Source organism: Rissa tridactyla, chromosome 4 (assembly GCF_028500815.1).
Source record: "Rissa tridactyla isolate bRisTri1 chromosome 4, bRisTri1.patW.cur.20221130, whole genome shotgun sequence".
Classification (NCBI taxonomy): domain Eukaryota; kingdom Metazoa; phylum Chordata; class Aves; order Charadriiformes; family Laridae; genus Rissa; species Rissa tridactyla.
In genome coordinates this window covers 15,939,674-17,093,106 of record NC_071469.1, presented here as the reverse complement: position 1 = coordinate 17,093,106, position 1,153,433 = coordinate 15,939,674, and the positions used below count along the sequence as shown (strand labels likewise).

Genomic DNA, 1,153,433 nt, shown 5'->3' with positions numbered 1-1,153,433 from the left:
TTCTCTCCCTGCTGGCAAGATAAGTGCGTTTATTATTTTCTCAACCTGCATTTTGGAAGGTTACTTATGCAGGCTTAGAAGTTCACGTGTAACTCCTCTGTGCCAGTCCTCAGAGTCATGGTCTCTGCCACTGAATATTTGCAATGCTCTTTTGATCCACAGCTTTGAAGAGAGATCTATCAGAGAAGAGGGAGAGCTCCACAGCTGTCTTTTCTGTAAGTATTTATTTATGCTTATAAAACCAGATGTGAAAGGTGCCCATCCTATGCACTAGGCACTCTTGATGATTATTTAAAAGCACAGCGTAACAGAAAGACAAAACCAGTAGACACACACAGCAGCATTCTTTGCTTAAAGCCTACATCAAAAGTGAGAGAGTAATATGAAAGAAGAATAATATCCACACCTGGAGGGTGAAAAAAACTCAACCAACCACACACATTATGAAACAACCATGTTTCCAAAAGCCCTAGAATTTGCCAACTCCTAATTTGGGATTGAATCTTAACAGATTGGGGAATTCTCCACAGAGATGGGGTAAAAGTATCCAGGTCAAGCAGTATGACATCACAGAGCAGGAACATCCAGAATATGGTTTATCTATGCAAATAAAAAAAATTAGCAGTAATTTTTCTTGACCACTGAACAGCTACTCAGAAATTCTGACCTGGAAAGCTCAAGCAATTTGCACATGATTGGTCATGAGTATTGGCAACTCCTTATAAAAATCCCTCCCTGGTCCTTGCTCTTGTTCATGTTCCTAAAGGTACCCAGGATACAATAGAACAACTTCATAGTCTCTGTTCTAATCCAGTATGACAGCATTCAAACATAGGATGCAACCATTTACTTTAATGTCACTCCGGGGGGAAAAAAAAAAAAACAAACCCGAAAAAATACAACGCACAAAACCATTGACAAATGTCTTTCCTCCCTCCCTCTCCTTCTGGGGCTTTTCTAATCATTCAGTGCCATTCGCCAGAGGTTGTTTTCTCCCAGGAGGTTACAGCTGTCTTGAGAGAGTATTCCTGAAGTACCTTAAGTGGCTTTCAGAGGAAGCTGTGACATTTAGGTGCAGGCAGAACAAACTGAACATCCCACTGGTGGGGTAGTTGAGAGCTGGGCTCACGCAGAGTGCCTCAGAACACAGAATTACAGCCTTCCTCAGACACGACGCAGGAACTGAGAACCCATTTTCAAATACATCCTTTCAAATACAGCTAAGTTGGCAGCCAAAGACTAAACCTTGTACTGCAAGAAAATGTGCTATTATTTTCTTCAAGAATCATGTCCTAGTCCATATTCCCCATAGATGTTAATTTTCTATGAGGTCCAGATTGGTTTCTGTAGGTTCTGTGTATTCTAAGCAAGCTTTTTGAAATGTCTCTGCATTTGATGTGTTGGAAAATACTGGGACAGCATAAAGGTTCACTGAATTTACCCCTATTAGACCTATATAAGCATCTCTCAATTGATAACCAACCCCCCTTAGGAGGATGGGGACAGTTTGCTAAAGTCACTGATTCAGGTTTTGGAAGGCACTCTCCTGGTAAGAATATAGACTAGCTTCAGGCATCATGAAACACTTAGGCCATGGGTCTGTACCAGAGCTTGTGTCAGAATTGGAGGCTTCTGGAATTTTATGTAACCATTTTGTCCCTCACAAGGCACAACCATTCCACCCCATCCAGGTTTCCAAACTCATGTTAGCACTTTTCTTTCATATCTTGTGTTCTTACATTTGTTCTGATACATGTTCTATCGGTTTCCACCCTGACGTCACTAGCATTTACGTGAACATGGTGGACAAAGGGACTGCTTCAGTCTTCTCATGCCACAATCCCTGGCTTTTGCTCCTTCTCACCAATAAACTTCAGGTTGTCGAGCCAAACTGTAATGCTTCCAAGTCACATCAATGTTGATTTGCATGTGTACCTGCATTTGCAGGTGCCTCATGTGAACTGCAGTACAGCTGCCTTGTGCTTATTTTCTCCTCGCCTCTCTCCCACCTGAGATGTCCAGCTGATATCGAATTGGCACAAGGTAGGGCAACTAACACAGTATGACCTGGGACTCACCTGACTCTAGGAAATTTAGAGAATGCCAGTGGGTTGGCATGACAATCCCAAATGATTTAGGTGACACAGAGACAAGTCAAACTGAACTAAAATCAAAACGTTCCTTTTCTGTTCAGGAAACAAAATACAACCAATTCACTTTGGGACTACAGAAATATCTGAGGCCTCTATTTCCTAATCATCATTTATTGCAACTTTTCGACCCACTGAAAGGAAAACATATCAATATTATCATGCTTTGTCCAATTTGTCATAAACACAAATTTTCAAATACCAGAATTTCACATGGACACAACGCTTACATTTATTTGCTCTTTTACTGCAGAGTAGGAAAAAATCCTAAGCACAAATATATCAACCTACTGATTATTTCGGCTTTCAGAAGGAGAGATGGAGGTATAAAGAGACTGAACTCTGACTGATTGAAGGACAAAAAAAAACAAACAGTAAATCACCCAAATTACTCTTAGGAGCCAGGAATTCTGACTCTTTGTCCACTGCTGTAATGATTAAATGATGATGCCAGTCATGATAAAAACCATATAACGGGAGAAGGTGGGTGTTAGAACACCTGTAATTGGCAACAACTAGGCTAATCATAAATAGTCTGTGTAATCCGAATACTTAAAAAAATACTTTCTCCAACCCACACAGGAAAACTCTACCACTCCATACTCCTACGATGCATTGTACTACCTTTCTTCTTGTTAAAACTGTATCAACGGTTTGTGTAACACTCTTACTAACACCTTCTTAAGTTAGAAATAGGAAGTGAGTAATAACGCAAGCAAGAGCATCTCTTGTATTACTTTTGTGTGTGCATGCAATATACTAGTGTTACGTGTCACTACTCTGAATCAACAAAAGAGATATTAGATTTCTTGATTCCTGGGTTGCATTAAATTGAAACTGAAGGTCACCCACTCTCAGGGACATTGCATCAATAAATATAAACAGGACTTCCATGTTGTAAAAGAGTTAATGTCCAGCGAATGGACATGTAAATGAATGGATTAAAATGCTGTAAATTTAACAAGCAAAATGAATCTTAGATAGAAATTACTTTGAAATATGGATCTCTTCATGCCTCAGTACTGCTTTAGGCAAGTCCCCCACCATCACTTTGCAATGAAAACTGGGAAGGGAGCTTTCAATTGATACCTTAGCAAATAAGCAAAAACTTACTCTAACTCTTTTGTTTCCCAGTTATTGAACTGTTCCAATAGCTACTTGAATTGAAACAGCTCTAGCCAGTAACACAGAGAACACGTAGAGATAAAAATCAAGCTTTAGGCCTTTTAAGATCTGGATATGAGCAGACAGAACTTGCATCAGCTTCAAAAAGAATTGCCCTGGCTTATGGACAAGTGTGACCTTAGAGCATATTTGGTTTATATACTAAGTCACATATATGCAGGTAAAAGCTTAGAATAGCACCTTTGAAGTTAGGGCCTGGGGGTAGGAGGTTAAAGAGGCTGTAAGACAGGCTTTGTCCACAGCCATACCATCTTAATAAATTTAAAAAGTTCAAAGTAAGCTCTGAAAAATCAAGAAACTTACTCCACTACTTAATAGTTTTGACCCATCATTTAGTTTTAGAAAGGATTTTCCTGTTCTTTCAGCTAGGATTGCTGAAATATTTGAATCTTCAATAACACCAATACACAAAATAGTACTGCAGCCTCACCACACAATGTCCTATCTTGACTGTCCCGACTAGAAATGAGACAAGAGTCTCTAGGCTGTGAGGACATTTTCTTCCTTCACATACCATCCACTCCACAGAGAACTGATCTTGCTGGAAGCTGAAATCTCCTTATCCAGGACTTCAGCACAATGCCTGCAGTGGAGCTCTTGCTTCCTCAGATGTTGTGCTCCACCCTTCCTTCATTTGTGACACCCTGGCCACTGCCCAAACAGGTATGGAAGCTCTGGAACTTCATTGAAAAGATGTCCAGTCCCTTCACCACCTTGTTGCTAGAGCTGAGAGGCCAAATGGCTTTCTTGGATGGTCCAGGGCATGACCTATGCTCTGAAGAGCATGAATTGTGGGGACATAAAAGCAAGAGAATATGTAAAGGTTCAGTCAGAGTAGGATCAATCTGCGTCATGCAGAACACAATGCAAGCATACTGCAATGCCTGAGAAGTGCTGTCACCTTGTCCTTTTGGTACTGTTTTAAATCACATACATTCAGATTCAGGATATTGAATTCCCACCATTTACTGTTGACTACCTCATATACCTCCCTGCTGCTTCTGCTATAACACGTTACCTGGACTAGAGGATCCATGGGTAAATGCTGCTGTTTGTTACAGCTGTGGAAGCCTACTGAAGTTAGCAGGACTGAAAATATTCAATTAAAGAAGGGTTAGCCCAACTTATGCTAATACAATGACAGTCGCATCTGATATTGTATTTTTCTGTCATAGTTCAGTTTTGGTCTCATATTTCACTGCAACCAGGATAATGGCAGAAAAAAACCACTAAACATTTAAAATCATGAACTGTGGCTCTTTTTATTCTCCTTCTGGCTTTTGGTTCTTGAAGACTCAGACCAAGAGAAAAAAAATATTTTTACTTTGAAAGTTAAGATTCTTATAATGTAGCTATGGTTTAGCCATAACAGCATCAAATGCTGCCAGATACTGCCTTTGAACTCCATCATATCACAAGTATCGACTCAGGGAAATGCCTCTCTCCTGGTCAGTTCCTGTAGGGCACCAACCTCCAGATTCCTCTCACATCAACAGCTAATCAATGCCATATTTTCTGAGGTAAAGCTTCATCACTATTCCACAGATAAAAGAATGATATGGTGAGAGATTAAGGTTCAAGGTCGTTCCCCCTCTCTGTGCTCCAGATGCAAACTTTGGCAATCTCCCAGCTCCAGGCTGAGTAATCTGGGCAGGTGTTATTTTCCAGCTATTTTCTTTACCTGACAACCTGATTTATGTGGCAGGAAAAAATAGGTAGTCAAGCTTGAAGAATGAGAGAGGGGTTTCCAGTGAGGTCCCCTCTCTGGGGCCCTCTGGTAAAGCATGAGAGCACACCGAGTCATTAAGTACCCATTGCTATTTGTCTAAATCCTCACAGGGATTTGGTAGCACTATGGGGAAGTCAAGCTACATCTCCAGAGACAGTCTGCTAGATCTGCAGCTTGTCCCTTTCACAACTCCAGTCCAAGGGAGACTTTTCTCAACAAGTAATAGTTAAGAGGTAAAGTGCTGAAATGAATCTCTCCCTTTTCTTCTGAAGCACCAAGCAACCAGGCAGGCATTAACAAGCCAGGTAAAATGAAAACATTTTTTAACAGCCCACTTTCAATTAACCAGGCTCCATTTCCCTGACAAAGTAGCACTCTGCAATAGGCTCTAATGACCACAACTCACAGTTCTCAAGCTTCTTTATTGCTTTGTTCTGATTACATTATTTTATATAAGAAATAGACAGAAAGATGAAATGTGCCTATTGCCATTCAGTACCAGAGCAATAGTCCACTTCACTCTGAATACTGCCTCTGTATCTGGCTTATACTGAATATTTAAAAAGAGGATGTGAAGGTGGGGGCGGGGGGGGGGGGATCCACCTTCTTACCCTCTTCAATGCCATGGCTTTAGACACTTTTCTTAGAAAACTCTTTACTTGACCCCACCCAGTCATGAGCCGGTATCATGAAACATGAAGACCAGTAACTGTCAGGGCTGTATAGCTTGGAGACAGTGTACCTGCTTTCTTTAATAATACCTGTTGACTTCTTACCTCCTCCTGTGAAGGCCTGTGACGGTCCACCCCTGATTCGTTTTGAGAAGATAGAGCAACAGGGTAGGGATATAGATGCAGGGTAGGGATATGGATGTTATTTCACTATATATAGTGATATAACAGTTGGCCACAGGCAAGTAATTTTTTTTCTTAAGATGAAGCTCACCCTCCAGTTTAAGTCTGGATAGCCTTTGAGTTCTCTTGATGAATTTTATGCTTGAGTGCCATATGGATCCTATGTCAGTTTCTCCTCCTGTGAGTATCATACACATCAACTGGTGCACTTTCCTCAAGGACTAAATAATGGAAATTGCTTATTACTTTCACAAAGGATTATTACAGAAAATTAAAATTCTATGTTTCTTGCAGTATAGAAACTTTTAACAGCATTCATATTTTGCATGTAGAGAGGTACTAGATTACATGGCAGACACTACTATTAAGCAATAGCAATAAGGCTTTTCAAAGACAGTTACTCCCAACTGATTAGTTTTAGTAAAGGAGGCTCAAATCAAGTATTCTTGAAATTGTATATTTATACTCTCCACATTTTTTTTTTCAACCAAAAGTAAGTCAGGCTATATTATGGTTATTTGTGCAGAAAAGGCAAAACCAGGCTAAAAATTAAAGATACATGTATGCATTAAAAAGACTGATGACGTTAACAATGGGTCACAGAATCACAGAATTGTAGGGTCCCTGCACACACTCTGTAAATAGCAGTCTAGAAGAACACCCAGTTCCATTTACTGCACAAGGAGTGGCTTCACAAGAAAAATGGCAAAGTTGCACTAGAAAAATTTCACCTGACATAGGCTATTCAGTTTTTTTAATTGTCATTCTTCATTATTAATATTTTTCAAATGGAGAAAACTTCATTCATAAGCTCCCATGCATCAGAACTCGGAGTAACTTTTGAGCACTGCCTGATGAACTAGGCTTTGTCACAACAGGCGGAAAGAAAGGGCGCTGCTGCTGCTGGCAGTTCAGTAATGCTAAGTGACAACGAGACTGGGAATGAATACCAACTAGAAAAATTCAAAGAAAAAGCTTGAAAACAGCTTCAGGTGCCAGACAAAGCAGTCTTGCAGAGCATATGCCAACTTCTGATGACTACATACAATATGTAGGTCCTTGGTTTCTTAATCAAGTTATTTTCAGCAAAGGGATATAGATCTTGTCTTTATGTTACCTGCCATGACATATAAGTTAAAATTCTTAGCTGCTTATATGCCCTGAAACCTAATTAAACCAGAGAAAAATCTCATCTTTTTTCCAATATACTCAAGGCATTTTTGACAACATCAAGATACTATTAAAACCAAAAAAGTTATTTTTTGTAGGGGCAATCTCTTAGAAATATAATATAGAACTTAACTGTGCTCAAGGTATTGATCATAAGGCCCTAATGAGTTTGACTCCTCTGTTTAGAATTTTGGCTTGCCATACAGTGACCCCTTAGGGCCACCATTATTCATATACATCATATACACATTCATATACATGTCCTTGTACTGGCAATGAATGAACTTCAGTAGCAAAGGATATTTATTCATCCCAGACACATGGAAAGCTTAGGAAGTATCACTGAAATGATTCTTTTCTGAATGAGTTATCTGAAACTCCGTGTTTTCAAATATGTCTGACCTTGGTAGGATTATTCCAAGTCAGAAGAGACTTTCCGTGAAGCATTTTTCTGTGTGACTCTTGGACCAAATGTACATGCAGTCTCTTGCTACTGGAGCTTGTATTCCTGTTCCCAAGGATGATTTTTTGACACTAATTTTCTTCAATCTGGAGCAAGAGGACTATTAAATCGGAGAGATAAACACGTAAAAATCTTTAGCCATATACAGCTATATATTCAGACTGGACGTTAGGAAGAAGTTCTTCACCATGAGGGTGGTGAGACACTGGAACAGGTTGCCCAGAGAGGTGGTGGAGGCCCCATCCCTGGAAGTGTTCAAGGCCAGGCCGGACGGGGCTCTGAGCAACCTGATCTAGTGGGAGATGTCCCTGCCCATGGCAGGGGGGTTGGAACTAGATGATCTTTAAGGTCCCTTCCAACCCTAACAACTCTATGATTCTATAGACGTCAGCTATCTCAAGTGTCAATCAATTCTGCTTAGCAGCAATGCTTGCTGTGAAATGCTTGTTTACTAATATTTGCAAGACTACAACAGATGTACAAAATCAGCTAGGCTACAGTGAACATTAAGAAAGGGCATCTGATTGTTTAATCTAGAGAGAGAGAGAATTTGTTAAAAACACCTCTAGCTGTTTGCTGGCATGGAAATTTTTATAGTGAAGCGGCAAGATTCTCTGCAGTGACAGCCTTTCCTTTCAGATTTGTGCTTTTGCCCCTCTTCGTTCCCCCTGAAATCATAGAGCTCAAGCTACAATATGGATTTTTCTGTATAGGGAGATCTGGCTAGTGATTGCTGTTGTTTTTGACAAAACTTTTCTGATTTGACTATTTGTACATAAAATATGCAATAGCAAGAATGCAAAAAGCATGCAGAGCCCAATGTTTTGGATACTAGAGCTGGACAGAAGGGATTCTGCAAAGGTCAAATGAATCTAGGGATAACTAGGGTGCTTTAATGCTTTGAGAAACTTGACATGTATTAAAGGGCAATATTTTAGAGTCAAGTATATACATCTCATTGATTTCTTTATCTTTATGTCAGGTTCCCACAGCTGCCATTAGTCCTTTTTCTTGTTGGCTAATACAACAAATTTTCATGGGCTGTGAGTATGTATGTATGTGAGATACTGTACTTCTCAATGGATTGCATTTCTCTTTGCAAAAAAAGATGTCTTTTAGCACCTAAAATCCAGACTGTGCATTTTTATGCTTTTGTAAGAGTCTCACCTGCTTTGTTGTGATTGAGCCCTGTTGAGTTGGTGTAGAAAACTACAATCCTGGCCTAGGAATTTACTATCCAATTTAGAAAAAGATACTTCAATCAGTGATAACAAATACCAGGGGGAAATGGAGGAAGGACAAGACAGGTGGTAAGATCAAGCAATTACAGAAGCTAATAAAATTACTTTGATTTTAGATTTTCCCCATCAAATTTTAATACCTAATATTCTGTTAATCTTTTTTTCTACCATTTCAAAATGAGCCCTGCACCAACTGAGCATTCCTGAACTCACAAGAATTCCAAAAGTGAATTTGAAATTTTAAATGCACTGCGTTTGTGGATTCTTTCTTGAACTATCTCCCAGGACCTGGTACTTAAAATGCACAGAATGCCCTCCAATTTCCTTAAGCAATCTTAAGTTGAGCAGTTACTAATACCAAAGGTCCCACAAACACCAGTTACATTTGAAAATATATGCATTGCCTATTTTATTTTTGTCCCTTCTCATATTCATACATACAATGTCTAAAGCTCTTCCACTTCACATTATCAGACAACTTTAAAAATTGCACATTCTCACAGTATCAGAGCACATGGTCTCTCCTTCAGCAAAGGTATCTTTCATGCTGTAGAGGTCTGCAGGCATGATCCTCTGAAAGCACACTGCCATCAGCATACTTTTTGTCCTCAAACAAAGAATAGCAAGCTGCCATTCTGATTTCCTCTGAGCCATATGCTTCAGCATCTTGAAAGCATCCAAGCCAAGACTTCTTTTGCTTTTCTTGAACCTCTACAGTGAGATAACCTCATAGTACCAGTCTTACTTGGATTTTTTTCCTGACTTTTATGCAAATTGAGGTTTTTACCTCAAGCAGAAATTATGCTTCTAAAGTTTTGAATATGACCATGTTAGCCCTCTGCAGTATGTTTTTATCAAAATAGCTGCTGGTGACAGAAGCTGAGAGAGGGGAAACCCCAGGACATGCACCATATGGTGACAGGGACAGCAGCAGAAACAGCAATTACTAATTAAAACAGTTTTTCATGGCTTCAAAATAGTTTTTTCCATGAAGATTTAACAACTGATGGTTAATTCTTCCTTATGACTACTTAATTCTGAATAAACACATCTCTTTCTCAACTTTGGGAAAAGTTTTTTTTTCTCCTTCTGCCTTTTTTAACATCTGAAATATAAGGAATATTATAGTAACCATGGTATCCTGATGACATAATGGTTACCATGAGAACAAAGCTGAAATAGTGTCATCAGAGCCCCTTCTCTCTGCTGTGCTGTTGAGTTTCATATTTAATAGAGATGGCCAAACGGCTGCCATCCAGCATGGCTGATTCTATCCTGCTTCACTTGGGTTTCAAAGATGGAAAAGCAAAGCTGCCCTGTGCTGCTGCCTTACACCTTAGCACAGTTAGTTTTGCTTCAGGGCAGCAGTGACACCAGCTTATAAGACAAGTCTGCATAGCAGCCAGGTAAGAGGATAACTGTGTTGTAGCAGATTCCCCTAAGACAGTGACAATTGTCATGTCCCTAGGACATACTCCAGTATAGCCTTTGGACGTGTGTAAAAATCGCTGTTCTTGGTCTTTGCTTGCCAGACAAATGAGATTTTAAATCATGTTTACTTAACTGTGTTAGATTTCTTTGCTAACCTATGCAGTGTCTCTCAATGCATGATTATCTGTCGTCCAGTCCTGCAGTAACCTCTGCCCAGAGAGTGCTTTGCACCCACAAAGGGATACACTGGCTTCAGGGGGTACAAGCTAAGTGCAGAGATCCATCACACCCAGCCTGTCATAGGGCAAGAGTGCTGAAGCAGGCACCAAGACTCAAGACAACACTGTGACTCAAGTTGCACACAGTTCGTCTTTATGAGTGCTCCTGAGCGCTGGCAATTCAGAAATTATTTCAGATTCTCTGTTACCATCAGTATGACTGCTGTGAACACCAAGTGCTACCCTCCCCTGGGGCCAGCACATGCCATTGCTACACGGCTAACAGGCACTGCCAAAACACTGTACCCAGAGGGTTGCTCCAGCTTCAGATAAGCAAAAGCTATTCCCATTTAGTTTCCTCAGAGAAGCTCCTCTTTCTTTTATTGCAAGAACCACTGGACATGACTCACTGCATATTGTTTGTTCATTTTGCTATATATATTTCCCAAATGCTATTTTAAGCCGCATTTCTCCCTTATGCTCCTACCAAGTTTACTGCACGAAAACAACCCTCTAATTTTAATTTCATATTTAACCAAAACAAATGTGGTGTGGCTCTGTTCACTTCAATAAAGCTATCTTGATTTACGTCATGCATACAGATATAAGAAAAGTGGTCAGAGGGGAGGAGACGGAGGGTACTACAAAACAAAGGGGCCAACTAAGCATGCAGCATTTCATACGAAGCTCCCTGCATTCTGCCTGTTTAACAAAATGTTTCCACACCAACCCAAGTCAGTTCCTGCAGATGGTTCACATACATTTCCTTCCTCCTCTAACCAGAATCCATTGAATAGGCTCTTCCTAAAACTTCTGGCCATAAAGTTTCTATTGTAGCCCCCTTTTAGTACCTACTACCTGATTTTTTTTACCCCAGTGTTTCACACAGTTCTTCCTGTTTCATTGCCTTAACCTTACACTCCCTTCTTGGAAAATCAGGATAGAGAGTCATAGTCAAAGGCTAACTGCAAAGATTCCCTCTAAAACATGGAATAATTCAGGTTGGAAGGGACCTCTGGAGGTCATCTGGTCCAATTCCTACTAAAAGCGGGACCAACTTGGAACTTAAATGAGGTTGCTCAGGGCATTGTCCAGCTGAGTTCTGAGTACTGACAAGTATGGAGATACCACAATCTCTCTGGGCAGTCTGTGCCAGTTTTTAATGATGCTTACTGTGAAAGTAGTCACAATTTCCTTCTATCTGGTCAGAATATAGCTCTTGCTACAACTTAAGAGCACTTGCCTCCTGCTCTTTTGCTATGCAGAGCGTGATTCTGTTATTGTTACTCACTGCTAGGTAAGTGAAGACAGCACTACGATCCTCCCTTTGCCTTCTCTTATCCAGGTTTAAAAAAAAACAACTCAGCACTCTCAACCCCTTTTTGCAGCAGTGTGCTCCAGCTCCTAACCATCTTGGGAACCCCTCCACTAGACTCTCTCCAGTTTGTTAATCTCTCTCTCGTATAGGGAGACTCAGGACTTCACATGCAGCCTCACAAATACCTCACAGAGAGGAGAAATTGTTTCCCTCAGCTGCTGCCTACGCTTTTGCTAATATAACCTGGTATGCTGTTGGCCTTCATTGCTGCAAGGGCGCACTGCTGATTTAGGTTCAACTTGTCGTGCTCTGGGACTCCCACATCCTTTCCTGCAAAGCTGCTCTCTGGCCAGATGGTCCCCAGCTTGTACTGTCACACAGGACTACTCCATCAATACAAAAAGTACAGTATAAAAATACAAGACTTTGCACAAAAGCACAAAACTTTACCTCAGAATGTTATGAAGTTTCTGTCAGCCCATTCCTCAGCTTCTTGACATCCCTCTGAATTGCATCCCCAATTTGGTTTCATCTGTGAAATGAGGGTGTAGCCTGTCCCCTCATGTAGGGTGAGGACATCCCCCTACAAGGATGCTATAGGTGACTAAGTCAAAAGCCTTGCTAATATACTGCTTCCCTCCTGTTCCCTGAACTAAACTTTCCATCATACAAGACAATTAGACTGGTTAGGTATGGATTGCCTTTGGTAAGCCCATTCTGGATGTTCCAAATCACCTTCACATGCCTAGAAACTGCTTCCAGGCAAATCTCCTTCACAACCTGCCCAGGGACTGAGGTGAGACCAACCAGCCTGCAGTAACACAAATCTTCCTCCTTGCCCTTTTTGAAGATGGGCATCACATTTGCCTTTCTCTGGTCACCAGGGTCATCCCCAAGTTGCCACCACCTTTCAAAGATAGGAGAGAGCAGCTTCGTACTGACATAAACCACTCCCTTAGCATCCTTAGATGCATCCTGTCTGGTCCCATGGACATTTATTTATAGATATTTTTTATATGAAAGGTAAATACAACAGACAGTAGGGCATAGTTCAAAGTCAGAATAAACATCATTATATATGCAATAGTTCAGGATTTTTTGAATAACCTTTTGTAGAAAAAAACCCAAACCACCAACTAATCCTCCATTACTGAAGGACCTGCTCTTGGTAGTTTGAGAAAAGAATACTTGGACAGAGTATTCTCTGAGACATCTCCATCATTTCTTCCTTGCCATACCTCGGGACAGAAAAAAGATGGGGAGATATGATCTGACTTTGAGGCCAAATGTAAATTTGCTCTAATACAGTTTGGAGAAGGGTTAAAGAAATAAGGGTATGTTCATTTTGTATGACCTCACATACCTGATGCAGAACTACTGAGCTGGGCTGGAAATGTTTCTCCCATCAGTGTACAATGGACTTCATCGGCTCTCTCTGCCATCTCTAGCTAGGCTTCTGGATCTTTTATTCCACCATCTCTGCATGAGATCTGTCCTGTTCAAAAGAATACATAGGCTGAAGTAACCAAGAAAAAGAAATATAAAAGCCTGTCAGATCCGACTGGACTCTTCCCCACTAGAAGCAGGATTAATCCTTTCCTTACACTGCAAGGGGGGGGGGGGGGGAGAGGAGAGAAAAAAAACCCAAAGGATGCATCCCATATATATATCAACATGAACAGATAAATGCAGCAGGTTTGGCTAATTTGAAAGAACTGAGCCATTTGAGAGTGAGGCTTAGAGTTCTTGCATCATTTAACTGCTGCTTTCCCCCAAGACGATGCAAATCCACTGGGCACTGTGTTTATCTGCTATGTTGTCAACAAGACCCTCATTCAATAAATGTGTGGTAACAAGAAGTGTGTGAGAGCTACAGGTGAATAGCTTATCGTTCTTCTGAGAGCATCACCTTGGTGTTTGGAGAGGGCTTTTGCTGCAGAAAGCTGCTCCTACTGTCTCAGCCACAGATCCTCAAAAACCCCACAAAGATTACTCACAATGATATCTGTGATTCCACAATGCTTGCACTTACATCTAAGGAGAACTGGGCTGGTGTTAAGTCATGGTTGCTAGTGCAGCTCAGCTGTTTTGCTGCAGATGAAACACCGGGAAAGGAAGCAACCTCTACAGCATACCCCAGGTAACATTTTGACCCCAGTGTGTCTATCTTGTCATAAAACTAAAACCTTCACTGACTTTTTACCTCCAGAAGGCAGATTTGCCTTTATGAACCTGATGTTTAAATAAATATATATGTATCAAAGACAGTCCCAGAGAGCAGTCTCAACCCACATTCTTTATCCACTAACAGGAATTTCACTGAAAGAAGCATGTTGCAAGGGCCTGACTGCTCTCTGCTGCAAGCAGTTGGAAGGTCAAAAGGGAAATAAAAAACAAAGTCATTTAGAAACCAGCTGGACTAGATTTTTTAATGACTTCCTGACCATTAGCAAGGACACAAATACGGCAGTGTACCAACTTCAAATGTTACAAATTCCTGGCTATTCCTACCTTAACCTTACCCAGGATCCTTTATGTGCTCCAACAGCTGCCTCAGACGCTTTGTAAGCGCTTTACTCTCAGCAAGATCAAACTTCAACCCAAATTTCAGCTATAGCCTCTGCTCCACAACCATATTGGTGGATGCCCCAAAATTATTTAGGTAGTACTTTCTGAACACTACTTCAGACTTGCCTCATGAGCTGTGTTTCACCCAAACTTCAACCCTGATCCCAGCTGTAACCCTAAGTCAGCAACCTCTGCCTGCCTAGCAGAAAATGGCTGCCAGAGTCAACACTGAAGTCCCTAGCATAGCTGGCAATAAACCCAGCTGAGTGCTCACTGAATCTCTAGTTTTCACCTTCAGCCTCATGTCTGATGTTAACCTCGCCCTAGTCTCACACTTAAACCCTTCTTAATTGTGGCAAGCTAGTGGTTTCCGCCTTCCCCACTAACGATTCCCTCTCACTGCCCTCCACTGACTCAAGCCAGGCCCTAACTCTGCTGGATCCTGACTGTCAGGGTGAGAAACACCAGAACAAACCCTAATGCCAGATTGCAACCAGCCAAAATTCAAGCTCATCATGCCCTCATGGCCCAGCCATATACACAACCTTAAATGTTGGCCCCTTATTTTAACAGAGTAGCTGGTTGACTGCTACCAACATGTTCGCTGCAGCTAGCAGTTGGCAGAGTACAGGGTACCCAAATTTTGTTATTCAAAATCAGGACAGATTTGGGCTGGTTTTCAGCCAAAAAAAATAATGCAGAGAACCACACACAGCAGCACATGTGGTTTTAATGTCATACCTTCCGCACTTTGGTAAGCCCAAAAAAGCTAAATTTTTCTCAGAGTAAATCAGAGAAGCCTTGCTGCCTCTCAACTATTTACTGCTGCTGGCCCCATCCCCCAGCAAAGCTACCGTGCACCCCACAGCAACGAGCGGCAGATGGATGGTACAGTAGCGAGGAGCATTTGGGACCAAGGAGAGCTAATCCCCTGGTCCACTGAAGTCTTTCTGACCTCTAAGAGAAGTTCCCATCACAGGCCCATTCCAGGTTTTCATGCCACTGACTTTTGGAAGGGAAGAGTATACTGAAGTAGTCCAGTAGTAACTGATGAGTCCAGTTTTGCCTCTTACATCAAACTCTGACTCATCCTGCACTGATACCAACTCGCAATTCTCTCTTAATTGGGAAAATCACTAGGATAGTACTCACTGCCAGAATTCTGGGTCATAAAGTCATTCTCTGACTCAGAAGAAGGTTTACAACAGCTGTGGCAGTGGTATGTACTGTAGGTGAGTCATGTTGAACTATTAGCGCGAACATAAGAACCTTATAAAACAAATACATAAAGAATTGCACTGACCCACCTTAATTGTATCATTCATTCGTTATTCTATAGCAAAAGACTTGATGTTTTATTGTGCACTCAATTTTCAGGAATGAAACATTTAAAAATTAAAGTTACTGAGACACTTCTCATCATATGAATCCCAAGCAGCTTTTTAAATTCAGAGGCTAAAATTTTAGCTCATATAAATTTTCTGGCAGGCATTAAATTTGTGGAGGCATACTGATTTAAAACAGCTCAGAATCTGATTCTAGATTTATGGGACAAAACTCCATGTTTATGGATTATGTAACTGCAAATGCAGATATGTCTCAACTGCAGCATGTTGTTGTATCTAATAGGATATAACAAAATATGCTACGCATATTCAGAATGGGAAAATGCCCTGTTCAATTTAAACTGCAGGAGATATTTAGATAGATAAATACTATTGGGTTTTCCAAACAAGGACTCCAATAATTAAAATTAAGAAAATATATAAAATATTTCTGGAGGAATTACGGACCTCCAGTGAATGAATACTGAGGTAATTTCACTGACTTAGTAGGCCCCCATTACCTGAACATTTAATCCTTTGACTCTCCAGTAGGTTAGGCCAATAAAAATAACGTCACAAATCAAACCCAACAATATTCATGCCAAAGCACTGGAAAACCTCTGGTCTCCAGCCAGAGCTTGTGAAGTATGTGTTTAACAAGTTACAACCTTTTTAGGGACAACTGGTCTGAGGAACAAAATGATTACAAGGCTACCCCACAGTATCAGGTAATGACTGGAAAAACCAAGTGGACTTGAAGCAATCTTTGAGATCCTGTTCTCCCTCCTATTACTTCTGTGCAAGAGTACTAAGTTCGGGTATTAGGTACTGGGGTTTTGTCAGTATAAAATGGGTTGCCTTTGGTAGAGCAAGGTAGGTTTACAGGATATGAGGAATAAGCCATGTTGCCTACATCTAAGGCCATAATCATGGCTCTGGTATGAGAAGGCATCAACTTTCCAGCTTATGCCCTGAGTTTTTTACACAAACTTATCATAGATTCATAGAATGCTTTAGGTTGGAAGGAACCTCAAAGATCATCTAGTTCCAATCCCCCCCTGCCATGGGCAGGGACACCTCCCACTAGACCAGGTTGCTCAAAGCCCCATCCAGCCTGGCCTTGAACACTTCCAGGGATGGGGCATCCACAGCTTCTCTGGGCAACTTGTTCCAGTGCCTCACCACCCTCGCAGTGAAAAATTCCTTCTTGAGCTGATGAGAGGCACACTCTTCATCGGCTTCAGCATGAAGTCAACCACACTAGCTAAAGCATTTGCACTAAGCCACAGAGACCCGCGTGCTCCAGCCACCGTTCAGACAGGGCCCTAGGAATTTGGGGTCTGAATGGCCGGAACAAACCCCCAAGGAGGGGTAGCTAAGTCTTAAAATGGCCTCTCGATCTCCTCTGAGAAGGCTGAGGGGGGGCCGTTGGCAGTCCGAGTCCCTCCGACTCAGGAAGCGGCAGCCCGCAGGAGAGGCTGTGGGCACGGCCACCCCGCCGCAGAGCTGCCGACGGCACGCCGTCCTACCCACCTGGGCCTGCCGGCGGAGACCCACCGCAGCCCTGGGCCTCGCTGCGGCGGCGGCTCCCGGCTCTCCCGGGGGCTGTGGCCGGCTTCTCGCCGGGCGCTCCCGCTCGCTGCCTGGCTGTTTCATTCATGCTTTCTCCTTCGCCATCTCCCTCTCCGACTGAGGGGAAACGGGAGCGAGCGTGGGCGGCCGCTGGAAGGCTCCCTGTCAGTCAAGCGGCCGCGCTGGAAAGCAGGCGAGCGAGGGAGAAGGAGGGAGAGAGAACACAGCTTTCCCGGGGGAGGGGGCGGCTGTTGTCGCTGCCAGCCTCGCAGCCCTTCCCGGGGGCATCTTGCAGAGACGGGGCGGGAGGGGAAAGGAGGGAGCGGTTTTGCACCGCAGACCTTTCCCGGTTCGGGAGAAAGCGGTGGGGAGCGGCTATTCTCCTGTCCGCTTGTCACCTGTGTGTCTGTGTCCCCCCACCCCCGCCGCACACACCCACTCAGCGGCGGGCGCTCTGTCTGGCGAGAGCGGTGAGCGGAGGGTCGGTGCCTCCGGCGCTGTGGCGGGCTGCCTGTACGTGTCTGATAGGGGCTGCGGGGGCGGCGAGCCGGCCGAGGGGGACCGCCAGCTACCGCCGCTCAGCCGCGGCCGGCGAGCCCGGTCTGTGTCAATGGCGGCGGGGGGGGACCCCTCAGCTCTCCCCGGGGCTGGGGCACTTCTTAAGGCTGAGGGGCGCTTCGTAGTCCCGGCACCAACCGCGCCACTGCGGGATGGAAATGGTGTGTGGGGGGGTGGGCTTGAGGAGAGGTGCGGGGCAAGTTGTAACGGTTTTAACAGTCATAACGGTTTCAACGGTCGTAGCGGTTTTCGGGGGGCGGGCCGGCTGGCGCGCGCGCCCCGCAGCGGGCTGAGGCGAGCAGGGCGCTCGGGAGCGGAGGGGAGGGGTGCGAGCGGCTGCCGGCGGCGGGAGCCGGGGGGGCGGCCGGTGCAGCGGGGCTTGGGGGGCTCGGCGGGGGAGAGGCGCGGCGTGTGAAGGCCCGCTGCCCCCCCGCTGCGCCGCTCGTAGCGGGCGGCTCTGCCTTTGTGCTCCCTCCGCACCTGAGTGCGGGGCTGGGAAGGAGGGAGGGCGCAGGTGGGGGCGGGCGCGGCAGGCAGCGGCGGCGGCGGATCCCCGGAGCCAGGGAGGGGAGGTAAGGCAGTGCCGCGCTGCGGCGGCTGCTCCCGGGGCTGCGGGGGGCGGCTGCACGCCGGGGGCTGCGTCTTCGGCCGGGGGCGGCGGGCAGGGCAGGTCCCTTGTTTGCCGTTTCCTGCAGCCGCTTCCCATCTCGTCCCGCTGCGCAGAGGAGAGATGCAACAGCAGCAGCCCGGCCCCCCCAGGGAAGGACGGGACTCGGAGGTGGGCAATGCGCATCAGCCCGGCCGATGCGCGGAGGGGCTGCCGGGCGAGGGGCTGGGGAGGGGGGAGCGGCCGGCGGTGCGTGCCCCCTCCCGCGGTCTCCCTGCAGCCGCCCGTGGACCTGCGAGGAGTGCCGGGGTCGGCTGGTAGCCCGGCGCCCCGGGGCGCCCGCTCCCTTCCCTGCCCTCCGCTGGCCGCTCGCTGGGCCCGGGGCGTGGTGGCGACGTGCACAAGGTTGGGTGCTCGCAAATACTAATTTTCCCTGTTTCCCTCCCCCGCCGAAGAATACGCGAAGCAGACGCTGATGCATTCGCGTGGCGGATCTCGCTTGGGAAGAACTGCTGGGGGATTTGTGTGAGGCGGCTTTCGAACCGGTATGGTCGGTAGTTAACTACCGACTGCAGTTAAAATTTTAGCAGCAGCAACAGCTTTGCGAAGCTTTCCGGGAATATTGCTGCCTTTGAGCTGATGTGACAGGCAGCCCATGGTACACCGCCGCTCTCTACTAGATGGCAGTGCTGAGAGCAGGATAGTTGGCGTTGGAGGTAATAAAGTGTTGGGAAGCTGGAGAGAGGTGCAGCTGGATTTTGGTGGAGTTACGGGTGGAACAGAAGAGAGGCTTCATATGTGTCCTGTGAGGTTATTTGCAATTACGAGTATTTTTTCAAACTTTACGCATGGTTATCTTGTTATGCAATTCCGTTTTAGTGAGACTATGATTCTTACACTATGTTTGGAAAGGAAAAAGTCTAGCAGGTTAAGCCTTTGTATTACAGCGTTATTTACAAAGTTGATGATGTTTGGATCCACCTCCACTGGCTGCCTTGTGGTTCGCAAAGATTTACAGCTGAGGATAGATTCTGTGCTTGTGTTAGAGCAATAAATTACAGATTCAAAAGAAACGTGGCTGCATTGCCCTCTTTTTATTTTGGGTGTTGTATATACTTGAGGAAGCAATTTTTTTGTTTGATCACAGTGTTTTGTTAGGCAGTTTGAGATAACTTTTTTCCTGTATAAATTATAGAGTTAAGGGATCAAGTTCAAATCTTGGATAGACCCAGAGTTCATATCGATTTCAGCAGAAGTTCTGTGGTACATGGCAGAGTGCTGAATTTTACTGTGTGGAATATCTGAAGTAAAAAATTTTCTCCCTGCTTGCACCATATTTGTTTTCTAATTTGTTCCATTGGAGTAGCAGAATGTAGAGCTTTTGGCAATGTTTTCATTGATAAATTTGAATTAGGGTTGTATATCTGAAGCCAAGGATTGGTCAGGGGCTCAATATGTGCCCATTGAGAGAAAATTAGCTTATTGACTTGAATGTGAATAAAATGGACACAAAAATTTTACAATTTGCATATAACGAGTTCCAAAGTTTTCAGTAGGTATGTGCAGGAAGGTAAGCACATCATGTTTGCTTGTATAATTCATTTTGTTATAATCGAATAGGCATTATTCTTTGTAGTATTTTATTGGTGGTTTTTGTTTTTGTACTTCTCATTTAAGGATTAAGCGTTAAAATATATTTGTCACTCCGCTCCAGAGAGAGTTGCCAACTGGATGTCATGCATGTAAAAAACCAGAACAAGAGCCTTTAAATAGCAAGACCATCAATTTAGTAACAATTTAGTGTGATAAATGGTAGAATACACAATAATAATGCAAATGTGAATGATTATAGCATGCATATTTTGATATTAATATTGATAAGGTACAAAGCAGAAAAGCAAACAAACACATTCAGCTCTTAAGTACCTAAACTGGTTTGAAATGGAAGAGCTGTTTTCTGTTATGCAGTTTATGCTTTAAAAAAAAAAAAGGTGGGGGAGGGAAGAAAAATTATTTACAAGCATTTATTTTGTTTTCTGGATCTCAAAATTCCATTATGTAGCAGGATGCTTTCCAGTATCTGCTTTCTCAGTATCTGGTGAGGCAGACGCTGCTGCAGCAGGTGCAATTATACTGATTTGCAGCACAGGAGGGGAAAAAAATTTACAAAATTCTGTTCTGACTTTCTATCTCTGCCTAAAAAAGATCAGCCATTTAGCTTTGTTTTGGGCTTGTCAACAGAAGAGATGAGATAGGGAAGTTACGTTTGTTCAACAAAGGGAGTGAAGTCAATGTACAAATTAGGAAATTTCTGTTTCCAGAATAAAATGACTAGATTTGCCTAACAGACTACATTAAAGAATTCCAGTGCTTGGCTCTACCTCACAATTGTCCACAAACAAACTCTCACCAAAAGTCAGGGAGTTTTCCTATGTGTTGTTAGTTGCTTAACTAGATCACTCTGTCCTGTGGGGTGTTGAGTCAAAAGGCAGAAGAGGCAGTGGAGACTAGAGCCCTGTAGGCTACAGAAAACCTGTAGAAGAGGTTTTCTGAATTGTGGCTTTTAAAAAGGTGCATGACAGAATCCCATCGTCAGTAAAATCACTGAGAATTTTGCTGTCGCAGCTCTCTCTTGCTTTGCTTCTTATCCTGTGTAAACCACAGCAAAGTGTGACTGATGGGAGCCAAGATTCAACCTATGATAGGGAACGGGTTCTTGGTTTAAGCTAATGCTTTAAAGAGTTTATTTTTAGTTTTCAGATACAAAGTGTTTCTCCTTTAGAGGATATTTGAGACTCCTGGCAAATAAAACACGCAAGTGAAAGTTAATAACTGAAGAGCTGATTTTTACTAAAGCATCTTCTTAGCAGAATAAGGCCAGAAGAGATGCACAGTATGTGTATGCTATATGTATGTGTGCTACTGCTTAGTGAGTGAACCGTGGTATTCAAGAAAGGCAAGGGTCTTTAATGTCTCTGGAAGGTGACAGGATTTTTTATTTCACTGTGGAGCTCAGGCAAAGTAATTCTTTTTTGGCTTTTTTCAGACTCTTCCCTTAATGGTACGGAACCAAATTGACCTGTGATTTTGAGCAACATTTTTAAGAGCTAGTATGGTTATAATTTGCATGTTAGAAGTCAGATTCGAGTTTCTGCGTTGTAAGACTCCTGATTTGTGACCAGCTAGAATTACAGTAAGTGGTTCTGTATGTTCTTGGTTTGTGCCTTTTTTCCTCTTAGCCCTTCCTTGCTTAGTGATCTGCTGCATGTAACCTGCTTCTTAACCTGTTTGGGGCAGGAGCAGCCTTTCACAACTTACTCCAGTGGGGCTCAAATCCCTGTTTGCAGCTCTAAGAGGCTGGTGTAGTAGTAGGTAACAGTCTGACCCCAGTTTAAAGTCAAGGGTAGCTGCCCAAAATATTTAGTATTTTTAAGAGGTGGACCTCTAGCATTAAATAAAATTGTTTCTTGTTTTCTTTGTGATTCCATGTCATAAGTAGTTTCATTCTGCTTCATTCAGCTAGATAGTGCAACGTTCTGCATTTTTATATCAATGCTTACTTGTGGATACAACTGCACCTGTTAACGTAAACTCTTGTTTTTGACACAAACTCACCCTTCAGCTATAAGCAACTTGCTTAAGTTACAGGGAGATTGTGATCTCCCTTATATGTCACCGGATGAACACCTTCAGACTAGCCTTGTCAATCACTGCAGTATAACAAAACCACTTAGACCATCTTTTCTAAAAGAACTGAATAAGTGGTGCTGGGTTCAAATAGCAGTGAGTGCTAGAAAGAGTGACAACCGCATGTAATATCTTATGCGTGCATAAATTTGTTTAGGATAATACCTATCTTTATAATCCTGTGTGTGTAAATTTGGTACTTCTGGATGTGCCAGAGGTTCAGATGGATTTTGAATGCTTCAATGAAAAGTTACTAATAGCTGCAGCGTGCAGAGCCTGCTCACTAGTTTTGCCCACTGCACGCACACAGCTAACATGTCACTATCCAAACTGATGTCTGTATACCTACACCACTTCATCAAACTGCATAAGCTATGACACTGCTAGTCTTAATTACACTGCTTTTTTAAATCATTCAAATGTTGTAATTCATATATCACTAGAATTGTTTTACCACTCATTTGTCCACAGATCATGTTTCATTAAAAGTGCTGATGAGCACCCAGGACTCTGAAGACAGCAGTTTTGTGCAAGATAAGAATGTTCCTTAAGGAAGCTGATGGCGGATAGAGCTCCAGAGTTCCTGGCAGACACTGACAGCGTAAGATGGCACCGTAGTCTAGTCTGAAATTGTAAGTCTTAAGGAGGACTAGATGTCCTTGACTTTACAAGAAGTTATTGCACTGAAGAAACTTAATAGTGGGCTAGAGTCTGCTTTCAGGACCTATGTAGATGTATTTGTTTCTGTTCAGTTACACTAATATGACTATAGAGCAACTAGGTTTTCTCTAGATGAGTGTGAATTGAATCCCTCTACATTAGAGGAAGTAATTTGATTTACTCTGGTGAACCTGAGGTTGGCACCCATCATTTCTGAACTACTTTGTTTCTAGCACTGCCACTCCTAGAAAATCTAGAAAATGGATTGTGTAAGCTTTGCAGTATGACTAAAACTACTGGTTCCAAAGGAGTTTCCGTTTTGAAAGCTGTGTGTTCCAAAGGTGTTGGTTCATTTGCAGAGGCTGGTTGGAACCTGCAGTTGACAGAGGTCATGAAATCATTGATGTCATTAAATATGCAAAATGTTTCATACGAGCAATGTCCATACTCTTGCAAAGTCTCTTTTTATCACTGAGGCTTTTTGCAGTAGAAGGTCCTGTCAGTAGGGAACAGGTTATAGGTCAGGAGGCTAGGACACTAACAGTGCATATTGTGCCTGAAATACATGGCACAGTTGTAACTCTGATATTAAATACAAAATTAACACTATACTTGGCAGATACAAGATTGATAACTCCTGCTGGGGGGGAGGGTATCAATATTAGTCGATATTTTAGTCGACAAGTCCAGTGGACTTAGATTTTTTCCATTTCAAAAAGTGAAAGAATCTTATCTCTCGCTTCCATTTCCTTTCACTTTCATTACACAGTTCTTGTAAGAAACAGTAATGCAGAAAGCAATGTTGCATGCTATGTTTCTGTTTCTAAGTAGGAAGTGATCAAACCCCGTCATTCATTTCTACGTGACCCTGAGAGATGCAGGAGGTGGATGTATTTCAGTGGGAAATGTAAGGCTAATTTACGTATGGAAATTTGATGATATTAGTGTATCAAGCTTATTTTCCACAGATGTACACCTCTTACAAAGCAGACTATGAACATGGAAATGGTTATGCCTAAATATTCAAAATGGCTATTCTGATAGGTATGCTGTGTAGACAGACTCTTACATATAAATTACTATTGCAGAAGTTGGTGAAATCACATATAAACCTAAAGGAGAATAAAGCAACAAAAAGAGCATAGTAGCAGTACTAATTGAAGTGTAACAAAAATGCAAAGATCTTCAAAGTACATGTGCTTTGGTAAAGATACCTGTTCTTGTCTGTAAACCCAGTATAAGAAATTAAGGTTAAATGTTCTCTTAGGTATCCACTCCCTTGTTTGTTGTGTATCTGTGTAGTGAACAGAATAACTTTCTATTTACAGTTGTAGCTGTTTATTCAGGTAATGATGCATCTTGTATTACTAGTGCAGCAGAGAAGTGACTCTGACGTTTGTTACTTCTTGAAATGCATGTTTACTGAAGTCAGAATTATGCCTCAAAAACGCGGTCTCCCTAGATCCTGCCAGTTCTCTGTGTGTCTGGAGATGTATACCCTGTGCTCAAATGCAAGGGGTACAGGTAAAGATAACTTGCATTATATGCCATTATGAGTTAGATGTTGAAAATTTGTGTAAGAATAGAACTAATCTCTAAACTGAAGTCAATAAAGTATAAAATTGTTTGAAATAAATGTCAAACAGCAGACATGGGACAGTGGGGGCTGTTGATCCATGCAAAGCGACAAAGAAGATGCTTGAAGGAAATTGTCCTTAAAAAAAAAAAAGTAAATTATTTGTAGGAATTTTGGTAAAAATCAGTAAGTATTTTAGGTTTTCTTTGTAACACGAGAGTTGTAAGTTAGGTTTTTCATGTCAAGCTCCTAAGTATTTGACAGTGGAGTATTTGCACTGTATTTGCACTGTTTGCACTGTTTTGATTACTTTCAGTTATTTCATCTATACTTCCTTTCAGGTCATTTTTTTTTCATGACCTACCTATATTGTTTCTGACTTTTAGAGGCATAAACTTGAAACTTTCACATCCTTAAAGACCCAATCAAAGCTTACAGGACCATTTGTATTTAATATTAAGCTTGTGCATACCTTCTTTCCTTACTGAAACTACAGCATACTACTTATATTACTGTTTAATGTATAGTTTAATTTTCTGCTGATTTTGCCTCTTAGCAGGAGTGGCTTAGGTGAATTTAGAAGGTGAATTCATGTGGACGAATGTATACCTCACTTTCAAAATTAAGTTGTATCTAATTTTTTCCCTAATTCTGCACCCCAGAAAGTATCAATCCTTGTGGTTTCTATCCTGAGACACAAACATTTCCTTTTCCCCTGCAGATAGTTGCTACTCCCCTGTAGTAGGGGAAGATACTCTGTTTGTAACACCAGTGATATGAGCCTGTGACCTTCTAATGGTATCTTAGAATTTGTTAGGAAATATAAATGCTGTCATTTTGTAAAGATGCAGAGAGCTTTTTCAGATATCATTGAATAACCAAAACTACTGAAAAACGCTCAGAATTTTGCATGGTGAAGGTATTTGTTCTGAACTGTATCTCTCTGGTGCTATAAATAATAACTATTTTCATAATAGATGATTTGCAGTCTGTAAAAGCAGGTCATTCCAATTACTACCTTCTTTCTGTTCTGCTGCTTCAACGGCAGCAGATTTTTAGCAACCAACAGCACTGCAGGCTTTTTTAGGTGGAGGTGAATACTTCATGGATGTGACATAAAGGGAGGGCTCCGTTGGAGTATAACAAGCTTTGGATCCTTTTGGAAGGCAGTATTCAAAAAGCTGAGGTGGGCTAAACCAACAGTAACTAGCCTTTTTTTTGGCGGGGAGGGCAGGGGCAGGCAGATACTTACCTAATTTCAGTGTTAAAGAAGGGTTGTTTTTTTGTAACCCCATTCCTGCTTCTCACCAGCTTTCCAGGACCACAGCTTTACTTCACGTGTGGAATGAGATTGTAAGTGAATGGTAAGGGGATGGGGAGAGGAGGAATTGAGAAGTTTCTTCTTTAGTTGAGAAAAGTGTGGGGGAGCAGAACAGTCCGTTGAACCTGCTCACTGATCCCAGCTCGTCTTCGAAAATTGGGTTGTCACATGCAGTCCATGAGTTGTAGGTTGACAGTTGTCACGTGCAGCTGTGGTGACAACATGCAAGCACCAGAAGCTTTTCCACACAGCCACTCTGGATACCTATTCTTAGAATTCTGCTACTGAGTAGCTACCTACTCAAAAGGCAGGCAGCTCTATCTCCCTGGATGTGTTCCCTCTGTTTCTCAATCAGTAATGAAATTTCGCATCTCATACTGTTGTCTTGGACTCAACGAAAATTTGGGCTATTTAAAATATAAGCATATACTCCCATAAAATAGTAAGGAAGGCAGACCATTGCAGGCCTGTTAATGGCAGTAAGAGTCCTTATGGGCTTGAGGTTTCATTTTTCTCCACTCTCGCAAGATTTAGGTCATGCTGTTTAGGTCAGGACGCTTAGAAGCAAGCTAGGCATCTTGATTCAGCCTCTCTGTGAGAGTACTTGCTTTGCCAGAGATGTTGTTTGAAGCATTCCCTTGGGTATATGATACCACTTTTGAATTTACTGTCAGTTCACTGAATTACACTTGCCTGTTTGGTTTTAGGGGGGTTTGTTTGTTTGGTTTTTAATACAGGTAAATATGCTTAATATTTTTCCTAGCATCATCCAGAGATTCTGGGAAAGGGAATCCATTTTATTTATCAGGCAGCAAATCTTTTTCTGATGGTTCTGCAGAGCCTGTTTTAGGAACAGAAACTTTCTGCTTCCTTCCTGTACCTTGACTTGTTGAGTATGGCTAGATTTGTTTATTTTCTTTTCCAGAACATCTTCCATTTGGTACTCCAACAGCATCTGTTCCCTCATTTTCAGTCTCAGTAACAGTGCATATTACCAGCCTGGGGCTTGTCTGTAGCTGTCTCCTTTAGGAGCAGAGCCTCCCTTGCCAGTATAGATCCCTGCCACCATTCCATTACACTGACTGAAGCATTTGCTCCTTAAGTTTGAGAATAGCAAGCCAGAGAGGTGGAATAATTTAACTAATTGGCTTGTTTCAGTCCTCTTCTAAACATGGAAATCGGAGCCTGCAGACATTCATAAGATGAAACATTGGCACAGACATGATCATTTCTGTGAAATTGCAGATGTGACTACTTTGTTATGAAACTGCTGGGAGCTTTGTGAATTATTGTAACAAATCCTATGACTAAAAAGCATATAATGGCTATTTTATTCTGCTGGTGATTGCTTCTGCACTTCAGAGCCCGTTTAGAATGGCCACATAATTAAAATAGTTAACATTTTCTTCTGAATTAGAGGGGGACTTCTTACATACTTACATGATGCCTAACTTGCACTGAAATACATAAGGAGTTGAGTCCCCCAATGCCGTGTGTATTTTATCACATTATTTATTGTCTTAAACCATGTTTTCAGACCCTTAAGTGTTCTGTTCTTTGTGGTAAATTACTGCAAGCGTGTGTAGCATTCTCCATGCTATGTACATTTTATAACATCTTTAGTTTCTAAACTATGTATTTTTTCCCTGAAGTAAGCTGCATTTGTTCTTAACTTTTATCTCTCTTGAGCTTTAAGCATTGTGTACAACAGTGTATATCCTGATTTTTTTTTTTTTAGGAAAAAACATTGTCTTTTTCCCTGTGAATTTCGTATGCACTCTCTGGCACCCTAACCCCTCAAACTTCTGATTGGAAACGCTGTAGATCTTGCTCCTGAATATAGTTTTGGCTATTTGCCGCAGTTCTGCGTGTTGCCAGTGGGCAGAAAATCACAAATGGAGACTCAGTGCTTTAAAGTTTTGTAGTGATACTAGATAACAAGAGAACCAGCAATTAAGCAACAATATTTTTTATCTGCAGTGTATTCTGTACAGCTAAGAACATCAGTTTTCAATCTGTTATCCTCGAGTGGATTAGATTACATTAGCTTGTATTAGATTAAATTGAGAACTGTTGCTTTGTGTTAGTCCTGGGCATGACTTTAATGCTATGTAAAGGTTTCTTAACACAAAAAATTGTGCCATTGGTAAGATTCAGACATGGTCCTGCTTCCTGTGTTTGGACAGAGGAGACCATTACCTTGGTACCCAGGATTTTGAAAAAGGTTCTCTTCTGCTTGGCAAGCTTGCACAAAAGTCAGGTCCTGCTAGTGCTGTCTCTGGCTTTACTGTGTTCTGTCACAGCCTACTGGCATTTATCTGGTGGCCTGGGATTTGTAAAGCTGTGCCTATGAGATTGATGATTACGCTGGGAAGAGAAGGCAGTCCAAAGCTAGCTGGAATAGTGTTTCCTGTCATTTGGGAATTTGCTTTATTAAGGCATCCGACTTACTCCCTTGGTTGTTGATACTGAACAGAAGTAGAAATTGAGAGCAGATCTCTAAGCTGATTTACTGTCCTTGAAACCGGATGTTTATTCTAGTTTGGAATGTAGAGTTTCCTAGCTGTGTCTACAAGCTTTTCTTCCTCGTTTTTTCAGCCGATACTAATCTGCTGCTCTTTGTACGGCACTCATCCTTTCCATCTGCATCTGTCACCTCTCCAGCCCAAGTGTCATCTCCTCTAGCTATGTATTTCTCCGTCTTCTCTCACGAAGAGCTGAGTAACTTGCCACAAAGGCTTCAAACCAAGGAACTGCAAACTGCCCTCTTTGTCCACTACATCCTCTCAGATTAGCAGCTTCTGTTTGATGTTGTCCAGGTATGAAAGAAGCAGCTTTTCCCTGGAAGCCTACGTTCATAATGTTTGAAGACACAGCATGCAGTAGGTTGCCTGTAAATCCAGTGAAAGCTTATCTGGGAGAAGTCTCTGTTTAGCATAAAATTAGTGGCAACTGAGTGCTTCAGTAGAAACAAGTAGCTGAGGCAAAAAATATGAGCCATAATGAGAAGGAAGTTCCAAACCTCTGGAGAGCTAATTACCTGTGTCAGCTAAAGCAAATCAAAGAGGTTCAATATGTGATGACCTGTAGATTAACACACCCCAGATAATTAAAAATGATGTATAAGTAGCTAGAACTAGGGAGATTATATAGAAATTACTGCATGAAGCTGCTTCAGATATTTTTGTACTTTTTTTTTCCTAATGTTTACCAGTGTTGCTTGAATACAGTAGCTGATATGCCATCTAACATGAATTTTGGGGGGAAAAATCATTATATTTTTATGGCTTTTGAATGGAGGAAATACTGTGAGGTAGGTTAGGAAATGATATTGCAGTTCTCTGATTTCTTTAGTCCTTTTGTTACGATGTGTTGTGTGTTTGTCCTTAAGCAAGGTGTTCAGTGTATTTGGAAAGGATAAGGATTTCCAGTAAGTTTAGAGAGTTAATGACAGTTTTTCACATGTTGATAACAGTCTTCTAGACACTTAAATACCAGTAACAGCAGTGGTAACTTGTAGATCTTATGTAGATTCAGACAAAAAGCTTTCTGAGGAGTGTTTGTGGTTAACTTTGCTTTCATGACATTTAGCATCCTTGGGATCAAGTTTATTACAGGTTGTTAGCCTGATAATGGACTGGCTGTTGAGTACTTCCTGTCGGTAATAGGAGGCAACACACACATGTGATACCTTGTTTGTAAGGGACTTTATCGTGTGGTGAAACAAGCTGATGGCCACCACGACAGGATACGTAAAAGAATCATTTGCTTCTAGTTTCTGTTCCTCTTTTGCAAATGATTGCTGTGGACATCATGCTCTCTGATTCTGAGAACACAGTCCGTATTTGAAAATATCATCTTCAAACCAGTAGTGGTCCTAGAAAATGCCACATTAATCCATCCAGCTGCTTCTAGGCCATTTCCTGAAATACTGAACCTAAGCATTGCATCTACCTGCTTGTGATTGCCAACTTTCTTCTTCAGTTGCTACGTGATTTTAGGAGCTGGTGCTTCGTAAGTTACCAGAGCTAGAGGTGAGCAGAAATACGAGATCCTGCTAACCTGTCAGGCTAGATAAAGCCTTGCTTGCTAGTCATAGTGATTTGCATGATATTGGTCCTTTGTCCTGGAGAAGCATTATTTTTCGTGTTGTTCAAGAGCTGGTCTCAGACCTTAGATCAGTGTAAGTTTTAAAGCTGCTCTGCTGTGCTAATCTCTTATTGCATCATTTTGGAGGTGTTAATTGATGATAATTCTGAATGCTTAACCCATTTTATTTTGAGGATTTCTAAACCTTTTTCTGTCAGACTATTTCTCAGTGACACTGGTTGACGTGGGGAGTGTTTTGGGGGAAGGAAAGGGATTGGAAGGCAAAAGAAGCTGTTTATCTTTTGTATCTTTTGTGTGCAGCGATGCCGTGAAAGGTGAGGGCTGGAAAGGGTGAGAGAGTGATTATTCCTATCCCCTTCTGCACCTGCCAGGCATTCACATTTGAGCAATATGATGCAGAAGCAGAGCCCCATCTGCTGATGTTCTCCTTTGCATGAGATAGTTCCTTAAAGAAGGGGCCTTACGTAAATGACTTTGCTGACCCATGTTTCTGTGTATATGCCATATCATGTCTGTGGGTGTGTTGTTAACTGCTACACAGAACAGGCAAAGCAAGAAATCAAGTCAGTGCTAGAGCTGGAGAAACTAAGCACTGCCTTTAGCTGTATGCAGGTCATTATTTCCAAGCAAGGTTTAGCATCTTCACAAAGCTTGGACCTAGGTAATCCAAAATGAAGCTTAATTCCTCTTTGTGTTGAACTTGATGGCAGAAATCCCCCAGATGGTGGAAGGAACAAGATCAGACTACATGGTGATGGCTTGCAGGTTGTGAAATTTCAAGGCCTGTCCACACAAGCGTAGGTATTTTTTCTGTCTGAAAGGATCCTGATACCCTGCTGGGTGGCAAAAGCTGCTATTCTGTTTTGACTTAAAGTGGTGTCTAGGGAGAGGACAGCAGTATTGGCAGCAGCTTCTTTTGTTTGAGCATTATGTCTGTATACTCCCTAGAGAAATCATTAATCTCTAAGGCTGTGGCAGCAATAGGTTAAATGGATACAGTAGTGATACACTGATGGTTTGAGGTGCTGCATTCATCCATTTGGGGTAAGTTCTGCTCCCTTCGGTGATGTGTGGCACCCTAAGATCAATGGAGTATTTTAACCTGAGAAGGCGGCTATTTCACAAACAGGAAGATGCCATTTGGTACAATATTAGAAACAAGAACAACTGTTCTCTTTCTACTGCATTATCTTCTCTCTGATCGAATCCTTTTTAAGATCACTTAGCATGCTAATAAACTTCGCCTGTTTGTAGGAAGGGAGGAACTATGCAAGAAGGTCAGGCTCACCATGGTTTATGCTGGGGAAACAAAAGTATGTGAAAGGCAAGGTTTTGAGTTACACTATGATTTCCAATCAGTAATTGTTAGTCAGGATGAGTGTCTTGATTGTTGGCTGTCCTGGTTTGGGGTAGAGCAGAGCCAGCTTTCTGTTCAGTGAGAGAAGCCCTTGGTGGTACTTGTTGCCGTGGCAACCAGGGTCAGTTGACTTGGTTGTTTACCCTATGGGGGGTGTGTGTGTGTCACACCTGTGGGGAGGGGTGGACAGGTCAGGTGACCCAAACTGACCAATAGGGTGTTCCATCCCATCTGCCATGCTCAGTAGAAAAGCTGAGGGATCAAAGGGTCAGCTCTTCAACAGTTCTTTAATGGCTCCCTTTCTTCAAATAGCTGATGCCCAAGGAGGACCCTGTCTGTTCGTCTGCCTTTGATCCCAATCAGTTTGTTCCGGAATCCAGTTCCTGTCCATCACTGAGTCCAGTCTAGAACATCCCCAGTGCCTGCCAGTGATATCTGCCTGGGAACATGATACATTTTTTTTAGATATAGATTGTATCTATTTCATTATTTCCTTTTTATTTATTATTATTATTTCATAAAGTATTTCAGTTTTTTCTAAACTCATAAATCTCTTTATCACTCTCCTCCTCTTTGGAGTGACAGGTAGGGGAGAGCATCCGTCGTCATGTCGTTGGCCAATCCATCCCAAACCACAACATTGACTTACACAGTCTTAATGTGAATGAATAAGCTTTTCAAACCTGGGTATATTAAGGGTCATCATGTTTCACATAGCTGTATATATGGCCCGCTTGTAGTTTCTAAATACTTCATACAACTAAGTAAAATTAAGGCAGTGCTCTATTAACGTGGGAAGTCTTATATCAGACAGTGTGGAAAGCTTCTGAGTCCTGACCCAGGACCCAAGTTGTTATACCCAGCTTCCTCTCTAAGAAAAGTCATAACAGAATGCCACCACCTTTTGAGCCACAGCGCTGGACTCTAGAAGAAACATTCTGTTTTTCCCATGGGTAGGTGCTTCGAAGGGGTAGTAGTCAATGCTGAAGCTGGCAGAGCCTGAGCAGAGGAAGCTGTGGCATGGTCCTGGGCCCCTGATAACATTTTGTTGCCACCTGGACAGTCAGCCACAATGCATGGGGGAGGATAAAGAAGGATCCTCCCATGCCTCACTGCCAGTTGGCTGGGCTTCACAAGTGGGACAGGCCTTGGCAGCAGAGGCCTGAGGCACTCCAGAGGCTGTTCTTGAGCACATGTGCACCTCTGTGAAGGTAACAGAAATATTGAAGAATACAGAGTGGGGTATCACAGGACATTTAGGTGCACCAGTGCTTGGACCTCAGGACAATGAAGGATCTAAGCAGTCAGCAGATGGGCCTCCGTTTGGTACTGAAACCACTTACTGGCTTTACTTTGACCTTACCATCCTTACTTTTAACCTTACTGGCCTTAGTTTAGTACTGAGACCACTTACTTACTGCAGATTGGATGATCATGAAGTGCCTCTGTCCACTCTCTTAACACTGTCTAATGCTGCTTCCCCTCCTCACTACTGCAATCCATTTCCAAGAATTAGAAGTGAGAGGCATGCACTCTGCTCCAGCTGATGGGGTTGGAAGCTGTAGGAGTTCCAAATTTGATACGATATATTTTCTAATCAAAGAAGCAATGCCAAAATACTGTGAAATGCACCACATATAAACCTCAAGGGGAGAGTAATGCTCCATCTAATGCAAAGTACATTCTGTGGGTAAAGCTCTTAAATATACTGTATATTTCATCATGTTTGGAAGTTTGTAGTGCTTATCTTTCTGACCCTGGACTGTAGACATCATCAACTGTGTGATGGAAGCAGGATCAAGCTCTTTAAACAAAGAATAACAGGGCAAGTACAGATGGACTGTGTTTCAGACCCCAGAAATAGCTACATGCTTTAATGCCCATTGATATTTAGACACTGGTAATCCCTTATTCTTTAGGAGTATGCTGACCACCCATACATACCACTGAGATTAGACTCAAGAGCATTTACCAGCTCCAGGATTTGACCTTAAACACGTGCCGAAATGTTCACCGCTTTTGGAACTTGAAATGGTTCCAAGCTGCCCTTTTTTTTTTTTTTTTTTTGTATTTTCGGATTAAAACATGAAATCCAGTCTACCCTGATACAAATACTTTCTCCCCACCTTCCTCCCAGAGTCTGTCTTTCTGGACTGGAACCCTGTATATCATGCTTCAGTAAGTTTCAGCATTGTTTTGCTACCATATAATTAGGGATTTACAATGTAAATGCTGACACAACCTTAACTAGCCTATTGCAAATGTGACACTATTAATTAAGGACTCTCTAGGGTGCAGTTTGCTCTTTGGTGGATTAGCTTCCTCGAAATTTAATGGCAGTTTGCAAATTGGCATCCAATTTTGGTTTTATTCTATCTCTTGCTACTATATAAAGTAATTTTGATTCTGATAATGTGAGATATTTTGGTTTACTTTGTTTTACTTTCATCTCTGCTAAAAATACTCTGTTTCACCCTTCTGCTGTACTTTAGGCAAGAGGATAAGTCAGCTGGGGAGATCGTGAAGAAATGGTACAAAGTCAGATTGCTTTGTGTCCAGTTAGTTTTCTAGAAATGAAGCAGGATATTCATACCCAGCCCACAGTAACCAGTTGAATTCCTATCTCACCTGTTGGTGAAGCTTAGTTAAATTCAGAAAAGGCACCTGAGATTTATGTGTAATTCTAGCTTTATTTCAGACCTGTAATTTTATGGAGGTTGAGATAAGCATTATAGGGTGCTGTGGGATTTACTTAGTTCTTGGTACATCTGGAAGCTAGATTATTTTGCTTCATCTCAGAAAAATGTTGAATTGTTTTTGGTTTTGGGATGCCCTAATACACTGTACTACTTACAGGTTATTCACATAACATCACTGTGCAATAAATTTTGTAAACAACTTCATGTACAGACATATTCATTCTGGAATAGCTATTCTTAAAGTATTCATCCTACTATACTGTGACATAAGTTGTCTCTGTGGACAAGTTCTTAAAAGTGTAATAATTTGGGGGAGGTCTAATTGTAAGAACCAAACTGGCCTATGTAGAAGAAACTTTTTGGTGTAGAATTGCTTAGCTAAAATGTCATCTTTTATAAAGATCAGCATTTATTTAGTTATTATATACTACCTTTCAAAGTGTATTGCCCTGAAAATGACCATTTTGTTTTCAAGTTGTTGGCTGACAAATATTTTCCAGCCACTTCATTTAAATACTTAAGTGAGAACTAATCTTTCTATCTTTCTTATAAAAACCTGGCTGGTTATCTTTTTTTTTTTTTTTATTGAGAGGGTGAGTAAATGAATTAGCGTGTCCTTTAAAATGCTTCACTCTAAAACAACTGTCCTTTTTCAAGCAATTTTATAGATTCAAAATATGCCCCCCCTTCCAATCTAGCAATAACCATGAAAATAGCTTATTTTTTTGAAATTTTAGAATACTACTGAAGACAAAAGCTTATTTAGTGATGGTATATATTCTTCTGTGTATTCTACTGTGGGTTGACTAACTTCTGGATGTACTTGACTTACACTGTTTGAACTCAACAAATGCTGGGAACCATGAAAATTTTGGCTACCTTTACTCATGCCATATGCTTTACTAGTTTGATGCTTGCTCATGAGCTGATCAGACTGTTTTGATGGAGACTCAATGCTGAGAGATCATGAATCCACACCAATGTTTAATGGCAAAACAGTCTTCAGAGGGATATCGCATATGAGCAGAAAAAATATTCCAAAATGAAATAGAGCTCTGCAACATCTTTGTGAATGCATGAAAACTGTGCTCTGAGCCTGCTGGATCATCTTGAGTAACTCTATCAGCCTCATTAATGGGATGAAACAAAGGAATAGCAAGTAGATTCTGGGTTCCTTCAGATATTCAGTTCCTGCAAAGGATAAAACTAGGTGAGGCAGTTAGGATCTGCAGGGTGAACACAATTGTCAGCAAAATGGGGTAGGAATGTGTCCAATTCTTTCAAAGTTAGGCTGGTATGGGGAGATTTATAGTTTGCTTAAAAGAAAAAAATCCCGATATTAATGAGTTTGATGCAAATTCTTAATGTGAACTTAATGTCTCTAATGTGAGCTTGCACTTAGAGCAGAAGTGGCTCTACATGTCTCTCCATAATGTTTCCACAAACCATTTGACAAGATCTCTGGACATATGTTGAATTCAGAATTACAGCACTTGTATTTGTATGTGGCCTGTGATCTGTTTCTGCTTTGTTACATATGACCTTTACTCTGGCTCACCCAGAAACATTTCCTTACCTGAATCAACTTAGAATTTCATGAGCGGTGTTGCAGTACTTGGATTGAGATTCGTTTCGGTGGAAAGGGGCGTTATATCGTTTTAATCCAGCAGTTAACTGAAGGGGTAAAGGAAGGGGGAAGTGATGACTGTGCAGAGGTGGGGATGCAGAGCTGAGTAGAGTTGGTAGAAGAGTGGAGGGCTGTCTGGCAGGACAATAACTCCTTTTTCTTATCAACTTTCTTTGACGGAGCTGCAGTGTATATCACACGGGGCAGTGATAATAGCCAGAAGGTGTTTACCCCTTCTTTTCAAGATGACCTTGAAAGACTTAACGTGGATTTTTGTAGGGCTGTGAGACTGGTATCAAAACTGTGCACTCTGTGGAGCTGGTATTCTTAATACTCGTAGGAGTCTTAGGCAGAAGAACGTAGTAATTTTGATGCTTGCTGTTGTGCGTCATGAATTGCTGTGAGAGGGAATTATCCTTACTGCCTGAAGACTGAGAGCTGAGGAGGATATTGTGACCACTTGTAGTGGCTGGCTCTGTTGCAGGGTTTTTGTCTGTTATGTGGGAGGCTTAGGTTTCATCAGAGCAGAGAATTTAATTTCCCCATTTCACTGAGGTTAGATTTTTACAGAAATGTAACTTTGTGTACCTTGCAGAATCTGCAGGAGAGCAAAGCTGATTTATGTTGAGACAGATCTCCCACATGGCTGTGAAAACAAGTGCACAAATTCAGAGTAGCTGGGTGTAAATCTGAAGTAACTGTCATGGAGATTGATGTTCTCTCTAGGAGTTAATCTAGATTTACATCAGGGTAACTGTGACCAGAATCTCTCAGGATTCATCTTTGCTAGACTTCAGTAGCTCACCAAATTAATTGCTAATTAACTTGAGATGGTTGATTTTGTGCATGCTTCCCACATATTTCTTCTGTCTTACCATCATAGAATTTAAAGACTGAGCTCCACTAGATCAGACCAGATCTTACCTATTCTGAACTACTGCTTGTCAAAAGCTGTTCCCTTCAGCTAGATACTAACACACTGAGCATAGTCAGCAGACATTACACCAGAGCACTGCAGTCCTAAGGAATCCAATACAGGCAGCCTGTGTTGCCTAAGGCACTTAAAATAAGGAAGGGGTTAGAAGAGGTCCTACAAGGCAGTCCCAGACTGCCCTTGAAGGCTGGCTGTGTCAGTTTCTGCAGTGGAGCAGGACAGCATGAGTCTTCTCCTTGACATAAGTACAGCAGTCAGTGTTAAGTGAGTTCATCACCAAGATACCTAAGAAACAGCATGAGCTGCCTCCTCTCTAAGCACTTCTTCCCTTGTGTGTCAGAAAGCAATTGAATTGGTGCTTTGTTAATGCTGTACAAAGAAGTTGTTGTAACATGAAGTATCTCATGATAAAATACTAATTTGCAGCATCCAGGGCCATTGGGAGGGGAAATATTCAGAGTCGCTTCTTCAAGGTCTGACAACACTGACGCACCTGGAAATTTTGGCCCCCTCCTTTCCTCTTCAGATTTCATCCTCAACATTATACTAAAAAGGCACAGCACTCTTATATGTGTTTTGTATGGTTTAAATGAAATTGGGATTCCAGAAGGATGCGATCCTTGTGATCCTGCTGTAGTCTGGGCAAGGAGGTCTTATGACAGCCATACTTGAAAACTAAGTTCAGATTCTGCTCCAGCTTCCTCCAGAATGGAGGCAGGGAAGGACAGTTAAAGTAAGCTGACTGAGAACCTCTAATGCCCTTGAAGATAGTAAAAGGATCTGTGTCAAGGTTGAAAGCAAGACTAAATTAGGCTTCTATTCAATAAAAGGTCCTTATTCTCAAAATAAACATTTAGTTAGGTCCCACCAAAAAATGTGTCTAAGCAGCATGAATCTAAAATGTCACCCTTGTCTTTACAGGTGTGCTTAACAGCCTTACAGTCCTTGGGCTTCACTTTGAACTGGCCTGTCTCCTAACCACTTGTAGTTTGAATTGGGAAGGCCTGGTCATATTGACTGATGAACATGCAATGAAGATATAAGAATACAATAAACTGGTGATCATGTTTCTTGCCTGCATAAGAAAGTAAAGGCATCGTGCCAAGCAAATACGCGCATTAGATGACTAACAGAGCTCCCACACTGTCAGTGTAGGCAGGGCATATGCAATGCAGCCACATACGTGTCTCAGAACCATACTGAGTGCTTTTTATTCTTAATGTTTGGTTTTGTTTTTAAATAGGAGTTGAGATCCTTGAGCAGGATGTTTATCTCTATGCACAGAAAACAATATTGGTCATAGTTTTTAATATACGATCAAGTTTTTAAAACTACCAGCTGATACATCTATTGCAAGTGACATCAGAATTTCAAGTAATTGCTATAAATGTTCACTAGGATAGCCCTGCGTATCATATGTAATTATCTGAGTTTATCTTTTTTTTTAACATCTGGAAAAACCTGTTTGTTTTTTCCAGTGGGAATGTTGTTGGAAAGCATTGTATTTAACTGCTCTGATTGAGGTTTAATCTCTCTTTCTTTGATGAAATTGGTGTGAGGTTTTGACAAAAATTAGTATGCTGCAACAAAGGAGTTGAATTCCATCTGATACTTGCTTAGCCATAGTTTTAAAATATATATGCAGATACTTCTGAGCTGAACACTTAGGGAAGTTCTGTGAATCCCTGTAAGCACAGTGCAGTTCAACTTTGAATTTAATCTAGTAGTGAGCTTCCACTGAAGATGGTCTCCTTTTCACTCCTCCAATGATGACTAATCCACCCCCCAAGTTAATTAGTTTTCCATCAATTCTGCAAGCTGAAGCAGCAGCCTTCTTGCTGCATAGATAGATAAGATAGATGGATATGGTGAACAGGTGAAACAAACCCCTCTCTGCAGCAGTGTAAGGTTAGATGATCTTAAATGCAACATGAAGCTAACCTTAAGTGTTGGCTGTTTGAATGGTAGTCTCATTTAAATTGCCCAAAAAATATTAAGGACCCACTGAGCTAAGCGCTGTGCAAACACAGAATGGGAGACAGTCTCTTGAGTTGAATCTTAAAAAATGGAGATAGTGGAAAACAAAGAGAAAATCCCACACCACCAAGTTACAGGCTTGACAACCAGATGATCAGGTATTCAATGGACAGACCAGGTAGAGAGAGGCAGAATTCTTCAGACTCTTTCCTGGATTGTCTTTCATTGACAGTGGCAGAAACTGTCAAAATCCTTTTAGCACTGAATAACTTTCTATCTGATGACAAACTAATTTCTAAGAGTTCAAGAAGCAACGAAGCTGTATTTCCCTTGCAGAACTATTTAGTAGCCTGTCTAATACGGATTGGTCTGTATTTCATCTATTTTTTAAACACTTGTTTCTTCTTTCTTGATCTCTGTGAAAGTTGGCATCTAGATCCCGCATCCCGGTTACTTTGTATTTACCAGCAATAATTGCTATTATGTGGACTAGCAGTTACAAAGGGTTGTGTGGAATGACTGGGGTGAGAGTCTACAAAGAGTCTACATTATATAAACTGTGCTTTCCACTCAGCTGGTTAATTAAACTTGGTTTTCAGATCCCAAGACAGAAACCACTTATGTACAGACTTTATTTTAATAACACGTTTCTGTTCCTCTGTCCCAGGAGACATGGCCCTGTCTTAAGGTTTGTCCGTTCTTAAGATGGAGAAAAGGGAATATAAGGACAAAAGGTTGAAGAGTATGTAGGTCTGTGTAGTCCCTTTTCAGGCAAATACTGTTGTATGATTTCGGGTTGTAGATGGAGTGAGGGAACATCTTGCAACACAACATCAGTACAGATTTTCTGAATGATGTGTTCTTTGGAATAGATTCTACATCTTTCCCAGAACAGGGAAAAAGTGAACAGTAACAATAAACCATTTTATTTTTTTCTATTCTACCATCTGGATTTGTGTTGCTGTTCTGTGATAATACTCCTGCACATTAACCTGCTTTGCTCCTCTGTCGGTGCCAGAGCACAATTTTTGCTTGTGTCTAGGCAGACCTAGTAGCTTAAAAACATGAGGCTTTGCTCATACAGAGCACAAGATAAAATCACTCTTTCTTCCATGAAGCAGTCTGAATGTGCTGCTGAGTACTTGCTACCAGAAGTTTTGCAACTGCTTATCAGTCCTCTGTGATGCATTCTCTAGAGGTTTCACACAGAGCAAAATGAAGTGCTGAAATCTCTTAACTCAGAGCTTGATTTTGCTGGCACTTATGCACATGAGTAAGTGCTCCTGTGACTAGTTTTCATTGCTCATGTCAGTATAATGAAGGACATACAAGAGTTTTAAAAGCAAGGTTATACAGTTGTATTGCCTTTATCATTTAAGGTGACTAGCTTTTTGTGAAACTACTCTGCCTTCAAGGTTTTCCTCATAGTCATAGGCACATGGCAGCATATTTCTTCTGTATCAATGTAAAGTAAGGTGTAAAATGCTACCAAATCTGAATATTGTTTTCATGTCAGCTTTGCATTGGTAGTAACTGCAAGATGTAAGGCAATTGAGAATAAGGCTGTGTCCATTTTGAGAGACAGGAGTAGTTCCTGCTGTCTTTGCTTTTGTGGTATTTCCTTCTGATCGTTCACGTGCTGTTGGAGAGACAGAAAGATGGGGCATGCTAGGCAATAGACGGGCTTGTTTCCTTCAACAGTTTAAAATGACACTTAGCCCTCAGTTACATGGTGGAGGAAAGAAGGAAGCAGAGGAGGAATGTTTCAATTTAGAGGCAGTGTAGGGAAAGGGATTGGCAAGGCACATGCACTGAAGGCAGACTACAACAGTTGCATATAGCTTAAGAAGAGGTAACTCTTTTTCTAGAAGCCATAAAGACCTAGAGTTACAGGCCTTGTGCCTCCAGCTTCAGCATTAATTCTTACTCATTTGGTCTGTCTGTAAATGTCATGATACCAAGTTCCTTGCACAGCAGTGTGTGTAAAGAAAACACTTTTTTACCAGCATTTGAATATTGTGGTGGAATGCAGGCACTAAGGAAGGTCAAAGAACAGCATTTGGAGCCGCTGTCATTGCAAACAGCTTTATGTTAAAAACTAAGTTGTGTGATCAAGTTACCTTGGGGGGTTTTGGGGTTTGTTTTTTTTTTTTGGTGTGTGTGTATGGTTGGACTTAATGATCTCAAAGGTCCTTTCCAACCATGATGGTTCTATGATTCTATCTTGTGTCAGCCAAACCACAATGTAACTATGGGTGGGTGTTCCTAGTCTGCTTTTGCAAAAGTGCTAAGCACTTCTTCACTTGAATTTTAGCCGTGTTGTCTTCTACTTGCTTTGGAGTGAGCGCATGCAGAGTCAATTACACTTTCACTTAACAGAATTAATAACTTTATATACTGGGGCAACCTGTGTCAAGACAAGGTAACATAAGGAGAGCTGTTTAGAGAGTCATAGCATCTTTTATTAGACCGCTTGATGTAGTTTGGGGATATAATTTGTCCTTCAGTGAGTCAAGAGGCACCAATTCCTTTTTTCCAGTGGCAAGCATTCTGGGGTGGTTTTTTTTGAAATCCATTTACTACTTGTTTCTGCACCTCACGGACATGCTGCTGGAGTGGAATGAGTGCATTGCAAAGCCTGTTTCTCAGGAAGAGCTGGTGATTATGTCATTGCCAGAAGTTTCAGAGGAGCAATGGGGGTGCTGATGGTGGACGCAGAACTATCCCCACTGTCTTTTTATGGTGATTGTTAGTTGTTTTGAATGGCACCTGCTCTGTAAAAGAAGGTTGACTCCCCTTGGGACTTGCCTGCAAGACATCTTTTCTCTGTTTGAGTTTAGACCTAAGAAAACACATCAGAAAAAAAACTTAATAAAAACATCTAGCTGAAAATAATTGGTTGTCATTTTTTCCTGCGAGGGAGGGAGAGGTGTTTCTAAGTGGCAATAAAAGTATAAATACCATCTGTATGCTTTATGCCTGATTTTTCTGGTTTTAAGAATAACTTTTGGATTATGTTTTGACACCTACTGTGTACACAGACAGTATTTCTTATTCTTGGACCTACATAGTTCCTCCATACTATGTTTGTATTACAAGTGAAAGACACAGTGTGTATCCAGGACTTCACAGCAAAGTTTCCTCCCTTGACTTAGTAGTCGCTTGTCCTGGGTAGCAGGGGATTGCTTAATGCTAAAATGTGGTATATTGGTTGAGGTTATTTTTTGAGGAGTGCCTCACACATGACTCTGCTGACTTGCTTTTACCTGGATGCTGTCTTGTATCCTGGTGTCTTCTAAGAATGTGACTTAAAAGTATGCAGATGTTATTATCTACATGCAGTTACTACTGCAGTTATCTACACCTCATGTCCCAGTGTCAGAGGTGAAGTCTGGGTATCTAGGTGGTCTTTGATTTGGAAAGATCAGCTTCTAGTAAAACGAATCTCCGATTTCAACAGGACCTCTGTAGGAGAGGGTTCTTTCAGGATTTAGCCCTTTACGCTCTTATTCTTCAGGAGACTTCTTGATTGGGTTTGTGATGCAAAGTGTGTTGGCATTAATAGAAAGAGTTGTATTGGTTTCTGTAGGCTTTGGATGAGGCTGTGGATGAACTGGCCTGATGCTTACAGTGTGAGGTGCTTTAGAAGTAGATGAGAGATCATATAAGCCTTGGAGTCAAAGCGTTGTATCATCTGGACAAGGATACATTTCTGGCCCCTCCCTTAGCAGAACTTGTAAAGAAGGGAAAGTCCTTGCAGTTTGTTAGAGATGGATTTCTTTTTACATGCTTTCATGACCCTCTTTACCCATGTTTTTGTTAGGCTTTGAGTGGTATGTTGGACGCACCATCTCTGAGGCTATGACGAACTGTTTTTTCCAAATTATATGTTCAGTTAGCCCTGCTTTGTGGTAGGTATGACACATTCAGCAGTCCTTGGCAAATTAGTAAGGGTCTCTGCCTTGTACTCACAAACCTTTAAGCACTCTCTAAAATTCTAATGAAATTGGCTGATTAAATGATTCTAGCTGAAGGCATTTCCCATATGGAGCAAATGGTTCCTAAGGGAGCTTAGTTTATGGATTGCCCCTTTTCCTTACATACTAAAAGACTTTATGGTGCATGCCCTTTGGATACCTGGAAGGCTTCAGTTAGATCCCAGTTCCTGTATGCAGGCAATAAGCAAAAGCAAGTGGATCAATAACAACATAGGAATATCTTTCATCTCCTTTCCATGCTTCCCCCCACCCCACAGATCAGTGGCTTGATACTTCCTTTATGGATGAACATCACATCATGGTCTTTTAGAATTTCTTTTCAAGAAAAAATATGTGTAAAAGCCCTGAATGATTCTTGGACACCTGATAGTGTTACAGCTTAGATTTTTCACTTATTTTTTAGGATTCTAGTGCATAAAGAATGTAAATGATAACCCCAGAGGACTATCTGTCCTGGAGTAGACATTGGAACTGAGCTACTATGTGACAGAAAGAACTAAGTGCATGTCAGGTGGTAAGTAAGGCAATGAAGATCAGATGTATCATACTGTCACTTCATTACAGATGAAAAATACAGTCATACATTCTTTCAGAATCTGTCCTAGTCTTCTTGGAGAATGAAAGAAACAAGGAACAAAAGAGAAAAAAAAAAAAAAGGAAAGGAAGATTCATTGCAGGTTGTAAATATTTTGCAAAGCTCAGTTAGCATGGAAGGTACTTTTCCTGTATCTTATTATATTGGACTATATCTTTTAATCTAGTTGTGGTTCTCACATCATGCAAAGAGTCTGGTTTGCCTCCATTACCTGCTTGATGTCTATGAATCATGTTTTAACTAGGATTTCTAAGGAAGCCTAAAGGATTGAGCCTTTGTCTCCAAAAAGCTCCTTTTAAATCCAGTCCATAGCTGTCTCAAACATATTTTTTATTTATTTGTGCTAAGCAGTAAGTTAGTTTTGTTTAATCATCAAGGAAGTGGGTGTTTTGAAGTCATTCTGGACTTGTTTCTAAGCGTATTCTGTCCCTTACTAGAAAGTGTTTTCCGTCTGCACAATGAGGGCTCTTAGAGCTACTGGACTTTGGACTTTCAATCATGCATCTGGTGTAGATAAACCTTTTTTCTTTTCATTGGTTAGAAAGCTGATCTATTTACCTTCTGGTTATAGCCTAAATATGCCTTAATGCTGCACTGGTCCAGCTTTTCGTACCATCTTGCAGGTATAGATGCCTTGCAGACTGTTGCAGTCTATGGTTGTTTTTGCGGTACAGAAGCCAGTTCAGCTGATGCAGGTGTGCCTTTGCAACCAAACTCCACACTGTGAAGGAACCCCAGTTTATGGAAAGAGGATGCTGAAAGCCTTTATTAGGGAGCATTTGGAGGCCAAAAACCTGTTCCGTATGCAAACAAGCTGTAAGGTGAATGGGTTCATTCCACCAGCTATATGCTTTACTTCTGAAAAGCCCTTTGTGAGCTGTGACCTTTTATTACTTATATAAGAATCCTGAGAAACATAAGTAACTTACAGATATCTGTCCTGGGTGTTCACTTTCTCTTTACAGATTAGATACAAGTCGTCAGCTTTGGCCAGCTGATAGTCAATGCTTGCAACTCATTTGATGGCAGAAAGGATGAACTTTCATAGAATCATAGAATTGCCTAGGTTGGAAGGGACCTTTCTATAAGCTGAGAGTCATGCTAGTGTTCTTTACAGCTTTTGTTATATGGTCTTGTCCAGATCCTTTGACGCCAGTGTTAAACCTGGGCCATAAAATATTGGTTTTATTTACTTTTATACTGAGGTGGTGTGTAGGTGTACGAATAATTGGAAGTCTCATTATGTTAGTACATGTACAAACAAGCAGTAAATGGCAAACATGCACTTTTTGCCTCAAAGCACTTACTTATATAAAATATCAAGAGTAAAAACGATATTTTATGTTATCGTTAGATAGATAGATCTAGATCTAGATCGTTAGATAGACTATATTAATTTCAAAGGAAGATGTAAACACAATTCTGCTGGTTATACAAAATAATGAATTTAGAATTCACTTTGCAGAGTTTATCAAATTTATCCCTGCAGAGAGATTTGTAATAAACTGTAGTTTAAAGTACGGAGTTAAACCATGAGTGAATTTGATCCATCCACCAACATAGAAACCACACACACTCCCTATTTTTAACTGGGTAGTTTAAAAAAAAATTATGTGCCATAAATCCAGTATATGATTCTTATGGATACGGAAGTATCTGTATAAGAAGTATTTAACTTCTTATTTCCTATCCACCAATATGACTGCTTTAGGGGGAAATGTGTGAATGGTTCTGGTAGACAAATGCTTTTTTCTTTTTTTTCTTTTTCTTTTTTTTTTCTTTCCTCCTGGTTTGTATGGGACTTCATTGCTTCCTCTTTTGTTTTCGCTTCAGCTTTGACACTGCCCTAAGAGAAGCATTCCCCTCTTTTTTCGTTTCTCCTCATATCCATTGAATTCTGCTTGGTCAAAATATCACGTGTTCGTGCAGATAGCCTTCAGGTTGTTTGTCAAAAAGATCTTTAATTCAGCAGTAATACTGGCTTACTCTTTCTATGTGGGCAATACAATGGGAAGTTTTTCAGTTTTGTTTTTATTGCAGAATAAGGCGTGGGTAGTTCTGCCTTGCAGAAAAGCTTCGCCTGGGAAAACCTGATGTGGGAGGGGAGAAAGAAAAGATCAACGATCATTTATCATGTGACATCAAAGTGGAACAGTTCTAACAAAAAAAAAATTGTGGTAGAGCTTTCCAGCTGAATGTGAGCTGAAGGTCACTTACTTGCCTTCATGTTAAAGCAATAATGTCAGCATGGAAGAATTGGTAAAGTACCATGCAAGAAAGTCTATTTGTAATAGGCTGCCTCTGGCAAACGTGCTTGCTGGAAAGGTTACCCTGAAAAGGCCTCAATCTGAGGTGGCTGAACAGACTGGTTTTGTCAGAAGAGGCAAAGAAAATTAGAAAGTATCAGTGCTAGTAATTTGAGTGAAGGCTCAGGAAATGATATGAAATGCAAATCCATGTCTTTGAAGTTGACAGAAGATGCTCCAATATACGTTTGAAGTAAAAGTCATTGTCTAGGCATTGTCACAGAACCATAGACTGACCTTTGTTTCAGTTATGGCTAAGAAAAGGCTATCATTCTGTTCAGCTGTCACAAAGACAATAATAAACTTCAATATTGCAGAAAATGTCATGTAGAATGTGGCCAGAGTTTTAGTGCCTGACTTGAACAATCAATAAAACACAAAGGAAATATTGCCATTTACATTGAAGGGCACGTGAGCTAATGAGAAACTTCTAACGCATTGCTTGGTATGGGTAGGTTGGAGGGCAAATGTTAAACCGGTGTTCATTTTCAAATTCTGAAAAATGCCTTGGGAAGCTGTTAGAATGTGTTTGTGCCAGCCAATGAAAAGGGACGGTGAAACCATAAAATGATGGACTAGATTGAAAAACAGATATTTTAAGTAACTAGAAGGCTATTTTTTTCACAGAACTGTCTCACGTTACATTTTGCATGTGCTCACATCCAACATAGCACATGAAGCAAAAAGCTTGCAGAGCGAAATAAAAATGGATGGTGTTCCTGGAGGCTTGAAAAGTTTTGCTGTGGCTGTGAGACATAACTGTGAGCTGCCGTGGTGCGGGTGGAAGACAGGATACAGATAAAAGAGGTCACATGAGTCTGTGGGGATGAGCAAAATTAATGTGCTATTTTTGAAGGAGTGTGCACTTGGGTTGACAGTTTGAAGTTGAGGTCTTTCAGTTAATTCTTTATTAAAGCAAGTTTTTTCTGCACAGTATATACAAAAATCAACGGTGTAGAAAATTAAATTTATGAAAATCTCAGTCAATCTCTGAACAGCGTCTAAGAATCAGAGGGTGAAGAAACAGAGGCAGTTTGCAGTGCCAACGTGCACTGCATCTACAGATTTGCATCTACAGGGACCCTGATTTCAACAGAGTTCAATTAAAAATCAGCTAATTCTTTTTGACAAGTATCTACTTGGTAAATTATCATGTACTGGTTTTAGTTATACGGTCCTTATTGCTTTAGTACAGTTTCTTTCAGGATTATATAAGACAGTTGCTTTCAAGGAACTTTAAGAAAGGTATTGGCTATCTGTAATACATGACAGAGTAATTGTTTCTTGTCGGCCACATAGTAATCCCTGTTTCATTTGATGGTGTTGCACAAATAATTCTGATGACTTCAGGGAGATTTCTTACAAAAAGAAGAATGAAGAAGTGAATAAGGAAGCCTTAGTCTGGCTCTGTGTGGTTTATACTGCTTCTGTTTGAGAAAAAATATAGCAAAACACTGTCAGTGGAAAGAACGTTTCTGTGGGAACATAGTGGAAGGAAGAAGAGATTATTTTCTTTACTTAATGGTTTGACAAATACAAGTTGAGAGACTGTTCATTTAACATTTGAGCTTTCGTTACATGGACATTCCATGATTTCACTGTAGTATTTATAAACAGTATTCAGCATTTCTAATGAATGCTTGATTCAGAAAGAGATTTGTGCTTGTGAAATGTTTGTATAGAAACATGAGCAGAGTTTGGCTAACCATATGCTTGCATGTGGAATGCAAATAGAACCATGAAAAAAGCCACTCTGGCGTGAAAAATCCCACCCATTTTCTTGTAAGATTATTTTTCTTCCTGTTCCATTACAAATCATGAAGAAGTGGCATTCACGGCACACTAGAGAAGAGTGGTGAAAATGTCAGTTACAACAAGCAGAATCAAAAGAAATGTAACCATGGCTGGAAAGTTTAGCATTTACCAATGAATTAAATATGTATGTAACATGTATTTACCATGTTTTATATGCTATATGGGGTAACATGGGTAAATACTCATAGCAAAACTTTCTCCTTGTCAAGATCTTAAAGGAAAAGCAATGACTTGGAAGGTACCGTTCGGAAGATGTTTTTTGTGTGGCAGCTGTGAGTTTTTCCTGGGTTTCCCCAAGGATGTACATCTGTGTTCTTCCAGGTGCATTCCACCCTGCCTCTTTCTTTCCCCCCTAAACACTGTGTTTCCGGTTGCAGTGACAGAATGGTTTGTGGGTTTTTTTTCCAAATTTATAAGATGAAGCTTCCTCTTGTTTGTTTGGTAATGCTGTACTGTGCTTGCAATAAAAAAATAACCAAATGAAGTGGAATGCACCTGAGTTTGGGCTCACTTATTCATATTCATTTCACCACACCAGTTATTTGTTTTGGTTTCAGTCTTTGGACCTTAATACAAGAACATCACTCGAAAAAGTTTAAAGACTTACCAAGAATCGTGAGCACATCTTGTCAGGACATTGGAGCATACTTAATATGGTACGACCCAGGAATGCTAGCAGAAGTAGACAGCTGTATTTCAAAGGTGGATCGCAGAGTTTGTTTTTCAAGACAGTTTCTGGCAGTCCCTAGGGAGACTGGAATCCTAAATCCAAGGTAAAAGTACATTTACTGTGTCTCCTCCACTACTATACAGGCAGCAAAATAGTATCTCTGGTCTGTCACTCTCCTCCAAGGATTATTCAGGACTGTTCTGTCAGTTAGTCTTTCACCATTCATATTAGAACAATCTTCCCGTCATGCTCTTGCCTGTTTGTATGTAGCTCCCACCTTTTAAGCTTGATCTTCAACAGGAGGGACTGTCACAGCACTGTGACCATGTGCTTTATCTTAAACCACTCTTTAGGTTAGAGTGAGATCTGGGTGGCATCATCTTTCTGTCTTTTTTCCTGATTTCTGATGAAGAAAATGTGGGCATATGGACCTGAGGAGAGCAACAGCAAACTCCAGTTACAATCCTGCTCTGGATGGTTGTAGGGAAGAATCACAATTGTAGTTTGTTCCTGCTGTGCAGTTAAATGTAGCAGCCTATGCACATGCACCATGACAAAAAACAGGTGGGCTATGGTGGGATATTCCCTGAAATGGCGTTTCTTGGATTGGCATGTCTACCTGTAAGGCCATGTTCCACCTCTGTGGGACATGAGGTTATATTAGGCCCTGGCTAGTGCTGTAATACTTCCCCCTATGGGACTTTCTCAGCTTTTGTGCAGGTACAGCTATCATAAACATTGCAGTTTAAGACCTGGAATGTTGGGCTGTCCTCAGACTGCCCAGTTTGTAGTAATTGATGTTCTCACAACTGCACCTGTGTTTCCTTAATTGTGAGTGACAAATAGACACACATTTGTGTTCTGTGTTCACGGACACACAGTTAAAGGAAGCAAAGGCATACAGTAGGCCGCAGTTTGAAAAGTATGCCAGTCTCAGTTTCAAAAGCAACTGTGCAGTATTGTCTTTCAGTGTGAAATATACTCATATTTTTAAGACACTTTTGAAAATGGAACTAAGGCCCATCTTTTGAAAAATTATTAAAGTTGTTTCAGCAGAACTAGGGTCCTATCTGACTGGATTGGGGATTTTGAAAATTTCCCTAGACCTTTAGAAAATCTGGCCTCTTGATGCCCTAAATCATTTAGGGAGGAGATACCCATTGTCATGTTTCCCACCAGAAAAATAAATCAAAATCAATGTCTGATTTCTGCAGCTTTGCCCTTGAAAATTTCCATGAAGAGCTCACAGTGGCAATTGGGAAATGACAATCAGAGAAAGGTTTAATGAGATTTTTTTCCTGCTTCAGAGTTCAGAGCAAGGTATTCCAGAGGAGAGAGGGGGAAGACTCTCTGAGGTTACTTAATCCCCAAGAGGAAGGAAGTTTTCAGTGTACTGCACTTCTTCCATATGCTGCCTTGTTTGATTTGAGCTACTGCCAGACACTGTTTTTAGTCTCCACTCAGTCCTTCTGCCAGGCTTTCACACTCCTCCTCCTCCCGTGGGCTTCTCTTCTATGGCCTTGTATTTATTTTCCTTCTTTCGTCTCTTTTCTCATCAGATATTCTCATTTCCGTTATTCTCAAACATACTCACACCTTCTTTTGTCGCCTTCATTTTATCTTCTCTTTTCTGTGCTTGTTGCTGCTAGTCCATTGTCTAGCTTAACTTTCATTTTTCATGTTATCTGATGGTAGTGGTTTTGTAGAACTTGGTTTAATGTCATAGAGCAGACATTTTAAAGGTCAAAAATACCAAAGGACCTGTTTTGGAGATGTGGGATCCAAAATGGTGCAGTGTTTTGAATTGGGCACGTGGTTACATACTACATTTTGTGTATGCCTCATGGTTACTGGTAGTGGACTAACTGGTTGATTAATGGACAAATTAATCACATAACTATATGCTGAAATAAGCTGAAAATCAGCCTGGGAAAAATGCTAGCCATTTTTGAGAACAGAACCTTGCTGACATGCCTCTGGTTGCAACAGCCTTATTAAGTCTTTTTTTTTTTTTTTTTAGATGAAGCAAGCCACCCTTTGGAAGTCTAATGTCTGTTGTCACAGTATCTCAAACCTCTACTGCTTTTGGAAATCATGCTTTTTAGATCTCTGCCTTACCAGTTTGCAGATTGAGGTTTCATGCTTTCCTTATGCCTGCTGGTGACATCTCTGTCCCCATGGGGAAAATGCAAGACACCTCAATGAGAAAATTATTTCAATAAAGATAGCATTATGAAGAGGGTGGGAGGGGAATACCATCCCCAAGAATTAGAGGTTTTAATGATGGAATGTTTTCTTCATTGTATCACAGTTCCCTCTTAGAAAAGAAGTCTTGTGAACCTGAGACTTGCTTTGTCTTTGTGCATCTTATCTCTTTCCTCCTACTCACGATCTCTGATCTTGGTTAATCTGGATCTGCTCTGCATGTTCAGAGGGAAAAGTTCTTAAAGGAAAGAGGAGTGACTGCAAGGATTGAGAAGTTATCAAAGCTGATGGAGAGCAGGTGTTGAGTCCTGCTCAACTGTCGAAAAGCAGTGAGGAGCAGTCTCCCAACCATGCTGCCTGAGAAGATTTGTCAAAGCAGAGGTAATCATAGTATCATCTCACCTGGTTGTTAGATTTCCAGCTGCAGTGTGTTGCACAAGGAAATCTGGTTGAATGCAACCTGTGAGCAGCCCTTTCACCAAAAAGTGAGCCTTCCAATTGAGATCTGGCTATGTTGCAAAAAAGAGACATATTCAAGCATGTTATTGAGGGAAAGAACAGGAAGGGGAGTCTATCTCGATGAACCTTCCTTAGGAGCATTCAAAGTGGAACTGAGGAGCTTCAGCTCTCAGATTTAGTGGAGAAAGGAGAGATTCTGGCACTCTGTGAGAAGAGCTCTTAGGAGGAGAGAAGAATTCAGTAAATATTGACACGTTTGACTTTTTTGGGGTGCATTTTAGCAACATCTGTCAAGCTTCCTTTAAAAATACCCAACCAGCTGTGGTTTAACTGTGGATATTTTCCATACTTACTTCCCAGCATAAGGAATTGCCATTTAATTTCACAAACAAATCAACCAGCTTATTAGATTAATCTACCTGCTCATGGAAATGGAAATCCAGTAGATTGAGTTTGTTCTCATGTGGTTTGCCATCATAGCTTTCTGGTTGTCATCAAAGCTTTAAATAGCCTATTCTGTTCAGGTTTTGTGTTGTACTGTATTCTGTATAATTTCATCCCTGAAATGGCGCCCACCACTACGATATGTGCTTGCACTGGGTTGTTAGACTGTTCTCACCATGGGATCTGAATGCCTCTTCACTGTAGTCTGTTTGGCTTCTTGTGTGCTTCACCCCATGCTGTGGTAGCAAGCTGCCTAGATATTACTATATTGTGGTTCTTTACACCTACCAAAGAGCATAAATGCTTATCAGGTGTCCTTAATAACATGAATCTAGCATTGCTTTATTTTCAGCTCAGCTGTTTAGCTAGAAGAATGTGTTATTTGAAAGAAAAAAAAGCAATTTAACCTGAAACTAAATGGCCAAATGGAATTTTATTTAGTCCTGACAATAGAGCCCATTGGCTGTTGATGATTGCCATCATGGCACGTTTTAAGTGAGAACAAACATACTACCGCCCTCCAATACACACAGGCCTTTTTTCCTAACAGATTTATTCATTAAGCATATGTTCAAAGACTACAGCTATTGCCACTTTTAAATAGAACCAGTTTTTCGTTGCTTTTCATAGATACAATGCCACAGTGTTATGAAAAACCTATTAAAGTTACAGATTTAATTAACTAGCATATTCTGTTAAAACTCCTTTCTGCTCCAGCAGTTGTTTGACAATAGGCAGATAAATACTGTATGTTGGAGACTGACCTTCAAATGACAGTCCAAAGTTGCTGCTTTGCAATGTCTTTAGCAGTTTGAATGCCTTTGTCTTCCCTATACGTATGTTAAAAAGGACTCTTGCTTCTGAGCCCAGAAATAGGATGGGAGGTGGTTAGGCTGCAAGTTGTGGGTGGTCCCAACTTCCTTGCACAAGCAACATTCCTGCTTAAATAGGTAAAATTTTCATCTGATCAATTTTGCAGGCTTTCAGGAAGAGGGATGGCGCTCCTGAAAGACACTAAATGTGTCCCATTTTGTATGCCTTCTGTGGGAGACAAAGATAAATACAGAAAGCTTTTTCAGAATAGGTCATTTTTCTTTCTGTCATGTTCATGCAGGGGCTCTCAAAATGGTCCCTTTTAGCACCCTGCGTGCTCACTGTCCTGCCATGTGCTCACTAGTACTAGCAGGTTCTGAATGTCCTTTGCCAGGGTACTGAAGAGCCTGTGCTATTTTCGTAGGTGAAGCTTCCTTTGTTCGTGAGGTTTTTCTACATGCTACTAAAGTGCTATTCCTGTTGGATGCATGCATGGATTGGGTGATGCTAGGTCTTTTCAGTTGGTGAGACCATTTCAAGATCTATAAAGATGAAAGGATAGACTATAATGTTATAATTATCCCCCAAAAGTAGGACTTGTTACTTCCTGGTTACATCTTTTGTCTTTTGTGTCTCTGCTCAGCATATCTGAAATAGATCACAGTGCTTCTACCTGGGCCATGCATAAAATGTAGCTCTTTCTTGTCCGTTCTTCGTATGATCTTCCCAGCATAATTAATGCTATCTTCAGGAAAAAGGACGACCAGAGTGTGTTGCACATACTTGTCACGGGGAGTTGAGGGGTGAAAGCAAAAAATCTTCTAGTAGAATCTGGTCCCTGTGGAGGAAGACAGAGGTGGGGTGGGTTACAAAGCGCTGCATTGATCCTTGGAAACCAAGAATGAGATTTTTCAAGATTACTCAGTGCAGGTTTAACAAGCATATACCTCAGTGTGGGAAGAGACTTTATATGAGATGTTTGGCATCTTCTGGTAATGCAGATGAAGTGTTCTGGATAGCATAGCAGGAATATAGTGGTGTGGATGAAATCTTGCTTTCCGTTGGCACATACTGTCACCCACACTTTATAAGGAATACGCTATGGAAGGCAATTGACTACCCATATTTCAAAATACATTATAAACACAGCAGTGTTTCAACATTGAGACAGAACAGTGGGAAGGATATCTTTGGTGCCTTTGTGGTGACCTGAATTATAAATGTTATGAAATCAGGAGCTCCTGAAAAGGAAGAAATGCTTTAATCAAGGCCTGAGAAAACAATGTTTTTGAATAGAATCATAGTATCTTCATGGTTGGAAAGGACCTTTGAGATCATCGAGTCCAACCAAACAACCTACAATCTCTGCCACTAGAGCATGCCCTGAAGTGCCACATCTAGACTTTTCTTAAACACCTCTAGGGATGGTGACTCAACCACCTCCCTGGGCAGGCGGTTCCAGTGCCTGACCACTCTTTCAGTAAAGTAATTCTTCCTAATATCTAATCTAAACCTCCCCTGCCACAGCTTCAGACCATTTCCTCTGGTCCTGCCATTATTCACCTGGGAGAAGAGGCCAACACCCACCTCTTTCCAACCTCCTTTCAGGTAGTCGTAGAGGGCAATGAGGTCTCCCCTCAGCCTCCTCTTCTCCGAGCTAAACATGCCCAGCTCCCTCAGCCTCTCCTCATATGACCTGGTCTCCAGACCCCTCACCAGCCTGGTAGCTCTCCTCTGGACGCGCTCCAGCACTTCATTGTCCCTCTTGTACAGAGGGGCCCAGAACTGAACACAGTACTGGAGGTGAGGCCTCACCAGTGCCAAGTACAGATGCACGATCACTTCCCTGCTCCTGCTGGCCACGCTATTACCGATACAAGCCAGAATGCTGTTGGCCTTCTTGGCCACCTGGGAACACTGCTGACTCATGTTAAGCTGGCCGTCCACCAGCACCCCCAGGTCCTTTTCTGCCGGGCAGCTTTCCAGCCACTCTTCCCCAAGCCTGTAGCATTGCTTGGGGTTGTGACTGAAATAGCCCCAATTTGTGTTGCATGGATGAGGTGGTAAAATAACTTGCTCTATTTTCATTCTCAGAATAGGAGATACTATGAGACCTTTTATACCTGTAGCAATGGCAGGTTTTAAGTGTATCTACTTGGCAGTTCTGCCCATCACAAATGCAGCATACCTGCCACCTGCTTCCATGTAACATCAGTTCATATTCAAGTCCGCTCCAGAATGGTCTTGGTCTAAGGTATTGAAGAGCATTTCCGCACTGTTTGCTGGAGTAGAGAACAAAAATCCCTAGGCTGGCTGACACAAAGCTGGCCCTGAGGCTACAAGTAGAAATGCTACACTCATGCAGGATCCAAAATGATGTCTTCACAGAACTTTGCTTACCACTTTGCAGACCTGCTGATTAATGTCAACTCTTGCTAAGGTAACTCTGTGTGGTATGAAGTACAGTCACCATAGATCAAGCGTAGCCTTGGGATGTGTGCATCCATGAGAGGTTTATTTCTTTGGATTGTGTTGTAGAGTGAAGCTCATGACTGCAGGCAAGTAGTGCAGAATCCTCCCAGAATAATTGCAAAGCTCATCATCAGCGTGTGCTTTTTTCATCTCACCTTCTCTGACATAGATCCATAACAACTTGTGCATGTCTGCTTATCTATCTAGACAAAACATTGCTCTGTGCGTGTTCCCTCACTGAGAAGAGGATGAGAAGGCAAGCTGTTGTATTTTTTTAGTTCATTATTTCAGGCTGTGTATCCATGTTGATGAGCACAGTATAGGAACCCATATAGATTAGACACAAAGCAGACTGTTACCTTCCTCTGTGTGCATCGTTCACTTTTTTTGCTGCTATGTGGTTAGCTAGGGAGAAGGAGAGATTAATGAGACTGTTATACTTCTCACATTTTAATAATCTAAGCATGCCCCTAACACAAAGGGACTACAGTTACAGAGGCAGCAGAGCACTGAACTGGAAGCAATGATATTTAGTTGTACAGGCTTTGGATTTGGGCCCATAATGGAGTAGCCCTGGGTGGAAATAGCACTCTAGTACAGAGATAAAATTGAGTGTGGATTTAGTGTTTCTAGATGTCCACACCCTTATCTATACAAGTGCTTATTCTGGAGCCTAAGTTACAGTCTCTGAATGATACCGTTGCTTTCTGAGGAAACCAAGCAGTGCAAGCATAGCCTTTTCAAATGCATAAAAGGAAGTGAAATGCGTATACTTGGGATAGTACCCTGGAGGCATGTATCAGGTTTGTGGCTGAAGATGATTGTTGAGACTGGTCTTGATATAATTTACTTTGCTCAGGAAAGAGAATGTCTTTGAAACAAATATTGAATGTGATAGCAGCCTTCCTAAATGTTTTTGCTGAAGGCTTCAGGGCATAAGATTTTAGTCAGTGAGTGAAGCAGGCTATACCCAAATGAATGACATCAAAATGTTCACATTTGAACCTGGCAGGAAGCCAGCACATCACTTATCTGCTTCAAGGTCCAAACCCTCTCATCCATCGGAGCAGAAAGCTCTATACCTATAGAACACCAGGCTAGTAAGTCATTGAAGAGAAAATAGAAACACACAATGGTATTATCATTATAATTGTAGGATTTATTAATTTATGAGAAGAAATATGCTTTTTTCCAAGCAACATAAGTGTGCTAACACCAATTCAGATGGTAATAGTATGACTAGTAAATACTTTAAAAAGTGCGTGAAATCAGAATGTGCTTGTTTCTTTTAGTTCTCATATTCACTCTTGTATCACAGAGGCCATTTGACTAGTTGTAAATTACTGCTGCTATTTTTTGGTTATGCATTCAGGACTCTTAAGTATATCCTGTAGTTAAAGGCTAAAGGCACAAAAATTATATTTTGGGTTTGGGAGGGGAGAGTTGGTTATCCTGTTTCAGAAAGAGAAATCCACCCTGTACATCTCAATCTGCAGCGTTGTTGTGCTGTTGACAGTTCTTCCTGGCTATGTTGTATGTGCAAGGCTGATTCATGAGCAGTCAAAGCCGTAGTTCTTTAACTGTGGAATTATAGAGCTGCTTTGTGGGTTTCCATTTTCAGTGTTAAAGGAAGTTTGCAGGCTGGGAGTAATTTGGGACAACTAACTCCACTGAATGTCAACTTGCACTCTGTTTACAAAAGCTCAAGGTATCTCCAAAATTATCACCAGGCACTTGAAAACTTTCACTGAAGAAAACAGCATAACAAAGAAATGTAATCTTTATTAAAAAAAAAAATAATTAATTGTTAAGCAGTAATCAGACAGACCTTCTGTAAGGGGTTTAATAGGAAAGGAGGAAAGAGCCTTGCGCAAAAAAAAAAAACAAACCACCACACAAAAGAAGCTTTGAATAGAGCCCTGATTGAAAGATGGCAAATGGTAATTATGTGTGGGTGTGATAGAAGTTAATATTCACTGTGTCTGCCCGCTGAGGGTCTGCATTCACTTTTTAAGAGCTGTAATTTGACACCATATTTAATATTTTAATTGTTTTGAAGCAAACACTGCTTGAGGGGCCCTAGCTGCAATGAGAAATAGCATATCCTTTAACTTGACATGTTTCACAGGAGACAAGGAAAAAGGACAGTGCTTAACAACACATCTCGTGTTTAAGACCTGTAAGCATTAGTAGAGCCATTAAGAATAAACCTCTTGTGTATTTGATTTAATAGTGGGAGTACGATTTATGTATGGACAAGGGCATAACTAATCTTGCATTGGAAAGAGTAACTCCCCCATTATTAGTAGAGAGACAGCAGTTTATAACAAGTATTGAAGGAGAATCAGACCCCAGCAGATGGTACAGTAGCTATCATATACTTGCCATATGGTTGCTTTATCTCACAGTCCCTTACTGGCTCTGATGGTTCCTAGTTGTTCTTCTTTGCTGAACTGGGAGGCCAGTCTTTCTAGAGCAGAGAGCCTGATGATTATGTTTTCTTCTTGCTCCCATGTAAGCGAGGCTTACACCCGATCTAGAGTGGTATCAGCCAAGTGTATTGGGAGCTGCCTTGACCTTGCAACTCTGTTGAGTTATTATGGACTGGAGATTTGGTGAGACGATCAAGTTACTTTCTCTCTTACTAGATGGGCTAGGTATATTAAACAGCCAATAACACTGTTGTAGGCCTCCAGGTCTGGGAGGAGTACTGTCTTGAGCATCTGGTTTCTTCCAGGAAGGAAGAGATTGATGGCAGCTCAAACAAAGTCTCACGGCCTCACCCTTCAGTGAAACAAAGTCTCTAGTGGCAGACTGCATCCTTTCTTTTTCAAGGATGACTTCATAGACCGGAGTCCTGTCTTGTGCTTTTGATTATTTGGAACAAAAAAAGGAGGCAGGGAACTTGGAGAATGTTTTGAGTTTTGCTTTTTTCTTTCCCATATAAAAGAAATATGGGAAATATTATTTTCCCCTGCAGTTATCATATTTTTTCATGAAATATTTCTTGAGCAACATGATGATGAGCTAGGAGGTCGGGAGTGGAAGTTGATATAGAAAGGCATGTTAATGCAACATCATTAAACTCTTCTCAGGCTGGGTTTTGTCTTTTGTGCTTCAGGCCAGTACAGTGCAAGCGCATTTTCAAGCAAACAGTCTTGCACCAGAAGAATTACTGAGAAGCAAGGCTGAACATTGCCTAAGAACAGATTCTTTCTCACAGGGAAAAACAGGCTTACTTTTCGAATTGCTAATTCTGCTTAATAAAACAGAGTCCTTATTTAGTTCCTAACAAACCCCTAGTTTTTCTACTGAATACTAACAGTAGCAGTAGGTTAATAATTAATCTGAAAATTAAAGTTGTCCTGGTTTAGTTTGAAAGTCAGTTTCAGAAACACTTTTTCAGATCATTGATTTAATAAACTAGGAAGCTTCTAGGCATTTTGTTTTTTCATGATCTAGAATCTGTACTGTCCAGAAATCTAATTATGGAAAAAATTACTACCTAAATAATTTAATTACATGTATGTTTCTATATGTACAGCCCAACCTAAGAGCAATCTAGACCCTCTGTAACCATGACAAACATGTATCCCACCACTGATAGTGGAGTCCCTTTTCTACATAAGAATTTAATAGGTAGTAGGAGATGTTATGCTCCTGTTACGCTTGGGTTTTACAGAAGCTGCAAGAAAATGGCTAAGATTTTCTCTTTATCTTCTTGCATGATGGAAGTTGGAGCTGGTGGGACGTTTTCACTGCAGCAGCTCACCTGAAGATGCCCTTAGGAACCGGGATCTATCCAGATGGTATTGGCACTTATCATTGTGGCACTTCCCTGTGACGGCCAGTCAATTACTACATGTATCTGTTGGACTGCTGAAAAAATCACAGCAGCTCGAAAGCTCTTCTAAGTTACAGAAAAGAAGGAAATCTCAAGGCCTGGTCTGAAGCCTGAAATCTGCAGAACATACGAGCAAGCACATAACATCAGTGACTTACTGGGAATCGGATGAGGTTTGCAACTTGTTTGCTGACCAGTCTCCTCTTGTAGAAGAAGAGGGGGAGGTAGTTAGTCTTGCAATCTGATATTTCTCTTTTCCATCCCTCTCTAGCAGCTTGCAGGCTTCCTTTTATATGTGACCCTGTAGTATAATAATAATGGTCCTGGGTGAACATGAACATTTTTTCTGACTTCACCTCTTTTTCTCTCCTCCTACCCATCCCAGATGAAGTGGCAGGTGGACTGAGTGGGAGCAGTGTGAAAATGAATGCATAGAAAATGTGTGACTCAGCAGTTCAGCAGGGAGCTGCTGAGTGGAGAGGCAACTATTCTTCTCACACGCTCTGGCATCAGGTTCCTGTTCCCTGAGAGATGAGAACAGGCCACTTATGGGTGGAGCTGTGCAGCCCACCAGCAGGCAGAAGGGGCTGCATATTCTTTTCAGCAGAACTTATTTCAAGTAGCGAGGAAAGTTTTGTCTCCAAGTTTGTTAAAAATGTTGCCAGTGAAAGAGGAGAAGGATTGGGCTAGTAATACGTAAACCTCAGTTCACTGCCTGGCTTGCTCACAGATTTTCTGCATGGCTTTCCTCCTTGCTTTCTTTTTCTCTTGATGCATCTTCCCATTTTGGTAATCAGAGTTTGACTTAAGCAGCAGCCAGATTCTACCAGCTGAGCTTAAAAGGTGCAAGTTCCCAGTGCTTTTCCTGGGTAGTAGATGACACCCATTTCCCTGCATTGGTCCTTAGAATGGTCCACCCATTTCTGCACTGTTTCAAGAACTGCACAGAGAACATTTGCCTTTCTCAGAATTAGGCTGCTGGCTTTAAGCGTACTAGCTGACACTCACGGACATGCATGTGCAAAGGAAAATTGATGGTATTGCTGGGTTGTCCTCTGTCACGCAAGAGTAAATTAACATTTTTCTCAGTCAATATTAGGGAGAGGCCATTGCAGTGTCTTTCGAAGTAGTTTTGTAATGATGCAAAAAGTTGTAGTATTTTAGTATCAGTTTCTGTGCTTTTCTGGAATGAAGCAGATTTTTCTCTCTAGACTAAGCAACAGTAGGTAGACACTTTTTATCAGTGGTTGTACTTCCTAAAACCTCAGTTTTAAAGCTGTAATGTGCATTGTTGTCACTGGATTTTCCAGACTTGTGTTCCAGAGTTCAATCTTTCAGATGAACTTTGTCCCCTCTGGCTGATATAGATAACATGCAAAAAAACCCCACCATCCTTCACTCCCCTCCCATCTCCACACCCATAGAAATAAATAAAAAAAAAAGAAATGCATGGGGTGGTGTTTTCTTGAATCTTCAGAGAGCCGGAAATGGTGTCACTTGAGAGCTCTTGAGCAGCTGCATTCTTCTTGATGGACATAACCCAGGAATCAGAGTGAATTTAATACCAATATTCTTGGCTACTTCCAGTGTGATCGTTTTAGCAAAAACATCCAGCTTTTCCAGATACGATCCCTGAATGTTAAAAATTTCAGTTGTTCCCCACACAGCTATGAATACCTGTAGCTTGGCACAGCTAATTCTTACAGTCCAGGGTGGATACACGTAGTTCAAACTGAAAGCATTAGAAATTATAAGCTGAATTTTATCTCAGAATAAGTAACATAGGAGGCTGACAGTCAAGTTGCTCGTATGTAGACTAAGTCTTGGTGAAGAGTTTTCTACTCCTCTGTAACGTGTCAGAGATGGTATTTACAGTTGCTTGGACCTCTTACTTGGATTAATGGTATGTCAGGTTTAATTATTCTTTAAGCTCTGTTACAAAGAGGGGACAATGAAGTCTGCAGTTACAGTTTGTGGTCCTACAGAGGATCACTGGATGAATCTAGCTGGCTTCCAGTTAGATACCAAAGTGATTTTAGAGTTGCTTTGGTGCCTTGCAGTGTTTAGTGGTAAGCTTAGTGGGATATGTGGATCTGTTTGGGTTCTTGCTAGTGTTTGAATTAAGCTATCTGGTATGTACTGAAGTAGCCCTCTATGTGGTTTTGAACATAGCAAATGCAAGATCTACCAACCACAAGTTCTTGGCAGCTAAAACTTGGACTTTTTCCAGAGTGGAATTGGAAGGATTGAGGCAATTACATTGTTGTAAATCCCCCCTATCTCTAGTCAGGCAGGAGTAGGTAGCTGTAGGGTGCATTTGGGAATGTTTTTCTTTGTAGCTCTTAATCTGCATACTTTTAGGAACTAGTTGCTCTCCTCTCAATGTTTTATTCAGCCATTTGGAAAGGGTACGTGTTTCAAACTTTTGTAAACAGAGCAGGTCAGGGATCAAGTAGAGTAAAAGTAGTCAGTACCATATCATGACTGGGAAGGTCAGAAAAAAAAAAAAATGGAGGATCCAGAGAGAAACAGATGCATTCTTAGGATAACAGCAAGTGTTGGAAGTAGCATTCCCAGCTTTCAACACAGCTCATTAGATCTTGAGTGTAATTTTTAACGTAACTTTTCAGATGAGGTAGGAGTGCAGAGAGCATCAAGAAAAAAACAGATTTTCCGAGGTAGTGAATTGTACCCATCTGTAAACAGTAATGGTGCAGCTTCTGTCATTACATTTAGCTCCTTAGTAGCTGAGATTGGCTCGTTATAAAGAAGTTCAGTATAAGTTTCTGAGTTGTAGAATAGCGACCCACCAGTTGGTTTCCTGCAGAGAGAGGAATGTAAGTACACAAGTTGTGTTTGCCGTGCAAGTATCAAATGTCCCCTTCCTCTTACCCACTTCCTTCCATACCATTGCAGTGCAAAAGAAAGATTGACTTTTGGTCCAAAAGCATATTATTCTGTTTCCATCCTTCTCGTACTGCAGTGGCAAGTGATAAAGAGAATGTCTTCCCAGCAAATACGTTTCTCCTTGATTAGATGAGCTGTCTTTTTACTCTCCAGCACAAGCTACTTCTCGTTCATGTGCACTCTGAGGCAGCTCATTCAGTTTTGATGTGTCTTGCCAGCATCTGGACTTGCCTGCACTCAGTGTGTCTTACGATCTGCAGATTTAACAAGGTCTTGACCAGATTCATGAAGTACAATGCCAGGGCTATGTCCTGCTTATGCAATTTAGGTGCATGTGAAAATAACCAATTGATTTGCATAGAATAGAATCATAGAGTTGCCTAGGTTGGAAGGGACCTTTCAGATGATCTGAAGCATCAACCTGACTGACAAAAACCATCACTAAACCGTATCTCTAAGCATTATGTCTACCTGTCTTTTAAATACCTCCAGGGATGGTGCCTCAACTACTTCTTTGGGCAACCTGTTCCAATGCTTAATAACCCTTTCAGTGTAAAAATTTTTCCTAATATCCAGTCTAAACCTCCCCTGGTGCAGCTTGAAGCCATTTTCTCTTGTTCTATCGGCTGTTACTTGGTAGAAAAGACTGACCCCCACCTCACTACAACCTCCTTTCAGGTAATTGTAGAGAGCAATAAGGTCTCCCCTCAGCCTCCTTCTCTGCAGGCTGAACAACCCCAGCTCCCTCAGCCACTCTTCACAAGACTTGTTCTCTGATATGGGTCTCCATTTGCAGACACATATCAGTAGTATACATTCATCTACTGTTCTCTCATCAATAGCAGGTCTCACTAGCAGTTAAATGGAAATCAGAGACAGTGATTTTAGTAGGTAGATGTGTTTTGATATCTGAAGATGTAGAGGCCATATGTGGATTTAGGACTCTGGTGTGAAGTGTTGGTAATCTTGATGGGTGTGAAGTATTGCTGGCACGTTCATACTTTGTAAAGCTTCCACACTGTGGGCCTTTCCTATAAAGTAAGTTCTTGCCGTGCACAGCCATAATGAAGATATAGGCAGGTTCAGAGGGATATGTATCTCCACACAAATAAAACACATATGGGACAATGCAGCTGAGCTGCTGTGGCTTGTTGACTGCTGTAGTCTGAGAGTTGGCAGAACAGGTGAGACCCGTTTTTCCCTCATAGCTTGTGTGTCTGGCAGGTAGTTCCACAGAACTCAGGGATTCCACCGTGAATGAAGAAGCAGCCACCATTAACAAAATTTGTATTTCCCAGTGAAAAGGCAGTACCACCCAATCCTCCAAAAGCATAATTCCCACAGATAAAAGGTGATGGATTTAAGTAAAAGTCTAATAACTGTATGAGCACTATATTCTCATTGGGGGAGGGGTGTATATTGTAGTTCTATTATAAAATTGCTTTTGATAAAGAACAAGTCTTTTTTGATCCCAAAAATACATTGTTAAATTGAATCTGCCAACTGAGTTATGTCGATTCCTTGAGCATTAGCACCCATGCACAAGAGGGGACACAAGTTCCTTTTAAAGTGCTAACTTCATTAGGAAATGCAGCCAGGATACGTGGTCCGGGGAGGGATTGGTTTTTGTTTTGTTGTTCTCTGAAGGCTCTAAGTATGAATCATTTGAGTTACAGAGCTGCTGAAGCCTTGCCAACAGCAGCATTCAATTGGATCATGGCATGTTTGTTACTGCAAGGCATTGTTGACTTACTTATCATTACTACAGTGCCTTTTAATGTTTCAGTTAAGTCTGGTACTCTAAGCGCATGCTTTTCTGCAAGAGTATGTAGGTATTCTTGTTCTACTCTTCTGCCCTTTATGTACGCGCATATGAAGTCAGAAAAAGAAAGAGATGGAGGCACAGGGATTTTAAAATGGGCATTGTCTGAGCTACAGAAGCCAGCTGTTACCTTGTGAGTGGACAAAGATGTTTCCCTGTATAGTTTATTACACAGCAAAGTGTTGTGCCATTTATTTTTGGCAGCTTGTACTGGTGGCTAGGTTTAAGGAAAGAATACAGTACGAATGGATCACTGGTTTGATCCAGAAAGTTCCTTTCCCTGAAGAGCAAGGATGAGGTTAAGTTTATGGTGCTGTTTTGAAATTTCAAGTTGCTTTAAACAAGCCATATGGCTGCTACAGATGTCAGAGGCCTTTTAATTCTTATGCCAAAGGGTTTTTTTTCTAGCAAGCATAGCCCTGCATCAAAGCAGAAGTACTTGTGGAACTTGAATCCCAGTCTCCATGGGTCAGAAATTCAGGAGGATATCACATGAATGGTTAGCTTTCACTGTCAGTCAAGTCATTTAGCAGAGGAGAGGCTTCATTCATTCCTCCTGTATGTAGTCATCCTTGTCATGACCTGTGCACTGACCTTGACACAAGAAAATTTTACTTACGTCTCACTCATTTATTACATATTCTGTGCACTGAGAAAAACCAGGGCTCATTAGGGTAAATAATATAAGAATATAGGATTGCAAGATGAAATGTGAATGGTAATTGAAGTGTTGTTTAAAGCTGACGTGTTAAATCAATACAGAGCCCTAGGTGGGCATCATGATGTTTGTTAAAATCTAATCACTTGTGATTTGGAGTAGCAAATTTTTGAGTGGACTTTAATTAACCCAAGGTACTTGCTTTGTATACCCAAGATATGAGTCTTAATCTGTACATTTATACATATGAATTCAGACAGTTCTCCATTACTTTAGTTCTTGACCTGATGCCCGTATTGTCTTTTACTGTTTTAGTGAAAATACCTGTTGATAATGGTTGAACTGTATCAATTCAGCAGAGCTGGAATCCTGGGCTCCTAGGTCCGTAGACCATATCTCTATCTTATACAGTGAAAATAATTGGAAGAAGGAAGTAGTCTATTGTCCTTCATATAGGACAGTCATAAGAACGAGAATGTGACTCCTACAATTGTACAGCTGTTGCTAGACAACACTGGAATACCAGAAACTGGGCTTCTGGGCTGTGGAGAGGCATAGATCCCCATGGTTACAGACACACAGTGGTCCCCTAACTTCGACGTCTTTGTTCCAGAAGGCGTATTGCTAAGTGGCCTTCACATCGTCCTATTAGAGTCAGGGTTCTGTTTCCAACCTAGACAGAAGTGACCTTGTAAAATCTCAGGCTGTTACAGATATGAAAAAAAGAAATTCTGTTTACCTGCTGCATAAGGCAGGTGAATGAGCTTTTGGTCAGTCAAAAAAAAAGTCTTCTGAAATATGAAGTATTATGCCATAAAAAATAGTTGAAAGCTGGGCTTGAAATCTGCATTCCCTGTCTCCTTGTTCTGGTTGTCTTCCCAAAAATGTTTTAGTTCTGCTCTGTGTGTATTTTATCTTGATTTTTGGGGAGGGGTATCTAAGAACGGAAGTCATTAGGATTTGGAAAAACAGTAAATAGCTTCATTCACCATTCTTAGGAAAGAAGGTGCATTATTTAATGCAGATAAAGGAAAAGTAGGACTTAAAACATGGTTAGTGAAAATGGAAGGTTAGAGACCTTAGGAGCAATATAATAAACTATATGTAAATAGATTTTTTTTTTTTTTTGGAAGGTTTATGTCTCAGCCACGGGTGCGTGTCTTCTTGTGTGAATAGCAAAAATAATTTATGACGTCCAGATTCTGTGCCTGCTAAATTCCTAATTCCTATTCCAAAACACATCAACTTCCTGCAAAAATAGCAGAAAAAAATGGGAAAACATTAACAAGGGTTTTCCCCTCAGTTGTTGTCCATATCCAGTGAGACCTGAAGCAGTTTGGAAGCTTGAGAATTTTCAACTTTAACTGATAAGTTTTATGACATTGTAGAAAACGAAACCAAAGGTCACCAGTGAAAGTATTTAGGCAGGCTTAACTGTGGCTGCTTAATGTAGCCACTGTATTGTCCTCTTGGAGAACTTTGGGTTCAGATTTATGTAGCATGGAATCAGAAGTCAGGTGTTAAGCGTATGGTCAGTGTTCCTGGACGCCAAGGACTGCATCTGGACTCTGTGTTTCCTGGGGGGGCGGGGGGGCATGCCGTGGGCTGCAGATTACCGGCTGGAGCTTGAGGGACAGAGAGGTAGAGCTCCCGTGATCTCTTGAGCTATGTTCCAGAAACTGTCTGCTTTTCTTTGAAAAGTGCTATTTTCAAGCTGTTGTCTTCTAGCATTAACGACATACAGATGAAAGCAAAGGAATTTTTACCACTGTGAGAAATACAGGCTGGGATTGTTGACACTTCTGATTTTACCTTTTTAGTTTCCATATTTTTCCATGTTCTGCTGACCTGTATTTAATATGAAATTTTGACCGTGTTTATGCAAATTACTGGACTGAGTCCTTCCTGGCAAATAGTCAGTTAACTTCAGCACATACCTATGGAATGACATGGGTGTATGTCCGTCTAGATGCACATTCTCTATGATTCCTGAGAAATACCTGTGTAAAGACAATGAAAATAGCTACATATAACCAGTTATACCCAGCATACCCTGCTGAGGCTACTACCCATCATAAACTGGCTGGAGATATTTTGAAAATGAGAAACCAGTTACCTGAACTCCTGGGGAAGTACCTGAGAAACCAATAACCTGAGCTCCTGAGGAAGTACCTGGTGGTACCTTTCAGGTGCTCGTTCTTGTGTTACCTCTGGATCTCCCCAGTCATTACACAATGATGACCCTCTTGTTGCTGGGTAGCTGTTGAAATGGAGAACCTTGTAGAGGAAACCATCAGCATTTCCCAAACGCCTTGTTCTCTTGCGCAGGGGTGGATACCCTAAAGTCTGTTTCAGTGAGGCAGGGAAGAACATCCACTGAGTGCGAATAAGTGTTTCATGTTCCTGTCCACTCTCACGTTTTTGTATTTTAGAAATCAGAAGGGGGTATTTTCATGAATTCTTACTGTACTAATGGCCAGACCCTCAGCTGATACATGGGTCATATGTTTCATCTGCCTAATTAGAGCTGTGGCTAGTTTATGGATGTTATCTGACTTAGAGTTACTATTGTGAGACACTTAGAGAAATGTCTAATGAGAGGAATGTTTCATAGAAATTTGACCTCAACAAACCACAGAAGGGACAATGATGTGGCCTTTCCCTGGCGCACAGGTGGCTGGCTTAGACTTAAGGCTACAGTGTTGTACGCAGGGCAACCTTGGGGCTTTCCTCATGTAGAAAGATGTAAATCAGTAGTACTTACATCAAACAGGTCTGATCTTTCACTCCTTTTAGCTTGTAAATTAATTTATATCTACACAGACTGTGTTCGAAATACTGTTACTGAGGGACTAGCCACTCCAGTGCATATTTCCACTGAATGGAATAGCATTACAACATTATTAAATAGCTCCTGAGTATGAATTCATCCAAGAAGTAGGTTATTAGAATAAAGTCTGTTTTATTAGTGCCTTAGGACACTCAGGCAAAACCCAGAACCCTTGAGCACTATTCAGACACATAAGATGAAACAGGCTCTACCTCAGAAATTTATAATCAAATTAGAGAAAGCAGAAAAATAAGGGGAAATAGAGAATTTGAGGCAGGGAGAGACAAAATGGGTTCTCTGCCACCATGTAGCCAGGAAGTGTGGAGCTAGGAAAATAGCACAGATGGTTCCTTTTAAAAAGTAAAAACGAAAAGGTGCAGTGATGTAAATGAGAATTTATTAACAACAAAGCCCAGAATCTGCACCTCCGGAAAGAAAGAGAAAATAATTTATCCGCCCACGCTCACTTTTTTCTGACGAAGGCAGGTGAATACAGCTGCACTAATAGAGTGTGACGCTCACAATCCTGAGCCACGCTTACTGATGCAGAACTGAGAGGTAACCATCGTCTCTAGGAAAACAATAGCCCTTGCAGGCTCCGCGGTGGCTGCAGGGTTACGTACTATTCATTCCCTGCACATGTCATTTTCACGTGAAGGTCTTTCCAATCCAGCTGTTATGGAGTCAATGGATGAAGCTGAAGGACAACAAGGACAGGTGAACAGGAAAGAGCAGTCCCTGAAAACCTTCCAGAAAACAGCACTGCTTGGTTGGGCTGCCCAGTGGAATGGATTAATGCCTGGAGACAGCATGTATCTGTTTGTCCTCTCACAGATTCTGGTAAGGCAGCTTGTCATCTCTTTGAAATGCTGGGACCCTTCTTTTAAGCTTTGTTGGCTTGGGAGGTTTCCTCCTCATTCATTGTAGATGTAACAATGGGCATAGCTGCAGTCGTTTTATTTCTGCAGCAAACTCTCAAAGCTTTGCTTTTCAAACAGTCCCTGCCTTTTGATGTCCCAGACTCCCATCCCGTTGTCTGCCCCACTGCAAATACCTCCTTTGCCAAATGACTCATCTCCCAACAAAAACCCATCTTCTGTAGCTGATACATATGGGGGTAGATAACCATCTTCTTAAAAAGTTCCAGTGTGCCTTTGATGGTTGAGGATGAAGGTATACCTCTCTGTGAGGGTGTTAAATATAGCATCATTGCTTTTGTTTTACATTAGCTGTGGTGCGTGCAGCAACCTTAGTGGTTCAAATGAAATCTTTCAACATGTGTATTTATGTGTATCTGTTTATAGGGATACCTGTGTGAACGTGGCTATTTGTGAGAGCCATGAGATAGGCCTTAATTGTCTTTCAATAACATTCAAAGTTCATAGAGTTACCACTTTTGATCTAATAATAATAATGCTGAAAGTTCAAAAGTCAGAGGAATCTTGCTCTTGCTCTTTTGATGTACTTGCTCTTTTGATGTACAGGCTACCATGGGCAGTCTTTTTGCTAGTGTAGATCAGAGTAAGCTTGCTTAACTTAGTGATACGCATCTAGTTAATGGTAGCTGAACATTTGGCAGTCAGTCTTTAAGTTCCTGTTAAGCTACAGCCTAGAAAATACCTGACTTTTTAAAGCAAACATGATGATCAACATGAAATCAATGAGAACTAAATTAGTTAATTATGCATTCTTGAAATGAAAATGAATGTTTGTGTAATGAGAGATGCTTATTATGTATTTTCTGATTGATTACACAGCTTCTCTGCATGATGCTGTGGTACAGCACTTACGGGACGCTCCCAGCAGCTCAGAATGCCTTTGACCTGCTGTCTTACTTGCTTACCCCATTTAAACAGTTTTTGTCAGATCAAGGGGAGGTAAGTCCCTGTACTTCTCTCTGATTATAAATACTTCTAATATCTCTCCTGTTTAAAAGTGTAATACATGTGTACTTCCTATAATATAGTGATAATAATGCATGTGTGTCCTGAAACGGTGAAAAGAGTTTTTTGGAAACAGATCCATATTTTACCTTCAAGATAAAGGGCTTAATTTTTGTCTATGACATTAGCTCATCACAGCAAATTTTTCATAATGTGCAAATGATTACAAATGAAACAAAGCAATAAGAAATCAGCCCACGAAGGTTTAGCCCACTGTAAAGAAAGAATTGGAACTTAATTTATTAGGATGGATAGGAGTTTAAATTCTGGAAGAATGGATCACGCCACATAAAGGGTGCAAATCACAAGATACACAGTCACAAAATTCTATTTCTGTTGAGTGTTTAGAGCATATCTATGTGCAGTAAAAGTATTTCAGGTGTACTAGATGCACAGATTAAATTATATCTACAAAGCTACCCCAGTAAAATTGCTTAGCTTCTCACTGTGATGTAATGACATGTATACCAGTATGATTCATCTGATAAATTACTGGGGTAATTATACCCAGTGCAGATTTCTCTAGTGTGGACAGAACCTTAATTAAATGGTGAGCAGCTACTTTCATAAATCAGGCAAAATATATTTGCTATCAGAATGGTTAGATTCATTGTACATAATCTTTGTAGCAGAGGCTATGCTGTACAAATAGGAAATCTGACTCAGTGCCTCTTATGGCTGAAGTACAGAGGAGACTGTTTTTGTGTTCGCTTAACAATGTTTGAGCTGCATGTCACCTGCTATTTTGTTTATTTGAAAGAAGCACTTTTTCTTTGCCCTTTCTTAGTTGGGTTTATTATGCACAATCATAGCTCTTCATAGAGCATTGCTTATATCTTATTTGTAGTGGGTCAGTCATTAACAAGTTGTTCTTACAGGAAATCCCTGATTTACATGATTTTGACTTAAAGTAAGTGTTCGGTGTGGAGGAAACTTATTCCTAGAATGCACCTCAAGAACATCCCAAGTATAATTCTATGCAGGTGTTCATGCATATCTTTGAGGACTGTTTATTATAGCGCTATTTACAGTGCAGATTTAGACTTGAAAACAGCAAAGGCAAAGAAATCTTCAGATGTTAAAATAAACAAATGAAAGCTTTTAACTCTGAATTTCTCTTTAGCTGTACTCGTTCGTCAGAAACAGAGTAAAATTCCTTGCCCGCTGAAGCCCATTAGAATTGTATTTTGTACAATAGGCTGAACTCTAAACTATTTAAGTATGACTAAGACATCAGAGGGAGATTTCACTGCCAGTGCTGTGAATGAATCTGATGGTGTTTCACAGAATGTGTAGAAAATGTAGAAAAGTCCTCTGTGGCCGAGTTTTATGTAAGGACCCACAAACATGAGAACAGTACTAAATTTTCCTCAAAGCTCCTTGCTACAATATAAAATTACACTGACTGTGGCAATGAAACATGGATCCAGGCTGCAAAATTGAATCATGCATACAGATCTCAATTTTGGCAATGCATGAGGGTAGGAAGCAGACTTCCTCTTTGCCTTCACAGTGAAATATGGTTTTTAGACCTTCTGAGGTGCTGGAGCTTAGAGATGGTTTCAATTTCGGTCCTTTCCAAAGCCTGGCATTTTTCTGTTGTTGGTGGTGGCTTTTTCATGGGCAAGAGTATGGTCTAACTAAATCTACATGGGAAATCCAAGAATGAATACACAGCTTGCAAAGAACATGCGTGCAGACACTATACAGCGTCCCTGAATACTTTAGGAATCATTGCCAATTCTGTTGTTTCACAGGACCTGACTAGAATCGGGAGCATTGTGGTATCATACATCCTGCTGTCTTTAGCTTCTCTAGGACTGTTATTTGTAGGATCTCTGGTAAGTTATGATACTGTGCAAACTATATCCATGCCCAGTCAGTTTTTATAAGATGTCTAATTTACCTGTTGATGTTATGTCCAAGTTGATTGTAAAGCAACATATTTGGGGCTATTTCTGTATAGTTTTCTCCTTGCTTTACATAGAGAATCACAACTACACTTAGCCTTACTCAATTTCTTGATGAATTGGGGATTACACTGATGGTTTTTATTCTTTCCATCCACAGATGGGCAAACTATTTGCACTTAAGTAAAAGGGATGTGGTCCCGTAACAAGACTATCTAATATTGCTGCCTTATGAGTTACCTGCAGAGCATCCTTTGACTTAAGCAGCAGAAATAGCTGGTCCAGAGCACTTGTGAATGTAATGCCCTTTGTATAGTGTTCTGGTAGAGTGGGAATGCAGTTACTGAAAATGCTGGTGGAACATCATTTCCTGTCCTTGACTGCCTTCAGGCAGCTCAGGAAGCTGAAGCTGTACCATGTACATGTCTTTTGAGTGATGCGTAGTGTAATGAAGTAGATCATAGAATCACGGGACTGTTGGTGGGAAGGGACCTGTGAAGATTGCTAATCTGACATCCTGCTTGAAGCAGGGCTGTTGCCAACACTCGTTAAGGTCAGACATGCATTTTTCTACACAGGTTTTGAAAACCCTCCTGGGAAGTAGATGTATCATCTCTGGGGGTACCTGTACCATGACTGCCAGTGCTGTCAGGGAAGAATTTGTTCCTAATGTCTGATCTGAATTTACTAAAGCTGGATTTCTGCAGCTTGTGGCCATTATTCCTTGTGGTATCAGCTGCCTTTACCAAGAAGAGTCTGTCTGCATCATCTCTGCAGCTGCCCTTCAAGTAGTTGCAGGTTGCTGCTAGGTCACTCCAGGATCCTCTTTGCCAGGCTGAACAAGCCCAATTCCTTCCACCTTTTTCAAAGATCATGTGCTCCTGACCTCCTTTGTAGCCCTCCACTGGGCCCACTCCAGTTTTTCCTATCTGTATTAAACTGGAGGGCCTAAAATTGGACACAGTATTCAAGGTGCTGCTGCATCAGTGCCAAGGAGAGGGGAATAATACTTCCTTTGATTTGCTGGCCACGCTCGCTGGTAGGAAGTTTGTCATATTACATGCCATGGTTACGGTCGCTCAGAGGCAGCATGGTGGCAAAATCTTCTGTTTAATCTGTTGGATGAATGTGCTTTTTAAAACTTTCCATTCGGCGAAGTAATTATTGTTAATGCCTCTATGTCTCTCATCATTGATGTAGGCAAGGAAGTTAGCTGGGCTTATGCAATTTTCTGCTTTTTTGATGCTGCTGTTCCTTATCCAGATGAATTTTGTGTCCTCAAAAAATAAACTTTGGGTGATTTTGTAATTGCAAATATTAAAGAACAAAAATGAGACGTCTGGGACTTGTGATAAACTGTGTGAATTCTAGGTAATTTTGCAGCAAAACATTCTGAGCTGGAAATCAAAATAGCAGGGGCGCGATTTCTCTGCATATCAAACCTAGTTGTTGCTGGATGGAAGCATTTTATTGCTGACCCATTCTTAGCACAGCAAGGAACTTTAAATGAAAGCTCTCTATGGCCAAAAATTCTGATATCACTTTAAACTGCTTTGCATATGTAGTAACTTCTTGTAATTGAACACTTATACCAGTGTAGATGAGAGTGGACTTAGCCCTTTTTAAAGTGTTGGTTAAAACTTTTGTACAGAAAACAGTGTTATAACAGTTCCCGTGTAGTCAAGCTTGCTCTGTTTTGTATTCCTGTGGTCTGTGCTAACAGTCTTCTAGCTAGAGTGGAGGCACAAATGTCTCTGTGACAGCCTGTTCTCTGGACAAGTCACAGAGAACCAGAACATAACAAACGTCAGGCCAATGGTCCATCTTGCCCAGTATCTTCTAACAGTGACATTAGGAAGGAGACGTGGTTTAGAGAGAGCATATGAGCCTTGTCCCTTCCTACTTACCTGTTACCTTAGTCTCTGACACAGAGTCATAGAATCATGGAATGGTCTGGGTTGGAAAGGACCTTTAAAGGTCATCTTGTCCAACCCTCCCTGCAGTGAGCTGGGGTGGGGTGCCTACAACATCTCTGGGCAACCTCTTCCAGTGTTTCACTACCCTCATCGTAAAACATTTCTTCTTTATATCTCATCTGAATCTGCCTTCTTTCAGTTTAAAACCATTACTCCCTGTCCTATCACTATAGACCCTACTAAAAAGTTTGTCCCCATCTTTCTTATAAAGACCCCTTTAAGTATTGGAAGGCTGCTGTAAGGTCTCCCTGGACCCTCTCTTCTCCAGGATGAATAAGCCCAACTCTCTCGGTCCGTCCTCATAGGAGAGGTGTTCCAGCCCTCTGATCATTTTTGTGGCCCTCTTCTGGACTCGCTCTAACAGGTCTGGTCTTTCCTGTACTGAAGGCTCCATAACTGGACGCAGTACTCCAGATGGGGTCTCACAAGAGCGGTGTAGAGGGATAGAATGACCTCCCTCAACCTGCTGGACACTCATCTTTTGATGCAGCCCAGGTCTAGCTGCTTTGCAATTTGAATACATCTGCTTCTATCAGTATTTAGAGAATAAGATGTAAAATAGTACTCAGCAGAATACTGAAAGTAATGTAGTGATGGATCTAAGCAGGGTTTCTAGAATGGTAGACAACAGATAGTTGCATGAAGACAGTTTTCTTTATTTTCTCTCTTTCTCAGCCAAGTGATATCTTCCCCACCCACCCCCCCCAGCAATGGATTTTAAGCAATGTGCTGCCTAGAAGGGAACTTAAAGGGGGTCTTTTGCATTAAGAAGTGCTTTTATGATTAAGTCTTTCTTTCGCAAATTTACCCCTGTGTCTTTATAGATGGACCTAATAGATCAGTCCCACACTGATGGTACATAGTAGATAGCATGCCAGTGAAAAGCAGCTTATGCAGATTTTTTTTTTTTAATTCAGTAACTGTGGTAACCTACAGTAACGCTTTAGTAGTTCCCTGGGGAAGGGTTAAAATGTGCCCTTTTATACAGGTACTTTGTTGCTTTAATGTAGAGCAGTAATTGTTGGGCCACCTGATGAGGCTGAGAAATGGTGGTCTAGTGGATTCTTAGAAGTGATACCAAGAGAAGAGAGGCCCTGTCTGGTCTGTGCACTTGATGAAGTCCAGCTCATTCCTGAATCGGGGAATTTGTGACTCTGATACACGTAGAGCAAATTTCTCAGGGGAGCAGACCCCAGCTAAGCTTTGAGGCGCTTTTCTGAGAATACCCAGCTACGAGAATGTGTTAGGAGGTTAGCAATCACAGTGAAAATAAAAGGCTGGATAGAGTGCTTGAGGCTTGAATTAGTGATGCTGTCTGCTTTCTGCCTCATATAATGGTGTTTTAAGACCCAGGCAGCTGCAGAGAACCAGCATAGAGCTGTCTAGACCTCCTGAACAGGTTTTCAGAGCTGGCTATTTTTCCATTATTTAGTTTAACCCCATCACTTTTAAGTATAACTTAATTTCTTCCAGTGTCTTGGGCATCTCCTGGTATATCTCACACTTCTTTCAATCTAAAGAAAAGATGCTTTGTAGGGTGAACTTTTTGTTCCTTTGGATTTACAGTGCGTTAAATCACCAGTAAAATCAATCCTGTGTCACCATACCAGTTCTAGAATCTGTAATACATAATTGGTACCTAGACCTTCAACTTGGCCCGTAGCACAAGTGTTGATTTTAGTTAACAGCAGCACTTTCCAGCAGTACAAAGTTGTTGAGCAGATATTTTACACTCTGAACTTCTCAGCTATTACAGTCTTGCAGTATGTGAAAGAACCATGGCTAGTACTGCGGGACTGCCAGGCTCCAGAAGTCATCTTGGGGAATGAAAATAGAACCAGATCTTCAGCCTTCTTGCTTGTCATCCAGCAAGCCAAGCATGCGGGAAAGACTCAGGTTAGGTTGGGCCCCAAATTTTTGTGAAAAAGGTCTAGTAATCATGTTCCTATGTTTGCTTTTGTAATTACCATGTACTCTGATTAACTGAAACAAAAAAACATTTCGTGGGAAGTAACTGTCAAATGAATACTGCTGCTTTGCGAGAGTCCTAACATTTGCTAAACCTGACTATAAACAGAAATTAAAATTTGCTTCACTTTCTTTCATTCTTTCTCAGAGAAATGAGAGTACATGAAGACACACAGGCACAAGAAAATAGTTGTTAGTAGCCTAGGAAGAGAAATTTTTTAATGGCATGTTTTCTAAATGCAGCTGCCCATTTAAAAGCCTTATAAGAAAAGGACAGAAGAGGCTTTACTTTGGAAAATAGGACCTGTTCTTCTTAGTCTCAAAAGGATGCCATGCAATATAGTTTGTATAACATTTAGACTGAGCGATACTGGTCCTCGTTCAATTTTAGAGGGATAAAGTTGGCCTAAGGTTCCGGATCTTGGAATTCAGAGGTGAACTTGAAATTTTTAACTGAGGTCTGTGTGTAGGTTTAAACAGTCTACTGATAAAATCTCAAAATCATCTAGTCTGCCACAGCATCCATGCAAATCAATATGATACAGTAATTTTTTAGATTCATGCCATTTCTAGCCCTCCATTAGGTTATATTATTAACTTTAATATTGCATTTATGTTCTAGAACTTCACAAGATCTATTATTTATTGTCTATACCATGTTTAAAACAGATAATTAGATTACAGAACAGGCTTTGCCACTGGCCAGAAACTGAAATGGGCATTCTGAGCCTTAAAACCATGTGTGTCAAAAATCAAGGCCCCTTTAAAAAATTATTCACTTATACGTGAATTCAGGTTACCGTGACAGATTATCAAAGACATGTACTTCAGGAAAATTATGTTTACTTTTCTTAACCCAGCTATAACTAAATTTTAGGTGGAAAACCATTAAGTCAGGAGAGGTATGATTTGTAGAATAGTATAGTAGATTCTTATTTTGTAAAAAAGCTTAGGAATGGTAGGAAACTGAACAAAAGCACAGTGATGTCACGTTGGCTTGCATATGATGGTCACAAGCACATTCCACTGTATCCCCGAGTTAAGCCTGGCCAGCTCTGTGGAAACCTCTGTGTCTGAAAACAGGTTTGAATGGGTAGATGTGAATCCTTGTAACATGCACCACAAAGCTACTCCTGCATGGAACATTCCTGTCCTCTTCAGTCCTCTGCGATTCTAATACATTATAGCGGGCTGGGATGCTGCCCTAAAGATCCACCCTCTATGCTGTATGGAAGGGGTGGCAACAAGCAGAAAGCTCTTTAAAATGTTTGTTTCCTTCAGTTTTGGCATCTACTCAGAGCCCGTCCAGAGCCCCCCTTTCCACTACAAGAGGACAGACGCCAATCTGTGAGCCGGCAGCCTTCATTCACGTACTCAGAGTGGACAGAGGATAAAAATGAGGATGACTTCCTAGATTTGGATCCTGTACCTGAGACTCCAGTCTTTGACTGCGTAATGGACATTAAAGCGGAGACAGATCCAGCTACTCTAACGGTTAAATCCGTGGGCTTGCAAGAAAGGTAGGGTAGATGTGATTAATAGGGAAAAGTCTCGTCCAGATTTCATGAATTTAGGACTTCTGAGCCTAATAGGAAGCTTTATTGCCTTCATGAATGTCACTTTAAAATGTGGTTTTAAAGCCAAGCACCTGCCTTATTTCCTGTCTTGTTTTCAGTCCGGTCATAAATATAAACATATTAGCCAAAAACCATACAGTTTCTAGATGGCAGTCAACAAGTGTTACTCAAAAGCATCGTTTCTTTCCTTTGAAATATCCATTTGTATTTGATCAGTCTCTTGCCATTCCCCAAGATGGCAACTGCATAGCATGAAATCCACTATAGGGCAGTGAAAGCTTTTACCTCTGAAAGAGGTGGATCTTGTTAATTTTTTCTGTCACTTGTGCTGAAGGATTAGTCCTTTCTCCAAAAGCAAACCATAGATCAAATGGTAATCTGCAATAATTCGCTTATAAATGGATTAGTCCAAATGTAAATTAATTCCTTTGAAATTAACCAGTAATGAAACTTTGGGATTAGCTGGTGTTCACTCCTCGAACCAGCAGAGCAACGGAGCTTCTCAGAGAGATTCATAGCTGGGAAAAGCCATTTTAAGATAAAAGGAAGATAGGAATGATGTAGTATTGATTTGTTGCATTTCTCCATCTTCACTCATACATGTCACAAAAAGGTCATCTATAATCTGTGAACTTTGAAGGCCCATCGGTGGGTGAATTGCAGAATGTGTGAGCTGGCACAGGGAAATGTTCACCACAGTTACCGAGTGTTCAGTTGGACTGAACTATCCTTATACTTTCATCCATAAGATTATTTTATTTCACTTAGCCAGTGTGTCTGTGTGTGTGAGTGAACGGATGAGCGAAAGGAAGCACACCAGACTTAGCATACTCATCTCTGAGGCAGAGCTTGGTTTAAGGTTACTGTCCTTTGTTCTGTGGACCACAAGAAGCCTAAGTTTATAGTATTGCATCTTTTTCTGTTTTGTGTTCTTTTAATTGTCTTGGTGAAAGAAAACAAAGATCTTGAGGATAGAAATTCCATTAAGAAATTCTGCAAAGGCGATGATGTTATGAATAAGAATGAGGTTACTGAAGGGCCCAACATAGTGACGTATCACCTTTCTTTATTTCTAGATTTTCAAGCTTAATTGGAGTTCTAACCATAGTTAATTCTCATATCTAAAACTCAAAGGGCAGAACTGAGATTTTAAAAAGCATGATGCTGAGTTTCCAAAGCACCACATGACACAGTAAAAGGGAATGTTACAGAAGAGGCTTTTAATTTCCACTGTGAGCTTAGAATGTTTTTTCTCACTTTATTCTTGATTACAACATTTGTCCTAAAATGTCCTACCTTTTATTGTTATATTCTCCTTCTTTAAATATGAAATTGCAGTATCCTCTGGGGCTTGCCCCTGAACCTGCTGCTACCAGTGAGTTTTGCCATTTTTTTTCATTATGGGCAAGATTGGGCTTGAAATGCATCATCATCCCTGGTTTCATTCTATCTCTCTGATTTTAAAGATGCTGACATTTCTTCTCAGGTGACTGCTAGCCTGCAGGAGAGGTACTCACTGTTTCAAGACAATTGGGGAATATCAGTTGATTCAAGTAATGAATTACAATTTAAAAACTGTCTAAGAAGTAGAGATGGGAAAAAGAAAGCAATTACTTGAAGTGCTCACATTACATAGAACGTGTACACTTAAGATGTAAAATAAACGTGTTTTCAACCTACACATGTGCTTGAGAAGCCAGACATCATTTCAGGTTTGGGCTGTGCTCTGACAGATTTCATTTACATCAAGCATTGGTCACTCTTTCTTTGTTTGGTGTTGTGTTGAATTATCTACCTATCCCTCTTTTGCATCCATTCTGCTTCTGCATCTTATTTCCCTCTTGTTCTTTAGCCACCTTCACCATTAGAAGGCTAGTCACTAGCTAAATTCAAACAGCACTGAATGTTACTCTTAAGAAGAAACAATCTAATTTCCTCATGTTGAAGAACTATTAATATCTCTATGTATGTAGCCTCTTCTACCTTAAAGAAAACCAGAAGTATTTGTTATCGAATGCATCTATTTCTGGGGAGGAATGTAGTAGTGATTTAACAGCACACAGGGTAGGGTCAAAATCTTTTGAAAGGTGTCACTAAAGATTCAGTGTCTACCAGTAGTGGTCATGTTTCATCAACAATCCATTCCCCATGGCCGTGAATCATAGCAGGATGCTGGCTGCACATTCTTTTAGAAAAACTCCTGAATCCAGAAAAGGGCTGTGATCCAAGTAACAAATTCTACTGTCTTCTTTGTGAGCTAGTCATGCTTGTATGTTTGCATGGTTTTTCAATAGCTCCTGCAAACACTTCCCAACTAGAATTTGCCAGTTGAGAGACATCAAAAATAGGTTTACCGTGTGGATGTATAGAACATTACATCTAGTAATAATCATATTGTATGATTTTATTATTATGTTGAAGATAATTAAATGTAGATTCACTGATGGCATTTGAATATTACTTCTGTCTGTGATATGTGAGATTGACAGAAGCTCAGAAATGCTTTAAAACTGCATTCAATAAACAATGCAGCCATTTTGACTTTCATTTTATTGTGTGGCTAGCTTAAATAAAAGCCACTAAAAATTCTACACCTAGCAGCATCTGTGTTTTTAATGTAACTGTTAAAATGTTAGGACCTTCATTTTACCCTTCTTGTGATGTACTGTTGTGGAAAGAAAGTTTTTCAGACAGAAAAATTATTCGCTGTAGTGGTTTGCATCTCATGTCTTTATTAATGTGGAACTGGTAATGTTTATCCCAAGATCTTATCGCACTGATGTTGTCTGTCCTGCTAATAAATGGTTATTCAGTAGGATCTGGCCCACTGAAAACTAAGACCAATATTTTCACCTGTCATGTCTAAAATATCAGTCCATATTCAGACATCCAAAAATATGGTGTTATTTACGCAAGTATGAGAACTTCCCTGCAGTTGCCTGCTCGTCACCTTTGACAAGCAAGTTGCTTCTATTTAGGTGACAAAGTATACAGTTGCTTCACTACGGACAGCACTTTGAAAGTGTTGGCCTTCATATTCCAGTGCTCAAAATCATCTTCTGGTCTTGTCTACACAAGAAGTATCACCCATTTTTCACAGTCAGTGACTGTAATGCACACAGCAGAACCAGATGGGTGCTTTTCTAAACTGCTGTTTATCTGTCATTGGGACTGTATCCATTGCTGACAATGATCATACAATGGGTCAGTCTGCTCTGCTGTAAGCAAACTTTGATCGCTCTGTTTTGCAGGAGAGGTTCAAATGTTTCACTCACACTGGATATGTGTACCCCAGGCTGTTCTGAGCAAGGGTTTGGCTATGTCATGTCACCACGGGAACAGTCAGCCCGAGAATACCTCCAGACAGCATCAAACATCCTTACTGAAGAGGAACTGCACAAGAAAGCACTGGATCCTTTCATACTCCAGGCAGAGTTCTTTGTGAGTATCTGACCTCTTTTAGGAGCATCAGAAAAATGGGATGTTGTCTCTCTTCTATAAACCCTGCTATTATTTTCTGCAGGTCTTAAGTTAGTACATACAAACTCCACTTCCATCAGTGAAACATTTAATGCAATTCTGAAATTCGTCATCCCTTGAAATGACAGTATCTGAAAGCTTTCAGTGATGTTGTCACTTAAAACCCAGAGAATTGGTTCTGGCAACAAAAAAAAGCTCTGTTTTCACAAGTCTTTTTGTGTGTGTGTGTCAGCATGCTACTTTAACAAAAAAAATCAAACTTTTTCACCAGAGTACAGAAGAAAAGCCAAGTTTGATGTAGGCATAACTTCTTGAAATGTGTCTGGAGTTGCCCTAGGGATGAAATTAGTCCAAGTACATGCTCTTTCCTGTTGAATATTTGGCATGGAGCTACTTTCCAAGCCTGAATGTTCTCCAGATAACTGAAGCACAGGGTGGCTATGTCACTCAGCAGGAGGCATAGAAAATACATCTTACTGGATTTTTTTCTGCACAAAAATTATTTACTAGTTGTAAACTGCTCTATCAGTTGCTTTTAGGATTCTGAAATATGTTTCCTTGGCTCACTGTATCCACTGTTGCTTTGGGAGAAAGAATTCTTTGCCTCATTTGGGGAAAAAATACACATACACAGATGAAGCAAGAAGTTGAAAATTTGATTTCTAAGTAGTTTAGGATAAAGGCCAGATACATTTCAGTGTAGTGAGTACACTGGCTTTTTAGATCTTTGCATTCTATGAGTCTCTTCCCTAATTGCTGGAGTGTCCTTGTGATAGGCATTGTCATGTTTATTATACCTGGCAAAAAAAATACGCAAAATGCTGCAGTGGCTATGAGTATTATGTCTATTAGGCAGGGTTGTAAATTCCTGCACAAGATGGGAGGTAACCAGAGCACAGTCTTTGCATGTTGAGGTATTTCAGAGCACGTGATCAAGAGCTGCTGAAGTTAATGCTGCCAAGACAAATATTCTCTTAAGCATGGAATCTCAGCAGAGCAGGAGGAAGATGATGTTTTGCAACATAACAACCCTTTCAGTCTGTTCTCTTTATGACCTGCAAGGGTCTGAAATGGCACAGTAATACTTTGAGTATCACTTGCTGTCTTCCCTCCTTGTGCAGTTTCAGGAGGGTTGGGGTTTTTTTTTCTACTTTACAAGCACAGAGGGAGATGAAATAGTCTGGGCTTCTGTTTTAAAACAGACCACCAGATATCTGTGGTCCTTAATTCACTTAGTGCTGTACAAGTTGAAGAAAAGCAACTTTTGTGTAGGCAAGCCCTGATTCTTTTAAACTAAAGCATCTATTGCTGTTCTAACGAGGAAATGTTAATTTAATGAGTGCCTGAATTGACTTCTGAACAAGTCCAGATACAGTTTTGTCAGTCTCTGAGGTGCACTGTAGCATTCAAGCAAAGAAAATAATGTTAGAAGTAGGAAAAATATGCTTCATTTCTCTGAGAGATTTTGAATTAGTTTTCCTGGTGTTCAGAAAAATCATTCAACAGCCAAACTATCCCAAGTCATTTTCATTCTTTAATGAAAACTGAAGAAGTGTAGATAAAAATGCTGTGTAATCAAAATGTCATTTCTGTAATTAAAAATTGTAATCTAGTTTGGCTTTTTTTATGAAACAGTTATCACCAGCTCACTCTGCATCATGTATTTTCAGTCTGTCCAACTTACTTGCTTTTCAAAATCCAGATCCACGATGAAGGAAGCAGCTGCGTTTCATTTTGGAAGAAAAGTCAGAGGGGATGTCACTTGCAGGGCTAAGTCCTGAAATTCTGACAAGATTTAGAGTTTTTACTCAGGCAGAAGTCCTGTTGATTTCACCAAGACTTTGCTTGAGCAGTGAATGACTAAGTCCCAAGGACAGACCATGCAGCTTGGCGCAAGAGTTGGGGGTGACTAAACACCAAGTAACAGTTGAGGAAAACATGAATGTTTCATTCCCATGCAGTTCCTCAAATTGATAGGAAGCTACTTCAACAAAATGTTTTTATCATTAATTGCCTGTGGTTAAGCCCAGCAGTACACTCAGTGCTGTGTAAGAGACAGAATACAGATAGTCAGTATTCGAAAGCTCCAGAATTTAACATAGTCTGTAGCCCTGCTCATCTTAATTTCTCCCCAGAGTGAGGCTTGTCTTACTCAACCCTGATTCCTGTTACCAGTCTGTCCAGTACTGGCCTCTCAAATCCAGTGTGCAGCAGCTGGGATGACCAGCTCTGCTCCCCAGCTCCCATGAGCCGTTTCTATGCTGAGCCTGGTTGACACATCCCATCTCATCACATACCTACTGACTCCAGTTGGTGGAAGGTTCCCATTTGTTCCTGCCTGGCATTGGCCACTTACTTGCAGGAGATGAGTAATGGAGTATAAGAAGGTCCTCCATCTTTGTGTGTTCTTTGGGTCAGTAGTGTAGAGAGCAGGTAATCCCTGAACATGTCTTTGCTGTCCTTGCCCATGGAGCTTTAAAGTGTGGTGAGCAAAAAGTGACACTTCCCCAGCTCCATAGAGCCAGATCAATATGCCAGCCTGTCATCATGTAGGTCATAATTTGTTGCTGGTGAGAGTCACTGGCAAATTATTTCCTTCCACCCTCAGAGAGGAAGGAGTGTGAGTCAGAAAGGATGGTGTCTGAGGTCCATCGCTTTGGGAGCAGAGTATCTTACGTACCACCTTTTGCTTAGTTCTGTACCTACACTTGCAATTCAGTTCTAATAATATTAGGAGCTAACATAATGCCATCGCACATATTACTCAATGAATTAGTCACTATGAGCATTTTCATATTAAGATTTCAGAAAAGAAAGCCAGTGACAGTAAAAGGAAACATCAATCATATTTTGGTGGTAAATTGCTGGAAGTACCGTACCATATGTCTCAGTTGACTTCATCACTTTGCTTCCCTCACAGGCAGGACGTAATGGGCTTGGGTTTTTTATTCCTCTTGTGAATCTAATAATACTGCCTACTGTGTTTTGTGTTGTTGGTTTTTTTAACAGGAAATTCCAATGAACTTTGTGGATCCAAAGGAATACGATATTCCAGGCTTAGTGCGTAAGAATCGCTACAAAACAATTCTCCCAAGTAAGTTTCCTGCTTTTTAAGTCACTGAGGCAGGGTGGTTTATTCCACGTGCTTGAAGGGCTTTGCACTTTCCTTTCCAGAATGCATCAAATGTGCTATCACTACCATGTGTTGTCCACAGGCCATTTATGAAGCATCAACATGACTTCAAAGCATAAATCAAATTTCAAAAGAGGTAGAGAGGATGAGGGACTTAAGATTTGCTGAACATCAGCAGCACTTAGGTTTTTAAGTCATTAGAATTGCATCTTTTGGTGCTGATTAAAAATTCTAGCCAAGAACTTGATGTGTTTATTTAGATGTTACTTAGCGGTTTCCTTGATTAAACACTTTAGAAGGGCAAAATTCTAGCAATGTTATTTTCTCAACTGATGTTTTTCTCAGAATCATGGCTCAAATGTAAACTGAGAATACTGGGAGCTGGCCTGATGGCATTAAGATGATACAGAAAATCAAAACTTTTTTCTTCTCTATTACACTATTTTTATTTGTAGCCAGGAGTAGGAGTTTTGAGAAACATTTTGGTACAAGTTTTCCCAAGCGTCATCGTTTTCCCCTGTGTTGTACTTAAAGTTACTTTGAAAAGTGATACAATTAGATGTCATGTCACTCTTTGGCTCTAAGCCATCATTGGAAAATGCCACCACTGGCCACAGTAGCTCTGTTTGCAAAGCCCAAAAGGTTCAGTGTCAGTTTAGCAAAGATGAGTGCAGAGAAGTCCAAAATGTCCTCAGCTATGCCTACCATTTTAGTCAATGAACCTGGATTGGAAATGATACCAAAAGAGATTTTTTTATCTAGACTTACCACTCCAGCAGCTGTAGCCAATGATCCAATGTGCCCAACCCTTCTGATGACTTTGTGCTCCACCTTAGACCAGAAGTGTAAAAACATTCAGCCATGTTTCACAATTTCTGTGCTAATGACTGAGGTGAATCATTCAAGTATTAATTTACTGTTTTTGTTGTAAAGAGCAGATTGCATAAGTACTGATAAGTAGTGATTTCAGATGCCCAAACTTCTAGATTTTAAAGTGATCTCTATTGTCTGAATTTGGTATCTAATGTGTGCTTTGAGAACTGGATCCATTTGAAATATCTCACATTAGATGTTTTAACTGAAACATCAGAATTGCTGTGTGGCGGGTTGAATCTGGCTGGATGCCAGGTGCGCATCAAAGCCTCTCTATCCCTCCCCCTCATCAACTGGATGGGGGAGAGAAAATATAACGAAAGGCTCATGGATTGAGATGAGGACAGGGAGAGATCGATCATTCAGTAATTATAGTCATGGGCAAAACAGACTTGACTCATGGAAATTAATTTTATTTATTGCCAATTACAAGTCAGAGTAAGGTAATGAGAAAAAACAAATCTTTAAAACACCTTCCCCCCACCCCACCCTTCTTCTTGGCTTCAACTACACTCCTGATTTCTCTATCTCTTCCCCTCTGAGTGGTGCAGGGGGATGGGGAATTGAGGTTGTGGTCAGTTCATCACATGTTGTTTCTACTGCTCCTTCTTCCTCAGAGGGAGGACTCCTCACACTCTTACCCTGCTCCAGCATGGGGGCCCTCCCACAGGAGACAGTTCTCCATGAACTTCTCCAATGTCAGTCCTTCCCCCAGGCCTACAGTTCTGCACAAACTGCTCCAGCATGGGTCCCTTCCACAGAGTGCAGTCCTTCAGGAACAGACTGCTCCTGCCAGCAAACCTGCTCCAGCATGGGCTCCTCCCTCCACAGGGCCACAGGTTCTGCCAGGAGCCTGCTTCGATGTGGGCTTCCCACAGGGTCACAACCTCCTACAGGCGCATCCACCTGTTCCAATGTGGGGTTCTCCACAGGCTGCAGGTAGATCTCTGCTCCACCATTACCCTTCATGTCTGTAGGGGGACAGCCTGTCTCACCATGGTCTTCACCACAGGCTGCAGGGGAATCTCTGTTCAGGCACGTGGAGCACTTTCTTTCCCTTTCTTTCTTCCTTTCTTTCTTTCCCTTTCTTTCTTTCCCTTTCTTTCTTCCTTTCTTCCTTTCTTCCTTTCTTCCTTTCTTCCTTTCTTCCTTTCTTCCTTTCTCTTCCTTTCTTCCTTTCTCTTCCTTTCTTCCTTTCTCTTCCTTTCTTCCTTTCTCTTCCTTTCTTCCTTTCTCTTCCTTTCTTCCTTTCTCTTCCTTTCTTCCTTTCTTCCTTTCCCTTCCTTTCTTCCTTTCCCTTCCTTTCTTCCTTTCCCTTCCTTTCTTCCTTTCCCTTCCTTTCTTTCCCTTTCTTCAGTGACCTTGGTTTCTACATAGTTGTTTCTCTCAGTCCTCTCTCCTGGCTGCAGTTGCACAGTTGGGTTTTTTTCACCCTTAAATATGTTATCACAGAGGTGCTGTCACCATTGCTGATTGGCTCAACCTTGGCCTGCAGTGAGTTCATTTTGGAGCTAGCTGGCATTGGCCCTATCAGACATAGAGGAAGCTTCTAGCAGCTTCTCACAGAAGCCACCCCTGCAGCTCCCCCACTACCAAAACCTTGCTGTGCAAACTCAATACATGCTGCCATTTTGAACACCCTGTCCCAGAGTTGTAAACAGGTCCCAACTGGCCCACTACCATATATTTTTAAGAATGATCATTCAATGGGTTTATTATTTGCTGCAAACTTCATCTCAGCCATATTGATATCTGCAGCAGCCGTTGTTGTCACTTTGACCTCTTCAGATAAGATAACTAGTTTCTACCCTACCATGCAGATGACACCAAGTTGGGTGGGAGTGTTGAGCTGCTTGGGGGTAGGAAGGTTCTATAGAGGGATCTGGACAGGCTGAATCAATGGGCCAAGGACAATTGTATGAGATTCAACAAGGCCAAGTGCCAGGTCCTGCACTTGGGTCACAACAACCCTATGCAATGCTACAGGCTTGGGGAAGAGTGGCTGGAAAGAGGCCTGGAGGAAAAGGACCTGGGGGTGTTGGTCAACAGCCAGCTGAGTATGAGCTGGCTGTTTGCCCAGGTGGCTGAGAAGACCAATAGCATCCTTGCTTATATCAGAAGTAGTGTGCCAGCAGGACTAGGGAAGTGATCGTCCCCCTGTACTTGGCACTGGTGAGGCCACACCTTGAATATTGTGTTCAGTATTGGGCCCCTGGCTACAAGAAAGACATTGAGGTGCTGGAGCGTGTCCAAAGAAGAGCAACAAAGCTGTTGCAGGGTCTAGAGCATGAGTCCTTGAGGAGCAGCTGAGGGAACTGGGGTTGTTTAGCCTGGAGAAAAGGAGGCTGAGGGGAGACCTTATTGCTCTCTACAACTACCTGAAAGGAGGTTGTAGAGAGGTGGGGGTTGGTCTCTTCTCACAAGTGACAAGCAATAGGACAAGAGGAAACAGCCTCAAGTTGCACCAGAGGAGGTTTAGATTGGATATACGGAAAGGTTTCTTCACTGAAAGGCTTCTCAAGCATTGGCACAGGCTGCCCAGGGAAGTGGTCGAGTCACCATCGCTGGACGTATTTAAAAGACATGTAGACGTAGTGCTGAGGGACATGGTTTAGTGGTGGACTTGGCAGTGTTAGGTTTACAGTTGGACTTGGTCTTAAGGATCTTTTCCAACCTAAATGACTCTATGCCTCCAAGGACTGACAAGCTCATTGTGATCTGGATATTTTTTCTGAATTAATTCTAGAACTAGTAACCTCTGTGCAACTTGGTCCCTGGCTGTGGTCTAAGGATGGCTTGATGTTGCTGAGGAGGGAAGAGGGCTGACCATTCACTTCCGTTTTGAAGGGCTTGGTGCTGGCAGTAAAGAGGCTAGCAGGGAAAGCTAAACATCCCCTTTATGCTTCAAAGCTGAGGATCCCAGTAAACTATCCATGCAAAAAGTAGCAGAGGGAACCGGGGGTAAGTTGAGGGAGAGTCCAGTGCTTTTCAGGCTTTGACCATCCACTGACTTTCTCATTTCTGAGATGACCAAATGTAGCCAATGCTGCCTTGAGTATCTACCTTGCGTTCCTCCAAATTCTAGTTGGAGAAAGCAGTAATGGCAAGAACTTCTGAACAAGCTGCGGTAGAGCAGAGTCAGACAAATGATTATCATAGAGAACAGCAAATGCTTAATTACCAAACTAGAGTCAAACCCAAAATCTGAATTTAAAAAGTAACTAAAATTCCCTTACCAGCTGCATTGCCAGAAGCAATCTAGGCAGTTATCATTAAAAGGTAAGCAGTCACTTAACATAATGATCAGTTACTTGCAACCCTAGAGTTGATTGTAGTAAGAGAGAGACAGGATAATAGTCTGTAATTCATCTCATTTATATTTCTTTTGTAGTAAATTCTTTTTGCAGATCTCCAATTTTGCTGTTGGTAGTAATATGGCTTAGAAGGTGGCTTTTTGATGGCAGAAGGGTGTTTTGGGAAAGATGCCAAGCTAAGGATGTTGATTTGGATATTTCATAACTATGAATTTGTTTGTTTGCAGACAGTCCTCTTCTGGGGATGAGTCCTATGGCATTTCCTGGAAAATTATAACTTTTCTCTAAGATGTTTGGAGGCACTTATTGAATATACAGAAAAGGATGTTTTTGTTATAGAATTCCAGAGATGGCAAGAACTTATTGGAACACATTGTATATCAATCTCATTGAATCCTTTTCTCAAGAGTAATGTGTGGACAGACTTGTTAAGTTTCTACATAGCTCTATTGCTTTTACACCATTTTAAGTTATGCAAAACAGTTAAGTTTAGCGAGCTCCTCTAAAATGTCAGACATAGTATCAACAAAAAATGGCCATAAAAGACACAGTAGAAAAAATACCTGACATACCATTTGGTTTCTTAGAGATACAAACTACTACTGCTTTTTTAAAGGCATGGTGTCTTCTTGAACCTGGCCTGTACACTGGTTTTGTCCTGGGAGAAATATTTTCATTAAGAGTAGGATTTGATTTGCTTAAATGCCTCTCTATTGAAAATTTCAAATTCATGCTGCAAATTCTTGTATTAAAGTCTTGTTATGTTGTTGTTTTGTTTAAAAGAGGAGTTATTCCTGTTTATATATTTCTAAGAGATGCAATTCAGCTTTGGTTATGCTTTCTGCAAAACAGTGCACATTCTTGTATTAACAATGCATTAATAGGCCTTTCTTAAATGAAGTAAGTTGAAACTGTTGGCTAACATACTACCTTAACAAATGTAAATACCACATTAACAGTAGAAAAATCACAAGCCAAGTGTTATAATTCAAAGTAAAAGCATATTCTGAATAATATTTTTAATATTTGTGGATACAGCAATAAAAAAGTCTACAGTGGAAGGTAACTAGAATTCTACGGCAGTTGAAGAATACTAAAAGTGCTTAGTACTCTGGCACCTGTTGATAGAGTTTTTCAGATCCATTTTATTTCTCCCTAAAGACCCATCATGAGATGGACAACATAGTATTGTTGCTATTATTAGTAGGGAAAAATCATGTAATCGTTACTCAGACTTCAGCAGACTCCATGGATGATTGCATAAAACCCACACAAAGGGACTTCATGCAAGGGGTCTAACTACCCAGTCCAGTGACATTTGAATAAACATGTGGCAACCAATGTCACCTTTCTAACGGTATGACATGTTGAAGGCTATCAGAATTACTGATTAAAAAGAAAATTTTATCTCTTGTCCCACCATCTCCCCAGCACTAGAAATGTGAGCAAAGTTGAGCAGGAGGGAACTGTATTAGAGAGGAACTCGCTGGTTTCAGTACTTCTGTGCTGTAATACAGTATCATTGTTAATATCTTTGCTTAGCGGATTGTGATCATATTACACCGTTTCATGCTGAGACTGTGTTTGTAGTACTGTAGAAAGTAGAGCGTGCTTAGTCCTTTGTGATTTACCCAATATCACACTATTTTTGCATTTTTTTTTTTTTCGTTCTGGTTTCTAAGCAGGCTGGATTTTTTATGAAGAAGTCATCTGTGGTTTGTTTTTAATATTCTTCTGGTGATATACGGTGGTGCTCTTTGCTGAGGCCTCTGTCAGGAGAACGTTTCTTGTCAATGATAACAAACTCTGTAGTACTGGTGAAAGTGGATGAACGTGGGCCTGTGTCAGCTCGCATTAAAATCAGTGGAGCAGCTCCCATTGACTTCAGTGGGAATTGGACTGAACGTCTCAGGTGGAATAATGTTTTCATTTGTCTTCTTATTAAAACAAGTAATGCTTCATAAACAGGTCCAATGAGGGAGACTCAAGTACTGAAGAGGCTTATGCTAAGTACAAGAGACTGTTAATATTCTCTAATTTCTCTTTAACCATTATATTTGTTAATAGCGCATCTTGGAGTTTAGTTCAGTGCAAGACAAAACAAGGCAAGAGTTATTGTCATCTGGCTTGCCTGTGTGCAAGGAATGTGTGTTTATGGTTTGGGAGAAAAACTGTTTGCTGTCATTTCACAAACAATATTCTAATGTCTTACAAGCCAGAATGGTCTGCTGACCTAACAAACTGAGAAATAATTTCCTGGAGCAGAAAACTGCTGTTCCAGAGTCACTCAGGGATGCCGAGTCTGCAACTGGAACAATTAACCAGGCTTCAGAGAGTGGGTAAAACTATCAGAGAAAGCCAAATTACCCCAACCACCCTTTCCCTTTTTTATGGTAACATTTTAACATAGGAGCTCTCCAAGGCCACTCACATCTGTTGTGATGGCCATGAATGCATGTAAATGTGTCGCTGTACAAAATAATCTTGTGTCTCTTTTTCTCTTCTCTGAGAAACTGATAAACTATTACTTACCTCTTTACACCTTTCAGATCCTCACAGCAGAGTGTGCCTTACCTCAGCTGATCAGGACGACCCCCTTAGCTCTTATATCAATGCTAACTACATCAGGGTAAGAGCTCGATAGTCCAATGTGTCTGTGTAGCCTCTATCAGCCACTGTTAATGTAAATAGAATTGCAACATCCACTGTCTTTTAAAGGTATTCTAGCTGAACTGATTGCTCTTCTCTCCTGCTTATATTAACTGAAAACTAAATTTCAAAGTGCAACTGTACAGTTTGAGACCAGACAAAAAAGACATTTCTGCACTTGTTGATGCAAATTGCTTGTCAGCTGGCCTGACCAAGGTACTGGATAATAAACTTGAATAAGGCTCTTGACCTAGCTAGAGTCGCCTCAAGGCTGTTGGACACTACACTCATTGCTGGAATTATGTGAGTCCATATTGTGCCTTTGCTCTGCGTACACATGTGCAGGAGAGAGACAGAGAGGGGAAGAACTGATGCCATTGAGTCACTATTCCAAACAGTGTAGCGCTCTGTTTTAAAGACTGAACCTTCAAGGCTATGGTGGTCACCCCTGTTAAAATTGATCTCTTGTTGTTTTGTTGGCAGGGCTATGGAGGAGAGGAAAAGGTATATATTGCTACTCAGGGACCGATAGTTAATACTGTCAGTGATTTCTGGAGAATGGTGTGGCAGGAGCGTTCTCCCATCATTGTCATGATTACCAATATAGAAGAGATGAATGAGGTAATGGTGTTACATATAGCCTATATTTTCATATGTACTCGAGCAGATATTTTCGGCATAGATGCTAAGCCAGCGAACAGAAGTTGGTTCAGTGGCCTGAGCAATCAGAGCCAGCATTAAATTCTGCAGGGTCAGAGAAGATGTTGGCTTCTCTTTCAGTTCAGTTTACTGTAAGTCTTGTTTTGCTATCTGACTTAGCCTACTGCTGGTTTTGCCATTTTTCCTCTCCTAGCTGACCTGAAACCTCTCCAAACCCAGCTCTGTTTGGAGAGAGTCTTTCAAGTTCTGTCTAAAGGAATTAAAAAACAATAGTACCCCATAACTACTAAGGTTGAATATCTTTAATCAACAGAGTGGGTGCTGCTTTATCTTGCATTTATTTTGAATCAGTGTCTATATCCACAGTTCATTGAGGCTGTCCCTGAATTATGAAAGATGCTAGTTACAATAATCAACAGCTAGAGCTGACTTGGATATAGAAGACCTTTTCCTGAATGCTTTTGAAATATTGAAATTAAGATGCTGACATTTTCTATTCATACCCTACTAGCAGAAATTAAATTGTCATGGTGTTTCTGCTAATCCACCTAATGTGATTTCTGTTTGCAGTTTAAAATACTGCTGCCCTCATTATTTACATGCTGAAATATTTGCCCCATAGCAGACTTGGAAGAACCATGTGCCTGGGCTTCAGTTCACGGACAGGTAGCTGAGCTTATGTCTGCCTTTATTGGCAGTGCAAGATGTGAGAAAATGGTCTGGGCATGCGTTGAGCTCTGCATTCCCCTCTTACCACTGGCAGCAAGGTGTGTTGGAGGGATCCAAATGGTGTTTCTTAAGCTGCAGCAGCAGTATTTGTCAAAGCTTGTCCCTGAGAACCCATTAATAATTTAGGTGAGAGAGTTTCCTTTGCGAAGAGGCTTTATAGACGCTCAGAAGCCCAAGAATATGGGCATACTTTGGTCATACACACAGAATTATAATGGCTTAACTGCTAGCTGGAAGCTTAGTGCCCATAATTATGCATGTGCACAAACCTTTAGCTTTCCCCGGCTGTGAGGTAAATAAATTTTGCCTTAGATTTTACTGAAAAAGACATAAAGAAGACAGCCATAGAATTATCATGCTTTGCAAGTTAAAAATGGTCAGTTGTTACAGCCGGCTGATTAGAATCATATTGTCAAGGCATTGGTGATGCAAAGTAAAGTATGTTGCTGATCTAAATGTTTTGTTTGCACTAACATTTTAAACTCACATCTCCCTCTGTCTGAGAGGCAGCACTGAAGTAATAACTTGCTCATTGATCAGAGTTGCCAATTTATGGCAAATAAGATATTAAAATGTCATGACATAGTGTACCAGAATCATTTAAGGACTTTGAGGTTTAAAGAAGATAATGCTGGGGAAATACTGATCCTGTATGACATATCTGATGATAAGTCCTTACACTATAGTTTTCATAGCAAGAATGTGTAACAGGAATGTAAAATAACCTTTACATCTGAATGTCCTCTTATCCACGCTGACCAAGTATTTCACCTATCATATCAGTCTTGGGAAGCAGTGCACTGTACTGCTGATGCACTACATAACCGGAGCTTGCTACGGCCTATATATCGTAACAGAGCTGCTGAGTTTTTTCTGATGCCTTTTGTGTCAAAAATTAAACGGTGTCAGGAATCTCAGCCATAAATATAGGGTAGGTCCTTTCACGTAAATGTCTACCGTATTCATTCCCTTTCTTCCGTAACACATATATTAATATATGAATAACAGGACTCAGATGTACGTAGATTCAAAACCAAAACCTTTGTTCAGCAATGATGCTAGTTACAGAGGTTTTGTGTTCCTCCTCAGTGCAATGACTTTGCTAATGTGCATATTAAAAGCTCTGTATCTCAGCCCTCTGTCACATCTAATCTGAACTGACAGACAGCCCACAGAAACGAGTGGGCAATCTTACTCCACTCCTTTAAGCAGAGCAACGTCTGTGCTATTGATAGCTGCTAGCGCTCTTGACAATTTTTACAATGGATTCTGCAGTTTAAGAGGAAGAACAAAATGCAATCTGCGTAAATAATTTTACAGACACACAGTGGGCTACCTTCCCAGTGGGTTATTAACTGATGCACTATGCAGATGGAATAACACTGATTCTCCCACACAAAAATTTTGACTCAGTAACTTTGCAAGATACTTTTCTGTTGTTAGTCTTTCTCCTGAAGTGAAATTATTTTTGGTGGATGAGAGCAAAATGATATAACTTGCTTCCTTCAAAATTCTTATTTTCATGTGATAATAAAATTGCTTCTTCCGTTATCACAAGGGAGCCTTCTCCTGAGACCCTGCCTTGTTCGTGTCATTCCTTGGTGCATGAACTAGTTCATGGACATGTTGAAATGCTTGTCTCTTCCTTTACATATTGATTAGTTTAAAGAGAAACTGCATAGCAAAAGCCACAGTCTTTTTCAGTCCTCCTTCCAGGGTATGAGTGCTTACAAATTCTCACCTACTAGTGTATCAGTAGTACAAAAGATACATTTGCAAATGGACTATAGTTTCTCCTTCTCTAATTGTCAGGTTGTGCTGGTTGCATCTCTGACTATTTTTTGGCAAAATCAAATGTAGTACTGTAATAGCTCTCACAGTTATTGCTTCCTTTTAGTTCCTTAGCGTTGAAAGATTCTCAGTGTCCATTTAAAGTGGATTTTGGTACGTAATCTAATTCCCAAAACATCCCAGTCATGTTCTTTTGTACAAAAACCTATGCAAATGATCATCTTATAAAGGGTGAGTGATTATAAAAAATAGAAAATATGTATTTTGTGTTTCCATATCTGTGTACACACCACAGAAATATTGGTAACTAACACTAGTTATATTATACTAATCATTATTGTCTTAAGAAAAGGATTAATCTAAAAACAGGCACATGGCCACTGGCCTTTCTAATGAGCCTTTAAAATGCGTATCAGTTGCATAAAGACAAATAAGGATGTGTGTATTTAAAAGCATTGGTTAGTCATTACTTGATTTATGTATTTTTAATCACGCAGTCAGGCTATTATGGATGCAGCAAAAATCACCTGAAATGTTGTCCTTATTTAGAAAATGAAACTTGTCCTTATTATAGAAACAACATTCATTCATATTCATCTATGCATGTGCTATATCCAATTTCAGAGGAGTAAAAGTGAACCTCCATTGATATCTGCTTAACTAGATCCATTTTATATTGCACACAGAAATGCACAGAATATTGGCCAGAGGAACAGGTCACCTATGAAGGAATAGAAATCACGGTTAACCAAGTCATACAAGCAGATGATTACCGTTTAAGGCTCATCACCCTAAAGGTAAATCATTCCAATGTACTTACAGTAATTTAGCTGTCTTAACCCTTAAATGGAAATGTTCATGGAGAGTTGTGTAGAAATCTTGGGCACAGTCTACTGCTGTATAAATATCACTTTTCATTACTAAAGTCATAATAGCTTTGCTCAGTTCATCAACATACAAAAACATATAAAAAGTAAAACAAGCAGTCGGAGATTTAGACTGCTTATGTGCAATCTGAAAGCTAAAGGCCAATTGGAGTAGTGTGGGGTCCACTCAGGTGGAAGAAACCAGTGTATTCTGTGCCTGTGTATTCTGTGTTGACTGGTCATTTCAAGGGACATGTTAGCACACAGGTAGCTTCTTAACAGCCTTTGCAAGTCTGACAGACAGCACTGATGGCATAACCCGCTAAACTCTGCGATGATGTTCTGTAGAATTCAAACGCTTGTTTATTCCTTCGGCCATGGACTTACACAAAGGGTTACTTATTACTAACACGGAACTTTTACCTGCATGGTGTCTTACATATTTTGTGGTATGGGAGGACCCCTAAGAAATATTTAGGTTGTGCTTCTTGTCTTTTTATGATCTTTGTTAGGATGCTGTCAGACTTCTGGATACTCACCAGCTGTTTATACCTAAGATGAGTGGTGCTGCTAACAAGAAGTGGGGAAGTTGAGAACTGAGCAAAAAGCTTTTTAATATTGCGTACCTGTTTTCAGTTTCAGAGCGATTTGGCTGACCTGACTTGGAAAATGCTTTAAGGGATCATTTCACTTCAAGACACTAGAACTGTTGATGACCTTTAAAAACACTTTCACCACAGCATTCTCCATGCTTACATTTCTAAAAATTAGTATCTTTCCAACTAACTGTGTATGTAGTTTTATGTACCAGTAACCATTCTATCATCTTGTGGGTGGAGAGTTTAAACACAGGTTTAATTTTTTAAGTACTTAGGTGCTACTTAAAAGTACCAGAGTCCTATTTTACAGCTGTTTCCATTGCTAGGTTCTAGAATCTCAAGCTATGTGTTTTAATAAGAACAGTCTATTTACATAAACTTTATACTTCTTTCATCTACCAGATCTACCTCTGACCTCAGCATAACACAACAATTTCTTTCCAAGCTGAAAAAACTCCTTTTATCCAACTAGTTTCAAGTCTCTTCAGCCGTATGCTAATAGGCAGAAAGCCAGCATATGAAATCCCATGTCTGGGTTGAGAGTGTGGAAAGTCTGTCACTCATGCTTTTGGCAAAGGCAGCAAGGAGAAAATCACGCTCCCTGATGAGTGGGAAGTAAAGAATATTTACAAGTATGTTGCAGACTTGCAGAGGTCTTAAATACAATTTATACAAAACACCACAGTGCAGCAGCAAGAATAATACATAGCTTAATTCTGATGGAATACCGATATCTAATAATCGGTCACTTCTTAGTTATGGTGACAGAACAAAATATCCTCAATAAAAAACTACACTGTCTGCCAGAAGAGTTTTTCATAGTTGTTTTAAATTGTTAAAAACAGCATTTTAATACTAGTGAGTATTGCAAATCTTTTTTTTCAGCTTGGCATTAACTTCAGAGATTTAGGCTGAAATGTTCTTCCTCACACCCCCTTACCCCCAAAAAAACCCAAACAACACTTCCCCCTATATTTCTGGAAGGAAATTTTATTCTCTCCCTGGGGAAGGATCATTCAAATTCTTCTCAGGAAGGTAATAGCCAGTTCCATTTTCAGATGGGAAGTGGCTTTTAATATCGATATTGCAGTAGCATATCCAAAAAACAATCTCCCTTTATCTGGTGTTGCACAAAACAAAGAAACAGTCCTGAAGAGCTCTTATATACAACAATTCAAGTGTAATAAGCCATACTCCCATCTCACAAGTATCTTTCAAGCTAATACTCATCCCTGCAGAATGTTTTCTTCCAATAGCAACCTCTCAGTGTTTTCCCAAATTCTCTTGTTCCTGCTCAGTTCTTCCTTAGGTGAAGTTCTTCATGTTAGAGAAGAAGCTTCAGAATTTAGAGTCAGATATGAATATATCTTTTCTGTATATATAACTGTGGATCCCACAGGGGAAAAAAAACCCCAACAACCAACAAACTGAAAGCCAGATTATTTGTCAGGGCTGGCATATCCAGTACGTTCAGGCACTAACAGAAAGAAAAAAGAATGGCTAAGGTAGCAGAGTACAGCAAAGTCATAAGGAAAGAACTATAGAATACCACACATAATCATAGCCAAAAAAGACAAGTGCTTTTCTATAACAAATGATACAAAAGCCTTTATTGCACATACATATCTCCAAGGATGTAGTTCCTTCCCTACTCAAATGATTTGATCATTTTGATTATTTTCTTTAAAGAAATGATGGGCTTGAGCTCATCCCAGTTTGTTTTTCAGTTAAACAATGCTTTTGTTTTCAGTGCTAGCAGGGCAGTGTTTCTTTCCTCCCACCTCCAAATGTCAGGAGGTGAACTGCTGAGTTCTAGAGCTGAAATAAAGTTTCCATTTGTCAGGTTACCATTACCTAGAGCTGTACATTTGTCATTTAGCAGCAATAGTGGAGTAGCAGCTCCAGACTATACGTATGTTAAATGACTTGGTAGTGAAAACTAGAGAAGTGAAGTGAAAACTTGACTCCTGTTTTCCCTTAGACAGGAATGGCGGGAAATGCATGATACCACTGTGCACATGATACATGATGCAACAATATATGATTACTGCATGTGCTACAGGGTGGACTCAGAATAGGGGACTGGAATTGGTAAACTTTAGGTAAGTAGAAAATGCTCAGGTGATAGGGCAAGGCTTGTTTTCATTTCTCAAAGGAACCTGATCTAGCCACTGATCATGATCTTGGCTACAGCATACATGATGGTAGACTTCAAACCATCAATTGAATCTTGCTTCTTCCTATTTGTTCCCAAGTCTTCTCAGTCTCAAGGAAGCACCTGTAGAGAATATTTTGTTAAAGTCAAAGCAGAACTGTACAGAACCACAGAAGTCAGGGTTCTCTAAGCAGAAGCGTAAAACTGGTAATGGCATAGACAAAACTAAAGATATCCAGAGTTCATCATTAGTACTTCGGCTCTTTTCTGTTTCTGTCAAATGAGTAACTTTATAGTGATTTGTGTTTTTCTTCAGATGACTTTTATCTTTTACTTTTCTCTCAGTATTATTGACAACATTCTTATTATAATTTTTCACAACCCACTTGAGAATCCAGTGTTCATAACTTCTGTTGCTCACACATAGTCACACATTCAAAAGCAACTGTGTATGTTCGGGTTTCAGAGCAGTGTTGAAATTTGATCGGATTTACTGTAGTGAGCTCAGGTACTATTCATGACAACTAATTATGCTCTCTTAACCTGAGTATCTTCTTGTCAGGGTAAATAACCTAAAGCCAGGCTCTATGGTACAATAGTAAGACTCTCTTTTCCTAAACTGAGCTAAACATACCCTTAAGGTTCCTACGGCTGTGCTTCAATGAGCACTTTAAACCCTGTATAAGCTGGAACAGCAACTAAATGAAGCCCAGCCTCCCCTTGTCCAGCTCTCTTTTTCCTACCTTTGTGCCATCTCTCATGTGCCCACACAAGTGTTTATGTGACTGTGTGGTAAGCCAAAGGGGGAAACTGATTGATCCATCTGAAAATTAATCCACTATGAGAAAGAAAAAAGATTTAACTAGATCATATCTCCAATCTAGTTCACTGTGAAGCTATGTAAGAGCTTTGTCAACCAAAGAGAAGGATGGAAAGTGGCACAACCATAGAGCTCTTTTAACATCCAGTGACTGACAGTCATAGGGACTTAGGAGTATAGACGACAGAAACTGTTTCCAGATTTTTGTGCCTGGTTCTTTAGAAAGAGGCACATTTGTTCTCTTTTTCCTCCCCTCTTAAACTCAGCAGGCCATGTGTTTAAGGAAAGGTTGTGGAAGCTAACACGTCTGTTCCTGGACCTTTTGAAGATATTTGCTTAGCCCTATGCCAGCTGTCTTACGTAATGGCTGAAAGGTTTCCTGAGCTCTATGTTACTATTTGGCACCTTTAGAAATCAGGCAGAAGGATGTCACTTTGAACACACAAAATCAGAAGCGTGTAATGCTACTTGGCACTCAGAAAAGGTAACAGCAGATTTGCTATATTCATAGCCATGCTGAGACACAGAGAGAATTGGAATTTGTGTCTCTCAAAAAGCCCTGGACTGCAGCTAGATACAATTCCCACCTTCCATAGTGTCTCTGAAATTCTCACTGTGTCTAAGAGAAGAGTAGAATTGACAGGAAACTGATATGAATCTGTCTGTCAGAAAAGATAGAAGAATAAGCTCCCATCTCTCTCCCGCATCTATCTATCTAGCTATCAGAGACGGAGATAAGGCTCCTGGCTCTCTGTCTGTCAAATGCATTATGAAAGCAATTATGTCACAAGCACAGCTCTGGCTTTGCTGAATGAATCTGTCAAGAGGGAGCAGACTGCCTGGAGTGTTTTGCACACAGCTCTTGGCACTAAAAGAGCAGCATACTTTTTTTTTTTAAGGCAGTTTACTGAAGTGCAGACGTGATATTTGAAATCCAGATTTCTGTGTTGTGTGGCTTGTCATTTGCATCTTCTGTTCCATTTAGCATTGATTTCCTCATTCTTAAAGGGAAGGCAAGGTTTCAGTATCAATTTGCAACAAGAAGATCTTTTAAAACTTTGTGGTGTTTGTCTTCACTGGATTGCAGAAAGGAGAAGAAGTCAGAAACCTGAAACATTACTGGTACACGTCTTGGCCAGACCAGAAGACACCAGATCAAGCCCCGCCTCTGTTACAGCTAGTACTGGAAGTGGAAGAGGCAATGCAGAGTGCAGAAGAGAAGAATGCTCCAGTGATTGTTCACTGCAGGTAAGTAAATGTTGTGTCTGAAGTCGAAGGGCTTCTTCACATACAGTGGTTAGTGCAGATACTGTCATATTGGCCATCAGTCGGATATGCGGGAAATCTTGCCCAACTGCTTCTGAAATATTCTTGGAACTTCTAAAATTTAATGACAGTAATTTTCTATTACCAAGTGTTGCATTCAGATACAGACTGGGCTGCACGCAGAAGCTGGTGGTGGCTCAGTTACAAGTAAGAACAGTCTCATTTTATTTGCCTTACCAGTCATATATGCCTTTAATGATCTGAAATGGGCCACGTTGCCAGAGATATTGTGGGAGAAATGGACAAGGAAGACACATGCAAGCAGAAAAATTTGAACATTCAGCTTTAAGCCTCGAAACCCCCTGCTTTGTAGATTTCTTCTTTGATTTAAAAAAATCCTCATTATGCCAAAGACAATAATTTAAGTGTAATACATAAACCAAATGAAACAGTGGGAAAGCTGATTGAGCAAGTACTAACCAACAGACAGGAAATGTATGCAATTCATAATAAAACTGAAATACCTGTGAAAAGCCCCTGGAAAAGATGAAAACTTCTTAAATGGAAGAAGCAAAATCTTTACAGTGTTTTGAAGCCTGATGAGAAAATAGTAATTATCAATCACAGAGCAGAAAAAATAGATTAAGGTAGATACTTCTCCTGCTGTCTTCAGAAAGAAGTAGGATGATGTAAACATCACTTGTAGATGTGATGAAGTACATTCTTTTGCGCTGCTAACTAAGCAATGTGTTAATTTTCACCCAGGAGTTTTTTTTAAAAATTGGTCCACAGGCTCTAAATCATTAAAGTTTAGCATAGCTGAGTTCTAGTTCTTGGAAAATTTAAGAAGTTCCAGAGGTCTAAAACAAGTCCTGTTTTGCCACTGTTTAGAAAGGTTAAATGTGATTACTTGAAAACTACAAGTCAGTTTTCAAAACACTTTTTCCAGGTAAATAGCAGAAAGCCTTATAAGCGATGCAGTAATCTTGCCAGGGTAATCTTGCATAGTTTCAATAAAATACAATTTGCCAAATTGATCTTTGGGATTTTTGTTAGGAATTTTACCTGGTTTTGCATAACATTTTCTAGGAAATGCCAGATGGTTGCTATCCAGAAGCCATAGTACATGGCATATTGTCATAGAATGGGAATGTTTTTAAAGAGACTCTTGGCATGAATGGTGGGTAGCCTGGTGTCATCAAAGATCGACCTATAAGCTGATAGGGAGTAATTGCTAGTAAAATGTTCATGTGATGCTACATGCCCAGTTTTTCTGCCTATGTTTTAAAACAGATTTTGACAAATTGGGGAGAGTTCAGAGAAAAATAACAAATGCTTTTTAAGAAGGTTCCTTTTACCCTTGGAAATCTGTGATTCTCTCAGAGCTCATTGAATTATTATGGTATTTGCTGCAGGTAAAGATTCTGGTCACCATATCACTCTTGCTTTGCATACTTGTTTTGTCCTCTTGTATGGTGTCATACCCATGACACAGTAATAATCGGGGGCAGGGGGGAAATGGGGTATTATTATGTGAAATAACTACTAAGAGACGTGGTGATAGGATTATGAAGAATTTTGTGTGATAATTGTGGACCAGAGCCCTTTCAGATTATTCTCGGTTGCAGTCATTTTATCTGAAGAAGGGATTTAATACATTGCCTCTATTTGAGAGTGGTATGTACAACAAGCCGTTAGTCAAGGCCTGTGTTACACTGAGTGCTGTAGCTCCTTTGGCCTTTGTGGGAGTTTTTCAATAGAACATAATCACTGTGGTTTTGGCCTTCAGTGATGTAAAATAATGTACCTTTAAGAAAAAATAGATACATACCTAATAATTAAGCTATTAGAATCATAGAAATATAGAATAGTTGGGCTTGGAAGGGACCTTTAAAGGTCATCTAATCCAACTCCCCCTGCAGTGAGCAGGGACATCTTCAACGAGATCAGGTTGCTCAAAGCCCCGTCCAACCTGACTTTGACTGTTTCCTTATATCTAGCCTGAATCTACCCTCTTTCAGTTTAAAACCATTACCCCTGTCCTATCACTATAGACCCTACTAAAAAGTTTGTCCCTGTCTTTCTTATAAGGCCCCTTTAAGTATTGAAAGGCTGCAACAAGGTGTCTCCGGAGCCTTCTCTTCTCCAGGCTGAACAACCCCAACTTTCTCAGCCTGTCCTCACAGGAGAGGTGCTCCCTCTGAGCATTTTTCTGGCCCTGTTCTTAAAAGCGGCTTCATGTTCAAGGCAGGCTAGCAGTCCTGTTAAGGTCCTGTGGATAATGCAAGGACAGCCTTGGAAGGATTATGACTTTCTCTCAGCCAGCGAGAGACCTGCAGCTTGTCCTGGGACAACTGCTGTCTCATTGCTGTTTGCTTTATCTAAAAACGGGTGTTGTTCACACCCTTTGCGAAACACTCTGAGGTCTATGGATGGGAAACAGTATACAGGAGCCGCATACTGTGGCCTTTTTGGTTATGGCATAAATTGGAAGACAAAAGGCTTTTTTGGTGTTTGTTTGGGTTTTTTTAATCATTGAGGTACATCTATATGCAGCAAAGAGTCCTCTGAAACCCTGAAATATTTGAAGTATTGATGAACAAACTAGATATAGTAAAGAAAACAGAAGTCAGGGCATGAGGTACAAAGAGTTTCAGGGACAAAAATTTTAAGTCAGTTAGGTACCTCCATCACAATCATTTGAAGACTGAGATGAGTTCTTACTGAGGAAAAACTTCCCAAAACTTCCACTGAGTTGCCTTATCATTCTGTAATGGAAGTTAAAACAATTCCAATGTAGCTGTTTCCTTAATAAGCATAAATGCAGAGTACAAAACCTGTCTATACAGGCAAAGAAACAGTATTAGCACTTTGCAAGTAGCACTGCAAACTCTATTGTTGCATGTACATTTGTTGCCAGTGTTTTTGTATGATGACTTTAGCACAATTTAAATGGAAGCAGGATTTCTTGCAGTTGTGTCAAGTAATTATTCCTGAGGATGCTCACTTAATTATTTAATGCGTAAGAAGGGCTTTGGCTGCTAGCTTTTTATTAGGTGATAAGAAGAATTCACAGCTTTGATAGCACTGTGCCTTTGAGAATAAAATCAATTCTGGTCATTAAGCAAGGACTGAATAAGATACAAAGGTGTTCAGGAAAGAAAAAGAAATGTCTTTACTAGTGAGTTTGTTGTATCTTGCACTAATTCAGAGAATTAGTATATTGCGGATCTCATCAGCAAGTGGCATTACACTTACAACATTGCTGTTAGCTCTAATTATTTAAGCAAGGGGTTTGGTTTTATTGTTGTTTTTTTCTGTACCTGTGAATGAAAATAGCTTTCAAAGAAGCTATTAGGACTAAGAATCTCAAAACAAAGTTGCCTTCAAAGCAAGTCTAACTAAGAAATACTGTTTAACTGTTTATTTTCAATGGTTCAATGACATATCTGATCAAACTGTACCCTACAGTCCATTTTTAGTATTGTATATGCCATGACCATCCTTTTACTGCGAATGGCTCACTTAATTATGTTGTCCAATTGAAGTTAGTATCTTTTCCTAGTTACAGCTTTATATTCGCAAGTACCCACCCGGCAAAGGTTGGAGGGAAGAAAGGGATAATTGGGTTTGATTGCTGGTTTAATGGCGCTCGTTTAACAAAAAAGTTCCCAAGCCATTCTAACATTTCCACTGCCTCTCTCTGCTTTTCCGTCCCTTAGTGCAGGCATCGGGAGGACTGGCTGCTTTATTGCAACTAGTGTCTGTTGTAAACAGCTGAAGAGCGAGGGCATAGTTGACATATTGCGAACAGCCTGCCAGTTGCGGTTAGACAGGTAAGAAAGCCTGTTTCCTTTCCAGAAAAAAAAAAAAAGTAATGGTAATTTTTCCCTTTACTTAAGGAGAAACAAATGGGAACAGGGGAGGAACAAAGTCAAATGGAGGCCAAGAGAGAACATTCCTGGAAGGAAGTTGTCTTGTTCTAAGAAGTTTTGACTTGTAATCTTTTTTGATGAGCAGTAAACCTTAATGAATAGCCCTATAACTGAGATAGATTCACAGCTGGCACCAAAATCTGCACAGCTGTGCAGCTGCACAGCTCAGTGCAGCAAGGGATGACCTTTCACCAGCTGAGGAGTTGGCCCCATGTTCTTACAGAAGTGAAGCCTCAGAGGTTTGCCATGCTTAAGTTCAGAGCCACAGATCAGCACTTTGCTCCCAGGAGGAGTAACGAAAACTGGCCTTGCATAGTTGGAGCTGTGAGCACTGTTGGGGCTGCTTGGGAGAGGGAGAATATACACAGTCTGGAGTGTTTGCAGACATATGAGAGGAGCTGTGAAAATCTCCAGAAATTCAATGGTTTCCAGTTAAGCATTTCTTAACACACCACCTTGAGTTTGATTATGAAGTAAACAGACTTGAATTTTGCACCAGAGATGTTATTTTTCCTCTCCCACTGGTTTCAAGTGCCATCAAAACATGTCTCAGTGCTCTCTCTAATGATAATGATGAATGTAGTCAGGGGAAGAGATGTCACGAAAAACATACCAAAGATTTTTCTGAGGGAAAAAAAAGAACCTCAACCCCACGCTGAACTTTATTTCAGAGGAGAAATTATGCTCAGTGGGAGGTAGAAAATGAAATGCTTGCTGCCCTGCTGAGGCTCTGATAGACAGGGACCTGCAGGGGCTTGGAGGTTTGGCTATTTCAGTGGATTTCTGGCTGGACAAGGAAAGGCTTCTTGAGAAAAAGAAAACCAGAATATGAGTAGTGAGTGTGGATTATCTATGGCCCAGTGAAATATCTGGCTGGATCTGAAATATCTTGTCTCTGTGACTAATGTTTCACAGGAAAATAGCCATACAAATGAAGGTTGAAAACACCTGCTTACAAATGTGCTTGATACAGGCCAATTAAAAATACTAGCTTTGCGGGGAGAGGGGAACTGGCAGTCGTTTGCAGAGGCTGGAGAAGGGAGATCACACTTAAAGGATGCCATGGAGAAAAAGAAAGCCTACAGGGACCTCTGTAGCTGCCATGTACCTCTCAGGGGTGTGATGGGATAGGAAAAGAACATTTGAATGTCATGGGAGAAAATACTCAAGACAATAAGCAGTCAAATCACCATCTTTACTACAAGAAGAGTACGGTTTCTTCAAGGAGTGAAAATGGGGCTCGTGATCTTTTGGAAGTCATGCTGCCATCCACTATTATTATCATTAAACCCTCACAAAAGGTCCATGTGACTTCAAAAACAAACACGAGAGGATGAGACAGCGTCCAAGCAGGTAATAGGAAGGAAGACCCTTTCTATCTCCTCCTCCTATCTGGTGGTTACTGGGTAGAGAAAATAGGGTGGGTGGGAAGGAGTCACGAGGGACTTAGGGAAAGAGGGTTGGATGCAGGCCAGAGCAGACACGTAAAGGAATGCACCTCACTGCTTCACAGCAGTAGAGGGATTGACGTTAGCCCTGAGAACCGCCTTTGAGGTTGCTGTGGGAATGAAGGAGACAAATGTTTCTTTCCCTTTGTTCCATTACAGATCCCTTTGAAAAATCTTGTGCACTAGGCTTTGCACCAGTGGCCAACAGTTGGTCCTAAAACAACCTAGTATGACTAAGGAGAGGAAGTGATCATTCCTGCATCCTTTCCACAGTCCTGAGAGACATTTGCTGTCCTTTCCCACGATGCAACTCAGATTTGAAAGGTTTCTATGGGAAATAGGGGTGAAAACATAATTTCTCTATTCTGTGCCAAAGCCTGGACAGCAAGCACACGTCATGGTAGGCATGAGTGTGGGAAGGAGGGGAAGCCACTACATAGCAGGGAACCAGATAAAAAGGAAAATAATTTCCTGTGGCCTGAAACCTGATGGCTACCCTAGTGCTTCTGTTGCTACAACTTCAGGGTGCAACCTCACTGTTAATGGAATTGCATGGGGAGTAATTGCCAGATATGACTAATGTTCCTTGTGTGTCATGAACTGACATAAATATACTTCGATGCTGGGTGCAACACAGAAGGGCTCAGAGACAGATCTATAAGCCTGTATTAAGTAGAGCAGATGGGGATGAGATGCTCAGCTAGGAAATAGGTTTTTTAGAAATGCACTGTGTTTCTCACCGTTGCTTATTGATAAGAGGTTTAAGCATGGGTACCTGCCCTTCCCTGCTCATTAAGTGTAATTTCAAACAGCCACTTAACAAAATAACTGTAAGAGCCTGAACAAGGAGGTTGTCTTGGACACTCACCTACCCCTTACTGGTATGGCTACTGTGTGACCCACAACTGTTAAGCTAGACCCCATTGAAGAGGGCGGGCTTCAAAGGAGGGTGTTAGCAGTCTGCTAGCTGTTTGGCTCAGAGAAAGCACTTTTCCTTAATTTCCTCATGTGAGCATTTCTGAGGGAATGCACCGTACATGCTCTTCCTCAGACTGACACAGTCGGGTTGGCACTGGCTACCCATGGGTTCCCATGTTCCTCAAAGCCGCTTGTCATTTCAGCTTCCTTTCTGCTCTGGATTCCCGGGATCTGTACACCAGCACCAATGCTTGCACAATTCTGCATACACCTTCTGTGAATTTGAGCCATGGGGTTTAATTATTTTCATAATGGACTATCAAGAGATCATATCACTGTTGTTGAGGTACTCTTAGCTGAATTTTAAGTGTTAGTAAAATCTGCTTAAAATGGACAGCTTTATCCTTGTTCGTTTCTGTCTCCCGCTGTAGTACTCACATGTTGATTAATATGCTACTTGCAGAAATACACAGGCTAATGGTACATGGAAAAGCAAACTGTTTCTTCTCGTGCTTGCATTTCCTTTCAAGCTTGCACTTTTAAAGAGAACAGCAAAAGCTGAAATAAAAGCTGAACAAAAACGGATTTCTGTGCTGGGAGTCTTATTGATCAAGGTGTACGTGGCAGTCAATTCAGAGTTGTCTTTTGTTAAAGTTCCATTGTCTGTTCCAAAATCCTGCTAGCCATCCCCTAGTCCCCTGGTGAACTTGCCGAAAGCACAGCATGGGGTGGCACAGAGGAAAGAACCCTCATTGCAGAATGGGGAAGTTGTGTGCTACATCAGTTGTCTGTGCTGGCCTGGCCTGGCCCTTTGTAGTGCTGAATTCAGTCCCTAGCGCGGCTGTGAAGTCTTGGCTAAGCTACCTCCTCTCTTTATTCCCCCTGCTCCCATCTGTCCATCTAGAGCTTCGGGTAGGGGTTGCTTTTCATGGTGTTTAAAATGGTGCTTGGAGTATAGGTGCTCGGGTAGTATGAATGTAAATGACGATGGTGTTGCCTTACTGGATGAGGGCCTGTGCCCCAGAAAAATGAAGCTAAAGGCCATTCCTGTTCTGACTACCTTCTGCTCCCTGGTTAGCAGAGACTTTCAAAATGGAGCTTGAGGTCAGACTGTGAGCTGGTTGCGATCAACAGGCACTTTTCACTCATTTTGGGAAGCTTGGGAATATACCTTTTGTGTGTAACACCAGCTTCGTGTTAGCTAAGCCATTTCCTCATATATTAGTTGCATGTACTAAGGCTACTGTTTCCCCTCCCCTTTTTTCTTTCCTTTTCAGGGGAGGAATGATCCAGACTTGTGAACAATATCAATTTGTCCATCATGTCATGAGCTTGTACGGAAAACAGCTTTCTAGAGCAGCAGAAGAATAAGTGTTCATGATATTCCTAAAGGCTAAAACCAAGAGAACTTTTGACTGCGTTCATATATATTTCAGATCTGATAAGAGACACATGGTAACCTGGTTGTCTTAGCTGGAAAGAAAGATATATTATTTTACTTTGCTATTGCTTTTATGCTCTTGTTTGCATTGACATTTAAGAGCTGAGGTAGGCCTTGTCTTAAACATATGTGGCAGGACATAATCTTCACCAAAAAAGGCTTATTTATACTGTAAATAAGAATAGTAGCTTCATTTGTTACAAAAGCAAGAAAAAAATCAGAAAAAAATCCGTCTTCAGTTTGCTATTTTTAAAAAATCATTGCTAATATATCCAAATACAGTGTGAAACTTTTTGAATTGTCATGCTGAAATGTGCTGTATGTTGACTAAGCTTGAAAGTAACTTTTTGCCTCTTTCTGATTGTTTTTACGTATAAAATTACCGAATACTGTGTATATCGTAAACCACCTGAGCCTCTGCGTTGAAAGATTCGAGTAGATTCACATTGAAATGATGTTTTGCACATCATGTTTGCTTGTTATTTTTTCTAAAGCAGTCCACCACCAGTGTTATCAGAACTAAGGGGAAAAAATATTGCAATGATTTGAGTCAAATTCTTACCTCCAGTTCTTACCAGCAAGGTACTCCAGTATTATGACAGCTAGGTGAATCTGAGGTGAATAGTAGAAGTTAATCTAAACATAAATTCTACACGCTTTACCTTTTCTGTGTCAATATTTTGGCATCTCAGTCTGCAACCAGATTTTATTTTGGCAAAGTTTCTCTTTTTACCTAATCAAACTGCAATCTGAATACAATTTCCCCTGAAATTTGAGGTTTGAAATCAGGTGAGGAATTTTGTGAGTTGAATTCATCTTTATTAAAAATGTAGTAGTAAAACCACTTGTATTCTATGAATGTAAACTTGTTTCAAAGCTTTGAGGATGACCAGGTGCCCAGTGCTCATTAAAATTAAAGCAAATCCTATAGGCAGCTTTTTAAAAAAAATCAGTATGAATGTGTTGGCTGCTTTTTGACAAATCTGCCCTCAAACCAAATTTATACAATCATTACTCTATTCTAATCAGTAGTCTGGGCAGCAGTGTTTCCTTTTCAGTAATACAGACTGCTGCCCATGCTTTTCTTTTTAAACCTCAGTCAGGCTGTGAAGACTGTCATTGATGTTTAATGCTTAGAGGTAAGCACACGTTTAAGTGCTTTACTGAGCAGAGAAAAATGGAGGTACACAGGACCGTTAACATGAAAGATGAGCGTTTTGTGAATAGAAGCTGTAATACTAAAAATATTTTTGCTTCTCTTTATTTGTAACAATAACCAAAACCCACCACTTCTATTAGTGCGTGCGATTCTGAGAATTCACTACACTTCCTAATCAGGAGAAGGTAAAGCAGCTCTCAGAACAATAAGGGCTGATCCTGCTCCCACTGAGGTTTTGCCATTGACGTCAGTAGGTGCGGTGCAGGGTGTAGGGCCTGAAATGTTATGCTTACAACTTCATCACTGTGGGGAAAGTTTCCCAGTATTTCAGTAAACATCCTTTGTGTTTATTCTGTATCCATGAACCTGTAAAAATCCTGTCAGCAGGGTTTGCATGAATGTGTGGCAAAATGTGTTATCTTTAAACCACTTGATTTTATTGCTGTATTTAAAAAATTTCCTTCAGTGAGAAGCTAGCAGGAAGAACTGGCATTCTTTTTAAAAATACTGGTGGTAGTCATTAAATAGAGCAATAAACTTAAGCTTTTGAGCATAACATGACTGTTAGTTTTATGTAAACCTTGCTAGCTATGTTCTCCCCGTTGCTACCAATTGTTTCGAAGGGGTAACACTATGCCATCTAAGCACTCCTTAGAAATAACAAAAGCACCACTGATGTTCTGAATAACATTGTAAGTGGAACTCCCTATAAATGATGTTTTCAACTGTTCCGTGCCCTTCAGTGTCAAAACTGACTTAGTGAATAAAATTACTTGTTCTGTCATCAGCTTCCTGTGCATCTGCTGAAGAATATTTGTTTATGATTGACAGGAGTGTGCATACAGGAGCGAAGTTCAATGTATCAGTTGCCTCCTGTCCAAGGAGACTTTCTAGAGGAGAATTGCTTTATGACGAACAAGGTATAAAGGGCTCTAAGATACTGACGTTGAGGTCCTTGCACACATGCTCAGCAGATACTAGTTGACAGTGCTTCACTGACTTGAGTAGAAGTGAATGATTTATACTAATGAAGGAAATTTAGCCTGCTGTCCACTCCCATTCTACATATGTGGAATGTCCTGAGAGAGTGGTGACTGTTAAAATCAGGCTGCTTTGCATCAGTTCACTAGTACAAAGCAAATGTCAGCCTAGTTGCACAGTCTGGTTGTGAGGGCAGCACTGCTGTCATCTTATACCAGGCAAGAGCATGCCACTTGGTCAGGATAAAAATATTCAAATGCCTCTTGAAGTATTATTTTGTCTAACAGATTTGGAGCTAATCCTCCTATTTATTCTTTGGCCTTACTGAAATTAACATATTTCTTTCTCTCTCTCTCTCTCTCTCTCTCTCTCTCTCTCTCTCTCCTTTTTTTTAATAGAATTTGAGGTCTGAAGGACATTATATCAACTGTTCTGATCTCTTCAGACAGCAGAGGTAGTCTTAAGTGCTTAGGATTAGCAGAAAGAGCTCTGGCCACGCAGAAGCACTTGAGATGAGTGGGGCTTCTGCTTCTGTAATCAGGTTTGAAACTGAGTTTACAATAGGAACTAAGTTAAGCTATGTGTCTTACTAGACTTCTCTTTTTACTGGATACTCTTTTGTATTAGAAGAAAATTCCTAGCACACTTCATCCACTCTCTCCAGCTCACTGCCCAGGCCTCTTTGTACCAGAGACTACAGCATTAATGCCTACAACACAGTTGTTTCCCAGAGGACTGAATTCCTCTTTCCAGGTCGGTTAGCATATAACAAACTTGAGATGATTTTATTTAGAACCAACTGTGATGTCTTCTGTTTCATGAGCTTTTTCACACTTTGTGAACAGGGCAGAGCCTAGCTCAGTGCCTCGCTTGTTCGCTGGTCATTTGGTCATTGGCCATCATACTTAAGGAGTATTATCCTGTTTATGTTTTTGTTATGGTAACAGACTAATGACACCCTTTCCTTTTGTAGGTGCTCTGACATCAGCAGATACACAGGGTTATACAAAAACAAAAACTAAGATTGCACTTGAGAACAAGAGCTGTCCCCAGGTAAAGTACATGTCTGACTCTCCAAAGGATCCAGATAAAGATGACTTGGTCAAATTATTATGAAACGTCAACTACCTAGCAGTCAAGTATGGTAGAGTGGCACATTTACTTGCATGACTTTAAAAAGTAGTTAACAATTCTAGGCACTTCCTCTACAGTTAAGTTTGGAAAATCTTATCCTTAACCTGTGAATTTGGAGTTGCAGAAGAGCTTGAGACTGAAGATCTCACTGTCACTTCATGCTGTCTCTGCAGTGGCGGAACATGCACCTTGCACACAGGTGGTCTTAGAAAGTGTATGTCTGTTGATTGGTGAGTTGGCAGGTTTTAGAAGTGGACCTGCACTATTATTTTTGATGTATTCTTTCCCTGGAAACCATTTTAAACAAAGGGAAATGGTAAATTCACAATTTGTTAATCATACCCATGTCTTTTTCTATTTTGATATGAAACACGGTTTATACATTTGCTAGGGAGAAAAAACAAAACACTTTTTCTGAGATACGTTGGGGATAACCTTGTTTCTTCTGTCAAGTCTGTAGATGTGTGTTTGCTGATGTCTGTGAGAGTGACTATCAACTTTGGATAATGTAGGGCAGCTCAAGAGTCCTGCAAGAAAAAAATTACTCCATTCAAAAGCACAGAAGAAATAGGTGAATGAAAGCAGCATTTGCAGCTTTGTGTGTAAGGGACAGGCAGTCAAAGAACTGCATGCTTTAGACAACACAAGCATTGATTTCTAATGTCTAAAAGCGAATTTCACATATTCACAAAGAGGCGAATTCCTTCTATTACACGCAAGGAAAGAGAAGAGTCCACTCTCCTGAGTACTGATACAGATCAGGCTTCAGTACCCGAATGCAACAGATGCCACGTTCTCATGGCATGGTGTGAAAGTCACAGAAGGGGGTATGATTAACTTCAGTGCAGAAGACCTGCCCAAGCCTGTGCACCGTGTAATCCCCAGCAGGGCCTCAGTGTCTGGTTTATTCACTTGATAGCAAAACTGAATGCAGAGAAAGGCTAAATTATTTATTCAGAATGAACATCTATGTTGGCACCAGAGCTGGCAATATGGCTCAGAGCACTTAAGAAGATAAAGCTTAAACAGTCTGGCAAAGGACTCTGGTATTGCCATTCCTGGCCCTTTCTCTCCACTGGGCCATGCTACTCAACTCCTGTGTTCCCTATTGCGTCTTTATCTCTTGTCTGCCTGTTGCTTCTTAGGCTTGAAGTAGAGTTAAATAAGTCACTGTATTGCACTGGTTTTAATCCATTATGTTGATAGCCAGTGTTTTCCAGGGATCATTTCTTCCCTTGGAGAGAGCCTGTCATGCCAGCCACTCTTCAGAGGGCTCTTCTGCCTACATTTTGATCTCAATACATCTCAGAATTTTGGGGGCAGAGAAGTCTGTAGTACTGTGCACAATACTAAAGGTATTTCTCCTTTGGGAAATGGTAGTGTCAGTTTTCTTATTGTCATAGAATCACAGAATAGTTTGTGTTGAAAGGGACCTTTAAAGGTCATCTAGTCCAACACCCATGCAATGAGCAGGGACATCTTCAACTGGAGTAAGTTGCTCACAACCCTGTCTAGCCTGACCTTGAGTGTTTCCAGGGACCAGGGCATCTACCACCTCTCTGGGCAACCTGTGCCAGTGTTTCACCACCCTCATTGTAAAACATTTCTTCCTTATATCTAGCCTGAATCTACCCTCTTTCAGTTTAAAACCATTACCCCTGTCCTATCACTATAGACCCTACTAAAAAGTTTGTCCCCGTCTTTCTTATAAGGCCCCTTTAAGTATTGAAAGGCTGCAACAAGGTGTCCCCGGAGCCTTCTCTTCTCCAGGCTGAACAACCCCAACTCTCTCAGCCTGTCTTCACAGGAGAGGTGTTACATCCCTCTGAGCATTTTTCTGGCCCTCTTCTGGACTCGCTCCAACAGGCCTATGTTTCCTGTACTGAGGGCTCCAGAGCTGGACGCAGTACTCCAGGTGGGGTCTCACCAGAGCAGAGTAGAGGGGCAGAATCACCTCCCTCAACCTGCTGTCCAGGCTTCTGTTGATGCAGCTCAGCATACGGTTGGCCTTCTGGGCTGCAAGTACATATTGCCAGCTCATGTCCAGTTTTTCATTCACCAGTACCCCCAGGTCCTTCTCGGCAGGGCTGCTCTCAATCCCTTCATCCCCCAGTCTGTATTGATACTGGGGGTTACCCTGACGCAGGTACAGGATCCTGCACTTGGCCTTGTTCAACCTCATAAGGTTCTCATGGGCCTACTTCTCAGGCTTGTCCAGATCCCTCTGGATGCTATCTCATCCCTCAGGCATGTCAACCGCACCACTCAGCTTGGTGTCATCCATGAACTTGCTGAGGGTGCACTTGATCCCCCTACGTTGTTGATGAAGATATTAAGCAGTCCCAATATGGACACCTGAGGGACACCACTCATCACTCATCTCCATCTGGACATTGAGCCATTGACCACTACCCTCTGGATGCAACCTGCAATCAGTTCCTCATCCACTGAATAGTCCATCCATCAAATCCACATCTCTTCAATTGCGAGAGAAGGATGTTGTGAGGGACCGTGTCAAAGGCCTCACAGAAGTCTGGATAGATAACATCCGTAGCTCTTCCCATGTCCACTGATGCAGTCACTCCATCATAGAAGGTCACTAGGTTGCTTGGGCAGGACTTGCCCTTGGTGAAGCCATGCTGGCTGTCTCGAATCACCTCCCTCTCCTCCATATGCCTTAACATAGCTTCTAGGGCAACTTGTTCCATGACCTTCCCAGGCACAAAGGTGAGGCTAACAGGTTGGTAGTTCCCAGGGTCCTCCTTTCTACCCTTTTTGAAAACGAGTGCAATGTTTCCCCTTTTCCAGTCACCAGGGACTTCATCTGACTGCCATGACAATATGGAGAGTGGCTTGGCAACTACATCAGCCAGTTCCCTCAGGACTCTGGGATGCATCTTGTCAGGTCCCACAGACTTACGGGTTCAGGTTCCTCAGGTGGTCATGAACCTGATCTTTTACAGTGAGAGGGTCTTAGCACCCCCAGTTCTTGCTTTGTGGTCCAAGGCACGTCTGACCTTAACTCCCCTAGTCCAAGTAGCAGCTGCAAGGTGTCTGCTTTCCTCTGAAAAGACAAAGGCAACATTTCTCTCCAGAGATCAGAGGGAAAAAATTCTGCATATATCCTTTTGCTCTTTCTCCTTTGCATGCTTCGGTTTTTTGCCTCTGAAGTGGGCACAAGGAAGACTGTCAGGAATTAAGTCAAAACTAATACAGCACAACAGAAACCTCCTCTTGAAAATTACCTTTGACTCCTTTTGTCTCAAAAGAAGGAAAACCAGATGTGATTGGTTTCACTACATCCGCTATTGTCATACTGGTCTTTAGGCTGCTGTGAGGAATACGGAAAGCAAACACTCAAGCATCACAAAGGTCAGGGTAATGAAGAGCTCATTCAGAGTCACTCTTCCCCTTTTTGAGGCCTGTGTCTGGCAGTGTGGCCAGACTTAAATGATCCAAGCGGAAAGATCTTCTCTGTTAAATGCATTGGGTTTCCCCCGCAGTAGTGTGTGTGTATATGCACATGCCCACTCAGCGTGCCACAGTAGCTGGTGTAAGAACAGAAGCATGAGGGAGGATTCATGAGCACCGTGAAATGAACATGGAAAGGGACTGCCCAGTTTTTGAGTCAGTTTGGATAGGAGGGAGGAATTGGATTGGGTTGGAAGTGTTTTGGTTTTGTTGGGGAAAATGTGACTTCCAGCCCAGATACCAGATTTCTCTGTATCTAAGTTAGGCTCTTGTTCCTGAATTAGAATATTGAAGAGGTAAGCGAAGGTTGGTTCCTTGATAGATTTATTAGACAAGCAATAAATAATACCTTATCCACTTTACAGCATGACTCATCCCATTTCCACGGACTTCTGATCTGATAAATGCACCTGTGTTAATAAGAACACTAACTTCTAGAGAAGGGAGCACAGAGCCTTTGTCGTGCTGGAGTCCTTCTTTAGCCTGTGGACTACAGCATGTGTTTATTTTTTCTGTTTGTGTATGGTATTTTTTGCTCACTGGAAAAGCTGCCAATGTTTCAACCTCTGCATTTTTTTTTCATTATTTTTATTGATTTTTTTACCTTCCTCTTTCTTTCCTAGACTAGCAGAAATCATCTTAAAATCATCAGGAAAGGTGCTTTTTTAGAGTTTACCCCTAGAATTGTTCCTGTCAGCCTCTGGAAGTTGGCTAGAGTTTGGTTTTTTGGTTTTCTAAGTTCCTGTATTTACAAAGTATAACACAGGTGCCTCTTGCACTAGACTCCCTTTTCATTTGAATTTAACATAGATACAGAATAAATAACAGCAATCTGTTACAAACAGAAATCAAATATGGTCAGTTAAGAGAAGCAGTTTATTGCTACTAGTTCAGCCTTCGTTGCAAGCAAGATACGGCATTTGTGTTGTTCAGAATGGATAGACCCATATACACGTAAAATGGCCTCTTGTACCTGCACTATTTCAGGACTGCTGCTGTTAACACTAGTAAAGTAAAAGAGAGAGACGTAACTCATCCTCTTCTTGAGAAGTACCTCAAGGAATTAAGTCCTCCGTATGAAGAAGGGTGACAGAATCTCAGACTTATTCAGGAGTAGAAGAGAACTGTATAAAGAATGACCTCTGTAATCGGAAGTTGTGAACTGATTTTCTAAAGAGCCTAGTCCTCGTTTGAGTAACTGAATGAGCTGTCCGGACTTGGAAATGGTGGAAACTGCTGCCTGTATCATTTAAAAATAAACAAAGCCAAAGCTTGGCTGATTCACTGGGGTGTGAAAGGAGCACTGGGGGCTGACTTAAACACCAAAGCAGGATTTGTTGAATGTTTACCTATTTGAAACCTGGACCCACATATTTTGTTCTTAACATGAAAAACAAAACTGGTAAATTGTTTAATAGTCTGCCTTTGATCAAAGTTTTGAAATAGTGTAACAATCAATCATAAGAAAACCTGGGATTGGGGAGGTAATGTTTGTTTTTAAATAAAAAGGTGTCCTTTTTGCCTACAGAAGGGTTACTCCTTTTAGCCTCATACTTCAAGTATTGTCGTCCTGTTATTCCAAGAATGAGAAAATGCTGAAGCCAGTTTAAATGATGTGACAACATAGCACACAAGAGGCCAGTATGTATTTAAACTTTGAACTACTCAAAGCCGTATTTGTCCAGTGAAAATGGACCCAGGCATCTTCCTAGGAATACAGCAATCTACAGGACTTCATGTGAGCTGAGGAACACAGAAACAATGATCCTGAAAGTTTCCTGTAAGGAAAAAAAAAAAAGGTAAAATATACATAAACATATATTCTCGAGAATGTCCTTATACTTTGTGTTCTGTGGCTGTGGGCAGGCAAGGTGGAAATTGGCTGTGTGAGATCAATAGCTTTAGTCTCATACCTGCTTTGCTTTTCCTTTCCTTCCCTTTCCAAGAAAGGAACCTTGTGAAGCACCACTCGGAAGTATAGCTCCAGAGCTATACTTGCAGAAGAAGAGCTGCAAAAAGTATGGTGTAGGGAAGACTCAGTTACCTACAAAATAACTAGTCAAACTTGTCCAACTCTGTCTTCTGTAACTGAAACTAAAATTACCGTTCACTTGTACCAAGTCTTTGTTGTGTGTACTTTAGTGGTACGGACGAGTCTTTTCTGGAGATCTGGTTTGCCTTGTAAACGTGCGCTGATTCTGTTAATAGCAGCCATAGTAAATGCAATGTGATAGCCACGCTATATGTGATGAGTAAAGTTAATGTCTCTGCAGAGTATCTGTGCGTTGATTCATGGTGTATCTGTGTTCCTAAGCACAGAGGGTTGTCTGCATTATCATTTTGTTTTCTTTCTTGCCCACAGTCAAGGTATGAGTAAGTTGAGTCGTGGTGATGGGCAGTTACAGACAATGTCACATCCTTCAGGTCAAGGGAGGTGATTCTCCCCCTCTACTCCACTCTCGTGAGACCCCACCTGGAGTACTGCATCCAATTCTGGAGTCCCTACTACAAGAGAGATATGGAGGTGCTGGAACGTGTCCAGAGAAGGGCCACGAGGATGATCAGAGGGCTGGAGCCCCTCTCCTATAAGGACAGACTGAGAGAGTTGGGGTTGTTCAGTCTGGAGAAAAGAAGGCTCCGAGGAGACCTTAGAGTGGCCTACCAGTATCTTAAGGGGGCCTACAAGAAAGCTGGTGAGGGACTTTTTAGGATGTCAGGTAATGGTAGGACTAGAGGGAATGGATTAAAACTAGAGATGGGTCGATTCAGACTGGACGTTAGGAAGAAGTTCTTTACCATGAGGGTGGTGAGACACTGGAACAGGTTGCCCAGAGAGGTGGTGGAAGCCCCATCCCTGGAAGTTTTTAAGGCCAGGCTGGACGGGGCTCTGAGCAACTTGATCTAGTGGGAGGTGTCCCTGCCCATGGCAGGGGGGTTGGAACTAGATGATCTTTAAGGTCCCTTCCAACCCTAACAATTCTATGATTCAAGTGCAACCTTTTGGGCTTTGGAAGTGGGTTCCAGTCTCATCAAGAACCAGGAAATCTTGTAATCTGACGAGGCTTACAAAAACTCATCGCTTACTATTAAGGGCAATTTTTTCTAACAGCGTGCTTGCTTTCCTGACTGAAAGATAACAAAAGGTAATAATACCTCAGGAGTTTAGAAAAAATCTGTTTCTTACCAGCCATTTCTACTCATTAGGTGGCACAAACTGCTTTATATTAACCTGTAACATTTTCATGTTCAGAAAATCTGTGGCCAAGGATGAAAATTTTGATCAGGTAAAAGAAATATAAGTAAAGGGAATTCCATTTTTACGGTGAAAGGAGGAACTCTTAAAATGGCGAGTTGGCTTTTAAACCGTGTCACTGTGAGCTTTGTAGGATTTGAAAAATCCAAATAAATCTGAAGTTATGCAGAGAATTGTGCAGTGGAGCAGGTGAGTAAAGCAGCATGCTGTATGCCTTCTCATTTTAGCACTTGGTGCTAGTGGTGTGGATTTGCCCCATAATGACTGAGGGCAAAATATGCTCTTTTCTAGGGCATTTCGGATTATAGAGTAACATCTTGTCTCTTCCTAACCAACCCCAGTCATTGCTGTCACCAACACCAATGACCATTGGTATACAAGAGTGAAAGGGTGAGAGCAGAACAGTGAGAAAGGGTCGTAAGGGAACAGGGGGGAACACATTTGGGCAGACTAGGCAAAAGCAAAAGTGATCTCTTTCTCTTGCTGCCTTGGTTTGTAGGGAAGATTTTAAAAATTGCATCTCTGAGAAAATTTCTGAGCAGAAGAGGAAAGACATAACAGGGTGTAGAGATGCATGATATCCCTGAATAATTTTAAAGGGTAGACAGAGATACATAGTCTAGAATAGAGAATCTTCACTTGTCTTCTGTGCATAAGGAGTCAGAGAACATTTGTCTCTTGTACAGGCAGGCTGGAGACAAAGGCCAGCTCAGCAAGGAGACCAGGGTATATATATTCTGATAAGGAAAAAGATCTCCTTGGGAGGATGCCCAAAAGAGAGGACTTCTGGCATAGCTATAGTTTCTGATAGCACCAAAGCAAAGTCTCAAGGTCAAATGGTCTTAATGTTGTCTTCCGTGAGGACTGTATCTTCTAGGTTGCAGTGCATAATTGTAACTTTATCATTCGTGCCCCCAAATCTTGGAAAGGCTTGCATTTTGGGTTGATTTCCTTTCTGCCCCAAGATCCTACAGCAGCACACAACTGTGTCAGAGACTACCATTCCTTATGTTGTCTGTCTTGCCAGACAGGGAGCTACAATTTCTAGATGACTAGTACTTATCCCTCAAGGACTACAATCTAATAGTTGACCCTTTTCTCCAAACTTCCTTCCATACTGGGGCCAGTCCTGGCATAGCTATAGGCAACAGAGTACCCACTGGAAACAGGCTATATGGTGAGAGATTTTTTTCCCGTATTATGGTCACGTGGCCTCCCTAGGCGATGCTGACAAAGGTGGGCTGCATCTGTGTGTGGGGGTTTGCCTTCTGCTGAGTATTTTTGTTCTTCTCAAAGGCCATCACATTGTCTACCTGCTAGTGCAAGACAACAGGTATTGCCCCTGCATCAGCCATTGCCTTTGGTTAGAAACATCTTGTCTTGCTTTGATTACCTTGGCTTAAAGCAACCTCCTTGTTGGTTCTGTCTCAACACTGCAGCGAGGACAATGACGCAGTTCCCAGCCACATCTACCGAGAGCAGGGTGTGCACACACCCTTGTATCATTCACATATCCCACTGTATATGATACGTTTAGGAGAGCTGAGGAGGTCCTTGATTAAGGAAAAGTGCAATGAAATAGTCTAAATGAATAAGCCAGAATGATACAAGCTGGTAGAGGATTTTCTGTTGATTTTCCCGGTGTAAAACTGAGATCTTTTGCTATTAACCAGAGGAAAATATCTCAGTTCCAGCGAGGCATTTGTATGGAGCTGTCAGAAATGAGTATTCAGGGCCAGCTCCTTACTGGTCAGTCTGACTGGAAAAAAATAAATACAATTTTGCCTAAACTGAAGAACTAGTTCTTATAAAAACAAACTAAATAAATAGTTTCATTCTGATAGAAAAATGCAGGTCTGTGGAGCCTCCTGAAATGAACAGCTTAAAGGGGGAGGATTTGTCTTAAACTATGGGCATTTGTCTAAAGACAGGGCATGAGCAGCACTCAGGAGCTCAGTACAGCTTGTACAGAACAGAGTAAGTCCCAATGGGCCTTTTGATGCATCCAGTTTTGATACCTTTCTTGAATGACATCTAACATCAAAGCACCTTGCAGCACCCCTGTGCAGCAAGGCAGCCCAATTTTCCTACTGTGTAGATGACAAGACAGGTACAGAGCAAGCAAATTACTTGCCCAAAGTCCTGCAGAAAGACTGGAAAGGACTAAGGAATTGATCAGCAGTCTCCTATGGACAGCTAGCACTCCTTCTGCTGCACAAACCTTCCTCTCCAAAGAGTTTTAGCTGACTGGGGCAATTCTCTGTGTAACTTCATGTTTCAGGGCTTCTTGTTGTGTCCACTCTTTCCCACTCCCAGTAAATAAATCCTTCAAAGTGTACCTCTCTGTTCTGATTGATTAACACATTTTTTCCCCAACAGAAGAAGTTGTTTCTAGGAAGTCTTCTGCCTTACTGGAGTCTTTTAGCATGGTGACAAGCTCCTTTGAGATCCTTGCTGGAGAAAGCAGTCCTGAATTTGTGGAAAAGCCTTGTCCACTGGCAACACCCAAGGGTGAGTAACAACAGTTCCTGGTGACAGTTCTTTATGTAGCACATGCCAACAACTAACTGCATTTTGAGGTCCTCTTAGGTATATTCACCTACTTCATGCAAGTAAATATAGTCCGTCATCTTCTACAACTGGAAGAGTGGTAGACAAAAACAGGTGCAAACTGCAGTTGCCTATGCCCATCCTCACGTTTTTTAGAGATTTGTTGTGGATCAGTCATAATCAGAGGGAAAGCTGCTATTTGTTTTAGCTGCTGGAAACCTGTCCTTACTGATTTAAATTCAGCAGTTCTTGGTTATGCAAAACTCATGATCGAATGATTTGTCTGGGGCTGGAAGAACGTGACCTTTAATGCAAAGTAAATAAGTCTTTCCATCATGTATAATCTCTCCCATATGATAGATCTGTGACTGTCTAAAGTGACAGAAAGATCATATGAGTCTTTATTATATATCACAAAAAAATCACAAATCATTCCTGTCAGCGTGCAAAGCACTGCTACTGAACAAATTTCATTCCCAGACTGGAATCTGTGATGGATGTAAAGTTGTGATAAGCACAGTAAGTTAAGCAAGGTTAATCTAATCTCCTCCATAAAGCAGACAGGAAAATAAAATGTGCATTTAACATAAACCCAAACAGAGAAAGTAGGTAACAGGCCCCTGTTCCATTTCTCTCATTCATTCATTAATTAATTCCAGTGTTTCTTCTTGAATTTTAGGAGACAAAGCAATATTTTGAGCTGAAGTTAAAAGTAAACCAAACCCTAATGCAACATGGAAAAGAGAGAATGGGTACCAATAGAAGAAGGATCCATAATGTTTTTGACGGTATTTTTAAGAAATATGTGCTAAGGTAACACACCTTTTTTTTTCCTACATTAGCTTATTTTTTATTATTATTTCCACAGTAAAAACTGTAAAAAAGAAAAACTTAAGCACTATAGTATTCCTCAGCAGCAATAAAAATGTCCCGGTTTGCAGTCAGCCTACTGCAATGCTGCTACCTTAAAATACTTGTTTGTGTTTATAAGGCAGTGTCTCCAATCAATAGAAAAAAAGCATCAGGGCAGGACCATTATTTTTGTTACTTGGCTTTGTGTTTAGCATAGTGAGGCCCTAATGCCTCTTGTATGCCATTCAGGCAAAACCAACACTAAATCTTAATAATTCATAATATTCAAGATTTGTCCCAGTTCAGACATGTTTCATTTGTGAAGTCCCCTGGCTGCAAAAATTCTGTCCTTCTGTTCTTTTTCTTACTTTCCTTGCTCCGTCCTTTTCTCTTCTCTCTCCTTAATTCTTGGTTCACTCTAATTCACCTCTTCTCACGGGCATTCCTTTGTTTACAAGTCTGCCAGCCAGGGCAGGTCAAACTCTTTTCCCTTTCCTACAGTACTCTAGAGTCCAGCAGCTTCCATTCACCCTCCTCTGGTCTCTGCATTGCTTATGCAGTTCAGGGGTGACATTCACTTTCAATCCAGAGCACCAGAATAAAAGGATGTCTCTGAGAAGAAATGTGGCTTCATTTTGCTGTCTTAGGCCAAGAATGGACCTGATCCAAAATACATCGCTGTCAGTGGGAAGACTTCTGTCTATCTTTGGGACTTTGGGAAGGCTGTGAGGGATTTTTAGGGAGGAGGGAGTGTTTGATTTGGCCTCAAAATTTCTGCCTTCAGATATTCTGGATTTTCAACAGGTCAATTCTGTTAATGATTGAAAAATGCTGATTTAAACACACATGAAAAGAAGAATTCACTAATACATTTGCCATATTTGCTTCCCAGCACCCCAACTTATATGGAGCTTTTGCTTATTGCTTTCTCTATGTGTTTTTTCTTCACAATCTGAATGCTTCTCCTGAGATGATACAGATAACTACAAGTGTGTAGTGTCCAATACCCACACTGATGCCATCTGGACAGTATCCTTGATTATGACGAAAGGTAAGCTCTACAGGTCTGGCTTTGTTAGTGACTAGACCAGTTACTAACAACTAGTCTTGCAAAAATTTTTAAGTTAGACAAAATGGAGAGTCTTTGCAGGGCAGATTTGCTGCGAGTAGAGTGGGGTTAAGGAGGATGAAATAATCTATCCCCAGCTGACTTTACACTGAGCACTGTGTGTCTTGCCCTCTGTGTCCACTGCACAAAAAGAACATGTTTTCAAAGGTGCCAGCATTGTGCTTATTATGGGGAAGAGCCTTTGTGTTCCCTGTATTCCTGGAGAAAAAAAATGATATGATGCATATGGATATGAAATGTATGCTGTGCATCACCAATGTGAATGGGAAAGACCTAGGTACTTACGGTCTGCTTCTGGCTGAAAAGCAGCTCTCTGTTATGCTGAGAGTGATAGGTAATCTTAGTTCTTGGATACGTGAGTTTCTGTGTACAATGTCAACATCTGCAGAAAAAAATTTGAGGGTCAAAATTATGTGCCAAACTGTGTCCTACTTTCTTTTCTTATACGTCTTTGCAACATTCATGAGTCGCTGGTCTTTTTAGGCTCAAACAGAAATGTAACATTGCACAAGTCATAAACCAACCCACAATTACTAGAGAGCCCATGTGAAAACACCTTTCATGAGACAGCAGATTTCAGTTTGAAGCCTAGTTATTAACCATAATAAGCCAAATTCTCCACTGACCGCCAGTGTGGCAGGGGTGTGAGTCACTACTGAATTTGGACCAGTCTGAGTGGAAAAGATGGGAATGACAAATTGCACCTTGGCACTCTCCTTTTAGTGGAAGTGAACATTCCTCAAATAGTGTTACAGGACTTGGGAGTGAGTGGATGCGCCTGGGCATAATGACAACGATCTTTTTTCATCTGCATATGCTTCCCACAACCAGCCAAATGTGCCTGCTGTTTGAAAGAAAACCAACCACATTATATACAGCAAACTTTGCTTTAAATCAATGCTAAGTAAAAGTGATGCTGCCCACCTGCTTTACCTTTTATTGCAGTGGGACCACCTCTTAAGGATAATCTTTGCCATAAGTACCATTCTCTAAGTATAATACTTCTTGATAAAGCCGTTAGCAGGGCTTGGGCACAGGCTACTTAGTAGTGTGGTAGATTACCTTACTTAAGCCAAATAGTGATCCTGTGCCAGGCACTGCAGCACTCTTGACAGATAATGCAGGAAGATGTCAGACCTCCTTCAGCTTGCCAAATGGTTCTAAGTATGCTTTTAGATGTCATCTGCAGTTGCCTGAAGCCATTTACTTTACAATGACCTGCAGTAAAGGAGAGGAAAAGAAAGCAGAGCTAAGACAGAAGAACTGAACAGAAAAGCAGTGTGTCTGTTGGTAATCAGCTTTGTAGGGTTACACGCATTTTTTACTGAATATTGTGAACTGTAGTTAGCTTAATTCCCACTGAAGTTGAAGGAATTAATTGATCTTTCTGCTACCACTCAAGAAAGAAAACAAAATAACTTCACTGAACTCAAGCTATTTAGTGTGGGAAATCTGAGATCAGGAACTAAGCATAACAGAACAATATTTGTCTTTTTGGTGTTTAAATAGATGAGCCCCTAACTCCTGACAGAACTGAAACCACTGAAAGTGACAGACAGCAGTGTTTGAAATCTGCCAGCCACGGAAAGTGCAAAACTTCACCTAGAAGTTCAATGGGAAAGAGTTGAAGTGGGATAATAAGTATGAAGTCATCACATCTGATGATGGATTGGCCCACACTATGAAAATTAAGGGTGTTCTCTCCAGTGACTTTAAAGAACTCAGTGTTGAGGCTGAAGATATAGTGCAGAGCAGAACACTCCACTCTTCATTGATCATAAGTAACGCAAAGTAAGCGTCTTTGGGCAGTGAGTGGATCAAATGCAAGACAGCAGGATTTGAGCTGCAAAATCCAGAAAGCTGAAACACAAAGCCCCAGAGCTTGATCTGAAAAAATTGGAAGCTGCAGTCTCATAAAGCTAGTTTGTGGACAGACAAGCAGAGGAGCATCAAGACCTCATTTTCACACTGGAAGTTAAGTCCCAAGCCTGGAATCTCTCCTGCACAGGAGATTCCTGCGCTTCTCCTGTTATATCGTGCAAATGCAAACCCACTTGTTTTTATTTATAAGGTGCTCGCTGGTATGTGCCATTTTTTCTTGCCAACCCCTTTCCCAGGGGTTCCAGTTCAGTTCGTCAGCAATCTCAAGGACACCCAAGTAAAAAAGAAGAGGAAAGCCTGTCTGGAGTGTGTGCTGACTTCTGAAGATGTCACCCTGAAGGGGATTTAGAATGGACAAGTGATTGAGAGGTCTCCTCAGTACATCATGAAGCATGAAGGGAAGAGAGCAGAGCTTATTGTTAATGCTGCTGAGCCAAGTGACTCAGGATCTTGCACAGCGATCATAGGCTACGCAAGACAGTGACCCTAATGAGCAGTACAGCAGCGCCAGTGTAACTGTGGAAGGTAAGTGTGAACGGCTCTTCACACTAGAGAGTAAGAGGAGGAGGAAAAGTAGTCTTTACACTGTTCTTCAGTGAACTCTGCAGAGGAGCGGTACTGCTTTGCTGTTAAGAGCTAGGAAACTGATGTGAGATAACATTGCTCTGCAGTCTATTTATTGTTTAACATGGAATAAGCCATTAGTCTGTGCCCCCTCTTGGTAGCATGCAGATAATAATTAAGGACTTCCCTTTGCTGTATATAGTCAGAGAAGCATAAAGTGGTAAATCTTCCATTTAAGTCTTTACACATCACCTAAACCAGCCTAGTAAAGTGTACTGTGTTTTTTATTTTAATCAGGGTTGTCCTAATGAATTCTTATCCTGCTTCTTTAAAGCCACCCATGAGACATTTGACTGCAGTCTTCTGAGGACCAGCAGCACAACATGAGGCTGGTAAATATTTAATATCACTTTTATTTTGTGAATTAATTTTGCAGTAGCATTAGTGATGCTGTAAACTTAAGTCTATGATCTTTAGAGAAAGACACAAGGCTGTTAAGAGCAGGTAAAAAAGTTGGAAAGCTTAGCTTCATGATGTCAGCATAGGCTGGATGAGAATTTCAAAGTTAGGGTGTGGATTTTAGTGGCTGTTGGTATTTGAGATGACTTCTGTTATAAGTGGACCATCTTTGAACTATGCCCAGGTGCCTTCCATGAAAAATGCAGCGTTTGAAAACCATTTTAAAATTAACTTCATGGAAGGAGGACAAAATTATTGTAGTGTATCCTTCACAGGTTCAGTAACAACTGAATATTTGGCTGGTTAGGATGGTATGAAGGAAACTTCAGGGGCCAAAAAAAGCTCACCTGTGAGGTCAAGCAGATTTTCTCACATGGAAGATTCATCTGCCCTAGTGCCCATCCCTGACAGATGTCTCTGTGAGGCTGGTCTCTTCCTAATAGTCCTGCATTTTCTGTGTCAGGTGATGCCCCACAAACCCTGTCCTGGTGTATGGGCTTGGATGGAGGTTACTCCATTAGTTGCATTTTTGTCATGTATTTCTCATTTTGTTTTCCCAAAACAGGCCAGAAGTGAGCAGTTTCCCAATGGCATCCCCAGCTCTGGGCTTTCCAGATGTGCAGCCTGGCAAGGAGTCTGTGGCCAGGGTTGAGTGTGGCTGGCAGTGGGGAGGGAAGACCTGGCTCCTGGAGGATGGGTACCAGGCCTGGTATGAGTGCCCTCTGTGGGCCATGGCCAGGTTGGCCTAAGGAGACAGTATGGGGCAGGGGCCTCCTCCGACAACTCCTCAGGCAGAGAAACCACTCCTGTTGCACAAGTAACCTGGAAAGCCATGGCTGAGCTACCTCCAACTCCTGTGCACACTGGAATTGCAGGCTAGTGCCTTAGTTACAGATTCATCTTTCCCCATGCAGAGTTCATGTTCAGATACAAATGTTATGTAGGCAGTAGAGGAAGTGCTTGGCTGTTTTGACAGCTCTTCTGGACCAGCTAAGGTTCTGGAGCAGTGCCAACAGGCTGTGTTCTGCTTCAGCTTTGGGGTTCTTACAGCTACATTCCCTCCAGCGAACACCCATAAAGAAGGGCAAAAACTACTTAGGAATGGCTTTTCTCCATCCCCCTTTCTTCCCATGATGTCCAATTCGCTAAACCACTTTCATCCTGAGGGCCTGTCCATTTTGTTATGAGGTCTCCCTGACATTAAATACCTCCTTGTTGTTTGAAGTGCTCAGTCAACGAGCATTCTGCACAGTTTTTCTGTTCACGTGCTTCCACCGGGATTTCTTCCAGAGATATCTGCAACCATGAAGACCATGTATGTGATGGTCATGCTCTAATTGGGTATCCTGATAAAATCTTTGTTGTCCTGAATGATGTGAAGGTAGAAGGAATATGGCTTAATGAAGGCAAGTAGGTAAAATGCCCATGGTATTGTCAGTATCATGAAAGGCTGCAAAACCCTAATGAGAAGTTTTCTCCAAATAGCTACTGTGGGACTTGGCCTGGTTTTGATAAAGGGCTTTTGACTAAGGCCAAGCAGATGGACAGATCAGACAAGAAAGGATCTAATCTTTCCCAGTCTACTACAGTCCCAGTCTTACTAAGTTTTGGCTTTGAATCTTGGCTTTTTCAAAATTTTCCTTCCCAGTCTCCTATAAAGATACTTTTACATTTTGTAACCCATTTTCTCAGCCTGTAGACTCACATTCTTTCCTACAAGGTTGGCTTCTCACCACCTACCCTTCTCTCTCTCCCAGGCTCTGATTTTCAGAGTAATCAGTAAATGTATCCTTTGCATGCTAATGCACACCCTTCTTTACATGCCATGTGGCTCATCTATGCAGATGCACAGATCACTCTGTCCATATAACACTGCATTCATTTTGTCCATAGATCACAGAGCTTTTTACCAGAGTAAGAGGTAGAAATTCTGAACACTTAGTTACGTTAGAGCAGGAAACTCTGATCACAGGATTCAGGGAGAGAGTTGGAGATAGTGTTTGTTGCAGTGTGGGTTGTCTCCTGCCTCAATCTTCTTGACAGATGACAGACATGAAAAGGATCTGGAGAGTGAAGCAGGGAGCCATGCACAAACTCATCATTGACAGAATGGGAGAGGAGGGTGAAGGGGAGGTAGTTGTTCAGAGACAGGGGGACAGAGAGCGGAGCAACAGTTGCTGTTGAAGGTAGCCACCCCATCTCCTTACTGCTCTTTACCAGGCGTACACAAACACTTGCAGAATCAGTGCTTCACCAGATGTCCTTACCTGCACCTGTACCATTTTACAGGCTTATCTATGTGCATGAGCAAACCCTTTTCTTTCTGCTTCTTTGTTCCCTGAGGGGAGAAAATTGAACAGTCATACTGGTTGATTTTAAGTGGCTAAGAATAGGTTTCTGTGTTTATAAATCAGTGATCAAGAATTTTGGCCTGAGCCTTTACTTCAAACACTGTTGTCATGAGCAACAAGAAAAACACCTTTTCTGAAATTATATATAGAAAAATATAAATATGCGTATTACTCAGCTCTTGGCAGCCAGATGGCGCCAGATGGACTTTCAGACTCGTCTGCAGCGTGGAAATAAGCCTCTTTCTGTCCGATGAATCAAGGCAAAGCGGATAGGTACCGCTGCACGGAGAGCGGGACAAACGCGGCTGTAAGGTTGCTGTGGCTGCAGCACAGATTATTTATCATACCTGTGTTGCAGTAAAAACCCATCCACAGCAAAGCTTTGGTATAGGGGGGGTTGGTTCTCCTGCATTCAAAAAAAAAAAATTTAATGCCTTTTTATGACTTTTAGCAGATTGTAATTTCTAAACCTATATGTTGTTTGACAAAAACAAAAGGGGAAAACAGCAAATATGTTTAGGAACCTGGTTATTTTTCTTTCTTGTGTGCAAGACATCCTTCTCAATTTCCCATATTACTCTATAACAAATGAGGGATCATTTTCTTTACAAGCAGTACCTAGCTTTGATTCTACTACCTTTATAATGATCATAGATACCCCAGTGTGGCCTCAGGGAAGAATAGCACAAAGGGCTGCTTCTTGTGCCTTGCAAAACTTAGAAACTGCCTGGAATCAAATCTCCAGACCCTAGGGAAGTCAGGGGCTTTGGGGCTTGCTGTTACCCAGAGGTCCCTCCTTTTCTGCTGAGATGAACAACTAAAGGAGGCCAGCCAGCTCCCTGTACAAGAAACAGAACTAAATTAACTGAATCAAAGCATGCTGAAGATTTTGAGTGTCCCCAGAGACTCACAAAATGCAGGATTCTTATATTAAAAACCTGAAGGAGTGTATGAAGGGCCCAGCTTTGGACCGCCTTTTCTGGGAACTCGCAGACACAGGGAAGATGTCAAGCTGTATTTGCAGCTGTAGCTTTCAGATGTCTCTGTTCTTTCCAGATTCTCCTGTTATTGAAGAATCTGTCCTCGAGCTTTTTGCTGCACACAGCATTACTGTGAAGACTAAGCATACAGCAAACATCAAGGTGCCTTTCAAGGCAAAGCCAATGCCTGAAGTCACATGGTTCAAAGATGGTATTGAGATGACAAAGGAAAAGAAAGTGGTGATGGAGAAAGCCATTGACTGTGTTACTCACAATCAAAATCTGTGTGAGAGAAAACAGTGGAGCCATTATGCTGCATCTGAAAAATGACTATGGCTCGGTTTTTGGCAATCCTTACCTCAACTTTGTTAGTAGGTCCTAAATTAATCATTTTATGGACAGGAGAGGACAGGATAGGACAATCAGCAGTAGATATGTTGGGTTACAGACACTGTAATTCATACTTTCTTTTAAAAAATCTTGCAATAGAGCAGACTCTGAGTTATCAAATCAAGTGATTCAAGACAGTTTAGTTTTGCTGTAATCTACACTGATTTGCACCATGACAGAATATGACCCCCTAAATAATAGCCCTGCGTGTCACTCTGGTCAGCTTCTTACACTACAGACAAACTAAAACCCTCAAAGGGGAAAGCAGAGTTCCTGTAACACATGGGGAAAATGTAAAATGGGGTGGAAAGCACCCAAAGGCAATGGAGGAAAGCAGGTGACTCACTTTGTCATCAAGAGGAGGACGGATGGAGAAAAAATAGTGGATCAATGTACGTGTGGTGGAAAGCAACTACATCACATTTGCTACAGAGAAGGTGGAGGAAGGGAAAGCCTACTAATTCAGAATACATGCCATCAACTCTGAAGGCCTCATGAAGCCCCTGGAAACAGAAGAAATTTTTGCCAGAGAACCTATTAGCCAACTGTTTTTAATGTGGTTTCACAGTCCCGCTTCCCATCGTGTCTGTCCTCTTCCTCCTTGCCAGTCCCCAAAAGAACACTGTCGCCTGTGCTTCAGGGGACAAATTCCAAGGACAGAGCTTAGAAGCTGCTTTGTGCTTAGGCTGATAGCCAGGATCAAACAAATACCCAGGTCCTTTCACTGCAAGTGTTTGTGGACTGAGAAACCCCTCGACATGGACTGGCCACAAGAGAGGACTGACTGACACACTGTTCTAGTGTCAGTTACATAAGCTTAGTGGAATACAGCAGAAATGAAAAGTGGCTTTCTCTGGAAAATATTGTGGGGGAGGAGGGAAGATAATTTAAAAGGGAATGCTTAAAAACATTTTGTTTTGCAGCCAAAAAAGAAAATATGTCAGCCAAAAACTAACTTGGTTAGAAAACACTGCCGAACTATCTTCTGGGAGTTATAGTTCGGGTACCTCTTGTTCCCATTTTTCCTTTATGGACTGAGATCCCCAATGAAAGGGGATTTACAATCCCCTTTCCCCAAGGCCAGAGTGTATCACAAAAGATACAGTGCAAACAGCAAGTCTGGCCTGTTGAAACATTTCAGAAAGAAAATTACCAAATTGAAGTAAATATATCAGTTCTCACCTAAAACTTTGCATTTTTGTCCGAACTTGGATTAGAGAAGGCGTTGCTGAACTGCTCTGTAATGCATCGCAGAAAGAGCTCATTTTCGGAATAAATGCAAGAACTGAAATGTTTCAAAAGTTGAAATGACAAAGGGAAGTAGACGGCAAAGAAAGAATCTTTAGAAAATGGTGGTGGCCATTAATAAACCTTAACATACAAGTTACCCTCCTTGGTTTCTTGCTCTACATACATACATATATATTCATACACGCATACGTAGCACATACACACAACTTGGAGTCAATGAATTCTGACTGTACTGTGCTAATTTGATTTTCTTCTGTGTAGAGCCTCCGAGACAGGTGTCTCAGCCTCAAGTTGTAGATGTCAAGAAAGAAGATGTCACCGTCACCTGGAACTTCCCAGCCCCCAGCCCAGGATGGCAGCTCCTCAGTGGAAGGTTACATCATAAAAAAAAGGAAGAAAGGCAGCAATCCTTGTGTTCCAGCCACTAAGGAGCCAGTCCAAGGTCAGAACAAGATTATTATCTGTTTTATGTAGGCAGAAGGAAACTTAGGTTAAGCTTTGAAAGCAAAGCTGAGTATTGATTGATCAAGGAAAATGTCATCATGGCATCTAGCACGGCATCTTTGAACATCATGCTGTTCAAAGCGAGATTTTCAGCCCTCAAATAGAAATGGATTGATACCCACCAGCAACAATGAGAGGGCAGAACCTCTGAAAGTAACACCTACGGATTTGGGTGCCTAATTTCAAACACCTATGTTTTACATTTCTTCCTACCTAAATTTGACTGCTTTTCCCTGACTTAGATCAGAACTGAATTAAACAAGTGACTGATTTTGTTGTATCCATCAGATAGCAACCATATGATCCATGCTTAGCACAGCTTGTATAACACATGGGAGTGTTCCTATCAACAGCAGCATCTGACTAACGAGACTTTTGCTTTTCCTTTTCTGTTAATATTTTGGTTCTTTCTTGGATTCTTTCCTCTGTCTCATTCAAAATGTTGGACTTTCACATTAATTAAGTTACAATCAATCACACTATCCAAAAATATCCTCCTTAAAGCACCATTATTACTCATGGTAAATAATGGAAACACTTTTGAAGGCAAATTACTCAATTACTGCGGGGTGGTTTTTTTTCAAAATTGAATGGAGGTTTAACCTTGCTTGAAGGCTAGGTTGTGAAAGGTCGTTACCTCATGGTCAATCCCACTGAAGTCAGTGGAGCAAGAAATGACGATATTTTTCCCCAGCATGTATGATTATACCAGGCTATAGACCATAATCTAGTGGAAAGCAAATTATGCATTTTCCCCCTTACTACATGCATCAAAATTCCATCTGATATGAAAGTGGAACAGACCACTGGAGAAGTGAAGGTTAGACCTAGTTAAGGGGCTCCCTGAACTCCTGAAATTTATATTGCTCTCCAGCAGTCTGTGAGCTGAAATTTCTTCTTCCTTTATCTCTATCCAAAAGCAATTAAAAAAAGTAGTGAGTACTTGGGAACACTTTTATGGGTGAGAGTTGTGTAATTGCAACATGTGCGTCTCTAGGTACCAGATCCAAAGTGGATGGTTTTCTGGAGGATACAGAATGAGTTCTGTGTGATAGCTGTGAACTGTGCAGGTCCTGGACTTCTCAGTATGCCCTCAACCTCTCATTGCAAAGGATCGCATCAGTATGTTTCTTTCACTGCTTAATGTCTAGTTTTCCTAAACATGTATGTGATGATCAGATCTATGCATTTATGACTGAAGTCTGAGGGACTGTGGCAAATTCCAGCCTGGCTTATTTGTTTACAGCTTAACTAAAGATTAAGGAAGGCCTTAATACTGTTGGCCGTAAATGTAATTATATTGTAAGTGCCTGAATGTGTGATATTATTCACTTAAAATGTGTAACTATTAAGATAAGGACATAGTAAGAAATTCCCACCTGGGGGGAATTGAGTATATGCAAACAGAAGGGATCAACATGATAAAGGTGCTCTAAGGCACCTTCAGTGCTTAATGTTCATGTATATGTTGCCAAAGGCCCTTATGTATAACAAAGAAAATAATTTCTCATACATGTTATTATGCTCCTTTCATCAGTCCTCCATCAACCCTTTTAAAATAAGAGAAAACTCTTGTGGAATTCATGGAAGTTGCTTACGTTCTTTTATTTTAATACCAGATTTTTAGTAGTAAAGAATCTGTGCCTAATTCTGGACTGATCAAAATCACAGACAAACTCCAGAGGATTACTGTAACCTCAGAAATGCTGAAATGGGCATATTTTATTTTGTGACAGTTATAGAGAATTCTTACTCTGTATGACCATATAACCAAAGTATTTTAAAAATAGAAGGCTGTCAGAGGCCACCAATAAATAACTTAAACTATTGATGGAATCTTGCCATAGATACGGTAGTGAGCCTTAGGAGGTGCACATAATTTAGAAAAAAACCTAGCCAAGTGTGGAAGCGGGTATAGCTAAAAAATGAGAGAATTCTATGTAGTAGACAAGAGCCTTGAGGTTAAATAGTTACTCAGATGGGAAAGCATTCAGGTTCCTTTAAATCAGAAGACAACACAAAAACAATTTAAAGCCTGAAGCTATGATTCTTCTCCTATTCGAAGACTTGCATTATTTCACATTAGGCCTCGGAGAATATGTACTGTCCATATGCACTATATTTCTTATGACCCTGTGTGCTCATATGAATGCTCTGTATAAAAGCCATTAGCATTAAGTTTGTCATGGCATGCTGCACTGGTTGACTTTTTTGGGTTCCGGAGGGCAGGGGGAGGTTATTGCATTTTAGTTGAAACTTTCAGAGCAGAATGTGGATTTGGATATGCAACTCTATTCATTTGCTTAAAAACATACAGGTATGTTTTAATGTCCCATCTTTTGCTCTTCTTACGTATTATGGAGATCTAACTACACTGCTGCATGGTGGACTAAAGAGCAAAAAGCAAGATCTGTATTTTCAAAAATGACTATTCATTAGAGGTACCGTAACCTTTGGCAAATGAACTTCAAGAACATTATCAGGATCTTGCAAGCCAGTAAAAAAATTCGCTAATCCAGGCAGTCCAGCTAGCACCTGTCCACTTTACACAGGACTGTAAGAGGGATTTATTAAACAAGAAGAGACACCAGACACTCAAAGCCATACCAGACTGATTATAGGAAAGGTACTGCAGAGCTCACCAGTCAGCTAGGAAGAGACAGAAGCAAACCTTTAATGCTAGGCATCTCTCCCAAACACACATGGAGAATGAGTGGTGGTCAGTGTTCGTAGAAGGTGCCCTTTCCAAGCTGAATTCAGATGGTATCATGTCAAATGTTGTGAGGATTTTTCTTAAATGGTCAACTTTACAATAGAGTCTATATGCATGCACCATTTTAGGAACTGCATTGTTTTTAGGAATTGCATTTGTTTTGTTTATTAAGGTGCCTTTTACCCTAAAATCTTGCAGGTTTGGCATCTTGAAATAGAAGCAGCTCTGTATTCATATATGCAAGCATAGGCCTGCAGGTACAGTAGCGTATCACAGCTGTGCTGCTGTCACAGAGCCTCCAGGACTGCTGAAGGTGGTGGATTTTTCCAACTCCAGCATTTCCTTAGCCTGGCAGGAGCCAGGCCAGAAAGATGTGCTGTCAGGATACGTACTAGAGATATGAGCTGAGGACACCAAGAAATGGACAAAATGCACCAAGATCCCTATTTCTAGTACCACTTACACTGTGGGAGGCTTGCAGGAGAGACAAATACTACTTCTGAACCAGAGCTGTGAATGAAGCTGGTATGGGAGAAGCAGTGGAGTTACGGGAAGGAATTCTAGCAATGCCACCTTCAGGTAAGACCTGCAGTATCTGTCCAGCTGGAACTCCCATCTACCAGCTCTTACTTTATTTTGTTTTTAAAATATACCTCATTTTTTAAAGGGTTATCAAATTTATCTTGCACATTTAACATCACAGCTCTTCTTCTTTCTGCTGAATTTTCGGAGGTGCTGAGAGGAGATGGAGAACAGCACAAGCTGTGCAGTCTTTGAGCCAAATTAAAATCATTCTGCCGCCCTTCTTGCTGAACTGTCCCCTGAATGAGTATGTCAGGTATAATGGCAGTTGTTTCTTCTACCATCTGGCCTCTCTCATCAAATCTCACATGTAATTATAGGGGTTACTGTTGGAAGATTCTCTGATTCCTGTTGTGGATACTGTAGTATGAATGTGGGTTAGGAGGGTAGGTACTACAGCAAATAAACCATCATGTTTGAAACACCCATTTGTTGTAAATATGGTGGTGCTGAGACAGGATTATAATTCTTTCAGACACTCGGTTTGAATGGGATGAACTGTCAGGTGCCAGCATGCTGAAGCTGAAATAACATTGTCAGAGGTCATGCTTCAGAGACACTAATTATGTTTTGATAATGAAAGTATCATGACCTGCCATGAAATCTCTAGATGTCTTACTGTTTGAAGTAGCAAAGTATTTAAATCTTTATTGTTTAGGACTTACGATTCCTTAATTATTAATTAGGAAATCCAGACTTTTTATGTCTAGGATACTCCCAGGTAACAAAGCATGGTGCTGGCTGCCCTCAGTAGCAGTAATGCCAGCAAGGAAAGATGCATGATTCATGAGTCATGTTATGTAGTACTGATTCCTATAGAGCAGAGGGACATTCAGGCTTGACTGAGGAAGTCTTGAAGACAACATCCAGGTGACCAATATAAAAAATGGTTGTTTCTCTTCTCAGTCTCCACTTTGGAACTACACAACCAGTCTACACAGCACAGCTTTGTGACCACATCTCCAAATAGAGAAACCAAAAAAAATCCCAGAGAGACTGCAGGCTCCAGATAAACTTCTCTGGTGTCGAATGGCAACCTGCAGTACTGTACTGAAGAGTATGAGAAGTCCTATAAGAAACAGACATTATACAAAATTGTTCGTGGCAGAAGGTGGACAGTAAAATCATCTAATGAGGCATTAAGCTGCCTCTTCTTTTAATTTGTTCTTATTCACATTTTACGTGAACTATTTTTAAATGTTCCTGTTCCACCTTCCTCACCTGAAATTGTCCTGAATAGATGCTCCTCACTAAGCTGTTGAATGCTGAGACATTAATGTTTCTTTTCTGGAGCTGGCAACATTGCAACCCATACATTGTCTTCTGCTAAAACAGTTTGGAGGTTTCCAGTCTCAGTCATTCACTTCTCCAGTCACAACTCAAAAGACTGAAGAATGGCTTTACTTTTCTGTGCAATCTCTCACTCTCTTAATTTTTAATTTTTCTCTCTCTGTTTTTCTTTTATCCCCCCCATAGATTTGATCTGACTGTGAGGCTGAAGAGCCACATGGTGGTTCGTGCTGGGACAGCACCATACATTCATACAACTTTCCCTGTCAGAGGAGAAATCCTGCAATTAGAGTTTTCTTGGACATCTGGTGAAAAACAGTTGCAGGGCTATGGAGGCTATAGTCGTCCTTTGGCCTTTATCACATGAGCTGTCACTTTGGTTTAAAAGAAGTTGACTATTGGAGGAAACTCATGCAATGCTTTAGGTTCATGAAATCCTGCCGAACTGCTCACTATTTTTATGGCTAGTCTTTTTATAAGCGTCTCTGTGGTGGTTAGGGTAGAGGGAATTCTGCACACGCCAAGTTTGTCAGCTGCACAATCCAGCCTTCTGCAGCTGGAGCAACAGTGTTCAGCAAACCGTAAAACATTGGGGAAGCTCTCTGATTCATCACAAGAAGCAGAATTTTTCAAGCATGGAACTACAGTTCATGCTAACTGAAGTGAAATCATTCTTGATTAAACCTTGAGTGACCTAGGGAAGTGATCAGGTTGTAAAGACAACGCTTGAGGTCCGAACACTGTCGTTTCTGAGGTACAATTTCTATTAAAATGGATGTTGAGCTCATTTCTGTAGAAGCTAAGGGCAATTTCTGTGCTTTCCTTTTTTTTCAGCCTAGACTTCTGCACAAGCTGAGGCTCTACAGTACCGTGCAGAATCAGCCCCAGTGTAAGAATGTATCTTTCAGTCTATTGTACAAGTTTATCTGTATCACACCAGCTGTTTTCCCTCAGCTTTCAAGATGATCAAACTAATGAACTGTAACATAAGGTTTATGTGGCATCTCCCAAGCCACGCCAGTTCTATGCACTTTGCTGGGAGCAAAGCCTGCCGTTGCCTTTACAGCTTGAAGAGATTTCTGGGATTGCTGTTCTTGAAATATTTTTCTATCAATCAGGCTGATCATGTACAAGTTGCTCCTGTAGACACAGATATCCCTTCTGTGCTCAAAGATGTGGTTTGTTTCTGTTGCCACCCAAGTCAGGAAGCAGAATGCTATAGCTGCACATTTGTGGCAAAAAGAAGGCATATCAAGAAGAGAGAGGGCAAGAACCATTCCCAGTTCTTATCCACAGCACCGAGCGATTTGTTTCTGACCTGAAACAGATCATCCTCAAAAACAGTTACAGAGAAACCCTTTACAACATTCAAATGCAAGTTGCAGGGACAGCATAGAGCAAACTTGAGCATCTCAGTCACTTCTGGGTATCGACAGGAGGTATTCCTCTGGTGATGGAAATCTCACACAATTTCTGCATCAATACTAGAGTCGGGAAGGTTGGGTTTTTTCTTGGAAAAAAAAGAAACGCTCCCAATCATACGCACCCCTTATCCAAAAAATGCCACAGGAGTGATCCAAAATGTTATAGTTCCACTCAAGGGGCAAAAGATTCCCTGGTCAGAAAGGATTTTTGTACCTCTTGTCACTTGTTTCCCAAGTCCCACCTTTGCGCTAGCTCAGAGCCAGTTAGCCGAGCCACGCAGGGGAACAGCATGGTTCAGAGCTGAGGGATAAGGAAGGTACTGCTGGGGCTTTGCTCACTCTGTCCAATGTGGAGGGAAAGGGTGAAGCAGTTATTGCTCCAGACATCCCCAAATGCTGCCTTGTTTTTCATGCCATTATTTGATCAGGCAAATCCCCGTAACAGCACTAACACAGTGTCCCCTCAGCAGTCTAGTGACATCATTTCCATTGCAAGTGGGTCTATGACAGCCAAGTGGAGGCAGGCTGGCTTGCTCCTTAGAGAGATTCCTATTACTATAATGATCTGCTGGGTGTTAGGGACCTTTGCAGTATATTATGTACTTGTCATCTTTTCAGAGAGTGCTGTTTAAAACTAACAAACAGCCTTATTTTTTGATCAGAAGGGAATTACACGCGCATGGCAAATTGGTCTTCAGGTTCCTCAGGGTAGGAAAATCAAGGAAAGAAGTACTCCCAGACACACAAGGACTTTGGAAGGGAGGAGCTGAAGTGAAAAATTTTGCCTCAGAAAAGGGCAGAGGGAGGGTCCCAAACAATACTAAAATGTGCTCATTAATTCTTAGATTTCCCCTGACCACACACTAATCTGCAGCTGGTTGAAGAAGTCCTGAACACTGTGACCCTAAATCACAGCTCAGAAGCGGAAGGCTACTAGCAGACTGATTATGGTATCCTGAAATGTGATGTCAATACCGCCATGTGGTTCACAGCCTCAGAGAAGGTCTACAGCCATAAGTACACTGTCACAGGTCTGCTCCCAGGGAGGAAATACTTCTGAGTCATTCCCTGCAATGGCACTGAGGACACTGACCCTCTGGATTCACAGGAGCAGCGGTACACCTCCAAAGACACAGGTAAGGATAAAAACTCATGACAGTGCCAGAGGAAGATGGGTGCTCTTGTATGCAAGACTGTGGGCTAGGCTCAGGCTGCCTTTGTGTCCTCACGTATATCACTAACCTATTTGGCATCTCAGGTCCTCACATGGGGAATATATACAAAAATACCTTCTGTCCTATCCCATCCCTTTGATGACAATCTCTTCAGCACCAGGCTTCCTTTTACTATGTATATGTGTAGTGCATTACATAGCAGTTCATACAGATGCTGTTTAAATTTAAACTCAAGACAGTAGGGGCCATCCATGTGCAGAGAGGGTGATATTACCATAACAAAAGATTGGTGTTACAAGTAGTTTGTCTTGTAGCATATTTCCAGTCTGACTGGGATTTGTTTCCTAAATGAGAAGCAAATAAATCTATCACATGTAGGAGACTGTGTGACAGTCTTTCTGGGCCAGGAGCTATAAGTTGTCCCTAAAAAACACATTAAATTGAACACTCAGAAGTCATCCCGTCAGGTAAACGCCTTCTCCTTTGTTCAGTTGCTCCCTGTTCAGACTCAGAAGTCATCCTGTCAGGTAAACGCCTTCTCCTTTGTTCAGTTGCTCCCTGTTCAGACCTAATCAGTAATAAGGGTGTCTCATTAGCAGTTCCTCCCAAACAAAACTGAACATGCCCCAGCTTATCAAATCAAAATGGTAAGTGATCCTTCTGCCCAGTCTGGGGCAAAGCAGAATGCAGTTACTCTAAATAGTGAGATACAAGACATTCTTTTTTTTGCTTGGCCTGTGCCTGTTGTAATAAACAATATAGTAATATAAAACAAACTCTGTATTAATATATATTAGCAGAATATGCATATATTTCTTCAGAAGCCTATCCACATGCTGCTACAAGCGTTCTAATCCCATTAAGAGTAATGGGCAATACATTAAAACAACAGAATAATACACTGAGTAATCAAGTGTCACACTGCATATTTGTATTTAACAATCAGCCTTCCTTGATGGATGTAACTGGACCATAGGTATATTACTTCAGTTACATGTGCAGCTGAGAAAGAGCACTTCCAGTTATGTGGCTGCAGTCATGTTCTTGTATGGAAGTACTCTAGGCCTGGATCTTACAGAATGTAAAATAACTACAGTAACTTCTGTGTGTGTAGGCAAGTATAAAAGAGTAGTAAGTGGAGGAAAAGCTAGGTTGGTTGTGCCTTGCAGTACATTCCCTTGATAACAGCCTCCCTGTCTTCAGGCAGGACAGCAGGACACAAGCAGATGTGAATTGTTTTCCTATTCTTCATTATAAATGGCAAGTCACAAGGTTTATTTGCACAAACCTGAGAGATGGTAGAAAAACTCTGAAGGATGAGGAGATACAGCTGTTTTCTGAGAAGGTGGTCTCATAAGAGAATTTTGCCATATAGTGCTACTTTTAGGATCCTGTGGATTTACCTGATGGGACCCCATGCCAATGAAAAAGGAGATAATAAAGACCAAGAAATGTGTTTAAATACAGGCTGAAAATGGAAGACTTGCAGTGGACAATGGAAATTAAATTGCACATGCAGTTCCCCTTGATTCCCCAGAGCATTCTGTAGACTATTAATGCCTCAGAGCAATGCCAGCAAAGCAATAAGCCTTTCTTTACAAGATCACCTGCTTTGGTTTATAATTGGGTGTAATTTAATCATGCATTTCTAAAGTGCCTTGGGAGCCAAATATCCAAAAGCACTTTACAGTTTAATGGCATTAGTGAGAGAAGGCATCGAAATATCCCCATGGAGCAAAAACCTGACACCTTATTTACAGATCAAGAAACAAAGAAATTAATTGCTTGCTTACAGTTGCATAGAAGACTATTGGGAGAATGAGATTTCTGATTCCTTCCTCTCTTGCTTTTCAGTTTGTATTTGTTTACATGTGAGATAGGTACGCTGGTCAGCTGATGCGGGTAACGTGGCATATTGTTCATTCTCCCTCCTCCCCGAGTTTTCCCTGGTGGAAAAGAAGGCCCAGGTCATGAAATGTCATACCCAAGCTCTTTGGATTTGTGCTCGTGCAGGAGAAGGCCCTGTCTTGGTGCTGGCTCTGTGTTTGCACATTTGCATGTGCAACAGAGAGTGCAGCGTGAAGCAGCCCATAGTGACTTTGTCCTCGCAGTGTTTTGACTTCAAGATGAAGGAGTATCCCAGGAAGGACTGTGCTTCCCGTTTCATCACCCCACTGAAGAACCACAGTATGAGTCATGGCAATGACTGTGCCTTGAGCTGTGCTTTCACCCTCAACCCCCACCCAACAGGGACCCTGTACAAGGGCAATATCAGCATCAAATCCAAGTCTAAGTTGTGGTTCAACTCAACAAGTAGCATCCGTGTGCTTATGATCCCTACAACTTGCAGCTGCAAGGTGATCATCTGTGGTAAGTCAGATTTGCAGCCACTGTGATTTGTTGGGGATGATTCCCTCCAGGTTGAATAACCATAGATTTAATGTCTCTGAGTGTGGTTTACATCCTGCTATTTTCCAGGGCAAGTGCACTTACTGGGACTGGCACTGTTGTTCACACTTCTCTGGGACAGTTTGGTTCTAATCCTTGTCCCACAGAAGAGATTGCTTGGTCTGTAGTTACTGCAACTGGAGCTGCAAGGGCCACATTGTAAGAACTTACCTTCTTATCCAAGCTGCCTAACTCTGTCTTTCTCTGAAGTCACTGAGATTTGTCTTCAGTTGCTTGAAGGCAGTACTGAGTCCCTTAAAATGGCATATTTTGGTTAGCAGGTCTCATGAATTCCCTAGATGGCTCAAAAGCAAATATGGCCATTTTTCAGTCCCTAACCAGGCTTGTCCTGCACCTATCACATACTTCGCACCTCCAAACAGTCAGCTGATGCATTCTGACAACAGTTTCGTGCTTTTTTTGCAAATACTACAGGCACTGCAGTGGATAAATCTGTTCTCTTCCTTTATGAAATAGCAGGATTTTGCCAACATTGTATGAAAGCTGATAAAAATTTCCAAGACACAAAAAGGAAGAAAATCAGACATTTCATATTCCCCTCTCCCTTCTCTGTTTTTGTTTGATGCCGGAAGCACCCAGTGAAGTTTTAAGTCAGGTTGTTATACACAGCTTGGTTCCAGCTGGCTCAAATTGGTCCTGTGAGACTGAGCACTTCCAGGTGCATGGATGAGGTTTTACTAACAGTAACCCACGACCCACACATCGTTTCCCCATGTCACCATGCCCAAACTTAGAGCTTGCAGAGTGGTCTTACAATATGTACAGCAGTGCCTTGAAACAGCTGTGTCCTGTGAGTTTCATCAGCCCCTGGTAAGCTCACCCTGCTTATGACTGATTAACTAGGGAGCCTTCAAGGTTAAACATATGAGAGCAAGAATTCTCCATCCTTTTGTCTGTCATGACACTGAAGTACATTTCCCCCATTCTCCCTTTCTAGAGAAAGGCCCTGGTGCCTCAGGACCTGTTGGTGTTCTCTTGAAGGGAACAAGAGAGAGACACTGCCAGGCACAACTTGAAATGAAACTGATACAGCACCAATAACGAGAGATTATATTTGGAAAGATCTTTTAAGGTTATTTTTGTCTGTGATCATTGCTTCTGGACAGCCTGCTGACAACTGCTGAGCTCCCCCCAGGGTTTGGTTCTCTCTGCTAATGTGGAAGTAGCTCAGTATGGGTCAGCGGAGGGAAAGGATGTAACACGCTGGTTTACTGCTCTGATTTTCAAGCAAACTCTTCTGTCTTTGTGTGTAGGATACATGCAACACTTTTTTCACTGAAGCCAGGCACTGCCCACCTAAAAGACAGAAAGCATTCCTGGTGTTCTTGGGTCTCCCACTTCCTGCACTCCCTGATATACCCCTCCCTGAAGCCACAGTTCCAAGCCACAGCTGGAGGACACTTTCCTAGTCCCTAAAATCAGAGGGAGGTTTCCCTGGCCTGGCATCACTGCCAGCCAGGCTGACGCAAGAGGAGCCCTGGCAGCGCGGCTCACCCAGGTTCGGGGAGCGCAGGCAGGCCTGAGGGGCACAAGAACAGCTTTCTATCCCCTCAGAGATCTGATTGCTGGGTAAGACTTACCTTCTGCCTTCCCACACAGAGCTTGTTGAAGTAAGGACTGTTACAGTAGCAACATACCTCTTCCAAGGTATTCAAAGCAACCTGTTTACAAGCAGAGCGTGCTAAGGAACAAGGCTTGCAAAAGCACTGTGTGGGTGAGGTACTAATTTATATTCCGATTCCTTAATGGGAGCCTATTTCTGAGGCCTCCTCAGGCTTTTCCTTACCTTGACCTGGGCAGTCTCTTGAGAGGGTCTCTCTGCTGCTTGGCCTATTTGCAGTTGAGTGAGGTGGGAAAGCAGAAGTCAGAATGAGAGGCTGTAAAACGGACTTTTGGAGATAAGGACTTCACTTCAAATTGAGCTTAACTGCAGATTTATTTTAGATCTTGGGAAACTATATTTTTGCTGATTTTAGTTTTGGAAGAGGGGTAGGTACTGCCTGGAGTCAGGTACTGTAGGCTGGAGAACATCGTACCTCCTGTGAAATCCCTCTTTGTTAGGCTGGGAGCTCTTTCAGACCAGGACTTGAAACACTTTGTTTAGGGATTTTTTTGTCAGAGACTTTCAGTGGTCTTTACCTGGTGACAGGCTGTCGAAAGGTAAAGGACTGAGGAGTGATGAGCAAATTCACTGATTCAAATAGTTGTGCAGGAGTCTCAGTTGCTGATTTCTATGCTGATTGCAAGGGAGCCAAACCTCCGTTTCTCACATGCCTGTCTCCACTCCTCTTAATGTATGCTCTTCTGCCTCTCTACTTTAAGGAAGGATGCTTGCAGTCTTCTGCTTGGCCATGTTTTCAGTTTTAGCCTTTTTCTTAATATTTGCAAAACCAAATAGGGCATTGCTCCACCTCTATGACACACAGCATCATCTTCCCTGCTGTTGTAGCTCAGAAGGGGTGAATATCATTTTCGTTAGACTGGGAGGTGGCAGGTTGCAAAGAACACAAAGCCTGTTAGACCCAAAGTGAATTATTTGGAACAGAGATGAACTGAACAAGGGGAAATGAGAATAAAAATGAGAACTCTCTAACTTTGAACCGTTCACTTCCTACGAAAACTGTGACCAGACAGCTCTTTCCTTTATACAGCAGAAAGCTTTATAAAGCTTTTTAGCCAGAATGTTGTGTGAGACTTGCACTTAAAACATAGGGTTTGTTGCCGCAATTATGGCACTTACTCCTTTTTTAATTTTTTTATTTCTTAAGAAAAAGATGATACAAACCTCCTGGACACAGTGACAGAAAGTTTGCAGAAGTCAAAACACAAGATGTAATTAGTGGAACTAGCTCTGCCTGGTCCAGCATGCAGAACAGCATTGCTGTGGCTGCATACTTTGTGTGGCTCAAAATGCAACTGCCCTTGGCTTTTGTAATGGTTGGTTAAACCAGGTGGTAGAGTGGGGCTTCTGCTTAGCAGGGGTGTTTCTGATGTTTTCGTCTTCCCTCTCTCTAAGTGGTTTCAGACAGCAGGGTGGATGTTAAAGGTGGTATTTCTAATACCATCTAGTAATGTGTCTTAATGGTAATAAAAGGAGCCAAAGATTGTGATTCTCTCTTCTATGTATCATTTTGCTTCCACACTGGTCAAAGAGAATCCTATTTCTGAGTTCAAGAGGGGACTTGGGTTCTGTCTCCATGTCCCCAGGTAGCCCAGCAGGACCTCCATGATGATCTAGGCTTCATTAAGTCAGATTGTATACAAACATAGAGTAAGCCATAAATCTGAAGTACTTAGATCCTTGCAATACCAAGAAAGCAAATACATCTGCAGCTTTGCAAATGAGGGAGCCACTTTGTAAAAGAGCTAGCCATAGAAGGTAAAACTTGAGATCTGGAAGGTTCCAGGAACTTCACTGCTGGTGGCCAAGACTAGATAAGGAATTACAGAATATCTGAACCATTGAAGGATCAACAGATTGACAGATAGATAAATACGCATATACATATATTGGTGCTGGCTCTTTTAATTTAGAGTGAATACTTCCATGAGCCAGCTGTGGAATAAAACCATAGCAGTGGCCAGCCAGACACACGCTCAGTCTGAGAATATTTTGCTACCTTTGTTCCATCTGGAGCTAGGAAGGAGGAGTGAGGAAACAGGATGCTCTTCCCAGCAGGCCTCTAAGTTTTTCAAAGGAATTGTAAAAGGTCAAATTAAAGAAAGGGGAAAGAAGCACCCTGTTGTTAACCCTTTTAGGCTGCTTTGAAAAGAATTTGGTAGTATTTCTCCCAGGTACTGATTCATTCTCATACTGCATTTCAGAAGGGGAGTATGAAGGAGTGTCTGATAAGCCTGTGGGCAGATCCATTTAATGGACTGCGCGCAGTTACACACTCTGTGTTTCTATGGAACCTTGAAACCTGTTCCACTGGTGACAGATGGCCTGGTTCAGGATTAATGAAACCAAATATCTGTGCCACTGCATCAAACAGCTGAAGAAACTGGCATCAGATCCCCAACCAGAGAAAAATGTCCAACTTTTTCCTCTTGGAAATTTTGCTGGGGCCGAGGGCAAGAGAGACTTGGCCATTTGTCTGGGATTTCTGGGCAGCGAGCAGCCTTCCCGGAGCAATCCTTTGCAGCAAGCTGCCTTCTCCCTGAAGTATGGACAAATGGCCGTTGTATGCAGGACAGGCTGTAGTAGCAAGGGGCGAGTGTGCTTCAGGGCTCTGCATCCCAGGGCACCCGGGACATGTTGTAACACAAGCCAGGTGCCATCCTCGCAGTGGTGTCCAGTCCGTTTGTGCTGGATGTGCTCTGTGGGGTGCATGTGGCTGTGTTTCAGGGTGTCTCAGGCAGGAACACTGTAGCCGGCAGTGACAGTATCAGTTTGCTTTAGTGGGGTGCTGTGTAGCTCCAGGGCAGAGCCACACGACCAACGGGCCTAACAGTGCAGAAAACTGCCCACCGCAGAGGTTCATTTGGCTACATACTCCATGCTGAAACTGTCACAGAAACAGAAAATGAGCAAGGAGACACTGTATCTGCACAGTAAAAATACCCAGTAAATTAATATTTTTAATTGCTGTTACACACAGAAGAAATAAGAAAAAAAATACATTCCAAACAAAGAATTAAAATAGTAAAATCAGCATAAAAATGCGTTAAGAAAGGATCCCAGATCAAGTGGCCGTACTGCCTGTGGTGACCTTTACAATCACGGTAAAGGAAGTAAGTGCTAGAGACTTTCAGACGTGGCAAAATGCTTGACTCCCCGAGGGAGAGCAGCTGCTTCAGTCACATCTTTCAGTGCACTCTGCCTGGAATGCGTGGGAGAGGGGCTGGAGCAAGAGGCTTGCATGGGTACAAGACGTGGAGATTAGTGTTCAGGACAGACCAGCCAGTCTGCAGCCTCAACCAGGCAGAACTACCACTTACCCAATGGCATTTGCTTTTTCCTTCCTGTTTTTTTTGTTTGTTTTCTAATTTTTGAAGTTTTATTTAATAGAGCGTCAGGTTCTGCTGGCCCGACCCTGCCAGCACCGCACCTGGAGCAAGCCTCCCCAGGTGAACTGGGAGCAAGGCTTGGTCCAGCAGGAGCCTGCACGAGCAAGGTCTAGATCTGTGTGTTTGTACTGATTCAGCACCGTCACCCAACGGGCTGGCTTTGTTTTCTTGCTTTTAATCTGTCAGGAAAAGGTTTCTTCTACTTCCAGGTGCTCTCTCTGACTTTTGACTGATCTGAATTGGCCCAGTCATGTTCCCACTGCAGTCTTGGTGCTCAACCCCTGCATCCCTCTTATATGAGACTGGCCTTGTGCTTTAGCCTTGCTGTTGAGCCACCACACCACTCCCGTGGCTCATCCTACAGCAGCATAGTGTCACCACAGAAATAATACAAGCCACAGAAGTTTTGGCATTCCTGCCAACTGGCCACCTTTTTTCATTTGTAGTCTTTGTAAAGTTGTATATTTTTATTCTTTACAATAAGAGCAAAAATAAAATAACATTAAGAAAATTTCTTCCAAACTAAGAAAACTAAAACCCATCAAACATATTAAAGAAACCACAAAAATTTGCATTGTGTTTGCTTTTGAGTTCATATTAAGATAAGATTTTACTGCAGCTGCTTCAAAATCGTGGTCCATTTCACATATGCACAGCTCACGTTCCTTGGTGTGAGGAATTCCTTGCCTTCATTTGTGTTTGTACAGCAGCTAGTGCTACCAGAACTAAGTAGTTTCTAGCTGTGGTCCAGATGTGAAATCACTGAACCGGGAGAGTTTTATACTAGTTGAGAACATGGTGATGGTTTAGAACTGTGTTTCTAGATCAGCTTTTGTTCTGGGCACTAGGACTGGTGGTACAAGCACTTCCATTGCTACAGAACCTGCTGTTTCTTTGATTCAGGTGAAAAGGAAGCAATTCAGTAAGTATGTGCCAACCTTATTGATTCCATTAAGGCCTTCCCTCTCTGCCGATTTTAAAGCCAGTAAACCTCACAATCACAGAAATTAAACATCCCTTTGCAAGTTGTCCCATGAAACCTAGCTGACCTTCTGCAGAATGAAGGTTGAACAGAATGCCTTCATTTTCTGTTCCAGTATTTTCAACAGCCATAGTGGACTGTGACAGCACTGTGTTTTGGCTGGTTTAGATTTATTCTAGCTAACAGTCAGGCTGCAAGGTTCAAATCTAAGAATTTGGTTGAGGCTTTTAGAAGAACTAAAAACCATTTTCAAAAGTGAAATCAGAGTTCAGACTTTTAAGCTAAATCCTCCTCAGAGCTCCAGTGCAGCTGAGCCCATCCTGTTAACCAGTATGAATAAATATTTTGCGTTTGCTTTCCATCTGATGCAAATTGAAAAGGCAGTCACACATTCACATGCTTTAAGAGAAGTCCTGCAGATCCCTAAAAGCATTTTTAACACTAAGGTAGAATAATACTTGGGAATTATATAGCGCTTTACATCTTTGAAGTGCTGTATGAGCATTAATCCTCACAGCATCCTTGTGAGGTAGGTAAGTGCTAATATCCTCTCTTAGAAATGGGGTGAGGGCCTGGTCCCCTGCTGTTGTAACTTGGCATAGCACTGGCCCTCAGACACTTGTGCCTTTTTACACCAGATGAGGACCTGGCCCCAGAAAATTTAAGTGACTTACCCAAGGCCACAAAAGGAGCAACCATGGATAAAAGGCAGGAGAAGTACCCAGAAGGACTTCTGTCATGAGAAGTCAGCAACTTCCCATCCTCTTCCAAGAACACGGTTATGATGCCTCTGCTTAAAAGAGCCCCTGTCTGCATCCAGAGATGAAGCAAAGAGAAAGAGGCACCTGCCACTGTGCTTTACAGTTGCTGTTTGCTTTGATCTGCTTTTCCAGAACATCTCCAAAAATTACCATGATAGAAAGCTGAAAACAAACAGGTGTTAGTGTCAAACTATGCGCCTGGAAAACTTTGAAGATCCGCTACAAAATTCTGCAAAGTTTGTCCTAGGAATTTTATATATTTGTGTAAAAATATGTCGATTACCTCCACTGATTACAACGTGAAACCTTCAGCAATCTAGAATCTAGCCATGTTAGAGTAATTCTTAAACCAATCGGTCTTAGAGTTGCCTCAGTATGGAGAAGTAAGAAGTCAGGTATTAAGCACAAATACAGTTTTCTTGGTAGAGTAGGAGTAAAGCTGTTAAAATCCTCTGGCTTTGTTCTTCCAACCCGCCATTCCTACACCAGCTTCACCCTGATGACATCAGTGTGACTGGCACAGCCCAGAAGCTTTGCTAGCATTTAAAAACCAGTTGCAATTAGCATTGCTTCTTTGACTTCATTGGGAGTTCTGTGTAAGGAGGATCTATCTACAGAAAGAAATACAAGAAATAAATGTGCTACATGGTTTATATGTCCAAACAAGGAGCCAAAGGATCTCCAGGAAGGTGATAACTACAGAAAGGAAAGAGAGCAAAGGTAATCAGACCATGTGTGTAACCTCATTGCAGAGTGGTGTTTGAATACAGCAGTGTGAAAAGAAAGCTTCTGTACTCAGCAAGCAAAGGAGCTGATACTGCTGGGGCCAGGCACGCTACATCACTGGGGTGCTTCGTTCCCTCTGTAATGTCCCTGGGCCAAAGACAGGGTGCTTCTCAAAGACTGTACCTCTGAAAAGGAGAAGAATGGATCAAACCTCGCAGTTTTACAGTGCAAAGGGACAACAAGAAGGTCCTCAAAGGCAGTGCCACAGACAGTCATGTAATTCCCACTTCTTGGGAAAGGTTTGCTCCCTTTCAAAGTGAAGATTGCCCTCGCTGGGGTTGAGGGAACAGTTTTAATCCCAGGAAAAGATATTTAACAGATTGTCAGCAACTGCTTAGTGTTTCTTAGGGTTCATGAAACTAAGAATTGTGTCAAATCAGTGTCTGCAGCAGCTGGTTTCTTCCCAGCAGGAAGGAGCCTCCAGGAAAATGGTCTTATTCAAGTAATATGGATTAAAAGGAGGAATGCAGAGCAGGAGAGAGATTTTGACAATTGAGAGCCTTCACTGGCATACCACTGAGCCAGCCAGAACTCTCCCTGACTTTGTATGCTGAGGGTTCTGCCTCATGTTCCTGGGAAAAGCTGAAGCCATTGCAGCACTGGGATGGAGCCAGCATGGCTGGCCAAGATGCATTCCAGTCCGCTCCAGGTGAGGGGACAGCAAGAGAACAACAGCCCACTTGGGCTGCACATGTTTCTGCTGTCCCAGCTACCACCATCCAGAGACTTCTGCCACTAGAAACTGCACCTCCTAATAACACTTAAAAAATCCTTTTCTGTAAACATCCGGTGGCTGATGGAGCAGGATAACAAAGCAAGCCACAATGAAAAAGCACACAGAAAAGCAAATCGGCCATCTTCAGGACGTTGAAGGCTACACATTTCTAGAGGGGAAGAAAGAGATAATATAAATTCCAACTTTTAAATAAAGGTTACTTTATCACACAGGTATTTTCCTCAAAGCAAAGGGAAGCTCGGGGTGCGGGGGGCTCCTCTGAAGAACTGCCAACTAAGGACCGAGTGTGCTGGACTGACCCATGACAAGGAACTGTAAATCAGACTGAAATGTGCTGTTTGATGACATGCTGGGAGGACGGTGAGGTTCACCCCAAATGCTTAGATTTCCTTTTAGCTGGGTCAGTCTGTTGCAGGAAGAGATTTGCAAACAATCACGCTGAGTAACAGCAGGTGACATCCGCAGAGAGCTACACTGCAGGGTTCAAGCTCTGGCCAGGAGATAAGCAATGCTGATGAATGAAGATGTTTTATGGCTCTAAATTCCCTTAGCAGTTTACTCCAGACAGGCCCCAGTGTGCCAGTGAATGAATGCTGACAATATTACACAACAGCATTAAAGGGAAGAGATTACATGGGGCTGTGCTATTTACAATGCTTTCCCTCTCAATAATGCAGCTGACCTCTCTGATCTCTGCCTGAAAAGCAGCAGATGACTCCATGGGGTCAGGACGGTTAACCTAGATTTTCGTAATACTGGCTGCATATGCACTAATGCAGAAGTCATGGGGAGGTAATGCCTATTCCGCACTCAGTCCCACCACATGAGGCTGGGGAGGAGCAGGAGACCCACTTTAGCACCTCTCAACACCAAGGGAAAAGCTAGCGGGTTGGTAGCCTCAGCTGCCCCCTGACCCTGCTGCACTCCTCGCAAAGAGGAATTCCTTCTCTGCCGACTGTGCCAGGGACTCGTTGCCAGGCTTTCGCCTGGAATGGTCTGGGCACGCTAGGTATGGAGACCGCGGTGATTTTCAGCCCACGAGGCTGGTTCTGGAGGGCTGCCCCTACTGTGAATGTGTCCGAGGGTTGTTGGGGCATGCATAGATTTCAGTCGTGCAGTCTTTTTTGATTGTAGGTTTGAAGAGGTGCAGAAACCCTCAGCAAGCTTCCTTTGCACACCTGAGTGCGCTCGTTTCTTAAAACAAGCCATTGGGGAAGTATCTCAGCTCATGGGAGCAGCAGTACGACAGACAGAAGGAAGAAGCACGTTCAAGATGATAGTTTCAAACAGAAACAGAGCTTGCTGTTAGATATCCTAAATAAGAGGAAAAATATACATACGATCACAAATGAACTTGGACAAAAATCAGGGCAACCTCTTCCTATTCTTTTTAAAAGTCTGAGTCAGAAGTAATCCTGCTTCAGCAGATGGGCAGACAAACCAACCAAAGAATCTGCATCAGAATTAAACAGGCTTTCCCAGCCCCGATGGCTCTCACACTCTCACTGTGTCCATGTGAGTTTGAGAAGGAAGCAGCAGGCACTCTGAACACACAGGACAGTGCTTTTCAGGAAGCTCTGCTGAAAAGGGGCTTTCTAAAAACAAGTGGTGCAAAGATGATCGTTTACCACCAGCTGGCAAAACACAACAACAATCTACACCTAAAATCAGGGCCTTGACCACGGGAAATGCTCACACAAAGATTTAAGAGATACTGCAAACAGCAGAACTGCAATGCTTAATGAGTATATGGAATATTATTTGTTAGGATACTGAGGAAGAAAGGCATAAAGGTTAGATTCCTGTCTGCCATACTAAGGACAATTAGGACATACATTAGTATGACACATGTAAAAACCAAAGTTCCTCACGTGCCCATTTCATGTCAGCTGTCACTGGTGGCTGCAGGCAGCGTGCAACTGCACACACATGGCAGGGGAGAACGCACTGGCCTGGCTACTTAGATGTCCCCGAAATCCCACCAAACTCCTAGTTCTGCCACACATGGCAATGCTGACAGGCACTTACAGACCTACCCTGGAGCAGTGATCAGCCGCGATCAAAGCACACAGCACTGCATGTCAGCGCACCTCTTGCTCTGTGCTCTCTGCTTGGCGTTTTGCTTTCATTCTGGTTCTGCTGGGGGCTGCCCCACATGCTGTCACCGACTCCAAAGCTCAGACCTCATCTGGATTTTCTGTTTTTACTCTACCTCCAGGCTTCCTTTCAGCAGAGGCAATAGCTCCAGTTTGTGTACTAAGTTTGTAATGCACAAAAAAAGACAAACATGGGTTAAATTCATTTTTACCTATGACTTTAGCAGACATCTGTGCCTGTCTGCCTACTATTGAAAGCAAGTCTTCTAGCACAGTGCATGGCCGAACCTCCTTTCCATCAGCCCTCTTCTTCCCAGACATTCAGCATCAGTTTCAAGACTAACAAGTAAAATGCAGTAGTACCGCACTTCCAAGGAGGAAAAGTTGAATGAGTAGCTACTGCAGGGACAGTCTAAGCTTTCTGATGTGGACTCCACACTGAAGTAAGCTGTATTCAGAGAAAGCCATTGAAAAAAAAGCCCCAAAGGTAACGCTTCAAGGAAGCAAAATCAACATCACCAATGTGCCTAGAGAAATGGAGATCTCTCTCAGGGGTGAATGCAGCTACAGCACCTGAGATATAACCCACATTGTTCACAGACTATTGGCACTCCACCTAGCTTCTCTTTCTGAAGTCCTCTTCATCTCTGCTCTCTACAGCTGACAGTGCAATAAGCATTTGGGCTGCATAGTAAGTAGCCATGATGATGAAGCGCGAGTAGGGCACAGGAAAGCAGAACTTGTTAAGTGCAATGGTCAGATCTGACACCATGAACAGCATCGCGCCGATGCAGGCCGAGAGCTTGGTCCATGTCCAGAGGTCGTTGCACAGCTGCACACCGGCGACTGCTCGCCAGCCCATGAAGCCAATCAAGGCGATGTAGACAGCTACCAGGTAGGTGAACGGGCCTGAGAGGTAGGAGTACAGGAAGGCATAACAGGAACTGGAAACAAGGCCCATCAACAAGCCGGCTTTGAGGTCCAAAGGCTTCATGCCGAAGGCTGAAGAGTACAGGATGTGTGTGATGGCAAACATCAGCAGACCTGTAAAGAGGCATTGACATAGCAACTGTGACCTTTCTTCAGTGACTGGCAGTTGGTAGCAGAAGAAAACACTTGGCTATACTGGGTTTTAAAAATACCGCAACAAGCACAGACTTAGATGTCCTTGCAGTGTTAGAACCCTTAACAGTTTCAGCAGGAACCATACTGATCACCTGGGACCATTTTAATACAGAAACTTCTGCATAGGAGATCAGCCTTAGCACCAAGCTCCTGCCCTAAGTCAAAGCCCCAGCACATCTACAACTGCAGCCAAGTAGAACTCTGTTGTGATGCAAGCCTTTTTGCTGAGAGGCCAGGTGAACTGAGTTGCTGCAGAAGGAACAAAGCTTGTTTTTCAAGTGGTTCCTCCTCCCCTGCTTTGGACAGAAGGGTGGGGGCAAGGCAGACCAAAGATCATCCCCTCTAACTATCCAAAGTGTTTTGCTCATAGGTCACGTGGGGAACAGGAAGGCTGGAATCAGAGCAGTGTAGGAACAAAATGCAAAAAAAGATACCGATCCTTCCAAACCCAGACACAAAGCCTGACCGTATTTAGCCAGAAACCCAAAGGCACTCAGGGACTAAATCTGGCTTCTACTCCATCTCTGCCCATAGCTAGGAGAAACCTAAGCTGGAAAGAAGCAGCTGGCATATTTCAGGGGCTGCACCAATGTGATGTGCCAACAATTTTATGGCTATTTGCAGGATTCAGATGAACCTTATCTGGAATCAATCAGTGAAAATAAAATGCCGGCTTCCCTTTGAAATGCAACACCCCTGAGAAATGCCAGATGTGGGTGTTGGAAGGTAGTGCCTATGCGTTATTCACTTGCCACTAATCCATTTGACAAAAAATGTCACAATGTGTTGGTACAGCTGCTGACTACTAATTGTCATGCCAATTGTAGATAATGGGCCCCAAACTGAGTCCAGCTCCTCTGGTCCTCTGGTTTCCAGATCCATACATGGTGCAGCTGCAGGCTGTCCCACTTTATCCTGGCAGGGTTATTAGAGTAGCTGGAAGTTTTCATGCAGCTCTAAAGCATGAAATGGAGAAAAGGATCTGGGAAGCTGAGTCCCCCAGCAGGACACTTGTTTACATTTAAAGCATGATGCTGTGGTGTAAAGGGCAGCCACTAAAACCTGCTGCTAGCAGACATTTCTTCATACTAATACTTTTGTGTTGAGGCAGCTCAAAGAAAGCTAAGTGTCTCCCTGCCTTTGAGGAGGACCAGACCGGACATCCACTGAAAGCTCAGCCATGGTGGGATAAGAGAGGGAGGGGGCTAGTGGGGATCTGGTCTGCAAGGTGAGGCTGGAGAAAATGGACAGTGTGAAGGGGAAGAAAGAGACACGCAAAGAAAGGCAATGAGAAGTTGATGTTTCACAGAGTTATTGGGCACAGCACTAAGGGAACTGAGGAGGGATTTAGGACAAGAGCTGTTCATAGCATTATAGTGCAGGCAAGGTTAGAGCCCTTGGGGGCCATAAGGAGAAGGAGGTTACTTCGCCCTAGCAGTGAGGAGTGTTTTTTCCTTCAACAGCATTATAGGGAGAGTTCTGGGATGGGGAACCGAAGTATGTGTTGTCCTTCATGCAGGCAGTTGGAAACGAGGAGCAGGAGAGGAGGACAGGATGTGTCAGCCAAGCAGAAGTCCGGAAAGGCAGGAGGAGTTTTGTGATATGTGGTGAGGCTGGTCACAAACAAGAGAGTCAGCTCCCAGGTTTGCTGATTCAATGCCCACAAATCAAGCCAGGAACTGGGGAAACCTGGGACGGCTGCACAGGGAGGGGGGTGCATTTCTGTTTCTGCATTTCTCAGCCTTTGGCTCAGCCCTCCCAACCACATCAGGCAGATCAGCCCTTCTCTTCTCTGTCCGCTTCCTTCCCCCTCTATGCCCCTGGAGTTTCCCCTCAGGCTGACAACAGTCCTTTTTCTTAGTCCCTGTCTTCTTCACCAAATGCATAAATTGTTTCTAAGTGCCTGCTATCAAAGGAGGTGGATGTTCACACCATAAAGTGTCTTCTACATGCAGTAAGACACTAGTCAGAAAATAGCATGTTATTAGTGGACCAAAACAGCAAAAATGAAAAATAGTCAAGTGTACCAGGAGCAGGTTCACAGGCTGTCACTTCCCTATAAAGTAATGAACAAATGTCCTTTTATAAACTCATTGTCTCAAAAGCTATTCAAATCAGCTCAGTTCCCAACCCTTTTTTTTTCAGCCTGAAAGATGTAGAAATTGAACAGAAAATACATTTTTATCTAGTATTTCCTCTTATTCTCCTGAAATTTCAAATTCCCACAAACAATGATGTCAAAAGGTTGACTATAGTCAGTTGGCAGGAACAGCAGCCTGCTGAGTTTTAAACAGGAGAAAGCACATTTTGCAGAAGTGAAGGATAAGGTGGGGTGGTGCGCTATATTTGCTAACAGGTGAAACGTAAATGTTAATGCTTCACTCTGGAAGATGGTAGCTCGGATGAGTATGGGCTGAGGCAGGCAGGAGACAGCCAGGATGAAGGCTGAGATCTTCAAAATGCTCCAAGAGAGCTTTTCTTTTCCTTAAGAAGGAAAATATGTCTAAACCCACAAAGAAACACTTCTCAGTTGTGAGACTAAGGTCAAAAATCCAATTTACTTGAAGATTAAAACACATTAACCAGATACTGAGTTGCTGTGACTGGCTGACCTTCCTCTAGCGCTAAATAGGAGAGGGAACTCAGAGATATCCCAGCTACGTGGGAATGGAGAAGCTCAGAACAGTCCATGTACAAAAACAGTCATGGTGAGAATCAGGCCTTGAATGTTTTCCAAACCACAGCTTAAGGAGCAACTCCAGGAGGCAAAACAGAAGCACAAGCAGTGGGGCTGAGGTGACATGCACTGAGCTGGGTACTCCTGTTAGGAGGAGGCCCATGAGTGGGAATGCCAACACTCAGCACAGAGGGGATGGCACCCCAAGAGAAGGCCGGAGCTCCTCAGGAACATGCCCAAGGTTCAGCCAGATAGGTCCAATCCTCGGGGCCTAATCTAAACCCCACCAAAATCAGTAAAAATTTTTACATGAACTTTTAATGAGATTGGGATAAGCCCTTGGGAAGCAGGATTAAAACCAGATTCAGAGCATTCGGCCTTTCATATCTGGCATTGCACACACTTCCCTCTCATAAAGAAAGAGCTTGTGGGAATCACAGAATAAAACTAAATATTGACCTTATGAGAGGGGGAAAAAATAAGCCTTTGACTTTCAGAGCTGACAACAGCACAAGTCAGAAAAGTTCCCTCGTCTCATCCCATTTTCCAGTGGGACAGTCGCAGCAGCCGGTTAATGGTGGGTGTTAAATGAGATCCCTGTGCTGGCTAAATTAACTTCAGAAACCCCACCAGTCAGTTCAGTGAAGGACTCAACTGCTGATGATTTCTTGTGACAGTTCAAGGCCAGGGGAGTGCTGCTGCAGGCAGGTTCAACGTGGCTTTAAGTGATTAATCTAAATCATTATGTTCTAGTCTGCAAATTCACAAGCTTGTTTTACTCTGAGAGATGTGGATCTTATTGTAGAGAAAACAGGTCACTGTGGTAAGGTTTGTCCTTGATTCCCCATAATTTACATGTCTTGCAAAACAGACATGGCTTGTACAACAGGCTGCATGATTCATACTGATCAACCTGCAATTAGGACAAGATTTATGATGCTTTGGTTTCTAGCATCCACTTAAACACCTCCCCCAGGCTACGGGCTTGTCTATCAAAACATAAGGGTCCTCTCCCTTTGCACCTTGTGTCCTGTTTCTGATCCTTGTAGCAAAGGACCGACAGATCTCTCTGCAGAGTGATAGGAGGTAGATACTTCCTGTAGCTTCATGGGACCTGCCAGGTGCCATAAGCATACCCTTCCCTTCCCCAGGGATTCTACCCACGCCACCTTCCCAGCTCCAACCAGCTGAATTGCCGTGACTACATGCTGGGAAACCAAACCTGCCCCAACCTCTCTAACCTCAAGAGAAGCTCAAGAGAAAGACTCATCCATGTTGTGACTCTTCTAGCCATGATGGATTTTAGTCAAGGGATGAGTGTTTCCCACTGCCCAGGGGCTTAAGCTGTACATGAATAAACAAAACATGTGGCCCAGCAACTCATTACTAAAGAGGGTAACAGCTGGACACTGTGGCATCCCTTTAGGCCTGACACTGCACTCACCATGAATGAAGTAGCCCTGCTCCTGCCAGATGAGAAAGGCGTCTCCCACTGCCGAGAATATGAGTCCCGCTAGGATGCGGCTGGCGCTCCGGTGTGACACTAAGAAGTTAATTCCATGAGCCAGAAGGAAAACCCACAGGCAGAAGATGGGCAGACATTTGATGAGGGCACTGAACCAGGAGGGGCTGGAAGTTGGCAGCCAGAGGACAAAATAGACACAAGTGGCTTTAAAGAAGGGCACCAGTTTGGGGCCTTCACTCTTCACCTAAAAGAAACAAACAACAAAAAAAAATAGGATCATCAGGGTGGTGGAGGAAGTTTTAGATACCTTTTCTCTTTATTTGTTCTACTGAAAACATTTAGGCCATCAGTCAGACTCCTGTGTGGTTCTTGCCACCTGTCTCGTGTTTAGACTAACCCCTTTTATACACCTCCTTTGCTGTAGCTGCGAAAATACTGCACTCCCCAGGGACACCCCAGCAGCAAACAAACCAATAAAAGTGCAAATCTTCCCTCCCATTTTGGTGAATCCTCTTGCTTAGCCAGTTACAGATCACCCTGAGGATACAACCTGTCTTCTAACCCATTCTTTCTCCTGCCCGGTAGCCTTATGCCTGGAGCTTGCTGTTGGCATCACCACATGACTTCAAAACCCACCACATCAGCCTTGCAGGTGAGGATGTCTCTTCCTCAGCTGACTAGTATCAACATCAATCACATGTTGTTTTGTTCTAGCATTACATTAATAATATACTTCCCATATTGCAGGAAACGTTTTGACTCAGGCCTTTACTGTGTAAATCCAGCCACAAAAATGCAGCATGAGCACTAGATTACTCATAAAAAAGCCACAGCAGAGGCAGGGTGCAGAGCTAGACTGCCACAAGCTGGGTCTCCTCTTAATATACTCTTAGCTGAGACCACTCTGGACAGTGAGAAGATACATATTGTGTTCACCTGCCCTCCTGTGATACTTCTGCATTTTAGTGCAAGTGGGCAAAACCCCGCATGAGAAACAAAGCTATGGTTTTATTTTCTCCTGGAGTACAGCTGATGGTCAAAAGAAGCAGCAAAGGAAGAGACTGTGATTGTCTCATGTGCTTGCCTGAGCTTTGTCCTGGGGTCTTTTAGGAGGTCTGTTTCCTCCTGCAGCTGAAGTAGCACCTCCAGAGCTCCCCTGCAAGCAGGGGTTCACTCTCAATCTTCTCATTTCTTTGGTCAAGCAAGATACAGTTGCTTAGTATCACAACAACTTCCCACCTACTCATGGCCAAAGTGCACAGAGGCCTTATGCACCGGAGGACACAGGGGAAAATTTAGAGGTATCGGAGCTGCGTTCACACTGCAAAGTCCATCAAAATCTGAACATCCATGTATGACATTGTGGGCTGGCTTATCTCATGCAAGGAGCCCATGCTCCAAAAACTGAAAAAGAAACATTGGTCTTTTTTTTCCAAATCACTGGGCCCTATTTCTGCTTCCTGCATCATGGGACATTGCCACGACACAAAACCGGTGTCTGTCTTCCTTTGGTGCAATGTGCCTTGGTGCAGATACCTAGAATGGCTGAAGACTGCGCAGCAAATATCTCCATGCTTACGGTGCTCAGTTAATAAAGCCTAAACTCATCAAAATTCTGGAGCTTTCACAGACACAAGCAAAGGGAGTGAGGTGAAGGTGGAAGACAGAGGCAGAGGCAGTGGAGGGCATCTTCACATGCAGTATCTAAAAAGGGAATGCAATCTCTGAAGCAGCAAGACCATAAATAAAGGGCATCCCAAGAAGACGGTGCTTTCAAAATTGTTCTCACATCTGATGGAAATTTCCCCAGCATATCAGCAGTTTCTTAGCAGTAAGGTATTTCATTATTCCTGTATACATTATTCATAGGCTATTGCCAACACAATTTTTAAACACTCCATTAAACAACCAGGCTACACAATTCACTCACAAAAGGACATCAGCAAGCCGTTAACTTTCTTGTATTACATGGGGAGCCCTCGTATGTCTTCTACTTAGGTTGTCTAAATTAATCACCATTTACCACTTCTTGTCTATATTCCTTGGGAGAATTCTGGCAGCCAATAACAAATGAACTTGAAATAAAATTCATAAAAGCCCATATCGTCTCACAGCACTAGGGGAGCCTGGAAACTATCAAGTATCATAGGGGGAAGAGTGGAACCAAGCTTCTCCCTCCTTCAGACCCAGCACCTTGCCCTTCTGAAGTGACACACCAGGCTCAGACGATCCAAAGACACTGTCCGGCTCCAGCTCTGCCTCCTCCCTTTCTGACCCTTTTTTATTAGAAATTTAGTTGATCACAATCATCCCTCTCACAGTTGCAGGCAACAGATGACAGCACTTCTGGCAGGGTTTCCTGCTCTTCCCCACCAGTTGTGGAGGATCCCCACCACGCTGGAACAAGCCCAAGATCTTTAGCATGGAAAACTAACAATCTCCAGAGCTACAAAGTGCAGAAGAATTTGCGGCATCAACAGTGCTCCAGTTCCCTGTAACAGTCTCAGCTAAGGTAGGTAGTTTTGTATCCCTGAAGACAAAAGTTTATGCTAAAAGATATAGTTCAAGTTCGGCCTTGTTTGCAACACAACACAGAGGCACTGTTAGAAGCATACATGAGAGTATTTGGGTTAATAAACACAGGAAGTTTTATTTAATACCTCATATTAAAAGAAAAACACCTGCTAGGAGCAGTTACCATTACAGTCACAGCGTGCCCTCCCCTGTGTGCATGCATGATGAGACAGGTTTTAATTACACTTGTCATTTTCCCCAGGAACCTTGCCTTACTGAATATAAGATTTGTGCAGAAAGATTATGTTTGCTTGGGAAACTTAAAATTACTATTTCTTACTATTTGAATGTGAATTTTCCAAGCCCAGACAGCATTCTTTTAAAATAATGGTTTGTATTATTTCCATCCTAATAATAATTAAGAATTTTTAAGACATAAGGGGTCAGATTCCAGTCTCAGTTACTCACCCATAACTCAGGAATTTACAGGGTTACAGAGTCCTCATATAAGAATAACCTCGTATGTCCAGAAGGGGCAGAGGCTTCTCATCATTAACACTTTATTCCTTTACGCTTTTTCTACAAGTGTACTTCAAATGAGTTCTTTCCAAACATGCCGTTGCCCATTCCTGAATGCTGCAGCTCAGTGCAGCCCCTGTTATGGCTCTGACCAAAATGAGTGCCCCATGAGGGACACCACTTGCTAAGACAGAAGTACCTGCGCAGCTGAGAGCTGGGCAGTACATCCTGCTGGGACGGTGTGGCACTGGAAATAGTTGGAAGAAGACTCCCAAGAAAAACTGAGGTGACCAGAGGGTGAGACTGGGGGATTGCCCTCTGTTTGGACATGTGGTGGAGGCTTGGGAAGAGGTGATGGGGCAACTTGCCACCTGGAAAACAAGTCAAGGCTGGTATTGGGAAACCGTGTGCTAACACGAGTGGAGGCTGCGGCTTGAGGAAAGCCAAGCATATAATCCATGACTGGACTTGCCTGTACCTCAGGGAAGGGAACATTATTTCTTGGCTGCACAGAAAAATTGCATCAAACCAGCCATCTCCTTTGCACCTGTGTCTCAGAGATGGAATGTGAGATGGGACTGTGCCGTGATGTTGGAAAAGGAAGCACTTGATGCAGGTGGCAAGATCTTTTTTGCTCATGTATGTGATTGTCGTGGCTTTTAGATGGGTTTTGCCGTTTTGTTACAAATTCTATCACATATTTTTTCCCATTTCTTCTTCCATTGCTAATTTACTCTATGCTGAAATGCAATACAGAAAACATCTTGAATACAAAGACAATACTTATAAATACTTAAAGGCTGGGTGTCAGGAGGATGGGGCCAGGATCTTTTCAGTGGTGCCCGGCAACAGGACAAGAGGTAATGGGCACAAAGTTGAGCAAGGAAGTTCCACCTAAACATGAGGAGGAAATTCTTTACTTTGAGGGTGGCAGAGCACTGGAACAGGCTGCCCAGAGAGGTGGTGGAGTCTCCAACTCTGGAGACATTGAAAACCCGCCTGGACGCGTTCCTGTGCAACCTGCTCTGGGTGACCCTGCTGTGGCAGGGGGGTTGGACTAGATGATCTCCAGAGGTCCCTTCCAACCCTACGATTCTGTGATTCTGTGAAGGCAGTATTTCCACGTTTTGAATTTCTAAACTGAAGACATTTTCTCTATACTTTAGACACCTTTTTCTAAATGTTAGGACATTTTCTCAAGTGCTATGACTACTAAGTCACTTAGAGTCTTTAAAAATTAATTCAAATTGCTGTAAAGCCACTATCTCTGTAATTGTGGAATTACAGTGAAAGTATTATTTATTAAATTATCTGTACCCAACCAAATCCAATTAAACCCTCCAAGACTTAGGCAGACTAGGAGCAAGTTGTGTCCTGGCTCTCACCAAGAGATTTTGGACCATATCTCCAGAGGTCCCTTCCAACTGCAACCATTCTGTGATTCTGTGATCTTCAAACAGAACATGGTATTGGCACGTGCAGTGCTCTGGAGGCTCAGGGCATGGACGTCCACCTCCCTGCTACAGATTTATAGGTTTACAGTATCTCTCCTTGTTTTGTCTGTTCTCATTCTGCTCCATATTGCTCATTTCCTTGTTGCTGTTGTTCAACAGTGAACACGTGACACCATCACACAAGTATTCCAACCATGCTGTGATTTGGTATTGGTGTAAGACGCCTTGAGAGCTTAGGCTAGCCAATGAAGAAACACAGGAGAAGTGACAGACCTGAATAAGTAACTCTGGGTAACAAGGACTGACAAAAAGTTCCCAATGTGCAAAATACAAGATGTAGTACACAAAGATGACCAAAAGCTTCATACAACAGTTCCTAAGCTATATCTGCAAATTAGTTATTGGTTACTCCCCAAGAGCCTGGGGGTCCCCGCTGGATGATCTCTTCTTGCACCTTGCGGCTATGCAGCACTAGCAGATGCTCATGATTCATGTCTGTATAAACCAATATTCACCACAGGGTATGACGTGGAGAACACCTGTGCTGCTCCTCAGCATCACACACAGCCTGTTCTGACTGCTGCAGGCACATAACTGAGCCAAAAAACGTGCAGCTAGCTGCTCTATGCCAGAATCAGCTGCATCCACAGCGAAACAGCTACATCTGTAAGACAGCGCTCTGATTTTCTTTAGCATTTTGGAGTCAGTTGTCTGTATCTACATTACAAGTGGGATGAACAAAATCCAGCTGCCACCGTGAGGGAGACATCTTGCTTCTGAGGTATAGAAGAATGTCAGATGCTTGTTGCTTTGAAATGCTAAGGTTGGACGAAGTTCACTGTTCCTAAGCCTTGCACTGGTCCCAGGAAACAACGTGGAGTAACAAATAACGCTCTTCTCTCCACAAGTCCCCAAAATCAGCCTGCACAGAAAATGAGTATATAGCCTCTTCCAGACACCAGCTGTGTGCCAACCTGCTGTGGGGATATGGCACACGCCCATTGGGCTGTAAAACGCTGCTTTCCAGGAACAGTGTTTAAAAATAATACCCCAGCTATTCCACTGAGCAACACTTGAGCTTGACTCTGCGCACTGGCCAAAAAAAACTGGGCTGTTGTCCTCCACCCAGCCCTCCTGGCGGCTTTGGCTGGCCAAGTACCATTTTGTGTATCCATGGCTGAGCTGTTTCTCCTGGCTTTTGGCATCCTGCATTGTGGATCCTGCCTTGGTTTTGCCCTACTGTGACAATAGCTCTTACCCCCAGTTGTACACCAATAAATATTTATGTGACTTTTGTTGCCATGTATTATGCTGCCACTGCAAGCCCATGGCTCGTGTTTCTCATTCCCCAGAACATGTGGCTCTTTGCAAGGCACTGATGATCCTCTGTGCGATCTGAGTCACAGAGGGAGAGCTGCTTCAGCCTGGGGATGGACCAAAGTTAGGGCAAAGTATGTGTATGTGCAACAGGTTCTCATCTACAGAGCAGCAGTGAACCAACACAATTCCCCATCAGGCTGAGCCTATGGAAACCCCATCTTTGTGCTTAACCAAAATGGTTAAGGAGAAGCCTGTGTGTGCACAGATCCTATCCAGAGGCAGCCAGTTTTCACCCAGATTCAACAATCCATCATCTCTTGCTGAACCCAGGAGGAACGCAGCAGTTCTGGGCAATTCCTGCCCATCAACTTGCATAAGCTGACTGCAAAGCTGCCATCCTCCTGGGGGCTTGCTTGCAGGTTCCCACCTTTGCTCAGATGGTGCAGCATCAAGCCTTCTGCATGTGTACTCACTGAAACTAATATAAAAGAGGGAATTTTTAGTCAGGGGGGCAGATGTGCATATAATATGGAAGATTCAGCTGTTCAGTACTCAGATTCACCATTTACATCTTCCCTGTCCTGGGTGGACACAGAGGCCGTCACAACGGCCTCACCTGGGCACAGAGCAAAGGCCCCAGCGGCCACTTTGGCTGCACAGCTCTGCATCTCTCCTGGGTGGCTTGCAGAGGTGAGAGAGGAGGAGACAGATGAGATGTAAAGGGGCCATCCAGTCGACTTTTGACTCCACAACGTTGCTGAACTATTAGGGCTGGCAGGGACAGCCCTAACTGGTATGCTCTGCTGAGTGTAGGTGAGTCCAAAACACTTCACCTCCAACTCTGCTCTCCTGCAGAAGCAAACACGCTCCTGGGGGAGAACAAATTGCCTTTTGTCAAGGAAGGCACTGGCTCATACATGCCCCAAGTTGTTCACAAATAAAATTCTGAGAAAAAGTGCTTGTTTACGGAGAGTGGTGAAGAGTTACTGAACCAGCCAATCAACCTGCCTGAAATACTCTGTTGGTGCAACATATTTGTGCAATTAATAAGAGGGTTTATGTTTGTGTTGGAGGTGCCATGGGCCAGGCATCCAAGGCAGATGGCTCCAAACAGGCTCCACATGCTGCAGGAAATTCAGGGTGATTGATAAACCCTCCTCTCCTCAAGTGGAGACAAGACCATAGAGGCTCCATCTAAAATGAGCTTGTAGAATAGCTAATAAATCACCCAGAAGATGGTACGTGATTTGCCTTTGGGAGAATGTGTGTGCTGATAATCCTGTCTCCATTACGCTTATGCCATGCAATGAGTTTTGCCAGGCCTTGTGGTGTTTTATTGCAGCTACTGGCACTCCCCAGCACAACTCAGGGCCTCCATTTCTCCAGCAAGAGTAATGCAGTGAAACTCAGCTCGTGATCGGCTGTCCAGCCAGACCTGTTCCTGAGTGGCCAAAAAATCATGGTTTTGTCTGACAGGAGAGCCTACATCATTCAGTGCAAGCCAGAAGTAACACAGCTCAGCCTGAATGCTTCCCACCTGCAAAAGGACCATCCTCCCAGCTCAGCCACATGTGGAAGCAGCAGTGGGTCAAGGCAACTATTCAACCCCCAGGTTCTCTTCAACTCCTCCTGCAAAATAGGACTGGTTTGTTGGCTTCTTTCATCCTTCCCTCTACCCCAGCAGCCTGCGTACTCTCTTACTCTCTCCAATTAAGCAAAGTAAGCTCCAGGTGCACTTCACAGCTTTGCTCCACAATGGACTGACACAGAATTTAGAGCTAGAAATACTTCTTTTTCTTAAGACCAAGCTATGGCTCTTTGCCAGAAAAATACAATTAAAAATTTGGCACAGGCCCTCACAGTCCTTGGGTGGTGAACTCAGATATATTGCTGCACAAGTTCTTGGCATCAGAAAAATCACCCTTTGGTGGAAGCAAGGGAGAGCAGGCAGTGGGTGAGGATTAATCAAACTGGCATTTAACAAGGGCCCCTGTGGAGGGCTGGGCTGCTTCACACGCAGCTGCACGCAGAAATGGGAACCACAACAAAAAGTTTCATTTCCACGACAAAATTCTGCCCGACTTGCAGTTACATCAACATTCAACCTAATCTCTGGATTAACCATGGGAGGGATGAAAACCTATCAGCACTGAGGTTAAAATCTTCCAGATGAGTGTCTTCCCCCCAAGATGTGGAAAGAAGGGAGGAAATTTGGAGCGGCAGTTCCCCGCAGCTGGCTGGCAGCAATGCAATGTTTGCCTGCACCAGCCTCTCCCAGGGAAAGCCACAGCTCAAATCCCTGCAGCGCGGCAGCACGCCTCAGCACAGGGGGGACACGGCACGGCCACCCAGCTGAGCGGCAGAAGGCAAGCGTCGAGAACGGGACGTTCTGTACTGAGCCAGCTGGGGAGAACATGAGCAAGGCTCATCATGTGGTGGGAGTGCCAGCCATGCCACACTGCAGACGCGGCTGTTGCAAAGGTCTCTTTCCTGATGTTTGCTCTCCGGAGTGCGATTTCTCCACCACAGGCTGCTGTCTGTCCCAAGGTGAAGACACTGCTCAAGAGAAGTCTGTGCTACCCAGTGCTTTAGGTTAGCCATGTTGTGATCTACCACCAAAACCGCCTATCAGCTGTTGTATGGGAGTAAATTTCTGGAGGGGATTTTCAAGGATAGTTTTTAGCAGAAAACTGCACTGAACACACACTGTATGAAGCGTATTTAAATAAATGGATCAAGAAGGTAAAAGACAGGCATTAGATAAGCTTTGTGGCCTTCTCCAGAGGGCAACAAAACAGCTGCAACCGTTAATTCTTGTGCAGTCGTCAGGGAGGAAGATGAGCCGTTAACAAAGGTGGCAGGCAGCCTTCGCTTCTGTCCCTTCCCAAGTTAAGGCAGGAGGACCCCAGCTGCCACTCACATAGATGTAGCAAAGCCCGCATTAGCAAAACTGCAATACGAATACAACAACAGTCCTGTCTTGTCTTGCTTAATGAAGAAATTAAAAAACACGAGGTGCTGAGTGTTACACTGACTGTGCTCACAGATCTGCTGATGAGGTCAGTTTGGCTCAGCCGCCAATGTAATCTGGGAGCCCTTAGACATTGCAGCTCTCTGCTGATATACCCACAAGTTAAAAAAATGCATCTGCAAACACCTGGAACGTAAAATAGTGTGGGGAAAAGCCACAAATAGGAAACTGGAGTCTTGCCTTCAACAGATTCCTGTAGGAGGCCTTAGAAATGTGAGGGAATGGTCCCATAACAGCCTGAAGTACAGGCGGGTAGTTCTGGAGCCAAGGAAATAATCCCCACCGCATCAGGGCACTGCCTGTGCCCTGTGTTGCATCAGAAGCCCACTCCTGATCCTTGCCTTTCTCACCACGACATTGCCCAAAGCTACCTTGAGACACCGGACCACAGTGCTCTCTCCAGTAATTAAGGAAGTTACAGCATCCATAAAGGTATCTCCTCTACTGAATAGAAGAAATCGGGTTAGCTTGGCTAACTGTGGTCAACAAGCTGTGCCACAGCATGTCTGGGACCTGCCTCCGCTATGCAGGACCTATTGTTATCAGCAGGGAACCCTGATACCAGACAAAGTGAGATACTGCTACAGTAGCCAATACTTTAGAAAGTCACTTGAGTATCTGCCCTTAGCTTCCTAGGACCTCACGGAAGCCTTCAACAGGGCAAAGCCTTTCTTCAGCAGGTGTTAACTTATAAAACTCAAATTACAGACAAACACTTTTCACCCTGAACTGAAGACTCTGCTTGGATGTATGTTGTTTTGCTAGGGTTTTTTTGGGTTGGGTTGGGTTTGCTTTTTTCATCTGTCCTGTCTACCAGACTGGCACAGGACCACAAGCAGGGCTATCTTAAAAACCTTTTTTGAACCTGCAGTGGTAATAATGGACTCCACATCTGTAGCAATCCTATAGCTGTCAGCAGTTTTGGAGATTGCCTTCTGAGTGCCGTCAGCAACGTACCATTGCCAATGACCAACATTGTTAAACCAATCAAGAATTCAAATGTCTCTGCAGGGCCGAAGGAGCTGTCACAGACTAAAGCTTTCAGGGTAGTCCACTGTCTCTCAGAAATGAAAGCAAAAAAATAGCATTTGCCTGCCAGCATCTTATCTCAGAGCAAAGATTGCTTTTTCCTCCTGGGATTCACGATCTTCCTTTTTGTGTAGCAGAAAGTAAACCTCTCTGAACATTTCCTCTGCTGTAACACTCACAAAAGAACCCCTTGCAGATGTGTAAAAACCTGTACCACAATAGATTTGTCTTTTCACTTTGCTTATCAGAGCTGCAGTGCTGCCACTGCAAGGGCATGTACCCTTCCTAGGTGACGGAGGTCAGGTGGGGCTGCATCCCCTAGTGCTGCCCAGGACCTCAGGGGGATGCTGTGAAGCCACAGGGAGCTTCAGGAGCCAGCCAGCACCCTGGGACGCGCAGTCAGTGGCTGTCCCAGGCAATTCCTCTCAGCATGGGAAGGGGCAATTATTTGGCTTGTCACACCAAAATCCAGATAAAAAATTTCTACTGCTTATGGAAAAGTCTCAACTCACCCCGGGGATGGTTTCCAGGCTACAAGCACACATTCTCAGGAGACTTGTCATTATTTATATCACACTCTTCTGTGAAAGAGAATGCAGATTTCTTTTACCCAGGAAAAAGTAGTGTCAGTTTTTACGTTGCTCTAAGCATTACCTTGGAGGGGCTGGGTAAGCCCAGCATGCTGGCTGTGGTGGACACGGCCACAGCAGAAAGCAGCACCCCCTGCAAGGGTCGTTGCTGCAGACAAGTGCCACACACTGACATATGCCCCACAAGCTGTGGGGCAAGACTGGGGCCTCTCTCCAGTCTCTCTGAGATGGGTGCAGACCCAAAACAAAATGCCCCAGGAAGAACCGTCAGTTCTTTCCTTGTAAGCACCAAGGGCAGGCTAAGCCTCTATGTAACAGCAGTGAGGGATCTGCACACTGAGTAATTTGTCCCTAGAGCTGAAATCCATCTTTGGCCTTCACTCTCCATTTCCAGCCTTATTTGCACCCCACAACCCACCTCAACGTTTATGTACTTGTTGGAGGGCCACAGCCACCCCATCGCTGGACGACTGGGCACTCAGGGGAAACAGGCACTTAGCAAAGCTCTTCCCTGCCACATGCTGCTTTGCCAGTAGGGACTGGTATTTGGGAGGAAACGGAGGCCTTCCATCCAAAAGCAATTTCTTCAGCAGAGATGACCTCATTTTACCCACGATCTGTGGGCCTGTGCAGGTCTAAATGAAGCGCATTGCAGGCATTGGTGCTGTCACAGCCCCTTACAATAACAGCTAAAGAGCCATTAGAGTAACAGAGAAGGCAGATGGCACATGCCAGGCTGTACTAGCCCTACCAGCCATTCCCAAAGACGTGCCAAGGGTGAAACCGCCTCCAGCGCCCTAAAAGCACTTTTGTGGCTCACCTTTCTGGCCACACACCAGATTCATATACACCTGGCAGCTGAGGTTTTTGCAAAGGCAACAGGAAGGCAGAACAGAGAGAGGAGGGGAAGGCAGCTTCCAGTGTCTGGGAAAGCTGGCAGCTCTATGCAAGAGACTTTCGCTGTACGAATCCTCGCAAGGGGCTGCAGTAAGGTCACCAAAATCTGGCAAAAGCAAGCAGGTCTGTGCTGGGAAACCCAGGAGGGACAGCTCAGCTTGTCTTGTGCCTAATGGAAAGCTGAATGAAGTGTTCTACCTGTGTATCATGTCCTGCAGGCTGAAAGCTCGTGCAACACTGATGTTAAAGAAATTTAGAAAGGAAAATAGCAAAGTACTCCAATAAAGATGTGTATTTAGAGAGGTGTCACTCTGGTACCTTGTAAAAAAAGCAGCAGCCCTCCTCATGTTATCATGGAACCAATATGCTTTAAGAGATAGGAGGAGGTAAGGTCAAAATATGACAGTGGAGTCACAGATTTTATTTCCAATATCTATTCTTGTGCCAAGATGTCGTGACCTGGGCAAGTCAGTATCAGACACAAACTGCATGAAGATAAACTGGACTTTACCAGCCAATCTCAACACATGTGGGGTGGGCAGGTGCAAACATTAACCTGTGCAAACACTAACCCACGCGCTCCCAGGATTTACACTAATACATCAAGGGTTTCACTTGCAAAACCCCTGCTGTAATCGGGCTGCATATACAAATGCGGACCATGCCTAGGGACATTAGCCAAGTGGAAACTTCACAAACATCAATTAAGTGATAAACTTGTCATCACACTCCTTTTATATCATGGTTGCAGGGAAAAGCCATGCAACTTGCTTAGTTTCTCTTGCAATGGAGCACAAGTCAGCACTGCTATCCAAACAACCCAACAAGCAAATAGGGATACGGCAGCCAAGCTATGGTCACAGGCTCTCAGCTGGCACAAGCCCACTTCTGCTGGAGACAAAGCCATGGGAGACAAAATATCTCATATAAGGCTGAGGATCTGCCCCATGCATGTAGTATGTGCTGAAAAATGTGCAGCTTCCTTAACTTCAAATTTACCCTCAATCTCAAGCAATGATTCGATCAGAGGCTACTTGCCACTAGCAGAAATGCACTCATTTTAATACATAATTGGAAATTTAATGTCTGATGCCAGCTGGTGCCATATCTGTCTACAAAGCTGGTGTCTGATGAGGGGCAAAAAATGGAACCTCACCATTCAAACTTGGCAAAAGTCCCAAGGCCAATTCAGTAACATGACTTGTGTCATCTCCCCTCAGTTTTGGAAAGTGTATGATTTAGAGTAATCTATACAAATTAGGTTTTGGGAGAAAATGTAGCCCGCTGGTAGAAACAAGGCATTTCCATAAGCTCACAGCAAGGTGAATCAAAACAACCACCATCCTCATTAACAGTCAGATTTGCAATACAAGAGGCAGCCTGCAATGTTAAATTAACACAAGACACAAGTTGCACCTAGAAAGGAACTGCGCCCTGTGCAATTCTGGGTGAGAGTCTGCAGCGTGAGCCCTCAGGCTCTCCGCAGGTATCTGAAATCCTTCCCACCCCAGCACATTTAGAAATCTTCCAGGAAAGCTCTTGCCCAGCCCACCTACCACCTTTCAGCTCTGGTGGTGTGTAATCATCTCCTAGACACAGCTTTCTGCTCCATGTCACCTGGATACTTGTTCACGCTCAGCTTTACATGGAGGGATGCTCCAGACTGACACACTTGTCATGTAGAAACCTGCCATTAGTTTAAAATGCTATTTAGATTATGGCAGTATAAGATATGGATATAGGAAGGGCACAAGTGGTCTAGAAGAAGCAATAACCATCACCTTTATTTTGGGCATGTTGCAGTAAGCAAAACCTCCATCTCTATTGTAATGACAAATCTGCTGGGCATCGTGTGACATGAAGGGCAGTAGGAAAATTAGGTGCTAATATAATAGCCACTTAGGCCTCCGGGAGGGAAGGGAGTTATATAACTAATAATCTTTTTGCTGTTCCAGAGTTTGCACATGCTAGCAGAAGTCGGGTTCCAGATGCCATCTTTTTCTAAGAGTCTAATTTCACTGGTGTTATTATTTCCTTAGTATTATGCAGTTACCCACAGAGAAAGATAACTTTGGCTCTTCTATCGCACTTAGTGTATTTTGGATATAGATACTTGAACAGGAAAAGAGAACGGACAAAATGAATCTCTGACCATTCAGAGGAATTATGTGTAAGTACAGGCTTCTGAACTGGACCCATAATCTTAATGCACAAAGCACACTTTGAACAACAGACGCGTGTGACTTGAGTGATATACTTGAGTTAATGAAGCCTTTAATCTACAGCACTGCCTGCAGCAGTGATCAGCACTAACTGCTTAATGCAGCCACTCTGGGAATGGGAAGAGCATGAGAGAAGCCCGCACTTTCTAGCCTCCAACTTCAGTTGCCCTTATCTAAACCCACCCTCTCATAGCAACAGCTACAGCAAAGAATGTCAATGTCATAGGAAGAATGCGCAAGTTCAGTCTGAAAAAATAAATCGTGGCATGTAACACTATGCCTGGGCTCTAGCTGGCATAAATCAGCACAGCTTTTTGCTCAGGAGGAGCAAAGCTTTTAGCCTTCCCCCAGAAGGTGTGACTGACATAAATGCTACTAAGATCTTGCTAAGCTTACCTAAGGAGATGATTCCCTCCCTTACTTCATTGAGTTCAGATGTTTAGAAAGCTTTTCTATAATTCATTTAAATTGGTTTGGTTTTTATACAAATGCCATATTTCCATAATTGTCTATGTGGTATATAAATGTGCATGTTTACAAGCCTCCTGCGTAATAAAATCCCAATTTATTATGTATTTAAGTAATGGGGGAAATTACAATGAAAGCAACAATGCTGGGTATAAACAAAGAGAACAAGTAAAATTAACTTCTCTACCGTAAGAGTTACTTCTGACTTAGATGGTTGCTAACACTTTATTCATTAATGCAGAAATAATATATCCTCTATTTAAGAAGCAAAGGCTGAAACAGTTCCAAGTGTGATCTGGCTTTCTTGTTTTCAACAGCAGTTTGAGGATTATGGAGCACACTTTCTAATAATAAACCTTTAAAACTATGCTTAGACCTACTACTGCTACAATTGTCCATAGCACAGAGTCTCTAAGCAACGTATTTACATCAGGTTTCTATATTCATCTGGATCAGTGTGATTTGGCCCCTCCTCAGAAATTCAAACGACACCCACCCAATTCTCCAGCCCTATTAAATATTTGTTACTCTTTATTACCTTTTCAGATCATACCTTTCAGGGTTTTTGCCTGCTTTTTGTAAGTGACCTTCACAGTCCCCCACAGTGACATCCTGCATCTAGCCGGAGGGTGGACAGGGGCTGTTCCTGGGAGGGTTGCTGGCTGCTTCCCATCTAGGGGGGAAAGAGCTTTGCTTGACGCAGCCAAAACAACGTATTCTTCCCTAACTCAGCTATCTCCATTTAAAGATGCCAATACATCAGAGGACAAAAGGGAAGGGATGGAGATTGTTAATATATGGCTTCTGAGCAAAAATCTGTCCCACACAGGGAGTTTCACCTCCTTCCCACATATAGGACTGTGCTAGGCCACGTAAAAATCAGGTATGGAGCGGGGTGCTGTAAGGATGAGAACCCATAGTTTATCTTGCTCCAAAATACACACCAGTATCATCTATAACTGCCCCCCAAAAGAGACCTATTCTCAGCCAATTAATGTCTTTATGTTTCCCAAACAGGTTTTCCGCAAGGTGGTGTGAAGCCCTATCCTAAGTTTAGCCCTAACTTTAGGGGAAAAATAAGGTCCCTTTGAGCGAGGAGCATTATGTAAATGCCAGAGTGACTGTATGTCTCCAGGCTCATCTCCTGCACATTTGTAGCGCCTTGCAATCATGGTGCCTGCTGGGCAGAGAGGTCCTCAGGGCAAGGTCTATCTCCCACAAGCTCATGCTAAAAACTGCTTAACCAATAGTGAAAAAAACCCAAACAAGCAAAAAAAAACGGACAAAAATCACTAACGAGGCAGTCTCAGAAAGGACTTTTATTAAGATGGGACCAGTGATGACTGAACAAGAAGGGAATTAAACCTCACATATCCATGAAGTAAATGCACCATGTATTCATACTGCTCTCCAATTGCAGGCTCTGAGCCCACACAGCTTTATGCAGAAAAAGCAGCTCTTAATCAGAGCAGTGTCAAGAAGAATAATTTTTAAGCAGGATGCTCCTGCTTGCCTAGCGGAGTAAACAGTGAAAGCTTCCCTCCAAGGTGACTTCCAACCAGAGTGAGCATTGCTCACCAGCTGGAGCAGGACCGGCAGACAAATACAGCTTCTCTGCCCCAGCCCAGCACCATGCAAGTCTAGACTCTGGCATCAGCGAGACACCAGAGCTTTATCCCAGCTGAGGACCTGGCACAATATGTTAAAAGGTATTTTGGCCCCAGACTCATTTATTTGTGGGCATGCTCCCCACTCAGCACATCTGAATTCTGCAGCACCAGAGACGACAGCTTGGCTAGCTCTGCACGATGCCACCGTCTCTCCTTGCACGCGGGGTGGACGTGCCAAACCCCCCAGCCCACAATGCACACCTGGCAGCCCACGCAAACAAGCAGTCCAAGACACCATCTCTCTCGAGCTCCCGCTCCATGGACCGTGCCTCCTTGCCTGGTTTCTTCCAGTGTCAGTTGTACAGCAGACCTGGAGCTCAGGGTTTCTGACTCTTGTTACAAGAGCAGCCTAAAGAAGGAAAGAGGGGGAGACGCAGGAGACCAGGTTGTGTGTAAGTAGCGAGGGCCATCTGCTGCAGTTATGTACAAAGGCCATCGCTTTGAAAATGGGAAGCAAAATCATGTCACTCTCGGCTGTGCTCTTCTGGTGTCCTCCCCATCGAGGCTGATGCTGCAGTGCATTGGGAGAGGACATACGCTGTAGACAAATCAATTCCTCTGGCTAATTTGAGTCTGCCTCAGGTGCTGCCCCCACAGAGAGCACCCCCATCATACGTCAACACCTGGTCTATGTATGCAGCAAAAGGCAGTGCGGTACTGAGATAAGGCCTGGGCCCAACGGGCAGCACCTAGCTGTGACCAAACCAATTGCCCACTGCTGCTCCCTTCAGGAAGTGACTTCCCGGTGGGAGCCCACCAGCTGTGCAGCCACCCTGCTTCTCACCCCCTCTGTGGCTCCAGCCAGCAGCTGTGCAGGGGCCGCACCATGCCCCCAGGCAGGACATGCTGCTGCACGACACTGTTCCAGCCTGCCCTTCGCAGACCACAGCATGGCCGATGTGCTCCTTCGGAGGAACAGCAACGTGAAAACCCAGTGAAGGTGATGTGCAAAGAACTGCTCCTTAACAGACTGAAGGCTTGCAGCTCGTTTTTTATGAGCTCTTTGGAGGAAGAGACGCCCTCCCACCTGTACTGCCACGGTAAACAGCTGCAGCTCTGGTCGCAGCTCCTGGTCTCATCGTCCCTCCAGCTCTCTGCAGCTTCACACCTGCGTTAGTTGCCTTTCGTGAAGCAAAGAGTCAATATGTCAGGGATGAAGCCAGAGCAGAAACATGCTTTGTTACACGTCAAAAGGGCAAGTGAAGAAAGCAGTTGTTTGTTTTTTTTTTTCATTTTCCTTCCCAAATTACCTTCCTAAAGCGTAATATCTGGTATAGATAAAGCCTACGCATACCCTTCCCAACACATACTCATGCTTTAGTCATTTGCCTCCACTCAAAGCTCAGTTGAAATACACTCTGCAAGACCACCCTGATTCACTAGCCTTAAAAAGCCAAGTGCTGCCTCCTGTGGATTATGAAACAAATTCTGCCAGGTTTTGAGCCATTCCGGTATTGTCCCAGCCTAAGATTTTACTTCCGAGGTACATGTACACAATTCACTGTAACCAAAAGCACTACTTAAGGATGACTTTAGCTTACAGCACAGACGCACAAAGATACCAAGCCTTTTTAGCTATTTTTGAAAAGCATTAAAAAGAAAAAAAAAATACTTTGGCACTACAATGGTATCATTTACAAGCTACTTCCCTCTGTCTCTAAAGATAAAAATCACCCCTGCACTGCTGATGAACTTACCAGGTACATGTTAATAACTGGGGGAAAATTCATCTGAAGTATCAGACAATACAGGCTGCTGTGCAGAACTGGCAAAGCAATTTAAAAGTTTTGAACCCTGGCTTTGTGAGTTAAGAACTGGGAAGGGACAGGATTCCTACCTGCGAGAGAGAATGCAATGAACTGGCCATTAACCACAATATTTCAAAACAGGATGACAACGGATCCGCAGGGAACCAGGATACCAGCAATAGGTGTTCAGTGCCGCAGCAAAGCGTCAGGCAACTTTCCCACCAACAGTTAGCTATTCTTATAGCACGCGTATTCAGACAAATCCCTCACTTTCTAGAAAGAGGAACATGCAATGCAGCGTGTCTAACACCGTGGCTTCTCTGCTGTTCTGGCTGGAAGCATTTTGTCTTCTTCCAGCATCCAAACACCCCCCTTCACCTGCAGGGCCAGGACCTGGTACTGCTGGTCCAGCCTGCCGTGAGCCACGGCTACTTCAGTTACCAGTTTTGCGCCGTCAATCCACCTGTGCTGCCACACGTCACCTATTGACAGGACAGCGGCCAGTCGCTACCTTATTCCTGGGTATGTTAATTAAGCATCATGACTCCCCCATGAGACAGGCAGGTGACATCGTCCCCATCTGATGGCAGAAGTGCCAGACTGGCTTGTCAGGGGCGACTAGGTCTCGGCGGGAGGTCGCCCAGCCTATGGCACGGTCTGCCCGGCGCGGTGGCCGGCCCAAGCCGTCACCTGGACGGCAAAGCCACCTCCGGGTGGTCGGGCAGAGGTGCCTGCCAGGGCAGAGAGGCCGCGGGGGCAGGGAGATGCTCCGGGGCGCTGCCGCTCCGAGCGGGCGTCTTCTGCCTAAAGCCGGCGGATGACAGACTCCCTTAAAAATATAAACGACGAGAGGAGGAAGAGATGCAGAACCACCGCTGGAGCAACAGCTGCCGGGGGCGGCACCGGCGCAGGGCCGGGGTGAGCACCAGGTACGCGGGGGTCTCCGCCAACGCTGGGAGCACCCACCGCCTCGGGGGCAGCACCTCGGGGACCGGCTGTGGATCACCGGCGACAGGGGAAGAGGCGGGGGGGGGGGGGGGTACCGTCCGGGGCGGGCGGCCGTGGGAGGGATCGCGTGTCCCGCTGCCCCCCGCCCGCCCGCCGCGCGGCCCGCACTCACCACGGTGACGGGGGACACCATGTCGGCGGCGGGGCACGTCCTGCTCCGGCTGCGGCTGCTGCCCGCCCTGTCGCCCGCCCGCCCGCCGGGGCGCTTTTTTAGACAGCGGTGACGTCACAGAAGAGGGGGCCCCCGCGGCGAATGCGCTGCGGGGGGGGGGGGGATGGGGGGGGCCGCGCCGGCCCCGCCCCCGGGGCGGGCAGGGCAGGGCCGGCAGCGCGGGCAGGCGGGGCCCGGGCCCCGGCGCCGTTCGCTCGGCCCCCGGCGGCGGCGGCGTCAGTGGCGCCGTCCCCCTCCCGGGGAGGCGGCGGCCGGGCAGCCGGCAGGGGCCGGGTCCTGCGCCGCGTCCCCTCCCCGGGGGCGGCCGCAGCGGCGACGCGGCCGGCGGGGTCCCCGGGGGGAGGCGGCGGGGTGCGCCGGTCCTTGCGAGCCCCCGTTGCCGGGCCCTGGGGGAGACGCAGGGGCTCCCTTCCGAAAACGGGCTACCCAGTACCCCGTGCCGGAGCAGGGCGCGGTGCCTTCTCCGCCGCAGCACTACCGAGGAGGGCTCTTGGCTGAGGAAAGCGTCGGCCCGCTCGGCAAAACGAGGGTGCCCGCCCAGGGGTGCCAGCGGCCGGGTGCGCCGCCCGCCCGCCGGTAAACGCCCCGCAACGGCAGCGCCTCGGAGGGTCGAGGACATCCTCGGGCAGGGCAGGGCCGCGTCCTTCGCCCCAGCACCGCCCAGAGCTGCCGGTGCCGGCGGTACCAGGCACGGGGCGAGGGGTAGCACACCCCATATCCCTGGCTCTGTCTCGGGTCTCTCCCGTCTCCGCGTCTCCCTCCCGCACGCCTGGTCGCCTGCCTGCACCCGCACACCCCCAGCCCCGGCCTCTCTCCTCCCTTGCCATCCTGCCTGCCGTTCTCCTCTTCCTGCCCTTTTCTTTCACATCCCTATTTCTTGCAGAGACCCCTATGGCCTTCCACTCTTTCTGCTCCACTTTGACTCCTCACCACCCCCCATTTCCCCATTTTTCCCTTTCCAAGGGGCTTCTCTCTTTTCACAGCTGCCCCCTTAATGCTTTCCATCGCCTCCATCTTAAGACCCGAAGGCTTTTGGCGGACCCTCTCCCTGCAGGGCTGCCCTGTGTTTTCCAGCCCTGTTCCTGCTCCCAGCCGCTGGTGATGGCCCCCGTATCCCCCGAGGATCGGGTCCCTCCCAGCTCACCTCCCCATCCCCATCCTCCTGCCAAGGTCATCCAGAGGCTGCAAAAATGTTAGTGTTGGCAAAAAGACAGGGTGGGGAACATGTAGTGTGGGATACTAGAGAGTGGGACGCTGCAGCTCAGGCTTATTAAAGTGACCCTGGGACTACCTTCAATCTGTTTTTACTTGAGGATTAATATTTAAGGATGCAGGAAGCCACTTGACGTGTAATATGATCTTGCTCAAAAGTTTCACTTCATAACAAAACAAACAGGTACTTAAATAGTAGATGATTAAGTAATCTGCTATTTGCAGCCTGAGCAAAAGTCATGTCCAGTATTTATCACACCAAGGGAACATTTTCTTCTATAAAGTAAAAAAAAAAATCTCTGCAATTCTTTTGCAGTCTTTGTGCAATAGATTGGTATCATGTTTCTGAGGATGAAATGTATATGAGCAGCAGTCCTGAGATCCCACACAGGCAACCTGAGATCCCACACAGGCAACCCGATTTATATCGACAGAGGCACATGAGAGAGGGCAGCGTTTGGCCCATCATCATCCGATGGGACTGGGATGGATGCTGCAGCCTTTGCGTCACTTACCGATCTAAAAGGGATTTCTACTTGAAAAAAAGAAACTGCAAATCTGCACTATCAGATCGGAGAGGCATTGCAGTGAAATCTGTGGCAAGTAAACCACAATCAGATCAAAGCAAACTGTTGTTTGTACAGCAAAGACCCACGCAGCCATGGCCAGGGGATTGAATGCTGTTCGTACAATTTCAGGTAGCATAGTTCACAGGGCAGTAACATTTTCATGAGGCAAGAAGAGAAGGATAAGTTTTCCCATTTTTCGGGGAAACTAGATGAACTAGAGAATGGGAAGAAATTTCACAGCTTTTCCCAATGAAGGCTTCGCCCTGCTGAAATCAAGGGGGACAGTCCCTAGTGGAAGCAGCACAAGGATACAGAGGTATTTAGATGTCAAAGGCTGCAGATAATTTGATACCATATGGGATTTTCAGAAGGACCAATGGACTCTCAGGACTTGGGTTCCTAATTGCTTTTGAAAATCCTTCTGGGAGCTTGATTATGTCTTGGCATTTAAATACCTCAAAAAAAAAAATCTGCCCCTTGGTCCTTAGCCAAACTCTTATCCTGGCCTTATTTAAGTGATGAGCCAGGCAGTGCAATGGGTAGCGGCTTGTTCAGGCATTGTCTCTGCTGCTCCAAAAGTGGGAGATGATATTAGCATGGATGCAGTTTTGCATTCATTCTTTTTTCTAATGCAGTGTCTGTCTCCACTGGTTAGCAGCTGAAACTTCGCCTGGTCTCACAAATGAGGTATTTCTCTGCGTCTTTGATGCAGACATTCAAAATACATTAACGCTTGGGAGTGGGTTTCCTTGCTATGTTATAAGCTCGAAGAAATTTATCAGAAGTGAAGGGGAAACTGTGTGCATGTCCTGACCTTCCCATCTCAAACAGGCACTGGGCAACTCAATCTCATTAGTTTTGCTTGGGAGGGGGTTGACCTTATGTGATTTCCAGACAGTTCCTTCCACAAACCTTTTAAAAATAGAGATTCAGAAGTCCTAGTGGCAAATATGGTATTTGTATGTAATAAAGATGTGGCTCCTGTGACAAAGATTTTGCAACTCGAATATAAGGTGAACATTTTTTGTTCTTGTTGTTTATTTAATACTAGATTAATTTCATGTGACTAACAAGATTATTCACGGGATGACATCCATTTTTCCACTATTAAAATAAATGCTACATTAATGATAAGTAATTCCTTGTAAGTAAGGTACACCTTGGAGTATAAATTAGGAATTTGGATAGAACAGAAATGTTTTACATTTCATTTTACATTTTATCTAAATTACATTTTATCTGAATTATATTTTATCTACATTTTATCTAAATAACAGAAATATTTTACATTTAATCTTAGTTAGGGGCACCTTGGAGTATAAATTAGGAATTTGGATAGAGCAGAAATATTTTACATTTTATCTAAATGCAAACTCCGATAGAATAGGTCGTGGCAAAAATCCATTCCCACTGTAGAAACACCAATCAACAGATGAAGCAAGCAAAGGGAATACAGGATTGATGGCTTTATAACACAGTCAGATTTGTCTTGGTCTGTGCATGCCACACTTTTGGTGGGGTTTTTTTGCTGGTGGTGTTGCAGTCTCCTGTCCTGACCGGTGCAGGCAAGAGAGATCTCGTGTGACCCATCACAACATTTTGTTCAGTTGGGATTTAACAAAAAATAGAAAATAGTTCTAATTTGGGGTGTGTGTGGTTATTTATAACTTGCTATCAGTAGGCAACCAGGGAGCAGTAATTACATGAGCATAAATTTATGGGGGCTGGGAATAGCAAAACAGAGCGTTAAGTACTTGTGTGCATGCTTGTGCTTGAGAATGATTCTGCTGGGCCATGTTTGTGGGGGGGGAAAAGCAAGCAAGAGAAGTCCCATCTTTAGCAAGGCTGCCACACAGCCAATTTTTGTCTGAAGGATCGCATGTTGTTCAATCTACTGCACATAGCCCCGTGGCACCATGTGTGCAGTAGCTACAAGTCATCTCTTTGCAGACTGCTCCGAGCCCCGTGCACCCAGATCCTGGGACGGCCATGTTCATATCAGCTGCTGCAGGATACATCCAATGTGGCTCTCTATTTTGTCATATCCAACTCTATTTAGGCCCGTTTGTGGTTTGCATACTGGTCCTTGCAGTAGTTTCTGGTACTTTTCACATCAAGTAGTCTGATGTTTCCCCCCTGCACATGAGGACGTACTGGGCTGTTTCCTCTCTGTACAGATTTATTTCCTGATGACTAGACAAATTCAGCAAGTGTCTTGCCTTCCCTCATGATGGCAATTGCCATAACAGTAATAAACATAAAGTATTAAATTTAGACTGCAGAATTAACATCTCAGTGAAATAAAGAGGGGATACTGCAAATTCACACCTCCTGAGAGACCTTTTTCAGGCTCTTTACTGAGCCAGAAAGGCAACACATCATCTATTTATAGGCTTTGTATTTGAAAGTTTTCTTCAAAGGCATAAAATCAATTTGCTGTTTGGGCTTAATAAATGCTGTGTGTACGTGTGTGTATACACGTATATGGCAAAGTTAGTATTTGTAGAGATGAGCATCTATATAGCTGCAGGATCCAGAATGCAGGTCCATTATGGGACTTTGCTTGTTTGTGATTGGTTTATATCCTAATAGCCATCAAAACTAGCACATTAAAATCTTGCTAAAAGATTCATAGGGAAGGAGCAATATTGCCCATTTTTTAAAATTCTCCATTCTACAGCATGGAAGTAAATCATAAAATCTAAAATGGTTATAGAATCATAGAATGGTTTGTGTTGGAAGGGAAGTTTAAAGATCATCTAGTCCAACCCCCCCTGCAATGGGCAGGGACAGCTTCCACTACATCAGGTTGCTCAAAGCCCTGTCCATCCTGACTTTCAACACTTCTGATCATGAGGAATCCTCAACTTCCCTGAACAACCTATACATAACCAACCTCATCATAAAAACCAATTTCTTTCTTGTAACCAATCTAAGTCTACCTTCTTTCAGTTTAAAAACATCACCCCTTATCCTATAACTACAGGCCTCAGTAAAAAGTCTCTCTCCATCTTTCTTACATACTAAAGGGCAGCAATAAGGTCTCCCCAGAGCCTTCTCTTCTCCAGGCTAAACAACTCCAACTGTCTCAGCCTTTCCTCACAGGAGAGGTGTTCCAGCCCTCCAATCATTTTTGTGGCCCTCCTTTGGACCTGCTCCAACAGGTCCTTTTCTGTCTTGCACTGAGGACCCCAGAGCTGGACACAGTACTCCAGGTGGGGTCTCACCAGAGTGGAGTAGAGGGGCAGAATCACCTCCCTCGACCTGCTGGCCATGCTTCTTTTAATGCCGCGCAGCATACGGTTGGCTTTCTGGGCTGCGAGCACACATTGCAAGCTCGTGTCCATTTTTTCTTTTCTCAATCTCTTATCCCCCAGCCTGTCTTGATACCAGGGGTTACCCTAACCCAGGTGCAGGAGCCTGCATTTGGCCCTTGTTGAACCTCATGAGGTTCACATGGGCCCACTTCTCACCCTTGCCCAGGCCCCTCTGGATGGCATCCCATCCCTCAAGTGTGTCAGCCTCACCACTCAGCTTGGAGTCATCTGCAAATTTTCTGAGTGTGGACTCAATCCCACTGTCTATGCTGTTGATGAAGATATTTAACAGTACTGGTCCCAATACGGACCCCTGAGGGACACCACTTGTCACTGATCTCCATCCAGGCAGTGAACCATTAACCACTACTCTCTGGATACAACCATCCAGCCAATTCCTTATCCGCTGAATGGTCCATCCATCAAATCCACATCTGTCTAGTTTAGAGAGAGGGATGTTGTGGGGGGCCTTGTCAAAGGCCTTACAGAAGTCCAGATAGATGACATCCGTAGCTCTTCCCTTGTCCACTGATGCAGTCGCTCCATCGTAGAAGGCCATTAGGTTGGTCAGGCAAGACTTGCCCTTGGTGAAGCCATGCTGGCTGTCTCAAATCATCTCACTGTTCTCCATGTGCCATAGCTTCTAGGACAATCTGTTCCGTGATCTTCGCAGGCACAGAGGTGAGGCTGACAGGTATCTTTCACTAGATCGTGTTGCTCAAAGGCCTGGCCAGCCTCACCTTGAACACTTTCAGGGATGGGGCATCCACGACTTCTCTGGGCAACCTGGTCCAGTGTCTCACTCCCCTCATGACCAGAGGCAGTTCCCTCAGCCTGCCCTTGTGTGCTATGTGCCCTGTCCCCATACCAACTCGAATGCCCTGGGCTGGGCCCACACCCCACTCATCAGTGTCTTTCCTGGACTGGGGAGACCAGGAGGGGACACAGGAGTCCAGACGCAGTTGCCAAAGTACCAAACAAAAGAGGAGGAAAGCATTTTTACTGTTGTTTTCTTGGTTTATTGGTGGTCTGTTTTTCTTTGATAGGGGGAGGAGACAAGGGATGGGAAAGAAGGGCTCACTCCACCCATGGCAATCAACATAGTAATTGTTGATGCTGGGAGATGGAATGGGTGAGCAGGATGGCCAGGTGCAGAGGCTGGGCCTCCCAGCTAATGGCAGGTGCTCCAGCGACGCAGGGCGCTCCTGCAACGTGGGGCACTCCTGTGACACCACTGCCGTGGTGTCATGGAGGGGAGCCCTTGCATGGTGTAGTGGTGCCAGGGGAGCTATGCTGGAAGTGGATCCACTTCCATCAGTTCCTCCTGTTCTTCGGGTGGCTCCACCTCCAAGGGTTCCACACCACCAGCCACATGGTACATGTGGCTGATGGTGCCCTCTTTCTGAAGCCGCCTCCTCTTCCTCCGCCTTCTCCATGTCAGTTGTCACTACTTCTCCTGTCTTATTTACTGTGTGCTGGTGGTACCTTTTCTTTAATCTTCCTTTTCTGTGCATTGTACCTCTAGAAGCCCTTAGTATTCTTCACATCCATTGACAAATTCATCTCCAATTAAGCTTTAGCTTTCATGATTCCATCCTTATACATCCAGGCAGCATCCTTATATTCTTCCCTGAATACATGTTCCTGGTTCCAGTGCCTGTGCTTTGCCTTCTTACACCAGGAGGTCCTTACTCTGCCATGCTGGTCTCCTGCCTTCCTTTCCTGATTTCTTACACGTGGGAATCAAGAGCTCTTGTGCTTTAAGAAAAATGTCCTTAAAGAGCTGTAAGTTCTGTTCAGCTCCTTCATCCCTGAGGGCTGTTTCCCAGGGGGTCCCATCCAGTAATTCCTTAAACAAATTAAACTTTATTCTCCTAAAATTCAGGGTCCTGACTCAACTCTTAATTTGGCCGATATCCCTCAAGACTGTGAATTCCACCAGCGTATGGTCACTGCAGCCCAGGCTGCCACCAATCTTGTCATCTCTAATTAGTTCATCCCTGTGAGTAAGCAACAGGTCTAGTAATGCTTCTCCTCTGGTCGGGCTGTCTGTCACCTGGATTAAGAAATTATCCTCGATGCACTCCACGAGTCTCCTGGATTGCTTCAGCTTGCTGTGCCACTTTTCCAGGAGATGCCAGGGTGACTGGGGTGCCCCAGCAGGATCAGAATATGCGAGCGCCATGTTTCCTGTAGTCAAAGTAAGAACGCTTTGTCAGCAGGCTCCCCTTGCTCAGGTGCCCTACAGTAAACACCAACCACGAGGTTTCCTTTGTTGGCTTGCCACCTAATTTTTACTCATAAGTTCTCAACTTGTTCATCACTTTTTCAAAGACAGTTCTGTGCAGTCAATCCATTTTTTTTACATGGAGGGCAATCCCCCTGCCCCTTCATCCTTGCCTGTCCCTTCTGAACAGCTTACAGCCATCAACTGCAGAGCTCCAGTTGTGTGATTGGCCCCACCGTGTTTCAGTGATAGCCATTAGATTGTAGCTTTCTAGCTGCACAGTGGCTTCCAACTCCTCCTGTTTGTTTCCCAAAATAGTTAGTTTTATATCTCTGTACTGTCCTTTAAACCTATTGCATGTAACATGTAACAAGTTAAATGAAACTGAGAAGAGTTGAACAGGAGCTCTTAAATAAACTAAAAAAATCAGAACAGCCTACCTCAAATAAAAATTCTGATGCAGTTACAATTTCTGTTCCTCACTCAGGTGCCCCATTTCCCAGGTTAGAAACCCACCAAAAAGAGCTCTGATTTATCTACTGATCAATTCACTAATGATTTAGTGATATACTTCTTTACAACTAGGAGATGGTAATAGCTGGAGTGTTACAACATGCACAAAAGAGGTGAAGGCTTGTCCCGGGAAACATAATTAGATGATTTGTAAGGAAAGAATATGATGCAATTATGTGGTTAGATTACAAAACAGAATATAGGTAGGGTGTTTCATTAAAGCAAGCTGGCTGAGCATCTGTCAGAAGAATTGTACTCATGATGAGGGAGAACCTTTAAGGATGAAGAGGGAGAGGATCCCAGCCCAACCCAAAGCTAAGTGCTGGTGGCTGGTGGATGAGACCAACTTTTGGTGGCATTTTAGATTTTGGTGGGCTTATACCCATCATAAATGCATGGGTGTCACACGGGACAAGGGCCAGCCAGAAGCTGGGATGGGAGCAAGGAACTGGCCTGGAAAAGGTGCATGGTGGTCATCAGAGCTGTAGTAATCTGTTATTGTTCATCTCAGGTTTTCAAAAGTGACCAGTGGCTTTCGATGGATGGTCTAGGTACGTTAAATACCTATTTTTCAGAGGGCATTTTCAGAAGTTCTGCTCCGTTCTGTGATATTTTCCAGTGGCCCACCATAAATTGCCGTATCCAAAGTCACTGATCACCTCAAAGTCTTCTCTGTGGGCATTTTCTGAATGTCTCTAAAATCTGTCTGAGTCACTAATGAGTTCAGATAAAGTTTTTTACCACTATGTTTATTTAAAGCCAATCACTGTTACATTTCCCAGAGGAAAACACTGCCAGCACCGTCAGCAAGCAATACATTGATTTTAAATCAGCAAGACTGCCATTGATCTTAGCAGCTATTTATTGCACATGTTCCCAGCAGCCACTTTCTAATGGAATTTTAACAATTCAGTGGGGTCGTTCGAAGGTCTCGAGGAAGCAAGGGAAAATTTTGTCTCTTGCAGGAAATACCTCCCTGAGATGGTGCCTTCACTCACAATCATAAGAGAGTGGTGCACTTCTTGAGTTTTGGTGAATCGTAATGATTCATTTTAAAGATATACATTCTTATTCAAGACGGTTCTTATTTTATTCAGCTTGTCCTGGCAATATGTACGTAGTTTCACCTCTGTCTTATTAAATCCCTGAGCTGCTGGTTGCTGGCGGCTGGGAATATACAAAGGAAATATGTGTAGCCTCTTGGCCTCTTCTGGGGCTCCACAGCAGTTAGCTGCTGTCAAGCTTAGGGCAGACGAACCCTTAGTCTGGTGCACTACATCTAACCTTACGTTAGAAATATTGTTATCAGAACTGGTCTAAATATGCCTCTCTTTCTGCTTTCTTTCCTATAGAACGTGGCCTTTTTCATTTGAGTTAAAATCTTGCACCAGAGGACAATTTTTTGTTTGGGTATAGCATTTCCAGTGGCTTAACAGGAAATAGCGCGCAAAACATTCTTCTCTGACAAAAACTATATCTTTTACCAATCTCACACTGTTTTCTTGTGTGTGCTCTCAGCTCCAAAAGTGTCACACAGAAATGCGGACAAAAATAGGAGTAGGAAGGGAGTAGTGATTGTAAAGTATTTAAGAAAAATGCTAGTTTATCATAAAAGTGAAAGGGAGAGTGCTTGGTTTGGGGATGGAGAAGGTAGTCGGTGTACACCTTGAGTCAAGCTGGTGCCCTGCCTTTGGTGCCAGAAAAGCCTTGGCCAGCTCCATGCCACAGCTCCTTTCTGTTTTGAAATTTCTGCGCGCACAGCTGTACCTGCTGGGGCCATTACATCCTTGTGCCCCTTGGGCAGGCATCATTGTCCTTATCTGGTTGGCTGGGTCTGCTGAAAAGCGGGGCGCACCCAGAATGGCTCCACAGGCCACAGAGACCCTCACTGACATCCGTGGCCTCAGATATTCCTGAGGAAAGACATAAGTGCCAGACCTACTGAAAGGGTTCCTGAGATTTGTACAAACAGCACAACCCCACTTTTCTCTTCCTCTAAGTAATGCACGTTACCTAAAAGCTACAAGTAACATAAGCACTTGGCAGGTACCTGTAATTTTAGCTGAGACTTGACCTGTAGGAGTGCTGTGATCGTACTTCTTCGCATACTACAGACTGCAACATAATCCAGCAGATAACGAAGGATGAGGACAAATGAGCACTTTGAATAAGTGGCAGCACCCGTCACTTGCAAACCTCCACCGCCTGGCATTGAGCCGAACCTGGCGGATGTTCTGGGCCACTCTGTCACGCTTCTTATGTGTTATGGCAAGGACCAGAAGAGAAATATGATTGTTTGAGATTCCCTAGGTCCTTTTATGAGGTCTGGATTATAGGCATGGGTGGAAGTACCCCATACGATGAATAGCAAAAAGGAGGGAGGGAGGCAGCGCATTCTAGAAAGTAAGAATTAAACAGGACCTGGGCTTTTAGCCGGGCTCCTCTGCTGACTCGCTGGATGATCATGAGCACATTTTGGTTTTTTACACCAGTCTGCATCAGGAAACAATGTTTGAAATCTGTCTTCAAATCTGGCATTTCCCTTTATGGCAAAGTAAGCTTGAATACAGCTAAACCCAAACCAAAAAGCACAAGCCAGAGAGCATATCCCTTTTTTGGAAATACATCATTTTACCTGGGATTAAGTGAAGCCGTAGTGCTCAGGGGTAGCACAGCCCACAGGCAGCTAAAAGTGTGGCTGGTGGGCAGGAAAAGCGTTTGAAGCAAAGTCCCACTGTGAATACAGCAGAGGCTGGGGGCAGGCAGCTCTGGAGCTGGCTGCACTGATGAATTTCTGGCTAACACCCACCCTGGGCTTTTTGGACCTTCACAATGGTGCCACAGTTTCCTGTCACTATGGAAACTGGTTTCTGAAAAGGCACTAGTTTAAAAAAGTGAATTGAAACCAAAACTTGTACTTTGTCTTCGTCCTTGGCTCTGGGGTTCCCCTGGGAACAGGGAAAGGCTCCTGGAGGCTGGCCTGGCCTCCTCAAAACCCAAACTCAGGTTCCCCTTCATGAGAGAGCCACAGCTGAATCAGCAGCTGATTTTTCCACAGATATGGGCAGAAACCACAAGAGCTGTTAAGTGAGCAGGAAAGACCCCAAGAATAGCTCAAGAGGAACCAAAACCAGTGCCAAAGTAACACCGTGTGGTCTCTCCCTCCTGACATTACGTGGCCCGCTGGGAACCGCTGCACGGTATGCAATAAAATTCTGTACACCTCAGACAGGTTCATCTGAGAGTGCTAAATAAATTCAGGAGACGTTTCTTAAAATTACTTTGTTCTCTACAGTCTTGCCCAAGCTTAGATATGGGAGCAAATGCTACTGTGTGGTTATTGAAGGAATAGAACAACAGAATGGTGGGGCTTTCCCCTGTCTATGTGCTCAGCGTTCCTGACTGCCGGGCCTTTCACAGTCTAATTCAAACCCAGCAGAGAAGAGGGTAACCAAAAGGTAGTTTCTTTTCCCATGTGTGGGCTGTAAAAAGGCCCTTACTGAAAATGGCTTTGTCTTGGAGCCTACAGTTTGGACTTAGCTGTGTTCATCACACTCTGAATGGGTCATGCTTGGCTCCAGTGAGCCAGCCATGAGGGAAAAAACCCAGCATTTTAGGCCTCTCACTGCAAAAGTCACACAAGAGACCTGCACTTGGGTGCTGGTTCCAGACTAGACCTGGTGGCACAGTCCTCATTTTAATGGTAAGTATTTATGCATTACTACTCACCATTAGAGAATCATACCCGAATCTTGACACTAACTCTGCCACCTGAGAATCATAAAGCACTTGCAACCTGTATTTTCAGCCCTAGAGGCGTCACTGAAACCTAAAAGCCCTTTGGAGAGCTTCAGTGAGGACAGGCACTTCTCTCCCTGCTATTCCTGCCCCTTTCCTGCTTTCATCATTGTGCCCATGTAACTCTTTATGGGGCTCTGTTGAATTGAAAAGAAAAAACTGAGTGCTGGAGAAGTCCATGAGGGGGGAAATGAGCAACCTGAGGTGGAGAAAAGAGGCAGGGAGGTTTTTGAGTGAACTTTGACACTAGAGGAAATCCTTAACTTAACTACCTTTCTGTGATGAGTTCAGGAAGCCCTACGTAGGGCACTTGCAGCCCTTACAGACACCTAATTAGCAGGTGCCAGGATCCAGGATGTGAATCAGGGTAATTAATTTCCGTATACAATTGGCAGAAGGAAGTGAAGACTCCCCCAGGGAAGATCCAGAAAGCCAAATAATTATAAAGAGCTGAAAAGACAAGGAACAGTGTTTCCTTCTCTGTCTGAAATTTCAGCACCCAAACACCACTCCCTCATCACGTCCTGAAACAATAAATTCATGTTTAGGACAAAGAAATGCAGTACTGACCCAGTAAAAACAACCGAAGTAGGCAGCTGGGCTTGCTTTTTCCAACAAACTTAATGCTCCATTATCATGTGACCATTCTGGATTTCTTGGACCTCTCAAGCCTTTTCACCATCCCATCCCACTTGCCGTGTCAACCTTTTGCCACCAAGCCCACAGATCTGCAAAGAACCTGCAAGAAGCCCAAGGAGAACCATGAGCAAGTCCATATGGGAAGGTGCCACTGCAACGAGGTGCCTGCTCACATGCAGAATTATGGTGCAAACCCTGTTCCAGAGCAAAGGGGCAATTCCCAGCCCAAATGTCAGAGGCTGCCCCTTGTCCAAGGCCAATGCACTATGTCCAGAGCAGGCAGGACTGCCAGAGAGGAAAAAGTCAATGGTGGAAAGGGCTTTCTGAGTCCCAGGTGCCCCCAGGAACCCCTGCACCAAAGGCACGAGCTAGCAGCTACCAGCCCCTGTAAGGGAGCCTTTGCAGGCCCCTTCCACTCGCATTTATTTTTGGTCTGTTTTGCTTTCTCTCCCTTAGGGTTCTCTCTTTTCCTGGTCGTGCTGTCAGGCCCTGGGCGCTTTGCCAGCAGTGCAGTTCAGCGTTGCTGGTCATGCCATGCCCCAGCCTGGGAACTTCTGATCCCAACATCGTTACTCCAGTCTCCTCCAAACAGAACTGCACAGTGAGTTTTCAACAAGCCAACTCACCCACGCAGCCATCCACAGAGATGCTCATTCTCATCAGAAGCATGTTTGGAAAAGAGAAGAGAGGCAGGATCCATGTTCAGCTCCTCTCAGAAACTACCAGCCTGCCAACATATCAGGAAAGGAGAGACTGGAGAGTAGCTTAGGGCATTTACCAGCCCTCTTACCTGGAATAGCACATTTTTGTCTATGAGTGTCCTGGATGCTGCAGTACACAAACTCAGGAGGAGCTCCTTTTTCAGCCACACTTGCCCCTGTTTTAAGTTGATAAGCTGGAAGGCATAGCCTTGAATTTGGACCAGCATTTCTTTACCATAAGTATCTGTGATAGCAGCCTCAAGGACAATGATTTTCCCCTGTCATCCTCAGTGGGGTTTTTTTTAACATTTCAGTATGCTAACACATCATTAGACTTCAAAGTACTTTAGCGTTTGTGGTTCCCACATCTGCACAGGGAGGACAAATGCTACAAATAGAGGGCAAGAGTCTCCTGATAGGAAGGGGAGACGCTGGCACTGGTGCCAGTCCTTTCCACCTGGTGCACCGAGGCTTTACCACAGCTGCCAAGAGCAGAGAGCGAAGGCAAGAGGAGATTTTAGGTTAAGCAGCAGTGCGGTAGCACCAGCCTGGCACAACGAGGTTGCTAGAGTGCGTCCCGACCCACCTCACACTCCTGGGGCATCAGGTAGAAGAAAGACAGCAAGCTCATGTTGCCCCCGTAAAGGCTCTGTCTCGGGAACTTGGGGATGTGAGGTAATTGAATAATTATTTTTTGTTCTTGCAAGTATGGAAATATTTTAAGCTCATCTGGGACTTTTTTCAGCTCCTCCACAGGTATAACTTATAAAAATGCCCAAGCTTCAGACATTTGCGTGTGGGCAAAATACAGAGGAACATTGGAAATAAGATCTGAAGTAGGCAAAGCTGACATTAACTGATGCCTTTGGAAAATAATTTCAGGCCCTGAGAAACATAAAAACCTCGTTACTGGTGGTTCCCTTCTTGGGGTGTCTGAATCTGACTGCCTTACCAGAAGATTGCTTTTTAACAAGCACTTTTAATTTTAGGAAAGAATACAGTGGTTGTACCTTGCTCACATGACCATAGCCAATTTGTGTGATCTCAGTTGCCCTTTCGTTTGTCCTGTGCCTCATCTTATGCAAGATTGAGATGGTTAAACTAGAATTTTTATTTACGCTATTGAAGATTTTTAGCTGAAGAACTGAAGGCTAAGACAGTTATTCAGAAAGCATGTTAAACTGCACTCCAAAGTCACTCTTATTGATCAAGTAAATAATGCGTCCTTGCAGTTATCATCTTCAATATTTCTGCTAAGCACAGAGCTAAGTTGGCTTTCTCCTAATCTTTCTTCCATAGGGCAGAAAGAAATGCAAACAGACGATAATGAAGATCAGTGTACCCTTTAGAAGTCCAAAGTGCTTCTCTGCACTACTATCAGTATTGTCATATCAGATAAATAGTTTTAAATTTTTCCTGTTTGGCACATAGGAAGCTCTGTGTGTCACCAGAGTTCACGTAGACTCCGAGACAGAGTCAGCAAGTGGCCAAAGCGTAACAGACAATAAATCCAGCATAAATGACTGAATCTGGATTTAGATCAAGAGGCGAATTACAAATGCTTGAGAAGCTTAAAGAGATTTGAAACTTATCTTCATTGCTAAAAATAGGTTTTAAAATTTTTTTAAAGCTTTTTTAGTTTTTAAAACTTCTGGATAGTTGACATTCATTTGTTTTCCTGAGGTGGAAACAGTCAGAAGGCGACAATGTGGTTTTGCTGTGAAGTAAACGTGCTGAGATCAGCTCATATGTCTGTCCAGAACTGCTGACTTCAGGGTACACTACTAAGTGCCTGCTTTTCATCTCATGATAACTCACGTGTGTTCATGCTGCTGCTGTGAAAAAGTACAGCTCTTTTATCAGTTAAGGCTAACTTTGTAGTTACATGAGAGTATGATATACTGTCCAGCAGGGACAGTGCACTAACACCGATGTTTTGTTTTGAGTAATTAATAGGAACAAGGATTTTCTTCGACTTGACCTGGAATTTTTATGTTTCTACTACACTCGGTCACGGATGGCTGCTTTCTAGCAGGACCATATAAATGCGGTGGCAAAAGTCCCTTCAGCTCAAGCCTCTCCTCCAAGCCTGGATGCTGCAGTGCATCTGATAATGCTAAAAAATGGAATGGCAAGAGGATTTGGAAACCTTGAGCCCTGTGAGCCAAGTATGGCATGATCTGGCCAAGTATGGCATATGGCAAAGAGTCTTCCTATCAGGGAAACACTGGAAAGTCTTATTCAGCGCTGTCAGTGACAGAGTCCATAATTGCTGCTGTGCAAGCAAACAGCACTGGGGTTGATAGAAACACCCAAGGGTCAGCCCTTCCTTTTGGATTAATGTTCTGCCTCCTGTAACATTATCAGACAAGGAAATTATTAGATAATATTGCATTTGTACCGGTGCATGTGCTGTGGCACCTCAGCAGACTGAGAGGCGTAGCTGGGGGCGGGGAGGGGGACAGACACTAAACTTGCCCTTACGTTGTCTGGATTTAAGTCTCAGTTCTGCCACAAACTGCCTGTTTGGCTCTCACCATCCGTCTCTTGCTGGGTGCATGAGAGAGGCACAGTGCAACCTGTGCTATGGTTGGCATTTCTAAGTACTGTTGTAAAAAAATGTAATATAGACTTTTACTTTCTGGTGTTGTGCCTAAAGGAGTTTGCATTTCTGCATCAATATCGTTAGTCTGATGAAGCTAGCTGAAATAATAGAAACACACAGTAAAACAGGTGTTCTTCCTTTCAAGTCCTTGACCCGTGCCTACTAAAGCATTTACAGGCGGTCTGATCTGCATCCTATTCAAGTCAATGAAAGTCTGTGCGTTCACCTTCATGGGCTTCAGATCAAACCCAATGAAATTAATTACAGAAACAATTTGCAGAAAAGAAACAATTGAAAAAAAACCCATAGTGCTGAAGGATGCAAAAGAGAATAGTGGCAACAAAGCTTAATCGCTCAGAACTGCTTAAAGGCTTTTTTAGTTAAATGATCAAAAGCGTTGATGTAATTATTGTGAATATGATGACGGGAAAATGAGATTTTGTATAGAAGAATTATTAGAATAGATTAGATTAGACTGCTACACACTGACTTTTGAATAGCTGCATATAATTGACTTTATAGCAATGAACTAACCTAGAGAATGACCAACCTGTTGATAAGAATAAGGCTGTAAGCAAAGATTTAAAGATGGGAGAGCCTTGCTAAACTACAAGTTACAGGAGCTAATTTGACTGCCCTGGTCTAAGGCAGTGGCTTCGGAAGGTACAATATTTGGCAGCAATATCAGTTAGCGATATTTTCCTTCCCAGCTCCTGGGGTTGCTTCACTTCCCCCCTTGCGCCTGCCTGCCCTCGTGCCAGCACAGACCTTGGTACAGCCTTTCCATGAACCACAGGTGGAAACCGAGCCTGCTTTCAAACATGCACACACGGAGACAAGCAAACATATTCTGCTGGGTTATTTTTTAACCCAAATCACCCCCCTGGTCTGGCTCGGAGCATGTTTTTTCGAGCGCTGGTGTTGACGCCAGCACCAGGATAGCACAAGGTGAGGAGAGACAGGATGGCTGGGACGGGCACGGGGCAGGGGCTGGTGGGGAGCCCTGCAGCCCCAGCCAGCCGTCAGCGTTTCAAGTCAGCTTCTCCTTTGCTAAGGGGTCCGCAAAGCTTTCACGTGATCTAAAGATCACCAGAAAAACCTATTCTTGCGTTTCCGTTTGTTTGCTTGTTTTAATGCAGCCAAATGGTGTTTTTACAGTAACCATTTGCTTAAAAAATTGTTTAAGCTTATAGGAAGTGATGGAGTGTTGATTACTCATTCACTGAAATTCGGGAGTCTGAATATAAATTCTCCTCACACTACCATTCCTAGCATGTCATTATTCCAATTAGGAAAGTGTTTAAAATACTTAAATAATCTCCCATTCAGCTACATGTATGAGAAAATGCATTCACTCAGTACAATAATGCAATTGTGCCTTTCCTCTGAGATGGCAAAAGAGGGTTGTTGGAGCCATTTTGAGGAACAGTAACAGAAAAGCAAAGGCAGTCAGAGAGACTGGGCATGAAAAAACATAAAATCAAATAGCAAACGTGTGAAAAAGCCCCTCTGCGCACACAGACAGGGGAGAACAAAGCTAACAAATCAACCTGTGTGAGATGAGAAATCGCACCACTCCACCAGCCAGAGAAATATGTCGATTTGGGTTGACTCTCTTTCAAACTGTCCAAGAAAGGAGGGTGTGAGTGGACTGATGCTGTTCTGACTTTCACTGATGCAAATCAGGAGCAACTATGCTCAAGCAACTCATTTCAGCACAGGTACACTAATGTAAAAATGATTTAAGTGAAAAAAAGGTTCAGGCCCAAAAGAATAGGTGCAAAACCTGGCAGTCTGCCCTTGCACTTCGTAATAGCCGTAATATTTTTGTGGCACTGACCTAAAAAACCCACAAAGTTCCTGCGACAATTATTCACAGCACGAACACTGGGACATTTACTATACAGCCAAAAGATCATCAGCAGAGGAGGTCTATGTTTAACCAAAGAGAAAAAAAAAAAAAGACATTATTACAGTTGTTTATGTTCATTTGTTCTATAAATATTGAGACAGGATTCCTTTTTGGCCAGTCTGTGGATCCAATTAATTTGTTTTTCAGTTTCATTTTTGTGACAATAAGTTCAGAGGTGACTTAAGGTTGCAATACGCAGTGACCACAGCTGCTAAAAATAGACCACAATAACATAATACATACACCAGTGTTTGACCGCCACATTCCCCCGTACCTCAGGGTCCCTATACATAGGCAGATTAGTGTATTTGGAGGCATGTGAACCTGCTGCGGTTGTGAATTGCCATGTCCAGGGTGACATGGGGAAGGAGACAAGATGTAAACAGCCTATCCAAGAGGCATCCTGAGCTGCTGAACAGACACATGGCTGAACGCTGCCCTGCCCCGTAGGGATGGGTGGGGGAATGTTTTCCCTTGGGGAAGCTGGGATTTCAGCCTTTTCAGTGTTGCATGGCATTGATTTCAACTGCAAAGAGTTATTAAAATAGCAGTCTCTAAAACCAAGACAGAAAAGAAAGAAAAGGGTGTGACGGGAACCAGAATTATGTGATTTTGATTTGCAAGTCACAAGCCTAGAAATAAATCTTACACAGCAAAGTAAAAATACTTCTCCTTTCCAATAGCAGGCTGTGGATGATTTTATCCTTAAAATTTTCAGACCATCAAGTATAAAACATCTCTGAAGAAGAGCTATTAACTCAACGATGGCCTCTGTTATACAGGGTTTGGCCCACCTTGGTGGGTGAGGGGAGATCCTGGTGAGGTCTGCAGTGGGTGCCCCAAACAGAAGGCAGTGCGTCACTGCCCCGGGAGCCGCTCAGTGAGCAGCCTGTGACATCTCCCGCTCGCCTGGCAGTGGCAGAGCAAATGTTTTGCCCACTCCCTGCCGCTCTCCTCTGGGTAACTGAGATGAAGAGGTGGCCTGGCTGGGGAGAGCAGCCACTAAGCCGGGGTGCTGGGCCAAGAGGGACACGACAGCTACAAGAGGTGGGGATAAGACTGGAGGAAGTCAGGAAAGGGCTAAAATTGTGGGAGTGTGACGTTTAATCTTGCACATGTGTCAAAGTAGACGTGGGAGAGGCCAAAGCAGGGCCAATTAATGGGACCCACTGCCTCAGAAGCTACTTTCTGATATTGCAACTAGGAGCAGTTTCATGACTGGCAAGCAGAAGTGACATTATCCCGCCTAATGACGCAATTTATACTGTTCTGCTTGGCATGTTTGCTTTCACAGGTCAGGAAAAGAAGAGGCTTTCATAGGAAAAGCATAAAGGGTTTGAGGCTGTGCAAGGAAAGGCAATATTTATAAGCTGGAAGGATGCCAGCCAGCAGGGAGGGGATGCAGTGGAGATCTCTGCCATTAATGGTCTTCTCTCGGTTTTTTCAAGTGGTGCTTACCTGAAGTTACTTTTCCAAGTAACTTCATTGATAAAATCAACAGCAGTACAGCAGGTAGCCTGTGTTTTCTTCCTCTCTGACAGTCACCATCCTCCTCATCACTGGGGCAGAGTCAGAAATTTCTTGGCTGAGGGAGGGGAGCCCAGGGGGCAACAGTGTCTGGCAGCCTGCCACTTATGGCAGAACAAATATCACAAGAAGGGGCAGGCTCTGCAACTCAAGAAGTGAGCAATGCAATATCTGTCATGATCCAGCACAGCAGGACTTTATTTCTCTAACTACCTATATTTAGGGTCTTAATTTTGTATTTAGGGTCTTTAATTTTGTGCTTATGGCACAAATTTGGCATTCATGCAATACTGCAGGTTGACATCATTTCTTCATCCCCGCTTTCCTGGCACTTTTCCCATCTCTCTCTTCATCCTGGCTGTTGTCCTTGCTCTGCCAGTGCTCCAGTGGTCCCACAGGATCTCAGGGCAGCTGCTGATAGGTGGATGGAAATCCCTCACATTGGGGAAAATGTCGCCTTACCTAGATATGACACATATGACATAATGTCCCATTTCTCCCAGACAGCCCTTTGTTCCTGTCTGTGTCTCCAGCGCCTGTCGGCTAAGCCATTCCTGCCCTATCACTTCCTGCATGCAGGGGATATTTGCACGAGGTGTGTTTGTAAGAACACATTGTGTGATGTGTTTGTGCTCTGGATTAGTTTAATGGAACTGCAGTATAACCTGCAAGACAGTTTCCCAGCTGGTAAATTGTGTTTAAACAGCAAAAAACAAATACACTTTCTTATTGCCCCAGCCTTTTTGCATCCGGTTGCTTAGCATTGTTCCTATCTCATGTCCACTTTGCAGTGCTTCAGCAAGATTGCCAAACAAACTGGCAAAAAATCAATTTAACAGAGATCAGAAAAAAAAAAAATCCAAATGAGATATAACAGTCACTGATGGGATCCACAGACATATCAATTTGGCAGCTAGTCAAACTCCTCAGAGCCACCAGTTGTGCTCATTAAATGTCAGAGTCATGAATTTTCCCCGGGCGTTATCAGCAAAGGCTCGGACATGGTCCAGCTTAGTTGAAAGAGATTTTCTCCCCCAAATTTCAGGTAACTAGATGAATGAGAAGAATTGTCAATAGCAATTCCATACCCCAGTTGTGGCTCCAGAACCAGATTTCTGTGCCATAAAGCCAGGTTGGAAACTTTTCCTTTTATTCCAAATAAAGATAAATAATTTCCCTAAGTATTTACAGGTACACCTCAAGCAGAGGCTCCCAAACTACACAGATATGAACTGTAATGCCAGTAAAACTGGCACCAAGTTTTGATTTGATAATGTTCATTTATACAGCAATGTCAGCATTTACATAGACATGTTTGGCCCAAATATTTTCCCCTACACTGCAAAAGTGATAGGGCTTCTAAGTGGGGTTTGGTGGGTTTTTTTGACATGGAAGATTCAAAAAGCAGCAAGCTTTCTGTAAACACTCAAACTTGGAAAGAAAGATGCTGCCACAAAACAGTTTTGTTTACTATCACAGCAGCTCATGTATTATATGACAACTGCCAAGAGGTGACATAAAACTGAAGACAGCTAGGGTGAGGTAGAGAAAACCAAATTCTTCTAGAGATCAGCAAAGAAACAACAGCAGCTCCCTTCCCCACTAGCGCTGCTGAGCAGGGCAGGAGACGGCATGGCCAGCACCAGAGAGCTCCCTGGCCCTGCTAATTTCTCTGCTGCGCGCATCAGGAAGTTCTTGCTGCTTTGGGTACAAAAAGCATAAATTAGAAGACCCGGTGGCTTGCTCTTTTGTGTAGGCTTTGAGAAAATTTTGTGATAACAGTTTCTACTGAGCAGATATCAGGAAGGTAGTCTTTTTTGCACTTGACAGGGGCCTCGACAATGATAAGTTTTAAGCCAGGTACTATTCAGATAACTCTAGAGAAATCAGTGAGGTCTTCCACCGACAAACTGGTTACCCAATGTGGCCTATGTTGTGAAACACGGATTTGGCCAAGAGCTTTGCCTCACTAAGGACCTTGGGATTTGACCTTTAATTTTGAGCGTGTGACTGTATAAACAAGTCATCACAATTTGTCTGCACTGCACTTGTCACAAAAGCCATTCGCATATGAAGGACCTGGAGTTAAGTAGCAGGCAGAGGCCATATCCAAGCCTGGTGATTTCTCTGAGAGAAAGACAACTCCTTACCTTACCTTACCTTACCTTACCTTACCTTACCTTACCTTACCTTACCTTACCTTACCTTACCTTACCTTACCTTACCTTACCTTACCACAAAGGTGGAGAGCTGCCCAGCTTTATAGCCAAGGCCCTAAGCGCTCTGCAGGTCCCTCCATATGGGAGCCTTTGCCTGGGATCTTCATGTATCTGTGCATTTGGAAAAATGTTCAAGAGTCTAGCATTCCCCTGTTTAAAATAGAGATATCACTGCTTCTGGAGTGCAGTGTTACCATTGCATTAGATAAGAGTCACCGTCAGTGTTCTAACTAATGCTGCCTGCTTATATCACATTTCAAAACATGCAAACAAACCTGTGGCCTTTGGTCCCAGCAGAAGTGTTGTGTGGATCTGAATGGAAAAGGGGAGACTGGCTGGAGGCAGGGAGCTGCAGGCCAGCCAAACCATCCACTACTGAACAAGTACATCAGGAGGTTTCTAAAGAGTGAAAAGTCTATGTTGGGCACTGCATTTCTCTAGCACTGGACCCAATGAGGATCAGCATCCATCGTTCCACTGCTCAAATGCAGCAGCACCTTCAGGAGGAAGTGGCATTTATTAAGCAAATGCTAAGTAGCATTAGCAATGCATATGAGGTGGCTACCCCCAGCCTTAATTCTCAGGAAAGAGTTAAAATTGTACCTGCAGCCTTAAAATCTGCAGCTATTTGCACCTTGTTGTTGGGTCAGCAGTTTGCCTGATAAAGGAGCCCTGACCTCCTCACCTGTAGAGGAAAGTCCAAAGATATCTTCAGAAGTTTTCGGGGTTGTTTACCAAAAAGCATAAGCACAGAAACCCACACAGGGAGGCATCCTGGGAACACAGGCCAAAGATGATGTAACACGGTGGAGGCCCGCGGCTACCAGTAAAAGAGTACAGGTCTCGACTCATAACTTTGCGATGCCCCTCAACCATTTGAAACCCCAACCAAAGGATGTCTCCTTTGAATGACATGAACTGAATCTTGCTGAATCAACAATTCAGTGCCGTAGCTGCACTGCTTCCTGCAGTCCCTCTGATGCTAAAGAAAATGACTTGCCTATTATCTTTACTGTTAAAGCCTGGATTTCCTGTACAGGGGAAATCCTCATGTAAAAAAAAAGAGAAAAATGCTTTAAAGAAGGAGGAGGATGTGCTCAGATTGTGAAGCAGCTGATCTAAAGGCAGCGAGACCCTTAGGGAACCCTGGCCCACAATAGTTGACATTTGAGGCAGGAAATGATGGTTTATTTAACTAACTGGACTGAAAACTGCCAAGGGAGACAGAATTACTAAGAACAGCATTTAACTAAGACAGACATGAAGGCTAAAACTCCAGTGATCGTGGGAAATACTAAGAGATATTTCATACCTGTAAGTGGAAGTGGCCTCTGCTTTGTGATTCATCTAAAAGACAGATCAGGCAATGGATTCCCTGGAGGGTGTACCTGCTTGCTCATCAACACAGCTTCTTGCAGTGTCTGATGCTTCTCCGCAGTTTCCCTTCCAGCCACAGACCTGCCTTGAAGTTTCTGAGACACAATAGCACAATTCTGCAACTAGGCTATTCTGCTCCTAAATATGCGTGTTTTTTCAAATGCTTCGGTAAAAATACTTTTGAACACATTTGCTAGTTAAAAGTGATCTTTCTGTTCAAATAATGGTGTTTTTTCAGAGGTTTTGTTCACTATTCTTAGCCATATGCAGTAACACACTGGGATTTTTCACTTTCTGTGCTAGTGAATGATACCCAGGATTTTGACTTTGCTGTAGGATCTGGCTACAGACACCAGGCTGAGAGGAGAAAACCTAAGTCAGACAACTTTAGTAACAGGAGAGGAAATGGAGAGAATGGCACAGTATAAAAGCATTCATTATTCATCAGTTGATACCCAGGGGAAAAAAAATCTGTGAGCAGTTTTCGAGTTCCACAAACCAAATCTGACTTTACCGGACTCTGCCTGGTCTCAAGGCGGAGATCCCATAGGTGAAATGCTTGATCTATGAGGTCCCCAGTTTTTGCCCAATAAGGACATTACCCATGGCCCAGGTTTCTCTCCCATGTGTCCCCTCCCCACCACCATCTGAGCTCTGCTGAGGGCCAAGGAATTGTGTTTCAGGACTGGAACCCATCGTCCCAGCGGCACTTGAGCCCATTTAACTGGGAAAATGGAAAGTAGCCGTCCTTCTGCAGAGCAGTGACCTTAACCTTCTTCTCCAGCCCGCTGGGAGAGCAGAGTTCAATGAACAAGTCTGGCTGCACTGCTGAAAGCCATGGCCTTAGGGGAACTAACTTGTTGTTGTTGTTAGGTTTGCTTCCAGCCGAATGGTTCCCGGTCAGCTTCATTGTGCAATTGTACAAATCCTGATGCCAGCACAAATAAGGGGGCGATGGAAAAGCCAGCAGTGCAGGCAGAGCAGAGGTTTCATCTCAGCAGCTGCGCTGGTGTAGGCCATCTGCAAATGCTTGTGGGATGCTTGCTCCAAGAAAAGCTTGATGCAACCTTGTCGAATGTAAAGCCCTGTGAGATGATTATTCAGACTCTCCTGCAATTCTGCACAGATCCTAGCATGGGTTTGCTCCTCCCTGTACTGCACTTTGTTCAATTTCTGTGTGCTGCATGCTTTTTAAATATCCACGCGGCACTATCTGGAGGAGAGCACTTCAAAGAGGAGCGAGTCTATAACACCAAATCATCTCCTGCTGAGCACCACCAAATCTTGGCAACCTTGGACAATCGATCAACTGATTTTGTGTTATTTATGTTGCCCTAAAGGCTACATTTCAAAACCTCAAATGTGTGGGTTGGAAAAGCTGACAGCAATTCATTCTGCTCAAGCTGTTTAATAACGCTGCACAGACCCTGATTGAAAAGCCAACTTCCAGAGCAACTTCCTCCTCAGTTATGGTGAACAAAAAGTCTTCAAAATATTTAGAATCCGATTTAAGCTAACATGTTAAGGAAATAAGTGTTAAAACTCAAACTCCTGCTTGGCGTTGTATTTGTAGTTCATCCAGTGGTAATAAGCTAGATTCTTGCCTAGTATAAATGGGCATAAATCCACTTAAGCCATGCAAGAATGTTGATTTATGCTTGCTACAAATCTGACCTTTATTTCAGTATTTCATGGTAAGCTCCAATCCTCTTTGCACTGCTCATTTGTTGGAATGGAATTAGATTTACCAAGGTATGTTCCGACAAAATGGATTGCTTTTCCCTTAAATTTTTGTGCCAGGGATAAAACGGTGGTCTATTTCAGTGTAGAACTGTTAATAAGATAGTTTTGTAGAAGAAAAGTCAGAAATTATAATATTCATTACAATGCCGCACATTTTTTATTTCTTAAAGTTACACCAAACGAGTACAATACGCTCCACAGATCACAACCTCCTTCTAAGAAATCTGAGATAAATCTGCAGAATGGAGGTTGAAATGAGTTTAGCTAACAAGTAATTGCATAAAAGTTAAACATATGAAGCCAAATGATTTGCTGAGAGTGTATTGGAATGAATGTACCCTTACCTTTGCTTAACTGAAACTACATTAACTACATTGCTCCAAATGCCCTCATGTTCTTTATTTTTAAGTCCGCAATCCCTCACTGAGTCTCGGCACACTGCACAAAGCCAGACTTAGCAAAAGATGATAATCAAGAATTTATTTTATTAGTTTTAAATATAATAATCTCAATTTTTTTCCTATGCTAACTGCATGGTAAATACAGCTTATCACTGCACAGAACCATGCTGAGAAAATTGTGTGTGAGATTACACTGCTGTGGAGTGCTCAATATGTGGGCTACAACCAAAAGATGGAGCTCATGTAGAAGGCAGCAGCCTGTTTGCTACATTCTGTTTCACATAGGTAACATCTTATGCTGCTGTCTTCAGTCTGCAATAGCTTTTAATTAGCTTCCTGATGATGACTGAAGTGTTGGTTTGCATAGAATTGTTTACAACCTGGCCACCAGGAAAGACTTCGCCTCCAACGTGATGGTGCACCCATAGGAATTTGACATAGATAGATTAAGGTTGATATGGGTGAGGTATGAATAACAATGTACATGAGCGAAAGCATCAAGAAACAACAGGAAGGGGCAAAGGAATGTTATGTGCAGATTCTGAAAGCACCTGGGTCTGGAAAACCAAGGGCTGCCTCCTGGGTTGATCTCAGACTTATGTTGGAGGTAGTTTTTCTCCATCCCTGATTCCTAGATGAGCCTCAGATCTATACTGGAGGTAGCTCGTCTCCAGCCACATCTCCTATGTGGACCTTGGACCTATGCTGCAGCTTTGTCTTCAGCCCCATCTCCTGGATGGACCTTGGACTTACGCTGCAGCCTTGTTTCAAGCCTTGCCTCTGGTCCCATCTCCTGCTACTCCTGGGTGGCCTCTGGACCTGATTCATGAACTTTGCCTTGTTTGGGACTGTTGATAGACCATGTTATCAGTGTCCAGGTCTGCGTGCCATGTTTAGGGACAGCACCCAGTCAGTAAAAGCACTGCCTGTGCTGGGTAACCCTTGGCTCCTGGCTTGTACCACAGAAAGTCCTGTCGAGGCTACATGGCCACATGCATCTCCATCCTCATACACAAGAAAGTAGTGAGAGAAAGTATGCATTAAATCAGTTTAAAATAAAATAAACTTCCCCTTCTGTGCTGTTTTGCATTGAACTTTGTTACATTAGCCAAACAGAAGCAAGGGAGACATTCAAGGTAACTCTGATCTAATAAAGAGGTGCAGGTTTTGTTGTGCCCTTGATTCTGGAGCTTGTTCCCTGATAATATGCAAAAGAGATTGGATTTGTTGATCCGGGGGGAGAGGGGCGGGGGGAGGGAGGCAACACTTGATAATCTGGGCATGAGTCTCTTCAAGGCAGGGACAGGATGAGACGAAGAGGTGCAATAGGTAGAGGAGCAGACTTTCAAGAAACTATTCTAGGTTGCTTTCATTTGGCAGCCTATTATATTGTTTTTATTTTCATGTGTAATACGGTAGAGATCTGTAAAAGCAGCTGTGAGCCTAACTTTCAGAAGTGCCCCAAAAAATGAAGTCGATCTTCAAATCAGGCCCTCAGCACTGTTTGGGAAATAAATCCAAATATTTCTCAAAGCATTTGAAAAGAAGATGCTTTGGCTCCAGAGCGGTATGAGAAAATGTACAATCCATTTGATCTGCTTCAGATGCCACAACCATCTGCAACCGCATGTGGCAAACACACATTTCTCAGCTTCACGGGCACGTATGATTATGAATACTTTCAGTAAAACAGATAAACCTTTGGTATGCTCTTTTTGTTGTTTACTTTCGTCTTAGCAGCATTCTGTGGCAAGATCTCCTGCCGGAAGGCTCAGGGGGAGGTGGTGGTGGTGGGGGAGCTCTGCTGAGCCTTTCAGCGCAGAAGACGCTGCGTACAAAAGTGCCTGAGAAGCAGCCAACACGAACAACAACGGCTGGCGCCAGGAAAGGGTCGCAGATGCTTGTCTGAACGTGCTGTGGTGCGGTATTTCCACGCAGTGTAGGCTCCAGCGGCTGCGGTACTAAGGACACGAGTGCCATCTGCAGTCGCGAACGCAAACAACAATGAGGAGACGTCCCGCAGGCGGCCCCTTCTGCCCCTGCCCACCAGCGACCCCCACGGGCTGGCGCCTGCGTGGCTCAACCTCGTCCTTTCTAGCGTTGCTCGCATTTCTTATGGCTTATTTATTTCTTTGCTCCCAGGTAGAAAAAGCAAAGCCCTGTTACTGGTGATATGAGCTGGCGTGCGGATCAGCAGCTGGCAGTGGCACTGCTCTACGTCCTTCTGGGGGTGCCACCCACCGTGTGACATGGGGATGAACTCCTAGTCAAAGCGACTGTACAGCCAGGACGTACGCATATATCTCTCTGTATGTACATGTGTGCGCTCACAGCTGCTCAATAGTGCTAACTATTGCTTTCCATAAACCTGAAATACCATTTTCTCAGAGTTTATAGTCCATGCAAATACTTGGTCTCTTAGTTGGGAGCTCAGCTGAAGTGCAGATGAGGCACTTGGTTCAGAGTAGTTGTGCTTGCCAGCACCGAATGATGGATCTGCTGGAAACAGCTCACTGAACTGGGGCAGTTGTCTCTCAGTCCAGGTTTTCTTATCCGGGTTGCTCTCCCCGCAGGCTCACGTTTCTCCAGCAATCCAAATCAGACTAATCCCACCGTGGAGGAAAACCCTTATTGCTTTGCTGTCTGTCTTACATGTGTTGTTTAATTTCTATAATATCTGGGCACTATGGCTGCTGTTCAATGTTTAAATAGTGCTTTTTCACACTTACTGTGATGGTGGTTGTTTTTTTTTCCGTTGCCTTCTTTCCATCAACATTGAAAAAGAGGTTATTCTAATAAAACAATCATTTCTTTGTATCTTATTTTCATAATTCTTATTTATATATTGCTTGCTTAAATAGTTCAACCTACTCTCTATATATCCTTATACCATGTATTATAGACGGGGTTTTTTTCTATTTCCCATATACATACCTTTTTGGATTTTTGATGTGTTTAAGCAACAGGCACTTTCAAGATACTTTAGCTAACTAAATTAATGAATAAGCTAAACAGCTAAATTAAATATAAGTGGTCTCCTTTTTTTCCCATTCTTAATCTTCTTTCTTCTCTGGTTAAGAGAATACTTTGCAAATACGGCCATTCCACCAGCTGGTGTTATTCAGTATCATTATCCTCACTTTCTGGCAGAGATACTTTTTGCTCAGGTTTTGTGGTTTTTTCTCATGCAGCTGTTCATATTTTCATCACCCGATAGGTGATCCAAAGGGCCCAGGTCTTCACCTTTCTAATACAGTTCACCCATTGACTTCAGGGTGCACTGAATCCTCACAAGGCAGTCATGGAGTGCTGCATAGCCAACTGCTTGGTGGGGTGCAAACGTATTTGTTTGCAATTATCTCTGGACTAGAAAGTTTCATAGCCTTTGTTTAAAGCATGAAGCTGAAAATTGTCCTGAAAAACCCAAGGCAGTTACCTGAAGTCACTTTTAAAGACTAGAGAAGTTTATTTCTCAGTGTCGTAAGTTTGTTTCTGTTCCCAGTGTACAGCAATGTAAAAGTGATATCCTGTGATTGGTCTGGATTTGAAATATATGCATTTTAGATCATGTACAGAGGAATTCACGTTCTCTGAATTTAGTTTGTCCAGTTCACATTCCTGTTTTAGGGAGCTGTATCCCTTCCATGACCAGCTGAGCCATTAAACAATGAGCTGCTTAAGTTAAACCTCTCCATCCGTTGACACATTTAAGTACCCAGAAAAGAAATTAGTATCAGTGAGATTACTTTGTCTAGAATAAATCATGACAAACAAGCTCATTTCCAGCTCTGATTAGGTAACTGCTCCTGTGTATAGGAGAAAAGCCACAGATGCCAGGTATCTTGGTTTTAGAAAGACTTGGGTGGATGCATCAAGAAGAATCCTGGCAGGAGTATCTCCATAGCACAAATTTGACATTTTCATTAAATAATTTGGATGGCAGAACAGACAACTTCCTTGGCAAACCCACTGGCTGGGAGGGGCACGAACTGTTGGAGGATAGGGCTAGGATCTCAATGAACTTCGCAAATTACAGTTGGGGGAAAGAAAGTGATTCAAAGGACATGCTTTCACTCTCTGCAGAATTACCCACATCACAAATGCAGGTTGTGGAATTACTGGTTTGATAGCATCACTGTATAAACAGACATGGTGGTTAGCACGGATCACAAACCAAACAGGAGTCATCCACGCCACTACAGAAAAGGCAAATAGCACCAGGGGCTATATAAAAAGGAATATTGTTTGCCAGGCAAATGAAGCTACTCTTCTGTTATGGTTAGGGCTAGTAAACCTTCAGTTGGAGTATTGTATTCTGCTTTGACTAGAATAGACAATTAGGGGGTTTATGAGGAAACACTGGAGGAATTGGGGTGGTTTGTCCTACAGAAAGGAGAGACCCAGCAGGGGGCCCTGAATATGTGCACCATATTTCTAAGGGAGAGGGCAAAAAATGCATCAGCTGAAAAGGCTCTGTGGGCAACTGGGTTAGATGGTAGAAATAGCTTTCTTATGGTGCAGATTAAAAAACAGCAAGAGAGATTACTATGGGGTATGACAGCCTTGGTTTTTGAGTTTTCAGGTGCAGACTGGACAAGTATTTATCAGAAATTACCTAAATATAATTGATCCTGGGTTTTGTGTGGCAGGAAGGAGACAATTCCTGTTCCTGTTCTTCTAATATTCCTGTTTGGAGTCAAAGGTCATAATTTAGGCACCCAAGTTAGATGTCTAAATTATACATTGTCAATACCAGCTGTGTCGATCTCATCACCCCAAGACTCTTGCTTTCCATTTCTGTTTAATAATTCAACTCAGAAGCAGCTATAAAGTAGGCTGGCACCACGCTATGCAAACTTGATTTGTTCAAACCTGTATTTTCCAAGTCCTAGGCTTCTTTTGAGCACATGCTGCCAGCTCTGCTAAGGTCTAAACAGCTTATGATCTAGAGACCTGTTGGACATTAGGATGATCCAGTTCATTTAAGAGAGGCCATATCGGAACATCCATGTAACTTACTGCAGAAGGGATGCTGAATGAAAAGGGGAAAGGAAAACTCACACAAATATTACTCATTCAGAAAATGCTAAAACTCGGGCTCTGAACAGCCTTTGATATTTGACCTCTGCAGATGGCTTATAATTAAGACTCTAATCCTTTAAACACTCAAACACACTTAACTTAAAGTTAATAGGATTAGTCACATGCCTGAAGTGTGCATGGCTGGAGCAAAAAACTGCTGTTGGGTACAGCTGACTAAAAACTTGCAACAAAGTCGCTTTCTGGTGGAATATTTTCTTTTATTTTCTAAGTCATTTCTAAAGAATTCTAGTCCCAAGTAATTTCCTAATGTGAAGATATTCAGTAAAAATAAAACTGAACCAAGTTTTTGCTTAAAAAGGTGTATACAAAAAGAGTAATCAACCTGAACGTTTTCAGTGGAAGAAATTACAGGTTCTTGGGAGATTTGGTTTTCTGGAAGATGCGGGTTTAAATTCACTGACTTTCACAATTCTTTCAAAGCAAATTTGAGATTAAACATGCACGGAACCAGACAGATCAGAGAGTTACTGTTAAAGGAGAAGCTGCTGCCCGAGCATTCACACGCCATTCAAGAAGTCGCACACATCCCACACCAGTCTTTAACTGCTCGGACCAGGGTCCCTTCAAAATGGGCAAGCCCAGTGGGCCAACAGGTTGCCCCTTTTGACTCCTCACCCACACACCCACATACCCACACGCACTTACTCTCAGGCGCGCTCCATCCTTCTTCAGGCTCGACCTTAGTTTTCCTGCAGCAGAGTCTCAGGCATCCTATTTTATAATTTAATTTGATTTGCTTTAATTGAAAGGTACAGCAGCAAGGTCAGCCCAGGCTGGGTGCCTCTGAAAAGGGAGGGACCTCAAATAAAGAAATCCCTGGGCAATTATACCCTTGCAATCTATACAGCTGCCGCTTGCGTGCTGTTCATGCGTCTTCTAGTCCAATGGTGATTTTTGGTCTGGGGTCTTCTAACACCTTATTGGATTCTTTTTCCGGGTCCAGGCAGGCAGGCCATTGACTGCTCTTATCTTGTTGATTTGCAGGCTCCGCTGGCAGTTGTAGCCTCCTTATCTTCTGGTCTACACTTCTTGTGCACCTGCACTCGCTGGCAAAACACGGGAAACTGAAAAGTCCAGATTTAGGGAAAACACTACCAAAACATCAGTGTGTTATCAACATTCTTCTTATATTAAAAGACTAAACACAGCACTGTACTAGCTGCAAGGAAAATTACTAAGAAAATTAACTCCATTGCAGCATAAAGGCTTCAGCAAATCTAGCTACTCATGCTAAGTAAGGCTAAGCAAAAAGCATAAATCACACCATATTATAGCGTTAAGTAATTTATTCTAATTAAAACTTACTTATTTAAGCTAAACAACTAGTATCTCTCAACAGTTACAAAAAGAGGAAGAAACGTTTTCTATCTTGGTTTTTATTTAACAGAAACACCGGTTTGGCCTAAAGGCACAAAAGTTATTTCTTCTCTTGTCGCCGACAGACTAGCTGTCCATGGGAATCCTGGCAAGCTTAGTCTGGATCAGTTCATCGCGTTATAAACATATGAAAATATTATGAAGCGTGAACACAATTTGGGAAGTGATTTAAGATACAGGGAGGACAGAGCTGTAGGCATACACATCATGGAGGTTCCCTTTTGTTGTTGCCCAACTGCCAGAAGAAGAGACTGGACCACAAGGCACTGTGCTGACGTGTAACAGATGTTAGATCTGAGTTTAAGTGCCATGGGTGCAATCTGGGAATCCTGACACAGCTCAGCGTCGCTTGCTACTGCCCTATAAAATGCCTGCAGCATACATTTACACACTGCTATTATTTCTCCCATTGGCATTAACACAGACATAAATCCCCTCTGCTGAAAGACATGTGATATCACAGTATTGTCACATACAGGAAAAGGTAACGACGGTGGTTAAAGGTTTCCAAAAAGCGTCACACAACAAACAACTACAATGCCACTCTCTGGCCTGGTCATAACTCCTCTTTTAGATGCAGGGAGAGATTTTCTCCACTCATCTTCAGGATCAGTCAGCAGAATAAAGACCGCATTTAGCCAAGTATTCCTGCCAACTCTAACACAGACCAAAGTAAGCAAACATAAAAGCCAAAGAGCAACAATCATGGCTCTGTCAATACTGTTGTTGTCATACAGGAATCTGAGTCATACTAAAAGGCTTCTCAAGGAAGAGAGCAGTGGAGGTACAAGAAATACAGGACGGAGCAGGGAAATTCTGATTAAAGAAGCACCACAGCAGCGATGGGGTGCCAGATAAGACTACCAGAAAGTGACATCATACCCTTCTTAACAGTACCAACGGGGGGTAACAGAATGTCAAAAACAAGAGAAAAAATGGTGAACCACACTGCCTGTGAAGAGAGACTGACTAGAAAGTCTTAAAATTAAAAAAAAATACTTGAACTGAAAATTTAAAGAAAGTAATAATATAATGAGGGCGGAAACCAGAAGAGGTGATGTAGGTCTGAGTCAGAAGTAAAAACTCAGTGCAGTGCCTTATGGAGACGAGAATTAAAAGCAGAAGAGAAGGACAGGGACAATATTCCTTGTCTTACAGGACAAGGGATTAAATCAGGACCGTGGCCCAGGAGAAAGCAGTGGGAGATCAGGAGTGACTCCTCTGCACAGAGCCAGGAAGAAATACTAGAGCAAGCAGCACAGAAACAGCTTCGTATCTCCTGTAGTTCAAGAACTACAAAAGCTCTGCGAGTGAACTGGCGCAGTACCTCACTCAAATAAACTGTATGTTCCTCCCCTCAGTTAGGGCAACACTGGGCATCTTTATATAAGGCTGCAATGTGGCTTATAGCTACATCCAGAAAGGAATTTCAGATACAGAAAAAATAAAAGTGAGGGCAGGAAAGAGGCAAAAGGAGACTGGAAAAGGCAGGAACCTGGAGGAACTGAAAGAGAAGAGTTGTCTAGTAACATCAACATTAAAGAATACTTTATGTAAAAGAAGGGGGAGGGGGAGGGGAAGGGAAGGGAAGGGAAGGGAAGGGAAGGGAAGGATGCATCTTTTCAGCACCCAGCTTTCTATGAGAAGCAGTGTGGAGCAGACGAATTTTTGTCAGATGGATCTCAGCTAACAGTTAATAGGAAAAGAGATGACAAGTGAAGCAAGGGAAGAGTCTTCAGCCAGCTGGTGTTCTTGCACAATTTTCCGGGTTGTCAGAGACTTGGAAAAATATTTGAACACACACACACACACACACATACACACACAGAGTGTTTTATTTGGCCACTCCGAAGGTCAGCATTGCTCCTGGGAGACCTGTGACAGCCCTAGAAGCCAAGCACCGCTTTTCAAGCCTTGATAAGCCAAGAGAGACGGCTCCAGAAACTGGATCCGATACACACTCCTCCCTTGCTACAGGATCGCTGGTGGGTGCAGCTGACCTCAGGAAGGCGAGGGATGGGGGCAGGTGTCCCCTCACCGCCACCGAAACAGCACCAGCTGCTCTTAAAATAATAATAAACAGCAATTTAATTCGATTTGTTGACGCGACTCTATGTTAAAGCCGGAGCCTGGTAAGGTGTTTCTCCGGGTGACGCTGAGGCGCGCCAGACCGCAGCCGGGGGAAGCCCCAGGTGACACAACCGGGCCCCACAGCTGCAGGCAGGGCGAAGGCAGCCCCGGCCTCCCTTTATTAGACCGCCGCCGCCCCCCGTGGCTCCCCGGGGGCTGACAGGCAGGAGGAGGAGGAGGAGGAGGCGCCGCTGCCACCACCCCTCCGCCTCCGGCCTTCCCCAGCGGCCGCGAGGCGCTCGTCACAGGGGAAGTGACGCGCGGACGGCGTGACGCCGGCGCGAGGCGAGGTGATATAAAGGGTAGGCGGCGGCGGCCGGAAGCGAGCGGAGCCCAGCGGTGCGGAGCGGAGGGGCGGGCGCGCGAGCGGGCGGTGTCGCCTCTGCCGGGCGCGGAGGGGAGCGGGGGGGAGCAGGGCGGCCGCCTCACCTTCCCCCGTCCCCGAGGCAGCCATGGATTTCCGCAATATTCTCGTCATGGCCTCGGAGCAGCAAGGGCTGAACTCGGTGCCGGTGAGCCCGGGGGGGGCTGGGACTGTTGCGAGGGGGGGGGGGGGGTGTAAGCGCGAGGCCGCGGCCGTTACAGCCGTTGAGACCCCCCCGGGAGGGGACCGAGTCGTGCAGGGTCCCCGCGCTCCCCTCACGGAGTGTTAAGGGTCTCGCTTCGGCCTCTTGCCTCGGCCCCCACCCGAGGAGGCCGGTTTGCGGGCCTGCCCGGCCGGGCCTTTGGCCTCGCCGTCTGGAGGTAGGTCATTTTGGGGGTTGGAGGAGCGTCTGTGTGCGGGGCGGGGAGGGAGGGCGAATCGAGGCTCCTGTCAACAGGTCCCGGCCCGCTCGGAGCTGGGAAAGGGCAGCCGGGGTTTGCCGAAAATACCGGGCTTCTGAGAGCAAAAGCGGTGTTGCAGCGGAAGGCAGTGGTTGTGGTTAAAAGTCGGATAAGTCCTTTTGTTTGCCCTGGAAACAGAAGTCTGCCACGTCTCAAATGCGGGTCGGAGACAAAGAATGACAAGTTTTGGATGAATGTGGTGCATTGTCCAATACTTTGTATCCATTGTGAAGGAATAGCCTGTAACAACTGCATGGGGATGTTTGGTGAAAGGCGTTTTGTTTATTATGAATTTATTCTGGAGTCTGTACTTCAGCAGTTTGTATTTTAACTCAAGCTATCAGTTTTATGTTGATTCAGTACGAAATAACCCACTTCATCAGCTGAATGAAGTCTGGCAGTAGGAAGAGCCTGTGGCCTTTTGGTGTATTAGTGTACCTGGTTTCATTCCTTTGGCAGGAATTATAAGTCATATGTGCTTATTTGGATAAAAAAATATTTTCTCTTTGGTAGCCACCAGTTAGGGAAACACTTTTCCTGTTCGTTCTTTAACCAGGTGCCAGGGTTCTGTTTCTACGCTTAGGTTGCTTAAACCAGTGTAAATGAGAGGGTAGTTGTTTTTAGCATAAACTATAGGAAAAAGAGAAAAAGTGTAATCTTTAGATCTGATGCTAATGAAATGAAGACACTCAAGAATCTAAAGTATCTCAGTCTCTCTGTATCACTAGTAAAACTTTGGTAATGTTCACTAACATTGTGACCAGTTGATAATACGGATCAACCACATGGTAGATATGCGTAATTCATCAGATTCCATCGTGTTTTAAAAATCTTATAAAAATGTACTCTTTAACACTTAGCATGATTTAGTTTGTCTCTGACTCTACATAGAATTATGGTTTGTAACATAAATGTGAAAATATCAAATATATAAATAAGATATTTAAATGCTTGTTTTATGACTCTTAAAACAATCTGTTCCACTAAATTGTCATTGGGTTGTTGTAGTTCTTACTTTAGATAGTTAAAACTTCTTTTTACCTTCTTAGTTTTCTCATGCAGCTTTAATGTTTTGTAGCACTATTTTTTGTCACAAATAGTTATAAGCCATGGTGATGAATTGATGAAATATCTGCCATGTTCTCTATTGCAGGTGTGGTGGTGAAAGGAGGCAATCCTACTTGTTGTGCAGTGGATGAGGGTTTTGTTACTTTTTTTAGAAAAGGCAGGATTAGGATTTGCTTACCTGATCTAACTCATGGAGTGAGAGTGCAATTCAATCCATAGCTGAAGCAGTTTGGTTTCCTGCTGTTCTAGCCACATTAGTGGTGCAGCTTTTAACTGTAAAGCTGATCTTAGTCTCTGAGCAAAAGTGGAGCTTCACTTGGCACTGCTTGAGGTTATCTGCAGCTGTTAGACTTCAAAAGAAGGCCTGTGGAGGTTTTCTGATCAATCGACTTCAAAGTAAGTCCACTAGATTAACACTAGTACATAAAATATGTTCATACAAGAAGAATATAATTAATCTTAAATATTTTTGTTAAAAATACCATACAGAATAATTACAAAATTTACTGGAATGTAAAGTTAACAGGTTTCCAGAAATGCTAGTTCCTGCATTAACCAGCATATGGCCCGAATTTCCCTTTGAAAAGTTTATTTTAAACTTTACAGTGCATTAAACTAAATATTCCACACCTATTGTAATGAAAAATAGAGTAATATGCACAAGTAGTGTATATATCTCAAAAGGAGAAACTATAGAAAAAAATCTATTTAAGGAATAATATGGTCTTGTATCATAAAAGAGGGACCTGTGTAAAACAGATATTGCATCATGTCCCTGTAAAAACAGATCTGCTTGTTCATCTCCCTATGGAAATCCACATTCAAAAGGAATGCTGCTGAAATCAGCCTTTCGGTACCCTACTAATTGCATCGGTTTTGTTTCTAAACAAAACAGTGCATATAGGAACTAGTGTATAAGCTATTAATGGTGTGTTGCTAATAATCTTTATAGCAGTTGCTTAATAGAGCCCCAGTTTTTCTCACATGATGTTCCATAGGGGCTTCAGCATTGTGTGTATGTGTCTTGTTACATGTCTTCATATTAGCAGTTCATTAGATTTCCCATGTGGTCTTGCTTTGATTAGACATGGTACCAGTTAATGAGATTTAATGCTGATTTTGGTAAGATTTAAATACTTTCTTACTCCTCCTCTTGGTGAAACTGGTATACTCTTATGCTGCAAGTTTTACATGATATAATGGATGGGATGGAGCACTTTCAGGTGTTTGTATGGAAGATATTCTTAAAAGTATGAAATTATATTGCAGATTATTTTAAAAATACTGAGTATAGTTGGAACAAAGTCATTCTTCTAATTCACCTTGTTTCTATTGTCATTAATAATTTATTAGAAATGATCTCGCATAACTCCCTTCTCCTTTTAACTGAGGATGAATCTTTGGTGTACAAACCTGATACAGAATAGCATTTAACCACAGAGGGGTGACCCAAAACTGAAACAGTGTATTGTCCACGTCAGTGCTTGCTGAAGTCTTAAGTCAGAGTGATACACAGTGAGTATGAATCATTACGAAATAGCCTCCAGCAAAGTTGACAGATACATGGAGCTACCAGGAATTAAGTATTTGCAAAGTAAAACAGTAGCAAAATCCTGGAGTTTGTTCAGGGGACCCTGTATGTTACAGAGCCTGCTGGTGAAGTTGTGATTACAAACTACTGAATGATTGCCCATAGGCAAGAGAAATATGGAGAATGGCTGTGAAGTAGCGTGCTGTCATAGAATCAGACTCCTTATTTGATTGGTGCGCATTCATTTATTATGCGGTTAAAACTTGTCTCAAAACAGCACCTAGAAATGCTTTTGGCATCCACATGAGGCAAACTGCAAGATATACAATATAAAAAGCTGGCAAGGGGTGAGGAGGGCTTTTACTCTCAACTTGACTGAACTTGAAAGTTAAGTTCCAGGTGCTTGTAAACACTGACTAAAATGTGTAAAACTTCCAGCTTTTCCTATTCCTGGTGTCTCTTTTTGCATAAGCAGATGAAAATGGGGACCACAATACCACTGCATAAAGGAAAGCATAAAGTATGCTTTTTAGTTTTGTTCCGTGTTTTGGTGTGGGTTTTTTGTTGTTTTTGTTTGTTGGTTTTGTGTTGTGTTTTTTGGTTTGTTTTTTTACTGTATAAAGAAAGATTTAGCATAAGAAATTTCTGCATTTTTTTCAGCTAATTGTTCAGGTCGGGTCTTGTTACAGCAATTGCAAAATCCTAAGAAAATTTTAGGAGTAAAATGTATGACCCTGATAAATTGGTTTTGGGAGATGAGAACAGTATGAGCTGATAGTTAAAATACTCATCAGTAAAGCTTTTCTCTTGGTAGGGATTGTTAGAACCTGAAGAGAATCAAACAAATTTAAGTGTGCTTGGTAACTACTGCTTACTTTGTCATAATTAGATATTAATAACAGTAGTTGAGAAAGCATTACATGCACATATTCTAAGAAAGTCTAGGTGCAGTGTGGTGCTGGTAACCCCAGCATGGTGTCTGCAGAGTGGACAGTGCTGAGACTGTAGCAGAGGCCTTGGAAGTACAAGTTCAGGGTGAGAGCGAAGGCCTCTGGGCTGATAACACAGATGAGCACTTATCAATTTGGAAAGCTGCCTTTTGTTAGTATTAGGGCATTAGTATTATCAGTAGTATTAGGGCATTGCGAGAGGATTGACACAAATAAGGATGTATGTGTGGCTTAACTGGGTGAATGAACTATTAGTGATGTTACCAGAAAGTTATACCCTGAAGAATACTTAGGGGGAAATGGGGACTTCCCATTGGAGAAGGCTACATGTCTTGATGAATGGTAAGGAAGGACAGGAAAAGTACTGTGACACTGGACAGGAGTCACAACTTGCTCATGAAAAACAAGCAAGCAAACTGTGAGAACCTCTGCAGGGTGCCCATACCAGATAGCACAAGTGGAATTGTCTTTGCATTGTGTGTGCAAGCCTATAGCAAAATGATTAGTTGCACGGGGGCTCCACTTGAGAATCACGTTTGGCAGAATTGATTGCTCATATCTTGCATTGCTACCTGTGTAAATATTGATCATTGTTAAAGGCAATACTACCTCTGTTGCTTGTGTCTGGGTCTACTATTTGGTCTAGGCCTTTTGGGGCTTCATTTGGATGCCACAAAGCCTGCAATAAAAATCTGTTTTACAGTCACAAGATCTGGCAATTGAATGCTGATGTCAAAACAGCTGCAACTGTATCAGGATCATGTGCCACACTCTGAAGTCAGTGATTGAAGAGCAAAACCTCGGTTGCAGATTGCACAGTTAAACTTGTGACCTGGAGCTTGCCTGCTGGACACTAGACACTGTCACTCTGCACTTAAAGAGTGTTTTTATTTACATTTCTATATATATTTATTTATGTATATGCACACAAACTATACGTGATACATATCTCACAAGTCAGTGTGCATGTGTGTGAACGTATGGACAGGTACAGCCTGGTGGCTTGTTTGATTTGACATATTAATACCAATCTTTAAGTAATGTTTTTGTTTTGAGGTATAGTTTTCAGAGAAAAATCTGCTGCTTTGTCAGTCATGTAACTTTGTAACCCACTGAAACAGTTTATTCTGACTATAACTTGAAAACAAGATTTTGCCCTGTAATGGACTTTCTTTCCACCATACTCTCAAAGTACTGCTGGTCAGATTCAGGGAGAGACAGTTATTTGGGTAGGTAGTTTTGGCAAGGTTTGCAGAGATGAAGTAAAAAAAAAAAAAATGAAAAACCTCAGGAGAAATACTACTCACTGGTAGGAAAAGACTTGTTATTTCTTGAGGGTACATAGCTGAAGGAAGGCACTTCCATGGCCTTTGCTTTTTCCTTTGGGTGAAGCAGTGCCCACTGTGTATCTCAGCAATATTCAGTTAGAGCTGTCACCAGGTTCTACACAGAGAGATAATCAGCGTTTACAACTTGAGTAGTGCAGTGTTTTGAGAACAGCTTGACCTGCTCTCTCCTAATGGCTAAACATGCCTGTTTCTCTGTTGATTTAACCAACTTGGCAATAGCTATAAAAAGCCAGAATAGCACAGCTGCTGCTTGGATGATAAAGTAGTGACATGCCCCGGCTTATTTTGTCTAGTTTACCTGGAATCTGACGCATGCTCATTTGCATTGTAAGTAAAACACTTTATCAGCGTTTGTGGAACATGTGCATGATTCAGTGCTTTTAAAAAGACTAAATGTAAGCTGGTTATTTTATGCTATTTCTAAATGAAGGTGAACAAAACTTTTATCAACAATAGTTGTGATTCATAGTACAGAAGATGGGTATTCACTTATGAATTGTTTAGCTATGTTTTCAGTTGTTAGTCAATATCAGGAAATGCTACAGATAGGAAGACGTGTATCTTGAATTTCACATAATTTGCCACATTGAGTGGCAGTGAGAAAACAGCATGTCTGTCAAGCTGCTCTACAAACCTGATCCTGGATAGGACTGTTGGTTGTAGTGCAGAAAAACAAAGCCTGAAAACTGCTTCCCCATCACTTTAATCCTTTATAAGGCTTCCTAACAGGATAGATCAGGCTACATTTCTCCCTGCTATTTGGCAGTTTTTGAAAGATGCTCCTTAGGCCTAAAACTTTCAGAATCATGGAATCGTCTAGGTTGGAAAAGACCCTTAAGATTGAGTCCAATGGTATCCTCTGTTTTGAAAATGCTCTGCTTTGTCTGTTTTTGAAAACTGTGTAGAAATTGAATAATTAAACCAAGTTTTACCAAATTAGGTTACCAATGGCAAAACACGACATGTTTAACTTTGTGAGTAAGATAATTTACATAGACATTTTACTAATCTACAGAGTACCTCAAATTGTTCCTAAGATACTTGCTTTGCTTCTCCATCTCTTCTGACTTAGATGGAGCATGCCAGATTACTTTGGGCCACTGAGTCATGGTCCAAAGCAAAAATTGAGCAAAAGTTGAGAGGCGGTACTGCGTCATGGTTCACGTTTCCCGAACAGTTAGGTCTTGGAATACTTCTGGTGTAAACACAAATTGGGGAGGGAAGGAACTCAGTTTTCCAGAAGAGAGAAGCCCATCTCCAGCTATCTTCTTATCCTTTAAATAGTCCTAGCTATGATGATCAATTCTAATGATTTCAATTGTAAGTACCAAAAATTGTTCAGTGTTGGGAGCTTCTCCAAGTGATAAGGATTTATAAAATCAGTTCTCAGATTGTGCTGAACTCTTGTGCAGAGGTGAATTTTGGTAAATGAGCTTGACCGTAGTAGGTCTTTAATGTGATGAGGCAACATGTCAGGTTTTACTACTGCAATGTATGTGCATGGTGTATCTTTATAATTTTGTTTTAGTCATTTTAGAAATTACTAGAGGCAAATAGCTGTTATTATAGCTGCCTTTCTTGGAGCCAGTTTTGGCTGCATTTTAAAAATAAGTCTCTGAACCTAGCTTCTTAATGCATATATATACGAGATAATGTATGGGTTTGCGTATTAGAAATTAATCTAATCTAAGGATTTATTCATGTGCTGCTGTTTCAATGAATTAGAAATTAGAATGGGCTCCCACTGGATGATATTGAAATCTGTAGGGCGTTGTGCCTGATTATTACTTCTAAAACATTTGGATGTAGGTATCTTTACCAGATATTTTAATTTACTTTTTTTAGTTAAGTTTCATAAGGCTATATGGGGACAGGAATATAATTATGGGAATACTGTCTTGTGTGGGTTTTTTAATTAGCAATATTGGTTTTATTTTGAGCTGTATTTCACAGCTGTTACATTTGATGAGGATCTTTACTTTCCATGAGAAAGATCTTCATTTAGGTTATAATCTATTGGCTTACTACTGAAATCAAAAAAAAACCCTTAAACAACAAATAGAGTTGGTTTGGTTTTTTCCCTAAATGTATTCTTCTGCTTTCCATCTGTTTCTAGATTTAACTGGCTTCTGTTGTATTTATCTTTGCAAGTGTCTCTGCCCTTCTCATTGCTTTGTTTATCTTCTCTAGTCTGTTTGTTGGAAGATCAAAAAAGTCTTTGTTTCTTTCCATTGTATCATCATAAAGCCCAATCTGATAATCGGTACATTTATGAAAGGTAATGTTTGAACAGGTGTAGCACACTAGTGCAAGTGTTCATTATAGATCCCAGTAAGAAAGGCACTCAGATTCTTAACATACTGGTTAAAATAACATTTATTGGAGATAACAGGGGAAGACAAAAGGGGGATAGCATAGGTAACTTTACATCTGTTCAACTGCTGGAACCCCGAGTTGTACAGCACTGGACAGACATCTAGGCATGGCAAGCTGCGCAGATCTGTCTGTAGCGAGGATCACCAGCATTGTAGCCTTTAGAGCTTCTATAGGATGTTCTTAGAAGTAAACAGTTCTATGTATCATTTCCACTGCCAAGCAAAAGGTTGTTATATGAAAACATGATGCTTAACTTCAAGATATACTGAGACCTGGAATCCTAGAATGCTTTAGGTCGGAAGGAACCTTGAAAGGTCATCTAGTCCAGCTCTCCTTGTCCTATTGCCACAGGCCCTACTTAAAAAAAATCTGTCCCTGTTTTTTTTATAAGCCCCCTTTAATTATTGAAAGGCTGCAATAAGGTCTCTCTGAAGCCTTCTCTTCTCCAGGCAAGTTACACCACATGCAAGTAGTGTGACTGCCAGGTGCCAAGTAGGGGCTGCATTTTCTGTCCCAATTAGTCTGCGGAGTTCATCCAGTGGTCTCAAGTGATATATATATATATAGTAGAGTGTAGACCTGCGCCTAGTCAGGATCACTAACTCATTGATGGGCAATAGTTTTCTGTTTAAGATCACTCCAGCAGGAACTAAAATAAATATCACTGGTTTTAGATCAACCTCATAATTATGCTGGTGAAGTCAGTTCCAACTTACTTTTGGAGTAATTCCATTTTTTGAGTCAATTCATTTTCACTGGATAAAATAACCTGAAACTGAAATAGGTGACCACAAAAAAATGCTGAAAGCCCTAATGGACCTGTAAACATGCAGTCTGGGATTGAACGGACTCTGGCAGTTTGTGCTGTAGTCTGCTTTTGTTTCCTGCTTGGTGGAAGGTTAAGGCTGAACTGAAATATTTTTATTCCATTACTGACACATCTGTTGCATTCCTTCTCAGTCTAGTGCATTTTACTCATTTCTGTTGGTTTCCCTACCTGTCTTCTGGTTTCCTGTTCATTCCTTTGGAAAGCTAAGTGTGCTCTTGTCACAGATGAGTGGAATGTACCTCACTCAAAAGAGAGAAGCAGCAATATATTTTACTGAAGTAAAATAATAATTTCAGAGTTCAATAAGTTTGGAATTTAATAAAGTTTTACCAGTGGTTTGACAAGGTTCAGTAAGTGTGATGGCAAAGTTCACCTTACTAATTACTGCATGGAAGATACATATGAAGGAAAATAGAATGATTCACACAGAGACTGGAGGCGCAAAGAGTGAGGAGGACCCTCCCATTGAGTCATGAGATTCAGAGTGGACCCCCTTGCTTTCTAAACTCCTTCTGGAGCCTAGGTGTGGCTGAATCCAATCATAGTCTTGGACTTGATCAACAGTTTATGTCTAATGGAATTATCCGTACAACGTTTATAATAATGAGTAGCTACATGGATTAGTAATAATATTAATTCAGCATGCTATCAATCACTTACCAAGGATCTGTCATGGATAAGGGATCTCTCCACCTTGGGTAAGGAAGGATCTCTTAGTCTCAGGTAAAGAATCTCTAACCTCGAGAAATGTCTGGGCTCAAGGGGAAAGTCACCTGGCATGCAGTCCAGATGCAGTTCGGGGAGAGCTCAATTTTGGCCCATGCCAATGGTAATATTAAAGGGTGAAGTCAATATATAGGCTGTTGGTCAATGGTATAGACAAGATAGATGTCTTTGTTTTAGCTCTGGTATCTTGTTCTGTACTTTAGTTATCTTCCACTTTTGGGTTTTGAACCCACCTTTCAAAATATTTTTCAAGATACCGTCGCTCCCTTGTACGTGAACCAGGGTCTTTCTAGCTCTTAAGTTCACTCCAAAGATGTGAGGCCTGTTGTTCCTTAGTCAGCCTGAATCAAAGTATGGCTGGGAGACAAGTGTATCTGTCACAACTTGAAGCTTCAGTCAGAATTCATTGTTTCTTTATTCTGTGCTTAAAGTCAATTACATGACTGGAGTTGGCAGACAGTCACAAGTGGTGTTCCCCAGGGCTTGGTAATGGGAACAGTTCTCTTTAATATCTTCATCAGTGATCTGGACAAGGGGATTGAGTGCACCCTCTGTAAGTTTGCAGATGACACCAAGTTAGGTGGGAGTGTCAACCTGCTTGAGGGTAGAAAGGCTTTGCAGAGGGACCTGGACAAGCTGGATTGATGATCCGAGGCCAATGGTATGAGATTCAACAAGGCCAAGTGCTGGGTCCTGCACTTGGGTCACAACAACCCCACGCAGCATTACAGGCTTCAGGAAGAGTGGCTGAAAAGATGCCTGGAGGAAAAGGACCTGGGTGTGTTGGTCGACAACCAGCTGAATATGAGCCAGCAGTGTGCCCAGGTGACCAAGAACAACAACAGCATCCTGGCCTATATCAGGAACAGTGTGGCCGGCAGGGCTAGGGAAGTGATCTTCCCCCTGTATTTGGCACTGGTGAAGCAGCACCTCGAGTACTGTGTCCAGTTTTGGGCCCCTGGCTACAAGAAAGACACTGAGGTGCTGGAGCATGTCCAGAGAAGGGCAACAACGCTGGTGAGGGATCTGGAGAACAAGTCTCCTGAGGAGCAGCTGAGGGAGCTGGGTTTGTTTAGCCTGGAGAAAAGGAAGCTGAGGGGAGACCTTATTGCTCTCTAAAACTACCTGAAAGGAGGTTGTAGCAAGGTGGGGGGTCAGTCTCTTCTCCCAGGTAACAGGTGATAGGACAAGAGGAAGTGGCCTCATGTTGCACCACAGGGGAGGTTTAGATTAGATATTAGGAAAAAACTTTTACACTTAAAGGTTATCAAGCATTGGAGCAGGCTACCCAGGAAAATGGTGGAATCATCATCCCTGGAAGTATTTAAAAGATGGGTAGATGTAGTGCTTAGTAATATGTTTAGTGATGGTTTTTGTCAGTGTTAGGTTGATGGTTGGACTCTATCTGAAAGGTCCCTTCCAACCTAGACAATTCTATGATTTTGACTGTTAAGCAACTCCTCAGTTTTAAAAGCTTTAAGATTTTTACATTCTTTAACTTTTTGACATATTTCTTTGTTCTTTGCAGAAAAGGTACAGTTTGGCTGTTGGTCCTCCCAAAAAGGTTCCAAAAGTCAAAGGTGTAGAGTCTGCAGCAGTGCAAGCATTTCTCAGACGGCAAGAAGAAGAAAAAAGAAAAAAAGGTAACAGTAAAAAATATTTCCTATGGGAGACTTTAATTGACTCTTTGAGACTTTGTCACCTTATTCAAAGCCCTTGCAAATACAGCTCTGCATCTGTTTCTGGAACTGATACTGAGGGAAAGCCAGAACTAAGTAAGGACTAGGGATGTTTGCATGCTTTCTTAAGGAGCCAAATATTATTCAGCTACACTAGCATTTACTGGTTTAGATCGAGAAGTAGTTTAGGTGAAGAGATATTGCAAGAACTCATCTGGACTTTTGGTAACTTAACTTTGAAAAGCTTTATTGGTGGGAAGAAAAATGGTAAGAGTTCCTGTTGTGTCTTAATCTAGTGTATCAATGCAGTCTGAATTTTAAATTTGTATGGCAGAGGCTTTGTTTGAGCCACAGTTTTTCTACTGTATTATATTTCCTTTAAATAGTCTATAGAATAAACTAATACTGCATTGCTTCTAATGTTAATGTTTTGTTAAAGGTTATCAAATCTGATGGACTGGATGGCCCAGGGTATTCTTCCTCTCCTGGGCCAGTCATAAGCCTACTCCTTATCCCTGCTGCCAGGTCCAGCCAGAAGCAAGACTGAACATGAATTTCAAATAGGCATGCATTCACTCTCTATACAGTCGTGGTCCTTGACAACAGAATAACATAGGCAGGGGATGGAACCTTTACGAGCACACAGAGCATGAGTAGCCTAATCCATTTTCTAGGAATTGATGTTTTTCCTGAGTCTTTCTGATATTTGGCCCCTACTCCCTTGGTCTCTACGGTATCTGACATTCAAATGTTATCCTATTCACCAGCTAGTTCAGCCTGAATTTTGTCGGCAGATCACATATTCAAGATAGAGAGCATACTTATGCAGAAAATAGCTAAAAACAGTTCATAAGGGACAGACTGTGGAGATAGGGCCATGAGCTCTACCAGACAGATGTGGTGACCAGCAGCTTGCTCATCTGTGGCTGGCTGCTTCAGTCTCTACCCTACACCCCAATACCATACACTCAGCCTGTTTTCCAATTATTATCCCCCCCGATATGCTTTGGTTCCCTCCCTTTCCTCATCTTCCCTTAAATATCTAATAGTAAATTCCGTAGAGTCTCAAAATTCTCTTGCTCAGTCTCGGAACTCCTTTCATTACCCAGAGATGGCTGGGTAAGCAGCATTTCACTTAACTGTTTGCCTTTGTTGGAGTAGCTGATTCAGGTGGGTTAGCTTGCCCTGTTGGCAGAACTCTGATCACTTTCTGATCTATTTTGAATAGTTGGTAGCCAGATATCTTTAAACTACTGTCCTAAATGGTCTATCAGTTTGGAAGATTTTTTTGGGGAAAAAAAAAAGTAGTGCTTTTGCATAACTTTCTCCTGGTTTTCTTTTACAGCACTGGAAGAAAGAAGAAAGAAAGAAGAACTCTTGGCTAGACGTATTGAACTAAAACATGACAGAAAGGCAAGAGCTATGGCCTCACGAACAAAGGATAATTTTTATGGCTATAATGGCATTCCTGTTGAAGAGAAGCCTAAAAAGAGGAAAGCTTCTGAGAATGTTGCTCAGGCCCCAGAGGCTGAGTATGCAACAGAAGATGAAACTGAGCAACTTGAATACAGTCAGACTGAATCTGAGCATGAGCAAGAATATGAAGAGAAACCATCCAAAGTTGCAGTGAAACCAAAGGCGCCTCCCAAAACTGCACCAGCACCTCTGAACTTTGCAGAGCTCTTAAGGCTTGCTGAGAAAAAACAATATGAACCAGTGGAAATAAAAGCAGTGAAAAAGGTAGAAGAGAGACCCAGAACAGCAGAAGAATTGAGAGAGATGGAGTATTTGGGACGAAAAAACAAAAGAGTAGAAATGCATAAGAAAAGTGAGAAGGAGATTAAGAATCCAGGGACATCCAGTTCTTCAAAAAAAGTGACTTCTCAGAAAGAATCTGTAAATGCAAAACTTAAAAAAAGCTCAGTAGATAAACATTCCACAACAAAAAGCGGTCTGTCGTCTTCTATAAGTGGTATGGATAAGAAATCCAAAGCACCAGCATTGACTGAAAAACACTCACGGTTATCATCTTCCTCCAGGTTTGATCAAAAGGAAAAAAACTCACAAAATGGCTCCTTAAAAAGCTCTACTGGTAGCAGTCATAGTAAATCACCTGTCAATGGTACTGGAAAGTCTGGCTCAAGCTCTCATGTGCCACCCTCAAAACCAGTGGCCAATGGGGCTCAGAGGCTACCATCTGCTAAAGAATCCAGCCTAAAAAAGTCTGCCCATACAAAATCAGGAAATGCTGCAGCCCTTCAGCATGGAATCAGCTCCAATGCAAAACGATCAGGAAGCAGCTTAGGAAAAGGAGGACCTGGACATCCAGGTGGGGGTTCAAGTGCAGGACCTGGGCGATCAAGCAGCAATTCTGGCGTGGGACCTGGAAGGCCGGGAAATGGTTTAAGCCCAGGACCTGGGCGACTGGGCAGCGGTTCAGCCGCAGGACCTGGAAGGCCAGCTGGCAGCTCAAGCACAGGACCTGGGCGACTGGGTGGTGGCTCAGGCATGGGACCTGGAAGGCCGGCTGGCAGCTCAAGCACAGGACCTGGGCGACCAGGCAGCAGCTCAAGCATGGGGCCTGGGCGACCAGGCAGCAGCTTGGGCACTGGACCAGGAAGGCCAGGCATCAGCACAAATGCAGGACCTGGGCAACCAGGCAGCAGCACGGGTACGGGACCAGGAAGGCCAGGAGTTAGGCCAAGCACTGGACTTATGCGACCAGGCAGCAGCTTGGGAACAGGACCAGGAAGGCCAGGAATCAGTCCAAGCACAGGAGCCAAGCGACCAGGCAGCAGCTTGGGAACAGGACCAGGAAGGCCAGGCATCAGCCCAAGTGCAGGACCTGGGCGACCAGGCAGTGGCTTGGGTACAACTGTAAAACCGAAGTGTACTGTTGTATCTGAAACTATTTCATCTAAAAACCTAGTCGCAAGACCCAGCAATGGACAGATAAATGGAATGAGATCTCTTCAAGGGCATAGACCTGTGTTTCATCCACAAGGTATAAAGTTCTAGAGCAAATAACTTTCACTTAGTTATTTGTTTTGTATTTTTAATGTATGTCTGAGTTGAGGACACTGATGGTCTTTGACAATTATAGATGCAATTAGGAAGACTTGGACAAAATACCATAGTTGCCTTTTAAAGAGTGCGTTTAATGATGGAATGCTGGTTTTCTGCTTTGCAAACTTTTGTTTATTTTTACCTATGCTCATATTCCTTGAAATATAGGCCTGGGATGTGAAGATTACATGAAAGAAACCTAAGCAGCCTGTGATGGATGTTGATATACAAATGCTGTTAGAAGGAAAAGAATTGAAGGATTCTCTTCCTGTATAGCTTAATTATGGCTAGTCTTTAAAAATTCGTAATGTCTTAAATAACAGATGCTTAAAGTGGTACAGGAAAATTAAAACCACATAATAAACCTGTGACTGACATCTTTGGCAAATTCAGATTATCACTAAGCAAGCAGTTCTGAAAAATTATTTCTGAACAGAAACAATCAGCATGGACTTCAGCAAATAAGTGCCTAGAAAACCCTGAACAAGAATACAGACTGCTTTCTGGTAGTTTCCTCAGGATGCAGTTGGTGATACTGATATGTAATCTTCTGTAGCACAACTTACAGGAAGTATTTCCTTTTACTGAGTTTCTGAGAATTGCTAGTTAACTTGAGGCAGAAATTTGCCACCTTGAAGCCCAGAGCTATAAAATGGCTGAGCCCAAGGTATAGCAAGAAGTACTATTATATTAATGTTACTAATTAATGGGTTTTTTACTCCCCTGTCATTTAGGTCTTGGAAGACCACCTATTAGTTACAAGAGACAAATAGAAGATGATGATGATGATGAATATGACTCTGAAATGGATGACTTCATTGAAGATGAAGGGGAACCCCAAGAAGAAATATCAAAACATATTCGGGAAATATTTGGCTATGACCGGAAAAGGTAAGAAAAATGTCAGTTTTAAGATATTGCAGAACAAACAACAGAACAACAGAAATTAATATAGTTCAACAAATAAATGTTTTAGAAGTAGGGGAAGTGCTGGTATCCTGCGTAGTATTCTGTGCAGTATACTGTGTCCAGCATTGGAGCCCCCAACATAAGAAGGACATGGACCTGTTGGAGTGGGCCCAGAGGAGGGCCATGGAAAATGATCAGAGGGCTGGAACACCTCAGCTATGAGGACAGGCTGAGAGAGTTGGGGCTGTTGAGCCTGGAAAAGAGAAGGCTCCAGGGAGACCTTATAGCGGCCTTTCAGTACTTAAAGAGGGTCTACAAGGAAAGGTGGGGAGAGACTCTTTGTCAGGGAGTGTAGTGATAGGGTGAGGGGTAACTGTTTTAAACTGGAAGAGGGTAGATTTAGATTGGATATTAGGAAGAAATTCTTTACTGTGAGGGTGGTGAGGCACTGGAATAGGTTGCCCAGAGAAGCTGTGGATGCCCCATCCCTGGAAGTGTTCAAGGCCAGGCTGGATGGGGCTTTGAGCAGCCTGGTCTAGTGGGAGGTGTCCCTGCCCATGGCAGAGGGGTTGGAACTAGGTGATCTTTAAGGCCCCTTCCAACCTAAACCATCCTATAATTCAAATATGGTTTTGCATTGCAGAAATTTAACAAGCATTAAAGCAGCTTCTGTGCAGAAGGGAGCTTGAATTTTCACACTGCCTGCCATGCTCTTCTGGGGAGCAATAAAATTTGATGCAATAGGACACAGTTGGAAAACAACACAGCTTCTTCAATGTCTCACCTGTATAATTCATAGCAACTCTTTCCTATTATTGGATTTTAAAATGCTTTCTATAGCAGTCTGCAGTATTTTAGAATTCATCAAATGTAGCTGCCCGAATATGAACTGCTAAATGCAGTAGCATTAGCTGCTCTGTAAGAGGATCTAACTTGGTATGACTAGGAACTGCTGGAAAATGAAGGCTCTTATTTGGCTTATTTAAATACTTGTGTCTTGTCTGACAATAAGGTATAAGGAAGCAAGCATTTTAAAGGCTTGTAGCTTATATTTTTTTAAAAACATTAAACTCTGTGTATGGCAAGGAAATTATTCTTTCTAAGAAGGGATGTGAATTCATAACTCAGCTGTACATTGGCATGGTATTTTAGTGTGCTAAAAACTAATATTTAATTTCCAGATACAAAGATGAAAGTGATTATGCCTTACGTTACATGGAGAGCAGCTGGAGAGAGCAACAGAAAGAAGAAGCTAGGAGGTATGCACGAATTTAAACTTGGATAGAAAGTGGGAAGTTTGTTTATTGCCCAAGTCATGGGACTATGTTAGAGTGGATATTTGCTGCTTTTTGTGACAGAGGTAAATAAGCCTTACCATTTCTGATAAGAAAGCATAGGTAAAGATGAAACTCAGCCAGCCAGTGGTGGGTGCAGTAAATAAATCTTTTATGTTCATTCTGATGGATCACAAACTTTGCTTGTAAAAAAAAAAAATAAAATAAAAAAGCAAACAAAACCCCAACTTATGATGAAAAATATTTTTTTAAATACTTTAAATTTCAGCTGAAATGCTAAATCCTTCAATTTGTCCCAAACATTACAATATTCTGCTAGTGTGATGACTAAAAGGAGATTTATTTATCTATATATGTGCGTTTTGTGTGTATATTTCTATGTATGTAGGGCTGTTACCCAGCCCTTATTTATTGAAGAGGAGATCGGTGGCTGCAGATACTGTTTTAAGTATCACTTTCAACATACTGACTTCTAGGAAGCTGAAGAAATTATGTATGCAGGGATGCAGCTAGAATCATGCTGTGTTAGCAGAGCCTCTTCCGTGGGCCTTTTCACCAGCGTCATGGCAGCTTAGATGGACTGAGGGTGGAGCAATGTTGTGCTTGTAGCTACCTGAATCATGCCTCCGGCCAGGCAGTTGGAATAAATTCTTTTGCTTCTCTAGTGTTTGACATATCCATTCTCTCCCTTGCCAATGTTAAAGGTTTAGGTGGCTCTCAGAAGTTGAGGAGAGTCAGTCCTTTTATGACTTGTATGCAAGAGTTACATTGGCAGGAATTGATGGATGTGTTTTCAGCAGCTTCTTTTTGGGGAAAAAATGACCTTTCCTATTAAAATCAGCTGTCTTCACAATCTTGATTTGTTTAACATGCTTTTAATAATTTTTTACTCAAAACATTTTATTCTAATGATAAAATCTTGATTTCTTTTCTTAAAGCTATATTCTTTCTATAGTTGAAGAAAATTTATGGTTGAACTGATGTAAAAATTTTGCTCACATCAGCTGTAATTTTAAGATTGCTTTTCTTGGGGAGAGGGGTAGAAGTCAAATTTCATGTTTCTTGAGTAGCAGTATGTAAAGCATTTCATTTTATTTGGCAGCTTGAGACTTGGTGTTCAGGAGGACTTAGAAGAATTGAGACGGGAAGAAGAAGAATTAAAACGCAAGAGACAGTCTAAGAAGCTGAGGACACGTTAACTTACTTCTGGTGTTGACCTTGTTCATGTTTCTGCTACCCTCTGCCTTCATACATCTCTTATTCTACTTAAGTTTCCATTTGCTTGTTAGAGGGCAAAAGAATATTTAAAGGGATTGAAGTACTGAAAAGCAAGGCTTTAGTTTGTCCTAAATAAGATATTTATTTTTAATACTTGCCAGGGTTGGTTTTTTATGAAGACATTAATGCACTAATGCATATTAAGTGGAATAAAATTAATAAATGTTTCCATTGATTTAACCAGTTCAAGATGCCAGCAGAAATACTGACTAGCTATGCACTGACTCGGAACTGTGTGGGCCCATATACCAGTAAACCAATTTTGCATTCACTTGAAAGAAAGGAATAGCATTCTTGTTCCCTGATATTTCTTGAGACTAAAAAAAAAAAATATTCTCTATATCCTGTTCTGTCTCCCAACTTGAGCCTCAAAGTATTCAAATGTTATCTTGTGTACAGAAGCAGTTTGGGTGTAAATTCAGCCATTGCCACAGATGTTCACAGCAATAAAGTACTGTATATTTTCAGAATTGAGGACCCATAAAAATAATTTGAACCTCTTAATTTCTCAACAGAAAAGTGCATGTCACTTGCAAACTGTACAGCTATGGATATGGCCAAAAGGTTAGGTTGGCTTTTGCTGTGTCTGGAATTCCAATGCCAATCTAATTCAGTATGATAAATACGCACCCCAAAACCAGGAATTTCTAGTGTTTGTATGTAACTTGTGCTTTTGGGCTCAAGTGTATACTTGGGAATTCTTTTCCTGCCCTGTAAATCTTCACATTTGTTTAACAGCTTCTGCTGCTTTTACAAATTGTGTATGGTGCACATGTTTTTTCTTGCATTAAACATCCGATGTGTTAAATGATTTAAAATGTGAAGCAGTCATTTATCCAATTAGGCTTATATTTAGAAAGCACATCAGAACTAAGTTTCGTTAGAATGTATTTGCAGCTGTTCAATATTAACAACGTCATGTGAACTAGTTAATACTTGCGATTAATTTCATCGAACCAAAAATCTAAAATATTACATATAGCAGGAGAGTTAGTTCAGTTACTTACCTTAATGCCCATATTTGCACACTATTTCTAACTATGCACTTAAAGACTGTTTCTTTCAGTAACTGAATTTGTTTACAATCAGCACAGGTCAATGTAAGTCTGCAGGAGTTTTACTGAGAGTCTGAAGCTCAAATCTGGTGTTGCATCTCCTTTGATTTCCCCAGGCTGCCCTTCAAAGCTCACCAGTATCGCACTACTCAGCTTGCCTCGAGCTCCAGGACTCCATTGATAGTACCTCTGGCTTCAGCTGCTAAGGCTGTTATATTTTAATGCTAGAAATAATTGGAAAAGTACAACAAGGGCTTTGGGTGTTTGTTGGGGCAGGGGCAGAACTAAAGGAATAAAAAACAAAAATTACCTTGTAGAAAAACGACAAAGGAATCTTTCCTGTCAGGGGGCTATTCTTAACAGTGCTGCTTCTAGGAAGCAGTTCCGGTAGCAACCTGTAAGGAACAATCTTGGAAGCTGCTGAATTTTAAACATCTGACTCTTAATGTAAGAAAAAACACATTTGCCTTTCCGAGATGTTTTCTGTTAATGGTGTAGCATTTCACTGTCTCAGTAAAACACTGACATGAGTAAGCTATTGGGATAAATTTTGTAACCTAATTCAGTATTAGCGGACAGGGAGCCCAGATGAAGATACCATTGTTGCTCCTCTGTATTTTTAGCTTTCTGTGTTAACTAACAAAACCTGTTTCTCAGTGCATGCACTTGAGACCATGCAAGATAGTGTAACCTCACTGCTTGTCTAGAAGTGTGTTGTATTCACTCCGCTTCATTGGGACCACCTAAAATTTTTTGTTGTAGTTCCTAGAATTAGCCATTTGAGACAACGAACGCTGGGACCATGATCAAGTTACTGGATTTTTTCACTCTGTAATTTCTTTTTTTAGCTGGTGAATGACTCTAGGTCTGTCAACCCAACAGTGAGCAACTTCCTGTCTGGTTGGGGAAAAAAAAAAAGGTCTCTTATGAAGCAAAAGAAATATATTAATTCAGAATTGGTTCAGTTGGGAATTAAATCTGCATTTCAGATAAATATAGGTTAAATAAAACCTGATTTATTTAATCACTTTCTGGTTATCTAACCATGCAAGATCAGTTAAATTTCATAGTCTGTAAAGCACTTTGTTATTTGTCTTTTAGATGGTGACTGGATGTACTCTGCTAGCCTCCCTAAGACACTCTATAATTGTTTCTTCACACAGTGATCACTGCTTAAATTTTTTCTATTTCATATGAAAAATTATTCAAGGACACATTTGTAATTTTACAGTCAAGAAGTACTTTCTCATAATTGGCATGGGATGCTAATGGCTTTCAAATTTTGTACAAATGTTTGGGTTTTAATGTGTTTGGATTTGCTGCATATTTGTAAACCGGCTAGGAAGGAACTAAATTTTTGGTTTTTAATTCCTGACCTTGTATCCAAAAACATGCTTACTGTTTGCCAGATGAATAGTATTAATTTAACAAGAGTACTGAAGTACTTGTCCAAAGTGCATCTGAATGTGAAGTTAAGAAAAACTGGAAGAATGCTTATATTGGTTTATGAGGATCTGATGTTAAGCTAATGATTTAATTGTATTTAATGCAATTCTGGTTTGGTTTTTAGATTTTTAATTCACTGTTTGACAATGTGCCTTTTTTACTAAATTGTGTCAAAAAAATGATGAATGTAGGAGTATAAAAAGGTTGGTCGGTTTCTGCTATCTCAGATTCTATATCCTTAAACTTGATAGTGTGAAATGACGTACTTTTCATAAAACCCTTCCAGGTCTGGCTTTGATTGCACAATTACAGTAGCTACTTCTTTACTGCTAATGCTAAATCAAATGAAGGGCACTTTCTATTGATGACTACTTTTTGAAAATGTCTTGTATTTACACTTGAGCTGTATTTCACTTTACAGCGATGTCTTTTGGAGGCCAGGGTTTTGCATATCACAGGAAGCCTTAGTGTGCAACTCTGTGCTGTGCTTTAAAATAAAAATCTTTCAAGAAGTATATGAGATCTCTATGGAAATCTGGATTTATTTTTGTGTAAAGCCCAAAATATTGTCCAGGAAAACGAATTTTCTATTTTTTTTGCATTTTGTAACATAATCTAGTAGCTGATGCATATTTCTAGATATAGCATATTTCTGGAGACCAAAACATGTCAGAAAGAAAATAAATATATGGAGAGACTGGTGTTTAAATTGTGATGAATGTACTTCTATTTATTTTGGTGAGTGGGTGTGATGCAATATTAAAGTGTTAGTGTGTAAATAAGGGTGCTTCTAGTTTTAGCCAATGATTTTTTTTTTCTTTGGGGATATCATTTGTGCACAATGTCTTTTTACACAATGTGACAAATCAGGTTAAACCCGTACATAGCTTAACTGTTTTCTGGTGCTGTCAAGAAAGTGTATACTTTTGCACACACCAAACGCATATAAGTTTTGCAGAGTATGTATACAATAAATTTCAAGCATTAAACATTTTACTGCTATTTCTCATTGGTTTACTTCATGGAAGATTTTTCAGAATTGTTTTCTGCTGGTTTCCTCTGAGCTGTCACACACAACAGCATTAGGCTGAATGTTCTCCAAGAATTGTTTTCCTGTTCTCATGCGGCCAGCAAGAATGTATGGGAAAATTAATGGAGTCACTTAAGCATTCAGAAAAGATCTGAAAATCGTCGATGTCTCCTGCAGGTTAGGTTTGTGACATAATATATATTTGGAGGTACATGCATCAGAATGATGACATATGCCACTGTGCTGGTTGCCTTTAATCTCTTCCATTTGGACTGTGGTGTTTCATAAGCAGCATCTTTCTTGGATTCTCTTTTCCCCCCATGTAAAGAATCTGAACCTCCTCGATTGCTGTCTCCTGTGGAAGGGTTTACTGCTTCGACAGGTGGAGGTAAATACCAGGGACTCTTCTCCTCAGCCAGTGCTGTGACCCACTTCCAAAGAGGTAAATGAACATGCATCGAAGTGAGCCCATCTGCCTTTCCTTTGAAAGAGCAACACTTGCACACTCTTGTGCTCCTAAAAAAAGTAATATTTTTTTGAAATCATACTGCAAATTAGCATTTAATCAGTGTCCTACGAGCACCTTGTTTTGAAGGCATGAAATCTTACCTTGTTTTGAATTCCCTTGAGACTTTTTAATGTATCTTAATAGTTGTAATCAGTCATTATTTCAAAGCAAATATATTCTGTTCAGGTGGAGCGTGATTCTACATTGAATTGTTATCTTAATCCAGCCAGTAATGCTCTATCCCTCTGGAAGCAATATTATTTTACTCAGGTTTAGAAAAAAAAAAATTACATTTCCCTCAGTTGTAATTTATTTGAAATAACATTTTAGTTCAACAAGACAGAACTGCAGTTTAGTCATCCCATTGGATAACCTTTTCTTACCACTTGAAATACATACGGAAAAGTTTATTTCTTTTTCTGTGAGCCTAGGGATCCAAAAAGCCTTTGGCATCTCATGCTTAACAGGCTTTGTGGGATGAAATTAAAGCTAGAAGAGGTTCCTGAAGTAATGAAACATGTCACCAGTTTAGTCCTAACTTCTCTGGCCCCAACTGATGAATGGCTTTGTTTTCCCAGACCACCTGGTGCTTAATTTGCTTTGGGGATTTTCTCTGTTCAGTTCTTCATGGGTGTCTTGGTTTTTACCTATATCCTCTTCCCTGCACTGGTAAACTCAGAAATTTTTTTTGTGTGTTGGAAGCAACTTCTGCCCAGTTTCTCAACATTCCTCAGCTGAGGAAAGGCGAGTATCTGATGCCATCTCATACTATGTGTGTGAAAGTTTATAGCAATTGACAATTTAAAGAGAATCAAGAGCTTTGGTGGTGGGTTTTTTTTTTTCTTGGGAAAGGAATGACTTGAAAAAACACTTGAGCGTAGTATTCCAGGTTTGATAGTGCACTCAGAATAACTACGAGAGCATACTTATGCAAGCACTGAGTGCAAAAGGGTTTTTTTGAGTGCCTTGCATGTATTTCTCAAGGTACTTAATCTCTCTTGTGGACTTGTTCGTGAGAGGTAACTGTCTTCCTTGAATGATATAACTATGGATATATGATGTTTGTTATGTGTCTGTCCTCAACTCCCCATCATAGTAATTCCCCTCCCTGCCAGATTCCTCTAGCTCTTGCATTGCATGAGTACTTTGTGGTCCCTCAGCAGATGCAGTACGTCATGAGATTTGTTCAGACAAAGAAGTGGTGCGTATTTTATAGCACTACACCTGCTGCTCTGAGATTGAGAAAGAACTCTGCTTATCATTATTTTTGCACGGGAGGGGCACTAAGGTAAGTCAATCTGCTCTATCTGGTTCTTAACTTCTATAGACTGTGCAGGAAGCCTGGTTTTAAGACTTCTACAGCAGCGTCAAATGTGACCGCAAATGATGCCCAGGCAAGCAGCCCGGTCACATAAGGTGAATCTTCAGAGTTCATCCAGAGTGACACGCTGTCGTTGGCAGCCCTCTTCCCCCCAGCCAAAATGAGTGAACCAGCAAACCCTTTATTAACCCAGCTTCTGTTTGCTGGCTGCATGCACAAAGGGAACGCGGCGATGACAGCATATAGTGTGTGATGTGGCCCAGGGCTACGGCGTGCCCTGTTTATGAGCAGCGTGAGAGATGCTGAAACTTGCAGGAAAAATTAACTATTCTGTGGAAGACTTTGCTGCCATATGCAGTTGGCAACGAGGTCTGATCTACCTCGAAACTGCTGGTTTAAATCTAGTCTTGGTTGGATGGTGCTTTTAAACTGATAGTTATGATGTATAAAATGGTCACAGCATAGCTCACGCACAGGTGACCTACTGGCTGCTCAGAGCAAAGGTGAACACTGAGCTAGATAACGCTCTTGCTTGTGATGTTTCCAGAGCTGAAGCCAGTTTGGGATTTGTGAGGAAACTTGCTCCTGACACTTGTTGCAGTTGGTTTTCATTCATTCCCAAAACTTCATTATCTGCAATGGTCACTCAAGCATATTTCAGAAGTGCAAATTTTTCCCATAGTATTTAATATTAATAAGTTCAACTTGTAATTTTCATTCCATTACTCTCAACTTAATTTGGACAACTCACAGTATTGCATGATTTTCTCCACCAAAGAAAATACTTCAAAATGTTTCCTGAATTGTAGATGCACGTTATTGAGAACCCTTTCCCTTGGCTTTGCTGTAAGCTGGCATACCTAGAGATACAGGATGCCCACAGGTAAGCAGAAGAACGAGACTAGATTATGAAAGTTCACGACAGTAAAAATTATGCCATTTTCCTCTTGTGTGGAGCTGAGTAAAATTCAAAAGCCACATGCTGTAGAAGGAGCTCCATGAGATTGTCATTTTAGGCTTGCCCTCTCCCTTAGCATCTGAGAAACTGCAGCCTTCTTTCTGTATAATTAGCCATCTTTTCTATCAAGTCTCAAAGTCAGCAAGAGGACCCGTACTGCTGGCAAAATGCGATGGTTTTGAATACATAAGGTGCGCTTCTATGGAGGAAGGAGTTGTAATAAGATAAGAGTTGGATGTATTGCTCAATAAATGCCAGTTTGGGGAACTTTCTGTAGCTTGTTTGGTAAGAACATAAGCAAAATGCCATGGCCTCATTCAGAGGAGCACAGTGTTACCAGTCGCACTGGCTTTACCAGATTCTTTGTGTTGTAAGTTGAAATGCATTTGAAAGCTTTTCTAGAGCAGAGACAGATAAAAGCTGCATTTGAAAGCTTTTCTAGAGCAGAAATAATATATTATTTAATCCTGAAAGCTAAGTTTCATATTCTTACCTCTAGAAATCATATAAACTTAGAATTGCCATCAAATCAGAGAGATGTTAGTCAAAACTCTGAACTCTGACCAACAGATGATGAAATAGAGTAAAAGAATGAACACTTTAGTAGCAGGTTAAAATGTAGTATGTCCAGTAAAGAACATCTCATGACTGTCTTGCAACCACCCATGGATGGTGTATGGCAAGGTGTGTTTATCTTCAAGACTGCATTTAAGAGGACACCTGCATTGCTTGTGGAGCTACCAGTATCTCTCCATCTGGCCATGTTCAACTTCAGCTCTACCCTCAGTGCTTCTGGCCTGCCTCGTACTACTTTGGCTGACTGAAGCCTGCGTGTGAGCATACACAGATGAAGTAAATAATCGGCAGAAAATATCTTCAGAAATTACAATCGTATTGCTGGCCTCCTTCTTGCTTAACACTTGGGAGGTGCTGGGCTAGGGAAGTCGAGAGTCAGCTTCAGAAACTGAAATATAAGGAACTTTAGTAACGAAAGGTAGAGATGGAGTGATGGTGGGAGATGAGCTACTAGAGGGCTGGTACAGGGTGGTAGGTGGGGTAGCAAGGTTGTGCTCTGTGTGGGCAGAACATTAGCCGCTAGCAAGATATTTCATTACCTAGAGATTAGTTGGCGTTAGGATCTGTTAATTTAATATGGAGTTATTCATTCCAAATTACATTTAGAGCAGATTTGGATTGAGAGGGTACAGGCGCAGCTCTGAATTTAAAGGAGAGTTTGAATAGTGAGTACTGAGAAATTTGGATCTGTAGTTTGGGTGCAGGCTTAGTCAAGGGTGACCCCTGAGCCTCACACAGAAACGGTATTACCACGCTTATTCTTGAGACGATATAGTGATGTGTAACTACCAAGGGTATGTTGTTACTGCTCTGGTTTCTGTGATTATTTTGGTTATGTATGCACATAAAGATTTTTAAAAGTGTTTCCAAACACCTAACCTACTAATAACTGTAAGTATCAGACTTTCCTAGTTGTTTTTACTGTGAAATAAGGAGAAATTAAAAATTTAAATGTTTGATATTAAATATTTAAAGAGCGCACTCTATTCTCAAACATTAGTCTATGCCAGGGCCTTCGTGAAACAAAATAATTTTCAAATTGTCTCTTAAAAGGGTTTAGACAAATGTTCATGGAGATCATTCTGTAACAGCTCATCACAGGTTCCACTGTTTCCACCCTCCAAAAAAGCATGTAGCCACAGAATCTGTAGGAAACTGCGGTGAAGGCAGCTGCCATTGCGTGTGTCCCAGACCAGAGTTCTCAGGGTCCCAGTAAAGCTTTAATTTCCTGTTCTTCCTACCACAAAACCCAGGTTGCCCAGAATACTTGCCCCTGTTTACAGAGGGTCTCTACTGCAGCACTCACTGTGCCAGAGAACGCAATGTGCAAGGTTATACTTGGTGAGAGTCCCTGAGACAAACTGCCTCCCTTCCCTCTTGATGGCAGGGGCTTCTCTGGGCTGATGGCATTAGGGACACAGCATCTAGGATGCCACCGGCCTCACATGTATGGTGTAGAGTAGGGCCAAGAGCTTGGAGGTGAAATGCCTGGTCTCTGCTGCTGTTTCCCACATCCTGCCCTGCAAACACTCTCCTGGAGGTCAGGAGCTTCTGCACAAATATGGGCCTGGAGGAAGCGTAGGCCCAAGCAAAGTGAGACCACCAAGAAGGAGGAAAGGTGGTCCTCACCATATCTCCTCCTTACAGAGAGCCAGTCTGTGGTGAGGTTGGCATCCTACCCTATGTCTCACCCATTCAAGAGGCCCCATATCCCTTTTCCCCTTGTACTGAGGTTCACAAAACCCCACTGTCCCACTGAGCGCCAGCCTGGCTACTTCCACCACTCCCACTGCTGCTGCAGCCATGCAGCACTGTCCTCCGAAATGCCAAGCTATGGTTTCTGCTTCTGCACGGGCTTTTGCAACCCTGGATATAAAATGCTGTTGTGAATCCACGCAGCTGGGATTCATAAGCGCAAGAAAGACCAGTATGGAATGGTCCTAGCATCCTACTGCAGAAAAAGATAAAGTCAATCTCTCTTCTTTAAGCCGAGATACTAGAGTATCTGCTCTATGTTATACATCAGCCTCTGCTATGGAGAACACCATGTCTTAATAAGCAAAATTTTAAAATAATCAGATACTGATTCACTGAGAAAGCTCAGTTTTCTAGCAGCTATGGGGATAGCACTGGCATTTGTCTCCTTTTAAGCCTAGCTGAACCCACTGTGTTTTCTGCTGAATTGGCCATCAAGACTTGCACTGCCTGCTTTCCAAAAGGCGGTTTTCTGGTATCTTTACTGTGTGGTAGGAAGGCTCAAAAAATAAGAGGTAGATTAATGTAGGGAAATAATTTAATTCCAGATTTGTATTTACATACTTGTAAGTCCATAAAGTTGCAAATCAGTTGTGACACTGTCAACACAGAGGGAAGAAATCCCCAATCCCTATAACATCTATGTATGGTCTTAGCAGAGATTACTTCTCTGTTATTGCACACAGACAGATTACATTCAAAATTCATGATAGTTTAGTGAGGGAAGAAATAGAAAGGAAAGGAGGACAGTATCTGAGAACTGTCTGGCATTGTCACGCATCAGAAGTGATCTGCTAGAGGAGCACTGTTCATCTCCCACATGGGCTCAGTAACGTTTTTTCTACAGATCTCTTTTTCCCAGCGCAGAAAACGGCAGGCATACTCCAGGATATGCACCTGCCAAGTGGGTGCCCCTGGAGCAGCGTGTGCGGATCCTGCAAGACCTCTGCTCTCCGTCTACGACTGCACGTATGGCATACCCTTGCCTGTTGTCTTGAAGAACGTGCCTAAGCAGGCTCCCAGATAGAATCAGAGAATCACAGAATGGTTAGAGTTGGAAGGGACCTTAAAGATCACCTAGTTCCAACCCCCCTGCCATGGGCAGGGACACCTCCCACTAGACCAGGCTGCTCAAAGCCCCATCCAGCCTGGCCTTGAACACCTCCAGGGTTGGAGCATCCACAGCTTCTCTGGGCAACCTGTTTCAGCACCTCACCACCCTCATAGTGAAAAACATCTTCCTGATACCTAATCTAAATCTACCCTCTTCCAGTTTGAAGCCATTAGCCCTGGTCCTATCACTACATGCCCTTATAAAAAGTCCCTCCCCACCTTTCTTGTAGGCCCCGTTCAGACACTGGAAGGCCGCTGTGAGGTCTCACCAGGGCCTCCTCCAGGCTGAACAACCCCAAGTCTCTCATCCTTGCAGGAGAGGTGTTCCATCCCTCCGATCATCCTTGTGGCCCTCCTCTGGACTCACTCCAACAGGCCCATGTCCTTCTTGTGCCGAAGACTCCAGAGCTGGACGCAGTACTCCAGGTGGGGTCTCACCAGCGCGGTGCACTGTTTTTTTCCCCCACATATTTCAGCCTTTTTTACAGGTTGCTGGCAGGCTGGTGTACCACGATGGGTGGAAATGGCACCCAGCCAAGAGCTCTATGTCACCTGTCGCCGCAACGCGCGTTTACTTGACCTCCCGCTCGCAGATCCAGAAAATAAAAAAAAAAAAACCAAACTTTTTTTATTTCAGCCGCCCGCTCCCAGGCCGGCGAGCTCAGGGAGGCCGGCGGGCTGAGGGGACCCGGCGCAAGGGTTGCCGGGAGGCGGCGCCGCCCGGCCCGGCCCGTCCCGGCCCCGGCCCCGGCCCCGGCCGCGCCGCCATGGAGCTCTCGGAGGAGGCGCTGAGGAAGCGGCTGGGCAAGGTGCGCGCGCCCGGGTGGGCAGGGGGCGTGCGGGCCCCGCCGCGCGGTTGAGACGGCGGAGGAGGAAGGGGAGGAGGAAGGGCTGTGGAAAATGTCGACTTTTTAGGCGGGTTGGAGGGAACGGAGCGGCTCCCTTGAAGCAGGAGGGGAGAGAGAGGGGCGGCTCCCGGCGGGCAGAAGTTCCCGCGGGTGGGCGAACGAGGAGCTGTGAGGGGAAGGGGGCAGCTGAGGGAGTTGCGCGGTTCAACCGCCTCCCGTTCCGCCATCGTGGCTTATGAGGGGCTTCTGATCCCTGCGGGGTGCGGGGTGTACACTGCCTTACCGCAGCGGAGTTTAAAGTTGCGCCACGCGTGGTTTTATCCCCGTGGTTCGGGACACAACAACGCGTGGGATGTGCTGAACGCAATTTAAACCTTACTCGCCATGAAGAGTTGCGTTTCTTTGGGGACTTTTTGCGGCGATCCCTGCATTAGTATCTCCGCGCTTTAGAAACCCAAGATTTATAGCATCCCTCAAATGTAGAGGCGTTTTAATTCCCAGACGAGAAACTGAGGTATGCGCCTTTAAATTTCGGGCGTGCCACATAATTGTAGGTGCAAAATGAGAAAGGTCTATACCCGACTCGCCTCACGAATCATCCGATCTTTAGAAAAGAACAAAATGTTTGATAGGAATGCCTCGTTATGCATTGCAAGTAAGGTGGTGGTCAGCTGGGGGAAGATGGGTTTGATTTCACAACCAGCTGTATCAATACTTCCGAAAATATGTTAAATTGTGTAGGCATTCCTAATTCGAGCACCTTTGATTATTTTTATGTTGGTTTTTTTTTTTTTACTGCTTGACTTCACAGTATCCTGTAAGATTGAGTGTGGAGAAGCAGACTAAAAAGTGTTTCTTCTCAGCAGCTTTGTGTTTTCTTGTACAAAGGGGAAAACAGTCGTACCATTCACATAGCTGTAGTATCGCTGCTGTTTCTGGTGGGTGCTGTACTGAAGAGATTGTAGATTTTAGCTACTACTTTGTGAGGAGTATTCTAGTGGAGTGAGCAGCTCTTTAAGCCAGTCAGGCTGCAGTTGTGTTTGCTTAGGAGAGGGTTCCAGGACAGACTTCCTAAAATGAGAAGCAGAAGCTCTAATCTAGGAAATGAAAAATATTGTTCATACTTTTAGATGTGGGAGGATGCAAATCTCTTGGAAGTTCAGGTACCAGACTGGCTGGGGACAGTTGAAATGAATTAGCAGTGGTTCATCCTTGCTGATAATTACTTTCACATCACGTTTTAAGTGTCAGTACCTGTGTTAAATCTGTAGGCAGGTTTTCTGCAGGTGGGAAAGAGGGATGCATTATTTTGTTTGAATTTTCTCAGCTCTCAAGGACAGCTTAAACATGAACAAAAATTCCCAAAGGCTAATTACTTACACATTTAATATGTTTGTGGAAATAGACATCTTGTGAAACTCTTCTAAAATGCATGCAGGTGGAGCTGAGTCTTCAGTAGTAACTGTGTAAGAAAAAAAAAAAGTCATTGCTATGAAGTTTATATTTTTATATTGGTTTTAATGATGATGTGCAGAGGAGAGTAAATTTTATTAAGTCACTGCTCACACAACTGTAAAGGGAAAAGTGATATATGAGGAAAGATGTTCAGAATTTTGAGTTCCAGTGTATCGACAGCAGACTTGTGATACCTTTAAAGCTTTTTTTTCTTGTATCAAATGTTTTGAGAATGCATTTCACACCAAAACTATTTATAATACTGCGAGTAATTATTACCTTTCCCTTCTTGGGTTTCAACTTTCTCTTGGTTCCTTTTCCCTATATCAGAAAATGAAAGAAGCAGCCTGTGAAATAAACCATTTTGTAATGATTTTTCTCCTCTCTTCCCAGTATAAATTCAGAGACCTGACCATTGAAGAACTAAAGAATGTTAGCAAGACCTACCCAAACTTCACGTTCTCCATGAACACATACAGTAAGAACTGATACAGTTACTTTGAACTAATTGTGATTCTTATTTGCTGTAGATTCAGACTGTGTATAGTAGAATCTGAATAGTGTCAATATCTTTCGGTTGTGTTCCTGTCTTTGACTTGCAGTAAAATTTCTCATGCCATGTGACTATTTTTGAAAGCTCTTTGAAGAATGCAGACATATAATAAACCTAGGCAACTAATTCACTAAATTTCATTTTATTTTAACTTGTCAATAATTATAGAAGATTTATGTTCTTTTAAATTCTTTATGCGTAACAGCATTTTCCCATATCTCATTACTGTATTGAAAGTGGTTTTATGTCTTTAGCTTATCAAGTGTAACTTCCAGAATCCCTCAGCCTGACTGAAAGTTCCTACAACACCAGCATTACCCAGGACAAGGGGTTTTCAGGCTAATGATGTGCTCAGTTGTACCAATACAATTTTCATTAAGATTCCATTAAGAAATTATCTCAAAGGGGGAGGAACAACCTTAGTAACATTTTAGCCTTGGCTCTTGCAGGAACATTGTATATTGGTAGTTGTGGATGGGAATGCCATGCCAGATTTGAAAGGATTTATTATTATTATTATTTTTTAAAATCACATTTTTAATTTCAGCCTTCAAGGATGGATCCCAGAAGGACCTCCTGAATTTTAGTGGTACTGTTCCAGTGAAATATGGTAAGATAAACCAAATATGATTTTCCTACTAGTTATGCATTTAATTGTAAAATGTGTTGGGTACTGCCTCGTAACAATATACTGTGCAGCTTCTTTAAATGTGGCTATAAAGCATTTTGCATGAATTGGCAGAAGCCACTTCTACTGCATAAACAAATGCCTTCGTGCGCTCATAGATGCTGAAATAAGTTGGTGTTAAATAAGTCAATTAACTATTTTAAAAAATCATGTAGTTTGAGACTGTGTAAGGCAAACTCTTTGGTTCTAATGGAGGTTGCATGAACTTTACAAGCCCCATGCTTGTATAGAAAGTGTCCAAAAACAATTAGTAGATAATTTTTTATTTTTAACTTAAAGCCTTTGAGGTCTGAGGTAAAGCTCTTAATGGATGTGTCTTTACATCAGATTTTGGGTCATAAAATAAGTATGAAATGGGTAGCTACAAGAGATTTCCTTGCCTGGAAAAGGGGACACATTGGCTGATAGAATATCCTGGGAAACAAAACATCATCAAAGCTTTCTATTAAGACAGACACAGTCAGTAGCACTTCAAGTCGATGCACACAAGTCTCTTTTAATTAACTAGCAACATAAATACTTGCCAGTGTGAATCTACAAAGTGATCTGTCAGGCTTTTTTTCTTTGTTACTACATGAATTACAGACACGCACACCTGGTTTTTAGTGCCTCTTCTCAATGTGGAAATTAGCAAAGGCTTTTGTTTTGTGTTGAACAGGTGATTTCTATAACATACCCATTCATCTGTGGATTCTGGATTCTCATCCCTTTGCTCCCCCCATTTGCTTCTTGAAGCCGACTGTGAACATGGCCATTTCAGTGGGAAAGCACGTTGATGCCCACGGCAGGATTTATTTGCCTTACCTGCAAAACTGGAGCCATGTAAGAGGTGGAGGGGCTGACAGGGGAGGAAAGTATTTGGGCATAAAACATGGTATCGTGTGGAGATCAGTGTAGAGAAGTGGATAGAGTTTGGGGCTTTTTACTTTCTTTGGTTTTTGTTAATCTTAAATATGTGATGATTATGCAAAGAGAAGCAGAATGTCTCTTGAAATTACAGTTTTCAGGCTGTCTGAAGCAATTGTAAAGGAAGTTGTAAGTGCTTGTAAGGAAAATTATTTTAAGCTGAAGAAAAAAGGGACTGACTTCATTATAAAGCAGTATAAGCCTCATGTGGACCTTTGATACTTTTTTCTTTGTTGCTGTGAATAATGAATAATAATAGTAGACCAATTGCATATCCTTCAAGAAAGTTCAATGGAAGTTCCTACCTTTTGGATGTGTCTCTTTCAGCACAGCTCTGAAACATTAGCATAGAGATTCAAAAACCAATGCTGTTGCGAAATGATTTTATGCACTGTATTAAATAACTTACATAAATATGACTGCCAGGACAGTAAAAATGATTTTTTTGTGTGTGCTAGTTTTCTGAAACAGATGGAATATATTTTTCATTATTGGTATAGAAATTCCCAGGCTTTTCTTTACCTTAAGTGTTTATGTAAGTATTAAGGGTGTCAATATTTGTAATTTTATTAAATTTTGTATAGCTATGGTTCTTTATGAAATACTGCAGATTACAGCTAATAGCACTATACGAAATAGCTAGTCAACTATTCGGTCTCCTGTGCTGCTATGTTTCAGCCTAAATCAACTGTTATTGGATTAATCAAGGAAATGATTGCAAAATTTGAGGAAGAGCTCCCTTTGTATTCACTGTCATCTTCTGAAGCAGCCAGGCAATCGGAACTTCTCTCCTACATTGCAAAGATTACTGCAGGTGTGGATGTTTTCATATATTTGTTTGTAACATTACTACACAATATCTATTTTATTTGTTGTTATTACTTGATATGACTAAGATGCCTACACGATTTTAGGATCTGAATTTTTGGCGTTTGCATGTCTGCAGTATTTGGTATTTTCTCTGTATAATCAAAAGTGCCTCTATTTGAACCGAGAGCTCAGATTCTCTTTATTTGAATAAGCAGCTCATTTTGGATGTTTGCATTTAAGCCTACTGAAAAATGCTGTAGACTTGGTATTACTAACTTGTTGGAAATTACTGCAGCAAAACTCCATGTGAAATCTTGTGGAAGGGAAACACGATTGTTTTATAAGTTGATTTTACCCAATCACCGTCATTCATTCTTTCCGATCTCATTCACTCACACTCTCACATCCACGGTCGCAAGCCCTGAGACCTGTCTGATCACAATCACTGATGTGCAACACTGAGGACAAGGAGTGCTGGCTCTTGAGCCTATATCGTGTTTCTTGGGTTCTTCTTGTTCAGTGGTGACAAGCTGATTTCAGACTTGTCTTTTACACCCTTTGGGAGTGGATGCATATTTGCCTCATTACTTTATCTCACCCATTGTAAGTCTTGAGCAAAATCCCTGAATTTCACAGTTGTCATGCTTTCCTTATTTTACGTATTTTATGGTTCCAGTCCTTCATCCTGACACATTTTCTTCAGGTCGGTCTTTTCTTCCTCCTCCTTTTAGTGAAATCACGGATGGTGATCTGTGGCAACTAGTGCAGACCTTTATCCCTTTCCTGCCGTTTCTTCTGGTAACTGTGTGCACATACATACTTGTGAGCACACACGGGTGTGTGATTGTAGGCAATCAATCTTAACGTTTCTGTTGCAAGTCTCTCTGCATTATAGTCAGAATGAGAATCATTGTGTTACCAGTAGCATTGGCTAAACAACCCCAAATCACTGTATTTTAATCAAATTTCATTTTGCATGTCTCCAAAATAAGAAATACTTTGCAAACTTTATGATCATGGTATATATTCACGCCTGCAACAGTAGCAAAGGGAGTATTGTTTGTATGGTTCTAGCTTCTTGATGTTGTTATGCTCATATTTGCTACGTAGTGAAAAAACATTCCTATCTAGAGAGGAATATTTGTGTTTCACACTGTGCAAGTTGCAATGAATTTTCTGTGTTCAGGCTTGATGGCTATTTTGAAAAAAGTTTATGTAATTTGGTTTAGCTCTGGCACAACCATGATCCTTTATAAAGCAGCAATACTTGTATTGATACAGTGTGGACGAGCACTTAAGTTTGTGGTTTTCTTTTAATTGTAGGAGAGACTGACACGAAATCAAAGACTAAACTTGGTGGAGGCAAAAATGAAGGATGTTTTAACAAAATTACTGTTGTTGGAGCTGGAGATCTTGGCATTGCATGTGTGTTAGCAGTTGCAGCAAAGGTATGTAATTATTATAAATAGCAACAGACCTGATTTATAGAGAGGCTTCCAACCTAGTTCTTAGTGTCTGACACATAGAAATAAGTCATCAGTTTTAATAGCCATGTCACTGATTATGTCATTTGCCTCTTCAGTTAACTTATGGACACACAGAAGTGTTAGTTTCTGCCTTGTTTTCTCAGTCAGATTTTTAAATACAAATGGTTGAATATTGAATTCACTTATTTTGAAAATCCTTAGTTAAAGGATTCTTGCCTAAGTGGTGGCCTTTTACAACTGGGATCTCCTGGTCCCCTGGAAAGGGGTAGCCTGTAGATGGTATGTACTTCATTACGGCTATATGCTCAGTAACATCAACACTTATAACTTCACAGAGACGGCTTTGTGAGTTTTTTATTTGTTTGTCTTGTAAGGAGTCATTTTACAATTAAACTCAATAAAATAAATTCTTTGTCTTGTGATTTGACAGTAATTTTGGTTAGTAATTTTGTTTGTCTTATTATACACAGTACAACAAACACTGGAACTGGAAGAATATTGGGTTTTATTCCTCATCACCACAAGAACACCTTTTGGTATGTTCCGTTGTTGATCTGCATTATTTTTATTTGTACAGGGTGCTGCAGACAAGGTAGTTCTTCTGGATCTTTCTGAAGGTGCAGCAAAAGGAGGGACCATGGACTTGGAGATCTTTGCTCTGCCAAATGTGGAGATCAGCAAAGGTATTAGATGTTGTTGCTGGAATGGGAGCGAGTAACTGTACTGTGTGTGCTTGTGCTCGTTTTAATGAGAGCAGGACAGCCAGGGAGATACAGAGGCTCTGGCATATAGGCCATCCTTTTAAAAAGATGTTGTTATCTACCATCTTTTCAGGGCAAAATTGGGAAGGGAAGGTTCAGCAAAGCTTGCATCACTTTTATTTCAGGCTTTTTTCATTCTGTTTATAGAGGTAGAGGTATGTGAATCTGTACTTCCAGGGTAATAGGCTAATGCTGAAATTGGACTCATATCATAGGTGGGTAGAGGGAAGGAAGGAGGGGTAAAAAATATATGTATGTTAGGGAATTAGAGATAGCTGTGAGAGTGATGTTAAAAAGGCTGATAAATAAAGGTAAGTTTCAAAGTACTGCTTTCCTAGATTGATGTTCGTTAAACATGCATATCGGCAATAGCTCTTAATCGTTATCACTGCATATTCAGACAAATAGTTCTTAAAAATCTTGTCCTTGATTAACTGTAATTGTATAATTCAATAGAATTGATACCGTGTTTCCATAATTAGTGGTGATTGCTACAGTCTTTGATGGTCTTAGTTGCAGAGGTTGAGGTGATGTGGCTCAAAAGCTCTTCCACAGGGAAACTGGAACTGAATTGAGCAACTTCCCCATTCTTCCTTGCTTGTCTGTGGTGGTTTTGTGTCTCTTGCACCCTCTGCAAGATGCAATGAGGGGATTTCTTGTGCTTCTGATGTAATTTATCTTATTTCAGGAACAGGGACTTTTTCTCGTTCCACCAGGCATCTTATCTGCTTATTCTGCACCTGACATTGCCTGCTCTACATCCTTTGATCTTATTTTGCAGGTTTTACTGGTAGCACATTTTTTCCCGAACCGTGGTTGTGCAACTGTACCACAAATCTCTTGTTTGTGCCTTTGTGGTTAACTATTACATATTTACATTTGGCTGTGGTACAAAAAGCTTGTATGTTGTTGCTGGCTGTGCTATTAATAGTGTTACAGTATTAAAAATGCTTATACACTGTCACCTGTTATTTTAGTATGCTTATATCTAGGTTTGGGGCAAGCTGCTATTAATTATATCCTCCTTAGTATTCTTCCAGTTCGTCAGTGCATTAGGCCTCTACTTTGGCTTCAGCTGGTTCCAGATGTGGTGTGACAGACAAATTACCTTGTTTCTGTGTTCAAGCTGATCACCTATATGGTACTTGGACATTCAGTTACCCACTCAAGGCAGCTTTGACTTACAAATTTCTGCAGTAAATGTAGTTGTGTGTTTTCTTGGGCTAATAAATACATTTCTTTTACTTGAGTTGTTAAATAGACTGTTGAAACACTTTTTATGGTTGTCTACGTGTTCTTAATTGAGCTATAAGATCAAAAATTATCGAAGTCTCAAATAAAGGAGTAAAAGTCTTTCCCCTTCTTTAAAAATTGGAATAAAAATGAAGGAGCCTTTTCGTGGATGTATTATTTTTTTTTCTCTCTTGCCAAGAAAACTTGGAAAAGCTTATTACCTATCAACTCCATCTAGATGTTTTGTGGTCTCTGCTCTGTAACACTGGACAAATTGCAGTCTGCCTTCTGTGTTTGCCAACTATAAAACAGAGAAGTAGTTCTGTGGGAGAGCTGTGTTTTACAGGTGCTGTGGAGTTGCCCCAAATTCCACACTGTGGGAGACAGGAAGGGAAGAACCCCTCACTTAGCTGGATGCTGCAGTTCTGCCTTTAGGACAGCTCTTTGGTTTGCATCCAAAACTCAATAGAATGACATAAATTTTAAAAACATATTTTCTTTATATTTTCAGATTTTTCTGCTTCAGCTGATTCAAAAGTTGTGGTACTTACAGTTAATTCTCTGGGAAATGCTCAGACTTATCTTGATGTCATACAAAGCAATGTGGACTTGTTCAGAGGAATTATCCCAGCAATATCACACTACAGTCAGAACACCGTTCTCCTTGTTGCTTCTCATCCAGGTATGTTGGTACTCTGCCTAATGCTTTGTCTGCCAGCTGGCTTTCTCTCTGGCTTGTTTTAAAAATACCTTACTGCTGAATATACCCGCTTAGTCAAAAATTCTTGCTACTCTGAAAGATGTTTTCCTTTTCAGCTTTGAGCAGGACACTGTCTTTGAGGTTTTTTTTCTTTACTCTTACAAAGATAAAAGAAAATAATATACTTTGTTTTGTATAAAGGGTATGTTTTCTGTACTATTTCTGTACATAGTTTCAACCTTACTGTATCTACAAGATCAGCATCCATTGGCTGTTGTCTTGTCAGTTGTGAGTTTTACATATACGTTTCTCCTGTGCAAGTAAGGATAGATGTATGTGTGTTATGTGCCATGTGATCCCACTCACAGACTCCTAGTATACATAATATACTGTTGGTAGTAAATATTGCGCCTATGTTTTGGTGGAAAGTTTAAATATGTTGGGTCAGTGATACTGTGAACTTAGACAAAGCAAAAACTACTTAAAAGGGAAAGAGGTAAGCGTGAGCCTCTCTGTCCTGTAAACACACTGAAGACTGCCCTTTTCTATTTCTCAAGTGCTTCTTTGCTGTCGTGGTTTTGGCTGGATTGGCCAATCAGAATCGGATATTACCTTTCCTATCATTTAGAGCTGTGGAGATGGAGAAGAGAGTGCTTGCCAAATGAGACGAAATTAAGCACTGGCTGAATTAAATTGAGAAGCATGTGATATTTTTGGTAGAGGGAAGCATGGTGACTCATTCTGAAGTTTCACTTGACTTCTCTTTAAAACTTTACTTGGGCTGTGAATTTTCTTCACCTCCTCCCCACCTGACTTGGTGTTCTAAATTGAAATAAATTACTGATATGTTTTTACATGCTTATACCTCTTCCAAAGTAAAGAACGTCGTCCTGTGGTTGGTAATCGTGATTCATAGTTTGAATTCATTGATTCATTGTGTTGAATTTTAAGTGGTCCTTCATTGCAGCATATTTTTCTTTCACGTATAGTTGAAGTAATGACATATGTGTCGTGGAAGCTGAGTGCATTTCCCAAAAGTAGAGTTATTGGAGTAGGTGCCAACCTAGATACTGAGAGATTTCAGTATATACTGACAAATCTTTTGAAAGCAGAGGCACTGGCAAAAGATGCTTGGATTATTGGTGAACAAGGAGAAGACAAAGGTAAAGTGATACTTTATTATGTCTATGAGTATATAATGTCCTGGCAGTGCTTAAGTAATTGAGTATTGAAAGAATAATCGAGAAAAGTAGTTAAGGTAGTCATAAGCAGAAGTGTAGATTTTCATAATAATGGTTCTAAATTTTGGTGTTTGCCCAAGACTGTAGACCTGGAGTGGTAGCAAAAGTATTCACCATTTGTCACAGTAGAAAAAAAAAAAAGTATAGAAAATACAACCTTAGGTGCTTTTTATTTGGTATAATAATATAGGTTAAAAGCACTGAAAGAGGAATGAAATGTGTTATAATATATGGTAGGTTACTGCTAATGTAAGAATTGTTACATATTACTTGATTTTTAAGCAAGTGTCTCTGGCCAGGTGGTACTATTGTTTATTTCAGTAGTCCAGGGAACCTTAGAAGGTCATCAACTACACTTGGGTGGTTGTGGGGGAAGGAAAGCTTGAATTTTTGTTTTTGGTTTTTTTTCTCCTTATCTGCTGCCTATTTTAGTCACTGTTTAGATGTGCATTTAAATGTTGGTTCTTTCTATTTAGTACTGTCCTGGACCAGTTGTAATTTAGCTGCAAATCAAATGGAAGCAATGGCTTCTCGTAACTCAAGGGAAAAGGTGGCTAACAGGTAAAGCCATTATAATCTTTTTTTTTCCTTCATGTTTAGGCACTTGATGTTTGCAGCGTTTTTTCCTTCAGCTATTTATGAAGTGGAGGAATTTTGCTCTAAATGTTGACACATTGAGTTTGTAGGAAATTGTAGGTCTGCGTGTCATTCACTTTTACGTATGTGTGTATGTCCCCTGTTTTTCTGACGTTCTTAATAACGTTGTGCCTGTGACGATCTGAGGACAGGACAAGCTTGGTAGAACGTACACTAGAATATTAGAGCTGCCAGTCTGATCATGTGTTTTTTAAAAAACAAGCAAAAAAACAGCAGACAAGCTTTCTGGGACACTTTTCTCAGAGCATGTGTGGAAGCACAAGTTTGGATCAGATTACCTGATTTAATTAGCCCTTTATCAGTTACACTTCTTGACAGAAAACAGAATTGTTACCAGTGTGGGTAAAGAAATTTCTTAAAGCAACTCTTAATTACCTTCTGTTGTTTTCCAAAACAGAGAATAATGTTTTTATAGCACACTTTACCTGATACAGTACACTTAATTTATCTTTTGGGTTTTACATGTAAGCCAAAATAGGAATAATTAAAATCTAAACATCATGTTTTTCTCCTTTTTCTGGTTTATAGAGCTATGGAAGTTCTAAAGGGAAAAGGTCAGAGATCTTGGTCTGTTGGGCTCTCAGTTGCTGATTTGACTGACAGCATACTGAAAGATAAAAGAAAGGTTCATTCTGTATCCACTCTGGCAAAGGTAAATGTGTGATTAATATATTTTAGTTAGCGCTGTAATTATGTTATTAATACTGGATATGACTATTAATTTTATCAGCACAGACGTCTCACTTAAAGTAACTGTTCTGAAGTATCACCACTTCTGTTACTTTCTTCCAACAACAGCTTTCAATTCTAATGCAAAAATGAGCAAAAATCAATTATTGTGTTAATCTGAAACCAGTATTAAAAGTGAATTATTCTCCCAAAAATACAAGAGTCCAGAGGGAAAATATGTTCAAGGTTGCTGACCAGCTCCCCTGGAATACCCAGATTTGGCAAATGAAGAGAAATGTGTGTGTCGCAGTTTCCAAGTGCTCAGTATTGAATGTAGATTTTTCCAGGGGCCGAAAGAGTTTGGTATCTTTTATGAAAGTATAAAATGCATTTTCTGCCAGTATCTTATTTGACCATCTTTGAAACAGCTGGTTTTTTACTCCTTGATACTTTACATTGATAAGATTACGAAGCTATATTTAACTTAAAATTGTAGACTGAACCTTGTTTAAAGCATTAAGTCATTTCATGTGAGGCAAAAAAACATGTAGAAACATTTACTTGTCATTTGTATTTACAGGCTTGAGAAGGATGATTTATTTGCATGTCCCAGTGCAGGGAAATTGAGCAGGCTGCTTATTCTATCAAGTACAGACATATACCTAATTTCATAATTATAGTTTTAATCGTTTATGAACTAAATGCAGATATAGACGAGTGACAGGTCTCTCAGAGTAACTACAGGATGTGAAATTTCTCATACGGGTCCTATAAGTAAACAAAATCTATAGTGTAAATTTGAATTATAGAGATCTAAGTTTAGTGAAGTGTCTCACAGAATATGGGATCAATACATGGAAAATATTCCCCAGATAGCTCCCTTTGGCTGCATTTTTAAATTTCTTTTGTTCTGTCCTAAAAGAACTAATGGTGCTGTACTGTCAAGTGTCCCTACTTGTTCTACCTAAGAAACTGGTTAAACAGTGTTTTGTAGTATAAACTTTGCCTGCATTATAGTGTTCTGATATATCTATATTTGGAAACTCCTCCAAGTGTGGCATGGTTCAAGATTATTTATTTTATATGTACAATAATATTTTACAGTTTCTGTACAGTAACCCATTGCACAGGATCTAAAATAACTGGAATTTGACCTATACAAAACATGCCGTATGATGGAATATCCTTGCCTAACTAAAATAATCAAGTTATTTTGTGTAGTTCCATGCTTCAGACAGAGCAGAAACAAGTAACTGTGTGACTGTGTTCTTTGCGTGTTGTTTCAGGGATGTTGCAATATAAACAGTGAAGTGTTCTTAAGTCTACCCTGTGTTCTCGGAACCAACGGAGTGATTGAAATGGTCAAACTAGAAGAAGATCCACTAGTGCAAGAGAAACTGCAAAGCGGTGCAGGGTCAATTCATGACCTTCAGCAGCAACTGAAACTGTAAGCAAGCACAAGGGAAGCCACTGTGTCTGCTCACAAAATCCGGAGATTTGCTAGGCAAAAAGGCTTGCTTGGTATATATGGATTTCTATATATTAAACAAGAAGGTTTTTTTACTGTACTTCCAAAAAGTGCTTTCTCAGTTTTGGTTTAAATTATTTAATAATGTGCTGCATAGTAACTTCTTATTTGAAAAGTGCACTTTTGGAAGCCAAAATGAGGAGGGTAGCGCGCAGGAATGTTTTACCTACATTCAGCTGAATTTTGCCTGTGGTTTTTTGTTGCTAATTATAGCCTGATTCTTGGGTTATTCTTAGCTCTTTGCACCTCATTATTAGGACATAGTCTGGGAGTGCGGCTTTACCCAGCTCTGCAGAAACTCCAGTGTGCAGAGCCCGCTAGAACTCTGCCTCCAGGTTTTTCAGTGCTGCATCAGGGGCTAGTCTAGGAAACGTCCACGCTCCAGCTCTTCGGGGCACCGGCGGATACACTTCGGTAGCTCGCTCTTTCATGCCTATCACAGATGCTCTTATGTCAATGGACTCCTGCTTGTTACTAAGGGGAAAAAAAGCTTGACGTTAGCAGTGCCCTTCAAACCTGAAGTATTGGATATGCATTTCTGCTGTATGTTTAATGACATCTGAGGCTTTCTGGTGATGACTTGTTTGCTCTTATTCTGTAAGGACGTTCAAAGCATTAAGCATCTGCATTTTTTGGTACATACACGCAGACTCTTACCCTGTGCCGCACTGGGAGAGATGCGCTTCCTGACAGGGAGGAGCCAGGGGGTGGGCTTCAAATAACGAACAAAATCTGACAGTTAAGTATTGCAGAAGTATCTGTGAGTTTAGGCCTTGATCCAAAGCCAAGCTGATGTCAGAAAGCTTTCCATCCGCCTGAGGGGGATACATCAGCTTGAGAAGGCAATGGAACCCATAACCCTCCTTGGGGGAGGCCGAGGATGTGGTGAAAAAACAGGATGTAGATTTTTAGATAAATCAAAAAGCAGATGTTTTTAAGATAAAGTTTTTTTTTGGGGGGGGGGGGTTTCTAGTGTCTTGATTGCCTGCACTGGTAAACATTTGGGCTCCACTCCTGCTGTGTGCGGCGTAGGATCATCCTTCCGTGTTTAGAGGAGTGACTGGTTAAATATTGAAGGTTTCCAAGAAAAAGTAGGTCTGTGTCAGAGCAAAGGATCTATTCCTTTGTGTCTTCCGTATCTCACCGAGTCAGACATACAAGCAGTTCTGAGTTTATATTCATCTCAGAATTAAGATAAAAATAGAAAGAAAAAAAAGTCAGTAAATCAGATAATTTTTTTTCATGAAATGAGATGGTGCTGAGTGATAGGGCAAAATTCGTGTTGGCTGCAGGTGACCAACTTTGCTGCTATATTAAAAAAAACAACAGCCAAAACAATTGCTGGACCTCGGGGGTTGTTGGTTTGGTTTTTTTCTCTTACTTTGGAAAAAAACAGCATCAAATTATGGTTTTACATTGGTTCTTCGTGGTCTTGTGTTTAATCTGTTGAGCGTTTATTCTCATGTTAATAGTCCAGGTGTTTTGTTTGATTGGGTTTTTTTGTTTTTTTGTTTTATTAATAGCTTTAATCATAAAAAGCTGCAAATCCTTCCAGGGATGTCTTTTAAGTTGATGCTTATGTTATAAAATAACTAGTCTTGGCTCGTTGCTCTCGTGTTTTGTGTCATATTTCTTGAAAAATAACCGGCATGGACATGGCACTTCACGTTCTCACGGGAAATTAATATATTTTAGCAATAAACCGCACTACGAAGGATGTTTTGTACGTTCTGTGAAGTCTTTTTGACGCGCAAACTACCGCCAGAGCGCAGCGCCCCCCAGGGGAGTCCCCGAGCACCCTGGGAAGCGGCCGGAAGTGCCGTCACCACGCGCACGCCTTTCGCGGAAGTGCTGTCAGGGGCCGGGCGGAAATGGGCGTCGCTGCCGGAAGCGGGTGTGCGAGGCCGCTTCCTGTTTGTATGTAGGGGAGGCTGGGCCGGGCCGGTGCGTGGCGGCGGCGGCACCGGGGGCGGAGGAGGGTCCGGCCGCCATGGCGGTCTCCGAGAGCCAGCTCAAGAAAATGCTCACCAAGGTAACGGCGCGCTCGGGGGCACCGAGAACCCCTGCTCCCCGCTCCGGTGCGCCGGGCGGGCCGGCCTCTGCGGCGGCCTCGGCGAGGGGCTGGGCGGCGGGGAGCAGCGGGGGCCCCGTGTCCCCTTCAGCCTCGGCGCTGGCCCCCAGCAGCGGCCGGCTTCCCCTTCCCGTTTCCCTCGTCAGGGGCGGTCACTCGCCAGCCTGCGGTTTTATGCCGGGGTAGCGGGGAGCTGCGGGGATCGTGGTGTCGACGGGCGGGCGAAGCGGCAGTGGAAAGGTGGTGTCTGGAGACTGTAAATTGAGTTAGTTTGTAAAGGGAAGTATGGTGCACCGAAACCCTAAAACACGTCGTTATTTGTAGTACTACGAAACTTTAGTTCTGGGTTCGGTTATTGCTGATAAAAGCTGAATAGAAACCGCTTGCCTGACTGAGTCTGCTGTGCATCGAGGGGGACCAGAGCTGCGGTGGGGGGTTGTTGGGTTGTATAGCGTCATTTGCGTGCACCGGTTAAATGAGGGTGGGAGGCAAGTTCAACTTCACTGACTAGGATAAGGGTGGGGGTTTTATCAGCCTTGTTTAAGGAAAAAAGAAAGTCTCTTGGAAGGTAAATCATTAATCACTGAATCATACAGATCCATCTGTCGTTGTGCCACTCTTCCAGTGAAAACTGCGCTTTGTCCAGCAGCTTGAAATGAAAACCCCTCAGGCTGAACGCTTAGGGGGAGTTATGGTTTTGTTTGGGGGGATTTTTTTAACAACACTTAATCATCATATTTTCATTATTTTAAAATTAAATACGATAGGTGAGGATGTGATCAGAACTGAAGAAATCTTATTAAAGGGTCTTTCACCTGCATGGAATCATAAGCAATTTTTTTTTAATCAGCTTGAAGATAAGTACTGAATACTAACTTGCTGTCAGCAAATGAGATCATGTATGTATTTGTATACACCTGTTTTCCCTCAATGAATTATTGCTATGGCACAGAAGAAACAGAATTTAAGGTAGTCCTGTGTCCTCTTTCCCCCACACTTGCCCATTTTATATCCCCATTTTACTTTCTGAAGGTAAGTTAAAAGTGCAATGTACTTAATAGCTGATGAAAAATTAAGTTACTATTTTACTACTTTATTTTTCAAAAATAGTTACGCTTTCTGTTCTGTAGAGGCATGCTTAGTGATATTTCCCATATTTAATAGTTCAGTGTGTGAGAAAACAAAAGACTTAAGCCCTAGTTTGGCTGAACATAAACACTTAATTTGACTTCAGGTATTTACCTGCTGTCTGATCTTGAAAAGATTTATCTCTCTGTTACCTGTTTCCTGATATGTAAAATGAGGATGATGCATTTGTCATCTGAGAATGGAGGAGGAAAAAAAAAAAAGCTTAGAACTCAAATTAATTAATTTTAGTTACCTTTGTAGAAATCGCTAGGATCTTATATTTTCCAATGAGATTTTCACATTTCTGGGAAATGCTCAGCTACTTACTGTATGAACACAGGGAAAGATTGTCTTGTAATATTCTAGTACACCTTACAATGGAAAAGATAAATAAGCACAAGAGAGTATACTTTGCATTGTAAATAATAAAAAATTCTAGAAAAGCTATAATTCTCATTAGGAAAACTTATTCATGTGTCATTTTAATATACAGAACTTCAATCTTCTGTAGTTATTTGGATTTAAGTGCTGAAATTAATAGCTGATGTAGCAATTTCACTTGTGGCAGTAGCTGGAATCTTACAAACGTATCTCTATTAAGTAATTATTCATCACTCAGTGTAAAAACTATTTGCAGCAATATTCTTTTTCTTAATTTTAAGAGACATGAAAATGTTATTTAATTTTCAGGTGTTGGGCCTAATTTTTAAAAGCACCCCAGAAGACCAAAGCTAGTTTTTATCAGCCCTATCAGCCACCATGTACCAGAACCCTAGTATGTCTGCCGAGCAGGCAGGCGTTGTTTTATCTATTTCTTGACTAAACCAACTTAAGACTCCTGTGCCAAAAGCGGAGTTAAATCCTGACTCTGATTCCGTGTGCTTGTTAGGAGCTTCTGTTAGTGGAAGCCAGTTCTTTTTTTAATAGCGATTATGCCAATCTTCTTGAGCCTATATCCTGCACCATAAGCTACATTCCTATAAAAAGACCCCTTCTTTTTAAGGTAGCTGGTGAGATGCTCCCATTCATGGTTGTAGTAACGCATTCAGTCATGCAGGTATGTGCTGCCAGTCTCTGTCTGGTCTAGCTGAAATTTCACAGACCTCCATCTCCATGTTCTAGCAATGCCTGTTATCTATTTCTCGCTTCCGCTAGGTGTTGGGGAAGGAGGGAGGAATGTACTGAAATGCTAGGAAAGTTGTCTCTCCCTTGTCAAGCTCTTCCTGCACAATCCCAATCCTGCACCCACTTTCCAGAGGAGGCTGAGATGCTTTGCTGCAGCCCTCCCATCAAAACAGCATCCAGGGGCTGCCTTGACTCTCTGGCTGATTGACATCTATGCTGGTGCCTCCCTGCACATGCAGGGATCCCTACTAGAGTAATAGTAATCCCTACTGGAGGGGTTGCCTTCTTTCTCACAGATCAGTGTTTTGCAGACTGATAATATGGCTGTTTTGCCCTTGGTCGTTTCAGGAAGGTAAGTTGCAGCATCTCCCAAAGCACAGGCGTGTTTTGTAGACTAAGGTGGCATTTTGGGAGGTGGCATGGTGTGTTCATCTCTGCTTGTTAAATAAAAGTTACCATGGCCAGGAGTAGCATCCTTGTCAACCTCTGTGGACGATAGGAAGAAGAGTTAGTTTCTAAACTTCACAACTCAGGAGTGTTTGTTGGAGCAAAGGTGACTTTTAGCTGTGGCACGGCCCTTTGCTCTTGGATAATATCTGAATTAATTTGTTCAGATGTTGTTAACATCTGCATGCGTTGGGTATCAGACATTTCATTGTGTTGAGCCCTTTGACTTCTGACCATGGTTGAATGAAGAAACGCTGTATGCTTATGTTCCTTAAGGCACTTGAAGACTGTGATTTATTTTTTAATTTTATTACAATGAAAGCATTGTCAAGGGACATTTATTAGCTTTCTTTTTCATGGTAGTTATCAGGAGGAATGGCTACAAGGTTAAAGAGCTGTGCCACACAGTGAACCAGCTCTCTGTTGCCCAGGGGCATCTCCTTTATTGTCTGTGGATTATAGTTCTGAGACTGTTAAATTCTGTAGTAGTGTATCTGTGTTTTACAGATCTTCTGTGTTCTGAGTTACTCCCTGCTCCTGATAAAAGGAAGAGGGTAAAACCAGTATTATTACTGATAAAATATCGTGCCTTGAAACGTCTGCTTTCTAGTTGATAAAATACATGAAAGTACTGATCAATGATTGATAAACACTGCGATGCTTTGAAAAGTGCTATGAAAGATATCTGTGAAGTTCAAAACATCACTATATTTGGTTTTTTAAGATTCACATATATATCTCGGATACTGTTGGTTATGGTGGAACATGGATGAAAATGCAGTGGCTTTCCCCACATCACTTGATGTATGGGCCCTTATTTAAGTCTTAAAAACATCTTAACACTTTGTTAAAGTGTTACATAGGCAGCGTTCAGTTAAGTAATATGGAGAAATAAATTCTTATTCCAAAATAAGAGTGGAGAAGAATGTCCATGTATCAATGTAAACTCTCATAAATGCAGTCTATTGGGTAAAATAAAACCAAATTAAATTACACTGAAAATTTAGCCTCTAAAGTCATTCTTTCTCTTTTGTTTTCCAGTATAAGTATAGAGACCTAACTATACAGGAGACGACCAGTGTTATTACTCAGTACAAGGACCTCAAACCTGTCATGGATTCATATGGTTAGTCTGTGCATGAGAAAATTTTTGTTATTGAACTGGCGATGGTTTAGATACATTTTGTAGTTTTTGTGGGGAAAAAGATGATTAAAACTAGAAGACATAATTTGAGTTCTTGATCTTTGACATCAATACTTTCTTAGAAACACAGTTATTTTCTAAAATAAGCTTTCTGTATTACTGAGTTTGTCTAATCTTACTAGAAGTGTTGCATTTTTCACAGCTTAACTTTTAGTTAATCACTCAGTGATGTCATATCAGTTTGTGTCCTGAGATTGCTGGTATCCTACAAATTCAGCTTTGCTGTCATATAAGGATGTTTTTAGAGTTCTATTTAGAAAGAACTGTAAATCGACGAACAAAACTTCTTTAAAAGTAATCGTGGCAGTCCTTAAGAGTATGAAGAAAACATGGTTAGGTATATAGAAAATTGGTATGAGGGGTTTTGCAATGTAAGTTAACAATGACAATCACCGTTAGCTATTTTAAAGGCTCTAACTAAATTTGAGTGCGTTAAATGAAGATGGTATCTAAGGACAGCTCCAGAGTCTGAGGGCATGGTTTCACAAGATACGACGAGCCAGCATAGCTGAGGTCATTCTCCTGATCACCGTTTTTTGACTGTTACCTGTGGGATTCCTCTGTGAGCTAATTTATATTACTAACACGTCATCAGAGATTTTATAGTCTTCTGCTTTCTAAATTCTAAACCTGTATTGAGAAGTATTAAGAAAGGACATGGACGGGTAAAACAAAAATTAGTTTTTACTTGAACAGCTGCAAGCCAGCAGCTGTCACAGAAATAAAAGTTCATGCAGTGACTGGAGAATCAAAAACAATAGTGAAAGGACTGCGGTTGGAATCGCGGGTTTGCACAACGATAGTGGTCAGAATTCCAGACAGCTTTGAGCTGTTGCAAGAAGTCTGTTTGTTACTTAACTCTTTCTGAGCTGCTTGAGAAAGGCTGAGCACAGAACCACTTACAGAAAATTGTTACTATTTGGAGCAGTGAAATGAGCAACAAGAAAATGGTTATGTTGCTGTTGACGTTGAGATAATTTTCACGTTTATATTAATAATGAAAGATATAGCCCCATTTAAGTCCCAACGTGTTCTACCTGCCTTTGCAGAATATTAGCACCAAAAAAACTGTACACCATAAGCTACATTTGAGACTAGAAACTTTCAGGTGAAATTAGGAAAATAAAAGCTTTATTACCAGAAGTTGATCTATTCAGCCAAGAATAATCTATTGGATTGAAAGGATGGGAAAACTAAATACAGCAACTCAGTAAATTGAGATCAGGGTTCCTGTGCGGTTTGTGAACTAGGACTAAGATGTGGCAGTGAGTCAAGTGCTACACATTTCTTCCTCTTCAGTGTAGTGTTGTTTGGTTAAATTACCTGTACTGATTATGTAATAAATGCCTATGGCGCAGTAGTTTTCAGTATTCTTGCTGAACTGTTTGTTTGGAGAAAGCATAAGGAATTCTTTGTAATCCTAAAATGATGGTTTGTTTTTTAGATTAAGTTTGATTTCAGATTATCTTTGCAGCAATTTGTATGATTTGCAGTTTGTATAGTTCCAACATGTTTTACTTGGTCTCTGAATGAGGAAACAATTTTATTTGCATTGAAGGTAGTTTGACAATAATTAGTCATTCATTTCTCAGAAATATGTTATTCATAAGAAGTTACCTGATCGTAGACAGTCATTTCCTAGTTCATAAATGTGCAAGAGCAGAACCTTTCAAGTTGAATTTATATATGTGTAACATCCGAAAACTTATGTTAATAAATAGATGGGGTATAACCTGAACAGAGATTAATGTAGTAGATATGTTTGTTTTAAAAATATTGTTGTTCCCTTTCAGTTTTTAATGATGGCTCATCTAGGGAGTTAATGAGCCTCAGTGGAACCATTCCTGTGCCTTACAGAGGTATGCATTTATCATTATCATCACCACCATTATTTTCCCAAATTACATGAAAAACTATTTAGATATGGCATGGTTCAACTTCACTATTTCAGTGATTGCTGTTTTCTTGAAATCCTTTACTTGTCCAAAGTATAGTGTTTTAAAGAAATTGTTCCCTATTTTTGCTGTTGAATAAAATTTTAACGTTGAGCATTGCTTCTTCAGTCTTCTACAGTGCTCTAACATCTCTTTTCTTTCAATACTTTTCAAGCTTCTCAATTAGATGAGTGTTGCAAGCCATTTATTGCTGCAGCTAACGATAATTTGATAATAATAATAATGTAAATAAAAATTAAATTATTCTGAAAAATATTGAGTTCATAGCCATATTGTGATCTCTTTGTTGAATGTTATTAGTAGATGTCAGCTTTAGCTTCTCATGCTGCACAGTTGAATTTACTGGGTTAAAGAGTTTATTATAAATCTGGATAGGACAGTTAGAGTTGGAGTAACTTTTAAAATCTTTTAAAATATCTTTTCTAGGTAACACATATAATATCCCAATTTGCTTGTGGCTGCTGGACACCTACCCTTTCAACCCCCCAATTTGTTTTGTTAAACCCACTAGCTCTATGACAATAAAAACTGGGAAGCATGTTGATGCAAATGGAAAGATATACCTTCCTTATCTGCATGAATGGAAATATGTAAGTATATGGAACTTGAAATCCTCAAATTTCTCGGTTCTGAATACCTTTAGGGATAGTTGTATCATTTTTAACAAAAACCATAATCCTCTTTATTTGAGATCTTAAACCATTTTTTTTAAATGAAAACAATTGCTTGTTATTTGTAATTCTTAAAGTTCAGGATGCTGCATTCTGTTGCCTGGTTAATTGCATCGTTTAGTTACAGTTTGTCTGATGAAACAGTGGAGCATCGGCATCCTTCCCTGGCATGACGCTGTTGTGATGATCTGTGTGATAAGAATATTTACAGAAGGGAAATTATAAATTCTGTGAAACATCTCTGGGCTAAAATTAATCTCTGTGACTAAAATGGACTTGTATGAGCACTTGGACTTCTTTATATAAACATTGCTGGAGCTTCAAGTATGTGGATACATTTGCTTTACCAATAAATAAAGGCATTGAGCAGTGTAGGCCTGATAGATGTTTTGACCAAAGCATGGACTTGTAAAGAAGATAAACTGTGCTGTCAAGGTCAGAAGAATGATACAAGATGCGTAGTTCTGTAAAAAGTGATTAACAGGAATAAATTTGTTAAGCGTGACTGCCCAGATCAGGCTGTAGTTCTTGCCACAAGCAAGATGATCATCTAAGATACAGGTAATACAGAATTCATTCTGTTTGAGAGGTTGGTAAAAATAAATAAGTGGGTTACAGAGCTAAGAAAATTTTGAAATAGGATATTTAATCCAATATTGCCTTCATGATGTTTGTCCTTATTTTGGTGAAAGGAAATCATGCCTACATTGACTGTAGTAATAAACTGAGAAGCCTAGTTTAGCTATATTTAAAAGAGGTTTATGCCACTCCTTAGTAGCTTAGAATATATTTTCTCTTGAACCATTCTGAACTTGAGCAAAAGCTATATGATCTATGAAACTGAAATGCCTGAAAACCTAGTGATCTGTACTTTTTTCATGTTGGAGAGTAGATTTAAGTTTTAGAAAATTATTATAATCCATCATTGCATAGTCATTTATTGCCCTGCAGTTGACAGGAAACCGTGTATTATCCAGATTATTCTGAGTGTCAGCACTACTGCAGCTGTATTTTGCTGTACAGTTTTGAATACCAGCTGGCTGGGTTTGCAATCTGTAAAGAAATCTATAAAGGAAGTTAAATATGCATATATATGTGTGTGAGAGCTGTATATCTATCTATATATATAGATATAGTGTTATATATCTTGTTGGCTTTTTAATGTTTAGATATATGTAAATATTTTTTAAAAACCCCAAATAAAAGGATGGTTTTTAAGAGCTGATGAATCATTACCATTTTGTTATTATAGTTAAACTGTCTGTTAACAAAATCAACAACTTGTGATTTGCTTACCCTCATAGCCCCAGTCAGACTTGCTCGAACTGATTCAGGTCATGATCGTTGTGTTTGGTGAGGAACCTCCAGTCTTTTCTCGGCCTACTGCTTCGTCAAGCTACCCACCATACCAGGCAACAGGCCCACCAACTAGTAAGTGGCCATGGCTACTAATTTCTACAAATACTTATATTAAAAAGTGATTTGTTGCTCTGCATAGTTTGTCAACAAATGTTGTATTCTACTCCAGAATGACTTTCTGTAGTGCTGGCTAATGAATTTGCTGTAGTTGACCTTTTTGAAGTATGTTGGAAAATGTGTGTAATTTTTTTCAGCTTTTGAAGGGAGAGAAAAGTCAAGTTTGTATTTAAATAAGACAAAAACAGCCCCCCACACACCCTAAGCCTCTCAAAACAACGAGTAACCTGTCAATATTCAGAGATAACCTTAAAAAGAAATTATTTAGGTAACTGTATCTTAATTTTTTTTTTTCTGATAATAGAAGTCCATCTGTTAAGTTTCCTGCAGCCATTGATTTAATAAGCCAAAGCATACTGCCTTTTTTTTCTGTGCCCACACTCCTGGTTTGTTTGTTGCTGGCTGTATAGGAAAAAAACCTGCCTTGTGATTTTTCCATTCTTCTCTGTCAATTTGGTACTCTGACTTAGTACTCATTTTCTTGCAAAAATTATCAAAACTTTAAAAAACTCTGATTTATTTAAACTTCTAGAGGCATTTTATTTTAAAGACTGGGGATGGGTGGGTGGGGGGAAGAAGGGAAAGTGGGAAACAGAAAATCCTAGAAATTCTTCTGAAGAAGACTCTGCATTGGGTGGGGGGAAAAAAACCCCAAACCAGCAGAGAGTAGACCCAAACCAAAGACTGGGGGAGGTGGGGAATGGGAGCAGAGTAGCTGCAGGTTGTTGAATGATATTGTAAGAGTTCTACATTAATGTAATGGTAGAGTAGCTGTATTTGGTGTTATATATTTTTGCTGCATTTTTAAGGCTGTGTCTGTTTTCTGTTGAAATACAGCTTTCATCAGATCATAGTGTTACATCGGAAAAGCTGAAGCACTATTCATTACAATTTCCAGCAGAAACCATTTTTAAACCATTTTTAAACAAGGTCTTAGATTCTTAACATGCAAGAAAGGGGGTAGCAAAAATAACGGGACCATTAGGGATAGTTGGCTAAAGGTAAGTGTTTGGGACTTTTTAGCTTGTCCAGCACTAGCCTGTGGGAGCACTAGATGATTCTACTGTTCTGATTTTCAAAGAACAGTGGGTGTCAGTACAAGTATAGTCTCAGTAGAGGCTGTCACCTGTATTGTTCTTTAAGGGAGGACCATCTGTTGAAACACACTTGATTACTCTTGCAGTCACTCAGTGCTAGAATAGCCGAAGTAATTCTAGTGGACGCGCTTCAGGACTTTCACATTGTTAATAGCTGCTTAGTTTTATTGGTGTGGTCAGTTTTTCCTTATTTTACAGACATCTAGGTTTTGGGGTTTATTTAAGTTCTAGATACTGCTTAAGAAGAAATGAAGCCCTTTTTGAAAAATTGAATCATTCAAAAGCTCTTGTAAAAAAAAAAAAAAGCTATTTGATGTAATATTCCTAAATTTACTAGAAGTATGGAATAACTATATTCAAAACATGGTTTTTATAATAGAATTGTCAGATTTCCAAGAAGAAACTTGAAATTGCTAGGACTATGAAAGCCTTAGACATTTATATGTGCTGATAAAAATTATTTAAAGTATGGCTTCTAAATGGCAGAAATTACTGGATAAGAACACTATTGGATTGTTAAAGAGCTAACCAACTTGTGAAGTCTAGCTACTCTGAAGGTACTGAAATTATACAGTCATTATTTAGTGAGTAGAGAACAATGGCTACGTTGGAAAGGTTATTTTCTTTTTTTAGCCATTATAGAAAAAATGGAGACAGCTCTTCAGCTGGGTCATCTTTAATAACATGCCATTTTTTTGAGTTTCCTAGCTGCAGATACTTTTTCTTATGTGTCCACATTTTACTTACTACAGCCATTCATTGGGGATTTTTAAATTGATAAACATTTTCATCCATGCAGTGGTTAGTTTAAAGTAATGATTAAGAAAAAAATAAATATGCGGTGAAAGGTGTTCTAGGCAGTTGTTCTAAGGAATGTGTAACTGACTTCAGTTACAGTTCTCATGCTCTCCCTCCGAACAAAATACTCTTGAAAATATTTTAACAAAAGTTGACAGGTAGAGGTAGAATCTTCAGAAATGCAAAATTTGCCTGTGTTTTCTGAAAACATGCTTGAATACGAAAAGGAAATTCTACCTGGTGAACACACGGAGGGAAGGTCTGCTGCAGTTTAGTACTTTACGTGTTTTGAGGGGACGCAGCTGCCTTGGTCACTTGGCAGAGAGCGAGCTCACAACGAATGTCTGCATGTATCGCTTTTGCCAAGCTGCACAGGAACAGCATGGGAAACTGGGAGGGGGAGTGTTGTGAGAACTGATGGCGATGATAAAGCATGCAGGGTACGCCTTATTGAGGGGGTTTGACCACAGAATGACCCCTTTCTCTTCTTGTTTTGTTGTGTTACACTGTATTCGTTGTTCAATACATTGAAAAGCATCTAACTGCAGCATAAGTACACCTCACTAGTGTGATCCTAATATATATTAAAATTCTGAAAAGTAAAAATAAACAAAATCATTATTTTTATTTAGCTTCCTATGTGCCGGGCATTCCAGGTGGAATATCTCCCTATCCAGCAGGAAGCACTCCAAACCCGAGGTAAGAACGCCTTTAAACCATCATCATATACATAATAGACAGTTTCACTGAATAGTATTTAGTCTTAGGTGCATTTTCTTATCATATATTTGTTGTATAATTAACATGTTAGGAGGTTTTTTTTAAAAGTGAGGACTGAATTCTTGTTAGTAGCCAAAAGAAAGTTTCAGAAAGGTTTATCTTTTTTAGTGTTACTTCCAATACAATATACGTGGGTGGTGAATATATTTTGAAAATTATTACCTGTCTTATGTTATCTTGTTTCACTCATATATCAGATTAGTTTTTTATATGGTTAATATGTTTTACATGATATAGAAAGAAATGTATCCCTACAAATTGGGAATTTTTATTAGCATTGTTAGTATTGTTTGGGCTAATTTGCAACAAACTTTGACTCCAGCATAAATGTGGACTTAATTCAGAGCACTCTAAGAGAATTTGAAAAGTGCAAAACGATTTTAAAAGCTTTTTTTATTAATATAAAACAAGACTTTTTCTTTAAGTATGTTATATAATAGTTGGGAATAAAGCATTTCCAGAAGACTTACGGTTTTGTCTTAGCAAATAGTAAGATGCCAATTGCTGCCTCCTAGTGTGTACCTACATTTTTTTTTTTACATCATAATTAATTATTTTTATTATTAATATCCTTATGTCCTGATTTTGATTTAGAAGCATATGAGGAGCTGCCGTAGTATATAACGTTTTGATTTTTAAAAAAAAAAAATCATTTAAAACCCTGTAAACGTTAGGAAGGTGGGGTGCTATGTTTTAAGAAGTGAAAAAGGGGGGATTTTGATAAGTTCTTATGGCACCTTTTTTTCCTCCTACATACGTTCATGTAAAGTGCTCTTAATGTTTGTACAAAAATGAATAACAGAAGAACTATTTTTAGGGTAATCTATGAATGAACAGAAAGGTTTTAAGAACTATTAAATTTGCAGTTATCTGGAGAGGCACAGAATGTGCTTATTTTATATTTTACTTGTTTTCTTGGGCCATTTTGTTTACTTATAGCCATAGTTAATACTCTGCTGTATGCAGGTGTTAGTTCAGTACTGAATAATTTGAGTCCTTCTTTCATTTTATAGTAAATGTATTTTAGAAAGTTATTGTAGACTGTCATGTTATGTGTCATCTCGCAATTGTTTCAGTGAACAAATGAATAATTTTGCTTTTCTTCATCCTTCAGAGCAGGGCTGAGAATTTCTGGAGGAGTTTTATCTTCCAACCATATTTTGCACAACATTTTTATTTTTACATAAAGCAGTTCAGCAGTCATCTTGTTAACCAATCTCATATTAAAAATTATTAAATTGAAATTACTGTTTGTGAGTTTGTAGCTAGAATAATTTCTTTGGAATACTTTTGGAATTTTGGATGGCACGTTAGAAATTGCATGGCAAGATTCGGAGATTGAAGAGAATTTGGAATGATCCAAGTGCTTGACCAGGCAATAACTAGGTAGGGTTTCAGATAAAATGGTACCTTCTTAAATCATACCAGAAATATAAATTGTGAAAGATGTTCATGTGATCAGGAAAACAGAAAAAATATAACTTGGCCTGCAGTTTAAACATTTTATTATGTGAACAAGTGTTTAACATGGTGACATAAAGATAATATACATGGATGATTTTTTACAAATAGTTACATAACATTAGTGTATCTTTCTTTGTCAAAGCAGCTATCCCTATCCTTATCCGGGTGGTGTTCCATTTCCAGCAACCACTAGTGTTCAGTACTACCCTTCGCAGCCTCCTGTGACTACTGTTGGTGAGTAGCTTTGAAAGGATCTGTCTGAAGTGGAGCTTCCCTCTATAACTGATACGTAAAGAAGGAAAATGGAGAAAGGAATGTATTGTTCTTAATCTGACCTTTCAAAGTATTGATCTTCAATTTAAAAAGTTATTCAGAGTAAGAATAAAATACATCTTATGTCCTTTGCCTTATATTTTATTCATTCAGGAACTTGATATATTCCTGGGTTTGTGCAATGCAATGTGTGTGCTCTGTGAGTATTTTAAAGAACACTGAATGTACCTTAAGTATTTTCCTCACTTTTTAACTGTAGGTGACTTTTGATTGTCTGTGTTGCTCTGTTCGTGGTTGTGCTTTATAAAAATGCTTTTGTCCTCATTTAATCATTTACTGGACTCACTTTATTTACTTTTTTATTTATACTTTCTTTACTCCAAAAGTAGTAGCTATCTAAAGCAGAGGTTTCCAACGCGTTTGGAATGAGCTTCATTTTTACTGAGTTTCTTCTCCAGCCTTTTCACTGTTACTTCTTAATGGTCCCTACTTGTTACGTCTTTCTTCCCTTCAACAGCAAGATCTAGGGTATTAATGTTTATCTTTTCCCAGTCTGCTGCTCTGTGGCCCTGTGCTGGCAAAACACACAAGCTTAGTTTCTACTCCACCTCACTTTCAGCGTATGTGTAATGGATTGGGAACCAGTGATAAAGGTCATCTAGTTAAGTAGGGAGTTGATGCAGTAACTTTCCAATTGGATGATAGTCCTTTTGGAGCAGTTATATGGTAAGGACATAGACTTTTTTGTGACCTTGTTTAGAGTATCAATCATTTGTAGTCTTTTACATCATAATTTAAAAGTGCGTCCATAGGTTCTTCATTCAGTGTGTGAACTCCCGGTTATGTCTACACGCTCTTCCCTCCAGAACTGTGTGTATTTTGAAATTTTCATTCACACAAGTGGGGACAAGACAAGTTCACAGCTTGGCAAAGGAAGATAGATGCTTCTACTTTATTTGAGGAGTTGTTCTGTTGCTGCAGAATGTGGAAACAACAATAAGTTGTATGTTGTATCCTTCTTTTGCCTGATCCCATCCTTAGTGTCCACGTTCTTTCAGCCTTCTGAATTAGAAGAGTCTTTTCTGAAAGTTGTTGGTTATGTCAGCGGTTATCTCCTCTCTGATGTGACATGTGTCTACCACACACACTGCAAGACAGCCGCTGTGCCACTTAAGGAGCTCAAGCAGTACTCAGTGCTGGGGGGCTGTAGTTTGGTCCTTGAAAATTGATGGGTCTCCACTCGCTGTCATGTAGGGAGGTGATAAGAACCTTTCTAGTGAACACTGGCTTTCTGCAGCATCTTTCTCAAACAGATCCAGTTTTGCTTTTGTCTTGTAGAGAGTTAACTTAATATATAGATACATTCTGTTTCATTTCTTTCCCTCGTTCGTATCCCCAGGGAAGATGAACAGAGGTGGAATATCTGTCAACTATAGTAGAATGGTCTTCACATCCTGAGTTAGATTGTCAGATACCATGTTGTAATGCCAGATTTTGTAGTGGCAATTTAACATTAGACTGATGCATTTGATGCAGCTAGGTTAATGCCATACACCTGTTATACATGGTTTATCTCTTGTGCCAAATGAAATGCAAACATGTGTCTTTAATCATCCACTGTATTTATAGTACTGTGGGGTTTTTTACAGTACAGTATTGGTGTTTGTTTTTTCTTTCAACTGCAAATATTTATTTCTTACCCAGATAGTTTTATTGTGATAGTTTATTTAACAGTATGTCAGGTGCTACAACTTCAGAGTTTTGTGTGGGTGGTGGTGGGGTATTTCCTATAGTGAGCTTAGTTGAATTGAATGCAAATACTCATTCAGAGTAGCTTAATTTTTTAATAAGAGCTGTTTTTTCAAATAGTCCTTGAGGCTTTTTCTTTCTGTTTGATCAGCTGCCATTAATTACCTTTCTGATGCAGTTACTAGTTTGATGATTCTGTAAGGTCACTTCTGAAACCAGACTCTGCCTGGTAAAGGTTAAGGGTTTCAGCGCTCTGTGGATTTAACAGCTATGTGCCATAAAATCTTCCCCAAGCTGGGCTAATTATGGAAGTGACGGAAAATGCTAAGGGTTCATGCTCTTTAAGAAGACACATAAAATCTAATTGAGCTGTGTTAAAATGGTCTTTTATATGTTCAAAGACCTTTTTCCTGTCTGTTGGCACTTCTACATGAACTTTCACTGTGTTGCGTGTATTAAATTTTATTTTTTTTCCTCTGTCCTGCTTTACTGTTAAAGTGAGCCTTGTGTAAAATCTCCCAGAGTGAGGGATATCAAGGGGAAAAAAATGTAGAACTGGTGTCTGGTTTGTTATGTTAGAGAATAATACATTATGTAAAGTAAACAGTAACCGAAATCATGCTAGTGCTGTTATTGAAGTGAAATCGGATCTTTGGGGTTTTAATTGGAGCATGTATGTTTACAGATGTCTGCCTTAAGCTGGAAGTCCTAAACAGTGAATGAACTCTTTGTCACAGACAGTTTGACTGACTTGGTTTAAGTTTTACTTTTCAGTGAACAAAGTACTGTTCTTTTCTCCTTTTCATAAGAAGCAGCAATGAATAATTCCTGGGTTTGTGTGTATGGTGCCATTTGACTGCTTAACCAAAGACTGAAAATTACCTTATTGACTGGCAACAGGGTGAACAGCTTAAGCCAGAACTATAAATGAGATCAAGTGTTGGAACATTTATATTTTCATAAGGCTATCTTTGCAGCAGTTGATTCAATCTCTTTTTTTCCAATAGTAATTATCCTTTTTTATAAAAAAAAATTACACATATTCTGGTGCAATTTGTAAGTAAAGTGTTCACACTTTAGTTAGTAATCCTCAAAATCTGATGTCATCTTAATTTTGGAAGAGTTTGGTGTATTAGTAAGCATGATGTGCACCTTCCCATAGTTCCTTTCATGTCATTTCCATAGCTTTGTTTTTCCAGATATCTGGCTTGGTGTAGGTTTTGTGGACATGAGTAAAGTAAAAGGCATAGGGAAGAGATACGAATTTATGCGGTCTTGTTCTGTTAGCAGCAGAAGTCCAAAAAATCTTCTGGATGTTTCAAGGATTCTGAGGTGTGCAGTCTTACCAACAACAGTTTGTATTTGTTAGTATTACAATACCAACAGACGCTCCAAACAGATTTACTTTATTTTATTTTAAATTATTATGAGATCCTAACAGAAAATTTTTAATTTTTCTATTCAGATGCTTATTTCTAAAGGCAGAGTTTAGATTTTTATACTGTGTTCTGGATTGTTGCTGATTATCAGGAAGATATCCAACCTACCCCAAGAACACTGTAGTACTGAAATTTCACTTAACAGCCAACTCTTTTCCTGAATAACTATAGTAAAATTACTGTAATCTTATTTCTGGCTAATAGTAGCTTAGTTTTGAGTAATATCAATAACATATTCAAAAATATTTTTGTCATTGTTTATTTTAGGGTAACTTACTCTGAAAATACCAATCTTTGAACTACTGTGTTTAAATGGCAAAATTAATGTGTGGTTTGTTTCTTGTTTGCTTTTTCTTCTTCTGAGGGCTTGTGATTATTAAGAAAGGTGAAGCAGTTGATTGGATTTCAGCTGACTTGAGACACTTTTTGGGGAAGGAAAAAAAAGACGTGCTAATGATTTTGTCTTTAGCTATGTAAGATTCACGGGAGCCTTGATGAGTATTTTTTCACTTTGTAATTTTTTTGAGATCTAGGGTACTGGAAAATGATGTATGTAATGCCGTAACAACTTCAGTGTTTTGATAATTGTGTGTCTGGATAAAAAGGTAACTTTGGTAAAATTTGTTTTTGCAAGTTTTCTTTCCAGTTACAGAACTTCAAATCTCTCTAAATTATCTAAATTTCATCCATAAAAGTTGGAAAGTAGGCACAAAACCTGCTATAATTCTTGCTTTGTTAGTAGTTGTTACAATCCAATTGAAATTTCACTGATCTAAAAGGTGTGAGGGATGCACAAGCATGGGGAAACTGTGACACTCCAGTTTTTCTTATAGAATGGTTGAAGTGGTTTGTGATAAATACGGATACAGTTCTGCAACCAGTAGCCACTTTACGTTCCCGAGAGCAATCTGAGTTTCCTGGTCTGCAGATACATTTCCTGTGACAGACAAAAGGATTTACCTTTCTATTTAAAAAGGTGTTAGTGACAGACTCTTGGAATTAGGTGATCTTATTGAAAGGCTGATTTGCAAAAGCAGTAGTAATATTCAGGCTTAAATGTGAAAGCCCTATAGTGCTTCAGAGGGAGAGGGACTAATGAAATATACTAGAAATTTTTTTTCTTCTGTTATATTTTCTAGTATTGCTGTATCAAAATGTGATTTAATAAAGAGTTACATATCAGCCTCTGTTGCTGTTTAACTGTAACATCAATCATTTATAGAAACTAGTTATATAATACTAGAAACATACTGGTTAGTAGTTTGTTTCACTACTGCTAAAATTACTGCCCCGAGTTTCTGGGCAGGATGGACCAAGTGAAACTGGCAAATTAGTGTTCCAGATTGTATGACATCATCTTTATTTTACACTTACCTAAAACAGCTATGCTTGGTTTTGTTAGAATCAAATTGTTGAACTAATTCCACAGAATCTCTGTATGCTTGACTAATGCTTTTTATTCAACTAACATTAAAGAAGAATTTTATCCAGAGACAATTTTTATAGGTTCTTCATGGGTGCCTCAACACCATTACCTAATTTTTTATAAACTGTGCTCCCCCCAACCCCGCTCCAATTACAGTACCATCCTGCAGAAGTTTAAAAAAAATAAATGGTAGGCCTAGTGTAACACTGAACATGTACCTAAAAGACTGCCATCTGATTTTAGTCTGCTAGAACATATCTATAAACCATATGCTAATACGATTGATTAGCATTTGTCTCCCTGCTTTATAATCTTTTTGTAAATATTGTTTGTTAAAGATTACCTCAATAACAAATGTCCTTTATTAATGCTGATTGGTTTACTGCCCTCCCATACCTGCCCTAGGATGGCTGAATAATAATTGTGAAACTAACTGGAAAGACTAGTTCATATTGTAGCTTTTTAATCACTTGATACTGTCCAGTAATTTGTCACTTAAAACAGACCTTGCTATTAGATCTTTGTAAATATAAAAGGGCAACAGTTAAGATCTTTTTAGTTGAAAATTATTTTTATTAGCTTAATGTTCATCTATTTTTATTAATTTTTAAAAAAAAACCAAAAAAACACAAAACAAAAGAAAAACACAAAACCAGTAATTGGCAAGCCTCAACATAGAGTATCTATAGGCAAATTCACTGTCTCAAGCCAGCCATTACACTAATTGTGGTTGAATACACGCATCCATTGATTCCTGTAGAGTTTACCAGAAACTTACTCTTCTTTTTAAGACTCAGACTAACAACATTCGTAGGCTTCAGGGGAAATGGCCATCCCATTTTTAAGGTAAAGGAACATTGTGCATATGGGAATGGTAAAGTGAATGAATGGATGCATACTCTTAAATTTACTTGTGCACATCTGAATGCATTTTATCTCACTGTGGTCTCTTCATTGCTTCTGAATTATGGAAAACAGTTTATTTTACTGTGTGATATTGCTAAAGTACATACAGCAAGTTAGCCACTTTTTTTCCAGAGTGGCTTTATACTGGAGCCAGTGCAGAACAGAGTTAATTTTATGCTTGTGAATTTTCTTGTGCAGGACCCAGTAGAGATGGAACTATCAGTGAGGATACCATTCGAGCTTCCCTTATTTCAGCAGTCAGTGATAAACTGAGATGGCGGATGAAAGAAGAAATGGATCGTGCACAAGCTGAACTCAATGCCTTGAAACGAACAGAAGAGGACCTGAAGAAAGGACACCAGAAACTGGAAGAGATGGTAACTCGCCTGGATCAAGAAGTGGTAAGCTGAGATGAACCACTGCTATGTAGCCGAGTATTGATAGTTGTGAACAGAAGCATGTAATTAATTCATTATTAAGCATGATAAGAAATATCAAAACTTCCAGTGTATTGCTTTTAAAAGATATATTCTCTTTGTCAGTTGAGGTGCATGTGTTCAGACTGAAACAAGTCAGAAATAGTAGTGTCCTGTGTGTATCTTACAAATGTCATTGTGCAGCAGCAGAGGAACAGTATTATTTTTCCCCATTCTCCCTGTGAAAGATGTTAGTGGTGTGAGATTATTTCATAATTGTTTCTCAGTTTCTGGATAATAATGCAGAGAGAGAGCATTTCAGTGTCTTAGTGCAGAGACACTGATTGTAGTCACAGCTTCCTTGTATAACCTTCAGGCTTTTTCCTCTCCAAGACAAGAGTCTCTTCCACTCAGTATGCTCAGAAATTCCTGCAATTTTTCATTAAGGCCTGACATCTTCTGCTTAATCCATCTGCTCCTTGCATTACTGCTCAGGAGTAAGATTTTGGGATTGATGAGCAGCTTCTGAAACCAGCTTAGCACTCAGATATGGTTTTAAAAAAATGATTAGAAATTATGAAGAAGGGCTAGAAAACAGGGGATACCACTATGTCACTGTGTAAATCTATAATGTGCCCACTTTAAATGTAGTGTGTAATTCTTGTCTTTCCTATCTTGGAAAGAAAGGACATAATAGACCTGCAGATGTTTGATGCAAAGGCAAGAAGGATGATCCAGCATAGCAGACAACTTCCATATAAAGCATGATGAAGTAAGCTAGGACTTCAGTCTGGAAAAAAAAACAAACAGCGGGGACAGAGAGAGTGGAATATGATAGTGGTTTGCACAGCTTTGAGTGATATGAGGAAAACCACAGTGGTGTACAGTCTCTTCCAGTGTGTTAGCGCTGGGACATTAAAAATACCAGGAGGCAAATTCAAAAGTAGCAAAAGGAGGTACACCTCATACAGATACAGTTAAATTATAGTTCCCATTAGTGGGTAAAGCCAGCATATTTTGTTTTCTGTCAATACGGTTAAGTGTTTGTTTGATCGATGCTCAGCAAATGTGTATAGGAACTTACTCCAGAAGACACATTTCCAAAGAAAATAATTATTTTGGCTTTGCTTTTACTATCTTTAGCTAGTTTAAATGGTTATCTTTCTTTATGTGTCACCTTCAAAATACTTAAAGACTGTTAGAATGCCTTCTCTACAGTTATAAATTGGTAATGGATTGATATTATCTAAAACAGCCTTTACTTTTTTTAAATTGAAGAATCCAAAACCTATAGATTGGTAGCTCTTTCCTTTGGTAAAAATCGTAATAGAGATGAGTAGGCAAGTAAAGAATCAACTGTCATGTCTAAAAATCTTTCATCTTGACAGTTGTATCACAAGAAGACATTCAGCTCTTAAGACCTAAGAAATAAACAAACATCTCAATTGTTTTTTAGGCTGAAGTTGACAAGAACATTGAACTTCTCAAGAAGAAGGATGAGGAGCTCAGTTCTGCCTTAGAGAAAATGGAAAGTCAGTCAGAAAATAATGACATAGATGAAGTTATTATTCCCACGGCACCGCTTTACAAGCAGATCCTGAACTTATATGCAGAAGAAAATGCAATTGAAGACACCATCTTCTATCTTGGGGAAGCATTGAGACGTGGAGTGATAGACCTAGATGTCTTTCTAAAGGTAGGTTTCTTGGGATGTTTTTAAGATGTGCGTTTTAAATGTGTTTAAATACTTCAAACTCTTTTGTTCAGCTTATGTTAGTGATTTCTTCACTGAAGAGGGTCCTGCGAGAACATGAATACTTACATGTTGAAAGTTAAGTTTTAAAAGAGGAATTTCAGAATTAAGATAAAAGACCCAATTTTAAAAGCATTATAAATCCGAAGTCATTTATCATTAGATGGGTGCAGCAGTGTCAACATAAGCTTTCTGTTGGGGTGGCATCCTAGTTCTGGAGAAACTAACGGTGCTTCAGACAGCTTTTCACTTGCAGTCTGTGGATGCTTCTGTTGAGGCAGCCAGTGCAGTGTTAGAATCACAGAAGAAAAAAAAAAAGGCCAGCTAGTTTTGCATCTCTAGCAGCGACCTTCTTAGAAAACATGTTCCCTTTCTTTGCCGTCCTTCGTGCTGAAAGTTTTCATAATGTCTGATCGAATAACCTTCCTTTATTTTGAACTTACGTGCATGGTGATGGCACATGAAATAAAAACACTTTTTAACGTAGAATAAAACTACACAAAATGTGTATGTCGGAGTACTTAATGTTGCCATTGGATCTGGAAAGATTAGTGTGCAGAAGCGTTAATAGTCTGTTCTGGGGCCCCTGGGTAACAAGAGTTACCAGTCCTTCCTTTTTCTAACAGTTGAGGTTTCCCCCAGGTTACCACTTAAGCTTTGCTTTTAACATCCAGTGCACAATGCACTATGTAGAGACATGTTATTTCTTTCTTATGTAGCTTGCTAGGTCTGTTTATCTACTGTTAAAAGAACTGTTAGAACTGGAAGTGCATTAGTCTGACTTCACCTTGGAAGTACATATTACTCCTTTTCTCTTTCATAAGAATATATGCAGAGTCAACAATTAAAATCACAAAAAATATACTGTAGAGTTGCATTTGGTAGCCATCTGCAAGTCATGCCATTTAGTAACCTAAGGCATTTAGCGTTTCCAAAAAACTAACATCCCGTTTGGGTCATGGAACATGTCATGCTTTGAAAATGCATATTGCAATATAATTAAGATTATATCAAAACTTTCCCAATAACCCTCTGTTCTTATTCTTTCTTTCTGCAGCATGTACGTCTTCTGTCTCGCAAGCAGTTCCAGCTGAGGGCATTAATGCAGAAAGCAAGGAAGACTGCTGGACTCAGTGATCTCTACTAAATTCTCAGACTTTAACCAGGAAGTTAGATTTCCTTATGAAGCAGCCATTCACTTGGTATTTCTCTTAATCAGTAGGTGCCCAGAATAAGTTATTACATCATTCAAGTGTAAGATATTTTGAATCAATAATATATTTTCTTTTTGGTAAAGACTAGCTTTTATTAATGCACTTTCTATCTCCTGTAATCTTTGTGCTGGTGGACTTAACGCTGAATAAAACTTGTTGCGTATTTTCTTCCTCTACAGAGCTGTTGTACAATGCGCTTTCTTTACAAACAGGCCTGGCTTATGCAGTGTCAGCTTAACCATACTTTCACTTCTGAGATTTGGAAGACATTTTAGTGTCCTGAACTGGGAAAAATACACATTTCAGCGTAACTAACCTTTGTTATAACCAATGAAAGCTGGAAACAAAATTTCAAGGCCCTGCTGTTTGACCTAGCTGTTGACTTACAAGGACTGTTTTTTTGAAGCAAGCTTAGGAACTGTTATATTGACTTGTCTGTTCTACCATCAGATCACGGTCATAGTGGAGTATACCTTATGGTGCCTTAAGAAGCCTTGATGTACATTGCATTCTCCCACCAGAAAATGACAGGAAAAAGAAAGGCTGATGCATTTAGTGTTGTACTGCCTGCCAGGCAGAAAATGCTACATGTCGGAATGCCACAGGAACCATGAGTTCTGGCTGTGTTAGCTGTGACAGAGCTTTTAGTGACAAGACAGGTGGTTAAACACTGCATTGTCTACAAAAGGGGGTACATTGTACAGAGCATCTCTCAACTTGGAGGGCTGTAGGGATTCATGGTGCTGCTTGTTGCCTCTGAGCAGCATGCTGCCATCCTCCTCCATTTATTTTTGCAGGCTGCCTCAGAAAAGCTACCTTGAAACCCAAAGTTTCTTGATCTCAGAGCAGTAATTGGTGTGGCTCAAAACTGAGCGTTTGTCTTGAGGCTTTTCATGTTGCTATTGGATCTGAAGAGACTGGAGTTCATATTAAAAAGCTGGGTCCGACTTGTAGTAAAAATTGTTAAGTCCTGCAGATCTTCTGAAAGCTTTGAAAATGGCTTCGTACCATCTTGCTATCATCTGCATAAAACACTATTGCTGTGTGCTCTCTTTCCAGGTGCTATTTTGGTCATGTGGATATAAAAGAAATCAGTTCACTAGCTACACCTTTCTTTTGTTACTGAAGTTGCTTCATGAGCACTTTCAGCTTATTCTAAAATACTTTGTTCTGAGAAGTATCACCAGCTGCAGTGCATATTAAAAAGCTACTCTAGACTTAATCAGGTGACTTATTTCCATTCTTGAGCTATGTCCTAGTGTTAGAAAAAGCTAAGAATAAGGCCTTTCCCCTTTTCATTGTCATGAGGTATATTTTAAAATATTAATGACAGAAGATGGTTAATTCTTCTTTATCTAACTTACTGGGGACTTTGAGGAGGAACTTTTGCTCATTGTTTCTATGCGCGGCTACTATTCTAGAGGAGAAGCTTTTCTGTATTTGTCAGCAACTTCACTTTTTATGAGTGTCACATACTTGATGTGGAGAGATTTCTTCCTCTGTGCCTATATGGAAGTATTTAAATACTTCTGTTACTGTTTTTTCATTCCTACCTTGAGATCATTGCAAAGTTCACTAGTAAGTATCTGGAGCCTACAAGAGTAACGTTATTACACACAGGTGAGGTTTGAGAAGAAATAGAATTGTTTCATTTAGATGGGTGCAAGTGGAGCTGCATTTTGGAGACAAAGCCCTATAAAGAAAAACAAGGAGACAGAAATATCAGTTTGTGGTTTATTTGGTGTTGGAGTTGGTACTACAGTTGGACAGTCACTGTCTTGTTGCATACCAACACCTTAATTTTTTTAAACGTGCTCAGGAGACAAACTTAGATCTAGGCTGATATAGTACACAAAAATAAGGTTCTCTAAAAAAATTACACACAAAAATTCCAAAGCAGTGTTAGGAAAATACATTTGGACCTACCAACAGTGAAATACTTAACCTATTCAGCTGGCAGAGAAAGTTGGTCAATTGGCTTGACAATCCTTTAACTGCAGGACAATAGTCTTTGGTTTCACATCATGTAATAATTAGTTACTGTTCCGAATCAACATTAAACAAGATGAGGAAAAGGCAGAGGGTTTTCTAGGCAGTGCTGATCTGAATGCTGGATTTCTGCCACGCCACATCACTATACATGACTGACTAGGTTATCTAGCTCTGGCTAAGAACATGGGTGTCTGAACAGGGAAAACCCTAGAATAGTTGCCTAATGCTATCTTCAGGAAACTCGTTTGTTCAGATCTGAGCTTTTTGTGTGTTCTAGTTGAGATACATACATACATTGAAAGATTTGACCTACTTGGAAAGTGCAACGTAAGACAAATCACTAAGCCCATTAAACTGCAAAGAGTGGACTGCCTGGGCAGATTTAAAACTGCAGTTCCTTCTGGATTCCCCAGAGTGTATCTGCGCTCTTCCTTAATTTGTCCTCTTCCTCGGGTTTTAGGATCATCTTCACTACATCAGTGATGCCACTATTGCCCAGTACACAAGGAACACTTAGGAAGACATCTTCTTTTATTCCATGCATGCCCTGAAAAGTAGGTAAGGATAGTTAGGATACAATTTGTGCGTGTCTAATATCCTATCAGGAAAACTCAGTTAAGTTTAGTTCAAATTAAACTAGAAAGTTATCACAAGGTTTTTAGTTCGCAGTAAGATAAGAGTTAGCAAAAAGGGGCTGCTCACCTTAACAATTGTAGAGATTGGGTGCACTCTTCTCAAATTCTTCATAATAGTTTCAGCTAGATCTGCCACAGAAAGGCCAATAGCCCATGATGTGTACCCCTTCAGTTTGATAACCTCATAGGCACTGCAGAGACAAAGCTACTTATTAAAAAACAAGTACCATCAAGTGAAATATTTAAAAAAAATGTAAGAAGGGCTTTTGGAGGTGCCTTAATCAATTTGGAGACATCAGAAGCTTGACTGACTTGCTGTCAGGACTTCACTCAGCAGTGAAGAATTCTATTTGCTTTTTTACACTGCTCCCCACAGTTACACTAGAAACGTGGAAGTTGAAGTAATTCCCTAATTTGAAGTTGACTAACCATGAAAAGTTAACTCTGCCAAATCTACATTACTCCTTAAAATATTACTGCAAGTTGTTACGTCTGCATCTTGACATTTGGTTTGGGCTACTATGGTATTTATGAAACCCAGATACGGATACTGCAGTTCAGAGCTGCTATTGCTCTTCATCATTTGTTCTCATGTTGAAAAAAAAAAAATAAAATCAGTATTTACCTGTCCACCACCTGCTTATGGACCTCCTTCCAGTGTTCCTTGTCTGCATCAGTTCCCAAGTCTGGGTGAAGAGCCTTCAGGGAGACACCCGCAACATTCACTCCACTCCAGACAGGTACTGAGAGTTGCACAGAGATTAATTATCTCACAAGATGAACAATCTCCCCAGCCACAAGAAAACTTAGCTTTGTCCTCCTCAGATTAACAGTTAACATAGGATCTAGTTGGATTAATCTGCGACACACATCACTATGATTTAGATATGACTTTAAATATAGAATGACATACGAGGCCAATCTAATTTGTAGGCTAAGAACCTAGGAGCGTATGAACATCTTTCTTTATACATGATGTCACAAGGTTTGAATTTACCTTTACTAAAGTGAAACACCTAAGCAACATGCGCAAAAGTGACAGTAACTCTGTATTTTGCAAATGTTTCTCAAAATAAGAATTTTTTCTAAATGCATCCTGCTGAGTGTCAGGAAGCAGACACTACTGCTTTGGTGCAGCTAGAAAAAGTACAGGTTAAATAAAGAGAAAGTAATACTTTCTCCCATCCTCTAGACTTGCCTCTGCACTTCAGTTCCTATATATAGTTGTTGAAGTAATCAAGAGATGCCAGTAAAGACACTAAGTGACTACCAGTAGAGCTAGTGGAGATCTTTGGGAGTCCCTTGCAGAGAACTCTACCCTCCTGGTGCTTCAGTTTGGTTTTTTTGAGACTTACGGGAACAACTTAGCCTAGAAATTTTCAGCCTCCTCTGGTTACAGTAATGACCTTTTCCAAGCAGAGTAACTCGCGTCAAATATAGATCATCTAGGGTTACTCTGTGCAGCAGCAGATTTAGAGCAGGACTTGCATTCTTAAGGTACTGCAGTGCAAAGGTTTTACTGTAGCTTTTAGAGTTGTTTCTTGCAAAGTATCAGAAAAAGTTCTGCATAACAGCCAGATTTCACGCTTACCACTGGAATCTCCATGCTCTCCAACAATCCATCCATGGCAGCTCAGAGGATGGATGCCCAGCCTTTCTCCCATGAGGTGGCGGAAACGGGCAGAGTCCAAGTTGCAGCCACTGCCGATAACACGGTGTTTAGGAAATCCACTGATCTTCCAGGCCACATAGGTCAAAATATCCACTGCAAGTAGAGCAGGGAGGATCATAAGTTTGGATAACTAGGATGGTATCTTCCATTCATCTGCAAAGACTTTATGTGCATGGTAGTCACATGGAATAGAGCATCAAGCAATGCCCGTCACCAGGCCCTGTAGTGGGCTAACATAATGACTTTTCAAGGCAGAATTGAGAGGCTGTTTACGCTATGCACGCAATTATCAGTGCCCCTTACTGTGTCCTCTGCTAAAGATCACTTAAAAGGCAACTGAAGATCCAAGTTGGAGGCAACTTGGTTTATTTCTCAGAGGACCAGCTTGCTGAGTGTGGAGAGGGAAGATAACACTTGTTGCTATGTGGTTACATGGCATAAGTATTTTCTAAAAGCTATGCTTGGTCATATTAATATACTAATGCTACCTTACTGAAGAAAACAGTATTCTCTAGCACAAATCCTCATATTAAGGCAATGCAAGACCAACCTGGGTTTGAGACAATAAGCAGCTTGCAGTCAGGACTGTATTTAACAACATTGGGAATGATGAATTTGAAGATATTCACATTGCGCTGGACCAAGTTAAGGCGGCTCTCTCCTTCTTGCTGACGGGCACCAGCAGTGACAATGACCAGCTTGGAGTGTGCAGTCACACTGTAATCTGCAGACAAAAGGCTGTGTCAAACATGACCTCTTTCTACACATGGTTCAGAACAGGAGTTCAGTTCCTTTTAGTATTAATATCCAAAATGCTCAAGTTTGAGGGTGCAGAAATTCTCCTGGTAATTGTTACCCTAGACTTTGCTTCTATAGACAGTTAAATTTTTCTTTTAAGGCTGTGGATCATTGCCACCAAGTGGCGACCTTAAGGGCATATCAAAATCTTGCAGTGTAGAATGTGGGCAGTGGTATTCCGTACTTCTCGGGCACAGATGGATATAGGGGAAGCTGTCAGGATAGTATCTGGTGCAAGTGCTGTGTAGAAGAGGAAGAAGGCTCTGCCCTTGTAACCTACTGTTACCTGTAGGTCACCTAACTTACTGTTACAAGTAACCTACTGTAACCTACTGTGCCCTCTGGAGCTGCACGTTAACTAAGATATGAAAGTGGCTATCACTTGGCCTAGTCAGGTTGCTAGTAAACATAAAGCTATCAGACCTTTATAGCCAAGAAGTAAGTAGTAATGTATTCAGGGGCTAACTGGCTGTGAAATAAAATTCTCAAAGGTGCAGGAGTACTTAAGAAATTCATCTTCCTGTACTGAGTGGTGAACTCTGGAAGAGGATTCCTAGTTGGACTGGCCTTAACAAGGTATATGAAAGAGAGTCAGCTGAGTAATATTTCTGCAGGAAAGTTAAATGAGCTTTCCTCCTAACAATGAGGATGACAGACTAACTGCTAGACTTGGATGACCAGTTTGAGATCTGAAGTGGCTATCTCCATTTGGAAATAATGAGCGCATTAGAGCCAATACTTGCCTTTGCCAGAGACAATCTTTGGTGTTTTAAGGAAGAGGCTGCCATGCTGGAGATCTAGCATCTCTCCTCTGAGCTTGTCCTCCACAACATCAACAAGGGCAAGTTCATCAGCTAAGTCCTAAAAAAGACCAAGATTAAATATTAAGTTTATTGCCTCTTTGAGCAAAGTACCCAATTTGTAAACTGTGAAGTTACAATTATTTTAAAAGCAGTGATCTACCTAAGCAATTTTGCTCATCTGTAACGCTTTACTTGCATTTTGATACAATAATGCAATGAAGAAGACACGTCATTCAGAGTGCTAGGACCATTTTTTTTCCAGTCCACGCTGCAAAGTATTACTCCATTGCACACTCTGCTTCAGACAAAATGACTCCTCAGTGCTTAACCTTTTTGTACATTTGGAGTGTTAAAGGACAACTACTTAGAACAGAGTCTGGAAGTCATTCAATGGTAAATGCAGCTTTTAAGTCAAAATGATACATAGAGCATGTTCTGTCTGATACTAGGGTAAACTTTGTTTACAAGAACTACAGTTATTTGTTCTCTGTCAATAGCTTGTAGATCACTGCTTCACTTCAGGCCCAAAGGAATGTACAAACAAAAGTTCATCTTGTATGCTAGCCCAATTAGTCTAATACGGGAGACTACTTTTGCCTCTCTTTTAGGCCTCAGGTAGTCACAACTGTGATGCTTCATCCCAAGCTAGACACTTACCTTCATCAGGATGCTAATAGCACAGGCCATTCCAACTGCACCCACACCAACCACACTGATCTTATTGTGGGCATGACTCTGATCCTGTTTGTGGACATTGTGGATGAGCTGATCCTTGAGAGACATGGTGCACGGCTGAAAGGAAAGCAGCAGATTATTTCTCCAGGCTTTGGAGCCTTTACCAATGCCAGATGTTTGAATCAGGCAAGACTGATTTTATTCCAGGATGATAAGAAAATGGGTACAAATCTCATGCCTGCAACATTTGGCAGTACTGCCTGTATGCAGCAAAATGATAAAAAAAAAGAATTACTGACGACAATGCACTGTCTAAGCTCACTATAGCTTTCCCTCAAATACAGCCTGAGAGCCATTATATAGCTGGATGGCACTCCAGCAGCACTAGCAGAATGTTCTAAATGATCATCCATATTACATTTAGGTACAGGAAGCCATTTTAGTACTTCTAAGCACCACATGGTCTGGCAATCTCCAGTCTACCGCCCTGAAAAACTGGTACTCTGTGCCCTGAAGCCTTTCCGGAGCTGAAGCTGTACAACACTTATGCAAGCCCTTCTTAAGCACAATGTGATCCTCAAAGTCAACTTTATGGATTTCTTTTAAAGTGAAACTGCCTACTTTTGAATTAAGATGTCTAGTCCAGTGTTACCGTCTCTCCCACCCTCAATTTTTTTAGCTACTAGCTGCACGGCAACCCAGTTATACGGGTTCTAATCCAACAGCCACAGGTGTACTGAAATGCCATGATGACGACGGAGTATTGTGCTTTTATGCCAGGGTCCCTGCAGAAGCGGATACCAGGCTTTCCCAAGCAGCACAGCTTCTGCTTTGCTTGAAAAGCCCGAGGCAAGGGCAGCCTCACCGATGGATGGATGCAAGTATAGACACAACACGATTCTAAAGTTGGTGCTGAACAGGCGGCAACCCGTTCTGAGCAGGAAAGGCCAGTCAGCGTTGGCAGAGCAGGTAAGGACTGTGAGTCTGGGGCGGGGGGGAAGGGGGAGACAGGAAGCCATCAGTGCCCTTATTTAGGGGAAGTTAACCAAGATCTGTCAGTCTTCATTTTCAGAAGCCTCCTGAAGCGTGGCCCAGTATAGTGCGCTCTCTCTCCATGTGCCAAGTCCTCCCTTTGCACTATAAGCGCTTTAATGCACGAGGCTGGTGAGGAGCACCCAGCATTTCTCAGCTACGTTTAATACTCAATTTTTTTGTTGTTAGAGCGCAAACCGAAAGCAGCATGTTAGGGAAGAGCCAGCAGTAGGCGGTGTAATAACGCTCCGTTCCAAACGCAGCCCCTGCGCCCATCCCCCCAGCCCTTTGCAGGGTCACTCCCAGCACCCTCCCCAACAGGTAGGGTCCCCCCGCACTCATTAGGGAAAGCCAGTTAATTGGGGGGCGGGGGGAGGGGAGATGGCGTGGCAACGCGGCGCCCAGCAGCCTCAAGGCAAGGGAAAGGGTTGAGGAAATCACGCCGGTTGCGTAAGTCCGGCGAGTAGGGGCGCGGTGCCTCTTCCACACCCCACCCAAGGCAGGATGAAGTCCAGGGCGTCTACCCCGGAGCTCCTCGGCCGCCGGGGGGAATCGGTCGAGCTCGGCGCCGCCTGCTCGACCGATTCCCTCCCCCCCCGCCCAACCCCCGGCGGGCTGTCGGCCAGCGGCGCCCACATCCCCCCCTCTTCCTCCCCACAGCAGCCCGCCAAGGCGATGGCACCTACCTAGGGTCCTCAACCGAGCGCGGCGGCGGCTGCTGCAACGGCGGGGCGGGGAGCGCGGCGGCCGCCTTAAGTAGTGGGCCGGGCGGCTGACGTGAGGCGGGCGGGCCGTCCGCTGTGGAGACGTGCCCGCCGACACGTCGGGGTGGAGGGTGAGGAGAGGCGGCGGTGGGGGGCGGGAAACGACGACAAGTTGAGGCGAGGCTGGACGGTTATAACGGTTGGCCCCTAACGGCCGGCCGCTAACGGTCGGCGCCGTGAGGGAAGCCTCCCGTTGGAACGCTTTTCTCTGGGGAGAGGCTCCCGTGTGGAGGGTTTTGGACGGTCTCGCCGCCGTGCCTCAAGCGGGAGCACTCATGTTTTCCTGCCGTGACTGGAAACACCACGACAGGACACACGATGGTCTGTTTTCACAGTCACACCACGCTGTCGGCTTCCCCGTCACCCTGTGGTTGGTTTGCAAAGCCAAGTCCTTCACTTGTTTCTTGCTAGGAAACAAAGAGAAAAAAAGATAAAAATTTTAATTACATCCCAGATGCCTGAGGTTTTGATTTTGTGCTGCGCTACAGGGTTGTCCCACAAAACTGGCTTTTAGTAAACCCATACCACCTTTTATCCCTTTGTTCATGTTGGTAGTTAAACTTTCCTTTGCAAATTTTCCTGAAGGACTGCACAGACATCAAAAGCACAGGCGCAGGCCGTGTCCGCCATGGCTCACTTCTTAAATACTAGCTGTTCTCTGGGCCTGTGGTAATGCCTCCAAGTCAGTAAATTTACTTAAAATCTTTGCACCTGGGTTTGTGGTTTGCTGTGCGTTGGGATTCTGTGTTCAAGATTGTCTGGTTCCTCCAGTTGGAACGCAGTAGACTGAGTTTTGCTTGCCAGCTGGCTGTATTCATTTATTACCTTGTATCCAGGTCTCCCTTCTACCCCTCTTAGTTATTCTATCTTTATGCCATGGATTAACATGTTGATCCTTAATGAAAAATCAGGGAAGCATTCATTTAATCTTGTGTGAGTAGCTGGGTTACCTTTATTTTCCCAATCTTGTTTTACAGTGATACTTTTTTCTTCCCCCCCCCCCCCCCTTTTTTTTTTAATTTCTTGTAGCTGCAGTACCTTTGTGATGTTTGTCTTGATTTCCTTTTGGGATTCTAGCTCTACCTGATTTTTGGCAGCTTCTAAGATGTACTTGACTTCCTTTTTGAGGTGATTATCTTGCTATGGCAGAAGGCCTTTCTTACTAATTAACCCCTTTCTCTTCCTCTACCCATACCAACATTTCCATCTCTGTTTTGTCTGGGATGTCTTTTCTCTCCTCTACAGTCACTTTCTATAGTTTATCTCTTAGTCAGTAGAGTTAGCCAATTTCAAATGAGGTTTTCATGGAGGTCTTGATCTCTCCACGACCTCATCCCACTCACAGTGCATGTGAGCTTCAAACACAGCCCTTGGTCGTGCTAGACCAGAGCAGATGGTGTGAAGATGGATATATCTCATCACACGTAAGGTTTGTACTCATCTACCAAACTCTGTTTTACAACTGAAGGAATTTCCTGCTGCTGTTCAAGGCACGCTAGTGCCTGCTCAAGGACCATCCCAGTGACAATTCCCTTCTGACAGGAATGGTAGTGCAAAGCCTCCCAATTTCTTTGACAGTCCATTGGCAAAACAAAATAAACAAAAAACACAGGTGAGAAAATATCTAAAGATGCTTGAAACATAGAATAAGGAGATTTACGTGAAACAAGCCAGAAAAATATGAAGTTTTGGTTCTTATTATGAAGACCGGCATTTCTACCAAAGGAGGTTAAATATCGTGACCTATCAGTTGCAAAACTGGATGTGCTTTGTTCCTTGCAGCTGCTTGAGGAATGAGTGAGGCTTGTGAGATATGTCATGTCAGAGGGGACTGGTAGCTAAGGAAGGGAAAGTGTGGGTAGATGCTGAGTAGGCCTAATGCCGCATGAATGAAGAATAAAAGGAAACCGCATAATGTAGTTCTGTCATCCTGCATTATGCTGGGTTCACTGAGCACCTTGTTCTATCAAAAGTCTCAAGGACGGATTAGGAAGTTTAGTTCTGCATCCCAGGAATCTGTAGTTACAGTGGCTTTATATGCATGAGGCTAAACTTCTCATCCAGAATTTGGGTTCCAGACATCTGACAGGACAGAAAATTTTGAACATTTGTCAGGATTGAAGATCAAGAAGTATTTTCTCCCTATAAAAATTTTTACTTCTGAGGAGTTTAAATGTAAGATAAGAGGCTTCTAAGACAATACCGGCTGGGTAGATTAATGGGTATTTTAAAAATACGTAACTAGTGTAGAGCGGGTGGTATTATACTACTGTCACAGTGAGACCAAGGCTCCTAAGAGAAGAATGTTGGTATTATAAGGTTGTTCTTATTCTGTGGCTCAGACAATATAAAATTTGGACGTGGTTTGCAGGATATAAGTTCCAGTAAAGTCTTCACTTGCTTGTGTTTGTGTTGCTCGTTACTGAGAAAAGAACCAAGACCAGATCTCTGTTATTTATAACATAAGGCATCAGGTTGTCCTTAACTGCCCAGTGCCTATTCAGATACCAGAGGTCCTACCTTTAGTAGAGTAGGCCAAAGCAAGCTAACTAGGATGTTTCAAAACCACCCTGGTCCCAACATGTCCTCAACGATGACAAGCAGATCAGAAGCCTTGTTTTGTTAAAAATTAGCGTCAGCTTTTAATATGTGAGTGTTAATTCACCTGTGTTACAAAACTGAGAAGGCAGCTGTGACTGCCAAATTTTTCCTTTCATGTGTCCCTTCTGATCTCAGTAGCAGCAGTAGATGCTCAGGAGGAAAACAGTCATCTGGCATGATTGACATCGATTTTCTGCCTCAGAGAGCTTCAATCAGAGAAGGCTCATAACAACACAAATACAGCGGGGTGAGCAAATTAAGGGCATTTTTTCTGCACTTGGAAGATGGAGGCCAAATCTGTTTTGATTTCTTTTAGGTAATTGACTTCGATTGTAGGCATGGAACCGACTTTCCTCCCTTGTATACATAAAGGGTTTTATTCTGCCTGTTCTTTTTCCGCTGCTGCCTTTCATTGCAGTAGCAGGAGGTTGATGTTGATAGAGTGATAGGAATGTTTGAAACGTGACAGGGTCTCTCTCTCCAGAGAAGCTTAGCTCTTCCTTGGCCTGCTTGCCCTCTTTTCTATATTATCTTTCACAGATTAAACACGAAAAATAAAGCAATAGAAGTTGCTGAATGTGGAAACATTTATATTTTTATTCTAGGAGTTACAAGCAGAGACTTTCCACTGGCCTCAGGTGGCATTTGATCTCTTTGGTCGCTAAGAGAAGGAAATGATGTCACATTCTTATTAAACAATGTGTTTGTCTTTAAACTATGAGATACCCCTTAAATCTTTATCACAAAAATAAAGTCCAGAGTTCAATGTGTGCATCTCTCTATTTTCAGTGAAACACTTACAAAGTGTTAGCAAATTTCTCTCCATTTTGATAATATACAAGAGGTTTTACATGGTGATATTTAATTTCTACACTCGCCATTTGCTCAGGTCCTGGTTCCTGACAGACTAAGTCAAATCTGATGGTGCTGCAGGGGTGAACAATGGCACCAAACCATGACCTGCACTTATTTGCTGTATGAGCTACAGCTCAGCTAGGAGGTTAGCAGTAACCCAACATCACCATTGATGCTGACAGGCCCTGGAAAAGTCAATGGAGTCTCTCTGCTCTACCTGAGATCTGAGGTCTAATTTGCCCCTAAAAATCATATTCCCAGAATAATCAGTCCTGATTTTGTTTAACATTATCAAGGGTTTTGCTTTCATATGATGTCAGTGTGTGAGGGAAAAACCTGGCACTAGACATAGATCCATCATGTTCCAGTCCTGTCTTTCCCATTGATTTATTCTGAGGCCTGAACAACTTCCTCCAGCTTTAATGGCTTAATTTCTCGTTTGTAAAATAGGAAGGGTCTTTATCTACCAACCTGATGGTGGTACTGTAGGGATTAGTTAATTATGAAACACTTCAGCTTTGTAAAGCAAAATGAAAATGATGGAGGTTCTTTGCCTAAACCAGAGAGGCCTGGACCCCAAAATGGAGTAGCTTGGCATGAAAAGTTTGGTATACTCTTCTAAATTGTCAACATCAATAAAGCTCCCAGAGCCAGAATTCTTGGAATTTCAAAATCTGTATCAGGATAAGATACAGGAAGTTGGTTCATACTGCATAAAAATCCGTATATTGTGTTTTTCAAATTTGGACAGTATAGCCACATCAAACCATTTGAACTGTTCTCCTAAGGAAACTAAAAGCTAAAAGATGAGTTTCACCTTGGCTTGCACTAACAGGTATTTCTGCACATAACTGAGTATCCATGGTACGTCCATCTCTGGATCCCTCTCCTTGGCTTCTTCCACACATGCTTATTCTGGTAAGGATGCTGGTATTACAAAGATCCAGTGCTTTTCCTGCTTCACACCCTCTTTTTTCTTTGCACTGTCATTGTGGGGAGAGGGGGAGGGGCTAGCTGATGCAATTGTCACGTCTGGGTATTTATACATATCTATTTCTACAGCCTATTTTTAAATGTGCACTATGGTAATATATATGGAGAGCCATGCAAATAATTGGCAATTTTTGAAGATCCCAGACTTCCATAATGCCCTCTTGTCAGATGTATGTTTTTGATTGCAAACTGTTTTCTAGCTGACATGTTTCAATGTGCAGAACTTCCAAGTTACACCAGTTTTTCTTTTCCCCTTAAAAGGTTGGTTATATTTGCAAGTACAACAGCCATGGATTACGCATTCAGTATAAATCTAGATAAAACTGTATTTCTTGCAATGATTTTCTCAATATAAATCTAAAGAAAACTGTATTTCTTGCAATAGCTTCCTAAATCATCGCTTTAGGTAGCTGGGCTAAGCAGAACGCGTGATTTTGACTTGCTTCTCTAAGGAAATGAATTTACTCATGGAGGCATGAGTCACTGCGCAGGATTCTCCAAGCCAAACCCATTCCCTTGATGCAACACGGAATACTTACTCAGTTATTCAGGAACTGCAGGAAACAGGATGCTCAGCTAAACCACATGGTCGGAGAGAGATGGAAAGGCACTCCTGTGGACAGGGGCTGCTATTCAGTTTTTGCCTAACCAAGTCACAAAGATATCTCAGCCAGTTCAGCACCTGCCTCCTGATGACCGTCAAGAGCAGTGCAATCATTAATACACCCTTGCTGCTGCTGCTTTCTAAACTGGCAGCAGCAAAACTATTACTGTTATCTGACTTGTTCTTGAGTAAGTGGAGACTTTCTATAAATTACAGTAAAGAGCTGCAGGGATATGAGAGGAAGGCTGCGGACTGCTGCTGCCACTGCTACTTGCCAATTCAAGAGGGCAGGCAGGTTCAGCAGCAAAAGGTCAGAGGCATGTCCCTGCACTCCATCCAGAGCAGAGACCCCCTTGCCCTTATTTTAATATTCATTCTGCAGCTGTCAGTTTTGATTTCCCCAGGATCCCTTCTCAGTACATCACATGCCAACAAGGTGGTTAGCTCAGGGTAAAGAGCTACAGAGTCCTGCAAAGACAAGTTTTTACTGATTCAGGACACTTGGGACACAGTACATTTAAAAACACAGTATTACCTCCCCTACAGAGAGAGATACTTTTCTAGCATTTCAGACCATACATATACCTGGTCAACCCTCTGCATATTCAAAATGATAGCAGGTTATGTATTCTCTCCCATCCAAAAATCACTGTGGCCAAACTTTCATTTCTGTGAATCAAAATTCCAAGTTACATTGCTGAAAACTCAGCATCCTATGGTTGAGAAGTTACTGGGCCATACAACCACTGTAGAAAGCTGAGAGTTCATCTCAACATCACAGACACACAAACTTGGTGGAGGAATTTCTTGCCCTGCCTACTCTACAGAAACAATGCACAAGCACGATGTGAACTCACCCCTTTATCTCTTTCATCCATTTAGGAGATGGGAGCGTCACGGTTGGGACTCTACAGATGGAAGCTCTCACTTTAGCAGCATAAACTTACAGGGTCAGGGAAGTCCTAGACATTCAAAATAGCTTGGTCTGTGTTTTCATGAAGGACATGCTTCAGCAGGATACCTCTCTTCAAAGCTTTCACTGAAGATATCAGTGCTATAAAGCATAACTTTTACAGTTTTGTGTCTGGAGTGGAGTGGGAAGGCCAGAGATCAGGAGATAATCGCATTCTTATTTTGCAGTTTCCTTTTAGAGCCTGGATGCCTCACAGTCTATCCCACATGTTGGTGTTCTCAGATAATGCCCATTGAATATGGAAAATGCATGTGCCTACACTTGACTATGTAATAAACGATTATCCGTCCATTGGAGAAGGAAGATGAAGTTTAACTTGCAGTTCAACAAACTTAGCAATAGAATGGAAGTAGGCAACCAGCTGCCTTCTTTTCAGTCCCTGCACTTAAACCACACCTGAGGCTTTTTAAGAGTGCTGCAGCTGGGCTAGCTTAGCCCTAAGATAGCAGTCCTGAGGGGTGGCTGTGGCTTGTGTTACAGAGTTGAACTCTTCTGCTGTTCTCAGATAGGAGAAGTAACCTGACTGTTTCCACACAAGGTACTCTTTCAGATTTTTGTTTCTGTGGTGGTGGTTGTTGGCAGCTCTGTGGGTGAACACAGAGCCCTGGGGGGGAAATGACATGACTGTGGAAGGCAGGGACTGTCCTGAGAGGTTTTGAGGCAGAGTTTTTAAATACTGTTTATGTTATACTGTCAGCAGAATGTATTGCTAGAGTGGACATGGAGATGTCACCCAGGAGGCAGCTATTGCCTTATCTCTTTGAAAGTTATTCTCCCTGGGCTTTCTAATTTTGTTCTGTGTCATTTTATTTTATAAGCAGAAGGTAGTCAAACGAAAGAAAGACACTATTTCCTTAATGACCAAGTTTTCCTAGCTTGTACTGTCAGGAATTTACACCGCCATCTAGATGTGCTATAGTTGTATATTAGTTGGCTACTGTAGGCGTTAAGTGGCCTGCACTTTCCCCAGGCTTCCGTGTTGGTGTTGGCTGGAGACCTCATCCTACTCACAGCAAAGCTAGATGTGAGCCCTGAGTCACATGTAAGTTCAAAATGTGGCTTGGCAGGAAGAGGGGTGTGATTTCTAATCCTTTTCAAGAAAGAATTTTTTTGTGATCTTTATTTTCTTTTATTGCTTTTTTTTAATTTTAAGTGCCCATGTTTCCTAATTGAAACATAATACGGTGCGCCATCACTCAGTACCAAAGGTCTACATTGTGGCAGTGATTCCAAAGGAAAATAAAAGTGGATAGAGGTGCAGCCTGTATTGCTAACATGCAAGAATCTTTTGACTCAGCTTCATTATGCAGCCATAGCAAAATAATTAATACACTTCAAGCAGGTACCAAGCTGAGTATCTGTCGAGAGCACAATGTCACGGTGCAGGTATTGTACAGACACACAGCAGTTCTCAGCAAAGAGCTCACCAAGAGGCAGAACAAAACAGGGAAGTGAAAGTGGAAGCAGAACAAGGCAGAATGATTGCCAAATATGGTGCTTGTCTTAGTATGCTGTGATGTTCAAGAATGTTACAAAATACTGACCCTTATCTCTATCAATTGATTCAGTTTTCTTATTTACACTCAAATTTTAAATAGAAAATGAAATGTTGTTTTCTTGCCTATAGACTGCCAATGAATCATTTTCACAGTGCTATGCTAAGTGTGGGGTTTCTGACTTGTGGACCCTCTGTTCTTGTATTTGGATGAAATCGCACAAATGTTTAGCAAACATTTGCAGGGCATGGCCCTGTTGCTTTGCAAACTATGATGAGCCTTGTTAAAGGAGGTGAATGTTAGCAAAGGGAACAAGCACCCAGGTTTTAGCTCCTGTGGGGGGAATCCTGAAACTCACAGAATCTGTTGACTTTCTGTCTTGGGCCTTATAATAAGAGGAATAGCGTGTCTGTGTCCTGGGTGGTAAATGCAAGGTACGCTATTTCTCACTGGCCATCTACAACCTTGTGTTGTTTTCCTCATAACTTTATTCAGGTTCAGTTGTATCCCTAGACGCTATGCGGCTCTGGCCCTAAGAGGCAGTATCTCAATGAAGGTACCCTTTTAAAATATGACGATGTGATGAAAATGTGAGGTGCTGGGAAGATAGTGTCACGGATTGTGTGTGTGAGCTGGATTTCTGGAGGCTGTGTCTCCTGAACACTTCACCCCCAATATATTTTCCATACCCTTTTTGCTAGTTGTACATCATTTCTACTTTATACGTTCTATAGTCTGTGTAAGATTCATTGTGTGTTTGGGGAAGATCTTTGATATTTAATGCTGTCATGTCAGAAGGAAAAAGATACTGGCACGCGTTATCTTTTGCTCACTGTGCGAGGGCGACCAATTTTTGGAGTTGCAACAGGGATGTGCAATCCCCTTGGTGTGCGTTAACTCCTTGCCACACAACAAGACTGGCTGCTGAGGCAGTGGAGCTTGCCCATCGCTTCACTCTCGGCCTCTGAACTGGAACGTTTGCAGACAGAACAGTGCCAGTTTGGTAGAAGAATGTCAATATTAGAATTTGTGAGACACGGGACAGACCAGAGCCCAGGTCTCTGACTGCGAGGATGTGATGTGGTGTATTTATGTGTTCAGACAGAAGGAAGTAAGTCTGTTGCTTTCTTTATGGAGCATCATTCTATGTGTGTGTTTGGCTGCTAACTCGGTGTTCCTTCGTTTTTAATCTCATCGTCTGTTTCTGGCCCCATAGTGGCACAATAAGGAAAAGAAATCCATTTCACTTTGAAACTTCTGCAGATAAGTATTTCTATCTCCAGATTTGGTCTTGAGAAGTGAAGGCAGTTGAAGGCTGAGGGTACTCAATAAATTTTGGAAAGTTCTGGATTAAGGATATGTCCTTATTATTTTTCATGTTTGTTTATGTTTAGCTGTAATATTGAACACACGTTCCTTCAGCAGTAATCTCAGTCTTGCATCCCCTTTTAAAATGTGCTCCATTGCAACAGCAGATCTGGAGATTTGGAGTCAACAGGGTGTTAGGTTTTGGAGAGAATTAAAATCATAATAAAGAAAAAATAATCTCTGTAACATTTCATATCTCTTAGGCAAAGGTTACCGAGGGCCAGTTAGTTCAGTACATGACCTCTGTAAGAGTTCTTAGGCATATAAGAGCAGTCAAAAATAGCTCCTCGGAAGGTCAGGGAAGGCATCTTTTCTGCATGTGGATAGCTTTGCATTTCTGACCTGAAACATCTATATGTCTTATGGTAGGCAAGCAAGAACGGATGGAAAGAAAATAGAATACCAAAATGGACTTGGAGAGCAGCCAGAGCCTGTGTAACATGTTCCTTATTCATATGAGTCTGTATAAACTGCTGCCAGCCTTGGAGATTTTTCTATACATGAAACGGAGAAAGCCTGCGTTAACTTCTAAACCATGCCTCAAAGACAGCCTAGCCAAATAAAGGCTGGATTCAAACTGTCAATAGATGAATAACAGCAAGAGGGATCCTTATGTTTTAAAATGGAGCCATAGGCTTGCATCCAAGTGATTTTAAGCTTCTGACTGACCCCAGAGTCTGAAAGACATTTCAGCTTGTCAGACCAAATGTTCTTTTTCTTTTGATATCTGCATGCTGAGACAGAGTTTACGAGAAGCTTTTATAGCAAATCCCAGAGTCACCGCAGAACACTTTAATTATTGAATAGGCAAGAGCTAATGTGAGAGGGAAAGGCTCTGTATTTCTCTGCATTTTAATCCCCTCATCCCACCCCCCCGCACCTTTCTGCCCAAATCCCCTTCGTTAATCAGGTTATGTTTGCCCTATTTCTCTCAGGGAGCAAGCAGAATGCAGTGTTGCTAGAAATGGAGGACGGGAAGGAGGAGAAGGGCATGCTGAAAGCAAGAGTGGGTTGAGGATGCTCCAGAAATGAAAGCTTCACTTTGGCAGGATTCCCGAGATCACAGCAGGATGCCTTTGGGCTGTGGGATGTCTCTGTGACCTGCCACACTTGCTGACATGCGTAATCTCACATCCCAGGCCATGTGCCAAAGGACAGTGAAGGGAACTTGCCTGTCTGCACTCAGCATGGAGGGATCGGTGGTGTCTGCAGCCAACAGCTCCCTCCCCAAACACCCACTCAACAGCCTGTTTCATCTAAGAGCCCCTAGGAGGGGGTAACTGATGTCCCTGGGGAACACACTCTGCCTGACGTTTCCCTGAAGTGCAGTGGTTAATTCTGTGGGGGGCAGTAGGCGTGTGCACACACATACACATGGAGCTGTATGTGCTGCATGCTTTTGTGCAGTCATACAACCTTTAATTCTTCCTGCACTCATCCTCTGGGACACGTGGCTGCAAGGCACAGAAAAATAGCACAGATGGAACTGCCAAAGTAAAATGCAGCTGTGAGAAGCAGGGAGCCAGCACGCACACAGACAGCACCACTGACCTGTGTGCTGGTGAATCTAAGTTTCCTTTAAGTATGGTGATCCTGGAATTTAGCTCTGAGTGTGCTGAGATTTGGGGAGCCCTTCATATGGGTGCATGCCTTGGAAATGCTCTTATCTCTAATTATAATGGGCAATACCAGCCTGGGAGACTGAAGCCCAATGCTCTTTTGTGACCAGTGTCTAAATCCAAAGCTGGCAGCTGAAGCCGTTCCTGAAATGTGAAAAATTGCTTGTTCTGAGGTCTGGGTCTGGGCAGGCTTAGGAGAATTAAGTGCAATGACTTGGGTGTTTTGGGGAGTGTGGTAAAAAATGCAGAAGAATGTAGATCTGCAGGTCTGCACCTGCATTCTGTGTTTCGGGGTTGAATTTATCCAAAAGCTCAAAACCAAAACTTTCTAGACCAAATCATGAAGCTTCACAGAGTTTATATGTAACCCTGTCTCTCTAATGCTCTGACCCTGGCTCGGGATCAATTGAATGTCAGGCTATGCTTGTGTTTCAGTTTTGCCAGGAAGTGCCAAGCCACACAAGCATTGCCTAATTCACTCTTGGGTGACAGCTTGGATCAGCAACATGGATCAGCATGGATCAGAAATTTTTTTTTTGTAGCTCAAAGCCAGGCGGATGCTAAAACATTCTTCCAAAAGCATAAGCGTTGGCAAATGCAGACCTGAGCAAGTAAATCCTGAAGCTGTGACATGATTTCACATGTTCCCCAGCACAGAGCAGAGCTAACTGGATGGCTGCAGACTCACATTCCCACAAGAATGAAGACAGGCAGGAAATGAACCACCAGAACCCGTTCTTTGGCAGGAGAGAGCTGTGGAAAAAGCAACGTGTAGCAAGCCCTGGGCTGTTGCAGACCCAGGCCTTGCAGATGCCTACAAGCCATGTGGGGATCCTGGATGCCTTGTTCCCACCGCGCAGCACTTGCTGGCAAGCAGGTGTGGTGGTGCGTGTCCAGAACTTGCTGATGCCCCAACATAGTGTGCTGCTGTGGCCTGGTTGCTCGTTGCTGTAAGACGCTGGTCAGCACTGTAATGTTACAGAATGATCACAGAATGATAATTCTGTGGGGGTTGGAAGGGACCTCTGGAGGTCATCTAGTCCAACCCCCCAAAGGCAGCTTTGTCATGCTTGGGCCTCTTCTGTGCAATCCTTCTTTGCAGCACTGAAGAGCAGGAAGGCTGAGTTGCTCCACAGAGCTGCTGTTTCATTTAAGCACAGTAGGCAGGAGGGGATGGTCATAGCATCCCCCCGCACCATAAGAGAAGCTCTTGATTGTGTGTGGGGAAGCGAGGGGAGAGAGACAAGCTGTGCGAGGAGTGGCTTTGGTTCAAATCTGTAGTAGGTAGGAGTCTGCCAGCCTGTGCGTGGGAGTGCTGTCGGAGCAGATGGCTCACAGCCCGGTTGCTGCAGGGTTAGCTGGCTTGTGGGCAGCTGCCAGTTTTGTGCAGGGAGGAGGGCATCCTGCCTTTTGGAGGAGGAGAATGGTGCACGATGTAGCAGCCTAGAGGCTCACCCAAACAGAGAGGTGTCTACGTCTGATTTAGAAGTCTGAGCAACAGCACAATCCCAAGGAGCAGATCTCAAATTGTTTGCAGCTTAAGAGGAGGCTTTTTCTATGCCTCTCTGATGCTGCCAGGTAAAAAGCTGTCAGTTGCACAAATATATATACAAATCTCTTCCCCAGTCTCCCACAGAGTTATGGGACTGGCTTAAAAATTTTGAATTTACCATCTGGTGTACTTCTAATTGTCTTTCTGTCTTCCAAAACCTTAATTCCTGTTTTCAAGCTTCTTTTTTTTTTTTTTTTTAATTTTTATTTTATAAACCAGGAACTAGTTTGTTTGTTAACAAAGTCCCAGGACTCAAGAAAGTGGAGCTTTAAGGACAGCCACAGCAGTTGCTCAGATCTAGCAGCACTGAAAGGAAGCTGAGAGGCAAAAACCTTAGCCAAGAAGGCCGGCCAGGAGGCAAGGCTGAAACAGAGGCTCCATTGTTTGACTTTTGCTGTAGCTGGTGGATATGGCTGCGTGTCCCCGGGAGTTGCATGTTACAAATACATGGCTCATGGTTTGCACAGCAATCAAATCACGAGGTAATTACTGGACCAGTGGGAGAGGCGTGCAAGCAGTATAGGTTGTTAAATAATTAAAAAAAAATTAAAAAATCAACACTCTAAAGTTCAAAACTCTGCTTCCATGATCTGGTTTTATATGAGAAAGAAATAGGAAGTTTAGAGGTGAAGAATATTGAGAATATCTGTCTCAGTTTTATTTGCTGATAATGATTTTGATAGGGGCGGGGGTTATACTGACTTTTGCTCCCAAACAGTTAAGTTTTTAAGCATTTAAGACATTAGGCATCCAGCGTATTGAAAGTCTGATTCTGCAAAAAGTGCTGTTACAGAACGTCCATTAAAGTCAGAGCACTAAAAAAAAAAATAAAATCTTTAGAAGCCTTGATATGACAGCATGGGGGGAATTTGGCCCACAGAGCTCTGCACAAGACCCATAGGGTTGGAGCTCCTTCACTACCAGAAGCAGGATAATTCTAATCTAAAATCTCTCATCCTTTCCCATGCTTTTGTGATGAACATATGACATGAGATTTGGGAAGTGAGGAATAAAATGTTAAGATTCTAAAACGTAACATATATTACATCTCAGTAACATCTCAGTTCTTATGTGCAGTTTGAGGTATTGTACAGAGATCAGCTTCTTGGAGGTTGGGTACTTCATGTCTGTACATCCAATACTTCCTCTAAATATGGCATTTTTAAGCTGTTGCACAGTGTTTCTTTGAAGCTTATTGTCCCCGGATTGACTTAATCTGTCTGGAAACCTTGAGCAGAGCAATAAACTGTTTATTTCATATGGAATCTTGAATGTAGGTGTGTGATAAAGTTGGTAGATGCTTAATGTTGGCTGATACATTAAATAGTTTGTTGGATTTCTAGGATGCAAGTGGCTTGCTTGTGATAAAGCAGCTTTGAGAAATTATTTATGTGCCAAATGGAGACAAATTGTTGGTTTTCATACGATTTGTGTCCTTTTGAGGATATAGCATCTTCTAGTTTCTCTGAAATGAGCATAATCACTGCTATCTCCTTTGATAAAGAAATGGAAAAAGAAAATCTGTTTTCCAGAAAGTATTGGTGACCTGCCCAAGTTACCTGAAAATGCCTGCAATCGCAACCTTGTAACTGGACTAAATACGTCATTAAAGGCCTGCTGTAAAAATGGTTGCGCAAGGCCATTAATAGGGAAACTAGTTTGAACTTTGTGCTGACTCCATTTCCTGATTCTATGTGACTTGCTATTATTACATGCAAATAAATAAAGGGGAGGCAAAAACAACATAAGCCAAAAGTAAGGTCAACCACTGTACTCTGGACTGCTTGATGTAGTGGCTGCAAACGTGCAAAAAATATTTTAGGGTTAAAAAAGACTTGCCTTCGCAATTCTTCTATGAACTGTGTACATCTAATGAGCCTGAAGGCTGTTCTGGGATATGCTCGGAAAGGTTATCATCCATGCAGCTGTGGCACTTCCACTAGGGCTTCTTCCATAATCAACCGCGAGAAGTCATTCCATGGATTTGTCCTCTAGAAGAGCTGAAACTGGTCTCTGTTATCCTTGGATGGGTTTTCAGACATTGTGATTTTGAAGACCCTTAGGATGTGCGTGTGGATCCTTGCACTGCAAATGGAAGATAAGCTTGCTTTACCTGAGACTCCTTGCACATCTCTTAAAATTAACCCGTGGACCTTCAGCAGTCACAGATATGACTCCTCTGCAGCCATGGTTTTATCTTCCGTGAGAGTGAGAAGGAGCCCAGCTTCGACAAGCTGAAGTTAGCCTTTGTCAGTATCATACCTACTTCTCATCAACTCCATCTGCTATTGGGTGTCCTTAAGTATGATGTTGGAAGTCAGCAACAATTTAAAAAAAAAATAATTAGCCAATCTCTCTAGGACATCTTGCTGAAAAACAAACCTCTGTCAGTGACCTAGACCCAGTGAAGTTTTGAATTATTTAGATCACATCTTACAGATAATGCAGAAAACTTGTGTTTGGGAGAATGCACTCAATTTTAGGTTGAATTAAGTAATCCTCTCTTTTCTTTAGAAAGTTTGATGCTGACTGGGGGCAGCTGAAGGGTTGTCTTTGACCACTGGTCAAAGACTTTGATGGTTTTGATTACATAAACGTTCTTAACAGTTGATGGCAATCTTGGGAAACGACACATCTAAAATGTTGACTCTTTGTTTTTTTTCCTCATGCTGCTGTTTGGCAGATGCAGATTCCAAAACAGTTGTACAGGTTGGGTGTGCAGTTGGCACAGTTTGGGCCCTGTGCTACCCAGTTAGGCTCTTGCTAAGCAAAGCTGAGTGGCGGGATGGCCCCAGGGTTGGATTTTTAAAGAACCAGTAAATATCTGAATCCTGCTGCATCCACTGGGAGTTAGATGTGCAAATACTTGGTTATAAACCATAACAGATATGTGGGGGAGCTGCATACAGAGCTAAAGGCTCCAGCTCACAGTGCTGCTGTCTTGACGTGCCATACGGCTCTTGCTGCCACCAGTATCTAGAGGCCTCCTGCAAAGCATGTGCTTAGGCAGCATGGCATTTCCTTACACCTATTGCTTTAAAAAGGACAGAGCTGTCATTGTGTTGGTGACCTGAAAATGAGTAATATGAAATATTTGTCCAGTTTATTAATGTGAGTTACTGCAACTAGTCCAATGCTTTCTGGTGCTGCTGTAGGAACAAGTTCAAGCAGGAGCTTGCCCCATTGCTGCTGGGAAGAGAAAGCAGTAATGAGGCTGAGCAGTGAAGCCTTGGAGTTTGGGTTTTGTTTTTAATTCATCCTTTAAATGAATTAAAGCTATTTCTTGGTCTGGCAGTAGTGCTTGGCATTGAGATTTGCACAGGACCAACCAGCTGTGTCTGTGTTAACAAGCTGCGTGTAGTAAATGGAGTCAGATATTGAGCAAACGGTTGATGCTAATGACATGACATCCACTTTCTATCTGTGCTGGAGGTTTTACTTCTGGCTAACTGTAGTCTAGTCCTGTGGACTGACACACACTAGTGATTGGAGTTCATCTCTGGTTTAGTTTCAGACCAGGGAAATCTGTTTGCATGCTCTGAGACTGCTTCATCATTGGAATCACGGCTCAGTAACCAAGAACACTTGGGAGACTTTGCTTTAAGAGTTTGTTCGTGATGTGAATAAAATGCTACTGTAGCTTCACCCGGTACCCAGGAGCTCGGAGCTGTGTTGTGTAACACAGCAATGTGCGCTTTAGGGGTGTCTAATTATAGCATTAGATTCTGATTTCAGACAGCTCAATATTTATTATTTAAAAGGGAGGTATGTTTGGGGGAGAGTAATAATGAAATCATCTAACTTCAATTTAGGCAGTAGCGTGAGTGCAGAAGAAGCGAAGCTGTCATACTAACGGAGTGTCTCTCTAGCCTCTGCACTGATGTGGCAGCATTTCTTGCTGGCGCCAGGCGATCGCTGGCTGTGCAGGAAGTGTTGCATAAAAAAGAAGAGATGGCTGTGAGTCAGGGCTGGAGGGGAGAGGCGTTCTTGCAGGGGCAGAGAACAAAATGTCAACATTTGAACGTAGAGTTTCTGGGTATGGCTGTGCTGTGTCCTGTAGGATTAAATAGAAGTCTGACTAGGAAAGAAACAAAACTGATTGCTGCTTCTGCTCATTTTTGTGAGCTTTTTTCCCCTCACTCTTGTGAGTTTTCCTGTGGTGGAAGAAGTATTGGGTAGACCTACTTGGAGACATGAAGCATGATGCTCCTCCCATCCCATGAGCCACAGTTTAAGCGTGGATTGAACCAAGTAGACAGGAAATCAGCCACTGTATTTTAACATGCAGCTTTTCTATCTGATACTACTTCTTGTGGAAAATTTCCTGGTAACAGTCAGGTTTATTGCTGTTGAGACCGCCACATGCAACGCTTCTGTGGAGAAAGGCTTCTTTAAGCAACAAGACAAGGTGGAGCCCTCACACCTGCTGGCAGGGACCTGGTTCTGGCTGCATGATGCCAGCTGCAGCCTGCGTCTTGAGGAGAGCACCAAGCCTCCAAAGCTGCCCTTGCTGGAGCCAAATCAATAACAGGCTGCAAAAGGCACTGTTATGTGCCACACTGGTGTCTTGCTGCCCACACGTGCTGCAGATCCCCCAGGAGCGGGGGCTGCGTATGTGAGTGCCTGTGCCGCAGAGCACCAGCTGCACCCTGTGGTGCCTGCCGAGATGCAGCCAGGGGACTGCGCATCAGGTCAGCATCGTTCACCCTTCCTGCTTGCGTGCCTGCCTCCCTAGGGATGTGCTATTTTTGAATGTAGGCCAGTGCTTCATAGGCCTGTGTCATTCTTCACTTGGGTACAGCAAAGAGCTGTGGGGCGGCGCTGCCTGGGCTTGCAGTCAAATGGTGTGGTGTGGTGAATTTCCTGAGAAGTAGATCTGTGCAGTGAGAGGGTTTTTTTCTGTCTGGTCTCAAAGCATAATCAAACAGTTACCGACCCCCATGGAGACTGAACTGCGCCTTTAGGTCACCTCTGCTTCCATCCCAGGCAGCAGAGAAACTAGCTGCCTCTTCTGTGTCTCTTCCCAGGCTTTGCATATTGAGACGAAGAGCCCAAGATACGGAGTCTGGCGGTTGGCAATGATTTGTCCCAGCTCTCATCCAGCTTGAGCATGAGGGGGAGCTTGTGCGCAAGGCTGTGCAGGAGAATGGCCTTGGAAACCGGACTGCCCGCACTTGACAGGGGTGGGGATTAGGGATTAAGGCCAGGCTCTGCCAACCACACTCCCGAGGCACTTGTCTGGCCTCACAGTTCCCCCAGGAACCGAACGGCCCCAAGGCCCCGTTCCCATCCCAGTCCCGCAAAAGGCAATGCCTTCTGCAGGAAGGTTGGGGGAGCAGAGAGGTGACAGAACAGCTATTTCCCTTTGTCTGCTGGTAGAGCAGAGTAAGAACTGGATGCTGGTACCTAGATGAGTGTCACGGTACCTGTCCAAGGGAGTGTCAAGCCATGAAGAAAGAACAATTATCACAAAATCTAGTAGTAACTTCTGTGTTCATCTTTGGACTGTTGTATATGTTTGCTTTGGTTAAGATAAGTCAAGGAGCTGTGTCCAAGGGAGTGGCAAGCCACGAGGAAATACTATTTAATTTCTGCAGCACCCAGGATCCCTGTCCAACACTGAGGTCCCTAAAGAAGCACTCCACTGTCTGCTGCAAAACAGCCAGTTTGGGAGCTAGTGACAGAATTTGACATAGGGGACGTTGCATTTTGGTGGAGTTAGCCAGAGGGCTGGAGAGGAGAATACCTGTTCTCTCCTACATTTTCAATAGCTCCTGGTGTGCTTTTGATCAATGTAATTTCTAAATTATGGCAGGACTCCTACTTGAAGTGCATTTTGAGTCCAACTGAGCTCTTTCTTGTCCCTTTTTGAGGGAGTGCTCTCTTTCCCCATAATTGTCCCCTTGCTGTCCACATCTGTCCCATGCAGAACAGTGCCATAGTCAGCCACTCAGCATGTAAAACCTAGAGATCCCCTTTTCTTCTTAGATAGACGAGGCGCTAGTGAGACAGGCAAGCCTTGGGAGTCTGAGTGAGCTCATTCCTTATGGGTGGTCTTTATCAGCCAGTCTTCTAGTTTGGTAGTTGACCTTTGCTGTGACTCCTTAAATTACTAATAAGGTCTCTGTCATCTTAATTCCACCATTTTCAACTAGTCAGCTGGCTCCTTGTATTCCAGTTACAATACTTGGTGTGTTTGGTACCATGCTCAACCTAACAGTGCCAACAACCACACTCCCGAAATTCTTGTTGTTTGGAATCATTGCAGGGGATGTGCACATGCCAGGTTTTATGGAGCTATTCAGTTGCCTGAAGGGTTAGGAAGGCAGAAAGCCTTTGAAGATGTAATTTCCTGAGCTCAGCAGGACTGCAAGGCAAAAGAAGGCATTCTGCTTTTGGCGACATAATGTCTCCATACAGAGCATGTTGAGGGCACCCGCCTGCCCGTGCTGCGCTGCTGTAAAGCACTTTTCATAGCGACATGCTTTGTGTGGCCTGATCCTGCGGAACAGGATGCTTGGTGCTTACCAGCTGGGATATCTGCTGTCTGGTTCTGGCTGTGCAACCTTTGCCCCTGCTGAGTGCACACCCGGCAAAACCAACCAGCCTGATGCCAGCGTCCCTCCTTGTCCCGCTGCTGCTGTTTCACCTGATGATCGGCTCGTGGGCGGAAGGGGAGGGGAACATGGTGCCTGCGCAGGTAGCAGGCAGGGGAGACGTGCCCAGGCTCGGGGGTTGTCAGTTAGTAAGCACATGGCTTTACAACTTGGCGCTTATTTCCTTAACATACTATCTGCAGAAGCAGGGCAAAGGTAGAAATGGGGGGGGAATGCTTACAGGGAAGTGGCTCCATGGGGCTGTTGAATCTGAGCTGTCAATTCTGATCATGGGACACGCCATATGTCAAATAAAATTATTATCAGTGCTCCGTGTTTTTGTTGTTTTTTTTTTTATCTGGATCAGCCAGATGTAGGTGGAGAGGCTGCCGGTTAGGTCAAGGAGGAAGTGAATGTGCTGTTGTGATTCATGTGACAGGCTGGAAGTCCCACCTGAGGACAAACAGTCCTTGTGCAGTACCTAGGAAAAGGCAGCTCCTGCCCCAGGAAGTCTGGTCATCTCTGGCCAATTCCCAAAATGTTCGAATCTTGTCTTTTTAACAGAAGCTTAAGCTTGGGTATGCTCAAACCCTTCCCTCTTTTCTCTGCAACTTGGAATCAGGGTCCTGTTGAGGTGATGCAGACTGGTAGTTGTAGGGTAGAAAAGGGAGGATGTAAGTGTCGCTAAGAGCAGGACAACACTTTCCCTTATGATTTAGCGGATGAAATGCACAGCTACGGGTGCACATAAATTGTGTTGGCAGCTGAGTCCTGGGGAGGTTATACGGACGGGATCTGGGATTCCCAGGCTACAAGGTGCTTGGCCATGGTGTCAAAATGTGGTGAAGAGTGTTGTGCCAAAGAGGTGGGTGCTCATGGGTGAGCACAAAGGGCAAGAGCTTGCTCAAGGAGGGTTGTGCATGGAAGTGGGGGATGTCAGCAGTGCTTGAGGATGCCTCTGCTGGGTGCAGTAATCGTGATAAAGTGATGGTTTGTCATGTTTTGCCTGTGAATGAACTCAGGTTGGAAGGGGATGGAGTGGGGCTGTGCAGATGCTGATGCTCTAGAGAGGAAAACTGTGTCCAGTTTTAGCTGGGGGGGGGTCGGGACAGGACTGCCTTTCAAAGCTGTATATGTAATTTGTGGTTTGTGAGGGCTGTGGGTGAGATAATAACAAAGCAGCCTTGTTAAAGGGGATCTTAGCAGGCAGGGAGAACAGGGTCTGTGTAAGTCCGGGACACTTTTACCTTGGGGATATGCCCACACTTGAACTACTAGAGTAGTTTGGCTTTACCAGGATGAAGGGTGTGTGGACTTTGTGGGGGTAGGAAGACCAGAGGACTGTCAGGTCTTGGAGGGGATGGGGACGTTCATTGTGTGGGAAACACAGCAGCTGAGAGGACGTGGGCTGAGAAAATGCCAGCATAGAGCCCCAGCCTTGGCTACATTCTTCAAGGCATCTTTTCACATCACTGTTGTGGCACTCTGCCACCTGGCTGAGATCCTAAAGCTGCCTGGAGGGCAGGATAAAGGTGGCACTGCGTGGCCTGGTGGGAGGCAGGGGTGCAAACATACTGACCTCCCTTAGTGAGCAAGCTGGGGCTGCCACGGGGTGCTTGCTGCCTGCGGCTGGACACATGGAGGCATCTGGGCTCTGGTCTGTACCCTCTAGTGGGCACTGCACTCTCTGGCCAAACTGCTCCTTCGGTCTCATCAACCACTCTGACTGCATCTCACACCTTTGGGTTTTGTCTTCCATGACAGACAGCCCAAAAGAGCCTTGATATTTTATCCTCCATCTATAGGATGTTATCAAGGACAGCGATGAATTCTCTTGCGCTCAGAGTTACAGGGAAGGACTTGGATAACTTCTGGGGAAGATTATGTGGTCAGAGGTAGCTAAGGGGAAGTGCAGTGTCCTGAAAAAGACCAGGAGATTGGATTAGGTACTTTAATGGTTCCCCAGGCTTTAAACTCTACTGCAGGAGCACATCTGCCATTAGTTACCAGGGTTTCTGGAGGATCAACTTTAGACCACCAGTGATGTCTGCTCGCTATTAAAACTGAAGTTGCTGAGTTCTCTTTGGATTGAGCTCCAGCTCTTGCTGAAAGGTAAAGGAGAGCTTGGAAACAGGTTTGGATATTGCAGCTCACACGCTGAAACTGTCTAAAATACAAAGGCTCTAAAGCCTTTTAATGCACTACCTCCAGATGGGAGGAATGCTTGAGTAGACTCTTCCCTTAAGAAAGGGAAACAGGATGGATAATGGGAAAGTGGATCTTAGGCTTTCTTGTTGTCGTCACCTCTGCTTACACAAGTGACTTTCTGGATAAAGCAGCTGTTTGATACGAGTTTTGGCAAGGGTAAGGTAAGCTTTCTAGTTAATAACAACAGCTGATGAGAGAAGTTGTAAGGATGTAGTTACAGTGTAAATAATGGAAAATAGTTGAAAAAAAAAAAAAAGGCGTTTTAAACAAAGGGGTGGTGGGGAAAACCACCCATCTGGGAAAGCACAAGGCCTTGGTCAGTGCTTTGTCACATTAGGAAGCTGAAGAGGATAGTTTAGAGAGCTACTCTGTGAGCATGCAACAAAGACACTACTTGTAGGAACGGCTCCAGTGGCAAGATGTCGCTTCCTGTCTTTGACTGGGGTAGAGTTCTTGTTGAGAGAGAAATAAGCCAGACTTTTTTGTGGTGCATCTAAGTATTTTCATCTGCTGAAATTCACAGGCTACAAATAAGCTGAGACAGACTTGTGTTACTATCTGCTTTAAGATATCCTTTCTCCATTACTAGCAAAGCTTGGATTTGAACGGTTCACAGAGTCTGAACCAACAGCTGCTGGATCAATATATGGAACAAGCAGAGTACTAATCCTTGGAGACTTAAACAGAGGGACAGTAGCACTAGTAATGGTTTAGATTCCCTGTGTGGCAGAAAGTTTTCAGCCCCTAAAAATGAAATAATTTGACAGTAACTGTATTGTAACCCTTTTGCTCCTGACCTCCTCTACCAGCATGAAGGGACAGCTGAGCTAACGCTATACACAGCGCTCTCAGTTTAGACCTGAATGGAGCCTGTTTGGCATTTAATTGAACATCAGAAAACACAGCCTAAGCATTAGAGAAGACTTGACTTTAGAATTCAGTAGGGTTTATTCTACAAATCTTAGATCAATGCCAATGATACAAGTTTTATGAATTCTCATTAAAAATACAAGTCAGTATAAAGATTCCAATAGTAATATAATGCATGATGATTCAGTTTCAAAACTTAAGGAATGAATCTGGGTTTTGGACCATGCTACAGAAAAGGGGAACACAATGTAGAAGAAAGAATATTTAGTTTACCTCCCTTACTTTTAGGAGGGGCCTGTGCCTTATTGCCACAATACCTGAAAAAGCAATATGAAGTGCATAGCAGCCTTGCCTGTACAGTCTCTAGGCAAAACTGTTGAATTTAGCATCATAGTCCTCTTCCCCCCAGTTCTGTTCGTTAAGGTACATTTTGATAGCCTGATATCGCTATAATAACTTAAAGCTATTGCAACAACATCCCCCATTACGATTATAAACAATAGTCCTTTGAACTGTAAAATGCTCTTGCGATGCACTGAAACTTTTCCACCATGCTAACCATTCTGCCCAGTGTTTCCAAGAACACTAAATACTGATTCAAATCAAAGTTGGATTAGTTCCATATTCAAAACTCCCCTGATTTTTTTTTTTTTTTTTTTAACATGAAGTCTCAGTGCAGTCTAATACTCAAATGCGTTGTTCATAGCTTCAGGCACAGTTAGAATATACATCAAACATATTTTCTTGAATCTAGCACTCTGATATGATGAAAGGTGTTATAGCTTTCACTAAACAGTTGAAATTTGGCCACAGAATTGCTAGATCAAACGCTCTGGAATGGGGGAGAACAAAACTACCCTTTCTTTCTGGGAGCTGCCTGCACTTACAAGAGCATTAGGCTTAATAAAGCCATACCCTAAGCCTAAATTTTAGAGAGTTTATTTATCACAAGAGGTAACTCTTGACAAGAGGTGCACCTCATCCCCCAGGTGCTGTATGTACATCTGGTTTATTCCTAGTGACATTTTCACCTGTCAAAAATAATGGGCATCTCTTGTTGAGTCCAGTCACTTCTTGTAGCAGAACCACATTAACATCACAGAGCAGGTATCATGCATCTGCCTGCAAAAGCAGACAGCGAAACTAGGCTTAACAATATGCATACATTTCCAAACAGAATTTTGGTGCAGACAGTGACATTTAACTGAAACTCAGCTTTTACCAAAATATTATATAATACAAAAATCCCAAAACACTGGGTAAAAAGAAGCTGCTGACGTCCACGCATCAGTTAAAGAAGAAACTCCTCTTGCATAAATGCAGCAGCAGCACAGAACAAGCACAGACTTGGCTATACAAATGCATCTTTTCTTCTGTAGGGATTTGCATGGATTCTCCACCCAACATCATTACTAGCATGTTTTAGCATCATACCAATGGTGGCAAAATCTAGTATTATGCCATCATGCAGGCTAATGGGAATTTATTCTGCCGTACTGAACACTGCTGTGCTTGCTTTGAATATGTATTGTCACTCTGATTTGTCCTTGTAGTAAATGCATCTTATACTCTTAACAGTCGCGTTTTGTCAGAAGTAAAAAAGTTCAGTAGCCCATACTGGGCTTTAGTACAGTCAAGATGACAACAAAATACAAGGATGTCATTAAACTGCATATATTATAGAAAACAGGTTTACTTTGCATTTAAGTCACATTTAATACAAGACAAGTTGGTCTGAAACTGTGAACTCATTCTATTTGGAACAAAGTATGGCACAGATTCCCAATACCTATGGACATTGTGTAAATAACACGATTTTCCTCTCTGCAATGATTATCAATTCGCCAAAAATAGTGTAACAGTCAAAAGGGAAGAGTGAAGGAAAACACATTTAGGAGGAGAAATAAAAAATGTCTAAGAATTGAAAATAAATGACTTTTGTAAGAAACTTTATTTAACTTCATTTTTAAAAATGCATTCTCTCCTCAGAACAAATGCCTCCATTTAAAAAAAAAAAAAAAAGACTGCAGTAGCACACACTTGCACTCAAAAGGAAAACATGCAAAACCGATGGCTGAAAAAATTCTGCATAAAAATCCAAGACTTCAGGCAAAAGTTTGCCCCCATGTGCCTTTAGGGACCCCAGACCATCCACAGCTTTCAGTGCAATGTCTCTTGCTTCCAATTGGTGGGGAAACATATGGCAGAAGCTTGTCTTCTGACAGCTACACTCTCCCAGATGTTTGAAGCAAAAACAGTCTCAGCTGTATTTTAAAATATCACTGTTAAACTGTTGCAGAAAGTACAAACAGAATTCAATAAAACTGTCAGAATCCAGTGAAGAAAAACGTTTGAGTTCTACCCTGTGCCATACACATCTTAATAAAAAAAAAAATTAGACAGAAAAACAGATTTTATTAATACACCCTCTTTAAATTTTTTATTTCTGAAAGCAGCTCTTTACGCAAATCAAAAGCAGTTCCTGAGTAACTGCAGTAAACAGTGTCTTTTTAAATATTTTTGCGCCTCAGCTCTTCTGTTTTGGTTCTTCCTTGGTTTTTTTCCCTAGTTTTCAAGTTTAATCTCAGTTCTTTTTCGAAAATGTGCAAGTTCAGTTAGCATCGTTTCCAGAAGTCCACAGCTTGCAGGTCTTCCTGCAACAACTATAAGATCTGCACATATGCTAGGTTGTACTCCTATACCTATTGCAGATTTTGCTCTCAAACCTGTACAGCATGCATTTTCACGTCTTCTTCAGCATACGCCGGGACTGCCATGTATGGAACTTATTGTAGGCCGTCTGCAGCATCTCTTCTATATGACTTACCAACTGAAACATTAAGAGGGAAAAAAAAATGTCCCAGCTACTGGAAAGCAGATGCCCTCCCCTCCCTTTCTTTGGTCAGATACTCAGTTGGATTCTTCCTTTTATTCACTAAGAGTAATCTCACTAAAATCAAAGAGGTATGCCAGATAAAGAGAGAAAGGGCCTTGAGGCTCTACTGCAAAGTATCTGTAGAGGGAGCAGTTCAGAGGGCTACTAAGCTGAGCAGGTCACAGGGAAGTGACACTTGATTGTGCTGTCTGTTCGAGTATGTAGTCTGTGACCACTTCATGTCTGACATGGTGGGATACCGTTTTGAAGTTGCTAAAGTTCCACTTCATGGTGGAAGTGAAAAACAAAACATGACTTCCCCTTTGTATCGTCTCACTTGGGTAACTTCAAATTATAGTTCTTGACAGTTTTTGGAATTACTCCACAAGTTATACAGGGAGAGAAAACATGCATAACTGTGTACCCCATTTCCTAGTTAACAAAAAACTTAAAATGCCCTAGGATAAGAGGTAACAAAGCTACCATACTCTGATAATTACGATTCAAATTAGTAATAATCACCTACGTAATTAAAGAGTATTTTCCCCTTACATTTGTGCTTAAATACTGTCTCCGAATCTTTTCTTGGAATGGGCAGAGCTTTGTAACCTGAAATCTTTCCAAGTTGCTCCTCATTTTCACAACCTGAGAGAGACACAGAAACCAGTATTATAATCACTTGTACAGAAGTTTCATTTCCTTTAACAAATTGTTCTTCAACAAAACACCTTGTACCTAATTCTGGGGGCTACTTTATGTATAGTTTGAGGAAGAAAAGTTGTTAAAATATCAGTCTCTAACAATCCTTGAGTGCGTATTTTGAGGCAAGTGCAATATGACTGGAAGTGCAGTGTGCCACTGCTATCATTATTAGTTTAGCATTAAATACGATAACAAGATATTCACAGAACCATCTTTTTTTGCTCCAAGCAAAGACCGTACCATGGACTTTCAGGCCACATTTGGCAGCAGAAAATCCAACATATCTGAATGCAAATTTTTATCTTTATAATGCATATGAGGTCAAAAGAAAGAATAGCAACAGAAAAATAGTTACAATCAGATGCCTGGCTGTAGGCAGACACCTCTTCTTCAAGGCAACTTTGTTCTAAAAAGCAGCGTCTGTTTTGAAGCTATGACTGAGTGATTTTTGCAATGGATAGAAGAATAAGGAAAACTTTATTATTACTGTCACCGCAGAGGTTACGTCTTAAGAGTTGGGGAAGGGAGGCTTTAATTTGTGTGTTTTAAACTGGCGATGAAAAATCTGCAGCTGGACTATAGCTGACCATTCTGTTTGAAACTATCTTACACCAACTGCTCCTGAAGGGGGCTAACAGGCATGCAGCAACAAGGCTGATTTTAACCTATAGCACCAGCAGAATTGCTGAAAAAAAAGTAACATTTTACATTGTTTTGTGACCTTCAGCTTTAGGGATGAGGAAGTGCTGCACTGGCTTAAAGCCTATGTACGAGTTCTATACTTCCAAGTTAATGACAGTCATGCCAAGATCTGGCCACATCACAACCAGGGCCACACTAGGAAGCTCTGCCTTACCTTTTCTTCTAGGAATGGTGTGTTAACAGGAAAGCAGGACCAGAAGTGTCGTAGCAGTTCCCCTACTGCCACGTACAAGTGTTTTAGTTCAGACTGAACGTCATTTGGCACCATCTCTGCAACAGGAAAAGGATTGTCACATCACTCAAAAACTGTCACGTGAAAATCAGAATGCAAGGCTGATGAAGGAGTTCATTAATAGACATTTCTACTAGAATCACAGAAAGGTTGGCTGGGAGGGAACACTGAGGTGCCTCACCCATGAAGGAGGACCATCAGCAGTATTAGGTCAGGTCAGCCGCTATTTATGGCTATATACTTGGAATCTTATATATTAAAAAAAGGGAGATTTATGCCAGGCAAAGAATGGGCAAACTTAATCCAGGATTAGAAGCAGTATATTTGTATTGTTCCAACAGTGTGGCAGTACTGCTTCTGGGACCAGCACCCCGTTCTCCTCACAGCGTGGTACTAACTACTGCGTGGTGGATACTGCAAGATTTTCTCTCTCTTATGTTGGCAATAAGAAAATGGTCACAGCATGTGGAAGATGAAAGATCCAAGCAGGAACAAGGAACTGTATCCAAGATCCTCTAGAAGAAGAAAGGGCGACAGGGTTCAAGAACAGGAAAGAAACCACAACTGTAAAAACCAAAGGCAAAATGCACAAGCAGTCATTCAGGATGACAGGAGCATAGCGAATAGCGAACTCTAGAATGAGGCGGTTTTAAAATAAATTAAAAAAAAAAATGGTGATCAGGCTCAAAGTGGAGTGTACCACTCAGTATGTCAACTGGGATCAGTAAAAAAGCCTCACTCCCGACTGCTGACTCCTTTCAGTACCATAAAGAACTCATACTTGCTTTTTCAGCTGTCTGAATTAGTTTCTGCTGCTCTTCAGAGCAAGTAACACAAGTTAAAGTGGAAAACCGTTATAAACCCTGCTTGTGACAACAGGGATTCATCTGCTGTGAAACTAAAGAGAAAGGAACTCAAACTGGCAGGAATGTGACAACAGGGAAAGGGGTGGTTGAATGGAGATGTGAGAAGGAGGGGCTGTCTGGTTTGCCCTTGCAGTCTAGAATAAAGTTGTCCTTTTCCACAGCAAGCTGTGTATCTTAAATGCAGGCCGCAAAAAACCTAGTTCCAGACAATTATCTAGACCTCACCTCCTTAGAGCTTTCCCAGAATATGCCTTTATTTTCCAAACTACAGGGGAAAAAAAAAAAAAACAGAAAAGAGAAATGCTGAAGAAGCAAAACCCATTATCTGTAGGACTGAGTATCAAGTGTATCCTTCATCACTTGGTCTGTAAAATTTTCTTATTCACTTGCTTCAGTACTGGTGTAGCCTGTACCAGCCTCATGGTGTGGCTGGGTGGTTGTTTTTCTTTTGTTGCTGTAACCCAGTATTATTCCAGCTACGTGTTTCTATAATTTCCTTTATCACTGTAACATATTGTAAGAGGGAGATGAAACAGCAAGCCAGGTACTGCTGTATAATGCAATAAGATACGATTAAAGTATTATACATCCTAAAGCCTTACGGTTTATGGCTTGCTGTGTTCCACCCTGCATAAGTGCTCCTCCAGGTGACAGGACTGCAATAGTGCTAGTAGCATCACCACTTGAAAGAACCTGAAGGGAGAGAGGGAACAAATATTCAGATCGCTTTTTCCAACAAAATCTTTTTAAAATAAGTTGTATTTGAACTCCCATGGCAAAGATACACTTGAGAAGATACAACAGAAGCTCTGATGAAGAGTCCGCTCTTCTCCAGAATTAGACATAGTACCTTCAAGTGATACAGCTCATGTTTTCAGTGAAAGCTCTCCAATTAATTACAGGCAAACAAACCTTTTCTTTAGCTAGTATGTGAACTGGCTGTGCAGCTACTTTGAAATGAGACAGAGAATTACTATACTGAAATGTGACACGTTCACAGTTGTGGCTGCTTTACTTAGGGCCAAGTCTAGGCTGATTCACAGAGGAAGCTGAGATACTGGCTGGGGAGACTGGCTACATGGCTATGCTGCCCTCCAGTTGCCAGGACAGAGCTTCTGTGCAGCCCACAGTGAGATCGAACATCCTACCTACATGTATTTAGGAGTGAAAGACCCGTTCAGTTACAAGCCTGCTTACTATGACCTCCTAAGATGATTACATCCTAAATTTCACAGGGTGGGATCAGTGACATCAGCCTGTGCTTCATGGCGCACGACTGTCCTGCTTTACTACTTTTACCATTTCCTCAAAATGATATGGTAACAGTAGAACATAACTCTGAATATCAGCAGCGACTCCATTTCCTATCGTTTAGATTTTAAACACAATAGCTCAGAAGGTATTGCCTAAAGTTCTAAAATAACATGAAACTATTGGAGACAATAAAGTTTACCCTGAAAAATTAAAATTCCAGTAGATGTGAGACACAAGATTATACAGAAAGCAAGATGGTAATATCGAGAAGGGATTTTTTTTGAGTATTTTTACATACCTGAGTTAGTTTGGGTACATATGCTTCCATTTCTTGCCTAATACTATGAAAAGAATTAATTATATCCTGACTGGTTGCATATTGCTGTGACTGAATTGGAGTTGGACCATGATAATACCTGTGAGATCAGAAAAGGAGAGAAAAGTGTATTAACAGGAGTGTTGGTACAACAGAGGCCAAACTCAGTAGACAGTTCTTCAAACGTTGACAATTTTAGATGCTTTGCAACTGCTGACACGAGTATCTACATCTTACTTATTGACAAAGTAAAATACATTGCCACATAGGAAGAGACTGGGTTAGGGATGATATGGCAGCAAGATAAGAGAAGTGCTATCCGTGCCACCTAGTTCCAGGAATATCGTTAGAATGGAGGAATTCACAGGACTTCCAATTGAAACCAAGTACATGAAGTTTGGTGGACATTTGGAACTGCGCTCTTTCCTGTGGTATCACTCCTTTTCTGAAGTTATATCTATGGTTCTCAAACTCAACAGTCTAGAAAACAAGAGGACTATTACTACAAAAACACTAGCGCAGCAAGCAGTCCAAACTATCCCAACTGGGCTTTTTTTGCCTGAGAGTGGATTTTCCTTGGAATTGTTATGTATTTTCACATGTAATACATACATTTTTCCACTGTAAGCTGCCACAAAGTGCTGAATCATGAGTACACGTCTGTCAGACTTTCACAGAAATTACATGTCAAAGCCCTTCAAGTGGGCTTACAAAGACTTAAAACTTGCTGAAAAGCAAGATGAAATCAAAATACAAATTTAAAGGGGAATTACTTGGAAGTTGGTTTATGCAGGAGTTCATATTAGGTTTTTAAACTTAGTCTAACCACACTGGAGTGTGGCACAGTAGAGACTAAATCAGCTGATTCTGTGTAGGCTGTGATGAGACCTGCTAGATTGAATATGCTGAAATAGCGGTGCATATTTTGTTAACTTACCTATCAGACTTCTTTAAGTTTAGTGCAATAGTTTTAATGCTATTATTCTTTGATAAATCTTCATATTCAATGGACTCCTGCAGCTTCACCTAAAATAAGCCAAATGATTATACACATTACTAATGAGGACACAATTCGGTGCATCTAGTGCCTTTTTTTTTTTTTCTCCAGTTCACTGAGTTTGAGCGGAAGGGTTACTAAAACCTTAAAGAAAATGAAAGTGTGGAATAGTTCATGTCTACCCTCCAGAGGGAGCAGTGCCCGATATTCTTTAAAGTCTGCAATTTGGAAGTCTTGGCACTACCACTTTTTCTGCAGATTCTGGCCAAAACTTGCAGTCCCTGCCACTTCCAAGAAGTGCTCTGCTATACATAGCTCATTCTTTGTGCTCTCTGTTTATGTCCATCTATCTCTGCATTAGCAGAAATAGTAATGGTTTAATGGCTGGCGTGTAAGAGTGTAGGGCTAAAACCATAAACCCAAGCGATTTGGTGACAGCAGAGCTAGAGCATTAGCGGCGAGAGACACAGTGATATCAGATTTGTACAGTGAGAAAACTACTTTTGAAGTCTCCTACTCTCATGCTACGCTTTCACTTATCTTCTCAACACATTTATTCTAGTCCTGGTATATTGCTTACTCCCCAGTAAAATACATAGCTTTCGGGAAAGCCAAAGCTGTTGACCACCTCAACATTTAACAACATGTGTATTCTACAACCTTTTCTCACAATATACAGGGGTTTTTTGAGTCCTCTTGGCATTTTCTATTTAGGCTGTCAACTCTAGCAAGAGTATTCAATTCAGTTTTGTAGCAATTACAGTACTCTCTTCTACCTTGTTAGCTGCTACGGTTAGTCTAAAACAGGCTGTTGCCCTGTATTTCAGTGCACTGGGCATCACTACGCTTTGTTTAACCTCGCTTCAGCTTCTGACCTTAAACTGGCCATGTGCCAGTTTAATCATCCCCTCTGCAAACAATATGCTTCACAGGTTAATACTGGTGCTTGAACACCATTATCTCTTTCAGATGGATGTTCTCTAGAAGTTTTCAGGTATTTGGGGAAAAAAAAAAAAAGGGGGAGGGAGGCAAAAATAGAACTGCACTGAGTGGAAAGAACCGGATTTCTGGGTCCAATCAGAAGCATGTTGGAAATTTTCTACCTTCATTGGGCACTACTGAAGAGATAAACAGAACAATACTTCAAGGTGTAATTTATTTGTGTTTACTAACAGAGGTACAAAGCTCCTTACAGGCCCTCAGGTTCTTATTCTATATACTTACAAGCAAAGCTACATAAGTGTCACTTCAGATGCATCATAAAACAAATAAGGAACTCTCATCAATCTTTTGAGACAGAGCTTCCAGTTCCATTCAATTGGAATTACATCAGCTAACTTTATACCTTTTTAATTGGTGGCTGAAAGAAATCTGAATCCCTGGAGTTTCCATCCGTACTGCTGGTCTCACTGTAATGGTCATTTTGTGCTTCTCTTAAAATAGAGAAACAGCATTAAGAAGAATTCACCTCACAGGAAACTTAAGATATAAGCTAGAGACAAAGTAAATACATCTGTTTCAAAAAAATTATATACATGTTCATATACTGTATATCAACTTTTTTCCCTTTATGTCTTCATTTCTAAAAGTTGATCTAGATAGAAGGAACAACCTCTTCAAATAACCCTGTTTGTCAAGGGGGAAATTCAACAGCGGGGGAGGGTGCTTCTCCCTCTCTTCAGAAATAGTAGCATGCCAACAATGCAAGTGGGACACAGCAAAATCATGACTAAATTAGAAACATTTTGCATACACACTTATGACAACCAGGTATTAGAAGAACCATGGGAGCCCTGAGATACTACTGTTTCAGAATGAAAGCTATTGTTTTGTCTCTTTCTGAACTAAGAAACACACATTACCCAGAAGAGACTGTTTGAGGTCCACTGTTCAATTTGTGCAAGACAGAAGAGCAACATGAGGGAGCACAGCTACACAGGAGCATTTCCTTAAGATCTCACACAGGTAAGATCTGTAGGATTTGCGAGTAGTAATCCTTTGGTAGTTGTTTATAAACCAGTTGTAAAGTAGATTTCACATCAAACACGTTTCATGCCTCTTTTAAGAAGTTTCATTTCTGAAGGTTACTGTAAATATACATAACCAGCTGATACATTTTTTTGGTCAGGGCAGGGTACTGCACTGGAGGAATCTTTCATCTGATCCACCCACACCACGCTGTTCTTTTGCTTCCTCATTTACTTATGTCCATGCACAGCCACTACAGGAAGCCCCAGCAGACCTGCTCCTGGAAGGCAGGCAATAGGAACTCCCTGCACACTACTTCTGCAGAATACTACTTCTGCAGCCTTCCCCAGGGCCACAAAACTAAGGCAGACACATCCTCTCCTTTTTTGATCTGCTTTGTACCATAACAACTCAGCTAAAAATAGCGCTTGTCATCTCAGACAGCTCTGAAGAACTTTTATAAAGTCAAATGGAACCTAAAGGTATTTTCATTTCTAAAGAAAAATACTTCATTCTTAAAAATTAATAAAAGGTTGGATGAGTAATTGAAGATATAAAATTTGTTACAAAAAAGCTTTTACACAACATTGAAACTTACTGTTTCCTGAGGCCAGCTGCAAGGACCATGGCACTATGATGATTAAAGCGTTTTATAATGGCAGCATTACTACTTTCTCTAGCAGATTTTGAGGCATTTGATGTAGAGGCCACAGGAGCAACACCATAGCCCTACAAAGAAAACAACATTAGGTACCTCCTGCCCCAAAACCACAAAGATGATTCTGTTTTCCATTGAGTCAAGAAGCCCACGTGCCACCTTCTATGAACTTTATTGTGTGTTACTGCATCATCATCTGAAGCAGTAATTTCCTACCTCCCCCTACCATCACTTTATGTACGTTGAAGAAACTCCACAGACTATTCTGCTAGCACTTGGCAGTTTAGAGGTGTCGGAGAAAATAAAAAAAAAATCTTAAACATGTCGTTTTATAAGACCATGATCTGTTATAAGTAAAACCAGAATGGCTTAAAAAAAATTGAAGGATCACCTGTACAAAGCAGACAGGCACTGATGGCAAATAAGACCTAGCAATTGTTTTACTGACCTCTTTTTAACATCTTGTGGGACACTAGCAGCCCACAGGCTAAAAGACACCTGTCAGGAGGATGTGATACCACTAGGAATTCAAAAAACCTCAAGCCTTAATGTTGGCAGCGTTCCCCCATTACCAGGTCGCTGAAGGCAACTCACTTTACCCCATGCTCAGTTTCATGCTTGCACTTAACCAGTCTCAAAAGCAAACTAGGGCAGTTTGCACAGCACTTCAAACATACCTATCCTAAACTCCTAGTCCAGTTTCAGACTTAGCTTTGTACAATCTTACCAGGAAAAAACCCAAACAACTTAGACATGCAGCATCATTATTAATTACAACTCAACAGTTTAAGTTAAATCAAATGCAGAAAAGTCCATCTGTAAGTTATTTCACATTATGGTACACCATTTACAACAATTGTTTTAATTTGTACTTGGAGGCAGGTAATAGTCTAAGTTAGTCATATTTTTAGCAAAACATGGTATTTAAAGCTAAACAAAGAAAACTTTGTAAAGTGTCGTTAAAATAAAGCTGAATCAAATAGCAATATTCAAAGTGAGAACAAGTGCAAAGACTTTTTCCTGTTTTGTGCTACTCTTCTGTACATTGTCACAGCTTCTAAAAGTTAGGAAGAAACCAGAAAGTTCAGTTCAGACAAAAGAGCCATCCAAGTGAAGCAATAATTCTTTAAATAAAGGACGTCTTGCTTTTATACACAGTACACTAAGGCAGACATCTGAGGCATATACAGGTCCATCGGCCCAATTTCAATTTCTTTACACACATACAAGCGTGTAAATGTTGACTACCCAACCATAGCAGCAGCCTAGTAAGTGATGTGGTTTAGAATTAGCGTTTGTAGTTATTTTAACAGGAAATGGACCCATTTTCTCCTTCAATGAAAGTAAGGGTGGGTGGGAGGGTGGGTGTTTGCCGAGTACTTACTTCATCTAATGTTTTATCTTCCAAAGCTGTTAAATCTATCAGAGGGTTTTTCACTCCTTGAGACACCATTGCTTTTAACCCTGTATAAAACAAAGAAAAAAACATGAAAAACTGTATCTAAACAAATAGGAATAATTGTGGGATTATTAGATTGTAATTAACCTTTAAAAGGAGAAGACAGAGGTTCTGCAGATGCCCAAGTATCACTGTGACTACAACTTTCAACCCCTTTCAAAGTTCTATTTAAAATAAACAATAAACTTGGCAAGTTTACAATAACTGTAAAAGATCATCCTAGTAATTAGCACAGTTTTCATCAACTTCTACACATCACTGAATACTGTTTAGTAAAAAAAAAAAAATAATTGAAGATACAGTAATATTAGTTGTGTTAGTGGTAACTGGGAAGCCTTAATTGTGTGTTTCTTCTAATTTCAGCACTGTTTTGCTGCCCTGTCTTGGGTAGAATGGTAATTTATATCCGGCGATAGCTTTTACTTGTGAAGGGCTGTGGATTCCTAATAGAATGCTTTCATTAGTCAGAATATGTGTTAAGGAATGGTGTTAAGTCATCTCAACTCCCCACACTTCTGTATCATCACAAACCTACCTCAGAAGTTAAATAAAAACTTAAGTCAGATAATATTCTAAGATTTCAGATTAAAATGGCTGACAGAGAACAGGGATGGCAACTCCTCTGAAAAATCTTAAACAGGATCTGTATTTGTCTGTTACTAAAAACTGATCTATAACAAAAGCTATACCTGCTGTAATTTGTGCACATACCACAAAACAATGCTTTATGTGAGCAAAGTTATTCCATATTAACTGATGGTAGAGCATAATCGATCTAGCATGATAGTATGTTATGGAAATTATGGAAAAAGTATGTTATCTACCTTGACCTTAGCAAGGCTTTTGACACTGTCTCCCATAACATCCTCATTAGGAAACTGAGGAAGTATGGGCTAGACGAGGTGACAGTGAGGTGGATCGAGAGCTGGCTGAGTGACAGAACTCAGAGGGTTGTGATCAGCGGCACAGAGTCCAGTTGGAGGCCTGTAACGAGTGGTGTCCCTCAGGGGTCAATACTTGGACCAATTTTGTTTAATATATTCATTAATGACCTAGATGAGGGGTCAGAGTGTATCCTCAGCAAGTTTGCTGATGATACCAAGCTGGGAGGGGTGGCCGACACTCCAGAGGGCCGTGCTGCCATCCAGCGTGACCTGGACAGGCTGGAGAGCTGGGCAGAGAAGAACCTAATGAGGTTCAACAAAAGCAAGTGTAGGGTCCTGCACCTGGGAAGGAAGAATGCCAAACACCAGTATAGGTTAGGGGCGGACATGCTGGGAAGCAGCTCTGAGGAGAAGGACCTGGGGGTCCTGGTAGACAGCAAATTATCCATGAGCCAGCAGTGTGCCCTTGTCGCCAAGAAGGCCAATGGCATCCTGGGCTGCATAGGGAAGACTGTGGCCAGTAGGTCGAGGGAGGTCATTCTCCCGCTCTACTCTGCACTGGTGAGGCCACAACTGGAGTACTGTGTCCAGTTTTGGGCTCCCCAGTTCAAGAGGGACAGGGAACTACTGGAGCGAGTCCAGCGTAGGGCAACCAAGATGATTATGGGACTGGAGCACCTCCCTTATGAGGAAAGGCTGAAAGAGCTGGGACTCTTTAGCCTGGAGAAGAGAAGGTTGAGGGGGGACCTGATTAATGTTTACAAGTATCTAAAGAGTGGGTTTAAGGAGGACGGAGCCAGGCTCTTTTCAATGGTTCCCAGCGACAGGACAAGGGTCAATGGGCACAAGCTAGAACATAGGTAGTTACGTTCAAATACACGGAAAAACTTCTTTACAGTGAGGGTGACAGAGCACTGGAACAGGCTGCCCAGGGAGGTTGTGGAGTCCCCTTCTCTGGAGATTTTCAAGGCCCGCCTGGATGTAGCCCTGAGGGATGTGGTTTAGGCAACCCTGCTCTAGCAGGGGAGTTGGACTAGATGATCTCTAGAGGTCCCTTCCAACTCTGAAGATTCCGTGATTCCGTGAAATTATTACAGATTTACTGTTGCATGAGTTATGATAAAAAGCATTTCTAGTGCTTTCCACTTTTGAGGCCCGCATGGATGAACAAAGGAGCTCAAGCACCTCAAACACAAAAAGGAAGCCTACAGAGGGTGTAAGCAAGGACAGGTGGCCTGGGTAGAATACAGAGAAGTTGTCTGAGCAGCCAGGGATCAGGTTAGGAAAGCTAAAGCCCTGACAGAATTCAATCTAGCCAGGAATGTGAAGGGCAACAAGAAAAACTTCTACAGATAAATCAGTGATAAAAGGAAGACTAGGGAAATGTGGGCCCTCTCCAGAAGGAAATGGGAGACCTGGTTACTCGGGACATGGAGAAGGCTGAGGTACTCAATAACTTTTTTGCCTAAGCCTTTACTGGTAAGTGCTCTAGCCACACCACCCAAGTCACAGAAGGCAAAGGCAGGGACTGGAAGAATGAAGAATCGCCCACTGCAGGAGAAGATCAGGTTCAAGGCCATCTAAGGAACCAGAAGGTGCACAAATTCATGGGGCCTGACGAGATGCATCTGCAGGTCCTGAGGGAACTGGTGGATGAAGTTGCTAAACCACTATCCATCGTATTTGAGACCTTGTGGCAGTCCAATGAAGCTCCCACTGACTGGAAAAGGGGAAACATAGCCTCCATTTTAAAAAGGAAGATCCAGGGAACTACAGGCCAGTCAGTCTCACCTCTGTGCCTGGCAAGATCATGGAGCAGGTACTGCTGGAAAGTATACTAAGGCACATGGAAAATAGGGAGGTGACTGGTGACAGCCAGTATGGCTTCACTAAAGGCAAATCATGTCTGACAAATTTGGTGGCCTTCTGTGATGGGGTTACAGCATTGACAGATATGGGAAGAACATCATCTATTTGGACCTGTGCAAAGCATTTGACACTGTCCCGCATTACATCCTACTCAGTGGATAAGGAATTGGCTGGATAGCCACACTCAAAGAGTTGTGGTCAACAGATCAATATCCAAGTGGAGACCAGTGATGAGTGGTGTTCCTCAGGGGTTGGTATCAGGAGCGGTGCTTTTTAACATATTTGTTGGCAACATGGAGAGTGGGATTGAGCACAGCCTCAGCAAGTTTGCCGATGACACCAAGCTGTGTGGTGTGGTCGACATGTTGGAGGGAAGCGATGCCATCCAGAGGGAGCTGGACGGGCTTGAGAGGTGGGCCTGTGTGAACCTCATGAAGTTCAACAAGGCCAAGTGCAAGGTCATGCACATAGGTCAGGGCAGGGCAATCCCAGGCACAAATACAGGCTGGGTGGAGAATGGATTGAGAGCAGCCTTGAGGAGAAGGACTTGGGGGCGTTGGTTGATGAGAAGCTCAACATGAGCTGGCAATGTGTGCTTGCAGCCCAGAAAGCCAACCATATGCTTGGCCAGCAGATGGAGGGAGGTTATTCTCCCTCCCTACTCCACTATTGTGAGACCCCACCTGGAGTACTGCATCCAGGTCCGGAGCCCCCAACATAAGGAGCACATGAACCTGTGACAACAGGCTGAGTTGGGGTTGTTCAGCCTGGAGAAGAGAAGGCTCCAGGGAGACCCTACAGCAGCCTTCCAGTACCTAAAAAGGGCCTGCAGGAGAGGTGGGGAGGACTCTTCATCAGGGAGTGTAGTGATAGGATGAGGGGTAACGGTTTTACACTGAAAGAGAGTAGATTTAGATTAGATATCAGGAAGAAATTCTTTACTGTGAGGGTGGTGAGGCACTGGAACAGGTTGCCCAGAGAAGCTGTGGATGCTCCAACCGTGGAGGTGTTCAAGGCCAGGCTGGATGGGGCTTTGAGCAGCCTGGTCTAGTGGGAGGTGTCCCTGCCCACGGCAGGGGGGTTGGAACTAGATGATCTTTAGGGTCCTTTCCAAACCAAACCATTCTATGATTCCAAAGGCTAATTTGTTTCAAGAAATACACTCACTATCAAACATGCTAAGAATAGCAAAGTGATAGCTAACTTTTAGTGACAATCTGTAGCTTTCATTTTACAGTTCAACAAACAAGATGCCCAGTAAACGGACATAAAGAAAACTTTTTACTTCAGCTTTGCTAGGTTTACTAGCTATACCTTGAGTGTTATGCTCTATGATATATGTAAGACTGTAGCAGCCTACTGCAGAAACAAAGTCAAAAAGCTTACCTTTTTCATCCAATTTGGCACATTCCGCAAAGAGGTCTTTTGAGCCTGTATTGAGCCTGTCCCGATGGAAATAATGAGACTGAAAAAATCGTGTCCAGAATTCCCTCTCGGTCATGTTATGTGGAACATTTTCTGCATATTTCATTTTTACTGTGAAAAAAACCGGTAATAATTACACACTGTTCCGCAAATCTTAATGTGGTATTTTATGTTAAAATTTCCTTGCGTGCTTCCTTACTTTCTGTCTAATGCTGCCTTCATTTATGCCAATTAAATGTAAGGGAATGCAGTAGTTAAGCATGAGTAAATAGGTACTCTCTTCTGCCCTGCAACGCTAGCTAATGCTTTGAAAAGAAATACATGTAACCGTAGTGTGAATACTCCAATTTGAATTGCACACACACAAGAAGTCTGATTTGCCAGAGTTCTAGTTATTCTCAGAATGGATCTAGTCTTTTTAACCTGGGGCCAAAATGACCTGGTGTTAAGTGTTCAACAATAGTGCTGGGGAACAATGGCAATCTTTTCCTCCCAAAGGTGATTTAATGAAAAATACCAATTAATCGAAATGCTGAGTAGGAAAGTATCATGGGAGTCAAGAAACTACTCACAATTTAAAAAAAAAAAAGTCAACATAACAAGTTAAAATGTTTTAATTTAACGAAATCAAGTTTTCATTTCAAAAGCATGTTTTAACACATGCTTTTTTCCATCCCTCAGACAAGGCAGGGAAAATCATCCAGAAGACTGAAGATACGGTCCTTTATGCTTCCAGGTTCAGACTAACATCCTAGTCCTCCCACTGTAAGATAGTAAAAAACAAATATTAAATGCATGTATTTGTTACGTAAATCACTCTTCTTACCTGCAGGATATGTTCGAAATATGGATTCAATGATATCCGAAGTCAAATTATACCTCAGACCATTGCAGCCATCTGTTTGAGGCCGTACATCAGCCTAAGAAAAAGCATAGAGGGAGGAAAATCAGTCATATCTGAATGCCTTCTGTAACTGGGAAAGAAAAAAAAAATGGCATCTTGCAATCAAATTCTGCTGCAGATAAAATAATCTTCCTCCTCCAAAAATCCATAGCATATTTGATCATAAATAGGTATTTTTAGAATGAGAAATGAAAGAACATGCATTAATTGCTTTATTATACTTGCCACTTAAGGGATGATTCAACAAATAGACTGTAAGCTTTAGAAGACAAAAAGCAAAGACCACTCCTACCAGTCAAAATAAGGTATGTTTTGTTTAATATACCCTTGTTTCAAAGTAAAAATCGGCATGCTTATTGTGTATGCCTAATCATTTGTTGTTTATTCAACAATTCTTCTAGTGAATAATCAGTGATAATAATGAAGTGACAAAAAAGGATTTATGGCTCTTAGATCTTATTTTCTTATACACTAAAAGCACCTCAGTATAATTGATAAATAACACCAAATTTAAAAATTGAGAGTAAGCCTTCGTTAGAACTTGCAAGTTAGATCTCAGTGATCTCTTTAGGAAGCTCTGGAGCGAGCAAGCTCAGTCCAATTCTCAGTAACAGGAAAAAGTACATGATTGCGTATGCTGCTTCCTTTTCTTCCTTTTTCTGTATCACCACCTTCTCAGGGAAACACTCATTCTGAACAGAGCCAGATAGTTATTTTAACTTGAACTAGGACACACAAATATCTGAAGTTTTCTTCACAAATGCGAAGTACACAAACACAACCAGTTATTTTAAGAAAGCTTAAGTTTTGAAGGTTCGGGTTTGGCTGGGTTTTTTTTAAATGTTAATGCGTAAGAATAACGAGAGACAGGAAATCAGAGCCATCAGGTTCATTTGGTAACTGACTGAGGTATTTCTAGGGGGAAAAAACAAGTCCTTGTACAGCAGTTAAGTCAGAAAACAACTCCCACCTCCTCTTTCCCTCCCAAACCCTTGACGTGTACACAGTCATTACAAAGGTAGAAACGGGATTCCAGCTAAAGAGTCATAATCTGTACGAATTTTGTTGCCGAAGCAGAAACGTGTCTCTGTGGGAGGAATCTGAAGATTGTACCTGGATTACTTTTAGACTGCACTGAGATTACTGATGCATGGTTTCTACAAATGGGGAACATAACTGAAAGTTGGGGAAAGAGAGATGAAACAAGCTTTCAGATACACCCATTGTTCTTCAAGTAGCTGAAAGCATGTACTGGTTTAAAGAAATTGGGGAGGGCATAAAACTTTTTGTGCGGAAAGTCTTTGCAGCTTCATTTATGCATATCAATGCTGCAATAGATACTTTTTTTTTTTAATTTATAGAGTTAATACACTGTAATCTAGTGACTGAAGGTTCACCATTATTCCTATTTTATGGAAGGCAGAGCAGCAGTATAAACACCATCTGCCTGTTGTCAATTTAAAGGTCAAATTGAGCATCTTAAATTGACAAAGTTTTGAGGTTGCATATTTGTGTAGAACTTCTTTTTTCCTCTCCTTTACACTTGGAATAGTCTAACAAACATGCAGAGAGATGTTGAGGAACCAGGAAAGAACAACATTAAAGTACACGGGAAGAAAGTATATGAGCAGAACTCTCACTTTCCTCAATTTGTTTGCTCTAAAACTCTTAAAATTAGAGGTTCAACGTACCAGAAATGCTGCGGAGATGCCCACATCCTGCTTGCTAGGTGCTGCAGAATTATCCCCTGCATTCAGGCTTAAACGGTTGGCCCAGAATTCTTCAGCACTGATTACTTGGCTCACAACAAGGTCTTTATAGAGCTGAAACAAAACAGGATCTTCTTGCAGCATTCTGGTAAAAGAATGTATTGAATAGAATTGAAACGCTGCAGAATAAATCACTAGGATTTCCATAACTAACATGAGTTCACAAAAGGAACAGAAACCAACTTTTCTTTCAAAATGCTGTGTATTTCTTAACAAGACTGTGTAAACAACCAGCCTCAATAGCTATATTTGTTTCAAAAGACTTAAAGAACTAAAAAAAAAAAAAGTTTAAGGAATAGCATTAAATGCTAGAAAACAGTAATGACTAGGAAAAAGTTAATGTGGGATTAACATCTTGTCCTAAAATGTTCTGTGGTGCTCTTGTGTCTTTGCACATCCAGGACTGACGTCTCCTGAAGTGTAAAAGCACAATGAATTTTCTTGAACTTCCATAACAAAGGTCTTGGCGGGGGGCGAAGAAATTTCAGCACTATGCAATTCTTGTTTAAGATCTTAAAATTCAGTAGCTACAGGTCTCTATTCTAGTGCAAGCATACATATTACAAAACATGCATGGGATAAGATACCTTAAAACACACATTATCCCGAGTTGTTTGTTCATTTAAGTTTCTGTTGGTTTCTTAACTATCACATGTAGCACAAGTGCTACAGAAACATTCAGTGTCACTGTTACTATCCAAAATGCAAAGAGTGTATGCACCTGAAACTTCAGTTAATTCATGTTTAAGGAGCTTTTCCTACAGCTGTATACCTAATTTGAAACCCACTGGGGTACTTTCAGGGAAACTTGCATGTGTGCTCACAATCAGCTAATAACCTAAACACTCTTCAGCATGTACCTCAGGGTCTGGATCATTTGCAAACAAACAAACAAAAAAGACATCTTATGAATACATAGTATGTGGTCTAGGGAAGAACATGGATAAAGTGCATTCTGGACTGAATGAAAGTCTATAGCTGCTCTAAGGATGAAGTGGAAGTGAAAGCTTTGTGGCAGAACATCCCTATTATGTCTTAACCACTAAGGTTTTTCCAGTTTTTCTTGTTGGTACAAATATGGATTAGTGGCAATTCTTACTCATTAGCGCAGCAGGAAGCAGTCTGTTATTCTAACTATTTCATTAAAACTTGGAATTTTGGTACATACCTGACCCCCACATATCAATAAATGGGAGGCAGTGCCACAGGGATTGTGGATGAAGTACCCTTCCAAAACAGGTGGAAACTTTTTTGCCCCATCTGTTGCAAATTAAGCTAATGAAGCCCCATCACTAGACCTGGACTTCTAATTACCAACAGAACAGACTATGCCTGAGTATGTGCAGAGATTCTGGCTTTTCTGTAACTGGAAAAGCTCTTAATGGCACATGGCATAATACTGTAAAACTGCATTTAAGGATACAAAGATTCAGAGCTAAGACTGCTCATGTACACTGTCAGAAATAAGGCCCATAGCATAAAGAAACTAGTATGCTCATAGTGCCAAAGCAGTCTGCACTGCTGTAGATCCTAGTGGTCACTGCAGTACTGGAACCAGTTAATCCTAGATGTGTAAGAGCTCCAGCACAAGTGTTCTCGCCCTTCTGCTGGGAAATCTCCTATGTTTTGAAATTCTAGCTTTAACTTACCTAAGTTCAAAGCTAGACCAGTCTTTGGAAACAGAGGCTAGCAGATACAGGATTCACAGCAGATGCTATAATGAAGTGAAACTCATCTGGGGAGAGGCAGAGAAGGGTGCTCTGTGGCCACGTGGACTGGTTTAACACAAACATTTTAAAGGAACGGAAGCGTATTTTAAAAGCCCTTTTGGGAAAAGGACTTAGGTCCTAAACATCTTCTCAAAATATATTTTAGAATAAACATCTCATATGCCAAATAACAAACTACTGCATCTCAAGTTAGATGCATGAAAATACCTAGCAATTTAGTAGAGTATAAAAAAACACCAGGAAAGAAGATTTGAGGGGGAAGAGGTTATACAGGAAGAAAAAAAAAAAAATAAAAAAAAAATCACAAATCAGGGAAGGTGATAACTTTCGGAAAAGGAAAAAAAAAAAAAAAAAAAGTCTTTCAAGCAGCCTTTCTAACCGATACATATATATTTAAGAAGACTAAAGAGACGGACTGCCAGTTAGGTGCTTTCATCTCATAACCATGGATAACAAAGATGGGGTGGCAGCCGGGCTGGCTGCCTTTACACCTCAAGACATGTCACTGAGAACACAAGTATAGTTTCAACATGTTACAGTTACGTAAGCCTCAAGGAACTGCCTCTAAATTGAAAGCCGAAGATTTTTACTAGGGAAACAAGTGTCATAGCAGTAACAATGTGGCAATAACAACTGTCAGCAGAAATACACTATAGATAGGCCCAAAAAACTTTAAGGCTCCTTTCCCTTTACCTGTTCTTCTCCTCAAGTTCTTTATTAGCTTTCCTTTTGAACTTGGGCAACAGTTGTTGAAGAAGATCCTTTACGGCGTCTCGCTCCTTCACTGCTGTGCTTTCATTGGAGAAGTGAAAGTTGGTTGTGTCCCCTGCGTGCAATACTAGCTGAAGCTGAATTTTAGCTTTACCTTCTGGACTGATTTTCTGGCCTAGATTACACAGAAAGTATTAATTAGCAACAGACACTGAGCTTATACAAGAAACTCTCTTCACTAGAACATTTGCTTATAAGCAGTCATCCAATTAAATACTATTATCCTGTGTGTGAATTCCAGCCATGAAAGTGGAACAGTCAGTCTTCCCCTTAAATTAGTTTGAACCCTGCACCTTGTCTCTAAAACACAAGACACAGACACCAGTAGCCCATTGCTCAGTATCCTTCAGCTACTGTTCAGGAGCCCTAATTCATCTTCGCATTCTCCATTAAGAGAACTGCTACAAATTCGATTGTCATCACTTGGACACTTTAACCTGGTACCAATCCAGGTGCTGCTAAAAGGTGACAACCTCATTCCCCCTTTGCACTTCTTCCTGCTGCCTTTCTTGTACAAGTGTTAGCGTTCGTGCAGCAAGCCGAACCAAGGAACTGATCCACTGAAAAGTAACTCCCTTTTGTTTTTCCAGCTGGACCAGTTCCCGCACAAAAGTGGTAAGAAAGCAGATGCAGGGTCGGGTAACAGCACCTCTGTTGACAGCTGGTTTCAAGTGGTGTCGTACGTACATTTAGCCATTAGTACTCCCAAAGTCGATCCCCAAGGCCTCCAAGGTGCTATTACACCCTTGTGACTCATACGAAAAACCTAACTCCTGCTTCCTTTCTTGTAACCAGAGGGAGCAGAGGCTAGAACAACTACGTTTATGGACTGTTGTGTTATGTGGACTTCAGCGTAGCAGTGCAAATGGCACTAAACTAACTTTGGATTCTACCCCTTTCTTCAGTGCAAGTGGGAGAACCAGAACAAGATGTCACCACTAAATCATTGTCTCTATTACACATGTACAAATACCCACCCCGCCTTTTTTCAATTTTAGATGAAAAAAAAGAACATCTTTCATCTACGTTAAAAAGACTTCAATGACTATACATGTAAATATTTAAAATATAACCTGCTCAAACTTAAGTTAATAGCTAAATAAAACCTTCACAAAGTTGACTATTACAGGTGAACCGAGCTTTTAAATTTGTTATCACGTTCGTATTTAAGAACAGCGTATTAGTTCTGATTCATCACACACACTTTTGATCATGCTGCGATACTTGTATATGACTTTAAACAGCAATAATCACTAAACTTTTACAAAGTGACACATACAACTTTCTTATTATTCCTTCTTTGGCACTACAGCACGTGGAATATGAGCACTAACTGGAGCCAGAAAGGCAGCGTGCTATAGACATTTACTATTCAGTTTTAACTTGCAAGTACTCTGCTATTGCAACAGCAAACACTTATTTGGAATGTTACCGGTTAGACCAAACTACAGATCTAGCACTTCTGAAGCTATGGTCTGTTGGATGAAAATAAAACAGCAAGGTCCATTTTATATGAAAATTGAAACAGCTTTAGCTGCATAGTTTTAAAAGATGACATGCCAGATAGTTTCTGTGTTAGACCCTGAAAATGCTATACTCTTCTCAACCCTCCTCCCACCTTTCCCTCCACAAGCATATGGCATAGATTATTTTTCTGTTCAATTTATTGCAGAAGTTTATCAAAAGTTACTATTAAATGCAGTATAACTTAAACATCTGAAGACTACAGAAGTTCTGCAGTAGCATCCTTAATAAACTGGTGATACTTCACCATGGTCCTGATCTCTGCTGCTACACAGAACAACCTAGTCAAAGCTCCAGATACTTGCAACCTTCCTAACTTACCTACTGGTGTTTTCCAGCAAAGAAGCTTTGGGTTGCATTTAAACATTTCTCAAAATACTGTTTACTAAGCTGGAATAGGAAAAGCGTTCACTTACATTTTATGTCTGCATACATATGGCTGACTGTGAATCGGTCTTTGCCTTCAGGTGCCCATGCTATCCTTTCAGCCATAAGGTAGAGAGCTCCATCCTGCTTCTTCTGACGTACCTTCTTTACAATCAGTAACACTTCTTCAGATGACGTTGCCATTGTGGCTATAAGGAGCTATTAAAAACATACAGTTGAGCTGATTAGTATAATTGTTTTTGCTGTAACTCTTTCACTACTCCTTTCTACATCAAAGCATTAAACCCCACATTTACTCGTTAATGCCTGCATCATTTTTGAAACATTCCAGATAAACATGCGCCCCTCTGTCAGTGCAATCTGCAAATTTATTTAAACAAGATATCGCTAGCTACCTAAACAATTCATCTAATGATATTGCTGATACTGCTTTTGCTCCAATAAAAGAAGCCAAATCTTACATTTAAGCTGATAACCAAATTTTCCTGTTTTAACGTTCCTTTACTGGTTTTTCAAGTTCAGAATACTGAAGCTAAGCAATGACATAAATTCCAAATCTCCTCTGGCATTTGGCAGCAATTCCCTTCTTCAGTGCGAATGGCAGATGTTAAGTCATTTCAGAAAGGGAAAGGATACTAGGTATGTAAAAAATCATGGATTTTCAGTTCTCTGTGCTAAAGATAAGGCAGCCCTGTTACACTCCTGATCTTATTGTGGCCGTTTTTGCCCAAGGCTCGAACAATGCTTTGTACACTTGATTGCAGCTGGCCAGTTTCCTACCCCTCTCCCCCAAAGTCCGAGGGACTAATGTTATACCTGCTTCAACACCATGCTAATTTTGTCACCAGTCTCACATCAACAAGCCTTTTGATACTTGCTGCATTCTTCTCCCCAGCAGTCACTATCACTCCTCTGTACAGGTTCACCCTACAGCCTTAAATTTCTCAAGAGATTAAGGATGCCGCAAGTATGACTACATTCTATTAAAATACTGTCATACACCTATCAAAAAATTACATCTTTGGTATGGTCGCTGTAACTGTATAGTCTGACTGACTTTACTATTGATATGTAAAATAGTATTTTCCAATGTTGATATGCACGTTTCATGTGGTTTAGAATACCCGTAATATTTGCTGGGCCCTGCATCAAACTTCAAACAGTAACCTGCATCAGCTATCGCACTACTACTAAGTGTCACAAAATGATAATTCTAAGCACTTAAATTCACATACTTTTTTTTTTCTTTAAAGAAACAGCAGCAAGATGGGATATTTTACTCTGAAGATCTAGGAAGCAGCATAGCATTCTGTTCAGCAGAAGTCTTACAAGCCCATTTCCGAAATGAGTTAAGTAAAATACTACATGGAAAAACTTAATGGCAAAAGGGCTCTGCACTTAAGCTTTGCTCTTTCATCATTTCAGTCTGCCAAAGCTTTGCCAAAGACTTCAGTGACGTGGAGCTGAACGTGGGGTTTCACATCAGCATCACTGCAGCAGTCACTAGAACACGCTGTGCCACATTCAGATCAGCTCTGCTAATACTTCTCTCTCAAAGAAAACTGCATGGCACGATTTCAGGGCTGTTTCCTAGCATAATCCATTACAGTCTCCCCAGCAGCATTATTCTCCCTCAGTGGTATTCGCACTACCATTTTATGTAGTTTCCTGTTGCAGGTCTGTAGCCTCTCATCAGCACCTTATCCTTACCGGAAAAAGGCAGCTGGCCACAGACCCTAATACACTAGAAACCTCAACATACGCAAGACTAAGGATTTGGGCATTTTTCTCCCTTTGTTACTTTACAGTCCTTTAAGGTCATTATTATCCAACACAGTAGAGGCAAAGCCACAGAATGCAAAGGAATTAAACCTGTACTGAACAGAAAGAAAAAGGAAAGCATTTCCATAGTCAGGCTCATTCTGATGCAAGTTGATTTGCTTTTCTACCATGCTATTTCACCCACCTACAACCAGTCTTTCAACTAGGGAAGAAAACGATCAGCAGCTAGCAACTTCTTCTTTACAACCACGGTGCTTCTAGCACACTACCCTGCAGTGTGCAATCTGTGAATGCACAATTATCCCACAAGTGGCTCATTCTACCTCTGAGAGGGTGAACACACTACCTCACTGCTGTTCTTATATATATCATTGCCGTGCTCCCTTTTTCATGCAGTAATTTATGGTGGCAGTAGGATGATACAATTCACAAGCACAGTAAGCATTACCCAGAATGGAGAAAACCCGGAGCTGTCTTTTGAACAGTACATCAGAAAGAATAAAAAACATACTAATAATGAGGATTTAGGAAAGTTGCTGTCTTTCACTAATGAAAACAAGATGGCTTCTTGTTACAAGAAGTACAGGAAAAATTCTAAAATAGAAATCTTGCCTAGCTGCTAGAAAAGCATGAGTATGGTCTCCTACCGACTGCAGAGGGGAAAGCTACATCCTCACTCAGCACACACGGTACACCAATCATTTTCTTTTCTTTTTGGACACCTAAGGCTTACTATGCAGAAGGGCGAGAGCCATCAATGGTCTATTCACTCCTGCCCAAATCTCATAACCTCTATATTTAACAACTGAAGTTTCCAGGAATCAGTACTGCGGATGATGACACTGCTGCTTCAAGGGGCTAGAACTGCAACACATATACGGAGAAATTCTGTTATTTTACAGCTTTACGTGGTAATTTTAATCTGATGCTAAAAGAATAATCATTACAGTTCTTCAGCTGCAAGTTTTGGAAGACAGACCCTTCTCTGCTTTAAGTACCTTCCAGAAGAGGAAGGTCAGACACAGTATATTCTAAATTCCCCAGCAGTAGCGCTTTTGAAGTGATGGTTAATAGTCTGAAAAGCACTTGGATCAACCAGTAGCCCTAATCCATGGGGTATGACTTGTCATCAAGCCTGTCTTGAGAATGTTAATTTCAGCTGCAGTTTACAACTGTCAAGGTCTATCAGGAAGCTTCAGTGCTGGCACAAAACCAAAAAAGAGGTGCTGTTTGCTTATTCACCTATAACCTCTCCCCTCCTAGCTCTGTGGGAGCGAATGCAGCTTCTGGAAATACTGTCAAATTACAACAGCTATCTTTGCTCTAACATAGTGACTCTTCCTATCCACTTTTAAAACCAGGTACCTCTGTTCCTTACACCACCTGTTCTCAACGCTCTCCATTACCAGCATTTCACTCGTCTCGTCTTTCCATGTGCTTTTGTCAAGTTCTAAGCAGAAACAGAGGAAACCTTTACACAGTTTAATAATGAGGATTATTGTCAGGCATGGGCTGGCAGGCAAGCTCTGACAGATTTGATGCAGGCCTTGCTGCTAGGTTTCTGCTCCCCACAGGGAACAGCAGAATATCTACACGAATGGCCCAGACCGAACCGCAGAGGCGCGAGTGTGCAGCCGGGCCCCGATGCTTCACCCGCACAGCCCAGGGACTCCTGGGGGGTCCGGGAGCCATGAGAGCAGCACCCCGAGGGGCAGCGGCGCAGCTAGGGGCAGAACACAGCTCAGCAGAACGGGCAAGTGCGAGCAGTACCGCCTGCCTCGGACACCAGCGGGCTGAAAGAACCCAGCTGGCACCCCCGAGGGGTCACCCCGGCCTCCCTTCCTCCGCATCACCTGCGCTCCCTGGAGCGCTTCTGCCGGGGGCGAAACGGGCCCGGGGACAGCCCCTACGGCCCCAGCAGGGCACTGGCGGCGGCCCGGGAAGGCGCTGCGAGGGCACCTCTTTGTCTAGGGCCCGCAGCCGCGGCCGAGCGCTCGGGTGAATCCCGGTGCCCTCCAGCCACGGTCCCGCCAGCGCAGCGCTTCCATCTTCCCGCCACCCCCCTCCCCCGGGGGGCTGCCGCCGCGCCTCTCGGTGCCTTCCCGCACGGCACCCCCGACCCCTCCAGGCCGCCGCCGTTAAACGGCGCCGCGGCTAGGAGCGGGCAGCGAGGAAGAGCGGGAGGTCAAAGGCCGCCGCGGCACCACCGCAACGCGCCCGCCCCGCCGCAGCGCTCCCCCACCACCTCCGGGAGGGAACCGCCGGGGCCGGGCGGCGGATCGGGCCCCGCTGCCCCTCACACACACACACAGGCAGAGCAGCCGCCGCCACCGCCTCCCCATCCCCCGCACCGGCGGGATCCTTACCGTGCGGGCGGCGGCGGGGACCTGCTCCGGGCCGGCGCGCTGTCTGCTGCCGGCGGGAGGGGCCCGGGGCGGGAGCGGGCGCTACGGGGGTCGGGCCGCCGCCGGGGCCATGGGGCGGGCAGGGGGCGGGCACGTGACCGGAACAAGCCGCGGGGAGGGCGGGGGGAGGGGGGAAGGCGCCTGCCTCACGTGACAGGGGAACGGGCCGCCGCCACTGCGCGTCCCCTGCGGTCACGTGGGGCGGGCCGGCTTCCCCCCTCCCGTCCCCCCTCCCCGCTCACGTGACAGCCCCTCCCCCGTCGCCATGACAGTAGCGGGCGGAGGGGGGAGTGACGGGGCGGTAAACAGCAGCGCCGCCACCGCCCCCCCCGCCCCCGGCCCGCCGCGCCCGGCCCTCCCCGTCACCCGCCGTCACCCGGCCCCGCGGGACGCAGGCCCCGCTCGTCCCCCGCCATCGGCCCCGGCTGCTTCGCTCCCAGGTCGGCGGCGCCGCCGCCACCGCGCTGCGGGGGAGGGGCCTCCTCCCCTCGGCAACGGCCCGCGGCGGGAGGGGGCGCCGCGCGTCAGCGTCACGTGCCCAGGGGCGGGCGGGCGCGCGTGACGCAGCTTCCTCCTGCGCGGGCGCGCCCGGCGTGACGCAGCACGGTGCAGTCGCGCGGCCCCGCCCCTCCCCCCCGCGGGTCACGTGCTTGTGCTGCTGCGGGGCGGGGCGGGGCCGCGGTGCCGGTGCCGGTCGGCGGCCGTCGGCGTGAGGGAGCTGGGACTGGGGACTACGGGTGAGGGGACTGGGCCGCCGGGAGGGTGGTGATTCTTGTTTGTACGTCTCTCTGAGGTGGGGTGCTGCCTTCCCCGCTGGTCGGGGGCTGCGCCGCGACCTGTCGGCGGGGCGTTCGGTGCCTGCCGAAGGCCCGTACCTGCGGGAGGGGAGGCGAGGCGAGGCGAGGCCGGCTCGGTCCCGGGGAGTTGCCGCGGTCCCGTGGCCTAGATCCCCGCCGGCGGCAGCTTTTGCTCTTGCAGCCGTCGGTCTCGCAGCGGTGGTGCTGGGCTGTGAGCGCCGGTGTGAGGCCAGTGGGAAGCCTTCGTCCCCTGGTGCCGGCCTTGCGCCGCCCGGGCGGCGGCGGCCCTCGGGGGCCTCGGTCTGAGGGGCGCGGCTGGGCTGGCGGCGGCCACTGCCCGCCCGCGTTGTGCCGACAGCTGTTTCTGGAGGAGTTGGGGTGTTCTTCAGAGCTTGTGGGACACTTTGCTTTACTCAGCGTACCTATCTGAGAGGAAGCGAGATGGGTTCGTGGTGCTCCCCTCCAGCTGGGGGCTGGCAAGCGGGCGGCGGGTGCTCCGAGTCCGGTCAGACGCCGGGGCAGTTGCTGGTTCCCGAGAGCAGAGTCCCAAGGCAGGATTTAAGATCTCAGGCTGGCAGATTTCTTAGGTCAGACAGAGTGTGTAAAGCATGCGTTAGGGTGTCGTTCTAGACTGAATAATCCGGAACAAAAGAGTCCTTTCTTAGTCATGTTGTGCTTTTTATCGGTGGAGTGGAGCCATTCTCAAATCACATAATTTAAGATTTTTAAGACGTTTTTGAGAATTTTTGAAGAAACAATTTTCAGTGTCTCTGCCTAAATGTGTATCTTCCCTTTTCCCAGTGCCTGGTGAGAGTAAGTGTTCCCTTTTCTTATAAGGAAATGTAAAGTTTCACATGATAGTATTTTTGGGAGAGGGTTGTTTAATTTATGGGATTACATACTAAACATTATTTAGAAATTCAAAGGCTTGAGTATGAAGCGTAAAAAGTTTTTTTTAAGCAACATAGAGATCTAAACTTTGAAAATTCCTCAACAAGAGATTCTTTTAAAGTATGCGCTGTTTAGGAAAAACGTGAGGTTGCAGCTTCAATAACTATTTAATTCTTGGTTTTCACTCTATGTTATCTATCTTGCATGCTGCAAAGGAGGTACTGTGGTAGGATAGTTTATACGTAATTATGTATAGTTGTATGAAAAATGCACGAATGCAGGTAATTCTAAATTTGGTATCAGTTGAGGTTAATACTCCTTAAATTTAGTTTTGGGGAAGAAGATGATGTAGGTATAAGATGCCAATGCGAAATGCTTTCTTTGTGTAAATTAGTTTAAAATTAAGGGTGCCTGTTGTGGAGGGAAGTGCATTTTACCATAAACCAAGGCTTTTTCCATAGGTAGACAGAACTTGTTTCACAGGTGGATGTAAATATATGTTAGCGCTACAATTTAAATATTTCCAAGTTTGGTATCTGGCAGGTTAAGTTTTATGGAATGAACTTCAACAAAAACTTCTCATAAATGAAGTAAGGGTCTAATTTTGCAGCCCTTGTGCCTTTTTGGCAAACTGAAACCTGATGCTCTTTGAACAGGAAGGCGTTCTGTGTTTCTTTAAACACAGAAAAACAGATGTAATACTAAAAAGGTGAACTAATCAAGAACTTTCTTTATTTTTGGCAGGTGCAGCTAAAAGCTGAAGTTGTAATGCACCCATGAATGAGTAGTGCTAGTCTGGTACATCAATGGCCTCTGTGCCAATAATTCCAGACTCTTACAACCATGTGTTGGCAGAGTTTGAATGTTTGGATCCGTTGCTTTCTGCGCTCAGGCTGGATTCTAGCCGTCTGAAGGTGAGTTTGTGGTATTTGGTGGTGTTTTTCCTTATCATTTTTTTTTTTAATTAAATAGTGATCTTATTTGGTTTATTATCTGATTAACCTACAGGATTCTTCTTGTTTTATCTTTGTACTTTGGGTGCGTGCATGCCAGTTTATTGGGGAAGAAGTAGTGAAGACAAAGGATCCTGTTAATATGTATGTGTGTTTTCTTAATGCAGCTGTGGGGTAAATAATACATCCTTACACAGTTGCTGTCTTCTACTGTTAGCTCTAATTGCAGAGAGTGTTATTTTAATATCTTTGGCAACTGTGCTGCCAGTGTTTCTGGAGTGGTATATACAGCTTGCAGACAATGAAGCCTTTAAGAAATAACATTAATGCAGGAAATAGATACTGTTACTAGTATGTACTAGCAGCCATCTTGTGTATTATGATTTTTATTGCTTCAGTGCACATGTATAGCTGTGTCGAAGAGATGGCTAGCTCTAGGCAGTTCAGGAGGAGGACTAAACCTTATACAGAAGGACGGCTGGAAGCAAAGACTCTTTCTCGCTCATAAGGTAAGGGTAAAGAATTCTATACAAAAATTTCCAGGGAAAATGGGACTGGGGAAGAGACATTGTTTCAAGTAAATTTTTATTAAGTCAACAGGTGTTTTCAGCTTTCACCTTTACCTGTGCTTACTCCTATACTTGCTTTCAGGAAGGTGCCATTTCCCGGGTTGCCTGTTGTTTACATGATGAAGACTACGTTGCTGTCGCCACCAGGTGAGTGATGTACTTACAAACCTGAATCCTAGATAAATATTTTTAAGTAGCTTCTAAGTTTCAGACTTGGACATCTACTGACAACTTAGAGGGAGGCAGGAATTTAGCTGGTAGAGGCCCCTGCAGAATAATTCCCTGCACAGACAGTTTGCTTAACTTTTTTTTTCTGTAATAATTGTTCCAGAGTAAGTATTATTTCTGTAGCAGAACATCTGTGGGAGAGCTAATGCATGTGAAGTTATGATGACAGATGTCTCCCTGAAACCTTTCAGCATCAAAAGAAATATCTTCATTAACTTGGTAGAGTAAGATTGGTGGTTAATACCACTTACATTGTTCAAAATCCATTTAAATGCTTATTTTTCCGTATCCTCACTGGCAATTCCAGTAAATGTGAGAGTAGCCTTCCAAAGCTGCTGATACATCGTAGTGCAAGGAAGGACACTTACTTTTCTTCAGAATTAAGAATGTGACGCTTCTTGAAAACGTGCAACCTCAAGCACTGGCAGTTCTGAGATGTACTACTTTGCGTAGATTTTCTGTTTCTTTGGAATAATGCACCTTTATCAATGATAAAACATTAAAAGACTTATTCTTAAATTGTATTTTCTTTTTTAATTGTTGTAGCCAAGGTCTTGTAGTAGTCTGGGAGCTAAATCAGGAACGCCGTGGGAAGCCAGAACGGATTTATGTTTCCTCAGAGCATAAGGGCAGAAAAGTGACAGCTCTATGTTGGGATACAGCTGCCCTTCGTGTTTTTGTGGGAGATCACGTGGGAAAAGTATCAGCCATCAAGATTAACACATCGAAACAAGGGAAGGTAAAATGATGCATACTTTGTTTGAGATGAAGAGGTTCACAGGGATGTGTGGAATCTTTTTCTTATTTTGGTAAAGTAGAACAGAGGGAACTTGCCAGCTGATGAAATTCTGGCAGCTTTGACTGTTGGGATGAAGAACCAGTCTCTTGAGACAACAGTAGAAATTGTAACTCGTGAACTTCCCCGACACCCTCTTTTAGCTATTTTAGTAAAGCAACATAGAAATGCTTTCAAATGTACAGAATTAAAAACTCGCCAAGCTTATTCCTCTTGGAATTTACAAGTATTCAAGCCCAGAGTCTTGCTGTTTCTGAGCCTGCTGGATTCCTTAGGCTGCAGCTACAGGTTCAGCTCTGTGTTTTAGTCCTTAGGTCAGCTGTTGTTCTGAGGAAGGGCAAGCCCAGACTCTGACTTTGCTTGGCTCTGTCTGAATGTTCTTACTCTTAAAAGATGTGGATTAGTTAAAATAAATGGTAGGTGGACGTGTAGCTTACATACATTACATTTTGTGCAAAGGGCACAAAAATTAATGATACCAGCCTGATTTCTAGCCCTTGAGTGTTCTTTATGTTCTACCATTACTAGATCATTTCCTTCTCCTTTTAACCTGTAAGAAGGAGCACAACCAGGAAATAGGTGTGTTCCTCCAGGTCCTTTCTAGCCCCCTCAAAAGATTTTGATGGAAAATTGACTTAAAACTAGCAAGACTATTGCCTTTAAAGAAAGACCAAAAAATTCAACTGTGGAAAGAGAGGGAGAAGGAGAGGAGCGAAGGGCAAGGCCCATGGAATACATGTCTGCTCATTCATTTTTGAATTTCTCACATAATGCACTTTGTTGAAGTAGGGAATTGACACATTCCTAGCAAAGAAAAACATGTTGAAGCTGTCAAAAGTGGTGACCATCTGCTAGAAAATTTAATTGTAGTTCCCAGTAGTTTCTTAGGAGTAAGAAGTTTGTCTATGACTTTGTTCTGGCACCAGTGCAAACTGAGACACTTGTATAATAAATAGTATTTGGGTAATGGTCTGCAGGATGATCGAGAAAGTGAGTTTATGTAAACCACCTAAATTCAATGGAAGTTTTTTTTAGTATCAAGTAATCCCTCAGGTCTGTCTCCATAAAACCAGTGACTGAAAGTACCCATGGGGGAGAATTGACAAAAGCACAAAACTTACAACAAGAAGAATAAAAAAAACCCTCTAAATGTTACAAAAACACACTCTTTGTAAAAAAAAATGGCAGGATGCTACAGGCATTTTTTTTTTCCCTTAAAACCTTCAGTAATGGTTTTGGGGAAAAGGAGGATTTAGATTTTTATGCCTCTGAGCGTTGAAGCCTTGTTTTGCGAGTGAGAAGGAACTGCTTTCTTATGCCATGTATTTGTAGCATACATGAGTCTTTTCTGAATTTTATGATTTTAACTTAATGAACTAGTCCTTACTTTGAACTGAGGCCCTGTATGTTTTCTTTTTTCTTTTCTTTTTAACTGTAGGCTGCTGCTACTTTTGTGATGTTTCCTGTTCAGATTATAACCACCGTAGATTCTCGGGTTGTTCAGCTTGATTATTTGGATGGAAGACTGCTCATATCTTCACTTACACGCACTTATTTGTGTGATACTGAGAGGCAAGTTATGTTTTATTTGTAAAATATTGGACTTTATGAAGTCACACAGTTTCTGAAATGACTCCTGGAGATCATCTAGTCCTATTTTCCTGCTCAAAGCAGAGTCGGGTAGAGTAGATTGTGTGGGACTGTGTCCAGTTAGATTTTTAACATCTCCAAGGATGGAGACTCCACAAGCCCTCTGGGCGACCTTTTCCAGTGGTTCATCACCTTTGCAATAACAGAGCTTTTTCTTATGTTGAAATGGAACTTCCTGTATTTCCATTTGTGTCCATTGCCTTTTGTGCTTTTGCTGCGCACCACTGAGAGTAGTCTGGCTCTGTCTTTACTCCCTCATCAGGTATTTATACCTGTCAGATCAGATGAGTTCCACCCCTGAGCCTTCTCTGTTCCAGGCTGACCAGCCCAACTCTTTCAGCCTCTTCTTATAAGACAGATGCTGCAATCCTTTTATCATCTTTGTGGCCTGTCACTGGACTTGCTCCAGTATGTCTGTATCTCTTGTACTGGGGAGCCTGGAACCGGACCCAGCACTCCAGATGTCTCACCAGTGCTGAGAAGAGGGGAAGGATCACCTCCCTTGACCTGCTGGCAACACTCTTCCTAATGCAGCCCAGGAGGCTTTTGGCCTACTTTGCCAAAAGGGCACATTGCTGGCTCATGGTGAGCTTGTTCACCAGGACCCCCAGTCCCTTCTCTACAAAGCTTCTTTCCAGCCGGTTGCCCTGTCCTGGTGCCTGGGGTTATTCTTCCCCCAGTGCAGGACTTGGACATTTCTCCATGTCTGTTTATGTAGCCCATGCTTCCTCAGTTTGTCCTTGAAGTTGTTGGGGGGGGCAGTGTCAGAAGCCTTACTGAAGCAAGATAAACAACATACACTGCTCTCCTCTCCTCTGTCAAGCCAGTCATTCTGTTGTAGAGGGCTATAAACTTGATTTCCCCTTTGTAAAGCCATGATGACTATTCATAATCACCACCTTAGCTTTCATGTGGTTGGAAATGGTTTCTGGGATCATTTGCACCATCACCTTCCTATCACCAGGTTGACCAACTGGTTCTGCTGGAAAAAAAACCCTTCATGATCTGACCGTTTATTTAAACTAATAAATATTTCTGCACCCCGTCTTTTGTAAACTTTATGCAGGCTTTATATTAGCAGTAACAGACTTTTTTTTTTAAGCACCAAAACCAATTCAACAACTAGGATTTAGTATTTTTATTTTTCAAGAACAATGTAAAATTAATTAAAGCCTTTATTAATGCTGCCTTAACAAGTACATTTTTTCCATTAGAGAGAAGTTCTGGAAAATTGGTAACAAAGAGAGAGATGGAGAATTTGGAGCATGTTTCTTCCCTGTTGGAAAAAACAGTGTGAATCAGCAGCCATTAATATATTGTGCTCGACCTGGCTCAAGGATGTGGGAGGTGAACTTTGACGGGGAAGTACAAAGCACACATCAGTTCAAGCAGCTGCTCTCATCATCACCTCTTCCTGTTGTTACTCTCAGGTAGAAGCATGAGTGCTGTCAGTGATAAACTTGCTGGGGCTTCTAGAGTAACTGAAAAGAACTGCCTTAATACTGAGAAGATTAAATAACCCCCTAGTGCAGTTAAGCATTAATCCTAGCTGTCATCTTAATATGTTCTCCTCTAATAATGAAAACCGGTATCTGAGTTATCAGAAATGCCAAAGCCTTGATTCTGCAGGCATGTCTGTGTGACTACTGCAATGAATGCTGCTGTCATTAAACTATGTTTATGTAAACCAGCCTTGTACTTTCAGGGTTAAGAATATTATATTAAGGAAGTGATACTGTTGTAATTGTAATGGATACTAATTTTACTTTACAGGCTGGATCCTCATTATACTAGTTCCAGCTGCTCTCCGCAATCTTTATCTTTCCCCAAGCTACTGTATTTGGCGTGAGTATTTGTCAGCATAACTTTCTGTAGATAAAGTAGACTTAAAAATAAAAAAGTTGTATATTCTCCTAATTTATATTATCAACTTCATCTTTTTGCATAAAAATTTCCCAAGTATCATGCTAAACAAGTAACTTCTCACTTGCTGTACTTAAGCCAATGCTGCCCCTGCATATTTTACAGTGGCAACCACAATTTACTGTTGCACCCTTAATGTCTGCTCTGCTTGCAGTGAGCACTGTGTGATGACCTGGACAGAAAGAGGCATTTATATTTTTCTGCCCCAAAGTGTTCAAGTCTTGCTCTGGAGTGAAGTAAAAGGTAAACTAAGAATCCTTGCTTTATAATGTCTGTTATGTTTGTCACTCTTGAAGTCCTTGGCAAACATGGAGCCTTTTCAAGCTTAATTTCTGCAGCTGGACTGCAGAACATTGATCAGAAAACTGGTTTTCCTTGTCATCTGTCAGGCATATCCTTGAATATTAACCCTCTCCCGACCTCTTCCAGCCAACCCCTCCCTCCACAGTTCTGAAAACTTGCTTGAGAAACAAAACATGGGATAGAGTGAATCTTAAAATGCAGTAATCAAGTAGTGAGAAGTAATAACCTGCAGTATTAGTGAGGTAAAGCCTGCAGTATCTTTTCCTCATTTCTGTTTATTGAAATTTATTGTCAGGTGTCCTGTGAAGCATAATCTGGCAGCTTAAAGCTGTTTTTTCTAACACCTGTCTAATTTGGAGCCAGGAAACGTATTTATTTGGCAGATGAGTGAGGCCTCATAAACTGCTTTGAGTGTATGTTTTTAGGCACAGTGCTAGAACAGTTAGTCATTGTCAGTCAGTCTTCTCCTTTCCCTTCTCTACTCCCCTTTTGGTGTTAAGTTTCCATTGCCTTTGTCATGGAGTGTTTGCATATAGCATAACTAATTTGAAAACTGCTGAAAGGTCAAAGTGGTTTTCTACTAGCAAACGTTTTCCTTCTGTTTCAAAGCTAACAGGTATTTCTCATCTTTATCAGTCTTCAGTTTTTCATCCCCCCCCCTTTCAGAGGAAAAGGAAACTTTCAGTAACTTTAGTGTACTTTTTGAATGCTTTCTAGAAGTGCAGCTCTGTAAAGTTTTGATACTTTACTGTGTTCTATAGTTTTTAGATGTTAGCATAGCACTCTTCAGTGTTTGTTTTCCCCGTGCCACTTGCACTACAGTGTATCAGGCGTTTGCAGGCAGATGGGAAATATGTTTTCATCTTCTTTCAGGAACAGAAAGGAATGTTTTCTAATTATTTCAGTCCTTTAGATATTTCTGTGCATCTGATTTTGCAGATATTCAGGATGTTGCGGTTTACAAAAGTGAGTTGTTCTGTCTGCATACGAACGGAAAAGTGGTGCACCTCTCCCTTCTGCTGGTAGACCGCTGCATAGAGCGTCTGATAAGAAGAGGGTTCTGGACACTTGCTGCCAGAGTCTGTTGTCTCTTCCAAAATTCAATAATTTCTTGCAGAGTAAGTAAATACCTCTTTGTAAATGTGCAATGCAACTTCACTCTCATTCCTGTCCCTCTCTTCCATTACATTCCATAGGTTTCTGAGATTCATATTCTTGGGGTTTTTAAAAAGTCTTCTAAACATTGTACTTTTAGGATGAAAATTAGCCTGCATATATGGTACCTTTTGCTTTTCACATGTGCATTAGAAATAATAATGTTTCTGTTTCCCTGTGTACTTTTAGGCAAGAAAAAATTTGCCTCTAGACAAGCTGGAGCACTTGAAGTCTCAGCTGGATGCCTCAACCCAACAAGATCTCATTACGCAGATGGAAGAACTAATTTCAAAGTTGGAACCTCTAGATTCTGCATGCAGCAGTAGAAGGAGCAGTATTTCATCTCATGTAAGTGTATTGGTAATGCCAAAAATGTTACCTGCAGATTTTGTCGTTACAGCTTAAAATCACCTCATTGCTCACTTTGAAGATGAGGGGTTTCATTTTTAGCATGTCTGCTATAGCTGATAATGCTACTTTCTAAAATCAGGTGGCGTACAGAGGTATGAGATACTACTGCTGGCATTCTTTAAGCTCTTAGACCTCTGTCTTTTTTCCATATTATTTTACTGCTAATGGTTGAGATGTGGGCAAAGATTGATACAAAGAAGACTTTCTCCACAGCTGAGTTTAGTGTCTTAGCATGTTTCAGTAGAGGTCATCTTGATTGTAACTGTAGTTTTATGTGGTGAAAACCGAATGTTCAAATGCTCAGAACTATCCTAGCTGTATTTAAAAAGTTGTCTCACTTCTATGAAGCTTAAGCAGAAAGCTCCAAGTAAAAAAAAAATCAAAGCATGTTTCTTGTACTCCTTTACCCATAAAACTGCTTGGTGTTGGCTTGGCTTCCCAGCAGCTTTTCAAGAAAGGGGAAGTATTTCATAGTTAACATGATATTAGTTGCTGCTTTCACTCTTAACAGTGTTTAAAAACCAAAGTAATGTAAATTCCTTCTTGATGTGGTAGACAAGCTTTGTTTTTTCTTTTTCATTAGCAGTTGGGAAAATAAACTACATAGACTTACCATGAGCAAAAGAGTGTACAGGTGTCCTGGTACTAAAGAGTTTTGCAGGGTCCATAATTGTGCTAGCTGGGTATGGTTAACCAGCAAAAAGAATACGGACTCTTGGGTACACAGGTACAAAGGGGTGAAGTGACAGTCTCAGATGCAGGACTAAAGCAGAGATTGTTTGTGTGTTACTTTCCATTCTGGATATGTCAAAAATGTGCTGTTGTATAGCACTTTCCCAGACAGTGAATTATGAAGTGCTGTGAGGTTATTTGTGTGGGTATGGTTGGTTGAGTTCATTGCAGGAAGTTCAACAAGGAAGTACAACTAGCACAACGTCTAGCTCCTCTCCCTTGTCTGACAGGAAAGCTTCAGTATCTTGGACTCTGGAATATATCGTGTTATCAGTCGAAGAGGCAGTCAGTCAGATGAAGATTCATGTTCTCTCCACAGTCAAACATTCTCGGAAGATGAGAGACTTAAAGAATTTCCTGCTCACCAGGAAGACGAGCAAGTGGAACTTGGTAATATTTCTTAATGAAAATATATTATTCAGATGCAATTTTTATTTATTCTTCAAGAATTTGATTGGGTTGGCTCTGTGCCAGTATCTCCAGACATACCGAAAATTTGAGGCCAACCCTGGGGTAATTTCTTAATGAAAATATGTTATTCGGATGCAATTTTAATTTATTATTCAAGAATTTGATTGGATTGGCTCTGTGCTCTTATTTTCCACTATCAAGTTATCCATTTATAAATCCTCCCATTTGATCAATGGGAACACAGTCACCCCACCTTCCAGTCAAACTCCTTGAACATTGGGGTGAAAGGCTGGCTCCACAGAAATCCAAGCTTAAAAACAAACTCAACACAGAAACAAAACAAAAAGTCCAGAGGGCTTTTACCAAGCTAGGACTTCACTCAAATTTCCACACAATTTTTCTCAAACTTCTGTGCAATTCGGCATTAATGCTGAGATTCTCTCAGCTAACTATGCCATTGTTAATTGAACTTCAAATGAGATTTGTTTGCTGACGCTGTCCTTCCGGTAATAATAGTTCCAGGAAAGAATCCTAATCTTAATCTTGGCTCTGGTTTTATATTTCTTCAGGGAAAACAGCAGGCTTATGATTAGTGTTCTTAACTTTCTTGCAGGGTTATGTTTGTAAAGGGAATCATCTCTTACGTGTGTATGCATTAGCACAGGGATGATAGAATTGTTATTAGCTAACATTTAGACCATCTGGGGAGCTTTTTGTATTTCCTGAAAAATACCTGTCACTGGGTGAAAGCTAGAATGAGACAATAATGGGTCTTGTTCTTTGCTCTGGTTGGGACTGGGAAGGGATGCAAAACCTGGGATGATGAGGAGCTGGTTTAGTTCCAGGTATGGTAGAGGGGCTTTCCAATAAAAAAGCTGCTCTTCAGCTTTTGCAGAGAGTAGGTGCCAGTTGAGGATGGAGAGGATTTGGGTGCTGTGTTGGAGGGAAAACCATGATGGGGAGGGAGAGGATAGGAATTAGTATTTCCTCCCCTACTTGTCCGTAGTGTTATCCTGCTGACAAAGCTACAAGTGGTTTGTAGCACTTACGTTTACGTTTACCTCTTTACCTACATCACTATAAAAACAACAGGTGACAAAACTTGAAAGGAAGCGTATCTTATTCCAATATTAAAACTCTAAAATGAAGGGATGTAGCTTTTGAATGTCAGAAGATAGAAAAGTTGGATTGGTTCAACAAGAGATAACAAATTTTCTAATTATTTCAAAGTAGAAAAGTTCTAGATGCTTCTTGAAGCATGTGTACTTAATGTGGTATTGAAGAGAAATGGACTTAATGTTTCCCTGCTCACATTTACGTAAGATGTCATAAGTTTTTAGGTTTCTAATCTGCCTAATGAACAAAAGCAGCCTTATTTACAAGCAATCGTAAAATCAGTTGTGACCTTTAGGCACTATCTAGAGAGATTATGGATACTGATGGTAGAATTTCTGTAACAGCATGGCATCTTTTCCTCTCAACAGTGTAGACAGTGCTGGCTTGCAAAATGCAGTGTCATCCTAACTTAAAAGCATCCTTTTTTTTCTCGTTTGCATCACTTAAAGATCCAGTGTGTGTTTGTACCCAGAAATGATTAATCAAACACATTGTAGGTACTGTTAGAGATATGAAAGTGAAAAGGAAATAGTCAGTGAGTCTATATTTCCTGTGATTCTTATCAAAAGCCAGAGAGCCATGGGTTCAATTATATTTTGAAGTTGGTTCAAATAGAAGGGTGATTTGTACCTTAACCATGGCTTATGCGTCTCTGTATGTTCATATGTGATTTAGGTTTTAGGAAATCATATGATGCGAATAGATGTATGCCACAATACTTAATTCTAGATGCTTAAGTAACTGTCAGTCGATTAAATCAAAATTTTGTCCCCTAAATGGACTGTAAGGCTCCTTTTAGAACATAGTTTTCATAGAGTTGTTGATCACGGAATCCTTATGGTTTCTCCTTATGGAAGAGACTGATCATCATTGGCCTTGTTATAGAGCCAAAAGACTATTAGCAAAGCAGACCTACCGGGTTCAAAGTCATTAATAAATGGCCCTTGAAACTAAATAGCACTTTTCTGGCTCCCCACGTTCTTGAATATTAAGTATGGAAATATCCCATGCAGGTTATCCATTAATGAATTAGTGACTTGCAGTTTTTTCACTGTTCCATTTTTGCCAGGCCAATGTTTCATGACTCTTTATTTCAATTCCATTTGTTAGACAATGTATCTCATGCATCTGTGACGGTTGAGGCTGACCGGAATGAGACATTTCTCCCATTCAGTATTCCTTTGTCATTTCGTTCCCCATCTCCTCTCGTCTCTCTCCAAGCTGTCAAAGAAAGGTAAAACTTGCAGCAGGTTCACTCATCCATTACATCTTTCCCTTTTCTGTCCTCTGAATTTGTAGCATTGTCTGGTTTAGTTCATACTCTGTTCTGCAAAAATGTAACATCTGAACTGAAACAGTGGAGATGCAGTCAAGTTTGCTGGACAATTTAAAGATTCCATCTTGACTCTAATGAAGATATGAAGAGCTGCTGTTAACTTCAGTGGGGCCAAGATTTTAACCTCAGTTTTTAAATGGCTAAGAATGTTTAAATGTCTAAGAATTTTTAACATTACCCTGTAAACCGTGGTTGTGGTTTGTATTCAAAGCAAACTTATTGAATATTGTTTGGGGATTTTGCTTTTCTGGTACTTAGATTTCTGAAGAATGAGTGAGGGCTTCCTGTGTTGCTTAGAGACAAACATTAAAATGTTCAAAGCATGTTAGATATTGCTAAAACACGCTTGCAAAGTATACCATGTGGTCTGTCATCTCCCCCCCACACCTTTCAGTGAATCTAATCAATTCCCCAAGTGTTTATGGAATAATGGTACCTTATACCTGGTGCAAGTGAATATAGTACTGTCTGTTTTATGCAGAAACCAAATTGCTACTTCAAAACCTGCTTTTAAAAAATGGTGGGTGGGAGGGGACACACAAATATAAAGGAAATAGTCTTAAATACATAACTTAATAATTTGAAAAAGAAGGTGTTTGTTAGTTTCTTAGCTAAAATATTGGTCACCCATAATAATGGTCTGAAAAATTGTGTAGCCCTCCCTTGATCACTTAGGTATGTGAATTATGCCCTGCAACTAAAAATTGTAGCTGATGTCAATTATGTGAGGATCTCAGAACAACCTTCAGAAGTACATGCAATGTTTTGAATTCTTTCTAAACCGTAAGCACATTTTAGGACATTTCTACTAATAATGACAACTAAATTTTCAAATATTCACTATATTCAATTTATAATTAAATAAAATACTATCATATTTACAGTTAATTTTTAAAAGTTTACCTTTAATCCTCCTGTACGTTAAAGTCCAATTGTCCTTTCTCTCTTCTGCAGCAACCTTCAACTTTTGGTATACCTCAGTGTATTAAAAGATGCCATATTCTCTGGCAAGCAAGTAAAAGGGTTGCTTTTTTTCTTGATGCTCTTAAACTAGTTCTTGGCCAGAAAGCAAGGAGGTGATTTTCTTGTTCAGCTCTTGATGACCTAGTTGTCTTCATGGCAGTGGTAGAAATAATTGGGTTTTGGTATGTTCACTGGGCTGTCTTTTTAATAAAATATCTGAAGGGACAGGGACTGTTGATGTGAAAAGGACATTTTTAGTGAGCTTTGTAATCTGAAGAATTAATTTGGAGTATTGAACAACTGTTTCTTACCACCAAGAGGGACATAATTTCCTAATGATGCTTTCTGTTCATAAGCTTTAAAATGCAATGTAGCCAATCCACATTTATTTGCGTACAAATATATGCTAAAATCTAAGTGCTAATGTTAGCATGTGATCCTGTTTCTCCAGCAGCAAAAAACCCAAGTCTTAAATACTTCAGGTTTTTATTCTGTGCTGGAAGTATGGACCATGACTGAAGTACGAATTTTGAACAGCTTCTTAGTGAGTTTTGCTCTTGTTGGTCATTGCTGCTCTCATCCGTTTCTCAAGAGTTCTTCAGATTATAAAGTTTTCTGAAATCATGGTTTGAATGGAAAGAAGGTTCTTGATTTGTTTGGTTTTGAACTTCCAATTCTAAATCTTTGAACTTCTGACTCCTAGTGTTTCCAGCTTTGTACGCAAAACTACTGAAAAGATTGGCACACTTCATATAAGTCCTGATACTAGAGGGAGGCAAGAAGCAAAGGATGACGAGCCACTGCAGGAGTTGACTGTTAGTCTGGTAGCATCTCCCCAGGAAGAGAAAGAGTGAGTGTAAAATTACGTTTTCCTAGCAATTGCATTTGCTGGGAATTCTGAGGATAGCAACCTAAATTAAAAACTACTGTTTCAAATAGAACAGCAAGCTCAGTGTTAGATTTTTCCAGCTGCTTTGATTATTCTGGTGGGTTTCACTGGATCTCCCTGACTCCTTTCCTAGAAGCTGATTAAGCAATAAACACTGCTGGGTGGTGGTGCATGCAGTCTCCACAGTGCTGTAGTAACTGAAAGCAAGAATGTAGCGTATTACATACACTCAGTGAGAACTGCCGATCTGTGATGCTCGTTATAGTTATGGACATGAGTCCAACAGTTCACTTCCTGTCCTTTCTGAGTGGGGAGTAAACACTTTTATCTCCCTAAAAGGATTTTTTTCTTTTTTTAAAATAATGGTAGCTATAAGACATTGAACTTTTTAATGGTTTTCCAGTTAATAACAGAGCTAAGTTATTTCATATTCCAATGATTTGCTAACTTACTATTTTGGACTAACTTTAATGTAGTGGCACAATACTGAATTTTTATTCAGGACCTTCAGAAATCTACTGTAGTTGGAGTAGAAGCCATTATAGAAGGCCACAAATAATAGTATTATTGGTTGCTTTTCATGTCCAATTAATCCATAATGTCTGTTGAGCTGTTCCTTCTTTAGAAATGAAAACTTTATGTTTTTTTAATAAAGGAATTGCTATTGTTTCCTCAGAAATTTGAGGAAATTTGTGAGGAAATATTCATTTAAATTATTAAGCATAGTACTTAACATAAGACTGAAATTAATGTGTTTTTCTAGGTTAGAACCACAGAGCTGCCAGCTTCCAGAGGAGGACTATCTAAGAGATCTCAATGCTGCCACAGCAGAAGCTATGTAAGCAGAGAAACTTTTTAGTGTATAGATATATTGGGCTTTGGTAGCAAAATGGTTGGTTTTTTTAAAAAAAATTACTATTTTTTTTTTAATTAATTATGTACATGTAAGAGTAATGCTGTAAACGTCTATTAACATAATTTAAAAAAACAAAACCACCAAACAAACAAAAATCCATTCCGAAAGAAATCTTGAGGCACTCAGAGTGTACTAATATCAAATGTAGACAGCCTAAGTAGCCTAAATTGTGTTTGCACTTGAAGCAACAACTGACTGTAAGTCAAGTTTAGGAGTATACTGAGTTACACGCAACATATAAGATGCCACAAGTGAAGTAGTATCTAACTGTCAAGCAACTTAGCAAACTTTTTTTATGCTACAGAGCCAAACTGCAGGATCCCCTGGTTTTGTTAGAACCGCAGTGTATGAGAAGGGTTTTACAGGAATGGCTTATCTATCTAGAAGAAAAGTTCGGCAGCAAAGAGCATTCTGCTTCCTCTATTAAGAAAAGCAAGACTGTGTGTGTCGAAGAAGAGAGGGAAGTCCTGGAGGAAAACCCACGACTGGATCCAACTGATGGAGACCCATCAGACAAAGAACAGAGTAGTATCTTGAAAGACTGCTCTGAAAAGGAAAATACTGATGACACCTGTGTAAGCAAAAACATGTGTGAAAATAGTACTGATTTGAAGGGACCTTTGGATTCCTGCTTTCAAGTGTCTCCTCCATGTGTCATAGAACCGGATGTTCAGAAAGATCTTGTTGAGTTGACAACACTGTGCTTTGAGCTGCGTGTATTTTCTTGTGGAAATGGTGAGGCAGAGGAAAGCTCTGATGGAAGCCTGCCACTATCAGCTTCATGGACTTTGGCTTGTAGGTTTATGCGAAGCTACTTCTTTCTTTTGGATTTAAAAAGACTAAAGCAGTGTATTATAACCATGTATTCAACCATTCCTAATGTATGGGAAACATACATCGCAGGATTGAAAGGTAACTAATGCAAATTTTACTACTAGTAAACTGAAAGTAAGGCTGTTTGGTGAAGACATTCCCATTTGTGTCTGTAAATTTCCCTTCTGCAGGCGTAGTATGGGGGGGTGGGGTGGTTAGGGTGTAAGTGTTTGTTCTGGTTTGTGGTTGGTTGTTTTTCCCCCAAAGGCTGACTTATGAAGAACTGCTAGCTCCTTCGAGAGACTGTTCCTTCCCTTTCCCCACTTTGCAGTTCTGAACTTTTTAATTTATATGGAGCTTGTTGGTTTATAATCACACTGTAGTGATGACAGACTAGATCTATTTAAAAACAAATACATGTGCTTCAAAGAGCAAAAGCATCTTAATTAGAATCATACGTCTATAGAAACAAGGCAAAAACTTCAGTATTTGCACTGGAAACAGAAGATTCAACTTGTGGAGAAATGTGGTTAACGTGAAACAAAACTGAATGGAATAGATGGTTCCATGCAGATAATGGCTTGTGGTCGCATCAGGCTTCCTCTTTGCACAGAAATCCTTTCTGATCTTTTTGATGCCTCTTTAGCCTTATTGAACCAAAGCTAACTGATTATATTGCAAAATATCTTCCTGATTATTTTGGAAAACAGAACTTCATCTGTTCTCTCCATTCAGCTTCTGCTTTATGCATTTCTTTTAAGAGTGAATTAAAGTCTTAGTATTGATTTTGCGCCAACAGAGAGTAGTCAAACAGCAGAATCTTTCTTTGAGGGTTGGTATCTGGTTATTTGGGTTTCTGGGAATCTGTTCACTGTTTGGATTCTGAGCACCCTAGGAGTGAAAGTAATGCATGCATTCCCAGTTTGTCCTCAGTTGGACAGCACTTTTACCTGTAGATTAATACTTGCATTTCATCAGGATCAAGGTTTGTGTCCAAGCTGAAATTTTATTTTATTTTATTTTATTTTATTTTATTTTATTTTATTTTATTTTATTTTATTTTATTTTATTTTCATAGATTTTTTCATAGATTTTCATATATTGCAAATTGCAATATATGAAAACTGATGCAGATCTGCATTATATTCATACTCCATATGTCCTGCAGTGTGCTATCTTTTTCCACATGAGAGAAAAACCGCCTCATCAGAAGTCTAAAGAGTAGTAAAATACATCAAGGGTATTATTCCATGCCTTAATTGTATCATTCTATAACTGTAATTTGCTGCAAGTGCAGATTAATGATGTTGACTTCTATGCATTGAACAAGTAGGCTCTGTTCAGTTGTTACTACTGTTGACTATAGAGTTCATGAAAGCAGTGATAACTTTTTTTGTCCTTATGCTTAACAACAATTTTGTGTGTGTTAAGAAAACAAACAACTTGCCCGTATCTTGTAACTTTTGTGCTGATTTATTTCAGAACTAACTTGTCATAGCCCAGTGGCTTTAGCAATGGAAAATGAAGATATGTTGAAAATACTGAAACAGCTGCATGACCTGGGGCCTTGGGATGATAGCCCGCTGTTGCTGGTGCACGCTCAAAGGTTTGTAGGCAAGTTCATTCTTTCTCTTCTTCGGTGTTGTTAACTTGCTAGCAGGAATTGGTTCACTTAACACTTCATGAAGCTTTCTGGGAACCTTTTAGAGCTTACTTTTCAGTACTATCTTGAACTTGCAAGAGATCTTGGAAAAATTATAATTTTGCTGTTTGGTACTGAAAACAGTTTTTATCCTCTCTCTCCAGGCTTTATGAAAAATTTGGGGAAACAGCTCTTCGGCCCTTGATCAAGTTCCACCCCTCTATTTTGCCTTCCGATATCAAACAGCTTTGCAGGAATGATCCAGCTCACTTTTTAGCATATTTAGATAGTCTGGTGAAGTCAAAGCCAGAGGATAAAAGGTAAAAGGAATATAGATTCTTAATTTGTCTGCTCTCTTCATCGTGTAGCTGTGTGGGGATGTTTTGGTTTGGGGGGGCTTTTTTTTTTTTTTTTTTTTTTTTTTTTTTTTTTTTTTTACAGTTTCTGTATCTATCTGCTTGGTGTTCCTTAGCATTAGATTCCAATTTATTTTGCCAGTTTTAGTTGGTCTCTCAGACTGTGGTGTTTTTTTGTTAGATTAGATGCTAACTTTAAACAGGGTTTTTCTAAATAATATTTTCAATGCAGCTGACTGTTTTTGTTCCTGTGCCCGCAGTTCAATATACCAAGGTTAGACAGGGTTTAAAAAAAAAAAAAAAAAAAAAAAAGATGGGGGAACCCTACCTACAAACTTGATGGTTTTCTGTGGTCCCCTCAGTTTCTGGAAACATAAATAAATCCAGGCTTTTCTGTATTTAATTTTACGTCCATATTTTGAGGGCTTTTTCTGCACACAATCTCTACTTCGCCATATCTGGTATATTTAAAATTGGTTGTTTTTTTCCGGTTTTGTTTTCTAGGTCATCTCTCCTTAGATCTCTTCTGCAGCCTGAATCTGTACGACTGGATTGGTTGTGCTTGGCAGTTTCTCATGATGCGCCACAAAGAGCAAATACTGTGGATGCAGAAGGAAATCCCAGGTACAGTAGGGTTCACCCAAGGTCCTAAGAGCAGTAAAAAGCTTTAACAGGTCTGCAGGCTTTTGCTTTAGATTTTGTAAGACAGTTTGGATGTCACTGAATCCTTTGAACATTTTGCATATTGCAGAATTGAGCAGTCACTCTGAAAAGTGCTTCTGCTGTACTGAGACTACGGTGTCTCGTTCATTTTTCCTTCTCTTTTCATATACCTGCCTTTCTCGTAGAGAGAACATAACATTATGAAGAAAACGATTAATGCTTTAAAACTGAATGTCTCATCTTCTAGGCCACGATCGCATTTGTTTACCTGGGGCTACAGCCAGCTTATTCTGCTTTTGATTAAACTCCCAGCTGATTTTGTTACAAAAGAGAAGATGGCTGACATCTGTAAAGCACATGGGTAAGAAGAAAACTTGGTAATTCTTGATATTTGGTTAGTTGGTATTCTGACCCCAAAAAGATACAAATGAAAACCACCCATCTGCTCCTTACTTGGACAGGTCCTTTCCTGTTTTGAGGATGAATATTATTGACTGTCCAGTTTAATGTACCAAATACCCCTTTTGGCTAAGGGGTATTCCCTGTGTCCCCACTCTGCAGTGATTTCTGGCAGTCAAGTTCTGTTGCTTCTGTCTTCACTGATATTTAAATAGGCATTTAATTGTTGTTGACTTTAGTTTAGACTGAGTATTTGATTCCTGGAAATCTTTACTCTCTTATTCAAGATTCTGGCCTGGATATCTTTTTCTCTGTCTGGAGCTGGATAGAAGAATAGAAGCCTTTACTAATATTGCTCATTTGGATGATTTGAGCCTGTTGAATGGAGAAGATGGTTAGTGAGTCTTAAGCTGTGTAAACATACTTCTGTAATATAGGAACTGCCCTGATTATATACTCATTCAGTTTGTCCAAAGTTGAGCTGAACTTTTATTTTTGAAGTGTTTTGGTAGCACTTAACTGTGTGTAGTGCAGTGTATTTGAAAGACATAAATGGGTGTTACATTCTTGTATCTTCACAGTGTGCTTTGTGAAATCAGTTGTGCTAGAAAATGCTTAAAAGTTCAAGAACGTAGAGTTGTTTATCAGCTGGGAGTAAGAGCTAAACTTGGTGTTGTAGATAGAGGAACAGCTAGCCTCCCTGCACAGCACAAAACTCCCCCCCACTACACGTGCACACAGTTACAATCAGCAAAGCACTGTATCACGTGACAGAACTAAGAAGAAAATTCCCAGTAGCCTTAAGATGGACAAAACAATTCTTTGTCTCTTGACTTAATCCAAAGCCTTAAATACTGAACTATTGTGAAGCTTTGTGTGTAGTTCACGACTGAATCTTTACACTGAGTCAGTCAAGGCAGTACACTTCTGTACACAATTTGCTGGTTGATAACACATGATTTTCTTAAATCTTCATAGAGAAAAACGGAATAGGTAGCTTCCCTTTTAAGTACAGATATATTTAAAATAGTAGTCTTAGAATAATCCTTGTTTTGTTCTACAAATAATGCAACAAACTCATTTTACATCTAGGTTTCATTCCAGAGACTATAGAAGAGTGGAAGTTTCTTCTGCGTCTTGCACAAAATCACAGCACCACTTTCCACCACCATGGCCCACAGAACGGGAAAGTTGTCAGCAATGGTAGCCCAAGCTGCCCAGACTGCATCACTGTAGAAAACGTAGCGCTCTTACTGGCAAAGGCCATTGGCCCAAATCGTGCCTTGCCTCTCTTGCAGGAGTGTGGCTTGACACTAGAATTGTCTGAGAGATTTACTGGTGTCTGTGAGATACTGAGAATTGCTGAGAAAAGGCAAAGGTAAGATGACACGAGAAGATCCATGTATGCTCCCTATTCATTTTGGATCTTCTTGGTGCTCTAAACTTTCTTTTCAGTTAACAAGAAGATAAAATACTTCACACTTTTACCTCAGATTTTAAACTCAGCTGAAAGCTTTTCTATTCTTTAAGATCTATATATTGTGCAACATAGACATTTTAAAATTAAAAACAAGGAAACAGGAAATCATACATTAAAGATGTATGTGAAGAAGATTCTCTGAAGGAGATATCTGTCTTACAGAGTCCTGCACAGAACTCTGATCCGGCCTACCCCTTCTAGAGAAGGCATGCATGGTGATGTCATGATGTTACTTCTGAAATACAATCATGTTTTTGACAAACTTCTCTTTAAAATCAAACCAAAACTCTGTTCTTTCTGCTGTTGGCTTTTTTTACTGTTTGACTTATTTTTTTTTCTCCCTTTGCTTTAATTGCAGAGCGCTGATTCAGTCCATGTTGGAAAGGTGTGACCGGTTTTTGTGGTCTCAGCAAGCATAGAAAACAACTTGGGAAACTTTGGAAATGTTTTTTACTGTAATGATTTTATATTAAAGTGCCTCTTAAACTCAACAGGCTCTTAAAGAAATGAACTCCTGTCTAAAAGTTCAGTTATATTGAGCCAGTCTCCATCTGGCAGGTGTCCGACTGGGAACTATTGATGGTTCTTCCTTATCCCTTTGGAGATGAGTTTTGAACTCTAGAAGTTAAATCAAAGCAATCTAGTATTTATGTTGAAATTAACCTCACATATTTATGAGAAGAAAATTCCTGAATTTATTTTCTCAGTCTATATGACTTAAGTGTTAAGAATATGAGCCCCTAAATGTTAAATTATGGAGTATAAAACTTTTTGTTTGTTTGCAAACATGAGAAGCTATTTCTTGCAAATATGTAAGCCTGTAATTATTTAATTTTCCTGTAAATGACATTGACTTTTTGAAGTTACTGTAGAAGTACTTTTTATGATACCCCCCCCCCCTTTAAATTATATGGACTGGTCTTGCCCATTTGAAATGCATTAATTGAGCCAAATCTTAAAATGGGAGGGAGATATTTTTCACGAGTGGATTAATGGTTAAGAATGGTGATCTACAGAAGAACTTGTTAAATGAACTCACTGTTAAACTCTTAAGCGTGACATTTCTAAATTCCTCTTACCTATTTGTGCAACATGACTGTAAACATCAGTTGTGATATTTCAACAAACCTCGGGACAGTGGAATTAGAATCATAGAATCATTTAAGCGGGAAAAGACCCTTAAAATCATCGAGTCCAACCATTAACCTAACGCTGCCAAGTCCACCACTAAACCATGTCACAAAGCACCACATCTATGCGTCTTTTAGATACCTCCAGGGATGGTGACTCAACCACTTCCCTGGGCAGCCTGCTCCAATGCTTGGTAACCCTTTTGGTGTAAAAATTTTCCCTAATGTCCAATTGAAGTCTCCCCTGGTGCAACTTGAGGCTGTTCCCTCTTGTCCTGTTGCTTCTTACTTGGGAGAAGAGACCAACACCAGCCTCGCTACAACCTCCTTTCAGGTAGTTGTAGAGAGCAATAAGGTCTCCCCTCAGCTGCCTCTTCTCCAGGCTAAACAATCCAGTTCCCTCAGCTGCTCTTCATAAGATTTGCGCTCTAGATAGACCCTTCACTAGCTTTTTTTTGTCCTTCTTTGGATGCACTCCAGCACCTCAATGTCTTTCTTGTAGCCAGGGGCCCAAAACCAAACATGGTCTCTGAGGTGCGGCCTCACCAGTGCCCAGTACAGGGGGACGATTGCTTCCCTAGTCCTGCTGGCCACACTATTTCTGATACAAGCCACAATGCTGTTGGCCGCCTTGGCCACCTGGACACACTGCTGGCTCATATTCAGCTGGCTGTCGACTAACATGCCCAGGTCCTTTTCTGCCAGGCAGTTTTCCAGCCACTCTGCCCCAAGCCTGTAGCGCTGCATGGGGTTGTTGTGACTCAAGTGCGGGACCCGGCACTTGGCCTTGTTGAACCTCATACCATTGGTCTCAGCCCATCGATCCAGCCTGTCCAGATCCCTCTGTAGAGCCATCCTACCCTCCAGCAGATCAACGCTCCCACCCAACTTGGTGTCTGTAAAATTACTGAGGGTGCACAGATCATTGATAAAGATACTGAACAGAACCAGCCCCAATACTGAGCCCTGGGGCACATCCTTTGTGACTGGCTGCCAACTGGATGTAATTCCATCTGCCACAACTCTTTGGGCCTGGCCATCCAGACAGTTTTTCACCCAGTGAAAAGTACGCCCATCCAAGCCATGAGCAGCCATTTTTTCCAGGAGAATGCTGTGGGAAACTGTCTGTCAAAGGCTTTACTAAAGTCCAGGTAAACTTTAAATTCCACAATGAATGTTGACATTTTGGAAAGTGAAAGGACCACACGTGTTGTTTTAATAAAAAGCCGAAGGTTTAAATATTTTTAGATGGATGCTGTCAAGAAAGAAGTCTTTTTAAATATCTGCTAGAATACTAAGACTCACAAAATCACTTGGATTTTATTTGTCACTTACAGAACTATGCTTTGTACCAGTACTCTTTCTGCACTTTTTACATTTTTGAACAAGTTTCTTTTTATGCTTCTAGTTTTGGCCCTCTTCACTGGCAGACTCTTGCATTTTTAGCAGAAGGCCATGGCATCTGGTCAATATTTGATTTTCACAAATGTCATTTAAACAAAATTTTAACACATGAATTGGAACTAAGTTTTATTAAAATCTGAAATTTTATCATGAAATTACTTGAAAAATATTTCTTTATAAAGCATCTTTTTATGTTGTCTTACAGGACTTGTGCTGCAAAATAATGTCCTATTTTTCATCCAAATAGGACTTAGTAATACAACTTTCAGACTTTTGAGAGGTGTCAATCTGACTATTTAATCTCAATTGCAAAAAAGACTTTACTGTGGAAGACTGGTTACTTCACTAGAGGAAATGAAGTTACAGAGAGACAATTAGTGGCAGGCATTTGTCTGTTAATTGTGTTGCTTGTGGAAAAGCCAATACAGAACTACTTCTAAAAAAGAAAACTTAAGATCTTTCGGTGTTTAGATTTTGATATCGGAAACAGCACAGATCTTTCTATGGGAAACACCCCACGCTCTCACAGTAGGACTTGGAATAGGAGCCAGGCACCTGCAGCGTGTGGTGAGGTTACACAAATCAGATGATGCTGGTGCCTGTTCTCTTCCCTGCCAAATGAGCAATGCTGCTACCTCAGTGGCTGTTGTGCTTAACTAACTCCATTTCATACAGTGTGTGAACGTAGTACAGCTTTAGCTGAGTACTTGTGTTGCCCTCCTTAGAGGAAGCTGGCTGGCTTTCCAAGAACGTACCTGGCTTATTTCTATATGTAATGGGTCCACTTTATTTGCTCTGTGTATTTTGTGTACACAGCAGTTTCATACTTCAGTGTGGTTTTTGTACATTTGGTTAACTTCAAGTGAGGGTTGGGACTTTTTTGGGTTTTTTTAAGAATAAATCATAACTTTCCATTCAGAGCTTTTCTTTTTTTTTTTTAATTTTGTGTCAGAAGGGTCATACAGCTAACATAATGAGAAGCATTTGTTCAAAATTGGTGTCTAAAGTGAGCTTCTGTTGATGATTTCACCTAAATTGGCCATCAATAAAGAGTAAGGATTTACTCTCTGAAGAAGAGTTGGAAAATCACTATTTCCTATTCTTGATACGTGTGTTTTCATCTCATATGGGTAAGACGAAGGGACTGCGACATGGTCTGCTGTTTAGAAGTTACAGTTGTACAAAGCAATGCCCTCATCCTAAAGCTACAGCCCCTGCCAGCTCTGGGCAGGCACCTAAGCCTACACCACTGACAGTTTAAGCCAGCCTGTGCTGGAGCAGACGAGCTGCAGCTCATCTTTGGGTTTGGTGACTGACTGTTGGTGGAGGGGACCCTTGAAAAGCAGAGATGAATAAAGGGGGCTTTGCCTCAAGCAACTTTAAATAGAAGCGGTGGTGGTGGTCTCTGTCCCCTGCATTATCTGTCCTGTCACTTCCCCCTCACTCCCCCCCCCCCAAAAAAAAAATAAAAGCCTCATACCTGCCTCAAAATATTATTTCACTGCTAGAATCATCATCAAAACCTATGGGGAAATCAATTTTATTTAAGATAATTGTCTGCATATGCAATCTGTTTCTTGAAGAGGGGCCAAGTTTGCAGTAGTTCTACACATCTATGAGCTTGAGGCCAATGCCGGTAAATATTCCACACAGCACCATGGCGAAACTCCTGAACTGAATTATTTCCAGTCTAAACTTACAAAAGTGCTGTTACTTCCCAGAATAAGGAATAACTGCATCTATTACTGTGCTTGAGCTGGGAATTCACCTTGTCCCCTTTATCAATCTGAGGCTTATTTTGATTGCAAAATGCCTACATTGTGGAATGTTTGCAGAACGTGGCTTGCATTTATAGATATTTAGTATTAAAGGGTTTGAGGTTGCTTTTTATCTTAACTGTAGCAGAATGTACGAACCCAGAAAACGGTCTCCCAGGGGTACCTATATGTGTTATGTTTACCCAGTGTGCACATGCAGCCCGTGTTTTAGTGCTAGGCCAGAAAGAAATACTCCATTCAAACCCTTCTGCATGCTCAGAGGCAGCTTTCCAATTTCTGTTGCAAAAGCAACAGTTTTGGCTGCGGCTTGTTTCTGTGTGCCGAGGGCTGTGACCCAGAAAGCAGGCCAAGAGGATACGGGAAAGCAGTGGTCAAGCTGTTCCCTGCTGGAACAAAGCTGGTGCTTTACCTGTTACTGTCGGGAGCTCCAGCATTGTCGTCACTGCTGCCCTCCTTGTGGGAGACAAGCCAAGGGGATGCAATCCAAGATCTTCTAAAGGTCCCCTCTGGAACCTGCTTTCTTGCACTTATCCTCATGTTTGTGCTCTTTGCAGAAAAAACTGGTTTGGAGAGAACGTGAAACAAATCAGACCATATTGGAAGACTCAGAAATATCTTCTGTGGTCCAAAAACGCCTGAGCTCTTGCAGGGAAGTTCCTTAAGTCAGTTTTGAAGGCGATGCTCTGTTCTAGGTCCCTGGGCAAAATGGCACATGCCTTAGTGAGCCTGTACCCCAATTTACAGGAATAATTTCCCAGTCTTTTTTTTTTTTTTTCTTTTAATCAAAACCAAAAAGGTGACAGATAGGTCTACTTGCAGCCAGCAGAGAAGGCACTTGAGCTGATGGATACTGTAAGAGCGTAAGTTATCACAGGACATGAACAGAGTGAGTTGCATCAAAACACAGCACTCCAGTCTCTGCAGAAACTGAGCTGTTACACTATTAAGCATAAAGTTCGCAGGTGACAAGGGACAAAATTATGTCTGTCCCCCTGCTTTTTGCAAGGTTTCCTTGTCCACTGGGTTAGGGTTTAGATTCTTGTCTCAAATTGTTCCATGTAGAGATACAATGTGCTAGAGAACACCTGTCCTGCCACTCCAGGCCTGTCTGGAAAATGCCTCTTCTTCCCTTAAGCTAAATTCTTGTTTGAAATCCAGTGATGCCCAAGGAAGTTAGCAGCTAGCACTTTATTAGCTCTGTTCGTGCACCTCTTTTACCTCGTGCCTCTGCCCTTCAGCTCCAGCGGCTAATTGTTTGACGTGACAGAGTTGTGAATGGGGCAACTACACATACCTCTTCCGCAGAGGCTGTGAAGAAGCTCTCTTAGGCTTGTTAAGTCATGTGTGAGACCGCACAATGGGGAGACATTCTGCACGTTCATTCTACGGCACAACCGCGCTCAAACCCAGAGCTTTCTGCAGGGGAAACAGTTGTGTCAGTTGTTAACTAAGGGAAGCAAGCAGGCTCCTAAGCAGAGAGGGCACGGTGAGTGCTTAAACCGTGAACCATACCAATAGTCAGGGCCTGACAGTAAATATATCAATCTTAAAATCTAGCAGACTCGCAGCTGTATGGATCTGAACTTCCCCTTAAGTAAAATGTTTACTGCTGCATTAAAACCTCTCCTTAGTTCAGCCTGCTTGAGCCCCACCGAGCTGGTGTTGCAGCGGGATGGCTGGAAGTCCTTCAAGAAGGACCTGTGAGAGCAAGCAAAGGCAGGGTGAACCATTCAGGCCTTCCTTATGGTGGCATGTGCGCGCTATCGCAAAGCATTATCAGCAGGGATGTAGCTGTATGTGGTTTGCTTTGCAATGGAGTTAAGAGCGACACTTCACGTTTTCCATTCCATCCACTCTGGGATCCACCTTGTCATCCCAGCACACATAGGAATTTCACTTAGCAGTTCCTGCAGCCATTCTGGTAGCGCAGCTGACCGTTCCTCGTGCGCAGGCACAGACCCAGCCTTGTGCTTCAAGGTACAGTGCAGACCATCAGGCATCTTCTCCCCCGAGCCCTGTCCGGCACAACAGCCGAACAAAAGTGTCACCCTTAAGCCAACTGTAACACTTCCAGCACAGAGAACACTGCAGTCTTCCAGGCAGTTCCTCAGGCTGCTTGTTATGAGGAGCAAATAGTCCTGTGGACAGCTGAAGAAGCACCACGTACTTTCTAAAAAATTGTGTAAGAGGAGCTATGAACTTTCAGTAAGGACAAGGACAGGGTTACCGTAATGATTTCTGTGTTGGAAGTGGAGGGGGGGGGGAATTCCCGGCCATAGGTATCCTTTCCAGTTTCCTCTCCTAAGGGGTTTGAATTGCTTATAAATACCGTCTCAGTCTGAGAGCACACAGGACAAGCTCCATCTCCTGTGGCTTTGCCTTTCTGCACTGGTGAGTGATATTCTGAATTTGTGAGCTATATGCAGTGTTTTCAGCTGGAATTTGGGAACAGGACTAATGTGTTAGCATGTGGGGCTTCTCTGTACTCGTGATAGGAGCAGCAGGGAATGCTAAAATGCAAGTTTCTCATGTCCATCTGCCTCCGTCGCAGAGTCCTTAGCTGAGCTTGTGGTCACACGAAGCGCATCAGTCCTTGTGGGGGGAGAAGCAGGTTCCTGGGCCAGTCACCAGTGCTGGGGTAGCTGCCCGGGCACAGCTGGGGGTGTGATGGATGCTCTGACAGCAGTGTCTCAAAGGTGCTCCAGAACTGCTCATCTCTCTGGTTGTCTCACAGCTCCGTGTCAGGCTTGGGCTAGGAACCATGAAGCTCTTTGTCTACCTTGTGTTGCTCTCTCTTCTATGTGCAAGTGCTGACATGTCACCAATACGATTTGCCTGGGATGCGATGGGAGGTAAGCTGCTGTTACCACGGGCCTTTCTCCCAGGAACCCCTCCCCGAGCACAGGTTAGCAGCAGTCAATGGACACGGTCCTCGGAGCTGGGAGGTCTGCAGCTCCACACGAGGGACCGCGCTGGTTTCTGCTGCAGGAAGAGGGCCTTGATCAGCCCGTGCAGGCCCTTTCCATGGGCACACTGCCATGCAAAGGCCGATATGGAGAAGTGCCTCTCTGTGTTACTGCTCCTTGGGCTATTCAGCTCCTGGCTAAAATGGTACTTAACTGTTTCTGGGATGACTCTTTAAACTCATCATCAACTCTGTTTCTCTGCTTTCTTCAGGGGCATGGGATATGATAAGAGCATACAGGGACATGCGCGAGGCAAATTATATAGGTGCTGACAAGTATTTCCATGCTCGCGGGAATTACGACGCTGCCCAAAGAGGACCTGGCGGTGTTTGGGCAGCTAAAGTGCTGAGGTAATGGAGCATATATGGCTTGTTAACAGGGAGTTACTAGGGATCCAAGCAGTCCAGTTAGAGTGAAGTCCTTTTTGACTTGTACTCAGCTTCTGACCTAGGACAACAGTTGAGGGGAAGCAGTTAATGTCTGAACAGCCTGTCTCTATAGCAATGGCGCCTCTCCTCCCACATGAGCCAGAGCCTTTCTTCATGTCCTCCCAAGAAGGCAGATTCCTTACCTTTGCATTTCTGGTGACAGAATCATAGAACGGTTTGGGTTGGAAGGGACCCTAAAGATCATCCAGTTCCAGCTCCCTGCCCATGGACACCTTCCACTAGACCAAGTTGCTCAAAGACCCACCCAAACCTGGCCTTGAACACTTCTAGGGATGGGGCATCCAAAACTTCCCTAGGCAACCTGTTCCAGTGTCTCACCACCCTCATAGTAAAGAATTTCTTCCTGTAAGGAACTGTAAGAATTTCTTCCTATAAGAATTATCTTCCTGGTAGGGAACTCTCCTTCCTTGCTGGTTTGTTTCCTGACAAAATTATGGGTTCCACTGTGTTCTGGATTCCACTGTGGTTGTCAGACAGGGACTGAATACATGCACCTCCCTTTGAGCAGTCTGGTGAAAAAGCTAGTTTTACATGAGTGAGGAAACCAACACAGCGTAGAGTTAAACGCTGGTTGGTTCAGGAGGCCTTTTTTCTCCCCGCTAGCGACGCCCGGGAGCGATGGCAAAGCGACTTCAGCGGCCGGGGAGCCGAGGACACGCGGGCCGACCAAGAGGCGAACGAGTGGGGCAGAAGCGGCGGGGACCCCAACCGCTACAGGCCCGCCGGCCTCCCCAGCCAATACTGACGCTGACCCCGCGGAGGCCTCCTCTGTCGCTCTGTTACGCCTCCTCTGTGCATCCGAATAAAGAAATACTCCCGAAAACCGCTCCCGCTCGCCGCTGTCTTTTTTCCTGCTGGGGCCGGGGTCTGAAGCCTCCGCGCTGCCTTGCGGGGGAGCGCTCCCTCCGCGCGTCCCCGCGGGGCGGTCTCAGGGCATCACGGGAGCCACCGGCTCTGCCAAGGGGCTCGGGTCTCCGCTGGCCCCTCGGTTGCCCCGGTAGCCCGGGGGTTGCTTTCCGCGGAGGGGGTGGTGGCGATCGCAGACCGCCGTTACGGACCCGGCGCGACCTGCGCTGGCCTCCCGGCGCCCCGCCCCGGCAGGGGGCGCTGTGGGGCGGCGCACGGGAGCCGCTCTGGCCGTCGCCTCGTTGGCGCCGGCGCGGTTGAAGCGGCGGCGGCGGCGGCGGTGGTGGCGGGCCGCCATGGATCGTAACCCCTCGCCGCCCTCCAGCGAGGCGGAGGAGGGCGGCGGTGACGCGGTGGGGAACACGGTGTACAGCAAGCACTGGCTGTTCAGCATCCTCACCCGCCTCATCGAGGTGCGGGCCTGGGGGAGCGGGGAGGCCGTGAGGGGAGGGGCCGGCGGGCCCGGTAACGGTCAGCGCCTGGCGGGTGCGGTGCGGCCGTTAGCGGCGGGGGGGACACGCGACACACCGGTTTCCTAATTTTGTGTGGAGGTTTTTAAACTATGAGTGAAGCGATAGGTCGTTGTTAGCGTTTCATGGCGTTTCTCGGTCGTAGCTCACGTACTCCCGTGTGCCCTTCCTCCCCCCCCCTCCACCCCCGGTTTTCTCTCAGGTCATTAGCCCCGAGAAGACGGAGCCCACCGTGAGCCCCGAGGGAATCCAGACAGAGCTGGATGAAGAGATGGAGAACGACATCTGCAAAGTGTGGGACATGTCGATGGATGAGGTAGGAGCGATGCGTGGCAGTCAGACATCGAGGGTGGTTCACAGCTCTGGGCAGCTTCTGCCTTGTCTCTGTTGCTGAGCGTGTTCGGTCAAAATCCTGGCAGTGGGAGAAGACACAGAGTTAAACGGGCTCGGTCAGCTTTCTGATTTTGACGGTATTGCTTATTCTCTGGTTTCTCTGATGGTGTCCTGTGAGTCATTAGGCAGAGCAGGTGTGGTGAATTGGCATCACGAAGGCTGCTTTTCAAGATGAGCAAGTACTTTGTGTACTCTTAGGCCCAGCAGTAGTTTGTGAAAGCAGGCCCTCTGTTGCATCCTGGCTCCTGAGCGCTGTGCTGCTGTTTGAGGATATAAAGCAGAGCTGTGTGTAAATGTTAAAGACACAAAGTGGGCTGCCAGACCTTTCCCCAGGTGTCTGATGGATTGTGTGGTGCTGTTGCTTAGGGTTGGCTGGCATAAATGAGGCCATAGAATCATAGAATTGTTAGGGTTGGAAGGGACCCTAAAGATCACCTAGTTCCAACCCCCCTGCCATGGGCAGGGACACCTCCCACTAGATCAGGTTGCTCAGAGCCCCGTCCAGCCTGGCCTTAAAATCTTCCAGGGATGGGGCTTCCACCACCTCTCTGGGCAACCTGTTCCAGTGTCTCACCACCCTCATGGTGAAGAACTTCTTCCTAACGTCCAGTCTGAATCGACCCATTTCTAGTTTTAATCCATTCCCTCTAGTCCTACCATTAGCCGACATCCTAAAAAGTCCCTCACCAGCTTTCTTGTAGGCCCCCTTAAGACACTGGTAGGCCACTCTAAGGTCTCCTCAGAGCCTTCTTTTCTCCAGACTGAACAACCCCGACTCTCTCAGTCTGTCCTCATAGGAGAGGTGCCCCAGCCCTCTGATCATCCTTGTGGTCCTTCTCTGGACATGTTCCAGCACGTCCATATCTTTCTTGTACTAGGGGTTCCAGAATTGGACGCAGTACTCCAGGTGGGGTCTCACGAGAGTGGAGTAGAGGGGGAGAATCGCCTCCCTCGACCTGCTGGCCACACTTCTGATGCAGCCCAGGATACAATTGGCTTTCTGGGCTGCTAGTGCACACTGACGGCTCATGTTGAGCCTCTTGTCTACCAGCACCCCCAAGTCCTTGTCTTCAGGGCTGCTCTCAAGTCAGTCACTGCCCAGCCTATATTGGTGCTTGGGATTGCCCCAACCCAGATGGAGGACCTTGCACCTGGTCTTGTTGAACTTCATGAGGTTGGCATGGGCCCACCTCTCCAGCCTCTCAGTGTCCCTCTGGTTGGCATCCCTTCCCTCCGGTGTGTCACCCACCCCACAGAGCTTGGTGGCATTGGCAAACTTGCTGAGGGTGCACGCTATGCCACTGTCCACGTCGCTGACGAAGATGTTAAACAAGACCGGTCCCGGTACTGATCCTTGAGGGACTCCACTTGTCACTGGCCTCCACTTGGACCCATTGACAGCCACTCTTTGGGTGCGGCCGTCAAGCCAGTTCTTTTATCCACTGAATTGTCAGTCCATCAAACCCATATTTTATCAGCTTGGAGACTAGGATGTCATGTGGGACAGTGTCAAAGGCTTTGTCAGGCCCAGGTAAATGACATCAGTTGCTCTCCCCTTGTCTGTTGATGTTGTGACCTTCTCATAGAAGGCCACCATATTCATACCTGTTGATTTTCTGTATTGTGTGCAGGAGTTTGACCAAAGCTTGGAGTTATTATAAGACAGTACTTTAGCTGTAGCTGAAATTAACTCAGGTGCATAGCTTGTATCTTCAGCAGTTTGATTACAGGCATAATATTGATGCTCTCTCTAAATAGGCGTGTTTTCCTCTAGCAATTGTAAGGCATCCTGGTAGTAAGCAGAGTTTTCTCTGATAGATAAACCATCTTTTAAACTTTAGCTACAGACTCACAGTGGAAATCTAACATGACCTTTTGGTGTTTTTCTCGACATGCTTAAATGCTGGAAAAAATTCTCAAGGAAGAGGGGCTTTTTTTTAATTATCATTTCCTGGTTCTTTGTTAGATATTTTAAATAAACACAGAAGATGAGTCCTTTACACCCAAATAGAGGACTAATCTTGTGGTTTAATGTGGTAATATGAGGAGGAAGTTTACTCTTTTGTATGCTCTGATCAAGTGCTAATGGTAATCCTTTGCCTTGTATTTGGTATTTGCTGAATTCTGATTTGGCACCTCTCACCTTCTGTTGAGATAGAGAGCAAAAGAAACTAAATGTGACTTTTTGGCTCATTGTATAGCAAATCACTGGCATCCTGAATCACCATAGGGGCTTGCTGATCTTCTCTCATTGAAAAGCAAGGATTATTGGTATTGACTGTTGGGAAATAACTGTTCTGTTGTAGTGAGTTTGACATCTCTTTGGTCCAGTCCTTGTGCTGTGAGAAAAGGTGTGATTTTGTGTTTGGAAATTGTAGAATTCCATTTACTTCTCTGTTCACTTTCTCCACAGGATGTTGCTTTATTTCTCCAGGAGTTCAATGCCCCTGATATATTCATGGGAGTTTTTGCCAAGTCAAAATGCCCTCGCCTCACTGTAAGTATGGGCTGTCAAAAAACCATCCCATATTAACAGAAATAGTAGATAGCTCTGTACGTGCATTTGCATATACCTCCCTCCTCCTCCTGTTGCATGTTTGCATAGGTTAGGGGGATGAGAAGAAAATACAAAACAAAATTTTAAAATGCCTTTTTGCAGAGTTTTTAACGTGGTCTAATCAGTAAGTATTTCAGGGATGCTGAAGTTGGTATATGTCATTATTGATGAAGGACTAAGTTTACCGAACCTAGTTTTAAGGCTTGCTATAAAAAAAACAGTAAAGTCTGGCTGTGGTGGGTTGGCCTTGTCTGGATGTCAGGTGCCCACCAAAGGCACTCTGTTACTCCCCTTCCTCAACTGGACAGGGGAGAGAAAATACAACAAAAGGCTCATGGGTCGAGATAGGGACAGGGAGAGATCATTCACCAGTTACTGTCATGAGCAAAACAGACTTTACTTGGGGAAATTAGTTTAATTTATTACCAATCAAGTCAGAGTAGCATAATGACAAGTAAAAACTAAATCTTAAAACACCTTCCTCCAACCCCTCCCTTCTTCCCAGGTTTAACTCTACTCCTAAGTTCTCTACCTCCTCCCTCTGAGTGGCACAGGGGGATGGGGAATGAGGGTTGTGGTCAGTTCATCACACGTTGCCTCTGCTGCTCCTTCCTTCTCACACTCTTCTCCTGCTCCAGTGTGGGGTCCCTCCCATGGGAGACAGTCCTTCACAAACTTCTCTAACATGGGTCCTTCCCACGGGCTGCAGTTCTTCAAGGTGTGCTCCAGTGTGGGTCCCTTCCATGAGGTGCAGTCCTTCAGCAGCAAGGCTGCTCCAGCGTGGGTCCCCTGCAAGGTCACAGGTCCTGCCAGAAAACCTGCTTGAGTGTGGGCTCCTCTCTCCACGGGGCCACAGGTCCTGCCAGGAGCCTGCACCGATGCGGACTTCCCTCGGGGTCACAACCTCCTTCAGGCACATCCACCTGCTCTGGCATGGGGTTCTCCACAGGCTGTGGGTGCAGATATGTCTGCAGGGGGACAGCCTGCCTCATCATGGTCTTTACCATGGGCTGTGGGGGAATCTTTCCTCCTGTGCCTGGAGCACCTCCTCCCCCTCCTTCTTCAGGGATCTTGGTGTCTGCAGAGTTGTTACTCTCATATATTCTCACTCCTCTCTTCCAGCTGATGTTGCACAGCGGTTTTTTCCCCTCTTCTTAAATATGTTATCACAGAGGCACTACCACCATTGCTGATTGGCTTGATTTTGGCCTATGGTGAGGCTGCCTCGGAAGCCATCTGGCATTGGCTCTTTTGGACACGGGGAAACTTCTGTCATCTTTTCACAGAAGCTATCTCTGCAGCCCCCCGGCTACCAAACCTTGCCATGCAAACCCAGTACAATTGGCTTTCTTTTCTGATTACTTGTTTCATGGCTATTGAACAGAAATGGTCATGAATTTGTTTAGTTAGACCTATAAAAGTAACGTTAGTGGTTGGGAACTGTTAGGCACCAGTACTTAATGCATTTTTTTTCTTCCCCTTTTGTTTTGATATTGTTTTGGAGCTTGTATTACACAGTGCACTGGCATTTAGGACTCAAGACAGGGTTTTGAAAGGTATTCAGTGTTGGTATAACTCCCACTTCTCTGCAGTTATCGGAAGCTTTACTTCAGGAGATGACTAGAGACACATAAGGTTTTGAAAGTTCAGTACTTTGTCTTTTGAAAGTACAACCAAAATTTGGAAGTCAGTGCAAATCGGTTGTCATGGCGACTTTCTTGAAGTAGTGGCTGCTAGAGCCACAGAGGCAGCTGTAATTTAGCAGAGGTAATAGGATGTTAATAAAAAAGTTAACCTTGAGTGGCGAGGGTTGATTTCCAACTTCAAGTTGCTGAAAGTGAGAGATTCCCAAGACATTCTGTGTTAGCACCAGTCACCCGCAGGTGTTTCAGAGCTCTCACAGTCCCCTTTATAGGAGCGTGCATTCTTTTAATGACTGTCAAGGCATGAATATCCTAATGGGATGCACTGCTTTTGGTTTTTTTTGTGTGTTGTTTTTTTTTTTTTTTTTAAATCTCTGCAATCAGAAAATTATTACTTTACTTTTTTTTAGGGCTTTACTGGAAGCTTTTATTAAGACCCCTTTCTTTTGGGAGGAAGTGAATATCTGTGAGGATTGCACTTACATGGTGATATTTTTGTTCTTAGGACTCTTTATTGCTTTAAGAGTAGGTATTCCAGATTAGCTTCAAAACAGTATACATAGAATATGCAAGCAAAGTTGATTTCAAGATGTATTTGCTTTTATGGAACACCTCAACACTGAAATACTTGAGTAGTACCTGTCATGAGTATATTTTAGGCTAGTCTCATAGCATCCTGTAGAAAAAGGTCTGTATATCTGTCTTGAAATTGGTGGGTTGTAAGAACTTGGAAATCAAACTGGAAAACATCTTTGAACCTTTCTTACTTTTATCTTATGGCTGTGGAAATAAAATTGTGAAATATGTTGCAGTTGCTTCATTATACTCTGTTTCGACTTTTCAGGAAATCTGTGTGGGAATATTAGGAAATATGGCCTGTTTCCAAGACATATGCATGTCCATTAGTAAAGATGAGAATCTTGGGTAAGTGTATATGTGCTTTATACAGGCATAAGTACTGCTTTTCTGGATTTGTGATCATGACATACACGTTTGTCATGGATGCAGTGATGCATGTCAATTGTAAGAGAGAAGCAGTGATATATTTACTGATATTAAACAGTGATTTAACAAAGTTTGTTAGTAAAAGCAACTGGTTCAACAAGATTGGATGGCAAGGTACACTTGGTTATTTACTGCATAGAGGACAGGGTCAGACAAAACTGTCAGGGAGACCTTCCTGTTAAGTCATGAGATTCAGAGGACCCCCTCTCTGAATATGAGAGAGATGTGGGTTTGATAGGCGGACTGTTTAGTGGGTGAGGAATTGGTTGGATGATGGTACCCAGAGGGTAGTGGTCAATGGCTCAATGTCCAGATGGAGGTTGGTGACAAGTCGTGTCCCTCAGGGGTCCATATTGGGACCAGTACTGTTTAATATCTTCATCAACAACGTAGACAGGGGGATCAAGTGCACCCTCAACAAGTTCGCAGGTGACTTCAAGCTGAGTGGTGCGGTTGACATGCCTAAGGGACGGGATGCCATCCCAAGGGACCTGGACAAGCTCAAGAAGTGGGCACGTGTGAACCTCATGAGGTTCAACAAGGCCAAGTGCAGGGTGCTGCACCTGTGTTGGGGCAACCCCCAGTATCAATACAGGCTGGGGGATGAAGGGATTGAGAGCAGCCCTGCTGAAAAGGACTTGGGGATGCTAGTGGATGAAAAACTGGACATGAGCTGGCAATGTGCACTCGCAGCCCAGAAGGCCAACCATATGCTGGGCTGCGTCAGAAGAAGTGTGGCCAGCAGGTCAAGGGAGGTGATTCTGCACCTCTACTCTGCTCTGGTGAGAGCCCACCTGGAGTACTATGTCCAGCTCTGGAGCCCCCAACATAAGAAGGACATGGATCTGTTGGAGCAAGTCCAGGGGAGGGCTGCAAAAATGATCAGACAGCTGATGCACCTCTCCTATGAGGACAGGCTGAGAGAGTTGGAGTTGTTCAGCCAAGAGAAGACAAGGCTTCAGGGAGACCTTATTGTGGCTTTTCAGTACTTAAAGGGGCCTTATAAGAAAGATGGGGACAAACTTTTTAGTAGGGTATGTAGCGATAGGACAGGGTTAATGGTTTTAAACTAAAAGAGGGTAGATGCAGGTGAGATATAAGGAAGAAATTTTTTACAATAAGGGTGGTGAAACACTGGAACAGGTTGCCCAGAGAGGTGGTAGATGCCCCGTCCCTGGAAGCATTCAAAGTCAGGTTGGATAGGGCTTTGAGCAACCTGATCTAGTTGAAGACATCCCTGTTCACTGCAGCGGGGGAGGGCTGGACTAGATGATCTTTAAAGATCCCTTCCAACCCAAACCATTCTATGATTCTATGATTTACTAATCTAATCTTGCATTTTCTCCTTAAAGCCAAGTGTTATTGCAACGTTTGTGTGATTCAGACTCTCCAACTCTTCTGGAAACCAGCAGGTAGGACATTTCAGAAATTAACGCATCATTAGTGTAGTTCTGCTATGTTCTGATGCCTGGGAAGAAAATTGATAAGTGGGCTCATTATTTTATTATCCCCTCATCCTATTTTTTTGTCATTTCCACATTGTACTGGAATTGATTTGCTGTGAGCTGGGTTCCTGTTTCTGTCACATCGTTCTCATTGGTTTGGATTTAGACTTGTAGAGCTAAAATTATTTATGCTTGTAGAGCTAAAATCAGTGAATTGGCTTCTGATGTGTTAAATGAGCAATTCTTGTCTAGGTTGTTGTTAACTTGCCTCTCCCAGCCAGAGGTGGCCAATGTCTGGGTTGAGAGAATCCGAGAAAACCCTTCCGTGTATGACTGTGTTTGCTTTATCATGTCCAGCTCTACAAATGGTAAGTTGCCAAAACAAATTGGGAATCAGTGTGTGTTTGCAGAAAAAAATAAGAACTGAAGTATGCAGTTTCAATGACAAATATTTTCAATTGGAAGTACAGAATTTCTTTAAAATAATGTAAATCTCATGAATTTAAAGGACACCAAAATAAACTTGTCCTGCCTTTGCAGGTTTATAAATACATGTAAAACCAACCAGACAAACACCCATAGATGAAGAAGAAAACTCTATGGGGGAATAAAAATAAGTCTAATTGAAGAAATTGTTATTTGTCACAGTAAAGGAAAGGACATAGTCCTTATGGGACATACATATGTAATTTTTGAGCCTTGAAATAAGAACTCATTTAATTTTTTTTTTCAAATCAGATATGTATTTTCCATTTTTAAAACTACCATAATTGAGGAACATGAACTGGAGGAAGGATTCAGTTACTCTGAACGGCAGCATAATACTGCACAGACTTCGGGTATGCAGTCAGCGGTGCAAAAATCTCTCTTGCCCCTAATGTAGCAAAAACCACACCAAGGACCTAATAATGGAAATACTTTTAATAGCATTTATTTTTCACATCCAACTGAATTGTAACAGCGGTTATCATTTGTCTAGGAATCCTAATGATTTAGCTTTTTCAGTTTGGTTGTGGTTTGTTTTTTTTTTTTATGAGAGTGCTGAGAAATCCTGCTTTGTCCAATTCAAATCGCAGATCTACTTAAGTAAAATGCAGATTGGCAGGTGTAAGGTTAGCAGAAAACTGCATAATTAGGGACAAATCATGGAAAATCTTACTTCGGAAGCTGAAGTTATGACTCTTCAGGAGCCTGAAGTCTCTTTGCAGAATAAAGTTCCTGTTGTATAAATGGCATGGTAAGGTAGAAGGTGTCTGTGGGCTTTCCAACAACAGTCCCTACTTATCCAACTCTTCTGCTGGTCTGTGCCACAAAAAGGAAATAAATATAGTGACCATTAGTAGGTCATGAACGAAACTAATATATTTCAGCACTGAATTTACTCTGAATGCTTTTATAAATGTGCATTTTGTGAGCTAATTTTTGCTCTTTGTTTTTAGTTTTGTTGAAATTTCTGCATTCTGTTTGTGTAGTGGAATTGCTGGTAAAAGTGGGTGAAGTGGTGGACAAACTCTTTGATCTAGATGAAGAACTAATGTTAAACTGGATTAAAAATGGCACTTGTCGATCTGTGGGACCATCTGTAGATGATTCCCCCGAAGAACTTCCAGATTTTAAGATTGTGCCTTGTATACTTGAAGCAGCCAAACAAGTCCGGTATGTGGGATTTCTTTTCGGTTTCATGGCTGGGGAGACTTCTTACAACCTTGTTAAGGCCTGTGTCTGAACATCTTGATTTCAGTGGGAGCTGCATAGCTTGACAGATCACTAGAATACATTTCCTTGTATTTACCATTTGAAATGAGTCAACTAGTTTGTTAGCAAAGGGAATGGCATTGATTGCTCATAGTCTTCTGTGTGTCCAAAACACAGAGAACATAAACTCAGTAATCAGATCTTTAGTTTGTCTTTGTTTTTCGTTTGTTCTGTGTAGGTCAGATAATCCGGAAGGACTCGATGTTTATATGCATATTTTGCAGCTCCTGACCACAGTGGATGAGGGTATTCAGGCTATTGGTAAGACACTTGAATTGCTACATATGATAGGATCAAGAATAGCAGTAACTTCTAGATCATCAGATATTTAATGGGGAGAGAAATAATTCGCGTACCTAGATTAAATTTGATGGGTTGGTGGGTTCTCTTTCTTTCTTTCTCAAGTGCAGGCTCCTGATGGGGGAAAAGAGACTTGGAGTTTGCTTTATGACCTTGTTTGCCACGAACTTTGCCAGCCAGATGATCCACCGATCGTTGTGCAGGAGCAGAAGACTGTATTGGCCTCTATTTTGTCTGTGCTGTCTGCTATGTTTGCTTCGCAGACAGAACAAGAATCCACCAAGATGAGGAAAAGCAAGTCTTGCTTTTTTTCTGGTTTTTTTTTTTTTTTTTAAGTTATTTTCACAATTGAATTCATGTATGTGGGGTGAAACGTGGTTAATTTATTACTGCTTACTAGAGATCAGTTCAGAACACAGAATTCACTTACATGTTTGAATACAGTAAGGCTTTTTACTGGTGACTCAAAATCACAGCTAGCTCAAAGTTCAGTTACTGGATATCTCTGAAGAGTTACAGTAATAGAATCTGGGGATTCTGTTCAGTCTTTCCCATGGGGTAAATTAATGAAAATTGCAGAATTCAACTTTCCTAAAATATGATGTCTTGATAGTAATTTTTTTTAGTAGAGGGAGATTCTGCACTTACTTAAATCCATCTTTATCACTTGTTACTTCTCAACCCATTGACAAGTCTTTAGAATTAAAAGCCTTTTCTTGGGAATGTGAGTCAGGGTCATCTACAGCAGAAAGATGTTGTGTTTGGTTTATCAGATAGAATTATCTGGATGCAAATTTAACATACTAGCCTCTCTGAGTTGCTACTAGAGACATTTTCCTTCTCATGTTCCTTACTACTGGCATGTATTTTTTGTAGATACAGGTTAGCTTGCAGATAACATGGTTTGGGTTTTCTGCTACGTTTCCACTTGGTTCTTTAAAACAGTCTTTGATAAAACACAACACCGTCAGAATATACATTCCTATTATAGCTTTTGTATAAAATCTTGCAGTGTGTTTCAAAATTATAATGCCTTGAAAAGATTGGGGGAAAATTTTCAGTGTTAAACTTCCATTTTCTTCTTACTTTGTATTAGATATGCCTCTGATTGGGAGCTTGATTCGTATCTTACAATACATGGAGGGCTATGGGAAGAGATCTGTTGATAACTCAAAGGAGTCTGAGCAACAAGAGACTGGAAGGGCTGATCTAAATGAGGAGGATTTCCATTTAAAAATTTTGAAGGATATTTGCTGTGAATTACTTTCCAATATGCTTCAAGAACTGACCAAGGTAAGAATAAATGAAATTCTAAGAGGGATTTCTGCAGGGTAGGTAAGAAAAAAGACGTTACTGTTAATGTGGGTGATTTTCTGGGCAAGTGAAGCTACATACTGGAAATTCATTAGAGAATCAATCTGAAGACGTGTAGCAACTTGTGTGTTAGGTGGCAGGAACACAGGTTTTCTGAGCTGTATCTTGGTTTCAGGGCCAAGATTCTTATGATAAGTTCTCTAGGTGTATGTCACCATTTCTTTTGAATAAAAGCCAATTTATGTAAGAAAAGGAAAGAGTATCAATATATAAACTCACCTGCTCAGCTGGACTTCTTTATTATGGGAGCATTCAGATTAAGAGACTTAAGGTGTGTGAACTTTCACACCTTTTTGTATTAGCTACGTCTGGCATCCTCTGACAACTCTTAAGTTCTAGTTGTTTTACCCATTTTTGAGAATGAAGCACATACTGTAGACACTGTATGCAGAATTTTGAGTTCGTTCTTTTCACAGCTGTTCATGACATGCTAGTTATATTTCTCATTTTATTTTCCAGGAAAATACGTTAGAAGGACTACACCAGGGACATTTAAATGAACAGACATGTTCCTGTGCATTTCAGAACCTCTTACCTCTGTATTTCGCATCAGTGAGTATATGACGAGGTCTTTAATGTAGCTGAAAAAATACTACTTGGGTAGCAAGGCCTTTCAGAATCGGATGTAGAGGTAGGACAGAGTTGCTCAGACACAGGAAATATGCCATTCTAGACAGTGTTACCCTCTCTGTCTCTTCTGGCTTACTTCAGTCTAGGCAAAGCTCTGGCTGTTGGCTGATATAAGGGTCAAACTGTGCTGAAATTAATAGCCGTCCACAGTTTTATGCTAGCTGAAAACTTGTCCTGTACAGTTGTGTAGAATAATTATTCTAAATATTTTTCATAGGGAGCTTTTTAATATACTTTTAAACAATAAAATAAGAGTTTGGGGAAGGCGATAATGTTTCAAAAGTTACACCAACTGAAATTGTGGGGTTTAGGAGGAAGGTATCTACTGTGGAGTATTTTCCATTATTCTTTGCAGTGGCTGCTGTTGGTGGGGGAAAGTAAAGGAGCAGAAAGACCCCCTATACCAAGTATAAGAATTCTGTGTTCCTTGCAAGTTTTGCTTTTTTTAATTTTTTTTTTTGCTTTGTGTGTGTGTTTGAAATTTATTTCCAGGTGGAGAGTTTCCTTGAAGTTCTGCGTGAGGCTGATCAGACACTTGCTGACAGTCTAGAAAAACGTTTCCCAAGCCTGAAGGTTCACGCCTAAGAATGTACATTAAATATTTTCCTTCTTTGGAATGAAGATTTTTGACTGTTTCATTATGGTGTTTCAGAAATCAAGTTTTCAGTAAATGCAGGAGAATGAGGCAACCTCCTTACCAACAGGTGGCTTTTAAGAAATGTTCCGGGTACCCCTGATTAATCTAGGGTTAACCTGGTCTGCATGGGGAAGGAAATTGCTGTAAATTCAGTTCTGCATCTTCCATCCTGTTTGCTCTGGTGATGAGAGACTGTTGATTTCTAGTTGCTCTTCTGCAGCATAGTGTTCTTGGAATAACTGTTGATTCTCTGCTTTTCAACTTAAGTTGAAACAGCAAAACAAATGAAATGCACTGAGCAGTGTTTTGAAGTGATGCTGGTTTCTTGCAAGTTGCTGTTGGCAAAAGGAGGACTGACCAGTGGGAAATCCCAGATGTCCTCTGTCTAAGAAACTTCAAGCACCTGGTAAAGACAGAGTTAAATTACACAGAGTTGTTTGGTTTGTTGGTTTTTTTTCTCTTTTAGATCATCTTAAGCAGGTATTGTAATAGAAATGTTTCATCCTGCTCCTTCAGAATCTTCACACTTCTTACATTGAAGCCTCTTCCACACTGCAGCTCTGAGTTGTGGCGTCTAGGTCCTGTGCAGTTTAAAGGATTTGAGAATATGGTTACCAATGGTCTACGCTGCAGCTTCCAACCGTTGCAGCCAGTTACCCAGAGTTAGAGTTGTAGGGCAGGTTTGGATTTAATCCATGGCATACTTGCAAACTTTCTGCTTTTTTAAAGCAGACTGTACTTCAGTTTAGGAATGTAATGTGTATCAGACAGTTCTTTCCTCATTCATGTGTCTTATGAATTATCTGCGAATGCCATTAGAAATGCCACGTTAGCCTCTGCTTTTCAGGGGAGCTTAAGGTCTTAGGTCACTTGCAGTAAATTCAGTCTTACAGGCTTCTACAAGTCCCACTTTAATTATGCTATGTTTTAACCGCATTACATTTTTAGATCACTTGCCTGCATGCACTGCAGCTAATGTTTCCTCTGTCTGAAAAGACAGCATGGGAGCACATCAGCTTCACTCTTTCTGTAAATGAGAGTGGAAAACAATTGGTCTTTATTAGGTTTGGGATATAAAAGAAAATGGGAAACAGAGCATAGAGAATAACTTAATGCTATATACACACATTCCCTGGCTCGCCGGGTTTTTATAGACTTTAAGCGTTGTCCTGGGCCACGTTTGCCCTGAGCTACCTGTACACGTGGTAGAATACAGTATGTGTATATGTATATAGCCTTTTCATCCGAACTTCTGGTTTTCAAAAATAGTCCAATTTAATCGTTCCCTTGGACTGCCAGCAGCACCTTAGTTGTCAGCAGGGGATTTAGCATTACAAGTATCTGACTTGTGTCACCAAAAAGAATTGCTATGGTTTCTATCAATTTTTGTATGCTACGTTTATTGGAGAAAACTGGTAACTGTAACTGTGAATAGGATGACAGCATTTTTCATACTACTTTGACAGTTTTGGGATATTTTCTTAAACCTACAGATTTGTAATAAATTTTCTTTTTAAAAAACCACCCTGTATGATTTCCTTCATTCTAAGTGTCAATTAAATTTGTTTTCTGAGCCACTGGAAACGTCTGTTGCTCTCAAGTATTTCATTTGTAAGAGGAAAATTGAACCTCTTTGTAATGTCGATGTCTTGCAAAATGCGTTGTTTTTCGTTGGATATTTATTTCAACTCTCTCTTGCTTTCTTTGCTGAGTCATTTTTTATGGTCTGGAAGTTAATGCCTCTCTTGTCCAGTTGTTAAGGTTTGTCTGAGCTTAGTTTGTCCCCAAGTGAATCATAAGTATCTTTATGATGGTCCACCATAGTTAAGAGTTATTTCTGGTTTGTGTTGCAAAATGTATAGTTGTTTCAGTTTTGCAGTGGTTATTTAATGTAACATACAAAAAAGCTGAGACAAGATCCGCTGTTTTATTTTGTTCCTTCTTCTTTTCAATACACAACTATCCAGACTTGGCTGATTAATTGTTAAATGTAGTATCACTAATTACAATGAGTAGGTGAGATATATCATTTCCCTTGATATAATTATTGCCTGAGTGGGATGTTGTCTAATGCCTGTCATGTGCTAGAAAAAGTGGCCGATGTCAGTAAGTGGGAGACCAACTGGGTCCCATTCTCCTGCTCTTCTGCAATAGAAGAAGCTGTAGAAATGGGTCCATCAGCCTTGCTTCAGCGGAATGATAATTCAAGTATGCCGGGAATTTTTATCCTTGATGATGAAATGGAGACTGAATTCCCCCTTTGCCCCACCAAACAGCTGCTCCGGTGCAGTCTGTGCTGCGTGGGTGGGGCAGCGCTGTCTTCAGGATTGAAAGGCTGGCGCCAAATTGAAAGCAAGGTAAATGTGCAATGTTTTTGGCATTTAGATGCAGAAGAAGCTATTTGTGGTAGCAGGTGAATGATGTGTTTGGAGATGGTGTATTTCATTGTCTTGCCAGTAGGGATCTCCCTTAGCCTGTGCTTTGTGAACATCACTCATCTGTTTTTTGTGGTGGTGATGGGTTTTTTTGTTTTGGGGGGATGTTAGAAAGGGGCTTGGGGTTCGGTGGTTTGTTTTTTTGGTTTTGGTTTTTTTTTTTTCAGTTCCCTCTCCTAGCCATGCTTTGACGCCGAGTGGCAAGCCAGATCTCTGTGAGCTACTTGATTCAGAGTGGATATCTATCTGTACAAGCAGGCAAGCAGCTTTCTTCCAGACCAAAGATCTGATTACCTCCCCAACATCCTCCTTTGGGGACAGAAGAGTGGTACTTGTCACTGTTTTGTGCAGAGCTCTAAACAGAAAGCAGGTATCTGAAGCATTGAACTAAAGTAACAGGAACATAGTCCTACATGGATGAAGCTGGATGTGAACTGTGGCATGAGCACACCTAGAAAATTGGGGTAGAAATCAGTCTGGAAGGCCTTAAACTACACTTAACAGATCCATATAATTTAATTCAAAGATAGGATTCTAACATTCTTTTGATGTTTTATGTACATTTGGCATCTTTATCCCATGAAGCAACTTTTTCCTGGTGGGGCAAAGAAACATAAAACTAAAGAAATTTGCTACATGGAGAAAAATCAATGATAATAGACTACTTCATCTGCTCCCTTGATGGTGTGAGGTGATTGTTGCTGCTCTTCATATCCTAGTGCTTGCCCAGTATTCACAGAATCATGGAATTTTTCAGAGTTGGAAGGGACCTCTAGAGATCATCTAGTCCAACTCCCCTGCTAAAGCAGGATTGCCTAGAGCACATTACTCAGGACTGCATCCAGGCAGGTCTTGAAAGTCTCCAGAGAAGGGGACTCCACAACCTCCCTGGGCAGCCTGTTCCAGGGCTCTGTCACCCTCAAAGTAAAGAAGTTTTTTCTCATATTTAATCAGAGACAAACCTGTCCTTTCTGGTAGACTGAAGCATGAAACCTAATATGCTGGGAAGTTGTGGGGATTTTTCTACATTTCTCCATATTCAGGTCACTCTGCCTTCTTCATTTTCTGTCACTACATGTGTAGTTCATATTTTCCTATAACTGCTGTGGTGATTCCTTGGTCTGTAAGGTTATGTGTTGTTTGCATTGATCATAAGCTGAATACAAAAAAAAAATAATCATAGAATCATAGAATTGTTAGGGTTGGAAGGGACCTTAAAGATCATCTAGTTCCAACCCCCCTGCCATGGGCAGGGACACCTCCCACTAGATCAGGTTGCTCAGAGCCCCGTCCAGCCTGGCCTTAAAAACTTCCAGGGATGGGGCTTCCACCACCTCTCTGGGCAACCTGTTCCAGTGTCTCACCACCCTCATGGTGAAGAACTTCTTCCTAACGTCCAGTCTGAATCGTCCCATTTCTAGTTTTAATCCATTCCCTCTAGTCCTACCATTAGCCGACATCCTAAAAGTCCCTCACCAGCTTTCTTGTAGGCCCCCTTAAGATACTGGTAGGCCACTCTAAGGTCTCCTCAGAGCCTTCTTTTCTCCAGAGTGAACAACCCCAACTCTGTCTGTCCTCATAAAATTACATTCTTTATTTGTAATTCAATCATCTTCATAGTTTATGATACTGGTATGAAAAGGTATGGGTATGTTACTGTGGTTTTGTTTGTTTGTTTTGGAACTCCATACTCTTACCCACTAGTTTTGGAGTATTTTGGCTGTTACTGAGAGTTACAAAAACAGCAGTATCTCTCTTACCTTTTTTGCTTGAGAATTTGCTTTTGTTTCTAGAGCAGAATCTCTTGGTCACAGCAGTTCCCTAGCATATCCTTTATTTTCCCCTCAAAATTAAATATTTTCCATGTTTTCCTTTTTGATGCTTGCTGTTTACTTTTTTTTTTTTTGTAGATGATGATTAAATTAATGTGCTCTGCCAAACTCAATGAGAAAGGAAGAACTTGCTACACCTGGGGCAAGGACCAGTCTACTATAATATTATACAATTTCTCAAAAATCCTTCATGTGAAGGCAAACAAAAGCAGTGAGCAGCTGTGCATTTGCGCCCCAGTCGCGGCTGTGTGCGTCAGTCATGCAGTTAGTGTGCCCCTCAGTCGGAGCCGACAAGGCGTGTGCTAAGCGAACCTGACATCACAAGGTTGGTAAAATAAACCAGGTTATTTCCAATAGCTGTCAACAGAGGTTTTGCAATGGGAAATACTGCTCCTTTTATTGTCTCCCCGATTCAACCATTTACCTCTTTTCAAAAAAAATAGTTTTATAATGTAAGCAGCTGACATCTAAGATTGGTAAGAGAAAAGGTTTGCTTCCAAGTTGTTATTGTGAAGAAAATTAACAAACCCAGGGAAGACCCACTGGGATTATGTTTGCTTTCTTTCTTCCAGTTCAGGTCTTTGGGAGTTAGCTGCCTATCTTAATGATGTCTCAGAAAAGTCTGAGACCTGAATTTTATACAAAGACTAATGCAATTGCTTAAAAAGGTAACAGTGGTGAGGTGCTGTGAAGAGAAGTAAGGCAGTAATACTAGAGAAAGAAAGGGGAGGAAGAAAGGGTACTGCAGAAAAAAGAAAACGGGGCGGGGGGCGAGGGAGAATTATGGCAAAGGGGATAAATAGCGAGTAAGTGTGATGTTGAAGGAGAAAAGTATTAAATATCAGTAACAATGTTAACATTCTGGATTTGTCCAGGTGGAATAGCTTATGTGCTGTCACCTATCAAAAAGGTATAACGTTGGTTACGTTTTCTATTTTCGAAGCTGAATCTCCTTTATAGTTTTTCATGCTCTCGTGGAAATGGGACGAGTTTAAGGTGAAGGCGAGGTCTTAAAAACCACAGCAGGTGGACAAACTATTGCTTATCTTCTTTATTTTTTGATTTTTTTAAAATTATTATTCACCCCCTTGTTTTTGCTGGCTGGCTGAGGCATCAGGGAGCCTTTTCATGATGGAGGTGAGGCAGTTTCAGGTGTTGAATACCCTTGCCTTGCACAGGACTTGAACCTGCCAGAGGTGGGATGTGAAAGCACAGTCCTGCAGGGCTGATGCTTGTGTTGCCCGTTGGTTGGAGATGAGTGCGGCAGAGCGCAGCCTGCTCCTGGTTTAGATACCTAATTAGGTATCGAGGGGAAGGGACCTGCTTGATGCCTGCCTGGTTTTACTCAAGGAGAACAAAATCCTCCTCGGTCTTATAGTAGCAGATAATACAAGTATGAATCTACAATCTTGAATTTGACCGGTATTTTTATATGAAAACATATTTACCCAAAATTAAAGATTCTTGTGATTAATATATTCCATTACTACCGGGATTAAAATCCAAGCCTCGATGTAACACACTCGTACATCCATGGTATTTTCTTCATACATGTGGAGTAGGCAGCGTGACCGACTGCATGTTTGTGCCTATAATAACTGAAGTCCCACGTTGTTGATACTTTACCAATTTATGTCCCTTCATCCAATTTTCAAGGAAAGCTTAGAAAAGAAAATGCCCCTTGATATTCTGTGTTTCAGTAGTGGCAGTTATTTATTCTGTGCTCTAGGTTATGCAAACTCCATTTTAATTTTGCAATGAGCCTGTATCAATATTATTTTTGTTGTCATGCACATCATTTTTGGTGACAGCTCTGTTTAAAGAAGTTGTAACTTTAACAAGCCATCTGTTAACCTTATGTAGAGAGGAAATGCTTTTGTCAATTACTCTAATGAAATCACAAAAATCATTTCCTGGTCTCCAGTTGTAGCCCAGTCATCCTATCTTCTGTCAATAGGAGGATATTGAAACACACAGGAAAATACGTGCACGCTTTTATCCTGCCCTGCAATATAGCCACAGTGTTGCATGTTAGTGTAGCAAATTGTAATTAGTCAGTGATGTCAGAAGGTTTTATTTTCCATTAAGGATTCCCTGTAGTGCATAAACTCTTTTATGCAACATCAGAGAGTTTCCTTGTTAGTCAGGTAGGAAGGCTGGGCACAGGAACCATGGGAAGAGATTTTGAGTTTATGCCAGCCTGATTAGTAAAGATTTTGATTTCATGAGTTAAGAGAGTAGAAAGGAAGGAGAAACACTTCTGCTTAGGTGGGAATAAACAAAACACAAAATAACTCCATTTTGTCATTTGGGATGAGGCACTAGAATGGCTGAATGGAAAGAGAAGAAATAGTGTATAGAAAAGGCTGGGGTAATGGGAAAGGGAAAAATCAATGGTGAAAACATGGAAGGGCAAGGAAGGACTCTGGCTTTGTGAGCTCTTTAGATTGAAGACATTTATGAAGGGATAAAAAGAAAGATGAGAAATTGCCTATGAACTGGTAAATGTAGGTCCAAGGAAAGTCTTTGAGGGACATAAATGTATTGGCACTGTGCAATGTGAGCTATTCACATGGGAAAGTCCCAAGTCCAAATGAAGGGGAGATTTGTCCTATTGCTTTTGCTCCTCTTGGAGAGGATTTGACAACTCCTAAAAGCAGGTGGGAGACAGATGCAGAAGATATTGGCATGGAGTTGCTCTGGAGTGGGGTTGGAATTTCCCAGGCCGACTCCTGCATGGTATGTGTGTTTGTGGATACAAGGGACAAACCCAGCAAGAGCAGCCGGGCGTATCCCCAAGAGGCAAACTTCTGGCAGCCTTCCTGCTCCTCCAGCCTTTCTGGATGCCAGAGCAGGTGTGTGAGGACAAGATCCAGCACTGTGTTGGGGCAGCATCTCTGCAAGTGTGTCTTGGAGCCCACCCTGCTCACTTCCCTCTTGGCCAGTGCTCTCAGCATTGAATCATAGAGTCCTAGAATTGCCCAGGTTGAAAGGGACCTTTCAGGTCACCTAGTCCAACCATCAACCCAACTCTGACAAAAACCAGCACTAAACCATATCTCTAAGCACTATGTTTGCCCGTCTTTTAAATACCTCCAGGGATGGTGCCTCAACCACTTCCCTGGGCAGCCTGTTCCAATGCTTAATGACCCTTTCAGTGTAAAAAGTTTTTCCTAATATCCAGTCTAAAACTCCCCTGGCGCAACTTGAACTTAAGGATCAGAATGAGATCTCTTATTGCAATGTTATCGCTAACTTTCAGTAATAGATCTGGAGCCAGCCCTCAAGATGGAAGTGTTGAAAATAATCACAGCACTTCTCCACAGCTGTCATCTTTAAAAAATACCGCAGTACCCCCTGTGTGGTAGACTTATTTTTGGTGCACGGTGTAAACGTTGCACGTGCTTTTTTGGAAGAACCTGCTAAATGTGACAGAGCGCAATGTGGTTGCCCTTACAGGGTAAAGGAACTGCTTTCATGATTTAATTAACCACCCGTTCTGCTGATCTCTGAGTTTACTTAGACTTGAAAGAAGTAAACTTAATTATATTAAGCAAAGCTTTTTCCTTCCCACGTATGCTCTGGGCCCTTTTGCTTCTTCTGAGAGATAACAAAAAGTTTATGAATAACAGGTGCAGCCTTTTTTGTTGTTGTTGTTGTTGACCTGTTGCAGAAGGCCAGCAGGAGAAAGATTATGCACAGGTGCAGTATGTGCATGGCATCAGAGGAAGAGGACACATGGGTGTTTGAAATTAGGTGGTTCTTTTTTTTAAAAAAGTTAAATTCCTGTGTTAGGTTGGCAAAGGGATAAAACTGTCAAGGTTTCGGCATTGCCTGTTGCAGGTGAAAATAATTTTTACAAAAAGTGGTAATGTTCAAGTTGAAACCTTATCAAATCAGAGGAAAGAGACAAAAGAGGTTTGAATTCAGTTCTCAGCTTATCCAAAGGCTTTTTGTATTTAACCCCCTTAAGTTGGGTGACCCCTTGCTGCCTTGCAATGTGATTCAGCAGCAAACCTGGATTAAGTGCTGTCCCTCAGCCAGAAGTGACTGCCCGTTCAGTTGTATTGCTCAACCATCTGCCTTAGTGGTTTTGAGAGCATAGTCACAAATTTAAAGTGGTTTCTTTGTCTGGCCACAGATGGAGAGCGTTGTGTAAAAGCACATCCTTGTCCAAATGTGGCCTTTCTGCCCCCTCGCAAAGCGAGCTGTTACGGACAGCAGCTTAGGCCTTGTTGCGTGAAAAGGGGCCAAGTGGTTTTGGCAGAAGATAAACCCCCTTGCCTTCTAACACTCCTCACCGAGGTGGGAGGCTAGGTGCGGCTAGGTTTAAATTCTGAGTGATGCCCAATTCAGCACTATCGGTCCAATCGCGTTTAATATGTATTAAACTGTTACGATTTGGATACACTAGTAGTGGACTGCACCTTCAGTCTAGTCGTGCTCATGAACTAGCACGGCCACTCTCGAGTCTTTGGTCGCGTTCAGTGAGAAACCGAAACGACTAGCTACTTAAAAAAGCGCAGTTTATTTAAACAACAGATATACAGGTTCTTAGGATTGCCGGTGATAAATACACTGTCTGCAAAGCATGTGCAAATGAAGTATTGTTACATATACAAAACGTGCGACAAAGTTATAAACGATACAGCCTGGCTCTAAATGTAGAAAAGAGATTCTCTAGAGAAATTTCTAAGTTTCCCGAGGAAGCACTCGGTATAACCTAAGTCTTACCCAAAGGCGTCCCTATGGGGGGGAAGAGCGGCTCAGCCCGTCGACTGATCCCAGAAGTCAGTGATGTAATTCTTTGCGATGGTGTCTTCCCTGGGTATCCCCCCTCTCTCGGGCTATTTCTATACTATTCGTTATCTTCAAGGTGGAGTTTGAGTGACTTTAGTCATACATACTTTTATCATGATTGGTGTAAATTTCTCTCGCTTCACAATTAAAGGTATAGTTTACGAGAAATTCAGGGCGCAGACTCAAGAAGGAGTGGTCGCACCTTGGAGGCGGGTAGCCTTCGGGATGGAGGTGTGTTTTGGTATTATAAGGACATTATAATGAGCAAAGTTCGCACAAAGGACAGCATTTCATCAAAATTTGACAAAATGTTGGCTCTGAGTATTGAGCGGGCAGCTAATTGGCAGCTTATCTGTTTCATGGTATCATCCCATTCCCATATCCGCTATACATCATAACGTAAAGCTGCGGAATAATTGCATCCCGTCCCGTACCTCATGTAGCTTATCAGGGAACCACAGATCTTGTGTCCTTCATGCCAGCTGCGGCTGTTTTCTACCTCAGAAGCCTCTTGACTTTATACTTTTCCTTAATGTGTGAACAATGCTGTACTTTTGTATTTTTAGCCAATTTAGTATTTATCCCACAGGCCTGCCCTCTCCTAACTCTGCACCTTCATTTCTAGTCTTGTGTATGTGCTGGGGAGGTTTATGGAGGGAGATGTAATCACAGGAAAGACAGTTCCCTTATATTCTACTACATGCGCTTACGTCATGTGTTTGTCATTTGCAAATGACACCGCACGTGTTTATTCAGATGTCATTTACGGTGTGCTATGCCCAATTTACCAGCAAATCTCTGATAACTACTTTTACCATGTGATTTTTTTCAGTTGAATTTGCACCTGCCTGTCAGGAAATTTATTCTGGTCTGTATTTTCTCACTTTTTTGTACTAATAGGGTAAAAGAAAGTAGTTGGGGTGAAAAAGCTCAATAAAAGCAAGAAATACAAAATCTATTTAATCCCCTTCGTCCTCTGGAGCAATTCTCCCATCAGTCAAAATGAAAGTTGATTAAACGCAATTTGTTCTTGACTAAAAACTGATTTAAAAATAAACAAATATTTTGTCCAGGTAGTTTGCCGGATACTAAAAATAAGTTTGACGCGTCTAAAATGAATGTGTTTTTCCATCATTTCTTTCTAAAAATTAGTACTCTCTTTTTCCATCCTTAGCTCTTTTCCATTTAATTCCTAAAAGCATTGTGACAAGATGGGGACTGTAGTGTTAGTTCATTAAATATACTGTTGTGAATTGTACCAAGCTCTACTCGCACAAACGCATCTTCATTAACCTGTTCTGGTCTACACTTGCATCCTCCTGTCAATATTCAGTTCCATGTCGGCCCACAGTTTACCACCCTAATCTTCTATCCATTACCCCAGTTACTGTTTAGCTAATGCTTTTAGCCTCGAATATTCTTATAATGTTGTATTTCTCTGAAACAAAATTTTGCACCAAGTATTACTAAAAGCAAAGCCCTCTAATCAGGCAGATGAAACTCATTAGTGTTATGTTTCAAGGAGCCTTTCTTTGATGCAAACTAATTAATTTTGCCCCATTGCAAAATTGTCCTAACAGTAATGGGAGCTAAAATCTAATAAGATAAAAGAAACTCAGAAGGGAAAAAAACACCTGTCATGAGAATGCAGCAAGATGAACAGCTTCTGCTAATCTTGGAAATGATGATGTGTTTTACAGCTCTGAGGCTGAACGTTTTGCAATTGCCAGTGTTTAAAGTCCCTACTGTGAATTGATGGGTTTACGTTGCTTTCTGTTTTTTATCCTTACAGCAGAAAGTAGCCATGACTTAATTTACTTTTTTCGTGCTGACTAGTGGTCAGTTTTAGGGCCTAGACCACAATTTGCCCTCAGTAGTCTGTTTTGCTGTGTGAATACCAGGATTTCAGTGGATGGGGGGGGTGTGTGATTAAAATCTGCAGACTGAGAACAGTCCAAGCTCATTTAACTTTGAAACACTGATGGAACATAACAGATTGCCTAGGAACAAAAAATCTGGCCACATCTTCTGTTTCAGAAAGGCTGATCATTTACAGCAAGGAGGTGAAACAAATACAAAAATCCTGCTTTGACAGGCAGATCCAACTGTGATTGTTTGGACCTTAGAGTCAGCTCTTGATTTCCCTTGGCCTTGCTATTTTTAAGGTGTGTGAACGCAGTCTTTCTGCTTCTTACATTCAACAAATCTAATGTCAGATAAATTTCCTAAATGAACATGAATATGGTAGAGACTGGTCACTGGCGCCCACTCATGGCAAGGCTGCGTTGTCAGAAGTGCCTGAAGAGCTCTCGTTCTCTTTTCTGAGTGGATCAAAGTCTGCTGAATCGCTTTCTGAGCGGCGCTTACTCATATCATTAACAAGTACAAAGCTTTCTCCTTTGTTAGCTTGTTCCACCTCACTTTGAATGCAAAATATGCTGCTGTTATACTAATTAGGCCAACAGGCTGAGGTTAACAAACACTCAGTCACTTCTCTTATCAGCAGGCTTATTTATGCATTTGACTATGTTGCTTTGTGTTTGTCTGTGATGTAAAAGAACAGGATAATTCTTGAGATTTTTGAATAGAAATGATAATGCAGTAGAAATAGTGCTAGCAGAGTGGAGTCCACTTCTACGCTTTCTGCTTAATGGATGGAGAAGTATCAGGTCAGAAGTAATCCCTGGCTTTGGATCCCATGTTACTCTGAGTGCAGAGAGTGGCTGTTTTCAGTGCTGGTGGCTGAGGCTGCCAGTGGTGCTCAGGTATCGTTCTCCTTCTCAGAAGCTTTGCGTTTCATCTTCAGGATAAGTGTTTTGCACCCTGTACTCTGAGCTCTCTGCAGCTTGCAGCAATGGTAGATTTGGCACCAGAGCCCTCAGCACCAAGCGGCTTCTCAACCTCTCTCCTCCTGCCAGGGCTTTGGGGCTGAGGACCAGCAGTGGTGCGGAGCAGCTGTGTAGCCTTGGCTCAGACTGCTGTGAAAACAGCTCTTCATTCACCCTTGCTGGAGCTGCATGGCAGGTATGCTGTGCCTGGCCACATCCCTTGCTGGTCCCAGCCTGACCCCACACCTGCTTGCCGCTATGAACTTGTCTCGAGATCTGTTGGCTGCGTGTGGGTGCTATGCCCAGGCCTGCCCTGCTGCCCTTGCTGAGGCACGGTGGCACTGCCCACCCTCCTTGCTGTCATCTCTGTACCAGCAACTGTCAGCAGGGCTGCGAAATCCTGCAGGAGGGACGTGGATGCATAGCCCTTCTGCTTTACAGTCTGCGCAGTCATTTGACCATCCCGCCAGGAGGACAGGATCGGTGCACAAGCCCAAGCAGAACAGTATTTGTAGGACTCAGGTTGCGCTAATGGAAATGCAGTATTTCCTCGTCTTCTCTAAGCTGCGCTGTATTTCCAGGCAGTTTGTAGATGAGTTTGCCAAGCTTTCTGCTTGGCTTTCCCCATCCCTGCTTGATGGTTGTCACTGGACTAAATTCCATTTGCTGTAGTAACAAGGGGAATTTTTGCTGACTGGTGCAGGACCAGAGCTCTGTTGCTCCCTGCAGATTTAACTGGAGGTGACTTGGCCAACATTGAGCAGATAAGGAGGGGGGAAAAAAGTGTAACTGGCACTTTTGTATCCACTAAGTCCAGAGCAGTTGAAGCCAACAGCTCTTTCAGGATTTTGGTTCCCAATCAGACAACAGTTTTGTTTGAAATGTAGCTGATATTAAATTTGTGATAACATATTCACTGGTGAAAACAAATCAGAGCGTGGTTTCCCCTTGCCCCAACAGTGTCTCAACTAACCTTTTGTAGAAAGCTTGCAAAGGTGTTCTTAGGAAAAACTATACCTTGTTTGCTCAGAGCAGCATGTAACTTATGTCACTCCTGATTTTGTTTAGCTTTTATGAAAAGAGAAATATTACCTGCCTCAGATGAAAGGGCTAATATTATTTCTTTAAACAGTCCAAAGCAAATATACAAACAGTGAATGGTCTGTTGGTTAGATGTGCTTTGGTAGATTTACACAGCATCTCTTGCTTTTCAAAATAAGTGTGCTTAAAGGCTATTGAGACTACAGCTGGCTGGATCATGCTGAGTGGGTAATTTGCCTGATTGGTTCTTGCACTTTTCATTGGAAAAAGATATTTGTAAATGTTTTCAATAATTGTGTAATTTAAACTCTCCTTTTTCTTTTGTTGTCTATTAACTGCTTATGAGTCAAATGCTTTATTATTCAACAGCTATTCAGTAACATGGAGAGTTAACTGATTGCTAAACCCTCATGGGGATGTGGTTGTCTTCCCAGTAGCTGAGTTATTGCACCGAGACTTCCAGATGTTCCTTGGTGGTTGTTCTGAGTACGGTGCATGATACTATCGTCATAGCCTCACGCTGGCTAAAGGTTGGGTGAATTGCCCTGGGAAGTGGTTGTTGGAAGAAAGGTGGTTCGCAGAAGAAGGGAGCAAATGGAAGAATTTTCTTGGTGAAAGCTGGGGATTTCAGATCCATGAATTTCTAGAAAATTTGAAAAGCTTTTGGATTTGGAGCTGTTTTAACTCCCAGCATTTAGGCAAATGACCTAGAACACAATGATAGGTTATTTCCTTTAAGTGTGAAAGGTCAAAAGTTAGGAGAATAAGATTAGAAAGTGAATGGAAGCTGCTGCTTAGGTGTTGTTACAATGAAAGCTTTATAAATATTAAAAATTAATAGAAGAAAATTAGTCAGATTTTCAGACCAGCAGTTTTTCAAGCATCAGTATATTAGGGCATCCATAAAATGCAAGCAGACTATGAGGAAGATCTGTAAAACCCATACTGGAAAACAAACTGTTTCAAAGGGCTGCATGATGTTCATCTTCACTCTTCCCTGCGACTTCCCCTGTGCTCGCCTAAGTGCCAGGTGATTCTTAAAGGCATAACTTATCTGCAGCAGTTAATTAATGGAAAGGCAGAGGGCTGTGATTAGAATTTGCAGTAGTCTACTCTGGAGAAGGTAATTATGATTAGAGCAGACTTAGTATTAAGTCGTATTAAACCTGTTTTGTTCAGGGATTTAACACTTCATAACTTTTTCTGGAAAAGCTTTAACTAGCCACATTGCCTCAGGCAAATATTCCTGCTTGGAAAGGCAGGTGGCCGGGACAAATGAAGTCCAAGGGATAGCCGAGGAGGTTTATACCCCAAAAGTGATGTTGTGAAATTTTGCCTCATTGGAGATTAGAGCACTTTCTCCTACCCTCCAGGGAGAAGGGGTAATTCACACTGATGACCTTAACAGGATTGACAAGACTTTAGGGCTGACTGATTCTGTCCTTCAGTCTTGCTGTGTTCAGGTAGATAATCTTATCTTTCAGCAGAAGATTAATATCCCCACAAATAATTCCCAACCTGCCTTTCCATGGTTCTTGCCTTATCAGTTGTTGCCAGTTGAACAAAATCACCCTCTGACTGTCTTTTCCCCATTGCTGGAGCACTTGGGAGCCCCTGTACTACACTGATTTTTCTTTTTTCTGTCCTTTTTTTTTTTTTTATTTTATTCCAGACCAGCTTCCTCAGAGTGTTGGTGGATACAAGACTTGTTCTCTGTCTGGAAAGATGTGCCAGGTTAGTAGAGTCCCTACATATTTTACCTATGACCCATGGAGAGCAAACTTTCTCAGAGTGGGAGGAAGAGCAGACGTAGGGCAGAAGGTTTATGTTGTGTTTCACAGACAGGGAAAAGCGAGTCCCTTTACTGTGTAGCTCTCCAAGGAGGGAAAGATCTGGAGAAGTGACAGTTTGTTTTTAATACTTTTCAGCCTAAACATTTCCAAAACATTTATCTACAAATGTGTACCCACAAGGGTCAGCACCGCTGTCTAGTTGCAAACTCCGCTGTCAAATTCCTGCTTTGAAGAACAAAACAGAAACCCACCAAAAAACTAGAGGAGAAGAGTCACCTCTGAGTTAGCAGCTGGGCAGCAGGAATAGAATTGTGGCTTCTTCTGGAGCCACTTGTCATTCCCGGAGCTACTCTGACAAAGGGCCCAGAAAACACAGAACTTCTCAGTCTGACACCGCCCTCTTGCTTGGATCTGGAGGGTGCTGAGAAGAGGAGGATTAATTTAATGAGGAATTATGAGGTAATAATGTAATTGAAAGCCAGCTCTCGTAGCTCTCATGGTGAGTGCTATCACAGTTGCTCTGTGCCAATGCAACAGGTTTTTCGGCAGACGGACATAGCAAAGCGCTGTCTTGCAAAGCGTGTGATCAGCTTGACCCACTTTTGAGCAGGGTCAGACCTGTACTCGATCCTCAGGTGCTGATTATCTGTCTGGAGGGCTTTGTCTGTATGAGAAGCTATATGTGAGAAATCTCCTATGGGCTTTAAAAATTTTTTTTAAAAAATCACTGTATTGCCTTATCTCTCATGAGAAAAGGAGGGGGCTGTTTCCCTACAGTATTGATGCTCCAGGTTGCCTCTTTGTCCTTCTCGACTCCTTCCCACTTCAGGGTCTGTGTAGGCTTCTGATGACCCACTGAAAACTTTTGTCCTCTCTCTGCCTCAATGCTCCTGCAGACCAACTCTCTGACAATTGAGACGTTTTCTGGGTCAGTCTTCGCTTGTGCCGCTTCCTCCCACGATGAGCGGTGTAGCATCTGTGCATGTTGCTGTCCTGTTTGTATCGCACTCCGTACCTGACTGCTAGTATTTTTGCTGAGACACATTGCTCTTTTCTGTGGTGAAGGACCCAAGCCGCCATTCTTAAATGGTAGGATACGCTGCCAGCTCTTGGGAAAAGGTAGAAATGTCCCGTTCTCTGTGAAAACCCAAAGCATCAGTTGTGCTTGCGACAGTGATGATTTTCTGAAACCTGCAACCCTAAAACTGTGAAGATTCACCTTTCGGATGAAACCTTTTAAATAGTTCTCCTGTAAAATCATTTACAGATTCACAGGAGCTGGAAACCCTGCAGAGGAGAGGAGCAGAGCAGGCTCTGGTGAGCACCGAGTGAAAACAGGCTGTAATCGAGTCAGTTCACGCTTTGTGGTTCTGCTCTTTTGGACTACAGGGCATTGGCTGTGGTGAACAAGCACTTCTTGCTAATCCAGTGAATCAGCTTTAATCTGCCCCCCAAAATTCTGGGCATTATGGTTATCTCTTTATGTAACTAAATAGTTTCATATTAGGTTAAACTTCCTTTTCTGTTACTGTACTGTTTGCATTGTATTAGCAGTTATAGGCCAAGCTGACCCCAGGCTCCACAGTGTTAGGTATGAGGAGAGGGATGACCAGTGTCCCAGAAAGCTCCTGCTCAAATTGGAAATGACATGGTGAAGATGGGAGGCAGGGACACTCCTGTGTGTTTATCAGACTGGGGCCTCAGAGGTAGGAAGTGCCCTTAAATCTGGCATAGCCGGCAGCTCAGTTTATATCCCCTCCGTGACTCTTGTGTGCTGTGAAGCTTGTGTGCTTCTGCTGAGCTCAGCTTCACCGTCTTGTGTCTTGATGTGTCCCCTTGGACTATCCTGTGCCCTTCCCCGTGCTTCATGTCTTCAGGTACCCGTAGATGCTAACCAAACCACTGCTTCTGTTGTCTCAGAGAGGCTCTAAAGTGAATTTTCAGAGGTGCTTGGGTGTCAGACTCTTTGCTGAGCATCTTTACAAGTCTGGGCTGTAGGGGAGGACATCCATATCCCTTAATACTAGAATAATCCGTATGTATACACCAAGAATAAACTGGTTTTCCTAATGTACATTGTGAAAGCTCATAGCCTTCAAAGGAGAGGGAAAGGGAGATCTGAGTAAAAATAATAAAAAAGATTCTTCCTTCACAGTTAAAACAGCTGAGTTCAGGTCACTTTCTGATGCCTGAGGAAATGCGAGTGAGAATTGTACCTTGTGTTTTCTTTCAAATTTTATCAAGGATGAGCACAACATTTTGACAGAAAAGAAAGCATGGGATTTTCAACCTGGTTGCTATCAGGAAGTACTGGAAACCCAGCCTGAACACAGATTTCCAAATAAAAGGTGCTTATCTGCAATGGAAAAGCTTCTAGAGGGCTACCTAGTGAGTAATTTAAAAAAACTCAGGTGCAGAATGATATGTTAGTTCTTATTATTGCTGCATTTGAGCTAGGGAAAACTGACAGATTAGTCATATTCTATTATAAATACCTTACTGTGCCCATGTTTACGGATTCATTATTAATATCAAGCACTCATATGCTTAAGATTCTGGGTAGAGATCCCAAGAGTTGTTTGCTTTTTGAGTCAGCTTGTTTGATGGGGAGATCTGTTCTGCAAGAAGGAAGTGAAATGTCTGGTGTAGAGCTAAGACGTATAGTGAATAAATACTGCATTTTCTTTATGAAGGGAAAATTGAAGCATCTGGTCATGAAATATATCCCACTAGCAAACTGGAACAAACTGGCTTTTCTAGCTACGTCATCACTTACAGCTGTGCTCTTTCAGTCCCATGCTGTGTCTGAAGGGCAGAGCTACTCACCTTCTGTCAACTTAGAAACAGGATTGTTTGAAATTCAGGGTCTTCTAGGATCATTGGAGATAATCAGTGTACGTGTGATTATGTCTGCCTTGGTTAGGTGTTAGCCTGCATATTGGCTTCATCAGTCTAATTTATCACTTGCGTTACACCAGTGTCTGAGAGATCTATCTGGAATCAAGATTTCAATATTTTAGGCATTGAAGAGAAAAATACTGGAGATTTTTCAGACACTTGAGTAAACTAGGGTAAAACTAGTCATTGCTGATTTTGAGCATTTCTTTGAAAGGTAGGTTTGTAAGGAACGTAGCGAAAGACCAGAATCTCTATTTTTGGACAGCCCCATGCCCAACACAAAACAATTAATCTCTGCTCCCCCAGACCCCTACAGCCTCCAAGGGATTATGTTCCTGGGGAACCTTTTGGCTTCTCCTGCTGCGTACCACAAATCCCCTTATCTTAATGTTGCTGCCAAATGTGACCTGAGAGGAGACAGCGAGGACTGGGCTTACTGGAGTCTAAAATCCACGCTTATTTCTAACATATAAACATATGTCTAGATCTATACAGAAAATAAATGACGCTGGATATAAGATATGAAAATATGTACTTTCCTGCTAATTGAAATGTAGTTGTTATTCCTGTACGTGCAGGAGTCTTTTTGAAATGAAGTAATGTGCCACAATTTATTTTCACAGCAACAAACACACTGTTATTTTCAGTGAAGAACTAGATAGATCTACCTGCTGTGTTTCTCTTTGAGACTACAACCTGCACCACGCGTTTTTGCAGCAGCTTTGCAGAGCGTTTAGGGGAGCTCCTCACCTGGGCCATCTGATTCCCCGTAGCTAAAGCATTGCCTTGCAGGCGAGTCTGCTGATTTACCCTCAGCTGTGGACTCAGCCCTCGCAACCTCTCATTTATAGAATCAGAATGGTTTGGGTTGAAAGAGATCTTAAAGATCATCTAGTTCCAATCACCCTGCAATGGTCAGGGACACCTCCCACTTCTCTGTCTTCCCCTTAATCTTCCTTTATTTATATATATATATATATATATATATACACACACACACCTTATTATGCAGTTTGCCTTCCTTTTTTTACACATAAAGTGTATATAATAATTTGCAATGAGCAGACCGCTGTTGGGAGGAGGCTGCATGGACACGATGGTGGCAGACAGGCCTCCTCTAGCTGAATGCTCCCCCTCCTCAGCCCCGTGGGGTGCAAATTCATGTTAGTTTGTAAAACCCACAGAAAGTCATAGAATGGTTTAGGACAAAAGGGACCTTAAAGACCATCTAGTTCCAATCACCCTGCCATGGGCAGGGACACCTCCCACCTCTCTGTCTCCCCCTTAATCTTCCTTATGTTTTATATATACACTTTATTCCTTATATCCCTCATGTAGAGGGAGGTGTAACTCAGGAGGGGAAGTACCTCTCTTTTTGCCTGTTTTTTAGGGGTGCGGAGATGAGGGGCGGTCGGTGGCTGCTTCTGAGCATCCTCGCGGCGTTTGAATAACCAGCTTTCAGCGGAGATTTTTCAGAGGGTTACCGAGCCCCTTCCTCAGCTGGGGCGGACGGTGCTTCCCCCCGCCTCCCTCCCCTCCTCCCTCCGCCCCCGCCCCCCGCGGAGGGTGATTAGGGGCGGCTCTCGCCCCCTCCATAAAGCGGCCGCAGGTGCCGGGCGCTGCTGAGCGCCGTCCCGTCCCGTCCCGCCGATGCATCCCGCGCCCCGCCGCGGCGGCTCGCTGGAGGCGGCCACCTGCCCGCGGGAGGCCGTCGGCCAGGTGAGGGGGTGCGGGCTGGGCTGGGGGCTCCGTAGCCACGGGGCAGCGCTGAGAAGGCGGGGGGGGGCGGACCTTTTCTGTGGCTTCTCTGAAGTTGCAGCTGTGCTGCCTCGCTGTTGCAGTGGTTTCGGAGGGGGGGAGTGACCCCGTTTACCTGGAGAGCGGTGGTTGCCCTGAGGTGCTCCTCTGGCACGGGAGGGAGCGCTCAGTGCCGCTGGGATTGGGTGGGACTGATTTATGGTGCTGTTGCTGGACAGAAGGGGGGAAAAAAAGTGGTAAAATTGAAATGCGAGCAGATGAAATTAAGGTAGAACAAAAGTAACTTCTGGTGCATTATCGCTTAGAAGGTAAAGGGCGTGATGTAGCCCAGAATAATTCCCTAGTGGATTATTTCACGTTACAGTGGGAATATGCTTAGTACATCAGCAAAGGTGAGATAAAATCAGCGCTTATGCGTTGGCTACAATTATTGATACTGTACAGTTTAAAACGTCAGTAAAATTCCTGGAGAAAACAAGAATGCTGACTGTAACGGAGTAAAGTTTTACAAAAGGTTGTTTTGCCTTATGCTTCAGATCTTTGGAAGCCAAATAAACTTTTCAGCACAGCTTTTGGTTTGGTGTCTGAGAACTAAATCTAAGGAAGACATTTGGCGTGGCTGAAAAATTTCCCTGTCATGGGACATCTAGTCGTGGTCACTCATAAGATCAAGTCCTTATCCCTCCCTATTAAGAACTGTGTCAAAAGGACAGTGGGAAAGTAAAGAGGGAGGAGGATATAGAATGCCTGTTGAGACTTTTTACCAAGTACAATTAATGGCAATCTGTATCAAATACATTTTTTTAAAAGATTTTTTTTGGTCTTCAATTTGTGGCTCTAAAACGTAATTTCATTTAGATGCGTGTGTTTAGATAACTTTAAATCTTGGCTATTCATTAACATAAAGAATTAAAGCACAAAATATACACCTTCAAACACCTATTTCACAGAGAATATTCTTTGGGGAAGGGGGGAAAGAGAAAATAATTGCTGTGGGCTCCAAAAGGAGCCATCTTTAACCAGAAGGCACCTAGATATCTATGTAAGTAAGGGCTTTAGAGTATCCTTGTGTTTGTGTATTTTCATTAAGACTTGAGTCAGGTTGATGGGAAATCAGTTAATGATTTGCATTGTTAATAACAAGTGTCAATGCAATGTTAATCCCCCTCCCGCCCCAGGAAAAACCACCCAGCTCCAATGTGTTACCATGCGAAGGAAAAGTGTTAGAGTTGATTAGAGCTTAGTTACTGATACAGAATCAAATGAAAGTGAAGATGTAGCTGTTGGAGGAAAGGAACATTTTCCCTTGTTGTCTTGCACCAAAATGGTTGATGCGTTAATGCAGACCTGTTTTAAACCTATTTTTAAATTGAAAGCCAAAGATTAATATTGGTTTAGGGTTAAAGGTGTAAATGGTACGCATTAAGCATTGTAGGCATCTGAATTTCTCTTCTGCAACTTTCACCAAATTCGTAAGTTAGGGATAATTTTTAGAACTTAATGTAAGAACACACTGAGTTTTGTTGTATTTTCTTCGTTGATCTCTTAAACACACAACTTTACAAATGTTGTCACCTAATCCTAAACACAATGTTAGTTAAACTAGCAAAATATGAAATAAGAACATTAGTCTTCAATGCATGTAATTTGTCCTAGCTGTGCACCTTATAATATTGCACGCCACTATGCCAAATCTCATAAGCTGATCTTGTCTTAAGTCAATGATCCTGAATGTGGAATTAAGCCAACAGGCTGCCTATAAGCCATATACATAAAACAGCCCAACTGTTTTTGCCATCAAGACCACCATCTAACTCTATTTGTAACAGAGACTTCTTTGCACCCAGCTTTTTCTACAGCAGTATCATCCGAGTAGGATTTGGCTCACACAAATGGCTATCTCTACACTTGAGAAAGCAACTAATAACCTATATGTAATTGTGGGGTTATTAGTGTTTTCTTCTCCTGCTTGGATTACAGCCTGTTCCTGGCTCTTGTAATCCTGATCTGATGCGTGCTGAAGCGAGCTGTGAAACCTGCAGGCTGGTCAGTAGAACCTGCGTTGGGCCCTGTCTCACACTTTCAGCAGAGAATTTGTCTGGACTCAAGTTGATGGAGATCAGTGGCTTTGCTGGATCAGAAACGGTGTGACGGACTGACACTGTGGTCCAGGCTCATCATATATTGACAACTCATTAGAGATGGGGACCAAGTCAGAAATCCAGTGATTATATTTCCACGAGCGTCAGTGGGCTTGGAGCAAGACCTGTTCCATGGGGTGGTTAGGGACATGGTTTAGTGGTGGTTTTGGCAGTATTAGGTTGATGTTTGGACTCAATCTTAAAGGTCCTTTCCAACCTAGGTGATTATGTGATTCTGAGATACCACTTATGCACCCTGAAGAGCTCACAGCTAGTAACCTGCTTGAAACCTTTCTTAGAGCAGCATCAAATATTTGCCTTGTTGTAAACCATTCAATTTGAAATGAACTGATTTCATTATTTTGTTAGGCAGATTATCTTCTTAATCTGAAAGATTGACAAAAGATAGGTAAAATCTGCTTTTTATCTTTAAACATGTTGTAGGTAGAAATATTTAGCTGTACAGTATTATCCATTTTAAAGAGATTAAAGTTGGAGAGATTGTAGAAGGGAATCAATGGAACTGCTGCATTTTGATTACTCTCTTATTTTTGCTCTTTGCATTCCGGATAAGTTGTCATCAGATAGTTGTATCTTTAAAACCTCTGACAAATAAAAAATAATTGCAAATAGCAATAATGTGCCTTCATTGTTCCTCTCCTCTTTCTCACTGGCTCCTTCAGTAACCTCACCTTTTTTTATTCTTTTTGCAAGGTTTGAAGATGTATGAGAGACAGTCTCTGCTTCTAAGCCTTCTATTTTTTCTTCATTTTCTGTGTTCTTAATCGTTTCTATATTCTCTCTATTTATGGCCTGGCTACATGTGGCTAACAATATGGTCTGCGATATCCGCTGATTTCAACAGAGTCAGGAGTGTGATCACGAGTAATGTGTAAAACCACATGGTTGTCTGAAAATTTTTAGTGTGTGATTTGGGTGATTATGATAAGGGTTTGGCATGTGAATTAGGGGACCCAACAGACAGAACTGCTTGGTTGTGTTTGATCAGAGTGGGACTGTCTCTATAGTCAACAGATTCTGATCAGCACGACGTTTTAACTCCTTAGGTTTTGTCTCCTTTCTCTGTAAAAGCAGTGCTTTGCAGTTATGTAGCGAGAGGAAGGCAATGATTTTTCAGTTCTGATCTACTAAATGCTGATCCATCTTTTCGTACAGGTTTTGGATGATTCCCTTTACCAATGTTCATCAAATTTGCTAACAAGTATTTTGTTCAACTTACTATTTATGCTGACATCTTATATCTCCTTTCCCTCTCAAAAAAACCACCAATGCTAATTATAAACTATACTTTGAAAACATCTTCTGCATCCTAGAGAACGGCTAAAGATGTCTATAAAATCATTCAACTGGAAAAAAAAAGTCTCAGTATTTCATCCTCAGTTCTCACAGATTCTATGTGTGCCTAACTTTATTTCTGTTACTGTGAATGATTTAATTGGCATCTTGCCTTTTGTAGTTGATCAGTCAAAGCACAATATTACTCCAAGTCAAACGGAAATGTAAAACTTCATGCTTTTTGCATTGCTAGCTATTCAAAACAATCTTTTTGTTTCTTTGCATTTAGTTAAATAAGTCAAACTACATGATGATTGATGATAATAAAGAGAATGAAGACCATGTGTCTGAAAGAGGAAGAACAGCCATCATTTTTTCCTTGAAGAATGAAGTTGGAGGACTTGTAAAAGCATTAAAACTCTTTCAGGTGTGTAATAATCACATTGCTACAGCAGCTGTGTATTTTTAATTTGTAAGGATAGTTTTGGAACACACTAGAATTAATTGCATCCATTTATTTAAGGATGTCATTCCTAACCTGGCTCCCACTTGGCATGCAAAACTACCCACGAAGGCAAATTTTTGCCTCAGAAATTAGATACTGGCTTGCTAAAAATCTTCACAAAATGCACGTACTAAAACTGAGAGAGTCTTGTCTTTTCCCCTCGTGTAAAGAGGATTGTCGCTCGTTGTTTCTACTGCATATAAGAGGTGGGTCTGAAGCTCCTGCCGATGGCAGGTAGACAGGTAGATGCTTGGGGTGCTCACCCACACTGGGTTGAGTCCAGTCCCGTTGTCACCCTGCCTGGCTGGATTGAGGGAGACAGAGGAACTGCAACTGCACAACCACATGCCTTTGATTGCTGGGCTGGTATTGCACAAGGAATATGCGCAGTGCCACTGCGCTCTGTTATCTGGCCCTGCATGTCTTAGCCTGGGGTTTTCTTTGTGTTCCTGATATAAGACATATGGTTAAATAATTTTTCAAATAAAAGAAAAGTGAAATTTATGCCTTGAAAACTAGTGCCTTTAAATCCCTTGCTTGCTTGTGAGATAATTATATGGTGAATTGATTGGCATTTTGATGAATTTCCCCAGACCCAGTTGCTAATCAGCTTCCTGTGGGAGGGATGAAAGAAAAACATCTATGAATTTAAACCTCCTGGCTGTGTCTTTCTGGGCTTCCTGAATGTAAATGAAATTGAAAGAACCCAGGTTCTCTTTCATTTTCTTCTGAATAGGAGGCTTTTTAAAATCAAACAATTTCCCCCCCCCTCCAATAAGGAAACTGCTATCAAGAGATCCAATTAACTAAAATAGCTTCACAAAGGTGGTGAATATTAATTTGAAAACCAAATTTTAGTTTTTAGTCAATCTGTTTGAAAACATTACTTCTTGCAAAACAGGAGAAGCATGTAAATCTGGTACACATTGAGTCACGGAAGTCCAAGAGACGAAATTCTGAGTTTGAGATTTTTGTGGACTGTGATAGTAACAGGGAACAACTGAATGAGATCTTCCAGCTCCTGAAATCCCATGTCAATGTTGTCTCTATGAACCCAACAGAGTATTTCAACGTCCAGGAAGATGGTAAGTAACAAAGGTAGTTCTGATGAAATTGCACTTCTCGAAGTGTTGGTTAGAAATCTTTTTAAGGTGTCCACATCTGCATTTGTGTAGTGTTTTCAATCAGTAGCTCCCAGGTTTATGCTTCTGTGTTGTGAGTGAGTGTAGTTTGGTTGGTACGAGCAGGTCTGCGCTGGCTGATGTCACCATGGAATACAGGCTGTGACAGGCTAGTGCAAATTGCCTGTTCATTATCTGTGCTCCTGTCCCTTCTCAGCACAGCGCAACGGCATGAATGGGAGTCCCTGCACCCATGGAGGCCAATGTGGGCAAAGTCTGAATATGGGGCTTGGCTAGGGACTTTACACCATGATGACAGGTCCCTGTTCGGTTCAGACACTGGTGAGAGTGGGAGATGGATTCTGCAATTTTCTCATGTAGCTCTTGAATTATTTATTTATTTTTTTACCACTTCTTATCATAACCAGTTACTCGTATTAGTGTGAAAGAGGTGCCTTTTAACCTTAGGATGTTTCACATCCTGTTTACCTTTGCTTCTAGTTAAAGAGGTGCCTAAAGTTCAGGGCAGCAGGAGGTTGGTTCCATGTATTTCTCAGCCACTGTGCTTGGCACAGGCTGGTAGGTAGGGGAAGGTGAGATATGGTGTCTCTTGGATAAAAACTGCTTCACTTTAGCCCTAAGTAAGGGAAACTTTAAATCTAAACACTCCCCCTGCCCTTTTTAAGAAAACGGAAGAGCATCAGGGCAGAAAAACAGTGTATTAACCACTCTGCCAAAAGCTTGGTTATAAACTCTCTTGGGCTAAAACAAGGAAAAAAAAATTATTAGCAAAACTGTAATGATGCAGCTCTCTAAGGCTGCAGGGCTGAAATTGCCTCCTCCTCTTCCTTCTCTCTCAAACCCCCTCAGCAAAGCTGGGTGCTTCTGAGGTACATAACCACAGAGCAATGTTTATTTCCCATGGTCAGTAAAGCGGGATGAGAGGACTCAAACCTGCTCCCGCTCTACCCAGGCACCACAGGCAAATCGCCCCTCTGCTCCTTTGCACACTTTGCACCCAAGAAGCTTCACACAGCACTGTGCACAAGGAGGCCTTGTCTCGGTGACAGCCTCTAGATACTACTCTTAACATTAACAGTAATAACAGTAAGGGCCACAGAAAACCCGTGTTAACTGTTTCCTCCCCTGGACGCTTGGAGCTGAATGTGCTCTGTAGGCAGACTGTGGCAGTGACAGAGGAGGAAGTGTGAGCTGTAGGCTGGTGCCAGATAGGCAGTGGACTCCCTTGTCTTATTCATGCCCTTTTAATTTATAGATTTCGCTTGTAACCGCCATAGCCATACTTGAAAGTAGCGTTTCCTCCCTCAGCATGCTCAGCGTTATTAATAACTTTGTGGATTCCGTGCGTTCCCTAGACATGGAGAATGTTCCCTGGTTTCCGAAGAAGATCTCAGATTTGGATAAATGTGCAAACCGAGTGCTGATGTACGGGTCCGATTTGGATGCTGACCATCCAGTAAGTATTTTTCACCCCTACACCTAATCCTTTGGGAAAACGTACTTTGTGGAGCTTACTTTAAAAAATTGCAGCTTTTCCTCCTCCCTCTCCTTCCCCTCAATGGCTCATCTGTGGATCTGAGCATCTTCTCTTGGGGGTTTCATGTCTTTATTCCTAGTTCAGGCAAGGGTCTCAGTGAATTCAGCTCCTGTGCTTTTCTGCAAGGCTTAGTCACACGAGGACTCCAGGTCTGGGCCCTGAGTGGACACATACAAATTAATAAAAAAAGGAAAAAAAAAAAAAAGCCAACATGTAGTGAGACAGGCTGGGTTCCTCCTCTTTCTTTCTTCCTTACTGTAATCGGAGCAAACAAATTGGTACTTAGGTAGTGCAAATGGACAATTTGTTCTGTAATTTAGAGTAATCAAGCAGGTAACAAAATTTGTATAAATACTGATACAACTGAAAGAAATCTTTGTCTACTGAAAATATAGTTGCATGTGTAAAATTGCTGATCCTTACTCTGAATTGGAGTATTTGCTTAGTTCACAGTTATTAAACGTTTGAGACTACAGCTATGAGGTTCCTGCCTTGTCCTCTCATTTTTAGACAGCATACTTCTATATTTCCCAACTGAAGAAATTTCAAGTGTCTTGTTTTAAATTAAATTATTTACTACAGCTTGGAAATTCATTTAACTTTGGTTTTCTCCTTCCATCCACCAGGGTTTCAAAGACAATGTTTATCGCAAGAGGCGAAAGTATTTTGCAGACCTGGCTATGAACTACAAACAGTAAGCTCGATTTCTTCCAGAATAAGCCTTCTGGGTGCCTTGAAATAATAGCAGAGTGGAGTGGCAGGAGCTCACCTTCCCTGGCCTCAGATGTCCCTGAGACATGCTTGGCTTGGGAATCAGACCTGGAAGGGTAAAATGAAGGGAGATGTAAGACAAGATTAAAAGGTAGATCTAGGCCGTCTTACAGCTCCCTGGGCCTCTGATCAGCCTGAGTATCAGCTTATGGTTGCTCGGTCACTATGGCATCTGTGGCAGTGCTGATCCTCAGACAGGCAGTGATGCCAGCATGGGCTTCCTGCAACGTGGTGCATTTGGACTCATTCTGCGGTCCCTCCTTGCTTCTCTGGAAATGGGTGCAACAAAGGAAGAGAGTGGACAATGCCTCTCACACAGCTGCTTGTGCCAGGATGCACTGACCTGACTAGGGCAGATCCTTTGTGAAAGAGAGGGAGAGGAGGCAAAACCCAATACATAACCCATTGACCACTGAGTGTAAACTCTCTGGGCAAATGTTAATACTTGAGTTTTCTTTCCTGGTTCAAACTAGTGCATGTGATGTGTAGATAAGAAGTTTTCTGTGAAAAGAAACTTGAAGAGCCTCCGTCTTTAGAGAGGCTGCTTGGGGGAGGGAGCTCTTAAAGCAGTAAGCGTTTCATAGCCCAGCACTGCAAATTCTTTCTAAACATCATTTTCACGTTGCTGTTGCCTGCTTGAATTTAGATGCCAAGTTCCTCAATTGGAAATGACCTAGAAATGGTGGGTATCTAGAGCTCTGTTGCACTGTGTATTAATGCAACTGGTTACCACAGCACAGAGCCAGTTACTGTTAATGTGTTGTTAGCGGAGATTCTCTTGGGAAAGCACTTGCCATGCTGGTTACCTGGCTGGCAGTGGAAGCCTCGGGTAACACTCCCATTGTTTTCAGTGGGCTTTAGGTCACACCTTTGCTATAATCCCCTTTAATCAAGATCCTGAGGGCTAAGTAGGAGAAATGGACTACAGTTAATATGTTCAGACAGACGCTTGTCTTCTCTACATAGAAGTATGATTTTTACCTAATGTGTATATTTAGCTGCTTCCACGTAATGTGCTGTTGATTTAGGGGATACTCCTTTCCTAAAACAAATCAAAAAAGTAATGGAAAGTAATGGCAGACAGGGAAGCCAAACAGCTCCTCTCAGCTCCTGAAGCTGTAATGGTTATGCAGGTATTTCAGATGTTGCTCTCGGCATTAAACATCTAAGAAACTGTTTACAGAACCAAAGATTTTAGGCTCCAGTGAGGTCAATGCAAAGATTCCTGTCAGTTGATTTAGGCAGGAAAGAGGGCAAGCCCTTGGACTAAAAGTTCTCCAGGGCATAGACCAGATCTCACTGTGTATTGGACAGTGCCTAATGCGCCCTGACGAGGTGTCACAGCTGTATAGATGTTAAATAATAGTAGTAGGTAAATGAGTCATCCATTATTAGCCATTTACCAAGGAATGTCCTTTCTTCCTCTTCTCCTTGTAGTGGTGACCCGATTCCCAAGATTGAATTCACTGAGGAGGAGATCAAGACTTGGGGGACTGTGTACCGAGAGCTTAACAAGCTTTACCCGACTCATGCCTGCAGAGAGTATCTTAAAAACTTACCCTTGCTTACCAAATACTGTGGATACAGGGAAGACAATATTCCCCAGCTGGAAGATGTGTCCCACTTCCTGAAAGGTAGTGTACTAATCTTCTTACACAATAAGGAACTCGAGTCCATTGCACACTGCTATTTTGTGGGCACAAGAAAACATCCTTGGTCACTTCTGCTTGTACTCATTCTGGTCCTTTAAGAGGCCTTTTGGCCATCTGTGTTTTAATGTATTGTGTCTTGAATATATACAGACGGTGACATTTGAGGTGCAATGCTACCTCTGAAGAGACTGTTAGGATTGTCTAAAGAGATACCTAAAGAGATATTGTGTTGGCTCTAGGTGTGAAATTGTATGAAATCCACTGACGCAGAGGTAGGGACATTTTTACTAAACGTTGGTCGTTCTCAAGCTTAGGTCTGCTTTTTCTAATTGTGCCTCATTTTCCTATGTGCTCTTGAGCCAAGGTAGTGCTACAACCCTAGTTGTAGAAGGAAACGTGACAACATTGTGTAATTCTACGTTAAACAACTTCTCCGTTCCTTTTCAGAGCGCACAGGTTTCACCATTCGCCCTGTTGCTGGATATCTGTCACCCAGAGACTTCTTGGCAGGATTAGCATTCAGAGTTTTTCACTGCACTCAATATGTTAGACACAGCTCGGACCCTCTCTATACACCAGAGCCGTGAGTCATTTAATCTTGGGGTAGAATTTGAGAGAGAGTTTTGAATCTCACTGCCCAGGGCCAAGCTACTTAAAAGCTGTTCAAGAACACCAGCAAGAAAACTTTTTTTAAGGTGCTGCAGAATCATCCTTCATGCTGAATGGAATGAAGTTTTAGCATGCTCAAGTGTCACCTTCATAAGTACAGGATTTTCAGAAGTACAGCATGTTATTGGAGAGCTCTTACTGATGTCATTGTGCGCAGAGTATGTTTAGTATTCATTTGCCTCATAGATATGGAGCTCAGATCTTAATTTTAGACAGCTTCATTTGAAAATTTGAGTTTATATGCTTATGTAGAGCTGGTATGACCTGCTCAATTGCTTTCAGCTGAATGTGAGTGACACTTTTCTGTCTTTTGGATATTAAATGGTTTTAATGCAAGACATTGTATCTGTTTGGTGGTGCTGCTTTTTCACTCTACCCCAAATACAGATCATGAGATTTCTTGTTTTGTTTCTTTTTCCAGTGATACCTGCCATGAGCTCCTAGGCCATGTCCCTCTTTTGGCTGAACCCAGTTTTGCTCAGTTCTCCCAGGAAATTGGTCTTGCATCACTTGGGGCATCAGATGAGGCTGTCCAAAAACTGGCAACAGTGAGTGTTTCAGCACCTGGTGATCCCACTGAAAGCTTTGTGCTCATCCCACTCCATCAAATAATTTTGAAGTGTCATATTAACATTAGCCACACCAGCTGCTAGACCTATGTGTTTTCCATGCTAGGGAAAAATACATTTTAAGGTTGATATGATTGGCAATTTTCTTCACTTGGCTGTGAAGTAAGGGTGCAACTTCTGGTGGCAGATCACTTCTTCCAGATTGAAATTCTATGGTTTGTTTCTTCCAAGCAAAATCTTTTCACTTCTGGGAACACGATTCGATGATTTTAAAAATAATATATTTCTGTAATGTGTAGAATGAATTGAAATGATACAGTGTTTCCATTTAATGTGGTAAGCAGTAGCATTAGATGCTTTTCAGCCAAGAAATTAAAATAATACAAATAAATCTTATTTCCTGGATATCAGTTTCTGGATGCTTTGGCAAAAATATTTTACGATGAAAAATAAATTTAGATGAAAAATAATTGATGCCAGTTATGAAAGAACTGGTTTCCTGATATTGACACGACCTACAAATAGAAATACCCCCATCTAGCTCACCACAGCATCTTTGCTGAAGGCTGAATTATTTCACTCCCTTCTCTGTTTCAGTGCTACTTCTTCACTGTAGAGTTTGGCTTGTGCAAGCAAGAGGGACAGCTACGAGTTTATGGGGCTGGCTTGCTCTCTTCAATTAGTGAGCTCAAGGTAAGAATATCTACTGCCTATTTATCTCTTTTCTTTGCTTGTACCTGATTATTATTGTCGCTGTTTTGCCCTGTTTTTTATGATGTATAATTTTAAAAATCCTTCTTTTGAAAACTCCTAGTGAATTTGAGCAAATTCACCGTGGCAATAATCACTGGGCAGCCTGCTTTTGGACATATGCTGAGCAGCTCCCATGTCTTTCACAGGAAGCGTTAGATGATGGGTATTTCTTAACGTTAGGTTCCAAGCAACTATTTTCAGTATAAAGCTCTACTGGTTTAACCAGATCCTGAAAATATTGTTCTTGTTTACACATGAGCCTTGTGTCTGAGGAATCCCTTTTTGGGATTGGCAGAATATGACTGTTGAGAGTTACTCTGTTTGTTAAGCTTTAACCGCTGTTCATCTACAGACAAAAATTTTAAGAAGCAATGCACTAAATATGGTCTCACTTAATCTTTTTTTTCTTCATTCTACCTCATGTCATCTTCCTTGTGGATTATTTGGGTGGTGATGTTCCTCTGACACATGACGACACATAATTATGTTACCAGCACTCACTCTCTGGCAGTGCCAAAGTCAAGCCTTTTGATCCAAAGGTCACCTGCAAGCAAGAATGTCTCATTACAACTTTCCAGGAGGTTTACTTTGTTTCTGAAAGTTTTGAAGAAGCAAAAGAAAAGATGAGGTACAGGTGTTTGGTTCCCCCCCCCCCCCCCCCCCCCCCAATTTATAAAAGCAGGTTTGATTTCATGCATCTCTCAGTAGCAGCACCAAACCCTTGTATTCTTCTCACAGTTTTATAATTATTTTTCATGGGGTTGGAAAGCCAAGATTAGTATTTGCTTGGTCTTTCATGTACTGGGTGGGAAAGATGATGAACTATATAACAATTACCACTATTTTAAAGAAACTAAGTAGTTTAGAAAAGTGGCTAGCGATACTGACTGCATATAGAGGATGCGTTTGCATTTTGTTTATAATTCCCTCTCTTTTTTTACTTGACTAGAGAGTTTGCAAAAACCATCAAGCGCCCATTTGGCGTGAAGTACAATCCATATACTCAAAGCGTGCAGATCCTGAAAGACATGAAGAGCATTGCTAGTGTGGTGAACGAGCTGCGTCATGAGCTGGACATTGTCAGCGATGCCCTCAGCAAGATGGGCAAGCAGCTGGAAGTTTAATACTCCTGTCAGCACTGTGGTGCAACTCTTTTTTCTTTTCCCTACTGATTTCTTTCAAGGCGTGTAATGTGTTGTATGCAGAATTCTCTCCTTTACAAATGGAAGAGTGAACGGCCCAAAAAGATAATCGCTTTATCTTGTTTCTCTGTGTAAAATCCCGTCTTGTATTCCTCCATCCCCCTTTGATAAAAAAAGGCCTGGAGTTGCCTTTGAGAAGCTGGTGGAGGAGTAGAGAAATTGCTAGACTGCAGCAAAGTGTGGTCTGTGGATCAGGGCTGGGATCAGATGCTACAAAAGGTGGCTTATGAGGCAATAATGGAATAATTTGCTGCAGGGAAATCTCAGTTTCTGACTCTAGTAGTCTATGCTACTAATTTTATAGCATTGCAGACTTTCTAGTGTAGCAGCTATAGTAATCAGTGCTTCTCAGTCTGTACTACTAAGTTTAAAACTTGAATGATTAAAAAGCAGGCATCAGGACACAAATAGCTGGAGGTTCACAATGATAAAATTGAGGGGTCAAATTTAGCTTTCAAAGGGATCATTCTTGCCCCCAAAGAATTTCAAGTGTGCTGTTTGGCATGCTTCTAGGCAGAGATACAGAGCTGTTGCGTGAAGTCCTAATTCTATTTAAGAGATTGCCATCGGCTCAGAGTGTCAGGATTTTTGTTGCTGTGCTTGATATTGCACCTGAGGTAAGACCTTTCCTTACAGAAATACCATTTGCCTTTTTCCCCGATTGAATTAATTTAGCAAAAATATAGCAAGCCATGAGGTACTGACTTAGCATAATGCCTAAAACCATTTCCAAATTACAATTTAATATTCAAAATAGTTTCATTGTTTCTAAAATAACACCAACGTTCATAGTCTAGTCTTTTTTTCTAAGATTAAGTATCCTAAGTGATTGCTCTCTCACTTTATTGACCTGCACAAAGATAAGTTTTGTTTCTTCTTTACTAGGCCTGAATACTTTCATTCTCCATCAAGCAAATGATAACTGAAAGGCCCAAGCATTTCGTAGGAATTCTGCAGCTATGAATGCAACAAACTACCTTGTAGCGTAAAGTATGTCTAATTCCAAAGAGCACTCTACAGGTACTGGGAAGCAGTGTCCTGCTGAATTGTTTCTATTGCATAGTAGCAAACTTTGCAGTTTTGGGGGTTCCATGGTTTGAAGCATCCTGCATAGCTGCACAAAGCTGTGCTGGCTGCTGTTTCTGCTGGCCCTGCTGATGAAGTGAATATATCTACAGGATATGAAACATTTGAATGGAAGATCTGTGATGTGCAGAGTGTATTTAATAGCACGCTAGGCACTGGTTCTTCATAGGTAGAGCTTATTAGAAAGCCAGAATTTGCAGCTGTGAAGGTTGTTGCGAAAAATTGGCTGAAATCTTAAATACACTGGAGATGCTAGTCCATGATTTTGAGAACTTGCAAGGACTTTCATGAACCTCTGTGCTTGAAAATCAGTTTGCGTTTCATATGCTTTCTAGTAGGTCACATCTGTTCCATACGCAATCGCTGGCCCAATCTTTTCAAGTATATTCACTGCTTAAATCAAGTCTAGATCAGTTTTTTGTGACTATTAATCCATCATAACTTTTTTTTTTAGGAACGTTTAAGACAGAAATATGGTCTACAACATTTATAGCTTACATTACACTTTAAAATAGATTTTAGGAGCTTTGTCTTTCTGAAGAAGAAAACTTATAAGTGAGTAGTAAGGGAGGATCTATTTTGTCTGCTTCTGTGATAACAGTTAATATTCAGCTGCATTTTTAAAAACGTTGGGATTATTATGTTGTTGAAATATATATAGATCTGTGTTCAAGTCTTTGTCTGAACTATGCATACATTTCATGTAGAAAACCTTATACTTCCTAAACTAGCGCCTAATTTGAAATACTTTGGAAAACCAGAAATTGTATCTTTATTTGCACTTGCGTAGCAAAAACTTAAGCAAACTGTAAAAAGAAGATGCATTTCCATGGCATTAACAAGTATGTTTGGCTTTATGCATCCCAACCTTCTGGCTATGTAGAACAGTAATAATTTAAATGTCTTAAAACTAGTGTGGAGGCTTTAAATGTCAATGGAATAAATATCTTGTTGGTAATTATTAGAAGCAAAAAACCCTTTATTTCAGCACTGTAGCAATAAACACAATGCACTCATTTCTGACTGAGGGTTTGTATGTTTTATGCTGTGGTTCAGATATTCCACCTGTGTGACTGAATTCCATTGGGAACTGTCTATATTTATTTGAGGAGTGAGTGACTTGTTTTCCCATAATTTTTTAAAGGGTTAATCTTTTTTTCCTGTTGAAACGGGTGTGTTGAGGAAGAGTTCCCCGGCCCCGGCGGGCGCTTCCCCTGCCGTCCGCTGGGCTCCCTCAGCTTTGGAGAGTTTTTCGTGAAAGCGGTATCCAGGGCTGGATCCTCCCGCGGGGGTGGGGGTACAGGTACCGGCCGAGGGGGTGCCATTAGGGCGGTAGCTGTTCGCCACAGCCGCCCCCCAAACGCTCCCGAGGGCTTTGTGGGGCTTAAATGGTGTCCCCCGCCCTTCCCGCCCCTGAAGGAACTCGTCAAGCGAAGCCTTGATAACGCTGCCGCCCTGTAGTACCGGCTTCCCTCCCCGCAGAGCCCTGGGCTGCGGCGGTTCGGGTGAGGCGGGGCTCTGTCGGAGCCCGCCTCCGTCCCGCCTCTTCCTCCCCGGCCTGCGGCGCGGCGGGAAGGGCGAGGGGCCGCCGGCACCATGGAGACCCTGCTCTTCGCGTGGGTAAGCGGGCGCTGGGCAGGGCGCGGTGAGGGGGGCTGGAGGGAGCGCGGGGGCTCCTTCTGCCACGTGGACGCGAAATGGCGGCTCTGCCCGCGGAGCATCGCGGCCCTCAGGGGGCGACGGGCTGGGCACGGAGCCTAGGTGCTCGCCCTCCCTTGGGCTGCTGCCAGACTCGGGGGCTCCAACGTTCTCCCTCCCCCCCCGCCCCCCCCCCAAAAAAGAACACTGTAGTAAAGTTGTGGTGCTTCGTCCTCATGGCAGTTCAGCGGCTCTTTGCCGCTTCGCGAGGAAGCCGGGAAGCCGAAGACTTGCAGCTGAAGACCGCAGCTTCCCCCTGCCGAGGGGTGTCCCACCGGGGCTGCGCTGCGTCGTGTCCCGGTCCCCTGTGCCCGGGGGCCGGGGCGTCGCTCACCCCCAGGCGAAAGGAGGTGGCGTGGCGACCTGCTGCCACCGCCGAGGCGAGGGGGACGGGTGGAGGCGCGAGTCACTGCAAGTGTGTGGCCTGGGGTGAAATCCTGAGCTCTTCCGAGAGAAATAAGACTTTTTTTTTTTTTTTTTTTTTTTTTTTTTGGTGGTGGTTAATCAGAAGCGTGATTTTACCTGATGAGCAAAAGGGGTCTAAGAGCCGCTAAATGGGTCTCTCTTTTCCGTGTGAGCTCGTTTTGCTCTGCGGTAGCCGTGTTTGGCAATAACCCGTCAGTCTTGGAAGGGTAAATGAAGACAGGTACGTGAGTGCTAGGACGGACACTTGTGTGTGGCTTGCGGTTCCTCAGGCACCTGTTTTTCTTCCTCACCTTTTCTCAGTCTGCCTGGTTTTGAAGACTTGAAAATTCATTGCAAAGTCAAAGGCTAAAAGGAGAGCTTGTGACAAGCCTTCTAAAACGAATCATGTCTGTTAAGTAGTAGCATGCTCTAAAACTGTCTGCCAGTAGTAGTGGCAGTGAGACAACAACTTCATCTGCCTGTTGAGCTCGAATCCTGACATCTCATCCACCCGTTAACCATGGTCTGAGGCGAGCAGCCAGATACTTTTGTTTGAAATGTCGGTGTTTCTGTAGGTACACAGTGTTTATAGGTACAAAGTATTTATTGCTAAATGTGTCCTTTTAAAACACACCAGGTGCTGCATTGGGGGTGGCAAATAGAGAACAGAAAGGCTCACCACCTCACAGGTGAGGAAGGGGAGGACCCCCCCCCGGGGGTCAGCAGCTGTGGGCAATGTGGGTGTTGAGTGTTGCCTGTTACTGCAGTGTGTGGGGAAAGTGGGCTTTCCCAGTGGGCTGGGAAAGTTACTGAATACACCTTCGTGAATGAAGGTTGCTCTTCAGACTGTTGGGCACTTACTTAATAGAGCTTAAATTGGCGAAGAAATTCTGTGACATGTTACCCTGTTATCAGGGGTTGCTTTTTATAATAGGTTTAGTGGTTATAATTTTTTACTTATAAACTTATAATTGGTGTATTTTCATTTTGACTGCTTTAAGTTAAAAGACTTAGCTAATGAGGGATAAGTGTTTCTGCTTCACTTGTTTAGGTTCCAGAATAAGGTAGCATGTCTTTCTGATCTCGTTATGGAGGTGGACTGCCAGAAAGCATTGGCATGAATAAGATCTTAGTGATGAGTGGGGATCGTTACCATTAAAATTAAACAGGTGGTACTCATCCTGATGATGATGCTTTCTTCCTTTGTAACTGTTAGCCTGCAGTTAAAGTCTTTTCAGGATATATTCTGGTACATTTCGTCAAATACTGGGGTTGCAAAGGCAGCCTTAATGACAGCAAATTTAGGACAGTCCTGGTCTTAATTCTGGGGTTCCTGTGTGACAGCAGTAAGAATGAAGACTACCATTTAGGATTTTTCAGGAGCAAATACTGGCAGGTTAACCTGTGACATGTCCTTGATAAGCTTGTTTGTTTTTAGGAGCAGATGTGTATTTCTTCTTATTAATTTTTTTAAAAAGTGTTATTTTTCTCTGTGCATTTGAAGGGTGCAAACAGCTATGGACAACTCGGTCTTGGTCATAAAGAGGATGTGCTGGTACCTCAGTCACTGAAAGATGTTTCCTGCAAAAGGCAAGACATTAAAAGCATTACTGGAGGAGGGGGACATTCTGCAGTTATCACTGGTAAAAACATTGCACTTGCAAGGAGTGTATGACTTCTAAACACTTCCCCCCCCCCCCCCCCGTTTCTGTGTTGATTTGGTGCTGCCACCTGTCTGTGGCTTCTGTTTCTGAGCAAGTACCAGTTCTTAGTTGCAAAACAGGTTTCTCCCATGCCAATTACCTCAGTATTTTGGGGAAGTTAGGGAAATTCCTGTTTTGCTTATCTTCTGTGGTTACCTTTTGTCTATGTGAGGACTGTTTCTTAACCTGTTTCATATAACATCCTTTCATATAAAGCAGTCAGTTTTTTTGTATAGAGGATGGCGGGGCTGGGAGGGAGGAGTCAAGAGGGAGGTTATTCAATCTTGAGAAGTTTTAAGGTAAGGAGCAGAAGATAACATCTGGCCTTTGAATGGTTCTGTGTATGCCATAGCTAATTATGGGAAAGAAGGGATAGAGACAGATGTGAACAGGAAAAACTTCATCATGGATCTTAGTGAGAGGTGCTGGTATTAACCATATGGATTGTCTCTCTTAACAAACCCAACTCTCTATAGCTGTTCTTTCTCAGAGGTGTTTCCGATGCATCAGAAATAACTGTTTTGCTTTCTTTTTGCTTGATTGCAGTACCTAAAATGACACATAATCACTGTCGTTATTTGTCACAGGATCTCATGGCATGTACGCGTGTCTCTTCAGTCTGTGAGGTGGAGCATGATTTCTTTTTTGTTGTTTTGTTTTTTTCTTTCAGGTGCAGGAGAACTCTTTGTCTGTGGCCATAACAAAGATGGGCAGTTGGGACTGAATCACGCAGAGGATGTACTGCATTTTACTTTGTGCACTACCTTGTCCGGCTTTTGTGTAAAACAAGTTGCCTGTGGCTGGGATTTTACAATCATATTAGTAGGTAAATCTGTCTCTGTAAGAGCTGGAGAAATATGTTGCCATAGAGAACATGCTGAAAGTTCCACATTGCTATTGTTTGTGCAATGCACAGGCACTCACAGATTTGGACAGGCTAGGGAGTTGGGTGGAGAGGAACCTCATGAAGGTCAACAAGGGCAAGTGTAGGGTCCTGCACCTAGGGAGGAATAACCCCATGCACCACTACAGGTTAGGGGTTGAGCTGCTGGAAAGCAGCTCTGCAGAGAGGGACCTGGGAGTCCTGGTGGAGAACAAGTTGACCATGAGGCAGCAAGGTGCCCTTGTGGCCAAGAAGGCCAAGGGTGTCCTGGGGCGCATTATGAAAAGCATGGCCAGCAGGTCGAGGGCGGTCATCTTCTCCCTCTACTCTGTCCTGGTGAGGCTGCATCTGGAGTACTGTGTCCAGTTCTGGGCCCCTCAGTTCAAGACAGACAAGGAACTACTGGAGAGAGTCCAGTGGAGGGCTCCAAAGATGATGAAGGGACTGGAGGATCTCTCTCCAGAGGAAAGGCTGAGAGACCTGGGTCTGTTCAGCCTGGAGAAGAGAAGACTGAGGGGGGATCTCATCGATGCTTATAAATATCTAAAGGGCGGTTGTCGAGAGGATGGGGCCAGGTTCTTTTCAGTGGTGCCCAGTGCCAGGACAAGGGGCAATGGGCACAGACTGTAACGAAGGAAATCTGTCTGACCATGAGGAAAAATTTCTTTACTGTGAGGGTGCCAGAGCCCTGGAACAGGCTGCCCAGAGAGGTTGTGGAGTCTCCTTCTCTGGAGATATTCAAAACCTGCCTGGATGCGTTCCTGTTAAACCTGCTCTAGGTGAACCTGCTTTGGCAGGTGGGTTGGCCTCTAGGTGATCTCCAAAGGTCCCTTTGACCCCCCCCTACCATTTTGTGATTAAGCTGCTTGCCTTGCAAACTAAATTACTCCATGTTCCTTCTATCCCAGTGAACTTCAGGCCTTTACTGAACATGATGTGTAAGACCAGAACAGAAGCCTATAGCCTCAGGGACTTTGGAATGGGACACCTTAGGTCCTTTTTTGAGCTACTTGGTTGTGATATTTTTACTTGTTGGAATGTTACAGTGCTTTGCTTTTGCTCACAGATTTACTGATCGGGCTCTAACGCTTCATTTTGCAGGGTCTGGCCTAGTTCTGTCCTGTGGGTCTAACTCTTTCGGACAATTAGGACTTCCTCAAGTATCAAGTCCGTGCTTGATTCCACAAAAGATTGAGGTAAAGATTTAAAAGGAATTGTGCTTCAGAGCTCTGTACCTTATTGCTCCCAGCAACTTACAAGGGTTGTCTAACCTCAGTGGGCTTTAAGCCAGGCTTTTCAACTGCTTTTTATAGAGTCTGTCTGTTACAGTAAACTTACAAAGCAAAGCACCAAACATCGTTGTTGACCCAGAAACAAGAAGCTAAGACTGCTTTCCTTGTTGTATAAAGTTGCTCACTTCTAACAGAAAGTTGCCTCTTTCACAGGGATTGTAACATTTCATAATGTATTTTGATAACATCTGCAGAAGGAGTCTGATGCTCAGATAATTTGAAGTGATACTAAAGGTAGTGAAACTGTGCAAATTTACTCACACTGAAATTTTGCCTTAAGTTTGCAAGATTACTAGATAAGTTATGCTACATGAAGGGTATGTGCCGTCATTTTACTTTGTTGAAAGTTTTTGCTTAACAGCTCAAAGCAAAACTAAATGAGACAACAATAAACCATCCCTGTAAAAAACAAACTGCATGACTGAGTTCAATGAGGTTAGCTACGCCAATTCTTTTGATCTGTTGCTCTTGGGCTTCTTGTTCAGCAGTTCTGTTTTTTAAGTACATGTTGTTCTTTTAAAGTGTATTTGTAACTGTCACAGTTTCTTCCCCCCAGGTGAGGACTGTAGTATTATTTCTTGTCTGTAAAAACAGTTAGATAAAAATAAGCTTTGTCACCCCCAAAATAATAGAAATGTCAGTGTGGGTAGATACAGGAAAACTAGACTTGACAGAATAAACTTTATCACTTTTGACATTAAGATGGTTTTTACTTTTGCATTTAAAGGAACTGACAAGTACATTGTCTTCTTTCTTATCTGACCTCCAGTATTTAGCACACAATATCAACTCCCAAGGAAACAGGATGGAAAGTTAGATAATAATTTCTCTGTTGTCGAATATCCTCAATTGTTGATGCTAAATGCTGGACTCTGACAGTATAGCTCATGTTGTTCCTATAAGTCACATGGAAGTCTATGGTCATACTTGTAGGTGAAGCACTGCTGAGTGTGAGTAGGAGCTCGGAACGTAGCCTCAAATTAATTGCTTTAAAATGTTTTCAATAGTAGGTACTGAGACTTCTGTAATATCTGAAAAGCTTTCATGTTGTTGGCTATAAGCCTAACCGTTTAAATAAATTTCTCACGAGAATTCTAATTAATCTCTAATTTACACTATAGTTTCTTATTTGGAGAACGGTAATGAAACTCTTGTCCATCCGCATGACCTCTCATGTCTCATGAAAGCAATAACTTCAGAGCAGAAGGGATTCTCAGACAAGAAGTTTAGCCTTGTGGTTTTGCTTTTTTTTAATGTAGGAGAGGAACTCAAGAAGGTAACCCTTAGCGAATGGGGTTAACTCGTCTGATGTTTCTGTATCCTTGACGTTTCCTCGGAGTATCATTCCAGCCTTTAAAATGGTAGTATTGACAGTGCTAATCTGAATCTGTGGCCTCCCTGACCATGTGGACTATTCAATTACCTGGAATATTTTCTCTTTTGGCTTGTATCCTGTTAAATGCTTGGGCTTGATGCCATCTATTTTAAATAGTGTTACATCTGTGAGAAGAATAATAAATTTGCAGAGTACCTGGAAATGGAGAAGTGCCAGAATTGAAGTACCTTATGCAAACTTAAGTCACTCGTTTTATGCATGTGTGACTTGATACAGCCTTCTTTTGCATGATTATTTTGGGCAACCTTCGGTGGTGTAGGTGGTACTATCAACCGTATTGTTTGTGATCAGAGGACTTGGTAAGACTGAACAGCTTGGTAGAACTTATTACTGCTTGTCACTGGTATTTGCTATGGAGGTTTTGATGTAATTGTTGAGGAACACTGAGTTAAAATTAAGAAATAATCATATCCATGTCACCAAGAAGGTTCCTTTTTCATGAGGATATTGACTGTTGCTTTTTACTTATTGCCACAAAGCTGTACATCCAGTTGCTTTGATTGATTTTTATTTTTTTTTTATTCTTTAAGATGTTCCCACTAATTTTTGTTGGCCAAAATTTACTTCCTTTGTGATACAAAATGTTGATATGCATTGTGACATGCAGGCTGGAATTGCAATAACTGTTTTCATACTGTTCCACTTCTGTTTGGCATATTTTGCTTTTAGAGGCACTAAATGCAAAAAAGCAACTAAAATATATTTTTCTTTCACTTGAGTAGTCACTCAAAGAGAAGGTGGTGGATGTTGCTGCAGGACTGAGACATGCCCTTGCTGCCACAGGTAAATGTCATCATTCTTATATAATTTCAGTAACAAATGAAATGGATTTTTAATGGCTTGGAGTGTGGTGGGGGAAGAAGAAGAAATGTGTTTTAGCTTCTATTTGTTTGATTATTATTTTTTTTTTTACAATTAAGGTACAACAAACTACACATGCTCTTCTATTTTGGTTTAATTTTGCATGAACTTTAGTATGGGTTCCAGGTAGTGGGGTCTAGCTGAAGATGCAGAGGAGATGCTTGGAAGAAGAGTGGGATCTCTGGTGCCTGTATGAATATTGTGAATTAAGCTTCACTGAGCTCTGTGTTCAGTGGACATCTTGATTCAGCGCTAGATCAAGTGTCTGAAAGGTCCTGAAAGGAGAAGACAAGTGACTTTACTCTTACTGGACTGACTGGGTTGCATACACAAGTTAGCATGAAGAGAAAGAAAGGGTGGAGAAATTGCAATGAACTTATAGTAATAAATTGTGTCCATTCCGGAGGCGCTACAGCTATGGGACTTCTCTTACTCAATATAGGCCTCAGAGAGCTGAGACAGGTTGCTTAGTATCTTCTTAGTTTTCTTACCTGTATAAATGAGACTATAGCTTTTTGTTGCTTGATGACTTCACCAGTGTTATCTGTATGATTATGAAGTATGTGTTTGGCATAAAGGTCTTTTAAAGTATAATTAGAATCAGTGAAAATGAAATGAATGTACAGTTAAAACTAATTAATGAGTTAAGTGATTTTTGCTGGTGGTTGATGTGTTTTAATCTCTTCTATCTGTGTTTACTCTGGAAAGAGAGTGGTTCAGTGTTTCAGTGGGGAACTGGCATGGCGTCTCGGGCAAAGCGTGCCAACCAAGGAAAAACTCTCCACCTGTTCTTGACAGCAAAGGAGCCCTGTGAAGTAACAGGTAATCCAGAAATCAGATTCTCTTGTAAAGGTGGATGGAGCAGAAATAGAAGCTGGAGTGACATGGAGCATCCTTTGATTAGTATTGGTATTATATAAACTATAAACATTTAGTGGAGTATCTGAAGGATAGAATGAGCGTACAAGGTCATAATCTACAGGGGGGAAATGAGTGAGTCTGCAGTGTCTATGGCCCAAAAGTAGAAGCCTTTGTATAAAATTCATCATTATCTTGTTACACTTGATACATCTCTGTTTTATGTCTGTGCATGAAGTGATACCTGCTGTACAAATTTTATGAGACTAACTTTTCTTTAGGCCTGGAAGATGTAAAGGTGAAGAGGGTTGCTGCAAGCTCCTATCACTCGGTGTCGCTCACAGGTAGGCCTTGGGTGTAGAAGTGAAAATCCGTGGCTCAGTCTATAAAGATTTTTGTGCTTTGGAAATGTTTGTCAGCTTTGGTTAGACTGGTAAAATTTGATCTGGCCTTGTTAGTGCTGGTTAATTGTTTTGTAGTAGTTTTAGATTCTGAGAACTTTTGGTTTTTTTAAGAGCTAGATTCATGTTTTGAATTCTCTGAATTCCGTGTGTTTTTTCTTGGTGTTAGGTGTGACTTAGCCCTTATGAGTAAGTAAGGGTCTGGGCTCTTTGCTTAGTGGTCAGAAACTCTGAAAGGATTTGCGGAAGCACACGGTTGGGTAAGTCTCTGGAGCTGCAGCATGATGCTGCATTGGGTAACTGGATGGGTCCATGCTGGAACCAGTGCAACCTTTTGTCCATGGAGAAAGTGTGTGTTAGGTGGTTGTCCCAAGAAAGACTGCTGTGGCTGTCCTGCTTCTGCTATGTGAGCTAATGCCTCGGCATGGGGCTGTGCTGTGCAGGAATGTGAGATGGTCTGAAGCTGTCTTAGGTGGCTCTCATATCACAGTGTGCAGATCTGTGTGAGGTAATGCAAGAGCACGAGGCTTATTTAAAGTAGTAGGAAGTTGCCTTAATCACTTAGGCACTTCCATAATGTCTGCCATTTGTTCTTTGATCTTTAGACAGTGCTCCTCTGCTGGGGTATTAAGTATCTGGTGATAGAAGTCTAATAAGGATTTTTTTTTTTTTTTGGCAGACTGGGAGAAGGGGAAACAGAATAGCTTTTTGTGCTGTAATCTTACATTTTTGAAGTGTGGAAAATATATTGAACCTTATGAAGACAAGCCTTTGCCAAACTTTATAGGAACAGGTCCTTAGCAAATATGCAGCCATCTGGTACCTCTGTCATTAAATGGAGCACTGGAGTATTTGCTTATGCAGATCTGCAGAGATTTAGTTGTATGGGGCGATGTTACCAGATGTAAATCGTGTAGAATTCTGAGATGCAAAGTGTGTGTGTGATTAGTGAAGAAGAACTATAAGGACAAACAGAATCTACTTTAGCTAATTAGCACTGTGTATTTAGAGAGTGAACAGATTATTCAGTCTGTAGCTCTTGTAGAGAGGCTGGGAGACTGTAATGCAGAGCAGGAGCAGCTGGCCAGGTTACTAGTTACAGTGTCCATGTGTGTGGTAAAGAATAGTCACTAAGAGTGTACAGTGAAAACACAAATTGAATGAAACATTGTTCTTTCCTCAGCATCACTGAGTTGAGACAGCCTGTATCTGGTAGTGTTCTGTGTTTATCACTTTCAACAAATTTTACTTCTGTCTGTTGATTGTAGATGAAGGACACCTGTATGTCTGGGGTAGCAACAAGCATGGGCAGCTAGTGAGCAAAGAGATCTTTCTTGCTGAGCCCAAGAAGATTGAGACTCAATTTTTCTCCTATGAAAAGATTGGAGCAGTTTGGAGTGGCTGGACCCACTTGGTGGCACAAACAGGTAGGATATCTAAAAAGTAGTAACATATGGCACCAAATCAGTAAATTGTCTTTATTGCATGCAAACAATGTTCTTCCTTACTGATACTGGTTGCTTGCAGAGTTTTGGAGTTTCACCTGAGCAGTAGTTGTCTCTTGAAAATGATAAGGACAGACATTCTTTGGCTTCTGTCCCTGAAGTAATATTGTGCTTATAGATCAGAGGGACTAGCATCATCATAAATGCAGTAACACCTGCATGTACACACCAGATGCACTGTCCCTGCATCATCAGGTTACTGGTATATCAGAATATATATATATGAGCTTCTAAAGGTCATTCTGCTGGGTGAGTTATGACATCTTCTTTGGAGGGAGAAGAATTTCGTGGAAAACTTGCTTCAGCAAATAGAGAGGTAGGAAAATATGGCTGCAGCTTCCAAGATATGTGACTATATTTCACAGGATGATATGGACAAAACTCTCATTCAGGGCACAGGAATTAGGGAGGGGGGAAGATAATCCTGAGCAAGTGTCTGTCTGAAAGGCAGAGGGCATAGATATGTACCGTTCCCAGGTTACCTGAGCATTAGCTGAGGATCTTAAGAACTGGCATAGCTGAGAACCCTCTGCTTCTGCCATCTCATTTGAGAAGGCATGGTCTCATTGCAGTAAGTGAAATAAATTACATGGTTTTGCACAACTGTACTAACCTTTCTGTACTTCAAGAGTGACCCTAGGTTTTTATGATGCTTTTCTTTAGTAAAGTGTTTTAAGGACAATAAAATCATACGTTCAGAAGAATGTCAATAAACTAAAATAAGCTGGCTTGTATGTGTGTTATTTGTGGTCAAACCCAGAAAATAATTAGAAAAGCTTAGTTAAAAGAGGCATCATTAGGCTTTAAGAACATCCCCTGAAGATGAAATGAAAGAATATTTTACGTTGAAGCTGTACCTTCCTGGGAACCTTTCCAGTAAGGACAGTGTGAAAGCTTGCCATGTGCAGAGGGCTGTAGGGTTAGATTCTCTCCTAGGAAGACAGAAGAGGAAGGTTATGTAGCAATGACATTAATGCGTAAAACTGTGGTTGGTCTGATGAAGGTCATTGAATGCATTTGTATTGTTGCTCTGTTGTGAAATGCAAAGGCAGGAGCGAAAGGCAGATGAGATGGAAAAGACAGACAGACATCTGAAACTATTTTGTGGTGGTCGTGTAAACAGTCTATGCTATTTGCTTCCCCTGTTGCACACTGCGTGCTGTGATAGTTAAGACTAACGAGGATGAAGGTCTTCCATATAACTCTCACTGTTCTGTTTGTTCTATAAGCAGGGGTAGCATACGTGCATTTCTGCTTTTGCTTTGTATAAACTGCCAGGTAATGAAATGAAGAGCAGATGAAAGCGTTTTTCCTAGGGTCACATTGGAGGTTGAAGAGCCTGTTGGTTTGTCAGGCTGCAACCTGTTTGTTAGGGTAACTGCAGAGGGGGCCACAGATCTGTTACTGATATTTACTGGGTTCTGTAATTATAGGTACTGGTTCAAGGAGCGCTTAGCCTTCAGCATGGGTATTTTTATTTAAATGGAGTTCTTACATGCCCAAAGGTCAGCATGTGCTTAAGCGTTCTATTAAATTGACGCTGTAAATCATGAAACAGTCATTCAGTAATGTCCCTTGCTCTGTAAAAAAAAAAAAAAAAAAAAAAAAAAAAAGTGTCTGTTTTAATTACCATATACTGTGAACTCTCGGTGCTAGAATTTGGAGGGATGTGTTGCATGACTAGAAAAACAAATTGGTTAAGCGTTCTCTTTCATAACAGTCATTGTTTGACATCAAAGTACAAGAGAAATGTCGTGTAAAAAAATCCACATTACTCTAGCTGCTCTCTTAGCTAGCTAAAAGAAATGTTTGAACTCTGATTTTTAGAGGATGCTGTACTGAAAATTTCAGAGCTGTAATCAATGCTACACATTGCTTGAAACTTTTCAGGTGGAGTAAAGGAATTTATCTCAATGTGTATTTCTTGAATAAAGTGCTTAGTGTCATTCCCACTGTAACAGAAACGGTAGAAAAAATACATTCGTCAGAATAACCTAATTTTTGAAAAGAGGGTCTTGACAACATGGTTTGCCTTGCTTCACTATTTCTTAAAAATGCATGCCCCCTAGGTAAAACTTACCCAAAGTTTTAGTAACTTTAATGTTTCACTTAATTGATACTTATCCATGGCCATTACAGAAATGAAGTGAATATTTTAGTAGGTGTTTTTAAGATGGAAAAAAGTATGTCGAGTGACTAGCAGGGATATTTTTTTTTGTGAATGTTTGAAAGGAACTTAAATAGGTTGACTTTTTACATCTGCATTAGAAAACTGGCCAAGCCATGCAGTGGCATAAGTTATTGCTGAAACTGAATTTTTTGTATTTAGAATTTTAAATCTCTTTGAAAGTCAATGGACCTGAACCTAAATCATCCAGAATTAGATTTTCAATGGCCTTTGGCAGCCTCTAGATACCAATCAGAATCTCCTGGGATTTTCAAGGGTTGCTCAACTATTAGGCATAATGTGAGCTAAGCACTTAACTGTTTCTGAAAAATCACTCACTGCCTGTGATTAAACTTGCAGTTAAGTAACTGAAAAATGCGGCCTAGTTGAAAACTTTTCACTGCATTCAGTTCTTCCTCCTTTATTTTTACCTCCTTCTAGCAAAGGAGGAAATGCTGCTTCAGTTTCCTAGTGCTGAAGCCACATAAACCAGTGGTCTCCAAACTTTATTGATTGTGCACCACTATCAGTAAAATTTTTTGAGCATGCACCCCCAATACATGTATACTTATTTATTTATAAATTATAGACATGTACTACTGTAATATATTATGCAAACTATAAAACATGCACAATAGAAATTTAAAAAAGGATGAGATAAGATGAAATAAACACTACTTAGAATATTATTTTATTAACTAAATTAAAACCATTAATAATTTATTAATAAATTAAAATATTAACATATTTATTATTTTCTTATTGCTCTCCAGTGGATTCTCTTGTGCACCCCCCTGGGCCGCATGCGCTCCACTTTGGAGACCACTGATATAAACAATTCCTGCTCACTTTACTCTGGAGAGTTCCGCAATTACTGGAAAGGAAGCAAAATAGAGTGATTTTTGAACATGCGAAAATGGAAATAGGAGATGTTGTAGTATGATGCTTGTCTCTGTTCATTGTGGAAGGTAAGAACACACTTTGGAAAGACATTGCAGTGTATAGGGATTTTGCTACATGAAAGAATGGATAAGGTTTTTTCTAATTAATAGTCTCAGTATGATGCAAAATTTAGTAGTTTAACATTTATGTTACTATATCTAAAGTCTAGCGTTGTGTTTTCCACAGAAGGCAGTGGAATTTTAACAAGCCATTACATATATTAAGAGTTCTGTTTGGATCTTTTTTCCCAAACATTAATTCTGGTTGGAGTAGTAATAATAAAACATTCATAATTGCAGCTGTCTTGACAGTAAATTAAAACTTTTCTTATTGGAAAGACACAGGAAGAAACTGGGTGGATAAAAGCTGGACACTCTGTTCATGCATAGATTCACAAATTCTGCCATTTCAAAATGACATTGTGGTCTTTATCTGCCAGATGAGCAGTGCTTGACTGCAGACCTAATGGAACACTGAAAAGTAAATGAGACAGTGATGCTGTTAAAAGCAACCTTCTGGAGGAATAGTGGGCAGTTTTGTGGATGCAGTGGTTTGACACTTTTAAAGTGAGTCCAAGCAAGTTACCAACTTTGTTATCAGAAAAGAAGGAACACAGCATAAATATTTTTTCTTTATTAGGCTTTTCCTCTTAATGTAAACTAGCCTATTTTAAAAGACTTGCTTTGTTTTTCCTTCATAGTAGTGGCAAAATTTTGCATTGTAACCTAATGCAAAACGCGCAACTTTTTTTTTTTTTCATTTCTTCCTCATTGTCCTTAGAAGTGATTTTAATTGCTCCTGAAATGACTTTAATACCCACATCTCTTTACATATGTTATATTCTACCTCATTCAGCAACTGTGTTTGAAATCCTGTTTCCTGTCATTTCTCTTGAGAGTTTGGTCAAGTCTCATTTTATTTGCCATTGTTTCTATCATAAAGCAGTTCAGACTCAGGAAGTTAATTCTTGAGAAATGAATTGCTTGACTTAAGGACATTAAGGAATGTTTTCATAGGATGTTGTCTTTCATCCTCACCCTTAGCTGATCTACATCAGCTCCAATTCTTTATTCTTTTTAATCACAGAGGTGTCTTTTGGACTATTTCTGTTGTACACAATCCTACTGTAAAATAGCTCAAAAAATCCTTCAAGACAGACAACTGCTTCTTTTTCTGCCTTGATTACGGATTCCTACAGAAGAGAGACAAACAATTAGGCTTTGCAGAACCACTAGTACTCCTTCAAAATAAGTTATATTATTCTCCTACTAGTGATGGTCCCAGTTGATGATGGTTGGTCCAAAAAGATTAAGGTCGAGAGACCCTGATTGCTTTTTGATCTGGTCTCTGATAAGATATGAACTTGTTAGTGTCTTTGGTTTAGTTATTATTTTCTGCATGGATGCTTGTATCTGCTGACTTTCAGGCATGCTTTTCAATTATGACAGGGCAGTACTGTTATTGCTCTTTGTGAAGGACAGACCAAATGCATTCTTCTGGCCTTGGACTCCAAGTGCAAGTGTTACTCTTCAGGCAACTGCTCTGTGAAATGGCTCGTTTCCTTTCCAGCATTCTGCTTAGTGGCACAAGGAGCACCACTGCAGTATAGGTGATAATGTTTTTGAATCATAACGAGCAGCTGTCCTGCATTGGTCTGCTTAACAATGTCAACTTTAATTTGTGGTCCTTCTCAAGTTGATGCAAACCCTTTGAGGATAACTGCTGAAAGAGAGGTTATTGCTTAGATCATTTAAAAGAGAGCTAAGTTGTGGCCTATAACGCTGAAGATGTAAATTAGGCTACTTTAGGAAATGATAGAACCGAACTGACTTGAAGGTAAACCTAAATATAGCAAGAGAAGCCTTTTAAAGACTTAGAGGTGAATCATCAACTTCAGTTCAAAACAAGTTATTTTCTTTTTAACTGGGATGTCTAATAAATAAGCTTTCTTAATCTGGTCTATTATCTAAGTATTCTCCTGAATACATTCACCAATCTATTTTTCATGTGCTGTCACATGAAATTATGCCTTGTTTGAGCTCAAATAAAGAATTCCAAACTCTTTCACCCAGAAGGAGTTACCTTAAAAATGCAGTTAAAATAGTATTTCTGCTGCCTATGCAAAACTGCCTACAGCTAAAAAGACTTGGAAGAACAAAATGCCTTGACATAGTCTGAATGATAGTCTGAATTCTCATTCCAAATGTGCATCTGAATTTGTGCATCTCTGAACATCCCTTGATGTCATGTCATTTAGGCCATAAAACCACTCTGAACTTGTCTGGCATGTTAGTGACCTACATGGTAAAACAGAACCCGTCTCCTGTTTTTCTGAAGCAAATGAAAATGTGTCCCTCCAAACACTGAGAGCAGAACGAAGGGAATATTTCTAATTAGCTGACGTGAAAAGGAGGCTTCCTGCTGTAATTGCACTTGTACGTGCTTTCTCTGATGCCAGTCACTAGGTAAAACTATGAGGCTTTGCCGGTAAGTGATGCGGTAGATGTGGTGTACCTGCAGGGAGGTGAAGTGGAAGGATGTTGCTCCCTGGCACCAAGCACTGCTGTTTCAGCCCACTAGAGGTCCTTTCCAGTTCTCTTTTGAACCAAGACTCGTCAGCCTTCCTCATAGTGGAAAGCATACTTCCTTGCCTTGAATTTTTCAGCAGCTTGCTAGGACAGCAAATACTGATTTTATTTTATTTATTTTATTTTTTACTTTTTAAATTTTATTATTTTTTAATGCTTGTCTGTGATACCAATAAGGTGCCTGTTTTATGGGGACTCTCCTCTTTTTAGCCACTCTAGCTGACAGTCAAACAGTTTGAAACCGGAGCCCCTGCCATTCTTTTTAATGTGAGGTAGCTGTATTTCATTTAGTAGGATGCTGGGTTTTGGGAAAACAGGTAAAATACTAGAAATTAGCTACATCAAAAACTGCAAATTGATAGGATTCACCAAAACCCTTTAGAGCAGAACCTGCAAAAACCTCCTCCTTACAATGCTGTAGCTTGATGTGATGGCGCAATGGGAGCTTGTGCTTCATAGCTTTCCTGTTACTTTTCCTTGCTGTCATGATAAATACTGTCATTGTTGTGCACTATAACAGAAAGCAACAAAGAATGTCAGTTGAAGATGCATAGATTTTAAAGCAGAAATGACTGCCACAGGGGAGATCATACGAGCTTGTTCCAAAGCATGCTGTTGAATTCCACATGTATGCCCCAGTGTTAAGCCCAGTAATTTTTGCTTGACAGAAATGTAACCTCTAGAAATCATTCACCTGATGGTAGGTTTTTTTTCCTTTTTTTTGTAAAATATGCTGGGTTGCAGGTCCACCACTATAGTCACCTGGTTTGCACTTACACTGGGATGGGTAGGCCGGTGTTCTTTTGGCTTGGGTCTAAGCAGATCTGGCAGGTCTGCTGGGATACTTTGAGAGAGTGGAAGATTTGCCTCTGCTGTTGATAGTTTGCTTGCAGAAAAATGGCAAAGTGAACAAGAGAGACAAAGTGAAGGCTGAGCTGAGACCTTGAATGGAATCTAACAGGAAAATATTGCCAGCATTAAGCCCTTGTGGCACTTCATGTATTTGTTCTAGGGCTTTTTTAGGAGCACGTACAGGATCTAAGTGGGAAGGTCTATTAAGTATCAAAATCACTCAAGTTATAATGAGTAGAATATAACTTTGGACCCTGAAAATGGTGAAGCTTAAGAGAGAATAAGTAGATCATGAAATAAATTCTTAGTGCATACATTACATGTGATTTCAGTTGTCTTTGCTTTCTGAGTTTACGCTGATGATATGGTTGGTTTACAACATATACATCTCGCAATCTGACCAATACTGGAACTTTTGGTTACGTTAAAAAAGAAGACTTTAGATGCATCTGGTTTTGGCTGGCAGATGTTAAAACTTCAGGGCCTATCTTGGGGGTCCTGCATTTGATTATAAAGGGTAGAGCATGGAAGGGGGAGAGAAAGAAATGTACAAGCTTGAGGACAAAAATTCAGAAATTAAAGCTCTGCAGAAATTAATATGTGGGAAATCTAGTGTGCAATAGCAGGATTAAAGATTCTAGAATCGTATGGAAATTGCCTTATTTTCTGTATTGTCTTCAAAGTTGGTTCTTTGTTCCATCGCACATCCATCCCTCATTGCTATTTCAACTTCCATGATAATGATTTTTAGCCGAGTTTGTGCAAGCCACTGAAGTGGGGGGTGATGGAAACTGTGTGGTATGTTACTCAGGAACTCTGTTCCGGTCTGGCAGGCTGCTGGGGGACAGGGAATACACTAGCCTTTCCAAGTTTGGGGGTGAAATTTGTGGCAAGTTTGCACCCTGTGGATACTCTGAAAATTGAAAGATGTTTAGGAGAGCACATCTGTAAAGAAAAAATGAGCATTCACTTGACATTGTATGGATATGTGTTAGATTTTACAGGTATAGAATCAGTGTTTAAGTCAGTTCAAGGTGTTTAACATAGCTTAATCTTATATGTGTTGAGTTCACATTCTGAGTTGATTTATATTTTTTCCATGCAGATGCATAGGTAAGTAAATATTTAAGCTCTGCAAAATACTTGTGTATAATTATAAAGTGTTCTAGAAATTTATGGCAATTTGCTATTTATTTTCTATGAATACATCAACGTGGAGAGTTGATTTTTTTTTTAAAGTAATTTATATGAAAGGAAGCTTTTCTTTTATGAGAAAGTTACTTTCCAGTCATGAGTCATCTGTTAATGCAAAAACTTTTGAGGAAGACACAGTAAAGGTAATGAACTGGTGCACACTCATTTTTATTTGTTCTCAAACACTACAGTTTGGGCAGCCCTGTGATAGCTTTTTCTTCCTGTTTAAGGAGGGAATGTCCTCACTAGAAAGAGCTCCTCTATAGGTTAATTCTGTCCTTTTGAGGGCTTTGAAGGCAGATATTCATATTCCTCACATGGTCTTAAACTTTCTTTTGGTAATCCAGAATTCTGTTCCAATGAGATTGGTTTCTGTTGTTGCAATTTGGTCATCAGTCCGCTTTGCCTACAGGAACAATTGTTTTGAATCCTTTTTACTCTTTGCTGATGGGAACAAACCTTGATTTTCCCCCACTGTGAGTTGAGAAAATTCCATGGCATCAGTCTTTTATAGGTGCCTACGAAAAATGGCCAAGAATGAAAAGCATTAGTAACTTATGGAAGCACAGTTTTCCTATTCCTGGCATCGCATTTCATACTTTTTGTTCAAGCATGGCCTGATCTGTATGTCTGTGGCCCCAACTTTGAGAGTTTTGTGAGGCCAGTTGTATACAGATTCAGCCAGTCCTCAGGAAGGAACCTTCAGCAGAAGGGAAAATTCTTGTAAAGATTAATTTTGGAAATGTGCAGTTCTGAAGTTGGGGTACAGCACCCTCCTTTCCTCAATATTTAGCAAAGTTTAACCTTCTTGCCTTCAGCAAGGTACAGTTAAATCCATTGTCTCCTCTGCGATCTTGTGCTATTTGGGCTGCATGGATTAAACATCTTCATTTTAATTGAGGGACCTTGTAGAATATGCTGTGCTTTACTTTGGCAGTTGAGACTGAGGTTGAGCAGGTATTTGGGCCTGGAGAAAATGTTAGTAATATCTTTGTACCATGGACGTTGAAGTTGGGTGTGTTTTCACATGAGTAGATCTCCTTGCTTCACTTGTTTTGTACCTTATTTTGTTCATGGGATCAGGGAGATGGTCATTCTGGTAGACTAAATCAAGAATAAACTGTAGTAGAATACAGAGGAGAATAAAAACCAAGGAAATGCAGAAAACCTGAGCTAGTGACCAGAAGAGCCCTATTCCTCAGTGACTTATGAAGTTTATCATGTTGGTGTCTGTTCCCAGGGTTTTGATAGGAATTCTTTACTCAAGCAGCAAGAAACTGAAATTTACAGTCAGTTTATTTATGGAAGGTTTCTGCTAATGAGACTTAAGCAACCAAATCCTAAACAACTTCTCTTTGGGGAGAATGGGAGGGTGAAGTCTTGCCAGGGCCACTGTAGAAGATTGTTCTTTTAACTGCCAAATTGCCAATAAGTGTCAGGGAAGATTTTCTGCCAGAAGATAGATCTCAGTAAATGGTGGATCTTCTGTGTGTGCTCTCTTGAGGCACAGCAGATTTTGTCTCCAGCAGCTATGGCTCACCAGCACAGTGGGAGCCTCCTATTACATCCTACTCCATGTGTTAGCCCCTCTTGTTTAGTTCTGTCTTACAACACAAACACGTTTCTTATATATATTGTTCTCCCTTTAACAAGAACTGAATAAACAAAACCTCTGGGCTGGCTCTGGCTTATACAGTCTCTTGTTTTTTCTTGCTTTACAGGTTTTGTTACCAAGTTAATGAATTTTTAGTTCACTGAACATTAAAGCATCCTGGATTTTGTTTTCAAAATTGTATGAATTTGAGTTCTAGATAGCTATAAATAGCTAGAAGGGATTGGCATTTTCTTTGTCTTCATGAGCTGGCATTGTTCCTTGGTTCCTAAACTTACAAAGTTAGAGTGTATGTGCTTACATATGGCTTTGTGATTCTACACTCCTATTTCTGCTGCTCCCTGCTGGGGTTTACTTCTACATGACTCTTCTACGTCTCTTGAGTAATTGGTGTTATTTCTTTGGTCACTGTCCTGCTTTTGCCCCTCCTTGTTCTTAGTAACTTTCAGTTGGTGCAGTAAATAGTTGTGCATGACATGCCATGTTACGTCTTCTGTATGTGGAGAGAGAGGTGTCAGGAAGATGCTAAACTATCACTAATTTTGATTGAAGCTATTGTAAAATAGAAATATCAGTGATTGGCACTAAGGGCAAAGAAACTTATCACAATATTTATTTGAAATTCCCTTTGTAAACTATACTGTGAGTACATTGGCAAACGGAGATTCAGATGGTCTGTGGAAAGTAGGATTTAAATGGATTTTTGTCAAATTTAGCCCACGATAAATGCTGAGTGTTTTTAGAAAGAGTTATAAGGAGGAAACAACTATGACAAATTCTCCAGCCTTCAGCCTGGAGAAGAGAGGGTTCTGGGGAGATCTTATAGCAGCCTTCCAGTACCTAAAGGGGGCCTACAGGAAAGATGGGGAGGGACTCTTTACCAGGGAACATAGTGATAGGACAAGGGGTAACGGTTTTAAACTGAATGAGGGGAGATTTAGATTAGATATTAGGAAGAAATTCTTTACTGTGAGGGTGGTGAGGTACCCTCTGGGCAACCTGGGAACACGTTGCCCAGAGAAGTTGTGGATGCCCCATCCATGGAAGTGCTCAAGGCCAGGCTGCATGTGACTTTGAGCAACCTGGTCTAGTGGGAGGTGTCTCTGCCCATGGCAGGGGGTTGGAACTGGATGATCTTTAAGGTCCCCTCCATTCTATGATTTTGTAGATCTTTTCTGCTTATCTTATGTGTGTGGCAGCCTATAGAATGCCTCTCCCAAAAGTAGAAGGGGAAGATGCAGTGCGTAAGGCTAGTCTAGTCAGGTTTTCCTGGCCATGATTTCTTTTCATGCTTGCTTAGTCCTGTACAGGTGTGTTTTAATAAGTACTCCATGATTGGAGGAGTTTGGAGAATGACTCAGTCATCATTCAGCATTACATTCTGGGGCTTTTCTAATGTAGACCACATGTGTGGGAAGAGGGACTATGTTATATTGAATTTCTGTCCTTTTTTTGGTGCTGTATCCTCTCTTTTGCTGTTGGAAGTAGTGATTATTGTGGACCCAAGTAATGTGCCTGTCCTAACTTGAAGGAACTTTGATCTTTAAAAAGCTTTCAGAAAAATGAACTTATAAAATGCGGATGTGGTATAGATTTTGTTCGAGTCATTAGACGTGAGACAAGGGATTCATTACTCTCTTCCCCCCCACCCCTGACCTTTTTGTTTGTTTTCTTTGGTTTCTGTGGTTGGGTTGCTGCAGTTTATGGCTAGCCATATATTTAGCAAATGCAATAAACAAGGTCAGATACATTAGCAAGTATGTGGAAGATTATAGGGAAGAAAGTTCTAATGGGACCTCACTGAGAACAGACGGATGGTATGAAGCAGTGAAGGATATCAAGAAAAACAGGCTGAGAGCTGTAGATCGAGTTGAATTTATGAAACAATGCAGAAGCTAAAAGTGAACCCCCTGATCCCTAGCCATTTGAAGATAGGCTTGGCTGATCGCGCAAAGGTAATTAGTTACGTGACAGTGGCTTTGGTTGCCTTGTATTCTGTACCATTCCTATTGGAAAACAAAAAAAATCTATTCCTGGTTATGATGTGTGGGCCGTATCTGGGTTCTGCTTCTGCCGAAAGGCTTCCACCTGGGTTCTGGGCAGTGGTAGCTTCCTTTCATGCTATGAAATAATACCTTCTTATGGTGCTTGTATGCAGGAAACCTGAAAATATGGTGTTTGTTCTGTTTTCAATATCCTATACCACTGGAGCCAATTTGCAAGAAGAATTGTAGTTTTGGGGGCTGAGAAGCACAGCTTGTTGGCTATGCGCTATTTCTTGGGGTTTTTACTTTGTCTTATTCTTTTTCCCTTAAAGCAAATTAAACTGTTGCGATTCCGATTATGATAATTCTCTTGGAAACACCTTCCCTTTCACAACTATTGTGTAATCAGGGTACAAAGCTGATACAAATTTCCTTTGAAGAGGAAGAATTTGATCATAAGTGTCCTTGTCTTTCTGGTTCTTCTGTGTAGTTGTAGCTGGAACTGTTGGCACTGTCTGAGCCACTTGCTCTTTTTTAAAATTATTTCTGGTTTTTGTGTCAAACCATTTCTCCTGAATCAAACTGAAATAGTTTAATTCACATTGTACCAACATCTCTGACAATTCACCTATTTGAAGCTGAAAAGAAGCAGAGGTAAAGGCAAGAGAAAACTCATTGCTCTGTTAACTTCTGTCATAAAGTGCCTCCAAGTTCCACATTCATAGCTAATACTAGAGAAAGATCCAAATGTGGACTCAGTAACTGGCAAGACCACTGTTGTTCGTTGCTGTTCTGACAGACTGGGCCAGAGACTATATAACTTGAGTCACTTCCTTTCTGCCTCATGGCTTTTAATTCAACTCCTAGACTCCCATGTGTTGTGGGTCCCAGCAGCCATCCACAGTGATGCTTCTTTATCAGGCTCTGTTTTTCAGCAACAAGACTGGAAGGCTGGGTTAGGGTGTTCCTCCCTACACCCCTTTCTAGCTGGGAAATCTGGGGGGGGTTGACAGACAAAAAAAGTGACCATTTAATTTGGAGTGTTAAATGTTATCACATCACATGACATAGTTGTGTGTAGTGGAATGATGATGGGATTGATTGAAATTTTGGCAGCTCAAAGCCGTTAGTAGCATAAAGAATTGATGTGAAACAGGCAAATGGTGAGAATTTGTACTTCAGAAATTTTGCATTTATGCAAAGCGGGTGTAACATGGTCTCAGACAAACAGTTTGAATACTTAGTAAGGTAGAATTGCTTTGTGCTCACTTTGCGTAGAATAAGAAGCTGGAAGCTGAAACCAATCATTACATCATGGTTGAACTAATCTGTATGGCAACTGATTGCCAAACACAACGCATATTTATTCTGCTTTCTTGGTTTTGTTTATCTTTGTAAGCGTGTGCAAGAGAAATGGCCATTGCATTTTCAAATAACTAAATTTAAAGCTAAGCATTTACTAAGCTCAACTTTTGAAAGAAGCGACCTATGTGTACACGATCTGTGCATGTACGTGCATTGATCTAGAGATCTCATTTAACCTTAGTAGCATTTTAAGACTGTTAAATATTTGTTTTCATAACCTTTAGATGACATTTCCTGTTTAGTAATTAATTATTCAGGCCTAATGTTCCTTAATGAATCTTACTATTTGAACATAGATAATCTTTTTAAGAGATTAGTGGCAGCTGAGTGCTTCTGAAAAAGCAGTACCTTTTGGGACTTTTTTCTTAAAAACCAAAAACTAAACAGGACCCCTCCCCCACTGTCCCCAAAGCCTGTCTGGCTAGTGAATTTGAGGTATGATACTGTAGGATACAGGAGATATATCAACAGCTCTGAATTTTGACTACCAGATTTGTAAGTCTTACAGAAGGTCTTTTTCCCCTTCTTTTATATTTGGGAACTATAGTGAGATCTGCCAGGAGAGCGTATCCCCTTGTTTTATTTGGTAGCTAGACTGGTGGCTTTTATTCTTTAAATTATTCTGGTTGTGAGGAGCCATAAAACAATCTAACAAAGTCTGTGATGAATAATTTCAGTTGTCCATGTGTACTTGTTACATTGTCCATGTTTGAGTGCTAGGAATAACTCTGTGCTGTTGTAACATGAAGTTGTATCTCTGTTTTAACAGAGTACGTGCAGTGGGGTATTTTCTAGTACATGGGGGTTTAATTTTTGTGTATTCGTAAGCATTCAGCTGACTTAGTTTGATTTTTGAGTGCTCTGAAAAGAACATGACTGAGTCTATGTTTTAGTACTTCAGTCTAGTACATACACAAGTGTGGTTAGCAACCGATATCCTTTAATATTTGTTGTATTCCTTAAGCAAAATCATTTTTCTTTCTATTTTTTTTTTCTGTGCTGCTCTGGCTTGATTTCCTTAAATAAAAGATTAATGATTTTTTTTAATATAGCCCATAAAAATATTGTTTTGCTTATAAATATTGTTGAAATCCAAACCTTATGATTAATTCCTGCTATATAGTAGGAATATACATTGGTTTTGTTTAACTTTGAATTAGGTTGGTGTTGATGTCCAGATCATTTTCATTTTGACAGTATATTTTGGATACTCATTTTTTTAATAATTATACGCATGGAAGCACAGACTGAGGGGGCATTAACACCACCTATCAAGATTAACCTGCTAACCTTGAGAAACTTGCAACCAAAAGCTAAAGAGAGCCAAACCAACAAACTTGAGGAGGTCCTGTGGGCAGGAACAACCGTCAGTAGGAACTGGATGTACCTGCTCAGAGAGGCGTGAGCCAGAGCTGGCCCCCAGTGGCTGTGCAGCAAGCTCTTGTTGGTAAGTGAGGCTCAGTCTCGATAGCACTGAAGAGCAAACAAATGACTCCTACACCAAAGAAAATTTTGAAGGGGAGTTTGCAAGCTTTTTTGCAGACTTGTGTTGTTTAAGTCCTCTTTTGTATAGGAGGAGAAGGAGCTATTTCAAGCCCAGTTTGTGGCATGGTAATTGAAACTCAGGAGCAACTCCCTCCATTTTTTTGTAGTTCCCATTTAAACTTTTGTGCAAAGACTGTCTGTCAGTGTAGGTACATATATTCTGTGTGGATCCCAAACAGCTGAGATAGATAAACTCAATTCCTCTTCATCTGCACGTTTCAATCTCCCATAGGATGCACTTTAGGTTTAATATAAGAAATATAAGAAATCTTATTTCTGTAGAATTTCTAAAAAAATTCTTTTACAAAGCTGCACAAAAATATATATACAGAAACTCCTTTAGGAGTATGTCTTCCTACTTGTCGTTTTGACCCAAAATAGGAAGCAAACTGAAAATCAGTTTGGAATTTCTCATCTTGAGTTTTGGACCTTATAACAGCTGATGGTTGTTTTGTAGGAATTTGCCTGTACACAAGTGTTTTCTTTCAGGCTTCTGCCTGCTAGTGACACAGCCGACTAGAGCTAAAGCAGTTCATTTAAAAGAAAATGGACAATAAAACCGCCAGAAGAGCGAAGGTCAGGCTATGGGGACAATATAAGGGTGACCCTCTGGATTACTAAAGGTTCATCTCATTTGAAGAATCATCCTGACAAGTCACACAGTACAAAGGAGGGTGTTAAATACTTTTGTGCTTGTCTCTTCTTGCTTGCTCACTTTGCTAGAGATTAAAAAAACCCACACCAAATAAACCCAAAACACTGTGGGCATGCACGCGGGCAGAAGCTGATAGTTGAAATGTAACAAACTGCTGATGTGTCTGTTTTAAAAATCCAGGGTAGCTATTTAAAGTTTCTCTAATCCACCAGAGCTGTGTTGGAGCGGTGTTTGTCAAAATCAGGTCGCCCCATGCCCTTGGGATTCAAGTCTCTACAGTGAGCTGGTTCTCTGTAGAAACAAACTTGACATGTAAAATTGTGTTCTGAGTCTCCGATTTTTTTAATTTATTAATCTTTCACTTCAGAGCAAAGCAATGACTCTTCCCCCACCTGGCCACCTGCTTTAGAACAGGAGAAAACTCATGGTACCTTTACAGGATGTCCTATCGTATTCTGTGAAGCATGAATGGGAGGGTACTGCTTCTTTTGATCAACATCTCTTTTAACGTTAAGGAAGAGGTGTCCATGAAGAGCCAGTTCTTATCTTCACTGTTGTTCCCTTTTTAGTCCTAAGGAGAAAAGCTTCCTCCTTATTTCTCCCCTCACACTTTCAAACCTAACCCCCGCTATTAACAGGCGGTATAGCACATCAATACTTCCATTACAACCCTGTTCATGTACATACTTAGACATAGGTGTATACTTAGACATATACTCAGACAATCCTTAAACATAGGTATGCTGACACTGCAAGCAAATACAGATGCTGTGGCTATACAGAGGTGGTTGTTGACAGCTGTTGCTTTATTTGGTAAACATCAGAAGTCAATCTCACTAGTATACTTCCCTCTTCACAGGGAATTTCAGAGTTCTTCACAGGAGGAACTTGCATTGCATTCATTGTATTTACATAGGTAGTAACATTTCTAAAATGTTTCTAAATTTTTAGACTTCCAGATCTAAACTTCTGCCTCGTGCTCTGTGTCCCGTAGCTTTGAAATGCTGAAAACATCTCACGGTCTGTCTCGTAATATTTGAGTTCTAATGAGTTAGAGGTCTGAACTGGAACAAAAAGGCAGGGGTCAAAGGGAACTGTGCTAGCTGGATAGCACACTCTTGTAGATGATGGAATATTTTTTGAGCATAAATGGCATTTAGATACTTTCACCATTATGCAGCTATTTACCCCTTTGTCCCCTTTCTCTCTGCAGTGTCCTTGATGTTAAGCATCTTGCCCATGCATAGGTAGATGCTTCCATCCTTGGAAACATTCAAGGTCCGGTGCGATGGGGCTTTGAGCAACCTGGTCTAGTAGAAGATGTCCCTGCCCATGGCAGGGGGGGTTGGTCTAGATGACCTTTAAAAGTCCCTTCCAACCTAAACTATTCTATGATGGTTTGAGGTAGAATGTTGTGGGTTTTTGTGTTGTTTGGTGGTTTGTTTTTTTCCCCCCCCTCCCCTCCGTACTCTTAAACTCAGTCTTTCTTGAGGGTAGGGAAAAATGGGGATATTCCAGAGGGATTACATCCCTGTATTCATCTCTTGACTTCAAAGGGCATGAATTTTCCTTCCTGTCCTCTTTTAGACTGTTATGTTCCTCCTGTCAGTGTGAATGCTGCAGTTACAGTTGCTCGTTATTTGAGGTGAACAGCCCACTCTTAGTCAATTGTAGTTGTTGTTCTAATAGTTCTGACTCTGAACAGGCAGGGTGATCTCCTGGGAGGCTCTGGAGGTGCCATCGTTGGTTTTGTGATACTGTTCTGTTCTTTGTACTTTATTTCTTAAGAACAGCGTACAGTTAGGGTTGAACTCCGTTGGATGTAGAACTCAGCTGCTTCTGGAGCTGCTGAGGAAGTTAAAGGCACTTAGCAAGTCCCAGGATTGGTCATCTAACGTCTAGTTTTATAATGCTTCCTATATCTTTGTAGGTATTGTGACACTCTTCAGAATCATGCATGTCTGTGGCTTGTTATCTAGTGAAATCTCTGTGCAAATGGTCTTTGAATATTTGTTCTTAGGAATGTATCTTGAAGACAACAGCAAAAAAAGCCTAGTTCTTCAGACTGCCATTGCAGAGCATTTCTTATGGTATTTCTGTGTCTGTCTTTCCACAGCATGCCCTTGAGTCTTTTGACAAGGCAAATATTAGCATTGGGAACTTAATTGCCTTCACTTTGTTTATCTCTTGTAGACAGATGCCCGTTCCTTCTCAGATAGGCTCAGATGGCAATGGGATACTCAGAGTAGCAGGATCACTTGCATTCTCCAAATTAGGCAGATTCACAAATGTTTGCAAGATTGGAGCTATAGGTAATGCTTTTCATAAAATGATCTAGAAAACATGGATATATTGTAATTTGTAAATCTCTGAATAAGATTTTCTGTACCACTGTACTGTGTTAAGTCTAATGAAATAAGACCTGGACCTTGTCTCAAAGGGGATAAATGCCTGAGCATTCTAGCATTCTGTTTACAGACAAAGAGGAAGGAAATAAAATGCAAGAAAATAATTTTTGAGGTGAGCAAATAAAAGCATATGCCTTGTGTTATAATAGTTCAAGGGTGTTGCTTTTTCAAAATGGTGTTCAGAAAGAATTGAATAAGTGCTTAGAAAGAACTATCTATTCTGTTTTCTGGGGAATGTTAGAGGAAGAGATGCTGAACTGCAGAAGAAAGGAAATTCCAGGTTAGCGAGGCCTATATGGAAGAAAGCATATAACAGTGCAGAAGGGCACGGAGATATAAATATAGAATGTCAGTGAAAGTGTATGACTCATACTGCTGTAGTAGCATAGTGCAGAATTTATTTGCAGAAGTACAGAACAAAAACCTTATGGTATACTATGATGCATTTACAGACAGCTTTCCATAGCTGGTTAATGTTTTATGCATCCTGCTTTTTTTGAGGCATCGCTAAATTGTGCTTTGATTTTCTTCTTTTTTTTCTTCTTTTTGTTAGGACTTTGTTTTTAGATGAAGAGTTAAGTCCTCTATTGAACCTTGAATGCAGCATTTCTGTTTGCTGGGTAGAGATGAGTTAGATTTGTTTTTAATCATGTAACTAAATTTAGCCAGCAATCTGCATTTTAAGGCATTGCTATTAAAAGTCTAAAAGTGAGATATGTATCGTAGTTTGAATTTAAAATGAGCCAGAGGCACAGCTGGTGAGGCAGTCATGACTCTCTAATCATGAGTGGAAAGAAGAGAAGTGAATTTTCTCATCTTGCAGGATGAATGCAAAGTGTGATAGGTGCTTTAACATCTCCCCCTGCCCCCACCCCCCTTCCCCAGCTTTGTTTCATGATTACATGGACTTCATGACCTCCCCCCTGCATTTTCTTTTTTGAGCTAAGATCATATATCTCTTTGATATCAGCAGTATGAACACAACTTTACAAGCATTTAACTTCTTACATTTTAAATTTTCTTTCATTTTATGCAGAGCTTTGTATGGTACTTCATGTTTTCAGTCTCGCCTCTAAAAGCAAACCAGCCTTAATCCTGTCTAACACCCAAGCCCAGAGGCAGGACTTCCGAGGTATCTGGAGAGTCTTGGAATTTGCCGTACTCGAAAGTTATTTTTGCCCAGTCTTTCAAAGCAGTGAAGCGTGCTCTTAAGTATGTGAATAATCCCATTAATTGAACATTGCCCATCTTGAGACTCAACTTGGTGTAACTATGGAAGCAAGAAAGAAAAAGCATACCTGTGTTTGAACAAACAAAAGTCAAAGCTGTTTAGATGTTTAATGGTGTCAACAGTCCTGATAAAGATGGATACGTTGGTAAAGTGCATGATAAACTTAGCGTGTCGTGTGAAACTGCAAGTTACCTCTAAGCCTATCATACAGAATATTAAATTGACTTAACACAGTACTGCCTTTAGTGGTATTTGCTGTTCCCAAGCTCCCACTTCGCAAGGCTGTTTTTCAGCCAGATCGATTCCTTGGCTTGGTTTACCTTCCCTGTCGCAAGTGGTTCAAGCACAATGAAGCCTGGTGGCCTAGGGGTGCAAACAACTATTTGGGTCCAAAGTTTCTCAAGCTGTCTTGGTGTAAGCTGTTGCCTAAGTTCTCAGTCTGCGCTTTGAACCTTTTAGTCTGTGCAGTCTAAGGCACTGACTGTCACATTCGTAAAGGCTGTCGCAGTCCTAGTGACTTCTCTTGAATCTTGTATGTTTACCTGCCCAGCCAGGTATTTTCCATTACATCACATTATCATACAAGTAATTGGATGTTTAATGGTTTGATATCTCCAGGAGGTTCTGAAAGGAGACTGGATGATGTTCCCATATGCTGTATTTTCTTTCATGATGCATAATTGTCTTCTAGGTTGATTTTCTTAAATTTCCTCCTTTTTTTTTTTTTTTTTGAGCAGTAGGAATGTGTTGCAGTGAGAAGCCAGTTGTTTGATGGGTCATAGATGAGCCACTGATTCTAGTGGTGTGAGATACCTTAGGTGACTTGTTGGTTTGTCTTGCCTGCATACTTGTCGTTAAATTGGTCACCAGATTTGGGGACACTGGTTGTAGCTCAGAATGGCAGAAATTTTTGGTCCACTTGAGGAGTATTAGCGAAGGAGTTTTAACTGACAAATCCATAGCTATTTTGGGAAGACTGGTGATGCTTTTACAGTTCTCCTACTGTGGCACTTGTGCCTTCGTTGCAGGTTTAAGCCTATTTACAGGGTGCTTGGAAACCCTTGTGAACGGCAGCATGTTGAGTAGATGATCTGTGGGCTATTCTGAACTAGATGTGTATTGCAACCTGCGACGGCAGTAGGCTGGAAATGGCAACTGAAATTATCTCTAATTTTCTATTGCTGACATCCCTGAAATGCTTTTGCTGTTTTGTCTGAATTTTCCTGAAGAGGCATGACCTCAATACTCTGCATAGTTTTGTGTGTTAGTGATATGTTTTTAATAGCTATTATAAATAAATATGGAAAAAAATTCAGGACCGTGCCCTGTTACATAAAGACGCAGAAGTCTGTAAGAAGATCATAGAAAGAAGATGTGTTAAGAGATGTGGGCAGCTCTGGTACACTGAAATCCCATGTGAGAGAATGAAGGGGCCATTTAAACCTTTGTCAGAGCAGATAATCCTGTTTTGTACTGAAACCATGTACAGGTGTTAGACTGTAGATGTAGTAGACAAGAAAGTTTCTCAGAATGGTTGAAAGACATTAGTGATTGTCCTGAAGGACAGCAGATATCTGTAGTTGTGGGAGAGGTGTTGGTTTGCCCATTGTGGGGCAGGGAGATAGCAGAGGCAGCCTCCTAATGTCAGGTTTTAATACCTGCTCCTGTGAATTTTCATGTGAAAGGAAGCATTAGGAATTTTATATAGAACTTCCTATTTCAAGTCTGAATGAGATTAAGTGTTCAGTGTGAATATCTAGAGTTCATTTGGAAAGTAATTGTTAATGCAACCATGAATTGAGATAGCCTAGATGGACTCTTTCATCTAGTATTTATGAAAGAACAGTTCAAAGCTTGCCTGGATACCGAATAGAGACTTCAAGGAGATAATACTAGTGCAATCATGGTATTATCTTAAAATAGGAAAATTGATGTAAAGATGAATCTGAATCTAGTGAAAATAAGTAAAATTTAATGTTCCTATTTGTTGTGTTTTACTGAGAAACGAACCTGTTCTGAAACTAAAAGGCTTTTTTTATTGCTAATTGTCTCCAAATACTTATGCGGCTAAGCAGATTGATTAAGAAACTGCTAAAAGGGAAAAATGACATGCCCTACAGCCTCAGCAGCACCACAAAGCAGCACAGTAAGAGCTACGGTGCCAGACAGGAAAAGTGCTTTATGCAATGTCGCTGGATTTCCAATACTCTGAAGGTTGTGAACCTGTAATTTTGAGGCCATTCTCAACTGTCTATGCTTTGTGATAGCATAAGGACAGAAGGATGATGTGAAGAAAATGCAGAGGAGCCTTTCTGATAGTGGAGTGCCAGTGTAGTGCTGCAAGCACTTGACAATGCAGGTACCCTCATCTGTATTCTGTGAGGGACGTGAGCATGTGTTTCAGATGATTTGCTGCTGTACGTATACTGATGCAGACTGCTGTGTTTACAGTTCAAAGAGCAGGAGGGAACTAGATCTGTATGATCATCTGTATGTAGAGTCTCAAATGATGTAGTGTGCTGGTGTATGTACTATTTCTTTAAGGGCCCGTTGGGAAGTTTTTCTTAAAAAAAATCTTCTGACCTACCTCTGTCCTCCCCCCGCCACCCCCCCCAGCCAGCTCTCTGAACTCCTGTACTGTATGTTTCATTCAAGTTGTACACTGGAATGACACAGGATCCATGAATTATGTCTGTTACTCCTTAATTCCAAATGGTATTGAACCCTCTGGCCTTTATTTGATGTAGCATTTGCCCACTGAAAAAAGGAACAGTTGCAATGAAGTCATCTGGGGCAATGTGGATGCTCACAGTTGAGGGGTTGAAGTACCTTTTGGAATTGGAGCCTCCATGCTCAGAACAGGGCAAGATCAAGGTTTTAGGAAGCATTGTTAGTATCTTAGAAGAACTGGAAAAACTTTCCAACATTGTATGCTTCCTTCTTTCACACAAGTTGTAGATATAACTCCTGCTTTCTGTGCCCTCTTACTGTATAAAGTCTGGTATGAAATATCTGATTTTCTGATGCCTCAGCCACTTCCATGGTTGATGTACTCTGTCCAATTGACTCATCACTGTGTATGTTTTCTTGACTTATAATTAAAATCTGTTCTATTCTAATATTAGACCAACATTCCTTGTTATATCACCCTTCATTCTTAAGTAATTTGTCCTGCAACCTCCTTACTCTGTATGACTAATGTCTTTTTCTCAAATATTCTTAGAACATTTTAAAATACCGTCTATATTATAAGTAGCACAGTAGCGATACTTCTCATTACAATTGCTTAACGCTTTCTGTCATAACTCAGTGCTTTCTTTTGCTTAGGATTTTGATGAGACTTTAACGTTTTTGGCTGGAATTTTCCATGCACTGGTGTTTGCCTCAGCCTGAAATTTCCACTTGAGACTGATTTTTTTTTTTTTTTTTTGTTGTTTGTTTGCTGGAAATATAATCCATATTTCATGGAGAAGACACTTCTAAATCAGCTTCTGTTAGGTTCTCTCACAGAAAAGACAGATTTAATTTTTTTTAAAAGGATCTGTAGGCAGATGTGTTCAGCTGAAAATTAGGAATGACTGAGCATGGGAAGGGGAATGCTCACCAAACAGGAGCAATTCCAGGGAGTGAATGTCTGACGATTAGAAGTGAGAACAGAGTTGATGAGCACTGAGAAGGAACTGGTGCTTGCCTAATCTTCAGGAAGTTCTTCCTAAAAGCAAAAAATTAATTTATCTGGCTTTAATTTTTTTAATATATGTTCTCCATGTTTGCTTACCAATAACCACCTGAAACTTATTTCCCTTATAGTGGCAAAAAGGAAAAAGTTAATTACAATTATTTCTGTCTGTAAACAGAAACAGTTTATGTTCTCCTAAAGGCTCTGTTTGGTTTTGCATGTGTAAGTAGTTCTGTGCTTCCTTGTCCAGCGAAAGAAAATAAAATCTGTGGATGGAAGATGTTTTGTTATAGCTAAGCGTTATTGCTGTCTGGTTTTAGTCCTTCAAATATGCTTGCATTCTTCAGTTCCACTGAATTTACTGGAATAATTTCCAATAATAGAGATGAGCATACTTCAAAGCCTTTGTAAGGCTGAATAAAACCACTGGGATCATACTGTTTCCAGTTCTATTACTTCTGTTTCAATTTGGTGTTAGTGTTGAAATTTCAACCTAGGGCCTCAAAAATTGATCCAATAACAGAATTGCAGAGTGAACCTTAAGGAGACCAATATCCACAGTGTAGCAGAAAAAAAGACCAAACTTGTATAGACCCTGGCACGTGGAGAAGATACTAGATAGTGGAGAGAGGGCCTTTTTCCAGTCATTGATAAAGACACAATAAGCAGCTGATGGCAACTGTGGTTAGACAAATTAACCCTGTTGAAGAGAGGAATGGTTTCTGAAAAGTAAAAACAGGTAAACCTGGAGGCAGCAGCTTGGGGCAGATGATGGACTTGCTAGACTTAATTCATAAGGGGAAATTAAGTATGCAGTTTAGTATTTCTTCAGAGTAGGTGGTTGCGGTGTTTTGCTCTGATCTTGCAGTCTGGGAAGCTGTAGACCACTGCACTTTTTCCCACCTTTCACAGGCCCTTGCAGAGGGGAAGAGAATTGCTTGCTTTGCACAGAACTTGCTCTAGCTGCTCCTCAAGATGGTGATTGTGTCAGCTGTTCCCTGGTTTCTGCTAGTCACTGTCAGGGTGGGAAAATTATTTTCTTGGTGAGTAACTGGTCAGGTGTCTGTTGGGATTTTAGACTGCCTTCATGTAAATCCAGACACCAGCTGCAGACGAGACTTGAGACAAGGTGGAACAAGTACCTTGATGTGATGGTGCAATGAATCATTTTTATGATATTAGTGGCTGCTGTTTCTTGTTCGTGTCTAGGTCCAGACAGAGTACCAGATTTGGTTGGGAAAGAAATTTTTTCCCCCAAAAGTCAGACTTGAGAGGAACCTCTGGGTACAGGCTAGTGCTATAGACTGCATATGAGGATCTGGGTCTGTATTATCAAATACACTGCTTGCCTTTCCAGAGGTCTTGCAGATTGCTGAAATCTTTGCCTGTGACACATGATGCTTTTGGTTTCTGAGAGTTAAACTATGGTCCTTGGGATCAATACAGCAATGTCTGGGTAGCGCTTGAGAGCCTGTGGTATGTTAATGATCTAACTAGATGTTACTGAAATTCTTTCTGGCTTTGAATTTCATAAAATTCAGCTTCAGTCCCTGTAGTTGATTCAAAATAGAGCAGCTTGCCTGTCCTTTTCCAGCCCACTAATAGGGTTCTGGATAGGTACAGTAACCTGGTCTGATGTAAAAGCCTGAAGCTTAGTCGATGTTTAAATTTGCTATGTAATGTACTGATGTAGGAGACTTGCAACATTTTTGTAGCTGCAGATGTTTTCAGCAGAGATCTATACAAATTGCAAAGTCAATATATTACCTTCAGAACAAGCATGCTTTTTAAACTGCAAACTGTTTCCCTAATCTCTGTAAAGTATACTGGTAGTTCTCTTCATGAAACTTTGCTTTAACTAATAATAATAATAATAACAACTAATAACTACTACTAATAATAACTAATGCTTTAACCTAAAAAAAATGAAGCGACCATATTGAAAGACCTCACTTGTATCAACAGTAGTATGTGACTGGTTTCAACTTTTCCCTGAAATGCTAGGAAGCTCTAAAGAAAGAAAATACTTGTGCCCTTGAGAGAAAAGGACAACTAATTTTGTCACTTAATTATTTCAGAGGAAGATTATCAGTGCTCTGAGAGAATGCATGCGAAAAACTGTAGCAAAGATTGGAGCAAAAGATAACACTGCTAGCATATTTCTAAGGGAAATGCATATATATATCATCTGCTTAAAGACACAAAGTTAGTGGTTTCCAGTTTATTTATGAGATACATTTTCAGCTTAAACTCCACAAACTAGCAGGGCCCACCTGCATCCCCTTCAGGACAGTTTAACAGCACCCAAAGGAAGAGGGAGGTGTTCAGGTTTCTAAAGGTTTGTGTTATGGCATGTGTTAAGAAAACCCTCAACTATCACCTTTGGGCAGTGTGACTGCTATCCCCTGCTCCCGGTCTCTCTGTGGGGTGTGTCTGTACTGACTGACAAGGGGAGAAGTGTGTGTGTGTTGAAGCTGACTTGCTTGACCTGGTTATGTTTTCCTCAAATCCACATCATTTGGCTTATGACTTGAGTTCATTTCTGGAGAGAAATTTGAAGCTTGGCTGAAGTGTGTATGTAACTCAAGGTCATTGTGGGCTTTGTTCTTGGCTGGAGTGTGGGTTTCTGCTTCTACTGTTTATGCTCTGTGTATGTAACTTTTTTTTAATTGGAAGCCCAGAATGGTCAGCTTTTCATGTCTTACCTGCAGAGATCTATTTACTATTAAGAAGATAAACCTATCACATAGTATAATTGTGATTTGTTTTGGGTGTTTGGTTTTTTTTTTAATGTATGTGGATTTTTTGTTGTGGGTTTTTTTGGTTTTGTTTGTTTGTTGTTTTTTTTTAAAATGTTGTGGACTGAAGGTTAAAAGAACTGCTTTATGGATGTTATTCATGCTGAAGAAAGGTGAATCTGGTATAATATGTGGAGAGAAGGGTGATCCATATAGTGCTGATTTCATTTAAATTTATCTTTCCTTGGCCAATGTATTCCTGTGAAAACAAACCAGTGCATTTCCAATGTTTAATGACAACTCTGGTGGTGCTTCTGACTAACCAGTTGCTGTCCTGAGAGTTGTTACTCAGCTGACAGAAGCTGTGACAGAAGGTAATTTCTATCAGGAAAACATAAACTGTATGTTAAATACAGGACATGCAATGGATGTCTCTATGGCAAAGACAGGGAATAGAGAAGAATCTTTTATGTTTCAGAATAAACTGTTTTGTGTGTGCTTCTGCTAAGCTAAAAAAATGTCCTTTGTATAACCAAGGTGCATATATTGTGTGCAGAATGCCCAGTTTATGCAGCTTTTGTTGATGTGGTTTCATTTATAGCCCAGGCTGCCCTACAGATATTCTGCTAGAAAACAAGTTAATGAAGTTTGAGTACCTGCACAGAAGTACATCATAATATGTCTTTAGCTAGTTCTAATATTTTTTTCTGCTGCTCCCAGAAATAAGTTTTCACTAGGTTTTTGAAGCTGCAGACAAGATGCATCAAGAAATGTTGTTCTAGTTTTGAATTGGTATCCAGATGTTCCAGGAACCTAGTGAATAAGTAATCTTGAAATGTGTTTTCTGTTTAGAAACTGGCAAAGTGTTCACCTGGGGCAGAGCGGACTATGGGCAACTTGGAAGGCACGCAGTGGTTCCCGATGGGCCGGAGGCATGCATAGCATCTGAACAACGCTTCGAGCTGTTGTGTAACATTCCTATTTCAGTGCCTTGCCTAAATGGAGCATCTCAGGTAAAGAAGAAAATTACTTTAATGCACCCAAAAAAATCTGGGAAAAAAAATGGTAATCAGAACAATTTCCTAATAGAACCTTTTCAAATGCTGCAGCACAAGCCCTTGCTGCTCTTCCTGTAAGCTCAGAATTTAATAAAATTCAATTATTTCAAATGTCTTAAAAGGTTTTTACATTCGGAAACTGATTTTTCCTTGGTGGAACCAGAGTTACCATTAGCAGAAAATGCCAAGTTCTCTCAGATATCAATGTGTGCAGGAGACAGCTGAACCTGCGATACGGCCTAGCAGATCAGCTGGGACTCTGCCCAGTTACAGCGCTACTTTTGTCTGAAGTCCTCTGTAATGGTTTATCCAATTGCCTTTCTCTAGCTGATAAATAATAGTGCTGCAGCTTCTAGACTATTTCTCTAACTTAAAATGCCCTTGAGTGATATTGGAGGCTTTCTTTTCATATGGCTAATTTGATACAAAATGGTTTATTCTCAAGCATCAAGATCACAGAATGGTAGGAGTCGGAAGGGACCTCTGGAGATCATCAAGTCCAAGCCCCCTGCCAGAGCAGGGTCACCTAGAGCAGGTTGCACAGGGACGCTCCAGGTGGGTTTTGAATGTCTCCAGAGACGGAGACTCCACCACCTCCCTGGGCAGCCTGTTCCAGTGCTTTGCCACCCTCAAAGTAAAGAAGTTCCTTCTCATGTTGAGATGGAACTTCCTGTGTTGTCCTGGTTTGAGGTAAAACAGAACCAATTTTCTGATTTGTAATTTTACTTTTTAGCTGGGCCTCTTCTAACTGACTAAAGTCTGAAATTAACAGCATATTGTTCAGACACTGTTCACTCTCAGAGTGATAAGACCTGATTATACCAAGGAATGGTATGCACAAAGGCTCTTGCTTAGACTTATTGCTATAATGACCAAGGTCAGCTAACTTCACTGTTTTGCCCCATTAGAGCATCAGAAGCAGAGAAGCATAGAGGGGTCCCACCTGCAGTTAGAGCAGACGGGACAGGTGACCCAAAACTGACCAACAGGGTATTCCATCCCATCTGCATCACGCTCAGTATAAAAGCTGAGGGATCAAAGGGGCAAGGGGGCTCTGGCTCGTTTTTTCTTCAATGGCCGATGTCTGAGGAGGACCCTGTCTGTTCGTCTGCCTTTGATACCGATCCGAGCATTCCTGACTCTAGTTGCGGAATTCAGCTCCTGTCCGTCGCTGACTCCAGTCTGGGACTTTCCCTGTGTCTGCTGGTGACGTGATCGTCATCCTGGTAGCTGGATACGGTTTTGTATATATTGTATACTTTTTTCTTCTTTAATTTTTATTATTCTATTATTATTTACTATTTTCTTATTTATTATTATTTTCATTAAAGTAGTTTAGTTCTTTTTCTAAACTCCTAAATCTCCTTATCTCTTCCTCTCCTCTCTGAGGAGAGAGGGGGGGAAGGGCCATCTGTCATTCTGCTTGGCCAGTCCGGCCAAAACCATGACAGATGTTCAAGTTTGTGTCCGTTACCTCTTGTTCTGTTGACGGGCACCACTGAAAAGAGCCTGGCCCCATCCTCCTGACACCCACCCTTTAAGTATTGTTAAGCATTGTTAAGATCCCCCCTCAGTTGTCTTTTTTCCAGCCTGAAAAGAGCCAAGACCCTCAGCCTTTCTGAATCGGAAAGATTAGAAAGAAAACTTTACTCGAGTTGTTTGCTGTAGTCTGAAGCAACATCTGACCTGTACTGCCTACAAACCATTTTCTTGGCTTTTTCGTGGCTGAGGCGGCATATGGCAATTGTCCTGTTGGCAGGGAATGTGCAGGTCCCATCTGGGCAGATAACCAGTCAAAAGGTATGCATCTCCCTGGGGGGTAGCTGGCAGTCAAAATGCAAGGGGTAAGTACAAGTCGACAGCTTCAGCCGCAATGTATGTACTGCGTTGCAGCCTCTTGGTAGTCTTCCATAGTGAGACTTGGTTAGAAGAGTCAGCCTCTGCACTTTCCCATCATCAGTGTTGTGTGAATGTGTGCACTCACAGATGTGAAATGGAGCTTCAGAGCCCAGGGTGCTGCAGTAATGAATAATTTGTTTAGTCAGTGTTGACTCCACTGAGTCTCAAACAGCTTTCTTACTAATTCTGAGGTGGCTGTCCCTGCTTTTTTCACTAAATATCTGTAGAGAAACACCGTTGTTGAATCTGTTTCATGCTGTTTTTCATTTGTGCTTTGGGCAATGCCTGAAGTAGATAGTTCTGTTGTTTCTCGTACAATACAAAGCCAAGGCAGCCATAGCTTTTGCACAGGGGAATTTATGCTTGGCAGGATGAGTGATCCATGAAGGTGAAGGAAAGGGATGCATTCAGATACATTCCTTGAAAAGGAAGAGAAAAACAATCTCATCTTCATTCTGCTGCCCTCAGCGCTCTTCCTCCTTATAGGCCTATGAGGGACCTGATTTGAGTGATTAGCAATGGCAGTGTTCTGGAGCAGGCATCATTCTTTTCAGAGCTAACAGCATGAAGATGATTTAAGAAGAGCGTGATCAAGAGCTAGCGTCATTTGTACCCTGAGAGGAGCTGTGTTGATGAGAAAAGGAAAAAGCAGATAAGAGCCTAAATTGTTTCACTTCAAGATTACAAAATAATGCCAGAGCTAAAATTTATACTTAAAAATGCATTAAATTGCAGTATGTAGGATATGTAGAATGTGAGCTGGTTTTCATTCACACACAAGCTCTCCCTTTTTCCATTTGTTGATGTATGGAGATGAGGTTTGATTTGAGAGCTGAATTAAAAGGAATACAGAGAAGATGAGTTCTTTTCCACGTTTACCTTGAATTAACAATTCCAATTTGCATGTTTAATGCAGAGAGCTAGTTTAACAGTTGAGGATTTCAACTAGTGATTTTTATCCGTGGTCTATTTTTAGAAATCACTTTTAGTGATTCAACTGAATTTTTGGCAAAGTTCTGGTCTGCTGATTGCTTCTGCACTTCAGTTAATATTGTTAAAACCAAAATTGAGAAACTAATTTAAGGATTAGAGGACAGTATAAAAGGCACACTAGTTTATCTCAAGGTCAGCACAGTAGATTTAACCTCCTGTGCTGCTCCTTGTCTCCATGCTCCTGGCTTACCTGCCTTCTCCACCAAAGACCAGGGATTCTACTTTCTTTGTGCTGAAATTGATGTAATGTCTGTGTCTGTCTGCCACTCCAAAACCTGATTTTTGAAGTGATGCGTGACCTATTCTATGGTGAGTTTGACTTCATCTGACAAACTCATTTGGAAGTATTGACATCGAGAAATATGAGTGCTTTTTTTTCTTTTCTTTCAACTGAAACAATGGAAGAACAAAACCCTGAATTTTAGATAATTACTTAGTAATCTGAGTATGCCTTCCTGGCAGCTTCAAAAGAGTGTGTGGACATCAGATTCCCAGTCTCATGTGTTTTAACTTTATGAATTATGTGACTGCATGTCTATTTATTATTTTCTTCTTGGTGCTTTGGTGCATAACCACCATGGACTAGGATGAGGCACTGAAAAGAAACTTCAGGCTGTAGCCAAAGTCAGTTGTGTGAGACATTATGCATGCAGTGCTCTTGTGTTGTGGGGCGTCCTTGATTGGACCTCTTCAGAACATCTGACTCATCTGCTGCCTGATGTGCATTCATATCCACTGCTCTTCAGATGAAAGGACAATTAAATACAAATGGCCTGAAATATGATGAGCCTCTGTATTTAGCAAATGCTACAAAGACCTGGTTTAATGTTTCCTCCTTGTCAAAATGCTTTTCTAGTCCGTTTGGTATTTTTGGTTTTAATAGCTATCGTTTTACTGTTTGTGGTATGTTCAGCATGTCATTCACATTGCAGCAAATGTTTGCTGCAGCAATAAACAAGTGAGAAGTCATTGTGCAGTGCTGAATGTTTCCTGCTAAAATGGATGGAAGGGTGGGCTACAGTCGTTTTGGATATGCAGCACTGTTCACATGGAGCCATGTTTTCATCGTATCCTTTCTCTGGTTAAAGTAGGCTAGATTACAGTTTTATGAGGAGGAAGATCTGAAATTTCAGTTAAGAAATTAAAAAAAAATTCTGTGTCACGCTGTCACTTTTGAGCATGTGTTTTCTTGGGCTTAATTCCCTCCTCAGTTTTACTATCACCCAACTTAAATCTTGATGGTGGATGAAGGGGCTAATTGTGTCAGGGAGTGAAAATAAACGATGGACTTGTGGCAACCTGTAGCTGCTGGGTTTATCCTGATCCTACTGTGGTCCATAATTCCAGTGTGTGCATTTGTCCCAGGGTGTTTATGTTCATCCCGTGCAATACAGATTGGTTTGGATCCTCCGTGTGGTTCCTTTCTTCAGGGAATGCCATCATGAATACACGCATTCTCATGGTCCTTTGCAGTCAAAGTTTATTGCCAGTCTTTTCAGTGGCAGTTACAGTAATGTATCATTTTTGCTTAATTTTAGTATTTGAAATATAGCTTTGTTTTTAATATGTTCTAGTTTTTCCCCTTTTCCCCATTCCTGTTCCAAAATATTAAGCATCTACCTACAAGACAATGAGAATTAATTGGTTGATTATTATATGACCGATAGGTCAATGTACAAGCATCATTATTGTCTTAACATATTGACACAATGCTATTGAAAATGGAACCTTTTGATTTACAAAAAATGACAACTGTTCTTGTATTTTTTTGACTTCTTGGGGAAAATTTTTAGAGGCCTCTCTGTAAGTAAGGCTGTAGTTGAGACTTAAAGGATGTTAAATAAGTAACCTGATGGTGTTACATATACATTACCTCTGTGCTGTGTGCATGGCTTTTGTATACTTAGTTGTTTTACTGGGTACTGTAAGTATTTGTAGCTATGTTCTTTATTTTGAATGGTCAAAATGAGATTTATATTTTTGTGGGAGAGAAACAACAAATTGAACTTTCCTAAACCAGATTTTACTGCTCAGAGATTGAGAATGTATATGTAGTAAAAGATCCAATAAGCTGCTTAAAAAACCCACTTTGGTTGTTAGGGAAGGAGGTAAATGCAAAAGTCTCTCTAGTTTTCCAAGCTCAATAACTTCTAGATAATCCAAGGACATAGTTCAATAGAAGTGGTGTTATGAAAAACAAAGTTTCGATAAACTGTGTTCCTTGTTCTTTGATTTGTCAGCTTGCCTTAAAACTCCTAACTGTGCCACAGAAACAGATGTAAGCCCTGGAAAATTCACAGTAAAAGGTGGTTCTTACTTTGCAATAATAATAAAGCTAATAATAAAAGCTAATAATAAGCTAATAATAAAAACAAGCAGGGGATAGGAGTGGAAACAGAGAAATGACATGACTTGAGGTGCAACAGCAAGTCAGCTGGAAAGTTGAGAAAAGAACCCAGGTGTTACACATTCCACCACACATTCTAAATTGCTCATTAAGCTTCCTCTCTTGTGATATCAATAGAAGGGAAAGTTAGTTGATATCTGCATGCTCCAGACAGGTCAGATTACTACTTGTGTTATATTTCAATTAGTATGTATTGCTTTCCCTGGATGTTGTTAATGCTGTAGATCTGTCCACCTAGTGATTCTTCATGAGGAGAGACCCCCATAGAAGGAGGGGTAAAGGCCAGCTTGTCTTCTGCTGAGGGGTTTGTGAGGTCCTTCTGGACCAATTAATTGAATTATCCTCATTCTCAAGTTGAAATGATGTGGAGTTTCTCACTTGGTAAGCAAGTAGTGCAGTGTTTTCTTGGTTTTTTGGTCGTGAGTTGTTCTTTTACAAGTTGGTCTTGATCTATGTCCTTTGAGAAGTGGCATTGTTGAATTTTTCTTGATTGGTGCAGATTGGTTTTGTTACGCTATTTTAGAGATGCAATGATAAAAATTGCAATGTAGAGACGGTCCCTTTAATATTCTTGCAAGAGTGGAAATCAAGTTCTTGGCTTATCAGTGCGTTTTAAGTGGCAAAAAAGGAAAATAAAGGCCATGGAAAAGTGGGTTCTGACTACGACTGACTGTGCAGATGAGAAGTTTCAATTAAGACCAAATTGTTGGAATTATCATTAGGGGGTGGAAAAAAACAAACAGGATGATCAAAAGAATGAAACTGCAGTCTGCATATGAAATAGAAAGTCTGTGTTAGATTAGCTGTGTTTGTGTGATCTGTATGCCCTGCGTAGGAGAATAACGCTAATCTTGGCAATGCTGCAAGAAGGTTGAGAGGAGTTTACGGTTATATCACAGGGAATGAGGAAATGTGATTTACTACTTAGGTCAGTCGGTTCTCCCTGTCCTGCTCCTAGCAGGAAATTGAGAGCAGTAACAAACTGCTGAAATTCAAATACAACTTTTTGGCTAGGTAGCCATCCCGTTTATTCTGTGCTTTTCTTATCCCATTAAGGCATGACCGTGGTTTGTAAAGAATATCTTATGGCCTGGATAGAGAGACATTTAACACTCCTAGTGAAATCATTTCTAGAAGTTAGGAATGCCAGTGTGTTAGACAACAGGTTACTCTGGAAATATTAGTCTGCTCCGTGAAAACTGTAACCCAGTCACAATTTTGTTGTAAATAATTCAGTGAAATCAAGCTCAGGTATTTAACACTAGATGAGAGGAAGGGGAGCTTTGCTTTCCTCTTCTCCTTGTGGTTATAAGCAGAGCCTAGATCACCAACTCTAGGTGTGTAATTTTTGGAAAGCAGAGAGAAGATTATATTTATTCCAGCATCATGCTTCCTGTCACCCATACTGATTTCTCTGCAGCTGGCATTGCAGAAAGGGAGATGGGAAATCAAATTTCCACCAAGTGAATGGCAAAGGAAAACTCCCGCACTGCCTTTGCATGCCAGAGAGCGTATGCTGTGTGAGTACAAACTAGATGTTTTCCAATTACCACTTTTGCAGATGAGAGTTGGTTTAAAATGACCAAAATTGCTCTGCTGGGGTTGTACTGTAGCACTGAGGTGGCAGGCAGGGGTCAGGCTGCTTTGTAATCTGTATGGGAGACCCCAAAGGATTGATTTACCTACAGTTTGGGTGAAGTAGGAGAGGACTGACATGGGATGAAGTCAGGAGTTGGAGACCTACCGAACATGTGATGACTGTGGTGTTATAAATGTGAGTGTGGGTGGAGCCTTAAACTTCATAATGCATAAATTTATTTTCTGTTTGATAGCATGTTGCAGTTAGAATTCTAAATTAATAGCTCAAGTGAAGGGAAACGGAAAAAGACTAAAACTACTTGCAGCAGTAGCCACGGCTTGTGCAGACATGCATGAGCTGTCAGTAGTGTAGCCCTAACAATGACACCAAACTGGTAGCTGTATTTAGTGAGCCTATCAGTAGCAAAATGACTAATCTAAGTCATGTCATTCGTAACTGTGACCTGTATATGCTCATACTATATTCTTAAATTAAAAATACTGGCTGGGTCCCAACCTTCTGCATGGATTATTCTAATAAGAGTGTACCATGACTGCAACTCACTATGAGCTCAGAGACAACTTGTGATCCAGCTCATTGCTCCTCTGAAGTGCTTCCTTGCACCAACAAATGCCGTGAACGTTCACTAGTGCCATTCACATGCATGATGCAGTTAATGCCTGCTAGTCAACCATGGGCAGTGTGGCGAAATTGCTTTAAAAAATGGACTTGGTGTTAAGACAAAGCCTCTGTGAGCAGCAACCTTGGAAGGTAACAACTGTTAGTGCAGAAATCCAGTTCTGCTTCACTGGCATTGTTTCAGTTGCCTTGCTCATCCATGAGGAGCCTAAACAGAAAGGTTTCAATGTAAAAAATATCCATCCTAGTTTGAGGTGAGTCAGGTCTAAACCAGAGTGTGTGCATGGACATGTTCCAAATCCAAGTGAAAATATGGTTTGAAGCAAGAGGTTGGTGGAAAAGGCCCTAAAGCATGCAGTTTTTCATTCTCAATTTGTCATTAGAACTGTTACAGAGAAGGGATTAACAAATCAATGCAGGCTAAAACGAGAGAAAATCAATAAGAAACTGTAGTGAACTGGAACAAAGCTATCCATTTACAGCGTTCTCTGCAATGAAATCTCATCCATACTTCCTTTTATGGATGGAAAAATAATGCAAAAATGATGATTTGGGGTTAGATTAATTCTTTTTTTACCTGGCTGACTCCAGAACTTTAGGCCAAGAAACTTCTCGTGTAAATGCTATCTATGTTTCTGTTTTCTGTTGTGTTGATGAATTCTATTGGGAGGTTCTGTAGCAGTGGAATCTCAAAGGAAAAAATAGTCAAGGAGAAGTATATCATTTAAGTTACCCTCATAGGAATTTGATGGAACACTCTCTTTAATTGTTTACTTTTTTGTATTAGTAGAAGTGACTTCATTAGTTTTTCATTGTTTTTCTGTCTCTCTTTCCTAAAAAGAGTTTCACTGCTGAAAAGTTACTCCTTAATGGGTGTGTTGTGGTTTGGGCTGGACTGGCCACTGAAACAAATGACTGATGCTCTCACCAACTTCTCTCTCCAAGGAGAGGAAAGAGAGAGAGAAAGAGACTTAGGAATTTAGAAAAAAGCTATACGACTCTAATGAAATATTAATAATGAAATAAAAATAAAATAATGAAATATATACAAAACCATATCAAGCTCCCAGGATGATGATCCCGTCACCGGCGGGCACTGGGAAAGTCCCTAATTGGACTCAGTGGTGGATAGGAACTGGTTTCTGGAACTGGATTCAGGAAGACTTGGATCGGGATCAAAGGCAGATGAACAGAGTCCTCCTCGGATGCCGGCCATTGAAGAAAGAGAGTTGACCCTTTGATCCCTCAGCTTTTATACTGAGCGTGATGCAGATGGGATGAAATAGCCTGTTGGTCAGTTTTGGGTCACCTGTCCTGTCCGCTTCTCCCCACAGGTGCAACCTCTCTACGCTCTTCCGCTTCCAACCCTCCAATGGGGCAAATAACAAAGGTACCTGATCTTGGTTGTTATAGCAGTAAGTATAAGCAAGAGCCTCTCTGCATAAATTAGAAACAATCAGGTCTTATCAGTGTCTGGAAGTGGGCTACAGTCTTAAAAATATGCTATTAATTTCAGAGAGCGCAGTTAGAAGAGGCTTAACTGAAAAGTAAAAATTACTGAACAGAACATTGGTTCTGCGTGACCTCAAATGAGGACAAAGTAGTATGTGTTATGTAGCTAGAAAATACGCTGGGCTACCAGGTAGGGTACTACAGGTGAATGAGATGGGAGAGATTTTAGTGGTTCCAGCTCTCCTTGTTTATTGAGTTGTTCCATTGGTCCTTTCAAACTCATTTGTCACTGTGGGGCCATAAACTCACTGAGGCAGTGCTGTTCTGGCCAGCACACAGACTGCTCCCTGCTTTTAATTTAAGGATTTTGGATTTGGTTTGATCTTGGCTTATGCGTGTACTTTTACGCCAGTGATGGTGTTTGTTTTCATTTGTCTGATGTTTCCAGCTTTCACTTGTCAGTGAGTCATTGAAGCTGCGAGCCCTGCCAATCTTTTTGGCCTTTGTGCTGATGTTGTAAGTTATTGTAAAGCTATTGTTTAACAAAAGATTCAAAAGAGAAACTTGTGTTTCCGCTGTGATGCTTGAAGTTGTTGCTATGCCATAGCATGCAGTGAGTTTCAGAGACTGGTTTACTGAGCGGCCTACTAAATGACAGGTTCCTACCTGTTTGTCCTCCCACCCGGTGGCTCATCTCCTTTGCCGGTTGGCTGCCTCGCCTCTAAACTGAAGTTGTCAAAGGCAGAAGCTACCTCTGAACCCTGTGTGTGTTTTTTATGTGGTCTTATATATATATATATATATATATATATGCCCCATATATGCCATATATATATATACGCCCCAGCATTCAACCAACAGAACTTCTTCATGAAGGGAGGAGGAGGAAGGAAGAGGAGGGAGAAGAAAAAGTAAAAATAATGCATTTAATCCTGTGAGGACACAAACTGTCTCGTGACTAAGGGTTTATTCTTGGTCTACTGGCAGTTGATTGCTGAGGTGTCTGTAAATTCAGTGGGTATCACATGTAATCAGATACTAGCAAAGATTGCTAAGACCTATGCTCCTGCTGATGTCTTGCAGTTTTGGGGTTTTTTTAATCATAGAAAAAGTTTTTTATATTTCATTATCGGGGAGAAAAAAACCAAGCAAGATAGTTCCTTAGAGGTATGGTTCCAAAAATGCCACCTCCTACATTTTTCCACTTTTGCTCCCATTTTCCCATTCTTCCTTCTCTTCCCAGATGTGTAGAGCTAATGTAAAGACTCCCTTCCTTGGTAACAAGTGCTTAGGGAGCCAGGAAGGAGTTTTTATGATGCGTTTGTTTTTCCACAACGTTGTTTGGCACGATGTTTGTACTCTTAAGTGTCAAATTAACAAGTATTAAATACCCATTTTTCTTCCCATAATTGCCTCAGTGGAAATCCCTTCTGTCCAGCTTTTTTAAGTTGCCAAGGTTTACCTGCAGCCTCCACTGTTAGTTGATTTCACACATTTAAAGTGTGAACCCATTCAAAGCCTTGAAAATCTGAGACCTTGGTTTATTTCTATCAAAAGAAAAAGAAAAAAACAACAACAAAAAAAAGCACCAGGCTTTGCTGGACCTCACAGGAGATATTATGGGTGGGGTGAAGGGATGAAAGCCATCTAAAAAAATTAACAGATTTCAGGCACTTTAATCCAGACAGAGATGTTATGGTGTCTAAGATTTGATTAAGTGCTATGATAAGATACATTGTAGGTGTATATAACTATGCAATTCCTTTATTGCTTTTGCATATGACAAGATGGAGTACTTTGTGTTTGAAGTTCTTTGTTCTCTGTACAGATGCGAGCGTAGGATATGATTTTTAATTGTGAATCTTATTGCCTTCTCATGTCTTCTCTGTTTGGTCCCCCATTTTGATTTCTTGTGGGTTTTTCTTTTTTTTTTTTTTTTTTAATGTCTGAATGGAGGAAACCCCTTTTTCTTTGGTAGTTTTGGGAAAGGATTTATGACTTAAATGCAGCAAAGTGAATTCCAGAAATAGCAAACAGTGAATTGATTGTTCTTTTTCTTTGACTTCTTGATCTGCTACTGCTCTCTTTTTAGGATTTAACCACTGCAAAGGAAAGATGAAGGCATCCTGATTTTTCTAAAGATGCATTACTCATTGTGGTAATGCAGTTAAAATGAAAAAAGGAGCACCCACTTTTAGAGAAAATAGCTGTGTATCTATAAAAATTTAGACAATAATTGGCTTACAATTATAAAAAAAAAATTGTGACTTTTGGGAGCGCAGTTACAAGAATTTTTCAGAACTTTGTGAGGAAATACCAAAAGAAAGTGGGATAAAAAGCATGACAAGGGTTTAAGTCATTGTGATTGTCTCAAATTCTTGGTTTAAATGTATTTCTTCTTTATCATGAAAAACATACAGGGAGATGCCTCTTCTCCAGTGCACGTCACTGAAGTCTTTCTAGTTTGCCCAGTGGATTGGATTATTGAGGCTGCTGCAATACCATGCAAGCAGAAGTTTTTCACTTGGTTGCATACCAGCCTGCTGAGATCAAGCAATGTTTGTGGCATTATGTGAGCCTATAAATCCTGCCATTAGCCCTTCCCTGGAGGGGAAATAATAGTTTGGGCTCAGCTGTTGTACCTGGGGGTGGTAAGCTCACCACATCAGACTGGTCAGCAGTGTTCTGTAGTTGCTTTCATGCTATCAGAACACCTTGAAAACTCAGTGGATGAGAAGCACAAGTGAAATGAATGTGTTTGCTGGAGAACAGACGTATTATCTTGAGTTTTCATCTTCTGTGGTTATCATATATATATATATATATATAAAAATAAGCTTTGCAAAATCAGCTTCTTAAAAATCTGGTCCAATTTGCAGTTTAGCATACAGCCATGGTTAGTGAAGGTTCTTTGGGGCCTGTGCAAAGGTAGAAGCGGTAGAAGTGCTTCTGCATTGAAGTCTGGAAAGCATTACAGTAACTTCCCATGTTGGTTGCTGACAGCTTGGTCGAATACACGGATTTCATGCACTGTATCATTGGTTGCTCTGATATCACCTTGCTTAATACAGAACACGATATATAACATATTCTGCTGTGGATTTGTGAGGCAAATGTGTTTCTCAGCATCTTATATTTAGAGGAGTTGGCAAAAGGCAATCTTTTCACCTTAAGAGGTCTATCTTGAGTAATGTTACGAAGAACTGATTCAAGTCTGAAGCCTTTATTTGATCCTACCCTTTGTTTCATGTTCTTGAATGAATCGTTGGACAAGGAGAACATTTATTTAAACAATTCTTATTTCCAGCATTGATACGGGTAGTTGAAAACCTAAGTCTTATTATCAGCGATCTTATATTGAGCTAGTAGGTGTCAACTTGTCTTTTGAAAATTTAAATTTGCTGTGTTTGAAAGGATTACTTTGAAACTGTATGCCAGTTTCTTAAGAACACACAGATTGTTTTTTTGCTGATGTTTTCATTGGGAATGCAAGTCACAGGTTGTGGTGGGACGGGATGTTGTCAGTCTTCAGAAAACAAAAATTCATAATCTTGTCTTTTGCTTTTTCGTGGCATGATTCTTAATTCTGTTTTAAAAGAAGATAAAATATTACTTCATGGTTATCGTATCATGTGGAAATATAAATAACCTTAAAGAAATGAGAAAATGGAAATCTGTGATGACAGTAATTTTTTTTAAGTTTAATTGCATATCTCTAAGACATCTTCATCTTTGATACTGCCGATTCTACTCAGTATTTGTATGTGGGATCTCCATTACACAGAATTGAGGCTAAGAAAAATGTGGACACTTGCACAAATGCATTTACGTGGTCAGGTGTAAAACTTTCCACAGAGTTTTGTTGTGTTCAGTTTAGACTTCAGTCTCCTAAACAAAACATAACGTTGAGATTTGCAGCTTCAGAAAGCGAGAGAATACTTGGAACAGAGTAATGGAAGGCTATCTTTTGGTTCAATGTTTTGCGTGAAGTCTTAGAAGATGAATTTGCTGTCTCTGGTTTTCCTTGCCACAGCAAGTCTGAAATACAGACTGCTTGGGGGCACATGGAAAGCAAAAAGCTTGTGTCTTTTTACTTAAAAAGATTAAGATGTGATGCTATTTGATAATCTTAAGATACCATTGTTTTAGCTTAGCTGAGAAGCTGTCCAGAAATATGAAATAGGATGTTATGTGAATTTAATGTATTTCATATTTGAGAGAGAATCTGTCCTGCTCCCAACTCTTCAACAAATGAGGACAGCATGGTATCCTGTTTTGCTTTTCTACATGGTACGTGGAGATGTCTACAATGTCTTGTGGTGAAGTGAGTTAGGAGTGCACTAAGACTGACAGTTTCAGGGTCTTCAAGGATGACTGGTTTTGCGTGTGAGGTCTCCATTTGTAGTCAGGTTGGCAGGAAGCCAGTGAGAAAAGAGCATTTATTCACTTGCATTGAGTTTGTGCTCAGCATGCCATGCCAGAGAGAATTCTAATAAAGTCATTTTGTCTGAGGACTTCAAATTTAGTAATGCTAAGTACGTGCAGGACTACTGATGTACCACTGCTGAAATTAAATATACATTCAAGGTTGCTCTTTCAACCTTTTTTTTGCCTGTACTCTCCCCCTTACGCTTTACTTACTGACAGCTTCTGTTAGATACCTGTGTTACTGCAGAGATCTCAAATTATGCTGCTGCTTATTATCTTTTTCTCAACATGTGACATGCTTCAGGAACATCTCTTCCCGTTCAGTGAGACTGCATGTGCTTTCTCTTTGAGTCCTGTGACTGAAAGAGAAACACTGTGCTTTCTCTTCTCTTGTTATTATGGGGCTAAGCACTCAATTTTGATACGTTTGAGAAATCAGGACCAAATTCTGAAATCCTTTTATTCATGTTAGATAAATGTGATTAATTGTGATGCGCTTGTATGCTTATACATTTATTGAGAGAAATGTGTAATATATCAAATAATACTTATGCTTGGATTCCATCTACCTATTTTCTTTTGTATTCAGGGAGATACTCAGGGAGAATCCAAAAAATTAAAACATTTGGAAAGGTGATGCCAAATTGGCTTTATGTTTGAGCTAAGAAAAATGAATCTGTGAATTCTAGATTTGCTCTAGGATGAGCAAAAGTGAGGCTATTTTAATGTAATTTAGTAATTTTTAATTAAATTCATGGTAAGACAGAGATGTCAGAAGTAGTGAAAATGCAGGTGTTGTGCTTGTGTTGTTATATGTCATTCAGATATATCTGGGTATAATTGAAGAGGAATACCTTGATTTTTAGAGAACTGATATTGGAACACCCATGGTTGTTACATTTGTCTGAGTTGCACCTCCCAGCGGTTCTGGTAATTTGCTCTCACACCTAATTTATGTAACAAAGATCTCTCATGCAGGTCTGTAATCGCTACACATGCCTTAGCTGAAGCTTCCTCGTAAGATATTTTGCTTCTGTGTTTTCCCCCCTGTTTCTTTCTCTTGCTCTCTTGCCCAAGAGAGTTGTTTTTGTGTAGACCTACTGAGAGCCATCTGGTGTGGCTACTGGGAAGCCAGCGCTGCACACCTAAACAAGCCTGTCACATTGTTCGCATTTGTCAGTGCCGGACCTGCACCTGTGAGAGACGGTCTGCAGAGACAGCTTTGTTACCTCTTCTAAAAAATGTGTGTTTGGTCATAAGCTTTTGGATTATTCAGTGCTTTATTTCTCGGAGAAAAGACTTTCTTCAAACCTTGAGGAAAAGGAGTGTTCAAGTGGCTATAAGCAGGTGTCCTTAGCATTTGAAAATTCTTTAAGGTCTACAGACCTTCTGGGGGATAGCATTCATGCCTGCCAGTTGCTATCTCAAAGACACTTGTGTGTCCTACGGCTTTTGGAGAGGGGAAACTTCTATACTGCAGAAACTTGAATGTATGGCTTTTTATTGATCCTTTGTTCCAGCTAAGGGCAGTAGCTCAAGGTGAGATGCGGTAGTGCTTTATTTCCCCTGGATCAGAGTCAAACTTTTCAGCTGAGTTTTAGAGCTGACCTGACTGATCTTTAAGTAATCTTTTCCTACCTCTGGCAACGTAGCAGCACATTCCCCTTACTCCCTCCAGGCAGATTCTGCTACCAGAGTCGCTGAAATGAATAAAAGACTTAGTGGTCAATAGTTGCATTCTGCAACTCTTTTTCAAAGCATAAGCTCTGCTATGTGTAGAAGAATACCCAACAAATGTTTCTCTCCTGTCTTTCTGTCATTGTAAGGCACTTCAAGCCTGGCATTACTGGATGGAGATGTATGAAGAATTGAAAACCAGCACATTGCCAATCATAGCAAGGCAAACTGTGATGTCGTTTTAGATGACTATACAACATTATTTTATTACCCGAGTTTGCAGTAAGAAGTTGCAAGAATCCGTTGTTCATACTGCTGTGCTTGTCTCATTGCCATGCCAAAATCGGAAAGTATTGTGTACCTTCCTTCTGCCCTGAGTCACGTCCCAGTAGTCAGGGTTTGCAAACGATCTTTGCTGGTGAGCAGCATAGTTCAAAGCATATATTAAAAAAACAGCTGCCAAAAGAGGGGTAAACCCCGCCTGGTTAAATAGAAGCAAGCAGCAACACTTAGGTCTCTGATGGACAGAGTAGAATAAAAGGGATAAAAAGCCAGCAAGCATTCCTATGTGTAGAATAGCTCTTCATACTAAATCTCTTGTATAGAATGCTTTGACATTTGTTTGCAGACAACACAGCTCTGTAAGTACTTTTGACTGGAGACCAGAAATGCAGCAGGAGTTTCTGGGTCAAATCCAGCATTGATATAGAGGTGCACTTAAGTCAGTGGAGCTCTACAGTATGCAATGGAGTTGTCCACCATGTTGTAAAGCCATATGAGTTTCTCGTGACTGTCAGAAATTAATAATATAAAAGATCCGTTTCTGAGATTTGTTTAAGGTAGCAATGGTAGTGATCATCTATGAGAGGATGAGTCCATGTCCTAAGGCAAGCTTTTCTTGAAAGCCTTGTGATAATTGTTTTTGGGTGTTTTGAAATATATCTTGGAATCTTGTTTTTAAAAAAATATATCTTGAAAACGTGAAACTTTAGGTTTTAAGACCAAAGTGAAATAGCAAGATTGCTGCCCTGTCTTTTCTGTTAAAAAGGTCTCTTTATTTTTTATTTTAGCTAGCTTCACAATACTATTGTAGCTTCAACTGAGTTGCTACAATGTTCTTGGATAACAATATTCTAGTTGTCATTTGACAAACATCCAGTTTTACATTCAGCTATGCAGAGTATGCTTGATTAGGCCTATTGATTTGAGAAGTAAGGTAGAGATGAAGATGATTAAGTGTAACAGACTTTTAGCTCAATGCAAATGTTTATAAGGAATTAAACATTTACTTATGAGCAAGAATAAGCATACTGGCTTTGTCTCTTAGCAACAAGTGAATGAATTGGCTAGTAATGTGGTCAGTGAAATGGTGAGAGAAGAAAACGTTTGTTAAGTCTTTTTTTATGTAATTGAAGAGCACAAAAAATGAAGACAGTTTTAAAATGTGCCGCTGTATTGCTGTGTGTGTCTTGTTGCAGCTTACACTTCATGTGGTATGGTATAGGTTATTAGTCGCTGCTCAGGCTGATGTGAATTTTTTTTTGTATTGGATTTGAGAAATCTTCTGGAATTGCGCCAAACGGTTATATGTTCCAGTAAATGACTAAAAGTGAAATTGTGTCTAAATGACTCCTTCACTGATATCTAAGCTGCTGGAATATGTGTTATCATAGTGACTGAAAAATCAGTTCATCATTTCAGAGAGCTTTATTTTACTTAATGTAACACTCTTCTTTGTTCTAACACTGACTTGTTCTGTGATCTATTGGATTCAGTAAGTATTTGAAGCTTGAATTTCGCATGACCTATGTCATATTAATGTGTCTTTAATGCTTGGAAAGCGTAATTTATTCTTGTGAAGGTTTGCAGAGCAATAGCACATAGCTCCTTAGAGAACAGCGAACTTTAACAGCAATATTATGAACCTAACCCAGTGTATTTTAATGTTGTTGTAGCTGCTGCGTATGAAGGCAGCATAGCATTTTCTGTTCCAGTTTTCTGTTTGGTTGCCCAAATTTATTAAAGTAATTTGCCACTTGGAGGAGAAACTTCCATATTTGCACTCTTTTCTGAATTGGCTTTATTTTGAAACAGTGACCAAACCCAACCCACTTATCCTTAAATTGTTTTGTTTTGCCCTTGAGTAGTATTAATAATGTTAGAAACCTAAGACGGGTTGTTCTGAGTAAATACTTACAGAAAAGGGAACTTACCTCAGAAGAAGTGGTCTTCAAAAGTCCACTCACATGAGATGATTACAGTTTCTTTGAAGACCACGTATTTGTTTTAAGAGATTAATGTTTGGATTTTTTTTTGAGGAAATTACTGTCTCAGTACCTTGTTTACTGTTAGCTGAAACGGATAGATGAAACTCTCACAATTAAGATCTTACTAGGTTTATTCAGCGTGGAGAAGAAAAAGTTTCAAGGGCACATAGTAGCAGCCTGCCAGTAGCTACAAGGAGATTCATCAAGAAGATGGAGTTGGGAAGGAGGATGAGAAACAAAGGGCACAAATTAAAATGCGAGGTTCAGACTTAATGTAAGGAAAACCTTTTTCACGTTGAGGACAATCAAGCAGTGGAACAGGCTGCCTGGGGAGGTTGTACCATTTGCATTATTACAGAATGGTAAAGACTCACCTGGATAAAGCCCAAGCAGTGTGGTCAGATCTCATAGCTGACTTGGCTCTGAGCAGGAGGTTGGACTTGAAACCTCCTGAGGTCCCATTGAACCTGAATTATCCTGTGATCCTCAGATCTTATTTGTGTCCTCAAAACTGTTTCCACACATACTCAACATTCAGAATTATGAAACTTCAGTTCAGTGCTGTAAGATGGATGAGTTTTTGGGGTATTTGTTGAAATGCACTAGTCAAGGCTCAAATCAAGTTCAGTTTGCAGAAATGATGCTTCTTACTAGGAAGGCAACCAGTAAGAGAAAAGGAAATTAAAGAAATAATGCTGGTTTTTCCTGTCAGCTATAATAAACACTTTGGGTGCAGCAAAATGTATAGAAGCATTATGTAAGCAGTACAGAGCTCTCAATGTGCCCCTCTGGATAAAATAAGGTGCTTGTATTACTCTGATAGGGTAGAAGCTGGCGTCTTCTTTCCAGTACTGGCTTGTGGAGAGGAAGACTGTAACTGAAATAGCAACTTGGAAAAAAACTGCTTCATGGTTCAGTGGTTCTTTGTTGTTATTTTGTTTTACCCCAGAAGCACTAAAATTAGCTGTCCTCTCCTCTTTGTTCTTCTTTTCTTTATACTCCAAAGTTCGCAAAGTAGAAAATCTGTTGAGAAGCTAGTCTGCAGTTTAACTATCCATACATTGAAAATCAGAGCCCTTGATCTGTTTGCTTAAAATGATTGTTTGATTTTTTCAATGTTTGTTCTGCTGTTTCTCTAGTTGTGTGCCATTTTCTAGCATAAATTGCTCTTTAGTCATATAACATTAAGTCATATTGCTTTACGCTGACGGTTTTGCTCTAAATTTAAAAAAATAATTTTAATTCTATGCCCTTCTCACTGTCCTCTGTTTTCTTTTGAGTTGTAATAGATGCACAGCCTGTGTGACAGACATGCTGTTGAAATCAGTTCACTAAAAACAGAGCCTATGCTCTTCAGAAAATTAAAAAAAAAAAAATATCTGCAATGTTGTGTTCTTCTGCAAGGGTAAACAGAAAACTGAAAGGAGACGGAGTTATTTAGAGGTGACACAGATGTGACTTTGTCATCATTAAAATGTTTCTTGGAAAAGACTGTCCTGATTCATGAGAATCATTTTTATTTGAGTGTTTCTTCTGAGTTACAGTATTAGTCATCTAGAATCATGTATGCTCTTGGCAGTTATTTTTAAGGATCTTTGCTTGTCTGAAGAAGTTCCCTTTATTTTTATTCTTTCTCAGAGTGGTATATGTGAACCCTTAAACACAAAGCTATTTTTTTCACCTCAGTTACTCTTGACACATTAAGTTAGCTTGATCCACAAATAACTGCTAGAAGTGAGGCTTTTGTTTTTCATTTGTTTCTTTTCTACTTATGCATGGACTTTCTACTTTGGGTTTGAATTAAAGGCCTCACAATCAATTTTGTGGAAAACCAGCATATAGCCCAAAACTTCACTTTTCTTTGAAATCTGCAAGACGGCTACAAGGAATCTCTTCCATTCTTTGTGTTAGCAGCGTTGCTGCTGTTCTTATAAACCATGTTGCTTGTGGGTCTGTTTTTGGCATGATGAAATCACTGGGGTTTGAAGAGCTGTGTTTGCAAATCACCTAAAGCACCGGGCTTTTGCTACAAGCTGCCTTGGCTTTTCAAGGGTTAATGCATGAAGTATAATTGATATTTACTTCCCTTGTAGTTTCCACCTGCAGAAGAGGATAAGGAATGGAAGTGTATGTGGTAGTTTTCCATGGCAGGTAAAGAAAGCACTTTTGTGGGGGCGCTTGGATACCTTCTGCAAAAGAATTAGTTCTGTAGAAGGCTACAAGATAAAGCTCAAGGAGCCCCCGTCTGATAAATGATGCAGATCATTGGTGTTGAACAGAGGAATCTTATTTTCTTGGAGTTTTCAGTCTGCAACAATTCAAAATAAGTTATCTTTTATTTGTGTTCTCCCAGTGGCTTGGGAGGCCTACAGTATGATCTTCTTAGACTTGGCCGTGCTCAGATGCAAGCAAAAATACTATTTCTTAGGGTCTTTACAGGCTAAGTATATAGAGATGCTTGTAGGCAGGACACAGGAAGGAAACAGTACTATTGTCATTTAGCATGGTTTGCAGTCGACATGAAGCCTGCAATTCCTCCCCCTCCCTCCCCCCTGCCCTTTGTAGGTATTGTAACAGCGTCAAAACTTTAGGAGAAAAATTTTGATGTCTGAATGTATATAGAAAGCTTTTTTCTTTTTTTCCTTAGAAAAAGTCAGGTAGCATTTTGGTTGAAACAAGGGTGGGCAGAAGAAGGGACTGACTACTGTGTGTATAGAGCAAGTGGCAAAGTATTGAGGCGGGTGTCTCACTGCTGGTGAAGATACCGTCCTGTGGTTTTGACTAGGGAGACTGCTTTATTGAAGACTTTCTAAGAGTGACATGGCAGGGCCAGCACTACTTCCAGGTGTGGAAAGTCCTAGTTGTTGATTCTTTCAGTGCTGGTAGCACACATGGTAACTGCTGGTGTTGCCTGCTCTGAAGCCAATTAGGAATCTGAACAGCTCTGAGCGCTGAAGTGACACCTCCTACACATGTAGCTGGAAAGGTGCCTTATCAATTTAGTTGAAGGCAGTGAAAGGGTGGCGCAGTGGAGTGAGATTGTTTGAAGTGTTTGAAAAAGTTTGAGATTGTTAAAAAGTAAAGACAGCGTAAAAGGCCTTTTATGAATGCAGCTTGCTATTGGACCTGTAATTCCCCATTATACCTATTAATTTGAATTTCTGTAAAACACGTTTGGGGCAAGTGAGAAAGTGCAAAATTGCTATCTTTTCATACATAAGATCTAGCGCTATAAAGGATGTCTCTAGCAGGTTTGCAAACTTCCCAAAATTCTCTGTAGCTGTTGGAGCTCCAAAGGGTTAATGCAGTTAGTACTATCATTGTCTGGGGAAGAACTGTGGGATGGCAAAGGAGAAACATTCAGAAAAAGTTTAATGCTTTTTTAATACGTAAAAAGTACATTAGAAATCTCACTAGTTATTTAAAAGCTTTAAAAGTAATAATTATTCATGTAGAAATGGTAAGTCTTGGTGGCTACCAACACGACCTGATTTCACATTGAGTTCAAAGTATGCACATCTCTAATGCTGAATGAACTTTGCAGAGTTGTGGATATCTCTGCAGTATGTGTAAAGTAGCTTTCAAATACATAATATTGATACATTTGGCAGGATTTATAAACTTTTCTGGTGCTGACAAAACAGTCATTCTTTCCTGTTCCAAGGTGAAGTCCAAAAATAAGCACCTCAATATATGATAAAGAGCCTGTGCATTAGATGTTGTCAAGGGCTCTTCAGTTAAACATGCTTGAAATTTTTAGACCAGGCTGGTTTTGAGATATGATGTGCCAAAATAGAGCTGGAAAATTTTGACAACGGTATTCCATTTTTTTTCATTCTTTCAGTCACAGAACTGAACAGACCTGTATTCTCGTAACCCCCCTGGCCCCTGCTGCCTGATAAGTGTAGATATAGAAGGGGAAAAAATATTGTTGAAAGGACTGTTTCGTATCCTGTCCCCCTAAATACTTGCATGTCTGTGTTAATTTTCCTCACTTTGTAACAGTAGTGCTGCAGCTCTGGAGGAGCATGCTGTGGCTGGGAGCCTCTCTGGCAGCTTGTTTTCATGCCTGTAGCTTGGCTACTTAAACGCACACAAAATTCTGCTGAAAATGATCTGGACACAAGGGTGGAGGCATTTTTGTTGCTGCTGTTCCAGAAAAGGAACCACAAGCTGGGAAAAGGAAGAGTTTTCCAGTGGCAGCTTTATTAGATGCTATGGCTATAAAAAAAACCCCCAAACTTCTCCAGAGTGATGTCTTTAGAAACCTACAGAACATTTCTGCTGGGTTACATGCTAAGTATCTGTTTTTATTGGGGAGTACTGGATGGTAAACTTCCACTCTTACAGTTTGATTGTCAGTGAGTCCTGCTCACCATTGTATATGGCTGACAGGGTAATAAAATTAGACAGTGTTTCATCACGCTGTCCTCAATCAGAAACTGAGAAATGAAACTGAAATGAAGCTCTAATAAGGCACCTTCACTTCTTGGTAAGTTATTTTACACCCAAAGTTCAGCGTTCAGAATTCTGACACCCCTGATCAAGGATAGGTCTGTTGTGTTGCACAGATATGCTACTAGTCTCTTCCTCGAGGGCGGCAAGTTTGTTCTGTTATAGGAAGGCAGGTTTATAGCACTGCAGTTCTGAAATCAGAAGTACAATGCAAGTCTGGGAGTCAACTTGAAAGCAGAGGATCAAGTCCTTCCTGAAAAGTTATAAACTCACACACTGGGTGAACTAAAAAGGCATGTTTGGATAGGCATCTTTTGGTTTGGAAAGCTAGCATGGATATCGAGTAACTTTCTGTGGTTTGTGTTGCATCACTTGTCAAGTGGTCCTGGTTATACAAGTAACATTCCAGTGCTCTGCTGTCTCTAGAAGAAAGAAAATTGGAGTTTAAGGTGTATGTGAGCTTTCCTGTCTCACTGCCGGTTCTCCTCACTTCCTAAAGGAGAGGATGATTCAGCAAGCTATAAAAGCCCTTATGAGGGACTTGGATTTTTGAGCTGTTGTTCTTCTAAAGATACTATTACCTGTCCTCTGAAACTAGCGCACACTGCTCAAATCGGTAGTTAAACTGTCTGGATGATATCCTCAGCTGTGCTGCCATCCCCTTTGAATTGTCTGAGAGAGCTGGGGCAGATTAGAGCAGCTCAAAAGGCCCTGTGTCTGACTGCTGGCTGGGGGGGACTCAAGCGCAAGCACTGGGTTCTGGGGGACCCCTTACAGCGCGGGGCTCTGGGGTTCAGAGGTCAGCGCTACCACAGGGAAGGCGTTCAGCATGCAAAGCTCAGGGGGCTGTAGGGCTGCTCTGGGGTATATCTATGTGCACTGTGATCCTAGGAAAAAATATGGGGAGAAGCGGCACAAATCAGTTTTTGCCAAGGTCCGTACTGCAAGAGCGAGGGATGTGCTGATGTTTGAGGTACTTGGACGCGAGCCAGGGCTCTGCAAGGCTCCGGGGGTTCCTGAGCTCTGCTTCAGAGCTGTGCTAATGCTGTGCAAGTTTCCAGGCTGTGTTTGGCTGGGGTGCCATCTCAGTGTGTGGGTAAGGGAGTGGGGGGCAGTCTGCTCTTCTCTCTGCAGCCCTGCACTCTGGCTGCTGCTGGCACCCGAACTAGTTGGTTTAACAACAGCCCAGAGCCCGGCTATTCTGCACTATGCAGTCACCCCTGTGACTGCAGTGCAGATATTTGCAGGGTTATGCTCTGGGGTTTGGCCTCTGCATCCATGATTTGGAGGGTGCAGAAGTTGAATAAAGTTGTGCTTGGGCTGCAGTTTTTGCTCTGCACCTCTGAGAGTGCCAGAATAAAGTCTCTTCTCCTCGTATCCGCAAAAAGCTACGGAGAACCAAAATTGGATGAGAAACAGAACAACCTAATGCATTCTGAGAAAGCAGATATTAAGACAACTGTTAGAAATAGTGTTTTATGTCTCTAAACTATTTATAGTGTAGTCATGATGTCTCCAAAGAGAGCAATGCTATATCACCAACATTTGATAGTGGTGCTCTGAATAGAGAACAGAATGCAAGACAGTACAGATGGCTGACAGACTGCAGCAAATTCCAGCTAATGAAGAAATGCAGTATGTTTGTTTACATGCAAGTTGAAACAGTTGGCTGTTAAAATTGGTTTTAAATCCAGCTCTGAGCTGTGTAAACATACATTACCCTTATGCAACGAATAATAATAAAATACATTTTTGCATTTTTAAAAAAATGTTTCCCTTTCAACAGTATTGCTGCAATTTGATAACTTGGCTGTTCTGTATTCAATGATCTTCAGTCCATGTGCAAATTGATGCTGCAAGTAATAAAACCATTTTACTGAGTGAATTTATGTACAGCCTCAAATCATGAATCTATATCCATGAGGTGAAGGTTTTATGATTAGGTTCTGGAAAAGGCACATGTTTTTGGTAAATTTTGCAATGCCCTGGATGTATAATTCAAACAGAGGAAACAATGAAGATCCAGGCATTCTACTGAACCACTTCATCTAGTGGATCAGGTTATAATTCTGCTAGCAGTTTACATTGTGAATCAATGGGGGGAGAGAGGAATGTTGATTCCTGAATTTTAACAGTGAATTTCTGAACATAGGAGTTGTCCCCCTGCCTCCTTTAAAAAATGGCATTTTTGAGCGAGCAAATCTGTTATTTAATATTAGCACAATGATGCTGTACAATAAGAATACTGCAATCTCTTGAGTATCAGGGAGAGAGACAGACACAGAAAGAATAAAATGAGGAATTATTAGTACGTGCTTTTCTGTACTGTATTTCCAAAGTGCATTATTTGCTTGTCAGAGTATTTCTGAGAATAAGTTAATTTTACTAGGGCAGCCTTCATCTCATTTGCTATCGTGTTTAGAAGTATTATCTCTATTATAGAGAGCTGTTAAAATTCTGGAGCACATTTCAGGAAGATGTTTCAAACGTAACTTATTTGCTTCTTGTTTTCCTTGCTGATGGGTTTAGAATGCATTTGCTGGTAAGCGTTATCTGAAAATGCGAATGTAGCTTGCTTTTCAGCAGCAGGCAAACAGTCAGTTGTTCTGCAGTTGACCACGGTGGGGTCAGTACCTGGAGTTGCCCGTTGGTGGGGAGAAAGCAGTAAATGGGGTGGGTTGATGTTTTTGTTCTTTACCATAACATTTAGAATCTTACAATGCAAATAATGTGCTGCATTATCAAAAGCATTGTATGACTGCAGAAGGTGAGAAAAGTCTCTTTGCTGTGTGGTTGGCTTCAAGGAGTATGTACGTGTTTGTCTGTGCATGTGGCAATCCTCGCATGTGGGCTATATATAGAGACCAAAAAGTCCTCTCTGATGCATACACACATACATGCATATAGTTTATGCTGATGAGGTGGGTTTTTAACTTCACAGACTGTAGTGTGATGGACAGTTGCTGATTCATGGAGAAAAACAACCCTTCTGCCAAGAACTGGAAATCTGCCATGATGCTAAATGATCTGAGATCCCACTCCCATGGGCATGTGAGGATTTGCAAATCAACCAAGAGTCAGCCTACTAAACACAGTAACATTGAAAGTAACCATTGAAACCAGTGTTTCTTTTTGTGGTTTTCCTCTGACTCCATACTTTGGGACTGAGAAGCAATTTAATGATTGCATCTTAGATTATATCCCCCGAAGCGCTTTCTTGATTTGCCAGGTATCTTATTAGTTATGTAGTTTTCTGTGTAAACCAGAATCTGTTCTACTTCTACAGCCAGAATTTTTTTAACAGATGTTCAAGCAGTAACAATTCAGATTAGAGCTTTGGATTCCTAGAGAGCTTTTGTTTGATTAAAAACCCAAGCCCAACAATAACAAATGCTTTTAAGATGGAAATACATCATAGCAGGGCTCAACGAATGTCTGGATGCCAATATCGAGAACTTCCAAGTTGACATAGAAAAAGCAAACAAAAGTCTCTATGGTCTCTTGAAAGGATATAAACTTTTATGAATCCTAAAAATAGACTTTGTAGGTGATTCTGTAACTGTCTGGTGAGGGTTTCTGTTATGTGCCTGTGAAACACCTGTCACTGGAGTGGGCTGATCCAGGATAGTAATTAATTTGCTTTTTCTAAACTCCCAGGCCTCACTATGTATTCTCTACTTGAATTGAGTAGACGTGAGGTTAGAGAAGTGACTTGCAAAAGTCTAGGTTTAGTTCCGTGGTCCATGGCTCAGTAAGTGAAAATCAAATGAGATGTAAAATTTAATCCTAGGGAAAAACAGTCAAGAGGATCCCTGCTTTGCTGCACTCTTTGCCCCGGGACTGCCCTGAGGGTGATCCTGTCATCTCTTTAATAAGTAACAAGGCAGCAAAATAATCTCTTAGTTTTGTTGTTGCAGCTTGTCCATAGGTAGCAACAAAGAGGCTACATACCTCTAAATGCCTTTTTGTTCGCCAGGTGTCTGTGAGTTATGGTAGATCTGTCCTAACTGTGTCCTTCCTGAAGAGTCCCCTTTGAACTCTGTCGTCTTGTCTCAGGTTTATATGTGAAATACTTGGTGTGAGTAAAGAGTATGTTATCTAACCCAAGGTTGAGGATTCTAGTCTAAGAGGTAGGCTGCTTATTGGTGGTGGTGTAGGCCACTGGCGGGTAAAAGGTAAAGTCTTCAGTACGTTTGTGATATTGAGTATCTTCTGTGTCTACACAGCTGCTAGTCTAAGGGTGCTGCTTTATGTAAGCTATGTTTCTTGCAGGGTTCCTTAGTCATAAAAATGCAAGTCTGGATTGCATCTTCCATCTGAGGATGAGAGGTCCTTCTCAGGTCAAGGTAATGAGTGATGAAATATAATTACCTTGTACGTTATTATAATGACTCATATATTTAGAGGTGCCTGTGGTATGAAATTTGGATGAATTGCACATTCTGATGGATGTTTAATTTTGTTTTCTCTTGCTATTGGCTGGTATCACCCCACTTAATGGATAGTACGACTACTTGTTGCAGAGATTTTACATAAGCATTTTGGGGTCTGTTTTGGGAATCTTTAGTTGATTCAGTAAATCAGTGTGATTATGATAGTGCAGGTGCAAAAACTGTTAGTTTGTGCGGCATATGCCAAGCTACGAGAATTTTTTAGTAATAGTTCTTTCTCCCCAGCAAAACTGATCGTATTGCACATGAATAAACTCCTGCAAAGGATTGCATTTAAGGTAGTCCATAGTGTACACTGGGACTGCTTTGTGAATAATTGTTCCTTGTGCTCCCTGCCTTATGTAATATCCTCTATTAATGATCCACACTTCTAAGGCATTCATTGCCCCAAGGTGTCTGTCTCTTGTGAACCATTTGATGTCGCCATACTTAATTTTCTGCTGCTGCTTTTCTTTTATTTATCGTCAATGCTAAACATAAGTTTGTGCTACTTTTAGAATGTTTCAAATTCAGTATTTCTAATCTTAAGATGAGTAATTTTAAATGTTTTGGTGCAATGATTCTGAATAAATCTCAAAACTTGTTTTTGATAAAGACCTGAGTTTTGCAAGTACAAAAATATTCCGCTGAATAGAAACAGTGTCTTGCCAAAGAAAGAGTTGGTAAGACCTTTACATATTTCATATCTCAATGCCTTCTATGTGCAAAATATTAGCAACATACTTCACGTGCATGTGGTGTGCCTGCATTGGTTATATTCACTGTAGAACTCTATGGTTAACTTAAGTGCCAAGGAAGGAAGTATAGATTCATAGTTTGGTGAATTTACTGCCATATAACCTGTGGGCTTGGCAGTTGTATTTTTTAAGAGGCCCAGGTTATGGCAATTTGTTACAGTATTTCCCTATAAAGAAAGCGAGATGACTGTTTTGGTTGGTGGTTGGGGTTTTTTTTGTGTTTTTTTTTTTTTTTTTTTTTAGGTAAATGGAATACAATCAACCTCCAATTACTTGGTCTCAGAAGTATCTGCATATTAGATCTTAACTTTGGAGCCAGAACAGTCCTAGCTGTCTGGTGTAAAGGTGAATGTCCCAAAACAAGTTTTACCCTCACACATGTATGGGCAAGTAAAATCTGAAGTTAATTGCAGGTGGCCATGTCTGAGGGAGGAATTTTGTTCTCGTGCATGTAAGAAGATAATTTTAATAGCTGTAGTGAGATTAAGCTTACAGTTTCACTGGGCACTAAGGTGAGGAGCCCTTCTCTAGTGGCAGATAAATGACAGTGGGAGGAATTGTGGCAGGTTTTAAGTGGCACAAGTTACTAGATTGATTAGGTAATCCAGAGAAAAGGTACTAGCTCTAATAGCTTTTTCCTTTCGCAGCCCTTGAGTAGAAAAGGTTTTTTTGGATTTGCTTTATGCCAAGCAGATTTGTTGATTTAAAATAAAAAGGTGTCTTTTAAATCTCTGGAACACTTTTTTGTTGTTGTTGCCTTTGACGTAAGTTTATGAAAATGACTTCAGTTTAATTAGGCTTCGTTGACACAGTACTTTTCCACTGAATTTACTAGGAGCTTGTGAATGTGTTGTAACGAACTGCACTGCAGGCTGCAGTATCTGATTGTCATGCCAGGAGCATCACTAGCGTAGAGCTAAATAGAGATTGGTGAGGAAAGTGGGTCAGGAAACAGGCCTACTGTACCTGCAGAGACTGCAGAGTGCAGAAGCAATGGAGCAGAGTGTCCACAGCATGGCACTGTCTTACAAAACATAGGAGAGGAGACTGGCTGAGGATGTGGTTCGGATAGTGGGCATGTCTAGGAGCTAAAGATGCAGCTGCTTTTATTCTCCCTTCTCCCCCCGCGCTATACACGCTTGTTTTGCTGGGTGATTTTAGCAGTGCCCATTTTACTTTTTCTTTCCCTGCACAAAAATGTCCACAAAAACATTCTTTCACCTTCAGAAGTCAAAACCATCCAGTCCTGTAAGACAGACTGCTAGAGACATGCTTGCTGTTCTGTGTGAGACGGTGTTAATTGTTGCTAAGGAGTCTTTCCTACACTTTTCAAATGTAGGAGAGAAAAAGGCATGTAGTATGCTGCTCTGTAAACCTTGGCGTGGTTGTTTAAAAAGGCTTTTCTGAGCATATCTTGCTTCACTTGCAAATCCATCTTGCTGGAGGTGACATTCAGAGTAAAATTACAGTACAAACAGAAAAGGAGCAGTAAAAAATCAAGCATCTCTAAGCAACCAGTGGACCTGCCAAAATTACTCAAAAAGTGGAAATTACATAGATTGAATGATAAACACAAAAGAAAGGGAGGGGAAAAAAAATAAATCCTAAAAGGGCAGTTATAAGAATTTTTGCTGAAGTGTAAGAGACAATGGTGAAATGAACCAAAACAGATACTTTTAAAGTTCTTCTATGTCCTCTGCTGCCTGCCTTTGTTTCTGTGGAGCTTAATTACTGTGGCTCAAAGCAAGCTATTTTATAAGTCTTTTGGTGTACTGTATGCTCATCTATGTCCTGACCATAAGAGGAGATCTAAAGCAGGCGACACTAATTGAACAGAAAAAAAGAATATGTATTTTATCTTTGGGCATAATTGTTTTGATTATATTTGGTTTATGTGGGAAAGAATGCCTTTTATTTTGTTTTATTCTTGAGATTTACTTGAGATATGAGACCTAAGAGTAGGAAGGAAAGCCAGAAAGGTAGTTGTCTTTTTTTCAACTGGGAAAGGTCCATACTGAAAGGGAACGTTTTTCAGTAATCTTTTGGAGTATGAATCCGTTATTCATACAGAAAAAGGAAAGGGATTGGGTTCAGAGGCCTTCAGACTTTAGGTGCCAAAGCCTGCAAGGTTCTTATGTTCTCAGCTTCCCCTGAAGCTTCCACTGCATGGGTGAAGGGTGTATATCTAAATGCTTGTTAACTTAAGTCGAAGGATTGCCTTTGGTTAGGTTCAAATCAAAAAACAGAGGAGAGAGAAGGTAGCTTATGACTTCCTACCCTGTTTGTCTTAAGCTTTGGATCTCTGAGACATGATGAAAGTGGGAGATGGGACACTTGCAGCCCTTCTGTACTAAGAAAAGCAGAGCGATGCAGAGGGCATGATCAGGTATCTGTAATCTACTTTCATTAATGTTAGCTTGAATTGTTATGCAGAAGTAATACAGCCACATTGGTACAGCATGATGACAAGGCAAATGATTATTCTGCCAGTAACTCTTCCTCATTGTGACTGTACGCAAATCAGTTGTGTGGAGTGCTCAGACCACTGAAGAGTCTGTGTTTTATTATGAGATGCACATTAAATGCTATTGAAAAATGCTTTGGAAAACAAGGCTTTGGTTTGTAAGCAACTTGGATACTCAAAAGGGAGTCATCCCCATTGCCATAACTTCCAGTGTGTGTAATACATGAATGATAACATTAATAGCATTTCAAAGACAGGAGAATAAATGCCTCAGACTGAGACACCTGCAGTTACTGTAGTGGCATAGACAGTTCGGGGAACTGAATACATCAAAAATCATGGACTCTAGCAGTGTTAGTTTTATGTTTAAATCTGAGGTCAGTTCTACTGTGATAGTTCAGAGTAATCAAAATAAAACAAACAAACAAACCCTCCCTTCCCAACTATGGTCATTGCAGATAAATCTCATGAATTTCCCAGTGCAGATTACTGAAATGGGCAATGCTCAGTGTCACTGCTGCTTTTCAGAATCAGCTGATCTGGGAATTGATTAAACATCTCATGGTTCATGTTCTGCCCTGCTTTCACATATTGCATCAAACAGATTTTTCTAACCTGTCTGATTCTGCATTTATATGGTGCTGTAAGCCGTTCTGGCTCAAAAGCCTTGAAACAGTGAGTGTAAACACAGAGGGGTACGCAAGCAGGTGCTGATTGTAGCAATGACAGCATTCCCTGGCTTTCACTCCGAAGGGAAATGACTTCATCTCCAGAAGACAATTTACAGCATGTACCACAGGCCATGGACAAGATGACATAGTGCCTTACGTGGTATTTATGCTTAATACTGAGTAAAGACGTTCCTAAACCCTCAAGGATTTTCCCCTTAATTCCTGCTTTGTTTTGCTTTTAATTGTGGATATGGAACTAATGTGGTAATCAAAGGAGAAGGTGAGACTGACTGCATTCGGTCTTTACCCACTTTCTGGACTTCGGCTGCTTCTCCTATCTTGTTCCTGAGGCCTGCAGTTGTCTCATTAAGTAGAGTTTCTCCTGAGCGGCGTTTTGCTGATTACGATTACTGGCTTGGTCAAAGTCTTTTGAAAAGAAGTTTTATTTTAAAATAGCACTGTTATAATGAAAGGCACCCAAACCCCATCACACTTTGGCAGTATGTTGTGACAGTCTGGATAAGAATGAGCAGGTAGTAGCCCAAATTTTTAAAACTCTGGCATAAATCATACTGTATTGCGCTGTTTTAGACACTTAAAGAAGCTGATTTTTAAAGATGCTACTCGTCTTGCAGTTTCCACTTACCATCACTTTTAAAAGTAGGCTATTTGAGCTCCTAGATATGTTATTTAACTGTGTTAAATTTTAATCAGACCTCATTTGAAAAAAAAAAAAAAATCTTATTCTTTGGCTCTCCCTCTGGAAAGACTAGATCCCTTGACAATATAGCAGGCAGACCTGTAGAGGGGTTCTTCAGAAGTTTAAATTAACTTCTCCAGGCTTGCCATGGAGGTGAACAGTGTGTTTGTCCTGTTTGCTCTTGACAGCTGGTGCATGTTGCCCATAAGGAGAGAGACTGACCTCTTCTCTGGCTTTCCTTTTGGCAGCCCACAGCAGGGTTGTACTTCCTGAGCTGAAGCTTGAGGCTGCATGGCATGCCTCAGTCACTGCCTTCAGGTCACCTCAGTCCCAGCAGCCCTTATGAAAAGTTGGTCTGAAATGTGGTGTCTGGGACTGGGGTGACACAGATTGCATAAGATACACGTGAATGTAAGAATGAATGTGTGGAGATGCCCTTCTGATTGCTGAGAGAAGTGCACTCAATATTTTTTCATGCATCAGAGTGCCACAAGTAGTTCTTTAAGAGCTTGCCTCCGAAAATAAACTTTCAGGTTCATGTCATCTTAAAAAAAAAAAAAAAAGAAAAAAAAAAGAAAAAGAAAAAGTACTTTTAATACCCATTTTTGGAAACTTCTCTGCTAAATTCCTGAGTTTAAAGTTGGCTTTTAGTCGAAGATTGTGTTTGCATGCTGGGTTATGCAAATTCTTCCCTTGTTTTTCTTATTGTAGTATAAAGTAGCGTGTTTCACAAAACTTACCTTATTTTAATCTCTAAAAAAAACTCCAACAAAACATATCAGCTTACTAATTGTTGTCTTTGAGATTAAAAATACAATACTGGTCACTTAAAGACCACCAATCAAAAACTTGAAAAATTAAAACCAAGAATTTCCTCAAGAAATTTTGCGTCAGTTTGAATTCAGAGATGCAAACCCTTGTTCTCAGCAAAAACTTGTCATAAGAACACTTACCATAACACAGTGTTGGCCAATAATATCTTAAAATAATTTAACTTTGGTTGCTAATGGAGATGATGGTGTTCCCAGTGCTTCAGATGTTCTGTACTTGGTGTTTCTGACCTTGCAACTGAAACAGTCAGTTTGAAAAGTTGTATGGCCAATCGCAAATTTTTCTAATGTAATTCCTGATTTCAGGCCCTGTGGACTTGGAATTTCTCCCATAACTAACGTACAACCCTTTGCCCTCCAGTTTTGGATGCGAACTCTTACTCTTCAAAACTGCTCTATTAAGCTGTATTGTCAGTACTTGATCATAATTTTGTTTGGACACTTTATTAACAAGTAGATGGTTTTCACAGATAGAGGAATAGTTGCATTGTTAGACTACATTTTCCCTTGTGCCTAGTATGCTACCACTTCTGATTACTTGACTTCAGAGTCCTTAATATCCTTATCGTTATTTTTAATTCTACTACCCTTATGCTCAACCCTGGTGCTATAAATATGTGAGTAGGAGTGGCAGACTTCTGTTATAAGTGAACATTTCTCTTCTTGTATTTTGTTTTTAGGATGTGTGTTCGAGTGATGAGGAACACTGTCTTGATTAGGCCAAAGGTGAAAGGCTTCCAGGCAGTCCTAAACCATGGTCAGAAGTTCAGTGAGGAGGTGGAGAATTAAGCTACTTGTTCTTTTCTCTCAGAAGAAATTAATTTCTTATATACTCAGATTTAAATGCAGTAGATAACTTAATATGCAAATACGCACCTCTTCTGCAGAGGTGTTGATGATAAGAGATGATGAGATATTTTTTTTTTTCTCCCCCACAGATTTCATTTGGATTTTTCTCATGCTCCCAGTGTTAAGGACACTGTAAATGTACGTTAAAAAAAGGCTACCTTCTTCCCCTTCTTCCACCCTGCCAAGAGTTAGCTTCTGCCTACATAGTTTTTGCTTTGTCTCCTTCCAGTTTTATTCATTATAGATGTCTTTCGTTGTAAGAGGTAGGTTATCTTTTCCATAGTAAACCTTAATTCAAAATCTCAATGCCTGTGATTTTAAAAACAGCAACAGAAACAAACCAAGCTTAGTACTTAGTTGTGTTATGCTTCTTTAACATCAGTTTTCTCTGGGACCTTTTGCTATCCTGAAGCTTTGTATTTGATTTCATGCTGAGCTCACTTTGGACAATGCACAAAAGCTTTCAGATGAGCGGAGAAGTGGAAACATAAAAATGATCCTTTAACAAAGGGTTGTTAATAACCACGTTTCAATTTTTGATGTTGCAAATAGCTCATTTAAAATTCGTTGAACAGCTTATGGGCTGGGTTTGGTTGTTTTGGTTTTTTCCTGGCCGGAACATCTTCAGTTGGGAGTAGCCTGTGAGGTGGGTGAAGGTGGTGATCATGAGAAGGCACTTTGGAAAGAGGGACCCGGGGGGTTGCTGCTCTTGATGTAGGCTGGAACCGCAAGTGAATTGTAAGGCCTTGGTCAAAATAGTTGGCAGTTTTGAAAGTGGGCATTCTAGCACTATTTTCTTAAATGGTAATGAAAGAGCCTTAAACCTTATCTACCTCTGTCTCTCTGTAAATGAGTGGCTGAAAACATTAAAAAAGGTATGGCTCTTTAAAAAAGAGTGCTGTTATTAAGCAATTTATTAGGTCCTTCCAAATGAATATTTAGGTTCTCCTTTGGTGTTCTCAGTGACGCTGCTTTGGATGGAAACACTTAAGAAGCAGTGCTGCTGGCATTCCACGGCCATGAGCAGAGACACAAGCTTCGTTGGTTTGCCTGAGCCAACACTGGGCTCTGTCTGATCTGGAACTAGAGCTAGGTTCTCTGAATTGCAGTCCCAGGCATTTTCTGTTAGATCATCCTTGCCTTTTGCATGAAGCTCTGCTTCTTTGATTTGGAGCATCCCAAGAAAGCTGGTTTGAAATGAGAAATTATCTTTACAGTATGTGGACAGCTGTCTGATTTACCCCAGGAGAGTCTTGAATAGTTAGTCTTGTTATGCAGCTCTGAGGCTAGGAGTCCCTTGCAGAACCCACTTTGAAAGACAGCAGGAGAAGTAAAAAGCTATGTCTCTTAAAAGAAAAAGAAAATAGCAATTCTTTCCTGAATTCCCCAGAAAACCCGCTCCAACTAGGTGAAGTTGTTTCATGTGTCCTTATCTAGTGTTGCTTCCAAGATTTGGTTCTACCTTACGCTGCTGTATATGTAAAGTTTTTAAGAACACAGGGACAAGCGTGATTATATAGTCATATTTTCTTAATTCAAGCTGGAGACCTTTACCCACATTATTCCTGCAACAGGAATAGGACGGGTTTTTTTAAGTGATGGCATCTCCCTTAGGATACCCAGCCATGACTTTATATGGTGGAGGATTTGGTTTGGTCCTGTTTTAATTGCTGCGGTAGCAATTTTGTCTTATACTTGCCTGATCTTCCAGAGATAAAGTTACTAATTATTTTGCAATGTCCCATTATTAACAGAGGGCCAAGAAATCTGGAGACTTTCTACAACTCATCAGAGCTAACATGATCCTTTTCCCCAAACTGTGAAGACTCGGATGTATAATTGGGTTTCTGCAGCTCTCAGTAGCAGTTTCTGAACTGCCTGTCTTCTAGTGGGGCCCAAAGCGTTCTTTTGTAATGAAGCTATCTGGTATGGGGTGACAGCCATTTGGTTGGAACTATATATAAACAATTGATGCTGAAATTATCTATTGTTTGTCATAAATATGTATTTCAGTAACATACTGTTGTCTTCATATATGGCAAGACATAGATTTAGAAACAGTCCTATCTAATTTGATTAGTTTTGATTCTTTTCCAACTTCTTCTCTTTTTGGATGTTTGTATCCCGTGAGCAAGCTGCGAAAAAGCTCTGTCTTGCTGTTTGATTATGTAGGGGGTTACTTTTGCAGCTCTTCAATCAAAACAGTTTGTGGGCCAAAAACTTGAAAAAGAGTTTAAAACTTGTTCCTTCTTTAGGTAGAAAGAGTGGATGAGAAGGTGTTTTCTTGAGTGGTGTTTGTTTTATGTTTTGAACAATTCCTCATACTTTGTTTTTTGACAGTTGACTCAGGGAGTGACAGTTGATCACAGCTTAAACGTGTATGTGAGAAACAGTTTTTTGCATCTCAGGGGGGTGGGGGAAGGGGCGTGTGGAATTAATGCGTTTCTCTTTATTTGAAAAACTAAGGGGACCAAAGGAAATAAGGTAAACCATCTCACTGGTGTAGTTTAAGCTTTCAAATTATTCAAGTGACTTTTTTTTTTGGTAACCAAACTTTTTTTCAAGACACATGCTGCACCACATACTTTCACTGCCTTTTAATGGCATTAGTGAAAGGATAAAAGTGTGTGAAAGTGTGAAAAATGTGTGAAAACAAGCAGCTTAGATGTTTTCTGGTTTCATTTTTTACTTGGGATGTTATTTGAGGTGGTGATCAGTATTAGAAACTTAGTCTCTTATTGCAGAGAAAAATTGTGCAGAAACATGGTGTAGATCTTTATTTAAGGCTAGCAATTTTTAAGAAAACAAATGAAAGATTAAAGAACATTTGATTACAACAGATCACAGTTTTATTCTGTTGTGATGTGACAATACATTAGCTTGCAAGCTGTTGCTCTCGGATGGTGTGATGGGTGGTTTAAGAGCCCAGTTCCCTGGTAACCTTGTGGAGTGCCTCAGTCTTTCCTATGGTGTGGCCGTCACATCGTTTCATGCAGGCATATTCAAGGCAGATGCAAGATGTTGTCTGATCCATACAGATCTCTGTACTAAGGTGTTCTGAAAGTAACCTTGGTGGAAAGCGAGCAGCTTTACTGAAACCTTTCCCTGCGATGCTGTTGCTAGGGCAACTGTGTCTATTGTCTGTGTGCGTGTAGCTGAGTCTGGCTCCTAGATACTGCAGTGTGGAAAAGCATTGCCTTTAAAAGTGCCTCCCTTCCCCCATTTTTGGTAGGTTTGAAGGCAGCAAAGGCTGATAAGGCCTCCCTTATCAAACTCATCCTTCCTATTTTGCTTTCAGTTTGCTACTAGTTTAGGCATGTGGCTTAATAAAACAGAACCACGCTGAAAATGGAAGGGGAGCTGATGTCTTGCTGAAGCTCAGTTTCTGTTGCTCTGTAGCGATAATCCAGGATGGTTTGCAGAGGCAGGCAGCAACATAACAGTAGGGCAGGATATGCCCAGTTTCTCGCCCTGCGGAGGGAGAGGAACCTTTTTTTCTGTGACAGGGAGGCGGCAGTGATGAGCACTGGAAGAAGGCTGGAAAAGGTGTGTGGTGCACAGTGGAGGAGGGCTCAGAAAGGAGTACGCAAGGGATGCTAGAAAGGTGGGCTGGAAAGACTGTTCATCAGCAGGAGGCCTTCACCCACGTCTCTGGACAGTGATCTGGCTATTCTGATTTGTAACCATAAAATGTCATCATTTTCTTAAACCAAAATAATATTAGTAGTAATAATAATTATAATCCCCATCTACTTGATGGTGCTGTTTCTGCTACGTTGAGAGGGTGCTCAGGGGGTTCCATCAACAAGAATCCCCTTCTGCAATTTTACTTTCTGTTATTTTTTTCTTTCCTCATATATATTCTGCGGAACACTTTGAGGTGTGTGCACTCCTATTCTGTGCTGGCTGTGTTTTAGTGGCAGATGACCGAGGGGGACCAGCATTGTGCATTAAAGAGGCTTGAGAAGCAAAAAATTTCATTGATGTGGAAGTGAAGTGGGAAATAACTTTCTGTAATTAATCTAAAATGTAGTAGGCTGACGAAATGAATTTAAGATTGAGCATTCCCTTTCCTCTGTTGCACCTTCTTCCTGTAGGAAGTGGTAGATGGAGTAGACTGGTAAGCCCCTCTCAGCATGAATAACGAATGTGTCCTGCTTTGTAAGTGAACCTGAAGAGTCGTATGCCTCAGTTTGATGTGAGCTGATCAAACTCATCAAACTCAGTTTGATCAAACTGATCAAACTCATCAAACTGATGCCTCAGTTTGATGAGTAGGGAGGGTGAAACCTCCCTACACTCTGTAGTTCACAGGGGCTTTAACAATTCTTTATGAATCAAGAAGTCCCCAGTTTTTGCTGCTGGCTACTGGGTTAATGTTGCTGAATCCTAGAATAGGGCTCTGTATATTTTTATCTGTAGGTTATCTGAGTGAGAGAATGAAGGTGACGTGAGGAGATGCAAGCGACATGCCAAACAATGAAGCTGTGCTTGGACAGCATCTGAATGGAAGCCAGGGAAATAATTCTAATGCATTGCCTAGCTACTCATTTTTTTCCCCTCCAAAAGAGTCTTTTGTTATCCAAGTATATTTTTAGTCTTTTTTTTTTTCAAACCGGTCAACACTTCATTCATGTTTGTGTTGAATACGTTCTTCCTTCAGTTTTCGAGAGACTGATGCCTGTAGAGATGGAAACAATTTCCTTAATTGCTGAGGCTGAGGTGAATGTTATTACCCTTCGTGCTGACCTGAAAGAACCTTTTTCTTCAGGCAGTCTCATGAACAATTTAGCCTTTGATATTTCTTAGCTCCCTTTAAGTCAAGAGGGAGCTGTAGAAAAGCACGTGGAAAATCATTCCTTTAAAAATTATTTTAAGAAGCATAATTTGTGCACTCTGTAGATCACGGTCATATACTGAATTTATTCTTTTTAAAGGTGCAGCATAATTCTGAGCTTGTTCCTGTTTCTGTTTGTTTTAAAATTAGCAGTGCCTTCTGTACTCAGGAAGGTCCAAAATAGAAATTTAATTTCTAAGTATGGGCTTGTATATGTTCCTAATAATGATAAATTCAAGGATATGCTAAATATGTTCCTCTATGTGGGTAAATTAGCGGTTGTAGTCTGGTTTCTCCTGCATACAAGATTTGTTGGTCTTTATTGAGGAACTGGGGTGAGGGGGCATAGAGAAACAATATATGTGGAGTTTTAAAAAGCCTGATAATTTTCAAAGGTAGGAAGGGAAAAGAGATGCTTTGCACACCCCTTTACTTTGTCCTTGCTCCCTTTCAGTTTCAGGACATCTTTCTACCCTTGCAGACTACAGAGTAAAGTCAACCATGAAAATCCGCAGAATATTTTACTGCCTTATTTTCACTTTCAAGTGATCTTCAACATACACACACGCCATTTGCTTGTTTATTAGATTTTAGATTCCCACCCCCCCCAATAGCTTAGCTTAGTAGTTTTTCCACTTGTGCTCTGCAGTCCTTACGAAGGAATGGAAGGTGCCCTTTATGTCAGAATGCCTATATGAGCACACAGAAAGAGAAGTAGGAGACTGGAGAGGTGAAAGGAGAGAATGAATGGAAAAAGGAGAAAAGTCCAGAAAAAGAAGAAAATACACGAATGTATGTGGTAAAGATTATTTGGTATTTGTGGCATTTGCCACAGATGCAGTGGTTAAATGCGTTTGGAGTCATTGGAAGCAACGTGCTTCAATTCCCATTGTTATTTGAACATTGTAATAGCACGGCAGCCATGCCATACAGATGCCACCTCTGTTAAGAGGAAGTAGCTTGTATTTAGAGCAGATATTGGGGAGGCTGGGCAAAGCAGTAAATGTGTAAGCCTGTGTGCATCATGTAAGCTTACAGCATGAAGGTCTGTGTTCAGGAACGGTACGTTGGCCACAGTGCACTCAAGTCAGAATGGCAAAAACTTTGGCTGGCAAAAAAACCTGGCAAACTCCAACACTCATGGTATTTGCCAACCTGTGAGTACATACACACCTCCTTCACAGGATGCTTAAGCAGTAGTTCTCAGTCTTTCACACGCAATGACCTTCACTGTGAAAGTAAACTGCTTCTGAAGTTGATGGCCTGAGAACTCAAGGCAGATGAGATGGGTTTTAGCAGTCATGCAGTGATGCTTCAGTTTAATCAGGTTTGAGAATATCTAGGAAGGGGTTTCCTTATTGTTGTTGCTGTTCTTAGTTGGGCTGCATATGTGACTTCAGGTTAAATGAGAACCTTTCAGAAATCTCAGATAGGCAAAAATGCTGCCTCTTGACTTAAAATCATAGAATTGCCTAGGTTGGAAGGGACCTTTCAGATCATCTGGTCCAACCATCAACCTAACTCTGACAAAAGCCATCACTAAACTCTGTCTTTAAGCACTATGTCTACCCGTCTCTCTATCTAAAGGTGGATGCCGCTTTGAATTAGAAATGCATGAGAGGTGAGTGTGTTCTCTAATTAGTGGTGAAGTGAGGTAAGCTTAGGAACTGTGGGGTCGATGAGTGGACAGTGAGGTGGATTGAGAACTGGCTGAATGGCAGAGCTCAGATGGTTGGGATCAGCAGCTCAGTCTAGTTGGAGACCTGTAACTAGTGGTGATCACCAGGGGTCAGTACTGGGTCCAGTCTTATTCAATATATTCATCGATGACCTGGATGAAGGGACAGAGTGTACCTCAGCAAGTCTGCTGGTGACACAAAACTGGGTGGAGTGGCTCACACACCAGAAGGCTGTGCTGCTGTTCAGTGAGACCTGGACAGGCTGGCGAGTTGGGCGGAGAGGAACCTCATGAAGGTCAACAAGGGCAAGTGTAGGGCCCTGCACCTAGGGAGGAATAACCCCATGCACCACTACAGGTTAGGGGTTGAGCTGCTGGAAAGCAGCTCTGCAGAGAGGGACCTGGGAGTCCTGGTGGAGAACAAGTTGACCATGAGGCAGCAAGGTGCCCTTGTGGCCAAGAAGGCCAAGGGTGTCCTGGGGCGCATTATGAAAAGCATGGCCAGCAGGTCGAGGGCGGTCATCGTCTCCCTCTACTCTGTCCTGGTGAGGCCGCATCTGGAGTACTGTGTCCAGTTCTGGGCCCCTCAGTTCAAGACAGACAAGGAACTACTGGAGAGAGTCCAGTGGAGGGCTCCAAAGATGATGAAGGGACTGGAGGATCTCTCTCCAGAGGAAAGGCTGAGAGACCTGGGTCTGTTCAGCCTGGAGAAGAGAAGACTGAGGGGGGATCTCATCGATGCTTATAAATATCTAAAGGGCGGTTGTCGAGAGGATGGGGCCAGGTTCTTTTCAGTGGTGCCCAGTGCCAGGACAAGGGGCAATGGGCACAGACTGTAACGCAGGAAATCTGTCTGACCATGAGGAAAAATTTCTTTACTGTGAGGGTGCCAGAGCCCTGGAACAGGCTGCCCAGAGAGGTTGTGGAGTCTCCTTCTCTGGAGATATTCAAAACCTGCCTGGATGCGTTCCTTTTGAACCTGCTGTAGGTGAACCTGATTTGGTGGGGAGGTGGGGGGGGTGGACTCTAGATGATCTCTGAAGGTGCCTTCCCACACCTAGCATTTGGTGATTCTGTGCAGTCTGATGGGCTGCTGACTTTAATATAGCCTGTAGTACTCTTCATCTGTTGCAAAAATGCTGCTACTTTAATCAAATATGTTAAATCTCCATTCTTCAGAGTTTCTATACTTTTGTATTCTATCTAGTGGCATAGACTGTTGCATCAGATGAAGCTGGAATTTTAAAACTGCATATTATTTAAGCGGTATTTTAAAAATCGAAAGGAAAACAGGTCTTGTAAAGGGATTTCTGATCAGTGTATTTCACAGTGACTCTCTAGATGTATTAATTGAAGAATGTGTTCCTGTCTTTGCGAGTTATTTTGAAGTATTGATTCTTTTTTATAATGAGTATAGAGCACTGTTCATAAAATGTTATTTGAAAAATTGTCTTGTCTGTCTTGATTTCTGTGCGCTGTTAGAGCCACCCTGTGAGAATGGAAGGAAAAATGTGATTTAACAGTAGGAGGATGGGAGTCTGACTTCTGTGCATGTGGGAATATTGTAATCTTACTGAGTAGCAGGAAGACAGATGAATTAATGCAGGAACTCACCTACAGTATCTCTGCCCTCCCTACCTTGTTTAGGTTAGCCAACTCCCTTGTAGTCTGTATCAAAGATTAAAATACTCCCCTTTAAGGCTTTATGCAACAAAATATTTCAATATGAAACCTTACGGAAAAAGTTTTGTGATTGCAATGTCAATGTCTATGATTACAATTTATTTAGGAAGAATCAAGTGTACTCGGAGGAGTGAAAGGGGCATTTCATATTAAAAACTGCATTACCCATTCCTCAGTCATTAACAAGTTGGAAATAAGAGGTCTTAAGGTGTGTCCAACACACCTTAAGGTGGGAAATCCTTTCCACTCCCCTGAAACAAAACATAAGATAAGGCACTGACTGCAGCCTGCCATGAGCCACCCCATCACAGGATGACCAGCTCCATCTAGTAGGGATAAGAAAAGAGCTGTGATAATGTGGGTGAGTTTGCTCTCAAAGGCAAATACAGGAGGCTATGCACTGTTAATACTAAAACATCTTAAATATATCTATTGGCAAAACATCAAACCATGGCAAGGCAAATTTTACATTAGTAATAATTTCTACTTTGCATTTGGGGAAAAAGCAGCAGTATCATACAGTGATGAGATTCCCTTCTCCATACTAACATTTACTCAGCCTCTAGAGGTAGAATTTTAAAAATTAAGGCTGAAACATTTCCATTTCAGGGTTTGAGAGATGGCTAAAGCTCTTTCTAGGTTGTTGATGTTGATAATTATTTTTTTCCCAGAACGTCAGGGAAGGTTCAGAAGACTGGTTGAAAGACAGTGCTCTGCCAATATCTTAAAAGGTTGAACAAGATGACTCAAATAATTATAGGCCTGTCAGCCTGGTATTTGCCTTGGCCAAAGTAATGGCATGGCTGACATGAATTTTGATCAATAAAGGTTTAAAGGATGATAATGTAGTTGCTTGCAGTGAGTATGATGCTATGGAAAATATATCTTGTCAAACTAATGTGATACCTATTTTTTATGAAATGAAAGTTGGATAAATGTATCAATGTCAAATGCAGATGTAACATACTTAGATTTTCAAATGCCGATGTAATATACTTGAATTTGTGTCAGGCAGTTGGCTAGACAGTGTATGACATTCTGATCAGGAAATTATAAAGATACAAAATGACAATAACAACCACTAAAAAATGAGAAAAAGCCATTAAAAAAATTACAAACTGCCTGCAAGAAGTCCTAGAAATATCACTGTAAATTGAAGTCTTATCAAATATGTGTGTTTCTAGTGGAGTCGCTAGTATTAAAAAAACAAAGTGTGGACTGTTTGTACTTTGGAAGGGCAGACACTAGGCAGATCAGCTTTGCCAAGTTGTATGGTCATACATATTGAGAGCAAGAATACAGATCATAGTAACAAAAGGAAGGAGTCACCTCTCATTGGGTAGGAACATCTTTGAAAGATGTGAGGGCTGGGATGAGCATTATCTGAGTTTGGTTTGTGGCATTATGATGTGGTCCAAAGAGTTAATTCTGTTCTTGAGTGTCTGACCATCCAGGTGAGTGAGTATCATGAAGGTGTGCTACGCATTAACTTCTGCTGCTTTTATATTGCGTCCAGTATGGGATTGATCTGAACAATTCAGGAACAACAAGAAGAAACAACTTGAAACCTATGAAAAAAGATTAAAACATTGGAGAAAAACCAAAGGCTTAGGCTGAAATATGGAAGGAATGTGATCTAGCCTCAGGAAGATGAATGCGGCCTATCTTGATGAGATACGATGGTCTCACAATGTGAGTGAGTGAGAAGATGAAGATAGAGAAGGGAGAGCAAGGAGATACAATGAGAGTAAGCAAAATCATAGGAAGTTGTTCTGGGGTGCTTAAAGGTTTGTGGTTTTGTGTTGTGTTTTGGGGTTTTTTTGTGGTTTTTTTTTTTTAGCTGGCAATATCTAAATCAAAACATCTGGTATAAAAACAGTGTCTCTTCTAGATGAGACAGATGTTGTCTTAAACCAACAGACCTGCAACTATTTCCTCTTCATTTGATGTCATGGTAGATTTTAAGTTAATATTTCAGTAAGAGATCCATAATGCTCCTTGTGCAAAGCAGATCAGCTCTTGTGTCCTTCCTTTGGCAAAGTAGCATTATCTTATCATGAAAGAGGCAAGTTTTGCTTTACAAAAAAAAAAAAGGTAACATAACTATAGGTGTCATCCCCAGTAATGACACCTCATCCCCTTGTTGCTTATTCCATTCCAAAATACTCTTCTTTTGGGAATGGCATTGGTTCAATCATAGTGCCATGGAGCCGCCTTAGCAGAATCTCTTTGGTCCTAGTAATATGAAAACAGAATGGACATGGCGGAATTAGGCTGCTAGATAGGTTTGTAATGAGTTGAACTGAAGTCATCTTCCTGGAATGAAGAGGATTCATTTTGCTATTATTAAGAGTAGTTGTATAAGCTACTCCTAACTAGGATTTTGTATAAGGCTCGATTTTGAAATACTTGTGTTCTGCTATTAGTTTCCTCTGTTTTGAAGAATAAATAATTTGGTCTGCAGCAGGATTGGGACTCTTTTTCACATGTTCCTATTGCTTCTGTTAAGATATTTGGTCTTTCATTTTATGGGTACTCATCCCTTTTCCTGACAGTATCAGAATGAAACTGTAAAATGTCATTGGTCTGTGTGAAAAGACAACAATACCATCTCCCTTTCTAAACCAGTCTCATTTCTTGCTTTTTGAGTTGCTATTAGACATTGAACAGGTATTTCTGGTGAACCATCCACAGTGATCCTAGATAGTTCCCCTGAGATGCTCCCACTAATTTAGAATCTATCTGTATATGAGAACAGTCTAAGTGATTCTTTTTGGTATCCAGAAAGATTTATTATGCTGTACCTGACCACAGTAAATTTTATCTGTCTCAGTCTTGCTCATTTATCAAGTTTTATTAGCTTCTTCTGGAGTTTTGATTCACTTACAACCCCTTAATTTCAAGAACTCTAAATGAATTCACATTGCAGGACCTTCACTATCCATCCTGTTGCCTTTGTTAGGCAGGTTTCAGTAATGTGTGTGATGTCTTTAACACAGATGGAGTAAGGGATTACACTGAGTTGAAAATAGGACCCCTTCTCAAAAACCAAACAAGGATTGCCACATGTATTTGCAGTCAGTGTGCAAGTGGATGTGAGCAGTGAAAGCTTTTCAAAATTCATTCTATTAAAGCATTTCTTCCTTTTTTTTTTTTTTTTATTCCAGAAGATATAGCTCTATCTGTGGCGGTATTTGGAAATAAAAGGAATAATTATTGGGCATAAATCTCTTGCAGTCAAATGCAATCCATCTATAACTGTAGTAGGGAGACCAGAACAAAACTCTGGTGAGCTACAGTTCACAAATGTAGATACTTACTATAGTTAATGCTAATCTAGCACCGTTGTGCCATGCTGCTGTAATAGAACTCTTCATTCAACTTAGGAAAAATGTAAAAATATGGATATTACGTAGACTTAAACTAAGCTTAAATTTCTAAGAACTTGTTGCCTTGTGAGTTTTGTTAGAGTCCCATACAGAGGAAAAATATTTACCAGTCTTTTTTGCCAAAATGCCATATTTGAATTTGGCTGTCATAAAACCACAGTTCTTCATGAATTGGGCTTCACACTTCTCAGACTGCTGTTTGTGGGGTTTTATCCCTGTTAGTTACTTATGGAATCTCCCGACTTGTGGGACTGGGCTCACTGGTGCAAGTGTGTTCTCAATTTGTTATGGTTCCAAGGCTGCAGTCTGTCCGTCCTGTAACTGGTTAAAGTCTTTACGCTTACAGTTCTACAGCTACACCTCATCTCCTGACTTCTTAATCAAGGAAGTCTTTGTTCCTGAGAAAGACAGACCTGTTTTTCAGTCTATGGAGGCATCAAAAAATTGCTAGTGCGTGGTTAGTGCTTCTCTGGCATCAACTGCAGATGATTGGTATTAGATGATACCCATTCCCAGTAACGGTTTACTGAGCAGAGAGTGTTATTGCGTGAAATTTTGGGAAGAAAAGGTTGTTTTCTTTTGTTTTCCTGTAGCCACTTGTCAAAACATATATAGACAAATTCTGTGGATAAATTAGCGTGCATTTAGTAGGTCTTGTGAAACCACTCTTTTCACAAGTAGACTTGAATGGTATTGTAGTGGTTATGTTGTCTGCTTTATTCTTTCAAACTGCAAAAATGCTGTCATGTTTAGAAATGGGTCATAAGAAAAATTCTTCCCTGATGTGAGTTAAATGACCAGTCAGTGCATCCTTTGCCTTGGGAGGTGGGACGCATCTCTCAGCTTACTCTGCCCCTGTAGCATTTCGTCCCCTGGCAAGACTGGGAGCCTTTGAAGTTGAGCAGGCTGACATGTTCCCTGAGAAAACAGGAGAAGAAAAGGTCATTTGAAACTGATGTGCTAGTACTGGTGTGAAAGAATCATGCCTCAAAGGTAGCACAGATGAAAGAGAGAGAAAGGAGTGGGTATTGTGCGAGAGAGATGTTGCATAATAGAAAAGTCTTGTAATTAGGCAGCTGCTAGGTCAAAATAAACTGAGATGAATGTGTGGTTTTAAAAAGCAACCCAGCTGAGATGAGTGAATGGTTCTCCTGAACATGAATAGCTGGAGGTCCGTTGGTGGGCTGCCTGGCTTGCCTGGTGTCGGCCAGCTGCAGTTTATTTTCCAGCCCTGGAAAGAGCAGATGGGTTCTGACCTCACTTCAGTAGAGCAATGGCAAGGGTCTGTGACTTTTTCTTCTCTCTACTCTTGTCCTACAGCTGTTTTCTTGAACTAATGGATGGTTCTCTGACAGAATATGCTCTGGCTACAGTCTTATTCAGAAAGTTCAAGTTAGAACTTTGAAGGCTTTATGATAATACAGCCCTTTAATAAAAATGCCTATTTAGCAGCTCTGTAGAGTCACTTTAGACGTGGTTTGTTTTTTTTTTTTTCCCCTGCTTCTCCCTTTGTGACTAGCATTAAGGCTCATTCTCTATTTGATTCCTTAAAAATGGTATCCTTATTTATCCAGAAGAGCTTTTCTATTCATCTTTGCATTGGAGCCTTAGCAACTTTACATTTTATTTATTTCCAGCAAGCTTGCTGCAGGGAGCTGTACTGTTGACTAAGTGCTGCAGAAACAGAGAATCCAACATTGAAGAGCAGAGTTACATGACACCCTAAAGGCATAAGCACTATTTATTTGGAGAGGTAAAGGAGGGACAGTCAGCAAAATTCATGGCTTGATGTTTTCATACAAGACTAACCCTTATGGAAGCTGCATGCCTGCAGCTTTCCTGAAAGTAAATGAACCAAGAAAATTCTGTCCTCAAGTTGAGGTAGTTGGTGTATGAAAAATGTTTTTTTGTTTTTTCCTCTGATGTTTATTTTGTCATAGTTTAGGAGGAGCTCTTAATGTGCTAGTGTTTTTTTTTTTTTAGACTACAAATTAAGTTGATAACAATTTTGGTTTTACATGCATATATGCAGGAGAGGGAGAGACAGTGAGGGTTGTGCTGGAAATGAGGCAAAGATTTGCATTCTCCAACAGCTCATCTTAAATAGTATTTTCCAAAGGCATTGGGTTCAATGAGGGACACTTCAAATTATATTACACAGTAGTGGTTCTGTACTTCCAGTAACCTTCTTATTTCTTTCAAATGACATAAAATGTTTTGGAGATTAAATAGTTGGGTTTTTTTTTTTATTCTCTTTAGTGACAGCGTATTTGTGTACTGACAGTTCCTGCGAGCAGCAGTGCTCACCGAGGTCAATAGGGCCAGCAGTGAAATGAAAGTCCAATTGTGCATGAGAGCTTCCTTGAACATTTAGTAATTTCTCTGAAAACTAGTTTTCCTACGTCCTGGTGCCGGGTGTTGAAGAACTGTGAGACATTCAAAATTCTATCATAAATTTGGATTTATTGCTGGAAGAAGCAAAAAAGCCTCTGCGCTTTGAAAATTAATAGTATTCCTTAATGACATCATTGATAATATTCTTTTGATAATACCGTCAGGTGTTTTGGATGCAATTTTTAATGGAGGATAGTGTAAGTGAAAAGCATGTAGAATAGGAAAATGCTGTAAGAAGGCTCCAAAAAACCACATGCTAGAAAAAGAAGGGTTGTAGAGTGTCAGCAGAGTCAGACCTCGCGTTGGTGGGGCTGGTTCCCTGTGGGCAGTATGGCTGGACAGGGCCAGTCAAGTGATGGCTTCTGTCTTGAGGTAGGATAGCCCCAGCCATGGCCATGCTATCACATTTATCTCCTTTAAAGAGGGTCTGTTAGGGACAGTGTCTGCCTGTTCACAATATCCAAATAGAAAACCCAGGTGGTCTTGAGGGTATGAACTTTGTAAGACGTGCTATTTTTCCTTTCAGTGCTACAAAAATGCAAGTGCTATTATGTAGTCTTGGGGGCTGTGTATGCTGAGTTCTCTGCGTTATTTTTATGTAGAAGAATTGTAGTGAGATTGTTTGCAATAACACCACAGTTAGGGGAGAGCTGAATTCCCACAATATGTACATTTGATTGCTCTGTGGTTCTTTCCAGCTTCATTGAATACTCTAGAACATATTCTAAAAGGATTAAAAATGATGGACTGTTTTACCACAAGGAAAGAGATGTGAAGCCCAGATTCTTTTGAGAAACTTAAACCTGTGGTTACCATAGAATCATAGAGTCATTTAGGTTGGAAATGGTCTTACTGTTAAAAACTGAGGCAAAGAAGGTATGAAGTACCTCAGCCTTTTCCTCATCCTTGGTCACTATGCTTCCCCCACATCCAATAAAGGATAGAGATTCTCCTTAGCCCTCCTCTTGTTGCTAATATATTTATAGAAATATTTTTTTATTGTCTTTTATGACAGTAGTCAGATGAAGTTCTAGTTGGACTTTGGCCCTTCTAGTTTTCTCCCTGCACGACCTCACGACCTCCTTGTAGTCCTGAGTTGCCTGCCCCTTCTTCCAAAGGTCATAAACTCTGTTTTTCCCCTGAGTTCCAGCCAAAGCTGTCTGTTCAGCCAGGTACGTCTTTTTCCCCACCAGCTCATCTTTCAGCACGTGAGGACAGCCTGCTCCTGCGCCTTTAAGATTTCCTTCTTGAAGAAAGTCCAGCCTTCCTGGATTCCTTTGCCCTTCAGGGCTGCCTCCCAAGTGACTCTGTCAACCAGGTTCCTAAACAGGCCAAAGTCTGCCCTCCTGGAAGTCCAAGGTAGCAGTTCTGCTGACGCCCCTCCTTAACTTCTCCGAGAACCCAAAACTCTCTCATTTTGTGATCGCTATGCCCGAGACAGCCTCCAACATACAGGGAAATAGTTGTTTCAGTAGAATTTGATGTTTTGTTGCCAAATAATTCTTGCTGTCATGACTTTTATTCTAAGCCTCTAAAATGTTGGATAATGATATGTACTTCGACAGACTGTTTGCCTGCAATCATTGTTTAATGGAACCATTCATTTCATTAAGTTCACAGTACCAGAAATTAGCAAATTCAGATAGGTAATGACATTTATATGCTATAATGAACGCTTTTCTTTTTGCTCTTTGCATGTAAAATAGCATAGGAAGAAAAGATAAATACCAAGTTTTTTTTGGCGTGCTACAATTCTTGACCTGAAAACATCAGAATAATCTGATGGTAAGGATGTGTGTGTTTATGGTACAGTCAGATCAGTGTATAAAGAGGTTTGAAAGTTTTTGTTTCTGTGGTCTTGCTTTCTTTCATTTCTTCTGTCAAAGTGGCATTCGTGGCCTCAAATAAAGAGCAAACTGGTTGTAGTCCCCAAAGCAAGCCCAAATAGATTGCAAGGTATTCATCTTATTGCCTCTCATTTAACTTTGGAAAGAGAGCCACTGAGACTCTAAGGAGCTGGGAATTGTGGATGAAACAGTCTAAATCAAAATAATTTTGAGAAAAATGGTGAAGAAGTTCCCCTGAGTAAAACTGTGCATCTGCTGCAGACCCCATTCCTCTAGTTCATATTCGCTTGCGGACAGAGATGTGCGTAATGCTAGTGAGGGTTGTGGCCTTGTAGGATTTGCAGTGCACAGACATAGGTTTGGGAGTATGTACACATTAACAGTCAGGCCTGACGTGTTTGACAATTTTTTTTTTTTTTTTTTTTATCAATCAGAAGGGATACTTTAGTCTTAGTTTTCACGATATCATGAAGACTGAATAGGGATCTTGTTACAGGAAACAAACTGGGATCAAATGACTGTGACTTGGTTAATTTTAAAAATGATGAAATGATAAACAAAAATTGGCTCAGGTCTTGTTTATAAAAATGGAAAACTTTGACAGACTAGTGAAGCTGAGAGATATGAAAGTGACAGAGCTTGATTTTTCTGGAGTGAAAGATGCTAATGCTTTCTGAACCCCGAGGAAGGAAGGGAACTGCCTGAAGAAGGATGCAAGAACTAATTGGAGAATCTTCAGGCAATGGAGAAGAGCCAGCTGACCTTGCTGACTTGTAAAGATTTTTATCACACTTGTCTTGGCTACATTCTTGTCATTCTACTAAAACCTAATCCCACTGGATGTTCTTACTGGGATCTCAGCAACTTTTGTATTGTCCTAGAGTCATCTGATGACAAGGTTATTTTGTTGGTGGACATGGATCTTACTTTGTCCTGACATCTCAATCCACCCATCCTCAATTTGAGGCAAACAGTATATATCTAAGTTTTTCAATACGACCACACTTGCCTTGCAAGTAGACTTTGTGGGTGCATAGGGGTTGCTGTGATGTAACTCTTCCATGGAAATGCTGACTGCTGTAACAAGTAGCTTTTCTTTTCTCCTTTTATTTTTCCTCCCCTGGGCCTGATCTCTTTTATGATAGCTTTATGTGGTTTTGGTGCTTCCTACCTGGTATTAAAAGATGGTTGGTTTTTGTTATGTGTGTTGGGTTTTTTTGCATGTGTGGTTTTTCATTTGTTTGTTTGGATTTTGTTGTTGTTTTTTTGTTGTTGTTTTACTTTGGAATTACAACTTTTTCCATCTCCTGCAAGCGCTTGAGACCCAAGCTGCACCAACTGAATTCGAGAAGTGCAACTGCATTCTGTTAGCCACAAGAAGCTGTTCCTGGAAGCGTGGTGTACAGCGAGCTGGTGGATAGCAGAGCAGTTCCTCATGGATGGTTAGTGTCATAAAGCGGGAATGTGTGCAGGGACATGTATATGTCACTTATGGCATGGAGAGTGTAAAGGCAAGGTCTTGGGCTGGTAAGCTGGCTTTTTGGTGACTGTAACACAATTGGCAGGGCAGGATATTGAATGATTGGAGATGGGACTCTGAAATGGTGGGTGGAGAAGCAAGGGAAATGCTACAACGGATAAAGCACTTTGTGTCTTGCACTGCAAGTGAGGCAGGCTTGGGGTTAGTTTCAGGCAGGGAGGGCATAGATCATAACTCTGGAAGCTATAGAGAGCTATAAAATCCTACTCTTGAGAGCTTACTGCATCCTGACAATGTCTTAATGCTTCCTCTATGTTTGCAAAGGTCCACTTACATGGCACGTTAGCTTTTGGGCAGGTGTGTCTCGAGGAAGAATGTTTTCTTCCTCTTCTTAGTACACAGGCTTCAGTTTAAATTCTGTTGTGAATTTTCTTGCTGTAGTGGAAAGTAAAACTACATACAAACTAAAAAGCCAATCACACAACAACAGAAAGTCCACCTTAAGTAGAAGATTAGATTATTAGATTGATGAAAAGTGGAAAATGTCTTGTGCGCTATAGGACACCGGGCCTTTCACTTTTCTAACTGTTACAGACAACAGCTAGGAACAGATTTATTGTGCTGTTCTTGGTGAGGTTGTACTGGTTTGCTGCTAACATGTGTTGCATTAAACCACACTTAGTCTTGTGCTAGCCAGGAATGTGACTAGGTTAGCAAGCTGCTTTCTTATCAATCAGGAGTCAAATGATCCAGAAGAGGAACACAGCGTTCCTAGTGAAGGATCATTGGAAGCAGCACAGCTTTGCTAATTAGATTCCTTTTATTTTATTTTTTCGCATCAGTAGAATTCTGCATATAAATGTAGTTGGGCATAGTGTGTCAAACAGTACAAATCATTGTTATGATCCATTAATCAAGGGCATGGAAGAACAGCTCTGGGAGAGAAGATTCCCCTGTCTTACATAAGCTTTGATCTGCAGTCTCTCGGTCACCTTATCTTCTTCCATTAGAACTTGTGATCCCAGAAGGAATAAAACTTGCTGTCTTCTGACCCTGGCTATTTCCTTACAGTGAAATTTGTCAAAAGACATAAGATGCCACGGCTTAAGTCCTGGAGAGAAGTACTTAGTGCATACCCTTTTAATGGTTTCCTTCCCTTGTCGTGTCATCCGCCCATCCCACCCCAAGAGCTATGCTTTCATCAGGTTAAAAGTTAGAAATAGTAGTGACTAGAATCTGGATGCAACTTAAACACAAACAACTTAAACTCATCCTCAGAAATCTATTTTGTGTGTCATGCTTTTATCTCTGAGAAGTGATGGAAGCCTCCGTATCCTTGAACGTTTTGGAAAATAATTGCACTGTAGGGAATTAAGGCGCACTCATAGGGCAGTGAACCAAAAGTAAATGGTGTTGAGGTCCTTTTGTTGTTCTAGCGAAGCACCCTGATGATGGGATGCTTGTGAATTTTCATACTGCAATCCCCCTTGTGAGTCCACCTCCCTGTGCCTCTTCCTTGCGACACCCCAAACTGTCCCTTCCCCTCTGCTGCAGCACTAGTCTGGCTTTGCCTGCAGTTCTGACTCCATCTTTTTCCTGATGATCCTCAGTTGGAGCCCTGAGAGTACAGAAAGAAAAGAAAGAATAGCCAGCCTTGTGGTCAAGGCATTAGCCTGAAGCTTGGATTTTTGTACGCTTTGTTAGACTTGTTTTATTGTAGTGCTCGGAAGTCCCTTAGGGTATGGTTGACAAAAGGTATTTTGTCTCTTAATTACCTTTTGAAATCAATGGGAGATTGTATGTTTAAATATCTGCATGAGTTTTATCCTTTATATGTTTGTTTACTGTCTACAAAGGAAAGAGCAATACTTTCTTACCTCATAGGACTGGGGGGGGAGCAAAAGGAGGGGTAGCTATTCTTCAGAAAGATCTCTATCCCAGATCTAAGAGGGAGGTGCTCTATATTTACCCTCACCTTTCCTCTGAACCTTCTTCCCTGATAACATCTCCTCGAGCAGATAACCTTTTCTTCCTAATATGCATATGTATATTTATGTATACACATGTTTTCTTTTATATATATATATACATATATATATATGCACGCACACATATATAGGAATGTATATATAATAAACATTATTATTTTTATACTTCATATAGTACTTTTAATATATAAAATATTTTAATCTTAAGCGAAATACTTTCTCAATTTTGTGTAAACCACTGCTTTTACATTCAATCAATTAATTTTTGTTAGGACTGGGCCATAAGCATCTCTGCAAGCTGCAGAAAGATGTTGGTGTTTTGCCCAGCGTTCGTGGTTGCTGTGTTAAGGTTTTTCCTCACCATCCATGCAGCTTATGTCCTGACTATTTATGATTAATAAAATGCTGGTCCCTTGGCTGCTTCTCACCACATGTGTTAAATCTGGATGGATGGATCTGAACTGCAGCCATTGCTAGGTAGAAAACAACTTGCTAGCACACAATTTAAGGGAAGAAACAAACAATTTATGTATGGTTGAAAGGGCACAGATAATAAGGTAAATAAGTTCTGAATAAAATGGTTCCTAAGCATTCTTTTCCTGCCTCACAGGCATTTGTAAAGTGCTGTGAGACCATTTAAATAGAGATCACAATATCGTTGCACAACTCTTCTCAAATTTTTCTCCAGAGAAGAAACTTTAATATGCCTTGTTTCTGTGTTTCTTAGGCTCACAGAATGCTTCACTCACTAGCAGTCGCTCTGATTTGTCTTTAAGATTAGTGATTTTTTTTCAATTAAAACAGAATGTAAAAATATTGCCCAATTAGAAAGCATTATTGTGTGTTTATAAGTACCCTTGAATGTACTTATCCACTGGGAGCATGCAGATGTCTGTTGGAATTTAATTTCACTGCAGCACGTTGTGGGTGGAGACAGAAGGGAAGTAGCCGGAAAATTATGGTTGCTGCAGTAAATACTAGGCTTCTCCCAGTGACCTGTGCTGACTGCAGAGCTTATTACATCTAATGTAAGCATAAAACATCTGTTCAGCAATGCTGTTCTCTGGCTGGTCTGTATTTGTACCAGCAAATTACGTGTTCTTGGCTGATTGTTGCCTGTTGTGGGGAGTTATGAAGAAAAGGGGGTGTCACACTTACATTCAAGCTTATTGTAAAAAAGATGTTATGAAATACCTGCAAGGCAGCACTGCCCATTAAGCAGTGGCAACCTTGCTTCACCTCTCTGGTGTGGTTCCTTCTGAGCTCCAGAGTCACAGGTGTGTGGGCCAGCAGGAATCCTGTGGGTGGATGGCATAGCCTGTAGCAAGCAGCATGGGTCATGAATAAAGCTGTTGTTTCAGAAGGCTTTTGTTTTGGAAAGCTAACTTTAGAGTCCCCTAAGGGTGTTTTTTATTTGGGAGTTCCTACGAAGTCAGTCTGTGTTGTCAGGTGGTGACACCCTGTGATGAGGTGGAAGTGGTGAACCTTGTGCTCTCAATCTATCAAATTCTTCTTTGGAGCACCATATTGCTGCTGGAACATGGCGTGTGCTGTGCTCGTTCCAGGCCATCAAAGGTGAATCCAGGGCAATGCCTTCAACAATCGCAATGCCTTGCGATTTTGCTTGATTTCAGTCATTGTTGGCAAAGCTGGCACTTCCACTGAGGTGGCTTTTACCGACCGAAAGGGGTGCAGCAGCACCTGTTATTGTGCTTTGCAGTAGCTTTTAGCCCATTGGGCTGCAGAGCTGCAGCGAGTCCCTCTGCACGTGTTGGCTGTGGGTGGCTGTCATGGGGGCAACTCCCCAGAACTGGCGAGTCTGTATAGTACAGGAGTTCCTGGTCTGGTTGTACCCAGTGCCGTTTGATCGACTCCCTTACAACCTGATAAGCTGGGCAGTGGGTGGCTCTGAATGGCAGGCAGAGTAACAGCTATGTGAATGGAGTACGATGCTGCTTGAGGTCACCAGCATTCTTTTATCTGGTTTGCAGGCTCTGTAGCTGCTGCTATTAGATAGAGGAAGAAAATGCTTCTTTGTCAGGGGATGTTTTACATTCTAAACAACACCTTGTTTTGGTGGGGTGGGGGTTTTTTTGGTTTTGATGTGGGGGTGGTTTTTTTTTGCCCTTTTTTTTTTTTTTTTTAATGTAGTGTTTCTGAGGGGGATCCTGGCAGTAAAGTATGAGCCCCCAGCCTGAGCAGTTCTTTTGTACCAATGCTTTTGAGTCTGTGCCTATGTTAGTGTATTTCCTAGGAAAGTAGCTGAGATAGGATTATTCACACCTCAGATAAAATTCTTTTATTTCATTAGCAGCAGCTTCAGTATCTCCAATTTTCAGCACTTGGTGAAGATGCAGAATTTGCTTTTTTGCTAGAAAGCATTCGTGTGTGTTTTCCATGTGTGGATCGTGTTTCCATGGCATCAACCTTTAAGCTCAAGAAGCATTGGTGGGAGCATTAGCCAGTGGATAGGCATTAGGAACCAGCCCTGCTCCCAAGTAGGGCTCTGACTTGTGGTGAGGATAATGATATAGGATATGGCGATGATTTATGCATTTTAACAGTCAGGGCTTAAAGCTTTATCTGTCTGCAATATTGTGGAATAGAAGACTGGATGCAGTCCCGCTAGTGCTCTTGCAAAGGCATTGCTTTTCCTGCAGCTTTGTCTTGATATTTCTGAGGATGAGGCCATCCTGGGGTGTGCTGTGACTTGAATTATTTCTCTTGTCCTGTTTTCCCAAATGCTTTAATGTCTTGGCTAAGTGCCTCTATCCTAAAGAGTCTGTTTTGTCTTCCTTGCCGTTGTTGTGTTAGGATGGCATTGACCAGATGTTTTCATGTCACAGATGTGGTGCGGGTACATCGTGAGTAGTAGTGATCGCAGTGTTTATTCGTAACACAATTGCTCAAGCTAGTCTGTGTGTCAGCCTTGGGTATATCTTTTTTCCAGTAAATGCTCAAGCACAGTGCGCTGAGTACGATAACTGTTTTGATGGCTTTATATTATGCAGACATTGAGGTGATTGTAGCAGTTTCTCTGGCCATAAAAACTATAAAGTTATACATGTGCAAAACAATATAAAAATTTGATGTTACGGACTTCTATTTTTTTAATATAATTGAGCATATACTCCAGTTTTATATTTTATCATTGCAGATGTACTTATAAGAAGTTAAGAAGTAGAAGAGTGTACTTACTAGTTTTTTCCAGCTCAGTAGTATGTGTAATGGACAAGCAGGTGCACGACAATGAACCAGATACAGGATTTTGAGGGGATTGCTTGTGTTTGTAATTTAAGACTTGAGGGCCCTCAGCAGAGTACCCTCGTGTAAGATGATGTCTCTATTATGACAGACAATTGTGCCAGCAGCGACATTGCAAAAGAATTCAATGTGAGAGGCAAGCCCTTGCAGTAGGGCAGCGGGCTGTGGTACCATCATTTGTACCCATCTTGGGGCTTGTGGTACCATCATTTGTGAGGAACTTACGAAAGCTTAGAGAGTGATACCACGTGATAGACACTAAAGCAATTTAAGCATCTGACATGTTCACAGCAGCTGCAAAGAAGAAAAAAAAAAGACACTGACTATGAGTTTGCTTTGAAAAGAACTGCACAACTGATTTCCATCACTAATGAGCTTGGGAGAAAATGTTTGCCCTGGTTTCTTTTTTTTTTCTGCAGCTTTTAAAAATTAAATCAGCCTGCTGCTAATAGAGGAATTGAGTTCTATGGTATTTTTTCTCCATTCTAGACAAATGACCATAGGGATCATATTACTTCAGGTTTGTCACACTGAGCCTATATACTTTGTGCAGTTCTTCAGGGATCATCTGGAAAAAAACCAGTATATATAAGAGAAATGGAGATCTTCATTGCCCTTTTGATTCTCAGCTGTCTCAGTGTGGTTCTGATCTTGCAAAGGCTTAATCTGCATTTGCTCTATGCCCATGAATGGTCTTGTTAGATCCAGTGGATATTGTCATGGGTGTGATGTTTTTGCAGAATTGTGGCCAATCTTGCTCCTAAAGATTGGAATGTCAGCAGTGACTGCATTTTGAAAAGAATATGCCTGTTTATTAACAAAACAAGCAAACATGCCCCCCCCGCCACTAAGCCTCTAAGTGAGACTACAAATGAAATTTCATTTAAAAGTGAGAGTACTTCAACCTTGATTTTGCATCCTACAAGCTGTAGCTGTTTGTTTCAGGTTAATTTTTAATTTCCTGTCATAATTGTGGTTGTCTTCCTGCTGGTAAGCGGGTTCTCTTTTATTCATTCATACTTCTTTTTCAGATTGCGTGTGGCTCGGAGCATAATCTGGCAGTAGTTGGTAAGTAGCTTAATTTTATATCAAACCCTCTCACCTTTTTTTCATTTTTAAGTAGCACAGGATGAAAGAAAAACGTGCACATCAAACATACTGAGTGACTAAGGGCCTTGTGTGCAGCTGGAAGGAGGAAAGTAACATATAGGTGTGGAGGAAAGAAGAACTGGTAGCATAAGTGGTGATGGTGAAAAGGTGCCTTTGTTGACCAGCCCCTGTAAGGAGAGAGGGATTGATGGATGTAACAGCAAAATACATTTGCAAAGTGCTGCAGCCTGTTTTAGAATGGAGCCATTGCAACAATTCAAGCTGCAGATTCAGAATAGCATCTAAGCCTGAAGCTGGTCAAAAGTATCTTTGTTTAACGTGGAAATTTTCAATGAAAAAAAAATCCTGGGTCTTTTGTTGTTCGAAGCTTGGAAAAACTTCAAAATGTCAGTCAATGGTAGTCACGTTCTTTAGTGCATCTTAGTACAATGCAGCTGTTGTAATAATAATGAAAGTACCAGGAAGCTAACATCGGTGGAAAAAGGGAATTTTGTGTATTAAGTTCAGGAACAATCAGATTCTTGCTTTCATGTGATGAGTTGATAACTGAAGTTTGATACATGATTGCTATTATTTATAATTAAATGTTTAAGAACATTTTTAACTGTAGATTTTCAGGTGCTTTGTAGAGGAGGTCAGCATAATTATCCCCATTAATAGACAGAGTGAGAGAGATGAAGAAAAAAATTCTGTGCTAATCGGAGCTGGAAATGAAACAGTCTTCTAACTTTCAGTCTAGCACTCCATCCATGTAGACATTTTTGATTGCCATGACTGATGCGTTGAGATGTTAAGTGAAGAATTTCCTTGATTTTCTTAAGCGTGGTAGACAGGTGTGGAGAAACCACCTATTTGGTATCCAATCTGCATTCCGTGTCCTAATTTTTAAGGTATTTATTTTAGCTCGGTGTCTTACCAGTTTCATTAAGTGGATACAGAGGTGGTGGTGTGTATATGTAGTGTATTTCCATGTATACTGTAGTATATTTTCTAATTATTCTTCAACGATTAAACTTTGTAGTGAACTTGTTAAGTTCTACTTAGTTTATGGCTGGCTTTAAGTAAAGATTTTCCCTTTAGCTGCTCGTTCAGTGTCACAAGCCTGGGTTAATTGTCAGGCTGGTGCTTCTGAATGTCGACTGAAGAGCAATCAGAAGAATCACATTGTGTTTCTTGCTGAATTGATGAAGTGAAAGTGTGCTGTTAGCGGATTCCTCCAATGTGCGTGAAAGCAAAGCATTGAGTTTGAACAACCTTCTCTCTCCTTATGTCCTTTTAAGCTTTCTGCCTTCTAGGCAGAAATCTCTGGAAAAAATGAGTAGCAGAATGAAATTCTAGAAATAGTTACAATAAACTAAGAACTTTGCATACATAAAGAACATCATATGCCTAAGCTGTGTGCTTACACTCATTGAATTTAATGGGAAAATTATCAATGCTGGAAGCTAGTGAAATTTTATTTTAAGGACAACAGAGATGTGATGTTTTTTGGGTTTCTGTTTTTTTAACTAAAGAACAATGATACATTTTATTCCTGAAATTAATTCTTACATGTGCTTTTAAAAGGTTGACTTTTTAGAACATTTTGTGGTAGGATTCCTCTGATCACTTGTCACTCTTAGTTCAAAGCTGTCAACTGTTATATTCCCAAAAGGTGTCACACAGATTTCTGTAAATATGTCTACTTGATTGTACAATTTCTTAAAAAGTTATCATTCAAGAAGAGTTTATTTAGGACAACTATGTCAGTGGTTTCTTAATTAGTAAATGCTTGAACGATTGACCTTTAGACTGAAATAGCACAAGTTTGATATTAAAGGTAAACTGAAAAGCAAGCCTTTAACATTATCATGTTTAACAGTATCATATTCAAGTCAGTATTTCTGGTTGTATATACAAATGTGTTTGTGCGCTTTTTTTTGTTGCATCATCTTTCAGGTAGAAACATTTTTAAGCCAGAGAGGCTAGATTTATGATTCATTTCACAAATGCTGAAGTTGTGTTCCAGTCATCTTGCTGATGATACAAACTCTTTGATTTGTAGGGCTAGCAAGCAGTTAGTTTTTTCATGTTACTTTATATAGTCTGCATCCATTTGTACGGTTCAGTTACTTGAATTCTATTTTCTTGCTTTCTTCTACTGAAGTCAGTGCAAAATTTGGTTGTTCTCTTCACTGTGACGGCACTGACTCCTTTTTCATGGGTAAATTGGAAGAAATCCAGTTTTCACTTGATCATGAGGTAAATGTTTCATATAAAGGAAAAAGAGGTGTGGGATTTTTCCAAATGTACCTACATTTCTAAACTCAATGAGTTAAAAGTAATAATTTGTACATGAAAAAGTGTAAACCTCTTCACTTCTAGCTCTTGGTGAAAACACTACATTTTTGTTTTGGTGTAGGGTTGTCCTGTGATACTAGTTCTAAAGTGTTGTAATATTTTTCATGTTTGTATGACCTTTCACTTGAAAATGAAAATCCCTGCCTAATAATAAAAAACCTTGCACTTTTCACCTCAATCAAGGATTAATCATCATGGGAGCTGGCCTATTTTTGATTGAAAAAACTGAATAGTTATTTAAGAAATGTTGTATAACATCTCACATCTGAAAAATAGCTTCTAACACTGAAAACTCTATATGTACTTACTGAGCACAACAAAGGCTGGCTTTTCAACCCGAGTACGATAGCTGCAATGTGTAGCACTGAACTTCTTGAAATTAAAACAGATTATTTGAAAAATTGAAATACATAATGGAACTAAATCACTGTGACAAAGTTGAGCTTATCCGGGTTTCGGAGTCTATAGTGTTTTAAACACTGAAAATGTAAGGAGGTTTGATTCTTACCCTAAAGAGCATGTGATTAAAAATTGTATTTATGGAGAAGGCTCTTATCAGGTTCCTACCTGCTCCCCACTGAGACTTTGATCCTCCTTTTTTAAAAAAACGAATAGTTGTCCTTTCAGAGAACACTGTGGGTCACATGCAGCTCATGCAATGCTGCAACTTAAATAATCAAGCAATACTAACTATGCAGAAGTAGAGTTGCTACAAAATGTATGCGTTTCTTGACTGTGCTGCAGCTACAGGGCACAGGACAGAATGCCTTGAAGAGCCTCCAAATGCAAATGTCCTATTTTAATGAAAATTAAACCCAGAAAACTTCTTCAAGCCTCCTTGAAGTAGTGTTAAAAAAAAAAAAGTCATTTCAAGGATGACACTTCTATAGTCTGGCTCCCCAAAACCTTGGTAAAGTAGAATATCCCTTTTTGGTCTTGCTTTTAGTAATCTGTGATTTTTCTGCTAATGTAATGGGTAATTTGGATGCTTTAAATATTTTTGTGTGTTTGGAAGAGAGAGACATGGACCTTTCAAATAAACATTTTCTGGTATGGTGTTTTGAAGGGGAAAAGCGTTTGGATGTGTGGCTACTTCAAATAGTGCAAATGGCTCTTCCCTGCACTTTCATAGTCAGCGTGGTGAATTCTGACTTCTGCTCAGGGTTATGTTATTTTCTTGCATGGATGATTTAAAACCTCCTTCAGCGAGATAGTCCACAAATCCCGTCTCTGATGCTGCTATGTGGTGACCCACACCACAGGGTCAATTTCAGTGCAGGTCACGGTGGTGCAGCAGCGTTCACAAGAAGAAATTGGGCTTTGTGATTACTGTCATTGTGCAGTTACTCCCTTGATGCTTGTCTTTGTCTCCTCTGGACTTCTTTCTTTTCAGGTTAGCTACTTAAGTGCTGCTTTTTCCCGTGAGTAATGGTAGTGGGGAGAGCACTGCGTAATTAATGTTACAACAAAAAAAACCGACCCAAAAATACTCAAGTTCGCCACCCAACCATAAAAGTGTTTTGCACTTGGAAGCACAAGGGACATAAAAGGAGACAAGTCCTTGTCTGATTACATGGAGACCCATTTCAGTGTGTTCCGTACAACAGCATTTTCATACAATGTTTTTAAAACCACTTCTCAACTTTCCACTAAATAATAGGCCTCTCTAGAAAAGGGACAGATTTGTCTCCCGTAGCCTTTTTTTGTTTGCTGTGTCTTAGAATGTGTGATCTGTTTCAACATTTGGTCTTCTCTGTGGCTCATGTGCAACCACTGCTGTAAATGTCATGACATGGGCATTCGTGTCTCTCTGAAGCTGCAGTTCATCCAGTTGGAGAGTAAACAGTAATACTGAATTTAATGGAAGAATAGCCTTTTTTTAGAGGAAGCTAGGATAAAACATCCCTCCACTCAGATGTCAGACTCTGCTTCAAATGCTCTGAACTAAAGTGTGCAGTAGTGTTAGAGGGCCAGTAAAAGAATAATTATTTCATGACCTGTTAAAATTTGCTCTTTATGTTCTTATGCTGGAAGAACATAGATAGCATTTAAAAGCTGGAAAACAAATGTGATCAAAGTGATCCCAGACTTAGGGAGCTGGTGATACACATCCTAAAATGGTGGTGGTGTTAATGGCATCCCAAACGCTTTGGTTCCGCATTTTGTAATAAGGAAGCTGAAAGGCTTTTACGTAGGAGCCACTAGCTCTTAATTAACAAGGTCATGTTATTTTAGTGAAGTTCCATGATTCCAACTAAATTATTGTATAAAGCATCAGTTGAGGAAGCGCTGTAACAGATAATGAAAGGCATATTTCTATGGCAGAGTGAGCACCAATGGGGAGAGGAGCCTGTGCAATCTGATGGACGGCTCTCTGTGTTACGCTGACAGTATTATTTAGATGTTCGCAGCAGCCCTACGAAGTGGCAGATGTAGTCATGTGTCTGACATTCGGTCCCGGGGGACTCAGCAGTCTGTCATGAAGAGAAAATCATAAATTCCCTCTCTTGTTTTTCATATTGCTGGAGTATTTGGAGGAATCTTCAGCATACGCAGTGGAGGGCACTGGTGTTCAGGAAGGCACCCCAGTCTGCCGGTGTATTGCTTTATTTATTATGCATGAAAAATCCCAGTGCAGCCAGGGTCTCTATTGTAAAGGTTTCCTGGCACAGCAGCATGGAGTCATGTTGCAGCATGCTGTCTCTTTGCATTGCAGCACTAATCACATTCTCTGCTTATTAAAGGGCACCTGGCAGGACTTTGGGTAACCATCACTGTTGCCATTTTCATGGGGGTTATATGTCGGCCTTCTAAATTTGTTCTCTGGCAGAGCCATTTTGTATGTCATTTAGGTCTTAATGTGGCTATAACTGTTAAAATAGCTCTTCGCAATATAAGCTTCTTTGGTTATAGGCATTGTAAAAAAGCAGCCTTGCTCATATCATTAACAGAGCACCTGTCTGAGTGCTTTCTACATAGCTAGATACAGATCTGACATCACAGTTTTCCTGTCATGTTTAGATAACAGTGAGCCCTAACACTGCTGTTCAAATGTCTCTTCCCTTTGTGTTTCTTTTCCATAGACTGTTTCATGCTCCAGGCAAACTAATAGTTCCTCTGGTAAGATAGAAGCTGAAATGAATTTCAAATGTCTGATTTTTTTGTTGTTGGTTTTTTGTTTTGGTTTTTTGTTTTCAGCAAGTTACCCTCACAAAATCTGATCCTCTGATCTCTTTGAGCTTCTTTTCCAAGGGCTAATGGAAAGCCAAGCTGCCAACTATTTTATGAATTTGTGGATGTAAGGTGATGAGGAGAGAAATGAAGAAATGTTAATTTGCATATTTGGAAAAGTCTTTCGATGGGGGTAAAAAAAGTTTTGTATCAACCAAATTGTCTAAAGTCAGCGGCCACTGGTTATAGGAAAGGGAGGATATTTTGCTGTGAAAAGCTAATTTGATCCACAAGAAAAAATGGGATCACATTGACCCCCTAGAAAGAAACTCCAGAGTTTAGGATAAGATCTGGCTGTACTGCATCCTCTGTGACTGAAATGAAGTCTAGATTTTACCTTCTCCTCCAGGCTTTGTCACTGTATTGATGCATGTTTTGGGTGATTTGACTCCAAAGAATGCTTTGTTCATCTTCCTCTTTTCTCTGCGTGGCTTGTCAATTCATATTATGAAATCTTTGGAATAAAAACTGCCTCTTAGCATATTTTAGCACTGCCTAGCATAATGGGACCTGATTTTTTTATTTTTTTATACTGCATTACAACTAATAATAGTGGCAATCACTTTCCTTCCCCTCAGAGAGGCAATTTTAAAATATAATTAATCTGGGGGGTGGTGGTGGGGTGTCTGTCTTAATTTATATCATTTAGTGTATAAACAGGTAATAATGCAGTGCTTGTCATATGTTTACAGCGTGGTTTCCTGTCGTTACCAGATACAGAGCTGCTTAGGCTCTGAAGATAAAAGCTGTTATTTTTCTGTATAAAAAGCTCACAGTTCTTGTAAAATTTTTAATTGAACTTTACGTATCGCTGTGGTGTCAGCTTATAGTTTGTGTAGAGTTGAGCTCTTGTGCACTAACTGTCGTTATGTTTCCTGTGAGACACCATATCACATCTACAGGGATAATTCTGTTGCGTCGAGAACCCTACAAAAGATGGGTAAGAGGCAAGCATGCAATAGTAACCTCTGGTGACAGCTGAAACCATCCAGCTGGAACTACGAGTGGCAGTTAGAGGAGAGAATTGTCATAGGAAGCTAGCAAACAACAAGCAAGTGCTACCATGCAAGAATTTCACTTGAAGCAGAATGAGTAGAGAGCTCTTGCTTGCAGGTATTTGTGAAAAGGAAAAGTTGTTCCACCTGATTTTAGGAAATTATGGAGAATGGGAAGACTTTCTAAGAGTAGGAGCTGCGGTACAGATGCATGCAGTCCTTTGTCAGAGGGTTCACTGGATGGATACTAAGTATTTAGAGAACAAATTAGATTTTATCATATTTGTTTGCTTGCAGGCTTTAAGTATAGCAATTACTTTAAAGGAGAAGAAAAATATATCCAATGTACCTAAGGTATATTTATCTTAATTTTCAAGCAAGCAAACAGGAGTAAAAAAAGTAGTCACCCTTGCTCACCAGAGAAAGATTAAGCGTTTGTTGGCTACAAAATGAAATAAAAGGAAGGACAGATGTCTGGCTTCAGGGAGTCATCTAGAGCATACAGGAGAGAGACTCACCGAAATAAAAGCACAAGGCCAGCAAAGTGCTGAGAGCACTTGGAAGTACAACAAATGAAGGCTTCAGTACTGTCCTACGCCTAAGTAAGCTCTGCTGATAATTCTGGGTTCTGTATGTGCAACAACCTCAACACTTGAAAGCGTATCATTGAGTAGACATTTTTGCAACTTAAGGGTTGACAGGAGGGAAAGGTGGTTTATATTAGAAAGCTGGCGTGAGGAGTGCCCTTAGTGTGCTGTGGCATTTGCAGCTCTCCAGGAGTGAATATCTTGCTGTACGGCCTTGCGTTGACACCCACATGTTTGTGTGTACTCACTATCCAGCTCCTTTATGGAGCACTAAGAAATTTTCCTGTCAGTGCTCAAATAAATATATGTGACCTACCTTAGTTACATGCTATGAGTGAATAATCTCTGAAGCTTTTTTCTTATGATATTTTGTGTGTGCGTGTCTTACTAACACCATCTTAAATACTGTAGGTAGCTTTCGGCTTAATAAAAACATCTGAAGTAGGGATTTTCTTAACTTTTGAAATTGCCTTGACCATGAGTAGGGGTTTTCCAGAAATGCACGTATCAAAGTTGTCATCTTTGCTGACCAGTTTTTGGATTTTACAATGCATTTTGGTCACGTTCTCCAACTGCTCTCTTAGTTATGAAGGTCAGAAAATGCTTTTAAAAATTAAAGCTGAGGGCAGAGATGCTGACAGTTACATAGGTCTGAGAGATGATGCCGTAAGGACACATGTGAAATATTGTAAGACTGGTGCTGAAACAGGGATACTTTTGGGACAATACACATCCCTTGCATGACTGTAGTTGCACAGGACTAAATGCATGCATGAAAGCAGGCTTCTTGAAGCTTTTGTAAACCAAGGTGGATGGGGAATTGTTCCTCCAGCTTTCCATAAGGGCAAGACCCTCTTTTCCCACTTTAGGAATTAGGACTTTGAACTTGAAGGTAGTGGAAATTCTGGTAGAGAAAATCTGGAGGTATTAGCTAGCAAGCAAAGATTGGTTTACTTACTATTAACAAAAAAGAAGACATTCAAGCTTGCTATGCTCCGTCCTTGCTGCCCTAAGGATCCTGAACTCCACCATTTCATGATCCCTGCAGCCCAGGCTACCCTTGAGCTTCACATTCCTCACTATCTTCTCCTTGTTGGTGAGAACAGGGTCCAGCCATGGCACCTCTCCTTGTTGGCTCCTCTGTCACTTGGAGAAGAAAGTTATCATCAGCATATTCGAGGAAGCCCCTGGATTACTTATGCCCTGCTGTGTTGTCCCTCCAACAGATACTGGGGTGGTTGAAATTGCCCATAAGGACCAAGACTTGTGAATGTGAGGCTGCTCCTATCTGTCTATACAGGGCCTCATCTGCTTGGTCTTCCTGGTTGGATGGCCTGTAGCAGATCCCCCCTATAATGTCACCTGTCCTTGCAGTTAAACCAGAGATAAAAAGTTGGCATATTTGTGAAAAATTACCCTTTATTTGTCTTTGCCATTTGAACTTGTTTAGCTCAAACACTTCTTTATGGAAGCGAGGTAACAAAGTAATTAAAATAAAAAGTGCTTTTGAGTCTTGTTTCACTATTGCGCTATTTGCAGACTCTCTGAGGGACTTTTATTATTTCTGAGAAATGTCTTCGCCTCATTTTATTTTTAGATTGTCGGGTTTATTTGAACAGTGAGAAAGTGAGAAGAACTGAAAGCTATAGTGAACGGGGCTTTAAGAGACATCTAACACAGCACATAATATTTCTTGTGGAGCAGCGAGAAGGATTGATATATTCATGCTGATGAAGTAAATCAAACAGGAATCAGGTCAAGCATGTTGTAGTTGTTCATGGCATGGTTTTAAACATAACTGTAGTTAGCAGGAAGCTGAATGAAGTAAGAGACTTCTGCTACATATAAAGGTCTTGGTGACCATCAGTCTTTGAGGAGTGAAATGCCTGTATTACCTACATATTTGATCGTGATAGCTCTAAACTTGCTAAAGATGGTAGCACACCTGTCAGTGTTCTTAAAAACAAAGAAACACAACCAACAACAGCTACAACAAAAGCCACCAAAACTATAGTATGCTGTGTCCTTCTTGATAGATTTTTATCCCCTCCCCGCCTTTTTTCCTCTCTTCTTTAGAAGAGATAGTGACATTTTCCCTAGCTTAATAAGCGTTCTGGCCTAAATACTCCTTCCCCCCACAAATCTAATGGAATAATTACCTTGAGAAGACAATATATAATGTATTGATTCTGTCTTAAACATTGCTTCTATATATTATAGCACTGTTTTGCGAAATTAAATGTTTTCTAGGAAGGCCTTTACGTGATGCCATGAATTCATGTTTAGGCTCAGCTCTCTTCTTTCTCCCTTTTGTTCAGATTTAACATCTTACTATATCCCTGCGCTGGAGCCTTGTATTGGAACAAATTACTGGATTACTATGAAGTGATTATGATGGGCAAGGTGGAAGGCAATAGGTGGAAGAGGTGAAGCTGTTGGGCTGTTCTGTCAGTGTGAGGTTACAGCCATTGTACGCCTTTTCTTGAAATCCTTCAGCCAGCTCTTTTGACGCTGTACTACAGCGAAGTTTCCAATGCTTATACCAGCTGTGAGAATGACTGCCATGTTCTCTATGGCCCTTCCTTTGGCCTTCCCAGATGTGGGTTCCTCTGGGGAACTTCACAAAATGTAGCAGACTATCAGAGTTTTGATATTATGTGACCTGCAGTGCTACTGGCTTAAAAATCTATAAGCTGTTGTCAAATCTCCTCTTACCTCGTAAAAGAGAATCAGGCTGTTCTGTATCCCCTGGAGTACCACTGCCAATGAGATGTTCCGTAATGCAAGATACGATCCTTTTCTGATGAGTGAAGGACATGCACAGCTATAAGATTTCAGTTTCCGTTTTTCTGTGTAGGAAAACTTTGAATAGAAAGGATTCTGAACCTGATGAGCTTTCTTTTTTTAACTTGTGGATGATGCTCCAAAGAACAACTTAATAAAACATGTGGAATTTTTTCTATTAGGATACATCATTAACCATCTCCCCTTCCTCTTCTTTAGGCATTTTGTTATTATTTTAAAAAAATATTTAACCCATCATGACCTTGGTGACAAATCTTCGAGTTGCCAAGAGATAGACCAAGTAAGCAGATGCTTTGCTGTAAATGTCAAAGATAGTAAACTGGAGGTTGTCTTCTCTATGTCTTTGATTTTCAGTGACACCAGGTACTCTCTTGCTGAGTTGAGACATCTGAGATAATGGGCAGGATGACAAGCAACACAAATCCATATAATAGTTTCTTTCTGAATAGGGAGCTTACTTGGCTTGAAAAATACATTTGCTTTGGCTTACAAACTTCCTATTCTTTTTCCCCTGAACTTTTGCCTCCCGCATACTCTCTCTTGTACTGTTTTTTCCAGTTCTGAACATTGCAAGGTCTTTTTAAATTGAATAAGATGAAAGGTTTATCTCTTAAAGCCCCGCAACACGTTGTACTTCTAAATGAGCACAAGGGACACTTGGTGTATGGTGTGTCAATGGTGAAAGATGTATGTATGCTCAATGGTTAAGGACTGTTTTGCAGCATGGCCTGCTGAATTTTGCTGTATTAACAGAATCTTGGTAGCCGTTACATTTGCCAACGTGTGTATTTTTTGTGTTAACGATTTAATAAATGCTTACTTGCAATTCCTGTAAAAGAAATTGTTCCCTAGTTTTGATAGGAATAATTCACAATTTGTTACTGTTCCCTGCTGATGTAATACTGTAGATCAAATCTGTGACCTTTACTTCAAGGAGAGTTCTGTAACTGATACCTCAAAATGGGACTATTTCTGAAATCACAGTTGCATATGAATTCATAATGTTAATGCATGCTTCACATTGAACATGCAAGATGATGTGTTACGTATGACAAATTTTTAGCACTCACTGGTTCTCTGTGATGTAGACCCAGTACATGCATAATTCTGGCCTTTTCCTAGAAGTAGATGTTTGCTTAGGCAAGAAAAGCAATTCCTTTATTTACGTTACTTTTGTACAGAGGAGAGGAAAAGTCTCACTAGTCTCTGTACCCTACCGTGAGTTGTTGGACGGCCCTCTCGCAGTCTGATTTGTGGTCACTGAACATGACTATAGTCTCCTCTATTGCAGGACTTTTTGGTGGGTAATGAAAGGATTTGTACTGGAGGCAACTTTTAGATATCCTTATTTCATGCGGAGTCTTCCTGTAGTCCCAGTAGTGCAGTTCTCCTGTTCCTCTGCTATACAGGAATGCCAGGCAGGAAGAAGGCAGCTGCAAATCTCCCTGTTCCCCTGTGCCAGAATGGAGACCTAATCAGGGTTGTTAGTCTGTGCTGCTTTTTTGGGTGCATCTGTCCGCTTATAACCTTAATGCTCATGTGAATTTTTTCTGTAGGCCCAAAAGAGAAAAAATGTAAAGGTGTCAGGATTTGATATCCTTGCTGTTCCAAGACCACTCACCCTATTTTTGAGTTGGTTTTTTTTTTTGAGGGGCCCTGAGACTCATTTTGCCACCTACTAATGAAAGGAGGCAGGAGTCCAAATGCATTCTGCTTACATCCAAGCCTTGTGTTGCCAGCTGTTTACAGCAGAAGTAGTATGATGGCTTGCTGTCACTCACATTCCTTCACTCTTGACAGTACACTGTTGATTGGGTTAACTGCAAGGCAAGATTCTTCCTAGGTAAATTCTGGATACCCTAAAATAAAAAAGCCTGAATGTAACTGTATAGCCCTTGTAGATTTGTTGAATAATGAAGCAGCCACTTTAATACTTTTTTTCAAGCACTGTAGTAAAGAAATCTTGCTCTGTTGACAAGTTCAGCATGAGTCTTGTGCAGTGCTTCTCTGTCTGCTCAGATCCTCCTTCTCCCATCTGCCACCTTCTCACTCTAAGGAAAGGAAATTCCACTCTGTCAAAGCAAAGTGCCAATGAAAAATGGGGAAAGACTTTTAAGAGCAGCTTTTGGATGAGACCATTCACTGAAATCAAAACAAATATAATCACAGCTCACTATAAATTTGCCTTGCATATCTAGCAAAAGGTTAAGGCTAACACGTCATAAGATGCAGTCCCTCCAGTGAAGGACGTGCAATTCAAAGAGGCAGAAGAAAAAGAGGAAAGCAGAAAGGCAGAATCACTTACTAATGACCATGATCAGTGCTCCATGGCAACATGTTCTTTGCAAGGAAAATAGCACAGATACCTATTAAGCAAAGGGATTCCCCAGCAAGCAAATTAAATGCTGGAAATCGAACAAGAGTGGTTTGGTTTTTTTTCCTTCCTGTAGGTAATTAGGGTAGCTACCATTAAAGTATCCTAATTGAAATGGATGTTTTGTAACTCTCTTGAAGTATGAGATGTACCTAATTTTCAAGTATCCCACGTCATAGGCTTTGTATTTCTGTATATTTGCAGTTATTAGCTTCCTTATGGTTTGTAAAGCTGTTGCTTAATGACTTTGAGGATTGTTTCCTTCTGCAAAGACCTTTTGGTAGCTTCTGCCTGATGCTGGCTTGTAAATTCAGTATGAGCAGTTAAAGCCTAAGAACAATGAACTTGTATTATTTCAGGGACTTTGTGCATTCATTTAAGTCCACAGGGCTGGAGCACAAACCTGGTAATTGTCTTGACTATAAACGAATGTGCTGAGTTTCACCCTAATCCTTAGGAAGGATGTATGTCCACAACTGGCGATCTCTGACCATAAGAGTTAAGGGTTAGAGAATTTCAGGACTGTTCTTGATAGTTCAGCTTGAGATACCAAAGTATGGCAGTGTAGTCACCTACAACATAATGATAGTAAACGCGCTTATGCTTTCTTTATGCTTGGAATTACATTGGAAGATACTCAGTTGGATATCTGGGGCAGGGGCAGCAGAAATCGAGAGTACTTGTCTGCTGGAGATGCTGAGCCTGCAGGCTGTGCAGCTGAGAGTGCTGAATGAACTGTGTGGTGGGCCCAGGGGAACGAAAACCTGCTTGAGTCACCATGCCACACTCCATCTTACCCTCATCAAACATTCGTTGGAGTCCATGTGGCTGCGAATTAGATAGCTTTTTCATTTCCTCTGTTAACAGAGTTCTAGATCCACACTGCTTGGCTGGCTGAAACCTTGTTTTACTGTCCAGTGTAAAGTCTTAGGATATGTGCTCCTACCTCCAACCCTAAAGCCTAGGCAAAAATTATAGATCAAAATTTTGTGATCTCCTTACAAAAGTGTAGGACAAATATGGCAGGGATTATATGGGCGACAATTCTGTAGACACAACTTGTCTGAAGTGCAGTTTCTCTGCTTTATCCAGTGGGATGACTTGTTTTCTTGTGTACTGGCTCCACAGAAAAAAAACCCAGGCACAAAGCAGGTATTTTATGCTGTGAAGAGCTGTTTTCCAGTCTGTTATATAGCACTGTAAAATAGTCTACTGAGCCGCATTAGTGTTGGGTAGAAGAATCAAGATTGAAGTCAAGTTTGAGTCACGTTGTAAGCTGTTAAACACTTGGCCAAGACAGTAAAATCTTGATGATGCTGCAGTACAGCAAAGCTGTAACTTGATGAATAAATGCCTTCTATAGTATAACACGCCTCCATTTGGTATTCTGTACGTGATATGCAAAATGAAAGGCATTTCTAGATGCAGAAGCTTAAAAAAAAATAATTTTTTGTTCCCTTAATTTAAGCAAGCAAATGTTAAGCAGAAATTGCTTCCATCTAATGAAATATTTTCCCCTCAGCTTGGGGTAGATCTAATAGGTACTTTCTCTAACGTACCTATTTCTATCCCTAAATACAGAGAAACTACGCTGAAGGAAATTGCTGACAAAACAGTGCAAGAACGTGCAATACATTATATACGGTGGGAAAGTTAAGTTTGGATTGCATGGTGCAATGATCTCTCTGTTTTTGTATTTTTTATTTTTTTATATGTTTTTTTTTAAAGCTGTTCCGTGGCTTGGAGGAGCTGGATTTCAGCTATTAGGCTTTCCCCTAGCAAGAGCAATAGCTAAAAAGCCCCTGTGGAACTGTGCCAAATAAGTCTCTCTGGAAATGAACTTCACTCACTTCTAGTCTAGTCAGCTGCCATCAACAATTTATAACTGTAAGTATAAGTTTAAGGCTTGATCTCTTTCACAACTAGTGAACCTGTGTCTGGCAGCTTTTAAACACGGATGGTGCGTGTTAGTTGTCTTACTGCTCTGGAGTGTTTCTGGTGTACGCTTTCGTGGTAATTGACATGCGTGACACTTGCATGGAATCTGAGTGATTTCAGCCAAGATTTTTAGCGTTATTTTAAGATTATTCATTTTCTGTACACATGTGTCTTTGGGGGTCCAACTTCTTGAGTTCTTAAGGCAGTCTGAATTCCATCACAGTGGATGATAGGGTCCTTATGGTGTATCAGATTGGTCACTGGCTTTGGATATTCCTGTTTGATTTTTTTACTGTTTTCATATTCTGGTGATGCAGGATGATTATATAGTAATATTCCTCAGTCGCTTCTTACTTTCTGTCCAGATTGCAGCCCCTTTGTTACGTAATTGTCGACTATTTATGTTAATTCTAATGTCAGAACCAAGTATATCCAGGCAGTTGCTTTATTACTTTAACCCTTAGAGGAAGCAACTGGATCATTTTATATATGTGCATGATGTATTGACCCAGAAAGAGGATGGAGTATGTAATCGTTCAGAGTAGTGGATGTTTCTTCAGAGTACCGCAAGCTGCACTGCACAAAAGGAGCAGCGGTCTGTAAATAAGTAAGACTTCAGCCTCCAGCATGTGCAAATCCTCTGTCTTCATCAGTGGGTTGGTTCAGAACAGCAGCAACAAAGGAGAAGGGGGGGAACAGGTTTGTAAAAAGCACAAAAGGTGCTTCACTTTCCTGATAAACCAGCAAGGCATTTCATTTTGGGCAATCATTCTACCAAATTTGCTCTATCTTTATCACGCGAGGTTGAAATAGGTATTATGAAGATGACCAAGAAGAAGGAAATATACTGGCTTTATGTCTGAAACATGTAAAAACTTTGTGTAAATGTGATAGTTGAAAACACAGCACTTTCTGCTGGGTAGAGAGGTGGAATGTGTAATTTCCAAGAGGCAGATATTTTGGGTATCTTTGCCAGATTCAAGACACATAGCCGAAGTGACGTAGCGAGGCTTCCAGCATGCATGTTATAATCCTGAGAATGAGCAACATTTTCATGAGCACTTAAGCGGTGTATGCAAATCTTGGTTATTTTCCATAAAGCTCTTAAAATTAATTCTTACATAGCTTCTTGCTTCTGGGACAGTCATACTCAAATTTAACTAACAAGTGAGTGATGAACTTGACCAAAAGTCTAGTACCTTAAAATAGTTACCGAGATTCTGCTTCAACTCTGAATGCATAGTAAGTGGATCTCAGTGAAGATCCTGCTTATTTCTCACCTGTTTTAGAAGTATTTCTGCTCTTCAAACGCAATATTTAAATGCAGTGATGAAACTAAAAAGGTGAAATGTGTTACAGTGGTCAGAACATCCTCTGAGGAAGTGACTGTGAAAAACAGCTTCAGTGGCAAGTTTTTCTTTAATCGTCTGTGTTATGCTGTGGTCCAAATACTAACTCCTGTGTTATCCTGGCATGTAGCAATGGCCAAAAAATGGTGTAGTCCCATGTAATCACAGTGATAAGCTGTGTTTGTACGAATATGATTTCATATTTAAGGTTTATATTTATGGCTTCAGTGTACACTGAGGCTGAGTACAAACCTTGCTCTGAATTTGCTCCCTGTGCAGAGGGCATAGCCTCAGGCATCAGTGCAGCCCTGAGGGTTACTGTCGTTCGCTGCAGGGCAGCAGGAGAATTTCCCCTCCGAAAACCATAGCTGTATCTGTGCTCTTTACAGGCCTGGCAGGGATCCAGTTTGAAGGGGCACATTGTCAGTGGCTGCTCTTCAGCTATCTTTGAACGTGCAAGCCTTTGCTAGGGTGTAATGCCTCATAAGATCATTACATGTACCTGTGAGCGCATAGATCAACTTGTGCCTGATGCTTTTCTGTTTAGCAGCATTTAATTCTGTATATTTTAGAAGCATCTTTATCCAGAGGCCTCCAGAGATGCCTTTCATGGTTGGATGCAGATAATTGAAAGTTGGCTGTTTTCCTGCTCCTGGATGTCAGGTATCCTTTCATTGAACCTGGCCCTTTCCAGAGGTATCTGTTCGCTGTGGCACAGTGGTGGGAAGCCGTTGCTCAGAAATGATTTGGAAATTTCAGTTGCACTGATGGCTCTTTACCATGCCAAGGATTTAAGAAACCTGTCTTGCAGCCCCAAGAGAGAGGACTGACCTTGGGTTACCCAAGGTTCGACTGCATGCCTAATCAGTACTAGAGGAAATCTGATAAATATAGACTAATGCGTAGGGATTCACCTAATGAAAATAACACCTTCTCCTTCCCAAATAGCTCCCTTGCAGCATTTAGCTACATAGCAACTACTGCTGTTTTATGAATGAAGCAGGCGGACTCCACAGCAGTCTTTGTGCACGCTCCCTACCCTGTCTTTGGCTCACAAAATGAGAATTATATTTTAGTGGTTTTATAGACAGCATAACAGCAAAAATACGCAGGGCACATAGGTAATACTGCTGCTACACGAGATAAAATGCAATTTCTCATTCTTGCAGAAGGCTCCTTTTCTGTGAACGGAAAGCATCTTGTAATGTCAGGGTTTGTCAGGAAGTGACTAAAAGCAAGAGAGTAAATTCTGCAGTAATACTATTCCATTCCTTATTCACCATGTCTCTCTCGAGTCATGAGGAGGCAATGAAGGCATATAATTTTGACACCTGATAAAATACTCTCATTTGGTTAGGGTGAGAAACAATTTTTAAGAGCTGAAAATGCTACTTTAAATGATTGCTTTGCTTGTAGTTAAAAGGAATTCATACCAAAGAGCCAAATAAGCATATTATTTTGTCATGGCTAGTCAGATTTTCCATGTCAATTTAAAAGGAGGGTAATTTTCCCATTCCTATTTTAGAATGTTCCTTATTCTGCCTTTATAATTTTGTCCATTTCCTCATTAGTGCTCCTTTCAGAGCCCAAACATGTCAACAGTGACACCATTATCAGCCTGAAATAAATGAACAAACATTCTCATCTTCAGTTGTGGTTTGCCTATGACAGCTATTTTTAATTTTGCAGCTGTTGGAGACTAAGGCAGATGAGATGGATTTGCAACCGATGATTTGGCACCTATATCATGCAGCTACTTTACAAGTGTTCTCATAGGTGTTAGGAAATGTGGAGGTTTCCATGGGGTCTCTTCACTGAAGTAACGCTTCTGGAGAAAGAGAGCGAGCGAGCATGAGGTAAAACACTGATAGCAGAAGGTGGTGTCCTGCTGGTTTAGCATTTGTTTGCAGGTGTTCAAAATGGAGTGTGTGATGGCAGCTAAGTCTTTTTTTTTTTTTTTTTTTTCACCAAGTGTGAATATGAGCTGACAGCCTCTTCTATATATTCTGAGCAGTGATAGTTCCATGGGGTCTTCAACCTCAAGGATTTTTCTTTCCTGGATGAGAAGGTGGTGTGACTTTTTTGGCTACAAGGAGCAACTTCTGTTCCTCACAGACTTGACTCCTGTTTCAAAACAGCTTCACAGCTCAGTTGTTGATCAAACTGCAGAATACCCAAGTGATGCACTGACCTGTGCCCGGCTTTACTTGGGCCTTCAGCCAGATGAACTTAGGTGCCCACCACTTGCAAAAGTGGCGGAAGCGTGGAAGGCACCGTGGGCTGTGGGTGTAAAAATGTCATATTGAGTTAGGTACTCACATGCTGCTTCACCTAACCCGAGTGCTTGTTCAGGTCTCAAAGTGCCTTTTGTGTCTTTGTGCCAATATTTCTGTAATTCATAATTTGCTGTGATAAAAGTTAAGATATGGCAGTTCATTTAATTAGTACCACTGATTGGTGTGGACTTAACAGATGGTTGGTAACAATCCTAAATTTTCTTAGATGCTGAAACGCAAAAGACTTGATTATGCAGCTCCCTACAGTCAGAAGATAGTGACATGCAGGACCCAGCCTAAACGATGAACTGGCTGAAGTTTTAAATGGTAAACTGCATGGTTGGGGACTGAAATATAGTTTGAAAAATCTTATGTTGTTTCATTTTGTCTTTTACCTTTAGCCCAAAATGGATTACATATTTCATAGAATCATAGAATTTCCTACTCTTTCCCCCAAAATTCAGTAGGAGTGGTGCCTGTGTGTTTCCACCACACTTTTAAATCCATGTTAGATCCAGGCACTTTGGAAAGCTGCACAGATTTTATCTTAATGATCCATAAAGAACAGTTTAGCTAGGTCTTGGAAGACTTTAGAGCTTCATAAACCATCGTTCTGGTTTTTGTTTTGGCAAGTACTCAGTTGGTTTGCAAACTTACACTAAATTTTTACTTGCAAAGTGTGATATTAACCATAGTCAAGAAGGTTAAGATACTTCCACACTGCTGACCATACTGTTAATTAGGTAGTTAAATACTTGTGGAAATGATGTCTTAGTTTCTTGTGCTATGATTGATGTTATCTGACCTGTTGAATAATCTGTCATAGGACCTCAGAGTATTTTGATCATATCTCTCTGAGAATAGTCTTATTTCTGTAAATGGGATTTCTAATAGAGGAAGGTGCTGTACAGCAGAAGTTTTACTGGCAGAGTTCATGAAGAGAATGAACTAATGTATCTTTGAAGTGCAGTGACTGCATTGAGTTCCAACTTGACTGTCTTTTTTGATCTCGTAAGAAATAAAAGGCAGTTACTGCTGTAGCGTCTCGGAGAGTCTAAAGGCCTAAAAGAACATTCCTGTTGAGAGGACTCATTAGTTATGCAGACTAAAACTATGAAACATGCTTATTCTCATAAAAAGTAATGAGGACTCCATGTCCAGATCCTGTAAATAACTTAATACCCATCTCTCTTGCATTGTGGTTACTAACTGGCCTTTCAGAAAATAACAGGTTCATTTAAGAACAACTGTCCACATATGCCAGGCATCTCCGGTGTGCCACCTGTACCCTATGACTTGATGATACTGAAGTGGGTAATATACCTTTGAAAAATATATATCATCAGACCAACTTCACCTTGACCTACTAGCTAGAAATAAGAAAACAGTTTGGTTGTTTTTTTGGTTTTTTTTTGTTTTTCTTTTTTTTTTTTAATTCCTACTCAAGCCCTAGCAAGATGTCTAAAATCTGGAGCTCAGGATTATCGGAGATGCGGACCCAGGCTGCTTTGTAGTGTGTATTCTGTGACCCTTCAAACAATAGGAAATTGCACCTTGGCTGGCAAGGCTGGTTTCCTTTTTTTCTGTGAGCGCATTTCATGTATCCTTGATAAGAGGCTATGTGGTTCTTCTTGTAGTGATGGGTTGCGTGTATTTCAGCTCATGTTTATCAGCTGGGGAGGACATGGCTTTCTCACACAAGTTGTCACCCACAGTGCCCCCAGCATCTCAGGAAATCACCCTGGCTGAAACTCAGGCAGAGCTAAGACTGTTTTGTCTCCTGAAGGCATTGGATTTTCTCTCTGACAAGAAAGCCCAGATTTGGCAGATGTTACCTTTAGAATAGCAGGAAGTGGGAAACTTGGTTTCATAACTAAATAACAATAAAGTTAGGTTAATGAGGCCATGAATCATTTGAATTGTTCAGCTCTGTGTGCCTCTGCTGCATACTAAGAAATTCCCAAGAGTATTTTCAGTGGTTTAAGCAAAAAGCTGACATGAAATGAGTCATTTGTCTTTGATCTTCGAGTTTGGTTTTTTGGGTGTGTTTGTTTAAGATTGGGAATCTATTGAAGTAATGAAATGAAGATGCGATAATAGCCCAGGGAAACATGCCTATGCTAATCTTATTCTGTGTAGCTCAAATAAAATAGCAAGGACGTCACATATTTCTATGTTTTTTTTCAGTAATAAGCATGAAGTGGTTGAAAATACCTTTTTCAGTCTCCTGCTTAGGATCCTGTAATAAGTTCTTGCTCTGTCAAATTCATGCCTTCCTCTTCCTCTCTTTTATGTTGTGTCTGTTGGGTCAGAAACTGCCAGCTCGCTTCAAGGTGTCATAATCATGAGATGCTTTGGATTGAGAATTACAAATACAGAGTACTGGCCTTTTGAAAGGAGGTGTTTTCTTTTTAATTCAGAACATTTTGACTTATTCCCTCTTTTTTTTTTTTTGTGTCGTCTTAGACCTAGTGAGGGGGCTTAATGAGAAAGACTTGACTGTTGTTCCTCTTAGGGGTTTTGATCATTAGAGGTCATTGAGGCTGCTATTCCATCACTTGTGACATTGAATGTCTCTGAAAATGTATTTTGCAAGAAAAATACTGAAAAACATATTGTAAATATGGGCAAATGGGAAGCCAGGCCAACCATTTATATGTTTATATTCACAATGCAATATAAATAATTGGGTTTGGGCTTAAACTGCGTTGCAGCAAACATTTCAAACGTTTTAAGCAAAATTATTTTTGTCTGTCTTTTTATCCATATGAGAAGAATGGCTGCATCTGTGGCAGTGAATAAGTTAACCTACTTAGTGTTTTGTGTGTAGGCAGCATGCAGTTCTGTGAGATTGCAGTGGGCAATGAAGCAGCAGAATTCAATTTGCAGCAGTGACCTAAGAGGGACTATTTTTAGTAATAAAATAGGTCAGAGGATGTGGTAGTGCAGACTGATAAATGAACAGTCTTTCCCTGCACTTGTGGGGCTTGTTTCTGTCCTCCAGTATAGAAGCTCTGTGATGGGGGAAAGGAGATTTAATACTGTCACGTGATTACTGTTAGAATTTTTTTGTGAAGCAATCGTAGGAAAAGTGCTAAGTTTTATTTTAGTGAAGAAAGAATACAAGTAACTACTTTGCTTAGGGATTCATGGAAGGAGAAACCAACTAGGGAGCAGGGTGTTTTGAAGCCATTGCTTAAAGCTGGTTTTAACACTGCTGGAGATCTTATGTTGCGGTGTTGTCCATGTCACCAGCAGTTCTTGCTCTTTTATTCTTTCCTCTCCACTAGGTGTTCTTATGTGCTTTTTTAGCTTGCTTCTGTTACCAGTTTGCTTTCTTAGTGATTTATGCAGGTGGGCGCTGGCGTTTTCTTTTCAGGGTGTCAAAGATGAAGCATGGCTTTATTCTGTTCCTTTGAGTCTATGGGCGTTTGGAGGAAGCTCATGAAGGATCTATGCAGCCAGTTCTTGTGACACAGAGCAGTCCAAGTCTCTTTTTAGCGTTGTGTTCCTTGACCTTTGCATTTCCACACTCCTTTGGTTTCTCTGAAATGAAGTTTCAGAGCAAACTCGGAAAGCACCTCTTGCCAGTTTGTGTGCTGATATAAACTATGCTGTTGTTAGTTAGCAGTGTGTCAAAGTCCCTATAAGCTCTAGTCACGGAGCAGGGCATGTTGATGCCATATAAACAGAAGAAAAACAATAGCTTTGGCCCTAAAGCCTTTTTTTACCCTGGAAAAAGAATGCTTAGCAGGAAGCAAGCAGTCTCCACTCCTGGTTGTAGCTAAATCGGTATCAGTGTGTCACACCATATAACAAAGTACAATTGTGGGATGCTCAGGCTGTTGCTGAAGCTATCTCCAGGAGTTAATAAGCCCTAATGAGCCCTGGTGAGATGCACTGGGATGCCCAATTCTCCTGCTTTGGAACTAAGCAGATATCTCCCTGGGGGCTGCTTAATGTTTTGTGAATGTAGACGCCTGTGCTGGTGCTCATTTGTTTATTTGTTGCCTTACGCTGTGCTGTGAAGCACAGATATGGTTGTATGACATGGGAGAGAGATGCCCTTAATTTTCCCTTTCCATCCCCTGTCCTAGCAAAATGTGTTTAATATTCTGACCTGTCTGGTTAGGACTATGATGAAGCACCATCTAGCAGAGTTTTTATAGTGCTTAAAAATCCTTGGATAATATCACTTTGATATTATATTTATAACAAAAGTAAGCTAAACATTGATCACTGGCGTAAAAATTGTAGGCCTTTTTTTTTTTTTTTTTTTAGATTGCAAGTTAGTTGTGTGTCATCCTCTAGAATAAAAAGCAGCTAAGTAATATGCATTTCTAATGCCTGTTTTTTTCTATAGAGGAAGTCTGTTTCTGTATTGTAAATAAGCACTGCATACCTCAGACAACCAATAAAGAACCATGTCACTTGATATTTGAAATTAATGTAAAAAAGACTTCCAGTGGGATCAATGTAGTGGAGATATTCTGAGCAACACTCTAAGAAACTTGAGGGGCCTTTTGTTCTTGTTCCATAATCAGTGTAATTTAATGTGCATCTAAGGGACATCTTTTAGTAAGAATACACTATCCTGCACTTTACTTTCTACAGAAAAGGCCAGTGATTTTTTCCTTTTTTTTTTTTTTCTTGTTAACCTGGTTTTGCAAAGGAAAGCTTGTCAATATAATTGAATATAAACTCAGTCGTTTGGTCTTTCTGTCTACCCTACTCATCATGCGAGCTGGGAGTTCATGACAATTCACAGTCCGTTCACTTACGTGTAAGCAAAGCACACTGAGCCAGGAGCTCATTTATTAGGTGTGCAAGAGGAGAAATCCACAAATACTCACAGCTTCTCTTCTTTAAGAGTTTACAACACTACAGTGCATCCTCCCCATCTCTCCCACCCTACAGATTACTGGCCTGTCCAGTATCTGACGTGCTATGCTGTTTCTTAAAGTAAATACCATAAAATGGAAAGCTTGTACTCAAAAGGTAACTGGGCCCATGTTTTTGTTATTAGCATTTAATGGTAGTTTTAAATTTAGAGGACAACTTTTGTTCTCCATTAAGAACTAATTTACTTTAATTTTTGAGAACTCTTCCTTTTCTTTGTTTCCTTGTGTTTTCCCAGCGTGACTGAATCAAAAAACAATTTGTGCCAAAATAATAACCTGGGAAGATGGCTTTCTTTCTCTAGTGTGAAATCATGTTTAGTGTAGGTAGGTATCACTAATCTGATTGTGTGCAGTGTGTTACAGTGTCTTACTCGGGAATTTATTTTCTGCTTATTGGGGAGGTATGGAGGCTGGCGGGCAGAAATGAACTGCAGTGTCTGACAGTATGACAGCAGAATGTCTGGTGGGAAAGTCAGTGATTCTGTGACAGTGGTCACTGTCTCTTCAGATTATGAGTAATTCCAGCTTCTTTCTGCTTTAATAGACAAGTGTAAGTAGAGCTTTAAATTTAAGATTGACCCCATGGCCTTGTGGTTTCTGTATAAAGGAAGCAAAAGTGGCCGTGCAGTGGGCTTTTTGTGCCCAGTCCCTTTTAGGGATTGCCTTTGACAGAGGTGGGTGATTTTTTGTGGTTTTATTTAATCTCGATATGCGTGCCGGCAAAGCAGGCTAACTTCATGTGGTGGGTTGACCCAGGCTGGCTGCCAGCCGCCCACCCAGCCACTCTCTGCCTCCCCCCTCAACAGGATGGGGGGAGAAAATGGATGATGGTGATGATGACGCCGGATGATGGTGAGCGGGGCTGCGGCCCGCCATAACCTCCCCCTCACACCTTCCCGGGCGGCCCCGGGGGGATCCCTGCTCCGGCGGCCTGAGCTCCCTCTGCCGGCAGGGCTGTTCCTCACCCTTTTCCCCTCACTCCTGGCTGCCTGCGGGGCGTTGAGCCCTCTCTGGAGAATGTTTTACCAAGGGCAGCACCAGCTCCACTGGCAGGCTGGGTGGGGCCCTTGAGGAACCGGCTGGCTGTGAGCTGGCCCTTCTCACAGCGGCCGCCCTGCAGCCCCGCTGCCGCCAAAACCTGGGCACAGGTGGCAACTCTGTTCAACTCTGAGGCACCAGCACATAAAAGAGGTAAGAGACGGTGTCTGAAGCAGCAGCGGAGTTACGTGGATCTTTAGATTGGTAGTTTTAACAACTGAACAAAACCAAAAGACAAAAACCCAAACCGCTTGGGCACACGCTAGGCTGAGATACAGCAAAAGTAGATCTTGTTCCTGGTGCTGTTGCGAGTGTTTTGGTTGACGTGCGGCAAGAGGCCTCCATCATGTGTTCCTCCCTTTTCCGCTTGAAAAAAGGTGATAATGATATGTGATCTCCTTTGGGGACTTCAGGGGGAAATATTATTTGTTCATCAACTGCACACTTTTAATCTAATCTTTCCATCGTAAGGTTTTAATGGGAAATTTCCAGACTGGCCTTGGCCTGGAGGAGCCAAATGGTTTGGTCTAACTGCTGTTCAGAAGTAAAATCCTGGCTTTCTGTAGTCTAGATGTCTTTCCAGCCAAAAAGCTAAGAGTGAAAAAATAAGAGTTTTGTCATCACTCTGAAAATCTCAGGCCTCTTTCAGCTCAAAGACTTCCCAGAAGAAGTAGCTCCAATGTTTACTTGAGCAATGTGATTATAATCCAGAGGTGGAAAACATAGGATTTTCACACTAGGCACGTCCAAAGCCAGTTTATACTTAAACTGTCTTTTTTTCCTCTTGCTTTATGTGCCTGCACACACATTTGAGCAATGGGGAAATCGAGGCATGGAAGGAGCATGAGATCTGCCCATGTTACTTACTGTTAGTTCAGCAGGAGTGCCAGGAATAGAAGCTATGTCTGAGTTTCAGGTCAAGTCACAGATAAAACTTGTCCCTCCACCTCCCTTAATTGTTGCTTTTTCAGCTCTTTTGTGTAGTGACCACCTGTGCTCACTGAGGTGCCCATGTCCTAGCCCTCTCCATCACAATAGGGTCACAAGGGGGTAGATTGTCAGAAGAGGGTGGAAGTGTAGCCCCACAGTGTGGCATAAGCAATGGCTTCTTGAGGTTTGCTGATAGCATGACAGGACCTGCAAAATTAATACGCTATCTGGAAAATACAAAATGTATTTCTGTTCTTCCTTTAGGCTCTGATTGTTCTTAGGGCAAAGCGGTGCCTGCAAATAAGTGTTTCTGGTGTTGCATGTCACTCCTAGGTGTATTGCCTAAAGGAGGCAGCTTGTCTAAGAAACAGATGAACAGCATTGTGTGGCTGCAAGTGGTAGCAGACTGTGTCCTCCCAGCAAAGTCACAGTGTCCCAAGGGGACCCTTATAACTGGGTTTGGGTTGGTTTTTTTTTTTTTTTTGCTGTGCCTAAGCTAAGAAATTCTGCGATGAACTCCAAGGCAGTTGTAGGTGGATTTGCTTATATTTAAGTCATTTTGGAGAACAGCCGCACCTGGCATAAGAGCAGGTCACTGTCTTTACTTGCTACCTGGGGAGCAGACTGTCTGCAGCTGTGCAACTGCTGCTAGGGTCAAAATACACAGGGCAAATCCTACTGGAGCAGCAAGCATATTGACTTGCCTAACATAAAGTGTTTTACAAAATAATCATTATTGGGAGTTTTCTTCCCTCCCCCCATCCCCCATTGTATTTCATCACTTTTAATTCCTACCATTCTGTTGTGTGCAAGGAAGGTTTTGGCTATTGTTGAAACTGTTTGGGAGGAGGAAAATTGGTTTTATTCCCAGGTTTGGAGGTCACTTGAAAGGATATATGTCAAATTAAAGATCTTGCTGTGCAGAGACTTTGATTAATAAATTCACTGAGGAATCATAGCTTTAATAATTGTAATTGGAGGCAGGGTTTTGATCATGACTCACCTTGTAGGGGCTCTCCTCACTGCCCTCCTTGAGAAAGTGGAAATCTGGAAGAAAGGAATTCGTGTGACCTTTCATTACCAAGCTGGCACTAGAAATTGGCACTAGCTAGCCCCTGCTGTTGGAAAAGGCCTGGAGAATCAGCACAGTCCTTTGTGCTCGGTTGGTGCTAGTTTAGGTCACAGGTGTGTAGAAGCTATATCCAAAGGGAAAAAAGCAAAACAATAAACATGATTTCAGCATGGAGTGTGGTAGAAATGAAAGGCCAGGGAGTGTCAGGCAGCTTTGTCCTTCAGCGGCCCCCTAGATTTCAAAAGTTTTGAGTGGGAGCATCATTTGGAGCTTGCAGAGAATCCAGTCTTACTAGGAGAACAGTCTTGGCTTTTGCCTCTTCTACCTAAATTTGGTGATGGGTTTCTATGAAAAGCACGCGTACCTCCTGCATTGAAGCATGTGGTTGCAAAGTTCAACAGAAGCAGTATCTAGGTGTTCCTAATTTTTTTGTGAAAACTGGAGAAAGATGAGGGAACTATTGTAGGATAGTAGATGAACTTTGGGGGAAAACGCTTGCAATTGAAAGGCAAAGGAAGTTTGGCTTGGTTTTTCAGCCTTCAGTCAAGCTGCTGTTTCTTTTCTCAATAGCCTCTTGCTGTGAGCTTTTCCAGAGTTACTGTTTCTTTTAATTTAGTCCATTGTTGCACACAATATTGAATAGTAAGTGAAAATTTCTTTGACAAAATTTTAAGAAGTTATCCTTGATTCTGTAACCCAAGGGCTTCATGGGTCCCTGATGGAAACAAAAGTGTGAGAGGTTCAGGCAGTGATAACTTTCTGAATGTCTGATACCTGTTTGTACAAGTTTGACCCACAAAGGAAAGAGCTAGGACCCTTTCTTGAAAGTTAAAGTTATCCATGCTCTAATAACTTCCTGAATACTCACAGGCTTTTTTGACAGGTAAAGTAAATCTTCTGATCCTAATTTTATTCAGAATTAGAATCCTGGAAAGAACAATGTATTCCTAAACAGTATTCTTGAATGACGCTTAAATTTTGAATAACATTAAATTGTATTGTAAATGGTTAAGAATTAAAGAAACAACCAATTTGTAACGTAGGCCTTGAGCAAACTATGATAATAAGAAGCACTGAAAAATGTTTCTCTGCATGATTAAGAGAGTCTGGTTTGCTGGTTTGATTTATTGGCTGGCTGGCTGAATTCATTAATTGTGTATGACTACTTTTACTTCTGGGTGGTCATTTTTCATTTCAGATCTCATTACTGGATGAGATTTTTGTAGGGATGTTCTTATCATCCAAAATTAAATACATGAAAATGTTAAGGAGGCTCAGCACTCCCTTTTTATATCGATATTTTTTCATACTATGGTTTTATAAACTGCAGAAAAATTCACTTAGGCTGCAATAACCTACGTTTTTTCTGCATGTGCTCATTACTTGACACAAAGATTTCTTCTTATTGCATATATGCTATGTTCCATTTCACATTTTTCGAAATAGTGATGTGGAACTAGAAAACCTCTTTTTTTTTTTATTAGATGACGAAGAATGAGACAGAGACTTGTTTCTCTATCTGTTTACACTTTAGATGTATATAAACTACTGAACATTCAAACACCATTGTAACTACTTTTTTAGAATGAGAAGTCTAGATAAGCAGATCAGTGAGAGATAAGTATAGATAACATTTGTCAGAAATCAAGTGACTTAGGAGAGATGCTGAACATCTTGGCTTGTAGTTTGAACACTGTTTTTTATAGGAAAGACTCATTTCCTGGACAGCTTGCAAACAGTACAGTTTGCAACACTCCTCTCTTCAAGGATCTTTATGTTTTTAGCTGCATGGAGAAGCAGCACTTAAAGAAGCATTTAATACCATTGTTGTCTACAGCTAAAGATGCTGTTCCAGGTTATGGTCCGTCTCCTGGAAGGCAGTAGAGCAGAACCTCTGTGTCCTTGCTGGTCCTTCTAGCCAGAGAGCAACAGTCCCTGTATGGGCCCTAGGTCCATACGAACAGTGGTGTGGATATAGCTATTAGGAATTTATTTCAGCTTCTGAAAGTGAGAAGAAAAGAGAGCGTGGGGAAATTCTCATGTGCTTCCTTTTCTTTCTTAGCCCACATCTTCGGGTTGTGCATCTGCAAGTAGAAGGCAGAGCTGTTAAAGACTATAGGGTGAGGACTATCTCATCCCTTCTCTCCCCCTCAGTTTTGGCTTCTGCTGACCCCTGATCCTGTAGGTGTGTGGCAGATGGGTTGGGTGAATCCCCAAGTCAGCTTTGTAGCAGAAGAGGCTACTGTGGTATTTTGACAAATCTGTTCTTGCCTGTGGGCTCTGACACTTCCAACATTACTTCATGTGTTTTCTGTGAGAACAATTTCTGCCTATGCAATACAAAAAAAAGGGTCTTGTGAAGAAAGAAGGTGAATGAGGTAATAACCCTTACCCTCCCATAAACATGAATGTGATGGGCAGGAGCCTGGGTAGGAAGCACTGGTCCTGCTAGCTGGCTTGGTTCCATTCAATGTCAGCAAGTTGTAGTTACTAATCACTTGTGATCCCTCTTACACGGTTTATTTTTTCTCTACTTTCACCCCACTGATACATATCTGCAATGTCAAGCTCTCATTTACACCTACTGTCCAAAATTGGAGTAATGGTCGATGCTCCTCTTTGGCAGTCACTCTATGGATTGTTGCTGTATGTGTGCATGTCTGTGGATAGTTTATTATGCAGAAGAAAAAAAACATGTAGCAGAAAGGATGATATTAGTATATTGTTTTGTTTCTAAAGCCTTCATCTGATGATTTGTATTATTTATAAACTTTTTTCGGTAAATAAGCTTTATCTTGGTAATCATATATTTAGATAACAAAACATAGCACAGACATAAAGGATGACAACTGATCTGAACCTAGATGATAAATACAGTGACAGTGGCATCCTATTTTTAGCCAGAGCTTCATCATGCTCCAGGATCTGTTAAGTGACCTTCACTCCATAATTTAAGAGGCATACTAATTTGGACAAAGGCAGGAATGACCCTCACTGGTGTAGGGCTAATCAGAGTGAGTTTGAGTCAAACCAGTATTGTCCTCACAGCAAATAGACATATCATGAAAAGTTAGTTTCAGCAGACGAGCCTAGCGATTAGCCTTGAAGATCATGAAATTTGGTCTGTTCTGGGTGAGAGGATTAAGACTGGAAATGTCAAAGCTTCTTTTGGGGAATGTATTTAGCATGTATGTGAGTATTGTGTGTATGTGTGCATATAACTTACAAACACAGATGCGTACATGCACGTACTGTAAAGAAGGTTCAGATTCATGAGATCTAGGATGTCAATTTTTTTTTGTTAGTATTCATTTGGCTTCATTATAGCTGAATCCTCTGACTGACTTTTGTCTTTCTAACCTGAGACAAGATGTTACTTGCAGTACATGAGGTCCCTGACACCCCTTGATGCCTCTGGCTTGGAGCAGTGCTGGAATGTAGTAGCAAGGGGCAGATGTCCCTGCTGTTCCCCAGCTGCTGCTGCTTCCATTACCCAGGCCTCTGGCTGTTTCTTTGCTGAGAAGTGTTTGATTGCTGGTTTGGAGTGAAGGACTAGGATACTAATAAGAGAACATGGCTTTCAGTCCAGGGAAAAGACAGAAGATGAGAAAGTTGGACAAAGTCATCATTTTCTGCAGCTGTCTTGATATGACCTCACTTGCCCTTAGCAACAAAAAGCCCTGTTTAATGCCTGTTGTTTTCCACTCTTCCCCTAATAGCTGTCTTGACACCCTGAAGGGTATCAGCCACCTTCTTGTGGATTCAAGAACACAGATTTTTATCTCGGTTCTAGGCGATATATTTGTGTGGTGAGGCACTTGACTGCACTAGGGACATCTCTAGGAACTCGAGCAGCTTTAAGGGTATCAGATCCTGCAGCCGGAATGTGGTGAGTCAGCAACGAGGATGGCAGAAATGTAGCTATTTCCACCTCTTCACTGCAACTGCAGCATGTCACTACATACATTTCCCTCCTGTTGAGTAGGTTTTGATGTCAGTTGCTTTAAAAATATTTATTCAGTCGAGACCTGTTTGTAATTTTGGACTGCTTATGAGGCTTTTTTCTTAATATCGTCATACTAGGGCAACTGCAGAAATGGTAAAGATGTAGACCTTGGCGTAATGCCTCAGCTTCCAGGGTGTGTAGTGATGTCAGGAGAGCTGCACTCCCTCAAAGTCAGAGTACTGTAAGGAAAAAGATGGTATGGAAAAATGGGACAGATTCTCTTCACAACTGCCAAAATCAGTGGCAGAACGGAGCTTTCAAAGATATCTGCCGTATAAGGAATAGTTTTGGACCTCTTTTGAATTGTTTCTGGCTAACTTATCACCTAATCCAGTGTGAAAAAAGGAGAGAGACTGGGCTCAACTTCAATTCCTATGCATAGAGGGGTAACTTAATGACAGTTTGCTTTGTGTTTGTGGGAGGTAAGCCAGATTTATCATGTGCTTTTGGTTGTTTTGTTTTGGTTTTTTTTATTGAGGTTTCTGCTACGGTCTCTCCTCTTACACTCCAAAATAAGTTAGTAGCCTTTATTTAAAAACAAAACAAACAAAACTCCCCTGCTCCCTGTTGAAAATGATACATTTTAGAAAGAACTCATATTTCTACTCCCTTTTCTGTTCCTTTGTTCCAATATTCCATTTATTCAAATAGAAGGAAGTTTCTGGGCAAGCCATGTGTTATGGCTTTGTGCTGCTGTTACCAGATTTCTCTCTAGGAAGACTGCTGACACAAGGATCTATCCCTTATGTAGGCATGTAGGAACACACAAGCCACATACCAACTGCTCTAGAAGGGCTGGATTACAGGCAGTGCTGCTCAGTAGTGAGTCCAGGATGCTGACAGCCTACAGGACAAGATGAGAACGAACTCTGATCTTGTGTTCCCAAAGCTCAGGGCAGAGCTTGCTTCATCTCAGAAACTTATGCAAGGTGACAGGAGGACTGAAGGGAGGAGGAAAAAGGAGGACTTAAGACCATTACCTTAAATTACCTTAGATTTTTAATTGCTAAAACCGTAGGGGGCCAAGAGCAAAATGTACCATGAAAAATGAGACTGTGCAGTCTCTTTGTGATGACCACTTGTGGGAGTTTGCATGCGTGCAGACAGGGTAAAAATCTATAAGAAATTTGTTTTCAAACTTTAAGTAAGGCCAAACAATGGCTTGTCCCAAGTGTGGAAACCCACTTTTTCTGTGCTCATTCTGGATTTCAGATATTTGTTATTGTCTTGCATGTCTAATGTGTAACGGTTAAAACTGTGTCCTCCCACATGGTTGGAATTTTTAAATTGAGGCTGCATCACATTTTCAAATGCCGAAGTTATAGGTTCCCATGTAATTTTCATAAAGAATCCTGTCAACACTCGAAGGCCTGTTCAGGGTGCTGCAGATAAGTTAGCAGCAACCAGCCAGTACTAACAAAGTTCTCTTTGGGAGCACAACGCTCTGACATCTGCAAATGGTAAAGCACCAATTGATAACACTCAGGAGTCCAAACAATGAAATAGCTCACTTAAGAACAGAGACTGATCCCTCCACTATGCAATCAGCTTGAACAAATGGAATAGTTGCTGCCAACAGCAATTAAAAATGGATGATGGAGATTTAATGCAGTATGGCCTTCCGCTCTGTCCTGCAAGTGTATTGAGGGGAAAGGAGGGGGAGATGAGAATTGCCTTCAATGAAATATCCCAAGCTAACACTCGCAGAAATCAGCATCTGCTTAGTAATCGCACTCAGTCTCACAATTATTTTCTTTATGTGAACCTAAATATTTTAACTGTATCACTTTTCCTACCAATCTTGAATCTGAAACTTAGCAGTGTTTCCTACTTTTACACACAGCTTCTTGGGAGATAACGGCCACAGCATATTGATCGTCACCATTCAATTGGGGCTTGCCTCTTCTTACTTGTTGTGCTGCTCCTTCTTGGGCAGCTTCCATTGTGTTCATCCAGCAAGTTAATGGTCCAAGAACCCAGTGCAAGCTCCTGGAGAAACCTCCCAGGTTTTTACAGATCTCAAGTTGTTATCTAATATGACTGAATGTTGCTGTATCTCCAAGACCAAATATGCCTCCTTAATTGAAGATAATGGCTTTGACTGGATGAGAATAATAAGAAAACAAAATAATAATAATGACTCACACTAACATTAGAAGTAGCTCCCTGTTCACAAGCTGTGTTTTGCTTTCTTTATTCTTTCATCAAGTCATTGTTTCCAGAAGTGACTAACAGTTTTGGGAATCCCTCAGTTTTTGGTTACAAGAGTTAGTAAAGGGCAATGAAGGTGCCTGATTTCAGAGGGCAGGAGGGGCCCGTCCTAAAGCTGTAATCCTTTAATGAATCTCAAATTGAGCACCAAGAATAGCTAGTTAATTTTTAAAATGCTCATTTGACCCTAGCCTCATCTAGCTCTGAACACAAATCAGTTTGTGTACTGTCTCTCATGCAGACATGTGGATCAACACAAGTCATGTCTGCATGCACGTAGACCACTGAACCATCACACTTCCTTGTGGAGATGAACTTCTTTATTAAGCATTTCTAGCATACTGTATTCCAGTTCCCTTTCCTGTGTTTACTTATTGTATTTCTGTTTTCAAAGACACTAGTGAAGATAGAGAGGTTTGTCCTTCTGTTTTATACACTCCCACTTTTCCACTTCCAATGTGGCTTGCTTACTAATGTGATACACATGGAGGACAATAGCTTTTCTTCCTTTCAGTTTCAGTTAGTTTCACGGACTCGTGGAATTGGTGTATTTATAGGTGAAGTAATATTTTAAGCGGCACATAAATAGTAACATTCATGATTTTCCAGCGTATGAATCCCCCTTTGCAGATTTTCATTTTGGAATGGTACTTGTGTTGTCAAACCCTTAATTGCCTACTTTGTTTGTAGGGTTTGTATAAATGTTAAGTGCATTTCAGTGTGAAGTCTAACTTCTAGTCAGATTCAAAACAGTTTATCCGAGGAAAAAGTATGTCCCTTGTTATCTTGCCCACTGTATGTGGGCCTCATCTCAGTTCTGTGTGTACATAGCAGCTGTGAATTTGTAAGGTGTTCCTGAGTGACTGGTTTGAAAAATATGGAATATTATAGAATTATTTTTTGTCTAGATTCAAGGAACGAATTTTCCACTTCAAAATAAACTGTCTATATAAAGAAATACTTTCCTTAAAATCCAAAGGCAAACTCAAACCTGTCTAAAATGAGAATAAGGAAGCTAGCAAACAAGATTGACAAAAGTCTCAGAGACTGCAGAGGTCACAGAAGCCAGATCTTAGTTTTATAAAGACTTTTCTATACTGCCAAAAGGAAAAAGCAGGAGCATGATTGTTTTTATTGAGTATCTTTTTAAAAGAGACTTCTTTTTTGGTAGCTGATTCTGACACACATTGAAAGTGAAACTTGCTGTCTGAAGCTCAGGGCAGAACAAAGGCCAACAGAAGTAATTACTAAATTCTTAAGATTCAAGTCTTGGAGAAATTGCCAAAGTTAGCAAGGGCAGTAGATTTAATTGCTTGCGAAGGTTATAGGTGGATTTGCTTTTCTGATTGGAAGGCTGGAATTCAATTTAGAGTGATGCAGGATGTTACCTTGCAAAACTATTAGTGCAAATTACTGATAGGCATGTGAGGATATGGGGTCTTCCTAGCTCTGCTTAGAAGGAAAAAACTCCATGAACAGCCTACTTGCCTATAAGTGGGGTGTCAAAGTTCAACATGTTGGTTGCAAAATGTAGGTATTCAGGTAGAGATCATCCTGCCAGGAAGAGGGCAGTATGGTTATTTTTTATCACACCTTATGATAACATCTGATTATTGATGATACCTAAATCCTTCAGATATAAAGGACAAAAGATCTCTCAATTTTAAGGGACTTTGGCAGGAAACAAATGAGAATTCTGATGGAGGAGTATGGAATTCCTTCCTACTCCTGCCCATTGGCCACTGGCAGGGCAGCCTGAGGCCTGGGGGTGGGAGTGCCTTGTGGTGTAGGGGTCAGGATACGTGAGCACATTATCATAGAATAGTTTGGGTTGGAAGGGACCCTAAAGATCATCTAGTTCCAACCCTCCTGCCATGGGCAGGGACATCTCCCACTAGACCAGGTTGCTCAAAGGCCCGTCCAACCTGGCCTTGAACACTTCCAGGGATGGGGCAACCACAATTTCTCTGGGCAACCTGTTCCAGTGTCTCACCACCCTCAGTAAAGAGTTTCTTCCTAATATCTAATCTAAGTCTGCCCTCTTGCAGTTTAAAACTGTTCCCCCTTGTTCTATCGCTAAGCTCCCTGATAAAGAGGGCTCCTTTAAGTACTTGAAGGCTGCTATAAGGTCTCCCTGGAGCCTTCTCTTCTCCTAGCTGAACAACCCCAAGTCTCTCAGCCGGTCCTCATAGGAGAGGTGCTCCAGCCCTCTGATCATCTTTGTGGCCCTCCTCTAGACCTGCTGTAATGTGTTGGGGGCTCCCAGAGCTGGATGCAGTACCTTTTGAGACAGCCTTGATTGCATGCTATCTCCAGAGCAGTACTCCTTACATATGGGACTTCTGCATGTGCCCCTGGCTTTCACTGCAAGGCTTGTTACCTGCTGTGCAGGGCAGTGGGGCATGAAGGTCACAGGGCAGAGCCCATGTTCCCGGTGCTGTCTGATGAGCAGGCGATGGAGGAGAGCAGTCCTGCCATTCCCCATACAAGGGATTTAAAGGCATTGTCAGGCTACATGCTTGGTAACACCAAACAGTGTTGGTGCTGTTTCTTCCTGTGTTTTTTTTTTTTTTTCCCCTTTCCAAAGGTCCTCACAGTTTCGGTTTGTGGCTTAGAATCCCAGAGAGGATCTCAGCTGTAGGTAGGATGGGGTGAAGTTGAAGGACTAAGACATCTGATGTCTCTTACTGTTCAGATACTGAGATGGTGGTATCTGCATTTAGAGTCCTCTCTATTCAGTTACAGCTGGAGCTGTTAACTCCTTCTTAACAGGAGTTACAAATGTAATTCCTGGTTTTCAGTTTTTTCTCTGTGCTGTCGATGTTAAATTTCCCTTGCCCTTGAAGAAACAAGAAACAGTTTCTTAAATGGCTAGCTGTTTTTTTTTTTTCCTTCCTTCTTTGGAAAGGTTATCGTCCCCATTAACTTGCTCAAGCTGGCCTCTGGCTTGTATGCATGGCACCTTGCTAGATTGCTGTGAATTTTTTACAAGACCACCACTGTTTTCTGTGAGCCAGAAAAGTGTAAATAACTATGCACACAGCAGGACTCTTCAAAGATTCCGTGCTAACCTCTGACTTGACAGGTTGTTTTTTCTTCTCTTACCATCAATTTTACCTTTTATCTTTTGCTTACCTGCTTTCAAATTTTGTTTGAAGACCCTCCCATTTCCCCCTTAGAAATCTGATTCATGTAGGCAACCCTAAACAAGGGAACACCTGAGCTGCAGTTGCCTGTATTTAGAAACATGGTTTCATTTATCAAATTCGACTAACCCTTCTTTCTCTGGTATTTTTGCTTTCCTTCCTCTGTCTCTTCAGATTTGGTATCATCAAGAGTTTTTAAAATATATTCACATTTCAGGCTTAAATATAAACTTAGATTAACTACCATTTAATTAAGATAACATAATCAGGATAATTAAACTTCCTAAGATGGAACGACTAAGCCCTTGTGATTTACAGCCTGTGCCTTGTGATTTTCTGTTCTGTGCCTGATACCTGTGTGTGAGTGACATCAATGTTGAGAGGGCGCTTTGCTAAATGCTGTGTCTGATTGCAGTGTGACCACCAACCTGGCTCAGTGATGGGAGAGGTGTGGAGTTGGCTGAGGCTGAAGCCTCACAAGACAGAGGTGGTGCTGGCAGAAGCAGGCATCCTGGAGAGTTTTGCAGACTCCTTTTATTAAGAATATGCTCCAAGATCTGACCAGGACTTTGGTGCGTAATGAGCTGTGTTTTGGGGTTCCTTGTGGATGCAGTGTTTTTGCCTAGGAGCATCCAGGAAACAATATCCTGGATGCTGAGACTGTCCAGCCATTGTTGCCCTTTTCACCTTTCATCTGTAACGCGAGTGGTGGGACATAGCAGGTGTGGAACTGCCCATGCACAGGAACTGTTGGCTGCCAGCAGTGTAACACAGCCCTTCCAGAGCAGCTCACCAAGGTTGCCTGCTGCTCTCTGCATTGCAGTCCCACAGCATTTTCAAGTGTATTTGAGGGGTTAAGTGTTATCTTCAGTCTTGTTTGCATGTTGGAGAGTGCTTAAGAACATAGGAATGGTGGTTGGGATGAGCATTTCTGTCTCTTTGGTGCAAGAGAATTTTCTGTAGCTAGAGTAAAACCTGGCTGCATAGGAAAGGGTGCTTTGCCAGAGCTACTGTAAGCTCTGAGCTAAAGGCTCATAAATGCCATTATTTTCCACTTGAGTTGTCAAAAAAAAAAAAAAGTCATATATTTTAGCTGTGTTGCTTCCTGAGCTCCTAAAAAGCTCTTTGGATACCTCCATTTTGAGTTCAGTAAGGTAACCTATGCGGAAGAAAACAGAACAACTTTGTATGCATTCCACAGAGATTTGTTGCTGGCAACATTTGAAACCACTTATTAAAAGAAATATTTCCGCATTTGTAACTAATTGTATAGGAAACAGACTTTGGTTAGCAAATGTCTTTTTATGAGGACAAGCTGATTCATAATTTTCTTTCTACTTCATAATCTATGCAGATGAAAATTACTCTTGTCCTTTCTGTGAAGCTCTTTTAGAAATCTTTTCTAGTCAGATAAAGTAATTTTTTTCAAAAGTAAGAGTAAATTGAGTCAGTGGCTTAAAAATTAATATTTTATTCTTGAATAAAATGTTGTACAAGGAAATGAAAAACGAAGATCCATAAAAAATTTTTTTGCTAATAAATACAGTGGCTAACGATTGGCTGATTTGAAAAATTCTATCTTTTAAGTCAAAAATATTCATTCAAATGCATTGGCTCTACAAGAAATGGCTAGACAGATGGATATTTAGTGTATGTGCATCAGATTTTTCTGGAGTTCTTGATTTAGCAGATGTACAGATGAAGTTTGTAAGATAATAGTGCTGAGCCAAGGCAAAGTTGCTGAGTACAGTGCTTTTTTTTTTTTAAACTTCTGACTCATGGGTGAATCTAAGCTAGAACTATGTTTAATATTACTATGAAATTCAAAAGATGGCTTTCATGGCATGCACTGAAATAGGTCTTTAGATAATCTCAAAGCAGGCTTTTCTTTCCTCCTCTTAGTTCTCTGGACGTTCAAATAAGATAACATTTTGCAGTGGAAGGGAAACTTTAAAGCAAACAAAATTGGCACACTGTAGCATATTTTTGGCATGCTTGTATGTAATCAACAACTTTCTGCATTTGCTCCGTTTGCCTCATCGTACCCAATTCCCACCAGTTCTTTAGTATTCAGCACCAGAGACGAGTTTAAGCTTGTGTTTCCAATCCCTCAGCATGTTTTTTGCTCTTCCACTGGACAAAAGTCTCCCTACTTAGGTGATGCATAAACATTTTACCTCTCTGCACTGATCTGTCCTCAGCTGCCTGCAAAGCCATACCCTCAGAGACACTGAATGCATGAGTTGCCTTGGTTGCAGTACCCCTATCTGTCTAGCTTTTGTAAAGCACTCCTAGCTGAGTACAGACAGGGCTATTCTGCGTTGTGTTCAGCTGTGCTTGTTCTAGATAACTCTAATACTGTTGCATGCTTGTCCTTTGCAGGAAAAGAGTAGAAAATTCCCATTGTCAGATCTTCAAGTTAACTGAGTGGTACCTGGACTGAGCAGTAATTATTCTGAGTAAGCTTTTCTGCTCCAGCTCTTTTCATTACTGGGGAAGTAAAATAGAGGAGGGTATAATGGGAGGTTGTTTGTTTTATTAAGATTCTTGGTTGGAGCTGGCATGTAAAGATGCACTTTTAGCTGTTTGGAATAATTAACTACCAAAACATAGCTGTGATATTTGTGGTTAAGGAACTGTGACTTGATAGCTTTTTTTATTGCCCCTCTTCCATGAGGAAGGTAATCTCAGCATCTAAGCTAAACCAAGGCTAGGACTGAAACCTTAGCTATTCTGCAGCTTTTTCAGTATGATCCGTTCACCCAAAACTTGATGAGCTTCTTAAATAATCGTGGTGCATTCTGGAATTTGCTGTGCAGGCTCCCTCGATGCCTTTGAGGAGGAGACGAGGTCTGTAATGTTTCCAGAGCTCTGCCAATGCAGTCAGCATAATGGCTTTATTGAAGTCATTCAGGTACCTTAGCAGAGCTGTTTCCAAGCAGGTATAAGCAAACTTCAAGGACAGGATATGAGCATATCCCGAGCCCTTGTAAACAGTGACTTGAGCTGGTAACTACTTAACAGCAAGGTTGTTTTTGTGTTTTGGTTTTTTTTTTTTCAATTATTATTTTATGTATTTTTTTTCAGCAAAAGGCTGACTGTCATCCCCGAGTCCTTTGAGAAAAGTTGGGAGGTGTTGATGCCTTCCTGCAGTCCCTGCAAAAGGCAGAAGCTGGTGGGCTTCAGCTGTGACCACCTCAGGCTGCCGCAAGGTGTGTTTGTGCCTAATGCATTTGGCATTGCCTAAGAGTAGGGACCATGTGTAGGTGCCACAGTTTGCTCCACACCAAGGGTTGATTCTGAGACGGGGAGGTATAAAGGGAGAAGAGAGCTTTCTGTGAAGATGCTTCCTTAGGCTAAACAAATGCTATCCTGTGTACTTCACAAATGAGGCTTAAAATAGAGGTAATAAATCGATACATGTTGTGTTTTGTTTTTAATCTGGTCTTCAGTTTCCAGATTGGGTTTTAAGTATCTTGTTGCTATGGAGAAAGAACAGCTCTCTCCTATGCAGTGGGTGCGGATAGCAGCACTCTTCACAGCATGTTGTTGTACTGCCTCTTCATCCTGCAGCTTTTTTTCCCAAGGAAATACGGCTGTTACTGCTATGCTGCCGTTTGATCTTGTCTGTACTTGTGATTGATTTCCTCCCCCCCTTCCCTCTTGCCCTTTATGAATGCCTTTTCACCATCTTTGATCTTATCTTTATCTCCTCTGCCTTTTTTCTCAATGAGGGCTCCCTTCCCTTCCACATGAAAATTAGACTGTTAGCAAAGCCTTATCTTCTCTCTCCCGGATGCTTTCTTTTCTGTATTTGTGGTCAGTGAGAGAAATCAGATTTGCAGTAGGCACAGGAAAATATTTTGCTACCAATACATCCGTTTCTCTTTGTTGTTTTTCTAAAATAAATGAGCCAGCACTCTGGTACTACGTATACAGCCGAGACAAAGGGTGTTTCTGGAGATTGCAGCAATGTTATGTATCTGCTGGTGAGTCCCTACTGCAGCAGAGAGACTGTATGTCTTGACATCCAGGCGTGTCAAGAGCTGTACATGACTGTTGTTCATGTAGCTCTGTTATGTGTTGTTTCCCTCACCTCGGGCTCAGTTCCCAGCTAATGCAGGCTGCAATGCAGTTTGCTCACAGGTCATCTCTCCAATGATGAGATGATGTCTGTGCTTGGGGGAGCGAGGAGAAAGGCCAGGCCAATGGAGTGGCAGGGAATACAAATGCACAGACCAATGTACCCCGCTGTCCTTGAACATCAAGGGAGGCAGCAGGCTTTTTCAGTGCTGCTGTGTCAGAGCCCTGGAGCTGCAGATTCAGATGCATTTCTGAGGCTGAATTACTGAGTGCTTTTGTTTGTACTCTTTTCCTCCCCTGCTGCTAACTGCAAGACCAGTTAGAAAAAAACGAATGTTATTTTAATTGAAGATACACAAATGAGCAGGGAAAACTTGGAATGAACCAGAGGAAATGCTGTGAAAGCAAATTCACCTCTTTTGCTGGTGGTTGCTTGATAGCTAGAGACTGTTCCAGTTATTTTGAAAGGGCTCAGCTCCCACTGGGGCTCTGAAGTGAACAGGCCGTTTTCTTTAAAGGCCATCTGCTGAGCTTCTGGGTGCTGCTCATTTCTGGAGACCTCTGAAATGTAAAAATCTTGTTGTCTACTTGTTTGTCAATGAGAATGCCATGTGCATACCAGATTGACCCCAATTTTTCTCTTGGTTTCCCTTTAATTTACTATAGTAATTTGAATCTGTCTCTGTTTTCTGGATTATCTCTGATCCCCTGCAGTGTGAAGAAAGCCTGCTTGTCTCCTGCTGCTGCTCTTAGCTGATATTATGTTGTTAAACTTCCGCTTGCTCATTGTCAGTCCTGTGTGTGTCTGTCTCCAGCCAGGGACATCTAATTGTGAAGCTGCTCTGGCTGCCCCTCACCCTTCAATGACTGTATTTGTTTGTCTATCCTTGGGTTGTCTTACTTCCTTTGGGTTTGGCCATCTCAGATATGTTTCTTTGTGCTGTCTTTGTAGCCCTGAAAGCAGATCCAAGATCAAGGCTCGTATTTATCTTAGAATGGAAAGTTAGGGGAAGAGCAGCAATGCCTGGAGGGCAGGCCAGTGCAAGAGGTGGTGAAAGATCTCGCACAGCACAGGGCAACTCTCAGGAGAAACACGACATTGTTCCTGTGGAGCTCTGTGCCTGGTGTGAGCCCCCTGGCAGCCCAGCCCTTGTGTCAGCATGAAGTGCAGTGGCTTTTTTGCTGTAGTAACATGAAAGTGGATTCTGAATTTGTAATGATCATCTTTTGCCATTGTTATTCAGTTACGTTCTACTGATAGGCATTGGGAACACAGGGTAGGGCAGTGTCTGGTATTACTGGCAGGGGTCCTTTTGATACTGCCAAAAGAGAAATAGTATTAGTACTGTTCCAATATGACCTTTAGGTCACAATAAATTGAGACTGCACAAGCTGTCTGCTGTTGTAGTCCACTTAGGAGCTGAGAGCTCAGTGATCAAAATGTAAAACTTGTCAGAACAATCTTGAAGGCTTTTTCAGGTTTCTCTGCTTATGTCTCCATGCTGACACTTCTGCAAGTTGCTTGGCTACTTTTTTTGTGAAACAAGATTCTTGTTACTGAAACGGTTACATTTGGTGATACCTCCAATGAGCAGAGTCCACTACGTGGCTCTTCTTACAAGGCTGGAAAGGAAGAAGGGAAGAGTTCAGGTATTGAATAGTAATTGCTAGAAAAGGAACTGCCTGCCTAGGAAGATTTTCATTCTACATTTATGATCAGATTTAAATGTTCCAGAACTAGCCTTAGAAAAAAGATGTATGTATATATAGCATAAAAATAATGGGTGTATTTATGTAAAAACAAAAATCTGCTTATGTGCTGAAATGAATTATGGAAATGTAGCAAATGCTACATCACCATCTCTGCTGGCAAGATCAACCCAAGCACGAGGACGGAGGTTGTCAGGCCCTCTTGTTTCTGGGAAACAAATTGACGTGATAAGATTTCCAAGTAGAAGCCTAATATGACACAAATAATGCACATGTGAAGAATAGTTTGATTTAAACCTATATATATTTTGTATATGTGTGTATGTATAGAGGTGTGAGCGGGCTATCCCCTTTAAGCTTGTTCTTCTTCACATTTGAGATCACAGAATTTTTTACTGTGTTTCAGAGATGTCAGTCCCAAGTCCTTCACTGGGACTACGTATGTTTTGATCGTGTGCTGGCAGGTTTGTCATCAGAGTCTTTTTTTGCTCCTAGGATCAGAGCTTGAGCAATATGGTCATGAAGGACCCACTGTGTTGTTTAAGCCCTTATGGATGGACAGGTTACCAAGGCCTGAGCTTCCACATACACATGTATGTACACTAGTTAAGCTGGAGAAAGCAAACCGCATCCTACCATACAGCAAAGTTTTGGAGGGTTGCTGCATAAGAGCCCAGGAGACAATCTGTTCAGCCATTCAAAATGGCTCCCAAGTTCCGTTTGACTCACTTAACACGTTGTTGCTGTACTGAATAAAGGGCAAATGGCTTATTTTGACAAGGAGTATAGCCTTTGTTTCTACGTTTTTTTTTCTTTCTCTCAGCATAGACTCATTCTGGCAAACAGATGCAATAAGAGACATTTGCGGACTTGCAAGTTTGTAAAATTGCAGTTGTTTAGTAAACGTATACAATGTGAACTACAGCAGTTTCATCATCAGTGGGAAGCTTGTAGTTGGGAAAAGGAAGAGAAGGAAAGACTTTGACAGACTATCTTTTAGTGGTTCTTTGCTGGTACATTTTGAGGCCGTAGCCTGATGGCTCAGCAGCTAGCAGGCTCGGTCCCTCACTCTGTGGTCTGTGTGTCAGCAGGGTGTTTAATATGACAGTGCTTTTTGTGATACGAGCTGCTGACTTCTGGGACTACCAAACAGATGGTGACTACGTGAGAACACGTGTAAGTGGCTGACACTGTAGATCTTGTTTTCCCCAGTTGTCGCACTGTTCAGGATGCAGTGTTTAAGTCCGGGATCAGCATAAAGGTTTCCTTCCTTAAGAAAGAAAGGAGAAATAACCACCCCCACACCAAACCCAAACGTATTGAGGCCTCACGGTTCTGATGCCCTGAGCTATAGGGAACTTGTCAAATCCCCCCGTTTGCAAAAATAACACTGCAGAGTAAGTTTCCTGGGTGGAGTTAAGTGGTATGGTGCTATTGCAAAATTCAAGCAGTAAATAAATGTAAATCTCTGTAAAAAGAGTACATTGAAAATAAAAATGAGGACAAAGGGGGGCCCAATGTGTGTAAATAAATCAATTTACTATTTCTTATATTTTCCACCACGGACAAAGGAAATTGCAGCATAGTGCCTCCTCATGATTGTTTGAAAGCTGCACTGTACTGTTGGATTGCTCTTTGGCAATCTTTCTTACTGAAATCTGTCAAATTCCAATAGACAGAAACAGAACCTGATTTCAAAGTGTGTTGTCGACCTTCTTCTGACATGGATCTCAGAATAGATCAACCTTCTGACGTTTGTTCTTATATCAGTGTATCTGTAGCTTGTGGAAATTTAAATATTAAAGCATAATGTCTGAATCATAGCAACCCTTCAGTGTCCAATGAGAAAGCCAGTCTGCCCAGTTCACGTGCTACGTTTTACTCCATCTGCAGAAATTAGCTTCCTATGTGCTTTTTAAATTTAAAAAAAAAAAAAGAAAGAAAAAGAAAAAGCTGAAAACCCAACTCTCCTGGAAAATGATATAATTTGGGAGCTGGCTAGTGCAAAGGATTTTTTGCAGAATCACATTGAGTTTCTCAGCAAAGAAAGAGGATTGTTGCCTGCAGCGAATTGCTAGAGGAGGAAAAGCCAGATCCTATGAGTTTGGAAAAATGGGAACTTTGGTTGAGAAGAGCAAATATAAAGCTGCCTCAGATTACCCTGTTGCACCCATCAGTTTCTTTGCATACAGTGTCTGGTGGAAATTGTATCACAGCAGTGCAGTAATTTCAAGGCATAGGAGTAGCATAGTGGTAAGCACTCAAGCACAGGTCTGGGGCAGGTGATCTCCAGAGGTGCAGCCTAAGTTATTTCATGTCCTGAGGCTGTTCCTGCCTGGGATCCATGAAAGTTCTGAACAAAACGTTTGGTTTAAAATACAGACGTGGAAAAAGGGAGAACGGTGAAGCCACGCACTGGCTTTTAGGCAGTACAAGCTGTATGAAGTAGCTAAAGTATCATGACTAAAGGGAAGCCTTCCTGAGGAAGGGAGGCTGCGGGCACTGTACTCCAAATGTCTCTGTGTCATTCTCTGTTTTCTGTAAGCTGTCTGTCTCCAAAATGTTCTGTTGAAAGCCAGAGCTAGCACTGTTGCATCCAAAGCATTTATTTTGTGATTCATAACTGTGACTGACGCTCAGGAGAGAGATGCCTGCATGGAAGGACGTTTCAAAATAGTTTGGTAGCCAGCACAGATGCCCAGGGAGCAGCCAAGCCCTTGAAAACTAACAGGAATGAAATGCTGTCCTTTTAACCCCCTGAGCCAAGAGGAACTGTATTGCTGAGATCCTGGTTTTTATTGCTGAAGGGATAAATTAACATACTTATTTAGCAAAATGCTCAGAGAATTGGTTGTATTTTACCCTGCTGATAAAACTGGATAATGGTTGTTTTCAGGGTTTGGGGTTTTTTGCGTGGTTGGAGAAGGAGCCTTATGTGTGTACTGTGTGTGAGCCTTTCCAGATAGTGTGTGACTCTGTCCCTACCTGTTGGCCCTAGTATAAGATGTCTCCTAAGGAGAGGGTGGTTAAATAATGCCAGAGTTGTATGACAGTTTTGTAATGTGAGTAAATATCATCTGTTTAGCTGTAAGCAAATAAATCCTTTTAAATATCACAGTGGATACCTTAGGGGAAGAAACATGTGCATTGAAAATGAAAGCAACTGGAAAATATTGTAGCCTTTAGGAAAAAAAAAAATCAAGATTTTTTTTTTTAAGAAACTTTTGTTATTTTTGTCTTCTCTTGAAAAAATGCTGTCTTTTCAGTGATATATCAAAAATATGTCTATATTCAAAAGTAGAACTAGAAAATCAAAACAATTATAGTTCCTTTAAGTTTCTGGATAAACATATTCCATCAAGAACTGAATGTTTATTCTGAAGAGTTTTGATGGAATAAGTTTTTATAAGCCTCTCTTAAAAAAGATTTGTAAAGGTAAACTGTCCTAACTTACTGTTCATCTGATATTGTATATTCTGTTATAAAAACAAAATAGAATTTCAAAATGGATTTCTGAATGTGCTAAGCGTTGCCAAAGTGGGCAAAGTGCAATTTCTTATCTTTTTGGAAATGCCAGTCCTAAAAGGTTTTGGAGTTTTTCAAATAGTTTAGTGCTCTCATGAAAAATCTCCAACTTCAGTTGCAAGCTGAAGCTCTGTATATAGCTACTGCATAATGCCAACACAGTGGGATCCTGGTTTGGAGGAGGGCTGTGGCTGCAATTATTATGTCTTCATATTAATTACAAAGCCAGGAAAAGGAAATGGGAGTTTTGTTCCTCTACTTCGAGGAAAACAGTGTATTTCGAGTTTAATTTAAAAATAACAAACACCTTAAAAATCTGATACAGTTGAAAAGGAGATTAGCATCATGGTTTTTCTAGAACAAGCCCAAATTCACCAGCAGATAGAGAGATTGCCATATTCTTGAAGGTGCTGGCATATTCCAGGAGCAGAATGTGGAAAATCACCCCTACTGTAAATCTCTGAAGCTGAAGCCAGTTAAGTGTGTCCTCTTTAAAGGACTTACTGCTCCTGTTGTCATTCGTATCTCTTCTGACATTGGCATTTTTAATATTCTGGTTCAGGATCTCAGTGCAATAAAGATTTGTGGTTGGTAGGTATGGAAGTTGGTTTTCTTCCTGTCAAAATGGACCACTAGAGTCCTTCTGCCAGGAATACTGAAACAGACCAACATTGTATACATTTCAGGAAACTAATTGAAATTTTTAAAAAAATAATTTATAATGTATGACTGCATTAAAAAAAATAAAAATCTCTTGTGCATCTCTTTTGTTCACAGTATGGATTTCTTGTCTTTTCAGCTTTGCTTTACTGTTTTGTGATCCAGAATATAAAGCTTGTTGACTGTTTATTAGCATAGTCTGATATTCTTAACATTGTACTTAGTTAATAGGTTAGAAAATATCATTAACAAAGTCTTACTTATTGATTTCCCAATGTAATAACAAATAGGTGTACTGACATAGTTAACTGTACACATAATTAATGGCTTCATGTTTGGAGCCAGATTCTCTGCTATTATAATGGTGAAACAAGTGGAGTTTTGCCAGCAAATAACTTGGCCTGTTTTCTGTTTGGCTGTCTGGAAATGCATTTTTACTTCGTACACCCCAGTGTTTTGAAGATCTGTCTGTAGATAAATCTGCAGGTAAGTTGTGGTAGGATGGAAACTATCATTTCTAGGAAATAGCAGGTGTTTAGGGGAGTTGGCGAGGGATAACTCCAGTACTGGGGTAATTGTCACATTCTCAGTGAGTACATCCCTGATTGATGGCCTTAAGCCGGTAATAACGGAGGAGTTTATTTGTTTTGTTGTTTATTTGCCTTTTGAAGGGGAATGTATAGTGCATCAATTAATAAATTAAAAAGTGCATGCCTGTATTCACAGGATTTTAAATTGGGAAGCTAGTATCTATTGCTGGGTGGAACAATCATTTTAAGTAGCTGAACTAGATAAGCGCATGTCGACATTTTTGTGCATAAATTCATTCTTAATGCTGTAGGGTATAGTTGGATGCAGGGAATGTTAAAAGAGCTTGACAATGTCTGAACCAAGATTCTGGTGTCAAACAGGAGGTGAAATTCACTTTATTCTAATTATTGATTAAAATTTTATTAGCAGGCTTTAAAGATATTGGTGAGGCAGCTCTTCAGGGATGAGCAGCCTAAACATGTGCCTTCCTGTTTCCATAGCAACACATCTTTTTCATCCTTTACAGGCAGCCTAGATCGCATTGTGTACTGCAAGAGTATTAGATTCAGAAGGGGTAATGTTAACAGCTCAGTAGTTTTCCCTAAACCTTGCTGTTAAATATTTTTGGTTTGGATGATCATTAGAATAAAAGCGGTTGGGATTATTGTGCTTTTTTAGAGAAAGGGATTGTAACAGCAGAGCTGAAAATGGGGAATAACTGGCAACCAGGGTGAAGTGTTTTGGTTTGATTAATTGAGTGCAAAACTGGCTATTCCTGTCACCATGCAAATGCACTTCGTCAATGAGGTCAAGATTTTAGCAGGAATAGTTCTTGGTCTGGTGGTTATTGTTAAAATCTTTGGAAGTGTTTTTGGTTCATATTGTTTGAGCTATTGGAGAGAATTGAAGTAATGTAGTAAAGGTTAAGGCTATAAATGGTGGCCATTAGCAAGGACCAATTTTCCAGCACTGTGGATCATGGCCTTGGAAGCTCATTTAGAGGTGGCATTTTGAAGCTCAACATAAGTGATTTGGTAGCTTTCCAGGATACTTGAGGACATTTCAGACTGCGGCATATTCATATTTTGTTGCGAGCTTGACACTGTTTTATTGGGTTTGGAATGTCAAACTTGTCTATCAAGTCATAGATTTCTATGACTCTGGGACAAAGCATCTTGCTGTCATTTTCACACTGTTCTCAGCTGCTGCAAGCGCAGGAAAATCCTTTTAAGAGAGTATCCTTTGGATAGAGAAATATCTTTTAGAAAGATGCATCTTTTGTCTTTTCTTTGAGACGTGAATAATTCAGTATAACCCTATGCAAATGTTTATTACTCTCTATGAAAAAAAAAAAAGTGTGTGCCTTCTCTCCATTTGTGTAGTGTCAGTTTTTCAGTGATGAATCTTTGTCAAATACAGCAATGTGCTACAGTGTCTTCTGAGCTGATTGCATGTATATCTTCTGTTTTGGCATTGTGGAGGCTTAAATTACTGTTTAAATTGTGAATTTTAAAATGCTATTTTAATGTTAGCACTATATAGTAAGAGAAGCAAATTACCGTGGGGGAAGTATTTAAGCAATGCATAACGATGCACATTACCACAATATTTTCCTTTGGCCTTTAGGATGTTTATTTTTTTGTTTCTCCATTTGTATGAATTTTTCCATGAGATTACGTGAGGCATGTCAATAAAAATTGAGAGCTTTCACAGTAGTTGTTGCTATAGTTACATGGTGCAGTTCTTAGCCTCCTGCACAGAAAGTAAACCACCTGCAATTCCATAAAATCCTTTATTGGCAGAGAAAGATTGAAAGAGACAGTACTGGTGTGCAGCTACAGAGCAAATTCTAGGTTGCTGTGATATCCTTGCAGCTAATGCTGTCTTCATGCAGAGGTCTGCGTAAATGCTTTATGGATGAGGACAGCATGGAAACGGGACAAAAGATATCTTTTGCGGGGGGTGTGTGGGGGGGGAAAGGTGCTGCATGCAGAAAATGGGAGATAAGAAATAAGTACTGACACAAACTAAAAAGAATCTCAGTTCATAGCATATCTCAGCTCCAGGAAAAGAGGGACTAAGTTGCCTTTTAAAGACCCCTGAGTCGTACCCCTCCATACAGACAGAAATGTCACACTCCTAGGATGCTGGTCTTGTCTGACTCCACAATTCACTGCTTAATTTAATCCTCAGGATCTGCACAGCACAAATGTCGAAATCAACACTGGCTTTTAGGAATAGCTTTTTGTCTCAACAGATCTCACACACTGAGGAGCCATAAAATGGCTTTTAAGACGGCTTCTCTGTACTGAACTTACTTAACTGAATTCTACTCTCACTACATGTTATTGTCTTTTCTCTTTCCTATATGGCCATTAATTTAAGGACTTGGTATGCTGCTACAAACCATGGACTTTTAAAATCTTCCCTGGGATAGACAAATATACCTGATCTGTAGATGGGGAAACAAGAGCACTGAGAAGCATTTGCCTATGGAAGCGCTCTGTAAAGCCACCCTATAAAAAGTCATCTTTACCTTCATGATTCTCTGCCTTGAGTTCTTTTTATGACTGAATAAAGTAGGACGGGTTTATTTCATATCAGTCACCATGTGAGAAAGGACAGTTAAGTAAGTGCATGATGTCTCATCTTATGTTAAATTCGAATGTTCATTTTTCAACTGTGTTCTAAATATACAGATGAGCCAAGATTCCAGGACCCAATAACGCCTTCACTGCAGGGTTTTTATTCTTGTTTTTCGTAAGTCCCAGACTCACAGAGCAATGTGAATCTAATCCCATGGATGATTAGATAAAACAGAGATTTTTAGAGTTGTTTGTTTTTTTTTTGTTACACAACATCCACGGGCTCAAGGAGAGGTCAGACCGTGTAGTAGAGGCGGCAGTGAAAGATGTTCCCTGGCCTAAAGAGATAACAATATTAATAGCTAGAATAGTCAAGACAAGGTGGGAAAATGTAGAAACAGTAGAGTCGTTGAGTAGCCTTTGGCCAGTAATGCAGGCAGTACTCAGAGGTTTAGTCCTCCACAGTCAGCTGCTTCTTGTGACGGTTTCTGCCATTTGTTGGGACGGCAGGTCTGACCAGATCCCTTCAGAGCTCAGGAAAGAGGATTATATTTTTGCTTTGTGCTGGGTAATTCTCCCTCTATAATGAGAAGGTTTAGAGTCAGAGGGCTAAGAGGACCAAAGCATTAGTAACGGAACCTGATAGCTGGAAATGAAGGTATTAGTCATGACTCGGGTTTTTGCTCTCAACTACAGTCATAAACTTTTTTCCTCATGGCTTCTTTTCTCATTTCAAGGAGAAGCAATTGGTGCCCTTGACGTTCCCATCAAGGCTTGCCTTCGCTGCTTAAATCCTGTTAAGACCTTTGTTGATTACCAGTTAGAGAAGCAGCTATGAATCCGTACATGTAGTCAGCCTGAAGGAGAACTGGTTACCTAATTACATTGTCAGCTAAGTAATTTTTGCACCTCCTGGGACTCGGGTCTAGCCAGTGCACGCTGACACGAGGCTGAACTTGATTTATATTGGCTTGTGGATGAAAAGTTGTGGTCAGTGTCATGTTAGTCAAATGAAATCTTTAAAAGTAGAATTACGCTTTGAAATGAATAGAAAGTTGTCATTGTTTAATTGTCCTCTGGAGAGCCAAAAAATTTTTCAGTAGCAAAAGCATCCAAAAAGCATGTCTTGCAGACAGAGCAAGAAATATTTCTGCCTGCGAGAGCTTCAGGAGCTTTCTAAAACAAACGAAAAAAAATCCAACCAAACAACACCTCCCCCTTCCCCAATTTAAAAAAGAATGAAATAAAGTGGTGTGGGAACTGTAGACTAATTAATTAGAAGGATCTCCTTAGAAAGTTCTAAAAAGAATAGCCTTTCATGCTGGAAAGTAGAAGTTCCATCAGCAACCTTTCAGTAAGACACATTTGCTGGGAGAGAAAGTATTGAAAATCAGAGCTGCTGAAATTAATGGAACCATATTTCAACACAGTTATTTAAAGACAGTTCCAAACAATAAAATGCTACTACTTAGACATAACAATAATTCTTGTTTCCTAAGAAATTACTGAAGTGCAATGTTTTTCTTCCATAGGAATAGGCATTCTCATGCAGAAATTGGGAACAAACCTAATCTATCAGGTAGCTGAATAAACTTATGAAGTCCTCTTTAAATTTAATCATACACAACTGCCTTTGAATAAAAGACTTTGCCTTTTTTTTTTTTTTTTTTCCCGTAATGTAGATTTGAACCAAAGAGATACCAAAGATGCAGTAAAACTATGAAGACAGAGCATGGTGTTTACTGAAGTGGCACCTAATGCAATGCTGATCATTATGGTATAGAAGGCTTTGTTAACTGGACAACATTTAGAGTTGTCTGTGTATACATGACATTTTGGAAAATTGGTTTACACCTGTATTCTCAAAATTGTCTAAAATTGTTGGGGACACTTGAAATCTCAGTGGGTTTCTGATTTTGCCTTTGAAGTACCTGATTTTTCAGAAAGCTCAATGTCTTCTGAAAGTAAGTTTGTAAAGCAGCTTGGGCTGGGCATCTAGGCCAAGATTTGTCTGCTATAACTTTAAACTATGTCTGAGCTAGTCAGATATCTGTAGGCAATAGAGAGGAAGAGATGGGTAAGAGGATGGTACAAAGATTCTTTTGACTTCAGGTATGTGCCTTGGATAAGATGAACCCGACTCTGAAAGTGCCTTTATATCTCTTAAGTATGAAATGAGTTAGGCGCCTAGGTGAAGGATGGATACGTACATACATATGTACATACTTGTAAGTACATGCACCATAGATGTTTTGGGTTTCGTCAAATTTAATCTCACTTCCAGAAACTGAGGTACTCCAAATCAATAGTGATCTTCTGTAGAGGGATGTGTGCAGAAAAAGAAATCATGTTGTGTGTTGCCACTAATGCAAGGTCCGAAAGCATGAAATCTGTTAAGCAAAAAGTTCTGCAAAAGATCGCCAGACCTCAGGCGGGCATTACTGGCCGTGAAGGGTGATGGAGTGCGATGTGAGTGGGTAACAAAGCAGTGGCAAATGGGCAGTGCATCTTCCAGTTCCAAATTTATGTCACTTCACTGTTGAAAACAGTTTTTTACAATTTGGACTTAACTGTCTCTGGCAGCAGCCAAGATGCTGGCTGCTTCATTACATCTACCTACGTAGGTACTAGATATGTCTCCTCTATTTACCTATGCAAGATCCATAATTATATGTGTGTTTTCTCTAGAGTATATGTCTGCACGTGTGTATATATACGTACATACAAACACAAATGTTAAGTGTAGTATTGCCAGTTGTGTTGTAATTCTTTGTGCTCTCTTTCTATGGACAGTAAATTGATAAAGACAATGCATGGCTGTGGTCATCCTAAAATACCTTTACCTGATTGGTTCCTGTGTCCTTCGTAGTACTTTTAAATAAAGATTATGGTCTTTATTTTTAAGCTTTCTGTATGAAAAACTATATGGAGAGCTTTAAAATGCTGATCATGACCAAAAAAAAAAAAAAGGCTCTCATTTGGGGAAAGACAGCATTTTTAAGTGTTTGAATGGTTTGGGAACATGAGTCACTTTTGCAAAGTTGATTGAACACTTAAAATTCTTATTCTTGCTTTGGCTATTTTTGGGTAGATTTAAGAAGCCTCCAGAGTCAAGAAAATGCCATTTTGGTTCACCCATGACTAGAGACAGTTCTGTTAGGACGTGATCTTGAAGAGTAAAGTTCTCTTGGCTGTACTGTACAAGAAATATTTTCATTATTTGTATTCATCAGGCTTTAAGCTATCACGACCTTTGAGGCAGAGTCAGAGAAAAATAGGCTTAAAGTTATTTAAGGAGACATCTCAACATTGTCTGACTTTGTTGTTTTCATATTTGGTGGTTGTGTTTTCCAGCAGTTTAAAGAATAAATTCAGCTTCTCTCATATTCATATTGTAGTTTAGTGAGAACTACTTTATATAGCATTCATTTGTTTGTATGTTGTTTGACACCGTTTCCCACAGCATTCTGCTGGAGAAACTGGCTGCTCCTGGCCTGGACAGGTGTACTCTTTGCTGGGTAAAAAACTGCCTGGATGGCCGTGCCCAGAGAGTGATGGTAAATGGAGTTAAATCCAGTTGGTGTCTGGTCACAAGTGGTGTCCCTCAGGGCTCGGTGCTGGGGCCGGTTCTCTTTAATATCTTTATCAATGATCTGGATGAAGGGATCGAATGCACCTTCAGTAAGTTCGCAGATGACACTAAACTAGGCGGGCGTGTTGATCTGCTTGAGGGTAGGTTGGCTCTGCAGAGGGATCTGGACAGGCTGGACTGATGGGCTGAGACCAATGGTATGAGGTTCAACAAGACCAAGTGCCGGGTCCTGCGCTTGGGTCACAACAGCCCCATGCAGCGCTACAGGATTGGGGCGGAGTGGCTCGAAAGCTGCCTGGCAGAAAAGGACCTGGGTGTGTTGGTTGACAGCCGGCTGAATATGAGCCAGCAGTGTGCCCAGGTGGCCAAGAAGGCCAACAGCATCCTGGCCTGTATCAGGAATAGTGTGGTGAGCCGGACTAGGGAAGTGATCTTCCCCCTGTATTTGGCACTGGTGAGGCCCCACCTCCAGTACTGTGTTCAGTTTTGGGCCCCTCACTACAAGAAGGACATTGAGGTGTTGGAGCGTGTCCAGAGAAGGGCAACAAAGCTGGTGAGGGGTCTGGAGGACAAACCTTATGAGGAACGACTGAGGGAGCTGGGGTTGTTTAGCCTGGAGAAGAGGAGGCTGAGGGGAGACCTTATCACCCTCTACAACTACCTGAAAGGAGGTTGTAGAGAGATGGGGGCTGACCTCTGCTCCCTGGTGATAAGTGATAGGACAAGAGGAAACGGGTTCAAGTTATGTCAGGGGAGGTTTAGATTGGATATTAGGAAACATTTTTTCACTGAAAGGATTGTTAAACATTGGAATAGGCTGCCCAGGGAGGTGGTGGATTCACCATCCCTGGACGTGTTTAAAAAAAGGGTAGATGAGGCACTTAGGGACATGGTTTAGAAGTGGTTTTTGTCAGTGTAAGTTAATGGTTGAACTTGATGATCTTAAAGGTCCCTTCCAACCTCAGAAATTCTATGATTCTATGTTATATATATAGTTCTGTGGACATGCATGCATATCATGTATTGCTTTTCTCCCTGCAAACTGAAGCTTGCTGTTTCACCGTAAGTTTGGGCTGATTTGCTTTTAATCTTTTACACTATTTTCTCAGTAATGTTATCCATAACTTAAGTCTTTCATGCTATTACTTTTTCTTTGGGAGTAATGATAAATATTTGTCATAGTGCCAAATGTGGCTTTAAATTTTAACTAGTTCTTTTCTGTCTAGCTTTCTGTCTAGGTTGGTTTCTATAGCTGCTCCTACTTTGTGACTAGCCTAGTGCCAACTGTAAGATGGAAGAAACAAGCTTTCTTCATGGACACAGGAAAGAACAGTGAGGCCAATGCATGAAAGAGACACCATATTTCCAGTGTTACTGCTTCCTCCAAAGCTCTTGAGGTCTTAATTTGGTCAAATATTCTTTCAGAGATATAGTTGGGTTTTTTTTTTTTGGTTTTGGAGGGTTTTGTTTGTTTGGTTTGGTTTTTTATATTCTCAAGAATACTTTGTTATCCCAGGTCTCTGTCAGATATCGTCCTTCTAAAATGGCGACAGATATTCCTGTCGTGATTCCAGCTAGTTTCCTCTTCTCCCTGAGGTTACGCAGAGCATCAGATGGGATAGTGCCAAACGGCAGCCCAGGGACCCAGCTTGCATTGTCCATTCTGGTCCTCTGACCTTCTGGAGCTGGCATGGTGCCTCTGAATCCCCCTGTACATCAGCTCTTCTTCCTGTCACCGTGCCAAAGACAGATTTTACTTTCCAGCCTCAATTCCTTGCACCTGATGCATGAATGCTGTTTTCACCATGGCTATTTGCCAGGCTCCAGAAAAATGTGCCAGAGCTGAAACTTTCAGAAAACATCTCTGCCGTATTAATTGCAGGAGGTTTTAATCTCAGAACAATTTTTTGTGCTTGCTTTCTTCCAAGGACTGATTCGATACATTCCGTCTACGTAAGGAGCTGCCCTCAGTTCAGAATTCAGGTGCATCTTACACTGATGGAGGCAAAGTGTGAGTGGCCCCAAAATACACCTTGAACCCTGTGCAGCAGAGCTGTTGTTTGCCTTTCCTAATCAGAACAACTCAAATGGTGCCAGTTGGCACCCAGTGGCATCCCAAATTCTGTCTGCACTTATTTCCCAGTCTTGCTCACTTCTGGGGAAGATAAGGCAGGAGTGGTGTGAAGAGTAAGTGTGCAAACATCTGACCCACAGAGAAGGCCGAAGGTCAAAATGTGAAGCCATGCTGCATCAGGGTTATTCCCCAACTAAACAGCCAGAGTTTGTAAATGATGTGTTTGCACACCCATGTGTACTCCATTACACTTCAGGGCTAGGGTCTCTTTAGCCCTTGTGTTGCTTGAAATGCTCGTTTTTTGCCAGCTCAGTATTGAAACTCAATGACTTTTTTTTACAACAAGAATTACGGCTTTGTAATTAAATAGTTTAGTGAATAGAAGTAAAAGAGAATAGAGGGAAATTCGTCCATACAGATATAAAAAGGTAAAAGTTAGCAGGCTGTCCTTTACATCTCGCCCAGAATCTCTGTTCTAAAACATTAAAGTACGTACGTAAAAATCTGTCTTTATCTAAGCAAACTAGTCTTTGCATTTAACAGATACTGATGGCAGAACTCTTCCTTTGCTTAATATCAACATGCAGTTCCTCCAGACTTTATTCCAAGTCATGTATGATTTTGAGTTGATGTTTGGAGAAACAGATCCAGTCCTGCCTTCTGGGCACTTCTTTTTTTTGGAGCTCTCTACTTTGATTCTCTTCCTGATAATTTTTAATTCTTATGGTATGATGCTTATTTTTTAATTATACTCAACAAAGCCTATTCTCTTACTACTTCTTTTATATCCAGTGTTGACCATTTGCTTATTTTTTTCCAGAACACGTACTAAAATATAAAATACTGCTGTAATAGTATAGCTTAAAAAAATACAGGTGTTATTCCTGAGGTCCAGCTCTTCCTGGATATTGGTTACATGGGAAAGAAAAGAAAATTCGTGTCTCCCCTCTGGTAAAAATAATTTGGCTGAGGACTTTCCGTAAGTTTCTTGACTGGGTGATACGGCTAAAGTTTCCAATCTTTTTCTAGCCCTTAAGAAATGGGAAGAGCTAGAATACTTGGGTTCTGCTTTACAGTAGACTCTGAAAACCCTCTCTGAAATCAAAGAAATGGCTTAGCAGCGTAGGTGGGACTGAAGAAGCAGTTTCTGGTGGTATTATTTTGCAGTTTGTTTGTTTGGTGGGTGGTGGTTTTTTCAGTGTTTTTCTAAAGTATTCAGCTACTGTTTTGCTTGCAATTGAAAGTTAACACAAGCCCAGCCCTGCAGAGCCAGCCTCTGGTAAAAACATTGTTTCATCTGCCCTTTGAGCAAATGTGACTTGCCTTTGGTGCACACACTTGAAGTAAACCTCTTTAAGGTCTGTGTTTGAAGTCTGAATCACGGGAGGATTTGTTTTCTTTCTTTTGTCACAGCTGTCAGCTATCTGTTTTCTTCTTCACAGAACTATGTTATATGAGATAGAGGGGAGTGATGATTGTAAGTGGCAGCAATGTTAACATGGGGATGTTACCAAGTCATTTACTCTTTGCTTTTTTTCTAGGTGCTCCAATGACCCAACCATTGTTGTGTCTGCGTAGATCTTGAGTTACCCCATTTAAACCCCGACACAGTGGTGATATAAGTATCCCTGTAACAATAGCCACAAAAACTGAGACAGGCAACGTACATGACCCATAGGAGTTTTATTAGATGTGCGCTTGCACTACAGTACAGTGTGGTATAGGCACACTCGAATCAAATACAAGTAGGTTAACTCAAGTACAACAGTTGCAGCACAAAGGAAACGTAATCGGCAAATCCTGCCCAGACAGGAGGGTTAGTTCACCCTGAACTCTCTCCGACTACAGCTATGCTATAGCTTGTATCAAGCTAGGTATTTTAAAGCTTTCATGGGTACACATGTACTATAGTGCGGTCACTATTAAAACTGCACTGTGATGCTTGCAGGGGAGCCATCATCTGAGCCATTGTGTTGTGCTAAGATTACAACTTGAAACTTTGCAAAGTAAGGCATCCTAAGAATGTCACTGCTGAGTTGCAACTACTTTTGTTCTGAGGCAATGTTTGCGGAGCTGTGAGAAAATCTACTAGTTCAGTCAGTAAGAGGGAAACTGAGAAACTCAGTGACCACTCGTTTCCTTGATTTTTCTCTTGCATTTCTAACACTTTAGCTTATGGCTTCTGGACTTCACCTCAGGTTGCTTGTTAAGCATGGGGAAAAACCCCTCACTTGTCTAATATCAAGAAGCAGTTTTTTTAGACTTCACTCAACAGTAATGCACATTCATATCATGTGTCTTGAAACTTGGCCAAAATGCAGCCTTGCAATTGATAAGGGAAAACAAAAGGGGAAAAGTGCAAACTAAAGCCCATTTAAACACAAAGCTATTTTACAGAAGATGTCCGTATGGAAGGTTTACGTGTTTGACTTCTTGGTTCTGAGTTAGAGAATTCTGTTCTGCAGAAAAGGACACCTTCAGAAACAAACCTAGAACAAAACATTCACTTTTGTTCAGTGCAAACAGCCCTTAAGGGGAAGAGAATAGCAGTCAAATATGAAGAAACTGTAGGTAAATGTGACCATATGGAATATCTTTTTACCTTTTGTTGTATTATGTATTTTCTATAAGCAGCCAAGGACCGACAGCCAGATAGAGCCTAGTCTGCATGGTCACCTTAAAACTATGTACTTGTAAATAGACCAATGTATGATGCAAAGAGTTGCTGTATAAAATGTGTTACACACGAAAACATTTCCAAAATATTCTTTTCCAACCTAGCTGCTCTTTCTTGAGGAGAGAGTTCCTAAGAGCCCAGTGGGGATCTCTTTTTTTCTGACTTCAGTCATCAAAATAGGAGGAGGAAGCACCATTTCACCTGCATGCTGCTGCTCATCTTGCTGTCTGTACCTTCTCCTGCTCTAGGATTTGCTTAGTGCTTTGAAAGCTACATGTAGTACTGTAATGCAGTTTGAGGGGTTTGTCGGATTCTTGCTTCTGCATTCATCATCGAGCTTCTTATCGTCTGTTGCTTTTCCTAGGCCTGTGCTGAAGATGGCCTTCAATTCTAGGTCTAGGATGTAATGTTCTAGGTCAGAATGAATCACAACTGTCCCCTCCTTTTCTTTGTATAATCATTTACATCAGTTTAAAGTGTGTGTAAATTTGAAATGGGTAATGCTTTATACCCAGAATACACGGGTGCAAATGGCCATGGCACCATATGGTGCTATGGGACGCTTGAATGACTCGCACCCTTCTAGATGTGCTTTGACATACTGCTTCATCCATTTTATTTTGCATGGATGACCTCTTACTAAGCAGTTAGTATAAGGTATTTTCTGTATGTTCTGTTTCACATCATACAGAGGGTCATGAGACTGCAGTCTCTGGCTCTGTCATGAGATCATGATTGTCTAGTTCTGGTCATACAAAGTTAAAGCACTGTGACACGCTTAATGCCTGTCATTTTGAGAGACAGGGATGTAAGCTCTGAATGAATGTCACTCTCTGCTGTGCCTGATATTCTGATGGAGCAGACATTAGTGTCACATTCAGAGCCTCAAGAAAAATCTCTGTTAACTAATTTATGTCAGGTGTTTTTGTCCTGTACTTGAGATCAAAATTTAAAGATTTTCTTGTCTTCTACAGGTGTAAAAAAAAGCATCTTTAATGCTTAATCCTCTCTGCACTGCAGCTGCTTCATGTATGATATAATCCTCATGTATTGTCAGTGGACCAGATACGTTCAGTCTTGCACAAAGTCGTGAGCTCAGGTTTTGTTCTGTGTTGAGTTGGAGATGCTTTCCTGTTGGGAAGGAATTGACATGTTTGAGTAAAACCAAGAGGAAAACATTGTGCAGCACCTGTGAGCTTTAGTTATAATAAGTACCATTTATGTTTCCCCTTGAAAACAGAAATGTGAACAATTAATCCTTGCAATAGATTTCTCTCTTTGCTACCTACGCACAGCAAAGCAAACATCTCCATTTTACAGGACTTGTTTTACCACGGAAACCATGAAGGTGCAGTGGCCTAAGAAATCTGTAGTTGCAAGTTGTTTCTAAATCCTAGGGGGTATAGTTTTGCGAATCTCTTCCTCATGTTTTTGTCTTCAAAATGGCAATGCATATACCATAAACTAGCTTGAATGCTCACTTAAACCATGGCTTGTTTGGTATAATGTAGAATGATTCTTTTAAATAGATGCATATTAATTTGTGCAGTGAGCCCTTCAGCTCCTGCTTTTAGGTGCCCAGTGAAAACAGAACAAAATTTCTATTGTCATTATGTATTAGCAAGATAGCACTACCTCTAGTGAACGGATTCCATTATTTGCCTGATGCTTAAAACGGTACGTAGGAAAACGTACAGCATGCTTGTATGAAACCACTAAGGGTTTTTTTGGTAAGCACCATACTTACTGCATCTTTCCCCACTTCTCTGCATTGCTGTATGTTGCACTCCCTCCCCATATACAGTTTTCAGGCCATGACAGATGTGCTACATTGCCCTTCGCTGTGCACTCAGAAATTATATTAGCATAAACATGATTCTTCCCTGTCCTATTTTGTAACTCTCGGCTAGTCATATGCTATGGAAATGAGGTTAGAAAAGATTAGATGTGCTCTGTACTGCTCTTCTGTTTGCCATTCATAGGATAGATACTGATACTGAAGAAGAAACTAGAAATTAGACTTTCCCAAATGAAATTAATTTCAAAGGAGATGTGTAGCCTTATTGCTCCATTTTACAGTATTCCACATACCACTGTGGCTTGCTAAGCTATGTTAGGTATCTTGTGTGCTCAAGTTGATTTTCTGACTCTCTTCAATAGTTAGTTGTAATATTGTAATTGGATATTTTGACGGTTGCCGTTGAGGTCCTGACCCAGTTTGAAGGCCCTGCTGTAGTACACAATAAACAAGTAAAGGCAGAGAGAAGCTCTAACTAACAAAGTGCTTCTGCTGTAAAAAAAAATAATAATTCTCATAAGATAATAGTTTAGAGCACCAAGTCAGAGAAGCCCATATCATGCAGACTTCATGCATTTGTAATGAGTAGCTGTTTGAGGCTGTTGGAAGTTGTTCCTTCCAGGTACCAGGATGGACCACAAACAAGTGATCCAAGGTCATCTGATTTTTCACTTGTGTAAAACCACTGCTGAGGTGAGGACTGAGGGGTCTGGGTCTAGTGCCTGAGGAGGGCTGCTAATGATGTAAAGGCAGAGCGAAGACAGATTGTTTACTGGAGGCTAACTTTGAAATCAGCATGTCTTTAGCACGATGACTTTGTACTTAATATCAAAAATGTATGTTGTTTCCTATCTGCACATTGTGTTAGCACTGCAATGCCTGTGATTTTTATCTGGCTTACTCACTGTAAAGTCAGATGCGCATTTTTGAGGGTCGTGGTCCTGAGCAACTCCAGCAGCAATTGGATGGGCTGCCTGGAGCGCACAACAGCTTGCTCCTTGAAAATGTCGGTATAAATGTAGCTCCATAATAAAACTGGCACTATATGAATCTCTCAGTTGTTTTCTGCTTTTGGAGGTACCATTTAATGTCTGGGGATCATGTCATCTTATATTCCATTTACCAAACTTTGCCTCTAGTAAGATTTTGCAGAATGCTTAGGCCTCCCTTTTAGTTACTAATACGTTTCCATTTTTTTCTGCATAAAACAATTGGTATCAACCCTGTTTCTTATATTCTGAAATTGCAAATCTTTTGTGCTAATGACAGAATTGTTGCTAACAAAAATACAAAAGTTTAGAGGGATATTTATTTCCTTTTATTTTACATGATACTCTGGATTCATGTCCTGAAAACATAGGAAGACTTATTCACTTGTGTTTTACAAATCCTTGGGAGAATTATGGTCTAAATCTCCTTCTGTGTAGTGTTACATTGTTCCTCATGGGGTTTTGAATGCTTTCAAATAGTCAAGGGGGGATGGCTGAGCCACCTGAATTTTGTTCATGGTCCAGCTCTGATGCTGTTTAAAGTCATTTGACTTGCCCTGATCTGATCTCTTGCCTACTGTAACTTTACGTATAACCGTCTGTAGAGTAGTACTAATTTAAGGTTAAAAAAGTTTAATAATTTGAGGTAATGTGGAGTATTGCTAAGAGCACAGAGCCTATACAGTACAGCTGTGCTAAAACGTCTTAAGGGATCCTTAAAACGTGAAGCTGTCTGATTAATACCTTGGCTTCAAGATACTTGGGTTGTCTTCAAAGCCAACTTCTGTTTGTTTGTGTGGTTGGAAGAGTGGGAGAGGAGAAGCAGAAGAGAAACAAGCTTTTAAAGAACTCAGTGATAAGCCTCCAGGGCACAGGCTGGCTTAGAAGCAGACTGTTTGTAGCCTGAAACTAGGCTGCAATGATGTTTTTAGCTTCCTTGTTTCCAGTTTTTCTTGCTTTACCTTCAGATCAATTGTAAGGATGTGATTTATCATAACCTGTCTTCAGCTGTTTAAAACTGCCCAGACTAAGACAATCGCTTGATCTTCCATTGTAGACACCAGAGTGAGATAGATTTGATTTTGACACCAGTGTTTGGATAAGATGAATTGCCTGTTGCAGAAATGTAGATTACTCCATTGGCTCTTGAGGAAAACTAAGGGATAATGATCTATAGCTAGGTTGCTTGATTTTTTAGGTGGATGAAGTTATGTGCAGTGAATCTCACCCAGAGCATCTTATTTGCTAACATTGATTCTTCTCATCTGAAGAACAGAGTGCTCAGCAATGAAGAGCAAGTCTAAATCCTCTACTTTTCACGGAATCCTGTCCTCTGTCCAATATACTGCAGCTTTATTTTACCTAGAAGTACTTTTCTCTGATTAAATCTACCTCTGGATTGCAGTTGTCACTTCAGTTACCTTGGAAAAAGCCTGGATAATTATTGCAAATAGGAGGAGGGCAGTAGTCCCTTCTTGTTTTGTGTGACCAAACCAGACAGATTTGTTAAGGCTTTTTTTTTCTCCTAACTTTTTGTATATTTAATATTTGGGGGAGAAACCTGCATAGTCTTACTCTAGACTTTCATTAGTGTGACTGTGAACTCAAGTGAAATTTCCTTGGGATTATGCTGTGTGAGTGCTGTGGTTTCATTTGTACTGTGTATATTTATGTTTTAAAAGGGAAAAGGTGAATGAGATGTATTATGCTGTTTCATTTAACCAGTATCATGGAGCAACTTTGCCTACTCACCTCACCAAACACAAATAATTTGGTTTGAGAACATGCTATAATGCTTGTTTTAAATTTAGTTAGAAGCAATTTGTGGCTGTATTAATACACATCATTCTAATGGTCTTTCATCCTGGGAAGGTCTGGCACAGGCATAAAAATTGAATTTTCTCATGAAAGCATGTAGGGCTGCTGGGGCTGTGTTGAGGTTTTTATCAGCAATAAACTGTGAATAGAAGCAATCAAAAAGAAAACAAGCAAAAAAGAAGGAGGGGGAATATGGGGGAAGGGAAAAGAATTGAAATGAAACGGTGCCCTTTGTCCAGAGGCTAGCCATTAGTTCCCATTAATGAAGGCCTTTCCTTAACTGCAGATATTCCTTCTATGTCATTTTTTTAATAGGTGCTTCATTATCTTTGGTCTTCATTGAATTCAACTTCTGTGCCAGGGATTCACATAGCTGCTTGTTGCCTCCTGGGCAATGTCACCACAGTCATTTTGTGCAGCCCTCCTCCAAGTTTTGTTAATATGTTACTACAAAAAAATGGACTCTGTGTTTTCTGCAGATTGTGTTCTCGACGCAAATCTAGCATCTAGCTTTTTTTTATGTACAAACCTTTCTCTAAATGTTCTACAGGCAGTTGTGGTATAATATACTTCGTATTTTCACAACATTAATTCTCTGCCTTTTAGCTTTCCTGACTTCTGACTTGATGGTGATAAGAATCATTTTTGTGGCCTGTCATTCTGTATCTGTCAGCTGCCCTTTCATCCTTTCAGATTTCTGCCTGGCTCTCCATGTATGTATGAGGCATTTTTATATAAGACCATTCATAAATCCTAGTTACTCTCTAATTTTCTTTTGACAGTTTTCACTCTCAGTCCATTTCAGTAACCTTGGAGCTCACTGGAGTCGCATAGAAAGATCTGTTTGTTGGCCTTTCTACATGCTTGGAGAAGGAAAGGCTGGAAAAGACTCATGGATCCTTATTTTAGGGGAGATGTTATTGTCTGGGGGTTTCCTAGCTTGTAAATTTTTTCTGTGATATTTTTTCCAAAAGATGTTTGACTAGATATATTTATCAATTTGATAGGTTAATATTCTACTGCGCTGTTTCTTTAAATATTTATTATGCCATTAATGTTCCATTGAGCAGTTTGTAATTCAAGGTGACCAAAAACTTTCCGATTTCTTCTCTCCTGTCCTAATGGGACAGGACGAAAAAAATAAAAAAATCTTTTAGTCAGATGTAATGAGTCTCCATACAAATAGGCAAGTTGTTGTAGTAATTGCTAGCGGTCTAATAACAAAAAGCTTGCGACAGCCATCTTATTAATGTAAGGGCATGTTATATTCCCTTTTCATTAAACTTGGAAGTTTTCCCACTCTAAGTAAGCTTATTCTGCAGGTTCCACCTATTAGCTTTGTAAAATAATGCCGCCTTCTAGGTGCAGGTGGCTTGCTTTCTTTGAGTTTTTCCCCTGAATAATTGTTCTGTGATGTGTCTTTAGTCTCGGTTTGTGATGCCTTTTTCCTGCTTGCTAATATTTACATAAAGATTTTTACCTAGATTCTTACCAAAAAATGTCCAATTAACCTCTTAGATGTTCTGATCTGTTGATATTTAAATGGATTTTGTTGCACACTTACTTTTTGGTACTTTTCTGCCGCACATATACGTGCGTTTCTGATAAGGTTGGGCTGTCAGTATTGTGCATGCGTAGTCATAAGAAAATCTGGTGCCTTCTACGATAAGAATAACAGAATTGCCATATTCGATGAGATGTATCTAGCCTGCCGTGACGTTCTAGTGGTGTTTTGTTTTGTTGTGTTCTGTTGCCTTAGAGACTGTAGAGACAAATTAAAGGTCCTTGTTTAATTACATCTGACTTTAGTAATGTTTACATTTGATTACAGAAGAGGAGAACTTTAATATACCAATATGTAAAGAAAACAGACAACAATGAAATGTTACTGGATTTGCAGGAGAGAAAGATGGTCCTGCTAGCTTTGCAGTAATCTGTTTATGAATTTTGAAAATTAAAATTATTTTACAGTTATGGTTAGGATTGAATTTTGTGAATTTTGGTGCTATTCTTCTCATTATTTGGACTTGAGAATGGTACTTCGTGCTGTTAATACCTGCTGCTTTTCAAAAATAACAGTGGCATCAGAAACATGATTATATTGCAGGATGGCTTTCTTTTTTATTACAGAAATTCACAGTCACAGTATGTGACAGCCAAATAAAGAAAAAAAAAATAGGGAAGAAATATCTCTTGTAGTTGAGAGTAAGAGTTTTTTTGGGTGGATTTTTTATTATGCCAGCCATTTATAGAATGAAATTTACATATTGTGCTTCAAGAAAGAGTACTGTGGGGTAATAATAATACAGGGATCATGATGTGGGATATAAAAGAGTAGATGTTACAAAAATAAATAATAATGAGGGAAAATAAGGATAATAAAAGCAGTGAAATGATGTCAAAGCAAGCAGGAGAGGTAGGATGATTAAGAGTAAGGCAAGCTGACAGAGACTTGCATTTAAAGGAAAAAGGTGAGATGTGAACTTGAAAGTAGGAATAAAATGTAATTTGCCTGCTCTGTGTTCCCCAATCCTACAGATCATGCTGTGAATAATTTAAGTTGCTAGGCTTGGTTTGTGATAGTTTTGCTTACTAGGGGGAACTTGAAAGAGAGGGATTCCACGTCGTTTTAATGAAGGTCCTTAAAATACAGAGAGAGATATGTGGGCTCTGTATAAATACGGAACCATGTATTTACTAAGTGATTTTCAAATGTCTTTTTTATTTTAATCTCTCCTATGTTGTTAACAATATGGAACAAGATAGAGAATAATTAATTTGTGTTTATTTACGTTTTCAAGAGAACCAGAACACTTTCCCCCACCTTAGCAGAATTTCTTAGAACCTAACTAGAAGATGACTTGACCAATCTGCTTCCTAAAACTAACCAAAGCTGTTGTGTTTCTGTGGTCTTTATTCTATATTTTATATCCTCTCTTTTAGGTGGCCAGTGCTTCTCTTGGGGATGGAACGAACATGGGATGTGTGGTGACGGCACAGAAGCAAATGTCCATGTCCCAAAGCCAGTCAAAGCTCTCGGTTACGCAAAACAGATCTTAATTGGATGTGGAGCAGGACACTCCATGGCTCTCTGTCAAACTCCACATTAGACTCAGCACACCTGAAATCATAGCATCATGGATGTGGATGGACATCTTTGGAATGTGTAGCTCAGAAGTGCTACAAGAGGATTGCCCATGATTAACACAAGAATTGGAAAGTGCAGAAGTTTTTTCTAAGACTAAAAGGAACAAGCATGCATACAAACCTATAATATTTTAAAAATTGTTTCATGGGTCCTTTTCACAGGAATTGACTTTCTTACCCAACAGATAGAATCAAAAACTTTTTGCCTTGATGCAGTACCATTGAAGAAATAATGACTTTTTCTTGTTCTTCTGAGAAGTCTTTGAGGAAGAAACTGACTGCTTAATTGTTTATCAGTGGCGTATAAATTCAGCCTGAGGAAATGATCTGAGAAGGTGGAGACGTAGGGACCGATCGGGTCTTTTATTATTGTATCTTTACGTCATGATGAGCATGTGTTGTGCCTGCCAACTTCTAGTGGAGTTGTAAGCTCACAGCATCTCAGAAAATCTAGTTTGCATCACAGAGAAATGCCAGAGAACGTAAATAGATGCATACACACATTTTAAACAGAAGATTAGGCTTAAAAAAAAAGAAAAGGAGATATAATTTAGAAGGCTGGCAAAAGGGGAAAATGAGGCCCTTCTGAACTAGCTATATCTTGATTAAACTGAGAAAAGAGCAATATTTCTGAGGAATTACCTTCTGTGCCAAACACCAGTTTATTATAGATTTACAGGGATGCAGATCTGCATGAATTATCATTAACTTGCAAACCAAACCTGAAGTTTCTGAAGCTACTCCTTAGGGAAGAAAAACTTCTAAGAGCACTTTGAAAAAATAGAAGAATTCTTGTCAAAGGGCATAAGTCAGTTGTAGCTGTTGAGGACACTTTGAGCTGATATAACTCCTGTATTTCCACCTGCCATTGAATATGAAGACTTCAAAGTCTAACCAGAAAGTTTTTACAAGTTCTCCAGCCTAAAAGGCAGACCAGAATGCTCCTGGTAATTTCAGGTTAGTTCTCACATCTGTTTCGCAGCCCAGCTGAGTTACTGTTCAGAGCATGCCCACAGTACTTGTTCCAGGTGAGTGCTTGGCAGAGAATGCGGGCCTAACGCTTGGTAGGAGAAATGAAAAAGTGTAAATTACCTCCAGATATTATTAGCTGCCTATATTGAGCAGAATTTTGGAAGCTATTTATAAAACTGTTTTTCACACAAATACGGTGGAAGCCATTAAACTGGATGTTTGCCACCCACGATAGTTACATTTGCTGTGGTATTTGATGTATTCTAAGTATAGAGAATACTACTGTGTGGTAAATGCACCTTTTAATGAGACCTACTCTTGCTAAACGGTGGTTTAATTTTTAAAGGAGGTTTGCCAGTGAAGAAGACTTACAGAATTGCAAAATACTCAGAGAAGGGCTCTTGGGAAATAGGACAGGAAGACTTTCTAATGATGTATCAGCTTACACATGAAGGGGAAGGCATTAAGGTGGTAATATAGGTTGTGAGGGTTCCCCCCCCTCCCCCCCCTTATTTTTACAGCAGTAAATGGCCTAATTTTTAAAGCCGTTTTCTTTTTCTATTCAATTTATGTGAAACTTGAACTGACTGTGAAGCTGATTATAGTAACTGTATTACAGATACTGGAAGAATCTGTAAGAACAATCAGATGGATCCTCTGCCAAAAGTTCAGCATTGAGACTTCTATTGTAAAGTGGAGTTTTTTTAATCCATGTGTTGGTTGTGGTTCTTCATCGCAATATACTGTTCTGGGCCATGACCTCTTGCGTTTTTTACTTACCTAAGTTGCTATTTATGGACTCTCCTCAATGCCATTTTCTAGATACTAGAGCGTCTCTATTATATGCACTGAATAGTTTCTCATGTTTTTTTGTCAGTTCTATCTGAGGTTTCTACCTTTGTTTTACTCCAAAATCTGTGTATCGAATAAACACGTTATCTTGTTTCAGTGACCATACCCTCTAAATGATTCTGTTCCTTGATTAATCACAGCTAGTACGTGTGCCCTATAACATAGGGGTTGCTGTACTGAGCATGTTTTGAATCTGTATGCTGTTGCAGCCGTTCATTTCAGAGGAATCCAACAAATTATAACACATAAATGCGACTTGTTATTTGAAATGTTCGCTTTTTCATGTCTGTAACATGAACACGCTTTTGGAAACGCAAAGAATGATTTGGGTTGATAAGGAGGAAAGAAAAGGAGTACTTTCATTTGTTCCTGATCCGTGTGTTCCATATCTGCATCTGATCTTCATTTTTGAAAGGGTGAGAACTACATTTTCTCTCCTTTGTCTTGGCTATATAGATTGAAAACTTCGGGAAGTAATGACTTGTCTTGAGAGCTTGTCGTACTAAATGCTTTGTCGTCAGTTAGGACTTCTAGAAGCTGCTGTAGTATAAAGACTGAATAATAATTCATTGTAGATGGTACATGGTTGAATGTCAAAAACAAGTTGTTGCTCATTCATTCAAAAATGAATGCCCTGTTTTGTATGTCAGTATGCTTTGTTTGCAGAATAAAACATTGTACAAAATCAGCTAAGGCTTTCTACTCTAAGGAAGGGAGCATACAGTGAAAAGCTTCTAATCGAGTGAAGAAACCATGTCCCTTGCTGCTCGCCAGAGCTTAGTGACTGTTGCCTGCTGATGTCCCGATGGAGAAGGTCAGAGTCTGCAAGGCAAAATGCAGAGCCAGTGTGCTACGCCAATGCTTCTGCAATGCATGCAGAGACAGACTTCTTTATACAGGTCTTCAGTGCTAAACAAAAAAAAGCCTTTTAGGTAAGCATTTTGCCTTCACATTCAGATGCAAATAAACTGACAAAATTTGTAATTTGGAACACTGTAACAAGCTAAGCAAGTGTCTGTGCAGCTGCTTTCCCCTCCCATTTTCTGAAAATAAGCAAACCTGCCATTGAGCTGACATTCATGAGGGGGAAGAGGTGAACTTAATATCACAGCTTTGCTGGAGAACACGTTGGAAACTGTTGCCATTCAGTCCAGAGACCCATCAGGCTCTTGGGTGGTGGGGGAGAAGGAAGCTGTTCTGTGTGCTTCTGTTGTCTGAAGTCCTAGGAGATCTGCACTTGTTACTCATGTGACCTCCATGTGCACCTGTGCAAGACGCTCTTGTTCCATTTTAAAGAATGTTGGTAGGAAGATATGCGTGTTGTGTCAAAAGCTTCTGCCTCTTGGAGGATTTGTTTAGGCCACTTGGCAGTCACTGATGTTATTTGACTTTGTGTAGCATTCCTGAGTGACCTGATGCTTACAATGCCGGACCCTGTATTTGAAGAGTGTTCATTTGAAAGAAAAATTCAGTCCTGCCTTTCTTCCCGTTTTCCCAGTTGCCACTTCTTCCATGACACTGGCTTCCCTCCCCTATCTGTATGTTGTCAGTCCTTTTGGTGACTAACTAGTTCTTGCCATCTGCAACTGCCATAAAGGTCACTTCTGCATGAGTGACAGGAGGTTTTGCTTGGCTACATGGCTGAACACAAGGAAATTGAGGGGGAGGGGAAGAATGTGATTTAATTTTGCTTTATATGACATTTTTTGAGTCATAAGACTTGAGGATGGAAAACAGACAAAGGAGATCATTTGATTGTATGGGAGAAAAGTGACCATAGGAAAACCTTTAAATAAATGGCAGTAGGGAGCCTGACGTAGTCAGCTAAAACATAGGGGAAAAAGAGGGCAGAGGGGGAAGACAGATTCAAGATACAGCTCCTGAAGACTGAATAGTCACATACGGATAGCAGCATGGTGGGAGTGAGATGAGGGACAAGCTATTCTGCTTCTTGGATGTTATTGTTCCCCCTCTCCCACTGTTTATTAATAATAGTATGAATTATTGACCTCCAGTGGGTTTTCTTTCTCATTCATAGGACATGTTGAAATTTCCAGTTCTCTTCAGTTGGAACAGCAACATCTGTCTTTCAGTCTCAAAAATCTTTAGATCAGGCCTCTGACCTAGTCCAGCACTTAACCAAATATTTAACTATTTTTTCTATTGAATTCCATGAACTCTGGATCTGATTTAAACAAGACTTAAGTAATTTTGTGACTTCCACTTCTTTTTCCCCTGTATTAGAAATCAAGGTGATGACAGGTCTTTGACACCGAAACTGCAATGTTATGTTTTCACCAAAAAGTCACTTGTGTTCTCTTAGCAATTTTGATATTTTTATGGCATGTGGCAAGTCTTGTGCTTTTTCTTTTAGCTAGATATTTTCTTAAAAAAAGCTCTAGTTTTTCATCAGTATTTGAGTCACACTTCTGTTATCTACTACCAGAGCATCTGAAAATTCTGAAAAGGGAAGAAGAAAATACTGAAGCAGAAAGCACAAGTCTTGCTTCCCAAAGGCTGGGGATGGATGGACTCTGTGGTAGAGAATTGTCTTCTCTGGTTTTGATTACGCTTAAAAATGTGCACAATAGAAAAGTGGAGCTTACACTGAATTTGCTGAAAACTGGCTGACACAAAAATAATTGGACATTTGGACTTTTGATGTACCAGTGTCGATTTACATGCAAAAAAAAGAAAGGTAGTACATGCTTTGTTCTTTTCTTCTAGCTTTTGTGCTATTCTTAATTCCTGAATGCTGGTCTTACATATTTTGCTCCATGTTAGAAAGAATGATTTAATAGCCTTGAATTAAAGTGCTTTGGTTGTGTGAAAATGGCCTTCTGTTGGATGAATGTCCCAAAAAATACCTGTAAAGGGAGGTGTTTACCATATGTGGCTTTGAAGTTAATTTGGAGAAACTGTGTGTGAAGCCATTGTTATTTTGTAACCCGTTTAGAGGTTGAAGGGACTGAAGTAAGGCACATTCTTTAGCTGTTTGTGCATTTCATTCAGATTCATCTGTCGGTTGTCTCTGCATTCACCTGTTTTTAATGCAGAGGCAGTTTTTACTCATTAATGCCTCTGTAGAACATGGAAAGAGAGTACGTGACTGAAAATACTCAGCAATGAAAATGGTCTCTGTATTTGAATCGTGACCTGGATGAGCCATGCGTTACCTTAGGGGAGAGTGATAGATTACTGGGAGAACACATTTTTCAGCTTGATTAGAAACAAGAGTAATAAAGTAATTATTCCTGAATAAAAGCTGTCTGTGGGCATGAGAAAATTCAGAGGTGATGTTTATTTTGCAAAACTTCCTCAGGCATTTTTATTTTGCAACATGTTGGATTTCAGTTCATTTTCAGATGAGCCTTTGCAGGTTGGGAGGGGGTCGAATCTAAGTCAAATTCCTGTGTTGGCTAGTCTCTCAACTCATTTTCATCTTTCTCATCTATTTCCAGGTTGCTTTGCCTATGGACCACTTTGTTATTCAGATACAATGCAATCTTAGGGGGATTTCTGTCTGTGCAGTTCAGGGATCAAGGCTTTGTTAGTGGAAATTGCAGAATTTCAGTTCAATATGATTCCAATACCCCTGGTCATCGTAATCTTTCAAGCGCATGTGAATGCTTTGCTATAAAACTCTGCATTTTTACATTTTTTTCTTTTTTTATATTTAGAAGTGGGGCCGAGAATTGGGAGATTTTTAATGTTCTGACATGATTTTAGGTTTTTGCTGCAAATGTCAAACAAGTTTAGCTTTTGTTTTGTTTTTACTGACTGAATGCAATGAAGACGTGGTACCTAAATTAGGGCAGCAGAGGAGTTGCCAATCAGTAATGAAGATGCTCTGTCATTGTAACTGTGTGGGTGCTTAATCATTTTCCACAATAATCCTCTGCTTTAAAATGCAAAAGAAAAGGGATTCCTATAGGGGCATTGTGCTTTTCTGCAGACAAGGAAACATGGCATCTTTTAAGTAACGGAGAGATGCTTCACTCCTCTGGTGCCTTGATTGTGAGTAGATGGATTATAATAACTATTCCTACTTAAATACTGCTTTTACTCTTTTGGTCTCAGAACACTTTAAAAAGGGGATAATGTCACAGAAACAGAAGCTGAGGCATAAAAATTTGAAATGGCCCAACCAAGGTAACCCAGCATGTCCACAGCAGAGCCAAGAATAAAATTCCTGTCTCCCAAGTCCCAGGACAAGGCTCTACCTTCTAGGCTAGTGGTCCTTGAGGTTTTTTCAGGTAAGCCTCACTGGTACTGCTTCCCTCTCTCCTTGCTGCTCTTTTCCCCCACTGCTGATTACTGTTTCTTCATATGCTCTCCTCCCTCCTACTTGCGTAACCCATTTTCCAGAAGCGTTCTGTGTCCTTCTCCACATTTCCCACCTCTTGTGCTACTGCCGCCTCTTCTCCAGTCACCCACTTGCACTGACACTGCCACCACAAAGCATTGCTCCTACTGAGCTTATTTGCTTGGGCTCAAGACATATATCTCCTCTTCGTGCTGGTGTGACTCAACGGTCAGCAGCCTCTGCATAGGCTGTGTTGTCCCTGCTAAGCCCTTTGGGTCCAGAAGCTGTACCTTAGAGTGGTATCTGAGCTAATATAACTGCAATACTTTGCCTTTTGCTAACTAAGGAATCTTTAACCTGTGCTCCATGGGCAGTAGAGAAAACAATGAAAGCCTTGGAGCATGCACTTTTTAGAACCTGGAGATGTTTGAACCTATGTAATTGCATAATGTTTTTTAAATGCTCAAGTGATTATTCATTGAGGGTTGAAAGCCTGGCTTTGTCAGCCTGAACCAGGAAATATATTTTCCCATGGAGGCAGATAAATGTTTAGTTTTAAAGCATTTGCTTTGTCAGATAAGGAAAGAAAGTCAAGAGATGCAGTTCTTGATGCGTTTTCTAACTTGAAGTTCAGTTTTCATTCAAATATTGTTCTTGACTGCAAATAAGCATTTTTATTCCCCTAAGAGAGAAATGTTGCACCTACAATCCCAGGTGAATGCAGAGACTTCGGGATTTACGAACAGACAGGTATTTTACACCCAAACCAAATTAAGTGAGTGACTTAAAAATAACCTGCATAATTTAAGCACATTTTCATTAAATGAAGTTAGTTTGTGTACGAGCTCCGAGACAAAGTTGCTTGTAGGGTATATATGGAAGGCAGAGAGAGGTAGGCTGCCTTGTTTTGAAACTATGAAAAGGATATGCAAAGTGGCAGGGTAATAACTGCACTTGTTTTTTTCTTCAGGGCATCTTTTTCACAAGAAGCTCTGTGCTCAATTCCTTTCTGAATGCCCTTGCCTTAGCCCTGCGTGCTCTCCTCTGTATTTCAGTCTGCTCATTTGTCCTAGTAGCCATTTGTTTCAGTGATGTATTTTCTTTTTAGCCCTGAAACTTTAAGGAGAGAGAAGGCAATTTATGTGAAAAATCACTTTATCCAGATTAATGACTGCTGCTCTTGACTGTTATCACAGTGGTATTAGCTCAGTTTTTTGCTGGACTGAGAGAACAGAAACCACTTCTCAGATCCTTGCTGTCTGAAATCGTAGTTGTGGAGACAGTTTCACACGTCAGGTTGGTCCAGAAAAAACGAGTACCTTCACGCAGTCAGAGGAAGAGCTATGTGTGTGGAAGTTGTGGTTGAGGTGTGCTTTCAATGTTAGCAAGTAATAAACCACTAATTGCCAGTGGGTCAGATGAAGGACAAGCATTTGGTCCTATAGCTGGGGGTCCATTGCTGAAATCTGAGTTTGCAGAGGAAGAAACCTGGATGTTCATTTCCAGCAGGAAATGGGCAGAGTGTTAACTGAACTACAGAACGTGCTTCTGCTCTTATGCTTATACACTAAGCTAATGCTTAAGCTTATGCTCTTCATGGTGTGAAGTCAGAAGTAGTTGGTGGCATTATTGCAAGCCTGAGGTCAGAATCTAGCCACATGTGTAGTTTTAATGCTTTAATCAAGATATATACCCCCTGTGGTGGGAGTGGGCAGGCTTGAAGGAACTAATGTTTTAATCATAATACTCCAGCGAAAGCTCCTTAAATGTAAGGCAGATGGGATGAAGTGGTAAATTTCTCTTGGGATTCAGTGTTAGGACTTGGTGCAACAGCTCTTGAAATTTTCCAGTTGTCTCCCTCTTTCCCTGTGTTGTCAGAACTGCCACTGTTGTGCAAGGAGAACTCGGGTCAGATGGACCTTAAGCTTTAGAGCATCTCCTAAGGGGCAATGGGTGGGAAGCACTGTTCTGTTTCTGAAGGGTTTATAAAAGTCACCCAAAAGACACGGTTACCTCAAATCAGAATAAGCCAAGCTGAGTACCTAAACGAAAAAAGGGACTGGTAGATGTAAAAAGTAGCACAGAACGACAATTGCCTTAGGGCCTGTGTACCCAACCTGTTAGCTAAGGCTCATATATATGCAAAGCGCAGTGAAAGGGGAAGACCTATGTGAGATTTACAGGGCAGAATCATTAGTATTCCTTATGGTAATGGAGAATTTGAGCAGCCTTCACGCTGGGCCCTTGAGTTAGTGTTAAATAAAAAATGGGGCAGATAAATCTATTTCTGGATTCTTAATACATTATAAGAGGAAATGTTGTTCATTAGGCAACTTTTGGATCCTGGATTAACCTGGATTTTACCTCTGGAGGTAAGAAATTGCCCTTTTGTCAGTTGAGAACAACAGCATAGAAACAGTGGAGAAAAATAGTTCTTGTGAGAAAGGATAGTCAACTGAAGTAGAAATCAAGTACATAATGCGACATCAAGGACTACAAAGGAGTTTGCTAATTACATACAAATTCGGATTATCGGCCTTTCTTCTATTCCTAAAAACAGCTTGAGGTCTTCCTTGATTTTTCCTTTTTGGAGTAGAGTTTTGTGAAGACAAGGTCCAGCTGCAGTTGTTTTTCTGTTTTTAATTTAGCACTTACCGGAGCCATGAGTGTTTCTTCTGGTTTTGGGGGGTTAATCTCTACCTCCTCCAGACCGTAGGGTTGCTATTCCTTTACATTTCCATTCTCATCAGTAGTCGCAGAGGCCGTACCTTGTCTAGAAGGTTGCTAGCAATTTTGAAGCTTCTCACATGAGGATAAAGGCGTATCCTTCCTTACAGAAGTACTTTACCAAAAATGCTCAAGCAACTAGATTGCTGTTGACACATAGTCCATATTTGTCATTTGTAGGATCTAAAATGAAATTTAATCCCATTGTGTTTCTTGGTTCTTACTGCTGCATGTTTTGTGTGGCAAATAAAGTGCGAGTTGGACACCTGGATTTCTTTCAAAGTTTCATATCAGGTGGATTGCCGTTGCTCAGTGAAGAACAAGTGAAGGACAGGGCCCAAAGAAGTAAGAAAAACTGAATTCATTTAATCAGCTAAAAAGACAAACTTTTATTATTGTTGAGAAGGGAAAAGGAAGATACCTAGATAATTATAGGGTTTTTTATTCTTCCCTCTTAAAATTACTAATGATGTGAATTCTTCAGACATTGGTTGTATCAAGTGTTTGCAGGCTTCATTTATTATCTACTAACCAAAATTAGCATTGTAGAACCAAAGCAATACCAAGCTTTTCTCCTACATTTCTGTTGAGAACACTGTATTTATTCAAGATTTTAGAAGCAAGTCTCTGGAAACCCCTGATCGCTTCAGAAAAGGATTCCCCTTTACACTATACAGCAGGCACTGAAACCATGATACAAAATTTATTTCATGCTAGAATTGTTTTGCATAACATTGTGCATGCATTTTACTCAGTACTAAATTGCATACAATGCTGTTGTCTTGTTTCTTAGACTTTGAGACGATTTATACTTGAGTATTTTCCTGATTTTGTACTATAAGTCCCAGTTTTAAAATAACACCTCTTTTGTTTAAAATTCATACTGATTACTTAATATGAACAATTTATGAAGGGTCTTTACGTTTGATCTATACATCAATAAAATACAACATAACCAGAGCTGGAAAATTAAATCTAGACCAGCTGTTACTGTCAGGTCCGAAGGAAGGTCCCATGTGTCACAAGCATGCCAACAAAAACAGACAGGAAGAAGTTTTTCTTATTTTTATACACTTCTAGTTGGATTAAAAGTTCTTGATTTCCATGTTGGTGTGATGAACTGTGAAGGCGTGGTCAATATGACCGATGACTGCCTGATTGCACTTTTTAAAACCATTACTCTGTATCTTGTATACAAAAAGAAGCGATCCATAGCAAAGAAATGTACAGTTTTATAATGTTTTACATTTTGGCTACAACAATGTATGTAAAAGTAAAGAGCTTTGAAAGAAAATATATAACTTTGCTTTTTTTCCTCCTTAATCATACATTTGCAGTGTTTCTTGGTTTTTGTTTGTTTTGTTGTTTTTTGTTTTTTTTTTAATTTTTGTCTTCATGCAATTCATGCTATGGAACAAAAAAAAAAAGATTAAAAGAAAAAATCTTCTACAGTTTTGTTACATTTTGGCCGTAGAAAAAGCCTGCATCTCTAGTACAACTCCAAAACCACAAAGAATCATCCGTAAAACCTGCATGGAGCGAGTTAACTTTGTCCAAATGAGAAGGTCTTCTATGCCTGCACAGTTCCACACAGATGTTTATTAGCCATCAATGTTCATCTCCATCTTGCCTTGTCAGGTCACTCTGACTGCCTCTGTTGGCATATATTTAGCAATGACTGGACTTTCTTTGCAAAGATCTGCATGTAAAGAATACAATCAGTACTTGAGCTTCTTCCCTGCGCTTTTCACATCAAGCTTGGCATCTTAGTTTTAAAGGAAGGAGGAAAAAGTGAAATAGCTACATGCAGAGGCAGCCATATTCTTCTTCAACAGGATTTTTTTCCCATGCAGTCAGCCAGACTGAGACCTCTCTACAGTGTGTCTGAGTATTGCTTTCAGCTTAAAATAGGCGCCCATGCAAAGTTTCATCCTACTGTGCTTGTTTGCTCAAACTCCTGCAGGGTTCCTATGGCTCAAAAATATCCTGAGAAAAGCAAAATCTTCCATCGTTGGCACGTTTCAGCATCGACTAAATGCCTAACCCATTCCATACAGAGCCAGTAGATCCACCATTAGCCAAAATAAGCATATACTAGCAGGATGCACCAGGAAGGAAGCTATCTGGTGCATCTACCCTTCATCCTATGTACTGATACCATGCAGCGTGTATGGCCCACCAGTACTACATAAATGCCTGCCTATTGTCATCTGAGTGCTATTTAGGAGTGTTGTCACCTAGCATCAGTAGTAACACCATTCCCAGCAGGTGCTACTGTGAGACATTGCATCTTCAGACTTAGTCACCTGGATTTTATGCAACATAGCATAGGCTAATTGAAAATAAAGCTTTTTAGACCATTCTCTGCTACTGATCCATGCTACAAAATAGATGGGATGGGAGACCAAGAACGTCTCACTGGACTAGGAGAGCTGTAGGGCGCAGACACTGAGGATAATCCTATCGCTTTTCCACTTATGCCAGCTATGCTGTTAAGGCTCCGTGACATTTCGTAACCTTCATTTAAAAGAAAAATGCAAAGTACAGCATTGGATCAATGACAGAATGGACTAAGAATGAGGTCAACATTGTAGCCAGTTCAATAGCATCTGCATGCATGGACATGCCGAGAGTAGTATCGCTTGCAACAAGACTCAGAAGGCCTTTGAAGTACAGAACCAGTTTAAAAAATATATGTATCAAAAAAAAAAAAAAAATCATCATTTGTCAAGGATGGTCAGGCTATGTAATTGATCCTACAGGCAGCAACATGGTTGTACCCTAAAAAAAAAAAGAATCAGTGGGAGGGATTTTCTATGTCTCCGTCATACAGTCACCCATACCCCTCCCTTCTACTTCATGCATTTTGACCTCAGGCAAAATTAAGGTGTGTGGTATCTTTGGGGGTGGGAGGGGGGAAAGGCAGCAAAATCCATAGAATTTATTGTGTTGCTATAGAGATACTACTCCTTTGCTCTCAGCATTTAAAAAAAAAAAAAAAAGAAAAAGAAAATAATTGCATGCATTCAGTTTCCCTCCCGCCCACCCCCCCCTTCTTTTTCAAACATGCACGTAAACAGCTCAGCAAGTGTACAGAGAGTTGCACAAACTATGGATGAAATTCTGTTGGAACAACAATTAAGATGCTCTCAACGTGTTTCAAACAGGCCAACAATATGCTGACGTATATTACTCTTTAGCCAACCAGCCTCTGTTTCATTCAGTAACGAGAGGCGGTTGCAGTGCATCGTGAAAACCATACATTCCTCATCCCAAAGGATGTGCCATTTGGAGTGTTCCCCTGATCCACTGGAACCACCCGAACTCGCCCAGGCTGAATGAACGCGGCCAATGCTTATCCAATACAGAATCAAGTAAAACACTTTGCTACAAAGGTAAATTTTAGAGGATATACTTTCATATGAAAGTCTTGTGGTCCAACTATATCTTTGTTGATGATAAGCTTTAAACTTATAAATACATACACTATCTATAACTGGCATTTACTATAACTATTGCCCATCATACAATGGCACATGGGAATTCTATACTCCATACTCAGTGTATGGTTACATCATACAATCTTTGCAGTTTTAAAATATTGACTATATCATATACTATATACAGTACACCAGTGATAAACACTGATTTGAAGAGATTTCTTTTCCAATTTTCCCATTCCTTATCAACTTTAATGCATATATATGTAACTCTAATTTTGGTTTGTATGGTTTCCTCATGTTAAATTATTTAAACAAAACAGCCTATTTTAAGATGGGAAGGTTTTTTTCATCTGATTCGACTTCTGTTGCTAAATATGTTATTCTGACCATTAGCAAACTAAAACACAGTTACTTCTGAGAGATCTGTAGCTGTCAGAAGTCTGAGAAACTAACTAGTAATGATTTATTTATGAAAGGAAAGTGATTTTAGATGAATTATTTTCCAATTGTAAGACACCTGTGCTAACAGATGTTCTTGTATGCTTCTCTTTCTCTGTTGAACTAAACAGCTATGAATATCCAAGTAATTTTTTTTAGTGCTCTGTTAAGGTAGCCGAATAATCACTTCATATTTTTTGAGGATATTTTGCTTTTGTTTTTTATCTTTTTTTGTCGGCCACCTGCAAGTCCGTGCTCCTCAGAATCTGGTAAGATCTGTGAGCTTTCCAAGTGGCAAACCTTCATTGCTATGAAATGTTAATTGGACTCTCCTTGGAGGATGGGCTAATTTAAGGACATTGTAGAGCATTCTCCACTAAAGCTTACTGCACCAGCTGGGGTGGAAGACTCAACTGCCTAGCATAGCTGCATGGGGTAGTTACAGCTCCTCAGGCTTTTCTTTCTGAAAGAAATAGGTTAGAAACTCCAAATGCAGACATCAGGTGGTGGTTTCCAGCCCAAACGTGCATCTCTACAGCAAGCGCACTATTGCGTGCTACAACTACAGCTGACTTTCTCTTATTTATTTAAAACGATTGCTAACTACATGGTTACAGGACCCCAGCTACATACCCTTTCTTATTCCTCCATCAGGCGGGCAGGGATATTCCCCGGTTGATAAGAGGAAGCAGGGTCCATATCTCTCCCGAGTGCCAGAGCGGGTAAAGGGCAGGCCCTCATCAGGCGTAATAGCCTGGTCTATGTGGGGACAGTCTTCGTTTGCCAGCGCCGCCTTGGCCACCTCACCATTCAGTTTCGAATCTTCAAACATATAAGCAAAAGGCTATTGAAACACTATGCACTGTTTATTAGAGTTCCAGCTGCAAATTAAGGGTTCACAGCTAAAGAGTTCTATAGCAACACTATAAAAGGTAGCACATCTGTCCTAGACACTGCATTCATGTGCACTGCACCAAAATAAAACAAAGTCTGTTAAGTGGGAGGAGAAACAAAACGTGATCGCGTTAGGTGTAACAGCAGCCACCTGTACTTCCACATAGAGGGGCAGTTTCAGAAACAGGCGTGCATTGGTTCCTAGTCCTGCGAGCAGAAGACTGCGGTTAGAAATCATATTATGTATTTACATGACATCGGATGGTGCATGAATGACCTGTTTGTCATGAAGCCTACTGTCACTCAGAGCTTGGGAGAGGCAGTGGACTGTGAGTTGTGTTTTAGTATTTGAGTATATTCTGTTTGTGCTGATTTATACCTGTGTGCAATATTACTAAGGGGAAAATTCCTGCTCTTCCCCTCCCCAAATTTACCCAGATTGTTTTATAGCATTTCCAGTATCAGTCATGCAGAATGGCTGTACACGTATTAGACACACAGAGTACATCACATATGGAAATACGACAGCAGAATGTGGATTTTAAAAAAGGCAATCCATTTTCTGATGTTCTGCTCTGAAACATACAGTATTTGCAATGCCAGCACAGGACACTACATATAGAAAACACTACAGCAGGCCATGAATTTGGAAAATAGAGTAAAATTTACTCTTGGCTGTAAATCATGAAAATAGATTGTCAGATTTGCCCATTTTGCTACACACGTTCCCATGAGGATAGACTGAGAATAGTATGTTTTCTCTGTGTGACTTGTTTGACATTTATAGAACAATTTAAAGTGCTATTTAGTGTAGGATTTATTTTAGGGTTTTAAAGTGCAAATTAGCGTATTGAGAATATACTCGAAATATGGCACAGCTTGATATGAGTATTTTGTTTGAAGGGAGGAAAAAAGTCAAAATGTGCTTTCTGAAGTTTCACAATGCTGAGATATGTTAACTGAGTGATATTGGCAGCATCCTACACCTCGGTTGCACAATGCTTATTACCTAGACACTGTAAGGCAATGGGTGCTCCTGCAAGTCTTTAAGGAAAACCAAACTCAATGGATACACTTAATTTCAGTGCCCCTTCCAGATTCACGTAATGCCTTGTTCTGAACGCAACATGATACTGTCATTTATTTTTCAATGGTTTTGAAGCCAAGTAATAAAACAAGCCCAAAAGAAAAAATACATTAGTTAGGGTTTGGAGATATGGTTCTGATCCTCTGGTTTCAGATGGACAACATAGATGAGTAGTAGGTAAAAGCCTTTTCAAGTTATATTTGTTGCTTTGCACACACGCACACAAATGCACACAGATGTATGTGACACATACTATGCATCTATCCATGCACCAGTAATTGCATTCTATGCCTCTACTTTTCTTTTATTTAGACGTCCCTTGTTTGGCACAACATAAACAGCCTTTTCTGCAGTTCTCAGCTCTGACACCTTTCTTCTCTGTGCAGAATTAGCCAATTATTTCCCGAAAGAGGGAAGTAGTAACACTTTGGAGAGCAATGAAATAATTAGGTTTCTCAATACATTTGAAAAACTGGTAGAAGCTAGAGGTGCGTTTTAATACTTGTAAACATTACTTTCAATAGGATTCTAAAGTGTTAAGGTTGTGCTGACGGTTGCAGTTCCTTTCTGTTCATAATACTCACTGCTATTTAATACCATTCTTTGCACAAAAACCTGGCACGGCTGCCATAGTAACCGTGACATTGCAGGTACTGAGCTGTTGATTTAAAAATCACTTTACTGTGTTTGGGGAGAGCTGCTGTCCTCATGGGGATGAGTAAAGAACTGGGTTTCTTCATAAGCCTCTACTACTACAAACTGAGGGCTCTAATCCTGAAATGATGGAGGCAGCTGTGTCAGCAGAGCTCTGCATTGAAATCTCTGAGACTCCCGTTGCTACACTTGAGCCTGGGTTTGCAAACTAAACTGTTAGTGATGGAGAGGGCGCTGGTCCATTTCTGGAGCTCAAAACACTCCTGAGCGGAGTTGTTGTGGGTCAGGCTGCACACTGGTAACAGCGAGGATCAATCCTTTTGGAAGCAGCTTGCAGGCTCTGTTGTGCTTGAATGACAAGAAAATTGACCTTCTCGGAATTAATTTCTTAAATTGCATTATACATCCCTAGCAACTTGAGCTGGAACTTGCTCTTGCAGTCTCTTCAGGGTCCCTTAGCACTGATGAATTTTTCTCTGTACTTCTTGTTGAAAATCCACAACCTCATTATTTTATTTCTATTCATTAGGAAGCAAACGGAGTAGCTGGACATGTGGACGAATCACTGAACTGTCCTACTAATGTGCCATGAATATTCCCTGCATGGGGCCATGCCTTAAGGATCGCATGCCAGATAGCAATGCTAATCCACAATGATAATTTTGCTAAATATTTAGGAAGCAGAGATCACGAGCACAGAAGACTACATCTATTGCTGGTGTATATAAGTGTTAAGTAGAGTAGTTGTGTTCCAAATCACTGTCTGCAGCACCTAATTCTCTGAAGGTAGGACTTGGCAATCACATAATATTTAATATGTGATTAGTTTATCGTGGGAATAAAGAAAACATCACTGATGTCATCAGCCCACAGTTAGAAGCTTCCATTGTTTTCATTAGCAGATCTGCATGCTGAAAAATTTCAGGAATGAGGTCTAACAATGGAATGAAGTGATGTTATTTTAGGTTGATTTGTCAAGTTTCAATTTGCATGTTTGGTTTTTCCAAGATTTACCTTGGGTTTGAGAGAACTCCAGATAAATCAAAACTACTGAAACCATTACTGTCTGGTGACTACCAGTCTAGTTACACCGATAATGACTAATACTAGGTGCTTAAAACTTCTAAGGCTTGATTGTGGCCTACCAAATTTACATGAGTCTTTCCACCTCTGCTAGCATAATCTGAGTTAGGCTTGTACAGCAATTTTTGTTCTTTGGGTTCTGTTTCATGAAGAAAAGTCAATTTTATCATTTTTGTTTTACAGATGGGTAAAACTACCATGCAGTGAAGTGACTTGCCCACTGCTATGTAGGAGGTTATTTACAACAAAATCTTCTGATTCTCAGCTTGGCACCTTATCTCCATAATTGTCCTATCTGTGAATATCTAGTTAACTGCACCAGCTTTAAACATTCTCCTGCAGAGAATTGGCTGAGAGGCTAAAGAAAGTATTCAGCAGGTATCCCAGGTGAGTTGTTTGTTTCACAACTACCTCATTTGCATGGTTTCCACTTTCTTTTTTTCCTGTCTCATCTATCTCCGTTTGCAGAAAAGAACTATTAAAATGCCTCAGGTGTTTCTAAGCAAACGCTGAATTTCAAAATGGGGGGAGGAGATTCTGAACAAAAACTTAGGAGAACTGCTGGATTTTGCATTAGTCTGCTTATTGTGGAGAAGCACAGTAGAGACTGCCCGTGTACTTGCTACATGGCTCATCTCTTTTATCATGGCAAATGGTTGCACACTGTCATAGTGACTTCACTAGTGCTGCTGGTTTTGATTATAAGCTAGAATTTGGTACTGAATCTCCACCTGTTTGAACTGCATCTGGCATTCAGAGTATCAGTGGAAATAATTGTATGATATATTCACTGACCTCAGTCTACGCTTGGAAATGTGGCACTTGTACAGAAGTGGCTCCTGCACTAGGAAAGTCACCCCAGTCCTCTTCCCTTAAGCAAACACTGCCATTCCCCAACAGCTGCCAAGAAACAAGTTCCTGGTCTACCCTTCTTACCTCAGATGTCTTCATAAATTGTGTGGGGGCCCGGAATGGTCCCAACTCATTTAAAGTACATCACTTCCTCTTGGGGTTGTAGCCCCCCCGCTTTGCTTTGTCTCCCATGCATCTACAGAGCTGTGAAGTGGTCACTTACCCCAGACTGGAGTCTGGATGGGTTGAAAGGCACTCTCAGAGTGGACCATTTTCAGTCCTTTCAGGATTGGAAATCCAATGCCTTTTCCAGTCCTTATACGAACTTCTCTAGGCTGTAACCACTTTGACTGAAACAGGGCTGAAAGAAACTCCACAATTCATAGCCTGGTATCCATGCATGCTTACCTATGAGTACATGAACCATGCTAGATTTTTTGACATTGTACTAAAGAAGATGGAGTCTTCTCAGCCTTAGATCAGAAACACAGCAATTAAGAGACAAAGTGCTGTTTTCTTTTGTCACATTAGGTCACTGTCAATCTCTCCCAGAAGAACACAGACTGTCTTCCTCCCAGCTACCCTTGTTGCTTAAGTACCTACAACTTCCCTGAATAGCCGTTTTCCATTACACAAAGCCTTGGTGGACTTCAAGGTTCTGCATCCCTGTTACAAGGGAAGGGGTCGACAAGCAGGGAGGAGGTAGGAACAGCTGAGTGCAAAACAGGGCCAGAACTGAGAAAGTAAGTTTCTTGAAAGATGAAGATCTTTCTACTGGGGACACCTTGTCTGACTAAAGTTACATTCCACACCACCACCCCATATACACCTAAAAATGAATCTATAGCTTGTCTAAATCTCAACTGTGCTTTTATAGCCCTAATCCCAAACCTGGGATCGCCAGATTATGGTCTGTGGATAGTCCCACTTCTGACCAATTGAGAGTGTCCTTTGATTCTCATTCAGAGCTTGAGGGTGTTTTTCATTTGCTCATTTCAAACTCCTGTCGCTAACCCTAACTTGCACAGTAGATGCCTGAAGTCTCTCATGAAGAACAATCTCCATGAGGTCCCTCACAGCAGAGACCTTAAATCCAACCGTATCCCTGAAGAAAGTAATGGTACATTGTCCATCGAGTGAATTAATTACTCTTCTGCTTTTCACTCCTCTTGCACTTTTCTGGTAATATAAAAGGTCTGTTAATGTGGCAAATATTAGTTGTGTCATACTATGCTGACAACGGGAAACTCTCTTGGCCGTTTTCCATGGCTTTTGGGCTAGTAACAGAATAGTACAGGACCAGAGGTGGCATGGCCAAGGTGAGGGTGGAGGACTGCTGTGCTCTAGCTTTTCCTAGCTACAAGCCTATTAGCTGGAATTGTGAAGTAGAGCAGCTGTGAGGCTGCTGTAGTTGCTGGTGGAGGACAGAATTTCCCAGCTGTTTTTATTCTAGAGAAAATGCAAAGATTTTGTGTTCCTTTTTGCATCCTATTTTTGCAGCATCACTTTTGCCTCATACTTCTTGTGCTAAGCAAGCAATTATGATGAAGTTAAGAGTATGAATCCAAGTATCCAAAGGCATTTACTCTGATTTGTGTTGGGGTTAAGAGCTGCTCAGCACCTGAAAATACCTATTGAGTTTGTATCCCTAAATTTCTCTCTGAGATGTTGCATGGAAAGGAAATTCTTACAGTTCAAATCCCTACCCTCTTGAGTCTCTTTAATTTAAATTTCACTCCTGTTAACAAGTTGTTTCTGTTTTAGTTGCCTGGATAGTGTTTACTGCCTATTAATATTCATTGGCCACTTATCAATTGCATCAGTATAAATCACTTTATTTTTTTATACTAGACTCTATCTAAACTCTGCTGTGCTTCTTCACTGATTAAGGGAGGGTCAGAGCACAATAGCGAATCAGAAAGTAAAGGAACTGCACACTGAGAAAAATATCCTTTCTTGAGTTAGTACATGGCTATAGTGATTTCTGAGTTAACATAGAATTTACTGATAATTGAGAACAAGATTTAAAAATGATCACAAATGTCTATCAGCTATTTTTTATTATTCTTTCAAAGTAGTGTTTGGAGGGAATTGGGGGAGATAGTAAACAAAATACTTTGCTCAGGACCTGATTCAGCAAAATAACAATTATGCTTCTGTGCCAGAGCATCTTTGGCTACAGAAAATAATTTTTACGGGCTCTAGAGCCTCATGCAGGATTAAGAAACATGGATCTCATGGGTAGGGCCTTGTCTTTGTTGTTGTTAAATCAGGTCCTTGGAGTGAAAGGGATATAACTGTATTAAATTAGAAAAAGAATTATGGAGAAGATATATTAAATCACAGACAAAGGATGATGAAATGATGAAATTACAGTTTGGAGAGTATGGAAGGAAGTATAGCATAGAGAAGAACAGCATAGAAAATATGGGTTTAAACCTTTGAAAATGAGTAATGATGCATCAGCATGGGCATCAGTGGTTTTCAGAATGGCAGTGAAAAAAAATCCTAAATTGGCAGGTTTGGGAATTTTTTCTGCTGGAGAGTAATGAAAATTAATTTTTCCCATGCAGACTATCTGAAAAAAAAAAAAAAGAAGGTAATTTAACTAAGTAGTTCTATTGTCATACCAAGTACTTACTCTTTGCATTAATACCTCGCATCAGGTTTTGTGTCACAACCTCAGTGAAGTTACCTATAGTCTGTGACATTCCTTGTTCTTTTGCATTAAAGAACTGTATTGTAATCTCCTCGGCTGCCCAACATGGAGCTCAGGTTGATGGGAATTGGAGAAAAACTTCACAGAATAAAATGTGACAGTCTGTAACATACACAAGTCGCAAGCAACGTACAGTAATAACAAGTAAATGTTAACAAACAGAGCGAAAGAGAGAAAGAGAAAAAGAGAGAGAAAATGTGAAGAACATGTAAAAGAATTAAGATTCCTATATAGCAACTCAGTTTTAGTTACCCCAGTATTCTAAGGCCGTTAAAATAAAAATCTTTGTTAGTTCTAGGTATCTTTAATAAAGTTTCCTATTTTTATATTACTGCATATTTTGAAAGTTGCTATGAAGCTCTTCTGAGTAGATATCACACTGATGGACTTCACACTGGCACGAGAGCAGAATTTAGTATGCTACATGAATACGCAGAATCCTTCCGACCCAACCTACCTCTTCAACATTTACTCACCACCATGTTGACCTGGGTCCCTCCAGGAAGCCGTGTCCCCCAGTAAAGGTACTCCAGTGACGGTGGTGACTGCCTCTCCCAGTACTAACTGGCCAACATAGTAACATCACTCCCAGAGAATATCACCTTTGAGAGGTATTACTTCTTGAAGTGAGGTGATAGTATGTTGGCTACCTACCTATTAGTACTGCTAGAAGGAATACAGGAGCTCTAGTTAAGTAGACCCAGTGCATCTTGCTATTACAGGTATTATTGGGTATGTGCTTAATGCAGTGCTGAGACCTGTTGCTCCTGGAAGAGCTGCATTGCAAAGAGCTCTGGAAGATCCTTTCTAGTTTTATCCTGACACTTATGGGGTTTCACCTATGCCCATCCTGGTCTTCTGAGAGTCTCTCTAACACTGTATTCTGTAGAGCGCAGTGGGTCCTTGACAGGTCAGGTAGAGGTTGCAGGAAAATGCAGTCATGTGAGTCATGCTACAATCTTATAGAATCATAGAACTGTTTAGGTTGGAAAAGAACTTAAGATCATAGAGTCCAACCATTAACCTAGCACTACCAAGTCCACCACTAAACCATGTCCCTAAGTACCACTTCTACATGTAATGCGTTATATTACCGCTCTGACTGAGAAATACAGTATGATGATCTGTACAGCATGGAAGGTGTCTGAGACATGGAGCGTGGATGCATACGAAGAACAATGACAGCAGGAATGGTAGATTACTTGTTATTTTGGCTTTGTGCTTATAAACAAACAAGCAAGTAGCCAAAAGGCGTGGAGAAAATTTCCAACAAGTGCAGTGTAAGAGGGATATAAGCAAGTGGACTGGGCACAGAACTGGGACCTCACGCCTTAGACCCTTTTGTCTCTGGCCTTTAGTAGTAATGGGTAAATCACCCCGTCTATCTAGTTCTGCTGCAGCAGAGAGGTACTTCTTGCACAGAGGTGTCTTTTGTTGTAACTGTCCTGCAAACACCAATCATACTCAGTCCAGCAGAAGGGAGAGATGCCAAGAGTACCTCTTTCATATCCCCGGAATGCATTTTGCACTGGATGGCATGGGAGCTGCAGTGGCAGGCACATGCTTGAGAAAGAGGGTTTACCATACTTACATCTGCCTTGTGCTAGAGGATTGGCACAGATCGGCCTTATTTGTCTGGAATGCTTGTATCTGTGTTTTCCCATCACTAAAAGTGCCTCACGATCATTAAGTTGTTAAGGCATGAAAAGTCCTAAGATTCTTTATTTAGTTCTGTGATTGTTTTTCAGCTTAGTGCAGTCCTGCCCCAACATGCACTCATCACTGGCTGTGGCCAGACTTCAGGGGGCTGTGTGGGGTGGTATTTTTTTTTTTAATGTCTCACATAGTGCCAGAGAAAAGCGGGAAACCCAAAGCACTGTACTTGAATTCATAGTTCCTCCTTTTTGTTTTCAAATGACTTGGTACAGTTATTTTTTACTCAAATTCTAAAGTAAACAAGCACCGTAGTACGAGTGACACCTACCAATTGTATCTCTACAGGAAATGACAAATGAATAATTGTACATCAAAGTATTACATTATAGTTGTTACAAATTCTGCTTTGCATGTGATCCACAACTATGAGATTGCAGAAATGCCACACGGGGCAGTGGGCAAGGAATAGATCCAAATTGCTTCCACCTAGCTGCAGGCACTTAACCGAGGATTTTAAGTTAGAGCTGCAGTCACCTGAGATCAGTTATGGAGAAAGACACCTCCAGAGGGCAATTCAGATCATAAATGAGTGAATTGCTCTCTCAGACTGCCTGACTCTTCTTCCAATATAAGGGGGACCTCAGGCAAATGCATCTTAAGTTAGATGAGAAGAAGTGAGTGTTACTTATTTTATTTTAAGCTGTTACAATTTCTACATTAGATTCAGAGGATTCCATCTTCAGTGACATTAAGATGCGATTGTTACCTCATTTGCTATTTTGGAATGATGAATTTTGGATTTTTAAAGGCTAGAAAGGCAAAATGTAGGGAGGAAAGAAAAAAACATCTCCCTATTACCTTTTCCACTGCCTTTTTAGTGTTTTTTTTGTATCTAACATATTTAAACGTCAAAGTCTTTTGAGCTAAACCAGGCCTAAACTCTTTATAGTTACATCGCTGTCTACTGTCTGTCTTACAGAGAGGGTCAAAGGTTTTATGACACTAAAATTAGATGGGGTTTGGGATTTTTTTAATGTTCAAAGGCATTTGATCAGAGAATTTTCTTCGCTTGGATTGAAGGACCACCACAGTGACTACATACCTATGGCTTTAACAATGCTTTGCTATCCATAAAAGCCACTGAAGTTCACAAACTACAGCAAAATATTAGGCACCATAATGGGCCTGTGACAAGAACTGCCAAGAGTCTCCAGCTCCCACTGAGCACTGGCACTGGAATTATAGTGCGCGGCATACTTCTGACGTTAGAACCAGTGTGTTGCACAAGGAATACAGGTTATTTAGGTTATGGTGACAGAAGGGATGAAAAATGAAGCCCTGAGAAAAGAGCAACTCCTTCAGAAAGCATGAGTGATAAAGCTGAAATGGGTAATTCCACATTATTTCTTTAAAAGGAGATCAGCGCTCTCTCAGGAAATTGCATTGAAATAATAGGTTTCTAATCTCACAGCTTGCTCCAGTTCATCTGACCACGGAGTACACTGCAGTCTCTATAACTAGGTAGTTCCCCTCTGTCAGTGATAGACTTGGACTGCTTTAACTATTCAGACATAGGGATAGTCGAGGAGTGGGTTATGGAAAATTGTTTTTTGGGCAGGTAAGTAAAACAACCACAGAAGTTTTTTCTGAAGCTAAAGACTGTATTAGTAATGACAGACATTTTCCCTCTCCTTTTAGGCACTTGAATTCTAATAATATTTCTTCCATATTTTACAGCTATTCAGTGACTAGATAATTTTGCCATCAGTACACTGTGAAAAAGGCTGCACAATACATTTGTATAAAAATACAATATGCTTGGAGTATAGATTAAGTGAAGCTGCATGCAGAGGGGATCAGAGAGGTGAGAAATTCTTATTTTGGCCATATTAAAGTCAATATAAACACTGTGTGTGCTGGTGTTATGCATACGAAAACAGTAAAAGGTTGGGGTAGATCTCTGAACAAAACCAAAATAACCCATCACCTGTGCTTACGTATTATGGATGCATTCTTAAGACCACTGCTCTGTGGCACCAGACAGTGCTTTAGACATCAAATGAAGTTATGAATTCCATTCATATTCTAAATTTCTGTTACAGTGTTGGAAAATGGCATTCACTGCTTCATCCTATGGCAACTTTAAGATGGAACCATGCAGACAACCTATCCTTCAGGTAAGCACACAGCTCACAGAAGAGGGGCTCTGAAGAGCTGAGTAATGCTTTCAAAACAAAACTGAGAGCTTTCAAGATTTGTTTTGCGTGTTTTGAGGTTTTCTTACAAACTTGTACCTTAAAGTGTTTCACTATGTGTACTGAGATAAATTACTTATACTTGTAGGACAGTATAACCAGTGTGTGGTTTGGGACAGAAATCAGGTAAGTTTAATTGGCTGAAACCGGCTTTTTCTGTTTTGCTTCTTTTTGAAGCAAATTTTGCTTTGCTTTTCTTCTATTTTGCTTCTGTTATGATACTGACTGTTTGGAATACTCAGAAGCCTTTAGATAAAAGACACCGCATCACAGCAGACTATGGTTATGACTGATGCTTATTTAGTTATATTCAACTAATGGCCTTGCCACAGACCTTTCAAGTGATCTTGCTCAATTAAATTAAGCCCTGTGTCAAATGAAAATAATGGAGATTACTTCCATTTTCTCTTTGCTGTCTACTTAGCCTGTCGGGTATTTGATTGTAATATAGTGGTTGTCACATATACGACAGTGGCAAAATGAAGCCCTGATCTTGAATGGGGCCTGTAAATAACACTGCAACAAAATGAAGTTAATAGTTTGACATGGTGATGCTAGAACTCGGTGTGTATATTTTAAGTGAGCAGACACCTCGTCCTCTATAGTCTGAGATATCCCCGGGTCAAGGAGTTTTGGTCAAATTGGTCAGGTAAGATCTGCTTCTTTGTATCAGGCCCAGTTCCTCCAGGCACTATATAAGCAGTATCTTGAGAATTTTTGGTCATCAGAAACTGCCTTGAAGAACATTTTTTTGTATAGAGGAAATCTCTGCTTTCTTAATGCTGCTGGTGAAGGCCTGCCTGCGGCAGTAGCTCTGCCATCCTCTACTCTGAACTGCCTTTCCTCCCCTTCTGCTGCTTTCCCAGCCACCCATTGACGGGATTGGATGGGATGGAGAGCGGAAAGGGTTGCTGCATAAAGGGGAGGCATGGTAGAATCAAACTCTGGCATTCTTTATATCAAATTAAAATCAAGTGCTGTTATTTAAAGATACCCTCCTGCCAGGTGGAGATTAGCCCGGGACTGAGCTGCTGAGAGTGTTGGTGACAATTTAAATTTTTAATTCAAACCTAGCAGAACTTAAATTCAAACCATCTTTGCTTTGCCTGCAAATGACCATAGCATCATTGGCAGCAGCTGTGCAGCCTGTGGGCAAAGTTCTGCTGTTTGCACGTCCGTGCCAGGAAAGTGCTCCTTGGCCTGAGAGGAGGCACTGGGGCATGGCTGTGCAGAGCTCTCTGTAGAGCCCCCTTGGCCCTGTGTGTATGCACCGACAACAGCTGTGAACTGCTGACTTGGTCTGCTGCTATAAAGAGATAGTCATATGTGGAACTATTTCATACTCATCACTGTTTTGTGAAGTGTTTAATCATCCCACCACATATCATATATGGAATTAATAACTTCATGTGATCTCCTTTACACCTGAGCAGGTAAACAGACTTTTTTTGGAAGAATGTATTAAGTATACATCATATGAACTTATATCACCTAGATACTGTCACACTGAACCTTTCCAGTTAAAAATTACAAGAAATATCTTGGACAACTCAGGCATTATTTTAGAAACGTTTTGCACCCATTCTGCATTACTAGTGCAATGTTACCTGGTTGTTTACAGTTAGGTGCTGTTAACCAATCCAAATATTTTGCAGTATGGGAAACATTCACTGCTTGCAAGTCTCTGTTTTTTCATATAATGTGCAGGTTATAGTTTCAGGAACAAGTCAGTGCCTGTGAATGCTTCATATTACATAAGTGAACCTCAACATCCAAGGCAACACAGATCTTGTTTTAACAGTTCGGTTCTGATCTTACCTATTATTTTTTACTTTTTTCTTGCACACGTATAGATCTTTCCCTATTAGGAAGCTAAGACATGCAGGCAATATTTTTTGCTGCTAGTGGTGCATAATAATATCAGAAATGGAACTCCAGCAACAGTGTTACCGAGTCCATTTTGTTAGCTGAAGTATAAGTGTGCTTTGTTACTTCTTAAAATATATATGCTAGTATACATATATAAAAATAGTCTCTCTTAATTATTGCAGAAATAGATAAGTTGCTGTTACTATCAATACTTCATGGATATTGTGGCAACAGCTGATTTTAGAGCACTGATGGTGGCAAAACAGTTCCACAATGAACCAAAATTACACGTATTCTCAGGATACCGGTGTGGAATTGCACTGAACTCGTAGAGTTCTTAGTCCTCTATTACCCAGTGAGGACCAGGGTAGGTAATGGAAGGAACTTTATAAAGCAAGGGATTTCTGAGAAGAAAGTCACTCTGTAGCTGACTGGTAAAGTACTCAAGAGTCTGGCATCTCTTGCACATTACAATTGGGTAGTTGGCATATTGCTCACACACAATATTGTTTGTGCCCTGTTTCCCTCTTCATATGTGATGCCACAAAGACATCTACTTATGAGAAGTTTGCTGCTTGGATATGAGTTGTGATAAGCATTTGCAACCTGAGGGGAATGGATGATAAAACCATACGCTTATGCGTCAAAGATACAATAAGAAAGATACAGTCTATCAGTCACGTGAATTGTGATTGGCCTGTTGCAATGGAATAGCCTTTAACAGAAAAATGAAAGCTATTTACCTTCTGAATGGATTTTACATAGTTGCACAAAAGGGAAAAGAAGCAAGAAAAGGAGAGAAAAGAGAATAGAAAACGGAAAGGTTCCCACCAGCTCTTCCCCTCCAAAATTAGCATTGGCATTGGTGAAGTCACACACAAAGGAAAGTCTCACTTTCTTTGTGCCTCTCACAATGACATCAACATGCATGGCTATGAGATGATGAGAGAATACCTCACTCACAATGAGTAACAAATTAGATTTTTCTTTAAAGTAAAAAAATGATAACACAAGACCATCATAGGTATATGCTAGCTCTTTCAAAACATCTCTTTTTGACTACATGTCAGTTAAAATCACTTGACTGGCAATCTGTTCTATCTAATACAACACAGGGGGATATTCTGAATAGGCTGAAGAATGTCAACCATGCAACTTGGCTGGAATATCTGCCAAAAATGTAGTTGGCTTTGTTTTCAATATGGTTATCTACTTTGAAATTCCTCCATAGAATAAATCGTGATATTCCATAGATAGAGGTAGATTATGGGGTTTAAATAATCAAATTGGAGCCCCGTAACTTTATATGCTATAGGAGGATTCTCATAAAACTGAGATATTCCCATAATTAACCACTAGCCATGGGACATTATAATATATTCCATGGTGACTAGTATTTTTTCCATTTCCCTCCCCCCCTCCCAGTAGAATTAGTATGATTAATTTTGCTCTGGTTTCATTACTAACATGAATCAATGTAATTAAAAATAAGAATAAGAGGTGATCACTGTTCAGGCCAAACTGGCCAGTAATGACCAGTCAGACCTTTTCCAGTTGACCTTTGCTGCTAGAAGGTTGAAAGAGCTGTAACTCACCAACCCATACTTGCAAAAGGAGCATGTTTTAGAAAATGTGGTTCAAAACTCTTCATAGTTCTAAATGCTAAATTCTAGTGGAATATTATAGAATAGATTGATTTGCATGCCATGGAATAAACATCCTTACATCTAGTCTTGTCTCAGAGTGAGTCATTTTGCATTAGTGTCAAGAATTTGAGCTGTTGTTCTACTTTGCAGTTAATCATCAGAAAGAGACGGGATTGTCTCATGAATATGCATGATGGTATAGTTGTCCCTTCAACTTACTAGGCACCTAGTTTCTGTAATGAGATGTACAATATCTGCCATTTAAAACAGCTGAAAGGTCCCAAATGGGAACAAATGAGAAAGCATCTGGCTGTTTCAAATTCCAGCCCTGTTTTGTCAGAAAACTCTGTAATTGCTGAGTACTTGGCTCCTACTCTGCTCTATGGAGCATTCAGCTCTCAGGAGCCTCTGAGATGCATTACACAGTCCAGCAACATAGCTGTAGAACTCTCAAAATTCTTCCACTAGATGTAACAGCTCTTCAAAATATCTTGAGACTTGTATGCCCTTAACCAGGACCAAAGTTTGGGCTCCTAGAGCGTGCTCTCATGCTTAGTTTTGCTGATCAGCCTCCACTGTACCATTTGTCCCTGCAACCTAGACTTCACACATATTATTCACTGTGTGATGGTGGGACTAGAATGGATAAATGTGCTACCCATTGCTCTAAGAAAGCAGTCTGGCTGAATCTTAAATCACTACGCGGGATGGAGGTTAACGGTCAGATGGACATTCCTCTAAGAGGTTTCCTACCTGCTCTGTTAATTTCTAAAATTTCTTCTTGGGCCAGTGGGCAAGTGTCGCTCTGAGTACTGTGGTGTGGAGAGTTTACGACAGATTTACAATAATTGGGGGATCCCAGCTGGGGTGGCCTCGGGATATGCTTCTTTTTTTTCTTTGGTAGCTTCTGCTTAGCCATAGCTAAGGAGTAATACATTCCGAAATTGTTCACAATGACAGGGACAGGCATGGCAATGGTCAGCACACCAGCGAGAGCACAGAGGGCCCCCACCAGCATGCCTGACCAAGTCTGAGGATACATGTCTCCGTAGCCCAGGGTCGTCATGGTGACAACAGCCCACCAAAAGCCGATGGGGATATTTTTAAAGTGTGTGTGTTCACTGGCACTAGGGTCATTTGGTTTAGCACCTATTCTCTCGGCATAATAGATCATCGTGGCAAAGATTAAGACGCCCAATGCCAAAAATATGATGAGCAGCAAGAATTCGTTTGTGCTGGCGCGGAGGGTGTGTCCCAAGACCCGCAACCCAACGAAGTGGCGGGTCAGCTTGAAAATTCGCAGGATTCGTACGAAACGGACTACGCGGAGGAAGCCCAGGACATCCTTAGCAGCTTTGGAAGACAGGCCACTGAGTCCAACCTCTAGATAGAAAGGCAGTATGGCCACAAAGTCAATGATGTTCAAAGAGTTTTTGATAAATTCCACCTTGTTTGGGCAGAAAGTGACTCTCATCAAGAACTCAAATGTAAACCAGACCACACAGACACCTTCGATGTAGGTGAGAAAGGCTTCAGTCTCTGCTTCCCTGTAGTGCCGCACCTGGGTGTCATTCCCGATGAATTCAGTTTCTGTCTTGTTCACAATGGGGTTAAATCTCTCGTGGGTCTCGAGGCAGAAGGTGGTGATGGAGACCAGAATGAAGAAGAGGGAGGCAAATGCCACATACTGTGAAAAGAAAGATATGAGAGAAATGTTAAACAGTAGGTAAATATACAGTGGCTTTGATTCTGAAGCATCAGGGAGAGACAAGAGCTGTATTAAAACTAAAGATAATGCCAAGCCTTCTTCCTGTGGCCTTAAGATGCCAAGTCTCACCTGGAAAGACAGCCTAACATTCAAACTCAGAGGAGAGCAGTATATAAGTACGTGCTAACATCCATTCCTATACAGATAGCACTTTAGTGTAAGTGTAAATTTAAGCAAGCAAGCATTTAAATCTCAGAGCTTTCTGTGGGATTTAAGGTTAAGGACATATTGAAATTCTACCTTCCTGAACTTGATCTTCTGTTACTTCCTCGTCTTAAAGATAGAGCACACCTTCTAGGACAACTGTCATGCAAGTCTTTTTGCAGCATTGTGTCAGTGGTATGGGGTCACCTCCTGCTCCCAGCTTAGTGACAGTTGTGGTATTTCAGATCTCAGGAAGGTACTAGTAAATACTAGTGGTAGTCTCAGTTGGGCTTTACAGCAAGGGACAGTCCTGCTTGGTACCGTCAGACTTTGTTACCAAATCCCAGGGACAGGTTGAGGAACAGTCACATAGCAAACCAAGCTCTCCTAGATTAAACATCTCTGTTCTCAGTTCCCTTCTCCAGATGTTTCAGGGGCAGGGGGCTGGGAGGGGAAGAAAGAGGTTTCAGGTATGCCTGTCAACTGATCCAAAAGGAGACAGATCTATTGAATTTTAGAAGACAAGGTTTTCTTGAAGAGATTCTCATTACAATGTAAGACTTGTACCAGAACTAGGTAATTATTTTTAAAGAATGTTGGATTACAATTTGGTTAATCATTACAGTGGAGGTGGTAGCAGACCCCAAAGTCAGTGAGTGTTTGTCTTAGGAGCATTTGCCTCTTCTGCTTCAGTTTCTGCTTCAGTTTCTGCTTTTCTCAGGCTTTCCTCAGCCTAAAGGAGATCTCTTGGTTGTATTCCAGGATAACTGAGGGGGTCAGTCAGGCCAAAATTCACAACCCTTGTAACCCCAGTTCCTCTGCTCAGTCCTCCCGTAATCAGTTAAGTAGTTCGCGTATATCTAAGAATTCTCATTGTGTGTTGGAGTGGTACAGTAATGGTAATACCTCTTTCCATTTCACTCCCTACATCTCTTATCTTCCTGTTTGTCCTGTGTGTCACCTTCACAAGAGACGTTACATATGATATTATTTCACTGTCTTTATGAGCATGAGCGACTGTGGTAATTAAAATAATATTCAAATATTCTTATAGTGATCTGTTATTCATAATATCCCTTTTTCAGCAGTGTAGCCGAAATAGGGGTTAAAAAGAACTAGTTTCTTCTAATTGTCTGTTGCCAGTAAATGCAGTGCAATAATCTAAAAGAGATTGTTGCCACAGGACTAGACCAGGTAAAAATAACTTATGCTTCAAGCTACCAAAGCTCTCCTGCAATTAAGAAGTTCCTTCTGTTTCTTTCCTGGGTAGACCTACTGCAGAATTAGACGTGACCTTCCCTATTAGCAAACACAGTCAAAAGAAGGATTTGCCATGTTTTGAGGTGAGCTATTTAATAGAACGTAGAGAAACTGGCAGAGAATAAAATCACAGAATTGTTTAGATTGGAATGGCCCTCTGGAGGACGTTTGGTACAACTTCAAGGTTGGACCAGGTTGCTCAGGGTCTTGTCCAGTCCAGGTCTGAATACCTCTGAGGCTGGAGATCCCACAGCCTCTCTGGGCAGCCTCTGCCAGTGTTTGGCCAATAAGAGTAAAGAAGTTTGGAAGAATACAGAAGCAAACAGGCTCTTCTGCTTTTCAAGTCCAACTTTGTTTCCAAAGAGATCAGAACCTAGCCATTATCAGAGATTTAAAAAAATGACAGGACCTTTCCCTAAATGCTTCAGGCTATCATAGCATTGCTACGTGATGATCTAATATATGTGCTGATATGTGCTGAAGTCAATGTCTAATATAAATAGTTATCTGGAAGGCAAACAGTCTGGAGGTTAGGGAAATTGAGAAGCAGGACTGCAGGTATCTTTTTATCAGATTCTCCTGTTAACAGGGAAATTTCTCCATGCAGTTTCCCCATCTGTAAAACAGGTTTAAAAAATACCAGCTGATGTTTGTCATGTGCGTTGTGATCCTAGATAAATGTGTACAGGTTCTATATGCTTTCATTTTAATGTTACTGACTTTAGTATATCAACAGTCTCCCTGAAAAATAGGTTTAAGAGTCTTTTAAGTGGTCAAAGTCAGTTTGTGTATGATATTGTTAACACTCAAAGCTTAATTAAATAGAGGTTAGTACCCCAATTGTCTGAATATGGGTAAAACAAGAAACAAAAGGCACCTTGCACCAAGTACTCAGGAAAATGTTCCTAGCAGCCTCAGCATGTCTGCTTCATTTCAGCCCGGAGCAGATTTTCACCACAGAGTCGTAGAGCCCTGAGAATTTGAGCAGCAGAAGGAAATGCTGACATACCATTAGGTCAGGTAGCACTCACAGATAAGAAGCAGAGAGGGGTAAAAAATCATTTTGAATTCTACGGGGTCTGTGAAGAATGCCCCTTTCTTTATGTTGACTCAAAATGCAATTCTCCTCTTGTTGTATATGAATATCTCTCCTGAGTGAGTTTTTCCTGCTTAGGACAACCTTCAGGCTGACCTTGCACAGCAAGTATTTTGAAAAGTGATGTTTTGCTGTATTGAAGGGAAGAAATAACCAATTCTGACAGGACATTTAAGTTCTCTGCAGTGGTACATGCTAGCAGTGTTATCCGTGGAGAACATCACACCCATGATCTCTCTTGCTGTTAGCCGTTGTGTGTGCACACCTTGGCTTCAGAGGGGAATTGAGAACTTTTAGTCCACGGTTCAACAGAGCAGGAAGCACCTGCTAAATAAAAGTGAAGCTTTTCCTTCCTTCTATCTGTATTTAACAACATCCAGAGACCTTTTCCAGGGATGGGCATGTTCCTGAATGCTTTTCAGCTTTGGAAGTTGTGGAAGTGCTTTCAAGATTTCATAAAACCATGCCTGAGCATTGTTAGTGACAGAAAGAATGCCAGTATTTCTTCTGCAATTTAATTTTTTTTTTCTCTGTTGAATGACTGTCTAATCCTAAAACCTGTTTTATATTTGGGAAGTAAAGTGCTCTTTAGTCATTCTATGCTTCAATATTGAAAGGCCCTTGTTTTTTCTGTTTTAGAAGAAGATCTGCACAGTCTGAAAGGAGAAGACAATGGAGAGCAGCGCTTTAATAAAGGTGCCGTTACAGTTCCCCAGTGCCTTGGCTGATCCAAAGAAATGCAGGAATGCCTGAGAATCAGGCCTGACAATTCATTCACTGGCACCCATCTCTGATAGATTTATCACCTGCAGCTGCTTGGGACGCAGCAGTTCAGCAGCTTGCCACAGATGAATGCGTAATGTATCACTGGCACAGATTTATGTTTGTGATCCCCGGTTTATATTGCCCCCACCCCTTTTTTCATTCTGAATATTTTTCTTTGTTAATTATCTGATAAAAGATCTAGGAACCTGTAAACAAAATCCAATAGCACCAAATTCAGCGAGTATGTTTTTCTAAGGAGACCAGCGTTCATTCATGCCAAAGGGGTCAATAAAAGAGTGTTCTCTGGCCCACCATCACAGGCCAACAGAGATCAGCCATCATGCCTAACATGATAGCTTGTCAAATCCAGAGATGAGCAACGCTGGTAAAATCTAGTGAAAACTATGAACTCGTACATGTTCTAACATCTTTGAAAATAAGGCTGTCTCTTTTTATTTCACTAATAATGGCATGAACACTAATCAAACCGATGGATTGCTCTGCCATTATTTAGTGGTTCTTAATCTTCTTACTTAAATTTTACAACAGAATTTCTCTTCTTCCTAGGATCTGAATGGGCTGAGGGAAAGGAGTGAGGATTTTATGAAGTGATATCACATGCTGTTACATAATGGCAGCTAAAATTTTCTATAATTAAAGAAAATACCTAGGTAAAGTGTTGAACTGATCAAAACTCTTTTATGTGCTTTGACACATGTGAATGATTCCTATTTCACTAGAGATGCTGCTGCCATTGCTTTTTTCTAGCTGTAATACCAACAAAGAAAAATCTCAGATTGTCCAAAACTGCAAAAGCCATAAGAGAAAGCAGAGAAGAGATTTTAAAACGGGATATTTTGATTAAAATATCAGTTACATTAAAATGTCTTAATTCTGGAGAGAGAATAAATTACACTCCTGCATAATTTCTGTTAATAGCAGATATATTTTAATAAGGTTATTTTGAAAGAATCTAAAAGACATTTGCCCATAAGTGGAGAATTGTATCATTGAATTTTTATTGCCTCTGATTAAATCTATCTATCTATCTACCTACCTACCTACCTATCTATCTATCTCAAAGGTCTGCTTCTCCACTGCCCTATGTCAAACTAGCCATTTTTGGCAGTGCTGTGTGACTATGAAGTGCCAATTAGTTCAGAATAGTAGTGTTTCACATCAGCTTTACATAGTTGTAAAAGGAGCAAGGTACCAGAATCAGACCTAGCCTCTCAGGAATAATGAGCCAGTATCTTTCCACTCAGCATGGAAAGAAAACAAAAGTCCAACAGCCTTAAAAACACAAATAAACCTTCTAATACATGAGGATTAGGAGGCTAGGCTTACTCAGAATAAAGATCTGAGGATTGGACCAGACAGTATTAAATACACAGGTGTGGCTGTTTACTTCTGGGAACCAGTTTTTAAAACAGCACTTTACCTTGCATTTCTGTGATAGTTCTGATCTTGGAGATAAAAAACCTTTTTTATGTTTTGTTTTAAACAAATAAGCCCAGTAACCTACTAGAATTCATCGATACAGTGCCTGGAATTGCCAGACTTTGATGCAGATGGACAGTGAAGGGTGGTGATGAAATCACTGGGACAGAAATCAGATGACTGAGGCTCTTTTCCAACCTCAACCACTGACACATTCTTAGTCTTCAAGCATGTGTGCCGGCATCTTTTGCACCATCCTTTGTCTACATTTTTTTTTATTGAGATAGTAAACTCTTTGGGGCTTGGGACTGTCTCCCAGTTTATGTCTGCCCAGTGTCCAGCCCAATGTATGTCTGGAGCGGGGATCAGGGAAGGGAGACCTGTGCTGAGTCTTTGATAAGAGAGACACCACTCTTGGACCATAGACAACAAGAAAAGTGCGTGGTGGCACTGGAAGCAGCATGGTTTTTGCAAGTCAATTTTCAGTAACTTCAGAGTTTGTTTTCTAGGAAATAGTGGTCTGCATGACACACCATTCATAATTCATTCCAGATCACATGTTTGGAGTGAGTTACTAGAAGCAGCATGCTGCAGACAGGTGCTCTTCTCCTTTGATACTGCTCAGAATCATTTGACAATCCTGACTCAAGCTAGAGTGGAGAAAAGAAACCGATCACACTCAAAGAGTCCCTTTGCAACTTCTAACAGAAGTATTTAAAAAGGGATTCTTAATCCCTACCCTTTTGCAGGGAAATCCAGGAAATTCTACCCTTCCCTGAATCTCTGGATGAAAGGCAGAGGAAGATGGCATTTTGTTTGAACTACATCTGTTGAAGCATCAGGGCATTTTCTATAGGAGTGGCACCCTCTCTGTTGATCTATTCTGGTGAGTTCTGGTTTTAATGACAAAAACATTTAAATCACTACATCATAACCCTCCTGGTCCTGTTGAACCCACAAAGCACAGGACCTAAGCTTTTGCCATCTTAGTCTGTACGAGCAGGGCCTCTGAGCAGCATGAAGTTTGCTGCTTCTCCCATAGCCGAACCCAGCGCTTGCCAAGACTGAAATAAGAGATGAGAACACTCTTACCATCCATCTTTGTCTCCAAAGGACAAATGATGGAGCTATTAGTGCTGTGGGGTTTCCCGAAAAGTATGTTATGACTCTAGTGAGATCCAATATGTTGGGATTGGGTTTTTTTGTTTGTGTTTTTTTCTTTTTGGAGGGTGGGGAGCAGGGGAGCAGGTGAGGAAAATAATAAAAAATCACAGGTCTAGTAATTTTTCGGTAGGTCTATGATTGGTAAAGGCTGTATATCTTGCAGGAACAACCTAGGATCAGAAGAGTTTCACATCAGTGCTGGCAACATATGAAGTGGTGTTCTACAAAGCATCAGTAATTCAAATATAACCAGAGCCCTGTGCTTTTTGGTAGACGAACATAAAACTCCATGATTTCCATTCACAAGGTATCTCTTTAAATACTTTACCAGCTTCCTTTTACAGTAGTTCATGTGTTTGAGGTTTGCCTCTGAAAACAATTACACCTGCATGAAGCTGGCAATATTTGCCTATCTGTGACTTGAATCACAAAGCTTTGCTTTTTGAAAACTGTACTTTAACCACTCTTCATTTAAATCTTAGTCCATGTATCACCAAAATGTTTAACAATAGAGACAAATCTTTTTGCTGCAGCTCAGCCAAAGTTTGGGTTAAATGAAAGCTGCTTCAAAGTACTTAGCTTTATAACTACTTTATTATCTGTCAAGACCAATTTTCCAGGCTTTCTTAGAGATATGGACTCTGATTAAAAAAAATGACTCATTTTGAATGTGGAAGTAATTCTGCTGATTTTTTGAAAGAAATATTGAATCTTTATGACTGATCAAATGACTAAACGTAGCCACATGATACTAGCAACCAGCTAATGCCACAAAAGTGAGCAAAGGCAAGGACACTGTCAAAAAGCATCCTCTTCAACATTTCATTAAGAATCCTAATGTAAGATGTTTTGAGATCCTTTGAGCAATGATTATGAAACTGAAATTATTTGCAAGGGAAAAATCCAGTTCTACTTCTGTAGGTGCGAAATAAATATATGAGGGCACAATCTGATGTTACCACCAAGCTTTTCTCTGTGAAGGGAGAGATGACCATCTTGGCAGTTTGTATGTCTTCTTTCAGGGGTATAAGACAGTCGATACAGAAGCTCACATCAGCAAACATACTGGTTCATTCACACGACTATTCAAATTCATGTTTCTTAGCTGAGATAAATGGAAGAAGTAGGCTTGCAGATAGACAGAGCTTGCTCCAGAGTCAGATAAAAAGTCCACTAGCAGCTCATGGATGAAATAGTTATGTAATGACAAAAAAATATATGACAGCTTGCAAAAAAATCTTGGAATGCTTAGTGGCATGCAGACATGAAACAGCGTGTTAAAAAAAATGTGCAGTCATCTGTGGAAAATATGCTTAAGTTATTCGGTGTTGACATTGCAATAAATAAATTAGAAGCAGATCTCTCAAATGTTAGTCCTAGCAGGCAGCCATGTGCTTTGACAAGGTAGTTACTGGGATAAGAAAGACTGAATCAGAACCGCGAGTGTGGTGTGTACAGTGTTTCTCTGTGACCACAGCCAGCTGGTCACCAGGCAAAGGTTGGAATGGTTCTTTGTAGGTCACAGGCAAGTTTTCCAGTTTCATCTAGGATAGATTAAATCTTGTGATTTAATAGGAACATTGTGCATTGTCACAGAAGAGATGTGAATTTATTTTGCAGGCTTCCTTGCTAGCTCCCTAGTCTGTCTGGTAGTGAGAACTATATGGAGACAGTATGGTGGGAGTAAGTTTCATATTGCTCAGCAACAGCTCAATGGGAAATTCTCATCTTAACATATATAGATGCCTGATCCAAAAGGGCCCCAAGACTTCTGCAGCTAGCTATATGGGACACTGCAGAAAGAGCTGTAAGTGTTGAAAGAAAGTCTCCCGTCTCTTCGAGGGGCTGTGGAAATGTACATTGGGTAGGGGTGTCCAAGTGTCGTTCCTCTGTCCCAAAGCACAGTCTTTGATCATTCCTGAAAGTTAGCTATATTGACTGTTATTAAGGACCTCTAATGGTGAATATTGTAGAAATTTTGCAGGAAATTTATCCTAGTGCTTCACTATATTTTATCTGTATTTTTTTCTTCTTAATGCCTAACCAAAATCATCTTTGCTGCATTTTAAGCTTGTTCACTTTTGTCCTATCCATTACAGACGGCTAAGCATTTAGAAATTTGCAGATGTTTTCCTTCTTTTATAAGTTAATAACCACTAAACATTCAAATGTTCCATGAGTCCTAGACTCCTGTTTTCATATGCTCATGCCTTTGCTGCATAAATTCAACATAATTATTAATCTCATTTTCAGATGGTGCCACACAATTTTATGCTGTCAGTTCTGTCAAATGCTCTAGAATTAAAGATACTGAGAAAGTCATGTAACATCTCATACGCTGGAACATAAACTAACTCATGACAAATGAAACCAGGGAAGTTTAATTGCCCGTTATTGCTAGGCTTTTCAGTCTTTTTCTGTTAAGCACTAGGTAACTTTTTTTGGACTCTGCACACTTTCTGTTCTAAACTGAAAAGGAGAATTTTGTAGCAATGACTGGTGATAGTGTCATGCATTAGGATTTTCAGGATCTCACCTCACCACCTTTGTTCTGGATGCTATTTTGTCTCCTGAGAAAATCACACTTCCTCCCTCTCTAACTTGCTGCCAGTCCTGCCTCACGGGAAGAGAAAAGGCATTTCTTATGCAATTCCTTGATAAAGGGGAATTCCTGACTAGAGCTAAGCAGAATCCAACTGGGAAAACCCAAAGACTTGCAAAATCTGCTTAGTCCTGAGGCTTCCTATGGTTTAGAAGTAGTTCTTATTTTTCTCCTTCCAAACTGAATAAAAAAATCACACACATGCTCGTGGTTAGGATCAAGTGCAGCCAGGTGAAGGTAAGTATGCATCTCTGACCAATCCTTGCATTTTGATTTTGGAAATGTGAAACTACAAAGATAATTACAGGTTTTAGTCTCTTGCATACATACACACATGCATACACTTTCTCTCTCTTAAAGTTGCTAACTTAGGTATTCTTTTGACTTGAATTTAGCTGTAGGCTACGTAAGTCCTGGGACTCTTTGTGGGGGAGACAGACTATTTTTTTCCCGTTTTTGTTACAGCTTCTGCACTGTAACTTGCCCAGAGGTGGCTTAATTCACATGGACAGGGTGTGAAATCTACCTGCACATCTTCCGTGTGCACTTGGCAATAGCTGGTAGGGTGTGTCAGTCAATAGGAAGCTGACAGCTCCTATGTAGGACTATGGGAAGATCCAGAAGGCATCATCCCCAGAGGTGAGCAGTTTGGGTCTGCAGTGCCTACGATGGTGGGGTCCTTAATCCAATTTCTCTCCCAAAGCAATATTGTAGCAAAAGCAATTGTGATAGAATTCCTCTTTGGAGATACAGACCAACCTTTTTCATATTTGACCATGGATTTTGAAACCTCAGTATCTGACCACTCAGAATTCCAGGATTTCTGTAAATTCCAGGAACAGCTGTGTTTACCCTCTGATAGTTGAGCTGAGCACCTCAGAATTGAGGCACTCAACTCATCACCCTGAAAAACTGGAAGCCCCGGGATCCCTTTGGTGCCGCTACCTGTTGAACTCAGGGTTTCCTGTTTTGGCTGCAGTTTATGTGGATGGATGTGACAGATGATGTAGTCCCTGAAAAGCCAGGTTTCTTTACAAGGTGGCTGAAAATGAGGTGTTAAACCCCAGGCATTTCAATGACTGTTTCATTTTAGACAATTTCACATTATTCAGTGAAAATGTTTTTTCATTAACTTTTTTGTTTTCCAGGTTATGACTAGCAGTGTGCTGTAAACACTTTTCCTCCCATAGTGTTCACTTAGCTTAAGCCACAGCTGCCATTTTGTGCTTTTAAAGTATTATGATCACAGTTCTTTCCTTACTACTGTGCAGTGTGTAGTAGAAAAGCCCTGTTAAGCTCCTAGATGGTCTAAATATGTTTCAAAATATTGAGTCCTTTTGTGCCTTTGCTCTTCAAAGCCTGAATATCAAATATCTAAATTACCTGGTCCCATCACTTTAGTCAGTTTTTATAAAACATTAAGAAACTCCAACAACTATTAAAGCAAATGAGAAAATATTTTGGAAAGCAAAAAATGTTTCATTCCCCAGCTAGGCAGAGTCTATTGCACAGTTTAATTTGTGCAAGGATAATACACAGGATGGGAGCATCCTCACTCATACAAAATCTCCATTGACAGCAATCTTTGCAAATACTAGATTTTGACTGGCTATGAGCCATTTTAGATATCCAAATTAGTGGCAAAATAACTTATAAAGCTGTGTTGGTAGGTTTTTGGAGGCAAATTCCAAAACAGCCTTTGTCATATAGTCTGTCTTGGCTCAGACCAGCAATATTGAGGGTATTTGACTCAGTGAGTGCCGACTGTTTTTTTCAAGAGCAAGTTCTCAGCAAGGTGTTGTGTTGCTCACAACACAGGATCTCTTGCCCTAAGAATGGTAATCCAATGTATTGCCCCAAAATACAGAATTCTTCCTCAGTTCTAGTCCCACAAACAGCTGAAGAGTTTCAGCATGGCTGCAAATTTCCATTCAATAATAAAATCCTAAGTATATATGAAGACGTGTGTCACCAATGGTGGAATAAGGAACGTCAATCTTTTGTATATACATATGTATAGAATAAGATTAATATATATAAAAAATTATAAATACAGACACGCATATGTATTTGCATGTGGATTAGTTATACTGTACTCTATTACAATATTATATGGTATATATTACATACAATGTCCTATATAATATTTATAATGTACATACAATAATATGTAGTAAACATTGTAATATTATATAATATATATAAACGATAATATGCTAAATTACACATAGAAATACATTTAACATAAATATATGTTTGTATATTAGGTATCTAATACCTGCCTCAAGGACAGTGGGGATGCCTGGCTATAGCACGCAGAACTGGTGGAGGGGCACATTCTCCTCTCCTGTGCACAGCCCTGCTAGGGTAGCTACTATTACTAGGGGTGGCCTTGGATTAAGAAGAACCCCCTGAAAGGGAGGGACCTGCCACCCAGAGGAAGATAGAGGCTGCCTGGGGGAACCAGAGGTCTTGCAGAAATGGCCTCAGTGTCATGGCATTTCTGCAGCTTCAAATCCCTCCTGTGACTCTTTCCACAGCACTGTGTTTCCAGGGCTTTTTGTCTCATAAGAAAGTAGAGGAAGGGCTCTTCGTAGCCCTTGACTCCTATGTTGCCTTCTGCTAGCCACAGCCCCCTTCCTCTCTTCCAGGTCTGCCAGGGCTGCTTCTGGAGTCCCTACTACAAGAAAGATATGGACGTGCTGGAACGTGTCCAGAGAAGGGCCACGAGGATGATCAGAGGGCTGGGGTACCTCTCCTATGAGGACAGACTGAGGGAGTTGGGGTTGTTCAGTCTGGAGAAAAGAAGGCTCCGAGGAGATCTTAGAGTGGCCTACCAGTGTCTTAAGGGGGCCTACAAGAAAGCTGGTGAGGGACTTTTTAGGATGTCGGCTAATGGTAGGACTAGAGGGAATGGATTAAAACTAGAGATGGGTCAATTCAGACTGGACGTTAGGAAGAAGTTCTTCACCATGTGGGTGGTGAGACACTGGAACAGGTTGCCCAGAGAGGTGGTGGAAGCCTCATCCCTGGAAGTTTTTAAGGCCAGGCTGGACGGGGCTCTGAGCAACCTGATCTAGTGGGAGGCGTCCCTGCCCATGGCAGGGGGGTTGGAACTAGATGATCTTTAAGGTCCCTTCCAACCCTAACAATTCTATGATTCTATGATTCTTGCAGGCAGAGAGGCATCATGCTGGGGCACCATTATCTGGAAGGAGGCTTTACCAGGAGGACAGACTCAGGGCCAGCCAAGAGGATCACCTCCCTCACTCCCAGCACTCAGGATGCAGCATGGGCTTCCAGGTATTTTGCCCTGTAAAGTAACCATGCCATGGACAGGAGGTTTGCTTCTACTCTCTGAATGCAGGTTGATCTCCTGTGCAGTGTTGCTGCACCAGACCCACTCTGATTCCTATTCCAAAAATTGAACACAAGCCAGCTTTTACTAATAATAATTTCCCTTTGTGGAGTTCTGTTTCACTTGTTCCCAGGTACAAGATGTATACTTGCTATAGTCTCCTACCTACAGATCCCTTCTCTGCTGTGTTTCCAAATTTACCATGCCAGCAAATGAACCTCAGGAAGAGATAGGACAGCTACAACCAAGCTCAAAAGGGCATCTGCCATCCTGTGAGCATCTATTATAGTACACAGTATAGGGCAGTTAGTGCACATTCCCACTCCCCTTGATGACAGCATTATCCTGATTTGAAGGAGAGCGTTGTACCATCCTTTCTTTCCCTGGTAAAATATTTTCTCCTACTGTGTATATTCACTGTACCCAATCTAGCTACATTAGTGCATATCTACAGACATGTAAATACTGTACTTATGTGCGGGAGAGTGACAGAAAAAAGTTGTCTTCATTATTACATTTTTAAGGCTAAATTGATGAGTCACATATCAGACTTGTGATACTAACCTGGCTATCAGTTATGTGTAGTGACTACCCCTCCCCTTAAGCCAGTCCAGTGTTAGCAGCTGTGAAGTTCTTGCAGAGAGGATTTCCAGGGGTAATGCTTCAGGGCTCATTGCACAACATTGCTGTCTTGCTCACAGCAGTTCAAAAGGGCTCCCAATAGCCCTTTGTAGGTAGCTAAGGTGAGAGCCACCATCTCAACTGGAGCTGGGGAGCTGCACTAAGTACCATTCTCTGTTAACCCCTTCTAGTTGGGGCTGTAAAAGGTTCAGCATTTCTGAGAGAGAGAGAGACCCTTAAACACCTACTGTGAGGTATGTTGCATAAGCAACAAGCAAACACTTCTAAAAACAACCTCTCATGCAGTCAAGGTTAAAAGAAAGATGGAAAGATTAGAAAAGAAAGACAAGGTAAGTCGCTGCCTGAACCTAGAGGAAAATTGTTTTCTACATAAGATGAAAGGAGTTTACAATATTTTAAGGGATTTACTAGCAATATTATGCAACCGTGTTTAGCTTGTGTGCTGCAGTACATTCAACATCTTGTGGGATAATAGGATCCTCTCATCTTTTATTGTTTGCTGCATTCTGGCTGTATCATCTGTGGTGTATTTGCATTTCTTTAGTTTACTCAAGTGCACAGGCAGGTATGATGTGAACTGTGGTTAAAGAACAAACTTAGTTTCTGAATTCTATCCTCCAACATAAAAGAAATATCCTTCATTTGAAATAGCTTTGTTTGAATATTATGCATCTACTTGTGCTATAAAGAACCTGAAGTATTGCATAGCATTTAACAGTGTGGAACTCCTTATGCTTTGAAAATACTGTTGAAATGTTAGTGTAGGTATCAATCTTTGCAACTGTTTTGTAAGGCAAAACAAGTAGTTGCTGCTCCAGTTCCATAGCCAAGGTGATTGTGAGGCTCAAAGGTTAGAAGTATTTCTGTATTTCTGAAGTATGTTGTTTTAACTTTGACTACACAGCTACCAGTATTGAGGTCTTGGATTGGGGCAAAATCAGGGAATACAGTTCAAAACATGTGTCTTAATATCCAGACTTCCACAGGGATGGATAGGACTGTCATATTCTGAGTGCTGAGCTGTGTCTGTTGGCCAAGATACAGTCCCTCAGAACTTGTGTTTGCAGAGATCAAGGGCATCTGATCGTGGAATTCCAGCTCAGTCTTTCAGCCATGCTCTTCTTTTTAACCTTGCAGTGCAGTGAGTCTCAACACATAGCAAATGCGGTGGTGGTGATGGGGGTGTGGGGGTGTTTTAATGATGGGGGGGCAGTGCTGTAGATTTGTGTAGGCTTTCAGGATTTTGTTCTTCTTTGCGCAACTCTGCTAGATCTGTACCTCTAGAAACGGCCATTCTGGGTTAGAGAATGATGAGAACTTTTCCACTACCCTTTCTAGTGACTTCGGTATTTTGTCATGAGACTGAGGTCCTCAACAGTAAAATTTCTTATCAGGTATTTTAACAGGATTGGACTGCCAGCTTATGAAAATCTGGCCCTTAAGGAGATTTCGGTTTGGAGACTCATTAACTGTGAATCACCAGAAATCACTAATCACTTTTGTAAATATTCCCTAGCAAGTATTGCCATATAATAGGTACAAAACTGCATTTAAAAAATAAGGGAAAATGGGTGAAATGAACTGGCATTGGACATGCATTGTTTCCAAGAGTGTAGTTTCTCTCTGTCAATGTCTGTATTAGTTGTATTTTCTTTCCCGAATGTGAGACAGACTGCTGTCCCACATTCTTTCTGCAGCCTGCCCTTGGGCAAACGGTTACATACAGAAGTCTATGTAGAAATAAGGTCCTTAAAAATAAAGAGTGGTCTGTGATGCTGACTTGTTTGAAAGAAACAATTCATACACTTGTAGGTAGTAAGCACGGTGAATGCAGTCAGCTACAGAAAACAAAGAGATGGGGGAGATGGGGCTGGGGGTGAAGTTGAAGAACAGAGGAGAAAGCCGGGACTGGTGCTTAAGCTAGATATTCTGTTAGCTGGCAAGGATAGAAAATAGCATTCACTCCAGAGGGGTTATTTTCACCCGCTCCGTTTCTAATTCTCGAGTGATTTGTGGCAATTTTGTGCTGCCACAGGCCTGCTTAGGGCATGAACCATGTGCAAGGGAGTGTCATAGGAGAGCACAAGAAACTGCTTCCCAGGCAGGAAAAGTTAAAGATGATTTTAAAACATAGAGCTAGTTGGGTAATTAAAAGGTGCCAAAATCAAAGTTTGTGATTATTTTTTCAAAAATTATTATTTATTTCTCAATCAGAGTTTGAAGTATTTTTATATTTAACTTGCAGCGTAACCTCAATGAGGAGAAAGAGGCAGCTTCCTGTTGTGACATCTTCCTTGAATGCCTTGTTCTTCAGATCAAGTTGTACAATTTTCCAGAAAGGTGGAAAAGGCCTTTTCTCTTCTTGATGCATTAGATGAAAGCAACTTCCATAAACGCATTACTCACAATTTAGCAACATAAATGTCTCTCTAACCTCAGGATAATACAGAGGACACTGATTTGAGTGTAGTAAATTGTCTCCTGCATAAAGCTGTCCTTTCCGGGCTGTATAGGAAGCCTATCTTGGGTACTGTCTGGAGTCAGGGGAGGTGAATGCACGCCCTGTTGACACCTCCTTTGCCTCAGAAACAAGAACCCAGGATTTCTGACTCTCTTTTTCCCCAGGTTTCATTAATCAATCCAGGCATCTGCCCTATTGTAGGAAACCTTGATGCACAGAGAAATTGCAACATGGTATGAGTTAATTTCTGCGCTGTTTCTCCAGTGAGCGGTAGAGCTGGTTTTTGATGGCAAGTGTTGCGCTGAATATGTGATGATCAAGCTTTTCATGACAGAGTCTCTCAGTGAGCTAAAGATTTGCAGCAGAAAAATTAGCTTATTCTTAACATGGCCTTGTGGGCTGAGAAAATTCAAATTTTACAGACCTTTTGTCTGAATGCAAGTGTTGACATAGTACTAGGATTTTTTTTTTTTTTCAAAATAGTCACAAAAGTTGGGGAGTGAGGAATTGCAAAACATATTTTAAAGGAGCTGTAGCCATAGTAACCGAGGTACCTTCAGTTACCAAGGTAACAAATGCAGCTCAACTGCCTTGCTGTAAAGCCAGACAAATCTACTCATGATCTGTTGATTTTAAGATGCTTTATAAATTGTTGAGCTATTTTAGACACTTAAATCCATAAATCAAAATGTCCATTAAAATGACCAATACACTGTACTATTTCTGAATTATTCACACCATTCTTATTTCACCAACTGTTTTTTTTTTTTCCCCTATCAATGTATCTAGGCTTTTTCCATTCCTAGTTTTTCTTATTTATTGTTTAGAAAATGGTTCTTCTGACTGAAACTGATAATTCATATTATTGCTGGTTGTAAATCTTATTCATGGGAGAAACTTGAGCGCCCTCCCAATACCCCCCCTCCAGTCCTGCAGTCTCTAAATGGAGCTTTACGTATTTCTGTCCTGAAACCACAAAATATGTTTTGCTAAAAATCTGCTAATGAATTTAATCAATACAATTTGGAATGAGTTCCATCTCAAACAATCAATACAGGCACAGTGATGTACAACAGGCAGGCAGGTAAATTGGTCTAAATAAATTTACAATTGATTTTACTTTTAAAACCAAATTAGGACATTTATAGTCTTACCAAATAAGATCAACTGCAACTTATGCAAACAAGTGTATTCCTGGGTTTGTCTTTTGTAGTACTAGTAGTGGACCTATTACTATTTATAGCTCAGTAACTTTTATTCCTGGGATAATATGCATAATTTCTTGGCCCAAAAGCGCCTATTACTAAAACAGGTCATGTTTATTCAGGATTTCCATTTATTTGACTGTTTTTGCTAACAATTTGTGGTAGCATCTGATCATTAATGAACACCTAGGGATTGCATAATTCAGCATAAATTATGCAATAGGTTTACACACCTGTGTCCTGGTATGGATGTGCAATGAAGGCCAGGACCTGCCTTCTGACCATGCCTCTGGCGGCATTGCTAGTTTGGGTGGGAGCACCAGCACTATGTGGCTTTGCTTTCCTCTCCCCCATCTGTACTCTCCACTTTGCAGACTTTGCCACTGGCTTGTGTGCACAAGGAAAAGGAGACCTTTGTAGGAGAACACTTTTTTGTCCAAGCGGAGCATTGTGCTGAGACTCTGAGCTGCTTGACGATGGACGAAGGACGTGCTGGGACATGCAGTCCGAGGTCATCACAGCTGCATATGCATAGAGAGCTTGGATCTGTAAGGATCATAGCCATGACATTGTGCCCAAGTCTGTATGATCTACTGTTCCTAATCTGCAAATTTGGAGGTATTTCCCCTGCACAGATGACTCATTCAGGGACATGGAGTGGGCATATCACTGGGAGGGGCGCAAAATATAGCTCTTCAGAAATATGCAGTGCCTGCTGCATTCATTTCTTGTGTTTATAGCCATGTTATTTCAATAGTTATGCAAAAGCTTACAGTCTGAAACCAAGTAAGATTCTGAGTTACTGAAAAGCTGAGTTGTAGAAAGTTCCCTCAGATCTGTTTATTTTGAGTAGTGGTGTCAGCAATGCTGTAAGACTGGCAAGGCTAAGAAGCTGCCTTTAAAAACCCATAGATATTTAGGCAGATATCATGGGATTTAAGACAGCCATTGGATTTTGAAGGTGCTTAGCTTATTTTCTCTGAACAACATATGCTTGCTCTTGAGCGTGACATTACAGTCCTCTCAGTGTTCTTTTGTAATGACCATTAGCATGAGTCATTCTTGCTGCTTGCTCAGAAAATCCTATTAATTCTTCACATGCATACACAACTCCCATTAGTATTAAAGATGAGCAAATCAGTTAATAGGTGTTGCTTTAACCCTAGGTTTTTGGCGTATCAGATGAGACATCATTCTTACAAATCTTGGAAGTGAGAAACGCTAAAAGGTATATTTTGTACATCTGTGCTGCAACTGGGAGGCCTTTCCAGGGTTATTCAGGGGATTACAAAGCATTAAATTCTCTTCATTTAAGGGAGAATTCCAGAGTGGAATATATGTATTTTTAAGCCTCATCATGCTCTTTCATCCCATTATTCCTATTTACATGCCACTTTGTTTTGCTCAGCTTTGCCCTTTTTGGTCAAAGTGCCCTTCAGATTTTTGCAAACTACTTCTTTACTAAGTCAGTTGCTTAGCAAAGATGGGTATATTGAGTTGGTTCAATCTGTCTACTTAGTTTCAGTCATTTCAGCCTGCAGAGGTGCCTTTTGGGTTTAGTGATGATTGCTGAAAAAATAAAGAAGGGGAATGCTGGGATCGAGAGCATTGCAAGCAGCCCGGCAGGGAGGGTGAGGCAGAGGGACCCGACACTGCGTGGGGCTTTGGTGAGGAACAGCAGCAGCCAGGCTCTGCACGGAGCCTGAGTGCTGAATACGCCGTGCGCCTCTAGTTAGTGTAGTGCAGCTCTAGAGGAGGCCACTCTGCATTTCTGTGGGTGGTTTTGGCCTCTTCACTGACAGTATGTGAGTGCTATGTTTACTTTTCTGACTACTACCCCAAATAAAAAAAATAAATAATGAAAGGGGAGTAATTTCTGTTTTGGTTCAGAAGTGCTGTGCTGGTCCAGGGTGGGAATCACGCGGGTCCTTTCCAGAATGCAGGCTACACACAAAAACGGTTTGTCTTGTTTTACTGTCTCTCAAAAATCACTTCTTGATTTTTATGGTCCGTGAGGGACTGAGGGAGTGTAGTGATAGGATGAGGGGTAATGGTTTTAAACTGAAAGAGGCTAGGTGTAGATTAAATATTAGCAAGAAATTCTTTATTCTGAGGGTGGTGACTGGCACAGGTTGCCCAGAGAAGTTGTAGATGTCCCATCCCTGGGGGTGTTCAAGGCCAGGTTGGATGGAGCAATCTGGTCTAGTGGAAGGTGTCCCTGCCCATGGCAGGGAGGGTTGGACCTAGATGATCTTTAAGGTCCCTTCCAACCTATACCATTCTGTGATCTCTTCAAAGCTCAGTTTAGATCAGAGTATTTTTAATTTCAGTCTTAACCCTTTCCCTGATATTTGAATTGAAGTTTAAATGTTATTGTTGTTATTGATGGGGATAACTTGATATCATGCACAGACATGTTTAAGTTGATAGCATGTTATAAGGATTTTACTTCTCAATACCACGGTTTAAAAAAATCTAATTAGTCTGACGGTTTGTCTGCCTTTCAAACCTACTCAACAAGCAGCTCAAGTACAAGATGTTCTTGTCTGCTTCAACTGACAGATACGCTGCACTTACCCAGCCCTCCCCATTGCCTGCTAGACGGGGAACTGTATCGAGAGAGTTGAGCTGCCTGAACATAAAGACTATCTGGACTGATTCAGTAGCTCATGAATGCAACAAGTATCATGCAATGCTTTAAATACAGTGTCATGCTCTTATAAGTGGACTTGAATTTCTTAACTGCTCTCCGGGATTAAATTTTCTCAACATTGACTAGAGAATTTCCCTTCACAGCTCTCATTTAGGTTTAATGGTAGCCATGTGGCTGAACATTCCTCTCTGGGCTTTGAAAATGCCAACTGGCATTGTTACTTGGAAGATGTTTGGGAAGTGGCCTGTTTTCATTAATCCCATGAGTCAGGGACCCTGGATGTGAGGTGGTGATTAAGGCTAGGGCCAAAATAGAAGATAATCAGGTCATAGATGGGGAATCAGAGACATGTTACTTTGTAACACCTGCCTTTGTATTTTTCAAAAAAAGCTCATGTAGTCAGCAATTATTAAAAAGAGAGGTTAACTGCTGATCTCCTGCAGAAAGGCAATAGTGGAGTTTCCTTCCCCTCCTGACACAACTAATTTCATAACTGTTGATTTTTCTAAGTTATGAATGGCTGTTGGGTTGACTCTCTAGGCCTCTCTGGTAAGCAAAAATTCAGACAAAGCCTCTGGTTTATCATAACTTCCTAGCATTTGGCAAAGGTGCTAAGGGTGGAAAACAACATGGTGAAGAATGGTGGTCGTGGGAGCTGGAAAACCACCTTTCTTGATGTGCTGTAACTAGATGATCTCAGTCTCCAATGCTGTCAGTCTCTGCTTGGCATTGCCATGGCTGTGTTATTTTGACCCTTTAAACTCCTTCTCTTTATTTCATTTGTATGTGCAGTCAGTTTCTGCATTCTGGAATCTCTTTCTCATCTCTGCATGTGTGTGTGAAAGGGGAGGAGCAGTTGTTGGTCCTTCTGCTGTTTCAAATACAGAAATAGACTGGAGCCTTCTGAGAAGGCAGTGAATTCATCTTACAATACCAGGGACATGTATCCCTGGGTTAAAAAAACAGTGCTGATGCAAAGCTAGTCTGTATATTGGAAGACAAAATCTTCTTGCGCTCTTCCACTCTGAAAAAGATTACTATTGTAAGGAAGCAAAGAAATACAAAATGGGGAGAAGGTGGTGTGTCTTAATGGTTTATAGTGGGTAGCTTTGAAATAAGGCATCTCTTTCATTCTAGCAAATGGATTGACAGAACCTGTAGTTAGGTTTTTCTGACAGCGTTTTTTCCTATGTGCACTGCAGCACAAATACTAAATTCTCTCAATTGCCCTCAACAGGAGCTTTACCAGTACTGCAGTGACTGTATCTCCTGTGGGAATACCTGCTGTAGCTTTCAGCTGGCTGATTTGGTGGGTAGGTTAGCAGCACAGCCCAAGCCTGCCAGCTGCTTGGCTAGAGATTTTAATGTGTGCTCTGTGGCCAAGGCTTAAGTGGTGATTTTCACTAATAAAAGCAAGTGCTTTGAGGGAGCGGGTATTTCTGTAGGTTGAGTGCAAGACTATGCTTTCAATTCTCTTGTTTCCTGCAGCCATTTCCCTTTCTCTTTATTCTGGGATTTCATCCTGTACAGCTGAGTTGAGGAGCAGTGTGCATGTAAGTGGGAAGGAGCAAGTGATGAAAACAAGGAAACATGACATTGCACTAATTAGCTCTCTGCTGCTTGGCAACAAATAAATACTACTTGGGAGCAACAGGAGTAATACTGAAAGGAAAAGCAGGAAAGCAGGTAGCTGAACTGAGTTAGGATTTGACACAAATATTTTTTTTTAACCTATCCTCTGCTCCTCACTCTTTTTCTTTTTTTTTTTTAAACTTATAAATGGAAGAATAAGGAGCTGAGTGAGATTATTCCCTCTCCTGGCATGTTTTGTTTGACAACATATAATTTCCATATAGTATATGTTCAATAGTATACTAAGTGTTGTGCATTGAGCAAGGACTGCACATAGGTGGAGGTGTGATGAGATGTGGTTTTCCTTTCCAGAATGATGGATATGTCTAGATACAGATTACTTCAGCAGTGTAATAGAGTTTTGCTTGTCTTTGTCTATCCAACCTTATTTCTTTGCCTGTTTTGTTTTCATTTTTCCAGTAAAGCTTATTAGGTAAAGCTGTATTCTTATGCACCTTGCTCAGAGAGAGCTTTCAGAAAAAGGAAAATTTGCCATATTTCTTCTCTGTGAAATTAGCAAGGTCAGGCTAGAAATGACCAGGTGCTTTGTGGCTCTGGGAAAAGAATGGGAAATGATATATAATTATTTTGGATATAACTTGCTTGAAAAGAGAGATTGACAAAGTAGAAAGCATATTAAAATAAAATCTTCACCGCTATTTCACGTAATCATCTAGAACATGCCACTGAGGCTTAGAGGATTACAGAGACTCCCTGCAGCCAGGTTTGCGCCTGCTGGCATCTGCATCACACGCTGGAATGCCCCAGGCTGATCCTCAGCCTACCTCCCCTGTGATGCCCCAGCGAAGATGTGGCTGGCACTCCCTTCACACCCCTTGCCCTCAGTTGCTCTAGTTTTACCTTGCACCATGGAATGACATTGGTCAGTTTTACACCTTTACTATTTGCAAGTGACACTTTAATTTTCAGTCTGCTAAAAACCTACTGCAAAAGGTATGCTTCTGGAAGTTTTTTGTATTGATGCTTTGTACAATCTCAAATACATGAAGCTGCCTACCACATGTCAGAAAATAGTGGCTTTTTTTAATCTATTATGATGGGCTTTTTTGCTTTAAATAAAAGAAAAAAAGTGTGCGGGGTGGGGGTATGTTTGTGTGAAAAGAACAACAAGTGCAACCAAACTACACTCAAGTTAAAGAACAGCTCTTAGTGGTTGGAAAACAATGCATTAGTGAGCAAAACAAAGCGTTCCTGAAAGCTTTTTAGACCAGTGTTAGGTTTTGGTATTCAGTGATCTTCTCTAGAAATCAGTTTTTCAGTTGGAAGGCCACATTGACAGCATATGAAGTAGAAGCAGCTCTGCTGGATTTGATGCTTCTGGACCCTTTTCCTGCTGGCACTGAAAGTCTCGCTCTTGCTGTTGGTTTCCATACCTGGAACAAGGTGTAATGAGGCATCAGGATTCCTGAGTAAAAGCCCAACTTGAGACACTGCGTCTGAAGGTTCAGTAGTAGTGCATATGGATTTATATTAATGAGGCCTATTACTTTGTCTCTTGTCTCGCATACTATTAGGTAGGTTCTGATCTGCTCACATAAACCTCAGTCCAGTGGAACTTACTTCTACAGTGTTGAGTCAAATTGCAGAACTGGCCTCCCAGTTTCAACTAATAACTTTTTGCAATTGACTACTTGTAGGTTTTCGACCTAATTTAAGCAGGAGCATGGCAGGTAGTTGGAGAGGGGAGAAGAAAGATTTCCCTAGAAATCAGTGGCAAGGATGAATAGTTTTATGTTAAACAGCTTTTCCCTTGAGTATATCTCAAAATGATTTACAAAAGAGATAGACTACCATTAATTCCCCTTTTGTGGATGGGGAGGGCTGAGCCTCAGAGTTGAAATTGTTTTTGCTCACTAGTGAAGGTGTAAATGCTCCTAGAAAATAAATAAATGCAACCTTGGAAGACTGTGGCATCCATAAGCTCCCCAACCACCAGGTCTGATGCAGCCTCTCAGAAGTAACTCTTGTGAGAACATGCCGCCACACAGACATCAAGCTTTAGGGTGTGCCCTGCTCTCACGCCGGTGTCAGATGGTAGTGATGGGCACGCCTGTGGGAGATGTGCCCAGGTAGAGGATCTCCTCCGATTAGTCATGGAGCTCAGGGAGGAGGTAAGTAGGTTGAGGAGCATCAGGGAATGCGAGAGGGAGATAGATTCTTGGAGTAAAATCCTGCATGCCACAACAGAAACCCAGCAGGCAGACAGAACCCCTGCAACAGAGAACTCCCTACCCACTGGCACCTCAACTGAAGGTGGTAACCTGGAGGACAGGGGGCAATGGCAGGAAGTTCCTGCACGGTGCAACAGGTGCCACACTCGAGACAGCCTGACGACTACCCCATCTTCCCAGGTGCTATTATTTAACAGGTACAGTGCTCTGCAGAGGAACCTGGATGATGACGAGCACAATAGTTCTCCTACCCTGGAGGCATTAGCGAGGTCTAGTCAGACCTCCCCCCTCATTAAAACCTCTGCGGTAAAGAAGAAAAGACGGGTCCTTGTCATAGGTGACTCCCTACTGAAGGGAATGGAAGGCCCAATATGCAGGCCAGAGCCAGTACATAGGGAGGTCTGCTGCCTCCCTGGGGCCCGGGTCAAGGACATGAAGAGGATGCTTCCTTCCCTGCTACAGCCCTCAGACTACTACCCACTTTTGCTCTTTCAGATAGGCAGCGATGAGGTAACAAGAAGTCCAAGGGCAATGAAGAAAGATTTCAAGACCCTGGGACGCCTGGTCAAGGGATCGGGAGCACCAGTTGTGTTCTCATCTATCCCCCCAGTTGCAGGGAATGACGAGGGGGTAAATAGGAGGAGCCAGCAGATGAATGCCTGGCTTCGAGCCTGATGCTGCTGGCAGGACTTTGGGTACTTTGATCATGGCCTGATCTACAAAATGCCTGGCCTGCTGGTAACAGGCGGGAATACCTTGACTTCTGGGGGAAAAAGGGGTTTAGGACAAGAGTTATCAGGGCTCATTGAGAGGGCTTTAAACTAGATTTGAAGGGGGGAGGGGACGGTACTGGGCTTGCTGGTGAGGTGCCAGGGCGTAGTTGCTCAGTGCTCGTGGGCCAGTGTGCCAGTATTTCTGAAAGCCAGAGGGCACACCACATCTCAAGGGTCAAAACTACACACACAACTCCCTCTCTGAAATGCTTATACACCAACGCACGCAGCATGGGGAATAAGCAGGAAGAGCTGGAGGTCTGTGTGCAGTTGCAGGGCCATGATCTCATTGCAATTACTGAGACATGGTAGGACAGCTCACATGACTGGAATGCTGTCATGGATGGCTACGTCCTTTTCAGGAAAGACAGACCAGCGAGGCCTGGTGGTGGAATTGCACTCTATGTGAGAGAGCATTTGGAATGCATCGAGCTCTCACTAGGGGCGGATGAACAGAGGGTCGAGAGCTTATGCATAAGGATTAAGGGGCAGGCAAATATGAGGAACACTGTTGTGGGTGTTTATTACAGGCCACCTGATCAGGATGGGGAAGCTGATGAGGCTTTCTACAGACAGCTGAAGGTAGCCTCACAATCGCAGGCCTTGATTCTCATGGGGGACTTCAATCACCCCAATATCTGCTGGGAAGACCACACAGCCAGGCATGCACAGTCCAGGAGGCTCCTCCAGTGCATTGATGATAACTTTTTGACAAAGGTGGTACAGGAGCCAACAAGGAGAGGTGCACGCCTGGACCTGGTACTGACAAACACAGAGGGACTGGTGGAGGACATTAAGGTTGGGGGCACCCTAGGTTGTAGTGATCATGAAATGATAGAGTTCAGGGTCATGGGTACTACGCACAAAACAACAAGAAGTAAAATCACAACCTTGGACTTCAGGAGGGCTAACTTCGACCTCTTCAAGAAACTGCTTGGAGAGATCCCATGGGCTAGGGCTCTGGAAGGCAAAGGGGCTCAAGAAAGCTGGTTGATATTCAAAGACCACTTCCCTCCAAGCTCAGGATCGTTGCATCCCTAAGCGAAGGCAATCGGCCAAGGGACGCAGGAGACCTGCATGGTTGAGCAGGGAGCTTCTGAAAAAGCTCAAGTGGAAGAAGGAAGTTTACAATAAGCGGAAGAAGGGACTGAGCCCTTGGGAGGATTACAAGAATGCTGCCAGAGCGTGCGGGGATGAAACAAGGAAAGCCAAGGCCGCCTTGGAATTAAACCTGGCTAGCGTTGTCAAGCTCAACAGGAAGGGCTTCTACAAGTATATTGGAAGCAAAAGGAAGACCAGAGAAGTTGTGGGCCCACTGTTGAATGAGACAGGAGCCATGGTGACTGAAGATGCGGAGAAGGCGGAGTTACTGAATGCCTTCTTTGCTTCGGTCTTTACTGCTCGGCCCAGCCCTCAGGAGTCCCAGGCATTGGGGGAAGTAACGGGGAAAGAAGACGACTTCCCTTGGGTTGAGGAGGATCGAGTGAGGGATCAATTAGATCAATTAGATATTCACAAGTCCGTGGGCCCCTGACGGGATGCACCCGAGAGTGCTGAGGGAGCTGGCAGAAGTCATTGCTGGGCCGCTCTCCATCATCTTTGAAAGGTCCTGGAGAACAGGCGAGGTGCCTGAGGACTGGAGGAAAGCCAACGTCACTCCAGTCTTCAAAAAAGGCAAGAAGGAGGAGCCGGGGAACTACAGGCCAGTCAGCCTCACCTCCATCCCTGGAAAGATGATGGAACAGCTCGTTCTGGGCGTCATCTCAAGGCACGTGGAGGAAAAGAAAGCTATCAGAAGTACTCAACATGGATTCACCAAGGGGAAATCACGTCTGACTAATCTGATAGCCTTCTATGATGGCATGACTGGATGGCTAGATGAGGGGAGGGCGGTAGATGTTGTCTACCTTGACTTAAGCAAGGCGTTTGACATGGTCTCCCACAGCATCCTCATAGGGAAGCTTAGGAAGAGTGGGCTAGATGAATGGACAATAAGGTGGATAGATAACTGGTTGAAGGACAGAGCTCAGAGAGTAGTGATTAGGGGCACAGAGTCTAGTTGGAGGTCAGTGACGAGTGGTGTTTCCCAGGGGTCAGTACGGGGTCCAGTCCTCTTCAATATATTTATCAATGACCTGGATGAGGGGATGGAGTGCACCCTCAGCAAGTTTGCTGATGACACAAAGCTGGGAGGGGTGGCTGACACACCAGAAGGCTGTGCTGCCATCCAGAGAGACCTGGACAGGCTGGAGATCTGGGCAAAGAGGAATCTTATGAAATTCAATAAGGGCAAGTGTAGGGTGCTGCACCTGGGGAGGAATAACCCCATGCACCAGTACAGGTTGGAGGCTGACCTGCTGGAGAGCAGCTCAGTGGAAGGAGACCTGGGAGTCCTGGTGGACAACAGGATGACCATGAGCCAGCAATGTGCCCTTGTGGCCAAAAAGGCCAATGGCATCCTGGGGTGCATCAAGAAGAGTGTGGCCAGCAGGTCGAGGGAGGTCATCCTCCCCCTCTACTCTGCCTTGGTGAGGCCGCACCTGGAGTACTGTGTCCAGTTCTGGGCTCCCCAGTTCAAGAGGGACAGGGAACTGCTGGAGAGGGTGCAGCACAGGGCTACCAAGATGATTAGGGGACTCGAACACCTCTCTTGTGAAGAAAGGCTGAGGGATTTGTGTCTCTTCAGTCTGGCAAAACGATGGCTGAGGGGGGATCTTATCAACGCTTATAAATACATAAAGGGTGGGTGTTCAGGAGGATGGGGCCAGGCTCTTTTCAGTGGTGCCCGGGGCAGGACAAGAGGTAATGGGCACAAAGTTGAGCATAGGAAGTTCCACCTAAACATGAGAAGGAACTCCTTTGCTTTGAGGGTGGCGGAGCACTGGAACAGGCTGCCCAGAGAGGTGGTGGAGTCTCCAACTCTGGAGACATTCAAAACGTGCCTGGACGCATTCCTGTGCAGCCTGCTCTAGGTGACCCTTCTGTGGCAGGGGGGTTGGACTACATGATCTCCAGAGGTCCCTTCCGATTCTATGATTCTGTGAACCTAGGACTTAGCGTGGAACATAGATATGGCAAAAATGTCCCTTGAGAGCAGGTATTGCTTTTAAGCTACAATGTCAGTGAGCATTCAGGCATGACTGAACATGATTAATTAAGTCTGTTTCTTCAAAATTTCTGGTAAGATAGAAGTTGTACATAGGGCAAGAGCCAGCCAGCTTCTAAATAGCAAAGCATTGTGGCTTATGATGCTTCTATTCATTTGCTGCATTAATGGGACAGTAAAAGAAAATGCAAACCTCAGTCTTTAGCTTTAGCCTGTTAGACATGTTTTGAATCCAGGGCCATTCAGAAAACAAAGTAACATAGTCCATTTCATGCTGTTTTTAAATTAGAACATTCTTATGCAGCTCCAAGGTTGTGTCTTCAGAGAAGAATAGGGCTTGCTGGCGTATTTTTCCCGGACTCATTATTTAAAGAACTGGTAAGACTGGTAAAAGATAAGGGCTTCATGTCACAGTTTTATTTGTAGGCTTGTAACTTATTTAAAAGAACATAGTTGTCCAATGAAATTGGTCAAGACATAGCTTTTTTTTTATCCTCATTATGATCCTAAATCCAGCAGATCTCAGGGAAGCACTTTGTTGTGTTTAGGGTCCCATTCAGGGTGCAGCTCTCTACTGTGGGCTTAAAATTATGTACAGTGTGTATGTTTTATCTCCCTAATGCCCACATCAGACCAAATTATGGTGACAAAGGAGGTTGGTGAGATAACAGGAATATCACCATTGAAGGTAATTTAGCCCCACAGGAAATCAGTTCCCAAGTAGGTATTAGTGAGTGGCAAGAGAAAGGACAAACTGTACACGCATATGCTGTGTTTGTGAGTCTGCTCACTGACTTTATGCTGGGAAAATTCAAGTTTTGCTAGTGTACAGAATAGATCTTATGGAAGTAGTTAAAAACTTTGCAAACTGGATGATCACAATTTTCTTGGCAGGCTGTCCTTTTAACTTGGGCTTCAAAATATTCACAATAGACTTCTTTGTCATAGAGGGTTATATTTACAGAACAGCGCACACTTTTTTTTTTTTAACCTCCGAAAAGAAGTTCCTTCTAAAGTGGCTGAAGAAAAAAACATTATGGAGTTTGTCTGCTCAGTGCACAGGACTACATGGTTAGAAGCATACAAAGACAATTTAAGGAATGCCTTCTTTTGTGATCAATTTATTCCTATTCACATGGGAGAATAGGAAACGCATGTATGTCTTTGCTTTTGCCCTTTATCAGTATTTTTGTTTTTAATTGTGCCCCAGGGGAGGTTACTTTACTCTGAAGTGACTTGCCTGAGTGAAACAAGAAGCATCTTGCAGAGTCAGGAGCTACATGCAAGTCCTTAGAGTTCAGTGCTTTAGCTGCAAGACTATTATTCTGGTCGTATTTTCCTCCTTTCAGAGAAAACATCCACCTAGACAAGAATTATGCTGTTGTTGAAATCGGTAGATATTTTGTGGCTTGTTTCGTTGTGTGGAAAATTCAGCTTCTGGTGTCCGTGGAGCAGTGAATTGTATGCTCTTATCCGAAGCTGTCTGCAGTCACTACAACAGTTGTGAACCTTTTGTTATTGAGCCAGACGCACTCATAAAAACTCAGTCTATAGCTTTTCCCTTTCTCAGTTTCTTGTTGTCATGTGTTTGAAATTGACTTTGCAGTGCATGGAAAGTTTATCCTTTCTACCTGTGATCAATTAACTACATTGTGTAGCAGCTGCTGAAGTGACACCAAAAATGTGAGTTGCTGGGGAGATGGAAAGACATCTTTGTGTAATGCATTGGGTGCGTGTCGGTGATGAGTTTAAAGTCGGGCAATTAATTTGTGATAAAGCTGTAATAGAGCCAAAGGTCTTGCATCTGCAAATGTGGCAGGGAACTCCAGAGACCCCGTGTCTATCTGTTGAAATGGAAATTTGGTATCCTATGAGAACAGTATTAGTGGATGCCATTTGTCATTCTTTTGGGCAGTGTAGCAAGAGATTACAGATGTATCCTTCTGTGAGCTCTTACACCAGAACCTAACAGTTTGGTCAGTTCCCTCCCTTCTTAAGAGCAGCTGTCAAACATTTGGTTTTACCAGGCCTGAGCACTAGAATGTCAAATAAGTCCTAGTATCATCCCGTCTCCACTGCCTTATTTTGCCAGGGAATATGCACTCAAATACATATAGACAACCAGAAATACTGTCCCTGCATGGTAAGGGAATACCTATACTTTTAAACTGGGTTCATGACTCTCATGCTGTGGGTCTCTTAAGGGCAGAACATGATGTCCCACATTTATGAGGGACTGCCAAGAAATACCATCAGTGAGGCAGGCAGTGAAATTCCTGGGCACGCTTAGGACTGGGCAATGCCAGTGATGGAGGAAAGTGGCCAGTTCCTGGTGGGAGGTGGGGAATTGGCAGTTGTTGATTTTTGCAGAGAGGCAGAGTTAAAGCATAGATATGTATATAATATGTGCTAACAATTCCCACTTCACAATTCATATAGCAAGTTGGCACTGTTGACTTCAGCTTCAAAATATTGGATTTCTTGTGTTTGTAGTCTGTGCATCAAAGATACCTGTATGTTCCCCTGTTGTCCTCCATTTTATGCTGAACTATATATCCTTGAGAGAACAAATGCTGCAACAGCAGGGTTATAGTGTCATTCAGACAGGTTTTGGTTATGCATGCAATGTCCAAAGCCTTTTTCTTTATTAGTTACAGCTGGCATTAGGTTTTCGCTAGCCAAACTAGGGCATTTGACAGCAGGTAGCAGAAGGCAGAAACTTCATAGCTAATACTTTGCCTGTGTGCCGATCATCTCAATAAACTAGGAGAAATATCTAAGCTTCATGATACATGAAGCTCTACATGAGCTCATGCATCCTTTTTCACCACTGAAGCATCACTTCTTGCTGCAATGATCTTCCACAGAGTCTGAGACAAGTCAACACTCCTAAATGTTACCTAGAGAAGTTCTGTGTTTTCCCAGCATGTTCTAGCCTTGTTAATCCTTGTTAAATTGGAATTGGTGATGGTGTGGGAAGGAGGGGTCATTGAAACAAGACCAGAACTGCTGCAATTGTATGCACAAAAATTAATATTTGACAGTGTAGGCAGCAGCCCCTCAGACCTTCTGGACCCCATCTCTCAACACAGAGGTTCAGACACCTACCCCTGATCCACAATTTCTCGTTTCGAATGCCTCCTGCCTGACACGGACCACCTTCTCCCAGCATCCTGCATAGTTGCAGATGTTGTCACAGCAAATTGATATCACACAGTGATGTGAGAAATTTTGCGTTGGATAAATTGTTGTGTGACTCCGTTTGACAAAAATGTTTTCTCCTTAATTTTCTTGAAGCCACAGCAGAATGTCTAGTGATGTGGAGTTCAGCACGGGAATGACTAAGAGCTTAGAGGGGCTTAGTGTGGAATTGAAGTGGTGATTTCTGTGCAGTGTGTGGTAGAGGAAGTAGCAGAGAAAGGTAGTCTATCTGTGAGCATGTTCTGGAGCAGTGGGTATATGCAAATGAATTGGAGTGTAAATAAGTGGTGGGACATATCCCGTTTACTTGTTTGTTTTTTATTATAGCTAGGAAAGCTGCATTATCTTTTTATGCAAGTCTCATGTTTGTTCTTAGCTCAGCTTCCTGACAGGAAAACAAACCATGGCTGGATTGTGTTTTGTTCGGCACTGTGTAATTCTGAACAATGACATACGCATTCAGGCACTGTGGTATGTACACCTGGCAGCCCATGTAGCACTCTCACCTTGTTCTTTGAAAAGCTGTTCTCTGCTGCTAAGCTATAGGCTGTGTAGCAATACAAAAAACCAATTAAATTGGGAATTTAAATTAAAAAGGGAAGTAAGCTCACCAAATAGTGGAGTAATAAAAAATAGTCCAGTTTGCTAAAGAAAGCTGGTAACTCTGGAGGGAGGTCTTCCGGGTATGTACTAGTTTTCTCTTCCTCCTCACTTTTCTGTGTTTGATTATGACGGGAAGCACCCACATCAGACCGTTTATGTGCTAGGGAGCAGTTAGTTTTATTTGATGATGTTTAGGGATACAGACTTTATTTTTCCAAGAGTCTTTTTGTGTTGTGTTAGGTGAAAACAATTTTTATGCAGCCCATTTAAAAAAAAAAAACACAACAAAACCAACAACAAAACCCAACAAAACAACAGAGCTTTCATCCTTTCTGCATCTTTATAGATTGTAAGGATCCAGTTTGGTACCACAGCAGTGAAGCTGCTCAACATCTTCGTGCTTCTTATCCTCAAAGCAATTTACACGGATTTAAGTGAGTGTTGAGAAAACTGATCCTTACAATTGCCTTCTGAGATTGCTGGATAAGAAATGTTAACTTATATGACAGATCATGAAAAAGAAACAGGCGAGGAGCAAACGGAACTAAGGGAAAACCAAGAGAACCTAGCTCATGATCTGTTACTTCAGACAGCCTTGAATTTCATTTCAGTTACTGGTGTTAACGTCACAGAGCTACACTTAAGTCTAAGCATAGACAACCAAATAGCTTAATAATAGCAAAACATCTTTGGACTAGCTAAAATCACAGGAAATTTGCAGAACAGCCTATCAGAAAAAGTAACATCCCAAAAATTAGTAATTGCAAAAATCACAGAAAATGTGCCTTACAGGGTCTGCAGTAAAAACCACTCTGAGCTTTGTGTTAATGTCATGCCCGGTAAAACTCGAGGAAGCTCTGAAAGACCCACAATGGCCGTTTTGTGGCCTGGCCTGCACAGTTTACGCTGCCTTTATAATTACAATGTTTCTCCCTACAGATTGGGTACTTCAAACATGTATTAAGTGTGCTGCAGAAGTTGAAACTGCGACCTGTTTTTAAGCTGTTTTCTTGCGAAAGGAGTCATCTTAGCAGGAGCTTGTAAGTGTTGCTTATCCTGTTGAGATTCCATTTCCTGGACCCTTACAGTTGGAATTGCTTTTACAAACCAGCCATTTTCCTCAGCTAGCACTGCTGCATTATTAATGTGCTTGCCTTGCTCCAGGAAGGTCGTTTTCCGGTGTAAGATGAAGTTTAGGTGACAAGCTTTCATGACTTTTTTGTTTGTTCGTTTGTTTGTTTTTGTAGCATAAGCTGCTGCTACTAGCTGGCACGTTAAGCTTTTATTTTTCATCACTAAATTTGCATCATCTGCTAGAACTTAAGTCTTGATGGATGGGCTACTGCAAGTACTCTATTGGTCAGGCTGCTCAAGCACGTTATCATCTACATATGTACTGCTAGGTGCTGCACTCCACATGTGCCTCCCTGGATTTAAAATAAACTTGCCCTCCAGTTATCATTATTCCAGAAGAGCAATGAACACAAAGTATATTAAGAATATTGCTAAGATCAACAGCAAATTTTTGTTATTGACAAAATAACTACTACTACTTAGCAAATGTACATAGTGACAAACCCTGACAGGAACAACATCTCTAGAGATATGAGTTGGAAGAGAAGCCCAGAGAAGTGAAAAGATGTGCTGTTCTCACCCAGCAGGAGGTTAATGGCAGAACCTGCTGGTCTCCTGACCTGTCAGGACAAGAAAATTAGATATTTGGAATGGATTCAGTTAACACAAGTTGCACTATTTTTTTAACCTTGCTATCATTAAAATAGGATTTAATCTGAGGCAATGTGGCTTTTTGTGCAGAAAGGAGGGAGAGTTATAAATAACCATTTCTTGCATTACACTGCACCTTCTCTCCATGGATATTGAAGCACTTGGCAGATTAATTAAGACATACAACTCTCATAGGAGATCTGTAGAGCATCAAAAGCTGTGGAGTTACCAAAACCCTAATGACTTTTGCGTGTCATCTGAGCAGCTCTAGGTGACTGTGACTACCCTTAACCCACTGCAAATGCCAAGAAGGGTTCATTGGTATAAATCCACTTGAGTATATTTAAATCACAAGGGTAGTTAGTAATGACTTTGCTCACAAGTGATGAGACACTAAGCTGTGGTGATATGATGGTTTGGAGGCACATTCAGGTAATCACACTGCAACAAGTGTCTTTTTCCGGAGGGAAACAATGGATGCCAAGCAACTAAAGTCCATATTCTAAAATGAGCTTGTCTCTGGTTTCAGTCTGGCCAAATTTTAAGGTTGCACCCAGAACACTAGGGGGTACTCTTAGCTTTTCTCCTGCAACGGAAACTGAGTTTTTGCTGCTTCCAGTTGTTAGAGATGAGTCATTCAGAAAATTCTGGCTTTGTCCAAATTTACAGGTGGTGACAGCCCCAGAAATAGAATAAAAGACTTCAGGGTGCTAGCTGCAGGAGCTGGGATTTTTGTAAGTGAAGCAAAGTGGATTAAGAGCCCAGCACTCTTCCCAGCCTAATGGGATGGGACATGTGATTTCTGAAGATTCCTCGCAAAACCTGACTCTTTCTAACTTTGCAAGATGCAAATGGATGCATTCAGGTATTTTGAAATAATGACTGGAATCTAATCTGAGTAGCCAGTTATGCGTTTTATTCCTCTATATCTGCACTTGCCTTCTGTGGCAGACTATGAGCAGCTACCTCTTGGATGTAATTTCCTAAAGGTTCTGTGAGAAAACTGGGCCAGGAATAGCACCATCAGACAGAAACATCAGACATCCTCTCCAGCATGTAGTGAAAGACTGAGTGACTTACCGACATGGGATTCCAATTTCCCATGAAAGGATACCTGCTGTGGATCAAAAAAAAAGAAGAGGGTAGGCGGGAAGCTCAATTCGCCTGGGTAGCTGATGATCAGCATTACTGGGAGTTATGTTGTGCATTAGAGGGAGAGTGTGTCCTAAGGTCTCCAGAGCTGTCACGAAGGAAGTGTCAGGGTGCCCAGGCAAGCAGAATGCACAGAAGGGGATCTGCAGGGTTGCCGCTCTGGCATAACGGTTGACTAGAGTTGTCAGTTTGGGGTAATGTGATGTATGCATTGAAAAAAAAGAAAAAGCTGCAACAAAAAACCTTCATGAAACCCCTTTCAGTAGCAAACACTTATCTTTAAGCCCTGTACACAGTATGCGACACAACTATTTATATTTTTCATGCCATCATGTCCTCCCCTCTCCCCGCTGCTCATGCCCCCTTCTTTCCTGGCCCCCTGGCTGTGTCCATGGAGAACAGCACTCCCAACTGGCTTGCATCTGTCAGATTTTCCTGTCCTGGACTCCCCCTTCCCTTTTTGCCATTTGTTTGCGTTTTGATCCAGGGCAGTTGGAAGCCTTGCCCCTCACATGGTGCTTCAAAGTGCCAGGGACATAAGATATGCTGCAGGCTTAGGGTATGATCCAAAGCCATTTGGGCTTTTGGATCAAATCTTTCTGTTTTAAAAACTGGCAGCAATGCTGGGGACTCTATGCTGAGCAAGCGTGGCTTCAGGTCACTGATTTATTTGTTTTTATGAAGTACTTGTCCATGTAGCTGTGATGGCAGTAATCTCTCAGGCATGTTGGCTTTCTCAAGGAGAATGCAGGCAGAAGGCTTTTTAAACAAAACATTTTCTCCCTTTCCCTCATTTTTCTTCACAAACTGGGAGGATGGGGGGAGGAGGAATTAGCATCCAAATTACAGCCAGGCCAATGTGACTGCTCTAGAAGGATGAAGAAAATAAGCAGCAAGAGCAGGAGCCTTGGGGCTCTCAGACATCTGAGAGCTCCCTCTAAGCTTGCTGTTCTCTTGTCTTCCTCCAGGTCCCTCCTTATTGCTGTTCTCTTTTCTTCTCAAGTCCTTACACTTTTGCTTATTAGGAAAGGGTTCTTGCTTCTATTATTTCAAAATATGGCTGGTGACCTTTCTCAGGCTTTTCTAGGTGCTTCCTGAAGAGGAGAGGTCTCATTGCTGTGGCATGGGAAGCCAAAACCCAGAGCTCTTATTAGCCACCTCTGGGGCAGCCTGTGTGTCCTCATCACTGTGAAGTGGGACTGGGCATACTTAATTTCTGTGCCTCCTCCCCAGCCCTGCTGGGATAGCATGGCAGAGCTCGCTAATATCCTCAGGGGATAGGGTTACATTAACAGGACTCCTGGGGATTTCAAGCATCCCCTATATGCTTTAGCAGAGCCGTAGCAGTGTGCTGTGGGGCAGCCTGGGGTTGGCCATGGTTTCAAAACAGCTCTGAGAGCATCCTGGCTACTGTAAAGCAGCAGGAGTCATCTGTGACGCCATTCCTCCTTGTCCCCCAAATCCAAGCAGCTGCTGCTGCTTGTGTTGTGTCTTCAGGATAGACAGAAGATTCTTTCTTCTTAATTACATTTAATCAATGTAAGAAAAACCAAAGTAGGCAGGATACCCTCTGGCTTGGCTCAGGAATTCTGCAGCCAGACTCTCTGCTGCAGTTCTCCTGCCCCTTTCTACAAAACTTTATCTCATTTATGATATGCAGTATTTCCCCCTTCTCTTCTGACTTTTGTAGAGGTTGCTGATGCTAGCAGATTTTGCAGTGCTCTGGAACAAGATCTTTCCTCCCTTTTCCTTCCCACCCCTATCTTTTTTTTTTATTCTCACAACCAGCTTAACAAAGACCTCCAAATCTGGGGTTCCCAAAGGAGTATTGAAGGAAGCTAGTTGTGTTTTTTCTTATGTAGTAAGGCTGTTTAGTTTTCTTCATTTTTCCATTAGCCGAAGCCCCAAAATAGAATAATAATTTAAAATAAATAAATAAATAAATCTTAAATCAAATCATGAGAGTATCATGAATAGATATTTGGCATAGGCTATCCATATAAAACAAAGATAACGAATCAGAATAAAGAGGAGAAAGTAATTGGTTACATTTGTCTGTGCTACTCATATGAATGTGACAGATTAATACATTTTACAGGATTTGGAAGGCTTTCAAAAGCCAGTATTGCAGTGGGATCATCCCTATAGCAATATCTCAAAACAGCTGTTACTAGAGAGTGGATGCGTAACCTGAAGCATGTTTTCTAATTAGCTTCAAGTTTATCTCTGTTCTCCCTAACCACCTCTGATACTCCATCTCAGCATTAAATGCTTCCTCAGATTGATAAAGGCAGACGAACTGAGCAATTGCTTATCTATTGAACACATTTTGGACTTAAACTCTTCTCTCCTATATTTATAGTAACTCTTTTCACATAATTAGAAGATCTGTTTCATTTTAGGAGTAGATTTTCATATTCAGTTGCCTTCTCAAAACTGACGTCTGTTTAGGCAATGCAAAGACTTGAATGTTCGGCTCTTCCTTTGCATTCTCAGCTCCCAAGCAAGCACAGATACTATTTTTACATGTGAAAATGAGTCTAGTGTATTAAAACAATAAAGACACATTAAAGCTAAGCAACAGAAATTAAATTCTTCTCTTTAAAAGACATTGTAGCCAACCATATGGACATCATTGAAAAACCAGTAATGTTACATGACAGCCCCTTCCACTTCCAACAAAATTATCATCAAGTAGAAACCCATTTATAAAACTGCTGCAGTACGTATAAAAGATCAAGACCTGTGAACTGGATTTTACATACAGCAAGATGAGGCACCCAACTGACAGAAGGAATATGTATGGCACTTGCAAAAATTCCAGGTTCACCTTGCTTTGGATCGTCATGCTAGGCATACGCAGTGAATAAGGACTTTTGCAGCTTTTGGCCAAAATGCTTCTGCCATTAATAAGGCAGAAAAATTGCATCTCACTTCAGTATGCAAATTAGAGACGAGTGCAAGTCATTTTAGATGTAATTACTTTTTAGTGCATGTTTACATTCACAATTCCTATTGTGAAGCTATGTGGTGTCTACCTCCACGATACTAATAAATGCACAGTAATATTCTAAAGTGTTAAACCACGAATAGTTGGTTGTTTTTTGAAAAGCAGATTCCAGTTTGAAAATTCAAAGCTCTCTTTTAACTTAAGAAAACTTATTTGCTTTTAAGCTCTTTTTAAAATTGAAACATATATTGAAGGCTTTACTTGAAAAATGTGTTATCTAAATAGAAAATTAAGATGGTTCTTTTGCCATGAAAACAAATATGGGAAGGTCAGCACTTATTCTTGTAGGTTTTCTTTTTCTGAACAAAGCTATTCTTACTATGTTTTCCTAATTTTTGAAGCTGTCTTGAATGGCAATTTTAACATTAACAGAGTGCTTGGGGAATGTCTAGGTGACACCAATGTACCTTCATAATAAAATTGGTCAGAGAGCAAAGATTTTGAAATGGATTTGAGGAGTTCATAATCTAAGCCGTGGGCAGGGGGTGCTCAGGGTGGGTTATTTATGGGGATCTGGGTTTTTTTTTGTGTATGTGTGCATATGGAGCTCCACTGTGCTGACTTGTACTGGCTGACGATCTGATTTGGTACATTTGAAGATTCACTTCTGATAAAATGTCATCCTCAGTCAAGCTTTCCTATATTTGCAGTGTCCAGTAAGTAGGGTAGAAATGATTGTTTCCCCCCTGCTGCCTCTTTTTATTCTAGAATTTGGGCTTTTGCTAAACGTATAGTGGTCAGCATATCTTACCCTGTATTTGTTATCCTCTTTTGTTCCTTATGCTTTCTTGGGTTCCCTCTGGTCTTTTGTGCAAGTCCCCTGGGTCTGCTAATCGTAGTATTGCTTTCCCTCAGTGTTCACAGTCAGACTTTCCTGCCTTCTGTCTGCTTTGCAAAAGTACTGCAGCAAAAGCTGTCCCTGCTGCTTAATACAAGGTTCAGTAGTGCTGTGATTTCACCTGGCTTTCAACACCTAGTTAACAGTCCGTTAAACATTTCAGAACATGCAATGTAAAACTGGTGCTGACAATATCTAAATGCCTTTCTAATTGGGAGTCAGGTGCTACATTGGGCAGTCTAGGTGACAAAAGAGAATGAGTTTGAAAGAAAAATATGTAACCTTCAAATTTTAGATGATTTCTTGTATTCTACAGGAATATTAAGAATTTAAGCTAGCATTGATAGCTTTCATCTTAACTGGCAGGTTTAACTCTTACGGTTCAGAATATATTTTTAAGTTCTTACATGGATTTCATTGCTAGAGATAGATTGTGTTCTGAAAAGCCATTTTGCCAGGTGGAGGACACAAATTCAATGACTTCTCTCCAGAACGACTGCAATGACCTTGGTCATGAACCTCCCTAGAACAATGGACATGAGTTCTTTAAACAAAGAAACAAACTTGAAGTCCTTCATCCTCTACCCTTCTTCCCGTGAATTATTTGACTACTCGAGGAAGAAACTGAGGCACAAGGAAAGTACCCTTTACAGAAGTTGGTTTTTTTAAATATCAGAAGTCTAAAGACAGCAGAAAGTAAATGAACTGAAATGAATGTGGTCCACTTATTTAGAGTTGCTGAAGTGTAAGATTAAGTGGAAGTAAAAACAGATTCTTTGCCTTGTGATTCAATAACAAGATCTTGTTTCCTTGAAATATGTAGAGATTTATTTATATTTATGTCTGCACGTCTGCTTCTATGTACCCTGGAAACAAAGATACATTTCAAATGCAGTCACATCTAGAATGTGAACCTGTGCTTCTGAGTTGAGATCATCCTGGGTCTAAAAACTGTTTATGAGATGCCCAAATCACTGTGGCTTTTTTTAAAAAGCTCTCCATCCATTCCCATACATGAAATACATGCATTTTACAAAGAATACAACCCAGCCTGTTACAGCGCTGTCCTGTTCAAAGGAACTCTTAGGGCTATGACTGGCTGCTATATACCTTTGCGTCTCCTTGAGTACTGTCTTTAATGTCTTGTTACTTTTCGTGTGTGTGTGTGTGAACTTCTCTAAAAAAACCAACAAACGCTGGTTAGGTAATGCTGTTGTAAATTACTTTAGCTTAGGGCCTGAGAAACAATGCATCGTGTCCTCTTCCATGCTACCCTCCTTCTCGCTTCAAGATCCTTCTCCCCACAAAAGCCTCTAATGAAGTAAGTACACAGAGTCAGTCAAAGTTCCAGGCCAAGACTCCCATGATGTAAAGGGTTTTTTCATAGCTCTGCAACAAACTGCCTTCTGGCAGTGTCTCGGTCTTTTTCATTACTTATTGGTAAACTGTGATTCATACTACTTCTGTTTTTCTTACCTTTTGACAGGCCTAACCAGATTTTGAACTCTAGATATAGTCCATGTCTCACTATGTCTTGCTAAGCTTATAACTGCATCTCTCTGGTGAAGACATTGTCAATAAGAAACGCAGAAGCTAATGTTATTGCCATTGGAATAAAACGTCTCGGTCATGTTGGTGGAGGGATAGGTTCATGTCATAAGCAGGGTTGATGGCAAAAGAGGAAGAAGCAGGCAAAAAGCTAGGGAAAGGCTCTACTACCTGTAGATGGAAGTGAATGACATACCGAGAAGTTGTTTACATCTGAAGCTTTTTGGTACACTTTCATGATATGCTATCATCAGCCCTCAAAAATACAGTGCAGACCTTCCTTTCTAGCTTTCAATGCTTTGAGCTTCTAGGACAGATGCTCTTGCAAATTAAAACCAGTTGAAGAGAAAAGCTTAGGTCTACTCTTGGCAACAGGATTTCAGAAGAACTCAAGCACTCCTTCGAGCAAAAAGGGAACTATAGCCAAGACTTGCAACTGTGCTGTCATCAGTTTTTATATCCAGACAGTTTCTATGATACTCATTGTTCCTTCCCATTCACCATAGGGGAGGATCAATAATAATCAATATATGTTAGTGTTTGCAAGCATTTTAAGGTTTTTTGCATATTGAATGACTAGGAAGAAGGCTATTATAACAAAGAATAACAAATGTCACCATAAAACTTCCCATGTTTCTTGGACTGCTTCTAGGAGTTCTAAGTTTGAAAAAAAAAAAAAAAAAGGATAGCAAAATATTGGTCTCACAGTGACAGTGATGTGCGATTTTTCCATCAATGTAACACTGTTATGAAATTATATGTCCATGAGAAGTAGATCCAACACATAACTCACAAACCTGGTGGTGTTCCCTTGAAGAACAACTACATTGGTCTTCAGCGTAGGCTTTGTGTACTCTTGCTTCCTTCCTGTCCTTTCTCTTTTCTGTTGTGCTTGTGGTCTCAGTATGAAAATATGCCCTACCATGGCTCTGTATCATATGGTTTTAATAGAATTGTTTACTTAAGAAGGTGAGGCAAACAGCTATGTTTTTTGCTGAATATCTGTAGACTGCAGCAAGGACAGAAGACTAGCTTCCCCCATGTTACAAATTAACCTAGTTCCACTTTCTTCAGCAATCACAATAATTTAAACCAGAGCAAGTAACTTTTTCTCCTTAACTTTCTGTCATGAAAGCTACTGAATACCCAAATACACTGCTGTCCTGAAGAGTAAGCTCCTTATTTGGTTCTTGAAGTAAATCTAATGGTTTCAGGGAAGGAGAACTGTATCTTGTACATCGTAATGTCTTGGTCTTTCTTTTTCACCTATGACTGTAAACAGATAATTTTTGGTCCTAATTAAATCAAGATTTTGAAAGCTATGCTAGGAAAACTGTTGACAAGATTATTGTAAATTATCAGTTTCATTAATGAAAGGAGTGTAAATGTAGATTTTTGGGAACAGTAACAACCAGGAGGCTGTCCTGACGTAGAGGAGTTCCAGCACACTGCTAACCTAAGTTTAGGTTTTTTGCTTAGAAGAACCATCTGTTCATTGAAACTTGTCTGAGTCTGGGAAATGCCCCATGAATGGGAAGTGGTAAGAAATTGTGCCTCCTTGGAATATTTTGCCTCCAAGAAACACTCAAAATACAGGAGAGCAAAGCTGCAATTGTGCTGTTGTTGTTATTATATAATAATAATAATGATATATTTTGCATCTTATGTTAAGATGACCTATTGCAGATGGACTTGAGGTCCGTCCAGTATTTATACACTGGAGGATTCTACTTGCTGGAGTGTGAAGCATCTTTTGGAAGTGTCTGTGCTCAGATTCCATTGGAAATTAGCTCCTTCCAAAGAGACATTGTTAAATTCAAGACACACAGGCTTTTTGTCAAAAAGTTAAGGAAGGGTTCCCAAGAGGAATTTTAAGACCTGGTTTGAAGAAAAAAAAAAGAGAGTGCTTCTTGACCAAGAAAATAAAAGCTGTTCTAGTTAAAAAGGAGAGGTTGGAAGACAGAAGTAGAAAAAAAGACTGAGGGATGTCAGGAGCAAAGATGAGGAGCTGAGGAGAAACTGAGAACAGGTGAAGGTCTGAACCACAGTCAGGGAAGCCTCTAGAGAGTATGAGCAGGCTCAAAAGCAGGGCCAAAACAAAGGACTTTAAGAAGAAAAGTAAGCTTGACTTTAGTATTGCTAGTTGCCAATGGAAAACAACGGCGGCTTAATGTGGAGGGCAGAATAAGGGGACTGAAACAGTAGAGTAAGACTTCTTCAGGAAGTAAGAATCAAGAGTGGAAGAGGGCAATGAAAATGACAGCAAGACAGAGGGGCAGAATTCAATAAGAGACTGAGGAGATGAAGGGTAGGAGGTAGGAGATGATACCCGTGTTGTGGCAGGTTCAGAGTAAGAGCACCGTAGGGGTGTTTGGAATAAAATGAAAATAGAGAAGTTGGCAACGTAGTAGGATATGTCTCAGACATGGTTGGAGATAAATGGGGAAGGCTGGTGCATAGATTTGGGGAAAAAATCCAAAATAACAGCTTTAGGAAGCAAACCTAATATGTTTGCCTCACTTTTTGTGACATTTATGCTTCTTAAGGTTCTTGGGAAAATTTCATGTATTATCCTAATCATTTGTATAAAGGTATCAATATGCATAAAACAGAGGAGAATGTAGAGAGTGGAAGAAAAGACCAAGAATAAAACTCTCAAAAAATTAAAACAGAGTGAGAGAGGGGAGGGTAAGGATACAGAAGAACAAAAAATGAAAATACATAACATAGCACAGTTATTAAAATAGAGGTAGAAACTTTGAGAGGTGTACAACTTTTCCAGGTGTAATCATCTTCATATAGATGTGAGCTGGCAAGGTACAAAATTATTGTAAATTATTCTAAATTGTGATTAACTTGACAGACTGATTATATTTGATTGTGTTGATTATGGCTATTAAAATAATTTTTCTTTGATGAAAAAATGCATCCTCATAGTTTAATTGCAAGTATCCAAAAAGTGGATTTAACAAATTGTATATGCCTTCTGCTTAAAAGTTCTCTTTTAAGCGTGAGGGAGAAAAACAAACAGATGCAAAATATGATTATTTGTTGTGTGATGTTTTGAAGGAACTCTTCTGGAGAACTTCTGTTCTTCCTTTCTCAGGCCTGAAGTAGTATAGGCTACATATCATTCAGAGGAAACATTCTGCTCTCATTTTGAATTAAATGCTTAGGTAGTTCAGGTGAGCCTTTTAAGTAGTTTTACCTGCAAAAAAAATAAGAAATGCTGTGTTGTGGAATGCCTCATCTGAAAAGTGATTTAGGGAATAGTTCATCTCTCATGTGAGGAAAAGCTGAGAGAGCTGGGACTGTTTAGCCTGGAGAAGAGAAAGCTGAGGGGGATGCAAAGAAGATGGAGCCAAGCTCTTTTCAGTGGCACACAGTGACAGGACAAGAGGCAACGGCACACACTGAAACAAAGGAGAGGTTCCCACTGTACATCAGGAAACAATTTTAATGCAAGGGTGACTGATATGTTCCTGGGGAACTGGCTCCAGGTGGCCCTGCTTAAGCAAGGGAGTTGGACCAGATGAGCCTGGAGAAGGGAGGTTCTGGGGAGACCTTATAGCAGCCTTCCAGTACTTAAAGGGGACCTTCAGGAAAGATGGTGAGGGACTCTTTATCAGGGAGTGTAGTGGTTGGATGAGGGGTTTTTAAACTGAAAGAGGGTAGATTTAAATTAGATATTAGGAAGAAATTCTTTAGTGTGAAGGTAGTGAGACACTGGAACAGGTTTCCCAGAGAAGCTGTGGATGCCCCATCCCTGGAAGTGTTCAAGGTCAGGTTTTGGACTGGGCTTTGAGCAACCTGGTCTAGTGGGAGGTGTCCCTGCCCAGGGCAGGAGGGTTGGAACTAGGTGATCTTTAAGGTCTCTTCCAACCCAAACTATACTATGATTCTGACTCCTGAAGTACAAGTTTGGTCATAGAGACCAAATTAAATCCTTATTATGAAGCATTCAATATAATAATGTGCACATTTTTTTAACCAAAATAAAATATTAATTGTAAAATTTAATGCACATGGGTAATTATCAGATAAGGAGCGATTAATTAGAATCCTGCACTAGGTCTGGAGCCTTGCCATGCCTGGGACTATGTTTATAAAAGCACTGCACTTACTTATTTTTTTTAATGTAAAAACACGTAGGCCTCTATTTGGAGATATCCAGAATCAAAATTCTTAAATCAGTCCTAACTATATGGTACAGCAGTAATTTCTCCCTGAAAAAACATGCAGTAGAGTTCAGTTGAAATTCATAGAAGAATGTTTCACACAAATCACTCCAATTTTCCTGTTTTAACCAAAAGCTTGAGTTTTATGAAGGTAATCCTTGATGGAAGCTACTACCTTCTAAATTTTTATACCAGGCTTATTATTTTCTAATAGTGAATGTACATTTTTTAATTTAACAGCTTCTCTTTTTACACAAGGTGGTGTGTTATTGTCCCCAAGTTAAAAGAAATATACGAAGTTTGTCTTGGGACGAGGATTTTTGTTGCATATGTCTTGAGCTCTTTGACTGCAAGCAAATGATCTTTTTTCAAAGAGTTTGAAAATCAGTGCTATTTTGCAGTGGTATCCAATGCATTCATTCAGACAGAGCTGCAAATCTGTCATTCTGAAAGGCTTGGTTGCCTTCTAAACCACTTGTATAAAGTGAAATATTCTTTCATTATATGTAGGTGTGCCTTGGTGCTGGAAATCATGTTGGCAGTTCATTCAGTGACACTTTCTTCTAAAATTCCTACCCTGTATGTTGCCTCAGTGGCCCCCTTTGGAAGGGTAATTGGAGATAAAAATCTCACTCAAATTTCACAGTGGATGAAATGTTGGGAAAGGGAGAGGAAAGAGAAAGAAGTCACAGCTGAATGTCTAAAATCTAGTACCAAGCCTCAAGAACCTAGTAGCATTTCCCAGCTGTGTTGACTCTGACCAGTTGTTGGAGTCAGTGTTTGCACCAAATCACCCATGTTATAGATGGACTGACTTTGTCCCTTGGCTTTGAAAGACTTTTTCTTTTCATAGGAGGAGCTAAAGGGACAAAAATGAGAAAAGAGAGGAAAGTGAAAAAGAAAAGGCAAGGAAAATAATGATTTAAAAGGAATGAGAGTTGTGACAGATATTTCTTTGGGAAGAAAAATAAATGACCTGTGGACTAAAGATGAAAATGTAGAATATTTTTGTAGATTAGATACTACATGACAATGTTGACAGGAGGTGAGAGAGAGCAGACAGAATTCCTGAGCATTTCTGTAATTCTTCTTCATTCATGAATGTTTCCCCCTGTGACTGTGAAAGTCTGGAGTATTCTGTGTGTGTGTATCCAGTTTTAAAATGTTAAACATGCCCAAGTGACTGAGTCCAAGAGCAATTTCAAGAAGGTTTAGGATATATTTCTCTGAACATCTGTGGAATTAGAGGTCTGTCAGTTTTTGATAATTGGACTTTGACTCTTCCATTATTTCAGTGCTTCTAGAAAACATTCTAAATCTTTACAGAACTATTTACCTTTATGTTTACCAAATTGCAATAATTTCCCCACAAATTTCTTTAAGAAAATGAAATCTCATGGTTTAACCCCAGCTTTATATGCTAAGCATGACATTGTATGGTATGGAATATCCCTTTGGTCAGTTGGGTCAGCTGTCCCAGCTGTGCCCCTCCCAGCTTCTTGTGCACCCCCAGCCTCCTCACTGTCAGGGCAGTGTGAGAAGCAGGAAAGGCCATGGGCCTGTGTAAGTGTGGCTCAGCAATAACGAAAACATCCCTGTATTATCAACACTGTTTTCAACACAACCAAAACATAGCCCCATAGTAGCCATTGTGAAGAAAATTAACTCTATCCCAGCCAAAACTAGCACAGGTTTTCTCCAAATATGGTTGGCATTTTCTAGGACCTGGAAATGACTGGATTATGTAGAAGCTATATTTTATTTGGATGAATCTGCTTTCATACAGAAATGATCCTGGGCAGCAGGCACTGAGTGGATTTCTATCCCCTCAGTTACTGCCTTGGTAATTACTGAAGGAACTGGCAGATGAGGTTGCTAAACCGCTCTCTATTATATTCCAAAAGTCATGGCAGTCTGGTGAAGACCCCACTGACTGGAAAAGGGGAAACATAACCCCCATTTTCAAAAAGGGAAAGAAGGAGGAACCAGGGAACTATAGGCCAGTCAGTCTCACCTCCATGCCTGTTAAGATTATGGCGCAGATCATCCTGGAGGCACTGCTGAGGCAGAAGAATAACAAAGAGGTGATTGGGTACAATCAACACGGCTTCACCAAGGGCAAATTGTGCCTGACAAACCTGGTGGCCTTCTATGAGAAGGTCACAACATCAGTAGACAAGGGGAGAGCAACTGACATCATTTACCTGGACCTGAGCAAAGCCTTTGACACTGTCCTGCATGACATCCTAGTCTCCAAGCTGATAAAATACGGGTTTGATGGACTGACAATTCAGTGGATAAAGAACTGGCTTGACGGCCGCACCCAAAGAGTGGCTGTCAATGGGTCCATGTCCAAGTGGAGGCCAGTGACAAGTGGAGTCCCTCAAGGATCAGTACTGAGACCGGTCTTGTTTAATATCTTCGTCAGTGACATGGACAGTGGCATAGCGTGCACCCTCAGCAAGTTTGCCAATGCCACCAAGCTCTGTGGGGTGGCTGACACACCGGAGGGAAGGGATGCCATCCAGAGGGACACTGAGAGGCTGGAGAGGTGGGCCCATGCCAGCCTCATGAAGTTCAACAAGACCAGGTGCAAGGTCCTCCATCTGGGTTGGGGCAACCCCAAACCCCGATATAGGCTGGGCAGTGACTGACTTGAGAGCAGCCCTGAAGACAAGGACTTGGGGGTGCTGGTAGACAAGAGGCTCAACATGAAGAAAAGGACTTGGGGGTGCTGATAGATGAGAGGCTCAACTCCCTCAGCAGGTCGAGGGAGGCAAGTCTCCCCCTCTAGCCCACTCTCGTGAGACCCCACCTGGAGTACTGCGTCCAGTTCTGGAACCCCTAGTACAAGAAAGATATGGACGTGCTGGAACATGTCCAGAGAAGGACCACAAGGATGATCAGAGGGCTGGAGCCCCTCCCCTATGAGGACAGACTGAGAGTGTCGGGGTTGTTCAGTCTGGAGAAAAGAAGGCTCCAAGGAGACCTTAGAGTGGCCTACCAGTGTCTTAAGGGGGCCTACAAGAAAGCTGGTGAGGGACTTTTTAGGATGTCAGCTAATGGTAGGACTAGAGGGAATGGATTAAAACTAGAGATGGGTCGATTCAGACTGGACGTTAGGAAGAAGTCCTTCACCATGTGGGTGGTGAGACACTGGAACAGGTTGCCCAGAGAGGTGGTGGAAGCCCCATCCCTGGAAGATTTTAAGGCCAGGCTGGACCGGGCTCTGAGCAACCTGATCTAGTGGAAGGTGTCCCTGCCCATGGCAGGGGGGTTGGAACTAGGTGATCTTTAGGGTCCCTTCCAACCCTAACAATTCTGTGATTCTATGATTAGCTGTATTTAGACTTCTGGAGTGTGAGAGCCTAATTAAAAAGTACCTCAGTGATTTCTTTACCTATTTCTTTCCCTTTCCTGCATAGAGCTCTAATTCTTACTAAATGATACATCTAGCTTGATGAACTCCTTTGAACCATAACTTAGTACATGTACATGTAGAGGATTATCTAACTCCATAAACTATCTAGATCTGTATTTTCTTGAAGGCTTGTGTTCCACTTTTTGCTTTTATGTGAGTTTTGATGCGTTGTATTTGGTGCATGTAATGGCACTTTCAATGGCATGGGCCAATGCATTTCATTAACTTTGTAACCAAAAGATGCTTAGGAAAAAGGTCTGTTTGACTTCAAGACAAAATGTATGACAAGTTTCACTTTTTTCTTAAGCTGCTAAATGAGCAGGGGGCTGGAGGCTATATAGTTACCATCAACATTTTCCAGTTGTTGCTGTCTAGAGAGCTGCTTGCACAACCATGTTTGTTAGGAAGTGCTGACGGTCCGTGACTCTACCTGGAAAATGTTTGGCAGCTCTGCTACTCAAACTCAGCACCTTAAATATATGTCCATTTGAAGATGTTGTCAAAATGTTTCATTTGCAGTATTTTTTGCTTAGCTGTTAGTGAGGTGAGAGTGTGAAGCGTAGCACAAATACTTGGTTAGATCAATGTTAGTTTACGTAGTGTCAGTTTATTGAGGACAATTGATATAATAGTCTCATTTTTTAATAATTAAGGTGCTCTCAGCCAGGGTTGCAGGCTACAAGGGAAGTTGTCCAAGCTTCTAAACAATTAGGACTTCCATGGGCAGCTAACTCCTTCCCACGAATTCAACAGACCTAAAGATGAATACTAATTAGAAGAAAGTATGTGCCAGACACCCAGCCGGTGGAAAAGGAAATCATTCTCTTTGCTGCAGTGCTGCCAGGTTCACTTACATCAGCTGTGAGTCTGAGCAAATGTCCCGGAAGACAGTGCAATGCATACAGAAGATCAGTATAGGAGAGCCTAAACCTTGGGACCATAAGTGAATACTAAATCTGGCAGGAAAGCTGCCTTCAGAACTTCATCAGAAATGGCTTTATCACTGTAATTATATGTCTGAACCATCCAGGACACATCACTGTGTGCAATAAATTACTGTAATCAGTGGTAGTAGGCAAGGGAGAAGTAATTAGTGGTGCTGAGTATATGGTTAAATAGCTCTTTCTTTTCTCCTCTACCTATTGGTTCAAGTTAATATTATACATGTATCTTCTAAGATCAAATTACCTGAACTAATAGGTAACATTTTCCCGATGAGCATTCATGAGCAAGCTGTTGTTCTAAGGCAGACCTGAGACTGTCAAATGTTTGCTAATAGAAAAGTTAATTTTGGAATGAAGTGTAGGTGTTTGTAACATCTGTGCGTTCCCCTGACTAATGTCTTGTTGTCAGCTGATTCTCCATAGACTTTGCCAGTCATATTTGTACCCTGAAGAACCGGCTGAGCAGACATACCCCAGCAGAAAACAGAACTTGGCTGCCTATTTTGCAATTTCTCTTTCATGATATTGAAGTATCTTTAGGAGGAAATCACTGTATCATCTTGTTCTTCTTACACTGGGATTCTGGGCCATCAACACAATGAAGAAAGGCTGTTGCTTCAGTCAAGAAGACCTTAATCCTATGGCAATTTTGCCTGAGAGATGTTCCCTTTGCTTAGAAGATTCAGTATGAAGCAGTGTGGCTTACTAAACCATTTTAAACACCACAAACTACCCCTTTGCAGGGTAGAGGACAATAAGCTTTATGGTTTGTTACCAGCTGTGGGGAACTATGTATCTGTAGATTATGCTGGTCCTCTTTCTGTACTGAGATTTGTGAGCTTGAGTTCAGAAGTCCATTTGGAAATAGCTGACGTACAATATGAAGGACAATTATAGGCAACTGACACTTAAAGTCTAGATCAGTATTATTTCAATGGGTTTCTGATTATAAAGTTGTTATTTCCATACCTTTCACTAGGTATTTTATGTGAGGGATGGAATGAAAGGTGATCAGCTCTGGTCATTGCTGTGTGGACTCTAATCCTTTGGGTTTATGTATTCTACCACTTCTTTCTGCAGTTAAACAGCATTGTCATTTAACATTCACCTTTGAACAGTGAAATCTACTTTCTTTCTAGTAGGTTCCCCTTCCAGTAGGTCAGTCAATGATTTAATGGAAAATTTTGCTGCATTTCAGTGGACAAATCAGTACTGCATAGGGTCTATAAACAGCAATCTACTTCTGGTACATTTCCTCTGGGCTTTGCGTGTGTGACTTACTGACATCCACAAGACCACTTCTCTTCTGCAGTGCATACTGTTAATCCTGGAGACAGAAGTGGTTTGGGCTGTAGAGTACTTTGGTGGGATGGCATTAGGAAATGGCTTTAAATGAAGGAGTTACAGCGTCCTTCTTATTCCTCTCCCTTTCCTTTTCAAGCCTCTCCTCCAGCACTCTCAGACACTTGGGGATGTATCAGTCCCTGAGGGTGTATGTCGTCTGCTAAGGAGTGCTCATTTCTGCCCCCATTTTAGGGAGGGACAAAGTGTTCAGCCATCTGTGGGGCTGCGGGAGAGCTCCCCTCTCCTCTGCCGTGTGTGCTGTGACACCCTTGCCAGGAGGCAGTAGTGGGGAGCTATTTACTTCTTACCTCCTTGCAGAAACTGCAGTCACTGATGAATTATGAGTTGAATGGTTCCCAGGGAGAAAATTTTCAGTCCCAGCTGGGACCCTGCTGTCTAATGGTGAAACTTGCTGTCTGTCTTAAGACTATGAAGTTTGTTAATAGCCAGCTTTTCTGTTAAATCACTGCTTTACATTGCCTGAAAGCTATACTACTGGAAGTATCACGCTTTTGAGCAGCTTTACAATTGCAAGGTAACTATGCTGTCCAGCCAGTGTTTGGGTATATCACCTGCACTAGAATGCAGATGTTTTTGTTCTAGCTCTCCATGGTCACTGAACAACTGGTCTGATAAATAAACTGAATTGTAAAATGTCATGACCATATATTTCTTCTAGTGCTGTTTTAAGGGAAAACTGTATTGACTAAAGCAAAAAATTCTTATAATTTTTTTTAAAGTCATCTCTTTTTTACACATTTTTATGAACAGTAAACCTAGTATAGATTCAGGATTGGTGAGTTCACTCGAAAGACTCTGTACAATTAAGCATCAGTCAGGAATTAGAACGAAAGCCTGGCCTGAGCTCTTTGAGGGATTGCAGGCTTTGATTCATGTGTTTTCCACTGAAAATAACATGAAGTGATTATATTCCTTGCAGTGCTCTGAAAATCTTGCCTTGAAATTCTGCCCCAGAGTGATATAAAAGCTTTCAGACAGCAGAGAGCCTGAATTCACTATCCATATGCCACTGAATTATTGAAGAGTGTGGAAAATTGTTTGCTTGGGTATAGTGGCAATCCACTGTCAATAGGGAATTTGGAAACAGGTGATAAGACTTCAAAAGAAGGCTTTGATGTAGAAAAATCAGTTGTGTTTCTTAGCTTTTGTTACAGTTGGTGTTGAAAGCACTTCATACACACAGAGACACCCCCATTTTCAGACAATTGCAGAAATGACACAGGCCTGTTTGGGGGGTAAATTGGGCCTGTTAAAAGTTGCTGGCATTACAGGAGGGGTGACCTGGGGGGTCTGTTTAATTCCTCACTGGTCTGATCTGATGACCTTTTGACACAGGTGGTACAGGAGCCAACAAGGAGAGGAGCACTCCTGGACCTGGTACTGACAAACACAGAGGGACTGGTGGAGGACATTAAGGTTGGGGGCACCCTAGGTTGTAGTGATCATGAAATGATAGAGTTCAGGGTCATGGGTACTACGCACAAAACAACAAGAAGTAAAATTACAACCTTGGACTTCAGGAGGGCTAACTTCGACCTCTTCAAGAAACTGCTTGGAGAGATCCCATGGGCTAGGGCTCTGGAAGGCAAAGGGGCTCAAGAAAGCTGATTGATATTCAAAGACCACTTCCTCCAAGCTCAGGATCGTTGCATCCCTAAGCGAAGGCAATCGGCCAAGGGACACAGGAGACCTGCATGGTTGAGCAGGGAGCTTCTGAAAAAGCTCAAGTGGAAGAAGGAAGTTTACAATAAGCGGAAGAAGGGACTGAGCCCTTGGGAGGATTACAAGAATGCCACCAGAGCGTGCGGGGATGAAACAAGGAAAGCCAAGGCCGCCTTGGAATTAAACCTGGCTAGCGTTGTCAAGCTCAACAGGAAGGGCTTCTACAAGTATATTGGAAGCAAAAGGAAGACCAGAGAAGTTGTGGGCCCACTGTTGAATGAGACAGGAGCCATGGTGACTGAAGATGCGGAGAAGGCGGAGTTACTGAATGCCTTCTTTGCTTCGGTCTTTACTGCTCGGCCCAGCCCTCAGGAGTCCCAGGCATTGGGGGAAGTAACGGGGAAAGAAGACGACTTCCCTTGGGTTGAGGAGGATCGAGTGAGGGATCAATTAGATCAATTAGATATTCACAAGTCCGTGGGCCCCTGACGGGATGCACCCGAGAGTGCTGAGGGAGCTGGCAGAAGTCATTGCTGGGCCGCTCTCCATCATCTTTGAAAGGTCCTGGAGAACAGGCGAGGTGCCTGAGCACTGGAGGAAAGCCAACGTCACTCCAGTCTTCAAAAAAGGCAAGAAGGAGGAGCCGGGGAACTACAGGCCAGTCAGCCTCACCTCCATCCCTGGAAAGATGATGGAACAGCTCGTTCTGGGCGTCATCTCAAGGCATGTGGAGGAAAAGAAAGCTATCAGAAGTACTCAACATGGATTCACCAAGGGGAAATCACGTCTGACTAATCTGATAGCCTTCTATGATGGCATGACTGGATGGCTAGATGAGGGGAGGGCGGTAGATGTTGTCTACCTTGACTTAAGCAAGGCGTTTGACACGGTCTCCCACAGCATCCTCATAGGGAAGCTTAGGAAGAGTGGGCTTGATGAATGGACAATAAGGTGGATAGATAACTGGTTGAAGGACAGAGCTCAGAGGGTAGTGATTAGGGGCACAGAGTCTAGTTGGAGGTCAGTGACGAGTGGTGTTTCCCAGGGGTCAGTACGGGGTCCAGTCCTCTTCAATATATTTATCAATGACCTGGATGAGGGGATGGAGTGCACCCTCAGCAAGTTTGCTGATGACACAAAGCTGGGAGGGGTGGCTGACACACCAGAAGGCTGTGCTGCCATCCAGAGAGACCTGGACAGGCTGGAGATCTGGGCAAAGAGGAATCTTATGAAATTCAATAAGGGCAAGTGTAGGGTGCTGCACCTGGGGAGGAATAACCCCATGCACCAGTACAGGTTGGAGGCTGACCTGCTGGAGAGCAGCTCAGTGGAAGGAGACCTGGGAGTCCTGGTGGACAACAGGATGACCATGAGCCAGCAATGTGCCCTTGTGGCCAAAAAGGCCAATGGCATCCTGGGGTGCATCAAGAAGAGTGTGGCCAGCAGGTCGAGGGAGGTCATCCTCCCCCTCTACTCTGCCTTGGTGAGGCCGCACCTGGAGTACTGTGTCCAGTTCTGGGCTCCCCAGTTCAAGAGGGACAGGGAACTGCTGGAGAGGGTGCAGCACAGGGCTACCAATATGATTAGGGGACTCGAACACCTCTCTTATGAAGAAAGGCTGAGGGATTTGGGTCTCTTCAGTCTGGCAAAACGATGGCTGAGCGGGGATCTTATCAACGCTTATAAATACATAAAGGGTGGGTGTCAGGAGGATGGGGCCAGGCTCTTTTCAGTGGTGCCCGGGGCAGGACAAGAGGTAATGGGCACAAAATTGAGCATAGGAAGTTCCACCTAAACATGAGAAGGAACTCCTTTGCTTTGAGGGTGGCAGAGCACTGGAACAGGCTGCCCGGAGAGGTGGTGGAGTCTCTGGAGACATTCAAAACTCTGGAGACATTCAAAACGTTCCTGGACGCATTCCTGTGCAGCCTGCTCTAGGTGACCCTGCTGTGGCAGGGGGGTTGGACTACATGATCTCCAGAGGTCCCTTCCAACCCTATGATTCTATGATTCTATGATGGGTCATCTCTGTTCTGCTCCACTTTCTGGTTTTTGTCTGTCATTTTACAAATGTAATGACTGCTGGTAATGACCGCCTCTAGCTGATATTTGCACAGAGTCTAACATAAAGGGTTGCCAACTTTGCTTTTGGGGCCTGTAGACATTTCTATGCTGAAAATAATATTCTTGACATTTTTCTTGTTCTGGGTAGTTGCATTTCTGCATTCAGAAAAGTAAGACTACAATTGTCTTTTTTTTAATGACTTTTGCTTCATGACTGCTGATAATGGTACCCTGGGTGTATGAGTATTTTATATTATGAAGAGTACACTAAACTGTAAAAGTTATCTCTGCAGAAAAGTGCCTAATTTAGAGTGTCTGCTTTTTAAAAAGTTGCTTTAATGTATAAGTCATTTATCAGGCAGGTGTATGAGAGTTGTAGAACCCAATGCTTCTGTGAAGGGTGTGAGTAGAGGAGTGACTGTATTTAGACTTTCTTGGTGGAATTCTACCCAGATCTTAATTAAATTATAAATGGCACTAAAACTTTGAAATATTCACTGTGAAATAAAAATAAGAATGCAGTGAGAATATATCTTTTTCTTCTCCCAATTTTCAGAACTTTTAAAGAAAGGCAGTAACACTTTAAAAATGTTTGTAGTTGCAAATATTCTGTAGCATGAGCTCTGTTTTTTCATGTTTTTTCACACCATTAGAGGAAATAATACAGCAGCAATTCATGATGGACCCTTATGTTTTGATATGGATTGGTTAGGCCATAGGTTTACACACAATCTCTTTTCCAAATAGGGTTATACAGTCTTGTGGTCTTGAGAGGATAAAAGAAAGTTTCTGAATGGAAGAGAGACTGATACTGGTGCCCTTTTAAGACACTGAACAGAGTGACCTCAAAAAAGTTGAGAATCTGATGAAGAAAGGCCATTTTCAGCGAAATAGAGGCCTCCACAATTTACTTAATCATTAGAAGTTTTCTTTTTTCCTCAACCGAGATACTAGAAATTTACTTTTTATGTAACATGAATGTTCCCAAATGTACTTTGCTACCGGTATTCATATGGCTTTGCTATGGCATTTTTATACAGCTTTGCTTTTGCTGTAGGGATTATTTTATCCAGATTCCAAACTAGCATGGCAGCAAAGTGGGGCTGTGTTTACTCTGTGTTAAATTTCCTTATTTAAATGGTACCGAAAGAGTCTGAAAGCTTTTTAAAAATGTGCACACTTCGTAGTTCTAGCTGTACAGTATTTAAAGCAAACCCAGACATTACTGCAGAGTGATGAATTCTGAAAATGCAAGTCTTAGATTTGTAAGCCCAAAGTTAAGAAATAGAGTGAAACTTTGATTTCCTTCTCCCCATCCAAAGCTCTTGAATCCAGCAGTTCCCACAGAAGCCTCTTAAAAATGTTTCCACTCATTCACTGGATGCTGAACACTTCAGAAAATCAGGTCAGTTCCTTAGGTTTCCAAATACAGATTTAGGATCCTAAATATAAGCATGTTATTCAAAAAGAAATTGGCTTCTCTTTATATAGATTGTGAAGCTACAATCAGATCCACTTGACTTATTCTATTTCCAGCTCTTACGGAGGTCAGCAACAATTGTATTTAGTTCCTGCTTTGTGTATAAAATTGTCCTTCCTTGCAGGTGAGTAGATGTGATTCTGTAAGTCCCTCTGGTTACTTGCCTTTCCTTATTAATATAACAGGCTATTTTTCTTCACTCTGAGCAATCTGGGAAGAGTACCTGAATTTCTTTAGCTCTGCTTATGTGCAGAAATCTTCAAGATCAAACCTCATCAACATCCTTTCTCCAGGTTTATTTTTTCTGGGATGCCCTAAGAGGGAGTATGCATTTCTTACCCTTCCATTCAAGTTACTTTAACCAAACCCAGAGTTTTAACAGCGGAGTTGGCAGCCCCTTTCCACCATTCCAAAAGCAGCTTTGTCTCTATCCTAGCTCCAAGCCCAGGCAAGCACTTGGGCTGACACTGAGCCCAGGAACCCTAGAGATGGTCTGGAGGAAAAACTTCTCCAGAGACAATGTTTTTGGCATCCTACCTACTCCATGGTCAGCCCCTTTCCAGCCCCACTCCTACTGCAGCCCTTGGCTTTGTCTCTCTGATTCATACCTGGGAGGAAAATTGCAATTCCCATAAAGTGTGATATACCTCCAGCAGTTTATTTTAATTCTTGAAGTAACTCTATTTACTCTTGGGTGAGGTCCCCAGGGAGAGCTTTGTCCTAAATAGACAAAGTGACTGTGAAAAGCACAGTAGGCTCTGAAAGAACACGCAGAGAATATGTAGTTAATAGTATACTTAATCTCTAGCCCTTACTATTAAAGCAGTGTTTTCTCCTGAATTGCTTCCACATCATTGAATTTTTCTTTTACGTAGGAGGGCTAAAACAGAGACTAATAAGAATGCCCGTCTTTTCTGTACCGCCTTTTATCCTAAAGCCTCTATCTGCAAGAATTCTTCTGCCATAAATCAGAGCATCTCTAAACCTACTCTGGTTTATCTCAAATGAGAATTCTACCCTCATAAACCTAAAAACCATATACAACGCATTTGCATAAAATACATACACAAGTGATTTTTCTCACCTCTGAAATCAAATGGAGTGAACATGGCGTATGTTTAGCCACTGTAATTAAGGCCTGAATATTGTTAAGTATGCTCCACGTCTGAACAAACCTGCTGGAAGAGCTGAAGTGAGCATGGTATGGCTACAGTTACCCTATAGGAATCTGGTGTGAGTGCAGACACTGCACTCTGAGCCTTTGAAAGTATACAAGTCAGATAGCTGGGTGCTAATGACCATCTGGGAATTCAGTTGGCAAAAAGGAGTAATGTGCTGGCACAGAGCTGTTGGAGCTGTTTACTGCACTAGCTGTCCCACTGCTTTTCTGTGTAGAGGAGAGCAAGGGTGCATGCAATGAGAATCCTCTGTCAGTATAGAGAGCGTGCTGTAGATCTCATTTCATGCCGCAGAAGCTTCTCCTGAGAGAGATCAGCCCTCATAATCAGAGGTACACAAGTCCTCCTCCCTTGTGACTGCAGGAGGGCCAATACAGCTGCACTGAGAAAGCTACTATGAGGTCTTTATCAATGACAAATGACTGTTTCCTTCTTCAGCAGTTACAAAACAGAACACCTTGTAAGAGAGGGAAGCTCCAAACTGCATGAACTGGAGCTGAAGTCTGGGTGTGAAGTTGAGTCTCTGGAAGACAGAGTGCACTGGCTAAGCAACGCGGTGAAATCTATCACTGTGCCAAACTTCTGATAATTAAAATTTCATTGTAATGTACCACTGATTCCATCTCTTAATCTTCCAAATAGGAAGTTTCTCAAAAAAAAAATTGAATTTCTCTCCTTGCTGTCTGTTGCATAAGTGGGTCTGGATGATTTAAAACCAAATTAATCATTTTCAAATTGTTGAACCCACTGACTGCAAGTCAGCAGCTTCCCTTTAACTGTTTTATAGAGATATGCCTCTGGGGATCACTTAGCAAGGAAATACTTTTTTTAAAAAAAAAGAAAAGTTTGCACAAGGCCAGTTTATTCCAAGCACTGAATCTGTTCAGCTGTAACTGCAAAAAGAACTGATTTCCTGACTGCCAACTTAAAATACTTCACCGAATGCATGTAGAGAAGAGTGGATCACTATTTATCAAAAACTAGGGGTTCATTTCTTCAATTATGCTTGCATGCCTATCTTTGTTGTTTTCATAAGACCACTTCTGGCTTTCCATTAGTGAGAGGAAAAGAAGAAATGGAATCAATGACTCAGATCCTTAATCACTATAAATTGCCATAGCTTCCTAGTTTTTCTCTTTGAATTTCCAGCTGGCTGTGCTGTATCGACCTCAGCCCTAGATATCTTAGCCTTCTGGTTTGGAAGTGATTGTGAAGCTTTAAGCTTGTATCTCAATCCCAATTTTCTCCACTCAAGCAATGGCAAGGGAGGCTTGGTTTCTAAGAGGAATGTTGTTGTTTCATTTCAGTTAGCTTTAAGAGTTTCTTGAAGTGGGGGAATCTGCAATGTAAAGGTGAAATTAGAACATTTGTCATGCCTTTCTTGAAAAGAGAATGCATTTGTTGACTCATGCTATTCCTACTAATGGAGGAATAAAAATAGTGGTTTTGGTAGGGACACTATGGCTTATCAGTCTTAGAAGTAGAGATTTGCTGTTGCTTAGGCCCATCAGTTGTGAGTTAGCTGACTATTTCTTTTAATTTCCTGCTCCACAGTCCTATCCTGAGGCATGCTATGAGAGAGGGGAAGAAAGGTTTGGCTGCCTACATCTGAGCCCTGGAGACAGCCCTGGGAAGGGGAAGGCAGAGCTCGACAGGGACCTTTGTTTCCTGCACCCCTGTGCACAACGTGTAGCTGGCAAGAGCTCAATAGTGGCAGCAGTGTAGGGTTTGTGTCTGTCCTTCCAGACTAGGTGGCAACACTCAGGAATTTTCCATTGAAATAGATTTCAGTTAATTAAATTTGCATGTTCTGGAAAATCTGATTTTTATTCCCCTTCCTATTATCCCAGAAAATTTCAATTCTGATTAAATATTTTAATCTTCTCTCAGAGAAACAGCACTTGAAGTATAGTACTTCTGATCTCTTCAAAATGAATTAGACTTTATGTGGTAGAAGTTCAGTGCTTGGTGGGAATTGTACTTCCTTTGACTCTTGCTTTTACAGTCTACTTAGAGGGCTCACGTTGTCTCTCACCATACACAACAGTCCCTCTTTAAACAAGCCGTTCCATGAGTTGATGTAATCCGTATTAGTGCATGATCTCTCTCAGTTTGGGGCAGAGAAAAATTGCTGTGTTCAGCTTTATCAGGCCCCTCCTCTGGGGATTCTGGGAGATGATGACATGCCTCAAATCCTCCCCACGTTTCTTGGTGTGTACCTTCATTTAGACCTTAAGCATCAGACTAATGAAGACTTGCTTTCCTCTCTGAGGGCTAGAGTGGAAATGACCCAAGCATGCTCTTTCAGTCGTGGTTTGCCTTACGTTGCATTGCATTTATTTTTCCAGCGTTTGCCATAGCACCCCTGGAGAGCAGATGGAGAACTGAACACTGATGAAAAGGAGGAAGCAAAGAGGAGCACTGAGAGCAGGAGCATTTTGCTGCCAGTGGTGTTTCCTTCCTCTGGCTTTTTATTCAGCACTGTATAATCATGCCCTTTGTACTGGCATGGGTGGTGGTGGCAGATGGACTGGTCATGGCAGCACAAAAACTACAGCTGTTGGTGTGTGGCAGGCGGGTTTGCTGTCATGCGTTACGACACAGCCAACAACCAGCCTGCAAATAGTTGAAGGCTGAGATTCTGCACAGCTGTTCTGAAGAAAAGATAGCATTGAAAACTTTAGAGAAGTGGGTAATTAGTGAGGAAGTTTTATTAAAAAGATCTGTAGAATTATTTTTGTAATATTCTAATGTTACTTTCAATTTGCAGTTTTCCATTATTTACAGTTTTTTCCACTTTTCTCTTTGCTGTGTTTGGCTCTGTGTTCCCAGCTTGAGCCACAAAGTGGGTATTGCACAAGGCATTGAGAATGAATTTGACCCACTCAGCTGGCACCAAGAAAATTCAGTTAAAACACAGTGTTAAATTTAACAGCATGCAATATATCCCACAGCTTCCCAGTAAAGGGTGCCTCTTAAAATCCTCAGAAAGCTGCATTTTATTGGGTTAGAAAGTCCATTAATGTCCCCCAAAACTAGCAGTTTCAGCATTCTTATGCTGCTAACAATACAGGAACTGAGTTGCAGAAGCATTGCTGTAAATTCAGGACTTAAACCATTTCACAGCAGTAGAGAATGTATCTATTTCTCCTATAAATGTCTGCCTTTTTTCCCTTGGATAAATGTATAACCTCTTCTCACCATACTGTTCTTTCTTTCACCTTGATGCTTTTGCCCTGTCCTTGTTTTGCTACACGGTGAACTTTTGCAACTTGCATGGATCAAGATGGGCTCCCACCGTCTGACTGATAAAGCGTCTTCTTGATTGTAGCCACAGGATTTTAGTCAAAGGCAAATCTTGACAGCACATAGACGGTTTGGGGGCTGGTGGTGTAAAGATCCTGTAAATATGATAAAAGTTCCACTACAGATTGAAAAGAGCTTTTTTTTTTTTTAACTTTTAGCCCAAAGATTTGTAATTCCTACGAGGGTTATCTCATTACAGGAGAAAATAAGAATTGGGGATACTCTTCCCTGGGCCTTAAAGGTAAAAATTGCAGCATGACTTATAAATGATCTGGCCTGGAGAGCAGAATGAGACTAACTCTCACATATTGCTCATATTCCAAAGAAAGATTAAAGCCAAATGCTGTTGACAAATTAGTGATTTTACTACCTCCCATGTTGCAAAGAGAGGTTCTTCCTTTAATCCTAACTCTGCCACTGAGTTTGAACTAAGTTGTATATTCCCTTTAGCAAAATTGGTGTAATAGCTCTTATTAGTGTCACAACCTCTAACCACTTCTTTAAATGTTTGAAAACAATTTAAGAATTTCAGATGAATAATTTTACATAAATTGAGTTTTATCAAAGATTGTGTTCAGTTAACCAATACTTCTCTCTCCTCCCCCCCTCATTTTACAGCACTAGCATTTTTTACAGTGAAAGTATCTAAATTAAAAGAATCACTTAAATAAGGCCCGGATAAAGAAATTAACAAAAAAAATTGTGTGCCCTGATCTTTCTTCCCCTCAGTTAGCTAACCCAAGTTAGCCTCTCTCCTGTCAACTTCATCTCGATCTGTTTGAAAGCTACATTATATTTTCCTCCTTTTTGTATTTGATCTACAGATTCCTTTTGCATGTTAAACTGCTCCGAATTTCAGCTTGAAGTTTATGATGTTATTAATGACAAGTGCTCTGTGCAGTGTACATCTGTAAGGATCATCTTTCAAAGGATCTTTTCACTTGTATCAGAAACATCTTTGACATCTTAATTTTTATTTTTTTTTAAATAATTGTTTCCAGTTGGAGAATAGCTCCGAATGTTACATGAAAGAAGCTGCTTGAAGGACAAAGCAAACCACTTTTTCCTTCACATTAGTTAAGGATCAATCATCAAAAGCTCTTCTCCATTACAAATCTGCATCATAAGAAAGCGAATTAGGATAGTAATAGTAATTGTATTAGATTCTTTGAAGTGATGATATTCCATAGCAACTTCACAACCAGCCTAGTCACAGTAGCACTGATCTGTCAGAAATCTCTAGCTCTAATTCAACAGGGGTCTCCACTCAGAGAGCAGCAATGATGCAGCAGCACACAACATACCCAACTTTCTTATGCTGATATCTTTTCTTAGTGCAGGGCACTGAGAGAGCAATTGTCTTTTAAGATCAATGGTATTTGTGCAGGAAAAGTAGCTATTGATAATTTGATCATGTTAATTTGAAGCTCATTTATTACCATACAACTGAGAGGAAAATGTTCTCTATGCTAGAATGCTGTTCTTTGCAAACAGCCCTGAGTCTGGGCAGCTGCATCTCCCTGAGCAGAGCTGAGAAAGAAGCTGATCCTTAGAGGCTCATGTTTTCTACAAAGCCATGCTCTGCCTATGTTCATCCTCTGTATCCTAGTTGTGTAAATGGGAAAAAAAACAAACCCAACCCCCAAACCTTCAGATTTCCAAAAGGCTGAAGCTGTGTACATTGATACAGAATGCACCTCCAAAATAGCAAACTACCCAAACTACCTTTTAATTACATACACCTGCAGAAGAGCTACCTGCTGCTTTCTTTGACCATCACTTACAAATCTTTATGCCAGCTTATTTGTACCGTTGTCATGGTTTGGGACAACTGTCCTTCTCTCTATGTTTATTTGTGGGGCAATGCTGACACTCGTCCTTGTCCTCATATGTGAATGTCAAGATGAGGAAAGCAGGGAGGAACTTCTCTATTGCTCATGTGTCTGTGCCAACATATTGGACTGGTCCGTGATTTTCTGATTTTAATGAGACTGGAACTCAGCCCAGACTTAGTCACTGCAGTGAATTCAGATGATTTTCCTTTCCTGCACAGATTTTATTTTCTGTAACCTAGGAAAGTAGTTTAAATTACATCCAGTCATGTGACAGAATAATTTTATTGATCTGAAAACTTTCTCAGTTAGAGATGGGTGTGGAGACATGAAGTCTGATTTGTCATTCTTTCCACTTAGTTCTTTAAGAAAGGAGATTTGGATGTTGTGACCCGCACCTGCCTTTCATATGGATCCTAAACTAAGCCTTCATATCTGAATGCTGCTGAATTTCAGCAGTTCAGACTGGAACTGAGCTTTCTGATAGAAACTCTTCTCCAGCAATACCCTCCTGAAGAAGCATAACAGATCTTCGACTATTCCTAACAGCAGTGGACACTATATTGTCTTAGCATAAAACAAAACGGTTCCTATCGGTTTTAGGATCCTTAAAAAACCACTAACAATAGCAGTGCAGAACACTTTTTTCCCTTTCAGTGCCAATGTGAATTTCCACTATTATATCTCAGGCTCCTGCTGTTTCCCATTCAGGTTGCATCCCATGAGCAGCATTTGGAACACAGAACAAAAACAAGTAATGACCTGACAGCAGTGGCTTCGTACCAAATAGAAATAGCAGGGCATAAACTAAGCGCCTCATATTAGCTCACGCAATGTTGAACTTGAGAGCTAATACAATGTAGAAGAGTGAGGAGGGAAAGCTATTTTCTTCCTAATTAAAAAGAAATGCATTGCAAACACTGAAAGCATAAGGCTGGATCAAGAAACTACAAAATATTTCTTGAATAATGGGGATTTTTTATTACATTGGCAGGGTTTTGAAACCAAATTTCAAGTCACTGTTGTTTCTGGTTTTATGAAGGTATTCTTAGTTGTACCGGAGCTTGTAATGAGCAGTTATTAGATAATCCTGTACTCACACCGAGATCTTTCTCTCAGATTGATAACCAAATATTTCTCACCATGAAAACTAAAAAATAAAAGCTGAGGATTCCAGTTGGGGCAGCGTGGGGGTGGGTTTTTTGGCATTTTTGGGGAGTTCGGGATTTTTTGTTGGGTTTTGAGTTTTGGTTTGGTGTTTGTGGGGTTTTTTTTAGCATTCGCTGCCTCATGTTTTCCACCAGCAGATCTTTTTCAGATATCTTCAGCAAACAAAAAGGTACAGAGTTTAGTTCTTCCAGAATATAACTGTCATTAATGCACAGGCACATGTCCCGCAGAGCTCTCATAATGCTTGGTTTAAAGACTGCCCTTGATTTTGGCAAGCTTCATGTCAGTTCCTGAATGCAGCTAAATCAGACCAACTACTCTGTGAAATCACAAGCCCGCTAATCTTACTGCTGCTTTCCTTTTTTTTTTTTTTCTTAAAATCATAGAGGGTTTCCACTGTCTTAATCTGTGTGTGGGGCAGACATACCTTTCTTGCGGTGGTGTTGCTCGTAGCACTGTCTATCTGCTGCCTTCCTGCACTCAGCTGTGGATGCCACAGAACTGCACTAGTAAAATCCTGAAGCCCAGGTTCATTTCAGCCCTGTTTCAATGGACCTTGCTGTTGCTAAAATTCATAGAAAACTTCTAATATTTAAAGTGCTTCAAAGCCTTAGCTGCTCTAATAATGGAGAAGTTACAGGGATTATTTATCCCCATTTTGTAGCAAGGAAATCAAAGGACAGAAATGAAAATGTCCTGTATTTCTGATTTGGGTCACTTCTAAATGATTTGGTTAAGAGAGCTGAAGGCAGTCACAGCCAGGATTAGAGCTGCTACCTATGTACCAACAGCTCATGCGAAACTACATTTGCCAAAACTTGTGGGATTTTTGTGTTTTGGGTTTTTTTGTGTTGTTGTTGTGGCCTTTTTTTAACTGTTACAAGTTATTCTTTTTTAAAAGCATATAAGAGAGTACTTACTTAATCTCATGAGGAGACTGTTTATCGGATCTGGCTATTAGGTAACCTGGTTTCAGAGCTGCAAACAGACTTGCACAGTTAGGCTTTTATTTTAGGGACAAAGCAATGATATTTTTTCATCATCCTTTACATGGAGTATTTGATTGGCTGAAATCCTCAGTAGTGCCAGTGTCAACTTCCCTTTTACAAAAGACAATGAGATGAGATCCACAGTGTCTAGATATCTCATTGTGGTAAAAAAAAATAATTAAAAATTGGTAAGGTTATTTTCTAGTCAGATACTTTAGAAGAAATGAGTATATTTAATTCTTATTGCATCATTTTTTTCTATGACTTTCCTTTATAAATTGGGAATACAAAATGTTTAGAAAATTTTACTGGAAAGAATACATAGACTAGAGGATACAAGTGTTATAATGTATTAAGACATGAAGAATTGAAATTACTGCCTGCTTCATGAAGTTTTTCAAGTCAGATCATTTTATCTCTTTTTTAAAAAAGTTATTTTCTGCCAGGTTCTAAGCTCTCAGGTTCTGGTCGTCATCTCTGCCTAACTTCTTATGACTATCAATAGAACCATTTACTCTGAATGGACTTTTTAGGCAATTAAGTTAAGCATGTGTTTAAAGGCATTGGTTTAAGATGAAAATGGTCAGCAGCTGTTAGAAACAAGTCCTTAAGCCGTTATTAGAATGCATAATTAATCTAAAGACTTGATGAGAAGGGAAATATTAATTGGGTTATTTTCTGCCAGGTCTTAAGTGGCTTCATTTTGTCAAAATCAAAGTAATTAAAAGAGACTAAAAATGTAAAGTTTATCCAATAGAGAACTGCATCTAGGCAACTCTGGTCTGCCAAGTGAATGGATTTCAAGCAGGAAGAGCATTCTCTTTGAAAGCCAAGAAAATATTACTGGTAGGATATTTCTACTAATCTTTTTGGAACTGAGTGGTTTTTTTCTTACCTTTTGAATGGCAGTTTTTCAAGTTTCCATCCAGATGCTGTTGTTAATTTTAGAGTCCTGATTGGGTTCAAAGTAGGTCTTGGTACTGATGCAAGATCAGGCTGGAAGGATCTTTTACAATTTGAGTTTGATAGAAATTAAAATCCTGCCAGCTATGTTTTGTGTGTTAGGGCTCTGCATATATAAGCATAAATCTCCTATTAGATTCTTCAATAAATGTAGGTATGCTTCCTTCCACCTTTAAATGTGGAACCTGGAAGCAAAATTAATATTGGTTATGGGTTTGAATTTGGAAATAAATGTCAAGCTTCTTTAAAAGTTAAATGATTTGCACTTGAGGTTCTACTCCTTTTCTTTCTTTTTTTGATTAAAGTGATGAAGTAAAAATACCTCATAAGGAAAAGATGGTTTCTTGGCCAATCCAGTTAATGCACAGTTTATATAATATTAGATCTAATGTAACGCTGTGGATTTAAAGTGGTTTAGTTGACTTGTAGATCCCATTCCTCACCTCATCCCCCCTCTCCGGGGTATCCAGAAAATCTCAGGCTATCCTTAAAGCAGATCTTCTCCTTCCACAACAGCCTTCTCTCCAAGTCCTTAATGCTAAGCGAAAAGGATTACTTTGGTTGTGCTTGGGAAGTAATTGACTAAAGATATGAAGTAATGATGGTGTATTAAAACATGTATCATGTTTAAATAGCACTTGTATGACTCCAAAGGGAAAGAATGGAGATGTAGAGTCATTCAAAGCCTATCTAGGGTTTATCACATCCTGTGCACTGTTTAAAAAGGTTTACATCTAACGGTTTGGCAAGGTAGGAGCGTTTTGCAAATAACACTTTGTGGAGCGAGGGTTGGCTTTCTCCCAAAACCAATGGAGGGAAACAAAGCTTACATTTTAGTTTTCATAGTTGGTTAAAAGCAATAAACGTGCAACAATGTTATTGCATTTCAGTGATTTTTATGGTATTACAATATATTGAAACCGTCTCATAAGCACAGCCAAGAACACCAGTATGCCTGTGCCTAAGAATAAGCAGATAAGCGGGTTTGGGCACACTTCTGTGCTAGAGGTAAGAATGAAGTCTGCATTTTGTATGAAAAATACTGACCAGGGCACAACCAGAGTGTCAGGCCTATTGCTAGTCTTGAATTTTCACATTCTTATGAAGGAGCCACACCATCATGCAATCCTTATGCATGTTTAGAAATTAGCCTCAAGACAAGAAATGAACTGAAATACAGACCCAGCTTCAAATCATTGAGTACTGTCATTGATTTCAGTGAAACCTGTCTTTCACTGTAGGCCTTCTGAAAGAGGAAAAATAGTTGATAAAATGAACATAGTGTGAAAAATCCTCTCTGAATTGCCAAATGACAAAGGAATATAGTGAACTACAGGATCCTGAATACCTGCCTTTGAAATCAAGAGTGCAGAATAGGATGCCGCTTCAGGGAACTTTTCCTTTAATTTGTCTTATAGGGCTCTTAGGAATGCATGCTTGTATACAGCTAAAAATGGACCGGTTTTTCAAAATGGTGGAGTATCTTCCCTTCTTACTGGCATCAGAAAATCATCTTCAATGCCTCTCACTGGCTTTTTAATGGGGAAAAGGGCCATCCCAGGCTTTTGCCCTTTAACCAAAGTTATGGTGCCTGAGGAGAAGAGACACATCTTTCAGAAGCTACAGGAAACGTTAATTGTAAGAGAGAAGAATGACAGGAAACGTGTTGGGTTCCTGGGAGGCAGATGGGCACAGCTGGGCAGACCCAACTGTGGGGTAAGGCAGGGAAGACAGATGCCCCTCAGCTTGGCGAGGTGCACTCCTGCCAGAGGCGGGCTAAAAGATTTCTGAGTTTTGTTTGACTGTCAGTGAGGGTGAGGGACAGGCCGATGGCTTAAAGCAGTCTCAGCTTTTGGGAGAAGACAGTTGCCGAGAGTCTGCAGTGCCGTGCTGTGCCATGTGGCAAACAGCATTTGGGCCATTTATGCCAGAAAGTACCAGGCATGATGTTTTGCACTATGGGTCTAAAACTGCAAAACACGAAGGCTGTTTCCAAAGACCTGAGGGTTAATCCTTACTTGGATCACCAACGTATAATTAAAGCAGTTTTCAAACTGAAAGGGAGATATGTGTTATATCTTCTATTTCTGGGCCCTGGTCCAGCTAAGCAAGAAGTACATGTTTAATTCCGAAGGGCGAATAACTTTGATGCCCAGTTCATATGGGTTTAAGTTATTTGAGCCCTTTTGTAGATTGGGGTCATTTTTTTTCCCCTCTCTCTCTAATTAGTGCAACTGCTTAGCAAAGATATTTCCCATGACTTAGTGGTAATTCACCACTTTATATTTCGCCTTTTAACATTTCCAAACTGATTTCTTTTCAAAGATCACTACCAATTAGCACTAATCTTCCTGTGGACATTGGCGGACTTTCAATACTGTCTGATGCTTATGGACTACATTGAACTTAAGTTAGTTTTAGAACTGCAGGACAAGGGACACAGGGTTGGGGTTGGGTTTTTGTGGAACATCACAGTTATGTATCTTTAATAATGATTCTTTGGTACTGAAGACATTTCATAGGATCAGAGAGCTCCAGTTATTTCATTAGAATGAAATGGAGAGTACAGATAAGTCATTAAGTAGCCTGTAAATCCCCACTCTTGCGTGCAGACTTTTTTCCATAGTGATTTATACTAAGCTTAGAATAATCTCTTTAGAACTTCAAGTACAGTAAACAAGACCAAATTTCATGTTACAGTAGAGCTTTCAGATTGAACTTAGTAGAATTATGGTAGGGCTAAATCTGACCAGCTCTGCTATGGATTCTCTGGCAGTAAGATATAAGAAGGGAAGAAGCAGGGAGATTAGTGGTTTGGTTTTGATCTCTTGGGACTCCCTGTAAATCAGTAAGGCAATAATCTAAAATTAATGCAGTGACCATGGTAATAGTGATGTGAGAACATACTCGGACCCATTAACTCCTAATTCCAGTCACTATGGAAGGGATGAGACTGGAGTTTGCTCAAAACACTGTGAAATGCATTGCTGCATTTTCAGTTGTGGTTCATACCCAGCTGTTCCAGCCAACACCATCAGTACTCACTTCTGCATCCTTGTCTGCCTACCTGGCTTTCCAACCAGTTTAAGTATTAGGAGAATCCGTGCAATACTACAGAGTGGCAACTCAAAATAAAGATGATATGCTGGTAGCAGTGGAATTGCTTTCTACTTTTTTATTCCCAAAATATCACTTCCAGTTAGATTAAAATGAAGAAAAGTCTTACTCCTAATTACTTTCTTCTCCTTTTGTGTCAAAAAAGTCATCACTAATATATTTTCAGGACTTTGCACAGCACAGTCCTTCACAAAGCAAGCTCTGAAAAAAAATTGTTCTATGATCTCTGTGTCAAAATGCTTAACACTGAGCCCAGTAGCACAGGCCCTGATTTAGATGTTCTCTGCAACACACATAGAAGGACTAAGAAATGTTCTGTTGCTGCTTTTTTTCTGTTGGATGATCCTAACGCGAATTAATCTGTGTTTAGCATCCTATTTATCTTCGTAGCTGGAAAATACAGTATCATGTTTTTCCATCCTGTCCCAGCAATATAGTTGTTCTGGGGAGACAGAAATGTTACAAGTGCCAAAGATGGTAGGAAGGCTGGATGACGGATGGGGCAGAAGGGAAGACTTCCTTCCGATACAGCTAATAATTTTATTCTTACCAGCTTAGAAGTCTATTTAGTTTTCTGCCTTAGCATGGAAAACCATCGGGGTCTGTGATTTTTTTGTCAACTGGAGCCAATCAGGAGCTGCTGGGTGAGCAAGCCCTAGCCATGCGGGTATGATAGCAACCATGAGCAAGTCTCACTCTTGGTTACTTGGGCACTCATCCAGTGTAGGGCGTGATCTGTCAGCTCCATAGTTGGACAACTGTGCCCACTTCTAGTGGTCACCTCGTGCCTGCTTCTGGAATGTGGTTGCCCACCACTGGGCTGTGGCTCTGGCTTCTGAACCTCTCTGTCCTGTGGTCCCAGGTGTCTGTTAGGCTCATCCTTTGTGTTTATATTCATCTGTCCTTCTGTATGTCTGTCAGACCCAGGACCCACAGCCCCTCAGTCACTGGTAAGAGGAGCCTCGATGGCTTTCTATTATACTTCAGTTTCTGATGTTTTAGAGATGTTTTAGGAGATAAAAAGCTATCTTACTCTGTGTGCAATATTTCCCTCCTTCCCCAGCCAGGAGGAATCAGAAATATGATTTCCATTTTGCAGGAATGTGCATTTCGTTTTGCATCTTGCGGGAGGATCAGCAGAGTTTGGAGTATCTCCAGATCTCTCTGATACGGCATTTGTGGAACACGTGACTGTCCAACCCCTTCGTTTGGCATGTGCTGGATGCTGAATGCCTGCCTCCACATCTGGCGGTCCCTGAGCTGCCAGTGTCTCTTTACATCTGCAACAGAAGCTGTGATATCCCAATGTGCAAAAGTACTTTTCCTCTCTCTCCTTCTGGAGAGTTTTTACCTCTGGAGGCATTAATGACTGAGGCCTGAGGGCCAGACCCCAGGCAGGAGGACTTTGTGGCTGTGTTCCAGGCTAGCATACCTCTGAAAGCACTTGGCCTAGAAAGGAATATCCTAAGAGGGGAGAGACTGCAAGACTCTTCCATTCCCCTCATGTTGTGTAAGTGAATTGGTTCTTGGAAGCAGCATGGTTGCACTGTTTCTCTCTGGTTTTGTTTCTTTCCTAAGGAAGTTGAATAATTGTTGAACAAAACAGCCTTATTAAAATCAGAATGAGATTAGACTAGCCTGGTTCATTCTGACTACGTTATATTTGTTAGCTGTTTTTTCATTTTGGTTGTGTGCGGTGTGTTTTGCTAGCATTATTTTTGTTTGGTGAAAGGGTAAGCAGGAGGGAAAATGAACTCTCTCTGTAAATATTTGGAAAGAAGGAAAACAGGCCATGTAAGAGAGGGAAATATCTGAGCTACGTGCTTTTGAATGTTGCTGTAATATCTGGCTGTGTTTTACCTTATATACCACAACACAAGAGAGATCTGTTAGGATTCTCCTCTCTAGTAAATAAAAGGTTTCCTGCTTCCCTACAGGCTACCTCATTTTCTCCCAGCAGTTCATAAAGCTGTGACATGTCAAAAAAAAACCCCTTGATGTATTGACTTGATTTTCCATTAAAAATTAATTGCTTCTTGTTTGATGAATGGTTATAAATAATGACCTTTGAAGTGTGCTGTGGTCTCAAGTATACTTAAAGCTCTTAGCCTTCGGTTGAATAATCTTTACGGGTATCTGGAAGTCATGGCTTCACAGAGGTGACATAGGGAAGAAAGCTTTCTGTTGTAAAGCACCGTGCAGAAGTTAACAGCCTAGCTGCTAACTCTTAACTATAAGTTCAGCTAACAGGTTGTGTATATGAAAGCACCGTTGTTGTCCTACTTGAGTTAGTGTCACATCAAGATCTGGCGTCCGTTTTACTTACTTCCATCCTAGAAAATCTGAATTCGGTGTGTATTAAAAAAAAAACCCAAACAAAACAAAACCAAGAATCAGGCAAAAATCACATGCCTAGTCCATACTACTATTCTATGGGTAAATTAAAACATTGTCCAACCAATTTCATTCAGTTAACTGGGGGAGCACACGAGTGTGACTTGAACACACATCTGAAAAAACTGCATGTAACATTTGGGCATGCCTTTCTGTGCCCACCCTGCTTAAAAGAACAGGCTAATGGTTTCCTGTTACTGTCAGGAACAGTTACTGTCTGTCAACTGCAGCAGAATTACAAACAAATTCAGTTATGTCCTTTTCTTATATTTGGCATGTTGCAAATTGTCTCATGTTTTACTCCAGTCTGTCCAGCAAATTCTATGTCAACGCCTGTTCTGGTTGTCCTGGAACGGACTTAAGTCTCAGCTGTTCTACATCATTCACTGCTATCGGCTCCTGTAGCTCCTGTCATTTGTATCCTCTTTTGTGTATTTACTGATTTTTGATTTCAGATTGAATTTGAACTAATACTTCTGTTGAATTTATATCTCTTTGTACTCCTCAATCTCCTTGATTTTAATATTATTTTTCAAACACTACAAAGCACTTTAGAAAACATTAATTAAAGAGTTCAGGCAAAATAACTTGATTTCTTTTCTTAACTGGGCAATGTGCTCAAAAGGCAAAACCCTCTACTTTCTTAACCAGTTTTACATTTCTCAATTTTGTTCTCCCTCTCTGTCTCTTTTTCTAGTGTCACTGAAAGCTTTGCATGCGATGAAGCAGAGAATGCGAATGGGGAGTGTGGAGTTTCCCTAAGGAGACAATTGTCTTTAAGTGTTATAGTGGTAATGTCTTTTTCTCCCCCCCTTAATTTCCTGTGTCTCTGGATGGCATTCAAGACAGTCGAACCTCTTCTCTCTGTAAGCAAAGCAGCATCTTTTATGTAGAGAAACTGCATGGTGGATCCCTGTGCAGTTTGCAAAAAGACTGCTGGGCTGTGTGCGTGTGAGGGTGGAGGGTAGACAGAGGAAAATCTGCATGTAGCACATCAAATTATTATTTAAACAGTTCTGGCAGAATCTGTCAAGGAAAGTAAGATAAATCAGGGTGAAGGCAAAAACAATTGTGTAAGGTAGTTTATACAAAGCAGTTGCCATTATAAATAATAAAGCAAAAAGGCATCCTTTGGAAACTTTCCAATTCATTTTTACCAGTTCTGCCTTAAATAACTGACAATTTTGTAGTACTTTATGTTCTCACTCATTGCTCTTCCTTTGCTACGGGAATCTCCACAAGTACTCTTGGCTTCTTGGTTTGGATCATAAATCTCCATCTTTTGTTTCTTGCTCTTATTTGTTTGTTTTTGTTTTGCATCCCACATCCTAGGACATAATCACTAAGGCTACGTTCTTTATATAGATCTTTTGGCATCCAAGGCTTGCTTCTAGCCAGAAGCCTCCCAGCTAAACAGAAATGCAAAACCTTGGTCGTTAATATAGTGTTCTACCAAACGTCTTTGTTCCCAGAAAGAAATAGTTGCCTAAGCCAGAAGCACAGGCTAAGACAGCGCTCTGACCAGTGCCTGTCCAGCTGGGCAGAAAAGGTAGATTACATGTCTTTAGTACACCTGAGGTGTTCATTTATTGTTGACCTGCCCACAAGAGCATGGGGTGTCCCCATGTGCCCTGGCATAGCTCCATGATGGAGCGTGGTCAGCAGCAGCCTGAAGCAGTCTCCTTTTCTGGTGGTGACTTCTGAGCACATGAGAAACGGCCCGTCAGCTAAACAAATTATTATAGTTGTGGCAGCAGTCTGTTCCTAGCTGGCACTGGTCTGAGGACCTTTCTTCCCTACAGCACATGAAGGAGAGGAGGCCAGGGACATTGTCTTGAAAGTCTTTGGGGATGTTATACTGAGGACATGTTGTCTTCTTCATAAATCGCAGGGAGCGATGAAGAATATCTTTGTTTTAAGGAAAAGTTAGACTGCTAAGTGATACTTAACAAGACCATAAGAAAAAATTGGCATCAATGTGTCATTCAGTTTAGGAGCACGGAAATTATTAATACAGGCTTTAAAATCTTGGGCAAAATACTCAAGAAAATAATTCTTCCTGTCAGGAGTAGTTACAGAAGTGTTGTCTCTGATGGTCCAAATTCACTTGGCCAGAGAGAATGCTGCCAACTGCTGTATTTAGCATCAGTGCAGCATAAAAGTCCTGCTGTCCCAGACATCTGTCAATACCAGATGAATTGTTTGGTTAAGCATGGAGATCAGAATACAGGTGAGGTTCTGTTCCCATTGCAGTCAATAATGAAATGCTCGCTGATCTCCAAAGGCAGTGTAATTAATATCTGGGGAAATGTTTAAATCCATAGCATCTTGAAATATTCATTAGTATCTTGAAATGCCTGATTGTTTTGCACATACCTTGCTTCTCCTTTCTGCTTGCATTGGGATAATGGTCTGATTATTTAAGTCTGAGGAATGGCATAAATATTATCACTGTTTTAATTCTAGGATAAATATTAGACAATCATAATTTAAAAGCATTTATCTCCTAAACCAAAGGGTAGGTGATGGTTTATGCACTAAAGCAATGAGATATATTTCCCCTCTAATTGGATAAAATCAGGGAGTGGTGTTCCTCTTGATATAGTGAAATGCTGGCCAAATAATTAGGAAATTTGTAGTTAACTTGCAAATTGCATTTCATTTCTCTTTGAAAAAGTTGTGTTAACTTCAGTAAAATCAGAGTTAGCAAATCATAAAAGAATGGATATTAATCTCTTTCCTTTGTTTAGGAAATATCAACTGCTGAAGTTGTTCTACAGTTAAAAAACCTAACCAGAGGATCATTTCTCACTAGACAAATCTGTAATGGGATTTGTTAATTTAGGTACCAATGCCTCTTGAAATCATTCTTTATTATTTAAATTTGGGAAATGTAAGCACCCAAGTACTTTTAGAGTGCTTTAAAACTCTCTTTCACTATCCATTGCCTTAAGCTTTGCCTTTCAGCATCTACGAGGTACTATGTTTCATGGAATTGGGTGCCTGCACTGAGCACTGAATTCTTCATTCAAAATCAGGCCTCTGGATACAAGCTGCCGATTATCCTTTTCCAAGGAAGTGGATTGGATCCTAGTTGCCTTCAAACATGGGGTTATCTAAAAATTCTGAGTAGGAACAGGTCCAAACTGAAAGTGGATTGGGCCCAGATTTGTTCCTCTGAACATAATCTCTGAGGAGATTATGTGATAGTACAGAGAGTCCAAGGAGAAGCTACAGTGAAGAGAAGTGAAGGCTCTGTTGACACATGGCAGATGTGTAATTTTAATTGGTTAAAACAAAGCTAATCCATGGGGGACATCTTTAGTGTAGCCTTCGGGATGTTGCTTTTTTCTTCCTCCTTGCCTATGCCGTAGTACTGGGCAGCCTCGGTGCCTCTGGTGTGAGAGTGGCTCTGGGTGACTCGAGGCTGTCCCCAGCAGAGCAGCTGTTGAGCTAGGAGGGCTGCTGCCTGCCTTTCAAGGGCCATCTCCCTCGCTGCGAAGCAGCGCTGACTGCAATATGCTTGCAGCTCTGTAGCGGTCCCGGTGGTGACAGCTTGATACGACGGAGAGCACTGACAAACAGCCAGGAGGTGATGGGAATAGCTCTTGCCTGTTGTGAAAGGAAATGCTAAAAGCCAAAGAGCAACACTGCCTAGGAGGACTCCCCTGTGAAAAGCAACCCGAGGTCCGCCTTCACTCGGAAACTGAAGTAATGTAATATTAAAGAATGTTAAAATTACCAGTAAATTCCAATGTTAAAATTCCAGCTGGTAAAAAATTACCAGCTGGAAATGCAGTTGTAGCACCGCTGAGTCCGAGTGCTGCAGGATGAGCTGGAAACCTCCATTACAGTGCCCTGGCTCATGGGTACCACAGCCAAGTGAAGTCAGCCTTGAAATGGTCAGATCTAACAGCAGAACAACTGGAGTTTTCAAGTACAATATATTGTTCTGGGGCTGTTTCTTTTTGGCCATGTAACCAGTACATCTAGTTATGTCCATAAATAGTTCAATCTTGCTTCTGCTAGCATAAATCTGTTACTGACTGCAATAGGATTTGGGCTGCAAAGTGGTTGGTGTATGTCAACATTTTTCCCTGGGATGTTTGGTATTACCCTTCAGGTAAGAAAATAATTTAGTTGAGAACACTGTGGTTACGGCAGCCTGAAATCTTTGCGTTAAAGAGCACTCTTCAGAGCTGGACTGAGAGAAATGAATGACTGTGCCCCATTTTTTAAGCAGCTAGTCCTGCCTCCTAGCCAACACAAACACATTTCACAAAACATATGTGGATTGTGAGAATCTGGTAGAAAACTAGTTCAGGAGTCTCCATCCTTGCAACTTGTTTGTCTTCCATTCTTCTGTTATTTTCATGACTAAACAAATTGGTCTGGATGCCTTAGTTTCTGCTCAATGAAACTTCAGTACTCTGCAGGAATTCAGTAAACCAGAAACACAGCTTGGTGCTTGAGAAGTTGCTTCCATTTTGAGAATGTGTTTCTAGAGAAGTAGGGTGTGAGTAGATGTGGGTAGTGAAAGAAATGGCACCAACTATTGCAGTCTTGATTTCTGAAGGCATTTCCTGAGTTATTTTAAAGGTTTTGCGTATGGTTACTGAAACCTTAACTCTGAACATGAACTGTCTTTTTAAATGAAAGCAATTAAGCCTGGTCCTCTTCATTTCAGTCACTTGAAGCACTTACACAGCTTTGGTGTTCTGACCCGAGTTTGCTCCCTGAGATTGACACACATCAACTTCTTCCGTAAAAACAGAACAGAAAAAAGCTTTACCTGCTCTTATTTTTGATGTCCTGTCATCTTCTATTTGCTTTGGTTTGCTATTGTATATGTGTATATATTTTATACTCTATAATTTTATATATCCTATTTTGTGATTTTCATTGAGAGAGCTTACATCTGATTTTCTAGGCTGGACTAAAGAATGACTTTTCCCTGTACGGACAAAAATCAAATGGAGTTTATCCTAAATTAGATGTTGCATTTAGTTATTGGCAAAGTATGGCATATAAAGTACGTCATATAGGACATTTACTCAATGGTTTCCAAAATACAAGTAATAAATATTGTAGACAGTAACAATTACCTTCCAGAAGTTGAACGTAAACGGAGTCAAGAAAGTATGTATGTAAAACAGACCCCAAGGTAGCCGGTTTTTATGTGCTAGCAATTTACACTGACTTCTGTGCCACCACTTTTTTCTCGATGCAGTCAGTCGTTACCACAGAAACTGCAACAACACTAGGCACTGGGAGAGACAAAGCTCCCTCATTAAGAAAGACAATCACTAGCATAAAAATTCTTTTCATCTTATCCCTGACGTTCGAAGGGTGTAAAATGCTGGTATGTCACAGTCTCATTGCAAATAACGTAAATTCAGCCTTTTGATGAGAAATGCTTTTAGTTATGCCCATTTGAACACCTTGGACAATGCAGGTTTTACTGAAAGCTTGTCTTTGTGCTGCTGTTGGATTGGAAGCAGCCCCACAATGTAGAGCTTGAATGAAGCATGGAAGAATTGGGACAGAATGAGCCACCACCTCCAGATATTCTTTTATGAATTAAGGGGAACGTGTTTTGATTTTTGCACAGGAGCTACATAAATATGCATTCAGAAGTTCTCATGCAGGTCATTCCTGAACAGAGGGTTTGAAACTGTCTGGGCTCAGTTTCCATGAGAGTGCTGGTGGAGGTGAAAAGGACCTAATTTGCCTTTATCTTTTTCCTTAAGGCAGAACAAGAGGTTGGCTGTGGACTAAAAACACATTGGATTTGAGGGAGTTGTGGTTGTGGTCAGGTTGTGTCTCTGTTGGCAATACAAGGGCTTTGACTGGAGGCATATCAAGAGTGGACTTTTTATGGCATTCCCTGTGGGATACAGTCTGTCCCCCTGGGGTCTCTGAACAGGAGTGCCATGAAGAGAGAGAGGCAAAGGCCTTCCCAAGCTTTAATTATGGGTATTAATATGCAGGAACCACTCACTACAGGGCCATCTTTATATTTCCATCTGTGCTTTTGGTGCTTGCTGGCTTCCCTCATCTATTTGTAGCAAATGATGGACACCAAATTTGCCTCAAAGTGTCTGTCCAATTCCCACTTGCATGATATGCAGGACAGAGTTGTGACACCGAGCATGGGCAGTGTTGGTGCATGTACGTGCTTCTTGTCAGACAGCACCAGCTTTACTGCTGCGGCATTAGAGACCACACTTAAATTACAGGTAGCTTCAAGAGCCCAGTATTCTTTTTGGTTACCATAAGGTAGTGGAAAAGCAGATTGTCACTGTCGAGAGGGAGAAATGATAATTCTCACCATAATCTCACTGTTAAGTATCCTGTGAGATGCTGATGCTCTTTGCTTTAAGAAATGGGTTTGATGTATCTCAACTTCCTTTTAGCAAAGCGATTTAGTAGATCGTATAAGCCACGCTTTGGCATGATAAACTTGCACGGATACCAACAAATTTAGGCAGAGCTCTACTCCCGAGCTGCTCTAGACCTCTGTCTGGTATTGTTGTATAGCTTTAAATGAAGATATTGCCATCAATCAGCCTGTCACCTACCTAACTACCCACTTCTATTAAATGATTTCACTATCAGCTAAGATGGAGCACACCAGTGAGTGGCATATTATAAGTGTCTAGAGAGATTAGATACTGAAATTAGATGGATAACATCCAGGCTGCTGTGCTGGATCTCTGAGCTCCCAGCATTGTGGTTGCCAATGTGTCCTGCCTCAGTCAGATAGAACCAAAACTTGCGCTTCCTCATTCGTTTCCCTTAACAGAGGGTGCAAACTAGAGGTGTGTAAAGTCAGTCTCCTGAGAAAGTCATAATAACTGTGTGCACTATATAAGCAATGTGGCATCTAACTCTTCTATAGAAATAGTGTAGCACGTTACAGTATGTGCCTGAATTCATCACATGCTTTAGCAAGCTCTAACCCCTTCTGTTTTCAGTTTCTTTAACCAGTAGCATCTCAATCTGTTTTTCCTTGGGGTGGTCCTTGACAAAAGATGATTTAAAAAAATAATTGAATTATCAGTAAAAACTTGTCAGCCAAGAGATCTGAAAGCTGATGAGACCCAAGATGACAGCCATCCTTGGGGAAAGTATCCTTCTCGGTGGCAAAATTGATTTTAATATATCAGAGTAGCATAAGATTTAAAATTGGATATATTGGCATTAATGTACTGCCTTAGTTTTTCCTATGATAGGAAAACATTCTGCTGAGAAAAGGTACAGTATATAGGCAATAAAAGAAAATACAGCTACAGGTATTGAGAAATAGCATTTAAATGCCTGTTTCCACGGGTGTTATCCTTAGAGAGGCACAAACTTAGGAATATGCAAAGGGAAAATTGGGTTGAGTGGTGGACTCTGATCTAGGAGGCCAAAAGCATTACCGCAAATTGCTGTATGGACTATGTTAAACAACTATTTTTTGAGTGCTTTAGAAATATTTGGAAACATGTAGATACTATTATTCATAAGCCACACCTATAGAAACAAATGAATAGGTGCTATCGGTTCATCTTTTCAGGGCTCAAGAAGAGTATGAAAACTTATTAAAAATCCCAGTAACTTTCCTAATTTTAAAAATGTAATGACTTAAGATCCCAGAGGTTAATGCTGCGAGAGGATCTCTGCTCTGTTTTCTGTAGAGGGATGTCTTTTGTAGTCTTCAGCTAGGCTTCACATTTGTAAAAAAGAAGGAAATGTTTCTCAGAGTTTGAATATATAGATGGATGTATGTATCTATATAAATTAGGGTCTTTTACTCATATCGATTACCACTGAAAGCAATCTCAGTCTCCCTAGTTAAATGAGCTAGCATAGCACAGCCTTGGTCTTTAATGGGGCCTCTGGGTGTTCCTCCAAGAAAATACTGAATAACATTCAGGACAATAAAGTAATGAAGGCTGTAGTATGCTATTTAAATAATTTTGGGGTTTTTTTGGCGGGAATTTTGTGTGAATTTTTCATGGTAGAGAAGTTATTTTTGGAAATTTCTATCTGTTCCTGAGCAGCAGCATTTGGCAGTCTTGAAACAGAATTTAGATTTATGCTGATTGGTGCCCTTAATTCATATGTTATCTTAAAATAATTCCCTGTAATTTGTGTTACAAAAGATTGGGAAAATAAAATTCTCCTTGCTTTTTATTCACTTTTATTTGGGTGGAAAGTGGAAATAGTTGCAAAATAAAAATTTCAGCCATGACAAGATCACAGATAAGAATTTCAGCTCAGCTACGCCAGCAAGTACAGGGTGGCAGGGGTCAACTATCAAACAATATACAACTACTCCTCAAGAACTCCAAGAGAAGAGCCGAGCAGTGCTTTATTTAAGAGAGCTACCTCAGGAGTTTAAGGTAGTCAGAAAGTCATTGCCGAGGCTTCTGTTTAGGAAGGAGCCTGAACTTTAATGCTCCGTGTATGACGGCTGATCTCAACTGATTAACTGAAGTATTCCTATAAGCAGAAACAGGAATGTGAAGGTATGAATTCCACATGTATGGGATTTAAAATTGGGACCCTTAGGCAATCTCATGCACAAGCTGCTGAAGGAAGGTGAAGGTGTTCTGGTACTGTTTAGTATCCTTTGTTATGTGGCAGAAGATGTCTGACTATGATGGAAATTCTGCTGAGTGCTCCAAGGTTCAGAGTAGAAATAAGAATTTCAGTTTGTTGGCGATAGTTTGAAACTGAGCAGCTTGCAAGCCAGTATGGCCAAATCAGTAAGGGTAGCACCCGCAGAGGATGGCAAAGAGGAAGGTGAGAAAGGCGGCTGCTGTGTTGCTGCCAAGGAGGGGAGTGAAATGTTTCTGCACTCCTCTCCCCTCTTGAGGGATTCCTTTCTCATTAGCATCCTCAAGCATGACCAGCTCTGTTGACTAACATAGCGCAGCTTTTATTTTCATTACAATACCAAAATATCCCCTCTCTCCTCTCTCAGAAGGCGGGTCTGGCTCACCTTGCCTGGTCTCTTTCTCTTGGAAGCTGCATCGGCCAGCAGCTCTTGGCCTCCTCCCTGAACGTGGTCAGGAGGGAATGGGACAAATCTATGTCCCTGCCTGCATCTTGGTAGCACTCAGTGAGTCTAGTAAGATATTTGTTTGTTTTCTGGAGAACAAAAATCAGTATTTGGGGAAGAAGACCAAGGTTGTGACAGATGCCAATCTGCCTGGAAAATACTGAGCTTTTCCTACCATTATCAAGGAGAAGAAATACTAGGTTTTAGAGCAGCATCCATTGGAACTAAGCATGGCACAGTTGCTTTTGACCTGTTTAGACCTATTTACAATGGTGAGTCTGGTGAAATCCTGGGGTTTTTTTAAGCAGTGGGAAGCAGGATTCCATTCTCATTTCTATTAATGATTTCTTTTGACTAGCTCGAGAAAAAACTGGGATCTTTCTATGGCTCAGTTTGCAGATTTTGTGAGAAAATTGGAAGAGTTGCTGCATATCCCACTAGAGGTACTGAAAGGATTAAGTAATTTTTGTGAAATATTTTGAATTTCTGGAAAAAGAGATGTTAATGGATAAGCAAAATATTCTCTCTGCGTAAATACTAAATGTAGAAGTTGAACAGTGACACCTAGACAATCTAAAACTCATCTTAAACATTTATAAATGCTCCTCTTTTTTGGCTATTCGTATAGGTTCTGTTTCTAAGATGCTTACTATTGGCAATTTGTAGGCAAATCACTGGAATTTAGGGTTGCTCAGCCCTGATGACCATTATTTTTCGTTATCACAATTCAGAATATTTCCTTTGAGCTCACATATAGAAGGCCAAGTTCTCAGCTGGAGTAAGTGGAGGTAGCTCTGTTCAGCTGAACATCTCTATGCCTATTTGTATTAGCTAAAGGTCATGCCCATACCCTGACGTTCAAATGTCTCGGTTTGCAGTGTGAAAGCTATTGCTTTCTATTTTTCCAGTAGTAAAGATAATGCATAAGAAATAGGCTTCAAAATCCTGATGGTCATCTGAAAGATGGTTTAGAGTTCATCCTGTTCTGCTAATATTTGGAATTTGTAGTGCAGGGTCTGGTGAGGGAAATATTAACAGGAGTAAACCGGAAAAACCTCATAGTTGCCAACATCATCAGAGGCAACGGGATGCTACTGCAGGGCTTACCAGATATTCTTTCAGAATAAAATCCTTGCTTTAGGGCTTTAACTCCTGCTGACTGTCTGAAATGCAGCTGCTGTGCTGCTGAACTACCTGAAAAATCCTATCATATGGATAATTTCAGGCTGTCAGCAGTAAAAACAATAGCAAGCAAGAAGACTACAAAGAATGGGTTAAATCACAGACTTCCTACCTCTTCGGTATTCCTGGATAATAATCCACCTACAGTGACTCCACTCTGTGGGTAGAAAATGCCTACCTCTTTTTAAACATAATTTATGCACTCCTTTGCCTTTTGAAAACGATAGACACCAGCCAGATAGAAGACTGCTCTGCTGCATTAGGGCTCAAAATTAACCACCAAAATGTGTGCCTGATGTGCAAGTCAATCTGCCAAGTCATAAAAGTTACAAGCAGACATTTGATTACGGTGTAGATTTTTAAAGTATGCTTTGTGGCTATGTAGCTTTAGCAAATACAATTTCTTCCAGGCTGTGCTAAAAGGACGGGGATACCTATGCTCTTAACCTGGCACAATATGAAATCTGCCATAAACTGATTTCCCCAGAGGATTTCTTTCCGCAAGGGCTGTGTGCTATGAGGCAGTGTCTCCCAGATGATTCAAAATGCCCTTGACTTGATCTGCAGTAAGCAGGAAGGAAGGTGCCTGATAGTTTCTTCTGTGATGCACTGGTGGCATCTGAGGAGGCTGAAAGTGTGAAGGAGACTTAAAAGGAAGCTCAGTCCTTTTCTTTTTTTTTTTCCCTTATGAGAAAAAAGTTCCTGGGCTTGGACCTGAATGGGTTGGTTGGTGAGAAGTTTCTGCTCTTGAAGTAAAATTCAGACCTAGAAAATTCTGTGGTGGTTGCATAAGTATTGAAATTACAACATTGCTAAAGCCTGAAAAGCAAGCAATTGACTGGGGAACGTATTTCTAATATAATTGCTTTCTGACCTTTTTTTTTGTTTTGCTTTGAGTTTTGATTAACTTCACATTAATTATAATCAGTGAACGCTGGGGAAGAAAGGGTTTTTTTGTTAAAATTCCAGCAGTTTCCCCTTGTTCTTCCATTTGGAAGAGGAGGGAAAAAAAACAGGGAGGTCAAATTTGACACTTTTGATCCCTTAAGCTAGACAACAAGGATATAAGCAATTTCTGACCATCCCTGTATGTCATAAAGAAACAAAACCATGGTAAATATAAGTTAGAAATAATTTTTCAAAACAGTGCATTTTCTGAGGAACACAATGGCCCTTGAGCGGTATCAAAGGCACCTAGCCATTTTCTGCTCACCTATAGCAAGAATTTCCAGACTATTACAGTGGAAGGAGGCACCAGCAAGTGGGTCTTGTGCTCTTCACATATCTCCAACACACTCTATGGTCTGCATCCTAGTCAAAGGGTATTTTTGAAGAGAATGGTATCTTCAAAGCAGATATGCAACTCTTGTATCATCTGCCTTGCTCCTTAAGTCTGCAGGGGAATAACTAGGCTACTCCCTGTCCGAACAAACTGCCAGTGACAGAAGAGGTCCAAGTGTCATTCTGCGTGTCTGTTCTGACTTCTTTGCCTCTCATCCTGGTCTGTAACAATACTTCTGCCACTTCTGGCTGAATGTTTCCTCAGAAAGTGAATAGTTTATCTTCAGTATCTGTCTCATGCCTTTGTGTCAGAGGTCTCATAATACAAAGATGATCCTGGAGCTAAAGCCAACCCAGATGAGGAAAAGGTGGCTACTCACAGTTTGTGCCTTTCTGTGATTGTTCAGGGAGCTTCAGCATATGTCAGGCTTCAGCATATACAGCATCTGCTCTGGCATCTTATTCTGTAGGGTGTTGGTCTTCTTGGAAGAGACCCACTTTGCTAGACACAGCTCTCAGCCCATACTTAGTCTGCCTGCTCAGGGAAGGCAATGTGTTTTCTGACAACAGCCAAGATAAAAATCAAGGGTTCATTCTATTGCCACTTCAGGGCTGATGTGTAACTTGCTCCTTCAATTTGAAATCTCTATTCAGAATACACAGATTATGGAGACGATGGGTTAATTCACTTAGACTATTTTCTGGCCTTATGAGGTTGCTGCAGACTGGGGCCAGTTAAAATGTAGGGTATGATTAAGTCTGCTAGTGCTTTAATTTTATACATTTTGCTTTAAAATGTCTATGTAGGGATATATGTATTTCATTTTTAAACTTTGTCATTATTTAATTAAAAATTATTCAGTAGATCTGTCAGTAATGTGTTATGCATGTTCTACTGGGTGTGTCTTGTGTTAATTTTTCATCTGAAACAGCAAAAAGATTCTTCTGCGTTTTTTAACTGTTGTTTAGAAAGGTTTTTGTAGATACAGTATTAAATGTTCCTAAATTTTACATCCTTGACTCACAAAAGCTTTGCCTTCTCATTTCCTGTCAATCTTATTGAGGAATGCTGAATAATCAGAATGAAGCAAAGATAAGATTGCCTTCTGATGCCTCTGATTTATTTTGAGAACAACTTTAGTTCTTTCTGTGTCAAAAAGCTGTCCTCACTTCACCTGCTTAAAGCAAACACGATACTGGAAATTCATCCAGCATCCCCAATTTATTTCCACATTACTGGGCAAACGTTAATTAATCTCCACAGAGATTAATTACCTAGAAGAAGTGCATAAATAATATTCTATTATCCTGATTGTAGATGTAAATCACTATCAGGAAGCTGCGATTTGCCAGAGGTCACATTTGAAGTCAGCTCAAGAGTTGGTGCATTCCCGTGCTTCCTACACAAGATCATACCACTTCTGTCTGATACCTCATCTCTCCTTGTTGCATCAGCTCCATCACTGTATTGCTACTGAATCTTAAATGTATATTCATATTGGAGTCCTCAGTGAACAGAATATATTAGACAGCATATATTCTCAATTAAAGATTGCCCATTTATTCTAGACTTTTTTTTTTCTCAATTGATGTCATCAAACAAGGGCGAAGGGGTGCTAATTGTCCCAGGGATTTAATGCACAATGAGAATCACCCCCAGAATAATACCTACGGGGACAGCTGTGGAAACTTGCATGGCATCTTTTAATCTGACAGAGAAGAGCATGTGGCTCCCTCGCACTTCCACAAGTGCCCTATATATTTATTAGGCCAGTTGTTGTTTTCTCTTGAAATCCCTTTTAGTCTTGGATCACAGCTGAAAGGAGTTTGTGCGTGTGGTGAAGGCCATAATTCTTGTGCAGGACTGCTAAGAAGCAAAGCTGGTTTGGCTACATTGGAACATGGAAGTCTCTGCCCTAGAGCTCTTAAAGAGATTAAGTTGGCCTTTTTTTTTTCTTTCTTTTTTTTCTTTTTTTTTTTTTCCCCTGACAAGCTCTTGTGCCAGCCGTTAAGGTGTTTGACCTTCACAGGCCACAGAAAAAACTGAGTGCATCAGAACATGCCGTCCAAAATCCTCAAATGTCCTTACAGCAAAGGCTTCTCCAGTGCTAGCACTGGTGATAATACATGAGGCTTTTCACTGTGGAGCCTAACCCTTTTTTTTATTCTTTGGCAAGCTCACAACAGCAAAATGTGCTCTTCTGACCACAAAATTTATTACTGCAAATTCCCTTCTTCCTGGGCTCTTGTGAGGGCTGCTTTCTTGCTTGCGGCACACGCAGAATGTACTGGCATATTGCTAACTCATTTGAATTATTCTGATTAGGTTGTTCTCACCTTGCTGGAAAAGGATTTGCTGTAAGTTGCCACAGACTGAGATTTCAAGCTCTTGACAGTCTTGTTTCTCCACTAGTGGGCTGGTGATTTGTCATCCTACATTCCCTTTCCAGGGTCCCAACACTGTTTGTTCTTCAATGTCTAGTGAACATTGAAGGGTGAGGCTTCCTTCTCCCCGCAGTGATTTGTTCTAATTCTGAAGCCTCCTCCCGTCTGCTATTTACAGTTGGTACACCCTACTCCAGGCATTTTCCTTCTCATTGCTTACATTGGAACCACTATTTTCTGTAGTTCCACTTCAAGAGTGTCCTCCTAATGTCTGATGATGACTGCAGTTCCTCCACTGCATAGCATCCCATGCTCTGTGAGCAAGAGATCAGTTATCCAACAACAAGTAAAATGTTGTTTAAAAAAAAGAATTGGTACCACAGCCTCTGGGTGAAAGAGGAACAATCAGAAGGACAAGATGATGCTGATCCTTCTAAAAAGGAAGAGTACTTTCGTGTCCAGAAAGGACTAGAGAAACACAGAGCCAGGCTGAGAACCATTTGAAGAAAAATTCGTGAGCAAGCCTGTATTTTCCTGATCTACATGGAAACCTGTTTTTATTCTCAACTGATTTAAAAACAAATAAACAATAAACCCCCACTTCAAACAGGCTAAAGGACTACAAGCAGATGATGTGTATTTGTAAATAACTCACTGGAAATTAGAAAAGCAATTTGGAAAAAAGCGATTCTTTTTCCCTTGAAAACATTCAACAAAATTTGTCGTATTTGTCCTGCAGACTTAAAACTGGCAAGGCTTTTTCCTTATGAAAAGATTTTAACAAAATTTTGTGCAGAGAATTCTTTTATTTTTATCTTTCAGTCATTCTGTCTTAAACTTTGCTGGTTTGTTCTTTCTTTCTGCCTACCATTTTACTTTTTCACTTTTTTATTAACTGTGAGGGGACAAAGAAAACTAATACTGGGGGGAAAAAACTTTGGTATTTTTCTTACGGTGAAAAGCGAGAAAATTTGAATAAACCTTCTTTGAGAGGAGGGGGGGAAATGGGAGAAAAAACCATCTTTTCTTGCCAAAAAGAAAATGTATCTACATTTATTTGACCAGCTCTAGATCTGAAACTGCAGAATACATATAATACTGTTGATATGCCAAAACCTGTTTCTTAGCCAAAAAATCTGTGTATTGTGAGAAGGCTTCCTAAACATCATCTGCAAAGTTTCCAAAAACACAAACCCAAAAAAATTCATCAACCTTTTCCCTCCCTCGCAACCCTCATGAGTAGCAAGATTTGAAAGACAAATAAAGCTGTGGAATAAATGTTAAAGAGGGGCTGGAGACATGCATAGTGACTTTACTTTTGGCTCATCTTTTTCTATGTGTGTGTTTAAAAAATAAAATCGCTGCCACAGCATAAAGGGAGATTCAAAACCATGAATGACTACGTAGCATTTTGATGAAGGTAGGTGTATTTTAAGAAAAAAATGTATTCTACCCTAAGCTGCAAGCCTGTGGTGAGTTTTGTTACCTAGAAGAATTGGTAATTTGGGCTAGTGAGTTGGCCTAAGAGTGTTTTTGTGGCCTGTGGGCATTTTAATAGCAGGACTGCGGTGAGCACTTGCAGCGAGCACTAGCAGGAATTATGCAGCTTGATAGCTTCGTGTCGTCTTGAAATTTTTCCTGATTACAGCTAGTATCATATGCAGTGCAGGTAGTGAATGAGAATGTATTTTTTTCCATTTGTATCCAAATCTTTATTGATATGCCTCTCAAAATACAGCTTCTGGTCTCTCAATAAACATGGTACAGGACTTGTGAAGGTAGTTCCCACACGTAAATTGTCTACTGCACCTTTCTGAATGTATTTCTGAGCCCTTTGCCATCTGTGTACATTACAGCTCTTGTAGGAAGATCTTTAGACCAAACTACTGCTGTATCTGGACGGTCATGTACAAGCTCATAGTAAAAATGTCTTTTTTGTTGTTGTTGTTCTTTTCCTAAAGCTGTCAAAGCGAGGAGCAAGGGATGCCACAGAAAGGGGTTTCTACTAGAAGTTTTGCAGTTACTACAATTAACGATGTGCCCATAGCTACCGTAAGTGGAAATTACATGTTAGACTGGCATTGCTAAATGAAACCTGTTGGCTATTGGGATGAACAATGTAGTCAGATATCCTTGTGGCAAAAAAAAAAAAAAAAAAAAAGAGCTGTTGTTCCTAACATTCATGTCTAGGATCTCTGCTTAAATTTACCACAATTCCTGTAATTAAAATACCTGTAAACATGTACATCTTACTTCCACAATAGATTTAGGACAATCAGGATAAAAAGAGATTAGATGAAATTTCTCGCTGGTCTGAATTAGACCTTGATGCTGAAGTCAAGAGCAGGAAAAACTTGTTGTCTTGGATATTTTGCACTTCAATATTGAATAATTGCTTAAATTCTAACGATATTTTGTTTATTTCTTGTCCTTTTTGTAGAAGTTTTTTAAAGGATTTTCATAAATAGTTATGACTCACAGAATCTTCATGATTCAAGGAGATATCTCCTTATCTGAGATATCTTATTTCAGTCTTCTTATCAGATGATGATAAATAGATGCACAAAGCTATCACAACCGACATTTTTAAAAGTTTTCAATGCCTAGCTTAAGAACCTTTGGGGATCAGCCTAAGGAGATAATCTGCAACTGTCATTGACTTCAAGGGGAGCTATGAAAATCAGGCTCTGGTGCTGAAATTCCTGTTGCAACCTCCTTTGTGAGATCAACATTTATATCTAAGGAGGAATTTTGCTACTGCAGGGTCTCCAAGGCTTAGCAAGCCCATTGACATGGCAGTTATCCCAGTGTCTAAAAACCTGCTTGTGATTACCTTGTTTTCAGCATGTTTTCAGATGCAGTAGTGGGCCTTTTGGATGCCAAACACAGTGTCTTGAAAACACTATTCTTCTTGTTGCAAGACAGTAGTTAAAAAAATGTACATATTTAATTACAAAATAGGCTGGAATGGTTTTCATGTAGAACATACAAAGAACAAGAGGTCTAGGAACACAGCTCCAAACTTCCTGGCTTTTGCACATATTCCTGCCACACTTCCCAGTAAGACTCCTCTTTCCTCTACATTTGCCGTAGTCCCTCCTTTCTCCCTTTCTAATAATTTAAGAGACAAGATGACAGAACAGATTAGAAAAATACCTATAAATAATACCGTACGTAAAGAAGCATTTACCCACTGAGTCTTAAAACTCATTCCCTGATTTGGTTCTATTTTTATAAGCCTCATTTTACTTGACACTGACAATGATTCATATAAATATTAAGTATTCATTTTTAGTCCATTGCACATAAGTGAAGCTAAACTGTAGTGTTCTTTGCAATTTTTACCCTGCAGGTCCTTCCTTAGGATGGAAAGAGGGATAGGAGGATTCAGTTCCTGAGTACTCTGCAATTTGATGCTATGGTCCTATATTAGATAGCATAGATGTAGCATTTTTAAAATTTGCAATGCTATTTATATTTTAAAGGGGTTTTTTGTTGATCTTTTTTTCTTCTGCAGGATATAAAAATAGAATGTGTTACCCTGAATTAAAATCTGAAGGCTGTGGAATATAACATGATTTCTTATTTATACCTCTTTGTTGTGTTGTAGTTATGCAGAACAACTCTATCATTACTCTATCATTGTCCAAAAGTTTTGTTCTTTAGGCTGCACAGCAAAGCTATTTAAACAATGAAAGAAAATATTTTTTTCAATATTTGTCACTTCTAAATTCTAATACAATTGTGTTTCGGTTACAGCAGGAGTAGATCTGACAACAGATGGTAGAACTGCAAAACTGCCTCTGCTTCATTAGAGTCCCTGGCAAGACTCCTATATGTAAGGTAAATTACAGTAGAGAGGGATATTTAACAATATACCCTTCACAGTTTCCACTAAGATTTTGAACTAGTATTACATGTACCATAAAGGCAGTGAATGTAATACCTAGAATGTTTATTGATCACTTCTGTGTTGGTTCTTAATGCCAGAGCTAAAGCATACATGCTGTAAAAGGCCTTAATCTTGCAAAGATTTGTTCTAATGCTTTTCCAAGTCAAATTTATCCTGGCAATAGTTTAATTCAGATCACTTTCCTTTAATGGTTATAATGCACTTTGAAATATTAAGAAGTAATAAAATGTAAGTGATCAATTTCCATTTAAATTAAAAGAATGTTTATGTTAAAATATTGATGAAAAGGCAATCTTCAAAGATTTTAAGAATGCTATATTTACATGGCATGACTGAAAGGTGACAGATTGATAGCCCTGGGAAATGTAGGTCTTTTCAAAACAAATTATGTGATGTGTCCTTACATTGACTTGGAGCTCGCTTTCCAGTGTGGCAGAACTGCTCAGACTTTGGGGTGAAAAAGTTCTACTTCTCTGTATCCTCTACTACTGTGTATCATCTCATACTTTTTTGTGTGTTTTGTACATTCCTCCTCCATAGGGGCTGCACAGAGATCACTAAATCATTGCACCTGGGTCATCCTGCAGGTCAACCGCATGATGACAACATTCGGTTATTTCCTAACAGGAATCAGCTTCGAACTAGTGAGTGATTGAAAATAAAAAACAAGCATTGTCACATGCTGAAGTTGTGCTGTCTCTGACAATGTCACTGCATATATCTGTTTTCTGCCCTTAATCTTGCTGCATTACCAGTAGCCCAGAATTACCACACAGGAACATTACTGGGAAATGCTGCTTTGCCACATACCCAGTATATTAGTTTGTGAATTCCTTATTCCGTGCAAACTGGATCAACTTCACTAACTGCCTGGGTTATGCAGCTGTCTGAAGTTGGGAAGTCCCTTGAGCAGAGATGGATGAAAATTTGAAATCCTGCAGTTCAAGGAGGATATTTAAACCTGAAATTTCACAGTTGAAGCAAAAAAATGTAGCCACTGGATTATTGCATCCGGGGAACTGTTTCACAGTACTAATATCTCCTGTTTTCATTTGAGCATGTTTTTGAAAACAGCTTATATTCGGTCTGTATTCGGCAAGCATATTTAAAAGTCCGTGCCTGTTAGTGAAGAAAAATTAGGGGCATTAACAAGGCTTTGATATAAGGCAGTTGCCAATAATACTAAAGCAGTTCTGGGCACAGGCAGAGACAATACTGTAAGCACTGGGAAATTTTAATACGCATTTAAAAAAATTACATCTGCAAGGTTAGTGTTTTGGGAATTGTAAGTTTGAACTCCCATGGCTATATCCTTTCATGATTCTGGCCTCAGAAGTGAAGATGTAGGAACTAACCACTAGATTTCCATGACGCTGGAGTGATGGAGAGAGATGGTAGGTGCCCAACCCTGCTGTCTTTGCACTAGCTGGCACAGCTCATACCACACGTTTTGAAGAATCATAGCTTTGGGTGGTCTTCTGCTCCAGTCCAGGTTGGTTTGGGAAACACTGCATCTGGGTATAGTGTAAATTCTTCCCAGAGATGCTTACTGTTAACTTGCTGGTTTTATGGCAATAGAATTTAGAGGTGTAAACAGAGATTATAACCTTATTGTGCTAGTTACTGAAATAAACACATAGTAAGGGAGAGACAAAATAAAGCAAAGCAAGTAACCTGAGAAAAGTTGTTTTCCTATTTTGAATATGACGTAGTAAGATTAAATGTCTTGTATGATTCCACACGGAGTAAAATGCATAGAAAATGAGCAGGGCTGACGCATATCCAAATGACGTGGCTTAATGAGCTAATATAACATGCTGTTTGTGAGCTTGTGCCATTGCAAATTTTCAGGTGCTGAGCTATACAAATATGGCCTGCCTTCATACTACTGGCATGCTGTAGATACTAGCTGAAATCCCTGAGCGGATTCTTCAGAGCTAACATATGCAAGCAAGTAGGGTGCACAAATAATGACTTTAGTCAGATGTGCTAAGAAATGCTCGCTTGACGAGCTGCTTTAATTCAGTTGCTTGCAATCATCTGTCCAAATCTCAGGTTTTGGCGTTTATTTTAGGTTGGTGTTTTTTTTTTTCTTTCTAGTAAATTCAGACCATGCAGATCTGTGTATATTCCTGCGGACATGTGTGGACTGTTCTGAATGAACGTTAAAGATCACATAATAAGAACAAAGGCTTACCCTGCTGTCCTAGCCAAGACATCCTTTGAGGACAGTAAGTGCGCAGTTTTGGGAGGAAGTGCTGTAGGTGATGGCAGTATATACATGAAGATAAATTTGTGGTTTGCAGTTGAAGACACTATAGAATTGCTATTGAATTTCAAACTTTTCATTTGCCTTTAGTTCACGTCACTGACACTTACAAGGTAAAATGAGCTTCTTTTCTTAGAGGAGCAGGTTCTCCAAAACAGTGAATGCACTTTTGCACTATTGATTTCCTGCTGCTTAGACATAACTAACATTTCGAGTAATCTATACGGTTTTGAAATTTACATTAGGTCTTTTAATAAAATCACTGGCACCTTTGGGACTTCTTGGTAGGATAAACACTGAAACTCCTATCAGCTGAATGCTAAATTTCAATATTGCTTAAGCAAAATTCAGATACAAGCTGATCTGCTGCCGCCCCAAAAAAAGAAAACCAAACACTCCCCACCACCACCCCCAGCAACTGACTCAGTTTGGTATTGGTTGAGCTAGCATAGGTTGTTCTTGGTTTGTCCTTACAAAGCGCTTTACTGAAAAAGCCTGAGTTAAAATCAGTTCCGCAGTATGCGGGACACATTCCCGAGAAGTGCTAAGACGTACTGTCACTAGATTTCTTGCAAAACTCCACACTATAAGCAATGGGGAGATCCATGCTAAAAAAAGAAACAGGAATAGCATGATGTGGCTGATAGGATGTTGTCATGTTTTTAGAGTAGAGATCAGAGGCTGCCGTGAAGGCAAGCCCTTTTGCATTGAGTATTGTGGCAATTACACAATTGTCCTTGTCCTGAAACATTTTTCCTGAAATAGGTCTGCATGGGTCTCTGGCTGGATCCCACTAAAATCAGTGGTAGCTGTGGCAGTGGCCCTATGAGGTGGGGTGGGATTTTGCTGACAGTCTCTTAACTCCTTGCCCATGTCCTTTTCTCCTATAAGACATGACCTCCCTTCCGCTGGAGGTTGTAGGTGCTCAGCATTTTTAGGGCTTTCTCCCTATTTTTGAAGTCTGTTGTCAAATTAGAAGCATTCTGATGGAAGGTTTTCATTTAATTAATAGCTGGGTAAATCACAAAGCTGGCCTCCACCGCCTATACCTGTCAATTGATCCAGCATAATGAAGACTGCAAGAATCCAAACTGAAAAACAGAACGTGCTTATTGGAATGAATTTTCAAAGTGAAATCTGTAGCTGCATTTCTGATGCCTGTCAAATAATAAGGGACCTGAACTGACCAGATCTTTCTGTATTTGAATAAGGAAATGCAGATAATGTTTTAAATGTGTTTTCGGAGGACCAAAGTGGGCAGGAATAGGGATTCTGCTGCAGTTGAAACAAAGAGCTATTATTCTGTTGGTGTATTTCTGTGCACATTTTTAATTTTTTTTTGTGAATGCTGAGTAGGTGATCCAGGAAGTTCAGGAAAATAGATGGATTCAGTTTGGTTGTGCAGTTAAAATGCCTGGTTTAACTCATATTTGTTTCTGAGAAATTATAAGACTCGGTAGGAACAGCTTTTGCCTTTGTTATTTAAAACAAGATAATCCATTTTACTAATTCTTAAAAGGGACATCCTTTCCCAGCTTTTCAAGTAAACAGCAAGTGGGATATTTTAAACCGTTTCATGTGGTCACAACACTACAGTGGTCTTGACCGAACATTTTCCCAAAGTAAATCTAGCAGTGCTAAGATGTGCCGCTGCTCCTGAACTATCAACAAAATTACGTAAGTGTGTGCCAGCAGCGTGTGCCTGTGTTGGTAGCTCGTGTGCAGCACACACATCACTGGCTGTCTGCAGTGCACTGAAATCGGAGATTTATTGCATTTACAAAGGGCCATTACAATGCAATTTTAACTTACTGTCATTAAAGGGTCTTACATCATAAGCAATCACTGCAAAAAGCCTTGGACTGAGATTTATTCATAATTTTTATAGCATGATTTATTAGAGCCCCCATTGTATCTTATAAATCATATCTGAAAAAATGAAAAGCAATTAGGGCTACGTCCTTTCACCTTTACCCGTGTGGGGTAGTACCTTGTTCTCAGCCCGAAGGAAACAGGGATATTCCTGGAGTAAGCTATCACTACAAGAGTAGGAGTGAAGACAGCAAAATCTGGGTCCTTACTGAGCACAGGAGAGAGATGTAAAAATTATTCCAGAAATGACAGCATTCGGTTTATATTTCGGGTGGAGGGGGTGGTTCTCCATGGATTCATAGATTTCTCTGATTTCATCCGATCCTAACACTCCTGTGTACCATTTGGAGTGAATCACATATTTATGTAATGCAATATTCGGTAGAGAAAGCCAAGTCAGCCTTCTAATACTGTTCTTTCCTCAGATCAAATTCAGCATATAGTAAGTGAGAAGCTCATTGTAATACAATTGCAAAGATCTCAAAATGGCTGTTCTATTAGTCTTATCCCCCCAAAATGCACTGAAATTTCATAAAATCAAGCCTATACAAAATGGAAACTCAGTTTTGCCATCTGTATTTGCATGAGAAAGAATTACGCACTTGATTATCAATTAGGGCCCAATTTTTCAATCTGAATACCCCTGCTTGTCCTTTTTATTATGAAATACAGCGCTTGGCTACGACTTGGTTGAACATTAATTGAAGTCATGTGGTTTGAGTGGGGATGTATTCTATAGCCCTTTGCAGTAAAAAATGCCAGTACAATCATGAAGACCTTTGTCAGTATTAGAGCTCTATGTTTTGATGCAATGTGCTCAAGATGCTCATGTCTTTAAACAATTATGAAAATATATATTTGAATATGTATGTTCCTAATAAATTGCTAAGATCTATTGCGCTTCAGTGCTTCGGAATGGGAATATGCAATGTATCTATTAAAAAAGCAGTATGCTGCAATTAATTTGTTATCCTGAACAACACTGCAGGAAAAATCATTTCTATCTTTGAAGTTGGTGGTAATTTTGGCACTGAATTTCAGTTAACAGTAAGGCTGAGCCCTCTGTTGCTGATTTGCTAAAATCTCTCCTTATGTTAAAAGAAAAGCAATATGTATAGACTTTACTAAAGTATTACCATAAATAAACACAGATCAGTCACTTATTTTTAAAAATAAGAAAGACGAATACCGATGAATACTAGGCTGCACTGCAGAAGGAAAAACAAGATGGAAAAATAGTTTTCCTAGGTGTAGTCCAATATATCACATTTTTGTGAGCAGTTCTAAAATAGAAATATTATAATTGATCCATAGATCTTGTCATCCTTTGTCTCATGATATACGAACAGAGGATACCAGTATTTTGTTGCCTCTTTTTCCTAACCAAAGCCAAAATAGCAAATGTCAGGAGAAGGGCAAAGAAAATAATTGAAGGCACATAGGGATGAATTAAAGAGAGAAGGGGCCAAATATCATACCAAAACCAGTCACTAAATTCATATCGATTTCAGTGGCACCAAGGTTACATTTTCAGAAGTATTTCGGGACGGTTTAATTTAGAAGTCCTTCCTCATATGGAAATCCCACTCATCATCGTAGGAGGTGGTAGTGATAGGAAGACATATATATGTGTATGCATATGATGGTATGATCCATACAATCACAGCCTTGGCTAAATCAAGTAAATTTTGTAACCTAGAAACATTAAAATTAAGTAAGATTTAAAAAAATAAAATGGCAACAGATGCTGTTCTTTTTTAAGGTTTTAGAATAATAGAAATAAAATTGGAAATAGGCAAATGGATTTAAAAAACCTTCCTTGAATTAAAACTGCTAAGTCTGTACTAGCCAGCCATAGATTTTTCAGATGGATAACATCATCCCTCTCATCTCCCTCTGAGGTTGTGACTTCAAAGAGATTGTGAGATGTTTTGGGCCGACATCATATCTTCCTATGTGTTTCTGAACAACTCAGACCAATGAAGTCATGATCCTGCACAGCTGCTATGATCTTTTTTTTGGTGATGGTTTTAAAATGTATTACTTCTGAAGTTAGAGGGACAATTCCCAGGAGTTATTTATGAGCGTGCCTGCTCCCACCTTGGCTAACTCAATAGGGACTGAACATGGGACTTCACGTGAGCGGTGAACACTTTCTAGCTGGCATTGCAAAGGCTTCTTTGGACAGGATGCAGAGAAGACTATACCATGCTTACTAATGGGTTATATAAGGATTTGCAGTAACATGTCCTTTGATGGAAGAAAATAGGAATAAAATGGGATTTTAGGAACTATATTAATAATGAATGACAGAATGGTCGTTAATAGATGTCTGTCTGTAATTCCATTATACTACAAGTGCAGGGGAAACTTCATTTAATGTGGAAAGATTCTCATTTTTCCAGAGCTGTAATGCAGCGTGCAGTTAAAATTAGGCTGTCTCGTTAATTGTCAAAGTATATGGTGAGAATTACTGCAGCAAGATTCAGTGCAGGATTAGATATGTCTCTGCAGGGGAGACCTTGCAGAAAGGCCCAAGGTGGAAGGGCAACTCCATCAGGGCCCCTTTGATGAAATCTCTCTCTGGGGAGATGGGATGCCTGTGGGAAGGGGAAAGCGTGGGGGGCAGCTCTCCTCCTTTCTCTCCCTGTCTGCTCATGCTTGGCGGGACCCCCCGGAGCACTGTCTGTGGAGTGCTCCTGTGCGAAACATGTCCTGCATCAGACAGCTGCAGAATAAGTTCCCCTTGTGCAAGGCGATGAGTATCCATTCCCACCCCCTGATACTTCCCCAATTTCTGAGTTTAGCTGTACTGGGCCAGGGTAAAGGATGAGCAGAAATCACCCCAGACTCTATAGTCTCTCTATAACCCAAGACACTATGGTTATTCAGGAACTCAAATCCCATAAGCTTTCTCGTACCTACGTGATGTAGTTTATATAGAGAAAAATCAGTTTAAATGAACACAACAAGGTTGAAATGCTCTGGAGTGTACAAAAGACAGCTGGAAGAAATCCCTGGGGAATACATTTTTCCTCATCTCTTCCCAACTATCCTTTTTCCTGTCTCCTTCTCAGTGTCGGAAACTTGTCCTTCAAAAATCACCCACTGAGGAAAGCAGATCCTTCTGCAGAATGTGAAGGGAGAACACGAGGGAAGGGTGAGTGAGAGTTTTGCCATAAGCCTTTCCTCTTTCAGATGAGAACTGTATAGCATATGCCAGGATGGCAAGTCAAGCTATTGAGGACTTTCCATAGGATCCCAAGTAGCTTTTATTTTAAAACAGTAAAAATATTTATTTGGAAGGACTACAAAAGCTTTCCTGAGGGTTCACTAATGAAGCTTAACTGTCCAATTTGAATGTGAGCACTAGCGCAGAATCTCAGCTGAAAGCTCCTGGTTCCCAAGCACTGACAAACCTAATGACTGTGAATTAACACAAACACAACCTTATCCTGCTGGGGAAAACAAGAGGGAAGGGAGCAAAGATGTTAGATACCTGCAGGCTAAGCTCCCCAGGAAGTCAGTGGGAGTTTCGCTAGTGTAAGAACAGCATGACCAGACATAAATATAAAGGAGACAAGATGCTAGGAAAATATTTTTCACACATTTGTGTACTGAAGGGCCTGTGAAGTCTAATGAGTGCAGAAGGCGGGAACTCTATTACAATATGAGATATGCTGCTTTAGTGTATCTGTGTAGCTTTCTGTGTGACTCTGTTTCCCCCTTTGTGTCTGCTTATGAAAAATAAATTTACAAAGTTGCCCGACCATGCAAAAAAGACAGTTCTAATAAGCTTTAAAGAAATGTCTCACCAATTGAGGTGCACAATATCCATTGACATGCAGTGATATTTAGCTGCCTGATCAGATGCTTCTGAAAATCCACCTGTCTGTCTGCCTATGCCCCCAGTATCTCTGTAAATCTGATCTTTTCCATCACCTTATCTATTACTCTGTTCAGGCCTCCAGGTACCAGACTTTGCCTCCGTTATCCAAATGTGGATTCTTTAAGTTATGGAGAAGTGCGACATCCATTTATCTTATTAAGGTAGGTGTCTAAGGTAATATATGATTTGAAACAAGATACCTTTTCTTATTACAAATTTAGAAGACAATGCAATTTTTAGAAGTATTTAATATTTTTAGAAAGAACTACCTTATTTAAGACATTAGTGTTTAGAAAACTAGAATTTAATTAAATGCAGGCACTATTGTTTTAACAAGAAACAGTTGACTATGTTGCACCTGAAGACAAACGATTAGTGACTGGGAGCTTATGCTTTATTCGAAGTAAGTTTAGAAATAGACAAAATTTGCAGAGTTAGCTGATTTTGCTTGACATACACAAATGCTCTTCCAGTCTCCCCTGGCCGTCTACAATGAGAACAGATGTAATTTAGTATGAGTTAGGTGCTGGTGAAGCAAAACAGTCAAATGTACTTGTATTTGTAAGCAGTGTCCATCAAAATGCTCCAAGAATGGCTAGATTTGAGTAAATGCTGAGTTTTCCGTAGACAGTTACTAAACATTCACTGAATTAGTCCAGAGAAATCTTGCTTTATTCAGATATGCAGGTTTTCATTTTATCTTAAAATTCATATACTGTATTGCTTTTACTTGCCCCAGTGTAACAGTATGATGGTTATGTAAACTGATGTTTATATTAAGGTGTTATTTTGACAGACATTTTGGTGCCATATGTAAACACCAAACGTATATAATAACCACCATTAGTAGAAGTCCCACATCCAATCAGGATGACAAATTTTTGTGATGTATTTTTTCAACAAAATGGCAATGTGAATTTAGATTTTTGCATGACTGAAATACAGTTTGCAATTGAAAGTAGCAAACACAATGAAAGGTGAGGTAACAGTGGATTTGTTGCCTGACTGTACTTTGCTAATGATTGCTCTAATATACCGTTCACTTGTTAATGATGCTATCAATTATTTTACTGTAAATTAGCTATTGTGAGTTTAAGGTCTTTTTGCAATGTCTGTGTTAGGTTACAGGAGCATAAATCAAACTCCCATCTCCTTTTACATCCATAACCATAACATACGGCTTTTATTAGAAAATGTTAAGTCTCTTATAATGTCTTCTTAATGGACAGTGTGTGCATGTGTTGATGATGAAAGCCATCTTCCTTCATGCAAAATATTAATGCCTGTGGCCTACATCTCCATAGATACAAGTTAAAGAATCATATTTAACCCATGAAATATTCAGTATACACTTCAACTTTGCCCAGAATTCATATTTCTCTAGTATAACAATCCTTTAAGGAAAGAACAAGTTAGAGGTAAATCAGGGGTTGAATTCTACCAGGTATGCATACATAATTGTGAATAAATGGTATAACATCCAGTGCAAAAAAAAAACCCCAAAACCACCAAATCACTATATAAATGCCTATTCCTAAATGAAAATACCCGTAGAGAATTAGAAAATGGAGTTTATATCCTACAGCTTGTACATCACAAGGACTCTTAATATTGGTTATAAATTTTGTCCTCTGACCTAAAGTATCATAATGCTTCCAAGCAAAGGGGTGTTTTAGCCTCTGTTTGTATCCTTTTCATCGGGACAGCATTATCCATTTGGCTTTTGGACCATTCCACAAAGTCTTGGACAAGCACACTGCTTTGACTTGAAATGTGTTTCACCAACAGATTCCTGGGCACCAGAGAGATCTGCTATTCAAATCAACGCCTGCTAATGTTGGGCTTGATTAAAGGAAGCTAACTAAGCCTTTTGAAGGATACCCTCCAGCCTTCCCTCTCCGTTTCCATGTTCCCTTGGCAGAAATAAGTGATTTGAAAGCTGCAATTCAACAGCATCATCCTTTCATCTCATGGTAAATATTTTATTATTCCTTTATCCTCCATGCTGTTTAAAGGAATTCATTTAAAATATTAACTTCTTTGTTCAGGAGGGAAATCTCCAAAGGGTATGCAAAAAAGAATCTTTAGAAATGCACCAAGATATAACTCCAGGCTCTGCTCCAGCTTTCCCAATTCATTCAGTCAGACCTGGTGGCTCCTTGCTGGAACTCTCTGCTCAGATCAAAAGTCTCCAGCAGCTGCTGTTCCACCACCCATTCATACATGACCAGCTTCCCTGTCCCTGCTCCCTGCATTTCCACTTCTCTTTCCTCCATCCATTCAATTTGCTCCCTAATCTGATCTCGCTTCTTTGATCCTCGTCAGAAACACTGATCATCCTCCCACACCAAAGCACCACTCATCCCTAACGAAGGCTGGCAGCAATTTGGCTGTAACAAAGGTACATTTAAGGGAGGAGTAGAAGCTATCCAAACCAATTTCTTTGTGAAGGCACTATCCTTCATCTGTTTTCCTGTTTATCAATATGGGTATCTTGGGGGCTAATCCTGATGCTGCTCCTGAAGGAAATGTTTTCTTTACTTTTGACTTCAGGAGCAGAATCAGGCCCTAATTAATGTAATTATCCTCATATGTGACACCATGAAAGGTGCCTTCTTAGAGGAGTTGCGTGACTGTTTAAGACCATCTTTATCCACAGCTATGCTGTGAACTGCACCCGTGTGCATTCCCTTTCCAAAACAACCGCAGGCACCAGGAGAGGAGGAGTTGCCCGTCAGTAGCCAGGCAAGAAACCTGTCAACCACAGTGTCCCTTCCACATGAATGAACCCTCTTCTCTGATTAATACTTTGCATTTACCTCAAGGGAAAAGACAGAGTAAGGAGGTAAGTGAGGAACTGAATTACCCATTCTCAGAAAAGCATGATCATAAATATTTAACATGGTACGTATGAGAAAAGAGAAAGGAACAGAGTCCCTTTCCAGTCCAGGCTGAGAAACTCTCTAAATCCCCTGGCCTCCCAGGGACTGCCTGCTCCCGTGATCCTTTTTCCATCTTGTAAAGGGGAGAGAGCCGTTAGCTCATAAGAGGGATGGACAAGGTGTCTCTCTTTAGTGGGGGATGACTGACTGTAAAAATCTGTGCATTGAAGGAAATTACCTGGTATAATGGAGATCTCCCTGGCCCGTGAATGGGAGCTTGCCCCAGGCTGTGGGTTTTTAGAGAATAAGGGTCTCTGGAAGCCCACATATGAGTACATGAGCTCATGCCTTGGTGTCCACTCGTGGCCCATGCATGGGGCCTGCTTGAGAGCATGGGTTATGTCCTCATAGCCTATGCATGAATTTTGTATGGCTACACACATGGATGGCTGCTCTGCGCTGACAGAGGAGATAACCCTGATGATGCTGGGAGGAAGTGGGACTGAAGGGAGGTTCGAGTGTTTTGATGAAGGTGCTGATTGCATAGCTTACCCTTGCATATCTGGAGGAGTAGGGATCCTCAAAGAGTGCCCAGATGCGGGGCTGCCACCGTCTCCAGAAGCCCCCAGACCTGCCATCTGGGGAGTCACTAAGTGCTAGGCGTTTTGTCATCTCCAGCTCTTCTTCACCATCACCAGAGTCTCCGGTGCCATCTATGTCTCCGTCCTCAGCACTGCTATCCAGGGGTGCCCCACCAAAGCTGTCCAGAGCCTCTTCGGCGTCGCGATGCTGCCGGTAGGTCATCCAACAGCAGGGCTCCACATCGGTCTCATCGATGCCCCAGAAGGCCAGCTCCTCCTCATACAGGGGCCCACACACGTCCGCGGGGCAGTGCAGCTTGCCAGTGCGGTAGTAATTCAGGATGTGGGCAAAGACGCCCGGGTGCCGGTCAAAGAAAAACTCATCCGTGCGAGGGTCATAGTCGAAGTGGCTGTGGGCATCGGGTTCGGCGATCCAGGCCAGCCGAGTGCCGGGCAGGGTGCGTAGGGTGCTGCGGTAAGTCTGGTGCCTAGTCCCTCCCACGTTGATCACAATGCGGTCGCTCTCGTCGCCCTGGCCCATCTCGTCTCTTATTAGGCATGTCGCAGACTCATCCAAGCAAGCACGGCAGGCAGCAAGCCCATAAGGGGACGGCTGCTCGGCGGCAGTCGGTGCCTAATCCGAGCCCCGATGCAGGCCCGCGGGGGGCGAAGGGCCCCGGCCAGCTCTGCTCCCCGGGGGCCGCTCCGAGGGGAAGCCGGTGCCGGTGTCTCCCGGCGCTGCACCGCCTTCGTCTGAAGTCAGACGCTCGGGGGCCGTGGTAGCTGCAGCCGCGGCGGAGGGGCAGGGGCAGGGGGGGCCATGCTCCGGGAGCGCGGGCGCTGCGGTGCCGGGTGCGGGGACGTGCCGGAGGGGGAGGGCCCTTCCCTGGTTGGACGTGGCCAAAAGCACAAAAAAAAAAAAAAAGGGGGGGGGGGGGGGGAGAAAAAAAAAAAGAGGGGGGAGAAAAATCGCAGCGCCGGCGCTGCCCACAGGTGCTCCGGGCGGGGGCTGCGGGGTGCCGGGCAGGAGGCGGAGGTGGGCGCCGGGGCGGGCTGCAGCGCCCGGGGGGGTCCAGCGGGGCTGCGCCCCCGCCCCTCCCGCCGGTGCTGAAGGGACAGCGCCGCGCACCGCCCTCCCGCCGCGCCGCCGCCGCCCCTGCCCCTGCGGCCGGGCCGGGCCGGGCCGGGTCGAGCGCGATGCCGGTGCGGGCGGCGGGGACCCGCGGCGCCGCCGCTGCTCGTCCCGCTGCCGGCGCCGCCGCTGCCGCTGCCGGGCGGCTCGGTGCAGCCCGCCCGCTCACCGGACAGCGCCGCGCAGGCGCGCTGCTCCCGCATCCCCGCCGCTCGCCGGGTCCTAGCGCCGGCCGCGCCCCGAGGGCGCCGTCCCCGGGTCCCGCCGCCGCCCCCCGTACTTCCGAACCGACGCCGGGACGGGGCTCCCTGCTCCGGTAGCCCCGGCTGGAGGAAGAGCGCCCTCACACTCCGCTCACGTCCCGAGTAACCGGCCTGTCGCACTGAGGATCCGTTGGGTTTTCTGGTGCTGCCCCGCACTCGGCTCCGAGTGACCCTCTCCAGCGCTATTGAAGTAATTCACGGCTGTTCCCGTCCTTCGTGGACTGAACTCACTGAAGGGCAAAGAGGCAAAATTCAAGATCTCCTCAGACATAAAATTCTCACATCGTGAGCAGGGCTGCCCGGGGTTTGCATTTCCTGTTGCATCACGCCTTCACCTGGTCCCACACACCTGCTTCATTTCTCCATCTTTTTTTCTATTTTTCTACTGTTCACTTGGTTCTTCTCTAAAGCCTGGGTTGGTAGGAGGCTGTGATTTGGGTTTGTGTTTATTCTTTTTTATTCTCATTAATTTGCAAAGGGAGGTTTCACATCTACAAAAAGAACAGTTTGTGCCCTAGGAGGAGCTTGAAGAAGGGAAGCAGGGAGATGGTTGTGTGGAGGGGGAGTAACAGAAGTATGTAGACATGTGCCGTATTTTGGTTTATTTGCTGCCAGCATCTCAGGAGGAGTGGGCCTATGAGGGAGCCTTGAAAGCTCACTGTCGTGGATGACCTCTGTGAGGTCGTGTCATGGTGAGTGGATGAGGTGGAGAAACATATAGAGTCATAGAATAGACATAGAATACGATTGAAGGGTACGTGGTTGAGGAATGCTACTGGAGTGCAGAAGTGGTAGGGACAACACAGTGCCCAACAGAAGAGGGTAGACTGGGGGAATGCAGTTAGGTTGAGCCTTGAAGGAGAACAGAGATTTGGATGTGCTGGAACAGCAGGTGAAGAACAAGTGGAGGGCTGCCAAGGAGTGAGTGGTGTGGTCAGGCTTGTGAGAGGAGGTGTTTGGCCATGCACAGCTTCCTTGGGTTGCAAAGGAGCATTGCGCATGTTTGAGATGCAGAGAAGAGAGCTTTCCAATAGTTGAGCTCTAAGTCTGTGGTCCAATAGTTGAGGCCTAAACAGCAGAGTTGCCTGTGAAAATGATAAGAGATTGGTCTTGAATCTGGAGAGGCTGAAGGAAGACCCAGGAGCTGGCTGCTGTTTGTGCATGACTTGTGGGAAAAGGGTGAAAGACAAAAGGGAAAGTGAGGCTAAACCAAGGCAACCCTGCACTTCAGCTAGCATAAACTGATGACAAAATCTCCAGGAAGAGGTGCCAGACAGCCACTTGAGCATTGAGATTGAACAGAGGGAGAAAGGTTGATGACAGAGGGAGAAATGTGAGAATTGCAAGTACAGAAAAGCTATCTAAAATCCTTAAGTATTGCCACAAAGGGAGAAGAGGGCAAGTCTGTGAACCCAAGCCTGGCATTAAGAAAGAAAAAGAGGATGATGACCCATTGACAGAAATAATAAAGGTGACAATTATTTTGTAATCATAGTAAGTCACTACTTTTGATAATAATAGATCTGGGGATCAATGGGAAAGCACCGTTAGGGTAGTTTCTGCGAGTTAAAGAGGCTGAGGGAGGTAGGGGACCCAGGAACAAGGTTTAAGGACCTGTGAATCCTAGGCCACTGTGTTCTTCTGGTCACGTCCACAACTGTAGAGGCTCTTGCCCAGCTCATTAGCTCCTGTCTTCCATGTTACCTTACCCTACATCAGTGATTCCTCTTTAGGAATTTCAGTGTTGAGATCTAAGAGGACTGTGTGGCTAAAAGGGATATCTTGCAGCTTGGGTCGCTTCAATTTCTCTTCTCATCTGGGCATCTGCAGGAGGGTTGTACAGGACCTTAGAAGTCATCTGAAAGTGTATCTTAAAAAACGGAAAGCTTGTTTAAAGATAGTTTTCATGGACTCAGGTGGGGAGGCCATACTGAAGTGACCTGTGAGGTTTCTTTGAAGTTGCTAAGGCGGTAATTGATAAAGGAGCGTTGGTAGACATGGAAGAGTTGGATATTTCAAAAGATGTGTGAGAGGGACTCAAATCAGAGATTGATAGGAAGGGGGGAGCTGTGAGATCTGGAGCAAGATAGATGCTGAAGTGGGAAGCTGTCTTAAAAATATAAATTGGTAAATGAAGTTTATACGTTATTTGGATGTGGAAAACGGAAAATAACATCACGTTTGAAGCTTATATTGAAGTTTGAGAGGGAAAGTATTAGAAAACAATATCTTTATTAAACAAGGATCGTGGCACAAAAGAACTGCATGTTAAGACACAAAGATTTCACTTTGCGTTGTAGATTATAGCATAATTTACATTGTTTTAATTAGTGATAGTTGATGTCACCAGATATCATTTTGATTTACACAAAATGAACATTTTAAGTCAGTCCAGAAGGTGCTGTATATCAGCAAAGTTTTGCTTTAAGCCTGCCATATAGTGATATAAAATTCTGGTTTAATTTAAAAAATAAATAAATCCATAATTGGAAATGCTTGGACTATGATAGACAAAACAAACCAAATCATTTTCAAATATCTAATTTGCAGACAGAAGATTTCCATGGAAGTTTGGTTAATCCCAAACTGTATAGTGGCACTTCTGCCCTCCTAGTCTCACTGAAAAATAACAATATTATAACTATTTTTTATTCTGATTTATATTTGACATCTTTAAAGATTCCTTCTGGATGCAGAATAACTGCTTATGCAGACTTGATATCTCAAACTAGAAGCTTCCATCTTCAGGTGCTGGGATGCTGAAGGCTCTCCCCTCACTCTACAAAGACTTCCAACACTATAATGAGATTCTGTAATCCCCTGTGTACATGAGATGAACATATGAATGAATTTGCCAGTTAGACAGATCCATATTCAGCCTTTTTGGTTTCAAAACAGCTGTGTGTCTCCCCTATGCCTTTAGACTTCCTTAAGAGACAACACAGTAATTTGCAGAAGCAGGATCATGCATTTGGTCACTCCATTGACTTCAGTGGAGTTAAAGGATGAACGAATTGATTGAAAGTTTAGGTCCCTTGTCAACGAACTGAGAGCAGTCACCTCCACACTTCCCACTGGAAAGAGAAGTTAGGCAGGGGGGACTTAATGTGAAAGGGGATGTGTATGTCCAGGAATTATCTAGTTTTTCTGGAATATCTCTTGTTTTAAGTTAAATTAGTAAGTACCTTACTTAGTAATTACCTTACTAAGTTTTGCTTGTTGAAAAGAACTAAACCAACTTTAATAGTGCTGGGAGAACTCTGTGGGAGGCATGGAGGTGGTAGGTTATTCCAATAGTTCACAGTCTGTTTGAAAAAGGATTCAAACATTGGGAATTACATTTTGTTGTTCCCAAACATGGGAATTACATTTTGTTTCCTAAGCTGATTCTCACAACTGGCAAGAGATTTTGATGATCATCTATCCTGAGCTTGGCCTGACCAAAACCTCGCACAAGTAGGGACAAATAAGCTGTAGAGTTTAGAAAGGCCCTTCTAAAGGCCTCCCTTTTGAGGGCATTCTCAGTAGCCAGAGTTACACAGCTCCTACGCAGGAGAGTGTATTATATGTGCTTTAAGCAGTCCTGTTAAAGTCATTGGGTCTTCTTATGACCTTAGCTGTTCTTCTAAATCAACATTTTTAATGGTGACAGTGGAAGAATAGCTTTAAGCCATAGATCTATTTTAGTTTGTAAACTACTGTGTAGCAGAAAAAGAGAGTGAGTCCCCTTACTAATTTTATCACTTGTGGCAGGTCACCCTACTGTCCTTTGTGTTCTGATGACACAGGAAGAGTAAGTCCTTCTTTCACCTCTGTATCTGGTGTCCTGGGATCACCTTTGTTGCCCTATGTTTCAGCATCCCTAGGGTAATAATATAGAATGAAAGGTAGGTTGTCTTTCAGACAGAAGTCTAAATTTTGTCTACAAAGAAAAATTTAGCTTGTGGGTTTACATGCTATTCATTTGTTATCCCCCCTGCTCTCTACTTACCACTTTAGCTGAGGACTGCAGTGATTTCTAATGTAACTCCAAAGGAGCTTTCTTCTCAATGTGGGGGGCGACTGAGCATATATTCCCTAATATTCGTCAAGCTGGTAACTTATAACTTTAGAGTGCAATTTTAACTTTTATTTATTTGTTTTGATTTTTTTTATGAAGACATTTTACCACGTATGGAAGATGCTGGTTTGACAGATCAAAATCACAGTGTGTTGTATAGGCACAGAGAGCGCATAGGGAAGCTTTGCTTTATGCTTTGGTGCTTTGCTAGTACAAGAGTATCGCATTCTGCACACCTCTTTAGCCTCTTCATTCACTGAAGTTCCTAGCAAGGATAGTGAGAATGGTGACAGCTAACAAAGCACTCACTCCTGAAATTTAAGCCTACCTAGTCTGAGTTCATCAGCCAGATTATATTCAAACAAAATGGTTATTATTAAAAACTTGTTGACCAATTCTAACAAACTCAACAATATAAAAAGGGAAAAGATATGTTGAGAGAACTGTGACTTTGTGTGCAACTCTGAATACAACTGGAGAGCACATTCAAAATGTTTTAAAGCTGGAGGAAGCTGAGAGAGAGAGATTTATTTATAAAGGTTATAATCTCAAAAAAAAAAAAAAGGCAGCCAGTGCTGGAACACCAGTTTTGCAATGCTTGAATGCTATAACTCAGTCTGTGCTCTCTTGTATTAAATTCATGACAACTCAACAGTATTTCAATGCAGTTATTTATCAGTTTTAGAATGCATCATGCTGTGAGTTGCTCTATCTGTTGATATTGATCCTTGTAAATCATTTGGTTTCAGGTCTTCAAATGGAAATCTGTGATGCACTACAGCATGCAATGTACTCACTTTGTCCTTGAAACTTATTTAAAAACAAAGCAAGCTGCAATTACATAGATGATATTACTTTTCTGAAAGGTTAGATTTACCCCTTTGAACTGTCAATAGTTGGACAAAAGCCTTCCATGGAAAGAATGAGAATGGAGGAGAAAATAGCTGGTTGGTGCTTGATGTTGACTGAGGGAGTCATAGAGGTACTGCATGTCTGAAGAGCTGTGTAGCCCAAAGCCTGATTCAAAGAAGTCATACTGCTTTTAATGAGAGTAGCCAGAGCAGCAGAAGTAATGATTGAATGCTCGTTCCTGTACTTTTGTCTAGCGAGATCTTTTTTTCTTAATTATCTAAGTTTTGCTTGAGTATGTGCTTTGTTTTCATCCATGCTCTTCAACTGTTACATGGCTTTGCTGTGAGCTGAGAAGCTTTTGCTACACTCTGCCTGCTGGGTTGTGTTTTTTTCTCCATCCATTGATACTGGGCTGTGTTTGATTATGAGTGAAGGTTCTTTTTGTTTTGGAAATAGCTTTAGGATGCTTCAGAAAGAGTGCTGGTGTAGAAACATCAGTGTTGCACAAATGCATATCAAACTGTGAGATAAATGGAAGTTGCTCTGGAAAAAAATGGAAGTAATATTGTGATATTTTAGAGATCATAATTGGTCTTTACTTATTCCATTAAGTAAGAGAAACTCCCATGTGAATTCATTTGGTTTTCCTGAAAACGTATGGGAGATGGAACTGAGTAAATAAGATGACTGGGATGGTGCACACGAGTGGAAGGAGTGTTCTGATGCTTGATAAAGGACTAGGGAGGTTTCCAAACTGTGTTTCCTGTAGGGAAAGAGATGATCGTTCCTTCCTGGCAAGAGGAGCAGTAAGCACTGCAAACAGCTCTGGAGTTGTCTGTCTTACACACAGCACCTGCTCGAATCCAGCACGTAGCTGGACTGGGTCAGGCACTGTGCTTCTCTCGGAGCACATATATTGATCTGAAACAATGTGGGTTTCCAGACGTACTTTAGTCAAGGCTGTAGTAGAACTGTCAGGATTTGTCTTTGATGAGGCATTCCCCCAAACAGAAATAATAGTTCCTCCAGAAATCACAGTGTTAAATCACAGCAAAATCTACTTTAAGTAACTGAAATTAGGCATACGGCTTGGCGAATGTGCTCTTTGTTACAACGTGGAGTTATAGGAAGGGTATAGATTTGCCTCTTGTCGTCTTTGTGCTGACCTAGGTGTCATCCAGAAAAACAAGCAGCTGGTGACAAGGAAAACTCAACTTACACAATTGGAAGATTCATGTCAACACATACGAAAAAACATGGTTATGAAAGCTGCTAAATATGTGTTACTATGAGCTGAGTGCAGTCATCCTGAAGGCTCTAAATCTACATTTCTAAAAGAGTAAATGAGTGCACATATATCTGAACTATTTAACTCTTACCATGTACTATAACTGGAGTTTCAGAAATGGCTAGTGGTTTGGCTTTATTTTATTAGATGATTTGTTTGGCACAGTCCTAAAAGGTCCTTGACTTTCTGAGACTGGCCTAGTCAGCTTTTTCTGAAAACAAAACTCTACTAATGCTGTCACTACGTTTTTAAAGTCTCAAGCAATTTGCAGGTGCGTGAACATAGCAACAGACACAAACACATAGATACAGACATATGTATTTCACATATACTGTATACAGAATACGAAACAGGAGGTGCTAGTCTTTTCTTGAACAAGGTATGCAGTTTTCAGTGTCTCAAGTATATCTTTTTATTTAACCATATAAAAGAAAAAATTAGTGTCTGTTTCTGACTGAGTATAGAACATGCTCCATTTTATACAATATATATACCCACCTGTCAGCTGACTATTTCTCTAATAATTATTTCTCAAAATAATTAGAATATTTCTTCTCTTTTTTCTTTTTTTAAACAGAAGCAAGAACTTTATTTTTATTGAATGATTCACTTTCCACAACTGTTATTACTTCTCCAGCCTACTTTGAGTTTGCAATAGTGACTGAAATGTTCTCAGACAAGCAGATGGGAAAATGGCCTGTAAATCTTTATTGTTATAAATGGTTTGTAAAACTTTGAATGTTGAAAGGTAAGAGTAGTTCAAATAAATCTCAACAATGCTGACTCAAAGGTTTCAAGTATTGCCTAAATCCCTTGATTAACCCAGCTTCTCAGTATTTGACATGAATCAGTAACTCTGAGATCTCTTTGCTGTTCTCTAGCTTCGTAAATATTTATGCAGCCAGTCCCATGAAATATCATATTTAATCCCATTGAAGTAATTCTTGGTATGCTGCATGTGAAGAGATATAAAATATAATAGTTCAGGGATGCTAGTTAAATAATTGGCACTAAGGATGAAATCTGCTGCATTTCTTTTGTCAATAACCAGGATTTATACAATGTAAGTGTGAGTGAATGGAAAGCAAAATCCACCGTCTGTCACAAATCTTGGGCCAGCTGCTGGGAATGCAGATTTCTTGATCCTGGCTTGTGCCTGAGCCTGTGGCTCAGCATTAACAGCAGCCTTTTGTTCCACTTAAATGAAGTGTTGAGAGCTAGATCAGGGCAAATAGTGAAAGGATGGCACCTCTATTAGCTTGTCCTGAGCCTTGCCTTTCTGGGATATGCTATAATGAATGGTCTCTGCACTCCCGGGAACAGGAAGATGTGCTACCCAAAGTTTCCAGAACCTGGGAAAGCTTTCTGTTGGAATCTCAGTGCAAACGGGGGTAATAGACCCCGGATTGTGTCTGGGATTCCTGCTAACACACAAGATTTACATCAGGTTTGTATTTAAATGGTTTAGCTTACGAAGCACAGTGATACACTTGTTCCTAAGACACCGCACTGTTAGTCATTGTTTACTGATTCAGTCTGATTCATCTGTGGATTCTGCCAGGTTTTGCAGTTGTACTCCTTGCCTTTAGGTATTCCTGAAGTAGAAGGGGTTGTGGAATAATGAGGAAGCAGAGAAAGATCACAGTGACACAAGATATTCAGAGTTCACCAACAAGAAATCAGAAGTGAATCTTCCTTCAGAGATGCTCCATTCTCATGTAAAATTGGACCTTTCTGTGCTTGTAGGATGGATTCCTAAGCTATACGAAAGCCTACCATAGCGTGTTCATTGGCTTTCCTATGAAGGGATGAGAGAAAAGGGCTGCCCAGTTCTCAAATCCATAATCCATCCAAAGCCTTTAGGCCTTCTTTCTATGGAATTTTTCAGGCTGTAATCAAAAATGAAATACATTTCTACAGGTTCTTTTAAAATTGCTCTCTATATCATAGGCATCCTGCCTGTTAAAAAGTGGAGAAAAAGATTACTTTCTGTGTCATATATGTAGAAGTATTTTAGTTTCTTATTTTCTTTATCACGCCGAACCCCTGAAGAACTCTTCAGTATATGAAAAGGTCTTCATGCAGAAGTACTACAGTGGTGCTGTGCTTCTGTAGCCCAGTTTGGCCACTGCATGATCCAAGCAGAGAGATGTATGCTCAAAAGGACAGTGCACCGCAGAAAATGTGATGTGCAAAGTCAATGAAATTACTGTCAGTTTTCCTGAGTGTGTACTTACACAGCCCTTAGGAGGTGGTCTTGCCTGTGTTTTTGCCTATATGTCCACAAATATATATAATTTTCATTGGGGCAAAATTCAGATGATTACATTTGGATTTCTAGTGGATTCTTCTGCAGCTTTGTTTCCATGTTATGTTATATTGCTTGTCTTATTAACTATTTCTCCCCTCCCAAGCTAAGACTGGGTAGGATCTGCACAATGTCGCTTATATTTAGCAATGTACTCTGAGGTACTTTGAAAGAGAAAAATCATGTTTATGCACAAAGGTTTGCATTTTCAGCCACACCTGAAAGCCCAGGAGATTTAAAGAGGATTTGATACAGTTGAAAATCAGGCTAGAGATGGTACATCAAATTATGAATTAAAACTTTCAGAGCTGAAAATATAAAACTAATTATCTTGGTTAAGAAAAAGTAAAATCTTTTAATTCACTCTGATCAATTAGTGTTAGTCTTTAGAAAGCAAATGAACAAGTACATAAATAGCAATGGGACAAATTAACAGAGGAGTCTTGTGTGCATAGACATCTGCTCAGCCAACCAAAGTTCCTAAAGGTTCAGCTGCAAGTCTGGAAACCTAACCACTGGTGTCTAAAATAGAAGACATGGAAATAGATGGGGGGTTGGTTTGTTTGTTTGTTTTTCTCTTTCTACATTGTGCAGTTTACCACAAACAGACATAAAAAGAAGGCCACGGGTAATGGTTGTGATCAGGGATTGCTTGAAGGGCATATGCCTTCGCTCACCACAAAGCAAAGACATGTCAAAGACATGTTGCTTCAGCTACAGAACATACATGCAGGAATCACTACATACCTAGCAGCTGTGAGGATTAAGTAATCTGATCAATATTTTCTGTATCTTTTTAAAATAATAATTATTTGTACTTAAAATAAGGAATAATGTTTTGTCATCCACATCTGAGGAATATCTTTTTTTTTTTTGTCTTTGTTGCACAGCGGAACTCAGAATTCTTATTGCAAAAAAAAAAAAGCCAGAGAGCAGACGAGATAAAATGACAGATTCAGGTAAAACATGAGCAGCCAGCTTACAACAAGCAAGTTCAGTGCGTGACAATCTTCCTGCTCTTCCCTAGGGACCGGGCAGGACTGTTCAAGAAGGAGCAGATGGAAGCAGCTGCCAACAGATGCCTGCTGGAAAAGATTCAAGCCACGGTACTTGCTGGAACTTGGGAGTTAGTAATGGCCTGAGCTTACCCATTGAGAGGTATGTACAATTTAGACCAGACAGCTATCGGTCAGTTCTTAGCTATGAGAATCAGAAAAAAACTATTGTGGAACAAAAGACATGTACAGGGCATTCTCTGAACAAGCCATCAGAGTTTATTTCTCAGAGAAGTCCTATGGTGAGAGGAATCTTTAAGCTGCGGTTGCTCATAGTACTAAAGATAAAAGAACACTGCTAATGTATTTTTCATGATTGTGTCTATCCCATAATTCATTCACTCAAAATGGTGGTTTCTCTTGACCTTGAGCTAAGATTTAACAGGTGGGGAAAAGATAAAATTAGGAAATCCAGTGACGCAATGCTGGTACTTTTATGTCTTCTTGCGTATTTTCTAGCATACCATGAAGAATAATAAATGACAAAAGCTAAAGAGTCCTTGGCAAATAAACAAAGAAAATAGCACCCTGTGATATTTTTACCTTTGCTTCCCCTCACCACGCACACTGTTTACTCCCACAGAGTTTGAAATATTAACCCAGCATGTTAATTTATTTCTTCCAGAGTTGCCCTGGCCATTGGATTTAACATCTCTTTTGGAAGTACTTCAAACCAAATGGCTGGCTCCATCTCTAGCTTTGTTAATTAAGCACATTGCTTAGTTGCTTTTTTCATATCGTTTAATGTAATTGGCACTTGTGAAGCTTTTGAAAGGCATGTTTGGGACTACGTTTTGTGCAGCTGGCTTAAACTGCATGCTGCATGAAGTGTCTAGCTCTGTAGAGGACAGCCTTTGAGAGTGTAAAGCATGTGTGCTCAGCACATACCGTACTTCCTTTCCAAAAGGAACAAAAGTGACCAGTGTGACACATGTTCCTACCTGAATACATTTGTATTTCTATGGTATTGTATTTGTAATGGGAGCATTACGTGCCCTGTTTGAAGAACAGGACTCCCTCTACAAGCTGTTGTATAAATGCTTTGCTTTAAGATGATCTTCATCCTAACCACCTTTAGGCAACCTTGACACATAGGCACAAAAGCCTGTGGTTTTTCACATAGAAGTGCATCTTTGCAAGCCATGAATTTGGACTTGCTGTGGTAATTCCAACAGATAAGGGTGCCAATACTATGTCAACTGCCAATAAGATTGATGAATTTACACTAAGTAGGAATTCCAGTTGTCTTGGTGTGACATGATATTCTGTACCTGAACTGAGGAAGAGTTAGATATAAAAGTTTAGGAAAGAGCTATATATGTATGCACTAAAAGAACATATATGTGTATGCACTAAAGAAATTATGACCAAGTCCTCTTTTTTCCATAGCAATGCTGCCCTCCAGTGGTCTAGGAAAAGAGCATACATATTGCTTATTTATCGCAATAATGTAGTTTCCATTTACACTGTACCTCTGTATCAAATGTACCTCTTAGTATCACAGGTACATGGGTTGTCTAGGCTCCAGCCTCAGGAAACCCACAGGTGGCATTTGTAACAAAGGTATTCCTAACAAAAAGGTATTACTTTACCAGTACAGTGCTACCGACTCTCTTTGTAAAGAACCGACTAAAAATGAAAACTCTTGCTCGCAAATGGCAAGATTGTAATAGTCTGCCCCACAGTGACAGACAAAACCTCTGACTTCAACCAACCACATGTAAGAAAATGGTCACAAGTTTTATGGACATGTCTCTCAGGACGTTTGTTCCCAAATGTGATGGATTGTAATGGAAAAAAACCAGCCTGGCCTGCCATTCGGTCAGTCAGTCAGACAGAGAGTTCTGCAGAGAGTGGTTGTCAGTGAACCATGAGGATCCTTCAACCATGAGAGCATGAATTGCAAGCCACAGAAAAAAATACAAGTTCTCCAGGTTTTGTCTTTCAGTTATGGCAGCCAAGTGCATTTGTTTTAGGATTCAGAAGTAAAGCATCAATACCAAAGAAAAGAATGTTGTATGGCCAGAGTATAAGGTAGATGATCTTTAGGTATGTAATCTCTGCCCTTGCTTACCTTTCCCTTGCGTGGCTTCAAACGCTCTTTCCAAATGTGCAAGATTGCTTCTCAGCTTGTCCTGTTCTACACCTGCATGTTAAGCGGAGGTTACCATGCATGCTGAGGTGATTTGCACCCCACTGAGGGACTTGGACACCAGAGAATTGCATCCTGGTCCCACTGTCATCTCCTGTTCCTGCGCATCTGCCCCACCTGCCTTCTGGTAAGCAACCTATCTCCCCCCCGGGACCATTGCTTGTGACATGGGCCATATAATGCCTTCAAAGACCTTCCATTTTCTTTCTCCTTTTCTCTTTCTTTTTTTACTTAAAACAAAGATAAATAAAATTTGCTCAGTAATAAAAAAAAACCCAACCCTTACTATTCCTACAATATTTCTGTAGAAGGCTCCTGGTAAGGAAAAGCTTGCCTTTTCCAACATATTTTTCCTGCTTTTCCTAGTTTATGGGGCTCCAGGTGCTGACTGAAGACTGTGAATATTTTTACTGTTTCCCCACCAACAAATTTTCTGTTATAGAAAGATGAGAAAAAAGAACGTTGAATTCACCGAGTTCAGAAAGAACTGCAATTTACATGTTATCCAGCAGATGTTGCTGTTGGACCAAAAAACGGCTCGAGGTCAGTTCAGGTGGGTTAGGGAGGACTGTATTACAGGTTTCAACAGTTCCAGGATTTTATCCAGCATCTCCAGACCAGATCTGGTCCCTTGAGACTGAGAGACCCCCTTTTACAGCCACGGACTTGCAACACTAGGTGACTGTGGCTGACACAGACCTCTGAGTGAATCTGACTCCAAGCAAAAAAACAACAACACCCCAACCACAATCACGGTCTCCCTCAATCTTCTGGTTGAGTGGGTTATTGTCTGTCTGAGTTTTTAATAATTTTTTTATAAATAATGGAAAGCTTCACTTCATAGACAGTATTTGCCTCCCTATTGATGCACATTCACACATTGTGTTATTCAACTCCGCATTGGGTTATTCATCGACTCTTACATCAAATAGCACACTTGTTGGTGTTGCTAAGATGCATGTAGAAGATAAAAATTATTGCTGTTTTAGAAAGAAAATATGTTCAATGCCATGGTGACTGTATTATTGGGAAAACCCTGAGGTTTTCTATCACCCTGTGGTTACAGGATAGGTCAATTTTTACTATTAAGCTTACAATATTAAGGTCTTTGTTCAGAAGTGTCTGTGTACACAAAAGATAAATTTCTGGGTCTCCAGGGAAATTTCTGGATTTCTCAGATGTGGCTTTATGCCAGACGTTCCTGATTCCTGGTGGAACCTGGGTGGGAAAGAACTATCTGGAGGCTCTTCTGTATTACACTAGGGACCATTCTCTCCCTCATTAGCCCTAAACTCTCAAATATTGAAAGGAGAGCCATTGGTGTCCACTTAATAACATTCCCAGTTGTGCAACAAACCTTTTGAGAAGGGAACATGCTGCATAGATCAAGGAGAGAAAGTCATGACTGTTCAACAGATTTACTGGAAAACAAGTGATTTGAAATGCTGAGGGTGGGCGAGCTGAGAAGCATTAGTAAATAGTGCTTAATGAGATACTCAGGTATGCCTCACGGGACGATCCCTGGGATGTTTGGCCTGTTCTCTCTGTCCCACACTCTCTCACACACGCTGAATGCAGATTGTGTTGTCAAAGATTTGCACTCTGTACGAAGACCGTTTTACCTACTGTTATCAAAGCCAAAATTGCCGTATGCAAGTTATGCAAAATGACCTCTATACCATCTCCTGCTCTCACAGGCTCCATGTCAGCCACACATTTTGGAAATGTTGTAGATTTTCAGCATTATTATGGGAATAGTTTCTTGTTTGTATTTTCAAGATCAGGTGAGCGGTAAAGCCTGCCAGCTCGTGCAGCGCAGTTGTGCTCAGGGGATCGGCATATCCAAAGGGGCTGGGATAGAAATGGGTCAGTGAGCAGAGCACGAGCGAAGGGGCACGGCAGGGAGTTTATGTCATGGCTTTGCAGTGCTGCATGAACACTGTCCCAGGCAGTATTACATGCAGTAGCTTGAAACTCTTCCCACTGAAGCTGGAAGTTTTCCCCCTGATTTCAAGGAACAAATTAATATTTTTTAAACGGAAGGGAAATATAAATTTCTTCTCGTTACCATTTGGGTGCTATGAGGTACAAATGTTTGCTTGTCTGTTCACTTTTGGATGTAGTTCTTCTGAAGATGATAGTACTGCTTTTGTGAGTAAAATGAGCAGGTTTTGCCCTCTTCACAATTTGACCCTTTCGAATATTTCTGCAAAATACAAGCTGTAAAATGAAAACTGTCTTTCCTTGCACTTTCAGTGGAGTTTTGTAAGGTCTTTATCTTGTGTTTTAAATGACAAATCATTTAAAAGAGCAGCATCTGGTGCAAAGCAACTGCCAACTTAATATTTCTTTAATATTTGTAGATACAGATGATAAAATATTTTAAAAGGACCGACATACAAGGAATGGTTCATCTATTTCTTTTACCCAAAATCGAATTTTCAGTATGTTAAAAATTTCTCTATCGGCCTCAATGATAATGTGGGAAATGGTGTATAACATTGTTATTTTTAAAAAACAGTAACTTTATTGCACTTTTTTGTTGTGAAATACTGAAAGTAGAAAAAGGATCCTCTTCATTCTCACATTTGCAAATGATCCAATGAAATTTAAAATCAAAGTACTTAGTATATATAAGTGAGGTATAAATGTATTCCTCTCCACTTTTTCCATAGCAATAGTTTGAATAAGATAAATCGATAATACTGGTTTTCTCATGCAGCCCCGCTGGGGCTTTTTTAAGTTACCAGATGAAATTGAGTATTCCCAAGATACACATTTATCTTTGTGTTCAAAGACAGCTACTTTCTGTTAATTATTTGTAGCTGCATGGCTTTCCCTTTTGAGGTAGCATTCCATAGGAAACGTAAGACAATTCTAATATCTTTAGTGAAGAGCTCCAAACCCACGGTGAGGCAGGCTCTGTACTGTCCCGCCGAGGCAGCTCGGGGAAAGGAACGGTCTGGTTTGCACTCACCCCGTTTCTCCCAGGCTCTACAACTCAGTGCAATCTGCGGGATTCGGATTTTTTAAAATCAGACTGTATTTCTTTAGGTGCCCCATCCTGCAGAATATTGAACTGGAACCTGTGTGGTATAAACTGGTGGTTTCAGGTTATTGGTGTGTGTTTGAAACCCATGCTGGAGTGTTTCCCAGACCAAGCTAGACTGCAGTTTGTCTTGTAGGATCAGCCCTAAATGCCTAAATACACCTTCAGGAGCCCAATTTAAGAACAAAAAGTTTGTAAATGTTGTATCAGTCATGTATCTGTTCTTCAGCTCTGCTTATGTTCCCTGCCACTGTTGGAACTAAACTAAAGCTCTGAATCCAAATATTTCCAGCTTTGAAATATGTGCACATAGACTGGGATATACTGCTGTCAGTAACATGCCGTCCTCTTGATATACAGGGCAGTAGAGTAACTTCAGGCATTTGTTTTAAATATATTACCTTAGAAATAGACAGGAAGAAATTGCACAGGGAACACATTTTCTTTATTTAAGTTCAAAAATAAATATAGCTGTACCCTAAACGTGCATTTATCAGCACTGACGCCCTTTGGCCTTACTCCAGTGGACTTTTCTCACTGACATCAATGGGAAAAAGATGGGCTCTGCATAGGAAATCTGTGAATGTATTTTTTTTCTTCTTCATCCATCCATCTATTTTGGGATGTGCTAAATGCTTGTTCTCTGTTGTAACATTAACATCAGTATGTGGAAACTTGGGTTGCTAAAATAAATCGGTGAAATGCAATATACATGACTTCACATGGAACTGCATGTACATTGTTGAGCACAAGCGCCCCATGTCCACCGTGCTGTGCCAGCTTTACAGCCAGGTAAAACCTATTGTGTCCTACAGAAGCGTGCTGTAGTGAGGTGGGCATGAACTTTGTGCTGCCAGTACGTATAGGGTCACTGTACTTCCTGAGCTGGCAAAATATTTCTTGGTTGGCATTTACATGACAGTAAAATTAATACTTTTACCAGCCTCAGACTATGGGCATGGCAAGGTTTATGGTATTTTACAAAAGCTTCTTTTGATCTTTTGCATTGTGGGCCTGATTGAGTGTTTGCTGGAGGCAATGAAAATGTTACTGTTGATGTGCGAGGCATTGATTTATGAGGCTCTGACTGTCTCTCTTTAGTTTTTTTAAGTTAGTGATATTGGCTTCAAACTAACCCGGGGCATTTTTCTGACCTTAGTAGAGACCCTCCTGATTCACGTTAGTATGAATTAGCACATTCTCAAGTTCATTTTATTTCTATTTTTAATGGAAAAATGAAAGGGGTAAGCTCAACCTTTATGGTCTGGACTGTTTTCTGCCCACAGTGAAATCAATGGGAGACCTTTACAAAGTTGGACTTTGATGCAGACGTTGAGGGGCCAGTCCTGCCTCAGAGTCCCCTCCGATCCACAGGAGCCTGGCCTGCTCTGCAGTGTGGTCCTGTGCCTCGATGCCGATTTATCATCTACCGTGGTCACAAGCGCACAAATGAGGAAGGAATCCCTGTAGCTGCCACCTTCCCTGCCCCTCTGGCTTCAGATAAGACAGCAAGCTCAGAGCATGCCTCTGCCCCAGGAGGAAGGAGAAGCAAGTGCATTGCTCTGCTTGACACAAGGCGGCTCACTCTTCTCCTCTCCATGGAGCATTGATCTTCAAGGCCCCCATGACTAAAGGACTGGGAAACATTCCTATGGAATTAGCTGTTCCCTCGTTCTTTTTCCTGCTTAAGAGGTAAGAGCTGCACAAATTCCCTCATTAATAGTCACCTAAGAGAAAATACAGCAATTGATCTGTCATCAAAGTATTTAGAGCTGATGACGATATCTGGGTTGGTTTTGGGGGTTGTGTTGCTTGGGTTTTTTCTGTGATGTTTAAACAAAATCCATAAATCACAGGGATATGACAGGAAGTTCCAATCAAATATGAGAAAAAACTTCTTTACTTTGAGGGTGACAGAGCACTGGAACAGGCTGCCCAGGGAGGTTGTGGAGTCCCCTTCTCTGGAGACTTTCAAGACCCGCCTGGATGCAGTCCTGAGTAATGTGCTCTAGGCAATCCTGCTTTAGCAGGGGAGTTGGACTAGATGATCTCTAGAGGTCCCTTCCAACTCTGAAAATTCCCTGATTCCGTGAAATGGGTTGTTTCACATTGGCTGTAGCTGCTGGTTATTCTTGTCCAAATGTACAGAAATGCCCTGCTGGTTACTTACCAATGACAACCTGCTCGGGGCTTAACATTTTTCAGTTTCATGGCAAGCTTGCAAGGTTACACATATATACTGAATGAAACATAGCCCACTGGTTATTTTTAGAGAGGCTCTAAACAAGAAGCAAATCCCTGGAGTAGTGCTGCCAGAGATGCATAAAGTTCAAATCCAAATTAAAACTGCCTATCTTTGGCCTGAATTCCAACCTGAACTTGAGGAAAACTGTGATTTATACCTTGAACTTTTTGACAAAAAATCCTTTCCAATGATTTGCTGACACCTGAGAACATATGAACATGGCACAAAGACTTGAAAACTAGAACTTGAATGAAAAATATAAACATTTGTTCAAGAATGTAGTACTTGGTCTTGTGAGATACTCTTGTATGACTTCAAGTTATGGTAGCTGCACTGGAATTTGGAGAGTCTAATTTATTGTGATTCCTAGTTCTAACGCATCTTTGTAAGATCAAGTCCTATAATGTAATTGTAAACTTTGGGGGAAGGAAGAGAGACATGCTGATTTACCTTACAGATCTTTTTAATAACAACCTCTGATGCACAAGACTTGGTTTAGAAATCACCAAGATAGACTATGAAGAAAATAGATCCCTTTTCAGCAATGTATTTATGCAAAGTAGTTGAAAGTAGTGCAACTGAACTACGTTCTTGATTTCTTTGCTGAATCAGAGCCTGTATCTTCTTCCTGCCAAGGCAGCGATCTTAATACCACTCCTAAATGCACTAGTAATTCTAGAAGCCCTAATGAAAGTCAAGATAACGCCACAGATTTTATAAATAAGGGTCTTTATTTAGAATACTGTTGAAAACATTCTTGGCAACCACATCGTATAAATATATAAAGTTAAAGTTTGACACAACAAACCAAGCAATATTAAATATTTTTTAGATTTTCCCCCCTTTTTGTTTTGTTTTTAATTTTTGCTTTTGTTTCTTTTTTTTTCTTTCTTTTCCTATTTTTTCCCTTTTTTTTGCAAAGCAACTCTTATTTACAATTATACAAAAAGTTTTATAAAAAATGGTCCACAACCTTATTTTGGCCAGAACAGGAGTAATAGGAAGGATCTGTCATGCCACTACTGTCGTAGATTTCTATTCTCCTCCGCTTTCAATAGCCAGGCTCCTATTCCCCAAAGCCCAGACTAAACATTGGCCATTTCATGGTATACAATTTTATCTCTAGACATATTAAATAACTTTAGTTTAACAACCAATAAATAACTGGGTGTATTTTGAAGTACTACAGGTTTGAAAAGTTATACATTTGAAGGAATTTTGAGCGATATTTTAAAACTGGAACAAGTCTTAAGAATTGTCTCTGCAGTCTTAGAAGGCAGGTCTCGGAGCATGGCTGAATGGAGCAATTTGTTTTCACCGCAGTCCAGCTGGACCTGCCTTTATAGCACTTGGTAGATGGGGTTGCTGCTGCCGTTATCTTGGGGAAGTGGGGTGCAGTTGGTGGGGGAGGGAATTTGGGCTCCGCTATCATTCAGACTTGCTCCTTCTGGGGGGGAACAGGGACTCCCCTCAGCAACAGTTTCCACTGGAGGCAGTATAGGACATGTGGAGTTATCTGTGGAAATCCTCTCTACAATGCTTGAGAGGCAATCGAGGCTGGAAACAACAGAACTCTTGCCATGCTTTGGATCTAAAAAACAGACAAAAAAGGTGCTCAATTTATCCAATGGATACTTAATGTCAGTAGGATGCAGTTCTTTCATAAAACCCTAGGAAGTGGCTGACAGTATGCATCTGTGAGCATGTAAATTCAGAGGAAATGAATATTGGTGAAGAACACCAATAATCAGAAAACAGATACTGTAATTGCAAAATGGAAGAGAGCTTCAACTAAAGTATGCTACTTTTGGAGCAGGGTGGATCCAGGGCTTCGGTCCATAGAAAGGGAAGGGAAGATTTTAAAACAATCAGCAGTTTCTCCACTTTGGATCAAGGACAGATAGAGTTAGAAGAGTCTTCATGCAAAACACGGTTAACGCTGAAAATTAGTTGCAGGGAGAAATGTATTTTTATCCAGCTGTTATATTGGCAAAATAAGAAATGCAGCTATAACATGTCCCCATACTTGCAAATACATCTAGAGGAAATCCAGCGCTTCTATTAGCATCGACAGCTTGCTGGCTGAAAAGGCAGGTTTCTCTTTCAGCCCAGCTGGGGTCAGCTAAACAACTGGGGACAGAGAAGGCACGGGGAAATCTGCTGCCTTGACTGCCTCTGTCTCCATGTTTCACACAGCCGTTAACGGCACATACTCACCATTGGGTGATTCTGTGTAGTAGCTGCTGTCATAGCTGTTTCGTCTGCGAGAGCTGCAAGGAGGCCCGCTGTACTCCATCTGGAAAGGAGAGCAATCTGATTGAGGGCACTGGTTGGGGACAACGTTTACTGAAATCCCAGGAACCCCAATTTCGTATTTCAGTCCCTAGTCTGTGCCATCATTCCAGTACTGGCTGAAACACCAGCAAGTTGTAGTTTCTTTGAATGAGGTAGAACTTAACTTTGCTAGAAGGGGATTCACCCCAGAATATTTTACGTGGCACAGCTGTTGCAAACGAAAATTACCATTGTTATTGCATCAAATGCTGTAGGTTTACAAATGAGATGAGCTTTTCCAGCATTCTGATTGGATACTGCCCTACACTTTACAATTTACTTTACTGCCTCAATTTACAACTGGGAGACCAAAGGGGGAATGAGTCCTTTTTTGATTTTAATTTTTGAAGGTTTTTCCAAATATGAGTTCTTCTTAAAAAGACTCTGTCTAGCTTTGTCCCTTTTTATTTCCTTTAGTTTCTCTTCCCATTTCCATTTTGTACCAAAAAAAATACCCAAACACTGACCAATATATTTGTTTCTAATACTTTAACCTGCAATGAAATTACTCTTTCTGACAAAAGAAAAAAGCTGTATTTTGAGGAGAGGTCATTTGTGTAAATCTCTGCAATCTGCCAACTATCTCATGATTGCAGATATTCAACTCATTAATGATTATACCCACCACAGCACAGAAAAAAAAAATCTCAGGTCTTAAAGTGCCGTGGATATCCCGTCCCAGACAGCTGTCCTGCACTCCAGTCACCACATCCCGCCAGCCCAGAGTCAGACCAGAGTCCGAGTGTATAGTCCCACTGAAAAGGTGCAGCGATGAGACACCCTGTCTGGCACCAACCCTTCTTCTCCCCTCCCCATAGTGTACAAGCAGGACTGAAAGCCTGGGGTCTCCTTCCTATTGCTGGTAAACGTCTATGGAGGGGATGGTGAGAGGAGAAATGGAGAACCTTTTTCTTAAGGGTCAAGACAAACAACTCCTGTTGCTTAGAACCTCCTGCTGTTATCATGACGAATCACAGAAAACAAAACCCAGACTTCAAATCAATTCCCCTGTAACTACCATGACCAAGCGGGACCTTCCTCTCTGCTGTCCTTAGAGGATTCAAAGGTAATGACACAGCAGAAGATGGAAACAGAGATGCCCCAGCAGCTATGGGAGCACAGGCAGGGCTCAGACCTCACCATGCCCCCAGGTATCCATCCCAGGCAGCTTCCCAAAGCCAGCAGCTCTCCCCTGGCTCCCCCAAGACAAAGAACGACCTGCCTAACTTCTCATCCCAGGGAAAAAGTGTTTAAGAGATTTTTTCTTCTTTCCCAGAGATCCTGGCATGTGGGAACCCCACCTCCCTTTGCTACTGGAGCTCAAGGCATAAAAAAGGACTTTGTCTTCTGCCTGGGGAGGTACAGAAGGCAGCTGCTATCAGAAAGGCAGGAGGAGGCGACTCGCCCTGCGCAGGTTTGGACCGACAGTGTCCGGGGAGCCTTGGTGGCAGGGTGTCCTCCCTGGGGCACTCACCATGCCGTCAGAGCAGTTGGAGCGGGGGCTGGAGGCATCCGATTCCCCACTGTAGTGCTCCAGCACCGGGTAATAAGCGTCCTCCTGCTCCCGCAGCAGCGCCTGCAGGCTCTCAATGTAGCGGATGGCGTTGCGCAGGATCTCCACCTTGGGCAGGCGCTGGTTGGGGTTGGTGGAAGTGCAGCGCTTGAGGGTCTCAAAGGCCTCGTTGACCTTGCTGAGCCGCCGCCGCTCCCTCATGGTGGCAGCCTTACGGCGGTCAGCATTGGTGGTCTTCCTCTTGCAAGCCTTGCAGGCCCACAGCAGGCAGCGGCCGGCCTGGTGGTGCCCGCTGGGCGCCCGGACGTGCTCCTCCTCGTGCGGGTGCCCATGGTGGTGGCCGTGGTGATGCGGGTGCTCCTCAGGCTTCAGCAGGCCCCCCACGTGCACCAGCCGGGGGTCCAGGTCCTCGAAGAAGTGCATGTCCGACGTGTTGAAGCACGGGTCATCGTAGAAGTCATCAGCGGCTGTGAAGGAGCAGAGGGAGCCCTCCGTCATCTCCATGGGGCCCAGTAAATCCATGTGGGCAGCAGCAGAGGAGACAGCAGCTGGGCCACAGAGGGTGAGTGAGGGGGTCAGAAGAGAGGGGGCTTCGATGGGGCTGTTTGGCGGCTGTCACCAGCCAGGCGGCTGTGCGGAGCGGGGGCCCTCGCACGCTCTGCCAGGCGAGGCCACCAGCTCTAGCTTCTGCCACCGCCGACCCCCTCCCCAGCCGCGCCGGTCCGGGAGCGCCACTCAGGCCGTATTTATGCCGGAGCCCCCCCGTCGCGGCGGGTCGGGTCGGGACGGGGCGGGGCGGGGCGGGGGCCGCGGCCGCCGGAGCCCCCGGGGGGGCGGCGGGGCGCGGTGTCCCGCGGGCGCGGGGCGCCGTCGGGGCGCAGCTGCGGGCGCTGGGGCTGCCGCAGAGCTAACGCCGGCCGCTGCCCGGCTGTCTTTTTTTTTTTTCCCTTTTCCTCTATTTTTTTCCCGCTTTAAGCAGCCCGCCCTGCCCAGCCGGTCTGTGGAAGCCAGGCTTCCCGATGCCCGAAGGTGCCGGCAGCCTCGCCCCGGGGGACGGCGCCGCTCCCCGCTTCTTCCGCACGCCGCGGCGCGTTTCCCGGCGCGTCCCGGCCGGTGGCCGGCGGCGGTGCACGCTTCGCGGCAGGGCAGCGGCAGCGGTTCCGCTGGTTTCTCCCGGGGAAGAAACCCCCCCAGCCCCGCGACAGGTTTCTCCGCGCCGGCCGCGGCTGTGCGTCTCTGCGGCCACAGGGTAACTACCTCGGGGGCGATGGTGAGGGCGGACGGTGCGGGCGGCACCTCAGGGCGGCGGCGAGGCTCCGGGACCGGGGTCCGGCCGCGCAGGGCCCGGGGACACCGCGGAGAGCCGGGACCGCGCCCGTCCCGCCGGGGCAGCGGGTACCGGGGCAGTGGCAGGACGGAAAGGTCTTGGCTTGGGGGGAGCCGCCGGGGCGGCCGCGCTAAACATGGCGGCCGCCTGGTGGCGCTGCGCTGGGCACTCGGCGGCGGCGTGACATGGCCGCCTCTAGGGGGGGGTAGCGGCCCGCCGGGCTCCGCCGCCTGGGCCGCCCGGCGCCGGGGGTTCCCGCCGCACCTCCGCGCCCTGAGCGGGGACTGCGGGCTGGGGCAGGTATTAGGGGCTCAGCTCCCGCCGGGTCTGCGGGCCAGGGAGGTGAGGGAGGGAGCGGGCCCGTCCGTGAGGGCCGTTACTCCGCTCTCACCTGAGGGAAAAAAAAATTCCCAGCCGGAAAAGCAGACGTGTCTGTGTCCCGTGGGAGCGTGTTAGGCTTTTTCTGGGGAATCGGCGTGTCCCTGCCCACGTCTGAGCCAGGTAGAGGTCAGAGACACGCACCGAGGATGGAGAATGTTCAGCAAGACTCAAGTGCAGTTACTGAAACTATTTGACCTTGGAGCAAAAAGAAGCTGTGTGGGAGGGTGAGGTCTGGAGAGGCTGAGACCAGCTACTGCCTGAGCAAGCTGCAACCATATTTATCACAGGAAGTATTTGATTCCTCCAATAAAGCGATGCAGTAATGGTTCAGTCATGACGTACCGGAGGCGAGCTGAGGCCAGAGTTACGTTCAGCTATCGCTTTAGCAAATGACTCTTTTCACATGAGCTATGATGTATAAATTTGCGTTTCAGGTTCCTCTTTCAACTCAAGCCTCTGCTTACCTTTATTCTGAAATCTTTGAAGAGATTGACTTAACCTCCTGAAGCAGCATGTTGCGGCACATGTAGTTGCACTGCTGGATTGCTTGTGCAATAAGAATTTGTTATTTCCAATAACTAGCAGTGGCAGAGTTTGTACCTTGGAGAGATGGGATGGTTTTTGGTAATGTCTCTCAAGGATGCTAGAGTTTTTACTCTGTTTTTGGAATACCATTTGAGATAAGAAATTAGGTGGTTGTTGTTCCGATATTGAGGCACTTCAGCAATGCAACTGTGTGATTTCATTGACTTCATGATTAAAATAGTTCTGGGTATTTTTAATGTACCATGAGCTAAAATTAATCTCCATTCTGCAGTTATAAATATTGGTGAAATTTCAACTAATTCAAAATCAAAGGCAAAGCCCTCTCTTCCGTGGGACGAAGGGCTGACTGAGAGAATCTGCAAACGTAGAAAACATCCCATCAATGGTCTAGTCCCCAGTCCTTGTGCCTGTGACTTTTTAGAGGGGCTATCGTGATGGTGGCTTCTTCTGTTGTTATATGATTTATATTTTTTTTGCAGAAAGTCCTATTATGCCGTCCCCATTTTCTACTTACTTAAGTGTCTTTGAGTACAAAGATAAGAACTGTTAGTCACATTCTGTCATTATGCCCCAAAGATAAAATTGTTATTTAAAGAAAAAAAGTATATGTTTTGGGCTCTGTACAAGTTTGTTCTTTCACTGTATCCAATGCTGAAAAGCGATATGTCCCAAGGAGATCAGCTATTGACCACCCTTGCACATCTAGAAGTGTATCTCCCAGCTGTTTCTGAGAGGCAGAGTAGCAAACTTGTGAAAACACTTCACTGTTATTACAGAGGTTCTTTGATCTAGAAGGAATGAACAGCTTATTATTGTTTATTTTTAAATCTTTATTGAACAGTTAAAAAAATAAAAATAATTTGCATTTGAAATAGTGCTAGGTATACAATAATGCATAATAAGTATAAATGAGAAATAGTTGTATGCTGTAACTGAGTGTGTAAATTGGGATATCAACGCTTAGTGCTGGCTGTGCAACCCACTCAAGATGCTTAAACCCTCTCCAGATCATTGGTTTCATTTGTGGACAAGGTAATTTTACCTAATATTTATCCAGTGTTGTAGTGTATTCTGCCACTAGGTTATATATGACCCCAGGAAAAGGCACTCTTGAGACTTGTGCGCATAGTGGTTACCTTGGGCAAAGTGGTAACAAATGGTGGGACTTGGACAAGCAGTACAAAGAGACTGCCAATAATTGCCCTGAATGCACTTAAGTGCATGAATTCACCGAAGTAAAAAAGTCAAAAGGCGGCCTTGACCAGATGGTGAATTCCACTTGGAGTGATCTTCCAGTGAAGGTGCCCTTGAGGACCCCTTTCCTGCTGCTGCCACCAGAACTAACATGCACATTCATTCCAGTATCATTGCCAAAGATGGGTTTGTCCAGAAAGATGTTGCCTTGTGTGGTGCGGCCTGAAAGAAAAGGTCCTTGCAAAGAAGAAATCCTGAGGTGCTCTTTGCAATTTTTTGTAGCCACAGTGGAGAGGATGAAGGACAGCGTAATGTCCACCTAGAGACTTTAAGTGAATTCCTCACTCTGAGAGTAGGCAGCAGCAAGGGCCCTTTCCATGCAACCATAGGTAGTGCTTATGGCAAGAATTTAGAAGTATGCCATAGTTAGTACCTGTCTGGAAGCCTCTGCAGCCGTAACTCATGATTTCAGTAAAGATTAGATCCCTCCAGAGCTTCCAGTTTGGATGCTGTATTTAGGGTACTGGTGCTGCTATAGCTATTCTGAGCTGGCCCAGATTGTGCGTTTGGATGGTTTGGGCGTGGCTTTGGAAGTACAGTTACAGAGTGTGCGTGTAAACAAGCATTCAGCAGAGAGAGAGAATTTGTAAAGTTTCTGTAAGTGTTATTGCCCCTATACCTCTTCCACATTCATCCTTCGTCTCCTTTTTTTCAGGCTGAGAAGCATGGATAGACTCATCCTATAGACGATAGACAGATATTGTTAACAAAGTTGGAGATCATATTCACAAGCATCTTCTGCCCTCTCAGCAGAAGCAGTATGTGGACAAGAGCTTGTTATCTACAGTAACTGATTGATTTCTCTTTTCTTTTTCAGAGGATAGAGACTGGGAAAATAGCTGATTGTGAGTTTATCTAAAATGAACAGAATTGTCTCTTCAGACAGAGGGCCCAGAACGTGTATGGAAAAGAGAGAAAGAAAGACCTAAAATCTGAGAACGTGTGGATACATTTGGCTAGAAAGATGAATATGAGAAGAGTCTCTGAGAAACAGACGTGGCAGTATATCAGGGAAAAAGAAAAGGCAAGTAAGTCTTGCTTTGAAAAATGTAAACGTTGGGCTCTTTGTTATGTTGGAATTCATTTAAAGTAAAAATCTTAAGTGCTGGAAACAACGGAGGAGGCTGTACCTACATTTCAGAAGGTCACCAACTCTTAAAAGAGAAGACTGTTGTAGAAATAGGTCAGACGTTACCAGTAGTATTTGAAGTGGTTTTATATGGCACTAGTTTATAATTCCGTTAGTAGCTTTGCTCCGTTCATATTTACTGAGATGTATTTTAATACTGAGAGGGAGGGATTCCATTGCTCTTATTCATGTTGAGTTGCAGTCAGTGGAACTAATTGTTGAATAAGGTATGCTCAGCATGAAGATGGGTGATGGAATCTAGCCCAGATGGAAATATATTTTAAACTACTGCTGTATTAGAGAGCAGCCATGTCAACATAGACAAATCTAGCACGTTGCTAAAAGTGCTTCAAGTCATTCTTGTGGCACACTGCAGTTTTTTTTACAGAGGAATACAGGGGTTATTTTAAAATGATGCCCCACGCCCCCAAGATTGAACTGTATTAGCAGAAAGATTGGGGAGACATCTGCATTGTAATTGTCCTGTGCTACAACACCAACAGAAAGTAGGTGGGCTAAGGCAGTTTTGCAGAAATGGCTACTTAACAGCAGCTGTCTATAAAAGCCAGTTTACTGAAAATGTTTCATTGTGCAGCGTTCTTATCTTAATGCAGTTTTTTGACATTTATTTTCATTATGTGGTTTACTCTTCCATCTTGTGCAACTTTCTTAGTAGTAGAAAAGTACTGGTGCAGTTTTATATACTAGCATGCCTATGTGGTAAATTGAGGAATATAATGTAGATGCAAAGTGCCATTTTTAACTGAATTTATTTTCAAGCATAACAGGAGTATCGCTTACAGTATTACATAGAAGTATGAGACAGTCTTTCAATTAAGCAAACCCTAATTGCATAAAAGATGTTGTACATAATGACCAAAAAAGCTAGCTGCAGGCAGCTGATCTAGCCAGTTGCTCTTCTTAGGTGACCTTGGTAGCCAGTGTACAGAAAGAGATGCACTCCCCTGTAGGAGATGAATGGAAGGAATTTGGACACCTCTGAACTTTAACCAAGTGGCTACAGTAAAAGCCTTAGATGTGGTGGTGCTAATAGCCCCCCTAATTGAACACTGGCCAAACTGAAATGCAAAACTAATGAGTGGCCACGCTCTATGATGCAACTCTAGTTAAGTGTGCTGCATTTTCACTAGGATCTTATTCCTCTACTGAGGACCAAGATAGGGAATACAAGAAATAGTAGTAGTACCATAATTTAGTTAGCTGAAATAGGGGTCTGTATGGTAGTTAAAGCAACGATCCTAGGTTAAGTCTGGACAGAGCCCTAGAGTTAGTGTCTTCAGTGACACTTGCAAAATATGCACTAGAACCTGTAAAGATCACTTCTAATGAGAACCCATAATTTCCCCCTTATCTGCTTTCTGATGATGAGAAAAGCCAACTAGGCAAATAACTGTAGAGAAACCCAGCACATTGTCTTATTCCCACCGCTGAGGAAATGTTTTCATCCTTCATCTTGGATAAGTATACACTGAAAATAGCTGGGTGATAAGTAAATTAATTAGATTACTTATTTAAATTGCTGCTGTGATCAAAATAAGACAAGATAACTTTATTTTAAAACAAGTCTTTTAAAAAAGTTCATTATGTTAGTATACTTGTTAGTAATATATGTTATACAGTAATATAAATATTCAATAATATAAAACTAAATCTTTAGATTTTCTGCCACAGATGTTTCCTTGTACTAAAGTTACATTTTCATTTATTTATTTTTAATAAAAGTTATATATACTGTTAAAAATAATTTGCACTAACTAGTCCTGTTAGTAATTTAAAACAGAAAGGAGGCTTAAAGGCTTTTGGCTTCTAGGAAGAATTGCATAGATAAAAGGGTGACTAATGCTGGCAATTTACATAACTAGCAACCTTGCTATGATTTAACCAAAATAATGGTGTGGGCTAAGTTTTCAGCTGTGGCTCAACAGATGATGCGGGAACAGGTTGTAGAGCAGGAGGAGCGATACAGCATCATGTCTCCTGAGTTCTGGTCTCAAGTCCACCTGCTGTACAGGTCTGCCTTAGGAACTGCAACAGCCACAGCATTAAAGGCCCTCCCTGCCCTGCTTTGCTTTTGCGCCTGTCCCATCATTACACTGTGGCAGCGTGGTAGTGCAGTGTATGGTTGCATATATTGGCCCTATGCCATTTCTGTGCTGGGAAGATTCTCTCTGGGGTCGCTTCAGACCCTCTGCAGCCCCTGTACACTGCTGGAGAGGTGGGCAGGGGCTGCAGTGCTGACTAGACTCTGGCTCTATGCCTGTTCTGAACTCTTTCTGCAACCGGTCCATAAAGTAATCCCCAAGACTATTTCTGCCATCTTGGGAACAGTCAAGCCTGCGAGCATTGGTCAGTAGATCTCCCATCATCTTGATCTTCTGGATTTTGGGCCCGATAAATTGTTTCTTGATAGTGCTTGCGCTATGAGGGTCTGCATTTTCAATACTCAGGGCATAAAGCTCTTCAAAATATCGTATCATAGTCTTCCATTGTATCATTGCTAATTCCAGGGCTTTCATCAGACCGACTGCATACTCACAGTTTGGTTTCTAAAAACAAAGACAGAATTACATTTATTCAGAACAGCTCATTTTACTGTATTCATTGATGGTTTCCTGCAACTTACCTGGGCGCTCTAAACAAGATGTGCTAGGATTTTGCAACAGCTCCTTCTACTTTAGAGCATCCATTGTTTTTTTGCAGAGTTGGATGGCTGTAAACATACAGAAGTGGCAGAAGCCAAGCACTTTTTCAAGTAAGAGAGATTTAGGCAAAGCTGCTGCTTTGCCTGAGGAGAGTTCTTACACCAGGAGACCCTACCGCAGAATCACAGAATGGTTTAGGTTGGAAGGGACCTTAAAGATCATCTAGTCCCAGCGCCCCTGCCCTGGGTAGGGACACCTTCCACCAGACCAGGTTACTCAAAGCCCCATCCAGCCTGGCCTTGAACACTTCAAGGAATGGGGCAGGCACAACTTCTCTGGGCAACCTGTTCCAGTGTCTCACCACCCTCAGTAAAGAATTTCTTCCTAGTATCTACTCCAGATCTCCCCTCTTTCAGTTTAAAACTGTTACCCCTTGTCCTATCACTACACCCCCTCATAAAGAGTCCCTCCCCATCTCTCCTGTAGGTCCCTTTTAAATACTGGAAGGCTGCTATAAGGTCTTCCCTGATTCAAACTGAATATTTAGAAAGTTTTCAAGATGGCCTTTTTATTTTTACTTTCTACAGCTTAACAACTGCTATGATAGGCTAAAGAAGAGCATTCTGTATTAACTATTTACAGAATACTAATTTGGAAGAGAAGAATCAGCCCCTTGGGTCTTCCAACAAATGAGGTGGGTTTGAGTTATTCCTTTGTACCTGTGCAAGCCTGACTCAGATCTCTAGTTCAGATTCTATCTTGGGCTGTGCTCCAACAGATCAACTACTGCCCCAAGCTGGATGTTTCTTTTACCTCCTTCCTTACCACCTTTCTTAGGTGCTAATGGCTTCTATTTAATTTAAATGTGAAGGAGACAAATGGGCTGTTTCAGCACAGTTTAAGTAGTCTCATTATTCATTACAGCACACTGGAAACAGGAGTGTCCAGCTGAGTGAATAAAAAGGGGACCGTTCTTCATGTTCTTTTGGGCTAGAAAGCAGCTACGTAGAGTTAGGTCTGTATGTCTGACAGTTTCTAGGCATCACAATCAAGAACAAAACCTTGTACACTAATATGACAGGGAAATTACATCTGGAAATCCAAGAGTGGATGAATGCAGAGATCTGAAGTACCAACAATATAATGCAAGAAGTTAGAGTAATCGCTGCAGATTGCAGCTGCTTGAAAGCTTGTTGTCTATTACCCACCTGGATGGTTTTAGAACAGTAATGGCCACCTCTTTCTTGCTGATATTTCATTAAAGCCTCTGCAGCTTTTCTCTCTTCCAGAGCTTGATGCAAGAAGAACTTGGAAACATTTGGTAGAGCCACATGCGACTGATGAAAATATTCACCCTAAGCACACAAAACAGGAATGTTAAGATTTGCTGTAGATGGGACTGAGTCGCAGCAGAACATGGTTTTATCAGAACTCCAGAGACCCTTCCAATGGAAGTTGTTCTACCAGCACAATCACTCTGAAGACCTTAATCCAAATTTCTACAATAAATGAAGTAAGTAGTTACAGTCACAGAATCATAGGGGTTGGAAGCGACCTCTGGAGATCACCTAGTCCAACCTGCCAAAGCAGGGTCACCTAGAGCAGGTTGCACAGGGACACATCCAGGCAGGTTTTGAATGTCTCCAGAGACAGAGACTCCACCACCCCTCTGGGCAGCCTGTTCCAGTGCTCTGCCACCCTCAAAGTAAAAGAGTTCCTTCTCACATTTAGATGTAACTCCTTGTGCTCAAGTTTGTGCCCTTCTTAAATGAAAAAATCTCTTTACTTCTACTAGAACTTCTTCTGTCCTTTAATACTAGACAGGTAACTGTAGTACTGATGTCCTCTCTCAACAACAGTCAGAGATCCTCAGAATATTTTATTTATGAGTGGTTGGAGGTGTGTGTGGGTTTTTTTGTTGTGTTTTGTGTGGGAGTTTTGTTTGGTTTTTTTGGTGGCTTTTTTTTTTTTTTTAAACATAGTCCCAGAGCAGGGAACATCAAGATTTATCCCTTCAGGCCAGCATTCCAGTGAAAAGTTAGCTTTCAAAGGTATGAGAAAGATGAGACAAATACCAAAAAAGAAAACAACCACAACTTTGCATCTGTTTATCAGCTGCATTATGGATAATGTTATTCCAAAATAAAGAATACTGCTACTGAACTATACCGTATATACCTTTAATATCGTATGTAGCTTATGCCTAGGAATACTTCAGAAGTAATACAACCCTAAACCCGCTGCTGGCCTTGTTTTACTCTGTATGGGAAAGTAACAGCTTTAGCCACTGCAATATTTGACTGTGCTAACAGATCTATCAGCTCTTACATTAGAAGAATTTTATCCATGGCGTTGCTGTCCCATAAAGAGAATGTATTAGAGACAGGTAGTGAAGGAGAGCTACCAGCCACCAGGTTATAATACTTCAACACTGGCTCTGCGCAGCTCCGATGTTGAGGAGAATGAGAGGCAGCAGCTGGGAATATGCCAAGAACTGAACTGAGGGAGCAACAGCATCTTGATCTGCTGGTTCCCTAAACATGCGCATGCAATGCAGCACAGCTTTTGTCTCTCAGACACACTCTCAACTGGAGTACTGCAGATCCAGCTGTTGGCTTGTGGCCTGCCTAGGAGGGGGTAAGGAACAAGTATGTGCATTTCATAAGTTTTTCTGCTTCTTATTTTCTTCACTGCTTTCATCTATTACCCTGCTTAAATATTAAATACCTGTGTTTCATCTATGTTGCTCTGTTTAGAAAAAATGCAGAAAAGTTACATACACAAAACAAGTTTATGGTTTTATCTTATATTTTTATGGCCATCTGGGATATCCCAAACCTGTGGCACACATACACGTGTATGACCCTAAACCATACAAGAGAAAGTACATACTGGAATGTTTTATTAAGAACATTCATTGCAATATTTGCATAATCCTTTTCCTGAAGTCAGTCATTCATGTTTTTGTTGACAGAAGAGTCAAGACTCAGGGTTTTATAACCAGTTCCTCAGCACGAACCTCCTTCCTGACTTCAAGCAGAGCACCAGTTACTGCACCTGCTAAACTGTTAAGGTAAATCTTTTATATCAATCATTAACCATTTAAGATGTTCACATTTATAGGTTTGATTTATCCACAGTCAATTCCTAATTGAGCTTTCTCCACCCCATACAGCTGCCAATCACTAGCGTTATTTTAATCCACATGCTTAACAAGCAGAGGTTTTACTGCATACTTAAGTTTTTATTGGACTAATACTTAACACCAAGCTTGATCAAAGCTCGGGGATATACTGAATATAGTTTGTGTTGCTTCTCAGTGGATGCTTGGCATAAGAAGGGATGGCAATGATCATTTTGGTTTTTGATTTTAATGGCTTTCTTAAACTATATGTTGCCTTAATATTTGATATATAGCCAGACAATTTTCACAGCTATGTTACATAGTATCAGAGACAAATGTTTTAATTCATGTGCAATGTTCCTGCCTGTGGAGCAAAAACCCCTCAGCCAACAGCAACATCCGCGAACTCTTATTTCATCAGTTAACCACACACGACTATTTTACATACAAAGTTTGTGAAAGAGCCCCCCAAGAGTTATACTCCAAACCTGTCAGCGTCCCTGTTCCTGTCCCTCTTTCCACAGGCACAGCTCTGTTTGTGAATTACCCAAAACACACGAGTGCCCGATTCATCACCCACTTGTTCCAGACCTTGGTCTCTGTTTTTCTCGCCCCGTCACCGGCCGCCCCGGGGTAAGCACCCGGGCAGCGGCGCGGACGCCCGGCCTGCGGGCTCCGGGGGCGCAGAGAGACCCCAAATCCCGCTGGGCCAAGTACCGGGACAGGCACCGCTCTCCCGTCCCCGCCCGACTCCGAAACTCTCCTGAGCGCCGGCGGGACCTGCCCCGCTCCCCGGGCACCTCCTTCCCCGCCGCCCGGGCAGGGCCCTCGGCCGCCTGCCGGGACCTCCGCGCCCGCTCCCGGCCCGCCGGCTTACCAGCGCCTGCAGGCAGTAGGCGAGCTCCAGCAGGGCGCCGGTCACACCGCAGAGGCCTTCCTCCACGGCGGGCGGGAAGCTCTGCCTCACCCGGCTGCCGGTCAGCGGGCGGTGCGCCGGGCAGGCGGGCAGCGTGACGCGAGGCCGCTTGGAGCGCGGCTCAGCCATGACGGGAGCCGCCATGGGGCAGCCGCGCCGCCTCGCCGCGCCGCCTCATATAGCCCGGGCACCTGGGACACACCTTGCCGCGCACGGCGGCGCCGGGCCGCCCCCTCCCCGCCTCCGTCCCGGGGTGCGTGGGGCCGCCCGCCCACGCCTAGGGACGGTAGGGGGGGGGGCCGCGGCGGCCGCCGCCATTTCGTGCGTGCCCGTTGGGCGCTCCCTGCGCCCGCGGAGCCTCGTCCCTCTGGGCGATCTCCGCCGATACTCGCCGGCCTGCGCGGCGAGCAGCCGGCGGTGGGCCACTCGGCAGGTGCTCACGGCAGCCCACGAAGCGCTGCGGCAGGTCGCCTCTCGGCCCTAGCGCTCGTCCCCTCCCTCTGCCAGGCGTCGGTGGCCAGGGCGCCAAGGGCCCGCCGTCATTTCTACAGCTTGCTTGAGGGACGGTTGTCAGGGACGCCCACGCTTAAATATCTCCTTTTAATAGCGAGGGATGTGCGAAAGCGCAGTGTGAGAGTCCAGGCCAGAGCGGCTGATCGTGGCTTGTCATGGGGAGGGAGCAATCAGTAAAAAAATCTTGGGAATTTAACAGTGTATCTACATGTGGCTTGGCTACAGCGTAAATACTATCTTTTTTTGATTTAGACCGGAAAATGTTTATGGTTTGGTCCTATCTGGGCAGATTAAACCACCTTCAGTATTTTAGTAATTTAATAATCATCAGTTTGTGCAGTAACTTCAAAATACAGGTTTCTGACTTTTTCAGCTACTTTACCATATGGATGGAGCTCTGTGTGTTACTGCTTGAGCATTTATTTACCTTTAATAGATTCAAGCCAGTGGAGTGGAAATATGAGTAATCTCGACACCCTTCAAATTTGTTAATTTTCTGTTCAGTGACTTTCTGTTTAGTAAGTTTAATGTTACGTGCCATTCTGTGGAATATTTTTCTAGCAGATCACACCACTCCCCCACAAACCCAGGATGCTAGGGGCAGAATTTTTACTCTGTTGCGCGTTTTAATTGTTATTGGATCTGACTACCTAGAGCAGAGCACACATCATCTGGGAGTAGTCACATAAAGATGTGAGAAAATTGCCCATGAGAAACTTAAGTACTTCTAGTTCAGTGCCTCTATCTTGTATGCTATTCAGCCCTCTTTGTTTACTGTAATTGTCCATTTTTTCATTCTTCTAGTTCTTCATGCTGTAGTTAAATTAGAAGTTTCAGCAATTAAAATGTAAAACTGTTCTAAGTTCACTTTTTAAAAAAAACACATTTAAGCATATGCTCATTTTAAGCATTTGAGTAAAACTGCATGTGAATAAAGTATAGCTGTAGTGTTTGCAAGGCTAAAGTAAGTACCAAAATTCATAAATTGCAATATATTTATTGACAAGACAGTTTAACAATAAATTACCTTGTTCTGAAGTTCTCAATAAGGGCCCTTTTTTTTTGCTGGGGCACTAGGGACTTTTGCTGGGAAGATGTACTTCTACCAGTTACCTTTTAGCTCCTTCCATTACAACTGTCTTTGTTTTAGCCGGTAAAATAGTGTTTTATGATCCCAGAGTAATCCTTTGACAGCCTCACAAGAGGAAGAGCAAGTGTGGTGTCTGTGTGTGTGTATACTTGATGACCTCCTTTCTGTAGACAGTCCAGATAATCTGAAGTGTGAAATGGCAATAGAAAGCAAGTTAGCTAGTGTCTCTGTGGAAAAGTTTGTAGTTGTATTTTGTTAGTTGGGCGTTTATGACAATAATTTTTCATCTTATCAGCTCATAGATGCTTGTATCTGTATTAGTGGTCTCCTGGTCCCTTGGAAGTCAGTATTAAGTTATGCCATTTCAGTGATGGAGAACTAAGACACAAAGACATTTCTTAAGGCCACCTATGATGTATGAGCCTGATCTCAAAACTGACTCTAAATTTCCTTAATCTCTGTATGTTCTTTAACACCCTCTTTTTATGAGAACACTGTTAAAATTATTTTGCTTTGTGCTTCATAGAACTCAAGGAAATACCTGTAATTTGTACTGTAATCAAATGTATTGTGGAAAAATTCCATTACAAAGTAATGTAGGGGTTCTTGCTACACAGAATGAGGTAGTGTCACATGCCAGTTGTGTCTGGACTAAGGAAAAGCTCATCTGTTCCAAAAACTTGTGATCTCAAGTCTTGGTTTTCAAGAAATTCTGTATCCTGGGGAACAAGTGCTTTATTCAGTTTCTTAGTTACAGTATTTCAACGTGGCATGGAATAAGTGCAGCTGCATGCTATCAGCTAGGGCTGCTTTTAAGATAGGTTGCTTTTTTTCCCTACATGCCCTAAACTGAAGGGGAAAGTCTTGCATCTTTCTCCCAGACTATGTGCTTTAGAAAAGCTACTACCCGCTTGGGGTAGCAATATCTGTATATGACTTTGATACAACAGGTGAATCTGGGTTATTCTCACTAAATCCTGAAGTATGAAGGTACTTTACAGATTTCCTCAATGAACTGATGTTGGGGTGAAGAGGATTGGACACTGACCGATCTTGACTGAGGGAAAGCAAGAGCAGATAGTTATGTGCAAAAAGGGTGGGTGACATCTGGAAATAGGGTTGGTGACAGGATTGACCCTGTTTATTCCCATAATCTGGGATTATTTAAATGCGCAATGGTAGGCACATGCCTTGATGAAAGATGTCTTTATTAATTTCTATGATTTGATGCAACACATTTTAAAGAGTGTTGAAAGTGTATGGCAAAGTGGGAAGCCAAATAACCACAGCATGGTATACAGAACTGCAATTAAAATTCCAGTAAAATAAGCTCTCTTACACACACTCCCACACCATCTCTTATCCCCTCCTCCTTCCCTCCCTGTTTCTTTTCATTCTTTGGCAAAGTGCAGCAGAGAGGACTGTTGCAGTCAGCAGGCTTTAGAAATCATCTGAAAACGTCTCTTCTGCTGAGACTACTTTGCAAACATTTAGTTGTGTTTGGCCATTTCCTACCTTGATTCTCTCTCACTTAAAGCCAGGCTTTTTAAGATGCGCTTTGTAATCTGGAGTTGATATTGCTTGTTCTTTAACCACAGGTAGCAAGAGCTGTGGCTGTTGCTTGTATCCGGCTACCATCTGTAAGCTTCTTTCTAGCTGTGACGGATTTTTCATGGGCTTAGCAAATAGTGTGTCTAATGCTGCCAAACTTTTTTCTCATGTGATCATTCAGTGCCCATCAATAGCTATGATGAAAACAGAGGGCTATGTGAGGAAAAAGTAAGAAATAAAATGTATGATATGTATGCCTGTGAATTAGGCGCCTTCTTTCATGAGTTTGTTTGTAATTAAGTGAAACCTAAGATCTCTGGCAGGAAATAGAGAATGATTCATATGAATGCCAGTGAATTCACAATTGCTTATATTAGACTTGAAGTCACTTAACCCATTTTTCTATATGCTTTTCTGTTCTCAACAGGTGCTTCATTTCACTATTTTATCTGATCCCACTCTTTTTTATTTCCTTTTTGCATGGAGGAAAAACCAGCAAGACTTCTGGGTTGTTTTGTTGCCTTTTTGCACTGTGTGACTCATTAAGTTAAAAAAGCAGCCTGAAATTTGGGAGGTTACTATTTAAATAAGCATAGAAAAATAATTTTTTTTAACTCCCTTACAGTAAAAGTAGTCATCAGCAAAACATGAGATGGCCCTGGGGTGACAATAGCACTGTGACCAGGCTGTGATGCGGACATTCTGGAAAATGCTTTTTGCCTGTATGTCACTGGGAAATTGGAAAGGTCCAGTTCGTTGTCGTGCTGTGAAATTGGCATCTCTTAGAGATACAAAAGAAGGTTTTCCCAAAACTAAAAGTTAAAGCCTAATCCCTTTGAAGTCAGAATCTTGTTGGTATCGGAGCAGACAGGAGCCTATTTTTTGGGCTTACAGGTACTGAAAATTACTATACGGTGCTGCGGTATCTACATGTATTTTATATATATTCAGTTTACCAAAAGGAGGTATTGCAATGAAATTCTGTTTGTAAAATACTTGTATTAATTTTGATTTGGGAAGTAATTTTGGAAGTGCCTTTTTTTGGCGCTCACCTCGAATACTCTAAAGCGTAGTTTTCCGTTGATTTCCTTTTCTAGAGAGTAAAAGATTTTGTTCCACTCATTGATAATTTTGTATTTGCAAAACATTCATTACTGCATTGTTTAAAGCCGTTTGAGATGTTTGAGGATGTTCTTAAGTTGTATTGGAAACAGCCATGTCTTTTTTGTCTTCGTTCAGTTTTTTCAGTAGCCTGATAAATTTGCAACACTTTGTGCCTCTGATGTAACTTTTATCTGGGGCAGTTCAGTTCCATAGGCTTCCTTGACACAGGTCTGCGTGGCACAGATACTGAGAAGTTGGCTCATTTGTCTGTCTTCGTTTGCAATGAACTTCTTCCTTAAGGAACTTTCCAAACACTGGATAATATAAACCATTGTGATATATATAGCGTTCTTTGAAACTTTACTGATTGAGATCTGTCCTTCAAACAGAACATGCCCACAGCGTGTGGGCATGTCTGTGCCATGTCTAAAACAAACCTAGAAGACAAGCTCATAAGAGTTTCTGAAATACAAGCAAAGCTTATCTTTAACCTTGTGTCACAGAACAGGTATAGAAGGGTTTCTTAATTTTCTTCTCTGCAGTGCTTAAATTAGTTTATCTGTAATTAACACTTGCTTTTACCATGGGACCCTTCCAGTAGCAGAGAGTTTGCTTCAGGTAATGCCGTGAGGAGACAGGCAGCCTCCGCTCAGGGTGCTGCAGGGTCCCGGAGAGGCCCATTGCTCTGCAGCGCAGCAGGGAGCCTCTGTGGCCGCTGTGGCTGATGCTCAGAGCTGCCCTGGGACTTTGATGTTGAGGGCACATCCTGCCTGCATAGGCCCTGCCCTCACCCTCCTGCCAGTCCCCAGGGCGCCCCTCCCTTCTGCTCTCTCTCCCTGTAGGCTGTTTCTAGCTGCTGCCACAACCACAGTGCTCAGGCAGACTCATCCTCTCCCTTTGCTCCCCACCCTCCCTTCTGTGGGCCTTCAGGAAAGCTCCATCCCAGCAGCAGCTTTGGGGACTGGGTGTGAGCTCTGCAGTCGAGCCTGGAAGATGTAACTGCATCTCAGCTAACTGCACAGGTAGACTCTTGGCTATGGCTGTTGTCCTGCCGCAGCCTGGTTTCGTTTGACACCTTCAGCTATCCTGTTGCATCTCAAGTCAAGCTGCATATGGCCATGTTTGTGTGTGTGTGTGACTGTGTGCATGCGCGTTGACTTCTTAATGCTGGGGCTGCAGGTAAAATTGCACTGTGACCTCTACTAACTTGTGTCTAGGAGCCATATATTACTATTTTACCTTAAAAATGTATCACTCTTTCCAATGCAATTTTAAATGTTGACGATTCACCTGCACTGTGTTGTTCTCCCCGTGTCTTTTTTCCTTATATGTACAGAATTGTTAGGTGTGCCGACTAGGCTCATCTGTGTCTTTAAGACCCTTGCCTCTCTGCCTGCTGGCTGCAGAGGGCCGGCAGCCAGGCTGAGCAAGCTTCAGCCTAGTCAGCAGCATGATATTTGGCCCTTCAGTCTCCATTTCTTCTCTTATAAATACACTTAAGCTATAAGTGGACTATTAATTTCAAGCAGTACTGGCTGATACTACCCATCTGATTTTTTTAAAGAAGCTGTGCTTAAGAGTAAGTTAGAATAAATTGTCAAGGTTCATCTGCCTTGCAATTGTTATTTCAAGCCACATTTAAAAAAGCACAGGCCATCAAACGTAAGGCTCATCCTTGCCATCTGTCTGTTGCATCATAAGTCCAGTCACTTATTGCAGGTTGAAGCCACTGGGTCTCAGCACTGGAGCAAATTTAAGGAGATTCTGTGGCATTTCTGAAAACATGTGGCGCACCCCAGGCAACGTGTTGCGTAAGGAGGTTGTGCAATCCCAAACTGCCTAGAGTCTGTCTTAATTTGTATACCTTGCCCTTCTGTTCTACCTTCCTTTCCACAGCTGTGGATAAGAATCTGTACTTACTTTTGGGCAAATGAGAAAATAAGACTTGACATGTTGAAAAAGGCAGTGCCTTGTTTTGTACAGTCTGTGCCATCTGAAATCAGTGACCTTAGGTAATGCCTTCCAGGCAGTGTAAACTTTGGTAGGTGCACTCTGTGCTCCACGTGGCCCTTGAGGGAGCATCAGACTTATATCTTCGAGGTGAGCGTGAGCAAATACACTCTGTACATACTCAGAATATTTGGGCTAGCAGAAGTAAACTACAGGCATGGGATGAAGATCTAGAAACCATTTACTGTCTTGCTGCTGTATGCTACTGATAATCAATGTTCATAGAGTCCCTGCTAGTACCGGGAGCACCTGCTTCTGAAGTACAGGTACTCCTGGGAATTAAATGGTTTGACTGATGCCATTTGCTACTTGGCTTGAGAGAGAAGAAATGAAAGCCACAGATGTGGCGAGAGGTGTGTGAAATGTTTGCAGGTGAAGAGGAAATTATTCTAAATGTTTTAGCTTTGGTATTCACCAAAAAATAATGAATGAACCCTTTTCACAGTTTTTGTTTGAAAAAGAATTCTTTCAAAGTTTAAATGAAACTGCTTGAGAAAAAAAATATGAAAAGGTTCTTTATGTGAAACTTTAATGTGAACATTCATCAGCTAGATGTTTGGTTTAAATTTTGTATTAATATGGATTCAGTGGTGGTGAATCAGACAAAACAGAAGAGGATAATTTCACTCAAACATCATAGACCTTAAAGGCTATGCCAAATTCCGATGAAGTAATTCTTCTAGTTCCAGTCACAAATGACCCTTTATTGCTCCTTTCTGCTCAAAACACCTCTTATAGGCCATCTACATATTATCCTTCGTAGTGTGTCATGATTCCCTAGGGTATCTCTTTCCCTATCATTTTCTTCCTAATTCCATTTTACTGGCTTTAAATACATCATAAAAATCTTACAATGGTAGGTGTTAGATTGTAGTCTGTTTGTGGCAGTATGTCCCAGGCAAAGTCTTTTGTGCCAGTTTTCAAGGATCAAGCAAATTATTTTCAATTTCAGCATCTTTGAGCAGAGCACTTGTTGAATTGGGCATTCTCCTGATTTCATTGGAATTATGAGGTGTAACTCAGAGTGTGTTTGGTTCCTATCACTTAAGGCAGTCAGCACCATTAATTGATAATCTTGGGAAGGTATTTATTCTGGTCTTCAGGACACAGTGGCATTACTCACAGTGATGCAGTGAAATGCTTTACTTTTTGATTTTTAAACCACTAGCTCCAGTTGCTATCTTTTTTAGAATTTAGAAATTACTGTACTGAGTATTTACAAATTTCACAGAACATTTTGTTCTCTGATTTAAATCCTGCATACCAAGCGCCTGCCTGGGGCACAGACAAAAAAGAGTTAGCTTTGATACTCCAAAACTGGTTGAATAAATCCTGTGCAGCTGGCCTGCGTGAAATGTGCCCAGTGACAGCAAGCCGCAGAGAGGATTCAGAGGGTTAGGAGGAGCTCTGTACCTGTCAGATGCTAGGAGTGTTTTATGGCTTTGACTGTGAAGGGCAGTAACATATAGGTATCCATACTGTTCAGTATTAAGTGCGCAAAGTGGTGATTGCCATGTGTTTCCCTCAGGCATATACGTGGACAAAACTGATGCATAAGTGTGCAATATTACCTTCTTTGTATGTTTATATATGCTTTGATGTTTTCCAACTTTGGAGCTGTGGTTAAAGCCTCAAAGAGAATCCGTGAGTCTGCAGCAGCTGAGAATATGTTTGTAGCACTGGACGTTCCTGTGTGGTTGTGTCAATGTCTCTTCATTGGTGAGGAAACGGTGTTGTCTAGCCTGTACTGCAGTGTTTGTTGAGAGAAATTCTCGGAGACTTATTTAAATGGGCAAGCCAACACAGTACAATTTACACTTGTGTCTACATGTGGATGAGATGCCAGTAATTGTTATGGATTGGAGACTATTTTTTCTGCCTGTGCTATTCTCACCACCAGCTCTGCTCCTTCAATTGTGTCCACTTTGCTTCTTTTTGTAATATAACCCAGCTGAGACATGGTCCCAAGGGAAAAGTGACTTAAACAAATCTAAATCTCAGAAAGTCGTGAATTAAAATGTGTGCAGTTCAGGAAAATAAACTTTGGCATACAAAGTTATGAAGGCTGTGACCAGTTCACATGAGCAGCTTTTAGCGAGGTCATGTTTTCCTCTAATAGTATATAAACAGGAATTTGGAAAGCCTGCTTTTACTCATGTTGTGTGAGCAGTGTGGTTTTTGCAGTGCTCTGTGGTGCTGCCTTTGTGAAGCTAGCTCCATTCTCAGGCTCCAGAGAGCTTCCAGGTTCTCTAGAAGCAGGCACAAGAGTAACTGCAAGGAGTGCGACCAGATTTGTGGAACTGACCTTTGGAGCTCAGAATGGTAGGACTCAGAAAATAAAAAACATAGACATTTTCATTAATTTAATTGATTTGTTCCAGAATGGGATCACCCTTGTTCCTGTTGATGCCTGCTCGTGATCTAGACGCCAGGACTCAAGCAGGACTGAGGGACACGTCAGGCAACAGTAAGATTGTGTTACCTATGTAGAGGAGGATGTTGAAGTCTAATATATGCAGCTTGTGACTTTCAACTGTTTGGTCTAAAGCAAGGGACAGGAAGGTTTCTTTTCTGCTTTTTTTTAGAGGAAGGTCAGCGCACAGCAAAGAGAGAAGGTGAAAAATCCTTAGGAAAACCAAAAAGAGAAGAAATGCAGCACCGAGAGTGGGCCAAATATTTTACTGATGTATATGAGCATTACTCATATAACTTCAAGAGAGTACATGCTTTAACTGAGCATCTACCAGCTGAGGATTTGGCCCATAATGTTCTTTATAAAGCTCTGATTCCTCCCCAAATAGTTTTTCCCTCCCTCTTCAAAGGGGCACCTGTTGTTGGTGGAGTTGGTGATGATACTGGATTAGTGCACATGCAGTCAGCCTGCTTGGCCTCGGCCCTTTGGACCCAAAATGAACTCCAGCTGCTGTTGCCCAGAGCAGGTGCTTCATCCAGCCCTAGCAGCTGTTTGAATGTACACTGTCATGGCCAAGAGGAGGGGGTGGGTCCCCTGAAGTACTCAGAGGAAGAGCTGATCATCAGGAGGGAAGGAAAAGGGAATGTGCTACAGAGACCTGATTTTTATACCCAGCATTTAGCAGACAAAAGTTGTTCTGGCATTTCCTTGTGGAAATGGGAAATAGTGGCTGTCACTCTGCGTGCACTGAGCCTCCACAGCACCCTGGTGGATGGTGGTTCCCAAAATGAGTCTGAGGAACCACTAAAGACCAGCAGGGCCATGAAAAATGGTTGATCTCTAAACTGCCAAGATTGTCAGCTGAAGATAGGATACAGGTACATGGCAGTGTGTGAGAACTATTGAGGGCTGATAGTGTTTCACAGTTGTTCAGTGTCATTGGTCTAAAGCTTCAGTGAGCAGCCCAGCGAAAGTGAGATCAGGCGCGGAACAGTGTACGGGCTAATAGTCTGCTACATATGATAGCTTGGGCCTCACGCTCACACTGCCAAAGCCAGCAGCAAGGGACGAAAACAAAAGCAGAGATCATCAGGGGTTATGAAGCAGCCACAGGGGACAGTGTCAGGGGAATGGAGGGTGAGGAGACAATGTGGGGGCACGCAGAGATGTGGATGGTTGGGAGGCAGCAGCCAGAGTACGAGGAGGGGGCTCAGATAGCCCATGTCAGAGGTAAAGCAGCAGCAGCCCAGGGTTAGAGTGAAGGGACAGGACAAGGATGCAGGTTTCTTGGGTTAAGGGAATCACAGCCTTCAAAGGGAAGATGGCAGCTTAGAGTAAGGGCAACACAGACCTGCAGCAGGAGGTACTCTAGGAGTGCCTTGCAGAGCAGGGAGTCTTACAGTGTAAGTTGTTCAAAGTTGTTCCCGTTGCTGGCCTCACAACCAGCCCCTTCTATGTCTCTTCCAGCTTGCCTCTAATTTATTCCCCTTGGACTGTTCTCACTGACCTGAGAGAGGTCTCTGTGCAGTCCCGCACTCTCTGATTACTCACATGCTACCAGTGACAGCCCTCCTGGCCTCCCTTTCCATGAGCATCCACTAGTCACTCTTTTGGCTGTCTGTGTATGCCACTGTCAGCATTAACACCAAATTTAATGTGACTTCTTAGGTTCTTCTCCTCTTACATATATTCACTAAAGTTGCCAGCGGCCTTCCAGTTTCTCTGCTAACCTGCATGTCCGCTTTGTATCCCTACCCTGTGAATGGTTTTGGTTGTATCCCATCAGCCAGGCTTTTCAGTCTGTGTATCTTTGCTGATTGGCCAACCAAGTTCCCACTGAACCTCCACAAGTAGGAGTAAATGCGAAGTAAGGACCTTTTCCTGTGTAGCTATAAAGGGATTATTCAGGCCACATTTTGTAACAGCATGGCCTAAGAGCAGGAGAAAAACATGAATATTGGAGGCCTGTCTTTGTCAGGAAATGGGATTTATGCAGGTGCTCAGTTGCAAATGCTCTGCATGCTTCTAAGGCTTGGCACATGGCATTTCGAAATCCTGATTCAGGATGCAAGAATGTCTCATGACCCCTGCCATGTAAACTGGTATCTGGCCATGTTTGGAAATCAGCCGTCAATGATGACAGTAGACTAGTATGGGTGAAATGAGCAGCTTGGCTTCAGCACTAAGCAAGACTTGTTAAACATTGTAGATACAGATGTCCAATTCATATTTTGAGTAATGAATATTATGACCTTTTCTGTAGCAAGTGGTAAGAGGCTGGATCGTCTTTCTTCATCTCCTCGCTGCCTTCACAGGATTTGAAAGTGTGACAAAGTATTTCATCCCTTTACAGAATTAGGTAAGATTGGTAACCATAATTTTGTATAGAATTACATAGAAATACTCTAGACAGCCAAATACGTTGATTTAAGATCATCTATGTGGTGGCAGAGAAATCATTTCCATTTTGTTTATCTTCGTCTTGGAATAGTCAGGTTATCCAGATGACTTCAGTTGTTCGTTCTTTCAGATGAAAAACTACTCCTGCTGGTACAGGCCTGTATAATTTCTGTCCCAATGTAGCTCTTCCATGAGGTAGTTCTCCTATTTGTATTGCTTCTACATGAAAACTAAGGAATTAGAGAAACAGCATCAGAAACTCTATGTGAAGGAAATTCTCAAGGCTGTTAAGAAAATAGATTCATTAGAAATAGCGGGTTTCTGTTCTCATTCTGTGCTCACATCCCTTGGACATTTCGCTGTTATACATGGAAAGAAACATCACGCATGACTATTTAAAGTGCGTGATGTACATCTGTGCAAGGGGAAGACATCCTCTGATGTGCCCCTGGTTACTGTCCCTATGTTTTTGCCACTTAAGAGTAAATTACAGTTATTACAGGTCACTCGTGCTGCTGTGGGTTTATCAGCAATAGTTCCCCACTGTCTCCTTATCTGCCCTGTGGCATGGCTGGGTGATACACACACCCATTGCTGCTTCGCTGGCGAGGAAGTGGCAGGTGTTGCCCTGCCTTCTTCCTCTGTACTGCTTATCCTCAACTTCCTTGCACTGTGGTATGACTCAAGAAAAAAATGGAAGTGCAACTTTCGACTCCTTTTGGAGTAGTAATTTTTTTTAAAAAAAAAACAACAACTGCCATTCTCAGAGCGGCCTGAGATCTGTATTTAAGCGTGGTGGCACATTTAATTTTGTTTTCCAGAGATTTTTAACCACCTACACGCGGATAAGAATTTTTTGAAGTGTCTGTCTCTTGCTGATTTAAATGTAACTAGGTACCAAGGAGCTTTGTGGATTCAAGCCATTCTCAAAGGGTGCATGGCAACGTCCAGTGTGCTGTCTGGTGAGGAACAACAGAGTGAAGCACTCTGGGTGTAGTAAGTCATAACTTATTAATTGCTGGATTAAGACTAAAGAAATAAAGAGCTTTTTAGCAGGCCTCCATGTTTTGGGGATTTGAAGAACAGGGGGTTTTAGTGTGTATGAGGCCCATGTTATGCTGAGCGGGAATTCCCAATTCAGGGTCAAAAATACTGCAAGTGCCCTTTTACCATACAGCTGACAATTAGCTTGCTGCCGGTAGGAAAAACAATCGTTAAGTGGTGAGTGAAAGTAGCGTCAGAAACGGACCTTGACAGAGTGGTAAGATACAGTTAGACCGAGTGACATTCTTCACACCTGCTGTGGTGCATAACAGTAGCTGGCTGACTTAACCCGTGGCACTACAAGCAGAGCATTGTGCTGTGACACAGCCTGGACAGCGATTGAATTACACACCGATTAGGTCTTCGGCTTCTCTCTGTTAGTGTGGACAATGAAGAATCAGAGAAGTGGACATGAGAGCTTTAGCAGGCCTTGTGCTCTCGAACGGAGGGGGATTAGTTTGTAAATGGTAAATTGTGTTGGGGCCAAGAGTCGTAAAACTGAGCCCTTGCCCTTCTGCTGCCTCAAAGGCACAGGCTTTGCAGAAAACCCCTTCTCCCCCCTGCTTCTACCGACTGCTGTGACCAGGGGAGGGGTGGACATGTAGAATCTGCTTCTCCTTTTCTCTGCCAAAGAAGGAAGAAGACACTGGTACATTTGGACAAATTTTGCCCATCACTCTCTCTTACTATCTTTTCTGAGAAAGGGCATGGAATTAAATTAATCAATCTTCTGCCATTTCCACAGGGATGCGGATTGCCTCTCACTGAGGTGCTGCTGACTGGTTCACTGCCTGGTAAAAGGTGTCTAAGACCTGATTTAACCTGAAGCATACACTTTCTCAGGAGGTCTGCAACAGGGCTGAAGAATTGCAAATGTTGCATCCTTTCCCTCCTGTCATCTGCTTCCACGTTGAGTGCAGTATCTGTGCTGTGCTCTCAGCTCACTCACCCTGAAACGCTCCTTGTGATGGAGGTTTGTACTGAGCTGGTACAGAGCGGACTTTGCTTTTGGTGGCAGTATCCCTTGTTACCATGTCATTCATGGAGAAGATGGGTTTATCCTTGCTTTTATTCTGGGACCAACTGCTCTACACACAGGAATCAAAAGTGGCAAATCTTCTATACCCTTTTTTGTTTTTCAGTTGAAGGTCTACATCACATGAACGTCTTTGGGTTTTTTGGAGAGGTAAAGCTTTTTTTAAAAAAAACCAAACCAGGTTGAACCCAAGTTGGATAAACAACTGCATCGTGTGGCTGATACACTGCATTCCCATTCCATCTGGTCTTGTACATCCACTCCCTGTACCTATTAAATGTGATAGCTGTTAGGCGTGAGACCCGGAGATGGGAAGGACTACTTTGCCATGTAGACATTCACCTGATGGCCCCATCCTATTTTCTAGAACCAAAGATTTCACTGTGATAGTGGACATCTTAAAGCATTGCAGGAGATAGGGGGATGTAACTGCACTTGACCTGAGTTTGGATTACTCATATCTCATATCTTCGAGTTTGTCAGTAAATACCGAAGTATACAATCAATGGAAATACAACCTTCTTAATCTGTAACTACAAAAACAAGAAAAGGACAGTCTTGAAAATCCAGCAGTCTTTCAAATCATCTTAAGGCATATTGACCCTGAATCATCACAGTGAAATTCAGCAGGTGTGTTCCTATTAGTGATCTAAGAATGTAGATGTGGTTGAATACACGGAAAACTGTATCTTGTTCCAGTTATCTCTATTACTGCAATAAATGATACTAACTCTCTCTCCCTATGGATCTTATCTGATTTGTTTATAGCCTTGCATTTACTTTATTTTGAGCTGGGAAGCAATGCATACCTAGATACTGTAAGATTGTAAGAGGTTTTATGAGTATACCATTTCAAAAGAATTGCTTGTGCTCTGGTTACTAGTTTGAGCTGAGAAAAGATGCTTGTATTTCATACTCCTGAAAGCAGTAGCAGATTTTCTATAATACAGCAGTTCAGAGTACTTTGCTCATAAACTTTCAGTTCCAGAAAACTCCCAAATCTCTTGCACCTATTTTCTCTAATAGGTGGCAAATCCTTAGTACCTCCCAAAAGCTGATCACAAGTCTGTAGGGGATGAAGGCTTTGCTTTGGTTCATTTTTTTTTAAAGCTCATTAAGAAATTATGAATGAGATAAATTCAGCTGTTGCTCCACATAGTTACTACTGATAACTGGTAGTTCATTTTCGAAATTGGAAAATAAGAGCTGTTCTAAGTAGCCGCCGTTGGTTTTGACAGTATGGAATATTTCGAAGGTAAGTTTTAAAGGAAAAAAAAGAAAACCAGTCATTCACTGGTGCTGATACAGGAATGACAGAGGTTAATACCACTGACATCATGTTGGAACTGTATAGCGTTTTGTTAATGGTTATTAATGCCCTGCTGTTGGGAGACAGACAGTGCCAGCTGCCAGTTAGTGTGGTGCCTCTCTGCGGGTGTGCCTAGAGGTCTGCTCGGAAAGGAGAGGGGCATGAGGAAGATTCAAGTCTGCTCCATACCTTGTCACCCCTCCACTGAAACAGGAGGAGAGGAAATACCGAGAGAAGGTAGTTGCAGCACCTTGCTCCTGTCTCTGCTGACTTCAGAACAGGCCTCAGAGAGTGAAGCAGGAGCAGAAAATATCTACAGAGCCACGTCCAGAAGACACTGAGGACTTGTGTTCAGTTCAGAGAAGCATGCATGGAAATGATGCCAGTAGGCCTGGGGAAAAAGCCTACGTTCATGTAAGAGAGCCTTAGAGCATTGGACATCAGTGGAAAGAAGTCAGAAATGGTATACAGTGAAGAAAAAAAGCCCTTGAGAGGAAGGGGAAGGAACTTTGTAATGGCAGAATGATGATGGATATAGAGCAATTAATTAGCTTTCACTACATCATATTAATTGTGCATCCAGATTTATAGGTTTATCAACCTCACTTGGGGCTAGCGATTACTTTGTGAAATGCCTTTGAATTTCATCCACCATAAGGGAATGAAAGAGATACCGAAAGCTGCAATACGTCAGTGTAGCATATCACATTGAGAAAGGCATTTTTATCAGTCTTTATGAACACAGGTTTAAGCCAGCATTAGATTATTCCTTAAGTGTATTGTTGTTATGACAAATCTGAAAGGAGCTAAAAGCATTTCAGTAGATGAAAAAAGGAAACTTTTCTTTCCTTTCCCACAGCCTGGACCCAAAGTGGGATTGCCAGCCAGGTTTACGCAGCCTGGCCTTGTAAACTCACAAGCACCCTCTGGTGAATGTCAGTGGAACTGGTAGAGATCAGCTATGAGTCCTGCGGGAGGAACCTGCTCACCAGGCCTCTCCAAATCATTCAGCTTCTAGATCTCTTCAGGTCTAGGTGAGATCTCTTTTTAATGATCTAGGTCATTTCTGAAGGATACAATGGCAGTATGGCCAGTGGGGGTTATTCTGGGGGGTTGTGGTTCTGGTGGTTTTTTGAGTGTAAGAAAATATGGTAACAGATTCTGTTGCCTTTTATTATGCTTATAATGCATGTAACCGACCCTTGAAGCTTGATTTATTGTTCTGGAGTTGTAGCTGATGAAAAGGAAGTTAAAAGTAATTTCCAAAATCTGCTCAATAATAGCTGAACGTCTTATGGAAGAGCAGCAATCAGGTATGCTCCAATGCACTGAGACTTTGGTTCTTCTCCTGGGTCTGTTTGAAGTAGTTTGTTTCTTTCAGGTTTTGACTATGTTGTCATTTCCCTCTGTTGCCCGACTGGTACCTGTGTGGAAGTTAATCATCCTTTATTTGTGTAAACATGAACTGCTTGTCTGGAAACCTGCGTGGAATGGCTGAAGTCGTGCACCACAGGCTGGTTATCAGCATATGTAACTGCTATGTACAGAATTGCTCATCACCCTATTTCTGGCTGGGTCTTCTGGGTTTTTTTTGAGCTGAATCCTGAGTCTGTTTATTAACCCTAATGGGGAGGGGCCGGGGGGGGGGGGAAGGGAGTGCTGTTCTGCCTTCATTAAAAGATTATAGGACTTTTGAGTTGGTCAAGACAGCGACAATTAGTGAAGACTTCTTCATGATGTGTTGTATTGCTTGTTTGATCGCTGTAGAGATGAGTAACTCCCTAACTTGAAACAATGCATGCCAAGGGAGCCTCTCCCTTGCGATGTGTTCCTTCCCTATATGTGCGACAGCAGCAGCATAAAGCTCACTTAATTATTAAACAGACTTTTAGGAGTAAAGTCATTATACCTTTCTCCTAGAAACAGGTCATATCCTAAATGGCTTCACTTAAACAAGTCCAGGATTTTTAGTATGAGAAATGCTGAGAATAACTTGTTTTCATACTTTTCTTCTCCCCTTCTTACAAAAATGTTACAAAAATGCACTCCTGTTACTTCTTGGGAGGTGTCTTAATTCAGCATAGGTTTGCATATGAGAATAGGTTTACAGAGTTGTGTTGCCGAATTGACAATATCAGAGGAAGGTATAACAGCATAAGGAAGAAATAGAGCTGCACACCTCTGAAAGGTGCAAACCACAGATGTGAACAAGCTGCAACGCTGTTCACACAATGAAGGAAATGAGGGGAACTTACTTCATTGACAGCTGAAGACGTTAAAGAAACCCTTGCGTAGAAAGGATCCAGCCAAACACTGAGCATGGGACTTGGCTGCTGGGAAGCAGGTGATGCTCCAAAGCTTTTTTTCTATAGTGGAGCACAGTATAGAGTGAATGGGCTTATAAACATGAAAGCTTCAGTCATGTGCCTCTAAAGAACATCTCTTAAACTTCTATCCATTATAAATAAAGCAGATTAAAAGGGGAAGGATTGAAGGATTTTCCTCAAGTCGTTAAATATCTGGAAACAGTCAGGTGAATCAGACTTGTCTTAAGAAAAGAATGTTGTAATATGTCAAACTTGTAGGCTAGCATAAGCATCTGTCTCTGAATCTGCACATAGGCCATCATCAAACTGCAGAACAGCGTTCATAAGAACAGTGCAGGATTTTGGTTAGTAAGGCTTAAGGAGGAGGGCAACTCCTTGTCTTCAGAGACTGCTTTCTTCTTAAAAATAGAGGGCTTAGTTGCCATTGCCACAACTCTGTGGCGATTGGCAGTGCTTCAGCCTGATCTATGAATTTAAAACACATTTGATCTGTATGATGGTGCTTACTGCCAGGTCCTGCCACTCCACCTGAATAGCTGTAACATGCTCATAAATCAGGGGAGAGCATTCCTCTGTGACACCATCCCAAACGCCCTACTGAGCCGAAGCCTGTGTTAGCCATCAACGCCTCCTACATAAACATGTCATACTTTAAAGTAGGGTCTTACAAAAAGCACAAACAATATACTGGCATAGAGGGGCCACACAAAGTCAAGAGCTGTTAAGTAGGGGGAAGAGGAGGAGGAAAAATCACTTGATGATAAATATATCTATACGAGATACACGTGGAAAGAAAATAGCTAAGCCTAGGTTACATTCCTTTCAAAGTGAAACAGTCAAATGTGGAAATTGTTGTCTTATTCCTCGTAAAACTTTGAAGTTAGGAGTCACCAGGAAGGTAATGGTGCAGGAAACTTTGACTCCTGTTGCATTCACTTCAGCCTGGCCAGTGACTCTACCTCACACCACGTGCATCACTGTTTCTTGCTTAACAAGACGTGCATGTTGGATCTTTGTGCAAGATTAATTGCTTTTCTGATTTTAAAATGGTGTAGTTACGAAGCATGAAGGATTTCTTTACAGGACCACTTGAAACCCTCTGTCGTGTGCCATGAGGTTGTGTATCTAGATATTGAAGTACTCCGTGTATCTGATCAAGTAATAAAAAAAGCTGTTTTGCAATTGGTCCACTATAGAAAGCTGAGTAAGAACTATGGCTTGGTCCTTTATGTGCATTCAAAACTACTTAGAAAGTCTCGCTTAAAGTCACCTTTTCTTCTGGTGCCAACATTGTGGCTGGTAGCTCCCGTCTACCTGATCTTAATCCTTGCACAAGCTGATGCCAATTTTAGGCACAGTGAGAGAAATGTTAAGGAACATCTCGAGCACACCTTCATTATAGTGCACAGCTGACTGCCTTGTGAAACTCATGTGTTTGTCTTGGTGCAGCCTTTGATCTGAACTGGTAAGGAAAGTGCTCCCAACAACAGCAGCTGGAACACACACAGCCAAAAGTGACACCAGGCTGTAAACAGTGGCTCCAGCCGTCCTTGTCAGATGGGCCACAAATCATGGGGGCTGACAGGTGCCTGTGCTGGTGTCTTGCACGCAGGGTGTGCCTTGGTGTGGAGCAGCAGGTAGGAAACCTGCGTGGTGGGTGGCCAGCTTGTGACTTCAGTACAAATAATACAAATTCTCTGCTTAGGAGCAGCCTGTTGCACAGCTGGGAGCAGAAACAGAAACTTTCTTTAAAGTGGACTGACTACTGCTTACGCTCTGACTTCAAGGTGGGTTGGCAGCACCATGTAGATGCACTGCGAAGGCGGGATATATTCTCCATCTCAAAGCCGAGCTGCTCAGACAGATCCAGCGGCCTTGGTTGCATTAGTATTTCTGTATAAACCACAAACTGCTGTCTCGCTGTTTCCGCCATCACTTCCCTCAAATGCGTCTTAAACTTCTGCCACTAACAAACTGGTATCAGTAGCTTGTAATTAGTAACAAACCGTTACTTTAAACCAGTTCTGTGTTCTGTAACAGTCATGATAACCTTAAGGTTAACCTGCAGTGTTAAGTGGTTTTTGTGGAACACCTGAGCCTGCAGTTCCCTAGTTGCTCATACTGGTATCCCGCCTTCTGCACCCAGGTTTGTTACCCAAGGAGGGAGATCCAGAATGCAAAGAGGGAAGCATAAGCAGGCTTCATCCTGGAAGGGCTTCAGGGTGTTTGGACATGGACTTTTTTTTTAGGGATATCTAATCTATCACTGGGAGTAACTTCACTTTTCTAAATGTAGCTGGAGGAACTGATGAGCATTACTCTGCTGTGGAAGCCTGAACCGTATTTAATATCTGTGATTGATTGTGATGACCCTCCAAAAATGCACATGGGAGACATGACACAATCTCTTTCCACAGCCTGCTTAGAATTGATTTTTACTGGCTTACCCTCTGCCTGTATACATTAATTTCTGTGCTGCTCTTATCCCCTCACCACCTCCTTCTGTAAATAATTTAAGGTCTTTAGAGTGTGATCCAAAGCAACCAACCTGGAGGAGACTGCCGCTTTTCATCTTAACACCTTGTTCATGTTAACTGGAAGCAAGTCTCACTTCATGTAGGCAGCGTAGTGCCTTGTAGCAGGTCTGTGCTTTTACATCCCAGCCTTCAGTGAAGCAGGCGAGCTTTTGGTCGGAGTGAATAGCTTCAACATAACTTTTTTTTTTTTAGAAGCACAAGGCAAAGGCTGAAACAGCAGCTCTAAACATGCGCTGCCCTCGGGAGAGGCTCCTTGCTGCTGTGCAGCTGTTGTGAGAGCCGAGGAGGACGTGGGCCTCCGTAGGGGAGTGCCACATGTGCTTAGGCAGCTCTTGGCAGTCAGCAGTCCTGCCTGAAGTCAACTTCTGTTTAGGTGGTATTTTTTTTTTCCAGAGAGTCACTTGATAGGGTGTAATCCTGTAAGATGCTCAGCAAAGAAGCTGATACAGTAAAGTATTTCTGCAGATGCTTAATTTTCAGTGAATAAGTGGTCCTTTTATGTGGGTGGGAGCACTCATGTGCTTAAAGTTAAGCATGTGCTTAAGTGCTTTCTTGGATCAGGGCCAAAATGCTAATGTGCTGGAGGTTCCCTTGCTTTCTCAAGTAACAGGCAGTGTTTGGGACCTTCATATGGACCCCTGGGCCTGCAGGATTACTGAAACACACCCATGACTGACAAGTATTAGACACTTAGGTTCTTAAACTTTTCATTTTTAAACTTTGTGAGTTTTTCCTATATTATGGCTTTTACACTTTGCATACAAGAATAATTCTTGCCTAGGCCTGTGGCAGACTTGAAGAAAAATCTATTTGATTACTTCAAATTATTTTTATTTAGTAGGATATTTTATTTTTCAATTTGATAAAAAAAAAAAAAGCTTCCTGCAGCATCTTCTGCTTTGACCCTAGTACCTTATCTTTAAACTCTTCGTGCTACACTTCTGGAAGAAAAGAAGCCTTTGACAGGCACCGCTAAGATGTTAATTAAATTCAAACTACTGGGAGTCTCTTGTGTGATGTTGCACTTACTGATAAATAAACTGATAATATGCTTTGATGACAACAGTGGTAACAAGCCCAAAGGACATGTGTTGGATGTGACAGTGGTGTGCACCTGTCTTGGGCAGGGGGCACTGGGTCTTCCCCGGTGGCAGCCTAATCGCTGAGAGTGACAGACGCTCTCTGCGCTGGCCGGACAGACTGAGGAACGTAGCAGGGTGTTGTGAGTCTAAATACACAGCTGCTTCTCAAATTATAATGCAAAGGTTCAGAGGTCAGTGCAGTAAAAGCAGATAAAATTATGCTTTCCACCACCACCATGCTACATCAAAATGGGAAATTGTTTGTTTTATAGTGGGTCTGTCAAGCTATTTGCCTCTACTATAGCAAACACATGAATTTTTCAGATCAGTTGTAGTACTTTAAAAATAAAGGGGTCTGTTTCCTAAATACCATGTTAGAGATTTCTTTCTATCCACTGTTGTTCTTTGGTGCTGGAAAATAGAAGAACATTTTAGACTTTAAAGTGTTTGCTCTGTGGACAGCCTGGAATGAGGTGGACAAGCTTCGAGGCTTGGCAGCAGCGTGAGGATGCGGGGCTGGCAGTGCCGCAGGATTTGTCTGCTCCAGCCGTGCTCTGTGTGGGCACGGCAGCCCGTGGGCTCTCTCTCAGATACCTGCGACTTGAAGCTAAGCTGTGGGCAGATGGCTGTACACATGATGAGCCGTCTAGGTTAATAACCTGGGCAATGATGTTGTAAGCCATTCTGTGCAGAGCTACTGCTTCTGTTTCTATTTAGCAAATAGGGCAGATCTTTATCCTGTGTGCAGCATCCATTCACTTTTCTCAAAATTGAGCGTTTCTGTTTCCAGCCACACCTTCTGCCTTCAGCAATGGTTTCTAAAGGAACAGTGCAAGTGTTACCGTCCTCTCTTCCAAACTGTGGACTGCCAGTCTCAGATGACTTCCTCCAGAGTGGATGGTCCCAAGGAAATTGTGTGGTGCTCCTTGTTGATTTGAGGTGGTGCTCTGTGTCAGGGCTCAGAATACTTCTGAATGTCTTGATCTTAGGGGTTTGTCCAAGGTGGACCTGTTGAAGCATGCGAATTTTGGGACAGCCCTCTGCCAAGCTGGTGCCTGGACCTTGTCTTGCTATTCATGTAAGGAGACAGCACTCAATATGAGCTCAGACTGTCTGCAGATCCCACTTGGCCCTTGGAAGAGTTTGGGGGAGGCGATACTTCTCAAGCTGTCATCCCCCGTCACCGTAGGGCAGATGGGGAGTAGCTGGAGGCCATGCGAAGTACCCAAAGGTGCGCTAAGCCCTGGAAGCATTGAGACTTGCCACAGGCAGTGGTGCCCACCATAAAGCTGGTCATAAGCATGTTTCAGTAGGTGAGATGGTGAGGATGGCTCTTTCTTCCTGGCTGGTCTATGGGGCAGTTTAGATACAGCCAGAAAAACAGTTTGAAATGAGCTTGGTAAACACCTCTAGAACTGCTTGTTTAGTCACTCTGTATTTATCGGGAGGCTGAAGGGAAGAGCCTCTCTGGTGTCCTTTCCACTCTGGAATTTGTACTGAATGAGGGATGGGGCTTATAAGAAACTTGCTGACCTAAGAGTGTGACCCAGGCTGGAAAAAACATAAGAATTCAAACATGTAGGGTATGTGATGCTTTCTCCAGCTTTGACTTTTTTTGAGTTCCCTTTTATTATGAATTGCTTGTTAATTTTTTGTTAAATTCTTTGACCATAACTGTGACCAAAGAGAGGAATGCATTTGACAAGTGCAATAAAGCAACTGTTCCATGTTTATGGTAAGTGCTATACTTTTATGCTATTAATTCAAATTGCCTGGATTCTTATAAAACTGGGACAGTGTAGGATTACCTACCTTGCTGTAACACAGTTGAAATGGATCATACTACAAAGTAGTACACATCTCCCTATCAAATTTTAGAGGAAATAATTTTGGAGTCATAGGGTAGGCATATATCTCTGGAGCACAAGTGTTGTAGATGCGTTTTTGTATTCAGCAACAGTTCCAAGTCTCTACAGAGAAATAACAGAAAAATGCCATTAAGTAAAATAGAATAGTTCAGTGTAAAAAGAATAAGAGTTGCAGTGCATGTGAGGTAATGACACTTGCTAGGGTACAGATAACTTCAAAAATGCGTTTTTCTGCCGTACTGTAAATAAGCAGAGAAGATGCTGCTAGGTGACTTCAGTAGTCAGTCCTCTTTGAAGAGGAAAAGCACTGAGAAGTGTATGTGGGGAGGCTCTTGAAGTATTGCGAAGATACTAGTACTGAAGGCTACATGGTGAAGCTTCCTTTGAACAGACTTCTGCTGAAAACCAGAGGTGTGTGAATAAAAATTGGTTATTTTCTTCAGTTTGGTAGCTGGACAGGCGGGGGAAAATTAACTGGGGCCAGAAAAACTTCTTAGAGAATGAAGAAAGCATTAATGTGTTCTAAGAACAGGAGACCACTTCAGTTTGGGGGATTTTTAAACTTATTTTTCTAAATAAAAGCAAGAAATCTTTTTTTTTCAGAGTAGAGTTCAGAAGTCATTTACAACTCCAGAGTACCTGTGGGAGGGAGCATGGGGGTCTCTACCTCTATGTGCGACCAGTAGGGTGAGCATGTATGTTACAAAGCTGCTGACACTGTCCTGTGAGCCCGGCAGAGCTGAAAAAGGGCTCCAAATTCAAGTTTGTGGATCCAAAAATAGTTCTGAGCCCTGAGTGAAGAATATGAATTGGAAAAGCTAACAAACATAACTATCGTGCAGTACCTGAGTTCCCATGCAGATGTAACTTCAAAATATAGTGCTTTCTTTAGCACTGGGGGAGGGGAATGGGGACGGGGCAGGACTGGCACCCCCAAATAATCTGGGAAGCCTCTCCTAGTTAAACGTTGCCCAACACTACTTGAGTTTATGGTCAGTTCAGACAAGTAATTAAATGCTAACTGTTGAAATGCACTTAAATATGCTTAAATTTTCTTTGAAGCCTGGTTCTAAAGATTTTTGGTACTGGAACAAAGATGAGCTGCTCTGCTATCGGTGTCTCCTTCTGGGGAAGAGCTGTCTGCTATGGTCTACTTGATCTTAGTGTCCATGGTGCTCTCGGTCACTTCTGGTCAATGACCGCAACCGGATAGCCAGGGCTAAGTCTTCATCATCTTGTTAAAGTGACTCTACTGAAAAGCACAGGACTGGTCACCATGACAAGAATAGCTTCTATTTGTATTTAGGATCTGAGTGGGACCAAGGCACTTGGATTTCAGAGGTGGCTGCTGGCGTAGCGAAATGGCTAATCCCTCTTTTTGTCAGCTCCTCAGCTTGAAGAGAAACTTCTCTCCTTTGCTGCTTAGTTTCCTTGTGGTGGCTGTGGGGGGCAATCTAGGTACCTACAGTGTCTACTATGTTAGTTTCAGCTTTAAGTATCTACTAATGAGTTACTATGCAAATGTATGGGTGGCTTCTCGAACTGCAGTATTTGAGACTTCAGTGTTGCTTGAACTTGAGAGGTCGGTGGACCTCACTGTTCATCTTGGATTCTTTTTTTATTGTCAGACTTCTGTTCTGGAAATGCCGATATGCTCCTTGCTGTCACCCTCAGCAGTGACAAGCATAAGGCAACCAAAAGGGACTCATCACTAATCCTGCAAAATTAATTTCATAACAGAGTTGATCACTGAACAAGCAAATATAGATGGGAAGACAGTGTAAGATATCCTCAGGTGGTTTGAGGCAACTTTCTCCTATAAACAAATGCTAACAGTTTTCACTTTTGATACTGTTCTTGAACTCTTGCATTTTATACCACTATCTTAATCACTTCAGTGCCATGGTGTTCGCTCAGGTCTTTAAGGTGACTTTTAACACTAGTGGCAGAAAGAACATCTGTGGTATGTCAGCATCAACCAGTGTGTGTCATTCCCTGCCTGTCATGTTGATTTATTTTTTTCTTCCTTGTGCATGAGAAGCGGGCTTGTATTTGAGGTTTTTACCTTACACCCGTGTCCTCTCTTCTGAAAACAATGTCCCTACTAATATTTAGCAATTCTATTCATCTAAGCAGTTCCTAAAGAAACTTTTCTTCAAAGATTTGGGAGGGTAGAACTAGAATACTGAAACTGTCTGCTGCTTGGGCAGGCTTTCTGCCATATGTGCCTTTCTTAGAGTCCACTGTTAGATGCACAGTGGAGTCTGAGATGTGTAGGTCATCACAGGCTATACATTATTCTATAGCTAAAGCCAACTGTAATTTCAAGTGCTCCACGCTGATCTCTTCCCCTCATGCATTATTTCCTTGTGCAGCATTAGCAAGCCACATGCTGATCCACTGTTGCTTCATGGGTTTAGAAAATAATCTACAGGCCCACAATGATGTAAAACATTAAATATTGTTTTAAGTATTGGAGGCGCCATCCTGCCTACACGGTATTTAGGGTGGGCGGCATGCCAGCATGTTTGCTGGCATGTGGCTGAGAAATGGAGCATGCCCGCTCACAGCGGACAAATCAAAGCCCAGGACAATAAGGCAAGAATGATGACAGACAGAAAAGGGCTGGTTTATGGGTTGTACTGTTTGACCATAATATCAGCTTTGGAGACTATACTGTCTGGAGGGCTAAGAGTTTCTTTCTACACTCCTGCCTTACTGCCTGCACCTGCCCATCTGAGGGCAGGCAAGAATGAAAGGGCACTTTATAGATCTTCCAGGAGCTTGTTAGTTATTGCATAGTGGGTTCACACTAGCTGCTTAATACACGTTCTGTCACTCTCAGCATTGCCAAATAACATAGGGCTGAATGCATTTCTCCTTGATTTGCTTCCCTCTTTGCAAGAGCAAAAAGCCTGTATGTACATGCATGGGGAGAGCTGTGGAAGCCTGTGTGCTGCATGTGTGACTGACACGAGTCACTGTCAGGTAGGAGCTGTGAGCCTAAGCATGGGAGCTGGAAATAACACTTTCACCCCCATCTTGGGGAATGCCTCTTCAAGGTTCATCTGCGTGTGCGTGGGGAGCATAGATGGGGTACTGTCTACTGCACCATTTTGGGAACACTCTGTGGAGAACCCGTATGCAGACACCTCTGAGCTGTGCCTTTTCTTTCTGCGCCAGAGGAGTTAGTTGCCTCTTCCTGTGGAGTGGCTCACCTTCACTCTGTGCTAGTTATCCTAGCTGGTGTGCATGGAGTCCTGATGGACTGCTCTTTAGCCTCTGGCTTTCAGCAGTGAATCCATGCCTGGCTTCACCTTTCAGACGGGAACAGCTAGGAGAGAGGATGTTTTTTCTTTTCCTTTTCTTTTCCTTGTGTTTGTTTGGACCATGGAGGTATGAGTAACCATAGGGGGTCAAACTTTCCATATTGAAAAGCTGCAGTTGCATGATGTCAACCTAAAAGCTGCAGAACCTCTGATGGTGGCAAGTGTGGTGTGTGTAACTGCTCACCCCTCTGGGCACAGCCTGCCCATCGATGTGCATCTGTCAGGCACAAACTGTGCTAGCTAGCTTTATGCTGTGTCTGCTGCCTAAGGACTGATGACCTTGACCTTACCTGCTGTGTTTGAGATGTTGGGAAACCATCAGTCACCTTTAACTTCCTCATCACTACATCAGCTCCTGTCTTTGCTGTCAAATTCTTTGGAAGGCTGAGCAGTCGTCCTTTGCAAGGTGCTCCTGTGTGTTTGAACTCACAGCACAGTGACTGAGGTTTTGGAAGGGAAAAGCTTCAACTACTGTTGGGAGCATCTCCCATGAATTACTAATTTTAATACAGTTCAGAATATTACAGTGTCTGTGTGGAAGAGGCAGGAGAAAAGGGTTGCCCATGAATACTATTGGTACTAATAAGCATGCCATTAATGCAGACAAAGGTATTTATATACCTACCCTTTAATGCATGTGAATGTGCTAATTCTGTGAGAACTTGCAAAGCCACAAGCTATATGAACTTGGATGCCACTAACTTAATGCATTATTTCTCCTTTTCTCCGTAGATCCTTCTAACACCAAATGCACACAAGAGCTTCAAAGGCATACCACAACTTAAATCTGTCCTTCATGCTTTCACTTCCTTCATTTTGCTGTGGCAAAGCCAGCTTGTCACTGGCTCTAGATTCAGGCTTTTAAATATAAGCAAACTATAACAGTTCATGTTACCTGGCCCGGCTGGGCTGGAAATAGGCACCTTGTCTCTTTAGAAAAGCAGGCATCTCTCATCCACTGGACTTAAACTCCTCATCAGTCTTGAAATATTTCTCACTGCTCCCACCCCCCAAGTTACAGCTTATTTGTCCAAATCTCTTAGTTCTTATTTCCAGAAACTGCTATATCTCAAAGGTCATCTGAAAAGATTACAAGTGTGACTAATATAGATAAGGTACCTGACCTAATTTTCATGTAGTTAGCCCAGATTACTTGCTGAAGTTGCTTTCTTTTCTAAGAGATGAAAGCAAGCCACGCAGAGTATTGGTGTGCAGTCTTAGAGCTTTTATAGGACACAGATGAGACTCCTGAATTGTCCTCATTAGATGCTTAAGTCTGCATTTGCTTAGACTCTGTTTTGGAGAGTTGCTGTAATTAGTTAAGTTGGAAGACAAAACGAGTGAAAACCAGAAATACAACTTAGCTACAACCCCCTAAATGTAGTACTCTATATTTTTACCCTAGCTGATTGGATAAGATGGCAGGTATGTAAGCAATACTCTCCACTTCTGCGTGTCCCAGCGTGCTGTTCCTTCCCTCGCTGGCCAGCAGCAGGCAGTGGTCTCCTGTCATGGTCAGGTGCACAGTCAGTCTCTAACCTGAACTGCGGAGTTCAATGAGATTACCTCTGAGTGTATGCGATAGACTTGACAAGACGGAGAGCAAAAGGAAGATATTGCTGTAAGGCTATGTATGTTGTCTGTGAATGTAGAGTCACTCGCCTTCTCTTCTTTCTCTGAGCTGTGACTAATCAAAAGACCCATGCTAGGTTGTTTCTGAAGAAGATACTCCCCCATTTAACTGCTCTGCATACATAGTTTCAGCCTGAGCATACATACTTTGCTTCTGGTGTATTGGAAAAAATGTGATAATGTGTAAAACTGAAAATTATGTGTGAAAGACATGAAGATGCACAAAATGATGAAATTCCATGGGTAGGAGGATCTTGTTAAATGGACTTAAGAAATTCTCATCAATATAATTTTAATGTGGTTTAGTGGGTTCCCCCCTGCGCCTCCCTCCCCCCCCTCCCCCCAATGTCTTATTCATATGATAATAAAATATTTTGTTCCACCAACAAAATGGAGCATTAGCTTAGATTACTGGATTACTCACAGCAGAAACATGGCTGTTATGTGCAAACTTTCTATGTTCTGCCAAGGTCAGTTTGTGGGGGTTGAGATGAAACTGTTTCCTAAACTGTGAAAGTGATCCCGGGTACCCAGCCTGCTGGAATTCCTGGAGGTTTTATGGATTCCATCTCCTTTAAGCCCACTAGCAGTGTATCTGATAATGCAGACTCTCTTCCTGCCTGCATCACTCTAGTGACTCTCTTAGGAAAGCACTGCTTTCTTTTGACTCTTCTGACTTCTTTTGTCTTCTGACTCCTTGTTTGCCTCCCGAAGGAGCACTTAACAGCAGCCTTTTCTGTAGATAACTAAGGCAAAAGAGACTTCAGGTATTGGAAAGGATGAATGTAACAGACTCATGTTTGACTATGATGGCAAATCTACAATGGGAATTGGAGGGCATTGGATTATACTCAAATCTACTTCTATAACACCTAGGAAAGGTGTTACCTGCTGTCAGCAGTTCAGTGGCGATCCTGCTGCTGACCTGGGTGGGCACCGCCTGTGCTGTTGTGCAGATACAGCCCGAGGTGTTTTGCAGCCCAAGGGGAGGTGCAGTGGCCAGGCACAGCATGGCCCAGGGACCCTCGCTGCCTGTGACCAGATTTTGGGGCTGACAGGCTCACATGAGTAACTACCTGAAGCCAACCCAAGAGGCAGAGTTATACCCAGGTAGCTTTATGTGGCTCTAATCTGGCTCACTCCTTCACTGAGAACCCTAATTTGGGAAGGGCGAGTGAAAAGTCTTGTATCAATTGGGTGATGGAAACAAAAGGTAGGAAAATAGGTTTTGGCCTGGGGCTGAGGATCTGCAGTGGGCTTGCTCTTCTCACCAAGTTGGAGGGAGCATGCACTTGCTGGCCCTATGACCAGGCAGGTCTTAGTGGTGCCTGAAGGTTACTGGAAAGACCACTCCTGAGGGTGCCTTCCAAAGCTACAAATATATTTCCTCCTGTGTCAGGCTGACTTTGCATTTCCCCCCCTCCAGTTCATAAACTGCTGCTGGTCTGGCTGTGCTTGCCCAGCGCTAGTGCAGGTGACCACGGCCTCAGCCACCAATTTCCAAATTGGCACCAAAGCTTCCAATTTCTGATGGCTCAGAACAGAGCATGCTGTGGGAAAGGTTACTGTTAGACACGTGCACCAAAATGAAGGTGTCAGAGTGGTTTCTTTAACTGCTTGAAGTGATGCAGTTACAAACCATACCTGTTTATGAATGTGTTTTATGGAAGAGTATGGAAGACTAATAGAATTAAGCTGATTAGCAGTTTTATCTGTGTAGGTGCTGCTTTTCTCTATGTAACGTAATCCCTAAGGTCATTTAATGCATCTCCTTGATGTTGGCTAGGAACTGGCCTCACTTAAATTCAGGGCTTGCATGCAACTATGGAAAGTTTGGTGCATGTTTTTAGGACAACACAAACCAAATATTTGCCTCAGCAGAAGCAGAGAGCTTGTGCTGAAGTGCACAGAGGTGGCCATGCTGCTGTGGCACAGGAGTTGACTAGAGTTAAGCCTAGATGATGGAGGTACTGGTCCTTCAAGGGCAGGACTCACCAGGCCTGTCTTAAATTGATGGTAGTCTTTAATTGAGAGGAACACATTCTCTGTCTGTGAGGCATCCCACTTGTTAACTCAGACCCAGATTTTATTCCTAAATCTTCACTTATCTTCCTTCTGATTTTTGAGATCATTCACTCTTTGCCTGTGCTATACAGGATATTCATTCAGGGCTTAAAACCCAAGGGACAGCTGACTGCTGGGATTTCCATGCTTCCACAATGTAGCTGGCGGACTTGGATTCTGGGAAGCTCTGTCTTAGGGTTGGACCTGAAGATGAAGGTTCTGTGTAAGGACAGAAAATAGAACTAAATTCTAAGACCTAGAAAGAAGTAGCAGTGAGCAGAAAGATGTCTTCCCTCAGCTGAAGTAGCTGCTCTTTTCAGATCTGTAAAGAGGACCTGAACTTGCTTTAAAGTACAGCTGAGATCTCGGGTACATCTCCGCTCTAGTGTATTTACTGTCTGAACAGAAAAACAATGCACTACAGCCTCACCCTAATTTTGTCTGAATCGGCTGCCACTACTATGGAGCAGAAGCAAGAAAAACCCAAAATTAATATCTAAATAAACAGCCCATTTATTTGATGACAACTGTTGCTCTCCATTTCAGGGTTCAGAAAGCAGCCAGGTCAGTGAGATAATGAGAACACCAGAGCTGTGCAGACTTGGGGGAGGTGGGGGGTAAAGAAGAAAACAGAACACTCTTTTTGTAGCTTGGAGCTAAGGGGATTCAGCCAAAGGTTAATTGCTTTCTACCCTAAAATGCTGTGAAGTGTTGCTGCATGGTGTCATACAGCTGCTTCGTTCCAGCCTAGGGGTGTCTGTTTCACTGGTGGGTGGCATGAGCCAATATCCTTTTCTTAACCGCACGGGGGTGTTACAAGGTCTCTTGAATTAAGACTTCCAAAAATCTGGTAGAGCTTGGTTGGTATTGTTTAGGATGTCACTGCACCATGGAAGCAGTGAGCAAAAATACCAAAGGAGCAGCCTCTCTGTCTCCTTGCTTCTCCCTCGCCGGCAAAAATGTGGAGAGGGAGTGAGTGGTAAATTCTTGATGCATGAGCCCAACATAGTTGGGAGGAGCTGGGGACTCGAGGAAAGGGGCAAACTCTATCACTCTGTGGTCATGCACTTGTGCAACAGGCACATTTACTGCCTTCACTGCCAGTGGCCAATTAATTGCCTGGTTCTGGGTGCTTGCTTAGAAATGGGGGTACTGAGCTCATGTGCAAACCATCTTCTTCCCCCTAACAACCTCCTTCCATTGCAGGCTTGAGGCTTTACAGTGGATACCTTGTCATAGTCAGCCCTTAGGAAATGGTAAAAATATCAAAGCATTTTGAGCAAAATGATGGGGAGCAGTAACAGGCTGTGGGTGAGACCTGGGAGTAACCCTAACTATCCAGGCAGGGTCCCCAGGCCTGCAGCCACATGGTTCACAGGAAAGGGAAGTGGTGCTTTTGTGCTCATCGCATCTGCGTTGAGTTGTCTCTCTCGGCTAATCCTCTCCTAACAACATGGAAAGGGGGTCTGTATGCAAGACCTGACTGTGTGGCCACTTTTGTAGTGAAAGAGTCTTTTTGTTTCCCACTTGCGCTCCGCTTTGGTTCCAGTAACTTGATGCTTGGTCTTCAATAGGAAATTTTTTTAGGGGGTGCAATTTAATTGTTTTCTCTGGCTCATCTTTAGACTATTGAGTGAAAGATGCTACAGGAATCAAAATAGAAGCACAGAAAGTCTGGATGGAGAGACTTCCAGAATTAGAGGAATATCAAGTCATTCGCAGAAGTCCTGACATCTAGGGATGGTGAGACCAGGGGTGAGATTCAGACACTGAACTGCAGATCTCTGTAATGAGAGCCTTTAGAGTCACATCACGGTCAGCTTGCCGTACAGCAGCCTAGGAGTGTTTACTGTATTTGTATATTCTCATCTCTACTGGAGCTCTACTTCTGGTGCATGTATCTGGAATAATAAATCCCACACGTTTCCAAGTACTTCCAGTTTGAGACTCAAAACACTCGGGGTAGACCTCCAGTTGCACGGAGAACACTGAACCTGTCATCTGTTGTGGTTCTTCCTGGACTGTGATGGCTGCTCTTGCTGGTCACCGAGTGCGGTCAAGAGGCCCAGATCTAGGAGAATCTACTAGTAAAAAAATCTAGGAGAAACTAATAGTAAACATTGTTTCCTTTTACTTGTGCTTTCAACACCTATTTTAGTTCATGATCCCACATCTTAAGTTTATCGTCTATAGGGTTTAAATTCATTACCTGTTTTTCCTAGCTAGTTTTAAGACCTTCTCTAATTGGATTCTGATGATTAGGCAGTGGCTGGTCCAAACACTGGATGGGAAAAGCTTACAGGTTTGGTCCATGCTGAAATCTGTCTGTGGATAAAGGCAAATATATTGGAATAATAATGATTTGATTAGTAAAACAGTTGTTTCTAGCTTAGAACTATATGCCTGAACTTCAATTAAGCTACAAAGCTTACAAAGGGTGGAGAGGGTGCATTGCAGCAGCCCTTGTGCAAAAGGGTTTGAAATTCCACTGCCCTTCCTGAGTAGGTGCTGTGGCAGGTAAGAGCAGCAATGGAAATGCTCTTCCTTGGGATGGCTGGGACACCCTTGATCTGCTGCAGCAGCACTTGGTTCCTGGCACTATGTGCAGTGGTGGGTTTTTCCTTGAAGTGTGTGGAAAGTACTTTCTTTAAAAGGCTGTGAAATCTTAATGTTCTCTCCTGGCTCCTGTGTAGTCACTGAAAACTGTTTTGCTGGAAGTTTAATGCAGGCATCCTGTTCACTCATGTTTCTGATAATGTCATGGACTACCGTATCTGATTGTCTAGATATTATAACCTTTAACTCTGTATTATGAGTATGTTGTAGTAAGGGCTCAGAGTATTCATATAGCTATTGTAACTGGCAACAGATGTTGCTTTAAAGAATAAGCTTTCTGCCATGAAAAACCTGTCCTTGGTGCCTCTTGATTGAAAGTCTGCCTTGAACAAAGGAGTACCATAGTGAAATTCTCCTTAAACTCTATGTTAGCCACTGTAAAACATGCCTCTCTCTTCTTAATCTTGCTAATGTTTTCTGGTTGAAACTGGGTGCTAATATAAAAACCACGTAGCCTATTTCCGTACTGCTAACTTGTGCTTGAGGAAGTGTCTACTCATTTAATGTTGGAGCTTGACTATTTTCAATGCTCAGCTCAGGTAAGGTGGAGTTATTTCCTCTGTGATTCTTATACTGAATGACAGGATGGTCTGAGAAAGCCCCGGGGGTTTTATTAGTGTCTCTTCCTATCTCAGTCATGTGTGTATGGCTCACTCCTCACTGCTGTGTGCCCAGTCTGGTCCCACCCAACTCCAAAAAGGCAAAGTGTAGGATCACAGCACTGTTACAGATAATTGAGCTTTTTCCAGACTTAATCCCCCTCAGTAAGGATAAGATGCAGGCAATAAGGGAACTAGGCAAAGGTGTGCTTTGGGTGCTTATTTGCCCTCCTTGTAGATCCCTCCCCCTCTTTTTCTGACATGGAAAGAATAGGCCCCAGTTGGTCTGCTTCTAGAGAATAGTCTTAAGTTGCGTGGTGCTCGGGCAGCTAATGATCAAATTTGGAGCATAAACAGCCCTTAGTGTTTGGTAGACTGGATAAACTGCCACTGAGAAACCTACTGCTTACCTGACAGCAGCGTGCCTTGAAGCCAACGGCATGCCTGTCTCCTTGCAATGCAGAGCTGCTGTTCTTATCACCTCGTGTTCGTAATCCTGTTAAGAACTCCCGAGAGCTGCCTTGGTGAGGGTTGGCCCTTTCTAGTTGATGGGGGGAGGGAAGGCTGAGGTGAGCAGGCACTGGGATCAGGTGGGAGTGCTTTTCAGCCTCAGGGTGCCTGTGGAGGTGTCCTGGGGTTACTGCGAGGGCCAGGCTCTTCCAAACTTTCTGTCCTCAGGTTGGCGCTCGCGCCGCTCCCTACCTCTGTTTTGAAATAAAGTGAATAGGTGTCTGTGATTTTGCCATATGTAAAGTGGTTAAAGCATCTTTTCAACAAGATTTTAATACATGTTCTGCTTTTGAAGTCTCCTATTGCAAATGGGATGATGTACTCTCTGCTTTTGTTGGAGTGGGGTATTGCAAATAGGATGAGGCTCTCTTTCTGTGTATCAGGGCAATAGAAAACCATAAGTTTTTCTAGAAGAAACTTGTTTGAGTCAGCAGGATTGCCTAAAAATTTAGAGAAATCTACAGTCCATGCTACCAATGGTAGAGTTGCATGGTATCACTCCTATTTTCTTTTCCCTATTTGCCTTCCGGCATAACTGAAGGTGCTGAAGCTGACTTGTTAGTTTGCAACATGAATGGTCACTCAACTTGTAGTAGGACTGGGAAGAGAGTCTGTAATATTACTCGCATGGCTCTATTAGCAACACTTTGTATGAGTAAGTTGGTAGAATAGTGTTGTTATGAGCCATCTGCGTGCATCTGCAGTTGCTCAGCAGCCTGAAGGTGCACTTGGAAGTCAGCTCTACCATAGCTGACCCTAGTAAGTTCTTGGTTTTTTTTTCCCAGAACTGTTGCACAAACTTAACATCAAGTGCTATCTTGGAGTCCTGAATCTTGCCAATGAAGCATGTGGGAAGCCTGAAAGATTTTTGCAGGGCCTGAGAGAGCTCCAAAGTAGCTTTAGACTTTTGTGACTATTTCATGGGAAACAAATCTCTCCTTGATTTCTTTTTTCCACTTGATAATAGTGTTAAACTCATTTTCTGCAAACCTGCTTTCAACTACCTGGCTAATCTATGCTGGCAGTAATTGGACACACCTAATGAAAGGCATAGTGGAATTTTGCTATGAACTGCAATGTTCTCTTCAAGTCAGTGGTCTCTTCCATTTGATAGCTGTCACAACAGCAGTTAAGTAACCTCGCTTCTTCCCTCCCCTGCCAGTGATGAAAGCTTAAAATGAGCCTTCAAAACTGTAACTCTTCTCTAAATCTTCATGAACAAAACGACACTTATTACTTTCTTAATATTAGACTGTGGCTCGGCCTTCAGAGAGCTCTCACTGGAATAGTTAACCATGGCAAGGGATTTAGGCACTTTAGGGCTACTGCTTATCTTGAGAAGTCCAAGGGGATCATAGTGATCCTGTTTGTTTGACTGCAGTCTTCTTGTACAGAGACCAGGTTCATTACCCTCCAATCCATAATATATTATGAGCTTATCTACTCATTCTGTAGTGGCATCCTGGTCTATACCCAGAACTGTAGCATTTCTGGGCAGTAGCAGTACTTATTCTTCTATTCAGTTGCAGCTCTTCTAGTATGCCCCTGGCATGGCAGGTGCCACGTGTATGGTGTGTTGGGGGTTTCCCCCCCCATTCCATAGCGTTCACGGAATACTGCCTTTCTTGTGCTTCATGAAAGGATCTCAGTCATGTAGGCTTCAGCCTTTTGCAAGGTTGTGGTGATGTATAAAAAGCCCATGGGTGGCTTTTAAGCACAGAAGGCACAACAGAGCTGTTAGTGAGCACGTCGCTGTCATCTACCAGCTAGCGCAGGGAGTTCCCACCCTGCATGGGTGCTGTGAGCGTTGCCCTAACTCTGTGGGAATGAGTCTCTGCCAGGGCCTGTTCTCTGCACGTGGGTCCTCCTGATCTGCTGACAGAAGCGTGTGTCCTGGTTACTTCATGAAGGGTCATGAGCCTAAAGCGTCTGGATAGCTAGCCAGGAGCTGTCTGCTAGGGCAGTGTCCAAAACAACCTTTTACTTCTTCCTTCTCTAAGACCTTGAAATGTCCATCAGATGGAAGAATCTGAAGCAGCAAGGGACTGCAGCTGGGTCTAACATGGGCTTGCCAGGGAGCGAGACCAAGTCACTCCACCATCCGCAAGCGTAACTGCAATGGCTCCGTCTGGGGAAGAGCAAGAGCTGAGCAGCAGACGCGCAAATGTTCAGCAGCCTGCGTTAGGCTACAAACCCCTGCTCTTGCCAAAACAAAAGCTCTCAGGCAGACCTGCCTCTGAGGGACTGCTTACAGCACCAACCCTTCAAAGACTTAGTGAGTGGCATTGCTGCTTGCTAGCCCAGCAGTCTGTGCAGGCTGCATCCTTGACCTCGTATGGCTGTCCTCTCTGCCAGAAACAGTGCGGAGATAATGCTTCCAAAGAAAAACTTGATTTCTCCCTTCAGAGGTGTGAAGTTGGGCCTTGATATTCCTTCTCCACACGGCTGGTGTATCCCTGAATGGTGCAGGCATTGCTGGCTCCCAGTTCTTGAGGCAGCTGTAGCAGGGCTGAGTGCTTGGCCAAAGGGGCTTCTTGTCTCCAGAATCAAGCTCTTGAAGGAAACAGATGCCTTGTCTCATCCATTAATAGGCAAACCAACTTTCCCTGTAGGTGCCTGGGGCGGGGGGGGAAAAGCGGATATGCTTCTAAGGTTTTTAAACAGTCACTATCTAGTATAAACTTATATGGGGCAGACTTGTGTTAAAGGTTCCTGTCCCAGAAGGCTTTTAAGCCATCAAGAGGGCTGGAAGGCATTTGGGCTGCTACAGTATAGCCTGCTCTGGGCAAGAGCTTCTGCTCCGTGCTCAGTCCAGCAAGGCTCTTAGCCCATCTCTGGGAGAATAGCTGTAATGCTATGAATTATTTCTTGTGGAAACTTTAGCTATTGTGCTTAGTGGGTTTACAGGAGCTTTTTGACTCTGATTTTAATGTATTTGTGTTGGTGGGGATTCTGAGTGGAATTACATGCCCAGGCTTTCAGATAACTGCTGTAAATACACAGATCCACTCTAGTCTCTGACTTCACAGTAGCAGCTGCTGCGGAGTTACAGAAACTTCATAGCTTTGACTGCATCTTATTAGTTCAGCACACTATTAATATCCCAGCAGCTTTTTGTATTAGTTTCCACACTTAATATTGGTTCTCCTTCCTTCTTCCCTGCCCTCTGCTCCCCCCCAGCCTCAGTCAGTGATTAAACTAAATTCATCTTGGGGCCGTTTCATTTAAGATGCCCTTGCTGCCCGCACCAAAGAGGGGAACCAGACTGGAAGCAAAACAATTGTGCTAACAGTCACCAGGTATATTTAGTGTCAGTGTCATCTGACATGCATTTATTGCTCAGAACTAGCATCTTTCCGCTTCCATATGGAGCATTTGTAGTGCTGGCAAAATCTTTCCAGAGAAACAGCTGCCGATTGGCTCTTCTTGTCTATTTGGAGAAAGATCTGTCCTTAAATACTTACTTATTCTGCTTGCTAAAAATGGCATCAAGCACCTGGCACTATCAGGGTGGATTTGAAACTTTACTGAGATGCGTTGGCTGCATCGCACCAAGACCTGGTGAATCCTTGTCTCCCCCAGAGAAATGGCTGCACAAGTACCAACAAGAAAACTATTGGGTGTAGGTACATATTGGGCAAGTCACTGCACAGGACTCTAAAATGCAAATTACAGTCTTCCTCTGGAAGGTTTTAAAACCAAATATCACATTATTACGGTTAAGTGGCTCTTGTGAAAAAGCTGCATGACTGATGTGCATCTCAGCTACTATTTGTTCTTAATGTAAAGAAATTCCATCCCAAATGGCAGCAATGCCTCTTCTTTGTGAGGTGCTGTATCTCAATAAGGCAGAGAATACAGGATGTCTTCTGAGTAGAGATTAGGAGCCAACTTGCCTTTGCCAGTCTGCTAATAACCAGAAACAGGGCAGGAAGGAAGTCTCCATCAAGTGTTTGGCACGACTTCCCCAGCCCCCAGGTGAGTAGACCATCTGTCTGACAGCTACCCCTGAGTGAGGCACAGGTCCTAGGTTGGGCAACCCACCAAGGAGAATAAAAGTATTTTGCCCCTTTGGTTGAGGGTAAGCAATTGCCACTTGTCCCCAGAGCTCACGAGGTCGGAAAGACATGACATGCAGATGGCTGGCAGAGTACTGAGGGATGGGTTTTACCCCAGCGCCCGGGGGTTTGCTCGGCTCTGAGCTCGTGCTGTGACACCTTGCACAACTGTGAGCCACAAGTGAATTTATGTGATAGCACCTTGAAACTGAGGCTGACACAGGGCAGTCTGAGCGTCTAGGACATCAAAGTACTTTCCTGCCCAAAATATTTTGAATTAGTTGATCTGCATGATGTGCTGCCAGCCTTCAAGGAGAACTGGGGAGGCCTGGCTATTGGTCAGCAGGCTGGGCTGGGAAGTTATTAATAGCTGCTCTTCTGTGGAAAGCATGAGTTTGGCTTAAACGTGATGCAAAGCTGCTAACTGGTACAGCAAGCAGATGCTGGACATCTTGTTTATTAATATTTGAATGAGCAAGTTATGCCCTGTGGAGAGCTTTGGGCCTCACGGCCTGAGGTCTCCAGGTATTGGCCTTTGAATCGAAGCTGTGTGGTCAGGCTGTGCAGGTGCAGGTCTGAAGAAAAGAGGCTGCCAGCTCCTGGTCAGGCTCAGGGTGTGGTGGGTGTTTCTTCTGTTCCTCAGTACAATTAGATTTCCTCAAGTTCCCTTATGCTTCAGTTCTTACCTGTGGGAGTCAGCTCTCTGTCTTTGAAGCAGCTTGATTTAAGGACAGAGATATAAGGAAGATGCTTTTCCATGCACTAAAATTTCAGTAAAAAAGATTGTCTAAGAAACTAAGCCCAAACATGACCAGTGTGGAACACAGGGTGGAAGACATTTGGAGAAATAAACAAATAAAAATTCCCTTCCCAAGTGTAATGGCAATAAGGACCTCCTTACGGAGGATTTGGCTGGATCAAAGGTTGCAGTAAAGCACGCAAGTTTAATAGATTAACTTTCCAAGAGTCATGCATATCAGTGCAGTGTGAACATGTTAACTTAGTTGAAAGAATGTTAAAACTTGACACCTTCCCAGGTCTGGAAAAGCCACTCCTCGACTTAAATGGGGGGGTCCAGTTTTCAAGTTGCTTTGGACATTGTTTGCATACGATTTCGTTTGGACTATGATGAGGAAAATGGCATAAGGTCTCTGTCCAGATAAAAATCCACCTCTGAAAGCGTGCGGTCATGACAGCCTCTTGCCCAGCTTCGGAGGCAGCTGAAGTCAGGTGAAGGTTTCTGGTGTGCAGTAGCTGTAGCACACCCTGCTCTTCTGGGATGGGACCAGCTCCTGTTGGACAAAGAGGAGGTGGCATAGCATTTCTCAGAAGGTTCTTGGTGAGTGTCTTGGTCATAAACTGTACTAATGCATCTTCTCCTTTAAATGGCTTTTGGGCAAACTATGATCAGAGTTGCTTTAATGATGTCATTGCAGGTACCTGTTGGGTTTGTTCTTGTGCCTTTGATTGGTGTTTGTTTGTTTTTTAAGGTGAGAGCTAGGAGAATAAAGTGGTATTGTCTTCTGTCTGAGGCTTGTATTTCCCTTTGTATCCTTCAGTCCCCTTGAGGAACAGCTACCACTTGCAGGACACTAATGCAAGGCTCTGGCTTAACACAGAGAAGTCTCCAAGCCAAGCCCTGTTTTAGTGTGACTTGCATTGTACATCCCTTGTAACAACTGGTGCTTCTTAAGGGAGCTTCTATCTCCCAGCATAATGCCTTGGATCAAGTTATTCCTTTCCCTCATCTTATCATGCTCCTGATTGTCCTGCTTAGAAAGAGGGTTGCCATGAACAGGAGCTGATGGAATATCAATTTCTTCTTATTAAAAAAGGTTCTTATGAAAGTAGTTCTTGTCCTGACTCTTGCAGAGAAACTCTATTTCCTTGGTGCTTGTTGCTGATCTATGTTCTTGTCTGTTTGATTTCCACCCTGAAAAACAGGTGTAGAGATGCTATAAGTAGCAAGAAGTCTAATGCATGCAGAGTTCCTCGCAGACTCTAAATTACAGTTTTCCTTCCTGTACCACAACCTCAGGTCCCTGACCTGCAACTGCAGCATATTTTCTGTGACTAACAGCTGTAATTCCCTAATTATCATGCTCTGTTCTCCTGCTGTGCTGTAGATTTTGTTACCAAGGAGGCAAACTAAGTTTCCTCATTCCTAGCCTCGCTCTGTGTACTTCCAACTGTTTTAAATCCACCATTTGATGCAGCCCATAAAGACAAATGACTATCTCTTGTTTCAAATATTCAAAGTCTCCAGAACATATTACGTATCTACATGCTGGGGAGGAAGAGGGCAAAATAAGTCTTTCTGGCTTTTCTTTTAGTGAGGGCAGCTGGTCCAAAGCTATTCCTACGTTAGAAAAAGTACCTTTATTAGCTGTAATCATTCTGTGTAGAGTGTTGGACTAAAAGTGGTCTCAGACAGTGGGTCCAAGTCAACTTCTTTGGTGAAAACTGTAGAAAACCACTGGGTTTGCAAACTGGTTTGGATTAATTGAGTTGTACTTTGATCACTGTAAATGTTTGAATAAGAGTGGGACTTGCATGAGCTCTGTGCAACAGAGGAACATAATGAACTTGGAAGAAAAAATCTTGGGCTCAATGCCTCTGGTACAATCTGTCCATGCCTCTGTCTTGGAAGAAGAGGTGTTGAATAAGGGCGTGAAGAGCTCATGGTTTTGACACCTGCAACGGTTGTACTGTCTTACCTGTACAGCTTTATGTAAGGCAGCACTTAACTGCTTGGTGTGATTGTAGCTGGTTTAGGTTTCTCTGGCTGCTTCCCACCCCCCCACACACCTGTGAGGCTTCCTGGGATGGCCAGCAGGTTGCAGCAGGTGTGCCTGAGGCTTAGGATGGGAAAAGTCACCGGTGCGTGTTGTGTTACCTGTCCATCTTCGTTGTGTGACCCTTCACCAGCAAGATGTGCAGGTCCCCCTCGCCCCTACCAGCAATATCATTCTTTTTCAGTGATATCAAAAGCCCTTCTAAAACAGGAGTTGGATGTGTAATTTAAAAACTTTTTTTCAGCTATAACAAAGTATCCAAGCTGCATTTTCCCTTCGACATGGCGTAGCAGAAACTACCTTGTACCACTCTACTGCTAATAGCCGTTAAATTGGCAGCAGTGCCTCAGAGGGGTATAGTGGGAGGTAGTCCCGCGCACTGAGAAGCTGCACTCCTTATGTGGCAGTTCCCAGCTGCTCAGTGTGTCCAGTTTTCATAAACTCTGCAGGTAAAGTCCTCATCTCCCCCCCATGAGCTCTCATGGACGTGTACTGCTGGTGCCCTCAAGCTGCAAGCGAGCAGTTTCTGGTGGATGGCTGTTGGTGAACCGAGTGTCTCTCAGATGCTGAAGGACTCCAGATGGGAGGAGGGTGCACTCACCTGTCTCTGACTCAATGAAAAAATAAATAAATAATTTTAAAACGCCAAAACCGAGGGGCCATTCACCTCTATAGGACAATGAGTGAGTAACCTGATGAATGATCCTAATAACATAATTAATGTGGTAGCTTATTTGGAAACTACTAGTCTTAACATACGCTTTATGGACCAGAATGGGTGTGATGGACGTGACTGGTATCTTATGGTAGTGCTCCGTGATGGTGCGTAAGCATTAACGCTCAAGTGCTATGGCTGGCACATGGGTACCTTATGTTCAAAAGAAAAGTATTGTAACTGAAATTCATTCTAGATAAGCAAAATGTAATAGTTTCATGGCCCTTTTATAATGTGGGGCTCAAATAGGGATGCCGGAGGCAGAAACCAGCTGAGCGCAGACAGAGGGAAACATCTGTATCTACTGCTCTTAAACTTGGAGGTCTCCAGTGAGATCTCCGTGACTGGGAGGCAGCTCGGGGGCTGCCTGGCTACGTACAGCGCTCAGTCGCAAAGATGGAGAGTGGGTCCTGGTCTCATCCCAGCACAGCAATCCCGGTGCTTTACTCTGTCCAGGCTCAATAAAAATACAGCTCTTGCTCCAGGCTTGGTGTGTTACCACCACCGGGAGAGGTTAAGATGTGAGAAAGCTGGGCGTAGAGAGCATCCGCATGCTGTGCTCTGATGTGCCCACAGGGAGCGGGAAGGGGATGTGTCACCAGACAGTGAATCAAAGCTATGCCTAGCAGCCAGCAGCAGTGTCCTGCAGCATTCCTGCGAAGGCACGCTCGCCGCCGAAGCACTCAAGCTGTGGCACTGGGAGGCTGGGTCACATAGAGAAGCAAGCTGACTCTCAGGGCTGAGCAGATGCTGTGCTACAGCACAAGCACACTCCGAGTTGCCTGGGGCTACCGCTGCCTCGCGCCTGTGGAGGTAATGTTAGCTGAGGGTGTTGGGGTGCGTGTCTCCCAAAATGGGGGAGCAGGTGTGTTGACAGCCATCTTGCTTAGATGAACTCCTTTGCTTGAGAAAGAGTACTCACACTTGGCAAATATAATTGAAGCTTTGACCAGTGTTGTAACTTAACTCAGCCGAACTGAAGCCCAGACTGCAGAGGGATGGTTGCTGTACCATAATGCTAAGGTATAAAAGCTTTTGGGGCTGAAGCAGAGCAGACACTTTACGGTCAACTGAAATTAACCACTGTTAGTGGTTGGGGGAAATGAGTGTCAGTCTCTAACAGCCTTCTAGTGCTGTGCTGTCCAACTCTATTTCTGTGCAGGGTTTCATACTGGTTTGCCAGCTACAGCACTGCCTCAAGCGATGCTTGAAAGCAAGCTGGTGTTGCTGAGGGTCACAGGGATAAGTGCCTTGTGAAAGGTAAAAGACTGAGATAGTTAAAGACAAATGTTATGGCTGTTACTTGGTTGTGTAGTTAAAGGGGATGAGCAGAGGAAAGGACTACATCTGAGTGAAGGGGGACGGATGCTGCCTTCTGAGCGCTACTGCTGGGGGTGATGTTCTTTGCTTTTTCTTCCTGTCAGTCCCACCAGCGTAAGGAAGCAAGTAGCTGGGAGACCTGAACTGTAAAAGCAGCCACTGATATACAGGGGGGGTTGACAGGTAAGTGATGGTGTGGGCTGCTGTCAGGGGACAGACCGAGAGTGTCCACACAATGTGTGGGCATGTTGTTAAAGTGAAGTATCTGATGTGAGCAAAGGGTCCAATAATATAATAATAAAGTAAACATGTCTTAAAAACCAACCAACCAAACAACCTAATATGGTTATGTTGCAAGACTTTATTGAGCCTGAGTTATGGAACAGCATCTATGGAAGCAGACGTGAGAAGTCGGGGCAAGTGTGGAGCACAGGAGCGCTGTGTGTGAGTATGTCGGGTGAGCGAGCAACCGGCATGTGTTCTGTCATATGTGGCCATGTGGTGTGTGTTCAGGGGACTGGTATTGTGTGGTGTGGTTTGTGTCATCAGTAGCGTATATGTTGGCACATGCACGTGGAGTGTTCTGTGTGGTGCACCATGCTTGTGCAGTGTCACATGTATTTGTGGCATGTCATGTATGCAAACGCGTGTGGCATCACGTGTGTGGTGTCACGTGTGTGCAGCACGTGCTGTTTGTGGTACCTCACGTATGGGCATAACAGGCGTAACAGGTGTCTCATGCGTGTGGTCAGATGTGTTGTGTCATGCACATGGGGTCTGACATGCATGCAGCATCACACATGCGGGGTGTTGTGTCGTGTCACAGGTCTGTGGCAAATGCAGTGTTACACACGTGCAGCACAGGTGTGGTACATCCTCGTGTGCATCACACGTGCAGCATCACGGGTGCGGTGTAATAAATGTTGTGGAGCAGAAGCGTGCAATGCCTGAGTGTCTTGTGGTACAAGTGTGCAATGCAGGTTCTGTGTCACGTGTGTGACACACACGTGTCATGTGTACCCACAAGTGCATTGTGGTGCAAGAGTGCATGTTGTGCAGCGAGCAGAGGTGGTGTGGGGCACACCCTGTGCACTGCCCCACTGTTTTGTGGCTCACCTGTGCATTGCGCGAGTAGCACGCAGGTCCTGTGTCACCAGCGTGCTTTGTATCCCAAGCGTGCAGCATGCACCTATTCTGTTTTTCATGTGTGCAGTGCATAAGTGCTGTGCAGGAGCGGGTTTTATCTCCAGTGGGTGTTGTGTGGTTTAGGTGTGTGTTTTGTGCCTCAGGTGTGGTGTGCAGGTGGGGGGTGCACGAGCGGTTGGTGTCTCACAGCTGCAGGGGGAGTGGTTTGTGCAGCGCATGAAGCAGCGCCCCTGGGTGCCACAGAGGTTCTCCCCAGAGCTGCCCTCCAGCCTGCTCTGAGCCCTCGCATCCCCCTCCTCCTGCCTGGGTGTTGTCAGGGCTGGCTGCAGCTGTCTGGGGATGAAGCACCCCGTTGGGGTGCCAGCCAGTCTGGCTGCTGTGCAACAGGAGCCTGCCTGCAGGCCCACTGGCATTTTTCAAGGCTGAAAGGGTTTTGTGTGTCCCGCTCCCCACCACTGCACAGCCCTGCTCTGCCTGAGCTGAAGCCCTGTCAAGGGAGGTGGTGTGTTACGTTCCCTCTGTGCACATTTCTGCTACAGCAAGACCCACCCTACCAGCCACAGTCCCAGGGGTGAAGGCGCAGGCAAGGCAAACTGCTCCAACACAGCACCTGCATTGCAGCAGGAGGGATGCTGAGGGGGCAGGAACATGTCCAAGTGTGGTGGGACAGAACTGTAGCTCCTGGGACCAAGCCTTCTGCTGTTCCTCCTCCTGGCAGCATATCTGCACAAACAAGGTTAACGGTTAGAGACGTTCCTCACAGCGACAATCTGCCACTATTTGTCTAAGGGTGGTGTCAGTCGGGGGGAGAAGTCTTGAAAGCATCTACACTAGTCAGGAACCAAAAACCTCAATGGGGCTTTGGCTCTGGAGCTGCTTGGATGCTTTTGACTATTTACTCTGTGTTCTTACGCAGTAACAGTTGATGCAAACACAGGGGCATTTAGTGCTTGTTTTCAGCCCACTCGCCATAGCATCACAACTCTGACTTACACTGTTTCATCACTGGACCACAGCTCTTCTCTGGTTTTGCTATTTTAACTTAGCTGAAAAAACCCATATATACATCATGTCATGCTGAATGTCAGAAGTATTTATTTTTTATTTACAAAGCAGCTCTTTCATTTTGTTACTAGTAATGTATATTTAAAGTACACAATAATAATAAATAGATATATACAATAATAAATGGAGGAACGAGGGGTGCTATTCATACCTTAAACGCATTGTTGCCACGTAGTAACAGTTTCCTTCCCTTCTTTGCAGTCCTTCAAAGATCTTCCAGTATTTCACCATCCACCAGAAGAGGTGAAAGTCCTCGCACAGAGGCGGTGGCCTCGGCTGCTGTCTGAAACAAGCATCACACATCAGAAAAGATGCAAAACGGACCCAAAGGCTGTTGCATTGTCTGCAGCAATTTAAAGCACTGCGGCCCTTTCTCAACCTGGCAAGAAACTCAGGCATTTGATTTTGTTTTATTTTTTAACATGTGCATGTACTTAAATGCTATATATATACACACAGAGCCACACACATTTATTTACGTATATATACACATATTTGGGTAGATAGACAGATGAAGATGGATATTTCTTCCAGTGGTTTGTCCCATCTCAACACCTTCCTTCCCCTGACCCAGTCCCAGGTACTCAGCTCCTGGTTGAGCCACAAGCATTAGGTCAGCTGCTGTGCGTTTGTAGTTGAAGTGTATTCCGCACCTACTGAAACTGCTGCAGCCCTTTGTACAAATAAAATATCTATAAAATATTATAATTTTTATATATAAAATAATATATATATGTTTATATATGTAGATATACCAAAAATATATAAAAGACCTTTTACATACACACACGTTGTTTTTTTTCCCCTGACTTGTACAAAGGCATCTGGCATAACCAACTGACCATCCAATACTGCCCAGACAATCCCGTCACCCAAAAATGAGTGCACCGACACGTCACCAAAACCAACGCAACTGACAAACGAGATGCAAATGGTGCCGAGTATGGTCCTGCACACACGGCAAGTGCGTGTACACCACAGCTACGCTTGTTAGCCAGTTTCTTGGAAGTGAAAGCACAGGGTAAGTTACTCTGCAACATGTGTTTTTTCATGAGAGGAAAGCGTTCAAAATTTACAAGACAATTCTATAGCTGTAACAGGAGCTTGTACTGTACGTGCCTCTTATGGCGCCTTGATACTGGGCTCATGCTATAGAGACCTCACTGTTATCTGCAGAAGACTTTGTCTCGCTGGGCATTTTCTGCACCAAGCTTTGCATTCCTACCCTTTTCCCCAACCGTCCTTCCCTAACAAAGGCTCTTTTTTTCAGGAGAATTAAGGCACAAATTGTCGTATCTGTTCCAAGGGCAGAGTGTGTTGGTCTTATTTACTCTGTGAGGAGCGCTGGCATTCATGGGACGCCAACAGCTGGATCTGAGCATTTCCTTTAATTGAACAGGTTTGCAGTCTTTCTGAGCTGAAGCAATTCTCCACATCACACAAGCCTGCATACCAGAATAAAATGAAAATTTAAGAGCGCTGGCTAACAAGACCGAGAAGTTCATTGTTTAAACAAGAGGCCAATTGTCTGGGTACTCCAGTGCCCCGTTCCTCCAACATTAAACCCACACGAGGGACAGCAGCCTAATCCACAGCTTGCCGCCAGGTGGTATAGAAATTAATCTTCCACTTACCCGGGCTATTAGTTGCGGTATTCATAAAGGTTTGCAACCCAATGAGGCAAATGACTGAAATTTTCTCCTTGTCATGGAGGGTTGTGGCAACGTGGCAGTATGAAATATCGGCCTCCAGAAGTGCCCCCCATGGTGAGGAAAGCGTGGACGATGCACACCGTGGGGAGACTGGGGGGAACACCCCCCAGGAGCTTCTGGTTCAACACATGCAGCCCTGGGCTGTCTAACTGCACACCAAATATGTGGGAGGACAGAGGATGGACTGGGAAAGCCCAGGCTCACCAAGGACCTGAGCACAGTCCACCATAACATGCAGGGCTGAGCAAGACTGGTGTTTATGAGGAAAGGAACTAAATATGGATTTTTTCTCACCTTTTAGCAACACCAAAACGCCCATTTCTAGTCTGACAGGACCCTTGGGAGTGCTTGACACACAACACAGGGACCCTTCTCTACGTCTCCCAAAAGCTCAAGGACATGCTTCGGATCTGCTTGCCAGGACATTTAACTCATCTTCCTAACAGGGAGAACAGGGGAGGAAAAGAAATCCAAGTCCTTTATTAGACTGCTGCTCCATTAAAGTCCAAGGAGGAAAGGGAAAATACTCAGCAGCAAGCAGGTGATCAAAACAGGGACAAGACATGCTGTCCCACATAAATATTTGGAAAGGTAAAAACCTCACAAGTTTTAGCACAATCTCTTCCAGTTTTCATCTGCTCCCATTTCACTGCAGACCTAATTCTTCACAAAGCTGTGACAAAGCTTTTCACAACACCAAGATACATTCCATTTGATGCAGATAATATTTACAAATATTACAACTGTTTTCCCCATTCTTCCCGGTTTTCCCAGCAGTTTACAATCCCATCTGGCTGTGGCTTTTCTTACTGCCCTCTCAGTGGCTTTCCTAGCCTCAGGAGCTCGCTCTCGTGCCACAGGAAGATGGCAGCCTCTTAATTTGCCTGTGTGGTGACCGACCTACTTGCTATGCAAATGGAAACGCAAAGAGTCAGGGCCAAGTGCAAGTCAGTCCCTCGCCACGTGTTTGCGCGTGACTCTGACTTGGTGCCCAGGTATGTCTCCAGGGCGTCCCAGGTCATTCCCCATCCCAGAGAAATGGTCTGGAAAACACAACAGATTTTCCCAAATGGTAACACCACAGTCCCCGTTGCTCCATGTATTCGTCCTGTCCCTTTCCTCACGTGGCAGCAATTTAACAGTTTATGTGCCATCTTCTTCCATGTCTGCTGTCAAATTTCCATCTACACCAAATTCATGTTTTTCCAGGGTTTAATTAGGCTAAAGGTCCAAATTCTGCAAGATAATAGAAGAACTCAACAAATCCAAAAGGCTTTAATGCAGATTTTTATGGATCCCATGAATAGCAGCAGAGCTAATGCAGAGCTTGGGCTTAGAGGAATTTGAATCCGAATTATTTTTGTTCCTCATTTGGCTTGCTTTATAAAACATACAGCCAATAATTCCACAGCCTCTGTCAAACTCCTTGCTATAAATAACAATTTACCACTGAAAAGAAATTTAAAGGGTCAGAGCTGTGCTTGGAGATTCACGTATCATCCACAAAAGGAGCTTCCGAGTGAGTTGGGGACAGGCTGAAATTTCCCAAAATGGGAAACAATGGGAAGAATTGAACAAATAAGGTGTTTAATTCCTTCTAGTCCTATATCTTTACTTAATCCGGTGTTAATCCCACCTGCAAACACGGCCCCAGGATGAGTCACTAGACAACCACACACCCAGACCCAGCCTCCAGCCTAAACCTGAAGGGCCGGGCAAAGAGCAGAAGAAAGTCTGCAGTCCCTTTGCTAACCTCCATCCTCAGCTGTCACTAGATCTAGATCTAGTCTTTGGTAACTCATTCGTGAATCTAAACTAGCAAACCAGTTACGGGGCCCACCTCGGGTCCTGGTAGCAGTAGCTGCAAGGCTGGCTCTGTTTAGCACGATGGTGTATCCCTGACCAACACTGAGCACAATAAAGCATTTTCCTTTTCCTCATCCAACTTTGACTAAAGTACAAGGATTCAAGAACTGAACCAAGACCCATGGCTTTCCTCAGCTGGAGTCTCCATCTCAGCACTAACCACTGCCTTAATACTACAGAACTGTTTAGTTCAGTTTAGGAAAACTAAAACTTAATGCTGCTCCAGAGAGGAGCAGGTTCCTGCAAGTGCGAGCTCTCATCCTACCTATCTATGCCGGGCTGCGTTCCCACAATAAATGTAAGCCTGAATCCTCTGTGTTGACATCCCCAGACCTAGCTCCAATTCTGCTCATAAACAAAGCCACAATCAGCAGACCTAGTCACAATCATCATGGGTCATTCTGGCAAATGCTGAACAGAAATGCGTGTGTCTGCTAAAGCCGGCCTTTATCTTGTAGCTGCAAACATTAAGAGACCACTAGTTATGTAGGCTCAGCTAACTCTATTTTTCTAAAACAACCCTGTTTCCCAACTTTGTTACTAATCTTAAAATCAACAGCAGCCTACCAGACAAGAGGAGCAGGCTGTGGATGGGACAGCTAATGTCTGCCCTTAAACTGCCTGGCCAAAACTGGCATAAGGCAGAAGACTTATAACCAGCCAGGAAAAACACTGCCCTAGGCTCTGACCCAGTGAACAGAGACAGCCAATTGTCCACGACCTGCTTTGAAAAAGTAAGGCAGCATTTAGCGATTCCAACACCGGCTCTCGTTTTGTGAGGATTAGCTTTATTGTGTGTCTCTGTTATCTAGGTCAAACAAGCTCTCCATTTCCAAACTTTCATCACCACACAGCAACCTCCAAAGTGTTGCTCTTCCAATTCCTCCTGGGTGAAGATGTGGGAAACAGCATTTGGCTCTGCTGTCCCATCTCCCTGTCACTAACGTAAACTGTTAATAATGAGGCTTCTCTGTTGCTCAACTCAGACCTAAGCAAAGCCTAAACTCTAGACTTAACCTCAGCAAAAGCAGTACCAAGCATCAATGATAATTTCTTCAGAAGGTGAAAAAGGTATTACATTAAAAAAATACCAATGTTCACTCTAGAAGGATTAATATTATCAAATAAACAAGTACACCTGCTTTTTGGCCCAAGGAGAGCTCTTATCCTAAACAACACCAATCTAAAGCAAATTCAAGACTTACCTTGGAAAAATTTTTCTCACTCTTACCAGAGGAAAATGCAGAAAAAAGCAACCCCTCCCCTTATAGCTAGACACCTCAAACCCTCTTCTTTAAGATTAATTTGAATTGTTGGTGTTCACTCACTCAAATTGTAGTTACAGATATCATAACATGTCCCAGACCATTGCTCAAAGTCTTAGTTCACAATAAAACTAGCACAGACTCCCAGGTCTGGAACAGCAGTCAGCTTAAGCAGTTACCCATTCCCCCAGGTGAACGACCTCCTAATCACAATCTCTAATTTTTTCCGTCACTATTTTGATGGACACTGACTACCTAAGGTAGATGACAGCTCCTTTAAAGTACCAGTCTATAATTCTGTTATCGTTTGAGAGGGTACCGATATTTCTCTTACATAGCCTACTGAAGGCTGGGGCTGTAAAACCACTACAAGATGTTTCCTGCTGGAAAAGTTTGTTGCTCAGTATGAGAAAACCATTTTGTTTGATACTAAACTTTACTTGAAAGTTACCTTAGTGTTTTACAAGCATTGAGAAATAAGTTTTCTCTATATATATCAGAAATATATGATTACTAACTGAAATTTATAGCCGGGTCCATTGTCTGGTAGAAGGAAGTTAGCTCTGCTACTTTATTTCTCTTGAAACACATAACTGAGTTGCGCTTCCCATCAGTGATTTGCTAATCTTTATCCATGAAATCTACTTTCTAGAAGCACTTTAAAATATTTGTCCACCTCCATCGCAGTCCTAGATTAGGCATGTGCTACTCTGTGCAGATGGAAATTAGGGTGGAAGTGGGTGTGACAGTTTACAAGAGTGACAATCTTTATGAAAAAAAAATTAGCCACTCATGGGCTTTATGCAGTAATTGCTATTGAATACAACTGGGCAGAGGACTATTTATACCTACAGCACTTTTCACTCTGCGGTTAAAACACAGCCCCACGACTGCTGCAGGCACCACAACCTCGGAGAAATACTTTGAGCCAAAGTCTGCCCTTTTAGAAATCCCCTTTTACAAGTGTGAAACTTTTGTGGCCATCTGTTCTGCATAAAACCAGCACCATTTGCTGGGTACACAGCCTAAGCACCCTGGAAGACCCAGCTTGTGGCAAGCATCTCCCCTCTTGCATCCTGCTGTCATCCATTGAGGGCCATTAAGATCCTTTTTCTTTTTTTTAAATCTTACTACAGCTCTCACTTTCCCACTGGCGCTTCTGGCCGTATCTTCTAAAACACAGTTCCAGTCTTGCAAATGTGAACTCCTGTCCACATGTGATGAGTTCAGCGAGAGCTGCTGACAGAGGACGACCCTGCTGCCACCCCAGACAGGGCCTCCACCTCTCTCTAAACCAATTTTGAAAATGCAGCATCATCTCCCAGCGGGCCCTCCTCTAGAGAGGACAAACCAGAAAAATGACGGTTATTCACGTTTAACAGGCTGCAAGATGCTCAGCAACTTTGAGGATCAGGGACCTACAACATAAACATCTGCCGCTCTCCCCTTACAATCAGGGAAAAGAAACAGCCAGTTGAGGGCAGGATTCACCCAGCCTCCTGGAAGTACCTATTTCAGGAAGAGATGCATTGTTATTTCTGCCCACTGACTATCAAAGAGGAGTAGCTCCAATGTGGGATATCTCTTCAGTGGTTTAGGAGAGTCCATCTCCCCAGATTGGAACTGGTACTTCAGCAGGGCATTTTAGTGCTATGATAAGCTAAATATCTATTAACACTTGCCAAAAGTTGACTATCCCCAAGTACTAAGGCATTTGCAGAAGTGGACACACGTGAAATATTTACCATTGCTCATTCTTTGTGTGAGAAATGGGAAGCTCGTTATGGCCAATATCTAGCTCTTCATTTCTAGATTTGACATATTCAACGGGGATTGCTGGGGTAAAGCAGAAGTAGGAGTCTTGGTTTTCTCACAACATACAGAAGTTTGGGTGTACTAGAAAAGAAATAAAATTTGGCAGAGCCTGTTCAGTCCTGTACGAAGTAGGGGGGCAGGAAGCACATCATAACCGACCCATCTTTGACATTTTGCCCAACAACATATGCAGTGCATTTTCATGGGAATGTTACAAGGTCAGCTACTAAATGGAAATGTTTTGTCTTTAAGTGCAGAAGAGCTACAAAAGTCTCTCTGGAGAACCCGCCTGCTCATAGCTGCTTTGGGCTGTTTAAGGTATGCTTTTTCTAGAAAAGAGTAATGTTAATTTTCAGAATACTACAAATTATAATAAGAGAAATAAACAAAAAATGAAATAATTTTTTTTTTAAAGACTAGGGATTTCTTCTTCCATTCTCCATTGCAGAATATTCTTTATGTCCTTCATCAGTCTTGTACTTGGTTACAGATGGAAAATATTAGCTCTGGTTTACAAAACATGGCCCCGTTTCCTGTAACACGGCACAGGTTGGACAAATCTGTCATTTGAGTAGTGTGTCTATTCTGTGGCCAATTCTGTAATCTACGAGCAATGTGATCCTAAACAAGGAATCTCATGTTAGCAGCCAAGATTGGAAAATCCCTGTTTAGTGCGATTGCTGCCAAAACCATCTCACTTGCTAAGGACAAACTAATTTTCAATCTGCAGTTTGGGAGCACTTGCTTTTCCTTTTTAGCTCTTTTTTTCAAAATAAATAAAAAAAATCTCACTTTCTAAGATGACACAAATATACACTTGATTTTAAAAAGTGCAACATGGATTTAGAAAAACGTTTAAGGTGTAAGAAAAACATCACACTGTCTATTAAATAAGATTATTCTATTTTTTAATACAATTTGAACAAATGCTGTTTTGCAGATGTGAAGAGTTGTATTTCAGAACTAACAGCAACAAGATTGCTGTGTACAAATAAGAGAAGAATAGCAAGGGAGAAAGAAAGAAAGAAAATAAAAGGGTGATACACAGTACAGGTAGGACATAGTTCAAGGATGATCTAGATACAGCTTTAAATGAGAACTTGACCTCAGTTTTCAAGATGGATCAGGGTCATATAAATAATGGTAATGAGGATATGAGATGATGACAACTAAGATGGAAGAAAAACTCAAAAAATTTAATATATCCAGGTTAGTGGACACAGAAATGAAAGAAAGGCAGAAGAAGCTACATTAAGTATTTATGATAAGTTTCCCGGGTCATGGATGCTTCCAGCTAAGAAAAAAAGATTATAGTGCAAGAATATAGTGACAATATTTAAAAACAGAGCTCAGATAAATTAGTCAAAAGAATTAGATTTAAGTATTTTTGAAGAAATCTTGAAGAATACTTTTGAAGAAATCTTGAAGAAGAGAGAAGCTTGATGAGACAAAGGGGAAAGCGATTGTATAACATAGACCAACTTAACAAGCTTTGCGTGTACCAAGTTAAATGACTTTTCTTCTAGAAAAATTTTATCAAAGAAAGCTGATGGAAAAGATCTGTCGTGTTTGGACATTAATGAACCATTTGACCATGGTGACACAGGAGAAACATTACTCAAGATTAAAGATTAGCAGAGAAACTGTAAATTGCATGAGAAGTGGAGCCAAGACAAAATGGAAATGAGTATTTTTGAGAAGTATCAGGTTGGAGAAAAATTACGGGCAGAAATTGTCAAGAATAGCTATTGAACAGATCTTTAAGTACTTTCATTCACTATCTTGAGACAAAAATACAGAATCTTTCAATGAATTCAGTTGAAAAGCATTGCCAGCAGAAAAGAATTTGGGGGCTGCTGTATACAAGGAACTGCCTAAACTTAAGAAAAATTGCAAAGGGAGGGTGACCTTTCCATAGTTTAAAACGCAATGTTAAATGCATGAACCTAGTTGCAAGGGTTTATTTTTTACAATCTGATAGTTCAGTAAGAGCTGCAAATGACTGAGAAGCAGTTGTGAGCCTGAGCTGATCCTGCAATAACTATCAGCATCAACACGGTGCATTTATGAAAACAACAAATGCTATCTTACACTGTATCATGAGAGGAGTCCTTGGCAGACACGAGGAAGTATTAATGCTGCTACCAAGTGTCAACGGTATCTCCTTCAGTGTATTGGGTACGGTTCAACTCTCTCAGCATTTTAGAAAGAGAATTTCATCTGAGTATGTGCAGAAGGGTCACAAAAGCCATCATGAGCCAGACCTGGCCTCATTTGGTATCACATGTACCTTTTCCAGGGTTTGAATTCTTCTTTCTTTGCCCTTCTAAATGCTCCTTCTGTGGTTTCCTTTGTGAAGAACTACTTTCTGTTTTACGAAAGTTGGGATGGGTGTTGTGGGGTTTTTTGTTTGGTTTTTGGTTTTAAGTTAAATATTACTAATGTTAATTTTTCTTGCCTTTTCACTCCTTGCAGAAATTTGAATTTGTACACATTACAGCACCTCGCACTCTTTGCCAGCCTACTGAGCTCAGGGGGTTGAGGGCTCATCTAAGGAAGCAGATGGTAAAACAGGAGGAGGAAGAAGAGAAGGTTGCACTGTCAGAGCAATCAATGCCTGGAGCAGTTTCTCACTGAGAAATGTATGAGCAAGACTCAAAACTCTAAGAGCAACCTTAGTAAGGTTAGGAGAGGGACTGCCTCACGCTTCCCATGACAGAGGGTTGTACAGGACAGAAATCCTGATTTTCCATGTGTTACTGACATGGCACCCTCCAAGCATAGCAATCCAGGTGCAATCATCAGTGTGTGTCAGCAGGTCTGTACTTTGCCACCTGGCTTCAAATGAAGGGTCACCCGGGTCCTGCCCAATTTCATGATGCAACATGCAGAAAAAAAGTTCCGTTTTAATTCCTCAAGCTACCTCAACTCATGACATTTTTATCTCTTATCCAGCACGCTTAATGACACTGAAGAAATCTCTTTTAGCAAAAACAAGCTGCAAGCAGTGGACTCAGCTGTGGGATTGCCCAGCACCTTTCTGCATCTATCACCCTTCATCATCTCTGTTGCAGCACAGCCTGGTCCAGACCGGCTCCTCCTGGGAAACATCGATCCTGAAAGCTGGTGTGTGGGAGATGGGTACAGGAGCCTCACGGAAATTCCCCTGGCCTCCTAAAGAGCTTTTCTCATTCCCTGGATCTTCTCTAGCAGAGCGCAGGAGCTAATAATATCCCTCTGCTTCTGTTATATAGCATTTCCTTCCCTTAATTTTAACTTCTACTGGTCGCATTACCAGCTGCTCCTTTGCCTCTGCTGCATGACTGAGTGTCAAAAGCAGCCATAAATCAGCTTTTTGTATTCATCAAAATGATTAAATTGGCACTTCCTACCCTTCTGAAGAAACAGAATTTTAAAATACAACTTCTAAATGCACTTTAAGATTTTATTATTTTAGTTAACATTCAAAAGGTTTTTAAAAGACAACACAAATCAAACTTTCCTCAGAAAAGGCATGTACTGAGATTTCTTGAGAATCACAGCCACCGATCGGCATGAGAGGGTCAAAGCCACAGCTCCCGACCAGGGATGCGCTGGGGACCAGACCCTCATCCATGACAGGCAAAACCCAGCGCTGTTGCGCTCGTGAAGACATGCTTGCTGGGGAGTTGGAGCTAAAGAGTAGGATGGGCTCAGGCATACCGGCAACAAAACCCCTTATTCAAATCCTCTATGTATCTTACCCTGACATTCCCCTGTATCCCAATCCCTCATTCTTTTTATTTTTTTTAGAGACAAAATCCAGCACAGCTGACAAATGGGAAGCAACTTCCTGTCCAGAGCATCCTCATGTGACCAGAGAGACAAGAGCCAAGAATCCTCAACAGGAGATAACCATTGTGGAAATGAGGAATTTCCAAACAACTCTTTTGTGATCCGCCTTATGCTTTTCTTTCAACGGCTATTCCTAATAAAGCACATAAAGTATCAATATAGGTATTTATTGCTTCCCAATATAAGTGTAGCAATTGCACATGAAAACAGAACAAAGTATATGATTTTGAATGTATATATGATTCGTTTTTACCAAATTCACAAATAGCTCTTCTCTTAAAATATATACTAAAAGACTTGTCTAGATAGTTTCCTGAAATATTTGCTCAGCAACAGTCATTAGATTTCAAACATTAGATATAAGCAAATGAATTGTTTACCCAAGGGGGGGCTGGGGGGGAGCTAAGCTTTTCTTTTTAATTCATCAACTAATTTTGAACAACTGAAATTTAAGCTGCTGCGTTCATCTAGGAAATACTAACAGGAGTAACTATTTTCTCTCTACTAGCAATCCGTCTTCAGTTTCTTGTGAATGATAATCCATACTGCTTTTGCCTGAGGAGCCGGGGATTATGTTTCCCATTGACCTTCTACAGAGGCTTCCAAAAATAGGGAACCAGGAGAGGGATGGCACTGAGTGCCTGCGGAGCATAGGTGGCTCTTCCTGCTTTGCACCAGGGATGCAAAGGATTTCAGCTTTTGTTTTCTTGGATGCTTTTTCACCCTTTCTCTACAAATATGACTATGAAAACACAGACTATTGGAAGTCAAATGCCTATTTTATTTTCTTTGTCAAACAACCTATCTCCTTTTCACTCCTAAAGAAATAATTTTAATATGCTTCCACAAACACTCAGGACTGACATTTGGAGCTGTCAACTAAAAGATCCTTCTTTTCAGGTATTCACTTTCTCAAGGTAAGTATAAAATTTTTTAAGTGTAAGAACTAAAATCTAGTGACATTCATGGAATATGCAAGTGTAAAAATGAAGTGACTGCTACACTGCGGCCTTCCCTCCTCCCTTCCCCCGCCTTTGGAGAAATAGAAAGTGAAGACCTACACAGCAAGGACAAGAGAAAGTGAACTAATATTTAATATAAAAACTTGCAAGGTATCCCCTCTTCTGCCATTTATTTCAGCTAGAAGATAAGTAGGAATACAGAGAAGTTGTTCATTTTTAAGATTACTTTTAACCCCATATTACTTGTTTTCAGTTCTCAACCAAAAGACCAAATGGCACTGTACCTTTTTTTTGTTTTTAAAAAACAAGCAAAAACACGTAATTCCTTGTTACCATTTTTGACAAGCAAAGGCCTTTCACAAGGAATACTACAATAAATTCAGCCTTCCAAGAGACACTTGCTTACAAAGTTATTCCATATTTAATTTTTGGAATGAAAAGACGTGTCAGAAAGTCTTTGACAGTACATCTTCCATTTATCACACATTCTGCTCTACCATAGTTTTTTTTCACTCCTGCAATATGTTTTTTGCTAAGGCACAATAGATTTCTTTTCAGGAGGAAATATTAATTGTTTGGAATTTCATACCCCGTGCAGGTGTGAAAGGCTCCAGTGACCATTCCTCCAAGTGGTGTACATTTCAGTGGTAAAACACCACTAATTATATAGGCATAAATTACACTTTTCCCTTACTCTTTAAAAAAACCAGTCCTGCAGGGGTTTTATGTAGCACTGCTATTTCTGACATTTTATGTGGCAAGTTTTGTATTTTTATTTCCACAAAGAAAACTTTACAAGCAATTTTATTCAGATACCCACTTCTTTAAGATATTTTCAGATTACAGATCCATTGCACTCAACAATTAATGTATTTAAATAATGTAATCATTAAGAGCATGAAAATAAGATTAAAGGCACTAAGAACTACTTAGAAGTCATAGTTCAGTTCAGCTATAGCACAGCAGTCTGTCAAAAACTCAGCAAGCGCATAAGTTAATCAAAACTCTCTTTCTTGGAGCCTCATTAAACCGCACTTATGTCTTACCCTACAGACTCGCATAACAAAGCTATAGACAATGCCAAAGTCATCCTCATTGCAGGCTGCCTTGGCACAGCAGACGAGCTACCTAAAATAAGCCTTGTCTGGAGATAGGGAGGCACGTTCCCACCCCAAACGGGGGAGCATTTTTACCCTGCTGCCCATCACAAAACTCCTGGAGTTGAATTTACATTACAGTGTTGGATTTCCCCACAGAGGCTCACACCAATCTACAGCTGATGAACTCATCAGTTATGCCTCTGGGTAAGGAAAAACAACGTCCTGAATACTGAAGGTCTAAATGCCACCCAAGGATACAGGATTTTAGAAAATAACACGTGGGAGCTTTACTGAGAGCCCCATGGGAGCCGCAAACCCAACAAGAAGATTTCTTTGCACCGACAAGCCATAGACAGGAGAGCTGACAAAAAAACCCCACCCTCCTCCGGGGCTCACTTGAGCGCTGCCTCACTTACCCCTTTACAAATGCAGATAACAGCATTTGTAATACTATAATACTAATACCTTTGCTAATACTATGATGGTACTAGATGGCATCAGGTATTTACCGTACTATTGCTGTACCAGTCTCTTGGGTGCTTACAAGCAAAAAGAATCAGACAAGCATCATCTATAACACTTTTTACTCATTTGTTACCAAGAAGTTGCACATAAACACCAGTACATGCACAGGTATTTTGAAGTGATGAAGAAAGCATCACTTCAACATTAAAACTAACAGCAAATTTAATTAAATTAATTTCTCTAAAATAACTCTGAACGTACAATATCAGGGCATGCAAGAATGCAGCTTCAGAAGAATCTTAATCCAAGCAGAGGATGAGACTCCCAGGGGGTTTTTGCGTGAAAGGTCAGTGACAGCGTGCAAGGGATAACTTGATGTGTACGTTATCTCCACAAGTCAGTGAAGAACTTGGCCTTGATATCATGAAGACAACAGAGCTTGATTCAGAAATAGTCTAACTGGCAGCATCTCACAAAGAATGTAGTCTATACGTGTGGAAAATTTCAAGAAATTATGAATTTCAGCATATTTTTATATAGGCAATCATCTGTAACAACCAACACAAATGGGAGCTGACAGAAGAAATTTTAAAAATATTTTCTTCAAAAAAACCAACCAATACCTAAAGTCCTAAGTGACAAGGTGATAAAGTGGCACATGAAATTAGAATTAAACAATATATATTTTTATATATAATTTCCATTTATAATTCTTTATATATATGTACAGGCATAAGTTATACAGATGGGAAGTCCTAACTTCACATATAAAATTACAGACTGTGAAGTGATTATTATTATTCAGGACTGAGATTTTAGAGTTTTAGTGTCCCTTCTGTCAATCTACCACCATTTAAGAAGCAGGCTGACTGGTAGGAAAAGGAAGTGAGGAGGAATGAGAAGAAATCATTACGACTTTGAACAAAACTCCCATCGCACCCAGACCACCCCGTTTTCCTAACAGGCTGCAGGGGAACCTCCTGTCACACTCTGCACAGCCCCTGTGACTGTGTTTGACAAGAGGATGCTCTTAAACTTAAAACCAGCAAATGAGGCGCTGTCAAGTTGTTAGTATTACTGGTATTCCCGAACAGGACTCAATGAAGGTCTTACCTAAAAAAGTTGCATAGTTTTGATTATGTATGCAGAGTTAAGAGAAGCACAGCTGCTATCTACCTGCTAGGAATGATTTCATCAACATAAGTCACCTTTTCAGTCCTCCAAGATCAGTACAATAAGCTGAGTTTCCACCACCATTTTATGCTTTCACAGAATTTCACCAGCTTATGTCTTCCCATTAGTGTTATAAAACCAGCTGCCAGTAGTGACATTATTTTTTAAAAAATGTCATTCCTTTTGCATAAATGGGTGCAGCACATAAGCAACCCCTGCAACCACAGCCTGGGTGCAGACCAGATCTAAAGCTCTCGGTTTTTCTTCCAGGTCTCCTCAAACCCTTGACCCAACAACCACACTGAGCTGAACCCCGTCCCACACTGCCAGCCACGTATCCGGCGCATTGGTCCCGGGGCAGGGGGACCTCGCAAGCTGCAAACCATCACGACCTGTCAACAGCCTCAGCAAATCTCGCAGACATCTGTGGCTTATCAAGCCAGCAGCATTTTTCCTACATTAATCTCCACTAGGCCTGCCCCAGCTTTCATTTCAAAAGCCTTGGCATGGTATCTCCAAAAAAAAAAAAAAATTAAAAAAATTGCTCCATTTCTTCAGATGCAGCTGGTTGGAAGGACCGCCTTTGAAATCTGAGCAGGTCGCAGAGATGTCGACATGCTCGTTGCAGGGAGCTTGCAGCACGGGGGGACAGCACTAATGACTGCAAAAAGCTTTTCGGCGCTGCCCTTGGGGATCCCTCCCCTTCCTTCGGGGGAGTTCGGGGAGTGCTTTAAGTAGCTGTTGGGTTGAGGGGCTCATCTGGATACAGTGCACGCGTGTTGAACACCCTCCTCTAGCCATCAGTTTTCCCAGCAGCTCAAAAGCCAGCCAGGAGGGTTGCAGCACTCTCCCGCTGGTCACCAGCTATGTCACTGCAGACGTTATCCAATGCTGGTGTAGGGGATGGTGCCCAAAGTAAGGCAACAGCCTTCACTACTGATATTATGTGATGGAAGCCTGGGAAACTGCTCCACTGCATGCATCCACCTTGGACCTCACCACCCCACTGGTCATCTCTCTCCCCACAGCCCTGCCCATGGTGTGGTCCCCATCCCCCTGGCTGTGCCCTGATGTTCAGGGACATCCCAGCCTCTGCAACCAGGGTCCCAAGGGCTTGCCTTCTCCTCACTGCCCCGGAGATGCTCCTGTTACCAGGAGCACATCAGCTCATGTTACACCACATTTTAAAAGGCAAAAAACCTCCACCATACCACTCTTACTAGACACTGAAATGAATCTTCAGTCAACAGAGTTTAATTACTAGAGGTTAATCTCCTGTTAGGACTAGACAGCACCAACCTGACCACCTGCCTTGTAAAGCCCACAGTCTTTTCTCAGAGCTTCATGAAACAATTTGTGTTTGATCCAAAGCACCTCTTTATGGACAGCAATGAGGTCTTACTTTTTTTTTCCCCACTTTTAAATAACAAGCTGAATGACCTCTTGTGACCTTTTCATAAAAATCTTATGGTATAAGCAGTAATTAACATTTTCAGTTAATATTTGCACAGCCAAGAAATGTTAACACAACCTTATACACACAGAAGTCTTGCTGCCAGTGTCTCAGCTTACCTGGCACCTTTCAATGCCCCTATGGTGTGCAGGTGGGGCAGGTAGAGAGCCACCCTTACGGGTCTAAAGGCACAGGAGGAGGGATGGCTGTGCTCCACACAGACGGGGAAAAAAAAAGGATTAATGGTGTTTATAATTACAGCCCAACCTCAGCTCCAGCTGTCTCAAAGCAGAGTGACATAAAACATGTCAGTTGGTTGTATTTCACAAGAGCATATCCATATGCTTTCATATCACATTAAAAATGTCAAAATATCTTTCTGTGCAGTGGGTGCACGGCAGGAAAGGGTCAGAGCGGCATTTTCAATGTGGAGCGCGTGGTGCCCATCACCAGGCCAACTCCCCTCTGCCATAAGCATCTCAAACTGAGTTATCAACAACCTTCCTCCTTACCTCTACAGCAAAGCTATGAATTTAAAAGCAGAAAGCTTAACATACAGATACACACACACACACGAGAGTATCACTTCATCCAAATCAAAATACATTTAAAAATGTAACTCAAACTTTAGATCAATTTTAACACACGTCATCTTCTCTGTTCTCTGATCAAGAGAACGTTAGAAATTTAATTTCTAATTGCTCTAGAAATCCAACCAAGCAAGTACATTGTTAGTGGGTCTGAGAAAAGAACCGGTAGCTCATGTACTTCTTTATAGTGGTCTACATACGTTCAAGGAAAGATTTATTGCACTGTGGACTTAAAGTTACTCACATTGAAGCAGCTTGAAAACAGATTTCAGTATCACCGATGTCCAATGGCTCCGTTAAATGAATGGGACACCAAGATGCTCGGGTCTTCACACAGGCAGGCAGGAAGAACTGTGACTAAAAATGGACTAATTTAAGATGTCTTTTTATATGAATCTTTTGAGCTGATTCATCTTAGTCCTGAAGTAGCTGAACATTTATAGTTCCTTACTGCCTCGAGGCAGGGCTATAGTGAAGAGAGGCTGGAGTCTCATCAACTTTGACACAGGAATTGGTTACATTCAGAGACCAGGAATTTAATAAAACTGGAGTTTTATTAAGAGGACAGCCAGAAACAACCAACTGATATCTTAAGGGAACTCTGGTCTAGGCTCAACTCAGCAGCAGTCAGAAAAGTATAATTCTGCACCAATTATCTACGATTAATCAGAAAACAAATCTGCCCAATAGTCACATTTCTTTAAAAATTAGACTTTGATGTAACTAATGTGATGAGGACTCAAAAAGACAAGGAGCTTCAGCCCTCTACGCCAAGTTTACAGACATCCTGCCTCCTCTGGGTGACATTTCCAAAGCAGAAAAAAGCCTTGGGACACTGGGACGAGCACCCCAGGGATCATGCACTCTTCTCCAAATTCCATAATACAAACCAAGTGTTCAAATTTGATGATAACTCTTACATTTCATTTTCAGTCGTAGGAGGGAAAAAAAAAAAAAGTGTTTCTAAATATTCTGTCCCTCAGTTAAATAGGTAGTTCCCCACTGATAAAGCCCAACAGACAGACTATTCGTAAGAGACAAATGTGAAAGAATGACACCAAAATCAGTATGGTTACATTAATGCAGACACTAAGCTCCATAATTAACCATAATAACTAAGCAACTATAATTAACTCTTCACTCTACTCTTAATATTTGCCTTTCTCTGAGCTACTGTAACTGGAGATATGGGGGACTCATATCATTGTCCAGACTACCAAATGGTATAAATTGACTTAACACCACTGAGGCCACCTTTATAAATCCAGGACCAAAATCATGAACCATCAATTGTTTCTTGCTGGCTTGATCTTTAAAGGAAGTTGTCAACATCAAAGAACACACAGTTTCACATTTAACGCAAAGTGAAATGCAACTCCATAGGAGGACACTTGACTGCTCTTAACTGACACGATTTTAATATTTTTTTTTTCTTTTTAAAACACATTTCCCCCATGCCACCTCATCTTGACCTATTTCTATCTCAAATGCCATTATTCCCAGTCTTTTGGGCTACTAGAGACCAGACTGCCATTTTTTCCAATGTCCGTCCATGTCCAACCATAGTGATCCATCAGCTATTTGCGATGAACTGGAGCCATTTCTATTTCTTATTTGAAATAGTCTTACCCATGCAAAAATGGGACGTTGCTTGGCTCACTCTTGTTACAATAAGATTTTGTATATAATCTTATATATACAGTATATATAGTAGATATTTGTACGACATGTTAGATTTTATTTCATCAAGTCTTCATGTAACTTGAGGATTTCAAACTGAAGTGGTGTCGATTGGTGAAGGTCTAAAAGCTTCCAACTTAGTAGCAGCTTCCGTCTCTCAGTGCTCACAGTACTGAGCACTCGCACAGCCGTGACCTTGGCAGCTTTCCTTGGCCCTGGGTTTGCCTGCCACCAACTAAAGCACAGAAAAAATAAACACGTTTCATTTACATCTTGTCTGTTCTCAAGCTTAGTTTTAGGACATGTTTTAGTAGCTCTGCTTCTCGTTCATAATAGCTTTTACATATAAATCAGTAGGGTTGTTAAGCTGTTATGCTCATGCCTCCTCCAGGCTTCGAGTTGGCCGATAACAGTTTCGGGCTTAATGCAAGTGTTTGCTTTTGTAGCAGTAACTTACAGTGCTCCTCACTATATCCAATAACGCTCTTCAACCCTACTGCACTCACAGGGAGCGCTTCATTGACATTATTGCAGTAAGCCTGATGTCACCAAGGAACCCCTGAAAAACCAATGGTTTCACATTTTCTTTAATTGTCCCAGGCCCCTTAAAGCCCCTTTGCTATTCTTATCAGTCTCAAGTCTATAATTCTTCTGTCTGCTTTTACTTTTTGCATCTCCTGTATGTCCCATCTATTTTTACAAAAGCTTTTAATTAATTAAAAACAGTAAAGAAGAACAATTTTATTGTTTGTTGTTTCCTCCCCAAAAAAAGTTCCCTTTCCCCACATTATATCACAAGAAACTGGGTATCCCCAACACCACCAAGAACAGTATGGGTCAACTTCAAAGCAGGCTCCTATTGACATACTAATTCCCTATCACCTCAGAGATTTCACATGCCAATTTCTTCAATAATTATGCTCTGCTAGCAAAGAAGTGAAATTATTATTTTAATATTAGCCTTCCTTTTATCTTTGAAAAAGAGCATTTGTTTTGGCACTATCAAGACAAATCTTAATAAACTGACTGGCAAACAGTATGTTTAGCAATGAAAATGATACCCGGGCAGGGATTATAATGTAAGCAATAAGAGGGAATAGAGAGATTTAGGAAAGGATGTGATTTATAATGACTTTAAGGAGGATAAGCTTCTACATCTGTGATTCCTTGATTCTATAATATTTTAATTGATTATCAGAGCTAACAGGTTTATTTTTTCATGTGAATAAAAGCTGTTTTACGTTAGCTTTCGTTTGCATTTATTTTACAGCCCATATTAGCATGGATTTTTTTTTCATAAATTTTGGCTCCATCATGTTGTACTCATTCCATAGGCTTAGAAACCTAAATTAGCTTGGGCTGGGGGAGGGAGCAGGGAAAGCCTGTGGTTACACCTGTTGCTCTGCACAGTAGTGGAGGGGGGTTTGGGGATTTTAGACCAAAAACAGTATCACTCTGCACTGACTCACCCTCCTTTTCTTTACTCTCTGCTGGCAGGTCCCCCAGCCATTACCATTCTCCCTTTCAGGCCAGTTTTCAGCCATGTTGTCCAATTCACTGAAAATAACCCAACAGAAAAACAAACCAAAACCCCCACATTCTCCGTGCAATTCAGGGAGGCACCTGAAGCCATCCCAGTGCCTGATTTTTTGCATCCCACTGAAGGCAATGGGTCCTAAGGTGGCAACTCACCCTCCACGCCTTTTGCTGAAACAAGGTAAGGTTGGTTTTTATTTATTTCACTATATACTAATCATTCTCTCACCAACTCGAAATGCAGGCAAGACTTGAGGTGCTGGTAAAACGGACAGAAATATGCAGTGCTGCTCAGATTGCACTGCTCTCCTACAAGTGTTTTTAACTCACATTTATGAAAAAGGTGGTATTTGGAAATATTTTCATTAAATTCTATTATTTATTGAATATATTATTTATAATCATTTACAAACAGGGTGCAGGCATGACGAGGGGAGCACACCCTGAGCTGTTCCTACTCGCTCTTAGCAACCTGCATGGGGTGGCCAGAGGCATCTGCACCCACTTTTTATTTAGTGCAGATCAGGCCCCCAGAAACATCTAAGGCTGGTGACTAACGCATGACATCTGAAGTGCTCCCCAAAAGTGTCTTTTTCTCTCCACTGACTACAAGCTAGCTTAGATATGGTTTGTAGTGTTAGGCAAGATGAATGCCGTGATATATTCCCTAAGTCAGTTAAAAAGCTTAGGAATTCACAATTTTTTAATTAGATAACCCAAAATAAGTTCAGAGTTAAGGACTTTTTTTCCCAGATGCACATTTCCCCCAGCTCTGTCGTTACCCCAGCAGACAAGCAATGGTGAGGAGCAGCTACTGGATATGGCCAGAGGGCTGCTCAGCTCCAGCCTCTGCCTGGCAGATCAGCAACGTTAATATTAGGCACTTGTTTCTGAGGCTTAGAAGAAAATTTTGTCTTTTATACCCTTCTCCAACCTTGTTCAGCATTTGGGGACAGAGACGATACAGCAGAATGAAGTTTTGGGGTTCCTGAAGGTACCGATCAGGACATGACAAAACAAGTCCTGGGACAGCCCCTGGGATGCAGGCAGAAGGAAGCAAAATCTCAGTGGCTTTAAGAACAAATACCAGAAGAAACTATTTACATATTTTCTGCCACCCAACTAAAAATCTCTGTCATCAGTGGCTTTTAAATCTAAACACTGATGAGATTTTGAAGACCTGACATATAAGAGCTCTTACCTCTTTTTTTCAAAAATGCAATTATTCATAGCACTATACTTTCATGAGAATCAGGTCATACTAAGTTATTCTGTGCATTTCCTAGTTGGCTTTTCCAACTAAGATTTTTATAATTTTTTTGTTCTCTTAAAAGACTTTTCAGAAACTTTTCAGTATAGTTTCTCAACAGAAAGCCCTAGACGCCAAGAACTTTAGGAAATACCTATTTTAGTTGATTCAAGTAGTTATGCAAGAGTGGGCTATTTTTGAAAAACAAAATAATTAAAAAAAAAAATCAAGGTCTACATGTAGATGCTAAACTTTTTTCTCAGCAGTCAGCAACGCAGATATCCTAAATGAATAAATGCATAATTAAAATACAGGTTCAGATCAGGAGGGTTCCAATTTCCATGGAGGAAGGAGGCAAGACATCCTGCCATATGTAAGCCTACAAATTATTTCAGTGACACTTGCACATCTACACAAGCCTTTATATCTGTCAACATTTAACAGAATAATTAAATACACTCTTAAAATTCAAAATTAAATGACTGCTTACTTTTCTCTCCCTACAAATCTTGCAACTTCTATCATGCAATTTCAAAGGAAAGCAAGTAGGTCTTTGCTTTTAAAGTATGCAGTTGAATGCAATTTGCATACATGCAAAACATTTCCTTTTATTCAAACCGTTCAGAAGAGATCGGCCTTTAACTGTCCACTACGTTAGATTTTTAAGGGAGTAAACATCAAATGAAAATTTTATACAGCTCAGAGCTAAAACCGTCCCCTATGAAGATTGGTAAGGATTTTGCGTGTTTCACCTGTATGAGATGCCTGTAGAGCGCCTTGCTTCTGGCCCAAGGAAGACGTGTGTTTTTAGTGTACTGCAGTGCCAGTTTTACCTTTCAACACTTGATGGAGCAGTTTTCCCGGATTTCTGTTTTGCGTGGGTCCCACTCCAGTCTACCTTCATGCTACCTCAGTCCACCAGGAGCGTTTCCTACCAGGTTGTTCCCTTGGTGCTATTAACAAACAAAACCCAGATTGAGGACCTTGTGGAATATCATCCTACCAAGCGCAAACTTACAGAGAAAGGAAAGTCGGGAGCCTAACATTCAATTACTTACATTCATATTGCTAATTTTTAAAAAGCTGAATTCCTCTGTTGTTTAAGTAGAGGCATTATAATATATTCTCACTTGGGGAAAAAATAAATTAAGCAGGGATTTGGAGAACAAGCCTTAGGGCTCTGTTCTGGTAATGTCTTCCAGAAAAGAAATCAGATCGCAGGCAGGCAGTGTTGGGTATGGCTAGTACCCTCCAAAAGAGACTGAAGTTTGCTCTTTCTGCAGAATAAGAACAGACTTCACCACAGGTTTCCCTCCTCATATTAACACTGTTAAAAATCTGTTCTCTCTCACAGCAAACTTAATAGGAAAAAAGAAAAAGAACCAAATTCACATAGATAGATACAGAAACGAACCAAACTAATTGACTGCATCTCAGCAATAGAAAACCTCACATTTCTTATTAAATAAGGTCTCCATTTTATTAAAGATATACAGTTACAAGCTAACATAGAAATAAGGATACAGGATGCTGTTCTGACGGCTTAAAAAAATCCTCTGTAATCAATATACTGGCAAATTACAACTTTAGCAGCAGCAGTTTGGTATCTGGTTTACTTCCTAATCCTTTAATCTTGTCTGCTACAGCCGAGCCGATACTGCCAACAAATGCCATGCCATAAAAGGTGGGTATTCTCACATACTTTCCTATGCTTTGCATGATTGGAGCTTAAATCTACTCATCACGAACTTCCTGAATGATAATGGGATTTGGGCAAACAGTCAAGATTTCACGGTCACACTTGTGAACTGTAGTCAAGTCTTTGGTTGAGAAGCATCCCTTTAAGCACATCAAGAATCGAAGTGCCTTCTTCCCTCTTCCATTTACAAATTTTAGCAGTCTCACTCTGTGAAAAGAGATTCTTATACCTTATTTTTAATGTAAGGCTTTGTACAGCCCCAGAAATCACCAGTAATAGAGCTGATGCCATGGGTGACCCACAACTTACAACCAATCATTCAGAGAACTGAGGAGACCCACATACAAGATTGCTGACTGCTTGCCTCTATCTACTTTAAAGAAATCTGCCATAAGTTTCTTGTTGTCTTGTTCTGCAAGGTATCTGTTACATATTTTGATTAAAAGAAAGACATCCTAGGAAAAGGCTACTGTCAGTTCACACCTCAGGAGCTGAGCCAAATCTTCTTCTATTTCCACTGGCGTTGACATTCAAGAGGAAAACAAAGTCAGGGACAAAAAGCAAGCAAACAAATACCTCTGCTTTGATTTAATTTGATGTACTTCCAAAGCTGACAAACAAAATGCATAAGTGCAGCAGGAGAGGAGGGAGGGGGAAAAGAGAAAGAGGCAGCCCTAACACGGATACAGAGCTGCTGAACTTAAGAGCTTTTGAAAATAAAAGTCTTCCTCCTATCAATGTTTTAGCCTGGCATCTTGGGCCAAGTCCCTGACTGGCATATATCACTGTAGCTTCACTGCAGTTACCTCTATTTATAACAGATGGGGACTGGGCACTGCAGTCATGCAGAAGTTAGAAGAGCTGGTTTGTACATGTGTAGTTCCTACCAAGTACACAGCAGAGAAATGTACTGGAGGCAAATCTCACATACTATCAACATGTCAAAATCAGTTCCTAAACCACTGTAGTAAACTGCCCAAGCTAGTCTGGAGAAAACATAGAATTTCCTCCTCTGTCTCTTTCTCCCACAGCTCTGGCACTGCAGGCTTGCAAGGACACCTTCTAAACAATTTCTCTGTCTGAATGAAGGTTAGAAAATACTCTTGTCCAGGAGATGTCTGGGTTTCCTTTTTGTGTGGTGCACAGTGTGACTAAGACAACATGAGCATTTGTCCCTCATCACTCCAGGGCTTGGCTGGGCACCATATAGTCTACCCCACTTTTATTAAGTTGGAGAGCACCCCATAAACTTGCTTAGCTTATTTGCTTTGTTATTCAGCTTAAATAAAAACAAAATCCCAAAACACCCAAAACAGAACCAACACTTGCAGCAAAAACAGACCAGTGATGCTTAAAGCAAAGAAAAGCAAGTTTCTTCCCCTACCAGTTGCCAATCTCAGACCCTTGAAACTACTTGGCTTAAAGGGTTGTAGTGAAACTAAAATGCAGGATATTGCAATCTGGGAGCTCCCCCTATCCCGCCCTGCAGCAGGAGGGCAGTGATGCTCAGAGTCCTTACAGACTGCATCCGACCATCCTAAAATTCCTTCTGTCATAACCCAAACTGAATCATTCCCAGCTTTACATCCTAAACTTTTTATGGTATTTCTCCTGTGCTGTTAATGGATTTCCCTTTTCCAAGCAGAAACAAGCTTTCAAGCTTATTACTGAGCGGAATTTATCTGAAAGGAGCTGCTGTCCCTCAGGAACAGCTAGTGAAAAATATGAAATCGCAATGAAATTTTTATCTGGAAACTTTGCATGTGATGAGCTGATTTGTTATGGGAAATATGTTGCTTCTGTTCAGCAATCACCTTGGCAGAGTTGTTGGTTTTTTTCCCAGAAATCGAGTCCCACATTGCTATGTGACAAAAGTAAATAATGACTCATTAAATGATCCTAAGAACAAAAACTGAAGGCTTGCTCCTCTCAAAGGTATTTGCACTGAGAAATTTGATAATGTCACCAACCACAGCAGCAAACATTACTTGAAGATTCTCTAGATGTACCCGCTTCATTGAGCCAGCCAGCAGAATGCTGAAACCAGTGCTCTACATGGTTGTGCAGTCACCTTCACAACAAAGCTTTGTTTTTCATCCTCAAAGATCAATACAGGAAAAGCTATATATCAAAAAGTCTGTGTGAAGTATTAAGAGAGAAGTACTGCCATGGCTGGTCTTCTCAACGCCAGGCACGCTGTGCTTAAGAGACCAACTCTCTCACTGGAAGGCTTATTTTAATTCTACTTGAGTTTGAATAAATACTCCAAAACCAATTCCTTTACCACCCATTACCATAGTACTCACAGCCCTTGTACCAAGCTAAAAACTTGTGCAAGACTCTCAAAGACAAGAGGCAGACTCATTTAAAAAAAACAGGTAAGCATGATACGGAAGTGCAATATGGAAAGCCTATGTGAAACGCCTGATACTACACAGCAAATCCATCACAGAGCACGGACTTGAAGCCAACTCCAAAGGCATATTTAAAATTAAATAAATTATTTTTCCCCTCCATTTCACAGCAGTTAAGACATCAGCACCTGCACAGGTTAAGCAGGCAATTAGTCTACTCCAGGCAATTAGTTACCTCATCCATAGTAAGTCGCTTTGGGTGGAGAAGAGGGGAGGGTGGGTTGTCTTTCATTTGCAACAACCAGTTTCACACTGTAAGATCCCTACAGTAATATTCCTCTTAGCAACCTCTTTAGCACCTAAAGGAATGGTGCCCTGACCTTTGATACAGACTACAGTAGCAAAAAGTCATATATATTAGATTGAAAACCAGATAAATTATAGTTAAGAACAAATTAAACACTTCTATGCCTTTCTGCAGATAAAATTTATAGCATATTCAGACCTGTAACTTAAGTCATTAAAATACAAAAAAGTTAGATGTAGCTGCCTACAGGATTGAGGGTATTCAATATATTTGCAGTTGGACTCTCAATCTATTGAGATCTACATACTTTTTAAATAAATTTTCATCCAACTAAGAGAGTATATATAATTCAAACATATACGATCTTTCTAAAATGTTTTATTCACACAGTAGGTTCATGGCTACATTCCTTTCTCTTTTAATGGTCATATCTTTCCGTGTGCACTCCTTTGGTATATGTTGGCACTGCAAGGCACTCCCCGTCACTGGCTGCCACTGCCAGGAGCTCCCCACACAATCCTGGCCGTGCCCAGCCACAGCCCCAGGTGCAACTCCAGCCCCAGCCTGTTCTCCTGAAATAAGCCTTGAATGCATTAACTTTGGGGCAGTGCTCATCATCCTTTTCAGTCTTCATTTGACAATAGGACAGGGCTGTGCCTGCCTTAGGAGAAAAGAGTTTGATACCCACTAAAGAGGAGGATACATCCTCCAAGGGAGGGATGGTGCTTTGTGTGCAGCACCGGGCTAGTGGCCATTTTGAAATCACTAGAGGCACGTTGATCCTGTCGAACTGCATGCCACACACTGCTCTGGACCTGGATAACATTTGCCAAATGCAAAACATCTGCCTTTATCCAACGTTCACAAGAACTGAGCTTTTTATATTTAGGACTGATAATCCTTCTTAAGAAGGATTTTTTACATTCATATGACGATACTCAGAATATTTTGGTAGGGAAAAAAAAAAAAGCAGTAAAATTTTAAGATGCATTGAAAGCCAGAGCAGTATTCTTTTGATGTATGAGCCTTGTCTCCAAAGTCAAGTCCAGCTCTGTTGAGGTACTGGTGACAATTATCTCTACCTGAAAACCTGCTCCATAGGACATCCTGCTGTACCGAGTTACATCAGCACATACGTTTGAACCACTGTGGACTATTTAAGGAAAATGCTGAAAGGAATAGCTCAAGTTCTTATCGGGGCTGCTTTGGCTAGAAATACCTAGTCAGGAAAGGTTAGCAGAAAGCATGGGGCTGTCTCCGACAAAGACCCTACCGACCAGAGGTGCTATTAAAGGTTAAACAACTGATATTTCTCATGAGAAATCCCTAACTTTCATCTGCAGGAGGCTGTTTGAGCAGATTTTTCCTGCGCAGCTCAGGCGTGCCCCTGCACTGCCCTTCTCCCAGTGAGCTGCCGTCCACTGCAGCATACTGGAAACCTGCTCGTCCCACAGCAGGGTGGAACTATTTTAAGTAATAGTGTCTGATACTAGAGGAGCATGAAATTCAGTCCTGTCATAGCTGAAATACCTAACCCCCCCCTAAAAAAAAAAAAAAAAAAGCTATTGCAAAAGCCCTCCCAGAGGCTTAGAAACTGAACTCTGGAAATTGCTCTCAAGTTGTAAGCCAGTAAAAGTTAAGTTCTGTACCTTACAACTTACTATAAAAAAATTTAAACAATACACATCTATCCACGGCAACAGTCACATAGATTTTTATCTGTTGCTCGAGGATTGAGTTGTAGAGATGAGTTTTCTTGCCTCTATTCTAAGACCCATTGTTGTGTATATAAAAGCAGCCCAGATAACGACAATGTGTAATCGGCAGTACTGCTGGCTGATTTATACAAGGCAGCAGACGACGCAGGGGAGAAAATGCACTGTCACGACAAATATCTGTAGGCCATTCAGCCCCTCACTTTCTCATACAAAAATAAGGACCAAAAAGTCCTACTCATTTGGCTTTAAACAAACCCTAAAACATACAGAATCCTGTCTAGAGAAATTAATCTCAACTAAAATAATAGAGAAAGGAAGAATAAAATCCATAATTATTCTTGATATTATCTTCATCATCCCACATGAGCAGTGAAAACAGCCTGCACCAAGAAATTCCTAAAGCTGATGTCTGCTGAGTTTCCCACTAATAATTTTCCTCTCCCCAAGAGTGCCACAGACAGTGCAATCATAGGCAGCCCAGGTTAGCCACACCATGGTATACTACTCTTTTTTTTATTGTTTTCTTCTTAAAAAAAAAAAAAATTGCAGAATCAGAAAACTAAAAGCTGAAAAAGTTGAAAAGATGACCAAGAAGAGAAAAATTATTTACTTAATCATGACAAACCCAGCACCCAAGTGCCCCAAAACAATAAACTTTTTGCCCCCTCATCACTAGCATTTACACAGAGCCAGGAAAGTGGGGTGTCTTCTGTCAGCCTGAAAGCAGAGACAGAGTGCCAAAAAGGAGGTGACAAGGGCCACAGCACCCCAAAGGACTCTTTTTCCCTGGCAAGCCCAGGGTTTTGAGCTTTAGGAAGAGGCCACCTCAAGCCCAAGGCAGGCACAAAATCAGGTTACAGTTGTTTTTTGGTGGGATTTTTTTTGTTTTGGATTTTTTTTGTTTGGTTGGTTTGTTGGTGGTTTTTAATTTATTTTTTTTTTTAAACACTTGGTCCTTTTCTCCAGCTTCTTGCATCAGTCTTCCTGATTTAATACACAACTTTAGCTCCATTTGTCATGGGTTATTGGCACACTTAGTTCTTGCTTAATAATGTAAGCAACGTTTACACTCTGTTCTAGCCTACTAATTTCCTTAACAGATATACTAAAATATCTGATTAAATGCATTTCTCTTTCACTGTAAATAAGTCATGTAAAAATATAACAGAAGCTTTTTTCAGAGCTGCTATTCAGCTGATGTTACTAATCATAATTTGCTGCACTTTTCCAAGCAGAACGCTTGGTCAATGTAATTCAATAGTTGCGGAGGGAAGGGCAGGCCCTTCACTGGGGTAAGTTATCAGAAATCCACTGAAAAAGGCAGAACTGTAGCGAGACACCAGCTGAGCATTTGCCCTTAAACACAGCCCTTGCCATAAGATGCAAAAATCATTTCACTGAATTGTGTCTTTGCATGATACCATTCCCAGTCTTAAAAATAATAATAATACAAAACAAAAAGAAGTGGACCAGGCAAATTTTGGCACATTATAGAGAAGCAGCAACATTGCCATGGCTGAACAGGTATTTGGCAAATGCGTTAAAAGTGCAATTCAGAATAGGAGAGAAAGCTAGTCCCATCTGTCAGTACAGAGTAGACCTCTACTCCCATTTCCAACATGAGTTGTCAATTAGTAGAAGAACGGACCTGAAAATTATACAATGACTTCAGAAGTGAGGAACATCACTTCCTGGGATGCTTATTCCTCTTTTGAAAAGCTTAGAGGATGTCTAACACTCTGAACACAGTCAGGAGATCTGTTCACAAAGGCAGTGGTAGAGGACAAAAGCACTGTTACAAATCCGGGTTGCTGAAACTCATATACTAATATGAAGATGTGAAAAACGTTGTTACACACATGTAACACCACCTGTCTTACTCAAATCTAAGATATCTCTGTTTAAAACTTGTACCCCTCTTGCGGATAATACAGAAAGGCAGAAAATAGAAGCAATAACCAATGGGAGGGGTTTTTTCTAAATACTATTGTCATGAGTTAAGGTATTTTGCTATTCCACTCATGAAAATAGCACTATGTGTCACTATTACTGACTACAACCGAGCCACAAATTAAAGCCAGGTTAAGGCAGTGACACACCAAGCTCAGCTTTTAAGAACTTTTTGGCTTATTTGCCATTTCCTCCCATTTCTCTCTTCTAAGTGCTCAAAGCTTGAACCTGTGAACAGCTTATTCCCCTAATGCCCAGCATTTACCCTCCCCGCCACACTCAGGTGTCAAAGGCAAATGGAAAAATGCTGCCAGGAGAAAAGCTGAGCGCAGAGCTCCAAAGGCAAATGTTTAGCACAACAGCAAATAGGTATTTTGCTGTCCATGTGCTGTGTGTAATATTTTGGGACTTTAAAACTTCTATGTTTAACAGAGGAACAATGAATAAGCACACGTCAAAAGATTACAAAGGAGAAAGCCCTTCTTCAAAGCATAAAACAAGCTTCAAAGTAAATCTAAATACTGGTGGCACCTACCTATCCAATAAGGGATCAGGGGACTACTTTACCAGACTCTATTCAGACACACTTTCCTTATATTTCTTATGAATGAAAAAGTCCTGTTTAAAAAAAGCAAGAGCAGCTGTTAAGCTGAACACTGGGGTCTTTGAAAGTTATGTGACATCTTTAGAAGGAAAAAACTATAACTCTATCCACAGAAATGTGTTGCTTATATAAGCGATGAAATAGAGAAAAGACTTGAAGGATTATTTTTTTAAACTGCTTACACCATGACTAATGCAAGTCCTCTTTGGTTACTTTCCACTGAAACATCAGAGTGTAAAAATATTACCCACCTATTTGGTGTCTGTTGGAGTAAGTCACTTTGCCTGTGCCACACTATAAATAATGATATTAGTGGCAGGGAGTCAACTGCTCGAATACTAGCAGATCCCCAGCACCTCACTTGCCTGGGCAAGCAAACGCTTCAACTCCACACGAGCAACTGTTGGCCACTAAATCTTCCACTCATACTTTTGGGTTGTGTTTAGCTTAGGGGTCTTTGTTTGTTTGTTTGTTTTAGGTTTTTTAACAGTTTCTGCTTTTCAAGAATGCAGAGGGAAGCACAATCTCGCAAAGGAGGTAAGATTTTTTTTAACCATTTCTTCTTCCTTCTGAAGGCTACCTCCCAGCTTTCTACTTGTGTTCTTTTCATAACACACTTGCAACTGGATCATAGGTAGAAATAATTTATTATGCCAACTCTGTTGCAGAGGAAAAAAAACAAGAAAGAGAACAAGAAAACCTCTAGAGGCTTATTACTACAAGCACAAACAGGTCAAGTCCTATGAAACCAGGAAATGTTCAAAATCCCATTTTAGAAACTGTCTCTGTTGCTCACCAGTTCTCTGATAATGAGAAGAAAAAGGTTTTAAAGGTGTCCTGCATAGCCTAGCATTCAACTTGGCTGCACATTTAACCAACAAGCCACCTGAATTAAAATGAATAACGTTTTACTCATTTGCAAAGTTAACTTGACAGTGTTTTTGCCAAGAGCCGCAATATGATCCTTCTCTCTATCTGGGAAGATGTGTTCAGTGAGGGATTTTAGGCCCCTGAGGGCATCACTGTACTTCTGCTCTGAAGCACATAAGACACCTAGAAACCGCAGAGCACTTGGTAGCATTAATAGCCCAGGCAGTTGTACACAACCCATTTTAATGGCACACTACAGCAACCCTTGGGTAAAGCTGGACTGTCACCTCTGTGGCCAAATGCATTTAACAGAGTTTCTCCTCTGGTCCTGCAAGTGTGTTTTCTGACCAAGCATGTAGTACAGGTCCCATAAATCCAGGACCTTTGCTGCTTTTTGAGTCTGTATTTTATCTTACCTGCATCCATGCCAAGCAACTGTATGAGATAAGCTACAGAGAGCCACGGCTTTAGTTAGGGCTGGCATCTGTTGTTAACTCCACACACTTGTCCTGCGGAGGGGTAACTCAGTACCATTTCCCCCCACAGCATTCACAAAACAGAATTTCATAACAGGGATGTAGTTCTTTAGAAATGGATGATTTGCCAGGTCTAACAAGGTCACAGTTTAAATGCTTTTATACACCCCTGACCAGGGGCTTCACCATCAGCTAGCACTGTCCATCTTCCATACTTCTGCTTGCAAACATTGCCAATTTCAGAAGAAATAAATGCGAAAACCCACACACCACAAACACCAAAACACATTTTCACGGTGTTGTGTGTTAACTGCTCCTCAAGTTGCTAAATCTGGCACAAGAGCCTTTCTTTGAGATCTATTCAGAGGGGATAATAGATGTAATGAAAATGTCTACATTCTCTTCTGACCCGATTGTCAGGAAAAACTAGTAACTTCTGGCTCTTGTTTCATACCTTTCTTCAAGGGTGGAAGTTGTCATGAAGTGTTTTCAGCCCCATCCTTATAGACCAGGTTTCACTGTGAAGCCTTGCACCAGGGCAAGGACTTGACTGTCTCACAATCAACAGCTCCTCATGCAGTACCACCGCTGCTTTCCTCTCACTCAGACCTTCAAAAATGCTTCGGTCAATACCAAAGTAGCACTTCATGGAGCGGGTAACATGAAAGTGCAGGAGGGATTTAAGGATCTAACAAATATGGCATTTGCTAGGAACCGCTTCTGGGTTCATAACCCTGGGCTGTTTTCTGACTTGACCAAGCCAAGAACGCGCAGTGTGTTACTTCACGTGTCAGTTCATGTAAAAATCATCCCCACAGCAACAAATACTATTATTTCACATAAACCACACAGAAATGCCAAATACTGTATTATTAGGGGTAAGTAGTCTTAAAAAGCAGTGCTAAATACAGTCTATAGGCTATGATCAGGGTCAGTGCTAGAAACACCAGGTGCTTCTGCCATAGGACACAAGGCAGAAAATCAGCATGAGGAAATCGGGGAAGTCACCAAATATTAGGTACTCTTAATGCAGGAAATAACGCAAGCCCCTGCTGGCAATTAAAACAGAAACCAACTATTGTATTTAATTAGCAACACTTAGTAGGGATCTACAGATATTTTATGTTGTAATTAAAACGATAATTCCAAATAAAGCCCTTGGTCCTACTGAAAGGCAGTGTTTCTAATACAACTTTTTTATTTTATATAATCTATATATATATTAATTTTGAGTTAAGCTTTGATTCACCTAAAACTTTTGGATTAAAAGCTGCTAATTTTTGTACAGAACAGGAGATGCCAGATTTGACTAGTCTAATTTATACTGTTCCCTCTGTTGGAGAAGAGTATATTAGTCTTCCAGAAAAAAAGAGAAAGAAATCTTCACTTTCTCTCCCAAGTTAAAGAAAGTGAATTATGGGAGCAGACTAAAAAGTGATTTGAATGAGACTGCCCAGTTTCAGTTTTCATATTTAACTCAAACTGCTGCTTTTGTTGTTTAAGCATCATTTATAAAAGGTTGAGAAGTCTTTTAAAGACAGACAGACTTAAAGTGAAGTTACCACTCTCATGCACATTCCCAATAAGTTTCACAAGTGTACATTCATTTTTCCACTACTGAAGATTTTAGATATGTTGCTATTTGATGTCCTTAACAATATATCAATAGTTATTAACTAGTCTAATGGATTTTTTAGATTGCTTCAAATATCTAAAGAATCATGAAAAAAGTTTTGAAAGATAGGATAAAAAAATAAATGAGCTTCTTTTTGCCTACTACTGGATAACACAGTAGTCTGAAGTGTCTCCATGCCCGCAGGATAAATTGAAAATAAATCCATTGGTTTCAGCCTACAACCATACATCTCCTGCATTTCAGAAGCGATTCCCCATGGTCAAGAGGCATTAAACACTTTTGTTAAAAAAATAATAAATAAAAGTCCGACTCAGGCCCATCTATCTAGCGAAGTGCAACACCAGTCCACGTCAACTTCTGGAAAAGTAACCAGATATCTTTGCTAGGGCAACGAGAGATCATATTTCATGGTCCATGACTTGTGAAAGTACTGATCTTTCCTTACAGCTGAAGGAGGATAGCTAACATTGAATGCCTTGTTAAACACGATGTTTCCTCCCTGACCCACGCAGACCCACAGCAGTCACCCAGCTCTACATCTCTTCCAAGGCTGCAGCTCCCTCACAAGGCTGATGCTGACATGGGGTAAGGACAAGGTTTTCCCGATGAAAATTGCCCTATGCACCTTCCCAAGAAAAGCAATCCAAGAACATTATTTCAGTCCCTCCTTTCCCCCACAAATATACCTCTCCCCATCACTCACAGGTGCTATGCTAGTTCAGACTGTGGTCAGGTCCATACCACCTTCCATGGTTGATGTCACTGCAAGAAAATGTACTCCTCTCTGTTGCTTCAGGACCAGGGAGATGTAACACTACAGATAAATAATAATGAATGAGAGCATATGACATATTTCCCACTATCAGTTTCCTCTGCACGTTGCCATCGCACACTTTGGGCAGAGTCGCTGGAAGAGTCACAGCCCCATTTAAGCAATACGAAGTTACAAGACATCTCGTTAGGGAGACCAGTGATAGCCGTGAACTCTCTTGTCACTCACAAATCATTTCCACCCCGCCGTGCTACCCGTAAGCCCCTGGCTGTGAGACGCTGCCACCCACGAAGCAGCGCGGGCATTAATTAGTTCTGCCCCATACCCGGTGAGCACCGATAGCACAGCCCGGCTTCCTGTGATGGGGACCACCAGCTGCTTTTTATTCAGTGCTCATCGGGGGCCCACCGGACTATGCTGTACCTTCGCTGTACCCACCCTGCTCTGCCCTCAAAGAGGGGGACACAACACGCCGCCCCAATAGCCGTAACGACTCTGCCATGACCTGACCTCCACTCTCACGCTCCACAGGTGGCCCCATGTAATTGCCAAAGGTATCGGGGCTCTGCCTGCCGAGGAAGGCCACTTCTGCGCCCCACAAGGCTGGTCATGCTGCAGCCAAGGTGGTCGCCCCTGTACCCCAGGAATGTACGACAAACGTGACTGGGTCCTTCCAGCAACAAACATCTTCCCAAAACCCAAACTGAACAGGTCGATCTGATGACCTACACTGAAATCAATTCTTTTCTCTGAGTTGTCATTTGTACTGGAGTAAAACGAAGGCCAAGAAATCTCTGTACAATATCCCAACTTGCCATGATGCGGGAATATAAATGTTTTGGGTATAAGATCTTTGCACAACATAGAGGATAACACAGAAGTAAAACTAATGCTCTTGTTCATAGGGAAGAGTAAATTAAACAGGAGCAAAATCCACCACATTTAGCAAACATTTACAAAATGAACAGACAGAATTTCAAGCTTCAGGCAAAATCCATTGTTTTTTTCACCCCTACATTTCTGAAAAACTTAATTTAGCACAAAGGTTGTAACAGCCCCAGAGACCACTTGTTAGGTGACATATGGAAGGCTAGCCGACTCAGATTCAAGAGCATCTAACAGCTCTAAGAGGTAAAAGTTTTCATTAAAAAAGCGTTATCTCCACAGACCAGCTGCAAGGGTAGTAAATCCTTTACCCAAGTATATGCAGAAGTTACTTAACTGGACATGCAGGCACTAATAACAATGGACTTAAAATTATTCAACATAATGTTTTCCATTTTACTTCCTATACTTCAGTTAACTAAGCAAAGGTTGTCTCTTTCCATAAAGCGTTTTTAAAATTTTCTGCCATTTACCAGTGAAAGTTCCAGTAAGGAACTGAAAGCACGGACAGCTTTTATTTCATATACCCGTCAGGCAGACTATGAGCCACCACATAGTCAAGTTCTCTCTTGCATTCATGGGTTTGATCCACAACAAAGATCCGGAATGCCAGCTCTCACATAGCTGGAGGCACAGAAAGGGAGCAATGATCAAATAGGTGAATATAAAAAATGTTTGAAGAGTTTCAATTTTAGTCTTAAATACAATAGGAGCCTGACACATGCATGTGTGTACATAGTATAACTTCCTGTGCATGACTTTTCACATCTTTTAATCATGTTGGAGGAAATTCTGACAGGGACATACATATATTCCAGCAGCTAAAGTGATACGGTGCCAATATGCCTCTGCGTGCTTTTTGGCAAGTGAAGAGCATGCTAGTATTTCTGCATAAACAGTCAAGGAAAGAAGGTACAAATTTTTCAAATTAATAAACTGATTTTAACAGGTGGGAAATGTTAACATAACATTACGACTTCTGTTGACAGATTAACTTTGAGTCTCAAGGGAACAGAGTTCAACAACATAGGCTTTCATTTATGCATGAAGGTGTAAACGGTTATTTCTCAACCTACCTGAACATTTCTAAATGAGTGTTGATACTTTATACTCCATTTGGGCATAGAAATAGTAATAACATAATTCCACAACATAAAAATAAGCATTTATTATTTCAGCAATTACCTGGAATAGTATAGAAGTAAAAAGAGCAGCTGATGCAAAGGCCTCGGAGGTTACTACATACTGCAGGCAGGCAAGCCCAGCACCAGTCCCCAAGTACCACTGCGTGGTAGAGGTGGGACAGCAAAGAGGTTTTCACTAGCTCCTGGCACAAGCTGCAAAAGATTCTGCCCAAGTCCCGCCAGAGACCACCCCCAGTAGCCCTTCGGACAGTCAAATACCCTGAACGATGATCATCTGCCACAGGAGTTAAATTGGCATTCACACGGGAGAAAAGCACCACAGCAGGTAGAGGACCTGAGCTCCTGAGACTTATTCTGGTGGCTGAAGTAGGAGCAGACTTGTTAGTGAGGGATTAAGCACCACCACTCAGGGAAAGTACCATGACATACGTGAGACGTTTTAGGAGTAACCAGAAGGGACAGTGGTGATTGTATTTGCATAAAGCATTGTTAGATGTTGCCCGACTTCAAGCTATGAACAAACCAAGAGCTGTCACATTACTTGTGTGGCCACACTGCCAGACGCAAGCCCAGGAAATGGCTAAACATGACAGCATAAGCAGAAACCAGGAAAATAACCAAGAACAATTTTCAAGAAGCCAGTGAGTATACTACTTCTTTGATTTCTGATCATTTGTAACAAAAACAGAGATAAAGAATTCAATGCCAAAGAAAGAACTATTACTTCTCAGTATTTGCTAATGCACAGTATTACAACAGTCATCTATCCTTATTTAAATACGGAATAAGAAGGTAGTTGCATTAACAAATTAACACCACTGACTTGCAGTATCAGCTAAATTTTACTTTTCATACGTGTGCATCTTATTCTCAATAATAAGCAAAGCTAGGCATATAGAGGAAGAAAAAAAACAAACTTAAACCCCATACCCTAAATCTAGAGCACAGATTAAGTCAAGAGCAACAGTACAGCATCAAAAAAAGCATCAACAGACCTGAAATAATTAAACAGGCAAAAGGTATCACAATGTGATTTTTTTTTCCCCCATTTGTTACTCAACTGTATCAGGAACGGAGTAAGGGAAAGTAGTAGTACAGTGTGCACCTCTAGTTATTCCTCTAACTTGTGTGTTATAAAGAATTAGATTTGTTCCTCTACTGATGTTAATCCTTAGAATATTGACTATCATGTATTAATTAAAAATTAAGAAAGGATATTTAATATTAGTTAAGTATTAATTTTCCAACATTGAAATCTGTATTATCCTTAATTTAATTTACCCCAAAATAATAAAATCCAGAGAGCCTTATTTTGGCAGTATATCATACTTTGGAATAATTTAATTAATCTGGTCTTAGTAAAACTTGGAATCAAAGTACAGCTGTTGAGCCATAATGATTCTTGAATCCCTGGTATCACGCTGAAAACTTTTCCTTTCTCGCATTACTGCAAGATGGTCTGACATTTGGGAAAGTTTAGAAAAACAGCATTGCAGTCAATTAATATTCGTCAAAAGTCTCATCGCTCTTTACAGTATTGATAATCAGGACTGAAATATGCTGCCTTCCCTGGTCACACACTTTGGTGATTGAAGTGGTCCCCAATTTGCATGCCTTTTCTTTTAGCGAGAGCCCAGATGGCAATTACTAGTGCAAAAATAAGTGTTGAAGGGGCATTTCAGTCAACAGTCTGAGGTTGTTTTTCTCTCCTATTCAACATACCCAATATCCATCTTTTTGTGGCTGCTTGCTTGTGGCTGATGAAGTTCTACCCCGCTAATAACAATCCACACTGGAAGCTAAAAATCACCCAAGACACACCCCACATCCGACCACCTTCGCTTTACACTTTAATTCTCTCTGCACAACCCCTGCATTACAACTGCAGGCAGAAATGCATTTCCTTTACAGCAGCTTTGAAACAGCCTTCACAGTTTATCTTTACGCTTAATTCCCCGCAGCTGTCGGGGATGGCGGCCGACACCGGCCGCACGCGGGACCCCGACGCAGCGCCCCAGCGCCGCAGCAGCGTTTTGTCATTTCTGCCTTTCTCCTCCTAATCCCCCTTGCTGGCCGCAATCCGACCAACGCCTCATGAAAAAACAGATGGCAGTAACCGATACGGTCCGTAATTGTGGTCAGTTAATAGTGGAGGATAAGAGTGAGATAAGGACCAAGCGCTGGTGGCCAGCTGCTGCCGAGTTAACCCTTGCCGACATCACCTCAGCAGGGCTCAGCTGCTTGCAAAATCCCAGGGATGAATTATGGTTATTTCCAGTTCCCTGTCTCTGGTTCTTGACATTTCGTTCATTTCAGGGCTTTTGTGCCTATCAGGATAATGAATTTAAAGCCTCATTCTTCCCTTCCACCTTCCAGTCAAGGATCTCAAAAGCCCCTGCCATTGCTGAATTTCTCAGTGGAGCAGGTAACACTCGCTCCATTTTAAAGTGGAGTCAAAGAAGAGGAGGGAAGCCAAGCAACTTCTCCAAAAGCTCAGGACCAGATTTACACTGATATACAAACCAGCATAGCCCAGTTTAAACAAAGGAGTTGTTCTACTCCAATCAAACTCAGCCCTCTAAGTAAACATAAACAGAAATTCCTTATCCCAAGCTATGAATGCCAGTGTGGTGGTAAAAAAAAAAAGAAGAAACTGAAAATAAACTTCAAAACAAAGTGAAGATAGATGAAGCATAACCATTTAATGCAAAAGCAAGCTCTATCCTAAATCAAGTAATTGAAATATTGCAGCTTTATTTTTGAGTATGTATTCCCACCCAATAAAAAAAACATGTATCACTTCATGAGGTACTCATCGTGCACTACTCATGTTGACAGCTTCTCACGCTAGGAAAACAAAAACCCAACTATTTCTAAAATTTATTCAAAAAACTTCATCTTGTTTATCTCCCATTCGAACTCATGGATATTTTAAAGTCAAAGCTTTTGAAAAAAAAAAAAAAATCTTACTCAACCCAGAGTTGGGGGCAAGACGCTAAAACTCCATTCATGTCAAAATATCTTGTTTCAACTTTCTAAGAAGGAGGAATATCTGATTTTACTTCAAAAGTATTTGGGAAGTTCCAGTGTTACTGATCCAGACAGTATGAACTGAAATATGTGAACTCAAATGTAAGTATTTTGGGGTTTTTTTTTGCTAAAACCAAATGGTTTTAATAACTTAAAGTTTTCCTTAACAGTAAGTTTAATTATTTTTTTCACTCTACACTGAAAGAGTGATTTTCCAAACTCTTAAAATCTTACACAAAACCCCAGTATTTCCATTCTTCACAAGATGTGTGACAGCCCTAACTCGCTAATGCAAAATAGCAATATTGGCCCCATTCAACAGGCAACCCTCCTACATACAGCTCAGGGTAACCATAAACACACTCAGAGGCCTATGGATTTGGTATTCTATTTAAAAATATTTGGTTTTTAGGAAAAAAAAAAAAGGAAGAAGTGGATATGAAGTAATTTTGATATAATATGTCACTGTTTTAGTCTAAAGCCTGAGGTTTATCAAATTTTTCCACCTTTTTCAGCAAATGAGATTGAATCACCATTGTCTCACTTGTAGGTCATCCCTGAGCACTTGCAAATTGTGCTCCAGTAGCATCTTCTCAATCCCACAGCAGCTAGTACGCTGGTGTAGGTGCATCCCTGAAGTAGCCAATATTATTTTCCCTGTTATCTCAGCTCTGAATATACTTTAATACAGAAAGGAATCAGGAAGTTCCTTTCTCCTCTACTATAAACACTAATAGACAATGCCCTTCATACCTTCTCATACGGTCTGTATCTCCCTACAGACAAGGAGCACTTGCTGTTCTTGAGCATCAGGGTAAGTAAAACCCAAACTTCTGCCTGTATGGACCTTCCATTTCCTATTCTCTGGCACGTATAAGGCAGGTACAATCTCCCATCTCAGCAATAGCACATGCAGGGGCATATCCTATGCTCTTATTAGTATTACCAGCATTCAGAAAGAAAACAGGCCACAGTTTAATGACAAAAGACACCATGTTATATTATAAACCCATCACCAAAACAACTTCAGTAGATACAGCAGCAAGAAGTCATAGTGGGATCGCGCTGGACGGGTCAAATGCAGAATGACAACATAGAGAGCATGCACTACTGTAAAGAAGCATCAACTACAACTTTATCCACCACATAACTACACCAAACATTTTCATTCATCTCTTGGAAAAACCTCTGAAACTATTTCAGAGACTTCAGCCTCTCCTGCTTAACAGGAAATTCCTTGAGGGTTTCTCTCCGTTGGATCTGCTTGGAAAGCAGAAACATGATTTGTGCTAATGTAGGCCTCTGTATGATGTTTGGGTATCCTGTACAAAGAGAGTCAAACAGACTCAAAGTCTATCCTGCAAGACAAGTGGAACTGCAGAAATCTAAAACATTACATTTAGGACAACAGGTAATACAAATACAGAAGCAGTTTTGCATCTCTTAAGAGGTGTTCAAATAACGCAGCAGATGTGGGTAACTCAATTGTTTTGTTCATCAATTAGTAAGAAATTGAAGGTTTGGATGCATATACTATTTCCCCCTCAACCCTCTTCAGGCCACTCAGACTTCTGTAAAACGCAGCTTTTTCCTTCAGCTCAGTTAGACCAGAGGTGAGTTAATGACATTCTGTTCTACTTTTACTTCTTTGTGGATAAAAGATATCTGCTTCAGAGAATTAAATTTTTCCTCTATTAATTGGTTAGATTTTTGTTAATTATTTTAATGAGAATCAGTTCCCAGATAGTAATTTTTAAACTTGCCACTTGCATTGTGGTGGGTCTCTGCAGCAATACAGCAGAAAAAGTATATCCTTAAAACTACTGAGCTAAATTCTGCAGTGCCATAGAGGTCTTTCTTGGGTAAAACATTCCAACGACTATAGCTTGAACCGCATGGAGCGTATGAAGATTTCGCCCAAGTACAGACTTCGGTGGGATTATGCCAAGTATGAGCCACACCAGCAATGGGAGAGCAACCGTCACTTGATGCTGCATAGTGCAGGGATTGTAATGATTATACATTTTCTAATCCTGCTTCCTTCTGGCAAAACAATAGATTTACTATGACTTTATAGCCACCGTATGTCAATCAGTTGGGTTTCCATCACCAGCATTCCTCCCTCACTGCTGACACGTTGCTTCCACTTGGCCATAAGCCGCGCACTAAACCCTTTTGTGCCATGGAGTTTGATTTGGGCAGGAGGAACAGCCCAGCTCACGTGCCCCTCTTGCAAGTGCAGAAGGCTGCGGTTGAACATCTTGTTTTTTCATTTGCTATAGACATTTGTTCTTGCAGCTGACCATGTGCAGGAGAATTTGCTCGTGTTCCAGAAAAGGACAGCTGCACCACAAATTACCTTAAACCTCCTTGCTCCAGGGATTATCTGGGTACAGTGAAGTGTGTGTATCCTAGGGCAGGGGTCTTTTCTTACTATAAACAGAGTCATTAACCTCTTATTTACCAGAAGTGTTTATAAACTCAATAACAGAGACAGCTTTGATATCACTAGTCACTTCTTCCTGGTAATAATTTTTTTTTGATGGTCCATCAGTCTACAGTCACAGGCTGGTTTCCTTGACTACTACGTTTATAGTTTTCCCTCATTAATTACATCTACTACTAGCTACCTATACTTTGGGGACAACATACACCTCTTGGGAATGTGGGCATGCAAGACTGGGGACTCTAGCCCCTCTTTGCCACATTCACCTTTTTGGATCCTGTTACAGTAACCTCTCACAGATGTTCCACCACCCATATTCAGCAATCTCTATAGTAATTACGCCAAGCATCGGTCTTGGCTCTCGGTGTACTTAATCTTGGCATTTACAAGAGGAACTACAGGAACAGAAGGAACATCATTAAAAAGAAAGACAATCCAAAGAAACATTTCCATCTCTAAATTTGTAAGCATCACTTCAGCAACACTACAACTACAGAAATAAATCTAAATGCAGACAGTGAGCACTGTCATCAGCTGACCACTGTTCAGCATCGGGGGAGGAACCAGTCAAGGGACAGGCAAAGACAATGCCGTTGATACAGGTCCAATGAGACTACCATAAAGACATAACTGTATGGACCTTCAACACATAACAGAATTCGGGCTATTTGAAATTAATTCTTTTAGTTTTCTATTTTTCTCCTTTTGTGTTTTCCATTAATGCAAACATTTTCAATATAAAGAGGCTTCTTACAGGTGCTTCACCTAAATACGTTTAACCTTCCTCTGGCTGAGTTCAGTGTACTACCTCTTGACTCCTGCTCTAAAACCAATACCTCCACTTTGACACTGCAGCAAATTCTCTGCTACTGCAAATAGCCTCAGAGAAGCCCTATCCATCTCCAGCCGCAGAGGTCTTGGCTCACTCCCCTCAAAGTTCTTCTCTCCATTTAAAACATCACAATAGATGAGAGGTTGATGTATTTAACACACATAAATATACTTGTTTTATGAAACATCTATCTGCAAGTAATGAAGCTAAAACAAGAATGAAAAAAATAAAAAGGGAGTTTATTTGGATCCCAAAGAGAGAATTCTCTGTTTTAACATCAACAATGCAAACATCTGTACAACTAAAAAATGTGTCTTCAGTCTAACTTCAAATAGGACTCAAGTAGAAACTCCATGCATCCTCCAACTGTTCATTTGTAACTGGATGCCAATTAAGAGGTTTGGAAACGCATGTTAATCAAAAACCTGGACCATTAGAGATAACGTGCAACTAAAAAAAATACTAAAAAATACTGTGACCAATAACTGTTTCCTCAAAATTATTTTTAAGAGTTACTGCTTTGTTAAGTACAGCTGTCCAGCTGCCACAGTGCTCCAGTAGACATGCCATTCAGCATGTTTAATAGGCCCGATGGCAGCTCTTCACCAGCAGCTAACCAGCTACTTCATGGCTTCAGCACACAGCTTAGGACTAGACAAGATGCAGTGTTAGATTTCACTGCAGTTCCCAGGTACTAAACCAAGTTGCATCAGGCAAGGGACCTGCCAAAGTGGCAGAAGACCATGAACCCAGAGGCCCTGACCGCATATGGCAGTGCTGGCTTGATGGCGATTCTCAAAATTCTTCAGAGTTTTCTCCTGATTTGATCCAAATTTAAGTCTTTCAAAATTTCTACAAGCTATAAAGTTGAATACAAATAAGTTCATATTTCAGGCATCCCTCTTAGTGTGCATATTAATAACTCAAATTTTAAGATAGCTAGGATCTCATGTGTATATTCAGCAGAGAGCTAAATACAGGATATATTTAGGGAGACATTTTTATATGCAGAAAAAACACCAGCAACATCCTCAGCAAACTTAGAAATTAGACTCCAGCTGTCAAGACAAAAATTAATAACTGCTTTTTCTTTTCTTAAAAAAAAAAAAGTACTTAGCTTCTTACCAATGGAAGAAGCCCTGTAAAGTGGTTTTCAACATTCTTAATCATAAACTGATCTGATAAAAGTACTATGACCTACCATGTTCAAGAGCACGATGCAATTTGGCAATACGTTGGCTGTTACGTCTACAGCCAAACACTTCCTAGATCCAGATAATCCTGTATTTAATTTTTAGGCCGCCCTTCCATTCACAATACTTACATATACCCCATAGTTTCAAGATCTTATCTAATAAAAGTAAGGATATCACTACATGTTAATTCATCAAAGCTGTAGCATCTTTCTAAGAAGTGTTTCCATTTGTTCCAAAACTTCCACTTTGATTCCAAGTAGCATTATCACTGTGATGCTTTTATCTAGGATGTATATTGTATTACACTTCTAGAAGTCAAGGGTTAGATATTGCTGGGAAAACTATGCAACATGAATTCCTGCAGGATACTGGCAGCCCACAGCCACATCAAGGCCAGTCTAAAAATAAGTCAATTTGTTCTGGTCCAGAAAGCAAAGTACCAACACCAGCTCCTTGAAACTATCTTCCTTCCACTGTTAGCAAACAAGCCAGAACAACTATCTCTCAGAGGAAGAAATCCTGGAAGGAAGCACAAAACACTGCTCTTTGTTGTGGTAGAAAGTTATGAGCTTCGAGGCATATTTGAAAATAAAATGTCAATGGTGCCTCTGAAACTAGTTTTTCAGCCTGTTTTCATTTCATCACACAGTCCTCCCTCTCAGCATCTTGTGTCTGTAGGCTACATATAAATCTCAGTCTCAAGGGATCACAAAAACCAACCTGGCAAACAAACAGAAAACAGACCATTTTTTGTTTTATTTTTTTTAAGAGACCAAGAAATAATTATATTTTTACTAGTATTCTGCACTTATTCATATGAGATAGAGAAGAATCTCCAGCTTTTCTCAACACTGCTTTCCACTACAGCATTTAGAGAAGTCCAAGACCCTGGGAGCTGCCAGCCCTGCTAGTATTTCTTTGTATCAGTTTCCTTTTTACTGGAAAGGATGGAACACCAGTATCTTCTGACCTGATGCACATGTACCCACTACCCTCGCCAAAACTGCCAACTTTTTCTTCTACAAGCAGAGCAGAATACACGTGGAAGGAGCCTATTCTGGCTTTTACCTTTTTAAGCCTTTTTCTCATCAGTTAAGAGGGTCTTGACTGATGCTCGTGGCAGTGGTGTGACTGCATCTCAACAGGGGAATGTTTCAAAATGGACTTTAGGTTATGCTTCAGGCTGTCTTCAAATGGGTCTTCTGGAAGTGATAAGTGCCACCTTTTCCGCTTTGGTGCGTCACATGGATGCTATAACCACCGGGAAATCAGAAGAGTGAATTCTCCCCTTGACTGTCACCGTTGGAGTGTGGGGGACACTCCAGGGGCTCTGCCTCCCTGTGAGTGCACGCGTGAAGAGCCTCTACCACTGCTTTCCAACAGAGCTGTCTGTGCAGGTTATAAATCCTGATGCCACGTGCTCCTTCCTGGGAGTAAAAGTCAATATACGTCCTATAGCTTCTGCTCCCTGAACATGAAACTGCCTATTAATGAAATAAATGCACCTGAAGCATTAACTTCAGGCTCTCTGGCATCCCAGTTGAACAAGTCTGTTTTCTTCTTACCTCCAAAGTCTCTAGGAAAGGAAAAAATAAAATGAAATTAATGTCCATCTCCTCCCTCTTCCTCATTCCACAAGACCTTCTGAGGAAGCCAAACCCTTACCATTAGGTTTCCAGTCTTTCAGGCGCAGTGATTTCCCCATGGCTACTGAGCTCTCTCTTTCTGGCTCAGGTGGTGGAAATGCTGCGTTCCCTGCCAAAATACAGCCTTTTCCCATCCTGCAGGAAGGCGTTCCAGCCTTCTCCCTGCTTTTGGGACCCTGTACAGAAACACAGATATCTGGAAAGGGGAGTCTGTGCCAGCTGTTTGGGGAGCCCTTCCTTGTGCAGAAGGACAGGGAAAACTGAGAGTATGCTTTCATGTGTTCCAGCTGACAGAATTACATGCTCTTGTTTCCCGAGATGCATGTTTTTTCTAGCACACAGGCTTGTGGAAAACTGTGGGCTGATCAATGAATATTTCTAGCATTAGTGGAACCATGTCTTTTTATAAGTGTAGTATTCAGAAAATCTTGGTCTGAAAACGTATGGTTACAGAGTGTGCTGTTTGGGTGTCCCTATTGATTCCAGTTCAAATTCCTAATCGTCTGACCCACCAGGAATGGATTGCCAGGTTGTAGATACTTCTCTTCCCATCCCCAGATGCTGGTTTGTACTAAATCAGTAAGGATTAGACTCTTTTTGATGGACAAACAATGGGTGATCCATGTTAGACCAATGAAAATTCACTGATGAGAAAAAGAGCATGCGAGATGCTGCCAGGCTGTTCAATGACAACAGGGCATCCCAAAATTTCCCAGCACATCCAGTACATTTTAACAAGACAGATCCACTGAAGCTTCTTTTCCACTGCTCTTAAAGAGTTAAACAAATCAAAGCCCCTACTTCCATAGTATTAATTACATTGTTTTACATTAAAATGACAAAAAATGCCCCACTTGCTTTTTATGTCCTTTCAGTCCTACTTAACATGTGTTAGTTAAGGAAAGAAGATGGCATTGCTGAACTAAGCAATTGCAGTTTTTACACAAATAAGGAAGAAAACATTCCAACTTGGATGCCTTTTCACCTACAGATATCAAATAAAGCATTGGTGTTTTCTAAAGCAACCTTATTTTTCATGTGGCAAATATAAAATGACAGTCAGGCGTCAGGAAAGGTGCACAGAGTAGACTATGGTTTTCCTGGCATCTCATGTCAAGCTCCACGTTATCCAGTGACTGACCCACCACAAAGTACCTGAAACCACAAATCTGAATAGCATCTCTCAGCTTGTATCTTCTTGCCATCATTAGGTCTGAAACAAAGATCCATTTTTAAGTGTTTAGACTCTCTGAAGAGAAAAAAAAGAACAGGGCTGAAAGAGTTAAAGAGTTTATTGTGCTTTTACACATTTTAAGAGATCATCTTTCAACAATGGCAGTAAAATCAGCATGTAGCCCTAATTTTCTATGGTTGAACCTTGAACGTGAATCATTATATTACAATGTACTTATTGATTTCAACAGGAAGAGGATTAAGCCCAGAAAATCAGGTTAGGAACCTGAAACTGGACTGGAGAAAATGGAATTTTTCTGGTACTAAAATCCTCTTATGTTATGTAAAATACATTAGAATTTGGAAAATATTCCTAACATCTCGAAACCCAGCAGAGATGTGACAAGCTCAGTGAACTGAAAATCTGATTAGTAACCAGTGCTTTGAATAAAAAAACCACTGTTACTACACATATTATACAGTAATATCTGATTTTACCTACTTGCACAGACAGACATATAAATCGAAAGGTGTTTTAACGTCATATTCAACAGGTATAAAGAGAAAACATCCGTGACCACTGAGTGCTGTTCGTTGGCTACCAGTACCACATTACCACATTTCCATTGTGTGCATATATATGATATACACACATAGAGAATACATAGTGTATATACACTTCAAGTACAACCAGATCATCAAGTAAGTGAACCCTGTTTTCTGCAAGTACCAGGCTGACTTAGACACAGGGCTGGCCCTTGCTCCTGCTCCTCCCTCCCACCGCCACCACTCTTGCTGCAGAGCAAGTAACGTATTTCAGCTGCATGGCCATTAACCCTCTGTGCATTATTATTATTTGCTAGAGCTGGTGGCAGCACCCCAACAAATAATTTACCCAGAACTCTCCCTTGTAAATATCCTAATTTGGGTAGTTTACAGTTTTGACAAGCAAATAGTTTGGAGTTTTCTGTAACGGAAATATTGCTCTCCAAGTTTCCTATGTGTGCTATTGAAGATCTCAGCCAAAGCAGTTATTTGCTTGTCCCTATAATTAAAATATAAATATATGTCTGTGGAGTCATTCGCCTGGAAGTTTCTAGTACTTACAGGCTTTGAAACAGAAACGTGGCAAGGAACAGCCTGAGCACAAAGATGTTCCCTTTACCCTCTAAAAATTCACCTAGTTTGCCCAGATATAGTTGTTTCCCCATGGTGCAGTTCAGGCAATCCCAGCTCAGCCACACTCCACCATCCTGTACCTCATACACGCCAGCTGGACCATGAAGAAAACAAAACACTGAGAGGAAGAAGAGGGAAAGAGGCAGGTTTGGGGCAGTCAGAAGCAGAGAAAGCTGGCAGTGACAAGGCAGGCTGCTCTGATTATTGGAGTCTTTTTCATTACTATCTGTATTGCCGCAGCTTTCAGACAACCCACGAAAGGAGATTAAATAAAAAAGAAAATATACCCCTTTTTTAATATGTGTAGGTGATGCCCCGACATGCCACTCTGCCTTGTCTGTGCTTTTCTAAACTCTGCTGACAATGGGTCCAGCCACCTGGGGACACAGCACATGGTTTAAGCAGACCCCACTGCTTGCAGCAAGAGAAGTGTTAAGTGTCTTGAATGCTGGCACCCCAGACACCTTTTATTCAAACAGTTTAGAAGAAGTTTTGCCCAAATTCCATATCCAACAAATATTTCTTAAAATGCTCTGAATGAGGATTTTCTTACACAGAGAATAGCAGTATCTTATTTTAAAAGAGTATGCTACAAACATCTTCAGCTACTTTGAACTTCAAATGACCTGGTAACAAAAACAGACTCTGCAAGCAATGAGCAAGTCACATACCTCAGTGAGTAAGCACACAAGTCATTGAAATTTCCAACTTATTACAAATACTTAAATCAGAATTAGCTGTGTCAGAGAAGAGGGAAATTAATTCATTAAACTTTAGCAGGAGGCCAGGGATGCTGGTAACACATGGGTGCAAATCACTCCTGTGGTACTATCTCAATTTTATTTGAAGCAGTTTTGGGCAAACGTAAAAGGCTGATAAAAATATTTTGGTCTGTGCAAGGTCTCTTGAACTAGAATATGGTAGTACTAGAAGTGACAAACCTTTCACCAAGCAAAAGAAAAAACAACAAAAAAGGAGCAAGGATGGGAAATTAATCCAAGTTCACAACCACAAGGCGCGTATGTGTGTATCTTCCCTCCTTCCTTCTCCCTCCCCAGGAGCCCCCTGCTACCTGCACACTGGTGCTGTTTTCTACCATCAGTGCTTCAATCTGCCCCCAATGGGTCACAGGCTCATCTTTGTCACCACCATGACTTGTGTCCAGCTAACTGGCTCTCTACCAGCCCTCACACAAGGGTAGACAAATTCTACTCAATTCCACTCCAGTAGTGCTTCACTGAAGCTGCAGATCAAGAGAAACAGATCTATGGGATACATACTGCCCTAACAAATACACAATGGGGGATGGATGGTGCAAACGTAGAGAAAACAATACTACTGGAGTACTCCAAGTCACTTGACAAAAGGAAGATTTCTTGTTAAGCTGCAAATGTTATCTCGTAAGAGCCCAGATGGCACTAAGTTGGCACAGGCGGCATGAAGTTGTTCAGGGTAAATTGCAGTCTAGGGTAAATCTGGGCAAATACTTTAATTCTGTTTTTAATCATTCCATTGTTAATGCAGTTAATTGCACGGTCACTTGGGAATAAACCTTTTGCACTGAATTCAAAGGCAAAAAATTGCCTTATAGAAACGAGGAAGCACTTCCATTAGCTACTTCCACCAAGTAACTTTCTAAGTCTTTCCAAAGTTAAATTAACAATGCAACCAGCAAAAACACAATTTTCTTTGGATTTTGGCTCTCCAAGTGTAACATGGCATGTGTCCAAAACTCTAAGGCACCATGTCCCTCTTGGGAGCTGTGGGCAGTGCTGGAGGAACATCAGAGGAGGCAAGAGCCATGAGCACTCCAGCACCTCTGTTCTAGCTCCAACGTGGCCAGAACAGAGCAGGAAAACGGGTGTGGACCAGGAGCGTTGATACCCAACTTAGGACACCCATTGTCAAAATGAAGCTTAGTGTAGAGAGTAGAATATTCAAGCTCCACAAAATTATGGACAGGCTACATCCAGCGCATCTCATCTATGAGCACAACTAGCATGCACTACCTACCAGTGGCATGGCTTCCACTCAAGGTAAAAGAAGTCAATAATGGAGTTTGCCATGAATTATTCAGTCATGCATGAAGTGGAGCATCTGAAAAATGTTGCTGCATTCTGGAAACATACTGCTCTTATTTGATATTGCTGTATAAGCATCAAACTATTTTGTCTTAAAAGCCATGGTAAATTTATGAATGAAACTGTGCAAGAGGGATTTAATAAGAGATCCATAGCAAGTGTTCAGCGGGCTGGACGTTGCCTGCCACCAGGGTAGCATGAAATCATTTGATAATTAGACCATGGCCATGCAGGATTAGCATACCATAAAAATATAGGGCAGCATTATTTTTATTTATATAACAGATGGATGTTTAAAAAAGGTCGTGCATTTTTAATGAATGCAACGTCACACCAGTGTTGACAGAAGATTTAGAAGTGCTACAATATGGCCCAATCTAAAGCATAAAAATGCTACCTTCCCTTCCCCCCCTCTCCTCTGGTAATGGAGCTGAGAAACAAGTGTGCAATAGTGCTGTGAATTTCATTCCAGAGATCAGCTTAAGTACAGTCTTAATAGGTCACTAGGTTATATTTTCTTTCATTTCATGTCCATTGCGGGTAATTACAAGACTCCCATTACTGGAGCTACACCTGAAGGCCCCATACTCCTTTAGCCCCACGACACACGGGTAAGATAGAAGAGCAACTACTACTAAAAAATATGGTAACGTGATAAACTATATTTTTTAAGCAGAGCAATATTCAAAAGATTTTCCATTAATACAGGTTTGCAGAATATTTCTTCTTATTTAAAAAAAAATACAGGAGAGAGACCTGGTAATGGAGTACTGGTTCCTGATACTGTAACGTCACAAAAATCAGTGGGCAGCCCAAAGCTTCACAGCCAGACTGTAACAGAGAATGAACTTTGTGGCCCTGTACAGCCGCTACGTCTCCATCACTGCCTACAGACAAGTCTGAAACCGCAGCCCTGAGAAAGCAGAGACACATCCAGATCTGAAACAATTCACAGAACCAGAATCTAAAACAATCTCACAGAAACAGCGGCAGTCTTAAGCCTCTGCCTTTTCAGCTTGCTCTGACCCTATTCTGGAATCACCAGCAAAACACATGGGCAGTGGGGACTGGATACACGTGGCAAACCTGTATTAATACTACCCCAAGGGCTGCACTCAAGCCCATTGCTATCAGAATAACGGAGTATGTTTGGTTTCCTCCATTATCAAGGGAGGGCTTTTCTTCCCCTCCCTCTGTAATGCCAAAACTCGCCCTTAGGTACTGATTCCCCTTTTCCCCTGTATAGTATCTTCCTGAAATGTGGACCTGCCAGTTTGAAGAGATAAACTTCTAAATGTTTTCCTCAAAAATCTCATCCCTCATCTCCAGAGAAAAAGATGAGGGTCAGGATCTAAAATACTGATAGTCCAACAAAATATTTTAAAATCAGGAGGCTGCCAGAAAAACATTTTGAACATCTTGGGGATTTTAACCAAAAGTGTGGGGGCGGTTCCACTTAAAGTTATCCCAAGCAGATAAAATAGGCATTTATTTATTTTTTAAGCCAGCCCTTTTGTTAGGCCCCAGTTTTCTTCTAAAAATTTTTCATATAGAGCACTTGGAGTTCCAGGGAGATATATAAGCAGGAGTGCAATATGAACTTGTCCTCCTTTCTCCGCAGGGTTGGTCTGGCCCTGACTGCACTAGCACTGGGAAAGGCCAAGGGAATTTCCAGGTGTAGAGCCCGAAACAAGTAGAGGTGAGAGGAAGCTATTTACCAAACTGAGAATAAACACTGCTTCCAGTGTTTATACTAGCTGCCTGCACACAACACAGCCTTAAAGAGGGTTATGGTGAACCTGCACCATATTGGTACAGGTGGTACAATGGTACAATAAATGGTACCAATAGCCAGAGCCTACTCCTCTCCTGTGAACTGAAAACCACCTAGCTGTGAAGCCATGTGCTTCCTCACAGCATCCAATTGGCCTGTGAAATTATTTGTGAGCAAATATCATTGAAATGGGTTTTTATGATTCGTAAGAGGTGGGAGACTTTGCTATTACAGTGTTGCACAGCCCGTTGGTATATTTGTCTAAAAATGCAAGTTTCGCATGCAAAATTCTCAATCACCTTTTTTATTCCAAAACCACTGATCTAAAAATTCCCCCTTCTTGCAGTTTCTCCAGGAGCAAAAGTTTGGAAAGAGAATGCTGGGCTGCACAAGCTACCATTCCAATACAAAACGATGATCTTCATGTGCTATTACTGGGTTATCTGGAAATCTCTAACCACTCCAGCAATATTTAACAAGAACACTGTGCTTTAGTGATTAGTTGTCATACAGCTAACTTTCACCACTCACCAAATTAGCTTTGCTAGGGTAGAGTTCTTTAAGGAAAAAAAAAAAAAGGAAATGCAGCAGTTAACGTCTGCTGATAGGAAATGGAGGAGCATATTATCAGTGATGCTCCTGTTTTACAAAGGACACCACCCTGCATACATTCAGGTTAGTAATCAGGCCTATCGGGCACCTTGATGTCCTCCATCTCAGAAGGTTGTTCTCTGCTTTTTTTCCCTATTCAATAAAATAAAACACCAACAAGGAGCTCAATAGGGAATATGGTCCAGAAAGGACAGTTGGAGGATTAAGAACAGAGATAAAGAACAGGCATGCCCTTGAAATTAGGCATTATTCCAGCTAGTCTGCCTTTGATATTTCATGCTTAAGATCAGACTTCTCCATTAGTAATCAAAAAGAAATTTTATTCAAGTGCTCCGCTATTTTTTTTTCTTTCCAATATTCTACTACACATTAGACAAATCTCACATACTCAAACTCATGCCCTAAGATGTTAGCCTTGAGGAAAACTAAACGCCAAATCTGATGTTCCTTTCAAGTACATTAACTGAGGTCAGAACCTGCTCCTGGGCAATCATATAAAAGAAATCAAACAGTTGGGAAAGGCCTGTGTATTGAAAAGCTTCTCTGCTGCCTCAAACTGAACTCCAGATGCTCTAAAGAGCTGAAGCACAAAGGTATTTCATAGGCAGGTTTCATAACTTTCTGAAGAATCGCATTACCTTAAAGCTCTTGGAAGCCAAAAGTTTAGAAAGCAAGACCACAAATCACCTGCAAGACTCAAGCCAACACCTACAAAATAAAAGGTCTATAAACCACAAGTACTTTAAAATTCACTCACATTTGTCCTGGTTTGATGACAACCTTCTAGATCTTTTCCAGCTTGTCATGGCAATAAACACATTGCACCTTCCCAGATTTAGTTGCGCTCTTCCATCTTGAATCTGATGACATCTTTCTTCAGCTCTAGAGATACATGGATAGTTTAGGTATAGCTGTCATATGAAGTGAGTATACTGTAAGACATACAGGAAAAACTGTACAAGACGAATTACATTCAGCTTCATACAAATCAAATATTAACATTTATCATCTCATATGAGGTCAGATAAGATATGCCATATCTGCTATCAGAGTAGCTGATTTTTAAGCCTGCCAAGAGTCTTTAACCATTAAGGGTGAATTTCATTCCAACTAACTTTAACAACCTAAAAGCAAGGTGCCTAACCACATCTTGCCATCAAGGTTCTCTCTACAGTGAAAAGGAAAGATGATACATCTGGAGGATGATTCATCACATCAATCTTAGACACTTATTTTAGGATGGGATGAGTCACTCTCTGGATGCACCTCTCTCTCTTTGGTAATGGATGGAGCCTGGACACCTGAGTTAATTCAGATATCTACATTTTAAACAGCTAAAGTGAGCTGACATGATCAAAGCCTTGGTCAAAAGTCCATACAGAAAGCAGACCTGAGGGTATGGCAGTCAGTCAGGTGTTATTTCTAAAGAGGTTAGACGTCGTCACCACACTGAGAGGGGATTTTTCCAAAAAATCACCATCTGCATAGCAGCTGTTACCTCATTTTAATTATTCATAGCTAGCCACTTGCACTGGGGAGAAAGATAATGGTGTGGGCAGAGATAAGAGTGAGAATGAAATTTTTTTAATTATTTTGGTCTGACTTCATGGACTGCATACTTGAGAGGCCGTCTGAGGAGATTCAAGTTACTTTACTTGTGACTAATAGTTTGCATTAAACTGCAGACCAACAGATGCCAGTATTTCAGATTAATTTAGCAAACCACCAGGCAGCACTATCGCTAATTAGAGGAAGCATTACTCAAGAGGCCGTTATCCTGAGACCAGATCATGTACTAATAACCCAGACAGTGAGAGTTTATACAGCACAATTGATATCATTATATTTCTTTTTAAAGGCCTTTCTTAATAGCCAATATCCATCATACTCAAGCCTCCAGCTGCCAAATCATTTATATTTTCCGGTGAATCATGGCTGGGTAAGCTTGCTCGAGGTAATGCAAGTAAGGTGTTTTTTAAAGGAGGTAACAATGAGCTTTCAGCAACATAACAAAAAACCAATGATTCCATACTCAAATCACTAATTATTCAAAGATGGAAAACAATCCAGCATTGGAAAGACTTGAAATCCTAGTTTTAACAAGATACAAGCCTATGATGTTCCTATGCCTACTTTTTTTGTGGAGAAACTCCACATACGCAAACGGATGTGAGGAGAACATGGCCCTCGGGTGAAATTTTGAGACTTGTGAAGAAATGTAACAGGCCTCAGTTTCAAGAAGGTCAGGATTTCGCTCCCACAGCATTTTCATTCACATTAAACAAACAAACAAAAAAAGATACTTACCTTGATGTTAGAGATCAAGAGGAGAAAACTATTCCTGCCCACTTCTATCATATACCTATATTCTCAACTCCCACACTCCCCTCCCTCCCTCCAACCCCGAATTACTTAGTCTCTCACCTACCTTCTGAAGGGAATTTTTCAAATTTGGTTCCTTTCATTCAGGATTCAGCCTCGCAGAGCGGCAGTCGCAAGGTGTCTGCCAGAGGAGCACCAACTGCATTCGTTTGTTTGGAGGAATCACCTAAGCGCCATTTTTGAGTTTGATCTAACTTAATCGGCCTCTAAAAGTCCATTTCTGCAGATAGCCTTGAAGGCCAACAAAAGACAGGAAACCTACAGGCCATTAGTAGCCAAGTTTTCCCCTAGCAATCACCACAGTTTCAGATTTCCAGAAGCAAGTCAGGCCTGCTCTCCAGCCGCCTGCCCCAGCAGAGCCTGAAGAGATAATTCAACATGGTTGTACAAGCACAACGGTCTCCAACACCACCAGCATTTATGACTTTAACCCCTCCTTTAACCAGAAGTCATCTTTTACAGAATGAAAGATAATCTTTTCAAATCTTTCTCACAGCCACACTGACAAAGAATAAAGACCTCTGACAGAGCCCCTAAGGCCACTCACTCGCCTCCTGTCCACATTTTACAGCCTACAGACACCATATCAACCATCCATTCCTCTCTTCTAAAACAAGGGGCTAGTTCAGGAAAACAGCACTTACCTCACACTGCCCCATCCACAGTGCTTTTACCCAGCCCAGCACCCACACCACCTTCACCTTTATTGCCCCACAGAAACGGGCTTCAGCTGGGGAGAATTGGCTTTTTAGCTGAAGGGAAGGGGGGAGGCCCCTGCTTAACCCCTTCAGGCCTCCCCTCGGGGAGGCGGCAGGAGCGCGGCAGCAGCACTGGTGTTTCCTCCAGCCCTATCCCTGTGTTTGTGAGGGAGGAAAGTCCCTGCTCCAGCTCGTTGCTGCCCCAGCAGACGCCCACCTGAGGAGGCCCTCAAAAAGAATACCCAGCGTCTGCTGGATATGCAGCTTTTTTTTTTTTGTTTCTCTTGGGCTTCTAAAAACAGGTTTTTTTGTTGTTTGTTGTTTTTTTTCTTTTTTTTTTTTTTATTACTCCCTTTTAGATCCCTAGGAAACACCATTCTCCAAAATATTGCAAGAAATCTTGGTTGAACTCAGTGAAGGATCCCGTCAGTTTTGTCTCTGAACAATGCACTGCTGCAACAGGAACACTGGAGCGTGCCATGGCAGCAACACTTTTAGAAAGTGAGTTTCCTTCCAGCAACTTGTTTTATGTGCTGAATGCGGGATTTCACTTGTGCCACTATGGGAACTTGCATAAAGGCTCCAGTATTTCATTAGCTCCAGGTGCACATCTGTCTTTAAGGCTAATAAAGACACAAACACAGTTGTGATAGTAAAACATATGTATTCTGAAGAGCATTGCTATATACCCTTCATATTCCACCTATATCATCAAGCAAAAGACAACTGTTTTAAGACTCAGATATTGTCACAGTCTGAGTGCCTCCTGCATGGGAGGATCAGATGAAACCTACAGCTGGTTGAGGTCCCTTTGGTTTCCGAAGACATGGAAGTACAAATAAGGCAAAATCTTTTTCCAGCTGAGCTGCTTTGTGTGAACACAGCGTAAGGTAAATACAGGGTGCTTTGAACTCACCACTGACAGACAGGATAAGCATCCGTGAAGGAATTTAACACGGAGGCAGGGATAAAAGCAGCTTCCCCTGTCAAGCCATAGGCAGTTTGGATCTTTCCCTTTGTTTCTCTCGGCATAAGCCTAATGTTTACAAAATCAGAAGTAGGGACTTAACACAATGTTTATTATTTTACTCCTGAAGTATAAGCAGCAGCAGTGTTTGATTACCGTTACCGGATACACCACAGTCTCCTTTCTACTCTCACTGCCAGTATTAACTTGCTCTGCAAGCAAGAGTTGAAAGTTTGGATCTCAAATGGATTTGAGTAACCGCCTTGTGCTGCTGGAAGCAATGAGTGCTTTGCCATTAGCTCAAGTGGCAAGGGGAGGGACCACACCACAGCCAAGGAAAGCATAGCGGCTCACCTAATTCCTGCTCTAATTCTGTCCCTCATGTTGGTCATTGACACTTCACAGCAAATACTGTCTTGCTTGAGAGCAAAAGAAACAGCTCTTTTATTAATTCCTACCGATCAGGTTGGCATCTGCCAGATGGTTCTAGGGAAGGATGAACTTCACCTTTGCAAATGCCAAAACTTGAATTTTAGGCACTTGGGTTCAAGGACTTAGCTCTGCTCAATGTCTTGTGAACAGCACTTTTTACTCTGCTCCTCATTCCATGGTTTTCCAACAGATGCACTCCTCCTAAACAATGTCCTTTCTCGCTATTTAGAAGACGCCTTTGAACAAAGAACATGTCTTACTAAAATGGGTAGGGATGGCACATATTACAGTTAGATCTTAAGGACTTACCTTAAGACCCCTGAGTCCCTAAGTACTCACGGGTAATCATCACTACAAAACAGCTACATCATAACAACATGCTTACACTTACTCAAAACACAGTCCACTCTTCGCAGTCAATCCTGAGGGACAGCTTAGGAAAAAGCCACGGAAAGAAAATGTGCAGAAGTTTACCCTTATTTTTCCTGTTTTTTCCAGAGGAAATAGCCTATCTGACACTTAGCATCAGAAATGTTCTGTTATTCTTTGATGAGTAACAGTTTTCCAATTTTTGTTTTGAATAAAATGACATAGCTGAATTTTGCATTTCTGAGGATGAAAGTTAACCGTGATAGAGTCAGAAAAAGATGTAGATTTTCAAAAATCCATATACAGGTCCTTCCTTCTTGTAGTATTAGATCATTAGTACTAGTGATAGCAGCAAACCCTAAAATTAACCATGTGCACTGTGGGAAAAGAAATCAGTAACACTGTGTGTTGAATCACATGTAGTAAGCTGCTTTAACAATGATAGCAAAATTAATTGTAACAAAATAAGACTTCCTGTTGTTTATTAGATATTGTAAGAATGAAATGTACAGTATACAAAATTAATATCAAAAATGTTCACATGATTGATCTTAACACCACATTTTTCTTTGGATTAACTGCAGACAAACAGCTTTTTAAGAAGTTATGCTAAGATCTATTTTCTGCTATAGGATGTCAAGCGTATCACTACATGCTATCTACATTTTGAAAGCTACTGAATTTTTGCTAAATCTTGGTAGCAATTTGTTGGAAAAGAACAGAACAGCAACATTAGCTTAGAAGAGAAAAAGATTAGTTCACTACAACAAAATATTAATTGTTGAAGTTCATAAGCAAAATTGCTTTGGAAATTTCAAACCTTACAATTGTACATTTTTAATATCAAACACTTGCCATTACAAGTTACATTCTACTATACTGGTGACAAAGATTTTCAACTTTGTTTTGCTTTTAGACAGATACATAATCCTGGTTTTCTTTTTTCTAATTAATTTCCTCACCTTTAAAATTAGTGTTAAATAAAGTTCATTCTGCTAAGGAAACAGTTGAAGTACGGTGCATTTTATAAGCTGAATGTTTTTGTTTAAGGTGTATCTATATAAAGGACTGTAAAATGGTCTTCATTTGTTAAATCTGTGTATTTTCAGTTTATGTCATATTGTTTAGGAGAAAGATAAAGTAACTACTAATGACTAATCTAGATAGCCTACAAACAGTCTATCTGTTCCATACATTACATGCTTGCAATAATACTTTTCACTACAATATAAAATACACTAGAAAAACTGAAATTAACAACCAGGGAACGTTACACACAGTTATCAGTATTGACAATGTTTCCCTGATTGGAAAAAAAAATAATAATCTTTAATTGGATTTCTCATACATGCTCTACTTTACAAGAGGAATATGATTTAAACTGAGAATTCTTCTCATGTTGTCCAAACAATTTTTCTTAATAGACACTGAACGTATTTGCACAATTGCAATGCATTCAAAATAGCAAACTGCTGCCAGATAAACCTGTCAGTGGTTTAAAACAGGAATGGGTGCCTGACAAAGAGTGGGCCAGCCTTCCAGAACAAAACAGATGATGTTTTTTCTCTTGAGGTGTCTCTAATGTAAAACACTTCACCTTTTAAGTTGGCACACATCACAAGAACTCTTAAAACAATCCCTGTGAATGAACATGAAAGACAAATCACAATAAAAATGATGCAAAGCCATTCTTCAGAAATTTAGAAGAGTCCAAAAATGTTTTTACTCTTTTAACATTAAACTGGTAAAATTCAGTGGATTGGGTATTGCATTTTTAATAGATAAACTATTATAATTATCTTATGCTGGGAAGAGCTGGACTTGCTGTTTTCTTTCAGGTTTTTTTTAAGACCATTGGCAAGAACAATCTGTAGGCTCTTGGATTGAATAGCTGACCCAGGTTGAATTACTGGTGCAATACAATTGCACAGTTCGTCTCTGTAGTCCTAGCTCCCTGCAGCATTTGCAGAATCTTGCATATGTGTTGATGTTATAGTTGTAAATGCTTGCAGATGGGCACTTTCCATCACATGAAACAATGTTCACCTGGTAACAAAGATGAAGAATAATCAGGAAATTGAAGCATCTAGGAAATAAAGTTAAGAGTTCTCAAGAAAGTCCAAAGACATTAGGCACCCAAATCCAATGGCAAAGCAATAAAAAATTTGGAGGTATTTCCTCTAGCCCCTTAGGAAGTCCCACTATGTCCGAGTAATAAACTCAGAAGTACATTTCCCAGATAGGTCTCAATTTTTATCTTACTGAGATTAATGATGGCTTTCCTGTCAATTTTGGTAACAGATTTTGGCTATTAATGGACACAAAGAACACAAAGAAACAATTTCAGTTTTGAATTTTCATAGAATGGTTCGGGTTGGAAGGGACCTTAAAGATCATCTAGTTCCAACCCCCCTGCCATGGGCAGGGACACCTCCCCACTAGACCAGGCTGCTCAAAGCCTCATCCAGCCTGGCCTTGAAAAAGCTTTGAATTTTACAGTATTTGTAACAACCTTGGCTTGAACATAGCACCAAATGTTCTGTCCACAACTCCCAACATTATTAATTTCAGTGATACACCGATGCAGTGTTGCTATACTGGTATCAGTAAGGAGGAATATAAAGAATCAATCCTTTGGAAAGCCAAGGGGAATTATTATGAGTCATACCAAAACTGTAATATGGACTGTAACAGAAACAGTCATACAAACTGATAATTTTTTCAAGTTTAATAGTCAGGATTTGTGTTTCTGTTCAATGAGACACTGAGACTAAATTTCCTAGCTGCTCAACAGCTTGCTCTACAAAATGTACTCTCAGAGTCATTTTAGAGGTTACAGCTGTTTCCCTATACTCTTTTATTACAGCTTTTCCAGGCGCTCTTACACATCTCACACGAGACGTCTGTCTGCACCCTTGCTGCTGCTCACATTGCCCAGCAGGACATTGTTGGTGTCCTCCTACAATAAATCCTTCAGTAGACACACTGATAGTGCCTCATTCTTCCTACACATTTCACAGTGTGCTCATGCTGCTGTCTAAAAAAAGCCTACAGGACCCAGGATTCCTTTCTTCATGAAGTTGGCATTTAAAGACTTTCCCTGGACAGATGGAAAAATCAAGCACATCTGCAGCTATTTTAACTGTAGTAAATCACTGGCAAGATTCAGTTATAACAAAGTTAATTTGCATATAATAATTTTGCATTATAGGGTGAACTGAGACCCTGGCTTTGCGCTAAATCATCATGCGCTTAAATGCTTAAAAAAGCAGAAGTCACATTCCCCTTTTTCTTATTATTTGAGAGGACGATTGCTGAGAATGTAGGGAAACATTAAAACAGCTCTGAAACACAGAAACCTCTGTCTCTGTGAGAGAGATGTAGACAATAGCCTTGTGGAATTTGTGTTCCCTTTCTTCCTTCTTTTTATTTCTCATATTTTTCCCCCTTCTGTTAAAAGAAATTGTGATAGTTATTTACTTACTGGTGTGTTACTCCTGCAGTCATTCTTGCGGATAGTCATCCTAACAGTCACCTTTTTACAGAATTTTCCATCTTCCTTACCTGTAATGGGCATTGATTGAAAAATATCAGCTCAAAATTCTAAACATTTTAGAGACAAGAACTTTCCTGAACGTTTTATGGGATCAAGAGACACAAAGAAGAAAATACCCAATACATCACTGCACATACAAAACTTTGGCAAAGTTACATTAGCTATGCATTGTATTACTTTTCAAACTATTCCATTTCATGCATTAAAGTATCTGTCTCCCTATATCTTCAAAAACAATTATAAAAGGTTCATTCTTCACTCTGAAGCCTTTTAAGACTAAGTCTACTGTCTTGCAAAAAATTCTGTAAAATTCATCAACCACTCTTGTGAGAAGGCTTGTTAATAATGTATAAAATGCATTTTCTATTAAATAACTGTAACAAACTTTAATAGCAGCAACTATGTTCTTTTGGTATAAACAAAGTTTAAAATAAACACTTAACAGCAAAATCTGATTAAGAACAGGGCTTCATTGGGGCTTTACATTTCTGTGTGGTTTTATTACATAAGAAAAAGAACACCAGTGAACTAAATTTTTTATTTACATTTTCATTAGCATTATTTCCACAATTTTTGCCACAGAAGTACGTACAAAATATATGGATGAAAGAAAGATAAAAAAAAATATGAAATTAAATGAGGAGTTAAGCTTAATTTAAGAAGGGAATCCTGAACATTTGAAAAAAGCAAAGAAGCTCAGTATAAAGTTCATTTGTTAGAGATCAGAAAGCACGGTATCTTCTTACGATGATCCTTTCTGTGCTGAAGAAACCACATCACATGGCAGATCTGTAAGAGAAATGAATAGTCCATTCCATTATAACAGCTTCTAGTTTCACAGTAGATTTCACACACCATGATGCAGTCTCACATGACTCTCTACTTACAGAGCTGCATTTTCTTTCAGACAAGAAATTCAAAGTTGTGGCCAAAAGGTGAACACTGTTAGTTACAGAAAAGCAAAGGCAATGAAAGACTGTTGCTTTGACCAATACCGAGCTGTGACAGAGGTTTATTACATCTTGATGTGCAATGTCTAGTCCCCTGCTTTAATCACTGTCAAACCAGGTGTTGTCAAAGAGAAGCATTTTTTGTGTTAGTTTTTCAGGGTTTCTTTTTTGGTTTTTTGTTTGTTTGTTTTTGTTTAATATATAAGTCTACTACTATTTCTAGACATAGCAGAGGTTTCTAGAATATGAAAGAAAGGACAGCAATGAATCTTCTTGGAAGCAAATAAAAATCTAGAATCAGAAATGGCTGGCTACTGCTTGACTATCATTAAATTATACTTGCATAGAGAAAAAGGAAATCGAGGTATGAAGAAAAAAAATTTGTTTTTGAAAATAAAGAACTCACCATTATTTCATGTTTCTCATAGTCCTATTCACGTCCTTTCTTCTTTTACATTATACATGGTATGTAGGATGGAGAATTCAGTGCAGCTGTGGCTATGACTTCATCCAAGCTATAGTGAAAGTACGTATCTCAACGATATAAATATTTAATGTATTTCCATGCATGTCCTTTAATGTCCAGTGGCTTTTAATGATCTCCACAACATAATATACTTTTCCATGAACAACCTTACAAAACATGTCATCATCATATACATGTTGTATTATAATGAGATTCTTTTTCACAGGCTGTATGGACAAAAATCATTGCTTGGTTTTTGGGTTGACTCATAACACTGTTGTCATTTAAAGTGATGTCAATATGAAAGAGTAATATAGATTTCAGCGTAGTACTTCTAGAGTCATGAGAGTAATTTAATGAAGGATGTATCACGCTGATGTACAAAATTACAGTCAACATCATTTCTCTTACAGAAATGTGGAGAGATGTTTTCACAAAATAAATGCCAAAATAATTGCATTCATACCATATTACAATTCAAAAAATTAACATACTCTATTTGAAAGAACAAATATAATCTCCAGTTTTCATGGAGAAAGCACAGGCTTACTGTTTTCAGTATACTATCCTAACTACATATGGGAAAGAAATGACCTGCTTCTACTGTATATGCCACGGGAAGCAAAACTATATGATACATCATCTGTGAAAATGTTGCTTACATAATAAGCTTTAGCAAGCAAAGCCATTAGTCTCTATGTTCTACAGCACTGTAAACATAATGGAATTAGCTTACATTTTTAAAAACAGCAATTTTACGCATGCAGCAAGCTAAAGGCTATGCAAGTGCTTACTACCAACAGTACATTGTTGGCTAACAACAATGCACTGCCCACACAGTGCAAAATGAAAAACAAAACAAAGTCAAAATGTGAGCCACTCTGAACCATGAGCAGTTACACTACACTGCAGCTTTTGGCATAATTGGGTAACATGAGGCCTGATGCTCCTATCAGGGAGTACATTGTTGGAAATCAACAATGATGCTGTTTGGGTTGGTCCTACTTATTTCCAGTAAAATGTACCTGTGTTACAGCTAGCATAGGCTGTAGGAGTGACTGGGCTAACAGGGAATGGGAGGAGCACTGACACTGTAGAACCTGGTAAGAACATTACATATTGAACAGAGTACAAGTTACAGGGGATTCCCTATCAGTATGAAACATTCTGGAGTTATTAGACTTCAGCATATTTGAGAAAAGAAATCAACCTTAAAATGCCTGTATATTACAGGATCATAGAATGGCTGAGGTTGGAAGGGACCTCTTGAGGTCATCTGGTCCTACCTCCCTGCTCAAGCAGGGATCACTGTGTCAGCAGCTCAAGACCATGTCCAGGTATTACCTGCATAGCTAAGCCTAATGTGCCTAATGTTAAAACCAGGAAGAATGTGATCTACATTGGTATAACTAAGACAATCTGGTACCCTAAATTTAAGATGTCTTTTGGGGTTATAAGAAAGGAATAGTATAATTTCCTCTGAACAGTGTTTGTAAAAACTCCTTAGGTTTTGATGGAACTTCTAGGACTTAGTTTTCAAATACCACTTAAAACTAAATGCAAAAATCACAATGGTTTCTAATGGTAAAGTACTTCAAAGGAAAACAACAACCTGATAACCCTTCTCGTAAAACGTCTCACACAATTACAATTGATTAACTGCTCTCAAGCCAGATTTGTTCAGAACCAGAATGAACTACATGATTGAGATACTATGTTGTTTATAAACAGGTGTGAAATCAAAACTGTATGAATGTACTTGTGAATGTATCTCAGAAGTCACTGGATTTTTCAAGGGTTTAATTTTACTTTCTGATGCATGCCCCAGATTAATAACTTACTTTTGTCTTAAATAATTAAGATTGTGGTTATAATCTTTCTCTAAGTATAGTAGCAAGATCTTCTGCATTGCTGAAAAGTAGCTTAATGGACTTTTAACAGTCTTAATAAATTGTTTGTTCAGAAACTGGCTTATATGGCTGATAAGGCATTGAAGGGTAATGTCAGATATTCAAAAAATATTCTCAAAGAGCCTGTGGAGAATCGGCTACAGAACTAGGACAAACACAGGTCCATCAGTGTGAGAAAACATGAAAAGCTATTACCATTCCCTTACAGTGATTAACAGCATGAAAAAAGCAGGTAAATCTTCCACAGTTTCAATAACCTTTGCACTACAAAATGTAATACATGAGTAACACCGAAAGGTACCTCCCAGTTGGCCACACGTATCCCACTGCAGTAACTGTGTGCATGGTACCATATCTGGTAGTCATGATCCCATCCCACCCAGCAGGAAACACCCGCACTATTCTCCAGCTCTCTCCCACGCTTTATCTCCTACTATCTTTAGCTTTTAGGTTGCTATTCCAGCCAGTTATGCAAATGAAGTCAGATTTTTGCACCTTTCTAAAGATAATCTGATACTGCCGCCTGTAAAAATCTCCTTTTCAATTGCTCAAAACATTGTCAACTACAAATATTTGAGCTTAGATTATTCATGTTAGGTGTCTCCCTCAGGCTAAATTCTTCATGAAATCAGCTGAAATGTTTCAGCTATGTACCAGTGTGCTAAGAAAAATGTACTTAGCTCTTGATTTACCTTAAGAATCAGCGTATTTGGAACCCATTCTGTAGAGAACTATTTTCTTTTTTCCCCGAGAACCTTTATTAGCTTTCATAGATATCAAAACATATCTTGGTAATCAAGTAAGGGGGGATTTTTTAATTATAAGTTCTTTTAAAGTATATTGCCTGAAAGCTTCTGAACTATGTCTATAAACGGAACATAACACTATTACAATCAGTTAATTATTTGCAGCATTAACTTACAAACTGCGTAGATCAATCTTCATATATACCAAATATGAAAATATGAATGTAGGTGAAGCATGTTTTAAGTGTTAAGTGTTCCAAGACACAGTACATTCTTTCTACTAAACACAGTAACTAGTTTTTTGTAGAGTTTTATATGAGAACTACAAAATACTCAAGGTAGCAATTTTAGTGACTTGGCCAGCCACAATCACTATCAGTGGAGTAAACCCTTCAATGTTAAGCTGCTTTCTTCTGATTTAACTCTACTAGTTTTGTTGGCAAACTGGGAAAATCATAGCCTTTGAGATCAGTAAATCAAGCTTTCATGAAGGAGAGAATCAACCTTATTTCTAAGGTAACAACAAATCAGACAGACTTGCGAGGCAGGAAGTGTCATTAATCACTTACATGTTTTGCAGCATCCTTCTAAGAATGGTACGATATAGCCCCCGACCTGACCAAGAGAGAGATAAAGAGGAAAAAAATTGATTTTTTTTCTAATATATTCACATATATTTGTACTATTAGAAATATCTCCCAGATAAAACTCTGCAACATTATTCAGTCAAATGCAGCACTCTCGTCAATGGATGAATGTTTTACTGTAAATGATTTGACTATTCTAACACAAGTGAATATTAAGTGGTTGTCACTGAATGCTACTATAAATCACCAGCTATCAAAATGCCACATTTGGAGAGGGAATGACTGTGTTAAGTCTGACACCATCATCTGTTACCTAGAGTAAACCCCTGACTTCTTGTAGAGGCCATACGGACAATCACAAAAATGATTCTGAAATTAAAACAGGAAGAAATCTCATCTAAATGAGAAGTCAAACACTCCCCATAGTGGAGAGTCATGGCTATCTTCAGTGCTGTAGCATAAAGCACTTCCCAGAGTACTGCAGGAAGAACAGCTACAGCTTTTTAAAAAGCTCTCTCAGATAACCTTAAAGGAGTGTTCAATTTTTGATGTCCACCTCGGTATCTCAAGCCATGATGATCTACCTCTCTGCCTTAAGTTTAGTTTGCCTAGAACAGCAAAAGGCCTTTCCCCAGCTGTGTAACTGTGATTCTCTCTGAAGAACCAATCCAATGTTATCAGCCAGGAAGAACTACAGCCACCTGGTTCCTTTAGGAGTGTTCCCTGCTTGCATACCATCATTCATTAAGGAAAGTATCCTCCCATCCACATGGAAATGTAGAATTACAGAGCTATACAAGAGTGTTCCCTGCGTACATTTCCTGGCACTTACTCATTTTGCAAATTCAATAGAGATTTTGCTTCTCCTGCAATATTATTCCACAAAAACTTAAAGTCTCACTGTAGAAGAGATTTTTCTGATATTCAGACAATCTTTCCTTTTCTTCAATGTTTTTCACCACTGTGATGAATCAAATTGCTATACACAGAAAATCAGCTAGAAAGAAGTCCAACACAGAAAAGCATCCAAATTCAGACAGCTGTATAAGGACTAGTTTGACAAGCCTCTATTAAAAAAAATTCTGAGAATAAGAAGAGGTCTCTCCAGCAACTGGTGTCACACTAAATGTGTACAGTTAGAGCTTTTCACCTTCAAATGTCTGTGCAAAAACGCAGGCACTGCAAAAATTAAAATTTCTCCCTTCTTGAGGTAAAAACATCTTTTGTCAGTGTTAATCTTTTCATGCAAATATAACTCATTGCTGGAATGCAAACAATGTATTGAACACTGACTGACCTTCACACATTCAGTTTCATTAAAGGGTGGGCAGCCAACTGAAGAGGAAACCAGAACTGGTCCTATTGCCGTGTTAGTGCATTCGTATCTGATGCAGTTTGAAATCCAAACAGTACCAGGCTGTTAAAAATTGTGAAACAGAATCTTTACCCAGCAACTCAGAAAAAATGGTATTACAGTATTTATAATACAGTTCCATTGAATGTGATCTTGTCTGAATCAAAAGTGATACTTATAGCAAAATATAATTTAGACACATGTAAAAGTTCTGTTTAAATACAGAACTTAAAACTCCACTAAATATATATAATGTTAAGTAGGTTCTAAAATAGTCAAGTTGACAATGGTTCTCTGATATATCACAATCCTTTAATCACTGTGGACAGCTATATAACTGACTCTCCAAGAAACTAATGTTGTGTACATGCAAAACTGTTCCTAGAATTGGGCTATATAAAGCTCTTCTTTGCACATTTTATATGGCAATGTGTGTACAGTATCTCATAGTTTTTTTATTTACTCCTAAATACTTTGAGGGAATAAGACATGTATAAACTTACCTTAAAATTAGAAACTGTGCCATTGCTGAAAGTGTGGAGGCAAGACAAGTTCTTACAGCTACCACAGCAAGTTGATAAATCTTTTGGAGGCTGATAGACTTGGTTCTGCCAAAATCAAATAGATTAGTCCTTGTATGAGACCACCTTGCAGCTTGACATTTTGCTGCTGTAATGGGCAGATTTTTTTCAGGTATCTGATTTTAGGGTTCATTTTTAAATAACTTTCAAAATCAGATAGCTTACTTTTGTGCACAGTGTACATTCATGAAGCTTTTATAAAATATCTTTGATCTTAATCGAAGTAAATGGGAAGAAGTTCCAACTCAGAGAATGCAGTGGCCTTTCTCCCATTTTCAAATATAAGTCTGACAGCTTACTTGAAGAACCACTGAAATTTTGACTCTTTACACATTAGGCATCAAGTACGTACATAATTAGAAAAAGTAATCTATATAATATTCCCATGGTAATGTATTATACTTTCTAAAAAGACATGGTATCATTTACTTATTTTATAAAGCTGTTTTCGCCACATTTAGAATTTTTCTTCTATTTATAATTATTCTGTTCCCAATTCTTATTGAGCTAATGTCTTCCAGGAATTTGTACCACTTTGTGCATAATGCAGTTATACAGGAATGCAAGGTGGCAGAATGCTATATACATTAGTTCGTATAAGATTTACACAGGGGAGAAAACAGTGAACAGAGTGAGACTTTTATAAACTTCTATCAGCACACCATTAGTGGGAGATCTCATAGTTACTCTTTCCATCTTGCTCCTATGACTGTAATCTACTCAATAAAACCCAACAAAATGTAATTAAGACTACCAGTCACAATATACATGTCCAAATTCTGAACTTCTTACAGCTTTGCACTTGACAGCACAGTCTATTGAAGATGTGTTTATTTGGTAGTATTTAGTGGAGGGATCAATCACATTTGTACAATAAGAAATACGGCAAATGCCATCTGCATTGTGTTCCACGATTGTCTGTCCAGGAAGCAGCACACCTCTCTCATTACTCAGGCAAACTTTGTCTCTCACTACAAGAAAATGCAAAAATAAACAGCATGCTCAGGACAATCGAAAGCTTGGCATCAAAACTCTGTTAAAAAAATGTTTCAAACAGTAAAAAAGAAATGGAAAAAGCTATTCTACCTCTTTAAGAATTATGGGTCAGATTTTCAAACATACTGTTAATACTGGTCTAATGCTTCATTACAATCACCAAATTATTTCAAATATAACCATGCATGAAATATAAATAAATATATAATATTCTATTAGCTGCACCACCAAAATAACAGTAGGTGCTTCTTCAACTGATTTGTTTTATAAGTCTACTTCAGGATAAGAAAAGTACCTGAGAAATGTCTTTCTCCCCACTGATTATTGAGGGTACAGAAGATAATTAGCTCAAAAGTATACATCTTTATTGTAGAAATCTAGGCAAGAGCAATCCTAACTCTATCGGTCAACTAGGTGCCCCACAGAAATTTTTTAGTGAGTTTTTGCAGACACTATTGGGCATGCTTTAAGATGAATTTGCATGGTGCTGAATGCTATCCTTGATCTTGTAAAGCACATACGCACGTCTACAACTCCCGAGTAGTCTCATAATGGGTTAGCGGGACTTTTCTTTATGTGAACATTGGGTCTGTGTTTGGAGTCCTTACTTCAGCTCAGCAAAATGCAGGCTACTTAGTCAACACCACCCAACTTTCCCAAAACTCTATCTGCTATTTGCGGCACAGACCTCCCGCTGCAGGAACTAACAGAATACAAGGACAGGCCATAATCAATCAAATATTTAGCGATGGGTCCTATTTTCTTGCTTTTTCTTACACTATTTGTGAATTATGTCAGTGAGTTCTTTCCTCCTCAGCACCATGTTCAGAGTGAACACCCAGTTTATCATTCCTAATTTACCTTAGCACTTGAAAGGGTATTTCTTTGAATTAAATTCTTTTCTGACTTACCACATTTGTATTTAACACAGTTACAGATATTTTCTGTACTGTTCTGAAACTGTTCATCTATCTGAAGTTTCTGCCCCTAAGTGTATAAAAGCAGGAAAAAAAAAAAAAGTGAAATGACATTTTTTTCTTATCTGTATCATCTTTTTCTTTTAAATACCTTTCCTTCAGGATTTGAGTAGCAGTATCTCTTGCCCGTAGAAACCTATTTTGAATACACTTTCATCACCCACAGGACATTTCATTAAGTAACGATAACTGAATGGAAATTTTTTTTACAACTGAAAAAACAGGAATGGTTGTTGGTGTCAGTACAGCAGACATTTAAGACAGAAAAGACGAAGGCAAGCCAACAATGAAATGCAATGGCTTGCTTTTGAACAGAAATCTCCACACAGTGTGGAGCGTATTCTTTCATGGAATAACTTAATGGATATAAATAGTGTTACAATAGCACAGATGTACTTTTTAATTTTGCCTTTTATTATTTATATGTATGCATATTAAGATTTTTCTTTTCTGCAAGTCCTGATTCCTTACGCCCAAGTTTTTTCAGCTATGAAATTAAAGCAATAACAACAACCTCACTTACAAAGCATTTTGAATTCCCTCTATAAAAAAAGGAGCATACTATTTCCGATTCCTTCAGGACTCCAAATTATAATTTTTATAAATTATTCCCATCGCAGTATTATTTTCTGGATAAAATAATGATAAGAAAAAATCAAAGCATTCCCAGTACTGACTGAGAACCTAACATAGCAATGCTAACAGGCATTTTTGTAATGTAGAACAAGCCACAATGAAATACAAAGTTCTGCTTATTCAGCAGTTGGAGTGGATGATATATATTAACATATTCACTATAACAAATAATATTTACAAAAAAAAGATGCTTTAAAGCATTAAGTTCTGACACTTTAAAAACAAAGTATCATCCTCGGGTGCATGAAAGGAGTTCCACTCTACAAATACTTTATGGCAGTATACGGCCATAAAAACTCGAGAAATATCAATGCTATACAGCCATTTTATTCTGCAAGATATTTAAACTTAACTGTCTCCTTAAAAATGGTTATATGTTCTCGTAAAGCAATTTAAAAAAACAGACAGTGACATGGCATTTCATATTTCACTGATAAAACGATTAGTGAGATACTGATAAATAGATTTATTAATAAATTAATAAAAGAATACTGACAAGGAAGATGAATTTCATACCAGTTTGCACTGAGGTTTGGGGATTGTTTCGCATGCGCATTCTAAAACAAAATACGATAACAGAAGCAAGAGTTGAGAAAGTTATAGGCCATTTGCTTAAAACAGAGCATCAGTGAGAACAGAAATTCCAGATTTACAAGTCATCACTGAAGAAGTTCTGCTGGTTTTTGAAACATACCCATGTGGCGAGGCCAGAATTATGTTTGATTTCTATTCCATCCTGATAGCTAATACCAGCTTCTATGACCACCTTTGCTTATTACAACAATTTACAGCTTTGTATCAACTGCAGTTCACCTGAATACGTTAAAAAAAAAAAGATGATCATACTAGCTGCTAGCCTCTTTGCAGTGATGACAATCATTACAATCAATATCAGGCAATAGGCACTTGTGTTTAAGGCAAAGAAATGTATTATATACTACTGTCTTTGTAAACTGGCAAACTCCTGACCTGTGAATCTAACCTTTTTTTTTTAAGCCATAAATAATTTACTAACTTTTACAAAATTTTCAAGATAAGCCACCCAGTTTGAACAGGCAAATTCTATAGTATACTATCACCCTTGTGAAGCAAGAAAGAACAACAGGCAGATTACCAAATTCTGTACCATGAGATGACTTTTCTATATTGTTTGTTCATGAACAGATCACAATGGTATAGCTGACTGACGCAAGAGCCCAAGTCTCTTGTCTGTGTCTTACTGTCTAAACTAAAAAAAAATTAATCATTTTACCACATCTCCGAAAGGGGCAGCACTTCTCTGGGCTCCATACTTCCACCAAAGACATGCCTAGCATACATTTGAATTCAGGACAACGATGTATTTCACAAACTAAAATTAAAGAAAATAAAGTCCAATAAACTGTCATATTTTGATGAACAGAAATATGAATCAAGAGATAGTAAATTACTCATACTAAATACCTTTAAAAAATATCTTACTTGAAAAGACTAATAATCGAAATTTAATTGTTAGCCATCGGGTAATAGTAGTGTGGAGTACAATACTCTAGGCAAATATTTAAAACAGATTTAGATCTCCAGAATTTGGGGCCTGAAATTACTCATTTGTCTCCATGACACAGATATTCAGTTAATGCTTTAGGCACATCAAGCTTTAAAAGTAAAGATTATTTGTTCAGGACTACAGATGATAGCTTGCTTATATACAGAAGCAGAGGTGTATCTCTAATCCACCATTTTTGGCACTGAACATCCACACATTGACATCCACAATTTAACATGTTCTCTATTACTTAAAATATCTAAATCAAGTCAGACTTACTACACTGGTATGTAGGGCAACACCTCTCTGTAGTATTGCCATCCACAATAAGAACTTCTCCTTCTTGACATTTGGGTATTTGATCAGAGCAAGCCCCGCATGCTGAAGAAAACAATTATTTAAATAAAAAAAATAAGAAGGACTTTTACTACTGCCTAAGAAACATGCCCATAAGTTTGTCACAGATGCATATGAAAGTGAACAGAAACACTCCACGTTCACTCCTTATAGTCCCTATAAAAGAGGCTAATTTTCAGTGTAATTGGCTTTTTCTTTATCCCCTGCTATAAAGAATGAATGCATTGTGAGTCAGATCACAACAAACAGGATTTTCTCTCCTTTTCTGTTATGAAAAATCTTGCTAGATTTTCTCTCCTACAAAGTCACCCCGTTTTTAGGAATGCTCCTCTGCCCAAATTATAGGATCTTTGAGATCCAATAAAGGGCATCTCCTGTGATCCCAGTGTTATCCTCCCACTTGAACACATATGAAAACCACAGTAGGTACTTTTCGATATGTAGAGTGCAAAGACTCATTATATCAAAAAAGACAGATGGATCCTGTATGGACAGTGAGAAGAGCCAAACACACAACATCACTATCACACGATCAAAGCAATGCCCTGATTACTGGCTATAAATACAGAACTGTGATTAAATTCTCTATTAATGCTCAAATTTTTGCACATGGAAGAGCTAATCAAAATGACTCAGCCTTTATTCGTAGATATCTATGTGCAAAAATAGAGTAAATTCGATAAGATCTCATTATCATATTATTATCATACAGAAAATAACAGCATGGTAACATCAGAACTCCTATGATGATGCCAAAAATGAATTTTTTTTTATTGAATTAAGTTATTAAAGGCCAAACCCCAAATGAACTGAACACATTTGCATAATACTCTGATAGAGAATATTTACCATTGATGGGCCACAGCTGATACAACAGGATATAGGGAGAAAGATCATATTTAACTTCAGTCTTTTCAGATAAAAATATTCATGCAGCTAGTCCATACAGTGTACATGGACAGTCTCTCAAAAGCCCTCAACTCCCTCCATCCATGGATTCCACCACCACTCCTCTACATGACCCAAGAACACTACTCAGTTGCACAAAGCTGTTTTGTGACTCTTGATGGTTGTTGCCATTTCTTATGTTTTGTAAACTTAATGCCCATTTTTTTAACCACCTTCAAGCTTCGTTATGTTGGGAGAGCTAAAGGAAGTAGAAGGAGCCTCAATTGGCAAAATAATAGTAGACATCTTTGCATATGCAAAAACACTTATAGTCTGAACGAGCCAAGATATGTACCACATATATAGGAAATGCAACAGGTACTCTCCACCCGAGCAGCAATTAGCGTTTGATCATCTTGACAGCTTGGCATCTGCTCCATTCGTTCACATTTTGCTGGATCACACTCTGAAAAAGTGCAACAGATGTATTTATACGAAGTATAGCATTCGTCCTTATGCTACATCCCTAAGAAATGGCAGTGCAGAGCAGAGAAATGCTATAAGATACTTTAGAAAAACTTTTACCTTTTATCACAAGAGAGCAAAGACACATTCTCGCCTGATTGTCTGATCGTTAAATAAGAGATTCCATCATTTTATCTGCTCAAATTGAGACACAGACCAACCCTGAGCTTTTAGATTAAAGAGAATTTTCTAAATGGCCATACCAACAATGATGTCTACACTAACTACCTTTTGCTTCTAAGTTGATCTATTTAGTTTAGTGAATGTCTTTTACCGGGCGAACTTTTTTACCTTTTCAAAAGAAACCTACCGCAAACATAGTTGGGACAACAGGATTCTTCACTGTAGTAAGTGACCAGCTTTTCCAAGCCATTACACTCAGGGATTAGGGGTTCACAGAGGCTCTCATTACAAACTGTTACATAAAGGAAAAGAAAAAAACCCCTTCTAAACTATCTTATGCATTTATAAGTCAAGTAGAGCAGTGGCAAGCAGCATTTGCAGTTTGATACCCCAAATCTCAAAATAAGAACATGCATATGAAAACCACAACAAACTAGCAAAAAATCATGAGGTAATATTCATAAGTGTCTGGCATTTGCAATATTCTCCATGGAGGTAAAGTTAAATTAGAGCTGTGTCCTTGCGAGAGTTAAATAATAATTAAAAAAAAAAAATTCCTATTCTTGTGTAAAACTTACTGCAACATTACCCCAGGTGGTGAAAACATGAAAACTGTTTGCAATTTCTTTTTGAAGATGGACTTTCTAAGCTAACTAAGGATTGGAAAAAAACACAAACCAAACCAAAAAAGCTTTCATAGCCCTTTTTTACTGCTTACTTTGTAAATTAGATAAACAAAGATCTGATTTTTTTTTCTTGGAATTAGTTACATCATTTGTTTGTATTTAGATATTAAAAATAAATCAGTAGCATGTATAGCTGAGAGAAACACAATTCATATCCAAATTCACACAGTGCTATTTCAGTCCTTATAAGCCTTATCCCCTCCCTTTACCTCTTCCCCAAAACCTACTGGATGCTAAGCCAAATAGTACAAAGTTTCTAGTTTTCTGCATAATCTGTAAATTCAAACCAAAGTAATTTTCATTCACTTCAAAGCTAGGATGTGTGACAGGAAAACAAACCACAGCGAAAGGATATCTGCATATTCCAGTGGGCAGTATTCATAATCATTAAGGAATACTTACTACAGATCTTCTGAGGACAACATGTCTGATCACCCGGAATAAGCAAGGCCACTTCTCCAAATCGCTGACAGTCTAAATTGTGGATATCTGAACAATTGTACTCCACTGGAATAATGGTCTCACTGTCAACACATTTTTGCATACAGCATCCGCTCAAAGAAGTTTTCCAGATCTCACCTACTGCATGAGGTGCTCCTGAACTGTCTGTACAAGCTAGACAAGGACAACAGAAAACGGAAGTAATTCCTTTTTACTTCAAATTTCGACCACCATTTTCTTCCACAGCGGGCGTGGATCTATGCAGTGTAAAAATCACAGTTTTAAAGGAATCACCTATCCCCATCACCCCACAAAAAAGTGAAAGAGGAGACAGTCTGAGACTGAGTTTGTATGGGAAAGCAGGACACAACACTCTCCAGAGGATCAGGGCCTCCACTTTGTTTTGTGGCTCTCCTGCAAGGCTAGTCACTTAAAATCCCAAAACAATCTTTGTTTTTAAAGCAGTAATCTAAAAAGAAGTTACTTTCGTATTTCACTCACAGCAAAACTATTATTAATTTACAGTGCTTTATGTAATCTGATTTATAATAAGTTACATCTTTAAGGTTTGTGTTGTTAGTGTTAAGTATTGGTCCATAATTTGGTGTTCTCAGGCAGAATTGTGATGAAAATAAATATCAATGCTGGCAGAAAGAACATAGCACTTATACATGTACTATTCAAAATATGTAATTAACTGTTGCTGTGTGTCTTTTGAATGCCTTTTAGTATCAATAGGTTGGACCCTTGGCAAAGGGCTAGGTGAAAAGGAGGCCAAGACTACCATACTTAGAATACTGGAATGCATAAACATAATCAAAACCTTCCATTTTGAAGAGCATCCTCCAGCTGAGAGAAGGTGAGCAAAACTGTATGTCACAAGGGCACTCCCTGCTTGCTCACCTGTACAATTAATGTTTACTGAATATCTACAGTCCTCAACTAAATGACATATGCAGGACCCACACAACATCTGGCCAGAACTTGACTTATTACTAATCTGACCACCAACTTGCAGATAATAAAGAAGAAAATCACATCCAAATATACCACATTTTTCTTCAGGAATACAGACAGCAGTGTGAGCTCGGTGAAGGATGGTCCCTCCAGCACAGACGCAGCCTTCTGTCAACACTGAGCAGGAGTCTGGGTCCACAGAAGCAACTTCGTTATTCTGACAACTATCTGCAACCTCACAGGCAGCTATACAAGCCTGATAGGAGAAGTTTTCAGAGCAGGGGAAGGCTAGGAAGGAAATAAACAAATCACTCATTCTGAAGTTGTAATCACATGAGGTAGTACCTAAGAGAAGACATTGTTGTCATCTTGTCAGCTTCCTGTGCTTGCCAATTCAGTAGGGTCTACCAACCTAAAACACCAATACAGACCAGTTACCTGCTACATGACAAACTGAAACAAAAGGAAGGTGTAAGCACTTTTACTTGTCTTCTTGTAGTGACATCTTCATCAGGGTTCATCTCTACTGCATTTTGGCTGTAGAGATATCAAACCATGCAACAGTGTCAACACGAAGTAATTTAAACTTCAAAAACATTTTCAAGTACTACACTGATCAATTATACAGTGTTCTGAATCATTCTGAATACTTTGCAGTGGTTGAAGAAAATGCAGTGATTACTAAAGGGCAAAGCTCTGTCAATTACAAAAATAGATATGTAAAGCATACAGCATTGTTTTACATGGAATAATAAAGCATGGGATGAATTCATTGCTATACTTAATAGATAACCACATTAATCACTTGTGCATGTACATGTTATTTTTAAGTCAAAAACCACAGTTAAATTTAACATTCTTTATACCAATAATGTGAATTCATTGGCATGTTACACGTGCATGCAGGAACAGACCAAAAAAACCTCTCATTTTGGTTTAACTTTTGCTGTTGAAAACTTCACATGATCTTTCATTGGTCCAAAACAGTGATTAAAGCTGCATAAATATGGCAAACACAGAATGACTACAAATGCCAAGCGTTGTTCTGTGAACTACCGAAATATATGATCCTCATCATGTAATGATACCTAAATCATTCAGCAACACCATCTGGAATCATGGTAATGAGACAAAGTCCAGTTCACAATGGGACTGTCTGCTCAAAAATAAAGGTTCCAGTTTAGACTTTAAAGATTAATCGGGAGAGGAGGTTAATTTTATTCAGCTCCTCACTACTAAAAATGGCCATAATGCCCCGCAGCAGGTATCTACCAGAGCCCTGTAAATAGAGGAAACTCAGATTTTTAAAAATCAGTCTGCAGCATATCAGCACTTAGTGACCACAAAATCCAGATGCGACTTCATGGTTCTTCCTTGCTAGGCACACACCACCAGAGGTCACTGTGGTATAAAAATAAGAGAGTGATGCGTACCTTCATGATGCATGGCATACGTAAGTATATTTACAGATATAGTTTGAAGGATCTCTTTTTTAAAGCTTTTAAAAGCTAGTAAAATCCATACAAACTGAAGATTTTTTTTTAATTGACTGTTTTTAAGCTTTAGAGTCCATGACTATTATTTGCAGGGCATTACAGCGTGCCTGTATGAAGCCTGTACAGACATACCCACCTTAAATCACTTTTTAAAAGACATGACTTATGATTTCTATGTACATTGAGTTCTCTTATTTTTGGGGATCACGCTTCATCAGTAAGTCTTTCCTTTGTCATGCACTGAAGCCACAGACCTCCCTATGTTACCACTGCGTAGGGCTTTTCCTAGGCGGTCATTGAGAGCATTAAGAGATGCTGTAATCCATATTTTCTCTTTACAGCTACATCCTATTTGGCCTTACATTTTAGTATGTTGCTATGAGAGATGCCTTCTGACAGGACACTCTAGCTCTCAGCTTTTACTCCTTGCTTTCCATCTAATCTCAAAGATGTTTCATTTCTCTAATTCTTTCTCCAAAGGCACAGCTTTCTGGAGCAACTTCAAGCACACATTGCCAATTCAAAGTACCACAGAACTTACTTTCTGTGGTTTCCACCTTTCCACAACCAATTCTGTTGTGTTGTATCAGTGGAAAGTGGCGAAGAGAAATGAACATTACATTGCAAATGAAAAGATTTGACTTCTACACTTAAGTACGTAATACGCCAGAGGTAAGCTTCTGAGCAAGAGTCTTTAGCTCACCTGTGAAATGGCGATAATGATCCTGATTCCTTTTGCACACTGCTTTGAATTCTATCATTAAAAATGCTGAATTTATTATCTCAATAATGACTCCCAAAGTATGTGATGACACAATGAGCACTGGTATTTTCAACTTACAGTAACTCTTATATTAGGCAAATTTTATCTCTGTGAACACTAGAGGTACATATATATATAGAATACTTACGACAGTAATCAGAGCTCCTCCATTCTATACAAATATTAAATTTGTTGCACATTGCCACATAGGCAGCTAGTGAAATGCATGGATTTTGAATGTACTCAGTGTCCTGAACCCATATATCACAGAATAACTCAGGTGGAACCTAACAAAGAAAAAAATAAAAAACATTGCACCTTCATAAAGACCCTGCTAGGTAGGAAGAAGATTGACCTTTTAAAATATTAGCTACAAACAACAAAGGCAAAAGTTCTTGGTTCACAGTAAGCAAGAGAGCACCAGCCTTCATTGGTGTACTAAGACTCTACTAATACTTAAAAGTAAGGCTTCATGAATGTTGAAAAAGTATAAGATGTTCTTCATCTCTTGTAAGTGCCAAGGCAAGAGCTAATACAGTTTTTCCAATAAAAGGCATAATTGCTTGTTGTTTCTTGTTCTTCCTTACCTCTACATTTTTGTCTATTTTTTGTCTCTTCATCAAACTCAAAAACATACAAAAGGTATCTGGTACAAAAATATACAAAAGTACTGGTAACAGTACTCATATGAGCACAAATCAATACTTTGTTTGCATAGTATGAGTTTGTTATTTGCTTTAGGACTCTCATCTCTCTAAGCTGGAACTCCTTGTCTCTAGAGCCTTTGAGAATGCAGGTTCTCCGATTACCTATTGCGATTTGGAACTTGTTACATTACTGAACCCTTATGATTAATTAAATCCTAAAACTTTATTTTACTTTGCTCTACATCATATTGATACAGTTGAAGTAGATGGGACTAATTTATAAATTAGGTGGCATTGTCAAAGCTAACAGAGATATATTATGGATTTTGAAAGTGTTAGTTGCCTATTGCAACTCTCCTATCAAGCTGCCAATCTTCAATTATTTTTACCTTGCAACTGTATATACAAAAAAGTATATACCTCATTCCACAGATGTGATTACATGTAGTTTCACATTAATGAAATTATCAAGTATACAAAATTATATCAGAATGCATCTCTCTCAAAACGTAAACTTCCAAAATAGTTAACATACATAGGGATGACAGCTGCTGAAGGTCTGGTTCAACACCATTCTTAAGCACTCTGAGCAGTCCATGACTGAGCAATTAGTTTCCTGATGTCTGTCTTCTCCAACATACTTTAACGTGTCTGGCAGTTGCCAGCTGTCTATAAAAGTCGATAAAGCATTGCTTTTGCTTAAAACTGTCCTGTTGGGTAGCATCAGGTCATTTTCCAAGCTTCTATCACAAAAACCTGTGTATTACCAGAAGAAAAAAAGCAGGTTAACACTGCATGGTTCATTCTGAAGCATGTTTGAAGTGGCATATTCAAACAGGTAAATAGCTTTTAAAAAATTTGTACAACATGACAGCATCACAACCCACAACAGATGTAGAAAGTCTCTGGTAGGAGCAAAATACACAAAATTCAGACAAATTAAGCAAAAGTAAAGATGTATCTATTAATGGAAATCTATTGCAAATCAAAGAGCCATTCTGAGAGCCCAACTACGGCACACAAACTTCAATCCTCAGTTGCACAAGCACTAAACAAAAGTGTATTTTAAAACAGGTTACAAAGCACCTCCATGTATAGCAACAAATGAAAACTGTAAATATTCTCAGAAAAGGGAACTCCTATAGAATACCAAGATATTTATCTGATACTGTACTTTAGAAATACCGAACTATTTTACTTATGCTCCTGAGCAGTCTTAAGCATCTATTGGCTTAAGAGCTACAATAAAAGTGCAGCTTTTGGCACTTCCAGGTATACTTATATTACCTCTCAGCAGGAAAAAAAAAAAAAAAGGCAGCATCGCATTTTTTTTCTGTTTAAACTAAGGTAGCTGGCAATTTTGAAACACTTCAGAGCAAAGGAAGCAATGTAACATGTGCGGAGTGACATTGGTCAACAGAGAACATCCAAGTATTACAGTAGCATCCTCTGGAATGTCCTTTACTGCCAGCAGGTGCAAAAAAGCAGAATAGTGGATCAGTCCTCCATTCTTTCTTTTTAATGACAATTTCTCAGACTTTTGTATCAGACTTTCAGAACATTTTCTTATGATGCCTCCACAAACTTGCATGGCTATTCTAAATCTTTATCTGTTAAAAAAATATTTGTGGATTTAACCCTTTTCTAGAGAACTGTCTGGTTTTTCACAATTCTTGATGCCAAGAGCAAGCCGTTGACCATCAGTGATGCAGCAACAGGCATTCAAAAAATAAAACAGCTTTTGAAACTGTAAGGATTATTTGACTGAAAACGTTTCTGGTTGAACTTTTGAGGTTGTAAGGCTATGCAACATAAATAGGAAGTACTTGATGGTTCTGAGAGACTTCAAAGGATTGCTGTCATGTCTGGAATACCATTTCCACTTCTTCTCTTACACACTGACAAGGAGATTTAACACAGCAAAACCAAGACTTTATGTTTGGCTTGGCAGGATCTGGTTGCAGCTAAAACTGATGTGCTTTCCCTCTCTTTCACCAGTTTTGCTATAGAGATGTCCGTGTTCTCTCCCCACGTCCTTCATCTCCCACATCAGCTCTTCGCCAGTTGCCATGTTTGCCCAATCCTTTCATTGTAAAAAACACCGTTGTCTCTGACATAGATCATTCCAAGGGATGCTTGCTGATACAAAACCGTAATGGTGTCTTCAGTTTTATTATTTCCATGAAGCTGAAAAATCAGGATCTGCAAATACTGCAGTTCAGCTAAAAGATGTCTAAGAAAGCTCAAATACAAGAAGCAGACTAACACAGAAAGCCCAGGAGATCAGGGTAGACTAATTTACCCTGAAAAGATGCAGTACAACTAACTCATTTAAAGCAGGCTCTGGTAAGTTGCACTAGACAGCACTCTGCAGGCAGCCTTACGCAGAGAATCCCAGAGATGAATACCAGAAAAATACAGCACATTTTCTGAAGAAATTGTACTTGGAACACCATCCACAGACGTGTTGTCATCTAGTTCAAGCATCTTGTAAATCAGGAACGTATTGTTCCCGATTCCCCCTATCACAGTAATCAAACAGGTGAAGGCAAAAGAGACTTTCAGGATAACTTGAATCAGGCTTATTAAAAAATACAGTCTTTGCTTTCTTGTTTCTGTTTGATCTAATTACAATAACAATTAGCCAAATAGAGCAAGAATAATGTTAAAAACAAAAGGTAGGGCAAATGACAGATAATAATCCAATTTCAAAGTGGCAGTAAATTCAAAATCTCTTCCCTTGCAACAAGCACATTACTATTTGCAGGACTTGGAACTGAACTGAGCTATCACTGGTATGTGATACTGAGCTACAGGCATTTGCCCTTTCTGAAACTGGAAAGATATCCACTGTAATTATATGAACTCTGTAGCCCTGATTTCCAGCTCCAATTTACAGCAGATAAATTTACAGATTTAGGTGTCACAGTAAGGATTTACATCAACAAATACGTTCTTGCAAAAGTTACGGCACCAACAGATTATTCAAGCCTATGTTTTTAGAAAGGAAGAAGCGACATGAAACTATCAAACAGACCTAAAAGAGCACAACATTATGGTTATTTAACCCATTACTATTAAGAGATTCCCTCTGAACTATTTCCTCCAACAGATAAACTAAGATTAGTTCTTTCAAGTTAACATTTCCTGTGAATTGTGACCTTTAGAAACTGAAAATAGCACATATCGTTTCCTATCAGATGGATATCAAACACTAAATCTGTAAGTGACCTTATTTGACATTACGGATTTATGCCTGACTGACTTATTTGGGTTTGGTTACAGCAACCATGCCTGTGATTCAAACAAGTTACAGTCAGAAACAACATTACAGGTAAAAAGTGATTACATGGATAGGTATCAAACATCATTTCAACATTTAACAAAATTAATAATTTATTTTTAATAGTATCTTAAACTTTGCAAAGATCTGCAGTAACTCAGGCCAGATCCTGCAAAATCTAATTTATATAATTAGGAAAACGTGCCTCCACAGCAAAGTATCTGAATGCCTTTATTTCTTGCACTACTCTATACTTACCACATAGCCCCAAAGCTCTTGGTTCTCTGGTACTATTAAACTCAATAATCATCACACCTGTGTTGTGAAACCACTGAATTCTGATTTTCGTTGGGGTCTCAACTGCATACTTGAAGCCTGAATCCTCAACTTTGTATCCATATTTTCTAACAGTAGGAAAAGCAAACCTTGAATTTACTGTTACCTAAAATACACACAGAAAAGGGGTTAAATGTCAGGTACTAAGTGCTGTACATAGAAGAACTAAGGCAAGACTCTTGATAGCTTAGGAATCTAACTCATAACTAATTTCAAAAGAAGTCAGGCTCACCTCCACAAAGATAATACAGGTACTAAAGAGACTAACAGTTTATGTGTCTTGCTCTGCGACTTACCTCATTAACTGTCCTCGTATCACAGTTTGACTCTTTGAATTTACAAGCAATTTCCTAAATTACAAAGTTGGAACAATGAATTATATTACCTATTGTGTCCTACTCTAATCTTCAGTATACACATGAAGAGGCAGTTGATTACAGAAGTAAGATGCTATCTAAAAGGCAAAGAAAAACTAACTCTCAAAATACTTACTTTTCTACTTAAACGATTGATAATAATTTGGTTTGATACATAGGTTAAATTCAACATTGCCAGGCACAAAGAAGTTGAATTTGAATTACTCTGTGGAGAAAGAAAAAAATATATCAACCATAGTCATGATGTACAAAATCTTTATACATTAGCTGCTTATTGTTTTTAGGTACTGGGACATTAAGAATTTTTGGGGGTATATTTTTGAGAGAGGAAAACTGCTGCTGATTGTAGTTTCAAGTCTGGACTACAAAGTTCATCTGGATAGCATTCTTGCAAAATATTATGATCTCATTGTGTTCAGCAACTGTGTTGTATCATTCGATCTTGAAATTACAACAGGAAAAGTTTTTCAGGAAAAAATATACAGCAGTCTAGTTTGGAAAATATGAACTACATATCTGAATGTGAGCAAGAATGAGACTGGGAATGATGAATCTGTATTATATGTGAGAAGTACAGAAGTAATGGATCAGAAATACATCCATACTTCCCAAGCTACAAGGTGTTTATCAAAACAGAAGGCACTGAATACAACAGAAAGCCAAATCTGAAAGTCATAAACAGATCTGTTTTTTTCATATCAATCATATTGAGCTCCTGGAATTAACTTCCATGAGGTACTACTTGGAACCAATTTTTGTGACGGACATTTATACAGACATCAAAATTACCTAGCTTTCACAGAAGAGACTAGAGTTTAAAGAGTTTTGTAAAGCCTCATGAGAAATTAATTCTTCATGACATAAAGCCAATCTACACTGCGCATTAGGCAGGATATCTGTTAGAGTTTCTCTCTTCATTCTCTGAAAAAACAAGTATTTGCCCCTGTCAGAGACTTGGAACGCACAAACACTGACAATCCCACAGCATTTATGGCTCTGAAGATTGGTGCTTCCAGTGCAAGTTTCTTGGAAGCAACTATGCATACAACATCAGGCGATAAAGTGCTATACAATTCCTAAGTGTTATGAAGTGGAAGTACAATTCATAGATACTGCATGGAAGTGAATAATTAACCACAACTATGTAGCATTATTATGCCCTTCCTTTTAAGATACAACTTATTAGCAGTACTGGACACCATTTGTTAGCTGATTAATGTTAGTTACCATTCTACAGTCAAGGACATGTATAGTTATAGTTTCATCTTGAGTTTGACTAACAACATAGGATGCTTCTTTGAATAAAGCCAAATGATTTCCATCATAGGTTACAATGCTCAGATCAGAGAAAATTGTGCAACGACCTAAGGGAAAGAAAAATAAATTAAATGTTTTTTCTAACTTATTTTAGAATTTCTGTAAGTATTACAAAATATGAAGCTACAACAATAAATTTTATAAGATTAACTAGATTACTAGAGTTTCATATATGTGCACACATTTTCAGCTATATTTGATACTGTTGCATCTCTGTAAATGGACAGCAGAGTCAAATCCTGTATATTTCAGTGGGACAACCTACAGGCCTCTGCAATCAGTTATTTTCTTACAGTTCTTCCCAGAAAAGGCTTGTAGTTTTTACAACCCCCAAACTAGCAAAAATCACGAATGGCAGTGGATCATGCAGGATCCTTGGTTCCCTTCAAGTCTTCTTCCAATGGTGGAAGCTCATGTGGAAAGTTTCTTTCTTCCCAGTCTTATTGCTTAATCTTTTGTGCTTCAAAGGGCTTGGACTTCTACTCCTAGTTAATTTCAAACTCTAGACAATAAGCAGCAATTTATGTTGCTTATCTCCACATCCTTTCTTTGCTACTATGGACTAGATTTAACTTTTTTTTTTAAGGTTTGGATTCTTCCTGCCCAATTCTAGGTAACTGATGGGAGTGACTACAGTACAGTTATGCTTCCAGAGTTCCCAGACAGTTAACAGATCTAGTTAATAGAGTCTAGAGAATCTTCTTATCCTGAAGTAGACATAAGATGAACCAAAGAGTCCACTGACTATATTGACTAGTTGTCCTTTGATTAGACAGAAGACAAGACGTGTCTAAATCAGACCTAGACATGTCCACTGCAGACACCTAAAAGCTAGGCAAGAGGAATATCGTACATTAAAGGAGCATTTTGATTTATTTTCCCTGGATGTAGAACTGGAATTATAAATTGCATTAGACAATGAGTAACCCATCCAATATGCATCTTCTGTTTCTATGCCATGTTATAAGAAGTGTCAGTTCTTAGCCTTCTTACACATGCATTAAATTGTTACCTAAATTAACTTCAAAAGTACTGCATAATTAAAACTTACATGCACATTCCCACTTTGGGCAGCATTTATCACCATTCATTTGAGTAGCAAATCCTAAAACTCCACAGCTGGGTTGAGTTGCATTGTATGGGCAGTTCTGCGACTTATTAACTTGGATCAGTTGTCCATCCAAGCAAATGTGTTTTATGCATTCATTCTCTGTGATTGGCTAAGGCATATTTAATAAAAGACACAGGTTACCATTCTTACCAAGCTAATATCACAATACTGCAGAGTATTTGGTCAAAAAAAGGGGCTCACGTTCTTCAGGTACAGAATACTTATGAATCTCCATGACACTGATGGAAGCTACAAGTGAAGAGCACCTTTGAAAACCTGATCGTTCTGAGGACAGTTTAAAACTGCTGTCCCATCGTAAAACAGAGCAGCATTATTAAATTTTTAACTTCACATTAAAATAAGTTGAGAAGGAAAAGCATGGAATAAAATAACGTAATAAAATAGTATAATAAGGATCTCCTTAAAGACATACTTTAAGGAGGGCAGCATGACAAAAAACTGCCACTGCACAGTATGAAGCACTGTATTTTGCAAAAAAAAAAAAAAAAAAAAAAATGTTCTTGTAACAGTCACACTCTGAAAACTGAGGCCCAAAACACAGCGTATTACAGCACTTACAAAAACCATTATGTGCAATGAAATCATCCAAAGTTATAGATATAATTGAGAAAATAATTAGGCTCCCTGTTTGATATAGATATTTTAAATCCTAGATGGAAAAGTATGGCTCACAATTTTTTTGATCAGTGCATAAAGGTAACGAAGGTATATTCAAAACCAAACAGATTAATATTTATAGTTACTCACTGTACAAGTTTGAAGAGTTGCTGGTTCTCTAGGCAGCAGAAAAGATGATGCTGTGACTCCTGACACAGCTTCAGCTGTTGCCAGTCCATCAGAAAGCATTGTAGTTAAGCCATGAAGTGGTTTAGTAGCTAAATAGGCAAATGTGGAAACTGATGGAGTCATTGTATCATTTGGATGTTCAGGTATTGTTAGCAGTGAACTCACAGAAGGTGTTTGCACCTCAGATGATGTTTCAAGTTTTGAAGTTTGAGTAGTACTGACTGATGACACAGCTACAGGAGAAAAAGGTTTTGGTTCAGAGGATGAACGTATAGTGGACACTACTGATACACTTAAATTAGAAGAAACTGCAGCTGTGTTTGTGAAGTGGGAAGAGTAAAAAGTCTGAGGTTCTTCTGGGGTAACACTAGCACCTTGCGTACGGACGGCTTGGACTTCTGTTGTTAATTCTGGCTCTTCAGATTTTACTGTATCAACGGGCACAGCTCCTTCTGCTTCTGAAGTAACAGAAAAATAGGTGGGCTTCACAGAGCTTGTGACGGATTCTGTTACTGCTTCTGTTTTGCCTGAAGTTGCTGATACAATACTAATGCTTTGCCCAGTACTGCTCATCATTGAAGAGACTGAAGCTGCAGCTGATGAACGGGCCATAGGTGACAATGTTGTACTTGCTAGAAACGTGGAACCGTAGGTAGTGGTTGAAAGTGTGACTTGCTTAGGCAACACCACAGTTTTCTCTGTACCACTTCTGCCTGTTGATGTGGATGGCCCACTGCCCACCACAATGGGAATTTCTGTTGCTTCTGGTAGCAAAATCAATGAAGAGGTTGATGTAGATTCTGGTGCAGCTGTAGTTGTTTCAAATGTTTTACTTGAATCAAGCGATTCAGTAAACGAGGCCTGCCATGTGAATTTTAGACCAGTTCCTGCCTTTTGTGTGGAAAATGAAGGAAATGCTTCTTTTTTAATTGTTGCTAAAGAACCTGCAAGCATTTCTGGTGAGGAAGGGAGAATTCTGGTGCCAAAAATCAAGTCAGCTGTTGTACTAGTTGGAACTGTAGACCGCAAACCAGAAGAAGTTCCTGATACGTATGGCTGCGTGACTACATCAGTTAAATGCAACTCTCTCTCAGATGGTAAAATAACTTGTGTAGGACCTACTGAGGTAGGTAATACACTTGAATGAATGCCTTCAGGTAGTGAGGTGATTAAGGGGTATGAGGAAGTCAATTCTACCGTAGCTTCAGTTGTGCTAAAGACACGTTGTGGCTGACTAGTGGATTTTGTTAAAGTTTCTGCGGGGTACTGGTAAATTGGGGTACTGCTTTGGGTTGTCAATGAAGGCTCAGAAGTCTGATGGCCAAGTTCCATAGCCTTCTGCGTAGAAAAATGTGGTATAGCCGTGGCCTTTGTGGTCTCTACTGAAAGTTTATCTCCTGAAGATGTCTGCCAAGAGACAGGACCTACTGAAGATGGAGGAAAGGATGGCTGACCTGTAGCTGCCATAAGTTTTACTTTATCTGTTATACTTTGGACTGTAGATTTCAATGCCGTAGAAACTGTTTTAGTATGTACTGGATATTTCAGTGTGGTGGTTACTTGTGGTATCATTTGTGTCAAAGGAAGTGAAGATACCAATTTATCTGCTAGATACTGAGAGGTGGAGAAAGTGTAAGAAGACTTTGTTACTGGAATTACAACAGAAGTGGACAGAGTTGATCTTTCTTTGGCTGCCATTACTTTTTTGGTTGTTATGAGCTGACTGCTGAATTCAGAGGATGGGGAGAATGTGGCATAAGTGATATTTAAAATGGCTTTGCCTGGAGATTTGTCATGTGATACTGTTGTTATTGGACTTGATTGTTCTGTTACAGAGGATGAAGTAGACAAAGTCAGGACTGGAGAGGTCTTTTCTGTTGGTAACATAGATTTTGCTGTAGTTGTTCTTGGATATAAAGAAGTCATTTCATGGGATGGATGCACAGGACTGACAGCTGTGAGTGATGCTTCTTTTCCATATGAGGGTAGCGAAGGAAGAGAAATGTTTAAAGAGATTGGAGAACTTGATGGTGAAGAAGGGAAAGCAGATGGCTTTCTAGTAGTGACGCTAGTAATTCTTTCCACTTGTGATTTATCAGGCTGTGTTGTCAACAGTGTGGCTTCAGTTGCACTAAGGAGAGTAAGTGGAGATCCAGTGACGGGTGTTCTTTGAGCTGACTCTCCTTCTGTAGCTACGAAAGGAACTGTGGTGGTTTCTTTTGATGAGACAGAGGTTTCCATTGCTGATGTGGTAACACTACCTGAATATGCTGAAGCGCTTGTTTTCACTGTACTTGAAACCAGAGTTGACTTGTATTCAGTAGATGTTTTTCTAGAAAACAAAGTTGACTTGGCTGCTAATTCAAAAGGGGACGTTATTTTGGACGTTACCTCAACAGACAAAGGTGTCACTCTGATGGTCTCAGCCACAACAGGATATTTAGCGTATAACGTAGTCAGGAACTCTGTTGTGTTTAGAACCATGTGCGAGGGATATCCTGTAGTTGAAACAGTTTTGAATGTTTTTTCTAATTCACCTGAAGCTGGAGAAGCAGGAGTAGGAACAGACACTGACAGTCTTTTTGTAGAAAGAGTAACAGATTTTTCAGTTGTAGAACTAGGATGTAGTGAATACGGAGAGAGATAGGAACTTGATTTATCCTCCACACGAGATGTTGTTTTGCAAGTTTCCTTTTTATGAGTTGTAAATGATAACAAAGTTGTTTCTAATGATCTCTCTTGAGTTTGCAGAGTTGTCGTCTTTGGACCTAGAGTTGTAGTGAAAGGTACCTCTGCAGTACCAGTCAGGTGTTGAACCATTTCAATAGGAGATTCTGTAGTTGCCTTTCCTAATGGAACAGGTAGCGTGGATGTCGGTGAAAATGTAGTCTTCACACTTTGTTCAGTTAAAACAATTGCTGCTTTTGTTGTTGCTGAAGACGCTGGTTTTAACAAAGTAGTGATCACAGGAGAAAATGATGTTACTGTAATGTTAGCTACTGTGGTAAAAGACTGTCCTACGCTTATTTTTGTCCCTTCTGAAGTTCCTGTTAGGTTTCCTGGTGGTGTATATGAAGGCATGCCCAGAGGTGGTGATGTGGAAAACTGGGGCAGATACACAGTAGTTTTTTCTGTTATTGACTCAAATGAACTGGGTGTAAATGTTGTAAGTCCTTCTGGTTTTACTTCTGCTTCTTTTGTGGAAAGTGCTCTTGTGGCTATTTCTGAGATTTCCGTTATTTTAGTTTTGACTGGTATTTCTGTTGTTCTAAGTATAAGTGGTGTCCCAGTAAAAATAAAAGTAGAAATTGGTTTGCTTTCTGATTCTGTGCTTGTAGTCACTGCATGTGTAGCAGTTACCGTCTGAGGTTCTGTAGCCCTCAATAGTTTAGTGGAACTGCTACTGATAGGTTGTATCTTTGTGGAAGTTTCTGAACTGACAGTAGATGGAAACAATGGAGAAGTGTCAACAGGAGAAGACAAGCTTACATTAGATTTTGTTGTCCCAGGTACCACTGTGGTGCTTCTCCCAGATGTCATTTCTGTTGACTGTGAAGAAATATTTGATGATAAAGTTATGGTTGGAAGTGTCACATTAGATTTAACAGCTGGAAATTCAGTTTTCCATGTAGTTGCAGTGAGCTGCAACTTTGAAGCAAGTGTTGTTTCCGTATCCTTTGCTTCAGGTAAAGGAAATGAAGTTACTGCTTCACTGATCACTGCCAAACTTGTACTTGATGTTATGTGTGAAACTGCTGGTGTTCGAATGCTGGATGGCAAAGGTGGACTATCATCTGCAGGTTCAATGCCTGAAATCAGATACAAGTAAGTAGTAGTCTGAAATTTATGAGTAACTACAGTCATGAAGCTAGCAGAGCTAGAAGGAAGTTACGTTAACTCATATAACTCTGATCTTTTCAATTACCTTTAAACTTCTAAAATCGATAGGCAAATTAAAAAATAAATTAATTAAATCATTTGCTCCTCATCTAGTATTACTGAAGTGTGTTATGAAGAAAAAACATCTTTCTTAGTTTAAAATTTGTCTCAGATTTTTGAAGAGCGAAATTATTTTAACTAAAATGTATGTTTAGTGAGCTCAAGATTCATACAACTAAGGTCATAGCTACACAAATTTAAGCACTAACATTAGAAAATTTGACTAAAGACTTAAGGAATTAATAAGCTAAGTATCATAAATAACATATATAATTTTTCAAACATACAGTCTTCGAAATACACGCATCTTTGAGTGATTTCATCCAGCAACATATTGAGAGGACAGGCAGGGAGGCATCCTTCCACTCTAAAAGAAGAACAATTTGTATTAACTACTGGAACAGTGTCTTCTGGATTGAGCATTTAATTTTAGAAAAACAGAATTTGCTTATAAAGTACTTTTAAGTAGTCAGGATTTTTCTATCTAAATCTCATCACCTCAGTATACTCTTTCAAAATGTCATTGCCATGGCTTCCATTCTCACTCGGCTCTAAGCTAAAGCATGAACTTGGCAATACTCAGCCTTTGAAAGGAATGGTCACAGGTTTGATATTGAATGCTATTGCTCAAGAAATACCCAACATTTTTTATACACCAAAGTCCAAATGCTAGTTTTACCAGACTTAGCACAAATTCCAATTGGGAGGAAAAGGCAACAACAGATATGGATGTTGCAATGCCATGATGAACAACTATGGACATAACTAGTTGAAACAAACTTGTAATCATCTATTAATACTGCGTAATATCCCCCCAGCTTGAAAGTTATAAATATACTAGTCATTCCAGAATCTGACAATATTAACCTAAAAACTGAAGTGTCACTTTCACGTATCTGCCACAGCAGGTTTTATTCCCTCTCTTTTCTCATTTGCTCTTCTCCTTATACAAGAACACAGTCCCGCTATACTAAGCCTACATGTATTCTTATTATGCTGCATAAGTGTATTACCAAAATTACATACTTTTCCATAAAAATACAGATACTTACTTTGGTACCGCCTGACAGTTTTTTCCCAAAGGGTCCCGGCATGTCCTGAAACAAGGGCTTGTACAGGCATCATAATGCCATTCACATGCAGAACGGGATGGAAATTTAAATTTAACGTCTGAAAAAAAAAAGAATATCTGTTATTCTCATAGATTTCTGGGAACACACAGATACATATCACTAAGAGGCACACATTAAGTTCACTTCAGCTCTAAATCTCTTACTGTTTGTACCTGCATTCTCTACAAATAAAATTGGTAATATTTTTTTGAATTGTTAAGGTCTTTAAAACATAGAAAAACAGTTTATATTTATGCAGAGCACATTAAAGAGTGCTGGCTCTGCAGCCTGTTTTACTGTCCCTAGTATAAAACATGACATTGAATTATCCACATTTACTGCATATTACAATCACTCGAAAACAAAATCAGGCAAGTTACAGTTGTTTTGAAGTTTCAAAAACAATGTCAACAATGAAACTATGTTTGGTTATTCGAACAAAATGCAAAATTAAGTTTATGTTGATTCAGTACAATTCTTGCTATTAGAATCAAAATAAAAAGCACCAGTTGGATACACTGACAGTCTTTATAACATAACACATCATAACAGTTGTTCACTTCGTGTGTAAAATGTACTGTAAAATAGCACAAAGGCGTACATAACTTGTATGATATAATTGTATTTTAAAAGCCAAAACAAACACCATTCCAAATAAAGTAACCAGAAATTATACTAACTTAGGCTCTTTAAAGCAACATATCTTAACAGTTGATCTTCTAAAAAGCAGTATAAGCCACTCCAAGAGAAATTAATTTAACCCTCAAAACATTTTGAATCTGAAATTTTAACTGCTCCTATATTGAACAAAGTAACTCAGATGAGACACGTAGTCTTGCAAAATTTTACTCAAAACATATACTTCACCAGTCAAAATAGTACCAATAATGAAACACCATAGGAAATTAACAAAAGAAAACAAAACAATAACCAACCCCAAACTGCCTTCCGAGTATCTACGTAGATAGTGTCTGTCTACGTAGAAGATAGACTTCAGAGTCACATAATTGAAACCCAAAATGCAAATTCAGTCAGAGGAAGAGTTAAACTTCAAAGTGAGAATAAACAGAAATAAGGATCAGCTATACCTCTAGTGCTTATTAAATTATGCAGGAACTTTACAAAATTAATGTAAAGAAGAAATTGACTGAGTGTAAAATCTGAAAGAAACAAATTTGAGGCAATGATCATGTGGGTGACATGCACTTGCATGTTAAAATGCAGTATCACGCTTTATTTTTCGCTATAACCCTGCCTCCCCTGCATGCAGAACGGTTTCCCACACAATGCGAGATTAGTCCAGGGGCTCTTCCAATGCCTGCATGATTTACACAATGTATCTGGATTTTAGTTCTTCAACTACAACAGCCCCACCCAGCTCCCTCCTGAAGCAGGGAGGGCAGGGCAGGGACAATTCCCTTACATTTATGCCTACAGAAGACCACCATCATGACATACGGGTCCCCTCTAGATTGGTAAACCTGATCTGAGAGCTATGTTGTTCAGAGCCTACAGAAGGTAGCTGCTGTTAAACAATGTTTACATTAATGACAGAAAGAAAATCCTTACTACTTAGAAAAAGCTTCCATTTTTGGTCCTTTGAATTATTTTTGCTTTTAAGTTTTGCTGATCTATGCTTTACTGAGATACAAAGAGAGTAGCCCTTTTAGATCTTCTTGGAGACAGTAATTTTTCTGTGAAGATCCTAAGAAATTCTTCTTCCTTAGGGACATCTTCACTTATGGGTAACCATCTCTCTGCCATTATTAGCCATTAATGTCGTCTTTTTAAACACAAAAAATTCTCTTAAATCAAAGGCATAAATCAAACTCAGACAAAAGAGTGTGTATGTTGCCATCTAGTGTTATCTTTTTTACATGTCACTCTATCCAAGGACATGTCACTGCTTTGACTTTTACGACAGTAACAAATGCATTTATAAAGTTACATCCCCATAAAAAGCTAAGTACACGTCACTGAGTTCTTCTGTGACCCCAAATTAAGCTTCTTAAATCTAATGGAGGAAGGGAGTTATTTCCATCCATTTTGCTGACTGATGTATGGGGTTTTGTACGCACTAACAGGTCAGAGTGGTGAGGTTTAAGGACAAAACAAGAAGATCTATGACAAAAAGACAGAACGTATCAGAGACCTGTTGGCACAGGCAATCATCAACAGTAGTAATAACCAGCAATAACAGTATATCCAAGTGGAATCTAGGAAATCTCATTCATCAGACTACCCTAGATTAAGTACAGAGACAGATGTAAAACTTTTAGCTCTTGCCACAAACCTCAACGTTAATCACAGAATAAGTTTCAAAAACAAAAAAAGCACAAGTGTTGCAGAAGACATACTGTAACCAGATGAAGGACGTTCGTTTCTCAATTTAGCAGAACACTGATTGTGAATTAACAGTTCCAAGCACTAGGATTAACATCTCCCATTCTCCAAATAAATTTAGACATTTTTGAACTGATCACCATGTTTCCTTCACACTCTCTTACAGATTAAGTTCACAGCATTTGCTGGTGTTGCATGCCTTGGTAGGAAATAGGGCGAACTTCCACATAAAGAGATAGCATTGGTTGAGTGGTTCATAAACACTGCTTTCAGTCAAGAATGAAGGAAGTCATGCTTGTCTGCAAATTTTGTCTCTACTTCTGCAGAAAGAATTATGGACAAAGATGAATTCATGAACCTGGTCATAAAAATTGTTTTAAAAGAAGAGCCATAGAACCAATGGACATTTAATTTTCCAGTCAAGGGATTTTAGAGAATTGAGTATCCTGGGCTAAGCTGTACTATGGTTTTTTTAGTGTGTAAATTACATAAAAGAACAGACCAAATCACCACAGCAAGAGCTGAATATATTGCATGAACTGGTTTCCAGTATCTCAAAAGTTTTCAGCTTGTCTCAGTAAACCCATCAGATATAGTGAAATCTGTGCTTTATTGTGAGTTATGGGAAAATGCCTTTCCAGCATTAGGAGAATGCCAGTTCAGTCATTCATCATATTTAAAGTTTTCGCTATTGGCAACATCCCTTCTGGAATGCCTAAACAGCCCAAGGACCTAGCTGATTGACTGTACAAGCCACTGTTTAAAAACCAAAACCAACAATAAAACCCACAGCAAGATGCCGTTCCTGCTTAAAATGTTTAAACTAAATAGAGATTAGACAGGAAATGAACGGGAGGAGAAACAGAGGCACAGAGGCATGTTCTGAACTAACATGAACTCAAGGCTAAACCAAGAGAACAATAAAGTACCTCTATACCTAGCTAAAATAATAGATTATTTTGCTTCTTTTTAGTACATGTATATTAACTATGATCTCAACATCCACAGTCATTAGGGTATAAGGAAAAGCAGTAACAAAGTGCTTTAAAGCCATTCAAGCATCCCTCTCCCTAAGCTGAGGGAAATACTCCTTTCGCTCTCTGTATTGTGTTTGACACACACCAGACCAACCTCAGCTTTACTATTACTACAATGCTGCTATTCCCATGACAGAAACTACCACAGTTCAGAAACTTTGGATTTCACTAGTGTATGGCACGAATGCTTTATGCTAGCCAGGATGCTAATCAGCCACCTCCACCACATGCTTCCCATTTTTTTAATACTTAAATTCCCCCTCCTGCAACCAGTAATATGAGCTTACTGTACTCTGTGCAACAGTACAGTTCACTCACAACAAAAGAATGATACACAGTTTACAGACAATGAGTCAAGATTCTTATATCAGGCATGTGTTCCTCAAAAGGATTTGTCATGGCATTTGAAAATAACCATGTGTCTCCTGGTGAAGTCCACCAGCATTTGTCTTCTGTCCGGTGACACAGCAAATCCTTCACAAAATGGTAAATTATGCCCTGGATGACAGTTGCTCCAGTTGACATGCCAACTGAGCCCACAGTGCTTTTACCTGACAGAAGCTGAGCATGTCAACATGTTACAGTACTGCAGAAAGCTTTTGTATGAATGCAGGTATACACGTCTCCGAAGACAATATATTAAAAGATATTTCCCCTTTTTTGGTGACAATTCCTAATGTTCACAGGTCCATCCTGGTTTTTTTCTATGTTGACTTTTACCATATAGGGACAAAATTTGCCATTCTCAGAATATACACATTATGAATAATTTCATGCTATGCTCAAAAAATGGCTATTTAGTTTAAAAAAATCCTAAAATTTGAAGTGTTCTAATGTTAATAAAAGGCTGTATTTAAAATAAAAGTTTTTAAATAATGAAAAAATGAAGTATTTGGATTTTCATTCTCTCCTGACGCTTGTTTCTGTTTTGCTACTTTTCCCAAAGATTTCAAAAAATCTAGTAGGGACAAAATTTGCTTTAGAAATAATTCTATTTATAACAGCAGCAAAACTCTGCTTAGTAACGTAGATTGCCTATCTCCTCACTTACAAGTTTAGAAACATGAAATCCTATCTACCCACTTAACACACACAAACTACTAACAAACTCTGCCCATGACTTCTAAGTTTCTGCAATGAGACATGTAAGCAAATATCACTGGGAAAAAAAAAAATTAACTTTGTGCCTAGCCAAAACATCACTGAAAGCCAAGTATAATTATTGACCTCTCAAATACTTTTTAATTTACTATTATGATGTTAGATGAATATAATTTAGTTAACATAAGTATTTAATCTCCTCCTATTTATTCAGTCAAAAATGGGAGGTCAAATATTTGTGTTTTTGTTATACATAGGGAAGAACTAATAAATCTACAGTAAACTCAGTCTGATTCCAAGAGCTACCAAGCAGATGTGTTCAGTGACATACCCAGGATTTGCAGGTACAACAGCAGTTGCTCAGCATTATCCAGTCCCAGGCTGCATGTCATGATCTTTTGGACTGAACAAAGCACACGAGCTCAAATTAAACTTAAGAGCAACTCGTTATAAGTAAAATGTCCTGTATCAAACTTAAACATTGATAAATACCTCTGTGCAGTGTGCATACACATAGCGCATCTTGAAATTTTAATTTTAGTTGAAAATTCTCTCTGAGACAGGCCTTATATTTATAGCAAGTTAGCTATTAAAGCACATAACTAACATTATTAAGAACTTTGCTGTAGAATTTATATAGGGCAAGTCACATTTTTATAATATATATAAAATTAACTCACAGTGATCCTATTATGATAATTCTATGAAAGGTAAAAGGTAACTAGCTTGAGCATATTATTGTTAAAAATGTAAGAAAACTGCAGTTATAGCCATAAAAAAATAATCATCAGTTCCCTACACCCACTAATTTCCCAAGAATTTCAAATGTGAATTCATTGCTTTTACATGACACCTCTGTGCTTATCCATCTGGCAAAACTAAGTGTATTCTTTCTTTTGACTGAATGCATACTTTCAACATTGCTGGTAAAAATTCCTGCATAGAATGCAAAATGTATTTTCTTGTGAGTAAGAATACTCTAGATATTCAAATTCAGTTATCAACTCAAATCCTCAAATGTTTATGGGAACAGGACAGCAGACAAATCTAAGTATAATGAAAATAACCCAATTTAAAAGCTGAACTGACTTCTCATGGAAAATACTTTGCAGTGTTAAGCCCATCGTATCTGCGCAATTTATAGTCAAAGTATTTCAATGTGACAATATTTATTGCTATGAAAGTGGAAAAAGTGACTCGTCAGCTGACTTTAAACAAACATGTATCTATTGCTGGGGTGATGGGGTCATTTAAAATTCTTCCTTTTGAATGTGCGTCACAGAGCATGAAGAAGTCTCATGAGGAACTTTCTGGCCAAGGGGATTTACTGGGCCTATTATTCTGCTCCCGATATTTATCCTCTGATTCCGCAGGAATAGCTGTTCCCGGTTCAAGAGTTTCTGATCTAATATGCAAAGCATTTACAATAGTCAGCAAGAAACTCAATACGCTTTTGCCTGTGCACTCTGGAGCTGGTGTAACTTTTCCATTAACTTAAACAAATGCTGCTGTATTTTTAGACCATGTAATTACCCTACATCAGCAGGCTGGCCCTTGTGAAAGTATACTGGAGAAAGATTCGAGCCCTATGTTTCTCTGCTTATAAAACTCTGAAACCCAAGCCCTCGGATGTGGTGATTAATGAAATGCCTCTTGATCATTTGATCTGATCCCACTTGCTGAGGTAAATTGTTTTAGTTTTCCATTGGCATAGATAGGATTTTTTTGGTATAATGACTGGAGGGTAAAGACTTCACACTTGAAAAGACATACCACTCTGTGTTAATGGACGACCACTGAGAATTGGAACATGTTTTAACCTTCTTCATTCCTCCCTCAAAGATAAAAGACTGAGGAGATATTTTTGTTATGTCCAAAAAAAGTTCCTTGCTTGAAATGCTGTACCAATATCCTGGTAATAGCATTAGCTCTATAATTCTGCTGTTCAAAAACCTCAACAGCTCCATGATTACAAGCATTTGTCAAGAGGCAACAGGCATTTGGCAATGACAAAATCTGTCATTTTTTCTGAAGTTGGAGTGTGCCAGTCAACAGCTGCATTAGGCTGTCAGCATAATGCACCGCAAAACATCGGCAGATTCACAATGCCACCATTAACACTTTAATTCAATGTTTTGATAACAAGAAGCTCCACAAGGCATACAGTTGGCCTCTTCTGTCATATAAGTCAGTGCCTGCTTCAAATTTGTCTGTACAGAGATTCAACATGGTCACTGTAAAACATGGCCAGGCCATGCTTCATTTGTTACAGTATTTAATTTTCTTTCTTTGCTTGTAAAACAAATTGTGGTTTCAGAGAATGAAGAACTGATTTTAAAAAATGGTATTGCCAGGAATACCTATTAAAATACTTCTGCTACCCAAATGAAAAAATTACTAATGCATTTAAAATTACAGTGCAATAAAAAGCTCTAGAACATATACATAAAAATAAGCACCTGTAGTGCTTTTGGAATTTTATTGTAGGAACAACTTCTGCATCCAGCTCCTACGAAGCGTCCCAAGAATACCTCCTACTTTTCTGATCCTTATGTCTCAGTGGAATGGGACTACTATTACAGGAATGGGAATCTCTCAAGTAGGCAGAAACACTCTCACAGCAGTCTACGTTGTATATTTAAGAGCTGTAACTGTCCAAGAAACATTAGAGAAATGGACATCTAGATCCCCAAGAGTCTCCACTCTTGGGGGATCCAACTCCACTTAGATGGCACTTGAAACATTAGGGGATAACATCTCAAAAGGCAAAGCCTCTGTGAGAGGGTATGTGGATAAAAGGGTGTTTTTCAGGAAAAACATGAGGTTTGAGGTGTAATCTACAGGGAATGTCCTTTGCACTGGATGACATAACCTCTGAGGAGGCCACAAAGCTTCCAATAAGAATGCATTGTACAGAAAACTCTCTCTTGGCTGCAGAGGGAAAGGAGAAGAAAGTGTCATCCACAGACCTTAGCTTTTAGAGATGCATTCAGTTCTTTTCTATTCCCTTTGTGAATACGTTATTCATCAACATGAATTTTCTACTCCTTAAGAATGTCCTTACCACCTACAAAGCAAGAATTGCCCAGAAACTATACACTAGGCTACATTCTTCCAAAATCAGTTGGCAAATATAGCAAGTTGTGTGTTAGGCTATTTAATGGCTTTTGACAAGAAAACAGAATCTCATCCTCACTACGAAGCCCAGGAAAGAAGACTTTGAGCCTGCATGTCACAAATTACCCACAGCTCCCAATGATGCAGGGAAGAAGTAAGCAACCTCAGCACCTCTGAAAACATCAATACCATTTAACTGCTGTTCATAAAATACAACTTTAATTACCTACCTACAAGTTTAAAAAGGGTCGACAGTCTGAACTCCTCTGAATGATGGTACTTCAAAAGCTCAACTGAAGAGGCTGAAATGTGGATGAAGTATCCTGGTTTTGCAAATGACTCAAAGGAACTGTATCCTGAAAGCCATGTATTCTTGTGAATGACAAATGTAGATCTGTTGTGAAACTCTTGACTTTTTTTCCATTTAGAAAGAACAAGAGTATTATTGGAGACCAAATGAAGAAAATAGTTTGGTCTCTCAGCTGTTTCAAATGATATCAAGTTGGAATCTGGAAAAAAAAAAAACCCACACAGAACTCATTTACTTGATATATGCATAATAAACTAAACTCATTCTGATGTACCACTACTGATACTAGGAGCATGAGCAATGAAAGCTAACTTTGACCTTACCAGTGAAAATAGTCTGAATCTCATAAGAAAACATACTTTATATGGATTTCAGAACGCTAGATTCCGATGGACATTTTTTGTAAATACCCCACAGATTTCAACAGGAATACAAGCAGATTAAGACATTTGCCCACACCAGGATAAAGGAATATAGCCCTGCAGACAAGCAGAACTTCAGCTTACAGCCTTCACTAAGCCATTTATTTAATAAAAATTTAAACTTCATCTAACTAGCTTTACAAGTAACATTTGCCATCAGGAATTTATAGCTTAAGAGCTCAGCCTTTCATTAAAAATAAATTACCAAAATATTTTTTGCATTCAGCTTCCTAAGCAGTCAGCTCTCTAGCCCTCTCCCTAAGAATGTTAACAGCAGAGTGTTTTCTGGCAAATGTACCCACATGATACCTTACCCTGAAAACAGTACTGCTGATTTCAAACAACCCTCTGTACAACCAGTTGCAGAGTGGCAGATCTTGAGCCTGTCACAGGCATCTGCTGCTCACAGAATTACTTCATCCTATTTTCCTGTAAGCTCTGCTATTTTCTTGAAAACAACCATTAAACTAGTGTAAAATCAACTAACCCTCCAGGCCTGGATAGCATTTCTTGAAAAAAAAAGAATGCACAGAAAACAAATGATCTCTATTAAAGAGATATACTATCAACATTCTGGTATAACGCTTCCGGAAAACAAACTTGTTTTCTAAGCATAAAAGCTTCAATTAATCTGAAAAACACAGTGGCACTTGTGAAAATCTTTTTATTATTGTCTGTAGCAAGCAGCTATTTGGTAAGTAACAATGGACAGTCAGTGTGATTTATAATACCTGTCACATAGCAAATCAGTGCATCAATGCCCCGAACTTTCCATTGTCTATGATTTGTCTGAAAATGATAAAACACATGCATTTTTTGCCAAATGATGAAATGCCATTCACTCAAAATGGATTATAAGGCACAAATTACGTTTCCCAGGTTAAATTCGGAGTGAGAGGTTTTTATATGTGAATAGAACAGCAGGACTGACTTTCCCTTTCCAAACCTAAATTGAATGCAATGTACAACTGTCTAAAAACTATGACTAATAAAAGAAATCTGGCCCCAGATATTCCGTTACATGAGTTCTTGTGTCAGTTCTACAGACAGCAGTATTACTAATCAAATGCTTGTCATTTTTTCAACTGACCCATATCCCTTCTTTGATTACACAAAGACAGCCACCTTCAGGCTGTCCAAAGAGCTGATCAGGGGGACCCTGGGCAGTAAACCCATATTGAGACCTAAGTGCTCTGTGGGCATTAAAGTTATGTATGCAGACAATTACAACATTTAATCAGTGTCACAAAGTGCTGAATATATCCTCATAAAGTTTCTCCACCTGTCTGAAGGTGTGCAAGACTTCTTTCATCTGCTGAATAAACAACACATTCTTTCAGTGGAAACTTAAGTTGGGACCTGAAGGAGACAAATTAGCAATATGCGTCCTTAAGCAGCTCAGGTTAGTGCCAATGGACATCTCTGTACAAGTGGGAGAACAATGCGCGATGGTGGCAAAGTGAGTGAATTAGGGAGTACTTTTCTTGTATCACGTCTCTCCCATTCTTTCCTATGTCCCGGTTCTGCCACACAAAGGTGGAGGGAGAAACATGTATCTGGAGCACTAGGCTACATCACCAGTTTGGTGCTTTTGAATTTGGGGGTGGGGGGCTGTAGTTTTTCAACTAGAAGTATCTGTTCATAAAGTTACAATCATCTAATTAAAACCAACCAAATGAAAATTTTGCCAGACAACATTAAGGTGCAAAATCAGCTGACAGAAAAAGAAAAAAAAATTTTGACCCAGGTCTATTCTTAAATGTAGGCTCATATTCAAGGGCAGAATTTGCTCTGCCTTATTTAAGCCTCTAGGCTACAATGACTTTACCATGTGCTTTGGGTTTATAAAGTCCTGAAGTCAGCATAAAGCTCACTGCATGTGTTGGACGAGTATTTTCTTCTCTCACTGGGAAAACACCACCATCCACCAGTTCCACTGCCATTACAAATTCTCCTTCCAAATAGCTGACCAGTTTGTACGGCCCCTTTCCCAGAGCTGTTGAGAAATACAAAAAAGACCAGAATTACCTTTCATGTCAAGCATCACAAATGCTTGAGCTCTAAATATTATGATACAGCACATAAATAAAAACACATCTCTCCACTCTGAAAATAGCTCTAGGTGCTATGCGCTAAACAATAATGACAACCAAAACAAAGCCAAACTCTTTTAGAAAATACCTATTCTAAAAACTGTCCAAAATACTTAGTTTAAATTTTCAAGATTCGGGATTAGCTAGTTCTTTCCCTCCCTCTCATTCATTCAAGTTTCATAGTCACTTTAATAAAGTTAGTTGACCCCTTGGTTATTTAAGTTAGAAGTAAACAGTGTTCTACAGACCTCCCTGGGATCCCTCTAAATTGTTTATTTGTATGGTCAAACTGATTATACACTTCTGACTATTCTTTACAAACTATTTTATTAGTGTTCAAAGTATGAGGCATTTTGTGGGGAATAAAGTTTGTTGTCCTCAAGTATCAAAGAACTCCTTGAACAGCGGAGATACAAATGTAACCAAGGGAAAGTGAGACAGGAAGAAATCGGCATCCTAAACAAAGGATTAGTCATATTTTACCTGTAAATCAAAAAAAAAAAAGCCAAAAGCATGCAAAGTTATCATTTCACACACCTCCTCACTCAGTTCCAATTTCACCGCAGAAAAGTATTTTAAAGTTTATTTTAAAATTTTATTTGAAATTATTTTTCTAAATGTATCTGTTAAAACCAGGCATTTTAGACCACACCTGAACAATTCACCTCTCCACCATTTTACCCACAAGCCAGGATACAGAAAACATAGATTTAAGGTAGAATTGTTCCAGAACTTCTCAGCTGATAAATGCAGCTAATACCATTGACCCTTAAAATCTGTTCCAACACATTAAAAGTTTGGACTGCAATTTCCAGCCTGCCCTCATATTCTGGTTCTCCCTTATCTCAAAATTTATTAAGAGTTTTTAAATCCTAGAGAGGCTGCACTACAATCAGAGTTTTAGATTCTAATAGCATAAATACGTGGCCAGTTAGGACACAAGCCCATGCCTAACTAACCAATGTACAGTGATGCCTGGTTACTTTCAGCGCAGGGAGTTGAAAAACATTTAAAGTGTTACATAAAACATCTAGTGTTCTGGAAGCATTTTTAAACGTTTAAATCTCATATCTCAGGCTCATCCAAAACTTGAGAAACCACAGCTACCATCTGAGAATTTCCCCTTACCAAAGACTTCTGCTCCTGCTTCTAGTAGGACTGGAACTATTTCCTTCTGGCTCTGGGTGCATGACAAAATTACATAGAAAAAACCTCTCCCTGGTCTAAGACAGTTTCTTAACCTTCCTGTCTCCAAAACTAAGTAATTCTGGGGAATGCCTCTATATGTGAGGTAGAGAAGAAAATCTTCAGCACAGAGATGACTTTTTTTTCCCCCATTGGCAGCTCTGAAACATGTTGAACTTACGTTGAACACCGATAAGCTGGATTGGCAAAATACCGTGTTTATTCCAAGCTGGCCACATGCACAACTCTGCACTGTTTCAACTAATTTCTGTCAGTGAGAATTCAGTAACAAGTAAAACTAATTACACACTTCAAAAGTATATGTTATCATCTAACTTCTTCACTACTACCACAGATGTTAGAGGTGCTGCACTTTCAATCTTTTACAACTGCAATAAGATTATCTAGTATCAGACTATATTTCATTTATAAAACAAAACAAACCAAAAAAGAAATGTAAAACTGCAATCACTTCTTAATTCAACTGGCCTTTATTTAAATTAATGTAAAGGTTTCAATAGTGAATTAGATAAAATTCCACTGCATTAGCAATTTGACCCCACTCAAAATCTTTTTAGCAGTCGGTACATCAGAAAATGTACATTTCTTGGCCATATCATTTGGGTCTGGCATGTTGCACAAGTCTCTTCTAATTTAAACTCAGTCCCTCTCCAAGACCTTTCTGAAGGTGAGCTGCTGCAATATGGAGTCTAACAGAAGACCAAAATATCACGAACTATCTAGATAGACAGGCTTCTACATAAGCTTGATAAAAAGAGTTCTAGAATAAATAGCAGGAGTCCTGACCATTCCTCACATCAGGCTGGCTTGCAGTGCTTGTATGTATACCATGTCTAACAATCCAGACACTTGCAATATAACTTTAAAATAGCCTGATATGGATTCCAGTGTTAACACAGCAGTACAGCACCCAGTGCAGATTCAAGGTTTACTCTAGCACCTTGTGCAAGTTTTGCACCTCTCTAACGGTGCAAAATGCAGCAGCATTTTGGTTCTAATGGTTCTAATGCAGCAGCAATGCTTGTCACTCAGGAACTTAAAGCTAGAGCAGACATAACTAAATGCAGAGTTATTCCCCATTCAGGCACAAAAAGTTGAAATATCTTAATAGCTAGCTCCCTCTAGAGGCTGCACGGGAGGTCATGATTGGTCTCACAGACCCACTGGGTATTAGTTGTGAATTGCCGTATGCTTTAGTAGTGCCACTAGTACTATTGGGTTGAATAGTCTATTAATTATTTAATGATTTAATTGTTTAATCATGATGCATAAATGCAAAGAAATGAAGTTAAATGCATATTTTTTGGGAAAGGTCCAGGAATAAAAAAGACTATGAAATTAAAACCCTTTGAAAAAGCAGAATAGACCAGTAAAATAGAATCTTGGTTATTTAAATACTATAATCATTCACAAATGTTTACATTAACAGAATTATTTTTATACAAAGTACTAAGACTTAGATAAAGTAACCAAAGATTTTATTGACATTTTATCAGCCCCTTTAGGACTTACCTTTGTTGAAATATTCACAATCATAAGCTAAAAAATAAAAAGAAAAGAAATGCAGTTGCAGGCATTCTGCAGATAAACATGTTTTCTATTACACTTTACAATTAAGAGGTACGCCAAATGCTTGGTCAAGTTAGATCATATACAAGCATTTATTAAAAAAATATTGCCAAATATTTTACTGCTTTAAATAAAATATTAATTTAAACTGCACTGATTTAAATAAAATATTGTTTTCTAGCAGGAAATACTAAGCTTACATACCTACAGCTGTCTTTTTGTGACCTCTAGTGGTTAAGACTAAGCTGTGCTGTCTTTCCATACTCACGTTAAAACACACATACCATTTCTATCAAAAATTAAGAGTAACCCTCTTGCTCTACCGCAAATTTGCCATGCGACATTAAGCAAGCTGCATGTTCTCTCTGTGCAACTGCAAAGTTAGAAAAACACTTGTTTCCTTCCATTCTTTCTGTCTTGTCCTTTTTTAATCACATTTTTGGGGAAATGATGGTTTCCTGTTAGACATTTGCACTAGGTGTCATAGAAAAAGGCCTTGTATTTTTTTACAACTTCTAAGCGTTGTTGAATAGGGATACTAAGGTAAGGACAAAGTCCTTTTTAAAAACCTACTTGGTTTTCTTCAGAAGACCTTTATATTTTACACTTGCTCTGGGGGCAGCAGTAAGGCAGCAATGTTTCCTAGACCCTGTTAAGAAGTTAAGTCCTCCTGAGGATGGATATTACTTGAGCTGTTAACTTTCTAACTTTGCTTTGGGGGATGCAAGCCATATCCTAATATAGACTTCCCATGACTTTTCCTTTCACATCACAGGACAAGGAATTAAAAACAGAAGAGTATCACCCACAAATATGGAAAGAAGCACATAATCCAGCTAGACCAAAATGAACAGAGCACAGTGAGAGGCACCCACTCATCTTTTTACCTGTGCGGCTTAGTGATTCAATTCATGGCCCCAGGTAACTTAATGTAATTGATTTTTCAGGTCTAAATGTGATTGATTTTTCAGGTCTAGGTCTCATGAATGCAGACACTGACAGCCACTGGCAATGCTAGTTAGATAAACTTACGACACACTCTAGGGGACCTCCAGTCTACGGCAACTCCATGCTGGCAGCACTGATGGGCATATGCTGATACACTTGTACAGAAACATTCACAGTCGCCTCCTTGGTTACAACCACATGTATCTGTCAAGCAGTTTGAGTAAAACCAGGTGACATCAATCTGTAAATATAAATATCACTTATCAAAAATATCATATAGACACTGGCAACAATCACATCAATACAAAGCTATGACTTTTTCAAAATTTAATACACAAGACTTCAAAGATTTTAATTTAAATGTTTCCTGAAACAGTACTTAGTAACACAATTAAATCTATGACCCATTAAGAACATGTACACTAAGACATAGGTGTGAGCTTGTGCTTTGTATGGTTTTGTAATAGTTAACCGTAATAAACTATAAAGAAGCTTATGAAATAAGAGAAACTCTCTCTAAAGTGAACACAAATCAATAAATCTCAAACATGTTAAGAAAGTTAGATATACAGAAAGTGTACGAAATCATAAAGTGGATGAAAAACTCTCCATGTGTGAGTAGGTCATTCTCTGCATATTATTAGACAATTTCACAGGCAAATTTTTTTATTTTTCCCTTAAATTATTTTGAAGTCTTAAGTGACAGAATTTCAAAGAAAACTGTCAATGATAATTTGCTTATTGAATTGTTACACATTCTGCACGGATTTATACTTGAGTAATACTTACACACTTACGAGGAACTGAGTTGCTACCTACCTTACACAGAGGACTAAACTGACATTACGTTAATACAACTTTAACATCAGCTTCTACTTTATGCCAAAATAATATACAAAGCAACTCTGCAAAATTCCAGGTTGTCTTTCCTATGAAATCTCCATTCTCCCTAAGAACCATTCTGACACTTACACTCTTTAAGCCATGTACACACTCTCAAAACCTGAACTTGGAATATGTCATTTTCCATATAAGACCTAGGTCTGGAAATTGGTCCCCCCACCATTCTCCAACTGAACCTGAGCCTGTTGACTGTCAGAATATGTTGAATGGCTCTTATTTCCTTAGGTGGTTGCCTGAGTGAGGAGATATATGCGTTTTTTTTCTAGAAATGAGTTCTTCACATCTGATACTGCTTAGAAGAAACCATCGATTTATTTAAGTATGCGTGAATAATGTACATGCTATGGAATACACTTGAGAAAAATAAAGCAAGTGGTTATCCTTATGCAAATAGTGCTTGGGATGAAAAAAAAAGATAACAAAAAACTGGGTATGATTTTATCTGCATTAATTACAAACGAAACTAATGAGACTATATTGTAGAATACGAAACTGGTGCCAAAGTGGCTTACTGTCTAGGTCAGCTAAGAGCAGTCAGTCCAGTTAAACATTCACATTTCAGAATCAGAATAGGTATTGGTTAGACTTTCTTCGTGTTCCCTTTTGCAAGTTGAAGAGGAGTTTCTCTCCAGTGATATATTCACTTCCACATCTTTCTATATGTGACCACAACTCACCACTGGATGGCAAGCTTCAAATGCTTCGCTGAACAGTATTCCACATTCCTTCTTGGCAAATGGCTCTCTAAGGGGATTCAAACTGCATGGATTTCGAATGTCAGAGCTGTCAACACACTTAACCAGAAAGCAAAATCAAGGTGAGAAACTTGTTTCGTAACCACTTAGTGTTTGAATTTGCAAAGCACAGTTTTATTTTGTTTTTTTAAAAAAAGATGTAAGACACAAAACAAATGCATCATTTATGAAACTAAAGCCAGACTAAGATATGGAATTAAAAGGGGATGCTAATCTGCAGAAGAGGAAAAGTACACAATCTGAATAAATGTTTTCTTTGTCTGAGAGCTGCAGAAAAACACACTGTACATATAGGTCTAAACAGAGCTGCCATGCAGTTCCAATCTGCAGTCCTTACACCCAAATAGTCTACTTCACATAAATAACAAAGATCACTCGGACGATGCATATTAGAAGTGTCAGAAATAAGATCTTTCACTCTAACTAGTATGAAGGATCATTCCTATAAACATCACTAGACACATGACATTAAAAAAAGTTCCATTTTAAGTTTATAGCATATGGAAAGAATATTTTTTTCTTCCCATTGCTATGGTTTCACAGTTAGATACTTCCTAGCTATGAAAGATCAGCTAAACTGACAACACAGTCTAAAGTGAATGGACAATTCTTCCATTATGTAAAAAAAATGGCTACTTTACTGTTCAAATGGCTTCAAAAACACTTGTAGATTCAGAATATTGTACAGCATTTTTCTCTACGCTATAGTGCTACATAGAAAAAAAGGTGTTTATTTTCTTCTTAATGGATTGTGACATCTGTAAGAACCATTGATATTGACATTTGCATTGCTGCCTGATTAATACTTCCAGGAACAAATTTCTGACCTCGTTCTAGATAAATTATATGATGTAACAGCAAAAAATCTACTAGTAAACACATTCTTTTTACTAGGTACCTCTACAGCTGTCCAGCTGATTCCAAACTCTTGTGAGTTTGTTAATTCAAAATCATCTGGAGTCCTCAGCTCGTTTACTGTCTTCAAATCAAAGTTTCCACATAATCCAGTCAATTCACCCTGGGGGGGTGAAGGGAGGGAGACAACACCAAAACATATTTCCACATGATACAAAACACTACCAGCCACAACCGTTTCCAAAACTTGCTTTTTGAAGTTACTGTTTTCAGTTGCATAATTATAAATTTGCCATGATTTGATCCTTTTCACAGCTAAATTTCAACCAAGATAGCTCAGCTCTTTGTGATAATACAGCTATGGAAAAGATTTTATTTTGTCAACATCAACATTATTCCCTTTCAACTAAGCATCTCTGAACCTTTGAGAAAGGAGCTGATTTTTTGTTAAGAGAAGTGACCTATTTGCTAGCTATGTGCTTTTTTATGCTTCAGCAAAATAATACCTGCTCCAGTCATGTAAGGAACGAATAGTGAAGGAGAATGTTACCCCACTGTTGTTATAGAAGTTGGGCAGTAAATAGCGACTAAAAATTAAATAAGAACAAATATTTTAATGGACAAGGTAATTGAACGCTTCTCTCCTTGACTCTGCCACTGAGTTCCTCCATGATTTCTAACACATTGTCTATTCTCTGAATAACGATAATATGTCTTGCTTAATAAGACTTACAGAAATACCTCAAAGAAATAGCAATAAGAGTGTTGACTTCCACTTACTTGCCATTGATGACCCATCTGGACATGAACTGTTGTTCTCTGATCCCAAAGAACTGTGATGTGCTCATGAGGAAAATGAACAACAGTGAAAAATCCAGCTTTCCATAACTGCACTTTTTGTGGCTCGTCTATGTAACTAGATAAGCTCTGTTCAAAATAAAACAAGGCAGCTTATAATGGAAGCAATGTCACAAAACATTCATTTGACAGGAAATGAAACACCTAAATAAAATGAATGAGACAGTTCTCAGACAGAAGTCCAAAAACTGGCAGAAGGCCACGGAAGGATAAATACTTAAAAGTAGTCTGGATTTTGATTGTGAACTGTGTTGTATTTTTATGATTTTCGTATTTTAAAAGTTGGATTTATATCAAATATACAGGAAGTGTAACAGCAACTGGAGCGAAGATTAAAGTGTTAATGGTTCATCTGGGAGGCAAAAAATTAGTCTTAAGGTCCTGGTTGTGATTTTCAATTAGTTATACATCGTTGCATTCAGCAGGTCTTAGCCACGTACTTTTTTTGCATACATATAGGTATAAAGATCCATGGAGCAACTTCTTGAAATAAGGAATCGTCTAAATATGTCCAGAGATTGCCATCTTATTTACATAAAGCATTCTTCTCTCCATCCAATAACAATCAAATTCCAAATTACTTGTAGCATGGACTAAGATGTCTGGTTTAATTACACATAAAAAGAGACACAACTTCCTTTGCATAGTCAGTCTATAAACTGTAAATAGTACTATTTATACTGAAATTACTAAAAATATGAAATATTTACAGCAATAGAGTTTGCAGTTTGGCCAAAACAAAATTAAAATTCAACTGTACTGAATATTCCTCCCTCCTATACATTGTACACCAGACTAAACTCTTAGTTCTAGTGGAATTAAAAGCAAAACTTCTACTGACTTACAAAATACCTGGGTTTTTCCTAAGACACTAAACAGGAATTAAGTCTAAACAAGAAAACGACAATCATCTCATCTAATATTTTTTTTAAATACAGACAAGTTGGGTTTTGGTTTTTTTTTTTTTTTTTTTTTTTTTTTTTTTTTTTTTTTTTTTAAGGTTCCCATTGCACAATCCAGCTGTGATCAGCATTTACACTGAAGATATTTACACCTCTGCTACTTAAGTAGCACAGTAAGTTTTCTCTAACAAAAGGAAAAAACACACAGAGAAGTACATATGCTACCTTTTGATCAATGTTAAAGACTGAAACTTACTGGATTTCCAGTTTCATCATCAAATATTAAAAAAGATTTTCCAACATTAATGAAAATGTTTTTTCTGCAAATGATTCCAGTATTAAAGCAGTTAATATTCTCTATAATAACAGAAAGACTGGTTGAAGAAGTACCCTGAAGAAAAAAAAAAGAAATGGCCACTTTTAAATATAGTAATATAAATATGTATATTGTTACATAGTTCAATTAGCAGAAACCTCAGTGTATAATTATTAGATTATGTGCGATTCAGAATGTATGCAACATCAAAGCTTAAAAAACATTATGTAGGACTCGATAAAACATACAGATAGGAAATAAATAGAAGGGTAGTATTTAACAGGTAGTTTTTAAATACAGTTTGAGAGAGGCTTTACAAAAATTTCTCACCTTAACTAGGTAAACCTTACAAGTTCCAACAAAGTCAAAAGTTAGTCCATCAAAAGTTCTGTAATGCCGATCCCCATATGCAGTACACATTGATGGGCAAGGGTGGAAGGTGCATTGAAACGATCCATGCTGGCAAATGCTGAAAAATGTATGACCAATAATGGTAATATCAACTGTAACCACAGACAAATGACTACAGCTATTGCACTGAGAAGCAAAAAACCAAAAGCCATGCAGGTATGACGACTGTGGACAGAAGCATTTTGAAATGTTAACTAGAAGCAGCACATATAAATTAATGTTGAAACATGAAAACAAAAAAATGCCACCTGAAGTAATATGATTTATTCTCTAGTAACTCACATCAATAATATGCCAACAAGGATAAAGCTTTCTTTTTCAGCTTCTCACAGAACATTTGTTTCTATACAAGCTGAATCTTAGAATCAACAAGCAATATGTCCTATTACTACAGTCTTTATTCGCTCTCTACTAGAATGAGAATTCCACAGAAGTACAAAGGAAAAAAAAAAAAAAAAATCAGTAGCACTATTTTGGTACGTAGGTTCCTTACAAGAACCATGTTTTGGGTTCTTAAGCTTCCCTCCCTGCCCCGCCCCCAGATGTCTACTTATTATCATCCCCAAACCCTGGCCTAACAGTCTAGGGGCTTCCAGAAAAGTTCAAGTTCTGTCTATGGCCACCTTAAGCATCAAAATGCTTTCATCACGCATCCACTAAGTGACTGCTGAGACCTTTCTGAATTACCTTTGTTTTATAACTGCCTAACAGCAAGGCTTTGAAGCACTAGATACTATGTCTCTTTCCACGTTACGCTCTTGCTATCTAAATAACATTTTCAGAAATTACATAAGATTTATAAATAATGGACAGAATTTCGTTTTCTGTATCTACAAGTCATTTTTAAAATGTTATTTTTTATGTTTTTAAATCACCTAGACACTTCCGTTGATAAAGACAGCAGAGCTGGTGCCCTGGTATAGCTTTACTACAGGTATATTTATAAATATAGGTTGTAAAACTAAATACAGGAAGGGCTTAAGAGGTACACAGTGCCTTCAAAGTCCTCAGTACCGGTCCTGTTTCATACTAAGTAAACTAACATTTAGTTATCAGAATCTAGAGAGTCCTAGTTGGAAAAGCAGAGCTACTAGCATCTTCCAAACTTCAACTAGCTTTTTAAGAAAAGTATTTCCGATAAACATTTGTTCAAGAACACAGAAGGCCCAATTCAGCAGCCCACAGGGACTAACCAGCGTTTGCTCAACGGTCTTAACATATGGCAACAAACCAGCATAACTAACTGCACCACCCATCTTACCTTGCCCAACATAGCACCAAAATGCTGCTCTGATACCTTCACAGTTAGTGTAATAACCTTTTGTGTTTAATCTTGCCAGCACATGCTAACCATTTCAGGCAATTGCACTGAACACCAAACTTGGAAAACCTAGAACCGCAGTACAGCCAGACACCAGAGCTTGGGTTGAAAGTTCCTGGCACTCCACTAGTAGTTTTACCACTTTAAGAAATAATTTTTATTTGACATTTTACTGTTCAATAGACAAATCAGATTAATAGTTATATTGCTAATACTACATTGGATATGAATAAGACGATATTTGGTATCAATGCACGCTATTTCTGTGCACTAAATAACACTAAAGCCATTATAACTGCTATGAGTGCCTAAGTGCCTTTGTTTGCACAAGAGTATTCTCATGCTTTGCATGAGCAAAAACGCACATTACTCAGATACACCCCTGCATACATACACAGCAGTCTCAAAAACTTTATACGCTTTGTATCAAGCAGAGCTTGTTGCAAACTTCCCATCTGTCCGTGGACAACTGATTGCCAAAAAGCTATTACCACTTAATCTGTCTTTGCTTCTGGATGTAGAAGACTAGAAAAGCCATGACAACCTTAAGGATTTGTACATGAATTAAAGGGCCTGGCCTCAGGGCGGGGAGGGGGGGGGAAAAAAAAAAAAAAAAGAGAGAGAGAGAAGGCTAAATATCCAGTGTCTTTCTGCCTGCACTGCTACTGCCTTTGGTGAAGTCTCATACAGATTTCTCATGCAAGCAATCCCACACCAGGTCCAATTGGAGAGGCCTTTGAAAACAAGGGGGTGAATAACCCGGGTCGCTTTACCTGCCTGCCCAGTGGAGATGGCTTGTAAGTCGCTTCACCAGTCGACCAAAGGGCTACAAATATCTTCTAGAGCAGATACTGAGGACCTGACGAGAGGCAGAGGTAAGCAGTCAGCACAAGGCTGGAGGGGGCAATGACATCCAGACAAGGCAGTGATTAGTGCTGACTGGACAAGACTCCACCACACTAGGCTATACTGAGCTGTGCAGGCCAGGAGCAGTAGTTTACCAGGTGACACCAGTTAGAAGTTCCTGGTAAGCTAAAAGAAGGGGACAAAAGGAAGGAACTGCTCTGCAGAGAAGCTGGAGGCTACACCACTACCATAGTATCTCAGTGCTTGGCAGTACAGCTGATTTTTCTGAGGCTCTGGTTAAGACAAATAGTGCTACTTAGCGCCAGCTTGCACCATTCAACAGTGGTCAGAGAAGAAAATAGGCAGGGACCACCAAGAAAGAAGTTTCAGGATCATGAAGATGTGGTATATTTTCACATCTTAGCTCTTGTGAAACTTATTAAAATGGTAGCGTACCATGTTCTACTGAGAGTGCTCAAGAAAACTTCACAGACTAACGTAGCTACAGGTTATGTGCTGCATTTACAACACTGGATAGCAAAAGGAATAGGTTTCTGCATGTATTTGAGTGATCCTATCAACCCTTGTCTATTAGAACACTTCCTTTTAAAGCTGACTGATTCATCAGTTATCTTATCCACGTGTAAAATTAGCAACCAATTTATCTGTTACTATGCTCGGTACACGATGTTGCTCAGTACTCTCCTTAATTTATCATTGTAGTGGGTGTATGCTTACGGCCACAGGGTTATGTTTGGGCTTCTTAGACTGCTCAGATTCAATGCTAATTGTGAAAATAAATATGTAAAAAGCTTTAACAAATATCAGTCATGTTGTAATATTTGAAGGATTTTACTTGTACTTTAGGAACAGTGACCAAGGAATATTAATTTAGATTACCTTGATAATTAAAAAAAAAAATTATTTTCCTAAACCAAGCTTGTTTGTTGTTTTTGTTTTGTTTTTTAAGAAAATCCCAAACAGCTGTTATTTTGTTACGTAAAAGCTCATTGAAACAACAAACACTAAAAAAAAAAATAAATGTTATTTTAATAGCTCTTTGAACAAAAATAAATACAAAATTAGTGTAGATGATTCACCAGATTCTGGTGTGAAATTTATGATTAATCAATCCATAAACAACTAAAACGAAATAATCACCTAAATAGATCTCTGCTTACCATGTATGACAGGAAGTAATGACTTTGTCACCTGGAAAGTATTCCTTTCCTTTCCATGAACACGGACATTCATCTGCATCCAAGCATACATCCCCGTGTTTAACGAGACTATCAAAAAAAGAACAAAAAGTACACATTCAGAAGAAGTACGCCTGGTATCTAGATATAAAAATATTTTCCTAAACTTTTAAATTACTAGCATTAGTATTATTGAAAAACAAGTAATATTCAAAATCTTCTGAAATTGAAAATACGATTTTTATTCATAATCATATATAAGTCATTCAGTAATTTCCTTTCAAAGGTACCTGAATATTTTATCTTTAGTAAGTGCTAGCACTTTGGGCACTAGCCCTTTAACCACTAACTCTGTGAAGACTTATTCATTAACATACAAACTTCAAGATCAGGGAAACTAAGATTTTCCAGACCTCCTCTGAATTTCACCAAATTTCTTGTAACTCAGCGAATTAACTTATATTTAACTAAAGCCAAGAGATCTTCCAAGAGATGCCATCGTGGCCCTTTGCTTTAGTGGTATGTATTCTTACTATCAAAAATCAGTAGCTTATTTATTGTAAGAATTTTTAAATTATGATTTCTTCTTGTTGTCGTCTTCACCTGATTTAAAGAGCGACATAGTTTTCATATAGCTGTAGTTACACTTCTTGCTCTGTGAATAATTTAGTCACTATCAAAGAGCTATTCTGGTTGCACAAAATTAACAGAGCACATATTTCTGTACAACTGGCACCTTCATGTAGGCAATCACAAATACACTTAACTTTATTGGCAGAAATATCCTCACAGCCTTCAAAAGAGATTTCCATGATAACACAGACAACCACATGCATAGCTATTTACAGTTCAAGACTAATGCTATAAATTTGTGCTTATAATCACAGCTCCTAGAGTAATGGATAAGAAGTGAAAATTCAAAAAAATTGTGAAAAAGATTCCGTTAACAGAGAAAGAATACAGGAATTCTTGCCCAGGAAGACTAAACAAAGCAACTAGACTAAATTTTAAAGTAAAATATTTGTGGCTTTTAATATTATCCAGAAAAACTGAAATATGAGAGTAAGATAAAGAGAGAACTCAAGCAGGGTCTACAAATAAATCTCAGGAAATATACCAGAAATATTGAATGATTTTATTTAAAAAGCTAAATTTACACCAAGCCTAAGAAAGTTGTATTTCTTCCAAAGACCAATTAATTAAAAAAAAAAAAAAACCATACTTCAATGCTATTGGATAGCCAAACAGTTATCAACATAAGACCTAAAGGTCCAGCAACAGATAGAACAATACCTTTGGTGACAAGTCAATCTGCCAAATGAAAATAGTGAAACGTAAATTCTTGATAAGCTACAGCCTTGTCTTTCACTCAACTGCTGTAGCTCCAACTTGTTTTGTGTTCTGTATCTGTACCTATACAGGATTTTGTTTGATACAACATAAGAAGCTGGAGCAACTAACATGCTAGTTACATAGCAAAAGGATTTCTTACAGGCACCGTGCAGTCTACAACTATCCTTGTTTCTACATGCTAAGATTTGAAATGTATTTCTATTGGGAAATAAAGTCTCTCAAAATGGCACCATTGGGTTGATAATCTTTTTTAGTTTTCAAGGCAAGTTCATTTAGAATTCCAGTACCTCCCTGTAGTAATACGTATTTTATTCAGGCTTTCCTGTGTTCCTAAGTTTCCTGAGGAAAAGAGATTTAGCGTTTCTGATGTTTATCACTGTGATTTGGGTGAGACACTGCACCTTGGACAAGAGACCATAGGTGTGAAGCACATTCATAATAAACAAGGTGATGACACTTTTTTGTTTCCCTGGTATCCAAAAGGAAAGATTTCATCATTGCATTTATCATAGAACATTTTATTTACTCATATTAATGAGCTGGCAATTTGTGTACTCTGACTTAAACTTTTCTTCAGTGCATTACTTATCAGACAGAAATTTACAACTCTGTAGCTTCTTAACAGGAATGTGCTGACATCATAAAACCCCCTCCCTCATTAAAGTGCAAAACTGGTATTTTACACCAGAGGATGTCAAGTGTTCTTTGTAATACATACTTATTTCAAGTATTGGGTCACTTGAAAACAATCAACTATGAGACAAATTCCTACTGGTTTAAAGCTGCTCAGAACTGAACAGGGCACATTCATACACAAAGAGCATCACACTGACAAGGTAACACTAAATGCAGGTTTTTCCTCACGTTAATACCCTACCAAAAACAAGCGGTAACAGCTTTCTCTCTTGTAAAGCCAAGCACTGGCTAGATTTCAATGATCTACAAATTCACCACAGATACCCTACACAGAGGCCTTGCCCAGCTCCTCTTTGAAGTATCGGACATTTTTCTTGACACACTTACAGTCCAACCTACAATGAACTGCAAAGATACAAGGACAGCTACGACACTTCACCAAACTGAACATTCAGTTTCATTACTAGCTCGTTATTTTTATAGAAAAAACAAAACTATAGGTTTTGTTTCTTCACTACACACAAGTATATAAGCAGTCTTGGTAAATGCATTGTTAGAAGCAATATGTCGCCTGTGAGTCAACAAACACTTCTTTGCTTCTGCAAAGCCCACAAATCTGGACCAGAACACTAAAAAATAATTCTCTCACAGCTTCCACCGGAGCAGTTTTCAACAAGTTCTCTATTGCACAGTTCTTTCCGCTCCCTTGGGCCACAGCCTACCGTCAACTGACTTAGGTAGCCACCAATACTTTTGCCCCAACAACAAATCTATTCTGAGGGTTTCACAAATCTTCCTACAAAGGTCTGTAATAGGGTTTACAGGAGGTAAAACGAATGAAATAAGCAGAAGGTAACATTTCTAACACCAGAATTCCACCACCACCCATGACTTCCCTAACCAGAAAACACGACAAACAAATTTTTAAAAAACAGCAGATTTTGATAACATTAGTGTAGCACCTAATGGCTTCATTGTACTTTCTCACTGCTTAGACAGGGAGAGTTACAATATTCCTGCTGAGTGTTTTCTTACTTGTTTGGGGATCTTTTTATAGTCCACCTCTTCTTCCCCCTCCCAGTTTATTATAAAGAAATATCAAGTAATTTTGCAGAATGCTTGAAGGAGTTTTAGTATCCTTCTGTGTAACAATTGATTTTGATGCTTCAACTGAGATACAGTCAGACCCCTGCACTTCTGCAGTTTTACCCTGTATTAGGAAGCCCCCCTCCAGTCAGGTCTACCATCAGCATCCTACTGGTACTAAGCAGAATGGGCCCTAAAAAAGAAAATTCACAGAAAGAGTAGTAGCAGCTTAAAGACCAGAGATACATGAGAGTATGAAAAACAAGAGCAAGAAGTAGAATGACAGGGATTCATCTATATTCACATATTCTGCAACCTTTTGCACAGAGACCTCTGAAAATTTGGCTCATCCATTGCCTGTGTCTCCTCTGAAGTCTCTTTGAGCAAAAAGCAGCTCCTGCCTCTACACACTTTCTACTGATTGCTGCGGACAGAAGAGGGAAAAATTATCTCTCAAGTCACAAGTGTAATAAGAGCCATGTAAAATCTGGATATGGATTTTGCTGCAACATCAGAGCAAAGCAAGAGAGGGGCTCTGTCTTGATGTCTCTCATTCTAAGTAGAAAAATATATCGGAATTAAGCAAAGTGGCTGAAAGAATGAAGGAAAGAATACTTTTATTAGCAACTTTTTTTTTTTTTGTCCATAGATGTGTGGGGTTTTTTTAGTTTGTGTTGTAGGGAAGGAACACAAGAAGAGGGCAGAGGTTGAAGACTGCCAGAGAAGAGGGTTTAAAGCAGGGACCTCTCCCACCCTGCTCACAGTCCCTGCAGGGCTATAAGGCGGGGGCCATCTAGGAGAGCACCTGCAGCTCTCACAGCTGCATAAGGAAGTGGTACACACTGTGTCATCATCAAGTAGAACATACCCCAAGGCAAGACTGAGGGAAAGGAAGGCTGAGGTTTGTACTTTCTCCCAGCCTATTTCACAAATAAGTACCACCTGGACTATCACTGTATTGGTGTGATGTTCAATACCTTTCTACATCATCTCAGCTGTACCTCATATCTACCAATGCTACTTCAGGGCTATGACTCATTTTTTTTCCAAAGTTCAAGTATTTTTAATTAAGCACACTGGATTAAAACTTCTCTCTACATGCCCTCCAACAGTACCATTTTCTTCAAGAATACTGTGGGTGCAATTCAGTGTTAAAAACGAGGCAGGACTCCATGGGGAAGTTAGATACCAAAAAAATTGCAATTTGTGAATGGTCAAGAGGATACTACTAGCTGTTCCCGATCTATCGTCACTGGTTCTTCTGAGAAGAACTGTACACTTTGGGAGGGATGAACATGTATTTTGGATTAATTATGCTTTTGGGGAATTAATGCATATTTACAGAAACCATATTTACAGACTAGTATATTCCTCGTCTCTGAATTCTTAATCTGTAGTAAAAGATGATGACTGTTTTATAGCTGAGGCAGTTTTCAACATGGAAGACGATTCAGAGCTGGTGGCTCAGTGGATTTAGTCATCATTGCCAGTAAACAGCAGCACCAATTTTTAGTCAGATCAAGCACCTGCTTGAATTGTAATGGAGATTAGAAAAGCAGCAAAATAAAACCCAAAAAAGATTACTTGACCTATTCAAGATCCTGAGCTCCTCTCAAACAAACCCACAAGAAGTGAAATACTCCATCAGTAAACTAGTGGTATTTTACTGTGCAATTTTTCTGATTTAATGAACAAGTTTAAATAGATTATGAAATTCTTTTTATTACAAAAATGCATTAAGTAACTCCAAATGTAACAGAGGTCTCCCTTTCAAACCAAATGACAGAAAGTTCAATGATTCTCTTCGTAAAAAGAAGCAGAGAAACAGAAGGTAGTATGAAAAGGTGCTCAAGAACCTGAATAATACTGGTGAAGTTTTACTGTGAGTTGAATACAAGCACAGAAAAAAAAATTAAAAAGAAGATATTTGTTTGCAGCTAGTATAAACTAGAAAGTAGGAGACCAAGAGGGTTTTAGAAGTATTGCAAGAGGAAATAAGGAGCTCTAGCAATGTATCAGAGAGTAGCAAGTCTACAGAGCAGAAGAGGACGGAAAAGAACAGGGTTGTCTTGTTATGGCACTGCAAGTTAGGTGCATTTATTCTTTGGAAATTAGCTCCAATACAATAACTTTAGCATGCTGTAATTCTGTAGAATTCATCTAAGGAGACATATTTTAAGACATGACACAGTTGATGTAATTACTGCTAATAAAAGTTAATTTTCTAAAAATATTTGAAACTGAATTGCATTCTTCCCCCATTATTAGGTTTGTTTGTCCTTTGACATGTTTATAAGATGACAAAATTCATCGTTTTCTTCATGCAAATTAGAAAGCGATGAGTTTTCTTTTTTTAAGAAAACCTTTCAAGAATGTGTTTAAGCTCCTTACATGTTATTCGATACAGTACACCACTGCAGAAATACTGTGATAATTTAGAAATCTTTGGAGGAAAAACCTGGCACGATATTCCTTTCTTAATTACAAAACTTAATTGCAATTACAGGATACTACAGCTTTCAGTTTACTCTCTTTTCATAGCTCTATTTTATGAGCAGTGAGTGATGAAAAAAAGACCTAAAAATTCTCATTAGGTTAAATTGGCCCAAATTTAGTAGAGTTGAGGTTCAGCACAAAAGAGTATTCTCTCATAGATAAGCTGTCTGCAGAGGTGCAGTCTTGTCTTACCACAATTGAGAATGTTGCGTCCAGCCTGGAAAGGCCCCGTAACTCCACACCACCATTCAAGAGAAACAGAAATGGATATTGGAACACTAGAATCAAAACCCAGTCCCACAAATGTCTGTGATGTCTTAATGACTATAAGTCAGTGTGCCAATATTGAAGTGCTTAGAATTCAGAAAAAAAAAAAAAGAGCACATACTTTGGTATCAAGATAATTAAAATCCCAGTTAACTTCTTCCATTCTGTGAAGTGTCAACCACAAGCCATTCTCTACAGAAATCCCTGGCTGGAAAGTTGGTGAAATGAGACCTCAGCTTTTTTTTGGTTTTTCTTTTGTGGTTTTTTGTTTGTTTGTTTTGGTGGTTTTTTGGGGCTTTTTTGGGTTTGTGGTTTTGCTGTGAGGTTTTTTTTGGGGGGGTGGGGGGAAAGGGGGAGCAGCAGCAGGTGGCAGGGAAAGAAGAACTGGGTTTTTGATTGACCTCTTTGGTTATTCTGAGGGACCCTCTATTAAGAGAGGGGAAAATGGCTTTTTAAAAGGCATAGGATTCATTATAACCAGTAGAGCCTGCATGTTCTATATCATGATCCACAAACACAGATAAACCCGTAACATTGACACATTATGTCTCTCAGATGCATTAACCAATATTTCAAAAGTATTGTGAGGTAGTCCTTTAAGAGTAAATCCTGTGTTAAATTTTCAGTCCTTTTTCATTTCTGTGTGCCTCCCAGGACAATGCATAGGGAACATCTGCAAATCCCTTCCAGGGATGCTTGGCATTGCAGCACAGAGTTTGGTTCATTCCTGCAGCACCAAGTGTTGCAAGAACCCTTCACCACTACTACTGGATCACATAAGAGTAGCAGGGAAGCTGCTCTAAATTGTTGCTGAACTAGGCAAAATAATTATATATGCAACATAATTGTGGCCTCTCTGCTGCAGTGATATAGTGTGGCGGTGTGCTCTCCCCTTTTCCCCTCCCGGCTCCTGCTCAAGCCATGGCCATTAATAAATTCCAAGACACACACCCACACAAAACAGTACCAAGTAGCCACCAAAATTCCAGCTAACCCTCATCAGTTTGAAAAGCTATATAAAATGTATATACAGTACACTTTTTTTTATACTGTACACTATATAAAGTATAGAACAGCCAAACCCAACTCATGCTGCAGTCAAGAGTAAAATAACATCAATGGGGGAAATGAGAAAACAAAAGTAAGTTTCTTCAGGAAAGTGATTGCTTTTCTTGACAGCAAAAAAAAAAAAAAAGCAGGCTGTAAGGAACAATAAACAGAAGATGGCTGTTTCAGAGATCATCATCAGTTTGACTGGAGACCATGGAAAACTAATGGAATAGGACAGGCACAAACTAACATATGTCCATTTGTGGTAAACAAGTCACATAGTAAGCAGAAATATAGGAATATACTACTGATTTTTCCTCTTTCTTTCTCTCGGTCTTCTCTTTGTTTCTTCTGCAATCCGATTAAAGACTATCTTTGTGTCAAATTACACGCATTTGGTATAGTTAAAGAGGGAAAAAATCATTTGAATCATAGAAACCCATAAGCAGAAGGTGTAAATCAAAGATTGAACTTTAAAAATTATTAACTGTCTTGTACACAGAATATTACTTATTTTTCTGGAATGCAGCATGGAAATATAAGAAGCTGCCATTTAAACAGTGACAGATGGAAAACAGTAAGAAACCACACAAATAAAATCTAAAAAATCATTAACTATGTCATCAAAGCAGGGCGGAACAAGATTAGAATGTGTTCCAGGAGCATTAGTGTTTGACCTCAATCACTTCTAAAACAGAGGGAAAGATCATAATTTTTATAATGTAAGAACTGTAACCCATAGAATGGTAACAATCTCATGTAAATTTAAATATTTACAGCATAGTTACTGGCATCTAATTAATTCACTGCAGACAAAAAAAAGAGGTCAAATGAATCACACAACTGCTAGTTTTGCTATGATTTTCTTATTTAGTATTTAATTCCCATTTCATGCAAGTTCCACTAGAATGTACTCTAAACACAACAAAGAAGGAATGCTAGAAACATAGTGAAGCATTTGAAAGACTATTTAAGACTCTCCAGATACTAGAAAAATAGACAGCAAAATAAAAATATTGCCTGCTTGAAATCCTAACACCACTTTCTGTGAAAACAGGTTCTTTCCTTCTCTTTCTGCATTAAGTCTCTTTTGTGGTATCATTGAAGAATAATCATCTGATTGAACAGATTGGAAAGATCCTCCTGAAAAAGTGTAGCTTCCTATACAGGATTCTTAACTGTGACATACTCACTTTTCAACAAGTTATTAGTTTACCTAAATCAACCAAAATTAATCGATCATGTTAAACTGATTTCACTACTGCTTAAATCAGCTTAGCTTACAGACAATGAATCAAGCTGAACTAATGCAAGACCTCAAACAGGAACAAAAGCATGAACAAAAGGAATGAAACTAATTATTTCAAGTAAAAAACTAATGTTAAGATCAAAGAAATTCCGTCTATGTTTTACCCTTGTAAAGTGGACAATGTCACCTCAGTTTTATATTTCACCAGTAAGAACCAATTGCCTAGAAAGATAATTTTGAAGTTGCACAAATTCACAGCACATTTACATCCTGCCCTACTCGAACTGTCATGTACATAGGATAAGGTACTGTTTGCAGGTAATGGTATTTGTTCCATCTTTCTCAATCTGGTTTTGTCTTACTGTGTTGCTCTGACTCATGTGATCTATCTGCAGTACAAATCACTGGAGTGTGAATTCAGTAACTGACTTAAAACATTAGGGCTATTCAGTACCAACAGCTTCTATCCAAAACCAACTATTATTAAAATAACTAAAATATTACGATTCGTCATCTAAATAAAAAACATGCTTTGGGTTTGGGCCAAACTGGTCACTGAGATGAACAACAGATGCTCTCCGCACCTCTCTCTTGAAGGAGAGGAGAGAGAGAGAGAGAAAGAGACTTATAAGTTCAGAAGAAAACTAAACTACTTTAATGAAAATATTAATAAAATAATAAAAAGAAAATAATGAAATATATTAAGCCACTCCACCACTCACATCAGCACAGGCCAGTCCCCACCTGTCAAAATACATAATACATAGCAGAAGTCTCTTGCATTTCCAAAAGCACCCTAAAACCCACACACTTTCAAGACCATCTTAATTCTTCTTAAAGCAATCTCAAACAAAACCATAAATATATATGAAGTATAAGGCCACCAGAGCCAAATATTTAAAAAGATATCAGATTTGAGTAGCTTGCAAGTAACTCTACAATGGAAAGAGATGAACGGCATTTACAGTGATTCTCAATTTATGTTACAATAAATATATAATTCTTGGATTACACCTTATATTCCAAGCCATGCAGTTTGTGATCATGGAAAATAGATCACAAACTTTTTATTCTCTGCTGAGTTGCCTGCCCTACAGTGTTGCTGAAGGTAGTCATTGGCTTTGAAGTGTACCAGCCAGGTCCAACAGGATGAGTTTTTGCAATTCTGAAAACATCTGCCTGCAGTTAATTTCACAATCTATCTTAGCACTTTTTCACCATGGTGCCATATTGTGAGTTGGACCAATTACAGGTTCCATTTCATATGAATAGTTTGACATTTCATGTCGATCTACACATAAATGAGTATGAATCCACAGACTTCAACTGAGCTATTTCAACCCAGTTCAACTGAGGATCTGGCTTTTACTCTTTGTGTTGAGGACGCTCTCAAGGCATAAACAGTAGTGTTAGAGTGACAATACTCAAAAACCTCAAGCTATGTGCTTAAGAGACTACCATCAAAACCAACATAATCAAAACACATAATTGCTATTTCTATAATCAAAAATCTCTCAGCAATATAGTGCTTGATTCCAAAACACATCAACAGCTCATCCACACATTTTCAGCATAAACCCCTGAGACTTAAAATATCCTTTTGAGGAAGAGAATACTGAAAACAACACCTAGGAATGAAGAAACATGCCTGGCTCAGTGAAATGTTGAAATAGGTTATATATCTGAAAAAAGTTACCTAGGTAAACACAATTCTGCTGTAGTACAGGGCTTGGATCAAATTATTTCAATGCCCTTTCTATATTCCTGTTATTTTGGTTTTATTATTGTAAGGTATTAGACCTTTGGCTCCACCTGTCTCTTGGTTTACCATTTCTCATGCCTTCAATGGCCCATGTCATTGTGTGGTAAGCCTTCACAAGTTGGATGCTCGTCCCTTGACACCTCAAATTCTCCAAGTAAAAATGCGGTATGTCCTCAGCAGAATTAATCGCTAACCTCAATCACTACTGAAGGTGGTCATCTATGTTTGCGTACCAAAAGATGCAAATCTGCCTGTACTCACCCCAGTGGGCAGACACAACCTGAAACACAAGGAAGATGTGCTGAGAAAGTGAGGTTTAGCAGCTGATTCTCACAAGTTCTCTCTCTGCTGAGTTCAGGATCAACTTGTGGATTACTGCAGTTAATATAAATCTGTCCAACTGGGCAGCTGTGTGCTGGGGGAAAAAAAATTGACAGGCACATTAGTCTTCACACCTCAAATTTTGTAATCCATAGAGGTGTGCAATACATTTAGACTGAGAATATGTAACATCCAGTAATACCAGTAACATCCAATTGCATGTCTCTCCTGAGTGTACTTAACTTCATAGAACCCCTGTAAGTCTCATACAAAATGCTGAAATTAATATATTCATTTAGTAAGGGACATCACTTTCTAAGCAGTTTGTCAGGAATCAGCCCTCCAAAACAGAAATGCAAAGTACTATCAACAGAGAAACAGAAATCAACAGAAAGCAAAAAAAATATCAAGAAAAGGTCTGAGAGCTAGATGGAGAGCTGAAGTCACTGACTATGAACAAAGTAACTCTGATGCACAGTTGCTTTTGGGTTGCGCTGAGCTTACTGTGTAGATGTAACAAATGCCCAAAGTGGTGGCACTGTTTTAAAGTGGTTTCAGTTGGTTGCCAGAGTTTTGTTTGTTTCTTCATTAGGGAGAGAGGTTCTGGATAATTGTCAAATCAGAACAACCACCACCTTCAAGTGCATGTGGAACAGATTTCTGCTAAAGGCCAAAGAGTTGGCAATTGGAGAACTGAAACCTCAAATAAAAGTCTTTCTCACTAAATTAAAAGAGCATCGTAACTAGAGTATGGACAGTAATACTTAAGACATATAAAATATACTGTAATAGAAAAAGCACTTGTTACATTCTTTTGCTTCAGTATGACAAAAGTATTATTTTTTCATATTTAAGTTATTCAGGGTTTGCGGAAGGAAAGAAAAAAAACTATGAAAAATTACTGACAGTGTTCAGTTCCTAAAACCATGTTTTATGGGGCAAAAATAACTTCGTCCTACTGAAGTTCTGCTGTTTGTAATGTAGTTAAGCTTATTTACTTTAGCAATCTAAAAAAAAAATATAAAAGATACAAGTATTTTAAAGCACTGGGAAAAAAGGTTGCTCAGATTTAACAGTATTTTGGACAGTTATGCTGCTGCTTTGCACCAGCCTTTCTTTCAATCACAGAAATATATAATTCCTAAATTACAGATCCCCTCCTGCAAGTTACCCATTTGTATATATTGCACAGTCTCTTACTACAGATAAGCATTTCCACAGAGATTGAAGGATACATATTCATTGGACTTGAAGTATCTTCTCCCTCTTTTTTCACTCACCTATTATGTTGTTATCACAATTCATTACTCCATCCCTGCAAAGGCTGAAACAGAAATACATGAAGATGTGATGAGAGCCAGTAAGATCTAGAAGATAATGTTTTCTGTTTAATAGTGAAGCATGCAGCATGAGTCAATAGAAAATAACTGTAAAAATGTTTGCACTGAACATTAAAACCGTAGACAGTGTACATTGCTTTAACACAAAGAATATTAATTACACTTCAAACTTTTGCTTTCTGCATAACATTACTGAGTTAAAATGCCTGGGCTGACATAAAAATACATACAGGAATACACCACTATACTGCTCCCAAAGACATCAGTGCAGTAAGAATAAACCAAGTCCCATACATAAGTCATTGTTATCTAAAACAAATCCAAGGAGCAATAGCAGCAAAACAAAACAAAACCCTAAACACGCATACATGTATGTTACAGCAAGCTCTGAGTATGTACTCTTAGATGAAAATTCTTAACACTATTAGAAATGCTCCATTTTCCTCACTATCAGCTTAAAACTCTGCTAAAAAGATACCAACAGTTCTTAAGTTATCCCACAGATGAAGGTAAAGCCCCAGCCTTGAATATAATACAAATGACAAGCTATTGTGACTGCAACAATTTTTTGTACTGAACCGGAGTGACTTTTCCCCAAGCAAAACATAGTAATCGTAGATTGGTAAATTTGCCTTTTCTCAACTGCTCCTAACATGGATCATGATCAAACTATCCATCTGAAAACATCTCACAAGATCATAAATTTCTTTCTCATTTATAATAAAATGAATATTTAAATTATTTTAGTGGTTTTGACTCACAGCAGGAAACAGTGGTGCAGTTGCTAATTTTTATCCTCGTGCTATTTCAAACCAACTTTGCTCCAGCAATATGATAGGAATCTGGAATAGTGACCTACAGTGACTATGATCAGAACCAAATGGAACTACAGTTTACAATCAGAACTGGGTGGAGAGAAACCTTATGAAAGCGCAAGTGTAGGGTGCTGCACCTGGGGAGGAATAACCCCATGCACCAGTACAGGTTAGGGGCTGACCTGCTGGAGAGCAGCTCAGTGGAAAGAGACCTGGGAGTCCTGGTGGACAACAGGATGACCATGAGCCAACAATGTGCCCTTGTGGCCAAAAAGGCCAGTGGCATCCTGGGGTGCATCAAGAAGAGTGTGGCCAGCAGGTCGAGGGAGGTCATCCTCCCCCTCTACTCTGCCTTGGTGAGGCCGCACCTGGAGTACTGTGTCCAGTTCTGGGCTCCCCAGTTCAAGAGGGACAGGGAACTGCTGGAGAGGGTGCAGCAGAGAGCTACCAAGATGATTAGGGGACTGGAACACCTCTCTTATGAAGAAAGACTGACCGACTTGGGTCTCTTCAGTCTGGAAAAAAGACGACTGAGGGGAGATCTTATCAACACTTATAAATACATAAAGGGTGGGTGTCAGGAGGATGGGGCCAGGCTCTTTTCAGAGGTAATGGGTGCAAACTTGAGCATAGGAAGTTCCACCTAAACATGAGGAGGAAATTCTTTGCTTTGAGGATGACAGAGCACTGGAAGAGGCTGCCCAGAGAGGTGGTGGAGTCTCCGTCTCTGGAGACATTCAAAACCTGCCTGGACGCGTTCCTGTGCAACCTGCTCTAGGTGACCCTGCTCTGGTAGTGGGGTGGGACTAGATGATCTCCAGAGGTCCCTTCCAACCCCTACCGTTCTGTGATTCTGTGATCAGAACCTGTTTCTCAAGATTCAAAATAAAAATTTTAATTTAGTGTATCATAAAGCTTGTAGTATGTGTACCCATCTGCATATGCAGAATGTTACACAGACAGGATCAGGCACAACGTATTTCCCCTGCATGACACAATTCATCAAAGAAACAAGAAACTGCATAGAACTCAACCCAAAACGATACTGAATGCAGGGAAGTGCTGAGCAACATAACACTGTCTGCTCTTGTTTAATTCCAGCCCAAACAGTCCAGTACTTTTATAAAATGGTAGCAGATCTGATAGCAACTCATTGTATGGGAAAAATGTAGCGCTACGGGTTTAATTTCAGGTCCTGTGCTAGTATTTGTAAACCAGATATACTTTAATTAACACATTCACATGAAACATGAGCTGCCAAATCTCAAATCTGAAATCAACAGAAAGATTATTTTGACCTGTAGTCATTTCTAAAAAATAAATTTGTGGATGATCACATAATTGGTGTGCATTCAGGCATATATCCACCATAGTGCTTAGCATAATTAGTTAAACTAGACCCTTGAGGAGGAGGATCAAAGGAAACAAATCAAAGAATCCACCAGTAGAAGCCCCTTCCCATGACTGTCAGTGTTGTCTGGCACATGCTCTATGAACAAAAATATCCAGGAGGCAGGCAAGAGTGCACCCAGACTTTGCACAGTCACATATGCGGAATGGGTTGCCTGGTACTCTCCAGGAAATCTGCCCTAAGGTAAAGATGAGCTACTCTCACAATTAAGGCACAGATTTATAATAATCAGTACTTATGGACACTAGGCTGCTGAGAAGAGTGAGAATGAACGTATGTTTACTAAGTGCCCCTATTGCAATAAGTGTCTGACAATCTCTTATGTGGCCTTTACAACAAACCAAAGCATTACGCTGGTGTATCACAGACATTATTTGGTCTGTTCTGCTTTTAATTAAGAGCTGTAACAACTGATACAGGCAGCGAGAGCTCAAGAAACTTCAGAAAGAGAAGTCTGAAAGCTTGTTTTTTCACAGAAATTGTTGTCCACATTATTTAACCTTCTCCAGGCAGAACTAACTGTTGAAAGAGATGCACCCGGCAGCAGCCAGAAGAGTTAAAACAAGTTTTCTTCTTTAATGTCATTACTATAATGATGCAAATGGAAGAGCAAGAGGACAAGAACAAATGCTAAATGTAAGGAACAGCAACAGAGATGGTTTTATATCTTTAGCTGCATATGACAGTTCTTTGTGTTGTTTCTTAGTTGATAAAGGAGCAATGTGGCTTTGCACTGTTTCTATACTAGTGGAAGACAGACTCTTAATACTTCTTCATAAACGGATTTACAATCTGGTTTAAGGAAAGAGAACAGCAATGAAGGTCTAGCTGAACAGACTTGAACAGACTCTCAGGAAGTGTATGGAGTTTGCTGCAGCTCTCCAGATTATGATGGATCTACAAAATTATAGTGGCTTTTTTGTACTTCGTATAGTGGCTACTTTGCACTTCAGTATATTGGATTATAAGCACAGCAGCCTGTACCTACATTATAAAGAAGCTCTGTCCAAACATGCATAGAAAACTGATGTAGGTTTATTCAGTATGTTTCATTAAAAAAAAATAATATTAAAACAACAACAAAAGCACCAACAAAAAAAACCAACCGGCTAGCCAGAATGCTTTGACACAGCTCTTGAGAGTCACCATTTAGTCAGGTGAAAAAACAGTTTTGTATCTTACCATTTGCCCAAAGATGTTACAGCATTTTCTCCAGGGGGATAGTCAATTCCTTGAAAATAACATGGGCATTCGTTTCTGGAGTTGAGGAAAAACATGTAACTGATTAACTCAAATTGAAGGAAGAAAAAATTCCCATTGGCTTAATTGCTGTTCAAAGTTCAATTGGTTGTTTTGTTACTTTTGCTCAGGTTTTTTGGTTGGTGGGTGGGGTTTTTGTGGCTTTTTTTGTTTGTTTGTTTTTAAAATACAAGACATCTGTCTCAACACTGCCATATAACTCGAGTGCATTCCAAACAAAATCAGTAACAAAGCAGAACCCCTACACAACAATGGACACCTTTGGTTTCTTTTATATGCGAAAACAGACAATATGTAGCAGCTAGCTTTGGTGACGCTGGATGAGTGTCAGTACTATAAAAGCTAGTCTTGATCTTGACATACAACTTCTCTGTAATTCTAAGATCCCACCAAGTTTACAGATGCATAATATCTACAAGGTTACGTGTTTATTAGCTTTTCACTCTGACTTGCAAATGCACTGGTCTAAAAAAATTGGGAGCATGACTATCAGAATTGCAACTTTACCTACCTCTGCACACATTGTTCAGTCTTGGAATTCAAATACATTCCAGAGGGACAAGCACAGCCTTCAACACAATCACTGCTGCATGTCTCTGGCACAGACAATGCTTGGCAGGTTCTGCCACAGGTAGATACACAAGTACTGTACTCCTTTGTATCTTCACATGAAAGAGCTGTCCAAATGAAACAAATCTCTCAAATTACAGTGCAAGAGACTCAAGTACCTCCCAACAGTTTTCTGATAAACATCTCTATTCTTTCATTCCCAATCACATTAAATTCCACTAAAATTGCTATCTTGGCACTATGCTGTGTAAACTACACAGACGTAAATCCACCGTAATAACGAGTACAATGAAGTCTGCACAGTTAATCCAGATTTACACTGGGGAAACCAAACAGTTGAAGATTTTTTCCCCTCTAACTCTGAAAATGCTTGGCTCTTGTGCATGGACTTTGAGAAATTGTCCTGGTTTGAGGTCAAACAGAACCAACTTTCTGTTCAGTAATTTTACTTCTTCGCTAGGCCTCCTCTAACTCTGAAATTAACAGCATGTTGTGTCTAAAACAGTTCTTTTAGAGTGATAAGACAGTTTGTGCCAAGGAATGGTACGCAGAGAGGCTCTTGATTATACTTATTGCTATAACAACCCAGGTCAGCTAATTTCGTTATTTGTCCCATTGGAGTGTCGGAAGCGGAGGGGCATAGAGGGGTCCCACCTGCAGGGAGGAGCGGACAGGACAGGTGACCCAAAGTTGACCAACAGGGGTATTCCACCCCATCTGCCCCATGCTTAGTATAAAAGCTGAGGGATCAAAGGGTCAACTCTCTTCCTTCAATGGCTAACATCTGAGGAAGACCCTGTCTGTTCATCTGCCTTTGATGCCGATCCGTGTGTTCCTGACTCCAACTCTGGAACTCAGTTCCCACCCATCACTGAGTCCAGCCTGGGACTTCCCCAGTGCCTACCAGCAACATCATCCTGGGAGCTTAATACGGTTTTGTATATACTGTATCTATTTCGTTATTTTCCCTTTTATTACTAATATTTCATTAGTTTAGTTTCTTCTAAACTTGTAAATCTCTTTCTCTCTCTTCCTCCTCTCCATACATGAGAGGCTGGGGGGGAGCATCTGTCACCAGCCATTGGACAATTTGGCCAAAACCACGACAGAAATGCACAGCATTTTAAAGAAAACATTAAAAACAATAAATAAAATGTATGTACTTTGCAGATGTTGCACAATACCATCTTAAGTTTTCTTTTTTTATATATATATATAAAAATATATATATATATTTTTATATATATATATATATATATATATATATATATATATATATATATATATATCTCCTATAAAGCTCTACTTTAAAAAAAAATCCGAAGTTCTTCAAATACTACAAAGAATCACATAGTTTAAACCCTACAAGCATGACATTTTAAATATATTCTAATAAAATTATACTTGCTTCTAGGGAAGTAAAATAAAATTAAATGGTTTGAATGATTCATTTGGTCATAGTGGACACAATCATTCATGCCATAACGACTGCAAGACAGTCTTTTCAGTTATACATACAGACACCCCATACTTAATCTGGACCAACTTTCCAAAATCCTCTCTATCATGCATCACAACATGGATAATTACATATGTGATGAAAAACTACCAGGTGTAAAATTTTTGAATGTTCCTTCAAAAATATTATCAGCCTTGTTTAGGGTTGTTTTATAGGGTTTCCAATTGTACATGAGGGCATTAAGTGTCCTATCAACATCTTTTTGCATCACCAAAAGTTCATATAAATTAAAGAATTTAACATTATCCCTCTCTTCTACTTGTGACACTTTATAGAGTGGATGACTGATGTCACCTTTGGCTATTATCTACACTATCTATATTCTTCCATTCATTTTAAATTAAATATCATCAATACCAATACTATACTCTTATTTCAGCACTCTGTATTTCTGTGTCACTGACAGTAAGAGAATAAGCTAAGAGAGACTACCATTTTTCGTCTCATTCATTTAAAATAAATAAATTTAGTATCTACAAGGAAAAGAACAAATCTATTTATGCGGCTCATGAATAATATCAACATGGGTAGGAAATATGCAAAGACACATAAGAGATAAAGACGTATTTCTAATTCTGTATACATTTGAACTACTTAAAAAAAGTCTTTGCATTGTTTCTTAAGTCAAAAGAACTGAGGAAAGCCAACTATAAAGCAAGAATTCTCTAAAAACACTGGTATTAATTCTGTCTTGACAAAAAAAAGAAACTTGTCCTGGACACAAAAGATCATGGTAGAATTAATCCTCTTCTCGTTTTAAAGATTTATTAGTTTTATTTTCTGATTCTCATTCTAAAGTCCTCAAAGAGTCATTATTTAAGACCAGAAGTGAAAAGCAACTCACCGCAGTCTGGGACACCTCCTCTGAAATCTATTATAACTCCAAATCTTCGGCAATGATGAGCATAATGGGCCAGAGCAGAGCAAAAACAAGTCTGTCCACATTTGCAAGTGTCTCTTCTGCATTGCTCAAAATAGGGAACAGGACTCAAATAGGGGTAGCATGGAGCAAAAAGTTCTTTCGTAAGGACGCTACAAGCTTCTGCTGCATAAGAGGCTGTACAAATAACAGATTAAACACTGTTTCAGTGAGGGAGATTAAAAAGACTAGAAAGCATCATCTATACAATCTATACATCTGTGCAACTGATCATAGTTATATAGTATTGCCATATACATCTTTATCTTTGCTATCTATGCAACTGTAGAGAAAAACCGAAAAGTCAGCTGCTTACAGCGAACTTGGTCTGGGAATGATTTTAAGGTATTCTGAAACTTTATAATATGCAGACAGTGCCTACATACAGTTTCTTATTTTTAAATTGATTCATGGATGTGGGTTAGGCAACAGATGCTACACACTACACAGTGCCTTTCATAAATACACAAGATTACATATCCCTTCAGTTTACGTCATTCCCAGTAGCTACTTCAATAGGTCAGTATCTTAAAAATAATCTGTTGCTCATTGTTTCAGTTGCATAAGGCTTCAAACACACCCAGAGCTACTGCTCGGGGTAGCACTATTACACAGAAGAACAAGAGCAGCGTCAAATAGTTACATAAGAAGCTTCAAACACAGCACTCATATGAGTGTCTTAATTCTAAATGCATTAAATAATTGTGCAATAGTAGTCAAAAGAAATAATATGCTGTATTAGCAGACCCAGAAAGAGATAAATTCACATTTCCCACAAAATAAGACAGATGTATAAATGAGGACTTCAAAATTCCTTTTCTAGAATTTCTGACTTCTTGTACAGGCCACTTTTTTCTACATCCATGTCCAAACCCATTACCAAGAATGCAGCTTCTTAGTGCTGCACATTGTATAAATACTCAAAAGATAGGATGTCGTTGTAGCAGGAAACTTAATGATTTCCTAGCACTGCTGAAATTATAGACAAAACCTTAATCAATATTTTACCTCTGTATCTTGCCTAAAAGTGCATAGAGTCCAAGACAAGAAGTGGTACGAACTGTGAAACGGATATACCCGATGATGTACAAAGTTCATCATTATTAAAGGATGTCTTAGTGACCATCTTTGCTCCTCATGGCATCAGCCTCTAGCATCTTTCCCCAACTGGATCCTGTCAGCTGAATCTAAAGTGCGTAAGTATCTTTCTCCTACTCATTCTCCTCCATAGTAGACAATTAAACAAATGTTTCATCTTTTCAGTATTTCCAAAAATGAATACTGCAATACTTTTGAGTCTTCATCTTAACTAGCAGCATTACTAATACTAAACATACTACCAACCTTTAATGGATGTCTAACTTAACACATTGTAACTGCAAACCAGGAATAAAAAGGAGGTATTTCAAGTACCTCTGCAAGTATCACAAAACACTTAAACAATATACTACATGATTTATCAGGGGACTGAACACAAAATAATACCTGTAAGCATTAATTTCTTCAGTGGGTAGGACTGGTTATTACTTTACCTGATCCAACCAGGAAAATCAGCACAGATATAATAAGTAGAAGTGCATTTGTCAATAATGAGTGACCTTCACTGCCCACCTGCCTGCAGATGAATATCACACGGATCCATTTGCGAACTATCATGCACAAGAACGCATGCCGAAGAAGTTTTCCATGTATTTCCAAACAGCTCTGGAGTGCTTTCAGTTACTCCAACTGGAGATCTTTTACAAAACAGAAGTCAGTCACAAAAGATACAGTGAGTTTACAGAGTGGTCTCAGTTCTACCACCCCCTTCAGCAGAGATGACTCATGCTCCCCTTCCACTGTTCCACATTCTCATGCACTCTCCTGTAAAGCACTGCCAACTTAAATTTCAGGAGTCTTCTCATTTTTCCAGGCAAAGGCCCAGAAATGAAAGAGAAGATGCGCTCTAAGAGCTATTAGATACTTTGTACGGAAGGACAGATCAAAACATACCAAGTTCCCTTTTCCCAAGAGAGGAGGAGAGAGCACCATAGTCCTGAAAGTCTGCACTCTCTTATTCATAGTTCTGCCTCCTCTGTAATATCTGATTCATTTTTATCTCTCCTCTACCTATAATTTCCTGTCTGTTCCTGGGTAACTGACTTCCCATGCTTTTAGTCCCTGCAAGAAAGAGTAAGGGACAGAAATCCCGGGGTCCAGAGATACAACTGCAAAAGCAATTGAATAGATATCCATGAGGCCCAGGTAAGCACAGGAGCAGCAGAAGCTGAAAGGTAGAAAGACATTAATCAAAATAATTGAGGCATATTAATATTGTACAGGGAGAATGATTGAAACCATGCATTTAAATATGGATGGGAAAAGACTGCATTAGCTGTGAGCAGAGGCATTGCAGAAGACAGCACCGTCTATGGCGAGTCTCCCAAATCTTGTGTGGATCAGGTGTTTCTTGTACATGTCAAGATGCTTGCATATTATGGTCTGTGTCACGTCTCAGCACAATTCATATGTTCCTGTAGTTTAAGGGCTTTTTCCACAAATACTCACAACTTCTCACTTATTTAAGAACAAGACCAAAGACTGTCATCAAAAATACACCAAAAAATTTACTTGCTTCAAACAGAGAAATATTTTAAGTAGTTTAACATAAATAATATCTCTTCACTGAGATCCTGTCTATATATTTCCTAGTCTTGTTATAAATGATATTCTGAAAATACTTTTTAATCTTTAAGATAGAAATTGTTAAAAAACCCACTAGAATATTTGTGTGTGTGTGTGTTTTTAAATGGGAACTACTATGAAAAGTTTTCCCATTTTTCTATTAGTTTGGATTTTTAAAATTCCAAGTATTTTGAGAGAAAAGTTCTATTACTTTTTCTTTTCTTGGTCAAAGAAATATTCTGTCATGCTCTAAATTCATTTTCTCTGTCTCCCACTTCCATTAGGCTGCTCGATCTGGAATTCAATTTATTCTTTAGTATCTGTAGGAAATATGCTGCAAAGAAGCTGAACAGCTTGACTGTGGTACTTAGGTAGCTCTGACCATGTTTCACTGCATCACAACAAAGTGAAGCTCAGGCAACAGCCAATTACTGTTGCTGGCCTGCAGGCACTGAACAATGAGGCTCTGTCAGAGAGGGCAGATTAGAACTTGCAGTAGAAAACAGGAGCTGGAAAGAGATAAAGAGGCTTGCACAGAGGAAGAAAGTCCCTTGTATAGGCCACTCCATCTTTTGGACAAAACTTTTCATATCAACTTACAGGCCACTGTATTTTTATATTAAGATATTTTAAGCAAAACCTGGGCTTGATATCCTATAGTTGAAGTTACAGATTTTCTGTTAGCAAACTAAAACCTAATATCCATATCACTAACACAAAACTTCAAAATAAGTTATTCTTGGTATCTATCCATTTAGCTTCAGTACACACTTGATCTACCACTATAACTGTAGATATTCATATACTGGCAAATAGAAATCTTGTAGCTATTCATACAAGAAATCATCCTCTGTATTTCCATTGAAGGTTCCACAAAGGCCTGCAGTATCATCTTTCCACCGTTCATCCACTTGAAGGTAAAGCCTCAGTCCTTCTCTGTCATACAGTAACTGTAATCCGATGCGTGTCTTCACTTGAAGAAATACAGAGGAGAGTTTCCGAATTTCAAATAACTCTGGTGAGTAAAAATAGAGATTGTTGAAAGGCAAAGGAAACTTGCTTGTAATTTGCCTTTTGTTGCTTGTCATTTCACTATTTTTGTTTTATAACATTTTTATGCAAGTTACATTTTTTCCTGTTGAGGCCCTATTTTCCCCTAATCATTGATTTCTCACAAAAGTTTGCACTGATTCAGACTTTAAAGAAAAAAAAGCAAACAAGAAACTTACGACAGTCACCACACTTTTTAAAAATGCATCCAGAGTTCACTGGAATATTCATAAAGGTTCATTAAAAACTAATCAATTTAAAGATACAAACATTGCAGACCATTTATTTTAGGAAAATAATCCTTACACCAGCAACGTGCTTCCTGTATTAAAGCCTTTTTTTGGAAATTCACAAAGAGCCAAGGCCTCACAGATATCAAATGTACTAATGATTTGCATATAAAGCTCTCATTAAAGCTAACACTGAATCTCACAGAACGCAGTTACATATTCATATGTAGAATGCTTGGTAATATCTTCCAGAGGGAAAGATTTAAAAACTCAAAGCAAAAAGTAAAAGAAACAGAAGAAATTTTTTGTCTGAAAATCTGTAGCTTATCTGTAAGGGGCAAGAGGGTTCCTTCCACCTATATTTACTTGAGTTGCTTACAAAAAAGGGAAAAGAAATTATTCAGTTCAAGAATCAGACAGAAGAATTTCTCCTCAGAAAAAAACTAACCAACCTTGTAAATGTGAGGGATGGCTTTTGGACTTTGTAGAGACAGAACAGAATCTTACTATAAGAGACACTAGCCCAATACTGCTACTGTACAACTCCCACCATTAGTGTAAAAGGTATATCAGCAGTTAATTTATGAAATATTTTATAAAAAGTTAACAATGTTGATATTAACAACCTACCACTTAACTTCAGTATGTTAGCAATATTGACAGTATCACAACATACACATACGCCATTAAAATACTGCTTTAATGCTTTATAGGAGTTACATGCTTATATGTTATTCCTTACCATCTGCATAAGGCAGGTTAATTTTGTATTGGTCATATACCAAAACATCTCCTGAATGAGTCAGAGTCACTTGCCTCTTGGGGTCCTGCTTAAGAATAAGGGTGATTGATTGGATACATGATCCATCCTGGTTCTACAGGTAAGAGCAAAACAATTAAAAAAAAACAAACTTAGGTAGTATGAATGTTATATAAGAGTGCAAGGAAAGCTATAATTAGTTGGGAATTGAAAAACTGCAGTTGCATCTTGCTTCTTAGCAGAGAGCATTTGTAACACATACAGCTTTACAGCTAAGTAAGAAAACTTAGTATTTTGAATGACACATGTTTAAACATAATGCTAACCTATTGTTCAAATATAGCTCAAAAGTGGGATTTGTAAAGAGAAACTTAAACAATTCTTATATAGCTTAGTACAAAGACTCCTGAAATTCATAAGACCCCCTGATTAAAGACCCACTGAGGCTGAGTTAATGCTCATAAACAAGGCTGCATTACCCACATAGTGGTGCACAGAAACCCAAATTTGTACTTCACATTAGAGTGTCCTGATGTACACAGGTTCTTTTAAAGTATATTTAAGATATAGAATTCTTTTAAAGGCAAACAATAATGAAAGACAGAAGCATCTTGTGAATCATTATTTAAAACAGCATGCAAGTTCATTATTTCTGAGGATTGTGGAGTATGTTCATAAGCTCCCTGGATGAATATTGATGAAAGAAAGGCAGCATCGTGACAGCACACAATATCACAACATCCAACTGGCTTGACGGGCTTATTGTTACTACCATTGCTTATTCTTATTTCCATTTCAGTTCTTTACGTCAAAAGTCATATAGAAAAAACATGGAAAGGAATACTGCATTTCAGTATGGATGAAACATACTCCAAAAAAATCCTAAGTCAACCTCATCACCTTACCAACACCCACCCTTTTCAGTGGCACATAATTGTCAACATTACCAAAAGCAGATAATGAACTGAAATCCTAAAAAACAAAGTTTCACAACATGAAGAAGCTACATAGCTTATACAACAAAATTTCACAACAGCTTAAAGATCAAGAATTGAATTCATCTCCTTTCATCAAAACAGAAGTCAACTAGAGAACGCTTCGTTTTATGCTAGTTAGGCTGGACTTTCTCCCATTCAAGCAAGTTCTGAAACTGGTTGGTACTTAAATGAAGTCCCAAACTACTTAATATTCCTGCATGTTTTATGTTTCTGTAGTGATCTTCAACTAGGCACCATACCACACAGATGGGTAGCAGCACAAGTCTATTAAAAATTGAATGTTTTCAGCATATCACAGTAACAAACACACCTGTACTAACTAACATGGAAATGAGCCAGACAGATGATTAACACTAGTCAGTTCCTACCAAAGTTTTCAGGCCAGGACTTACACCTTCCAGAATAACTACAGGTACTCTGGCTTTTGATGCCAATAGGGAAAGAACACTTATTAAAGCATGCTTAATAATCACAGAAGATTATCAGATTTTTCTTAAAAGAATGAATTTGATCACTGCTTAATTTTTAAAAAAGAAAAACGTTCTATCACAGAGATGCATTGAGAGACGACTTGAATTTTACCATACCAGTAGTCTGTAATTCACCTTGCTCATGCTGGAAGACATCAGAATCACGGTCCACCTTCTACTTTCTCTTTGCTCTAGGAAGGAACTAAATTTCTGCCACACCTGCTATACACAAATCTCTTTACTACAGCTTCTAAGACATTTACATTGGCTTAGTGTGGCTCGATAAAGTTAGAGACTGTCTATTCCCTGCCATCTACAGAGGAAAGGGGGAAGCACTCAACTTCTGTTTCTTCTGCTCACTCTCCTTCACTGCTACACCTAGTAACCATTTAAAAGGTATTCAAAAACAATGACAAAAATTGGATCCAGTCACTTTTGGCACCCTATTTGCTCATTTTACTCTCATCTTGACTATGCATCTTCAATGTTTCATAATGTCTTATATACCAAAACATACACAGACATGTCTGAAATCACTTGATCGAAGAGCAGCCTAGGTCTCACTGCAGGAAGTTTCTCACTGATTGCATCTGGCTCTGACCTGCAGTCCAGAAGTGCCCAGCAGAGGTGCAGGAGGATGCACTTTTCAGTCCCATTGCCTACCCTGAAAGCATAACTGATAATGGACATGCAAGTACACACAGTGGTGTGTAAAGATTAAAAACTACATTCAGAATTTCCCTGACTCTAAACAATAGTGTAACAGTGATCTTTCACCAACAGTTGAAGTGAAAAAATGAAACTTAAAAATGGCAAATTATAAAAATAACTGGAGATATTTCATCAGCACAACCAGCTCTCCTGGGCTAATAGTGACGACAGACATCTGCATTGTGAAGCCATGCTCTTGTAGCTTATTTTGTCATCTTGCCTCTTTACTAAGAAAGTAGGTTTCTGTGCATATCATTCAGCAACAGTGGCTACAAAATTGACAATTTTGTCAGCCTTTTATGAAGCTGAAAATAAAAGAATACCAGCTGGTACACATAGCAGACCAGAGCCAAGAGAACAACCCTCCATAGTATGTACATTAGGTCGCAATATTGACAAAAGCTTTATTATTCCTTCATGTTGAAACTAAAGGAGAAATTCTGCCTGACAATTATTCTCTGTTCCAATGAACTGTTTCTTTCACATCACTGCCCTGTCAACTTTCAGCAGGTGTTTTCACAGGAATGGCCATTTCTCTCACTAGACTCTTAAAAAAAAATTCTGTATTCAGAAGACCTTCTCTTCATATAAACTACAAAGCCAGTCAGACTGTCACCTGAAATTCAGATAAGGTTAAGCTGTGCTGATCACTTGACTGATTCTCCTTCCAAGAAGTGCTTAAACAAAATTTCACATCGTTTTGAAATAACTTGTTGCCTGATGACTGTTTATGTCACCATCTCTCAGTCTCTAGATGACTGGATTCTTTGTGATTCAGAGAGCTAAAATCTCCCCAGGTATTTTCTTTCTACATTTTTAATCTGCTTGAATGAGATGGGACTGATAAGGTGGTTTTTTTTTTTAAAAAAAAAAAAAAGCACACAAAATCTCAAACTATCAAGAAATATGAGATTCTGCACTACAAATCTTCTAGCTTCCCCTTTCGATTCATTAATTTTTATAAATGGGGAAGAGATAATGGACGGTGCCTAGGGAACTGTAAAGCAGCTCTTCTGCCAAGTGGTACTTGCTAGTTGATAGTTAGACACTTGAATAGCTGCACTGAAGCCCCACATTCTTGTGTTATAGTACACAAACTGTTCTCACTACCCTCTCACCACCTGTACATTGATAATTAAATTAGCAGCACACAGCCCTGGAACATACCATATAAGCCTCTGTTTACCCACCTTGCTGTTAATGTCCAGAATGCTTCACTCAAACCTCTGTAAAAGTCTATACCTAATAGAGATTGATCAGGGTAGCTTTGTTAAAGGCCAGGTGAAGTATGAAGCCCAACACATAGTAAAAGCCAAGAGAATCTGTTTTTTCACCCACAAACCACTTGGACACAAGCAAAGTCTCTGAGTCAGGGTGAAGACGACAAGAATTACTGCGAGGCTCTTTGCAGTCGCAAGAGTGCTGCAGAAAGCCAATTAATTTGACTAACACTTTCCCCAACAAAAGTATCACCACAACAAAACCAAAAGGCACATTCCTTTCTGTTTTGCACAGAGATAAGTGTTCTGTAGCACAAAAGGGAATGAGACATACAATATATATCCTGCACATTACAATACCAGATATTTGCTCCAGACTTCTGTTGTCCATTAGTGGGCTTTGCAATAGGTCAGGCTGAAAGGTACCTCACTGTGGGCTCCTGCAAGGAGTCAATCATGCCTCAACTTTCATTTGATAAAAGTTACCTAGAGTGTTTCTTTGGGGATCCCCTTTGCTTATATTCAGCCACATAGTACAGGACACAGCTTCAATATACAACCACCTTTCTCAAGCTTCTTAGACTCTGCAAAAGTTCTGAGAACATTATGCTGACTGAACAGATTTATCCCTATGTCGAATGTTTATGTTTTGTTTCACAGCTTTTTTTTTTTTCTAGATTATGATTTTGACTTAATCAGCTCCTCAGGATCCCAAGGTTAGCACAGAATTAAGCCAGCTAAATTCAGTAAAATACAAATAGCCTAAGTCAAGTATGCACTTAAAGTGAGGAATTGTAGGAACAGTCAGATATATTGTATCAAAACATTCTCAATCTTCCTACAAACAAGAAACACTAGCAGGACCACCAGATCCTTCCCAACCCAGAGAACAATGCACACAGAGGTTAAAGCCTAGAAATTTTTTTAACGTGCATGTCCTTGCCAAGATCTCATTACACAGCCCCCACTGTAACTTCTACCTCAAAGAGCCAGAGGCTATTGGAGTGTAATAAAGCAGTCATATTCACAGCACAGGAAACCGCTTTTTCAACACTGGTAACTTCTGCGCCCTATCACATACCTCACCTGATGTCCTGATACACTTCTCCTAGGAACCACATAAGAGATAGTGGGACATTTACTTGTGGATCATCCAGTTGGAAAATATATTTGGTCTCTACCCAGTTAAGCTATTTTTCTTCTCTCTCAACTTTTATCATTGAGATGAAAAGGGGACTCCATGCACTCAGTCTCCCGTTTCTTACCTGAATTACAAATAAATAATTTCTATTATAACAAACCTGTCAATGCCACTTTAATATGACTTCATTCAACTTAAGAGGTCATATAGAGATGTAGATTTTAGTGCATAAGGACAAAAAGAATTTACTGAAATATGCCTTTAGAAACTGTGGCACGACAACTTATGTGACCGTTTTTCTTCCCAAGGAAATCTCAAGTGCACGAATAATATAAGCTGCAGAGAAGAACGAATGCAATCATTAGTGTAAAAGAGCTTACAGAATCATGCATTTATTTAGACCATAAAAGAAAACTACTATAATGAAGCGTAAGTAGTTCCCTCCACAAAGGTAAAAATAGTGCTATATCTGATTTTATGCAAAGTATTTAACTGCAACAATATGGAAGCTGATCATGCTAAGAACGAAAAAGGGCCTAACATAGTAGATAATCTAGAAATACAACAGAAAGAGTCACATTTAAGTCTATATACACTTCAAATATCTGTACAGTTGCTCCTAGGTAAAAATCGTTACACAGAGACAGAACAAATTAGCCAAAATACAAAGTTTAACATCTTGCTCCTACAGCAAGTCCAACAGCTTAGTAAGTAGGCATCTGCAGTAGCATTATGACCCTAATACAAATGTGGGCCAAGTTCTGCCCTTATGTGCATATGTAGAACTCAAAGCCAGTGAGAAAAGCCTGACTCCAGAAAACAGCTCAACTCAGTCAACTACACTTCTCACACAATCTATGTATGTTTAACATCTATTCTAACTTGCCTTAATTTCCTCAAAATTACAAGACCTGTCACAACTGTAATAAGAAAAAGTGAAAATCCTACCAGTATTCCATACCTCACATGTATAACGTTATAATACATGCTCAGCAATCCAAATACACAACAAAAGAAAGAGAATGGGTCTTGGACATAAAGCAAATTAAGTATTTGGCAACTTCTGTGTTCAATATCAGAAACTTTCAAATATGAAGTAGGAGCACTGTTAGTATCAGCTATATATATACACACACACACACACAATATCAATTGCACAGGATACCAACTAAACAACAGTAACATAAATGCATACATATACCCAAATCTGAGAGCACCATCCCAAAAGCTATCCAAAGTTTTTCATACCAATGTAAGTAAAAGTGAATTTCAAGCTGCAAAAACAAAGCTGAAAGAGAAATCCATATTCAAGGCACAAAAAAGTAATTCTTCCTTCAAGCAGTAACAAGCAACAGGCTTATTTTGTGCTGGCTGCAAATCCAGAAAGATGTACTCAGAAAGCTCAAGAAAACAAGTCACCATCCAGGGTTTGCTGCATGAACCACCATGTACTACTGAATAACCTCAGTGAACACTGAAGGAGCACGCTAGCATAATCTTTCCTATTTATTGCAAGCGAACATGAGAATTTATGTACAGACTTCCTCTGCACTGTTATTCAACTATTTCAGCATTACGGAAACTTGTTGCTACTGATTAATTTGAATATATTCAATTGCAGGTAGAATTTTTTTTTATATATATATTTTTTTTTTAATACTTCCCCTGTCCAAATTAATAAACTCTTCAGGATACAAACATTACAAGAAGGTTCTAAGCCTTACCTGTCCACAAGGAGCATTTTGCAAGGATATGGTAAACATTCCAGATGTACGACTTTTTGCTAGAATATATTGGCAGGTAGCTTGGAAAGTGTATTTGCGCCCATCAAAGGTCATGAAATGAATGTCTCCTGAAACTGAGCATTCAGCTGACAAACATAACAAACAATGTATTTAAATATGTAGAAAAGACAGTGTACTCTCAACAGTTATTACTGCTGTAGAGTGCATACACTCTGATACATGCTATAATTTATAAAATTGTATTTATATTATAACCAGGTACTAGGAACTGAACTTTATTCTTGCTTTCATGATGGAGTTGCTACCTGACACCAGGCCAGGATACCTAAACAATTCTTCCTCCAGAAGGAAGCAATAATACTTGCGATCCTTACATTCTGGGTATTTGATTTGTGGCTCTAAAAACAGATTTGCAGAAACATTAAGCACTCCCAGAGTTAACTGATAACTCTGAGACCAGTGCTTGAATCTATTGGCAGCTGTAAGAACCATGAGGCCATGGGTACCTTTAACATACACAGGCCTTTTGACCTTAATCTCTGTAGTTCACCTGTTTATCTGTGAAGTGAGAATAACACCCCTCATTCCACAGGCATGTGAAAATATTTAACTGATGTTTGTACAGTACATAGATACTATATCATTAGCCAGTACTACTGTGTCAAATAAAAAAAAAGTAATCTTGCCATAAGTCTGCCAAGTAAAGCTTGCAGAGGAAACTTTAGCCAAATGACAAGAATGACCAGGTAGTGACATCTACCAGAGACATTATGGCAATGTATAGGGAGACACATTGCTATGCTAAGCCGAAAGGCAGATGCGGGCTATTCGCACTATTTTAATATTTAATCTAATGATGTGTAGATGCTTTTATATGTAGCTAGAAATAAAAATACAAATTATATAGTGAAATATCATATTAAGATCCAACAGTAATATTTTATCCCAAGTAAGAAGTCAATTATTAAATAGTTAAGTGTTGAAGACTTTCACATACCTGGACATGTAAGATTTGTACAAATCCACTTTCCTCCAATGCAAGTGCTGAAATAAAAACAAGAAGATTTCATACTTTTTTTTTTGGTGAAGTACATATGGCTGTCCCTCAGTTGTTCTTCCTGGATTCCTTCTCTATGAAACGAGCAAAGTGTCTTGAGTCTCACAAAAGGGTAAAACAGAGCTATCACGGTCACTAGAATGCCTGGAAGCTGTGGCAAGAGCTCATCGTGACAATATGATCAGGTGAAATTTCATCCATGCATCCAGTAACACTTTTCTTTCTTTCTAGCTCCTTGATAACCATTATATAAGTTAATGATGCTAAAAACTAAGAATAAACACGAGCAACTCAAATCTTATTACTTTAAAAAAAATAGAATTGTTCTGAAAAAAAAGCTGCACATCTGCAAGCTCATCTGATTTCTTCAATTAAGTTGATCCAATAAAAGGCATTATCCTTCCTACAAACTTTTCTTTCCAATGCATAAAATTAACCCAGAAATTCTCAAAACAGCGGCTTGGTGTCATAATGACATTAGGCTCTTTGTGTCTAAGTGAGACAACACAAACAGGAGACAAAGTAAAGTCAAAGTAATTCACCTGTTAAGATTTTGAATTCTAGATTCCTCTTAGTTTACGGCAGAGTTCAAGATGAGAAGAGTATTAAACATTACAGTATTCTCTGCAATATCTGTCTGGCATGCTTTGACCCGTCAGCAACGAGAACCATCCAGCCTCTCGCTCACCCCCCACCACACTCTTTTCCCCCAGACGCATGGAGGAAGAAGATGGGGGGGAAAAAAAAAAAAAAAAAAAAAACCACAACAAAACAAGAGGGAAAGGGAGGAAAAAGGACTCCTGGGTTGAGATAAAGACAGTTTCATACAAATAATAACAGAAAAGGAAGATAACAATAATAATAATGACACCGGTCACTCTTGCCACCATCCTCAGAAGTGATTGCAGATTCCTGTTCCCCCAGCTAACCCCCATCTATATACTCAGCATGACATCTATGGTATAGAATATTTCATTGACCATTCCATCATTCTGTCTATGCTTCTATGGGAAGCTGAAGAAAATCCTTGAATAGTGTAAACATCACTTATCAACAACTAAGAACAACAGGTATTATTGACATTCCTTTCATAGCAATCACAAGAAAAAAAATTAACTTTCCCAGCTGAAAAACCAGGACTCTCATTTGTTCTTCCACATTAATAGCTCTGTAGTTTTTTATCTTTCCCTTCATGGCAGAACATATATGGAACAATAGTCTTTGTATGCAGAAACAGTGAGGACTTATCAGCTTTATTCAATTTTTAATTGAAATAGGCCTTAAAGAAGTTGTGTCTCATGACCATGAAAGGATTATGCTGTAGAGCATAAAAAGAAAAATTACTAACCAGTTATTACAATCCTCATAAACCACTGAGCCCGTTTCAAAGAAACTTCCATGGTAGTCACAAGGACAGTCCATAGGCTTGACACACAATTCATTTTCATAAATTAAGCCTAGAAGAAATAAAACAAGAAAAAAGTTAAATATCTGTACAAATGGCTGATGGAGCACTAACAAGCATACCCAAGACCACCACAAATGGTCATGTATTATAATAAAACTCTAGCCTATTTGGTAGTCATTTTTGCAGAACAAGTGTTCATTTGAATTACACTAAATAAACAATATTACATGAACGAAGTCCCTAAATTGCTTGAGATACACTAACAATAGTATGAATAACAAGTATTAAATATTGTGGGAGAGGGAGAAGAAACCACCCACCCACAAAAAAACCCACATAAACCAAACACACAAACGATGCTGCTTCAAATACCTTTGGCTTCTTTTTTGACACCTTTACAAATCTTTGCTTCTATGTTTTAAGGTACTGTTTTGGCCTTATTTTACTATAATGTTTTTTGCTTTGTTTCTCTTTATCATTCCATTATTAGAGAGCCAGAAGCTAAAAGACTTTATTAGCCCATAAAAGATAAAACATATGACAAAGATTATTTTACTTATACATCATCAGGGTACGTGTAAGAGGCAGGACTTTAAGATCTATGGCATAACTTCCTCTGTCCTCTTTTAGATAGAATTATGTACCCAAGAGAAGCCAGTAACAAGGGGAAAAACTGGACATCAAAGTATATTTTAGTAATAAGGGTAAAGTTTTGCCAAAGGCTACATCAGTAAATACCTCACTTGCCACAACCATACTACGATGTAAGAATCTCGGCATCAAAACCTGTTTCTGGTCACATGAATGAGTTTTAGTCATGTCACATTTTTGAGCTCTCCTAAGCATCTGACCTTGCAGGCATTCGTCAGGGGAAAGGGGGAACATCAAATCACCAAAAAAACAAAACAAAAAAAACGACCCACCAAAATAATACACACACCCCAAAAAAAAAGCCAAAACAAAACAAGCAGCAACCACTAGAATCAGGACGGCTGCCCTGTCAACAACAGAGCAAACCCCATTTTTCACTCAAATTGTGAAGCTCTATGGCTAGAACGTGGATCTGTGCTGAAACATATTCCCACTTGTTAGAGGGCAGAAAACAAGGTCTTTCATCCATGCTCTGTTGACACTGCATTCATAAAGAGGTCCTGTGAATGCCTTAATCTAGCCAGGCCATACAGGTATGTAAACTTGCGGGAGAACAATCTGAAAGTTATATAGAATTAAAGAAGATGTATTTGAGAAGCAAAACTTACCATCTGGACAGTAGCATCCATCAATGCAGGGAAGTTTACTGTCAATGCACTGTGATTGTTGATGACATGAAACAGGGCAACAGTTGATGCATTCATTGTAGGTCAAGGGTTCAGCACACATAATTACTAAAAAATAGAAACAGGTAGAGAAATTAAAAGGTATTGTGCTATTGCTGCAGGGCTTAAATAGATTGCATGCATTTCTTTCAAGTATTTAAAATGTGGTAAGTCAATTGAGTATCTGTTGTCTAGAAAAATTAAAAAGTTACTTTCATGACACATACACAGAATACACGTATATTCATATTCTGTCCATTAAAGGTGCATTGAGAAGGAATAATCTTAAATTACACCAAGGGAGACTCAGGGAAACTCTCACAGCAGAGCTATTTTAATTACCCAGACCTGCATAAGAAGTGGTAGAACATTAATCAACAAACGTTTTTGGAAACACAGGGGAAATCATCTGTCACAAATGACAAAGCAGTTATGGTCCTGTGTTCCAGACAGACAGACAAATTAGATGATCTCTTTCAAACTTACTTTCTGTTACTTCTAAGATGAAGACTTGTGCAAGTGTAACTCAAATTTATTTTTAACATTCATGACATATTTTATGTATCAGAAAGCCTGAAAGAGGACTTTGACAATATTTGAAAGAGAAGCTCTATGAAAAAACAAATGGTTAATCATCTTAAAGAATCTCTGATGTTCTAGTAAGAAGGTTCTTAAAACACATTCTAATAAGTTTAGTGCTTTAAATGCATTCAGTAAAAATTACACATATAAAAAAAAGAAATTCCATTGCATTTATATAGCCTTGAAGTGAGTCCACAGTTACGCTTTCATTGAGAACTATGAATTCAAAATAGGAGGAAGAACAAAGAAGTAAAAGTGTGAAGAGCACTCTTTTTAAAATACAACTACTAGGCATTATTTCCAAGTACAAAAGCATCTGCATACCACACTGCTGAAAGTGCAGTCGCCATCCATGAAGCGGCTTTCCTGCTTGGGCACATGCTCTGGCATATTCAGTTAATGCTCGACACCAAGTTGCATTATCAACTGCTGACCTTGCACAAATAAAAATGGACATATTATTTTCTACCTACATTCAAACATGCACCCATAACCTCATGAGTGCTCCTGCATTGCATAAACCCACAATGTTTGCATCTACTTTAGTAATGTAAAGTACTGTACTGTTTGGCAAGGTTAAAAGTCTTAAATGGGTAAGACGTTTTGCCATACTTGAAGACAGGTCACCAATATATTTGAGACCTGACACTAACTTCTGGAATAAATCCATGAAATCCAGAGATACAGCAGTATAAACAGACTTGAATAAAGATCTTGAATTTTACAAAAGGAATAACATCCTTCAGAAAACTCACAAGAAGAAAGCGTAAGATTTCCACCAGTGAGACACCATCGTACAAGAAATGGAAATTATCTTCTCTCCTGCCTATTAATTTAATTACTCAAAACTGCTTGGCCAAGGAGCATAGCCGGTGGCAAAATGATAGCATAAATTCAAATAGTAATCAAATTCCTCTTTTCATTGGGTTAACAAATGGCTTGCAGATGCCAAACTGACCTATTCACTATTACTTTTCATTAAGGTTAGAAATACTAATGATGTTGCACACTCAGAATCAAAACAGATGCCATATTCAAGGGGTGGTACACAAACAAATTATGAAAATATCCAGGCCCAATTTTGGCCATCCTTATACCAAGTAAAACAGGAACTCCTCCACAGAAATTTCTGGCAGTAAAACTCAAACAAGTGAGAAAAGCAAGATAATAAAAGAACGTTAGATGAAAACTGATATGCAGAAAAAGACACACATTAGTTCTGTTAACATTTACAATTCATTCTCATGATAGAAGGAGAATATTTTTTTTTATAATAGCTTTGGAATTACCCCAAAACATTCACTTACATGCAAAGATCATTGGCGCAGCTTGCCATAAAAGGAAGAGGACTCACATATTCGTGACATTGTTCAAACGGGGGATGTAACAGGATATTACACAGAGTGTACACCCTCTGAAATGAATGAGATAGCTGTTGTGAAGAGAAAGTTTTCAAAAATAAAACTTAAGCAGAATACTATGGAAATCAGAACAGACATCTCAATCTGTGACTAGGAATTGGTTTCTTCTCATCAACTAGAAGCAGTGGCTAGCAACATATTGCTCTCCATCACAGAGTATTCATAATATTGAATCTTTTATCCAAGGTCATACCAATGGTAGTAAAACATATCCCTTCCTCAAGAAAGGCACAGGCCGTGTTGCAGCCAAGACCAGATGACCTGAAATAGTCTTCATTTTAGTTAAATTACAAAGTAAAAGTCAATAGAAATGAAACATGCCTGGCATCAGCTTTAGTTTAACTTCCTTTCAGGGTTATATCTTGAAAATATTACTTAAAAGGAAAAACTATTTCAATGTGATCAACAAAAGCAACAATAATTTGTTTTGTAAAACACTGGCAAATTAACTGTGCTCTCATGCTTCTAAGAGAAGAAATGGAAACTAGCTACTTTACAGCTTTTCACTCACTTAGCCCCAGATTCAAACACTTTATTAGCTGCTATGCAGACAATATAATAATCAAAAACATCGAGAATACAGAAGAAAAGTTAAGGGAAAAGGAGAAGACAAGGGAAGCTCTGATGCAGTAACCATTTTAATCCACCTCTCCAAAGAAGCACTGAGAATATTTCCAGTCTCCTTCAAAAGCGTTAAGACAAATTCTTGCTCTAATTAGAATCACCAACTATTGTAATAATCCTTTTGTGTTGATCCAAACCTGTAGAGATTCATGGCTTTGTGTCAAGCAGGGTGGTTCACTGAGAAGAGATTTATCCCAATTGGGTGTTCCTTGTGGAGGATTTTCCTGCCAACTCTCTACGAATTCTGTTACATCATCTGTCAGTTTTCCTAAACAAGACACACACACAGTCACACCGTGACTTGGAAGAACAAGGATGTTTCCATAGGATTTCCCAGGGAAACATCTCAATAATCAAAACACCACATTAAGTAAAACACGCCAAACCCTTCCTACAACTAAATGAATCAGCTGTTAGTCTGAAAACAATCTGGTCTTTTCATGAAACAAAAGTACTCTTAAGAAGGACTATAGTAGAACAGATTTTGAATGGCAGAAAGAAGCTTACTCAAGCAATTTGGCAAGGAAGGTCTTTAAGGGACCTATCACAGTCCTTGAATGGAAGAAAGGAAAGAAAAGCTGTAATAAACTATATATACACAGGTTTATGCTGTTACTTTATACGAAACTCCCAACTGAGAGCCTAAAACCCAAGACAGATGAGGCATTCCTGGGTCACTGTAAGGGTACAAAATGATTGTATACATTAACCAAGTGAAGGTGTGACTTTTTCGCACAAATACAAGTATCCATGCTAGCTTTAAACTAGCTAAGAAAAGTATTATCCATCATCAACAAGTGGTGACATTGATTACTACTTGAATTACTCACAAATGCATATCTTGCCATATCTTGCATCCCAAGCTAATTGGATAAATCTAGTATGCAATGTAATGACTTGTGCTACAATCACAGCTTTATGTGACTGAGATATCCTGAGTAAGATGAGAGGGTAGAGGAAAGTCTCTGAAGGCAATGAGGACAATGAGCTATTGATCTTGGTATTATTTTAAGAATTTTGATTTAGTCAAACTATTCAATGAGGGCAAGAGCTGATATTAGTGCAGCACTGATGCTTTCTAAAATTGAGTGGCACACTTAAACAACAGAGGAAACACCTACTACATATTGCACTTTGAGCTTTGAAGTAGTAGTCTACAAAAATACCAAAATCTGAAAGAGGAGGAGCAAAGAGTAAACAGCCCAAAGTAATGATTTCCAGGAGTTTTCATCACCTAACTTGAGACACCTTTCTGTGGGCCTGATTTTTTCCCCTGGTTTGTTTTTGGTTTTGTTTGTTGGTTTTTTTTTTTGTTTGGTTTTTTTTTTTTTTTAAGAGGTCTTCACTCAGTATTTATTGAGAGCCAAGACTCTTGGAAGTATCTGAAATTGATATCCAAGGATCACTGTTCACTTCTGAAAGTGTTACCATAAATGAAGTGCCAGATCAAATGAGACTGGGCAGTCTCTAGCATTTGATTTACTAATTAAAATTATGAATTTATTTCCAATAGCAATGTCTCAGGCTTCCACAGGCTCCTACATAAAATTGTTAAGCGTGCAGTGAACATTTAAAAGTAAGTTTTACCTTTCAAGTCCTTAGGAAAATGAAGTACAAATACCACTGTAGGCAACGGAGTAATACAGGTTTTTGTCATGCTTTTTAAAAAAATCTTCCTCTCCAGAGCCCCGTCTATATTGAAATTGGCCCTCTTCACTAACAATATCGTCTCCCAGAAGTACTTCCATGTCACATTTTCTATTTCAGAAGTTGCCCATCGTCTATTCAATTAGCATTATAATCAATAACTAAGCAAAGTAACATTTAGTTCACCTGAAAAAAACTGTATTAACACAAGAGGAAGTATTTTAAATACTCACCATAACTAGTTTCAAGGTCATCCTGCAGGATAGCATTATTGTTTCCACACAGTCCGTGTGTTTTGCCCAGGTACTCCGGTGCCATTTTGATATACACTGCAGAGGTACCATCCCAAGCCAGAGTAAAGGCATACTGGTGCCTGACTAGGAAGTATCCAGCCAGCTTCTGGATGTGTAAATTTCCAATAATATAAGGTAACTGTACTCTGAGACATGAGAATGAATCAAAAGTAACTTTACATGAGAAGTTACGACTATTAAAAAGAAATTACTTGCTGATTTAATGACTTCCTCATACATCTCAAAAAAAACCCCTGATATAAATATTAATTCCACTAAAAAAGATGAAGTTGCAAATAAGAGCAAAAAAAAAATCAAAGGATCAATGCCAACAGTTATGCTTCTTAATACCACGTACCACTCATTTAGATATCACCTTCCTCAGACACTACTCTGTAGATGGGGAGTAATTGTTACAGTTGTGCTCTGGATAGTTGGGTTTTTTTAGGCTACCAACAAAAAAAGTGATCAGTTTACATCTCTTATCAAATTAAAAGATTAATTACAGTGCAACTACAGCATCAGAAGAGATTAGTTACAGTGTAATTACAGCATCAGAAACATGAGTGCAATTACCCAAATTCTTTATAGGTGACTTCACTGCTCATCTTTATCTGTTCATCTCCAGAAAAGAATAAACTAACGGACCTTTTGCAGGAGTAAGGAGAAGAATGGCACTCAGGATCATTATTCACCTGCCAAACAGAATTACTCTCCAAGTCAAGATTTTAATCAAACTCTTCATAATCCATGTTACACAACTAATACCCCCGATCCCACCCTCAGCATATGAACAAGTAGTGTGGTCCCACTCTTCCCCAAAAAACGCAAGTACAATTAGCACTTTTTAGAGCAGCCTATTCACAGCAGCAGCAGGTTTTGAAAATACACTCATCAGTTTCCTTCCAGCTATTTACATTTTGTTCTATAGTAACTGGTAGCCCACATTACATTAGAATTACATCTAAATTACATTCTAGAACCCCATACTATCTATCATCACAAGTTATTTTTAATCTCTAAATATTAATGTGTTATTAGCAAGCTCAACAGCAGCTAAAAGGAACACAGAAGTGCAACCCCTTACCTGTATGGAAAAACTCTGTTCATCTAATTCAGTGTGTCTCACAAGCACGTATGTGGATTTCCCAGGAAAATAATAATAGAGTCCATCAAAAGTTTCAAAATTATATTGACCCCATGTTCTGCATATATGATCTCTTTCAGCACCTGTATTATACACTAATAAAAGGAGAGTCACTTGAGAAGTACCACTGTTTTTCAGATTCAGTCTGTAGTTGAGATCTATGTATGTGGTATGCTATGAAATATCACCACAGAAAAGAGGGAAAAATACTAGGGCATGAAGAAATCTTTAGGCAGAGGGCAGTATTCTTGTAGCTTTGAGAACTCAAGTACAATCCCAGAAACACAGTTAGTTTTCTCTCTTTACACACCTGTCTGGCATCTCGGTCCAGTTGCATTGAATCGACTGCAGTTGCACAGCTCTCTGTAGACACACTCACCTCCATTAAAACATGTTAATGAATCTGAGTGGAAAAAAACAAAGTATATTAAAAATAAATTATGATAATTTTCATTCTTAAGACACAGTTCTGTCACCAAATGTAACTCCATGAATGACAGGAGATGGTGGCTTAATATTTAAATGTCCAGGAGAATCCCAGAGGCCTCTACAAACAGGAAACACACTGCAAAAGCTTCACCTCAAGAAATAAAATGAGATGAAGTAAATCTATTGCTCATTTAGAGGACAAATCAAAATGGCTATGATATCTGTTACTTTGACATGGTTTTAGTCCCCTAAGCAATGAATAGAGGAAGTGAACAAGTATTACACAACAAAAAAGCATGGCGCATATATCCTTATATAAGATTGCTACAAATAACACTGTATAGGGAAGCTCAACCAGGATGAGAGCATACTAACCTAGAAATACAAATGCTGAGATCCCAGCTATAAATATTTTAGGTGCCCGTCCTCCTTCCATCTAACAACTTTTAAGTATACCAACCACAAATACTCTCCATAGAGACACAAGATCACTGCTCCTGTTTCTAATTTTATTACAGACAAACTCTTACAGAAGGAAAAATTTAAAGCTTAAGCACAGTGATCCTACTGTAGAGAAAGCAAGCTCCCTAACTTGCAGTGACAGGTTTGGGGGACGGAAAGGTGTTGGGTTTTTTTACTTTTTATTTACCCTGGGAAGATCCCCATCAAAATCCAACAAAACAGTTTTCACAGTCTAAGGAAAGATGTGCACAAGCAGAAACAAAGCTTCTTGCTACTAAGTTTAGACTTTGCGATTAAATGCTTTTCTAGCAATTGTGATACATTCACTTATTTTGCTACTGTTTGATATTTAAAATGCTTTCCTAAAGAGACTTAAATTTTAAACTTTAATAATTGAGTATTATGCAATCATAGTAATTTTTATGTTTGGAGAACAGAAACTGAGATTGTATTTGTTGGAGACAAGCAGGTAAGTTCCTCAGAAATTATTTCAGGAAGAAGCAAACTGAAGATTCAGCCTTCTTGCTTTCTTTATCTTTATAAACACCTCATTCTTGAAAAAATAGTCTTATATTTGAGTTTAAGTGCTGTCCTGAAAAACAGAACTCACAGAAAAAGATCTTTTCTCCCATTTCAGTAAAACCCCAGTTTATGAAATACCTAATCATCAGTAGTATACACAGAAGTCCTAACATACCTAGATTACCTTCAGGCTTTTGGGAAAGCTTTGCTAAAGAGGCTTTGCTGATGTATTAATTACTTATACAAAGACTTTTAAAATATCCAAACAATTAACTTTGATCCCTTTGTTTTCAACAAACACCACTCCTACACAAAAAAAAAAAAAAGAAAAAAGAAAAAAAAAGAGGTCATGCTGAAAAGAACAAGGCAGGTGGACAAAGTAAAAGAAATCACTCCTTTGCCTAGCTAGTCCAAATATCTAGCTCCTTTCCCTGCCTGGCCAGCATGAGTTCAATTTAAAAACTAATGCAAGCACCATGTAAAAAGGTCTCTACTTGTTCTGACTGAGCCATCTCATTTACATACTCACAGTGACCAGTCCTGTCACTAAGGCAAAAGCCTTATTCCTCTTGTCAAGAAAGGCAGACATTGATCCCTTTCATCTTGACTGTTGCGAGACCTGTGTAATCAGAGCTCAGGCCGCTGTTCTTTGCTTGCCCGGGATTATGCCCTATTGCTTGTCCAGTTACAATAACGTGCAATTAGACTGCAAGTCATGTTCCTGTTAGCTGTAGCGGAAGTTAGCCCCCTTTTGATGTTTCGAGTTGAATGATTCCCCCTTAAGCATGGCTCAAGTAACCTGCAGCAAGCCATGTTTATTCAGACTGTGCACACAGTCAGCTGATCTGGGGACCCTTCTGTCACTGGGAAGGACCTCCCTTGCTCCCTTTTAGAAAGAAAGGGAGTTAGTCAAATCTGAATCGGAAGTCAAATGACTCATTGATGAGCATTTTCCTCTGTATGAAGTTCTCTTCTGTCTGTGCGTGTATGATTCTAAGAAAACATGATAAACATAGCTCTTGTATTTGCTTATATTCCTTTTTACATCACTGTAGTATCTTTCCTTACGCTATGTAGAAGACCTCTGTGTGCAAAGATTAGTTATCCTTAACTAGGTAACAAGAAGAATACAGTGTCAATTCAGATCACATTTACTGTTCTCACTACTGCAAACAACGTGGCCTCCTTTAATCATCCAGTTCTGCTCAATTAGCACAGAAATACTTCCTTAGGTATCCTGAATAAACATCCTATAACAAAGGGTTCACTCTGATCTTTGTCATTAAAGGAATATAAGCTCCCTAAATAAGCTAACCCATATGATCATATCACAAGTTTAGGTCTCTCCTAGGGACATGAAAAACATTGTTAACACCTGCAGAAAGGGAACGAACATCAAGACTAAGCAAAGGTTAAAATTAGGAAATGTTATAGAAGAACATTGTGTCCTTCGTTTACCTGAAAGTGACCTTTATTAAAAAGTCCTTAGCTCCTCTTTTTCCTTTGACATTATGCCAGCTAAGTGCATTGGGTTGGAATCTGAAATTGAAAACTGGTGAGACTTTTCTAGCAGAAAGTGGTAGGCCTAAGTAACATGATTCGACCCATGTAAGTAATAATGTGATTTCTAACCAGTGGTGCCATTACAACCTGCAAGCCACTCTGATAATATGACCATTGTCGCCATGAAGCAACTTGTCTCAAATTCCTTCTTTATTGAACAGGATGAAGACTTGGGATCATCTTATAACAGAAGCCTGAATTCTTCCCTGCTCCTCTCATTGCTTAAATACTCTAACCATCTGGTAATTACTGAATAGGCTGCAACCTCATGCAATATGTGGACAGGGTTATTTTAGTCCCTTGGGCAGCTGGAACTCCATTTAGTTCATCTCCCTCTTAATTCTTCAGCATCAGGCAGTGAGAGCCTTCAGGCCAGAGCAGTAGCAGAACCTCATGCCCACTATTTATCACAGCCTTTGGAAAAGTGAGACTAATCTAGCCTGTTTGCATTTCATTGCAAGTGTTTTATGGAGATCAGTGTCCAAGCTTCACTGAAATCATCACTGCTGTTGCTCTCTGAAAAGACATGTTTTATATAGCATTACGTAGACCTGACAAAACAAAGTTCCAAAATCCATTTTGAAATACGGTACAGTCCCACCCACCTCTGGCCTTTCAAATGTTCGTGACCTGAGCTCCAAGCACAAGTTCTGCCAATTTCATATGATAACTGTTCAAAGGCATCTTGCACCTTCATCAAAATAAGCATTTATTTTGAAATATTATTATAGGTGCAATATTTTGTGGGTTTGTATCTATGATACTGTATCCACTTAGTTTCTTATGCTTTCTACTATTATTACTTCTTAGTAGTTACTACTTATACGACTACATTAGTATTACTTATAAGAGTACATTACTACTCACATGAATACTTAAGATCTCTTGAATCATAAAATACCAGGTTGGAAGGGACCTCAAGGATCATCATCTGGTACAACCTTTATTGGCAAAAGCAACTGAACTTATTTCAGTTACAAATCAACTATATGTACAGGTTTGCTCACCCATGATTTGTTCTTTAGAACTTTTAACAGTTTATTAGGAATAAAATTAGAATAGCTGAAAGTAATTCGCATAATGTGAAGCCCTTCAGTATGAAGTAAGATACAGTTACTGAAGAACAGCTCTACTCTTGGAGCACAAAGAGGTAACTGCAAAGAAAACACGTATCTGTACCCCATACCAAAGTTAAGATGCTAAATGAAAGAGACATCTAAATTAAAGTTTTTTCAAAGTAAAAACAAGCCAACACATTCAAGAACATGCCTGACTATTCAAATTACCATATGCATAAACTTTTAAATACTTGATTTTTGTTTTAACCATCACATCAATCCAGTTGCTCCAACTGAATTGACTTCACTGTAATATACCATTACCATCAATACACTATTAATTCTTGAAGATTTGTAACTGATGTGGACCTTCTTATGGGTATTTTTCTGTAAAACATTAAGCACTTCCAATTGTTGGAATTCTGTATTTTGTTACTTTAAGAAGTGGCATGAAAAATTTGTTTATTGCAAATCTATGAAGACAGGTTTCCTTTTAGGATATTCATTACTACTTTCACTTGGACAGAAAAGTTGAAGCATGAAAGATTAATTTAGAGATGTGAAAGTGATCAAATTTTATTTAAGCTAGGTAGGTACAAGGTCCAGCCTGTTCCCTCAGTTCTTATGATTCTGACTATTTATCAATTTTGGCCCAAACAGTTTCAGAGCTCCAGAGAGTCATTTGCAGAAACAGACAAAGACTTTATAATTTTCAGATTCTTTAAAAGATGGCACATTTTAAAAGCTTTATGCAAGTGTATGTGAGAGGTCTCTCTGAAGGTTATCAAACTACCAAAAAGATCAATTTTTAAAAAATGAGCAAATTTTATTCTGAAATGGAAAAGTGAAAAAACAAAGCAGTTTGGGATAAGAATTTGCAAGACACCTATAGCCATGCATAAAAGAGAGAAAGTACGCTTAAAATTGAATATTTAAACTTTTGCTGTCAACGTTCTTGAAATTTTATATTTTGTACACCTGCATCATTTCCATTGCACACTTTCTCTAGAAAGCTTTCAGGTGTCCTTTTGATTACGGGAGAACTAATAAAACTAATATTTCTTGCATTATCTTTCATCCTTCATAGTCTTTGAAAGCATCTGTCTGTAATGGCACAAGTTTTCTGTGGCATACAGGCTTCAACAGCATGCAATACAGCCCTGAAATGAGGACAAAGATCTCATTACACCAGGATGTAAAATTTTCCTTTCTGAGATTGAGGTGAATGAGTAGGATGTAATTTTAATCCTGCAATACTAAGAGTCTTCCAGTTGGTTGCAGATTTTCTGCTCTGGTGCACCTCTTTGAAATCAGCACACATATTGTAAGGGACAAGTACCTTCTATAGTAACAGTGACTTTAAACATTAAAGACATGCCTGATACAGGTTTTCAACACAGGAAAATTTGAAGTGTTTCATCTGTTCAGAATTTTCAGCAGTAGTTTGAAACTTACTTCCAGAAATAATTTGTTTTGCCTGTCACGCATTCTTAGTATACTTTAGCTCTGCTTTTTTGTTTGTTTTGCTTGGGTTTTTTTCTTTAACTTTGCATGAAAAACAGATATGTGCGGAAGGAAGTTGCAAGTTTAACATCTATGTAAACTACATGTTAACTGCTGTAAGTTATTCTGATAAGCGTTTCAAAACTCAAATCCCATACTCCCCGGGTACAAGAAACTAACACAAGAATTTATCTCTTGGCATTTACTTGTACTATACCAAATTTTTGTTCCCTTGACATATAAAGCATTACATTGCTTTCTAAACTACTTTCAGTTGACTAATACAATGGTAAAGAGATCTATTGTACAATAAATCATGCTCTCATCATACAAAAAATTCCACATAAAACATGTTAGTTTGTCGATATCGACAGAGTTATAGGAAGCAAGAAAAACGTTATTGCAACAAGAATTTACTGTAATAGAATGAAATATAAGTCCGTTATAATCAGTTTTATAAATATGTCATAATTTTCAGGGACATCACTAAACTAGAGAAAGAAGCTAACAACCTACCTTGCTGAGTTTAAAAAAAAAAATGCAAAAAACCAAACACACAAACCCCACACCAATTTACTATTTCATATATCTCCAGATTAGTGGGCAGAGCTATAGCAGATTGCATCTCTAGTCAAATGGGAAGAGCCAAAACAAAACTATTGTTCTAAGCATTTAGAGCGTGTTACCGAACTCTTGCACAAGGCAGATCAGGTTGTTCTTTTGTTTTGTTTTCAGTATGTCTTTTGCGCACAGACAACAATGGATTCCATCTTCCACACAGTTTACTGGGATTTCAAAAGGAAACTTCCAAGTGTAGGTATTCCACTGACCAGAGAGTTTAATAATCCTGATTTTATGTGCCTTCAAGTATGGGCAACCATCAATAATTTTTAAATTATGTCTCCAACAACATTGTCTTGCCAGAGCAAGTACATCAGAAATGGAAAATCCTTATGAAATATTTTTGCCCTATAGAAATAGGCATTAGAAAGAAAACAGGAAGTCTGTCCTATTACATCTGCAGAGGGCAATGAAGCATAGCTCTTGCCATCATAACTACATTCTCCTTTAAAAGCTTAGACATGTGATGGGCAGACTTACTACCCATTTCATTCTCCTTCGTTATAGATTTGTCCTTCTCTTTCTTAAGTATTAGGCCTACTTAAGAAGCAATAAACTTGTACATAAACCATTTGTAAGAGTCTTGCCAAGGCTTTATGCACAAGTTTATTATTGCACACTTTAACAGTAGCACAATGCATCTTAAAAGTCTTTTTTTCCAGCTGCTTGCTCTGAAGCAAAACGTGAAATCCACTGGTTCCATTAAAGGAATTTTCACTTGGCAAAAAAATAAACCCAGGGAACCAAACAATTATTATGGCAACAAATTTCTCAGCATGATTTGCGCATCTTTTTGGAAGCTGCTTTATTTGGTTAAAAAAAAAAAAAGGAGAGCTAAGAAAAGAACTACTTCTTGGTCATTAAGCTGGTGCAACCCTCAAAAGCAGAGGGATTTTTACTGGTATAGACTGCTATACTTGCAAAGCAGTTTTATGGTACACAATATACATATATGATATTTTTCATATACTGGCAAGGTTCATAGGTAATCGTTTTTATTTGAGTAATATCATGCTTCTCTAGACCCTGCTATTATTCCCCCACATTCAGCTACACACTTCTCAAAAGCTTCTGAAAACAGTATGTATTAAACAAAGACATTAAAAGCTTTTGGGGATAACACAACCCTAATCACAACTGATCAGAGTCCAATCTACACATCAGTCTTGCATTTTGTGATATAAAAGCATGGGATGCAAATCCAGACTATTCACTATGAGTTAGGTCACACATCCAATGCAACCAATCAGGCTGACTGAAGAGAAACAAGAGGTTTTGCAACACTAAAATTATTCTGAATTACTTTGCCTCATGTTTCCCCTTTGTACAAGGCAAGCATGACACAGGCTCTACAGAAGAGCTAACATATGGGATCTTTACCCTTGAGCAAAGAGATTTAAGCCTGTGCATTTCACCGCTGAAAATAAGATGAACCAAAAAAGACAAGATGCAAATTCCTCAAGCAAACGCCCACCACTGCAAGCCGGTGGCTAGAAGTACCTCATCCTGCTAACCCATGGATTACACACACGAAAAGCATTCATAGATTACCTCAGCAGAAAAGTAACAAACAAGAAACCTCCAAACACAGAAGAGATATAAGACAGGTAATTTAATGGCATCTAGGCAGCAATTCACATCTTTAAGTGGATTTTAGCAAGCCACATCTTTTTTCCACAACAAGAGCAGATTTCCCTGCTGAAAGCTCTTTGGTAGAAAACCTGCAGTTAGAGACAGTCTTTCAAATGATCAAACCAAAACCTGGTATAAACTTAAAGCTAGGCCAAACCCCATGATAAGTTGCCATATTCCTGTAGTCCTTTGAGGCCAATCAAGGTAGAGGCCCCTTATATTGAAGGCTGTATTAGTTATTTTAGGTTTTTTTCTTCATAAAATAATTAAATGATGCAGAATATAAAGGACAATTGAAGTTACTTCATGTAGAAACATAAGTAACTTACCGGATGGTCCACATTTCATATTGTGAAGTCTCTTGTTCCGAGATAAGGATATCGCAGTAGATGAAGCATTATAAACTGCCATTCCAGACTCCTTTCAGAAAGAACAAAGAAATCAGCAGCTATAGCCAAAACACTTCAAAAAAAATCTCTTCAAAGTCTATCAGTAAATTTATCATTTTTAGTAAGCTCACTGCTTCACCCAGCAAAATCAACAGGTTTGTTTTGTCGTGGTTTTTTGTTTGTTTTTAACAAAATCATAAACACCCAGGTTAGTTTTCAAAACATTTCCTACCATATCCTCCTTAATCTTTTCTTGTTGTTCCAACATTCAAAAATACATTATGACTGACTGAAGATTTTATTCTCTCGTGTTTCCTTTCTTGTAAGCACTTCTGCCTTCAACAGTCAGCAGCAAGGTATCTTGAGTTTTCTTGTATTAATTCTCAATACTGTATTAAGTGAAGCTTCCTTTTTCTCCAATAAATTGCCTTTTGGAACCCAAGCATTTCTAGTCTATCAGACTTTGTAATCATTTTCACAAATTGGTATGTCATGATACTTTGACTCCCCCACTCATTCTTGCCATATTCATCTATTAATCCAACTTCCACTTCATTCTTCCATCTATCAGTGATGCTAGCCACATCACAAATCCCTCCACTCTCTTTCCAAACTCAAATTATTTACACAGTGGCAGCTGTATCACTTCTGAACCAGAAACATACTGAGTCCTACCAGAATACCACAACAAGAACTCACATCAATGCTTTGGGGAAGCAGGGGGAAAACCCCCAGGTTAGCTGTTAACAGCTTAAAAGTCAGTCATCGTCAGTAGCCATCTGACAGCTTCTATGTAAATTGGAGGGATAACATTATTATATACTGTTTTACTGAAGTATAGTGCACAGTTTAGGTATGATGTGTGAACACATGAGTTCCTTCCCATCTTCTTGGAAGTTGAAAGTTTTAGCACTTTATTTAAAATTTATGATCTTGTCTACCCCATTTACAGAGAAATGGGACTAGGTACAAACCCAGTTATTTATACAAAGAGGTACTGTAGATAGGATATGTGAAATTGCTCTTTTAGATGCAGCTTTGAATGCTCAGGTTCAAGGAAACTTGAGAACAAAGACAACCCATCTTAAAAGGAGCATTCTAATGAATGAAAGGTATAGTAAAGCACCTGAGCACATATAAGTGGCTTATTATTCCCCACAATTTTTCTTTGAGAGGAAACAATATCCAAGACAATTTACTCAGAAAATAATTTCCATACCAGCTCTTGGAGAAAATATGCTTTAAGGGAATAATATTAACTTGTGGTTTTAGTCTGCACAAAACAATCAGTCCTGTAGGACGTGCTATCATGCAGAAGCGAAAGCAACACTGATCTATAAAGGTGCCCTAAAGAGTTCTTCAAAACTTAAAAACTCATGTTTCCTTTAGGGAAAAAAAAAAAAAAAAAGCCAGCAATACATCAAATCACAAAAGCCAATTCAGTCTATATCGTCTACTTGAGACAAGAGAAGAGCAGACCTGTTTACCCAAGTTACAAAAAATCCATTGATATTTTTTCAGGATATGGTTTTATTGCCATGCTCATGACAGGTAGATGTATACCTCCTAATTAGTATGCCTTTATTAAAACCGTGTTGCTCACCTTCTCTATAGCCTCCTGTCTTTGTTCTAGAACTGCCTACCTCTAGGGTGAGTACAATTTTTCCCAATTTAACATGAGCTTTTTGATCCTCAGAAGCCAATGACTTATGACAGTAAGTTTTTCCTTATTAAAGATGCATCTAATTACATTTACCTAGTTTACTTAACATAGATGTTACAGCCATTTCATGTTATTACTTCACCTCATGAAGAGCAGTAGCTATATCCTCTAAAATGTTCATATTTCAGTGACACATTAATTACAGAATACAGTTTTCATTAAGGAAAATTCAGTGACAAATACAGTACCTGTTAATAAACAATATTAGCCACAATGCATGATGTCTACAGTGATACAAATAACTATGCAAAATATTTCCAAAATAACATTAAAAACAGAACCTGATACATCTACATAATTTTACCTAAGGACTTGGTTAGATATATAGCATTTAATTTTCACGCCATAGAGTTTTATCATTCAAATTTCTCAGTCTTGTGCACAGTTCTGCAACATATTTTTAGAATAGCAGGTGTTTGCTGTGTTCTAAATATCTATTTAGACATTTGACGGAAAACCTATCTCAGAAGCTATGTCATTAACTGAGTCTCCATGGACATAAAATTCTGACGAGGGCTCAACCACCATCACGTAATGTTGCTTCTCCTCTTGAAGAAGCTTATTAAAAGCAAGAACATGTGAAAATCCATAATTGTTGGGTTTAGACAGTTCAAATGGCTAGAACAACTATTCTTCAGGTTCTCACCTTTTTAAAACTAATATTGAAATTTTTTTTTTCTTTTTCCTAAGCATATTTCTTACTGAAGATTTCTGCTCAGTGGGCTAGCACAGAAGGAAACAAAGAGTCTATTACTGTATCCTGAATTCTTGGGGGAGACCTCAAACAACCTGTTTGCAGTTACCTGTGGCACATTTTTCTCTCCGCTGAGCTTCTCCCAGAAAGAGCAGGGAGAAAGAAAGGCAACTCCTCTGCAGAGCCGCAAACAAGGGCTACAAAGCAAACTTTCCTCTTCCCACCCTCAAACAAGGGAGCAGGAACCACACACCCTAATTACATTTCAGCAACACACCACGAATGATATAGTTGGGCTGCCAAGATAAACCACATCCAAAAACCCGTACTGAGTTGTAGTGATCTGATACTGCCAGCTCGTTTACTTCCACCGAGAAGTGAAAAGGCTCCCACAAAGCGATTATTGCTGGATGAGCCAGACCAGACCATGGCTTTTGCTGGAGCAAGGATGCTTCATACTGCATATAACTATGTCTGAACGAGCTGAAGCTCTAGCTACCACCTTCCCTCCCTGCTTAAATACTTTAAGCCCCAAGCTCCCTTTCATTCATGACTGATACTCCTTATGGTTGGGATAAAATACACATTCAAAGCTGTTTAAAGGGCAAGTCCTGAAGAATCACAAAGGGTAGGGCAGCCATCAGAAACACCGACAGTATCATTGTAACGTACAGGCATATTCAGGTGAGATACGAGAAATGCATTATCCTAGCGACAACCAAAACACCCGTCCCTCAGACCGCCGCCGCCAACCAACCCCTCAGGCGGCGGCACAGGGCGGGAAAACCGGGCACCATCTTGGGCCAGGAGCGACGGCACCACCTCACCTCCTGAGCCCCGGTTCGAGACAACCGACGGCGGGGAGGGCTCCTCAGACAAAAGTCAGACCTCCCGGCAGCCTCGTCTCCCCCAAGGAGTCGCGGCCATGCCCGCCCGCCGCCCCTCACAGCGCCCGGCCCACATCCCCCTACCTGCGTCGCCGCGGCGAGGCCATCCCTTCTCCGAGGTCCCGCGGCGCTGTCGCGCCTGAGAGCAGGAGAACAAGGCTGGGTTTACTCGTCCCGTACAGCCCACCCCACCCAGCCCCCCCTCAGGGCTGCCTGAGGGAAAGGAGCCCCACCACGCCCCGGCTGGCTCTCACCTAGGGAGCGGTAGGTCCCCGCCGACAGGGAGCTGGGCCCGGGCACCCCATGGAGACAGAGCTGGAAGGCAAAGGCACAAGGTTAGTGGTGGCCGGGACTACCCTCTGATTCCTCCCTCCCGTCCTGCCCTTGCGCCCAGCCCAGCGGGAGGCTCACCCGATGACAGCCAGGCACACAGCAGCGCCCCGAGGAGAAGCTGGGCCTCCATGCGGACTGAGCAGCGGCTGTTTCCCGCGGAGTGGCCCTCAGCACCAGCCGCTACCTGCGCCCTGGGCTCATCCCGCCCTCCGGGGCGGGGCGGCCGGGGGGTTTATCAACCGCCCACCCGCCCTCCGCCCCTTTCCTGAGCACCCACCCCAGACAATACGCCTCGCGTCGCAGCACAGCTCCTAGCCCCGGGCTGGCCTCTGCAGCCGGGCGGATCCGGCCCTACTAAGGCTTCTCCCTGACCACCTGTGCCGGGCACTGACTCCTCTGGCTCCTCATGTTTATTTTCACTTTGCCGTTCTCCTGGGGTTTAGGAAAGGATTTAGTGTTGCGGCTTCTCGTCAGGAGCCGAGACCCCCGCGGTGGGGTGCGAGGCTGCGCCCCGCTTCTAGCGCCATGGAACCCGGGGCTTGCTTCGCGCTCGCTGCTGGCAATGTCGCACGGCCGGGAACGGGCAGCTTGCGGGGAGCCGCCAGCTTGTGCCGAGGGGCAGCGAGCGTTGTCAGTGCTAAACAGGGAGCATTGCCCCCGACCCGCTGAAACAGGTGTCAGAACCTGAGTGATGAAAGGCAGGAGTAAAACACGAACTGAATGCGGCAGGCAGCCAATGCGTATGGGCTAGTTCCGCAACTTCTGATAACTTATTGTTACTATAAATTCACACTCCTAAATTTTGAGTTCTTTGTGGACCGTTTTCCAGGTTTATTCTTTTTTTTTTCTCTTGTGATTAAATTTTCTGTTTTACCTTTCTTCCATTATTTTTTTGCCTTTTCTCTCACCTCTTCCTGTCACTGTAACCTTTTTTCTGTTCTCTTCCCTCTCCCATCTGCTGCTGCCTCCCTCCCCATCATTCTTCAGGTTTGCATATCTTATAACAGAAGCTTTAGAAGCTGCCCATACCAGGTGAGAAACTGTCTCAGATGAAAAGGGGCCTTTTCTGACTGCTTTGGGAAGTCTGTTAACAGTAAGTCATTAAAAAGATCTCTTTTCTGCCTTTGTAATTTGTCCCTGTGGATTGTGTTTCTTGCTGCAACAAGTGTTTCATTTCTAATGAAACGATGGAAAACTAGTGATGTTTTCGCTGAGAATTCTGTTCTCTTCTGTAAATGTTGGAGGGAGAATGCGTATGAGAGAAAAGAAAGTGAGACAGAAAAGATATTATTTTCCCTCCGCACAGCCTTTTTCCCAATAACCCCAAACAGATATTTAGAATTACATGCTAGCCTCAGCCTGTAGCAGAGACCATCTACTCTGAATGCACCAGGCTTTGGTGCACTTTCTCTGGTCCAGATTACATTAATGGAAGTAGAAAAAGTAGATTAAAAGCAACAGGAATCAGTTTACACAACACACATTTTAATGTATTTCTTTGCCTACTAAAAGGGCTGCCCACTTTATTAATTTTCCCTTAATGTTCCCACAAGTAGCAAACTTGAAACTAGTTTGATGCTAATTTGGATGCAATTTGATTTCTTGCTGTGAAATATTTCATTATCAAAACCTAATAAACAGTCAAAATGGTACCATCTTTTAATATGACATATTTGAAGTAATGTAAACTTCAGAACAATCTCATAAGTTTTCTGATTATCAAACTTCCAGTTTGGGAGCATTGGGTAGCTTTGTGGGTTTGTTTGCTTTGTGTTTATTCACAGTAGAGGACCGGAATTCATGTAACAGCAGACTAACAGCCCACCAAGTTCATTCCTTTCTGTGATGTGTCCTTTACCTGATGTTTCAGAGCAGTTTTCAGATCACCAAATTAAGTTAACACCACTATATTTTACTACATGGAGGAGTTTATGACTCCTGGAAAATTTATCTATATGATAAAGTAACTTTCCAATGTACTTAACTTTCAGCTTATAGAATTCCTGAGAAGTCTTCTAGAAGCAATTGATAGATATCAATGATTGTTATAGTCTGTATGTAAATTTAAAGGAAACATACATGATATTTTATGGGTCATTTAAATTTCATGTATCTCCTTCCTTCTCTTTTCAATTATAAGACAATTTTAGTTTGCGTACTCAGGGAAGAAACACTGTATCTGTGTGTCTAATGCTTAGATGAGATAGCTTTTCAATATTGTGTGATACTGGAGTTTGGATAGAAGACAAATTATTTGTGTACTAATAGTTGCACTTCTCACAGAAAATTGTTTTCTGAAAACAGTTTTTTTATTTATTTGTACAGAGGCTTAAAATGCATTCCTCTCTTATTCCTGACACCTGATATGAAAAATGGGTAGTGTACATCCCATTGAATTGTTCCAATACAGCGAAGCCATCTTCTGAAAGGGGTAAGAGCAACTTCTAGAGGAGCTGGTGTAGCTTACAAAGGTTATCACACAGAAATAATAAAACAGGTTTGTATTTAGCAGTATGGATTTTTTTTATCATGCCTTTTTATGTATTCATACAAGTTCCCACTCTGTTGGAAGGAGGAGCAGTGTGCTTACCTGTGCTTACCTAAATCACATTCCCTCTGGAGTTACGTGCGTAAAGCTGATTCCACAGGGTGACTAAGGGACATAGGTTGGTAGGTCTCCTCCACTTGCGTCCAGCCTTGGTTGCAGAAGTCTTTGTTATCATGTACTACAGTACGGAAAGTGGGAGAAGAACCAGGCCAAGACAAAAAAACCTAAAAGAGATTATTCTGAAATAGGCTCCTTTTCAGGCACACTGAGCTTGATTCTTACACAGTTACTCACAGTAGGCATGTCAGAGACTACATTCATAAGCAACAATATTCTGTTAGTGGGGAAGGCTGGTAGAAATCAGAATTAGACAGCGATACATCAGATTCACCCTGTTTACCTGAAAATAAAAAAAATGAGATTATTTGCAGTAGAGAAATTTATGGAAGCAAGTTCTTTTTCTCCCTCTCCCCCCCCCCCCAGGTGTTAGCATGCTTTAAATTTTACACCTTCATGCATTTTTTAAATAGTAGGGCTAGTGATGAACATACCTACAAATACAAAAGAGAAGTTTGGATGTGAGCTCCGTGCCGTATGAGAAGCACCAGTTGGAAAAATCAGCCCCGGGAAAAGGCCAGGTAACATTCGGGGGGGGGTGGCTTTTCTTTTACTTTCTCTTTTTGCTTTGGCCTTAAACAAGCAAAGCCTGGGGTCGCAGGGAGGTTATCGCTGCCCGGTGGCTCGTGCCGCTAACGCAGCGAGGTATTGGAGCGGCGGCGAGGGCGGGCGAGGGCCGGGGATGCTGTAGGCGGCGGCGGGCGAGGAGCGCGACGGGCGCGCCTCCCACCGCCCCGGGGCGCGGCCTCACCGGCGCAGCCGCCCCGCTCCGCACCGCGCCCGCACCCAGCTCAGCATGGAGCGCAGGGTGGCCCGTGAGTTCCGGCACAAGGTAAGAGTAGTGGGGCCCAGGGACGCCTGGGGTCGCCTCGGCGGGCGAGCGCAGGCTGCGGGCAGAGCTGCTCCCCCGCGGGCTGCAGGAAGGGAAGGAGGCGAAGCGGCGGGCGGGGGCTCGGCGCCGGGAAGGCCTGGGGCGTGCTGCTGGCCCTGCCCGAAGGCTGCCCGTATCCCGGAGTGAGCGGCGGGGAAGGGGGGAGCTCGGGAAAGTTGGCGCTGCCCTGCCGATGGCACGGGTGGCAGCCTCCTGTGAGAGGGGTGGTTGTAAAACTTTAAAACCCTTTAAAAGGGAGGGAGAGAAGAGGAGAAACATTCCTTAGCGCATGAGCTTTTTCAGGGCTTGTTACAATTCATTTTATTTTTAATATCATGTAAAAAATGTTGCGCCTAGTTCAGGGAAGGCAAAAGTGCAGGTGCTGAAGTCCAGGCCCGGGCCGGTGGCAGCCGCAGCCCTGTGCGCTGCCAGCCGGCGCTCGGGAGGCTCTGGTTCCATCTTAACATTCACCAGTGCCGTTGTGCATGTGCAGTCATGTGCAAATACACTTGATACATGGAGCGGCTCAGTCTGCCTGGCACGTCATTTTGTCATTTACCCAGTTAAATGAGTGCTCAGCAGAGTTCTAAATTGTATGAGCAAAGTAATCTGTGCTTAAGGAGACGAGGGAGAAAATTATTTACACATCTAAAAGATGTTTTTTCACAGCTATTTAAGACTCTCTCAGACCAAAGTTTTCAGTCCTGTTTTGTGGCCCTTTGGGTTTTTTTGTGGGGGAGATTGGTTGGGTTTTTTTGGTCAGCTTCACTCTACTTCAGTGGAGTTTCTTCAAAGCAGTGTAATGCTGCATTTTCTAGAAGTATCACCTGGTAATAAAGCCATTAACTGAAGAATTGTTACAGTGAAGTAGAAGGGCTGCAAAAAAACCATCTATATGACAAACTGAAGTTCAAAAACATTAAGGACCTGGATACTCCGTAGTGATGACTATAGCCCTCTAGCAAGTTGTTTCTGCTTGCTACCTATTACTGTATAACTCAACAGTGGATTGTGCAACCTAACTATAAAGACTCAGGTTCCTAGGCAGATGGTTACCATCTTGAACTTTAAACCCTTTCCCTTTCATTGCTGCTATAGTTCATAAATCATTCTAGTCCCACCCCTGATAACATAAGACTTAGTGTTTGTTGGTGCAAATAAGTAGGATGCATGTCTGACTGAAAATTTTATCTGACTAAGAGGATACTGGAATAGGGCTTTAAATTATTCTGTATAGTCCTGCTTCTAGTGGCTTCTGTGGCAATTTTAATGTCTCGGATACTTACTTTTTCTCTGTCAAAACAGTGAAAATGCTGAGCCGCGGGATCTGAGTTTCCTCAATTATTTGACACTTTCACATTATTCTTTTTTCTTACCAATTTTATTCAGTTCTCCCTATCAACCAGGCAGCAATGCAAAATATGTAATATATGCAAATAATTGCCCAGTTCTTCCATTCCCCTCAATAATTTTTCAAAGGCTGAGTAGCTTAAATAGAACTTTGTATTATTTTTTGAAAGCTGACAGATTGAACTAATGCTACAGTAGTGCGTTATTGTAATCTGAACTTTTTCCACACCAAAAAGTGCCTTTTTCCCCACAACTTCTATGCTACTGAATGAACTTATATAGACTTGTCGCCAGATTTTATTTTACTTTTGTATGTGGGTGCAGTTTTGTGATGACTCCTTATTGATGTCTGTGAAAAACAGTGCATTTTATATAGTAAAGAATAGATCATAAGCAACTCTATTTGTGTTCTAGGATTATAAATTGTGCAATTACTATGAAGATACCTGTAACTAATCACAGGTTGAAGTTGGAAGCAACCTCTGGAGGTCATCTGCTCCATCCCCCCTAGAGCAGGTTGCCAGGGACTCTGTCCAGATGATTTTTTAATATTTTTGGTTTAAAAACTGTGAAATCATTATCCCATACCTCCACAGTTATTGTCTCGAGAAATAGATAGTAAAATAATCCTCTGATCCAAGTTACATCATGTCACCACTGATTTTTTTATTTTTTTTTCTTAACATGTGGGGGCATGTTCTTCTAGGATTTATGAAATTAGGCTCAGTTCTTAGAAGCTGTTGATAAGCGTAGGTAAATTGCATGTCTAAAGTAAGGCTGTCCCAAGGAGTTAATGAATTAGGAAAATGGTAAGAGATGCAGGTGGTTACAATGAAGTGATGATTGGTGGAATAGAAGGCAGCAGGAGAAGAATGACCTAATTAGAGATGCACGAGGAAGATTAACCCAGCTGTAGCATTCTGAATATATAAGAAGTCACTTGAGTGTTTTTGTCAGAGGGCAAGGAAGTTGCTGGTGCAGGGTGAGAAGTGTGTGAATCAAACAGAAAGACTGAATGTTTTGTGAGAAGGAATGGCAGAATGTAGGTATGGCCCTCTGGTTCCTGAGAGGCAGTAGGAGACAGCACTATCTAGCTAGCATATCAGGAGAAAAATGGGATGTTGTTACTAGTTGCTTTCCCAATCAGGGGAAAAGATGGTGATGGTTTTGCTCGTTGTTGTGTGGGGTTGATGTGCTTAAACATTTGATGTTCTTCATGAGACACTGCTCATACAGTACCTTAGCTAGCACTAGGGATTGAGTTCTATATGCTAGAACCGAAGCTGATTTATATGTTATATTTTTTCCTCATGGGGAAGGAAAAAATGGATGTTGGACTTAATTGTGCGTGTGTTACCTTGCCTTGAACCTATGGACAGTATTGGTATTTTGATTGCAACTGTTTTATTTCCTTTTAAGGCAGACTTTTCTTCTATGTTTTGAAATTCACTGTGAATAAATTGGTGTACTCACTGGTATTTCTGTCAAGCAATCTTGTCCTACGTGTAGCTTTTTGGCCTTTAGGGGTTTTGCAAGTGTCTTTTTCCAGAGGAAACGAGTAATAGAAAACCACTTGTATGTGGAGCATTGCTGGCTTTAGAGAGCCAAAAGGGACAAAGGGAATATGAAGCATGTATTTCATTTAGGATATAACAAAAACCATTGCAAACCTAGAAAGAATGGGCCTTTCTTTAAGTATGCAAATTGCTCCTCAGACTTCACGTCACAGTAATATTAGCCTTTAGGTCAGATGTAAATTGTTCTCCTAAACATTAGGCTTGTCCAAATGTAAAACTAATGTGATGTGACCCCTTACTGAACGTAAGATCAATGGGGGTCTCACTGTCACTGAACATAAGTTGAACTCCTCATATGAGAATTCTTGGGGGTTTTTTTGCTTAATTTTATTGTAGTTATCCAAGAGCAGACATAGTAATATGACACTGGTTTAAGTAAACGTGGGGGAGGAAAGAATAACTAGCAAGTTCTATCAGTTAAGAGCTGAGAGCAAAGAGGAACAGTAGCGTAGCAGCTGGCGTAAGTCAGATCCTGAAATCAGTGGTTTGGATGACAGAATATAGATTATAATCATCTCAGTGTGGTGGTTTTATCTGTGACAGCATGTGCTATGTTAATGAATGGCCAAAAAGGTTTCTGAAAACATTTATTCAACAGTACAGTGATTATCAGGTAAGGCAAATATGATATTATTGTAATAATATTGCAGCTGAGGGGAAATCTAGCTTACAGAATGTATCGGTATTTACCACTTCGACCAACTGTTGTAATACTAATTTTAGAAAGTCTTAAGTTTCACATTGTGAGGTAATACTCTATTGCAAAAAAGTGTTTATTTTTTAGAAAAAAAAAAAGTGTTTGCCTGTTGAAATCTTTGCTCTGTGGCATAAGAATTTGTGAAAGTCTTCTGTGTTCAACATTTGTGGCTATTTAGTTAGAGATTTACAATAATGTCCTTGGGTTTTCAGGTTAATCTACTAATTGACAATGAAGCGGAGAAAGATTACCTTTATGATGTGCTGCGGATGTATCACCAGTAAGATCTAGCTTTATATATGTTTGTGTAGAATTTTACTAATGTTTTTAAATGTAAAGAGTGAGTATTCAAGATTTTAAGTGGTGGTTCTCTATGCTACTAGAAAAGTAGTTGAAGTAATAGTTTTTATTGTGTTTAATGAAGTCTTACACTTTTACAGTGTAGCCTGCAGACAAGGAAGGAGCATGTCTGTAACCACCCATAAAGTTACTTTGGTTTTATGACTTGGCAGTTTTGTAAAAGAATTTGGTGGACTCGTATGGGGACGGTGGGGGGGAAGCACTTGAATGATAAAACTGTTCTTAGGAAAAGGAGAGAGCATTGATCAAATTCGTTAATATTTCCAAATAGTGCTTATTTGTTTGCAATAGAGGTTTTCATTGAGTTTGCTTTTCAAAGATTTTTTGATAACTATTCAGATAAAAATTTATTTGCAACTGTTACCGGAAAGCTGAAAAAAATTAATCTGGGAATCTGGCATGTTTAACAACTCTGGCTTATTACAGCATAATGGGTAAAAAATGGTAAGTTGATAGGCCTATTACCAATCCTTTTGCTGAACTGATTTAAACCACAGTTGCTTAGGACCTGTATCATTGCAAATGAGATCAGCGTCTGATCCATTGTTTTTCAAAGAAGATGAGAATGTATTTTCCACTCGTCATAGAGAACTGGCTCTGATAGACATTGTTTCCATTCATATCTTAATTAATAGCATCTTATCTGAGTGAAATGTAGACGTTTCCATCTGATGTTTGCACTGAGCTATAGTTATGGGTGTATTCAGCTGCATATCTGATTCAGTTTCACTCAGGTCTGTCTAATTGCCTCTCCATTGATAAAGCCTCTTGTTTGGAAAGCTCGTTGATTCAGAAGGTCTTAATTATTTAAAATCTTCTTGCAGTTACAAAATTAACAATGCACATAGTAACTTTCCTTCAATTTCCAAAATTGCAATGACTTGAGCAGAATTTCCAATATCTCTGTGAACATATGCTGATGATGTGTGACTTTTCTGCAATATATTATGAAGTACTCCAGGGCAAAAATATGTGCAATTGCTGTTGGAGATAACATTTAATGTCTGCTTCACTGTGAACAGCATTTCCAAAAGTATTTTACCTCTAATCCCATGTAATATGCATTCCTGATCTGTATTCTGAGGCACGCGCCTCAGAAATATGGTATGCCAGGAAATGTAAATTATAAGAGAGAGAACAGCAAATAATTTAGACTAAGTTTAACTGGATGTAGTGTAGCTCCACTGAACCTTGAGGAGCTGTTCTTCCACTCGGACAACGAAGTACATTTTCTAAACCTACAACTGTCTGAGTGCTGACAGTATCAAGGATACTACTTTGTATAACTCTCATAAAACAGTTGTTCACAGCAGTTTAACTTCTGTAGATTTTGTTTATTGGTTGACGGTCCTTCAATTTTGATTTGGAAAAAAAAATAAGTCTGTCTTCTAGCTACTGAGCATTGTGATTTTTATTTTTTTTTCCTGTATCAAGACAATTTGTCAGTCCCCTAAGTTTAGGAGAGGAAGGAGCTTGTAGCCTAGATTGACTTAGAAAGATTGCTAACTAGTAAGGAGAGAAAAGTGTAGTAGACAGTTCCATAAATCTTTTTGAGACTCTGAAATTAAAGATGTCATCTGTAAAAGTGATGCATGTGACCTTAAAAGCTAAAGACAATATATAGGATTTTTCAGTAATTTTGAAGGAGGTAGTTGTTATTCCTGTTTGTTTACAGAAAGCTTGTTTTCTCAGAGGCTATTTTGCTTTGATTAAAACAATATTTGCATAAATAGGTTGAAGGGAAATGCAAACATTGAAGATACACGTACAGCAAGTTATTAAATAGTGATTTGTGTTGGTGTGTTGATTACCTGTGGCTGTTTTCTCATTGTGTTTTTGTAGATCTATGAATCTCCCAGTGCTTGTGGGGGACTTAAAACTCGTGATTAACGAACCAAGCAGATTGCCTCTATTTGATGCTATCCGCCCACTTATCCCATTAAAACACCAGGTGGAATACGATCAGCTTACGCCAAAAAGATCACGGTAAGAGAATGCAGAACAATGTGGCTAACAAATATAAGCAGGAAGTACTGAGTTTTCAGACAAATTCCAAGTAAAATACCAGTCACCTGTGTAGAGCTGGGCACAATTTTTTTTACTTTTCATGTATTTGCTAGAAGTACAGTTTTGAGCTACCTGAAATTGTTTGCCAAGTAGTTTAATCTAGTAAAGGCAGTGTAAGGGAATCAAACCCAATGCTTTCATTTTGTTGCGGTCAAAACAATCTTTTCTTATTTTTCCTGCATTTAATAATAATAAAAAAATCTTATAGCTCTAATCCTCTAGAAGCAGACAGCTTCAGTGGTTGCAGATGTCTTTTCTTATGGAAAATATTTGATGGCTTTAACACGCATCCATCCAAACTTCAGTCAACTTGCTTTTTTTCATGCCTAAATGTTATAGAGAAAAATAATGTGTAACTTTCATATGAAACGTCATTGCCACAAAGTGTTATAAAGCTGAGTAGTTGAGTATCTTCCATTTTTGCAGAAAGCTGAAAGAGGTGAGATTGGATCGTTTGCATCCTGAAGGACTTGGAATAAGTGTGAGAGGTGGAGTGGAATTTAGCTGCGGCCTCTTCATCTCCCAGTTAGTTAAAGGAGGACAGGCAGACAATGTTGGACTTCAGGTAACAAAATTATATTCATGACTGCTGTGTTGCAAAAAACCTTTTGCTACAATGTTAGGGAAGTAAGAGTTGTTCTTTAATATTTAGAAATAGCTATTGCTAGGTGCTCTTTGTCGCTTGTAATAAAATTCATAAAACACATAAGTCAATGCCATAGTAAATACCATTATATCCATGGCGAATCAACCTATTAAAATTGTTCTTTTCACCAATTTTAATGATAGGTAAACTTTTTTCTCACATTTGGGATGTGATAAAATATGAAGAGAAAAGGTCTTTCTGGAGTGCTTCTACTTCATGAGTAGGAACAGTTAAATGAAAACAGATGGAAAGAAAGATCTCGAACTAGACTGTAGAAGAGTGTTTTAAGTTGCCAAATTCTGATTATATGTAGAACATAGCATATAAATACTAAAAGATGTTACTTCCACCTTGCACAGATACAATTTTTGTAATGAAGTGTTTATTTGAACTTCATGTATAAATTGTGGAGGCTTTGATTTATGCAATGGAAGTACATAAAAGAAAGAACCTATTTTTAACCATTTCCAGTATCCTTTGTACTGCATAGAATTACACTTCATTGATTAAATTTTAGATACATGAACTGTAACAATTGGCAAAAATAATTATGTATAGAAGCACATTTTTTCTGAATAAGTACTTATGCAATTCACAATCAAGTTTTGGGTGCTTGGTTTTTTTCAATGTGTCATTTCTTGCTCATAGAGAAGTGAGCAATTGCCATGGCAAATGACTTCATTTTTCTGTGGTTTCAAAGCTGATACGGTCTGTGTTTCTGAGTAGAAAAGCTCGTGTGCCTGGCTAAATTTGTCAACTGTGAATAGTTGCTGGAAGTTTAAGGATGTTTAACGATTATATTTAATACTAGTCCAAAATGTATTAGGCTGTCATGATTCATTACAGTGTTTAATTAAGCTAATGTTTTGTAGGTATGCTTCAGTATAACTCCACGACTCTCTTAGATTAAAAAAAAAAAAGCTCTATCAACAAGTCAGTCAAAGTTAGGTTTCCATGTTTGTATAATTCATGCTGTGAGAGCTTTCTAAAATTTAAATAAATTTTCCTGTCTGTTTGCATGCATGCACATGCCCTTTTGTTTGTGCATTCATACCTATATATCCCATTCACTAATTCAGAAACATCGTTGAATTAGTCCCATTGTCTGTCAGCCTGCTCTGGACAGGCACATGACCAGTTCCCTGGGTGCTTTCAGAAGCTCCTTCTTAGAACAAAACCACAAATTCAGGAATACATGCCCACAAATTCTTTATTTAGTTGGAATCGAGAGGGTGGCATATGACACCACAAACACACTGCTGAATGTGTTGGTAGTCTACTTTTAAACATGGGATTTGCCAGTGCGTAACTCCAGAAAAGGGCATTGATGCACCTTGCCAGAGTTTGCACTACAAAAGCCTGTGTATCTTGTGCACTACACTGCACAGTGGGAATGGGAAGTGTAGACAAGAGACTTGTGCCTGGATTGTGATCAGCTCAGTAGAGAGATTCCAGCTGCATCCTTCCTCCGCTGATAGAAAACTGAGAAAAAGACAAAGACCAGTCACTTCTATGGCTTTTGAAAATATCTCCTGGAAAATACTGGAAGGCATTAATGCTGCTGGATTTAATAGCCCCAGTCTTAAACGGTCATGCTAGTACACTTCATCTTAATGCTGTGTTGCGGCTCTGCTTCTCTGCTTGTTTCAGACTAATATCTTTATCAGTGATCTGGATGAGGGGATCGAGTGCACCCTCAGCAAGTTTGCAGATGACACCAAGTTGGGTGGCAGTGTTGATCTGCTTGAGGGTAGGAAGGCTCTACGGAGAGACCTGGGCAGGCTGGATCGATGGGCTGACGCCAGTGGTATGAGGTTCAACACGGTCAAGTGCTGGGTCCTGCACTTGGGTCACAACAGCCCCGTGCAACACTACAGACTTCGGGAAGACCAGCTGGAAAGCTGCCCAGCGGAAAAGGACCTGGGGGTGTTGGTTGACAGCTGTCTGAATATGAGCCAGCAGTGTGTCCAGGTGGCCAAGAAGGCCAATAGCATCCTGGCTTCTGCCAGGGATAGTGTGGCCAGCAGAACTAGAGAAGTGATTGTCCCGCTGTACTTGGCACTGGTCAGGCGCACTTTGAATGCTGTGTTCAGTTTTGGGCCCCTCACAACGAAGAAATACATTAAGATTCTGGAGTGTGTCCAAAGAATGGCAACGAAGCTGGTGAAGGCTCTAGAGCACAAGTCTTATGAGGAGTGGCTGAGGGAGCTGGGGTTGTTCAGTCTGGAGAAAAGGAGGCTGAGGGGGAGACCTTATCGCTGTCTACAACTACCTGAAAGGAGGTTGTACAGAGGTTGCAATCAGCCTCTTCCAAAGTAACAGGCAATAGGACAAGAGGAAACAGCCTCAGGTTGCACCAGGGGAGGTTTAGACTGGATGTTAGGAAAAATTTCTTCCTCAAAAGGCTTGTCAAGCATTGAAACAGGCTGCCCAGGGAAGTGGTTGAATCACCATCCCTGGAGCTATTTAAAAGCCTTGTAGATGTGATGCTTTGGAGCACGGTTTAGTGGTGGACTTAGCAGTTCTAAGTTAATGTTTGGACTTGATGATCTTAAAGGTCCTTTACAACTTAATTCTATGACACGATTGATAGATAAGGACTTATGCTTAGTCGTTGTGCTACTATGAGGATGTCAATTTTCATTTTTTCTCAGTATGCAGAAAGGCACTATGGGCTTTCTGTAACTGAGGCTGTTGTACTACACATTGGTGACAGTGAATGGGATTGTAAAGGATCTTTGGGCTGGAAAATATGCTCAAGACTGACTATGAATTTGTTAGATTATGTGTATTAATATGAACAAGGTCGTGCTTTGCAGCTCATGTAACTGCCTGACTTCCATTTTCTGATATGTGGTCTTAAAGCTCAGCCTAAAGTGCCTTCATAATAGGTGGCACTAGACACTTTCTGAACCCCACTGAATAACAAGAGCTGACAGGCAACCCATTGTTCTAAATTGCTGTCTCACAGTAAAGCCAACTGCTTCTGAAATTTCACCCACCTGCTTTATTTAACTAAATCTCTACACGTTTTCTATCCCAAAAATGCTGTCTCGGAAGGGTATAATGATCTTCTATTATACCATCACTTTTACGTCCTGCTGCTTTTTAAAAAAAATTCAAATTCATTTTGCACGTTTTCTCCTTGAAGTAGTTTCCAAGTTACATTAAAATGACTGAATAATCACGCAGGCTTACAGAGACATTTGTAGTTTTGACCCTTTTTTAACTGCAGTTTCTCGCACAGTCAAGTGTTTTGTCCTTTCATGAAGAAATGTACTTCATCTTTTTTTTTTTTTTCCCCCCCTCTGCTTTCTGATACTTATGTCTGTGGGGATACAAAGAGGTGGAGATTGGTATGAATGATGAAAATGGAAGAAGTATACAAAATGAGAAATCTGAAACAGTGATGATGTTATGTAAAAACCCTTCAATTTCCTCAAAGCCCTAAATATGATATTTCTCATGTTAAAAGTTACAAATAATAGGCATTTTACTTGGGAAAAGTTAGGTTTGCAGCTTTTCTTTTGAAAGTCTGTCATCTCCCTGTTTGATAGGGAAAGGGGAAACAGTGATATATAATAACAAAATATTTGTTACTGTTCTGCTCTGCTCAACCCTGCAGACTTTTATCGCTACTGCTTTTGATTCAGAAGGTTGGTATACAGTGATACCAGTACAAAAGTAACAAAATATATGAAAACAACTATTAATTACTTCAGTATATGGACACTTGTTTTTTGAAGGAAAAGCTGTTCAAGTGTCCTAAAAAGAAACAGTTTGTTACTGGCCTATGCCTCCTGTAGCTCAGCATAGACTGAGGTATTTCTAAAATGCCATCAGTCTTACATTGACAGTCAGTAACAGAAGTGTCATTAGCATGCGTGAAGAGTACTAGCCTGAAGCTCAGCAAAGAGGAGTATTAAAAATATCTATATGGGAAAAGCTCATTCCCATACGGGAGGAAAAATAAAATAAGTTCTTGGCTGCATTTAGAATTTTGTAAGTGTGTGCCTCTTAAGGAGGTGGTATAATACTAAAAGATATGACTTGCTTAGTGAATGGTGACATCCTCAGAACAATACTAGTTCTGCTGATACAGAAGCTATGTGGAGACTTGCAAACAACACTGCCATTTGCAGTCCTAAAACCGTGCCGCATCTGTGTGTTATGGCATTGCAGTTAATAACAGTAGGTTAGGTTACCCTTTTAAAAAGCTGGGTTTGTGCAAACTCAGGCTCCATGGTCTGTTATAGTCCGCATGATGTGGAAGGTGTGCATAAAGGAGGGATCTTGAACTAAACTAAAAACAAAAAACCCCACCAACAACAAGTGTGTAAGAACAATAGAAAAGTCTGGGTAGATCAAATGAGGTCAACGTTGCATACTTGAGGTTAACTAGTTACACACAAACTTCTGGTATTTTTGCAAGTGAGTAATCCAGAGAGAGGCCAGAGATGGGAATGGAGGAAGAAGTTTTTTGAGCATTTTACTACTAACTCAACCTTCCTTTGAAAAGCAGAGGTCACTCGCTTTCCTACCACTTCCTAGAATGACCAGCACAATCCTAAATATTAAGTCTTTATGCACGGTGTCACAAGTCTGTCTCTGAGCCATTTTGCTTCTTGGCAATACAGTCACATTGCCAGTGCTAATCCAAGTCCTAAAAATGCATTATTTACAATGGATTTCCTGAAGTGTCGAGGGCAATGGAACAGCACTAGGCTAAATTCTTGGGTTTGGGGTGAGGAACTAGCTTAGAATTTAGCAGTGTATTTGCAGGGGAAAGAGGAGTGCAATGGCATGGCTGCCCGGCCTGTGGGATGGGTGGGTGTGTGAGTGGATGGATGTGGTTTTGGTTGTTTGGAACAAGTTGTTTTAGTGAGTGTTGTTTCGTAGTGAGAGATATCAGGGGCATGGCACTAAACTGCAGACCCCATGTGCTTTTCCCTGTCTAATTCTGCATTTTTACCACAGATTGTATGTTCAAAAGTCTTCAGTACTGACCGATTTCTGCACTTATTAATGATCATATCAAAAATCTGACTGGCTTAAATGAAAACAGTCAAGCTCCTGAGAGTGTTGCAAATTGCACGCAGGCCGTTGTGCTGGGTGAGATTTTTGGATATCCAGCTGGTGGAGCAGCAGCCCCACTGGTTAGGGGCTGGGGACCCACGGTCGGTCGTATTCTGCCTCTGCAAGCATATTCTCTCCCGCAGGACAGTCACATGCTGCATTTTCTTTGCTTTCGTAGTCTTCTGATGCTGTGTTGTGTCAGCTAAAAATCTTTAAATTCAGTGGAAAGGAAACTGCACTGCATGAACCGTGCTAGTCCTCAGTCAGCCAGACTGACTTCACTTTCTTTTAAGCCTTATCAAGCAGAGATACTCCCATCAAACTTGTGTGATGGAAAAAACCAGTGGATATGCTGTGTGATTTAGTCTGTGTGGCCACAGTAGATCACTTCGTTAGTCTCACTAAGACTGGTGGCATTACCTTCTGACTTTCTGGTGACAGTGGAGTTGGAAAGTCTCTATGGGGGAGCCTGGAAGAATCTGCCTCAAAAGCAAAAAAATACTCTTATATTTAAAAAAAAAAAAGTTTGGATCAGAGCATTATCTAAGGCTGCTTACACAGACTTAAGAAATGTGTTAAAGATTATAGTATTTATTGTAAAACTGTTGTGTAAATATTACAATGAAGTCTTTAATTCTGTAAGCAGATACTGATTTTTTGCACAATGGCATCTTCTCACTTAGTGGTTAGGGCTGAATGAAGCTTCTCATGCTTTTCTGTTCTCGATGAGTCTCCTGTGCTCCCTGTGATCCGGAAGAGCTAACTTTTCAGATATTCCACAGCAGCAGCTGAAAATGCGTTCATAGCTGACCTTTGTAGCAGAGGCTGGTGCGCCAGCAGTCCCAAAGCAACTGGATGAAAGGGAAGTTCCCCTCAATCAGTATTATCATGGCCAGAGTCTTTATATTAACGAACTTTCACCAAACACGTGGTGAATCTGCTGCTCCCCCTAAATTTTTTTAATCAATAAAGATGTTCACTAAAACTGTAAAAATCATGCTTTTAATACTCAATTTGTAGTATAAGGACCTTTTCCAAATCTAAAGTGAAAGCACAGAGCCTCTCAACAAAATGGTTGTATGTATTTTTTTAAATGAGCATGACAATGCATTCCACCTAGATTATTTTTTTTTTGGTGGTGTTTAGAACTGGTTGCTTTAGCTTTGCTAAACTTGAAATCAGCTTGATGCAGATAACTGCATGGAAAACTTAACCCTAAACAGATGAAATTTGGCAGCTTGAAACTTTGGAAAAAGTTAGGCAATCATTCGCTAGGGTGCAATATTGCCATGAAAGCAGACATATTTGAGAGGAGGCACACAAAGTTTTATTAAGAACAAAGTCCTGTTCTGCTCACGTTAATGAGAAGAGTCCTGTCAACTATCAAGGTGGGATTTTGATACATTTTACATAATAAATATTCACAGTAGTTCGTAACAAATGCTACTGGAGAGCAGTAAAGCCAAGATGTTTGGCTTTGTGCTTGTGGAGATCAGAGTACAGAGGTGTAAGATGATTTGCTGTTAAAGCCACTTCCTAGTAATCTTTTATCTGTCCTACTGTGTGGAGGATTGATTTGTATTGCCTACTGGAATAGCATATGCACTATATACCAGCTGCTAGTAAGAAAGTCCAATCCCATCCCAGCCAAAACCATGATAGGTCCCCAGTGTGGCCTTTGATCTGTGCCAGCAAGCACTCTCCATCAGTTCCTATGCAGTTTGGGTGATAACATGTGCCAGGGGTGATTCCTAGAGAGCAGGTTACATGGAGCCACCCTGCTTTGGAGGAATTGTCTTCACTGCTATAGAATGGTCTTTGTACTTAATTTATATACCAGGGCATATGTAATTTCTGTGTAACGCTGGCCTTTTTTAGGATCAGTCAATGAGTCTTGGAGATGAATTGCATGCACTGTGTGGATTTGTTTCTTCAGTCTCTTGCTTCCAGATACGTTACTTCTTTTTGATGCCCTATACTTATATAAAGATGCTGGGTTGTTTTTGTATTTCTGCTGTTATTGCTTCGTGAGACTTTGTGACATGTTTTTCTGTGATTTGTTTAGAACAATATTGAACTATTTTGAGGCAGGTATTACACACGAGCAACAAGGATTATCTTTTAGCTTCTCTGTCTCTCTCTCTCTCTCTGTGTGTATATATATATATATATAACACTAGTTATGTAGGTGTGGGTTTTTTTCCCCTCTGGAATGCCTGTGTAGTTGTTGGGTTTCTGTATTAGTAAACCCCCTACATCTTTTCCTGCACAACAGATGAAACCTGTGTGGCAAAATGCAGTTGTTTTTCATATACCCATTTTGTGAGACATATGGCACACAGGTTTGGAAGGCTGGGGTTGCTGCTGTGAAACACTTGAAAATCTGTCACCTATGAGTAGCATGCAATTTTATTACTAATGTAGGTGATCCAAGAAGACTTAAGCTACTGAACCCCAGAATAAGCATTTGTTATGTTAGTACATGACTGTTGTAACTAATCAGATGTCAGACCTGAAACGGAGCTAAATTCCATTAAAATAATGCATTTTTCTGAATCCAGAATAAGGCGAGTTAATAAGACCAAGTTGAGTTTCTTGTTGATCAAAATAGCTAAGAAGGTATCTCAGAGAGTATGTGGTAAAAGCAAACTTAAACTGCTGAAGTATAAAAGAAGAAAATAACCTCAAACTTATTTTAAGTGAATTATGGACACTTGTATTTAAGGTAATCTGTATCCTACAAGTCCGATGTGTAGAGACTAATTTTTATCCTTTCCTCTACGTATTATTTATAAAATTGTTATTTAGCCATTAACCTGCCCTTTTGGCATTAAATGTTATGTTCAAACAAATACAGGTAAATCTGATCTGGGCGTTACCTGAAATTCAAAAGGTATTCAGGACTCAGCATTATCAAACCTTTGCATCAGAATGATTGCCAGATTGCATCATTGCTTAATTGCACTATCTATTTTTATTTCTACCTTTCTTTTTTGAGGTTGGAGATGAGATAGTTCGTATAAACGGATATTCTATTTCCTCGTGCACACATGAAGAAGTCATAAACCTCATTCGTACAAAGAAAATAGTGTCCATAAAAGTAAGACGTAAGTAACAGCAAAAATCACCTGTGTCACTAAAGATAGCTGTTAATAGATTGCTAGTGATCTGTAAAAAGTGTTACTTAGCAGAGTATTTTTCTTTTTCAGATGTTGGCATGATACCTGTCAAAAGGTAATGGTATTTAGTTTGAAAAGAAATTGATATTCATTTTCACGTAGCCTCTTCAATATCCAAAGAACGCCTGTGTTTATCTGTATGTTTGTAAAGGTGTGAATGGGCATCTCTGTAGCTCATTAAAATGGCACGTTCTTTGTGATAAACAGGCAGACGTCTTGTTTGATGAATCTGACATTTTCTGCCTGTTGCTTGCTTGAGTGAACCAGTTTTCATTTCCTCACTTTTCATGGATATTACCTGGAAATTTCATTATCAATGCACCTAGCTTAACAGAGAGCTCCACTGCTACTGTGTGTACATAACATTTGAGGATGGCTTCAAAGCTTAGAAAAACTTCAAATTGTTGTCCTCCTCCAATTTTTGTTGAAATTTTGAAACTTTAGGTGTAATGTTTGAGAAATGTTAATGATGGGAGGTATGTCTCTGCACAGATGCTTATATAAGCTGTTGAAGTCATTTTGATTATTTTCACAGTTTTTCTTAGAGTTTCTCAAAAGTGTTTCACTTGAGGAGATTTTCTCAAATTTATGTTCAATCGGCTTTACTAGCCTAAATAATTGTATGTTTGTTTGATGTTCTATTTATATTGCTAAAAAATAAACCAGTTGTGAATGGTATCCAAAGAAACCTGTGGATGCAAAATAGGAGGCCACATTCCAAAGTAGTTTCTTGAGTACATTCACATTTATTTTTGTCACTGTTTTAAATTACTTTTTCCTTCCAGTTCAGCAGACGAACCCCTTAAATGGCAATATGTGGACCAATTTGTGTCAGAGTCTGAGGTAAGAGATCAATGTTTTATTAAGATGTCTTCTGGGAAATCTCTAATGGTTCTGGAACACTTTCTCAGCAGAGCTTATCACAGAAGTTATTGTACGTATTTCTATGATGCAATATCTTGTTACAAGTATTCTGCGAGAAACATCTTTTGTGGTAGGAAACAATTCTAGAATCATTAGATAAGGAAAGGGTATGATACAAATAAAATATCTTTTACTCATTAATTGGTACTTTACTTTGCTTGAGCTTATTAGCTTACCAGGCTGTAGTTCTACTATACAAATCTTTAACAGGGTATCTGGCCTATCTTAGCTATATTAGTGGAGCAATGACAGGTATGAATGCAAGTGACTTCGATGGGTTGCAGCAATGAAAAAAGAGACCACAGTTATGATTCTTTTGCTTTCAGGAAGAAAGATTTTGTTAAATAGTGAGCACTATCATGTATTTTTCCAGCTCGTTTGTCAGGGAACATCTAAATGATTATTTTGCCATATCACTTTCCCCTAATTTTCTTTCACCCTTTTCTGAAGACAAAGTTTGACTATTTAAACCATCTTCTCGAAATAGAAAGATAAGTTCAGGCTTTCACCTCAGCTGTGCAGCTCTACCGAAATGACTGTACTTTACATTCATCTCCAGCAGGGCCTTGGAGCAATCTTATCTTGATATTGGCAGGGTTTGATCCTGGCATCGTGGGGTTCTATAGTAGTCTTGATAGAGCTTCAACACAGAGTAACACTTGCATCACTCTTTAATCCCCCTACAGGAAGGGAAGGGCAGTGTTGCTGGTCTTGCTTCTTCTGGAGGGAGAGACAATAAAGAGAAGAAAGTTTTCATTAGCTTGATTGGTACAAAAGGCATGGGATGCAGGTGGGTACATGTTTCTTATTTAATGTCACTGGTTTGTTAAGTTAGACATCCAAGACAGTTATTTTGATTCTTCATTGATACGATATCAATAAAATGGAGATCCATGCTGGATCAGGAAGGCAAACTGAAACAGGAGGGTATCTGTGGCACATAATATGTATTATTAGACAAAGCATAAAGCGTTACAAGTTCTGACTTGAAACAAAAAAAATCTTTTAAATTAAAAAAAGAGCAGGCTGAAAGTGACATAATACAAGTTGTCATGGAATTGGATCTTTTAAATGTTTTTATATTTTAAAATACTTTTAAATGCTGCTCTGTGACATAGCAACTTCCAGTGCCGTTCAGTGTCAGGTTCATTCTCTGAGCGTCGACTGCTTTCTTTGACCCTTTTCAGAACTAAGAAGGCATCACACAGCTATATCCAGTTCCTAAATGTAATGTTGAATTTGAAAGACTTTTAGAAATATGAACAGATCCTTCTCAGACTCCTGTTCTTGCAGCTAGTTATGGAGGTTTTGGGGTAGAAGTGATATTGTAGGATTTGTCATATATTTAGGAATATATAGTTGAAGTTATCAAGATTGAACTGTACAGAATATTTTCTAAAGCTTAAGTTTTCTTTCATATTATTTGGAAGAAATAAAAGTTTTAAAAAATTATTTACAGACCTGGAGGGGTGGTTCAACATCACCTGCTGGATATACTATTTACAAAAATCGTTGCTGTGTTTGGGCCTATCTTAGACTGCAGATTAGTTTCTAGGCTAGATATTGGCCCCTGTTTGAAACATCCTTCTTTCTTTTAATAAATAATCTTGAAAAATAACATTGTTTTATACATATAGTATACTGCAGTTCGGTGAGGAAAAAGTGTTAATTATTAATTCTTCCACCATGACAGTGCTTTTTGGTGCCCAACATGGGACTTTTAATCCCAGCGTTGAAGATACCAATCTCGAGTAAGTTGTTGGGTGCCAAAAAGGACTGTTGTGGTTTAATCCCAGCCAGACAACGCAGTCAGTTGCTCACTCACCCAGTTGGGATAGGGGAGAGAATCAGAAGAGTAAAAGTAAGAAAAAATTCATGGATTGAGATAAAGACAGTTTACTCAGTAAGCGAAAGCCACACAGGCAAGCAAAGTAAAACCAGGAATTTGTTCACTATTTCCCATCAGCAGGCAGGTGTTCAGCCATCTCCAGGAAGGGACGGCTCCATCACATGTAACAGTTACTTGGGAAGACAAAAGCCATAACTCCAGATGTTCACCCCCTTCCTTCTTCTTCCCCTAGCTTTATATACTGAGCATGGCATCACATGGCATGTAATATTCCCCTGGTCAGTTGGGGTCAGCTGTCCTGGTTGCATCTCCTCCCAGCTTTTTGTGCACTCCCAAGCCTACTCGTTGGCAGGGCAGTATGAGGAGCAGAAAAGGCCTTAACTTCTTAGCAACAACAAAATCCATTAGTGCGCTATCAACAGTATTCCCATCCCAAACCCAAAACATAGCATTATACCAGCTGCTGGCAAGAAAGTCAACTGCGTTCCAGCTGAAACAACAACAGAAACAAATTACGGGAAAACAACTAAGAGTGCTCAATGCATTACACCGTATTATTCTATAAATATTATCCTATAAATGTGGTTTTGGTGTTGTTTGTTTTTATATTATACCAGTATTTCCAGTGGTCCAACACAAAAACCAGGCATTTTCATCAGTAATGTTAAGCCGGGTTCTCTTTCAGCAGAGGTGGGCTTAGAGGTAAGTTTGCCACCTTCCAAGGTAGGTGCCACAAGGAAATCTTGTTTGGTATTTACTACTACAAGGATACTGCATCACTGTAAAGTCACTAGCTGTGTTCTTTTCTTTTCTTTTCTTTTCTTTTTTTTTTTTCCCCACATGAAAGAAATGCCATGTGGTTACATTTAAAATGAAGCAAGTTTCCTAAACTTTAAGAACTTGAGAAGTGCCCTACTGGGTCAGACCAACAGTCCATCGAGTTCAGTATTCGAACTCGGTGCCAGTAAGAAATGCTAATATGGGAGGATGTGCAGGCCTGGCCGCTTTCCGCTCTGTTCCCTTTAGACTCTGCCAGTACCTATGATTATTGTATTAAAAATGGTAGAGACTATATCTTTTCCTGTTTTCATTTAATATATGTACTAATTTAGCATCTGTACTAAAATTTGGATTAACTCCTTTAGGTCGGTGATCAGATCGTTGAGGTAAATGGAGTGGACTTTTCTAATGTGGATCATAAAGAGGTAAGATCAAATCTTCCTAATTCCCCAAATACATAACTGTCAGCTTATTAAGCATCTGTCCAATTTTCCTGGCTGCAAAAAGTATGTTTTGATATCAGGCTGCTTAGACAAAGAGGTGGTGTTTTGAACATAGGAATGTGGACATTTGATCTACCACCTTGTTTAGTTCAGGTAGGTCTTCTGGAAATTCTAGCCTTGACAACCAGCATCTCTCATCCTGTTGTATGTGCAGGCCTTTTATTGCTTAATTCAGACTGATTTTTGTTTTGCTTTAATTTGCAGGCTGTCAGAGTGCTCAAAAGTAGTCGTACTTTGACTATCTCGGTGGTAGCAGGCGCTGTAAGTAGTATATTTATAAAAGCAGAACATCTATGGAAATTGCTATGTGGGCAAATAAATGATAAAAATAAATAGGTAAGAAGTGAAGCTGTGTTTCATTATAATGTCTGTCCCTCTGAATTCTGTCAAAACAGGGCAGTGTTGAGTGGCTTTTGATTATTTCATTAATAACTATCCACAGTCTTCTCAAATAAAACACTTTTGTGACTGTGGGCCAGCGCAAAACCATTCCCTTGACAAGGAATGGAAATTAACTTTATCATAATGGTTTCCTATGTTTGAGAGCTGCTGTTCTAACAGATAGCTGCTTCTGCTGAAACACAAAAGGTGAATTGGAGTCATTTTTTTCCTTGTGAATAGCTGATGTCTGAGTTTTATTCCAGATTAATTCCCTGTGTAACTGTTTATCTGATCTCTTTAGTGTATCAGCACATTGAAAATTGTTCAGTTTTCAATTTCCACGGTTTTGTACAACAGAACTATATGCCTTTGGGGCCTAATCTAAAGCCAGCTGAAGTTAATTAAATCTTTCCACTGACTTCAGTGTGGCTTTCAATAAACGTTTTATTGGTTTTACTGCTTTAATCCTTCTTATAGTAAAATGTATAGTTATATACAAGAGGATACTCAAGTTCCGTAGACTAATCAAAGATGGTATTTTTCTAATTGCCTTGCAACTGAATTAAATAGGGAAAGCAAGATTTAATAAATCAATTAAGCTACGTCTAAGGGCTCATGTATACTCTGTAGCTATATTAAGGAATTCGTGGTTTAATTAAACTACTCTTAGAGTAACAAAAGATGCAGCTGTCGGAGGCATTGTAGATGCTGTTTAAACAAAGGCTTCAGGAACTCAACATCCTAAGGAGGATGTTTCAACTCCCAGCTATGTAACCAACTGTTAGAAAAGATGGGATCTGCTACAGAATCCCCTACACAGGGATTGCATCCTTCAAATGGTGAAGTTTTGCTATGGAACTCTTCTGCTCCATCCTACTCCACCTTGTGTGTTTCTCCGTTCCTCAAGGCACATCTTTGTATTGAAGAGGAGGTTGCAAACGGAAACAGCTTCTCTACTTTTTTTCTGTCAGCAAAGACCGTAGTGCAAAGGCATTCTTCACTGCTTGTTTTTGTTTAAGCTGTCTGCTTTGAGCCTTAAAGACATGAAAAATTCTGCCTTCCTAACTAACATGGGATTTTAATTTCAGTAGTGAAAATTAGATAAATGTTATCGAAGCGTTCCACAAATAGCACCGTGGAAATATCTTTCTTGAATAGAAAACAGTGCACGTTTCTTAACTGTAAAGCAAATGGAACAGGAACAAAACCAACTTAAACACATCAACTATATAACCTTTTGGCAATGTATGTTTCCTGTATTTGAGTTCCCTGTATGTTTCCACGGCAGCCACGAGAGCATTAAAACACAGTTGCTGTGTAGTTGTCTTCCACATTGGGATACATTCAATGCGCTGTTCTCTAGCATTGCATTGCTCAATTAGATTTCAATAAAGTATAATGTGGAGTTTCTTCTGGGTGACACACTGAGCATGTCTTTGGCACGACCCCTGTGCTATTGTTGCTGACTTTAGTAGTTGCCTTGCCTCTTAGGAGGTTTTTAGCACATCATAACTTCGAGAATGAAACTGGAGTAGCTCTTTGGAATGAAGTGATCGGGTCTTTCAGAAAGCATTCCTCAGAAAAAGTAATGTCAGGAAATGGCAGATGTGCCTAATACGTAATCTGTTTTGAATGATCTCCTAGAAGAACTACATTCATGAGACTTTTTCACAACTGCTTTGTGTGGTGGTTCTGATTGCAGGGAAAGGAGCTGTTTATGACTGAAGATGAAAGGCAGAGAGAAGCACGTCTTCGTGAGCAGGAACGCCAGGAGTTAATGCATCAGAAGCGACTTGCGCTGGAGACTAACAAGATCATCAAAGAGCAGCAAGAGAAAGAGAGATTGTAAGGACTCTTATGTAGGACAGTCTGAAAAATTTAGCTTGGATTCGGAAAGAGCATGGAAGACAGGAACAACTGGGATAAGTTGTTCCTTAAGATTCCCAACTTAGATTAACTTAGTTTTGCTGTTGTAGAGTCTGTTCCTAAATCCTTATCCTGTGGTGCCCTTGATGTTCTGGGTTTTCCAAGCTGATATCGTTCAAATATGCCTTGAGTAGAAGGGTCACTTTGTTCCCCAACCGTCGTACCCGTATTGTTCAATGTGATATTAGTTATTTTCCTGATGTCATCCCCTTATCCTTTATCTTTAGCAGGAGTTACAAATTTTATACTCCTACAGTGGCACACTGTGGGACTGTCAGAAGGAGATAGTGACTTACAGAGTTAAATAGATGATATGCCCTTATTATCCAGATGGTCATGATTGCCCTCAGGGTTCCTACAAAAGTGTATTTGAACCCTTGGTATCTTAAAGATGACTTCTAAAAAGGAGTGTTTTTCCATCAGTGCATACATATTTACTGTCTGTATCTTTTACTAACTATATGCTGACACACTTTGTGCAAGTTCTTACTCAGAAAATACTGTTTTTATCACTGTGTCCCAATTCCTCTTATTATAGAAGAAAACTGGAGATTTCCCAGAAGGCTGCAGAGGAAGAAGAGAGATATCGCAGAGAAATAGAGCAGTAAGTAATAACCTACATAGGCAATATGCTGCCTGAAAAATGGTCCTTATGTATTAAACTTGGCTGAAAACATTCTGCACATTCTTTTCTAATAAAATAGTGTGTATTTCCATTTAGCTAAATATAGGATCCAATGCGTATAAGTACACCACATGGAATAGGAAACTTACCTGAAAATCAGCACCTGGAAAACATGAGGGCTATGGTGATAATAAATTCAATGTGAAATTGAAGTTGAGTGCTTATTTTAAAAATATGTTATAAATGTATACAGAAACTTAAGAGTAAAGGAAGCTCTGTGTCTCAGAACTTGTTTACTCCGTTGTCACTGAGCTGCTACATTTAATTCTAATAGGAAAAAAAAAGAAACGAATGCTGCAAGGAAATGGATCAGGGAAGAAACAGAGAAGAATGACTGAAGAGCTGGAAAACATGACGTATCCACTTAGCTTATATTTAAAAAAAACAAAAAAACAAAAAAACAAACAAAAAACCAAAAAAAAAAACCCCAAAGCACAGGTTGGTTGTTCACGATCTGTAAGAGTGTAGGCAGCATTGAATTTAATAGCCTTTTCGGTCTATCAGACAGTTCTGAAAACAAAAGCTATGTAGATTTAGACTCAAATAAGGACTATATAATGCTAATTGTCTTGACTAGGTATTTCAGTCATCATAAATTTTAAATAAGCTTTTGCGTTTCTAAGGAGAGAATTAATTACATTAAAACTGTGGCACTGAAACAAGTTCTATAGCCTATTTTATTCAGGAAATACGATTATTTTTTTATTATCGCAGTCTTCTGTTTTTAAAAATCTGTGATTCTAGTAACTAGACACATTCAAAGATTGTATCATAATAAAGTTGGTAATATAAATGTAACTTAAGCATTATTTTACATTTGGAACTTTAAAATTAACCAGTATAATATGTCATTGTTATCACAGTAATTAATTTCGCTTCTAAATGATGCTGGGAAATTGCATGAAAGATAGTGGGAAATTGCACAATGTCTGTTTTGATGCAGCCTTTTAGAGCTAAAATTGACCCTGAAGTACTCACTTTTGCACCTTTGACATCTTAAACAGTTTTTAATTCATATTCATTCATTTAAGTCCATTTTCATGTACATGCATTAGCTAAAATTCTCTGATAGAAAAAGTGCAGGGATTTCTGAATCTGTGAGGTGCAAAAAGGAATGTATTCCCCAACTGTCACAAGAGAATAATCTTCTGACAGTCCTGCTGTGGGCTCTACTGCAACATGTGGGTGAATTCTTACGTGTTTTCCTTTTCTAATTCCTGGAGAATAGATAACACCTAGTTCTTTATTGTGGTCTGCTGTAGAAATTCCTGCAATAGCCCTGGAAAGCTGCTATAAAAGCAGACCATCACAGGTGAAGAATGATTCCATTCTCCAAATCCAGATTGCCTGTCTGCTATAATGAATGTTCGATATCTGCAGTATCCGTCTGAAGTTAGTGCATCTTTACTCAGAGAGGACTTTCATGACTAGGCTGCCTTGAGGGCTGCTCATTGTAATTTCCAAGTCATGCTCAGGCACTTGTTAAGCTTTTCTGTATTACAATCCAAACTGTTAAGTCAGTGTCGATCTCCTTGGTGTAGAAGAGGGAGGATGGTAGCATGGGGACTTAGATTTGATCGAAAGCTTAGATTTAATAAGGAATCGCAGGCAGGAGGTTTCACTAGAATATAATGCTTTCCTGTATTAACAGTTTGTGAAGATGACATTTTGCACATTTTAAAATCTTTTCTGTAGGAATTGCTTGTATAAAGTCACTGTGCCCTTTATTAGTATCCTGTATACTTCTTAGGAAAAAATTTCAGATGTGCCTAAATGTCAGAGGTCTTTAACTCTATGTTCTTCAAGTTACGTTGTATCCCTGGTTTTTTTTAATCGAAATGAAATGTAAAAACAAATCTAAACATTCTGTCCTGTGTTCCCTGCTATCAGCTGACCTTAGCTGCAGATTTGATGATAGTGCTTTGACCACCTATGGATATTTTTTAAATTTACCTTAGCTAATTTAGAGATTCAAAAGATAATCCAAGTATAAATAGCATTGCGTATATATACAGCCTGGTAAATTTTGGCACTATGTATCATTTTACCAGTTCAGGACAGGCTACATCCAAGAACAGATCTTGGATCACTTAAAGGCATCGTATATGAAGCTACAAGCTGTTAGGTTATATGGCAGTTCTCTTGTGACCTACTTGGGATTTGTGGAATATTCCTTCAAAATGTCCTTTTTTGGTCATGATGCCTTTCTAGGTGCCTTCTAGGTAATTTACTTGTTTTATGAGCTCCTGTGTCCGGAAGTGACAATTCTTCTTTTTTTTTCTTTTGTTTTGTTGTGTTGTTTTTTTTTTCTTTTTCCTAGAATGCTGAATTTGTGTCTCAACAGTATTTAGGTCTTTTTGGGAAGAGTCACTTTTTAGTGTAGCCTAGGACTGTGTGTTTAGGAAGCAACCACCAAAATGGAGACAAGATATTGAAATAACACACACACTTTTTAGGTATAATTTACCATTGTAACATCCGTTTTAGGTATGTGGTACATAGTCTGTCACTTAGTATGTTAGTTAAAAGTGGCTATTTTTCTAATAGATACTTCCCATTTCTAAAAAAAACCAAAAATATTAGATGAGGGATGGGTTTTTGCTTCAGTTAAGGTGACAGTCAGTATTGTAGTGGGCTTTATATCTGTGCAGGTGTTTATATAACTGGCCTTTGAAGTCTCAATATTAAATAAGAATATTTTACTCCGTTGCATTATATTTTACAAATTATCTTAGTAGCTTAGTAAATAAGACTTTGATTGATGAAAGGAGTTTGGTTTGGGGGAAGCGGCAGTTTACTTTGCTTTATATTTAAGAGAAAAATAAAACATACTGAACACTAAATAGCTGTAATGACTTTATGTTGATGCTGTTGTTTTATACTCAGAATTCCTAGCTGCATTTTTTTTCCTATAGGATAACAGCAGAGGAGGAGAAATTTAAAAAGGAGTGGGAAGAAGACTGGGGTCCTAAAGAACCTCCCAAATCTCTAAAAACTGTAACTGCAGAAGTGCACTCTGCCCCTCGTTCCAAACAGAAGAGTAAGTAATTGATTTCAGTCTGCTTCCTAGGGAAAATATTTGTTTCAGACACATCACTGAGCTATATGGAACATATCACCAGTTTGTGTCCAAGCCAAGTTAGTTATGGCTTGGTTGTTTTCAAACGGCTGGAAGCATATGATAGATTAATGTAATAGCTCTTATTTAACAGGTGCCTGGCTCACAAAATCTACATCCACTCAAACAGTCATGGTTTTTAACAAGCAGCGTCAGTAGCAGGAAAAACTGGGCGGGGGGTGGGGAGGGAAGTCTTGTGAAGAAATTGTCTGAAGTGTCAGTCTATTTAGCTTGAGGGTTTGATGCATTGCTTTCCATGTTGGTTTTGTTCAGTGTTTTACTTGTCAACCTTTTCACAGAGCGGTTCCTGCATCAGTAGAGTTGTGCTAATTTCCACTATTAAAGTAGTGCTGCATTTTTTATATGATCAGTGACTGTGTTTTCGTGTCCATCTGGATAAGCTGATATTTAAATGTTAGATTATATACACGTGTGTGCTTTCATCTCAGTGAAGAAACTGTTACTTACAGTAATAAGTAATATTTTAGGTTTTATGGGCATTTTATTACTGGGTTTTGTTACTTTTGAAAATGAAAGTATGAAGAAGAGGAGACAAGGGTTTGTTTTTCTTCTTTCACTTGAAATTAGCTTTGAGCTTCCTGCATTAATCATATCAGCAAATAGTTTAACATCACTTTTATATTTGAGAAGAGATCTTGGGAGCTGGAGCATTTGAAGGTAGAAAACTAGTACTAGATTTGTAGTCTCATTTGGAGTGAATGAATGCACTTTGCTATTCCTATTGTTACTTTTTTTTTGTCTCCCTTACTCTAAATCAGTGTATTATGGAGGGTGGATTTTAGGGTTTTGAGTGTTTTTGTCTGCTTTTGTCTGCTTGCTTCTAACTAGAAAAGATAGATATGTAATCCCCAATTTTGGCTTGGAGGAAATGAATTCAGCGTTTAATTTTCAGAAAAATCTAAAGGTCTTTTCCCTCATCTCTTCAGCAGGACTTCAGTCCTCTCTTATTTTGGCAGTCTTTGGTGGCTGTAGGAATGTATTGAAGCTCTCTTGCTTCTCTTCCATGAGGAGTAAACAACTTAATGTATTGAGTATGATTAAAAAAAATGCAACAGAAGCCATTGTTGCCAAGCAACAGTAAGACACTAGGCAAAAAAAAGAAAAACCAAAGATTCTGAAGAATCAGCGACTTTACTTGTTCATGCTTTTTTTGACAATTATCTTGAAAAAGAAATGATGATGGCATAATGACGTTTACAACTGTCGCAAAAATAATCTTGCATGCTAGAGTTTAGGTAGCAAAGCATGTAAGCATGTACTAATTAAAAGCATGCAATCAGAACTTCTGAATCAATTCCTAGTGACCTAATCATGAAAAAGCTAGGCACATTTCTAAGAATTTGCAAAATTCAGGCATCTGTGTGTGAGGTCCTGTATGTAGTAGCAGATCTGTTAATATCTTAAATAGACCATTTGTCAGAGAGGAAGAATAAATCTTGCTTTTTCATGTGTAGATTACCTGTAGACTTTGAAACACCTTTTCCTTTTTTCTATTCCCCTCCTACTATCATTTTACTTACTGAATCTACCTCTTTTTCCTCCCCTGTTCTCCTTTTTCCTGTCTTTTTCCTCTCTTCATCCATTGCAGCAAATCTTTCACAAACAGGCTGTAGTCTGCACAGCCTGAAAATTGATTTCCTATCACTGGGCAGTCTGCTTCAGAATTAGTCAAGAGACTGAGGAGGTACTGTTGTACACCGCAATGTTTCCGTGAAGAATTGCCCTGAAGTGTAAGTCTGTCTTAGTTGTCCAAAGGAATTTTAGATGCTTGGAGCTTAATTTACAGTTAAGAGTCTAAGTTGGGAGCTATAGATAATATGTGAAGAGTGTACTAAAATGGCATTAGACAAAGGAAAAAGTGGAAAGTACTAGTGGAGCAGGTGTTGGATAACTTAAGGGAGACCTGGGTCAGTTCCTAACTAGATTACATAATTTTTTTATGTGACTTTGGGGAAGTCACTTAACTTTTCATGGTTGAGAAACTGAGATGGGGAAATGTTTCATCTGCAACCATCCTTTACACATTTAGTTTTCTGATTCTTCAGTGTTTGCTCTGTATAGCACTTAACCCAGTGACAGCACAACAGAAGGCTGATATTTCTTTTTGAAACCAGATATCCCAGAACTGCTGATGGCTTAATTACAGGAAAAGCCACCGACCTCTGCAAGCTTCCCTTCACAGCAGAGCAGACTAATTGGCGATATGCAGATCCTAACTGCTCTTCAGGTTTGAAGGAGGTTGGAAATTGATTTGATTTAAGCAGGAGCTCAGTTTTTTTCAATTACGTGGAAAAATATCCTGTTGCTAACTTCTTATTATTTCATGGAAACTTCTAGTTACTCATTGCTGATCTCTTTTTCATTTCGTGGGAACCTCCAGTTAGACTGTCATTTCTATCTCCTCACTCCTTTCCTCCTTTGTTTCTCTAGTAGATTTAGAGGGAGTTGCACATGACCAACTTGAAACAGATGACATGGATGAAGTGATCACGAAGCAGGACAAACAGGTTTGCTGCTCAGCCTTAACTTCCTATCCTGATTCAGATTCTTCCTGTGTTTCTCTTCCTCCTGACAGTCAGTCTTGACAATGAACTGATCATTTGGTTTTGCTAGGGCAGTATATGTGGTCCTTTGGTAAATGATGAAAGGTTATGATGCTGTTGCTGTCATCGCTTTCTAAAGATACCTTCATACAAGTACAAAATCTATTAATCCTACAGAAAGGTGTATTGTATTGAGAGCTCTGTGTGTTATCAGTGTTTCTTCTGTAAAATTATGGTAACAGATTCTTTTGTATGTTTTTACTTAGCAATGTGGTTTTAATATTTGTGCACTTCGCTTGAAATATTTTATCCTAGGAAACAGAGCTTTTCTTGTCTCCTTAAACGCCACTGTGTTCTGCCAGAAGCTTGAATGAGTTTCAATACCTGTTTCATTTTAAGAAGACTTGTTAAAACTAGTGTAAAGTGGGACTGTGACCATAGAAATCTTAGCAATGCATATGACTGTATGGTTCTGTATGAAGATTAATTGTTGCATTTGCTTTGTGTAACATAGAATGTGTATCAGTAAAATAAGGGGAACTTGTGACTAAATGTACTAGCACAAGTGGTCAAGAAGTCATCTAAGAACTTGTCATGTAATATCGAACCTTTGGTGTTGCGCCTTCGAATAAATTTTAATCAGTTGCATGTGTCAGCATAGATTAATCTGAATCTGAACCAGTCCTTGACTTTTCTTCAATTTTTGTAGCTTTTGGATGGTTTTATCAGTATGAAGGAAAATTTCCCACAATCCGCAAGGTACAAAGTTTGATATGTGAATTTGTTTGCTGTGCATTTTGATTTTAATTCCTGTTTTTTTTCTTCTTCTCTGTTATTACTAGACATTCTTTATAGTAAATGTTTCTCCTCTAAATGTGTGCTCAAATTAAGATGCATCTAGAATGCATCTGCCTAGGAGTTTGTCCTTTTGAATACTGTGGACTTTTCAAGTCCTGCCAGCTGCAGTGGGGAGTGTATGTCAATACTTTGCAATACAATGGGCAGTACATGTCTTTAGGCTCTCCAAAAGTCTTCAGAATAATGTATCAAAAAACATACGGAGACAAAAATTCAGTGGGAACCAAGTATGTAGTTACCAGTTATACCTTTGCAAATCTCCTAGTAAAAGGCATGCTGAAGGCAAAAGGCTTTTAGGCATCTACATCACACAGAATGAGCAAAACCAGTTGAAAATCTTTAAGCTTGATAGAATACTATATCTGTAGAGTTGCTGCTAAAGTATTGCAATTTCAAATTATTAGAGTTTCAAATAATACTTTATTCCTGCTGTTGCTTTATTCTCTTTCTTTCTTTTAATGTCTATTAGCCATATTATAGGGGGTTTGTGATTGTGTTGTGTGTTTGGGTTTTTTTGTGATGGCTGATGGTAATTAACTGGGGTAGAAGTGTCAAGGAGAGATCATATGTCTATCTTCTGGGAACTCAAGGTTTCTGAGGAGGTCAAGATTGTTTCTGACAGGTGAAGTATTTGTGTTACCGTTAAGGACTATTACTTTAACCTGCTGTGAGGACAGGAAATGTCTATTCTCCTTAATAGAGAATAGGAAATTATGGTACACTCCGATACCATTTTGTACTGCTAGCAACTGTAAATCACCATGCATCTGTAACTTATGTGAAAACCAGTGCGGTTAGGATTTCTACCTGAAAAGTATAAATACATGTTATGAAAACTCAGTCTCTTCACACAAATAGGTCATCTTCTGTATTGCTGCTGACAAAGATAGTTTAGAGAACCTCCAAATACCTCTTCATATGGTAATGAAGATCTTACCCAGTTCCTGTTGAACTCTACTATACAGTGTGGACTAGAAGCTTGAAAATATGTATTTTTAATCTTTTTCTTTTAGAAATACTTTTAAATCTGGAAGCGATGAATTTTCATCCTACTCCAAATTGCTAATTGCTTTTTTGTCTTGTTTTAAAACCAAAATTTTGCTCTGTACTAAAAATGTTTTTAATAGGAAGTAAACTGAATCCATGGGGAAAATGGATGGAAAGGATGACTCATCCTGTTGTATGTGAATGCAGTGAATGCAGCTAAGACGGTCTGATATATGTTCATATTCTGGAACATTTTGGCATGTGTACTGCTTAATGTGCCTTAAATCCAGTAATTTTTCAAATGTTGATACCTAGCAGGTTGACCTGCCAAATGTTACATTTAGTAGACTGTACTAAATGTATCTTCTAATTTATTAAATGATAAGATCGTATCAGCAATTGTTATTAAGGTACAAACTAATTTGCCTTGAATAAAACGTGCCAATAGAACTATGTTTATGTTAAAACGTTAGTGTGAAAAGCTAGATTTTAATTTTTTTTTTACTTAAACTCTTTCTTAATTTTTGTCTCTGACAATTATTTATTTATTTATTTACCACCACTTAACCATGAAGCAGTAGGCAACGTCCCACTGAACTCAGCAGTACAAAATTCCAAGTCAAGTTAATACTACTTGACTGGGAGAATTGACTTTTGTAGATGTCAGGGAATATGTCTGTTTTCCAAGGCTTTATTATCAATATTATATGTAAAAGGTGGAAGCAAGACAAATAATGCTATGTAAGGCGAAGCATGTTCATGCTTTGAATTCCCAAAACCACGATGAAAAGTCAGTAGCTGATAATAATGAGCAGAGCAAAATCAAACCCGAAGCATAGCCTCTCTGGGCACAGGCAGTAATTGACAATAAGTGGCCAGCTGCTCCTCCTTACTTTTTCATGAATAAAAGGAGGACATGGGCTTTCCAATATGAACTAGACCCTACCAGTACAAACAAGAGAGAGGGCAGAAACGTGGCAACATTAAAGTAGAAATTAGGAGCATGGGGTATTTCGAAGACAACAGGAATAGAGGCTCCAAAAAGACTATGTAGTTTTCCCCTTTGGTTGCACTGTACATCTAAAATTTTAGAGTTGCTTTGTGCTGTATTAGTTCACTGACGTGAGTAGATTTTATCCAGTTCTTGTAGGAGATACTTGGTCTTCATGATGCAGTGTTCTTTCCTGGGAGCAATACAGTTTCTGCACTGATCTAAGCCTTTCCTCAGTAATTGCTTATTTCATTCGTATTAAGGCATGCAATGCTCATTTTAGGACATATGCATGAAGATGTTTTATGCATAGAATATTTACATCTACCTATACATGAGCATCTGTCACCTGAAATCAGTCAGTCTTGTCTTTATATAAAAATATCAGAACAAAGAGATGGCAAATCAAGACCTAACCAAAATTGTTTGAATATTCAAAGTTTTGTAGTGGGCCTGTGTGCCCTAATGTTGGAACTTTGCAGAGAAGCAAAAAAGTTGAATTGTCTGATCTTGTCCAATTTATGTTAATGTGCACAGGCCCTCCAAATAAGGTTGAGTTTCCTGCAAATTGCTGGGGAAATGGACTTTAGATTTTCTTTTAAAAGACCGTCCCCATACTTGCACAGACTGTAATTAAATTTTCAAGGCAGGCACTCATGTACTGAGTTTGAAGTTTGCGATGTTTTTAGCTGATGTAAAAATATGAAAAACAAAACCAACAAAACTTCCCAGAAAGGGAAAGAGCGAAAGAAGTCAAAAAGTGACAGTCTGTGTGAACAGAAGAAGAATAAAAAGGAAATGGAGTTTGAGCAAAAACTTGCCAAAGAGAAAGAAGGAATGTTGGAGAAAGAAAAACAACTGAAAATAAATCGTCTCGTGCAAGAGGTATGTTGTGTTCTCCTATCAAGTGCAAAATTATATTGAAAGAAAATGAGCTGAATCTTTAGTGGAATTATCTTAGCAGGACACTTGCTTAATTATGTCAAACATAATGAAGTTTGAAAAAAATTGCTGTTTCACTGCAAAACTCTGTTCCCACGTTTGCTTGTTTCTACAGTCAGTTTTTGCCCAAATGAGAGGATACTTCTGCAGTTAATGAGTGTCCATGTGTAGTGATGAATTTAATGAAAGACAGTAAAAGAGGAAATAATTCTCAAAAGCATTATTAGTTTTAAAACTAATTTAAAGGGAATTTCATGCTTTTGAAACATATTTGTATTGTAACTATACCTATAACCTTTTTTCATGCATTGGCATCACGATTAAGGTATCTGAGACAGAACGAGAAGACCTGGAAGAATCAGAAAAGGTGCAGCACTGGGTGGAAAGACTTTGTCAGACACGGTTAGAACAGATTTCCTCTGTGGAGAATGAGTCTCCTGAGGTAAAAGTCTGGCTTCTCCATATATTGCATGATCTCTAAATAACTCATGAGTTGTCTTCTAAAAGCAACAGGTTTTTACCAGAGAAAAATCTGTCTTGATCTTTCCCTCTCAGCCTTCATTCAGAGAGGGGGAAAAAACGTCAGTAATTGATGAATTACAGTCTATAGTATTTGCTGCTCCTATGTCTTGCAGATATTTTTTTTTATTATTTTAATGAACTGGTTTTATTTTGTCCTTCTTAAGTATATTATTACAGCAAAATTAACCGTTTTCTTGGCTCATTAGCTGTTTAGGCTAGGTGGGACGTGTTACCAATAATAAAACTGAGACTAGAAGACCCAGCCATATTTTTAGTATCCTATGAAAATAAGAACATCATTGATCATAGAATCATAGAATGCGTTGGGTTGGAAGGGACCTTTAAAAAGGTCACCTAGTCCAACCCCCTGCAGTAAGCAGGGACATCTTCAACTAGATCAGGTTGCTCAGAGCCTCATCAAGCTGGCCTTCAATGTCTCCAGGGATGGGGCCTCCACCACCTCTCTGGGCAACCTGTTCCAGTGTTTCACCACCCTCATTGTAAAGGACTTCATCCTAATGTCTAATCTAAACCTACCCTGCTCTAGTTTAAAAACATTGCGCCGTGTCCTATTGCTACATGCCCTTGCAAACAGCCCCTCCCCAGCTTTCTTGTAGGCCCCCTTCAGGTACTGGAAGGCCACTATAAGGTCTCCCCGGAGCCTTCTCTTGTCCAGGCTGAACAACCCCAACTCTCTCAGCCTGTCTTCATAGGAGAGGTTCTCCAGCCCTCGGATCATCTTCATGGCCCTCCTCTGGACCTGCTCCAACAGGCCCATGTCCTTCTTGTGCTGAGGACTCCAGAGCTGGACACAGTACTCCAGGTGGGGTCTCACGAGAGCAGAGTAGAGGGGGAGAACCACCTCTCTGGATCTGCTGGCCGCGGTTCTTCTGATGCAGCCCAGGATGCAATTGGCCTTCTGGGCTGCAAGTACGCATTGTTGGCTCACGTCCAGCTTCTCATCCACGAGTACCCCCAAGTCCTTTTCCACAGGGCTGCTCTCTATCACATCATCCCCTACCTGTATTGATAACGAGGATTGTCCCAACCCAAGCATAGGACCGTGCACTTGGCCTTGTTAACCTTCATAAGGTTTGCTCGGGCCCACCTCTCTAGCTCGTTCTGGTCCCTCTGGATGACATCCCATCCCTCTGGCACATCAACTGCACCACTTAGCTAGTGTTGTCGGCAAACTTGATGAGGGTGCGCTTGATCCCACTGTCTGTGTCATTGATGAAGACGTTGAACAGCACTGGTCCCAGTACAGATCCCTGAGGGACACCACTTGTGACCCCTCTCCATCTGGACATTGAGCCATTGATCACCACCTTATGGATGCGACCATCCAGCCAGTTCCTTATCCACCGAACAGTCCACCCATCAAATCCGTATCTCTCCAACTTAGAAGGATGTTGTGGGGGACCATGTCAAAGGCCTCACAGAAGTCCAGATAGATGATATCCGTAGCTCTCACCTTGTCCACTGATGCAGTCACTCCATTGTAGAAAGCCACTAGGTTGGTCAGGCAGGACTTGCCCCTGGTGAAGCCATGCTGGCTGTCTCGAATCACCTCCCCGTCTTCCGTGTGCCTTAGCATAGCTTCTAGGAGGATCTTTTCCATGATCTTCCCAGGCACAGAGGTGAGGCTGACAGGGCGGTAGTTCCCAGGGTCTTCCTTTCTACCCTTTTTAAAAATAGGTGCAATGTTTTGATTGATGATGAGCTCTTGGATGATTCCTTGTATTGCATGAGATAAAGGTATGGGTTAAGAAAATGACCAAAAGATAAGAAACTCCCAAAGAACAGGGTTCAGTTTTGTGTTTTAAATAGTCCCCTTTAATGAAGGGAGTTGCAGATAGCGATTGTGCCTTAGAGCCTGATGGTTCTAGATGTGCAGTGAGGCTTTCCCACCATCCTGCTGCTCTGGCTCTCTTCCAAGCACAGCTGCTTTCAAGAGGAACACTGCAATCTGCTGAACTCCCCTGGGATCCCAGAGAAATTGCAACCACAAAAGGGACCCTTGGGGAACACTCGCATGAATTTCCTTCAGGTCAATGTGGAGCAGCTCTGAAAAAAGCAGCTGGTCTTCTGTTCTTCCTGGCTTCAGGCTGAGATCCATGTTGGCTCTTCAGTGCAGATCTCTAGGACAGTGGAATGATTATGTTGAGTTTCTTTCACTACCTAAATTTGGCTGCCTGTGTTCTGCTAGATCTTTGTGCCTCTTACTTTGTAAAGTAAGAGGGAAAATTACAGATTAAAATCACTTTTGTATTTCCAGAGCTCTACCGTGATTTAAGACAAGCACCCTGTGTTGTATTTGCTCCATCAATTCTTCTATTACGTTATGTATAAATATTCTATTACATTTCTACAAAACTGCCCAAGCAACTAGACTCCTGTAAAACACAAAACCAGAACACTTCTGAGGGATAAAGGCAGCTGAACGATATTAAGTACTACAGGCTTGAACTGCTACTTGGGTACAAGAGCAGTCATAATCTCTTGTCCTCTGCTAAAGAAATAGCTATTTTTTTTTTTAGTACCAAGGGGTGAGTATGGCAGATAAGGAGATCCCAAAGAATGTCATCAGAGGTACCCACTTGAGGGAAGTATTGTCATATTAGACTGTAGGACAGCTCATCTCTACAGTGTTTCCTCAGCTGTGTCTTTCTTAAGTACTTCAGTTTGATGAGTGTTGAAAGAAGTGTTAGCAACTCTAACAGCATATGTAGAAACCTTCTTCATACACACAACCTTATTTTTTGGGTGAGGTGTTCATGATATTCAAACTCTGGATGCATCTGGTGTTGATTAACAGAACCTCCAGAGGATCTTAATTTCATAGCACCCTAAACTTCTTGTTTTGATGGCTGCTTAAGCTTACTTTCCCCACTTGTGTTAACATCTGGTTATGTTTACACCAGACTTTAGCCCCTTCCCTTTTTTAATAACATGGAATTTCAGGGCCCATCTTCCATTACTTTCCTTTTATATAATCACCTTTGCAAGGAGCAGTTCTTGCTTTCTCTTCGTAAGAGATAGAGTGTCAAGAGTTGCGTTATCTGTGATTTGTCCTGTGATTTTACCGTCTGAAGACTTCACGCAGTTGGGTGTTTTGGGTGAGGTTTTTTGTTTGGGGTTTTGGGGTTTTTTTGTGTGTAATCCCCCATGCCCCAACAGCCAGGGCTACTGTCACAGCACTCCAGTTCTCTTCTTTCTAAACTGGAATCCCAAGGAGTGCTTTTAAAAAGGCCTTACTGAGGAAAAGGTTTATGTATATTCTGTGTGGGAGAAGCCAAGAGCTTCCTGTGCAGGAGCAGGTAGGCTGAGTGATGTTCTAGGATTTGCCATTAATTTCTTCAGAGCTGTTGCAGGCAGATGAACTGTTAAGGCAGATTTCTGTTCTGTTGCACATAGTTGACAAGTGGACGTCCTTCTGCTTCTCCTTCTGCCACATCAATGCGGCGTTTTGCTGGTGGCCTGCAGCTTCATACCACAGATCTTGATGATATAAACTTAGACGAAGTTGACAAGCCTAAACAACGTGTGGCACCACCTCCGCCACCACCACCCATTGTTACTCCAGGACCATCAGCTTATCCACTTCCTACATCAAATGTTCCGCTTTCAAGAGGTCCAGCCCTGGCAGTAACACCAGCTTCCCAGGTGACCTCATGATCTGTTTGGATGCATGTGCCTTTACCATTCCCCTGCCTGGCCTTCCTCCCCTGCTCCAGTTGCCCACTTTATTCATTGGATCTACCCATCTGCCATATGTGGTGTTAAAAGAAGAAATGAAGTGGTTTCGTTGTTTCATAGTAGTGAATGCAGTCCAGAGATAGCTTTATTTTAATTTTTTCAAATTTAAGTTCAGAGGGTTTTGCTCTCTCTTCCCTAAGCACGTTGTAATCCTACCACATGCAGTTATCTTGGGCAGAATGTATCAGTTAAAAAGACAATTTGGACTTGAGTGTTTAAAAAAAAAAAAAAAAGCAATGGCATGCAGCAGATTTAACTCATAGTTAAATTTGAGAAAAATATCCGTGTAGTGAAAATGACTTGTTGAAAGTGTTTTAAACATGCTTTCTTAGGCAAGAAAAGTGAACAAAGAAAATTATCTTAAAATCAGAAGCTCAAACTTTATAACATCAACGCTGTATAAATTACCATTAAAATACTTTCAAATGAACAAGAGCTGGTAATCAGGTTTAACTTTTTTTTTGCACACACAGGAATTAGGGATTTCTTTGAGAAAAATTGTGACTTTCTCTTTATTACAATCCCAGCCCAAAAGAGGATCAAATATAAGAAATCTTGTGCCAGATCTTACTTTAGGAGAGAAATGGCAGCTGTTTCATCTTAATTCCCTTTGCTAAGCACTGTAGTGGGATTCATGTACTCATTTTTGTAGCAAAAGATTCTAGGGGGATCCCATATGGTCACTTCTTTCCTACACAGTTTTCTGCATGGATTGACTGACTGCATTGTTGGCTTTCTTTTTTTCGCATGTTTACTTGGAAATCCTAGGCTTTGCATTTGCATGATTCTGGTTACAGTGGGGAAGGATATGCAAATTAATCACTTCTCAGGGGAAACTGGCAGATTATGTGAATAATTGCCCTAATCTGAACTATGAATCTTTTCTAAACTTAAATAGACATCCAATAGTGCTTGATCTATATGGTTTATATGTTCAAAGTGCCAGGAATATGCTAGATCCACTGAAATGGATGTGTCAGATGTTCTTATAGATGACAGATTTCCCAAGTTGTTTGCAAAATAAAAATGGTGTGAAATGACACAAGTGTACAAAATACTAGCGTTCAGAGGAGAAATACATTCTCCTAACGCTAACAGAAAATATTCAGATAAAAGAAGTAATATAAGAACTGCCATACAGGATCTGACCCTAAACCCATATATTCCAATATATGTTTCTGGCAGTTTTTCACTGCTAGATATGTTAAAGAAGAGGTCAATAATTAAAGAAAAATATATCAGGTAACAACAACAAAAAAAAAACCTAGCCTTCAAAAATGATAAGCCAGTTTTCACTGAATATAACTAGTGTATATGAGGAAATAACTAATCTCTTAGAAAAGTATTAATACTGAGACAAAGCTTCTTCATTTATAACTAGATAACCCTGTATTCCTGATGTGGTTTTACAAATGGAAGAAAAATCAGAAGCTGGACAATTTATCCTTGCTGGTTTTTATGAAGTCATTTTTTAACACCATAGATAAGCAGAAGCAGTGCACTTTATTTGACTTCACCAATTAAAGATCTTGTGTTTATGCCTGCCAAAGCTGAAAATAAGACAACCGTTGTTGTCCCATAAGTGTGCTTTTCTAATATTACTGAAACTGGTAAATCTTCTCTATGTTGCTAAGGAGTTTTTTTCACCACATTGTTTAATTTCAAATTCAGCTCGAACAAATACCTGACAAAAGGAATGAAATCCTGTCAGATACATTCTTGACAACTAACTATTAAGATATCTGATATAAATTGATCTGTTTCTCAAAATTATTATTAGCTATATACTTTATATGAACCTGGTACTAAGTCTGTTACTGTTTAGGTTGTAAGAAACACCTCCCACGTCGGCAAAGTACCTTCTGTGTCAAGCAATCCGCTGGTATGTCATGTACTGTTAATAGTGACTGTAGTTTTATGAACTTCCCATGTAATGCTAATGTCAAGGAAATGTCGAGGGTTTGACTCTGCATGGCTAATTTATTTAAAATTCAGTGCTTGCATTCATGTGTGTGGATCCATTGCTCTGTTACCTAATACCAGGTAGTGGAAGTGACTCCCAGCGGTCTGAGGACTTCATATTTTAACACTTCATCAACATACAGCCCAAGTTGGCATGTTCTGTTTGTCATGAAGCATATACTTTGTTCTTCTGTCAAGACAGACAAAAGGAGACAGGACCAAACTATATTTTAAACATAATGGGTGCTAAGAAGCAAACTTTCTTCTCAGAAGAACCAACGTTTGTTTGGTAGTTCTTTGCACTGATTTTGATTCAGGATGGCTGGATGTCAGGTTTTCCCATTCTGAGGCATTCTAGAAAAGTCTGTCTCTAAATTGTGCAACTCCAGGCGAAATCATCCAGTTCCAGTGAACCTTCACAACATGATAGCTGTGAACCTACTGATTCTTCTAAGATCAGAAAGCTTAACGATATGATACGTTTTACAGTGTGGAACAACATTAATTGAGAGATATCCACGGGGACTTTCAAAGATCTGGTTCCAAAACTTCTTCTTTCTTAAATTATTTAAAAGAGGAGGGGTGGGGGGGGAAAGCCAAACAAAAAACACCCCAAAATTCCCTTACTTAAAAAAAAAAAAAAAAAAGTGGCTTAACCAACTTGCTGGAAGCAATTCAAATAATTTCAGAGGATACAGCGTGTACTATATCAATGATATCTGGAATACATCACATTTCCTATGAGAAACATTGACAAAAGTGTGCTGAGAGTTGCTGGGGTTAAGTCAAAAACTAAACCCACAGGGCTCAGTTTTGAACTCTTTTCTTGAATAAAACTATGCTTGACGTCAGTGGGAGTTTTAACTGAGTAAGAAGTGTACAATCGGGTTAGTACGTGCTGGATGATTAGGTCTCGGATGCCTCTGGGTATCTGTACTTTGTGGAGTCAAGGGTAGATAATTAACGTAACTAATTCTTGCTCTTAAGTCAGGATATGTTACCTTGAAATTCTTTACAGAAAGCTGATCATTGCAGTCCTGGTGAATTTCACTTAAAAGATCTATTTAGATATAGATTGGTTAAAATCTCATTTTAGGTTCACTATGTTCTTACACTCAACTTTAGCTTTTATTTTTTTCCTGTAGTTTCTCATTCAGTTCATTGCCTTTATGGGATAAATGCCAAAAGCAGCGATGAGATTTTTCCATAATCTTGCTGGAGAAGTCGTAGTTTAGGGGGGAAAGCTACACTTTGGATGCAAGAGAAATTATGTTTTGGCTTGTGAACTTTGTAAGTCTTAAAATAATTCTGTAAGCCTTTTGTTGTATTAGTGACATTAAATTCAGTACCATAAACTACTTGTATCGAGGTATGTTGGTGAAATGATGGATTTGTAGAAATTACATTGTGAATTTTAATTTTCTTAAATTAACCCCATAGCAACTTGCTCCAAGTCCACCTACCCAACGACATCCAGGTGTACCAATAGTCTCTAAACCAGTCATGCTGCATCCTGACCCAAACTTTATGGTCAGGCCAACAATCAAATCAGAGGCTCTGGTAAGCCTTTTAATGTTATTTTTCCAAGTGCTACAGTACTGTGGGATTTGTTGTTGACTTGTCCTCAAAGAATCAATGCATGTCTTGTTTTCTGCTAACTAAAACTTATACAGATTTTCAAGTGATCGCTAATGGTAAGTACAAAAGAAGGGTATTTTTCCTTTTTTTTTTTTTAATGATCTAAAAGTCACTCTTAGTGACGTTTTTTGTACTGGGGTGCATAATTACAGAGCAGTGTAGAGCCTTAGACCCTGTAGATCTTATTTTTCATTTATTCATATGCTGGTTTGTATTTTCATAAATTCTGAAGTCCTTTGCCAGAAATGAAATAGTAAAAACTAATTACACTGTATTTTTCCTTTGTAAATAATCATGAACATACTTGAAATGTAGATATATAACTCATCATTTCGTTTCCAGAGAAAAAAGTTCATTGTTATATCTTAGATTTCGGTATACTGGTCATGCAGTGCTACTGCAAAGTTGTCTCACAATCTTTTTCTTATTTCTTTTCCATTTCTGTTTCAAATGTAAATGAAGAAAAAAACACTTAGGCTAAATATTTTAGGACCAACCATGTAGCATCTTTGGGAATTGTGGTATATAAAGGAAGGTGGGACAAGGCTTATTGAGGGAGGTGGGGTGGGGAGAGAAATACTGCTCTGAGAAGTTATAACTCCCAAATGGCAGCCCTGAAAATTCATCTAAGAAAGCTGACAGACCAATTAGTAGTATTTGTTCTCAAGGGTCATCATGACTTATGCCGTTACAATTAAAGTTGTGTGTCTATTATATACGTGTGTCTGGATGTGTGTACATTTATATGAGCAAGACAGTGTATTGCAACATGTGACCTTTCTAAGTGACGGAAAATACATCGCATTTGCCTTTCATTTATTTAATTTCAAGCTTATGCTATATCTGACAATAAATGATAGGCACAATATTCCTAGCTGTCTTTCATTAAAGTGGGATGGAGTATTTTTTTGTCATTTTCTGCTTTAATAATTTAGATACTCTTGTTCCTTTATTTTCCCGGTTTCAATTTGAACAAATTTTAGTGGTACATAATAACCAGTTTTCCCACAGACGTAGTTGTCTTGAAACTTCTATATTATAAATGTATTGAAATGATAAATGAAAGCTGGTTTTATATGTTGTTCAAGAGAAGGCAGGTACACGAACTAAAAATAAATTCAAATCCCTGTAGATATTGTGTAGGTATTTCCTTCAGTTGTATGCACTGGAGCTTTGGAGCTTTCATTTTGATTGTGCTCAGTAATTCGGCATCTCTAAGCAATTTGAAATTCCTTAGGGGAGGAATGAACAGAGATAAACTATAATCTGCAGTTAATATAATTTAGCTCTTGAAAATAAATGCCTGCTGTGCAAATATAAACTGGTTTGCAAAATTGATAATACCCTTATGTGTGATCAGACATCTGTGGTACAAATTGAAAATGTTGCTTGTGTTGTTTGTTACCGGCTGCTTACAAGTAGTTTGAGAAATTGGCAATAAGATCCATCTCTGAAGGGAAATTTCTTATGATTTGTTATGCATGCACGCACGTTTTCCAAATCAGAAGTTTGCTAAAATGTTTCAGTTGTCAGTCGTCTCATTCCCAAACTGTCTCATATTAGTTGGAAGATCACAATTTCAGTGGGAGCAATATTCTGATAGGACTTTGAGAGAAACATCAGTCTGTAAATTGTTTTTGTAGACGTGTTACCTCTTAATTCCTTTTATGACTAAATGCAGTAAAGAATATTCATCCTGGCTGCAATGAAGTCACAGTAGGATGTAGAGTAAGACCTTCATGGATACCGAAGTAAAGAGGGAGGCTACTTCCATTAGTTAAAAAATGAAAAGGCCAGTATATGGCAAAACAGGCAAGGAAGTACCAGCCTGTCTCCAGAAACGTGTAAGAATTATAATTTTTTTTTCATGTGGAAGGAATGATTTTTGTTTGTTTGAGGAGGGGATGAGGAGTCCTTTTTTAAGTCACTGGTTCAGATACAGGACCAGTTCAGCTTCTCTTAGCGAAGGGAAGTATCACCAAGGCAACGTACCTTTTGCTACCCTATTTCTTATCTTGCTAGATTTCAGAAAACTTACGGATCTCCAGTCTTTACGTCTTTAATATGACATAATGCACATAACTCCTTTTACCGTGTTTTTATCTGAATTTTGTTGTCCTGAGCACCAAACTCTAGAAACTGGTGTTGATGGATTTACTTGATGCAAACAGCTAATCAAGTGAGCCTATACTCAAGCAATTCACTAGTAAAGAAGGTAAAAAGCATGAACCTAAGAATAAAATAAAAATGCAAGAATGGGTAAAATACTCCTGTTTTATGGAAGGCAGTTGGGCCAGATAGGAACAGTGAAGTTTCTGTTGTCACTTAAGTCTTCATATTAACTGAATTCAGGTCAGAATTCCCAGGTCTTTTAACAGTTCATTAAAATGAAATTGTTCTCACTTATAGAGGGAAATGATGGCTGAGGATTAAACCTTGAGTGTGGCCTTGAATGCCCAGGGCTGCTCTGGGACAAAATGAGTGTGAACTGTTTGTCTCTGCTGTACTAGAGTGAACTGGAATACGCTTGTGGCAGAGCTAATTAAATTTTGGCTCAGAGGATTATTATGATTTAGCGGTGGGCTTTTCAGAGAATCAAAAGCAACGTGAACATTAGTCTCTCCCAACTATTGCAAACAAGCTGTTGTGTGAGTTAGAAGATTTGGTGCACTTCCTGCTACTAAAGATTTTTCCTCCCTCACTTCTTTGTTGGATGCAGCATTTCTGAAAGGAAGAATGAATATTTAAGCTTTCCTGTAATTTGCAAGATTTGAAACCTGGTTCTGCAGGACTGCAGTCAAGGGACCTCAGACAGGTGCTTAGGTACTGTGTGGTAAGATGTGCGATGATTGGAAATTTCAGTTATTATTGGCCATAGCTATACCAAAATCATCTGCGTTGAAACGGAAATAATTTTTTTTTTTCTAAGTAGCTAGAGAGGGGCTGAAGAGTTTTGTGGAAAATCTTGCCAGACTTGCCCAGAAGTTCTTCAAGACAAAACCTCAGTCTCTGTATTAATTAAATGCAGACCACAAAGCTTTCATTAATTCAGGAATAAATACGTTTTTCCAAGTAATGGTATGACTATAGGACACTGATAGAATCAGTGGTGAAACTGATATATAGTCATGTGGTTTAAAGCAAATTGAGTTTGGAAATTTAAATACCATACTTTAGTCTGTACAAAGTTGCTGTGGCTTCTGAAGACTGAAATACGTTACCCAATTTGATGCAGGGTTTTGAGAGGAGGCTAGAGAGGTGTGAGGACTTTTTTGTATATTTATTTATTTTTAACCTATTGTGAAAATTCTTGTAACATAAGAAAAGGTTCTGTATTTTAAGTTATTCCAAACTACAGTTTACCATTTTATTAATGCACTGGAAGCAAAACCAGAATCAATATGGGATTAAAATCACTGAAGCCCAACACAATAACATAAAATCCAGCAGCGATTAGTCAATATTATGAAATTACTTGTAGGTATCCAAACTGAAGGAAGATGACTCAGAAATAAGTCAGTTACATTCAGGCGGAATTTTTCTTCGTATAGAATGAACCTGTACTAATAGTTGGCATTTAAATGATTGTTTCTTTCAGGATGAGCCCAAATAACATGTATCTTTTCTTTCAGTTTATCAACTTCGTGAGGAATTTAATAATGGAATTCACTTTTCAGCGTAGAATATTCCCTGCTAGGAGATCAAATCTTATATGTGTAACATATATTCATCATGACTTTTCAATATTCTGGAAATGACTTGTCTAGCATTTTGTCAATTTTTTGTTGTTGTTGTTTTCATTTATTTTTTCAAAAATCATGGAGCAGACACCCTAACACTCTTCTGGAGAAATTAAGGATAATAAGAGTCATGGAATATATTTTAAGAAATCTTGTGGGATGGAAATGTGCATTCTTTATGTAGTTTCTCTAGAATTCTTTCCTCTTTGTATTTAGTACTATTTCACTGTGTGTTTCTCTTATTTTGAAATGGTGTAGGGAACAAGCACTAGTTAAGTGCAAGTGTAATTCAGTTCCTAGAAGAACAAAAAAAGCAGTGAGATTCTTTGTGAGGACGTGATACTTATTTACAGCAAAAAGTTAATACCTGGTTTGGCAATTTTCTTTCTTTTGCAGCCACAAGAGATGTTTAAAAGGATGGTGGTTTACAATTCATCATTTAGATCTAACAAAAAACAAGTAAAATAACATTTTCCATGTTTTGTGTGGTACTTCTTGTTTTGACTGATTGTAGATTTAAAACTTTTCTTTCTAATCCTGTTGCTCAGTTTCTAAAACAGACGATAAAGACAGCCCTAATGCATGAAAACTGCTGGTCTTTGTAAACTTTCAGTGTGTGCCTGTGTCTCCTGCTAGTCTAGACAAACAAAGAATGAGAGGATAGTAAATCCTTCAGGTTGAACCGTCTGTAACTACTTATATGGTTAGTGCAATCTTTAAGGTAGTTGAACACTGGTAACTGATCTGATGCTGGCAAATTTTTTTATATATATATTCTTAAGGTTTCCATGTTTATTTTAGTCTCCAGTTGCAATGTGTTCAGTAAGAAAATATTAGTTCTTAGCTTAACAAATGAGCTATTATCATAACACATTTATTGGCAGGAAATCAGAGGAACTGGTGGTGGAAAGCACCACTATATTCATATAGCTTTTCTGTATTGTGTAGGATTTTTCTGCCATATTACTATTTATATTGCCTTCCTTTCTCATAGTAATGAAGTTTTCATCTCTTCCTCTTTGACTGACTGGTGGTTCAATAGATCCCTTGAAGAAGTGAACTTCGTGCATAACTTCTCTGCTGCTGTTAAATGTGCCAGTTTCTGTGTAAAACAGTTTTATCAGTGCAAGCTAAGTTAGACACATTGCCATGTTATATGAAAATGTTGTTGCACAGTTGTGAGCTCACAGTGTCAGCTTTTGAGTGGTAAACCATTGAGATTAGTAATGATTTTTTTCTTTTGATCAGCTCCAATCTAGATCTAGAAGGAAAAACTGTATTTGACTGAGATAAGTCTAACTTTGTGATTGTTCGGTTGCAATTGAACGTTAGTATGTTCTGTGTATATAACATTTGTGTTCTCAGTAAATGTGTTTTTTGGAAAATTGTGTTATACCTGGGCACGGGTTTCTCTTTCAGTTCTGTTTTGTTTATTTCAATCAGGTCTCAATTTCTATTGATGCTAGAAACTTCAGTGAGCAGTACCATTGGCTTAGGTTCTTGTGTTTTGGGTTTGGATTTTTTTTCTTTTTTTAAGTAGTAACTTTACCTTTCATCCAGAAGTCCAGACAGAGTTGTTTCAGCGCAGTCATTTTAATGTTCCAGATTCTACTTATCTTCAGTGTTATGAATGTTATTGTAAGTCACGAAAGGATCAGAATGCTCTTAAGTCTTTTGCCCAAGATGTCCTGAGTAGTGGGAGGGTAGGCTTAGCACCATGGTTTCCACTTGGTTTTGCTTGGTTCATTAGTCCCAGCTTGGATATGGAGTGTGCTCTCTGCTCTCCAAATTTTTGATGCCCTTTTCTGGGAAGATTTATTACAGTTCAGTAGATGTCTTCATTGTATCATAGCTGTATTTGTACATTATTGCATCCAGATTGTATCACTTCTTTGCTTTCGGGTTTTTTGTTGTGGGGTTCAGGGGTTTTTTTCCTGTTTAAAAATTTTCCCAGGAAAAAACTTTCTTCAAGGGCAACATCTGTTTTTCATGAGGGCGACCTGGGACAAAGAGTTCAATGACTTCCTTTAGATTACATAATGAATTAGTGACTTGGCTGAGATCAGAGTTCTTTCTTCTAATTTGCTTGCTCCAAGACCATAGATGTCTGCTTCAGCCATGATTCCAGATTCACTTATTCAAACTATTAGTTCTTTAGGTAGCTGTTATTGTGAAATGTTCCTCTAACAATTTTAGTAAAACTATTAATAATATTAATATACATTGTAAATGAATGAATGATTGGGATTTTTCCCCAGAATGAAATTCTACCCTCACTGAAGTCTGTGACCAAATTCCCATGTATTTAGTTACTCAAAGTTAGCAGTTAACAAATGTAATGCAGCCCATACTAATTTAAATGCTAAATAAGGTGTCTCATGTTCCTATTCCCCAAAAAAAGTGCTTTTAGTACGTATTTCTCTATGGAAAAAAACCCAATTGTGAGAGTAAGCAAAAGTTCTGTAGTTGTGCCCTGAAGATTTAGCTGTCTGGAGTCTGGGCAGACAAAGTCACGCTTCAACCCTTGCAAATGTTTCTTCTGCCTCAGAAGAAACACAGAACGAGGACATGATTTGCTGAAGTTGGTCTTTTGATCTCAGGGAAAAGGTGGAGAGAGAGGCAGCCTGCAGGAAAGCTGGGGTTCACGCTCTATGATTCAGTATGCTCGTGTGTAATTGCTGCTGGTCCATGCAAGAGTCAGCACCACTGTCGCATGGTCTGTGTAAGCGTGGTTAGACACATGGGCAGTGCTGTTGTACATTTGAGGGTCTGCGAACGCAGAGCTGTGTGGTAGTGCTCACTGACTTTGTCAGAGGCAGTGGTGGTAAGGATGAGATCTGACCCCAGGGGATCATTCAGAGTCATGTCAAAATTAGGCAATTGAGAGGAATGATAACAGGAGGAGGTATTTGTGTTTTCTGCTGCAACTTTGTCATTTAACAGCCAGTCCTTAAAGATACCAGAGGAATCTTAAGCAGTGTGTTTGATTTACAAGCGGAAAAAGTCTCAGCTGAGTCTGAGAGTGGAATCGACTTTGTCATCAGATATATCCAGTAGAAAAGAGGGCAATAACAAATATATCAAGCTTGATTACACACTGAACTGCAGGTCTGTGTCAGATATTGGCTTGCCTGCTGTGTCAGCAAAGGGCTGTATGGTTCTGTGCTGTTCCCATATCCCCACGCTGTTGCAGCTTGAAGCCAGGAGAGTGATACAGCATTCAGGTGCCTTAATAAAGATTTCTGTTAAGTCATGAAGTCTTTACTTAATACGCAGGATAAGCGCAGAGTTTTTTATAAATCTCCAGCATTGCTCATACAGTTTCACATAGTAACTACTAATCCTCCTCAAGAAACCACCACCCAAACACCATTGATTCCTGACTGCTGACTCAGGAATTCTCATCTTTGTGGAAGAGGTAACTCCTGCTTTTTCCCTGCAGTGTTCATCTGACAAGAGTTGTGTACTGGGTTTTGAAAGTTTAAGGAGGTGTGGGTCCTCTCAAAGCTTAAATCTTGCTCTACCGAACTGCAATATTATCTTCTCTTTTCATATACACTCTGCCAAAACTTTTTAGGCCTCCACAGGACCATATGGAAACAAAAAGGGTTGTTGCCCTCTGTTTGCTTGTGGTATGGAGCCATCTCCCTGAAATCCCATGGAAAGGAGGAGAGAAAGGGGCTGGAAGAGGGTCCTACAACCCAGACACCGTGGAGCAGTGTTTCTGACAGGCAGATTGGAGCCTGTGACTTCTGCCTGTGTTAGATAGTGCCCAACATGGTGATATTCCCAAGAATCGTTGCTCAGAAGAGTGTGGCAGAACATACCTGCCGGTGATGCTTTCCAGATTTGTTTCTGCTCTGTCAGGTGTAGAGAGGAACTGTGTACCTGACAGAGTGCAAAACTATTCCTCAAAACTGCTCCATAGTATGACCAACTCAATCTGCTGATCTATCTTAAGGTTTTGGAATGTCTTCTGACTGTCAGGATGGACTATTTGCTGCCTTTCAGTGCTTTTCTCCATTTACTCTCTTTTCATAGCTTACAGAATTATATGTTCTCTCATTAATACATAAAGTGGCGTTTGTGTGTTAAGTGTGTGGATGAGCCTGATGTTTTTATAATTAAGTATTGTTCTATTCTCAGGGCTTCCAGAAGTATTTGGAAGATTTTGATCCGTATTCAATGGTAAGGAGAGAATTCAAATATGATCCGTATTCAATATGAAACACACTGGAAAAAACACACCCTTGATTTTGAGGGCTGGGAAGGGGGTAAGATTCTTGCTTGTTGGTTTGCTGCAGCTTGTGTATTTGTCTTTTCTAGACAAGTTGAAAAGAATCTTTCTTACAGGAACAGATGATCTAGTGTTCTGATCTTCCTCTAACACTATATTGGAGGAGGGAGAAGTCCCATTTCTCCCATAAAATACATAAATCAGCCTAAATGTTTTGTGTTTCCAAGGTGGAAATGACTAATCATTGTATCTTTTCATAGTTTACACCAGAGCAGATTGTGGGAAAAGATGTACGGCTGTTACGAATTAAAAAGGTAAATACTATGTTATTTGATTGATTGGTATATAAAGGGTTCCTGTAAGCATTTCATGTACAGTCCCATTTACTGGGAAGAAGGAAAGATTAAGCTCCTGTTGATGGCAAAAATTAACAGCCTTTTCTGAACTCTTTTTTTAATAGGAAGGATCATTAGACCTTGCAGTCGAGGGAGGAATTGATTCTCCAATTGGAAAGATAGTCGTGTCTGCCATCTATGAGGGTGGTGCTGCAGACAAACATGGTGAGTAACAATAGGGAATTTGAACGCTGCTGCAAAAGGGCTGTCTGGGAGTTGTTGGCTGACTCCATAGCTATGCCTGGTACCAACAGGCACACTTAGGTTGTCCAAGGCAGCGAAGTTCTGCCTCAGCTCTAAGGGCAGCACACAGAGAGGCTCATGGTTGGAAGGGTGCTGCTCAAATTAATAATTATGTAAAATATTTATAAATAGTGTTTAAGAAGAAATGGTCACTGATGCTGTATTTTTATCATTACAGAATTTTCAATAGCATGGCCTAAAAATGTAGAGCTGTTCCCTTAAGAAGGACTCCCCTTTTTCCAGTCTGGAAAACAAAACAAAAAAAAACAACTAACACCTGATTCTCTGGTGTATTCTGTTAATTAAGGAAAGCAGAATATGGTCTCCATTGTGTAACAATTTCCAAGCAATGACATCTGTAGAACTTCCATGTGCAAAGCAATTACCTGACCACGGCTACACTAAACTGCTTAGTTTTGGTTTTAATGATACTTTCAATAGTAATTTGTTTTACAAAACACCTGGCTTTATGCCCAAAATCCCACCGAAGGCCAGAGCCTTCTGGGTAACAGCTCTCTGGAAGGCACAAGAATGTGCATACCAACACATCCAGGCTTTGCTCCTAGAGGCCAGTATCTCTCATCCTTTCCTTGAGATCCCTGGTGATGACAAGGTAGACAGACAGGACAATATCTCCTTATGTTGAGTTTGCAGACCTCATCCCAACCTGCACCGAAGTTCAAGACACTCTTGCTGTGAAAACATCTCAGCCACTTGATCTCTCAAGTACTCTGTTTCTCTTTGACTCTTCACTGTTGTGAGGGTGTCTTGTAATTAAGGCTGTCCCTTTACCATCTGTGTTTTCCCCTCTTCAAATCCAGTCCCAGGTGGCTGATTTTGCTTCATTATAGATTAACAAGTCAAAGGACTAAACATTACACGTACTTTTGCAAAGGAATGTCAGTCCTGCAAACCCTTGACAAATGCCACTTACACCTTCAGGTCTTTAAGTAATGCAGCCACTTTCATAGTAGTAACAGCCTATGATCAACCCCAGTTTGTCAGCTGTATAGGTAGATTACCCAGACAGGCAAACTGCTACTATGGAAAATCTTACTGAACTAGTTTCTTACTGGTCATGATCGGTAAGAGATTAGTGTGGCTTTTCCATGCCTAAAAATTCCTTTTTCTTCTGCCTGTAGCAAACTTTCTTGTCTATGTCAAGTTTTAGTGTAAGCCTTCACACCTAGTGAAGACACGTTTCATTGTATTCAGTACTTCATAAATAAGGGACAGAAAAGACTCACAGAATTTTTCCTTACATGTATGTATACCCTATTGGTCTTTTCACCAGGAGGCATAGTGAAAGGGGATGAAATACTAGCTGTAAATGGCAAGATATTAATTGACAGCAAGCTGGCAGAAGCACAGGCAACTCTAGCAAAAGCTTGGAATATGGGTGGGGTAAGTACCTGGAATACTTCATTCTACCTACAACGTTCATATGAGATATACTTTTCTTTCATTACATTGTCAGATCAACACAAATAAAGTTGCAAACATCAAAAATAAGAGGTATGCCGCGTACTACCGAAGTGAGCTGAAATCTGCAGAAGATACTGGCGCATGGCATCTCTGAAAATCATGCGTGTAATTTACTGTGAAAGTTCATGGCATTGAGCCACATGTCAAGATTGTTTTTTTAAACACATTACATTCTGAGTGTTTGTAGTACATTTATCTGTAGAATCTCTCTTTGATATTGGAAACGATGTGCAAGCTGATTGGAATTTTACAATAATAGTTTATCTTATCTTTGATTTCTTAATGTACAAGTAACACTGCACTTCAGCTACAGTGAGTGTTTTCTCAGCAAGAACTGTATTAATTGCTAAGATGACCAAATACAGGACAATTCTTAGAATAATTATTTTTTAAAAGCTTGTTGCAAGACTAGTAGATTTTTCTTTAATTTCAGGATACAAATCAAACAGATAAGTCTTGAAATGATCTTCCTATAGAAGTCTTTTTATAGAGATCTTTCTGCTGCTACCTGTGGTTTGCCAGCAATAGATTGCCTTCCTGATTGTCTATCTGATATTCCATGGCGGTCCACTAACCATCTCTAAAAGCAGTATTTAGCATCACGTTTGCCCATGCATTTCTTTTTCAGGATTGGATTGACTTAGTCATTGCGGCATCACCTCCAAAGGAATATGATGATGAAGTGTAAGTGCATAAGCTTTCTCTCTCTGGGGATAAAAGGCTAGTAACAACAGTCTATACAGTTTGCTTTTTTATCAGATGTATTTCGAGTATTTATTTCTTGTGGGCTTCGTAACCTTCTGCATCATGTGGTTGCTAATTTGATAGTTATACATAGCTATCATGCATTACAGCAGTGGTTCCCAGACTTTTCAAAATGGTGATTCTCAGAATTGGTCATACGTGACTACACATTCATGCTTTCGGTTTAAAGTTTGAGGATTTGGGAGGAAGTTTTTTTTGTTGTTTTTTTTTTTAGAAATTATTTACTTTAGCCTGGATCATCTACTGTGGTCCAGTAGATCATAACTGGGGGAAACAAATGACCACAAGCATTCTTCATCACAAGAAGACAGTTGTTTTTTCTACGTGTTGTTTTTTTTTTAAATTAGAGTCCAGTCTAGATTCCTTGTCTAAGCCAACCTAAGTGTAAAATTTTCAAAAGAGCTAAGTAATTTGTGTGTCTCGGCAATTTGTGATGGTCACAGGGTCCTTTTGCTAAAAATAATCAGCATAGGTGTGAAACAGAAGAATCCATGGTTTAAAGTGTGATAGAGATACCAAGTTGATACAACTTGGCTTTATTTTGGACAGTTTCAAAAGCAAGACCAATGTTTTCTAGCTTTAATGAAGGAAAAGATTTGAAGATACCCTTCCTACCAAGTAAAATGTCAGAGGAAAGTTTTGTAGTCACTGTTAACCCAGATTCTTGTTCTGTGTAGAATACTAGAGCATTAGTTGCTGTAAATCAGTGTAGTTTTACTGGCTAAGACCAATTGCAGATTGCTGTAAAATTGTGTTTAATACCTGTGCATAAACTAACAAGCAAGGAAATAACTGTCACTGTTATTTTTGTTTTCATATCCTGTATATTTAGCCCTACTATTCCCTCATCAACAGTCAGTCCCAACACACACAGAAAGGTTTTTGAAGGCAGTGCACCCGTGTACAGACAAGGGTACCTCCTGCAGCTGTAGCCACTGCAGTGTTCCCTCACGGTGAATAGCCAGACCTGGGTTAACATGACTGTCCATTGTGAGGCTGCGTTATTTTTTCAGCATGTGCCTGCCTGTGCATTGCATGCCACGCTTGCTTTTGTTCCTGGCATGCTGGAGTGTTCTTTGGGCTATTGCCATACCTGTCCTATTAAAATACAAGTATTTAGATTCTACTTCATCATGTCCCCTAGAGGTCCTCTGCAGAATTGGTTTATCATCTGACAAACTATAAAATAAATAGGCCCTGCCTAAACAAGTAGGATTAATGTAGGGGTTTTTTCCTTATCTGTGGACCACTGCTGTGGCTTTGTGAATTCGTAAGTAACTACAAATTACTTGTTAAGGCTTGTCCAAAGAACAAGTTTCCATTTGTATTATATGACAGTGTGCCTGTAGACAAGTATTCATGACTGGTTTTCACTGAAGCTTGCCTGTGTTAATTTGTCACTATACAATGGATTTGTCCTGAAACTATCCTTGTGTCATAAACTGAGTTTACTGTGTATGGTTTCTCTATGCTGTAATTACTGAGAGTATAGTCATAGATCTCTAGAACAACCAAGGTAAGATTTCTTGTTGCATGTGTGTATTTGTGGTCTTCTCAATTATTACCTACCATACAAATCAAAATGACTCAACTGAGATCCAGTTATATAAAATTGTGCTTTACGAGAAAGACTAAAAATTGCACTACAGCTAAAAGCATCTGTTTCACTATCTCTTTTTCTTTTTCTTTCTGTAGGACATTCTTTTAAAGAAGGCTACACTGGAAAAATGAAGTCTTTCCCCTGCAGAAACCTGCTGCTCTGTAAATTAATAGGAAATCAATAACCATATGAAATGCATCTTTATTTGAAAGAAATGTGAGCAATCAGACCTATAAATTGAGCTAGAGACTTCAGATTTTTCAGGTAATTGGAGTCATTTCAAATAATTCTATAGACATACAGCAAGATGTTTTTGCAAAATCATTGAGGACTGCCAGTAAGCATAGTTTGGTCTGTGAGAACTCAATCTATTTGTTGCTATTTCGGGGGGCGCAAATTTTGAAAATAGTCTTCCAATTTTCCTGGAAATAGACACCAAAATGGCAAACGAAGATAGAACACAGATGTCTGTTCCCACATGCAACACTTGTGATTACATGTTCACAGGCCAGTTTGGGTGTGAAAAAGATTATATTTTTACTCTGTAAGAAATTATTTTCCCTGGAGAGATGGGGAATGTATATAGGTAACTTCTGTTCTCACTCATATTCTTCTGGTTCTCTTACCATCCATTTCTGCTGGTTAGTGGTGAGTTGTTTTTGAGTATGAAAATCCTGCTGGTGGAAGAACCAGTAATACCATGAGTGCTAGCATTATAAGGAATAATTTTGGTGATACTTATACAGTATAAAGAACCTTCTCTACCAGCAAAGTAAGCAGCTAGCAAGAAGTCCAGATAAAATCATGATGTGTAGTCACAGTTATACTACCAAGTATTTGTATTGGTGTCAAAAATTACTCCTTCACGTAGTCATGGGTGGAAAATTTGGGTGTAGTTCACAGTCTGCAGTTATGTACTTTGTTCTCAGTGAGGCTATATATGTGACTAAACTGTGCAGGAAGTCATGAAGTATAACATTGCACTCTTGGTGACTATATGTCTTCTGTTTAAGTAAATTACTCAAGACCATCAAATCTATACTAACCTGGCATAAGTATGATTACAGTTGTAGACTTAGTAATTTCTTTATGTTATCAAGATATATCCCTTTTGAAATGTCATTGTCTTCTTTCCTTCCTTGTATCTGCCAGTTTGTATTCTGTTTTTCACGTTGTGTTTAGATTTTTCTTACCTGGACTAATGAGATCCAGTTTATAGTTCTTTGTCATGCTTTTTCAAGATTTGGAAACCCTTCTTTTTGTAACACAGGAAAATAACAATTGCATTCCTGAGAACTCTGTACTTAAACAGAGATGATTAATTACATTGACTTTCTTCATTTGCAGTATTGTTCCCATATGCCAATTCATGTGTCTGGCAGGGTACACATGTTAGAATGTTTAAAATTTTAATTCTTACAACTAATCCGGAAATAAAATTGCATTTGCTAAATAGAAGAAGTCTTGTTTCCTGTTTGTCTCTCAGTTTGTACATCACAGTAATAGTTAATCTGATAAAGTACCCAGATTTCTGAGTTGATCTTTAATAACAGATGTGTTTGCAACAGAATGCCACCCTTGTGGAATTCAAAAGAAAATTCACTCTGCACAGTAGGGAATTGGCATTCTGCTGAGTTGCAGGAGTCTCTTACTGAGATTTTCTGGGCAAATCTGATCATTTGGTAGTTGGCAAACTACTTAGAGTGCAGATGCTCCAGTTTATTTAATTTGCTAGATCTTTGGGTGAGTTTACCCAGAGCTGTAGACTTCCTAACCAGCAGACTAGTCTAAATGCATCAAGACTAGCAGTAGAGGGAAAATTGCAGCAGGATGTACTCCTCCTGCTGCTCTGGTTCCCAGTTGCCTACGTACTGCAACCATCTGGGCTGTGTGACAATGCAGATAGATGTGCGATGCTGTCAAATGTTCTCTTAAGGGATGCTCTGATGCTATGTACCAGCAAATTGAGAGCCACAGTAAAGCACCAGTAATGAACTTCACCCTACAACCAGTGCTTGATTGTGCTAATCACTGTCTCAGCACACTAAGAAACACAACGCAGACAACTTAAAGGTTAGATATTAGAAATATTTTTACTGGTGTTATTTTTTCAGAGATGAAAGGAGCACAGAAGACTGAGCTGGGAAACCTGTGGGAGTACCAACAGTTGAGTTGTACCCTTGCTTCTTAGTCACAAAACTATCTTTCTTCTCCCCATCTACCCTGTTAATTTACTTGCTTGGATACAGCTTAAAAGGCATGAGAGGCAGTTGAGGAAATAGTTACTGCACATTGCTTTGTGTGTATAAGAAAGTGTTACTTTGTGTGTTTAACCTCTGTTAGGGTGCCAGAGTTGATTTAGGCAATGTAAAGAGGTGGTATTAGAAAAACAGGAGGCTGATACTTCTGAAATCTTAAAATTATTTTAAGCCATTTGTCAGGTAGTTTTTTACTTTATTTCTGGCTGTCAGTGCCCTGGGACTGGATCACATCTTTCATTTGCCAGCTAGTGCTCAAGGAGTTGGAGAAAGCTACGAGAAAATACAGTTTGCAAGCAACTTCCCTTTCAGTTACTTTGGTGTGTGGAAGCAGAGTGTCCCAGATGTAAATCATTTAAATAGGCGCCCATTTGTGTTGCTACTGTGTTGTTTTCTGGTGGCTGTAATTGTCACTGTGTGTGCCCATGCCTCACCCCCGTTCAATCAAGCCAGCTGTGAAAAGATAACAGTAGGGTAAATGGGACTTTCTCTTTTTTTCAGCCAATGCATAGTTTCCTTTGGGAGTATGGAAACTCTGACCTGATGCACGTACTTCACTGACAGTATCATGAATGTTTCAAACCGCTTTTAACATAAAATGGTTTTTTGTTTTTCATTTGCTGTAATCTCAGAGGGAATATGTCTAGTTTCTCAGAGCTGTTTGTTTGGTTAAGACCGCTAAAACCCACTGTCTCTCTCTATGGGATAATAACCCAGAGGAAGAGTTTCTCAGAACGGCTAACAATCCTTCTTATTCTCTCAGGAATTTGTTGGCCGTGTTAGTCACAGCGTCGTCTTCAGCATACCCTCACAGTTGCTGAACTGGAGCATGAATTACATTAGGGACTTGTGACTTTCACATCTGTTCTGTGAGCCTGTGCGTGCCTATGTGCAGGCAAAAAAATGGGAAGCCTTGTGCATCAGAACCATGACATGCATTACAGGATAGGAAATACTGTTGTTTATTACTCACAGATATTAGCATTGGGAAGCCTTTGATCTATTTTTTACTGCCATTCTACCACTTTAAGAATTCATAATTTAGACATTATTTATCATATGACCATGGCATCTTTTAAAACCTGTAAGTACATTTCACAGAAACTATGATTTTTAAGAAATGCTCTATTCAGAAACAGTTTTATATATATAAAGGAGGGGTGTATACGTGTACACACACTGTTAATGTTTTTTAATTTTTGTGTAGCACGAGTACAAATGATCTCAGCACTTCACAAATATGACATTTAACCTCTGCATATAAATAAGTTGTTACAAACCCTCTTGCCTTAAAAACAGGACTGAAAACCATGGTTTCATGTTAAAGGATGTATATCTCGTTGTAAGGAGCTTGGTACGCAATAGCTGATACGTGTTTTCTGTATGCTTTAGCTGTATGTTGACTTTCATAAAGCATGGTCGGGCTCAGGGTAGCTGCTGTGGAATTCTTATCCCCCTTTCTCCAAAGAAATGTCCCCCTGGGATCTGTGCTGACGTGAACAAACTGTGAACTTTACAGCATCTAAGGACCAGGTGTAGTGTAGAGAAGCCAGCATCTTACCTGTAAGGAGCTGACCCCTTAGGATTATAAATCAGATGAGTCTAAAATCCCTTATTATCAGTTTATGATAAGCTAATAAGTGCTTGATCCTGGTATTGAGTTTGTCCTCCAGTGTTTTTTCCACCCATCTCCCCATTTTATCTTTTGCTGTTGTTCACAGGGGTTTTCTGTTTTTTCTGACCTTCAGAAATTTCTGAAGTAGATTCCAAAATTTCCTTCTTGCAGTCTTGAAATCTGAGGAGGCTCCAGGTGGGCTGCTCACAAGTCATGCAGACAATTTCCATGGAGATACTAAAGCAGGCATCAAAAAGTTTGCCACTGCTGGAACACTGGGGGCCTCTGCTGGAATGGTTTTTCCTCTGTTACTAGATCTGCATTTGTTGCATTATTGAAGGAAACCGATAATAGTACAGCACTTTGGTGGGGCTCAGGGTCTATCTATATTTACAACAAGGTAACTTGAGCTATTTTTGATCTTATCCAAAAGCATCTAAGATGACAGAGGAAGTGGAGACAGACATAGGAAAGCAATCAATAAGATTTCTGTTCTCTATAAAGGAACTCTTAGAAATGTGAAGCACGTTCAGCTTTAAGAGGATGATGGATTACAGGTGAGAAAAAGTTCTCTGGACTGTGATGCTGGATGTGTATGGTAATGTCCAATGAAAATGTAAACTATTAGCGTAACAACCACTGGAAGTTTTAAGGAATTAATTTTGAACAAGTACATTGCAGACTGGCAGGTGTTGGTTACTTAAGTCTGAGTGGCTGGTCTTCAACTCAGACTGTTTGTCTACATGGAAAAAATGCGGAGTCTGATGTACTGCAGATACCTGCTTCATCCGGTATCACAAAACCTGCTGTATGATTAGCAAGGGATATCACTTACACATTTGGAAGGTAGTTGTGCTTGATAGATAATTTCCCACTTAAGGTAACCATAGACTAGAACAAGCAAGGCTCTGATCCAGCAAAGCACTTAAGTACATGCTTAAATGTAAGCATATGAGCCAATCCCATTGACATACGTTGAGTTCAATAATACTACTCAGGCGTCAGTACTTTGCTGGATTGGGGCCTGAAGTCAAAATCTGAAGGCAAAGGATGCCTTAGCCCTGGAGATGCTTATTATGGAAAGTTGTTATTGCTAGCACTGAGGGTCTAGTATTCGTATTGGTTTTCAGTTCTTCTTCATTTTCTCAAATACTCTTTAAAGGTTATTCCTCCCACCAGTCCCCACTGCACATTTTCTTGGCTTGTCCTTCTCTTATCTTTTCTCACCATTTCTCTTCCAGACATCAGTAGAACTCATTAGTCTTCAATAGTTATAACAGAGTTTGTTTATATGGTGCTTAAAAGAAAGTTTGGGAGAGACTGAGACCCTCCCAATATAAACTGAATAAAATAGAAATCAAACAGCTTTTTTGAGGGCAAGGACTTTTCTAAACAATAGGGAAGTGAGAGGAAAAGTTGCTAATGGTTATTCTTTATGTAAAGGTACCCCCACCCCTCCCCTCAAAAAAAGTTTCAAACCACTTTACTCTGAGTGTGTGTTCTCTTCCCTCTGCCTTTCACCTAAGCAGTTCTGGATGCTTTAGCAGGAGGGTGACTGAGACCCCATGTTTGTGTTGGCCACAGCTTGAGACTTTTGTGCCTTAATGCCACTTAACAGAGAGAACGTGAATAAGACTAGGTAGAAAACATTCTATTAAAAACACTGGGCACAAAATTAAACTTTGGTTAAAATTTTGTGTTAAGTATTTCCTTGACAGGGTCAAATAGCTTTTCAGGGTTATCCTTTGAAATTTAGTAGATTATAACTTTTCAAGTAACAATGTCTTTTTGTTATCCTCATTCCCCCTTCCAGCATAAAACCTGAAATTTTCAGAGGAGAGAGACCCGGGAATGCTTTTTGATCAGCAGCAATTCCAATAGCAAGGAAGGACAGAGAGAAAGAGAGAGGAGGAGAGATGCATGTTTTGGTTCTGATTATTCACAAAGAATTGTGATGAAGCAGATCTTTGAATGTGAAGTATCAACCTGGTAGGACAGAAGAAATTGCGTGCTGCTCCTTAGTGAAAATCAGACAGCTCCATCTTAGTGCAAAGGAGTGACGTGCATAGCAGGAATCAAAAACTGAAGAGTTATTCAGGCTGGGTGAGAGAATTCCAGTTCAGAACAATTACTTATAATCAAGCTATTCATTCACAGATTGTAGCTGGTTAAGAGAATAGAAAGAACTGAGACGATTGGGGCGAGTTCATTGTGCTTCTGACTCCAGGTTGCTTTTTCTTCACACAGGGGAAGGCAGTTTCCCCATTACATATCTCATACATCTGAGTATGTACAAATTTTCCATCTTCAAATAAACCAGAATTGTTATAAAGAAGTCAGTGCATGTGGCATGCTGTGTTCTACAAATCATAGAATTTATCAAGACACAAAGTCCAGATTGAGAGAAGAACAGCAGAAACAAGTCTATTCTTCAACCAACATAAACATTTCTCAACAGTGATTTCAGAGTTAACAGGTGGGTACAATGTAGTTTATAATGTTCTTTTCGAGTAGAGAATTTTAATTGCAACAGATTTGTGTTAACACTCATAGGACAGATTAAAATGGAGTGGGTGGGCATATTTTTTGGTTGGATTGTTCACAGTGAAAAGTTATCTGATTGTATTAAGTTGCCTGGCCTACTTGTAGTGATTTATCCTAGATTGTACTGCTGCAGGAAAGCTGTGTTTGGGGTTTTTTTAAAAAAACTATGTCAATATTCACATTTCTATATCTCTAGCCAGACAAACAGATGCAGAGACTTTTTTTTTCTGTTGTGTCATTGAAGTGCTTCATAAATTACATACCTTCTCAATGATAAAATTACCCAGTATTGCCTTTTCTAATGGTATATTTAAACGTCTGTGTACATGAACAGATGTGTTTAAAATACCGTAGTAAATAGATGGAGAAAAGTGGCTAGATTTATAAATGACACAAAGGGACAAAATGCTTACCCTTCTTTACACTAGGACAAGGCCAAGTGACTTTTATACGATGCATGTTACCATTTTCCTAGGAAGCAGATTACACCTGAGGATTAAATCTCAGTTATTCTTTATTATTGATATAGTCTCCTAATCATGGGGCAATGAGCTGTATAGTCAGCCATGTTCCCAATAGTGGAAGAGAGCGGAGTTTTTATCTAATTCTAGCATGATCCATTCCTTATCTTACCATATCTTGAGCCTTTGTGGACCAAAATACAAATAAATGGGGAAATGGCTAGAGCTCTTCTGTGATGTGGTGATACCCTATCTGAAAGGAGAGGCAGTTCAGCATTTGTTAAAGAAGCCCTGGCCAGGTTCAGGATTGGGAATATGTAGAAAGCAATCTCACTTTTTCTGCCCAGTTACATTGAGCATGTGCTGAGGATGTATCCCTGTCACACGTGAGAAAATCATCACTTGTCAGTGCTCTCCAGCTGGATGTGGTTGTTGTCTCCACTGCACTGCTGTTACGCTGTAGATGAAAAACAGACAGCAGATGATTGTACGTGAAAAACTTCCACGGCTGAGCCTCAGCACATGACATCCCCCTTCACATTTGGACTGCTAAAATGCAGACATGCAGAAAGTTTCCACTGGCTTGTATTGCCTTCTTATCGCAGAAGACAAATATAGCCTAGGGAAAGCATTCTGAGAGGCTACTTACAACCATGAGAAAAAGAGAGAATTGGGAATAATTCCATATAGAAGGGGATATTAGAGTTTGGGAGTTGTACCCTACATAGGTGGTTCTTATACATCCACTTGTGGTATCAAGCGGGCAGACAAAGTGTTTGTGCCCGCAGGTGGCTGCCCAGGGGCCTACTGAGGAGCCACAGACTTAGGTTGAGAAATACCTGGGACTGCGTCAGGCTCCTGCCAAGGAGACCCCACAAACTATTTCCTACAAACTCTCTATAAACTAATTCATACAAAGTAAGGAATTTCTCTTTACTGTGTTTTACAAACCGGTCTCATAGGCTGTTTATTCTAAAAATTATAAAACTGAACACAGTGTTCATTAATTTAGTTATCAATTCTCATTGTATCCTCACTGTGATTTTTTTTTTTTTAGCTCTATCAATCACAGTTGTGTGCAGCTTTGAAACTTTTACAATTTTAGCACACTGCAAATTGTCTGTTGTGCTCATGAGTCAGGGTTGTTTTCTTAACTAATGCTATAGAGTGAAATGGTGTAACATATGCTGTTATGAAAAGAAAACATTCAACTTTGAGAAAATAGATGTTTGGTTTTTTTCGGAAAAATCTTCTACAACAAAAGAATAGGGTTTCTCTTTTAAGAGATGTACAAAACAAAGCATTATATTTAGCCTTGTGTTACCACCAGTCAGCAAAAATGTAATACATGTGCTGAAGGCGAGAATTACTTTTGAAGGAAAGGGATTATTCTCTTTATAACCATTATCAGAAAAAAAGCAATTCTTACAACTTTATTGGCCGGAAAAGTTTATTTAGATTTTTTTTTAAAATCAGAATGTGAGTTTTCATATTTAGGCTCATAATATTCCAACCAATGGCTCATACTTTCCTGAGAGCAGTTCTCACAGCTACTTTACATCCTCCAGTGAAGTGTTTGAGTTGTTTCGTGCCATTTGTATGATCATAGCACATCTAAGTGCCACTTAGCATCAGGGTGTTGATACATCTTAAACATGGTCCCACCTCTAAATCTTCTTCTTTTTTTTTTTTTTTTAAGAAATTTCACAGAGAAAATAGTCCTAAATAGGAATAAGATTAGCTGTAATATTTTATTTTAAATGCGGCTGGAAATTAATCTCTCTTCATTATTTTTAACCCGTTCTTTACCACACTAAGTTCAGCAGGATGCTGTAGCTGCACAAAGCCCTTGTTTCTATTATTCACTCTTTAAAAAAGCAACTTGTAAACGCACTGTGTAACACAGTAGAACCAACCTGGATATTCACACCCACTCCTTATTTGAGCCATTTAAGAAATTCCTAGTTGTACGAGTGGAATAAGAGTTCAAGATATCAGGGCAGGATCATTTCCTGAGGTAAGTCCTCTGGGTTATTCACAGCACCAAGGACCTGTGGCATTAGCTTGAACAGCTGAGGTTTCTTTGGCATTAACGAGAGACTCTACCTCCCTGCCTCCTACGGACAAGCTATTTGTTGATCAGGGACTGGTAGCCTGGCCCCTCTCCGTGAAGCTGGTTTTCTGTGTGCTAAGAAGATTGCCATGGTGTTATGTGCTGGGCAGTTGCTTTTGCTCCTATTTAGAATTTTCCCTCTTTTTTTGGCCAAAAATACTAATTTAATATGACCCAAACTTGTAAATAGCTTTAGCCCCCTTGATGCTCCATTATTTTACGCAGTTTAAGGGTGGTTTTTTGTAGTGCACGGTGATTTGAGGGTTTGATATTCAGTTTTACTTATTTATTCTTGTTACAAATTTGTGGGCAGGATCTATAGACACTTAAAGTATTTTTCTCCTGGTGTAGATGGCAAAGAGTAGTGCCAAGTTTCATTACTGGAGAGAGCGGTGAAGCTGTCTTTTTTTTCCCCCTTTTGCAAAAGCTACTTGATTCCTTCTAAATGTTGACAGTATAAAGAATCCCTATCCAGAGCAGGGGATCTCTGGCTGATTTGAAGGCTGAGGCTGGGAACCATTTGCCGTAAGTGAGAACATTCAGGATTTACTGCTGCCACATAAAAGTGTCACAAACTACAGCTATTTCCATGCAAAGCTTTCATACCTACAAATACAGGTACAGCGCTTTGCTATACACAAACAAAAGTCTACTAGTCCAAGAGATATAATGAGTTTCAGGTTAAAATCATTGTCATGGAAAAAATGTGAAACAGTAGGAAAAAAAGTTCTCATTGGCTAGGAGTTCAATTACTAAGTAGAAAATTAGTAAATTAATTTTCTTTATATTTTGTATGGGTATTGATTGTTTTAATTCCCTTGAGCCTCTGAAAATCCCAAATGTAGTCTGCGTGTGGGCTGAACTCAAGAAGAAAGCTTCCTGAAATAGGCCTTTGACAATTAATTAGTTATATGTTAAATCACAATGGAGAATAAACAGTCTTGGCTATACGGGATCAAGCTTTTTGTGCATACTTATGATCTTTGTTTTTTTTGTTTTTAATGAATCTACACTGTGATTTTTTGTTTTCGTCATGGCTTTATTTTAAGAGATAGAATAAATGCCACATTGCAATCTATTCAAAATAACAAGAAAAAATTGTAGTGCAAAACCTAATTAAACTGCAAGACTCTATATTTTCGTTAGATTTTTTGAATAAGTTTGTCAAATAGTGGCACAAGAAAAATACATTCCAAACCCAAGTCTGAATCGATAGCTTTAAATTCTCTCTAGTTTAATTGTTGGGTCAATTTTACCCACTGGATAAACTGAGGATAACTTGGGACAATTCCCAGGTGGTGAATAAACAGACCAACTAAGTACAACTCTTTAGTGTGCCTGAAGAGAAAACTGGTTTCTATTCTGCAAAGGAAAGATGGTGGCTTCCTTTTGTTTCTAATAACCTTTAACAAACAATTCAAATCTTAGCTTTCAGTCTAGTTTCTGGTTTTGGAAGAGTTCCTAGAAAGGCCAGTGACTTTTAGCCCTGTTATCTTTTAGAAAGTAATGCTGGTTATATGTTTATTTGTTAGTGCGTGTGATTCTTGAAGTATAAACAGGCAAAGTAATCTTTTATATACAAGAATCCATATACAAGGCAAGTACCATAAAGGCACTTAACCGAATCAGTAACTAAAATAACATTTGCTGAAGGATACCACACTGGAGCCAGCACGCGAGTTGTTTATTGGCATGAGTTAGTCCACAGCACTCAACTTATTCTCCTGAGGAAAACACAACACTTGTACTACAAGTACTACACAGGGAGTACTCAAAATATTAACCATTTAAATGCTGGAAAAATAAACCAAGGTACATCGTGGTCAGTGATATCATGGGGCGATTGTAAAAGTACATCTAGGTACAAGGATAGTCAGGAGTGAATAGGAAGTTGACGTAGGCCTGATTTTTCAAAAATTCCTGCTGCTTTGGTTGTCTCAGAATTTCTCAGCACAGCTTAAAATATTTTAAAGTGTTGAGCACCAACCAAGCTAACTGAAGCTGGGGTAATTAATTACCTTCCAAAATATTTATAGGATGAATCAGAGCTGTAGGTGGAGTAAATAAGTGGGTAGGTGAGGAAAAGCAAACTTGTTACTGAAACCTCTTCTTTTGGGCTGAGGAGTGGATGCCCAGAGGAGAGAGAACTGATGAGTGTGACCATAACCCTGCTGCCTAGTGAGAGCAAGATGCTCTCTGTCCTTCAAGAAAAGCACTGTACCTGGACCATATTGTCCTCGTCGTTGTGAAGAATTCTGGTGATGCAGGAGGGCAGTGGAGCATCAGGTGTACCCTTAGGTCACGCTAGCAAGGGAAACAGCCTGCAGCCCTTCAGCTGATTCACCGTGCATTTTGCCAGGTACCACCAAATGCGTGAGTGTTTAACACTTCAAAGCAGAGTGAGTGAAGAGAAGAGCAAGCGTTTTCCCTGGCTTTCAGGTGCCATGCGGTATGGCCAAGTCAGCACTGCTCTGGCTGTATTGAACTGGGAAGGCAGTGTTCAGCTGAGGAGCTAGTTCAAAGCAAGTATAACTGCCTGAATGTTGGAAAATGTGCTTCATAAAATGACTTAATGATAAAGGTCATGTGTGTAGCTGAAGCCACAAGAAGCCTGAAGAATATTCAAGGACTTCAGTATTGTTTGTCCTACAATAACTATAGTGTGGCTTCCTCAATAATAGGGAAAGAGAATGGCATTCCATGAAGATCAAGTGGAGAGAAGTGCTGATGACCATTCTTGTCATGTAAAATATGGGAAACAAACCCAACGTTTGAGTCAGTAATATGCATGCTGCTATTTTTGATGGTGTAACAAGTGGATGCAGAAGAGTTCCCATTCATTAGTTTCAGTGGAACTCCGTGGCACACACTTAAAAATAAACTGTTCTAATCTAAAACACTTATCTGACTATTTGCCTAAAGATGACTGTCCAACAAAGAGCTTGTGTTTTGTTTCCACTCTGGGATAGATCTGCTTACTCATAAGTTCTTTCTTCATTTTTAATGAGGGACAGCAATTAAAAATTAATAAGGTTTATTTAGAGAAAAACAGCCATTTCTGTGAACCTCTGCACTATTATGCTTATTGCACTTTTTTTAATAGTAGTACTTTAGACAATTTTTACCAAGAAATTTCATTTGCTTTGTCAAATGATATCTTCCATTACATGGTAGCGTGCAGTTCTTTGTTCCACAAGATTAAAACAACAGTTTTCTCTGGAGGTGACTTCCAAACGTGCATTTGAAAAGGATCGGTACTTTCCTCCCATTCATGTAAATTGCTTTTCCTCTCTACCTCTAAGAGCAGAATGTAATAGGCAGCAAAAATCATAGATCAGTGCATCTCATTTAGCAAATTCTAAACCACAATAAGGATTTGCTTTATTAGTTTTTTTTTTTCTGATAAGGATTTCCTCTTGATACTTGGTCCCCTTAATGACTTTAAAATACACAGGAAAGTGAAATTTTCCTGCTTGATGCCTAAACTTACATGCCTAACTGACTAATTTTGAATATGGGCTGTGGCTGTTCAGAACTTTCAAAAGTTTATTTTGCTTTTATATCTGTGTTTCTAGATGCAAACAAAAGCAAAAAACCTGCAGAGTGATCCGTAGTAGCAAAACACGATTTTTAGGGATAGACCACTTCCCCTACACAGCACTGTTGAGAAAGAGATGTCGGCGTAAAACAGCTGAGTTAGAGGAGCAAGAAACAAATGACAAAGGTAGGAAAGAAAAATGAAAGGTTCCACTTAAATGAATGTTCTTATCTGTTAAAAACAGGTTTTAAATTCTGAAGTGTCAATACTATACTGCAAATACCAAAACCTGTGTGTATCCTGTTAGATGAACTCAAATTCCAAGGCAAGAATAAAAAGAGATTTTTTTTTTCTTCAATTAAATATATTACCCTTATCTGTCTGCAATTCAATTTCAAATAGTCAAAGTGCTTCCAAAATATTTCCAGTCACCTGTTCAATGTGCTGGTGGCTGCCAGGATCTAACTTGATTTCTCATTTCTAACAGATGTGCTGAAATGATGGAGTAGAAAACTGACTTCTTGTGATATGGAAATAGTCAGAAAAGAGTGAGGGAAACAAGCTCTAACAGGACTTTAGTGAAAAAATAGATTGCATTTGCAACATGCAGGTAAACATTGCTGTCTACTATATTGTTCTTTGCCTTTTTTTGTACTTTGAGTAGAAATCCTGTTCTCACAAAGCTTTACAAAACTGCAGCTTTGAGAAAACAACCTGTTCCTCTGTGACCTGCTCCGAAGCCCACTGGACACAGGCAATCGCATCTAAGCTTTTCAGTAGAGGATCAAGCTCTGACTTAGAATTATTTTGTGAAGTCACAGAATAGCTTTTTTCGCCATTTGTGAGCAAAAAAGAAATTGTCATTTGATGCTTTAGCGAGCGAAAGCGGCATTTTTAGTCCAAATTCAGCACCCTGGATTTCATTGTTACAGCAGGGACAAAATGGTAGCATTGTTAGAGGAAGTGTCAGCTCTTTAAAGAGTTTGTGTGTGTGCACCTGTGTGTTTATTGCTAAGAATGCTTAGTTTATCAAATGTTTTGATTTCTGTCATCGTGCGGTTTTTTTCAGTATTTCATTAAGTAGTTAATTGTAATCCAAGACTCTTCCCCATTTAATCCGTCAGCTTTCTGTTCAGGTTGCCAACATGTTTCTGACTCAACTTAAGCTCCGTGCTGGGGGCACATCTGTTCTAGCACCTCGACTGAAACCATTAATTTTAAACCACTGTGTTAACTATGTAATCTTGGCTGCATTTGAAAACTGTTGAAAAGACAAATTTCAAATTCCAAACTCTGGAGTCTCCTGATGTTTTGTTGTTCGAGAAACATGTGTTTAAAAATATTGGGATTGACACCTTGTAGTAAAGAAAGATGGTGTCAGGGTTCAGAGATGGTGCAGAGGCTGGGGATGTGAGCTCAGCTCTCTAATTCTTTCAGAGACTTTGGCAAACTTCGATTTCTGTGTTTAGTTCTCCGTCCACAGTGGAGGTGATGATGATTTCCCCCCCCAAATCTTACCCCATGATTTCAGTCTCTAGGCTGTAAACTGCCAAAAGAGTTCTTTGCTGCTATTTGTTCATCTACAACATAGACCCCTTGTGTTACTTAGGGCCTCAGGAAATACTTAAATATAAATTATTTTAAAATTATCTGCATGTAAACTGCACATACTGTTTATTAAATAACTATTAGGATAACAGAGATGAGCCTAACCAGAAGCTCAGATAAATGCTGGGTTCTGTCCAAAACTTAAAATAATTATACTCTTTCCAATGTGGGTGTAACTTTAACATTTGAAAATACATATACACGGGATTTGGCTTGGGGTTTGTCTTTTAATTATTATACTTAACCACGCTGCAGTGAGTCTAAAAGGTCCTATATAGGAAATAATATGCTGCGTGCAGGGAATTACTTTTTGTTTCCCCCTGTCTGACAGCAAGATCAATAAAAGCAGCATGACAAAGGTAATTCTCAGGTCTATTAGTGGAGCTGTCTGTCCTAGATATGTTGAGCATCCACAGCTTGGATCATTAGAGGAAAACCGAAGAAATTTTTCATTTATGGGGTCATTTCCCTAAAAGGCATTTAACCAGCTTGTCACTTTTGCAATTGGAAGAGTTAAGCCTGGATATGTGAGCATTCTTGGTTTGCATTTCTGTTTGTGGGATGTGACAAGTTGTATTAAATACTCAGTGAAGCAATGGATAAGCTTGACTGGGAATGGAAGAGCTCCAAGGTAGAGGATTTGGTTAGGAATCTTAATGTTGAGTATTTCATGGCTAGATACCAGAGGTGTTTGACTCAACCTGTGCTTGGAAGTGTAAGCCGGGTGCAAACTTCTGACACGATGTTTTAAAGTAAGGCCATGGATGTATTTTATTAAAGTTTTTGTTTGGCTTTGGCTCAGCTGAGCCTAACTTCTGCTCAAGACAAAAAGTGTTTGAAAAGTTTGATTAACAGAATATTTTTGTATACATAAAATTGCTTAGGGAGTGATGCGGAATCCGGAATCCAGTCACATTAATGATCTGATTCCCACAGACTGCAACAGTCTTGCGGGGGGGGGGGGGGGGAGAAAGTTAGGCTTGAACTCATTTTAGGGGTGAAAAAAGGTAAAGCACGAACGTAATAGCTATTCGGGATATGGTGACGAAGTCGCCTTTGAGGACAGGGTTTGCACGATTTGATCTAATAATATCTTCATCATAGTGGAGGAAAAAAAGCACAAAGCTGACAAGGCTAAAAAAAAAATACACTTCTTGTAGTCTGTAGTTCTTATATCATCACGAATTTAGTTGATGCATAAAAACGCAGAATGGCCGAGCCCCGGGGAGCCCGGGACGCTGCTTGATGTTGCCCTAAGCTAGTCCGGGGCTGTGTGCAGCCCCGTCGGCAAAGGGACACGACTCCCTGGAGCCCCGGACGCCCCACGACCCCATCGCCGAGCACCGGCGCCGCCCGTTAGGGCGGGGCCGCGAGGGGCGGGTCGTGGGGCGGGGCCGGGGCCGGTCCGCGGCCGCCGCCGCCGCTCGCCGGCAGGTGCGGGCAGAGCCGCCGCCGCGCGACCCGCGCCCGCCCCGCCTGGATGTGCGCGGAGGCGGCGCTGGGCTGCGCGCAGGGTCCCGCCATGGCCCTGGCTTTCTGCGGCGACGAGGGCAACTCCACCGCCTACAACGTGGACCACGGCGTGCTCAACAACGGCTGCTTCGTGGACGCGCTCAACGTGGTGCCGCACGTCTTCCTGCTCTTCATCACCTTCCCCATCCTCTTCATCGGTGAGCGCCTGCGGGGCTCCCTCGCCCTCTCCGCCTATGCCTTGCCTTCTGTCCCCCCCCCGCCACCCCCTCGCCGTTTTTCTTCTGCTCCCACCCCGTCTTGCCTTGTCGCGTCCCCCCCCGCCCCGCTTTGCTTTGCCTCCCCTTGGGTTTCCCTCCCCCACTTTGCCGTGTCGCGTTCCGCCCCCCCGCCCCCCCTGTGTTTCCTTGCTCTGCCTTGCTGTGTATCCCCCCGCCGCCTCCCGGCCTGGCCTTGCCCTCTGTGCCCGGCTCCCCGCAGGCTGCAGAGGCTGCGAGCTCCGGGATGCTCCGAGCGACCGCCTCTCCCGCGGCTGCCCGCACCGGCCGCTCTCCGGGCCTCTCCCCGCCCCTGGAGAGCCCCTTCTCGCTGTCGGGGATTTTCCGAGGCGGGGGCAGCCTGCGGGGCTCCCTGCAGGTGAACACCCCCTTTTTGCCCAGGGGCTGAATGGGTGCTGGAGGAGGCTGCAGGGTTTGCCTGCAGGGTTTGACTAGCGGCCCGGGATGCAAAATATATACGTGCTATTAAAAACCCGCCAACCTGGCAAGTAAGTCTTGTGTTATTAAATAATACTCCCTGCAATTACTGAAGACTTCAAGCGGCCGGACAGCCCTCCTCATCACTGGTAACGACTAGGAGGGCTGCCCGGCTGCTGTAACTCTTGCCATATCTGCAGTAGACATTATTTGATAACATAAAACTGGGGTTACCAGTAGGTGGCCCGGTGGTTTAATACATGCGGCTGTCACTACTTTGAGTACCGATCTGCTCAGCCCGGTCTGTCCTCTAGATAGCCAGGGCCCAGAGGAGGATTTAACACTCACCTCTGCTGATCATAATAGGTCCGGTGCTGAAATAACAGAACAACCGTTAAAACGGGGTCAGCTGAAGGACTGCTCAGGGTAATCTGTGTTTATCTCGCTTTTCTCAGTATTGCTTATTTTTATCTAGATCAAGAGAATGAGTTACTTTAAAAAAATTGTAAGATGAGGTGTAAATTATTTAATTAAATGGATTGAAGTGAAAAAAATAGTGTATGTATTATAATGTTTGTACGTATTTGTCAAAATGTTTGTTGTTCATTTAAACTGTTAATATATTTGAAAAATGTTTAATGCATTTAATTATTTGATAGTAAGTTGCTAAAAGTATAGGAATTTAAGGCTGCGTCCTGTCTGCGTTGTTGATTTTATTCTGTATGAAGTGAAGCAATGAGAACACATTTCTGAAAATATTCAAATACATGCATGTTTAGCAACATAGTTGGGTCAACTTTAGTACACTAGTTTGTTACACGTATGCTTTTCTGTATGTAGGAGCTTTGTATGTCAGTCTTGTTGTTAAGAAAGCTCCTTATAATTTTCTTTTTCTGTTTAGGGTGGGGAAGTCAGAGTTCCAAAGTACATATACATCATAGCACATGGCTTCATTTTCCTGGCCACAATTTACGCTGGATACTGACTTTTATCCTCTTGTTTGTGCTGGTGTGTGAAATCGCAGAGGGCATTGTGTCAGATGGGTAAGTGTATGTCTACCTTCTCCTGGTAGCACTGAGCACTTTAAAGGTTTCAGGGAAGGTATTTTCTCCCTAAATTCTCATCTAGACCGTACTCCTTGTGGTTATAAACATGTAATCTGTATTCTTGGTGATTAACCTACCGACCTTGTATCAGAAATTCCACAGACCTTGCCAAGTTATGTACACACACACAGCTGACCTTAATCATTTTTAGTTCAGCTTAATGACACTATATTTCCAAGGAGTAATCATAAATAAATCCTAACAATTCAAGCAGATGGTGACATTTTCGTGGTACCTTTTATGTCTACGGACCCAGTCCCACAGTCCATACTCAGGCAGAACTCCCATGTGCACAGTAGGTCATCCCATTCCCCCGCAAACTGAGTTCCACTCATCTTAATAAAATGAGCGGGTTTACTGGGCCTCATCTCACACTCCATAGAAGTTCTTCAGTTGTTTGTGCAGTACCTCTGATCTGTTACCTCGAGCAGAGCAGCTCACATTATATGAGCACAGTCCATCATCTGTTATTCAATATAGGGTATCTTTAAGCAGTAATCTGTGGGGGAAAAATTATTCCGGGTGAAACAAGTGATACAGGAGAGTGATTTATCATGAACAAAGCTGATGTTGTGTAACAATGACTATGATCATCTTCCTCTGAAGAAAGGTCTGATTTTCATAACTGAGTTTGCAACCCAAGGATTTTAAAGTTGAAGCTCCTCGTTAAACAGAACAAAACCTCTCTGTTTAGCCATCTATATAACAACTATCCACCAACCAGTGTGAAAGGTACTGCAGTATTCTGCTGTAGAAGCTGATATCATCATTATTATTATAACTTCTCTTAAATATATATAAATAGGATGTTTCTCAGTGACAGGGTTTTTTTTAAAAAGGATTTTTTCTCATGCTTATTCAGAGTTATCAGGGTGTGGGATGCTCAGAGCAAAATCTCCTGCTTTGAGTTTTCTGTTTTATTTTGCTCTTTAGCAATCCCTCCCATTATGTCTGTTTGCTATTTAACTTGACTCAGAATGCTGCTGTTAAGTAATAAGTGTCACCTGATGAGAATCAAAGCTCCTAGCTATACTGGGGGAGTGCCAACCCACAGTCGTGCCTCCCGAGCACTCAGCAGGCTAGTGAGTGCTCCAGTGAATAAAAGCGGATTTTGAGACTCATCAGCTTTCTAAGACCAAAATGGGTCATGTTGGTAAGTCCTTTTGACAGCAGTTGGGTGCCAAAGGCTTTGGCACCTCAGGGATAGATGCAGCCTATTGGAGATACAGTTATATAGGGGAATTCCAGCAGCTTCTCTCTGTGTAATAAATTTTTAACGAATCTCCCACTTCTGCAGTGTTGCCTACTGAAGCTTAAGCTGTTTGAACAAACCTGTTCCTGTTGCTTGTTTTTCCTTGCTGAGAACTCTGCCCTGATGTCCCAAAACCCCTGGCATTCCTAGGAATTCAGAGACTGGAGAATCTTTTCTCACTTTGCTGTATGCACATACAACTCATTGTCAACAAGAGGAGTTAAGTGTTCATGCTGCAGGTTGTCAGCACGGCTCCAGCCAGCTCAGCAGAGTTCACCACAATGTCCATGTGAGGGAGGGCTTTCCTTTGATAGTACAGATGTAGGAAGTGGTCCTCCTGAGCTCCTATGGATCTGCTAGACATGTGGGATGTTCTGCTCAAACGTGTGCCGTCCTGCGATGATCTCCAGCTCCCTGACAGCACAGCACCTTTTGTGTCTCCAAACTACACAAAGGCAGCTTTTTCTGCAGAAAGAACAAATCCAGAGACGCTAATTTATTTTCCATGAGGTTCACAAGGTGTGAATTTCCTTGAGCGTTTGTGTCCTGAAGACTATTTCTTGGTGTCTCTTCTCCTGGAGTTGGTTGGGAGACAGCAGAAATTGTACCTCTTGACAGCACGGGGAACTCCGTTACTTTTGTGAAAGAAAGAAGGGGGGAGGAGGAGAAGAGGGCAAGTAGGAGGAAAGAGGGGGGAAACATGATTCTACCAATCTCCACACAAACCAACAACATTGCCCAACAATTCCCATATTCCCAAGGGGCTGTAGTTGGCAGGACCCCTCTACTGCTACCTGAAGCAAAGCGTCAGGAGACTTTTGCTTTATAGGATGAAACTTAAGGGTGTATGATTCTGTTGTAGGTTTTGTTTGTTGGCTTGCAGTTATTGAAAACAGAACTCGCTGTAGTTCGTTCCCATGCTGTGGTGCTGTTCCTTCTCCCAAACTGGAAAAAGAAAAGGAAACGCTTCCACAAAATGTTTCTGTAGAAAATCTTAAATTGTGCTTCAGTTGGTCTTATCTGCATATTTTGATGGACGGCTCCCGAACTAGTTTAGCTTAAATTAACTCTTCTCATTTTGGAGCTGAGCTGCTTATCCTAATTTAAACAACGTTCCAATTGATCTCAGTAGGAAATAGAAGTACACACATTTCATTTTCAGCAGAGGGGAGGAATTTGAAATGCAACTGTGTGATTTAGGAGCATAAATCCAATTGAAAATTGGAGAGCTTTACATCCATAACTCATTCTAGATGATCCTATGTCAGGGCTGGGTACAGGATACAGTTCATAAATTAAAAAGGAGACATTTAAATAGCTAAGAGGGCTTGATTTTAATAGGTGTTCTCTTTTTTCCTTTTTAAGGGTTTCAGAATCACGCCACTTACACCTGTACATGCCGGCTGGGATGGCGTTCTTGGCGGCCATCACCTCAGTTGTCTATTACCATAATATCGAAACATCCAATTTCCCGAAGTTGTTAATCGGTACGTCTCACAACTTAAGAGGCTCGGAAGTGTGATTGTGGTGCTGTGTGTCTGTTCGTTCTGTGACAGCTCGTTGCAGCCTCGGTGCCAGCTTGTATGGGTAAGGCTACACCTGTATTCTGGTCTGCTGGTTGCCGTGACCAGACTTAGTTCTGAGTTTTCCTGAAACAGTTCATTGTTTTCAATGCTTTTAACTTCCAATGGTATTCTGTATGGTGTTCTAATGGGCCAAAGGCTTCTCTGGGAAAACCTGGGTTTGTGGGAAAAGTAGCGCATCAAATTCTTAACTCTAAAAGCTGTCCAAGTTCCCCTGCTTGTCAGCATGTTGCATTTAAGCATGATATAAGATTGAAGCCATCTTTGTGCGTGTGGTGTATTGAAATATGCAGGGAGCCAAGGGAGATGAATGACATCACCAACTTTCAGCGTGACCCTGGATAAATTACTTTGCCTGCTTGTTCTTGCTTTCTCTTCTTAAAATTCCCTTTGTAAACTGCTTTAAGACCTTTTGAATGGAAAATGATATGTATAAGATATACCTAGTATACTGTATATTTTCTGCAAGATTGTAAATAATCTGTAGCTAGCTAGAGAATCCATCACTGCTGACAACCATGCAGTTGGTGATGTGTTCTCTACTGTTTAAGTAGATTGCAGACTGTGGATGTCTACATGTTTAGTCATCCTTTTAGCTGTCATTTCTTTGGTGGTCCTGGCTCATCAAGTTTCCTTTGAGCTGGTTTTCTGTATTAGTGGATCCTGATAAAGTTTGTCTTGTGTCATTGTAGCTCTGGGTATCAAAAGTTCTGTTCTAGTTTTTGCCAGGTGGTAAAAAGTCAGTAACAACTGGATTTGAGAAAGCTTTTAAAAACTAAAGATTTTTTTGAACTTCATGTTGTGGTAAGCAGGCATCCTCTTCTGCAGAAGGAGCGTGTTACTCCTGGGGGGGGGGGGGCGGGGGGATAAAAAAAAAAACCATTCCTCTTCAAAAACTTCAGATTTCTATCCGGGTTTCGCAACATTTCTGTCATGTCGTTTGGGACTGCTTTTCTTCTTGTACTCTTCTTTTAAGTAGGATCTTTTTTGTCTTTTATAACCAGGTGGAGTCATTTACATTTAGTTCCTTTTTTTAATAAGTCAACACAGTCTATTTAATGCCGTCTCACAGGACTAGACGTTATGTCTCAGGAAAGCATCGCTCGCCTGTTACAGTCGCCTACAGGAAGCAAACAGTGATTTTATTGTTTGTTTTGTTGGGGTTTTTTTGTTATTTCAGATGTATAATGCAATGTTTAATAATTTAGTGTCGCTACCGCATTCTCACTGTTAAGTCATTGAGAAGCGTAGCACAAATTTACAGCTGGTAGTTGATTACCCATTTTTGCATAATCGTTTCTCTGTAGAGATTTCTCTTTTATGATAATTTTGCTCAGTATTTAGAGCACTGATGCTGCATAAGCTCCGGACAATACCTGAATAATAAACAGTTATACCAATGAATACAAATACTTAAGTAAGTATTATTGATACTGAAGTTAATAATTATGAATTTTCATTCTGCAGGAATTTCCAGGGATAGACTTCTTTAGAAAATCTAATCTTAATATCTGACTCTTAGGCAAAAACACCCACAGTCTTTCCCACTTAGTTGGTCTGATTTGAATTTTAATCCAAAATATTCACAAGCTGAGGGTCTTTGATTTTTATTTTATTTTTAACTTTGTTTTTCTTTTAATTGTCCTGGATTTGTGAGAGAACCTAAGAGAGACATTTCTGGAAGTCTTCATCCCTTATGCTTGACTGCACAAATTTATTGTGATCTAACTGTGAGGATTGTCACTTTTCAGTGTTGATTGCAACTACTATGTATTGACAACTGGGACTAGGCAACGATGTTATGCAAATTAGCCCCTTTAGGAGAGAGTTAAATTATACCTATACTCAACTATCAACCCACTAGAGTGCAGTGTGGCCATGAAGCAGCTTTCTTTCAGAGCCTAATACAAACGAGGTAAATGGGAACCATGAAGGAAAGCTTAAGGTGGTGATAAACTTCTTGCTGAGTATATGAGGAAGGAAACTGAAAGAGGGTCTTCATTAGTAAGATGCTGCACAGGAGATCTAATAATACACAAAGTAAATGACCTGATGTGGCATCTTCTGCTGCTTCTGAGCATCAGCGAAGTTCCACCGAACTGCAGGGCATCATCTCCCACAGCTGCAGGATCAGTGCTTACACTTGCAAAGAGTTGGTAGCGGTATAAAGCAAAGGCTAACAAAACCTTACTGAAAAATACTAAATTCAGTGGGGAACCTCTCATTGATGCAGTGCAGAAGACCGTTAAGGATCTGTTCATTAATTCTGAACAAGATAAAGTTTCCCAGTCCTGTGACATTTGAGATATTTTCTTCTTTAAAGCCTTTTTTACTCTGTACCTTAAAGAAACCAAGTCCATTTGTAGTTCTTCATAAAAAAGCAAGAGGCAGATACCATAACAGACCTGGGGATTAGCGTGTTCTCTTGGGGTATGCGAGACAAGGACGCAAAGTTCCTGTACTGATCCTGCCTTTCAGCTTTATGCCCAGGCTGTGGACTATTTTGAAATAGTTGTTCTTATTATCTCTTATCAAAAAAAGTTGAGAATGTTTGGAATATTTATTGTCTGAAGCTAATGATTGAGTCCAGGATCCCAGATGAGTGTCCAAACCATTGGAACACTTTGATCTGCTCTGAATCTGTTTTTCTCTGTATGGTTTTGACCTTTAATTATATTTCAACAAACATAGCTTTTCCAGTCCTGTTTACCAGGGGACTCTCATAATGATGCTAATTTTTGGTGCTCTTTGCACAGTGTTGCAGAATGGATGCCTAACAGTTGTATGGTTTAGCAGGGCACGCTTTAGAGTAGCTTTCATACTGAATTGGAAAATCTGCTAGCTTTCTCGACAGTCAAAATATGTAATTGAATGGTAGCATCTGATTACACTGTTTTTTAAGTTAGTATTTATTTGTTTTATAGATAAATAAACCTCAGAAATTAAACAGTAGGAGAAAATTATAAAATAGCAATAGGACTTTGAGTTGCCAATCTGAAAAGGATAGTAGTACGGGAACACATATGAATATTTTGATTTAAGAAAATTGTCTTTTTTTAATCCAATCATAATTACAGAACTGCCTTACCATTCTTAACAGTAATCTAGTTTTCTACTTTAAATTTCTTGTACCTTGACATTGTAGCTAATTACCTGGGAATTAGTTTATTGTGTAAAATGGAGCTTCCTGTTATCATATAAATATAATGCTTATTGGTAAGTACACAAGATTTCTCTCCAAACAGACACTGGTTGGTTAATAACTCCCATACAGTTAAGTGCATGATTTTTCAGATCTTGGGCTTAATCCAATGAAGATGCAGAACAGTTTGAGTTCCACATCGCTTAATTTTCAGTGGTCTGGCCCTAGGCAAGAATCTACACCCTGGTGTTGTGGGTTGAGGTAGCTTAGATGGCCCAAGAGAAAGCAAGTCCTCTAGGCTGCAAGCATCTAGAACAGATCTACAGCAATGAAGGGAACAAAAGCATGCCTCTGTGGTCTGATCACTAGGCAGTTCAGGCCAGTGGAAGTTCTTGGTGATAATTTCTAGAAACTCTCAGCCAATATGCCCTCACCAGCCAGATGATAAAAACGCAGCTTAAAAGAAAGAGTCATAACTATAATTTTCCACGGAGCCTTATCTTGAGGGGCCTGTGAACATCTGCCAGATAAGATTATATACACTTGTATTCAAAAGTGAGAAGCTAAATAAGTTCAAATGGTTCTAGGAGGTGAGACAGTGGGAGGTCAGTTCTTACCTGAGAATGTTGCATTTGACACCTTCTAACACTTAGATAAATTAATGTCCTAATAAAATAATAATTTTAAAAAGGTCATATAGATCCTTTTTTAAATCCTAAATAGGAGAATGGCTCTGCTAGTTCTTATTTTTTCTTCCAAGAGCTCTGCATAGATACCAGTTGGGTTGGTTATTTTTTCAGGTGTCCTCTGCTGGTGTGGATTTTCAGTGTGCTGTGTTTATGTAAGTCCTCTTTGCTCTGAGAAGGATGCGTTCTCAGCCTGCTGTAACAAGAATGAGATAAAACACAAGGATTTACAGATAAAGGTGGTCAGGAGTAGAACAATGTGGAATGTATTTTTGGATTGAGGTTTTAGAGTCAGGCATATTGCAAATAGGAAGGCATAGTGCCTCAAAGGTAGGAAACAGCCTGAAGCAGGATGGAAGATTAGATTTCATGCAGTGTAAGCTGGGAAGATGGTAGGGAGTTTTATAAGAGGGATTCTGTAAGTATGTCTTTTAAATCCTCTCTGCAGCTGCATCAGCCACTAAAATACAGTGCTGAAAGCACTTCTTAGTACTTTCTTCTTACAAACTGGCCTATTAATTTTAGAGGAAGATAGACTCTCTTGGCAAATGTCCTAATGCCCAGCACTGCTGTACTGTTCCATTTATTCTCCTCATTTAAATGACAGTTTTAAAATGGATTTTCACAGAAGCAGGAATGGCAGCCCCAAGTTCCGTATGGACTCACTGTGTTGAATTTAGTTTTGCTTGGAACGGGTCAGCCCCACAGTACATCCTCATAGGGATTTCTGGGGTGCCTTGAGGTAGCTAGAACCCCACAAATTCTTTGAAATTTGTGGAAGTTCCTGACGGTTATCCATATTTGGAAGTTACACTTGCAGTTGCTGTCTTGGTTGAAGACTCTGTGGTGTTGGAGCAAGATGCTCAGAAAGCGTATCCACATTTTTCTTGGAAATTCATTCCAGCTGTTGCACCATGGCAGATACAGCAGCTATGAAAGATTCATATAAAAGAACACAACCCTAGAAGGTATTTCCTTAAGAATGGGGAATAGGAGCTGTTTTATGGTGTGGTGAATGCTATGGAGTGTCTTTTATTTGGTTATGAAGAGCATCATTTACAGCCACCCTCACTTGTGGGGCAGCTCCCTCCCTTGAACTCATCATGCGGAGACGCGTTTACAGTAGATGGAAATTTCCTTCAGCAGACTTCACTTTGTGAAACTTTCCAATTTCACCAAATCTAATAGGAAAGGAATTTGGAACTAACATTGTCTTAATATTTTCGTTATTTGTGGAATTGAATTAGTTTTCTGTTTTGACCATGAGAAAGGCCACACTCTGGTTTTATATGTTATTGTTGCATTTTTTTCTGAATGAATATTTAATACTGCTGTTGTATATCTTTGCAACCATGGAGCTGATTAACTTTTTTTTTTTCCCCTACAGCATTGCTGTTTTACTGGACTTTAGCTTTCATAACTAAAACCATCAAATTTGTAAAGTTCTGTGATAACGGGGTTGGATTTTCTCAGCTTCGATTTTGCCTCACAGGACTCCTGGTTGTTCTATATGGAATGCTACTAGCTGTAGAAATCAATGTCATCAGGGTGAGGGTAAGTTAGTGTCATAAAAGTTTCCTTCTGTGTGTTTTGTTGTGGGTTGTTTTTTTTTATTTTATTCCCCTTTCCGGGTACTTAGTGTGAAATGCATTTCTAAAGGAGAGAGAAAAATCCAGTTAGAAATAGAAATATATTTGAGAATCAAAGGTTAATCCAATTTTATTAGGCCAGATGAATCCATAATTTTAAAAAATGCCAGGCTCCATTGTAGCTAAATTAAGATAAATTTCATTTGTTCAAGTTTATTTAAAAAATGTCTGTTGTGATTCAGAGTTTCAGTCATCAGAAACAAGTATTTCTGATGCAAGGAAAGACTGCGTAAAAGGAATTGTCTGCTCTATCAGAGAATATCTTAGACACGCAAATAACATCTCTCATTTTCCAGGAGACAATCACAATAACTGATTTACTGGGGCATCTGGGGTTGCTCTCTTGTGTCCCAGCTATATTTTTTTTTTTTTTCCCTCTGTGGTGTCTGCAGTCATAATCCAAACTGAGAGATGGCTTTGGAGACTGATGGGTAGATAAATGCCAAAGTTCTTCCCTTCACCTGTCCTTCGCTTAACTGTGTGCACAAATTAGACTTAGTCTCTGGAGAAAAAGTAAATGTAAATTTTCTTGCTGCTTCCCCCACATTTGCATGCGAACTCTTTCCAGTAATACATTCAGCAATGAGAGTTGCATCTGTCACGTATTTGTTCTTTTGTGATTTTCTTGGGGGATTTTGTGTCTGTATGTTTATTTGATAACTTAGGACAAAAATATGCCTAGAAAGCAGCTTTGTCAGTAACATTTTTGGAAGAAAGAGTAATGAAAACCTCAATGCTTGACATTTAGTATTTATATCACAAATGAAAAACAGTGGATTGGCTTGTGGGAAAAGTGAAATTCAAATGTGACATCGGAGAGATTTGCTCATAAATCTCCTCATAATAGAACTGCATAATTAAATGAGATTTAATCACTGTGGAATTATAAGTCACCAAAAAGAATAAAAATGGTCACTGCCTATTGTTGTCTTTTTTACATTGTATTTGTTTGGCTTTAGTTATTAAAGAATGTCATTGATGCATAGAATAAACTAGCCAGCAGTATGGATTTTTTTACTGCCTGCTGTGTCTGTGGCAGAGTTTGGAGAGCCAGGCTTGTTGCTGTGGCTGCTGAAGGAAGGGATTGGGATGTGTGGAGAGTTGGCCAATGCTGAGGGGGAGAGGGGGGAGAAAAAGAAAATAAAAATAAGGGGTGAGGTCTCTATGCTAGCAGAAACAGCAGACATTGGCCTCACTCTTTTTTCCTTCTGCCTTCCCCCATCTTCTTCCAGAAGACAGAAGATTGACCTGTTTGCCTTTCAATCCCAACTTTTCTCCCTTCCTTCCGTTGTTCCCATTGTCCTGTAGATGGCCTTTCCCAACCCCATCACAATTTTTTCTAGATCTGTGAATTCTTTCTCCAACTATGGTTGGAGAAAAGATAGCAGTGAAGGGTATCCATAAATCCTACTAAGATTACTAGGATTTAGGTACAGTCATGAGTAGAGATTGAATGAAATACATGATTGAGTACTCTTCAGAATGGAAAGGTTTATTTTTAAGAAGCTTGGCTCTTCATTCCCAAAAATGAGTGATGTCTGAAAAAGTTTTATCTTGAAGACAGGAAATCATCAGCAGTTTGCCCTTGCTCTTTAGCATTTAAGTCAATGAAAACATTTGTTGGTGCCATATACACTCTCTAGTTCAGTGGTTTCCCAGACCCATTCAAGAGAGCACAGGGAGCTCCATGTTCTGAGCTAACGACATGTGAGGCAGTACAGGATGGGAGGCGAACCACTGATAGCCGCAGGGCTGTGCCTAAGCTAGTATGTCTCATGTCGCGCGCTCTGGAACTCAGAGCGAGAGGCTGGGGCTGTACTATTTGAAATGTAAGGTGAAGTGTTTTGGGTTTTTTTCAACAAGTACGCAAATTTGTACCCCATAAACAAAGTAATAGTGAATGTTTAGGATGATTTATTTTTAGACTGGATGCCTCTGATTTTCCTCAGTACCTGAGGAAACTGGATTGCTGTATTGATTGAATTTGAATGCCTAAGTTCCTTGAGTACTTTTGAGAAACCAAGACTGATTCATTGGTTATCTGTAGTGTCCTTTACCGCTTATCGATTTTGTGTGGACTTTTATTTTCTATGCATTTATTGTGATTCTTTTGGTATTTTTCTGAATTTCAGAGGTATGTTTTCTTCAAAACTCCTAAAGAAGTTAAACCTCCTGAGGATCTCCAGGACCTTGGTGTTCGATTCTTACAGCCGTTTGTGAATCTGTTGTCCAAAGGAACATACTGGTGGATGAATACGTTCATCAAGACCGCCCATAAAAAACCAATAGACTTGAAAACCATAGGCAAGCTTCCCATTGCTATGCGAGCTCTGACCAATTACATTCGCCTTAATGAGGCCTTTGAAGCACAGAAGGTATGCAAAGCATGGAATTATGCCCGTCTGCTTACTCAATGCTTGCGTTTTTCATTACTTTTTATGCTATAAGCATAATATAAAATTATATAAACAGACGTGATGCAAATGAAGTATCCCTTAGCATAACTTTCCATGTACAAAGAGATCACATACTCATTTGTACCTCGTACAAACAATAGAATTTATCTACCTAAATATGCATGTCAAACACATTGCTGGTTAAATGCATGTAAAATCCATATAGCCTTTATTTTGATGTGGAAAGTAATTATGGACTGTATTCACTGAACACCATTATCGTTCTTCCTAATGAGACCCTGGAATCATTCAGTTATAGAGTCAATATTAATGAGGCCTCACAGGACTATTTTTTTCCATGTTATTTCGGTTACAATTTCTCTGCAGGAGAATTCAGGGCTGAAGCTACCTCAGCTCAAGTTCTGACACCCTGACTGAGTGTATTCAGGATTTTAAGAGAAATCTTTTGCATCCTGTCTAAAAAGACCATAGTTTTCCAGTCTCTATGTTTGCGGGAAAACAAAACCTGTCAGTTCCCTCCCTCTCTTTTTTCTTTCTCTCCCAGCAAGCCACAAACAACACACTTATTTGATCCCTATTAAGGGTAGGAAAGAAATCGTGGTTCCTTTTGTGGAGGAGAGTACAAATTAATGCTTTTTTTCTGACTCTCTAAAACCCAATGAAACAATAATTGTAGCTCCTGTGCTTTTCTAGCTCAAAGGTTGCAACTGGTTGTCAATGAATTAAAGCAGAGATAAAAATACCAATGATTTATCAGACCTGAAGTTAATGTATAGCATAATCCCTACCAATTTTTTTTAATTTTGAACAGAACAAAAGGTCATCATCTCCACAAGGATCTAGATCAATTTGGCGTGCTCTCTGCTGTGCTTTTGGAAGACCTTTACTTCTCAGTAGCACTTTCCGTATTCTGGCTGACTTGCTTGGATTTGCTGGTCCGCTCTGCATCTCTGGGATTGTGCACAATGTTGGAAAAGGAAATAACACCATCCGCCCACAGGTACTGTCAAAATGTCATAAAAATAGAGGAGTCAAAGTAGTAATGTTATGACTATGTATTATTTGGCCTCAGTGAAGAAAGTGATTCTGCAGTGTATTTGTGGATGCTAGAAATGACGGTATGTATGTATTGACTATTATCCACTTTTATACCTTGATGGGGAGCAAAATACGTTACCCACGCATCTAGTCAGGCTTGCATTCTGGAAAATAACCTCATTCAAGATAATGGTGAAGCTTATCCTGAAATCCACTAGTATCGTGAGGATTTTTAGGTACAGTCTTGAGTAGAGATTGAATCAAGTATGTGACTGAGTGCTTTTTGGAAAGGAAAAAGTATGTTTTTAATAGGCTTGACTTTTCATTTCCAAAAATGAGTGACGTCCAAGAGGATTAAAGCAGGCTTTTGTCATCACAGTAAAATGCCAAGTAATTTGACTGTGACAAAGAAAGAATTTCCACTAGTGTCTTTGGGGAGGTTGGTTTTGAAACATCAACTGAAACGTATTTTTAAAGGATGCTATTTAATGTTTCCCAAGAAAAAAACAGACATACTTCTTGATTAACTAGGGAAAGAAAAAAAACAACTCAGGAAGCATCTTCTCATTATAAGGTGATCACTTAGGCTAGATTTCTGTGACAAACATCAGTTTATTTCTGCAGCTCACTTATTGTTTGATGTAAACTACTGGAAATATACCCATTCACTCAAGTACACTTTGGATTAGTTCCACTGTAAATATAGAAATACATCAGATGCATTGCAGAAAATTTAACAAAGGCCTCAGGCTGAAATTAATTGTTTATCCATTTTGCAATCCTTATCCTAATATTTGGAAACTTTAATATAACAAGTAGATTCAATAGAAACCAGTTAAAGCAGGAAATGAAAAAATTAAGACTACAGGGCTGTGTTGCAGCAAAGTACTGTGGAGGCTTTTGAAGTTTGCTTCTTGGTAATTTGCTTGGAACACTGTTTCATCTGAATTTACACTGAATCACAAATTACGGATTATCCTGTTTAATTTTCCTATTAAAGTGTTAGCTAATGCTTCTCTGGGAAAAAAAGCTCAGGTCTGATCCAGAAAGGCCCCAAACAGAGCCTCATCCAGCCTTGATGTCCTCACTGTGCCTTGCTAAGCGGTAGCTGCCTCCTTGTTGTCATTGACTACACCATTTGGGGATCATCTAACAGCAATATTCACCGATGGTGATAGTCTTTGAGTGATGCTTAAGGGTGGATTTTACCTTTGCTAAAAGGTCTCCAATAGCTTTTTCCTTCTATTTTGACACTGTTTGTACACATTGTTCTTCTGTTAAGAGCCTAAAATTACCTTTACAGTTGAAAATTGCTTTTGCTGGATTAGATGAAATATCTTTCTGAAACGTATGAAGGCTTTCTATTCAAACTGTTTGTAATCACACTGCGGTGTTCAGGAAAACTCCCACACGCATGCACCTACCTAGCCAACTGGGTCTACTCAGGGGAAAAAATAGACCAGCTCTACTAGGAATGTTATATCCTTACTTGTAATGAGTCAAAAAAGGAGAACCTGGCCTTATTAATTGTTTACTCCAGAGAACTACATAAGTGTGATAAACAAGACTTCTAAAACGGTTTTATGAAGGCAAAGATAAGTTTGGGGGGAAGCGTTGTCTGTCTCTTACGTGCTGCTAAGTTTGAGGGCATGGGGAAGAATTGCCATACAGTGGGACAGAATTGGACAAGCAAAGTAAACTGTGAGTACAGTGGAGAGCATCTTCTACCCATCCCTTGAAGTGACATTTCTTCATTTTAAATAGTTTAGATTGAGGAGATGATGTAATGACTCAGCTGTATCTTTCAAACAGAAATTCTGTTTGCGAAACTGAAGGTGAAGAGATAAATCCTAAGACATAATATTTTCTCTATTCTTCAGGCCCTTTGTGACAGATATAAACTCCTGTGGAACTGGAACTTTGAGATCACGTGGGTGTCACGGGCAGCATTAACTGCTTTAGTTAGTGCCGCAGTTAGAGCACGACAGCGTCTTAAATTCTGTCACGCTCTTCATGTTTATTTATAACTCCAGTATCAATATTTATGGCCACCCCGGAACGTTCTTATGACATGAATTTCTCTGAGTGTTAATCATTTTGCACCGAAGAAGAGACTGACAGAATGATAACCTTTATATTTTGCTGGTAGTATCTTCCACATTGCAATGTTAGGATTAGCAGTTCCAGTAGTAGGAAAATCTGCTGACATAACACATTCAAGTGATGCAGCAAACCTACAGACTCATTATTTAAAAAGCTCTAGCAGTCATAGGTCTCAGTGTAGCAAAAGGCCCAGTATAGACATTTAAGGCTGTGTGAGTCCAGGGTCTTTAAGTATTTAAATAGTGGCCTTTTGCTCAGCCTTTTACTGGTTAGACCCTCCTGGCACTTTTAAAAAGTGGTATTATCCTGAAGTCGCCAGTGGGGACACTGAATGTCCCCAAAGCCGTTTCAGAAAATAAAACATCTAATTAGTTCCATCAACTTCTGAAACAAGGTTATTTGTCTTACATACAAAAGGTTCAGTAGATGTTCAGTAATTTCCTTGTTTCCTGCAGGCCAGCAGTGTACTTAGACAGCTATTGTTGTTTAAACACAAAGATGCTCAGTGACTTTGTAAGCCACAATGGCCTGATAACGCATCTGAGGCTTGGCTAATATTTTGGTGCTTTCACTAAGTGTGTGTGATGTTTATCTATATATGTTTAACTCCTCCTTTTCACTCAAGTGAGTACTGGAAGAAATAACGAGAATATTCATCTCACTTTTCCTTGCTTATTATATGATGTTTTGATATGAATCAACACCGAACCAAAATATCATTGCTAGAAAAGTGTGATTTGTCAAAACACGATTGTGTAAAAAATGGTATTCTTTTGTATACAATAAAAAGTGGTATTAGCTGCAGGAATTAGCAGTACTAGCCAGATGTATTTTAAGACAGCGTTGAAATTGTGCTGCGTCTGCTACCGCCTTTGATATGATACAGCACAGTCTGTAACGTTCATGGTTCACGACTGTGATAATGCTTTAGCCTTTCTATTTGCTGCCACGTTATCTTTGACAATCGTGATCCCCCAGCATCGCAGACTTGTGTGTTGTTCTAGCTTTGCCTTCATAAGAAGCTTTTTTCAGTTTTTAATGTGTTACAGGGGTGCCACTTCTTCCTGAATGACCCTGTATTGAAATAAAAAGAAATCCCAGTGAATAACTACTAAAATAATAGCTGATCTCAGGAAGGCTAACTCAAAGGAAAGGTTCTCACTGTTGCAAGTTAACAAGATACGTCTGAGGTGAAAACATCACAAATGTAAATGATCCTGGTTTTCCGCCAAATGTGCTTTTTCTTTTTTTAAAACAACAAAAAAAACCCAAACCGAAAATAAACGACCAAGTTTTGCAGTTATACTGTTTTGTATTCTGTTTTTTATTTGAGTATATATACACTGCACAGGAAACAATCGGTGGCTCTTAAACTTGTACAGTGAAGCACCAGGGGCAGTTCTTCCACCTTACATGTGCCTAATGCTTTATGCTGATGAGCATAAATATCAAAAAGTCTGAGAGATAAATTGGATGTATCTAATTGGCCACAGACTTGGCCAATTTGGGACTTTCTTTTTTCCTTTCCACTGTCAAGACCTTAAAGGTAGCACGGGAGAAGACTTGGTTGTACTTGTAATTTTCCAGACCTCTGTGGTATGTTTTCTAAAGCTCCCAAGGCTAAATGTAGAGCCTCGGGTCTTCCTTCTTATTCTTCAGAGTTACAACAAGAATAAATTTACAACCACAGTTAAAACTTGCAAGGTCCAAGGCAAGTTATCCTGATTGTAAAAGCTGAATTTGTTAGACTGTAAATAATCTGGAAGAGAGACTCGCTTCTACTGTACCGTAGACTTTTTGTAGTATATAATGCTGCGGTAGCCTATTTGAATGGCTATGGAATAAGTAATAATTTAGGTCTTAAAATCCTTTTATGGTACAAATAACTAAAACTGGAGTTAAGTGTCTCTAACTAAACATAGTTACTGACATGTACTAAAATTGTTCACAGTTTTGCACTTGATACAGATTTAAAGAAACAAGTATGCCCAGCAATTGCTTGCATTCTATTGATTTGACTTTGAAGACTCCGTATGCTTGAATATTTTCTCAGAGGGCTTCTCTGAGGGCTAATTCCTTATTTAGTTCAGTGGCCCTACAGACTGCAGAAATGTTTATATACATCAAATCCGGTTGAAGTCCAAGTACCTAGCTGAACTGGAAAATATTTTGGCTAACAATTTAGCTTTGAGAGCAGGAAATAAATTATCAAATGAAATAGGTTTTTATTCCCTGTTTTCAAAGTACGAAACTCATCACTGTTGAGTGTCACTGATGGAAATTTTCCATGTTCTTCTAAGTTCTTGCACTGTATACTTACATAATAGTAGTGTATGACTGTGAAGATGCCTCCTTATGGAAATAAGGAGCATTTGCATGAACAAAGATTTACAGGAATGGAATCATAATTACTTGCTTTTCTTGGTGTCCAGCCTCGGTCTGAATCTTAGTAGCTTGTAACAAATGCCACATAAGTGGGAAAAGGGAGTAAACCTAAGAAAACCACACAAGTCCGTCTGTGTTGGGTAGTAGACAAAAGTCCTTTGACAGCTGCTTAGTTTGGCCAATGTTGATCAGATATTTATGGAGAATGACTCCTTGGTGCTGATGAATGACCTCCCAGGCACCTCAACTGATCGTTAAACTGTTTCGCGGACAGATCAGGCTAATTCCCTCTCAAGAGAAGGAATATTGCTATGTGAGGTGGGAGGCACTGTGTCAAGAAACTTGTTACAAAAACTTACAAAAATGTGTGTTTGTAAGCATCCACTCTTCTCATGGAGTAAAACAAAGGATCCTTTCAAACTTGTTTTGCTCATTATCTTGTTTACTTGTTCGCAAAGGTAGGCATACGTTTCTCTGCTGAACAAATCTATTGGGTGCTTCAAACCAAAATAATATGCGTAGTTCAGGAGCTGGAAGGATGTGTTTTCAGCAAGTTGTGAAGGTCGTTTTAGTGTTCAGTAACCTGAGGTGCTAAAATAAGGAGACTAATTTCTCCAAAGAACATTAACTAATCCTTTTTGACAAAGGGCAGTGTGCATCTTTTAGCAAATGACCATATGGAGTTACTCAAAGTGTCCTAGAGTTTTGGAAGGATATCAGAAATCCTATAAATGTCGTTCTGCATTTGAAGAAAGCTTACTGAGTTGGGAGATTATATGACTGCTTCCATGAATTGATAAACTGGGAGGTTTTAGATAAGATTGGGAGCACTTTCAAAGTAATAAACTGATTATCTGTACTTGTTAATTATGCAAAACTGGTAATTAAATTACCATCGCACCTGATTTCTTTCTTCATTGTTTTTTTTTTTTTATAGACTAAAATTCTTGGTGTTTTCTTTATTTCATCTCAAGAGTTCCTGTCCAATGCTTACGTTTTGGCTGTACTCTTATTTTTTGCCCTTCTGTTGCAAAGGACGTTTCTCCAAGCATCGTACTATGTTGCTATTGAAACAGGAATCAACTTGAGAGGCGCAATACAGGTAGCCAATATATTATTAATTAACCTGTTTTCATATGTTTATATGTGTATTTGTAAATACAAATTACAATTATAGTCATTAAATTCTGAAATGCTTCTCTCGGAAATTTATTGAATGTAACTGTTGCCACTAAAGATTGTGTTAACTTAGACCTGCGTTCTTTCCTCTACATCTTATTTGATGATTTTATATAAACATTTATTTGTAATATCTAATGCTGTATTTCTTCTTACTTTTGAGCATAAATTTGCTGACAGTAAAACTGAATGTAACTTTTGAAATAATTTAGGTTGTGAACCACACCTCTCCCATCTCAAGGGCATGTTTTTGTAATGTCCTATGCAAATAATACAGCTTTAAAATGTCTTGTAAATATACTTTGGACAAAAGGATAGGTTGTATTCCCAATGCATGGAGTAGTGTCTTATTCCATGGGTCATGCCACAAAAATCTACCAGGCATTGAGGAGTCCGTAATTACTGAACATAAGTAAGGTTGGTAAAATGGAGTCCATAATCACTGTATAACTGGGAACAGCAGATCAAAGTTTTATGTAGTATACAAAGATCTGTGCCTGGAAATGAGAGAATTAGGTGTAGGATTACAATGTGATATTGCCAAGTGCAATGGCTGAAACCTACCCTCTGACAGCTTGAAAGACAGCCTTATAAGTTACACTATTTATCCACTGAACAACATAGATCCTCTGAGAGTTTGCGTGATAGATGGATGCTTTCAATGGCAGCATAATTGTTTAATCCTCTTTTGATCTTACACTTGGAAGCACTTGTCAGCTGCCAGACTTCTGTATTCCATCCATTGGTTTTTCCTTATTAGAGTGAACTAGAAAGTTCCTAAGGAAATAAAAATTTGTCCCAAAGTATATATGTAAAAATTGCATGTCTTGTATCAAGCATAGGAGCTGAAACTAACCGAAAAATACATGGACCACAGCAAGTGTAAAAGGGAAATTGTTGTAAAAAAGCGCTACATTCATTTTGTTTAAGAAAAGCGTCATGTTCTCTGCACTGGATATTACCCAGAGGCCCAGATAACACCAGCAGTCGGCCCATTCAAATTGGAGAATTTCTAGCCATCTCTCTAAGCAGCAGAATTAGTGTTAATGGCAGTCTCTGTGCCAGTATTTTTATACAATTTTTTCCTGATATTTTTTCAGCTTTCTTTAAACCTTTTCTCTCTTTTGCTCCCCTGTACAAACCTGCACCTGTTCAACTTGCCCTTTATGACTTTGTGCTTCACGATGGACAGTTGGCACGTGATCTGAAGGCACTTATTGAATCAGGGTGCCTCCTGTCAGATAAGTCTCAAGACTGCAAAACACCATTGTGTAGCTTTTACCAAACCAGCTGGTAAAAGTACGCTTTCGTTATTGTGTATTAAATTAATTATCTACATGGTGCCTGGTTCTGCACTGGGGCAACTACTTAATTCACTACAGAACTGGACCTGTTACATCAGTTGTCTGTGAATTAAACTTTGTAATGGGACTGAGCTCTCTAGCCAAAACGTAGCATCATTCTCAGCCAGGAACATAGTTCTGAGGTTGGACGGGACCTGAATCAATTGCCAGAGAAAAATAACAATGATTATAATATGTTGACTATGATACATTGAATGTAATAATATATTATTTATTAGCACTAGTCACAGCAGGGGCACTCCGTGGAGAAGCTGGAGGTGTAAATCATAGCTGCTTATATGGTTCTTGGGTGTGTTGGGCAGTAAAGGTTTTGTTCTCTTACTGATCCAGAGGGGATGCAAAAAGGGAGTACTTAGAAAACCATTATGTACCTAATTGCTTTTTGTGGATGAACAATAAGACAGTAGCTTAAAATTTTTCATCATAACACCAAAGGCCGAACTTTTAATTCAAGTTACTGGGAATGTTGGTTTCCCTCAGCATGCTGGACTATGTCTGTGTTTTAGATGGAGCTAGAAAACTTATTTTATTTCTATATGCTAACACGTTTTGATCTCTCTACCAGACAAAAATATACAATAAAATTATGCAGCTTTCAACCTCTAACATGTCTATGGGGGAGATGACTGCAGGCCAGATCTGTAACCTGGTTGCCATAGACACAAATCAGCTGATGTGGTTCTTTTTCCTCTGCCCTAACCTTTGGGCTATGCCAGTACAGGTAAGGAGATTGAACGTGCTTTTGTTATTAATGTGCATCAGCTGTAGGGATTGATGATTGCTTATGAGTTTTATGAAACTAGAGGTATTAAAGAAGTTAAAGAATAACTCAAAATAAGATTTCAAGCTATTAGTATCTAGAAACATTGTGGGTAATATATTTCACATCTGTGACAGGACTCTAGGTGTTTAGGATTGCATTAGGATCCTGGCTGCTGCTAAACATGCTTTGCATTTGTAATAAGAATTTATAGGGTACAGCAGATTATGTTATTCAAGTGCATTCATTTATTATATCAGTGGAGATAACTGGAATGTATTGTAATCATTTGTCTTCTGAATCCCAGCAGAAGCAAGAGAAGCAGCAGTTTATTAAAAAATACGATCACTTAGAGATGATCCTTTGGACATCCCTTAAAACTACCACTGCCTCATGGATGACAAATTCTTCCATACAAAATTCCATGGACTCATTTGTTACATGAAATAGTCTTGCTGCTTTAGCCTCTCTGGTGACTTTGTCCTCCTGTCTCTAAATACCACTCTCATCCCTTCAGTCTCCTTTCCCACATGCATGGCATGGGGCAGGTCACTGTTCTGAGTCACCTTCAATCATCAGCAACTCCTGGTTCCATGTCCTGTAGCCTCATAGCATGTGTAACGCCCAAGGAAATACAGCTGTGTCTTATCAAGGCTTTATGATGAGGAAAGCAGAGTCCCATCTTAGAAGATACTTTCATGATTGATTTAAATTAATCTAAGCCTGTTTTCTTACTGAAACAGGAGTTTGTATGCGATGTCCAACATGGAAGCACGGTATTTTTACCTCCTTCATTGTTCCAGCTCTATAGATTGTGCATTGTGTCAGGTGAGATTGCAGAGCTACTGAAAAACTAATCTGATGAAAACTAGTCTTTTTTTCAGAGAGGTAGTATTCCTCTGAGCCTGTGAAGTGGTCAACCTTGGATGGCCATGTGATTAATTTAAGTTTATGCTAGTAAGAGAGTAGAGCAGAGCAGACACAGAGCCGTAGGAGGTCAGAGCAATCTCTGTACAACCTTGGATCATTTTTCAAAGTTCGTGCTTACTGAAACAGTGGAAAAGTGCAAATTACTTAGTTTGGAAGAGCCAGTACTTAAACCATAGAAACCTCCTGCACTTCCATTTAGGAATTTCCTGAGAAAACCGACAGTAAAGCACATAGTTTCATCTGATCTTAATACAGTACCCTGCAATTCTTTCTGTTTTCTTCCAGCTACTCGGTGTATTTTTCTTGCGAGTGCTTCAATGCTAAAACTAAATTCAAACAAAAGAGGCAACAGAGTTTATATTCACTCAGTATTTTCTAAAAGTATCATTTAGTTTCAAAAACATGATGAAAACACCATTGTATTCATGTCACAGAGGTGGTCTGGTTCCAGCATTACGCAGAGGCTGATTTGGCTCACGTGCAAGTCAGAAAGTTGCCAATAATTGACCCAACAGCTTTGCATTTTGAGTTGCCTGCTCTTGCCCCAAAAGGAAATCATTTTCATGAGACTGTATGTGGACTGCAACTGGCAGATCATCTTTCCAGTCAGTTTCTAGCACGGCTTTAGGATTGTTGCTTAAGGAGTTCCTGTGTCTGTCAACATCCGATACTAGTGATTTTCTTCTATAAGATGTTGAGTATATAAGAATACTACATTGAAAAGGTGGGACGGGAAGAAAAGCCAGCCATTCAGATGATTATATAAATGGTACGAATGTCCTTCAGAGAGTAAGGCGCTAGGCTGCTGGCAATCAGGAGATCTGGATTCTTTTCTGACAATAAAGATACGTATTAGAATGGAGTGGATTTTATAGTTTCTGTCAAAACCAAGAGGTTTTGGTCAAGCTGCTTACAGGTTAGATGAACAAGTCCTCCTTTGTGATGGACTTAAAATCATCTGATTGCATGGTAAGCCAGATTGATTTCCTAACGTGGAAAAAAATCCCTGGTTTAATTGTTTTCCCTGGATTTGGTTTTTTCCTCACTGAGGAAAATACTGGGGAGGGGCAACGCAGGTCCTTCTTCATTGTCAGTGATAGCGAGGTCTTGAGGGCGTCTTGTGTCCTCTTGTGTAGTCTAATTCTTTGGGGAGTATTTGTTCTCTGGAAAACCAATTAGTGCCCTCTTGAAATACTCTGGGAGTCTTCGCACTTCTGCTGTATGTGTTTGAAACCTAATATGTTACCGTATGTCTTCTAGTCTCTCTGTGGTAGTGAGGGGTAGATTGCTTCAGAGACTGCAATAGGACCTGGAGGAAGAAGAAATCTGTTTGAAACTTTGGTAGAACTCTCGGTAACACCAATTAAAGCCTCAAATCAGGATAGTGAGTGCATTAAGGTGTAAACAGTCATCAGCCTACTAACTGATAGCTTCTTTTAACCGTGCTTTCATGCCTAGGGTTTGCATTTACTCTGCATGTGAGGTGTATAACTATACCTGCTGAAATATTAAGACCTAAAATGGTTTATATTTATATGGTTGAATATGATTTATATTTATATAAAATAAATTTATTTATATTTATATTTTATATTATGAATATGATTTATATCATAGGGTGGCTGCACTCGTACAGTATAAATGCATTTATCTCTCTCCTGTGCAGGAGTAGCTATTGGGTATAGACTAGTTTTCCTCATCTACTCTGGGGAGGCTTATATGCCAGTTAAAACCATCTTACTTTCTAGAATTAAAAATGGATGATGAACATAGCAATTATCAGCAGGATTTTTTCAGAAAGAAACCTGGCTTATTTTTTAGCATCAGGATGGTTTCCCTGGGGAAAAAATGGGAAGCAGATTATTTTAGAGTGGGGGAAAAAATGTGCTAATATTGATATCTAATTGCGAAAGAGAAGACAACTATAATGAAAAGAAATTGATATGAAATATCATATGAAATATGGTTACAGGTTGGCAGTTTCTTAGTAATGGTTTGAATATCAGGATATTTTTTATCCATTTACTGGAAGTACCCTGCAGTAAGAAGTCAGTGATTGTATACTGCTAATGATATTGCTGTAAGAGCCATGAGGCGTTAAGAAGAGTCCACCCCTTTAATGATAACGTTTAGGGTCCAGTTATCTGCTGGACTTAGTCTCCATTGTAAGTCTGTTAGTAAAAGAGGCACCGTACCGTTTTCAGGTACGCTTTTTGTAAGACCACTCTGTCAGCTTAGTGTAGGGAGAGCTTTAGTGCAACCGAGAATTAAGCAGATTTCATTGCGTATTCTGTAACAACATCTTGCTCTAATGTGCCAGAAGTCACAGACTCATAAAGATTTCCTGACAGTCTGCTGAAAATATGATTATATTTGCATTAAAATTCACCCTGCAATGCTCCTTAGCAGATCACGACTACCAGTGTCAAAGCATGCTCCCGTTTTGTGGGCGGTGCGCGCATTGCAAGGCACAAATCAATGAGTCATGGTGATCACGAAGGTTTCTCCAAAACATGTTTCCACAACACTCATTCAATACCTTGTTTTGTGAGGCAGTGAAACCAATTACTGGATGCTTCATTATTATTTAAAACAGGTTTTTAATGGTTTTGTAGCTCTTAACCTAACAATCGGCATTTCAGCATTTGCTGTGGATTTTGTAATTATCCTCAACTTAGAAGACCTAACCATTCATAACAAGTTAGGATTTCTATACAGTCTAGATAATCTGAGCCCCATCGTTGCTCTGACTGGAGTCAATAGGAGCTTTATCATTGCCTTAACTTACTGTTTGAAGGCCATTGAAATCCATGAAAAGAGGCCTGGGGATGCCCATCAGTTGAAAGATGCCCTCAGCAGGCTTGGCTCAGACCCTGGGAGCAAAATGAGGCCCTATAAAGGCTTTCCCCCCGCCTCCATTTTATGAACACCCTTGTTTGATCTCATTGTGATTATTAAAAACTCCTGTATTCTCATATCTCTGGTTCATTTAGCAGGGATAACTTACAGCTCTAATGAAAGGCCGTTTGTCTCTTTCAAAACTGGCCCCAAAGCAGTTTCTGGCTGAAAGTATTTGCTATCTCCAATAAATAATCAAGACAAAATAACCAGAGCTATTGGTGAGTTTCTTGCCCGTGATACATATCTCTGGCAGGAAAGAGCTTTGGGATTTTGATGAAAGGGAAGCAGTGTGTTTCATTACATATTTTTTTTAAATATGTGATCATTACCTTCTCAGAAATATTAATGAGAGCCTTCCCATCTGCTAGATACTGTCCTCCACCACTTCAGATATTATCTAGATACTGTTTATTCTTGACTGTATAGTATGTGGTATGATAAATATAGAATTACTTGCAATAATGCTTACAGATTTCAGCACTTTTCAGATACAAGTATTCACGTGCTTAAATTGAGAATGTTTTCTTTTTTATCTCATACATGATGAATATCTTTTAAAACATTTCCCTTATTATCACAATATAAAGATGATGAAAATGGGATAATTTTTAATCTATTGAAAACATAGAATTTTTATTGCAAAGACTGACCTTTTCAATAGCTAGGATGGAGAAAAAAACCTCAAACCAGCTGTGAGCTAGCAACTCCCTCAGGATCCAGTCGCTAGAATAGCTTTCCCCTTGTCTGTGTGGGAAGCTGGGGCTCTGTTTCTAGAACCAGCTGGTCCCATAATGTCCTTGACAATCAACCAGCAGTGGGGGAAAGCAGGGGGTCAGTGTTCTCCATTGACTTTGTAGTTTCAAACATCTCTTAACTCTGCACTGTTTGATGCTTTCCTGCATTTTGAGTGCCTGGATTGTCTGCCCATGAAGAAGCAGTTGGGAATTAATATCTTGATCTCTAAAGACCCAGGACCATTTCATGTTTTGGAGGGGAACTCTGCCAGGGCTATCTGAAAGAGGCCTTGCATTTTTCCTTTGGCTTCACACACTCAGGAATTTCCTGACTTCAGATGGAAGCAGATTGCTCACTTTCTCGTCACTAAAAGATTTTTAATTTACAATTTAACCTTTGCTCTTACTAGATGTGTGGTATATATATAATAGGACTTCACTTTCATGTTAATGCATGTTTCCTAAGTAAATACTGTGACTCATTTTAAGAGTCATGTTTTAGTTTAGTTCATCTGCAGAGAGGCGTCAAAGGATTCTTAAGGAAAGGAAAAAAAATATTATCTGTATTTTCTCTCTGTGTGTCTTAAATTCATGAAAATGTCAAGGTGGAGATTTGGAAACTAAGGACTCTGCTTTTCTTCATGGAAATACCCAGTTCCCATAAATATGTGTGGGAATGGATGGGCTTATGACTACTGAGCTTCAAAATGATGGGAGATAGTGTTTCTGTGAGGGTTGTGAGAGTATACAGATATGCAAATATAGCAAGCATAGTAGATAATGCTTTAAGGAAATTTTCATTTTTTTTTAATTAAAGGAAATGATGTATGAAATTAACTTTCTATCAGTATGTCTTCTGATTAATTTATCAGCTTATACTGATAAATATACAGAGTGTCAGTGTTCCAGATTGTTCAGGAGTCAGTCATTAGAATAGTGGTAATTAACATTAGTAGCTTGTATGTTTGTGTTTATTGAGCTGCTTACAGTATCCCTTTCTATCCAAATGATGGCTCTCTAGATTCTTGTTTATCCAAAGGCAAACCTTTTATTCCTAAGTTGTTTCTCTAACCCTTTTTTGACAGTCATCGCCAGTCTGGTACTGTGCACCCTTAAAACAATTCCTTGCAAGTTTATGTTAGAGTTTGTTTGAAGTGGAGGTTCTCAGAGATATCATTTATGAGGACTTTTTTTATGTGCTGGTCAGCAATAATGTCATATTAACATTTTAATAGTATTTCCTATTAGCTTCTATAGGAAGCAAAGAAAAATTCCTTCTTTGTGGAAGTCCTGTGTGTTGTAGACTAGTGAGTTCTGATCAAACTGGGAGATGAAGTTTCTTCCTCAGTGTAAAACTGCTTAAATGTCAAAGATGAAAAAGATCATAAGTCAAACAAAAGCATGCTATGTCATCTGCCAAATGGGAAAAAATATTTAATAGTGGTTTAGGGAATATCTCGATGTGTTACTTGGCAGTATTCTAAAATAGCTTTTAAATTTTATTTAAAGAGGTTTTTTTATAAATGTATTTATCTCTAAGTAAAGTTATTTTAAATAGCTGTGAGTTACATTACAGAAGACATGCAAATTTGTACGACCTTCTTCTACTGTTCATAATGGGGAGTCCATGAACTGGAAATACACAGAATCCACAAGCTGGGGAGGAACACTAGGTTCACTAGGAACAGTGGGAACAGAGGACCACTATTTGGTCCTCTGACAGAATACCCTGACTGATCAAACCCCACTGTGCCAGGGATGCGGAACGTATGACGTTTTGGGGTGGTGTTAGCTGTGGTGGCTGTTGGTTTTGAACGTGCTGTCCAGTTACCCTGTGATGGGTCATTGTGGTGCACATATGAAGTGAAGCCTCCCCAAGCCTTCCCCTTCCCAAGCTTTCTTTTCTCCCGACAGATAATTGTAGGAGTTCTTCTGCTCTACTACCTTCTTGGAATCAGTGCCTTAATTGGAGCAGCAGTAATCATAGTCCTTGCACCTGTTCAGTACTTTGTAGCAACAAAACTCTCACAGGCCCAGAGAAGCACACTGGTAAGTGTCTTCAAAGTCATACATGATATAAATGGCACCTTTGGTAATTATGCAGTGCTCTGTGTTCGGAATTACAGAGCTAACCATGGACATTGACTCTTGAACAATGTCGAGTTCAAGAATATGAAAGTGTAAGCAGTGAAAATGCAGGTTTGGAGGTTTATATTTTTCAACAAGTATACGTTTCCTTAAGAGCAAAAAAACTTAAGATCTTTCTGACTTGCAAATGTAAATGGTCAGCAGTCATTGACTGAAATGAAAGAATTGTGCAAGGCAATCTGTCCAAGGGGAAAGGAGGTAGGAATCCTATGTCCAAACTCAGATTCCAGATACATCATAGATGTGGAAATCTATCAGACCAAGTTATTTAAATAACCTCTGGGCAGTCCTAACTCCCACAGCATGCTCCTCAGCTGGGGACCTTAGAGGTCTCCTAAGTCACAAGCTGTTCCTTGATCCCTCACTTGGCTTGTCTAGAATTTGAATCGTCTGCATCGCTGCCGAGAAAGTTGCCTTGGTTCATAGGAATTACCACACCCCGCTGCTCTGAACCATATCCCCACATTCAGGGACGGTTGCACTGCCAAGGAAGCCATAGGAACCTCTAATGGACCCAGACAGCTTGCTGAAATTTCTTCCACCACAAATTAAGGGTGGTAATGGGAGTTATTTGTGCACCTTCCTGTGTGAAAGTAATGCCTTCGCATCAACAGTGTGCACCCTTCTAGAAATGTAGACAGCATTCTTCCCTGTAGCATCCAAGCAGACAGTTGGCATCACCTGGGAATTCCTGCAGATGGGAGCAGCGCATTGTGTGCTTGAAATGTCTCCGCTGTGTAACCTAGTGCGGTACAAAAATCCTTGAGCTTGCCTGAAAAATAGAAGCGGCATACCTTCCAGTGATGCTTTACTGGGAGTATAACTTCACCAGTGCATCATTGTGCCTGACCAGCTGGCCCTGCTCGGAGTCAGGGTTCTCTACGGGATCACAGCTTCTTGCTAATGTGGCCTTGCTGCTTTGAAGCCTGTCATAGATGTTTCCACATCACGTTGACTGGGCAGAGCGGTGTGCCCAGTCTTAGCTTGTCTGCGCCTTCTGAGCTCCTCTGTAGGTTGTCCGCGTGCCTGTTGAAAATCCAGCCAGTATGCTGGGCAGTAGAAGTCATGAGAGGCTGCCTTGCAAGTCATCAGAAAGCTGACAGAGGGGAAAAATTTTCAGTACAGACTATGTGATTTAGGGGTGCAAACCAATTGCCTGTTCACATGAGCTCTAGGGAAGCTCAACTTTGTGAAAAACAGTAACAAAATATTTAAATGGACAGAACTAGTAAAGTCTGCCTGACTGATTACAAGGGGCTGCATAAAATTTTTGTGTGATCTTTATGTTTAGGGGACAGCTGCTTTAATTATACTCTTTAAGTATATATGTCTGTAAATGTTGCAGGAGTACTCCAATGAGAGACTGAAGAAGACAAATGAGATGCTTCGAGGCATTAAGCTCCTTAAACTCTATGCTTGGGAACACATTTTTCACAGCAGCGTAGAGGAAACGAGACAAAAAGAAATGACTAGCCTCAAGTCTTTTGCCCTTTATACCTCCATATCCAGTAAGTCTCTTCCTTCATTCTAATCCACTCTTCAGCTGAAGTGCTACTGCATTATTAGCTGCTAATGAGTTTACCATTTGTCTGTCGAGATTGTTTCAGTTGCTTTAGGCTCTGATCCCTACTCCTCACTTTCAATTTAGTCAGACTTTCCATTTAATTCAGTAGAATTTTGCCCATATGGGAAATACGCCTAAAAGAGAAAGTTAAGCATTAGCTTTTCTGGAGAAAAGCTTTTAAGGGACAAGTGTTTCACAGGCTACCTTCAGCCAGCAATATTCTTCTCTATAACATAGCATTCAGGAAGAAGCCTTTGTCGATGTTTCGTTTTCTTTTCCCTCCTGCATTTTGCACAATACAGTGTATCGTAATATGTGACAGGAATTGTCTTTGCATTGAAGCTACAACAGATGGTACTTATACTTCCTTATTCAAAACCTGGATTTCTTATAAAAGCAAGTAATTCTTAAGAACATTTCTATATCCTAAAAAGGTAAAATATGAGAATCCTGGCAATTTCAAACTGCTTTAAGGCATTTATCATCCTTTTTAAAAAGATGTAGGGCCAATTGAACTCTCTATTTGAGGGGATCATATGCAACATCTGTATAATTGCTACTGTAATACTTTAGAAATAATTACTAAAGTCATATTGAAGAACGCTGTTCATATAATCTGTAAGATATTAATGAAATGGAAATTTTCAGTGAGAAGTATTCAAATGCCACAAGCTACCTGCACAAGTATCTTGTAGGCTAATAAGGAAGGCTGCTCCTTAGGAAAGTAACTTCCAGTCTGATTCGTATTATTCCATTTCTTTCACCCAAAAGACGTGCAGCCGACTTTCTTCTCTGCCAAATGATCACAAAGGTAATGCACTCTGAGGGAAAGATCCTGATCCCACTGAATTTAACTGACATTAAGTTGAGGTTTTCATTGACTTCCAAGACCAGAATTTCTCTCTGGGGATCCTGAGCTCTCTATGCTTGGACAGTAGTTTCCATTTTGACGTAAAACAGAGTTTAGCTGGAGTAGATTGTGTGACCGGAAACTCCATCCTACGCCCAGATCAACACAGTCGGGCTCCCTTTGTTTGCACTGCTTCATGTGGCGTTAAAATCTATTTATAGTCAGAGTCACAGGTTCAGCTGTAGGACTGAAGGAGCCATGGAGGCTTATTTGGTTTTTAAATCCTCACAGCATCATTTCTAACGGCTACAAAAAGGTGTATTCATCCCAAGAGTACTGGCGATTCCGTAAAGAAATAGTGACATAAATATGAAACCATATTATTAGAAACAACTCTATATACTGATGCTTCTTGAAACACTTAATTTGCATTCTTGTTAATATTACAAGTGATATTGGTGTGTATGTAAGACACAGTAGATCAGTTTCTCAGCTGGGGTAAGCCAACACAGCTTTTTTTATGTTGTTGCATATAATTTTGTCTTATATAGAGTTCCTGTAGTTTCAGCCTAGGAGTTCCTTACACTCTCTGTCTTTAGCAGAAATTACATTGATCTTTACAAACTTGCACTTTAGCAGACTGCATGGGGAACATAAATATAGGAGAATTTGCTGGTTTTCTTACCATAAGTATAAATAGAATGACAGGCATAGTCAGCACAAAGCGTGTTTGCTAATGTGATAGTGAATTTATGATTAATTTTTTTAAGAAAGAAAAGAGTGAAAAAGGCAGATGACAACCAAGATTTTATGGTTTATTGATCACGAGGAAGGTAGACACTTCCTAGAACAATAAGAAAGCAGAAATGAGATATTTTTTTATATTCTTCTTTTAATGTACAGTGTTGAATAGACTCTGGAATACTTTTCTAAGTATACTTAGCTGTGAATGAAAGAATGTGGTTGGAGCTACTTCTATTCATGAGGAATAGATTTGCATTGGATTACAGAAAATATACCTACAAGTTTCAGGGCAGTGTTGGCTAGACCACAAGGAAATTCCATTTCAAGACCACATGGAAATTGGATCTCTTTTGCCTCGCCCCTGTGTCTGGATCCAGTTTGTATGTATATGGAATTGTTCATGTGTATTAAAAGAGCTATTATAGACGTTAGCTCTTCCTATAATTTTAATGAAATGTATCCACCAGAATCAATGCTGATGGTTCACACCTTTTGAGTTTTTGACAGTGAATTCTTTAACTTTAGCAAAGAAGATTCCTATGTAACTTTTTCCATACTGATTGGTAGAATTACCCTATGTTCAGTTTTACAGGACTTAGTATACACTAAATTTACAGGATTTAGTACACACTGAGAAAGAAAAGAATGGTTTTCCTGTTTCTATGAATTTATACTTAATCTGTCACAAGCAAAGTAGCTCCAGGCTTTCTCAGAGGAAAATAACAGTAGTTACTAATCTAAAATATGCAAAAAGGACTGAAAACATTTTTCCAAGTGTTCAATCTGCCTTTTTTCAGTAACAAAGTACTTTGAATCTAATTAAACCAAAAGTCTTAGCTGTGAACAAAATTTGTGGTAGAGAACACTTTATTATTCTGGACACTTGCATAATTGGAAAAAAAAATTATAAAAAAAAAGCTCCCAAATGCCAGTGGCTCAATAAGCCCTTATTTATTTGCTTGAAAGAAGATGTTTGAAGTGAAGTTCCTGGATGTACTTGGGATCTCACAGAATAGCAAAACTCAAATTGACTTATTGGGACCCACCAAGTGACCCTGGCTGTCTTAACTGCAGCGGGCTTTGCCAACCCTACAGTATATTTAATCTGTCCAGCTTTGTATTTGACAGGTACGATCTCACACTGTAGACAGCAGAAGGGGAGGACCCATCTCTGAGAAGTTCATCAGCTTTGCTAGCTTCCCTCATCAGATTCACTCATAAAAGCAAACTCATGTACTGCAGCAGTCTCAAAGGCAAATTGGAAATGCAAGGATTTAATAGAATTAAGTAGTCCGTAGCTGCAGGCAGCAAGCTTCGCTGCTTTTTCAAAATTTCTATGCCATAACTACCTCAAGTTTATACAAAGTGAAAACTGGGCAGGAAGTAGAATCATTATGAGCAATGAGAGTCTGAACTGAAGCTGCTTTGTATTCCAACAAAGAAAAGAACATTTTCCCCAGAATTTTTTTTTTCCCCTAGGATGAGGAATAAACTATGAACTTCTAGGATTTAATGCATATGCATCTTTCAAAGGCTAAGTTTTTATTTTGGAAATTTGTATACACAAATATACCTATATTTTCAAACGCTCTCCTGTCAAGGAATTAGAGCCACATGAAATAACACAGCTATTTTATTTATGCTTGAGTATAGAGTTTACACGTACATTACAGGATTCATTAAAGATCTTCTAAATGTAGGAAAAAGGAACATCTGACAGTACGTTAAGTTCTTTGGGGTGTTTATGCCCAGAAAAGGATGGCCAGTCAACCAGAAGCATTTGTGGGTCAAATGATGATGCTCCACTTCAGACGAATAACTGGGGAGTGCTTTTACTGTGTGAACATGGCTGTACCTGGTAGGAAAAAAGGTCAGGCAGAGTTTAAACAATAAAGAAGTGTCTAGCCTCTTTCTTTTCTGTTACACGTGTACTGATCTTTTAATTCTATTTTAGCTATAGATTCTATATTCTTTCTCCCTATTGTTTACTTAATGAAATAAAACTGAGTGATGGTCAAAATGAAGAGGTGATGATTAAATAGTATCTTCAGGTTGCTATAGAGGGGACAGACGTGTGGGGTCAGATCGTAGCTCTGGTTCTGGCTCAAGCTCCCAGATGGATAACTGGTTCTTTTTGTATTCTTAACCTGTGTTCCTGCCTGATCTAAAAGAGATCCCTATACAGAAATGGCATTTGCTTGCTTCTCCCCATCCATTTCTTTAATAACCTTTGAATGCTGTAGTTTCTATAGTGAAGGAATCCAGGGCACCAAGACAGACATTGTTTGAGGTCAGGGAGGAAACTGGTTCATTGTTTGCACTTTAATAACTTAAGGCCCAGCTGAAATCAAAGCTGTACCACATTTAGGTACCATTGGAACCTGTATAGAGCTCCTGAGGACATTCACAAAGTAGTCAAGCCTGACAAAGCAGGAGTAATTATGAGTAAATCCTCCACAAGAGTAAACTAAGTCAATGATACCGTGCAGCGTTGCCAGTCTTTCCTTACCCTTTGAACTGCATCCTGAAACCTGAGAGGACCCCAAAGCCCTGTGCTTCAGAAGTGGCGCCCCAGAAGTAGGTCACAGTTTGACATACGTGCCAGTGGCTCTCCCAGGAGGTCCTGCAGGAGGCAGTCCCACACAACGACCTGTGCAGCCTCTGCTGGTCTCCTTTCACAGTCAGGTATTCAAGTTGCCCACCAGACGTTGTATCGGCTCGGCCTCTCTGTCCATTGTGAGATGGAGACCTGCAGCATCCCTCACCTGAACAGCGTGTGAGCTGATTGCAGCTCAAAACCAGTTGATTAGTTGTCTGTGGTAGGGTACATTGCTGGGTTCTGTCTGTTCTAGTGGTGTGAAGGGAAGTAAACTGTAGGTGTTTTAAAATGGTGTACTGATCTGTGTAGATAGTTGTGCGTTTTTCCTATCTTAAGCATATAAAATACCATTGTAAACTAGTGCTAGTAGTATTTTAAGATTGAGCATGTCTGAATGGAAATTGTTTCTAAATGTTCCTACATGTTTTCCTTCACAGTCTTTATGAATGCAGCAATACCAATTGCAGCTGTACTTATTGTAAGTATGGACTTTTCTAAGTAGTGTTAATTACAACTGCATTTTCAAGTATAAGTGATGTGGAAATGAGGAGGGAGAAGGACAGGATGCAAACCTGCCACACATTTGCAGCTCCTCTAGGAGAGAATGGAAAATGCCCATTTGTCATCTGTGACCGGAAGCAGCCATGAGTATGCCACACTCCTCCAAACTGTTAAGAGAAAGATTCTGTTAAGATTCTGTAAATGAATGCTTATGAAATATGAAGTCTTTGTGCATTTCCTTCGTTATGACAAAACACTGATACTGATGTCTGTATTTTTGTAGACATTTGTGGTCCATGCTCATCTGACAAGAAATGCTGACTTCTCCCCATCCGTGGCATTTGCCTCCATCTCCCTGTTTCATATTCTTGTGTCTCCGTTGTTCCTGCTCTCCAGTGTGGTTAGATCCACTGTCAAAGCATTAGTAAGGTGAGACTGTAAAATTAGTATCTTTGCTACTACCTCTCTGACTTTTGAGAATGTGTGTATTGGTACTGCATGCAACATATATGTGATAACAAGACAGGAAGTGAAAACTTACTGATGATTTAGTTTCATAAATCACCCAAACGTTTCCCTCCATCAAGCATGTAGAAGGAAAAAGGTAATCACAGAGGCACATGTATTTCGCTGTGTATCACATGGGCTGTGCTCATCCTCAGCCCCCTGCCTGAGAGGTTGCCTGTTGGTGGAGAGTTGGACTTAAACAAATAAGCAAACAAACAAACCCCATAAAAATCAGTTAAGTGTGTGAGTAAGTTAATGACTAAATGTCTACGCCAGACTTGATGAATTTTTACTTTCTTATGAACATGTTAGTCTGATTATTCAAAAACTGAAATAACAACCAGTAGAACTGCTGTTTCATTGTGAATTTCACTTTGAGTATCAACAGATTTGTGTAAAAACCTCTTAATGCTTTTCATATGTGGTGTAACTCTACCTGACTGATAGGGGAGGAAGAGAGAGTTTAGGCTTCTCTACTTTATTAGGACCTCTTTTTGACCTCCAATATTGCTGTCTTAAGAACTTGTCTGAACTATGGGACAGATACTGGATGCCAGCCCTGGTTTAATTGCCTTTGAGTCACTTTGGAGATGCAAAGGAGACTACAGCAGGAGGCTGAGATTGCCCGCACTGTTTCAATATTCCCTGACAGTGCAAAGTCGCAGCTGTGCCCTCTCTCCTGACAAGTGTGAAATCTGAGCACGTCAGCGGCTGGCATGAAATGTTTTGCAGCCACTCCGGTAGTCCCTAGAGTTATGGCAAATTGTTACGCTAAGATTGCAGCCAGCAAAGTATCTGGGGGCTCACACTGGCACCTGGTAATGGACATTTATTTTGGCTTGTCTAAGGATTTCTTTGTAAATGAATTGTGTGCCTGTTGATGCTGCAGGAACAATTCTAAAGCAATTAGTATCAACCAAGTATTTAATTGTTGCTAGCTGGGACTTGTTCATGAGCTATTCTGTAGTTATCTACTTGTTAGCAGGCTATTGCCCTGCCATCTGTAGTGCGGACAGGAATCCCCTGGTTCACACTCTGCAACAAAGTTGACGTGACCCTTGTTTTCCTGGCTACCTGTATCGCAGTAACTCAGGTTGTGTTGCAGAGTGCATTGCTCTGTAGTGCTGCTGGTGCTGCTCTAGGTGTGTCTTCCGAGTACCCCACCTGCAGTACAGTATTTTGGAAGCGTGTGGCAGGTATTTTCAACCCATGCAAACACACGCTTGCTTAAATACTTCAGTAAACATGAAAAAGCAGACTTATGAACAGCTGTGTTTGTGCCAATTGAGCACAACTAATGTTTACTTTCTCTAACTGTGTCTTGCTGTTACACTTTTCTGCTAATAAGTAGCTGATGAGTAAGATCAGGTGAAGGTAACCTAACTTGATAAAGCTGTACTTCAGCTTTCTTTAGGCTGAGATGTGTGTACGAGACAACTTCTGTAGAGGCAGAAAGGAACTAAGTGAAGATGATCCTGCAGTGAAGCCAGCACGTAAGGGATACTAAAAGGGTGTTACAAGCTCTGCATCTCAGGCACTTCATAACCCCTACTCTGTTAATATTGGCTACAGTCTCTGATGCCAAATGCTATTAAGGACAATAATCTCCACAAATAAACTTGTCAGTATCTTTTATCATTATACGTGTGCCCAAGTGCAAAGCATCCTCATGGATTGTCATTGACACTATCAGAACAACTGTGTGACTCATTCCAATGATAAAACAGATTTAAAGCTTCTGTTCCACATAGGGCCCCTGAGAACTTTCCAAGTTATGGGGCCAAGGTGTTTGCTTCTCAGAGGGGAATCTGTTGAAAGTTTTTAGGAAGGTGAGCAACTATTATGTCTTTGAAAAGTTTTTTTTCAAAAGAGTGTTTGTGCCATTGAAAATTAATACTAAGCAGCCAATTGATGTATTTCTTAAATGTGAGGTCTTCAAGGACAAAGGTACAGCGTACAATTTTACATCAGCAAAGGTCAAGTAGCAAGAGTGGCATTATGTATCTTACTGGGTTTAATATGAAACCACTTTTTTGGTCAGCTGTGCAAATAACCATGTTTTAATCAATACGTCTGTTCTGTGGCTTAAAAATAAGCTCCTCCTTGGAGATATTGGAATACTAGTGAAATTGCGATCTCAGTAAGAGCTCTGCAGAGAATGTTGGTTGGTGTGGTTTTTTTATTCTTTAAGAGTGTAGAATGGTGTGGCATCTTGAAATATGAATTGCTGCCTCTAACAAAAGATTTTTCTCACAGCTATACTGTTTTTCCTCAGTAATTGCCACAGGAGCAGCAAGTGACAGCAGCAGCGTTCAGCAGAGCATTGGGCAAAGGGGTTGCAGAGACAAGTCTTGGTACTTGGGGTACAGCCCCCTTGATCCATAACCAGAGAGCAAAAATCAAATTATTGAATACCTTAGAGTGGTCTTGTTTGGCTATGCATGGCCCAAGAATACGTTTGCTGTCGTCTTTGCCTACCCCACTAGACCCTGGAGCAGATACAGGGGACTTTTCTCTCTGCTCCTTATACCTTCAGAGTAATTATTCAAATGTCAGTGTAATTTTCCTACAGAGAATGTAGGTGCAGCTGCATACCAACTCTGTCTAGGCAGCATCTAAACCATCATTTGGTCCATTTAAAGACACTTAAAATGTTCTTTTAAATATCTGGTTCACTGAATAAAAAAGGTAAGATCAATCCTACCCTGGTTTCTAGAGCTTTGTGCAAATAGATACCAGTATCTCTAGTGATGGGGCTTCTGATTTATTCCTTTGATATAGTAGACCTTCCCATTAAGAAATTTTGGTCCTGCATTGAGGCCGAATTAGTTATTACTCCTCTTGTCCCATCCCAAATAGTTATTCTCCCCCTCCTCACTTGCTTAGATTGTAGTACCTGCTCTAGCTAAATTCACCCCGCTGTATGTCTTAGTCCTCGGCTGCCATTAGCAAGTGGGCAAGTTGGCAGAAAAACTGTAGAACCAGTTGTCTCCTAGGGGGTCCCCAGGCAGCTTCGATCTCTACTGGCAGGACAAGTCCTAACTGTGCAGGGAGTCTGCCTTAGGGAGTCCTCTACCACCTTGGTCCAGGCACTGTTTTGGCACCAGGGCGGTATCTCATGAGGTTCTTAGAGGAAACTAAGTCTCTTTCTGAAAAGGAAATCCCTGCCAGTGGAATGTGAAATAAATGCTGGGGGGGTTTATTTTTATTTTTTTTAAGATTTGCATACTGACAGATAGTCACCTATCACTATGCTACAGTGGCATTATTCGCCTGTTTCTCCCCATTTAGCCTAAGGCTAAATATTGAAATAGTTTTTTTCAGTGCTTGTCCAAAAATTTATTTTTAGGAACTGAAGGCCTTCTGGCACTTTATCATTTTGGAGACTGATAGTTAACTTATTTCCAGCTAATTGAGCCCCTTTGATGTTGAGTTCATGATTCAATCCATTTCCTTTACAAATTTCATTTGCTGTCCCTGTGAGTGGATCAGACATACATTTTATAAAGTCAGGTACAGAGATAAAATTGATGTCATGATCTGTTAAATGTCATAATAAAGGCACATTATCTCTTAGCTAATTAAATCTTAAGCAGCTTGGGAAGATTTTATGGATTCTCCTTTATTGCTGGTTGTCAGAATTCCTTTTATCTCATCTGTTGAAAACTGTTCTGTTAAGGTGTATTCCTGTATTATGTTACCTCATACACTTTGTATTTCATTGTAGCTGGTTGAATTTAGCTCACGGTGTACGGATTTCATCAGATTCCTAGTGTTCATAAGACTGTTCAGTAGAACTGACTGTGCGGCAGTCCAGTAACATGAACAATGTTAACTCTACTTCAGCATGGGGCTTCAAAATGAGCCACTGTTGTAGCTGGTCCACATCCCACCAAATGCCTGAAAAAATCTTTTGTGTAATTTCCCTGGTAGAATCAGAAAACAAAATACTTGAGAAGCATCTGCACAAACCATTAAGGTATCATAGCTGTTAATAGACAACAGGGCAGGTTTTGCCAACTTCCTTGCAGTAACTCACAGTAATTACAGGCACATATTCATGAGCCTGTAAACAAAATGAAAACAAAGCAGCAGACAGTGGTTGGAATACTAAAAGGGATGCTCTATAATAAACGTTGCAGTGAATAAAAGTTTTGCCTTCCAGGTTGAGGTGTAATTCCATTTTTTCCCTTTCAGTGTGCAGAAACTGAGTGAATTCCTGTCAAGTGAAGAAATTGGAGAAGAGCATGATAAATCTTCAGAGATAAGAAGTGCAGATAATCACAGCAAATACCAGGCAGTGGTGAGTAATGATGTTTAATTGCAGGTGAAGTGGCTGGAATGATTTATACCCAGAATAAATTTTTTACTTTTCCATTTCCTGCTGATTATTTCTTGCAATTGCAAAAACTGTTTTTAATACCCTGAACTGTGTAGGTCATAATATGGCTGCTCACATTTAGGACATTTTGCTGGTACTGCCACCAATTACTGCATATTTCTGTCTTTCTGATTTTGCACAGCCACTCAAGGTTGTTAACCGCAAGAGGCCTGCCAGGGAGGACTGGAACAATTACAGCTCTCACATGAGAAGACCCATTAACATCACAGAAGCAGATGATTTTTGTGTAAAGGTGATATGAAGGTCACTCTAATAACACTTACTATGGTTCACTAATAGTCACTTTTGTATTCTGATGGTGGTTTCAAATTCAAGAACCAGCATTTGATGTGAACTGTCAGACACTTGTGCTGATGTCAGAGATTAACCTCCACCTTTCTTTTCTATGTCTTCCATTTTAAGAATTGATGGCTGACCTCTATGCTGTGATTAGCCATGTATATCCCACTGGATTTCACTCAGCAATTTTCTGTCTGAGGTGTTTAAGTCATTAGCCCTGTTCTCATGACAAAAATTTCCAACTTAGAACGCAGAATGGACCAGGTTGGAAGAAACCTTGAAAGACCATCTGGTCCAACCTTTTATGGGTGCCAGACTTTTTCTTCCATTTCCAGTGCCTGTACAGGAAAATGGTATGAAGAAAATTAAAAATAGTTTTTTTAGACATTCCTAAAATAGTCTTGTCATGGGTCTTCCCTGCCTCTCTTGGAATTCCTAGTAGCCTTTCAAGATGAAGCTAAAAACTAACCCTAAAAGACCTAACTTCTTTGAAGAAAAAATTAAAATTACCCACGCTGCTTTGAAGACTGATGCTCTTAATTTGCTATAGAAATGGACAGAAGTAATAAAAATGCTGATGGTTGTTACAGTGATGCACTGTTTATTTAGAAAGTCTGCTATTGCATTTGCATTTCCGGCACAAGAGAATGAATAATGCAGTTTCATGGGACTAAGTAGGGCAACTGGTAGTGCTTTCAGGGTTGTTTTTTTGTTTTGTTGGGGTTTTTTGAGGCTGTCATCAGGATTCTTCTTGAATAGACTTCTAGGAAAATAAGAGGAATATTTGAGAGAGGGTTTGGGGTGGGGTGTTGGATCAAAAGACAACATGGAGTGACAACGAAGGAGTTTGTCACAAAGGGGAGGCAAGAGCAGTAACCTCTGTAAGGACCAGATTTATAAGATCTCGAATAGAAAGCCAGGACCAGCTATAATCTTTGGCTCCATCTGCTGACACCGTTGTCACTGGCGGCACCTGGGTCAGGGAACTTCTGCAGTTATTAAATAATGTCTGTCTGCAGCTCATTGCCCATGAAGGGACATTTGTTGAGAGAGGATCCTCTGGCCGCCTTCGGTAATCTAGAGGGAGGAACACTGCACTTTCTTTTGCTTATTTTTTCAGGTTGTTTCCTGAGATAAGAGTATCACTTTTTTCTCCAGGGTAGGATAAAAGTGTCCCAGTCCACCCTTCTCAGATCAAAAAATGTTGTACCTTGCGTTGATGAAAGGCTTTGAAGGCTTCAGTGGCTCTGAAAAAGTGAGAGAAGAGGGTCCTGTATAAATACAGGCCTTTTAAAATTGTCTCCTGTTTCCTATTTTTCACAGTATCCATGGAAATCTCCTCCATTTAAAGTCCTGAACAGGCTTTGTTGGTTTTAGTCTTTTTCAGTGAAAAGATTTCTGTAGCTAGCAAAGCCTAGGTTATCTGAGAATCATATCAGAAATGCAGAGGAAAATACTGTAATAGGCAGCAACATCTAATTTCTGTGGAAAGTTCTGCAAATCTGCTTGGAATTTGGACTGTGTAATTGCTGTATATGCTACAGTGTGTCTAGAGTGACATTCACTGCTCTGCAGATAGCAAACCGCGACCCTGTATATAATTTAATCGTATTAGAATCATTTCTCTTATTTCGTGTGCCCACCTTACAAATAACAAAACAAAAGAACAGCAAAAGAACAAACCAAACAGCAACTTCTTTTTCCTCAGGAATTTTCCATGATTTTCTAATTGTTGTGTTTGTTTAAGTTCAGAGATTCTTGCGCGTCAGAATACAGGCCTTTACAAAATCAGTCACTTGAAAATCTGTTTCCTGTATTGAGCAAAGGCTAACTCTGTTCCTGTCCTCAGAGTAATGAAAACAGAGAAAGTGTCTCTGATGTTGAAAAAAGAAGTCACCTCTAAAGGTGGTTTTTTGTTTCTTATTTCTGTCCATCTTGGTATAGATCACAAATGGATTTTTCACTTGGACACCTGAAGGTCCTCCAGCATTGTCCAACATTGATATCCGAATCCCTCAAGGTACAAAATGAGATCAGATATACAGAATAAGATGTTTTTCCTTGAGCATTTGGTAAATCAGAAGCTTATATATACCTTCCTCTCTCACAGGTCAGCTAACAATGATTGTAGGACAGGTTGGCTGCGGTAAGTCATCGCTCTTGCTAGCCATACTTGGTGAGATGCAGAAGATCTCTGGGAGCATATTCTGGAGCAGGTAGTGCTATTTAAAAATTCAAGCTTGAGTTGAGTAGTAATGCAGAAAAAAAAAAAATCTACCTGGGAACCTGTTTGTGGAGTCAGGGATTTTGTAGGTGTACAGTCAAGATAAAAACCTTACCCTACATAGCAGGGGAGCACATCAGAAAGAACCCCCAGCCAGGGTCAAACAAGCTGTCTATTCCATTAGTAGGAATAGATAAGCATACTTGGGCATTCTGTGCTCCAGCAACATAACCTGAGTGAAGTCGTAACTAATTTGGAATCAGAATTAATTAGCTTGAAGTGTTGTGCATCTACAGAATGGCACTTGCACTTTCAGGCCTGAGCTTGCGTCTTTGAATGGAACTATAAAGAGGTACCGGCTCCCTAGGAGTAGTACCTGGCTGTGCTTTTAGATGTGCGCTCCATCTCTGCCCTGGTCTAGTGCCTGAGAAGTTGAAGAGCTTTTTGTAAGTGGCAGTGACCTCAGGGTACTCCCCCAGTGCGTCCTGCCTGATTGGACAAGAGGGAGATAGTCACGTCCTTCCCTCCTTTCCCGAGAGGACACAGCAGCTGCACTCTGCCAGCCAGTTATAGATTATACTTGTGTCTAACTTTTGTACTGGCCATAAAGGGAGGAAAAAAAAATGCTACCAAACTCCAGCAGCTGTACTGTTAGAGCTCGGTGTCTTGGCCCTTGAGCTGAATGTGGTGTAATATATTGCAACTCCTCCATGTGGTTTCCCATAAATTGCTGCCATCTCTAGTAACTGTCTGATCAATGCGTGTGAACGTTTTTGGCTTGTTTATTTTACAGTACTAGATTTCCTAGCCATACAGACTACACTTTGCCTTTTGGGATACAATTATTTGTAGGTAAAGCTTGACAAGTTGTAGAAGGACACAGAGAAACAATTAATTTTATTTCCAACTGATTGGGAATGAAGGAACACCAGTGCAACTGTAAGTCAAATCCACGCACTGTGATGGACAGAGGGTCAGTGTTACACAGTGGGTTCTGCACTGATTTTTGTGAAACAATTTTCACAAATTCCTTGAGTGTTTGTAGAGATACTATTTATAGCCAGACTTTATGTGTAAGCCAGTCACACTACTCAGAATTGCACGTGCTTTAATAGTACATGGAGGGAAGGTTCCCTATTTTATAGGTGGGGAAAATGAAACATAGGAAGGTGACCCTTTCAGCTGGTGAGGGAGACAAGAACAGAAGCCAAAGTTCCAGATTGTGGTGATCTAGCCATTAAAACATACTTCCCTAAGCAGAAAATTAGAGTATGGTGAGGAACCACACAGAATCCCTGCAGCCTTATTAAGTGAACTAATTTCATTTCAGAAAGGCTGTAATTTTTTACAGATGACATAACATGATTAAGAAGTGTAATTTGAATGTCTGATGCTAAACTAAGATGGATGACATGATGGTTCTGATCAGACTGTGTTTTTAAATAGAACTTGTTTAGAAGTATGTGCTTCACAACAGTGGAAAGGTCAGAACTGGTTTTCATGTCCTCTATACGTGCCAAAGTATCACAAGGTAAAATTCAGTTGTTATCACATTTGCTTTGCTATCTGACAGATATGTATAAAGGGGATTGTGGCTGAAACAATCTTAGCACTGTAAGTGCTGGCTGCACTGGGACAGATTATGTTTTGTCTCATCTTTCAGAGCTGCTGCCATGTGCACTGCTCTGTTCGGAGTGATAGATGCAGTCGGTGCAGGCTGCACACCTGCGTTGTGAAGCTATCAGATGAAAGCTCCCTTAATTTGATAAGAAAATACTAATGCCTGACCAGGTACACGCAACATTATCCCAGGTTCAAGGAGGGTAGTCTTATCAAGTAACCACCAGAGCTTGTAGCCTTAGTTCAGGCGATAAAATGTGTCAACAAAATCAGCAATATCCTTGTTACAGTTCTTCCTTTGGGATGAGATGAATGCCTGGCTTCAGTCATTGAAGTTACAGAATAGTCCTGAATTATTTCATTCCAAATTTCCTTCCCCTTCCCTTCCTCCAAGGTCACAGCTATGAAGACGGAGGATACATCCTGCTGACATGTCACTCAGTGCTCAGGAAATCTGGATTCTATTCCTGGCCCTTCCCTTAGTCTAATGGATACCCTTGCACAAGTCATTTCCCTCCTCTGCCTCCATGCTCTATTGATAAAACAGGGTTAACTGCAAATCATCTTTATTTCGTTCCTATGAAAATTATTTGTTTCAAAACATTAAAAAGGAATGCGATTTATTCCTGGGCTAGAAATTGGCTAATAAGAAGTGAGCACTGGCTCATTTGTGGTTTTATTTTGTTGTTTGTATTACAGTGTGTGCCTGGAAGATCCAGCTCAGGTTACTGCCCCTTGTCCAAAGCAGTCTGAGAGCATCTCAGCATAAATATTTTATAATATGGTTAGAGATTAACAAAAATAGAGAAATCATTATTTACATTCTGAACAGAGGGTAAATAGTATTGATTTGACTGGTTATTGAGTAAATAATTATAGTATATGCCCCGCTAATTTATTCTGGGCAGTATCTCACTTTAAATAGTCCCAGTTCAAGTCCAGGAAGCAGTTTATAATGTCTTTTTAGAGTAAGTAGTATCAAAAAATTGACCTAAAGGAGAAATAGTTTGCTCAAACAAAATTACGTCCTTTGTTTCTAAACAGGACCTACATACTCCTGTGTGAATCTAGAGTCCTTATAATGTGAAGGAAGTGCTAGATTTGTTAAGGTTGTTAACAGTAGATTTTCTTCTACTTGATGTGGAGTTGACTGTTTTCATCAAATGACAATATTTTTAAAGTTATTTTGATGCATAAAACATACGTTATTTTTTATAAATATGTTTACTGTAGTTTTCAGAAACATCCAGGCACTTAATTTTATTTTATTTTATTTGGAAATAGAGATCTGAAGGCTTGAAAATCTCAGTAGGCACATATTTGCATCTTTAGACATCCATATGCCTTGAAAAATTAGATCTAGACCTCGTTATCAAACATACATTACTTTGACATTTCAACACTGGTAGGAGATAAAGGTATCCTTAATTGCCAGGTTATGCAGGGAAAGGAGGGATAAAACAAAGTCCAAGTGGGAAAAAGTAGGTTGAAGTGCTGAGCTAAAACTCAAAATGGAGAATGAATTTTTTCCAGCTACAGACCAGAAGCACAGATCAGGGAATTGATCTACCAGTACTTGTGTAGGAAAATTGTGGCACCTGTGGCTGTGTGGCAAAAGAACATGGTTAAGAGAGGAAGCTGGGACATGGCGGTGCCCTGCTGCACCTCGTGGTACTCTCTGGGAATCATTCCTGCCCTGCGAGCACGGCGCTTTGCCCTGGTGTCTGAGCAGAAACTGGAGCAAAGTTGCAGACCTGCGGTAAGCACAGGGAAATTGTTCTAGGCACAGAGGATCCTGGCTGGTCTTTGCTTCTTGAGCTGCGTTGATGGATTACACGAGCTGCACGGTTTTCTGCCTGTCTCGCAGACTGCTGTAGGAAAAGAGCACAGTGGAGAGGGAATTGCTGTCGTGCACAAGTACTACATGGTGCAAGTTATCAGGGTGCTCACCGGGAGAATGGATGCCTGGCCTTCTTCGGGGTGGTCCATGAAGCCGGAATTGATGTTTGTTGTGCATGGAAAGGCTGGAAAAGATATTCCCTGTTTCAGCCCCTTGATAGTTTCTGTAATGAATGTGTTGCTACTTAATGGTATGCAACAGGTTCGTGGGCTTTTGGAGAAGGTGCCACTGAGGTCACACAGTCGCTAAAGACCAGTGGAGTGTGAGGTAACTGGAAGGCTTTGTTCAGAACACTGACCTTTGGAATAAAGGTACTAGTGGCTGGCTGGCTCTTTCAAATTCTACAGTAAAATGAATTTAGATACGGTCATTGCTTACTACGCATAGACTTTTTGGAAGTGTCTCAAACCAACCTTTTAAAATGCAAGTATATGTTTTTTCCTATATTTATCAGCAAATGGTGTTAGCATAAAGTTAATGAGACTGTTCTTTTTAAAGCATGAAAAACTTTGTTCCTCCTTGATTTTGTTTATGCCACTTGACACGCAGATTTTTCATTCTTTTCAATGGAACTGAATTTAGCATCAGTTATAAGTGTGGCCAGTCATCCTGTCAAAACAACTCTGTGAACATCTTGGTACACATTCAAAAATAGCAGAAACAAAACCTGTCTGTCCCTCAGACCTGCCCACATGTCCTTATACAGGCACATCCCCCCCAGGACAGGGCTGATACAGAACGGAGCGTGTTGCAAGTCAACTGAAGGTGGGATTTGGGGTTCAAACTAACCCATTACATGCTGCAAAGTTGCAGTTACTGCTATGGAAGAATACAGTATCACAAATTATCAGTTTGTTTTCCCTGAAAACGTCCTTTTTTAAACTGCATTCTTGTCACACTAGGACTTCTCACTTCTGTTAGCAGCTTCAGGGCAGAGTGGAGGTGATCTTATTTGTTGAATCAAATCAAATGTTTATAAGGAAAAAAACTGTCACCAAATTTTTTTTTTAACTGCTAAAATCAAGTCAGAAGGACTTGTGTAGAAGGAACAGATGCTGTGCTGCAGCTCTGTGATAAATACTGTTTGCAGTCTGTGCACTAAGTGGAATTTAATAGTTTTTTTCTGGGGCAGATTGCCTGTGCTTACTTAAATAAACAATCTTTGCTTTCTATTTGTGATGCAGCTGTACTTCTGACAGTGAGACGGGGGAAGATGTCAGGTATGGTATACGATTATTGGTCTTCCTACTAAATCAATTGCAATAGAAGGAACCAAAGGTTTCTGAAATCAATGATTAAGATTTTCCGAGTCAGAAGTCTGAAACTCAGTGAAATTTTCACTGTCTTAATTAGCTTAGGATACAGTTTTTGAAACCACCTATGTGACTTATGAAAATAAGAGCTGGATTTCATTTATGAAAAATTGCTATTTGGTAATTTTGAAAATCATATTGTAACTTTCCTGTATGTCTTTGGCAATCCTTCTCTTAAAGTCTGAACCAGGTTATTCCCTAATGCTACACTTTTAAAGTGGTGTCAAGTATTGCTTTAAAGGTTTCATTTATTAAAGCAAATTCTCCCCATTGCCCTTCTCTTCATTCTTTACATCCTGTCATAAGTTTAGTTTCTCACCTAGCATTCTTCAGGCACACAAAACTGTGAGAAGTGGGGGGGGTAGCAGATTAGTCCATCTGTTGGTAAGGTATTCTTACACGGAAATTATGTTTACCCAAAAAACATAGCTCAGCTTGGATTTTGGCAATAGCTACCCAATCAACTGAGACCAAAGCTTTCTGACACGATATTCATTTTAGTGTGGCACACAAATTTCCAGAATGGTAAACCTTGTAAAAGTGACAATCCTATCCCTGCTGAAGTCAGTGAGGACTTTGTTACTGAAATCAGCAGAGGAAAATGTCATATGATGTACCTTTTCTTGACTTATGCTAAACTGTGTGTTGTCTTCTGACCAGAATATTCTCTTGGTTCTGTGACGCAACAACTGTTCTACTACCGTTTCTTTAGATTTGTCAGCCTGTTCTCTCTCTTCTACCTTGTGTCTCAGACTTGTTACCTGAGTGTCAGACTGAGTCCTGCAAAACTTCTGCTCCCATCCATGTGTAGTGTAAGAGGGAGTTAATGACTCCCTCATGAGTAATGACTAAGCCTCATGGTAAAGAATACTTGGAAATCTCACAGTTCTTTCTGTATAGAAGAAAATGCAATTTCTGGGCCTAGTTAAAGTGAAACCGTTTGAACCCATTAAGATAGAAGAGAAATATGATCAGAATTAGACATTCACATGTTTGTTATGGGGGTGGACAGTAAACAGTAAGATAACATGCACAAAAGTATGGCAAGCATATTAAAAAGTAGGAAAGAATATCAGACCATATGAAACAATTACTTACATTATCCTAGGTTCTGGGAGTCCTAATTATGTCGGGTAAATGCTGTGGATACATCTGATGGTTCTGTTGCATTAGCATCCTGTGGGACATTTTTGGTGTTCTCAGAACAGAGGGTATTTTGAGCCAAAGTCTTGTGAGGTCTTCGGCATTTGCTCATAGATGTTGAATACTTTCTACAAGCTTGTTTAGCACTTCTGGAAACTGAAGCTTTAACCATACCTTTTTTCAGGTCAGTATCACGTAGTTCAGAATTTTAGCATACTTAAGAGAGTTTTATTTCTGTTATGCAGTCATTTAGTTGTATTTTTAATTATAGAATAGTGATAGTACTTTAAGGTATTATTTGCATTGTCTAAAATAATTGATTTTTAAACAAAACAAAACTCTTGTGTTTGTTTTCTGCAGCCCAGAGAGAGAATCTCCTGTTGACACTGAATTCAGGTACAACGCTTTAAAAAACAAAGGGAACCTCCAGCGATCCCTTCCAATCTCAGTCGTTCTGTGACTCTGAACATTCTTCAGAAGTGTCTGCACTTAATGAGTTGTTCCTCCTTAGAAGGCAAATGGGTTGTCTCTGCATGCAGCTGCTGCAAGATTTAGAAGTAAAAACAAGCAAGTGACTCTTGTAGTTTAATAACGACAAAAAAGTATGCTCCTCTGAATGCTCAGGACTGTCAATATCAGGATGTTCTTTTACCTACCATCAGCCTGAAAATAACAGAAGCATCTTTTTTTGTTCATGCAGTAATAGTATAGGACAGGATGGTACTTATTTCTGTCCTATCTGGAGAAAATTTGATTTTAAGTTGTTGACTGGTATTAGAAATTCATGAATTGTGCAAAATAATCAAGATAAAACTGTATTCAGCAATCCAAAACACACAGGAAAGGCTTTACAATGTATTATTTCCTTTACCATTATAATCATAACTTCATTGCATTTTAAGTGCATCTGTTTTCTTTTAAAAATCACCAACATTTCAGACTTGGTAGGCTTATTAAGCCACTGAGATTCATATACGAATGTTCCTTAACTAGTCTTATTTTCAGTGATCTTGAATGCGTACTGAGCCTACTGGACTTAATAAAATTAACTGTGAAGATAGAGTTAGACTAATAACTTTAAACAAACTTGACAATGTTGTTTCTGATTTTAAATTGATGATCAGGCTTGATCCTATATTAGCCAAAGCACAAGGAGCTCAGGGAAGTTTTTCCCTATTTATTCTAAGGTTGGATTTTGCTGTCTGCATCTTTGTGGTAATTGAGAGGCTATGGTCAGTCTATCTTGTATTATCAGAGAAAAAAAATACACTCCATTGATGAAAATACATATTTATGCAGTCCGGGGGTAGGAGGCAATTACTTCAACCTGCAGAATAAATTCCTCCTAAGTCTTTGTCTGCGAAGCCATTTGTTTGCATTCAGTCTTTTAAGTGTGAAACCTTAGGTAGGCTCAAGGCAGGCTTTGAGAGAAAGTGTTACACACTCCATTTCAGAATGTTTTGTTCTCTGGATTTGTGGCCACGTGTTTCTCACAGTTTCAGTAAAAGTTTTGTTTGATTGCCTCTTTGCTGTAAGAAACCCTATGGACATCCAATAGATTTCTCATGATCAAGCACTTGCAAGCGCTTTTTTGCTTATGTCAAAATATCATCTGATATATCACCCTAGTGTCAATTTGCAATTAAGATTGATTTAGAAGGGTTTGCTAAATTCTAAATCCGTAATGAATTTTGACAAGCTCCTTGCTTGTTCCCAGATTCCTTGCAGTAATTAATTCTCATCGATGGCCTAAAAGCAGAATGTAAGCCAAGCGTAAATAGTGTTCCCTGGTATTGTGCTGGTTCTCTGCATGCAGTGCATCTTACTGGCAGTGCCTGTATCTTCACTGAACAAAAAAACACTTTCTACAAAAGTTGTAAAGATTTCTTCCTCAAAATTTTGTTACTGTTTTTCAAAAAAATAAATTAGAACTAGCTTTTAAATTACATTGAGAATTAAGAGTAGCACAGTTTCAAGTAATGAAAAGGAGGGGAAGGGAATACATGTTCAACTTGGAATGCTCGGAGCAATTTTTTCTCAATCGTTGGGTTGAGAATTTCATACTAATTGAAAAATGCTTTCCCTCTTGGGGCAGAACTGAATGCTCTTTGAATTAGATTTTGGGACTGTGGGCTGCACTGCTTAGGGGATTTTCTCTGTCTTTTTTTCTTTTTTTTTTTTTTTTTGTGTCTCTGTTTCATTTTCTAATAAAGAGAATTCATAAAACATAATTAAATTCTAATGAGCCATCAGACGTCTGAACTTGGAAGCATGTTAGCAGGGTAGTGTAACTGTGTGTTCTTTCAGGTCATCAAAGAAAATTGGATCCTATAATGGCTTCTAAGCAAGCTTGGTGAAAGCCTGCAAAAATGAGCAGGGCAAGTGACCTTAACTCCTGATAAGAAAAGATAAAGCGCCTGGTGTATTTTGGCAGCTCATGGTTTGAACTGCATTCAGGTCCAACTAGAAAAAGGCTGCTGCAATGGCTGTCTAGCAGACAAAGGCTACGTTTGGGTGAGAGGACCTATCTTTTTTATTGGATTAACTGATATAACTGGAAAGAAAATAGATACACTTTTACACGTATGATCCCTCTTTTGGCCCTTTTCCGGAGAAATGGTGATATGTCAGTGAGTTTTCCAACAGTATCAGTTGCTCTAATAAAAAATGTTGCCTTTCTCCCAACTCTGCCTTACTGAGGTTTTTAGTGCGCAACAGCCGCAAAGCTACTTAACTAGTAGGCAGATACTTTTATTTTTAGATAGTAATAACAACAATAATAATCCCCATGAAACAAAATATGCATAGTGAGATCCTGTTGACATTGTTACATTATGGGGGAAATTCCACAGGGGGAAATTTAGCAAATATTTTTTGTTTGTGTTTCTTTTTTCTTGTCTTAAAAGACATAGTAAGATTGTGCCCATGGATACATATTTACTCTATGACTCAAGTTCTCTTCTTAGAATGGGGAAAATAAATGTGTTGGGGGGATTGCCTTTGTGGATGTGTGGAGTTGTTATTCTTTTTAAGCACCTTAAAAATATCTTTTTAGAACATCCCTCCTGAAATGTGTTGCCTAACTAGTGATCTGGTATACGTCTTTTTTTATTAGTCTATCCAAACAGAGCTGGGAGACAGTCATTGGTAATTTTCTTCCTGCCATCTGCGCTGCTCAAGAGGCAGCTTTACTGAGCTAGCCTCTCCAAAACCCACCACACTGCAGAAAAAGAGGGAACAAACTAAAATTCTGTTAAGTGAATAATTTCAGTATTCTGTTGGAAAGTTAGCGTCTTATGTATTTCCTTCGTGGGAGAGCTATTGGTTGTCCTAAAAAAGAAATGAAAGACAGCATGTTTGCAGACTTATTACCAGTTTCTTCGTTTACAAGAAAATGGTTTTCAAAAACACCTCCCGCACTGGTAAGCGGGAAACTCTGGGGGTTTGTTTTTGTTTTTTTTTTCCAGGAAAAGAGGATCAGTAGCATATGCATCGCAGAAGCCTTGGTTGCTCAATGCCACAGTGGAAGAGAATATTACATTTGAAAGCCCTTTTAACAAGCAGAGGTAAAAGGTTTCAGCACTGTTACATGCTTACATTTAACTTTTAGCTAAATAATGGAGCTGTGTAGGCCGCAATTCACACATGGGTCCCCATCTCCCTCTAGTAACAAACCTACTGCACCCACCTGAACGTGACAAAAGACCTCGAGTTCTGCGCAATCCCTCTTTGACCGTGTTTTTCCTGAAGGACACAGGGGACAGAGTTCGGTATTACTTGAACTTAAGTGTAGAGGTGTTTTAATTTCCAAGGGCCGTGTTTGTTTAGGGTGCAGTATTCTCTCCTTACACCTAATTGACTAGTTTAACCGTTTTAGAAGGGCATTAGCTGTTTGGGAGTGGGAATGTTGTTTATTACAGTTCCGGTGTTTTGTACATTGTGAAGGATTAATGGGCTGTCTTTTTATTCAGTATAAGTGCCCACCAAACAATCTGAAATATTTAAGAGTTAATTGCTGGTATTCCATCTCCCCTGCCCCTAAGAGAAGTGGTTGGCTGTGTATTCACATCCTACGCACATTTTTTGTCATCCTTGGATATTGAAACAAGAAACAGGCTCTGGGCATGAAAAAGGTTAAATGCTAAACAATAACAATGTATCATGGAAGAAGTTGTCCTTGTTTTGCCTAGTTTTAACTCCTAAATATTTTTAATTGGGAAGCAGACCTAAGATGCTTTTTCTTAGCTGAAATATTATTTACTTGCCTGTGACTGAAAGAGATCCCATTAGAACAATTAGTGGCTAACAAATATGTTTTCCGCTATGTGATTTTTCCAGCTGGTTAATTTTTGTTCCTCTGCAGGTAGGAAATGTGCTTCTTTAGCAGTATCTGTGTGGATTTTGCATTACCTTTTTTGTTTCCGCAGGTACAAAGCAGTAATTGATGCTTGTTCCCTCCAACCCGATATTGACATTCTCCCTCACGGAGACCAAACCCAGATTGGAGAGAGGGTCAGTAAACACCTACAGGCTTCTATTTTTGTTTTAAATATAGAGAGGGGTTTTTATTATTTTGTTATGTTCTTAAAATCTTACCGGTTATTTGGCAACAAAGGTAATCTTTTCGTTAAGTGTACATTTGGGTCATTAGTCTGAAAGCTCGTTGCTCGGTAAACATGGAAACACTGTCGTTTTATGTGAGATGCAATGATTTAAATGTGCTGCTATCAGAATGTTTGACTAATTCTGTGACCACATCTCAGATACCCTGACTTCACAGTGCATTTTTTGGTTTCTTTAGGAGTAACATAAAAATAAATCATTCATAGATTTGTAGAGCCCCTTCATTTAAAAAAGGGCAGGTGTTTAATCAATGGCAAACTAAGCTTTATCACATCAGGGAGGATTAAGGAGTGACAAGAAAGGAAACAGAAGTCACAAATTTGTACACAATTTACTGTGGTGTATACTGGCACTGTCACAAACAAACCAACCCCCCAAAACCACAACAAACCACCCCACACAAAGATACATTTAAGGGTACATTTCCATGTTCTAATCCCCACACTGGCTACCACAGTAATTTTACATGGATTAGTTCCTAACCCAATTCACTGTGTAGACAAACACATGTTTTTTGACAGAAGGAGGGAAGGGGAGGGGAGGTGGCAACTTTTGGCAGCAGTACTGGCTTACGAGAGTTTAAGGTGTTTGTGAAACTGCAGGTGGATCACAGGAAGGATAAGTAAGTTAGAGCAGGGGAGTAAGGGCCGAAAGCAAGTACAATAGCAGCCAGGTAATGTTCCCCTCGGCATGGTCTGACCTTGCAGCCAGCAGTTACTGATTACAGTAGACAATGGAGCTGATAGAGTATGACAGCATACGATTATAAAAATAAATAAAAATCAGAATACAGCCAGACTCATTTGGCTAATTTTTGAGTAGAAGTCTAGTTTAGACTGCCTGCACAATATCTGTGCCACCTACACCATTATGTCACCACAAACTACTCAACATTTCCCGTGCCTCTGGTATGCATGGAGTACAGCTCCAGACCGTGCTCTGGCTTTTCTGACAATTTGCGTACTGTGTCCCAGCTGAATTGCAGGCCCACACTTTTGAAAAATTTCTCTGGGTTTCTCTGTCCAGAAAGTCTTCGGTGGATAATCCGGTCAAAATATGAATATTGATTTGATGTTTTTATAACTGTGTGATTGTTTTTCTCCTGCTTATCTCCAGGGTATTAATCTGTCTGGAGGGCAGCGCCAACGCATCAGTGTGGCAAGAGCACTTTACCAGCAGACAAATGTTGTCTTCCTGGTGAGTAGGTGCCATTGTGTTTATGCTGCAAACAGGAGCACGAGGTGGAAGCATTTACAGTATTTCATGGGTAACACACAGAGAACATTGTGCTTCACTGAGCTAAGCCAAGCGTGCACTATTTTATATCCTTTGTTAGCTAGCCCGCAGGTAAGAAGCACTTTGCAAATGCTGCAGACACACAGGTAGATATTAGGATACAAATTGACATGCTGATGCTTCCCCTCTCAGTCTGTTGAAATTTCTGTTTGACCCTTGTGTTTATCTTTGGTACTAAGAAATTTAATAGTCTGAGCGGTATTCATGAAAATCCTAAGCTGTCTCGGGCCTAAAATTAATGTTGTCCTGTGTCTGGGGTGTTTCCTTTGTGCAGCAAACTGTCTTCCCACCCTGAACTGCTTGTGGCATATCCTGTCCCAACTTCAACAGAAGTGCTATGGAAAAAGGAGTGAGAGCAGGCTCTAAAAACAGTAGGTGGGAAAGCGGATGCATCCTACATACTCGCTAGTAGTGAGCTTGATGGCTTTCCAATTCAGGACTTCCTTCTTAAGCTCAGTTTTCAATGAGCTTTGAATCCAGCTGTTACGACAGCCAGACATGAATCACATGGGATTAGAAAAACTGTGCACGTTTAGAGGTCATCTCTCAAAGTCTGCGAGGTTACTTAGACCTTTCCCTGCAGGGGAATAGGGATAGGCTGGTCAATACGTGCTTGCTTCATGTGCAGGACACTTCCAGGCAGTGGGCAGAATGCAGAAGGGTAGAGAGCAGTTGGGTGACAGGTGCTGCAAGTCGGCAGATCCAGAATTGGGCTGTAACTTGGTTTTGTCACTTTTGTTCTTTTGTGCAGGACACTCAATAATCTTCTAATAGTAGCCGGTTCTCTTATAGTTTGATAATGTAAAAGTGCCTACAAATACATTTTTTGCCAGTTATTAATCTTTTAAAAATAATCAGGAATCCTATATGTTAGTATTTGCAAACACTCAGTTCTTCTAAGACTGATTTTGTAAACAAATGCTTATGAAAGCTCTCTCATGAGTGTACATATTGAATAACTTTTCATATTCCCTAAACTTCTTGTGAGCGTTGCAGATGTGAAAAAAGGTCATGTGATAATTCATTATGTATTTTATTCTTAATGACATTAATTCATTCAGCGTGTTTAATTTGGTTTCTATTTATTTGTTGGACTAGTCCTGGAGCATGAAGTGATTTTTTTTCAGGTGTCTTGTAACCAATGCCTCATTATAACTGTATATGGTGAGCGCCGCCTTCATAAACAGCCTCACCTGACTCCACAGTGCAATGTCGTGTTCTCTCACCTGGTATTTACTGTTTGCAGAAGCGCAGCGTTGCATGCGAGGAGGCTGGGCACAAACTCAGTGCTCAGAATGATGTTCAGGGCTGTGCCAGATCAGAAGAGTGCAGCAGTAAAGCTGACAACGTACATCCTTGCTCAGTGCACACGCAGTTGCGCACACGTTGTTGAGAATAAGTTCTGTATCACGGTCTGAAGTTACTGTGTTTCAAAAGCTCTGTGTTATGATCCTCTGACTTACTAGAATTTCAGTGTTCACATTTATCTTACTGTTGGTTTCAGATATTTTTGGTTTTTTAGAAACCAAAGTATCGTTGTGTGAAAGCAACAATACTGAAGTATCTAACGCAGTCACAATATAAATTGTTGCAAAATTGAAGGGAATAAAAGTTCAAATGGCTTTTCTAAAGCACTCACTTTTTTGTTTATACCTCTCCCTAACTAACTGGTGGTAACGATGTCACTCAGAAAGCAGAATTAATTCAAATTCAACCCTACTTTATCAGCAAACATCTGGACAAATGAAAACAAAATTTGATTTTTAACAAATCCTGCGTTTAGTGTTATATAATAGTATGAGAAAATATTACAGCCAGTATCAGTATGTAAGCAGAAATAGTAGATTTGTGATTCCATATAAATAGGTTTAAGTAAACAAGTCGTCCAAAAGATGGTACAGATTAGCTTATGCATAAATTAATTGCGTATAATTCATTGATTCAATAAGATAATCTAGGCTGTAAATCAAGCATCCGAGCAGAGTCATCAAACTGATCAATACTTCTCCTTTTGTAATTCTTTGTTAATAGAGTTTTGATTTATGGAATAAAAAAAAAATAATAATCAGAAGGCAGTTACGTACAAGAGAAATAAACATGTGCTCTTTGTCACTGTCCCTGGAGCAGTTGTGTGCCAGAGACACACACTGCTGCATTGTCTTGAGCCTGACAGAAGCAGTGTACTGTGGTTACGTGGGCTGCGAAACGCATCTGTTGGGAGAGGAGCAGTTCCCACAGAGCCTCAGGAAATCCTAGCGTTTACACAGCTGACGGTACTGTGTGTCTGGGCAGTCACTGCAAAAAGACAATTTGAGGTTTGTTGTTATGTAATTTAAGAAAACCTTTCCTCAGAATTTTGATCTGATGGCCTCTTTTGATTGTCTATATTGATCTAACTGGTATTAAAATCTGTCAGTTTCCTTAAATCCCAGAAATTCTGGCTCCAAAAGCTGACCTCTTTTCCTCGTGACAGGACGATCCATTTTCTGCACTGGATATCCACCTAAGTGACCATCTCATGCAAGAAGGGATCCTCAAAATGCTACGGGAAGACAAGCGGACCGTTGTGCTGGTAACTCACAAGCTGCAGTACTTACCCCACGCTGACTGGGTAAGAAAGCCCTTCCTGTTTTTTCTGAGGAGGCAAGGATGTGGCATGAATATGTTTGCTACAAACAAGGCTTTTGCTTCATCTTTCCACCAAGTGGTAGTTTAGTAAGAAGAGACATAATAAAGATCTTTTGAAAATTGGCCGGTGAGTTTGAGGTCCCATAATACTGGGATTCCCATCCTTGCACACCTAAATAGGCTGGATTTTCATAGAGCTGATACTTAATGCTCTCATGAAAGCAGGCTGCATTTAAAATATATTGAGTATCCAAAACCAAATTAGGAACGTTTTCTTCATTTTTTAATCTCAAAACAGTGAAATGTTTGAGTAACATATTTGCCGATGTCTGAGATGTTACTGGGAATTTGTCTGTGCTGTCAAAGCAAAAGGTGTTTTTATGGACATTGAGGTGCATGGAAATACAAGGAAAAAAACAGTATTTCCTTGCAGTTAGTACTAGTACACAATGTATTAAGAAGATTTTTACCCTTTGTACGTTGGCAAAATCTTAAGAAATGTGTAGTATTCAGTTGTTTTGTTAGGTTCCTTTGTTATATCTTGTAGTTTACAGGAAAAAATCAAGGTATGCTTTCTGTAAGAATTTGCAATTGCAAATGTCAAAGATGAAGGAAATCAAATAAGATAAGGTGGTTTGGTTTTTTGGATTTTTTTTTTTTTTTAGTTCATTAGTTCACAGTAGCCTTGCACTTAGTTCTCCTACATTTATCCAGCTACAACATCACAGGTCTTCTTGCCCACAAGGATTGATGACCGCAGTTATGGCTCCTAGCAGGACTTCTGCCTTGCTATAGGCTCTGCGAGCTGCAAACAGCAGTCTCAAGGAACAGTCATATTTCAACTGCTTCCTGTTCTTCATATTGTCTTGCTATAAAGTTGCACGTAGACATTAATCTTGTTCTGATCATGGTTTTGGTGGGCAGCATTTATCTTTTATGGTGTCTGCTGTGACCTTGTCCCTCAGTTGTACATCTTTAAGAATTGCTACTGTTCTCAACACAGTTCTGGTTTTCTGGTGGGCATCTCTCAGGATACAGGAATTTTCTGCTTTCTTCCCCTCCCTATGAGGTTCATCTTAGCTGCTTCTTTTTCAATTGTTATTTATTGGCATTTTGTTTAATATGCACAGCTGTGGCTTTGTATCAGTATGATCTTTTCCATTTTCTTATGAATGTCAGACCCATTTCTAGGTGTTTGTGTTTTATGAGATACTCTGAGAATTATTTTATTTTTATTATCGTCTAATTGGGTTTCAGTAATGTTTTATGAAATATACTCTTCCAAACAGCCTGTGAGATGGGAAGGATTTGTATTAATGAAGTTTGTAATTTAAAAATATTTATTAAAAAATAGTTCAGGTTTTTTTTCCTAAGCACAGGTCTCATTAAGCCTTCGCGAGTCTTACAGAATGGAGTGCAGCAGGAATACTTATTTTATTAATGAATTTTAAATATAAATATAATTTGAAGTATATCTGGTGTCCCTCCTAAATCTTCCTAGCAAAGTCCTCACAAGAATTCAAGGTCCAGCCCAATTACAGGTTTCCTGAATTAATTGACCACAAAAAGATCCTTTTTTGCTTTATTTTTTCCTTTCCTCTGGTGCAAATTCTTAGCAATAAGTGGAATAGATTATTTTCCCACCTCCTCACCCCTCACCTAGGGAAATTTCTGAGTTTCTAGGGAGACAGAAAAATAAATACTACATTAACTGTTTTCTAATGATGTCACGTGTGTTTACACTCCACACGCCTCATTTTCTAATTCTCCTTGTCAGATCTAAAGTGAAGGTAGTTACACTGTGTATATAATGTAGTTACACTGATATAAACCTGGAAACCACGCCTTTCAGACTTTGTCTTGCATACACTTTTTTTTTTTCCAAACCTTGTCCATTATTTATGCTTTTAAAAGCTTTAGGGGATTCAGATTCCCTAGCTTTTCCTTATCAGGTCCGTGATATCAAACAGACGGTGGAGCCAGCATGCTCATATCTAATTGCCTGAATGAGGGCAAGCCATGCTGTGCAGTGTGTTGCTAAAAGCCTTTTCCTTTTAGGAGGTAAGAGAACTCTAAAATCTTATCTTGCTAATGACTTGTATTTAGGAAGAGTAGTGCACTCTCCTGTCCGCTGACAGGGACCCCGTTCTTCTTTCTTACATAAAAGCAGCCTTCCTTTCCGAAAGCATGAAGTACAGGAAGTTTCTGGTTTTGCAGCATCTTGAGTAAAGGGGAAAGAGTTGAGAGATAACTTCACCGTCTTTTAAAATGACAGATTTGTTCACAGAAATATTCTTTATTTAAGAAAAATAGAAAATTCTGTCCAAGCTCAGGAACATAGCTTTAAAATAAAGAGAGATACATGGCTATTTGTCTCATGACTTGTGTTTCTAACTTTTTAGATAATTGCAATGAAAGATGGTAACATCCAGAGAGAAGGAACACTCAAGGACATTCAGAAATCAGAGACTGAGCTCTTTGAACACTGGAAGACGTTAATGAATCGACAAGACCAAGAGCTGGAGAAGGTTTTTGATGGGCAGGGCAATCGACATTTGCAAAAAATTTGACAGGTTTTTTTTTAAGGTTGAAAGCATTAGCAAGGATTGACATGCTGTGTGTGATTTCTCACTTAGTATGAATGTAGTATTACTGTTACCATTATTATTGATCTAGTAAGAGAAGTTCCTTCATCCGGACATCTCATGCTTCCTTGGTACTGTTGCCTCTGACCCATTCTTGTTAGTGAACTCCTATCAAAATATTCTTGTCTAAGGAGTATAAAATTGGGCCATTTTAGGGGAAAAGCATTGGTAGTGTGCAATACTAACAACTGCTTCTATAAATATGCCTGAATTTACTCATTGCATTGGGTAGCAGTTTTTCAAATGTGCATATATCAAGCTTTCTAAATCATTAACACGTTTTGTCTTTAATACTGCAACACCAGAAGAATGAGATATTAATCTTAGTTCTCTTTAATTCAGGGATACCTGTCCAAGTTAAGGTTCCAGGCGGGTTGGAATTGACAACCTGAAATTAATGTCAGATATCTAGTGTATGTCCTTTGGTTATACACAGAGGTAGCAAATCAATCACTTATGAGTGCCTGCTGTAAGATTCTCACTTTTATTTCTCTCTAATGTTCTGATTGGAAACAAGTTTTGTCACAGATAGTAATTTCTTTTATTAATTCTCTGGTTGAAAACACACAAATTGTCCCTTCTTTAGGAGACTATTATTGAAAGCAAAACTGTTTTGGAAAGAACGAATCTCCGAAGGACTATGTATTCCCGTGAAGCTCTGCTGAAAGATGATGAAGATGATGAAGGTAAAAGGGCACCCTTTGAGCCCAGTACCACTACATTACTGTTTCACAGTTCAATTATTTTAGAATGAATTAGCATAACTAAAACTGGCAAGAGAATAATCATTTTTCCATGTGGGTTGTGGTTTGTAAATGTGCTGTTTCCATTGATTTTTACCTCTGGACTACAGTGACTCCAAGCATACAGAAGTCACAGCTTCTTCCAAACTTTTGAGGGTTTTTTTCTTATACTTGATCATGATTTGATAATGAAAGAGGAATAATATTGAATAGTTTATGCTGTGTGAGCTTCCAACCTGTCAATAGCTAAGCACACTTGTTTAAGGTTTTACGTAGGAAAAAATTGCAATTAATTTTTATCAAGCCAGTACTCTTAAATTGCAAAAACATGGCTGAAGACATGGATTACCAAGTGCTAAGGTTTTTTGCGTCTTTTTAGCGTGCATTACTAATAACTTTAGCAGGCAAATACATGCATGCCTGAGCAGGCAATTTCACCTTAAAGCCACTCTTTACCCCGTATGTGATGACCTGTTTAGTAGCTGCCACTTGCCAGTCCCTATGAAAGGTGTGTACAAGTAAGTCAGTGTGGCTGTACTTTTTTCGTGCACATTGCAGAAGAAGTAACAGAAAGCGATGATGAAGACAACCTGTCTTCAGTGCTGCATCAGAGAGCAAAGATGCCCTGGAGAGCCTGTGGCAAGTACCTCAGCGCGGCAGGAATCCTCCTTCTGCCACTGCTGATTCTGTCCCAGCTGCTGAAGCACACAGTGATGGTGGCCATTGACTACTGCCTGGCGCGCTGGACCTCGGATGCCATTTCTGCAAAGACAGAGCTAGACCTGAAAAACTGCTCTCACTGTGAGGTATGCAATGCCTCGTTCGCCTTCCTCTTATGACTTAATCAGTGGTGACCTCCCACTGTCAACCTCTGCTCCCAGATTTGTACGTGATGTGCTATATTTCTTGGAATAGAGCCACTCTAGAGTATTTTGAAGCTTAATGCATTTTCAGGTACACAGTGCAATAAAAATAACAGTTAAGTTTTGTGCATTGTTTTCCTTTTGCTAGATTTATTGTATTTTCATCATCTAGCCGATATGCTAAACGATGGTCTCCACAGTAATTTTGGTATCATAGCTCTTGTTTCTTTTTCCTGTACTGTTGCATTCTTACTGCAAGTAGGGCTTTCAGGTTTTGTAAAATATGGAAAACACAGACTTTTAAATTTGTGTGTGTGTGGTGACTATGCTTCTTTGGTTGATTTTTATGTGAATTCCACATGGAACTGATCACAGTGTTACTTAGCAGGGTACTCTGTATGTATAAGGCAGTAGTGAAGGGATTTTGTTAGAAATGGGATTATTTTCTTTATTGGAATTTAGTGCCTACAAATAATCCACGTTCATGTTTGGGAGGTGCATGTAGGATTTCACTGGAGTCACGCTTTCATCTCTAAAAGATGCATTGTTGATGCTGGGTTTTAATATCAAACTAGCATTTCAAAATAAAAACCATTATATTCTGTACGTATTCAAAAAATAGACAAAAACAACAGAGCTATAATAAATACTTTGAAGATTTTTTTTTTCCCTTCAGATGAAATTATCAAATATATCTTTTCAGGAGGTTTTGTAGTATTCTGTTCTTTTAAATTTCTGATTACTTTTATTTTCATGCAAACACTCCTCTCTCCAAAGCATAACAAATTGTGGTTTAAGATGTTGAAAATCATTGGCAGTTTAATTTAGGGAGAAAAAAGGATTTACTCCTTACCTTTTTTCAGTCCTGTGTTTTGTGGTTTTGCAATAAATTTTAAATGTAACTTACAGGGAATAATTTTGTTATTCTTTCTTTGTTTCTTAGGATTTCAGCCATTCTCCATATTCAAAAGTCTTCAGCATTCTCTGCTGTCTTGGGATTGTATTATGTCTTGTCACATCAATAGCAGTGGAGTGGACTGGCTTGAAAGTCACCAAAAAGCTACACTCTGCTTTACTAAATAAAATTATTTTGGCCCCAATGAGGTATTCCTCTGATTGATATACAAATTATTTTGTAGTCATTTTGTGTTTCTTATTTCAAGGCAGTCTTCTAACTACAGTTTTTATTAAGAAGTGACTGTGAATCACTTTTTTTTTTTTTTTTTTTAATGTGTCATTGAAAATCACCAGGTATCAAACTACTGAGCAATTTTTTAAAATGGTACCCCGGCTGCTCAGGTTCCTAGACACCAGTCAAATGCCTCTCCTGCCTGATTGCCACTTTAGCGATTTACTTCCTTGCATGCTTAATTGCTCTTTGCTGTTTTTAATTAGGGAGAGAAAACACAATTATTGATTAATATGTTGTACAGTTCATTCATAGCATGCATCATAATCTTAATCATTGGAAATATTTACTGTCAGGCGGCGACTATGCAAGCCTATAAAAAATATAATGAGCCTAGACAAGTGTCATCACAGTCACCATTAGAGTACGCTGGGATGCACAGATACCGTAAAGGCCATTGTTGTCCTGTGTAAGTTTTTTTCCGCTAATGCATGAAAGGAAAGTTGTAGCTTGATTCAAACCTGCAGCTGTTACTGAACATTAGGAAAAATACCTTCTTATTTTTAAGCTGACTGTATTTGACCCAGAAATCATGGAGAAATAATATACATGGAAAACCTCAGAGTTTTTTTAAAAAAACTTTTTTTTCTGGAATAGAATTAGACTTCAGGTTCAACATGAGGTATGGAACAGTTAACAATTAGAAAGCAACAACGAAGTTTGTGTATTTGCGTATGCAAATGTAAAGAAAAGGTCTTTTAATATATTATTTGAACAGTTGTACTTAGTTACATATTTCTATTCCCAGAAAAATGCAAGACCTGCCATTTAACTTCGCTTGCATTTTTCATAAATTGAAGAGGCCTCAAATTGCAAATCTGAAAAGATTTATTTTTTTTAACTGTAATCATGTGATTTGCATAACTTAGGCAGTAGAGGGAGCTGGGGACATGCTTGCTGTTGTTGGGTTCAAGACTGCCATTTTTTTGGAAAGCCATGGTTACAGGGGAAAATGAGAAACTTTACTGTGGTTGTCAATTTATTTGCTTGTGCCTGTGATATGGTAGCTAGCTTAAGGAAGACAAAAAAAGAATTAAAACTATTCTAGTATCAGTATTGTAATCTTTCCCATTCCTTGTCTCATTTTAGGTTTTTTGAAACAACACCTCTGGGAAGTATATTGAACAGATTTTCAGCTGACTGCAATACCATTGACCAGGTACTACCTAAGTGTATTCAAGCTCCCAAGTTATTCTATCTTTCCCAGTCTGAAAGATTGGATTTTCATTTTTTATAGACTCATTTAGATGAATTTTACTGATGATGTATAATTTGACTACTGTATCAATTTGCATTATGATTTTCTAGGTTCAGAATGAATTCCTCATCTTAAATGCACATTGAAAAACCATTTATTTGATTAAGATGCCCTGTATAGAAAAGGGAAGCAAAATTAGATCAATAGTGATATCCCCAAGTTAAGAGAATCTACTTTTTAAAAAAGTGGGTAAACACATTCACTTGACATATATGAGCAAATGAAATGCGAAAAAGGCAAGTGCTGTTGCCCAAAATAGAAATGGCTGAAATTCAAATTATCAGTATTTACCCCAGATTGCACTGCCAGTTCATAGGATCAATGCAGACACTGAAATTATCTGTTGCATCCCATCTGTAATCCTCTGACATGAGGATTGTGGTCTGCAATGCAGACATGTGAAGCAGCCCCTCAGAAATCCCTTCAGGCTTTCCCAAATCCCAGCAGTCAATTCAGAACCGGGCCTGTATGCTTAGTGCTTCGAATCCTCACAATTTTTTTCCTTGTGTAAGTGTGAGAAAAGTAAATGAAATAATGCACTTTTAAACTTGATATGTTATGGAAGATTCTGTGTGTTTATTCTTCTTTATCTACACAGCACATTCCAGCTACCCTGGAGTGCTTGAGTCGTTCCACGTTGCTGTGTGTATCTGCTCTCGCTGTCATCTCATACGTCACACCAATGTTTCTCATTGCCCTGGTTCCCCTCGCAATCATGTGTTACTTCATCCAGAAGTACTTCCGAGTCGCATCACGGTAAGAGCATAAACCAGTATCACTCTGGCAGTAGAAACATCTTGCAGTGCTGGGGAACTTCTGGTTTAAATTTGGTCCTGTGAAAGCCATGGCCCTGTCTGAAAGTGAGCCGAATCCACTAGAGTGAAAATGTGTAATTTTACAAGTGCCTTTGTCTGCAGCTCTTCAGGCAGAACTTTTGGGAGGCATGAGCCAGGGTCTCTGTCCATGATCAAAGTTTCTTAGAGTTCACAAGACACAAAAACCCCAACTAGGTTCTGTCCTGGGTATGTCCAAGACAATGTGGTGACAGAACAGGGAAATTAATGTCTGCCTATCCAGGTGGAAGCGGAAATCTATAAAGCCAGGGAGAGGCTGGAGAATGCAGTAATAACCGTGGTGGTACTCCCGCCCATTAAAGATCCAACATGCAGAAGCATCCATTGTCTCTTGTTCTGGGTGCCTTTCAGTTTTTAACAAGTTGAAAAATTTTAGCCCTATCTGTGATTTTTGTCCTTCTACGGTCATACAGCTTTCCCCCCTCCCCAGTTGCGCTTGAGAAGCATTTGCAGCAATGCTGCATTTATCTGCTCATGTATGAGTGGATTGAGAGGGAGTCTGCAACCAATTTACTTGCTGCTGGAAGGAACTGAGTCTAAATAGAATTTCACCCCACATGTGCTTCCACTGATTTGATGACTAAACTAAAATTGAGAAGCACAACCTAATGATGAGTGCAGGCTCTCAGTTACTCTACTGTGTATGAGTTACACTGTTAGCTCAGTGAGAAGTTGTGTTGTCAACTGGAGATACAGAGGGGAGAGAGAAAAATTTGCATTTTGCCTTTTGCTTAACTCAAGCTCTTATTTGCAGTATCCCATTAAATTTATATTCAGCGCAGAGCCAGAATGATGTTTAAATGAACAAATAATTGAGTATAAGAAATAGGAATATAGCAGAAATGAGGGAAGACAGTAAAGGGAAAAGACCCATTCAGAACTCCAGCACCATTTGTGTTCAAATAGTAAAAGAAAAATTCTCCTGGGGTCTTCATTTGCTGCTCAGAGACATGCAGCACTGCTTTGCAATCTATCTGAACCTTCCATATATAATTACTGTGATGATTACTCCCTTTCAGTCCCTGGGCCTGTTTCAAGAGAATAACTGCACAACAAAACTGTCTTTTTACAAAATTCTTTTCATAACCCTCTCCAGGGACCTGCAGCAGCTGGATGACAGCACTCAGCTACCATTACTCTCCCATTTTTCAGAGACTGTTGAAGGTCTTACCACCATCCGAGCCTTCAGGTACAGTTTTTTAAGAAACATACATTACCTTAATTTTGATTCTGTTCTGCAATTATGCAGCTATAAGTAATTGTTATTTGGATCACCCGCAGAATCCAGAGTTCCCAAAACACTGGTAAGGGGGAACTCCAAAATACTGAAGAACTTTAAGCATTTTGCATGTGAAGGAGTTACTGTAGAAAAACAAGCTAACATGCGTCAGCTGCCCTGCAGTAACTCTCCATCCACTTGCGTGCAGCTCAAAAAAATACTTGTGGGCAAATGTGATTTAAGAAGCTAAATTAGCTTGCAATTACCACAGCGTGCAGTGTGGCATACTGTGTGCTTGGACAGTTTCCATGGAACAACTAATATGCACTAACTTGTTGTGTCAGAGTAATTTGTGTATGAGGCGATGTCCTGGTAAGATAAAGTGTGCATGCTAGTGACTTTAGAGGATACAATAGTACCCTAAGTTATTTTTCAGGTTGCTAGCTGAAAATGTGGTTGTTTATACTGATTTTGAAAATACACAAGCTGGAGACAGAGTCTGTTGTCACCTGTTTTGTTTCATTTTCTATTCTCATAAGCTCACAGGAGAGGAGCCCAGGAATACCTGATAACATGCCTGGGTTGTGTATCTGTGTTACAAAAATGGCAGTCACACTGGTGCTAGGAGAGGTAAAACTACTGGTGAGCTTACCAGCTGCTTTCCTTACATTAGTGCTATTCTTGTCTTTTCCCGGTTGACTCAAATGCAGTCAACTGTCTTCCACACCCATCTCTAGATGTCGACACTTCTTGTTGGTTAATTATTACTGTTACCATTCTACCTTTGAAATGGTAGTGCTTATTCTTCCTAACCTATAACGTTAATTTTATAATAGAAGTAATGTACAAAGTTACCTTTTCTTAAACTATTCTAAATAGGATATAAATAGCTCAATGAAAGAACAACCAATTTAAGAATTTGTTTCTTTTTGACTGAAGGTAACTTCCCGAAGAGTAGTAGAACAGCATAGTATTTTCCATTATTATTACTGTTACACAATAAGTGCCAACTTATTGGTACTCCACTTCAATAAGTGCCAATGAGTTGGTGCTTATTGAATTCATTAAGTGCCAACAGTGTTCTCTGGTTTGTAGCTATGTCTACGTTCAGTTTTAAGGAAATTCACTTCCTTTCTTAACTGCTTTTCTCATTTATCCATGTATTCTTCTACTTCATCAAGAGGATCTTAAGGGTATTATGGGTGTATATTTTCAGGTGTCGATACAATGAATAATATTTAATGCCATCTAGCTAATATCTTCCAATCATTTTGAGCATTCCCTCTTGATTCTTCCTGTCCTCTTGAAATGAATTCCTCCGTCAAAGAATTGTTTGGTGTCTCCTTTTTCTTAAAACCTGCAGTAACTGATGTGTGTCTGACCCAAGAGCCATGGGCATTCAGTAAGTTCTGTATTCCATCTGCCTGCCAGCCTTCAGCCTCAGCTGGTAACCTAGCTATTTTTAGGACTGTGTAGCTTTTCAGCTGCCTAACATATTAGCCGGAGTGGAGTTTAGACTTGCTAGCTTGAGCATCCCTAAAAATAACACTAATTCAGGAATCCAGTCATTAAGTTAGGAGGTGCCAGCTGTTTCTGGAGTGTCCTTACCCTTGGCAACTTTCCATCCTGCACTTGCTCAGAATGCATAAGGAAAGAAATGTACAAAAAATCCAGGGGGAGATCAGAAAGACAGCTACTGCTGCAACTATAAATACACTTTCAGCAGATGCCCTGGCCTGATTTATAGCTTGCTATCTGGCACTTCAGATTGCATTGGTGCTAAATAATCAATAAAATATAAATGTGAAGGCTTCTGCAAAGACTGGTCTGAGAGGCCTGGTAATCTGGGGACACTTTCTGAGCAGAAATTCTGATATTCCTGCAGTACTGCACCGACAGTAATAACTTTGCATCCCCATTCCACCTGCATACGCATGACTGGCTCATGATGCATACTTCACGTCTTCTAAGGCATATCTGCATCACGTAATACCTCATGGTATAGAGATATGAAAATTAAACGTGACTGAATTGATTCCAGAAGCAGCACAGCCGTCTCTGTATGGTAGGGCACCGAGGGTAGTTAGTTCTGAGGAAAGGCAGGGCTCGCTAGCTCTGTCACTGCGTGACGCTAATGCTTGCTTTCAGGTACGACCATTCTAGGCTATGCAAACACACCAACACGCTCGGAGCCAGCCCAGGCCATTCTCCATTGCACATAGCAGACATGTCTCTCATGTCTCGGCACGTGGCTAAGTTGTGAACAGCTAAATTATTTCCACAAAGTGGCACATATTTCTTTTCCTCAAAAGCGTAAATTATTTATGTGAAGTGATAACTTTATTATACTATACTCAGAAGAAAGATTAAGATACTCTGTAGTGAACAAATTTGAAAGCTTCTCTAAGCCATGTACTTCATACTTAAACAAAACATTGTCCTGTCTTTCTCTTATATCAGTATAAGGAGAGCTGAATTTATAAATAAGCAGTGCTTGTTGCAGCCATAATGGCTAAATTATATAAATAGGGTAAAGTTTTGTAGGGGGAGATCAGCAATTTTGTTAAACTTGCTAATGAAATAAAGGGGAAAAAAAGGCAAGTTTTGGGTGCTTAAACTAGATCCTCAGGTCTTCAAGCTCTGTTGCTACCCTGGAAAAGGCTTTTGTGCCAGACTTCTTTATTATTAACACTTTATTATTAACATCACATTAAGTTAGACCTATACAAATAAATATACGCAGCTAAAAGGGCTGACTGGCTGACTTGCATGCTTGCCGAGATCCCAGTCTAAATAGGTGTAGCAGGGAATCATTTTCCGTATCTGCAAAATTCAAGGCAGAACTCATTGATGCAGCTATTCTGATGAGTGGCTGCAGATCCACTATAATAAACTGGTTTGTTTTTCTTGTTTTGTATTCTGTGGCTAATTCATTTGGTGGGAGTGGGGGGGACACACCACCACAGTTCTTTCCATTCTATTACTTTTTGTTGGACCATGTGCTTGGACTTCTGTTTTCCAAAGTGCTCCATTTGAATAGTGATAAGGACAAACAAGTTTGTCTAACGCTGGAGCTACTATGACTGGAGGTACTTGGAGTTTATACTTTATGAATTGTTACAATTTCTAGGCACTACAGTAATATAAATTTTAAAACTTGAGCTTATATGATTAAGTGAGAAGAGGAACTGCATTCTACAGCATTAATACTTCTTTTCACAAGTACATGCATGTATTATTTCTCTCCTGTATATATTTTTAATTTTTTTCATTTCAGATTTGTCTTTCTCACCATTACTATGTAATAAAATACATTTAGAAAATGCCCAGTGTGATCCAGAAGTCCCATATAGAGTTTCATCAATGCAATAACATCCATTTACTCCTGAAGATACCGTACAAATACAGTTTGCATGTGTAATACAAGTCTACAGACGATGTCACACTGAACTATTGATAGGCTGATTTAGAACCTGTGTCAAATTGTCCATGAGCATATACACCCAGAAATTAAATTTTACTTTCCATTTTTCCAAGTCTTCAAGGCCTGACACTTTTTTCCTTTTTTTTTTCCTTTTCTTTTTTCTTCTTTCTTTTTTCTTTTTTTTTTTTTGTTTTTTTTTAGGTATGAAGCCAAATTTCGACAAAAACTTCTTGAATACACAGATTCCAACAATATTGCTTCCCTTTTCCTTACAGCTGCCAATCGCTGGCTGGAAGTCCGAATGGCAAGTACATTATTTTTGTGTATACACAATGAATTTACTTGACTTCATTCCAAGCAATCTGGTGAGGCATCCAACAGTTATCCAGCCCCATCTGGGGTTTGAAGCTGTACCTTTACCCTTTATATCTATATCTCTCCATCTGTAATGAACATGTGCCCAACCCATCCTGGAAACTGAATGGCGTACGAATTTTCCACATAGCCTGCAGCTGTTTCTCCAAGACAAGAATAGTTTTTATAGGTCACATTGACTCCTCTGTGTGTAAAGAGTGATCAGAGCTGGTTGAGCTGTGCCACCAGCCGGGATGCATAATGGGCCTGTGTTAGTCAGTGTCAGCAGGCCTTTGCCTTGTGGCTCCCCAGGAACATTTCAACATCTATAAGCAGGTTTGTGCCTGGTTTTGGGTCACTAAAGAATGCCAAAGATATTCATATACCCGTTTCCACAGTAAATTTGCCTTATTAAAAATAATTCCCTAAGAAGCAAATCAGGAATTTTACATTGTGGATGGTGATATTTGTATCAGACTTTGTTAGATACAGGTGTAGTACTGCTGTTGGGTTAACATGGGCTCCTTTTATATGGGCTAAACATATGTTAACTTATATTTCGTGTCACGCTCTATATCCCCATTTTGGACTACATTTTACCTGGTATGTTTTACTACTTAAATTCAGATATTGAGATGACTTAAATAAAATGTTATTACCCTTTCATATGTTCAGTCCTAGAACATATCTGAAGTCCCTAATTCCGATCAATGCTTGTATCACTAAACAGTACAAACATAAATGAATGACAATTTCTCTCATACAGAGTTTGTTTTCTAGTCTGTTACATAATTTTACTCAAAGACTTGTCTGTGGGAAGTCAAATCACTAATGATTTAAATTAAAGCCAAAAAGCCCATCATGGGTAGACACAGTCCAACTAATAGATACATGCTGTGCAAGAACAACTTGTTTCAACAAATACAGATGGTAGCCACCCAGCAGTCAATCATCAGCTGCAAAGAGGATCCGCTCACAGAGTGGATCACATGAGCATTTCCCTCCTACCCCAGGTAACATCAGCTGCACGGTTTCAGCCACCTCCATTACATGCTTATGATATCTGTGTTGACTTCTACAGAAGAAGATAAAGGGTGTTGGTACAACTCCTTCTGTCTACAACAGCGTTTCCAAACAGCACGCTCACGCTAACAGCAATGAGAATGGGTTCCTAGGCAGGGTCTATATGGAGTTATGTGTTGTTTTCTGCTTGTATTTCAAACTGTACAATGGGTTTGTTATTTGGTATGCAAAGTTATAAGAATGTTTTAATCCTTTGTAGACTTATAGTGATGGAGCTTATTCATATTCCTTCAGGAGTACATTGGAGCATGTGTGGTACTCATAGCAGCTGTCACTTCTATTACCAGTTGCCTGTATAGGAAACTCTCTTCAGGACTTGTAGGCTTGGGACTAACCTATGCGCTTATGGTAAGAATCTCAAGACCCTTTTTGTCTCTCCCAAACATTTTTTTTTGTAATTCTTCAGGCACAAAGATGAACAGGAAGATCGAAGGTGTCTGTACATCTATAGTGGGTACTGTAACATCATTGAAACCATGTGTTAAATTCAGTTCACATTCAATGGCTGACATATTTGAGTGTATGCTTTCTTCAGTTTTTAGATAAAATATTCATTGAAATGCTAGTTCAAATATGTCAACAAAACATGGCCAAGTTGCATCATATTTTTTACGTTGTCTTTCATTGTGAAGAATGTTTTTTCAGTGCATCAATGGTAATTATGCCCTGGTACATCATTCTAGACTGCCAAACCTTAAATTAACAAGATTATGTCTTTTCACCTGTCTTTACTGTTCCCCTCCCTCTTTCCGGTTGGTGTAGATCAGATCCCCATAGTATCAAAGTATCTGTATCTGTGCACTGCAGTTAGGAGATGTAACCTTTAGTCACTGTTGTCACCCTGTTGATATGTGCCACACAGTTCATTCACAACGTCAGCTTATGAAGGCTGAATGAGTATTACTGTGGAGGAATATAAACTGCATGCTGGTCAAATGTTGCAAACTACTAAAAATCTGGAATTTAGTAGTGTATTTGCTTTACATCAGGTGTCTAACTATCTGAATTGGATGGTTCGTAACCTGGCTGACATGGAGATCCAGCTGGGTGCAGTGAAAAGAATCAATGGCCTTCTCAAAACAGAAGCTGAAAATTACGAAGGGCTCCTTTGTAAGTGCAGTTTTGTGCAGCATGCAGAAAGAGCTTGCTGAAATTTTAATGATTTTGCAGTGTATTACCATGAAAAACATAGTAAATCACTTAATGAGCTGATTAATTTATTATGAGAGGGTTAATTTTTGGAGTTCTTTTTCCCCTGTGCTCCTGGTACAGCTCCCTCACAGATTCCCCAGAACTGGCCAGACAGAGGGGAGATCCAAATCCAGAACCTCAGTGTCCGATACGACAGCAACTTAAAGCCAGTGCTAAAGCATGTCAATGCCCACATCTCTCCAGGACAAAAGGTAAAGAACTGCAGTGATTCTGAGAAACTCTTTAGACTAGCACATCATAGAAATCACAAAGTTGAAAAAACATACCGCAGTATGTTTTGATGACTGAATTACAGATTTTTTTTCTCTAAAAGAATGTAGTGTACTGGAAAGGAGTCTGTGGGTTTCTTAGTTTGGTGTGTTTAGGCATAGGTTAGAGTGAGAAGTTAAACTACACACCACTTCTCGGTATCCCAGTGCCCTGCTGTCAGCACACAGTGCCAAAAGAAGCAACAGTGACCTCTTACTGCGTTAGACCTACTTTCCATCATTCCCATGTGGCTCTCTTGCCTTTATTCCCATTGTTGTCACTCTCCTGTTGTTCCTGTACATAGGACTGGCCTTGATTTGTCCCTAAATGCTCAGACCCCTAAAGGTACAGAGTGAACTGAACTGTCTGGAGGACATGAGGATCATGTGGATCAGAACAGCTCCTCCATCTACTCATCTTAAGTGGCAAATACAGACATTATCCATTTTTTGCTCACCTGATGTTCATCTGATTTCTGTATCACAGATTGGGATCTGCGGCCGAACAGGCAGTGGAAAATCTTCCTTCTCTCTTGCATTTTTCAGGATGGTTGACACTTTTGAGGGTAAGATTACCTTTTTTCATATTGGTCAAGCTTAGCTCCTGAAGGCGCTTTGATAGTCGTTTTCTTAACAGCAGCAGCTCTGAGGTGTGATTTTTGAATCTGCAGGACACGTTCTCTGGTCTTGTTTAAATACAGCATCATCTGTCATGTAACAGCTATTCCATTGATAAGCTGGATCAATAAAAATTCCACTTGACAGAAGCAAAAGTCCTTTTGTTCTGTTAAATCACAACAGTAGGAGCAAACCATAAAAGGGGAAGGTGTTCAAGTACAATGAAGGATCCACGCACCAGGCATGGATAGGACCCACTGGGCCCAGAAAATTCAGCAACTGGGGATTGCAGTTTGGCATGCTGCCCTGGGATTTCCTGCCATATTTCCTGCTATGTGTACCACAGCCATGTACCTCATGGAGTGTCTTCCTATGCCTCTCAAAAAATTTTAGCCTCAGTTTCCCAGCCACATCGCCCACAGGACCCTTACGCAGAGCCAGACAGTTGTGTTTGGTGATAAAATTTCAAAGCATTCAGTAGTAATTAGGCTTTCTGAAATGCTTGTTCCCCCTGGTAACTAGTTCCTGATTGAAGTAACCTCCTGTTTTTCGATAGATATTCAGTAATGGTCAAGCAGAGAAGTAGTGTGTCTAATCATTCATAAAATATTACAGGTATACTTCGTATTCTTCCCAGTTGAGGCTTAGTCTCAAGACAATTATGTTTGCTGCTTAACCAAAACTTGTTTCATTAGTGAATGCAGGGATACACAATTCAAGGCCTGTTCCTGCTGTATGCATTGCAAGCTGAAAGTGCGCCATGTCTTTGCCAGCAGCTGTGTGGCATGATAAACAGTCTAGCAGACTATCCGTTTTCTTTTTGAATAGGAAGGATTATCATTGATGGTATAGATATTGCTAAGCTTCCCTTACAGACGTTGAGATCCAGGCTGTCAATCATTCTCCAAGATCCTATTTTATTCAGCGGAACAATCCGGTAAGCATTAAGTACCAGCAATAAAAACAATATGACTTATATGCCATTATATATTATAATTATACCATATAATGATTTTTACAGAATTGCTGATAGCAAACTGTTCGATTCTGTTCTTCTCAGTTGAAGTAGGGAGGATCACTGCCTTCTGTCTGTGCTTTTTACCCACCACTGCCAGACTGCACCTTCCCAGTGCCTGAGCCTGGTCAGCACGCTATCAGCAGAAGGCATCCTGTGCCTGGGAAGTAGTGAAAGTCACTATTTATTTCTCCAGGATCGAGTAATCAGTTTAGCTTACTGATCAAATACCTGTAACTACACAGCACTTCTTGAAACCTTCTTTCTCCTGCATCTATTTTCATCTGTCTACCTTAAAACAATGAGATGGAAAAAAGGCAGACTAAAAAACCAATGTAGAAAAAAAGGAAGCAATGGAACAATATGAGAAGTACTGGGGGAGGTCTGGGGTATTTTATCCTGGAGCCTCTTTTCTAGAGCCTCTGGAGCCTCTGTTGCTTTTCTAGTCTTTGAGATGTTCTTTCATCTGTGAGAATTCTCTTTCTGTGAGAGGACGATGCAGTAGAATCAGTGGCAAAATGCTCCATAGTTTCCAACAAATGTCCTTCCCTATGTCTGTGGCATATACCTTAGAAAGGAACAGTACAATCCTCAGTGCAGTTACATCACCTGCAGTTACAGTTTCTACATAAAAGTCATTACAGTTCACTGAAAATGATACAGGCTTCCGTGTTTTGCCGACTCCACACTAATACAGTTTCCAAGATTATCTCCTGAACTTGCCTGAATAGAGCGTGATTCATTCATGTCAGAAGATGAGGTACCCCATACCTTTGTTTTATTAATTAAACTATTAAAAAATTTATTTAGGTCAGCATTGGTCATTCATAGCACGTACAATAGGAGTAAAAAGTAAAAATAAAAAGTTTTACGCACCACTGAATCTTTTATTTCTGATTAGCATTCTATATATTAATATGGTATGAGATTCATGTTTGTTGCTATAATTTCTGGGCTACTGCAAGTTAAATAACATTCATTTGCTCATAAATGCAAGACTTGTTCAGTTGTAGTGAAGACTTGTATTTCATAATTCAGTACGAAGCTTGACTGTTCTGTTCTGCATTTCTATAGCAGTAAAGAACAAAGAGACACTGGATTTAAAAGGAGAGATTGTAGAATTTTGGCCTTTTGTTAAAAAATGAATGTTAATTTAAACTGGTTATGTCCACAGCTTTTTTTCTTCAGAGCTTTTTCTAGTAAAACATGAAAATTTCTTTACTTTATTCAGAACAAAGTAAATTCTAAAACCACAAGGATATTTACAAAACAGGAAGCTGCTTCTGTTCTGCTCAACTGAAAGAGTCAAATTTTGTTGTTAATCACATTGGTATAAATGTTGACCAAGTCTGCAAAATTCAGTGGATTTATACCAATGATAGATCAGAATCAGGTCCAGATCTTTAGCAGATGATTCTGATTATTTGCAAGTTTGTTTCTAAGCACACTAAAAGAAGAAATACATTGCAGAACTTTATGTTGACTGATATTCTTGAATCTCACATAACTGTAGGTTTAACTTGGACCCTGAGAAGAAGTGCACTGACAGCATGCTGTGGGAAGCATTGGAAATAGCACAGCTCAAGCATGTGGTGAAAGCGCTCCCTGGGGGCCTAGGTAATAAGACTTCCTTCTTGAGAAGATTGCTTCCAGTGGTCACAACATTTCTGTTTCACATTTACTATTTATTAAAAAGTTAGTTGCTGAAGAAAAAGCTTTTTAAGTTTATGGAAGGTGACATCTAACTCTGTTATCAACTGCACCTGTGGGGCAGAATCCTGTTTCTACTTAAATCAATGGTAAAATTATTTTTTTATTTCAGTATGTCTTTGTTATGAGGCATTGAGGTTTACGGGTCTTGTGAATTCAAATAAGTTGTCAACAAGTCAGGTGTTATCTAGACTATATTCTTTTGTATTTTCCAATAGTCCTGAGGAAGATTTCAGAAGCTTAAAGGTGAGAATCATTTGGCCATGAAAAAAAAAAAGAAAGAAACAAAAAACCCCAAACTTAAAAGTGGTAAGTTATACAGCCTTATGGTAAAGAAATTATGGATGCCACTTTGACTGGAGGATGCAGTGTCCTAGACTGTCCAAAACTCGCTCTTAAACATTCTTAGTTACTTTGATGTCTAATATGTATAAAACATATCACGAGACAGAAGTACTGGTTGTTTTGAACACGGGAAATAAACAGGAAAAACTGGATCACCAGCAGCTGTAGATCTAGGAAATGTTACTTTGAAAGTCTTCATGGTGAAAGTGAGACCTTCTCTTTTCCAAGCATATGCTGTACTCTAATCTGATCTTCTTGCACACACACACCCCATAAATACTGTTTTTGCTCTATCATTTCCAGATGCTATAGTCACAGAAGGGGGTGAAAACTTTAGCCAGGGCCAAAGACAGCTGTTCTGCCTAGCAAGAGCTTTTGTGCGGAAGACGAGCATCTTCATCATGGATGAAGCTACAGCATCTATTGACATGGCAACAGTGAGTTTGGAGAGTTTCTGATTTCTTGTTTTCCTTGAGGGGTAGACAATTGCTAATATGCAAAGGAAAGGTGGTAAGCAATTCTATCTACTCTGTAATATGCTTACACGATATTTAGTACAGATGTGTTTACAAGTCCAGGCAGTTGTGAGTCACTGCTAACTAATCTAAAGAGTTTTAAATCATTTTACTAAGGGTTTAATAGTTATCCCAGCATTTCTTGGATTAGGAAAATGAAGCATGTTATTTTCATTGGCAGCTTTGAAAGGTCAGCTGGGATGGTCAGCGAAGGGTAAATTGGCAAGCATATTTCCCCATCATGGTGAACAGGACAAGTCAGGAAATCAGAAGGCTTGAAAGTAGAGTCAAGGAAATAAACAGAGACATAGAAAAGACATACTGGATTATTGCATTAACTGCCTGAAATTGCTAGACAGAGGTTAAACCACGCAATAATAGGTCACTGACTGGATTTTAGCCAACTAGAACAGTACATTCTTAGGATATTTTTTTCCTCTGTTATATTGTTAGGAGAAATGCTTTAGTCTTAATTCTATGAGTAAAGAGTATAATTGGAGGGGTTTATTATAACAGCTACCATTTTTAGTTCTGTAAAATGTTAGTGTATTGGGTGTCAGTAATGCTGGGAATTATACTGTATGCAGCCCAGTTAAAACACATTTTGAATTCTGATGCATTGAGGATATAGTTCCTCCCTTGTGATACATACCTTTATTTGCCATTATCTGTTCTTTAGATATCTGCGCTAGTGACATTTTTAGGCAGTTTGGTATGCAACAACACGTTGCCTAAATAGCAAAGGATGAGTACTTGTTGAGTGAGAACTATGCATGTTAAGACCATCTTAAATATCATCTCCACTGTTAAATATGCCAGGTACAGCACACTCCTTTGCTTATCCCTGCCACCCCTTGGTGTTAGATGTCCCCAACATGCTGGGACATTCCTGGGCTTCCAGCAGAGTGAAGAACGCACTGCAGAGGTGCCAGCATGCAGGCAGCCTGGCAGGACCCTGAATTCACCTTTGATTTCCTCACTGTAAAACTGAGGTCAGGATGGCAGGTGCCTGGGGGCCAGAGCACAGCTCTTGTGTGCACTGAAGCCCAGAGGCAGTGCGGGTAGCAGGAGCGAGCAGGGCTGTTTAACTGGAGACCAGGCAAGCTGACTTAGTTCTGACGTAGTTAATTTTTCATTTCTGCAATGAAGGATCAATAAAAGCGTGGAATAATCAGTGGTTACTTTAGCCTTCTTAGTGTCTGTGTGTCTATCATGTAACTTCTGTTGTTTGAAAAGCAATAAATGTTTTTCTTTACATAGGAGAACATACTCCAGAAGGTAGTCATGACTGCATTTGCTGACCGTACTGTGGTTACAATAGCAGTAAGTACAGTCTCTGCTGCTGTTCTAATGCAAACAAGAATCAGAAATGCCACGTTAGTCCATGCTTGTCAATGTTAATAAATGTGTTAATGTGGCTGTTAATCTTTTTTTAATGCAGTGTTTAAGTGTAAGCTTTCTCATCGATTTTAAACAACTTTCTTATTTAAATACTTAACAGCTTCTTAAATGTGTTGCGTGATGCTAAGTCTGATTGCCTGTAAAAACATGTAATCTAAGTATGCAGTCTATTTTTTGTTACCCATTTTAGGCTAATTTAAAATGTAATATGGCTTTGACTACTGTGAAATCTAAGAATTAAGTTTAATCAAGCTATAGCAATCATTTAACTAAGGACATGTAAAATTGTGTGATAGTTCTGCCACTGGATAAAGCAATTATGTTTCACAATTTAAACAAATAAATGATGATCTTACTAACTTTTAAAAATAAATGTTCCATCCCTGTTGACAGTGATTGAATTTAAGTTAGCATATTCTTGAAGTGATTATACAAAGATCTCGAGTATCTGTAAAAAAATGTTTATGAAAGAGATTTGACCTGAATCAAAGCAGTTGGCTCAACAGATACGTCAGAAGCAATATATATCTTTCAGTCCTCTATTTTCTAAAAATACACATATTTCAGGGATGTGAAATAAAGTCATTATGCTTCTTAACATTTAAAAATTAAACAAAAGTTAAGAAATCTGTGCTCAGAAATCTTACAGCATCTTTTTATTTTCATGTAGTGAATGTGTAATAGAAAACCTGATTGATCTTATCGTATCCATTCAGTGTGTTGTTATAAAAACACCAAAGGAATCATAAACATTGAATTTCCTGATTTCTCTACATGAAAATTCTGAGTTGCACTGGATTTTGCATTTATGTATCTTTTTCAGTTTGTTTGGGGATAGGTTGAGAAAGTTTTATTAGTCTTTTGCTCTTTCAGTGAATTTAAACTGCACAGTTCAAACAAACAGCATTTTGGAATAAACTTACTTTGAATGTTTTTACTTCCAAATGTAAATGTGGTTTACAGCAGATGTGTTTGTATTCAAAATGTTCTGTAATAGAAACATCATCTGGGTTGGGGGGTGGGGTGTTGGGTAGTGGTTCGGGTGTTTTGTTTTTTTGGTTTTTTTTTTCAGAGAAAACCATATATTCCTAATTTGTGTTTAGGAAGAACAGGAATAGGAAGAGTATAGTATTGGGTCTATATTACCCTCTATGTTACTTTACCAGGATGGCAGCACTGATTGTGTTATACTGGAAGAGATCAAACAAACAAGGACAGCAAGTACAACTGTAACGTGACATTTCAGTCCCCTCCCCCTGCCTGTGGACTGGTTAAATGTCACGGGAGGACTGCAGCAGAGATGAGATTTGTAGATGCCATTAGTGATTATTTCATGAAACATCTGGCTAGGAAGCCACAGAAGGAAATACAGGAGTTGTTTTGGTACTGAGGGTGTCTAAGACCTGATTAGTAACCATATGAGTGAAGAGTGACTGTGTAAGAGGGACCAGAGTATTCCAAGATTAAATATCCCTGCAGGAGTAACGCAGACCCAAAAAACCACATGCAGTTACACTAAAATTTAAAAAGTGGAATTATGTAAAAATGAGGAGGCTTGCTAAAAACAAAACCCAAAAATAAATGGGGGTGAAAAAAGCAAAAAGAGAAAGCAAAGCAAATTGAATCTACAGGGATCATGGAAATTACTAAAGGATTTTATTAAAAAATCCTAGAGCAAATGAATGCTATTTATTAGGAAAGGCTTGAGTAAGGATAGAAAGAAGCTGGTATGACTAAACAAATACAAAAGACTATTAGAAACAAAAAGGCATTCTTGTAAAAGCTGAACTCATAGCCAAATAAAGAAAACAGAAATGATAGCGTCTGGCATGTTACATGTGAAAATGCAATAAGGCAGGCAAAAAAAAAAAGTATGAGAGCAGTTTCTGTAAGCCATCAAAATGAATCCATGAATCCCTGAAACACAGCAGGAGAGAGAAGTCTGTCAATCTATAGGGCCATTTGATGATCGATATGTGAAAGGAATGCTCAGGAAAAATAACAGCATTGCGGAAAAGCTAAACTAATTATTTTCAGTATTCACTGTGGAAAAAACTGGGAAGGTTTCTTCCTGATAATCGAATGTTAGGGCTTACTAGAAAAACAGTAGAGAGCAAAAAAGAAAACATCATACCACTGTGTAAGTCCATAGTTCGCACATACCTTGAATATTGTGTGTAGTTCCAGTCGTCTTATCCCCATAATGACACATTACAACTGAAAAATGTTGAGAAGCACAAGGATAATCAGAGGTGTGGAACTGTTTCTTAAGGGGAGCAGCTGAGTAAGCCAGGCCTCTTCTGCCTGGAAAAAGGACAAAGTTAAGGACATGTGAGAGAGGTTTGCAAAATCATGAAGCAAGGGGGAAGAGGCATCAGATGAAGCTCTGAGCAGCAAGGCCCTGAGCATACAAAAGAGGGTACTGGTTCATGCAGTGGGGAGCAGGTCTGGAAAAATCTTTTCCAAAGGATGTGGATGCAAAACGTTTATGAAAGCTCAACAGAGGACATGGGCAATGTCTTACAAGAGAGATCTATTCAGTTTTACAAATAGACAAACCACACCAAGCTCAGGACAGGACCCCCCCGATCTAGACATAGTCTAGGACTGGAAGAGTACTTGCATGTAATACCACACTCATGTGCCCTGTTCCCACTCTTCCTGGCTACCTTCTTGTGGCAACGTGTGGACTGCGGGCTAGGGACATCGTAGGCTGAGCTCATATGACTCTTCATACTCAAGTACCTGTGTGCAATTTAGGTACTTGAATATCCACGTGGCTCTCAGTCTGTATATTTATCTGCAGTATTTGCACAGTAAATTAGGATGAAAAGTAGGATAACTAGCCTAACTTGAACTTGTCAAGACAATTAATTTCTGGAAGTCTGTCTTATCCGGGAATACATTTGATAGATACACTGAACTGTCATTTTGTTTATTTGTTTTCCAGCACCGTGTGCACACGATCCTCAATGCAGACTTGGTTATTGTAATGAAGAGAGGAGTTATTTTGGAATACGACAAGCCTGAGGTTCTGCTAGAACAAGAAGACAGTGTCTTTGCTTCTTTTGTACAAGCAGATAAATAATAAAAATAAGTAAAGCCTTTTAAAGTACAATTGTATTATTTTCTAAAAATGTAAAATACCTGTAAATAAATGTTATTTCATAATAAATTGAGGTTTTCCTTTTTTAATAAAATGAGCCCTTTTCTGCATCTGAAGTATTAATGAATTATCCGTGTACTTTTCCTTTTTTTGTATACTACTATTCTTTTTATTTGCTACCAAAGAATCATGAAATATAGTTAAAAAAAACCTACGTGGGTGAAATATGACAGGATACACATCAAACAAACATAGCCAGCATGGAGTTTTTATGTAACTCTTAAACCTCTCCTGTCATTTTATTAACATGTTTTTTTAACACATCAAAAACATAGCCAGCATAGAGTTTTTATGTAACTCTTAAACCTCTCCTGTCATTTTCTTAACGTGTTATTTTTTATGTGTCATAGCCCTACTGTAGATAATGCTCATGACTGACTAAATGCAGAAGGAAAAATTATATACCAAAGGTATTTCTCAAAAGATTGTATCTCTTTTAATCATATGACTCTGTAAAGCTTTAATATCTAAATATAAAATCTATAAAACTTTTTTTATATTGTGGTTTATTGTTAGTGCCTGTGTCTCTTGGTCTCTCCTTTAATACCTTTTCAAAATTAATCACAAGCTGATTCCTTTAGTCTTTCTTAGGCTGCCTCACCGCTACTGCCATTGAATTGTATTCTACTGATTCCAAAAGGGATTGAGCCAGACTCCCTCCCAAACTGAGAGAAGCTAAGAGGAGGCAGGTTGTGATAAAGTATCAGTGTTTAATGCACTTTCCAGACTGGTACAGACGTACCACTTCATCTGGAAATTATCCTGCCAAATCTGGCAAATAAACAGTATTAAACCTTTCACTGTAGCTCAGAGCCATGGGAGCTTGACTCATTGTTTCCTAGTTCCACATATTTCAGCCACTGTCACACTGTTTCTAGATTCACTTCTGATCTTTACCAATAAATTACCACTAAGATTATCCTAATTTGGCAGGACAAGGATTTATCCCTGCCCTATTGATTCATTGTGACAATCATTCCAGGATTTATTAATTGCTAACAGGTTAGAATGTCAACAACACAATGGAAAGCTACAATGAACTTTTCACTGTTATTCTTTCTATAGCAACTTTGGCTTTATATCCAATTTTGTCCTCTTCCCCTTTTTTGAAGCATTCCTAGCACTTGGGAAAACTCCTTTCTCTTTTTGAATTTCTTCAGCCTGCTCAGTTAATTTGGAATCTGTTTCTTAACGGCTTTATTTTCTAGAAAAAGGCATCTTGGTGTTCTCATGGGATACATGATATTTTTAATGCATTACTTATAGCACTGCAGCAGAAAGCAAGGCATACTGAAGAAGTGTTGTTGCTGTCTAAGTAGTGTTACCAGTTCCACAATGGAGTATTTGCAGCATCTGCCTGTGATTATTTATGCAATACCTAAGGGCATTATACTGGGGGCAGAGAACATAGAACTAACAAGGAGAATGTAGGATGAACAACAGTAAAAGTGGGGAGGTAGAATACAGTCATGCAGATGAAATGCGTGAGCTCTGTCATTGGATGAAGGGAGAAAATGGGCAGCTGGAGGATATCTGCTCTTCCAGGGACACATTTTGCTGGGCAGATTCAAAGAAAAAATAGCTGCAGAGCTATTGGTGTGTGTTTTCACTGTGGGATACCAGGCATCCACTAGGGCTAAGAGAGAAGAAATGGGAGACAGGTGACTATCCTTCCAGGGTAGCAGAAGGGCACAGTGAGCGCAGAGCAGGTTTCTACTACAACTACTGTCTGTGCTGTCTCCTAGCTGCCCAGCACTGGTCTAAAGCAGGAACTCGTGTTAAAGGCTTAGGAAAACACTATTCTGCTGGACATCTCAAACTCATGCTGCAGAGAGAGATCCTCAGAAGCTTTTCAACCATCTGTGGAAGATCCTAAATCCTAATGGCAAGAGGAGAGATAGAGAGAAGTGAGGTTTCATATGCTTTTAATAAAGTGCCTGGGATTTGACACTGCAATTTGGACTAGCTCCTGTTCCACAAACTTCTGATGACCTTACCTGCAAAGGAACGCAACAGAGTAAAGGATACAGCATATCACTAAGAAGACTGTATTGTGTCTCGCAGTATTAAGAAATAGGAACTTAAAGTACAGGTGTCATACATTTCCATTATAAATGTGGCTAGTATTTCACAAAGCAGCTTTGCAGGAGAATAGGGTAAGTGAGCTGGTTCATATCCAACTACTATATATCTTTTTAATGGTACCACAATGCTGGATAAATACGCGTGAAGAGGGAGGCCTCTTAGCTACCTCTTGGACAGAATACACTTCATGTTTCCTCAGCGCATTTTATATAGTCTTTATATGGGGCTAAGTCCCAGGAAGTTTCTGCCCCCTAACTGCAAAGGGTTAGAATCTTAACAGTGACAATATCCAAGAAAATTACTCTATGGTGGGAGGATCACTGCCATTATCTGAGTTGTTAAACCTGTTGCCTTGAGATAGGCGTTCCAGAAGTTGCTATTGAATCAGGCTCACAAATGTATTTTGCATGGCAATGAAGCATTATTAAAGAAAGTGCTGTACTGAAATGGGTGCAAGACAGCCCCAGAGCAGCCATGTGAAGCTGCTGAGGGGAGCTGCCATGTTCAGACTTTCATTTCTCCTCTGGGATGGGACTTGGCTCAGTCCCAAAGGTGTTAGTGGGATAGGCTGCCCATGGAGATAAAAACCAGGGTTTGTTTTATTTTGTTTGCTTTCTATAAGTGCGCCCATTATGCAAAAACCTTTATAGCATTTATCCCCTTGTCTTAGTGTGGTCATTTAATCCTGTTCTACTTATTTCTAAGGGAACGCTTCTTTGGAAGGCCAGGAAGCAGAGCATGCCTGCTACATTAGCTCTCATCCCAGCTCTGCTCATGCCTTCCCCTGTGGCTTTGCATAACCAGCTCCGATCTCTTTTCTTCTGTCTACCCACTCACACAGCAAGATGATTTGTGAGGCTTAATTCGTGTTAACACTGTGTAGCCTTTAAAAGAAAGGTCTGCTTCTGAAGGCAGAGTAATATCATGGTGCAAACTAAATTTTCATTTAACAGTTATAGTAATATCTTCTTTGACATCCATAAAAATTAGGATAAATCAGGGCAGGGGGGATTTTTGAAATGTAAAACTTATTTTGTAGGTGGAAAAACTTACCCCTTATGCATGATTCAATAGTACAGAGTGGGATTGTTCATTCCTGTGAGCCCCATTTGTTCATCAGCTCTGAACACAAATAAGTTGGCTCACTCAGATGTGTCACTTTTTTCTTTTAAGTATCTGTCATTTGATCCACAAAGACAGGACTTCTTTTTATTCTGCTCTAGAAATTCTTCAGCAGAAGCCACTTGCTTTGCTGTCCCATCTCAGCGAACAAGTGCTCAGAAGTGAAGGAAAAGCAGTGCCAAATGACAGTCCCAATAAAGAACAGAAGAGGAAACAATGAAACACCCTTCTAGCTCTACAGAGTTCAGGATTCCTAAAACCAGCATGGTGTGTTCATGCAACACCCCTTGCTGCATTAGGCTCCATGGGTCCTGCCTAGCACCAGACTATGAACCAATTTACCTTTCCCTTTAAATTATTCCTCCTTGACACATATTTTTTTTCATTCTACACTCATGTGCTTACCGCCCTCTGGAGGAAAAGATACAGAATAAGACAACAATTAGTAAAGAGTAAGTAAAAATGGCACGAAAGACATGACCGCCTCTTGAATACTTATGTCCATCTCTGCAAAAAAGTGTGAAATGTTACCTATGACCTGCATGGTGTTATAGAGCCTCTTTACGCTCACGTCAAAATGCTGGAAGTAACTATGAGCTGCCAGCAGCTGTAGAACCACACCTTTGACAAATAAATCTTCAAATTACTCAATCAATTTATTTTATTTTAAAGTGTTTAGAAAGAAAAGTATGAAAAATACAATTTTTTTTAGTTAAATTGCATATATGAATCACATACTTAAAGTAACAGTGTAGTTGCAGGTGACATTCTCAGCAAGCACACAAAAAATATCTAGCAGACAAAGTGTTACAGAGAAAGAGGAAGTATCTTTGGCTAAGCTCAGTGGCATGACAGCCAGGTGCCAGGGCATCTTGTTCTTATTTTGGTTTTATTTAGCAAAGCAGCAAGAAACACGACCCAGAACAAGAGAAAGTGTGAGGTATTGGGAAACTGACCCCTCCAAAAGGAATGGATGTGTCCAAGGACATGCAACTATCCATACATAAAAAACAGAAATAGTCTAAAGCAATAGTAATAATTTAATTACAAGGCCTACAATGACTGCCCAGAGAGCTCAGAGTGATTACTTAAAAATACTATTCTGAAATCCCTAGGTGGGCCACTGTAAGTAGCTGCACGTGGTGAAAGCTAATTTCAAGCCCAACTGGTTGGCTCCCAACCATCAACTGGGCAATTGCCTTGCCCAGGCAATCAATGCCAATAACTGCTTAGAGTGTATACCAAAGCACTTAGAGTAAAAACTGAAGGGAAAGTCCATGGACACATACAATTAGAAAAATATAATCATAAACCCACTGGCACTAAAGAAAAATCTCTTATCCAGAATATCCTAGATGCTTTAGCAACTCGACAATACTGGTGTCTAAACTGAAATGGATAGAAACAAAACATTTAAATTGGAGTAAGTCAACACACGAATGAGAATATTGCTATTTAAAGAGTGTAGCAGTCACATTGGAGTGTTTTTAAATAACGCATCTTGCAAAGATACATCCTTATATGCATGCACATGTATGCGTTTATATGTACGCAGACACTTGCCACACACAAGTTCTAGCTTCCTGCCTCCTTTTGGCACCTCTTTTGGCAATTTTGATGCCTGTCTGGAAGTTCATGCCTCTGCGGGTTAACCATTTGTAGATGGATTATTTGTTTGCAATATTTACTGCTATTTGGACAGTAGGCATTTTCCTGAGCAGCTCACATGATTTCATGAGCTCCTTCTTCCAGACAAATCTTTCCTTAGTTAAGGCTAAATAACTCTAGCAAATTTTCTAAATGGGAAGGAGCCTCTCTACTTCCAGGTCTCTGTTTAACCACTACGTCCTTGGACTTGGCCTCTTAAAGCAAATTTCCTACCACCGCCTGCCCGATTCACTAGATGAATGGTTTCCTCTTACCTACAGAGAGACATGCAACTGAATTTCAGGATTTTTTTTTCCATTAGATTTCCTTTAAAAAAAATGCCCAGTACCATTTTGTTTTCTATTTCACAGAATAATTGCCCAACCTGAAACCACACCATCCTGCAAAGTAGCTGCTGTTAACACAAGCCAGGTACTGGCAGCAAATCCATCCTCGAACAAATATTTACAGAAATCGGCTCTGGGGAAAGGGGATCGCTCACATCACCGTGACCCGAAGCCCGACCTCCCCCTTCCTCAGGAAAAAAATAAAAAATAAAAACAAAACAAACACCAAAACTGAGGTAAAAAGGTAAAGAAACGCACCCAGCGCTCACCGGGGAGCAATCCAGGACTCGGCTCCCCCTTCCCTTCCCACAGGGCGACCTTGAGGAGCAGCGCCCAATGGTTTTTAACCGCCTGCCGTTGCGCCCGTTGCCCAACGACCGTTACGCGGAGGCGCGCGCGGCTCCTCCGCACACACACACGCGCGCGCGCAGGCAGCAGCGCCTCAGCCCCTCGTCCCTCCGCTGAGGGATCGCCCAGGGGCCGGTACCGGCTCCGGCACCGCAGCACCGAGGCCGGGAGTGGCCGGGCTCGACCGCTCCCGGCCTCGTCGGCGCCGCCTGGTGTCCCCCGCGGACCCGATCATCTCCCCGCCGCCGCGCTGCCGGGGCCGGCTACGGCGGGGGCTGCGGCGGCGCCGTGCACCCGCTCGGCCCCCGCGGCGCGGCCGTCCCCCTTCCCCCCCCCCCGTACCCTCCCGCCCCCGGCGGCTGCATGGGGCGGTGCTGAGCGGCGGAGCGGCGGCGGGGAGCCATGCTGTCGAGGAAGGGGATCATCCCCGAGGAGTACGTGCTGACCCGGCTGGCGGAGGATGTGCCGGATCACGCCCGGTACCGCGCACGCGAGCGACGGGCGCGTTTCGTGGGCAAGAACGGTGCCTGCAATGTGGCCCACAAAAACATCCGGGAGCAGGGACGCTTCCTCCAGGATGTCTTCACCACCCTGGTGGACCTCAAGTGGCCCCACACGCTGCTCATCTTCACCATGTCTTTTCTCTGCAGCTGGCTGCTCTTTGGCATGGTCTGGTGGCTCATCGCCTTCGCCCACGGGGACCTGGACCACAGCACCCGGCTACAGCGCAGCCCCAGAGAGGGGGCGGCAGGGGGCTCGGACAGCTTTGTGCCCTGCGTGACCAGCATCCACTCCTTCACCTCTGCCTTCCTCTTCTCCATCGAGGTGCAGGTGACGATCGGCTTTGGGGGACGCATGGTGACAGAGGAGTGTCCAGCTGCCATCCTGGTGCTGATCGTGCAGAACATTGTGGGGCTGGTGATCAACGCCATCATGCTGGGCTGCATCTTCATGAAGACCTCGCAGGCCCACCGCCGGGCCGAAACCCTCATCTTCAGCAAGCACGCGGTCATTGCCTTGCGGGAGGGCAAGCTCTGCTTCATGCTGCGGGTGGGTGACCTCCGGAAGAGCATGATCATCAGCGCCACCATCCGCATGCAGGTGGTGAAGAAGACCGCCAGCCTGGAGGGAGAGGTGGTGCCCCTCAACCAGATTGACATCCAGATGGAGAACCCTGTGGGGGGCAACAGCATCTTCCTTGTCTCCCCACTCATCATTTACCACGTAATAGACAAGAACAGCCCCCTCTACGACATCTCCCCCCTGAACCTTCACCACCATGAGGACCTGGAGATCATTGTCATCTTGGAAGGGGTGGTGGAGACCACCGGCATCACCACTCAAGCCAGAACCTCCTACCTAGCAGATGAAATCCTCTGGGGCCAAAGGTTTGTGCCCATCGTGGCAGAGGAAGATGGGCGATACTCTGTGGACTACTCTAAATTTGGCAACACAGTGAAAGTGCCCACCCCTTCCTGCACTGCTAGGCAGCTGGAGGAGGACAAGAGCATTATGGACACCATGCCATTGTCCCCTAAAGGCACAATAAGGAAGAGGTCTGTCAAGCTAAAGCCCAAGTTTACCATAAGTGATGAGCCTTCCTGATGCCTTTTGAATGGGAAAGTCCATTAGGGCTTTATGTCTGAAAGATTGCATAAACTCAAAACACTGAGGTGGCCTCTTACTTTTTTTTTAAATTCAGGTTGGTAGCACAAGGTATGTTCTGGTGTTATTTATTGTGGGATAAATCTAAAGCTAATTATATTTTTTTAAAGGTGTGAGAGATTTCAAGCAGCACTGGGAGTAGGAAAACATGGTGTGCAGCTTTAAATTTCAATTCAGACTGTCCTATTTAATTGCACGATTTTTTTTTTTGCATTGATTTGACTGCAGGTAATGACATTTGCTCAAAAAAATAAATATATATTTATCCTCAAAGATTGCAGTACTTAGGGTCTTGCCGTGTCCTAAAGTCAATAGTTTTTAACTGTTTTTTTCTAACTTGAACAATCAATATAGCAAAATAAAATATTAATAATTAATAAAGTAGGCTGGATTTAAATGATAACAAAGAAGTTAGACAATTTTATGTATGACACAAGAGCAGATCTGGAAGTGTCTATGTATTATACTCTATATCTCAAAGAAATTAACTGCCAGATTTGCTTCATCAATATTGTATGGAGCCATTACATGTGCAATATGAAATGTATTTGAATATTTACTTTGTTTATTTTAAAACCCTTTACACTTCCAAAATAAAACATTCAGGAATATTTTTTTGGATTGTACTTTTCTGATATTAAGCAATGCTTTGCCTTTAAAAAGAGTAGCAGATAGTATACAACTGACATTAATTACAAATAGGAAAAATTCTGTATTCTAATTTCCAAAGGAAGAGAAGCTCACACACAGAGAGCCACATGGCAATAGGATACCCAGTAAAAAAATTAATCTCTCCCTTAGGGTGGTCTGAATTCTGTCAGATAATCGGGGAATATAAATAGAATTAGATATTTTAAAGGAAAGGGCAATGCTGAGTGCTGAAATTGTATCTGCATGCAGTAAGCAAAACCTTTCACTCCTTTCCCTTTTGTAAAATAAGCCGAGGGTTTTGTGCTTAGGGAAAGGGAGGATGTGTAAGACAACGTGGTCACTTCTGGGATGCTGTGTGACAAACAATACTCCTGCTGAGGGAACAGTTCCCTTTCCATTTACATCCTGACCTCCCTACACAGCTGGTGCCTGCCTTGGTTTTTAGCTGAATTCAAGATCTGGCCTTTACCAGCAAACATGAAGGAGCCATGTTCACCTCCTCAGTTCCACTGTGACAATAGGAGCAATTCCCCTTAGCACAACCTTGCAAATCCTCTATCTGGGGATATTAGTAACAGCGGCAATTTTATTTCTATGCAGGGCTATTAGGAGATAGCAGCATTAACTATAGCGTGCTATTAACAGGGCAAACTGCTACTCAAGTAAAAAAAGATAATGTTGTCCAAATAAAACCTAAATAAACATTACAGAACTAATCCAACACCTTGTTGCACAAGCTGTGCCGGGGCACAATGTTACTTTCAAACCCAATTATTCAAGGAGCTTCTAGTATCAAGTTCTTGTGTTATGTGGCTCACAACAGACACCTGAAATGGTTTGTTTTGGCAATAGTATGGCAAATTTTTGATGCCTTGTCAGTGTAACAATATGACAAACTGATTCAAAAGTGTTACAAAACTTCCATACTGACTATGGAATATTTTCAGGCACCTATAATAAAATGAAATAATGTTTGGGTAAAATCAAAGGGTTTTTTTAAAATGATAAAATAGTAGTTATGTTTTTAATATTTACGTATTTCAGTTTTGAAGACCTGTATCAGCATTATCAGACTGCCAGTTAAGAGAATAAATGCCTGTTCATTTTCCAAATTCCCAATACACCAATACTATTCTGTGTACAGCTCTAAAAATGTGATGTGTGTTTCACAATGAAAGACAGTCAAATTAGCATTAACAAGTAGTCAGCAAAGAAAATTTGGAAAGGCATATTTTACATTTGTAATCGTAAAAAATCCTACTTTTTAAAATAGAGAATGATTAAATGCCTTTGATTAAATTTCTTCTGTGAGACTGAGTCTAATTGTCACATTGTTTTCCAGCTTTCCCTTTTACTGCCTCTGTTCCATCGCTCATCGGAGCGGCACTTACAGTAGAGCTATTTGCACTTCCTAGACACCTTTGTTCCTTTGAAAGTTCATTGTTCTTTATCATTTGTCACAATATCACTGCTCTATTCTTACAAGAGTCATAGATAAAATATTAGAGTTAGCTTTCCAGTGACTTGAAATCATTGGCTTCTCCATAGTCTCCTTTTAGTGCCTTATTTGAATGTGTAAGATACACCTTAAGGTTCTCACATAAAACCTCTTCAGCTCTGGTAGCATTTTAAAACTTTTGCCAAGATTTGACCTAAATGTAAAGCAATTTCAGCAGCACTACCATGCAACTATTTTCAGGAACTGATGCAAGACTCTTTTTCCCTCAGGGAAATCTGTGCTACAGAAGTAGAAAATTCCCTTTGTTCACTGTGAGATGGGAGGGGAAAGACAGGAGGAAACAGTGTGCATGCGCTGGGCTGCTTTCAGGACCACCGTTTATGTCACTTCTTTTACAAGAATCTGCCTAATTTTCTGAAGTCTTGCAATAAATTGGCATCATAATATTATGAGCAAGGCAGGGTTTGTACTATTAAAATCACCATAGCAAATGATTTCAATCAAAGTGTTGGTGAATTTGAATGTCAGGATTCTTGTAAGTTTAAATTCTTCTGTTCTTTCACCATTTAAAACGTTCAGAAGCATTTCAGGGGCAGAGCAAGGAAGAATAAAGGTATTTATTTTGTACTAGGGATATTACTTCTTTGTGAGGATCCTTTCATTTTGTCATTTACAAAGTATTTGGGAACACAAATATCTGAAATTGTTTTTAAAGTTGTACTTATGCTGACCACCCCTTTTCTCTGTAGGAAGGTTCTGAAGAAGGCGTCAGTGCTATCATTTGACGTAGAAAAGTCCTCATTCTTAGCAATGAGCTAACACTGCGTTTTCCATAGTTTAAGTCCAAAGTGAGTGGGCTTTTAAACTTTCTCTCTCAGCCTACATCTGCTTTTTGGTAGGTAGTATTGCAGTTGGGATCCTGCTGAACAGCTGCAGGGAGTGTGCCGTGGCTCCCATCATTGCTACCTCTCCACATTTCTTCTCCACAGAAACCTGCTTGAGGGAAGCCAGGGGCTACATGCTCAAGGCTTGCCCTGACTGAGGGAAGGATGTGGAAACAAGAAGTGGCAAGCTATAGGTTTTGTAGTGACCCATTGTTGAATTTAGGGTGTGGTGGAACCAACTGTGTCCATAGGAATTGCTTTTCATGTGCTTCAGAGACCGTTATAATTTTATACTCATATTTCACACTGTTTAGTCCGTTCAAATTGGATTTTGTTAACTGTTTGGATGGACAGAAGGATCACAGAGTTTATTAATCAGAAAAAGAGACTGGAGAGCACTTGTGTTATATGCCATAGTTTTAAAATACTTGTAGTGACTGCTGGTGAGAACATAGCCACCGGGTGTATCAGTTTCATGTTGTGTTTCCTAATGAAATCAAATGACATACATGTACAAAATTAGAGTATAAAAAGGTCTGACTTTGTCTCTTTATCCCCCAAGGCACATAGTAAGTATGGTATTATAGCGGTGTACTTCAGTAGGAAAATCTCTCTGTAAAATAGACACAAATCAGAACTGAACTCAAGAGGCTGCATATTAAGGCAGAAGAGGGTCAGGGACATTAAAAATACATTTAAAATCCACAAGTGACACAGTGGGAAGACAATGTCAAGAAGTAAAAAACTATTTTCTTTGAAGACCTACACACCAGCAAAGGTGTGGCAATGCTGAGATAAGAGATCAGACACCTAAAAAGCAGATGAGAGGTTGGTATAAAAGTCTTTAACAAGTCCAGGGCTTACATGCTAGCATAGATTAGCAACACGGTCAATGTCAAAATTCAGTCTGCCTTGTAAGGCGAGACTGCAGGCTGGGCGTGATCAGCATTGCTCAATCCGGTGGGTAAATATTGCTGCGTGTTGGGCAAGGTACAAGTCACAACAGAGCCCTGTTGGAGTCAGTGTTAGGAGGGCTTTGTGGCAACTGATTCTTGTGTTTAGTTATTTATTAATAGTTAATAATATCAAACTAATGAATAATTAATAATTCTTTGAAAACTGAATTTGCTTCCTCATGTTTACCTTCCTTTTCCACTCTTTCTTTGTACATTGGTCACCCCCAAAGGTAATTATTGTCAGTCTGCTGGCACAGATTGTTTTGATTTGGGATAAAACACAAGAGTGCTCAGGGAAATAAAATACAAAAATAAAATAGATATTAGAAACCCAAAAACTTCTGTGAAATTGCCAAGCTTGTGACTTTCACGATGGTTCCTTGTACAAAGCATGGAAATATCTATTCATAGGAACTGGATATTAATAAACTACCATAGATCATTTGCTCATGTTAATTTTGCAGGTTCCTGTGGAAGGGAAAGTGGTTTAGCTCTTAAGGTTTGGGTTGAGGCAGAAGAGAAGAAAGTTCAAAATCACTGTATTTTAGGCTCCCTGGTTACACCATTCTCTCTCCCCATGCTCAAAGTCATAGTGGTGTTGCCACTAAAAATGGGCAGAATGAATGCTCTTTGCAGTTCATGTTCTTGTGTGGCTCTGTGTTCATGCAGGGACAGCTGCCCCATTCCAAGGTGGATATCTCAAACCCCAACTGCCCTGGAAGGCAGTAGAAAAATTCCCACCCATTCTGTGGATTTTTGGAACAAAGCATGTAATCTGCCAACCTGCTGAAAGCATATGCTGCAGCAGAAAGAGGTATTTAATCAGTGCTGCAGACCTTACTCATGCAAAGTTGCTGCTTGAGATGAGAAGACCCTTGTGTGAAGGAGGCTTTGGGTAAGATGGACCTGAGCAGGCGGTGGGACGTGAGCTCAACATGGCTGGTGACTGTCTAAATGCCTGTAACAAATGACTCAGTGTACTATTTTTGATTCAGCAAAGGAGAAAGATACGTGATACAAACCTCCACACCCCCCTAAGGAGAACTATTAAAAGAGCAGAAGACATTCTTGAGAGGCTGCAGATACCGCTGCCTCCATCCTGCACTTAGCACTGCTGAGTGCCTGCAGAGGATGATATGCTGCATGTTTTTCTGGCTCACGCCCCTACTTTAATACATAATATGACTTTAAAGAATCATCACAGGGGAATGACTCACTTTAAAAGTAATTTTCAAAAATCAAAACCTGCAGCCGCTCTTTGCCACTTGCCCCTGTCAACCTTTGTGCCTGACAGATGGCAGGTCTATGAGAAGTATCCTAACCAGCTGCCTTACTGCAAAGCTCAGCAATCAATCCCATCTCAATCCTCGTGACAGCAGCCTCACAGAGGCACAGGTCTTCTCTTTCCCCCCCTCACAGGAGCTGGGCCCTGCCCTGGCAGAAGGCATGGAGCATCCCATCCCATCCCTCTGCCCATGCTGCTGTGAGTGTGGTGAGGCCCTGAGCTGGAAGCAGGGCTGCCACGTGCTATGGCAGGAGGTGGGAGCCACCCTTTTCCTTTCCTGGCTGTTCCTTGTTCATTTGCTGTTTTAAGTGGCAAATACCTGCTTGTTGTTTTGCATTTGTTTTCTCTGCCCAAGAGAGGACAGGCACAGCATACAAATAGCATTGTTGTTGTTATAGTCATAGTAATGTTATTCCTGAGTGGAACTGAGGCACAAAGATTGACAGTGAGCATCAATGCCAGCAGCCCTTGACTTCAGTGAGCTTCAAATCAGGCCCCCACGTTAAATCCTAGGCCCTTAAATCCAAGAGAGCTTGCCAGGGAGTTCGTTAGCACCAGGATTTCCCTCTTAGGATTGGCCACTATTAGGTTAATGGAGTGGGCAGCTGACTCAAATAGTCCCTGATGGTGCTTTTGCTGCAACAGTGATGCTGTTCCCTGTGTTTTATGTTAAAAGTCTCCTTCTGCTTCAGCATGTCCTGGGAGCTCCTTCTTGGACCTTGTGAGTAAAAAAAAATCTTGTTTTATTTATTTTTCTCTAGCATGAGAGAATATGGCCCGTGTGCATAATTCTATATGCTGAAGCACTTGAATGTTTATCTTATGGTCTGATATCAGCTTGCCCTGTTTGTCAACTCTCTGAAAGGAAGTTGTGGTGAGGTGGGTATTGGTCTCTCTTTGCAAGTAACAAGTGATAGGATGAGAGGAAATAGCCTCAAGTTGCACCAGGGGAGGTTTAGATTAAATATTAGGAAAAATTTCATCACTGAAAGGGTTATCAAGCATTGGTGCAGGCTGCCCAGGGAAGTGGTGGAGTCACTATCCCTGGAGGTATTTCAAAGGTGTGTCAATGTGGCACTTTGGGACACAGTTTAGTGGTGGACTTGGCAGTGTTAGGTTTACAACTGGACTCAATGATCTTAAAGGTCTTTTCCAACCTAAATGATTCTATGGTTCTAAGTTCGCACTGTCTCCTGATGAGTGCATACAAGTTATGGGAACAGTGTTTTCCACACCCTGCCTTTGCCCCAGGTGCATTTTTCCAGTGTTGTTAGCTCTACTTTAGCTTTAAAACCTGAGAAGAAAAGTTAGCAAGATAATGTTTCTTTCATGGGGTGGGTGGAAAAGAAGGCCAGTGAGATGAGCGGGAAGATCAGAGTGTTCTTCTTGCAAAACGTATGGATTTTGTTGGAGCAGAGTGCCCAGAGAGCAGATCCTTATGTAAAATGATGCTAAACTTGGACTCTGAGGGTAAAAAAGGTACCCTATGCAGCCATCCCCAGTGACATTTTTAGAAGATGACTAGCACTCTCTGGGTGTGCTGGTCACGAAATACAGAAGGGTCGCTTGATATGAAGGAACTAATGGCTGGCTTCACCAACCATGGAGAAAGTTCGTGCTTACTGAGAATTTATCTAGAATTATAGGCAGTAAACAGATATTTTTCCAAAGGCAGCATCTGTCTTTAGAAATGTCTCTGTAGGACGTAGCCATTATTTACTCAGATTTTCTTCTATCAAGTGTTATCTGGACATCTATAGCTGAGATCTTTACACTTAGAATCTACCTACTTTATTAAACGGATGCATTTGATAGTGATATTTGATCAGTTTGAAAAGTTATTCTTTTGTGTTTCCTTTTTTTTTTAATTGTGGCAAAGTTGTTATTCCTTTATTTACATTTTTTTTTCTACTTATTTTGCTCATTACTGTACATGGCCTGAAAAGCATGTCACTTCTATTGTATTCTTGAACGACATCTTTTTGAGGAAAAAAAATTAAAAGTTCCACAGCATGCCATAGCTCTGTGACCTGAGGTCGGAACTCTTAAATTACAGTATTACCATTCAAGATATTTTAATGGTATCACAAATGTTTCTACTGTTATGTGCAGATCTGTCCTCACTGAAAAGAGTCTGTTTCCTTTGTGAAGCGGAACTCAATCAAGTTTTAAAATATAGGTTTCCTCAAAAATTTCATCTTCAGTAGAAACCTCACATCTCATCCTACATTCTTCACTCTGTGTTTCTATTTTGCAAGTTACACAGGATTCATTCTCATAGTGTTTGTTTTCTACTTCAACTGGGAGTAGTCCCTTAAACCAGGTAACTAAACTCACCCGGTCTCTGTTCCTTCCAGAGTCATAGCACTGAAGTGTCACATCCATGCTAGCCTTTGTGTGTGCTGTAATGCACTTAACCTTCAGAGTGGTAACTGCTTCTTGGCTAGATGGACCAGAATCTTTGACTTTATTTTTTCAGAGAGAAGAGGATAAAGGTCTTGGCACTAAAGCCGCTCCATAAATGTGTCATGATGGCCGAGTGGTTTGTTCTTTACTATTAGAACTGTAATTTTCACATTTCACTGATGTCCCGTAACATTAAATAACTACCTGAAGACTAGTAAAAATTTAAGACTCTCTGCCTCCTTATTCCCCTTGCTTGGACTTGGCCTTAGGCAGGCCCAATGTGAAACTGTCCTGTGTTCAAAAACCTTCTCTGTATCTCTGTGAACCTCTGTCTATACTGCCAGAGACCCATTACTGCCTCCCTCAGGTGACTTCTGTATCAAAAAAGGAGGTCTTTGTTTAACAAGTATTAACCTGGGGACAACCTCTTTGGCGGTTTCCTATTTCTTCCCCGTCTACACAGGCATTGCTGATCCCAAACCTAGAGTCCTGTGGGAGATATAGGGGTGTGGAACTGTTGCATAAGCTGTACTGTCACTTACCATATCTTCCAGTAATGTTTTCCTGGTGAGGTGAGAATCGTGGTCATGAATTATATTATTAGAATGACCTTTATAGTTTTGTTCTGTTCTAAAACTAATAGTTTAAGGGCTCTGTGTGTCTGATTTGCATTCAGAGACAGTTTATTAGCAGCCCTATTATGTTGTTCTACAAAGTAGGAAGAAATATAATTATTTACAATAGTAATCATGTTATACTCCCCTATCATAAAGGGAGTTATCCACAATCTTGTATTAAAAAGTATCGCCAAATTTATGCCAGTCCACAAAATTTTTAGTAGTATGTTCTCATTGCTCAATATTCAGTCATGACTGGTTTTCACATTGATTCTCAAAGAAACTACTCCAAAGTATGCTAAATTCAACAGATGTCTTGTTACTGACTTAAAAAAATCTGGATGTAGTTCAGAGAATGCCTGACTAAAATGGTGTGTTGACACTCATATTTCATTCATTTTTCTGAAGCACTTTAAATAAAAAAAAAATACCGTTCAGCATTACTAGAGGGGTTTGATTTGATTCTTAGTGTGTTATAGTGGAAAAGTTCTGTTGGTTCACTTTTAAAGTTTATGGTGTAGCTATAGCTCATTCAGTGCATAACTGTGGAATGGAAAATTCAATAATTTCCACATTATTCTGACATACAGAAATACTTCTTTAAAGATATAATCTCCTTTAGTTAAGACTCCAATACCTCTAACAACTTTGTGGGGTGTCTTATTCCATTATCCAGCTACACTAAAAGGAGATTGAGTATTTGCAAAGTAGTATCCAAATTTAAACTAACTTCTAAGAGATAACAAACAAGAATAAAACAATAATTTACCTGCAAGCTTGAGTTGAAAGGCTCTTTCTACAGTGTTGAGCTGCTGGATGAAAAACCTCACATCTTAATGTTTTAATACTGTCAGATGCCTTTGGAGAGAACTGTAGTTTGCTCATACAAAAATATAATCCATTTTCTCCAATGTTAGTTTTTATGACTTGGTTGGCTTCAGGTAACCACCCTGCATCTCTGAGTCTTTGTGACTCTGATACGTACATACAACGACTGATGTTGTCAGGTACAAAATTTGATATGGAAAATTCAAGACAGACAGTCCTATTGACTGTGGTTTGTGTAGGATTTTTTTTCTTATCTTGGAGACAACAGGAGACTCCGCTAAAGTAAGAGAGAAAATTTTCCATTAAAAAGCTGCTGCAGCAAAATACTCTTGGGATACTAACCCAAGAGTGGTTTGTTACAGAAGAAAGAATTGCAACAGGAAAAAGTATACGCCTGCTGCTCTCTGGGTGCTCTGTACCCGGAGTCAGTAAGACAGTGCACTCACATATGTACATACATAGTGTGTCGTACTGCATATATTAAAAAAAGGAATCTCGCTCGTTGTTAGAGGGTGTGGGTTTTTTCTGGCAGCACGAATAAGACCAAAGTATGGGTCCTATCAACATAATAGCAACTAAGCACTTGTCTTGAGCAGGCTGTTTTCAGCCCATTTGCCATCACTTCCACCAACTAAAATATTCTGTTACTTTGCTACAAAATAGGTGAAGATCTATGGTTTGAGGACTAACTAGTTAAGAAGTGAACCCCAGACAAGGGGTTTATGCTAACAGTTCTCAAGTATGAAATCTAAAACCTATATTGCTTTCTTGCCACTAGAATTTTACAGCAGGGTAAATACGAAATTACATCTTGTGATTGAGAGGGGAGAGAGAAAGTGAAATTGCTCCTGTCAGATATGATATCTCCTGGAAAGCAAACTGGTAGTGGAACGGCTGGATCAAAGATAACAGAACCTCGATTTCTAGCCTTTTTTTTTTTTTTTTTTACTAACTTTACTTTTAGCAAAGATCTTGGTGGGGAATATAACATTCTTCACTCATTTGAAATAAAACAATTCAAGGAAAGCAAAAATCCAAGATAAAGTCAACCTTTGTTCATACCAATTTGTTGGAACTTTTGTAGAGACTCTCAGTGGCAAAAATAACATGCCAAGTGAACATATCTACTGAATCACTGCGTGGACTAATTTGATAGAAAGCTATAACCAGGGTCTCCTGGGGCTGAATCATGCTTGCGCAGTGATTTGTAAATTACACCTTCCTGTCCCAAATGACTCTGTATACCTGAAACAAAATTAAAATTATTTTCCCCCTCAAGTTACATCAAATAGTGCTCTGTACTGCCCTTAAAGTGAAAGGACCCATGGATGTATTATACATACCTGGAAGCCTTAGAAATACCTCTTTTGTGATGGGTTTCTTCGGGCTTTGTACACTACTTTGAAAGCAAATTTTTTTTTTTTTTTTTTTTCCCCAAACATGAAAGCCATAGAATTTATCTGAAGCACAGATTGTAGTTATAGAAGGAGTTGCCCGAGTGGCCCGGTAACTCTTGTCTGATGTTATCCTTGATCGTATCCTCCTCCAGTAACCACTGGATTTGAATCTCTTCAGGGCAAAAATCACTTACTCTACACACACAGAGACACAGAGTGATGATATAGTATTTGCTAATGCGAGATAAGCAGACAAAGATGTGAAAAGGAGGTCAAAGAATATTGACTATTTAGCTCTTTATAGCCTTGGTATTTATATATTTGATTATTTATATAGGACGCAAAAGGGATCCCATCACAGTAAGAAATACAATGAGAAATAATGTTCTTCTGATAGCTTAAACACAATGAACCGCTAGTCCTCTGGATATGAAAATGTACTTATTTATCATACTTTAGTACTTCTATAACAAATGTAACATGTAATTATGTGTTTTATTAAATTTTCCCTGGCTTATGAAGTTCCCAGCTTCCCCTTGCTAGTCCTTCTCGCAGTTCCCAAAACAGCTATGTCAGCACAATTTAAAAGGTGGTGAACTATGGAATAGAAGTGGTTTCCCTGCTGCGGGAGGAACAATCTATTTACTTTCTTGTAAAGCATCAGTGTTATCCTATTAAAGAATACTTCCTCAGGAAAATACTTCACAAACTCCAAGCACTATTCTTCGCCCCTCCCCCCCCCTTTTTTTCTTTGGTGTGTGTAAGAGTTTCTTAAAATTTTCTGAGAGACAGAGACTGTCAAGTCTGCTCAATGGATTAGGCTCCCTGATTTCCAGTGGGGTAGGAAGGAATACAGGTGCTGTGGGCACTTTGAAATTCTCAGGCTAGCTGTTTTTCTCAATCTGAATCTAGACCTCGAGCTAGATATGGATGTATATCTGGAACAATTTTCTTTCTTTTTCGTGCACTGCAAAGTGCAGTGCTATGTATGTGTCTCACATTGGGACAGTCAGATCTGAGTAGTATTTTTTATTTTTTTTAATACTTTATGAAGCTAGTTCATGACAGTCTGTGAAATCTGATCAGGAGCAGTACTTCTGTTGTTCCTTAGATTCAGCTCTCTCAAAACTCTGTTTCTGGCATGTCTGTGCATATAAAGCTGGGCATCCAGGACCCAGCTGCACTGATCTCGCTCCAGAGCACTGATCTGACTCCACAGCAGTTGGCATGTCCATTAAACATTGTACTGCATCCAGCTCTGGTAGGGCTAAAAAGCAAATCACTAGATTTCTTTAAATTTTATCAAGATATGATACAGACTGCAATGTGCTGACTGGGGATTTCCCCCTGCTGGCCCCCTCCCCCCAGATACTGAGCATCATGAGCCCCAGAGAAACCTGTGCTGGAAGCCCATAAGATAGGCAAAATGAAAAAGGATGGGTTTCACAATTGCACCAGATGCAGCTGTGAAATTCCCCTGAAGAAAAAACAAAGATGTGTTTGAAGGGTATTTTCTTCCCTAGTTAGAGAGATCTGGTGACTATGACCAACCAGTTTTTGAGAGACCCAAGTTGCCTTCTGTGAACAGAATGTGCCTTCTCTGGGGAAATGGTTTCCAGACATCTTAAATAAGATTTAGGGAAATGTATCCTTATAGTTCCTGAGGACCTGTGGGGGAAATGACCAGCTGTTGGAGAACTGAGTGTAGCAGTTAAGATAGCTATTTGGAGAAAATATATAGTATTACTAAGAGCAATTCTGTGTGAGAACATAGGAGTAACTGTGTGTTCACGTGAGGGTGTCTGGGTTAGAAGAAATGACTGTCGCAGCTCTGGAGACAAAGAACACCCATCCTTGTAACAGTGAGATGAAAATTTGGGAGTCCTAAAGTGGACATTTGCTTTGAATAATATCTGTTTTAATACCAGTCATAGCCCTACCAACTTGGAAATCCAAACAGCTACTGTCTTCCAGAAATTAAACCATACCCTCAATGCATGGCAAAACAGTTTGCTTACCACGACAGTCAGTGGCGCTGTCTACTCAAGAGGATGCCACTTAAGAGTCTCATAAGTGATTTTGATGGGAAGCTCTTTCCTATTGTACTCACATACATCTGGAGAAACATGAACAGTGTTTGGAGCCACAAAAGTGCTGTTCTCTTCTATGCGCACCTGCAACTGAAAAGCTTTCAGATCCTCCTGGTGCTTTAGCAGAATTGCTTTCTCTTCTCTTGCAGCATTACATTGTGTGCTACGTTGCACGTTACTCCAGAAGAAAATTTGTACCTTTCTCTCTTGTGGATAATTCAGATAAAAAGTTTAGTATTAATGGTTTGGAATGAAAGCCCACAATCTGGTAATTCAAAGCAGCTTCTTCCAAATGCTTCATTTGTACACTTCCTTTGAATGCTAGTATCTTTTGTGGAACTGTAAGGAAAAAAGGGATACATTTCTCTCCAGATGCATGTTAAATTAAAAAGAGCAAGAAAAAGAAATGAACGCTATTTTTTCTCTCTCTCCTGCTTGTATGCATGCTGTCAGGAGGGTTTTGGGAAGGTACGCGGGTTGCTTCTCCCTCGTCTCTGTCCAGGCAGGTGATGCCGTGCCAGAAAGATCTTCTCTGCTGCCCTGGAGATGTGGCAGGTTGCTGCCCTTGGCATCGCAGGGCAGCTTTGCCCCTCTCTTGCCAGCTGTGGGCAGATGATGTCCTCCCTCCCCAGCTGCGGGAGTGCTGGGAAGCCAGTGGTGGGAGCTGCCCCAGGAGCTTGCCCCAAGCGCTGGACAGACTGCAACCAGCTCCTGGGCAGCATTGAAGAGCCATACACCAAGGAGAACAGCTATGGGAGAAGTGAGCTGCATTTACACAGTGCAAATGGCTGCCTAAAATAAGCTTTAGTTAGCTTTTATTTTTTTCAACTCATAAACATGAGTCGGTTCCTCACTTTACAAAGGCTTAGATACTATACTGTCATAGTGCATAAAAATATTTTGTTGCTTTTTTGCTTAAAACATGCAATTAAATTCTCTTGATTTGAAGACCCGCAATTAAATAATGTTTAGTCCACCACTGCTGCCAGATATGTGACTGTACAGTCAGCTGCAGCCAGCCAGCCTCCAAAGTTTCTTCCACATGAATTCATTTGTGAAAGGGTTATTTAGATGCCCAAGTTTGTCGCTGTTTCTTTTGAATAATAAACAAATCGTATCACCAAGCAGTTGGGAGTTACCACTTTGAAGTTCTACTGATGACACATGTGTATCAGGCGTGAGCAGGATGATTTATATTAGCCACTTTCTTAGTCAAACTGCATCTTTTCAGTTAGTCCTTTGTGGCAGTATGTGAATGCGTTGCACCTAATCCCAGTACTACTTTTCTACTTTTTCCCTATTTCATAACTACTGTGTTGCAATTTTTACTTTATTTATTTAAAATATATAAATAAAAATGCTCTGTGTATACTTGATGCAACACTGGTGCAACCCCGGCTTTGTCCTGAGGAGCCCAAGGGTCATCTGAAACATTTAGGACATGTCTAGACTGAAAGAGGAGTTACAACAAAGCATGTATAAGCCGGCAGAGATCAAATGGATAAGATGCCGACTGGTGATCCCTGGCCCTCAGTGAGGCTGGTGCCATGCAGGCAGGCAGACAGCTGCAGGATCCAACCTGAATCCAGCCAGCGCAGTCTGTGGTGCCATGTAACAGCACAGATGGCTTAGCAATCTCCAGCCTGCCTGCAGCCACCAAAGTACTAAATGAAAACATTGCTTTAAACAAATGGGAACAAAAGCATGTGAGCGCTGCTTTTGGGAGCAGCGGCTGAAGAGCACAACAGTGGTACGGGGTATTCTGGTGCTGGCTGTAGTCGCTCTTATCAGCCTTAGAATAAAATAATTTGCAAAACCAGTTTTCAATGTAGAAATTGTAATACAATCACAAGAGAAATTTAGACACTTGAAACCACTTATGTGGTTTATAGTGCTTAATGTACAGAGAAGCAATCAGTCCAACCAAAAGACAGGCAGCTGTTAATCCAAAGAGTGAGCCAACTAAAATGCAACTTGGGAGCTGTAAATAATTAATAGATAAATTAATAAAAACCATTCTGATGGTACTGTAATTACCTGTAGACTGAACTAAATCTACTCATCAGGGCAGATGACTGCCTGGTTATTTTTTTTGTCTGAGTATTGCAAACAGTAAATTGTTAAAATAGAGATACTTATTTAGACTGAAAAGCATATGTGATTTACTAAGTTCTTAGTAATTTTATAACACCCAGTGAATGCAAATAAGTGAACACTTACGGCACTTAATTTTCCTCTTCGTTTGCTAAAAAATAAAATGCATAGAAAGAGTGTATTTAGACTAAGAATTATAAAACTATTGCAGTTGAAAATGAGCTGTGGCTTTATGTGTAGTAAGCAGTGTAACATTGAACACCAACAATGAAACAGGAGATATAGGGAAACTGGTCAAAAACTTATGGCATGCCTTGATGATAACATCCTATCCCTTTATCCAAGTTCTCGTATTTAACATAATGATTTTTATCAGTTTACTTGGCACAACCATTGGTGATTGTGCTTCCCTGGGAGCTTCAGAGATGAATAAACTAGCATCCCCAAGCTGTCTCTGATATATGCAAATTTTACCTTTAGAATTCCCGGGGAGAAAAAGCTACTATAAAACAACTTACCAACTACCTCCAAAGAAGTTGTTCCTTGAGCAGCATCAGGAGTGACAACGAGTTAGCATCTGTTTCCTCCAGCTGTATTTTTGGCAGAAATAGTACAGTATTGCCTTTTTTATTTCACTGTCTAACATGTAGGATCCTGCTCTAGGAGGACTGTGGTTTCCAGCTACAAATGTAAACATTATCTTTTCCTGGTCAGTATCTTGGGTTTTTAAATATCAAGTGATTCTTATATTGTTGGTACTTGTTGTGGTACTTGGAGATCAAGCATGGTACAGAGGTATCTGTATTCAGGAAGGGCATCGTCAGCTTAGTGCTCATTTGAACTTTCAGGTTCTCTTCCAAAAGGAAATAGCATTAATGTAAGAAATGCATTCTTGTAAAAGAAAAAGGAAGAAAAAGCCCCTTAGGAACATGGCAGCTGTTGTTTGGCTTTTGAGGGATCATTCCATTTTCAACATTCAATTTTGTTATGCCACCACTCTGCTTCTTAGCTTTTAAAAGTGTGCAGTAATCCTTGTCTTGGGCTCCCTCTAGTGAAGAAACAGTATGCAACTGCATGTGCTGATCATGTGAAAAATCGTTGGGTGCTATAATAGATGTTGCGTCACTTCTCCATGGTACTAAATGCACTGGCAAGGCCTGCACTGTCTGTAGAATAGACGTGGGCTCAGGAACTTCACTCGTTGCTACTGAAGTATCTAGCATCTTTCTGTGACTCTGGAAATTTCCATACGTGCAAGTTTGCGTAGGACTCTACTCCATGGTTGAATAACTCATCCTATCCTCCTAACTGGGCTCTAAATTCATGCAGCGGGGTAGCTTGGTATGATGCACAGTGGAGGTGGAGGGCTGCCTGCACCTCCATCCTACTTTCTCCACTGTCACTGGTGGTAAGGAGCTCAAATTGAAGTCCTCTTCTCAGTGTAGTATGAACAGCAATGATAAGCTAGTGGGAGAGGGTGTGAAATGAAATATTAGAGGGGAAACTCTGTGTATGGTATGCACCATCACCTTCTACAACACAGAAATAGCTCTATGGGCAATTTCTTAGAAGATACCGGCTGTGAGCTATTATATTTTAAGGAAACACACGTTTGAGTAAATACAAATTGTTTGCAAGAGCCTGAACTGCAGTTGCTGTGCAGTCATTCAAACCTACAGCTTCTTGAACTGATGGAAAAGTTGCAAAGAATGGAGAGGTCAGCTTTGTGGTGCTGGTCTACACTGCATTTGTCACTGAAAAATTTACCAGATTTAGAAACCTGAGTATCTCTGACAAAAACTACTTTCCCTCATGATATTCTACTTTACTACACAAGCAAGTATGCAGGCTATTATTTAGCATAGTATTGGATAGTATAATTATAAAAAGTGCTACTATTGGGTACAAAGTATTTCTGGCAAGTATAGCTTTTAAGGCATTAGAAAACATTACTGTAACTGTAGTTGGTTTTGATGTTTGTAAATAATAGGACTCAAGCTGTTCCCCATTATGTAAAAAAAAAAAAAAAAAAGTAACTAACCTACAGTGAGTGTTGATACGTTTTCAGATGTGATTCTCATTTACTACCTTGGTCCAACTACCTCTTAATTTCAGTAAGTAAGATATTTGAGGATGTAAACAAGAAAGTACTTTTGGGGCCAACCTTTTTGTGACAGCTCCTGGCATCTGCTGCCTACTTCTGGATAAATTACAAAAGGACAATCCATAATTCAGAGGTTCACTTCTTCAGAAAATGCCACCATACATAAAATTTTTCTTAATCAAGATACATTTACAAAATGGTAAAACCTAATGTGGCTGGATATGGTCTCATGTCCTGTGGATCTCCCCAAGAGACATGCTGACACAGCCATGCTGACACCTGGCTTTGAAGGCAAAATCTGTAAGCAAAGAGAAAACGACCTATAGCAAAATCTGTTACTAAACCTGTGGGTGCTTCACCTTCTCTGGGATTTCTGTTTTGAATTTGAACAAGTTAGGGAAGTGTGTCATGTTGCCAAGAGTTTGTAATGCTCGTGCAGTAGCATTTTAATTAGTTTTGCATTTTTATGAATATAAAAAACTGAGTATTCAAGTACCTCATTACTGAATAGCTATTGCAGTGAGGCAGCTGGTGCCAGGAAAGAACACAAGATACTTATCTCTTTTTCAAAATTCCTTCTTACATCTTTCCAGAAAGCAAAAAGCGGATGGCAAACAGGAAGGGCCTCTAAGTGGAAACACAAAGTTGTGCCTATAGATGAGATCTAAACCCACCTCTTTCCCACCCACTTAAAATAAAACATTAGACGTCTGTCACTGCGCTGAGTTTCAGTTTAATCCAGTTAAAAACTAATCTATACAAAGTACAGAGCGGGGCTTTTTTTTTCTTTATCCTACATATATTGCACTGGAGGATATGAATTTGTACAACACTGACCAAATCTTACCCCTTCATCCTCCTACGGAAATCTCAGCCAAGTACAAAACCAAATTTCTGCATCTTTGTCTTGGAACTGGTGTCTGTATGAAGTTACATTCAGTTTTCTTGTAATCACCTCCTAAATGAAAAGCAGAGTAGAGGTACTGGTGAAAGTACTGGTGCCTATGATATTCCAGTCCCTTATTTATCTGTGATTATAGTTTTCCACTTCCTCATTTAGCTGTAAGCTTAGTTTAATAATTTTTTTTCAACTTTAAAAAGCTCCTGAGAAATGAGTACCATGGTAGAAACATGCTTTTAGCGGCTAATACTTTTAGCCTCTTTTATGGAAGAGAGAACCCAATTAAAAGAACACATTAGCATAGAAAACAACAAAGACATTAAAAAGCAACAAATTTGCTAAACACTTCATGTGTAAGCATGACTTCAGTACATTGCATAACCTCTAAGGCAGATGTTCTTCACAGTGAGATAACTCTTATTTCAACCATGCTTCAGGATTGATCCACAAAAATAGTTTGGTGATTCAATTACGCTCAGACGGAGACCTCTTTTAGCCTGGGCCTGAAGAACGATATGCTTCGTCTACAGACGAGGATGAGATGCACAGTATTGGGCGAACATTGTCGGTAGCCCAGACCTGACAGACCATCTTTCGAAAGAACATTCACTCAGTCCTTGCTACCTCTGTGGACATGCGATACAGGTACCCACGCGTATGAGATTTTTGAATTGAGTGGACGAGAATGAAGTTGTAATTTGGGCGCTCATCTCAAAAACGATCAGGCAACAAACCTAAGATGTGTTCAGTAGGAGTTCAATAACTTAAGCATTTTTGAGGACTGAGGCTCTTGCTCCCACATAATTTAGGGCAAATAATTATCAGTTTGACTAAACCTTGATTATTGTTAGAGATAAACCCAACCACCAATTCTAAGGTTAAAAAACCTGCTTGTTTCCACTTCTAAAAAATGAACAGAAAGTCTGTAATATACTGCTAAACTGCAAGCTACTAATTAAATTAGCAGTGACAAGAATAACATTTAGGTATCAGATAGCAATTGAAAGATGTGCACCGTTTTACACTGAACGCACCTCAGTGGCTAGTTGAAATGGAAAACAAGGAACTTTTGCTAATGCTAACTCATGATGAAATGACAAGTGAAAACTCTGGCTTCTCACAAGTGGCTTCCTCAGAGTCACCACTGATGCTCACTACACCGTGGCGTGCAGAAGCTGAGTTCAGCACCCAAGTTACAATAGTTCTTTACAAAACTCTGGATGTTTCAAAGTAAATAAGGGGGATATAATGCCCATCTCAACAGCAGGGAGAGTCAGGATCTTACAATCAAAATGTAAGAGGTTGCACTGAAACCAAAGCTTGAGTGTTACATTACATTACAATGACATTACAAAGCATGTCATTACATATAATGACATCTGTTAAGAGGCAGATGTAGCCTGAAAGAATGATTTGTATGGTAGAAATGCCTTCACACCAAAGGTTTCAGTCCTTGATTTTCTACAAACATCTGTGGCTGTATCATTTGTCCTCTGTAAAGTTTCACGTGGGATGGGGAGAACACAAAAAAAATTTCCCCTCACCTTTTCCATGATGTGTGAATAATTCCCCCTTTGTTTCCCTCCTTGCTCTGTTACCCATTATCAGGCTACGTCCCCAAAGCCAGGGCTGTGCAGTGAGAAACTCTGTTAGTTTGGATGTAGCTGTAACTATGTCTGGGCCTCTTAGCAAACAGATTAAGTTGTTGAAAGGTATTTTAATTGCGTGACAAAGACATAATCAAACTGATGTTAGAAATGCATGGAAATAAAGAACAGTGGAGAGACACTAGTTTTGGAAACTAAATTAAAATGTTAACCACTGGTGTAAAGAAGAAGAAAAAAAAAAAAGAGAGAGGTAAATGAAGTCCAATTGTTTGAGTGATATGAAGGAAATGTGACGTGACAACTAATACGATGAAACAGATAAGGAAACCTACTCTGTTCGGGCAGTGAATTCTATTATATTGTGTGGAGAACAAGAATGTGCGCAGTCCTAATGAAAGAAGCCGTAAACATGGAAGGAATATGCCTAGCTTCAATCAATCAAAGCTCTTCAGAGTGAGAAACTTCCCAAACATCAATACAAAATGTCAGTAATTGCCTCCTGGCTTTTTTGACTTTGCCTAATCAAGTCTTGAATAAGACGTCTTTCTGTAACACAACCTTGCCTCTGTTTCTTTGCTCAAACCCCAAATGATCTTTTTTAATGACACTGTCAATAGTTAGCCACAGAACAGGAAGGAAATGCAAAGGATACTTGCGAAGGGGTGTGTGTGTGTGTATCACTTCAAAGCCAGCATTATACAATCAGAACAATGCAGGTTTAAAAAAAAAACACACACAAAAACCCAAGCAAACAAAAAAACCCATGCAGGGTTTACACTTTAGGACACTTTCAGTCTGAAATGCGTGACAAGCAAGGACAATCACACGACTTTTCAACATTACAGTAAAACCCACAGGAAAATTAACTTATTCTTGTAAAATCTTGGCTTACAATATTAGGGACCTATCCTGGTTCAATACCAAAATAATACAATCAAGTAGCACCCCTGTTTTAGAACACTTCTTAAACTTACACCAACTGCTGAAAGATGAGTAAGAGTTAATAGTGAGGCTCTTAACAAGTCAAAGATTCATGTCTGAGAAGAGCTTGTGGTGCATTTTGAAAAATCTGGTATTATCATAGGAGGTAGGATAATCTGTACAGAAAAAGACAATGAGTCTTGCTCTGTTTTGCACAATACTTCCATCAACATAAAAAGCTTACCTAATAACATGCAAAATTTTGAGATCAGCTGGCACCTGATGAAAGAAACAGGGACAAAAGTACTGTCCCAAGAGCCAGTTGAGTAATCAACTGCTACACAGAATTAATCTCAACAAGGAGGACGGTTCAGATCAATACACCAGAAATACAGTATTCCTTTTGAAGGCTTACAGTGAAATTCTTAGGCTTCTGTAAACATGAAAAATATTCACTGTTCCACATAATTCTTTGCTATATTTAGTTTTTAGAAAGTGCAAATTTTCTGTGATGAAGAATTAGGAGTCTGATTTTTATTTGGTCTCAAAGAAGAAAGGGTTTGGGAGTGCTGGAAATGGTAGGCCTTTATCTATGGTCTTCGTTTCCCCATATTTTGCTTCTCAGCATTTCTGGAAAGAGTTTCTACATAAAACTAGACCTAACTTGACATTCAGGCCAGTTCCCTGCTTCCTCTCTGAGAAGATTACGATTTGTGCCTAAACACAAAATAGCAGACATCTCCTCCCCTTTTTGTAAGAGGAGAGTTCAACAGCTCAGTCCCCTAGCCATAAAAACCTTTAGTATTAATAGTTCCATTAATTCCCTCCTCCATTATAGCCTCTAAATGATCCCCTTGTTGTATTTCTCACTGATGCATTAAGGAGAAAATTAGTTTAATTTATGATTCAAATCTGATTGATACTTTACCTCTAACATTCCCAATGATTTTACAATCTGAGGAAGAAAGTGGAGAGTTCATGTTGCACTCTGATTTCCTGCCCTCCCCCCCCCCGCCCCAGATAATAAAGATGCTATAAAGTTGAGGCACGAGTGGTTAAGGGTGAACTTGATCAGTTCTAGCAGCTGGTTCTTGGACATGTCCTGGTGGTAAAGGCTGATCACCTCCCGCAGGATGTTTTGGTGCATCTCCAACTTTGTGTTCCCCAGCTGTAAAACAAGAATGAAACCATTTGTAACTTCTCAATTAAGTTGGCCGCAAATGTGAAAAGTCTCTAAAGGAAAGTTTCTAGTGTAGGGACAATCAAACAAAACCTTCTGTTTTTTTGTTTGTAAGTGGGATCAAGAATTTTGTATGTTACTAACAATTACAATGGATTGAGATTACCCAATAGACTGCATCGTTACAATATTCAGAGTTTCCTCTTAAATTATTAGTGGTTCCTGTGAAGTATCTTCACTTACAAAACACATTGGTTATTTGGAGGTTGTTCTTTCTGAAATATATTACGCGTTTATGAAACTCTTAATCCCAATACAGGAAGCTTGCAAAAACAAAACCAAACCAACTTGCTCCTGTATTTACTCCTTACTGTGTACAATACTTGCAGCATTATCGCTTTGGCTACCTTTGAATAATACTAATGTTCATAGTTTGCTGACAATTTCAGAACTTGCAGCTGCATTTTTGTGATTTTCTTTTTTTCCTTAAATTACTCTTAGTAGCTCCAATAGCCTACAGATTAGAAATATTGTCTACTTGGACCTCCTTAAATCAGTGAATGAGTAGCGACTAGTTCTGGCTGATATAATGAATTCTTATGACACCTGATAAAACGACTTTGCAAAAAGTTTTTACGTAAAATAATGTATGTGTTAAGAACAGTATATGCTACAATATTGCCAGTATCAAAAGATGTATCATTAGTCCAACTCCCAGGGCATCCACTATTACACATAATGTTTTTTCTGAAGGTAAGGGGAACCGAGGCTCTCAGAACTAAGGATCATAAAATGGAATTACCCACAGGCAGTTTTGAAGCAAATGAAAGACAAAGTTAAATTGGTACCGAAATGTCATTATTTCTTTTCACAGAACTGAGTGGCTTAGGGATAGAAGTTCAGGGTACTCAAAGTAAGCTGTAATCACTGAATATAGCGTTTAAAGTTTGAAATCCCGCTGCTGGCCCTGCAGGAGCAGTTAAGAGCTTCCAGTATTCAAAAGGCTGCCTGGATATAGTCTGAAGTGTTATGTTTGAGATGAATGTCAAGAAGTTCTTGAGATCTACTAATAATGTTAGCACATGAACATGGAAGCCAATACAGGCAGATTAGTTTCAACCTTTCTAGAGGGGGAGAAAAAGCTAAGTTAGGATGCATGGGAGAGCAGAGCCCCTTTAAAGCACAAAAAACCCATGGACAATGTGTTACGGGTAAGAAGTGCTAATATATACCTGGCTGTTTTGTTGCCACCAATGAGCATATGCAACGATTTATTATGACACTATCTTCTTCTGAGGGTGTTGAGGCAATTGGTCATTCACACTGTCTAAAACTAACTTGTCATGTCATGTTGTTCCCAGCTGCTAGTAAATTGGCCACAAAGGATACACTTGTTGAAAGCATTTAAACACTTTGATTTGTTCTGCAGTTTGAGACTGGTAATGCAGCCATAGAACATTGGACAGACCTGGTCATTTGTATGCCTCTATTCTTCTCTGGATGCTCAGAAATCCTAGATATCCTAGATCTCAGTATTTTTAGTCTGATAGGCACAACACCATCCTCCTTCTCTGCCCATTGGATGCCTTGAGTTAGAACTGTTAGAACTGCTTTTTTAGTATGGACTTAAAAGCATTGAGATCTCAGGAATACTTTAGCAGAGTTATACTTCCGTCTTAAAGACAGTTTAGTAAATCTCTCTACAGAGATCATTAAAACCACATTATATTACAGTTTAAACAGAAGATATAGCTTTAATGACTTGGAGATCTTATTTTAAAGTTTCTGTATCTACACAAAAAGATACATACGGGGTTGGAATTTCAGTTCTCCAGCTGGTCCCGCGGGAGGATTTCCTTGCTGTAGTTTCTTTTGTTCCATCTGTTTTACAACCTGGTGAAAAATAAAATACCAGTTGAAAAACTTAATTCTGTCAACTTTCTCTGATGTGACATAAATAAACACCCTTAAAACAAATTTTGCAGTCATTATTTAAAGTCTTTGTTAATGGGTATACTACTGAGTTGATATGCTTGCATTGTTTGCTATAAACCTGAATAATTGATTGTGTTTTGCTGTGGTACCATTAGTTTAGAATTCAGCTGGGACTCATATGAGAAATCAAGGTAAAAAATGCTCCAGAGCTGAAAATTGTCATGACCTGTCACACATATAAGGATATAGAAGACTGGGCGGGGGGGGGAGATTCTATTCTCATAAGTGTACCTGCTGAAGCTCTTGTTTCTGAGCCTGAAGCTGGTCGTGCTGCCTTTGTAGCTCTTCCTTCTGCTTCTGAAGATCTTCTGCCTTCTTTCTAAGTTCATCTTCCTGCTGAGAAATGTGACTTTCAAATTCCTTCAGCTCGTCCTCAGTGAAGAGCTGCTGTTGATCTAGTGTCTGCAAGAAAATAGATATAAACGTGAATATTTAGGCAGGAATGAATATTTATTTTTATTATCTTCCCATTGAAATTATTATTAGCTGAATTGTACAGTTCACTGAATAACTCTCAGAATTTTCATCAAAATACCCAGACATGACACTGTAAAGGGTTAGTACAATCGCTGTAAGAAACAGCAAAATAGCTGTTTCTCAGATATTTTCTCAGCAAAATTCTACCATAGATTTAGGGGAAGGACAGAAAGAAATCCTCTTGCTTCCAGCTGAGCTCTTATCTTCCCTTTAAAGTGATTCATAAACAAAATGTCCATTTTCTGTTTGAAAAGCACGCGGGAAAAACTCTTCTAGAATCCACAGGGTGGCGCAAGACCTTTTCTGTTTGTGTGTGGACCATAAAGATTACATCTGCATTACATTATCTGCTACATCTTGTACATTACATACAGCTAAGGCGCTTAACCACATGCATACCAAAACAGAACTGAAAAAAAAGCAAAGGTCAGAGACATGCCATTTGGTTTCCTGGTTAGAGTGATGGTAACAGTGCAGTATGTTGCACTTGGAACACATTCTCATTACCTCCCAGCTATCTGGCTCCAAAAATTCTTTTTTCTCTGTAGCTCGCAGGAACTCTTCCAAAGTCACTAGCCGGTCTTTGTTGATGTCAACCTAGTTGAAGCAAAAAATTAAACTCAACCTAAACGATGGGTTTTGGTGGAGCTGATGTTTAATTTCCTAATGCAATTGTCCTCAAATACAAACGTTTTGTTTTTAAACTGTCCCATTTTGAAGGCAGTGCCTGCAACATCTTCTGAAAACCTCTCACATAAGCTCATACAGCTTAACAAAAATGGAAATAAAAAGTAAATCCTCACATTTTACTTCAAAATCCACTGGCTTCATTGAAAACATTATTTGTGGTCACAGCCCCAATGCTAATCATAGCACGCATGATTTTTTTGAGAAAAATGTTTTATAGCTTTCTGGTAATAGTTTCATAACTGTGAGTCAGAGTAATCTCCACTATTGGATAGGGAGGTTTTAAAACGTAAAAAGAATCCCAACTGAGTTGCGTCAGAATCCTTAAGGGGAAGGGAGGAAACGCCTCCCTTTATGACTAAGAGACCAGGCTTGCTCCGTTCCTCAAGCTTAAGGAACATATTTGAACACAGAAAAGATATCATTGAAAAACACAATGGTTCAAAACATCGTCTTCCCTTTCCTCAGTCTCCTGAGCTGAAAACCTATCAGAACTAGTAAAGGTATTCACTGTCATAGGTGACACCTTGAGCTCTGAGCCCCCTTCTGAAGGGACAAAGGGGAGCCAAATGAAAGACGACATTCTCTACTCCCTCTTCTCACACCTCAATCTTACCCATTTGCCAAGTGCAAAAGCACATTTACAGTCTTCCCTGTTTGACACAAAAGTCACAGGGAATTTCTACTGAATCTCAGTACCTGCAAAATACGGGAGGCTACAGCACAGTTTCTTCCCTAGAACTTCTTAAATAAAAAATTGCCAGCAGGCATTTACATCAGAATATGGGGTCAGGACTTGAGAGTTGTAACTTTATGTGAATCCCAGCACAAACAGCGTTCAGCATGTCAGGTCGTCCCTTTCTGCTGTACTTGGACAACCCTTCATGTTAGGAGGACTGTATTTCTTGAACATAGAAGGAAATCAGCAGCTCTACTGAACATCAGTCCCCACCTCATTCATTACATGTTCTCTCATTCTGAGCCTTTCTTCTTCCATTTCAACCATGTCATCCTCTTCATTTTTGGGATCGTAAACTTTTTCTAGCTGAAATTCAAAATTAGCAAATGTTAGTTTGGAGAAAGGGCTGCTCATTCAAATGACAGAGCATATTTGAAACAGTAGTGTGAGATGTTGCATTCACCATTTTTACCATAGAGTGAGAGTGTGTGTAATTCTCCTCTCTTAGCATAGTATTTAAGAAACAAGTGAGCCTTTCATTGCTAAGAATGACATTTTCAGTTAATTCATGTGGTCTGTTATAATTTAGCACTGTGGACATTAAAGTAAAATTGACCTCAGCATGCATAGTATGATCCTATGTTCGATTCAAAGCAGACAGAGTTTCCACGTGGTTTCTGGAACAGGAGAGAGTAGCTTTTTTACCAGAGCATGCAGATGACCCTGTAAGCATTCAGGATATCACCGGACAAACTGAGTACTTTAATTTAAAGGTCCACTTCTCTTCTCGCATACTGTCTTTCTGGTGAGTTTATGCTTATTTGCTTCTACTTAGCTTTCTTAGTCTTTAAGCTTTGCTTGCTTAGCCATAGGTAATTTTAAGGCCCCAGACTATTTGTTTTTAAACTACAAAATTGCAAAATGGTGGGACAAATCTGTCAAAAAAGACTGCCATATATCTTCATTGTATTATTGAGAGGATTATGGCAAAGTACTGATAGAAATCTGTGTTTCCCAAATTAATCTATTCAAAAATGTACAGTAGTTTGAATTTATAAGCTTCTATATACATTATATAGCACTTTTCCTCCCTGACTTATAAAATTTAGAAAAAAATGTAGGACTACATATTGACAGACACAGTACTGGATCTTTGAATGGGAAGTTTAGGGCTGTTTTTCTGCTATACCAAAACAGAACCTACTGAAAAAATGAAGACCAACGCCCTTTGTTTACTTATTGATTCTGCAATTCCCATCACTGTAGAATTTCAGTACATGGCTATCATTATCCCTTTGGGAGGCAAAGAAGTACTAATAGTTGCATTTTTTCACAGACAATAAAGCCAGGCTTCAAGAAACTAAGAGCCTGTCTACTTTATCGGATGTCCATGTCCTCCAAACTAGCTAGATACGAAATACGTGAAATTTCTGTAGCTGCTTCCACAATGTGCTGTCTTTCAGCTAATATGCACAAGCGTGACCCTTCTTCTCTCAACAAGTCTTATGACTTTAGATAGCACTGAATGATCACAGATACCCAGCTTCAGAAACTCTACCAGGCTGCACCTAGTCAGAGCATGACTGCAGCTCTCTACATTGCAATTTATACAGGTATAGCTATCCTGCAGATTAATTACAAAATCTCAAACAAGCCTGTGGCAGAGAAATACATGAGCACTAGATCTCTGGTGCCTGAGTCCTGTGCTTCAGCTACTTTATTTTCACTGCTGATATGTTTTTACACTTTTGTAGAAACATTAACAATGCAGAAAACTTGGCATGAATACTCTAATTTGTAGTCCAAAGCCCCCAAATATACTTGGAAAGAGTACAGAAATCCCTCTAACCACTTACTGAAAAAAGTTAAGTTTTTGAACTATTTTTTCTTTACCTCTTTAGTAAATAGGGCTTCTAATTCTTGCTCATCCAGGAAACCATCATTATTGACATCTACAAAAAGAAATGTTGAAAATAAAAGTTGAGTATGTACAGAAAGTAATACATGTAATAGTTCTTGATGAGTTAAGTAAGTATCAGCATACACATCTCACGTGGATTAAAAACCTCATTTAACAAGATGCTGGTTACATAGGTCATTTTTTCTGTTTAGGTTTTTAGCAGGCACTGGCTGTACTGTATTGCCATTTTTGGTTGGTTGGACAAGTCTAGAGCAATTTCCCTACTTCTTAGATTAGCAAACTGAAGTAGGTCACGACAGGATTGCGCAGAGTGCAATTGCCAAAAAATATTGCTGAGAACAAGTTGTCCCAATTTATCAACCAAATTTGTAAATAGATTCAGGAGCAACAAAAATCTGTAGAAAAACTTTGTTAACCAACAGTATAACTCCCAAAAAGACCTAAAGAATTATGTGAACACCTATGTAAATATGCAGCACGTGAGATCGCCATAAAATGAATTTTCATGACAAATGCAAAGATAAGAATACTTGATAACTAATGATCCATCTCTTATCCTACATTCTACTCTGAATATTGTTACGCTACCTCTGAAACTGAAAGACAATGTCTACTTCAAATGAGTGTTATTATGCAATATTTTTATTTAATTGCTTCAAAATTTTTTATATACTAAGCTCTAATGTAAAAGGTTGTTTCAGCTATTTCTGTTTTGGTAAGATTTGCACAAAAAAGCTACCAAAAATTTTCAGAAAATTATCTTTCAAGATCTCTTTCTATAAAGAAGAAATAAGGTTTAATAACTATAATACATATTTATATATTTTATAAACCAAGATAAAAGTTCAGACTCAAGCTAGAGCACTTTTCTTCAGTTAAATTATCATCTTTGTGACTAGTCAAATTCTGTGTACTGTTCAACTCTTCACAGGCCAGTGCCAGGCAGGATCTGCTTAAGGGTACTTTATTATGAAGCATTTAACAACATCAGGATATAAGGTTACATATTTATACAATCACATTTAAAGCAAAATGCCCATTGACATGCATCCTCCTCTCTGCTACTATTTTATTGTTTCTAGCTGCGTGCTGCTCAGAAATATAGAGGGAGGATTGGGGGTCATTGTGGTTTTCGTTTTATTGAGGGAATCTTGCAACTTTTGAAGAGGCTTGGCACTTCTATGACCGCTCCAAAGATAAGGAGAGTCTGGCACTTAACAGCAGAGATGATGAGAAAGCAGGTTTTCCCACAAACACCTCTGAGCGTTTATTCCTAGTGTGTGCGTAAGCAAAGTTATAGTTATGGACAGCCCTCTGAGTACCCATATTTACCTGAGCAACCACTAATGGTTATTACCTGTACGATTTTATGAGTAGTTAAACAAAACCCTGTTTTTAACTTTTAAACCCCATTTAAAACTTTGCAGTAAACTTACAAATAATAACACAAATATTATCTCTTCCATATTCTTCAGATTAATCCAAATTGTTTGAGATATAAGACTTTATGCTAGTGTTAAGACAAACTTTCCCTCAGGTAAGGTAACAGAAAGTCACTTCACTTGTTTATTAAATTAAACTAAACCTCTTACCATGTAGTTTGAAAAATGTTTTGGGGTCAAATTCATTAGGATCTAGTCCATCTGCTTCTTCCCACACCTCTTTCAGCTGATCTTTGCTTCCCTATAGATTGGTTACAAAGAAAAACTATTAAAAAATTATTAAGTGTAATTTTTCTGCATTACCTTTGCATTACAGTTTCTCTGAAAGGATTTATTTTCTGATTAGTCATGTTGCAAATGGAATCAGTGGAATTTTCTTTAATTCCCTTTTGGTCAGGTCTAATACTTTTATTAGACAGAAAGGCCCAGGGAAAGAGCGAGTGTCAAGGAAATACATATTCTGAGGAAAGGAACACGTGTAATAATCAGTAATGGGCACCCATACTCATATAGAAACAATAGCTGAAGGGAGTTAAATTAGTTTGCCTTTTCTAGAGGAAAACTGTGCTGTGACAGAGTCCCTTGCAAGTCAGGCATATCGTGAAGGCATCCCTGCAGTTTTGAATACCATTCTGGCTTCTTCCTCTTGAGTTTTAGCTTCTTTGTAAATATTAACTCTGCCAGCAAATAGCATACTTCTACAGAAAAAATGGGGGTATATATATAGTGGGTTTTGTAATGCTCTCACCACTGTTCCCACGCTCTGCTCCTATGTGAATGAGAAGAGGCAAATACTGAGAGCAAACAAGATATACCCTTCTCTTCATCATTTTTTTCTCTCTGGAAAGAAAACCTTCCACCTAATCATGTAAGAACAGACTGTGGCCTTACAGGATGGTGAACTTTAGGGTGATCTCCATGTTTTTTCTTCATCTCCTCAAATTTGGATTCTTCTCGCTGCCTCTTTTCTTCATCCAGTGTTTTTAAATACTCTCTCCTTTCATGTTCTTTCATCATCTCATATTTTTTAAACTCCTCATGGCGGGTCTTATCATAGTTTTCCAAGTCACTTGTAGCCTAAAAATACAGACGTATGTGGACATATGATTATGCCACACAATTATGTTAACACATATGACATTAAAAACACTGTATTGTTCAGATCTGTAGGCAAGGCTGGCCATATTGCCATTGTGCTTTTAAACATGAGGTAGACTAGTCGATGGTTTCCTTTCACATGACAGTGATGCAAAGACAACCCTCCTCACTTTGTTATTTTCACAGAAATTAATTTGCAAGGGTTCAACTGATGGACAATTTTTGCAACTACACAGTACTGTAGAGAAGGCATCAAGGTGTCCTTTCTCATCAATTAATGATAAATTAACTCAAGTTAAGTATGTCTCATTCTAATTAAGCACAGCTTCAATAGTGCCACTAACTCCTTATTTATTTCAGAATAAGAACATTTGTAGCTTATCCTACAATTTAATGAAAAAAGTGCCTTCATTAATAATGGGAGTTAGTTTGCAGTAGCTTAATAAAGATTAAATCAAAAAGTCCAATTATATGGAGATAAAGGGTATGAGCAAAGAATTTCTGACAAGTACTTGTACAGAGTTGAGAGATTTTTTCAGATATTTTCAGACAGCTCAAGGTATTACAGGATGTTTTGGCAATGCTTTTCAAAGTAACATGTGCATACCTGATATAGTCTTCCCATTATTTACATTTTAATTTTCAGATTCACTGTACCTTTTCAAAAACAATTCCAAAGCACAGACCCCCTAAAATGCCCATTACACTCTGTCAATATCTCAGCTGAGAAATGAAAAGATGAGAAAAATAATATAATAAAAGAACTGCCCTGCTGAGGATATGCTTCTCCTAGCCAATCATAATTTGCCCAGAAGTGATGCTCAGAAATGGCAAGAAACTTTATAATACCTATATAAAAAATAATTTTACAGAAATGGAGATAAAGTTTTCCAAGGGTAAAAAAAATCCACAAAAATGACAGGAAGCTTAAAATATACCTTAGCTTTCCGTTTATTTTGAAAATACAAAAACTGTCAAATTCTCACGTCAAACATGCAGTGCTTGCTAAAGCGTATCTGATATTAAAGCCTTTTTTCCCCTTGGGAAGCGTATTTTTTCCAGCAGTTGAAAAAAGCCACGCCATGCTTAGCTTAACTGCATCCCCTTAATAAACATGCACTGGAAAAAAAAAAAACCAACCTCACCCGTGATTGATACCGAATCTGCTAAATAGACACTGAATGCCATGCCCAGCATATGCAATTTCTAATATTGATATCTTAAATTCTACTCTGCTGTGTTTTTACAGCTTGATACATATAACAGATCCCAAAATTCAAATGGCTAGTTATGGGATGATTTTTTTATGACATTCTGTGAGACACTTAAATCATTCAGAATTCAAAATCAGAAAATACACTTGGGAAAAATGTACCCCTATCAAAACTGCATTTAATTTAAATGCTCCCAGAAAGGCGTATTTTATTCCTGAAGTTGTTTATACTGGCACATGAATGCAAGTCCTATTAAGATGCCACTCCAAAATTTATGGGTTATTCAACATAGTGCACACTGACAACAGTTTTCAAGTGTGCAATGAAGACACTTTTCTCTGAATGACTTTTCTCTGAAAATGAAAACTGCATCTCGCTTATAAAAAAGTGGTGTATATATAAAGTGATTTGCCTTTACCAGAGAAAAAGCATAATAATTAATACCAAAAAACCCATAGTATTTTATATCTAGCACTCACTGCTTTGATCAACATATCTAAGTCTTTAGGTTCGAACGTGTCAGGATTCTGATGGTTCAGGTGTTCAAATTGTTTAAGGAGAGCCTGATGGTCTATGCCAGTATCTGAAAGAACAAGGTACAAATGTAAAACATTAAAATAAGTTTTAAATCAAGCAAGATCAGGAAGTTAAAAACTTTCATACAGGAGCTTGTGCCTTGTAAGCACTTGAGGCTCCCTGAGGACTGGATAATTTTTTCACTGTCTGAGCAATTATAACAGGACTTCTAAAGTTGCTTTTCCTGAAGGAGACTGGCAAACTTGATAGCAGTTTGCACTATATTCCTTCTGATGTGTCAGTGTTTCACTGCACGTAATAATTTAACATGCACAAATTAAGGCTTGTGTTTCAGCAAGGAAATGTGCAACCAATTTGAGCTTCACAAACTAAGAAAAATATTTTATTCCCTTTTATATAAATGACACAGTTGAAGTTATGTGCAGTATCACAGACAACAAATTGCATCTTTTTTCTGAAGTGTGAGAAGTCTGACTCTTCTATTGCCCTGTACATTTTGCAAATGAAAATGAATTATATCCGGCCAAAGATGTATGTACAATATGGTGTAAAATTATATAAAATCAGATAAGCAGATATGCAAATTTCATTTGTGCAAAACAAGAAGTGCGAAACAGTGGAGAGTCAGGTCCTATGTCTAAAAGCTGAAAACATTTTTCTCATCCTTATAACAGGAACTATACCCAACAATATCAATATACAATGCACTAACAACAAAACACATTTCTACATCAGGCTTTTCTAGCTGTTACCATGGCTTCTAACTGCTAATGCTAGATAATAATGCTATCATAAGCAGCACACACTTTGATATATTAAACATAACAATTTCGACAAGCTTTTACTAGATGGCTTAGCAAACAATATTTTATTTATTTGGAAAAAAAAAAGAAAACATTTTGAACATGTTATTCTTTGGTAAACTATTCTTTGGTAAACTATCTATCTTACACTCAATGCTGTGTTTGTATTATCACAAAACAGCAAACGCTGGCTGGGGCAGATTTCAACCATCATTCCTCCCTGGTGAGATCATAATTTCTGTTGAAATATATGCGCCTTAGCCTGCTTTTGGAACATTTTTTAGAAGTGTAATAATAAGCTTTTTTAAAAAACAAACAAAACACCAAACCAAAACAAAAACAAACCTGCCCCCAAACCCATTTTCCCTCATTCCTTATATTTATGGGAAAAGACTCATTCTATTTGACAGTATTTACTTGCCACACTGCTGTATTATTTGAGACCCAACCCCTAACCCCTAACAGTCTTCTGTCTTGTACTGATCGGTCTAGTAGGATCTTGGTGCAAATGTTTAAAAACACATCTGTATCAGGATTAAATATATGCAGAATATAATCTCAAGTCTGGTTGTTTGGGTTTTTCTAAACCTTATCCATCTGAGAGGGAAGAAAATGGGGGGGTTTCTGTGCTTTTTTTTTTTTAGATCAGATAGAAGACTAAAATATTAAGTGGTATTACAGGGAAAAGATTAACAGAACAAATAAAAGGAAATCAAACAGCTCTGCCTGCTGTTACTATAGAATGCTCTTTCGTACATGTTCCAAGATGTTGCATAGTTGTACAGATGCAGCTGTATTTTATAGATAATCTGGCCATATTTTTGCATGTGGTGTGAAGTACTTGCTGGTCGGGCTTATTATAAAATTCACAAAATCTTTTCCCACTCCCTTTGTTTTCACATCTTAGAAGTCATCTGAATATTTTCAGCTGGAATAATCTGTTCTTATTCTTTCCCAAATGTAAGATCTCACTTACACTGTAACAGATCTGATCTGTTGGGGGGAATTATTTTTCTAAAGCACTCTTGGCTTATGGAAGTAGAGAGGGCTAGAAGTAATCAGTCCATTAAACTATTAAAAAAATGCAAAATACACAAAATTACTATGTAAACAATCAGGTATCATTACCTGCTGTCAACTAGCTCACTGTGAGTGTCACCATGATGTCACTGGACTGCTTGCCTGCAATAGGAGCATGAGACTGGGCTCTTGGCAGCTAACGAGCCACCTGAGGAAGATGAACACGGAGTCTGGCAGGTACGTGAGGCAATGCACGGACTCCTGTGGAGGGGCTACTGCTGGTCTGCACTGTCTAGCTAACAGTAAACTGTACTCTCTGAACTAGACCTTTCATTAAAAGAAAGCAAAGGACAGAAAGGTGATTTGACGCCCTCAGCCAACTTAACATTATTATTATTATTATTATTCATTAATTATACTATGGTAGCACGTAAAGACTTAATTGGAAAGCTACTACACTGTGAATATCTTTTTTTCCCAAATTAATCTCATGCTTTCCTGACCCTAGTAGCATCCCCATGAACTTATATTTGCACATGCAAATTTCTTCAGCCTACTTGCCACCTCTAAATTCAACTTAGCCTAGAAACAGATCCTTATTCTTGGAGTATTTTAAATTGATACGTTACCTATTCAATTCAGTGGGATGCCTCCCCATAACTTCCAAATATTTTTAATAATAAAATAATCTATATAGGCAAATTAAGACCTTTTTATTAGAGCTTCTTTGTGAAAAACTGCATTTCAGAAACAAGGTCATGCAGTCCATCATTAGGATCTTTGTTTATGAGCTACTGATTATCTTCAGAAAGAAACCACTAATACAAAATTTAGAGAATTAGTTCTAAATGCAAACTTCAAAAAGTCTTTGGTAATAAGAAATAAAAAGGGATAGAACCATTTCCCACACAAACATAGAACAATCAGAATCATTAGAAACCTGTATACTTTATTCATTAAAAGAAATTGCCTGAGTTGTATGATTTTATTAGCAATTAAGAAAATGCTATGGAAAATTCTTTTCATTCCAAGTGTTTTTCTTTATTCAGGAGCTTAAAACTGCTTCAAAAATAATCTTCTGAACTGAGATGTTTAATGTTTGTTATAAATCTATAATATATAATAATAATCTATAATCTACAGTAATGCTAATTGGTGGAAAGGAGAAAATGGAGAACTTTGTGTTAACTGACTGTAAGAAAAAAAAAAACCAAACCAAAAACGCAAGTCATTTTTTACCCTGTAAAGACATGAAATGCCATATCATGTTGTATTCTTAAACATAGTCCTACTATGTTACTAGTTCTCAGTGGGTAATCTATACATTGATGCACTACAAAAATAAAGAAGAGGTTGAAAAAGACTAGAAGTATGTGAAAAATCCACTGCCAGAATCAAGTTTAGTTATTTATAAAATACAGATGGCACTTCTCATCTCCCCAGCTTCCTGTTACTGGCCCTAGGCCAGCTCAGAAAGGACACTCACTTTCGGTTTACAGTCATTATTGTTGACAACAAACAAAGCACAACTGATAGATTTTGGGCACCTTTCCAGCACAACCCCATCTGTTAACTCACCTAGTTAAATTTTGCATTCTTACCTTGAACAGAATCCATTTTAGCTTTAATTAACATTCTTAATCTTGCCACCTCTTGTCTTTTTAGTTCATCCAGTCGTGTTCTCACATGGTGACTTACTAAATCAAGCTCTCTGCTTAGTTTTCCACTCTGTCAAAAAACAAGTTATGTGTAAAAACTAGAAGAAAGTAGCCTTTAGGATTCCCATTAGACATGAGCTGCAAGACAGCAGACTAGTGGCAGTCTTTGGCAATATTGAGCCCATATGATAAGAATCTCAAATTTTTTTCAAAGAGCAGATTCAAATTTTTTTAAACCTATGGTTATAGAAACAGAGAGGAATCCTAAAAGCTTTCTGAAAAGAGAATTTCTAAGTATCTTGCTCCTTCAAAGAGCAAAAGCATGACCTTGAAGCAGCTAATAACATTTAAGAAGTGACAAATTTCTTGATCAAATGTTTCCAAATTAACTCAAAAGAACTGTGAGATGCACAGAAAGTGCTGTGTTCTTCATCCACTTGATGACAGCTGTAAGACTTGAGAGATGGTACAAGGACAGCAACAGCCACCAATGTGTATTGCAAGAATATTTATCAGGATCTGGAAATGGATAGTAATGTTCAAGGGTTACACTACATGTAGCACGGAAGAAAAAGGAGCCAAAAGCTGCCAACGGCAACATGAGGGATTAAAGGAAATGCAAAAGGCAGGATCTCCTCTTTAAGTCTATCACTTTAGACTGTTTCCTACCTGTCCCTTGCTGAATTTCTAGCTCATAAAGGGGAATGCAGAACAGCCACCACCTACAGCCAGGAACTAAAGTAGAAAAGACAAGAATGTGGTGAGGTTTTGGAGAGAGTGCTATGTGGATTGGCACAAAAGAAAGGACAGCAGTGGAGAAAGTCAGAGGTCTATTTTATTCCTATATACACTGACTTTACCTCTAGCACAATTCCTCAACTTCCCTAGACTTTAAAATACGACTTTCTTGTAATTCTCTTCCATGTCATCATATTCATTTGTGACAGACTATCTTAATCTCAGAAGGCAGATATACCTCTATGTTCAAAACAGTTCCAAATTACTCAGCAGGCAACAGAGAGTTACAGCTACGCTTCCAGCTGTTTTGATGTACATGAAGGTTCACCTACCTGTAGGAAGTCTGAAACTGGCATTTTAGTAGATAGGCAGAAGGCAAAAGCTGTGCGTTCAAGCATATGTTGTTGGGGTTGGGTTTTTTATGCTATGGGATATTCTTTAACGAACAGAACTTCTGCTGTCCCTTGACTAAAGACAAAGATCTAGTAAGAGTTAAATACCCAAGTAAATAAAAATGAGAGGAAATTTAAGACAACAAAAATTGAGAGGAGTATGAAGAAAGAAAAGGAAGAAAGAATACAACACACATGGCTCATGATTATGGATTTAATTAACCTTATTTAACTTTTTTTTATTATTATTTTGTACTTACCTTTATTTCTTCTATGTCAGCAGTCTGGAGTTTCTCCCTGAAATGCTTATCTGTTTCCAAGACATCTATTACTTGCCTGAGATATTCATCGTAATAAAGTCCTGTATCCTTCAAAATAAAAATGTGAAACTGAGTAACAAATATACTACCAAACATTTCATAATCATTGTTTAAATACAATGATTAAACTGAAACTCAAATCTCAGCAACACAGGCATTATCCTGTCTTACACATCTTTGGTTTTTCTGATTTCCACCATTGCCCTATAACAACTTACTCTTATGATTAATTTGTTTCAGCAACTGACAAGGAAGAGGAGAAAAATGTTTAGGAATCCATGTCATGCACAAGCACCTGTCATGTTAATATAGTTTGTTGGTTTTTTTAAAAAGAGTGCAATTCATTCAGTACTCTTCTATTGGACACACTGAATTGGAATCACTGACTGGAATTTCCTAAGCCACCACTCAATCACTTGGAAGAAGTCTTTGTGGACCAGTAAGCAGTTCTTTCTACTGTAAGCTGGGGAATTCCTTCCATATGCCACCTCACCTTTAGCAGCTCATGGAAAAAAAATAAAAGAGAACAACTTAAACCACAGTAGATGGTAGGCTGTTTGACAATACTGACTAGTATTAGTTTCCTTCCTGCAAGTAACTCCAGTAAAGAACATCTAAGTGTCAGGGAGTTCGCTATAGCCAGATTACTAACAATTAGGGAAAAATACTTAATTAGATAAATTTCATTATACTTACTGGATTTTCTACCTTCTCTCCTTCTACATGACCTTCTCCTTTGACTTTCGTCTTATCTATGTCTATAGGTACAGCTTCCAAGGCCATTAGGAGACATGTCATCAGCAAGATACACTGTTGGGGCAGGACAGATAGCCACTTCATCTGAAATGAGACCATGTCACAAAAATTAACATAAATATGTTATCATACTGTACTGATTAGAATTTTTTGACGTTCCTAAATAGATACCCGTAATAACCCACTTCCCATATGTTCTACTGCTCTCAAGGAACACTAAAACTCAAAGAATTAAATACAGCTTTAATTTTTAACAGCCGTTATTACATAAGCAGATATCCTCAGATTACCTTACAGTTGTGTGGCAAGCCTAAGTTGTACTGTAAACAGTGAGAGGTTTTTAACATGTTGAGGTATTAGCAATGGCTCCACAGAACAGGTGGGAACACCCAATGTTCATGTGCTTGTTTAGGATGGCCAAGTCTTGCATAACTAATACTGATGTTCCTACTCTGATCATGTCTTTCCTGATGTTATTGGCAAACTCCTAAAGATAATCACAGGCATTGAATCAGATCTTAGCGTAGTAATGCCAGTAGTTTTTATGTTTCAGCAATGGAGTATTTTCCCTAATTTGGAGTCAAGATTTCCTCCAAAATTTATTTGCAGGAAAAATATTTTACAATCCATGTTATATCCATATTTCACTTTGACAGTGATTCCTAAAAAAGTGTTCACACTATCTGAAATTGTTGCTGAGGCTGGGGCTTTATTAAGTCAGTCTCTCCTAGACTTTCTTTGGTGTCTTCCATGGGGCTAACTCACACAGTTTGATGACCACCAAGCTCCATCTTCTCTCCCTCTATCACATTTGGTTGAAAATAGCTCAATTCATTCAGAAACTGGTAAGATGGAATACTTAAACACTGCGAATACCAGAAATACAGCTAAAAAAGCAATGATGGTAATCCAGCATCTGACAATGAAGTCATGCTTTTGAGACAATGCAGCCAATTTAGTCTATGACAGTCCACAGTCTCTGCATATTCTATAAAAAGCTTGAGCAAACTCCAGTGTTACATTAATAATATAAATCACCTCCTGGAAAGCAAAAGTTGCCAGTCAAATACTGTCTAGAATTAGCTTAGATATATCATAGAAAAAGATAAAATATTCAAGAAATGTGCAGTCAAACAAACCAAAAGTATACCTGCTACAAGGAAAATTTCCGTACAAGTGCTTTAACTAGTTATGTACATAATTTTATCACAAGTACTTACGTCCCCCAGCAGCAAATCTTTTTTTTGTAGGGGTAGGAGGGACAAACTGTAATTACAGTGTCAGTGCCAGTTTTCCTGACTACATGCTCTGGTACTTGACAGTGAAACATTACTTTTGCTTGGATTAAACTGCTGTTTTAGTAAGGCAATAAATGTAGATAATGGTACTTACTTAATAATAAGCATTGATGACACCCTTTATTCATATAAGTATTATGTAAAAGAAAGCACTCTTATTAAGTAAAAAAATGGGAAATGCATATAAGATGTGCAGAGAGATTCTTTCTTTTGCTGGGGATGAGGGAATAGCTGAAGATAAAAATACATCCACATATCCATCTTTTGTTTTACATTTCAAAGGCTCAAGAATGACAAGAATTCTCTGTTTTTTCTTAATCGCATCTTCAGCAAGAAGAGCCTACATGGATTCTGCTCAGTTATAGCAAATACCTATTACTTTCATTTAAAAAATGACTAACGTCTGATGATTACCAGATGGGATAGCAGGAGCTATTGTTGCTGCCATACTAAGCATATTAGATTCAATGTCAGCACTACTGTCAGATCCACAACAGCAAGTCTGATTAGCTTTGCCTAGATCATTCCTGGAAAACAAGCAAACACACAAACAAAAAGAAACCCAAAACCAGACTGATTTGCTGAAACTAGTAAATTAATTTCTACACTTCTACTCAAGATGTTGGCCTGCAGAATGAAGGAGTTGGCCTGATGAATGAAGGAGTTAGTTACTCGCTATCACTTCAAAAAATGCCAGAGTCCCAATACTTCAGATATTTTTAATTACAGAATATTGTAGTATAAATCAAAGAATTATAAAATGGTTAGAGTTAGAAGGGACGTTAAAGATCATCTAGTTCCAACCCCCCTGCCATGGGCAGGGACATCTCCCACTAGACCAGGTTGCTCAAAGCCCCATCCAACCTGGCCTTGAACACTTCCAGGGATGGGGCAACCACAATTACTCTGGGCAGCCTGTTCCAGTGTCTCACCACCCTCACAGTAAAGAATTTCTTCCTAATATCTAATCTAAATCTACCCTCTTTCAGTTTAAAACTGTTACCCCTCATCCTATCAGTACATTCCCTGATAAAGAGTCCCTTTCCACCTTTTCTGTAGGCCCCCTTTAAGTACTGGAAAGCTGCTATAAGGTCTCCCTGGAGCCTTCTCTTCTCCAGGCTAAACCACCCCAACTCTCTCAACCTGTCTTCATATCAAGGGTGCTCCAGTGTGTTGTTGTGTGAGACAGTGTCAAATGCTTTGCACAAGTTGAGGTAGATTGTCAGTTGCTCTTCCCTTGTCCACTAATGCTGTAACCCCGTTGTAGAAGGCCACCAAATTTGTCAGATATGATTTGCCCTTGATGAAGCCATGTTGGCTGTCACCAATCACCTCCTTATTTTCCATGTGCCTTAGCAGACTTTCCAGGACAATCTGCTCCATGATCTTGCCGGGCACAGAGGTGAGACTGACCAGCCTGTAGTTCCCCAGGTCTTCCTTTTTTCCCTTTTTAAAAATGGGGGTTATGTTTCCCCTTTTCCAGTCAGTGGGAATTTTGCTGGACTGCCATGACTTCTCAAATATGATGGGATAGTGGCTTAGCAACTTCATCTGCCAGTTATCTCAGGATCCAAGGATGAATCTCATCAGGGCCAATGGACTTGTGCACCTTCAGGTTCCTCAGATGGTCTCAAACCTGGTCTTCTCCTACAGTGGGCCGTTCCTCATTCTCCCACTTGCCTTTGCCTTCTGCAACTTGGGCAGTGTGGCAAGAGCCCTTACCAGGGGCTGTGCCAGGGTTTGTAATTTCAACAGGATTAAATAACAGGAAATTATAATAACTAACAAATACCAGGTTTTCAAGTCTCCTAATCTTGATGTAGATGCCAAGATGGAATATTTCTGAGTACTAACTGGATGACTTCTATAAACCAAATGACCATGTTAACGGATTGGCGCAGAAGTCATGCAGGCCATCAGTTTTTTTAGCTGGCAGACAACCATAACCCTACTGTCACTTAATTTTTTCTATCTTGCATGGACAAGACCACCTAATTTTGTCCTCTTTTTTCCAGAAGTAGATTGCCATGTCTCGTGTTAGAGTCATTCTCTGAACACTGTTGCCTGTTTTATCCTTACCAAGGCATTTTGATAGACCTGTCAACATACAAACACAGATAGATCACCACGTAGGCTTGAATACAACAAATGGAAAGTGGAAATAGCGTAACCTATGCAGCAGGTTGGACAGAAATAGAAAATAGTGTTTCTGTAACAGACTACCTATAACATGACCAACCCTCATCATATTTATAATTCAATATGCTTCCTCAGGAGCATAACGACATCTCTGCTCCATAAGAGCAAAGGGCCCTCTAGCCCTGGATCCTGTCTGCAATGATGGGTGCTTAGGGAAGGACATGAGAACAGTGATTCTCACTGTCATTTCTAGACTACCTCAACTGGAGATTTTTGGCCTTTCCTACATTCAGGTTGTACCTTTTATTTACTTAAATGGATTTTTATTTTAGTATTTTATTCAATTGATTTTTGAACCATAAAAAAATTGTATCATCTGTAACACCCTATGGCAAGTAGTTCCACAGATAGCACGTTGCGTGAACCACCTCTGCTCTGAACCTGTCATTCATTTACCTCATTCAATGACCCCCTAAGTTCTTGTCTTGGAAGAGGTATAAACAATTTATTCTTAATTACCATTTCCATTTATCACTGCAACAGTGATCATATACCAGTTATCGCTCGGTGCTAGCTTACCTACTGATTCCTTTTACAGAAGCTTCTCTAGACCTTTGATCATGCTTGTTAGTTTTCTCTGAATCTTTTCCAGTCCTTTGATATCCCATTTGAAATAGAAGAACCTTGGGAGGTCTAAGCTATGCTACAGATTTTATCAGAGCATTGTTTCTTAACAAGAAAGGTTTATAAATTCTATAAGTAGGACTGAGAATATTTGCAAGGTGGTGGTTCACTTCCAAAGCAGATTGAGATACAGTTGTGACGAAGCCATTGTACTTTCCTTTTCAGATGAAAAAAAAAAAAACAGCAAAGAAAGTAAAAGCAAGGCAAACACTTAATTCAATATCTGTCAACTAAGTGTATTTAAAAAATGAATAGGAGAGAATAAAACATCAAAATCCACTTTGAAACCTTCTGGATGAACAGCCTGGGCAATAACTTCTCTAAACACAGAGCAACACAGTCAAAAAAAATGTAGGGGTAAACCAAAAATCAACCTTGCTGAAATTCCAGCAGAGTATGAATGGGGCAGTCTATCAAACTGGTAAGTGAAAGGTCATAAGCATGTAATGGATATGAAACAAAACTAAGAAAAAATAAAAGACTTACAAAGTATATGAGAATAATAACTATACTCTCAGTATTTTAGAAATGTTGTTTTTAAAAAGGTTTTGAAGTATCAATGTTTGAAGTATCATTTAAAGAAACTGTAGCTTTGAGAATGCTAAAAATTTGGACCCTGATAGATGGATAAATATTTTCCTGACCAAATTATTTTCATATATACAAAATTACAGAAATAAAAGTAATTTAATATTATCATAAGCCACTCTAGTTATGTAAGGTGTGTAAACAGTGTTTTTTAAAATCATATGTGGCTAGCTGAACCATGGCAGAGAAGCCAGAAACTCAAGTGCTAGCCATATTTATGGCACTGATTCATTCTTTGCCTACGGCAAGTACTAAAGCCATTTTCATTGATGACATCTAGTCTTTGATCCATTTTAAAGACATAAATAATCTTTTTTAAGCTGCTGACCTACAACCTTTAGTGATTGTGGAGACGGGGATTGTCAGTTTAGGACAAAGGGGGGCACACCGTTAAATTTTTAGGAGTTTTTCCCTTGCTACTCAGGAAAACTGATACATAAAATGTCCATGCTGAACTGAAACAAGTGAGGTATAAGCAACCATGTAGGTCTCCCAAACCTCATATAAGGGAGCACTAACCTCCAGCAGATTTGGGATGGGCAACCAGAGCTATATCATTTTAAACTACCTCTGCAGCAGTCAGCAAAGCTTATCTACCAGAAGCCCTAATCAAACTAATTGCCATTGGGTCTGCTGACTTTCTGTGGGATTTGTGCTCCTGGCCAATTTGGGTTCCCTTGGAAATACCAACCTTTGTAATCACACGTTGTCATACATAATGGGAAGGACTGGATGATATTGCAATATGTTCTTCATATCTATTCGACGTAATATAAGCCGCTCTGAAAAGAGGCCCATCTATTGCCTATCAGGCAGTTTTGTTTCAGGTTGTGCACAGGGTGTTTTTATTGTAGCCTTTCTGATAACACAGGCAAAAAAATCCACAAGTACCAGGAAGAATTAGAAGCAGAGAATACCAAAATGAATAAGCAAAAAATATCTCTATCATTGCAGCTGACTTTGTAGACTACTATGCTCAACACAGGACTTCCAGTAGTATTTTGAGGAACCCAACTGTTCACACAATCTGTGCTATAACATACATTTATTAGAATAAAGAATAATTACCTAGTGAAGATGGAGTTACTGTATTTAGGTATCTATTAGTCCAAGACTATATTCATCAAAATTCCCTCAATAAAAGCAGGTGACTAAGACATGTGTCAACCTTTAGAGTGTGACAGTTGCAATTGAGTCACCGAGTACATTCTACTCTGACACGTATTATAAGACAGAAACCAGGCCCATTGCAAATTCTAACATTAATCAGCTGCAAGAAAAAACTGAGCATGATTCTCAAATTCAGCAACTAGAGGGAAGAGTGACATGAGGCAGTATGAGAGGAAAACTGGGGTTCCAGTTTCTGTTCCACTAAACTCTTTACTATTAAAAGTTTATCCCACTCTCAGCCTATTACCAGCTACCTTGAACAGTTCTTGATGTTTGAGAAACTCATTCCTGGATGCCCATTCCTTCCCAGACACTTTAGGATGAGTCTACGTTTCTGACCCACAGATGTGATTTCTCCTGTAAGGACTAGGAGCTACCAAGTCAACAGACAATCACAGTGCTGCAGAAGAGAAGCAATGTCAATTTGATCACTGCCATTAGTGGTACCTAATGCACAGCATATATCCTTGTGCCCTGCCATGGGTGCATCTCTTGAGCCTATTATTATTACTATTCTTCCTACTGATATATAGTTTAATAGGAATACAAATTGTCATTAATCTGCCCAGCTGACTCGTTATTTTCTTAACGACAGATGGACAGAGCTAATGTTACAAATGTCATCTGGAAATTAAGTGATTTTAGTCCAAGACGTGTAGCCCACCTAGATAAAAAGGTAGCACAACTCTAATCTGCTTGTATCAGAATTCAATCTCATCGTTCCTAGAGGGATAAACAAACATTTCTACTTGTAATACATAAAGAGAACTAATCATAAAGGTAGTGCTTTAGAACGGACAAATACTGTAATTTATAAACAAAGCCAATATCCTAAGCTTTCAGGAAAAACAAAAAATAAAAACCTCTCTGAGTATAAAGTATTTTTAAAAAACAGAGTGAGAACTAAAAGAATGAGATAGTCAGCAGAAAACAGAGCCACCCATGTACTTGCATGAACAGAAGAATACAATTGGAAAAGAAGCAGGCTGTCTGCCAGCAACCTTGGTCTTGACCTCACCAAAGTTAATCACAAATTCCTATCAACTTCAGTGAAACAGGATCGGACATTTGAATTACAAAGAGCTACAGGCTTCGAAAGAGAAGTACAAAATACAGCTTCCAAGGTTTGTTCTAGCAACTTTAACACAAGCAGCTAAATGTGGGCTTAGTATACCTATTTTACACAACTGTCAGGAGTTTATAATATAGACCTGAAAATTTACTTTTCATTAACTTACCACCTATTGCCCAGAAAACAGTATGATTCTGGTACTGATGTCTCCATCACCTTCCTAGCAAAGCACAAATTCTTTTTAAAGAAGTAACACCCAATGTCAAATTTTCTAAAACTGAGATAGGCAAAACCATACAGTGATATCAGTGTACAGTGTGTAGTGTCTGCACATGTAGAAGCTCAGCGGATGATTATGAGCCAAGACAGCACAACACTGTAAATGTCATATTGCACATTTGCACTTGCCAAACCCGTGTGTACTATGATGTAAACATAATGTAAACATAAATCCAGACTTATAGAATACACAAATATGCCTACCTATTCATAAAATTTCACTTATGCCTGCTGTATCCGATATGGAAGTAATTAAACCTGTGTAAGACATGGTGCAGACATGCAGGATGATAGCAATATTCTCTATAGTTACGACCATACTGTGACTTCCTATTTTAATGCTTGACATTGGAGAAGTGAACAATCTTCATAGGCAGTACTTCTCTTTACAGTTAGAAGTTGGCTGATAAAACAGCTTCTTTTTTCAGCTTCTCAGGAAAGACAGCATGCCATAACTGTGTGTAGTGCAACATTTGCTGACAAAACCTTTTTTTTAAAAAATACACTTCAGCTATTTTATTAAATGAGTCACCCAAATGATGGGGGATACTATATAGTAACACGAACTATGAATGCTCAAGTGGGAAGGAAGAAAGTACTATTTAGAAGGCAACTGTATGTCCAGAAATAAAAATGGCATTGAAGCAAAACATATGGCCTGCTGCTACATGTGCTCAGCTCTGTTGTAAATAAAGTTTTAAAACACAATCATTTTTTCTTCTTGTTGCAATGTTAATGGTTCATTATTTAAAAACCTGTGTGCACACACACAAATACACATACACGTTCATATACTACCTGTCTCCAAGGAACTTTCCTATCATTGTTACAGAAAAATAAGTGTCAGTGTCTGCAAAGCTATCTTACTAACTGAAGAATGCTGCAATATTAGTCTTGTTTTTAAAAGGGACTTGCATAATTTTATCAATTTTTTTTCAATAAAGTTGGCTACAAAAAGAAGATTTATGAAACTAATACACAAAAACTTCTATTGAATTCAATGCATACTTGACAAAACTCTTATCAACTTCAAAAGCAAATTTGAAAAAAAATTACCAGTATAAATATAGCTTCCTGTACTACAAGTTCAGTTCCCATACAGAACAAAATACAACAGCAAATCTGGAATCTCACAAATTCCTTTTGTATAAATCCAAACAGTAATTTTGCCAGTGCCGGTGTAAAAAAACAACTTCATTTCAAATATGCTACTACAGGCAACCAAAGTATTTGCTTAAACCCTAGTCTCAAATCAAAAAGTATTTCAGTCATTCTACTAATATGCATTTTGCTCTAATCAACAACAAATGATGATGCTAAAGTAAACCCTGAATGCCCCAGGACTTTAAGGTACTTTTATCACCCTTTGGAAAGAAAATACAAAATAGTGAACAAGAATAAATTTAGATCTAATGATATGGAGCCAGATTTAAAAATATTTAGGCACTTAATGACAGCTGCCTAATGAGATTTATTTCCATAATTTGTTAATTACCATTGATTCTTACTTACGTAGTAACCAGAATATGCATAAACATCCCACTCTTGTTTTATAAAGAATATAAAGTATGAGAAACGTAATCATGAAAATGGACTACATATTTCCTGAATCCTATGATGAAGAATAATATTTACAACTGAATATGATTAAAACAATTCTAATAAAATGCAGTTTCTTTCATTCTTCCGTCAAATCCTAAGAGCAAAAACTGTCAAAATTAACATGATCTTTGCCTCTGATTTCATTCAATTTGGCTTAAGTACATGGCCATGTTTTTAGCTACATACAAGCACATCCCTATCCAGCAGGCTTATGTCTACTATGTATCTAACAGGAACTTTCACAGAGATTTCTTCTGCTTACTGAGCAATCAAACAGACAAGAGCACAATACCTCACTAGATAAACACCTTTGCTGCACAGGAGTCCAAATCAAGGCAACATTGATACGGCCTTTTAACTTAACAGTAAAGGATTTTATCTTTCTTTTGTAAAGCATATTTGTTTAGTCAGTATATCACTAGAAGCATGGGTCAATATTTCCACACCTCTGACATTTGAGTCAATATAATAATATTTTATATTTTTTATTATCTCAGAGAACTACTGTTCTCCCCTTTCATGATCCCGATTTAAGTTATAAAAGGGGCAGCTTTTGACACAAACCCTTTAACTTGGTTTATATGACAAAAAGTTTATGTTCAGCAATATTACTATACTACATTGCTACACAGCCAAGGTATGGAAGCTTATTCATCTTATTAAAAAAATAATCCTTTTTGTTGTTCTTGCTTAGTTTTTATTTGCTTGATGGGGTTTTCTGAATATAATTTCACATATCAGATAATGATCTGTCAAGCCGTGTTATAGCACCAAGTCACAAGCAAATTTATATCAGATGCCTACATTGAATGCCTTTGCATCCAATAGCTAATGCAAATTTTAAGCAGACCCAATGAGCAATATTAATGTTTTTCCCCCTTTTTTGTCTCTTAATTATTTTCATTAGAAGTGAATGAGATTCACATTGTTCTACTACAACACATTTTTTTTAAAGATAGACTTATGTTATTACTTTTTTTATATAACTATCTATTTTATTCTAAAATAAAATACTGCCACTGTCCAAAAGATTACAATAGCAATGAAAAAGGAAAATACATAATCGCAGTTAGGAGTTACTGTATGTAATATGGTTAATAACTTGCGCCTGGCCCACGGTGGATGTTGCACTGTGACCGTACAAAATCATTGTGTAGCAACTGATAGCCAGAGATATAAGTGGATCTTATATGCTCACAGAAATGTGGGCTTCTCCCATAAACCTTTGTGAGTCTTACGCAAAGGTCAATAAAGGTTACCACAAAACCTGGCTTCAAACAATTTTTGAGTGGCTTTTCATCTCCTATCTGGTCTTTAGAGTAGGAATCTCTCCCATGCTGCTCTGTTTAGTGGACAAGGACAGTCACGTCAGAATTCAGAGCACAACTGCACTAATACTGAATCAACTACAGGTCTTTTCTTTAAAGTGGGAGAAAACAAGATGACAAACAAGATGCAAAGCAAACCTCTACGTTGAACTTGATACTGTGGTGTACTGGTGCTTCATTGTTGTTACTGTGATGGTCGAATTTTGAAAATGCTGAACATTATTTCTCCACAGCAAATACTTACAACTCAAACAACAGAGGCTTTCTCTCCTACAGGCTTACTAAAACGTGCTGCCAAACGTGAACGCTTTTGAAAACCATAGCCATGTCCTTTTCAGGAAAAAAAAAAGTTATCTCTCTACAACCATGTTTCAACCTTTTCCTCTTTTGGAATATTTTCTGAGTACAGTGGCTCGCCTCACGCTAGAGTATTTTACCGAGCTCCGCCAGCGGTACTATAGCAAGCATAATGCTGAAAAGCTATTCCCTTTCTAGTGAAACCAGTCTGGTCTCCTGGACAAAGCAGCCCAAGTTTTTCCTGCGGTTGTGCAATTACCAGCCCGTCAGGATTTCGCTGCCGCTGCCGCCGCCGCCGCCAGGTATGCATCCATTTCTCCCGGCGCTTTAAAGCCAATCGCTTACGTGCCCATCAGCGGGGCTGCTCAAGTGTTACTTCCTGCAAAGCCACGGACTCCGGCGGAGGGCACCCGTGCGGAACGGCCGCAGGGAGGGAGGGGGCCGGCGGAGCCGCCTTCCTGGCAGGCGGCAGGACACCCTCGCCCAAACTTCGGACGCTCCCCCCACTTCTCCCGCCGCCTCCACCCCCCCGCACACACGCGAGAAAGCCCCTGGCCCCGCACGGCTGCTGTCTCCCGCCCGCCGCCACATCGCGCACCGCTTCCCCCCGCTCCCGCGTTACCGTTATTTCACGTTTTCAAACCTGACAGGAGGGAGGGCGGTTAAACCCCCCCCGCGAGGGAGCGCGCGCGCCCCACACACACACACACATCCGCGCGGCTCCAATGGCTCTCCCTGACAGGAGCTATCCCCCCGCCGGGCCTCCGCCCCGCTCCGCGCCCGCGGGCCGCCCCTCGCAGGCCCCCTCCGCCACCCAGCCGGAGGGGCACCGCCGCCCCAGGGCCGGCCTGGGACGGGCGACGCTACCTTTCGGTCCCGCTGCAGCGGGAGACGAGCCGCTGGCTTCTTAAGGGCGAGGTGTCTCCTTGCGCGCGGGGATGTGAAGGGAGCGTCCCCCGGCGCGGCCTCCTAGGGATCGACGGGGCGGCACGGTGCGATACGGTACGGTACGGTATGGCGCGGTGCGGTACGGCTCGGTGCGGTGCGGCGCGACAGTCCCACGGCACTCCGGCGGCCCCGGCTCCCGTTGCCATAGGGACAGGTCCCGCCCCTCGAAGCGCGGGGATTGGCCGGGCCTGACCCCCGCCCAGGCGTCGCGGAGGGTTCTGATTGGGCAAGCGCCTCGGACGCCGGGGCCAGAGATGGCGGGAGGGGCCAGGCCGTCAGCGCAGCCGCCTGCGTCGAGGAGGTACGTGGCGGTCGCCGTGGGGGCGGGGCTGGGCCGGGCCGGGCCGCGCCGCGCGCCTCTGGCGTCACGGGGGAGGCGGGCGCGTACCTGCGGCTCGCGGGGGGGCCCTGGCGGGTGCCGGGCGGCCCCGAGGGGACCGTTAGGGCCGGGGGGGGCCCGGGCAGCACCGAGGGAGGGGATTTCCCCTGTTGGAGCCTTATTGCGTTCACACTTGGTTTTCCCTTATGAAACGGAGGAGGAAAGATGGGGGGAAGGGGGGAGAATCTTGAGCTCCCTGCTGATTAAAGAAGTTAGGAAAATATTTTCAACCCGCACATTTGTTTCTGCTTGCTGTGAGTTTGGGGTTTGATTCGTGAATTTCCGTTACCACCCTGTTTTGAAGAGCAGTACCTGGTTTTTTGGATGACCTTCTCTACGTGCAGGGCACTAAAAGTGCTCATTTTTCAGAAAAGTTATTTTTAGTGGATAGGTAAATAGCTGTAATAGCAAATACTCTATATTTCCTATAAAAATAACTATTTCTGGAATAAGCATGGATCCTAGTTGTAACCTGTTACATGGCTCAATACTGTGAGGCTGTACTCATATTTAAACAAAGAGGTATTGACTTGTACATGTTCTTGAAAAAGCATAAATTCATATGTACATGTCAGTAATCACTGTGCATTGCACTTCTGATGTTCTGATTTACAAGATAATTATCTACAAGTCATTCAAGTTTTGTTTAAGAAACTGTTGCAATAGTTTACGCAAATGAGAGAAAAATTTATGAGGGATTTATGCAGTCTAAGCAAGATACTAAAAACTGTCATGGGGTTTTGAATGCTTAATTATAATGAGAATTGGAGTCCAAAGTGGTGGTTGAAATTGTAGCTTCTGGGTTATGCATGTGAAAGAAAAATGGGGATGTAAGCTGTTTATAGTGACATCTGTGGTAATAGAAAGCTATTAAAGTAATAGGGCTGACGCTACTTGGAGCTTTCACTCTCTCTCAAGGAAATACCGTTCAGTACTATAAAATCATTTTCCCACAGTATTTTTCAATTTAGAAACAGAATTTTCTGGCCAGTTAGCATTCTTTCCTAGTTTGTAAACTATGATTTTTGTGACCTGGAAGCACTGCAATTTATTAAGCATAAATTCATATGTACGTATCAGTAATCACAAACAACTTAGGTCAAAAAAATAAGTAGCTGCTCTGATGAGAACAGTTGAAACAAACGTACACTGATACTTAAAGTTCAGTTGAAAATGTGCCACAAACACATGCAAAAAGAACCTGTAAGCTTGCGTCTCTGCATTTTATCAGGGTAAACCACGACGTGTCACAAGGAGAGCTGGTCACAACCAGACCTTTTGACATGTCGCAGGCTCCCCAGGCATGACTCACTGTAGGCAGGGAGATTGTGCCCTGCCTGCATGGCAGTGACCCAGCGTCCTCACCAACCTACGCCTTGTCAGGAGCCGGTTACGTGCTGAGGCAGGAAAGAAAACCTCTAGTGCTCTGGGTGGTGTGTGGCCATAACTGACTTAGTTGGCCTTCTGGGAACACGATCATCCTCACCTTTTGCAGCTTAGTTTAAGGTTATAGTCTGCCTCACGCTGCTCTGTCTTCTGTATTTGAACGGGTGTTTGCAAGGCTGCAGGATACATCAATTTGCTGCTGGGTATTTAACATTTTTAATTTTTTTTTCCTGCCCCTACAAGCAACAGTGAAGGGGAGCATGGAGGAAGAGATGGAGATTCTTTAAACAAGTATTGGTGTCAAGAGGGAAAAAAACATGTGGAGCTGTGCCCTTGTTGCTAATGGTAATATGGGACATCCAAAATTGTTTTCCCCAGTCCGGCACAATGTCAAGCTCTTCAACGGCTGATCTAGGATATATGTTGGTAAAAATGTCCATGACCAGTTTATGCAAACAGCTTGTAAACCAACAGGGCACCCAGGCAGAAGTGCAGTCGCTTTACTGATGCTGGTCAATACATGAGGAAACATGGCACGTCTGAATACAAGAAAATTCATCTTGGTGTTTTACCATGAGATTAAGATACACTCACTTTAGTGCAGTTACAGGGTTTGTTCTGTTATGATTTCCTGCTTTCTTTCAAGATCAGTTTCTGAGTTTTCTGAGTTTCTATCTGAATTTCTAAAGCAGTTTTCTTCTGTTATAAGTGTCAGAAGATCGTGTTATGCTTATTGAGATTGATTCTCCTTTTGCTGGCTCTTGCCTTTTTTGCTCTTTTTTTTTTTCTTTCACTGAATTGCTTTGGGTTTGTGTGTTGTTTCTTTGGGTCTGTTTAGCTCAGATCTCCCCTGGGTTTAGCCACACAGCTTCTGAAGCTGTTTGATTGGTGATTTAGATGGTTTAGAAGATGCTTTTTGGATTCTTAAACGTTACTTCAGTTTCAACATGCAGGAAGCTGCAAGGTTTGAAAACTGCTAAGGATTTCAGTATTGCAACAGAAGCAGTTACCTTCATCTGAAATTGAGAAACGCTGTTCTTAATGCTGGACTTAACATGGCAGAGTGAAAGAAAGGGACTGTCTGTGGCTACCATTTTGTTACTCTGTTCCAGTACATTAGTAAAAATGGGTAGGGTTTCAAGAGGGCTCCTGTGTATCAGAGTGCCCTTGATACTTCTTGCTCTTGTTTCTATCTTGTGGAAGTTTATTGATATTAAAACTCCTAAACTCCTATCAGCAGAATGAAGAGTTAGGTAGTCAAATGTCTGAAGCAGTAGTCCTAAACTCTGGCTCCTAAATCACCCTCTTCTGTCTCTGCTCAGGGAAAACACAGTGACAGATGCTACTTTTGATATTGGCAGTGGCAAGTGTTATTTTCTCAAAGTGTGTAGAAAGGCTAACTTACTAGCATTAGTTTGTGGTTTAACCACAGAGTAAGCTGATAACTTCAAGGCTGGTGCTAAAGTACTTTTTTTCTCCCCCCTCCCCCCCCCCCCCCCAGTTCTGCCTATCAGAAGAAGTGACAGAAGCCATATTATAACTTGTTTCATTTGAGTTAGGAAAAAATACCTAGAAATGAGAACAGAGTTTATTCTCCATGCGTCTATGGCCATGCCAATGTTGGTATTGAAAAATTCGTGCTTAACTAGCACAACGTGTGGTTTCCTGTGACGTGTACAAGTACCTGCTGGCCACAGAGCTGAAACTGCCAAAGTCATTTGCGGTGTTTCTTAACAGCAGTGAGTTAATAGACGTAACCACAGACCTGAAATGGAAATAAAATAGCGATTGTAAAGTTAAGAGTGTCATGGTTAAGTGCCTAATTTATCCAGTGTGGGAGGGCTGTTGATTTCATATGAAAGTATGAAAGGGCATGTAAGTGATATTAAGGGCATGTAGTGATAGGACGAGAGGTAATGGCTTCAAACTGGAAGAGGGTAGATTTAAATTAGATATCAGGAAGAAACTTTTCACTATGAGGGTGGTGAGACACTGGCACAGGCTGCCCAGAGAAGCTGTGGGTGCCCCATCCCTGGAGGTGTTCAGGGCCAGGCTGGATGGGGATTTGAGCAACCTGATGATCTTTAAGGTCCCTTCCAACCTAAATCATTCTATGATTCTATGATAAAGTGGCAGGGAAGAATGTAATTAATTCAATGGTGAGAATTAAGGTGTGGCATATGTCTCCTTGAGGAGGCATTGGTTTCAGAGGAGTTAGATGAGTTTCTACTTAGCTTAGTGTATGGCCCATAAGTTTTCTTTCTCTGGCAGACTTCTGCCTGGAGTCTCTCCCCATTTTGAACAAGTACAGCTCATGTCCTCCCTGATTAATAATACTCATTTGTGGGGTTGGGTTTTGTTGGGTTGGGTTTTTTGTATATTTAAGCAGTCGGAAAATCTTTATCCAAATGTAGTTATTGGTTCCATGAGCTTATCAGTTATGGCCATATCCTGGCATTCAGGAGACTGTTCTGTACCGGAGTTACGTATTTTGTGGGCATTGTCCCATGTTGTAACAGGGTTAGGTTTTCTCTCAACAAAATTACTTCCTCACATTTAAGCCCTGGTACAAGTATCCTAAGTGAAAAGGGAGTAGGGGAATTATGCTGTAATTTTAGCATTTTTTTATTGCATAGTCTCTCTTCTATGCAGGGAAGAATATTTGCCTCAAAGTTTGCCAGATCTTCACTTGTAAGCTGAGATGGTCTTACTCTAGTACCTGATAAATGGGGCTGATTTATTATTCCTTGTACAATTGAGACAAATTTATTGAGGCAAGATACATCTTTCTGTTGTAGAATTGCAGTAGCATTGTGTATTACTTTTGGCTAGTACAAGCCTTTCTAGGAAATGAAATTTAGAACAAAAGACTTTGGATAGAACTAATCTAAATGTTGCAATTCAGAGCTGATAATTGCAGTCACTTTTAAGAACCCCTTCCAGGCTGGGAGGAGAGAATATTTCTAACCTGGTGTTTTGTAAACCAAAAGTATGAATTTATTAATGAATTGCTGTGAATTAAACCATGACATGCTCTTACCGCGTGGCGGCTATTCTATGCTAAACTTGAGATACCACACTCCTAGGTAGAAAAATGAAGCAGCAAGATTTTGTAGTTTTAGTAACAAATAACCAACATTTGAAAGATGATAATATGATGGTTTGTTTTTTTTCCTTCTTGCAGGTCCCATGGTGGTGTAAGGCCTGCTGCTTGAAGTGGAGAAAATTTCCATCATTGCTTTGACTATTTCAAGGTTGTTTTCACACTCTCTCAGTCACAAGCTGCTACGTTCTGTAGCCTAGTTAAGTTATGCTACTTATTTTTCTTTCTCCCAATACTGTGTGGCTACTTCGTTTTGGGCTGGAACCTGCTTTGACCGAAGGGTGGAGAACCTCTGGGTAGGGTGGATCCCCGGCTTTCTGGGACTGTGCCAGTGCCCCCTCCCATGATCTGGGGCACATCTGGCAGCGTGACCACAGCCATGGGGTGGGACGTGGGCCCATTTGTGACTGGGAGTGCCTGCAGTTTCGTCCCTTGGTGGATCCACTTCTGGTCATGTCATGTGATTAATTGAAATGAAAAACTAGATGGATTGTTCTTGTTAGTTATTAGAGATTTCTTATTCCTGTTTTGGTGTTAGTCATCTATTCAATGACATGAAACGAGAGCCTATTTATTGCATCTCTTGAGCAGAATTCCATTACACTAGCTATATTGAAGAGGTAGGGAAAAAAAATCTGTTGTCTTCTAATGTTGACCAAAACCCAAATTCTAGAATAAAGATGAGTTTTCAGTGTAACTACAACTATTTATATTGCAGTAGTAGAAACTCCGGGTCCCTTTTCTGGTAGCTACTGAACAGCTCAGACACAGAACAAGAACGCTCTTTGTCTGTGAAAGTTTGCAAGTCTATAGCTATCCTATATTATCTCTCGTCTGCTCTCTATCCTTTCTTGGGCACATACATAGCTGCTGCATACATTCTGCTGCAGATTTCAGAGTGATTTCAGTTTTCAGACTGATTTTCTAATTATAAAAAATAATTTTTTTCTTTCTGTATATTGCAAGTGAAAGGAAAAATAAAATACACTGTGAACTTAGAAAGGGTTGGAAAGGACGAGGAGAAATAAATGTTTTCATAATATAAAATTCTATTTACTGAATTTTAATGAAGTGGCTACTCTAGAACTAAGATAGTAAAACTTGGTCTGATCAGAGAGTGTTCTGTTTCAATTGGACATGTTTTGTAAAGGTAAACGTGCTTAATCAGATTGAGCTTTCAAATTCAGCAACTCTTAAACAGAAATTTATCACCCAAATAACTTTATTTGGAAACAGGAATATTTAGGCCTCGGTGCAGCAAAATATTTAAGCCTATGTTTAGGTCTATGCCTACTTCCTTTTGAGTATTTCTTTACATTTCTGTAAGATTTTATGAAATATATTTTTCTAAATAAGCAAACCAGTCACTCAGGACTTTAGGTTAGAGATCAGAAAAGGGAGACTTCCTTGAAAATTTCAGCTCTATACTGATTAAAAAAGGAAATAGACTTTTTTTTTTCTGTAGAGGAAGATTCTTTACATGCGCATTTACCGAAACCTGGTAAAGATGCAGGGTGCTTTAGAAACAAAGAAGGAGATGTGGTCAAAGAAACAGGTGCGATCTTGCCTCCAAAATGCTTATAGTTAGATCTGAGGCAAGACCCATAATATATTCAGAATGAAAAAACACAGTAAATTGAGGAAGAAAGCCTAGTTTCAAAAAAAAAAAAAAAAAAAAAACCAAAACAAACCCAAACCAAAAAACCCAAGCAGGTTTCACTGTTTCGAAGGCGTAGAAAAGTACGAATACTGGTACAAGACATGAGGATAATTTCAGACTTGAAGCAACATGGAAAAGTCACAAAGAGAAGACAGAAGAGGAACAATGTCTTGCTTAAGATGGAGGTAAGACATCTATGTTGGTACAACTCAACTGAACTATGTTGGTGCTCTCAACTGAAGAGAGGGTGGCTTGGAAATAACATAATAACGAACAGCAAGAAAAACAAGAAGTAAAAGGTAGGGTACTGTGGTTGCAACAAGAAGTGTATCACTTGCAGCACTTTTTTTGGCTTCTCATTTCCACTAATGGAAATATTTTAAAAAGGAGGAAAAAAAAGGTTTGTAGTAAAGGACACACATGTATGTATATCACATAAATCTCACGTGGAACAAGAAGTACCATAAATGTCTCATTAAAAAAAATGTAGCACTTTATTCCTGATGCAGTTTTTATTTGATTTCTCATGTAAATCAATATTTTATTACATATTTTTTCAAATTATCCACAGTTTATGTAATTTATATAATGCTGAGTATATATATATTTATATAAGTATATATTTATAAAATAATTATAATTATATAATGATGAGTAGCATCTGAACATTAGGCAAAGACTAAATATCTACCAGATATTTACAAGATTGTGGTAGTAATTCAAAAAAATGCCCATCTTTTAAAATTATGCCTACTTCTGCCCTGTCATAATTATATGCATGTGATTATCACTCAGTTATTGCAGGGAAAAAAGGGTGAGTTGATACGGGGGTTTTATTCTTGTGGTGTTTAGATGTTTTTGTTTAATTATTATTATTTTTTATAAACCTTGGTCTAACAGGGCGAAGTTTGCTGTGATGTTTCTCAGGAATTTGTACCAGGCCTCTGTGCTCCAGTGTTACCATAAATGATCCCAAAGCAGGGTACAAAATGATCTGAGAAAGTTTGCTGATGACAGGGAATTACTTACTTAGAGTAAGTAAGCTGACCTTTCACTTCAGATCTGCAGAGTATCTCAAAATACTCAGCAGCTGGGTGATAATGCAGCAAATGGTATGTTAGTATTGTATGTTAGTATAGTGACTTGCCTTGAGGAAAAGGCAGTCTTGTAAAAAAAGCTATCCAAAATGGCAAGCTGTGGACTAGCGCTCCTATTGCTCAGATTGTGGATGTGTAATAAGAAAGTTCTGTGAAGATGTCAGCTTAACGCTCAGTGGTGGTCAAAATGGCAAGTATTAGGAATAATGGAATTGCTAGAAAAATGATAGCATAAAATGCAAAGGATTGTTTTATTACTGCATAAATTCATTCTATGCCGGTGTAATAAATATGACGTGCAGGTTTACTCCTGTAACGTAATGAGTGGCATGATGGAGGTAAATAGAAATGGTCACTATTTCTCATAACACAAGAAAAAAGCAACCACATCAGGTGGCAGATTCAAAGGTACGTGCTGAACATTAGTACCTGTCTTTCCTTGGTATTGCATGTTGCAATTTCTCAACTGTCTTCTGCTCTGTGAAGTTATCCCACCTTTTTGGCTGGATTGCAAATCAGAGTTCAAGTGTAAGCTTTTTTAACTGCTTTGTGGAGAAAGATGTGGTAGGATCTGATGTATCTTTGAGAGATTAAAGTTCAGAGCACACTTTTCACTTTTCTAGCATGTTGTGAAAAGTACAGTTCTGCTCTTTGGGCACAGTGGATGAAAAATGCTGTTACCTTGTGTTGTGAATTGTATGAACCAAAGGTGTTTCCCTTTAGTTTTTTTAACTATGGTGCTTAGTTCCTGGTGAGAATTTATCTTTAATTGCAGACAAAATAATAATCAGTGCCATTAGCAGAACTTGGTGTTGAAAATACAAAATGCATAGGCAAAGAATGAGTGATTAGTTGTTCAAGCAAGAAAAATCTCAAAGGTTCGGGGGGAAGCACAAGTGAGTGCAAGGGGGTACAGCTGTGTGACCAAATGAGTGTGAGCGTGCGTATATGAGCATGGGCGTGAGACGGAGCAGGAGTCTGTGTATGAGCGAATGGGCAGGTGGGAGGCGTGTGAGTGAATGTAAAGATGCATCAGGGTGTGTACGTACTGGTGAGCATGCAAGTGAGTGGGAGCATGCATAGGTGTGAACAAGCATGCAGGTGAATGTGTGTATTGAGTCATTTTCAGGAAATATGAAAGCTGAGGACTTAAACCAGAAATTACGGCCTTTAATTTTTGTGCTCCACGGAGATGTTTGTGGAGAGGTGGCGCTCGCACCCCAGTCCCCAGCCAGTCTGGGGTCTGTTCATTTTTCCCTGCCACTTTCCATGGGGAATGTGCTGAAGACAAATCTTCCAGTGAAGGGGCAGCAAGAGCATTTCTGGTCTGGAAGCCATTTCCCCAGCCTTTCTAGACTGTCCGCAGTGTGAAGCACCTTTTTATCCACTGTTTCATCTGGTTATGCTGCAATGAAATATGCATGTTTGTGGACATCTGTAGAATAGCGCTGACAATATTTACAGTTTTGGAAGCTGAAAATAAAACACACACACAAAATAAATGTATCCATGTGCTCCTTGGAACAATGAGTTATAGACCGGACTTGTATTTGTTTCCTCACACTGAAAAAAGGAACAGTATTTAGCAAACAGCATTGTTGGTGTCCTTGTTGGACCCTGACATTATCTTGTTCCTGAAAAACTTGCTGAGGAAATTTGAATGTTACAAGAATGGGAGGATATGGCTGCAAGTTCTGCTCCATCCTGCGTTGTTTTGGACCTTGGCCACCAGGAAACATTTTGTGTACTTCAGAGATGAAACACTTTCTCTTCAGTAGTAGTTTTATGAGAAAGATGTGTAAATAACCTGTGGCAAGGGGCGACTTTATTACAGAAAGGGAAATCATGCCAACTTTTCCTTTCTCTTCTTAAAATTTCATCAAAGATTTCTACAAAAGTTATGCCAGGGGGAATTTGCATGTTTTGCATTGACCTACATAAACCCTAGTTAAACATAAAAGTAACTTAAAAGTTGTTTCAGTCTGCTTCTGTCACCCTTTGTACTTTTATCAACCATTGATCTTTATTCTTTGTCAATTCATAAATGTTTAACACTGCATTGCAAATATTTTTCCTCAGCTCCAAAAGTATTCATAAAAATAAGGCTGAGTGAGAATATTTGAAAGAGCATTTTTTGTAATTTCCTTGTCTCTGCCGAGCTGTGTGTTTAGAAAATGGAAATACAGGCTTCTACCTACTGTAGGGGAATGGAAATAAATCACAATGCAAGCTCTTTCAAAAGAAATTACATATCTTGGAGTAGGAAAACTCAGAGATCAATAGAACGTTTTCTTGCACACCGTGAGCTTTATTTCAAAAGGTAGACTCTATGTAGACATTTGCTCTGGTATCTAACTGGTAATTCTACTCAATGTATCTATTTTAGATGAAAAGTTACGTGTTTGACCTGAATGACTCATATCGTGGGGGTGGGGGGGAAGCAGGGGAAGGACAGTTTGAAGCAAAGGGTACAGAAAACCTTGTGTAGAAAGAAAATCAAGATTGCTACGTACTCCTGCAGCTAGCACTCACTTTTAAGAGTACATTTTGCAGAAGCAGGAATTAAATAATGATATGAATATAAAAGTAATAGGTTTAAAATAACTTTGGAAGACCAACAGTAAATCAGTTGTGTGACTAAATGGCCATCACACGATAATTACTTAGACGCTGTTTCTTCTTACAGGCAGTTTTAATATGAAATATTTTACAGTAGTTAGTGTTCATACTTAGTCTGTGAAATAGGTAAATATTAAGCCAAGAGTTTCGTAGGTTGTGAAGCAAAGAAGTTATTCCATGCTGTAGAGCAACTACCACGCTGGAAATAAAAAACAGAAGCTTTGATTCCAGTAACTTAGAAGTGGAAAAACTGCCGTGTGAGCCAAAACCTAAGAGCTTCCTAGAATTGGTTAGCTACATGCTACCTACTTTTCTGGTATTGACATTGGATTAAAGGTAGCTAATACTGCCTTTCTGTATGGCACTTGCTGCAGGCATCTACAGCTGTGAAAGGCAGCAGAGATGGAAATGTCTGAGAGACACTGACCTACGAAATAGATCAGGACAACAACAGTTCTTCTTCTGGACCTTATTTTCTTTGCTCATGTTGTCATTTCTTCTGGCTTCACTCCCACATCCTTCCATATTCTATACCCTCCACCAATAAATACGTAACATATACGTGAAAGCTTTCATCAGTCTATCTGAAAGCACTCTGCAATTGCTCCCTGTTTCACAAAACCACAGTTAGATAATGTCCATTTTGCAGGCTGGTGAACTGAAGCCAAGACAAACTGGTTTGCCTAAGCAAGCTGCATTTGTTGTAAAGCGTTATCAAATTCCTGTGAGCCTCAGGCTGCAGATGTATAATTTCATCTGGGAAATGGTGCAGGTTCAGTTGCCTCATTGCCGGGGGACTGGAAGGCCTGTCTCACAACAAATCCTGTTCATCTGTTCTTTTCTGGCATGTCTGAGCCTATCCCCAAACTTCTTGTGCAAAGGCACGTGTGGAGACCATGCAAGTCCTCCTGAGGAGTCATCCTTCCCCAGCCTACCCAACAAATCACACAGTCTCTGTGTTGAGTGGAATTGGTGTGCTTGCAGAGATGGAAACAAACACTGCTTCCCATGTTATTTTTAAATTAATACAATTTCCTGAGATTTTTAAGGAATATTACCGAGTGAAGTGACTGCAGAAAACTCTTTTTAGGCACTCAAACACAGTCTTAAGGCTTTGTCATCTGGTTGTAAGGCAAAACTCCCTTCACATTGATGACTACAGGCATAGGGTCCTTCACAGGATACAAATTTTGGGCACGAATTTGTGTCTTGCATCAAAGTATTCGGACTTTTATACCACTAAGGGTTAGTATTAGACTGCAGTCAAGTTATTTAATCATTTAAGGGTTTTCAAAGCCAGTAAAACTAACAGCGTTGGATTTTTTTTAAATCCTCATTTACAACAACATCCCAAAACATTCATTCCCACTGCTTAACGATCACAGAGGGATGTACAGTTTAAGCAGGGGTTTAAAAAAAAAAAGGTTTGAATACAAACTCTGCCTCTGTCATCACATCTGTCTGCCTTTTGCCATTAGGCAAGCAGTGTATTTATCTTTGAAATCCTTTATTTGCAAAGGTGCTAGTCGTGCTCTATTAGTACTCCCTAATCTCCATGTGGGCACTTAGTTGAGAGCATAATACAACATTTGTTCTTTACTGAGGAACTAATGGTTTCTAATGAGTTGTAGGGTCTTCAGTGTTGTAAAAATCTGTTTTGACCCTAAATGACTTGGGCTAGGTCATTAAAATGCTAGGTGGTGAAATAACCTAGCATGCTTATTTGAGCTTGCTTAACTCATATGCTTATTTAAGAAAGGCAAAAAGGAAAAAGAAATACAGCAGTGGAAAAATGTTATTGGTGATTGCACTCCAAAAGGGTAGTGAATTCTCAGAATTGCGATATCTGACTGGAGATTAAAAAATCTAGTATTTTAAAAGTAATGTAGAATTAAAAGGGACTTTCTGGGAACAATCTAATAGTTATGGAAGAGCTTGTGGTTCTGGTCTTAACCATGTGCCACCATGTGGCCTGGTTTTAGAGTGAATATACTCCAGGGTATGCTGCAAATCCCCTCTATTGAGGGGTTAGATGGGATATTAACAAAATGCATGATGATACACACTGTCATGAAAACAGTCAGCTTTTCGCTCTGGTTGGTTTTCTCTTTCTTTCTTTCTTTCTTTCTTTCTTTCTTTCTTTCTTTCTCTCTTTCTCTCTTTCTCTCTTTCTCTCTTTCTCTCTTTCTCTCTTTCTCTCTTTCTCTCTCTCTCTCTCTCTCTCTCTCCTCTCTCTCTTTCTCTCTTTCTCTCTTTCTCTCTTTCTCTCTTTCTTTCTCTTTCTCTCCTTTTCTTTTTTCTCTCTTTTTTACCCTCTTTTCTCCCACCTATCCCTCCCCCTTCTCCCCTTCCTTTTTTTCTTTCTTTCTCTGAATGCAATATAATAATAGCATTTGAGACTGCACATAACAGATTCCAAACTTCCAGGGAATGTTCTAGTTATCCATGAGATCAACCCTGTTAATTTTGGTGCAAATAGAAAATGAGTAAAGTTTAATTTCCCCTAAAATCAGATTAAAGAAGGATTCTTTAAAGGCTTTCAGTGTAAGCCCTTTACAGCTGTCAGGCTATCTGTTCTTTCCCTTAGAAAACAGTGTGGTGACTGCAAAGCTCATGAAACTGTGATGTGAGAAAAACTAAGCATGTAGAAGTGGTGTAATTGAGAATAGGATTTTTAGCCTGACTATTCCAAACTGGAGGATTTGTGACAGCAATCATTTTAGAAAAAAAGAAAAAACACATCTGTTTCAAATCCATATCTTCCCCCTTTAGTGAAAGCTGTATGCATACTCAAAGATATCCAGGGAATTCTCTAAAAGCCTGGGAACATTTCTTATATTTTCAGGGTTGAAAAAAGTCCACTTCTGTCTGTCTTTAGAACATGCTGTTAAAGTCTCTCTCAACCAGAGAGAGATCAGAGATGACATCAGTACTGTGTATTCTCTGCTGCTTTAGGAAAATGTAGTAGCCAGGAACTACATTTGTAATACTTCCCTGCATGGTAGGGCCATTTTATAAGATTAGCACATTCATCTTTATTCAGGTTTTAAATCTCATAAAGACTACTTGGTTTTAGAAGAATTCTGGCTTTTCTGACATAAACTTTGTGGCGTTTCAAAGGTTTTTAATATTAGATAGGAGACGGGCATTTTACTTCATAATCTAATGACCAGGTTAGAGATGGACTTGTTTGTGAGACTAAGGACAGGATGACCTTGCTAACAGGGTACGAACAAATAGCTGGAGGACCTAGCTTTTCATTAGTTTGGTATTTTAATACATAGTCTCTCACAGGTCAAGGATTCAGCCAAGTACCTTTGGGGGGTGCCAAAACATTGCAGGTGGATTCATGCATTGGTTTTAGTGTGAGGAAGGAAAGATAATTTTGTTCTTTTTAGGCTATGCTTTCAGTGAAACCAGAAGAAAGCATCCATTGATTTAAATACAAAACCAAGATCATGCTTTATGTTGCTGTGATGTGATTCCTGACTTGGACGATGAATTTCTGCTCTTCCGAAAGACTATGCAGTACTCTAATGGAAGTAATATTTGCAGGTGGCATACACAATTTAATCATTTTTTTTCAGAAAGGCTTGGGATTTAGTTAAGATGAAGCAGCTCAAGATTTTTCCATTAAGAAGTTTTAAAGAGTCACTAGACCACTCTATACTTTCACCACACGCTTGCTGCACTGTGGCAAACTAGGTATGGCATTAGAGGCAGAATTAGCCAATGACACTATATTGAAGTGCCATTCCCTTATCCGTATCCTTTTCCATATCCTTCAGCTACTCTTATTTCTCAAGCAAAGGGCCATTACTATTTAAAACTTAATATTACATTTATATTTGGAAAATAAGTAATTTTCTTAACATTATTACTGGGTTTGCAAAGACTTCAATACTACCCAACCACTGCTTTTAATTAGGATGAGTGCTGTATTTCTCCGTGGCCTGATGTGTCCCTGCTTCATAGCAGAAGGGTGACTGTGGATCCCAAGAAGGTTTGCTGACAGATGATCTCTCTGACACCTTGGAAGATGAGAAGTAACCTTCCTTACCTGTTCTGCACCACCCACACTTGGGTGCACAAGCCTGGTCCTGACAGAGTTCCTGATACATGTGGTGGAATTATTCTGATGGGTGAGGAGTATCCACAAAGACAGGGTTCGTAATGAGGCCAGAACCATGCAGTACGCTGATTAGCTCTCCTCCTCCTTGAAGTTTCTCAGCGGGCAGTGCATACATGAATACACACTACTTTTTTTCCTCCCACACAGACAAGCTCTGTGTCAAGTTGTTTAAGTGAGTTGTGACACGTATTAATGCTGTTGGCTTCTTTCTGCTGGGGGCTGACCATAACAATCCGATCTGAAAAGTTTTCCACCAAACTCAGAGGTCATTTTCATTAAAACAACATCCAGTTTTGTCCCTCAAGCATGGGTGTCTTTCTGCTCATTAATGTGGACAGCAAAGGCGAGCAATAAATCCCTTTGAATGATGTGCCAGTACTCTACTCTTACATAACTGTCATTCCTGAGTAGAAGATGCTTATTTACCAATTAAAGCATCTTGGCAAGGATTTCAGGCATTTTAAGTTAATTCTCCTGCTTCCAGAACATCCATTAGATAAAATCTGTTGAATTTGAATCATTGACCCTTAACCTGAAAACCAGTTTTACAAATGTCCTCCAGGAAACACATTGTGGGCTTAACTTCCCCTATTAAAAATACAAAAAATTGTATACCAAAATACGGGGATTAAGGGCCAGAGCCATGGCAGAATGAGACTTGGAGGGGGATATGAAAACTACCTCACTGAATGTACTTGATAGGATAATTTCTTCTCAGCAATATACACTGTGTGACTACAGATGAATGTGCGACATAAGGAATTGTTCAAATTTTTTTAATTGTAGGATATTTCCATTGACTTGCAATGATTAAAGAAGAACTGTGCAGTTGTGTTACTGAGGAACATAGGGTTACTACAAGAAGCTTCATGCAATTAGCTCATACCAGAAAGGAAATACCAGATTTTGTTGGTGAAGGCTTGGATGTTCCATGGAGCTGCAGGAATTTGGGCAGCTGGGAGAAGACCCCGTAGCCTCTTTCTCAGTGGTCTGCCGAAGACATCACTGTGGAAGTCTGTTACTCTAGGTTTCCTACTGGTAGTGCTGGTTTTATTTTGTTTGTTAGTTTTATTTTAATTCTTCGATGTGGGATAATTCAAGTGAGTAGTCAATCTGAAATTTTATCAGCCTCTGCCTTTGGATGTCTGATTAAGTATGACTTGCTGTGATTGGGATTTTAAATACCAGAAGCCTTCCCAATTACCTCAATTACCTTTACCGAAGGAATGATTGCTATTTCCAGGTACGCATCCTGTTGCCCGCAGTTTCTCCCTCAGGTTTTTCTGGCATCATTCTTATATTAATAGCCCTTACCAAAGCATACTATAGACTAACAGCTATCCCACGGTACCTCCTGAGCATATTGCTGCACTGACACAGTTTCTGTGTGCATTTTCTAACTCTTCTACTTCCATTCCATTTTAGGAATGTTCAGAAGCTTCGTTGTATTTAAGGCCTTCAAATGATAGAAATTGTGCATACCTACACAGGACACGTCCTATCCAAAAAAACATTTGTTATAATTTCTTCTCTGATTATATAAACTATCTCTAAAAGGAAGTTGTACGAAAAAGTATATAAAGTGGAAAATTATCACAAAATATTTACAGTAACACAAGTAGTGAAATGTGTTAAATTACTTCTGTTCTTCAGTTCCCTGGTCCAGTAGCTCTTCTGGACATAATGTACTCCAAAAAATTGGGGTAAATACAAAAAATCTTTTATGAATTTCAAATGTATGCCCTGTAATGCCATTTTGAAGAGAATGTTGCCTAAATTGTGTGGGACATACCTAAGTTTCTGTGCCAAGATCTGTAATGGTATTTTGGCTTCTAGTGCCTAAATTCCCATTTACTGAAACAGGACCTGGGTCCTAAGAAATTAACCCAAGAGAAGATTATACTTGCACTTGAAACTGTCGGCAGTATTTTTTGATCGCAGAGCAGAATTTTCTTCTTATGTTTGAGCCTTAAGTATGTAACTCATATGTATAGTCAGCCGAAATTACTGTATAGGTTTTGAGAGCTACATGAAGACCTTACACATGCTGAAAACAGGCCAGCTGTTTCATAACAGTGAAACAATAAAAACATAACCATGGCCTATTTTTCTCTTTCATTCATTACTAACACTGATATCCCCTTTCTCCCTGAAAGAAATCCACAATGAAATATTGGTAGCAACATACTGTTGAATAAACATCTGCAGATGTCAGCAATAGCGATTTAAGCTTGAATAAACACTCAGAACCAGAAAAGTGAGTATTAATAATAAAGTTCAAAATTACCAAGGAAAGGCATTGTGAAACTAATCTAGGAAATTATACTGAATTTTCAGAAGGTGTATTTTTGAGGAAGTAATACAATCTTTTGCTTTCTTTAGGAGTAAAAAAGAACCTGTCTCCCTCTGCTGGTTTTCAGAGAAAAACAAAAAGTTTATAGAAACTAAAAAATCGTAGCTGAAGTTTTGATACAAATTACCAGATGTTCCATAATTAGGGCTTAGAACTTGTTGCTTTTAAATACATAGTTAGTCATCTTTAAGTACATCTTTAAGAAAATATAATTTAAGATAAATTTAAACTGTTTAGCCTTAAATTCAAACATCACTGAATCTTGTAGCTATCCTAAGGAGTGGCCTAATATTGGAGTTGTAAATGTAGATGCATAATTTTCCTTTCCTGTATAGTCTGAGTTAGTGTACTTTATAACTCAAAATAAGCCTTTTTCTTTCAAATATGAGTTTCTAAACTCCTGCATAAATGTCACAGGCCATGAGGCTTTTGGAGGCCAGACACACAAGAACTACAGCGCTGAGCATAGCTCGCCAGTTATGACAACTGCATGAGGTTTCTCTGAATTGCGCTGGGACCGCGATGCTGAGACTGGCTGCTCCGGGATGGGTGCTCACACCTGGCCAAGATGCAGCGTTGCCCACCCCGCCGAGCTGTGAGTCCCCGCACTGCCGTTCTCACGGCAGACCGCTCCACGAGGCAGTGAGACACCCACATGTGGCTGTGCCAAGGAGAGTGTATCAGCAGGACAGGAACTTTGTGTTGCAATCCCCACCCCGATGAACAAATGCTTGGGAATTTCCATGGAACAGACGTGCCGCACAAAGTAGGGACCATGTTCTGGTACACGTCATGGTATCCGCAAAGAGGTTTTTGTCCTTGGTACGATAAGCTCCATCTTCCTATCATCAGAGGAAACATATTGGTTTAATATTATTAATAAATTGGTTTAATATTAATAATATATTTCGTAATCTGTGGGCTTCTACTAACAATTCCTTATTCACAAAAAGGACACTCTAACAAGAGACATCAAGTTTATTCCTTGCAATTAGTTAAAGGCAAGTAGCAATTAAATTAAGGCGTTCATCTGTTAAATTTGGAGGGCTTACATAAATGCATTTTAGTCTGAGAAGAAAATTCAGGCAATTTTGTTTTTAAAATTATTTTGGGGTTTTTTTTGGTTTGTTTCTTTTTTTTTTTTACTTCCCATGTGTTATCTTCACTAAAACACATTTGTTATGCTTTGTTACAGGCAGCTGTCCTTTTGATCTGGGTATACATTAAGCTTCCTTGTATCATAAGTATTGTTTTAAAAGGCATCTGCCAGCTGCAGTTTGTGTATTTCCAGTTAAAAACAGTGTTAGTGTAGTCAGTGTCGTGGTTTAACCCCAGCCAGCAGCTAAGCACCACACAGCTGCTCACTCACTCTCTCCCGGTGGGATGGGGGAGAGAATAGGAAGAGTGAAAGTGAGAAAACTCATGGGTTGAGATAAAGGCAGTTTAATAGGTAACACAAAAGCCATGTCCACAAGCAAAGCAAAACAAGGAATTCATTCACTGCTTCCCATGGGCTGGCAGGTGTTCAGCCACCTCCAGGAAAGCAGGGCTCCATCGCACATAGTGGTTACTTGGGAAGACAAACACCATCACTCCAAACATGGCCCTTCCTTCTTCTTCCCCCACCTTTATGTGCTGAGCATGACATCATATGGTATGGAATATTCCTTTGGTCAGTGGGGGTCAGCTCCCAACTTCTTCTGCACCCCCAGCCTGCTCTCAAACCACTGGTGGGGTGGGGTGAGAAGCAGGAAAGGCCTTGATGCTGTGCTCAGCAATAACGAAAACATCCCTGTATTATCAACACTGTTTTCAACACAAATCCAAAACAAAGCCCTGAAGTAGCTACTGTGAAGAAAATTAACTCTATCCCAGCCAAAACCAGCACAGTTAATTACACAAGTCGATTTGATTTTTGCGTATGTTGTGTTGGAATTCTTTTATGAAGTTTGAGTATCGGGGTAGTGAGCACAACACTTACTTTCCCCAAACATTTGACCAAATTCTCTCATGTTTATTCTGCCTGTGGTATGCAATTTAAATTATAATAAAAATGTTACTTAATAAAATTGTATGTATTTTTACTGCTTGCGTATTTGCAACACGTTTTTTTCTTTTTCACAAGACATAGCTTTACCAAGTGTCTCCTGGAAACTCTCGGGGCAAGTGTGGCGTTTGGTCAGTGTATCACAGAGAACGTACATAGCAGCAAGATAGTGAGGCTGCCAAGACACACACCTTGTGCAT

At 40.6% G+C, this 1,153,433-nt stretch overlaps 21 protein-coding genes and 5 long non-coding RNA genes across 119 annotated transcripts; 16 read left to right on the top strand and 10 right to left on the bottom strand.

Moving 5' to 3' along the window:
• Positions 1-18,268: 18,268 nt before the first annotated feature.
• PTPN5 (protein tyrosine phosphatase non-receptor type 5) lies at positions 18,269-108,021 on the top strand. 5 transcript variants are annotated; one of them, XM_054198909.1, is made up of 15 exons: positions 18,269-18,354; positions 21,436-21,582; positions 22,548-22,708; positions 66,834-67,015; positions 67,933-68,052; positions 69,876-69,959; positions 75,254-75,492; positions 78,801-78,990; positions 82,039-82,123; positions 88,899-88,978; positions 89,482-89,619; positions 92,865-92,975; positions 97,706-97,866; positions 101,607-101,720; positions 105,463-108,021. In XM_054198909.1, the coding sequence occupies exons 4-15, from the start codon at positions 66,854-66,856 to the stop codon at positions 105,554-105,556; spliced, it is 1,578 nt and encodes a 525-aa protein (XP_054054884.1). In that variant the 5' UTR covers positions 18,269-18,354; positions 21,436-21,582; positions 22,548-22,708; positions 66,834-66,853; the 3' UTR covers positions 105,557-108,021. The 5 variants fall into 5 exon arrangements, with proteins under 5 accessions (XP_054054884.1, XP_054054885.1, XP_054054883.1 ...); XM_054198910.1 differs by lacking the exon at positions 18,269-18,354 and adding an exon at positions 18,425-18,560 and having other exon boundaries at positions 66,849-67,015; XM_054198908.1 differs by lacking the exon at positions 18,269-18,354 and adding an exon at positions 18,425-18,560.
• Positions 108,022-117,990: 9,969 nt separating this feature from the next.
• IGSF22 (immunoglobulin superfamily member 22) lies at positions 117,991-141,103 on the top strand (the record flags this gene model as incomplete). Its single annotated transcript, XM_054197856.1, is given in 30 exon segments — positions 117,991-118,135; positions 118,854-118,926; positions 120,332-120,489; positions 121,665-121,674; positions 121,676-121,705; positions 121,707-121,946; positions 122,079-122,502; positions 122,504-122,591; positions 124,370-124,473; positions 125,103-125,198; positions 125,200-125,245; positions 126,467-126,650; positions 126,652-126,761; positions 127,019-127,056; positions 127,058-127,153; positions 127,155-127,320; positions 128,293-128,369; positions 128,371-128,473; positions 129,533-129,572; positions 129,574-129,636; positions 129,638-129,657; positions 131,542-131,734; positions 131,736-131,827; positions 131,916-131,980; positions 134,367-134,503; positions 135,388-135,680; positions 136,834-136,850; positions 137,600-138,111; positions 140,338-140,348; positions 140,957-141,103. Coding segments are annotated over 30 exon segments (3,699 nt in total), but the record flags the coding sequence as incomplete, so codon positions are not given.
• Positions 141,104-142,736: 1,633 nt separating this feature from the next.
• Positions 142,737-172,531, bottom strand: TMEM86A (transmembrane protein 86A). The gene is made up of 3 exons (XM_054198912.1): positions 172,409-172,531; positions 153,806-154,070; positions 142,737-149,603 (listed from the first exon to the last, which is right to left on the bottom strand). Exons 1-3 carry the CDS (start codon positions 172,427-172,429, stop codon positions 149,176-149,178), a joined length of 714 nt encoding a protein of 237 aa, XP_054054887.1. The 5' UTR covers positions 172,430-172,531; the 3' UTR covers positions 142,737-149,175.
• A 33,637-nt stretch (positions 172,532-206,168) lies between these two features.
• Positions 206,169-227,242, top strand: SPTY2D1 (SPT2 chromatin protein domain containing 1). Its single transcript, XM_054199660.1, has 6 exons — positions 206,169-206,350; positions 217,021-217,135; positions 218,517-220,175; positions 220,972-221,128; positions 222,328-222,405; positions 223,544-227,242. Exons 1-6 carry the CDS (start codon positions 206,291-206,293, stop codon positions 223,638-223,640), a joined length of 2,166 nt encoding a protein of 721 aa, XP_054055635.1. The 5' UTR covers positions 206,169-206,290; the 3' UTR covers positions 223,641-227,242.
• A 6,919-nt stretch (positions 227,243-234,161) lies between these two features.
• UEVLD (UEV and lactate/malate dehyrogenase domains) lies at positions 234,162-248,734 on the top strand. Its single transcript, XM_054198341.1, has 12 exons — positions 234,162-234,290; positions 236,178-236,262; positions 236,885-236,947; positions 237,684-237,847; positions 238,610-238,745; positions 240,065-240,189; positions 240,806-240,911; positions 242,734-242,904; positions 243,912-244,085; positions 244,640-244,724; positions 245,349-245,472; positions 246,776-248,734. The coding sequence occupies exons 1-12, from the start codon at positions 234,249-234,251 to the stop codon at positions 246,938-246,940; spliced, it is 1,440 nt and encodes a 479-aa protein (XP_054054316.1). The 5' UTR covers positions 234,162-234,248; the 3' UTR covers positions 246,941-248,734.
• Positions 248,719-270,587, top strand: TSG101 (tumor susceptibility 101). Of its 5 annotated transcripts, XM_054198353.1 has the most exons (11): positions 248,930-249,049; positions 249,939-250,120; positions 252,830-252,914; positions 254,786-254,851; positions 255,374-255,537; positions 256,923-257,049; positions 259,622-259,688; positions 261,376-261,467; positions 267,225-267,427; positions 268,899-269,138; positions 270,253-270,587. In XM_054198353.1, exons 2-11 carry the CDS (start codon positions 249,986-249,988, stop codon positions 270,340-270,342), a joined length of 1,269 nt encoding a protein of 422 aa, XP_054054328.1. In that variant the 5' UTR covers positions 248,930-249,049; positions 249,939-249,985; the 3' UTR covers positions 270,343-270,587. The 5 variants fall into 5 exon arrangements, with proteins under 5 accessions (XP_054054327.1, XP_054054326.1, XP_054054330.1 ...); XM_054198355.1 differs by lacking the exon at positions 249,939-250,120 and having other exon boundaries at positions 248,904-249,049; positions 261,379-261,467; XM_054198354.1 differs by lacking the exon at positions 249,939-250,120 and having other exon boundaries at positions 248,904-249,049.
• Positions 265,538-371,752, top strand: SAAL1 (serum amyloid A like 1). 5 transcript variants are annotated; one of them, XM_054198347.1, is made up of 13 exons: positions 265,538-265,541; positions 358,283-358,432; positions 358,692-358,805; positions 361,296-361,379; positions 363,927-364,006; positions 365,440-365,499; positions 365,785-365,900; positions 366,972-367,188; positions 367,466-367,548; positions 367,693-367,881; positions 368,684-368,880; positions 369,421-369,513; positions 370,084-371,752. In XM_054198347.1, the coding sequence occupies exons 2-13, from the start codon at positions 358,316-358,318 to the stop codon at positions 370,174-370,176; spliced, it is 1,443 nt and encodes a 480-aa protein (XP_054054322.1). In that variant the 5' UTR covers positions 265,538-265,541; positions 358,283-358,315; the 3' UTR covers positions 370,177-371,752. The 5 variants fall into 5 exon arrangements, with proteins under 5 accessions (XP_054054322.1, XP_054054324.1, XP_054054320.1 ...); XM_054198345.1 differs by lacking the exon at positions 265,538-265,541 and having other exon boundaries at positions 358,252-358,432; XM_054198348.1 differs by lacking the exon at positions 265,538-265,541 and having other exon boundaries at positions 358,254-358,432; positions 367,005-367,188.
• Positions 272,130-278,860, bottom strand: LDHA (lactate dehydrogenase A). Its single transcript, XM_054198356.1, has 8 exons — positions 278,703-278,860; positions 276,967-277,101; positions 276,250-276,367; positions 275,259-275,432; positions 274,628-274,801; positions 273,662-273,779; positions 273,104-273,227; positions 272,130-272,948 (listed from the first exon to the last, which is right to left on the bottom strand). Exons 2-8 carry the CDS (start codon positions 277,090-277,092, stop codon positions 272,784-272,786), a joined length of 999 nt encoding a protein of 332 aa, XP_054054331.1. The 5' UTR covers positions 277,093-277,101; positions 278,703-278,860; the 3' UTR covers positions 272,130-272,783.
• Positions 302,448-328,269, bottom strand: GTF2H1 (general transcription factor IIH subunit 1). Of its 3 annotated transcripts, XM_054198342.1 has the most exons (15): positions 327,956-328,268; positions 323,837-324,005; positions 321,819-322,011; positions 319,318-319,480; positions 317,549-317,642; positions 316,684-316,833; positions 312,470-312,549; positions 311,026-311,156; positions 309,805-309,892; positions 308,400-308,488; positions 307,445-307,562; positions 306,495-306,585; positions 304,949-305,064; positions 303,943-304,035; positions 302,448-303,345 (listed from the first exon to the last, which is right to left on the bottom strand). In XM_054198342.1, the coding sequence occupies exons 2-15, from the start codon at positions 323,988-323,990 to the stop codon at positions 303,259-303,261; spliced, it is 1,647 nt and encodes a 548-aa protein (XP_054054317.1). In that variant the 5' UTR covers positions 323,991-324,005; positions 327,956-328,268; the 3' UTR covers positions 302,448-303,258. The 3 variants fall into 3 exon arrangements, with proteins under 3 accessions (XP_054054317.1, XP_054054318.1, XP_054054319.1); XM_054198343.1 differs by lacking the exons at positions 308,400-308,488; positions 309,805-309,892 and having other exon boundaries at positions 327,956-328,269; XM_054198344.1 differs by lacking the exons at positions 309,805-309,892; positions 311,026-311,156 and having other exon boundaries at positions 327,956-328,269.
• HPS5 (HPS5 biogenesis of lysosomal organelles complex 2 subunit 2) lies at positions 328,579-349,877 on the top strand. Of its 6 annotated transcripts, XM_054198336.1 has the most exons (23): positions 328,579-328,731; positions 330,427-330,596; positions 331,034-331,144; positions 331,287-331,351; positions 331,979-332,171; positions 333,667-333,800; positions 335,093-335,308; positions 335,652-335,723; positions 335,956-336,044; positions 337,044-337,222; positions 337,449-337,607; positions 338,633-338,792; positions 341,040-341,163; positions 342,932-343,078; positions 343,881-343,955; positions 344,338-344,945; positions 346,329-346,452; positions 346,653-346,808; positions 347,349-347,468; positions 347,755-347,868; positions 348,194-348,300; positions 348,999-349,284; positions 349,745-349,877. In XM_054198336.1, the coding sequence occupies exons 2-23, from the start codon at positions 330,489-330,491 to the stop codon at positions 349,803-349,805; spliced, it is 3,408 nt and encodes a 1,135-aa protein (XP_054054311.1). In that variant the 5' UTR covers positions 328,579-328,731; positions 330,427-330,488; the 3' UTR covers positions 349,806-349,877. The 6 variants fall into 6 exon arrangements, 5 of the variants coding, with proteins under 5 accessions (XP_054054311.1, XP_054054312.1, XP_054054313.1 ...); XR_008465910.1 differs by lacking the exon at positions 348,194-348,300 and having other exon boundaries at positions 349,205-349,284; XM_054198337.1 differs by lacking the exon at positions 331,034-331,144.
• On the top strand, positions 355,953-357,935 carry LOC128908350 (serum amyloid A protein-like). Its single transcript, XM_054198357.1, has 4 exons — positions 355,953-356,089; positions 356,433-356,550; positions 356,876-357,014; positions 357,717-357,935. Exons 2-4 carry the CDS (start codon positions 356,460-356,462, stop codon positions 357,856-357,858), a joined length of 372 nt encoding a protein of 123 aa, XP_054054332.1. The 5' UTR covers positions 355,953-356,089; positions 356,433-356,459; the 3' UTR covers positions 357,859-357,935.
• A 684-nt stretch (positions 371,753-372,436) lies between the features above and the next one.
• On the top strand, positions 372,437-403,943 carry TPH1 (tryptophan hydroxylase 1). Of its 2 annotated transcripts, XM_054201140.1 has the most exons (13): positions 372,437-373,033; positions 374,574-374,820; positions 384,837-384,898; positions 393,340-393,477; positions 394,457-394,640; positions 396,053-396,153; positions 396,861-396,928; positions 398,443-398,639; positions 399,105-399,240; positions 399,748-399,874; positions 400,493-400,588; positions 401,143-401,276; positions 401,598-403,943. In XM_054201140.1, the coding sequence occupies exons 3-13, from the start codon at positions 384,890-384,892 to the stop codon at positions 401,770-401,772; spliced, it is 1,365 nt and encodes a 454-aa protein (XP_054057115.1). In that variant the 5' UTR covers positions 372,437-373,033; positions 374,574-374,820; positions 384,837-384,889; the 3' UTR covers positions 401,773-403,943. The 2 variants fall into 2 exon arrangements, with proteins under 2 accessions (XP_054057115.1, XP_054057116.1); XM_054201141.1 differs by lacking the exon at positions 384,837-384,898.
• A 527-nt stretch (positions 403,944-404,470) lies between these two features.
• SERGEF (secretion regulating guanine nucleotide exchange factor) lies at positions 404,471-562,451 on the top strand. 9 transcript variants are annotated; one of them, XR_008466015.1, is made up of 13 exons: positions 404,471-404,556; positions 406,544-406,682; positions 407,413-407,568; positions 408,727-408,821; positions 411,036-411,096; positions 411,883-411,996; positions 412,314-412,376; positions 413,702-413,860; positions 439,752-439,912; positions 496,047-496,083; positions 533,707-533,783; positions 534,412-534,536; positions 560,310-560,426. XR_008466015.1 is itself a non-coding variant. In XM_054199073.1 (11 exons), exons 1-11 carry the CDS (start codon positions 404,533-404,535, stop codon positions 560,474-560,476), a joined length of 1,176 nt encoding a protein of 391 aa, XP_054055048.1. In that variant the 5' UTR covers positions 404,471-404,532; the 3' UTR covers positions 560,477-562,451. The 9 variants fall into 9 exon arrangements, 4 of the variants coding, with proteins under 4 accessions (XP_054055048.1, XP_054055052.1, XP_054055050.1 ...); XR_008466012.1 differs by lacking the exon at positions 533,707-533,783 and adding an exon at positions 510,186-510,344; XR_008466013.1 differs by lacking the exons at positions 533,707-533,783; positions 534,412-534,536 and adding an exon at positions 510,186-510,344 and having other exon boundaries at positions 560,310-560,444.
• KCNC1 (potassium voltage-gated channel subfamily C member 1) lies at positions 553,711-688,229 on the bottom strand. Of its 7 annotated transcripts, none has more exons than XM_054199069.1 (5): positions 687,645-688,214; positions 588,720-589,653; positions 586,444-586,445; positions 573,885-573,987; positions 571,751-571,887 (listed from the first exon to the last, which is right to left on the bottom strand). In XM_054199069.1, exons 1-5 carry the CDS (start codon positions 688,212-688,214, stop codon positions 571,751-571,753), a joined length of 1,746 nt encoding a protein of 581 aa, XP_054055044.1. The 7 variants fall into 7 exon arrangements, with proteins under 7 accessions (XP_054055046.1, XP_054055041.1, XP_054055044.1 ...); XM_054199068.1 differs by lacking the exon at positions 586,444-586,445 and adding an exon at positions 576,516-576,529 and having other exon boundaries at positions 573,885-574,029; XM_054199071.1 differs by lacking the exons at positions 571,751-571,887; positions 586,444-586,445 and adding an exon at positions 553,711-553,892 and having other exon boundaries at positions 573,885-574,073; positions 687,645-688,229.
• LOC128908576 (uncharacterized) lies at positions 584,297-592,965 on the top strand. The gene is made up of 3 exons (XR_008466017.1): positions 584,297-584,373; positions 584,540-584,577; positions 592,877-592,965. It is a non-coding gene; the product is annotated as an uncharacterized LOC128908576 (long non-coding RNA).
• An 18,560-nt stretch (positions 688,230-706,789) lies between the features above and the next one.
• MYOD1 (myogenic differentiation 1) lies at positions 706,790-710,644 on the bottom strand. The gene is made up of 3 exons (XM_054201467.1): positions 709,886-710,644; positions 708,295-708,373; positions 706,790-707,668 (listed from the first exon to the last, which is right to left on the bottom strand). The coding sequence occupies exons 1-3, from the start codon at positions 710,444-710,446 to the stop codon at positions 707,418-707,420; spliced, it is 891 nt and encodes a 296-aa protein (XP_054057442.1). The 5' UTR covers positions 710,447-710,644; the 3' UTR covers positions 706,790-707,417.
• A 105-nt stretch (positions 710,645-710,749) lies between these two features.
• LOC128908839 (uncharacterized) lies at positions 710,750-780,095 on the top strand. Of its 26 annotated transcripts, none has more exons than XR_008466133.1 (12): positions 710,750-711,173; positions 714,250-714,460; positions 717,812-717,918; positions 718,498-718,737; positions 720,199-720,297; positions 763,545-763,643; positions 765,599-766,418; positions 766,668-766,796; positions 772,313-772,373; positions 774,531-775,181; positions 775,848-776,051; positions 776,398-777,015. It is a non-coding gene; the product is annotated as an uncharacterized LOC128908839 (long non-coding RNA). The 26 variants fall into 26 exon arrangements; XR_008466131.1 differs by having other exon boundaries at positions 772,308-772,373; XR_008466119.1 differs by adding an exon at positions 779,860-780,095 and having other exon boundaries at positions 766,668-775,181; positions 776,398-776,789.
• LOC128908838 (ferritin light chain-like) lies at positions 714,447-721,760 on the bottom strand. Its single transcript, XM_054199741.1, has 3 exons — positions 721,226-721,760; positions 718,433-718,579; positions 714,447-717,128 (listed from the first exon to the last, which is right to left on the bottom strand). Exons 1-3 carry the CDS (start codon positions 721,406-721,408, stop codon positions 716,625-716,627), a joined length of 834 nt encoding a protein of 277 aa, XP_054055716.1. The 5' UTR covers positions 721,409-721,760; the 3' UTR covers positions 714,447-716,624.
• On the bottom strand, positions 763,528-817,647 carry LOC128908841 (uncharacterized). 3 transcript variants are annotated; one of them, XR_008466142.1, is made up of 4 exons: positions 817,598-817,647; positions 817,240-817,364; positions 765,549-765,680; positions 763,528-765,055 (listed from the first exon to the last, which is right to left on the bottom strand). It is a non-coding gene; the product is annotated as an uncharacterized LOC128908841 (long non-coding RNA). The 3 variants fall into 3 exon arrangements; XR_008466141.1 differs by having other exon boundaries at positions 817,607-817,643; XR_008466140.1 differs by having other exon boundaries at positions 817,240-817,637.
• Positions 817,648-823,175: 5,528 nt separating this feature from the next.
• Positions 823,176-927,805, bottom strand: OTOG (otogelin). The gene is made up of 57 exons (XM_054201326.1): positions 927,724-927,805; positions 927,567-927,627; positions 927,397-927,451; positions 923,949-924,039; positions 916,140-916,232; positions 915,770-915,924; positions 915,259-915,377; positions 914,623-914,828; positions 912,880-913,010; positions 912,005-912,111; positions 911,022-911,131; positions 910,059-910,184; positions 908,740-908,848; positions 907,332-907,378; positions 906,314-906,459; positions 900,032-900,164; positions 898,847-899,024; positions 896,957-897,081; positions 895,271-895,483; positions 892,849-893,014; positions 892,260-892,334; positions 888,792-888,835; positions 887,452-887,605; positions 877,274-877,381; positions 873,845-873,983; positions 873,455-873,589; positions 872,219-872,365; positions 871,482-871,601; positions 870,506-870,622; positions 869,010-869,166; positions 867,921-867,947; positions 864,938-865,105; positions 862,608-862,886; positions 854,720-854,837; positions 853,955-854,034; positions 849,690-853,537; positions 848,862-849,030; positions 847,721-847,857; positions 846,609-846,698; positions 846,039-846,222; positions 843,033-843,253; positions 841,999-842,137; positions 839,685-839,879; positions 838,596-838,808; positions 837,695-837,799; positions 837,215-837,325; positions 835,894-835,995; positions 835,342-835,440; positions 834,606-834,646; positions 833,388-833,463; positions 832,273-832,451; positions 831,403-831,507; positions 830,843-830,962; positions 829,528-829,573; positions 827,328-827,402; positions 824,815-824,894; positions 823,176-823,376 (listed from the first exon to the last, which is right to left on the bottom strand). The coding sequence occupies exons 1-57, from the start codon at positions 927,773-927,775 to the stop codon at positions 823,176-823,178; spliced, it is 10,827 nt and encodes a 3,608-aa protein (XP_054057301.1). The 5' UTR covers positions 927,776-927,805.
• A 3,222-nt stretch (positions 927,806-931,027) lies between these two features.
• On the top strand, positions 931,028-995,780 carry USH1C (USH1 protein network component harmonin). 4 transcript variants are annotated; one of them, XM_054200992.1, is made up of 26 exons: positions 931,028-931,142; positions 935,018-935,085; positions 937,008-937,151; positions 937,659-937,797; positions 945,953-946,061; positions 946,164-946,188; positions 946,919-946,976; positions 947,744-947,847; positions 949,524-949,608; positions 950,052-950,111; positions 950,394-950,450; positions 952,273-952,415; positions 953,035-953,100; positions 956,097-956,221; positions 959,573-959,622; positions 962,432-962,584; positions 962,967-963,083; positions 966,581-966,829; positions 968,748-968,804; positions 970,325-970,444; positions 978,409-978,450; positions 978,760-978,813; positions 978,960-979,059; positions 980,432-980,541; positions 981,251-981,306; positions 982,220-982,503. In XM_054200992.1, exons 1-26 carry the CDS (start codon positions 931,107-931,109, stop codon positions 982,317-982,319), a joined length of 2,427 nt encoding a protein of 808 aa, XP_054056967.1. In that variant the 5' UTR covers positions 931,028-931,106; the 3' UTR covers positions 982,320-982,503. The 4 variants fall into 4 exon arrangements, 3 of the variants coding, with proteins under 3 accessions (XP_054056967.1, XP_054056966.1, XP_054056965.1); XR_008466355.1 differs by lacking the exons at positions 959,573-959,622; positions 962,432-962,584; positions 962,967-963,083; ... (2 more) ...; positions 970,325-970,444; positions 982,220-982,503 and adding exons at positions 958,751-958,827; positions 983,083-983,251; positions 989,108-989,336; positions 995,554-995,780 and having other exon boundaries at positions 931,042-931,142; XM_054200991.1 differs by lacking the exons at positions 959,573-959,622; positions 962,432-962,584; positions 962,967-963,083; ... (2 more) ...; positions 970,325-970,444; positions 982,220-982,503 and adding exons at positions 958,754-958,827; positions 983,083-984,439 and having other exon boundaries at positions 931,040-931,142.
• A 2,760-nt stretch (positions 995,781-998,540) lies between these two features.
• On the top strand, positions 998,541-1,079,213 carry ABCC8 (ATP binding cassette subfamily C member 8). Of its 2 annotated transcripts, none has more exons than XM_054200316.1 (39): positions 998,541-998,794; positions 1,000,191-1,000,332; positions 1,003,013-1,003,134; positions 1,008,446-1,008,612; positions 1,010,840-1,011,082; positions 1,011,936-1,012,124; positions 1,017,588-1,017,752; positions 1,019,759-1,019,914; positions 1,026,433-1,026,567; positions 1,028,012-1,028,174; positions 1,032,861-1,032,901; positions 1,033,208-1,033,353; positions 1,037,629-1,037,734; positions 1,037,955-1,038,065; positions 1,040,057-1,040,132; positions 1,040,223-1,040,328; positions 1,045,041-1,045,076; positions 1,046,673-1,046,708; positions 1,049,780-1,049,878; positions 1,050,740-1,050,824; positions 1,052,052-1,052,132; positions 1,054,705-1,054,842; positions 1,057,262-1,057,387; positions 1,058,091-1,058,190; positions 1,058,806-1,059,053; positions 1,060,054-1,060,214; positions 1,061,389-1,061,458; positions 1,062,156-1,062,313; positions 1,063,508-1,063,600; positions 1,067,256-1,067,358; positions 1,068,726-1,068,839; positions 1,069,481-1,069,601; positions 1,069,764-1,069,894; positions 1,070,439-1,070,517; positions 1,071,398-1,071,506; positions 1,073,098-1,073,201; positions 1,073,943-1,074,076; positions 1,075,415-1,075,477; positions 1,078,506-1,079,213. In XM_054200316.1, exons 1-39 carry the CDS (start codon positions 998,605-998,607, stop codon positions 1,078,641-1,078,643), a joined length of 4,785 nt encoding a protein of 1,594 aa, XP_054056291.1. In that variant the 5' UTR covers positions 998,541-998,604; the 3' UTR covers positions 1,078,644-1,079,213. The 2 variants fall into 2 exon arrangements, with proteins under 2 accessions (XP_054056291.1, XP_054056293.1); XM_054200318.1 differs by lacking the exon at positions 998,541-998,794 and adding an exon at positions 999,579-999,715.
• Positions 1,022,088-1,084,526, bottom strand: LOC128909100 (uncharacterized). Of its 21 annotated transcripts, XR_008466230.1 has the most exons (7): positions 1,084,181-1,084,359; positions 1,077,719-1,077,859; positions 1,046,268-1,046,346; positions 1,033,466-1,033,606; positions 1,032,996-1,033,091; positions 1,031,491-1,031,679; positions 1,022,088-1,022,192 (listed from the first exon to the last, which is right to left on the bottom strand). It is a non-coding gene; the product is annotated as an uncharacterized LOC128909100 (long non-coding RNA). The 21 variants fall into 21 exon arrangements; XR_008466235.1 differs by lacking the exon at positions 1,032,996-1,033,091; XR_008466233.1 differs by lacking the exon at positions 1,033,466-1,033,606.
• Positions 1,084,527-1,084,566: 40 nt separating this feature from the next.
• Positions 1,084,567-1,086,546, top strand: KCNJ11 (potassium inwardly rectifying channel subfamily J member 11). 2 transcript variants are annotated; one of them, XM_054200322.1, is made up of 2 exons: positions 1,084,567-1,084,704; positions 1,084,921-1,086,546. In XM_054200322.1, exons 1-2 carry the CDS (start codon positions 1,084,673-1,084,675, stop codon positions 1,085,873-1,085,875), a joined length of 987 nt encoding a protein of 328 aa, XP_054056297.1. In that variant the 5' UTR covers positions 1,084,567-1,084,672; the 3' UTR covers positions 1,085,876-1,086,546. The 2 variants fall into 2 exon arrangements, with proteins under 2 accessions (XP_054056297.1, XP_054056296.1); XM_054200321.1 differs by having other exon boundaries at positions 1,084,625-1,084,749.
• A 13,782-nt stretch (positions 1,086,547-1,100,328) lies between these two features.
• Positions 1,100,329-1,134,564, bottom strand: NUCB2 (nucleobindin 2). Of its 4 annotated transcripts, none has more exons than XR_008466222.1 (14): positions 1,134,377-1,134,564; positions 1,122,993-1,123,136; positions 1,122,237-1,122,344; positions 1,120,790-1,120,916; positions 1,117,308-1,117,411; positions 1,115,408-1,115,593; positions 1,114,667-1,114,757; positions 1,113,047-1,113,105; positions 1,111,427-1,111,519; positions 1,110,295-1,110,384; positions 1,109,542-1,109,712; positions 1,109,127-1,109,208; positions 1,101,121-1,107,303; positions 1,100,329-1,100,489 (listed from the first exon to the last, which is right to left on the bottom strand). XR_008466222.1 is itself a non-coding variant. In XM_054200319.1 (13 exons), the coding sequence occupies exons 2-13, from the start codon at positions 1,123,134-1,123,136 to the stop codon at positions 1,107,191-1,107,193; spliced, it is 1,368 nt and encodes a 455-aa protein (XP_054056294.1). In that variant the 5' UTR covers positions 1,134,377-1,134,564; the 3' UTR covers positions 1,100,329-1,107,190. The 4 variants fall into 4 exon arrangements, 2 of the variants coding, with proteins under 2 accessions (XP_054056294.1, XP_054056295.1); XR_008466221.1 differs by having other exon boundaries at positions 1,100,329-1,102,066; positions 1,102,913-1,107,303; XM_054200319.1 differs by having other exon boundaries at positions 1,100,329-1,107,303.
• A 95-nt stretch (positions 1,134,565-1,134,659) lies between these two features.
• LOC128909102 (uncharacterized) lies at positions 1,134,660-1,153,204 on the top strand. 5 transcript variants are annotated; one of them, XR_008466247.1, is made up of 5 exons: positions 1,134,660-1,134,758; positions 1,136,466-1,136,567; positions 1,139,407-1,141,170; positions 1,148,630-1,149,871; positions 1,151,604-1,153,204. It is a non-coding gene; the product is annotated as an uncharacterized LOC128909102 (long non-coding RNA). The 5 variants fall into 5 exon arrangements; XR_008466245.1 differs by having other exon boundaries at positions 1,148,630-1,151,090; XR_008466246.1 differs by lacking the exon at positions 1,151,604-1,153,204 and having other exon boundaries at positions 1,139,407-1,139,476; positions 1,141,056-1,141,170; positions 1,148,630-1,151,282.
• The last annotated feature ends 229 nt before the right edge of the window (positions 1,153,205-1,153,433 follow it).

Bases quoted from the DNA above. Each gene is read 5' to 3' on its own strand.
- PTPN5 (XM_054198907.1), top strand. From the start codon at position 50,277: ATGCTGCCTGAGAAGATTTGTCAAAGCAGAG. The intron at 50,308-66,848 runs GTAATCATAGTA...TTTCCAATCCAG, and splicing joins GAAGATTTGTCAAAGCAGAG to CTGTTATGGAGTCAATGGAT. The intron at 78,991-82,038 runs GTGAGTATCTGA...TTTTTTTAACAG, and splicing joins TACTCCAGGCAGAGTTCTTT to GAAATTCCAATGAACTTTGT.
- TMEM86A (XM_054198912.1), bottom strand. From the start codon at position 172,429: ATGGTGTCCCCCGTCACCGTG. The intron at 154,071-172,408 runs GTGAGTGCGGGC...TGTTTCTTTTAG, and splicing joins TGGTGTCCCCCGTCACCGTG to GTGAAGAGTGAAGGCCCCAA. The intron at 149,604-153,805 runs GTGAGTGCAGTG...GCCTCTTTACAG, and splicing joins GCAGGGCTACTTCATTCATG to GTCTGCTGATGTTTGCCATC.
- SPTY2D1 (XM_054199660.1), top strand. From the start codon at position 206,291: ATGGATTTCCGCAATATTCTCGTCATGGCCTCGGAGCAGCAAGGGCTG. The intron at 220,176-220,971 runs GTATAAAGTTCT...CCTGTCATTTAG, and splicing joins ACCTGTGTTTCATCCACAAG to GTCTTGGAAGACCACCTATT. The intron at 221,129-222,327 runs GTAAGAAAAATG...TTTAATTTCCAG, and splicing joins TTTGGCTATGACCGGAAAAG to ATACAAAGATGAAAGTGATT.
- UEVLD (XM_054198341.1), top strand. From the start codon at position 234,249: ATGGAGCTCTCGGAGGAGGCGCTGAGGAAGCGGCTGGGCAAG. The intron at 234,291-236,177 runs GTGCGCGCGCCC...CTCTCTTCCCAG, and splicing joins TGAGGAAGCGGCTGGGCAAG to TATAAATTCAGAGACCTGAC. The intron at 242,905-243,911 runs GTATGTTGGTAC...TTTCACGTATAG, and splicing joins CCTTGTTGCTTCTCATCCAG to TTGAAGTAATGACATATGTG.
- TSG101 (XM_054198351.1), top strand. From the start codon at position 248,734: ATGTTTTGTACGTTCTGTGAAGTCTTTTTGACGCGCAAACTACCGCCA. The intron at 249,050-254,785 runs GTAACGGCGCGC...GTTCCCTTTCAG, and splicing joins TCAAGAAAATGCTCACCAAG to TTTTTAATGATGGCTCATCT. The intron at 267,428-268,898 runs GTAAGCTGAGAT...ATTGTTTTTTAG, and splicing joins CTCGCCTGGATCAAGAAGTG to GCTGAAGTTGACAAGAACAT.
- LDHA (XM_054198356.1), bottom strand. From the start codon at position 277,092: ATGTCTCTCAAGGATCAGCTCATCCACAATGTCCACAAACAGGATCAG. The intron at 276,368-276,966 runs GTAAGTGTCTAG...GGTCTTTTTTAG, and splicing joins CTATTAGCATCCTGATGAAG to GACTTAGCTGATGAACTTGC. The intron at 273,228-273,661 runs GTAAATACTGAT...TTGTCTCTGCAG, and splicing joins CATAAGCAGGTGGTGGACAG to TGCCTATGAGGTTATCAAAC.
- GTF2H1 (XM_054198342.1), bottom strand. From the start codon at position 323,990: ATGGCAACGTCATCTGAAGAAGTGTTACTGATTGTAAAGAAGGTACGT. The intron at 312,550-316,683 runs GTAAGCTTTTTG...TGTTTTATACAG, and splicing joins TGCCAAATTGGATGAAAAAG to GGTTAAAAGCAATGGTGTCT. The intron at 303,346-303,942 runs GTAAGGGGAAAA...TTAATGTTTCAG, and splicing joins GACAGTATTTAAGCACAAAT to TTGGTAAGTCATATAGAAGA.
- HPS5 (XM_054198336.1), top strand. From the start codon at position 330,489: ATGGCCTCTGTGCCAATAATTCCAGACTCTTACAACCATGTGTTGGCA. The intron at 337,223-337,448 runs GTAAGTAAATAC...GTGTACTTTTAG, and splicing joins ATTCAATAATTTCTTGCAGA to GCAAGAAAAAATTTGCCTCT. The intron at 337,608-338,632 runs GTAAGTGTATTG...CTTGTCTGACAG, and splicing joins GGAGCAGTATTTCATCTCAT to GAAAGCTTCAGTATCTTGGA.
- LOC128908350 (XM_054198357.1), top strand. From the start codon at position 356,460: ATGAAGCTCTTTGTCTACCTTGTGTTGCTCTCTCTTCTATGTGCAAGT. The intron at 356,551-356,875 runs GTAAGCTGCTGT...TGCTTTCTTCAG, and splicing joins TGCCTGGGATGCGATGGGAG to GGGCATGGGATATGATAAGA. The intron at 357,015-357,716 runs GTAATGGAGCAT...TCTCCCCGCTAG, and splicing joins TGGGCAGCTAAAGTGCTGAG to CGACGCCCGGGAGCGATGGC.
- SAAL1 (XM_054198347.1), top strand. From the start codon at position 358,316: ATGGATCGTAACCCCTCGCCGCCCTCCAGCGAGGCGGAGGAGGGCGGC. The intron at 367,189-367,465 runs GTATGTGGGATT...TGTTCTGTGTAG, and splicing joins GAAGCAGCCAAACAAGTCCG to GTCAGATAATCCGGAAGGAC. The intron at 369,514-370,083 runs GTGAGTATATGA...ATTTATTTCCAG, and splicing joins TACCTCTGTATTTCGCATCA to GTGGAGAGTTTCCTTGAAGT.
- TPH1 (XM_054201140.1), top strand. The intron at 393,478-394,456 runs GTGTGTAATAAT...CTTGCAAAACAG, and splicing joins AAGCATTAAAACTCTTTCAG to GAGAAGCATGTAAATCTGGT. The intron at 400,589-401,142 runs GTAAGAATATCT...TTATGTTACCAG, and splicing joins CTTCAATTAGTGAGCTCAAG to CACTCACTCTCTGGCAGTGC.
- SERGEF (XM_054199073.1), top strand. From the start codon at position 404,533: ATGGAGACCCTGCTCTTCGCGTGG. The intron at 404,557-406,543 runs GTAAGCGGGCGC...GTGCATTTGAAG, and splicing joins AGACCCTGCTCTTCGCGTGG to GGTGCAAACAGCTATGGACA. The intron at 412,377-413,701 runs GTAGGCCTTGGG...TGTTGATTGTAG, and splicing joins TCACTCGGTGTCGCTCACAG to ATGAAGGACACCTGTATGTC.
- KCNC1 (XM_054199071.1), bottom strand. From the start codon at position 688,214: ATGGGCCAGGGCGACGAGAGCGACCGCATTGTGATCAACGTGGGAGGG. The intron at 589,654-687,644 runs GTAAGCTATGCA...TTCTTTTCACAG, and splicing joins ACTCCTCCAGATATGCAAGG to TATGTGGCATTTGCCTCCCT. The intron at 553,893-573,884 runs GTATGTAGCTGG...CCTTCCCAACAG, and splicing joins TGATGGAGGAATAAGAAAGG to GAAAGCATCTCCAACTCAAC.
- MYOD1 (XM_054201467.1), bottom strand. From the start codon at position 710,446: ATGGATTTACTGGGCCCCATGGAGATGACGGAGGGCTCCCTCTGCTCC. The intron at 708,374-709,885 runs GTGAGTGCCCCA...TCTCCTTTCCAG, and splicing joins CCAACTGCTCTGACGGCATG to ATGGAGTACAGCGGGCCTCC. The intron at 707,669-708,294 runs GTGAGTATGTGC...TCTGTTTTTTAG, and splicing joins CTACACAGAATCACCCAATG to ATCCAAAGCATGGCAAGAGT.
- LOC128908838 (XM_054199741.1), bottom strand. From the start codon at position 721,408: ATGGCGGCTCCCGTCATGGCTGAGCCGCGCTCCAAGCGGCCTCGCGTC. The intron at 718,580-721,225 runs GTAAGCCGGCGG...TTGTGTGCTTAG, and splicing joins CCTACTGCCTGCAGGCGCTG to GGTGAATATTTTCATCAGTC. The intron at 717,129-718,432 runs GTGGGTAATAGA...CTTTGTTTTTAG, and splicing joins ACTGTTCTAAAACCATCCAG to AAACCAAACTGTGAGTATGC.
- OTOG (XM_054201326.1), bottom strand. From the start codon at position 927,775: ATGGAGGCCCAGCTTCTCCTCGGGGCGCTGCTGTGTGCCTGGCTGTCA. The intron at 915,925-916,139 runs GTGTGTAAAGAG...TCCTTTTATTAG, and splicing joins TGGACCGAGATGCCAGACAG to TGTATAATACAGGTGCTGAA. The intron at 862,887-864,937 runs GTAAAGTCATTG...TTTTTTTTCCAG, and splicing joins TTATAAACCCAAAGCACATG to ATTCCAACTTGATATCATTT.
- USH1C (XM_054200992.1), top strand. From the start codon at position 931,107: ATGGAGCGCAGGGTGGCCCGTGAGTTCCGGCACAAG. The intron at 946,189-946,918 runs GTAATGGTATTT...TTTTCCTTCCAG, and splicing joins GGCATGATACCTGTCAAAAG to TTCAGCAGACGAACCCCTTA. The intron at 962,585-962,966 runs GTATGTTGTGTT...ATCACGATTAAG, and splicing joins TAAATCGTCTCGTGCAAGAG to GTATCTGAGACAGAACGAGA.
- ABCC8 (XM_054200316.1), top strand. From the start codon at position 998,605: ATGTGCGCGGAGGCGGCGCTGGGCTGCGCGCAGGGTCCCGCCATGGCC. The intron at 1,017,753-1,019,758 runs GTAGCCAATATA...TCTCTCTACCAG, and splicing joins ACTTGAGAGGCGCAATACAG to ACAAAAATATACAATAAAAT. The intron at 1,062,314-1,063,507 runs GTAAGAGCATAA...AACCCTCTCCAG, and splicing joins TACTTCCGAGTCGCATCACG to GGACCTGCAGCAGCTGGATG.
- KCNJ11 (XM_054200321.1), top strand. From the start codon at position 1,084,673: ATGCTGTCGAGGAAGGGGATCATCCCCGAGGAGTACGTGCTGACCCGG. The intron at 1,084,750-1,084,920 runs GTACCGCGCACG...TTTTCTCTGCAG, and splicing joins GATGTGCCGGATCACGCCCG to CTGGCTGCTCTTTGGCATGG.
- NUCB2 (XM_054200319.1), bottom strand. From the start codon at position 1,123,136: ATGAAGTGGCTATCTGTCCTGCCCCAACAGTGTATCTTGCTGATGACA. The intron at 1,114,758-1,115,407 runs GTAAGGCCACAG...ACCAATCTATAG, and splicing joins ACCCTAAAGTTCACCATCCT to GGAAGCAAAGATCAGCTGAA. The intron at 1,107,304-1,109,126 runs GTATGTATCTTT...CTTGTTTTACAG, and splicing joins AGAACTGAAATTCCAACCCC to CTGGGGAACACAAAGTTGGA.